Here is a 1,153,433-nt window from a genome sequence, read left to right on the forward strand (position 1 = left end):
AATTGGGCAGCCGTACTAGAACCCCAAAAAGGAAGACCATATCGAAGATGAGACTCGAACAAGGAAAATATATGTTAGTTTAGAAGATGCTAAATTGAGGTCTTTCGAAACAGATGCAGGTAGCATAGCAGGCTGAGGCGAGTTTCTTACTTAACAAATCGATATGAATGGGCCATTTGAGGTTACTGTCTAAAAAAATACCAAACAATTTTACAGAATCAACGGTAGCGACGGTAGGGACCTGGCTGTTATTAACAACCAGGGGTTGAAGAGCACTTTTATAGGATAATGCTACTCTCTTAGTCACGCTAAAAGAGACTAAATTAGAGTCAGATTAGGTTTTTATCGTAAGCAAATCAGAAGTTATAGTTGCATGAGAAGATGCAATAGTTCAGTTGCTCCAAGTGATACTGGTGTCATCAGTAAGAAGAAAAATTTTTCCATCGATTTTTAGATAAGTGATGTCGTTTATAAAGATAAGGAACAGTAGAGTACCCAATACCAAACCTTGTGGTACACATAGGTACACCACATACAATGTTTTTGAGACTAGAGTCAGTATCATTTGCTCTAACTAGTTGTTTCCTATTATTCAAGTAAGATTGGAACCAGTTCAAAGAAATACCTCGAATTCCATAGAAATTTAGTTTTTAATTAAAATGTAGGTTTTCCTACACATTCTTCGTATATTCTGGACCGAACATATCACCAACATAGACGTAATCCAAAGAATCGGAGCAGAGAATGAAATCGTGAGTACAATTAAATAAGGAAAACTTAAATATCTAGCTCAAATTAATATTAAGAGACGATAAGTACCTTACTAAGGAAGTAAAACCTCACTTGTAGGTAAATGGTATATAAATTTATTAAAATTTTTATCTAAAATGATCCAAAATGGATTGAAGTGGGTATATCTATGGTACAAAAATCACACAAACGTTTTCGGACCAACCAGTCCATCATCAGGTAGAAAACTTTAGATCCAAAGTAGTGGGAACTAGCTACATAGTTAGGTCAAAAGATTTTAAAATTACAATAATCAGGCCTTTTCGGCTACAACAATGTCGGCAATAAGTCGATGTTTGAAACCAAGATGAAGACCACATTATAGTACCGCTAGATTTATAAATTCTTCAAACATCAACTTATTGTCGACATTGTTGTAGCCGAAATGGCCTGATTATTGTAATTTTAAAGTCTTTTGACCTAACTATGTAGCTAGTTCCAACTACTTTGGATCTAAAGTTTTCTACCTGATGATGGACTGATTGGTCCGAAAACGTTTGTGTAATTTTTGTACCAAAGATGTACCCACTTCAATCCAATTTGGATCATTTCAGGTAAAAATTTTAATAAATTTATATACCATTTACCTACAAGTGAGGTTTTACTTCCTTAGTAAGTTTTTTATTATGGTATACAGCCAATGAGAGTAATCTTTTCCTTTATATTTTACGATAAGTACCGTCTGCTGCAATTAATTATTCAGGAGAAAATAGGCATTAAGAAAGGACCAGGCAGGAGAAGAAAATCGTGACTCCAAAATCTGCAGAAGTGGTTCGGGCTCACATCGGTCGAACTGTTCAGAAGTGCCATAAGCAAGATAAGAATTGCCGTGTTACAAGTTAACGTTCGTAATGAACAGAGAACTTAACCCGGCACCTGCCACGTGGGGTGCTACCAGCACCCCATAACACATTTTTATCAAATATTTGGTATTCCAAGTTTTTTAACCGTGCTGTGCGTCATTGTAGCTTTATATAATATTATATAGCATAGACCTGTTTGAGTTTGAAGTGGTTCTTTAGTTCTGAACTTGTAGCTCCAAAGTAGAATCGGAGTGTCATCATCTGGCAGTTTAAATTTTAAATTGTTTTTTGTGTTTTTGATAAACAGGTCAGATTTACATTTTTTATTGTAACAACTGATTTAAATCATTAATATAGTCTCTATGCTCAATAAATCTTAATTTTTTTAGATATTTTACTTCACTTCATTTATTATGGGTTGGTACTTGCTAATTTGCTTATCACACCTTCTTAATTTTATTTTTTAACTTTTATAATATATTAGTAGCTAATATGTTAATAAAGCATGTTTTTTATATACTTGTGTAACTCAACACAATATTTTGTTTATAAGCAAGTAGATCACAGACAATTTTTAAGGGGTGCTGTCAGCACCCAACGTGGCAGTTGGCGCCTTGCAAAGCCACGTAGCAGGTGCCGGGTTAAAGAAGAATAACTGAAAGTTAGAGAAGGTTTAATATAGCAGAATTAACGAGTCAAAGATTAGCAAATTCACTACTGCACACTGGAGAACATAGATTTGTTTGATTGCATTTTATTTTAGTTGATGCAAACTGAACTATTGATGACTGATAATAAGTTATAAATAATAGGTACAGTGTAATACAGTTGTCGTGGCTACCAAAGATTCGTAACTATTTTGAAAGTTTCTTTGGAGTCTACATATTTTAGTGTACAGAAAATAGGACTCTCATATTGGTATTTCAACAATCTCCTTTAAGAGCCATCTCCGCGACGAAGGTCGGCAATCATCAAAGCTATTCGAATTTTTGAGACGGCTGCTCTGAAAAGTTCATTTGACGTACATCCGTACCATTCTCTCAGGTTGCGCAGCCACGATATTCTGTGTCTTCCTATGCTTCTTTTCCTTGAACCTTTCCCTGTATAATCAACTGGAGCAAGTTGTATCTCTCCCCACGTGTAATATGTCAGAGATATTTCAATTTTCCTGTTTTGATGGTATTTAAGATTTCCATTTCTTTATTCATCTTTCTCAGAACCTCTTTGTTTGTGACGTGTTCTGTCCACGATATTTATAGAATTTTTCTATAAACCCACAGCTCAAATGATTCTAGTTTTTTCATTGATGCAGCATTAAAGGTCCAAGCTTCCATTCCGGGAAAAAAAAAGTCGAGAAAACGTAGCACCTAGCCAACCTAACTCTTAGCTCCAACGTCAAATCTTTTGCGCAGAGCACTTTTCTCATTTTGTTAAAATTTGCTCTGGATTTTTCTATTCTGATTTTGGTTTCCTGTAAGTAATCTCCTGTGGAGTTGATCATTGTTCCAAGGTATGCATATTGGTCCACTCGTTCGATATTGGATCCGTTTATAAAGATATTCTCGTTATTTCTTTGAGTTTTTGATATTCTCATAAACTTTGTCTTCTTGACGTTCATTGTTAGACCTTATTCTTGTCCAAACTCCGCTATTATGGTCACCAGCCTCTGAAGATCCCCAATATATTCAGCTAAGATGACAGTGTCATCCGCATATCTAATGTTGTTAATGGAAACTCTATTTACCTTCATTCCAGCTGTTTCACCCTAAATAGCTTTTTTCAAGATCTCTTCCGAGTAGGTATTAAAACGAATTGGTGACAACACGCATCCCTGTCTCATTTCACGTCTGATTTCAATTTCCTCTGATATCTGATCGTTAACACGTACTTTTGCTCGTTGTTTATAGAATAAATTAGATATAATCGTGAGGTCATTGTAGCCTATCTTCTTTGATTCCAGGACATGCATTAATTGTTCATGTCGTACTTTATCGAATGCTTTATTGCAGTCAATAAAACACACATATATATGTTGAATGGGTTGCATATGTGAGTTCATTTTAAATGAAGTAAAGAAACACAGACTTACTCACAATCATTTAATAATACTTCGACGGCCGGTTTCGATCTCTACAATATTCAGATCATCTTCAGGTCGGCGTTACAAGTAGTTAAATGATGCCGTTACAAGGGATGCTTTGTAAGTTCATCGATAACGTGTTTAAACGTCCAGATTATGCCAATAGGATAATTCCTCACCTAGCTATCCTATTAGCATAATCTGGACGTTTAAACATGTTATCGATAAACTTACAAAGCATCCCTTGTAACGGCATCATTTGAGGAGCTTGCGTTCAAAAGGGGTAATATCAATTTTTTTCCAAATTATGCTTATTTTGTGATTTTCGGCTAAGTTTTACAACATCTATCAACTGGCACGTTCATTGGCGTTCAAAACGAGCTATTTATATTTTAAAATCGCATATAAAGTCGGCATTTTGCATCAAAAGTGGCTATATCCTACTTTTGCGATCAAAAGTGGCTATATCCAATAATTCGTTATATTCAGAAATACGGCAAAATAGTGGTGCATCTGACAATACTGTAACGATACACTCGGCGAACTCGCGACCGCCTCGCGTTGACCGTTAACTAAAGAGTGGTAGGGGTTGAAGGCGTTCGTTGAGTGAAGATCAGCATAGATAAATAATATAGTATTACCGGATAGATAGGCAACTCACTGTAAAAATTTGGTTCCTTTCGCCACTTGCGACCGTAGTGTTAACTAATCACCATTTGGTGGGAAATTCAAATGGACAAGCATTAATTTCATCCGTTCAGCGCCTCTTGCGGGCCCTTTCGTCACTAATTAAAATATCTTATTATTTTACAAGAAATAATCTCACCTATATTATTAAAATAAAATACCAGAACTTACTAACCTTGTTAAAGTATTTTATTTATATAATATCTAAATAATACTCATAAATTATTCGGAATTCTCAAGTTACAAAATATGTTATTTTTGCTGTCAAATTTAGTAAGGAAAAGGGATATAAAAAAAGTTAGACAATGTTTTTCTAAATATAGGTATGTGTATTTATTTGTTGTTTCAGATAAAACAGTTATAAACTAATTACCTATGCATTTTTCTAACTTTTCTATGATTTGTACACAACAGTACACAACAATAATAAACCAAGTTTAGTTTTTTTAATACAACACAAAAGTTCTTTCGTAACCGTAACTAAAACAAAACTACACTTTATAAACGAAGAATAAGGAACCAACTTAATGCAATTACTAAGAATAAATTGTTAAAGAAAATACAATAAAAACTGTAAACTAATAACTAATGGAAAATTATTTCCACTAACTGTCATTACTTTTGACAGAATTGACATTGACGAGTTAAGCCTCTTTTGATTATTTTATTTGTGACATCAGATATGGTGTTAACAAAATGATTGGTTAAAGTCTTCGTGAGAGAGATAGGCTGTCATTTCTCTTTATTAGCTGACCGTAGTGAAAGTGATGGGGGAAATTCCCCAGTTTGTTCATATAAGATTCCGGGGCATGGACGATCAGTTATTCGCCAACTCTTGTGGGAGTAGTGCTGGTTTGCTTCCGGAAATATTGACGATTGACGACGTCCACGTGCAATATGGATGAAGAAATGATCACCGTAGAGCAGGGAAATAAAGGTTCTAGACGCCGCATAAAAAATGTGACAAAACGCCAGTATAAACAGTCATCAAGGTATGTAATAATTTAAATTATAATATACGATTCAGTTACTGGTTACATTGTTTTTATGTAAATAATAATTTTATTTTTACACATTCGTTTTTCGATTGCTTGCTTTTAACCCTTAGTCTCCCACGATGTTCAGATATTTTTTTACAGTTACTTCCCGACGGTGCTTTTAAGTCCGCCTTATTTTATTGGTCATAAATTTTTACAATAAGCTAAAAACGTTGCTTATTCGCTCTGAGCGTTAACAAAGTGTCAAAGCAAAATCGACCGACCTGCTCATGGTGGCGGTTTTTTGAAATTTTATCAGGACGCTTTGTGTATGTTTAAATGAGACATTTAAAAAAATGCCGTGTCCCGCTAGTGATATTATGTATTAATATAAACAGAAAATAAAAACGCACTTAATCTGATATAAATTCTTCTATTTCCAATATTGATGATCAGTTTGATTTTGTATACATAACCTCAGTATCGCAGTTTATGTCAATAAATCTTTATTAACGAAAAAGAAAATATTTTTGTTGCACTATAAATTACAGTATAAATTAATAACTAATGAATTTTAACAATTGTATTCGGTTATCATCACTACAAAATAAAATATTCAAGTTTAACAAAATAATCCCATAAGACTCAATGTTAAAACGTTCTGACAAAATCTGACAGCGTGTCACGTGACTGTAAGTAGAGGGGAGACGCACGGAGCCAATTGCGGATGATCCTTTCGAGTACCTACAAAACTTGTGTATTTAAAATGAAATCGGATTGTTCTTATTTATATAATTGTATTTTGGACCGATCCTTAGAAATACCGTCGGGAAAACTAACAACGATCGTATTTTATTTACAGTTGTCGCAGTTATGGCAAAGAATAAAATAGACTTCAAAAAATAAATTTACCGTTTATTTATGTAGTAATCAGAAAAATAATTGTTTTGTGGAATACCATAACGTTAGTTTGTAATTTAATTTAGTTTGTAATTTGTAATTTAGTCGTTGAATAAACCGACGGTACTTATAAGTACCAGTTAAAAATAACGTGTTTGTGTTATTTATTTTGCAATAGTTATTTTTGTATAGAGTATAATATACGTGTATTAAAACATATATTTAACAGAAAATTCTAAAAGTCGATCTCTTTCAATGCTTGGGATTTTAGGGTACCAGAATTTGGTGGTACTTAAAAGTACCGTGGGGAGACTAAGGTTTAAGGGGTTTGGGGGTTGGTCCCACTGGCTATGTTAGTGTCGTTTGATATAAATATAATCTTTTTTACGCTAGTTTCTTTGCATTTTACAGGTATGGTGATCCCGATCCAACACTGCTTCGATTCGAAAGGCGTTGCCAACATAATGGGAAATCATTTCAGTGTGCTACAGTTAGAAAACGGCACATCCAAACCCTAAGGCAGAAATTTTATGCAGATTCGATTAAAACTAAACAAGACGTTAAACTCTGCCATATGTTATCCGTCGCTCCTATTGCTCGTCATAGATCGGCTGACGTGAATGCCATCCCCTTGAAAAATCTTAGTGTCTCGTATTTTATTAAGCGCGACAACAAAGCAACGCGGGTGTGTCAAGTTTTTTCTTGCTGCACTGAGTATCTCCAAAAAAAAAGTTAATACTGTTGCGAAAGTCCTCCTTGCAGGTGGTGTTCCGAAGGAAAATTGGGGCGGTGATCATAAATCTAAAAAAAGTGAAGATAAAAAAGAATGCGTTCGACATTTTCTCAAGAGACTAAAAGGGCGCGAAAGTCATTATAATAGGAAAAAGTCAAAGAGAATATACTTATCTGCAAGTCTGTCAGTTGCCAAGTTATGGAGAATGTTTTATAAAGAATACCCACAAAATCGGGTGTCATATTTTATGTTCCGAAAGGTTTTTATACACGATTTTAACATTGGGTTAACCCGCTTCGGATGTGTGTAGTAAATGTACGCGACTAAAACAACAGTGCAAATTTGAGCCAAAAGCTGAAATTAGAAATCAGCTGCTAGTGGAATACCGCGTACATAAAAAACGTGCTGCTGCCTTTTTTGAGTTAACCAAAGAAACTCCAGAAAATAGTTTAAGTTTCTGCTTTGACCTTCAACAGGTACAGCCTTTACCTCGGACGGCTATATTGGCGATGCCTTTTACTCACATCAGATAAGTCTCTACGCTTTTTGTTGTGTCGCGCTGTCTTCGCGTAATCCAACTTTCTACATGTGGACTGAAGATTATGCTGGACGTGGCTCAAAAGAAGTTGCTTCAGCGCTTCTTCACCATCTAGATTCTCTTGACTACGATGAAATTAAGAAAATTCGACTATTCTGTGATGGGTGCACAGGTCAAAACAAAAATTCCTACATCGTTCATGCACTTATGTTTTGGCTTAAAAATAAGTCTCCAAGAGATGTGTCCGAAATTTCAATCACTTTTCCAGTCCGCGGACATAGTTCTATGGCTGCTGATCGTTGTTTTGGGAGAGTGGAGAAGTTGCTTAGGCAAAATACCGATATAATTTCTAAAGAGGAGTACGTCAAATTTTATTCAGAATGTGGTCAAGTAAAACTCTTAGGAAACGACTGGAAACTTTTTAATATAAAGGAACTAGATAAAGTGTACAATAAGGTAAAGGGCATTATATATATATAGTGGCTAAACACCCCTTTAGGGGTTACGCCGCTTACGCTCTCTAGATCTATGTTTTGAGGTAGATCAGTCCTCATGTTCGTTATTTAATTTTCTCTGTTATTTTTCTCCACTCTTTCCTGTCTCTGGTTTTCCCTTTCCAATGTCGTATGCCCGCATTGTTGAGATCACTTACTACTTCTTGTAACCATGTAGATCTTGGTCTTCCACGTCTTCTTTTGCCAGCTGGTGTCCATTCCAATATTGAGTATATCGTCGTAGTTGATCCGGATCTCCATATGTGTCCTAGCCATTTTGCTCTTTGCTGTTTTATTTTACATACTATATCCTCCTCAATTTCTTCCAGTAACTCAAGGTTCGTTCTTTGTCTAAATTCATTGTCATTTATTTTTATTGGTCCTAATATTGCTCTTAGTATTTTTCTTTCTTGTATTCTAAGGTTTTCCTCTTGTTTTTTTGTCATGCTAAGAGTTTCGGCTGCATACATCATCGTCGGTCGAATTATTGTTTTGTATACTTTCATTTTTGATTTCTTACTCAATAACTTATTTTTAAGTAATTTTTTATTTGCATGGAAGCTCTTATTTGCTGTAGGTAAAGGGCATTGCTGAAACAAAAAGAATTTTTATAACAAAAGACATTCAAAACCAACAAAAGATTGAAGTAAATACACACCTATATTATCGGTTTGCATCTGGAAATAAATCGCGTCAGATGAGGCCAAAAAAAGGAAAAGAGGATGGAAACCTGGTTCTAAACATTATAGAGCCCAGAAACTCGTTACCAGATAAGAAGAAACCCAGTCTTACGAAGCTTCTGAAAGAGCTGTTTGGTGAAAATTGGATGTTGCGAGCAGATCTAAAATGGTATAAGGATTTACTTGTTTCCGCTAATGCAGACACGGAATCTACTGACAAAGAAGTAGATGAGAGCGAGGAATGTGACTGTTTGGATGAAGAAGCTGCTCTTCACATATAAATATTTTTTGTTTCTCTTGGTTCCTTTTGACTTTTGTATTCCAATTTTATAATAAAAATGTGTTTTCTGACGTATTAATTAGTTCTTTTTCAGAATTTTTAAAATTTTAATCAAAACTATCCATATCCAGATTAATAATCAATTTTTATCAAAAAACGTTAACTCAAAAAATAAAAATCAAATTGCATCAAACTACTTTCCTAAAACACTACAAATAAACTTTATCTTGTTATCCCCAAGTACTAAGGCCAACCGATAAGAAGTTTTTTTCGTTTCCTGGACATTTTTTTCAAATGGATATAGCCCCTTTTGAACGCAAGGTCCTCATTTAACTACTTGTAACGCCGACCTGAAGATGATCTGAATATTGTAGAGATCGAAACCGGTCGTCGAAGTATTATTAAATGATTGTGAGTGAGTCTATGTTTCTTTACTTTACACATATATATCTTGATTGACGTCCAGGGACCTTTGTATAAGTATGTTAAATGAAAAAACAGCTTCACGAGTTCCTAGGCATTTGCGAAATCCAAATTGCGTATCATTAATGTCTATGTCCAGTTTATGATATATTCGGTTATGGATGACTTTCAATAGCAACTTTAGCAGATGGGACATCAAGCTAATGGTGCGATAGTCGCCGCATTCTCTGGCGTTCTTCTTTTTAGGGAGACAAATAAAGATTGACGTTAACCATTCTTTGGGTAATGTGCCTGAGCTATAAATTTTGTTTAAGAGTATCACTAAAACATCAATATGCTGCTCATAATTTTTAGAATGTCTATAGGAAGCATGTCAGGTCCTGAGCTTTTTCCGTTCTTTATTGTTTTAATGCGTGGATTATTTTTTCTTTTGCAATATCTGGACCTACTTCTCCTGAAGTAAGTTCTATGTGTTGCAGGTTCCCTCTTTCGTCATCGAACAGTTCGTCTATGTATTCTGCCAAACGTTATACTTTCTCATCGGTCTGTGTTAAAGCAAATCCGTGTCTATCCAGAAGTGCACCAGTGAGATTTTTTGTTCTTAGTCCAGCCATTTCTTTGACTTTCTTATGAAGATTAAATAGGTCGTATCTTTTTTGGAGGTCCTCGATCATTTGCATTTCTTTTCAAAGTGTTTTTCTTTTGCATGCTTTATCAACTTCCTTATCTCGTGGTTAATCTCCCTGTATTTATTGTTATCTTTGTTCTTATGTTGTCTCCGTTGTTCCGTCATATTCAGTATCTCGTCGGTCATCCATTCCTCTTTTCTCTTTATGGAAGTCTTTAGTAATTATTTACAAGGTTCTAGTAGGCAATGTTTTAGTCGCTCCCAGTGCTCGTCAATATCATTGGTGCCTATGGTCAGCTTTCTGCAGTTCATATGCAGTTCGTGTTGAAGGCATTCTTTTACGTTGGGTTCTTTAAGCTTGCTTATGTCTATAGTAGCCATTCTCGGATATCTTCTAATATTTTTAAGTGTGAGCGTAATTTTGGCGATAAGTGGGTTGTGATCTGAGGCCATGTCTGCTCCGGGATATGCTTTCACGGCTTTAACAGTATTACGATATCTTTCGTTTATCATAATGTTGTCTATCTGGTTCCTAAATACTTTCTCCGATGAATCTGCGGGTGATCGCCATGTATACAGTCGTCTGTTGGGTAGCTTGAAAACTGTGTTTGTAATAATGAAGTTCTGCTCTTAGCAAAATTGTAGTAGACGTTACTCTCTCTCATTACGATTTCCCAGACCATATTTTCCTACGATAAACAACATTAAAAGATAATTTTAAAGTACTATAATTACCTCGTTGTTGAACTAGAAGTAATTTAAATTTACCGCGCTGTCATGCTTGTTTGTAATTGCTCCAACCGCAGAGAAGTTTACTCCACTAAATTATGAAATTTTTACACTATTTATTGAGATTTTTAAACATTTGACACTATTGGCAATTAGAATTTTAGCCTGCACTTACACTACTCCAAGAAATTAACGTACCACCTTAAAAATGGGTCATTTTTGATGTCTCGAATTTCCTAAACCTGTCGTCCGCTTAACCGATTTTTTTAGATATGTTCTAGCCTTGTTGTTTAACAATATCGCTGTAATAATATTCTTTTCTAGACAGGTAAATTGACATTGTATACCGGGTGTACCAATCAAACTGTATATTTTTCTCAAAGTTCACCACATCCTGTGAAATTTTAATACTATAACAAATAATAAAATTCTGAAATTAAAACCCAACTATAACCTCAGGTTCTTTTACACATTCTGTTTTTTCTTTAACCTTTAACTACACGCGCTGGCGTACTTTGTAAGCCAGATATAAGGATTCTACTGGAAATATATTTAAAAATTTAATTTTTGACCTTGCTTATTTTTCTAACCTATCACTGGAATGTGCTTTACAATTTGGTTTTAGTTTCGTTATAGTCGGCGTTCTGGAAAGATCGTAATTTACATTTTATTATTTGTTGTTTCCGGTGGTGGACAATATACCCCAGGATTATATTACTATAAGTCGTAATATAAGTACATATTTTAATTGTTTTTTTGTCATTATGGCAAAAAATATATTTTTCTTTGTAAACAATACTTTTGCTCCTGTAAAAAATCACATTTAAAAAAATTTTTTATTAGTAATTTTATTTATCATGGAATCCAGTTATTCCATGAATCCAGTTATTCCATGATTCCAGTTATAAATCCCAATTGGCTTACTGAAAAGGAACTCCAAGTATTCACTGATGCCGAATAAGGTGTATAACAAACAACTTAGTGTATCTTTTCAAAAAAAATTAAACAAATCCGCTGTTTTTAAGTGTACTTTCTTGTGGCGTACAAAGTACGCCACGCGTGTAGTTATGTTATAACTTGATGCGCGGGTAGTTAAAGGTTAATCGTTGATGTTGGATCATAATAAAAAAATAAAATAGTCGGGTACTCTAACAACTAGTCATGATTTTCACCAATAGAGGGTGTGCGACAAACTTTAAAGGGTAATTCTACATGAAATAAAAATGACAGTTTGCTTTATAAACTTATGTCTGCAAATGCTTCGTTTCCGAGATACATGGTGTTGAAATGTGTCTTACAAACTGAGAATTTATTTATTGCTCTAAAACCGGTAGAGGTATGCAAATGAAATTTGGCGCGTTTTAAAAGGTAGTTATTGCGCAGTTTTTGATATACAGTTAAGAATTTTATATTCACCATTGGCGTGCATACGTGTAATACGACCCGTATCCACTTTAATGGAGAATATAAAATTTTGAATTGTATGTCAAAAAATGCGCAGTAACTCCCTCTTGAAATCTACCAAATTTCAATTGCATATTTCAACCCATTTTTGAGCAAAAAAAATCGTCACTTTGTAAAAAAATTGAACATGCCGTGTCTCGTAAACGAAGCATTAGCGGATATATGTTTATAAAGTAAACTGTCATTATTTTTTCATACACAATTGCCCCTTAAAGTATGCCGCACTCATTTAGAAACACCCTGTAGGTATTGATGAAGAACATTGCTGGTTGTTATAGTAGATACCTAACTTTTTTGTTATCCAATATAAGCGACTAAATAAAAAAAAGAATGTTAAGAAAACCTGAGACTATAGTAGGGTTTTATTTTCAGTATTTTATAGAAAAAAACACAGTTTGATTGGTGTTATACCCGGTATATAGTGATAATTTACCTGTCTAATTAATAACAATTTTATTACACCGATATTGCTAAAGACTAAGGCTATAACATATTGAAAAATAACTCTAATCGGACAAAAGCTTTAGAAAATTCGAGACATCAAAATTGGCCCATTTTTAAGGTGGTGCGTTAATTTCTTGAAGAAGTGTATATTATACAAAACAATTGTTATTAGAACTCTTTAGCGGCGTATTAGTATAATATAATTTATGGATTACAGGCAAAGGTCGACATGATTAACCAAAAAAGAAGATGAATCTGCTGATTTGTCTAGTGACATTATTGGGTGTGAATCCGTCTTTTGAGTTTACTCCTCCTATTTTAAAAACAGGGTATAGAAATACAAAAGGGTTATAAAAAATAACACACTTTTTAATTGTTATTTTATTTTAAGACATTTTTTAATTGCATTTACATTCAAAATTTCCTCAATATTTTCTTGATTCCTTAACGGCAGGAGAACAGTTTGTGATTTTTAAATCCAGCTTTTTGGAGTTGTCGATCTAGAATAAGACAAATTAAAATTATATATTTTATATGATTTTGATAATTTTATACTACATTGTTTATTTTTTAAACTAAGCCACTAATAAAAAATAAACCATTTGAAGTGACTTTCTAAGATAAAGAAGACGGGATATTTCTCATGTTAGTCCTGTCGCCAGTAGGGGTACAACGGCCTCCTTAATTCAGATGGACTTACTCAAGTTTTATTTATGTATTTTGACCCGTAGAACACGAATTTTTTGGGTAACAGTCGATCCGGATGTCGATAAGATTGTTACAAACAAAGAACTTGAGGTATCACATAACATCGATTTTTCGCAAAACAAAGCATTTTTTTGTATATTCTGAGTCATTCTAAGCAAAAAATGTTTTTACAAGTTTTTTCGGAGGATGCATAGTTTTCGACATAAACGAGGTTGAACTTTCAAAAAATCGAAAAATTGCAATTTTTGAACCCGAATAACTTTTGATTGAAAAATAAAATAGCAATTCTGCTTACTGCATTTGAAAGTTCAAGTCAAATTCTATCGGCTTTGATTATTTTCATTGCTAAAAAAATAATTTTTTTATTGTAAAACAAAGCTATAAACACATAGTGATTGAATGGTGTTTTCAATGCATTTCTAATTTGAAATCGAACGAGTAGGCGCGCATACAGAATTTCTACGTATATTACGTACATTAAAACGCATGCATTTGGCACGGGAAACACTATGTGTTTATAGCTTTGTTTGACAAATAAAAACTTAATTTTTAGCAGTGCAAATAATCAAAACCGATGTAATTTGACTTGAAGTTTCAAATGCAGTAAGCAGAATTGCTATTTTATTTTTTAATCAAAAGTTATTCCGGTTCAAACATTGCACTTTTTCGATTTTTTGAAAGTTCAACCGCCTTTATCTCGAAAACTATGCATCCTACGAAAAAACTTGTAAAACCATTTTTTGCTGAAAATCACCCAAAAAAATACAAAAAAATATGTTGTTTTGCGAAAAATCGCTGCTATGTAATTCCTCAAGTTCTTTGTTTATAACAATCTTATCGACATCCGGATCAACTGTTACCCAAAAAATTCGTGTTCTACGGGTCAAAATACATAAAAAAAACTTGGGTAAGTCCATCTGAATTAAGGAGGCCGTTGTACCCCTCCTGGCGACAGGACTATGTAATTTTAAAACAATTTAACCCAATTCACCTAGTCCGAAAAGGCCTTAAAGGAGCTAGAGCTCTTTAAAAATGGCCTCTTGTAATTAGATTTTCTAAAATACCCTCCGAAAGCTTCTTTTCAGAAAAATAAAAACTGGTACGCCAATTTATCTTACAGAAATAAATCGATTCCATGCGAATTTCTAGTACCGGTCATAGGCGTCCGTGTTGGGTAGGGAAACTGTTATTTTATCGCATAACTCTTGTGTCTCTAACTTTTAAGCATTTTGTCCACAATTATTAAATTATGAAGTATTCCAGTACTAAAAGTTACTTTTGCGTTAAGTTTACTTTCAAATACACCTTGTTTTTTGAAAATTTCTTTCAAATATTTTTCAAATCCAAAAAAACGAAAAATTTTTAAACCGACTTTTCTAGAAAACGGTGCAATCTACAGAGTTCAAGCGAGGGTACCATTTACAACTAGAATCCCTCACAATTTAATAATACAGCGTCAACAAAGCTTAAAACGCAAAGACAAAAAAGTTATGCAATAAGATAACCATTGCCCTACCCAAAACTGACGCCTACTACTATTACTAGAAATTCGAAATTGATGGAATGATTTATATTTTGAAGATAATAATACCAGTTTTTATTTTTTTAAAAAGAGGAATTTTGGAGATATGTATTAAAAAAAACTAATTACAAGACGCCATCTTAAAACAGCTTTAGCTCTCTTAGGAAACTTTTCGGACTAGGTGAAATGGGTTAAATTGTCTTAAAAATATCTGACGTAACTCCGGTTTTTGTTTGTTTTAAAACTGATGCACACTGATGCGCTCCTTGATTGAGTGCATGGTACGAAATTACATCAAACAATCTTTTCAGAGTCATCAGATTTCAGATTTTATTTATTAACATATGAATTGCTAACTGCAAAAATGTGACATCTGCATAAAAGCAAATTTTACAGGAGAAGGTAAAAACTAAATAATTATGTAACCAAATCTCTTAGAAACTGAAAACTTGGTATACATGTTCAATATAGCTTTATACATAATTCTGTAAATAAGTGATAAATAATTTTAATTATAATTGTATAATATTCACATTTTAATGTTGTGTATAAGTCCCCTTTTTGCAGTGAACTGTAATAAAAATAAAAATTATTAGGAATAATTCAATTAGATAAACACTACTTGCCAGAAAACACCTTTATTTGCCATTATCAACATGTAACTTAAAGAAAGTAATAGAAAATAGTCCATAGTAGTAATTATCAACTTGTTGAACAGTGGGTCATTCTGTAATTTCCCTCCAAAATGGGATATTGCCATCGTCGATTAATCTGAGCATTTTTCTAATGTTTTCAACTTTGGATGCCAATAATGGGCGTGTTTCAGAGTAAACTCGCGTTGTGAAGGCAAAACTGTCACTTCTTCGGCTATTTTTCATTATACTTCTGTTGTAAAAGTCCACTTTTTACAGTTAGAGAAATTTTAGCCGCATTTTCAATATACTTAGAATATACGCAGAAGTCCCCTTTTGTTGAGAACGATCTGTTTACGTGTATAGAACGCAAAAATAACAAAAAGTGAATTTATGAAAATTTGTTAGAAGTCCCCTTTTTGCAGTTAGCAGTTCATATGGTTCAGAAACCTGTACTCTAACAAAAAGTAATGAAAATATGTTAGAATGTTTCGAAAGAAAAGTACCAAGGTAAATCTATAGAGCGATGAATGATCATGTAGTATGGGGAACATAATCCTACTTCAAACTTTATAGAATATAGCAGGAACCAGATATCGTAAAATACATTAGGATAGGAAGTCTGAAATAGATAGGGCATGTCATATGGATGGAACTAACTGGCCCGGTTTGAAAAACGTTCCCTAATAAACCCATTGGTCAGACAAGAAGAGAGGAGGATCCTGAATAAGGCTCTTTAATAACAAAAAAATATGAGAAAAATAGGGATACGTGCAAAATGGAAGAAAGCGATTGATAGAAACAATTGACAGAAATTATTGAGGACTCGTACAGGGTTGTAAAGATAAAATGGTGGTGATAATGATAGTTTAATTAGAAGCAGAGGATTTAGGATTACAATACATATAAAACTGGAGACAAGATAGAAATACATATTGAAACAGTCCTAATAATGTTTATAGAGACACATTCAAAATGCTTAAAATCCAAAAGATGAAAACGACAACAAGTCAACGTCTGTTGTTGTTGGGAAACGCCAAAAATGAGCAGAATGAGGGGCAAATATTGGTCTAATCCATTTGCCCCTTGCCAAGTCCTGTTTACATAGGCTGATTATGGAAAAATTTTACAAGGAGTCAAAAAATTAACAAAATCTGGTTTTCCTGCAACACTCAAATTATATAAATAATGTGGAAACATACCCAACTTTCCAGCAGATTGGTTCCACCAATTTTAAGGATTCATGGTTACGTCTTCCTCTGCAAAATATAATTAATACTTATGTGAGTACTTGATTACAGTATGATTTAGTGAAATAATTAAATTTATGTAAAATGAAAATTGCACGGTTATTCATATTGTACATATTTCATTAATACAGAGTATTAAAAAATTAAAGTTAATATTTATATTATACTAAAAGGTCCAGTTTCACAAACAACAAATAAATCAATGAATAGTTATTCGTCGAATAAAATTTATTAGGTGTTTATACGAGTATTTTTATTTTGTTTAAATATAATTTTGATAATTTAAAGTTAAACTGGCGAATTTACATTCTAATGAATATTTACCGCGAGATTAAGTTGCCAATTTATTCGAAGAGTAAATAGTTATTTAATAAATAAACAAAATAAGTCTTATTTTACATTAGTAAAATGGAGAAATGTCTCTTTATTGGTCGAATAACTTTATTCATAGAATAAACTACTATTTGTTGTAGGTGAAACCAGCCATATAAAAGAAACAAAAACAAAAACAAAAATTAGGTCGCTACATATACGATACCGCAACCAGAAGACAAGGAATATAGGAAAAGGAAAAAACTACATAGATAGCCTGGAAATGGTATGAAACTTGAAGAGATAGAGGAGAGTATAATAATATGCTAACAACAGAAATAAGAAAACTGCGAGAACATCAAAGAGAGTGTAGAGCTGAAATGAAGGAACTCAGACAACAAAATCAAAAGCTAAAAGAGAAAAACAGATAAGGCAGATAAAAGTGGAAGAATTGGAATCTAAAATAGACAAAATAGAAAAGAACAATAACGAATTAATATAATACTAGAGGAAGAAAAAAACAACATATAGAAGACCAGAATGCAACACTAGAAAATATTCTTTTTCTCATGAGCATTTTTCAGTTTGCCATAGACTTTCCAACGCATTAAATTGTATTTGACAGATAAAAAGGCACGTGGGTGATTACTTTGGTAATTATTTTAGTTCTGAGATTATTCTAGTTGTCGAGAGATGGCGCTATAATCGAAAAAAAAAATTAATTATTTACGAATTATGTAATCTATCTACTAATTTAATCTGTACAATTTACAAGACTATACAAATCAAAGAAAATACCATTTTATAAATTCAATAAACACAATTGATTTGTTTTTATGCCAAATTTCAAATAAAATGTGACAACTGTCAGATTTAACTAAAATATCATATTAGAATAAATGTCATTAATGTATATTATCAGGGACTTACTGTTTTTTCTATCATTTGTGATGCACTGAAAAATGCTTATGAAAAAAAGCATATCAAAGATTTCTTAAACAATTCTCTAAAACGAGTGTAAGTTTAACTGTTAATAAAATTAAAATTAATGTCAAAAATAAAACTATTGGAACGAAACTTCTGGTAGCACCTTCGTGATTTCTAAAATTTGCAAACCAATGAGTTGCCGTAGCAAAGAAGGCCCCGGAAATCTAAATAGTTGTATGTCAGTTCCCGCCTGTCCAGCTGGTAAAATTTCAACGAAGATTAGTCCCCCATATTCAGAATGTTATATAAAAATTTAAACAATATAAATAAATACTTATTTTGTTGTAAAACGAAAACAAGAGCCGTCTTATTTTTTTTTAGTTCAAAGAGCGCCAAAAGCACCCTGATAACCTGATGGTATGGATGTCGTAGCGACATCTGCTAAAGACAAGTGTAAATTTTACGTTTAATAAAATTAAAAATATTACCAAAAATAAAACTATTGGTGCCAATCTTCTGGTAACACCTTCGTGGTGTCTAAAATTTGCAAACCAACGAATTGCCGGAGCAAAGAAGGGCAAGGAAGGTCTAAATAGTTGAATCTCATGTCCCGTCTGTCCAGCTGGTAAAATTCCAACGAAATTTAGTTATATATAATTATTATATATTTCGTTGTAAAATGAAAACAACAGCCATATTACCACTATGGTGTTACCAGAAGGTTTTTTTATTCCATTTTTTACGAGGTAATAAGCACAATGTAATATTTATGGTGACTATTGACGTGTGGCAGACATACCCATTAATATGCCGCTCTTAATGTTAGTGTACTAAATTATTATTGGTTCTGGGAAAACATAAATAAGCACTACACTTGTTTTTAGCTCACACTAGATCACTAGTCACTTTACGTTTTAACCTACGCACTGTATACGTCTGCATCAAGTTCCTTTTTAGTTGGTTTGGGTGTTCCCGCAATCGGTCCTTGTATTTTTTTATTCGATATGTAATTTCTTACTTTACATATTAAGTTACCTCTGCACCTCGATGTACGGCGTTGTTGGTGACATACCACGGTATATTTAAAATCATCCTTAGTATTTTGGATTGGAACCTTTGTATAATTTCTATATTAAAATTTGCGGCTGTTCCCCTAGTTCCCCACAGTTCTATCCCATAGGTCCAAATTGGCTTCAACACCGCTTTTTATAGGAGTAATTTATTTTGTGTTGATAACTGGGATTATTTTCCTATTAGTCAGTATATGTCTCTTACTTTATGGCCCATTTGTTTTTGTTTGGAAAATATGTGTTTTTTCCAGGTCAGTTTCCTATCCAGGTGAATCCCAAGCTACTTTATATCATCTTTCTGTGGTACTGGTTTGCGGTCAATACATACAGGTCGATAGGTTCCTCTACGGTTTGTAAATGTTATATGTGTCGACTTTTGCTTATTTGGTTTAATACTCCTTTTTTGTAACCATTTTTCGACTTCAGTTATGATATTTTGTAGTAGTTCTGATGCGATGTTTGGATTCTTGTTGGAGCATAAGATCGCAGAATCATCTGCAAATGTAGCTGTTTTTGTGGCAGGTGATGTTGGAAGGTCGGCAGTGTAGAGACATAATGGGACCCAGTACACTTCCCTGGGAAACACCCGCTGCTATGTGTTGGAGTTCTGATATATCATTGTAGTATTTGACCCTAAAGCGTCTATTTGTAAGGTATGACGTTGGTAGTGTGTAATAATTTAGAGGCAAACAACTCGTCAGCTTATAGAGCAACCCCTGGGATATACATTGTTAAATGCTTGTCCTATGTCTACGAAACAGGGCGGAGCAATATCTGGATGCTTTGAGGTCTTTATGGATTCTGTTTACTATTCGATGTACTTGTTGAATGGTATAATGTTTCTGCCTGAATCCAAATTGGTGAGTTGGAATTATTCCCATGTCTTCTAGGAGAGGTGTTAGTCTCTTTAATAAAAGTTTTTCGAATACTTTGGATAGCACTGGTAGTAGACTGATGGGCCGATATGATTCTACCCTTTCAGGTGGATGCCTTGTTTTAAAATGGGTGTTATTTCGGCTACTTTCCATTGTGGTGGGAAATAGCTGATTTTCATATTTGAATTGAATAATTGTGTTAGATATGTATATCCTATTTCCGGCAATTCTTGAAATATCAGTCCTGCGATTAGGTCGTACCTTGAGCTTTTTTAGGGTTGGTATTGAATCTTATTGTGGCCTTTATTTCACTTTTATTGAATCTTTTTTCTGGTAATTTTAGCTGGTATGATCCTTCAAGTGCTTTTTTTTATTGGTTCCTCTTCGTTGGGGTCAGTTGTTTCATCGGGAATGAACACAGTTCTTAGGTGGTTTGCAAATGTCTCTGCTTTTTCCTTTTGTGTTTTTAACCATCCGCCTTGCTCTTTTTTTAATGGTGGTATATTGTATTAGGTGTTTTTAATTTTCTAGTACACTTCCATAGGGAGTAGTTTGTTTGTTCAGTTGTATCTAGTTGTTTTATGTGTTCGCTGAATTGTAGATCCGTTTCTGTTGCTATCATTTCTTTTAGCTCCTTAAGAGCATTATTTAACTGCATTTTGTTTGTGGCGCTCTAGTTGCTTGCCACTGTTTTCTGAGTTTTCTTGTCTGGACTATTTTCTCTCTCATTGATATTAAAGTGTATTCACTCTTCATTTCATTGTTGTTGGGCGTTGTTGAGTCCCAGGCAGCTTGTTGTATAACTAAGTTTAGGTGTTCTACTCATTCTACTGCATGTTCGTTCTCCTCATTGTTCTTTAGGGAAACGTTTAGTTGTTGAAGTCGCTTCTCCACCTGTTGTTTAAAAATGTTCCAGTTTGTTTTTCGGTTGTGCAATACACATGCTTTTTTCCTGTGGGGAATTTTTGATATTATGTTTAATTTTATTAAAAGCAAAACTTAAACTTGTCATTAGCACATGTTGCTACGACATCCACACCATCAGGTTATGTCGTTGTGAATCGATGATGGCTGCCCGAATTTTGGTTGTTCAGAGAGAAACAAATATGCACTCTCTAAGGATATCCTTATAAGGATTGAAACCGGTCAATCTGATTTTAATTATAATGCCCTAAAAATTAAGACAAATATACAGAGCGAATGGAAATGGGAAGTTACACTAATAACCCAAAGTGGTCGATGCTATTATGAATAAAATAAATTTTTAAAAATGGGAAATAAAGTCTGCTTAATTGAGTTTTTAAACGCAAAACACAAAGAGGCAATAATGAAAAAAAAAAATAAACTGAGAGAAAACGAGAGAAAAGAAATATATTTTAACGATGACATGGACAAAACGGAACGTATGATACAGAGAAAGATCAGAACGAAGGCAAAAAAGCTAAATTGGAAGGAAACAATATCAAGGTAGGATTTCAAAAAATAAAAATAAATAAAATATATAATAGGTATCGATATCGAATATAAATAGTAGGGTAGGCCGATTTGTATACGAAATTCAAAAATATTTTAATTTCAGATTTTGCAATCCAAAAAACATGTGGAGTAGGAAAACATTTTTTTTTGTCAAAATAAATTTTTTCATATCTTGCTGTTTTGAACTGCCACAAGGTCACTAAAATTTTGATTTTAAAATTTTACTAGTTTTACAACTTGCATATCCGAAAATGTTATAATAGGTACATAGAATCAAACAAATGTTAATTATTCATGTTTTTATTTTTAATATTTTAACTGCCACAACGTAATTTACATTAATATTTAAAAAAAATCATTGAATCATTAAAAATAAATTTTATGCTTAAATTAAATAAACAAACAACTATTCTTACTACTTATAATCTTTTTTTGACCTAAAAGAAGTCATAATTCGGTGTGATCCCAGTTTGGTTCTGATCAAACCATCTCTGCTATCAGCACCACAAACTTTTGCTGAAGCTTCTGTCACAAGTTTAATCATGCGTTCAACGGCTTGCGTGTGAGACGGATATAACTTAAGCTCCGATAACAGTCTGATGTCTCCGGATTAACCACAATTTCCTGTAAAGTTTCATTCGAACTTCCAATTGTTAATGGTGGTTCAGTTAAGGGTATTGTACTCCAACTTATGATATCGATATAATCCATAGCGTTCATATTAAGCACAGGTGGTACCTCAAATGTTCGTAGTCGCTGGTTTATGTTACTTGTTCGAGCTTTAAAAATACGGCGCAAAGCAAGCTCTCTAATATGTTTTCTTGGATCTGCTAACATTCCAAGTAGCATATTTTCTGGATGTGCAAAAAAACTATTTCGCGATAGAACTGGATCCATTACATCCTTTAGGGGTTGTGGTAAATACCTAGATAACTGAATCATTTTCCAAAAATTAAAGGCTCCATGTAGGCAGGACGGTCTGGTTTTTATAAGGAACCATACTGGAGCATACACTTTTAAAATAAAGGTTGCTAAGGTAATCAAATTATCTGATGGGGTTAGCCAATGTTAACCAGCGGGAATGCACTATTTTACCTGGGCATCTTTTAGAAAGTTTATTGTCAATACTTCCCTCTGAGATTGCAACACACATGTCAAGAATATATAATATTGTTGATCTGTACTTAAATCAGACCTATCCACATTCTCCTGTACATATGATTCAATTACACTGAACTTAACAACAGGTAGATTTTCACATCCAATGAGTGCTTGTCCTATAGGTCCGTTGAAGTGACGAGGTCCAGTTGTACTACCATAAAGGAAATCCATAAAGTGTCGCAAAGGTAATTCATTACAGTGCAGCTGGCAAATAAGCCACTGAAACGGACGATTTAAATGTTTTTCTAATTGCACAATAACACCATTAAACTTTCCAACATTAACATTCGTCCCATCACACCCTATTACTCTTAAGACATCTGTGGATACGTCAGAGTCATCAAAATATTTTAAAATGCTTTTTAAAATGTTCACAGCAATACCAGAATCAGGAGTAACATGCGCCAGATAAGTCGACTCAGGCATTTTTAAGATTGTAATATGTTCTCGAATTAACTTTCGACGATTATCTTCCATTTTTAACGTATTATCCTTGCGACGATCGAAAAAAAGCCACGTAACTGTGAAGAATCGTCCATTTCAAGACGGGCACGTTTTTTTGTTCTAGCACGACGAATTTTGTTCTTATCTATAATGTTGCTATTCTGCCGGGCTAAGCCCAAAGGCGGTAACTGATTTTTTATCGAAAATGAGATTTTTGTATTTTTAGGAAGAATAGGGTATTTAGTATACATTTATAAAGTCTTTGGAGTTATAAAAGCATTATATTTTAAATGAAATTGCAATTTTGTTAGCGGTATCTACACTTTTCAGTTAAAATACTAAGCCATTTGGCGGTAAATGTTAAATACTATGGCGTTTTGACCGTATCTGCTACAGTTGCCGTCCATATACCTTAGCATATTGCACTTACCGCTAATCTACTTTAAATAATGCTACGCCTACATTTAGAAACCGCCAAATCGCCTTAGTATTACGAAGTAAATTCGGCCTAACTTTACAAGGTTAAATTATTGTGTTAGTTAAAACAGTTGTGTTAGTAAAAGAAATAATTAGCGAGGATGATGAGAACTTTTCGAGATTATTATATCTATTGAAATGTATTTTCATTTTTGTTTATAATGTTTCAAGGATTAACCAATTATGTTGTCCTAAACAATATGACTCTGCTCCAAGTGGATGATTAATATTTTGAATTAGGCAGTAAGCGATCTTCACATTTAAAAATATTCCTTTTTTTAAATTAGGTTTTAAAAACTTAATAATATATCCACACGCTGTCCACAAGCATTTTTAGAAAAAGAGACTTAAAATATTTTGTTTTTTTTTTAGAAAATCAAGTAAAGTCGAGTAAGAGTTGTGAAACACGAGGTGAAACCACTGAAGACAATATTATAGAAAGAGGACAATTTATTGTAAAGTAATTACAAGAGGGGGGAAAAATATATGTTCAGCCTGTACAGGCGCAAGGTTTGTTTCATACTTAAAGTTTTCTGTAATTAACGCTTTGTTGGTCGTACATGGGATTAGCAGTCCCATTGATTGCATTTTTTTTGTTTAAATACAAGCTATTATCATTGTTTAACTAGACAATATCTAGTAGTCTAGTTATACAATGCTATTATAATTAGGTAAAAGACAATGTGATCATATTTTAATCATAACATATAACTAGTTTGTGCAATACAACTAATAAAATGTTAAAATTTGCCCTAATTACATTAAGTAATGGTATTTTAATACCCAACATGATATTGTGAAATACCCAATAATATAACAATGCATAATAATATAAGGATAGGTGCCGGCTATCATAAAAATATTAAAGCTCTATAATAACATGTAAATAAATAGCGAACCTTTGTTGCTAAGAATATAATAACTGAAAATATAAAGTGAAAAGTATGGTTTACAATCACATTCACAGTTCAAGAATTCTTTAAAACGCTTAACATCAGCAGATAACAATCAGAAGGGATTCTGTTTTTTCCTAGTATAAGTACAGTTTCGCCTAAATTATTAGACGCACTATAAAAGATTTTATAAAAAATGGTAATTATGAGGTAATACCATTGTAATACTAAATAGGTTTTTCGGTATGTACCAGACACAAGGTATGTTGTTCGGTTGTCTATTTAATTGTCTAGATTGAATCACAAATGGACAAATGGAACATTATTATTAATGAACCAATATGTATTTATTGACTCTTGAAAGAAAACAGATATAACGACAACTAAATATTGTCAATTTGTTGTTGTCATATCGTGGCTCAACAAAATAATAACATTTAATAGTACTTTAAATCTTTCAATTTAATAAACTTTAATACACAGAAAAGCTTTTTATTTCATATCAATCACAACTGTAAACCACATACCGCTAATAGGCTTAGTATTATAGTAAGTTTTGATAAAACGTTTTAGCGGTATCTACCTCTTTTTATATAAAACTTTGTTTTAAAATATAATTAAGGGTTCCCTTGATAAACTGGGGCATATATCCATGCATTAAATCTATTAGCTAGTCCATAAATCCCCAACGGGCCAAAATTGTAGTATTCAATTTTGAAATCGATTTTGCCACCATTTTTTCTAATGTTAGTTACCGCCTTTGGGCCTAGCACGGCAGTATTATCTTCCATATTTATAATACCGACGTCTTGTAGTACTGCTGAAGCGACTGCAGCACCAGCTCGATCAGAAATACCAAAACGATCGAGTGTTCTTGCAAGCACAGGTAATTGTAACACATTATAGGAAGCTAATGATTTTTTCTGCACAGTAGAAGTTTCTGCAGAACTGATCGATTCATGTGTAAGTGTTTCCGTCGCTATTCTTTTCTGCCGAGATCGATTTTTCGGTAAGTGAACAACATTCTCATTTAATTGTTTTTGAATTTGCAATAAATTTTTCTCCTCTCGGTTCTGTAACTTTTTGGACATTGTTATATCTATGGCCAAGAACGGTCCTGGTAGGCAAATTTTGAGGTTGATTAACGTCTGTTCCGTGAATAATCCAATTTCCATTGGAATTACGAATAGATAAATCGCCAAGTTAACACAGTGTGTAAATAAAAGTACAAGTGCACTAGTGAGTGAAAATAAATCGTCCAAAGCATCGAAAAAGTAAGATCTCTCCATTATTTACTGTAAACAGGTATTTTAGATGCCAATAATTATTCGAACAATATAAATACATAAAATAAAACCACTGATAAGAAATTCAAGTTTTGATGGGTCAAACAGACTTGATTTATTTTCGCAGTGCAGAGTCGGACTTATCAAATAAATCTAAAATAGTGCGAGAATTAAAAATCAATAATTTTAATTTTTACGGTGATTACGAACTGGCTTAAAGTTAATTTCTAAATTAAGTTTATAGATTGTGTCTAATATAGGTTTATTTTTTAAACTAACCTTATATTTTATATTGTATTCTATACAGATTTTTCTAATTGTAACATTTAGCGGGGCACTTTTAGAAAATGGAAAGAAAGGATAATGACACAGGAAGTGAAACCGATGACGAAACGAAACGCAAAAGAGAAAACTTGGATGATTGTTTTAATAGAAGTAAAATTACAAAACGGTCACCAAGCAAAGCAGGCAACGAAAAAAATGAAGACATGGAAAATGTTATGATTACGATGATGAGAGAGCTCATGAATAAAAATGATGAAATGCTTCAGGAAATAAAACAAATAAGAAAAGAACAACAACAAACCAATAAAGAGTTAATGGATGTAAAAGTAGAGAATCAAAAACTAAAAAAAGAAGTAAAATTGCTACATGAAAGAATGGAGCAACTGGAGAAATTTACCAAAAAGAAAAGCTTGATCGTAACTGGGTTGAAAGTACAAACAAATGATGATAAGAAATTAAAAGAAGAAATGGAAAATTTCATAGCCCAAGAGTTGCAAACACAAATAAAACTAAGAAGTGCAACAAAAATAGGAGAAACAGTATGCGCGATAGAGACAGAAACTTTCACGGATAAAATGGAAATCTTAAACAAGAAAAGTAAACTAAAACAGCATAAAGACCGTATCTATATAAACAACGATTTGACATCGAAAGAAAAAGAAATACAAAAGGAAATAACTAAAATAGCAAAGGAAGAAAGAAGCAAAGGTAAGCAAACGAAAATCGGCTACAAGAAATTAATAGTAAATGGCAAAATCTGGATATGGGACGAGGAGAGAGAACAGCTGATAGAAAATTCAAAAAACTAATAAACGAAGAACAGCGGCTGAAATATGGTATTGACATGGCAAAAAAAGGAATAACGACTTTGGAAAATGAGGGAAAAAACGATACAAATAAAGAAAAACATGAGGAAATAATAAAAATTGGAACCTGGAATGTACGAAGTACGTACGAAGAGGGTGCCTTAAAAAATTTAGATAATATTATGGAGAATTACAAAGTAGACATCCTGGCCTTACAAGAAACAAAACAGTTGGGAACTGAAATAGTCAAAATAGGAAAAAGAACCTTTTTTAAGAGTGGCGGGACAAACAGATATTTTGGAGTTGGATTTATGGTGACAGAAAAAATAAGTAAATTAGTTATAGACTTCCAAGCAATATCAGATAGAATATGTTATTTAAGAATAAGAGGAAAGTACAGAAAAATTAGCATCATTAATGCACATGCCCCCACTGAAGAAAAAGACCTAGAAACCAAGACAGAGTTCTATGAGAAGCTAAGTAATTTGATGGATAAAATTCAGAAATATGACATAAAGATAATCGTAGGAGATATGAATGCCAAAATAGGAAGAGAAGAGATTTACAGAAGTATAACGGGTGGAAAAAGTTTGCATAAGGAATCAAATGAAAATGGGAAAAAATTAATTGAATTTGCAACAGAAAATAAAATGAAAATTGTAAGCACAAGATTTGACCATAAGGATATTCATAAGATAACTTGGATATCTCCAGATGGAAGGACAAAAAACCAGATAGACCACGTATTAATAGAAAGTAAACATATCAGAGCAATTACCGATTCCAGAAGCTACAGAGGGGCAGATACCAATAGCGATCATATTCTAACGATAGCCAAACTTAAACAAGAGCTGCCAAGAAACCCAAGAACAGCAAAAGAAAGATTAACATACAAGATAGAATTACTTAAAGAAGAAAAAACGGCAAACAAATTTGTGGCAGAGATAAATAAAAGACTTCGTTACCCCACCGCAGAAGATATTGATGAAGAATGGAGGAATATACAGATAGCGATGACAGAAGCAACGGAACTATGTCTAGGAAAAGTACAAGCAGAGAAACGAAGAGACTGGTTTGACGAGGATTGTAAAATAGCATTGATACGTAGAAATAAAGCAAAAATAGAAAAAGACAAAAATAATACACAGGATACTACAGAAAAATTTAAAATGGCAAGAAGAGAAGTAAAACAAATCTGCAGAAAAAAGAAAAGAGAACATCTTGACAAACAGTTGAAAACAATAGAAGAATCATACGTAAACAAGGAAATAAGAAATTTCTACCAAGAAGTAAAAAAATCTCGAGGAACTGCAAAGAGTAAAACAAGTTATTGTAGAGGTAAAGACGGTGTGCTTTTAGGAGAAACAACAGAAAAATTGAACAGATGGGCGGAGTATTTTGAAGAACTATTAAATGAAAATAAACAAGCAGAACCCCAGGAAATAAAACAACATGAACAGGATAACACAGAACAACAACGTGAAGAAGAACCTACACTACAAGAAGTAAAAGAAGCAATATTGAAGCAAAAAAATAACAAAAGCGCAGGAGAAAGCGGAATTCCGGCAGAGATTTTTAAAGTAGGAGGAGAAAAGCTGCAAGAAAAAATTTTCCGACTAATATTAACAGTCTGGCAAAAAGAGGAAATGCCGCAACAATGGAACAATGCACTCATCTGTCCAATCTACAAAAAAGGTGATGAAACAAGTTGCGAAAATTATAGAGGAATATCGCTATTAGAAGTGGCCTATAAAATACTTGCAAAAATCATCCGAAATAGATTGCAAAAGGAGGTAAATAAGATCATTGGAGAATACCAAGGAGGTTTTAGACCAGGAAGATCAACAACAGATCAAATATGTTTATTAAAACTAATACAGAACAACAGCTACGAACAAAATTTGGGACTACACATGTTGTTCATTGACTTTAAACAGGCTTACGACTCAGTAGACCGAGATATGCTATATGAAGCAATGAGATCCTTGGGTATTTCAGGAAAGCTGGTTAAATTAGTGAGAATGACGCTCAACAATACAAAAAACAGGATAACACTGGAAGGAAATTTTTCAAGACAATTCACAGTAAATAAAGGACTGAAACAGGGTGACCCTCTATCTACAGACTTATTTAACTTGGTACTAGAACACATAGTAAGAAGGATAAAAATTAATACAAGCGGTACCATATTTAACAACAGACAGCAGTTTATAGCTTACGCTGATGATCTAGTCATCCTAACAAGAACAAAGGAACATCTCCAAAAAATATTCCAAAAGTTCGAAGCGGAAGCAAAAAGGTATGGATTAAGAATCAACCAAGGAAAAACACAATACATGGTAATGAAAGGAGATATAAATAAAGAGGATAACTATATAAAAATGAAAGGAGAAGGAGATGAATATAAATTTAAGGAAGTAGCAGAATTCGAATACCTGGGAGTGACTGTAACCAGTACTGGAAGGGAAGAAAAAGAAATAGATAAAAGATTATTGAAGGGAAGTCGAGTTGTGGGTGCCTTAAACACGATATTAAAAGCAAAAAATGTATCAATAAACGCGAAAATCAGAATGTATGAAACGATAATACGGCCCACAGTGTTGTATGCGAGCGAAACGTGGGTAATGAATCAACAAGAGGAGAAGAAGATACAGATATGGGAAAGGAAGATCCTGAGAAAAATTTTTGGAGGTATACAGATAGCGGAGAAAACCTGGAGGAGACGAACAAATGAAGAAGTAATGAGGATGTATGGGAGACCAAAAATAACGACAAAAATACGAGCCCAAAGAGTTAGATGGCTGGGACATATTACTCGAATGCCAGAAACTAGAAACGTCAAACGAATATTGAATGACAGAGCATTGGGAAAAAGGAGACGAGGTCGACCAAGGAAGAGATGGTTAGAGGCTGCAGAGAGGGATTTGGAAGAAATCGGGGTGAAGGACTGGAGAAAGAGTGCAGAGGACCGAACAGAATGGAGAAATATTATCCAGAATTTAGAAGCCGTAGGCCTATAAGGCCTGTTAGCGCTGTTATATATATATATATATATATATATATATATATATATATATATATATATATATATATATATATATATATATATATATATATATATATATATATATATATATATATCTATGGCACCAATTACCATTCGTTTTTGAGTTCTTTGGTCTTCTAAAAATGGTCGTTCGGCTGCTGGCACTTTAAATACTTTATCGTAAGAACAATTATTTAAATCTAGACATTTACAAGCAGCCACATCAAATAGTACTTTGGATTGTGTTCTGAAATCATTTAACTGTTTTTTATACCTTGCAACACCACTGCGTTGTTTATAAGGTTTTAGTAAATTTCTAATTTTAAGACGATAACTTGTTATTCGCTTTATAATACTGCACTGCTGAACGGTTGGAATTAAAGCACGACTCCAAATTTCCTGAATTTTCTTTGCTACAGTTTGACTTGTCTCAGTTGCGGTTTGTTGTGGATTTGTTGCAATCGGTTTTAATTCATGTTCAACATAGTTGAAGTAAGTGTTCATAGCTTCATATGTTGGTAAAACTGTTTCGTTTATAATATTGGACGCTCCAAATATAGGACACTTTAACTCACTTCTGGTGTTACGCGCCATTTTATCGGTAAACATAAACATATAAACAAACTTATATTACGACGTAAAAGATCAAGAGATACGACGACTAATACGACTGTATGCCGTGGTTGTTAGTCGAAAACTGATTCATTCCCAAATGAAAGAATACCTCTTTGTCTCAAATCGATAAAACATTACGATCGGTCCGAAAACATCGGACAGCCAAATCAGTGACGTCGCTTCACGTAATGATCGCCTAATATAGTTTTAACATAATGTCCTTGTGGCAGTTGAAATATTAAAAATATACAAAAACTTTATTGAAAAAAACTTTTAGTTTTAATTATTTAACAATGTGGTAAAATGCAAAATTTAATATTTTTAATATAAAAATTTAGATTTTTGACATTTATGTGGCAGTTCAAAATAATTTTCTTTTTATTAATATTTAATATCAAAAATTTTGTTTTTATACACTTCAAATTTTTTTCAATTGCATTTTACCATTTTAGTAATTTCGAAAATTCGGCCCACCCTAATAAATAGGAAACTTGAAAAAAAAAGCAAAACAGAAACCAAAAACAAATTAAAAAACAAAAAAATTAAAACCTAGTTGAGTATGGAATGTAAAAGATACATATGAAACGGGAAAATTTAAATAATTAATTAGAGAAATAGAAGCATGAGAGAATCTCTAGGAGTAGTCAAACCGAAAGAAAATATTTACCACAACACAATAAAAGTAAAAGCGTTGATTGATAAAATATACTCTGTATATTTATCACTCAACGGTAAAGGTAGATGACTTGTTGCAACTGGTAGTCCTGGATCCCGCGTACCAAAAAAAGTTGATTAATGGCAAGCTGAAAATTTGTTAATAGATGAACGGTGTCTAGTCGGAAAAACTTTGATGTATGGGAACACTGGAACAGGGGAAGTTTTATTTTTGGAAGGTGATTTCTAATTGTGGAACGTGTCATCCTGACAAGTTTATGATTGTGAAAACTAGCGGGTTGTTTTAAGTAAATTCAATAGCAAACTTTATATATAATATATGAAAAAATGTTTGTCCGACAAATATGCTGGTCATTTAATAAGTTCGACACATGGAACATGTCAAATGACAGGAATTATGTTGGTGGTAAGAAGCAGTCTGATTTTTGCATGACAGTTTAATGAAAGGGTGACGTTCGCAACCTGTAACCTGTTCCACAATAGGGAACTTGCAAAAATTTTTAAATATTAAAATGATACTAAAAAACATAAGGTAACATGACCTTAAAACGCTTGCATGCGAAAAAAACAAATATTTTTAACCTGTACGCTAATTACGACGTTTTGAAAAGGCTATAAAATTCAAATATCTTAGGAGTCTCTTGAACGTCCTTCTATTGGTTCGACGTCACCGGCCACGGTGAACCGGCGGAACCAACGCGATTAAGGTAGGTATCACGGGTATATTACATTTTATTCGTCTTTAATGGAAAATTCCTATGTAGTATTTATGTGCATCTTATATATTGTAATAAGTAGTTCCCGAATCAGCTTAGTTTTAAACTGAAATTGATAAAGTTGAGTGCTACTTTGTAAAGAGTTTAAAACGCATAATATGACGGACGAGGGTTTTTTAAAAGGTCAATCTGACTAACTTACCTACCGTTGATGTCTTCATCGTGGCAACTTTTATAAAAAGTAGTAAAAGCTATTCTATTGGAGAAATGCGTGGTGTCAAGGCAAATAAGTAAGAGTTATTAATAAGCATGTTTAAACCGTTTATAACAATATTTTGGTACCATTATATTATAGTACTTATACGGTTTACCCCGTGGGTTTGATCTACCTAACTCTAATCGAAGGATTTCGTATATCCTGGAAAAGATTACGGTGTAATTTGCATTATAATAAAGATTATATTTTATTGTAATGTTTATTAGTACCTACTGGAGCCTTTTATTATTGTGTTCAAAGCCTTCTGAGAAAAGATTATGGTGATTAGCAGCAACAAAATTCCTCTTTACAAAGTTAATAATACGCATAAATAAGAAGAATCATTATTGTAATTTTACAAGTTAATATCTTTATCAACTCAGCTTATACTTACACCGCATCCCTCGGTAGACCGCAAGCTATAGTAGAAACCCGACTGTAGACCGCATACTATAGTAGCACCAATACTTTTTAGTTACCCTTACTTTTATTACTAAAAGTTTTGTTTATTTTTAAGTTACTTGTTTCTTCTTTGTTCTTCAACACAAGAAACGAACAAAGTAATTTCATAAAAAAGGACTTTTTGATACATGTCAACAGAGATAAAATGTTAATATTTTGCCTGTCACAGAAAAAATCATTTTTGCCACAGAGTAAAATAAGATATTTCAACTATATTATTTATCTATGGGCAAACTGCATTAAATGCAATGGCCCACCCCGAACGGACAAACGGTACGAGTGGCCTGTGACGTCAGACCACAGGTCTCGCTTTTGAAGTTGTTTAAAACGGAAATTTTAGGCGCGGGATTAGATGTTATACGTACACTATTCATTGTTAAGACGTAATATTTTGAATATAACATTTTAAAACATAAATTAAAAATTTTACGCAAAAAAAATTTTTAGTGCAAGTTCCCTATTAAAACTTCCCCTGTTCCAGTGTTCCCGTACATCAATGTATGTCCGACTAGACACCGTTAAGCTAATAACAAATTTCCAGCTTGTTATAATATACTTTTTTTTAGTACGCGGGATCAAGGCCTATGGGTATGATTTTGGTAAATGCATCATATTTCATCAGTTTTGCTAATTACTATTTCTTCTGTTTTTTAACTATTCATTGTCACTTCCATTGCTTCACCTTTTTTTTGGATTGAGGTGGAACGCTCTTAGCAGACTAGGGCAGGTGTCCCTAGTACTACTCGGACAGGAGGGGAGAACATGCTGGGTCCCACAGACCAGAGTATGGTTCATGCGTCCCGCGTGCCCCCCATAACCATCCGCCTACCAACTAAAACCACCCTCTCTTGCGACCCGGAACATCCCTCGACGTGTTCATTAGTGAACGATACATAGGGATATTCCGCGCGGTCTGTAAGTAGGTCCCAAGAAAATTTGCATAAGCCCTGCTATGCTATCCTCACCTTCCTAAGAGAGGATAGGAGGATAAGGCAGTGGCGGCCGGTCAGGGTCAGCAGGGTCGGCAGTGCCGACCCACACATTTATAGATATAATTTTTTTTAATATTTGTATCTGTGAAGTAAAAAAATTTGTCAGATAATACAGACTAAATTTTATTCATGGTTTTTAAAAGGATTTGATCAATCCGAACGTTAAGTGATCCCTGCGCATAACAGACTTCTCAAAAAATGAATGATCCGAGCCATTCATCTGACTTTTCGGCTAGCCGTACCCAACGCTTGACGATTTACGCGTAAAACTCAAAGAAATAACAAGTCGATGAGCAAGCGAAAGCGAAAATACACACATTCTCTCCGTGGGCATTGGGCTGGGCATTAAGCGGCCAGGTACGGCACATTTAAATCTGCCGGTCGGTGTTTCATTTGGAGCATCGCATCGGCAGAAATTGTCAAAAATAATCACGCCGTTTTACGTCGTTTGATATCGTAATTTTTTTAAGTTGTCAGGAATTATCATTTAGTGGACATGATGGATCGAAGCATTTGTTAAAAATCAAAGTAATTATAGAGAATTATTAAAATTGTTTTAGAAATATCTACTTTCTAATTCGAAGTGTATTCGTAATACAGAATGAACTAATACATAATATAATCAAATAGTTACATTTTGAATAACGTTATTGAATCTGAGATTTATAAAACCATTTGCTTTTCGCTGGAAGTAGATGAAACTTCTGATTATCATATCATTCACAATTGTCAATTATTGTTGTTCGATACGCGTAACGTGGTAATATTTATGAGAGGTTTTTAGGTTTTAGAGACGTGAGTAAAAGCAAAAAGGCAGAATATATTTTTGGTGTTTTAAATAAAAGATTAAAATTTTTTATATGAAAAATATATTGGTAGGGCAAACTGGGGCAATCTTATGACGGCGTTACTGTGATGTGTGGTGAATTGAATGGTCTCCAGGCAAAAGTTAAAACTCTTGCATCACAAGCTTTATTTACTCACTATGAACTATGATGCGCACATAATGAATTTAGTTTTGAATGATACGTGTAAAAAAATAAAGAATATCGTCTTTTCTTGCCAGTTTAGCTCACCTAAAGGGATTACTGCTTTAGAACAAATTTGTTTCGAAAAAACAGCGAACAGTTTATCAGAAGCGATGAAATTTTAAATCTCGGTTAGTTTTATCTAAGCAGATTATCTCTACAGATATTAGTAGTTTTAGTATCTGTAGCAGATTTTCGTGAACAGCTTTTGAAAGTTTTTGATTTTATTATTGAAGGCGACGATTTTGAAAGCGGCGATACCTCGAGCCGTGAAGCAATCGGTTTGAGAACTCTATTAAATTATTACTCTTTTAATATTCTTTTAAATATTTTTAAGACAGAGTTGGCCCAAGATACCTATTCATTGTTGTTCAAAATCAGTCAACTCACATTATTAATTCCAAAAATAGAATACGAAAGCTGGTGTAAAATCTCAGAGATTTCCGTAATGAGAGTAGTTTCCAATATATACGCAGTAACCTTTTCGATTCGCTTGATATTTCCCAACAATCCCAAAAAGACACTGACATGATACATATCTCGAAAAACGAGTAGGTATATCTTGAAATTTTGGATACCTACTATTATATGCAAATAGATAGTCGTTTTTCGAATTTTGAAGATTTGCAAATTTTTGACCTTTTTACGATTCAAAATTTAAAAGTTCCCTTTGCTAAAGAATTTCCAAGATATTTATTATTACAAGTTAGGTACTTAAAAATTATGCCGATCCAAATATTTTCAGAAAGTGGGATAAGTTACAAAATATGTATGTATAATTCTATGTAGTAAGTACTGCAATTCATTACAACAAACTGTTCATCAATTTTCTTATTACCACCAATTTATGCCTCAAATAAACGGCATTTATCTTGTCTCAAAAGAATCAACACGTATTGTCGAAACACCATGAAACAAGAGAGAATGTCAAGTATATCAATTAAAAAAAAAAACAAAAAACAACAAAATCTCCTATGATGATTTAAGCCTTTTAGTTTGATGGTATACCTATACGAGGAGACAAAAAAAAACCTTGCCGACCCTGTCTCCAAGGCCACGAGCCGCCACTGGGATAAGGGAGGTCTTTAAGTGACCTGTTGAAATTGAAAATAAAGATAAAGTAGGGGTTGAGGTCATGTGTATCTGTGTACAATATTACTAAATCTTATTCTTAACGTAAGATAGGGGAATAGGGGTATAACTCTGTATACGATGTTTGTAAATCTTACTGAGAAAAGTATTGTTCTTTTTGTATTTTTTTTTAATTCTTTTAATTTTTTATTTATTTTTTTATTTTTTTCTAATTTTTTATTCTGCTGACTTTGAGCGCCCACTTCACCCGTTTTGTTGTTCTACCCGTTCTAGAGCCGCTTTACGTTTTACGATGGCCGTAACGATGTCAATTATAAAATCAAAAATTATTTTGTTCTCGATCGCGACGTTAATTATATTATCTGGGCCTACTTCACCAAATCTGTTCCTGAGCTCGGCCTGTTCGAGAGCGAAGACGCTACACCGGAAGACACAGTATTGCTTCACCTGCATTATTAACACTATCTAGTATATTTTGTAAGTATCTATTCTATTATTTGTTCCCTCAGAACAGTATAGTATGCGAACCTGGTATTGTTAATACATTTACCGTTTATTTTTATACCAATTTCAGCATGGTCTATTGCTGACTTAATAGTACAAGTTGATACATTCAGAGTACAAGTTGAAGATCAATGTAGACCTGACATGGTCTTGTCGGATACCTTTTTGTATTTGGACGCTTTTATGGCATGGTTTCAATATGTTACGGTGATTTCTTGGTGCAAATTATGGATGGGAAAAACCTACCGGTTACAACCTAAAACCGTTTTTTTCCTCTGCAATAATCGGTTTTTCCGGTTCTTTTTTGTCGCGGTTATAACCGGTTTTTCCTTTTTAAAGTAATAACCGGTTAAAAACCGGATAAGTGAAAAAATACTGAATTTAGAAAAAAAATGGGAAAATTTTTCGCCCCCGTGCATAAATGAGAAACTTTAAGCTGACTGAAACCGATTTTACAACACTGATGACTGATTTCTATACTGATATGAACTGATATCGATTCGAATGTAATATTGCAAACTAAAGCGCAATGTAAATGCTTATTTCGTATTGGCTATAACTAAAAAAACCTAACACCGGTTTTTGGAATAACCGGTTTTTTTGATCGGTTATAACCGCCAGGTTAAACTGTAGGTAAAAGAAAACCGATATAACTGAAAACCGGTGTTTTTGTCAACAACCGCCATCCCTAATAGTATAAGAGCTGTGAGACATTTTTGAGTAGGTATTGTAGGCAACCTGAAAATTTTTCAGGTGACTCTTCTGTGATAGCCTAATACAAAAATGCCGGTCTGGCTGGAGGGTAGCGGTTATTTTCCCCAAAAATCCCCACCAAATTTAAAAAAAGGGTAAAAATTATTATTAAAAAAATATCATTGACGTGACTTTAAAGTAAATTTAAATATTCAAATATAAAGAAAATAAACAGGCCAGGCGATTTGAGGGCGATTTTAACTCTGCAAGATACTTGCATGGGCGCCCCAGGATTATTTTCAGGGGATGAATCTGAACTTCAGAAGATTTCATCTGAATCTGTACATACTACTAACGAGTATAAAATATACAACTATACATGCAAAGCTATGTACATTCCTTCCGCACAGGGAGGTGCAATTGTTATTTTGACAGGGTATTTTTTAATTTTAAAAATAAATATTCTAAAAAAGACAGGTTTTTTTTTGGTGAAATTTTCCAACTGCCATGTGATCGAACAAATTACGCGTGCATATAAATGAAAAGCGCTATAGGTAAACAGGAGTGTGAGAAAGAGCGTATACCGATAGCTGTTTGCGTCCTCTGTTGTACCTGGGCGAGTCCGTTCGCTCGAGAAAAATCACGTGACCTGGCGATCCCATATTGTTGTGCCTCGAAACGTCGGAGTAATTATTATATATTATAGTTTTTTAAGTAACTTTTTCTTAATTAAAGGAAAATAATACGTACTATACAATAGATTTTGCAAATATGATAGAAAAAGACAGATTTATTATTATAAAGATGTAGGTAGAAAAGTATAAAAGTGTAAACTAAATTAATTCTGTGTCCGAATCTTGTACTTCTTCTTCAAACTCCTCATCTGAGCTTAAATATTCACTGTCTTCTTCTTCGTCAGACTCCCCTCGAGACTCAGATTCATCTTCTATATGATCTGTAAATAGTTGTAATATGTATTTAGAATTAAATAAAAATTAATTACTGAAAAATTAATTGAGTTGCTACGTATTCTCTCTCCTTTTATAGGGAGTCGAAGCCTGGACAATCACGGTCGCATCTGAAGATAGACTTGCCATTGTCGAGATGTGGTGTTATCGAATAATGTAAAAAATATCATGGACGCAACACGTAACAAACACGGAAACATTAAGGGGTGGGTATGATTTGAAATCAACATACCAAGCACATTTTTGTGATTTTTTTCGAAGCTATGGTAGAATTATTTTATTTTTGAATTAAATAAACATATTAAGTACAATTCAAAGAATATTTAAGAAAAAATTAAATCCAAAATATTGAAAAATAAGCCATGGGCGACAAATTTTGGCAGGCAGCTCAAAAATAATGAATTTTGCGGAGGACATCACTGGACTCATCACTGGATCATACGAAACAAAAAATTCAAAAATATTTAATTAGCTTATGAGTTTCACGAGGTAACAACGTCGAGTTTTTTTATTTTTAGCGATTTTTGAATTTTTGGGATACTCAGAAGTCAAAAATACTAAATTTTTGATAAAAATTTTGTGAAAACCAACAGATATAATATTGTTGAACAAAAAATAAGCAAAAAATGAAAAATATCTCGACGTTATTACCTCACGAAATGTCTAAAGAAAATCTATGCAAAATTTCAGGTAGATCGGTCGAGTAGTTTTTCAGTTACAATGTCCACCGCATTTGAAAAAGCAGTTTTGAGAAAAATGCGTTTTAACTTTTGACAACTGCATCTTCATCTTCTGATTTGTCTGCCAAATCGTAAATTTATGAACATTGGAATATGTTTTTTAAATTGCGGAGTAATCTACAAAAGAGAAGGCGAACAGTTGTTTAACGTTTCTCACTACGCTCAAGCGTGCTGGCGCGAAGCCGCGGCAACGCGAGTCGAAGATAGGGATATTCAACACCCTGTGTCTCTGATAATTTTACTCCGATTATTTTGAAAATTTCATAGAGTATTGTTGAAAGTAACACTTTTATTTGAAGTAATAAAAAAATTAAATATTTCAAACCATCCCCCCCCCTTAAGAAATATAAAAAAAGGCAAAACAAATACTCAACACTATGAAGGAAAGAAAAATGAGCTACTTTGGTCATATACTAAGAAATAAAAAACGTGATGTAATTTATAATATAAGAGAAAGTATTAAGTATTAGTTATATAAGTAATAATACGTAGCAACTCAATTAATTAATCACTAATTATTTTTTAATTAATTCTAAATACATATTTACAAATATTTACAGATCAGGTAGAAGAGGAATCTGAGTCTCGAGGGGAGTCTGACGAAGAAGAAGAGAATGAATATTTATTTTGGCTTATTTTTCTTTCCTTTATAGTGTTGAGTATTTCTTTTGCCTTTTTCATCTTTCTTAATGTTTCCGTGTTTGTTACGTGTTGTGTTCATGATATTTTTTACATTATTCAATAACAGCACATGTCAACAATGGCAAGTCTTTCTTCAGATGCGCCCGTGATTGTCCAGGCTTCGACTCCGTATAAAAGGACAGAGAATACGTAGTAATTCAATTAAATTATCGCTAATTAATTTTTAATTAATTCTAAATACATATTACAACTATTTACAGATCATGAAGAAGAGGAATCTGAGTCTCGAGGGGAGTCTGACGAAGAAGAAGACAGTGAATATTTAAGCTCAGATGAGGAGTTTGAAGATGAAGTACAAGATTCGGACACAGAATTAATTTAGTTTATACTTTTATACTTTTCTACCTATATATTGATAATAATAAATCTGTCTTTTTCTATCATATTTGCAAAATCTATTGCATAGTACGTATTATTTTCCTTTAATTAAGAAAAAGTTACTTAAAAAACTATAATATATAACAATTACTCTAACGTTTCGAGGCACAACAACATGGGATCGCCAGGTCACGTGATTTTTCTCGAGCGAACGAACTCGCTCAGGTACAACAGAGGACACAAACAGCTATCGGTATACGCTCTGTCTCACACTGCTGCTTACCTATAGCGCTTTTTATTTATATGTACGCGTAATTTGTTTGATCACATGGCAGCTGGAAAATTTCACCAAAAAAAAACCTGTCTTTTTTAGAATATTTATTTTTAATATTAAAAAATACCCTGTCAAAATAATCATTATACTTCCCTGTCCGGAAGGAATGAACATAGCTTTGCGTGTATATTTGTATATTTTATACTCGTTAATAGTATGTACAGATTCAGATGAAATCTTCTAAAGTTCAGATGCATCCCCCGAAAATAATCCTGGGGCGCCCATGCAAGTATCTTGCAGAGTTAAAATCGCCCTCAAATCGCCTGGCCTGTTTATTTTCTTTATATTTGAATATTTAAATTTACTTTAAAGTCACGTCAATGATATTTTTTGCAATAACAATTTTTACCCTTTTTTTTAACTTTTGGGGGGATTTTTGGGGAAAATAACCGCTACCCTCCAGCCAGACCGGCATTTTTGTATTAGGCTATTATAGGAGAGTCACCTGAAAAATTTTCAGGTTGCCTAAAATACCTACTCAAAAATGTCTCACAGCTCTTGGACCATAATGCAAATACAGATTTTCAAGTACGCGCAGCTCTTTCCCGTCTAGGATTTAACATTTATTATGATGACAATTTTAAAAGGAAAAGAAACAAACAATGAATTGAAATATAACTAGTTTAATCATATACACTTCTAATGATTCGTTTATTTTTCTTCGTCAAACTTCAAAAGGCTACCCAAGTATTACCAAATATAAACGTTAATAAAAACTAATAGTTTGCTAAAATCTACCCACAGACACTTTTTGATGATCCTTAATATATAACACAAATATAAGACAGAAAAATTACCAAATTGCAAAACAAATAATTGATGATACCATACCTTCTTGGTGACCTCGATCCAGTTATTGCCATCTGAGTGATCTGTCTGCTTTGGCCACCAACAATTATGATGAACGGAAATGTTTGTTAAACACAAATATCGAAATTAATTACAAATGTTAATTGGTATAGAAATTTAAAGATCTCACCTTGCTTTTGAAATCCTTGAGGTTAGCGCGGACAGTTTCCTAAAAATAAAAAAAGATTTATTATGTTTTTCCAAAATTAAATAAGGTTGATCTAATATTTAAATCATTTTGGTAGGGGAGCAAAGTATGCTAAATGTGCAGTCACTCGAGCGCTTTGGGGACCTATTGGGTTGTGAATAGTAGGTCCTAAAACCAAAAAAAGTTAAGTAAAGTTTTCCATTTTAGTGGGCGCTTGCCATTTTTTAATTTAATTTTCCATTTCCAACAATCGTTTTTTCCGATTATAACGCCATCTATCCATAATTCTAAAAAATGTTTCGAATAAAAGTTACTTATTTTTACATAAGGAATCCAAATCTGCAATAAAAAATGAGGGCTCCTATTTAAGATTTTAAAGTAACCCCCCACCCCACATCCGTGGGGGGTCGTGTTTGGTACCATTCGATAGATTTTTCAAAAATACTGAATAAGTGTATTTTACAGTTTTTCGATCTGATGTTCATTTCGCGAAATATCGCGGGATTCGTATTTAAAATATTAAATTTACCCCCCACCCCTCTCCGTGGGAAGTCGTGTTTGGTATCATTCGATAGATTTTTAAAAAATATTGGGAACATATTTTTTAGTTTTTCGATCTGTCATTCATTTCGCGAAATATTCGCTTTTTTCTTGTGAAACTTTGGGACTCACCCATTTCCTTACGCCAGGCTCAAATCGTCAGATTTTTGAAATATACACTCTTTTGCATGTACTTAACTTACCTTATCTTAATCTGACAATTTCGAGTTTTTTTAAGGATAGATTTTTTTTTTCGGGCCCCCCTTAACGAACTCCCCTGTGTTAAGAGCCAATATATGGTAGAGGTACATCTGCAGGGTACCAGGTTTCTCCCATATGCTAATCTGACGCGCTCGAGTAACTGCAAAAATCCCCGCTTGGGCTCCCCTACCATTTGGTTTTGTTATAATTTACTATTAATTTCTTTCGTTTATATATTTTTATAATCTACCTCCTAAAAAGAAAAAAAATTAGTTCATGTTTAAAATATATTTCTATTTTGATTCTTTTGATAATTAGTAACGCGTTCTTTATTGTTGTAGTACTTCTATTTATTTTTTGTATAATAACATAAGTTTGGTTTAAAATATAGATAAAAAAAACAAAAACCATGATTATCAATAAGAAAAATAAAGTCATAATAAGGATTCAGATAAAAAATGAAGATATTGAACAAGTAGACGAAATTAAATACTTACTACACAACATAAATTAGTAGCCTACCATAGATTGTTACATAGATTAACAGAAATTTCCATGTCACAAAAAAAACTTGAAGGTAGAATTGAACATCACTAAGCAAGTAGCTGTAAACAAAGGTCACAACGAACAAACAACATAACTTGAAACTAAAAACTGCCTAAGAAATTCCGGAAATTAATCTTCCCACCACTACAGAAAAACCCAGTAGCTTGTGCTCTCTCACATATACAGAAAAAATTAACAAACATATTCAAAAACATAAAAAAGAACAACACAAGCTTTCAAAACACACAACAACTTAATCATCAAGAATACATCAATAATAATATTATTAGCCAAGATGGAAAAACAATAATTATTACAGAATAATATTAGCATTATACAATACAATTAGTATTATACAATCTAGCATGTAGTGACTGTCCAAAAAGTTACATCGGTCGAACTGGCAGAACCTTAGACAAACCCGTAGCAGAAACCAAAAAGGCTAATAGACAAAGAGATTCTACGTGCTCACTTCACCTTCTAGATCATAATCATTCTTTTAAGGAACAGTTTCCTATATAAGTATAGAATATGCGTTAGATTTTGTTGTAAACATATCTCGCAGCACACAAACACCATACGTTAGGAAATATTTAATAGGAAAAATATCTTGTACGGGGGAATAACGCGAAAAGTCCGTGCAGTATCGAGCAAAAACGGGCTAAGTCGGGTTCGTATATAAGAGGTCTTCAAAAACAAGAACAAAGCAGCAGTTTTAAAATAATATTATTTTTTCTACAACAGGTAGGTACGCACATTTTGGTTTCATTAATAAGTTTGCAATTTTTACATAATAATTTCTACAATCTAAAAGAAACAGACAGTTATCTCAAATATTACAAATATCTACAACAGGTACGCCTACTTCTGTCAACTTAATAATAAACAATTTAACCGAGACCTTACACAAAATCGAAAGTAGTTAACATCTCTATAAAAACTGAAATGTCTAAGTGATAAAACATCATTTCTTGTTTAACAAAACACAGAACAACACCATGGCTTTTAAAGTAAGTTAAAGATGGTTTTTGTTTTATTTACTAATTGGTTATTATATGAAATCTATTTTTATTAATATTTAATATACTTACATATTTATTTCCCAACTAAAACTTAAATATTATTTAATTATATTTAGGTACTCGTCTTTGCTGCTCTTGTCGCTTACGTCAATGCAGGAATATTTGGCGAGGCTCCAGTTGCGGCCCCAGTAGTCTCTGCATACTCTGCTGCTCCCGTGGTTGCTGCCCCAGCTGCAGTTTCAAGGTCTTATATCCAAACTTACAGTAGCCACTCTGCACCACTCGCCGTTGCTGCTCCAGTTGTCGCCAAATCAGTGGCCCCAGTAGTGTCTGCCTATTCTGCACCTCTTGCGCTACCAGCAGCGGCTCCAGTCATCTCTTCCTACTCCTCACCGGTTGTAGCTAAATCAGTAGGGCCAGTAGCATACTCAGCCCATGCTCCAGTTGTATCAGCTTACTCATCTCCCTTGGTAGCTCAAAGCGTATCTCCTCTAGCTTACTCTGCCCCTGTGCCAGTACTCTCAGCATATTCTGCTCCAGTTGTTGCCAAAAGTTTAGCACCTCTAAGTTATGCTGCTCCAGCTCCAGTTGTATCCGCATACTCAGCACCAGTAGTTGCCAGGAGTTTTTCACCAGCTCCTCTTGCGTATGCTACTCATGGTTCACCATTGGTATCTGCTTATTCCTCTGGACCACTTGTTCAACCATGGTAGAGTGCAAATGTATATTACATTGACTGATGTTTACGTATTTATTATATTTAAATAAAAATATCACTTGCAGTATTTTGTTTATTATGATATATAGGGTAAGGCAGATAAAGGGCCTATTATAAATATCTCAAGAACTAAGGGCACCTGAATCATGAAAATATAATAAAGGGGTCTATTTAATGAAAATATTTTCATCTATTTGGTACTTCCGGTTATACCGGAAGTTGCTTATAACTTCGTTTTTTTTTAATGGGAGACCCTATATATTTTTTCATTTTTGGATTCTCCTTGATTTCTTCTTTCTTAAAACGTGAGGTATTGTAATATTATACAGAGTAGTTTAAAAGATAATTACGTTTATTTATTTATTTCGTAGCAAATTTCACACCCTGTAGAATCGTAGTAGGTTGGCATCCAAACCTCTATTTATATTCAAGTGATATATCAGTCTACTATTTTTAAGAATTATTAGTATAGCTAAATTTTTAATTTTAGTATACAGGGTGGGTCGAAACTCGGAATTAGTAATTTATGAGTTTTCTTAAATCGAACACCCTACATTTTAGTATTGTAATGAAATGATATTTTATGATACTTTTTTACTTCTTAAACATTCCCTTTACCTAGCAGCTTTAATTTCTGCTTAATTGTTAATCGCACCAACAATCTTAACTACGTAGGTATTTTGATTGCTTAACAATTATTGGCAGTTGTAAGTTATCAGCCTATACCTATGTATTTATTTTCAAAAAATTATTTGTGATTGAATATTTTCACGGCCAACCTAATAAAATTGCACTTATTTTGTGTTGCAATTAGTGTTAGGTTTGAATCACCAACAACCCACAAATTAAAGTATGTAGTTAGGTATAAAGAATGCTTAAGAAATTAAAAAGTACCATAAATATTTTTTCATTACAATAATAAAATACAGGGTGTTCCATTTAGAAAACTGACAAAATACTCATTCCGAGTTTCGACCAACCCTTTATACTAAAATGAAATATTTACCTACACTAATAATTCTTAACAATAGTAGACTATACTAAAAATCATTAAAACGTAAATAGAACTTATTGTGTTAAACTATTACAATTTTACAGGGTGTGAAAATTGATACGAAATTAATAATAAAACGTAATAATATTTTAAACTACCCTGTATAATATTACAAAACTTTATATTTTTAAGAAAGAAGAAATTAAGGAGAGTCTGAAAAGGTAAAAATATACAGGGTTTACCATTTATAAAAACTAAGTTACAATCAACTTCCGGAATAACCGGAAGTAGCAAAGAGACCAAAATATTTTCGTTAAATAGTTTATATTTCAAAACCCCTGTATTCCAATTTTCATGATTCTCTTACCTTCTGTTCTCGAGAAATTTCTAATAGGCTCTTTATTTGCCCCACCCTGTATACTACGTTGTTTATACGTAACTAAAATACAATTAAAATATGATTAAAACTTGAAATCTCTGGAAAGAGTTTATGACGCTCCTATGAATGTGGAAAAGTCCTACGAAAAGCTACTGACAATATATAAAGAAGAATATTTACTCCACATGCCGATTCAGCAGATAGGCGCAAACTTTCTGCTCCAATGCTATTTAAATGTATTTATTTAAATAAATAAAAAAACTAATAAATATTTTGAAAAATTTAAACGCAGAATGAAAGACTACGTTATTACCGAGGGTGGCCGAAAATCTCCGCAAACTTTTATAATGTTTATTTTAATAAGTTACAAGGGTGAAAAAAAAAGATAAAATTTAGTGTGATTTTTAATTTCAAATATATCATTCAAAAGCTTTTTATTTATTCTAAGGGGCTTTCGGCCCTCGGTAATAATTTTGTCTTTCATTCTACGTTTTTCAAAAATATTTATTAATTTGCATACTAATCTCGTGTCTTATCTTTTTCTACTCATTAATATTTTCCTATTTAATTCGATGTTTCGAGTCGTTTACCGCTATATCTGTTGAAATAGTTATTCGAATTGCTGGTCTATAAGTTCTAGATTTTAAAGTTTTGTTTGTGTAAAAACTTACTATTGAAGTAAAAAGCTTCCAATGTAAATCGTATTTAAATAAATTTTTATTAATATTTTTTAATTATCCAAATGGATTAATTAGAAAATATCACAGAACATTTTCAGTTATATCAGACCATCATCGGTGCAAACGTCCAAGTAGGTACATCGATAATTGGAACTAGCCAAAGAGATGGGTCAAAAACCAATAAATTACATTTAATCATTTAAATTTATGAACATTACGACACTGAGTCAATGTTAAGGGAAATAAAGATTATTAAGGGACATACCCAATACACATCCGTCCTCGAAAGGCAACTGGATGCTCTAGTGAGAAGTAAAGACCGTAGAGATGCGATTATTATTTCAAAAAATAAAGGTTTTCATTGAAAATAAACAAACCGATAAGACATTCGAATATCACATCTCACTACGTTACAGATTAGGTATTTGCTTTAGTTGTAAACTGAATGAAAATAAATAAACTTTTCCGTTCAAAAACAAAATATGCGATAGTAGGGTGGTTCGAAAAAAACTTTTTTTTTTTATTTCAGATCGCTATAGTGCGCAAAAGTTGCCATTGGTATTGACTTGAAAAAAGCACTAATTATTATTTTTTTATTAATTCGTCTTCCGGTCGCGCAATGCCACGAAGTTAGCAAAAATTGTGAAAAACCTTAATTTTTCATATATTTTTTTTAACAGGCCAAATGATTTTAATTGCGATCCTATAACATGAATTAACTACTAAAAGTATGTGAAAATCAATATAAATGCACTTATTATACATTTGTTTCATATCTTCCGGTCGCGCAACATAATACAAAATGAGTAAAATGAGTAGTTTTTGCAAAATTTCAAAGTTTGACTGTTTGGTACAACTTAATCATACGACTTTTAGAGATGGTATTGTTTAATTTAATTACAATAATATATTTAAAATCCAAGCAATAAAAGATAAATTTTGATACTCAATTGGAATTCGGTCAAGCAGCTTCGTCAAAAACAGCAGACTACTGAGAGGCGAGGCGAAAGTGACGAATGCCAGCGAAGCGCGCGCTGCCACAAATAAAGATACATGTGGGGATACCTCTACAATGGAGTATTTGTCTTCTTCATTACAACGAACTGCCATTCCACCACCTTTTCCAATACTTAGATGAAAATACAACAGGTTCAATAGGATATTCCGGACCAATTGGAAAGGCCCTACCTGATTGTGAAAGACTAACACTTATTGATTTTAATCCTATTGATTGTCAGATTCCAAAAGTTGACAAGCATATTCTTAGCAAGCACCAATAATTGTACTTGCTTGAGATATCAGAAGTTATCAAGTCAGGACATTTAGGTCTGGATCCCGCGTATGAAAAAAAAGTTGATTAATAGCAAGCTGAAAATTTGTTAAAAGCTTAAGGGTGTCTAGTCGGATAAACTTTGATATATGGGAACAATGGAACAAGGGCAGTTTTAATTGTGGAACAGGTTAAAAATTTGGAGCGGTCACACCACGAAAACGGTACATTTATTTTGTCCGACAAAACAGACTTAAACTCTCCGAACAGAGATTAAACTCTCATGCAAAAATCAGACTGCTATTTATCACCTCTCATAATTCCTGTCATTTGACATATTCTACATGTTCCACTCATTAAAACGCTCATTTGGTGATAAATAGCAGTCTGATTTTTGCATGAGAGTTTAATCTCTGTTCGAAGAGTTTAAGTCTGTTCTGTCGGACAAAATACATGTGCCGTTTTCGTGGTCTGACCGTTCCAAATTTTTAACCTGTTCCACAATTAAAGCTTCCCCTGTTCCAGTGTTCCCATATATCAAAGTTTGTCCGACTAGACACCCTTAAGCTATTAACAAATTTTCAGCTTGTTATTAATCAACTTTTTTTTTCATACGCTGGATCCAGACCGAATTGTTCAGAAGACGTATCAGTGGGTACGTAATTCTATCCCAACGTCACATTCAAGATGGCTTACTACTGCAAACCGAGTTTTGCGTTTATACATCAGTGTGACCCTTCTGAAAATCTGAGAGAGATTGTCACATCCATTCTCAAATTTTATAATATGCCTATGTGGTTTGCCACAAAAATAAACCACAAATTCACAGATGGGCCTAGACATGATTACAAAATCATTGAATATTCAAGGTACTTACCAGAAGAGCTTCTTCAAGTTGTTGGTCCCGTTTTGCAACGGAATGCTTACTTTGCTCATCCCGAAACTTTACTTTTGGCTATGGTAACTGATGACAGAAACCATATCCGAGAGCTGGGCTTAAGGCGTATCATGAAGGAAAAGCAAGCAATATCTGAAAGTGACTCTATCAGAATCTTTAAACGACCAAACTTAAACTTTGTAGCTAAATAGTATTACGAAATTATCAAATGGAACACCAGTACACTGATTTTCCTCTACTGCTAAGAACATTGACTAATGAAGAGATAAAACAGTATGTGAGCAATGACTGCAAGCCTGTTATGAGTATAGATACTTTGCCATCCCATACACAGGCAGTTGAAAGATGCGTTAAACTAGTGACCGTAGCTTCAAGTAAAGTGTGTGGACACAGTTCCAGAGAGGGCTATATTAGAACCACATTATTGCACCGCTCAGCGATGCCAACGATTAAAATCAACTACAAATGGTAGTCTTTCACAATCAGGTAGGACCTTTCCAATCGATCCGGATATCCTATAGTGCCTGTTGTATTTCCATCTAAGTGTTGGAAAAGGTGGCGGAATGGCAGTTCGTTGTAATGGAGAAGAAAAATGCTCCATTGTAGAGGTCTTCCCACATGTATCTATATTTGTGGCTGCGCGAGCTTCGCTGACATTCGCTTTCGCCTCGCCTCTTGGTAGTCTGCTGTTTTTGACGAAGCTGCGCGACCTAATTCCACTTGAATATTAAAAAGTATCTTAGATGCTTGGATTTTAAATATATTATTGTAATTTAATTAAACTATAGCATCTCTAAAAGTAGTATGATTAAATTGTACTAAAGAGTCAAACTTTGAGATTTTGCAAAAACTACTAATTTTACTCATTTTGTATTACGTTGCGCGACCGGAAGATATGAAACAAATGTATAATAAGTGCATTTATATTGATTTTACATACTTTTGGTAGTTTAGTTCATGGTATAGGAACGCAATTAAAACCATCGGACCTGTTTAAAAAAAAATTTAAAAAATTAAGGTTTTTCACAATTTTTGCTAACTTCGATGGCATTGCGCGACCGGAAGACAAATTAATAAAAAAATAATAATTATTGCTTTTTTCAAGTCTATACCAATGGCAACTTTTGCGCACTATAGCGATCTGAAATAAGAAAAAAGTTTTTTTCGAACCACCCTCATATACAGGGTGTTTGGTAAAGAAGGGGCCATAGCTTAACCTCAGGTTCCTGAGGTTAAAATAGGCCGATTTAAGCTAACTTACCTTAGTACAAAGTTTATACTAACCGAGATACAGGGTGTCAAAATTAAACTTTTTTTTTATTTATTATTGAATATTTCCTGACAGGTATGAAATAAAAACATGAAATTTGGTATGTGGGGGTTTTTTGGGTCGAGAAAACTAAATTCCCTACCAAAAATTATGTATTGCCCAGAGGACGCCACATACGCCTTTCAGCACACATTTATTACGTTCAATTTTTTATCCCTCACTCTGTATAATTTTGACATTAAAATTTTTATTCTCCTATTAGTTTTACTTAAAAAAGGTATACTTCTTTCATCTCCCTAACCTCAACCGTTTTCGAGATAAACGCATTTTAAATCTGCGATACGCCATCATTTTTAGCATAATATCATTGTAGTTACACCCCAAAAATAACTTAAAACCATAAAATTATTCAAAAATGTATCCCAAATTTCTTCAAATCGAATTTGCGATGCAATGACATAGAGTTGAGAACTGGCTCAATTATAGTTCTGTCGCCAAGGGGGGTACAACGGCCTCCTTAATTCGGATGGACTTACTCAATTTTTTTTATGTATTTTGACCCGTAGAACACGAATTTTTTGGGTAACAGTTGATCCGGATGTCGATAAGGTTGTTATAAACAAAGAACTTGAGGAATTTTATAACAGCGATTTTTCGCAAAATAAAATATTTTTTTGTATTTTTTGGGTGATTCTCAGCAAAAAATGGACTTACAAGTATTTTCGTAGGATGCATAGTTTTCGAGATAAACGCGGTTGAACTTTCAAAAAATCGAAAAATTGCAATTTTTGAACCTGAATAACTTTTGATTAAAAAATAAAACAGCAATTCTGCTTACTGCATGTGAAAGTTCAAGTCAAATTCTATCGGTTTTGATTATATGCATTACTAAAAATTAAGTTTTTATTTGTTAAACAAAGCCATAAACACATAGTGTTTCGCGTGCCCAATGCATGCGTTTTAATGTACGTAATCTACGTAGAAATTCTGTATGCGCGCCTACTCGTTCGATTTCAAATGAGAAATGCATTGAAAACATCATTTAATCACTATGTGTTTATAGCTTTGTTTAACAATAGAAAAATTAATTTTTAGCAATGAAAGTAATCAAACCCGATAGAATTTGACTGGAACTTTCAAATGCGGTAAGCAGAATTGCTATTTTATTTTTCAATCAAAAGATATTCGGGTTCAAAAATTGCAATTTTTAAATTTTTTGAAAGTTCAATCGCGTTTATGTCGAAAACTATGCATCCTACGAAAAAACTTGTAAAAACATTTTTTGCTTAGAATGACCCAAAAAATACAAAAAAATGTTTTGTTTTGTGAAAAATCGCTGTTACGTGATTCCTCAAGTTCTTTGTTTATAACAATCTTATCGACATCCGGATCGACTGTTACCCAAAAATTTCGTGTTCTACGGGTCAAAATACATAAAAAAAAATTGGGTAAGTCCATCTGAATTAAGGAGGCCGTTGTATCCCTACTGACGACAGGAATATTATTTTGGTTTTAAATTATTTTTCGGGTGGAACTACAATGATATTATGCTAAAAATGATGGTGTATCGCAGATTTAAAATGCGTTTATCTCGAAAACTGTTGAGTTTAGGGAGATGAAAGAAGTATACCTTTTTTAGGTAGAAGTGATAGGAGAATAAAAATTTTAATGTCAAAATTGTACAGAGTCAGGAATACAAAAATTGAACGTAATAAATGAGTGCTGAAAGGCGTATGTGGCGCCCTCTGGGCAATATATACTTTTTAATTGTGGCAAAAAACCCCCACATACCAAATTTCATGTTGTTATCTCATACCTGTCAGGAAATATTCAATAATAAATAAAAAAAAAGTTTAATTTTGACACCCTGTTACTCGGTTATTATAAACTTTGTACTAAGGTAAGTTAGCTTAAATCGGCCTATTTTAACCTCAGGAACCTGAGTTTAAGCTATGGCCCATTCTTTACCAAACACCCTGATGATGGGGTTATCGGACGTGCAAGTGAGAAAAATAATAATTGGTATTCTGGAGCAGCCTTATTGATATTGTGTTACTTATCTGCAGTGGTAATACTGGGCGTTGTGGGAAAAACTTATGCTGGGTATCAGAAATTATAGCCTAATTAAGCCTAAAAATAGAGGCAGGCAAAGCATCAAAAAGGAACAACGGCTCGCAACGATCATTTCATTGTCCAAGCATTTAGGAGAGACCCCACCATTTCTCACCTGCATCTCCAAAGGCAGCTTTTGAAAGCTAAAAGTGTATTTCAGTTCTACTGATAAGAAAATAAATTCGTGCCCAGGGAGTATATAGCACGAGGCAGTTACGAGTTCCCGAGTAATTTAGGCAGCACAAAATTAATCGCCTTAATTGGGATAGTTTGTCAAACGTAGGAAAGAGTTCGAAAATCTCACAATCGGCATAACACCGCATGGCGATTGTAAGATTTTCAAACTATTTTCTACGTTTGACAAACTATATCTTCAATATCAGAACTAGAACTTTATCAATTGGCAAAATGTGCTATTTTCAGCAAAGCCAGGATTTGTGTAAAATCAGATGACCAATGAATTCATGTACTTAAAAGGCGAGGAAGACAAGAAAGAACGAACGGTGCCAAATCTATTCACATAATAAAAGAGGAAGTATCATGCTCTGGGAAGGCATTGTGATCGGTAAAAAACTCCTTTAATTTTCGTCCAACTATCTTAATAGCTCGAAGGTATGTTGATTTGGTTCTAGAACCTGTGGTTAAGCTCTGGAGAAATAAAATAAGAGAAAATATAATTTTTATGCATGATAATGCACATTCACATACCAATAGAGTGACTACAAACTTCCTTGAAGCAGAATACATCACTGTTATGGGATGGCCTGCTTACTGACCCGACCTTAACTCTGTAGAGAATTCGTGGGATATGATTAAAAGAAAAGTTGGAGCTCGTCGGGATAATCGACAAAACACCGCACGGCTAGTAGACGCTACTCTTAAAACAAAATGTTAACAAGTTGATTAGGAGCAAACAATTTGGTTAGCAAAACATAAATTGCAATTTTTTTGCTAGTGAACTTAAAACGAGTAGCTTCAGTTTGTTATTTCAAGACTTTTTGTTCAATTTCATTTTTACGGTCATTAAATTTCTTCTTCTTTTTTTTTTAGCCCATTTATATCCAACTTTAGGCATAGGCCTTCCACAAATCTCACCATTTCCGTCTGTCCTTGGCTGCGTTTTTCCAGTTAGTTCCTGAAGCTTTTACAATATCGTCCTTCCATCGCATCTGAGGTCTTCCTCTTCCTCTTCTTCCTGTCCATGGTCTCCAGTTTTGTATTTCAGCATTCCATCTTTTATCTTCCTGTCTCGCATTGTGGCCCGCCAATCTCCATTTTAACCCTGTTATATGTTCAGTTATATTTTTTACTTTTGTTTTCTCTCTTATCCATTTGTTTGATTTTCTGTCTTGTAGTTTTATTCCCAACATGGATCTTTCCATTTTTCTCTGAGTTATTTCAATTTTGTTTATGTTGGCCTTTGTTAATGTCCATGTTTCTGAGCCATATGTCAGAACAGGAAGGATGCACTGGTCAAATACACGGGTTTTTAGGTACTGTTGTATCTTTGTGCTTTTTAGTATCCATCTTAACATTCCAAATGCTGCCCACGCCAATCGGATTCTTCTCTGTACTTCAATTGTTTGGTTCTCATTATTAGCTTTGATTATTTGACCCAGGTATATACATATAATCGTCAACAACCTCAATATTGACATTATTTATATTTACATTTATTCTGTCGTTTGTATTTCTCATGATTTTGGTTTTAATCATGTTCATTTTTAATCCTATCTTCTCCGATGCGTGTGCTGGTTGAGTCAGCATTGTGGCTTGTTCTTCTTGGTTGGTTGTAATAAGGACAACATCATCGCAATATCTGAGGTGATTGAGATTCTTCCCGTTTATGTTGATACCCAGGTCTTCCCATTTCAGTTCTTTAAAGACGTCTTCCAGAGCTAAGGTGAAGAGTTTTGGGGATATTACATCTCCTTGTCTTACGCCTCTACTTATTTCTATGGGATTAGTTTTGTTTGTTTTATTTTCCCATTCGACTGTCAAAGTTGCTGTTTTATAGATGTTATGTAAGAGTTGCCTGTACCTGGAGTCTATTCTACTATTATTTAGAGCTTTTTCTATCGCCCATATCTCGACAGTATCGAACGCTTTTTCATAGTCTACAAAGGCTAAACATAAATCTAGGTTGTCTTCGTTTGCCTTCTCTATCAATATTTTCATAGTGAGGAGATGATCTATGGTACTAAACCCTTTTCTGAAACCTGCTTGGTCAACTGGCTGATAACTTTCCATTTTATTTGTTAATCTATTGGTTATAATTCTAATAAAGGGTTTGTACATTTGTGAGAGTAGTGAGATAGGTCTCTAGTTTTTAAGTCTCTTTTGTCTCCTTTTCTGAATAGCAGTATTGTAATACTCTCATTCCAGTCGTGAGGTATTTCTGCCTTGTGTAGACCTAGATAATATAGGAGTTTTAGCTCCTCTATAATAGCTTGGTTACCTTCCTTAAGCATTTCAGGAAGGATACCATCTGGACCGGCAGCTTTGCTAATTTCATTTGAGATAGGGCGGTTTCGATTTCATGGACGTCTATATCGGGTAGAATTTCAGACCTGACCTTTTTAATTCTTCTTTTTAGATTTTCTTTTGAGTTATTATCAGGCTCCTGTTTTGTGTCATATAATTCGCTATAGAAGCATTCTACTATATTTGGTATTTTCCTTGAGTCGCTTTGCTCCTCTCCATTTAGGTCATGAAATTGCTTTAAAATAAATCTTGTTTGACTTTCGATGTTGTTTATTTTAAATTAACTCGATTCTTACCGAATTAGCTTATATGATTTCATATACCTAAGTTCGGTCACATATATTAGGCCTGGATCCCGCGTACCAAAAAGTTGATTATTAGCAAGCTGAAAATTTGACAATAGCTTAACGGTAACTGGTCGAATAAACTTTGATGCACGGGAACACTGGAACAGGGGAAGTTTCAATTGTGGAACAGGTTAAAAATTTGGAACGTCAGACTATGAAAACGTCCCATGTATTTTGGCAGACAGAACTTTCAATTGATTTGTTACCCTTTCATTAAACTCTCATGCAAAAATCAGACTGTTACCAGACAGATTACCTGCTATAATTACTCTCATTTGGCATGTTCTACGTGTCGGACTTATTAAAATGCCGAGTTGGTGATAAATACCTGCTTGATTTTTGCAAGAGAGTTTAATGAAAGGGTAACAAGTCAATTGGAAGTTCTGTCCGACAAAATACATGGGACGTTTTAGTAGTCTGAAGTTCCAAATTTTTAACCTGCTCCACAATTAAAACTTCATGTGTTCCAGTGTTCCCATACATCAAAGTTTGTCCGCCGAGACACCGTTAAGCTATTAACAAATTTTCAGCTTGCTATTAACCAATTAATTTTTTGGTACTGGGGATCCAGGCCTATATATTTTAACTGTGTTTTAGTTGTATTTTCACAAAAATGAAACGTAGATTTAAGTTTTGTACTCTTTATTCATAATATTATGTAAATTTATAAATAATTAATATTTAAATATCAGTCGATATTACTAAGTAACTACCATGGCTGAACAACTGGTGCAGCAGAATAAGCAGACAGAACTGGAGAAGAATATCCGGCATATGAAACTGGTGCGGCAGCTACACTTTTAGTCACAAGAGGGGCTGAGTAGGTAGATACAACTGGAGCAGGCGCACTATAAGCTAAGGGAGAGACGCCTTGGGCTACTACTGGAGCCGAGTAAGTTGATATAACTGGAGCAGTCGAGGCGTAGCTCACGGGTGTCAAGCTTTTGGCTACTAATGGACTAGAGTACGCTGACACTACTGGGGCTGGTGCTGAGTAGGCTACTGGGGATACAACTGGAGCAGATGAAGCGTAGCTAACGGGTGTCAAGCTTTTGGCTACTAAAGGACTAGAATAAGCTGACACGACTGGCGCTGGCGAGGAATACGTAACTGGTGCAGAGTATGCAACTGGAGCTACTGCATTGGCTAAAACTGGCGCAGAGTACGAAGGAATTACTGGAGCTGTAGCAGGTAAAGCTAAAGGTGAGGAGTAAGCAGACACTACTGGAGCTACTGAATTAATTACATTTGGAGCAGCTAATACAGGTGCGGATGAGTATGCGGAAATAACAGGACCAGAAACTGGAGCCTCGCTTAATAATCCTGCATTTACGAAGGCAACAAGTGCAGCAAAAGACAAAACCTAAAAATATTAAATATTTTTTGTTATTTTAAATATCCTAGAATAAATATGACAGGATTATTTTTTTTGGGTCATGTTATTTTTACTATTCTTTGTTTCAATGAAGATTGTCAACAATAAACTCTTATCAAACAGTGTGTGGCATTTATACAAAACTTCTATGAGCTTTTAAACAACTTGCCATCTCTACAGATAACAATGATATGGATCACAGGTGAATGGCATGATTAGTAGTCCGTATTAACTACGTATTATACGTACGTGTTATCTCTTATCTTAAAATGGGATCATTGCCCGTATGATGCAGCAACTACAGAGCAATTTCCCTATTACTCATGGAAAATCCTGCTACATATAATCAATGAACGGCTAAAGAACGTATTTTTCCCATTGCTACAAACGCAAAAGAAACACGGATTGTCAAAAAACCGATAGAAGCCTTCGGCTATGGGTCTGTATAAGGGCTCTTTATCTCTTCTGGGCAGAACACAGTATCAGTCTGCAAATTTTTATATACAAATCAATCTATTAATAAAAGTAAACCATGCAAACTGAAATTATTTTGACCACATAGCCAGAAAACTGGGAATGATGCAACTATTGATGATAGAAGGAAAGCTAGAAGGCTGAAGACTAAGATCGAGATCTCTAATATACCAAATGAAAACCCTTAGTGGGAAACATGGCACCAGATCGCAGCTAATGGAGGTAGCAAGCCACGTCGCACTAACGATTGTTCAAGGAATGAGGAGGAAACGTTCGTCATCATCACATCATCACCAAGCACTTAGCGTCCACTGCTGGACATAGGCCTCCATTAATAAAGTCAACTGTGCTCTATTTTGAACACTTTGCATCCAATTTTTTGACTTTTTCTTGAGATCGTCATTCCAACGAGTAGGGGTCTTCCTCTACTTCTTTTGTCTACTCTCGGCCACCACTCAAGTTATCTCTTCGTCCAAATTTCATCACTGATTCGGGCGACGTGTCTGGCCCAGTTCCATTTGAGTGTGGCAATTCGGCAAATTACATCAGTAGCTTTTATTCTTCGTCTCAAGTTGTCATTTTTAACTCAATCACGAAGCGGTATTAGGTCTGGATCCCGCGTATGAAAAAAAGTTGATTAATAGCAAGCTAAAAATTTGTTCTTAAGGGTGTCTAGTCGGATAAACTTTGATATATGGGAACACTGGAACAGGGGCATTTTTAATTGTGGAACAGGTTAAAAATTTGAAACGGTCACACCACGAAAATGGCACATTTATTTTGTTCGACAAAACAGACTTATACTCTCCGAACAGAGATTAAACTCTCATGCAAAAATCAGACTGCTATTTATCACCTGTCATAATTCCTGTCATTTGACATATTCTACATGTTCCACTCATTAAAATGCCCATTTGGTGATAAACAGCAGTCTGATTTTTTTATGAGAGTTTAATCTCTGTTCGAAGAGTTTAAGTCTGTTCTGTCGGACAAAATACGTGTGACGTTTTCGTGGTCTGACCGTTCCAAATTTTTAACCTGTTCCACAATTAAAACTTCCCCTGTTTTAGTGTTCCCATATATCAAAGTTTGTCCGACTAGACACCCTTAAGCTATTAACAAATTTTCAGCTTGCTATTAATCAACTTGTTTTTTATACGCGGAATCCAGACCTATATACTCAGAATTAACCTTTTCATTTTCCTCTGAGATATTTGCAGCGTTTTAAAAGTTGTAGCTGTCAATGTCAAAGTTTCAACACCGTAGGTGTTGTGACCTAAAATATCTGTAGCTATGCATAAAGTCGTCAATACTATGACGTTCCAATCTTCACAAAATTAAAGATTATTCGAGTATAAGGTAGTTAGACATCCCGGTATTATTTAAATAACAAATTTCGAAATGTTCAATACTTACTTTGAAAGGCATAATGTTCTTCTTTTGTGAATCAACAGAAGACTGATAATGTTTCGCTTATAATTGTCTGTTTTTATACAAAATAAATATTCTTCCTACAAACTTTCAGTCTTGCAAAATTAATATATGCATGTACCACTAATATAATATGCATTATTCACAAATCTTCTATAATAGAATGTCAATAATACAGTTTATAAATTTAGTATATATTTATGTAATCCTATTTTTAATTTATATCAATTGGATCGTTCTTATTGATGAGATATTTCGTTTCAATTATGTAAAAGTCTATTTTTAGAAAATAATTTAAAATTCATTTATTAATTATGTGTATATTATCTAAAACAAATAAGTAAGTGATTTTTTGAAATTAGTAAATTTATTGTTGTTCTGAAGCTATTTCCTCGTGACATTTTTATGATTAACTATTTAAATGGGAAATAAGCCACAATTAAATTATTGAAAAAATAGTTTTATTAAAGTTTCGAAGCGATTTGGGCTTCGAAACCCTTCGAAAGCTTCGAAACTTTCCCATCTAAATAGTTAATCATAGGGAATTTATGAAAAGAAAAATTTAGAGGAATTTGACTGTAAGCCGAAATTGTGTTAATGTCCGACTGGTCTATTATTTGACAAATAATGACATTAATGTCCGACTGGTCTATTATTTGACAAATAATGATATTATTTCGAAGTCTATTAAGTACGATATAACGCCCAAGGGCGTATTATTGAAAAATAACGCCCTAGTCTCTTGGTCTCCATTTCAGTATCCACTTTGTCCATCTGTTATCTGTCATTAGAGCCACGTGAACTGTCCAGTTTCATTTCAGTGTTGCTCTTCTCTCTGCTGCATCAGCATCACGTCTAATGCTAATGACCTTTTGTTCCATAGGATTTTTTCAATAAGTTAATATTTTCGAGTTATTTTCGAGTAAACACCTTCATTTTTCAACAAAAAAAAACACACTTTTAGGCGGGTTTTGGCAAATTGGATAATTGGCATTAATACTTATTAAAACATTCTTAACAAAAATATAGCACATTAAAAACTTAAAAAAAAAATGGTGTACGCATGAACTCGCTACACCCGGCAGAAACAAAGTTCTAGCTAATGAAAAATAGGTTCATATTATATCCGTCAAATTTCGAAGTGAATTATTTCAACGTGAAATAACCAAAAAATCATGCACTTTGTGGAGAAAATCATCATAACTTTTTTAAAGTGTTTAAAAAAATATATTTATCTGTTTTCTAAAAAAGTCTGTAGCATCAAAAGTAAGCCAGTTGCGCTCATAATAAAGTTGTTCTCTTTTTCTTTTGCCAAACAAACTCGGGAAAGTCACCCCCTAATAGGGAACTTGCATAAAATTTTAAATTCGAAAAAAATGGTATAAATCACAACAGAACATAATTTAGAACCTGTATCAAAAATAAAAAAGTTTTGTTTGTCTTTCGTTTGGCCCCTAAAGACTACTAAAAATTCAACTTATACCAACCACCCCAAAACGCGTCGTGACGTCACTGGGTTGCATGTTTACATTCTACACCAATTGTATATATAATTTTGGATTAGACATTATAAACGTCAGTAGAAAATACAGTTATGTGACGTTACAAATGTTTTTGATCGTTTGAACTATTCATAGAAAATTTGTACTTTTAAAAAATGGTTTTATTTTCAATAGTAAACCTTCTTTCCTTTCCTTCAGAAACTGTATCAAACTGCAATCTCAACAAACTGGTATATTTCATTACAGTGACATACGATAAATGCCATTAGAATATAAATATTTTTCCTTTATTCCCCGACGACGATCTGGCTAAATACTGAAGTAGGTGGAGGCCAATAAACTAAAGAAAAAGAAGAAGAATATACGTAAATATAACCATAAACTGAACCACATAGTCAAACTCTGTGACGTCACGGGTCGTTTGAACTATTTTAAGATAAAGAAGACTTTAAATTTGTACTTCTAAGTTATTATGAGTTTTTGAAGCGTAAAATTTTGGATATCTCATTTTTATACAAAACTGAACATTAATATGTAATAAAAAAATGTGCAAGTTCCCTATTAGCGTCAAAAACAAAATTAATGGTTTAAATAAAAAATTTAATAAAAAGAAATTAAACAAAAATTTAAATTAAAAATAAAATAAAATTAAAAATATGTCGATCGGATAGCTCAGTGCGACGAGCAGCTGACAGCACTTCACTTCTCCGTGAGGTATGCAAGTTCAAGCTCAGCCAGGTCATTGGAAAAACAAAAAAGGCTAATGCGTCAGTATAAAATTTTAAATAAGAATCTGGCGCTTAGACTGGAATATGCGGGCGTCTGATTGGCCTATGAGGGAGCAGTACGGCAAGGGATAACGGCTTGCGGCTCGGTGATACTTCCCATATAACCCTACCGGAAGGGCGTTGACGCCTAAAATACCTAAATATACCTGCCTACAATACTAAAATAAATAAAAGTATTGCTTTTTACTTCATAATTTGTTTTACTCGTGTATGTGTCGTCAATGTCTGTACGTTTCATCGGTTCAAATTGCTTATTTTTGAAGGAGTTGTAGTTGAAAGGCCTTGAACTAGTAAATAATCATCAGTGTATGCAAATTGAGGACAGCCATATCTTAACCAATTTTTGTGTTACAAAAAAAAATAAAAAATCTAAAATATTCAGAAAATCAAAAACTACATTTTTTTACTCTTTGTGATTTTTGGTCACACTAATAAATTTTAAGTTATTTTGAAAAAAAAACATTTTTTTCAATATTAAAAATTAAAACAGATTTGCTTTAAAACCAATTCTTTTTAAATAAGCCCTTTGAACAGATGATACTTACAATCATATAAATAATACATTAGCAAATAACTTGTGAAGCGGTAACAATTAATTTGATTTAAGATGCTAATTAGTGACTTTCCCGAGATGTTTGACAGAAAAAAAGAGACCAAATTTATTTTGATCGTAACTTTCTTACTTTTGATACTAGAAACTTTCTTAAAAAACAGAAAATATTATTTTGTTAAACACTTTAAAAAAGTTCTAATGAGTTTTCTCCAAAAAGTGCATCATTTTTGGTTATTTCACTTTGCGTCTGCTGGGTCTAGTGAGTTCATACGTACACTATTTTTTTAATTCTTAATGGGCTATATTTCTGCTAAGAATGTTTATTTCAATAAAATACTTACTTGTTGAGTTACTTGCCAAAAACCGCCTAAAAACGTGTTTTTTTTCTTGAAAAATGAACGTTTTTACTCGCAAGCAACTCGAAAAGTATCAACTTAATTAAAAAATGCTATAGAACAAAAGTTGCTTAGAATTATTAGTCGTTTTATACATTTCCGAACTTATTTTGAACGTATAATTTTTCACAACTTATAAGAGGTGAAACTCACCCCCAGGGCAAAAGCACACAGAGGCCCAATATAATTGTTATTTTTGACATGTTATCTATGTCTTTGCCTGTGTGTTTCATGTCAATCCAAGAGGTGCTTTAAAATTTTGCAGCAAAAACCGTGATTCAATATACAATAAGCCGCAAACCGTTGCTAAGGGCATCCGACACAATAAATTACATTCGTAAAAAAAAATAAATCTCCACTACACTTTAAAAATCATTTTTAATAATAAAATGTAATTTTCGTTTAAAATAATTTTTATTTTAAAATAATAATTATAAGTCTGTCTTTAGTCGATGAATATGAAATAATTTCTTAATTCATATAAATAAAGTCACTACGATTTAAGGAAACAAAAACAATTATCTCGGATTCAGCTGGTCCTAGAAAATTTTTAATTTGATTGGAATCAAAGTTAGAAACTAATAGGATGTATAGGGGAGGCTTCAGTTCTAAATGTTTATAACGAAATTTGCCCCTTATTTTCAAACCCGAAATAAGAGGTTGAAAAATGTCACCCATTTATTTACATCAGAGTATGAAAATATAAGTCTTTAGAAGGAGAGTGGATCTTGAATTAACTCTCTACGATATTTTTTTCAAAAAGTTATAGTCTTCGACATTTGCCCGTTTGCGATAAACAAGTTATGATATATAAGCAATAAGTTCACCAATCGGGTTCTACAATTTTTTTATGTTTGGTATTCATAGATCTTTATTTTATAGCCTTAAAAAATAAATAAAATTTATTTTTACAATAAATAGTCCAATTGCAAAAAACGGCCATTTTGGACTTTTCGCAGGCTGTTTTGCAAATAATGTATTAACGAAATTAAATTTGCCATAGCCCAAATTGTAGGTTTTTTAATAAACTACAATTTTCTATTTTTTCTAAGTTTTTCTCTAAAATGAATATCCTAAGCTGCAAAATTAAAAATCTTTAAAAATTGCAAATTTAACAAATGAAAATCGTCATAAATAAAAAAGCGCACAAAATTGTTGGTTACATTTTAGTAGAAGTTATTCTTGGCATCGTCCTTTACAACACCTGATAGGTTTCAAAAATTACTGAATTATATTCTGAAATCGACCTATTTTTCACCCACAGCTTTGTAAACCGCGAGCAAGCTTACTCCACTAAATTATGAAAGTTTGACATTTATAAAATTTTGACAGAAATGACAATTAAAATTAATAGGTTAATTAAGTCGCCGGTTGGGAATAAGAATGACGTAACTGCAAATTTTGTTAATTCCTGTTTATTTCGTAATTAACTTCAAAAATACTGTGCACAGATAACACAAAAGCGACAGAACTCTAACTATGTGCTGAGGCTCTACACTCTACAGGGTAGTTGCGTCGTTATTAAAATATACACCATTTTAGACGGTGTTTCAGATCAATAATGACGCAACTGTAAATATGGTTGAAAATGGGGGGAATTAATTAAGATAATAAAATTCGGACCAATAGGGATGAACATAAAAGCCATCGCTGTAAGAATAAACGGCATACGAAATATTTAAAAATACTTTTTTGTAAAGAAAAATTTTAAAATGAAGAAAGATGAAACTGTAGAGAGGGATGAAAATGGGGGGATTAAATTAAGATAATGAAATTCGTACCAATATGGATTAAACTAAAAGCCATCATTTTACAAATAAACGCCATACCTATGCTCCAAAGCGTTCATCATCATCATCATCATACAAACTCTTCTGTTCACTGCTGGACATAGGTCTCTCCCATTCTTCGCCACTCTTCACGGTTCTGTGCTTCTTTTTGCCATTTCTTGGATATTCGGTTAATGTCGTCCATCCAGCGTGATGGTGGTCGTCCTCTGCTGCGTTTGTCTTCTCTTGGGCGCCAGTCAATTAGTTTTCTGGTCCATCTTGAGTCTTTCAGTCGCGCTATGTGACCTGCCCAATTCCATTTCAGCTTGGCTCTACGTTCAACGACATCAGTGATACCTGTTCTTTTCCTTAAGTCTTGGTTCTTTATTTTGTCTTTTTTTGTCACGCCGAGAATCGATCTTTCCATGCGCCTTTGTGCCACTCGCATTTTTAGTGCTGTTGTTTTTGTGAGTGTGAGAGTTTCTGCTCCGTATGTCATAATAAGAAGGACGCATTGGTCGAATGTCTTCCGTTTCATAGCTGTCGGGATGTTGTTGATCTTAAAGATGTCTCTTAGTGAACTATACACCGCCCAAGCAAGTGTTATTCGTCAATTTTCTGTCAATTCTACCACTTGATTTTGGATGGTTAGGTGTTCGTTGGAAACTAAATTTGTCATAAATTTGGTCTTACTGATGTTCATTTTTAGACCTATTGTTGAAGATACGTTTTCTAATTCTAGTAGCATTTGCTTCACCCAGATCTTCGGTAATAAGTACTATATCGTCGGCAAAACGCAGATGATTGAGCATTTCTCCATCTATTTTTATTCCTCTATGTTCCCACTTTAGCGTTTTAAAGGCGTATTCGAGGACTGCTATAAATAATTTAGTTGAGAGAGTGTCGCCCTGTCTCACACCTCGCTTGATATGAATTTCTCTGGTAGTATCATGTAGTTTTACACGCATTGTGGCGTTTTGGTATAATGTTTGCACTAACTTTGTAAACCGGTAATCTATTTTACTATTGTTCAGAGCAGTTATAATGCTGTCTAATTCCACAGTGTCGAAGGCTTCGTGAAAGTCTACGAAGATATGCACCAGTGGTTTTTTATATTCTATCGACTTTTCTATTAAGGTTTTTACTGTTTGTAGGTGATCGTTTGTTCCGAATTTTGAGCGGAATCCAGCTTGTTCTCGGGGTTGGTAGAAATGTAACTTTTTTTCTAGTCTTGTCGTAATTATTCGTGTAAACATTTTATAGATGTGGTTCAATAAGCTGATTGGTCTATAGTTTTCTAGGTGCGCCTTGTCTCCTTTCTTGTGTAGTAAAATTGTTACTGCATTGTTCCATGTTTCCGGTATGCAACAATCTGTTAGACAAAGATTAAACAAAATTTTTATTTGGTTGAGAAGGGCACGTCCACCCATCTTTATAGCTTCTATTACGACTCCATCTTCTCCTGGCGCTTTGTTGCTTTTCATCTTTTTCATTGCGTCCTGGATTTCGCTTAGTGTGATCTCTGGCGTGAGCTCTGAACCCTGGTTAATAACTTTGCGTGATGCAGCGGCTTCTAAATTTTTTTGGTCTTCTCTTTGGCTTGTATATAGTTCTTGATAGAAGTCTTCAACTATGTGTAGTAGTTCTTCTCTATTTGATGTGGGGACTCCTCCTTTGTTCTTTAGTTTGTGTATTTCGCATTTTCCATTGTTTAGCCGTCTTCTCAGGACTTTCAGACTTTTATTCTCTTCTATAGTTCGCTGGACTTTTTATTCTTAAATTTCCTTAAATCTTTCCTTATAGCTTTTGATATTTCTTTGTTTATTTTCCCAGTTCTTCTTCGTCAGTGCTTTCGTTTCCTCTGATTTTTCTTCTAGTTTTCATTAGTTGCTTTGTTTCAATGGTTATTTTTTCGTCTTGGCGTCTTTTAGGGTAGTATTTTACTTGAGCCTCTCGAAGAGCTTCTACGATATTTTCGTTTAGGGCATCTACATTATTCATGCATTTATTTTGTTGTAGGATTTTATTGATATTGCCTTGGTATTCATTTAAACTCGTTGGGTCAATCCATATTGGGTTGGCTTCCTTCCTAATAATTTTGGATCTTTCTGTTATTCTAATTTTAGTTTGGCTCTTACCATTCTATGATCGCTGCCTGTGGTAAAGCTATTAAGGACTGTGACATCGTTGAATATATACTTTTTGTCACTGATTATGTAGTCTATCTCGTTTCTGGTCTTACCATCTGGGCTTTTCCACTTCCATCTTCTGTGATCTTTTTTAGAGAAGAAACTATTCATCTGGTATAGATTTTGTTGTAATAGAAATTCTAGTAGTGCTTGGCCAAGCTCGTTTCTGCCTTTGGATCCAAATTTACCTAGTTCTGTTTCCTCCTCATCCTGATTTAGACCGATCTTTGCGTTAAAGTCGCCGCATATAATCGTGTAATGTGTTGGTGTTTCTTTCAGTGCCGTTGAGGTGTCATCGTAGAAGTCTTCAATCTCCTCATCCTGATGGTCCTTTGTTGGTGCGTATACCTAAATAATCTTTATTTTATACCTTCGGTTTAGCTTTACGATTAAATAGGCTACTCTTGTGGTTGTACTTCTTGTAATCACTAAGTCATCTGCAAGTCTTTTGTGTATAAAGAATCCGACTCCCCCGATTGATTCGGTTTTACTACCTATACTATAAAATATATGCCCTGATTTTAGTGTTGTCAGGTTTTCTCCATGTCGTCTTACTTCACTGACTCCAATGATATCCCATTTTACTTTTGACATCTCGATTTCCATTTCAGTGACTTTTTCTTCAGATAATAATGTTCTGGCATTGTGGCATTGTAGGTACAGATAAAGAGTGTTAGAGGTTTTTTCGTCTTTCGCGTCGTCAGTTTTTTGTCTCCCCCAGAATCCTTGGGACAGACTGATAAATCAGTGTGAGAGTTTCGATTTCTCGCTATACTCACCTGGGGTACATCCGCTTTTGTTTTAAAATCTGACATTTTGTTGGGAGGTATTTGCCTGGAAACACCACGCTGGCAAGGCGGGTTGGTGAGTTTTTAATTCAGCCGCTCATTGTGAGCACCGACGCTGTTTGAAGCCGCCCGCTCCGGGTCAGACGCTTCTAGGTTTGTGATCTTATACTACCCCTAAAATCGAGGGTTGCCAGCTCCGCCATCTTCGCCGTACCGGAAGTATTCTTCGTCGCCTTGGATGCCGTTCTGGACTTCATCCGTGACCCTGGATAAGGGACCCTTAGCAGGTACTAGCGTCCCGGGTCAAGAAGCTCCTGGAATCTGCGGGGGCAGGGATTGATTCACTTTCCCTGATAGGACTATCCAATAGAGTCCAAAGGACTCCAAAGGAGTTCCTACCCGCTACCCGTTACTCTCCAGCCGTCCAAAGCGTTACTCTTTATTTAACCACTATTTTGATTATTTAAACATTCTTAGATGAAGAATGACGCAACTGTAAAAATGGTTGAAAACGGGGGGATGAAATTAAGATAATTAAATTCGAACAAATAGCGATAAAAACAAAAGCCATCATTGTAAGAATAAACGCCATACCGATGTTCCGGGACGATTACTCCTCATTTTATCTCTATTTTAAATATTTAAAAATCGTTTTTTGCTCTACTGAGAAATTTGGCTTTTTGCAGTTACGTAATTCTTATTCCAGTTCATTCTTATTCAAAAACAGTTGTTTTTAGAACTCTTTAACGACGTATTAGTATAATATTATATTTATGGATAATCGTCGAAGGCCGATATGATCAACCAAAAAAGAAGATGGATCTGGTTATTTTTCTAGTGACATTATTGGGTGTGAATCTGTCTGTTAAGTTTACTCCTCCTATTTAAAAAATTAACCATAGATAAATAGAAATTAGATTAAAAACTATAAAAATAAAATAATTATTTGTCAAAAAAAACTATAAACATAAATCTGTCAATACTAGACAGATTAAGTTAACAAGCATGTTTTTATGCTTTTAAAACTTTTTTATGATTATTGTAGGTAATGCAAGTAAACTGAAGTTGTAAATTATTGTAATACTATTGACTGTAATAAAGGTATATTATTAAACAGAATATTCAACTGATACTTTCTATATGCATTTTTTTTCTTCATATTGTGTGTCACAATTTAAACTTTTTTTTGTATTTTATACAATAATTTTTGTCGATGCGATGTAAATGTATATTATTTTGTCGTCAATTCCAATACATTAAAATGGTTTGATTGACCTGATGTTTGCACAAAGCACAAGCTTTATTAAATTCGAGTTTATGATAATATTTAACTCAATTTATGCGATTTATCAAATTATGCTGGTGTGGTTTAAACTGTTAGCGTGTGGTTTACCATAAGCCCTTTTATAAATATTATTAATTATTAATTTTGGGCCTTTTCACAATATGGCTCGTCAATGTTACTAACCGAGCTTTAGTCACTTTGCACAAAAGTGTAGTGGTTTAAACATGGCAATGTTATAGTAAAGCCGATATTGTCGTAGTATTTACACGGTTGTCAGATCTTATGTTTTTCTGTAAATTTGAAGAATTTTATTCCGGGAGCAGTCGCGCTCACTTCTGTAACGTGAACACTCGCGTGTTACATAGATTTTATCTCACAATACGAATTTAAATACGAATTTACAACAAATTTTTATTTTATAGTATTTTTATTTACTTGCTATGTTAGAAATATCATTTCTAACAATTATTAAAGCTAATTGGCTCTCCCCAAAGCCATAAATTCGACAAAAAGAAGAAGAAAAAAAATACCTACGCATTACTACACCCTTCCTCGAGGCACTTACGAAATTTTTTTGAAAACTGCAAAATTTTTCATCAAGTTATCGCGAAAAAGGAGAAAATGTTAGATTTTATCTAACGGCGCGACTGCTTGCGGGTTAAATAATTTTTTTTAAACAGAGTGCCATAAACATCCTAACCGGTTCAAGTTCCTAAGCCAGGGCTTCCCAAACTTATTCGTACTGGGACGCCTTTGGGACTTTGCTATTTTTTTTGCGACGCCCCTAAACCCAACCCCCAAAAATACTTACCAATTTTAGTACTAGCCTATAGGGATGGGAAAAACCTACCGGTTTAAACCTAAAACCGGTTTTTTTACTTCGCAATAACCGGTTTTACCGGTTATTTTTTTGTCCCGGTTATAACCGGTATTTTCCTTTTAAAATAAAAACCGGTTATTAGGTTTTTACGGTGATTGGGATTAGGTTAGGTATTATTTTTTATCCCAATCATAATTATTATTCTCAAGTAATTATTCCCAACAAAACCATAATTCAAATTTTATTTTATTTTATAAATACAGAAGCAAACTGAAAGTGCAATCTCACATCAGCCAGAAGCAGTTATTTTTATTATAATATTTCCTTGAAAAGTTATCTCTAATCATAATATTTACATAAGAATTGTCTGTTTGAATTAGATGCAAACATCATCTATTTTTCACACTAAACTCTTAACTCTTGACATTGAAAGTGGTTGAATGACTTTTTCTGATTATCAAAAATAATGCTCTGACTATGCATATCGTATTACTGATTACCAATTGATCTCCAAGAATTTCTAGATCTCTCAAGATTACTTGATTGATCTCCAAGAATTTCGCTACGTTTTCAAAACGATACACGCATACAGGAAGTATTAAATGAGTTAAAATATATTCTACAAATATATACAAACGTGTTAAAAGTAATACATGATAATTTTTTTTTGATGGTAGTAAAAATAAAAGGTAAATTGCATTATCCAATTTAGTTTTAAGTAAAATATTTATGTTGATATTATTTTTTTTAAATCCCATTTCAAAGAGTTTGGGAAATTTTTTTATAAGTTGGGGAGTAATAAGTTATATTTTTTAATGGTTGGGGAATTTTTTAAGTTTGGGAGGAGAGGAAAATTGGTGGGTATTTTAGATATTAATTAATAGAATAAAATGGTTTTATTAAAAATTGTGTTTTATTTATATTGATATTGATGTTCTTTCGATAGTAATAATTTTGATCATATTGATATCGAGTCGAATGGAGTATCGCAAACTAAAATGCATTGCAAATGTAACTTTGTAACCTATTGGATTAAAAAAACCGATAACCGGTTTTTCCAAAAACCGGTTTTTTCGGCCGGTTATAACCGCCAGGTTAAACCGTAAGCAAAAAAAAACCGGTATAACCGAAAACCGGTGTTTTGTCAAAAACCGCCAACCCTACTAGCCTAGACTAGTAACAGGTTATAGTTATGACAAAAACACAATTTGAACATTTATAATTTTTACTAGAAATTACGAACGAAATCAAAACATAGACACAAAAATGAAAAGGGATATTTTTTATGTAACTAGCTGGTTAATGTGAGGGATGTGCTTGCTTTTTTGAGCACATCTTATGAAGCCGGGGCTCCAGTTTGGAAATTACCACTCACATTTTTTTTCTAAGTTTATGTTTGACCTGTACTTGTTTTTAATTACTGCAACTGTAGAAAAGCGCATTTCGCACAAGTACGAAGTCACAAACAGCAATAAAACCGTTAATGCAGCAGTGCTGATGGCATGATATTCATAAGAAACTGATTTCCAAAATTCAAACAGTTTTTCTGAATTCAAAATTCAGTGTGGACGACTGAAAAGGGTTTCTGATCTAGTGATATTACTCCAGATCTTCGGGAAAATATTTCTCAAAGTGTTCGCTCAATGATAACATGTGTTGTGTAAACATATTTTTTAAAGAGAGATCGAGGGTTACTATCGCTTTTCGTGTAGAATACCTTGTAAAGCAGGGAAACAGTCAATTTCTTGATCTTCTAATTTTCTCTTCCATAAGAGCAACTTCTTCTAAAACACAGTAATTTTATCTGCTAATTGCAGGATATGAGTATTGTTTCCCAGCAAAAACTTATTAAGGTTATTTAATTTTCTAAATATGTTACACAGGTATGCTAATTTTATTATAAACTCTGAATTATTAATGAAGTTTTGGGCATCGTTATGTGATTCTGTATGTAGATACGTGTAAAATTCATTTCTTAATTCGTATACACGTGCGAGTACGTTGCCTTTGGACAGCCAACGAAATTTGCAATAATAAATTAAAGAGGAGTGCTCGGCCCCCACACCTTCACAAAGTTTATTGAAAAGTCTTGATTTCACGGGTCGTGTTTTAATGTATTTCACGATTTTAATAATGCTACCCATCACAACACTTAAGTCAGGTGTAATGTTCTTTGCTGCTAAGGCCTCTCTATGTATGACACAATGTGTCCATTTTACACTTATAGCCTTGGTTTTGATGAGAGCTTGTAGTCCTCCATACTGTTCAGACATCGCTCGGGCACCATCCGTACACACGCCTACATAGTTATCCCAGTTAATATTATTTTCAGTCATAATATATTTGTTTAAAATCTCGAATAAATCAGTAGCATACAGTAGTTTACAACTTTCACATATTTTTCTGCAAAATAACAAATCCTCACATATATTTGTTTCTTGTATGTACCGCACATAACATATCAATTGAGCATCAGTCGTCTCGTCCAGTTGAATGGCAAATAAACCTGAAAGTTTCCCCACAATTTGCTCATTAATATCTTCTGCCATGTCGTGAATACGACTAACAATTTTTTGAATAATTTCGGATAATTCAAGGGTCTGTCGACTTGATGTTATATTTTTTATTTGATTTATTTAGTAATACAGTAGAACGTCGATAATCCGGACGTCAAAAATCCGGACCGTCAATAATCCGGATTTGTATCTAGCAAAAATATCTGATTCTTTTAAAATAAATTAAGAACTTAGCTGCGAAAAACGAACCTCTATCGGAGTTCAAAAATATTTTACACATTTTTTTAATAGCAAAAATAGTGTCTGATGTTTTTACTGTACACATGCTGCTATTATAAATTAATTACAATATAGTGTTTAAACATAAAAAAATTTTGATTAATTTCACCTCTAGACACTTTACTGTGCAAGAGAAAACATAAAATTTTAAAACGATTGTTGTACATACATTAATGTGTATACTGGTCTTTTTTGAGGTAATTTCGATAATCCGGATAATTTAATAATCCGGATGGGGTCCGGTCCCAATTAATCCGGATTATTGACGTTCTACTGTACATATATTTTATACTCGTTTAAAATCAAATAAGTATATTCTCTGTATTAAAAATCCGCGATGACACGAGACGCCCCTGGGACAACGCCGCGACGCACCAGGGCGTCGCGACTTACAGTTTGGGAAGCCCTGTCCTAAGCTATTATCAGCGAGTGTATATATATATGACTTTCTCTGAATGAACTAAAATAAATTCGACTGCTAACACCGAATTACAACAAAATAACACGATACGAATGGCGTTGGGGAATCTGATTACAACAATCAAAAGTTTTACATTCTTCAATAACATTAAAAATAATCTTAAAAAATTTTTATTGAGACCAAATTTCTGGTAACGCCTTCGCGGCTTCTATATATTGCAAACCAAATGAATGCTGAGGCAAAGGAGTCTAGGTGTAATCTGTGAATGGCATCTCACTTTCTGCCTGATCAGCGTGGCAAAAATTCCAACGAAAACTTGGTCCCATATACTCTGTTAGGTAATGCGGTACTACCAGTCGGATTTGTTTTAGTTCATTAAAGAAAGTCAAATATACAAGGTGTTAGTAAATAAGTATGAAAAACTTTAAGAAGTAATTCTACATGAACAAATAATGATAGTTTGCTCTATAAATGTATGTCCGCAAATGCTTCCTTTCCAAGATACAGGGTGTTGAAATTTTTTTTTTCAAACTGCGAATTTTTTGATTGGTTTAAGACCTTTTAAGCTATGAAAATTAAATTTGGTGGGTTTCAAAAGGTAGTTATTGCGCATGCTTTGGCAAAATGTTGTGAATTTATTTAAAGAAAAAAATAGTACGCCACTGAGATATTTCAAATTAAAAAATTATTTTTGTATTCCACGTTTAATTTATGATAAAGTACCTTTCTTGTCTTTTTTCCGCACCGTTTTTGTGCACCGTTATTATACAAAAAAATAAAATATCTTCGCGCGTATTTTTCATTTCGTTATACATTATCAAGAACTCTCCAATATAATAATGCCAAACTAGAACAATAACAGAAAATATGTCTAAAAAGATTTTAACTATGCGCAAGACTACAACAAATGTTCAAAATTGCCTCCTCTAAGATAAAACGTTCAAAAAAGCCACTAAGATATGCCAAATTAAAAATCATTTTTGAATTCCTCCTTCAATTTACGACAAAAAATCGCTTTTGTCTTTTTTTAGATGAGGCGCCATTTTATGAAATAAAATAAAATACCTTAGTATTTACAAGGTATTTGAAATAAGTTTCTTTGCGTATGGAATCTACCTCGAATAATTTGTAAGCGTTAAGATGTTTTATTTTTTGTATACAAATGGCGCCGCATATGAAAACAAGACAAGAATTATTTTTTGTCGTTAATTAACAGAGAAATTCAAAAATTATTTTTAATTTGAAGTTTCTCAGTGGCGTACTATTTTTCTTCTTTAAAAAATTCAGACCATCACCTGTACGGGCGCCAATGGTGAATATAAAATTATTCTGTCACCGTAAAAGGAGGTAATATTGAACATTTGTTGTAGCTTTGCACCTAGTTAAAATCTTTTTAGTAATATTTTCTGTTATTGTTCTACTTTGGTATTATTATACAGGGTGTCTCGAAAAGATTGGTCATGAATTATACTACAGATTCTGGGGTAAAAAATAGGTTGATTGAAACTCACTTACCTATATACAATAGTGCACACAAAAAAAGTTACAGCCCTTTGAAATTACAAAATGAAAACCGATTTTTTTCATATATCGAAAACACTCAGAGACCTTTTATTGAAAATGGACAGGTGGTATTTTTATGGCAGCAACATCTTAAAAAAAATTAAAGTGAAATTTGTTCATCCCATAAAAATTTGATGGGGGTTTTTTACCCTTAAACTCCCCCAAACTTTTGTGTATGTTCCAGTTAAATTATTATTGTGGCACCATTACTTAAACACAATGTTTTTAAAACTTTTTTGCCTCCTTGTACTTTTTCGATAAGCCAGTGTTTATCGAGATATTTTGAATATTTTTCGAATCCACCACATATTTGTATATGGTTAAGTACGATTATAGAGACCTGTTAATAATCTGAAAATTTATTTATAATTTACATTTTTAGGTATATTTTAAAAAAGAAGCTACATCTTGATAAAAGGTCACTTATGAAAAAAAGACTAAGAGGCAAAAGTTTTAAAAACACTGTGTTTAACTAATGGTACCACAGTAATAGTTTGATTGGAACGTACACAAACATTTGGAGGGTTTAAAGGAACAAAACCCCCATAAAATTTTTACGTAAATATATATTGAAAAAGAAGCCACATCTCGATAAAAACTGGCTTATCGAAAAAATAGTATGAGGCAAAAAATTTTAAAAATATTGTGTTTAACTAATAGTATCACAATAATAATTTATTTGGAACGTACACAAAAGTTTGGGGGGGGGGGGGTTTAAGGGAACAAAACCCCTATAAAATTTTTATGGGGTGCACAAATTTCACTATAATTTTTTTAAGATGTTCCTACCATAAGAATGCCACATGTTCATTTTCGATAAAAAAATCTCGAATAGTTTTCGATATATTGAAAAAAAAAACACGTTTTTTATTTTGTAACTTCAAAGGGCTGTAACTTTTTTAATGAGCACATTTGTACTAAGGTAAGTTAGGTTCAATAGAACTATTTTTGGCCCCAGAACGTGTGGTATAATTTATGACCAATCTTTTCGGGACACCCTGTATTGAAAAATTCTTGATAATGTATTAAGAAATGAAAAATACGCTCGAAGATGTTTTATGTTTTCGCATAAAAATGGTGCACCATATGAAAAAAAGACAAGAAAGGTACTTTATCATAAATTAAACGTGGAATACAAAAATAATTTTTGATTTGAAATATCTGTGATGTACTCTATTTTTATTTAAAACAATTCAGACCATTACCCGTAGGCGCGCCAATGATGAATATAAAAATTTTATTTGCTAGCTAAAAAATGCGAAATAACTACCGTTTGAAACTCACCAAATGTAATTTTCATATCTCAACCGGCCTTAGAGCAATAAAAAAATGTTCAGTTTGAAATAAAAATTTCAACACCCTTTATCTCGGAAACAAAGCATTTGCGGACATACGTTTATAGAACAAACTGCCATTATTTTTTCATGTAGAATTATCCCTTAAAGTTTTTCATAATTATTTACTAAAACCCTGTATACTCTCTGGTGATAGCTTAGGAGCTTGAAGCTTAGGGTGTCTATGGCACTCTTTGAATGAATTGAAATCTAAGACTTTTCTAGTTTTCATTTTACAGCAAAACTATTCTTTATTTTTATTAGATTATTCCTAACAGGGTACGTGGACCAAGTTTTAGTTGGAATTTTTGCCACGCTGAGCAGGCAGGAAGTGAGATGAAATTTATAGATCCTCTAGCATTCTTGGTCTCAGCATTCGTATGGTTTGCAAATTAGAGAAACCGCAATGGCGTTATCAGAAATTTGGTTTAAATAAAAGTTTTATTTTAATATTATTTTTAATGTTGTTAAAGTAAAACTTTCGATTACTAAAAACTTTCTTATTTCTAATGGAACGCCCTGTATACCTACTTATTACTTTTTGTTATATTCCCTATACCTGAATGCAATAAGTTCTGGATTTATATTATCTTTGCCGAAGTTAAAATAAAACATTTAGATGAATAATAAGTAACTCATTTAATTTGAATAATCTTCAATCACATGCTTATAGTGCAGTTACTGAAGGTTTTGACCTCCGATTTCGTTGAACCTTAATAGATTTTCATCAAAATTGGTGAGTAGTTAGAGGATACCTCAAGAAACAAAGGTGACATAATGCCAACTTGCGCTTTTACCCTGGAGGTGGATGCCACCCCTTCTCGGGGGTGAAAATTATTTTATTAAAAATAATACTATAAATCGATAGAGGGATAAATTATAAGCAAAATTTGTTATATAAAGTTATTAATATAAATCAATACTTCTTGAATTATTAAAGATCAAAGATTTTATTTTTTCGTAAAAAAAATGTATGTTTTAAAGCTGTTTTTCACGAATAACTCAAAAACTATAATCTTTTACAAAAAAGTTAATATTACCAAAATTGAAGATAATAAGAAACTAAATACAACTATCACTTAAACAAATAAACTTATGTTAATTTAAAGTGAGTTAGGGGTAATTGAATGTATATTTTTTCGGCGAGTACTAAAATATAAGTATTCAAGCTTAAATAACGGGACATTGATGCATTTTATCAAAAATGTCTGCAAAACATTTGTCGTACTTTGGAATACCTATCAAATCAGCTTCAGAAGAAGTTAATAGCGTCAAAATTAAGCAAGTTATGATAAAAATAAGAGAACCCTTTCGAATTTTATAGGAAAAAGTGAAAAAAAGAACATACGCCACTTCAAAAATAATTAAAATTTATAGTAATTCTTACAATAATTTGTTTATATTAGCATAAGAAATGATTTGAACAATTTTGACCGGTTTAGAATGTATATTTTTGAAAACAGGATATAATCTAAAAAATCGGAATTTTTAAAATGACCGTAATTTTCATTTTCTTTTGATAATAACTCCAAAAATACCCAATATACGAAAAAATTATACATAACTCAATTTTAGTTTCTTCTACATCAAATATTCTGCCTGTCTTACTATTTCTGTAGGGTAAAAGATAACCGAGATATAAACGTTTAAAGCTTAAATTTTGCTGCGAGAACCATGTAACCCGGGCCATTTAACCTTTTATTTCTAAAAAAGTAATAGGCCTAAAATATTTGTTTCAACGTGGTTTAATAACTCTTGAGATTAGCATTCAAACGGTTTTTAAGTGAACCTGATATCTCAAACATTAACGGAGATATTAAAAAAAAACCGTAACATTTTTTGAAAAAAATTTTAAAAGGTAAATTTTGAAAAAAATGTGTAGCATAAATTTTAATGCTATTAACTTTTTCGGGGGCTCGTTTTATAGATATTTCTAAGTACTTTGACAAATATTTAATAAGTTTATGCTCTCAGTCAGTCGCCAGCTCATATCACTTCAAAATGGTTGGGTAAAACCTTTACCATGAAAAAAAATTTTATATGTATGTATCGTCCCAGTGGTTGTTTTCATTGTTTTACCATAGAAAAACTAAAAATTAAAACTAGCTTTCATCAGCCGGAGTTGTACGGTGGACCTGAATTACAAATTTCTTAATGAGATGCAAGAAAATACATTCCTAAGTAGCCGGTACTTTTTATATATTGACCATTAGCTCTGAAAATGACTTTTATGTCTAAAGCGCTTAGCTAAGGAAATTGAAAAACATTTACACACTTTAATATACTTCTTTCACTTCTTTCATTCATTTCAAGTGTGTACAAAACCTATCAGTCTTTCAAACTAATAAGTATTTTTTGAAAAATTTAAACTTTATTAAGTTACAGGGGTGAAAAACTAAGAGAAAATTGAATGTGATTTTTAATTTCAAATATCTTGTTCAAAAGAAACATTTTATCCATTTTTCAAGGGACTTTCAGCTCTCGGTAATAAAGTAATCTTTCATTCTGCGTTTAAATTTTTCAAAAATACCTACTAGTTTTCTCGGGATCCGAAAAAAATTTTTAGGTACATTTAAAACTACATTTAAAACACATTGGAAATTTTTGACAGGCGTCAAAATTTTGCATTTTGTTCCTTTCCCCTTAAGTATATCCTAATAATATCACAACAAGCTCTATTAAAAATAATTAATTTTAAAAAGTTTATCCAAATCTGTTCAGTAGAGTACATTATGCAACTAACATTTAATGATGGTAATTATGATGCGAGAATGACGGATACGTAATGGAGCATAGCGGCGGGTTTCGTATAGAATACGAGCATCATAATAATAATAAATGCAAGTTGTATACATGATTTTTTTAATGATCATTCATAACAAAAATTATTATTATTTTTTATTTTATAACAACCACAAATTTTATAACAAACAAATTGAGTCGTACTTCAACAGCGTAGGTGAGAACATCGTTAAAGTATAGAACAATTATTAATAGTGTAGTAGTAATATTAATTATTATTTAATAAATATAGTTAGAGTTATAAGGATATTGTGAGTTCCTAGTGCATTTATATGGAGGTGGATAGTGAGGGGAAACCCCTTCCTCAGCCAGATCCTGGAGAAAATATAGATCCTGCAAATCAGATAAGTGGTTCAAATAATTTAAATTTAGTTATAGATTCTCCTTTAATAAATAAACATGCAAATGATCAAAACAATAAAAATCAGTTTGTATCGAAAGAAAAGTTTGTTGATTCTAGTTTAAATCCAACATCGAGTTTATCGGTTTCTAATGATAACGATAAAAAAGATAAAACAATATTCTTTTATCAGTCTACGGATAAGGCTCCTTTTCAGGTTTATATTGAAAATAATACGGATAATTATACAGGGCAGTTAAATGCAATAAAAATTGGAGAAATAATATTAACATCATATCCGCAATTAGATAATAAAATAAAACAAATACAGTCTATAGGGAAAAATCGTATTCGGGTATTGTTGAAAGATGATTTAAGTGCTAATATATTAATAAAATCACACATTTTAAAAAATAAAAATTTGTCTGCATACATTCCTAAATTTTTAATATTTTGTTTGGGAATTATTAGACACATTGATAAAGATTTACCAGTTGATTATTTGAAAAATAAAATTAGGGCCTATGATTTTCATCTTAATTTTAAAGTTGAAGTTCATTCGTTTTCCAGCAGTGGAAGTGTACGGATGTATGTTTTGATTTGTTTCTTGTGTTTACACATTTTGTTATTTGTTTTGATTTATGTGTTGTGAATACTAGCTGTAAGTGTTTCAATTTTTTTATTACTACCATCACATCGACCTTGTTAATTTTTGCACATCGTAATCAATTAACCTTGAAAATGACGTATACTTGTGGACATTGTCTTACCGAATATTCTGACTCAGATAAATACAATCAGTTAAGATGTAACGGAGATTGCCGAAGAAATTTTTTTATGAGATGTACGGGACTAAATAAAACCACTACTAAAGCCCTATTGGACCAACAGTTTTCCCATCTTAGATTCTTTTGTACAATATGTGACTCTCCAAGTTTAAGATATTTAAACGACAAAATTACAAATTTATCCAAAAATCAGATACCTTTAGAGCACTTTGAGGCCTTAATTCAAGTTACTAAAAAACTTAATGACAATTTGCCTGTTTTCATCGAGACTTATGATCTATTAACTAAAAATGACGGTAAACTGGACTATCTTACGAAAAAAATTGACGAGATCCACAAACTAAACAACGTGCTGAATCCTGAAAAGGTTTTAAAATCGCTAAGACAGATGGAACACGACATTTTTAATATATCGTCAGTTTTTTTCGGCTCTTCAGACGAGACTATCAAGGTTGAAATCCAAGACACAAATTCGACTGAGATTAAGTTGGGATTAGAAAGACTCTCTTCAAATATCGGTGAAATTTCAAATCAAATGAGCAGTCTTACTAAAAATATATCTACTATACCAACTAAAAAAGAGATATTGAAGAAAAATATATCTTATACCACCGCAAGTACCCAAACTGAAGAGTCCCGACATTTAGAACCAAGTCCAGAGCAAAAGCTAAAAAGTACAGAAGATAAATGTCACTTTGTAGTTATTAGTAACTTGTCCCCAACGTACACCCCTATACAAGTGGTGCACTATATTAAAGAGAGGCTAGGCATTAAGGAATATATTAGATGTTACGCACTCCTTAAAGATGCCGACACAACAACTGGCTCTTCGTTCAAAATAGGTATAAAATCTAAAACATCTATTAACTTATTATTTAATAAGGAAATTTGGCCACATGGTGTTAACATTAAATGGTCTATAGAATCTTCCTATTCTGAACCAACGCTTTCATCTCAGTTACATAAGAATCCGAAGAATCTCAGAAGCCCTGTCACCTTGGAAAATCCAATTACCAATTCTCGCAAGAACAAGGATGAAGTAGAAAACACAAACATACGTACAGACAAGCAAGCCATCGAAGTTTGTAAATCTAAGAATCCGTTCCATTCGCCAATAAATTTCGTTAAGAAGGATACTTTAGAACCATCGATAAATCTGGATCCTTTGACCCCACCAAGAGTTCGATTAACCAATAACTCTAATAGTCGATATTTTCTAGCCAGATTAAGGGAACCGGATACCTTAAAAGCCATTAAACTTCATCTTTCTTATCTACATGACCAACCAGCTTCAGTGTTTTACGATGGATTTACCAACACAAGCGTTAAACTCTTTTTGGCTTCCGAGAGATTTCCCACTAAGACAGAAGATCTACGACAAATTCTGCTAGACTTCAACAATGCCTATGGAATTGGTCCAGATGAGGTGGAAGCTGATCTTAATGCTTATAGGTCCTTTCTCACTTCTGAAAGAATTATCCACCTGCAAAAATCAAGGGAATGTCACCGAAATTACTATTCCGCTGCCTCTCCAAAACGAAATTTTTAAACATCACGACGTGTTCTGAGGAACTAGAATCCTCAAATTGTTTTAGTGATAACAACTTTAGCATGGTTCTGATTAACATTCGTTCTATAAGATACAAAACTGATGAATTGTTTTTGTTCCTAGAGGAATTAGGGTTTCCCCCGGTAGTTGCGGTTACAGAGCACTGGCTTGAAGTCAACGAGCTTTTGTTTGTAGATGAATACACCACAATTGCTAGGTATGATCGTCCAAGCTCAGCTTATGGGGGGACACTAATTTTGTCTACGAGTAATGATTTTTCTTTGGTAACAAAATATGACTTTCTGTTAAGTGAAGCCTCCTTTGAGTTTTCGTTAGTTTACAATAAGAATCTTAATCTTTATATTATTTGCATTTATAGATCACCTGCTTCTTCCGTGGAACTATTTTTTCAGAACCTGCTAAATTTGTTAGATGACCTGCCCCATAAAAGTAGAAAAATTTTATGCGGGGACTTTAACATTGATTATGCTGCTGCTTGTGCTACACGAATATCCTTGGTCAACATATTTGAATCGTATGGTCTAACAATGCACGTTGATTCTCCTACAAGGATTACAAAAACTTCATCTACCATAATTGATTATACAGTCTCAGATTTCTCACCAATTGATGTCCACTCTACAATTAATAATGCTGGACTATTTGATCATGAAGCAGTTTATACGAAGTTTAATATCTCCAGCAAACCCTCCTCGAAAACCCGACGTTTAGGCAGGATTTTTTCCACCCGGAACTTTCGTAAATTCCAAAATTTATGCTTAACCTCTGAGTGGCGCTTTCCTGCCATGGACGTGAATAATAATTTCAGTGAATTCTTAGATAAGCTTATTTGTATCTTCAATAAAGCATTTCCTTTAATTGCAATTAAGCCAAAACATCACAAACTCTGGACTACTAAAGGTATCCGAATATCTTCCAAGAATATGCGTTCTCTTCTCTATATCAAGAAATTTACTACCAACGTCTCTATCACTGAATATATCATCAAGTACAGGGCAACCTATCTTAAACTTATAAAATCAGCTAAAAAAGTCTACTACCAGAACCGCCTGGGAAGCTCCAAAAGTGTTGCAAAAGAAACTTGGTCCATAATAAACGATCTTCGAAATAAAACCCACACTGCTCAAACATTTTCCCTTCCAGACCCTGAAAATCTAAATGAATACTTTGTTAATGTGAGTAAAAATATTACATCAACTATTTTGCCACAACAAGATCCCATTTCATATCTCCCTAATTCAAGAAAGGTCTCGAATTCATTCTTTATAAAACCAGTCGATAAATCTGAACTGATCCAAACAATTAATAGTATCAAAAGCAAATCTTCCTGTAGTACTGATGGTCTATCGATCAAAATTTTTTCTAATCTTCCAGAAAATGTGTTAGAAGTCCTCATCTCACTAATTAATGATTCTGTTGAGAAAGGTAAATTTCCAGAGTGCCTGAAGACAGCCATCATTATTCCTCTTGATAAGGGTGATGAAATATCTAATACCTGCAATTATAGATCTATTGCACTACTACCGGTACTCTCCAAAATTATCGAGAGACTCATAAAAGCCCGACTTATGTCCTTTCTAGTTGAAAACAACATTTTATCACAAAATCAGTTCGGCTTTTTAAATAATAAATGCACCACTGATGCCATGTTTTCTGTACTACATGAGGTATATCAAGCACTGAACAATAATCTTTGCACTGCCACCGTTTTTTGTGACTATGCCAAAGCTTTTGATTGTGTAAATCACAACATTTTGATAAAAAAACTAAATTTCTACGGAATTAGAGGCATTTCTTTAGATTGGTTCCAATCTTACTTGGAAGATAGGAAACAACTGGTTAGAGCAAATGATAAAGACTCTAGTCTCAAAAACATTGTATGTGGGGTACCTCAAGGTTCAGTATTGGGTCCTCTACTTTTCCTTATCTTTATTAATGACATCACTAATTTAAAAATCGATGGAAACATCTTTCTTTTTGCTGATGATACCAGTATCACTTGGAGCAACTCAAATATTGCAACTCTTCATGCTACTATAACTTCTGATCTACTTACAATAAAAACCTGGTCTGACTCAAATTTACTCTTGTTTAACGTAGATAAAACAGTAGCATTGTCTTATAAAGGAGCTCTTCAACCCTTACCTCTTAATAACAGCCAGATCAGTACCGTTGATTCTGTAAAATTTCTTGGCATTTTTTTAGACAGCAACCTTAAATGGTCCCTCCATATCGATTTGTTACGGAAGAAACTCTCTTCAGCCTGCTATGCTATAAGATCTGTTTCGAATGAACTCAATTTAGCATCTTCCAAAATAACATATTTTTCTTTGTTCGAGTCACATCTTCGTTATGGTCTTCCTTTTTGGGGTTCTGGTACAGCTGCCCAATTCGATGTTATTTTCAAATTACAAAAAAGAGCTATAAGATATCTGTTTGGCCTCAGAAGAACAACACACTGCAGAAGTTACTTCAAAGATCACGGAATTTTAACCCTTCCATCTTTGTATATTTTAGAAACTGTTTGCTTAATTCGTAAACATCTTCATGTCTTTCCACCAAGACCTAATCATCACTACTTCACGAGAAATTCTACGGTTGACGTCTATTTGCCGACCCCGTCCTCGGAGTTAGTAAAGAAATCGATATTATATTCCGCAAAAAAAATGTACAACCATCTCCCCCTACAACTAAAATCTGCACCATCTTTTCCCAAATTCCGTAAACTGACAAAAGCCTACCTGTCTGAAAGACCATATTATTCAGTAGAAGATTATTTTAGTTAATAACTAAGAAATTACAGTACCCTTTGCACAAGTAGTATTTTTATTATTTTTTTATCTATATTTGGGTGTCATATGCAGCAGCTTAACTTTTTAACTTTTAAACCTTTTTTATTAATTATTAGGTAGACTATGGATTTGCAATTTATTTAAATTTTTGCAATTGATTATTTCTGTTTTAACTTCGATTTATTTATTTATTTTAGTTAACTTATTGACGATTTTTGTAATTTTAGTAAATTGGATTGTTACTGTTTTGTTTTTTTTTTACTATTTATAAGCTTTGTCGATAAAATTGTAAAATTTTTCATGGCAATAAAGCATATTTCTATTCTATTCTACTCTGAATTTGTTAAAAGAATGAATCGAAAAATAAAATATTCAAATAACGAAATAGAATTAATACACAAGTACCATTTTGGTTTCTTTCAAAAGTCAAACTCTACCTAAGTATGTAGAAATAAACAAGGTCCTTTACGAAGTAGACGTTTATAAACAAAGGGTTGTAATGTGTAATCATTGTTATCGTTACGGACATTATGGGAAGCAATGTCGTTCTAAAATAAGATGCTTGAAATGCTCTCAGAATCATGACACAGTAACCTGCTCATCAGAAGAATTTACAGTAAAATGTTTTTCTTGCAATGGAAACCATTTTACAAACGATTTTAGTAGATGCCCAGAATATAATAGACAAGAAAAAATTAAACAAATTATGTCACAGTCAAATTGTTTCTTCAAAGATGCCAATAGTAGTGTTTCTAAAGAAAGTTACGCTGATATAGTATCTAAGCATTTAACTACAACCACAATTGATAATAAAATAGTTAATTCTAATCTAGAACAAAATTCATTATTAGATTCAGTTAATGTTCATGTACCGTCTACATCGTCCAAGTCATTTCCACCAATATCGTACCAGTCCGATACGCGACCCATTTCTCAATGATCAAATCCACATTCATATTCTCAAGCACAATTAAACAGCTTTCCAAAAAAAAGTAAAAGATCGTATCCTTTATCTCCCGATCCTACATTGTCAGAGCACCAGTCCATTGTTAGTTCAGTTAACCTTCCGTTTAAAAAAGGAGGAATTTTGAGCACAGAACAATATCTTTCCAATATTCAAAAAGAAAATAATTCCGAAAACGAAGGTAATGAAATTTCAAACTTAATTTTTCAGATAGTTTTATCAACCATAAATTTAACCTTTAACTACACGCGCTGGCGTATTTTGTACGCCAGATATAAGAATTCTACTAAAAATATATTTAAAAATTTAATTTTTGACTTTGTTTATCTACCTAACCTATCACTGGAATGTGCTTTACAATTGGTTTTAGTTTCGTTATAATCGGCGTTCTGGGAAGATCGTAATTTACATTTTAGTATTTGTTGTTTCCGGTGGTGGACAATATACGCCACAATTATATTAATATAAGTGTTAATATAAGTACATATTTCATTTGTTTTTAAGTGATTATGGCACAAAATATAGTTTTCTTTATAAACAATACTTTTTCTCATGTAAAAAATCACATTTAAAAAAAATTTATTAGTTATTTTATTTATCATGGAATCAGATTCCAGTTATAAATACCAATTGGCTTACTGCGAAGGAACCCCAAGTATTCGCTGATGGCGAATAAGGTTTATAACAAACAACTAAGTGTATTTTTTCAAAAAAATAAAAACAAATCCACTGTTCTTAAGTATATTTTCTGGTGGCGTACAAAGTACGCCACGCGTTTAGTTATGTTATAACTTGATGCACGGGTAGTTAAAGGTTAATAAAGAGCAAAAATAAATTCGATATACAAGAAAACGAAATTACAAATATTATTAAAGCTAGTTTAAATAACATTTTTGAACATGGATCAGATAACTCTTTGTCAATGGAATCTTAAATCGGCAAATTCAAATAAAGAAAATTTACAATATTTGTTAAATGAGAAAAACATTGATATAGCTTGCTTGTCAGAAACTAGATTTACATCCAATAAATACTTTAATCTTCCTGGCTACAATATTGTGAGGGATGACCGTTTAGACCGCATTTATTTAGCGTATGGCTTAAGTATATCACAAAATATATTTAGATTTATGCATTATACAATGCATCACAAACAGATGTCCAATTTTTTTATATATTCGATTGACCCTTCGGTTGCCATTACAAAGTCTATAGGGTCGCCTGTGTATGCTCTGCGTGGGCAGTCCTGAACAATGTGACTGATCATCTGTCTTGCAGCGACGCAGTCACAAGAAGGCGAGGGGAGTTTACCCCATCTGTGGAGGGAGTCGGCGCATCTTCCACAGTTTGTTCGAATTCGATTAAGGGCTGCCCAAATCTTACGGGGACGTTCAAATTCGCCAGGTTTCCCTATGATGTCCGGTAGACTATGGTAATGCGGATCTGTCCTACTTTTCCAATCTTCTCTCCATCGGGTATTTAAGTCAAAGTTGGATTGCTGCAGCGCTTGAGCAGATTGTAGAGGGGGTAACCTGGATCGGAGACGGTTTCCAAGAATATCGGGGATGTCGTTGTGGACTAGAAGCTGGCGACTGTCCATTATTTTGTTGTATTCTTTAACCAATGCATGTTCGCGGCGTAGGTTGGGTGGTGCTATATTACTAAGGGTAGGTAGCCACATTGTAGGGGTGGGCTTAATTGTGCCTGTTATCATACGCATAGTACGGTTTAGTTGGGTGTCGACCAGGTGGGTATGCCTGCTATTTAGCCACACTGGAGCACAGTATTCTGCCACCGGATATATCAGGCCAAGAGCAGAGGATCTTAATGTTGATGCTGTGGACCCCCATGTAGTGCCGCAGAGTTTCTGTATTATATTGTTGCGTGTTTTCAATTTTGCTGCTGTTTTCGTCAGGTGTTCTCTGAATGTGAGCGTTCTGTCTAGAGTAACCCCAAGGTATTTCGGGTATTTATTGTGTTTTAACAGCTTGTTATTAAAATACACTCGCAATTCTCTGTTTGCCAACTTGTTGTTTAGATGAAAAGAAAACTTGTTGTTTAGACCGCAGTGGTGGTGGAACGGCCATCCTTATTAAGTGGAAACTTTTGTATACGGAACTACCGATCTCTGTTCCCCTACATAATTGTAATCAAACATCCATTATTGTAAAATGTAATGATAAAAAAAATATTACTATTGTATCGCTATACGTTCCACCAAAAACTAAAATTTCGTTGCATATTTGGGATCAATTCTTCAGTTCTTTTAAGCCACCTGTAATCTTTACAGGAGATTTTAATTCGCATAATATTGCTTGGGGTGGGCCAAACACAGACTGCTACGGCATAACACTTATGAAAGCCCTAGATCGAAATAATCTTGTATATCTAAACGATGGAACAGCTATATTTATATGAAATTATTTACAAACTCAGTCAGCTATCGATTTGACAATTTGTTCTCCTTGTATAAAACATTTACTACATTGGCAAACATTAAAGGATCTTTACGGGTCTGATCATATTCCATGCATTACACAAATATATATGTCTCCCAAAATTAATAAATCATTATCTTGTAGAAAATGGAATATTAAAAAGGCTAACTGGGATATATATTATATGGAGTCCCATGAACAGTTTAGTAAAACAGAATTGGTGAATACAATTCTTTTATACAAATTGTAGAAACCACAGCAAACCTTTCCATACCTAAATTTAAATCCAATCAATGTTCAAATAAAAATAAACAATGGTGGAATGAAAAATGCCAGTATTTAGTACAGAAACGAAAAAATAGTTTTCATAAATCTATGAATAATCCCACATTAGATAATTTGTTAGAATATAAAAGAACTAATGCTATAGCAAAAAAAACTTTTAAGCAAACTAAAAAAGATAGCTGGATAAATTATTGTAAATCTCTCAATAAATCAGTACCTCTTAAGACTATATGGAAAAAGGTAAATAACTTTAAAAATCGCAAAATCTCTAATCAAACTCAATCAAATCAAAAAGAATGGCGAGCGGAATTTCATAACATTTTAACTCCTCCATATGTATCACCTGATCCAATCTTTCTTGACTGTCCAGGGGTGACAGAACACCATAGTAGTGTCAATTATCTCACCAGTCAGTTTTCAAAACAAGAATTAGATATGGCATTTAAAAAGTCTGCTAATACAGCTCCAGATTTTGATAATATGCATTATTCTATGTTGTTTAATCTTTCTAAACCAGGAAAAATTTTGCTTCTAAATCTACTAAACGATATTTGGTTAAATATTATCGAAATACCTTCACAATGGAAAAACTATATTTTAGTTCCCATACTTAAGCCAGGAAAGCCAAAAAATCAAGCATCGTCATATAGGGCCATTTCTTTATCATCATGTGTTTTAAAAACATATGAAAGGATGATAAAATCACGACTAGATTTTTTTTTAGAATCTAATAACCTTATTTATAGTTCTCAATTCGGGTTTCGAAAAAAAAAATCGGCATATGAAAACCTGGCCAATATTGTTACAGATATTCAACTATCACTTTCCAATGACCAGTCAACATCAGCTTTATTTTTAGACATAAAAGTGGCATATGACAACGTAAAATTAGATATATTATATTTAAAAATGTGTCAAATGGGAATTCCTCAAAGTCTAGCTAAACAGGTATATATTCTATACAACAACAGAAATCTATTTTTCAGAGAAAATAACTCATTCTCTGAATGCAGACAAACATCTATGGGGCTGCCACAAGGTGGTATATTAAGTCCTATACTATATTTAATTTACTCAAGTGATTTAATTGTTGACATCCCACAAAATGTATCTATTTTGCAATATGACGATGATATTGTTATTTACACTCGTCACAAATCCATTGAGATAGGCCATAAGCAACTTAATTATGCAGTAAAAAATTTAGGCAATTGGACTTTCAATAACGGCTTATCAATTTCCGAAGAAAAATCAGTATTAGTTACTTTTACAAGAAAAAGGTTTCGTTGTCCTTCTCAAATAAAGTTATCAAAATATGTAGTTCCTTACAAATCTTCTACTAAATTTTTAGGAGTAATTTTAGATTGTAAATTAAATTGGACAGAACACATAAATTATGTAATCAAAAGAACAGAAAATAGTGTAAATTTATTAAAAACTTTCAGTCATTCCTCCTGGGGAGGGGATCCAAAAATAATGTTACTGTTTTATAAAACACTCGTCAGATCTATTTTAGATTATGGTTCTTTATTTTACCATTCAGCAGCGGAATCAAATTGGATACTCGGGAAGTACGCCTATAGACGTCATGGAAGCTGAAACAGGTGAACCACTACTGAACCTGCGTAGAAGATTTTTGTCTGACAAATTCGTGTTAAAGTTAAGTTGTCAGAAATCTAAGGTATTATCTAAAATATCCAGTTTAGCCAGTATGGTTTTGACATCTAAATATTGGGAGAAGAAAAAAACACCGTTATTAGTTAAAAGTTTTATTACCAATGTACACAGATATGAACAACTTTATCAATCCAATGGTATCCCTTTACGGAATTATCCCTATTAAATGTTTCTATATCCAGTAAAAACTCATATTAATGTTAGATACTTGTGTCAAAACAGTGATATTATACAAAAAGAACAAGGAGTATGGAAAAATTTATACTGCTGGATCGAAATCGGACCAACCAACATGGAGTTGGTTGTGCCGTTTATTACCCTTCTAAAAATATTAAGTTAATATACAAACTACCAGAAATATTGTCAATTTTCAGTGCAGAGCTTATTGCCATAAAACTAGCAATTAGTATGTGTTTAGAACAAGAAGATGATAAATTTGCTATATTCACAGACTCTAAAAGTTCTGTAGAAAAACTTAAAAACCTTTGTTTAAATCCTAATTTAAATTATATAATTCTTGATATTTTGGAATTGTATCACAATGTATTAAGTATGGGAAAACAAATTCATATTTCATGGATCAAAGCCCATTCAGGTATAGATGAAAATGAAGAAGTGTATTCTTTAGCAAAAAATGGTGCGAAAAATGGAAGAACACTCGGATCAAAAATATCAGAGTCTGACTTTATTCCAATTTTTCGAAAGGAACTAAAGGAAAATTGGCAGCTAAAATATGAATTAGGAGAGAAAGGACAGTCTTTTAAGAATATACAACCAAAAATAAGGGACAAACCATGGTTTGAGAATATATGTAATCGTTCAATTTTTCGGATTAATAATAATAATATCGTCTTTATTATTTCTTCAATATAGAAATGTACATTTTTATATAAAACATAATATATTATTTTCAGAAATAAAGGGCGAAGTTCATTTTCTGAAATGTCGCCATTTACAGAAAATGTTCTTCCACTTAACCCGAAAAAGAAAAAAAAACTTATCTATATAGTGCCATTATAAAAACAACAATAATTTCGTTTCATTTACCAATTTATTCGAGCTCGAGCATTATGTTCGTCCAGAACCAAAATTATGATTGAGAAATAAACAAATAGTCTCTAGATTTGGATTTAAACTGCCCAATGTTTAATACTTTTATTGTTGATGGTAATGAATTATACAAATGACATACCTGATACCTAAAAGACCTTCTAAATATCTCTGTTTTAAATTTCGGTATTGCCAGCAAACCTTTATATCTAATATTTAAGTTGTGTATGTCCGTTCGATACGTGATTTTACGATGAAGATAAGACGGTTTTTTTGTTAGAATTATTTTATGATAGAGACAGACTGTATGATGTACCCTTCTATTTTCCATATTTAGCCACTCAATTTCCTTAATTTTATGTGAAACTCTTTGTCTCCTGCGAATGCCAAATATGAGTCTTAGACAGGAATTTTGAACTTTTTGAATTTTATTCTTGTAGTGAGTGGCTAAATTAGGACCGTAAAGAGCGTCAGCATAATTAAAATTTGAAAGTACAAGAGATTCACACAAAACTTTCTTAACATTAAATGGTAGAAAATGTCGATTACCGTATATAATCTTAATTGAAGCGTAGGCACGCTGTATCAATTTATTTATATGTTTTTCGAATCTTAACTCTGAATCCATTAATACACCCAAATCCTTTGCCACATCAACAACATCAAGAATTGAATCCTGAATTTGGATTTGGATTGATGGTAAAACTAATTCCCTTTGATTTTTTGGCCCAAATATTAATATGTTTGATTTACTGGAATTGATGCATAGGCAATGGTTTAAAGCAGCTTCTACAAATCTTTTTAAATCGGCATTAATCAGATCATTAGCGTTTTTTAAATTTTCGATTGGGAAACTGTAGTAGAGCTGAGTGTCATCAGCATATAAATGAGCTTGGCATGACTGAAGCTTAGAGAGAAGATTAGAAGTATATAGAGAAAATAATAAAGGACCCAATATTGAGCCTTGTGGAACTCCTGAATTAATATTCAAAGAGTTTGAATTTTGACCTTCTATATTAACATGCTGTTGTCGCCCTTCCAAATAGCTTATTATAAGTAACAACGCATCATAGGAAAATCCTAAATACTTTAAAATGCTTATCATTAATTCATGGTTAATAGTGTCAAAAGCTCTGCTAAAATCTAATAAAATCAATATAGTACATTTTCTGTCATCTATAGCCGTAAGTATGTCATCGACAATATGCAAAAGTGCAGTTGTGCAACTAAAGCCTTTGCGAAATCCAGATTGAACATCAGGTAATAGAGAAAATTTTTGTATATATTCCTTTATTTGAATTTCCATAGCTCTTTCCAATACTTTGGATAAAGTAGGTAAAATACTGATACCTCGCAAGTCTTTCATTTCTTTTGGATTTTGTTTCTTCGGCAATACCCTCACAACTGCCCTCTTCCACATCGCCGGACAGACATTCTCTGTTAAACAATAATTTATAATATGTGTAATGTAAGGTACGATATGAGGACAACAAAGTTTAATTAATTTAATATTTATACCATCACACCCTCTCGCATTCGTTTTTATATCTGATATGGTCTTAAAAACAAACAAGTCATTTATGCCCGGTTGCACCAACAGATCTTAAGCTTAAGTCGAGAATATCATAAGAATTAATATAATATAATTATAATATATTACAATAAGAATACCATAATATAATAATAGATATAATTGATAATAAGGTAAGAATCTAGAATTATGATGCAACGAAAGTGATACTCAAGGATGCCATATCTATAAGTAGAGCTTAGCTAAGCTGGAGCTTAAGATCTGTTGGTGCAACCAGGCATAATTTCCTTAAATTTAAAGTTTTCATTGAATTTAAAGTTTTCATTTAAAATTTTCATTTAAATTTAGATACTAAGCATATATTTTGTAAAAGAGAGAATTCAAAACACATTGACTGGCCAGTTGGTTGCTTAAACCAGTGCCAATAAAACATAAACACACACACAAAGTTTTCATTGAGTAATCTATTATTATTATAAAAATTTAAAAGATGTTGGGGTGGTTTTTTATTAGGAACAGATTTTATAAAAAAATTATTTAGATCGTTAGGCTTTTTTAAATCCTCTGGAATATTTTTATTTTTATCGGGAAGAAATTTATTCAACTTTAGTGTCTTCCACATTTCTTTTGATGAATTATTATTGAATTGATGTATAAAGTATGCCTTTTTTTCTCTCTCAATAGCCCGATTAGTAAAGTTACGCATTTGTCTATAAAAATCTAAATGTCTCTGTAATCTAGTCCTTTTAAATTTGCTTAAAGCTTTGTCCCTCTCGTTCATCATAATTTTGATGACATATGTCATCCATGGTGCTCTGGCTTTAGTGACTCTAGAGGTAACTATGGGAATATGTCTATCAAATAAATTATTTAAGCAATTAACTAAGTACGATATTTTTGCATCAATATTTTCCTGGTCATATATTCTGAAAAATGAAGTATTAAACAAATCAGCCTGAAAGGATTCTTGATTAAAATTTTTAAAGCTTCTATATGTACACATTTTAGATTGTTGCGATGTACCACCTACATTTACCTTACAATAAACAATAGAGTGATCTGAGATGTTATGATGTATGACACCCCCCTCCACTGCAGCTCCTTTTTGTACTATTACATAATCTAGAAGTGTTGCAGATGTAGCAGTGACTCTAGTAGGAACGTCTATCAATTGACAATAATTCAGTGATTCTAAAATTGAATAAAAATTCTTAACACTACTATTGTCATAGTCAAACAAGTCTAAATTAAAATCACCCATACAAATTATTTCATCTACAGTTGGTCCAATATCAATTAGACTATTTTCAAACTCATCCAGAAAAGAATTTAAATTTTTTTCATGAGGTCTATATATTACACCTATTCCAAATGTTTTTTTATGAACCGTAATTTTAATCCATAACTGTTCCCAGATATAATCCTGCCTACTTATAAGTGGTTCACAACGCAATCCATCTCCAACATATATACATATTCCTTTACCTCTGCAATTTCTATCCGCCCGGTATAATTTATAATTATTAAAATTTAATTGGTCATCAACAATACTATATTTCAACCATGTTTCACATATTAAAAGAATATCTAAAGAATTATCCGAAACTATTTGTTTAATATTTTGCAATGAAGTTACTAATGATCTTGCATTACAGCAACCTACTTTAAACATTTTGTTTTATTTTAAACAATTTAAATGCTCGAGTTCGAAATTAAAACAATACCAAAACAAACGATATCTAACTTAAACAAAAAATTGTAGTTCTTGTAGTTTTTGTTCCACCTAGATAAAAATCTAGTAACGGGAACAACTCAATTGGTCAAATGCTGCAAATATAATCCTTAACATTGTTATGCTCGTAAAAGATAAAAATAACAAACATCATGATTCTATCTGTTAATTTCAAAAGCCATTAAATAGAGAATAATAATAATACATTATATACTAAGTAAGTAGTTTAGCGACATCCTCCAGTGAGCTGATTCTTCTACCATTTTGTTGACCATTCAGTTTGACGTAAACTTGACCATAATTTGTCCAAACCACACCTGAACCATTAATTTTTTTCACTGCCTCCGTTACAATATTTAGCTGCTCTCTCGTTAAATCCTCTCGAATTATTATATTTGTAGACTTCAGTGACCTTTTATTTTTGTAAACAACATTTTTATAATAATTTGAGGAAAATTTCACCAAAACTGGTCTACTTTTGTGGGTTTCTTTCTTGTTCAGTCGATAGCAGAACTCTATACTTCTTTCATCTAATTACAGATGCATTGTAGTTGTAAATATAGCAAGCATAGTTTTAGACAAATTTTCAGGACCCGATGGTTCAGGAACTCCATAAATTCTAAGGTTGGTGCTTCTCCCCATTTGTTCCTGTTTCTTTTGGTGATTAACAAGAGATTTGATTGTCTCTTCCTGCTGCTGAAGTTTTCTAACAATACTTTGATTTTCTTCTTCAAGTTTGGCAATTTTTTCGTTATATTTCTCTTCGATAATCCCAGTTATAGTTTCGGTAAGCTTGAGGATAAACTCATCTGCTGTGCACAATTTAACAACAAGGTCTTTAACTACTGAGTGCAATTCATCCTCTCCCTTACCACTTTGACTTCTATTACCATCTCTACCCATTTTAACAAAACAAACTTTATAAAAACTTACTGCAAATCAGCTAAAAATCAGCTAAAAATATTTCTATGTATCTATGTATTTACGTCCGTGGTCATAACTTCCACTTACAGACAAATTTTCAAAATTATACGTGCACGTTTACCACATATTCCAATACTTAATCGCAGCACCGCAAAACCACGTCTACTCTGTAAGGCACATTCTTTTCGACTTTCGATTATAAGTCGAATGCGCTGTAATCATGCCTTATTTCCAGTGTATAAATGTAAAATAGGTTTGTTAGATAATAATAAATGTCTGTGTGATGAAATTGCCGATTTACAACATATTACTTTAGAATGTCCTTTAAAAAAATTAGAAATTGACAAGCTTTATCAAAATTTAATATCCTACAATATGAAATTTCCAATAAATGTTTCAAATCTATTGACATTAGAGGATAATAGTATTTATAATATTATATATCATTATGTAAAATCTACTAACATTACATTGTAAGCAGTATTGCGACAGACAAAAAAAATTTTTCATTGTAAGCCCAAACCGAAAATAATAATTAAAAAAGTAAATAAAAAAGACAAACAACAACAAAATAAAATATGTACTAAAAAATAAAAAAAAATAATAATAATATAAAAAAAACAAAAAAAAAATACATAAAAAATAATAAGAAAAATACGCAAACAAAATTATTAGGCATTTCCTAACATACCATTATTGAATTGTATACAAATTATTGTTACTCAATGTACCACGTATATAAATGTAGGTATAAGTAAGCAATGTTTGATAAAACTATCAGAAAACATGACTGGCCTTTTGGCTACGCCAGTGCCATTAACTTAGTTAAAAAAAAATAATAACAAACAAATTAAATACTGGTATGATTAAATTATGTAACTATTAAAATTAATTTAAGGTTAAATTTTCAATATCCCTATGCATTTCCCACGACATTACTTATTGCGCATGTGCCACAGCCAGACAAAACGTTATCTCGCGATTCCAAAGGTTAAAATTCTGCATCCTAATGAAAATCTGTATCATAATGACGCCCATTTTTATACAAGTATTGAAATTATGATTGATACACTATGGATCATCAATTGAGAAAGGCACTCTGCCGAAACAGCTGTAGTCATTTAGTTGTAATAAATTTTGTGGAAGTATAGAAAACTAAAGTTTTCAGAGTTTTATTGTTAGATGATACAATATCGCCGGTTCGGAATAAGAATGACATAACACCAAAAAGCGAAATTTCTCAGGATAGCAAAAAAAATGATTTTTAAATATTTGAAATTGGATTAAACAAGGAGTAATCATCAAAGAGCATCGGCATGGCGTTTATCCTTACACGGCTTTTATTTTTATCCCTATTGGCTCGAATTCCATTATCTTAATTTAATCCCCCCATTTTCAACCCTATCCACAGTTGCGTCGTTATTCATCTAAAAAATTTTTATATTTAAAATTGTGATTAAATACAGGGTAACAGTCTGGGAGCATCAATAAGGCATTTATTCTTACAATTGTGGCTTTTAGATATATCTCTATTGGTTCAAATTTCATTATCTTATATCTTAATTTAATGCCCCCATTTTCAACCCTATTTACAGTTGCGTCATTATTAATCTGAAACAAGGTCTAAAATGAAGCGTATTTCAATAACGACTACTACTCAGCTACCTTAGCACATAGTTACAGTTCTGTCGCGTTTGTATCATCTGTACACGGTATTTTAGAAATTAGTTACGCAATAAATAGGAATTGACGAAAGGACTGGACCCCGCAGAAACCTTATGGGAAATTGCTCTCTGTCAAATGCTCTGAAACTTTGGGTTCTGGTAGTCCTTGATGTGTAGAACAAAAGACTCAATGGGCGCGTAGCTCCAAAAAAACTTTGTTTTTAAGATATAAGCCTCTGAAGTTATAGGTACAGTGAGGACGTTTGAGTTGGAATAAATTCATTTCCTCGAGAATGGGCGATTCTGGAGATAAATTACGAATTAGCTCGATTTTTATTTTTACATTACAATTTTTTGGTATACCTATATATCATACTAGTGACGTCATCCATCTGAGCGTGATGACGCAATCGATGATTTTTTTAATAAGAATAGGGGTCGTGTGATAGCTCATTTGAACGGTTATATAATTCTCTATTCACGAATGTAAACATTAACATAATCATTTATACAGGGTGCCCAAAAATTGTTTTGAATTAAATTAATTGAGACAAAAAGAAGAATGTATATAATTTATTTAATTCAAAATACATTTTTTACTGCTGTCAGAAAACAGAAAAAATGTTAATTTTAAAATGAACATTGCTTTTCGCTTAAATTAAATGTTCAAACTGATAAGAGGCAGGTGGGTGGCATTAAATTTAAGCGAAAAACAATATTTATCAAATAAACATTTTTTTCATGTTTTCGGACAAGAGTGAAATGTATTTCGAATTAAATAAATTATGTACATCCTTTTGTCTCAACTAATTTAATTAAAAACATTTTTTGGACACCCTGTATAAAAAATTATTTTAATGTAATTAGTGAATAGATAATTGAATAACCCTTCCAATGAGCTATCACACGACCCCTATTCTATTTAAAAAAAAATCATTTATTGCGTCATCACGCCCAGATGGATGACGTCACTAGTATGATATTTATGCCAAAAAATTATAATTTAAAAATAAAAATCGACCACATTCGTAATTTATCTTCAGAGTCGCCCATTCTCGAGAAAATGAATTTATTCCAACTCAAACGTCCTCACTGTACCTATAACTTCAAAGGCTTATATCTTAGAACTATGATTTTTTGGAGCTACGCGCCCATTGAGTCTTTTGTTCTACACATCAAGGATTACCAGAACCCAAAGTTTCAGAGCATTTGACAGAGACCCATTTCCCATAAGGTTTCTGCGGGATCCTTTGCACTTACGTCATTATTGTTCCGGACCGGCGATATATATTGTGATGAAATTAGGTATTATATTAATGATAAATCCGATAGAATTTGAAAATACTCTTAAACTCCCTCCTTGTCTAACACCTTGCCTTGTTTAAAATGGTAGCGATTGCATATATTGTGTCGTTATTGTATTTATTGCTTTAATAATATACACTTTTAGTTGCTTCTCATGGCTTTCCCATGTAGTTTTCCTTTCGATTGAGTCAAATGCTCTTTTCATGTCTAAAAAACTAATGCAATATATTTCTTTATTTTTCTTTAATGCTTTTTCTATTACATGTTGCATAAGGAATATATGGATGGTCTTATGTTTTATATCCTTTTCTCAATCCGTTATGTCCTTCCTCTAGTTTGTGTTGCAGTTATTTCTATCCTGAATTTCCTTTCTTTTCTTATTTCGTATAGTTTTACTGCTACACCTATAAGGGATATGCCTCTATATTTCTAACAATCTTTTATATTTTAGCAGCACTTGACATTCTCTAAGTCAACATTATTCTTTTCCTTAAAGTGCTCTTCCCTCAATGTAGTTTGGCTACTACAATAATTGCAAATTATTATCTGCCTTCAGCTGCTTTTATTAGCTTTTTAAAATTTAGTCCTGTTCATTGTAGGATGTTTCTTAACCACGATAGTCTTTTCCTTCCTATTCCCTTCTTTCTCTTAATAGTTTCTTTCGTTATTAGATGAGCATATTATTATGCCTTGTTTCTTAATATGTGGCCTTGGTATGAGGTTTTTCCAGTTTTCACTTTGTTGAAAAGATCTCGTTCTTTGCTCTTTATATTCGTTTTTCTATTCTTTGGAACACATCTTCTTTTGAGGTATGCGATGTCCATGAAATTTTGAGGTTTCCCCAGTTAATCCATATTTCAAAGGCCTTTAATGTATTTACGGTTGATGTTTTAAGGGTTCACTGGTTCAAGGTTTCAACTGCATAGAGAGAAGTCGACCAGATGTAGCATTTTGATAAACGTAGTTGAATATCGTGTTTAATTCGAGATTCACATAGCAGTCGGTTCATTTTTTCAAAAGATTTTCTGGCCTGTTCTATTATCTAATTTATTTCAAGATCAGGATTTAGGCTGCTATTAATGATCCAACACCCCACGTACTTAAATTCATTGAAATCTTCTAAAATATTTCTGTTTATTGTGCAAGGTTGAGGTTCATTTTGTTTTATTCGGATTGTCGTCACCTGGGTTTTCTTAATGATTATTAACATGTCGAATTGCTCACAGATCCAGTTGGTCCTGTAGATGAGTCGTTGTGTAGCCAAGTCGGAATCCGCAATCAACACCGTGTCATCGGCGTACCTGATGCTGCTGATGTTTACGCCATTGAAATTACTCGTCCGTATTAGAAACTCGGAATAATAGCAGGGGTGACAAAACACATCTTTGTCAAACTCCCCTCCTAATTTCTACATTTGCGGACGAGCAACCTTTAATATTAATTCTGGCAGTTTGGTTTGGCAAAATATTCATTTTGCTCATTTTTAACTTTGATGATGAAGTTTTCTGTGATTTTATGGTAAAATCTAACGTAAATGTAAATGTCAAATGATTAATCCGTTAAAAATACAAAACTAATCTCTTTAACGGGTGTGTATTACAAAAATAAAGCATAAAATCTATTTGGAGGGTAATTGTGAAGGTTAATTTGGATGGTAAAATTTTTAATATATTATAATTTCAATGTTATCAGTGAGGATTGCATAAAATGTACATTTTTTCTAAATATTTCCTAACATCAATATTCGCTTTTATAAAATTAATAGTTTTAAACATTTGGTATTGGACCTTCGATAAAAATTGAAAGTGGAACACTTTAGTGTGAATTTAATATACTTACGAGTATATAAAAACATATATCAGTAAGTGTCAAATTGCTGTTTGGTGATATTGTATCATGGATTTAAGAGTAAGTACCGCAACATTATATCTGCAAGAACTACTATATATATTTTATTATATTGTAGTATTTTAAAGGATATTTACAAAATTTAGAACAAATAAGTAGGTATCTTTTGTTAATATATATTTTGCTTAACGTTCACAGTATATCAATACTTTTCTACTGTCATCCAAAATTCAAAACCTTCTTCTTCAAGTGCCATCTTCGTTCCGAAGGTTGGCGATCATCAGGGCTATACGTATTTTCGAAACTACTGACCCAAACAATTCGTTGTTGCTACAGCTATACCATTCCCGTAGATGTAGATTTTTTAGCCAGGAGTTTCGTCTTCTTCCTATGGACCTTTTTCCTGCTATCTTCCCCTGCATAATTATTCGAAGCAGTTCGCCTCTTGTAATGTGTTCCAAGTATTGCAGTTTTCGTTTTTTGATCGTAAATATGACTTCCTTTTCTTTATTCATTCTTCTCAAGACCTCGACGTTTGTGACTCTCTCCGTCCATGATATTCTCAAGATTCTGCGATACATCCACAGTTCAAATGCCTCTAATTTTTTGGTATCAATATTTTTCAGCGTCCATGACTCCATTCTGTAGAACAGCACAGAAAGTACATAACATCTCATCAGGCGAAGTTTCATTTCAAGGTTCAATTTTTTTCCACAGAACAGTGCCTTTCGTTATTCCGACAACGTAAATATGTAAATGACGCTGGGCACGGAAACGCGTCCAACAGGTCGTGTCCCAACGCGTCCATACTGTAAAATTTTTCAGAAATTGGTAGACTCTTTCAAACGAAGCAGTTTTAAGACTTTTGTCATCATCTTCCAAAAAGGACGATGTACTGTGGACTAAGATGGGAATGCTCCAATAAGCCAAATTGTCATTCAATATTTTTAGCTATTGTTAAAATGCTTATAGTATGAATTGGGGTATCGTCCTGAATGTTTTACCAGTTTGCAAGTTGTCCACAAACAAATTATTTTCGCATCCCAAAAAACTGATGCCAGCATCTTCTTGGTCGATTTCTAGACACTAACGAGCTTCGGGGTCGAAGAACTAGGTTCACACCACCCTTTAGCCTCTTTGGGAACGTCGCATTAGAATGTATTTTTGTTCCATTTTTAGAGAATGCGGCAACCATTATCAACACACCTCTCTGAAACCCAATCATCATCATCATTCTCTTTGCCTTATCCAAACCAAACATGACCAAGCCTTATCAAACATGACCAAACCATCTTAACCTATGCTCTCTCATTTTGGCATTAATTGGTGCCACACCTAGACTTCCCCTAATATACTCATTTCTAATTTTATCCTTTGTCACTCCACTCATCCATCTAAGCATTCTCCTTTCCGACACATGCATTCGTTGTTCCTCTTTCTTTTTCACTGCCCAACATTCAGTTCCGGACATCATAGCCGGTATTATGGCCGTTTTATAGAATTGTCCCTTCAGCTTCATTGGAATTTTTCTGTCACACAACACACCACTCGCTTCTTTCCACTTCATCCATCCAGCCTTAATTCACTGCATGCATCTCCATCTATTTCTCCATTACTCTGTAATATCGATCCTAGCTACTTAAAACTATTGCTTTTCACAATCATTTCACCATCCAAAGGTACCATTTTATTTGTAGTAACTTCATTTTTAAATGAACATTCCAAACGCTCTGTTTATGTCCTACTAAGTTTTAAACATTTTCCTCCAGAGCTTGTCTCCACTGTTCCAGTTTTGTTCTAAGTCTCTATCACTATTTCCTATTAACACTACATCATCAGCATACATTAGGCACCATGGAATGCTACCCTGTAGTTTCGCTGTTATCTGGTCCAAAACTAATGAGAATAAATAAGGACTAAGCAGCGAGCCTTGGTGCAATCCTACTTTTACCTGAAATTATCAGTCTCTCCCACTCCTGTCGTAACACTAGTCGTTACTCCCTCATAAATATCTCTCACAATCTTTACATATTCGCCAGCCACTCCTTTCTTATTGAGTGCCCACCACAGAATCTCTCAAGGAACTCTATCATATGCTTTCTCAAGATCAATTAATACCATATGAGCGTTGGTCTCTTTATTCCTGTATTTTTCCATCAGTTGCCTTATAATGAAAATTGCATCTGTTGTTGATTTGCCCTGCATAAATCCAAATTGATTATCGGATATTTCGGTTTCTTTGCGTATCCGTCTATCAATTACTCTCTCCCATATTTTCATGATGTGGCTAAGTAGCTTTATAGCCCTGCAGTTTTTACATTGTTGTACCTATGTCTCTCTTGTTTTTGTAGACAGGTACTAATATACTGCTTCTCCATTCATCTGGCATTTGTCCAACTTCCATAATTCTATTAAATAGACCTGCTAGCCAACTTATTCCTGTCTCTCCCAATGCTCTCCATACTTCCCCAGGAATGTCATTTGGTCCGACTGCTTTTCCTTTCTTTATTTTTTGAAACGCTTGAGCCACTTCCTCGTTTGTTATTCTGGTAACCATTGCTGTTACTGTCAAACCCATTCTGTCAAACCCAACTGTCAAAGACGTGTCTGAAACCCAATACTATAGTTAAATATTCCCTGCACTGCTATTCATCATGAAGAGTCATTTTCAGGACTTCAATTTATTCAGAGATATGAATCCAGTATACGTTAATTTTATTATTTTTCAACTAATATTCACTACTAGCCTTGCTATAGCAAGGCTCAAGTGGCAATGGATCGGACATGTTGCCCGAGATAATCCCGAAAAATGGACACAGAGACTAACAAACTGGAGACCAAGAGAGAACAGGCGAGGAGTAGGCAGACCGCAGAAGAGGTGGGCAGATGATTTCAAACAAGTCGCGGGCAAGCAGTGGATGAGAATTGCCAAGAGTAGAAATCGATGGAAGCAAATGGAAGAGGCCTATGTCCAGCAGTGGACGAACACAGGCTGAAGAAGAAGAAGAAGAAGAAAGATTCACTACTAGTCCATTGAATTAAAGTTTTGCTCCAAACATTTGGCATACACATAGCTAGCATGTCAATGAAAAAAAGTGATATACGCTCAGCTTCGCTGGTGTCGCTCCTAGTGGATTATAATTCAACTTTTACCGGTAATTTTTAAAGGGCCTAGCCGGGTAAGATGATGAAAAGTGCCCCCAACTCGATTCGAATTCCATATAGGTCACCGTTTAGCATATATAGTGAAACTAACTTTCTGAAATTTTTAGCCCCCTAGGTGGTCATGTGATCCACCTAGAGCCTAATTAGGCTTTTTAAGTTTTTATTTTTTATCTCAGCCGCATCGAGAACTAGCGAAAAACTTTAAATAAAAAAGTTGCAAGCTTTAAATAGTTCTGTCCGAAAAAATTTTTTTTTATAATTTTTGGCGGGAAATTTAAATTTTATAACGATTTTAAAATTTTAAATGAGTATAAAAAAATAACTAAGATATTCGTTTTCACGAAAAAAATATATAACGTGTATTTTTGCATAATATTTCACTCTGAATTTTTCCAAATTTTTAAAATTGGTGAAACGCACCTTTAAAAATAAAAAACCGCATTTTTTCGGTTTTTTTTTTTTTCGTTTTTTGATACAATTTTATACATATTTTTCAAAAAAGGTAATACCGTCACTAGAATAGGTAAAAAACTGAAAAATAATTGGGGTTTGCTTAATAAAAATTTTTTGAAATCCCATCCATTTTCAATATACAGGGCGTTGAAGAAAACAAAATTTTACACATCTTTTACGATTTTGCCGAAACTACTGGCAACATTACTGGTAATAAAATTTGGCGAGTTTTAAGAGGTAGTTGTTGTGTATTTTTTGACATACAATTAAGAATTTTATATTTATCATTGGCGCGTATCCGGGTAATAGTCTGAATTTTTAAAGAAAAAAGATAGTACGCTACTGACATATTTCAAATTAACAATCCTCTTTGAATTCCTCCTTTAATTTGTGACAAAAAATCTATCTTCCTATTTTTTCATACAATGCGCCATTTTTATTCAAAAAATAAAACATCTTAACCCTTACAAAGTATTCGAACTTCTATTAGTAGTTTCTACATCTACATACGTATTTAAACTCGTTTGTCCATTATAAAAACTAATTCGAATACTTTGGAAGCGTTAAGATATTTAATTTTTTGCAGCAAAACGGCGCCTCGTATGCAAAAATGATAAAATAGTTTTTTATCTCAAATTGAATAAGGAATTTAAAAATGATTGCTAATTTGAAATATGTCAGTGGCGTACTATCTTTTTTTCTTTGAAAAGTTCAGACCATTACCCCTAAGCGCGCCAATGATGAATATCAAATCCTTAATTGTGCGTCAAAACATGCACAATAACTACCTCTTAAAATCCGCCAAGTTTTATTACAATGTTGCCAGTAGTTTCCGCAAAATCGTAAAAAATGTGTAAAATTTTGTTTTCTTCAACACCCTGTATCTTGAAAATGGATGGTGTTACAAAAAATTTTTATTAAGCAAACCCCAATTCTTTTTAAATTTTTTACCTGCTCCAGTAACGGTGTTACCTTTTTTGAAAAATATGTATAAAATTGTATCAAAAAACAAAAAAAAACAAAAAAATGCGGTTTTTTATTTTTGAAGGTGCGTTTCACCAATTTTAAAAATTTGAAAAAATTCAGGGTGAAATATTATACAAAAATACACGTTATATATTTTTTTCGTGAAAACGAATGTCTTAGTTATTTTTTTATACTCATTTGAAATTTTAAAATCGTTCTAAAATTTAAATTTCCCGCCAAAAATTAAAAAGAAAAAATTTTTTCGCACAGAAGTTTTTAAATCTTACAAATTCTTTATTTAAAGTTTTTCGATAGTTCTCGATGCGGCTGAGATAAAAAATAAAAACATAAAAAGCCTAATTAGGCTCTAGGTGGGTCACATGACCACCTAGGGGGCTAAAAATTTCAGAAAGTTAGTTTCACTATATATGCTAAACGGTGACCTATATGGAATTCGAATCGAGTTGGGAGCACTTTTCATCATCTTACCCGGCTAGGCCCTTTATTATTAAATTGATATCGCTTAATATTTACAACGCTAAAAAGTAATTAAATTTTAAAAGATTTTTTTAAGATTTTGCTAATCATTTTGACGTTCTATTGATGAAATATTAAGTTCTTACTTCGGATACTTTCACAATTATCGTGTAGATGCCGCTAAGATTAATTTATAATTACATATTACGGAACATCAAAAAAACGTAAATTGAGTATTTAAAACGTAAGTATATTTAAGCCAAAAATATATACCACAGCTTTGACCAACTAATATTTTTTATAATTAATGTTTTTAATTTTAATTTTAAATTAATCACTTTGACATTTATGTAAATTTCCAGTAAACGTTTACAGACTTGTGCTCGCGAATTTATAAATTTCCCCTCTACGTACGAGCTCACAGCGTATAGTGCTGGGCGAGAATTTTAGTCACAAATTTTTTAAACAACTTTTTTAACACGTTGACGGACAGAACGTCTACAGACGTCAAATTTTCATTGATGTAATGTGACACAACGTCTATAGACGTTCCATTTTTCCCTATTCTACTTTGCAAAATCCATAGATATAGTGTCACAACACTTGCTTATAGATTTGACTCACTGACCGTTAACGTGTTAAACAAACTCAAGACATCCTTTTTACTCTTTAAAATATGATTTATATAGTTTTTGCTTATTTCCCTGAATTATAAAGCTTACCCCGAAAGAAAATCAAAATACCGACGTGGCTTAACCCCAAAACTAAGAAAGTTTGGAAGAGAAATATATCTTATAATAATATCCATATATTCTTTGCGTCAAGATATAAGAAATTTGACCTGACGATGGTGGGATGTCCCTACCGATTTAGTATCATAATAACAAACAATCCCTCCAGGAGCGGATTCGCTAAATTAAGGGGAAAGGAACAAAATGTAAAATTTTGACGCCTGTCAAAATTTTCAATTTGTTTTAAATGTAATCATTTTTTTTTTCGAATCCTGAGAAAACTAATATGTAAGTATTTTTGAAAAATTTAAACGCAGAATGAAAAATTACTTTATTACCGAGGGCCGAAAGTCCCTTGGAATGAATTGAAAGTTTCTTTTCAATGAGATATTTGAAATTAAAAATCACACTAAATTTTCTCTTAGTTTTTCACCCCTGTAACTTATTAAAATAAACATTATAGAAGTTTTCAGGGACTTTCGGCCCTCGGTAATAACGTAACGGCTTAAAGCCGAAAGTTCGTACCCATCCCCTTAACAAAAAAAGTTCAAGTCTTCAAGTATTATGGATATAATATTTGAATGGGGTTGGAATAATAAATATAAATTTAAATATATCATTATGTACAATGAAATTAGAGAAATGAACAAATTGAAGAAATTCAGAAAATAATGATAATAACAACAAAAGATTAAAAGAGTGGTAGCAAAAATCAGAATTAAAAAAGATAACAGAATAAATAATAACAGAAAATACTTAACATAGAAAAATAAAATTTGAAGTTAAGACGGAAAAAAATAAATACAAATTACAACTCTATGTCACTATCGCTGTCCTCTTCACTAGAATCGTCATCATCTAATGCAGTGGTTCCCAACCTTTTATGTCTGACGACCCACCTTCTGATGTTTTTTCATATTCGCGACCCATCCCACACTCATCATAATACGCATATGTACGTTATTCAGATACTATAAGAGCCACGCCGCGACCCACTAGTGGATCGCGACCCACCGGTTGGGAAACGCTGATCTAATGTTAATTAGATAATTATTGGTTTAATATGTGAGGTTAATGTTCTGTAATGATCTTCCGTTTTTATAACATGTGAAATACAATTTTGCCACAGTGTTGGGGAAATCTTTTTTATTTCTTCTACAACATGTGACACCGATTGGCTACTAAATTTGGGACAGCAGTTGTTTTGTCAATTTAAAATTTTTAATACATTGTCTAGAAATTTTAATTTTAATAATTTATTTGTATTGGCAGGTAACGAGTCAGTTCTGTAAATAATATAAAGTCCGGCCCTAGTAGCCGTTCCAAAACTATTGCCAGCTGTCGGAAAGATAATTGAGGGATTAGTAACGTCAACTATTTATTATGATACTTAATCGGTAGGGACATCCCACCAGCGTCAGGCCAAATTTCTTATATCTTGACGCGAAGAATACAAATTTTTGATAATAATTACTAATTATATGAAGTAAAAAACAGACTTACCCTCAATCATTTATTGTAACTTAAGACGACCGGTTTCGCTTTCTAAAGTATGCAGAGCATCTTCAGATCAACGGTAACAAGTCACTAAATGCTACAAATAAAAATCAGGGTAAGAAAAATGTCTGGTTGTAAAAGATGCTGAAGATCCATAAGATCAAGCCAATATTGAACAATATACATAAAAGTAATTAATACAGCAGACAAATACATATGCAAGTACACTCGGGGGCGGTAACAGACGTCCCCAAGCTCACAAACACATGCAGATATATGCCGTCTGTAATCATGCAATGATAACTGGTCGTACTTATATTCGGTTACAAGGAGCTACTTCTTGAGTATTCATTAACATGAAATCTTAGAGTTTATGGAAATTGGAAATTCTTGAGGGTGATGAGATAGTTGGTGAAAGACAACCAACAACTCACCAACAACTCTTGGTTGTCTTTCACCAACTATCTCATCACCCTCAAGAATTTCCAATTTCCATAAACTTGTTAACTTTTACAACATTCTCCGTCTATTTCACCATATCCCGTTAGCATAATTTAAGCAAGATATCATGTTAATGAATACTCAAGAAGTAGCTCCTTGTAACCGAATGTAAGTACGACACGTTATCATTGCATGATTACAGACGGCATACATCTGCATGTGTTTGTGAGCTTGGGGACGTCTGTTACCGGCCCCGAGTGTACATGCATATGTATTTGTCTGCTGTCTTAACTACTTTTATGTAGGTGAGATGTGCCTGAGACGGCATACTGGCTGAGATGGCATATCACGCGTTTTTCTTAAACTATTTCAAATTTGGTGCCTAGTGTGACAGTTTTCAGTTCCTCAATTTAGAATTTGTCAACATTGCTGAACTTATGCATGTTACTTTTGTTTTGACAACAGTAGCCTTTGGAATGTTTAATAAGTTGGACAATATATTTATTGGCTTTTTTTGTATCACATTATAATTCGCGAGTCTTTACACCTAAGTTAGGTTTTTAAATTTTGTGGTGTTTTTTTACCTTATGCCTATCACGCCTGTATCGATTTATATCTTAAAAATGTGCTTAAGAAAAATTAATTTAAAAAAACTATCTGATTGCAATGTTGCCTGAGATGGCATAGTAAGTAGGTGGATTAGATGGCATAAGTATGCCATCTCACCCTTATGCGTTTTTACACTGCATTAATTTTGTTACATGCTCGTTACAGTTATGGGTCGTTTTAAGAGGAATTTGAACCAACAAAATCGATTCCGTCGAAGTTGAAACAAGTGAAGAGGAAGATGCTGCTTGCATTTTTTGTGATGGCGTCTTTTAATTATCTCGTTCTCGAGGAAACTGACTAAGATGCCAAATTTGTGGCAAGTGGTCATATTCCGAATGTGCTGGTGTACCCAAGACTGCAAAAACTTTATTTGTGATTTATGTCGAGATTAGTGCCTTTATTTCAAGGGTATGGCATCTCACCCACATGTATGAGGGTGATATGGCACATGTAATACTTTACAATTTATTTTTTCAGAAAAATACTATAATATGTAGGTTGAGAAACATAATGTTATATTTACGTAAATGGTCCTAGCACTGACTTTGATTTTTATTACATGACTAACTCTATCGATTATGGATTACAAAACATTTAAAAAAGTATGCCGTCTCAGGCATATCTCCCCTATTTTGTTCAATATTGGCTTGATCTTTGGATCTTTAGCATCTTTTACAACCAGACATTGTTCTAACTCTGGTTTTTATTTGTAGCATTTAGTGACTTGTAACCGTTGACCTGAAGATGCTCTGCATAATTTAGAGAGCGAAACCGGTCGTCGGAAGTTACAATAAATGATTGAGAGTACGTCTGTTTTTTACTTCACTCAAAATGAACTCTCATATGCAACCCATTCAACATTTACTAATTATACATTTTTATTTTCAGGCTTTCCTTTGTCTTGCTCTTGTTGTCTGTACCAACGCCTCTAGCGTATACGAGTACTCTCACTCTCATCATCCAAAAGTTACAAAATCAGTAGTTGTTCAAACGTATGTACATCGTCCCAGACCAATACCACTTGCTACACGAGCTTTCGCCGGAATAGCATCTCAAGTATTAGCTAACTATGCAGAATCAAAAGTTCCGACGGTAGGTATTCCAGTGGGTGCGAAAAAGATTTATCCTGTGGAATACGCATCGCATTCGCCACATGTAGTGCCATATGTTACTAAAAGTAAAAGCTATTATCACTCTGAGTTACCAGTGTCTGCCTATTCGTCTCCGATTTTAGAAAAAAGTTTTTATGGTGGATCACTGGGCTACGATAGTCACCGTGGATCACTACTATCAAGTCATTCCTATGGTGGATCATTGGCGCATGGTGGTAATCATGGTTCACTACTGTCAAGTCATTCCTATGGTGGTTCACTTGAGCATGGTGGCCATCATTACTATTAGTAGTATTACCAGTCAGTAAAGAATTATAAGTTCTAATTACCAGAATAAGGTTAGATGCTGTTATAGAGCATAAGTACAAGGAGAAGAGCGACAAATTTGGTAAATTGTTTAAGGCTGTTAGTTATTTATTTTTTAATTTTAAATAAATATTCGCTACTAAGTTTATTTTTTTAATTTTCTGTGTTTACTATCATTTATTCAATAAATTGCTTGTAATTGGCAAAAACGATTTTATAAAAGTATAAATTGTGTGCCGTATAAAGCACATTACACTGATTCAGTGCTAAGCACTGACAGAACATGCAACCGATCAAGAGAAAGGAGCTTTCTACAAATATGCCGTGCTTAGCGAAAACGCCGTATTTGCAAAAATCTGAAAAAATTAGATTTATACATTTTTCTAACCGAAATGTGCATACCTATTTTATTGCCTTACTGAAAATGACGTAAGTTAAGCCAAAATACATTAAACACAACGCATTTTATGCCGTATCTGCAAAAATGTTCATGGATACTTAGAATAAATGCGTCATCTGAAAAATACTCAGACAAAACGCCGTATTTAAATGTCACTTGCCGCGTTTATCCTAAGCAGGCACTAGATGCGGCGTTCTGCTTAAGCATTTGACAGATTTTTACAGCATGTGTTAAATTTTTAATAAGGTTAGTTTGTTGCCATTTTTCAACGAGAACGGTTGTTTGATATAGTTTTTTAAATATGTCAAATAGAACAAAGTTAATACTGCAGAAGGCTATTTCTTTATTAGCAGAAAATCTAAACACATAAATATGTTTGAGTTCTTGGTGTTCAAGAAATAATGTGTGGTTCTAAAAACAATCCGGTACTACTAAGTGAGACAAATACTTCCAATAAATGTGGAGTTTCCTGAGGTATAGCGGAGTTTCCTATGTGTATGTATATTGTTGTTAATGCGAGATTCTACTATTACGTTACATCAGACATTTTTAAACAGCGCAAATTTTATAAAGTTTGTTCGAAATACGAATTTTGGTACGAAGTATTTTGGTCGCCGTAGGTCGTAGAATTTCCAAATAAAAAATGTGTTATAAAATTACATAGTTAAATCAATGCCTCATAATTAATAATTAAAAATAAACTTAATCGTAAATGTTAATCGTAAATGTTAATCGTTTCTGGAATGTTTTTAATTTTAAAATGCAAGAAAGGCCACTTATTAATTCCAAAATTATTTCCAGCACTTTTTTTGTCCATTTTCATGACACACTTTTATAAAAAATGTTTTTTATTCTCCTTTTTCTATGGACTCTTTCTATAACGAGAACTGAAATGGCACACTAACTACCTGGTTATACGCGGATCTCGTTATATCAGACAACAATAATATTGTGCATACATAAATATATAGTTTTCCAAAATATTAACCTTCTATAGTGAAACCATTCGGAGCAATATAAGATGCTAAACATTTATTGCTTCTTCGACAATAAGGCTTCGCCATCATAAATTATAATTTTTTTACAAATTCATTATCGGTCAATAGATAAACAGAACAGGAAGAAGTTTATTATAGTTAGGAGGTGGATTTTATTACAGCACTACCCTCGATAACCTCACAGATGTTGGGGATTTATGTATACAGGTAGTTGGGATATTTACTTATAGTCATTACAGCGCTCAAAATAGATAAAGAATAATAAAGATACATATTTTACGATTTCATTTTTCCTCGTTATATCCAAATATGCCTCGTTATAGAGGTGTTCAGTTCAATAGGAATTTCATGGGACATCTAGTGTACCTCGTTATAAGCGAAACCTCCTAATAACCGTGTTTATTATAGAGGGAGTCTACTGTTTTATAAAATAAGAAAATGCTTAGCACAAACGCAGTACTGCATTCTTCCTAAGCAGGAAAAAGTTAATTTATGTAAATTATACTTAGAAAGAACGCAGTAACATACGTTTTTAGAGTAAATAAGATATATTTTGCCAATCTTACGTATAACTATGAATTCTATGATATTTATTATGTCGACACCCCCTTTGAGCAAGTTTGTAACTCAGTTTGAGCGATTTTAAAGGAGAGGCAAAAAACGAAAACATGACTTCTTAAAAATTTGTAGCGAAATGATTAGACTCTTTTACACTGATGTGATATGATATTTATATCATAATAAGGGATTACTGTGAGATGTATGTTTTGTAATTTTAATAACTATTGAAAATCTTGAGTTTGATTGAGATACAACCTTGAGATTAAATATGAGTATTCGTAGAAAAAGGTTGTAAGTCGCCTAACGACCATTTCACACTCTCTGTGTTAATTATTTTTCGCGTTTAACTATTAAAAGGTTGTATGTTTGAATTATTTGCAGTATAGCTAGGAGAAAATGAGTTTTTAAGGGATATTTAAACAAAATATCAACTAATAGTTTTCACAATTTTAATTGGAAATTATAAATTTTACAATAACAATAATATTCTATCACTACGAAAAATTCATGGTATACAATATCTCAAATTTTTCGCATTTTTATTGCGTATCTGTAAATATTTTATTCTAGACCATTTTACTTGAATACTTCAGTCTTTTACTATTAATATCTACTTCAAAATTAACATGTGTGTCCTTAAGTAGGTTAAAATTTAGAATTTGGTTCTGATTTAATTCAGTTACGGATTTAGGCTTGCCTGATGCTTTGGCAGATCCTATCATGGTTATCCATTGGTCTGAAGCATATACGACTTAATGTTTTTTTCCGTTTTTCTATAACGGCATGCATTTAATCACCCTCATTTTGTGAATGTGCTATTTCGAAAAATACATGTGTAATGTTAATATTACACTGTTTCACTATATAGAAGTATGTAGCAAAAACTATTCTATATTTATTTTGTCCACCGCAACTATCAAAATGGAAAAAATTCTTTAAATCCTTCTTTTATTTTCATTTCGATAAATTGACTTATGAGATACACCATAATATGTTTAAGTACTTAATAAATTAAACATACGTGCAACAAAGTTGTAACTCATTTAACAACCTTGTTAATCGTCAAGTATAAAGAAAGTAAATATTTAACATAGGGAGTATCCAGTGCCTTTTTCACGCTAAAATGGCACACGTAAGTTAAAATACAACTTTTTTCAATGGAGTATTAGCCAAACTATTGAGAATTAAACTATGTCGTTTATATTGACGTGTGCGCAATTTTTTGCTGAATTCGCCTGTGTTGAAATCTGAAAATAGATGTAACTTGAGTTACAACCTTGTTCGATGGGGGTGTCGATGTATATAAAGTAGGAAACAAAAAAAATCTAAATAGTTTTCAACGGCTAGACATTTAAACAAAAACCGATTTTACTCAAATGTGATCTCTATGCAGATACGGGGTTTTGGCTAAGGACGGCAGAAATGCCTTGAAGCCACATTATATATAATAAAATAGCACTAAAGGCCTTAGGGGACAACGGCTTAAACAGTTTTTTTTTTTCAATTTTCTTCATGTACTGAGAGTCTTCTACTCCCGTTCTTTGAATATTTTTTTCGAGTTCCATGTATTTTTCGGTGTTTCTTTTCTCTTTTTTAAGGCTATAGTGTAGATTAATACACTTTATGGAGTCCTCGTTTTCGGCATCATTTCTAGGTGACCTCGCCATCTAAGTAGCTGTGCCTTTATCACTCTTGTTTAATTAGGTTGGTTCTATAATTCCCCTAATCAATCATTTGATCTCCTTATCCATAAACTGTCCTTTATTATTCCTTCATAGATCTTCCTCAGGATTTTCCTTTGCCAGATCTCCAGTAATTTTTTTCATTTTTTGTCATTGTCCATGTGTCACTGTTATTATTGGTTGTATAGTTATTGTGTGTAAGTGTATTTATGCCTTTTTTATGAAAACTTGCTTTTCAACATGCCTTTAAGCGCATGTGCACTTTTATTGCCTGCCACTATTTTAACTTGTATTTTTTCTTTAATTTTCGGTTTACGTGATATGGTACGTCAAACTTTTTACAATTTTGAACTTGGAAGATCTTCTTTGTTCTACTTCTACTTTAAACTTTTGTTCATGTATTTTCTTTATTTATTCATTCAATTGCAAATGCCAAAATTTTGTATCGTTTTTGCTATAGCTTCTCTATTGTTTTTCGCTTCTCACATTATTTTTTCTAGGCATAAGTTGAAGAGTAAAGATGACAAAGGATCCATCACCTTTCTTTAATCCCTCATTTACTATAAATTTGTCTGATGATCAATTATTTATTTTGCCTGTGTTTTCTGTATTCTCTAAAGTAAGATGTATCATGATGCGTAACTTTCTGCTAACTTCGACGGTTTCTTCTAATATCTTTCGTATGCGTCCTGGTTGTCGTTGAATAGCACTATAGTTGGTAAGTCATATTCATAACTTTCTTCCATTGTGATTTTCCAACACATTTTAAAGAGGAAGAAACAAATTGAGTGGGGAGTAAAATAAATTAATTGGCTTATAGGTCGACAAATCTCGACTCTTAATAGAGCACAAACTGTTCATTTATAAAACGGTCATCAAACCTATATGAACGTACGGAATCTGAATATGAAGTTGTGCCAACAAATCAAAATAAAAAAGAATCCAAAGAACTCAATCAAAAATTCTACGCACCATCGCGAATGCCCGGTGGTTCATTTCCAACCAAACACTTCATAGACACCTAAATATCCCGTCAGTCAGCAGAGTCATTCAAGAAAGAGCCAACAGACTCCATGAGAAATTGGAAGGCCACCCCAACCAATTAATATTACCACTGCTGCAGCCACTAAACAAGAGAAGATTGCTAATGACCGCGTTATGTAATAGCGGATTAAGCGCCAAAATGTAGTTTTGAGATAAATCGGTTTAAAGATTTTAAATTTGTTTTTGGTACTATTTCTAAAATATAGTACTGACATGTTTAATATTTAATATATTAATGCAAATGTAAATAGACTTTTACATGTGTTTAAAATTTTTTAAAAATAATTTATATTTTAAAAGTTATTCGATCAAATGTCGCTTAATTCGTTAATGATTTTTTAAGATATGCATGAGTTAAGATCCGAATACCGGATTAAGAGACATATTTGGCGCTTAATCTGATGTTACCTGACAAAGGATGTCTTTTAATTCGATATCTTAAACGTTAGTAAATATGTTATGTTTTGTAATAAAGAATGAACCGACTATTCGTGGCGCTTGATTCGTTATTACACTTACAAAGATGCGGATTTTTGTTTATGACAATGGATTATGTACCATTATTGGCGTTTAGTTCGATATTACAAATCCTAGTGTGAGATTTTTTTTAATAAAATAAAAAATGTCGCTTAATACAGGCATTTAAAAACAGCTTTTTTTAAATTTTTTTTACAAAAAACATATTTTTATACATAGATTTGCACCCTAGCTGCAAGATGGCACTATTATCTCGATTTTGGACTTTTGGCGGTTATTCCGTTATTACATAATGCGGTCCGATTATGGCTCATAGATCTTCGCTGAAACTGACGTGAAACCGCTGGGTGATGTACCTCATAACGCCATATTAGTGTACAATATTATAGTTTATACAGTAGGAAAAATGAAATAATACCCATACGTCATCGATGATATGCATACGAATCAAATCAAAAATTTCTAGTCAAAACAACGTCTAAACTAAGTTTTTTTTTTATTCTGGCCTTGGTTTAGAACCTTTAGCCACTCTAAACTAAGTTAATACTGTAAAAAAACGGATGTGACTACTACCCCACCGTACGATTTTTCGCTAAATGTGTCAAAAATTTTTTGTGATGTTATTCTTTTTCTGATAATACCTATGTATTTATTGGTAATTAATGTTACTTTTACTAACGTAATTAATTATTTGATATAGACTAATAATACAAAAATAATGAGTATGAGTAAGCAAATATGGTATTATGAATTTCTCCATGTTAAAGTTGCCGGACGTAAATAGTAACAGGAATTTAAAAAATGTCGTTTATGTCAGCTGCATTAAGGGCCGGTTGTTCGAACGCTAATAAAAAAATGATCATTATCAAATATTTAATTACTGTCACCAACTGTCAATGTAAACTTTTTTTGGGTTGCTGAAAACATAATTATGGATTACAATTATGAAATTTGTTAATCAATTTAATCAATTATGTTAATAATTGTTATGTTAATTGATTAACTAATCTCATAATTATAATCAATTATGTTTTCAGCAACCCAATCAAAGTTGACATTAACAGTTGGTGACAGTAATTAAATATTTGATAGTGATCATTGTTGATTAGCGTTCGAACAACCGGCCCTAAGTGACTTAAATGAAAGTAAACTTCATGAATTCAGATCATTTTGGTATCCAGATAATTTTCCAGACATTATCTGCAAATAAATGTACATTCGTAAAAATATACTAATCTGTAATTTTATACACTGTGATTGAAAAGTCAGAGTAATATATACACGTTTGGCAAACTTATAGACAGAAGTTAACCATATTTACAGATGATTACTTACAATTTTATTGACTTATTTTAATGAAATAAATATTTACCAAACCAAAAATACAATATAATATGAAAATATATTTTAAAATAACTGAGTTTATTCAAGTAAATACGACTGATTATTAAAATTTATGAATTCTACCGAACCTAACCCAATTTCACTGTCAAAGTGACAGAAATTGAATCTGTCAGATTATAGTTGGCCAGCACGACTACTCGAATAGCAGTTTATACAATCATTATCTCTACTGATGTTGAATGTTTTTCTAAGAATGACATTAGAAGTACAGAAATAGACAAGTGTGAGTTTAAATTTTCTACTAAATTAATATAACTACGTTGAACAATAATTGTATCGCCGTCTCACTCTGTCAATTATAAATAATATGTAACGGCGTATGTCTTGGATAACGTTTTTGCTTAGTAGACAACACTTAATAATCTATCTCTCTCGTTTTTTATTTATAGAAAAAGGCAGCAAATCCAAAATATGTGCTTGATATGATCGTTCATGGGTATTCTTTCATTTTTCCGACTGTATAAGTTATTGTACCTTTTATCACATTAGTTCATAGCATGTGTAATTCTGATTGTTTATAAATGCTTACAAAAAAATCAGCACTTATATCCACCCATTATAAAATATTTTCAACTTCTTTTTCAATTTTATATTTTATGAATTTTGATAGTACAGTAAAACGGACTTCGGATATAACGGACAAAAAATCCGATCAAATGTAAAAAAAATTAATGGAAAAAAAATATGAAAAATCGAATTCTGAAAGAAAAATCAGCAATGACAGGATCTTGGCACTGCTTTATGCTGATCCCGATAGATCGCATGGATTGACTGCTATAATTGTTGACAAATCTCTTAAACCTAGAATTGTCAAAGATATAATGCATCATCTGCCCGTTTCATATTATAGCTCTATTAATAAGGCATGATTCACCACAGATATTTTCAAAAATTGGATTTTAAAGAATTTGTACTTGCAGTGAGAAAATTTCAAGAGAAGAAACTGGAAATGCCACCGAAAGAGGTGAAATGTTTATTCATTTTAGACCACACTCCTGCTTATCCCCCTGAAAATATTCGTCATTCAGAAGAAGGCAACTTTAATTGTATAATTCTGCCAAAAATACATCGCTTATTCAACCCATGGATCAGTGAATAATTTTGTCAACCAAATGAGTATATTTCAGAAAACTTTTTGATGAGGTAGAAAAGTAAAAAAGTAGCAAATAAAACTAGATTCCTTTTTTAACGTACAGATTTGTACACTGTATATCTAGATAAGTACATATTTTCAAAAAATCATTGGTTTTAAACCTCATTTTATATAACGGACTTTCGGCTTTAACGGACATCCTGTCCCCCCAATTAGTCCGTTAAATCGAGGTTTTACTGTATTTTATACACGGTATTTAGTAACGCTGCTCTTCTATAATTACTGCATTCTATTTTATCGCTCTTTTTGTGTAACGGGAAAATAAGTTCTTCCTTTAATTGTCTTCTATTAGTTATTTTATCCATAGCTCCTTTATGATTTTGTATATTCAAACAACATTTATCAATTTTACACCACTTTTTATCATATTTATCTGCTGCTATGTCATCAAAGAATTTCAAACACAGTAGTTGATCAAACCTACGTACATCGTCACAGACCAATAATACCACTTGCTACACGAGCCTTAGCCGAGATAATCTCTTTCTCAGAGGCACCTTTCAGTGTGTCACAGTTTTTCGATTTCTTTCTAACGCATTAAGTTGGAAGTGACAGATAAAAACGTACGTCCGAGATTACAGTCATTTATAACATTTATCCTAGCTGTTGATAGATGGCGCTATAATCGAACAAAAAATGATTTACGAATTTCATATATATATATATACGACTATACTCTGTACAGTTTATAAGACTATAATATACAAATCAAAGAAAATATCATTTTACAAATGCAATAAAAATAATTGATTAGTTTTTATACCAAATTGTAAATAAAAGCGTTTATGCGTAAAATGCTGCAATACCCTTTTCATATTTGGCTGATTACGATTCTGACAACTGTCAGATTTAACTAAAATGTCATGTTATAAACGTGTATTACCACGGACTTTGGTCCAAGTGTTGCAAAAAATCCTACACGATAACGACATTGACCTGGTTGCCATACAAGAGACCCATACTGAAGACAAAGTCCAGCTTGATTTAAGGGGAAAGATACCTGGCTACGATTTACTGGGAGCCACCTATGATAAACATTACGGCGTCGCAACCTACATTCGCTGCAATATAGAAAATGGTTTCCTACTTTCTGCTTCCAATGAAAATAATATACATGAAGTAGTCACCAAGATTGGAGATATTACCGTAGCTAACATATACAAACCTCCAGCCACTACATGGAACCCAGAAGTGCTAAAGACTCATCTACATCCTACTATATACATCGGCGACTTCAACAGCCACCACGAAATGTGGAAGTACACCACGAATGATGAAAATGGGGAGGCACTAGTAGAATGGTCCGAAGACCAAAACACATATTTAGTTTTTGATGCCAAAGACAGAGGAATATTTAAATCAGCTGCATGGAGAAAAGAATATAACCCAGACCTATGTTTTGTCTCAAAAGATACCAATGACAGACCACTAACAACTGCGAGAAGTGTCCTTGCAGACTTCCCACATACTCAACATCGTCCGGTGCTTATCACCAGCGGAATATCAATTCCAATTATTAGATCATATCCTCGACCCAGGTGGAATCTTAGAAAAGCAAACTGGAAGAAGTTCTCTGAACAACTAGACCGGACCTTGAGCTGGGTCCCTCCAACCAGCAAACATTATGAGAGGTTTGTGGGCGCAGTAATAAGCACTGCCAAGAAAACCATCCCTAGGGGGTATCGCAAAGAATATGTGCCTGGATGGACTGAAACATGTGAAGACTTATACACGAAGTTTCTCGAAAGTGGTGACCGAGAAATAGCCGATGAGCTTTTACACAACATCGATACAGCTAGACGCCAAAAATGGATAAAGACTGTCGAAAACCTTGACTTCAAAATATCAAGCCGGCAGGCATGGTCCTTGTTGCGGAAAATTGGAGGAGCTAACCAGCTGGAATCTAGAGAGTCTAAAATGTCTCCTAACAAGGTTGCCTCCCATATAGTATCTCTATCCAGAGCTCCACGAGATCGAACACATACTACCAACGTGAAAAGAGACTTAAGGGCATTAAAACAAATGAACAGAACGAACTCCGAATATTCAGCAAGAATACTTATTTCTGAAATCACACATGCGCTGAAAGAAATGAAATCAGGTAAAGCACCTGGCTTTGATGGTATCCATCCAGAGTTCTTGATACACAGTGGTGCATACACGAAACAGTGGCTTGCAATGTTCTTTAATGATATACTTCAGTCAGGTAACATTCCTTTCTCACTTAAGCGAACAAAGATAATTGCAATTCCGAAACCGGGCAAATCAAACGATAAGCCAGAAAACTACTGCCCCATAGCTCTACTCAGCATGGTATATAAACTATTAGAAAAGCTTCTCCTCAACAGAATTAGTCACAGGATACTAGAAAATGTCCCCATTGAACAAGCTGGTTTCCGCCCTCATCGAAGCTGTACGGACCAAGTGCTGTCATTAACAACTTTTATAGAAGCTAGTTTTCAAAAGAAACAAAAGACAGCAACAGTATTCATAGATCTAACAGCAGCATATGATACTGTTTGGAGACAGGGATTAATATATAAACTGGCCCGCATTATCCCCTGCAGAAAGATAATTAACCTCATTGACAACATGCTGACCAACACAGCCTTCCAGGTTATAATGGGAAAGGAGACGAGTAGACAGATGAAACTTAACAATGGTCTTCCACAGGGTTCTGTCCTTGCCCCTTTACTTTTCAGCCTCTATATTGCTGACATGCCTGAAACCGAATCTCGGAAGTTTGGATATGCTGACGACTGGACCCTTGCAACAAGCCACCAATCTTTAGAAACTACAGAAATCACTCTCACGAATGACTTATCCATCCTCAGCGAATACCTTAAGAAATGGAGACTACAGCCAAGTACTACAAAAACTGAAGTATCAGCTTTTCATCTAAACAACAAGTTGGCAAACAGAGAATTGCGAGTGTATTTTAATAACAAGCTGTTAAAACACAATAAATACCCGAAATACCTTGAGGTTACTCTAGACAGAACGCTCACATTCAGAGAACACCTGACGAAAACAGCAGCAAAATTGAAAACACGCAACAATATAATACAGAAACTCTGCGGCACTACATGGGGGTCCACAGCATCAACATTAAGATCCTCTGCTCTTGGCCTGATATATCCGGTGGCAGAATACTGTGCTCCAGTGTGGATAAATACCAGGCATACCCACCTGGTCGACACCCAACTAAACCGTACTATGCGTATGATAACAGGCACAATTAAGCCCACCCCTACAATGTGGCTACCTACCCTTAGTAATATAGCACCACCCAACCTACGCCGCGAACATGCATTGGTTAAAGAATATAACAAAATAATGGACAGTCGCCAGCTTCTAGTCCACAACGACATCCCCGATATTCTTGGAAACCGTCTCCGATCCAGGTTACCCCCTCGACAATCTGCTCAAGCGCTGCAGCAATCCAACTTTGACTTAAATAACCGATGGAGAGAAGATTGGGAAAGTAGGACAGATCCGCATTACCATAGTCTACCGGACATCATAGGGAAACCTGGCGAATTTGAACGTCCCCGTAAGATTTGGGCAGCCCTTAATCGAATTCGAACAAACTGTGGAAGATGCGCCGACTCCCTCCACAGATGGGGTAAACTCCCCTCGCCTTCTTGTGACTGCGGCGCTGCAAGACAGACGATCAGTCACATTGTTCAGGACTGCCCACGCAGAGCATACACAGGCGACCCTATAGACTTTGTAATGGCAACCGAAGGGTCAATCGAATATATAAAAAAATTGGACATCTGTTTGTGATGCATTGTATAATGCATAAATCTAAATATATTCTGTGATATACTTAAGCCATACGCTAAATAAAAAAAAAAATAAAATAAACCACTGACTTACCTTTTTTTCTGTCACTTCTGACGCACTGAAAAATGCCTCTGAAAAGGACCATAGAATCTCAAGTATTAGCTAATAACTATGCATAATCAAAAGTTCCAACTGTAGTTATTGCAGTGGGTGCGAAAAAGGTTTATCCTATCCAAGAGCAAAAGTTTAAGGTATTATGACTCAAAGTTGCCAGTGTCTGCCTAAATTCGTCTTCGATTTTAGGAAATAGTGCTTATGGTGGATCACTGGCGTACCTATGATAGTCATCATGGGTCACTACTGTCAAGTCATTCCTATGGTGGATCATTGGCGCATGGTGGTAATCATTACTTAACCCGGGAGTAGTCGCGCTCACTTCTGTAACGTCGATAGTCGCGTGTGAGATTCTATCTCAAAATACGAATTTAAAACAAATTTTTATTTTGTACTATTTTTATCTACTTTTTATATTAAAAATATATATTTCTAACAATTTTATTTAAAAAACCTGTGTTACCGGCCACCTGCCAACATCGGCCACCTGTCCTAACAGCCAGTTTAAAAATTTCCCAAACCAATTATATGTAGACTACAAAAACTGGCAATAGCGGCCACCTTTCTATATCGGTCAATAGTTCTTTCATTTTTAGTGGCCGTTACTGACAGATTTTACTGTATTACGAAAAAAGAATGAAAGGTGAGATTCTATCTAACGGCGCGACTACTCGCGGGTTAAAGCTAATTGGCTCTCCCCAAAGCCATAAATTCCACAAAAAGAAGAAGAAAAAAAAATTCTTACGCATTACTACACCTTTCCTCGAGGCACTTACGAAATTTTTTCAAAATTGCAAAATTTTTCATCAAGTTATCGCGAAAAAGGATAAAAATTGAGATTCTATCTGACCGCGCGACTACTCGCGGGTTAATAGTATTACCAGTCACTAAAGAATTATAAGGTTCTAATTATTACCACAATTATTACGAATTTGGTAAAATTGTTTAAGGCTGTTTAAGTGATTTATTTTTTAATTTTAATTAAACATCCGTTGCTAAGCGTATTTTTTTAAATACCTGTTTTTACTATTATTGTCTTTTTTATTTAGCTTAACACGTTGACGGACAGTGCGTCAAATGTATAAGCAAGTGTTGTGGCGCTATCTGTATTTTGTTAAGTAGAATAGGGAAAAATGCAACGTCTATAGACGTTGTGTAACATTAAATCAATGGAAATTAAACGTCTGTAGACGTTCGTGTCCTGGCTCGACAACTAATGGCCATTGCCATGGTACATTGGATTTCTTCAATCAGGTACCTAGTATAATGTGTAGTATGTGTGTTTAGTAAGTGTCTTGTTACTTAGTAAAGTCGACGTTATTGTCTTTGTTAAGAGACGCTAATTATATCCAAACGTCTGCGGTCCCTCCGGTGAGTACCGATCCCACAAAGATAGAAACTATTTTCGCCCATTAATTTTTAATAAATGAAAAATTCTCAACCCAGGTGAGGTCGTGAGATTTGAACTCATGAACTTTGACTCCAAAGATAGGCACTCTTACCACTGAGCCGAAGATATTTTAAAAGTTGGGCTAAATTGTTTACTGAATACTTTATGAAAAACGCTGTAGGGAACGACCGCCCGAGAACTTTATCGTACCGATCTATTATTATCGTTATCGTACTAAATAATACATATTACAGATAAAAAAAATATTTTTGCACCTACCATATTTCTTCTTGTATTATAACTAGAAGATTTACATTATTATACAACATACTTCAAATTAATCATACAAGGGAAAATCCAGGACAAGAGAAGTGTTGTAGGCAGGAGAAGAATCTCATGGTAGCGTAACTTGAGAGAATGGTACGGATGCACATCAACCGAACTATTCAGAGCAGCAGCATCTAAGATCAGAATAGCCGTGATGATTGGCAACCTCCGTGCGGAGATGGCACGTAAAGAAGAAGAAGATTTATAAAGAATTGAATCTCTTTGATTTTTCATAAGCTACAAAAATGTTTTATATAGTTTTTTTTTTGGTTAGATGCATTTTTAAGGTATTCGCAAAAAACCGTCCGAGAAGGCGTCATTTTTCAATAAAAAAAGGACAAATTTTCAGCCACGAATAACTGAAAAAAGAAAAAGTTTTCAAAAAAAAATTTGGAGCAATTTTTACTGAGAATTAGGTTTTCTATCCACTTCCATGGATATTTTGACCAACAATTTTTTCACTGGAAGAGGGTTTGGTTTTCACCCACTAAGATAAAAAACGCTATAGGATATAGGGTTAACTTTGTTTGTTGTGCTATTCCCTACTTACAGTGAAAATATCATGTAAATTGATGCAGTAGGATGGAATTCGGAGCCAAATACCCTCACTGACTGCACTATTAGATTTGAGTAGTCGCCGAAAAGAATATGTAGTAGGGGAGAAAAGTATGCTAAATGTGCAGTTACTCGAGCGTTATGGGGTCTTATTGGGTTGTGAAGATTAGGTCCTAAAACAAAAAAAAGTTAAGTTTTCGATTTTAATGGAACTTTCCATATTTTAATTTAATTTTCCATTTCCAACAATCGATTTTTTTATTCTAGGGCCATCTATCCATAATTCGAAAAAATGTCTCGAATAAAAGTTACTTATTTTTACGTAAGGAATCCAAATCTGGAATAAAAAATGGAAGCTCCTATTTAAGATTTAAAGTAACCCCCCACCCCACCTCCGTGGGGGTCGTGTTTGGTGCCGTTCGATAGATTTTTCAAAAATATTAAATACATGTATTTTTCAGTTTTTCGATCTGATATTTATTCTGTGAAATATCGCGGGGTTCGTGTTTAAAATTTTAAATTTACCATCCACCCCTCTCCGTGAGGGGTCGTGTTTATTATTTTTCGATAGATTTTTGAAAAATATTGAGCATTTAGGTTTTCGATCTGTCGTTCATTTCGCGAAATATTCGCTTTTTTCTTGTGAAACTTTGTGACTTCCCCATTTTCTTATGCCCCGCTCAAATCGTCAGATTTTTAAATATACACTGGTTTGCATATACATAACTGACCTTATCTTAATCTGACTATTTCGAGTTTTTCTAAGGATATATTTTTTTTCGGCCCCCCGCCTTAACGAACTCCTCTGTATTAAGAGCCAATATATGGTAGAGGAACATTTACAGGGCACAGGGTTTCTCCCCATGTGATCATCTGACGCGCTCGAGTAACTGCAAAAATCCCCACTTGGGCTTCCCTACCCATGCATTTAATAATATATAACTCAATTTGAATTAATAACAAAAGGTTTTTCCAGTAAGGAATTTATTTAGTTTTTATTATCATTAATTTTGGTAATCATAACTTTTGTGTAAAATCTATATATTTGTGAGTTATAGTCAGTCCGCTATAACTTTTCCCATGCGGTACGATTCATTTTTAATCAAATTAAGTCAAAACAGAAAGTGAAACGTACGCCGATGTGTGTAGTATATAGTACACAGTATACAAAATGTATATATACACATCGACGTTCGTTTCAATTTATGTTTTGACTTACTTTGATTGAAAATGAATCGTACCGCATGGGAAAAGTTATAGCGGACGGACTATATTTATGAAAAACCGCTTTAAAACACGCATTTTTTTTCAAGAAAAATTAAAATGTTATTTAATCGTTAATAACACAAGAAGTATTGATTTCTTTTAACCCGCGAGTAGTCGCGCGGTGAGATAGAATCTCAAATTTAACCTTTTTCGCGATAACTTGATCAAAAATTTTGCAATTTTGAAAAAATTTCGTAAGTGTCTCGAGGAAGGGTGTAGTAGTGCGTAGGAATTTTTTTTCTTGTTCTTCTTTTTGTGGAATTTATGGCTTTGGGGAGAGCCAATTAGCTTTAACCCGCGAGTAGTCGCGCCGTTAGATAGTATCTCACATTTCATCCTTTTTCGTAATATGTACAGTAAAATTTGTCAGTAATGGCCACTAAAAATGAAAGATCTATTGGCCGATATAGAAAGGTGGACGGTATTGCCAGTTTTTGTAGTCTACATATAATTGGTTTGGGAAATTTGTAAACTGGCCGTTAGGACAGGTGGCCGATGTTGGCAGGTGGCCGTTAACACAGGTTTTTTTAATAAAATTGTTAGAAATGTATATTTTCAATATAAAAAGGAGATAAAAATAGTACAAAATAAAAATTTGTTTTAAATTCGTATTGTGAGATAGAATCTCACTCGCGACTATCGACTTTATAATAAATTTTGCTTATTTATGGAGTTATCTTTAAATAACTTTCACTCACGAGAATGGGTTGCGTCACCTGCGTTACCTGGGTTGCCCCAGGGTAAAAGCGCAAGATGGCATCATGTCACCTTTATTCCTTTAGGTATGCTTTAACTACTCACCAATTTTTATGAAAATGGATGGAGATTCACCGAAATCGTAGATAATATATGTAGCTCATATCGATCTTCAGTGACTGCACTATATATTTTTGTTTGGTACAAAATTTTAATCACTGCGATTTATGTAACCCATTTAACCTGTATTGTAACTCCGGATTGAATATGTATTACGATGCTGACACATACACAGCAAATATTTCATTCACACAAGAATATGTAATCAAATGTATCAGTGTAAATTAGGGTATGTTAAGTTTTATAACTATAAGTACCTATGTTGAATTTTATATCATCATCATCAATGGTGCTACAGCCCTATGAAAGAGCCTCGACCTTCCCAAGTCTATTACGCCAGTCAGTTCTATCCATTGCCAACCGTTGCCAGTTTGCTGCGCCTATTTTTCTCCCATCCTCATCTACACCATCTTTCCATCTAAGTTTTGGCCTACCCCTATTTCTACTTCCCACAGGTTGTGACATAAGTGTTCTTCTAGGAGGGTTGTTATGCTGTGATCTTGCTAGATGTCCTGGATATCTTAGTCGTCCTATTCTTATAAGAGAGACTACGTCTTTTCCACCAAATATATGTTTATATCTGTGGTATACCTCGTAGTTGTACCTCCTCCTCCAAATACCATTTTCACAGATGCCACCGAATATGCCTCTCAGGATCCTTCGTTCAAATATAATCAGAAGGTTTTCATCTGCCTTGGAGATGGTCCATGTCTCCGATCCATATGTCAACACTGGTTGTATAAGGGTTTTGTATATGGTTATTTTTGTTTTTTGGCTTAAGTTTCTGCTTCTCATATGTCTACTCAGTCCAAAATAGCATTTGTTCGCTAGTATTATCCTTCGCTTGATTTCTTCTGTCATGACGTTTTCATTGGTGATCAGGGAGCCTAAGTATGTGAATTTGTCCACCACTTCAAAGGTAGAGTTATCAACAGAGAATTGGTGACCGATGTTTCTGGCTCTATTGTTGGGTGTTGATGTCACCATCTTAGTTTTCTCCTCGTTTACTGTCAGGCCCATATTTTTTGCGGCATTTGAGAAGGTGGTATACATTTCTTCTAGTTTGCGTGTTGTGCGGGCAACTAGGTCCACGTCATCGGCATATGCCAAAATTTGGGATGATTTATTAAAAATATTTCCTCTGTTGTCTATTCGGGCATCTCTGACCGCCTTTTCCAGAGCTATGTTGAAGAGGAGACACGCCAGCGCATCTCCCTGTCGCAGCCCAATATTCGTTTCAAACGCCTGTGATTGTTCGCCCTGTATTTCGACTTTGCAAACGACTTTACGCATTGTAGCCTTAACCAATCTTATCAGTTTGTCAGGGATGTGGAATTCATCCATGGCTTCATACAATTTATTTCTTAGGACACTATCATAGGCCGATTTAAAATCTACGAAAAGATGGTATGTGTCGATATTGAATTCATTGGTTTTTTCCAGTATTTGTCTTAGCACAAAGATCTGGTCTGTTGTTGATCGACCAGGCCTAAAACCACTTTGATATTCTCCAAGAAGCTCCTCTGAATATGCACTTAGGCGACCATATAAGACGCTCGAAAATATTTTGTAAGCTGTATTAAGGAGGGTTATTCCCCTATAGTTTCTACATTCCAATTGATCACCCTTTTTGTGTAGCGGGCAAACGATTCCAAGACACCACTCTTCCGGGATTTGTTCCTCATTCCAGGCTCTTAGTATTATTTTATATATGATTAGTCAGGGTAGCACCTCCATATTTAATAAGTTCCGCGGATATACCATCACTTCCTGGAGATTTATTATTTCTTAGGTGTTTTATTACATCCCGTACTTCTTGAATTGATGGAGGCTCTAATGGTGTATTGTTGGTTGCTCTTGGGTTCGGTTGATTTGGATCTTCTACTTCGATGGTAAGTAGTTCTTTATAGTGTTCCACCCACCTTTTCAATATTTCTTCTTTTGTATTGAGTATGTGCCCCTCCTTATCTTTACATAGTCTTAGCCTTGGTTTGAATTCCTTTCTTGCATTATTCAGAGTTTTATAGAATTTTCTTGTTTGATTTTCCTGTTTTAATGCCTCAAGTTCTTCTAGTATTCTATTTTCATAAGTTCTCTTTTTTCTTCTATGAATGCACTTCTCTTCTCTTCTAAGGTCTTTATATTTTTGTTGTTTTTCTCGGGTTTTCCTGTGCTGCATGGGAATTTTATATAAGGTGTATAATTTTGCATATATACCGAAAAAGTGTGTTACTATATTTAGGAGCTTATCCTAGCCTTTCAGTCCACTTTGAGATATTTACTTTAGGAATAGTTTATTTAAAGATTATGTTAAATATAGAAATTTTATTCACAAAGCTATTAGATCAGGCGGTATCTGTTTTGGATTGGATAAATCGTATATTATGATCCAGTTTTTGCTTTAATTGCTTTAAAATTCCACATGGGCTAAATTTTTTATTAAACAATTTGTGGAAAATATTAGAAAATTGTTTTCCCACCTACCTCTACCGAAAGTATACTTTTCCTGACCTGATTGTAGGGAGCAAAGTCGTACTTTTCCTCTCTAGGGAGTAAAAGTCATGCTACGTCATTGATGAAATAACTTATTGACGCCCCATACAATATTCTATTATCTATTAAGTAAGTATTTATACATTTTAACGTTTATTTATAGAACACCCCGTATTTTGCAGAATGGTAACAGTAAATTGATATTTGATTTAAAAATGTTTACATTATTAATTTGACTTATAATATTTGACAGTTGACAGTTATAATCTACCTACTTGTTAGTTTTAGTTCTCTAATAAATTTTGTTAGTTATATAAATAAATTATTTAAAAATGAAAAAATTACTTGTTATTTGAGGAAGGTGGAAAAATCATATGTATAACATGGGAGTAAAATACCTTTTCCTCCCTTGAATGATTACTGCCCTTAAGAGCACACAGTAGCGATCAACAGGTAGCAACAAACGCGGTCCAAGATTGCGAAAGTTCTGCGAACTTTCAATAGTGAGGCAACAGTGCGTCGGTAATTCGACACTGACAGTGACGTTTATACTATCAAAAACTAGTTATTTATGAAACAGTTCGTGAAGTATGCTTTTTGCGAACGCACGCAATATTTAGAGCACGAGCGACAGCGGTGCGAGTGCTACACGTCGCGTAAGTTCGCAAAAAGTACTTCACGCACAGTTTCATACAATATTTTATCTACAAATAAAAAACTGTAACTCTTCGTCACTGGAATTCATTTCTATTCTACAATTTTTAGAACTTTGACATTTAAAAATTCTAACTCCTTTCAAATCACAAAGCTGTCAAAATTTTGTTGTAATTTATTGCTCATTATATCATCACCATGACAACGCGAAATTTAAGGATATTTGATTATATGAAAGATTGCCAAAAACAGTGCGAAAAAGTAAACCTCTTTTAAAATACATTGTTACTTCACGCACACTTTAAATCCTTCACGCACTGCTATCTATAATGACAGTTTTCATAAACTAAAAACTTATACATAATATGAGATAGAGTAGATAAAATAATTTTTATACACATAGGCGCGAAATGTTGCCAAGTCAGTGACGTTCGATTTCTTGTTATAAAAAAATCGATTTTTAGTAGTTCCAATGTGACACAAAATCTAGGGACGGGATAAAAAAGTTTATTTGAAAAAAGTGTATTTTTTGTCTTTCCTAACGGCGGTATAGGCTCGTTTTTTCAATATCTTATTTAGTTGTAGAGTAATTTCCACATACTAAAATATTTCTGAAATTGGGCTCTGTACCGCAATTCTTTATTATATTACGAATATGTGTGCCAAATATCTCAACAAAATTTTCAAAATTAGAGCCGCAATCTTGGAACGCGTTTGTTGCTACATGTTGATCGCTACTGTTTGCTCTTAAATGATTAAGCTAAAGAAGTTTTGAAATTAAATTTCTGATAATAGAGAATATATTGCAAATTGAAAAAATACACATTACTATTTTAAAATTAGCACAAACCATTAAAAAAGTATCAAACATCAATGCTTTTCCAACACTACACACAATTTCAGCATAATCGATTTAATAAACTTTTTACATTATCATATAATTAATTATATTATAACATTTAATAAACCAGTCTTTCACTACTCCAGGGAAATAAGCTAGAAATAGACCATGTTCGGGTCAAAGATCCAGGTAGCTGACTACTTTTTAGTTATTGTAGACCTACTTACAGGAAGAAAACCTACCTGTTTCCTGCCTGGAGTTCGCGTCCGTTTTTTAATTATTAACAATTTAGTACAAAAATCGCGATTTTTTCTATTTTTTTGCATTCCATTCAAAAGCTTAATAGCTGACATACAATTACAAAATTTAATTTTCATAGAACATTAAAAACCTTCAAAATGCCGATTTTTAAAAGTTAAAAAGTTAATTTGTAGCTACACAAACTGCAAGATAAGTGAAAATCGTTATTTGTTAATAACTTTTACAAAAATTACCTTAGAACTTTATTATTTCACCCAAAGGGGGTGAGTATTGGGGTACTTAACAAACCCTAAAAATTTGAGACCGATCCATTAATTAGTTTAAAACTTATTTTATTATTTGTTTATCCCAGACACCTTTATTTTGCAATAACGTAAGACAGAAAATAATTAAGACGGGGCAATTCTGTGTATGCCTAATGAAAGTAGAAAAGTGATACTATTAAAATATACTAAAAAAAGATAAAAAAATTATCTATTATAGTCAAAAATTCTAATGCCAAATTTTTGAAATTTTGTAGCTTATAAGTATTTAGCATAATAACTTTAAAAATATTGTACGTAGAAGAAATTATTTTACATATTCGAATAGCTCGTATTTTACACGAATTTATAAAATTGCAACTTAATTGCTGGCTGAATGCTTGTGGTAAGTGAAGGAGGAGCTGGGAGCCGACAAATGCACGAGTTCAAAAACTAAAAAACGCAACTTAAAACTACTATCATATTCTATATCTCGGGATCTAGTGAATATATTTTGATCTTTTTTTTTTTAATTTTATATTATTTTTCATTACATTACAAATATGCAATTTATTTAGACATTTATTAATTAAGTTGTTTTAATTTGTTTAAACAATTTTTAAAAAAATAATTGTTTCCCAAAAATCCAGGTTTTGAATCATACTATAATTATTATTCATAGAAAAAGTTAAGGTATACTGCAATAAATAAATAATTATCTTTAGTAAATAATTAACTAATAAAAATTATTTATTTATTAAAATGTACTTTAACTTTTTCTATGATCATTAATGATACTATGATTAAAAAATAGATTTTTTAAAAAATAGACTTTTCAAGATTTGTTTAAACAAATTAGACTGTTTATTAATTAATAAAATAAAAAAATTTCATATTTCTATTTTACGTAGAAATTACATACAATCAAACAAGAAAGATTAAGATCCATTGAGTTAATCCGGAGATACAGAAATTTGTATTAGTTTGAAATTGCTTTTTAGGTGTTTTAACTCGGTGGATTTGTAGGTTCCCTTAGAAACCGTTTGAATCACATTTTTGAGAAATCGTAGAGGGTACTGTAAAGGTACAATGTTTGTGAAATTTTTTTAAAAAAAAATACAAATCCATTTCTTAAAAATGGTATCAATGAGGGTCCTTAATTATTATAAACAAATTAGCTGTGATTTAAAAAAAAACACATGGCTAACTTTGTGCCAAAAGAACCCGGGCTAAATTTTTTATTTGAAAATTCGTGTTAATATACCAGCTTTACAAATATATAAAAAAATAGTTTCTACGGATAATATTTTTTAAGTTATTCTAAATGTTTATAAACTAAAAAATTTAAAAAATTTGGCATTAGGATTATTGACGAGGTATATTAATTATTTTTTTTAATACACTTTGATACTATTAGTCTTCTCCTTTCATTTGGCCTACTCAGAATTGTCCTATGTTCATTATTTTCTGTTTTATGTTATTGCAAAGTTAAGGTCTCTGGGATAAACAAATAGAATAACTTTTAAACTAATTAATGGATCGGTCTCAAATTTTAAGTAATTGTTAAGTACCAAAATACACAACTTTGGGTTAAACCCTAAAATTTTATGTTAAATTTGGTAAAAGTTATTAACAAATATCGATTTTCATTAATTTTGCAATTTTCTAAGCAACAAATTTACTTTTAACAATCAATAATTGGAATTTTGAAGCTATTTCAATGTTCTAAAAAATCAAATTTTGAAATTTTATATCCACTATTTAGCTTTTTAATTGGGTGCAAAAAATCGGAAAAGTCGCGTTTTTTGCACTAAATTGTTAATAATTAAAAAACGGACACGAACTCTAGGCAGGAAACGAAACAGGTAGGTTTTCTTCCTATAGGTCTACAATAACTAAAAAAGTAGTCAGCTACCTGGATCTTTGAGTGTCCTGAGAAAATCCTTATTTCTCTGGACTATACAGCTGTCGCCGCTTCTCACATCCTAATTTCCAGCGTTTTCTGTCGAAGCAATCTTCAGTTTTTAATTATTCTCTGGCCGTCATTGCATCTTTTCTTCTAGTGGATGGAGTCCGTTTTTCTATTTTTTTTTCGGCCATGTTTTTTCAGACATTCTCTGAAGGTGTCCACACTAGTTGTCTTTTGACTTCGATTGTGTCTATTATATCTAGATCAATTTCCAGTTCTCTCCTAATATCTTTGTTTCTCACCCCATCAAGTATAGTGCGCCGGCAACATGGTCCCCAATAGTTCATTTTCATGGCCTTAATTTTTAGTCCAGAAAGCCACTGCGCTTCCGCTAGGAAAAATATTCTGATTCGGATTTTTTGCACAATCTTACTCAAAAGGGACTCCTTTTAACAAATTTGCATGTTGCCAGGACCAAAAGGTGGTCAAAAATTTTTTAAACGTTTTTTTTTTGTTTTTTTCCTAAAATTATTTTTTTTTGCCTGGAAAAAAGTTTTTTTAGGTTTTTTGGATCATTCCAAACAGAAAAGGTCTTTAGTGACTTTCTCTAAAAATGATAGTTTTTGACATATAAGCGATTAAAAATTGAAAAATTGCGAAATCGGCCATTTTTAACCCTCAAAAAGTATGTGAAAAACTGAAAATTTGAATGTTGCCAAGGTAGGTAGATATTCTCTAAACATCGATTGATGAAATCCCGAAGAGCTTTTTGCAATACAATATTCAAAACTCCTTTGTTTTTTAATTGCTTATCAAGCGTGCGCGAGACTATTTTCCACCGACAGTATGGTGCAAATGAAAGGAATAAATTCATTATTTCGTAAACCGGCGACTTTAAGGAAAAATCCCGAAACAGGTCGACTTTTATTTATTAAGTTGTGGTATTGTTGCATATATGGTATAATAGTGACGTCATCCGTCTGGGCGTGATAAAGTAATCGATGATTTTTTAAATGAAAATAGGGGTCGTGTGGTAGCTCATTTGAAAGGTCCTTCAATTCTCTATTCAGTAATATAAACATTTACATAATTAATTGAAGAATCTCAGATGCAGAATCCATCAATTTAATAAGAATTAAAATGGTAAATAGTAGTTTAAAACTGAGATTTTTCGTGTTGAAAGTTCTTACTAGTACATCCTTAATCTGCGACTTTTTCAATTAATAAGACAGCAGACGACGAATATAGAAAACGAAAGGGAAACGATCACATTCCGCTTTCATTCGTCTAGGAAAAACGGATGATTCCTAGACGAATGAAAGCGGAATGTGATCGTTTCCCTTTCGTTTTCTATATTCGTCGTCTGCTGTCTTATTAATTGAAAAAGTCGCAGATTAAGGATGTACCAGTAAGAGCTTTCAACACGAAAAATCTCAGTTTTAAAATACTATTTACCATTTTAATTCTTATTAAATTGGTGGATTCTGCATCTGAGATTCTTCAATTTGTTAGTAGATGTCGCTGTATCGCGTCTGAAGGGAAATTTGAATTATTTTTCAGATTCCCTTTAAAATGATGGTAGAGTGTTTTTCAGTCCAGAGGTAGGCACACTAACGAAAGCTACTGAGGACGCCTGAAATGGTAGAAACAGAGCCTGTCTAGCTGGTGTGCAACCCTCTGAATCGAAAACAAGCAAAACCATCATTTACTATTTTTATTTCCTTTACTCGGATTTGAGTACTGAAAGTTTCTCTGCTGTACGTTTTTCCTAGACGAATGAAAGCGGAATGTGATCGTTTCCCTTTCGTTTTCTATATTTGTCGTCTGCTGTCTTTTTAATCGAAAAAGTCGTAGATTAAGGATGTCCCAGTAAGAACTTTCAACACGAAAAATCTCAGTTTTAAAATAATATTTACCATGTTAATTCTTATTAAATTGGTGGATTCTGCATCTGAGATTCTTCATTTGTTAGTAGATGTCGCTGTATCGCGTCTGATGGGAAATTTGAATTATTTTTCAGATTCTCTTTAAAATGATGGTATAGCTGTTTTTCGGTCCAGAGGTAGGCACACTAACGAAAGCTACTGAGGACGCCTGAAAAGGTAGAAACAGAGCCAGTCTAGCTGGTGTGAAACCCTCTGAAACGAAAACAAGCAAAACCATCATTTATTATATTTATATTTTATTATTATTATATTTATATTTATATATTATATTTATATTTATATTTATATTTATATTTATATTTATATTTATTTATATTTATATTTATATTTATATTTATATTTATATTTATATTTATATTTATATTTATATTTATATTTATATTTATATTTATATTTATATTTATATTTATATTTATATTTATATTTATATTTATATTTATATTTATATTTATATTTATATTTATATTTATAAAACATTAAAAGGGTAAACCCTGTAGTTGGCTGTATACCTTTGTTAAGACAACGTAGAATGAAGTAAACACTTCTGTTGTATATAGGTATATTATAAATTTATTAAAAAATTTTAAAATTCATCCACAAGGGAGTGGTTGTACAAAACGTTTTCGGTCAAACTGACCATCCCTCAGTGTAAACGTCCAGTGTACAAGTAATTGAAACTAGCCACTTGAATAGGTGTAAAACCTCAAAATAACATTATTGCTACATTATGAGCTGTATAGTAATCGACAATAAGTCGATGTCTTAAGATTAAAAATGTATCACATGTGGATGTATGTCATCCTTGCTCGGAATTAGCACAAGGTTGTGATCAGGTGAGAGGTTAACAACCAACAAGAGTTGGTTGTTAACCTCTCACCTGATCACAACCTTGTGCTAATTCCGAGCAAGGATGACATACATCCACATGTGATACATTTTTAATCTTAAGACATCGACTTATTGTCGATTACTATACAGCTCATAATGTAGCAATAATGTTATTTTGAGGTTTTACACCTATTCAAGTGGCTAGTTTCAATTACTTGTACACTGGACGTTTACACTGAGGATGGTCAGTTTGACCGAAAACGTTTTGTACAACCACTCCCTTGTGGATGAATTTTAAAATTTTTTAATAAATTTATAATATACCTATATACAACAGAAGTGTTTACTTCATTCTACGTTGATTTATATTTATATTTATATTATATTTATATTTATATTTATATTTATATTTATATTTATATTTATATTTATATTTATATTTATATTTATATTTATATTTTATATTTATATTTATATTTATATTTATATTTATATTTATATTTATATTTATATTTATATTTATATTATATTTATATTTATATTTTATATTTATATTTATATTTATATTTATATTTATAATTATATTTATATTTATATTTATATATTTATTTATATTTACTTATTTATATTTATATTTATATTATATTTATATTTATATCTTATATTTATATTTATATTTATATTTATATTTATATTTATATTTATATTTATATTTATATTTATATTTATATTTATATTTATATTTATATTTATATTTATATTTATATTTATATTTATATTTATATTTATATTTATATTTATATTTTTATTTATATTTATATTTATATTTATATTATATATTTATCTTTATATTTATATTTATTTTATATTTATATTTATATTTATATTTATATTTATATTTATGTTTATATTTATATTTATATTTATATTTATGTTTATATTTATATTTATATTGATATTTATATTTATATTTTTATTATGTTTATTATATTTATATTTACATAATTACTTAAACAGTGTGTCCTTCTACTTCTTTTTTTGTCAAATAATTTAATTTAATAAAAATTTTTTTGGACACCCTGTATAATTTATTACTGAATAGAGAATTGAAGAACCTTTCAAATGAGCTAGCACACGACCCCTATTCTTATCTAAAAAAATCATCGATTACGTCATCACGTCCAGATGGATGACGTCACTAGTTTACCATATATGCCACAATATCATAATTTAAAAATAAAATTCGACCTGTTTCGGGATTTTTCCTTAACCCGGCACCTGCCACATGGTGTGCTACCAGCACCGCATAACACATTTTTATCAAATATTTGGTCTTTCAAGTTTGGTAATCAGGCTGTGCGTCATAGTAGCTTTCTATAATATTATATAGCATAGATGTGCTAGTGTTTGAAGTGGTTATTTAGTGTCATTCTGAACTTGTAGCTCTAAAGTCGAATTGGGGTGTCATCATCTGGTACTTTAAGTTTTAATTTTTTTTGTATTTTTGATAAACAGGTCAAATTTACATTGTGTTATTGCAATAACTGATTTAAATTATTAATATAGACCCTTTACTCACTAAATCTTAATTTTTTTAGATATGTTACTTGACTTCATTTATTATGGCTTGGTACTTGCTAATTTGCTTATAACACATTTTTCATTTTATTTTTTAACTTTTATAACATATCAGTGGCTAATAAGTTAATAAAACATGTTTTTTATATTCTTGTGTTACTTAACACATTATTTTGTTTTTTAAACAAGTAGATCACAGAAAAATTTTAAGGGTGCTGTGAGCACCCCACGTGGCAGTTGGCGCCTTGCAAAGCCACGTGGCAGGTGCCGGGTTAAAGTCGCCGGTTTACGAAATAACGAATTTATTCCTTTCATTTGCACCATACTGTCGGTGGAAAATAGTGTCGCGCACGCTTGATTAGCAATTAAAAAACAAAGGAGTTTTGAATATTGTATTGCAAAAAACTCTTCAGGATTTCATCAATCGATGTTTAAATATCAACCTACCTTGGGAACATTCAAATTTTTAGTTTTTGAGGGATAAAAATGGCCAATTTCGCAATTTTTCAATTTTTAATCGCTTATATGTCAAAAACTGTCATTAAAAAAAAGTCACTAAAGACCTTTTGTGTTTGGGAATGATCCAAAAAATCTAGAAAAACGTTTTTCCATCCAAAAAAAAAATTGGGAAAAAAAAACGTTTAAAAAATTTTTGACGACCTTTTGGTCCTGGCAACATGCAAATTTGTTAAAAGGTAAGATCTTTTTGAGTAAGATTGTGCAAAAAATCTGAATCAGAATATTTTTCCTAGAGGATGCGCAGTGGCTTTCTGGACTATTTTGACTTGTTTCCATTTAGCTGTCTGGTGGCTGATCTTGCTTGGTCAATCCTGGAATGTATTTCGTCGTTACTCCTTGCTATTGAAGTTATTTGGACTCCTAATTATTTGAAAGTTTCTGTTGGGTTTATCGTTCCCATTTCAATTTGTAGGCGTTCTGGAATTTATCCTACAACTATGTACTCGGTTTTTTGTATACTAATTGTAAGGCCCCACTTTGTGTACCCCTTTTTATAATTTTTTGAGCATATATAATATATATCACTATCGTCTTCAGCTAGAATGGCTTGGTCGTCAGCGAAGTGTATTGTGTAGAATCTATATCTTTTCTATCATATAATTTATAAACTAAAAAAAGGTTTTAGACAAACCTAAGCTTGTTTTATTTTTTCAGTAACAATGCATGTTTGCGGTCTAAGTATATTGACTTCACTATAAGTGAAGATAATACAAAAATTGAAAACTATTTATGTTTCTGCAAAAAATTAAATTAAATGTGTGAATAAAAATTTATCGTTTGAATGGAGATTTTCTTTATATGTATGTGTAGCTGCATTATGTTGCCCACCTGTCTAATCGAGGTTTTTATTTTGTGTGTTATAATGAAGCCGTTCTATGAACCCTTCAGCGTGAAAAGTGTACTTCCTGTAATTCTATAAAAATGAATATTAATATGTATATGCAATTACGTTTATAAATGTTCCAAACCAAGACACAACAAAAAAACAAAAAACAATATAGAACTAAACAAATACGACATGCATATATTTCGTAAAATATTCCCATAAAGGGATCAGTGTCATTATTCTGTTTTACAACCAACTGCTACTCCAGCCTTTTGTCAGGATAAAATTCTATTTTTATACTCAAATTTAGTTTATTTTCGGAAATTAGAGACAGAACAAACTGAATGGCATACCAACCAGTTTATTATTTCAAAATTTCTAATGAATTTATTTAATAAAATAACATGGTTCTAGAATATATTTAGTTAAAAATTATACGGCGTATATTATATGTAAAATTTAATACAAAATAAGGTTTTCATAACCATGAGGTAATGACATTGTGGTAACGAAACATTTTTTTGACCTGTGTTATTGTTTGACAACATCTTTATAAATAAATAATAAAAATCGTTTTTTTACTGTAATCAGGTTTCTTTATTCATAAATAAATAACTTAAAAGATTGTATCACATTTCTTATTACCAAGGTTGAACAACTGGTCCAGCAGAGTAAGCAGAGAGAACTGGAGCAGCGTGTCCCGCATAAGCAACTGGTGCTGGTGCCAAACTCTTAGCTAAGAGTGGTGAAGAGTAAGCAGATACAACTGGAGAAGAATAGGCAGATAAAATTGGAGAAGGTGCAGCATAAGCTAGAGGAGATACACTCTTGGCTACAACTGGTGCCGAATAGGCGGAGAGAAGTGGGGAAGAATAAGCAGAGACAACTGGTGAATGTGCAGCATATGAAAGAGGGCTTTTAGCTACTAATGGGGCTGAGTACGCTGATACAACAGGGCCATGGGCTGGTAGAGACAATGGAGCTGAATATGCTGATACAACAGGTCCATGGGCTGGTAGAGACAATGGAGCTGAATAGGCTGACACAACAGGTCCATGAGCTGGTAGAGATAATGGAGCGGAGTAGGCAGATACAACAGGTCCATGAGCTGGTAGAGCCAATGGAGCAGAGTACGTGGATACTACTGGAGCTACCGATTTGGTTACAACTGGAGCAGCAACGGCTACAGGCGCTGGGTGGCTGGTGTAGGTTTGAACAAACGATTTGGAAACAGCAGGAGCAGCCAATACTGGAGCTGACTGGTAAGCTGATATTACTGGAGTGGCAGGAAGGGCTAATGTACTGTCATAGCTACCAGCTTTGGCGAAAGCCAAAAATGATGCAAAGATAATTACCTGAAAGGAAAACAATTTTTGTATATTCGACCCATTATTTAAATATGGAAAATATATTTGGTTATTATCGTCGAAATATTTTTTCTATATTTCATTTAAACGACTGTAGATCAATTTAACATAATAGGCGCAATTTTCGGCTCCAGTGCATTTTAAATGCATTAATTTTTTTAGAATTCTTAGAAATTTAGAATTTGAGAAAATTTAGTGTAACTTTTTAATTTCAAATATCTAATTCAAAAGAAACTTTTTATTTTATATAAGGGACTCTCAGCCCTCGGTAATAATGTAGTCTTTCATTCTGCGTTTAAATTTTTCAAAAATATTTATTAGTTTTTTCAGAATTCGAATATAGTCCATGTGGTGAGACCGCTCCCGTCTGGAAAAAAATTCTGATTCGGTTCCTTTGTGGATTCCTATTCAAAAATGTCCCCTTTAAACCAATCTGAAGGGTGCCGGGCGGAATTTTTGGGCAGAAATTGTTTAAACAATTTTTTTAAACAAATACAAAAGATCATGTTTTTTGCTTAGCTCTGGGACATATATTTTTAGATTTTTTGTGTCAATCTAAACAAGAAATATATCTTGTAATTTTTCACAGAAATTGATAGTTTTAGGCGATAGAGTTTGATATTAGTTTGATAGAGTTATAGGCGATTTAAAATCTGGAAAATGCGAAAATACGCATTTTCGAAGCTTAAAAACTCATATTTAAATTATTATTTTTGAGGTTGTCAGATACTTAGACTGAATACTGAACACTCAGCTTCAAGATTCAGAAGAGTGATCGCGTCTAACTTTAATTTATACCGTTGTTTTTTAATTGTTAAATATGTGTTTATCCGTTTTTTTTTGCCGGTGCGGCGCGGTCCATTTCAAAAATCTCCTATTTTCCTCCGAAAAATATTTTTTTTAAATTCCTTGTGATATTCTAAATAAAATAAGTTTCCTACCATTTTTCTCAAAAGTTAATAGTTTTTAAGTTATAAGCGATGTAAAATCCGAAAAATAAAAAAAACGCATTTTCGGATTTTAAATCGCTTAGGATTTTAAATCGCTTAGGATCTCAAATAGGATCTCGCTTAGGATTTTAAATCGCTTAGGATTTTAAATCGGATTTTAAATAGCTATAACTATAAAACTATTAACTTTTGAGAAAAATGTCAAGAAACTTCTTCAAGAACATTCTTTTCTGCACGCGACTGCAGTTTGCCGAACGACGTTAAGCGGGAGTTCGGCAAGCAGTCGAGTGCGGAAAATAGACTTTCTGCAAGAGTTAGGAACAATATTTTTTCTAAGAGTTTTTAAAAAATTACCAAATCTTAATAAATTAATTTAATTAACATGAAAATACATACACAAATTAATTCTTTGACAAGGTTGTCAAAACCAAACTTTCAATATAATTAGTTAGCATGACGACGATCTTGGTTTCCATGACGATGATTCAAAACGACTGTTATTGTCTACCGATTTGACTTTCGAATATTATGTCAAAATAATTTTATTTCATCGAATTGTCACGTTAGTTTCATTAAAACAGGAACACAATAAGATATATTTGAAATAAATTAGTAAATAATACCTACATATTAGTTTATTGCATGTATTATAATTACTTTAAGGCCACATTAACATATCTAAATTAACACGCGTGCGGAAAATTAAAAACCGCGTGCGAAAAAGTAACACACGTGCGGAAAAGTGAAACTTTCTAAACTAAAATGCGTGCGCGAAAGTAGACATTTTTGCAAGTTCGTAGAAAAAAATATTTTTCGGAGGAAAATAGGAGATTTTTGAACCGAAGCGCGCCTCACCGGCAAAAAAATCGGATAAACACGCATATTTAACAATTAAAAAACAACGGTATAAATTAAAGTTAGACGCGATCACTCTTCAGAATCTTGAAGCTGAATATTCATTCTTCAATTTAAGTATATGGCAACCTTAAAAATACTAATTTGAATATGAGTTTTTAAGCCTCGAAATGCGTATTTTTGCATTTTTCAGATTTTAAAACGCCTGTAACTCAAACATTATTAATTTCTGAGAAAATTTACAAGATACCTTTCTTGTTTAGAATGACCCACAAAACTCAAAAATATATGTTCCAGAGCAAAAAACGTGATTTTTTGTATTTCTTTAAAAAAATTGTTTACAAAATTTCTGCCCAAAAATTCCGCTTCGCACCCTTCAGATTTGTTTAAAGGGGACATTTTTGAATAGGAATCCACAAAGAAACCGAATCAGAAATTTTTCCAGACGGGAGCGGTCTCACTACATGGACTAATACAACGCAATCAGTCGAAAAGAATGTTGTGACAAGACAGTGAAAAAACAAAGTTACTAAATATTTAAAAATGACACGGATTTAGGAAAATTTTGAGTCATTTATTAAATAATATTAATCCCAAGTGAGTTGGTAAAGTACCAAGTCAACAGTGACCAAAAATATTACATGAGCTGTTGATTCAACTATTTAATAAATGCTTAAATGGACAAAATATCTCCGATGATTGGAATGTTCGATACATGTCATCAGCTCAATATACAAGAATGGTGATAAACGCATACGCTGTAGTTCTAGGGGAATAAACTGTTACCAGCTCAGTGGGGAGGTTGCACTGTTGAATAATACAAGAAATAATAGATCCAAAATACGAAGACATGGAAGAACAAAATATATTTTGTGCATATATTTTGTAACATCATGCATTGATAATATATTCGTTCTGTAAGCAGGAAAAACAGAAGGCAACGAATTTATCTACCTACCTTTTTCGTATATTTAGATAAGGCATAAGATACGGTATCTTTGAAAAAAATGTTTCAAACATTGACGAAAGAAGGTCTCAGTAGAGAGTATGTAGATGCTATCGCAAATATAAAAAAAATGCAAGAAGTGCCGCTATAAAAGGAAACTTTATATCTGAATAATTTTCAGTAACAAAGGAGCTTAATGGGAACGGACCAAAATTCAAAATTTGGACACAGTCAGGAATATTTTGAGTCGTTTATTAAATAATATTGATCCCAATTGAGTTGGTAAAGTACCAACTTAACAGTGACCAAAAATATTACATGAGCTGTTGACTCAACTATTTAATAAATGCTTAAACGGACAAAATATTTCAGATGATTGGAATGTTCGATACATCAGCTCAATATACAAGAATGTTGATAAACGCATACGCTGTAGTTCTAGGGGAATAAACTGTTACCAGCTCAGTGGGGAGGTTGCACTGTTGAATAATACAAGAAATAATAGATCCAAAATACGAAGACATGGAAGAACAAAATATATTTTGTGCAGGAACATCATACACTGATAATATATTCGTTCTGTAGCAGGAAAAACAGAAGGAACGAATTTATCTACCTACCTTGTTCGTATATTTTGATAAGGCATCAGATACGGTACCTTTGAAAAAAATATTTCAAACATTGACGAAAGAAGGTCTCAGTAGAGAGTATGTAGATGCTATCGCAAATATAAACAAAAATGCAAGAAGTGCCGCTATAAAAGGAAACTTTATATCTGAATCATTTTCAATAACAAAGGAGCCTAATTCGAACGGACCAAAATTCAAAATTTGGACACATGTCAAAATTTTCAATTTGTTTTAAATGTATTTTTTTTTCGAATTGTGAGAAAATGAATATATACTTTTGAAAAATTTAAACGCAGAATGAGAGATTACATTATTACCGAGAGCCGAAAGTCCTCGAAAACTTTTATAATATATATTTTAATGAGCTACAGGGGTGAAAATAAAGAAGAGAAAATTAAGTGTGATTTTTAATTGCAAATAAATATTTTATTAAAAGACATTTTCTATTTATTTAAAGGACGTTCGACACTCGGTAATAAAGTTCATTATGCGTTTAAATTTTTCAAAAATACTTACTACGTTTCTCAGGATTCGTAAAAAAATAATACATTTAAAACACATTGAAAATTTTGACATGCGTCAAAATTATGCATTTTGCTCCGTTCCCCTTAAGATAAGGATGTTGGCTATTTTCGACCTTATTTAAAATATAATATATCCAATCATCGCTAGCCTAGCGATAATATCCCTAAGGGCAGTGGAGAAAACAAATATTCGGAATGGGAATAAACACATGCGATGGTAAAAGTCTAAGAACAACTTTGTTTTTCGCAGATGATCAGGTAGTCGTAGCAAATGATGAGGAAGACATGGGCTACATGTTTATAAAACTAAAGAAAAAATATGAATAATTATGAAAAATGGGGCCTCAATATGAATTTGTCAAATACAGTATCTTAAAATAGGGAATGATGAAGAAGATCCAATTAAAATCACAAAAACATGTAAAGAATATAAATATTTTGGATCTACATAAGTATTAAGAACGCACTACCAAAAGAGACATCGAAAACAGAACGTAACAGGAAAAAAAGCGAGAAACATTCTCGGTTCTCTACTATGACCTAAAGATATTAGACAAACAACGCAATTGACAATCTATCGAACCTTGGTAGAGCCTATTATGACTTATGGAGCAGAAGCTTGGCAGATCACGAATAGTAGAAATTGATTGTCTAAGGGGAGCGTGTGGTATATCCGAGAAAGATCACATCAGGAATGAAGATATTAGAAGGAGGACAAATGCTTAATTTTCAAGCGTAGAGAGAATTGAAACAAGACAACTGGTGTGATAATAATATAGTCACGTGAAACGACTGAATGAAGATAGATGGCCAAAGAAAGCTTTAAATTACATACCACAACAAAGAAGAAGAAGGACAAGACCTACCGTTTCCTTTTGAGAAAATGAAGGTACGGCACATAATGAGAGATTGAGCCGTCAAAGAAGACGAACGGATGGACAGAAAACGATGGTGAACGAAATGCGAGAAGCGGCAGAGGCTGTAGCAAACATCCCTTATAGATAGAGATAGAGGTACACCGATGACTGTGCGATGTTGGCAGGTAACATCGAAGATCTTCAATGCTTTTTAAATGATCCAACTTACAAGTGAAACTTTGGGTTTAAAAATAAATATCATGAAGACAAAAACAATGATTATACGTGAAAATATTTACCCAAACATAAATATGTATGTAGCTGGAGAAAATATCGAGGCCGTTTAAATATTTGGGTCGTTTGTTAAATGAGAGTTGGTTACATGAGATTGAAATAAAGAGCAGAGTAGAACACGCCAGAAATGCTGTTTTGAAACTTTGTTTTCTGACCAACAGAAAGTTGGATTCAAATCTTAGACACAAAAATGCTACATTTTGCCCGATATCTAGTATGGAATGGAAGCGTGGACGTTAAAGGCCAGATCCATTAACTAGCAAATTTTTGAAACGTGCTGCCTGAGCCGAATGCTTATCATGTCATGGAAAGACAAAGTCAGAAACGACAAAGTATCAAGGACACAGGGCTTCCAGGATAGAGAATTTTCGATTACGTAAACAGAAACATAACCATTCTCCAGAGGCTAAGAAAAGAGAAAGAAATTATTAACACCGTAAAGAACAGAAAATTGGCTTACTTCGGCCACATTTTTTTTTTGTTTGGCCTTCGGGCTTAAGTGCCCATTCAGCTATAAATTTGCAGGGTCCATCCAATAAGATACACATCAGGAGAGGTATTCGATAGGGAGATACTATGTCGCCGAAGTTGTTCCTTACTATACTTGAACATGCTTTGAATTCAATGGAATGGGAAAATAAAGGAATAAATATTGACGGTGGGATGCTTATGCCCGGTTGCACCAACAGATCTTAAGCTTAAGTCGAGAATATCATAAGAAGTAATATAATATAATTATAATATATTACAACAAGAATACCATAATATAATAATAGATATAATTGATAATAAGGTAAGAATCTAAAATTATGGTGCAACGTAAGTGATACTAAAGGAGGCCCTATCTATAAGGAGAGCTTAGCTAAGGTGGAGCTTAAGATCTGTTGGTGCAACCAGGCATTGGTTATGTACGATTCGCAGATGATATTGTTCTGATTTCAGTTGACCTAAAAACTGCCAATGATATGTTTAATGAGCTTAGCTATGCAGCACGTAAAGCAGGTCTAAATATTAATTACCAAAAGACAAAAATTATGACGAATTTAGGTAGTTCCGAACCATTCTTTAAAGGGAAAAGACGTCGAAATTGAAGTTCTTGACAGCCACATATACCTTGGACATATTTATGGTTAAAATTAGCAGAGACAATCAAACTGTTGAGCTGCTAAGAAGAATACCTCTGGGATGGGCAGCATATGGAAGACTGTGTGATATTTTTAACGGTGATATACCTATCAGCTTAAAAAGAAGAGCCTTTAATCAATGTGTTCTGCCTGTTTTTACATATGGCGCAGACACTTACTCTAACAAGTGACAAGTGACTACAAGAAACTACAAGTGACTCAACGTAGAATGGAAAGATCATGTTTGGGCATAACGTTGAGACATAGAGTAAGAAACCAAGAGAATCGTAGAAGAAGTGGTGTAGAAGACATTATAAAACACATAGCAAAATCTTAATGGAAGCGGGCAGGACACGTCGCTAGAATGAAAGATGGTAGTTGGACCAAAAAAATCTTGGAGTGGAGACCGAGAGCGGATAGACGAAACCCGGGAAGATCACCCACAAGATGGACTGACGACATAAGGAGGATTTGTACCAACTTTATTGCAGCAACACAAGATAGATATAAATGGAAGTTTTACGAGAAGACCTATGTTTAGCAGTAGACGACCATGGGCTGATGATGATGAAACTTTATATACAGTGAGGACGTTTGAGTTGGAATAAATTAATTGTTTCGAGAAGGGGCGAATTTGGAGAGAAATCATGAGACAGGTCGACTTTTGTTTTTAAATTATGACTCTTTGGCATATATATCATACTACTGACGTCATCTATCTCGACGTAATGACGTAATCGATGACTTTTTTAAATAAGAGTAGGGGCCGTGTGACAGCTAATTTGAAAGATTATTTAATTCTCTATTCACTGATATATACTTCAACATAATTATTTATACAGGGTGTCCAACATTTTTGTTTGAATTAAATTAATTAAGACGAAAAAAAGAATGCATGTAATTCATTTATTTTAAAATACATTTGACTGCTGTCAGAAAACAAAATAAATGTTTATTTATGAAATAAACATGGTTTTTCGCTTAAATTCAATGTTAAAACTGCTACCCACCTGTCTCTTAGCAGTTTGAACATTGAATTTAAGTGAAAAGCAAGTGAAATAAACATTATTACCTGTTTTCCGGACAGAAGTAAAACTTATTTTGAATTAAATAAATTACTTAAATTCTTCTTTTTGTGTAAATTAATTTAATTCAAAAAATGTGTTCTGTACACCTTGTATAAATAATTGTGTTAATGTTTATATTACTGGATAGAGAATTAAATAACCTTTCAAACGAGCTATCACACAACCCCTACTCTCATTTAAAGAAATAATCGATTATATCGATTAATCGATATATATGCCAGAAAATCATAATTTAAAAATAAAAATCGAACTATCTCAGGATTTCCCTCCAAATTCGGCCATTCCGGAGATAATGAATTTATTCCAACTCAAACGTCCTCACTCTATGTAGGATAAATCACTATGTATATACGAAAATATAAAAATTACAATAATTATTTTACTTACTTTGAAAGTCATTGTAGTGTAGACAGTATTAGTGTTTGTCAGGTATTTAAGAAAATGATACCGTTCAAAAATGCTGATGCGTTTTTATATAACTTAATTCCACTTCATATTGAACCACTTTCGATTTCATTGTTGAAGGTCTAGGCTACCACATCCAGATCATTCAGTTTTATTGCAAAACATAATTTATTAACGTACTTAAAATCTACACAAAATTATTAAACATGTTTTGGAAGAATAGTTAATTACATCCTTTGGATTTTATTTCTGTAAAACAGTTGTTTTATTGTACAGGTTACCAGTTGATTAATTATTTGTGATTAAATAGATAATAAAAATGTAATATGCATACAAATTCGGTCGTACACCTTGGAATATACATATTTATGACAGGAGCATATACCGGGCGGTAAAGCGTCAAACGGGCCATAGGAAACTCAATGGGAAATTCTAGACTGTGAAGTCCTGCTTCCCTAAATTAGTTGAAACACTGATAAATTTTGTATACAATTGAATAAATAAAGGAAGTGAAAAAAATTCGTATATTAGTGTGTAAAGGTATTGTATTTTTCTTAGCTAATAAGCGCTTTCAACAAAAATGTTATCTTCGGAGCTAATGGCCAATGTATAAAACAGAACTACCACTACTTAGAGTTGTGTGTGTGCTCATTGGATATTATGTAGATGTTAAAAATGCATTACAATATTAAGATCTGATGCTTCAATTGTCTGCTGTGTAACTCCGAATGATGGAAAATTAACGAATAGGTACATGTAAAACAGCCACTTAAACAGTACAAACATTGAAACTTTTATGAAGAAGGTTCCCATTGTTTTCAATCTTGTAGGATGTAGAGTAACATTTATTTGGTGTTGTTTTATGTGCTATTAGATTAAAAACTTAGTCTTTTGCTAGCAGTTGCCGCTAGGGCATCCCTGCCTTTTCCTTCGTTGCAATCCGTGATTGCACGCCAGGGTTTGTCCTAGTTGGATCAGAGAGAGCTGCATATGTGCCTCCTGATGAACACTAATAAGTTTCGAAACCGGTAGGGGTGCTTGCTACACTCTCTGATTGAACTGGAATAATAATGCGGCTGTAATTTCGTGTTGAAACGAAATTGAACATGGTAATTAATTTTTGATATAAAATTTTAGTTCATGGTATTAGAGTTGAAGAGGAGTATTTGACTGACCTTTTAACATCTAATATCCAATATTCAACACGATGCGCACACACACAACTCTAAGAAGTGGTACTTCTTTTTTATACATTGACCATTAGCTCCGAAGATGACATTTTTGTCGAAAGCGCTTAGCTAAAGAAAATAAAACACCTTTACACACTTTAATATACGAATTTTTTCACTACCTTTATTCCCTAAATTAATTTAAAACAAAAGTCGAGAGAAACTACTTTTCTATAGGACTGTAGTCAGAGAGATAGAAGCGAATTTTGCTCATGATAAGTAATATGGACAAACTGTATGGGGATATGTTGAATTAGTTGTGTACATGACTTTCCACTACGAGCGGAAAGAAGAGTGCGGGACGAGGGTAGTTATAAAGGGTCAATATCGAGGTTTTTATTATTTTTTTTGTAACGCTCCTGATCAAGATACATCAAAATTTGGGAGTAAGTAGGTCATGACGTAAATAAGCAAGATCCATAGGGGCGGAAAGCTGCTTGGTGGACAAAGGAGTGGCGAGTGGGGGTAAATATAAAAATTATAAGGGGTTTTTTGTGATGTTCGTGATCGAGATAGTGCACCAAAATTTGGGATAAGTATATCATGATTTAACTAAGTAACATTTTCAGGCGCGGAAACCAGAGTGAAGGAGGAGGGTAATTATAAGGGGTCAAAGTCGCGGTTTCTATTATTTTTTTGTGACGTTTGTGATCTGGATAATGCACCAAAATTTGGGAACAAGTAGGTCATGACGTAACTAAGCAAAATATTCAGGGGAGGAAAGCTACGTGGTGGACAAAGAGTTGGTGGGCAGGGGTGAATATAAAAATTGTACGGGTTTTTTGACGTTTGTTTTTATAATTTTTATATTCACTCCTGCCCCCACCCCTTTGTCCTCCACGCAGCGTTTTGCCCCTGTAGAGTTTGCGTAGTTACTTCATGATCTACTTATTCTTTAATTTTGGTGCACTTCTTTAATGCAGCCAAAGAAAAACAATTGTAGCAATTTGGTGCAAACAACAAATGTAGCCAAGATAATTTCGAACACAATTTTTATTAGCACTTTTTGTGTAGAATAAACGGTTCCTCAGAAACAGCGCTTGGAACGATCGGCGATTATAAATGTCAGGTACGCGCGCGAAATCAATTTTTTAAATATAATGTGTATCTGATATGTTTAAATGTATTTGTATAACTGGGCGCGGTGGTGAAAATTAGATATCTTTTTGTCAAAGTGTCCTATCGACAGAAATGAAAATATATTTGTAAGGCAAACAGTGCAGATTTCGTATGAGATACTTGCATTTTACTGCAAATGAAGTCAGTTTCTATAAAACTGTTGAATGTTGTGCGATTTTGCCATTTTTTATGATTCTCATGAGATGAACAAAAAATTATTAAAAAAAAAAGACGTAGCAAGTTTTCAAACTAATAGCACATAAAACAGCACCAAAAATGTTGCTCTACATCCTACCAGACTGAAAACAATGGGAAACTTCCCTGGTTACACCTCCGAGGCTTTTAAAATTTGCAAGCCATAACGGATGCTGAGACTAAGGAAGATGAGGGAATTTTACAATTTATAATTCACGTCTCATCTGCTCAGCGCGGTAAAGTTCCAACGAGAATGGTTCCCTTCATGCTCCAATCAGTGTAAACATGTAAATCAAAAATGAGTAACCAATTTCAATTTCGTTGCAATACGAAATTACAGCTGCATCATATTCTAGTTCAATCAGAGAGTGCCGCAAGCACCTCTATCAGTTTCGAAATTCATTAGTCTTTCATCAGGAGGCGCATATTATGCTGCCCTCTCTGACCCAACCAGGAAAAACTCCGGCGTGCAGGTACGAATTGCAACGAACGAAATGGCATGGATTCCCTAGCGGCAACTGCTAGCAAAAGACTAAGTTTTCAATCTAATAGCACATAAAACAACACCAAAAATGTTGCTTTATATTAGGGTGGTGCGAAAAAGTCAAGTTGATAATCCAGTATGGCTATAGTGCGGAAAAGTTGCGATTGGTAATTACAAGAAAAACAAAACAAAAATTATTCAAATCGGAATTTATCTTCCGATCCCGCAACGGGCCTAAAGATTATGAAAAAATGAAATTTTACCTTTTTTTCGGAAATTTTTATTTATTCTTCATGTACATTTTATTTATCGCTATAGTAAAATTTATTTACAGTTTGCATGGTTGAGTAATAAAAACAATAGTTTTACGCACTTAACGAATATCTTCCGATCCCGCAAGGTCAATCAAAATCTATAAAAATTTGAAATTGTTGATGATTTTGATAAATTAAAAAACATTTTTATTTATCTCATTTTTCTGTTACATTGTGAAGTTCTTCGCTTGTTTATATATTGTATAATAATATTTAAACGACCCAGAACTCACAAGAAGGTGGTTGCACTTTTTACTCCACCCACACCCTTCTCTCCATACAACCAATGAGTGTGTGGTTTTTACATTATTTACATAGTAATTTCAGTATTCATTTGTTTGTATCCAGCTTTTAAACGTCAACTTTGAATTTTGATTTGGTGGTAAAATCTGGCAGCATGGACCTTGATTTAAGTGTTACCTTGATGAATCCATCTCTTGATTGGGTCCCACGTACATTAGACGATACTTCCGTGACCAACTCTACGTACCGCTAGACAGCTTGCGTATGACAGGGATGGTCTTGTACATTCCAGTCTGGCGTGTTGCCTGATGTAATGTAGGAACTTATATCTTCATTTGAAACGCTTTGAAGAACTGGTGGAGAAGATAGTTTTGCAACATTCCAATCTAATATTTCAGTGTAGTCCTGTGCTTCAAAATTTAAAGTAGTAGGGATGAAATTTATAATACGTTTGCCCTTGGCTTTAATCTATCCGGCTTTTAACACTCTCCTTAGCCCTATCTCTCTAATGTGTTTCCTTTCTCCCTACTACTTGAAATTTTGAAGCACCGGACTAAACTGAAATAGTAGACTGGAATATAATGTTGCAAAACTATTGCAGACTGTTGCAAAACTATCTTCTCCACCACTTCTTCGAAGTGTCAAATGAAGATATAAGTTCTTGCATTACATCGGGCGACATACCAGACTAGAATGTGCAAAATTATCCCTGACATACGCGAGCTGATGAGAGGTGCCTAAAGTTGGTCACGGAAGCATCGTCTAATGCAGGGGAGGCCAACCCGTCGATCGCGACCCCTAGGTCAGTCGATCGATGGCAAGAAAAAATTATCTACTACCTACCTATCTATTCCCGTCCTAAATATTACAAAAATTCCTAGTCACCAGATCCCAGAGAATTAGAAAGGCAGACAGTAGATCTCGAGTCCGATTAAGTTGGTCACCCCTGGTCTAATGTATGTGGGCCCCAATCAAAAAATGGATTCATAAGGGCAACACTTAAATCAAGGTCCATGCTGCCAGATTCTACCACCAAATCACAATACAAAGTTGACGTTTAAAAGCTGGATACAAGCATGAAAAAGAAATTTACGATGTAAATGATGTAAAAATCACACTCATTGGTTGGTTGGAGAGAAGGGTGTGTGTGGAGCTAGAAGTGCAACCACCACCTCGTTGTGAGTTCTGGGTTGTTTAAGTATTGTCATACAATATATAAACAAGCGAAAAACTTCACAATGTAGGAGAAAAATGAGATAACTAAATGTTTTTTAATTTATCAAAATCATCGAAAATTTCAAATATTTATAGATTTTGATTGACCTTGCGGGATCGGAAGATAAAATCGTAAAACTGTTGTTTTTATTACTTAGCCATGCAAACTGTAAATAAATTTTACTATAGCGATAAATACAACGTACATGGAGGATAAATAAAAATTTCCGAAGGAAAGGTAAAATTTCATTTTTTTCATAATCTTTAGTCCCGTTGCGGGATCGGAAGATAAAGTCCGATTTTAATCATTTTTGTTTTGATTTTCTTGTAATTACCAATCGCAACTTTTTCGCACTATACAATAAGGGATTATCAACTTGACTTTTTTCGCACCACCCTACTCTACATCCTACCAGACTGAAAACAATGGGAACCTTCTCTGGTTACACCTCCGAGGCTTCTAAAATTTGCAAGTCATAACGGATGCTGAGCAACATTTTTGGTGTTGTTTTATGTGCTATTAGATTGAAAACTTAGTCTGCTGTTGCTGCTAGCTGTTGCTAGCTGTTGCCGCTAGGGCATCCATGCCATTTCGTTCGTTGCATTTCGTAACTGCATGCCGGGGTTTGTCCCTGTTGGGTCACAAAGGGCAGCATACATATGTGCCTCCTGATGAGAGACTAATGAGTTTCTAAACCGGTAGAGGTGCTTGCTGCACTCTCTGATTGAGCTAGAATATGAAGCGGCTGTAGTTTCGTGTTGCAACGAAATTGAAATTGGTTATTCATTTTTATATTATTATTTTCACTGACTGGTCATCATGTGGTTTTAATTGATAGAAAACATATAACAATCATATAACATCTTTAATATAACATGATATTTCGATTTTGAGTTTTGGCAACAAATATGAGGCATTTGAAATATGTCTAAAACACGTTGAATTCCGTTTCCTCTTCGGAGGGGCGTTTGAGGGGGAAGCCCGGGATAGGAGCAAAAAGCTGTCTTGCAACTTTTTTGTGGTAGCAAAATTGACGTTCCCAGAAAAATTCAGCTTAGTCGTTTGATTTTTGGAAGTCCCTGACAGTTGGACTAATAATCTTCTGGCAAATGTATTATATTTTTGCAAAATTTCGAAATGTGTTTAATTGGTAGAATATTTTAATATTTGGCACAACCGCTCAAAGACTGTCACAACTCAAACCAAATTTAAAAACGGTGCTATTGCACCAACAGTTTAATAAACAGTTTAATAAACAGTGTTCAAACGTTTTCTTTTAGGTTCTACTATTTAAGTTATAGGGTCCCATCGTGCCTAAAATGATTAAGAAATTTCACCTATAGCGGCTAGTCTATCTTTTCAATGGCCGCATTATAGTGTAGGAAACAAAGGTTGAACCTTGCAAAATGGACACAAGTCCGGTTTTATTTTTTTTCTGGTATATCAAAGGGTGCTTATTATAAGACTAACTTTTTCTGAAAAAATTTCGCCCCGGAACCTCCCTTTTCACCCCTTTAAAGGGGGTAATTTATGGTTTTTGCAGAACGTAGCCCTTCCTGTACCTTTTACAAAAAATTTCTTTTATAGAAATATGAAGAGGACTATATTTTCTACGATTTATTTCCGACACCATCTCTCTATCATCCACCGTTTAGCGGGGGTGGCGCCCTAAAGTTGACAAGTTTTTAAAAAAGATGTTTTTAAAAAATATATATTTTTCCCTAACTGTAACGGAAATTAAAAAGAAATCCTGCGGCGAGTATTCACAAATAATTGACTGATTTTTTGGTATAGGTTTCACTTAAGGGTAATTGCCCTTTTTTTAATTACAGGGTGTTACATTTTAAAAAACCTCTTTTTATACCATCTGAACCGTTTATGCTAGAGTAAAAAAACTTTCAGCGATTACCCATGTACTGGTGCTATTTACAAATTTGTATAATGCACCTCCATTTTTTCCCCGGAACAACCCCAAAAAAAAGAAGAATTAATAAATAAACTGATTTTCTTGGAATCCTTCACACACAATGCCCTTTATTAATATGCTTTATATATTATTTTGTGCACGTTATTATTACCCATGCATGGACACCAAAAGCAATTTCCTAGTGCAACCCCTGTAACAAAAAAAAATAAATAAAATGGGGGGTTGAAAATTTTTTTTTGTTTTTTGCTTTTTGATCCATATGGGCATATGCTTCATCAATAGTGCTTTTCAAAAATATACATGGTTATTGCAACATCTCTGCGAAAACCACCCCTATCCTTGAAAATATACTGCAGAAACTACCCCTATCCCTTGGCGAGCATATTTTTACGATTTTCTCATTACCTATGTATTCTTTTTAAACAAAACTTATACAAGGTTAAAGACCACTATGTACTCTAAAAATTATGTCCTATTCATTTTTTCGTATAAGCAACCGTGACGGCACAGTGGCGCCGTAAACCTCATATATGCTTTGGCGGGCTCCAGTTTTTGTTTTTTTTTTCGTCATCTGTTCGTTTTATTGATAAAGTACTTATGCAAAATAAAACAACACAGTATAACCTACAAATTATGACTTATGCACATTTTACCTTCTTTGCTCCCCAAAGCCACAGTGGTGGCCCAAAATAAATTTTGGCATATTTTCGCCACCTACATGCATTTTATTGCATTAATGCTACCTTAACAGCACAATATTTACCCTTAGGTGGTCGCTACGCAGTGGCGGATCCAGGGAGGGGTGATGGGGGTGATCACCTCCCCCCCCTCAAACCAAGTGATATTATATTCAAAGATTATAAAAATATTCATTTATTTTTATAAAAATTTAACCAATTGGCACCCCCCTCTTAACGATGCTGGATCCGCCACTGTCGCTAAAGGATAAAAAGTCATTCTTATAAAAATAATATTAATATAATATAAGTATTTCTATAAAAATAAATGAATATTTTTATAATCTTCAAATATAATATCACTTGGTTTGAGAGGGGTGGGGGTGATCGCCCCCATCACCCCTCCCTGGATCCGCCACTGCTTAGCGACCACTTAGGGGTGAATATTGTGCTATTAAGGTAGCATTAACGCAATAAAATGCGTGTAGGTGGCGAAAATATGAAAAAATTTATTTTGGGCCACCACTGTAGCTTTGGGGAGCAAAGAATGTAAAATGTGCATAGGTCATGATTTGTAGGTTACACTGTGTTGTTTTATTTTACAGAAGTACTCTATCAATAAAACAAAAAGATGACGAAAAAATAAACGAAAACTGGAGCCCGTCAAAGCATATATGAGGTTTACGGCGCCACTGTGCCGTAACGGTTGCTTAAATGAAAAAAATGAATAGGACCTAATTTTTAGAGTAAATAGTGATCTTTAACCTTGTATAAGTTTTCTTTAAAAAATATGAATAGGTAATGAGAAAATCGTAAAAACATGCTGGATAAGGTATAGGGGTAGTTTCTGCAGTATATTTTCAAGGATAGGGGTGGTTTGCGCAGAAATGTTGCAATAACCATATATATTTTTGAAAAGCACTATTGATGAAGCATATGCCCATATGGATCAAAAAGCAAAAAACAAAAAAAAAATTTCAACCCCCCATTTTATTTATTGTTTTTGGCTACAGGGGTTGCACTAGGAAATCGCTTTTAGTGTCCATGTATGGGTAATAATAACTTTCACAAAATGATATATGAAGCATATTAATGAAGGGCATTGTGTGTGAAGGATTCCAATAAAATCACTTTATTTATTAATTCTTCTTTTTTTTTGGGTGGTTCCGGGGAAAAAATGGGGGTGCATTATACAAATTTGTAAATAACACCAGTACATGGGTAATCGCTGAAAGTCTTTTTACTCTAGCATAAACGGTTCAGATGGTATAAAAAGGGGTTTTTTAAAATGTAACACCCTGTAATTAAAAAAAGGGCAATTACCCTTAAGTGAAACCTATACCAAAAAATCAATCATCTATTTGTGAATAATTTCCGCAGCATTTCTTTTTAATTTCCGTTACAGTTAGGGAAAAATATATATTTTTTAAAAACATCTTTTTTAAAAACTTGTCAACTTTGGGGCGCCACCCTTGCTAAACGGTGGATGATAGAGAGATGCTGTCGGAAATAAATCGTAGAAAATATAATCCTCTTCATATTTCTATAAAAGAAATTTTTTGTAAAAGGTACAGGAAGGGCTACGTTCTGCAAAAACCATAAATTACCCCCTTTAAAGGGGTGAAAAGGGGGGTTCCGCGGCGAAATTTTTTCAGAAAAAGTTAGTCTTATAATAAGCACCCCTTGATATGCCCGAAAAAAAATAAAACCGGACTTGTGTCCATTTTGCAAGGTTCAACCTCTGTTTCCTACACTATTACGTTTTTAGAAATTTTATGTATACTGGGTGAAAGAATTGTAAAAGGAACAACATACTTTTACAAAAAAAAAACAGTAAAAACACAACTTCTAGTAAACCGATTCTTCTGGTTCAAGACCTCGGTCTAATACATCAAGAAAAGAACCCATATACCAAACTTGGTTGAAATCTGACGTCTCGTTCAAAAGTTATCGTGCTATTAGTCACAATATGTATAGTCGCCATTTTGAAGGCCTACCATTTTTGTAAAAGAAACAAAAACTGAGATGGCCTCATACCTAAATCTGAACCTTTATGTGTAGTATACTATTTGGTCCAAATTATATGCTTCTACCATTAAATGCACATTAATCATTATATTTGCACGAATCTGCCGCACATTGGTACATGTGAAGATACGTTATGCATTTAATAAATGGTAATTAACATAACCAAAAAGTTCAAAATATTTTTACGCTCTTTTCAATGGCGGTATTAACTTTTTGAAAAATTATAGGGTGAAAGAATGGAAAAAAAGCAACACAGTTTTACATAAAAATCAGGGAAAACACAACTTCTGGTAAACTGATTCTTCCGGTTCAAGACCTCGATCTTATACATCAAAAGAAGAACCTATATACCAAATTTGGTAGAAATCTGACGTCTAGTTCAAAAGTTATCGTGCTATTAGTCATATATGTATAGTCGCCATTCTGAATGCCCGTCCTTTTTGTAAAAGGCAAAATCTGCGATGGACTCATATCTCAATTTGAACCTTTATATGTGTAGCATAGGGCTTTTCATTCACAGTCATTTGTTTCGAGCTTCTGTCATGTGTCACATAATATTAATATAAATAAATCTACGCCATACGTCTTTGGTTTGTATCATTGGTATATATCAATAACGTATGATGTAGATATATTAATATTATGTGACACATGACAGAAGCTCGAAACAAATGACAGTCGATGGAAAGCCCTATATATGTGATCCAAATTATATACTTCTATCACTAAATGCACAATTGTTTCACATATCAGCTGAACTAACTATTTTGTAGAGCTTTAAAAATCTTTGTAACGGACTAAAATAGTTATGCTTTTTCTCATGAGGATTTTTCAGTGCGTCACAGATTTTCGATTTCTTTGTAAAGCATTAAATTTTATGTGACAGAAAAAAACGCACGTCGGTGATTACATTTCGTCGGTGACATTTATAACATTTATTCTAGTTGTCAATAGATGGCGCTATAATCTAAGAAAAAAATAATTTACGAATTATATAATATATTTACGAATATAATCTGAACAATTTAAAAGACTATACAAATCCAAGAAAATACTATTTTAGAAACGCAATAAACACAATTGATTTGTTTTTATGCCAAATTGCAAATAAAATTTGACAACTGTCAGATTTAACTAAAATGTCATGTTACTAAAATGTATATTATCACGGACTTACCTTTTTTTCTATCATTTGTGACGCACTGAAAGATGCTCATGAAAAGAAGGTATTATTCTAATTTTAATAGTTTTTGAATTAAACCCGAAAAAGTTCAAGCACAAATTTCAAACGTCGGCGTCGTTTTCTCGATACTTTGCTTTTTTGACTTTGATACTCTTTGAGCGGAAATGCGATTTGTTTTAAATAAAGATATTAGTCCTCCACCAATAGTTTCTCTTGATTTTTGATGTAAAATAATTAGGGAAGTAGGAATTCAACAATTTGGAATTTACCATTGAGTTTCTTATGGCATATTTGACGATTCACCACCTGGTATAGGATGCATAGGCATATACATACGTATATTTGATAGGACGATATACAGGGTGAGGCAGATAAAGGGCCAATTATAAACATCTGAAGGGCTAAAGGTACTTAGCTGAATCATGAAAGTTTTAATTCGGGATTTGAAGAGTGAACTATTTAATGAAAATATTTTCATATATTTTCTACTACCAGTTAGAGCGAAAGTTGTTTATAATTTCATTTTTTTAAATTGGACACCCTGTATATTTTTACATTTCTGGATTATCCTCGATATCTCCTTTCCTAACCCGGCATTGGTCGCTAGATCGGTTTGTACGCGAGTGGTCGCGCGTGAGATTTTCTTTCACGTATCCAAGTTTTCCCTTTTTTTTCCAAAATAAAATTTTTAAAACAGGTTTTAAACTTTTTTTATTAACTACTAATAAGACCATAATAATATATGATAAGATACAAATATAATAGATAATAATATATGATAAGATACAAAAAAATGAACGAAATTAAACCAATTATATTAATCAATCTCCGTATCGTCATAATTTACTGAAACGCCCTTTACACAAGTATAACAGGAATGTCCTGGACAAATTTGTGATGATAAGAATTACATTTTTTTTTGCTTTTCTATTTTTGTGGCGAGAAAAAAGTAACAAAACTGAATATCCGATGGTTCAGGTTGTGATGAGTTCGGTAATGTTATTTTGGCAATTGTTGCAATAGAATTCCGAAGTCTTAAAGTTAAGTTTGGAATTGTCGAACGATTTATAAGATGATGTTTCATTAACGATAAAGACAGTTCCTTTAAAAAGACATGACGTTCTTCTGCTTTAATATTATTATCTTTATATAAAATGTGACTGTTGATGCCGCCAATATTTCACATTGAAAAATATATGGTAATTGGCCATCTACAATTAACCCGTGAAATAGAATATAGGGTTTTCAGTTCATCGAACACATAACGATAGGTATTATTTAAGGTTTTAAGTGGCAAAATAAAATGAATTTTTATACAAAGTTGGTGGCGCGGGTGGTCGCGCGACTAGAGAATTTCTCACTTGAACCGCACTGACTTAACAATATGGTGATACTAAGTCAACTGAGTCACTATCTGAGCTGAAGAGTCCATTAGATTGTGGAGGGAGCATAGTTAGGATACTAGAAGGAACTACATCGCGTATAATTTCCCACAAAAAAAGTTACAGGGTGTCCAGAAACGCTTTCGACAAACGAAGATTGGACTTTCTTCAGATAATTTTAAAACATTCAACCCAATTTACCTTGCCCAAAAATGCTTCCCAAGTTAGCTAGAGCTCTTTAAAGATGGCGTCTTGTAATTACTTTTTCTTAAGTATCTCCAGAACGCTTCTACTTAAAAAATGAAAATTGGTACGCCTATTTATCTTCCAGAGATAGATCGATTTCATCAGTTGAAAATTTCCAGTACCGGCCATAGGCGTCCGTTTTGGGCAAAGTAACGGTTATTCTATCGCATAACTTTTTTATCTTTAACTTCTAAGCATTCCTGATACTGAATTATTATAACGTGGGGTATTATAGTACTAAAAGGTGCTCTTGCTTTAAGTCAGTAGGATGCACCGTTTTCTAGAAAAATCGATTTGAAAATTTTTCGTTTGTTGAACTTGAAAAAAAAATTAAAAAAAAAACTATTTAGAAAAATGAAAAGTGGTATCTATATTTATCTTCTAGAAATAAATTGATTTCTTGAATTGTGAAATTCTAATACCTGTCAGATCATTGATGATTAAATTAGGAGTTATTCTAGTACATACATACTATATAAAAGTTACTATTGCTTTAAGCCGGTAAAATACACTGTTTTGTTTTTAATTTTTTTTTCAAATTTATTTTTAAATTCAGAAAACAAAAATTTTTTTATCGATTTTTTAGAAAACGGTGCATTCTTCTGACTTAAAATAATAGTACATTTTAGTACTAAAATACCTCACAATTTAATAATCCAGTGTCAAAAATGTTTACAAGCTAAAGACAAAAAAGGTATGCGATAAAATAACCGTTGCCCTACCCAAAACGGGCGCCTATGACCGGTACTAGAATCTCGCAGTTGATGTAATCGATTTATCTCTGGAAGATAAAAACAGGCGTACTAGCTTTCGTTTTTCTAAATAGAACCGTTCTGGAGATAATTAAAAAAAAAACTAACAACAAGGCGCCATGTTCAAATAGCTCTTCTAGCTCCCTTATCCACTAGTCACCTTATCCACCTCTTCACCTAAGTCCATTTTCAGACCAGGTAATTTTGGTTAAATTGTCTTAAAATTATCTGAGGATTGTCTTCGTTTGTCGAGAAAGTTTCTGGACACCCTGTATTTTCATATTTAACATACAATAATTTTATTTATTTTTTATTACCATATTGATTTGTTCTATTGATACCACGGTAAAGGTATACGCTGTGAGCTCGTACGTGGAGGGGACATTTAAAAATTCGCGAGCGCCAGTAGTGACTAGTCTGTTAACGTTTACTGGAAATTTGACATAAATGTCAAAGTGATTAATTTAAAATTAAAATTAGAAACATTAATTATATAAAATGTTAGTTGGTCAAAGCTGTGGTATATACTTTTACCTTAAATATACTTACGTTTTAAATACTGAATTTAAGTTTTTTTAATGTTCTGTAATATGTAATTATAAGTTAATCTATTAATCTTAGCGCCATCTATACGATAATTGTGAAAGTATCCGAAGTAAGAAATTAATATTTGATCACTAGAACGTCAAAATAATTAGCAAAATCTTAAAAAAAATGGATTAAAATTTAATTACTTTTTTGCTTTGTAAATGTTAAGCGTTAACAATTAAATAATCAATTTAAAAATTACCGGTGAAAGTTGCATTAGTAATCCGCTAGGGGCGACACCAGCCAAGCTCAGAGCGTATAGTCCTTTATAGTCTTTTTCGGCAAACATAATAGTTTGACCATTTTTGGCTTATATACTTTTTTTACCGAGCACCCTAGAAATATACCTCGAAATGTCTTATCCACATGTTTTCTTCTATGGATACCATCGATTTTGTTTTTTTTTCCAAATTTTTGGTAATTATGTAGTGGTTTAGAATTATCTCTCATGTTTTGTCTTTCGATTTTCATCATTATTTCTTCTACTTTTCTTTTCTTTTTCATTTTGCATGTTTGCGTTGCTATTGTACTCGCCCTCCTATATGTTTACATATCTTCTGTTGTTGCTGAGTTTATCCATTTCATTATGGCTTTGTTGTTTCTTTCTATTTTGTCCTCTACATTTCAAGTCAAACCATTAATTTCTTCTGATGCTTCTTATTGTGCCAATTTCTGTATCGGTTGCCTTTTCTATTGCTTGTTTAATTCGTTTCCATTGTTTTTCTATTTCGTGTTCTTCGTGGTGTATTTCTCTTTTATGTTCTTCTTTGTATCCATCTTTTATTTCATCCTCCTCCAATTTTTGTATAGTCCATTTCTTTTTTGCTACTCTACTCTGTTTTGGTTTTGCCTTTATTTTACATTTTTTTAAATCACCAGGAAGTGGTCGGAATCTATGTTTCCTCCTCGATATGATCGTACAGCATTTGTTAACTTCGCTTGTTTTTTCTTGATCAGAAGGTAAATCAGGTCCGATTTTTTCTTGGCTCAATACAGCCCCTATCGCAAAGTTACTTGCATCTGCACCTGTGGTCAAGTTAAAGAGTTTTGAGAAATCAAGGTACTGTAGTTAAGTAATTAACAAGAAGATTTTGTACACATTTTAAAGAACTGAGAATCTGAGAATAATCTGAATCGTTTACGTTTGTGATTGCATCTTTTTGAGACGAGGAGTTAAAGGTTTGGAATTTGGAATAGGAAAGTTTACTAAAGTTTAAATTTTTGTCTGGATTGTAATGTGTGCAAGCTAGTGTATACAATAATTGTATAGTAATTGCAATAATTTTTTATTTGTAAATTACTTTGAGGCTCAACGTAAATCACAGTAAAAGGGTTGGGACTCTGATGAAGAATACACTTACTGGAGAATTATATGTTTCCACATTTTTTTGTATACCTTTTTTTTATTTATTTAGACCTATAAATATGTATGTGCATGTATGTGCACTTATTTATACAATCTCTTTTTATTTAATATTGTAGCAAACATCTATCTTTTCTGAATGGAACAAGAAATCCAAATCTTTTAAAAAAATCTGGATAAAATAAAAACAAATCATGTGCTTTACTAACGTTTCTTTATTCATAAATAAATAACTTAAAGATTTTTATCACATTTGCAATTACCATTGTTGAACAACGGGTCCAGCAGAGTAAGCGGATAGAACTGGAGCAGCGTGCCCGGCATAGGCAACTGGTGCTGGAGCCAAACTCTTAGCTAGAATTGGTGAAGAGTAAGCAGATACAACTGGAGAAGAGTAGGCTGATAAAACTGGAGAAGGTGCAGCATAAGCTAGAGGAGATACACTCTTGGATACAATTGGTGCAGAGTACGATGAGAGAAGTGGGGAAGAGTAAGCAGAGACAACTGGTGAATGTGCAGCATACGAAAGGGGGCTTTTAGCTACTATTGGAGCTGAGTACGCTGATACAACGGGGCCATGGGATGGTAGAGACAATGGAGATGAGTACGCCGATAAAACGGGGCCATGGGCTGGTAGAGATAATGGAGATGAGTACGCTGATACAACAGGACCATGGGCTGGTAGAGACAATGGAGCGGAGTATGATGATAAAACTGGCCCATGGGCTGGTAGAGATAATGGAGCAGAGTAGGCAGATACAACAGGTCCGTGAGCTGGTAGAGCCAATGGAGCGGAATAGGCGGATACTACTGGAGCTACTGATTTAGCTAAAACTGGAGCAGCAACGGCTACAGGCGCTGGGTGGCTGGTGTAGGTTTGGACAATCGATTTGGAAACAGCAGGAGCAGCCAATACTGGAGCCGAGTGATAAGCTGATACTACTGGAGCTGCGGGAACTGCTAATGTACTATCCCAGCTACCGGCGTTGGCGAAAGCCAAAAATGAGGCAAAGATGATTACCTAAAGATAAAATATTTTTTTATTAGGACACTACACATTTTCCTATATTTTCTAACATTGCCTTTCTTTAGACAGTGTATGAGGTTAAAAGCACAACAAAATCTACAATAGAAATATTGCTAAAAAAACTTTCTAAACACTATAAGTCCTACTTTAAATCATGTGGGTGTAATAAACAAAAAAATTAAATTCGGCATTGCAAAAAAAAAATAAAAAGTGAATTGAACAAATTACGGCAAAGAATAACAGAAAAAAAATATTAACGACAGTGAAAAAGTGTACATCAGTTTCTATGGAGGATATTATGATTTTAAGTTAAAAGTAACTACTGCAATAAAAATAAATAAAGTTTACTACAATAAAAATAATAAGCGAAAGCTCAAATCTAACAAGAATATTAGAAGAAAAATCAATACACTATTAAAATTACAGTCTTGAGATGACATGGAAATAAAAAATATTAAATACAGAAGAATCATCAATAAAATTAACAAAATGGGCAACAAAAAGTGAAAAATATTGCGGCATAAAGTTACGAAAATATTTGAGTGCTGTTTGGATATAGTCTGGAGAAAATGGTATAAGACATTAAAATAGACAACGGGGGAAGTATATTCAATAAATTATTCCCAAAATACTTCCTAAGCAAATGTAAATTTAACTATTTAGACTTTACACACGTTACAATAATAAGCCTTAAAAAATACGTGCTAGTTTTTAAACAGCCGATGCTGGATGAAAATTTAGCGGCTCATCCAAATCCTTAAAATGCGATGAGCCTGATGATTGCCTAACTAAAGTTTGGAAAGACAGATCTATCTCTCAAAATATCAAGATGAGACTGGGAATGCCCTTGTATTCTCAATATTTCTATACGGGTCAGAGACTTAAATTCTTCGCACACGCAGCGCTAAAAAACTAATGCTTTTGAGATGTGGTGCTGGAGAAAAATTCTGCGCATACCTTGGACAGCTCATAGGGCAAATGTTTCCATTCTAAACCAATTCGAGATTAAAAAAAGGCTGTCCACAATAAGTCTGCAACGAATTCTGCAATTCTTCGATCACGTGGTTCGCAGAGGTGACCAAAAATTTGGAGAGATTAATTGTTTCTGAAAACGTTCCGCGGAGAATATCCAGAGGATGATCACCAACTATATGGTCCGACCAAATTAAAAATTCAGCTGGAAACTCATTCTGCGAGGCTCTTAGAGCAGCTGAAGTTAGATACCAATGGAAAAGTTTTTTAGGAATATTGGAAAAAATCACAATCCTCAGTAATGGGGAAACGACAAGAGAGAGAGAAAATCTTTAACAAATACGTAAATGTACCAGGAGGAAAATATCTGATACACGGGTGTTAGTAAATAAGTATGAAAAATTTTAAGGACTAATTCTACATGAAAAATTAATACCAGTTTGCTCTATAAACATATGTCCGCAAATGCTTAATTTCGGAGATACGGTGTGTTGAAATTTTTATTTCAAACTCCCAATTTATTTATTGCTCTAAGACCAGTTGAGCTATGAAAATGAAATTTGGTGAGTTTTAGGAGGTGGTTATTACGAATTTTTTGACATACAATTTAGAATTTTGTATTCATCATTGGCGCGCCTACGGACAATGGTCTGAATTTTTTTAAAGAAAAAAATAGTACGCCACTGAGATATTTCGAATTAAAAATTATTTTTAAATTCCACGTCTAATTTACGATAAAAAACCTTTCTTGCCTTTTTTCATATGATGCACCGTTTTTATGCAGAAAAATAAAACATCTTGGCACGTATTTTTCATTTCTTAATACATCATCAAGAACTATCCAATATAATAATACTAAACTAGAACAATAACAGAAAATAGTACTATTAAGATTTCAACTAGGTGCAAAGCTGCAAGAAATGTTTAAAATGATCTCCTTTACAGATAACAGAAGAATTTTATATTCATCATTGGCGCGCGTACGGGTAATGGTCTGAATTTTTTGAAGAAAAAAATAGTACGCCACTGAGATATGTCAAGCTAAAAATCATTTTTGAATTCCTCGTTCAATTTACGACAAAAAATCTTTCTTTCCTTTTTTTCATACGACGCGCCGTTTTTATACAAAAAAATAAAACATCTTAACGCTTACCAAGTATTTGAGGTAGTTTCCATATGCATAGAAACTTGGTTCAAATACTTTGTAATCGTTAAGATGTTTAATTTTTTTGCATAAAAACGGCGCCGCATATGAAAAAAAGGCAAGAAAGATTTTTTGTCGTCAATTGAACAAAGAATTCAAAAATGATTTTTAGTTTGACATATCTCAGTGGCGTACTATTTTTTTCTTCAAAAAATTCAGACCATTACCCGTACGCGCGCCAATGATGAATATACAATTCTTCTGTTACCTGTAAAGGAGATCATTTTAAACATTTCTTGCAGCTTTGCACCTAGTTTAGTATTATTATATTGGATAGTTCTTGATGATGTCTTAGGAAATGAAAAATATGCGCCAAGATGTTTTATTTCTCTGCATAAAAACGGTGCATCACATGAAAAAAAGGCAGGAAAGGTTTTTTATCATAAATTAAACGTGGAATTTAAAAGTAATTTTTAATTCGAAATATCTCAGTGGCGTACTATTTTTTTCTTTAAAATAATTCAGACCACTGCCCGTAGGCGCGCCAATGATGAATACAAAATTCTTAATTGTATGTCATAAAATTCGTAATAACTACTTCCTAAAACCAAATTTCATTTTCATAGCTCAACTGGTCTTAGAGCAATAAATAAATTGGCAGTTTGAAATAAAAATTTCAACACCCCGTATCTCCGAAACTAAGCATTTGCGGACATATGTTTTATAGAGCAAACTGGCATTAACTTTTCATGTTAAATTAGCCCTTAAAATTTTTCATACTTATTTACTAACACCCTGTATAAGAAAATGTAAAACCATTTCTTATGTCATAGCTTGGGTAAAGTAGTTATGCCAAAGCTAAGACTGTGGGGACCTATGGATGCTAGGAAAATTGAAGGGCTAAAATCGCAAATATTGGAAAGTCTCAACAAAGCTCGACTTAAGTCAAAAGTAGGTTGAGTGTTAAGAGATCTATAATAATGAGGAATAGTCGGATAATAAATTTTATCGGTAAGATTTGTATTTCCATATGATATTATTCTATTAACAATTTTAGCATTCAAAAATATTTATAAGGGTTATAAACATATCAAAATATCAAGATGTAAACATAAAGTAAGATTGATGCAGTGATGGTCTTGTTACACAAAAAAGGTACTATGTATTACTAAATTGGAAAATTATAGACCCCATCAGCCTCTTGACATAAATGTACAAACTCTCTATGAAAATCCTAACGAAGAACTAACGGGCAGGCTTCAGGGCAGGATATGGCACCAATGACCATTTGTATACCATTAAGATATTAATTGAAAAATGCATTGAGTACAACATAGCACTAATTCTTGCATTTGTGGATTACGAGAAGTTTTTTGATTCTGTAGAGTTTAAAACTAACAGTACTTAAAGCCCTAAAGCAAAGTCGAATAGACACGTCACTAATTAAAAACATCTATGAGAACGCTACGTCAAGTATACGACTACAAGAAGACACAGAAAAATTCAGCTTAGGTCGAGGAGTAAGACAAGGAGACAATATTTCACCTAACTTGTTCACGGCAGCTACGGAGTCAATAGTCAATATTTAAAAATACTCAATGGCAAGATACTACAACAAGGCGTTCGATAAAGTTCGCCACGAACACTTGATGAGACTGTTGGTAGAGAAAAACTTGGATAAAAGGGACCTCAGAATTATCTTCAATATTTACTATAACCAGAAAGCGAATATTAGAGTAGAGCGGGAAACAACCGAGGAACTCGAGATCAAAAAAGGCGTAAGGCAGGGATGCATACTTTCACCAAACTTGTTTAACTTATATTCAGAAGATATTATAAACAGAGCCCTCGCTGACCAAGATATAGGAGTTAAAATAAATGGCACTTTAATAAACAATTTGAGATACGTTGATGACACAGTACTAATAGCAGAAACCCCGGAAGATCTCCAAACACTGATAAACAGAATAGTAGAGTGCAGCGAAAAGTTCGGTTTATCACTTAATATCAAAAAACCAAAAATAATGATGGTGTCGAAATCTCCACAAAATTTTTTCTGACATAACCGTACATGATCAAAGAATTGAGCGTGTTAGAAAACATAATTACCTGGGAACCGTTATTAATGAAAACAACGACAACTCTGAAGGAATCAAGATCAGAATAGAAAAAGTTAGAGCTACTTTTACCAAAATGAAAACAGTTCTATGCGGAAGAGAGCTAAGTTTAAATCTTAAAATTCGCCTCATGAGATGTTACGTGCTGTCAGTTATTTTCTATGGAATGGAAGCTTGGGCACTGAAAAGGATCGATACAAGGAAAATAGAAGCATTCGAGATGTGGATGTACCGCAGGATACTGAGAATATCGTGGACAGAGAGAGTGACAAACATGGAAGTGTTGCGAAGTATGCAGAAAGAAAAAGAACTGGCGCTTACTATTAAAAAGCGCAAACTGCAATACTTGGGACATATAATGAGGGGACAAAAGTACCAGCTACTACAATTAGTAATTCAGGGAAAAATAATAGGTAAAAGATCCATTGGGAGAAGAAAACCTTCATGGTTGAAGAATTTAAGAGATTGGTACAATTGCAGCAGCTGCCAATTATTTAGATCTACGGTATCAAAAATACGCATAGCCTTGATGGTAGCCAAACTTCGGAACGAGGACGGCACCTGAAGAAGAAGAAGAATGGCAAGATAAAAAGAAGATAAAAAGGTTAAGTTTCATTTATCAATATAGATGGAGAGAGATTAAATCATCTGAGGTTTGCGGATGATGTTGTATTAACCGCAGATAACTTACACGTTATAGTTTCTATGATACATTCGCTTAAAACTTTCTCTGAGAGAGCAGGATTAAAAATAAACTTTGAGAAAACTAAACTTATGACAAATCTCGTAATAAGTAGAAATATAACTGTTGATAATAATACCATACAACAAACAGACACTTAAAAATATCTGAGCCCCGAGATCAAAATAAGCAGACACAATCAAACACATGAAATACAGAGTTGAATAGGCCTTACATGGGCAGCATTTGGAAAACTAATCCATATTCTTAAAAGTTCAATTTCCATGTGTCTCAAGCGAAAGGTGTTTTCCCTGTACAAACTTATGGAGCAGATAACTTAACATTGACTCAAAAATCCGCAAATAAACTCAGAGTTACGCAACGAGCCATGAAAGGTGCAATGCTGAACGAGAGCCTTCGCGACCACATTACAAACCAACAAATCAGGCAAGGATCAGGAATTCAAAACCCAAGATGGACAAGGCGAATCATCGAATGAAGACCCAGAAACTATAAAAGGAGCAGAGGACGACCAACGATTAGATGGACCGACGACACAAAAAGAGTAGATGGAAACTAGCTACAAGCGGCCCAGTGTAGAGAACACTAGAAATAACTGAGGGAGGCATATGTCCAGGAGTGGACGCGATTGGCTGATTGATGATGAGAAATATTCATCAGGCCCTACTTTTAAAACCGTATAATTCTATTATCAAAGGTAAACCTTTAACAAGACCATACGGAGAAATTAAAAATAAAGGAAAATAAAAAGAACATATTTTACTATACACGAGAACAGGAAAGAATAGAAGAAAAAAGAATAATGCCTTACTGAAAAACTGGATCAAACTTGCAGTGAAAACATCTATCGACTTTAAGGTTTTAATAATGTGCAATTAGCTAATCTACTAATTAAAAAGGGGTAGTTCCCTTAGTTTGTTTAATCTACTAATTATTATGCTAGGGTTCATTTCCAAAAAGAAATTTGAAACAAAAAAAGATGTTGTATTTAAGTACTTAACAAAAGTGCTGCTGAAAATCTATAAAAAACAGTTCTAGAGCTGTGAATAGAAAAAAAACATGCAACAAGTATGAAGAAAAGATAACTATGGAAAGAAGAAAAAACTTAAAGAAACAAAACGAAGCAAAACTAGTAATAATGGGCGACAAAATACAAGTAAAAAAATTGGATTAAATTTTAATGGCATATTGAAAGTAACCAAAAAATCTTCTTTGTGTGATACAATATACCGTATATTTAGAAAAACTATACCGTATGAAAACAAAGACAATACTCGATTAATCAAGTGATATCTATGTTACCTAATTACGTATATTTATTAATATTAAATATACCTATAATTTTTACTTACTTTAAAAGCCATGTTGTATTGATGGTTGTAAGTTGTCAAGAAACTGATACCATTAAAAAACAATGAAGCGTTTTTATAGAGATTAATTCCACCTAAAACTAAACCACTTTCGACAGTTTTGAAGGTCTAAGCTACCATCCAGATCACTCACTCAGGTTTATTACAAAACGTTATTTATTAACATACTTAAATTTTACATAAAATGATTAACAGATAACATGTTTGTAAGAACGAGTTACACCCTTAGAAATTTATTTTATGAAAACGCTGATTTTATTATAAAAATAAAATGTTATAGCATCATTAACATTTTTACAAAACAAATAAAAAGGATTGGTTTCATTTATCTTGATTTTTATGGGTCTAAATCTATAAAAAATAACTGTTAGCATACGCAAAAATTAACAGTTCCAAAATTCTTTTTTATAACTTTTTATAATAATTATGCACTTTTGAATACTATAATAGGCACTATAATATAGATTCAGAATAGTCTAGTACTAGTAAAATAAGATTAACTACATGTAAATCAAAATGTAAATTCGTACAGGTTGTAACACATTTTATATTAAAATTTAGGTGAGTACAAAAGATATTTTCAAGAAAGTATCCAAATCATATAAGGGGATCATTGTTTAAATAATTAGAAAGTGGTCATTTTTGCACAACATTTACTTTTTGCTGAGGTAATTTACATTTTAATGAAGGTCTTTAGGGTTTTTTCTACAAAGCTAAATGAAAAATCTTTCCTCTTAGACTTACTAAAAAATTTTACCCCCAATGTGTTTAAATAATTATATATAAAATTTAAAAATCAAATTTGCAAAAAAGTGTTTTTTGCGTTTTATATAAGCACTATAAATTATTTTATTTATTCGGAGAATTTGCGCTATATTACCGGTATTAACCAAAAAAGAATTAGTTAAAAAATATTTAATAATTTATGAGATATTTCATTTGTTTATCAAATGTTACTATATTTTCAATTGCAAAAACGCGGTTGTTACCAAAAGAATATAAAACTGTGTAAAACCTCGTTACTTTTATTTTTATGTATATTTTCGGTAAATGTATTGATAAATTCAAATTTCAATTCAACTCCCCTCTAAAATGATATTTTAAAATTTTTCTAATTTTTGTTTATAATTTGTTTTTTTAATAACGTCACGGGGATTAAATATTTTGAAATGCTGTTCCGATAATCCGGTTTCTGGGAGTTTTTCACTAATTAACAAATTTTTTTGTCGTTTTTTCTTCTTCTTTTTTTTTCCTTATATTAAAAGATATAGAGGGGGTTTCATTAAGAATACCCAATCTCTGAATTGTCGATTCTAGACCTCAAAATATTAAGATTTAAACAAAATCACTTCAATAAAATATGGCTCCTTATTGAGTTACAGGGTGTTTTATTTAAAAATTAAAAATTATTTTTGCTCAGTATTTTAAAACTATTCTACATATTCTTTTCATACTTTTCAGAAAGTGTAGGTAGTATACACCCTATGAAATTATGTTAAATGCAGGTTTCCGGCTATTACCAGAGGCGTACGACAGACGGACAGGGAAAAGAAAATGGTTGACCCTTCCCAAATTCTACGTCACTGGCGAAATTGCCATTTTAGCGCAATTTTTAGATTTTCTCATACTCTCAATGTAAATAACTTACTTTTCACTCGTAACGATAAAGTCATTAATTTTCGAGATATTTGCAGTTAAACATGTAACGGCACAATTATTTTATTTTGATTAAGGTTTGGTGCCGCTTAATTTTTAATTTAAAATATCTCGAAAGCTAATGATTTTATCGTTAAGACTAAAGAGTATATTATTCATTCTTAACGATAAAACAAATAGTTTTTGAGATATTTGCAACTAAAAATTAAGCGGCACAATATATTAATCAAAATAACTAAATAACTGTGCCCTTACATGTTTAATTTCAAATATCTCGAAAACTAATGACTTTATAGTTACGAGTAAAGAGGATCTTATTTACATATACAGTATTGCTAAATTTAAAAAATTTGTGCTAAAATGTCAATTTCACCAGTGACGTAGAATTTGGGAAGGGTCAACCATTTGCTTTCCCCTGTCCGCCTGTCGTACGCCTCTGGTAATAGCCGGAAACCTGTATTTAACATAACTTCATAGGGTGTCTATTACCTACACTTTCTACCAAGTATGAAAAGGATATGTCGAATAGTTTTAAAATACTGAGCAAAAATAATTTTTAAATTTTTAAATAAAACACCTTGTAACTCAATAAGGAGCCATATTTTATTGAAGTGATTTTGGTTAAATCTTAATATTTTGAGGTCTAGAATCGGCAGGTCAGAGATTGGACATTCTTAATGACCCCCCCCCCCCCTCTATAAGCAAAACTATATCTTTTACTATAAGGAAAAAAAAACCGACTAAAAATTTGTTAATTAGTGAAAAATTCCCAGGAACCGGATTATCGGAACAGCATTTCAAAATGTTTAATCCCCGTGACGTTATTAAAAAAAAGAAATTATAAACAAATTAGAACAATTTTAAAATGTAATTTTAGAGGGGAGTTAAATTGAAATTTGAATTTATCCATACATTTATCGAAAATATACATAAAAATAAAAGTAACGAGGTTTTACACAGTTTTATATTCTTTTGGTAACAACCGCGTTTTTGCAATTGAAAATATAGTAACAATTGATAAACAAATTAAATATCTCATCAATTATTAAATATTTTTAAATCATTTTTTTTGCTGGTAACATAGATCAACTTCTCCTATTAAATAAAATAAATTTATAGTGCTTATTTACACCCCAAAAAATATTTTTTTTTAAATTTGATTTCTAAATTTTATATAATATATAAAATTTAATTATATTATAGTTATTTAAATAAATAAGGGATCAAATTTAATTTAATAAGTCTTAGGTGAAAGACTTGTCCTTCAGCTTTGTAGAAAAAACCCTAAAGGCCTTTACTAAAATGTAAATTACCTCATCAATTAAAAAAGTAAATATTGTGCAAAAATGGCCCCTTTTTAATTATATAAACAATGATCTCCTAATATGATTTGGATACTTTTTTGAAAATATCTTTTGTATTTACCTAAACTTTGATATAAAGTTTATTCCAACCTCTACGGGATTATATTTTTTTATTATATTAGGCTAGATGGGATAATCTAAAACAGGGACAATTGTAAACAAGAATCATAACTTTTGAATTTGGCACGTTGAGATTAGTTCGACTACTTTTCTATATTTGCGCTTCCATTTTAATAAATTCTGTCTTGATTTTAGTGACTTGGTCATACTATTTACCAAAATAGCGATGTTTGTGAGAGAGACAAGCAAGGTTCCAAGCACGAAGATCGGGACAAATAGAAGAAGATAGGCAGCTGAGACGAGACGAAAAAGAAAAGAAGAAAGAAGGACATATAAAAAACCAAATGAAAAAACTAAAGGATCATAAGAGACAAATAGAAACACAAAAATTCTACAAGAAAATTGACCAGACGATAAAGGAATTCAAGCCTAGACTATCAGTAGTTAGAAATAGAACAGAATAAATCATTGGTGATCAGAACCAGACATTAGAAAATGGATAAGAAATTTTGAGGGCAGACAGATACGGTATGACTATTAGGGTGGAACGAAAAAATGAAGTCACTATTTTTTATGGGGCTAGTGCGAAAAAGTTGTGTTTTGATGTATAATAAAACTGTAAGAAATCTTTTTTGTATTAGACCCTACCTTCAGGTTCCATATTAAATTAAAATTTTAGGGAATAACAAAAAAAAATAAAATTTTAAAAATTAATTTTTTTGTCAGTTCTTTGAATCTAAATAATTGTGTTATGATACAATATACATGTTACATATTATGTTGTACAATATACATGTTAAGATTGGTAGTCTGATTTTGTGTTACAAAAAAGCATATTTCTAGACTGCAACCTTGAACGAATAAAGCCATCCCTTGATTCTGGTCTACAAACAGCAGCTGATGCTTCAGTTACTAACTTAACAGTTCTTTCCACGGATTTTGTATGACAAGGGCAGTTTAAAACCTCTATGTTGTTGTAATTCCCAGAGTCAATCATATCCCTTACATCTTTATTGGAAATATATTTTAGCAAAATAAGAGCTGTAACTTTTGGATCCAGAAAGAGAAATTAAGTCATTATAATCTGCAGCACCAAAATTTAATGTTGGTATTTTAAATCTCCGGATCTTTTTTTCTTTCTGACTTTCTCTAGCTTTGGCCCTCTGCGTAGTCCTAGCTCCCTCAGATGTTTTCGGTCATCTTTCATCATACCGAATAATGTATTTTCGAAATGGGAAAAATAAGCATTCCTTTGGATAACGGCATCGACAATTTTTCTTTGGTCAACTGGTAGAAATCGTGAATAATGGATCATTCGCCATGAATGTTTTGAACCATAAGAACAGCTAGGATACAGTTTTATATAAAACCAAACTGGTGCATACACTTTTTGGGTGAAACTTACTAACATAATTAATAGGGGGCTGCGACATTCAGTTCCAACATACAATCAAAGCAACCGATTATCAACTGTCAGCCACCTTGCGTGTGATATTTTTCCAGGTTTTTTAAGGCTCAAATCATTAGGACATTTTCCCGCAGAAACTGCTTGACTGATTTGGTATGAGTACTTCTGATCGGTACTAAGGTCTGTTGTTTCTAATAATATTGCTAGGTTGTTTTCTATTGCGACAAAATCTACAACAGCCTTCTCTTCACAGCATTCCAGAAGTTTCCCTATTAGCCCTGAAAAACCAAGTGGTCCACTGATACGTCCATCTATCTGTTGAATTAAATGAAGTAGAAGTAGCTCATTGCAATGAAATAAGCATACTGGCCATTGAAGTGAAGTGCCGCAGTATTTGTGACGTAGATGGTTGGACTGTAACTATTGACAAAGGAGCAATGAATTCTTCTTCATGATCATCTGCATCAGAAAAATTTGAGTCAGACAAGCTGCTACTTATGGAAGGATTAGAGGAATCTACGGGACATGCTTTAAGAAGAATTTCGTCAGTAATATATTTTTGAGAACTTGCCTTTGCCTTCATGATTCTTTCCATTTTCTTCCTTATTACTGCAGATGCTGCAATATCCACTGGTCCAATTGCCATTTTTCGACAGGATCGTTGATCTTGAAGAAAAATTCGCTCATTTTGTGGTACTTTCTTGATTTTACCACAAGTACACACACACACAATTCCAGTCATGTTGCACTTGCAAGCCGCGATATTCAATAACTTTTTACACTCCTTTCGAAACTGGAAAATATTTTCTATTTATGAATCAGATGATTGCTGAGTTGTTGTGTAGCAATCGTTTAAGATTTTGATACTCTGTATAAATATTTTTCTTCATAATACCTTGAATGCACTTAAATGTTAGAATGGAAGCTTTTATTCATATTTGTTCTACTTTCGTTGCAACGGAATTCAAGACGTCGGCGATAGATAGATCTTTATTATTATTTGTCAACTTAAGTTCATTACGAATAAAGAGAAAGCACTTTAGAATGTCACACTTAGTTGGTAAAACACGATCATTGAAATTTGATTAGAGCCATATTGATTTTTTCGACAAAAATAACTTTTTTGTTTTTTCATTTTTCAAATCCAATATGGAACCTAAAGATATTTTTTTATTTCAAAATGCTCTCTCACCAATCATCACCTGACACAACTTTTAAACGATAGCCACAAGAATTTTTCTTTTCTATTATTTTTTTGACCTTTTTCGTTCCAACTTAAGGCCTATTGCGTATGCGGCAAAATAAACAGTACTGAAATTCGTATGCCTCAAATTAGTATGTGTCAGGCGCCGAAACGTACTGAGTGGTTTCCGAACGTCGTTATAACGTATGCGATTGCCGTGATAATGTTAGGTGCTTCAGAATGGTTCTCAGTTTTGCAGAAAAAATTTTTATGGTGAAGTACTATTTTCGGTCATACGGAAAAAGTTACAAAAACGGTCTAAGATTAAAATCAACAATGGTTTCAGTGGGACGGGACAACCTGTCACACTGCCAGGGAGTCTCTGCGAATACTGCGCGATCATTTTGGGAGTTGCCACTCACCAGAACTCACGCCACCAGTTCCGTACATATGGGGAATGCTGAAGCAGTCAGACAGATCCACCCTCTGCCATTTTGGAATTGCGGACTAGAATTAAAGATTTTTTGTGCCAGAGGCAATGGCGGATCTAGGAATTTGCCTGGGGATGGGAAATTTGCCTTAGGGGGAACTGCCAATGAAAAGCCAACCAAAAGACATAAAAAAGAAAAAATCAGATTCCAAAAAAGGCAAAAATAATAACTTATAGATAGGCATTAAGTTCCCTTAATTTTGCTAACTAGCCAGTTTGTTATGTTAAATGTGTTTTCTAGGGTTTCGATTTCATGTCGGCTAATATATTTTTATGTTTGAACAATTGTTTTTCTTTAATTTTGGACCTTGTTAGGAGTGCAGCATTTCTCATTTACCCTTCCCGTAGATCCGCCACTGGCCAGAGGGTATCTTTATCATCTGTTTTATCGGGAACATCGGTCGTCGTGAATAATGTTTTCAAGGGTACATCATGTATACTAAATATATAGTGTCCCAAAAGTAGTGGAACGGTCGAATATTTCGCGAACTAAATATTTAATCGAAACATTTTTTAAAATTTCTGATAGATGGCGCTAATAAATCGAATTTTTCCAATTAAGGCGCCATCTATTAACAATTCTAAAAAATGTTTCGAATAAATGTTACTTAATTTTTCATGACGGATCCGAATCTGTAATGAAAAGTAGGGGTTGCTATTTAAGATTTTAAAGTTACCCCCCACCCCACATTCAGGGTGTGGGTTGGAGGGTCATGTTTGGTGTTATTCGATAGGTTTTCGAAAAAGATTTAAAAACTGCTTTTTGTTTCTCATTTGGAAGTGCGTTTCGTGAGATATTAGACCGTTTCTATAATTTACCTATGGTATCAGGATAAATCGTTTTTCCCAATTATAGCGCCATCTATCCACAGTTCGTAAAAATGTCTTGAATAAAAGTTGCTTACTTTTATGCAACAAATTAAAATCTGCAAGAAAAACTGGGGATTTCTATTTGAGATTTTAAAGTTACCCCCCACCCCACCTCCAGGGGGTGTCGTGGGGGTTGGTGTTTGGTGTCATTCGATAGATTTTTGAAAATGATTGAACACGTATTTTTCAGTTTCTCGATCCGATGTTTAGTTCGCGAAATATTCGACCCTTCCACTACTTTTGGGACACCCTGTATAAATAATCAGTAGTAATTGCACAAGAGCTCTAAAATTATCGAATTTTTCCCGAGTGACACTTTGACAGTTTTAATTTTACGAACCGAAGGGGAGTGAAATTATGTCACAGTGTCACGAGGGCAAAAATTCGATAATAATTTTAGAGATCGAGTGCAATTTGCTGCGATTATTTCATGAATAAAACTGTTCAAAATAAAAATTTTATTGTAATTTATTTATGTAAGTACAAATTAGTACAATTAAATACACTGTTATAAATATTTGACGGTTGAAAGTCATCACTTTTATAATTTTTAAAACATTAAATTTCATTGATGTCACTGAATGTATTTTTTCGTAGCAACGAAGGGCATCTGACGTAATATACTTGACGACGGGATATTATCAAAAATTATCACTTTAATTTTTATTTCTGTAGCTTTATATTGGTCAGAATCTCCTATGAATGAAATAATGATAAACATTTCAATATTCACTTCAGTACTGTTTATTTTGCCGCCTATAATATAAGAACTGAGATTAGGTCGCAAGCAGAAATTCAGCTCGATATCATGGAAGAAGATAAAGAGAAAGATAACATCCCAACAGCGGAAGAAGTCATCAAAGCAATACAAACGTTTATTTTTGAGCTTGTAATTCCATTTATTAGCTTATTCGAGAGGATATTTAATATCAACATTAAATGGTGTAGTAACTCACTGATTAACGTTCCATTATTTTATAAAAAGTATTTCTCCATTACCTATACGTACTCTGGATATAGCGCCACATATTATAGGCGAATATGCTATATATAAGGATACATTGTAGCATTATTTCGGTATTTTGGTCACCTGACTGACAGAATAAAACATGCAACCCTTAGATAAATACTTATTCAGTCAGTAAAACTCAAATGGAACATACTACAGCGGAGCATTAAATGTCGAAATGGTAACTCTTCAGGGCGAATAAGTAGTCGTATTATTTATTATTAAGACAATACTAAATAAATAGAATGTCGTTCTGTATCAAACGAAAATATATTTATCAGATTTTAAAAATACCGAGGTTTTTGCTGTTGACATTATTAAGTTCTTGGAAGATTATTTTGATGTTTTAACCCGGCATTGGTCGCTAGGTTGGTTTTCACGTGAGTGGTCGGGCGTGATATTTTGTTGGCGTGATATTATGTCCAACTTTTGCCTTTTTTACGAAATAAAATTTTCAAAATTGGTTTTATACTTTTTTTTAGTAACTAATGATAAGAGCAATATCATTATTTGCTTTATAAATACCTACACAATGTGACTTTTAATGCCTTTGTTCATTTTGAGCTAAAAATGTAGGAATAATATTAATTTTAATATTTCAATATAAATTTCCATTTTGTACTACGTAGTACCTTTATTCTCCTCTTGTGCTTCCTATGACAGACCAAGTTCTAAAATTCTCGTTTTTAGATTCATATTTCAAATAAAAGATAAAATAATGCTTATAAAATAAAATGATGAATATGTCACATGAAGTACATTGACTTAACCATCGGCTAATACTAAGTCAACTGAACTACTATCTGAGCAGACTAGGTCTATTATTCAAGTGTACAGGAAGGATAGTTAGGAGATGTGTGTAATTTACCAAGGAAAGAGTTGTGTGAAATATTCTGAGACCATGAGAGAAAATCTTATATAGCGACCAATTTCGGGTTAAAAATAAAGAAGCATCCGCTTAAGAAAAAAAAATGAATGAACAGGTTTACTTTCATCCCCAAGGCAAAAGCGCAGTTTGGCATAAGGTGGATTTTGAAGAAGAGTGTCAACAGAGCTTTAAACCAAATTTTCATTAAAATCGGTGTTGATTCTCAAAATTCCACGGTTTCACAGTTTTTTACCGCTGATGGATTTAATTATTAACGCCTAATTAATAGTTCTGGATCCCGCGTATGAAAAAAAGTTGATTAATAGCAAGCTGAAAATTTGTTAATAGCTTAAGGGTGTCTAGTCGGACAAACTTTGATATATGGGAACACTGGAACGGGGGCAGTTTTAATTGTGGAACAGGTTAAAAATTTGGAACGGTCAGACCACGAACACGGCACATGTATTTTTTCCGACAGAACAGACTTAAACTTTCCGAACAGAGATTAAACTATCATGCAAAAATCAGACTGCTATTTATCACCAAATGGGCGTTTTAAAGAGTGGAACATGTAGAATATGTCAAATGACAGGAATTATGACAGGTGATAAATAGCAGTCTGATTTTTGCACGAGTGTTTAATCTCTGTTCGGAGAGTTTAAATCTATTCTGCCGGACAAAATAAATGTGCCGTTTTCGTGGTCTGACCGTTCCAAATTTTTAACCTGTTCCACGATTAAAACTGCCCCTGTTCCAGTGTTCCCATATATCAAAGTTTGTCCGACTAGACACCCTTAAGCTATTAACAAATTTTCAGCTTGCTATTAATCAACTTTTTTTTCATACGCGGGATCCAGACCTATAAACCTACCATACAACAAGACCAATCAAGGATAGGACAGGAAAGTGAAGTTGGTGAAAAAATAAACTGTTGTTAAAATATAAACTAATAGGTCTGGATCCCGCGTATGAAAAAAAAGTTGATTAATAGCAAGCTGAAAATTTGTTAATAGCTTAAGGGTGTCTAGTCGGGTAAACTTTGATATATGGAAACACTGGAACAGGGGCAGTTTTAATTGTGGAACAGGTTAAAAATTTTGAACGGTCAGACCACGAAAACGGCACATGTATTTTGTCCGACAGAACAGACTTAAACTCTCCGAACAGAGATTAAACTCGCATGCAAAAATCAGACTGCTACTTATCACCAAATGGGCGTTTTAATGAGTGGAACATGTAGAATATGTCAAATGACAGGAATTATGACAGGTGATAAATAGCAGTCTGATTTTTTCATGAGAGTTTAATCTCTGTTCGGAGAGTTTAAGTCTATTCTGTCGGACAAAATATATGTGCCGTTTTCGTGGTCTGACCGTTCCAAATTTTTAACCTGTTCCACAATTAAAACTGCCCCTGATCCAGTGTTCCCATATATCAAAGTTTATCCGACTAGACACCCTTAAGCTATTAACAAATTTTCAGCTTGCTATTAATCAACTTTTTTTTCATACGCGGGATCCAGACCTATAAATAAATAAAATATAATTTAAAAACAATAATTTGACATTATATTTAACCTACAATATTAAGAGAGCTGTCAGTTACAATTTACCACCAGACCAAATATAATAATGACAATATATAATCGTCACTACTTCTAGCCAATAAAATGCTCGCAGTAATAGGAATGACATGTCAACAAAATTTGATTATTCCCTAGGTATATATTTTATCAAATTTAGAATATGGCAACAAGGGGAAAACTACGTGCATTCCTTATTGTTTGATTTCTAGTTACTAATACAGTTTTTAAACGCTTTTCTTTAGTTCCATTTCTGGGTCAAATATTTAGACGTTAATTTGACTGCCTTTTCTTCAATGCAAATGGATGAAAATTTGCAGACATAAAATTGCATATTATGCAATTGCAGGAACAATACACGAATAGTCAATATTTTTTTTTGTTTATTAATAATTGTTTAAATAAAAAAAATTAATAGAAAATTTTTAAAATCTTTTGTTTTTTACAATGAAGAAACTTAAAACTTTTACAGATTGTAGCTAATTATATGACCTATACATAATTTCACTTTTACGTTAATTGGTTACGTTATGCTTTACAAATAAACAATAAAGTTTCAAATATTTTGTCAATTCCGACTACTTTTCATGTTGGTACATCATAAATTATGTTTTATACAATGTATGTAAATATATTTATATAAATAATAAACCTGACGATATATTTTAATATTTGAAAAGTGTAAGACTAAAAAGTAAAAAATTAAAAAATATGAAAAATGTTTTTTAAAAAACGCTTTTCTTTAGTTACGATTGACTAAAATAAAAAATATAAAAAAATTAACTAAAATGCAAAAAATAAAAAATATCAAACTCGAAGGATCATTCGAAAAAAACTGTTACACAGAGAAACATTCGTTAAAAAATTGAAAAAATCTAACACATTCGTTAAAGAAAAGCGTGAGGAGCGTCTTCATCGAATAAACGGTTTTTTCCCCACGCTTTTCTTTGCCGAATATGTTAGATTTTTTAAATTTTTTAACGAATGTTTTTCTGTGTAACAGTTTTTTTCGAATAATCCTTGGCGTTTGAATTTTTTTATTTTTTGCTTTTTAGTTGATTTTTTCATAATATTTTTAATTTTAGTCACTCGTAACTACAGAAAACCGGGCTTAAAATTTTTTTTTTATATTTTTTTATTAATTTATAGATTAAAAATAAACCAAATATTTGTGCCCATCAAACAATGATTATTGCAGAACAAGAGAAAATTAAAAAAACTTTTATTACAATTACTAAAAATACAGTGAAAAAGAAATTATATTTTTGGGGAAATTATAATCTAAAATATGGGACACTATAAATAGTCGACACTATTTATTTTTTTTAGAATTTATAAGAAGTAGTCTAAAAAATCTTTTACATCGAAAATATCTATAAAGACTTACCTGGGTGATTGCACTTGAGATGAAATTGTGGGAAGTCTGAAACAGAATATATTAAAAAAATTGAAACGAACATAATAAATATTATTATACAAAAAGACATTTTTTGTTTATGGGTATACACTATACAGTATAGTGAAGAGCGCGCTAATAACCAGCAAAATAACGCAAAAAATGGAATACACATTAGGTAGTGAGATAAAAAGAAATGAAAATAATAGAGTTGGGAAATTTAGCGATAAAAACCTATAAATTTACATTATATTTATTGTTTCCTACTTTAGACGTATCGGACGAATTTGGCAACTGCCACTGTGACAGTGACAATTTTACATACTCCTCTGATACGTCTATAGGTGGGAAACAATAACTATGATGTAAAATTATAAGTTCTTATCGCTAAAATCCCCACCTTTACTAGTTTAATTTATTTTTATCTCACAACTTAATATGTTTCCATCTTTTGTGTTATTTGACGGTCATTAGCGCGCTCATCACTGTATAAAGATTTTTCGTTTATTCCTTACTTATAATATACAGATTTATCTAAAATAGAAGAAATGACTAGTGCAAGACCATCAGACTCTCTCAAAATTATCTGGAAGCGCTCTAAGCTCAATATCTTTGCTGAGAAACAGGAGATTCTCATTAAGGATATTCTTCTTAGATTTTAGATACCTTGTTCAATCTGACTTTCTGACGTTGGTAATCTTTGGGAATTTTTTCTCGATCCCGCTTAAGTTTCAAGAGTTATTTTATTGTCTCGATCAAGTTTTATGGCTTTTTTCTGTCATGGTCCATATTTCTACGCCATATGTTGCTATTGGTCGTATGGTGGTATTATACAGGGTGTAACAAAAATACAGGTCATAAATTAAATTACATATTCTGGGACCAAAAATAGTTCGATTGAACCTAACTTACCTTAGTACAAATGTTTACATAAAAAAAGTTACAGCCCTTTGAATTTACAAAATAAAAATCGATTTTTTTCAATATGTCGAAAAATATTTAAGATTTCTTATTGAAAACGGACATGTGGCATTCTTATGACAGGAACATCTTTAAAAAAAATATAGTAAAATTTGTGCATCCCATTAAAATTTTATGGGGGTTTTGTTCCTTTAAGCCCTCCCAAACTTTTGTGTACGTTCCGATTAAATTATCATTGTGGCACCATTAGTTAAACACAATGTCTTTAAAACTTTTTTGCCTCTTAGTACTTTTTCGAAAAGCTAGGTTTTATCTAGATATTTTGAATATTTTTTGTCAAATCCACCACATATTCTGTATACTGTTACGTACGATATGAGACCTGCTAATATGAAAATTTATTTATAAATTACAGTTTGAGGTATATTTTGAACCATATTAAAAAAGAAGCCACATCTCGATAAAAGTGCCTTATCGGAAAAATACTAAGAGACAAAAAAGTTTTAAAAACACTCTGTTTAACTAATGTTACCGCAATAATAGTTTATTTAGAACATACACAAATATTTGGGGGGTTTAAAGGCATAAAACCCCCATAAAGTTTTTATGTAAACATATTAAAAAAGAAGCCGCATCTCGATACAAACTGATTTATCGAAAAATTACTAAGAGGCAATAAAGTTTTAAAAATATTTTGTTTAACTGATGGTACCACAACAATAATTTAATTGGAACGTACATAATAGTTTGTGGGGTTTAAGGGAACAAAACCCCCATACAATTTTTATGGGGTGCACAAAATTCACTATAATTTATTTTTAAGATGTCCCTGCCATAAGAATGCTACTTGTCTATTTTCAGTAAAAAATCTCTAATAGGTTTCGAAATATCGGAAAAAATCGATTTTCATTTTGTAACTTCAAAGGGCTGTAACTTTTTTTGTGTGCATATTTTTCTAAGGTAAGTTAGATTAAATCGAACTATTTTTGGTCCCAGAATATGTGATTTAATTTATGACTTGTATTTTTATTACACCCTGTATATTTTAAACTTTACTTCCCTAGGGATGTCTTTAGATACATACACCTCCGACAGAGAGAAGTATGCTTTGTAAGCAAGCAATGTTCGTTTCTGCATTTCCTCCGCCTCGTTACCGTCCTCAGTAATCTGTACACCCAGGTATGTGAGCTGTTTTACTAGTTAAATGTCAGCGTCGTCTATTGTCAAATTCTGCAAGTTTCTTTATTTCCTTGCTTGTATTAGAGCTTTAGTTTTATCTACGTTGACAGCTGGCCCTCTTTCTTTCACATTTTCTTCAAGCTCCACATAAAGTTCTGTGATGTCTCTTGTGGCTCTTCCCATCAAGTTTATATCATCTACGTACATTAAAATAGGCTAACGCTCGAAACACACACTAACAATTTTGACGGTGCGATGGTTGAAATGTGCATAGTGGCTCAGGCAATTAAACGGTTTCAAACCGCTTAAAACGTTCGGTGAAGGAAGATATATATGTAGGTTTTCTTTAAAGACAATCGTAATAAAAGTCCGTTTTATGTTTAACAGTTTTAATTAATATAATAGATAGCTAAATTATTGATACTATTAAATTGACGAAATATAGAAGTGATCGTGTAATTGTGACTAAAACTTTACGAGTTCTCACAAAAGAAAGTGACTTTGAAACATTCGCGTTTATCTACTTAATATATGACCGGCTTGTCAATATTACGTCCTTACGATTATCCCAAATACAACCTCTTAAGTTCGAATCTCAGAATCGACTAAATGTATTCGTTCTCGTTCCTTACGCTAAAACAAACCCTCTTAGGCTAATCTCCTTTTTCCTGTGAAAGAACCCAATTAAAATTGGTTCAAAGTATGTACCGACCCGCCGCCGTCCTTTTCCAAAAAACTAAAACTATAAAGTTAAAGATTTCTTTACCTCGTACCTGTCATTTGGATTCACTTGTACTACCACGTACGGTCTAAAATATTTCTTCAGCAGTTTGAGTCCTCCACCCAACTGTGTTCTCTTGATTGCTACTAAGTCCCCCTTTTTATACATCCTCGGCCTTTTTCTTCGTAGATCATATCTGCGTCTTCCTCTTGAATTTTGACTAACTGACGTCGACTCTCGTTTCTTAGCATCTCTCTATCTTCATCAAATTGTTTAATTATCTCCTGTTCTATGATCTCCTTCAACCTCAGATATTCTTTGTTCTTCACCTTCGTTCCGAACAGTACTTCGAAACGGCGTCGAATTTATGCTTCTTTGATAAGTTGCATTAAAGAACTGTTGTGATTTATGAATGTGTTTATACCACTTCGTCGGTTCCTCTAGACTGAGTTTAGTTAATACTGGGATTAACGTTCTATTGATGCGTTCTACTTGTCCATAGCCTCTTGGTATGCCTGTTGTAATTTTTACATGTTTTATATGTTCACTTTCGTAATAGTCTTCGAATTCCTTCGCCGTAAATGCGGTACCTCTGTCAGGTATTATACGGAGCGGATTTCCGAAATCCTTTGGATGTCTCTTCACGCATTCTATAACTTCTTTTTTGCTTCTAAGTATACATTTAACGCAATTCCCTATGCAGTGCTCGATTTTTTCTCAAAGATTTGGAATGTAACATCCTCTTCGAATCAAATCTTGTGTTTTTTGTTACAGCAAAATGTGCTACCTCGTGTACTAATTACTTCCGTTTGCATTCTTTTCGGAATGACTAACACTTCCTTGCCGTCTTTGTATTTAAAAAGAATATTGTTTTTTATAAAGAAGTCCTCGTATGTTTCCGTCGTCTTTGTCTTGTCGGGTTCGTAACTTTTGACTACTCCCTCTATATCCGTCTTTATTGTTTTATCTTCTGTATGGTTCAGCTGAACTAGCCTCGCTAATTACTGTAATCCTCCTTATAAAAGTCTCTACTCTTTTTTTAGATAAAATTATTCCGTCTTCGGTTATTGTAACTTCCGCTTGTCTCAGTATATTGTTTCCGAGAATAATTTCAACGTCTAGTGCTCCTTTTGGAATAACATGAAATAAAATATTAAAATCCTCTCCTTGAATTTCTACCATTTTATTAAATGAACCTAAACTTTTAACTCCCGTACCTCCTAATCCATTTAAATCTAATATGTTTTGTGAGAGAATCACGTCATCAAAATAATTTTCAAAAATATCCTCTCGTACTGAACTAATGTCACTTCCCGTATCCAATAATACACGTAGTGATGTTTTTCCAACCTTCAATGTTACCGAGTTTTTATAGCCCAATTCAATAACATTTACATGTCCAGAAGTTGATGGTTCTTCTTCTTTCTCATTACATCGAAAAGACTTGTGTCCAAACTGAAGGCATCGAAAACATTTCACTCCCTTGGCTTTGCCAGGATAATCCGTCGATCTGTGTCCCTGAATTCCACAATTGAAACATTTTTCTTCCTTTTTATTCCTACTTTGAGGCGCTCTTCTTTCAATCTCGTCTTACTTCCTCGTTCGTCCACATCTTTTTATGCGTCTCGGTTTTAACTAATTTTTGCGTCCTCTGTTTTTTAATCAATTCCTACAGTTTAATCTTCTCTTTAAAATCATTGAAATTTTTGGCACCATAAAGTATTACTTTATTAGCAGGGTTGTACATAATTCCCTCAATTATATACTGCATTATGACTTCATTTTCGATGTTTCCTCAGCTACCGATTTCTCTCATTTTTAGTACATACTCCTGTACGCTTTCACCTTGTTTCTTCTTTCTATTCATCAGCATTTTGTGTATTTCGGCACTATTTATTTTGTTCTCAAACTCTGTTGTCAGTCTCTTCTTCAATAGCTTCCAGCTATTAACTCCTTTCTCTGACTGTATATACAGTTTAGCTATTCCTTTTAGAGATCGTTTAGCAAAAATTAGCATTTGTAAATCATTTGAATGATTCATTCTACCTCCAGTAATTTTGTTTGATTTTGATCTATATCTCGTAAATAAATCCGTCGTCCTTTCATCATCCATATCGTTATCATTATTATCGTCGTCGGTAAAGGCTTTACCTTCTTCCTCGTGATAAGCGTCTTTATCACTATTTGCGTCGTTATCTTCATTATAGCGATCGTCTTCGGTAACGTCTTTACCATTTTCCTTGTGATAAACGTCTTTATCACCGTCATCATCGCTAGCGTCTTCGTCTTCATCGTCATTCTCGTATTTAAGATTGAAGTCGTTCAAAAATGAACAAATACGTTCAATCACGTCGTCTTCTGAACCAGTGTAGTGCAGATCTAAAACTGCTACTAAGTCCGGCATACGTAGTTTGTTTTTAATGTCGTCTATTTTTGTGGAATATTCCTGGGATTCTTTATCCCACGCAAAATTTGTAAAATTCCACAAATTCTTCCTAGTTTGTCGCGGCAACCCTTTATCCCCGTACGCGACAACATGCAACGCCATAACAGCACTTAATGCCAAATTTTTAAGGTTTAACTAATTTTTGGAAAATCGTTAAGAGTTTGTTTAGACTGCATTTGAAAAACGTATATAATAATAATACATAAAAAAAACAAAAATAAAAAGATAAATTATCTTTTAATTAAAAAGTTAGATTATTTTTTCCCGTGTGCAAATTGTACTTGTGAACTGTAGAATTGTAGTCGCTTTTACTTCAAAATTATCAATATTTACTACAAATACTAACAAAGTTATGATTTATTAAAATAAATGAACAAAAAATAAAAAAAACAATGAAAAACAAAAAAAAGTTAATCGTTAAATGATTTATGATAGTTCTTTCGCAACATTCATTGTTTATCGTCAAAGTTCCAGTTCACAGCTCCTCGAAAAAAATAATCTTTGGTCAGATTTCTAATTTCCAAACACAAGACCAAAGTGTCTTGACTACTTTTAAAATATTGGAACAAACACAACTGATTTCTCCTTGGTAATACTGCTTGCTATGATTGCATCTCGTCGTCGTCGTCGTCGTCACTGCTCAAACAGCCGTCGTATTTGCCTAACAGCGTCGTCTACACTGTACTAGCCTGCTACTCCACCAACACAACCATTCACCAACAGTTCACAAAGTCCAGAAGTCACCAATAGTTTAAAAAAGTCCGAAAATCACCAACAGTTTCTACGTTTCCCGAACAGTCATAAACAGTTTCCAAAAATTACGTCACGTCAATTGAGCCGATTTTTTAATTACACGTCACTTTACGGTATTTCGCGAACTTTACGACGAAATTGTCTTTCTTAGATCCCGGTTGAGCCCCCAAGATGTAGGTTTTCTTTAAAGACAATCGTAAGAACAGTCTGATGTTTAACAGTTTTAATAATTAAAATAGATAGCTAAATTATTGATACTATTAAATTGACGAAATATAGAAGTGATCGTGTAATTGCTACTAAAACTTTACGAGTTCTCACAAAAGAAAGTGCCTTTGAAACATTCGCGTTTATCTACTTAATATATGACCGGCTTGTCAATATTACGTCCTTACGATTATCCCAAATACAACCTCTTAAGTTCGAATCTCAGAATCGACTAAATGTATTCGTTCTCGTTCCTTACGCTAAAACAAACCCTCTTAGGCTAATCTCTTTTTTCCTGTGAAAGAACCCAACTAAAATTGGTTCAAAGTATGTACCGACCCGCCGCCGTCCTTTTCCAATAAACTAAAACTATTAAAAGTTAAAAGTAGTCCGCTACCGTCGCCGTAATCCCCAATTCGTTCTGCACATCTGGGCCAACGTCCATATGTGTGAGACCCTTATCCCGTTCTCGTACTAATAATTAAGAAAAAGGTAAACCGTAAGGTAAACTATTTACAATCCTACATATATTCCATAGGACTGCTCGAGTCACTAAGTACATTTCAACTATCGCATGGTCAAAATTCTGTGTGAAACAAACGTTAGGGCTTGTTTTAATGTAGGCGGTTTACCAGCCTTTGACGCCGCGGTTAGCCTAAGTTTGTATCCTACACATGAGAGCAGTTGATTGGAGGTCCCATTCCTCCCATAGTAAACATACAGCCGCCGCGGTTTGATGACCGACGAAGCGGTTGCATTTGTACGATTCCATTTTTTGTTCTTTGGCAACTTGAACCGCGGCGGTTGGGTTTTTCATGTAAACCGCGACGTCAACGTTGGTAAACCGCCTTGATCTGGACAAGCTGCAATGCTTATTAACCAATAAATTGTTTGGGTTTACGGACATTTTTCTTATAACATATTCGATAGGATATCAGTGACACTACAATAGGATATAAGTGAAATAAGTCGGCACAAGAGGGATGCTAAAGATATATTTAATTTAAACAGGCTCTTGGCCTACTCTTAACCGATTTTGAAATTGTATCTGTAGCTGTCATGTTGACTGCCAGCTATCTCGCTACCTTTTAAAGGGCCTTCCTGTTGATCTCTTGCTTGTTGGCTACGAATCCCTGGCTACACGGGCTATTCTCTCGCTGTCCATTCTCGTCACATGCTGATTCAACTCTCGTGGTCTCTCTCTTTCCCACCGTACTATATCTTGTATGTTACAGAGATCTCTTATTCTGTCGTTCGGTATTATGTCGCTCAGTGTTTTCCCTGTTATTGACCTCAACGTTCTAATTTCTGATGTTCTCAGTAACCTCTTGGTTTCTGCTGTGTCACATCTTGTTTCTATCGCATACGTCATGATCGGTCTTACACATGATTTGTATATGCGTACTTTCCCTTTCAGCCTCATATCTTTGTTTCTCCAGATGACATCCCACAGTCATCCTGACACGTAATTGGCTTTATTTGCTTGCTTTCGGACGCTCTCTTTAACATCTCCATAACTACATATTTCGAATCCCAGATACAGGAATCCCGAGACTTGTTCAATTAGTTCGTTGTTGATTACTAATTTGCATCTTATGGGTTCCCCTGACATTACCAAGGATTTTGTCTTAGCTGTTGATATTGTCATGTTGTAGTTCTTCGCCACTGTATTGAAAGTTTGTGCCATTCGCTGTAGTATCCTCGCTATCGGAGATTAAGATTGCGTCGTCAGCATAACAGAGGATTTTTATTTGTTTTTCTGCCATCTTATATCCTTTTCCAGTACCTTTAATGTTTTCTATGATTTTGTCCATTACTAAATTAAAAAGCAATGGGCTCAAGCTATTCTATTGTCTGATTCCCGAGTTGATTTCTACTTCCGATGTTAGTTCATTCTCGACTATTATTCTAGTTTTGTTCTTCGTATTATTGTCTTTAATTATCCTTATCATCTTGTTCGGCTTATTTTTCTCCTTTAACAATCTTAGCACATCTTCCAATCTTACACAATCGAATGCAGTCAGATCTATAAAGAACATAAATGCATGTTTATTATATTCCAGTGCTTTCTCAGCAATTTGTCTGGCTATGAATATGGCGTCTATTGTGGATTTTCTAATATTGTCTATTACTTTGCAATTAAGTTATTTAGATCTTGGAGATCTTTATAGTTTCAATTAACAATTAAACGCAGACTTAGGAATCTTAACGTTGATAAAATATATCGACTGACATTACTATCCTTGTTTTCAGTTCCTTTGATACGACCCATCAATTCCTCCGCGCAACATCTTTGAACAAAGCTAAAGCTGACATGATTGACTACATAATTTTATTATTTTCAATAGAGGGCTTATATCACTTTGCCGCGTCTTCAAACAAGGTAAACGCGCGTACCGAAGGGAGGAATCGTATCGGAAAATGTGTTAGATCTTCTGGGATTCACTAATATTTAATGACGCGGATTATAATCGGATTTTAAACAATTAACTTGGAGCGTTAACTTCAGGTAATAAGATATGCTGTAAGGTTTTAATTAAAAATCATAGGATTAGATGCTCATTATCTACACAGTGCTAAGTTCAAAGTAGAACAATATGTAACATAATAATCACAAATGGAATTGAAACAAATATAAGTATTTTAAAAAATGAGTGTTGATAACGATTCAAGTAAAGTGTTTACCCAGTTATGAAAATACCAAACGGGCCACGTTTTGTCGCCCCAAAGCAACAGTAGGATATGTAAAAAAAATGACTGTTGTGATATCCATGACAAATGATTCGAAATAAACCCTTCTGTTGACTGTAACAATAAGATAAATACAAAGTGAAATACATTTTTCATAATATTACATATCCTTGTGTAGCTTAATTCCTTTTAGGTCAAATTCTATAATGCAACACTAAGACAACATACATACCATACCATTATATTTTGTCGTTTACCCATTATGGTCATCAATATTAATGCAACACTAAGTTATCTTACGCACATGTCCTACTGTTGCCATGTAGTTATTGCTGAGTTGCGATTATGTCTTTGTTTATATTATCCAGATTGCGGTCACAATTTTATCTTCAGTAATCTTAAACAATAGTTCTATATCATTGATATTAAAAGGTGTATGTTAAGAGTAAAAATGAAGCCAATTTAAATTGTAAAAATTATGGGTATCTAGAGGTATTTGATGTATTTAGCGAACAAAAATAACACTGATTCTCAGTTGCTATCTGGAATTTATCAAGCACAGGAAAAAGGTAAGTTAAATTCATGATAAATTCCTATTTAGAAATTTCGGGCTGATTTAAGAAAATGCAATAAGTTTTTACTTTCACAACTTTCAGCATCAGCTATATTACCAAAACTGATTCTGATGATTTTTTCATTTTATTTTGTTTATTATTTATTATCTTGTCAAATTTTTATATTTCGAGAAAACAAGTATGTTCATGTTATAATTTATGTAATAACATGTTTGAACAACAAAATTGTTTTGTTTTTTGTATCGAAATGTGTAAAATTTTAAACAAAACTTTAGTGCTATATAAGTTTATATAACAGAAATTTACGGATATCTTTAGAAAACAGGTTATCTTTGAGGGCAACAGTAGGACAACTAACTTTTTTTCCTATTATTTTCACTTTTTTATGAATTAATATAAATTGTTTTGCGACACATGTAATATATAAAGTTAGGTACTCAAATAAAATTTCATCTAAATCTATTCAAATATAAAAAAGTTATTAATTACTGAAGTTTCGTAAAATTTTCAATTGCGTTTTTCTCGAAACTACATTATTTTACATATCCTACTGTTGCTTTGAGGCGACTGTTTAGGAAAATATTCCAACAACGCCTCTCAGTTTACCCCTTTGAATCGTTATCATTATGTACTCTAATACAGAGTATGGTGTAAAAAAAATGAAGAAAAAACGGTTTTATTTTGATTCAAATCGAGTCTCTTGCCATCCCCTGACACGTGTTTCAAGGTTTACCCGTTATCAAAGAAGCTTTGCAAGAAATTGATTAAAACCAAAACGCACCGACTGCTCGGTATAAATAATAAAATATTTATACCGGAGTATGTTTAGAACGATCTCTAACAAGGAATGATGAAATTAGTGTCAATAAACATTCAAGTAAACTGTTTACCCAGATCTGAAAATACCAAACGATCTACGCTTAGGAAGATATTCCAACAACGCCTCTCAGTTTATCCATCTGAATCTTTATCATTGTGTACTCTAATACAGAGTATGGTGTATAACAAAATGAAAATAAACTATTTCGTTTTGATTCAAATCGAATCTCTTACCATCCCTTGACACGTGTTTCTAAGTTTACCCGTTATCAAAGAGACTTTACAAGAAACTAATCTGAATTAACCCATTTATGCCCAACGGGTCGTTAACGACCCAACTAACAAAAATATGTTCCAAGCAAATATATGTCGAATTTACCAGTGGCCGTTTGTTTACAAGTTCATTCCTGACTGTGCAAGTAAGCAGTTTTTTTTATTGCAAACCGTTTATTTCGCTCGTAGTTTTCATAGAGTGTACATCAAAACAGACCTTGAATAACGTTCGCAGCGTGGCTTCATTCAAAAATTTGTAAGTACATTTAATTAATTAAATTCATTTTATATAGTTAAACACAAGTTGTGTTAACACATTATAATATTACTAGTATGAAAATAATTTTATATATGTCATAAATATAACATTATATTTTGATGGGTCGTTAACGACCCGTTGGGTACATGACATTATCATAATGAGAAAATTTTGTTTTAGTAAGAAACCATTATCTACTGCAGAAATTCTGGAGGAAATAGAAAAAATGGAAAATGGTGAGGATATACGGGATGATATATACATTTTGCCTCCAGATAATAATGGCTGGTTAACGGATTCGGATTCTGGAGACGAGGAATGTAATGATGCGGATAGACAGATGGAGGTCAATTAAATGCCCATGCTGAAGTACAATTTCAGAATGATGAGAAAAACATAGAAAATGAAGTTCTTCAAGAGTCATCTGATTTGAATGTAAAACATCGAACAAAGAAAATAAAGAAAATGCCACGCAAATGACCGATCATGATAAATTTGCCAACATTACATGCCGATTCCAATCTACCGAGATTACCAGTTTTAACACTTACTTCTGAAAGTAACCCAGTTCAATTTTTTGAATTGTTCATGAGCAGGGAAATAATAGAGTATTTCATTTAAGAAACAACAAATTATGCTGCCTCGAAAAATAAAAATATTTCAATTTTTCAATACATATAATATTTTAGTAACGAAGTCTATGAGACGCAATAGATTTGAAGAGGTATTTAGATTTTTTCATGCTGCAGACAACAACCACCTTGCCAAGAATGATACATTGGCCAAGATTAGACCTTTTATTGACAAATTAAATACAAAGATTTTAACGTTTGCACCCATTGAAAATCAAATTTCTATCGACGAATCTATGATTTTTTTTCGACCCTATCGACCCTACTTTGGTCGTAATGGGTGCAAACAATTTATTCGTGGCAAACCAATAAGATTTGGCTATCAAGCATATGGTAATGGGTTTATCAAATGGATATTTCCTAAATTTTGACATGTATCAGGGCCGAAAATCAACAACTGGTGCTGATAAAATGTGTGGATTAGGAGAAAGTGTGGTGTTGACCTTTGCAGAGATTTTGCTAAACACATACAAAGATACAAAATTTTCCTTCTATTTTGATAACTTCTTTACGAGCATATCTTTGATATCATCAATTGCAGAAATGGGGTTTAGTGCCACTGGAACTGTACGCGAAACCAGAACAGAAAAGTGTCTTTAGAAGATAAAAGCAGCATGAAAAAACAACCAAGAGGATATTATTGTAGCTTTTTGACGACAGTACCAAAATTGCGGCTGTAAAATGGAAAGATAATAATGTTGTCACCTTGTTATCTAATGAGTATGGAATCGAACTAATCCAAAAAGCAAGCCGATATTCAGTAAAAGAAAAACAAAAAATTCAAATAGATCAACCATTTATAATTTCGCAATACAACAAATTTATGGGCGGAGTCGACTTGATGGACAACAACATTTCGAACTATAGAATAAAAATACCTGGAAAAAAATGGTACTTTCCAATATGGATATGGATGCTGAATGTTTGTGTAACTAATGCTTGGACACTAGCACGACAATTTGGATATAAAGATGACAACTTAGAATTTAGAAGACATATAGCTCGTACATTATTGTCTAATTATGGAAAACCAGCCCGTTCTACTGGACCTCAAAATATTGCAATAATTCCTGCTCCATCCACATCATCACAGCATCTAATTACTACTGGTGCTCAAAGAAGAAGATGTCGTGTATGTTCAAATAAAACTACAAAAGCATGCGATAGATGTGAAATTCCACTCTACGATAAATGCTTCAAAGATTATCATACAAACTATTTTAGGCCTTAATAATATTTTATATTTATAAGTAATATAATTAAACTATGCCTGCTTCATTGTTCTTATTTTAGGGAGTAAATGTATAATTTGTTAGAAGAAAATAAAATAAAATGTAATTGCATAAAAGGTATAATTTTTATTTTGTTCCCCTATGTGCCCAACGGGTCGTTAACGACCCAGCCTGTTTTTCAAAAATCAGTTTTTGAAAAAATTTTTTAGTAATTTTTCGATGCATTTTAGGGTTTTTTATTACATTCTTGAGAAAATCATTAATATATTTGACAAAAATAGTCGTGGGCATAAAAGGGTTAAAACGCACCGACGCGACTGCTCGGTAAAAATAATAAAATACTGTATGCGGCAAAATAAACAGTACTGAAATGAATATTGAAATGTTTATGATTATTTTTTATATATTTAGTATATGATACAGTCTTGCAAATATTATTCACGACGACGCACGTTACCGATAAAACAGATGTTAAAGATACCCTCTGGCCAATGGAAGATCTACGGGGAGTGAAAATGAGGAAATTTCCCCCTAAAAATCCGTTGGTTGCTATAATCCTATAGCAAATGTGGAATAGGAAATAGTCTTTGAAACTCATCTTTGAACATGTTAACAGCTTCACGTACCTTGATTGTCTAGTGACGAGTAACAACAAATTAAGCGAAGAAATTAAAAGAGAAATTAATCTTCCCAAACGATGGACTATAAAAATAATTCCACTCAAGAATCATCCAAAGTAGAAAAAAAATTATTGTATATGTACAAGATACTGTTGAGGGCGGTCCTCATAATATATGGACTAGAAACTAGAAACATGAACTCTAACGCAGAAAGATGAAAAACTTTTGGGAATATTCGGTCATAAAATACTGTGCAAAATATTTGGAGATATAAACGATCAAGGGAGCGACTCAGATAGACTAGACACCGAATGCGAATGTCAGACAACACAATTACTAAAAAGCTAACCACAGGAAAACCTACAGGAAGAAGAAGCACAGGCGACCGCGAATTAGCTGGTTAGATGGATTTGAGATTGACTTTGGGATATGAAAAATAAGAATATGGCAACACTGAATAGAATTAGAATATGGTAGGAGGGACAAAGAGCTATAAGCCTGAATAACTATAAAAACAATGAGAACAACGACAAAAACCAAGTCATAATAAATAGAATACCAGAGAACACATGGATAGAGCATTTTGAGAACTTATTAACAGAGAGAAGAAAAAGGTTTAAACAGACAAATGAACAACTGAAAGAAGGAAGAATAGAAATATCAATAGAACAAGTGAAAGAAGCAGTTATGGGAATGAAATTAAGAAAATCTCCAGGCACAGGCAGAATATATCAGAGTTGATTAGGTATGGATCAGAGGACCAGAAATCACCTCTCCTTTTCAAACAACAAAGGGACTAAGACAAGGCTGCTGTCTGTCACCCACCTTATTTAAAATCTATTTGGACAGATCCTTAGTGAAATGGGTAAAAAAAATGTAGACACATGGGAATACCGGTGGGAGAAAACACGCTATATAAACATTTCTTTGCGGATGACCAGGTAGTAATTGCCGAAGACAGCGACGATCTTAGCTATATGGTAAGAAAACTGCAAGAAGAATATGAGGTGGCAGATCTAAACATGAATATAACAAAATGTGAATAACTCTCAGTGGGAACAGATGAAATATGTGACCTAGTCTTGAAAGACGACAAAATCAAAGGCGTGCAATCCTGCAAATATTTGGGGGTCATTTTCAACAAGAGGGGAAATAGCGCAAATGAAATCAGGTGAAAGAAAAAACACGGGCAGAGCAGCGACCCGTGATTTAAACTCTCTTCCCTGGCAAAATCCATTCGACGAGAAACTAAAAAACACATTTACGGAAGTATAGTCCAAAGTATTACACTTTACGGTTCGGAAGTATGGAACGTCACCAAAGCTAATAGAAACAAACTTATGACGACAGAAATGGATTACCTGAGACGAAGCTGCGGTAGATCGAAACTGAAGAGAGTTAGTAACGAACAAATAAGAAACCAAATGAAAATGGAGCAAAATATCAATGATGACATAGAGAGAAAACAATTAATCTGGTTCGGACATGTTAAAAGAATGCCAGAGTACAGATGGCCTAGAAGAATACTGGAATGGATCCCTCCTGAAAGAAGAAAGAGAGGACGACCACGGAAAAGTTGGCGCAACGATATTAATGAAGCAATGGCGGCAAGAGACTTAGAAGGGGCAACTGCATATGACCGAAAAAGATGGAAATTGGGGGCGGAGAAGCGGCCGTAATCAATCCGTTATACAGAGTTTTTGGTAAAGAATGGGACATAGCTTAACCTCAGGTTCTTGAGGTTAAAATAGGCCCATTTAAGCTAACTTACCTTAGTACAAAGTTTATAATAAACGAGATACAGGGTGTCAAAATTAGACTTTTTTTTATTTATTATTAAATATTTCCTGACAGGTACGAGATATCAACATGAAATTTGGTATAAGGGGGTTTTTTGGGTCAAGAAAACTAAATTCCATACAAAAATTATGTATTGCCCAGAGGGCGCCACATACGCTTTTCAGCACTCATTTATTACGTTCAATTTTTTTTATCCCTCACTCTGTATAATTTTTACATTAAAATTTTTATACTCCTATTAGTTTTACTTAAAAAAGGTATACTTCCTTCATCTCCCTAAACTCAACCGTTTTCGAGGTAAACGCATTTTAAATCTGCGATACACCATCATTTTTAGCATAATTATCATTGTAGTTCCACCCGAAAAATAACTTAAAACCATAATAATTGTGCCAGGTCTCAAATTTAGGTCATTGCATCGCAAATTCCATTTGAAGAAATTTGCGATACATTTTTGGATAATTTTATGGTTTTAAGTTATTTTTCGGGTGTAACTACAATGATATTATTATGCTAAAAATGATGATGTATCGCAGATTTAAAATACGTTTATCTTGAAAACGGTTGAGTTTAGGGAGATGAAAGGAGTATACCTTTTTTAAGTATAACTAATAGGAGAATAAAAATTTTAATGTGAAAATTATACAGAGTGAGGGATAAACAAAATTGAACGTAATAAATTAGTGCTGAAAGGCGTATGTGGCGCCCTCTGGGCAATACATAATTTTTAGTAGGGAATTTAGTTTTATCGACCCAAAAAACCCCCATATACCAAATTTAATGTTGATATCTCGTACCTGTCAGGAAATATTCAATAATAAATAAAAAACAAGTTTAACTTTGACACTGTATCTCGGTTATTATAAACTTTGTACTAAGGTAAGTTAGCTTAAATTGGCCTATTTTAATCTCAGGAACCTGAGATTAAGCTACGGCCCATTCTTTACCAAACACCCTGTATATACTCGTACATGGTAACACTTCGCTAGAAACCAAACAAATGACGATGAACCTTGGAGCAGGCCGGGATCCACAAAGGATTGTAAGGTAAAACATGATCTAATTTTAAACAAAGAAGAAGAGGAAAAAGGACAAAAAATTACAATATTTATGAAAAATAAAATAAAATTTAATCATCAGCGCTTCATTCAATATTTAAGCTACTTTACATGACCTGAAGGAGGCTTTGAAAACAAATAAATTTGGAGTGGTAAAAGAAATCATATTATTCTCACATTAAAATTTGTCACCCTTGCCAAACTATAGTTAGATAATATGTCATATACATATATATTAAAACAACATTTTGTAGACCCATTCTGTTAGCTAATATTGTCAATATAATAATGTACATTAAATAGCGCATGGCATTTTCTGATGATCTAACAATCTTGGCAAGAACCGCGAAATAATTAACAATTGTGGCGAAGAAAATTAAAGAAGAAAAACAAAAGTATGGCATTTATTGTTACATGATGGCTTTTATTTTTATCCTTAATGGTTCGAAGTTCATTATCTTAATTTAGTCCCCCATTTTTAACCCTATTTACACTTGAGTCATTATTCATCTGAAACAAGCTCTAAAATGGTGCGTATTTCAATAACAACGCAACTACCCTGTAGTGGCTCAAAACATGGTTACAGTTCTGTTGTTTTTGTATCATCTGTATACAGTATTTTAGGACTTAATTACGCAATAAACAGGAATTGACAAAATTTTCAGTTACGTCATTCTTATTCCGGATCGGCGATATAATGATCATGGAAGGGACAGAAAAAATAAGAAGCACGCTTTAGTATGAACTGTGTAAGTGGTAAAAGCAATAGTTGTAAAAGGGTGTACAATTTTGAATACCTTGGTGTAGTATTTGATGAAAATGAAAAGATAAATAGCAGATCGATGTTAAAATAGCAAAAGGAAATTGGACATTAGGCAGTTGAAGAGCCCTAATGAATTCAAAATAAATTTAGAGACAAGTTAAACTCTGAATATATAAAATAGTAAATAAAACCACAGTTAATGTCTGCGAGGTATGGATATTAAATAAGAAGGAAGAGGATAGGCTGGAAAGCTGAAAAAGGAAAATATTGAGACTTATATTCGCAGAAAGAAGACAAAAGACGGATGGGAGAGAAGAACGAAAAACCAACAACTAATTAATAGATTTGTACAAAGAACCTACCATCACCAGCTTCGTCAAGTCACAACGAATTGTATGGTTGGGACATGTAGAAATAATGGCAGCGAACAGAATACCTCAACTAGTTAGAAGGTAGATTAATAAAGTGGAGGAAGAAAGACACCTAAAAGTGAGGGACTGGAAAAGAAAAGCACACATTAGAAGTGAATGAAGAAATATATTTTTCCACCTACCTCTACCGAAAGTATACTTTTCCGGACCTGATTGTAGGGAGCAAAGTTGTACTTTTCCTCCCTAGGGAGGAAAATATTTTTCCTCCCTAGGGAGGAAAAGTAAAAGTGACGTCATGGTATTTCATTTATGAAATGTAACTTATTGACGCCCTGTACAATATCTATTTTCTATTACGTCAGTTTCTATACATTTTAACGTTTATTTATAAAACACTCTGTATTTTGCAGAATGGTAAAAAACAGTAAATTGTTATTTTGATTTAACAATGTTTACATTATTAATTTGACTTATATTTGACAGTTGACAGTTATATTGTACGTACTTGTTAGTTTTAGTTCTAATAAATTTTGTTGGTTAGTTACATAAATAAATTAAGTAAAAATGAAAACATGACTTGTTATTTGAGGAAGGTGGAAAAACCATATGTATAACATGGGAGTAAAGTGCCTTTTCCTCCCTTGAATGATTACTGCCCTCCGCTACGCGTCGGGCAGTAAACTTCATTCTCGGGAGGAAAAGTAGCACTTTCCTCCCTTGTTATACAAATAGCTATTATCAGGTCCTTCAGAGTAGTTAAGAATTTTGTATAATATTATTTAAGTTCGATAGTCTAGGCGCCAGAAGGGTCACCGTGTCCTTTTTACATCTGATGGACAAACTCAACGATTTCTTATGGATTCTTGGCTGCTGATTACGAATTTCGAGGGTGGATTTCGATCCGCGTAGTCAAAAAATTGTTATAAACAATTAGTTATTTATAAGGCTCTGGCTCATAAACTAAAAGAGATAAAAAAATATGTTTCAAATAAAATTTGTTCCTTAATGAAAAACTAAGAAAAAAACGTTTTTCTACAACCACTATTCAAAGTGCACTTTTCTGCACGGTTTTATGTTAGCAAACTTGATATTTTCTCACAGTATAAGATATTTGACATTAGTGTGCAGAAAAGTGACGTTTCTGTGCCGCAAAGTTCTTTTCTGCACAGTTGACTACCTCATTCTGAGTAACGTTATATTCTGTTTACATCCGTGGACTACCGCATTCTGAGTAACGTTATATTCTGTTTACATCCGCGGTTAAATTTTAGACAAATATATAACCTATAAGACAATTATTATATTTAACTATAGCATAGAAACTAAATTATGGATGTTACAACTGTTTTATTTTACAATTTTATTCTTATTAAACATTTTATAATTATCAAATAACCAATAAGGATTTAGCAACCTGTGCAAGAGACGTCGAATGAAGTAGGTTTTGTGTAAATCCGTGACTGCATAAATATAATGTCAATAATGTGTAATAATTGTTTAAATTTAAACAAATTAAGGCAGTGCATTAATTTTTTAACTGATTTCTGTGCAATTTATTTAGGTATAAGGAATTTAAATTGATTAGTAGGTATTAATTAAATACAGTTTAAAATTAATCACATAGGTACCTATTACAATTAATCGTCGTTTGGAAATTGTGATTTTTATTTTTAGGAAAAACTGTGCTTGTAGAAAAAGTATAGTGTGAAACACGTGCAGAAAGGTAATTTCCCACTCGCTTGAATTGCGGCACTCGCTTGCGCTCGTACCGCAACTTTTCAAACTCGTGAGAAATTAGTACCTTTCTGCACTTGTTGCACAATATACTATTACTAAACTTAAAGCAAATAATTAGAACTCAAGATATCGTAAAATTAGTGCGCAGTGCAAATTGCAAATTGCAAAATAAATATTTTTCGAAGCTTTATCGATCGTAACTCAGCTTGTAAGCATGCAAACGAGCTTTAGTAGGTCTCATTTTAAAGCTTGAATTATAAGTTTCCAAACAAAGTTGTTAAATTACTTTACCTTCATTTGTTTTAAAGTTATACCCGTTTGAATTTATAATTTTCTTAAAAAAATTAGACAATAATTTTATTATAACGGTTTCAAGCAAATTTGAGCTATAAACATTTATATGTACCTTAATTAACAATAATGATAGAAGAACTAAAAAGAAAAAATTAGAGCTCATGAAATTGTTTGTACCTATAATACCTCAGGCTGTGGGTGAGAAAACGTGATATAATTCTTCAGGAATTTTTGAAACCTATCAGGTGTTGTAAAGGACGATGGCAGGAATAAGTTCTACTAAAATGTGACCAAAAATATTGTGAGCTTTTTTTTATTGCGATTTTCATTTGTTAAATTTGCAATTTTTAAATATTTTTAATTTTGCAGCTTACGATATTGATTCTAGAGAAAAACTTTTTAATAAAAAGTTGTAGTAAATTAAAGAACGTACAATTTGAGCTATGGTAAGTTTAATTTCGTTTATTCGTTATTGAAAAACAGCCTGCGAAATGTCCAAAATGGCCGTTTTTTACAATTACGGTATTTATTGTACAAATAATTTTTTAAAGCTTTAAAATAAAGATCTTTCAATTCCAAATATAAAAAAAAATTGTAAGGCCGGATTAACAAATTTGTTGCTTAGATATTATAAATTGTTTATCGCAAGATGTCAAATGTCGAAGGCTATAACTTTTTGAAAAAAAAAATCGTAGAGAGTTAGTGAAACATCCAATCTCCTTCTAAAGAGTTATATCTTCATATTCTGATGTAAATAAATGCGTAAATATATTTAAACCTCTAATTTTTGGGTTTGAAAATAAGGGGGCACATTTCGTTATAAACATTTAGAGCTGAAGCGGCCCTGGACATCCTATGAGTTTTTAACTTACAGATTATTGTTGCTGAAGATGAAACGAAGATTTATAAAGAAATAAAAAATTTCTACGACCAACTGAAGCCGAGCTAAATGTTGAGTTTGAAAATAAGGGGGCAAATTTCGTTATAAACATTTAGAACTGAAGCGGCCCTGTACATCCTATGAGTTTATAACTTACAGATTATTGTTGATGAAGACGAAACGAAGATTTATAAAAAAATTTAAAATGTTCTGCAACCAACTGAAGCCGAGATAATTGTTTCTTTTTTCTTAAGTCGTAGTGCCTTTATTTATAACAATTAAGAAATAATTTAGTCATTGACTAAAGAAAGACTTATATTATCTTAAAATAAAAAATTATTATAAAATATAGTTACATTTAATTATTAAAAATTATTTATAAAGTCGGTGCTTTTGCGAGCGACCGAATTTTGCAAATTGCCCGGCTCGCTTCAAATCCGCGCGCTCGGAAATTTTTACGTAACTTGTATTAAATTTTGACCGAAAACAATTTAATAATATTACCATTATAATATACAGTCTATTTACCTTGATAAAGTTTTATATGTGAAATCTCATTTCTGGAGAAATAATATTTCAAAAATGATACATAATATATATGAAATATATAACTATATTTTTAATTTTTTCATTGTTATATAAATATAATAATAATAATGTTACTCCTTATTATACAATATAAAACTTTTTCTTCTTGTAGTGACTATCCGTTTTGGATGTTGGCGACCATCATGGCAATTTGGCAAACCCCATTTGGAAACTGAGAACCAGGAAGGCGAAGGATTACCTTGCTAGAAAATTTACGTACGTCGTTCAACAGAATGCCATGTTGGTCGCCAACATCCAAAACTGAGAGTCACTACAAGAAGAAAAAGTTTTATATTGTATAATAAGAAGTAGCATTATTATTATTATATTTATATAACAATGAAAAAATTAAAAATATAGTTATATATTTCATATATATGTATCAATTTTGTAATATTATTTCTTCTGAAATGAGATTTCACATATAAAAATTTATCAAGAAAAACAAATACAGTGGTAAATAGACTGTATATTATAATGCTAATATTATTAAATTGTTTTCGGTCAAAATTTAATACAAGTTACGTAAAAATTTTCCGAGCGCGCGGATTTGAAGCGAGCAGGGCGATTTGCAAAATTCGGCCGCTCGCAAAAGCACCGATTTTAAAAATAATTTTTAATAGTTAAATGTAACTATATTTTATAGTAGTTTTATTTTAAGATAACATAAGCCTTTCTTTAGTCAATGACTGTAAAGTAATTTCTTAATTGTTATAAATAAAGGCACTACGATTTAAGAAAAAACAAACAATTATCTCGGCTTCAGATGGTTGTAGAAAATTTTTATTCTTTTATAAATCTTCGTTTCGTCTTCAGCAGCAATAATCTGTAAGTTAGAAACTCATAGGATATACAGGACCGCTTCAGCTCTAAATGTTTATAACGAAATGTGCCCCCTTATTTTCAAACCCAACATTTAGCTCGGCTTCAGTTGGTTGTAGAAATTTTTTATTTTTTTATAAATCTTCATTTCGTCTTTAGCAACAATAATCTGTAAGTTAAAAACTCATAGGATGTACAGGGCGGCTTCAGCTCTAAATGTTTATAAAGAAATTTGCCCCCTTATTTTCAAACCCACAAATTAGAGGTTTAAAATGTTCTATGCACCTGTTTACATCAGAATATGAAAATATAACTCTCTAGAAGGAGATTGGATGTTTCACCAACTCTCTACGATTTTTTTTCAAAAAGTTATAGCCTTCGACATTTGACATCTTGGGATAAACAAATTATAATATCTAAGCAACAAATTCGTTAATCCGGCCTTAAAATTTTTTTTTGTGTTTGGAATTCAAAGATCTTCATTTTAAAGCTATAAAAAATAAAAAAAATTATATATACAATAAATAACGCAATTGTAAAAAACGGCCATTTTGGACTTTTCGCAGGCTGTTTTGCAATAATCAATAAACGAAATTAAACTTACCATACCTTAAATTGTAGATTTTTTAATTTACTACAACTTTCTTTTAAAAAGTTTTTCTCTAGAATCAATATCCTAAGCTGAAAAATTAAAAATTTTAAAAATTGCAAATTTAACAAATGAACATCGCAATAAAAAAAGCTCACAATATTTTTGGTCACATTTTAGTATAAGTTATTCCTGGCATCGTCCTTTACAACACCTGAGAGGTTTCAAAAATTCCTGAATTATATCCTGAAATCGACCTATTTTTCACCCACAGCCTGGAGTATACGTTTATTTTTGGCCAAGATATCGATATTTTAATGGCGCGCTATGAGGCGCAAGATCGGCTCATTCTCAAGTATTTTTCGACGCTTTATCGATTGTAATTCGGCTTCTACGCATGCAAATGAGCTTTTCAAGATCTCATTTTAAACCTTAATTGATATAAATACTAAGCACTTAATTAATAGACACTTTCCTATCCTCAAAATATTCCTTTTGAGTTCTTCTATTATTAATGTTAATTAAAGTATAAATGTTTATTGCTCAAATTTATCAAGAATCCTTGTAAACAAATTAATGTACAAATTTTTTAAGAAAATTATAACTTTAAACGAGTACAACTTAAGAACAAATGAAGATAAAGTATGAGACTTTGAAAAGCTAATTTGCATGCATAGAAGCCGAGTTACGGTCGATAAAGCGTCGAAAAATACAAGACAGTGAGCCGATCTTGCGCCTCAAAGCGTGCCATAAAATATCGATATTTTGGCCAAAAATAAACATACGAAGATTTTCGCAAGCTCATAATTTCATAATGTTCCTTTTGAGTTCTTCTATCATTATTGTTAATTAAAGTGTAAATGTTTACAGCTCAAATTCGCGTGAAATCCTTACAAACAAATTAATGTACAATTTTTTTTAAGAAAATTATAACTTCAGACGGGTATAACTTTAAAACAAATGAAGATACAGTTTTTTGTCTAACTTTGTTTGGAAGCCAATTAATTAAGCTTTAATATGAGACCTTCTAAGTCTCATTTGCTTGTGTAGAAACGGAGTTACGATCGATAAAGCTTCGAAAAATACTTATTTTGCAATTTTCAATTTGCATTGTGCACTAATTTTACAATATCTTGAGTTCTAATTCTTGGATTTAAATGTGGTAAACGTTTTTGTTTTCATTTTTTATTAAGGAACAAATTTTATTTAAAACATTTTTTTTATCTCTTTTAGTTTATGAGCCAAAGCCTTATAAACAATTAAATTGTTTATAACAAATTTTTGACCACTCGGATCGAAATCTACCCTCGAAATTCGTAATCACCAGCCAAAAATTCATAAGAAACCGTTGAGTTTGTCCATCAGAATTGAAAAGGACACGGTGATCTCTATTTGGCGCCTAAACTACGAGTTTTGTTAAAAATAATTATTATTTATTTTAATTAATCTTACGATAATCAATCTTAGGAATTTCGTGGATGGATCGTGTGACTAACGTTGAGGTCCTACGTAGAATGGGCAAGGAATGCGAAATTATTAACACCATCAAAGAGCGCAAACTATAATATTTTAGCCATGTTATGAGAAATGAACAGAGGTATGGTTTGCTGCAACTCATTGTTTAAGGCAAAGTATTTGGGAAGAGAGGACAAGGCAGAAGATTTTAGCTTAAAAACTTGAAAAAGTGATTAAATATATCTACAACCGGACTATTCCGAATAGCAGGAAGTAAAGTTAGCATAGCCATGCTGATCGCCAATTCTCGGGACGGATATGCACCATAAGAAAAAGAAGAATCTTATGATTATCATTTATAAAAATGCCATAGGTCTTAACCACCTGTTATGCGTATAAATAAAAAAATAAAAGAGCTAATAATATTCTCACGCTAAAATTTGCCACCCTTGCCAAACTATAGTTACATAATAATAATATGTCATATAAAAACATTTTTTAAAAACTTTCTGTTAGCTAATATTGGCAATATACGTTAAACTGTAGGACAAACATTGATTTATTAATATCTTTGTTATATGTTAAGAAATAAAAATGTTCCGAAGAATCTTTGACATCAAATTAAAGACCACTTTAACTGGTAAAAGATGCAAATTTATTTAAATGAAATTTATCTTCATTGTCAAAGAGATCCATAAAGTAGTTCACCTATTTTAGACGAGTTTTGAACTAGTTTATGAGATATATTAATGGTATCCTGCTGTGATTCTTTAAAATGATGCTGCCTACTTACTATCACTAGTTTTTAACCGTGTCTCAAATTACGTTGACGGATCCTTAATATAAAAGTTTTAATTATCAGAGTTATTATTGATAAAGTTTTTTTTCTTGGGTTTGTATGACTGCGGACCTTTGGGTCCATTCGCCCATCTAACCGATTTTGCTCATTTTTACATTAATTTCAACTACTCTATGTTTATTCTAATTCCCTATTTATACATTACAATATTATCATATCATTACTATTATTATTATTTTACATTCACATTTTTTACTTTTTTTTTCATTATATTATTCATTTTTTATTCAATTTTATTTTTTTTTTCCTTTTTTTTTATTTTTTTTTGTTATAATTTTTTTTTTGTTTTTTTTTTGTTTTTTTTTCCATTACAGTAAGACTAAAACCCGATTCATCCTCGCGGAGGTTATTCGTCTTCTTAATGGTTTCTGTATTGATAAAGTTGAAAAATATAAATATCTGGGTATAATAATTCATGAAAATAATGAATTAACAGAAGAGATTAAAGCAAGAATAAGACAGGCAACAAACACACCAAAAAAGTATTCTGTAGCAGGAATATTACAATCGTTTGCCCGCTACACAAAAAGGGTGATCAATTGGAATGTAGAAACTATAGGGGAATAACCCTCCTTAATACAACTTACAAAATATTTTCAAGTATCTTATATGGTCGTCTAAGTGCACATTCAGAGGAGCTTCTTGGAGAATATCAAAGTGGTTTTAGGCCTGGTCGATCAACAACAGACCAAATCTTTGTGCTAAGGCAAATACTGGAAAAAACCAATGAATTCAATATCGACACATACCATCTTTTCGAAGATTTTAAATCGGCATATGATAGTGCCCTAAGAAATAAATTGTATGAAGCCATGGATGAACTCCACATCCCTGATAAACTGATAAAATTGGTTAAGGCTACAATGCGTAAAGTCGTTTGCAAAATCGAAATACATGGCGAACAATCACAGGTGTTTGAAACGAATGTTGGGCTGCGACAGGGAGATGCGCTGGCGTGTCTCCTCTTCAACATAGCTCTGGAAAAGGCGGTCAGGGATGTCCGAATAGACAACAGAGAAAATAATTTTAATAAATCATCCCAAATTTTGGCATATGCAGATGACGTGGACCTAGTTGCCCGCACAACACGCGAACTAGAAGAAATGTATACCACCCTCTCAAATGACTTAAAAAATATGGGCCTGAAAGTAAACGAGGGGAAAACTAAGATGATGGGCATCAACACCCAACAATAGAGCCAGAAAAACCGGTCACCAATTAACGGTTGATCACTCTACCTTTGAAGTGGTGGAAAAATTCACATACTTTTGCTCCCTGATCACCAAGTAGAACGTCATGACGGAAGAAATCAAGCGAAGGATAATCCTAGCGAACAAATGCTATTTTGGACTGAGTAGACATATGAGAAGCAGAAACTTAAGTCATAAAACAAAAATAACCACACACAAAACCCTTATACAACCAGTGTTGACATATGGATCGGAGACATGGACCATCGCCAAGGCAGATGAAAACCTTCTGCTTATATTTGAACAAAGAATCCTGAGACAAATATTCAGTGGCATCTGTGAAAATGGTATTTGGAGGAGGAGGTACAACTACAAGGTATACCACGGATATAAACATATATTTGGTGGTAAAGACGTAGTATCACTTATAAGAATAGGAAGACTAAGATGGGCAGGACATCTAACAAGATCACAGCATAACAACCCTCCTAGAGGAATCCTTATGTCACAACCTGTGGGAAGTAGACATAGGGGTAGGCGAAAACTTAGATAGAAGGATAATGTAGATGAGGATGGAAGAAAAATAGGCGCAGCAAACTGGCAAAGGTTGGCAATGGATAGGACTGACTGGCGTAATAGACTTGGGAAGGTCGAGGCCCTATCATAGGGCTGTAGCACCATTGATGAGGATGATTATTGATAAAGTTGAAAAATATAAATATATGGGTATAATAATTCATGAAAATAATGAATTAACAGAAGAGATTAAAGCAAGAATAGGACAGGCAACAAACAAACTAAAAAAAGTATTCTGTAGCAGGAATATTACAATTTCTTTAAAGAGAAGACTTTTTTGATGCTACGTGTTCTTTGTATTATATTATGGGATGAAAGCTTGCAGATTAGAGAAAGATGTTTCGGAAGGATTAGAAGCCTTCGAGTTATGGACCTACAGAACGATATTAAGAAGAAGTTAAATGGATAGAGTTACGAATGTCGAGGTGTTAAGAAGAATGAGAAAAGAAAGAGAGGTTCTAAATACAATTAAACTGCAATATCTGTGACATGTGCTGAGGAACGAGCTTTACCACTTGTTTCAATTTATCACACAAGGAAGAATACAGGGTAAAAGGAGTCGTGGAAGAAGACGCATCTACTGGTTAAATAAGAGCTTGGTTTAACTGCACTTCTGCTGATCTCTTTAGAGCAGCTCTTTAGATTGCCATGATGATTGCCGACCTTCTTAGAGGAGATGGTACATGAAGGAGTAGAACATCATTGATACAAAATTATTTGGAAATTGATGCATATAAAGCAAACAAAATTTCAACTAGAATGGGCAAGTAAGAATTCTTATCCCCCCTTACTCTTTAATATATTTGTCTGAAAGAGCAGGTAAGTGAAACGGCATTTTCTCGTCCTGAATATGGAAAATCATTTCTTAAGGTGGACGAACTAGAAATTGTCAATAACATGGAGAGGAATAAGGCAACGAGAATCCAATGCATAAAGCGAATAAAGCGAACATTACTAGTAAATAACGAACGTGGCTCACGCTTAAGGGGCGTTTTCCTACAAATTCGCCGGTCGCTGATAGCTGCGAATTGGTAGCCGCTACTAATTGATTCCGGTATCGTTAATACGTTTTAAATAGGACTATTCTCCTAGTAGAAGCTACCGAATCGCTGCCGCCGGTCGTAGGTCTCGTTGGGAAGCAGACTAGTGTCCCAAGTCGCCACGAATAATAGTGTTAGTTGATTTATTTAAAGACTATGGAAATAATTTGAACAATTAAATATTTGTGTTTATTGTTTATATTTGGTGTATATACATGCAAAGATATTTTTTATAATTTGTAGGTACAACATTAGTTAAAAAAGTTGCCTGTCGCCGCTCGCCAGTCGTAGGTCTCGTTCGGAAGCAGACTAGCGTCCCCAGTCGCTACGAATAGTAGTGTTTGTATTTTTTGCATATTTATTTAGTGACTATGGCTATTTTTATGTTTAAAGATAAATACAGTGCTCAACAATTGATAAGGATCAAAGTAATATTTTACGCCAGAAATAGTCGGGAGTTTGTAAAAGATTAATCTACTTAAAATATTAATACCCCGACTTTGTTATCCAGTTTAAACGAAATAAAATAAATTTTGTTATTGTAGCGATCCGTTTTTTTTACTTCTTCTTCTTTACACGCCATCTCCGCGGCGAAGGTTGGCAATCATCATTGCTATTCTAACTTTTGACACTACAGCCCGAAAGAGTTCAGTTGGTCTGCATCCAAACCATTCTCTGAGATTTCTCAGTCAGGACACTTTTCTTCTACCTATGCTTCACCTTCCTTAAATCTTTCCCATTATCAATTTTAGGAGTACACATCTGTCACCACGTGGTATATGTTCCAAGTATTGTAGTTTTCTTATTTTGATGGAATCCATCATGTTTTTTTACTACCTATCGTCAGAAAAATGTTAAACATTTTAGTCATATATTTGGATTTGATATTAACACAGTTTGGGTTCAGTTATTTTTAATAATGGAGTATTTTTGTTATACTGGAGTATTTGAGTTATAAACTATACCTGGAAGACGTTTAGATATTGTCCGAATGCAACAGATTGTGAGGTGGGTCAACGAAAAGTGAAGTGGCTCAACGTTTCGGGTTGTTACAAAGTGTTGTAAATAGAGCTTTGAATCGTTATGTCACAAATGGTGTAGCCTCATAACGTTCATGGTGGAGGGCGACAACGGAGTGCCAAGCCTGTTGATGACCGATATATGCAAATTATTGCTAGATGGAACCAAACATATACTGCTCGCATCAACAGAACATTGCGTTGCGTAACGCCACTGAAAGAATAATTTCAAACCAAACCGTTAGAAGAAGGTTACATTTGACTGGCTTAATAACAAGAATACGTTCATATCATCCAGTAATAATTAGGGAACATCGGGGATTGAGAACACTGAGGGCTAAAGAACACTGCAACTGGACAATCAACGAATGAAGAATCTGTTAATTTACAGATCAGTCTAGATTTCGTATAAACAAAATCGTATATATTGTGTACGAAAGATTACAGCATCACGGTATTGACAAAATGAAGTGGCCAGCCCTGTCACCAGATATATCCATACCAGATATGAATCCTGTGAATACGCTTCAACAGTTAAGTAAAGCTGTAAAGCACATGGGAACAACCTGGGATCAAAATTTTTTGAATGCATTAATAATTGAGAGTGTACCTAATAGAGCAAGAAGTTTAATGCATTCGCGAGGAAGTCCAATAAAATATTAACATTTTTTATTTAAGTTTTTAATACTTTCTCTAACAGTAAAATATTACAAAACCTCTAAATTTTAAAGAACTGCTTTGATTGACATGAAATTTGGTAAACACATAGGTAGCTAAAAAATTAAAGAGAAAAAGTGATATTGTGCCGATGTTTTCCTATAAGTAGGTGAGTTTCTCGGAGGTGAAAAAATACATAAACTGACTAATTCTAAGCAACTTTTGTTCTGTAGAGTGTTTTCACCAAGTCAATACTTTCGATTTATTTGCGAGTGAATATGTTCATTTTTCAACAAAATATTTATGTTTTTAGACGGTTTTGCGAAAATAACTAAAAAAGTAAGTATTTTGCCGAAAAAAACAATCTCACCAAAAATATATCCTATACAAAATTGAAAAAAAATGGTGTATATTAGGTCTCTAGACCTAGTAGAAGCAGAGTTATAGCTAATGAAAAATAGGTTCATATTATTTAACCCACCGTTACTCGCACACGGTGTGGGAGACCGGGCCTGTAAATAAATTCTTGTAACTCTGCTTGTAGTGGGGATTTTGAATGGCTACTTCGTATACTTCTTCAGTGGTCAATCAACTGTGGGTAAAGTCAGTTCGCAGTGTAAAAAATAGTACTGTCCTTTTGTTATTACGCAACACGGTCCCGTACACCGTGTGCGAGTATTTGTGCACCAATTTTTGTGTTTGGATCACACATCGATATTTTTAATTAGTAAGGTAATTTGAGATCTTTTCCTTATTTTCAATGTTTATAGATTAGTTTATTTATATTTATATATATATAAATATAAATATATAACTTACCCAGAACCATCAGAATGAGGTTTAGGGAGATATGTGGTTTACCAACAGAACAAGTACCAGTCGTAACACCAGGAACTTCAGATCGCTGTGCTGTTTGTGATTGGAAGAAAAATAGAAAAACAAAGTTTTACTGCCAAATATGCTCAAAATATCTGTGTTTGGAACACCATTGTTCCAATGAATGTGACACCATTGTGTATTTCATGTTTTAAAAACGTTAATTAATTTTTATAACTTTTTTTGTTACTACAATTACTATTTATTTTTAATTTTTTTGTGTATTGAATTAAGATCTAAAGTTCTTAGTAAACAAATTTAACCATATTCAATTTTTTTTTCACTTCCAAAGTTTTTGTATATACTGTTATATTTCTATTTGATATGAAAATTAAATTTTGATAATTATAAACAAAATTCACTTTAATATAAAATATTTTTAATTTTCTCAACCTCGGGCATATAAATTTAGAACAACCTGTATACAACAAATTGTTATATTTAATTTTAAGAAGTGATTAGAATAAGCGTACGAAACTCGGAACAATGTGCTTAGATAAACAAAGTGAATGACGCGTACCATTATCGTTCTTCTCGGAAGGTCGATCATTAGCCTATGCTAAATAAAACTCAGTGAAATAGATGATAGTTCATTATCGTTTTTCGCGGAAGGTTTCGATCATTAGCCTATGCTAAATAAGACTCATTTGAAAGAGAGAATAGGTCATTAAAATTTGTAAATAGTTAGAAAGTATTTTAGAATGGGAATTAAATATTTTCTTTTGAAATCCATTAACCTGTTCCGCTCCATCGTATCCACGTATGGATATTTTTAGGTATGGCGAACTTTACCACAATATCCACATACGGATATTCATATAGAGATATTACTGCACTCTGTAAAAGTGGTGTAGTGCTCTGTAGATTAATTTGGATCATGGTAGGACATGGATATCCATACGGCGATATCATGGTTAGCCATTTTTTTACACAATTCCCAGAATAATGTAAACAGCTCAAGGTCGACGTTTGTTCATTGTTCACTGTCTTTTTATATATGTTTTATTTTTATTTAGCGTGACTTTATAAATTAAATAATAGACATAGATAGGTACATTTTAATGGTATCCAGATGTGGATATTTTGGTAGTACAATCGATATCCAAGGGTGGATATACTATTACACCCAAATATCCTTATGTGGATATTCTGGTAAACACTATAAATTGTCGTATAAATTCAAATTGCTTCAAACATTTTTTTGGCCCCACAGGTGAATATATTTTCTATTATACACCATAACTATCGTAAAATGTATTTTCATTAAAAAACTTTTGCTGGTATACAGCTCCCTATCTCAAAAAGTGGCCTGGAGCGGAAGGGGTTAAGCATATTTAGAAAGATTAAAAATTGGTTTTGAGGAATATTACGAATGAGAGTTGGTGGTGGAAGATTGATTTGTGAATCTGGAAGGGATATTTAGAAAGTAGGGGAATGGATGAGAAAGTGAGGGCAGAATGTTTTGAGCTGTCGAGAAGTGAAGTCGAGTAGTAGACGGTAGTGTACGGAGAGTGAGAAAGCCGATGTAGTTCCGTGAGTGTGGAGTATCTATCGTGGAACGAGAAGTAGGCCAGGTCGAGAGTAAAAGAACCTCCTTGAGCCAAGAGTGTCCCGGTAGCTGATAGCAGTTTCGAGAAAGGTAGAACACAGCATCACGACAGACGCAGGAACGAGAGCTATACGAGCTAGTTTTTCAAAGGAGAACATTACTGGAAGCCAGGACGAGGTTTGATCGCAGCCAAGGATAGCAGGAAACGGGTCTTGTTTGAGGACATTTTCAGTTCACCAGGAAAAGGTCAGTCTCATTTGTTTGGACATGAATGTATGGGTTTTTCGTATTAAATTCCACATAAAAAATTGAATAACATAATCAATAATATCAGAAAAGCTTCATCAAACTTAAATAGAGTTGTTCCTAATAACTCCTAATAGTTAAATGTTAATAAAAACTTTCAATTGAAAACCAAAAGGAAATAAGATTCCCATTTGTAAATGTTATGTTTAAGAATAATAAGAAATAGCAAATATTAAGCATTGATTGCCTTTTAAATAAAATAAAAAATATTTTGATTATAATTGTAACCCATATGTGTATTTTTTTTACTCTTTTCTTTTCTATCCCGATTAGGAACCATTAAGAAATATTTAGAAGCCACGAAAGTAAGTAATTAATTTATAATTCGCCCTGAGATTGAAAACATATTGATATGTGATCTGGTTAATTAATTAGATTAGTATTAATACATTGATTAAATTAAGTGACATATAAGAATATTATCTCATATCAATAATCAAGATCACATCAACTGTCGTCCAACGTGGAAAGCATTGTAAAGTATTTCTAGTGGCAAATTTGAAGGATAGAAAGAGTAAAGCCGGTATTTGAAAATTTATATGCCTGTGGTAAAAAGTGAGATACTTACATTTGATAACATAAAATTTTAGATCTCTTTAGGTACAAATTTTACATAACTGATTTAATATTTTATTTTACGATATTTACATTTGATATATTTATTGACAATTTATAATATTTGGGTGAGAAAAAGTCGTCTTGGTAACATACTAGTAAAATTTCATATTTGGCGGGGATAGTACTTCTTGAAAACAAATGTCTGTGACAAGAAGCCAAAGCAAAGACAACAAAAAACAAAAAGAACATTCAAATCAAGAGAATAATTCAGACCAAGAAGATATTTTAGACAAGACAATCATGGCATCAGAACAGCAAGAATTATCAGGAATAGATAAATTATTACAAATGATGCAACTCCAGTCACAAAGAATGGAACAGAAAATGGATGAAACACAACAAAAACTGGATGACAATCAAAGAGAAACAAAACAAACAATGGAGAAAAATCAGAAAGAAACATCAAAGAAAATGGATAAAGTGGATCAAAAAATGGAGGAAACACAACGAAAAATGGATGAAACACAACAAAAATTGGATCAAAAAATGGATGAAACAAAAAGAATAATGCAAGAAAATCAGAAGGAAACAAAACAAGCCATAGAAGAGAACAACAAGAAAATGGAGGAACGCATAGAAAAGTATGAAATGAAAATTCAAGATAAAATAAAGGAGTTAACGAATGGCCAGAAAAAGGAACTAGAAAATTTGGAAAATAAGTTGGAAAATGCTATTCAAGTAGACAGAGAAGAAGTGGAAAAAAGAATCACAGAAATAGAAAAACAAGTCACCGAAAACCGGACGCAACAAAATGTCGGAGAAAGAAGAGAAATGGTTATACATAGCACAGATGACGTGAAGATAAGGTTTGGCGGGGATGTAAGAAGATTACACCCAGTGCCGTTCATAAATAGCCTGAAAAAGAAAATACAACACATCGGAAATTTCGATACAGCAAAAGAAACTATCAGAAACCATCTCAAATATGAAGCAAGCCTATGGTTCGATAGTAAAGAAGAAGAATTCGGCAATTGGCAACAATTTGAACAAAAATTTTTGAATTATTTCTGGGGAAAGGTCCAACAATTGGAAATTAACAAGGAATTGCAAAATGGGAAATACAATGATAGGATGGGTGTATCAGAAAGGACATATGCTTTGCAAATTTACAATAATGCAAAACATTTACAATATAATTACTCATCGGAACAATTAGTCGAACTGATTGCAAGACATTTCGAGGAAACGCTGGAAGACCATATCACATTGCAAAATTACAAAGACATAGATAGTTTATGCCAATTCCTACAAATAAGAGAATCACGTCTAAGAGAAAGAAAATCAAGAAGGTCGCGAGAAGATTACAGGCCCCGAGAAACACAAGATTACAGAGATAGAAATCAAAATAGGAGGGACTATACAAGACGAGATTTTAATCCCAGAAGGGAAAACGAAAATAGAGACAACGGAAGAGGAAATTATGAACAAAGAAATAGGCAATAGAATGAGGACAGAAATCGAGAATACCAGAATAGAAACACCACACGCTCAAATCAAGAAAACAGAAATAATGGTAGACAAAATGAACAGGTATATCGAGAAAACCGAAACAGATCCGACATACCAAGAGAAAATAGAAGAGAAGTAAATAATACCCAGACAGATGAATATGACGGAGAGAGACATTATGACGAAAATATAAACAACGATGAGCAACCGGCGTCTTTTCACGACGGCGCTCACTAAAAACCAAAAAGCAAACAGGAATCTTTTGTCACCCCAAGGAGTTTATTAAATTGGCAGGAAACAACGAAAAGAAAAATGGAATTAATTTAAAATTTGTGGATGGATTTATCAACGAGAAACCAATTAAAATTATGATAGACACTGGATCTGAAATAACATTGGTCAACAGAAAACTAATAGAAGAAGTTAACTTAACAAATTTAATTTATAAAATACCTAGGGTAAATTTAGTGGGCGCAAACAAACGGACATTGGCAACTATAAATGAAGGCATACGAGTAATGGTACGACTGGGCAAGAATATGTATGCACTACAATGTGTAATAATGCCAAACATGTCACATGACATGATAGTAGGAGTGGACGAATTGGCAGAAAAACATGTAGTGATAGATTTTAAAAATAATACGATGAAACTAACAGAAGAAAAAGAAAAAGAACAGGACAAGGAACATGAGAAACAAAATACGGACGAATCAGGTAAAGAACAAACAGTGGAAATGAATTTGGCAGCGAAGCAAGGACAAAGAAGAAAAAGGAGAAAAGGTCAGAAAAAGATAAAAGAAAATGAAACCTGTGGCTCCTCAAAAGAAGAGTTGAGCCCAGAAGAAGAAAATTTGAGAGTATCAGAAACAAAGGAAACCTGGGATTCCTCAAAAGAAGAGACGGGCTCAGGAGAAAAAGAAATAAAGCTAAAAAATGAAAGTGAAAAGAATATGATTGAAACAGTGGTATTTGAAGAGGAGGTATATGCAAACGAGGATGCAGAATGCACGGTAAACTTGTGTGAAGAATCTGAGAAAAAAGACAGAAAATTGATATGTGGAGAAAGGAAAGAAAAAGAATTGCGGTTGATGTTAAGAAACTACGAAAATTTGATCAATGAGGAAAACAGAGTGGCTAAAAAGTACGAACATTCATTTGAGGTGAAAAACTTGGGAAATTTTCGATCAAAGACTTACCCGATTCCATACAAGTATCGACAAGAGGTGAAAGAAGAAATAAATAAAATGTTGGAAGATCAAATCATCGAAAGATGTGATTCACCGTATGTTAACCCGATTGTGATAGTAAAGAAAAGCAGTGGAGAATTGAGATTATGTTTAGATGCCAGGAATATCAACCAGCACACAGTATCACAATATGAATCACCTCTAAACATCGAGGCCATTTTTGGAAGAATCACCGGGTCACACATATTTTCGAAAATTGACTTAAAACACAGTTTTTGGTTGATACCGTTAGCTGAAAAGTGTAGAAACTACACCGCTTTTTCTATTGATGGTATTGTCTACCGGTTTAAGGTAGTGCCGTTTGGATTGCAGAGTGCTTGTGCTGCACTCGTCCGAGCTCTACATACCATTTTGAATCGCCACGAAGATTTCGTAGTTCATTATATCGATGATTTATTAATTTTTTCACAAGATACTCAGAGTCATCTGAAACACATAGAAATAATTCTGGAAGAATTGGACACAGCGGGATTGAAATTAAACATTGAAAAATGTCAATTTTTTGACAGAGTCAAGCTCATAGATGAATACCCAAGACCAACGAATTTGAAAACATTGAGAGGTTTTCTTGGCACGATTAATTATTTTAAAAAACTGATTCCCGATTTGAGCCAAAAGGAAATCCCTCTGATAAAGTTGCTTAAAAAAGGAATAAAATGGAATTGGAAAGAAGAACAGGAGGAAGCTTTCGAAACATTAAAACGAGAATTCGCAAAAGGAACGAAAATATACCACCCCATTTACAATTTACCTTTTATACTCCGAACTGATGCGTCCATACAAAAATTTGCAGGAGTTCTGTCTCAAATACAAAACGACCAAGAAGTGCCGATATGTTTTATATCTCGAGTGACTAAAACACATGAGAGAAAATATAGTGTTACAGAATTGGAGTTTGCCAGTGTACTATATTGCGTAAACAAATTGAGGTTTTACTTATTGGGAGCAAAATTCACAATCGAAACAGACCATGCAGCTTTAGTACATATCATGAAGAATAGATTAGTAAATAATAGAATACATAGAGGCATTCTATTATTACAGGAGTATGATTTTGAGTTCCGATATATAAAAGGAAAAGACAACATAATAGCCGACGCTCTAACACGGGATGAGGACACCGGAAAAAAGGAAACAATTACTCTACAGGTGGGACTAAATAGATTAATACAAGAAGAAGGGATATATTCGTTAAATGAGATAAGGACAAACCAAGAAGACCTAGAGGAAAGAGAGAAAAGAAGAGCGGAAATAGAAAATGACATATATTTTAAGAGAATAGACGGAAAGGAACTATATTTAGTGACACAGACATTGGCCGAAAAGATAATAAAGAAATTACATGAGGACAATGGGCATATCGGTAGCAGAAAAGTTTGGCTCGTTTTTAGGGAAAATTACATCAGCCGACAGGATTACCGCATTGCAAAGGAAATTACCCAGAAGTGCGATGTATGTCAAAAATATAAGAGTCGGAATTTCAAAAACGAAAATGTTGCCAAAAATATTGAAGCCCGAAACAAACTAGACATTGTAGCAATAGATATGTTAAGCGATCTAATTATGACCACTAAAAGGAACAAACATATTCTGGTAATGGTGGATGTGTTTTCAAAATACGTAAAATTATATAGTTGCCGCACCACAAAGGGGCAGGAAATATTAAGAAAAATCGACAATTTTATAGCCATAGTAGGAACACCAAAAAAGATTCTACTGGACAATGCAACGTATTTCCGAAATGATCGTTTCAAGGGACAACTTCGAGAACGAGGAATAGAGACAAATTTTGTCAGCATCAGGCATCCACAGAGTAATCCTTCGGAACGATTCATACAGGAAGTGACGAAATTTCTTCGCATTGCAACAGATGGCCAACATCGCCACTGGGACAGGAAAATGGCGGAAATAGAAAGGTATCTAAATACAATTCCGAGCACAGTAACAAAAGAGACCCCAGAATACATCATGAAGGGTGTACTGCCGATAAGGCCATGGGAAGACCAAGAGCCAAAAGAATATCAACAGGTGATTGAAACCGTACAGAGAAGATTACGGCGAAGCAACGAAAAATATATCCAAAGACAGGAACAAAATAGAAAAAGAAGACCAGTGACTTTCCAAAAGGGTGAAAAAGTACTCGTGAGGGCATTACGAGTATCAAATCTTCCTGGGGGCATTTGCGCAAAGTTGATGCCTGTTTTCGAAGGCCCGTACATCGTGAATAATGAAAATGGGATAAATAGTTATGAGTTGAGGCACAGGAACTCGGAAAAGATCCGAGGAATTTATAATATTCACGATGTATACAAATATCACGAATAAAAGACAGAATTACATGAAGTAGATAGTAAGTTAGGATATAAGACGTAGATTAAAGTAAGGAAATATACAGGGAGTTGGTTTTGCCTCGAGAAAATTTATTTAAAAATGCAGATAAATTTTATCGAATACAAGGCGGGGATTTGTTATATTTCTATTTGATATGAAAATTAAATTTTGATAATTATAAACAAAATTCACTTTAATATAAAATATTTTTAATTTTCTCAACCTCGGGCATATAAATTTAAAACAACCTGTATACAACAAATTGTTATATTTAATTTTAAGAAGTGATTAGAATAAGCGTACGAAACTCGGAACAATGTGCTTAGATAAACAAAGTGAATGACGCGTACCATTATCGTTCTTCTCGGAAGGTCGATCATTAGCCTATGCTAAATAAAACTCAGTGAAATAGATGATAGTTCATTATCGTTTTTCGCGGAAGGTTTCGATCATTAGCCTATGCTAAATAAGACTCATTTGAAAGAGAGAATAGGTCATTAAAATTTGTAAATAGTTAGAAAGTATTTTAGAATGGGAATTAAATATTTTCTTTTGAAATCCATTAAGCATATTTAGAAAGATTAAAAATTGGTTTTGAGGAATATTACGAATGAGAGTTGGTGGTGGAAGATTGATTTGTGAATCTGGAAGGGATATTTAGAAAGTAGGGGAATGGATGAGAAAGTGAGGGCAGAATGTTTTGAGCTGTCGAGAAGTGAAGTCGAGTAGTAGACGGTAGTGTACGGAGAGTGAGAAAGCCGATGTAGTTCCGTGAGTGTGGAGTATCTATCGTGGAACGAGAAGTAGGCCAGCTCGAGAGTAAAAGAACCTCCTTGAGCCAAGAGTGTCCCGGTAGCTGATAGCAGTTTCGAGAAAGGTAGAACACAGCATCACGACAGACGCAGGAACGAGAGCTATACGAGCTAGTTTTTCAAAGGAGAACATTACTGGAAGCCAGGACGAGGTTTGATCGCAGCCAAGGATAGCAGGAAACGGGTCTTGTGTGAGGACATTTTCAGTTCACCAGGAAAAGGTCAGTCTCATTTGTTTGGACATGAATGTATGGGTTTTTCGTATTAAATTCCACATAAAAAATTGAATAACATAATCAATAATATCAGAAAAGCTTCATCAAACTTAAATAGAGTTGTTCCTAATAACTCCTAATAGTTAAATGTTAATAAAAACTTTCAATTGAAAACCAAAAGGAAATAAGATTCCCATTTGTAAATGTTATGTTTAAGAATAATAAGAAATAGCAAATATTAAGCATTGATTGCCTTTTAAATAAAATAAAAAATATTTTGATTATAATTGTAACCCATATGTGTATTTTTTTTACTCTTTTCTTTTCTATCCCGATTAGGAACCATTAAGAAATATTTAGAAGCCACGAAAGTAAGTAATTAATTTATAATTCGCCTTGAGATTGAAAACATATTGATATGTGATCTGGTTAATTAATTAGATTAGTATTAATGCATTGATTAAATTAAGTGACATATAAGAATATTATCTCATATCAATAATCAAGATCACATCAATACATATAAATGGATAACAATGAAAATTATTAAATTTTTGATTAAAGTAATATAATGTGAACACAAACGCATATCTACAAAATTATATGATCATATATTCATTAAATAATTTAATCGTACACAATTTTGCAAAAAAAAATAATTCTAAAACACTGCTGACCCACATTTTTGGACCCGGTCTCCTGCACCGTGCGCGAGTATCCGATCACAAAAAGTTGGCGCGAGTAAGGAAAGGTTAAATTCCAAATCGAATATTTTAATGTGAAATAAACAAAAAATATAAAGAACTTTTTAGGGGAAACTCATTACAACTTTTTTAAAGTGTTTAAAAAAAGCTTCATTTTTTTTTACAACAAAATCCTTATTTTTAATCCCTTATTTCTTAAAGGGCTGTAGTTGAAAGGGTTTTTATTTTTACAAGGCTATATGTAGTTGAAACGGATACAGTCTATATTTTTTCTAAGAATGTTTTTTTCGATGAAGTACTTACTTTTTGAATTATTTGCGAAAAATTGTCTAAAAACGTATTTTTTTGTTTGAAAAATGAACATATTTACTCGGAAGTAACTCAAAAAGTATTGGCTTAGTGAAAAAATTCTATCGAATCAAAGTTGATTAGAATTAGTCAGTTTATGTAATTCTTAGGGTGAAACTTATCCCCAGGACAAAATCGCACATCGGTACAATATCACTTTTTTTCTTTGACATGTTAGCTATGCGTATGCCAAATTTCATGTGAATCCAAGCGGTTGTTTATGTACTACATAAACCGCATAAACCTAAATATTCGCCGCTACCAGCGACTGGGTAGCGGCTACCAATTCGCGGCTACCAGCGACCGGCGAATTTGTAGGAAAACGCCCCTTTACGTAGTTCACCCTTACTACACGACTAATGTTCGTGCAGCAAGGGTGTGCAGAGACTAACAGACATTTGTGCAGCACGAATATCTCACGAATGGTCTACGCCACGCCACGTTAGACATTAAGGCAGGTTGACATTAATAGTAAATTACGAACGTGACTCACGCTTAAGTAGTTGGCCGGTGCTACACGACTAATGTAAACAGATGTTCGTGCAGTACGATTGTCTCACGAATGGCCTACGCCACTCCACGATAGACATTAAACATGTCAAATATTTATTTCACGCTCTAAGGACAGTCGTAGAGATTTTTTATTTGATTAAGCACGTGCTTTTACCCTGAAAAATGAGCGTATTCAGCAAACTAGAGCTGAGTGCCTAAAACGTTTAAATATTGTCAAAACACTTTCCCACTACCAATGGGGCGCTAGTGAATGTACCCTATTAAAAGTATATAGGTCTCTTATTCGCTCTAAACTTGATTATGGAAGCTTTATTTATATGTCAGCATCCCAATCATCCTTACAAATCCTTAATTCAGTACACAATACTGCTATCCGATTCTGTTTAGGTACGTTCCGTAGCAGTCCAGCTGAGAGCCTCTACCGCAAAGCCAATGAACCCCCTCTTTGGCTCAGGCGCCAATATCTGCGCCTTTCTTATGCTACCTCTACTTCATCTAACCTTTCTAATCCAGTTCACATACTATTGACATTACCTGACTTAATAAGTACTCATCCTCCTACCCCACGCATACATACCATCCCCCTCACACTTCCATCCTTAATACCACACATACAATTATCCCGAACTAACCCTCTCCCGATCCCACAGAATTCACCTTGGAGCAAAACTCTTCCTAAATTTAACGTTTCTCCCACGAAATTCAGTAAGACTGAAGCCAGCCGTGATTTCATCAAGAAATTCTTTTTGGAAATTATTAACTTTAAACAATTCGATTGGGTCCTCTACACTGATGCATCGAAGAGCGAAACGGGGGTTGGTTGTGCCGTTACCATTAAGGAAGCGCTTGTTATATCATGCCAAATTCCTGTCACTTGCAGTGTTCATACAGGTGAACTGTATGCTATCTACCAGGCCATTACACTCTGCACAGTACCCCACCAATATATTGCCATTTGTACAGACTCCCTCGCCTCTGTCTAGTCCATCAATAATTTGTTTACTAATCACCCTCTGGTACAAAAAATTCATGACACATACCGTAACCTTATTATCCACGACATACATATCACGATCATATGGATTCCCTCTCACATCGGGATAACTGGTAACGAAATCGCCGATCGCTTTGCCAAAGAAGCTGCTGTGTCCAATAGCACACCACATAATATACAAATCGCCAGTGACCTAAAAACAAATATAAAGAAGCTATTACTTTATTACTGGCAGAATCATTGGAACTAATCGACAACATTTTTATTCGAAATAGACCAGACGATTGAACAGTTTGATATCTCTGGTTTACCCAGAAATGAGATGGTCGTTGCTAGACGATTACGTATCGGTCATACCAGACTTACACATGGTCACTTAATGGATTCATCACCTCAGCTAACCTGCCACTATTGCCAATCCCCACTACGTATTCAACACATCCTTGTGGACTGCTATCATTATGATAAACGACGTCAAGACCTCAGAATGAAGAACGACATCAAAGACATTTTATGGAACCAGAGTCAAGCTAACACAGCGATCCAGTTCCTGAAGCTTGAAAATTTATTAAATAAAATTTAACTATTGCATAATGTAATTACATATACATGTAATTATTGTATCTATATAAATGAATTCACTGTGTACTGTACCTCGTGCTAATGGCCAAAACTGTCTCAAGCACGCTAAATTAAATAAAAAAAGAAGACGATAGACGAGTATCACAACATTCTGCTAAAAACTAAAAATTATTTTTAAACTTTTTCCTGTTTCAAAAATTATGCGATACTTTTTGTGATTAGTATATTTAGATACGAGTATTTAAAACTAAAGATTGTCTTTTTAAATCATTCGGTTATAGTCTACAAAAAATATAAGTAGAGTCCAACTGTCAATTTTATTTAAAATTTTATCAAATTAGTAAATTTTGGGCTAATTTATTGAAAATAAATTTAGAATTTTAAGTTGGGTACTAACAATTCCGTTAGCGTCAGAATAGACACTACCGACGTCTTCCAAGATATTCATCCCAGCGTGATTAATGAAATTATATAATGGAATTCAATAAGGTTGTTAACTTTCACCTTCAGTGGCAGTAGTCAAAAATATCAGTGACGGATTTAGCCTGTATGTTTCTATAATTTTACTTATAATAAATAAGATATTTTATTGATATACTTTTCAATTTAATCATTGATGAAATCATCATAAGCGTCAACAAAGGAAGAGGATACAGAATGGGAAGCAGAGGAGTAAAAAATACTCTGTTATTTTTAAGGAGAGTAGTCAAGATCAATAAACAAAAAACAAAAATTATGATAGTAGATTATTCAAATTCACTTCTGACAAGAGGAACCTTACACCAGTTTGAAGTGGTTAACGAGTTCAATTATCTAGGATCCTACATCAGTAATACAGGATCTTGTGAAACATAAATACGTAGAATAGGCACGACCAAAAACGCTATGAGTCGATTATCGAAAATCTGGAAAGATCGCTCCTTGTCGAAGAACCCCAAAATAAGATTAGTACGTGCCTTAATTTTTCCCATATTTAATTAAGGATCCGAAACATGGACAATGAAATCGGACGACAGAAAAAGGATTGACGCCTTTGAAATGTGGTGCTGGAGAAGAATGCTTCGGATCTCATGGACGGAACACAGAACAAATCACTCGATCCTCCAAGAGCTTAATATTCAGACTAGACTTTTCTCTATTTGCCTCTCCACCGTCTTAAAATTTTTCGGCCATATTGAAAGAAGAAGTGATGATAATCTTGAGAGACTTATAATTTCGGGAAACGTTGAAGGGCACAGAAGTAGAGGTCGCTCACCTACTCGATGGACGGATCAAGTACAGAAAACCAGTGGAAAAACATTGTCTGAATCCATGAGGGAAGCTCAGGACAGAAGCCGATGGAAAGAGATAGTTGCTAGTATTATAGGGAATCACGGCACTCAGCAATGAGAAAACGACTAAGGAGGAGGAGGCAGGAGATCTAATATTGATAGCCTAAGGTGAAAATAGACTGAAAATATTAGAACACAGATTTAACATAGGAGCAAAATGAAATTATTTACCCTTACTGTCTTGCTTTGGGTACTGTTATTTGAGACCTAAGATTTTACTTTATTTTCTACACGAACAAAGGAGATGTGACTACGGACGGATGGACAGACGGACGTGGATGATTCAACGTTTTTATCAATTTTGAATTATGGGGAATGGGCGAAAACAATAGTACATGTAATGTTGTATTGTTGGACAAAGAGAGGGTCAAGCATTTATCGGAAAAGGAGTTTATTACAACTCAAAAATGAAACTAGAGGAATTTTTAAATTTATCACTAAAGCTACTTCAAAATAAGAATTTATTTTTAGTGTCCATATTTAAAATTTATGCAATATAGGGTTAATAAATAATCGTATAAACTTACCTAGGTGGAGAAGGTATTCTAGCACGGGAATGCGATTGTCTGTAAAATGAAAAATTATTTACTCGTGGTCGAAATTATTTTCACTCATTTCGTCATTACCCGTTAGAGGACAGTCTAACCACACTCCGCTGCAAATATTTTAATATCTGCAGTTATTTTTCGTTTCGTTATGGTGCAATTCAGTCTTCTTGTAAAGCCTCTTTGACAAGGGATAGATTCCGAAACACCAGGTGTCAGGGGATGGCAAGAGACTCGAATTGAATCAAAACGAAACGATTATTTTGTTTTTTGTTATGCCTTACTCGGTTTTAGAGTACAAATGACCACGTTTCATTATAGTCCAGAAAGCCACTGCGCATCCGCTAGGAAAAATATTCTAATTCGGATTTTTTGCACAATCTTACTCAAAAAGGACTCCTTTTAACAAATTTGCATGTTGCCAGGACCAAAAGGTGGTCAAAAATTTTTTAAACGTTTTTTTTTGTTTTTTTCCTAAAATTATTTTTTTTGCATGGAAAAAAGTTTTTTTAGGTTTTTTGGATCATTCCAAACAAAAAAGGTCTTTAGTGACTTTTCTCTAAAAATGATAGTTTTTGACATATAAGAGATTAAAAATTGAAAAATTGCGAAATCGGCCATTTTTAACCCTCAAAAACTATGTGAAAAACTGAAAATTTGAATGTTGCCAAGGTAGGCAGATATTCTTTAAACATCGATTGATGAAATCCCGAAGAGTTTTTTGCAATACAGTATTCAAAACTCCTTTGTTTTTTAATTGCTAATCAAGCGTGCGCGACACTATTTTCCACCGACATTATGGTGCAAATGAAAGGAATAAATTCGTTATATCGTAAACCGGCGACTTTAAGGAAAAATCCCGAAACCGGTCGATTTTTATTTTTAAGTTATGATATTGTGGCATATATGTTATACTAGTGACGTCATCCGTCTGGGCGTGATGACGTAATCGATGATTTTTTTAAATGAGAATAGGGGTCGTGTGGTAGCTCATTTGAAAGGTATTCAATTCTCTATTCAGTAATGTAAACATTTGCATAATTATTTATACAGGGTGTCCTCCTACTTCTTTTTTTGTCAAATAATTTAATTTAATAAAATTTTTTTGGACACCCCGTATAAATAATTATGTAAATGTTTACATTACTAAATAGAGAATTGAAGAACCTTTAAAATGAGCTAGCACACGACCCCTATTCTCATTTAAAAAAATCATCGATTACGTCATCAGGTCCTGATGGATGACGTCACTAGTATACCATATATGCCACAATATCTTAACTTAAAAATAAAAATCGACTTGTTTTGGGATTTTTCCTTAAAGTCGTCGGTTTACGAAATAACGAATTTATTCCTTTCATTTGCACCATACTGTCGGTGGAAAATAGTGTCGCGCACGCTTGATTAGCAATTAAAAAACAAAGGAGTTTTGAATATTGTATTGCAAAAAGCTGTTCGGGATTTCATCTATCGATGTTTAAAGAATATATACCTACCTTGGTATCATTAAAATTTTCATTTTTTCACATAGTTTTTGAGGGTCAAAAATGGCCGATTTCGCAATTTTTCAATTTTTAATCGCTTATATGTCAAAAACTATCATTTTTAGAGAAAAGTCACTAAAGACCTATTCTCTTTGGAATGGTCTAAAAAACCTAAAAAAACTTTTTTCCATGCAAAAAAAATTATTTTAGGAAAAAAAAACGTTTAAAAAATTTTTTACCACCATTTGGTCCTGGCAACATGCAAATTTGTTAAAAGGAGTCCTTTTTGAGTAAGATTGTGCAAAAAATCTGAATTAGAATATTTTTCCTAGCGGATTCGCAGTGGCTTTCTGGACTATTAAAGTAATCTGCGACGCATTATTGGAGTGTTCTCCTACCGGCGCCGCTTTGTACTACTGTATATCGGTTAACAGATTACTGACTCGTGGTCGAAATTATTTTCACTCATTTCGAAAAATTATTTATTTTCCCATAAAAATTATAATAGCACATATAAACAACATACCGGGTGGTGAATCGTTAAACGGGTCATAGGAAACTCAATAGAAAATTCTATATCGTTGATTTCCTGCGTTTGTAATTGTTTTACATCAAAATTCATAAAAAACTATTTTTTGTAAAGGACTGAGTGCTGTATTAAAAACAAATGATAAAGAAGTTCAACCAGTTAAACACATTCAAAAGTGTTCAAAATTTTGCAGAAATACAATATGTACATTTGCCAGAGTATTATAAGTCCAATCGTTAAAGCAGCTTTACATCTAGACTATGCAAGTCTCATGCTATGCAGGTCCGACTTGCATGGCATACACAAGTAGCACCGAACAGGTTTATTAAGTCTTTTAAGGATGCTTTAAAATTGTAGAATGAAACTGAAATTAAAACCAACTGGTTTTTAAGTAAACCTTAAGGTTGCAATTAAACCGTTTTCAGCATAAAAGGGCCCTCACTGAAAGAGGTCAATAAAACCAAAAATAAAAACCTTCTTAAAACTTTGTTAGTAACTGGTTTTAAAGCTGCTGTGAAGATGCTTTAAAAACCATGTTAAAAGACACTTTAAGTGCAGGCAGTTTTATAGTAAACTTAAAAAGGTTTCTTAAATGGAGACTTTTAAAGACAGTTTACCTTATTAAATGATTTTTTAAACCCATACACTCCATATCTGCCAACAAATTTTTAGATTTATGATGATAGGTAGATACGTATTTGTAACCATAAAATAATAAAAATTACTTGGTTATTTCGGACTGTCAAAATAGAAAAACATTTGCGCACCCATCTTTATTGATAATGTTAACAAAAACAGCTCTAAATAACTTACGCCCCCTAAAATTTCTGACTTTTGGCGATTAAAAAATAATAATAATAAAACAATTTAAATCCGAAAAATATTAAATTAAAATAAAAATTATTTTATCGACAATTTTAATGTTTTAATGTTAAAATATATCGAATTTATGTCTTTAAGTCGTTTATTTATAATTTTTATGTAAGCGTTACATTGTAATCTGTCATGGCTTTCAGCATCTCTATTTAACTATTTAACTATTTAGACAGACAATTGTTAAGATCAAATTGTTTTATTTTATACCTTTAAAACCGTTTAGTTTTATTGCTGCTGTCAATAATGCCACTCGGTTTTAATGTAAATCTAACCTTAAAATCGAGGCGTCGTTGTGTTGTGTGTGTTGTATTCTTTGAAAAATAAGCCGTAATGACCAGTTTGTTTATATTTTAATTACTTGCGACTAATTTCTTCCAAACTAGCTGTACTTCCACATTTTACAACACACTACACCACTGTTTCGCTCTAAAACAAATGGCCGACCATTTTGGACATGAAAGAAGAGGGGATAGTTTAGTTTTATTGTTTCGATCAAGAAGCATAGTTTACTCTTTACGATAACCAAATTGATTCAGTTAAGAGAGTTTGGTTTTAATATAGCCTAATAATTGCTTTTAAGAAAGCAATTTTAAAGAAAACTAAAAAGAGTTTTTGAGGCATATGATTTACTGACCTAATAGTTTTGAGATCAAGTAGTTTTAATAATAGGTTTTATTAGTCATACTAGGAGAATCTTTAAAACTCCAATAAAAATAAAAGGTCGGAAACTAGTATCTAATAAAACCAAATAGTCCGGAAGTTTTTCATAAAACTGATTGGTTTTAAAGTGAATTGAGAATAAACCATTTCAAACCTACAATAAGACAAATTATCTATTAAGATTAATTAGTCTTATTTGATACTCTTATTAGATACTTTAAAACTAGTGGCAAATGCTTGACAGTTTTAAAGGTCTGGCAGTATACCTACAAGGTAACTTTAAAACCATTATCTTCTAATTTACCACAATAAAACCTTTATAAACCTTAAATAAAACTAAAATCGATAGCTTAGTTTGAAAACCTCGTATCTCATTTTACATAAAATTTTACATTAGTGACTTTAATCTGAATTTCTGCCTACTTTAACCCAAAATATATATGAAAAATGTATGTGTAATGATCTAAACGTACTCAGAGTCAAAAATTTGTAAAGATAGTTTTTTTTGTTTTAAGTTAGATAATGCAGAAATTCAGTTATGCAGGAGTCTTTCCTGTAAAATTTTCTGTGAAATGAGATACGAGGTTTTGACACTAAGCTATCGAAATGTTTTTATTGTGCTACTTGGGTACCTCTTGACTAGCCTGAACTTTTTACATCAAAGCTATTTTTGTAAAATTTTTGACAATGTCATTGTTGCCAACAAGAGAAATATAGTAAAACATTATAAAATATACATAACATCGGTTTATAGCGTCCTGCCTTTCTGTTCCTATTTTCCAACCGCGTCGATCTGTCCAATCTCCTGGTCGTATAGTCGAGGAAATGAAGCATTGTGGCTCGCAATTTTTTCGTACAGCATGGATTTACTTGAAATTTTCACATGAGGTACGGAATAGTCCAAGGATTATTTTCTATATCATGCCGCTGTCAGCTAAAACCTTGGGGGTGGTTCCCACCCCATCTCGGGGGCGGGAATTTTTTATAACATTTTAACCATGCAAATCAATGTAAAAAGTTATTCTAAGAAAAAAAAAGGTTTTTGCGTTTTCTTCTTAAAACTAATATTTTTCGAGTTATTCGCGTTTCAAAGTAACAGTTTTTCGATAAAAAAAATTAACTTCTTTATAGGGTTTTTTGAGAATACCTCGAAAAATATGCATTTAATCAAAAAACCTGTAGAAATCAAAATTGTATCTTTTAGTAACACAAACCAAATTCTTTTTCTGTAATATCTTTAAGACCAATACAAACCGAGATACGACATGTTAAATGTTAGCTTTTTTCGTCAAATTCATAATTTGAAATATTGAAAGTAAAATAACGGAAACACTTTTTCGAGGAATACTTAAATAATCTTTTTTAAAGTACACAGTTAGACCTTTCAAAAATTAATAATTAAAATTTTCTAAGCCTGAATATTAAGCAACCTATGATCAAAAAATTCGGCACCTGCTTTTGTCTATGACAAAATCAGTGAAATCAACACCCTAACTACCCTGCTAATTAAAAATTGGTCTTCACCTTTCTGTAATTCCTTTTATGTTTGTATTATCAATACAACCAAGAAGATTGACCTATATAAAAGGCCTAATTTTAGAAAAATTGGAGTTTAGAGAAAAATTAATTTTTTGGAATTTCCCATTTTTTATCTTTTAATTCAAAATATCTCCTAAAATACTGGAGGTACGAAAAAAATGATAGATTAGTAAATTATAGCTCTTTCAATAACTAAAATTTACTTGTGCATATATATATTCATGACAGTGAACAGTTAGCGAGATATAGCTGTTTAAAACCTCTATTTACGAGCAAACACCACCTTACTCGCGCCCTTTAAACCCACCCTAACTAAAAACTAAGGGATCTTACGGAATTTAGTTTACACAGTCTTATAGCTCTTAAAAAATGCTACAAAGTTATTTTTGAAAAAGCTTTTTATCGCCAAAAATGAAGGAGAAATGTTTATAAAACAATTTTTTTTTGAAAAATTCGGATAGTGCGTATATGGATAATTTTCAATGTATACAATATAATACCACAGAACCGGTTCGTAAACTGGAAGATGACTAAAAACCTATTTGTATTTATTTGTATTTGTACATACATATTTGAAAATTCGTATTTTTATGTAAATAAATATTTTTGTTTTTTATTCTTTAATTCTACTTTTTTTCTGTATAGACCTATTAAAATATCTACTTATAAAATTGTAATGTTATTAAGGGTGGTTTTTAAGGGTTGAAATATTATGATATTATATCCTAAAGTATAAAACAATCATTATTTAATCAAAACAATTAATCAAATTAAAACAATCAAAACCAAATTTTACCCCTATTAAAGTTTACAATATTTTTATATAATTTTTGAAAATAAGGGGTAGTTTACACCCTTAAAAATAATAAACGCCTCTAGCTTGATATATAATATGAAGTACAGGGTGAGATGATCCTAATCCCAAATTTTTATGTAAATCGATGCAAGACGAAATTATTCTTTTAGGATAAGTAAATTTTTTATGTATATAGCTCCAACAAGGGTGGTTTTAAGGGTTGAAATATTATGATAGTATATATCTTAAAGCATAAAAAAATTATTATGTAACTCATAAGAACCAAATTTTAGCAATATTAAAGTTTAAAATGGTATTTTATAATTTTTTACAATTAGGGGTAGTTTTCACCCTTAAAAAACCAAAAGCGTACAACGGGTTAATATAGAAAATGAACTAGAGGGTGTAATGAGCCTAATCACAAATTTTTGTACAAATCGATGTTGGACGAAAAAATTGCGAGGTTTTGCCATTTTTTCAGCTTCATTTCCTCGACTAGTAGATCTCTCTCAGACATTGCTTTCTAGGTTCTACTTATACAGTTAGTTTCCGGTTTGCACCTTTTCCTTCTTTCCAGGGGTTGCCATTCCATTATCAGCTTTGGGAATCGATGTTCCTTCATTCTTTGAACATGGCCATACCAACAAAATTGTTTTTGTTGGACGTTTATTATGTTTGTTTTCCTATTCATAATATCTCGTACTAGTTTATTCGTTATATGTGAGACTCTCGAGATGCAGGTCGATCTTCGCCAGAAGTCCATTTTCAGTACAAGCAACTTCTTATTCAGTTGCCAGGTTTCACATACATACAGTACCAGGCTTTTAAAGTTGTTATTATACGGCTGTGTTTTCTTTTCTTTTGATGTGGATTTTGACCAAAGTAGTGAGTTCAAAGCTCCTATTATTTCCTTTCCTTTTATAATCCTCTATTCTATTTCGAAGTACGTCCTTCTACTTTATCGGATTCTCGTTCCAGGGTATACATAATCAGAGCTTGGCTCGATATCCATATAATCCTCTAGTTGTAACTTACTTTTCTGTCCTCCTATACACATATATTTAATTTTCTCTACATATATTCGTATAGGCCCTATTTTTTGTATTCTCGAAACAGCCGGTTTGTCAAAAATATTAGATCAAATAAATAATTATCCTGAGCAATCGCCACCTGATCGTCAGCAAAATGCAGTGTGTATAGTGTTGAGTCGTCGGTAAGCTGTATCCCCATTCCAGAACATGATTTCCGCTACTTAATCAAGACCTCATTTATATAGATTTTAAACAGTGTTGGCGATAAGGTGCATCTTTGTCGTAGTCCTTTATTCACCATGAAGCTATCGGATAATCTGTTGTTGATTTTTACGTTTGCATGGATGTTTTTATAGAATTTCGCACTGCTTTTATTAAAGTTATAATAATACGCATTTTTCCAGGACTTGCCATAATTTACAAAGTGGTACGGTTTTACCAAAATATTAACTTACATATTTTACTTGGAAATTTCAGTCCAACATTAATATGGTAGTTTTGCAGTTACTCGAGCGCGTCAGATTATGGCATGAAACCTTGTACCCTGTAAATGTACCCCTATCATATATTGGATCCTAATAAAGATAAGTTCGTTTAGGGGGGTCAGAAAAAAAATCTATCATTAGAAAAACTCGAAATTGCCAGATTAAGATAAGTTAAGTTAAGTGTTAAGTACATGCAGAAGAGTGTATATGTCAAAAATTTGACGGTTTGAGCGGAGTGTAAGGAAATAAGTCACAAACTTTCACGAGAAAAAAGCGAATTTTTCTAGAAATAAACGTCAGATCAAAATACTCAAAAATACGCATTCAATATGTTTTAAAAATCTATCGAATAATACTAAACACGACCCCACACGGTGGGGAGTGGGGGTTACTTTAAAATATTAAATGATAACAGTAACTTTTATTCGAGACATTTTTTCGGCTTATGGATAGATGTCGCTATAATCAGAAAAAACAATTGTTGTAAATGGAAAACTAGATTAAAAAAATGGAAAGTCCCCACTTAACTGGAAAACTTTACTTAACTTTTTTTGATTTTAGGACCGAATCTTCACAACCCAATAGGTTCCCATAACGCTAGAGTAACTGCAAATTTAGCAAACTTTTTTCCCTACTATTATTATTATTATTTCCAATAAATGGCATTTAAATTTACACAATAAAGTTAAGTTTTATTCTAAACTATAAATTTTGTTATATTGGCAACATGAAATTTGACAACTTGCATCAAAATAGCATGAAAAATGGAACATATTTTAATTTTTCGTCTATCACAGGAATGGACCGTGATAGTGTGATGACAAAACGTCAAAAACGTTTCCAAACAAGGCAACAGTTTGACGTTTGGCAATTGAAATACCTCCAGAACGCTTCGAGTCAGAAAACCTAAAAATGGTACGCATATTTACCTTCCAGAGATAAATCGAGTCCATCATTTGCGAATTTCTAGTATCGGTCATGGGCGTCCGTTTTGGGAAGGGCAACAGTTATTTTATAGCATAACTTTTTTGTCTTTAACTTTTAAGCATTATTGACTCTGTATTATTAAATTGCGAGGTATTCTAGTACTAAAAGGTACACCGTTTTTTAAAAAAGTAAGTTTCAAAAATTTTCGTTTTTTGACTTTAAAAAATTTAAAAATATTAAAAAGAAAACGGTGTATTTTACGAACTTAACGCAAGAGTACTGGCTAAATAAGCGCAGTTCCCAAGGGCCATAAAAGAAGAAAAAAAGCAAGAATAACTTTTGGTACTATAATATCTCATGATCTAATAATATAGTATTACAAATGCTTAAAAATTCAAGACAAAAGAGTTATGCGATAAAATAACCGTTGATCTACCCAAAACTGACTCATATGACCAGTACTAGAAATTCGCAATTAATGAAATCGATTAATCTCTCGAATATAAATAAACGTACCAGTTTTCGTTACTCTCAATAGGTTTTGGTTATTTTTTTTTTAAATTAAAAACACGAAACATTTTCAAATTGATTTTTCTAGAAAACGATATGTCCTACTAACTAAAAGTAAGAGTACCTTTTAGTACTAGAATACCTCATAATTTAATAATCTACAGTAAAAGATGCTTAAAAGTTTAAGACAAAAAACTTATGCGATAAAATAACCGTTACCCTACCTAAAACAACGTCAATGACTGATACTAGAAATTCGCAATTTTCACTTTTCTGACTAGAAACGTTCTGGAGGTATTTACGAAAAACTAATTACAAGACGCTACATATTTTCAAATAGCTTTAGCTCCCTTAGGAAGCATTTTCGGACTAGGTGAATTGGATGAAATTGTCATAAAATTATCTCAGCAAACTCCTGTCTTCGTTTTTCAATAGAGTTTCTGGACACCCTGTATATTGATCCCATAATTTATAAAAATACTTCCCCATTTTTGCTCTGAATTTATCACTATTTACAGAGGTAACTTATCCGGTGTTTCACCGCTTATTACTTTAAAAATAAAAAACCGGTTATAAACGGGACAAAAAACAACAGGAAAACCAAATATTGCGGAGTAAAAAACAACGGTTTTGGGTTATGTCCGGTATAGTCCTGACGCCAGGGTGGGTACAACGGCCTCCTTAATTCAGATGGACTCATCCAAGTTTTTTTTTGTATTTTGACCCGTAGAACACGAATTTTTTGGGTAACAGTTGATCCGGATGTCGATAAGATTGTTATAAACAAAGAACTTGAGGAGTTACATAACAGCGATTTTCCGCAAAACAAAACATTTTTTTTTTGTATTTATTGGGTAACTCTCAGCAGAAAATGATCTTACAAGTTTTTTCGTAAAATGCATAGTTTTCGAGATAAACTTGGTTGAACTTTCAAAAAATCGAAAAAGTATAATTTTTAAACCCGAATAACTTTTGATTAAAAAACAAAATAGCAATTCTGCTTACTGCATTTGAAAATTCAAGCCAAATTCTATCGGTTTTGATTATTTGCATTGCTAAAAATTAAGGTTTTTTTTTATAAACAAAGCCATAAACACATAGTGTTTCCCGTGCCCAATGCATGCGTTTTAATGTACGTAAATCTACGTAGAAATTTTGCATGCGCGCCTACTCGTTCGATTTCAAATGGGAAATGCATTGAAAACATCATTCAATCATTATGTGTTTATAGCTTTGTTTAACAATAAAAAATTAATTTTTAGCAATGAAACTAATCAAAACCGATAGAATTTGACTTGAACTTTCAAATGCGGTAATCAGAATTGCTATTATATTTTTTAATCAACAGTTATTCGGGTTCAAAAATTGAAATTTTTCGATTTTTTTAAAGTTCAACCGCGTTTATGTCGAAAACTATGCATCCTACGAAAAACCTTGTAAAACATTTTTTGCTTAGAATGACCCAAAAAATACAAATAAATGTTTTGTTTTGCGAGAAATCGCTGTTATGTGATTCCTCAAGTTCTTTATAACAATCTTATCGACATCCGGATCGACTGTTACCCAAAAAATTCGTGTTCTATAGGTCAAAATACATAAAAAAACTTGGGTAAGTCCATCTGAATTAAGGAGGCCGTTGTACCCCCACTGGCGACAGACTAGTAGGTTTTTCTCATCCCTATTTTTAATAGAGGTTTCATTTCTCTACAAATAGTTTCTCATGATATTTGACGTAAAATAATTAGGGAAGCAGGAATTCAACAATTTAGATTATCCCATTGAGTTTCCTATGGCCTGTTTGACGATTGATTCACCACTAGGTAGATGTATTATTATTATCCTACGTCCAATACTGGATATGCGATTTTACTAGTATGCTCTATTATTTAGAGTTTATGCTGATCATTTTTAGCTTTTTTGCTTTTTTCTTGAGCAATGCTTTATCATGGCCATTGGGACATCCTCTACTCTGTTAACAAAATTAATATACTTAACATTACTACCTGCCTTTTCAGTGCACTTTTAAGCAGCTTATACAAAACTATTACGCAAAAGTTTTTGAGGTAAAGATTCTGAGATAATTTTCCAACCACTCAGAGTCGGCAATTTAAGTTTAGAAGCTAATGACGGTATATTTCTCTAAATTTTCCGTATTCACATCTGTTTATTTATGACGTTAGTTTAAGAGCCACTTATCTTGCTCAATGAGATTCACTGAGTAAGAAGTACGGTTAAAATAGACGTAAAGTATTATGAATAGTAAATATATGCGAGACTGGAACTATAATCCTAAGACAAAAACAAAAACTATATGTGTCATCTTCGAGGAGCGAGGACGTGTATGTATTTATCTTGGGTAGTTATATGACTCAAAGATTTCAATAATAAAAAAATATGAAAAAAAAATTTAAGAAACGCTTTTCTTTAGTTAAGAGTGGCCAAAATTAAAAATATTATAAAAATCAACTAAGAAGTAAAAAATAAAAAAATCAAAATAGAAGGATTATTCGAAAAAAACAGACAGATTAAATATACAAAAATCTGACACATTCGTTAAACAATTGACAAAATCTAACACATTCGTTAAAGAAAAGCGTAAGGCGCGAAAAGTAAAAAAGTATTTATCCTCAAACCGTTTATTCGATGAAGACGCGCCCCACGCTTTTTTTTAACGAATGTGTTAAAGGCGGGTATACATATGCGCTCTGCTCGGTGTGCGAGCCGCTCGCGCGCAGCATATTTGTTAGATTAGTACGTGTTTTCAAGTGGCACACAAACGGCTCGCACACGGCGCACCACGATCTAACTTCTGTCGACTTTTCAACAAATGCTTTGATGGTTCGCAATACGTATTTGGACGGGTTTGCGAGTGGTTGGTTTTGGGGCGCCTTAGTTGAATATTTGTTAGTAATGGAGTGGTCGGAAGAAATATCAAACTTATTGATGTTTACCGTGGAAAATGAAAATGAGATGACATTGAATATATTTAAACATGTTAGCTTGCAACCCCCAACTTGCAACCAACTTGCAACCATCTTGAAACCAACTTACAACCAACTTGTAACCAACTTGCAACCAACTTGCAACCAACTTGCAACCATCTTGCAACCAACTTGCAACTTAACTTGCAACTCAACTTGCAACTCAACTTGCAACCAATCGGAATGAAACCAAACACTTCTCGATGAGAATAGGAGAAGCTACTCCCGACGTCGGCCGATATCGGATCTGATCTGATCGGAGAAAAACGGATCCAATATAGGCACCTACATTTAATATTAACCCATTAGCGCCCAGCGTTACCATATGGTAACGTAAAACACATGATTTTTAAAAATTCTGCGGTATGCCCATGGAATTAGTCAGCCACATATTTTGAGAACTATCGTTTCTAGGAATACTTCATGCACCCATAAAACGTAACGGATTCGTATTTGAGCCTTTTTTCAACTGTCGTGAGATAATCATATGACAGTGTGGTTTAAATTTATAGAAAAAGATGGACGTCCTTTTGCGTAAGCAATTTTTGATAGTCTTCTAGTAACTATATTTGCATATTAAAAAAAAACTAAGTTTATTATACCCCAATTTATTATAAATTGTTGTATTTTATCAACAATTAAATGTAGCGAATTCGGTAGGAATAGTCAAAGTGCGCCGTTACCATATGGTTGCGGTGGGCGCTTACGGAGTCATAGTCTTATTTTTTTTTCAGTCGTGGATTTTTGTTAGCAGAAGCGATAGTGTTACTGGTGCGATGGAAAGATAACTCTGTTGTTACAATAGCATCTACGAGTTGTGATGGTTCAGTATTGGGCACGATAAAAAGATTTTCTCATGAAGAAAAAGGCCAAATTCAAGTAAGTCGGCCTCACTATATTACTGAATACAACAAAATATGGTGGGTGCCGACTAGATGGATCAAGGTGTTTCAACCTACAGAGTAGCAATTTGCAGTAAAAAATGGTACTGGCAAATTGTAACATGGTTGTTGGGTGTTGCAGGCCATAATTCATGGCATTTGTATATACAGGGTGTCCCAAAAGTAGTGGAACGGTCGAATATTTCGCGAACTAAACATCGGATCGAAAAACTGAAAAATACGTTTTCAATCATTTTCAAAAATCTATCCAATGACATCAAACACCAACCCCCACTACACCCCCTGGAGGTGGGGTGGAGGGTAACTTTAAAATCTCAAATGGAAACCCCTAGTTTTTCTTGCAGATTTGGATTCGTTACGTAAAAGTAAGCAACTTTTATTCAAGACATTTTTTCGAACTGTGGATATATGGCGCTATAATTGAGAAAAACGATTTATGCTGATACCATAGGTAAATTATAGAAACGGTCTAATGTCTCGAGAAATACACTTCCAAATGAGAATTTAAAAAGAAGGTTTTTAATACTTTTCGAAAACCTATCGAATAACACTAAACATGACCCTCCAACCCACCCCCTGGAGGTGGGGTGGGGGTAACTTTAAAATCTTAAATAGCAACCCCCACTTTTTATTACAAATTCGGATTCGTCATGAAAAATTAAGCAACATTTATTCGAAATATTTTTTAGAATTGTTGATAGATGGCGCTTTAATTGGAAAAATACGATTTATTAGCGCCATCTATCAACAATTTTAAAAAATGTTTCGAATAAATGTTGCTTAATTTTTCATGACGAATTCGAATCTGCAATAAAAAGTGGGGGTTGCTATTTAAGATTTTAAATTTACCCCCACCCCGTCTCCAAGGGGTGGGTTGGAGGGTCATTTTTGGTGTTTGTCGATAGGCTTTCGAAAACTATTAAAAACTTGTTTTTTGGTTTCTCATTTGGAAGTGTATTTCTCGAGATATTAGACCGTTTCTATAATTTACCTATGGTATCAAGATAAATCGTTTTTCCCAATTATAGCGCCATCTATCCACAGTTCGAAAAAATGTCTTGAATAAAAGTTGTTTACTTTTACGTAACGAATCCAAATCTGCAAGAAAAACTAGGGGTTTCCATTTGAGATTTTAAAGTTACCCTCCACCCCACCTTCAGGGGGTGCAGTGGGGGTTGGTGTTTAGTGTCATTGGATAGATTTTTGAAAATGATTGAACACGTGTTTTTCAGTTTTTCGATCCGATGTTTAGTTCGCGAAATATTCGACCGTTCCACTACTTTTGGGACACCCTATATAAAAAAATATATCCTTGCAATCGTTTAGGAGAGAATTGGCTCAAGTTCTCCTCGCAAGGTATGGAAGTCGTCTCTTATATACAGGAATACAGGAAGACCTAGTCTACATAGACAGAACTTGCCAGATCTTCATTTTGATCGCTTCGACCATTTGTAACATCAAGCAGTAGAAGGCGATGTGCTGGAGACAGATGTACAGTACAACATCTGGATGAACAATGTGTAATAAATGCAACGTTGGTTTGTGTGTTAATTGTTTTATAGGATACCACACCGGACGATGAAAATATTCTCAAATAAGTATTTAAAAAAAAATTAAAAATGTTGGTTTCAACGATCCTAAAAATTCCTTAAACGCCCAGCGTTACCATATGGTAGCACCATATAATTTAAAAAAAAAAAAAACAGGAAACCGAAAAATTTGTTTTTTGGATTAAATTATTAACATTTTCATCAAATTAACCCTAAAAGTAAAGATTTTTAAATAAAAAAAAAAACTTGGGCGTTAATGGGTTAATTATCTACAATTACTAAATGTTCGTAAGTTTCCTCTGGATCGCAACAGGTTCGTCAAAAAAAAAATTTGAAAAATTTTAACGAACATTAACCGCGCCACGAACGCGCGGCGCTCGCACGGCGCGGAGTTCGCGGCGCGGATATGTATCTCCGCCTTAATATTTTTCCAATTTTTTAACGAATATGTGAGATTTTTGTATATTTAATCTAACAGTTTTTTTCGAATAATCGTTCGAGTTTGTCTTTTTTTATTTTTTGCTGTTTAGTTGATTTTTTTATAATATTTTTAATTTTAGTCACTCGTAACCAAACAAAAGCGTTTCTTAAAAATTGTTTTTTTAATTTTTTTAGTTTTTACTTTTTAGACTTTTTAGTCTTACACTTTTCAAATATTAAAATATATCGTCATGTTTAAAAGGCATGTATAAGATAGACACATGTTTTGCATTTATATCAACATATTATATGTATATATGTTACGGTCAATGATGTAAATTGGACATTGACGTTAATGGCCCGGCATTGTCGTGAATGTCCATTTTCCTTGGTTATTAACGACAATGCCCGTGCATTAACGACAATAACCTTAAATATTGGCCAATGTTGTAAAAACTTAACGTAAAATTAGATTTTTCATCAATAGCCGGTCACTGACGACAGTGGCCAGAAGCAAATGGCCAATGTTGATAAATCGATGCCTCAGAAGCCAATCGGTGTAAGTCAATAAATGTTTAAAATGAGATACTAAGATATTTCTGGAAATAGTTGCAGAAATATAAGTAGGTAGTTATTAAAAACAAATAAAACATCTTTATTTATCATAATATGGGTAACATATTCATGAATACAAACAAGGAAATAATATTTTTATATACAGTATGGTGTAAATGAAAGGAATAAATTCGTTATTTCGTAAACCGGCGACTTTAAGGAAAAATCCCGAAACAGGTCGATTTTTATTTTTAAATTATGATATTTTGGCATATATGGCATACTAGTGACATCATCCATCTGGGTGTGACGACGAAATGGATGATTTTTTTAAATGACAATAATAGGGGTCGTGTGCTTAATTTATAGTATTTAATTCAAAATACATTTTACTGCTGTCATGAATCAGAAAAAAATGTTTATTCCACAAATAAACAATGATTTTTCGCTTAAATTAATATTTAAACTTCCAAGAGGCAGGTGGCTGGTGGGAGCTGGCTTGATCATTGAATTTCATTCTATAGTGAATTGTTGTTTTTTTAGCACCCTGTGTTCCCAAAATATTTTTCTCTTCTTTAATTTCACTTATTCGGCTATTGTATTCGTCACAGTTTAAAAATAATTTATTGTGATCACGTTTTCACTTGACTATTAAGTTTACATAATTATTAAAACGAGTGCGCACATCGTTGATATCCATGATAACACTTACTAAGTAAATTTACGAGTAATTTCAGCACGAAAACAATACACAATATACACACATGAGGTAAAAAATAGTAAACCTACACATAACCTATCTTTTAGTCAAAATTTAAACATTGACCGATTAACAACGGGCGTTGTCGACATTGGCCGGGCAATGAGAGAAATGTTATCAAGAATTTAAAATTATCATCAATGTCCAGTTTCTATGGACAATAACGTTAATATCCGGCCATTGTCGATTTTGGCCGGCCAATAACGTTATTGGTCGGATTTACGTCATTGTCCGTAACATATACATTGTACATTTTCTGTAATTTATTCATATATTCCTTAAATGGAAATCGTTATTTACACCCATTACAGTTTTCGTAGTCTTTCCATTTCTTCAAATGCTTTACTATTGTACGGTGTAAACCCTGTTAATAATTCGAATTCGAATGTTAATTGTAGCACGAAACGTCTCTACCGGTGATTTTTCTAAGACTACGTTAAAAACACGAATTTTTTTAATTCTAGTTTTGGTTGAAGTTGTTTCGAATCGTATTGAAATTTGACACGAATAAGTGCCGTTGTTTATATAAACAAAGATATGAGCGTTCATATCGTCGCCGTTTAGGATGTTTATAAACATGATGTACAATCATGAAAAGTAGTCGGAATCGGCAAAAGATTGGAAACTTTATTGCTTATTTATGAAGCATAACGTAAACAATTAACGTAAAATCTGAAATTATGTGTAGTTCATGTAATTAGCTACAATCTGTAAAAGTGTCAATTTTCTATATTGTAAAAAATAAGAGAATTAAACATTTTCCATTAAAATCTATTTTTTTATTTAAATAATTAATAAACATAAAACAAAATTTTTATTGACTCTTCGTGTATTTTTCCCGCGAATGCATATTATTATGTCTCCAAAATTTCATTCATTTGCATTGAAGAAAAGGCAGTCAAATTAACGTCTAAAAATTTGACCCAAACGATTGAACTAAAGCGTTTAATAAAAATTAAAAAAATGTAGTAGGAAATATTATCTATAATTATTAGAATTAAAACAAAGAACTACTTAAACAATGCAAAGGACAGTTCAAAATAACAGTTTTGTATCGTTATAAACGTCATATCTGTTTATTATTTCTTTTATTTCAATCTCTATCGATTTTATTCATTTAGTTACGTATGTTTATAGTCTGGATTTCTATGCACAATGCTTATGGTAAATAATACAAGCAGGACTACAGCAAGGTCTCGTTTTTAGACCAGAGCGCATCTGTAAAAATATTAGTACATTTGGACGTTGAGAGGTGACTCAAATTTTTCTGCAGAAATTGCTTGAAAATAACTCAAGTAATAATATTTGAGTTATTCTCCCTCTCAAAAATGTCCGGAACATTGTTTAAATAATCAAAATATCAAAAAATGAAGGAAAAATTCGTTTTTTTCTTGGTTTTTTGATTATAACTTTAAAAGTATTAATTTCCGAGAAAAGTAATTAAATTTGCTACAATAGAGAATTGGTTATAAATTTAAAAAATAGTCACCCTTGTTGCAAAATAGCAATAATTGTGAAAAACCCATACAAAAACAAGTATTCGCATTTTACGTTTTTCAACCATTTATGCTACACTTAGGACCTTTGTTTTTTACCCATAAAAACCATAAAAACCTTAAGATACAGTAAAACAATACTGTAAATTTCATTAAGATCGGTTTAATAGATTTTGCAAAATAAATTTTGCAATTCAGATTTCGTAAAAATATTCATTTATTGAAAATGTTACAGGACTGAAAATAAAGCAGATAGCAAGTTGAAATTTTTTTTTCATATAGAAGTGTACTGTACCTTTCATTTGCAATTTGCAAAATTAAAATGGATTAACCACCACGGCGTCAGAATGTTTTTTAAATAAACATTAATTATTGGTGCTACGCGCAAGGACAGCAGATAGTTTGCTCTGATTGGGCATTCCAATGACATTTGATAATGATTGATACTTTTAATTTTTATAATATTTCGATATAAATAAATAAATTTGTTTATTGCAAAATAAAAACACATACGCTATCCTTTGAAATAACACTTTTTTAGCAAAAACTTTCTTTGTTCATATATTTTAACTTAGAAAATAAAAGTTTATTATTTTTAAACATATGCAATTGTTTAAAAAATATTTCACAAACAATAATAAAATTAGTTTGATTTTTGTGTAATTAAAATATTAAAATACAACAAAATATAGAGTAAGAAAATAATATATTAGATAAAGATTGAAAGAAATTTTGGTGGAAATCAACGTGTGTGAATCGAACACCGCCGTCCTGCGCGTAGCACCAAAAATTAATGTAAAAAATTTCCGATGTTAATTTCGCAAATTGCAAATGAAAGGTACAGTACACTTCTATAAGCAAAAAAAAATTCAACTTGCTATCTGCTTTATTTTCAATCCTGCAACATTAAAACAATTTTTTTTTGCGAAAGCTTAATTGAAAAATATATTTTGTAAAATCTATTAAACCGATCTTAATGAAATTTACAGTGTTGTTTTAGTATATCATAAAGTTTTTCTGGGTGAAGTACCAAGGTCCTAGGTGTAGCATAAATGGTTGGAAAACGTAAAATGAGAATACTTGTTTTTGTGTGGTTTTTTTCGCAATTATTGCTTTTTTCAACAAGGGTGACTATTTTTTAAATTTATAACCAATTCTGTATTGTAGAAAATATAATTACGCAACTTTTATGTAGGTAAAACTTTTCTGAAAAATAAAGAGCTTTAAAGTTATAATCAAAAAACCAATAAAAAAATTTAATTTTCCCTTCATATTTTGATTATTTAAACAATGTTCCGGACCATTTTGAGTGGGAGGATAACTCAAATATTATTATTTGAGTTATTCTCAAGCAATTTCTGCAAAAAAATTTTAGTTACCTCTCAACGTCCACCTCAAAACAGATGCGCCTTGGACTATTTATGCGGTGGATACGTTCTACAGAAAAGCGCAAATAAAAAAATCGCATAAAAAAGACTTTACTTGCATTGAAAAAGTAGGGATACGTTCCGAAAATTTCTAAAATTACATAAAATGGTGGACGTTTGCCCACCGAAAATTATATGTCTTTGATATTTTTTTGTCTCCATTGGGCCAAATAAAATATTAAACAAGAAATTAAAAACGCAGACTGACGATATTGAGATTGCAAAAATCTCTTCTATTGGAACATAAAACTTTACGACACAATTCAATGTTTCAATCCAGAAATCAAAATGTGCTGTTTATTATATTGCAACTTGAAATCAGCAACATTTTAAATACTTAAACATTTAAATATAATTTCAAAACAACTACGGGTTATACCGTTCAATGCGAAACTCAAATTGATGTAATAGCTACATATCATGTCACAAGGGGAATAACCAAATTTCAAACCCTAAGATTACTGACATGTGGACGGGAATAGTTAAAATTAATTCCTATTATTTGTTAAAACATAATTTTTTTTTTGATGAAATACAACTTCACTTCAAGCACAACTTCAAACTCGTATTAAAATAATCCGGATAAAAAGAGACCTTACTGTATTTTCTTTTTAAATATGAACGAAATATCCAAAAAGTAAATAATTTTGAGAAAAACTTTTTTGTGATTTTCTTTTTAAATTGGTATGCCTTTTTTTATTTTTGTGCTTATTTGGTGTACTTTTATATATTATTATTATTTTTGAAGTTTACCTAATTCTTATATGATTCTCTTCTCCAAAACATAGTCTAAAAAAGCCTGTCAAAAAATTATTAATTTTGTCGAAATTTTTGTAAATATTTATTTGTCAATATTTTCGCTAATATTACCTATGCACCAATCCATTTTTTAACTTTGAATTTATTTCAGATATTGTCTTAAGCCACATGAATGTTTACATGATATTGAAATTAAAAAAAAAATCAGCAAATTTTTTGAGCCACTGTGCAGATAAATAGAATTGGTGAAAATAAAAATAATCAGTTTTTCTGTTTCCTGAAAAATCAAGTTAATGTCGTTTATGCCGTTTTGGCTTGGCGGCGTCGATGTGGCTTTCGGAATGAAGGTGGCACACGCGAAGTGACCTATGGCGAGTAAAACACATACGCTTTGACATTTCTCAATATGTAAACAAACTGATGGCCGTGTGGGTTGCGGCCACTAAAAATAATACACCCACAGTATCTCCTACTGGTCGTAAGAGGCGACTGCAGGAGCAGCTGACCGCTGTCCCTACCCAACATTCCATCTCGTCCTATACCCAACTATTTACCTAGAACCTATCTCAGCCACACCCCGAGTGTCGGATGTGTCGGATGTGTCGGATCTTGACCGTGTTTGACTGGAAGAGGTCCATTTTGCGCGGGGGTGTGTACATGTCGCGCACCCTACACACAAACCGCGTAACTTGCGCCGCTCTCCATTCATACACTCCTAAATTCCTCAATACCGAGTGATTGCCGGTATAAGCGATCTCCCACTTGCTGACCAACGGCTTCGGGCCGATGAGTTGGTAAGTGGTAGGACACTCTTTTGTCCTGGAGTTGAGAAATCGGCTTCGAAGGCGGAGGAACTATTAAGTAGTCAACGGCATAAGGATGTGGAAAGCCACGGGATGACTACCACATTATATATCCCTAGTAAAACCATCATGACGAGTAGGAGATTTAAAGATGATATGCCATGCGACCCGATTAGCAGCCGGCGTCGTCGAGTTTCCGGGCTGGACGATGTGAAATCAGAGACCGGCCACGCAACGGTGGGAACCAGGCCTTGCGTGGAAAATATGCGACTGGATAAAACAAATGAAAATGTCAGAAAATATACTGTTAAGATAGCTACATGGAACGTAAGAACTCTTTATCAGACTGGAAAACTAAACAACGTAATTAATGAAATGAAGAGGCTCAAAATTGATATTCTGGGGATGAGTGAAATAAGATGGCCAGGTAATGGTAAGTGCGAGAAGGAGGATGCAACAATATTTTTTTCAGGCAGCAGAGAAGAAGATGTCAACCATAGGCATGGAGTAGCGGTTCTAGTAAATCATAAAATCAGAAAAGATATAAAAAATTTTATTCCATATTCAGAACGCTGCATGTTGATCCAGATAAGTGCGCACCCTCTAGACATAAATATAATTCAGGTTAATGCTCCCACATCTGAGAGTACTGATGAAGAAATTGAAGAGTTTTACGAACAATTAGACGAAATCATAAAAACCTAAAGAAACAAGACATAACCATGGTAATGGGAGATTTTAACTCCAAAATAGGAAAAGGCGAAGTCAGTGATGTAGTTGGCAAGTATGGGTTGGGAACAAGAAATGAACGAGGTGATCGACTAATACAGTTTTGCCAGGAGAAAAAACCTAATTATCACTAATACCTGGTTTAAGTTACCATTAAGAAGATTGTACACTTGGAGGTCACCACAGGACAAGTCTGAGTACATCGTTAGAAATCAGATAGACTTTATAACAATCAACAAACGATTCCGTAACGCAATAATATCAGCCAAAACATATCCTGGAGCTGATATAAACTCTGACTATAATCCTCTTGTAGCCCAATTACGAGTCAGACTAAAAACCTTAATCCAGAAACAGAATAACAAAAGATTAGATATGGATCAACTTAGAAATCCCGAGATAAAAGTCAAGCTTACAAATAGCATTAATAGTAATGTGGCTTTAACAACCAATACTGATGATATTGAAAGAGACTGGATCAACATAAGGGACGCTATATACAACGGTGCGAAAGAAGTAATTGGTGACTACGAGCGGAAGAAGAAGAACGAATGGATGACAGATGAAATATTACACCTCATGGAGAGAAGGAGGGAAAACAAGAATAATCCCGAACAATATAAAGAACTGGATAGAACTGTCAGCAGAAAGATAAACGGATCCAAAGAGAAATGGTTACAAGAAAAATGTCAAGAGATAGAAGAGCTAGAACGAAGACACGATAGTTTTAACATGCATAAAAAAATTAAGGAGTTTACTTATACTTACAAGAAAAAACAGTTTGGTAAGTTAATAGATGAGAACAACAAACTTATTGTAGATAAAGAAGAACAGTTAAAGACATGGGCAATTTACATAAAAGATTTGTTTACGGATTATCGTCATATTTCTACGAACACTCTTGATCTGAATGGACCAAAAATATTGAAAAGTGAGGTGATAAAAGCTATAGATCAAACGAAAGATGGGAAAGCAACAGGATGCGATGAAATACCAGTCGAATTTTTAAAAGTTTTTAACGAGAACAACATGAATGTAGTATTGAAACTGTTCAATAAGATATACGATACTGGTCAAATTCCATCGGACTGGCTGAAATCTACATTTGTGCCCCTTCCCAAGAAATCCAATTCTAAGACGTGTAGCGAATATCGCCTTATAAGTTTAATGAGTCATACCCTTAAAGTATTCTTGCGTATTATCCATTCCAGAATACGAGCAAAATTAGAACACAGCATAAGTAAAACACAGTTCGGTTTTAGATGCGGTTTTGGAACTCGAGAGCCCCTATTTGCAATACAAGTCTTGATTCAAAAATGCCTGGATCAACAGAAAGATGTTTACGCCTGTTTTATCGAACATGAGAAAGCATTTGATACTATCAAACATGACAAACTCATAGAACTATTACATCTTTCAGGACTTGACACTAATAAGGACATCCAGATTATAAAAAATCTATATTGGAATCAAACAGCCCACATAAAGAATGGACATATGGTGAGTGAAAACATAACCATTTCTAGAGGGGTTAGACAGGGCTGTATTCTTTCGCCACTTCTTTTCAACCTGTACACGGAACAAAAATTTCTAGAGGCACTGGAAGAGTACAATGAGGGCATCAAGATTAATGCCGTACCAATAAGTAATTTTCGATATGCAGATGATACTGTTATGCTAGCCGATAACATCGAAGATTTACAGATGATGCTAAATAAAAGTAAATATGAGTAAATAAAACTGGCAACCAATTTGGACTGAAGATCAATAGAAAGAAAACTAAATTTATGGTGATCAGTAAAAAGAACATTTAACATATCGACCTGAATATTGAAGCCGAACGTATTGAAAGAGTACACCGAGTTAAATATCTGGGATATACAGTAAATGATAAGTGGGACCCAGACGTAGAGATTAGGATCCGAATTGAAATAGCAAGATCCAAATTCATAAAAATGAGAAAGCTCTTAAGCAACCGCAACCTAAGCGTTAACCTCCGATGGCGCGCCACAAAATGCTATGTACTCTCTACGCTACTTTACGGAGTAGAAGGGTGGACGTTAACAGCAGCAACTATAAAGAAGTTAGCGGCTCTAGAAATGTGGCTGTATCGACGCATACTGAGAATTCCTTGGACAGACAGAGTGACCAACACAGAGGTATTGAGACGAATGGGTAAAGAGTTGGAATTGTTAACAACTGTTAAAAGGAGGAAAGCGTCATACCTGGGCCATGTGTTCCGTAATGATAAGTACCGTCTGCTACAGCTTATCGTCGAAGGCAAGATTGAAGGTAGAAGAGGTTTGGGCAGAAAGAAGAAATCCTGGCTGAGAAACTTGAGAGAATGGTTTCAAATACCAGAAGCTGCGAACATAATACATGCGGCACAAAACAGAGAAACCTATCGTTTGATAGTCGCCAGCCTTCGGTAGAAGACGGCACATAAAGAAGAAGAAACAAACTGACAAAATACTTAATTCGTTTGCGTTACAAAATTAATAAATTTGAATAGATAGTTTGTTGGGAATGATCATAGAAAAAATAGTGTATACAACTTGCATTTAATTATTATTATGCAGCTCGTACTGTTTAAGAAACTCGCTTCATAATGACCATCATTAAATGCTCGTTGCATAATAATATACTATTGTGGTAAAAAAATATTGGTACCGTTTCATATATATCGTTAATAACAATTTTTTAAGTCTTTCTTATAATCTTCTTTTTGAGTTGAATTTATACATAACCTTCATTCAACTTTTTTTCAAAAATATCATTGTACAGCATTGTCTAAATTGTCTCAATGAGTTTGCAATAAGCTACAATTTAAACAAGATTTAATTGCATGCAATTTTTAATTAAATCAAAGTGAAACGTTTAAATAAAGCACTGACCTAGGCGGAGAAGGGCTAGTCCATGTCGAAATCGTAGGCCTTTCCCTGAACGCAGGTGGCGAAGTTTCGACTAATTGTATTTCGGGCGGAGTTCTGAAAGTACATTACACAGTTATATGTGACACAACTTTCCGGAAAACTGATTTTCTAACTGGATTTTCACTTACCCCGAAGCCGGAGAAGCCCAGGCGCTCTCTTCATCAAGTAGACCGTTACTGCAAAAGAATTCGTAATATCAATTTTTAATTGTTCTTTTAAGGTAATTGTCAGAATGGAAACAACTGGTTTATTTAACCCTCTATGTCTGAATAATACATATTATGATACAATAAAAACTGATCAATATTTCTTAGAAAATAGTCTGCAGCAAAATTAACAGTAGCGAAATGAATATTGGAAATTAAATGTAAGATAGAGAAAGCAAGACCTGCATTTCAAAAAATGACCAAGCTATTCAAATGTCATGACTATCATTACTCATAAAAGTCAGGTTACGGCGATGTTATATCTTTCCTATACTGTTGTACGGAGTTGAGTCGTGGACTTTCATAGACGCCACCTGCAAGAAAATTGAGGCTTTTGAGATGTGGCTTTATCGTCGAATCCTGAAGGTATCTTATACCGACCACGTTACTAATGAGGGTGTTTTGCTGAGAATGCAAAAAGAAAAAAACTGTTAACCACAATAAAAGCAGCCAAAATTGAATACCTCCGTCACATCATGAGAAACAGCGAAAGATATGAACTACTGCAACTAATCTTGCAAGGAAAAGTGGAGGGAAAACGTGGACCAGGAAGGCGAAGGATTTCCTGGCTGAAGAATCTACGCACATGGTTCAACACAACAACCACAAGTCTTTTTAGAGCAGCAGTGTGCAAAGTACAAATTGCCATGATGAAGATGAAGAAAAAAAAATGAATATTGAAAAGTTTATTATTATTTATACACGGTATTTTCTAACGAATGGGTCATAGCTTAACCTTCAATTCCTATAGTTAAAGTAGGTCGATTTAGCTAACTTACTTCAGTACGAAAGTTTTTGATTGATTGCAAATTCAAAGTCATAAATTTCTTATTTCAAAACATAAGTACATACTACAATATTATTTTTATATATACATAGGTACATGGTGTTGCGTTTTTTATTTTGTTTTTTAAATATTTTACTGTTTTTTTAATATATGTTTTAATTTGGGGTAAACACTTTTTTTATCAAAAATGAACAACGATTTTCAATAGTTTTTTACTTTTTTTACTTTTTTTTATTTTTCTTTTTTTGTTAATGTTTTTTTTTATTTATTTATTTTTTTTGTTATTATTTTATTATGTTTTTTTTATATATTTTTTTTCTATTTAATTTTTTCAAACTATATTTAGAAAGTATGCTTATATTGTATTATACAGTATGGTGCAAATGAAAGGAATAAATTCGTTATTTCGTAAACCGGTGACTTTAAGGAAAAATCCCGAAACAGTTCGATTTTCATTTTTAAATTATGATATTTTGGCATATATGTCATACTAGGGACGTCATTCATCTGGGCGTGATGACGTAATCGATGACGTTTTAAAATAGGAACATGGGTCGTGTGCTAGATAATTTGAAATAAACAAATATTTCAGAAATAAACATTGCTTTTCAAATAAATTCAATGTTCAAGCCAGCTTCTGCCAGCCACTACTTCTTTGAAGTTTGAACATTTAATTTAAACGAAAATCAATGTTTATTTGTGATAAAAACATTTTTGTCTGATTTCTGACAGCCATAAAATGAATGAATTTTGAATTAAATAAATTACATACATTCTTCTTTTTTTGTCAAATAATTTAATTAAAATTTTTTTTGTATAATTTTTTTTTGTATAATTATGTAAATGTTTATATTATTGAATAGAGAATTGAACAACCTTTCAAATGAGTTAGAACACGACCCCTATTCTTATTTAAAAAAAAATCATCGATTATGTCATCACGCTTAGCTGAATGGCGTCACTTGTAAAACATACAGGGTGTGAATCGTAAAACGGGCCATAGGAAACTCAATGTAAAATTTTAACTGTTGAATTCCTGCTGCCCTAATTGTTTTACATCAAAAGTCATCAGAACTTATTTGTAGAGGATTGAAATATGTATTAAAAGCAAAAGTTACAATTGTTCTACGATTTAAACACATTCCAAAATATTGAAAAATATAATGTATTTACCGCAGTAGGTATGTGTGGGCATGTTAGGCCACACGTTACTACATATTTAACTGACAGTGTGCACACTATTGACTGAAGAAAATATCTTTATTTTTAATACGTTCTGCTTAAATGAAATAAAAAATTGACAGTTCAAATTGTTAATATAATAACTCCATTGTCACCAAATGCAACATTATACACATCATTGCACTTTGTGTGGCCTAACTTTGGCGTATTACTCTGAAAATTGTAATATATTTTTACAAAATTTTGAATAATTATTGTTCGTAGAACAATTTTATCAGTTGTTTTAAAGACAGATTTCAATCCTCTACAAATAGTTTTTTATGACTTTTGATGTAAAATAAATAGGGAAGCAGGAATTCAACAGTATAGAATTTTACATTGAGTTTACTATGGCCCGTTTTTCAATTCACCACCCGGTATATGCCAGAATATCATAATTTAAAAATAAAAATCGACCTGTTTTGGGATTTTCCCTTAAAGTCGTCGATTTTCAAAATAACGAATTTATTCCTTTCATTTGCACCATACTGTATATTATATTATTATTTTTAATTATATTATTCTATTATATTATAATATATTATATAATATAATATAATATAATATAATATAATATAATATAATATAATATAATATAATGTAATATAACATAATATATTATATTATTATTTTTATATATTTTATTCTATTATATTATAATATATTATGTTATATTACATTATATTATATTATATTATATTATATTATATTATATTATATTATATTATAAAAATAAAATGGGATAATACCCGAAGGTTGGCTGTATACCATCTAGTTAAATAAAATTAACATGAAGTAAAACTCCCTAGTGTAGTTGGTATATTTAATAAAAATTCAAAAAAATTTTAAAAATCCAAACGGATTACGTTCAAAACGTTTTCGGACTTATCAGTCCATCATCAGTGAACCTAAAAGTAAGTAATCTCACTTAGTAAAATTGAAAAGGGTAAAATTTTGAATGTTAAAAATTGAAAAGTGTGGTTACGATTACTTACTCTCTGTCCTTGCTAAATAGCCACAATGCCAAACACTGGTCAAGATGTATGTTCTAACTACATGGTGAAATCTGTTAAACAATTTGGCTTACATTGGATGCCAACGGATTAGTACTAGGTACATGATGCTCTACTCCATTAATTAAGAGATTTTTTATTATTAGGTCTACATTGAACTACGTTTAGTCTGTCAATGATTTAGAAGGAAGTTGAAATACTTCAAATGTCAGTAACATTGACATCCAGGAAAGGGAATTTTTAAGGTATTAACCAAGGTCAAGATCCAATGTGGTTACGGAAATTTAAGTTTAAGAGTGTTGGAATTTTAATTTTTAATATTAGAATTTAAATTTACTATTTTAATAAAAATATTACAACTATTACTATAAACTTGACTATAAAATTAAATTTGATCGAAATTATTGTCATAATATGGTAATGAAAACAAAATGTATGATAGAATTATTGGTTAATGAAAGTTAATAAATTTTGGGCCTAAAATAGCCTTGGGGGTGAAAGTTAAAATGTTGAAGTGATACAAAAGTTGTTTAGTGTGTATAGAAATATAAATTTGTTAACTGTAATGTTGGTTGTATAAGTCTAGTAAGATATTGATTCTGTATGAAATTAACTATTTAAAATTGGTGAGAATTGAGGTAACTGATATAAGATTGTTAGGTGAAAAATATAAATAATTGACGGAATGTGAAAATGTGTTAGTTATAGTCAAAAATATAGGAAATATAACATTATGCATAGAAAAGAAAATGAAATTATTTGATTGTAAAATTAAAACGAAGTTGATAAAATGTGTAAATGAACAAAAGATTCAAAAGAAGTGCGTCAGCCCTTTAAATAACTCTATCACCCCTAATACCACTTCGTCTATCATAAACATTCTCAAAATTTGTCTATCTCAAGATTACTTTGTTTTCAATAACAACTTTTACCAACAACCTGATGGTCTAGCAATGGGTAGTTGCTTATCCCCGTTCCTAGCTGATGTTTTTATGGATCATTTAGAATCCAACTATATCATAAAAAATACTGAGATTTTACACTGGTTCCGTTATGTAGACGATTGTTTACTTCTTATCTCAGGCGATTCCAACTCAGCACAGAATTTACTTCATAAAATAAATCAAATTCATCCAAAAATCACTTTCACCATGGAACTATAAACTTCTAACTCCATTAATTTCTTAGACCTTTCTATCACCAGACTAGATGACCATTTCAACTTTGGGATCTACCGTAAACCCACTCAAACAGATCAGGTAATTCATTCATCATCTAATCATCCTCTTTCCCACAAACTTTCTTCATTCCGTAGTTTTATCCACAGATTAAATTCTATTCCTCTTTCATCTACAGAATTTAACAAAGAATTAAACATCATTAAACAGATTGCTATAAACAATGGTTATGACCCTGATATCATCAATAAACTCCAACATAAAAGAGAGCTCAGATTACTTCAACAGTCAGCTTTTTCTTCTTCTTCATCTACAACAACTCCGATTTATGCTTCATTGCCTTTCCATAACCCTAATCTATCTGAAAGAGTTAAATACATTATTACCAACTCCTGTGATAATATAAAAATTTCTTTTAAAGTTAATAACACCCTTAACAAGAGTTTGACCAATACTAAGGATCCAATCAACTACATGAACCGTAGTGGTGTATATAAACTCTCTTGCTCAGATTGTCATGCTACCTACATCGGTAGAACTTGTAGATCTCTTGCCACCAGATCCCTAGAACATAGTAAGAGAGATACTACTTTCTCTTTCTCACATAACCTTAAAGTCAATAGACATGAACTTAAGATTCCTGAGGGTGTCCAGTTGGTGCACAATATACAGCAGAAAAACACACTCCGATTGGACTTGTATGAGGATTTGGAGATTATCCGAGACTTGAGGTCCAGTCCCAATTGTGTGAATAGACAAACCTCCTTTAATCGCAATTTTACTCCCATTCACCGTCAACTTTTTTCCTAAATTCCTTGTTTTTTTCAATTTTTCTTTCACACTTAGCAACTTTCCTGACCTCACCCATAAAACCTTTAACTTAACCTTCTTTTTCATTCTTTTTTCATACTTCACTTCCTCCTATTTCCAAAATCTCCTTTCATACTAATCATTTACTCTACAACCCCCAGTAACACCAACACAACTAATTCACCCTTTGCCATTTTCTCACCCTACTTTTCCCTTCATAAATCATTGACCTTATCTATTTATCTATTCGCCTCTTGGGTCTTTACTTCGTTCGTTGGTCTTTTCCAAAATGTTTTACTACGCTATTCATTTAATTCTTCTTTTTCATACAGGTCCTTTTTCCTTTTAATTTTATATTTCTTTTTCTTGTTATTTTTCTTTTAAAAAAAAATTTTTTTCTTAAATATTCAAAAAGAAAATTTTAATGCATTTAACTTTCTAGCCACTCTAATCTCTAACTTTACAACTTTATTCTTATTTTACTATTTTTAACTTTTAATTATTTTACAAATACAGTTTGTGTCTTGTGCATCCGGCTGACGCACTTCTTTTGAATCTTTTGTTCATTTACACATTTTATCAACTTCGTTTTAATTTTACAATCAAATAATTTCATTTTCTTTTCTATGCATAATGTTATAATATCTCCTATATTTTTGACTATAACTAACACATTTTCACACTCCGTCAATTATTTATATTTTTCACCTAACAATCTTATATCAGTTACCTCAATTCTCACCAATTTTAAATAGTTAATTTCATACAGAATCAATATCTTACTAGATTTATACAACCAACATTACAGTTAACAAATTTATATTTCTATACACACTAAACAACTTTTGTATCACTTCAACATTTTAACTTTCACCCCAAGGCTATTTTAGGCCCAAAAAATTATTAACTTTCATTAACCAATAATTCTATCTTACATTTTGTTTTCATTACCATATTATGACAATAATTTCGATCAAATTTAATTTTATAGTCAAGTTTATAGTAATGGTTGTAATATTTTTATTAAAATAGTAAATTTAAATTCTAATATTAAAAATTAAAATTCCAACACAGTCTTAAACTTAAATTTCCGTAACCACATTGGATCTTGACCTTGGTTAATACCTTAAAAATTCCCTTTCCTGGATGTCAATGTTACTGACATTTGAAGTATTTCAACTTCCTTCTAAATCATTGACAGACTAAACGTAGTTCAATGTAGACCTAATAATAAAAAATCTCTTACTTAATGGAGTAGAGCATCATGTATCTAGTACTAATCCGTTGGCATCCAATGTAAGCCAAATTGTTTAACAGATTTCACCATGTAGTTAGAACATACATCTTGACCAGTGTTTGGCATTTTGGCTATTTAGCAAGGACAGAGAGTAAGTAATCGTAACCACACTTTTCAATTTTTAACATTCAAAATTTCACCCTTTTCAATTTTACTAAGTGAGATTACTTACTTTTAGGTTTACTGATGATTTGATGATGGACTGATAAGTCCGAAAACGTTTTGAACGTAATCCGTTTGGATTTTTAAAAATTTTTTAGAATTTTTATTAAATATACCAACTACACTAGGGAGTTTTACTTCATGTTAATTTTATATTATATTATATTATAATATATTATATTATATTATATTATATTATATTATATTATATTATATTATATTATATTATATTATATTATATTATATTATATTATATTATATTATATTATATTATATTATATTATATTATATTATATTATATTATATTATATTATATTATATTATATTATATTATATTATATTACATTATAATATATTATATTATATTATATATTTTATTATTATTTTTACTTAAAAAAGGAATACCATATTCATCTCGCTAAACTCAACCGTTTTCGAGATATACCGAATTTTTTGCATATATTATCATTGTAGTTACACCCGATAAATAAACTTAAACTACAATAATTTTCAAAAATGTATCGCAAATTTCTTAAAATGGAATTTGCAATACAATGACATAAATATGAGAACTTGCATATAACGGTTCCAAGTTTATTTTTCAGGTGTAACTACAATAATATTATACAAAAAATTATGTTACATCGTAGATTTAAAATGCGTTTATTGAAAAGTGCGTTTATGAATGTGGTATACTTGTTTTAATAAAAATATTATGATAATAAAAGTTTTGATTCAAAAAGTATGGAGAGTGGAGGATAAAAAAAAATTAACGTATTTAATGAGCGCTGAAAGACGTATGTGGCGCCCTCTGGGTAATACATCATTTTTGGTGGCGACTTTAGATGTCTCGTCCCAAATAACTCCCTGCTTACCAAATTTCGTGTGGTTGTCCCATGTCTGTCAGGAAATATTCAAGAATAAATAAAATAAAAGTTTAATTTGGACACCCTGCATTTCGGGTATTATCAACTTTCGTACTAAAGTAAGTTAGCTTAAATAGACCTATTTTATGCTTAGGAATCTAAGGCTAGGCTATGGCCTATTCGTTACCAAACACCATGTATAATTAGTATACATGATATAGCCTTGCAAGCGTTATTCACGGCTACGACGTTCCCGATAAAACAGATATTCAAGATGCTCTCCGTTCAGTTTCAAGCCTTTTCGTGGCGTTCACGAAGGTTGTCAATCGGGGCTATGAACTGAGGCTGTTGAACAGCACGTTGCGTTGTGTTGAATATCAGACGGGGATCGGTACGAAAAATAGCCTGCTTCAGCATTCCCCATATGTACGTATCAGGCGTTAGTTCTGGTGAGTGTGATGGGTATGAATAATCACTGCTACGCGAAATAAGGCGAACCCCAAAATAATCGCGCAGCATTCGGAAATACTGGTCGTGTGGAAGGTTGCTCCTTCCTGCTGAAGCCATTGTCGATTGAGTGGTAGCACTCCTTTGTAACAGTTAACGGCGTTCCATAGTTTACTTCACTGAAATTAGAGCTTCACGATGCGATACAATATCGATACTTTTTAAGTATTGAGTATTGTATTGGTTATGCCAATGAAGTATCGTATCGAGTATCGATATCGGCAATACTTTCTTATAAAAATATCGTATTGATATTGATTTCGATAAGAGATCGATACAATAATCGATAACATATCGACATAAAAAGAATAATTATACATCTAAGCTGTGTAGGCTCTTTATGTCCACTTTTGCATACTTGGCAAATGGGCATTATTCTAAAAATATTACAAATATTTCTTATAAGATACAGATGCATATAAAAATTAAATATGGCTGAATGCTTCTTTGAAACGACTAATACTTACTAATTCTGTATCTATTGTTTAAAAACTACTTTTGAAAAGATAGGGAAATCCCGGAGATTCGGAATAAATCGCAATTCATTATTTTTGTTGAAAATTATTTTTGCGTCATAATCATTTACTTCCATAATATTGCCACAACTGCCACATGATATAAACAGTGTAATCATAACAGTCATTTAGTCACTCTCAAGAGCTTCAATTTCAAGCACTCAAGTCGTAAAATATTATAATGTGAGCTCCACACTCTCGCCGAAGTCGATTGAGGTTCAACAAGTACGAGAGTGTAAACGGCCACCTTGTGCAACTTTGCCTCATTTCGTTCTACTTCCATTCTCTGTCGGTCTGGCCCGTCCGAATCAAAGGGATCTTTATCGGTATCGCACCGCTCTTTGTCGGTATCGCACTTCCTCGCGAAGTAGAACGAGTGTGTATAGAGGTACTTCGGACTTCGCGTCGGTCAACTTTGGCGAAGTAACTTCTCCGAGAGTGTGGAGCCCGCTTAACAGCTGATGCTTGGGTTGCAGATCACTTATCTAAATGCCTATTCCACGAAATATAATTAAACAACTGTGGCGTTTTATATTTTTTCTCGATATCGATATTTTCAATAATATCGAGGCAAGCGTATCGACAATACAAGAGTAATGTATTGATATGAGTATCGTATCGACATTAATATTGCTAAGGTGTGTATTGTATCGGTATCGTATTGATTTTCAATACGATATTAATACAATATCGATATTTTTATCGAATATCGTGAAACTCTAAATGAAATAGGGATCTAATATGCCAAGTGGGGATACAGCACACGAAATGGTAACACGATCACTTTGAACGGGGTGCTCGACGATTACGTCGGAGCGTTCCAATCCAAGAAATCGTATTGTCTGCATATTAAGCCCAAATGCATCTGCAACTGATTTTAAGCTTGAATCGTTTTCGCGACCTTTTCCGTATGACCGAAAATAGTACTCTCGTTAGAAATTTTGTTTGCAACACTCTGAGAATTATCCTGAAGCATTTAATATTACCAGAATATTCACATGTTATAGCGATGTTACGAAACCACTCAGCAATTTTGGGCGCATGGCACCAAGAAATTTGACGCATACGCATTTCAGTAGGTACTGTTTATTTTGCCGCATACCGTATAAGGTGTGTCAAAAGCATGATAGTACGACAACCAGAGATAAAGCCACGCGCATGAATAAGCCTGTCTCTCTTTCTTCCATGCCTACGTCACTGACCGAAAAACACCAGGCCAAATGTTCGATTTTTAACTGGGGTTTGTTATTTTTATGCAGTTTGCGAAAGTTTTCGGAAAGCATAAAGCTATATTTTCGGGATAAAATTCTTAAATGTAATTAGAAATAGTCATTACTGCCCTTTCAGCATTGTATTATTGTTAGTATTAAATCTTTGCGACTACTCTTTCTAGATTTAAAAAGGGTTTTAACATCAATTATTTAACAACATATAATTTAAATCAAGATTGCTTAGAAGGACTATTCTCAGTAATACGTGCGATTGGAGGTTTACATGATCATCCGTCTCCTTTGCAATTTAAATACCGTCTTCTTAATTTTATTATGGGTCGGCACGATGAAGTTATTTCACTCTCAGCTTATGTAAGTAACCTACCACAAACAACAAACATGTCACTTCAAAACATGAAAGCAGGAAGCTCTTTGAATCCTGATTGTTACAACAATGACGTAGTAGATTCATTGATGATAACAGAACCACTCTTCCAAACTATTCAAAACCATCAAACAGATTTTGAAATGGAAGAGTTGTATCATGATGGACTAGAAAATTTAGTTGGTTTCATAGCTTTCAAGCTACAACATGAAGACTAATGAAGAGAGTTTGGGCAGTTCTACAAATAGTAACACTTCTTCCTCGTGGGTAAATTATCTCTCAGAAGGGGGTTTGGTGAAGCGTTCAGAAATATTACTTACGAACTGTCGTGAACTAGAAAATATTTTTTGCCAATTCAATGGAGACACTATTAAAGTTGGCATCAAAAATTATCAAAAATCTTTATTGGAAAGATCAGTTCATGCTAAATTATTTGGTAATGTGAAAAAACTATTTTTTAGATGTCGGATGTATTTTTGAATGCGAGTTTTGAAATAAAAGTTGAAAGAAAAGTCTAAAATACAAAAAAAAAATTGCAAAAATCGTTAAGTAAAATTAATAAAATGTAATATTGTTTTTTTTGTTTTTGTTTTGTTTTTTTGTTGTTTTTTTTTGTTTTGTATTTTTTTGGGATCGAGGGATGTGCTCTTTTTCTAGTCAGCGTAAAGCTGAGCGGGAAAAGAACTAATCTTAGGGGATGAGTTTTGCTTGAAGAATCTTAGAACTTTGCATCTCCTTAAACCATATCAAGACCGCTGGGTACTCCCAACATTGAATGGGGGTGTGTAATCTTTGATTGCACCCTTCTCGTGGTGGCCCTGTTGAAACTAAACTTAGCGGATCTAGACTACATAGATAGTCGATAAACAATCCCTGCGGTAATATGCAGATAGATAAGGTTATACCTGGAGATTAGGATAGTAATATTAACTCTAGTTAAAGCAACCATCAAAGTAAGAGTAGGTGGAGGCTGTCCACAAGGAGAAGTTCTGTCACCTCTACTTTGAGCAACCTTGGTAGATGATCTCAAAAATCTCTCCACAGAAGACTTTTTTGTCTAAGATACACTGACGATATATCATTCGTCATCAGGGGCAGGTTTGCCCAGCTGGTGTCTGGGAAAATGTAAGCAGCCCCAAATATAGTTGACGACCGGTGTAAATAGGTGACATTCAATGCTCAGAAAACAAATCGCGAACTGCACCCAAAGGACAGCACTAGAAGGCTTAAAACTACCGGTGCTGGGAGGAAAAGAGATTTCATTTGCCAAAAAAACAAAATACCTTGGGGTTTATACTGATCATAGGCTGAAAAGGATCCATCTAAATCTATCTACTAATTTTGTTTTCGTAATTTTAATACTTTTTTGAAACTTTAGTTTTTTTATTATTTGTTAAAAACCATCTTTTATTTGACGCGGTTTATTTAAAGTTTTCTGCATGTCAAGAAATCTCTTAAATTTTTGCAGTGAAAAATCTATTTTTTTTAGTACAGTACCTACATAATACAGGGTGTTTCATTAATAATTGTCTCTATAGTAACTGGAGAAACCTTAGCACAAAATACGAAGATTTAACCCAAAACACTTAAATAAAATGTGGTTCCTTACTGAGTTACAGGGTGTTTTATCTAAAAATTTAAAAATTATTTTTGCTCAGCATTTTAAAACTATTCAACTTATCCTTTTCATACTTGGCAGAAACTGTGACTACTATACACCCTACTAAATTATGATAAACAAACGTTTCTAGCTACCACCAGAGGCGTACGACAGGGGATAGTAAATGGTTGACCCTTCTCAAATTCTACGCCACTGGTGGAATTACTATTTTAGTGCCATTTTTAGATTCTCCAATACTTTCTACGTAAATAATATACTCAACATTGGTAACGATAAAGTCATTAGTTTTCTAGATATTTGAAGTTAAATATGAAACGGCACAGTTATTTTGATATATGATTAAAATTTAAAAATTATTTGTACCCAGTACTCTAAAACTATTTGGCGTATCCTTATAATACTTTCCAGAAAGTGTAGGTACTCTACACCCTACTAAATTAAGATAAATATACGTTTATAGCTACTACCAGAGGCGTACGACAGGGGATAGTGGCTGGTTGACCCTTCCCAAATTCTACGCCACTGACGAAATTGCTATTTTAGTGTTTTTTTGGATTTTTCAATACTTTTTTTGTAAATAATGTACTTCTCATTCGTAACGATAAAATGATTAGTTTTCGAGATATTTGAAATTAAAAATGAAGGGACACAATACATTAATCAAAATAATCGTGTCTTTTCATTTTTAACTTCAAAGATCTCGAAAACTAATGACTTTATCGTTACGAATGAAGAGTATATTATTTTCATGGAAAGTATTAGAGAATCTAAAAATTGAACTAAAATAGCAATTGCGCCAGTGGCGTAGAATTTGGAAAGGGTCAACCAAACATTCACTTTCCCCCGTCGTACGCCTCTGGTAATAGACAGAAACGTTTGTTTAACATAATTTAGTAGTTTTTATAGTACCTATACTTCCTGCCAAGTATGAAAAGGATACGTCGGATAGTTCTAAAATGCTGAGCAAAAATAATTATTAAATTTTTAGATAAAACACCCTGTAATTCAGTAAGGAACCACATTTTATTTAAGTGTTTTAGGTTCAACCTTCGTATTTTGTGCTAAGGATTCTCCAGTTACTATATGGACAATTATTAATTAAACACCTTGTATATTGTATTATTTTACTGGTATGATAATAATAATTCATCAAAGTATAAATTAAACAGTGTAACAGAACAGACGAACGGCAATTTCAGTTATTTAATAACACGAGAATGTATAAAACCGTATAAAACTCACCGGTGTTGAGCTGCCCCCCCCCCCCCAAACAAATAAGCCAGATTTATGAGCTATTTATGAGCTTTCATTTTCCGCAAACTAAAAATTTTTGAGCTCGTTCCACTGAGCAGGAATTTAATACTTTAGTGGAGGGGCTGAGTGAACCCCCCCACTACTTAAAAATAGGAATATTGAATCGGTTTTTGCGGCACAATTACGAGCTATTTATGAGCTCTGGAAATTATATAGCTTCGATTTTTGAGCTCATCCCATTCACCCCCAAACAACCCTTTAATTGGATTTTACTTAAGAGAAAAATGCTGAGAAAACTTAAAATATATCGTATTGCGGATATAATTCCTATAGCTTATATACTCTAAGAATAAACTATTAAACCACGTGCATTTCGATTATTGAGCTACAACCCCTTCGCAAGAAAACCACCCTATTTTCCCGGCTTAAGAGAAAGTTGTACTTAAAATACAATAAATTAATTATTTGGCGACTACACATCGTTTAATAATTTATAAGCTCCCAAATTACGCGCATTTAGATCAGTAACTTGCAATTTATTTTGTATAGTGCAGTCACTGAAGGTAAAAATCAACGATTACCTTCAATTTCGGTGAACCTTCATCGATTTTCACGAAAATTGGTCAGTGGTTAGAGGATACCTCAAAAACCAAAGGTGACATGGTAGCACCTTGCGCCTTTACCCTTTACCGAAATTATTTTATAAAAAATAACTGCACAAATCTATAAAAGAACAAATTATAAGCAAAATTTATTATATAAAGTTATTAAAATAATTCAATACTTTTTAAGTTATCAAACATCAAAAATTTTAATTATTCGTGAAAAAATTGCATGATTTGAAGAGGTTTTTCGTAAATCACTGAAAAACTGTAAGTTTTTACAAAAAAGTTAATAGTAGTTTAATTCGTATAGCTTATATTCTAAGAAAAAACTCTTAAGTCACGCGCCTTTCGATTAATGAGCTACAACCCCTTCGCAAGGATACCATCCCATATTCCCGGCTTAAGAGAAAGTTGTACTTAAAATAATTTAATTTAATTATTTGGCGACTAGATATCGTTTAATAATTTATGAGCTCGCAAAATATACGCATCTCAATTATTGAATTGCCATTTTCTTTCTATAGTGCAGTCACTGAAGGTAAAAATCAACTATGACCTTCGATTTCTGTAAATCTCCATTCATTTTCACGAAAATTGGTGAGCGGGTAGAGGATACGCCAAGAAAGAAAATTAACAATAACAACTTAGCCGGGGGTATATGTCACCCCTTCTCGGGAGTAAAAATTATTTTATTAAAAATAACACCACAAAACAAGAGAGGGACAAATTCTAAGCAAAATTTGTTATACAAGGTGTCCCAAAAGTAGTGAAACGGTCGAATATTTCACGAACTAAACAACGTATCGAAAAACTGAAAAAAACGTGTTCAATCATTTTCAAAAATCTATCCAATGACACCAAACAACAACCCCCACTACACCCCCTGAAGGTGGGGTGGGGGGTAACTTTAAAATCTCAAATAGAAACCCCCAGTTTTTCTTGCAGATTTTAATTCGTTACGTAAAAGTAAGCAACTTTTATTCAAGATATTTTTTCGAACTGTGGATAGATGGCGCTATAATTGGGAAAAACGATTTATCCTGATACCATAGGTAAATTATAGAAACGGTCCAATATCTCACGAAATACACTTCCAAATGAGAAACTAAAAAGCAGATTTTTAATATCTTTCGAAAACCTTTCGAATAACACCAAACGTGACCCTCCAACCCACCCCCTGGAGGTGGGGTGGAGGGTAACTTTAAAATGTTAAATAGCAACCCCCACTTTTTATTACCGATTCGGATCCGTCATGAAAAATTAAGCAACATTTATTTGAAACATTTTTTACAATTGTTAATAGATGGCGCTTTAATTGGAAAAATACGATTTATTAGCGCCATTTATCAGAAATTTGAAAAAATGTTTCGAATTAATGTTGCTTAATTTTTATGACGAATCCGAATCTGCGATAAAAAGTGGGGGTTGCTATTTAAGATTTTAAAGTTACCCCCCACCCTACCTCCAGGGGGTGGGTTGGAGGGTCATGTTTGGTGTTATTCGATAGGTTTTCGAAAAAGATTAAAAATCTGTTTTTTGGTTTCTCATTTGGAAGTGTATGTCGTGAGATACTAGACCGTTTCTATAATTTTACCTATGGTATCAGGATAAATCGTTTTCTCAATTATAGCGCCATTTATCCACAGTTCGAAAAAATGTCTTGAATAAAAGTTGCCTACTTTTACATAACAAATCCAAATCTGCAAGAAAAACTGGGGGTTTCTATTTAAGATTTTAAAGTTACCCCCACCCCACCTCCAGGGGGTGTAGTGGGGATTGGCGTTTGGTGTCATTGGATAGATTTTTGAAAATGAGTAAACACGTATTTTTCAGTTTTTCGATCCGATGTTTAGTTCGCGAAATATTCGACCGTTCCCCTACTTTTGAGACACCCTATATAATGTTATTAAAATAAATCAATACTTTTTGAGTTATTAAATATCAAATGTTTTAATTTTTGTGAAAGAAAATGCATGTTTTAAAGCATTTTTTCATAAATAACTTAAAAACTGTAAGTTTTTACAAAAAAGTTTTCATCACTAAAATTGAAGCTAATAAAAAATATAATAAATTGCTGACTTGAAAAACCTTTTAATATAAATTTAAAGTAAGTTATAGGTAATTAAATGTATAGCTTTTTCTGCGACTATTCAAATCTAAGGATTCAAGCTTAAATAACGGGAAAGAGATGCATTTTATAACACTTAGGTACTAAATACTTGTCAAAGTACTTAGAAATACCTATCAAATGAGCTCCAGAAAAAGTTGATAACATCAAAATTTGTACTCCAAAAATTTTTACAAAAAAATGAATTTTTTTTTAGTCACTCTGTTAATTTTTATGATATCAGGCACATCCAACTATTTGAAAGGTAATTTCAAGAGCTATAAAACTGTATTACATTTAGGCCCGATACTTTACTGCCGTGCTAAGCCCAAAGGCGGTAACTGATTTTTTATCGAAAATGAGATTTTTGTATTTTTAGGTAGAATAGGGTATTTAGTATATATTTATAAAGTTTTTGGAGTTGTAAAAGCATTATATTTTAAATAAAATTACAATTTTGTTAGCGGTATCTACACTTTTCAGTTAAAATACTAAGCCATTTGGCGGTAAATGTTAAATACTATGGCGTTTTGACGGTATCTGCTACAGTTGCCGTCCATATACCATAGAAATATATAGAAACCGCCAAATCGCCTTAGTATTACGAAGTAAATTCGGCCTAACTTTACAAGGTTAAATTATTGTGTTAGTTAAAACAGTTGTGTTAGTAAAAGAAATAATTAGCGAGGATGAGGAGAACTTTTCGAGATTATTATATCTATTGAAATGTATTTTCATTTTTGTTTATAGTGTTTCAAGGATTAACCAATTATGTTGTCCTAAACAATATGACTCTGCTCCAAGTGGATGATTTATATCTTGAATTAGGCAGTAAGAGATTTTCACATTTAAAAATATTCCTTTTTTAATTAGGTTTTAAAAACTTAATAATATATCCACAAGCTGTCCACAAGCATTTTTAGAAAAAGAGACTTAAAATATTTTGTTTTTTAGAAAATCAAGTAGAGTCGAGTAAGAGTTGTGAAACACGAGGTGAAACCACTGAAGACAACATTATAGAAAGAGGACAATTTATTGTAAAGTAATTACAAGAGGTGAAAAAAAATTATGTTCAGCCTGTACAGGCGCAAGGTGTGTCTCATACTTAAAGTTTTCATGTCATAAAGCTCTATAATAACATGTCGTAAATAAATAGCGAACCTTTGTCGCTAAGAATATAATAACTGAAAATAGAAAGTGCAAAGTATGGTTTACAATCACATTCACAGTTCAAGAATTCTTTAAAAGGCTTAACATCAGCAGATAACAATCGGAAGGGATTCTGTTTTTTCCTAGTATAAGTACAGTTTCGCCTAAATTATTAGACGCACTAGAAAATATTTTACAAAAAATGTTAATTATGAGGTAATACCATTGTAATACTAAATAGGTTTTTCGGTATGTACCAGACACAAGGTATGTTGTTCGGTTGTCTATTTAATTGTCTATATTGAATCACAAATTGAACATTATTATTAATGAACCAATATGTATTTATTGACTCTTGAAAGAAAACAGATATAACGACAACTAAATATTGTCAATATTTGTTGTCATATCGTGGCTCAACAAAATAATAACATTTAATAGTACTTTAATTCTTTCAATTTAATAAACTTAAATACACAGAAAAGCTTTTTATTTCATATCAATCACAACTGTAAACCACATACCGCTAATAAGCTTAGTATTATAGTAAGTTTTGATAAAACGTTTTAGCGGTATCTACCTCTTTTTATATAAAACTTTGTTTTAAAATATAATTAATGGTTCCCTTAATAAACTGGGGCATATATCCATGCATTAAATCTATTAGCTAGTCCATAAATCCCTAACGGGCCAAAATTGTAGCATTCAATTTTGAAATCGATTTTGCCACCATTTTTTCAAATGTTAGTTACCGCCTTTGGGCCTAGCACGGCAGTTTATGTCTCGATTAACAGCCGGTTAGTTCACCGGGATTTAATCGTGACCTCTTTGGGGTCTCTTGCGTTGTAATAAATGCAATTATAAATATTATTATTCTTATTTATAATCATAATAAAACTTGTAATTGCATTTATTACAACGCAAGAGACCCTAAACTTTATTTTTTAGGATAATAGGTTAAAGGGCTCCAGTTACATTGTTCTCGTGGTAAAATTTAGGCTTAAACGTTTCTATCTTCGTTATTTTGATTCATATATAAATCAAAAGACAAATAAAATCTTTGCTAATAAAAAAACTCAAATTTCGTTATCTATCATTTTTTACGTCAATCGAGTATTGTTGGAGTTATTATTTTAAATATGATCTAAAAAAATAAAGTATTTGAAAGATTAAATGTTTTACAGTTTTATACCTGTATACTTTATAAGTATAAATTTTGATGCAATCAACTTTTTCTGGAGCTCATTTTTGATAGGTATTTCTAAGTACTTTGACAATTATTTAGTACCTAAATGTTATAAAATGCTCTTTCCCGTTATTTAAGCTTGAATCGTTAGATTTGAACAGTCGCAGGAAAAAAATATACGTTTAATTACCAATAACTTACTTTAAATTAACATTAAAGGGTTTTCCAAGTAAGCAATTTATTATATTTTTTATTAGGTTCAATTTTAGTGATGAAAACTTTTTTGTAAAAACTTATAGTTTTTGTGATATTTATGAAAAATAGCTTTAAAGCATGCATTTTCTTTCACAAAAATTAAAATATTTGATCTTTAATAACTCAAAAATTATTGATTTATTTTAATAACATTATATAACAAATTTTGCTTAGAATTTGTCCCTCTCTCGATTTGTGGGGTTATTTTTAATAAAGTAATTTTCACCCCCGAGAAGGGGTGACATATACCCCAGGCTAAAACCGTAAGTTGTTATTGTCAATTCGTGAAAATGAATTGAGATTTACCGAAATCGAAGGTCATAGTTGATTTTTACCTTCAGTCACTGCACTATAGAAAGAAAATGGCAATTCAATAATTGAGATGCGTATATTTTGCGAGCTCATAAATTATTAAACGGTATGTAGTCGCCAAATAATTAATTTAAATTATTTTAAGTACACGCTCTCTTAAGCCGGAAATATGGGACGGTTTTCTTGCGAAGGGGTTGTAGCTCAATAATCGAAAGGCGCCTGATTTAAGAGTTTATTCTTAGAATATAAGCTATACGAATTAAACTACTATTAAGTTTTTTGTAAAAACTTACAGTTTTTCAGTGATTTACGAAAAACCGCTTCAAAACATGTATTTTTTCACGAATAATTAAAATCTTTGATCTTTAATAACTTAAAAAGTATTAAAAAGAAAAAGAAAATAATCGTTTTCGTTTTGATTCAATTCGAGTCTCTTGCCATCCTCTGACACGGTGTTTCTGGATCTTTATCCTTTATCAAAGAGGCTATTGCAAGTAGACTGAATTGAATCAACTCGAGACGAAGAAGAACTGCATCTATTAAAATATCTGCAGTATATTGTGGTTAGACTGTCCTCTAACGGGGAATGACAAAATAAATAAAATAAATTTCGACCACGAGTCAGGATTCTGTTAACCGAGATACTATAGTATCAAGCGGCGCCGCTAGGAGGAGCTTCTCCAACAATGCATCTCAGAATACCTTAAGAACACTTGGTCATTTTGTACTCTAAACCGAGTAAAGCATGAAAAAGAAAAAGAAAATAATCGTTTTCGTTTTGATTCAATTCGAGTCTCTTGCCATCCTCTGACACGGTGTTTCTGGATCTTTATCCTTTATCAAAGAGGCTATTGCAAGTAGACTGAATTGAATCAACTCGAGACGAAGAACTGCATCTATTAAAATATCTGCAGTATATTGTGGTTAGACTGTCCTCTAACGGGGAATGACAAAATAAATAAAATAAATTTCGACCACGAGTCAGGATTCTGTTAACCGAGATACTATAGTATCAAGCGGCGCCGCTAGGAGGAGCTTCTCCAACAATGCGTCTCAGAATACCTTAAGAACACTTGGTCATTTTGTACTCTAAACCGAGTAAAGCATGAAAAAGAAAAAGAAAATAATCGTTTTCCTTTTGATTCAATTCGAGTCTCTTGCCATCCTCTGACACGGTGTTTCTGGATCTTTATCCTTTATCAAAGAGGCTATTGCAAGTAGACTGAATTGAATCAACTCGAGACGAAGAAGAACTGCATCTATTAAAATATCTGCAGTATATTGTGGTTAGACTGTCCTCTAACGGGGAATGACAAAATAAATAAAATAAATTTCGACCACGAGTCAGGATTCTGTTAACCGAGATACTATAGTATCAAGCGGCGCCGCTAGGAGGAGCTTCTCCAACAATGCGTCTCAGAATACCTTAAGAACACTTGGTCATTTTGTACTCTAAACCGAGTAAAGCATGAAAAAGAAAAAGAAAATAATCGTTTTCGTTTTGATTCAATTCGAGTCTCTTGCCATCCTCTGACACGGTGTTTCTGGATCTTTATCCTTTATCAAAGAGGCTATTGCAAGTAGACTGAATTGAATCAACTCGAGACGAAGAAGAACTGCATCTATTAAAATATCTGCAGTATATTGTGGTTAGACTGTCCTCTAACGGGGAATGACAAAATAAATAAAATAAATTTCGACCACGAGTCAGGATTCTGTTAACCGAGATACTATAGTATCAAGCGGCGCCGCTAGGAGGAGCTTCTCCAACAATGCGTCTCAGAATACCTTAAGAACACTTGGTCATTTTGTACTCTAAACCGAGTAAAGCATGAAAAAGAAAAAGAAAATAATCGTTTTCGTTTTGATTCAATTCGAGTCTCTTGCCATCCTCTGACACGGTGTTTCTGGATCTTTATCCTTTATCAAAGAGGCTATTGCAAGTAGACTGAATTGAATCAACTCGAGACGAAGAAGAACTGCATCTATTAAAATATCTGCAGTATATTGTGGTTAGACTGTCCTCTAACGGGAAATGACAAAATAAATAAAATAAATTTCGACTACGAGTCAGGATTCTGTTAACCGAGATACTATAGTATCAAGCGTAATATAGTATTAGAGTACAAAATGACCAAGTGTTCTTAAGGTATTCTGAGACCCATTGTTGGAGAAGCTCCTCCTAGCGGCGCCGCTTGATACTATAGTATCTCGGTTAACAGAATCCTGACTCGTGGTCGAAATTTATTTTATTTATTTTGTCATTCCCCGTTAGAGGACAGTCTAACCACAATATACTGCAAATATTTTAATAGATGCAGTTCTTCTTCGTCTCGAGTTGATTCAATTCAGTCTACTTGCAATAGCCTCTTTGATAAAGGATAAAGATCCAGAAACACCGTGTCAGAGGATGGCAAGAGACTCGAATTGAATCAAAACGAAAACGATTATTTTCTTTTTCTTTTTCATGCTTTACTCGGTTTAGAGTACAAAATGACCAAGTGTTCTTAAGGTATTCTGAGACGCATTGTTGGAGAAGCTCCTCCTAGCGGCGCCGCTTGATACTATAGTATCTCGGTTAACAGAATCCTGACTCGTGGTCGAAATTTATTTTATTTATTTTGTCATTCCCCGTTAGAGGACAGTCTAACCACAATATACTGCAGATATTTTAATAGATGCAGTTCTTCTTCGTCTCGAGTTGATTCAATTCAGTCTACTTGCAATAGCCTCTTTGATAAAGGATAAAGATCCAGAAACACCGTGTCAGAGGATGGCAAGAGACTCGAATTTAATCAAAACGAAAACGATTATTTTCTTTTTCTTTTTCATGCTTTACTCGGTTTAGAGTACAAAATGACCAAGTGTTCTTAAGGTATTCTAAGACGCATTGTTGGAGAAGCTCCTCCTAGCGGCGCCGCTTGATACTATAGTATCTCGGTTAACAGAATCCTGACTCGTGGTCGAAATTTATTTTATTTATTTTGTAATTCCCCGTTAGAGGACAGTCTAACCACAATATACTGCAGATATTTTAATAGATGCAGTTTTTCTTCGTCTCGAGTTGATTCAATTCAGTCTACTTGCAATAGCCTCTTTGATAAAGGATAAAGATCCAGAAACACCGTGTCAGAGGATGGCAAGAGACTCGAATTGAATCAAAACGAAAACGATTATTTTCTTTTTCTTTTTCATGCTTTACTCGGTTTAGAGTACAAAATGACCAAGTGTTCTTAAGGTATTCTGAGACGCATTGTTGGAGAAGCTCCTCCTAGCGGCGCCGCTTGATACTATAGTATCTCGGTTAACGGAATCCTGACTCGTGGTCGAAATTTATTTTATTTATTTTGTCATTCCCCGTTAGAGGACAGTCTAACCACAATATACCGCAGATATTTTAATAGATGCAGTTCTTCTTCGTCTCGAGTTGATTCAATTCAGTCTACTTGCAATAGCCTCTTTGATAAAGGATAAAGATCCAGAAACACCGTGTCAGAGGATGGCAAGAGACTCGAATTGAATCAAAACGAAAACGATTATTTTCTTTTTCTTTTTCATGCTTTACTCGGTTTAGAGTACAAAATGACCAAGTGTTCTTAAGGTATTCTGAGACGCATTGTTGGAGAAGCTCCTCCTAGCGGCGCCGCTTGATACTATAGTATCTCGGTTAACAGAATCCTGACTCGTGGTCGAAATTTATTTTATTTATTTTGTCATTCCCCGTTAGAGGACAGTCTAACCACAATATACTGCAGATATTTTAATAGATGCAGTTCTTCTTCGTCTCGAGTTGATTCAATTCAGTCTACTTGCAATAGCCTCTTTGATAAAGGATAAAGATCCAGAAACACCGTGTCAGAGGATGGCAAGAGACTCGAATTGAATCAAAACGAAAACGATTATTTTCTTTTTCTTTTTCATGCTTTACTCGGTTTAGAGTACAAAATGACCAAGTGTTCTTAAGGTATTCTGAGACGCATTGTTGGAGAAGCTCCTCCTAGCGGCGCCGCTTGATACTATAGTATCTCGGTTAACAGAATCCTGACTCGTGGTCGAAATTTATTTTATTTATTTTAAAAAGTATTGACTTATTTTAATAACTTTATATAATAAATTTTGATTTTAATTTGTTCTTTTATTGATTTGTGCAGTTAATTTTATAAAATAATTTTCACCCACGAGAAGGGGCGGTATCCACCCTCAGGGTAAAGACGCAAGGTGGTACCATGTCACCTTTGTTTCTTGACGTATCCTCTAACCACTGACCAATTTTCATGAAAATCGATGAAGGTTCACCGAAATTGAAGGTAATCGTTGATTTTTACCTTCAGTAGCTGCACTATACAAAATAAATTGAAATTTACTGATCTAAATGCGCGTAATTTGGAATCTTATAAATTTTTAAATGATATGTAGTCGCCAAATAATTAATTTAATGCATTTTAAGTACAACTTTCTCTTAAGCCGGGAAGATAGAGTGGTTTTCTTGCGAAGGGGTTGTATCTCAATAATCGAAGTGCAGGTGATTTAATAGTTTATTCTTAGGGCCGGTTGTTCGAACGCTAATCAACAATGATCACTATCAAATATTTAATTACTGTCACCAAAACTGTCAATGTCAACTTTTATTGGGTTGCTGAAAACATAATTGATAAAAATTATGAGATTAGTTAATCAATTAACATAATTATTAACATAATTGATTAAGTAATTTCATATTATGTTTTCAGCAACCCAAACAAAGTTGACTTGGACCGTTGGTGGGAGTAATTAAATATTTGATAATGATCATTGTTGATTAGCTTTCGAACAACCGGCCCTTAGAGTATATAAACTATAGGAATTATATCTGCAATACGATATATTTTAAGTTTTCTCAGCATTTTTTTCTTAAGTTAAATCAATTGAAGGGTTGTTTGGGGGTGAAGGGGAGGAGCTCAAAAATCAAAACTATATAATTTCAAGAGCTCATAAATAGCTCGTAATTCTGCCGCAAAAACCGATTCAATATTCCTATTTTAAAGTAGTGGGGGGCTGACTCAGCCCCCCCACTAACGTATTAAATTCCTGCTCATTGGAACGAGCTCAAAATTTTTAGTTTGCGGAATATGAAATCTCATAAATAGCTCATAAATCAGGGCTATTTGTTTTTTGATTTTAGCAAGTGGGGGGGGGGGCAGCTCAACACGGGTATAAAACTCTATGCTTTCCCATAAGTCTCCGTACAAGTTTGTCGGGCGCTGACGTCATGCGCGCACCGGATAAAAGTTGTTCTCGAAGTGGCTTTATCTCTGGTTGTCGTAGTATCATGGGCAAAAGTAGCGGGACCGTCGAATATGTCGCGAAACAAACATCCGATCAAAAAACTGAAAAACAGTTGTTCAATATTTTACAACAATCAGCCACTCTACCTCCTGGGAGGGATGGGAGACAACTTTTAAATCTTAATTGGAACTCCTATTTTTTATTGCATATTCTGATTCTACAAAACATTCCTATAAACTGCATTTAGTATCATAAAAATCAGTTTGCAGATTTCGCATCTGTCTAAATATGTTTTTCTCTGATTACAGTGTCACCATTCGAAAAAAGCTCCAATACAACTTGTTTACTTTTTCAAGTAGAATCCTAATCTGCAATCAAAAATGTGGTTTACCAATTTAACATTTCAAAGTTGTCCCCTGCCATTCGATAGATGCCAATTCGATAGATTTGGTGCCATTCGATAAATTTAAATAAAATATTAGTCTTAGAGATAGAAGCGGATTTTGTGCGTTGATAAGTAATATGGAAAAACTATACGGGGATATGTTGAATTAGTTGTGTACATGACTTTTCCCAACGGCCGGAAACCAGAGTGGGGGAAGAGGGTAGTTTTAAGGGGTCAAAGTCGCGGTTTTATTATTTTTTTTTTTGTTACGCTCATGATCGAGATAGTGCACCAAGGTTTGGGAATAAGTAGACCATGACATAACTTAGTAAAACCCCAGAGCCGAAAACCAGATTGGGGGACGAGGGTAGTTATAGGGGTCAAAGTTGCTGTTTTTATTATTTTTTTTATGACGCTAATGATCGTGATAGTGCACCAAAATTTGGTAATAAGTAAGTCATGACGTAACTAAGTAAAATCTCCAGGGGAAGAACGCTGCTTGATCGACAGAGTGATGGGGGTAGGGGTGAATATAAAATATATAAGGGGTTTTTTGCGACGTTTGTGATTGAGATAGTGCACCAAAATTTGGAAATAAGTAGAACATGACATAACTAAGTAAAATCTGCAGAGTGGGAAACCAGAGTGGGGGACGAGGGTAGTTATAAGGAGTCAAATTGGCGGTTTTTATTTTTTTTGTGCCGTTAATAATCGAGATAGTGCACCAAAATTTGGTAATAAGTAGGTCATGACATAACTAACTAAAATCTCCAGGTGCGAAACGCTACGTGACCAACAAATCCAGGTGGTGAATTAAAAATTATAAGGGATTTTTTTGTGACGATTGTGATCGAGATAGTAAACCAAAATTTGGGTGTAAGTGGATCATGACGTAACTAAGCAAAATCTCCAGGGGCGGAAACCAGAGTTGGGGATGAGGGTAGTTTTAAGGGGTCAAAGTCGCAGTTTGTATTATTTTTTTTTATGACGCAGCACAACATTTGTCCCCTACGTAGCGTTCCGCCCCTGGAGATTTTACTTAGTAATTTCATGATCTAATTATTCCCAAATTTTGGTGCACTATCTCGATCACGAATGGCAAAAAACCCCTTATATTTTTATACTCACCCTTGCCTACCAACCCTTTGTACCAAAAGCAGCGTTCCGCCTCTGGAGATTTTACTTAATTACGTCATGGCCTACTTACTCCCAAATTTTGGTGCACTATCTCCATGATCAGCGTCACAAAAAAAAATAATAAAAACCGAGACTTTTACCCCTTATAACTACCCTCGTCTCCCACTCTGGTTTCCGGCTCTGGGGATTTTACTTAGATATGTCATGGTCTACTTGCTCCCAAATTTTGGTGCACATCTCAATCACGAACGTGCAAAAAACCCCTTATATTTTTTATATTCACCCCTACCCCCACCCCTTTGTCGGCCACGCAGCGTTTCGCCCCTTGAGATTTTACTTAGTTACGTCATTACCTACTTATTCCCATTTTTTGGGGCAATATCTCGATCATAAACGTCACAAAAAAAAATAATAAAAACAGCGACTTTGACGGCTTACCCCACTCTAGTTTCCGGCTGTTGGGGAAAGTCATGTACACAACTAATTCAACATATCCCCGTACAGTTTTTCCATATTACTTATCATGCACAAAATGCGCTCTCAGCTCTTAGACTATATTCAACGCGTGTTTTTTGGTTTTTCATTTGGAAGTGTATTTCTCGAGATTCTAGACCGTTTGTATAATTTACCTATGGTATTACGAAAAATCGTTTTTTCGGTTATAGTGCCATCTCTCTCAATAATGAAAAAAATGGTTCAATGTAAAAGTTACTTATTAGTATATGAGGAATCCAAATCTGCAATGGAAGGCACAAACCCTTTTAGGAGTCCGTGTATGGAGAAGAGCTGCCACAGACAAGCAAGGGTGAAGGCAAAAAATAAAGGAGGCCAACGCTCAATTTTGGCTGTAGTGCCGTAGAAGAAGAAGAAGAAGAAATCTGCAATAAAATTGGGGATTCCTATCTAAGAATGCATAGTTGCTCCCCTCTCCACTCACGGGGGTGTGGTTGGCGGGTCGTGTTTGGTGTCATTCCATAGAGTTTTAAAAAATGTTGAACGCGTCTTTAACAAATATTTAAGAATTTAAAAAAAGCAATAGAACACTATCTAAAAATTATTTTGTAGTTATGGAATAATCAGTTGTTCTGAGAATAACTAAAATTGTGTTCCGTGTGCATCATCAATGGCCACAACTTGATACAATGCCTCATTAGACCATATATGAGATAATCCTGCATTCGAATAGCCTCTGATCAATTTTGAACAGCCTTTGAACAGATTAATTAAAAGATTAGCGTTTAAAGGTCTTGGAAGACATGGAATATGCCTAGAACGAGATTAAAGACAGATCTGATATCTGTTTGGCAACATTAGCGACAGGATTTGAACAAAAGTTGCCGTTATAAATATAAAGTTGCACTATTAGACTAGGGTATTTAGCACAAAATAAATCGGCTTAAATGCAGTAGGTACCTAGAGACTTGCAACTTTTTGCATTATGTTTAGGATGATGTCAAGAAAAACGACTATTGCAGAAAATTGGGGAAAATGTATAGTTGCATTTAAAAGTGCATAAAATGCATCTAAAAGTGCATAAATATGTCAAAATAAGTATATTAAGGGGCAGATTGCCCAAGTACCTGGTAACCAGGTTCACAGCTAACGCAAACAGATTGACGCAAACAGATAACTCGGGGGGTTTTGGGGTCTCTGAAAACGAATCCGCTATTAGGACCAACCTTCGATGCACCAGGCGCACAAAAACCCTCCAAACTCCAGAAGGTAACATGCCTTAGCAGTGATCTTGGACACCAGGTAGTCGGAGAGTCGCTTTTGATGGCGTATTCGTCGTCAGCGACCCCAAAACCCGCTTAGTGATCTATTTGCATGCATTCAAGACCGAAAGCCTTCGAAACCCCAGAAGATGACTTACCCTGGCAGTGATAGTGGGCACCAGGTGCTCCGGGGGTTAGTTCTGATGGCGTATTCGTATTCAGCGACGAGAAAATCCTCCAAGTAATCTGTTTGCGTCTATTTAGTGCCGATATTCCTTGAACCTCCAAATGACGTGCCTTAGCAGTGACCTTGGACACCAGGTGGTCTGAAGTTTGGTTTTGATGGCCTAGTCGTGTTCAGCGACCGCGAAAACCTCAAATAACAAAATCTGGCTCTTATTATACTTCTCTTAATATGTTTATGTAATTTTGGATGCATTTTACGCACTTTAAAATGCAATTATGCCTTTCCACTCATTTTTGTATAGTAGACCTTTTCCCTACATCATCCTGAACATAATGCAAAAAGTTGCAAGTCTCTAGGTACTGTATTTAAAAATCGATTTTTTCCGATGTTTTTATGCCCTGGTCTATATGAATTTAATAGAACTCTAGATAGAAAACAATACAATAATTATTGTGATCGAAGTTAACTCGACGATTCTGTCGGACTATTTGTCCCTCGAAGTATGGAGTACGGAGAGTGACAGAATAGAGACAGGCTAAAAGATTTTTAACAGACGGTCGTATTATGGGATTAACCAAAAAAGCATCGATATATTATTATAATTTCTGTTAACCTGCAATAATTATATATTTATGTATATACAACAAAACAATTTTCTTTTTTACTTTTGTATATTATGTGTACACTAAGCAGCAAAATTAACGCACCACCTTAAAAATGAGACATTTTTGATGTCTCGAATTTCCTAAACTTCTTTTCCGATTTGAGTTATTATTTTGAATATGTTATAGCCTTATTCTTTAGCAACATCGCTGTAGTAACATTGTAGCCAGACAGGTAAGTTGTCATTACATACCACGCGTACCAATCAGACTGTTTTTTTTTTCTCTAAAAGTTCGGAACACCCTGTGGAATATTGTAGCATCTATAAAATGTTGAAATTAAAACGCAATTGTAGCCTTAGACTTTCTTACTTAATATTTTGGTTTTTGATTCATTCGTTTATATTGGAAAATAAAAAAGTTAGGTACCTACTAGCTCTGTTTTTCGTCGATTAATCCTCATTTTCTGCTTAGTTTAATAATCAAGTTTACAGTAGACCATAAAAAATTAACAATTTGATAAAAGTCAAATTGTTAATAGTCAAAAGGTTTCTGATTTGTGTTGAAAATTAGTAGAATTGTAATTAAAAGTTTTAACTAAGTCAGTAATTTTTTTTTGTTGTTTGATGGAAATGGAACGCTCTATAATAAATTTGACCCGCGATGATTGTGTTCAAGTAGTGACCTTAGATAGCAAAGGACTTAGCTATTGGCTCCTTATATTGGTAACATTTTTTTGCTAATGCACGATAATGCAAGAGCTGACGTTGGACGAACTGTAACCGAATATTTACAACAGGTACATTTTCGGAATTTTGAATTGATCACCGCGCAGTCCAGATCTAAGCCCAATCGAACATTTGTGGGACATAATTGGTAGAAGAATACGACAGCGTTTGCCACCTCCAGAACCTTACTTACAGGAGGTAGAAACTGTAGCTCTCGAGATTTGGAATAATATTGTTCAAGACCAAATAGTAAACTTCATTTGTAATATAAAAGTAGATATCTCTTTTATTATCAAACATAAGCGAATGAATCAAAAAACAAATTGTTAAGAAAGCCTAATGTTACAATGGAGTTTTAATTACAACATTTTATAAATGCTAAAATAGTCCCCAGGGTGTTCCCAACTTTTAGAAAACAAAGACAGTATGATGGGTACACCCAGCATACAATGAAAACTTAACTGTCTAGCAACAATATTATTATTACAGGGATATTGTTAAAAAGTGAGACTATAATATTTTAAAAAAATCACTCAAATCGGACAAGAGGTTTAGGAAACTCGAGAAAAATATCCCATTTTTAAGGTGGTGCGTTAATTTTGCTGCTTAGTGTATATTCGTATATTATCTTTTTATATCTGTATTAATTTATATCTTACTACACATTAAAGCCGTTGTTGAACGGGTACAGCAAAAAATGACTTACCTCGGAGAAAACGAAGATAAATCACCGTCGAATTGTCTGTAATGTTGAACCAAGTTTAGAACAATCGGAGCCATTGTCAGGAAAATGATAATTACAAGGAAGCTCGAAAAGGCGATTGCATTCTGGAAACAAAAACAGGAACGTTGATTTCGGACAAGAACTAGATTAATTTTCATTAGTTCATCTGCTCAGGTTGTGTTGGATTATTTTGAGATTGTTATTTTACAAGAAAACACCGCTTGTGAAAGTTATGTTAAATTTGCTTCCTTTGTTTGTTTTCATAAATTAAAAATCGATTTGTAAACACAGTTAAAGCTATAGTTTAGGACTGTCTGAAGGTAAAAACCAAGGTCAAAATTATACAGGAGAGTAAACAGCTAAGTTTTATAAAGGACTGTTAAAATTATTTAGTGTTAGGGTAAGAACAGAACAAGTGGGTCGCGGTGGAGGTGGAGGTCGCGGTGAATGCTACTAGGTAAGTCGCGGTCGATGTCGACAACACGTAGCAAGGAGGTTATCTGCATTCCGTTGCATCTGGTTTGCATTCCGGATGGAATGTTTGCCGCTCTTACTTAGAGCTCTCTGATTAGCTTATTGGGGTAAATCACTTCGCATTCCACTTGTATGTTGTCAAAGATTGTAGTATGACTTGGTTTTCTTTACAGTTTTTGTTCCACTCATTTCGATATATGCATAGTTCCCTCCAGTCTCTTACTTTGATTGAGTTCCCTCCAGAATTTTGATATATCTCATGACCTGTTCCTCCCATCAATATGTGTGTCTTCCCCTTCCCCTTTCAGTTTCTGGTTTCCATCTGGTGATATTCTTAACCATAAATATCTCATATATTGTGTGATGAATGTGTCCCAATCATCTCAGTTTCTGCGCTCTAATAAATCTAACTATATCTTCTCCCTTCATTATATTTCTTAATTCATGGTTCATTCTTTTTTTCATTTCTCCGTTCTCCATTCTTATCAGGCCCATAGTCCCTCTGAGGATTTTCTTTTCGAATATTTTAAATTTTTCTTCATCTTTTTCCGTGAGGCACATTATCTCAGCTGCGTACGTAACTACTGGTCTGATTGCAACTTTGTATATTTTCTGTTTTGTATTTCTGGATAAGTTCTTGTTCTTCATTGCTCACTTCCGTATTGTGGGACAAGACCCACAGATAACATCCTAACCGGCATATTCTTTAAAAGCAGTGGAAGAAGATGGACAACAACTACAACTACAACTTGAATTAATACAAATGAGACTATCGTAAATGCACAATCTTTTTGTCATTCAAATTTCATCAAACTACTTCACTTGACAGTAGTCCTAGTTCGACTGAGCAGCGCAGGTAACCTCCTTGCTATGTGCTGTCTACATTGACTGCGACTTAACTAGTAGCATCGCGACCTCCACCTCCACTGAGACCCACTTGTTCTATTAGTACTCTTAGGACTACCCCTAAGGGTAAAAACATGCCGAAGATGCATGGATGAGCGCGGTGTAGGTCGCGATCGCGGTCGAGGTTTACATCGATGACGGGCAGAACATACCGAAGATACTTTGCGTATTCTGTTTTGGTATCGACATCGCTGTAAACCGCGATGCAAGGTCGCGAGTGTGAACGGGTGACACATCCTTCGTATGTGCGATCTCATAAGAAAATGAGGGTTTTTTTTTATATCGATGTAGAGACCGCGATCGCGACCTACACCGCGCTCATCCATGTATTTTCGGCATGTTTTTACCCTTAGGGGTACAAAATGGTTCGTGAACGAGGATTACCCAAAAACCATTTTGGAACAAAGCAAAATACTTTTAAACACATGAAAGAAGCAAGAACAAAAGGATAAAATGCGAAAATTAAATATGACAATCTAATAAAAACGGAGATGAATACGGAATAGAAGAAGTCAAAACATAAAATACTCCAACGGGTGACCGTAGAAAGGAAAATATTACAAAAACTCCCATAGATAAAACTAGAGCCAAAACAATGAGTGATAGATTTCCACACAGGGAAAATGACCAAAGAGAAAAAATGATGAAAGTAACCCATCCAGCAAAAAACTAAGATTAAAACCAGAACAACATACGCAGACAGGAACGGACAGGAAAGGACATGGAACAACCAGTACTATAAAAGAGCAAACAACGAGGATAACGAATAACAAGGAAAAAAAGAAAAATGAAATCAAACGTCAAACTAGAATAGGTACATGGAATATAACCTCGATAACAGGAAAGGAACCTGAATTAATAGAGGAAATGGAAAGATTTGAGCTGCAGTTGATATGAATAAGCGAGACGAAAAAAGTAGGAAATGAAATTGTCGATGTCGGAGGACAGCACATACTATACTATTCCGGAGTCCAGATAGGACAAAGGGCAAAGGAACGCGTGGGAATAGTTGTAACAAAAGAAATGAATAGAAGAATAACCAAATTCAAACCAGTATCATCAAGAACCATGTACATAAAAATAGAGTTAGAAGAAGAAGAAGAATGTCACATAATAGAGGTATATGCACCGGTAGAAGGAACAGAGCATGAAAAAACAGAACTATTCTATGATGAGATACAGAAACTTATTGATGAGATACAAGAGGAAAGCAACAACATAATTTTACTAGGAGACTGAAATGCAAGAATAGGAAATGATGAAAATATGGCATTAGGCTGCTTGGGAAGGTATGGAGAAGAGACGATAAATAGGTATGGTAGAAGGATGATAAGTTTCTGCCAAATAAATGACTTGTTAATAGGTAATTCTTTCTGGTATCAACCGAGAAACGAAAAATATACATACGTAGCAAAAGAAAGAAATGCGAGAAGCATAATTGACTATGTAGTATATCCTCGAGACGCAGACCTAACGATACAAAATATAAAAATGGAGAACGAAGTCGAACTCGGTACCCAACACAGAGTAGTGACAGCCGAGATAAACATGAAACTAATGGAAATAATAGAGAGTCCTCTGTATACAAGAATAGCAATATATAAGATAAAAAATATGGAAATGAGGAAGTTATACCAAAGAGAGACAGACAAAATACTGGAACAGCATGAAAACAATGAGGAAATATGGAATATGGAAGAGAGATGGAAAAAATTTAAAAACACGTTATGGAACACTGCAAAACAAGTATGTGGAATAAGAAAGAATGGGAAGAATAATAATAGAACTGGATGGTGGAATAAGGAAATAAAGCAAGCAGTAGAAAAGGAGAAAGAAATGTGGAAGCAATACCTAAACACAAATGAAGAGCAAGACAGAGACGAATACAGAAGACAGAGAAATATAATGAAAGAATTAGTAAAAGATCCCAAGAAGAAGAGCTGGAAGGAATTCGGTGAAGAATTGAACGAAAGTTTTGGAAATAACAATCAACAGTTTTGGAATAGAATAAAAAGCATGAAAGGAACAAAAATAAAACAAATAAGAGGAATCAGAAATGAGCGAAATGGATTGAAAACAAACGTACAGGACATACTAACCATATGGAATAAATACTTCTTCTTCTTCAGGTGCCATCTCCGCTACGGAGGTTGGCAATCATCATAGCTATTTTAATTTTTGAGGCAGTAGCTCTAAATAGTTGTTTCGAGCTGCATCCAAACCACTCTCTCAGGTTCTTCAACCATGAAATTCGTCTTCTTCCGATGCTTCTTCTGCCATCTATCTTTCCCTGCATTATGAGTCGTAGGATGCCATACTTCTCGCCCCGCATCACATGTCCGAGATACTGTAGCTTCTTTTCTTTAATTGTAAGTTCAACTTCCTTTTCTTTACCTATTCTTTTCAGTACTTCATTGTTTGTAACTCTATCTACCCAGGAAACCCTCATAATTTTATACTATGTGGACTATAGGTCCACATTTCAAAGGCGTTAAGTCGTCTCATTGTCTCTACATTTAACGTCCATGATTCCACTCCATAGTATAGAACACTGTAGACGTAACATTTTGTTAGGCGTACTTTAAGAGCTAATGTTAAATCTTTGCTACATAGGACCTTTTTCATTTTTATAAAATTAGAACGTGCTTTTTCGATTCTGACTTTTATTTCTGCAGTGTAGTCGTTATTTTCTGTTATAAGTGTTCCTAGGTAAGTGTACTTTTTTACTCTTTTGATCTGCTGGCCCTCTACTATCAAGATTTCGTTAGTATTATGGTTGTTTTTACTAATTTTCATAAACTTCGTCTGTTTGATATTGAGAGAGAGTCCGTACTCCCTACTACACCTTACTATTTTACTCATGAGTCTTTGCAGGTGTTGTAAACTATCGGCTATTATTACTGTATCATCTGCATATCTGATGTTGTTAACTAAGACTCCATTTACTCTTATGCCGACTGTTTCATCTTCCAGAGTTTCTCGCATTACCTCTTCAGAATAAACGTTAAATAATAGAGGTGATAGTATGCAGCCTTGCCTGATTCCTCTCTTTATTTCCATTTCTTCAGATGTTTCTTTTTCAATTCTTACTATTGCTCGCTGATTGTAATAGAGGTATGTTATTAGTCTTAAATCTCTTTCATCTAGATTTTTATTTTTTAGGATTTCCATGAGTCGATCATGTTTTACTTTATCAAACGCCTTATTGTAGTCTATAAAACAGACGTAAAGAGGATGGTTAACATCCAAACATCTCTGTGTCAGCACGTTGAAGAAGAATAATGCCTCTCTGGTACCCATGCCATTGCGGAACCCATATTGAGTGTCACTAATATCCAGCTCCAGTTTAGAGTGTATTCTGGCGTGGATAATTTTCAATAGAATTTTCAAGGTATGTGACATTAAGCTTATGGTTCGGTAGTCACTGCATTCTTTTGCATTCACCTTCTTTGGCAAACACACAAAGGCTGATGTCAACATTTCTCTAGGGATGATTCCTGTAGTATAGATAGCGTTGAACAGTTCTACTATTATGTCCAGGTTTTTCTCGTTGACCAACTTTATCAGCTCGCTAGGCAATTCATCTGGACCAGCAGATTTATTGGTTTTCATAGAGTTTATTGCCTGACTAACCTCTGCTTTGGTTATCTCTGGGCCTACATCTCCCGTTTGGCTATCTACGGATGTACTAGCTTCTCTCTGGTCATGAAATAGTTCCTCGATATACTCTTTCCATCGTCGTAGTTTTCGTTTTGTCTTCATTATAATATTTCCATTTTTGTCGAGCAATGCATTTGAGGTTCTTCTATTTCCTATTCCGGCTAGTTCTTTGACTTTTTTATGTAGGTTGAAGTTGTCATATGTGTTTTGCAGTTCTTCTATTTCTTTACATTTTTCAGAGAAGTAGGTTTCTTTAGCCTCCCTAATTTTTCTTCTTATTTGGTTTTGAAGCTGTTTATAGCGGGTCTTATTAATGGAAGGCACAGAGCGCTTCACGCTGGCCTAGTTTTTTGCATTCGATTAGGGTACCACATGGAATCTTATTACCCAGGATTCCATTGTGAAGAGCACTTGGCTACGATAGTTGTGCCCCCATCGCGCATCAGCGTGCTATGGGGGGGAAAGGGATGGCCTGGGGCATTGGAGCGAGGTGGGGTGATCCCTGTTCATACTCGGGTCAAAACACCTCGCTCCAATGAATTGTTACACCCGAATGTACTTTTTCGATAGGGTGGACACATCCCACAGGTCGGGTTGAATCAAATTGCTTGCTTGCTTCTTATTAATGGTTTTGTTTTTTCTTCTTTCATTCATCAACTCTAGAATTTCCTCCGTCATCCATTCTTCTTTTTTACATTTGGTTGTAGTAAGTACTTTCTTACTTGGTTCTAATATAGAGGTTTTGAAGAATTGCCACTGCTGTTCTACGTTGCAATTATTTCCTGGGTTTCTGTCTAGATTTGTGTTGATTTCGTGTTTCAGATTTTTTTTTGTTTCTTCTGACTTTAGTTTCTGTATGTTAAGTTTATTGTTGTTGCGGCTTTTTTGCGTCTTTTTTAGTTGAAGTTGAAACCTAGCAATAAGAAGACTGTGATCAGAGGATACGTCTGCTCCTGGATATGCCTTTACTGCCTGAATTGAGTTTCGATATCTGTGCTTTATTAGGATGTAGTCAATTTGATTTCTGACAATTTTGTGCTCTTTGTCAGCTGGTGATTTCCATGTATACCGGCGTCGCTTAGGTAATTTAAAGAATGTATTTGCGGCTATAACATTATGCTCCTGGCAAAATTCTATTAGGCGATCTCCTCTGTCGTTTCGTTCGTAGAATAAATACTATAATGAAAAATTCGAGGCAAGAAACTAACAAAATGAGGAGAGAGGGCAGCAGGAAAGAGAAGAGAATAGGGACAATTAAGTAGACGAAATTCATATTAAAGGAATTGCAGAAGTACGTAGGAGAACGAGGCAAGTTTTGGCTACTGGAAATAGTGAGGGAAGCATGGAGAACAGAAAAGGTACTGAAATACTGGGAAGAAAATTTATTGATACCAATACACAAGAAAGGAAATGAAGCGGAATGTAATAACTATAGGGCTATATGCTTATCATCACTTGCATATAAAGTCTACACCGGGATAATAGAAAGGAAGGTCAGGAAAGAACTGGAAGAAAAACTAGAAGAAGAACAAGCTGCTTTTAGGAAGGAAAGAGGAACAACAGGAAAAACGAAATAGGAGAAGACATGTATTACGTTTATAGATATTAAAGCTGTTTTAGAGAGATGCTTTTCTATAAATAGAGAAGTAATATGGTCAGTAATGGAAGACCTGTAAATCCCGCAAAATATAGTAAGCGTGGTAAAAATACATATAGAAACGTACTTGCTTAAGTACAAATAAATGGAAACAGATCGCCAATAATAAACCTAAGTAGAGGAATAAAACAAGGGGACAGTCTTAGCCCAGTTTTGTTTATATTGGTAATGGATAGAGCAATGAAGAGCGCTAAAAAAAGTCAAGGCAATTACAGTCAACAATAGGGTACAGGAATTTAGTACCAGTGAGAATGGAGGGATTATTTTATGCAGATGACTTAGTAATAATAGCAGACAATAAAGAGAAAATGTAAAAATTAATCGATATCTGGGTGGAAGAAATAGAAAATTTGAAAATGGAGGTAAATATAAAGAAAACGAGGACCATGATAGTAGCCCAAAAGAAAAGGGAAGAAATAAACCAAACGATATTTAGGTGCAAAAACGAAATAATAGAAACAGTCTCGACGTTTGAGTACCTGGGAGTAATAATATCAGAGGATGGAAAGCTAGACCAAGAAATCTCATACATGGTGAAAAAAGCAAATAAGATCTACTATTCACTAAATAAAACAATATTTGGAAAAGAAGAAATAGATAAAAAAATAAAACTGAAGGTATAAAATGCAATATCTGTACCAACTTTAATATATGCAAGTGAGACATGGGTAAACAATGCAAAAATAGACAGTACAATAAACGCAGCGGAGATGAAGCAGCTGCGAAAAATAGCAGGAAAAACGATATTGGACAGAATAAGAAATAAAAATATTAGACAAAGACTGAAACAGGGATCGATAATAAACAAGATCCAAAAAAGAAAATTAAAATGGTATGGACACATTAAAAGAACGGAACAAGGAAGACTACCAAAGCAGGTGATGGAATCAAAAAGATATGGTAAAAGAAGGAAAGGGAGGCCAAGGAAGAAGTGGATCGATCAGATTATAGAAATTGGACAGGAAAAAGAAAAACCACATCAACAAATGAAAGAGTTAGCAAAGGACCGCAAGAAATGGAAGATATAGATATAGATAGAGGATGAATAAAACCTCCGACGCCCCTGAGGGGCATAAGGAGTTTCGAGAAAGAAAAAGAAGAAGATTTAATAACAATTTAAAAATTGAATACGATTTTAAAAATCTCACAAAGATTTAATAGCTTTTCTAAATACAGCTGTTAAAATCAGTCACGCTTAAGCACTGCAAGTGTTGCTTTGTGTTCAATAATTTCACATGACCGGTTAAGGCTTAATATTCAATTTAGAGAGAGAGAAAAGGAGAAAAATATAAAGAAAATTCCCGGCTCTAAGCATGCAATGGAGAAGAAGTAATTTATTGAGATTAGTCGATGGCAATTTTTATTATCTACTCAATAAAATCCATTTCCTTCTCTTAGTAGTGGGTCTACAATTAATTTGAAAGCATGAACATTACATATGCGTAAATACATAATATATAGGGTAAGTTTGATAAACGGTCTATTAGAAATATCTCGAGAACTAAAGGCAACAGAGTCATGAAAATTGGAATAAAGGGGTTTTGAACAGTGATCGATTAACCGAAAATATTTTCGTATATTTGCTACTTCCGGTTATACCAGAAGTTGCTTATAACTTTGTAGTAATATTATAACACACATTATAAAATATGTCCATGAGATAAATAATTGTGTGTACTGCCTTTTGGTCCCAAATTAATTAAAACTCAGTTAACGTTCAGATAAGATTATATTTGCATTTAAACAGTCGTATTTTATAAAATAATACTTTGTAAGCCATATATTTTGAGGTTACCACTTTTAATAGTGTGCTAGTTTCATCTACTTAAAAGAATGTAAGTAATTTCCACATGTTTTTTCTTTTTTTGTTTTTTATTTAATTAAAAGTCACAATTTTAACCTTTTGCTTTAATCTAACGTGGAAATACTTCATTTTAGGCACTGAAGATGATCTAATTTAGATCAAAAACGTTTTGCAACCCATTTGGATGACATTTTAAGAAGTTCTTTAATAAACTATTTTATACTAGTATACAACTCGAGGACAAGGGCATAATGGTACAGCATTCCTAATTAGCAGCAAATTAAGGGACAAGGTGATAGATTTCAAAGCAATATGTGGAAGATTATCTTATGTCAGAATAAAGAACAAGCAATCTAATTTAACATTAATTAACGCATATGCTCCCACCGAGAATGCGAATGAGGAAGACAAAAACGATTTTTACGAGGAACTCGAAGAGATATATGAAAATAAACCCAAGAATGACGTATTAATTTTACTAGGTGATTTCGACGCAATGATAGGAAAGGAAGATATATACAAGGACGTAGCTGGTAAGGAAACTCTCCACACAACTACGAATACTAATAAGAGAATGCTTTGTAACCTAGCAGCAGCAACAGACACATTTATAATGAGCACACACTTCAAACACAAAAAAGAACATAAGGTAACATGGCTAATACCAGGATCAACGGAGGGTAATCAAATCGATCATATTTTGATTTCAAAAAAGTGGAGGAGAACAATTCAAGATGTCATGTCGTATCGTGGTGCAAATGCAGATTCTGAGCACTTCCTAGTAATAGGAAATTTGGCAATGAAAATAATTAAGGACACAAAGAAATTCACGAAAAGAAAAAATTGGAACGTAAGGAAACTAAATTCGGATACGGTTCAGAAAGATTATTCTAAAGAGTTTGAAGCAAATTTAAAAGTTTCGAACCATAATAACATAGAAGAAACGTGGAAAGAAATAAAAGGTCACATTTTGATAGTAGCAGAGAAAGTAATAGGATACAAAAAAATAAAAAGACAAAAAGAATGGTATGACGAAGACTGCGAAACAGCAACCAGGAAAAAAACCTAGCTCGAACGAAATGGATGAAGACAGGTAGAGAAGAAGATCTGGAAGAGTATAGGAGAAAAAAGAAAGACTCAGACAAATGCTGTACAAATAAAAAAAGAAATGGACTGATGAAGTTATAGAAGAGTTGGAAGTAAATAGCAAGAATAATGTAAAGAACAAATAAATAAAATCACAAAACAAGAAGAAACTCAGAGTTAAGATTGATGCCAAAATATGGGAGAAATACTACGAAGAGTTATTTAAGGCGAGAGAAAGTTCTCTCGAATATACAGAAGAAACAGACCATGATGATGGAATCGAAATCAAAAAGTCGTCACATGAGGACTTTTTACATGTGAAAAGAAATCTAAAACAAAAGAGAGCAGCAGGCCCAGATGAAATCCCAAATGAGCTAATAAAACGAGGCGGAGAAGAACTACAACGGAAAATATATGACCTAATAATAAGAATTTGGGAAGAAGAAAGAATGCCCGAATAATGGAAAACTGGATGGATATTTCCGATTCTTAAGAAAGGGGACACCAAAAAATGTAACAACTATAGAGGAGTAACACTGTTAAACGGCTGCTACAAAATATTGATATCATTAATCAGACAAAAACTCTCAAAACACATTGAAACTAAAATAGGGGACTACCAGCACGGATTTAGGGAGGGAAGGACAACAAAATAGACGCAATTGGATATGGTAATTGAGTCAATACTCGCAATCTATAGTTTGTATTTTTTATTAGTTGTTATGTAATCATGGGGCAACCGGTTTCGAGTCTTACAATATATGACTCATCATCAGGCCCAGTACAAAAAGTCTTCTCTATACAAACTACAAGCTAAAAAACACAAAACGAGAGACATGTACACATATATATAAAACATGAAAAACAACCGCTAAATTGGACAAGAACAACTGTTTAAGAGAAATAACACACACCACTTGGAACACAGTATAAAATAATTTATTGAACGGTTCCAAATTGCACTTAACTAACTAACAATAAGAGACTAAGGGCTGTTTGATTGGTCAACTTTTCTTATGGGGCTGGTGACTTCCAGGTACATCTTTAGCTGTGGAACAGTTTCTATGGCTGTTATGTAAGTAGATACCGTTTACTAAAGAAAATTTGTATTATGTCTTTTGGTCGCATACTATTTTACCAAGACTCCATCGACCCTTGACTAGTTAAGGATTGATGGTAGCATATATATCAAATTATATACCAAGCACTTTTCATCAGATTGGTCGCTCCCAATGATATAATGTCTCATTTTACATGATATGGACTGTTGAGTTCAATACTAAACAGTTGCTTGGCTTTATTGTATGTGATTGAAACCAAGACAAAGTTGTTTTTCATGTTTTATATATATGTGTACATGTCTCTCGTTTTGTGTTTTTTAGCTTGTAGTTTGTATAGAGAAGACTTTTTGTACTGGGCCTGATGATGAGTCATATATTGTAAGACTCGAAACCGGTTGCCCCATGATTACATAACAACTAATAAAAAATACAAACTATAGATTGCGAGTATTGACTCAATTACCATATCCAATTGTATAATGGACTCGCATTGGCAACCCTTTCATCATTTGAAAAATAGACGCAGTTCACAAAATCACACAGTCTTACACATCCTTTTCATAGACTTTCAAGAGCCTTTGATAGCTTAACAAGACCAGACCTAATAGAAGACATGAAAAACCTAGATATACCAATGAAACTTATAAAGCTCACGAAAATGACAATGAGAGGAACGACTGCAGCAATAATTAAAGATAACGGAATCACCAAAAATATAGAAATAGCAAGTGGAGTACGACAAGGCGACTCTCTATCAACGTCACTATTTAATGTCGCTATAGAAGGAAAAATAAAAGCTACAGAAACATCGACGTCGCAACTTGTGGCGTATGCTGACGACATAGTATTAATTAGCAGAAACCTAAACACTTTAAAGGAATAATTTCCGAAGTTATGCAAAGAAACATCCAAAAGGGGTTTAGATATAAATCAAAACAAAACAAAATACCTAATATGCTTAAGAAAAAACCCAGTTAATATGATAAGCTTAAATATTGGTGAATATGAATTTGAAAAGGTAGAACATTTTACATATCTTGGAGTCGCAGTTAATGAAACTAATGATAGAAGTATCGAAATTAAAGAAAGAATCCAGGCAGGAAACAGAACCTACTGGAAATAAGGTAAGTTGACCAAATAAGGCCTACTTAATGTTTGTTAGTTGTTTTTTGATAAATAAAATCACGATATAAATCTGAAAACCACAGAGAAGATAAATCATATATTTAAATTTAATATGAGATTTTTAAATTTTGTCAAATGTTTTATGAGTTGTTACTTTTTAGTCTTTAAAAAATGGTTGCTTCTGGGCCTAATTAGGAACACCATGTTCTTAATAAGGCCCACTTCATGTTCTTAATAAGGCCCACTTTTTAAATGTGACAATTATGCCTGGTTGCACCAACAGATCTTCAGCTCCAGTTTAGCCCAGTTCAGCTTATGTCGCATTGACGTTCCACGTCTTAAGCTTAAGGTCTATTGGTGCAACTATACATTAATCAAATTAAACAAAGGTGACATGTAGGACATTTATTTTGTAAAAAATAATAGGTACTTAAAATAATTATTGCAAACACTCTGGACATATGAAAACTAAGTCTTTATCATCTGCTGAAGGTCCTACACACTCTTCATGAATATATCGTTTGCAGCTGTCACAAAGTCGCATATCCTTAACGACATCCTCATTGCAGACGAAAAAATACCAACTATCTTTTCGTTCTTCTTTGTTTTTTGAGGTTTCAAGTGAGCAGTGTTTATTTTTCTCTTCTCCTTTTTTTAGTTGTTTTTTGATTATTTTTTAGTTTGCCAAGTTTTTCCTTTTCTTGATTGGTTTTTAGGGTCATTTAAACCAGCTTCATCAAACAATGATTTTGTGACTTCCTGTGCTCGATAGTCCAGGGATTTCTTTCTAGCACCTTTGCGTTTTCCAGTTTCCAATTCTGGTGTTATTAACACTGCGTTGAAACTTACTGACATTTCGTTTTCTTCTTCTGAGCTGTCATGTACTGAAAATTCATTGTCAGGACCGTCAGAACTCTCAGAGCTGTCTTGCGTATTTTTCTCCTTTAGAGCTTTTATTTTCTTTTTTTTTTGTCTGGAGTGGAGCTGCCAATAGGATTATTCGTTGCGGAAGTCGAAGCTGATGGAATAGCAGAATCTTCTGAGTCGAATTTATTTTCTGTTATTTCTGATGGGCAAAAAGCTATGTCAGGAATGACACTCGGATCATACGGGTATATTCCCGTAGCACGAAAACCTGAAATAACATTTGATGCTGCAGTTGCTTTTAGCCATACTTTTGAGAAAATTGTGCCAAACGAAAATTTATTGATCGTTCGATCTGGTTTATTTGTCCAGTAGGTGATAACTTCGTCGTCCCAGTAAGATTCGAAGGCTTTAAATACCGCCTTGTCCATAGGTTGCAGTTCATGTGTGCAATTACTTGGCAGGCAAAAAAGCGTAATTTCATGCGACTCGGCTTCATCAACAATACCTACATCCAAATGGGATGATGTTCCATCAAAAATAAGTAGTACTCTTCCTACTGGCTTGTACTTAGCAAAATGTTGTACCCACTTAATGAAAACTGGCGTAGTCATACCTCCTTTCTCGGTCATTTCAATAACTCTTCCAGCAGGAAGATTGTTATACCATTCATTATTCTTTCTTTTTCCTTTGAACAAGATCATAGGTGGAATTATTTGTCCTATAGCATTTCCACAACCGACGATTGACACATTCTCAGCGTGCTCTTGCGAAATCAAATGAACTCGTTTGACACCTTTACGAGCATATACCTGTTGTGATTTATGAAGGTTTAGGTGGCAACCTTTCTCATCAATATTAAAAATGCGTTGAGGGCTTTGCAGGATATTTTTAAAATAGTCATTGACTATGAATCTGTTTAATTTGGCGGCTCTAGCTGGATTCATGAATTGAGATTTTCTTTTAACTATTTCGGGATGTCGGTTTAAAAAAAGTTTGAGCCATTTTCGACCAGCTAAGTTTTTATCGATAAAAGGTGCAGATATGCCATTTCTTTGGCAATATTCATGGACAGAACGTCTTATCACTGTTGATGTCAGAGGCATTCCAACGTCAGCTAGCCTAAAAATTCTTCCACACAACTCAGATTCTTGTTGGGGAGTTAAACATGAAGGGCGCCCAAGTTTCTTTTCCGCTTTTCCACTAAGCAAATGATTCCTAAGTGTTCGACGGGCAATATTAAATTCTTTGGCGGCTGTTCTTACTGACATCCCATTTTTAACTACTTGCAAGGCCAAAGCCATTTGTTCTTTAGTCCATAAAACTCTAGGCATCTTAAGCTTTTTAGTATTCTTTCTGAAACAAAGTTAAAAACTTATAAAACGTGTTATTGTAGTGGTCTTAACAAGGCCCACCCGTAGTCTTAATAAGGCCCACCCGGGCCTTATTAGGAACACTGCAGGTGATCAATGTTTTTTAGACATTACCATTATTTACATTTTAATAAACATAAGGTAATTCAGGTACTATGAAAGTACAACTAATAAGTACACAAATGTCATGCAGAATAAAAAAAATCGCACTCATAATCGTATTAAATTACAAAAGCCTACTAACCTCAATATTAGATTGGATATTTACCCATTGACCACTGTAAACGAATGATCATATAAAAGCGACAGTTCGCGTCGCTGCTCAACTTAGTGTCACAATTTGCACCTAGATGGCTCTACTGCGTCTGTACATTGCAGCATACTGCCATTATTTGTCCATCCTGAGGAATAAGGGCGAGTGGGCTTTATTAGCAACCGGGCTTTATTTGGCGAACCTACCTTACAGTAACTTCCTCAAAGATAATAAGCTTACTCAAAATACAAAACTGAAAATTTACAAAGCAGCAATTAGACCAGTAATCACATATGTTGCTGTAGTAATGTGTCTGACACAGAAAGAGGAAGAAAGATTGAGGATCCTAGAACAGAAAATAATTCGGAGAACAGAACAGAAACAATGAAATAAGAGAACTTCTGAAAGGAGAAGAAATCGTCATATTTATCAAGGCACAGAGACTCAGATGGATGGGACATATAGAAACGAGGATTCCAGAAGCCGTTATCAAGAAAATTTCCAAATGGAGACCTGTATCAGGCAGACCACGAGGAAGATCCAAAACTAGATGGGAGAACCAGATAGTGGAGGACCTTAAGAAGATGGGAGTCAGAGAATGGGTAACCAGAAGCAAAAACAGGAACGAATGGGGCAAAATTGTAGAAGATGCCAAGTCACACAACCAATTGTAAAACGAAAATGTTAATGAGGATTGATTCACCGCGACAAACGAATCGGAAGAGCCCAAAGAGGGCGACAATCACTCCGCTAGGAGTGTAGATGCCATGATGATGATGATACAACTAGAAGTTTTTTACATCTGTCTATCTTAAGCAATCCCTATATACCTAACTGCTTTTATTTGTGCTTAATTGTTAATGGCTCTAACAATCTTAACTACGTAGGTATTTTTATAGCTCAACCATTATTGGTAATTTTAAGGATCAGTCTAAATTCATTTGTTTTTTTTTATGAAAAATTATTTGTGATTGAAAATTTTCACGGCCAACGTATTAAAATTTTACGTAGATTTTGTTGCAATTAACGTTTGGCTTGAAACACCAATAACTCACAAATTCAAGCAGTTAGGTTTAGGAAATGCTTAAGAAATAAAAAAGCCCCATAAAATATTATTTCATTACAATACTCAAATACAGGGTGTTCTGTTTAAGGAAGCTTAATCCGAGTTTCGATCAATCCTGTATTATATACTAAAATTAAAAATTTAGCTATACTAATAATTCGTAACGATAGCAGACTATATTAAAAATCATTTGAATATAAATAGAGTTTTTTATGTCAAACTACTACAATTCTACAATGTGAGTAATAGTACGAAATTAAGAAAACAACGAATTAAGAAGACATCGAGGAAAATCTAAAAATGTAAAAATATACAGCGTGCTCCATTTAAAAAACGTTTTTATAAGAAACTTCCAGTATAACCGGAAGTAGCAGGTATATGAAAATATTTTCATGAACTGGACCACTCTACAAAATCCCTATATTCTAGTTTTCATGATTCTGTTGCCTTTAGTTCTCGAGATATTTTTAATAGGCCGTTTATCAGCCTCACTCTGTACATAGGTACGGTATGGTGAAAATAAAAGAATAAATTCGTTAAAAATAAATACTATTTTTATTCAATTGCAATGCGAAGCCAAAACTGTCTTAATTTTTACTTAGTTCAGAGAGCGCAACTAGCACTAAGTGCTGGTTGCCTTTTTTGCCACCTTTTTTTTGTAAAAAAATCCGTAAAATCACCCCTAATTAACATCTCAAATAAACTTAATCGTTACCATTTCACAAGTTGCTTTACTCGTGGAATATTGTTTATATCATCTGTAAGTTTCATCGGTTCAAAGTGCTTATTTTTAAAAGGGCTGTAGTTGAAAGGGCTTGAACGAGTTGCTAATCACGAGTGTAGGCAAATTTAGAAACACAAAATCTTAACCAATTTTTATATTACAGAAAAACAAAAAATACAAAATATTCAGAAAAGGTTCGACTTTTTTACGGTTTAAGATTTTTGATAAATCTAATAATTTTTAATTTATTTTGAAAAAAATCATTTTATCGTCAACCGTCACTAAAGTCATTCATTATTGTACTCATTTTCCCTCATTTGCGGCAGTAAAGTAACACTTTATTGTACTGAAAGAAGAATTTTATTTTACCTGCCGCGATTAATCGAGATTGAATTTAAGTGGTAGATGGCAGTAATTGATTATTTATTTGAGTAACTTGCAAGTTATTTACTTTAGTTATTTAAAAATATTGTACACAGTTTGCGATATTATCAATTATATTTATGTCAAAATGTGAAATTATGTAGCATTTTGCAATTATATTCATATAAAATAAATTAAAACTTGACCGATTTAGTAATTACTCAATATTGATAACTATCGATTAAAAATCGAAAGCAACAATCTTGCAAAAGTTATCTGTCATCACTGTCATGAAATTATTATGACGTTTAAAATTTAAAAAGTTCTTAAATTGTAAATTGTAAGTACCTAAGTGTTAAAACCAATATAAAATGCGAGAAAATTTTACATGCACCACGTCAATAAAGAACCCGTGTTGAGCTGCCCCCCCCCCACTTGCAAAAATCAAAAAACAAATAGCCTTGATTTATGAGCTATTTATGAGCTTTCATATTCCGCACACTAAAAATTTTGAGCTCGTTCCACTGAGCAGGAATTTAATACTTTAGTGGGGGGGGGGCTGAGTCAGCCCACCCACTACTTAAAAATAGGAATATTGAAACGGTTTTTGCGGCAGAATTACGAGCTATTTATGAGCTCTTGAAATTGTATAGTTTCGATTTTTGAGCTTATCCCCTTCACCCCCAAACAACCCTTTAATTGATTTAACTTAAGAGAAAAATGCTGAGAAAACCTAAAATATATTGTATTGCGGATATAATTCCTATAGCTTATATACTCTAAGAATAAACTATAAAACCACGTGCATTTCGATTATTGAGCTACAACCCCTTCGCAAGAAAACCACCCTATCTTCCCGGCTTAAGAGAAAGTTGTACTTAGAATGCATTAAAATATTTATTTGGCGGCTACGTATCATTTAATAATTTATAAGCTTCCAAATTACGCGCATTTAGATCAGTAAATTGCAATTTATTTTGTATAGTGCAATCACTGAAGGTAAAAATCAACGATTACCTTCAATTTCGGTGAACCGTCATCGATTTTCACGAAAATTGGTCAGTGGTTAGAGAATACGTCAAGAAACAAAGGTGACATGGTACCACCTTGCGCCTTTACCCTGAGGGTGGATACCGCCCCTTTTCGGGGGTGAAAATTATTTTGCTTAGAAAATTTTGCTTAGAATTTGTCCCTCTCTTGATTTGTGGGGTTATTTTTATTAAAGTAATTTTCACCCCCGAGAAGGGGTGACATATACCCCCGGCTAAGTTGTTATTTGTAATTTTCTTTCTTGGCGTATCCTCTATGCGCTCACCAATTTTCGTGAAAATGAATGGAGATTTACCGAAATCGAAGGTCATAGTTGATTTTTACCTTCAGTGACTGCACTATAGAAAGAAAATGGCAATTCAATAATTGAGATGCGTATATTTTGCGAGCTTATATATTATTAAACGATATCTAGTCGCCATATAATTGATTTAAATTATTTTAAATACAACTCTCTCTTAAGCCGGGAATATGGAATGGTTTTCTTGCGAAGGGGTTGTAGCTCAATAATCGAAAGGCGCGTGATTGAAGAGTTTATTCTTAATATAAGCTATACGAATTAAACGACTATTAACTTTTTTATAAAAACTTACAGTTTTTCAGTGATTTACGAAAAACCGTTTCAAAACATGCATTTTTTTCACGAATAATTAAAATTTTTGATCTTTAAAACTTAAAATAGTATCGACTTATTTTAATAACTTTATATAATAAATTTTCCTTATAATTTGTTTATAGATTTGTGCAGTTATTTTTTATAAAATAATTTTCACCCCCGAGAAGGGGCGGTATCCACCCTCAGGGTAAGGACGCAAGGTGGTACCATGTCACCTTTGTTTCATGAGGTATCCTCTAACCACTGACCAATTTTCGTGAAAATCGATGAAGGTTTCTCCGAAATTGAAGGTAATCGTTGAGTTTTACCTTTAGTGACTGCACTATACAAAATAAATTGCAATTTACTGATCTAAATTGCGCGTAATTTGGAAGCTTATAAATTATTAAATAATATGTAGTCGCCAAATATTTAATTTAATGCATTTAAGTTCAACTTTCTCTTAAGCCGGGGAGATAGGGTGGTTTTCTTGCGCAGGGGTTGTAGCTCAATGATCGAAATGCACGTGATTTAATAGTTTATTCTTAGAGTATATAAGCTATAGGAATTATATCCGCAATACGATATATTTTAAGTTTTCTCAGCATTTTTCTCTTAAGTTAAATCAATTAAAGGGTTGTTTGGGGGTGAAGGGGATGAGCTCAAAAATCGAAACTATATAATTTCAAGAGCTCATAAATAGCACGTAATTATGCCGCAAAAACCGATTCAATATTCCTATTTTTAAGTAGTGGGGGGGCTGACTCAGCCCCCCCAATAAAGTATTAAATTCCTGCTCAGTGGAACGAGCTCAAAATTTTTAGTTTGCGGAATATGAGAGCTCATAAATAGCTCATAAATCAGGGCTATTTGTTTTTTAATTTTTGCAAGTGGGGGGGGGGGGGGCAGCTCAACACGGGTCAATAAAGATTATTTATCGAACTCGTCTGTTATTCGCCTCGCTCGCTATGCTCGCTCTGCTCATAATATCAAACTCGTTCGATAAAGAGTAACTTTTTTGATTTGGTACATAAATAACTATTTTTTCAAAATTAATATTTTTAAAAATTTCGCTTTAAAACCAAATTTTTTCAAAAGTAAGTACTTTGAACCGATGAAACTTACAGATCATAGAAACACAACCTATGTAAAGCAACTTGTGAAGCCGTGACGAATAATTTCATTAGGGGGTGATTTTAACAAAAGGGAACAACTTTATTTTGAGAGTTACTTGCTTACATTTGCTGCTAGAAACTTTATTTATAAAAGCAGAAATAAAGCTTTTTTTATACACTTTAAAAAATTTAAAATGAGTTTTCCCCAAAAAGTGCTTCATTTTTTGGATATTTCACGTTGAAATATTCTATTTGGAATTTGGCGAATATGAACCAATTGTTCATTAGCTATAACTCTGCTTCTACTAGGTCTACAGAACTCATGCATACACCATTTATTTTCACTTTTTTACAGGCTATCTTCTTGCTAAGAATATTATTTTCGAAAAAATATTTAGTTTCTGAATTATTTGCGAAAAATCGTTTAAAAACGTGTTTTTTTTTTGTTGAAAAATGAACATAATATTAACTTGCAAATAATCCAAAAAATGAAAAAACTCTAATTCAACGTATATTTTTGCAACCCCGAAAAGGGATGGAACTTACCCCCAGGGCAAAAGCGCACATCGGTACATCACTTTTTTTCTTTGGAATGTTAGCTATGCGTATGCCAAATTTCATATATTAATCGAAGGGGTTCTTTAAAATTTACAGATAAAACCGTGAGCAAACGTACTATATATTATGTAAATTCCATGTGAGTACCTACTTAAAGGTGAAAACAAAATTATTTTCTTTTAAGAATCTCATAAAGATTTAAGAACTTTCCTAAATATAGATGTTAAAATCAGCCACGCTTAAGCACTGCAAGTGATGCTTTGTGTCCAATAATTTCACATGACCGGTTAAGGCTTAATATTTAATTTAGAGAGAAAAAGAGAAAAATGTAAGGAAAATTCCCGGCTCTAAGCATGCAATGGAGAGGAAGTAATTGATTGAGATTCGTCGGTGGCAATTTTTATTATCTACTCAGTAAAATCCATTTCCTTCTCTTACCAGCGGGTCCACAATTAATTTGCAAGCGTAGACTCGACTCGAGTGAAAAATTTCCCAAAGGGGACGACATTTTCCTATTTCCTTAGAAATTTTCCTTTTGGCGTAACTGTATAAGTCCTCTAAGTAGCTAATAAGGCGGCTGATAAATTGTGTTCTAACCTAGAAAAATAAAAAATAACAACAAAATGATTAGAAAGGATTTTTCGTTATAGACCTGGGTCCCGCGTACCAAAAAAAGTTTATTAATAGCAAGCTGATAATTTGTTAATAACGTAACGGTGTCTAGTCGGAAAACATTTGATGTATGGGAACACTGGAACACGGGAAGTTTTAATTGTGGAACGTGATTTTAATTGTGGAACGTGTCATCCTAAAAAGTTTATGATTGTGAAAACTAGCAGGTTGTTTTTAAGTTTATTCAATAGCAAATTTATTATATACAGGGTGTTTGGTAAAGAATGGGCCATAGCTTAACCTCAGATTCCCGAGCTTAAAATAGGTCGATTTAGCTAACTTACCTTTGAACGAAAGTTGATAATAACCAAAATACAGGGTGTCAAAGTTAAACTTTTATTTTATTTATTCTTGAATATTTCCTGACAGGCATGGGATAACAACACGAAATTTGGTAGGCGCGTGTTTTTTGGGATGAGAAATCTAAATTCGCCATCAAAAATTATGTATTACTTAGAGGGCGCCACATGCGCCTTTCAGCGCTCATTTAATAGGTTAAATTTTTTTATTATCCACTTTACATACTTTGTAAATCAAAATGTTTATTCTCTTAATGTTTTTACTTAAAAAAGATATACTACATTCATCTCGCTAAACTCAACCGTTTTCGAGATAAACGCATTTAAAATCTACGAGGCAATATAATTTTTTTGCATATCATTTTAGTGACACTCGAAAAATAACTTTTTGCATGATTTATCATTTTTGACTGTTTTTTGTGAGATATTTTACGTCAGTAGGTGACATTTACTAGCAACTCGACGGTAAGTAATCCAAGTCGACGGTAAGTAATTCACTTACCGTCGAGTTAAAAAATCTCTTAATTTTAATTTATTTTTTGAAAGAATAAAGAAAACTAACGAATTATTTATTAATATTGAAACTTATGGTACAATTTGTTAAATTATTTGTGAACTAGAAATTCTTCATCCGATGCTTCCATCAGAAATTTTTCAAATTGCTCCCGCCAACATTTTTTCTCTTCAAATACGCGATCAAAGTTGAAAACTTGGAAATATCAATGCCATCATAAAGAAAAACGGTGGATTTAATCATTGAATATTCTGCCCAGAAGCTTCCAGGAGCTTTCAACTGCATATGTCTTTGAACGAAATATGCCAATAGAGTCTTTTCTTCGATTCTTAAATTCTTGCCTTCGCACCATTTTTTAAAACTTTGGTAGGTATTTTGATAAAGGATTTTGGATTTTTCGGGAATAATTGCGGAACACCCTTCTTCCCAAGCCCGTTCAATTTCTTCAAATTCACTTTCGCTCATATTTTAATTTATATTAATCAAAATTGTACTTAAAATTACTGACAACTAAATAAAAACTCAATTCTCCATTGTTGTTATGCACCCTAGTTACTACCTAACAACCAAAGTATCTATCTTGATAAAATGAATGAAACTAGTCAATATGACGAAAATGTTTAATTTTATAATTTATAATGGTATCAATCGTGCAAAAAACGTTATAAGCATGTCGAACGTTAAGGATAACCGATCTCAGACAATAATTGGAGTCGTCGCCCCGCTCCTCCTCCAAACAATTGTCTTCGATCGGTATAAAACCCTTACCGTTCTCCATACTTAATATACTATAAAACCATAAAAATTTACAAAAATGTATCACAAATTTCTTCAAATGGAATTTGCGATGCAATGATATAAATATGAGAACTGGCACAATTATTATGGTGTTAAGTTTATTTTTCGGGTCTAACTACAATGATTTTATGCAAAAAAGTATGTTGTATCGCAGATTTAAAATGCGTTTATCTCGAAAACAGTTGAGTTTAGCGAGATTATAGTATATTGTACAACAAGAGAGAAAAAAGACATATTTCTCACGAGCGCGGTACGAGGCGAGTGCCGCAAATCAAGCGAGGGAGAAATATGTCGTTTTCTCACGTGTTGTACACTGTACTTTTTCTATGGATGCGTTTTTGTCAAGAGTTCAATCTTCAGAATTAAATAATTTAGGTGCTATTATGTAGATTATATGCCAAAATTGAAATGAAATACATATTATACACATATGTAGGTATTTAATATTCTTAATATTTATTTAAAATTATAGTTACCAGTTATATTTGAACAGTTTTGAAAGGTAATTCCTCGTAAGTTTTGATTTGACACATTTTATTTGACAAAAATATTTGTGTTTGTATTGTGCATGTTACCATGGAAACCGCGATTCTACGTATGGAACCCGTGAGAAAAAACATTTCTCACTGCAATGGCCGACTTTTCTCACAGCCTGAGAAATTGTTCGTTTTGAATGTATGTAAGTAGTGAGAGAAGTTGCATATTGTATAGCATCCATAGAAAAATGTATTATTCCTTTTTTAGTAGATATATTAAGAGAATAAAAATTTTGATTCAAAAAGTACATAGAGTGGAGGATAAACAAAATTGAACGTATTATATGAGCGCTGAAAGACGTATGTGGCGCCCTCTGGGCAATACATCATTTTTGGTGGAGAATTTAGATTTCTCATCCCAAAAAACCACAGTTTACCAAATTTAGTGTTGTTATTCCATGTCTGTCAGGAAATATTCAAGAATAATATTTAAATAAAATTTTAACTTTTACACGGAATCTGAGGTTCAGCTATGGCCCATTTTTTACGAAACACACTGTATAATATAATATGAAAAAATGGTTGACCGAGAAACACGTTGGGTATTTTAATCCGACATGTAGAACATGTCAAATGACAAGAATCATATTGGTGGTAAATATCAGTCTGATTTTTGTGTGAGAGTTTAATGAAATGGTAACAAATCAACTGGAAGTTCTGTCCGACAAAATACATGGGACGTTTTCATAGTCTGAATTTCGAAACCTGTAATCTGTTCCCCAATTAAAACTTCCCCTGTTTCAGTGTTCCCGTACATCAAAGTTTGTCAGACTAGACACCGTGAAGCAATTAAAAAATTTTCAGCTTGTTATTAATAAACTTTTCCGAAAATCGGTCAGGAATTTTATTTAAACATTTTTGACAAATTTTTTTAAAGAAACGTTCGATATTTCCTTATACTTAGCCGTTGCCTGGAAACTAAAAATAACTGTACGGAATAGTATATTACATACCTAGCGGGAAAGTACTCTATTTCAGCCGAGCGGCAAGGTAGTTTACCGAGGTGCGAAGCACCGAGGTAAACTACAGACGCGAGGCTAGAATGAGTTCCCGCGAGGTTTGTATACTATTTTTTCTTCAAACGTCAAATAATGATGACATTACTTATCTAACTTGATCATGTCAAAGTTTGATGTCTCCGCCGGCAGCAGTTTTTTTCCCATTTCTTTACGGAGGGAAAAATGTTGTCATGGCAACAATATGAAATATGTCACAAAGCAACAATACAAATGTCATTAACAACAATTAAACATCATTTTTATTTATAGTAATATTAAAAGTACAATTAGTTAATGAGGCATTTTCAAAATTGAAACCGTGCAAAAATGTTCCCGACTCTTGATACGCATTGGTAATTGTTGTGTGTGTGTGTGTGTGTGTGTGTGTGTGTGTGTGTGTGTGTGTGTGTGTGTGTGTGTGTGTGTGTGTGTGTGTGTGTGTGTGTGTGTGTGTGTGTGTGTGTGTGTGTGTGTGTGTGTGTGTGTGTGTGTGTGTGTGTGTGTGTGTGTGTGTGTGTGTGTGTGTGTGTGTGTGTGTGTGTGTGTGTGTGTGTGTGTGTGTGTGTGTGTGTGTGTGTGTGTGTGTGTGTGTGTGTGTGTGTGTGTGTGTGTGTGTGTGTGTGTGTGTGTGTGTGTGTGTGTGTGTGTGTGTGTGTGTGTGTGTGTGTGTGTGTGTGTGTGTGTGTGTGTGTGTGTGTGTGTGTGTGTGTGTGTGTGTGTGTGTGTGTGTGTGTGTGTGTGTGTGTGTGTGTGTGTGTGAAAAAAATGGCTTGGATGCGAGTCCGTTAGCCACAGATTTTTATTTTATTTTTACCTCAATTTATTAGTTTTGTTATATTTATACGTATTTCACTTAAATGATTATATTTGTTTCTTTCAAGTAGTTTATGAGTAATTTAAATATTTCCATTTTATGACAGCTTAGTAGATATTCTATACTAATTGGAAAATGAACTTGTGTTTGTCGTAAATTGTAATATAATTGATTTATATATCTCTCGTTAATTTTGCATTCCAAGAAAATATGGTTTAAATCTCTAATCGAAACATTATCACAAAAATATACTGATGAATTAATTACTCCTAATTTGTGCAGATGTGCCTCATATTTCCCGTGTCGAGTTTTTAATCGGACGATAGTAGAAATATCTTGCTTTGGCAGGTTATATTTAAATATGTATTCAGGTGGCGGAGGAAGTTCTTGATGTAAAGAAAAATATAAATTTTTTGACATGCTTGTAATGTTTTTCCATTCTTTTTTCCATATTTTATTTATTCTAACTTTGACGTCGTTTATTGCATCTGTCGATAAGATGTGAGTTAGTATCTCACCTTTTTTTATTGCATCTTTGGCCAACTCATCCACTTTCTCATTACCCAGTATACCGGCATGCCCTTTTGCCCATATAAATACTACTTCCACTTTAGACAAATTATTTTTTATATTACAAATTTTTTTTGATTATTGTTGATTGTTGATGATACTGATGGTCGAGCACAACTTTCAGCAATCATTCCCGATGTTGGCGAATCATGAGGGTTTATCCCACCGACGACTTAATTATTTTAATTTCTAACATATAGACGACTTTGATAGTTGTCACAGTTAATTTCGAGTAAAAATAGCGTATGAATTGTACTATTTATGGTTGAAAATTGCTACGTTTGAAGAAAAAATAGTATACTTTATTCGGCAAAGAAGCGACTTTTCTTGACTTGCCCTCTATTACGCGCCTCACTTCGTTCGGCGCGTAATATCGGGCGCGTCAAGAAAAGTCATGCTTCTCCGCCTCATAAAGTAATATACTATTACTCACAATCGGTTAGTAGTTTAGGGATTTCTAATACTCACAATCTACCAATAATAATTTCGTTTCAAATATCTGTATCCATTTTCATTATGTGATAAGATGAATTATTTTAAGTAACAATAAAAATTGCTAATATGTTGTCTCATCTAGAAAATCCAGAAACGTCGGCGTCATCATCTACTTCTGAAACTCATAATTTTGAGCAACACGGTCTTACTTTAACCGTTAATAGTAATCATAATTCCAGTGTAACTATTAATATTTATAATTCCAAATAGTTTTCTTTTTGTTATTGTTGTTGTTGTTTCTTAATTAAATAAATGTTGAGTTGATTCTATTCTTTCTAAACCATCTTTTAATCAAAAATGACATTGACATTTGCAGGTAGAAAAGTGAGAGATGCTAGCCGGGAAAGTACTTTCCCGGCTAGATGGGAAAGTAAAGTAAGTAATAAGTCGCTTCCTGATTATTTCAAAGGCTAGAAATCCGTAAATTACTAACCGATTGTGAGTAAATGTTATTTCCTTACTCTAAGGAAATATGTTTTCCTTACAGCAGATTCAGAACAAATTTATTAAAGAACTACTTTATTTTCAATAATTTCAATACATTATAAAATAGTCTGAAACCAAGAATGTAATAATTAAATACAATAAAAAGTTAAGTTTAAAATTATTAGAATCACAGAAAACATAAGAAAACACTAGAAATACTGCTAAAGATAAGCAAATGCGTCAAATTTGACAATTCAATTTTTTTTTTCTATAGTTACAAAACCTGTTATTGGTGGCATCACGAATATTTGAGTCAAAATATTAATATGTCTATTTGAAAACTTTAACATGTTTATTTTAATATAATTTAAATGTTCGAAAAGCCACATTTCCGGATACTGTATTGCATTGTCTCGGCTTGCACCTCGACGGCAATATTTACAGCGTCCGGAAATGTTAAACTTTTCCTACTAGGTACACAATGTACTATTTTATTGCTACGCGGGATCCAGGCCTATTATAGAAAACTGTCAAGCTGTCTGCTTAACTTTTTAATGCGTTTATATTTTAAAAGAATTTTTCATTTTATAACATGGACAAAGGTTTATTTCATTTTTTCGTTATAAGCAAATTCTAAACAAATTCCATAACAGTATTAGTCCATTGAAATGTTACATTTTTTAGGCCATACCTTGCATTTGATGAAGAAGCCAATTTTTTTTAATGTGTAGGGGGATCAGTAGAAATTTAAGTTCAAGTTTTTGGGGTCGCCACCATTTTCCCCCGGTCGCCATCTTTTAAAAGGGGTGTAGAGAGGTTTCGCGATATATCTCGTAAACTACCATTTCTGCGGAAAATCTAATGAAATATTTATAATATGTAACAAATTTAATTTTTTACAATTTTTTTTCTATTACTTTTTATCGTCAAGTGTAGTATGGTATAGTTAGACCCAAACCCAGACATCCAAAGTGAAAGTTATCCTCCAGCACCAAATTGTTCTATATGGTCCACATAATGTTCAGAAAAAAAGTCACACCATTTTGAGCGTCGGGTTTGGGGGGGAGAGGGGGGAGAAATCTGCAAATTCGTAGTTTTTTATGTTTTTCGTCAATATTTCTAAAACTAAGCGGTTTAGCATGAACAACCTTCTACACAAAATTGTTCTACATTAAATTTAAAATCAAAAAGGCCCTATGCATAACCTTTCTAAAATGAACGGTTCCAAAGTTACGGAGGTAGTATAGTATAATTGGTCCAAAAAAAGGCCTAACCCAGACATTCAAAGTAAAAGTTTTCCTTCAACACCAAATTGTTCTATATGGTCCACATATTGTTCAGTAAAAAGTTACACCATTTTGAGCGTCCGGTTTAGGGGGAAAATGGGGGAGAAGTCGGTAAATTAGTAGTTTTTTTAAGTTTTTCGTCAATATTTCTAAAACTATGCTTTAGCGTAAGGAATGTTCTATAGAAAAATATTCTACATAAAATTTAAAACAAAAAAGATTCTATACATAATTGTTATAGAATCAACGGTTCCAGAGTTACGGAGGGTGAAATGTGGAGGTTTTCGATACTTTTTATATATACCGATTTCTCTCCCCCCCCCCAAACCCTCCGCAAAATGGTGTGACTTTTTTCTGAACATTATGTGGACCAAATAGAACAATTTGGTGTTGGAGGATAACTTTTACTTTGGATGTCTGGGTTTTTGGTATAGTTATATCATAAATATTGCCCAAAAAATATAAACAGTATCGAAAACTTCGACTTTTCACCCTCTGTAACTCTGGAACCGTTGATTTTATAACAATTATGTATAGAACATATATTGTTTTAAATTTCATGTAGAACATTTTTTTATGTAACATTGTTTACGATAAAGCATAGTTTTAGAAATATTGACGAAAAACTTAAAAAAACTACTAATTTACCGGCTTCTCTCCCATCTCCCTTCCAAACCGGACGCTCAAAATGGTGTAACTTTTTACTGAACAATATGTGGACCATATAGAACATTTTGGTGTTGGAGGAAAACTTTTACCTTGGATGTTTTGGTTAGGCCTTTTTTTGGACCAGTTATACTATACTACCTCCGTAACTTTGGAACCATTCATTTTAGAAAGATTATGCATAGGGCCTTTTTTATTTCAAATTTAATGTAGAACAATTTTGTATAGAAGGTTTCTCATGCTAAACCGCATAGTTTTAGAAATATTAGCGAAAAACTTAAAAAACTACGAATTTACCGATTTCTCCTCCCTCTCCCACCCAAACCCGACGCTCAAAATGGTGTGACTTTTTTCTGGACATTGTGTGGACCATATAGAACAATTTGGTGTTGAAGGATAACTTTCACTTTGGATGTCTGGGTTATGCCATCTTTTGGATCAACTATACTATACTATATAAACAAAAATAAGTAAAAATTTTTTAACAAGTTTCCTTTTGCAGGATATAACTTTTTTTCAGTTCATTTTACAACAAAATAACATTTTAGCAATTTTGTAAAGGGTTTTTCAGAGAACAATTTCCACTATAAAGGTGTTAAATTCTATTTATTTATCTAGGTTTTACAGTGCTCCAAACTTAATCAGATTCTGGAATGCTCATAAGGATAAAATAAAAACAAAACATTAGGCATACTTTTATACCTTAATATTGTTTTATACATATAATTTAATGATTTTAACATTCCTATGCTATTATTAATCTATTTTTGACCTTTCTCCCCACTATAAAACTGAACCCTAAGCATATAATATAGAAAAAGCTCAAGAAGTTGTTTGAGGACAAATTTGCTGGTTCAGAAGAAGAATGACGCAACCACAAAATGCAAAATTCTTCAGAAGAGCAAAAAAAAACGATTTCTAAATATTTTAAATAGGCATTAAATGAAGAGTAATCGTCCAGGAGTATCGATATGGCGTTTGTTTTTTGACAACGATGGCTTTTATTTTCATCGATATTGGTTCGAATTTCATTATCTTAATTTAACCCGGCACCTGCCACGTGGGGTGCTACCAGCACCCCATAACACATTTTCATCAAATATTTGGTATTTCAAGTTTGTTAACCGTGCTGTGCGTCATAGTAGCTTTCTATAATATTATATAGCATAGATCTGTTTGCGTTTGAAGTTGTTATTTAGTGTCATTCTGAACTTGTAGCTCTAAAGCCGAATCGGGGAGTCGTCATCTGGCAGTTTAAGTTTAAAATTTTTTTTTTGTGTTTTCAATAAACAGGTCAGATTTACATTTTTTATTGTAATTAACTGATTTAAATTATTAATATAGTCTCTATGCTCAATAAATCTTAATTTTTTATATGTTTTACTACACTTCATTTATTATGGGTTGGTACTTGCTAATTTGCTTATAACACCTTTTTAATTTTATTTTTTAACTTTTATAGCTAATAAGTTAATAGTTATAGTAGCTAATAAGTTAATAAAACATGTTTTTTTATATTCTTGTGTAACTCACCACATTATTTTGCTTATGATCAAGTAGATCAGAGAAAGTTTTTAACGGGTGCTGTGAGCACCCCACGTGGCAGTTGACGTCTTGCAAAGCCACGTGGCAGGTGCCGGGTTAATCGCCCCATTTTCAACCCTATCTACAGTTGCGTCAATAGGCATCTGAAACAAGGTCTAACATAGCGCATATTTCAGTAACGACGCAACTACCCTATAGTGGCTAAGCACATTTTTACAGTTCGGTCTTCTTGTATCACCTTTACATAGTATTTTAGAAGTTAATTGCGCAATAAACAGAAATTGACAAAATTTTCAGTTACGTCATTTTTCTCCCGTATCGGACTGAATATCTGCCTGCTTTTACTTTTATTATTATAATTTATCCTAGGTGGCACAACAGTTGGTCCCCCTCTACTCAACTTATTCTTACAGTTGTGCTACCTATTTGGCCACGTGCAGTCGTATTAAAAATTGTGAAAGTTATTTTGAGTTTTATAGATAATATTATTGAGAGTCTTGTGGATAAAATTTATATTTTTGTGATTAGATATGCATTATGTGTTTTTTGTAAGAGCGCATCATAAGTGGTGGTTATTTTATTTGTAAGAAACCTCTAAGGAAAATTATTTGTCAGTGGGAAAGTCGAGCCATCTTCAATCACTGTTGTCGATGACCGTTTTTCGTCTCTTTATATGGCGGACATAAAGACAATTCTCTGGAAACCCTGAGATACAAATGATTCGCTAAAACAGTGACAAAAAATTCATTTAATCTCTTCTCACCATCTCGAACACAAGATGCAGCCCGTTTCCACAGACTCCGAGTGTATCACCAGATTCAGTCATGGCTCGGTAAACATTGTGATCCAGAAAATTGGGGCTGGAAAAAGCATGAAAAATTTTGGATACCAATCCAAACTTCCAAGCCTCCAGTACCCCCGAGCTTATGAAATTCATCTTTAGCAGATGCAGTGGAAACTGGAAGTGTTAAGCAGTGTGCCTCTATTGTGGTAATAAAAGTTGCAGCAACATCGTGGACATATCAACATTAAATTGAAGAAAATGAATTACCCACAATGATGCCAACTCTAACTCTCATTATACCATAAAAATTCACCTCGGATACTGATTCAGATCTTGACTCTCAGCCTAGACCATCGAAAAATATGAAAAAATAATATCTATGATAGATTTTATTTAACATATAGTACAATTGTACAGAAATATCTGAAAATGCGAAGGTCACTCAGGAGTACTCACTCACTGAGGGGACTTTATTTTATTTTTTTTTCATTTATTAATCATACGGGAAAACCCCATTAAAAGTGTAATTATAAAGTAAATAATAATAATAACTAGCCTCAACACAAAAAAGTAGTACACATAAGAAGATACAATGCAATAATACAATCAAAATATACCTAAAATAAAAGATGTAACAAATATACCTAACAATCCTAACATATAACACTAAATTTAACAAGAAATATTAACAACAATGAAACAGACATTTTTGCAACAATGAACATCATAAAGCCAGAGATCTCTTCAGTTGATCCAATGAAATATTGAAAACATCGACATTACTAATATTCAATTTACTTCAGTTAAACGCGTTGGTGCAGGGAGTAAGCATCCGTTTAAAATGCATTGTGTACGAAATCAGTAGTTTTGCGACATTGCCAGATAAAATCGTCGACTAGTTGTTTATTTAGAATACGTTTAAAAAAAATCTAATAAACATATACAAATATACATGACAAGTGTCTTGAAAAATAGGACATTAAGTGCAAAATGCCATGAAATTATACACAATGTTCACAATGATAGGTCTGGCCTTGAGAATTTCAGATATTTCTGTCGACTTGTAATAAATAATATTATTTTGTCTAGAAATTGTCCGTGGATTAGGCCTATTGGGGATACCCCACAAAAAACGCGACTCCAGACTCCACCTCATAGGGGCCGGGAAAAGGGTCAAAAATAGCTTAACAGTAGCATAGCATAGGAATGTTAAAATTATAATAAATAAATATATAGATAGAAAAATAAGCCCAAGGTTTTGTTTTTATTGTTTTTCTAAGAGAACTCGAGAATCTGGTCAAGTTTGGAGCTCTGTAAAACCTAGACAAATAAAGAAAATTAAACAACTTTACGGTGGAAATTGTTCCTTGAAAAATCCTCTATAAAATCGCTATGATGTTATTTTATTGTAAAATGAACGGAAAAAGGTTATAACCTCCAAAAGGAAATTTGTTACAAAATTTTCTCCTATTTTTGTTTATAACTTTTTTGTTGGTCACTTGACGATAAAAAGTAATAAATATAAAATTGTAGAAAATTTAATTTTCTACATTTTATGTGTAATTATATTTTCTGTGTGGTTGCTAGTTTAGGAGATACAGTACGAAAGCCATTTGAACCCCCTTTTCCAAGATGGCGACCGAGGGACAAGGGCGGCGACCACAAAAACTTGAACTTAAGCTTTTACTTAACCCCCTACATATTAAAATAAAATTGACTTCTCTAAGAAATGCCACCCTAAATGTAACATTTCAATGGACTACCTATATACCAAATTACGCAAACTTTCTGAGCACGTCTCAGAACAGAAATGTTCTGAGATGTGCTAGCTATTCTACGTCTCCCTATGCTTCATTCTCCTTGAATCTTTCTCTGCAGAATAAGTCGGAGCAAGTTGTATCTCTTTCCACATGTAATATGTCTGAAATATTCCTTGTTTGTGACGTTTTTTGTCCATGATAATTTTAAAATTCTTGTATACACCCACGACTAGAATTATTCCAGTTTTTTCATTGATGCCACATTCAAAGTCCAAGCTTCCGTTCCATAAAATAAAGTCGGAAAAACGTAGCACGCAGCTAACCTAACCATTAGCTCCAACTTCAAATCTCTTATGCAAAGCACTCTTCTAATTTTGTTAAACGCTACATATACATAACCCAAATCATTTTCCACAACCATAAATGATTAGAAAGGATTTTTCTTTATACAGAGCGGTCAAGCTCTCTGCAACTTTTTATGCTTTTATATTTTAAAATAATTATCGATTTTTGGCATGGAAAATCAGTTGCTGGATTCATCTATCATATTCAGTAGAATTTTATATAGGACGGTAATTTTAACAAATAAATTCCACAACAATATATAAAATTGCGCAAAGTTCCTGAGCACGTCGATGGTAATTTATTGTTGGTTGCACCAACAAATCTTAAGCTCCAGCTTAGCCCAGCTCAGCTTATAGATAGGGCCGCTTTAAGTCCCACTTACGTTATCTAAACGTTTTAATTTTCGATTCTTATCTAATCTAATCTGATCGGGTCACAAATGAGCAGGTCTTTAGGAGAATGGGGAAGAACCGAGAGGTAATAACCACCATAAAAACTCGAAAGTTGGAATAATTTGGAAACATTATGCGAAATGAATCCAGATATGCCCTCTTACGAGCCTTTCTGCAAGGAAAAATATTTGAAAAGGGAGATCCAGGAAGCAGAAGAACATCCTGGTTAAAAAACCTCAGACCCTGGTTCAACACAACATATGTGCAGCTTTTCCGCGTCGCTGTAAATACAGTGAAGATTGCCATGATGATCGCCAACATTCGTCACGGATAGGAACATCAAGAAGGAAATCGTATATAATCTAATTGATTTCGTCAATTCCCGCTGCCGTGTTGTTCCTCCGCTGTCGGATTGCTTCAGTTTTTCGTTCTTTGTAAGTGTCTCCTCATGTATTCTTCGGTAGTTTTCATTCGGATGCACATAATTATTCTTTTGCAAACTTGGCCCATTTTCTTCTTCTATCATGTTTCGGTAGTGCTCTTGTCATCTTCGTGGTTGCTCTTCTGTTGTTGTAATCAGATGTCCTTGTTTGTCTGTAGTGGTTTGTCACAATTCTTTTTTCCAAGACGTTTGGTTGTTCGATACCACTTTTGCTAAACTCGCCAGGCTTCCTTGAAGGTGGTACTAAAGATCAACATAATCAGTATGCAAATAATACATAATCCGGTAGTAAATCGTAATATTGCTGTTGAGCTAAAGAATATTTAGCAGACTGCATCGTATAAATACTACGAGCATGATATTCGGTTGGGTAGAGATGTTGGGTCAGCTCCAACGTCGCATAGGATTAACCTGGACAGCGTTTTAGTGCGGCAGATTCGTGCAAATATTATAAGAATTATTGTGATTTTAATGGTAGAAGCATATAATTTGGACCACATATACCACACATACAAAGGTTCAAATTTAGATATGAGGCCATCTCAGATTTTGCCTTTTACAAAAAAGCGGGCATTAAAAATGGCGACTATGCACATGTGACTAATAGCACGATAACTTTTGAACGAAAAGTTCGATTTCAACCAAATATGGTATATAGGTTCTTTTTTTCATGTGTAAGATCGAGCTCTTAAACCGAAAGAATCGGTTTACCAAAAGTTGTGTTTTTCCTGATTTTTTGTAAAAATATGTTGTTTATTTTTTCAATTCTTTCACCCTGTATATATTAATTTCTCAAAAAGGTAATACCGGCGTTGAAAAGAGCGTAAAAATATTTTTTGAGAAATATTTTGAACTCTTTAGTTACATTAATTACCATTTAATAAATGGATAACCTATCTTCACATGTAAGTACCTATGTGCGGCAGATTAGTGCAAATAATATTATAAGAATTTTTGTGCATTTAATGGTAGAAGCATATAATTTGGACCACATACACTACACATACAAAGATTCAAATTTAGATATGAAGCCATCTCAGATTTTGTCTTTTACAAAAATGGCGGGCATTCCAAATGAATCGGCCACCCATAGGTACATATGAACATACGTTATGCATTTATTAAATGGTAATTAACATAACTAAAAAGTTCAAAATATTTCCTAAAAAATATTTTTACACTATTTTCAACGGTGGTATTACCTTTTTAAAAAAAATTTATATACAGGGTGAAGCAATTGAAAAAAAAAACAAAATATTTTTACATAAAAAACAGTATAAACACAACTTCTGGTAAACCGATCCTTCCGGTTCAAGACCTCGACCTTATTCATAAAAAAAATAACCTATATACCAAATTTGGTTGAAATCTGACGTCTCTTTCAAAAGTTATCTTGCTATTAGTCACATAGGTATAGTCTCCATTTTGAATGCCAGCCATTTTTGTAAAAGGAACAAAAACTGAGATGGCCTCATATTCAAATTGGAACTTTTAGATGTGTAGTATATGTGGTCCAAATTATGTGTTTCTACCATTAAATGCACAATATTTCTTATAATATTTACACGAATCTGCCGCACATAGGTACATGTGAATATACGTTATGCATTTATTAAGTGGTAATTAACAGAGATAAAAAGTTCAAAATAGTTCCTAAAAAATATTTCTACGCTCTTTTTAATGGCGGTATAAACTTTTTGAAAAATTAATAAATACAGGGTGAAAGAATTGAAAAAAAAAACAACATATTTTTACATAAAAACCATGAAAAACACAACTTCTGCATCAAAAATAGAACCTATTTACCAAATTTGATTGAAATCTGACGTTTCGTTCAAAAGCTATCGTGCTATTAGTCACATATGTATAGTCGCCATTTTGAATGCCCGCCATTTTTGCAAAAGACAAAATTTGAGGTTTCATACCTAAATTTGAACCTGTGGAGTATATTTATTGAATATGTGTAGTATATGTGGTCCAAATTATATACTTCTATCATTAAATGCACAATTGTTTCACATATCGTCTTCACTATTTGGTAAATTAAACTGTGTATTTTAATAAACCTTCATTTACTTCAAAACTAACATCTTTTGTCAGTGTTTATTATCTGTATTCACTTAGAGAGCGGAAATATCTGCACTTACAGTAAAGAATCATCAAGAGAAAAGGACAGACAACCACCCAAGCGCAAATCGTGACTAAAAAAATAATCAAGATTATTGATAAAAAACTCTCGGACAGTTTGATGAACCTCAATAAACGAGAGATCAAAACGGTCACTGAAATGGTGACTGGATATTGCCGTTTAATAAATCACCTATACAAACTAGGTAAGGTGACTTAACCATGGCGCAGAAAGTGCGAAATAGAAGAAGAACCTGCCGTACACATACTAGGCCATTGCAGTGTGCTAGGTGATCTAAGGCAGGAAATCACTGGTCAACTGAGGTTTGAACAAGAAAATATCGTAAAACTACCAATCAGAAAACTGTTGGCCTTCATTAAGGCAACAGAACTTATTAGAATTTAAGAAAAAAAAAAGATATGGTACAGAGGTCTTTTGACCAAAAGCCAGAGACTAAGGAATCTCGCCTGAGTTAAGAAAAAGAAGAAGAAAAAAAGTAGGAAACAAGATTCGCGTGGCTCAGAGGGCTATGGAGGACGTGACATAGGATGTATTTTAAGGGATGGAGTCCCAAAGAAAGAAATATGTCGTAGAACAAAAACAACAGATGGTATTGAACGGATCATGTCGCTAAAATGGAACTGGTCAGAACATTTCGCCAGATTATCTGATAATAATAGATAATAAGTAGTCTCGAGAGGAGGCCAAGACAAGTATCACTGCGACACAGAGTCTTCTCACCAACCAGATGGACTGACGACCTGAATCGTGTTAACAGTAACTAGATATAAGCCGCAAAACACACAGATCAATGGAAAGAGCTAAAGGGAAGACCTATATAAAGCGGTCACCGCGTACAAGTTGTTGATGAGAAAGACACATGTGCACTATAAAAGAACTAATTCTGCATTAAGTCTCTGTGGGTATAGAAGACTTATTATACTTAAGATACATTGCGTATTAAATATTATTAGCAGATTGTAATTTTTATTTGGTTATTAAGGTCTTTCCGGAAATTTAACAATGTATTATGTTAATAATTATTATAATGAAGTATCTTCATTAGAATTTGTGAAGATAAGGATTTTATAAAATAAATAAAATATTATAAGAAAAAGATATTTGAAAAATAATTTTTTCCACCTACCTCTACCGAAAGTATACTTTTCCTGACCTAATTGTAGGGAACAAAGTCGTACTTTTCTTCCCTTGGGAGTAAAAGTAAAAGTGTCGTTATGGAATGTCATTGATGAAATAACTTATTGACGCCCTGTACAATATTGTATTATCTATTACGTAAGTATGTATTCACTTTAACGTTTATTTATAGAACACCCAGTATTTTGTAGAATGGTCTTCTTCTTCTTCTTAGCCTTCTATCGTCCACGTGTGGACATAGGCCTCTCCCAACTCCTTCCATCGGTCTCTATCCTGAGCAACATATTTCCAATTCGTTCCGGCTACTCTTTTAATATCATCAACCCATCTCATCTGTGGTCTTCCTCTCGGTCGTTTACTTTGGTAAGGTCTCCAATGTTGTATCGTGGCATTCCAACGTTGGTCTTTTTGTCTAACAGTGTGGCCTGCAAAGCTCCATTTAAGTTTGGCAACTTTTGTTGTTATGTCCTTGACTTTTGTTTTTGATCTTACCCAGTCGCTCCTCTTGTTATCTGACAGTCGTATACCTAACATTGCTCTTTCCATAGCTCTTTATGTTGTAGCTAGTTTATTCATATTTGCCTTGGTTAGGGTCCAGGTTTGACACCCATATGTCATGATAGGAAGGATGCACTGGTTGAACACTTTGGTCCTCAAATATTGAGGTATTTTGCGGTTCTTAAGTATCCAACCAAGTTTTCCAAATCCTGCCCATGCTAGTCTTGCTCTCCTATTAATTTCCGCACTTTGGTTTTCTTTGTCAAGTTTCAGGATTTGGCCTAGGTAGATATATTCCTGGACTTTTTCTATCTCACTGCCATTTATAGTTATGCGTCTGGGGTCATCTGTGTTTGTCATTATTTTTGTTTTCTTCATGTTCATTTTTAGACCGACGTATTGGGAGCTGCCTGCGAGTTCCTCTATCATAATTTGCAGTTTCTCGAATGAGCTCGCTATAATCACAATGTCGTCAGCGAATCTGAGGTGATTTAGCTTCTTGCCATTAACGTTAATGCCATAGGTTGACCAATTTGTCGTTTTGAAGACGTCTTCTAGTGCTAGGTTGAAAAGCTTTGGCGATATTACGTCTCCTTGTCTCACGCCTCTCTTAATAGGGATGGGATTTGTATTTTCGTCTAGTTGTACTATCATAGTTGCATTTTCATATATATTATGTATTAGTTGTCTATATCTCGAATCTATTCTACAATTATTAATAGCTTGTTCTATGGCCCACATCTCGATACTATCAAACGCCTTTTCATAGTCTACGAAGGCAAGAAATACGGGTAGTTGGTATTCATTTGCCTTCTCTATCAATGTTCTCATTGTAAGCAGATGGTCTGATGTACTATATCCTTTGCGGAAGCCAGCCTGTTCCACTGGTTGGTAATTGTCCATTTTGTAGGTCAACCGGTTGTTAATAATTCTCATGAATAGTTTGTATACTTGACTGAGCAACGATATTGGTCTATAATTCTGTAGGTCATATTTGTCCCCTTTGTTGTGTAAAAGTATTACTAGACTTTCGTTCCAGTCTTTAGGGATCTTGCTATTATGGAGACATTTATTAAATAGCTCTGTTAGTATAGGGATTGTTACTGTCTTGCTTGTTTTCAAGAGCTCGGCAATTATACCGTCCTGTCCTGGAGCTTTATTATTTTTTAGTTCTTTTAAAGCTCTTTCTATTTCGAATCCCTTTATATTTGGTAGTACTTCTGATCCCACGTTTTTTATTTTTCTTTTGACGTTCTCCTTTGTTGATTCATTAGGCTGGCTTTGCGAGCTGTACAAGCTTTTGTAGAAGTCTTCGACTATTTTTGTTATTTTATATTTGTCCTTCTCTTCCTTACTATTGGCGTCTTTAATTTTAATGATTTTTTGAACACCCAATGCGGGTCTTAGACATTTTAAGCCTCTGTTGTTTTCAATGACTCGATCTATTAAGTTCTCGTTCCATTTTTGTAAGTCGCGTTTTAGTTCTTTTCTAATTGTTTTATTAAGTTCTATGTATTCTTGAGTATGGCGTTTGTTTTGCGTTAGTAGTTGTCGTCTTTCCGTCATTAGTTGTTTAGTTTCGTTGCTTATTTTGTCTTCTTTAGTACTTGTTTTCTTTGCGACCTGCAGTCCGGCTTTGAGAAGGTTCTTATTGATGTTTTTGTTAATTTCGTCAATTTCATCTTGATTATGCGAAGGATCATATTTGAACTTATCCGCTAAGACCTCTCGGAATTGCTCTTCATTTGTTTTTACTTTAAAGGCATCTATTCGCGTTGTTTTTTTAAATATTCTTTTTCTCTCTTCTTTCATGTTAATATTTATTTTTGCTCTAACTATACGATGGTCACTACCCGTTGTTACGTTGTTTATTGTTGTTACGTCTTCGAATATTCTTTTGTTGTTTGAGAGAAAATAGTCTATTTCATTTTTGGTGGTTCCGTTAGGTGCAACCCATGTCCACTTTCTGTTAGGTTTCTTTTTGTAGAAGGTATTCATAATATACATGTTTTCTTGTTCCAGAAATTCCATAAGTTTTTCTCCCCTTGTGTTTCTTGTGCCGAATCCAAAATTTCCAATCTTGCTTTCAGAGTCTTCAATCTTACTTCCAATTTTGGCGTTAAAATCTCCCATTATTATTATTTTGGATTCTCTGTTGGTGTCTATAGCTTTTTTAAGATCTTCGTAAAAAGTATTTATTTCTTCATCAGTTGCCTTTTCAGTTGGAGCATAAACTTGCACAATCTTTAATTTGGTTTTTGGATTTAGTTTTAAAATCATGTATGTAACCCTGTCTGAGATGCTGTCAATTATTTGAATTTGTGATTTTCTCTTCTTGTTGATTAAGAAACCTACTCCACCGTATGTATAGTCTTCATTGCCTTTATAATAGAGCCTGTTGCCTGAATGTAAGTCCACATACCCTTCACCTCTTCTTTTAACTTCTGATAGTCCCATTATATCCCAATTCATATTCCCTAATTCCTCTTCTAGTTCGTAGAGTTTTTCGTCTTTTGCCATGGAACGGATGTTGTAAGTTGCTATATGGAGTTGTTTGTTGTTCTTCTTTTTCAATGTCGACTTGCCTCCCCCCAGAATCCTCGAGGCAGACCATTATTTCGGTGTGGGACTGTGGAATAAACTTCCTACCCACCTGGGGTATCTTCCGTATATCTGTTGAAACCGACATTTTTGATTTGTGGAGGTTTTGGCCATAACCCACCACGCTGGCCAGACGGGTTGGTGGGTGGGAGGGGATATTAGGTAAGGAATTTGGGGTTTGGATAGGATAATACGGAGGTTGGGGCCTGGTTACCTCTAAATAGGAAATGGAGGAAAAAACCAGGAGCTCGCGTGGGCAGGGGCGCTAAATCCCTGAAGTAAGTCTGCTCTCTATCGGGATCATAGAGGGGTACCTACCCGCTACCACCAGTAGCGTACCGTAGAATGGTAAAAAACAGTAAATTGTTATTTTGATTTTAAAAACAGTAAATTGTTATTTGGATTTAACAATTGTTTAAATTAATGACTTGACTTATACTTGACAGTTGACAGTTATCATGTACCTACTTGTTAGTTTTAGTTCTCTAATAAATTTGGTCAGTTAGTTACATAAATAAATTATTTAAAAATAAAAAAATGACTTTTTATTTGAGAAAGGCGGAAAAATTATATGTATAACATGTGAGTAAAGTGCCTTTTCCTCCCTTGAATGATTACTGCCCTCCGCTACGCGTCGGGCAGTAAACTTCATTCTCGGGAGGAAAAGCAGCACTTTGCTCCCTTGTTATACAAATTTTTACCTTATTTGTCACTTCTGATCCTTTAGTATCCAAAAAGAACTGTATATTTTTTAAATTAAAAAATTCTAAAACTTGGTAGTCAGCGTTGGCCTAAGATGGTTGATTAAGTTTCCTGGTAGGGATTCACCATGTTCCCGGAGGTTATATCTTGTAACATCGGCGTTTAGCCTGTTTAATACTACTTTTAAATAATGTAAATCGAACTATAAATTTAACCATTGTTTGGTTCTGGGGCTATTTAGCAAGTATTCAAATTCACTGATGATGGACCGATAGGTCTGAAAACGTTCTGAATTGGACACATTTTATTCAATCCATTGGGATTTTTTAGATTTTAATAAATATACCAATTACATAGAAGTGGTTTTTACTTCATGTTAGAGTTTTTTAACTATATGGTATACAGCCAACCTAGTGAACTTCCCTTTTATTTTTTAAATTCTCCAAAGAGTCATTAACCTTTTGGTTAAGAGGAGGTAATAATACCTCCAATGCAGTTATTTTGTACGCAATCGTATTTATAATTTCGATTAGCCGTTTTACTTCGCTTTGGAAGGTTTCTCTTACGAAAAGCGCAAGATTGTCGAATTTTCTGGCACTGCCCGCATCTGAAAACTGCCGCATCTAATAACTGCTGCATTAAATTGACCACATCCTCATCTCAACAAGATGGACAGCAAACATAACTAATGTCAAAACGTATCGGGGGACGAACTTTGTCTCAGATAAATATATTTTAGGGGCAAAATTGGGACAGAAAATCGCGACAGTGGCAACAGCGTTAAATCTCTCTCTCCTGTCGTTTCCCCATTACTGAGGATCGTGATTTCTTCCAATATTCCTAACAATGTTTCTCCATTGGTCTCTATCTTCAGCTGCTCTAAGAGCTTCGCAGAATGAGTTTTCAGCTGAATGCTTTATTTGGTCAGACCATCTAGTTGGTGATCGTCCTCTTGATCTTCTCCCGGGAACGTTTCCAGAAACCATTAATCTCTCCAAACTGTCGTCACCTCTGCGAACCACGTGACCAAAGAATTGCAGAATTCGTTGCAGACATATTATGGACAGCCTTTTTTTAATATTGAGTTGGTTTAGAATGGAAATGTTTGTCCTATGAGCTGTCCAAGGTATGCGCAGCATTCTTCTCCAGCACCACATCTCAAAGGTATCAATTTTTTGGCGCTCGCATGCGCGAAGAGTCCAAGTGTCTGCTCCGTATAGAAATATTGAAAATACAAGGGCATTCACCAGACTCATCTTGATATTTTGAGAGATAGATCTGTCTTTCCAAACTTTAGTTAGGCGACTCATCGCATTTTTTGCCATACCAATACGTCTCCGAACTTCTGTTTCACAGTTACCACGTTAGTTATACTAGACCCGAGATAGACAAAGGTGTTTACTATCTGGTATTCCTGTAATATGTTTGTCAGTTGAATAGTGTCAAATCTGTGGACCACCATTATTTTTGTCTTAGCTTTATTGATTTTCAGACTAACTTTATTGCTTTCGTACTAAACTCTTCGCAGAAGATCAAACATTTCTTGCTCATTTGCTGCTATAAATGTAGTGTCATCAGCAAATCTTAAATTAGAGATTTTTCTACCAGCTACTGTTACTCCACCGGCCCATCCTTCTAAAACAATCCTCATGACAGACATGTTCACCATAAATGTTAAATAAGTCAGGTGACAACACGCATCCTTGTCTAACACCTCTCTCGGTCTTGAGTTGGTTTGAGATGTTCTGATCTAGTCGTACTGTCGCTATACTAGACTGGTACAGATTTTTAATAAGTGTCACCAGGTGCACTGGTGCGCCCATTTCTATTAAAATTGACTACATATTTATCCAGCTTACACAATCAAATGCCTTTTGGTAGTTAAAAAGCGTTAAATAGTCGAATTAAAAAATGGAATGTTAAAGGATTTAAAAGTCCAACTCTTGTCCAAGAGACAAGACTATCAAAGGGCTTTACAAATAAAACTCAATGGAACCAGAGAGGAAGATACTGCAGAGGAGGAATAGAGACAATTTAAAACAGCAATAACTGAACATGCAGAGGATACTGTCGTAATAGCCGAAAGGCAAACAAATTCGGAATGGTATGATGGTGAATGCAGAACTGCAGTACAGAAAAACAGCCGGATTAGGCTTAACCAACTTTAAAGAAACACGAAAAATTGCAGGGAATTTTTTAAGAAAACTGAATAGAGCAACTAGATTATGTAGAAGAAAAAAACAGAGGCTTTGAAAATTATTTAAACGATCAGCACGTTGAAAGTCCGGCTTGTGAAAAGCTGTATAAAATAGTCAAGAAACTAGTGAATGCCAGAATTATACGCAAATTACATACATTGTAATTATTCTTCAGTATACAAAAAATTCTTTAAAGTATTACAATGATATAATATCTACAATAGATTATTTGAATACTCCGAAAATCTAATTGGTGATGATCAACATGGATTGAGACCAAATAGAACCAGTGCAGACAATATATTCAAACGAAGAACGATACAAAAAAAAGCTTATAAATACGACATAGAACATAGAACATAAATATATTAGGTGTAAAGACTGTAAACAAGCTTTTGGTAATGTGAAAAGGGACAAAATGCTGGAAGACCTTCGTCATCTAGGTATACCTAAAACATATATATCAGCCTCATAAAAATGACGTTGCAGGTTTCAAAAGCCGCAGTTTAAAAAGTTAGAGCAGATGGAAAACTGATTCCCCTATTTGACATCAATGTGGGAGTAAGACAGTGAGACGCGCTATTAGCCATACTGTTCAACCCGTTCTTGAGGCAGTCATTAGAAAAATCAATGAAACTGGCCGTATAAATACCAAAGCAGTTCAAATTACTGCATATGTAGACGATATGGCTATCTTTGGTACGATCAAACAACGACTAATGGAAGCTTTCAATGATATTAATTCTGAAGCACCAAAAAAAGGGCTTAAAATTACCGAAACAAAAACGACTGACGATGACATGACCATCAAAATAACATCTGATAATGAAAATAATATCGCAATAGACAATTATTATACCATAGAACATGTGGATGTCTTCATATATCTAGGCACAAAAATCAATCAGAAAAATTCCGTAACTAGCGAAATTATTTCACGTATTAGCAGTGAGAATCAAACATACAGGGGGAGTCATGAGGAACTGTACATACTCCTACCTCGTATAGAGGGCCCTATGGGGAATAACAAATGACCACTAAAAAGTGTCTGCTTCCATTGTTTAATAATATACAGGGCGAGTTTCGCATTTTGACAGAAATTTTTATTCGTCGTAATTTTTGAACGGTCAGATCGATGTGTCTCTTATTTTGGTCAATCGTTACACTATTACCTCCTAATCAACTGATTTATTCAAACTAGAAAAAAATCAGGTCCGGCTTTAAAACATTAGTTCGTTTGTGTCTTAGAAAAAATTTCACCCTGTATACGCTTTTTGAAAACTCTAATACGAATTTAACAAATTAGACAAATAGGCAATTAAAATGGTATATTTATTTTTTTCCCACACGACTACTTAATTTTTTATTAAAAAATCAGATTTGCCAAAATCGCAGTTTTACCATAAAAATAAAAATATTAAACAACGTTTTTCTTAAAATTAAAAGTTTTACCATTTTTTGAAGTTATACTTCTTTACCGGCGATATGAGGGTGAATTTTTATATGTTAAAACCTATTATCCCGGCGCATGCGCATTATAACTTTGTTCTGATTGGATTTCCAAATGACATGTCAAAAATTATTCAATATGGCGGCTGTGGTACAGCTGTAGTTTGATTATTTATGGTTGTTGCGTTTTAAAATTTGTGTGAAAAGAAACAACAAACAAAAGTTAGTTAATAGTTTTATACTGCCTTTTTAAATAGCTTTTATATACCTATATTTTTGGACTATTTTGGACAAGGAAAACTCATTCTAACTTGGTAAGTAGTTTTTATTATAATCATATTGTAATTATACATTTGGATTAGGTTGAAATATAGTAGAGCGTCGATTATCCGAACTAATTGGGGGACATAGGTGTTCAGAAAACCGATTTGTTCGGATAATCGAACTACAATATATTGATACATATTTATAGTCATACATGTTTATCCACAAGTGAATAAAAGCCATATTTATATACCTACATATTTATTTATATCTTGATAATGACAACTAGCAACTAAACAAAAAAGTGCAGTCTTTGCAACAACATAATTATTTTTGGATACAATATTGAAGAAAATTGAAGATATTTTACGCGTCAAGTACTAACGCTTGCTCGGTATTCGAGTGCGGGACGCGGGAGTCGATAGTTCGAATAAGCGGTCGTTCGGTTGATCGACGTTCCGATAATCGACGCTCTACTGTAAATTTATTTTCTCAAGAATGGGGATTTTAGAGAGAAATCCCAAATTAGGTCCGATTTTTATTTTTAAATTATGATTTTTTGGCGTAGATTTATTTATCTAGTAGGTATGTAATGTTTTGAGATGGATGAGTGGAGTGACAAAGAAGGATAAAATTAGAAATGAGTATATTAGGGGAAGTCTAGGTGTGGCACCAATTGATGCCAAAATGAGAGAGCATAGGTTAAGATGGTTTGGTCATGTTCAACGTCGAGCTGTTAATCACCCAATACGAAGAATAGCTGAAGTGCAGATTCCTGGAAGGAGTAGGAGAGGAAGACCAAAGAAGACCTGGGGGGAGACGATAAGGCAGGACATGTTGGTAAATGGGATTAAGATTGATATGACCCAAGATAGAATTGTGTGGAGAAATGCAATTAGGGAAGCCGACCCCGCATAGGGATAAGGCAAAGAGAATGATGATGTATGTAATGCTTTGATTTACATACTTAATTTGATTACCAACAAAAGTTATACCAATCTTAATCTAATATATTGTTTACTTACTGTTTTGTTATATTTTCTTCCACAAAATTTAAACTACATAATTTAATTATATTCAAAACCACTGTCAAACAGTAAAACGTTCAGTTACCCTATTTTTCCACATGACAAATAATGTGGAATTGGACGAGTGAGTCTAGGCTTCGATTACGAATCAAAGCGCCCCGAAAGTCACGGGTTCGATTCCCGATGCAAGTTTTTATTTTTTTATTTTTTTATGCATTTTATGATTGTAAGTATATTTGTTATATAATTTTTTTTCCAGAAAATGCGTATTTAAAATTTTTGCCAACAATTATTATCGTTCAGAAATCATTTTTTCTTTGTGGCATTTTTCAATGTGTTTGTGTGCGTTTTATTCTTTTATTTTTTTAAATTTTTGGTATTGCCTTAAAAATCACATAATATGTAGTAGACGTATAACTTTTTACGTGCGTACAAAGTACACACCCATTCTTTTTTTTTTTCTATAACACGTCTAGATCTAAAACTCCCCATAACACTTCTCTTTGGACTCTATAGTTTAACATAGAGGTGATCAAATATATAAATTTTTTCACTTAGTTTTTGCGATTTATCTTTGCAATTGACGAATCTGCACCTTTTATTTTTTTAAATTCATAACTTCTACGAGAAGAAGACTGAAAGTCTACAACAATTTTCATAGTCTTCACAATGGTAAGAGATATGTGCTGTAAAAATTTCTGAAAAAAAAAATATTAAAATGGAACTGAGTTGTAGCGAGTTAAACCGTGATTTCATTTTTTTTGAAGTTATACTTCTTTAGGCGCGATTGAGAGTAAAATTTCATAATTCTGCGCGCATGCGCACACAGACATTATGCCGTTTATTTGCTGAATCTTTTAAGTTGTGTATAAATATGTATGTGAAGAAAACGTGTGAAAAGAATATATTAGTGTTTTTAGTAAATGTATTATTAATTATAATTTTTGTGTCTTTGGATTTGTCTTCCTCGGGAATAAGATATTTTATAATAATAGTAAGTAAGTATATTTAAAGTATTTTTGTATTAAATTTGTCAGTATATATGAGGATTCTTGTAACCTGTCAAAGCAAAAGAGATATAGCCAGTGGTAGAACGTGTGACCGGAGATCAAGAGGTCCCTGGTTCAAATCCCGGACGACTCATATTTTTTTTTATATTTTTGGTATCGTTTTAATAAAAAATTTTTGAAAGTGGAAGGTAAAGAAAGTTAGTTTATTATTTAAATAAAATACAAATAACCTGTTAAGTATATTAATTTCGTTGAAATCATAATAATAGAACTATAACTTCTTACGTGCGTACAAAGTACACACAGATTCTTTTTTTCATTTTTAAGTTAAAATTCCGATTTTGAAAAATTTATTTTTTAATAAAAAATTAAGTAATCGTGTGGGGAAAAAATAAATATGCGATTTTAATTGCCTATTTATCTAATTTGTAAAATTCGTATTAGAGTTTTCAAAAAGCGTATACAGGGTGACATTTTTTCTAAGACCAAAACGAACTATTTGTTTAAATCCGGGCATAATTTTTTTCTAGTTTGAATAAATCAGTTGATTGGGTGGTAATATAAATTAAATATTTGTTCAAAAAAATTAATTTTTGTAATAAAAGTTAATTTTTTTAAATCTATGGTTCACTTTACCAAACTTTTAATTATTCATAGCCTAATTTGATTTTTTTATAAAAAATTCAATAATCGTGTGGGGAAAAAAATAATTACGCCATTTTAATTGCCTATTTGTCTAATTCGTAAAATTCATATTAGGGTTTTCAAAAAGCGTATACAGGGTGAAATTTTTTTCTAAGATCCAAACGAACTAATGTTTTAAAGCCGGAACTGAATTTTTTCTAGTTTGAATAAATCAGTTGATTGGCTGGTAACATAAATTAAATATTTCGTTAAAAAAATTAATTATTGTTATAAAAGTTAATTTTTTTTACATCTATGGTTCACTTCACCAAACTTTTAATTCATAGTCAAATTTGATTTATTTATAAAAAAATAAGGAATCGTGTGGGGAAAAATAAATATGCCATTTTAATTGCCTATTTGTCTAATTTGTAAAATTCATATTAGAGTTTTCACAAAGCGTATACAGGGTGACATTTTTTCTAAGACTCAATCGATCTAATTTTTTAAAGCCGGACCTGATTTTTTTCTAGTTTGAATAAATCAGTTGATTAGGTGGTAATAGTGTAACGATTTACCAAAATAAGAGACACATCGATCTGACCGTTCAAAAATTATGTATGACGAATACAAGTTTCTTTCAAAATGCGAAACGCGCCCTGTATATTATTAAACAATGAGAACAGACACTTTTTAATGGTCATTTGTTATTCCCCATATTCCTCTATGGGGAATAGAGTTTCCTATCCATAGTTCCCTCTATGTTCCTCGTGACTCACCCTGTATTACGCAAATAAAAGATTAATGACATCGAATTTTTTAGACAAAAGAACAAAAATAACTAGATTCAGAACATTTATTAGACCCGTATAGTATAAGAGCTGTAAGACATTTTTGAGTAGGTATTTTAGGCAACCTGAAATTTTTTCAGGTGACTCTTCTATGATAGCCCAATACAAAAATGCCGATCTGGCTGGAGGGTAGCGGTTATTTTCCCCAAAAATCCCCCCAAATTTAAAAAAGGGTAAAAATTGTTATTACAAAAAATATCATTGATATGACTTGAAAGTAAATTTAAATATTCAAATATAAAGAAAATAAACAGGCCAGGCGATTTGAGGGCGATTTTAACTCTGCAAGTTACTTGCATTGGCGCCCCAGGATTATTTTCAGGGCGTGCATCTGAACTTCAGAAGATTTCATTTGAACCTGTACATGCTATTACCGAGTTTAAAATATACAACTATACATGCATAGATATGTACATTCCTTCCGGACAGGGAGGTGCAATTGTTATTTTGACAGGGTATTTTTTAATTTTAAAATAAATATTCTAAACAGGTTTTTTTGTGAAATTTTCCAATTGCCATTTGATCAAACAAATTATGCGTGCATATAAATGAAAAGCGCTATAGGTAAGCAGCAGTGTGAGAAAGAGCATATACCGATAGCTGCTTGCGTCCTCTGTTGTAGCTGATCGAGTCCGTTCGTTCGAGAAAAATCACGTGACCTGGCGATATCCATGTTGTTGTTCCTCGAAACGTTAGAGTAATTATTATATATTATAGTTTTTTAAGTAACTTTTTCTTAATTAAAGGAAAATAATACGTACTATACAATAGATTTTGCAAATATGATAGAAAAAACAAATTTATTATTATGAATATATAGGTAGGAAAGCATAAAACTATAAACTAAATAAATTCTGTGTCCGAATCTTGTAAAATTCTTCAAACTCCTCATCTGAGCTTAAATGTTCATTCTCTTCTTCTTCGTCAGACTCCCCTCAAGACTCAGATTCCTCTTCTACATGATCTGTAAATAGTTGTAATATGTATTTAGAATTAGTTAAAAATTTATCAGTGATTAATTAATTGAGTTGCTACCTATTCTCTGTCCTTTTATACGGAGTCGAAGCCTGGACAATCACGGGCGCATCTGAAGAAAGATTTACCCTTGTTGAGATGTGGTGTTATCGAATAATGTAAAAATATCATGGACACAACACTTAACAAACACGGAAACATTAAGAAAGATGATAAAGGCAAAAGAAATACTCAACACTATGAAGGAAAGAAAAATGAGCTAAAACAAATAGACATTCTCTTCTTCTTCGTCAGACTCCTCTCGAGACTCAGATTCTTCTACCATTCTACCTAATCTGTAAATAGTTGTAATATGTATTTAGAATTAATGAAAAATTACTTAGTGATTAATTGATTGAGTTGCTACGTATTCTTACTTATATAACCAATGCTTATTACTTTTCCTTATATAACCAAACACATCACGTTTTTTATTTCTTAGTATATGACCAAAGTAGCTCATGTTTCTTTCCTTCATAGTGTTGAGTATTTCTTTTGCCTTTTTTTATCTTTCCTAATGTTTCCGTATTTGTTACGTGTGTCCATGATATATTTAACATTATTCGATAACTCCACACCTCAACAACGTCTTTCTTCAGATGCGCCCGTGATTGTCCAGGTTTCGACTCCGTATAAAAAGACAAAGAATACGTAGCAACTCAACTAATTAATCACTAATTAATTTTTAATTAATTCTAAATACATATTACAACTATTTACAGATCATGTAGAAGAGGAATCTGAGTCTCGAGTGGAGTCTGACGAAGAAGAAGAGAATGAATATTTAAGCTCAGATGAGGAGTTTGAAGAAGAAGTACAAGATTCGGACACAGAATTAATTTAGTTTATAGTTTTATACTTTTCTAGCTATATATTTATAATAATAAATTTGTTTGTTTCTATCATATTTGCAAAATGTATTGTATAGTACGTATTATTTTTTTTTAATTAAGAAAAAGTTACTTAAAACACTATAATATATAATAATTACTCTAACGTTTCGAGGAACAACAACATGGATATCTCCAGATCACATGATTTTTTTGGAGCGGACGGACTCGCTCAGCTACAACAGAGGACGCAAACAGCTATCGGTATACGCTCTTTCTCACACTGCTGCTTACCTATAGCGCTTTTCATCTATATGCACGCGTAATTTGTTTGATCACCAGGCAGTTGGAAAATTTCACCAAAAAAAAACCCGTCTTTTTTAGAATATTTATTATTAATATTAAAAAAATACCCTGTCAAAATAACAATTGCACCTCCCTGTCCGGAAGGAATCTACATAGCTATGCATGTATAGTTGTATATTTTATACTCGTTAATAGTATGTACAGATTCAGATGAAATCTTCTGAAGTTCAGATGCATCCCCTGAAAATAATCCTGGGGCGCCCATGCAAGTATCTTGCAGAGTTAAAATCGCCCTCAAATCGCCTGGCCTGTTTATTTTCTTTATATTTGAATATTTAAATTTACTTAAAGTCACTTCAGTGATATTTTATTTTTACCCTTTTGTTTAATTTTGGGGGGATTTTTGGGGAAAATAACCGCTACCCTCCAGCCAGACCGGCATTTTTGTATTAGGCTATCATGGAAGAGTCACCTGAAAAATTTTCAGGTTGCCTAAAATACCTACTCAAAAATGTCTCACAGCTCTTGGACCAGTAGTAACCTATAGTTGTGAAACATGGATAATGACAAAAAATACGAAGCCCAACGTAGGACATTCGAGAGAAAGTTACCGAGAAAAGTATATAGCCCGGTGCAGGAGGAAGACGGCATATAGATAATAAGAAGAAACGGCAAGGTCAAAGGAGTGAACGAAGGGTATGATATTGTAAGATTTGTAAAAAGTAAAAGACTATCATGACTTAAATATGTCCCGAGAAAGAAGATGCAAAACTAGCAAAGGAAATATTAAAATAGAAGCCGATAGGAAGACGAAAAAAAAGGCCCAGAAAAGGTTGTATGACGTGGAAGACGACCATGAAAATTATGAATATAAGGCAGTGGAGGAGGCAAACACAAGAGATATCTGAATGGAAGGTAGTCAAAGACCCATCCAGGAGTATGATGGCAAAGCAAGAATAAGAAGCTGTTAATAAGCTCTTGCAGTAAAGGAAACAATTCTAACCTGCTATGTACTAAGAGTATAAGTCATAAAATGGACCTTTCGGGATTCTTCTATATTTTGAATTTTGAATGTTTATTGATCATTTCTGTACTAAGAGTGTAAGTCAAAAGCCTTTTTTTCATGTATAAATATTAATTTCATTCCAACAGTACAACTTTTAACCTTTAACTACACGCGCTGGCGTACTTTGTACGCCAGATATAATAATTCTACTGGAAATATATTTAAAAATTTAATTTTTGACCTTGCTTATTTTTCTAACCTATCACTGGAATGTGCTTTACAATTTGGTTTTAGTTTGGTTATAATCGGCGTTCTCGAAAGATCGTAATTTACATTTTATTATTTGTTGTTTCCGGTGGTGGACAATATACCCCAGGATTATATTACTATAAGTCGTAATATAAGTACATATTTTAATTGTTTTTTAGTCATTATGGCAAAAAATATATTTTTCTTTGTAAACATTACTTTTTCTCCTGTAAAAAATCACATTTAAAAAAATTTTTTATTAGTAATTTTATTTATCATAGAATCCAGTTATTCCGCGATTCCAGTTATAAATCCCAATTGGCTTACTGAAAAGGAACTCCAAGTATTTACTGATGCCGAATAAGGTTTATAACAAACAACTAAGTGTATTTTTTCACAAAAAATTAAACAAATCCGCTGTTTTTAAGTGTATTTTCTTGTGGCGTACAAAGTACGCCACGCGTGTAGTTATGTTATAACTTGATGTGCGGGTAGTTAAAGGTTAATTTCAAAAGTCTGCTTTGTATTAAGAGTACAAGTCAAATTATACTGTTAGTATCTTCCGCTTTCACTTAAGCAGCGTGACTTATACTTTTAGTACCGACATGACATGTTATGAGATTCTGGGGTGTTCGTATTGAAAAATGTAGATAATACAAATTTGACCATAACATTTCAAGGAATCCATGCTTAAAAAAGGGTTGGTACGAAAACAGATTTTTAAGGTTCTTTGTTTCCCTCTTTTTAACTCTCCTAAACCTTTTTTTATAATTTTCGTTCTGTCGTCGAATACGCTGCCGGTGTTTATTGTTATCGGTTATAAAAGTAGAAAGTTATAAAAATCCTATTTAAACCAAAAACTCTTCATTTATTATTTTTTTATTTAATTTTGTTGTGCGTGCTTAAAATAGTTTACTGTGAAAGTGCCAGTGTTCTATTGTGCTAATTTTTTAAAAATGAGTAGAGGGAAACAAATACTAAAATTATTGGAACTAAAGGATGATTCTTCGTCTACAAAATTAGGTGAGTTTGCTTTATTTATTCCGCTCGTTTAAAAGATACTAACCAATGATATTATATAGTTCAATTCAAACTATGATTCAATTATTATATCAACAATTTAACAGATTTTCTTTCTTGTTTGCAGAGTATAACGAAGTGCCAAGTCTAAATCTCAACCAATTATTTAATCAACAAAATGTTACTGATTCAACCATCGAAGAACTTGTTGGGATTGAGATGACCATAGACCCAAATACTGGTAAGATTTTTAATAGATATTACTAGTAAGACTGATAAGATTCTTATAGGAATCTGTAGATAACCACTGTAGCTTTCAAGATGAGCTAAGACGCCAGTTTGAGACGCCTGCTTCGTGGATTTTTCGTGTGCTCACAGCTTGTCATTGGTTACAAATTAATTTATAATATTATACAATAAATTAATCTCTAACCAATGACAAGCTGCGACTACACGAGAGATATACGAATCAGGCGTCTGAAACTGGCGTCTTAGCTCAACTTGAAAGCGAATGAACTTTATAAAATTGTGTGTTCATACATATGTGTGTTTTTTAGGCATTGTCAATCAAATTGAATCCTTGACAAGTACATCTCATGAAACATTGGAAGAACTTAATTCTGATGATATTGAAGGCCCCATACAAGAAATAGAGAATGATGTCCATGAAGTTTTAGAAGGTAAAATTATAATTTTTTCATGAGTAGCATTCTTATAAGCAAACATGGTCCCTTCCGTTATTTTTTCGAAGTAAGTAATTTATTTTTTGTTAGCAGGTGAAAATGAAGTTATCAGTGGGGGGCCACCACACCAATTGGATCATAATTCTGCATCTGAAGAAGATATAGAAGTTTTCACCAGACTCAAGGAGCACAGAAGAAGCGAAAAGCACAGCGGGGAGCAACTCAATCCAATAACATTACCACCTCAAGTCCTGCTGATGAACCAGTTAAATACTCAAAAAAGAGAAGAATGGAGAAATATCAACAACGAAATGCTGGCCAGAGCTACGTAACCCTGGATGGTAAGGTAAAACCTGCAAGAATAATGACAGCTTTGGGCAGTTGTCGAGCAAAGTGCAAAGATAAGCTTCCTATCGAAATACAAAAAAAAATTTTTCGAGGAGTACTGGGGACTGGGTAGCCGCGATAAAAGGGCACAGTTTGTGTCAAATACGGTTGGAAGTACTGAACCTAAAACTATGCGTAAACGAACAGATGATCCAGATAAAGAAAAGTATAGGCAGTGGTCACACAGCTTTTTCTTGAAAGTAAATGGTACAAAACACAAAGTATGGCGCGGTTGTTTTATGAAGGTACTAGGTGAAACTAATATGTTCGTGACACTTGCCATTTCTTCATCTCGCAAGTCAACATCAGGCATAGCAAAAAGTAATCAAAGAGGCAAAGAACCTCCGCCATTCAAAATTTCAGATGTGAGAATTAAACACATTCACGATCACATAAAATCATTCCCAGCATACGAGTCGCATTACTCCAGAAAGAAAAGCGTAAAAAAATATCTACCACCCTATTTAAATTTAGCAATCATGTACTCGCTGTACAAGGAAAAAGTCCGCAACCCTGCTTGTAGAGCAATATATGAACGTGAATTCCATAAACAGAATATTTCATTCAAGAAACCAAACGTAGATCCTTGTCACAAATGTGACACTCTCTTGATGAAGATAAACATTGCTGAAAACGAAGGTGAACGTGAGATTGTGGAAAATGAACGCAAAATGCACCTAGACGAAGCAGATCTAGCATATGATATGAAAAAAGAAGACAAAATAGATGCTAAAGCAAAGCAAGATGAGAAAATGTATTTTACGTTTGATCTACAGCAATGTTTGCCCACACCTTACCTTAATACGTCAGTAGCATTCTACAAGAGGCAGTTGTGGACTTTTAACCTTACTATGCATAATACAAGTAGTGGGGCAGTGCTACATGTGGCATGAAGCGGAAGGTGGCAGAAGTGCTAACCAAATTGCGACATGTCTCTATAAGGAACTTTTTGCTCTCCCAACATCAATTAAAAACGTAATTTTGTATTCCGATTCCTGTCATCTTCGATGACAAAATAGGAACTCTCATGTTTCAGCGATGTTTTTAACTCTAATGCAAAAATGTCCTCAACTGGAATGCATAGACCATAAATTCATGGTGAGTGGTCACAGTCATCTTGAATGCGATGTTGACCACGGGATGATTGAAGAGCAAAAAAAACTTTGCAAATGCAAATTTCTACGCCATACGACTGGTACCAGTTAGTTCGCACATATGGAAAGAAAAACAAGTTCGGTGTTGTTGAACTAAATCACAAGGACTTCTTGGATTTTGCAGCTCTCTACAAAAAATATCTGTTTTTAAGGACAAAGGATGAGGTGGGCCATTCCTTCAAATGGAGAGATATTCGTTGGTTTAGGTACACAAGAGAGCCAGCAAAAATATTTTTTAAATTGACCTTATATAAGAATGAGCCATTTCGTTGCTTTAGTCTCCATCGCCGCAATAATACAGGAAATGTTAACCTAGAACCTCCCAAGTGTTATAATAAAAGTGTACCAATTTCTGTGAAAAAGAAAAAAGATATTATGGCCCTCTTGACCCTAATACATCCCCAGTTTTATGATTTTTATAAGTCTATGAAAACATCAGCAGGGGTAAAAAACACATATCCAGAAGACTCCGAATCTGAAGATTCTGAATAAAATTGTGTAAGTTAATTTTACAACCTTAATTTTAATGTTTTTTTTTAATTATTTTTAATTATATTAGGTAAAAAATAAAGAATTTTTAAAATTTCTCTATTTATTACTACTTTGCTCATTTGTCAAATCCTCAAAACTAGCGGGACTAAGAGTATAATTCATAAAGCGAACATGGTCCTAAGAGTACAAGTCAACTAATATTTATAATTAATAAGATATTATTAAAATATAAAGTAAATTAGTTAATTACTACAGTTAAGAATCATATTTTATAACTTTTTTTAAATTTAGTTATTTCAGAAGCGATAATAAAAACTTTGAAGGGCCGTAGTTAAAAACTGTCATTTTTGACTTATACTCTTAGTACATAGCACTCTAGAGTTTACATTCCATGCACGATTATTATAATTAAGCAATATTACTAGAATTTGACAAGATTTTCTCAATTAAATCAAATAATATATCTAATAATAATATATATAACAGGAAGAACAACCATAGAGGCCTTTTTACCTTATTTGCTACTTCTGATCCTTTAGTATCCAAAAAGAACTGTATATTCTTCAAATTCTCCAAAGAGTCATTGATCTTTTGGTTAAGAGGAGGTAATAATACCTCTAATGTAGTTATTTTGTACATAATCGTATTTCTAATTTCGATTAGCCGTTTTACTTCGCTTTGGAAGGTTTTTCTTACGGAAAACGCAAGATTGTCGAATTTTCTGGCACTGCCCGCATCTGATAACTGCCGGGCGACGGTATTTAATTGGTCGGCAAAGGAGTTTAGGTCCCTTTTTGTAACTGGTCCTGAACTTTGTAATCTGTAGTACGTTAAATTAAGAGATGATGCACTTGATAAACCCTAAAAAAGAATTTAAAAATTACGTTTTATGAAGTCTTTGAAGTATATTTTTATAAAACCTCAGTATGCTTACACAGGGTGAGTCATATCATAATAATAGCGACAAACTCAAAAAGACAATCAAAAATAAGAAAGTTGTAGTGATAATAATTATAATAGCAGGATATAGTTTTGTGGTCTCTATTACTACATTGCAGATCTTTATCTAATAGATATCGTTGGTATTGACAATTATTATTATTAAAAATTATTTTTACATTAACGGAAAGCAACGAAATTATTTTCCTTGGCTAAAATGTGACGAAAGTGCTAAAAGAACAGCTACTGTATTTAATAAAAGATACCAGATAAGCATGTCGATCATAAGTATGTTTTAATGCTAGTTAAGAGGCGCTAGACAATCTTCCCAAAGATCTCCTGGCAAAAAGAAATCACAGTTGTTAAAGTAATTATAGAAGATACTTATTATAGAATAACTAATAACTGGACTTTCTAAGGGACAACTGACAAAAAAAATTGAACCCATTGCACGAGTTTGCCAATTTAATATAGAAGGTATGAGCAGAGTAAATATCTATTTAGTGGAGGATTGCCCGAGCACATCCTACAATGGCAGTCGATTGAATATATTAATTTGTCAGTTATATATTTTTTGTTTTTAAAAATTAATTATTACTAATAACAATGGATTTTCCCCTTTGGCTGAAAAAAGGTTTTAGAGGAAGACATACAGATATATGTAATTATTGAAAATTTAGCTATGGATCCAACAACATTCATCAGGGAAGTAGAAGATACACCTATTGGGCGAACTAAATAAAGATGATTACGATAGGTGGAATGTTGTGAAATGATAACAAATAAAGTTAACAAAAATCAATGTACGGTTATTCCCAAACATCAAAAAAAAATATATCTTTGGGATGGAATTTTAATAAACGCGGCTATCGGGCCCATATTCAATATCTATTGACAAGTGAAAAATCGTTGGAACTTTTAGATAATGTTATCGAACCTTTATTTGTTGATCCTGTGGGAATTTTTTGATTGATAACAATATAATAAATAAATTATATTTTCAAAAAATATCAGAAAAGGAATGAAAGGTAGAATTTACAAAACAGTCAGACCATTGCCAGAATTATCCCGGCAAGTTGATTTGTCGTTATGGAGTGACCACTTAGATCTCCGGCATTAACACCGCTCGATTTTCTTGTTTTATTTTTATTTTGTTTGTTAATCGTGGAATAATCCCTGTTGATTTCTCCGGTATACAAATCTTATATAATATTTTAAAATTGTTGGTGCGTTAAATTATTATCTAGTTCAATGAAATCATCAATGATAGAAAAGAAAAGAGACTAATGCCTGGTTGCACCAACAGATCTTAAGCTCCAGCTTAGCCAAGCTCAACTTATAGATAGTGCCGCCTTAAGTATCACTTACGTTACACCGTAATTTTCGATTCTTACCTTATTATTAATTATATCTATCATTATATTTAATAATCTTATTATGTAATAGTATAATTATATTATATTAATTCTTACCTTATTCTCGTCTTACGCTTAAGATCTGTTAGTGCAACCAGTAATTATAGTTTTATTTATGCCTATTGAAATTCTTTCCAAATTTCCTTTATAGTCCAAGAGCTGGAAGCGGATTTTGCTCCTGATAAATAATATGGAAAAACTATATGGGATCTGTTGAATTAGTTATGTACATAACTTTACCAGGCGGGCGGAAACCAGAGTGACGGACGAGGTTAGTTATAAGGGGTAATAAATCGCGGTATTTATTATTTTTTTTGTGACGCTCGTGATCAAGATCATCATCATCCAGCCTTATGCATCCGAAGTTAAACATAGGCCTCCCCTAATTTCTTCCAATTTTGTCGATCTTGAGCTTTCTGCAACCAATTCCCAGCAATCCTTTTGACGTCGTCTGTCCATCGTGTAGGTGATCTACCTCCACTTCTTTTGTCTTCTCTTGGTCTGCACACTGTAATTTTTTGGGTCCACCTCCCGCCCTTTATTCTGGCTACATGGCCCGCCCAATGCCCCTTTAGCCATGCTACTCGCTCTATAACATCTCTGACGCCTGTTCTTCTTCTGATTTCTTCATTGCTGACCCTGTCTCTGAGAGTCAGTCCAAGTAGTGACCGTTCCATTCTTCTTTGACCCACTCTAGGTTTCGTTGCTGTGGCCTGGGTTAACGATAATGTTTCGGCGCCGTAAGTCATGACTGGAAGCACACATTGGTTGAACATCTTCTTTTTAAATAATTTGGCAAGTTTCTCTTGAAGATATCTGATAGAGCTCCATATGCGGCCCATGCTAAGGTGATCCTTCTCTGTAATTTGGCAGTTTCATTGTCCCTGTCAATTTGGATCTCATACCCTAAGTATTTATATTTATGGACCAATGCTATTTCGTTGACGCCGACTTTTGGATTTTCGTTTGGTACCAGGTTTGTCATGTATTGTGTCTTTCCAAAATTTATGTTTAAACCAACTTTTGTACAGGCGGTATCTAACTCAGTAAGCATAGTTCTAATCTCTTTTAAGTTGTCTGTTATAAGAACTATGTCATCTGCGAATCGTCGGTGGGAGAGCCTTTCACTTTCGTCGGTCCCACTCCAATTGTTTGAAAGCATGTTCAAGTACGGCCGTAAAAAGTTTGGGAGATAACGTGTCTCCCTGTCTAATTCCTCATTTGATTTTTATAGATTTGGTACCTTTGTGTAGTCGGACGGTCATGGTTTCATTATTGTTTGTATATGTTCGCTATCAGTTTGGAGTACCGATAATCTATATGACTTTCCTCCAATGCTCTCATTATGCTGTTAATCTCTATCGTATCAAATGCTTTGCGAAAGTCTACGAAAGCCAGGACCAATGGTCAGTTGTATTCGATAGATTTCTCTATAATTCCTTTTATGCAGTGTAAGTGGTCGTTAGTACCAAAGTTTTTCCTAAAACCCGCCTGTTCTCTAGGTTGGTAAAAATCCAATTTTGTTTCCAGTCTATTTGTTATTATTCTTGTGAGTAACTTGTAGAGGTGGTCTAATAGGCTTATGGGCTGGTAATTCTCGAGGTCTGTTGGATCGCACTTTTTGTGTAATAAGATGGTAAGTTCACTGTGCCATCTTGTAGGTGTTTCACTTTGGTGCAGACATAAGTTGGAACAATTCCTTTATGTTGTTTAAAAGTCTGTCTCCTCCAATCTTTACAGCTTCTATAACGATATTGTCTTCTCCCGGAGCTTTATTTCTTTTCATTTTCCTCAATGCGTTTCTGATTACGTCTGTTGATATATCAGGCATCAATTCCGATCCTTGGTTGACTAACCTTTTCTCTGAATCTTCTAGTGGCTCGTCATGGTTTTGTTGCCTGTTGTATAGTTCTGTATAGAAGTCTTCTACTACCCTTAATAATTCATCTCTGTTGATGATGATATTTCCATCTCCATCCTTTAATTTCGTTATTTCTTTTTTGCCGTTTGTTAATTGTCTTCTTAGAACTTTGAGGCTCTTTTTATCTTCAATTGTTTGTCAAATTTGTTCGTTTTTATATTTTCGGTTGTCGGTTCTAATAGATTTTTGTATTCTTTTACTTATCTCTCTAAGTTCATGGTGTTCTTTACTTCTATTACTTTGCATTTTTCTCCGCTCTTACATTAATGATTGTGTTTGGGGGCTTATTCTTTTGTTATGTGATGTCTTTTGGCAGTGTATCTTTTGGCTCTCTTCTATTCTTTGACTCATGATCAAGATAGTGCACCAAAATTTGGGAATAAGTAGGTCATGACGTAAATAAGTAAAATCTCAAGGGGCGGAACGCTGCATGTCCGACAAAGAAGTGGGGGCAGGAGTAAATATAAAAATATAAGGGGTTTTTTGTGATGTTCGTGATCGAGATAGTGCACCAAAATTTGGGAATAAGTAGATCATGACATAACTAAGTAAAATCTCCAGGGACGGAACGGTACGTGGAGAACAAATGTTGAGCTGCGTCACAAAAGAAAATAATAAAAACTGGGACTTTGACCCCTTATAACTACCCTCATCCCCAACTTTGGTTTCCGCCCGTGGTTACGTCATGACCTACTTATTCCCCAAATTTGGTGCACTATCTCTATCATGCGCGTCACAAAAAAATAATAAAAAACGCGACTTTCTCCCTTTATAACAACCCTCGTCCCCCACTGTGGTTTCCGCCTCTGCTGATTTTACTTAGTTATGTAATGGTCTACTTATTCCCAATTTTTGGTGCACTATCTCAATCACGAACGTCACAAAAAACCCCATAAAATTTTTATATACACCCCTGCCCCACCCGTTTGTCCCCCCAAGCAGCTTTCCGCCACTAGAGATTTTACTTAGTTACGTCATGACTTAATTATTCCCAATTTTTGGTGCACTATCTCGATCATGAGCGTCACAAAAAAAATAATAAAAACCGCTACTTTGACCCCTTATAACTACCCTCATCCCCCGCTCTGGTTGCCGCCCGTGTTAAAAAGTGATGTACACGACAAATTTAACAAATCCCCGTATAGTTTGTCCATATTATGGTAGGGGAGCCCAAGCGGGGATTTTTGCAGTTACTCCAGCGCGTCAGATTATTACATGGGGAGAAACCTTGTACCCTGAAAATGTACCTCTACCATATATTGGCTCTTAATGCAGGGGAGTTCGTTAAGGGGGGGCCGAAAAAAATCTATCCTTATAAAAACTCGAAATCGTCAGATTAAGATAAGGTAAGTTAAGTACGTGCAAAACAGTGTATATTTCAAAAATCTTGACGATTTGAGCGGGGCGTAAAGAAATGGGTGGGTCCCAAAGTTTCACAAGAGAAAAGCGAATATTTCGCGAAATGATTGACAGATCGAAAAAATAAAAAATACTTACTCAATACTTTCAAAAATCTATCAAATGATAAAAAACACGACTTCCCACGGAGAGGGATGGGGGTACATTTTCAATAAAAATCTCGCGATATTTCGCGAAATGAACATCAGATCGAAAAACTGAAAAATACACTTATTCAATATTTTTGAAAAATCAATCGAATCAAATCATTTTTTATCGCAGATTTGTATTCCTTACATAAAAATAAGTAACTTTTATTCGAGACATTTTGTCGAATTCTGGATAGATGGCGCTATAATCTGCACGGTGTGTTGGAAATGGAAAATTAAATTAAAAATGGACAAGTCCCCACTAAGATGGAAAACTTTACTTAACTTTTTTTGGTGTTAGGACCTACTTTTCACAACCAATAGGTCCCCAAAGCGCTCGAATGACTGCACATTTAGCATACTTTGCTCCCCTGCCATTGCTTATCACGAGCAAAATCCGCTTCTATCTCTTCGACTATAATATGTATATTGTTAAATATTGGCTTGATCTTATGGATTTTTTTAGCATCTTTTTACAACCAGACATTGTTCTAACTCTGGTTTTTATTTATAGCATTTAATTTACTTGTAACCGTTGACCTGAAGATGCTCTGCATATTATAGAGAGCGAAACCGGTAAAGTTAACAATCTGTCTGTGTTTTACTTCATTTATTGAAATAATTTATTTGCACATTTAGCTTTATTAATATTAATATTTTACTTTCGTTATTTCTTTATTTATTATTATTTTCAAAACTGGAAATAAAACTTTTAAATAAGTCGAAACAAACCATAATTATTGTAAAATAAATTCCTTGTTCTTTTATCTAACACTCTGTCTGGATGTATATTCTCTAAGGAGGATATTAGGCACAAAATAAATAGAAAATCGATACACCAACAGATACTTAAACTTGAAACAACAATTTGCAACTTTCTACCGTTAATATCTATATTCCCGTAAATATCATGAGAAATCGGAAAGACAGGTCAATTTTGTTTTAACGCGGGAGACTTTATATTAACGCGGGAGTGAATATATTTAATCCCCAAGCTTCCCTATAGGTAAGGTAAATTCTACCCTTACGATTTTAAATTGGAAGGGGGTCAGGTGGTTTATTAATTATTTAAATGTCGTGTAATTTTCTCTCTAATGATAGCCCAAGTTAATATTTTTGCACAGCTGTTGCTGAACACTTAGTTTTCACCCATTTTATAAAAGAATCTTGAACATCTTGAATTATGCACAGTGGGGAACAATTTGAGAAAAACATTATATTTACCTCTGATTTTTTAACTCTTTTATAGGTATTTAGGTACGCTGGTTTCAAACCTGAACGACTTGACAGGAAGTCAGTCAGCTTAACTAACGCAGACAATAAAAAAAAATGGTTCAAAATAAGAATAAAAAAAATTGATAAATCACTTAAAAAAATAAAGAAACGAAAAGTGTGGAAAAGTCACAGGTTTGTTTAATCGAATTCTGGAAGTGGGACAAATGCCAGACGAATGGCTAATAAGTACCTGTTTACAAAAATTAAAATATTTAAAAATGCAGCAAAAATTTCAGGGCCATAAAATTAATTAGTCAGAGCGTAAAAATATTAAAAACACGTGCACGTGCACCTTACAGCAAATTTATTATTTTATTTAAATGTTTTATTTTGTCTTCCCAATACAGCGATGAGTGCGCTAATAACAGGCAAAATGATAGAAAAAACGGAAAACATAACAAGTGAAATAAAAAGAGATAAAATCAGTAGAGCTGGGAAATTATCAATAGAAACATATAGACTTACATTATATTGATAATTTCCCACCTTTAGACGTATGGGAGTCAAACTGTCATATGAGAATTTTATAAAATTCTACCGTCACAGTGCCAGGTGACAAACTCCTCAGATACTTCTAAAGGTGGGAAACTATCAATATATACAGGGTGTAACACAAATACAGGTCATAAATTAAATCACATATTCTTGGACCAAAAATAGTTCGAATGAACCTAACTTACCTTAGTACAAATATGCACATAAAAAAGTTACAGCCCTTTGAAGTTACAAAATGAAAATAGATTTTTTCGAGTATATCGAAAAATGTTAGAGATTTTTTATTGAAAATGGACATGTGGCATTCTTATATAAGGAGCATCTTAAAGAAAAATTATTGTCAAATTTGTGCACCCCATAAAAATTTTATGGGGGATTTCTTCCCTTAAACCCTCCCAAACTTTTGTGTACGTTCCAATTAAATTATTGTTGTGGTACCATTAATTAAATTCAATATTTTTAAAACTTTTTTGCCTCTTAGTATTTTTTCGATAAGGTAGTTTTTATCGAGTTGCGAGTTCGTTTTTAATATGTTTACATAAAAATTTTATGGACGTATTGTGCCTTTAAATCCACCAAAGGTTTGTGTACGTTCCAATTAAACTATTACTGCGGTACCATTAATTAAACACAGTGTTTTTAAAACTATTTTGCCTCTTTGTATTGTTTCGATAAGGCACCTTTTACCGAGATGTGGCTTCTTTTTTAATATGGTTCAAAATATACCTAAAAATGTAAATCATAAATAAATTTTCATGTTATTACCAAGTCTCCATAACCGTACTTAACCATATACAAATATGTGGTGGATTTGACAAATATTCAAAATATCTCGATAAAAACTGACTTTTCGAAAAAGTAATATGAGGTAAAAAAGTTTTTAAAACATTGTGTTTAACTAATGGTACTACATAATAATTAAATTGGAACGTACATAAAAGTTTGGGGGGATTTAAAGAACAAAACCCCCATAAAATTTTATGGAGTGTCCAAATTTCACTATAATTTTTTCTTAAGACACTACTGCCACAAGAATGCTACGTGTCCATTTTCAATAAAAAATCTCTAATAGTTTTCGATATATTGGAAAAAATCGATTTTCATTTTGTAAATTCAAAGGGCTGTAACTTTTTTTATGTGCACATTTGTACTAAGGTAAGTTAGGGTAAATCGAACTGCTTTTGGTCGCAGAGTATGTGGTTAAATTTATGACCTGTATTTTTGTTACACCCTGTATAATCGAGGAAATGAAGCATTTTGGTTCGCAATTTTTTCGTCCAGCATAGATTTATTTGAAATTTTCACAGAAGGTAGGGAATAGTCCAAGGATCATTTTCTACATCATGCCGCTGTACGCTAAAACCTTAGGGGTGGTTGCCACCCCATCTGGGGGCGGGAATTTTTTTATTACATTTTAACCATGTAAATCGACGTAGAAAATGATTCTAAGAAAAAAATGTTTTTTACATTTTCTTCGTAAAACTAATATTTTCGAGTTATTCGCGCTTGGAAGTAACAGTTTTTCGATGAAAAAATCGACTTTTTGGGTTTTTTGAGAATATCTCGAAAAAGATGCATTTAATCAAAAAACTGTAGATATCAAAATTGTATCTCTTAGTAACAAAAACCAAATTCTTCTTCTGTAATATCTTTAAGACCAATACAAACCGAGGTACGGCATGTTAAAAGTTAGCTTTTTCGTCAGATGCATAATTTGAACTATTCAAAGTAAAATAACGGAAATACTTTGCCTTTTTCCAGAAAAACTTAAAAAATATTTTTTCAAGTATACAGTTAGGCCGTTCAAAAATAATAATAAAAAGTTTCTAGCGTGAAAATTAAGCGACTTATGATCAGAAAAAGATCGGTACCTGCTTTTCTCTATAAAGAATCAGTGAAAACAACCCCCTAACTACCCTCCTAATTAACAATTGGTTTTTACCTTTCTGTAATTCCTTTTAGATTTGTACTATTAATACACTCAAGCAGTTTGACCTGTTAAAAAGGGCTAATTGTAGAAAAATTCGAGTTTAAAGGAAAATGAATTTTTTGGAAATTCCCATTTTTCACCTTTTACTTTAAAATATCTCCGAAAATACTGGAGATACGAAAAAATCATCGATTACTAAATTGTAGCTTTTTTAATAACTAAAATCTACCTTTGCATATATTATCATTATAGTGAACAGCTAGCGAGATATAGCTGTTTAAAACTCTGCTCTATTTACGAGCAAACACCCTCTTATTCGAGCCCTTTAAACCCACCCTAATTAAAAACTAAGGGATCTTACGGAATTTAGTTTACAAAGTCTTATAACTCTTCAAAAATTCTACAAAGTCATTTTTTAAAAAACTTTTTATCGCCAAAAATGAAGGAGCTATGTTTATAAAACAAATTTTTTTTTCGAAAAATTCGGATAGTCCGCTTATGGATAATTTTCAATGTAGTACCTATTTACAGGGTGTTTCATTAATAATTGTCCATATAGTAACTGGACAAACCTTAGCACAAAATATGAAGATTTACCCTAAAACACTTAAATAAAATGTGGTTTCTTACTGAGTTACAGGGTGTTTTAACTAAAAATTTAAAAACTATTTTCGCTCAGAATTTTAAAACTATTCGACGTATCTTTTTCATACTTGGCAAAAAGTGCGACAACTATACACTCTACTAAATTATCATAAACAAACGTTTCTAGCTACAACCAGAGGCGTACGACAGGGGATAGTGAATGGTTGACCCTTCTCAAATTCTACGCCACTGGAGGAATTACTATTTTAGTGCAATTTTTATATTCTCCAAAACTTTCTACGTAAACAATATACTCTTCATTGGTAACGATAAAGTCATTAGTTTTCGAGATATTTGAAGTTAAATATGAAACGGCACAGTTATTTTGATTAGTTTATGCTATGATTCATATGATTAAAATTTAAAAATTATTTGTACCCAGTACTTTAAAACTATTTGGCGTATCCTTATCATACTTGTCAGAAAGTGTAGATACTGTTCACCCTACTAAATTAAGATACATAAACGTTTCTAGCTACTACCAGAGGCGTACGACAGGGGATAGTGGCTGGTTGACCCTTCCCAAATTCTACGCCACTGACGAAACCGCTATTTTAGTGCAATTTTTTGATTTTTCAATAGTTTTTCTGTAAATAATATACTCTTCATTCGTAACGATAAAATAATTAGTTTTCAAAATATTTGAAATTAAAAATGAAGCGACTCAATACATTAATCAAAATAACTGTGTCGTTTCATTTTTAACTTCAAAGATCTCGAAAACGAATGACTTTATCGTTGCGAATGAAGAGTATATTATTTTCATAGAAAGTATTGGAGAATCCAAAAATTGAACTAAAATAAAAATTCCGCCAGTGGCGTAGAATTTGGAAAGGGTCAACCATTCACTTTCCCCCATCGTACGCCTCTGGTAATAGACAGAAACGTTTGTTTAACAGAATTTAGTAGTTTGTATAGTACCTATACTTTCTCCCAAGCACGAAAAGGATACGTCGAACAGTTTTAAAATGCTGAGCAAAAATAGTTTTTAAATTTATAGATAAAACACCCTGTAACTCATTAAGGAAGCACATTTTATTTAAGTGTTTTAGGTTAAATCTTCGTATTTTGTACTAATGTTTCTCCAGTTACTATATGGACAATTATTAATGAAATACCCTGTATAATACCACAGAACCGGTTCGTATACTGAAAATTACTAAAAAACTCTTTGTATTTGTATTTGTACATGTTTGTAAATTTGTATTTTTGTGTAAATAGATGTTTTTGTAATTCTTTAATTCTACTTTTTTTTCTGTATAGATCTAATAAAATATTTACTTATAAAAACTGTAATGTTATTAAGGGTGGCTTTTAAGGGTTTAAATATTATGATATTATATCCTAAAGTATAAAACAATCATTATTTAACCAATCAAAACCAAACTTTACCCATATTAAAGTTTACAATGTTTTTATAAAATTTTTAACAATAACGGGTAGTTTAAACCCCTAACAATTATCAACGCCCTTAAGCATGATCTAGAATATTATAAAGTACAGGGTGAGATGATCCTAATCCCAATTTTTATGTAAATCGAAGCAATCCGAATTTATTCTTTTAGGATAACCAAATTTTTAATATATAGCTCCAACAAGTGTGGTTTTAAGGGTTGAAATATTATGATAGTATATCTTAAAGCATAAAACAATCATTATGTAACTAATAAGAACCTAGTATTGACAATATTAAAGTTTAAAATGTTATTTTATAATTTTTTACAATTAGGGGTAGTTTTCACCCTAAAAAAACCAAAAGCGTACAACAGCTCAATATAGAAAATGAACTAGAGGGTGTAATGAGCCTAATCCCAAATTTTTATATAAATCGATGCTGGACGAAAAAATTGCGAAGTTTTGCCATTTTTTCAGCTTTATTTCCTCGACTAATAATGTATATTTATAGGTGTCTATTGATAATTTCACACCCTTCTAGTTCCATCTCTTATTATTTCACAACGTATTATGTTTTCCGTCTTTTCCGTTATTTTGCTGGTTATTGGCGCACTCATCACTGTATATTATATTCATTCTCCTAATATCCATAGACATTTCTTATTGTCCATGATTCCTTTACAGCTCAGTCTGTCTGTCTGTTTTCTGCTGCATGTCATATCTCATCATCACTATCATAAATCAACCAATCGCGTCCACTGCTGAACATAGGTCTCCCTAAGTTATTTCCAATGTTCTGTACACTGGGCTACTTATATCCAGTTTCCCGCTACTTTTAACGTCGTCGGTTTATCTAGTCGATGGTCATCCTCGGCCTTTTATATATTTCGGGGCTTTCCTTACATTGAGGGTCCCATTCCTCCTACTGGGAATATGGAAGAGTACCTACCGCTACCACAGCTAATTCTTGGTCTTAACCTGGCACAGCTCATGCACATTTACAGACGTTAGATAAACTTTGGTGTTACGCCTTAATTTATGAGAAATTGTATTAATTTTCGTAAATTAATTTTTTTAAATTTCTTTACAACAATCATCTCCTTACCTGCTTTAGACGATAAGGGTTGCAATTTTTCATGGTCTAAAAAGATGTGTATTAACATACTAGAAAATCCACAAGGAAAAAGTTTTCCTGTAGTTGGCTGTATACCATATAATACAAAAAAGAGTAAAATCCTGTATGAAAGGTATATTTAAAGTCCCTCAAAAGGGCCACATCAAAATCACATAACTAGTTTTCGACTGGTTTACCAGTCATCATCAGTGCTTACGTGCAATGTACATGCTAACCACCAAGATATTGTTTAACAAAAATATGTGGGTCAAAGCCCAGTAAAAGTAGTCCGCCAAGGAAACATTGGTTTAAAATGCTAAATTAAGCTAGGATGCTTAAAATATTTAGCTAATCTACCCCAGGTAACATCTGAGCTGTGGAATTGACTTGTTCACATGTTGAAAGTATGACGGCAAGTAATAATAAATAATAGAAAATATTAATCAAAGTATGCAGTTTTAACGGTTCACAAATAGATCTAGGTAGATAGAGATCGAGAGGTAAAGATAGAAATCCAAAGAAATAGAAAGTTCCCCTTGTAGAAATAGAAAAAACTCTTGCAATCAAAAGTGCTTATAAATTTTTCTACTACTTTAATTTTATAAAAAGTATCATCATTATCAATTATTATTAGCCTATATTTGCTCACTGATGAACGTAGGCCTCTTGTAAAATTCACTCATTCTTGTAAAATTGTCCATCTATTTCGATCTTGAACTTATTTCATGCAATTTATAGGGATGCGCTTTATATCATCCGTCCATCTAGTCGCTAGTCGTCCTCTGCTTCGATATGTCTGTTGTCTTGGTCGCCATTTCAGAATTTTTCTGGTTCATGTGTCATCCGTAAATCTGACCTAAGCTCATTAAGCCTTGGCAATTCTTTCAATTGCATCCGTGACTCCTGTTCTTCGTCTTATTTCTAGGCTTGGTATAATCTAGGCTTATATCTGATGGTAATACCTAACATTAATCTTCAATGACGTGTTGTGTAACTGTTACTTTATTTATTGTTCGTTTTGTCAGAGTTAATGTTTCCGCACCATATGTAAGAACCGGTAAAACAGGTAAAACGCGTTTAACTTGTGGATGATTTTTTTTTGTTCCGTATCTGCAACCTAAGCTAACCTGTTCGCAAGGTTGGTAAGTGTCCAGTTTGTTCACAAGCCATGGTCAAGAGGAAGAAACCCTTTGAGTTAGTTAAGTGAAAAATAGTGCACGGTGCAAGTGATGGTACAAGTTAAAATTTGTGCAATATATTAACAGAACATAGGGGGTACTATCGAGTTTGTCCTTAGTCTTAAGTTTTTTAGTAGTAATTTAGGTTAGAAATAAGTTGCTCATTGATCACATTATTTGATCAGATTGTAATATCCTTGAGCATGTTATTGGTGTTTAATAAATAAAAAAAAAAACAATCCATGGTTCTTTACCGTGCGTCATTACTTCCTGGCGAGATAAAACATAGGACCTGTCACTCCCACATAGTACCTCCCATAGGATAAATCAAGTCCTCCGACTGATCAGTGAAACCCGCTTATTGGAATAAAATTCATGCTAAGCAAAAGTACTCCTATAACCGGCATATTCTAATAACCGATCATTGGTGGCTAGTATAAACGTTTCGAGACCTCAAATTTCTATTCCTTAAACCGGAATATTCATATAACCGGTATACGAATAAGCGGGTTCGACTGTATCTAGCACCATTGTCTTCCACGCATGCAACTAAAGACAAACCAGCTATACGCTCTAAACTCTGTACATCGAAAAGAGATAGAGGATACAAAATATCGCCTGTGGACGTTTTCAGATTTTAAGTACAACTTGTGACGTTTTTGGTCTGTTTACGTTCTTGTAGCTGTCGGTATGTTAGATTTTTGCTGTTTTTGTCCTGTTTTTGCACTTAGAAGTTATTTGTACTACACAATAATTCGCACAGTTAAGCAATGGTTTTGTTTAAGTTACCGAAAAAGTCAAAGAAATGACAAAAATATTTTTTATAAATTGTTTATTTATTTAATCACTAGTGATATTAAAAGAATCTATTAAGCTACTTCAAATGTAGTTGTTTTTCTGCACTAAACTTTTAAAGCAAAACTAACATTTTACATCCTATTTATTTGATAACGTCAAATTTTATAGTATAATTCGCGATCGGAGCAGTAGCCACTTTGTGTCACTGCTGTTTGCTGTTGTGTGGACTAAATTTCCAACTTATTTCTTATGCTTTAAATAAAATGATGACGTACGGGTAAACAACCATGGAATCAATTCTAGGTCTATAGTTCTACAGGTCAGAAATGTGACCTTTTTGGTGCATTATGGTTATTACTGCATTATGCGATTGGGAGGGAGTTACGCTTCTTGTCAAACAAACATTGAACATTTTTTTTTACATAAAAAGTAGGTACCGTAAAATGGGGTGTAGTTGACCGTTTTTCAACTTCAACTAAAGATATTTTCTACATAACAAAATAAAATGTATCATATCTTTTTGCATAATATGTGTATAAGTCTTAACTTTAATTTTAGTAGATAAAACAACGGGTATTTTAAAAAACCAAACTTGGCAAAAATAAATTGCTTATTTGGTCAACTTCACCCCGAACGGGGTGAAGTTGACTGTCTAAAAAAGAGGAATAACTAAAAAAAATATGATTAATCCTATTATTTTTTTTTATCTTTAGCCATCTACCCACTTCTATCCGGTGTCGGAAAGTTGGTCGAGAACACTTCGTCGACGGAAAATTAGTCGACAACATTTGATCGACAAACAGTTGGTCGAATGCACAATTCATCGAATGTAAAATTCGTCGACGAACATTTGATCGAATGGATTTTTCGTCGACAAAGGCCCAAAGGGAAAAATGGTGACACATGAAGGATTATTTATTTTATTTTTTTAAGATTTTGTTTAAATTTTCTGCTGCGGTCTAAAATGTTGATAAGTATAAATTGTCCGGAAATGCTCCGTTCCCAAGTGCACCGACACCAAAAAGAAGAACGGTACAACATCACTAATTAAAATATCGGTTTATATTTGCCGTCTACTCTCCCACTGCTGCCAAATTTCATTAAATTTAAAAATAATTAAGATTAAAAAAAAATTAACAAAACCCCATAAAATTAATAAATTTAGATATGTATAATAAAATAATCCAGTTAACAAAATAAAAACCAATAATCTGTCGTTTGTAACCATTAATCCCCTTATCCTAAAGATAAATAGCAGTTTGTCGACGAAAAATCCATTCGATCAAATTTTCGTCGACGAATTGTACATTCGATGAATTATTGTGCATTCGACCAACTGTTTGTCGACCAAATGTCGTCGACTAATTTTCCGTCTACGAAGTGTTGTCGACCAACTTTCCTAGACCCCTTCTATCTATCCATAACATACTTATAAATTACTGATATCATCATCCTCAGACATCCACGTTATACAAATTTTCATCAACATATAACCCACCTCCATATTTCTACATATGGATATTCTCACCCTACCTATTCAATATGTCATTACCAACATATAACACTCATCTATAGTAAAACTAAAATCAAAAGTCTAATTTTCTTTCTGGGTCCCGTTCATGTTCCTTTTCACTAATTTCCTCACAGACATTTCATACCCCCTAGCCCCTACTGTCATCATCTTATGACGGTTTTGGTTTTTGGACCCTTAGGGATCCGGGCAGCCTGCGAGGTCTTTAGGAATTAGTCGCCTAAATTTGAGCTTGTGCTTTCTTAATGATACATCCCCTAGATTATTTAAGATATTTTTACACCTCAGTCACCCCCATTGTGATTTCTTACACACTTACTTATACAAATTCCAACAGCTACCAATAAGTTAAATAATTTCGATAACATTAAATCAACACAAAATTGCTTTTTTAACCTTCGGAGTACGAAGACTGGGTCAAGCGTGACCCGAAATTCACTTATTTCTTAATATTTTATGAAATAATTTTTTTACAAATCCGATTGATCGTAAGTTCTCCTTATTTGTTTCAATCTATTTTTTCGTATATAATTCGTGAACATGCAAATTACAGTTTTTCCTCTACGTAACATCTATGATGCCGGGTCACTCCTGACCCGGTCTTCGGATTTCGAAAAATATTTTTAATATGTTTGTAGGTACACGTAAATCGCAGCCGTCTCGGTTTACGGGTATACGTATTCAAATATATGGCCGGAGCCAATTTACCTATGCCCGTTTTCTGTAAGGTATTAAAATCTGGCCGCCGGAGCGAACTAGTATATACCCATGGGAAACCATCTTAAAAAATTTAAATACAATAATTTAGGATTATAATTGTTATGTTTGTTTGTTTTTTGTTGAATTAAAGATACTGTTTATTAATACTGACTACTTAAAACATCCTTATAAATAAAATGAGAATGGGTCACGCTTGACCCATCTTCGTAATCTAAGTAAGTCAAATAATCTCCGTACTCCGAAGGTTAAATCTTAGATCTCTTGATAAAAAGGTTTGATTACTGACTTTAGTTCTCGAATACAAACATTTGTGTAATGTAGTTTGCTTAACCACCTCCACTTACAGTATGCATGAATACATTTTTAACTACAACATCTAGTTTACTGAATTTTAAATAATAATTTTCACAATGGAGTGTGTTGTTACATCATTTCTAATTTTTAACAAGCTGTACACCATAGTCTTTAAATATGACAGGTTAATTTTTCAACGTCCTGTGGAACTGTCATTTCTGTCCTGTCATCGTTCGGAGGTCTCTATCCATTTCATTGTCACTTGCTGTCATACTTTCACCATGTGAACAAGTCAAATCCAAAGCTCAGATGTTACCTAGGGCATATTAGCAAAATACCTTAAACATACATGCTTAATTTAGCATTTTAAACCGATGTTTTCTTGACGGAATACTTTTACAGGGCTTTGAACCACATATTTTTGTTAAATTATATATTGGTGGTTAGTATGTACATGTCACGTGAGTATAACTTACAACTTTTCTTAACCGTAGTCAAAATTTCAATATCATTGCATTATTTTACCAGGTTATATTCATTTTAGGTAAGCTCTGATGATGACTGAGAAATGTCTGCAAATTCAATGTCTTCTTATCCTTATGCTTATACACCCTCGGCATTTCACAAATTTATTTCGATAAGTAGGACATTATCTTTAAAAATATTTTACGCGTCAGCTCCCGTCCACATTTCAAACTACGAATAAAGCAGCGTCGATTCAATGTAGGTCCTGCAAGTTTTGACCTGATGACATCTTCACCCCGGCGGTAAACTTAACCCCAAATATAAGCGAAAAGTGCACAAGTTGACAAATCTGAAGATTGTAACGAAACTTAAAAATTCATTAAAAATTAGTAACTGGTATATTTATTACAGTTAATGATTCGTTGAAATATTACCAACAATTGCCAATAATATTTTTAGTATAATGATTTTTATAACAAGTTTAAGAATATTCATTTTCTTACAAATTAAGTTAATAATTTCGAGGCCGCGTTTTTGGTATATACAAGAAAATTTTTACATAAAATATGTTCAACATACATTTACAATGAACAGAATTAGCATAAAATTTACTAACATTAATAACAAAAAAAAATAAGCATGTTGGAATCATTTTCGAACTTTTCAGTCAAATTCACCCCAGTGGTCAACTACACCCCATTTTACGGGGTGTTGGCTTTAACCAATGTTAAACACCACACTTTTTCTTTAAAAAGTTGGATCCCATAATATTTCATGCAGTTTCCTTTTTTGATATTTTTTGTTGATATAATATCGCCGGTCCGGAACAAGAATGACGTAACTGCAAATTTTGTCAATTCCTATTTATTGCGTAATTAACTTCTAAAATAATGTGTACCGGGTGTCCCAATAAGAATGGCTCTCGGCCATATCTCAGGAACCGTTTATAGTAGAGCTTTGAAATAAAAAAATTTATAACAAAAGTTGCTTCAGGAAAAGCCTGGAAATTATTTTCATAATTGTGGGACCACCGCTAGAGGGCGTAATTGATTATCAAAAATTAAAAAATCTAAATTTTACAAAATTTTCTTAATGAAGGGGCACTGGAAATCCGATCGGCGTATTCTTCATAAAATTCTACGTATATTTGATTTGACAAGTTTAGGTCTACCTTTGGAAATAAGAGGTGGGGCGAGTGGGAACCTTGTTATGAAAAACTGGCTGTGAGTCCGGTTCTGCTTAATCAAATTTTGCAAACTTGGTCTTGTTGAAGACAGATCTTTTTCGTCAATGTAAAAGTTATGATTTTGAACCAACACACTAAGTAATATGCCAGCTAGAAGGCGTTATTTAATTTTTTTCAGAAATCTAGTGTTCCTTGGAAAAAATTAAATACAAACATGCATTTTTAATACCACATTACAAAATAAGACAAAATTAGCAACAGAATAGCGAAAACCGCATGTTAATACCTTTTTTCTATCTCGAGATATCTTACAAAACGTGTAAATTTAAAAACATAACTGTTACTGTCACCGGTAAACGAAATAATTCATTAAAAGTAGTGTGCTATGGAAACAACAAAGAAACATTTTCCAGCTGTCAACGTATATTAGGTCTTTTCAACGCTTCTCATTTGTTTCGAGCCTCGTTCATATCTCGTATATTAATATTATACACGGATTATACGGCATATGACAGAGGCTCGAAACAAATGAGAAGCGTTGAAAAGCCCTACTACAAAGAAATAAAAACAACTATTTAGTGATGACATAAACGTTCAAATTTTTGCCCATCATTTTCATTGCAAAAATTTACTCTTTCAAGAGTGGATTGAACAGCAGTCTCAATTTCTGCTCTCGATATGCTTTGAATGGCGTTTAGTATTCTCTGGATAATGTATTCTAGAGTAGTGTATGATGGGCAACAATTTGAATATTTAGGTCGTCACTAAGTAGTTCTTTTTGTTATGTGTTATATTTAATTTTAATAGTATTGTTTCTCTTTATATTGTTGTTTTAATTAATTATATTTTTATACGTTGACATCTGAAAAATGTTATTTTGTTTTTTTTCACAGCACACTACTTTTCATTAACTTAGTTTACCGGTGATAGTAACAGTTATGTATAAAATTTACACGTTTCTCGAGATATCTTGAGATAGAAAAAAGGTATCGACATGCATTTTTCGCTATTCTATTGCTAATTTAATCTAATTTTATAAAGTATAATTAAAAATGCTTACTTGTATTTAATATTTTCCAAAGAAAACTAGATTTCTGAAAAAAATTAAATAACGCCTCCCAGCTGGCTTATTACTTATGAGGATGGTTCAAAATTATCACGCTTACATTGAAGAAAAAGATCTGTCTTCAACAAGACCCAGTTTTCAAAATTCGATTTAGCAGAACCGGACTTACAGCCATTTTTTCATAACAAGGTTCCCTCTCACCCCCACCTCTTATTTGCAAAGGTAGAGTTAAACTTGTTAAATCAAATATGCGCAGAATTTGATGAAGAATACAATAATCGGATTTCCAGTGCCCCTTCGTTGGGAAAATTTTGTAAAATTTATATTTTTTTATTTTTGATATTCAATTATGCCCTCTAGCGGTGGACCCACAATTATGAAAATAATTTCCAGGCTTTTCCTGAGGCAACTTTTGTTATAAAATTTTTTATTTCAAAGCTCTACTATAAACGGTTCCTGAGATATGGCCGAGAGCCATTCTTATTGGGACACCCGGTACAGATGATACAAGAGCGACAGAACTGTAGCTATGTACTGAGCCACTACAGGGTAGTTGCGTCGATATTGAAATACCCACAATTTTAAACAATGTTTCAGATGAATAATGACGCAACTGTAAATAGTGGGGGGAATTAAATTACGATAATTGAATTCGGACCAATAGGGATGAAAATAAAAGATATCGTTGCAAGAATAAACGGCATATTAAATATTTAAAAATTGTTTTTTGTACAGAAAAATTTTAAGATTAAGAATGACGCAACTGTAGATAGCGTTGAAAATGGGGGGATTAGATTAAGATAATGAAATTCGAACTAATAAAGATGAAATTAAAAGCCATGTAATTTTTATTACATGCATATTTTCTAGATAAATATGCATATTTTGCATAAAATACTGCATATTTTTGCATAAAGTACTGCATATTTATGCGCATATTTCATACTTTTTATTTGCATATTTGCCTAAGTCTAGTCATTATCCATCCAAAATTTTCTAAATATTTAAAATAGTGATTAAATAAAGATTATCTAACCATCCAGGATCATCGGTATCACCCGATTTCACCAACGATACCTAAACAGTTGCCTTATTAAGTAATTCTTATCGATAGGAACTTCCTAAGTCAATACTTAAGAACAATAGCGTTTCACAACTAAAAGAACTGCTTATCTAGGAAATTCTTTTCTAGGTATTAATTCGGGTACGTTTGAACTATTTTTGATAAATAGAAAGAAGAATAAGATGACATTAGTGACATTACCTTACTTTTTCGATTATTTAATATTGGTTGTTTGACAAGTTGGTTTTATTCAGTTTTGTACTGTTAGAGTTATTTTATTTAGTGGTTAGTTATTTGTGAATGTCTTGTAATACGTTTTTTGTATATGTACAGTGAAATGGAGGAAAAGAAAAGAGTTGTAAACTTCACATTGACGAAAAATTAAAGTTAGTTGAATTGTCATTAATGAAATTACTTTAAAATAAAAAACATGTTGAAAATTGCTTTTTATTATTAATTTTTAATGACACACTTTTAGTGATATCATGAATGGGTTTTTGAAACACAACACTAGTTTGTTAGGTAGTAGGTAGACTATATAATTTTGTCAATAGACCTGTAAAAAACTCCAAATGATTTTCTATATTTTCCAACACATATTATATTATTAATAAAAAAGATAATACAAAATTACAACTAATATACCTAATATTACAGAATAACAGAAAAATTAAGGCAATAAGCAAATTATTGACAAACGTCACAAGTACATTAGTCAAAATTGTAAAAATATAACCTGACTGTCAACGATAAGTAATACCTAAAGTTTAGGGAGATCGAAAACCGTATCCTAAGGTAAGGTAATGCTTAAGCGGTTTAGGCAATTCTTATCGTATGGTGAAATCCGTTTTAGAGTTAGGAAGTACCTAAACCCACTTAGGTAATACTTAAATATTTAGGTATCGTTGGTGAAATCGGGCATTATTGCCCGATTTCACCAACGATACCTAAATATTTAAGTATTACCTAAGTGGGTTTAGGTACTTCCTAACTCTAAAACGGATTTCACCATACGATAAGAATTGCCTAAACCGCTTAAGCATTACCTTACCTTAGGATACGGTTTTCGATCTCCCTAAACTTTAGGTATTACTTATCGTTGACAGTCAGGTTATATTTTTACAATTTTGACTAATGTACTTGTGACGTTTGTCAATAATTTGCTTATTGCCTTAATTTTTCTGTTATTCTGTAATATTAGGTATATTAGTTGTAATTTTGTATTATCTTTTTTATTAATAATATAATATGTGTTGGAAAATATAGAAAATCATTTGGAGTTTTTTACAGGTCTATTGACAAAATTATGTAGTCTACCTACTACCTAACAAACTAGTGTTGTGTTTCAAAAACCCATTCATGATATCACTAAAAGTGTGTCATTAAAAATTAATAATAAAAAGCAATTTTCAACATGTTTTTTATTTTAAAGTAATTTCATTAATGACAATTCAACTAACTTTAATTTTTCGTCAATGTGAAGTTTACAACTCTTTTCTTTTCCTCCATTTCACTGTACATATACAAAAAACGTATTACAAGACATTCACAAATAACTAACCACTAAATAAAATAACTCTAACAGTACAAAACTGAATAAAACCAACTTGTCAAACAACCAATATTAAATAATCGAAAAAGTAAGGTAATGTCACTAATGTCATCTTATTCTTCTTTCTATTTATCAAAAATAGTTCAAACGTACCCGAATTAATACCTAGAAAAGAATTTCCTAGATAAGCAGTTCTTTTAGTTGTGAAACGCTATTGTTCTTAAGTATTGACTTAGGAAGTTCCTATCGATAAGAATTACTTAATAAGGCAACTGTTTAGGTATCGTTGGTGAAATCGGGTGATACCGATGATCCTGGATGGTTAGATAATCTTTATTTAATCACTATTTTAAATATTTAGAAAATTTTGGATGGATAATGACTAGACTTAGGCAAATATGCAAATAAAAAGTATGAAATATGCGCATAAATATGCAGTACTTTATGCAAAAATATGCAGTATTTTATGCAAAATATGCATATTTATCTAGAAAATATGCATGTAGTAAAAATTATTTACAATATTTTTTTATTTACTAAAATACTTACAATATTATAAATACATAACATAATATACAATTATTTTAACATATAAATATTATTTTGAATTGTGGTAACAATAGATTATCAAATTATGTTCAAAATTTTCTAATAAAAACTTATGGCTTCTATCTGAATACATATATTTCTAAATAGAAAAACTTCTTTCGACGTCAACTGATGTAACTGGGGCATTTTTCAAATTTACTATAATAGATGGTTCTAAATTAAGTGGTTCGAAAAATGTCCCAGCTAGTGCTTGAACCACTTTAGAAAGAACCTGGTAACCACTATTTTTTTCCATGGTTACTTTAAATTTTTGAAAAATTTCCTTTCCAATAGTACCTTTAACCCGCCAGTGGTCGCTATATGAGATTTTCTCTCACGGTTTCAGAAAATTGCGCATAACTTTTTTCTGGGAAATTATACGCGCTGTAGTTCCTTCTAGTCTCCTAACTATCCTCCCTCGACAATCTAATAGACTCGTCCGCTCAGATAGTGACTCAGTTTACTTAGTATCACCATAGTGTTGAGTAAGTGCGCTTCATGTGAGAGATTCTCTCATCAAACGACCACCGGCGTCACCAACCGTGTATAAAAATTAATTTTATTTTTCCCCTTAAAACCTAAAATAATATCCTTTAATGATGTAATACAAGGCGCAGTAGATGTGGTCGATGATATGAAAATCCTATATTTTGTTTCACGGGTTAGTTTTAGATGGTCATTTACCATATATTTTTCAATGTTAAATATTGGCGGTATCAATAGTCACATTTGTACAGATAATAATAATAGAACAGAAAAACGTCGTGTCTTTTTAAAGCAAATGGCTTTATCGTTGATGAAACCTCACCTTCTTTGTAGAATTTTATAAAGGCAAAAGTTGGATATGTGAGAGAAAATCTCAAGCACGACCACTCGCGTAACAACTTCCTAGCGACCAATGCCGGGTTGACGTTTTGACACAATGACTCAAATTCTTTTATTAAAACTGTTCTCTCTAACAATGATAATTTGGAGTATCCTAATTGAGTTATAGTTTTCTGGACAAAACTATAATTTGATTTTATGAATGACAGTTGCTGTTGGAAGATGTTATTTTTTAAGGCTTGCTTAGCTTCCAATAAAGATTGGCAACTATCATCCGTTAAAAGATTAATTATTGTTTAAATCAAGAAAATGATCAGCATAGAAATTAGCTGCTTCTACCATGTTCCTCAACGTGTTATAATGGGTTGTGGTGGCAGTGGAACAGCAGGAAGCATATATCTGTAACATTGTATTCTTACAGGTGATTTCAGGAATACCTTTTTGACGCTCGCTATTAAACTGTTAACTAGTGGGAATTGTTTTCTTACTTCCTCCGCAACTCTGTTTATTCCATGCGCTAAACAAGTGACATGTATTAAGTTAGGATAAAATATTTTTAAATTTTGTCTTGCTTTCACCATATGGTGCGGCATCAGATAAAATAAGCAATAATTTATCATTAGGCACAGCAGCAGGAAGAAAAAAGTTTGCTAATGCTTCTTGTAGAAACCGTGATATTGTTAGAGCGTTGGTTTTTTCCACTATTTTTCCACTAGCTTACAGGAAATTAAATACGATTTTGGAAAGGTTTTATCGCTAAGTACACCAATCAATAAGTGAACAGTATCTTCCTGACGAGTCAGTAGTCTCGTCCACACATATGTAAAAGTAATTATTACCTATTTCGGCTATTATGTTGTGGATAACTAAGGAGTATAACAAATTGACATTATTTCTCTTTAGAGTTCGTTCACTGGGAATGTTTTGTTTGTAATATTTTTTTAAAAAAGAACTAAAGTTTTCATTAGATAATTTTGAAAGCGGTATATTAGATAATACTAATGCACGACACAAGTCTTCGTTAAAAGTTTCTTGTTCGGTGTGTTTTTTGGAACTTGACTGAAAGCACTTGGACACTGAAGGTTGATATTTCTCACCGGATGTGGTTTTTACTTTTTTAGCTAAATGTTTCGCGGTTCTGACATGCTGATCTATTTGAAATTTTTTTTTCAGATGAAATCTAAAAAAGAATATAAATATTCTTAAAAAAATAAGTTGTACGCATTTTTAAAATCTAAGATTGTAGAAATAAACTAAAAATGAACCGTTTTTGCATAACAATTAAAATATTTAAATTAAATCAAATAAAAATCGGTGTAATAATCTTGAAAATGTCAAGAAATGACTATGCAAGAAGGAAGCATCCCAAAATGTTTACAAGAGGCTGTTGGTCTTTTCTGTTTGCATTTAAAGAAAAAATACTGTGAGCGTAAATTAAAAGCACTTAATTAATTAATTCCAATATATATGTTTTTGTTTTTAGCAAAATTAAAGCAAACTATGTTATTGTTAGAAAAAAAATGTTAGCGACCTTTCAGTAGACTATTGAATGATTTTAATTTTAAATAGGTATCCTATCTTTTATCTTAAGCAGTTTAAAAAATGCTTGATAAAAGAAAAACTACATCGATTTATTGCGAACTAGCCTTGTGTCGGTACTTCTCTTAGACATAATCTCCAATTTTAAAATCTTTGTTTGTACCACGGTGTAAATGTTTAAAATAAAATAAAAAATATTACGTATGAACTAACGGGTTTGCCACAACATGAGCAATATACTTTATCCATTCCATAGATAGCTCTTTTTTGTTAGGTTTTATCCAATTTGAAACATTGCTTATTTTCGGCATTTTCAAAGCACAATAATTATTCACAGTTAGAAATACACGTTGTTTACGCCTCCAATTTTACAACAAAAGTAAAACCAAGTGAAACTGTCCTCAAAATAAAAATTTTTACCTAGAGACATAAACTGGCAAACACAAACCCTTAATTCCAGGACAAAACGTGACAAAACTATAAGCCGCTGTCTTTTATTAGTTACTATACCAAGAATTTAAATACCAAGTGATTATAAAACGAAATTAAATATTGGCATTTTCATGCTATCTGTAAGTTTGAATATAAAAATATATAGTTAACACCAAATTTTCAAATTATATGCAACTTATGCTCACATTTATAAAAATATGCAAAATTTGACATTTTTGCATTTTTATGCATTATATGGAAAATATGCATATTTGCCTAAGTCTAATAATGACGCAACTATACAGGGTGAGGCAGATAAAGGGTCTATTAGAAATATCTCGAGAAAGAAAGGTAAGAGAATCATGAAAATTGGAATACAGGGGTTTTGAGGTATGAACTATTTAATTAAAATATTTTAGTCTCTTTGCTACTTCTGGTTATAGCGGAAGTTGATTGTAACTTCGTTTTTACAAATGGGACACCCTGTATATTTTTACATTTTGGATTCTGCTCGATGTTTTCTTTCTTAAAATATGTGGTTTTGTAATATTATACAGGGTAGTTTTAAAGATAATTACGGTTTTTTTAAATTTTGTAGCAAACTTCACACCCTGTAGAATTGTACTGATTTAATATCAAAAACTCCATTTATGTTCAAGTGATTTTTAATATAGTCTATTATTATTATTAAAAGTTATTAATATAGCGAAATGTTTCATTTTAGTATACAGGGTTGGTCGAAACTCGGAATGAGTATTATCTGAGTTTTCTTAAATGGAACTCCCTATATTTTAGTATTGTAATAAAATGATATTTTATAGTACTTTTTTATTTATTAATCATTACCTATACCTAACTTCTTTAATTTGTAAGTTATTCGTAGTTCTTTAAGCCTAACATTAATTGCAAAAAAAATTACGTGAAATTTTATTAGGTTTGCCGTGAAAATATTCAATCACAAATAATTTTTCGAAAATAAACACATATTAATCTCGACTGACCCTTAATTTATTAATACTGGTTGATATATAAAAATACCTACGTAGTTAAAACTGTTGTTGTGTTTAATATTAATAAAAACATACAATATTCTATCTAGTTGGCTATGACTGACACTAAAATATGCCTAATCATTTGCTTTGCTTAAACATTCTACCATTTTTGAAGTTCCAGTTGCTTTGCTACCATTGCTAATATGAATTTTTCTAATGAGGAACTGATTCAGATGTTTTTTTGTTCTAGGAGAGTATAACAAATAAAAATGTGCTACTAGCAATAAGAGTTTATCATCAGCAATTCCGTGATAGATGACAACCAAAAAAAGATAAACTTTTCAAAATTTACTAGAGCGGTTTCAACGAACTGGAAATTTAGATTACGAGAAATCTGATCGAAGAAAAATTATTTTAAATGATTAAAATGAATTAAATGTTAGTGTCATTGAGAATCTGCATATTTTTTTTTTTTTTTTTTATTTGTGACTTTAGCACTTAGCTATTTAGCCAGATACAACTTGATAATAATTAATACTAATACAAAAAAAACTATTAAACCTAATACAAATTATTAAAAAGAAAAACATATTATTCTAATTTACTTAATACTAAATAAAAAAGTGTCTATCTATACCTACTATTGCAAACAGATCAAAATAGTCAAAAGAAAAAAAAAAACCTCTTAAAAATTACTAAAAGACATTACTATAAATAGGGAAAAGGAGGGAAAATAAACAATTGGGTAAAAAAAAAGGTTAACGAGATTGGCTAAAATTGATTACAGACATACATTTGTACTATGTATAAATTTGATTAGACAATCATATACTCTTTTGTCATTAGTAGCCAATAGGTTATTTATTTGGTACGGAGGAAATATTTGCAGCGTTTGCAAGCTGCTTAAAAGAGTTCCTGTATGCTGAATATATTTGGAACAGTTAAAAAAGATATGATTAAGGTATCCTTGTTCTTGACATGTTTCACATAAGTCTGAATTGTAAATTTTGATTTTAGCAAGATGAGTAGGATAACAAGCATGACCAAATCTCAATCTTATTAAGGTTGTTATATATTTACGGATGTTACTAAATTTCTTAAACCATCTCGAATTTGGAATTTGTGGTTGTATATAAATATATTGTGTTGTTGAGTGGTTACAAAAAGTTTGCCAATAGGTTTTCCAACGATCTATTTGATTTCTTTTAGAGATACAAAAAGTGTCAGGAATACAAATTCTCTCCTCTGGTACAATTTCAGCTGAAGAGGTTATTGCAGCTTTAGCTAAAGAATCAACATGCTCATTATATTTTATACCAACATGAGCTTTTACCCAAATAAAATTAGTAGTTTTATTTTTATTTTTAAGCTTGACAAGCATGTTCTTAATTTGGTAAATGAAAGGATTAGAATTATAATTGGGTAATTTTGAATTTTTGAGACATAATAAAACTGACAATGAATCGGATATTATTAACACTGAATTATTGTTTAAACTATCGAAATATATCAAGGATTCAAGAATCGCAATTGCTTCTGCACTAAAAATTGAGCAATTAGAAGGTAATTTGAACATTTTTTCTGTTGATTTAGATGGAATGTAGAAAGCACATCCGGTCCCTTCCGATGTTTTGGATGCATCTGTATAGATTACAGTTGCTTTGGGCCATTTGTCTATACAGGAATTCAAGATGCATGAATCTAATAATGAACTATTATAATATGTAGGTATATGTATATCAGGTTCATAAAAAAATGCGAAATAGTCGTTAGTATCAAGGTTGTTGATATTGTTGATATACTTATTGTTGCACATGGTTCTAAAGGCTGTACACAGGGTTGGTGTATTTTTATGAGTCCAGTAACTGTTTGTTAGATCATCTGTGTTTAGTGAGCTTATGCTAGAATATAATGAATTATTGATACATGCAATTTTCACAACAAATTTTTCACTCAGATAATCTCTTCTAAAATTCAAGGGAGGTTCTAAAGCTTCAACATGCAATGGTGCTATTGGAGTAGACTTCATTGCGCTCATACAGATACGTAGAACAGTACGTTGAAATACATCAATTTTATTTAAAATTTGTTTACTTGCTGATCCATAAAGTATACATCCATAGTCCAGAATAGATCTGATGTAAGATTTGTAAAATAGTAAAGCTGTTTCTACATCAGCTCCCCACCAAGTTTTAGAAATGGATTTTAAAAAGTTTAGACCTTTATTGCTTTTGTCAAGCATATACTCGATGTGTAATTTCCAAGTTAGCTTTTGATCTAGAAACATGCCTAGATACTTTATTGACTTGCAGAAATTTAAAGTTTGGCCATTTAATAAAATAGTATTTGTGTTAGGAATATTATGTTGTGAAAAAATACACACATTAGATTTACTAGTGGATAAATTAAAACCATTTTCACAAAACCATTTTGAGAAATGTTCGTGTAATTTTCTTAAGATTGTAAGGGAGGGTTCATATTTTGTCCTTTCTGTATATATGAGGAAGTCATCCGCATATTGGATTGTTTTGTAAGTAATACTTGGTGCATTAAGGCTATGAAAATCAGCCGTATACAGATTAAAAAGAAAAGGGCTTAAGACTGATCCCTGAGGTAATCCCCAACTATTATAACGTGGTCCAAGAAGTTCATTTTTATGGTTTCTAACGTATAGGCGTCTATCAGTGTAGAAATTAAGAATAGTTTGTGCTAGTTTTATGGGTATTTGAAACTGATTGATCATTTTGTCTTTTAATCGAGGTAAACACACACTGTCATAAGCGCCTTCTATATCTAGTGATAAAGTAGGCAAATAATTATTTCTAGAAAAATTACCCTGTATGTCCGCTACAAGTGTAGCTAAAGCATCTAAAGCTCCACATCCTCGTCTGTATCCAAATTGATTGTTTGGTAGTAACTTTTTAGTATGGACCCACCATTCTAGTCTGTTTTTTAACATACGTTCCAAAGTTTTAAATACACACGAAAAAAGAGAAATGGGTCGATAAGATTCGGCTGAATTTGGATCTTTTGTAGGCTTTAGAATCGGAATAACAATTATGTCTTTAAAAATATTTACGTCAGAATTGTCTTGAACTATACGATTAAAAAGGTCCAATAGAAAATGTTTTGCTACTTCTGGAAGGTTTAAAAGCATGGAGTATTTGATATGATCGTATCCTGGACTATTATCTTTACGATTATTTATAGCGAAAATTAGTTCATTGTAAGTAAAAGGTTTTAAGAGAAAATGATTTTTATCAGCTGGGGTTGATGCTATGGAGCTGGGAATTATTTGAGGGTTCGCAGTTGGGGGTGCAACTTTAATAAGAAAGTCATCCATCCATTTCTGATCTAAAGATTTTATGTTTGATAGCGGTTTTCTGTAAAGTTTTTTAGCTTGATTCCAAAGAGTTGTAGCGGATGTATTTTTATTGAGCGAAGAGACCCATTCAATCCAATGCTTTTTGGCTATACTTTTTAATGTTTTTTTGGTTCTAGCTGCAATCTCCTGATATTGAACATAATTTTCAAAATTACTTTTTTTCTTGTAATTTATTAGAGCCAATTTTCGTTGTTTGATAATATTGTCACAATCAATATTCCACCAAGGAGGTGGGTGCCTTTTACATTTATAAGGTTTATATTGGGGTATAGCTGCTCCCGCAGCCGTATTTATATTATTTATGAAGAAGGAGTACTTATCAATTAGATTATCCGAGTGAAAATTGTTTGTATCGTGTAAATTTTGAATAGTAGAGGTATATAACGCCCAATTGGCTTTTTTAATATTCCATTTATTTTTAGGAGATATTTCATTTTCATTAATTGCAAAAAGAAGTTCTATAGATATGACATAGTGATTTGATCCTAGAGTGTCAGGAATGACATTCCAAGATGTCTTGTTAACCAATTCAGGTGAACAAAAAGTTACATCGACAGCCGAATCTTGTTGATCAGGACGTCTCAAAATTGTAGGTTCGCCATTATTTAAAACTGTTAAATTTAAATCATCTGCGACATTTATAAGTTGTGACCCTATGGTATCATTATTACTACAATCCCATATAGAGTGGTGTGCATTAAAGTCACCACCTATAATTAAAGGACCCTCAAATTGTTCAAAAATTTTAGTCCAATCGTCATATTTTGTTTGTATTTTTGGAGGTTTATAAATAGATAAAAAATTTAACAATAAAGTTCCATATTTAACTTGGATAGCACACACTAAAATATTTTCATTGTAATTTATATTGATTTTATGTTCAACAAAACGAAGAGATTTGTGTACCAAAATTGCCACACCAGCGTAGCCATCGTTTCTGTCATTGCGGACTATATTGTAACCACTAAAACTATATTTTTGATTTCTTTTGAACCAAGTTTCACTTATAATAGCAATGTCAATATTTTTATCATAAAGAAATTGTACCAGACTATTTTTGTTAGCTATAGCAGAACGTGCATTCCATTGCATTATATTTAAATTGCGTGTTTTGGGCATTTTATTGGTTTTTCAAAGTATCCTCCAATACCTGTTCTATGCTACTTGTAATTAATTTAATATCAATAGGTTGTCTATTGTTACTTGAAAGAATTTTATTTAAAAAATCCACGATATAAATGGATAGGTTGCTAGCTATACTACTCTTCTTGGTTTCCAAACAAGCGTAGTTTGGTTTATTTGAATTTATCGGCAAAGGTTGTGAAGGTCCAAAGGAGAATGGAAATAATGGTTCGTGGATAGGTGACTGGATAGTGGGAGAGTTTGATTTTCTCTTCTTTTTCATTGGAGGACTAAAGCTTACAGGATTGGGTTGGGAAAGGAAATTATTTTGATTGCAATTGGTATTTTTAGGAATTTGATTAGGTTGTGATAATGACATACGATGGTTGTTAGGAAGAACTGGAAAATTTTGGTCATAATTTGTTAGCGGTGAAAAAGAGTTGTGACTTACTAGACTGGATAAGGAGTTTTCAGAAATTTCTTTAGCTTCTTTAAAGGAGGTTTTTTGCTGTATCATTATATTTTTAATTTTTTTTTGATTATCGTAAGAGGGACACTTTTTTGAGATAGAAACATGATCTTTGCTTTTACAGTGTATACAAAAAGTTAAATTTTTATCACAATTATGTTTATCGTCTTTAATTTCTCCACAATTGATACACTTTTCTTCAGTACTGTTACACTGCTTAGATACATGCCCAAATTTAAAACATTTGAAGCATTGGGTCACTCTTCCTACAAATTGTTCGACAGGAAAAAAGACTCTATTAAAAGCTACTCGATCAGGTAAAATATTCCCCTCAAAAGTAACAACAATAGTTTTTTTTTGGTACAAATTCAACTGTTCTGTCTTCTTTTTGGACTTTTCTATTTAATCTGTAGATATTAGTGACGCGTGAGTGTGATTCTATATTTTCCATAAGATAGTTGATATCGTAACGAGTATCAACATCTCTTACTAACCCTTTAATTTCAAGTAAGTGATTTGGAATAAATGCTTTTAAATTTTCTGACTTTAGGAGGGGATGTTTAACTAAATTATTTGCTTCTAATAATGATTTTAATAAAACCTTAATCCGGTTTCGGCCTATACTCTTAATTTCCAAAATGTTATTAAGTTTAAATTTTTTAAAAAGGATATGGGCAACTGTCATTGCATGCAATTTTCCTACATTATTTTCAGTGCTTTCTATGTATACCCAAATATTTTGTACATTGTACTTATCTGAAAGAATATTGAAAGTTTTCGGTTCCAACTGCTTTGTTTTCTGGAGGTTACTATCACTTGGATTATTACTAGTAACATTTGAAATTAAAATACTGTTATCCATATCAGCATCTGTCGTCACAAAAGACGTCGGTTGTGTAGTTTTGTCCCCCATCGGGGACCGATATTTATTAGTTGTCAGAATACACTTGTCTTCTTAATTGACTTTTCACTAAAATTTTAAAGTTTATCTATATAAATAGGTATACAATTTTATTCACTGACAAAAACTGTTACTTTTTCAACTCGTATGAAAGTTTAAATAATACTTTTTGAGGTAAAAATGTTAATTTTTACTAAGAGTAGATTTTACTTCGTACTATCAGTTTTTGAATCTGCATATTAGTATGAACGTTCTCGTAATCTAAGTGTCTAGTACGTCGAAACTATTCTAGTAAACTTTGAAAAGTTTCTCTTCTAAACTTTGAAACGTTTTTTTTCTTGGCTGTCGTCTATCAGGGAGTTGCAGATGATAAATTTTTATTGCTAGTAGTACATTTTTGTTATACTTACTCTCCTAGAACAAAAACTTTACTAATCAGTTCCCCATTACAAAAATTTATATAAGTAATGGTAACAAAGCAACTGGAACTATACAAATAATATAATATCTAATGTTTAATCAAGTTTAGTATCAAAGCCACAGCCAACTGGGTAGAATATGGTTTGTTTTTATTAATATTTTATGCACCAACAATCTTAAGAACGTAGGCATTTTGGTATCTCATCCAATATTCATAAATTAAGGATCAGTCTAGATTAACATTAGTCCTGTCGCCAGGGGGGGTACAACGGCCTTCTTAATTCAGATGGACTTACCCAAGTTTTTTTTATGTATTTTGACCCGTAGAACACGAATTTTTTGGGTAACAGTTGATCCGGATGTCGATAAGTTTGTTATAAACAAAGAAGTTGAGGAATTACATAACAGCGATTTCTCGCAAAACAAAACATTTTTTTGTATTTTTTGGGTCATTCTAACCAAAAAATGTTCCTACAAGTTTTTTCGTAGGATGCATAGTTTTCGAGATAAACGCGGTTGAACTTTCAAAAAATGGAAAAATTGCAATTTTTGAACCCGAATAACGTTTGAATAAAAAATAAAATAGCAATTCTGCTTACCGCCTTTAAAAGTTTTAGTCAAATTATATCTGTTTTAAATATTTGCATTGCTAAAAATTTATTTTTTGATTGTTAAAAAAAGCTATAAACACATACTCTTTCCCGTGCCTAATACATGCGTTTTAATGCATGCGTTTTAATGCATGCTACTTAGAAATAGCCCCGCTTGCACTTTTACCTCCTCTACGTACTCGTTTGATTTTAAATGAGAAATCATTGAAACATCACTTAAGCACTAGGTGTTTATAGCTTTGTTTTAACAATAAAATAATACATTTTTGGCAATACAAATAATTAAAACCGATATAATTTGACTTGAACTTTCAAATGCGGTAAGCAGAATTGCTATTTTATTTTTCAATCAAAAGTTTTTCGGGTTCAAAAATTCCAATTTTTCGATTTTCTGAAAGTTCAACCGCGTATATCTCGAAAACTATGCATCCTACGAAAAAATTTGTAGGAACATTTTTCGGTTAAAATGGACCAAAAAATACAAAAAAATGTTTTGTTTTGCGAGAAGTCGCTGTTATGTGATTCCTCAACTTCTTGGTTTATAACAATCTTATCGACATCCGGATCAACTGTTACCCAAAAAATTCGTGTTCTACAGGTCAAAATACATAAAAGAAACTTGGGTAAGTCCATCTGAATACAGGAGGCCGTTGTACCCCCCCTGGCGACAGGACTACATGTACTTATTTTCAAAAAATTATTTATGATTGAATATTTTCACGGCAAACCTAATAAAACTTCACGTAATTTTTGTTGAAATTAATGTTTGGCTTAAAGAACTAAGAATACCTTACAAATTAAAGCAGTTAGGTATAGGGAATGCTTAACAAATAAAAAAATTACTATACAATATCATTTTATTACAATACTAAAATACAGGGTGTTCCATTTAAGAAAACTCAGATAATACTCATTCCGAGTTTCGACCAACCCTGTGTACTAAAATTAAACATTTCGCTATATTAATAATTTTTAATCATAATAGACTATATTAAAAATCACTTGAACATAAATGGAGTTTTTGATATCAAATCAGCACAATTCTACAGGGTGTGAAGTTTGCTACAAAATTAAAAAAAACCGTAATTATCTTTTAAACTACCCTGAATAATATTACAAAACCACATATTTTAAGAAAGAAGACATCGAGCAGAATACAAAAATGTAAAAATATACAGGGTGTCCCATTTGAAAAAACGAAGTTAAAATCAACTTCCGGTATAACCGGAAGTAGCAAAGAGCCCAAAATATTTTCATTAAATAGTTCATACCTCAAAACCCCCGTATTCAAATTTTCATTATTCTCTTACCTTTAGTTCTCGAGATATTTCTAATAGGTCCTTTATCTGCCTCACCCTATATATGGGGTTGAAAGTGTGGGGATTAAATTAAGATAATGAAATTCGAACCAATAGGGATCATAGTAAAAGCCATGATTGTAATAATAAACACCATACCGATGCTCCTGGACGATTACTACTCCTCAGTTAATCCCTATTTTAAATATTTAGAAATCGTTTTTTTTTGCTCTCCTGAGAAATTTGGCTTTTTACAGTTACGTTATTCTTGTTCCGGACCGTCGATATAACACATGATATAATATTCTGGAAAATATCCTAAAACTAAATGTAATCCAAAACTTACCTGTAAGTTAAGCTGTAACGAGGGGCTTAAAATCTCCAACGAACATTCTCCGTGACTGAGATTCGAAAATAGAACTGTCAAGTCCTCCCACTGTTTGTAGTTTACAATATTGTCAATATTTATCGTGTTATTTAGGTGAAACGTTTGGTAAACGGGGTAATCCCTTTGACATTGCCTGAAACAATTGAAAGCGGAGGATATATCTGAACTGTATCGAATTCAACTTTTTATTTAGACAAGAGTTTTGGATACTTGGCCGTTATTGTTATCTACGGTTTCTATGTCTACCGTTTCGCTAATACTTCCTGTTAGGCTATTGATTATGTACTATAGAAAGGAACTACAACGTTAACGGGGTTTTATTATTTCATATGGTCAATGAATCTCTATATATGAAAAAACCGCGGAGTGCTACCATTTAAAGGGGTGCGTTTTTGAGAAATGGGTGAATTAGTCCCTGGGCACAGGTTACATTAGGGAGAGTTCTATGAACTTTTGGTACAAACACGTCTACATAAAAATTGTTCCTGGTTAAATTTCCTATCTAAATATAACTTTTTAAAGTGAAGGATACCTTTTTTTACACAAAATATATTGAAAAGAAAAAGCACAAAGAAACCCAAAAGAAAGAAATTTTGTTTTTTGTCCCATAACTTTTGTCCACGGAGATATAGGTATAGACATTGCTTCACAGAAAAAATTTTTACATATTTTCTCTTTAAAATGGTGTTTAGTAGAGGCCATTAGAATTTACAGTTTTCGAAATATGATTTTTCAAAGTTTGTCACTCACAGCAATTTTGGGCAATTTTCATTGTTATTTCGCAAATATTGTTCTGTAACTTTTTTCTACGAAACTTTAGGCATATGCAATGCTACATGTAAGAGGAATAGAAATCAGTTACCTTTAAAATGTTCTACAGTATAATGTTGTACGACTTCTTTTAAAGAGGTTATCTTTTTCAAGATTTTATACTTTTAGCGAGTTTTTATATTTTTTACGATTATTTTTTAAATTTCCCATTACAACTTTTTTTTTTACATTTAGGTATATATTATAATAAAAAAGAAAGCTTATTCTGTTTACTTTAAATTGGTGTATTACAAAAAAATTCTAGGATTATTTTTGAATAAGATATGGTTTTTCAAAATGTAATAAGTACTTGCATCGATTTTTGATTTTAGGATTATTTTTTAATTTTCTCATTACAACTTTTTTATGTGATTGTGTGTTATGATTGAATATTATTTTTTATAGGTACCTAATAATTTGGATCCACTTGACTCGGCCGGGCAAACTTCAAAGTATGGATTAATTCCAATATTTACTGTCAAACTCCTGCACCACAAGTTTTGCTTGAAAAAATAGCATGTAAATGTACCAAAGGATGTACAAAAAACTGCGGTTGTAGGAAGATAGGAATTAGTTGTTCAATATTCTGCAAAGGGTGCATGTGCATGGGTACTAATTGTGTGAACTCTAAGATAACTGAGGTGTCAGAGGAAGATAGTGAAGCTAATGCTAACGAAGAGATGGAATTTGGTTTTGAAAATTTTTTAAATGTCAGCGTTTAAATAATTTTAACTAAAGTGATGTTTTCTAAGACTAATGTTTATGTAATTTTTGTAAAAGAAATAATTTTGAATAATACAGTTAAAAAAATATCAAAGAATCACTCGGCTTCCATTATTTAAATATAGATGATACACCATTTTAAAGAAAAGAAAATAATCCCTCTTTATTGAGCAATATATAGTATATTCACTTACAAGAAAAAAAAATATAATGAGAAATTAAAAAAAAATCCTAAAATCAAAAATCGTTGCAAGTACTTATTACATTTTGAAAAATAGTATCTTATTCAAAAATAATCCTAGAATTTTTTGAATACCTAGAATACACCAATTTAAAGTAAACAAAATAAGCTTTTTTATTATAAAATATAATATATACCTAAATGAAGAAGAAAAAAAGTTTTAATGCGAAATTTCAAAAATAATCGTAAAAAATGTAAACAATAATATTTTTTTATATTAGGTATTATATAATATATAATATAATATTATATTATATATACTATATATAATATAATATTATATAATATATAATATATCATATAATAATATTATTTTATTTTTATACTATATTACAAAAATCGTTAAAAGTATAAAACCTTGAAAAACCATAATCTCTTTAGAAAAGAAAAAGTCGTTCAACATTATACAGTAGACCATTTTAAAGGTAATTCATTTCTGTTCCTATTACGTGTACCATTGCATATACCTAAAGTTACGTAGAAAAAAGTTACAGAACAATATTTCCGAAATAACAAGGAAAATTGCCCAAAATTGCTGTGAGTGGCGAACTTTGAAAAATCATATTTCAAAAACTGTAAATCCTAATGACCTATACTAAACAACAATTTAAAAAAGAAATACGTAGATTTTTTTCTGTAAAGCAATGTCTATACCTATGTCCTCGTGGACAAAAGTTATGAGACAAAAAACAAAATTTCTTTCTTTTGGGTTTCTTTGTGCTTTTTCTTTTGAATATATTTTTGTAAAAAAAAGTATCATTGACTTTAAAAAGTGATAGGTAGATAGGAAATTTAACCAGGAACAATTTTTATGTAGACGTGTTTGTACCAAAAGTTCATAGAACTCACCCTAATGTAACCTGTGCCCAGGGACTAATTCACCCATTTCTCAAAAACGCACCCCTTTAAATGGTAGCACTCCGCGGTTTTTTCATATATAGATGTCCATTGACCATATGAAACAATAAAACCCCGTTAACGTTGTAGTTCCTTTTAGCTATCTTATTTTGAATATAATCAATAGCCTATGTGGCGGAACATAAATATTCGATTTGTTTTTTGCAGTATTTTTTATGTACAATCACGTATGCCCTAAAAGTTTTAACACAAAATTCATTGGCTTTAATTTTAACAAAAACAATATAATATCAAGTTACTTTAGGAAGCAAAAAAGTATCTACAAGTTGAGTGGACGGTTATAGGCGAGCGGGGGATACTGACCACGGAGAGGTGAATGGCTAATTTTATTTATAATTTATATTTTTGAAGGTGCTGAAAACGCAAAATAAGGTTTATTTTAAATTTTATGTGGGGAAACATTGTCAAAATCGCAATTTTAACCTAAAAATAAGAAAAAAGAAATCACGCTTTCTTGAGTTTACCTCGCTACAACTCTGTTCCCTTTAAATATTTTTTTCTGAAATTTTAACAGTATATATTTCTCACCTTTCTTAAGAAAATGGTACTTACTTCAAGCTTTCAGTCTTATTCTAATAAAAGTTATGAATTTTTTAAAGTGAAAGGTGCAGATTTGTGATGTGCAAAGTTTAATCGCAAAAGTTAAGCGACGAAGTTTGAAATTTAGCTTTTTAATCACGTGTATATTAAAGTATAGAGTACAAAGAAGTTTTCTGGAAAGCTTTAGATCCAAATTTTTTATAGAACAAAAAATAGTGCAACTTTTATTATCGGCATTAGAAATCCCCAATATAACGGTTATTTCTCGAGATACTGACCATGGGTGGTGAATGGCTAATTTTGGTCTTAGATTATGATTCTGACGGGGCTGAAAACGAGAATGAAATTTATTTTAAATTTTAGGTGGGGGAATATTGTCAAAATCGCAATTTTGGCATAAAAATAGAAAAAAGTGATATCACGATTTTTTGCGTTTAACTCGCTACAACTCGGGTCGATTTTAATCTTTTTTTCTAAGGTTTATACACTATATGTTGCCCACTCTTTTGAAGACAACGGTATCTGTTTTAAGATTTTAGTCTTATCCTAGTAAAAGTTATGAATATTTTAAAGTACAAGGTGCAGATTCGTGAATTGCAAAGTTTCATCGCAAAAGTTGAGAGGCAAAATTATAAATGTATCTTATTAATTACATTTATATTAAAACATAGAGTACAAAGAAGTTTTCTGGAAAGTTTTAGTTACAAATGTCTATTAGAAAAAAAAATGGCGTATCTTTTAATATAGACGTTATACATTCTCAAAACAACACTTATTTTTCGAGATACTGACCATGGGAGGTGAATGGCTAATTTTCGTCTTATTTTATGTTTTCGATGATACTGACAATGAAAAAGTGGTTTATTTTGAATTTTATGTAAGGAAACATTGTCAAAATCGCAATTTTAACCTAAAAATGAAAAAAAAAAAGACGAATTTTTACGTTTAACTCACTACAACTCTGTTCCAATTTAGTATTTTTTTATAAAATTTCTACAGCATATATTTCTCACCTTTATAAAGACTATGAAAGTAACTGTAGTCTTTCAGTCTTTCTTTATAAAAGTTATGAATTTAAAAAAATAAAAGGTACAGATTCGTGAATTGCAGAGTTGAATCGCAAAAATTAAGTGACAAAATTTAAAATTTACCTAATTGATTTAGTTCGTGTTAAACGACAGCGTTCAAAGAAGATTTATGAGGAGTTTTAGGCCTAGATGTGTTATAGAAAAAATATGGTGCAACCTTTAATTTTAAGAAAAACGTTGTTTAACTTTTTTTATTTTTAGAGCAAAATTGCGATTTTGACAATGTTCTCCCACAAAAAAATTCAAAATAAACTTGATTTTCGTTTTCAGCACCATCAAAAACATAAAGTAAGACCAAAATTAGCCATTCTCCACCAATGATCAGTATCTCGAAAAATTTGCGTTATTTTGGGGATTTATAACGTAAATGTTGAACGCTGCACCATTTGTTTTCTATAAAACATTTTGATCCAAAACTTTCCAGAAATTTTCTTCGTACTCATGTTTTATTTTTGAATGTGATTTATAATCTATATTTCAAATTTTGTCAGTCAAATTTTGTGATTAAACTTTGCAATTCACGAATCTGCACCTTGTACTTTAAAATATTCATAACTTTTACTAGAATAAGACTAAAAGCTTTTAGCGGAAACCATTGTCTTCAGGAATGTGAGCGATATATAGTGTACAAAGTTTAAAAAACAATATTAAAACGGACCAGAGTTGTAACGAGCTAAACGCAAAAAACTTGATTTCATTTTTTTTTTATTTTTAGGGTACAATTGCAATTTTGACAAAATTACCCCACCTAAAATTTAAAGTAAATTTCATTTTCGTTTTTTTACGGTCAAAAACATAATCTAAGACCAAAATTAGCCATTCACCACCCATGGTTAATGGTCAGTATCTCGAAAAATAAGCGTTATATTGGGAATTTCTAACGTCGACATTAAAAGTTGCACTATTCTTTTTTCTATAAAACATTTTGATCTTAAACTCACCAGAAGCTTTTTTGTACTCTCTACTTTAACGTAAACCTGATTAGGAAGCTAAATTTTAAACTTCGTCACACAAATTTTGCGATTAAACTTTGCAATGCACAAATCCGCACCTTTTCTTTGAAAAATTCATAACCTTTATCAGAATAAGAGTAAAGCTTGAAACAGGTACCGTTGTCTTCAGAAATGTCAGAGCTTATACTGTAAAAATTTCAGAAAAAAATATTAAAATGAAACAGAGTTGTAGCGAGGTAAACTCAAAAAAAACGTGATTTCATTTTCTTTATTTTTATGTTAAAATTGCGATTTTAACAATGACAATTTTCCCCGACATAAAATTCAAAATAAACTTCATTTTCGTTTTCAGCACCCTCGAAAATATAAAGTATGAATAAAATTAGCCATTCACCCCTCCGTGGTCAGTATCTCGAAAACTAAGCGCTTTTTTGAGGGTGTCCAGCTCGTGTATTATTCAAAGCTAAAATTTGCTAAAATTTGTTCTCAACTGAGGCGAGTACACTTTGATCATGAAAAAGTGATTATCTTAAATGACAATAATGTGTCTATATTTATGCATGTCTTATCTATGTTTATACTAGCACTCGTACTAATTAGCATCCTTTTTTTAATATAAAACATTCTGGCCTTTGTTTCTTCAGGTAGCTGTAGCTTTCTCCGTGGCTGTGTTATTTGCAGCTCTGGAATTCAGGTCTTCTGACCATATTGCCACAAATTGGTCGAATTACTCCTTTACCAAGTTAATTTTCTTTTGTTCTGATTTGGCTGCAGGGTACTGATGACGACCAAATGGTCGGAAATATGTATTTATGATTAACTTTTATTTATTCTTTATTAAGCTCAACAGGCCTTGAAGGCCTAGGGCTAAAATATTTAATTTTTCTTTAAAATTACTATTACATATCTATATAATGCTATATCCTATACTAATATATACAATACTACATTTGTTTATGTAAAACACTTAATACAACACTTAATATTCCTCATAGTCTTTCCATACATTTCTTCACCACTTCCTTCCATTGTTTTCCGTCCAAAGCCTTTTCTTCCAGTTTACAATACTACTTTTTTGTAAGTATTCATATTCGCTGTCCTTCGATCTCCTTCTTGGTTTACCTATTCTTCTTTTTTGTATTGGTTTACGTGATAGAACCATTTTTGGTATTCTTTCCTTACCCATTCTTTAAATGTGTCCTAAGTATCGGATTCTCTGTGCTTTGATTGACGCCGTTATTTTATTTTTTAGTTCTTCTAGTTCCTTATTATTTCTTCTTCTCCATCTATTTTCACGCCTCCATATGTTGCTCTTTGTATTTTCTCTCCCATCTTTCTAAAACGTTTATTTCTGATTTTTTTAGCACCCACGTTTCACATGCATATGTAGCTGTAGTTCTGATAACTGTTTTATAGATTCTTATTTCTGTTTTTGTTGAGACATATTTAGATTTCATTAATGGTCGCAATGCTCCATATTTTTTGTTTCCTTTTGCTAGCCTTACTTTTATCTCCCCTTTCCCATCTCCCTTTTAATCTACTTTTGCACCCAGGTAAGTAAATTCTGAAACTCTTTTAAATGCGCATACATTTTCTCCTTGTATCTCCAATGTGAAATTGACTTCTTTTTATTTATCTGTTTCTCCCATTATCATGTATTTTGTCTTTTTCTTATTTATGGGAAGATCAAAAATTTTGAGTTGTTTTATAATATTGCTCAATAATTTTGTTAGCTCTTTCTTACTTGTCGATATAGATCATCTGCGAATGCAATACATTGGTGGCCATTTTTAAAAAACGTTTCCTGTGTGTTTATTTTACTATTTCCAATTATTCCTTCCAGTATTACATTAAAAAGAGTCGTTGATAGTAGGTCTCCTTGTCTTAATCCTTCCTTTGTTTCAAAATTATTTGATTTATGCCTCTTCCATGCTATTTCGTTTGTGGTGTTATCTATAGTCATCTTTACCATCCTGACGATTTTACTTGGTAGGCCCATCTCTTTCATTAGTTCATAAATCTGCTGCCGCTTAACCGTATCGTAGGCTTGCTTAAAGTCAACGAACAGGACGTATACTGCTATTTTATGTTCGTAGCACGTAGTCTGGATTTCTTTTAACGCAAATATTTGGTCTGTCGTCTACCTAGTGCTTCTGAATCCTGCCTGATATTCGCCCAATATCTTTTCCGTGTATGGATTTAGCTTTTTTCTTATAATGTTTGTCAAGATTTTGTAAACGACTTCTAGCAACGCGATACCTCTATAATTTTCACATCTCATTTTGTCACCTTTTTTATGTATGGGGCATATTCTTGCTCTGGACCATTCTCTTGCCATTCTTTCTGTTTCCCATATGCTTTTTATCAGGTTGTGTATCTCTTTGTGCAGTGTTTTTCCTCCTGCTTTTATCATTTCCGCCGATATTTCTGATATTCCTGGACTTTTGTCCCCTTATTTTTTAGTTCCCTTATTTCATTTTCTATTTCTTCATTAGTAGTTGTTTCTATTACTGTATGGTCGTCTTCAATTACTTGGCTTATTTCCCTTTCTTCTTCGTTTTTGTTTAGCAGTTGTGTAAAGTAAGTTTGCCAATGATTAACTTTTAACTTTTTTATCTATTTTACTTTTTATTCACACCTTTGTTCTGCAAGTTTTGCCAATAAATTTTCCATATCATTATTTATACCTACTAAAATATGTAGATCTATTGGAGAGCCTCTTAAAACAACTTTTACTTCAGTTCATTGAGCTCTAAGCAACGTGTTTTAGTGATTTATGTCGTTGAAGAATAATACTAGACATTTGAGTAATAAGAATTTAATTGCATTCAATGTGGAATAATGTGATTATTCTCATTTCAGAAGAGAAATTGGGGGTGGTCTAAGAGGCGTTTTTTAGCAATTTACTTCTATCATTCATAGAAAAATAAGCTTGATTGAATCTATTACAAAGTAGCCAGAATGCCTAATTCAAACTAATGCCTAATATTGACAAACTGCTGCCCAACGAACTAATCATCATTATCATATAGCCGTTATCGTCCATAGCTAAACATAGGCCTCCTCTAAGTTTTTCCACGTATCTCTGTCTTGAGTTTGAACCATCTTCCAGTTCCCGGCAGTTCTCTTTATATCGTCACTCCAGCGCATTGGCGGTCGATCTCTACTTCGTTTTTCTCCCGCGATCGCTACTCCAATAATCTTCTAGTCCACCTGGCGTTCCGTGTTCTTACCACATGACCTGTACATCTCTATTTCTTCTTTGCTACATGTTCTACTACAGTAGGGGAGGAAAACTATGCTTTACTCGAGCGTTATGGGGACCTATCGGGTTGTGAAGATTAGGTCCTAAAACCAAAAAAGTTAAGTAAAATTTTTCATTTAAGTGGGGACTTTCAATTTTTTAATTTAATTTTCCATTTCCAACAATCGTTTTTTCGATTATAGCGCCACCTATACATAATTCGAAAAAAGTCTCGAATAGAAGTTACTTATTTTTACGTAAGGAATCCAAATCTTATTTTTACGTAGGGAAGCATACGCAGATGACATTGATCTCGTTGGAGACTCCCATCCTATCCACAAAAGCCATTTTCAACAAGGTGGAAGGAGCAACAAGCGAAGTAGGGCTGAGGATTACTGAAGAGAAGACGAAATATATTATGTGTATAAATAGGACGACACGAAGAGACAGGATAGGACAAAATGTGACGGTCAACACCTTCAATTTCAAAAGAGTACAACGTTTTAAGTATCTGGGGGCCGTAATCACAGCTGACAACGATGTTACTGAAGAAATAAAAGACAGATTCCAATCAGCAAATCGCTGTCTATTCGCACTGGATAAAATCAAAAAATCTTTCAAGAAGTTCCAAGATCAAAATCTATAAATCCATGGTCAGACCTGTACTAACATATGATTGCGAAACGTGGACCATGACCAAATGAAACGAAGAAAAGCTCAGACGTTTTGAACGAAAAATACTTAGAAAAATTTTCGGAACTCACCACGACAAACCAGTATAGGATCAGAACCATCTTCGAATTAAAAGAACTCTACAATGACATCGATATTGTGCAGGGCAGGCCACGTGCACAGACTTCATAACGAGAGACTTGTAAGACTGGTATGGGAGGAGATTCCTACAGGCAAAAGACCACTCGGACGTCCCATAGTGCGATGGAGAGATAACATCCAAGCAGATCTCCGAAAAATGAACGTCCCATTTGACCCTAGGTTGATGGAAGACCGAACAAATTGGAAGAAAGTTGTACAGTCAGCCAGGACCCACCCAGGGTTATAACGCTACGTGATGATGATGATTATGAATCCAAATCTGCCATAAAAAAATGGGGGCTCCTGTTTAATATTTTAAAGTAACCCCCACCCCACATCTGTGGGGGTCGTGTTTGGTGTCATTGGATATGTCAACATATATCATTGGATATGTGTTGGATTTGTCAACAATATTTAATACGTGTATTTTGGAGTTTTTCGACCTGATGTTAATTTCGCAAAATATCGCGGGGTTCCTATTTAAAATTTTAAATTTATCCCCCACCCCGCTCCGTAATGGGTTATGTTTGGAATCATTCGATAGATTTTTAAAAAGTATTGAACACGAAGTCTTCAGTTTTTTGATCGGACGTTTATTTATCGAAATATTCGCTTTTTTATTATGAAACTTTTTGACTCACCCATTTCCTTACGCTTTGCTCAAACTGTCAGATTTTTGAAATATAGGTACATTGTTTTGCATGTACTTAACTTACCTTATTATCTTAATCTGACGATTTCGAGTTTTTCTAAGGATATATTTTTTTTTCGGTCCCCCTATGATAGGGGTACATTTACAGGGTACAAAGTTTCTCCCCATCTCATAATCTGACGCGCTCGAGTAACTGCAAAATTCGCCGCTTGGGCCCCCCTACCACTATGTCTTATCTTTCGCCATCAATATTAATGCCTCTATGGTCCCAGGATGATTATGTCATTGCTTATTCAAAGACAACTGTAAAAAGTGTAGACGAAATGGAAAATATAACAGAGTAGTTCGACAGGGGGACACCATTTCCCATTACGGCTAAACGAACTAAAATATTCCACAAGAAAAACGCAATACATTTTTGAAGTTATACTTCTTTAGGCACAAGGGTGAATTTTTACATTCCCTGGCGCATGCGCACACCGACAGTATGTTGTTAGTTGCTATATCATCCAATTTATGTATGTATCAGGGCAACTAAGGTCTGAAAATAATATATTAGTGTTGTTAGTAAATATATTTATTATAATTTTTGTGTCTTTGGATTTGTCTTCCTTGCGAGTAAGATAATAAGAATAAGATTTTAAACATTTTTATATTAAATACTTCACTTGATCTATTTGTCACCGTCGTTTGTAATAATTACGTCCCAGAAGCCGTAAAAACAAAACCCTGATGGGTTAGTGGTAGAGCATTCGACTACATAACGCAAAGGTCCCGGGTGCAAATCCTGACACGGACGATTGTTATCCTTTTTTTTTAATTTTTGGTGTTATTTTAATAAAAAAAAATTTGAAAGTGGTAAAATCACAGTGTTTATTAATTAAATAAAATACAAATAAACTTTTAAGTATATTTAATTCGTTGAAATTATATAATAGAATTATAACTTCTTACGTGCGTACAAAGTACACACACATTCATTTTTATTTATCTTTTTATACATTATGTCACGCCTCTGGTCTACATCAACTAGTGTATCTTTGCATGACCTTGTACAGAGAGAATTTTCGTGAAATTAGCATTACAAAGGCCTTATCCGCATGCATTAGTTTACGTTTGGATGCCAAAAAGGCCAAAGTCGACCGGGTTGCAGCCGGTATCCGACAGAACCCGTCATAAAACACATAATTTTCATAAAACAGGTCTAGACTTAATTACAAGATCGTTTAAGCTGCTATTCATCCATAAATTTATTACTGGGAATAACAATTTCGAGCCGAAAATTAATGTTCTTAACTGACAAACTGTTTCTATTGAAACGGCGATGTGGTGGTTCGAAATGGCGCAACTTTAATCAAATTTTATTACTTACAATGTTCGATATCTCAACTTCCTGCTTGATATTAGTCATTTTTGACATCAGTTTATGTTACATATTCAGAAGATTGCGCAAAAATTACGTGTTACTGTCAGTTTTATTGATTATCGGTTAAGATTTATTACAAAATTATGACGAAGAACAAAATTATACATTTAACAAAAATCAATCTAAAGGGATTATAATTTTTAAGATAATATAACCTATACTAAATGTACAATCAAGATGTAGTAGAAATAAACAAACTAACTAAGACACATTAAATGCTACTAGGAGCACTCCCGAATCATAATTTACAATGTATAAACTTTGGAAATTATGATTGGGGGTTTTCAATGTATATACATTGTAAATGTATATATTATGTGTCTTGGTTTGTTTATTTCTACTGCATATTGACTGTAAATTTAGTACAGAGTAATTAAAAAAAATATACAACAAAAACCTAAAATATCTCAAAATTTTCATTCGACAACCGATTTAAAATCGTTTTACACAGTGTGAACTCCATTAGAAACTTTAGTCCTGTCCTACCTCGTATGGAGGGATAGATGGGGTATGGTTTAAAATTTTAGATTTCTTTCTTATTATTTTAAATGAATGTACATAACTTCAAGAATACTCTCTGAAAATTTAAGAATGATTGCCGGAGATACAGCATATTGAATATGCCTACCTTCCACTCGCTTTCCAGTGGCTTTGGGCAAGCTCGCTTGAGCGTAGTGAGAAACGTTCAACATTTGTTCCCCTTCTCTTTTGTAGATTACTCCGCCATTTAAAAACATATTCCGGTGTGCATCACTTTACGATTTGACCGACAAAAAAAGACGAATTAACAATCGGAAAAAAGAAGAATTGACAATTGACATGACAGCTGACGGCTACGGGAAGAAAAAGATTTGACAGCCGAAAACAAGAAGAGGATGGCCATGTCGGGGGGCAGGGCTTGTGATATCAGTGTGACATCAAAAGGCGAATATTGTGACTTCAGAGTGGAAGTGGAGGTGATATAGGGAAAGAGGATGGCCCAGGAGTTTTCTCAAAACTGTTTTTTTTTTAACGGCAGTGGACATCGTATCACAAAAACTAATAGACCCATCCATCTGAAATGGATTTTTTTGTGATATCTAAATGTCAAAAATTGTTAAAAATAAAAAAATATTGACAGCGTTATCTCTAAAAGCTCATAGGCTAATAAAATATTTTTGAATTTTTTGTTTCATAGGATACACTGACGAGTTTTGATGTCCACCGCAAAATCCATTTTTTTAGGTGTCTGTGAAAATTTGACCCCGTTGGCCTATTTTTTTTAATATTTTGCCTTGCCATTTTTTTAATATTGTTTGAATTGTAGTTGATATATTTATTTAATTTAACACGTTGGCGGACAGTACATCAAATGAATAAGAAAGTGTTGTGACGCTCTATGTATCTTGGAAAGTAGAATAGGGAAAGATGCAACGTCTATAGACGTTGTGTCACATTACATCAATGGAAATTAGACGTCTATAGATGTTCTGTCCGTCAACGTGTTAAAAATAAAATAATTCTATCATAGTTGTATTTTCGCGCCTCGTCCTGTTTCTCTAGGTATTCTAGAAGTTACTTCACGTGACACAAGGCTGCTTTGTGATTCACTTGTCCATCAGGTACCAGCTACTTTTCTTCATCACTTTTCTCGTTTTCCCCTCAGGATTTTCTTAGCATATATTTATTTGCTAGATACTCAAATCCTAAAGGGGGTAAACGACCAGATGAAATTCCTGTAGAATTGTTAAAACTTATAGACGACGACACACTTGAAATAATGGTGAACCTCTTTAACACAATTTATAGAACAGGCATCATACCAAAGAAATGGCTCTCCTCTACTTTTGTCACAATCCCGAAGACGAATAACGCCAGAGAGTGTTCAGACCACAGAGCTATAGAATTGTTGAGCCACACACTAAAAGTATTTTTTAAAATAATTCACAAAAGAATATTTAATAAACTAGAATAGGATATAAGCGCCACACAGTTTGGATTCAGAAGTGGACTGGGAACACGGGAAGCTTTGTTTGGTCTGAGTGTGTTAATGCAAAGATGTTTGGATGTTAACCAAGACCTCTACGTAGGTTTCATAGATTTTGAGAAGGCCTTCGATAAAGTCAGACACCAAAAGCTGTATGAAATCCTAAGAAGCAAGAACATCGACAGTCGCGACATTAATATTATATCAGGTTGTATTGGGGACAAACAGCAAAAATCAAGGTTGATAATGAGTTAACTGAAGAAATTGAGATTCGTCGAGGTGTGCGTCAGGGTTGTGTGCTTTCTTCACTACTATTCAATATATATAGCGAAACAGTATGTCAGGAAGCACTCCTAGAGCAAAATATTGGCATGAACATTAATGGAGAGTTAATTAACAATATACGATACGCTGATGACACGCTAATAGTAACAGATAACCTAGCAAATTTACAGTATTTGATGGAAAACATAAATTCTCATACCAATAAATATGGTCTAAAACTAAACATCAAAAAGACTAAATTCATGATTGTAACGAAGAAATTATACACCAATGTGAATTTAACCATGAATAATCAGCCAGTTGAAAGAGTTACGTCCTACAAATATTTAGGGCTTTGCTTCACTGATACTAATGACCAGACAAGAGAAATCAAGAGGCGAATAGAGATAGCGAGACAATCGTTTGTCAAAATGAAAAAGTTCCTATGCAACACGGACATAAATATAAACTTAAGAACAAGAATGTTAAGGTGCTATGTTTTCTCCGTTCTGCTGTACGGCATGGAAGCTTGGATGCTGAAAAAGATAAACATCAAGAACATTTAGGTATTCGAGATATGGTGTTACAGGAGAATGTGGAAAATACCATGGACAGAAAGAGTAACAAATCAAGATGTTCTGCTGAAGATGGGGAAGGAATGCGAAGTCATAAATACCATACAAACGAAAAAACTGGAATATCTAGGCAACATAATGAGAGGAAAAGTAAACTCTGCTAAGACTCATTATCCAAGGAAAAATCTCGGGAAAGAGAAATGTGGGACGTAGGAGGATTTCCTGGTTGCGAAATTTAAGGGAGTGGTATGGGTGCAGTTCAATACAGTTGTTCAGAGCTGCAGCCAACAAAGTTAAGATTGCTGTGATGGTAGCCAACCTCCGATAGGAGACGGTACTGCAAGAAGAAGACTCAAATCCCGGCTAGGGCCGCAGTCTAACCACTCTTACAGGTTTTCTTCGCCCCATATTATCTGCCCCCACGAACTGCGTTCATTAAACTTGTATGGATAGGCAGTTTATTTTCACCGTATCTAACTACTAGTTCGAAATAATTTTCGATGTTTGGTAATAGTGCTCTCCATGACTTTACAGACTCCCACGCAGATGCGATTTCGTAAATAGAGTCGAGAATAGGGACTGACTTCCAAAACTCTCTTAAGTCATATTCTTTAATTTTAAAAAAGCTTCTACAGATTTGCGGATAATCTGCCTCACGGACAAACCGCTAATTGACTGTACTTTAAAATTTTTAATAGATGTCAAAATTGTCAATGTAAATCAGTCAGACAAAATTAAATTATTAGAAGAATTTTTTACTTAGCAAAAACATTTTTGTTTAATTTAGTAGTATTTTGTATTTTGACAACGACACCCGATTTGGGCGTCGAAACGTTAATAAAATTATTATTTTTTCAACTTAATTGGATTTTTAAAAGGATTTTTTACCAAGCAACAGAAACAAAATTTGTTTAATTCATTAATGTTTTGTATTTTGATAATGATTTCCGAATTGGAAATCGAAACATCAAATAAACTTAACTTTAAAGTAAAATTGGGGCTTATTCCTAACAAAAATAGTAAATTTTATTTACTCATTGCCTAATAAGTATCAAAAATAATAATTACGCTTTTATAAAAAAGAACTTTTGATACAACCCGGTTTTATCATGTATAGGGCACAATATAAAGTTATAAACTATTTTGTTGTTTCAATTCCTATGTCATGAAAGAATTTTGTGATCTATTTTAACCTCATATAAATCAAAGAGAATGTTTAAAATGGTAAACAATTTATTAATAAAACACCAAGTTTTCAATCTAATAGCACATAAAATAAAACCAAAAATATTACTCTACATCCCACCAGATTTAAAACAATGGGAACCTTCTCTGGTTACACATCCGAGGCTTCTAAAATTTGCAAGCCATAACGGATAGTGAGACAAAAAAAGATGAGGGAACTTTACAATTTATAATTCACGTCCCATCTGCTCAGCGCGGCAAAGTTTCAACGAGAATGGTTCCCTTCGTACTCCAATCAGAGTAAACATGTAAATAAAAAATTAATAACCATTTTCAATTTCGTTCCAATACGAAACTACAACCGCATTATATTCTAGTTCAATCAGACAGTGCAGCAAGTACCTCTACCTGTTTCGAAACTTATTAGTCTCTCATCAGGAGGCACATATGCTGCTCTCGTAGTAGTTTGGTGTTGCAACGAATTTGAAAATGGTTATTCATTTTTTATTTACGTATTTACTCTGATTGTAGTACGAAGGGAACCATTCTCGTTGGAACTTTACTGCGCTGAGCAGATGGGACGTGAATTATAAATTGTAAAATTCACTCATCTTCTTTAGTCTCAGCATCCGTTATGGCTTGCAAATTGTAGAAGCCTCGGAGGTGTAACCAGAGAAGGTTCCCATTGTTTTCAATCTGGTGGGATGTAGAGTAATATTTTTGGTATTATTTTATGTGATATTAGATTGAAAACTTAGTCTTTTGCTAGCAGTTGCCGCTAGGGCATCCCTGTCATTTCGTTCGTTGCAATGCGTAACTGCACGCCGGAATTTGTCCTGGTTGGGTCAGAGAGAGCAGCATATGTGCCTCCTGATGAGAGACTAATAAGTTTTGAAACCGGTAAATGGTTATTCATTTTTAATTAATAAAACATTTTGGAAAGAATAATTGTGATATACCTAGTATAGCTAACAATACTATATTAACTTAATAAAATATGAAATATTAATAATATGCTAATATTATTGACTAACGTACTTAATAATAACGTACTTAATGTAATTGTATTAGTTATTTGCCTTTAAAATTGCTTAAAATTAAAAAAAAACACTCAATGCATCCATGTAACAGCTGTTGAATATTTCATTTTCATTGAGTTCTGAGCTATTCTATTAATTTCAGATGTATAGCTAGTCGGGAAATATGTTTAAAATCGATCACAAGATTTATCGGACAAAGACAGACAAAGAACAATTGAAGTACAGAATAAGCCAAATAAAAATGGAACATACGCAGATAATACAGTGTATCGGAACTACGTTTGAAATAGTCGACCAATATAAAAGTTTGACACACATAAATCATAGCAACTCAACTACCTGTCTCCTTTTAGGCTAAGGCTACGGTCAGATAAGCGACAATTTACGGCGCCATACGAGCAGTAAAATGAAGCGCGAAAATGGGTCCTGGGAAGAAGGATCTGGGTCCAAATTTGTAGCTCATCTAACCACAACAACGAACGAAACACTGTATTTACATCTCGCGACACGCCGTAATTTACATCCCCATCTGGTCATGCTTTTTACTGCCGCTTCATTTTACTGCTCTTGCGGCGCTGTAACAGCAATAAAATGAAGCGGCAGTAACTGCAGTAAAAAGCATGGCCAGACGGGGATGTAAATTACGGCGTGTCGCGAGATGTAAATACAGTGTTTTGGTCGTGGTTGTAGCTAGATGAGCTACAAATTTGGACCCAGGTCCATTTGTTTGCGACACGACGCCGAAGATGAACCCGTTCGATATTGCTTCGCGATATTTTACAGCTCTGTCTGGCCATCCACTACTCCCACCGTGGGACCCATTTTCGCGCTTCATTTTACTGCTCTAATGGCGCCGTAAATTGTCGCTTGTCTGGCTGTAGCCTTAGCCTAAAAGGAGACAGGTAATTGAGTCGCTATGATTTATGTGTGCCAAACTTTTATATTGGTCGACTATTTCAAGCGTAGTTCCGATACACTGTATTAACTGCATATGTTCCGTTTTTATTTGGCTTATTCTGTATATAAAAACGTTTTAACCTTTAACTACACGCGCTGGCGTATTTTGTACGCCAGATATAAGAATTCTACTGCAAATATATTTAAAAATTTAATTTTTGACCTCGTTTATCCCTCTAACCTATCACTGGAATGTGCTTTACAATTTGGTTTTAGTTTCGTTATAATCAGCGTTCTGGGAAGATCGTAATTTACAGTTTATTATTTGTTGTTTCCGGTGGTGGACAATATACCCCACGATTATATTAATATAAGTCGTAATATAAGTACATATTTCAATTGTTTTTTAGTCACTATGGCACAAAATATATTTTTCTTTATAAACAATACTTTTTCTCCTGTAAAAAATCACATTTCAAAAAATTTTTTATTAGTAATTTTATTTATCATGGAATCCAATTATTTCATGATTCCAGTTATAAATCCCAATTGGTTTACTGAGAACGAACTCCAAGTCTTCTCTGATGCCGAATAAGGTTTATAACAAACAACTAAGTGTATTTTTTCAAAAAACAAATTAATAAATCCGCTGTTTTTAAGTGTATTTTCTTATGGCGTATAAAGTACGCCACGCGTGTAGTTATGTTATAACTTGACGCGCGGGTAGTTAAAGGTTAATAACACTTATAGTGTCAATATAAAAAGTACTTACTTAATAGCGTCTGCAACATGTAAAGTATCATTTTCTTTACTACTAAACTCCGAAAATAATCCTTCTTTAAAGATGACACCGTCGGAGTCAAACAACTCTCCAAGAACATTATAATCTGGTGCATCGTACATGGTATTACATACAAAACTCTGACTGTGACCACCAATAAATACAGAAAAAGATCCCAGTGCCCAAATAAAAATAACAACGAAGCAGGAAATACCAATACCTAAAAAAGAAATCAATTTTAAAATATTATGTAGATATTTTTTTATAGTCAATGCTTTGAAAATCGTAGCATTATCAAAAAACCCAATTCTTCACAATGCGATGACTATCAATAATAAGTTTGATGTTTCATGTCCCTAAAACTTTTCTCAGAATCAACCATATATGAATTTACAAGAAGTGCGAGTTTCAGATGAGTGATATTCAATTTTGATTTCGAAATGAATTGGGAACACAAAACAAAAGTAGCTCTTTTGCCAGTGCTAGTCACTTTTGCCTTAAATGTGTTGAGATATGAACGTATATGCATGTTTTATTTATTGTCAAAAAGCATTTAACTGCGTTAACCATCAAAAGATGATCAAAATTATGAGAAAAACTAGAATTACCGAACAAGACTTACGAATTATCTCAAAAGTATATTGACCAAAAAGCAACAATTGAAATATAGCACACAACATCCGAAGATATACCTAAGAATCCAATGAGGAGTGCGATAGGGTTGCATCTTATCACCGCTATTATTTAATTTGTGTCCGGAATATACAGGGTGAGGCAAATAAAGGGCCTATTAGAAATATCTCGAGAACTAAAGGCAACAGAATCATGAAAATTTGAACAAAGGGGTTTGAAGGATGGTCTATTAAATGAAAATATTTTCATCCGGATGCAACTTCCGGTTATACCGGAAGTTGCTTATAACTTCGTTTTTTTTAATGGGACACCCTGTATATTTTTACATTTTTGGATTCTCTTCGACGTCTTCTTTCTTAAAATATGAGGTTTTGTAATATTATACAGGGTATTTTAAAAGATAATTACGTTTTTTTATTAATTTCGTAGCAGAATTAACACCCTGTAGAATTGTAGTAGTTTGACATCTAAAACTCTACTTACGTTCGAATGATTTTTAATATACTCTACTATTGTTAAGAATCATTAGTATAGCTAAATTTTTAATTTTAGTATACAGGGTTGGTCGAAACCCGGAATGAGTATTTTCTGAGTTTTCTTAAATGGAACACCCTGTATTTTAGTATTGTAATGAAATGATATTTTATAGTACTTTTTTATTTCTTGAGCATTCCCTATACCTAACTGCTTTAATTTGTGCTTAATTGTTAATCGCACCAACAATCTTAACTAAGTAGGTATTTCGATAGCTAAACCATTATTGGTAATTTTAAGGACCAGTCTGGATTAATATGTATTTATTTCTGAAAAATTATTTGGGACTGAGTATTTTCACGGCTAACCTAATAAAATTTTACTTTTTTTTTTTTGTTGCAATTAATGTTTAGTTTTAATCACCAATAACTCACAAATTAAAGCAGTTAGGTATAGGGAATGCTTAAGAAATAAAAAAGTACTATAAAATATCATTTCACTACAATACAAAAATACAGGGTGTTCCATTTAAGAAAACTCAGAAAATACTCATTCCGAGTTTCGACCAACCCTGTATACTAAAATTAAAAATTTAGCTATACTAATGATTCTTAACAATAGTAGAGTATATTAGAAATCATTTGAACGTAAGTAGAGTTTTAGATGTCAAACTACTACAATTCTACAGGGTGTGAATATTGCTACGAAATTAATAAATAAACGTAATTATCTTTTAAAATACCCTGCATAATATTACAAAACCTTATATTTTAAGAAAGAAGACATCGAAGAGAATCCAAAAATGTAAAAATATACAGTGTATCCCATTAAAAAAAAACGAAGTTATAAGCAATTTCAGGTATAACCGGAAGTTGCGAAGAGATGAAAATATTTTCATTTAATAGATCATCCTTCAAAACCCCTTTATTCCGATTTTCATGATTCTGTTGCCTTTAGTTCTCGAGATATCTCTAATAGACCAGTTATCTGCCTCACCCTATATATCTACAGAGAAGAATTAGACAAGTTCCAAGGTGAAATCAAGATAACGAAAATAGCATAGACGAAATCAGGCACGCGATACCGTCTTAATAACAAGTAACGCACAAGAACTACAAAATATATTTATAAATTCTAGTATTTTTAAATATGTAAATAAACTTCAATTTGTATGTCAATGGACAAATTAGAACGGGTAACTTGCATAATAGACCGGGTTGTATCGTCGTCCCCGCTAGCGAAATTATCCCGATTAGACTTTTTTTTACACAAACTTACTCAAAAAGAGGTCCTTATAACATAATATCGAAGGGGTGCCGGGCGGTGCCGTGGTCAAAAAATTGTTTATACAAATTTTTTTAAACAAATTTACAAAAATATTTTTTTTATTTCGAACAATTTATTTTTAGATAAATTGGGTCATTCTGAGCAAAAAAAGTCTCTCGTCATTTTTCTCTAGAATTGACTGTTGTCGAGTTATATGCGATTAAAAATTTGAAAAATGCGAAAATGGCCATTTTCAAGGCTTAATAACTCGATTAAAAATTATTATTATAACATTCAAAAAGTGATCAAATCAAGCTTCAAACCCTTCTTCAAGGTCCTGAAGAGATTTTTGTCATTATTTTATTAGAAAGCTGTTATTTTTAATTATTAACAATAAGCGCTATAATCCAGGTTTTATCGTCGCCCACGTTAGTGAAATTATTCTGATTCGATTTTTTTGCCCAAAGTTACTCAAAAAGAGGTCCTTATAACACATCCACAGGGTGCCGGGCGGTGCCGTGGTCGAAAAATTGTTTAAACAATTTTTTTAAAACAAATTCACAAAAATAATTTTTTCACTTCGAACAAATTTTTTAAGAAATTTGGGACATTCTGGACAAAAAAGGTCTCTTGTGATTTTTCTCTAAAATTGATTGTTGTCGAGTTATATGCGATTTAAAATTTGAAAAATGCGAAAATGACCTTATAACTCGACAACAATCAATTTTAGAGAAAAATCACAAGAGACCTTTTTTACTCAGAATAACCCAAATTATCTAAAAAAATCGATCGCAATGAAAATTTTTCAACCACTGCACCGCCCGGCACCCTGTGGATATGTTATAAAGACCTCTTTTTGAGTAAGTTTGTGCAAAAAATCAAATCGAAAAGTTTCGCTATCGGGGGCGACGATACAGTTGGACTACGGTGTGCAAGCTCTTGGAGGGGATACGAGAAACGATCGTGCGAGAATAGCGGAGAAATATTGCAACTTTCTTAAATAATTCATATTGTCAATTGAAATTGTCAAATTGACGTATATTTCATTCCTACTATCATTGAAGAAGAAAAAATATATATTGCTCCACAATATTGATACGATATGCAATTATTATTATAAAGGTAAATTTAATTAATTGTATTTTGCTTGCAGTACTGCATTTTAATAACTAATTTTATTTACTACATACAATAGGGAACTTGCATAAATTTTTAAATTCGAAAAAAATGTTATAAATCACAACAGAACATAATTTAAAACATGTATCAAAGATAAAAAAAGTTTTGTTTGTCTTTCGTTTGGCCCCTAAAGACGATTAAAAATTCAAATTAAAACAGGTGGTCCAAAACGCATAGTGACGTCATATAGTTCTGCATGTACATTCTGCACCAACAAAGTAAACAAAATTGTATATAATTTTAAATTAGACATTATAAACGTCAGTAGAAAATACAGTTATGTAACGTCACAAGCGTTTTTGATCGTTTGAACTATTTTACATTGGCTAAGGGTTCTTCTAAACCAAGGCCAGAAAACAGAAAAAATATATAGATTTTAAATTATCTTCTAAGTTATTATGAGGTTTTATCGCGTGAAAGTTTGGAAATATTATTTTTAAAGGAAACTGAATAATATTGCGTAATAAAAAAATGTGTAAGTTCCCTCATAGGTTTGGCATTCGTTTTGACACTGACACTAAGTTTTATAAATATATTTGATAATTTCTATTTCTGATATATTTGAGTGTTTTTAAGATATATTTTTTAAAATGACCGAAGAGGGTTTTTGTAAAGGGCAGTCTGATAACTTACCTATAGTTGATATGTGTATGGTGGCTACATATTTTCAAAAGAGTGAAAATTTTTCCGTCGGAGAAGTTCGGGGAGTTAAAGCAGATAAGTAAGTACATATATTATGTATATTATACTCCCATTATACCTACTAATTTTATACTGTGATTTTATTCTGATTATTATTCTCATAAGTATTTAACGACAAAACTTAGTAGGTACACACTTCCTATTAAGTATAGTGGCAATATTATAAAACACAGAAATATGAAAAAAATATACTTGTTTTATTTAACACTATTAAGCAGACAACAGACTACTTACGATAAAATGATCTTGACATACATGAAGACCTTGTGTATTATCTGAAATATATTTTTTCGACATGCAAATAACCACTTTAAACGGCGTTTTTTATCCCTTGGTAATCTAATAAATATTTTATTGGGGTTTTGAATGCTTGTACTTGTACAGAATGGCACTAAACAATACTTATAAAGTTTTTTTTTATTTTCCATATTAATCTTTCTCTTTTTTCCTTCAAAAACTGTAAACTCAAATCCCAACAAACTGGTATATTTTTTATATTATTACAATGACATACGATAAAAAAATGTCATTACAATATAAATATTTTCCCATATTTCGCGACGATGCTGTGGCCAAATACCCAAGTAGGTGGAGGCCAATAAACTAAAGAAGAAGAAGAAGAATATACTTACATATAACCCTCCCACGGTTCTTAGACATTACTACGGTTGCCTAAATCGACTAACCAATGAAGGGTGAGATTACGTCACGAGAGTTTACTGTCATTTGAATCGTAATATGATTTTTTTCGAATCCTGAGAAAACCAAGTATTTTAGAAAAATTTAAACGCAGGATGCAAGATTACATTATTACCGAGGGCGGAAAGCCCCTTAGAATAAACAAGCAGATTCTATTGAATGAAATATTTGAAATTAAATATCACACTTCTCTTTTATTTTCAGCCCTGTAACTTATTAAAATAAACATTACAGAAGTTTTCAGGGACTTTCAGCCCTCGGTAATAATGTAGTCTTTCATTCTGAGTTTAAATTTTTCAAAAATATTTATTAGTTTTCTCAGGATTCGAAAAAAATGAATACAATTAAAACACATTGAGAATTTTGACATGCGTCAAAGTTTTGCATTAACTCAATATAAAATTCTGAACTGTTGAATTCCAGCTTCCCTAATAATTATTTTACATCAAAAGACATTAGAAACTATTTGAAAATGATTGAAATCTGTATTATAAATAACTGTTATAAATTGGTCTACGTAATTAAACATATTCCAAAATTTTGTAAAAATGTAATACATTTTAGTTTTCAGCCCAAACTTAGACCACACACAATGCAGTAATGTTCATATTTTTGAACTGTCAATATTTTTATTTTATCATCTATTGTTTAAAAACAATACAGTTGATAAGATACCCTCAGTTGCGGAGAAAGGATTAATAATAAAGATTTTTTTATTCAGTCAATGGTGTGAGCACTGTCAGCATAGTAACGTGTGGCCTTACTCTTACGCGCATACCTATTGTGGCAAATGTATCATATTTTTCAAAATTTTGGAATGCATTTAAATCGTAGAACAATTTTAACTTTTGATTTTAATACAGATTTTAATTCTCTACAAGTATTCTCTCATGACTTTTGATGTAGAATAATTAGGGAAGCAGGAATTCAACAATTCAGAATTTTTCATTGAGTTTCCTATGGCCCTTTTTACGTTTCACCACCCGGTATAAGATAAAATGTGTACTATTTGTCTTATTATTTCATAATAACACAAATAATACACATATATACACAATAACACACAGTCAATGATCGAAAATAATTTAAAAATATGGGAATGTAAACTCTTGTGACGTAAAGTCAAAAATATAAGTCTCCCCACCACCGCCGGACAAGACAACCGTAGTAAAGTCTAATAACCGTGTAACCCTCCCACATCACTGATATAACCATATAAAAAACTAATGTAAAACTATGTGACGTCACGGGCCGTCTGAACTACTTTAAAATAAAGAAGACTTTAAATTTGTATTTCTAAGTTATTATGAGTTTTTGAAGCGGGAAATTTTGGAAATCTCATTTTTATACAAAACTGCACATTATTATGTAATAAAAAACGCTGGACGGAAGGGCCGCCCGAGAACTTTTATCGTACCGATCTATTATCGTTATCGTACTAGATACTGCCATTCTATAAAAATAACAAAGTTACTCGTTATTTTGATATTTTAGAAACACCTTGTATACTTGAAAATATTTTATGGTTCTACGCATCATTAATTCCCGCATTTGAGAAAATGTTCGGGGACACACTATAGATTATTGTATAAATCAATAGAATATTAGTCATACTTTCATTTCAAATTAGTCCATTTTTCTGAGAAATTAATAGTTTACAATATTTGCATTTTACTGCATGGATTGTAATGAAATTTTGGGAGTAGCACAAAGCCCAATCACCTAATTCAAAGTCTATCCTATATACTATGGCGCTTTTATCGTGGGGGCGGTTCTCACCACTTCTCGGGGATAGAACATTTTTATTTGCGAATTGCATGGAGCAAAAGGAAGAATTTTAAGAAAATTTAAAAATGCGCCCTATAATTTGATCTTATTTTTTTCACCCGTCCAACTTTTTGAAAGTAGAAATAACACTATATTAAGAGGTATTGCAAAAGAAAAACAATGCATTTAAATTCTGGTGAATGAGGGGTTAAATGTATGTACTTCTCATTTTTCCTTAAAGTACATTAGTCATATATTTTTTTGCACCATATCTCGCTTAGTTTGAATGTAACCGACATTTAACAGTGCTCGTTTTAAAGGCCTTTTCAAACACTACAAAAGCATGAGCATTTTGAGCATGCACCAAAAACCAAACTCTTTTTACCTACCATATCTCTTTTTGTATTATATATAGAAAATTTACGAAGGAACGAATCTCTTTGTTATTTATAATTAAAAAAAAATTTATATAGTGTTTTTAGTTTGATGCATAGTTCTTAAGGTATTCACAAAAAACCGTCCTAAAACGTGTCATTTTTAAATGAAAATGGCCAATTTTCAACTGCGCATAACTCAAAAAGTATTGAGTTCTCAAAAAAAAGTATAGATCAGTTTTTGCTTAAAAATAGGTTCTCTAGCCACTTCCATGCTTATTTTGACCAATAAATTTTCCACCCCCTTGAAGGGGTGGGAATTGCCCCAAGATAAAAGCGCCATAGTATATAGGGTAGATTTTGTTTCTTGAGCTATTCCCTACTTACTGTGAAAATATCAAGTACATCGATGTAGTAGGATGGAATTCGGAGCCAAATACCCTCATTGACTGCCCTATAATAATGCTCTGCTATGATCGCGTGAGAGGACACACACAAGATTCTAGCAAAATTTCAATTTTCTGTAACTTTTCGAGTTTTTGAGTTACAGCAACGAGTTTTATGTCATTGGAAAGATAATTTTACATTCTTTCAAAATATGTAAAAATATACAGGGCGTATGTAAAAAATTAAGATTTATTTTTTATTTCCGGTTAAACCGGAAGCCATATTGTGGGTAAAATTTATTGTGCTAATAGATAATAAAGTACTATATATGTCTGCCAAATTTCAAATTTTAGTTTCTATTACAGAGGTAGTTACGGGCACTCGAATATTTTTTTATAAAAAATTCATAACTCCCCTCCTATGAGGAGTTAAGAAACCTGACTAATGTTATTCAATTTACCGATAGGATATCAAAAAAATATCAAAAAATAAACAAATTCCTTGGAGTCATTTTTGAGAAAATTTAGTTCAAATTTATGTCAAATTTTGACCCCTTAAATATAGGCAACCCATAACTTTTTCTGAAAAACGATAATATTCTTGTTATAGCCCCATCTTTAGGCTATATAAATGTTTTTTCAAATTAAATTTATCTTAAACAAATTTTTAGATTGGTAGGGAAATGTGTCGGGTGGGCGGTCGGCCATGCTGGCCGCCATTTTGGATTTGGAAATGTCAAATTCCGTATTTCTATTTATCTATCGATGAGCTAACTTTAAGTTAAATTTCATTCGTTTCGGTCAAAATTTGCAAAAATGGGCCCTAAATAACCCCCCTATTTCGGCCCCCCTTTGAGAGGTTTTTTTCAAAAGCTTAGTTTCTCGACAAAATTCTCTTAAACTTACTCATACCGAATTTCATCGAAATCGGTCCAGTAGTTTTTGCTGGGCGGTGGCGACATACGTACGTACATACGTACGTACATACGTACGTACATACGTACGTACATACGTACGTACATACTTCCGACATGTTTTTTTTATTTGCTTTTTAGACTCAGGGGGACTCAAAACGTCGAAAAAAAGTGAAATCTGAAAAAAATTTTTTTGCACGATCCTATAACTTTATCTATTATACTCATACTGCGTATGTAGTACGATAAAGTAAAAAAATGTGCAAGTTCCCCATTGTTTACGTTTTAATAACATTACCTGAATCTTATTTTTTCTTCTTATTATTTTTTGGACTATGGCCTTGACAATGATCCAGTAACCAGAACTAATATAATTGGCCAATATAATTAAAAGTGCGAATAATATTGCTGAGCATAGAAACCAGGTGTCGCTTTGCCGAACTTGCACGGTCCCAATAGCGCTAATTGTTAATAATTAAAAATAGCAGCTTTGTAATAAAATAATGTCAAAAATCTTAGTATGATAGAATTGATTCAAAAAATGACATAACCCAGACATCCAAAGTGAAAGTTATCCTCCAACACCAAATTGTTCTATATGGTCCACATAATGTTCAGAAAAAGTCACACCTTTTTGAGCGTCGGGTTTGGGGGGGGGGGAGAGGGGGGAGAAGTCGGTAAATTCGTAGTTTTTTAGGTTTTTCGTCAATATTTCTAAAACTATAAGGTTTACCATGAACAACCCTCTATACAAAAATGTTCTACATTAAATTTGAAATAAAAAGGTCCTATACAAAATCCTTTTAAAATGAACGGTTTCAAAGTTACGGAGGTAGTATAGTATAATTGGTCCAAAAAAAGGCCTAACCCAGACATCCAAAGTAAAAGTTTTCCTTCAACACCAAATTGTTCTATATGGTCCACATATTGCTCAGTAAAAAGTTACACCATTTTGAGCGTCCGGTTTGGGGGGGAGATGGGGGAGAAGTCGGTAAATTAGTAGTTTTATTACGTTTTTCGTCAAAATTTCTAAAACTATGTTTAAGCGTAAACAATGTTCTCTACAAAAACGTTCTACATAAAATTTAAAACAAAAATGGTCCTATCCATAATTGTTACAAAAATCAACGGTTCCAGAGTTACGGAGGGTGAAATGTGGAGGTTTTCGGTACTTTTTATATTTTTTGGGCAATTGATGATGATTTTGGGTGGTGAGGTTGACGTTTCTTTAAGGGCTTATTACTAACATACCATCGGCCACTGAAATAGCAAATCCTGTTAAAGAAAATTTCTTTCAATCAGTAAAAATATTATAAATTGCCCAAGGAATATAAAAAGTATCGAAAACCTCCACTTTTCACCCTCCGTAACTCTGGAATCGTTGATTTTATAACAATTATGTATAGGACCTTTTTTGTTTTAAATTTGATGTAGAACATTTTTGTATAAAACATTGTTTACGCTAAAGCATATTTTTAGAAATATTGACGAAAAACTTAAAAAAACTACTAATTTACCGATTTTTCCCCCATCTCCCCCCTAAACCAGACGCTCAAAATGGCGTAACTTTTTACTGAACATTATCTGGACCATATAGAACAAATTTGTGTTGGAGGAAAACTTTTACTTTTAATGTCTGGGTTAGGCATTTTTTGGACCAATTATACTATACTACCTCCGTAACTTTGGAACCGTTCATTTTAGAAGGATTATGCATGGAGCCTTTTTAGTTTAAAATTTAATGTAGAACATTTTGTATACAAGGTTGTTCATGCTAGACAGCATAGTTTTAGAAATATTGACGAAAAACTTAAAAAACTACGAATTTACCGATTTCTCCCCCTCCCCCCCCCAAACCCGACGCCCAACATGATGTGACCTTTTTCTGAACATCATGTGGACCATATAGAACAATTTGGTGTTGGAGGAAAACTTTCACTACATTATCATACTATCTCTCCACTACCTTGAAGAAGGGGTTTGAAACTTGATTTGGTCACGTTTTAATTTCATAATAATAATTTTAAATAGAGTTATTAAGCCTTGAAAAGGGCCATTTTCGCATTTTTCAAATTTTTAATAGGGTATAACTCGACAACAATCAATTTTAGAGAAAAATGACAAGATACCTTTTTTGCTCAGAATGACATAAATTATCTAAAAAATTGTTCGAAATAAAAAAATGATTTTTGTGAATTTGTTTAGAAAATGTTGTGGATATGTTATAAGGACCTCTTTTTGAGTAAGCTTGTGCAAAAAAATTGAAGTTCTATCAAGAATCGAGCAGTCAAAGAAAACACTCATGAACATGAAAACATTTTTTACACTAATAGCAGGCCTTAGTGCAGAACTCACAATCCGAATGATCAAATTTACGTTTCCTCTGTCTTGCTGTGTGGCTGTGAAAGTTTAAATAAAGAAAAGAGTTACTAAGCCTGATCAAAAACTGGAAAATATAAGATGGTGAAAATTGAGGGGGATAAAGTGAGATGTGGAAGATACGAGTTACACCGAATCGTACTGGAAGATTAAATGCAGGGCAAAAAATGATTAAGAAGACGCCAGACCTCGTAGCTGAAAGACAAGAAGAGATGGTTCGACCACTTATTCGCAGAAATTTTTCGTGCAGCACTTTCCAAAGCTAAAATTGCCTTTCGGATCGCCAAACTCTGAAAGGAAACGGCGAAATAAGAAGCAGAGGTTTATTTTATGAACATTTAAATATTCTTCTAATTCAGCCTGTTTGCATCTACTCCTGAACAAAGACCTTCCGATGAGTTCTCCATTCTTCTCTGCGTTGTACTATTTGGTGCCAGTTTCTTCCCATATTTGCCTTAATGTCGTCTAGCCATCGTTTTTGCCATCAAAAAATGATTTAGGCAGGGTGTGTCACCACTAACGCGACGGAAGATTACAGCGAAATGGTAAAAGATTAGAAAAAAAGATTTTAATTAGTTGTTTGAAAGTTGATAAAATCTACATTTTAAAATTATTTAGAAATATACAGGGGGTCCCAATAAATGGCGGCGTATCAAAATTAAATTTTTTCTTATAGAACACCGTGTATTTTATTGAATTTTTTAATTATCCGCAAAAAATAAGGTATAGTTTCATAATGCCTATGAACGATACCTATGTACAGAGTGTTCTGAGTTATGGTGACTTTTCTTAAAATGTAAAGTTTTAAAAGATGGCTTATTCTCAAGTTAGGTATTTAACAAATTATAAAAAAAATAATTTTACATCTAAATATTTGGATATTGGTTGAATGTATTTCATGATTCATTGTTACACATTTATTTACAGGGTGTTCAAAATTTACAGTTTTATTATTGGATTATTTAATGTGTCATATGATTCTTATTTTAACTGGAACACCATACATATTAATAAACAATTATACCAAACAAATCTACCTCTTTCGAATGTTATATGGATGTCCTATACCTAGGTGTCATAGTTTTTGCGTAATTTACAATTATTAAAATTCTTAATTTGTAAATCGATTTTAAAACCAAAGATATAGTTAATTAATGGCATTGTATGACATTGTCAATTTATGACAGTCAGGTCTGGTAATTATTTTATAATTAATGTATTCCATGATTGATTATTACATATTTATTTACAGGGTGCTCAAAATTTACAGTTTCATTATTGGATTATTTAATGTGTCATATGATGCTTATTTTAAATAAAACACCATGTATATTAATAAATTATTATACTAAACACAGGTTCCTCTTTTGAAAGGTACCTATAGGGATGTTCCATATCTAGGAGTCATAGTTTTTGCGTAATTTACAGTTTTCTTAAACGGTAAATTGATTTTAAAAATAATATTTATGCACTCTCGATTTTTAAACTGTACGAAATAAATGGTTGTTTACTGTATCATAATGAAATGAAAATTAGGTCTATTTATTAGACCATTATTATGAAAAGTAGGTAGATTGTTCTGTATACAATACATTTAAAAAAAATCAGGATCTGCTTCAAAGTCGAAAGTCTATTAACGATAAGTTAAATATTTATCATAATCCTGTTCGGTCTAATATTGGTGTAGTTGAGTTTTATACGGATAATAGTGGTTTCTCTTAAATATTCTAACAGTCGTTTGACTGATTTATCCGAAATTTTTTCTTTACTAGTATTTGGGTTTTCCGTAACAGAAAGCAGGACATTAAGTTCCTTGGCGTGATCACAAATAACAGGTTTATTTTTATTTAACTTTCCGAAATTTCTCAAAAACGTCCTTTTTTGGGTGTCTTCTATCAGGATACCCACTTTTGAGCGTAAACTTTAGAAAGTAAGGTACAATTTTGCAAACACTCCCCAATGCAAAGTACCATGTCTAGTCTTTCGTAGATAACGTGGTTGTTCATTTTTAGGAACAATTAAATTTGAATATCATACATGGATGTTTATATTTTTGATAATTACCAGACCGTACTGTCATAAAATGACGATGTCATACTCATAAAATGAGATACATCTTTTGTTTTAAAATCGATTTACAGATTAAGAATTTAAATAATTGTAAATTACGCAAAAACTATAAGACCTAGATATAGGATACCCATGTACCATTCGAAAGAGGTGACTTCGTTTAATATAATTAATAATTAATATACATGGCAATCCATTTAAAATAAGCATCGTATGACACATTTAATAATCCAATAATGAAACTGTAAATGATGAACACCCTGTAAATAAATGTGTAATAATCCATCATGGAATACATTCAACCAATATCCAACTATTTAGATGTAAAAGTATTTTTTTTATAATTTCTTAAATAACTTGAGAAGTTTTCTTTTAAAACTTTACATTTTAAGAAAAGTCAACATAACTCAAAACACTCTGTACATAGGTATAGGGAAGCCTTATGAAACTATACCTTATTTTTTGCAGACAATTAAAATTACAATAAAATACAGGGTGTTCCATAAGAAAAAATAAAACTTTAATACGCCGCCATTTATTGGGACACCCTGTATATTTCTAAATAATTTTAAAATGTAGATATTGTCAACTTACAAACCACTAATTAATTTTTTTTTTCAAATCTTTTACCATTTCGCTGTAACCTTCCATCGCGTTAGTGATGACTCACCCTGTATATTACCTACAATATCAATATCCACATTCATAGAATATGATTAGGAATAAACTTACCTGCAAATAAAAAAGGCACTGTTCTAGACGTTATTCCACACCCACATGGTGCTCCGCATAACAGAAGTCCCCATACAACAAACATTGATGAGGAAATTCCTGGAAACAAAGTAATAATTTATAAAATATACATAATTTTAGATCATTAATTTTTATTCCTATTTTACTTTTTTGTTGCAAAATTTATTCTTATTAATAGATGGTCGCCGTTGCAATCTGCTTCTCTCATGTTGATAATTTTTTAGTCCAGAAAGCCACTGCGCATCCGCTAGGAAAAATATTCTAATTTTGCTTTTTTGCACAATCTTACTCAAAAAGGACCCCTTTTAACAAATTTGCATGTTGCCAGGACCAAAAGTTGGTCAAAAATTTTTTAAACGTTTTTATTTTGTTTTTTTCCTAAAATTATTTTTTTTTGCATGGAACAAATTTTTTTTAGTTTTTTTTTGGATCATTGTAAACAGAAAAGGTCTTTAGTGGCTTTTCTCTAAAGTTGATATTTTTTGACATATAAGCGATTAAAAATTGAAAAATTGCGAAATCGGCCATTTTTAACCCTCAAAAACTATGTGAAAAACTGAAAATTTGAATGTTGCCAAGGTAGGTAGATATTCTTTAAACATCGGTTGATGAAATCATGAAGAGTTTCTTGCAATACAATATCAAAAACCCCTTTGTTTTTTAATTGCCAATCAAGCGTGCGCGACACTATTTTCCACCATTGCATGTGTATGCAGTATGGTGCAAATGAAAGGAATAAATTCGTTATTTCGTAAACCGGCGACTTTAAAGAAAAATTCCGAAACAGGTCGATTTTTATTTTTAAGTTATGATATTGTGACATATATACTATAACTAGTGACATTATCCATCTGGGCGTGATGACGTAATCGATGATTTTTTTAAATGAGAATAGGGGTCGTGTGCTAGCTCATTTGAAAGGTTCTTCAATTCTCTATTCAGTAATATAAACATTTACATAATTATTTATACAGTGTCCAATAATTTAATTTTTTTGTCAATTTGTCAAATGATTTAATTAAATAAAAATTTTTTGGTCACCCTATATAAATAATTATGTACATGTTTATATTACTAAATAGAGAATTGAAAAACTTTCAAATGAGCCCGCACACGACCCGTATTCTCATTTATAAAAATCATCGATTACGTCATCACGCGCAGTTGTATGACGTCACTAGTATACTATATATGCCACAATATCATAACTTAAAAATAAAAACCGACCTGTTTTGGGATTTTTCCTTAAAGTCACCGGTTTATGAAATAACGAATTTACTCCTTTCATTTGCACCATACTGTATACACATGCAACGGTGGAAAATAGTATCGCGCAAGCTTGACTGGCAATTAAAAAACAAAGGGGTTTTTGATATTGTATTGCAAAAAACTCTTCGGGATTTCATCAGTCGATTTTTAAAGAATATCTACCTACCTTGGCAACATTCAAATTTTCAGTTTTTCACATAGTTTTTGAGAGCAAAAAATTGCCAATTTCGTAATTTTTCAATTTTTAATCAGTTATATGTCAAAAACTATCAACTTTAGAGAAAAGTCACTAAAGATCTTTTCCGTTTGGAATGATCCAAAAAACCTAAAAAAATTGTTCCATGAAAAAAAAATAATTTAAGGAAAAAAACAAAAAAAAACGTTTAAAAAATTTTTGACCAACTTTTGGTCCTGGCAACATGCAAATTTGTTAAAAGGGGTCCTTTTTGAGTAAGATTGTGCAAAAAATCCGAATTAGAATATTTTTCCTAGCGGATGCGCAGTGGCTTTCTGGACTATTTATAATGATACGCTAGTGATGTTTTTTAACCAAAACGCATTTTTTTTTTCATCGCAAGACGTACCTATATTTTCATTTTTGGGTCACTTTTTTTTGAAAATATGTACATATTTTCTGTCGTATTTTTCAAGGTTTTAAAAGGTTACCTTTTTCTTCTTCTTTCTTTGTGTACGTCGGCAATAAAGCCTGTTTCTTCTTCAATATTAGACTCCTAAATTGTTTAAATTATCGCACCATATTTTTCTTGGTCTGCCATTACTTCTTCGTCCATTTGGTGACTTATCGTTCTATTCGTATCCTATCCTCTGCCATTCTACTAATGTGTTCGTTCCACTCCTGTTTCCGTTTTGTCATCCATCCATTTATGTCTTCTACATTGCATGATCTTCTTATGTTTTCGCTTCTCTCCCTATCCAACGGACTTTTCCCTGATATTCGTAAAAGTATTTTCATCACTATTGTTTCTAGCTAGTAGTCGTCTTTTTTAAATCTGACAGGTCTTGTCTCCGCCGTGTATGTGAATATAGGTCTAATTGCTGTTTTATAGATTCTTACTTTTGTGTCTTGTCTTAGGTGTTCGTTTTTCCATATTGTGTCATTAAGAGATCCCGCCGCTTTACTTGCTTTTAAGCTTTGTTGTCGTACTTTCTCTTCAACATCTCCGTAACTAATTTTATCTATTCGCAGATATCTAAACCTTGCTTCTTCCTGTATTATTTTCCCATCAATTTCGATTTCAGATCGTAGTGGGTAATTAAAGGTTGTCATACATTTGGCTTTTTCGGCTGATAATATCTTGGAGATCGCCTTTGGAGACCGTCTTCTGTCTCGGCGATTAATGCGGCGTCGTCTGCATAACATAATATTTGGATTTGTTTGTTCCTCATTCTGTAACCATGACCTTTATGTACTGATTCTATTATTTCGTCTATTATTATATTAAAGAAAACTGGGCTTAACCAGTCACCTTGTCTGACTCCGCTTTGTCCTGGTATTAGTCCAGGGCGCATCTGTTTCAAGATGGACGTTGAGAGGTGACTCAAATTTTTTTGCAGAAATTGCTTGAAAATAAATCAAATAATAATATTTGAGTTATCCTCCCTCTCAAAAAGGTCCGGAACATTGTTTAAATAATCAAAATGTCAAAAATTGAAGGAAAAATTCGATCTTTTTCTTCGTTTTTTGATTATAACTTTAAAAGTATTCATTTTCTAGAAAAGTTGTACTAACATAAAAGTTGCATAATTAAATTTCCTACAATATAGAATTGGTTAAAAATTTAAAAAATGGTCAACCTTGTTGCAAAATAGCAATAATTGCGAAAAAACCGTACAAAAACAAGTATTCGCATTTTACGTTTTTCAAACATTTATGCTAAACTTACGACCTTCATATTTCAACCAGAAAAACTTTATGATACAGTAAAACAATACGGTAAATTTCATTAAGATCGGTTCAATAGACTTTGCAAAATAAATTTTGCAATCCAGCTTCCGCAAAAAAAAATCATTTTTTCAAAATGTTACAGGACTGAAAATAAAGCAGATAGCAAGTTGATTTTTTTTTTTATAGAAGTGTACTATGCCTTTCATTTGCAATTTTCAAAACTAAAATCGATTAATTAACGCGGCGTCAGAAAATTTTTGAAATAAACAATAATTTTTGGTGCTACGCGCAGGACAGCGGTGTTCGATTCACACAAGTTGATTTCCACCAAAATTTCTTCCAATCTTTATCTAATATATTATTATCTTACTCTATATTTTGTTGTATTTTAATATTTTAATTCCACAAAAATCAAACTAATTTTATTATTGTTTGTGAAATATTGTTTAAACAATTGCATATGTTTAAAAATAATAAACTTATATTATTTAAGTTAAAATATATGAACAAAGAAAGTTTTTGCTAATAAAAGTGTTATTTCAAAGGATAGAGTATGTGTCTTTATTTTGCAATAAACAAATTTATTTATTTATATCGAAATGTAATAAAAATTAAAATGTATCAATCATTATCAAAGGTCATTGAAATGCCCAATCAGAGCAAACTATCCGCTGTCCAGCGCGTAGCACTAATAATTAATATTTATTTTAAAAAAAATTCTGACGCCGTGGTATTAATCGATTTTAATTTGGCAAAATTGCAAATGAAAGTTACGGTACACTTCTATACGCAAAAAAATTTTCAACTTGCTATCTGCTTTATTTTCAGTCCTGTAACATTTTGAAAAAATGAATTTTTTTTACGAAAGCTGGATTGCAAAATTTATTTTGCAAAATCTATCAAACCGATCTTAATGAAAATTAACAGTATTGTTTTACTGTATCATAGAGTTTATTAGGGTGAAATATGAAGGTCCTAAGTGTAGCATAAATGGTTGAAAAATGTAAAATGCGAATACTTGTTTTTGTATGTTTTTTTCACAATAATTGCTATTTTGCAACAAGGGTGACTGTTTTTTAAATTTTTAACCAGTTTTGTATTGTAGGAAATTTAATTACGCAACTTTTATATCAGTAGAACTTTTCTCGGAAATGAATACTTTTAAAGTTATAATCAAAAAACCAAGAAAAAAATCGAATTTTTCCTTAATTTTTTGACATTTTGATTATTTAAACAATGTTCCGGACCTTTTTGATAGGGAGGATAACTCAAATATTATTATTTGATTTATTTTCAAGCAATTTCTGCAAAAAAATTTGAGTCACCTCTCAACGTCCAAATGTACTAATATTTTTACAGATGCGCCCTGGTCTATATAAACTGTGTTAGTTTTCCATTTACCTTTGCCCGTATTCGATTATGGAAGTAGATGTTTTCAATGTTTTGTATAATATTGATTGGTATGTTTCTTCTATATAGTAAGTGTAAGACGTCTTCGACTTGGATGCGATTGAAAGCCTTGTCAGATCTATAAAACATAGATCTGGTCATAAACATGCTGGTTTATGACCACACGGTTCTACCACATTTTGCATATGAGGTTATTCTATTCTTTTTTTTTTGTTTAGTATCCATTACCTTATACACCGTACGTTACATTTTCTTCCAATATCTTACGTTCTATTTTATTCTAATATCTTCACTCCTTTTTTGACATATCTCATCGTATTTACTGTAATTCTTGTCAATACTCTCATCTCTGCCGTTTCCAGTAGTCTTTGTGTTGTGGCTGCATCGGGTCTTGTTTCTGATACATATGCCACTATTGGCCTTACACTGGCTTCATAATCATCTCAGTGTTAAGACATCCTGTCAGTCTGTTTGGTGTTTTACAAAAATATTCTCACAGCAGGTAATAATTATAATACGCGCGTTCACCTAATAAGTTTTGAGTTCAGACGTGCTGGAGCGCATAAACGGTGCGTGGTGTTGTATGATGTTGGCGATCATCATTGCAATCTTCACTTTATCTGCAGCAACGCGGAAAAGCTTCACATATGTTGTGTTAAATTAGATTCTTAAATTCTTTAACCAGGATGTTCTTCTTCTTCCTGGACCTCGCTTTCCAAATATTTTTCCTTGCAGGATGGCTTGTAGGAGGACATATCTGGATTCATTTCGCATAATGTGTCCAAAGTATTCCAACTTTCGAGATTTGATGGCGGTTAATACTTCTCGGTTCTGCTCTTGAAAAAGACCCCAATAAGGTTGAAGATTGATCTAGCTTTTCCGATGTGCGCTCTTATCTCTTGGTTGTTGGTCCATTCTTCATTTATTATGGTGCCGAGGTAGTTGTAGTGCATCACTCTTTCTACAGGGGTTTGGTTGATGTCGAGTTGACCTCTGTTATCTTTTTCTTGCTGACGATCATAAGCTTTGTCTTCTTTAGGTTTATATTGAGTCCATATTGTTGACTGCACTACGTGATTTTGTTTATGAGGACTTGTAGGTCTTCTAAGTTGTCCGCAAATACTATGGTGTCATCTGCATACCTGATGTTATTTAGCTGGTACCCCTTCATTAGAATACCTTTTTCAGTTTCGAGCAAAGCTTCGATAAATATTTTTTCAGAGTAAGTATTGAAAATTAGGGGGACTTTCACATATTCGGTGTGTTCACCGTCAACTCTGAGGTTTGCCGTCTGATTCCGATAAAGGTTTCTGATTATTTTCAGATCTTTGTTGTTAATTCCTTCTTCTTTTAGTATTTGCATGATCCTGGCGTGTTGTACTCGATCAAACGCTATTTTGTAATCAAACAGACATGCGTCGCAATTCACGTCTCTGCATCTCTGGAATAAGACTTGTATTGAAAATAAAGCATCTCTCGTACCAACAGCATTTTATGAACCCGAACTGGTTGGGCGAAATTTGACTTTCACATAGCTTGTAAATTCTCATATGGATTACCTTTAGGAACAATTTTAGGAGATGACTCATCAGGCTTATCGTACGGTATTCTTCGCATTTTTTGGCTCCTGAGACCTTTAAGTGTTTATTCTTTACATTTTGAACTTTTTTGGTCATCTGGATGATCCTGGATTCGTTAAATTTTACTTTAATTTTATGATCACATTATGTGGTTAATAATAATAAGCTACCAATATTAATTCTTTGCCATACCAATAAGCCTGAGATATAAATAAACATAAAATATATTAAATTGATGGACATTCAAAATTTATCTATCAGTAATGGTAGGGGAGCAAAGTATGCTAAATGTGCAGTCACTCGAGCGTTATGGGGACCTATTGGATTGTGAAGATTAGGTCCTAAAACCAAAAAAAAATAAGTAAAGTTTTCGATTTTAGTGGGGACTTTCCATTTTTTACTTAATTTTCCCTTTCAAACAATCGATTTTTTTACATTATAGCGCCATCTGTCCATAATTCGAAAAATTATATCGAATAAAAGTTATTTATTTTTACGTAAGGAATCCAAATCTGCAATAAAAACTGGGAGCTCTTATTTAAGATTTTAAAGTTACTCCCACCCCACCTTGGGAGGTCATGTTTGGTGTTATTCGATAGATTTTTCAAAAATATCGAATAAGTGTAATTTTCAGTTTTTCGATCTGATGTTCATTTCGCGAAATATCGCGGGATTCGTATTTAAAATTTTAAATTTACCCCACCCCTCTCAGTGCGAAGTCGGGTTTGGTGTCATTCGACAGATTTTTGAAAAATATTGAGTACATATTTTTTAGTTATTTGATCGCGAAATATTTGCTTTTTTCTTGTGAAATTTTGGGACTCACCCATTTTCTTATGCCCCGCTCAAATCATCAGACTTTTAAAATAAACACCGTTTTGCATGTACTTAACTTACCTTATCATAATCTGATTATTTCGAGTTTTTCCATAGATAGGATAGATTTTTTTTCGCCCCCCTCCCCATAATGGACTCCCCTGCATTAAAAGCCAATATATTATTATTGTAGAGGTACATTTTCAGGGTACAAGTTTTCTCCCCATGTAATAATCTGACGGGCTCGAGTAAATGCAAAAATCCCCGCTTGGGCTCCCCTACCATGAGTACATTATTAATGTACTTCAAAATTAATGAAATATCAACAAAGAGTAAATATTTTAGTTACAAAAATTAAATTTTTTGCATTAGGTATTAATGATCATCCGTGAAAAATCATTTAGTTAAATATTAATAATTGCAATTTATTTATTTATCAAACAATTAATTTTATCCAAAATGCCCTTTGTCAAGTTGTATGTATACTCTTGTTTGTGTTAATTAATCATATTTTCATTATTTTTGTAATTAAACAATAATTGCACTAAAGGCTACAACATTGACAATATATCAATAAATATTTAATTTTAAATATGATAATATAGACCTGGATCTTGCGTACCAAAAAAAAGTTAATTAATAGCAAGCTGAAAATTTGTTAATAGCTTAACGGTGTCTAGTCGGACAAACTTTGATCCTACAGGAACACTGGAACAGGGGAAGTTTTAATTGTGGAACAGTTTAAAAATTTGGAACGTCAGATTACGAAAACGTCCCATGTATTTTGTCGGAGAGATTATCCAATTGATTTGTTAACCTTTCATTAAACTCTCAGGCAAAAATCAGAATGCTATTACTAAGCAACATGAATCCTGTAATTTGACATGACTGTTCTTTGTTTCCACTCATTAAAATGCCCATTTGGTGATAAACAGAAGTCTGATTTTTGCATGAGAGTTTAATGAAATAGTAACAAATCAATTGGAAGTTCTGTCCGACAAAGTACATGGAACGTTTTCGTAGTCTGACGTTCCAAACTTTTAACCTGTTCCACAATTAAAATTTCCCCTGTTCCAGTGCTCCCTTACATCAAAGTTTGTTCGATTAGACGCCGTTAAGATATTAACTAATTTTCAGCTTGCTAGGTACGCGGGATCCAGGTTTAATAGTTGTTACCTAAAAATAAATTAAACATAAAAAATAAATTATTGAAATACATTTACGCTAGTAATGTGCTACTCTTTATGGGCGAAAGTGTAAAGAAATTAAGTGGAATCGTTTCTCGCAACTTATAGGTCTGGATCCCGCGTATGAAAAAAAGTTGATTAATAGTAAGCTGAAAATTTGTTAATAGCTTAAGGGTGTCTAGTCGGACAAACTTTGATATATGGGAATACTGGAACAGGGGAAGTTTTAATTGTGGAACAGGTTAAAAATTTGGAACGGTCAGACCACGAAAACGGCACATGTATTTTTCCGACAGAACAGACTTAAACTCTCCGAACAGAGATTAAACTCTCATGCAAAAATCAGACTGCTATTTGTCACCAAATGGGCGTTTTAATGAGTGGAACATGTAGAATATGTCAAATGACAGGAATTATGACAGGTGATAAATAGCAGTCTGATTTTTGCATGAGAGTTTAATCTTTGTTCGGAGAGTTTAAGTCTGTTCTGTCGGACAAAATAAATGTGCCGTTTTCGTGGTTTGACCGTTCCAAATTTTTAACCTGTTCCACAATTAAAACTGCCCCTGTTACAGTGTTCCCATATATCAAAGTTTGTCCGACTAGACAACCTTAAGCTATTAACAAATTTTCAGCTTGCTATTAATCAACTTTTTTCATACGCGGGATCCAGACCTATTAAGGATTTCCAACAATTAAGAAAATTAAATAAACATTTTTTATTAGCGCTAAACTCAGATATAGTGAAATCACTGAACGACTGCTGAATTAAGAAAAAGGAAGAGTGGACTGAGGTAATAAAGATCCTTTATGGATATCTTCAGAAAATCACTCATGACAAGTAAAATCGGCAATGGTGAGTAACAGTGTTCCTTTAATGAATCAGGTGTAGGTGTGCAAAGAATATTCGATTTGCTGTAATGATAAATGACATATAAAGTGGAAAATGGAATATTTGAAACCTAGTAAGATCTCTTAGCTGCTCTTAGGAATAAAATAAAACAACACATTCTGTGCGACTGATATTAAGCACAAAGTGGCTTTGGCCCAGCAGAGAAAAATCCTCTGAGATTATTTGTGACGACATTTTATTTCCAGTTTGACGTTTCGACGAATCTAATGTCAATATTTTTTTATAAGTAAACATCCTCATTCAGGGTTACTTAACAGGAATTCACTCATTGAACCATCAATATTTTATTAGACGTCAAATACAGCTATTAACACATTGAATCGTACTCAGCTGATGACGGCACTGAACATATGTAACGCTAAGTGTCATAAATCAGGCAACCCCAAATCTAACTGAACTCCAAATCTTTGCGCGTCTCATTTATTTATTAGATCGATATGTTTGTATAAATTTTTACCTACATTTCTATGTCAAGTATAACCTAAACTGTATAGTGTATAGGTATGATTATTGTTTACTGCTTACGTGGAAGAAGTCACCCTATGTGTGGCCCTACATACGCGGTAAACAACTGATGATCTGTTTGTTATTTAAAATTCTATAAACAATATCGTAATTAATTATGTCTCTAAAATATTGTTACGATATTGTACAAAATAGTGGTGGAGATTGTACCACACGTTGTAGGGTCACGTAAAACTTTTTTAACCAGTATAATATTGTGACGAACGATTATACAGGGTGTAACGTCTCAATTAAATTATTATTGTGGTACCATTAGTTAAATTCAACATTCTTAAAACTTATTGCCTGGTAGTATTTTTTCGATAAGGCAGTTTTTATCGAGTTGAGGCTTATTTTTTAATATGTTTACATATAAATTTTATGGGGGTTTTGTTCTTTTAAACCCCCCAAATATTTGTGTACGTTCCAATTAAAATATTACTTCGCTACCATTAGTAAAACACAGTGTTTTTAAAACTTTTTTGTCTCTTTGTATTATTTTCGAGAAGACACCTTTTATCGAGATGTAGCTTCTTTTTTAATGTGGTTGAAAAAATACCTTAAAATGTAAATTATACATTAATCTTCATATTATTACTAAGTCTCCATGATCGTACTTAACCATATTGGGACCGTTCAAGTTCGGCAAAGCGACCCCTATTTCTACGCTCTATACTAAAATTCGCACTTTTAATTATATTGGCCAATTATATTAGTCCTGGTTACTGGATAATTGTCAAGGCCATAGTCCAAAAAAATAATAAGAAGAAAAAATAAGATTCAGGTTATGGTATGAAAACGTCAACAATTGTATGTAGTAAATAAAATTAGTTATTAAAATGCAGTACTGCAAGCAAAATAAAATTAATTAAATTTACCTTTATATAATAATTGCATATCATATCAATATTGTGGAGCAATATATAATTTTTCTGCTTCATTGACAGAAGGTATGAAATATACGTCAATTTGACAATTTCAATTGACAATATGAATTATTTAAGATAGTTGTAATATTTCTCCGCGACTCGCGCAGGGTCGTTTCTCGTTCCCCCTTCCAAGTACTTGCACACCGCGAATCAAAATATGTGGTGGATTTGACAAATATTAAAAATATCTCGATAAAAATAAAAACTGACTTTTCGAAAAAGTACAAGGAGCCAAAAAAGTTGATTGTACTACATTGTGTTTAACTAATGGTACTACAATAATAAATTTAATTGGAACGCACACAAAAGTTTGGGGGGTTTAAAGGAACAAAACCCCTATAAAATTTTTATGGGGTGTCCAAATTTCACTATAATTTTTTTTAAGATTATACTGCCATAAGAATGCCACATGTCCATTTTTAATAAAAAAACAGTATTTATTTGTCAAATAAACATTTTCTTTGTTTTGTGTCAGTAGTAGAATGTATTTTTAGTTAAATAAATTGCATACCCTATTCTTTTTGTGTCAATTAATTTAATTCAAAATAATTTTTCTTGAACACCGTGTATAAATAATTATGTCAATGTTAATATTACTGAATAGAGAATTGAATAACTTTTCAAATGAGGTAGCACACGACCTATATTCCCTATTTAAAAATAAGGGGTGTGGGAAATGAAAAGGAGGGGGTGTGTCCCTAATGTGTCCCCGTTAGATCAAAAATCTACCTGTTTCTTCATTTCCTTAAAATCTAATAAATACTGCCAAATATCGAGGTGGACTGTTTTCTTTGGCTCACTCTGTATAAAAAATTACGTAAAATTAAAACCATGTTTTATTTTACACGTTATATACCAAGAATATAAGTGGATGCCATTGCAAAAATTAACAAATACTGTAATTAAAACTAACAAGCCGTTTAAAATTACTGAGGCAAAACGTTTAGTTTTGAACAAAAACTTAAAAATTGGTCTGTGTTTGTCGTATTTCTTGCCCCCTGTGAGCAAAAATATTTATGCATCAACGCCGGGTCACACCGTGGAATAAACAGAACGGTTTTATGATGACTAGTATAGAAGGCATTCTGATTTCTGCAGAAAAAGTTGTGTGACAATATAATAGCAATACTGACTATTAAAGAGCAATAATTTGTTGATCTTTACCTCGGTGAATTGATGTGTTGTGGAGTGCAACTATGTAGACTCCCCATGTCTATACATTCATCACCCTTTATTCCTTGCAATTTTTAGGAGGATGGGAATAGGTATAAGAGAGAATCTGTTTCCGAATTAAGAAATCCAAAGATTTTATTATTTTTAAACATTTATTTGTTTGAAAATGGAGTCTTTTGGGTTTCGACATTTTGTTAATAGAGGTCGCTATAGCGTCTTAATGTTAATTATATTTTGTAATTGGCATGAATGGCAAAAGTGTTTATTTTTCGATTCCGAGCATCATTATAGTTGCTTTCCTGATGAGAACAAAAGAGTTCGAAATGGTCCATAGAAAGATGGTAATGATTTCTGAATCGAAATTAAATATAATGCCTTTTATCTACCTACGGTTTTACTCACGTATCGAGTACTAGGAAGCAGATTTGTTGATCTTTACCTCGGTGAATTGATATGTTGTGGAGTGCAACTATGTAGACTCCCCATGTCTCTACATTCATCACCCTTTATTCCTTGCAATTTTTAGAAGGATGGGAATAGGTAAAAGAGAGAATCTGTTTCCGAATTAAGAAATCCAAAGATTTTATTATTTTTAAACATTTATTTGTTTGAAAATGGAGTCTTTTGGGTTTCGACATTTTGTTCGACATTTAGCAGTAATTTACTTTTCGTCTTACTCAAATAAGTCGGACATATTTATTAGTCCTGTCGCCAGGGGGGGTACAACGGCCTCGTTAATTCAGATGGACTTACCCAAGTTTTTGTTATGTATTTTGACCCGTAGAACACGAATTTTTTGGGTAACAGTTGATCCGGATGTCGATAAGATTGTTATAGACCAAGAACTTGAGGAATCAAATAACAGCGATTTTTGGCAAAACAAAACAATATTTTGTATTTTTTGGGTCATTTTAAACAAAAAATATTTCTACAAGTTTTTTAGTAGGATGCACAGTTTTCGAGATAAATGCGGTTGAACTTTCAAAAAATCGAAAAACTGCAATTTTTAAACCCGAATAACTTTTGATTAAAAAACAAAATAGCAATTCTGCTTAGCGCCTTTGAAAGTTCAAGTCAAATTATGTCGGTTTTGATTATTTGCATTGCTAAAAATTTATTGTGTTATTGTTAAACAAAGCTACAAACAACTAGTGCGTGAGTGATGTTTCTATGATTTCTCATTTAAAATCGAACGAGTAGGTAGAATAGGTACTAGTGCAATCAAGACTATTTCTACGTTACATGCGTTAAAACGCATGTAAAAGCACGGGAAACCCTACGTGTTTATAGCTTTGTTAAACAATAAAAAAATAAATGTTTACCAATGCAAATAATCAAAACCGATATAATTTGACTTATACTTTCAAATGCGGTAAGCAGACTTGCTATTTTATTTTTTAATCAAAAGTTATTCGAGTTTAAAAATTGCAATTTTTCGATTTTTTTAAAGTTCAACCGCGTTTATCTCGAAAACTGTGCATCCTACGAAAAAACTTGTAGAAATATTTTTTACTTAAAATGGCCCAAAAAATACAAAATATTGTTTTGTTTTGCCAAAAATCGCTGTTATTTGATTCCTCAAGTTCTTGGTCTATAACAACCTTGCCCGACATCCGGATCAACTGTTACCCAAAAAATTCGTGTTCTACGGGTCAAAATACATAAAAAAAACTTGAGTAAGTCCATCTGAATTAACGAGGCCGTTGTACCCCCCCTGGCGACAGGACTATGTGTATTAATAAAAACATTAAAATTATAGTTATTAAGGTACCAAGGGTATTATAAGGCTTATTTTTTAATGATTTTAACTTTCAATCCTATAGTAAGATTTTTGATCCCCTGTTTAATTCTGTCCAATCAGATTATTGTTACATTGGTAATTTTCTACTGTAGAAAATTACAGTGATTATTTTATTCATAGGAGATTCTGACCAATTAGTAGAGGATACGATATAAGGTCGATTTACACCGATCTGTTTAATTGATACAAATTATTGGATGTGTCATTTAACACGTTAACCATTACAAAAACAAGGGTTGCCCGATCTTATCTTGTTCTAATTATAATTAATTACTAATTAAAAAATGACATTTTTTTATGAATTTAAAAGGAATTATGACCCGAGCAGATATGATTTCAGATTTTTTGGATCATTCTAAACAAAAAAGGTCTTTTGTAATTTTTTTTAAAGTTTATCGTTTTCGAGTTATAAACAATTTAAAACTGAAAAAAGAACGAAAGATGATAATTTTCAAGGCTCAAAAACACAAGTGAAAAATATCAATTTTGTGATTAAGTACATGAATTCAAGTTCAGACCTTTTTCTATCAGGTCTCGATAAGAATGTTAGCCATGTTTTATTCTATAACATATTTTTTTAATTGTTAATGAGAAAGGTTTCTTATGGGGAGACCATTGACGGGGAGACGGGCATTAACAACTAAATAACAATGTTTCAGAATGAAATAAGTCCAAAAGACTTACCAATAACGGATAAAATAAGGTTTGAACTTGAATTTAGGTACTTCGTAATTTCAAATATGATATTTTACAATTATGTTTTTGAACCTTGAAAATCGTAATCTTTCGTTCTTTTTTCAGTTTTAAATTGTTTATAGCTAGAAAACGATCAACTTTAGAGAAAAATTTTCAAAAAGACCTTTTTTGTTTAGAATGACCTAAAAAATCTGAAATACTATCTGCCCGGGTCGAAAATTTTTTTAATTTATGAAAAATGTCATTTTTTAATTATTAATAAAAATCGACCTTATATCGTATTTTAGACTAAATAGAAAGCTACAGAAATACAAATTAAAGTGATAATTTTTGATAATATCCCGTCGTCAAGTATATTACGTCAGATGCCCTTCGTTGCTACGAAAAAATACAGTAAGTGACATTAATGACAATTAATGTTTTAAAAATTATAAAATGATGACTTTCAACCGTCAAATATTTATAACAACTGTGTGTTTAATTGTACCGGGTGATCAGTTAAGGGTAGCGAGCGGCCATATCTCATAAGATATTGGTCGTATAGAATTGAGAAAAAAAAAATCATGATAAAAGTCGCCAAGAGAAATTGCTGGAAATTATTTTCGAGTTTGTCAAACGTCCGCTAGAGGGCGTAACAACCAACACATAGTAGAAAAATGCGATTTTCATAGAATTTTGTCTAATGAAAGTTTATCGATGATATCATTTTCATATTAACAGACCATTTCCCTACATTTTTTGTCTAAAACGTTTTGTTCTATCTATCAAAATAAAGCGGTGGGAGAAGTTCAATTGTTTTTTTAAACAAACCAAGATTTCTTCCGTTTCTTTTGACCGATTTTAGCAAACTTAGGCTCATATAAAAGAGCATAATTTGCACTACAAAACGCTTATTTGGTTTTTAATTTTTGACGTTTGCTGTCGCCGCTAGATGGCGTTAACTGAAATGGTAGCAAATTTTTGAGCTTTTTTCAAAAAAAACAAATGTAATGATATACTAATTTTTATATATTTTAAAAGAGGATAAATTTCTCTATAATTTAATGAAAATAATTTATTATCTACCTTTTTTTGAACCGTTGATATTGACCAAAATATAATTTTATTACATTAAAAAATGTCACGCCACTGTTTTTTATCAAAATAAAAATCAGTTTCATAATCTCTTATGAGTTGCTAACAAAAATAACCTCTTGACTTTTTTTCGTTAGACAAACGGTTTTGGATTGAAAAAATAAGATATGTTTACATGGGGCGCCCATATCTCGAAACATACTAATTTACATATTTGGAAAAAAATCTTAATAAAACTGTCCAACAACAGCAAGAGCAGTAACACTAAAAACAAGAACACAGAACTTTAAAAATAAACGTTAAAACTAAATTAATAATTTTGTCGTAAATGTTCAAAATGTTGTCCGTTATTTTGAATGCACTGGTCCAATCTCTTCTGGGTGGAGTTGACAGCTGCCTCAATTTCCGCTCTTGGTATAATATTTATCGCGTTTTGAATTCGGACTATCATGTCTTCTCGAGTAGTTGGTCGAGTTTTATACACTAAATCCTTTATTCGGCCCCATAGATAAAAATCAAGGCAGGTTAAATCAGGGGACCGTGGTGGCCAGAAAAATAGGCTGCCTCTACCAATCCAACGGTTAGGAAAATGCCTGTTCATAAAATCTTGCACATTTCGAGAATAATGTGCCGGGCATCCGTCTTGTTGAAACCACATGTTTCTTCTTACTTCTAAAGGCACGTTTTCTAAGAGTCCTGGTAAATCGTTCAATAAAAAGTTCAAATACATGTCACCGGTTAGATTGCCATTAAATATGTGCGGACCGATAATAGTACCATTAATAACACCGCACCAGACGTTAACGCTCCATCGACCCTGCTGATAATCTTCACGTAACCAGTGTGGATTAGTGTCCGACCAGTAATGCATGTTATGCAGATTTACCTTGCCATTACTGCTAAACGATGCTTCATCTGTCCATAATATTTGTGACAAAATAAGACGGTTTTCCCTAATGAAGTCTCTAAGCCAGTAGCTGTAATCGAGCCTACGTTCAAAGTCAGTCTCTTTTAAGGATTGATGAATCACGACGTGATACGGATGCATTTTAAAATCCATTAATATTTTTTGCACTGAGCCATAGGATATTCCTAAATATCTGGAGATCTCTCTTATGCTTAAATGGGGGTCTGCATGAATATAAGCCAACACATTTATAATGTTATCTTCTCTTCTTACTCTACGATTTCTTCTCAAAGTTGGAGTTGGTTGCACTTGGCCATGTTGCCTTAAACGTAAGGCTAAACGACGAAAAACCATTCTCGAATGCCGTCTACGGAGGGGATAACGCAGTGCATACTGCCTAGAAGCAATCGCCGCATTTTCAAAACATTGAAAATAAATTCTCAACATATCAAAGGCTTCTTCATTCGTAAAAGGCATGATTTGTTGTAAAAATACTTTTTACATAACATTAAATTAGATGTCAATGGCAGGAACTGTCAAAATAAATATCAGCGTGATTGACAATTTGGTGTTTTCTTTCATTTTATTTTCAGTTTCGTAGATCATGGCCTGCTTCGCTTAAATGCGATGTTAGTTAAGTTTGATTTTTAATTTAATTTATGAAATAATAATAATTATTATTAATAAATTATGAACTAATGCATTCTCTCGCTAATTAAATAATTATTAATGATAAAAATAATAGGTAATAATTTTATTATTGTGAGATGTAATATTTAAAAATAATTTTGAACCTTATAATTATCAGTATGTAAACCTATTTTATTTTTTCAATCCAAAACCGTTTGTCTAACGAAAAAAAGTCAAGAGGTTCTTTTTGTTAGCAACTAATAAGAGATTACAAAACTGATTTTTATTTTGATAAAAAACAGTGGCGTGCCATTTTTTAATGTAATAAAATTATATTTTGGTCAATATCAACGGTTCAAAAAAAGGTAGATAATAAATTATTTTCATTAAATTATAGAGAAATTTATCCTCTTTTAAAATATATAAAAATTAATATATCATTACATTTGTTTTTTTTGAAAAAAACTCAAAAAGGGCCTAGCCGGGTAAGATGGTGAAAAGTGCCCCCAACTCAATTTAAATTACATATAGGTCACTTTTTAGAACATATAGAGGAACTCAATTACTGAAATTTTTAGCCCCCTAGGTGGTCACGTGACCCCCCTAGAGCCTAATTAGGCTTTTTATGTTTTTATTTTTTATCTCAGCCGCGTCAAGAGCTAGCCAAAAACTTTATTTAAAAAAGTTGTAAGTTTAAAAAAGATCTATATGAAAAAATTTTTTGTAAATTTTTTGGCGGGAAATTCGAATTTTTAGAACAATTTTAAACTTTTAAATAACTCTGAAAAAAAAACTAAGACACTCGTTTTTACGAAAATCAATTATAATGTGTATTTTTGCACAATCTTTCACCCTGAATTTTTTCAAATTTTTAAAATTGGTGAAACGTGCCTTTAAAAATAAAAAACCGCATTTTTTCGGTTTTTTTTCGTTTTTTGGTACAATTTTATACATATTTTTCAAAAAAGGTAACACGGTCACTAGAATAGGTAAAAAAATGAAAAATAATTGGGGTTTGCTTAATAAAATTTTTTGTAACGCCATCCATTTTCAAGATACAGGGCGTTGAAGAGAACAAAATTTTACACATTTTTTACGATTTTGCCGAAACTACTGGCAACATTGCAATAAAATTTGGCAGGTTTTAAGAGGTAGTTATTGTGCATTTTTTGACATACAATTAAGAATTTTATATTTATCATTGGCGCGCATACGGGTAATGGTCTGAACTTTTTAAAGAAAAAAAAGATGGTACGCCAATGACATATTTCAAATTAACAATCATTTTTGAATTCCTCGTTCCATTTGTGACAAAAAATCTATCTTTCCATTTTTTCATACGACGAGCCGTTTTGTTGCAAAAAATAAAATAGCTTAACGCTTCCAAAGTATTCGAATTCATTTTTATAATGGATGTACGAATTTATACATACAGTGCTAGTCAAAAGTCCGTACCCCCCCTCGTATCTTTTGAACGGTTATACCTATAATAGTGAAATTTGGAGGGAGGAAATAAACGGACGTAAGCTTCTTAACTAGTCATGAAAGGTGACGTAATAGTGACAGATGACGTTACAGAGCCACTGTGACCGATAATTTTAAATGGGACCTTATGGCAAGTGATACTTTGTTTGAAAGGTATTGAAAATGCCTATTCATTCATACTAATTTCGTTTGAGTTTAAGCTAATTTTAATGAATAAATGAAATAAATATAAACTTGTAGTTTCGCATTTAATTAATTAAAATTCAAAATTCCGCCTATATTACTTGTCAAAAAGGTTCACGTTGACGTAAAAACTACTAGAGAATTAAAAACCGTCAACTTTTTTGACAAAAAAAACCATAGGCGGACATTTGAATTTTTATTAATTAAATGCGAAACTACAATATTATATTTATTTGCTTTATTCACCAAAATCAAAATCAACTTAAACCAAAAAAAATAGTATGACTGAATAAGTATTTTAAATACCTTTCAAACGAGGTATCACTTGCCATAAGGTCCCATTTAAAATGATCGGTCACAGTGGCTCTGTAACGTCATCTGTCACTATTACGTCACCTGTCATGACTAGTTAAGAAGCTTAAGTCCGTTTATTTCCTCCCTCCAAATTTCACTATTATGGGTATAACCGTTCAAAAGATACGAGGGGGGTACGGACTTTTGACTAGCACTGTATATGTATGTAGATGTAGAAACTACTAGAAGTTCGAATGCTTTGTAAGGATTAATATCTTTTATTTTTTGAATAAAAATGGCGCGTCGTCGTATGAAAAAATAAGAAGATAGATTTTTTGTCACAAATTGAACGAGGAATTCAAAAACGATTGTTAATTTGAAATATGTCAGTGGCGTACTATCTTTATTCTTTAAAAAGTTCAGACCATTACCCCTATGCGCGCCAATGATGAATATCAAATCCTTAATTGTATGTCAAAACATGCACAATAACTACCGCTTAAAACCCGCCAAGTTTTATTACAATGTTGCCAGTAGTTTCAGCAAAATCGTAAAAAATGTGTAAAATTTTGTTTTCTTTAACGCCCTGTATCTTGAAAATGGATGGCGTTACAAAAAAAATTTATAAAGCAAACCCCAATTATTTTTCAGTTTTTTACCTATTCTAGTGACGGTGTTACCTTGTTTGAAAAATATCTATAAAATTATATCAAAAAACGAAAAAAAATGCGGTTTTTTTTATTTTTAAAGGCACGTTTCACCAATTTGAAAAATTTGAAAAAATTCAGGGTGAAAGATTGTGCAAAAATACACATTATAATTGATTTTCGTAAAAACGAGTGTCTTAGTTTTTTTTTCAGAGTTATTTAAAAGTTTAAAATTGTTCTAAAAATTCGAATTTCCCGCCAAAAAATTTACAAAAAATTTTTTCATATAGATCTTTTTTAAACTTACAACTTTTTTAAATAAAGTTTTTGGCTAGCTCTTGACGCGGCTGAGATAAAAAATAAAAACATAAAAAGCCTAATTAGGCTCTAGGGGGGTCACGTGACCACCTAGGGGGCTAAAAAATTTCAAAAAGTGAGTTCCTCTATATGTGCTAAAAAGTGGCCTATATGGAATTTAAATCAAGTTGGGGGCACTTTTCACCATCTTACCCGGCTAGGCCCTTTGCTACCATTTCAGTTAACGCCATCTAGCGGCGACAGAAAACGTCAAAAATTAAAAACCAAATAAGAGTTTTGTAGTGCAAATTATGCTCTTTCATATGAGCCTAAGTTTTCTAAAATCGGTCAAAAGAAACGGAAGAAATCTTGGTTTGTTTAAAAAAACAATTGAACTTCCCCCACCGCTTTATTTTGATAGATAGAACAAAACGTTTTAGACAAAAAATGTAGGGAAATGGTCTGTTAATATGAAAATGATATCATCGATAAACTTTCATTGGACAAAATTCTATAAAAATCCCATTTTTCTACTTTGTGTTGGTTGTTATGCCCTCTAGCGGACGTTTGATAAACTCGAAAATAATTTCCAGCAATTTCTCTTGGCGACTTTTACCATGATTTTTTTTTCTCAATTCTATACGACCAATATCTTATGAGATATGGCCGCTCGCTACCCTTAACTGATCACCCGGTACTAATTTGTACTTACATAAATAATCTACAATAAAATTTTGGTTTGAACAGTTTTATTCATGAAATAATCGCAGAAAATTGCACTCGATCTATAAAATTATTATCGACTTTTTGTCCTCGTGGCACTTTGACATAATTTCACTCCCCTTCGGGTCGTGAAATTAAAACGGTCAAAGTGTCACTCGGGCAAAATTCGAAAATTTTAGAGCTCTTGTGCAATTACTACTGATTATTTTTTGATGATTTTAACTTCCAATCGTATAGTTAGATATTTGATTACGTGTTTAATTCTCTCCAATCAGATTAAAATTATACTGAGAATTATTTACTGTAGAAAATTACCGATAGAATTTTTTTAAGCAGATTGTTTTTGTTTAATGGCAACCAGTTTCCTAGTTTCGACAACTGTCACATTTAAGAAAATATCCATAATATACGTATTAAAAAATAATCTTACGAATATCACACGACAGTAAGAATCAAATAAGAAAATAATGCTTAATTTTTACTTAAATTTGTTGTCATTGGGCAATAGCCACTCGAGCCCTGCAAATTTTCGAAACATTGTCGCATTATTTTCAATTTATTCTCACTCTCTTGTGATATTATACCCGAGAATTTTTAAGTAGATTATTTCTGTTTAATTGCCACCAGTTTCCTAGTTTTGACAACTGTCACATTTAAGAAAATATCCATAATATACTTTTAGTTCTGCATCTAATGTCAAATTGTCACAAGGATAACACAAATAGGCAAATTTAAGCGCTCGATTTACTTCGGTAAGATTATTTCATGAATAAAACTGTATTTATAAATAAATTAACTAATATTTTATTAATATCTTCATCTAAATATTTGCTAAACTGTGCTTTTTATTTTGACAAGTTGAAAAATTTGTGTCACATTAATTGGGATCAATATCACTGACTGTTTTTATATAAAGACTTGAATTTTATGGGTAAGTATTAAAAAATAATCTTTCGAATATCACACGACAGTAAAAATAAATAAGAAAATAATCCTTCACTTTTTCTCAAATTTGTTGTCGTTGGGCAACAGCCACTCGAGCCCTGCGGGCTTTCGTGTCTATTTCACAACAAATTTTCGAAAAACTGTCGCATTATTGTCAATTTATTCTCACTCTCTGGTGATATTATACCCGATAATAACGCTAGAGGTCAATGGTGCAGAGACCGAGGGCCTTTGGCTCGAAGTATATACGTTGACCGAAAGCGTTATTATCTATAATACCCGTGGTGCCTTCAACGTTTAATGTCCGACTAAATTATTCTTTACGTGCAAAAAATTTGAATGAATTTTGAATTAATTAGTTTTCAAATAAGTACATTTACCAGCAATAGTCGTAACGTAATTGTGGTAACCATAGTTTTACTTAGGTTTTTATTTGTCAACTTGACAGTATTTAACTAGTTATTTAAATTTAATGCCCTTGGGTGTTAATTTTGCCCTAGGTCACTATATCATACTTAACTGACTTCAAAATCGTGCCATTATTTGTCAACTATTATACCAGTGGGACATTAAAAAAAATAAAATAATTAGTTTCCAACGAAAATTGTGTTTTCGTTTATAAATCCGCAAAGTCCATCGTTTGTTCGTTCCTTTGTGTGTCGCTGCCCCTGCGATGCTTAGAGCAGATCTACCGATGGATCCGTATGTAGTTTTATACCATAATCCAAATCTAAAAACGGCATATCGATATCTCAAACCAACATCGAGATAACCGACCTCAAATTCGAAAATTTTGATGTCACAATTCTTAAAGTAACTTGCGCCGGGAGAGCAATTTTTAGGGTTCATTAGCAATTTTAGATAGCGAAATAATTCTACAGTGGAGACACTGCTGCAAAACGCATAAAACCTAATAAACTGTACCTACGTAAAAATGCAAATGAAAATTTTATATTTCAAACTAGTGCGTGACTTCGGCTGACATCGGCTGTAAACGCTTGTGATCAGGACCCTACATTGCTGTCTATCAGAACCCGAGATGCAAGTCTTTTTTTCGGTTGACATAAATAAACGTCAAGTCGAAATGTCAAAAAAATAAATTTTATTTATTAACCGTTATCCGGGCAACAAATTTTACTTACCTAACCGGGCAACTCGGGTCTGTTGGCCCACCACTGTTCTTGAATCTACTATTCATATTTACCCATATATTCCCGATATACTTTTTAATTTTTTAATAAAGTTTAAATTCTCTATATTAAAAAAAAGTAGATAGATAGATAGATAGATAGATAGATAGATAGATATGTTATTGTTTCGAATGAAAAATCATATAACAAAAGGTTGAGTACAAATTATTACACATAAATAGTCGACGCTTAATGGAGATTTAGTTACAATTATTCATTTAATATAAATGAACGCAATCTGAGTGCATTAATAAAAAATGTACACAGTTCCTTAATCTCAGTGGGAGAATGGGTTGTATTTAAAAACAGAAAAAAGCTCTCGGTATTCTCTACAAACGATCGAATAAGGGGTGATCTAAAACACGGGTATAATGGACATTCCAACAAAATGTGGGAAAGAGTCTCTAATTTGTGTAAATTACATATTGAACAATTTTCAGTTTGGTCGATGTGATACGAAATCCCTTTATAATAAAATTTTATGTAAAGTTTAGAGCAAAGTCTGATTTGTGAATAAAGTCTTGTAATATATATGGGAGTTTTTATTTGTAAATAGCTTTGCGGTTGCCTATTGTGTGAGAAATGTTTATAGTACAAAGAATAGCGAGAACTTGTTAATGCTGATAAGTCATCTTGGAAGAGTTTTTCTTTCATTTTTAATAACAAACCGTTTCTTTGATGCCTCAGTAACCCCCATGATAAGTTTTCCCAAGTTTCTATTGCATCAATTTCAGAAAAATAATTTTTTAGCTGAACTACCCAGTTATAATTCTCATTATTGTCATTATTGTTACATAGCTGACGAAGACGGTTATAACAAATTCTTGGATACCTAGAGGAGTCCATAAGTAAAATTCTCTCAAGCCAATTAAGTGATATTTTAAAAATTAAGTATTTTAAGTGAACTTGGCCAACTTCTAGCCTAACATAAGTATTGGGGGTATTTTTTGGTAGATGCAGCAGTCTCTTAAAGAAATTAGTTTGAATTTGTTCTAGAGTATTTGAGTAGCGCAGACCCCAGACAGATATACACTGAGAAAGACAGTTTAAAATAATGGAATTATATAATGTAATTCTCGTCTCCCATGAATTTACTATTGCATTAGACAAGAGGTTCATTACTGCTCCTATAGACTGCTTGGCTCTAGCAATCGTAGTAACGGCCATACCTCGAAATAACGAGGAACTACTAAACGTTACACCCAGATAATTAAATTTATTAACGCTTTCAAGTTTTTGACCATTTAGTAGGAATCCTCGCTCCTTGGAGAAATGGCCACCCCTCGAGAAGACTAAGATTTTGCTTTTGGAAGTGTTTATAGTCAGTTTATTCTGTGAGGTGTAGGTTTCCAATATTCGTAATTTGCGGGTCATGTCAACTTCTGATTCTCCTAATATTATCAAATCGTCGGCATAGAGTAATAGAAGAATATCAGTATTACCATCAATATTAATTCCCTTTGCCCCTGCCTCCCTAAAAAAGGCCTCCACATCTGAAAGAAAAATTGAGAACAAAGTCGGGCTTAAGCATTCTCCTTGAAGAACACCTTCCGTTATTTTATATTGTCGTGACAATTGTGAATTTGAGCGAACCTGGAAGGTAGCCGATGTGTACAGGAATCTAATTAATCTAATAAATTTAGCGCTAATGCCACACTGAAAAAGTTTGTTCCATAACAAGATATGTTCGACTGAGTCAAATGCTCTTTGGAGGTCTATAAAAGCAGCGAAAACTTTTCTTTTCTTAAGTCGCAGTTGTAGCTGAACAGCTGAAGTGAGGGTAAATATATTATCTAGACATCCCCTGCCTTGACGAAACCCATTTTGACATTCTGGAATAACGGAAGTATTGTCCAGCCATATCGTTAATCGATTAGATAATATCTGCGTGAATAGTTTAGTTAAACAGTTTACTAGAGCAATTCTTCTGTAATTCTCTGGATCTTCACGGGAACCTTTCTTGTGCAACATTGTTAATATAATATTAGACCAGGCTGAAGGCATAGTTTCGGTATCTAGAATACGATTGTACAAGCAATTTAAATATAATAGCCAATTATTTGGGAGGTGTTTCAAGAACTCAAATGTAATATTATCTAGTCCGGGGGCTTTGCCATTTTTGCATTGTTTTAGAGTATTGCTAATTTCTTCAAGAGATACAGGGGCGTCCAAAATAGGACAACGAACGTCAAAAAAAAGAGTATTATCAACAATTTTCTCTTGCGAAATATTATTTAAAAATAATTCCCACGTGTGAATATTCTAGATTAGTTTTAACTGTATTTCCCTTAAAATACTGGATCGTTTTCCAAAAGTTTTTTTGATCGCGAACGTTACTTAAAGCCTGCGTAAAATTGTTTGTATAAGATTTTTTCTTGTTATCAATCATTGTCTTATACTGCTTTTTACTAACCAAATAAGCATTTTTATAATTTGGTAGAAAGCTGTTGATTTTTGCTATTTTCAAATTTTGCTGAACAAACTTTTTTGAGTTGTAACATTCCTGATCAAACCAAGGTTTATTATTTTTTCTGGAGTTTTTTGGAGTATTAAATAATTTTTTCGATAAGCCAAGAAGCAAAGAGGTGTTAGTAATTGTTTCAACAAACTTTTGGTATGAGTTTTCCAAGTCTGGCTCAAGCATACAGTTTAGTGAGTTTTTTAAAGTATGATAAAATGCTAATGCGTAGTTTTCATTCCAAGATGGAATTAATGTGTATTCTGGATTGTTGGACTGCTGTGTACATTTTTTATTTATAGCTGACGGTAAATTTAATATCAGCCTTAAAGGGAAGTGACTTCCAGAGGAGGCAAAATATTCCAAAACCTGGAGATTTTTCTACTAAAGAAATTTGAATATTTTGCATCCATAGCAAGTCGACAATACTATTACCTGCAGTAGCACAGTAAGTAAATTGACCCGGTATGTCACTTTTAGTTCTCCCATTCAAGAGAGTGAATGAATTTTCGTCCATAAAGTTGAGAAGAATTTCACCTTTGCGATTAAAAATACCGTCACTACTTATTCTATTAGCGAAAATATTACTGTAAGAAATTAGTTCTAGTGGTACTTCACCAGAAGACCCCATTCGGCAATTAAAGTCTCCACCTATCAAAACAGGAGTGTTTGGATACGCATTGTTTACTTCTTGCAAAGAAAAATTGAAAAGTTCTAAAATGCTATCAATGTCTAAGTTAGGCTTAAAGTAAACATTGCTTATAATTATCTCCCAACTGTTACAGGATATTAAACAAGTTAACCAGTACAGTGACTTATCTAAAACACACACATTTAAAGGTTTTTTCACAAAAGTTATTAAACCTCCACTGGCCCTGCCGCGAGATTTATCACGAACGGCGTTAGAAAAACAAACATTGTAATTGTCCAAAAATATGGATGATGGCTGATACAACAACCATGTTTCAGATATGCAAAAAACCGAGATGTCCCTAGAAAAATTAGAATTCACGAAATCTTCAATATGGGAAAAGCCAGTAGAATTCCAAAAAGCAATTTGTAATGATTGCTATTTTTCCTGTGAAGTTGTGGTATTTTTTGATGATTTTGATCCTCGGTCTCTTGGTGGTGATATTTCTTCATCCCTGCTTCTTTTGGAGCTGTTAACGTTTTCATTGGCTGCGACAATTTTTGGAACATTGTTAATGTAGCGTATGGTAACAGATTTTCCATCTCGCTTGAGAGAATCCAGTTCTTTTCTTAAATTGTTCAGTTCCTGCATTTGTAAAGGTGTTTGGTCTGCTTTAATAGATATATTTGGGTATGCTTTACGACAGAGGTTATTTTTATTGCGTAGTATGTCCCTAACAATATATTTTTTACTCATTTCGGCTCGAATTGGTCGATTTTTACCATGCACTGGTTTTCCAATTCTACTAACTGAGGTACTACTACAGTATGCGGTTTTTTTCAGCACAAGCCTTCTATTTATTTCCGTTTCTTCTTCATTGCTTGCGACCAGATCCATTCCTAGGTACGTGAATCTATTCACATGTTCTATAAATATCGTCAATAAAGTGTTGTTGCGCCAGTCTATTTGATCTGGTTTGTATGGGTAGTTTTGTTATGTTCTTGTAAATAGGTACAATTATTGTACCTACGTTCCAGTCTTCTGGTAGTTTCACCTGCTTCCAAATCAGTTCTACTAGCCTACTTATACTACAGGTCAGATTTTTTGCGCCATGTTTTAATTTTGCATATGTACAGTCACAACCACTGAATAGTTTACACCTTTATTTATGTTGTATTACTGTAAAATCGCAGTGTCGTACGGATTTACTAAATGTCAAATTGCTTGTCACAAATTTTAGTGTGTATTTAAAAATAAAATAAGATGTTATAGGCCTTGGGCCCGCATATACAATTATTATTTATGACCACACCGTTGAAACTTTTTGTACTTGTTATTTTTGTGGAGTCGGACAAATTTTGAGCTTGGCGCATTATGGTAGTGGGGCGTTTGTCTGTCAAGCGGTGACGAAGTTGTCAATTTTATGCAAGAAAAAAATTTATTACCACATTGGTCATTCTATTTTAATCAATGGATTTTATCATATAAACAACGAAAACAATTTTGTCGGACAAAAATATTGGGGCATATGACGCGTCGGACACGCTAAATATGTCAAATTTATGAAAATAATAAATTTATTACCACATGGATAATTTTAACGGTATCTACCATAAAACATTTTTACAATAATGTGGTAACCTTGTCGGACAATTTTCACGGGGCATATGCGCAGTCGGACGCGCCGAAGATGTCAATTTCCTGAAATTTTTTTATTTACAACCATTTTTCCGACAACATTAGTAGGTTATAAGTAATTATATTCTTAATCAAAAAATCAAAGTGTCGGACAAAAATATTGGGGCAACTCGACAGTCGGACAAAAAATTTAATTTTTATTAGTAAAGTATACTTTCAAATTATGCTGGGTTCGTGCATCCCTTATCTTTACAACCATTTTTCCGACAAAAGTAGTAGGTTACAAGTAATTATATTCTTAAACAAAAAATGTAATTGTCTGACAAAAATGTTGGGGCAAACGAACAGAAAACTTAATTCTTTTAGGCTATCGACGAGGAGGTATTATCAAAAAAAAAATTTAAAACAGTGTTTCTCGGTTACTTTTGAATCGATTTAGCTGAAAATTGGTACACACACTAAGTAAAGCATTTAAAAGGGTATGACGTAGATCGGAACCCAAAATTTTCTTAAAAAATTTTCCGACAAGAGGGAAAATTTTAGAAAAATTGTGATCTGATAATTTGTGTATATACTCCTTGAACAACGACAAACATCGTTCTGTATTTTTTCTCGAATTAAAAAAAAATTTTTCAGCACATGTATCAGGTTATAAGTAGTTATATTCCAAATCAAAAAATCTAAGTGCCCGACATAAATAGTGGGGCACATCCAAAGTCGGACAAAAAATTTAATTTTTATTAATAAACTATACTTTTAAATTATTCTGGGTTCGTGCATCCCTTATCTTTACAACCATTTTTCCGACAAAAGTAGTAGGATACAAGTAATTATACTCTTAAACAAAAAATGTAATTGTCTGACAAAAATGTTGGGGCAAACGAACAGGAAACTTAATTCTTTTAGGCTATGGACGAGAAGGTATTATCCAAAAATATTTTAAAACAGTTTTTCTCGGTTATTTTTGAATCGATTTAGCTGAATATTGGTACACACACTAAGTAAAACATTTAAAAGGGTATGACGTAGAGCTGTACCCAAAATTTTTCCAAAAAAATTTCGGACAAGAGGGAAAATTTTAGAAAAATTGTGATCTGATATTTGCGTACATACTCCTTGAACAACGACAAACATCGTTCTGTAGTTTTTTTTTTCAATTAAAAAAAATTTCCGACACAAGTATCAGGTTATAAGTAGTTATATTCTAAATCAAAAAATCTAAGTGTCCGACAAAAATATTGTGTCAAATCCAAAGTCGGACAAAAAATTTAATTTTTATTAATAAACTGTCTTTTAAACAATACTGGGTTCGTGCAACCCTTACCTTTAAAACCATTTTTCCGACAGTATTAGTAGGTTATAAGTAATTATATTCTTAATCAAAAAATCAAAGTGTCGGACAAAAATATTAGGGCAACTCGACAGTCGGACAAAAAATTTAATTTTTATTAGTAAAGTATACTTTCAAATTATGCTGGGTTCGTGCATCCCTTATCTTTACAACCATTTTTCCGACAAAAGTAGAAGGTTACAAGTAATTATATTCTTAAACAAAAAATGTAATTGTCTGACAAAAATGTTGGGGCAAACGAACAGAAAACTTAATTCTTTTAGGCTATCAACGAGGAGGTATTATCAAAAAAAAAAATTTAAACAGTGTTTCTCGGTTACTTTTGAATCGATTTAGCTGAAAATTGGTACACACGCTAAGTAAAGCATTTAAAAGGGTATGACGTAGATCGGAACCCAAAATTTTCTTAAAAAATTTTCCGACAAGAGGGAAAATTTTAGAAAAACTGTGATCTGATCATTTGTGTACATACTCCTTGAACAACGACAAACATCGTTCTGTATTTTTTTCTCGAATTAAAAAAAAAATTTCAGCACATGTATCAGGTTATAAGTAGTTATATTCCAAATCAAAAAATCTAAGTGTCCGACAAAAATATTGGGGCAAATCCAAAGTCAGACAAAAAATTTAATTTTTATTGATAAACTATACTTTTAAATTATGCTGGGTTCGTGTATCCCTTATTTTTACAACCATTTTTCCGACAAAGGTAGTAAGCTACAAGTAATTATATTCTTAAACAAAAAATTTAATTGTTTGACAAAAATCTTGGGGCAAACGAACAGAAAACTTAATTCTTTTAGGCTATCGACGAGAAAGTAATATCAAAAAATTTTAAAAGAGTTATCTCGGTTATTTTTGAATCGATTTAGCTCAAAATTGGTACACACACTAAGTAAAATATTTAAAAGGGTATGACGTAGAGCTGTACCCAAAATTTTCTTAAAAAATTTTCCGACAAGAGGGAAAATTTTAGAAAAATTGTGATCTGATATTTGCGTACATACTCCTTGAACAACGACAAACATCGTTCTGTAGTTTTTTTTTTTCAATTAAAAAAAATTTCCGACACAAGTATCAGGTTATAAGTAGTTATATTCTAAATCAAAAAATCTAAGTGTCCGACAAAAATATTGTGTCAAATCCAAAGTCGGACAAAAAATTTAATTTTTATTAATAAACTGTCTTTTAAACAATACTGGGTTCGTGCAACCCTTACCTTTAAAACCATTTTTCCGACAGTATTAGTAGGTTATAAGTAATTATATTCTTAATCAAAAAATCAAAGTGTCGGACAAAAATATTGGGGCAACTAGACAGTCGGACAAAAAATTTAATTTTTATTAGTAAAGTATACTTTCAAATTATGCTGGGTTCGTGCATCCCTTATCTTTACAACCATTTTTCCGACAAAAGTAGTAGGTTACAAGTAATTATATTCTTAAACAAAAAATGTAATTGTCTGACAAAAATGTTGGGGCAAACGAACAGAAAACTTAATTCTTTTAGGCTATCAACGAGGAGGTATTATCAAAAAAAAAATTTAAACAGTGTTTCTCGGTTACTTTTGAATCGATTTAGCTGAAAATTGGTACACACGCTAAGTAAAGCATTTAAAAGGGTATGACGTAGATCGGAACCCAAAATTTTCTTAAAAAATTTTCCGACAAGAGGGAAAATTTTAGAAAAACTGTGATCTGATCATTTGTGTACATACTCCTTGAACAACGACAAACATCGTTCTGTATTTTTTTCTCGAATTAAAAAAAAAATTTCAGCACATGTATCAGGTTATAAGTAGTTATATTCCAAATCAAAAAATCTAAGTGTCCGACAAAAATATTGGGGCAAATCCAAAGTCAGACAAAAAATTTAATTTTTATTGATAAACTATACTTTTAAATTATGCTGGGTTCGTGTATCCCTTATTTTTACAACCATTTTTCCGACAAAGGTAGTAAGCTACAAGTAATTATATTCTTAAACAAAAAATTTAATTGTTTGACAAAAATCTTGGGGCAAACGAACAGAAAACTTAATTCTTTTAGGCTATCGACGAGAAAGTAATATCAAAAAATTTTAAAAGAGTTATCTCGGTTATTTTTGAATCGATTTAGCTCAAAATTGGTACACACACTAAGTAAAATATTTAAAAGGGTATGACGTAGAGCTGTACCCAAAATTTTCTTAAAAAATTTTCCGACAAGAGGGAAAATTTTAGAAAAATTGTGATCTGATATTTGCTTACATACTCCTTGAACAACGACAAACATCGTTCTGTAGTTTTTTTTTAAATTAAAAAAAATTGCCGACACAAGTATCAGGTTATAAGTAGTTATATTCCAAATCAAAAAATCTAAGTGTCCGACAAAAATATTGGGTCAAATCCAAAGTCGGACAAAAAATTTAATTTTTATTAATAAACTGTCTTTTAAACAATACTGGGTTCGTGCAACCCTTACCTTTAAAACCATTTTTCCGACAACATTAGTAGGTCATAAGTAATTATATTCTTAATCAAAAAATCAAAGTGTCGGACAAAAATATTGGGGCAACTCGACAGTCGGACAAAAAATTTAATTTTTATTAGTAAAGTGTACTTTCAAATTATGCTGGGTTCGTGCATCCCTTATCTTTACAACCATTTTTCCGACAAAAGTAGTAGGTTACAAGTAATTATATTCTTAAACAAAAAATGTAATTGTCTGACAAAAATGTTGGGGCAAACGAACAGAAAACTTATTTCTTTTAGGCTATCGACGAGGAGGTATTATCAAAAAAAAAAAAAAATTTAAAACAGTGTTTTTCGGTTACTTTTGAATCGATTTAGCTGAAAATTAGTACACACGCTAAGTAAAGCATTTAAAAGGGTATGACGTAGATCGGAACCCAAAATTTTCTTAAAAAATTTTCCGACAAGAGGGAAAATTTTAGAAAAATTGTGATCTGATAATTTGTGTACATACTCCTTGAACAACGACAAACATCGTTCTGTATTTTTTTCTCGAATTAAAAAAAAAATGTCAGCACATGTATCAGGTTATAAGTAGTTATATTCCAAATCAAAAAATCTAAGTGCCCGACATAAATAGTGGGGCACATCCAAAGTCGGACAAAAAATTTAATTTTTATTAATAAACTATACTTTTAAACTATTCTGGGTTCGTGCATCCCTTATCTTTACAACCATTTTTCCGACAAAAGTAGTAGGATACAAGTAATTATACTCTTAAACAAAAAATGTAATTGTCTGACAAAAATGTTGGGGCAAACGAACAGGAAACTTAATTCTTTTAGGCTATGGACGAGGAGGTATTATCCAAAAATATTTTAAAACAGTTTTTCTCGGTTATTTTTGAATCGATTTAGCTGAAAATTGGTACACACACTAAGTAAAACATTTAAAAGGGTATGCCGTAGTGCTGTACCCAAAATTTTCCCAAAAAAATTTCGGACAAGAGGGAAAATTTTAGAAAAATTGTGATCTGATATTTGCGTACATACTCCTTGAACAACGACAAATATCGTTCTGTAGTTTTTTTTCTCGAAATAAAAAAAAATTCCGACACAAGTATCAGATTATAAGTAGTTATATTCCAAATCAAAAAATCTAAGTGTCCGACAAAAATATTGGGGCAAATCCAAAGTCAGACAAAAAATTTAATTTTTATTGATAAACTATACTTTTAAATTATGCTGGGTTCGTGTATCCCTTATCTTTACAACCATTTTTCCGACAAATGTAGTAAGTTACAAGTAATTATATTCTTAAACAAAAAATGTAATTGGTTGACAAAAATCTTGGGGCAAACGAACAGAAAACTTACTAACTTACTACTTTGTAACTTACTACTTTGTCGGAAAAATGGTTGTAAATATAAGCGATGCACGAACCCAGCATGATTTAAAATTATAGTTTATTAAATGTAGTAATGAAACACAGACTTACTCACAATCATTTATTATAGTTATTACTATTTATTATAGTTTATTAATAAACATTAAATTTTTTATCCGACTTTGGATTTGCCCCAATATTTTTGTCGGACACTTAGATTTTTTGATTTGGAATATGACTACTTATAACCTGATACTTGTGTCGGAAATTTTTTTTTTCAAGAAAAAAAACTACAGAACGATGTTTGTCGTTGTTCAAGGAGTATGTAAGCAAATATCAGATCACAATTTTTCTAAAATTTTCCCTCTTGTCGGAAAATTTTTTAAGAAAATTTTGGGTACTGCTCTACGTCATACCCTTTTAAATGTTTTACTTAATGTGTGTACCAATTTTGAACTAAATCGATTCAAAAATAACCGAGAAAACTCTTTTAAAATTGTTTGATATTACTTTCTCGTCGATAGCCTAAAAGAATTAAGTTTTCTGTTCGTTTGCCCCAAGATTTTTGTCAAACAATTACATTTTTTGTTTAAGAATATAATTACTTGTAACTTACTACCTTTGTCGGAAAAATGGTTGTAAAGATAAGGGATACACGAACCCAGCACAATTTAAAAGTATGGTTTATCAATAAAAAATAAAATTTTTTGTCCGACTTTGGATTTGCCCCAATATTTTTGTCGGACACTTAGGTTTTTTGATTTGGAATATAACTACTTATAACCTGATACTTGTGTCGGAAATTTTTTTTTATTTCGAGAAAAAAAACTACAGAACGATATTTGTCGTTGTTCAAGGAGTATGTACGCAAATATCAGATCACAATTTTTCTAAAATTTTCCCTCTTGTCCGAAATTTTTTTGGGAAAATTTTGGGTACAACTCTACGTCATACCCTTTTAAATGTTTTACTTAATGTGTGTACCAATTTTGAGCTAAATCGATTCAAAAATAACCGAGAAAACTCTTTTAAAATTTTTTGATATTACTTTCTCGTCGATAGCCTAAAAGAATTAAGTTTTCTGTTCGTTTGCCCCAAGATTTTTGTCAAACAATTACATTTTTTGTTTAAGAATATAATTACTTGTAACTTACTACCTTTGTCGGAAAAATGGTTGTAAAGATAAGGGATACACGAACCCAGCATAATTTAAAAGTATGGTTTATCAATAAAAATTAAATTTTTTGTCCGACTTTGGATTTGCCCCAATATTTTTTGTCGGACACTTAGATTTTTTGATTTGGAATATAACTACTTATAACCTGATACTTGTGTCGGAAATTTTTTTTTATTTCGAGAAAAAAAACTACAGTACGATATTTGTCGTTGTTCAAGGAGTATGTACGCAAATATCAGATCACAATTTTTCTAAAATTTTCCCTTTTGTCCGAAATTTTTTTGGGAAAATTTTGGGTACAACTCTACGTCATACCCTTTTAAATGTTTTACTTAGTGTGTGTACCAATTTTCAGCTAAATCGATTCAAAAATAACCGAGAAAAACTGTTTTAAAATGTTTTTGGATAATACCTCCTCGTCCATAGCCTAAAAGAATTAAGTTTCCTGTTCGTTTGCCCCAACATTTTTGTCAGACAATTAAATTTTTTGTTTAAGAGTATAATTACTTGTATCCTACTACTTTTGTCGGAAAAATGGTTGTAAAGATAAGGGATGCACGAACCCAGAATAGTTTAAAAGTATATTAATAAAAATTAAATTTTTTGTCCGACTTTGGATGTGCCCCACTATTTAGGTCGGGCACTTACATTTTTTGATTTGGAATATAACTACTTATAACCTGATACATGTGCTGAAAATTTTTTTTAATTCGAGAAAAAAATACAGAACGATGTTTGTCGTTGTTCAAGGAGTATGTACAAAAATTATCAGATCACAATTTTTCTAAAATTTTCCTTCTTGTCGGAAAATTTTTTAAGAAAATTTTGGGTTCCGATCTACGTCATACCCTTTTAAATGCTTTACTTAGCGTGTGTACCAATTTTCAGCTAAATCGATTCAAAAGTAACCGAGAAACACTGTTTTAATTTTTTTTTTTTTTTGATAATACCTCCTCGTCGATAGCCTAAAAGAATTAAGTTTTCTGTTCGTTTGCCCCAACATTTTTGTCAGACAATTACATTTTTTGTTTAAGAATATAATTACTTGTAACCTACTACATTTGTCGGAAAAATGGTTGTAAAGATAAGGGATGCACGAACCCAGCATAATTTGAAAGTATACTTTACTAATAAAAATTAAATTTTTTGTCCGACTGTCGAGTTGCCCCAATATTTTTGTCCGACACTTTGATTTTTTGATTAAGAATATAATTACTTATAACCTACTAATGTTGTCGGAAAAATGGTTTTAAAGGTAAGGGTTGCACGAACCCAGTATTTTTTAAAAGACAGTTTATTAATAAAAATTAAATTTTTTGTCCGACTTTGGATTTGACCCAATATTTTTGTCGGACACTTAGATTTTTTGATTTAGAATATAACTGCTTATAACCTGATACTTGTGTCGGAAATTTTTTTTAATTGGAAAAAAAAACTACAGAACTATGTTTGTCGTTGTTCAAGGAGTATGTAAGCAAATATCAGATCACAATTTTGCAAAAAATTATATTGCCTCGCAGACTTAAAATGCGTTTATCTCGAAAACGGTTGAGTTTAACGAGATGAATATAGTAACCTTTTTTAAGTATAAATGTTAAGAGAATAAAAGTGTTGATTCAAAAGGTATGTAGAGTGAGAAATAAAACAATTGATCCTATTAAATGAGCGCTGAAAGGCGTATGTGGCGCCCTCTGGATAAGATATCATTTTTGGTGGTAAATTTAGATTTATTGTCCCGAAAAACCCCTGCTTACCGAATTTCGTGTTATTATCCCATGCCTGTTAGGAAATATTCAAAAATAAATAAAATAAAAGTTTAACTTTATCACCTTGTATTTCGGTTATTATCAACTTTCATACTAAGGTAAGTTAGCTTATATCGACCTATTTTAACCTCAGGAATCTAAGGTTAAGCTATGACCCATTCTTTACCAAACACCCTGTATATGTACACTCTGGACCAAAATTAATCAACCACCTTAAAAATGGGTTATTTTTGATGGTTTGTATTTTATAAACCTCTTGTCCGATTTAAGTGATTTTTTCGTAACATTAGCGCCTTATTCTTTAGCAATATCCCTGTAGTAATATTGTCGGTACACACATAATTTTTATTGCAAAGCTAGTGTATGAATCAAACTGTGTTTTTTCTCAAAGTTCGCATCACCCCGTGGAATATTCTAGCATCTATAAAATACTAAAATTAAAACCTAACTATAGCCTCATTCCTTCTCAACATTCAGTTTTTTCATTCATTAGTTTATGTTGGATAATAAAAAAGTTAAGGACTTTAAAAACTAGCCATGCTTTTCATAGACAAAGTGTGTTTTTAAAGAAGTATGGCAATAAGGAGTAATTGTGCATGACAAAATAAAGTCAGTTTGCTTTACGAGAAAAACGTATGTCCACAAATGCATCGTTTCCGAGATAGGGGGTGTTGAAGTTTTTCTGACAAACTGACGATTTATTTATTGCTTTAAAACCAGTTGAGATATGCAAATGAAATTTGGTGGGTTTTAAGAGGTAGTTATTGCACATTTTTTAACTACAGTTAAGAATTTAATATTCACCATTGGCGCGCATACGGGTAATATGAGCCGAAAAATACGTAATTTAATATGAGGTCAAAAATGTATAAAAATTAATTTTTTTTAAATTGTACCAAAACGCCCCATTATTTTTGTCTGACAAGTGGGTCCAATATGCATTACACATGTAAAAAAATAGTACAAAATAAAAATAACATCTGTGGTAATAAATAAAAAATTTTCAGGAAATTGACATCTTCGGCGCGTCCGACTGCGCATATGCCCCGTGAAAATTGTCCGACAAGGTTACCACATTATTGTAAAAAGGTTTTATGGTAGATACCGTTAAAATTATCCATCTGGTAATAAATTTATTATTTTCATAAATTTTAAGTTATTTTTTGGGTGTAACTACAATGCATATTTAAAATGCGTTTATCTCGAAAACGGTTGAGTTTAGGAAGATGAAAGAAGTATACCTTTTTTAAGTAAAACTTATAGGAAAATAAAAATTTTAATGTCAAAATTATACAGAGTGAGGGATAAAAAAAATTGAACGTAATAAATGAGTGCTGAAAGGCATATGTGGCGCCCTCTGGGCAATGCATAATTTTTGGTAAGGAATTTAGATTTCTCGACTCAAGAAACCCCCAGATATAAAATTTCACGTTGTTATCTCATACCTATCAGGAAATATTCAATAATAAATAAAAAAGAAGTTTGATTTTGACACCCTGTATCTCGGCTATTATAAACTTTGTACTAAGGTAAGTTAGCTTAAATCGGCCTATTTTAACCTCAGGAACCTGAGGTTAAGCTATGGCCCATTCTTTACCAAACACCCTGTATGCATAAAAATTACTTTTTCTTTTAATTGTACCAAAACGCCCCATTATTTTTGTCCGACAAGTGATCCAATATGCGTTACACATGTAAAAGAACAGTACAAAATAAAAATGACATCTGTGGTAATAAATAAAAAATTTTCAGGAAATTGACATATTCGGCGCGTCCGACTGCGCATATGCCCCGTGAAAATTGTCCGACAAGGTTACCACATTATTGTAAAAAGGTTTTATGATAGATACCGTTAAAATTATCGATGTGGTAATAAATTTATTATTTTCATAAATTTGACATATGTAGCGTGTCCGACGCGTCATATGCCCCAATATTTTTGTCCGACAAAATTGTTTTCGTTGTTTATATGATAAAATCCATTGATTAAAATAGAATGACCAATGTGGTAATAAATTTTTTTCTTGCATAAAATTGACAACTTCGTCACCGCTTGACAGACAAACGCCCCACTACCATAATGCGCCAAGCTCAAAATTTGTCCGACTTCACCCAAATAACAAGTACAAAAAGTTTCAACGGTGTGGTCATAAATAATAATTGTATATGCGGGCCCAAGGCCTATTAATAAAAGCGTCAAAAATGCCGTTTATATCACACGCAAAACCAAAAGTAATTGCCAAAGTCAATAATTTTAACTCAATTTTATTTAAAAAAGTGCCTTTCTATACTTTCCGTTTTGTTAAATTTTGTAAAATAGATTTGTTTTATTTTGATTTTTTAATTTTAATCAACCTATTTTGGGTCCGCCACTGGAAACGTCACTTTGACGTAAAAGGTGCGTTTAAACGAGGTAGAAATTCAAAAAATTGGCCACTGGATATTAAAGGGTGTAAACTATTCAGTGATTGTGACTGTATGCTTCTTTTCATGAGCATTTTCCAGTGCGTCACAAATGATACAAAAAAAGGTAAGTACGTGATAATATACATTTTAGTGACACGACATTTTAGTTAAATCCGACAGTTGTCAAATTTTATTTGTAATTTGGCATAAAAACAAATCAATTTCTTTATTGCATTTATAAAATGGTATTTTCTTTGATTTGTATAGTCTTTTAAATTGTTCAGATTATATTCGTAGATATATTATATAATTCGCAAATTATTTTATTTTAATTATGGCGCCATCCATTGACAACTAGAATAAATGTTATAAATGTCACCGACGAAATGTAATCACCGACGTGCGTTTTTTTCTGTCACATACAATTTAATGCGTTAGAAAGAAATCGAAAAACTGTGACTCACTGAAAGATCCTCATGAGAAAAAGCATACATGCCTTAATTGTCCAACAACCCTATTTTAAATATCTCATTGATCATACCTAATTACCGCCGATAATTAAATATAAAGACAATAGGGTAACGGGTACAGTGATTGGCCACTTAAGGGATTTAAAATTGAATTAAAATTGTAAATTGGTATATTTTAATGTGAAATATTTTGTAAGGGTTTTTTAATAACAATGAAACATCAAATTTTATGAAAACTCAGGTTATTTTAGTAAAAATAATAATGTACATAAAAAATTAACACAAATTTAAAAACATACAAAATTACACAGTTATTGGCCATGCAAACATAGTTATTGGCAAATAGAATTACAGTTATTGGCCACTCATAAAATTCCTAATTTTCTTTTTTTGTTTGTGCAGTTAGGGCACACAAAACTATTTAGATTTTCAATTTCTTGTTGTTTTTTAACACAACTGAGCCTCTGACACAAAATAAACATTTTATTCCAACTTTTGATTTAGAAATATTTTAGGAACAAGAATAGCACACTTCTGTATACAAAATATTATTATTTACAGATATGTTGGTGTTGCCTGATGGTTTCACCAATATATCTGAGAGAATTTGTATTTTTTCATGTTCTGGATATCCCTCTGTTTCGAAAAACAACTTTCTTTTAGCCGACTCACCAGCACGTTTTTCTTTGCTGGTTTCCAAATTTGCACATTTGCTTTGGGAAGTTTTCCTCAAATTTGATGAATTCTAATTGTTGGAGACATCAAAAGATACGTTATCAATTGAGAGCAGAATAGCGTTTTCCTCTACAGAATCAGGAAATTGGTTCTGTGGCAGTTCGTGGTTTTCTTTGGCGTTAATCACTTCTGGTATATGTACTCTAACTCCACTTCTTAAAGTAGTGCTTTTAATTGTATGATCAAGAAGTGTGTCTGATTTAAAAGTACTTGTATCTACAATATCACCTGTATTTAGTGTAACATTTTCTTTATTCTTCACAACATTTTGACATTTTTTGCTCTCGGAATTGGCTCTTGTGGCAATTTTTTATTACTTTCATTTTGGTTTCTTTATTTTGTTTACCTTTATTGTTTGCTTTTGCGTCAATTCGCTTTTGTTTTCGTTCTAATTTTATTTTTTCTTGTTCGTCTTTCTCTTAAATTTTACGCCTCTCTGCATTTTGACGATCTGAAGAAGTGAGCACGAAAGGCAACCGTTCTGTTTGCTTTTTACCCTTTCTTTCTGGGGTTTTTGGCCAAAAAAGAATTTGTCAATTGAGGTGTCAATTTCTTTATATAATGAGTTGTCTTGATTTACTAAAGGCAGATTGATGTCGATTGAATATCAAAACTCATTGTATCTTCTGTGACAATAGTATCTTTTTGTTTGGGTTTTCTCGTCTAAACTTTAATACTGCCCGGTTCCAATTTGCCTTTAATGGTTTAAATTCAGCAACATCTGCAGGCTGTATAATTCTGGTCGTATTGGGATATAATGCCACTAAAATAATTTGTAACTTTGAGCATAATTCACTGGTTTGTATGGTTAAGTGAGTTTTATATCCATCAACGAACAAAATGACTGGAAATTTAGTATTTTTTGCAACTAGGTACTTATATAAGACGTTTCCTATGTATTCATAAAAGTTTTCATTCTTCATCCATCCCGTATCGCTACAGCCTATGCCCCATTCTCGAGGAACTGAATTTATAACATTGCTAGGAAGTCGTTTGTATGGGTAAATAGTCATCGGTGCTGATATTTTTTCAGATGCTGCAAACCTAAAAATAACCGTCAAATTAACTTTGGAGTGATGTTCTATTTGATATACATTTTTGCTTCCCTTTACAGCCAACACTCGTTTATTTTTGGGACACAAGAGGAAGCAGGTTTCATCCCCATTAAAACACGTGAAGGGTCTTGAAGAATATCAAGGTAACGTTTACGGTGTAAATATTCTTGAACACCGGTGAACCATTTTCTTATATCTTTTTCAGACACAACTGAACTTCCTGCTGTTACCGCTTCTGGAGTTCGCTCGCTTAAATCTGGATGTCTCTTTAAAAAGGATCTATACCAACCTCTTCCGGGCCGATTGTCAGTAAAAGGATTAGCACATGTATTTGCATCAACAAAATCTTTAACCAAGTCTTGTATATTTTCCACTCTTACTGGAAAACCTTTGTCTTGGCATGTTACTATCCAATTCTTTAAACGATTCTCTTCCTTCAAAGAAAGAATAGGATTGGGACCAAGGTTAGTTTTTTCATTAAATTTTTCGCTTGCTCTAAACTGCAGTGTTGCTCTTGGCACATTAAATTGTTCAGCGGCATTCCGTTGGCTCATGCAATTTTCTATGGCCTGAAAAGCAGACTGAAGATCTTGTCCTGTATATTTTTTGTGATACGTTTTATCTTTCCGGATATTTGGCATTTTTTATTCTAAAAATAAAAATCATTTAATAGTATCTAATAATGTTATCTACAATACGGACGTTTCAAATTTGATTCAGATTGCCCGCATTGGCATTAATTTTATAACAACTAAAATAATTGTAGTTTTATAAAAACGAATCTGGACAAAAAATATATTCTTATTACACATTACAGTTATTGGCCACCCTGTGGTTTAGTGATTGGCAGTCGGCCAACCACTAGTTATTGCCATAAAAAATAAGAAAAAATGCTTGAAATATGTTGTGTTGGGCCAAACTAAGCTAAAAGAGCCCAAATTATAATAAATATTTTAATTTAAAGTAGGTACAGTAATTGGCCGGTAGGCCAATTATTATAATACGGACATATTTAAGATACAGTGCTTGGCCACTAAAATTTACCGCCAAAAAATTATAACCTTACTATTAAAACCACCAATAACGTAAGATGTACCCCACTAAATCATCACAAAACATTAATATAAGCAGATACACAATATTATTAGCCAAGATAACTCACCTCATGAATGGCCTTCCTTAACAAATTCTTTAAAAAACTCTTAAAACTGGATGCACCTGTTAAGCTTCGAACAACACACGCTGTCACAACTAGACAATATTAACTGAGAGAGATAATGGCTAGACCAAATATATAGCAATGTTGCCGAATTGCAATGCAAATACATTTATTTCTTTATACTTTCTAAAAATCTTAATATTTCGGATTTTTGTGAAAGTGGCCAATCACTAGTGACCGGCCAACAACTGTACCCGTTACCCACATACCCTGTACCCTGTACCCGTTACCTAAAATCCATCCAAACTGACGATGCTTGAAAACAAACGTACCGTTAACCCTCACAAAAGCGAATTATAACGCTAACAATAAACCATTTTCGTTTGATGTTCTGATCTATTTGAGTTTAATGGTCAAAACAGTGACACAACGTTATAAATATGACACGGTATATTATCTATAATTGCCTGACTGGTCCATCGATTACTATGTGCGCTGCCGTTGAGAAAATCTATGATTTATAGCTCTGTTTTTAAAATGAAAACACATTTTGACATGTACAAAAATGTACCCGTTCAAATTTGTTAGCGGACTAACTGTATTTTTATTGATGAGATTACATCTATAATACATATATGAGTTATATCAATAGGTTTTATGAAAAAGTTATGCAACGTTAATTGTTGTACATAGTTAGAAGTAATGTTTTTAATCGAGTTGTTGTGTTTGTACTAATATATTGTTATGATCTGCTTTCTATTACTTTTATATTAATTATTATTAATTTGATTAATTATTGAATTAACGCAAATCATACATAAAAATATTAAGAAAAAATCTCAGGGTGCCTTTTGTCAAAAAAAATTTAATTAAATTCTCTTAGGTTATACTTATCCTTTCTCGTGGCTTCAGTATCTCTTAGTTGATCCTTATCGGGATAAAATAGGAAAAGGAAATAAATAGAAAAATCATAAATCAACACATACAAATACCTTTATTATCAAAAGCAATGCTCTATAAATTTATCAATTAAATCCTGTGGGCATAATTGTCCAAAAGAAACTTTTACCATATAAATTAATCTAATTCAAACAAATATTTATCGCTTTGTTCTTGATACCCTTAATAAAAAACAAGCTAAACAAACAAATTTGATATTCGCAAATTACTTATACTTCCTATTAAATTTTTGAAATGTCGGAATCTTAAATGCATATGCTTTTACGTAAAAAAATTTAACTTCTGATTATAAAGAAAATCTATCACATAGGTTATTGACTGACCTTTTTGATTCACACACAATGATGTCTCCTTTTGACCCAAACAGCTCCTCCTTGTTGATTATGTTAGGCTACCAATCAAAGCCCTCTCCTTTCTCAGCAAACAATCCAGCAGGATACCAGCAACTATTTCTCCAAAACGCAAGCCAGGCCTCTTTTTGCCAGTACTCGTTCAATAAACTCCAAAACTCTCTCCTCTCTTTCTCTCAACAATAATCTCCTGAGACCCAAGTATCTTTTTTACTTGGTGTCACAAATAATTTTAATAACGATAATTCTTTTAACTTACTCTCTTGGACTTTACAGAATCAAAGAGGTATTTCTTCTCGATTTGATTTGTCTCTCGTTTAACTTTTCAGCTACTCTCACTATCAAAACAACCACTAGTACTTGCTTCTCAACTACTCACGAAAACTTTTGATTGCTCTTCTCGAATGCCGGTAACACAACAATCTTTTCTTTTCCAAACAGTCTCAACATTCAAACAAAACTGTCCCCATTCCAAATTGCCACGCCAATCAGAAACATTTCTCTTTCCCCATTCTTTTTTTCATTCGAAACACCCACTCATACTTTCAAAAATATTCCTACCATCATAATAATTACTTTCGGGAAATTCTACAAAATTTACTCGGGGTTAAACAAAAAGAGATTAAAATTCCAAACTTTCTTTACCTTAATTTTCTAAGAACTAATTATCTATGGCTTCTACCTTTCCCGTAATAAACAATCGGTTTAAAATAATAATCCTAAATAACTTTCACTTCACTTTTATTTACAAATGTTTTTAATATTCTTCATGGAAAAATTCATTAAGGAGAAACCACCTTGCGTGAACGCTAACTTCTAATAAATATTTACAAATCAATATACAGGGTGTATCAAATTTATGTGCCCGCGTTATATTAAAAAAATAAAAAATTTTATTCTATCTTTGATTGATAAATTGAAACACAATAATATGTATTATAGGCGAGCGGCAGCAACCCCTAAAACTACGTTATACCGACCACGAAAATCAACTTTACGGTAAATGGCCAATTTTGGCCATTCCTTATGTTTTCGAGATCACTGAATCCGAATGACGATTATTTTCTGCAAAAATGCTAAAAATCAATTTTGATGATTTTTCAACTTAACCTCGCTGTATTTTTGGTCGCTGTAAATATTTCCTTTCGAAAATTTTTACCGTGTCATCTTTGAAGTATTGAGATAACAATGAGGTTTGTCAAAAATGTTTAAACAAATTAAAAGAGGAATTGTTAATTTTTAAATACTTTTTCGTCAGATTTCGTTAGTTTTATGTTTACTTAAAAAAGTTGTAACCTTACAAAGGTTATTGGCTAGCTCAGCCTAGCGTAGGTCCTGTGCTCTGCAACAATAAATCAGTTTTCCAAGGATGTAAGGGAGTTTATTCAATAAAATTCAAAAGTTTTACATATTCATTTATTATTTCTAGGGAAATCAGTCAGATACACATTATTGCTATTTCAAATACCGAAGAAAGAAAATTGAAGATTATGTATTAACAAAAAGAAAAATGTCAAGGAAACTAATTTGTTCAGTAGCACTTTGCTAACACCTGACTGCAAGGGGGCTACTTATCTTTTGCGTCCGTCGAGGGATCTCCGTTGCCGTCCTCAGGTTTTGGAGGGACTTCGGCTCCACGTAGCCTCTGTAGACTGGTGGTGGAGGTGTTCGGATGCAGGTCCTTATTGTAGTGGCATGGGCACTGGTGCAGAACGGCGGCTAGATGGTACTTGATTCATACAGCATGGGAATATGTTCTCCCCAGCGACTAAGAAAAAACAGTGCGTATTACTAGGGGTATAATACCAGAATAAGAAAAGATTAGAAAAAATTATATGAAGGCACTCACTTTTAAGTGGTTAACATATTGAAGAAAAACTAGTACTGACGAATATTTGATGCTCGCTAATTATAATTAATAGTTCGGCATTTAGAAAATAAATATTTGAAGTACGTTAAGAGAATAGGACAGGATCTAGAAAAATTGAAGTGCTGAACTTAATTTTTGAATAGCGAATGGGAACTTAATTTGAATGGAAAGACTACAGAATGTAATGTAAACTAAAACGAAAAGAGGTGAACAGGGAAAGTGTACTTTTGAAGTGTGTAAAACAAATAATTCCTAGCTGAGCGCTTTCGGCTTATAAAGCCATCTTCGTAGCTATGGTCAAAAGGTTCAAAATACCACTATGAAGAGATAGAATATAGAGATAGAAAGAGTAAATGCTTGAATCGAAAATGATGGGCAACAATTTGAACATTTAGGCAGTCACTAAGACTAAGTAAGTAGACTTTTATTTCTTTGTTATATTTTATAGTGTTGTTTGTCTTATTGTTGTTTTAATTAATTATATACGTTTACATCTGGAAAATGTTTATTTGTTTTTTCCAGAGCACACTACTTTTCCTTAACCTCGTTTAGCGGTGACAGTAACAGTTATGTTTAGAATTTACACATTTCCTAAGACATCTCAAAATAGAAAAAAGGTATCGACATACGGTTTTCGGTGTTATGTTGCTAATTTGGAATAATTTTGTAATACAGGATTAAAATGCATACTTGTATTTAATATTTTCAAAAGAAAACTAGATCTCTGAAAATAATTAAATAACGCCTCCTAGCTTGCATATTACTTATTAGTCTTTTTCGAAAATAAGACACTTACATTGACGAAAAAGAGCTGATTTCAACAAGACCAAGTATGCAAAATTCGATTTAGCAGAACAGGACTTACAGCCATTTTTTCATAAGAAGGTTCCCACTCATCCCCACCTATTATTTGCAAAGGTAGACTTAAACGTGTGAAATCAAATATGCGCAGAATTTTATGAAGAATACGATGATTGGATTTCTAGTGCCCTTTCATTAGGTAAATTTTGTAAAATTTTGATTTTTTAATTTTTGATATTCAATTACGCCCTCTAGCGGTGAACCTACAATTATGAAAATAATTTCCAGGATTTTCCCGAGGCAACTTTTGTTATAAATATTTTTTCTCAAAGCTGTACTCTTAACGATTCCTGACAGATATGGCCGAGAGCCATTCTTATTGGGACACCCGGTACATACTTAAATAACTAATATATATTTTGATTCATGAAAATCTTATTTAATCCTTTTTAGAATACAGAACACAACAAACATAACAGTCATACAACCACTATAAATGAATCAGAAATAAAACGACTACTTTCAAAGTCAGACAAATAGAAGGGGAACACTGGCCAAACTTTTCAAAGTAAATGGAACACGACTTCTACGGAACACAAAAAGAAATATGGAGAATTTTCGGTGAACAAAGAACAGAAATAAACGAATTAATAAAAATGAAATACATTTAACAGGAAACATGGGAAACTACTTTCTCTCCCTATTTGCTAAGGGTGATGCTAATCAACCACCATCGCCAGAAGTGACGAAAAACAAAGACATAAACCTTGAGGAGAGAGAAATAAAAGAACCAAAGAAGCATTAAGGAAAACTAAAAAATTATAAATCATAAGAAGAGGACATAATACCAAATGAACTCCTAAAATATGGAGGAGGATATCTGACTAAACAACTATTAAAATTAATCCAAAAAATAATGGAATAAAACAGGATATCACAAGAATTAAGATCAACTATCCTATACCTCCCTTGAAAAAGGGGGAAAATCGGATCCGGTGAAGCACAGAGCAATAATTATTTTATTAAACACACTGAAATTAACAACACACTAAAAGTAAAATCAAACAAACTAAATGAAATTATAACAGTAGCAGAAGATAAACTAGGTTTATGTTTCATGGACATTAAAAAGGCATTTGACAGAGCCAAATTAAAAAACCTTATGAATATATCAAAATTATTAAATATATCTACCGGTGCAACACAATAAAAGTAAAAGTAGCGGAAAAAATAACTGAACCAATGGAAGCTGACAATGGGATAAGATAGGGGATTCCCTGAGTCCTGTATTGTTTAACCTGATCATGGACGACATAATAAAAAAAGTAGGAACAAAAAACGGATACCAAATGAGAGAAAAACAATTTAAAATAATCTGTCATGCAGACAACGCAATACTACAAAGGTTTCAAAGTGAAGATGATAATAATTTATAACGTACGCTGCACAAATTTAATATACCTAACCTTCCGAAAATTTAACATGGTATTCTCCCCATAGATGACAAAATGCATTGTTATAATAGCCAATCTACGAAGATTTAAAACAGGGCTAGAGGGTCAGATAATAAAAAAGTGATGAAGTTTAAATATCTAGGCATCGGTCGTGTAAATCGTTAAATTTTATCTAACAATACCAATTTAAATACGAATTTACAACAAATTTGTATTTTAGAGTATATTATATTTACCTGTTGTGTTAGAAATATTGTTAGACCAAAGCCATCAGTTCCACAAACAGAAGAAGAAAAAGAAGAAAAACCTACGTATTACTACACCCTTCCTCAAAGCACTTACGAGTGGAAAGTTATGTTGCAAAATTTTTCATCAAGTTATCACGGAAAGGGATAAAATGTTAGATTTTTTCTAACGGCGCGACTGCTCCCGGGTTAATATTGACGTGATGAGACAACTGAAAGCTTTTGAGATATTGTTTTTGTGGGAGAATTTTGAATTCAAATTGCCATGGACAGATCATATTACAAACGAAATGGTGTTGCACAGAATAGGAAGAGACGGAGAACTTTTATGCAAAATTAACAGGAGAAATACAGCCTATTTAGGGCACCTACTCAAAAATTATAAAAAGGGGTCCTAGTATGTGGCATACAGAACCGAATCTATATAAAAAAAAAGTTACAAAATGTACCACTTTTAAATCAGAAGTACACCCCGAGAGAAAATTACTATACGGTGACAGTCTGGGAATGGCTCGCGGCTAGACAAAACAGTGGAGATGGTCGTGCGGTCCACAAAATAAAAATAATCTGAAGTTATATAAGGGGCGCCAGGTAAATTGGCCCACAGCCTTCCCTACGTTACTATTTAATAAACCACCAACTTACCAATAGGTTTACTACCAAAATATTAAATATAGTATACAACCTGAATAATTAAAAAAAAATAAATGAAATTGTCTGAGATTAGCAATTATTCAATTTTAATAAATATGTTCCCAAGATATTTGAAAACAATTACTAATTACAATATTTTTTTTTATTTAAACAAAAATGACCCTGCATCAACTACTAAGAGTTATTAGCAGGGGGTACAAACACAAATTACAAGTATTCAATTTCTTACAATGTATATAATTTAAATAATATGTATATTCCATTAAACACTGTAAAATTTAATGTCTTTCAAATATTTCAGCACTTGGTTGAACTGATAGCTTAGTAGATCCTTCATGTTGGTAGAGGGGTTATTTTTTCTTCTTTCTTGGGTGTATGATTTGCATTCTAACAGAATATGTTTCACAGTGATTTGGTTCTTGCAGTTGTGGCAGAAAGGGATGGCTTCTTTATTTATTAAGTGAATATATATGGGTTGGTGTAGTATGTCCTAATCGCAGTCGAGTTATGATTACTTGTTCACAATGTTTGAGTTGGAGTGGTAATGTTGTGCCGACAGTTTGTAGAACATCTTTTAATTTGTTGGATGTGGAATTCCAGTTACTCTGCCATAAGTTGGTAATATGTTTTTTGATGGAGGCTTTATGGTCGTTTCTTGCTAGTATGTTTGACACAGGGATGCTTTTATCTAGTGCAGCTTCATTCGCAAGTTTGTCCACTGCTTCGTTTCCCTTGATTCCCACGTGTTATGGTACCCATAAAAAAGTTATTTCTATGTATTTTGTTGATAGTAATATGAGTTCATTTTTTATTAGCATTATAATTTCATTTGATGGATACAATTGCTGTAAAGCTTTTAGTGTACTTAATGAGTCAGATATTATAATGTAATGAGGTGCGGATTTTCATCTGCAAACTTTCAGTGCGTCTAAAATAGCCAGTGCTTCTCCAGTAAATATGCTACAACTCAGAGGGAGTCGTATTTTAAAATGGTCTGCTCCATGTATGTAAGCCGCTGCTAGTCCTGATTGAGTTTTTGATGCATCAGTGTAAATATGTTCAAAATTTGGATATAGGGATATTATTTCATGGTATGATTGATGTATTACTGTTGGGTTAGTAGATGTTTTGGAAAAGCGAGTAAGGGATGTATTTACAATTGGTGGACTAGTTGACCAAGAGGGGAAGTTTTGGGTTGGATTTATGATGGCACTAAACTGCTCACAGTCGTAACCACTGAATTTTAATCTTTCAGAAAAAGGCAGTGCATTTATAGGTTTATTTCTATAATTAGTGATAAATTTAGGTTTTAAGATATTTGAATGCATAAGATTTTGATGATTTGATGATACACGAGCTGCATAATTTAGTGACAATTGTTGCCTTCGTAAGTGTAAAGGTAATTCGTTAGCTAATACTTGAAGCCTATTGGTTGGGCTAGTTCTAAATGCGCCAAGAGCAATTCTTAGTGACGTTGTTTGAATTGAGTTTAGTTTTTTTTTAATGTAGTTTTTTTGGCGGTATCATAACATATTGAACCATAGTCTAATTTGCTACGTATGAGTGATTGGTATAAGTTTAATAGGGTTCTTGTATCTGCTCCCCACGTACGGTTTGAGAGAATTTTCAGGAGATTAATTCTAGGTTGACATTGTCTTTGCAAGATATTTATATGGCTTTTCCAGTTAAGGGTGCAATCTAGAGTTAACCCCAAGCAATTTATTTCGTTTGTTTCTTTTAGAGTATGTCCATTTAAAGTTAGATTAATATTCTTGATATTTTTCCGTTTGCTGAATAGTATGTACTGTGTTTTTTCAGGAGAAAAGTTAAAACCAGTTTTAAGTGACCATTTTTCCAGCGTGTGTAAAAAGTTCTGCATTACTTAAGACGCACATTCTACACTTCTGCTTTTGTGGTAAATAATCAAGTTGTCTGCGTATAAATTGGCTTTAATCGGTAATCTTATCTCGTCCAGGATGTTATTTATTGCAATCAGAAACAATGTTGGGCTTAAAATGGAGCCTTGCGGAATTCCATTTTCAAGAGAGCGTGGACTAGAGTTATAACCGTTGGCTCTTACTTCAATGTGTCTATGAGTTAAGAAATTTTGTATAAAAGCTAGTGTGTGACCCTTAATTTCAAATTTTTGTAGTGTTTTTAAGATGTTATATTTCCATGCAGTGTCGAAAGCTTTATAGATATCAATAAAGACAGCTAGTAATTTTTGATTGTGTAGAAATGCTTCATGGATTTCAGACTCAAGCGATACTAAGTTGTCGGTAGTGGATCTGCCTTTACGAAAACCACTTTGATAGGGGGACAATAACTTTGAGTTTTCTAAATGCCATACTAGTCTGTTATTTATAATCTTTTCCATTAGTTTACACATACTACATGTCAAGGAGATTGGACGATATGACAAGGGATCGACTTTAGGTTTGTTGGGTTTAAGAACTGGGATGATAATTGCATGGCACCATATCTTGGGAAATATATTATTGAAAAATATTGAGTTAAATAAGTCAAGGAGGATAAGTTTAGCTGATTCTGGAAGATTATTTAAGAAAATAGGTGGAATATCATCTGGGCCGGAAGTGGTATTTTTAAGGCAATTTAGAGAGTAATCAAATTCTTGTTGAGTTATGTTTTCATTTAGGGGCGATTTGCTGTCATAGATTGAAATTTTAAAGGATTCTTCATGATTTTTATATTTAATGAAATTTGAGTTTAGGTTTCTATCACTAGAATTTAGTCGATACACATCGGCTAATACGTTAGATATGTCTTTTTTGTCGGTAATAAGGTTATTATTGTAAGAATGAGTATTAATATTGATGTAGTTGTTTGATCCTTTAAGGTTTCGGATCTTTTTCCAGATGGTCTCGATAGTAGTTGAGGGGTTTATTGAGGCAACATAATTATGCCAAGACTCCCTTGTGCTTTTTTTAATTAAATATCGAGTTTTTGCCCTAAGCTTTTTAAATTCCAGTAGATTAGCATCAGTTTTATGTTTTTAAGAATATTTAGTGCGTGTTTGCTTGCAGATAATGATTTGGCAATCTGATCATTCCACCAGGGGACCGGTGTCCTATTAAACGTTTTTGTTTTACCGATAGCTTTATGCGCTGCCGATATACATAATTATGTTTTTTAATGTACACATGTTTTTGTCAATATTTTTATTTAATGTGAAGTTGCATAGTTTTTCATCAATGTACTGCTGAAAAAGGTCCCAATTAGCGGTTTTTATTTTCCACGTCTGGTAAATTGGATGTGTTGTTTCTTGTTTGTCATTTAGGATGTCAATTATGATTGGAAAGTGATCACTGTCATATAAGTATTTTAGTGTATTCCGTTGTAATATAGTTGCCAGTGATGGACTGCATAGTGAGATATCAATAGATGAAAGATTCCCATTATAGGAATTAAACCTGGTGGGTTCCCCAGTATTCATAAGTATTAGATTTAAAATTATTGATTGTGTTTTGTAATAAGTTCCCGCATTTGTCTGTTTTTGAATTTCCCCAAGTGGTGTTATGACAGTTTGTATCTCCTAGTAAGATTAGTGGAGGCTTTATCTGATGTAGTAAATTATTTACCTCTTGTATTTGACTTTCATGTGGGTGTGGAATATATATATATATATATATTGATGCACGTTAAGTTGTGACTTCCGGTATACAGAAGAGGCTGTCTGGCTTCCACCTTTTCTACTTGGGATTATTTTTTAAAAATTGTATATTTGATAAGAGGGGGGGTGCTACGATAGATCCACATATTGAGGGGAAAGGATTTACCATAATAAATTTTGTATATATATAGGTATATACGGAAGCGGACATAATACGTTGTGGCTTCTGTAAATAGGGTAGTTTAAGTCGCGTTGTCACTTCCAGCGATGTTGTCATGTTTTTGGAAGTCACAACGTCTCTTCTGCCAAATTTACCTCGTAGTTTGAGCGTGATCTGTTATCTTAGAGTCTCACACTTGGCAGTGGAATTCATTGGTATCTAGCGTTCCAATAAGAATGTCTTCTTTTTAAAGTGCCTACCCGTTCCGGATGTTGGCGATCATCATGGCTATCTTGACTTTGTTTACCGCAGCGCGGGACAGTTCAGTGGTAGCCATGTTATACCACGTTCGTAAAGTTTACCACTTTTACCACGTCCTCTTTTACCACTTACCTTCCGTTGAAAAATCCGTTGGAGAAGGCGGTAACATTCTTGATTTCTCATTACATGTCATTTTCGCATTGGAAATCGAAATTGGTTAATTGGCTTAATTGGTTAATTGGTTAAACGGCTTAATTCTATATATAAAATATCATTAATATTATATAGTTTAACTGTAATAATAATTGTTACAATAATTAAAACTATGCATTAGTCAATTACAGCTGAACATAATTCTGTAAATGAATATGAGTCTGTAATTCGGACCCCCGGAGAATTACAGAGGAATTAATTTATTAAACACAACACTAAGTGATAACAAACACACTGAATACAATTATAAGATTAGCAGAAGAACAACAAGGTTTTAGGTCGGGAAGATCATGCACCGACGCTATATTTATAATGAGGCAGATTCAAGAGAAATCAGTAGAATACAACAAACCGGCATACTTATGTTTCGTCGATTTTAAAAAGGAATTTGACAGAGTCAAATTAAAAGACGTTATCCATTTATTGTACGCAAGAGAGGTACCTCTAGGAATAATTAAAACGATCGAAAATATCTATCAGAACAACACGATCAGAGTAAAAGTAGATAAAGGACTAACTCACCCAATTGAAGCTGACAATGGGATAAGACAGGGAGACTCCCTGTCTTGTTCTCTATTGTTCAACCTGATCATGGATGAAATAATAAAAAAAAAAGTAAGAACAAAAGACAGATACCAAGTGGGAGAAAAACAACTTAAAATAATCTGCTATGCAGACGACGCAATACTAATCTCTCAAAGTGAAGATGATTTACAACGTAAGCTGCACCAATTTAATATAACCGCTAGAAAATTTAACATGTTGATTTCCCCAAAAAAGACTAAATGCATGGTTATAACAACAAATTTAGTTGTAAATTAGAGCTGGACGGTCAGATAATAGCACAAGTCATAGAGTTTAAATATCTAGGCATCACACTATCTAGCTCTATCTACGGAAAGCTCGAAACCGAAGTACAAGCTCGGGTGAATAAAGTAAACAGAGCCGCAGGCTGCCTAAATGACACAATATGGAGAAATAAAAATATCGGAAAAGAAATGGAAGGCAGAATTTACAAAAGAGTCCTCAGACTAATAATGACATACGCGACAGAAACACAACCTGATACAGAAAGGACAAAAAGAATGCTAGAAACAGCAGAGATGAAAACACTTCGAAAAATCGATGGTAAGACACTATGTGATAGAGCCAGAAGTGCAGATATATGTATACGACAGAGATGCAAGGTGGACAACATTAATAACTGGGTGAAAAACAGAAGATTAGAATGGTGGAATGACCACAAAAGCCGAATGACAATAAACAGAGTAGTAAGGACGGCGAGAGACGGTTCCCCAATAGGAAGGCGATCAGTGGGAAGACCACGAAAACGATGGAATGACAACTTACTGGAGTCACATTGAAAAACAGACAGAGTTATGTCTACACAAAAAGATGAAGAAGAAGAATAAATGAATATAATGAATAAAATGATGCTAGGTAATAGTAATTTCAACAAACATTTTTAGTGATTTTATTTTAGCTCCAGGTTATTGTTGGAGTTGGAGTTTACTAACGACATTTTAAATTTAATAATATAATATTGAATAATAAAATATTATGAACAATATAAAGGTAGATACACTCCGGCCAAGAAAATCGAGCTTAGTAACAAATAAAAAACAAAATGTTGCAAATCCTATAATTGCAAAAAACGCTCAGGGAGTTTGTCAGTGATCCAAAGTCAGTGTCAGTGTCAGTTTTTTTAACAGTAACAGTGATCCAAAAAATTTTTTACGGCACAAAAATAGCAACTGTAACAATTTGTTTAAAACATTTTTAGAATTTTTAAGTGCTTATTTTCCGAGCTCTGTTAATATGATGTATTTCTACACACGTTTAAAGCAAAAAACTTTTAATAATTAGATACAATTATTCTATTATAGAGTGAACTCTCCCTTGGATGGACAGTAGTTGATCCGCATAAACTGTCCGTTTAAGGCAGGTGTCCGTTTAAGGGAAAAATAAATATGATATAATTATTTATTTTTAATGAGAAATAAGCCACAATTTTACTAAAAAAAATTATTTCATTAACGTTTCGACGCCCAAGTCGGGTGTCATCAAAATAAATATTACTATAGTAACAATGTATTACTAGAGTAACATTTTGTATTTTGACAACGACAAATATAAAAATGCCACAAGGAAATAGCTTCAGAACAACAATGAATATGTTAATTTAAAATTTTTAATAACTTTAATAACTAAAATTATTTCAGTTACTTTAATTATATGTACATATAGGTTGATGGCTCAGATCATGCACAAAATTTATTGTGAAATTTAATCCGAAAATAATTTACGAAATTTTTACCAAACCGCTAAGACCTACAAATTAATACAATGACGGCTATTGAACCCAAATATTTTCATTCGACAATTAAGTTAAGATTCATATTTCAGTCAAAACACAAAAATTTATCGAGGTATTTATTATCAGAGTAATAATGGGGTCAGCAATTCTTTCATGGATCGACATACACATTAAAATTTTGCTTGCGTTGCTAACAGTTAAAAGATGTGAACAGATTTGTATTACATAATTAATATAGCGTAAACAGTATTCATACCTAATATCAAATATCACTCGTGTAAAGATCTGTTAGCCCGATCAAGGAATACAAAACTTATCGAAAACCTCCAAAAAATAAATTAAGAATGATTTGGGAATAGGTAGTTGAAATTGTCTATTATTATATAAGAAAATGTTTACAATTCTACATCTCCTCCATTTTACAAAAATGGAGGGGAATACACCCTTCTTGGGGTTGAAAATATACATTCAAAATAAGTCCGGAATTGGATAAAATAACTAATTCTAAGCAACTTTTGTTCTATAGAGTTTTTTCACTAAGTCAATACTTTTCGAGTTATTTGCAAGTGAATATGTTCATTTTTATGCTTATGAACGGTTTTTCGCAAATAACTCAAAAAGTAAGTATTTTATCGAAAAATGTATTCTTAGCAAAAATATAACTTATAAAAAAGTGAAACAAATGGTGTACACATGAAGTCTGTTGACCCAGTAGAAGCAGAGTTGTAGCTAATGAGGAGTAGGTCCTTCTTCGTCAAATTTCAAATCAAATGTTTCGACGTGAAATAACCAAAAAACGAAGCATTTTTCAGGGAAAATAAATTACAACTTTTTTAAAGTGTTTAAAAAAAGGTTTATTTTTGTTTTTTAAAAGAACTTTTAACGTTAAAAGTAAGTGAGTTACGCTCAAAATATTGTTACGCAAATAAAAGGGCTCAACCCTTTCTATTTTTTTGTATAAAGATCGCGAAAATCACCCCCTAATTAGCATCTCAAATAAATTTAATCGTTACCGCTTCACACTTTACTTTTCTTATGTATTCTTTATATGATCTGTAAGTTTCATCGGTTCAAAGTGCTTCTTTTTGAAAAGGCTTTAGTTAAAATGGCTTGAACAAGTCACTAATCACGAGTGTATGCAAATTTTGAAGTCTTAGCATAACCAATTTTTGTCTACCATGAAAACAAAAAATCCAAAATAATCAGAAAAGCAAAACGTACATTTTATTACTGTTTGAGATTTTTGGCATTACTAATAATTTTCAGTTATTTTGAAAAAAAAAGGAATTTTTTTCAAAATCAGAAAAAAATTTTTATTTTAAAACCAATTTTTTTTCAAAATTGAACAGTTTGAACCAATAAAACTTATAGATCATTATAAAGAATACATAAACAAAATACCTTGTGAAGCAGTAACGATTTATTTTATTTGGGATGCTAATTAGGGGGTGATTTTCGCGATTGTTTTTACCAAAATATAAAAGGGAGCAAAAATATTTTGAGCGTAACTCACTTACTTTTAATGTTAGAAGTTAAAAAAAAAACAAAAATAAACCTGTTTTTAAACACTTAAAAAATTTTAATAAGTTTTCCCCGGAAAGTGCTCCGTTTTTTGGTTATTTCACTTTGAAATATTCGATTTGGAATTGGACGAATAAGGACCTACTTTTCATTAGTTACAACTCCGCTTCTACTGGGTATACAGATTTCAGCGTACTCCATTCTTTTCACTATTTATAAGCTATATTTTTACAAGAATATCTTCTTCGATAAAATACTTACTTTTTGAGTTATTTGCGAAAAACCGTCTAAAAACATGTTTTTTGTTGTTAAAAATGAATATATTCACTCGCAAATAACTCTATATTTTTCACCCCCGAGAAGGGGTATTCCCCTCCATTTTTGTAAAATGAAGGGTGTGTAGAGTAGTCAACTTTTTCTTATATAATAATAGACAATTTCAACTACCTATTCCCAAATTTTCATCCTTTCTTTATTTTTTTTTGGGTCAGATTATTCTTTGATCGGGCTATGTATCAATTTGAAACGATAAAAAATGACCTACAGTATCATACGCAAAGCATGCGAAACATGGGTGCTGAAAAGTCAGAAACAGACCTTTTAGAAAGATTGAAGAGAAAAATGCTAAGAGCAATATAATATGGAGGTGCGAAAATAGATCAGTGGAGAAGAAGAACCAATAAAGAATTGGAAGAACTGTATAAAGAGCCAACGATAACGATGACGATCAAAGCACAGAGAATAATATTTGGGGCAAATCGAAAGAATGAGAAGTAAAATGCCAAAATGGTACTCTTACGTAGACCATAACAAAAGAGAAGGAAAGGCAGGCCAAGAGAAAGATGGGAGGACAGTGTGTACGAAGACCTGAAGAAAAGTAACATTGAGAGATGGAAACAACTAGCATTGAACTGAAGGAGAGGGGAGTAGGTGGTGAAAGATTGTATAAATGGGGACTGAATTGGAATTATATAAAATTTATAAGACTAAAATAAAATATAATCAGAAATGTAAACGTTTTATTCCTAGGCCAACAAGGAATATTGAGCTTAATAAATAATAAAAAATGTAGTTTTATATCGTAAAATGTTTGGAAAAAGTTCTTCATTTTATATTTGCTATCCACATTTGCGGATACGTGCTGTCGTTCACGGATGGGTGCTGTCGCCACAATTGTTCAATGTGTACTCCCAACTAATATTTCAGGAGGCACTATGGGAAAGAATTGAAGGTGTAAGGATTGGAGGGAGCATCATTAATAACATAAGATTTGCAGACGATACCGCAATCATGGCAGAGAATATAGACAATTTACAAATTCTCCTAGATATCATTAAGAGAGAAAGCAAAAAGATGGGACTAACAATGAATATAAATAAAACCACATTAATGGTGATCTCAAAAAACCCTGTTGACAACATACATCTGACATTGGAGGTAAACCGATAGAAAGAGTCGAGAGGTATAAATACCTAGGAGCAATTATAAACTCACAATTAGATCAAGATGAGGAAATAAAGGTGAGAATAGAAATAGCTCAAAAAGGATTTATAAAATTCAAGTTAATGTTTACAAATAAGAAATTGAGTATGGACATTAGATTGAGGTTCGTCGAATGTTATGTTTGGTCGCAACTACTATATGGGGTAGAAGCTTGGACTCTAAAAGCACAATCCGTAAAAAAATTGGAGGCATTCGAGATGTAGCTGTATTCGCGGTGTGCAAGTACTTGGAAGGGAAACGAGAAACGACCGTGCGCGAGTCGCGGAGAATATTTCAACTATCTTAAATAATTCATATTGTCAATTGAAATTGTCAAATTGACGTATATTTCATACCTTCTGTCATTGAAGCAGAAAAATTATATATTGCTCCACAATATTTATATGATATGCACTTATTATATAAAGGTAAATTTAATTAATTGTATTTTGCTTGCAGTACTCCATTTTAATAACTAATTTTATTTACTACATACAATTGTTTACGTTTGCATAGCATAACCTGCATCTTATTTTTTCTTCTTATTATTTTTTTGGACTATGGCCTTGACAATTATCCAGCAACCAGGACTAATATAATTGGCCAATATAATTAAAAGTGCGAATAAAAGTACAGAGCGTAGAAATAGAGGTCGCTTTGCCGAACTTGCACGGTCCCAATAGGCGTATTCTGAAAATTCCTTGGACTGCAAAAGTCTCAAACGAAGAAGTGTTAAGAAGAATTGGACATGGCAGGATATGAACACAATTAAAATAAGAAAAACATCGTATCGGGGCCACATACTTCGTAACTATAAATACTCTCTGCTACACGTCATCATGCAAGGAAGAGTAGAGGGGAAAAAGGTTTGGGAAGAAAGAAGAAATCATTGCTGAGGAATATCAGAGATTGGACTAACCTCAGTGTTGAACAGATATTTCACTTTGCAAAAGACAGAGAAGCGTTTAAAAAGGTGATCGCCAACCTTGGTTAGAAGACGGCCTAAGAAGAAGAAGATCCGCATTTACACATAATTTTTACTGTCAACGTCCGGTGTTGAGTGTCAGTTGTCAGTTGAAGGGTACAGGTTCATATATCGCCGAATTATTTTTGTTTGAAAAACCGTCCATATAGAGGAGGTGCCCGGCAAAGGGAGGTGTCCGTTAAGAGAGAGTTTACTGTATTTCATATTATTACTAGAATTTATTACTTTATTAGAACTATTTATCACTTTTGATTCATTGTTTCAATTTTTTTGTGGGTTTTTATACTTTTATTACTTCCAAAGTAACAATCACTAAAATTGACTTTTCAGCCTAGGTCCAAAATACCTATACGCGATTTTCGGCAATTTCGTGAAATGAAAATAATATTTACCTACATTTATTTTTTAATAAGGTTTTTAAAAAATAATTTAGATTATTTAATGGACACTTTGAATTTTGTACATGTATAATATACTAATTATAGAGATAATATATTTAATTTAACGCTAACTATGAAAGTAAAGCAGATCTGCTATTACTCATATTTAAATAACAGCTGCACAAAATACTACGACCGCAAATCTATAACAATTACATGTTTGGCGTCTGGGAACGTTTAGACAGCGTTGCCAAATAACGGAAGTCACAACGAGCGGTGTGGTATACGGAAGTCCCTACGCGTTGTGTATATCACGTGTATTCTCGTACGGGAGCGACACTAGCGCTGGTGATATACCGTCGTACTAAAATCTGATCTTATGAGTATATTAGATACGATGTGACTTCTAGTGAAATTTTTGATATAAGCCTTCTAATACCATCTAGTAGCCAAATTCGTAAAAATTTAGGCAAAACGTTGTGACTTCCGAAATCGGAAGTCATAACGGTATATATGAAGTGACAACGTATTACGAGAATCTACTTTGGAAGTTACATGGATACATGTATCAATATATATATATATATATATATATATATATATATATATATATATATATATATATATATATATATATATATATATATATATATATATATAAGAAATACTGGATATTAGTGACTGTCAATATCAACAAACAAGTGGTTTATTAGGGTTGCAGTCAGAAGTTTGGCCAGGATATCAAAGAAACACTCTTTTGACTTTTTGTCTAGCTTTCGGGGTTGTTTGACCCCTTTATCAAGACTCTGTAATATAAAACAAAAATGTAAGTATTTTAAAATATTACATTGTTTTAGTAAACCTACTAGTCGTTGAGATTATTAAAGAGAAGCTTGATGATGCTCAACATTTCAAATTAACACAAATATTGAAAACAGAAAACAAAGGACACAATACATTTTAAAATTTTTGAATAATTAGCAGAAATACAATAATTATTCTGTCATGTTAACCTACTGATAATGTAAGTCAAAAACTCTGACACATAGAGAACAGAAAGAAGAAACAATCAAATTAAAAAGTATCAAATAAAAAAGTAATTAAGTGTTATGATTATTGTGGTTCTTTTTAAAACATCAGAGGCCCATACAAGGTGTGTTCAAATTCACTAACTGTACTTAAGAGTATGCAACTCATTATACGTCCATGTGTGTTTTGTAAAACAAACAAGTATTTTTATGTTTTGGTTTTTAATGTTGCGCAAGTAGATAACAATATATGTTGCTAAGTTTTTCTATATCTGATTTTTTATTTATACATGAGTTGCTAGATTTTATGCAACACATTTCCACAAAAACGCGTTTACAGTGGTTTGTTTCTCTATGTGTCAGAGTTTTTGACTTACATTATCAGTAGGTTAACATGACAGAATAATTATTGTATTTCTGCTAATTATTCAAAAATTTTAAAATGTATTGTGTCCTTTGTTTTCTGTTTTCAATATTTGTGTTAATTTGAAATGTTGAGCATCATCAAGCTTCTCTTTAATAATCTCAACGACTAGTAGGTTTACTAAAACAATGTAATATTTTAAAATACTTACATTTTTGTTTTATATTACAGAGTCTTGATAAAGGGGTCAAACAACCCCGAAAACTAGACAAAAAGTCAAAAGAGTGTTTCTTTGATATCCTGGCCAAACTTCTGACTGCAACCCTAATAAACCACTTGTTTGTTATATATATATATATATATTACAAATGTTTATTTTCATTTTGTATATGACCTGAACTGCAACGGCTTAGAGATTGGTATTTAGATTAATAAGCTTAGCTTCAATATCATTTCTGACAAAGATAGCCACGCCCCCACTGGCGTGTTCTGTACTTCTATTTTTTAGAAAGGGAGTATAATTTTTTAAGTTTATTACAGAATCCTCTTTGAAGTGAGTTTCTTGTATATACAGTATTAGGGGAGAATATTTTTGCATTAATAGTTTGAGTGATTCGAGGTGAGCGAAATACCCATTTGGGTTCCATTTGGGTTCCGGTCTCTTCCGTTGAAGATGTGTGAGTGGGGTTAAGTTTTTTCTTTAATCTGGTGATTTTGTTTTTTAATTTAGAGTTGTGAGAGTAACAATGAATAAAGTTAAGGATATTGGTTAATTAGGAAAGTTCATTTGAGTAGTTCGTTGAGACAGTTTCAGGATGTTTAGCATGAAGAGTATTAACTAGAAAGTCGCTTGCTTCATTAAAATTTAATGTGAACGGGGGTGATCGGTTTTCAATTTTGTCTTTTATCAATTCTAGAAAAGAAATAATGTCGTCGTCAGAGGTTTAGTTTGTTTTTTAGGTTTTTTTAGTTTATGTGTGATAGGAGAAGCAAAGATTTGTGAGTCCGTTTCTGGGTTATTTTGGTCAATGTCAGGTGAGGATGAGATTTGTCTCTTGAGTAGATACTAGAGTATGTTGTTTGTTAATATGAACTGAAGGTTGCAGAGTTACAGTTTCAGCAGGTTTATTAATATTATTTAGATTTGATGATATTGTTTCTTTTGGTAAGGAGGGTTGACTTATGTTTTCTATAGTTTCAGTTATGATGGCGTTCGTTTCCATGTTTTGTTGTGTTTCAGGATCTCTTTCCTCTGTTTCAGGTGTCGTATTTGGAGAGGTTTCTGAGGGTATGTTTGAGGAGTTAGCAGTTGTTATGATGGGACAATTTGTATCGTTGTGTCCAATAGTTTTGCACTTAGAGCAGTTTAGTCCATCGATAGAGAGTAATAAACATTAAGTTGTATTGTGGAATACATTGAAGGAGTCAGGAATGGAGGTATTATCCAAGGGAGAAATAAATACTTGCCTTCTGAAGCTTAGGACGTGGCTATATTCGGTTTCTGTCATACCCACTCTTAAGAAAGTCATCTTGGAAACTGCAGCAATGCCTAAGTTTTGTAATTCTGCTTCAATGATATTGTTTGGAACTGAAGGACATGCGTTAGAAATTGCAAGTCGTTGTGCTGGTGTGATTAGTCTTCTTATCTCTATTTGTGACTCATTTATATTAATAGATTTGTAAGAATGAAGAAGCATATCGACTGTGTTTTTGGTAGAGAGGTAGATACATATTCTGTTCTTTGGAATTCTAGATGCAAACAAGACGTTACGTGGACCAACCAGTGATCCAATTGCTACGATGTAATTGTAGATTTTGATGCCTTCGATACTGGAGAGAACTACTGCTTGGTCCTGTGTTGGGTGTTTGAACGTATTACTACGTTGGAATAACCGTTTTTTGGTGTATTTGGTGTATTTGAAGTAGAAGTAGTCATGTTGTTAATTGAAGTCATTTTTATCTTATTTCCTGCGTTGCCGCAGGTCCGGTCCTGTCACCGGCCAAAGAACCGGCGTGGATCAAATCCGAACGGTTCCAAAAAACCAGTAGGTTGAACTTGATTCGAATTGTATAGGTTATATTTACTACTTTAATATCTTATATAAAGGTTTTTGTTACTCACGTCAGGTCGAGTCGATTGGCATCAGCACTGCACTATTATTTATTGATAGAATTTAAGAATATACAATTTTTGTTCCGTATTTTACATTTAAATATTGAAAAATATCAGAGCGGTTTAAAACGTGGTATAATCATGCCACTGTCAGAGCCGTCTCCTACAATATTTTATATAACTTTACCATAGGTTTAATAAAAAAAGGATATAAAAATGCGGCTTCTACTTGCCTAACAAAAATGCATATTATGTTATTTCTATTTAATTGCACGGTACAAGGTAAGACGTATCAAAATTACCGGACGCTAAGAGGTGTGTGGTTCAATACCAACAAAAAAATAATTAACCCAAATAGGACACCACGAGAGCTCAAGTGCGTGCGCAGACAATAATATAAAAAATAAATCTATTTCAAATATTTACCCCCCTTAGACGCAGTTTACAAAGTTATACTAGGTATGTGTAAATATTAAACGAATAAACTAAACCGCAAATAATCTTTAAAAACTGTGTATAGTATTTGTAAATATCAAAATAAAAACAAACCGCAAATAATCTTAAAAAAAAACTATTGTATCCCATAAACAAATCAGACGGCGCGGCGCTTAAATTTTCCGTCGAGAATTAATTTATCGATCCATACCTCGAATATTCAATCAAATATATACTTCACTATCATCAATGTATAGATTTGCGTGTAAAGATTTTTTGTGCTTTGTAGAAATGCTAACATTGAGTGTCCCCGTTTAGGAATTCGTCCTCTTCAGGGTTTGTGGTGAATGTGATTTGTAGTCGAACAACAAGCAAACAATGGTCGCAAAAGCAAACAGTCCGAAAAACCACAGGGGAAAGTGTGGTGGTCCTGGTGTTCCTGGGTTATGCCGGACGGTGGTGGTCCAGAAGGCTATCAGAAACAAAGAAGAAAGCATGATGGAGTTGATGTTGGTTCCATAGACATATGTGTGTACTGTCCGTGCTTTGTCCTCGACCACCCCTCTAGAAGCCATTGTACAACGACAGGCGAACCTGCGTCCCTCGTCGGCGGTCAAGAGGTGGCTTTTGAGCGCGGCGTGGACAGTGTGAGTTCGAGTGTAGAAAATAGTTGCGGCTATTTTCTTGGAACGGACAGGTATAATTGTGCAATGAAGTTGGGAAACCGCAAAAAACCAACTTCTCCCTGTTCGGGGTAAGGATCAGGATTAGACGTAGAGGGTGCGGAAGGCTAGCGGGGCAGCCGGAAGATCGTCAATTCATGTTTGCATTAGAATGGACGGTGGATGCAGTTTTTTCCGTTTTGGACTTTCGACTGCGTACGTGGCCAGAAGAAGAACAGGAACGTTTTAGAGTGTTTTGGGTGTCGGATTGGGGACCGTTGATAACTTTTGTTGTGAAGTTCCTGTTCAGTGAGAGTATCCTCTCAGTGATTTTGGAAACGTTTGAAATGTTATGGATTTCGTTGCTGGGATATCTCCAGTGCTTGTAGTTCACTGCACGCATGATTTTACGTTCCGCTCGCAACAACGCGCGATTTTGAATACGATTGAATAGGCAGTAAAGGCCTGATTTGTATTCGATGACGGGTCGAATATAGGTTTTATAAGTGTGTATGAGAGTCTTTCTGTGTGTCTTGCCAATTGCCCCAGCGAGAGGATTAAGGAGTCTGGCTCTATTCCTTACCCTATCTAAAGTTGCCTTTAGGTCTGCGTCCCAGTTGAGTCTTGGTGAACAGGACTCCCAAGTAGTTAGTAGTCGGGCTGAGCAAGAGCCTTTCTCCCGTCAAACTCAGTGGGTATTGGTCGTGATCATTTCTGATGATTTTGTGTGACACAGAGGGAGCGCGAAACACAATGGTTGTTGTTTTATTCGCGTTTAGTGTGACTCTCCACTTATTGCACCATTCTTCGACCACGTTCAACAGAGTCTGTGCTCTTCTATGAATAAGTGGTGGGTTATATCGCGAGGTTTTTACGAGCAGAGCCGTGTCGTCAGCGTACAGAAACAGACGAGTACCTGAAATATTTTGATTAGAGAGGTCACTGTTGTAGATGATGTACAACAGTGGTGCTAGGACTGAACCTTGGGGGACACCAGCTTGTGGAGTGAATGGGGTAGACTTGTGATCGCTTACTTTTACTCTGACAATTCGATTGTGAAGGTATGAGTGTACAATTTTGGTAAATTGTAATGGTAGCCCGATGTCCATAAGCTTCCGAACAAGTCCGTCGTGCCAGACATGGTCGAAAGCTTTCTGCACATCTAGGAAGGTGGCTATAGCGAATAAACCATTGTTGATGGTTTGAGTAACTTTAGTTGTGAAATCGATTAATGCATGTTTAGTAAATTTACCGGATTGGAATCCATATTGATATTTTGGAATGATGTTGTGGGCTTCGAGAAAGTTATTGAGCCTTTCTTTTAGGGTTAGCTTAAGAACTTTTCCCAGAGTGTTTATTAAAGAGATAGGTCTATAGGATTCCACGTCGGTTCGGGGTTTGCCTTTTTTCAAAAGCATGATAGTGTTAGCCACTTTCCAAGGAGTAGGGAAGTAGCTGTTTTTGAGACATGCATTGAATATTTTAGTGAGAAGAGGGATGATACTCTCAGGAAGTTTCTTGAGGCACCTTCGGTTGATGCCATCAGGTCCGGGAGCGCTGTTTTTACCTTGTTGGCAAAAGCTCTCCGTTTCCCTGTTTGTGAGGGGGTCCATGATTGGATCATAGACTGGAACGTGGTAGTTGAGAGTAACATTTACTATGTATTCTGTGTGGAGTTTAAATAAGCGATCAAAGTTTGTGTTGTCAGGTGTTTGAAAATTGTTTTGAAGCGAGTTTCTGAATGCTTCGGCTTTCCCGTCTGGGGAATTGACAATATGATTGTTGACCAACAGATGGGATGGTTGAGATTGTTTTTGTTTCGTTAGGACTTTGAATTTGTTCCAGAATTGACTTCCGTCCCTGTAGTCTAGTTTTGAGGTAGTATCCTCCCACCGGCGAGCCGTTAGGTCGGATATCTCTCTCTTTATCCTGGCACAGATTCGGTTGTATTCTGTTCTGATTAACGGACTTCTGTTGGCCTTTCATTGGCGTAGAAGACGCCTTTTTTGTTGGATTTTGGCTATGATGTATTGTGGAAGTGCCGGAGATGTATAAGTTATTTGTTTGAGTGGGATTGCGTGAGTGATAGCCTCGGTAATAAGGCTCTCAATTTGGGATGCACTTGTGTCGATACTATTATTAGTGTCGAGTTCGCCTAACATAGGAAGATTTTGTGTGATGAAGTTTTGGAATTCAGTCCAGTTAGCGTGATGATAGTCTCTTATAGATTTTGGAGGGTTGGGTTGTTTCGGAATTATTATGTCGGTATTGACAAGAAAGGGTACGTGGTCTGACGTGAGTCGCTAATGTGGCACCTATCCTGGAACCAATCCAAAATGTTATTCGTAAATAGGATGTGGTCGACAATAGATGCCCCATTGGCGTCCAGGAACGTAAATTCAGTGTTGGTGATTCCTGTGATTGGAAGGTCTAGTAGTAAATCCGTGAGGCGGATGCCTTTGGGGTTTTGTCGGTGATCACCAAACTGAGTGTGCCTACAATTTAGATCTCCCATCAGCACGGCCTTGCCGAGCATTGAAAAATACTCTAGCAAATGCCTGATGAGTGGTTGATCTGGGTGTTTGTAGTAAGAGACTATCGTTAGGGTTTCGTTGTTGGGAATATGTACGTCAATTGCCAGGAAGTCCACATCAGGTGGACGAAAATTTGGTTTGAATGTATGTGCGCTGTGTGGTATTCCGTGTTAGACGAGAATACCATTCCCACGTGAAACCTGACAGCGGTTTCGATGAATGGTCGAATATCCTGCGAAGTGTGGATCGCTTTTTGATAGAGTATCTGTGAGTGCGAGGATCTGGATGTTATGCTTCGACAGGATATTCTTGATGAGGGGTCTCTTTTTGAAGAGACCCTGACAGTTGACTGTGCCTAGGGTGAAATCCATAAGGGGTGCGCTTAGTGGTTGAAATGGAAGGTCAGTTTGACATTGCTGCCATGACCATGTACCACTGTGGAGTGGTCGTAGACTTGGCTAACCAGGTTAGCCGTGATGGCAGTGATATGCTCGCGTGGCTTCCTCGTTATAGTACAGTGTGTCTCCACTCCAAACTCCAAGAGTACCATTCGTAAATCCACTGCGACTTAATTAGGTAGATAAGAACTCCAAAAATGCGATGTACCGATGTACATAAACTTGTATGACAATGTTGGACAAGTTGAAACTTACAGCCAGACAGAAACAAGAAGAAGAACCCTAAAGAAAGAAAACACTAATTACCATACGTGTTTAAAATAATTATTTGGAAATAAAGATATAGATTTTAATAGATTGTTTATCTGCCTTTTGACGATAATTAAGATAAAAACTTGTAAAATTAAAAAAAACTTTGCAACAACTTTAAATGTATAGCAACTTATGAAAATATGAATAGCTTTCTTCAAGAGATGGGATAAAAAATAACTACAACTTTTTCATTAATTAAAAAAACGAAATGTTCTAACACTCACCCTTTTTAGCCAGGTTAGGGGTTTAAAATATTCCAAATTGGACTCGTGATTAAAGGCTAATTTCTTGATTTAAATGCGACTTTGGAATAGGCACGTGCACGCTAAATCCGCTTTTAACGAAGTTGTGGATATTTCCAAAAATCCTTCCACGAAGGCGGCAAATCCCCCTTGAATATCCACACAGGTTGTACTAGACCAGATCCCACATGGAACAGCAGCAAAAAAAAACAGAATGCCCTTTTTAAACTAGCACTAACTTTCAGGTGCAACCGTCAAACCCAAAATCACGTTCTTCTCCGTTATGTTCCCGAACGTCTGACACACTGGACACACGGAGGTCACCGAATAATACCGAAATTCAAACATTTAAATTTTGTGATCCTAAATATTCCAAGATATCTCTAGGAAGAACGATCTAAATTAGTTTCTTCACAAAAATGGACATTTTCCCTTATATTCAGAAAAATTTGATAGGCATTACCCCTATTTAAAAACTACTAATATTTCATTTTTCGCCACCTTGATTATAATGTCAATTATAACTAAATTAGGCAACCGATTTAACATGTCAAGAATTGTTTAAATTATTGAAAATAGAGGTGGGACTTCCTACTTTAAATTTGGAATGTAACAAGTAAACCAAGATATTCTGGCTGAAAAACATTTGCGGCTGGATCGCGTTAAACACACACAGACACTTTTAAGAAAAGCAGAATATAGAAACGATTTGCAACGGTTATAGCTAACCTTGATTAGTGGAGTCGGCACTAGAAGAAGATTGACAGAATGCCGAAAAGACCATCGCTTTACTAATATAATCCAACATATCTACCAAAACGCCTCGGCTAGCGTAACTTGGCTTTTGAGCCAATATGTAAACTAACAAATATGTGTATCTACTCTATCTCATATTATGCATAAGTTTTTAGTTTGTGAAAAGTGTCATTATAGATAGCAGTGCGTGAAGTAACCTTAGATATAATAACAATAGATTAGACTAGTCCGAAAAATAGCGTTACGCGGAACAGTTCGGGTCAGTGGTCTATCTATCTCTCTCTACCGGCGTTTAGCTTTCTCTCTCTAGTATATGATGTCTGCCGCCTCTGTGTCTCTGTCGTTTCATTACTCCCACCTCTTAGTAGATACGCTCACACTCACACGACAGACAAAGATAGCTAGACCACCGTACTTGATATCGGCGTTACACCCCGATGCATTGAGTGGCATATGACTAGCCAGATCTATTGTTGACATATCTCTGGAAGTAACAATGTACTTTAAATGGGGTTTACTTTTTCGCACACTTTCATTTCATAACGAGCCATCCACAGTTATTGGGATCGAAGCTAGCCGTGCAAAAATTACTTACATATGTCTTGTTTTAATCTGAATTTATATCATTGGTGTATCAATTAATTTTGATTAACATTATAAAGCATAAAAATTCAGTCAAAAGCTTTAACACAGAACTTTAATAAAAAATAAAAGAATTAACAAAACAATAATATGTAAATAAAATAAAACAATAAGCTGCATATTTATGTCCACCACCAATATCTCTACATAACCTAACTGTTCTTGTTAAGTTGACGTACACTGCAAAGGTGAGGTAAACTGGAAAGTATATCTCAATTAAGAATAGACATGCACTGTATAGCTATCTCTGTCGTTAAAAACAAATGTCTTTAACTCGCGTTTCCATGGTGATGACATTTGAGCAATAAATTACAACAAAAATTTTGACAATTTTGTGGTTTGAAAAATGTTTGAATTTTTAAATGTCAAAGTTCTAAAAATTGTAGAATAGATATGAATTCCAGTGACGAAGAGTTACAGTTTTTTATTTGTTTATCGTAGAGAAAATATTGTATGAAACTGTGCGTGAAGTAGGTACTTTTTTCGAACTTACGCGATGTATAGCACTCGCTCAGCTGTCGCTCGTGCTCTAAATATCGCGTGCGTTCGGAAAAGCATACTTCACGAACTGTTTCATAATAGTATATTATGCAACGAGCACTTAATGATGGTCAATATGAAGCCAGTATGAGGGTTACGAAACGAGGCGTATGCGGCGAGTTTCTTATAGAGTACGAACTTCATAATGATTAAATGCAAGTTGTATACACTATTTTTTCTATGATCATTCATAACAAAAAATATATTCAAATTTATTAATTTTGTAACAGAAATAAATTCAGTAGTTCGTCAGTTTGACGGTTTGTTTACATACTGAGAACTGAAAAAAGTGTGTATTTGACTCGCCGTTGGTCACTGCGCGTGTACCATCTTTATCGCGAATGCCATATCGTGATTATATTGATTAAAAATCTGTATCTTAATGAAAATCTGTATCATAATGAAGTTCATTATGATACAGGTAGTGACATCATAATTGATATATTATAGTATGAGAATAGAAAAATAACTAATATGGTTCATGTAAAGACTAATTGCATAATAAATGAAACAAATTTTTTTCTTTTGTATTGGTTGATCAAAGTTTCGAAACTGATTCTTTTATATCTTTCTTACTTACGAAGATTTAGGTTTTTAGTTAAGTTAGTATAAAACCACATATTTTACAATAATTGCTTGTTAAAATCCACTCTCAAAATATTTATAAAAATATTCCAGTATCTGAGAAACGACGGAAAATATGAGAATATGTGCCATTTGTCTTGTATTGTGCGATGTTTGGACTTTTATGTAATATTCTTCTGCTCTAGTAACCTCTTTACTAGGGAAACACTCGTAACTAATGTACTTGTTGACATTTTTCTTTCTCGTAAAATTGGAGTGTAAAGAAGCTCCATTTTTATTGCGTTTATTATCTAACTTGATATATTAATCCTGAAATACATTAGTTTTCTACGCTGTGGTGTATATGGAGTTTCCATGATAATGTTATTTATCTGCGCGTTTTTATAGATTTCCATTAGAGAGTCTAAAATGACATAAAACTGTAAAGGAAAAAACTAAATAGCCAGTCACATTTTTTTGAATATTTATTCAAATAGGGAACTCAAATTAAAATATAATTTAAAAAATATAATATCAAAGATAAAAACAGTTGTTTTTTGGCCCCTAAAGATGCTTAAAATCAAGAGAAAATTTAAATTACAGCAGCCAGCCAAAAACGCGTCCTCACTGATCGTGACGTCATATCATTATAATTTGTAGACACTTGCTGTGAACTATATTATTTCAAAATATTTGAGTGTTATTGTTAAGACACTTTTTTTTTAAATGACCAAAGAGGGTTTTCTAAAGGGCAGTGTAGGTAAATTACCCATTATTACCCATTCATTTATTTTACGTTTATAGTAAAAACACTTTCAAAAAGAATATGATATAGGTAAATATCATTTAATCGGTAATTTACATCTACCAAAATATACCAAAGGTTATATTTTCTTTTTGTTCAAAATACATTTAATTTGTTAAACAAACTATGCAGACAACAGACCTTAAATAGTTTAAAAACCCTTAAGTTGTTTTAAAATTGTGGAGTTTACATGTAATGTGACCTGTGACAACACTGATGATGGAATATTGATTCCGAAAACGTTATGTTCTGGTATAACTCTTTATAGGGATTTAAAAAACCAACCGGAGATAAGAAACTTGGCAGGTTACGAAGTGGTCAGACAATTTAATTACTTAGGCTCCATTATTACTAACAGTGGAGGATGCGTAGACGTATCATAATGGCCAGATCGGCAACAGCCAAACTCACAAAAACATGGAAGAATACTAACGTTACAAAAAACACAAAATTACGCCTTGTTCGTGCGTTAATATTTCCTATCGCCAACTACGCTTCAGAGACTTGAGCCATCAAAAAAGCCGATTCAAAACGTATGGGTCTACCGGAGAATATTGCGCATACCATGGACCGCACATCGCACAAATAATTCAATTTTAGCCGAACTTAATATAAAAACTAGACTCAGCACAACTATCAACCAAAATATACTGAGATATTATGAAAATATATCTAGAACTAAAGAAGGCATGGTACGAATGATAGTTGAAGGCAACGTAGAAGGCAGAACTTCCAGATGAAGGTCTCTAGGGTAAGGACAGAACAAGTGGGTCGAGGTGAAGGTGTAGGTCGCGGTGGAGGGTCTAGGACGTTTCATCGCCGCCGTTTCGATGCCGCCAGTTCGATGCCGATGCCGGCCGATTCATCGCCAGTCAATTAATCGCTATCTGATATATTTCCGAATTTTCGACAGTTACAATTATTAGTTATTTTTAGTATTAATTAGGAATTCTAGGAAATGCGAGATATGACGGCGATGAAATGGACTGGCGATGAACCGGCGGCATCGAAACGGCTGGCGATGAACCGGCGGCATCGAAACGTCTCATTCCGGCGGTGGATGCTACTAGTTAAGTCGCGGTCGATGTCGACAGCACATAGCAAGGAGGTCACCTGCGCTGTCAGTCGAGCTAGAACCACTATCAAGTGAAGTAGTTTAATGAAATTTGAATGACAAAAAGACTGTGCTTTTGCGATGTTGTGTCAGTCAAGTGATGATAATGATGAAATGTCAGCTGTAGATAATCAAATCCTCCTTCATATTTCAAAAATTTACTGTATTTAATTACTTTAGAAATTCAAAAACAAACTGAATACAAAAAAGGGATTATATAAAAAGTATCAACTCAGATAGCGCAGGTAATGACAAATTGACTTTCAATGGACCAATCACAGGAAAGCATCCTTGAAGGACACTCAGTAGACATCCATGTAAAACAAACTCATTTTATTTTCAAAAGCGTAAATTTAAACCTCCTGAATGGCATCGCGCTAAACCTCCAAAGCGACTTACCTACTCTGTTCTCTTCCATTCACTACAATGTGTTTGTTTTACATGGATATCGACATCGACCGCGACCTCCACCGCCACCTCCACCGCGACCCACTTGTTCTGTTCTTACCCTTACGATGGTCGGACCAAATAAAGGACATGACTGGTTACTCATTCTCCGAAGCAAAACAACACGCGCAGGAGAGAGAGAATTGGACAGAAATAGTCAAACGACTTACATGAAGCCACTACATCCTTACGAAGGAGTAAATATAGAGGAAGATGGGGAGGAGGAGGGATTTTAAATATACCTAACTACAAGATACATAAGATTTTATTTTTTGTTATTTATGGTATACAGCCAGTTACATGAATTTTTTTTTGTGATATTATTACATATTGTTGTCACCAAATTTATCAAAAGCAGTAGTTATATACCTATATCGAAGAGTGTCGCGAAAAACGCATTTTTTCTAATTTCTCTGGTTTCGATTTTGTAGGGGATAGAAAACAAAATACAAAGATAAACCAATCCCGTATGTGACTGTCAATCTCCTTATTTACATTTTTATGGGTTTATGCGCTGAAATATTTCTGGAAGTTGTCTCTAAAATTCAGCTGCACTCATTTGTTGTTTGTCGAAAGGTTCTTATGAGATAAATAGAAAAATCCAAGTTTCCCCAAGAATAACTAATTTCAGGGATTACCAAGAATAGTGGCAGGATTTATTCCAGAATATTCATCCGCTTTGTAACTACAAGGCTTAAATAAAGATTATTCCTATTTTGAGTTTGCTGCAAAATATGGAAAATAACAGATTGCTAGATAAATTAAGTGGTTAAAAGACATAATATAATCAATAATTAATGTAATCGACAGTTTGTTCTCAAGAAAGGCTGTTATTGTGTTATTGCACATACTTTTGATATATCATTTTGTTGCAGTACCACTTTCCACTTTCGATATAATATACCTACCATTGGAAAGATACAGAGACTTCAGTTTTACCAGTACGCCTTAATAGTTCCAGTGTATTTAGTTATTTCCTGTCAAATAAGTACTACTTCATTTTTAAGCCATTCTAATATGATTTTTAAATAACTATCTTGTATGATCATTATCTTCTTTTTGTTTAACTGTGGTTACCTAAAGACATTTTGAAGGTTACCTGAAGATTTTTTCGGTTACATTCTATTTTTCTTCAAGACTTTAACAGTACTGGCATTGTGATTCTAAGTAGGAATAGTGGCATGGTTATGGAGATGTACTACGCCTGTTACGTTATAAGTTATACTGTTGCGTTGGCAAGGGCGGATCCAGGACCGATTTTCGGGAGGGGCCATAAACTTTTTTTGGGAAGGAGTAACAGAAGTACTGGGGGTAATTTTTAAAAATTAGGGTTACAATGGTGAGTTTTAAGTCACTTTTCACACACTTTGAGAAGTGCCTTAAAACTCACCATTCCTGCCATATTACCGATTCCTACACATTTCTTCGTATCCAAGTGCAGTTCTTTTAACAATTTTAATACTATTATTTCCAATGCTTCTCCTGCCAGGCCTTGTTCCTTCCCTCTTTCTTGATTTTCACTAATTATTTTTAGGTTCTCATAAGCGTCAATGAATTTGACAAAGTCTTCACGAATGTTGTTATTGTGTATGTATCCCAAATTTAGAGAAAGCTGTTCCACGTGGGATACGTCAGTCGTTTCGTTAAATATTATTTGTTTAATTATTCCTTCACCACAACATGTTATTAATTGATTTTGACTGCTGCTACTAATGCATGTTGCTCAGGAAGATGCTGTGGAGAGGTGTTATTTAAGAGTCTTATCACCTGATGCGATTTTAAACCTTAACACTGTGGTGCTAAGGCAAAACCCGATATGTTAAAAAACGTGATTTTGCAGCAGATGAGTTTAAAAATTCGCGGTATTGTTGTAATAGTGGACATATTGGAAGCAATTTTATTATCTACTGGTTACATGGATGCGTTTAGCCATGTATGGTTTTGTCATCACATTCTTCATCGCTCAATGTACATATTGGCATTAAAAACGAAAAATCGATAATTTTTGACATATCCGGTTTTGCCTTAGTACCACAGCAATTCCCCTCATTCCTAGGTCCAGCATCTTCGTCCAGAAGCATAAGGCCATCATCACGATGGTCTCTTAGAGGAATATTTTGTCGACCTAAGAACACTATAGACCCTACTATTGGTCGTAGTCTTTCTTTATTTTTTGTTTCTGTTTAGACCTGTGAGAGTCTATCTGGTTAATAACTGACTTTTGAGGGTTGCGATAACTTTTTAGAAAATCCAGCTCAACCTGAACGCACTCCTTGTGGTATAATGTTTTTCATGGGTTTATATGACTCCGTCTTTGCTCATGAGTTTGGCGAAAGATGTTAAAGGTTTAGTGACAAGGCTTTGGGCTGTCATCCCGTTATTGTGACCATATTTTTCATTAGAACAATGAAACGCAATATTTGTAAAACAATTCCTTTTGAATGTGCGAAAATACCAACCAACTCCTTTGTTCTAAATGCTAGTGACCCAAGTAACGCTTCACTTCTTTTTATTCTTTGTGTGTATAGAATATAAAAAATTTATACGATTTTGATGGCTGTCAAGATCGTTCTAACGTTTGGCACTCTGTAAAATATCAACATTTTGATTTATAAAAAAACCCAAAAGTCATTCTTGAAGCTTCTCCGTTACTTCTTTTTTTCAATTCTAGTCCAGAAAACTCATTTATCCCATGTTTTGTACGTATATATGTGTTTGAGGTTAAAAACATTTGAACAGCAAATATTTAAATTTATATTATTCTAAATTCTCAGAGGGGGCCATGGCCCCCATGGCCCCCTTCCTGGATCCGCCCTTGTGCGTTGGGGTCTTTGTATCAACCGATAAATTTGTCCTTCAGTATTTTTAAAATTCATTGATTCAAATTTATAAACCACTGCAACAGGGAAATATGAAATAGTTCTAGTGGTTTAAAAGCTACATAAAAAAGCACCAGCTTTCAGCACAAACAGCAACTAAATATATCGTAAATAATACGAGGAGGTAAAGAAAGCTATTCATGGGGCAGCAGAAGAAGCGCTAGGAAAAAAGGAAAACATAAAAAGAGAATACCCAGAATGGTGGTCAAAAGATCTAGAATCCTTGATAGAAAACCAAAAGAAAGCTTACCAGATATGGTTAGTTTCACAAGACGGTGAAGATAGAAAGATATATGCCCGGTTAAACAGAGAAGTGAGAAGGAAAGTGGCAGAAATAAAAAACGAAATGTGGAAAATGAAATGCGCTGAATTGGATAGATATATGGGAGGATCGAAAGTATCTGAAGCTTGTCAAACCATTAAAAATTTAAGAACGGACGAAAAGTATCATACTAACGTACAGTTAATTAAAATGAAACAATGGGAAGAGCATTATAAAATGTTACTAAAAGAGGATAGACCGGAATATATAGGAAACACTGAGTCTGATCAAGAAGAAATAACTACAAATATAGAAATGATTACTAAAGAAGAAGTAAAGAAAGCTATGAAACACATGAAAAATGAAAAGCAGCGGGACCTGGAGGAAAACCTATAGAACTGGTAAAATATGGCTCAAATTTGCCAATAGAGAAAATTACAGATATTTTCAATAAATGTCTTATAAAGGGAGATACTATTCCGAAAGATTGGGAAATGGCTTTTATAAGCTCATTATATAAGAGGGATGTAAAAGGACATGTAGCAATTATAGGGGTATTAGTGCAACCAGTTCTGTAGGTAAGCTGTATGGTAGAGTTTTAAAAATAAGAATCGAGAAGTTTTTCCCAGAAATCGAAGAACAAAGCGGATTTCGCGCCGGACGATCCTGTTTGGACAATACCTTTGTATTACAGCAATTGGTAGAAAAGAGAATGGAAAGAAATTTGACAACTCATCTAATGTTTGTAGATTTGGAAAAGGCTTACGACAGTGTGCCAATGAACAGGATGTTTAAAGTGCTCCAAGAATCTGGTTTAGATAACACGTATGTAAAAGCTCTTGATAACATATACAAAAATTCGGTTAGTATAATAAAAATAGGAGACAATTTATCAAAACCCTTTAAAACATCTAAAAGTCTAAGACAGGGATGTTGCCTCTCTCCTACGCTGTTCAAAATTTACATCCATCAAGCCTATGGATGAAAAACTGCTCGAGAATGGGAATAGAAATTGGAGAGGGCTGCCTATATACTTTGCTATTTGCAGATGACCAAGTGCTAGTGGCAAATGATGCAGAAGACATAACATTCATGACAAGAATGCTAATCGAAGAATACACTAAATGGGGATTAAAAATAAACATAAATAAAACGGAACATCTTGTGGTTGGAGGAAAACCAGAAAATATTCCAGTTGAAGACGGTATTATCAACAGCCGTAAAGAATATAAATATTTAGGAACTATGATTGGCGAAGATGGTAGCACAGAAAAGGATATCTATAAAATAATAATTGAGGCACTTAGAGCAACATTGGCCTAAGCCACATCCCACAATTTTACCAAAACGCTTTTATTACATTAAAGTTATCCCTTATTTAAGTATTTTCAGATGTAGAGTGGCTCAAGCATTGGTTGCTTGAGCCACTCTGCATCTGAAAATTATTAAGTAATGCATAACTTTAATGTAATAAAAGCGTTTTGGTAAAATTGTGGGACCTGGCTTAGTCCACTGTTGCTCTGAGAGCCTCAATTCAAGGACGAACAGCTATCCAAAAATTAAATTCTATATTATGGTCAAAAAATATCAGGATTACAACCAAAATAAATCTCTATCACAGTATAGTAGAACCAATCACAACATATGGCGCAAAATGTTGGCAGATAACAAAAAGAAACAGAGACAAACTTAAAGCAGTAGAAATGGACTTTCTACGAAGATCGTACCGAATCTCTCGATTAGACCACATAAGAAACGAAATAGTTAAATAACGAGCAAAGGTCAAGAGTATCATTGACAACAGAATTGAATTCCGGCAACTGATTTGGTATGGACACGTAAAACGCATGAACAATAAAAGATGGCCAAGAAAGATCTTAGACTATACTCCAACAACTAGACGAAGACGAGACAGACCCCGTAAATCTTGGAAACAGTGAATAATGGATGCCGTGCGAAAAAGAGAAATAGAAGAAGAGGATTGGCAGGATAGATAAAATTGAAGATTGTAGTGCGGGAAGCAGCCAGAGCTATAGGACCCCCGCTATATATATAGAAACAGCACTTACACAGTGGTATACGATACAAATTTACATGTGGTTACTGATCAAAAACTTAGATCGGTCAAACTGGTAAACACTTTAACACACGTATAGCACAATATACATAATATACAGGCTTTCAATAATACAAAAACACATTCAATGAAGTGAACACGTGTCCACTTCACCTTCTAGATCACAATCATTATTTTAATGGCCAATTTCAAATGATCTCTATTTACAATAAAGACAGTATCCCTTGGGAAAGGAGCTCTGCCAAAAGAGCTGTAGTAACAGTACAAAATTTGTCATAAATTTTGTGGAAAATCTTGCAAACAGAAGATTTCAGTGTTTAATTGTTAGATAAAATGTACTTCTATCAATTCGAGACGAATATATTCATGTAAATTTTATTGAATTTGAGTGACATTATTTTTTTTTTCATAAGATGTGTGCGGTGTCCTTTGTCACCTTCTAGAGGATATGCTAAGATAGATGCTGTTTTGCAAGTCGTTTTTTATATCTACGAAAGTATTTTGACAACTAGATGTATTGTGACAGTTTCGTGAGATCTATTTTTTTTTTTTTTATTTTTATTTAATGTCGTCCGAACCACTGGGGTTATAAACGACAACAATTGGAAATACATTATTAAAAATAAACAGTGATTACAATATTAAGTGCATACATATGAACTAACAAAAAGGAAATCTGGAAAATTTGTGGTACAATTAAATGTCTTTTATTCCTATATCCGTTAAAAACTGGATAATATTATTGATATTTTTATCGTCTCCAAGAAGCTCCGATATGTCTCTGGGAAGGTTAAGTTTACTTCTCGTTTGCTGGTATTTTTGACAGTCGGATAATATATGTTTAACTGTTACGTTTGTTTGACACTGCTGGCAGAATGGAGGATTGACTCTAGTTATTTTGTAGAGATGTGTATGACGGGTGTGACCAAGTCGGAGCCGAGTGAAGATAACTTGTTTTTCCCTAGGTAAAGAAAAGGCCTGTTTTTTATAGCGTTGCCTTTAATTTGTTTTAGTTTTTCGGAACACTGCGACCACTTGTTTTGCCACGCACAACTAACTACGTTTTTAAGACACAATTTCACATCACTTGGCACAATTTTATTTAGATGAACTTGATCACTTGTTGCTGCTTCGTGAGCTAGGCGGTCCACAACCTCGTTACCGTGTACTCCAATATGGGATGGAACCCAGATTAATACCACATGTTTGTTTCCCTTTGCAGCATGCTGAAGTTCTTGATAAATGTCTTTATGAATAGGGTTGCAGGAATATATGTTTTGAATGTCACAAAGGGCGTTCATTGAGTCCGTTATGATTGTGTAATTTCTCTGGTTCGATTTGTTAATGAATTTTAAAGCTTCAAGAATTGCATACAGCTCTGCATTGGAAATAGTCCAGTTGTTATGCAGCTTAAATTTAGCATTATGGGTATTGGAGAAAATGGCTGCTCCCACTCCGTCCGCTGTTTTTGATGCATCTGTGTATATCTGTTGGTAGTTGCTAAATCTATCCATAATCTCTTTGAAATGATTTAATATTATGGTTGGATGAGATTCATGTTTATTAAATCTTGATAGATCAGTAATAATTCGTGGTTTATTTACAGTCCATGGAGGAGGAGGGTTTTCGGTAGGATGGTATATGGTCGGGAATGTTATATGATATTTTTGCAGTAATCGGTTGATTCGTTCATAGAAAGGCGGATCGCATTGAGGGTGAGATGAGAAGTACTGATTAAAACGATTTGTATGTACATTATGGTAAACTGGGTTATCTGGAGAGGATAGAACTTTACAAGCAAACGACAAACTCAAAAAATCTCGTATAAATTCTAGGGGGGATTGCCCTGACTCGCTACATATACTTAGTATGGGACTTGTTCGAAAAGCGCCCAAAGCGACTCGCAATCCCGTGTTTTGAATGACATCTAGCTCTTTAAGAACATATTTCTTAGCTGAGTTATATACCACTGAGCCGTAGTCAATTTTTGATCGAACTAAGGATGAAAAAATTCGTAGAAGAGTTGACGTATCGCTGCCCCAGGAGATGCTCGATAGTGTCTTCAAAATATTAATACTTTGTTGGCAAGTACCTTTCAAATTTTTAATGTGATTTTTCCAAACCAATGTTTTGTCAAATGTAAGACCGAGAAATTTTATTTCTTTTACAAAGATAAGATTCTTACCATTCAACGTTAAAACTGGATTATCCTCTTTTCGCTTTTTTGAGAAAAGTAGGCATTTTGTTTTTTCGCTAGAGAAGTTGAGTCCTGTTTTATCGGACCATTTCTGTAGATTATTTAATGTGCTTTGAAGGATTCTTTGGGTGGATTCTATATTTGTTCCTCTTAGTAGGAGAACTAGGTCGTCGGCATACAGTCTTCCTTTAACTGGTTGTTGACATTGTTCCAAAATATCGTTGATTGCAACAAGAAATAAAGTTACACTCAACACCGAGCCCTGAGGGATTCCGTTTTCCTGGATTCGAGTTGATGAGAGTGTTCCATTTACTCTTACCTTAAATGTTCTGAGTTGAAGAAAATTTTGAATAAATTTTAGAAATTGTCCATTAATACCCCAGGAGTGAAGCTTTTTTATTATACCATATCTCCATGTGCAATCGTAGGCTTTTGTTATATCGCAGAAAATAGCTAGGCAGTGTTGTTTGTTAATGAGTGCTTCGTGAACTTCGGATTCAAGATCAACTAGGTTATCGGTGGTTGATCTATTTTGACGAAAGCCATTCTTCTCCGGGATTAGCAGTTTTTTGTTTTCTAAGAACCACGAAAGGCGCCGGTTTATAACCTTTTCCAGTAGCTTACAAGTTGATGAGGTTAGGGATATTGGTCTATAGGATTGGGGATCTGTTTTAGGTTTTTGAGGTTTGGGGATTGGTATAATATATGATTCTGACCAAGATTTTGGAAAGTAGTGTTGTATCCACATTTGATTTAAAACATTAAGGAGGTATGATCTAGCGTTTGTATTTAGTTTTTGGAGAAAAATTATTGGTATATCGTCCGATCCTGGAGAAGAGTTTTTCATGCCGAACAATGCATCGTCCAGTTCTTCTGGTGAAATTGGAGAGTTCATGTAGTCATCCGTGTTCTCTGTGACGATTAGCTCCATTTCATTTCTAAATTTGTATTGAAGAAATCTCGGAGAGTAGTTGCTGGTGCTGGAATTTTGTTCGTAAAGATCAGCAAACGTTTCTGTGATTTCTTCAGTTGAGGTAATTAATTTGTCATCATGTTTTAAAAAACTAATTTGAGCGTTTTGCTGTTTCCCAGATAGTTGACGAATTTTTCCCCAAAATGTAGAAAGGGGGGTGGAGTTATTGATGGATGCCACAAAAGATTTCCAGTTTTGTTTTTTGGTTTGCTTAATCTTATACCGCGATTCAGCTCTTAGTTTTTTATATTCTATTTGATTTTGTGTAGTTGGGCATCGTCTGAATTTGTTAAAAGCCCGTTTGTATTTTTTGATCGCTTCGTCACACTCATTATTCCACCACGGTACTGGTGTGTGAGTTTTTAGAGTTTTGGTTTTCCCCACTGCTTTGTACCCTGCTTCCAATAGTATCTCGGAAAACTGTAAATAAGTTGAAGCTATATCTGAGGTATTGGGGTCAGGAAGGTATGACAGTTTTTGGTCTACTTCATCTGAGAAGAGTGTCCAATTGGCCTGGTTTAATTTCCATTTTGAGAGAGGGGTTGTTGATGCAGTTTGGAAAGGACGGGTTATAATAAGAGGAAAGTGATCACTACCGTACAAGTAGGGGTGGACTTCCCAATTTAAAGATGTTTGTAGGATAGGATCGCACATGCTCAGGTCGATAACTGAATGTTCTCCTGTTTGTATATTGAATCTTGTGGGTTACCCTGTATTCAAGATGTTTAGGTTCTTACTGTCAAGTAATTGTTCTAGTGTTTTCCCTTCTGATGATCGAAATTTGGACCCCCAGTACGGACTGTGACTATTAAAATCTCCTAAGAGTATACGGGGAGATGGGATCTGCTGAAGTAGTTCCTCAATTACGGCCGTTGAAAAATTTTCACTTGGTGGGATATAAATGTTGCATATTGAGATTTTTATATCACTATTAATAGTGACTGCAACGGCTTCTAAAGATGTATTTAAATGTATTGGTTCTGCTTCGTAAATTTGGTTGATATAGATTGCTACTCCACCACTTGCTTTATCTCTATTAGTCCTGTTTTTGTAAAAGCATTTAAAACCTTTTAACCTAGCATGGTAAGAATCTTTGAAATGAGTTTCTTGGAGGCAAATAACTGACGGTTTTTGTTGAGCAATTAGCTTTTGTAACATTTCGCAACGGGTATGGTACCCGTTAAGGTTCCATTGTATTATAGATGTGAATGTTAAGTATTTAAGGATTCTTGTGAAGATGAGAGTTCGTTGTCCATTGGTGTCGGTTTATCGGGTTGATAAATTTGATGGTGTAATTTCTTTTTAATGTTTGTGATTTTTGTTTTTAACTTTTTTGAGCATTGAGGTGTAACATAGTACGTTAACCCTTAGCATTGAATAAAATATTATAAGTATAGTTTATAGTAATGTAAATATGTTTCGGCATTGACCGGTATTGACCTTATGATTTATTGTATATAAACGAACCAAAGAATTGACGAGACATTCAGATCCATCGATTAGTCACGATGAAGCAATAATACCTTAGTTATTGTTTACATATATACTGTTGTTTAATTGTTTAAACGAACGCTGTGAAGTTCAAATATATTTATAAAGTGAAAATGGTATATTATTATACATCCCGCACTTAGGGCACAATAGCTCAGCCACCAGACCTAGTACCACGTCATGGCGATCATCTGCCTAATTGGAAAAGCATGCTAAGCTCCAGCCTTTTGGACCCGAAGGAAAGTACGCAGAAAATAGTTGTTATAAACTAGAAATGGGAAGTAAAACCAATCCAATAGAGAAACGAACCAAAGTCGACACAGGGGAGAAACTTTAAGAGGACAATCCAAAGAAGCAATCCAGGTGTAAAGAGACAAGGTAAGAATTTATCCTATTTTTATACTTCCTTTATCGAACTTTTATTATTATTTTCAAATTTTTATTATCATGATGGACCGAGTTTAAGGTATTGACATTATTTTATAGGGATTCTAAAATATAATATTCTTTAATATTCATTGACATGACATTTTACTAATGATTTAACTTAATATAACATAATATTTTTTTAATATAATGAGCAATGATTAGATTTACTTTAAATGTCGGCTAATTGGGAAACTTTTGAAAATAAATTAGATAGCCTGTTAAAAGAAAGTGATAAACAGAGTAAAAGAGCATTGAAAAAAGCAATACCCAAAAATATAGAAGTACGATTGGACATAATCAGCAACCTAATCACTACATAAATATAACGAGTTCATTGCACTGGTAAGCAAAAACGAAGGAATCCTTAACGACGCTCAGCGTACTATTTGTAGCAATTATTTCCGCAAAATCAGGGATAAGGTTATCAGAACTTTCCAAGCTCTAGACTCAAGGATAATAGTTCCCGAGACGATTACACAACATATAAGAAAAGATATAGTGGAAGCACAGGACCACAGCGAAACTGAGGAAAACATGGCCTTAAATATGAACGACTTTCTAACTACAGCGAGTAGGGTGTTGCCCAGAGAATTCGATGGAGAAATCGGGAAGTTGCAAGCATTCGTGGATGCATTAGAATTCGTAAAATCGATACAAGAAGGGCACGAAAATACAGCAATAACACTGGTAAAATCAAGGCTTATTGGAAAAGCGAGAAGTCTAATCACGACAGAGGATTCCATCGGAAAAATTATAGACACATTAAAGAAAAATATAAAAGGAGATAGTCCTAAATTGGTAATAGCCAAGCTGAATAGGAAGAAACAAGCCCATAGGGACGCGACAACATACGCTACAGAAATAGAAGAATTGGTAGAACAACTGAAAACAGCGTATATAGCGGAAGGAATGCCCGGAGACCTGGTTAGAAAATACGCGGCAGAAGCAACAGTCAATACATTGACGCGAAATGCAAGTTCGGAAAGGGTAAGGATAATAATGGAAGCAGGGAAGTTTGACACACCACAGGAGGCGTTGACAAAATTTTTGTCAATAGACACGTCAGATGAGCAGCAGAATAGAGTGCTGAACTATAAGACCAACTTTAGAGGAAACAGTAGTAGAGGTCAGGACAGAAATTGGAATAGAAACAATTATGAGAGACAGCAAGGAGAATGGCGAAATAACAACGGTACTAGATATAGAGGAGACCCAAGATATAGGAGAAATCAGGAATATTATAATAGGGGAAACAGTAGATCAAATTTTAACAGAGCAAATAATGCCAATATTAGAACTTGCGAAAGCGAGAGTACAAGCGAAAATTCGCCTGAGGAAACGCAGTTGGGGTTTTGAATGGAAATAGGGTTAGGGTCAATCCCAACCGTCTCCCAAAAGAAAGTAGCCATTATATTTACAACTTTGACTTAACACTCTCTAACTTTGTAGATATTTACACAAAAATATCGAATAAAATACACACATTTATACTGGATACAGGAGCAGATATTTCCTTATTAAAAATTGAGGATGATTTCCCACGCCAAGCAATACAAAGAAACTCAATAGTCAAAATAAAGGGAGTTACGCAAGGAGAATTACAAACGTTAGGAAGAGTAGACACTTTACTAAACATAAATGGAAACACTTTTCTTCATAGCTTCCAGGTAGTTAGGAAAGACTTTCCGATACCCACAGATGGAATAATCGGGAGAGACTTCATAACCAAATATCAATGTATGTTAGACTATTCCAACCTGAAACTACACGTAAAAACTGACGATGATTATTACATTAGTCTTAATATTCTTGATAACACAAATCAGAACAACATAGCAATTCCACCGAGATGCGAAATTTACAGATTAATCAATGGATTTAAAGGTATAAATGAGAATATAGTCGTAGAACAACAGGAAATTATACAAGGAGTTTTCATAGCAAGATCGATCATTTCAAGGAAAAACCCATATATCAAAATTTTGAATACAAACTATGAGAGTGCGATTATCAATACAAATGACATCAAAACATTGGAGCTGAACCTATTCAACATATATAAGGTGGAGAATGTTATGGAAAACAGGAAGAAAATATTGCAGGAATCACTGAATCTAGAAGTTCCTGAGTATGCGAAAGAGAAACTAGTAGCCTTGTGTGAAGATTTTGCAGACATCTTTGCATTAAAAGACGACATATTAACACATAATAATTTTTACGAACAGAAGCTACGGGTGAAGGATACTACCCCAGTATATATTAAAAATTTTCGTACCCCACATTTTCAAACATCGGAAGTCAACGCGCAGGTAAACAAAATGCTAAAGCAAGGTATCGTAGAACCTTCAACATCGGAATACAACAGTCCAGTAGTTTTAGTACCTAAAAAATCAATAGACGGAAGCAAGGCGTGGAGATTGTGCATTGATTTTAGACAACTTAATAAGAAGTTAGTCACAGATAAATTCCCGTTACCGCGCATAGATGCAATTCTAGATCAATTAGGAAGATCTAGGTGGTTTTCAGTCCTGGACCTAATGTCAGGTTTCCACCAAATCCCACTAGAAAAAGCCTCAAGAAAATACACCTCCTTCAGTACAGAGAAAGGATCATTTCAGTACACAAGATTACCGTTTGGGTTAAACATAAGCCCAAATAGCTTTTCAAGAATGATGTCGATAGCATTCTAAGGATTGACACCCGAAAAAGCATTCCTATATATGGACGATATAGTTGTAATAGGCATATCAGAAAATCATCACTTAACTAACTTAAGAAAGGTATTCGAAACATGCCGGAAATTCAACCTAAAACTAAATCCTGAAAAATGCCAATTCTTCCGAAAAGAGGTTACTTACTTAGGGCATGATTTATCTCAAGACGGCGTACGACCAGATAAAGCAAAATATTCGGTAATTGAGAATTATCCTACCCCTACAAACGCTGATGAAGCAAAAAGATTTGTAGCTTTTTGTAATTATTACAGACGATTTATTAGGAAATTTGCAGAAATTTGTATACCGCTAAATAGTTTGGCAAAGAAAAAAGTGAAATTTGAATGGTCGACAGAGTGCGAAAATTCTTTTCAGAAGCTAAAACTGGCATTAACAAACCCTCCTATACTTCAATATCCGGACTTCAACAAACAATTTATTTTGACAACGGATGCATCTAATACAGCATGTTCAGCAATTCTGAGTCAAAACTATGATGGTATAGATCTACCCATAGCATATGCATCACGTGCCTTCAAGAAAAGTGAAATCAATAAGCCTATAATTATGAAAGAACTGCTAGCTATACATTGGGGCATAAATCATTTTAAATGCTATCTATATGGGGCACCGAAATTTATTATTAAAACAGATCACAAACCATTGACCCATCTGTTCTCCATGACAGAACCTACATCTAAACTCACAAGAATTAGGCTAGATTTGGAGGAATACAACTTTGACATACACTACATCACAGGAAATAATAACTACGCGGATAGTATTTCAAGAATATCCGTGGATCAGCTGAAAGACTTATATATTGATAATACTCATATCTTGGCAATAACAAGGGCCCAAGCAAAAAGAAATGCAGGGTCTAAGGTAGAGTGCGGAAAGCCCGTCCCGAATCAAGCAAAGATTAACACTCACAGTCAGGGAAAAGCTGTAAGGAAGGTACTAAATAATTTAGAAGCACATAAGCTACCAATCCTGTCTTTTGTAGATAACCGTATTTCTCTCGAGATGAACATACGGATCAGAAACAGGATACGGGTTTGCGAAAGACTGCCTACCAATTTTACCAACTTTGATTTAGGTCAAGCGTTGGGAAAGCTTAATAAGCTTGCGGAGGCTAGAGGAATCAAAAGAATAAAAATATATACGAATGACGTTATTTTCACAAACTGCACAATCACAGAATTTATAGAGAAAGGAAATAAAGTATTAAAAAATATAGAAATATGCATTTGCGAAGTACCTAGAACAATAACGGAGAAAAAAGAAAAAAAGCAATTAATAGAGACCTATCATAACCACCCGATGTTTGGAGGCCATGTAGGGAATAATAGACTAATAAAGAAACTAAAAGCCAATTTTAAATGGAAAAATATGGAAAACGAAGTTAGACTGTATATCAAGAATTGCCACAAATGTCAAGTAAACAAACCAAAGAAAGGCCATACAGAGGAATTCGTAGTAACGGACACTTCCGAGAAACCATGGGATATAGTGTATATTGACACGGTAGGCCCATTCCCACGGAGCAGAGAAGGAAATCGGTATTGCATAACAATGCTCTGCGAACTGACGAAATACGCAGTAAGTATCCCGGTGCAGGACAAGGAGGCGCATACAATAGCTAGGGGTATATTCGAAAACTTCATACCCACCTACGGGCTAATGAAACAAATAAGGACGGATCAAGGGACGGAATACAAAAACGAAATAATGTCGAGTTTGACGAAAATGCTCAACATCCAACATAACTTCTCGGTAGCTTACCACCCTCAATCGATAGGAAGCTGCGAAAAATTACATCGCACACTTAACGAGTACGTCAGGTGTTTCATCAACGAAGGTAAGGATGACTGGGATGAGTGGTGTAGAATGTTCACATACTGTTACAACACCACCCCCAATTCATACCATGGGTACACACCTTTTGAATTAGTATATGGGAGGCCAGCAAATATACCTGAGAACCTCACCTCTAACATCCAACCATGCTACAATATAGACGCATATTATAATGAGCTTAAGTATAAACTTCAGTTTGCGCATACCAGAGCCCGCAAAATTTTAATACAACAAAAAATAAACAGGCAGGGGCAAAGCCAAATCGTAGCATCACCTCAGAAATTCAAAGTAGGTGACTTAGTCTTAATTAAAAACGAAGAGAACACCAAATTCGATTCATTGTACAACGGTCCATATAGGATATCAGAGATAGGTAAAGTAAATTGCAAAATTGAGTTAAAACCGGGAAAAATAAAGGAAGTTCATAAGAATAGGCTATATTCATACAAGAAGTGAATTAGTGTGAAAGAAAGACTAAAATATATTTAATTTGTAAATAAGATTTAATCTGGTTATAAAATAGGTACCAATTTATTAGAATAAGGAATAATATAAATATTTTATTGCTATATTTTGGATAAAAATAGGATTTCTGTTAAGTTAGGGTGATAATATAGTTGAGGACTTATATCTGACGATATAAGCCCTCCTCTCTAAAAGGGGATGATGTAACATAGTACGTTAACCCTTAGCATTGAATAAAATATTATAAGTATAGTTTATAGTAATGTAAATATGTTTCGGCATTGACCGGTATTGACCTTATGATTTATTGTATATAAACGAACCAAAGAATTGACGAGACATTCAGATCCATCGATTAGTCACGATGAAGCAATAATACCTTAGTTATTGTTTACATATATACTGTTGTTTAATTGTTTAAACGAACGCTGTGAAGTTCAAATATATTTATAAAGTGAAAATGGTATATTATTATACATCCCGCACTTAGGGCACAATAGCTCAGCCACCAGACCTAGTACCACGTCAGAGGGTATATAGCGTCAAGATCATTAAGGAAACCTGGTACATTGCCTGTATATGTTTTAAGAAAATCCAGTATGTTCGCATTTTGTTGAGCTGCTTCGAAGAAATTTAAAGTCTGGTTAAAGTTAAGTGTAAAATTGTTTTTATTGTCTTCAAACATTCGTTGTAATGGTTGCATTTCATCGTGAATGGATTTGTCCGGTTTTATTTTCTTAGCTTTGGGTTTTTGAAATGTGGGTTGTTTTTCGAGGTCTTCGTGCGGCGGTGTGGATTCTGACATTTGTCGTTTAACGGAAACCGTTGAAGTTTCTTGGGGTATCGTTTCAGATGTTTTCGTGGGTTCAGTATTCTCTTCGTTTTGCTCTTTGGAATGTACACTGACATCTTGATTGACTGGAGTTGTGCTAATGTTTTGGTGAGATTCATCATTAGACCCTATAGTGTTGGTGGCTTCTGTGCATTGGGTGAGAATATCTGATGACGTTGGCTCGTTATGTGGTAGAAGTGGGCATACTGCGGCCAAGTGACCTGATTGTTTACAAGAGAAACATTCGAGATTGTCGGTTGCTAGGAAAATTCTGTATGATGTATTGTCAAAATTTATGAGAAAAGAAGCTGGTAATGTTGCAATATTTTCCAATGGAGTAATATATGTTTGTCGGCGAAAACTAAGAATATGACTAAATTCTGGACGAGAGGCATTTATTTTAAGAAAGTTGATAGGACATAACAGATTTAGACCTAGCTTTATAAGCTCGGCTTCTAAAATAGAATGTGGTATGCTAGGGCACACATTGGATAAAACAATTCTCTGACTTGGAGTGATTAGTTTGCGGGCAGTGAGGATTTGATTGTTGATTTTAATTGAACCATAATTTTTTAAAAAGTTATCAACAAGTTCTTTTGAGGAGAAATAAATGCATACTCTATTTTGTGAAATTCGTGAAGCGAAAATGATATCTTTAGGATTTACAATACTGCCCAAGGCTATTAGATAGTCTTCGATTTTTACGTCGTCAATGGAAGTAAATAAGACGGCTTGTTGTTTATCAGGGAATTTTGAAGATGTTTGATTTTTTGTTGTAATTGATGCATATGATTGGAAATTTTGTTGGGTTGGGTGTGGTATGGAGAGACTCAGATGGGAATTAGGGACATAGTCCCCTTGTTTTTCGTTATCCATTATTTAAAATCCACATTTATAATATGTGTATTGGGCAAGTACGGTCCTGTCCCTTGAAGAACTTAATATCTTAACTTATCAAGGTTGACAAATAATAGTTTCGACAATAATTGTTTAAATATATGTAAACAAACTTTGTTTACTTACAGCTTTTGTAGATTCAAACGTTGATATGGATGAACTTGATTAAATCACTGTTTTTATTCACTACAGTAAGTTTTACTTTTGCGGTAAAAACTTTAAACTTTATCAAAATTGGTTTTTAATTATCACCGTAATTATAGCTATGCTATCGATACGATGTTTGCTTGACGGAGGTCAGAATGAGAATCGAGATCTATTTTGACTTAGAAAAAGTATCTTGACCAAAAAGACTAATAATTTAGGTGCTTTAAAAATAATTTACAGAAATGTAACAATACTTAAACTTAAGATCTAAATAAGTATAAATCTGCGTTTTTAATTTTTGGTGCACAACGGGTAGTTTTCATGCTTTAGAAACAAAACCACACATTTTAATAATATAACTTTTGAAGAGGGAGGTAAGCTAAGTTCACTTTCAAAATTTCATCAAAATCGGTGCCGTCCTTTACAATTCTGAGGTTTTGCAATTAAATATGGACTATAATACACATAACAAAGTAGAAAATCGTCTTTTGTTTGAACTTTTATTGAACTTAATTAATTTGGTCTTAATATAAAAGAGTAAATACATATAAACCGGCTAATACTTGAACAGAACCTTTATTAATAATTATTATTATATGCGGTGCGTAGTTCGATGGGTCAGCTAGTAAATTATATTATATTATTGTGTAAAAACTATAGTGTGAAAATGTTGATTGCTATTAGTGGAGTCAATAAAAATTCAAACAAGCCTATATATTTTTTAAACATTTTTTGTTAGTTTATACAGGGTGTTTGGTAAATAATGGGTCATAGCTTAACCTTAGATTCATGAGGTTAAAAAAGGGTCGATTTAAGCTAACTTACCTTAGTACAAAAGTTGATAACAACCGAAATACAGTGTGTCAAATTTAAACTTTTATTTTATTTATTCTTGAATATTTCCTAACAGGCATGGGATAATAACACGAAATTTGGTAGGCGGGGGTTTTTTGGGACAAGAAATCTAAATTCTGCACCAAAAATTTTGTGTTCATTTAATATGTTCTTTTCTTTTATTACCTGCCCACCGTATATACATACTTTGAATCAAATTTTTTATTCTCTTAATATTTTTACTTAAAAAATGTATACTACATTCATCTCGCTAAACTCAACCGTTTTCGAGATAAACGCATTTTAAATCTGCGATGCAACATAATTTTTACCATAATATCATTGTAGTTACACCAGAAAAATAACTTAAAACCATAAAAATTTCCAAAAATGTATCGCAAATTTTTTCAAATGGAATTTGCGATGAAATGACATAAATTTTAGAACTGGCACAATTATTATGGTTTTAAGTTATTTGTCGGGTGTAACTGCAATGATATTATGTTAAAAATTATGTAGCATCGCAGATTCAATATGCGTTTATCTCTAAAACAGTTGAGTTTAGCGAGATTAATGTAATATACCTTTTTTAAGTAAAAATATTAAGAGAATAAAAGTTTTGATTCTAAAAGTATGTACAGTGGGTAATAAAAAAAATTGAACCTATTAAATGAGCGCTGAAAGGAGTATGTGGCGCCCTCTAGGTAAGACATCATTTTTGGTAGCGAATTTAGATTTCTTGTCCCAAAAAACCCCCCGTACCAAATTTCGTGTTATTATCCCATGCCTGTTAAGAAATATTCAAGAATAAATAAAATAAAAGTTTAACTTTGACACACTGTATTTCGGTTGTTATCAACTTTTGTACTAAGGTAAGTTAGCTTAAATCGACCTATTTTAAACTCACAAATCTAAGGTTAAGCTATGGCCCATTCTTTGCCAAACACCCTGTATATTATCTTCTTCTTCTTGTAGTGCCTATCCGTTTCGGATGTTGGCGACCATCATGGCAATCTGCACTTTGCACACTGCTGCTCTGAAAAGATTTGTAGTGGTTGTGTTGAACCACGTTCGTAGATTTTTCAGCCAGGAAATCCTTCGCCTTCCTGGTCCTCGCTTTCCCTCTACTTTTCCCTGCAAGACCAGTTGCAGCAGTCCATATCTCTCACAGTTCCTCATGATGTGACCGAGGTATTCGATTTTGGCTGTTTTTATTTTGATTAACAGCTCTTTTTCTTTTTTCATTCTCAGCAAAACACCCTCATTAGTAATGTGGTCGGTATAAGATATCTTCAGGATTCGACGATAAAGCCACATCTCAAAAGCCTCAATTTTCTTGCAGGTGGCGTCTGTGAGAGTCCACGACTCAACTCCGTACAACAGTATAGGAAATATATAACATGAATTATATAACTGTATATTATATGTTCAGCTAAAAGGTTCTACTCACAGATTTAGCCGCTAAATATTTATTAATATTTTAAACAATAAAATTGTTTTGTATAAATAATTTTAAAAGCTATCGTTGAATTTATCATTTTACTTTGATTATATTTTCACCTGTCAAATTCTGACGTTTTTGCTTTTTCAGCCAATCACCACGCGTCGTTCTAGCCAATCATTGAGTGTAATACTGATAAAACAGCATCTTCCTTGATAAACAGTCTCTTCCCTGATAAAACTTAAGGTACCCTAAATTTCACATAATACGTTACGAACGACATTGGAAAATCTCATATTAGTTATAAAAATTGTGTTTTTAATAATTGTTCATTTTCGATTTAAACAGTTTTGTATGTATTAATAATATAATAAATAAATTGGTTCATTTCTAAATCATAAAATAATTTATCTATAACCTAGTTAAGACATTGATCCTAGTTGTCTTAAAAATATTTCACAGATGCCCGTATTTACTAATCTAATAATACATATTGGTTCTTTCAGTACAAAATAATCTTTTCAAATACCACTCGTCCTCTAAATTTTGCTTGATAAATTTTTTCGTTTTCATACTTAAACTTCTTTATTTAGGGTAAAATCACTCGTCCTTCGGACTTGTGATTTTATCATTCGGTTTGTTTTCGTAATTTTATCAAATAAAGAAGTTTTCGTGAAAACAAAAAAAATTATCGATAAAATTTAGAGGACTCGTGGTATTACCTTTGATAAAATATGTTTCTCTTTTGTTTTTGATTATGTTGAATCCCAATATGGCATTACAATTTTAAAATTCAAAAATTTTGAGCTCTTTTACAGTATGTCTGCGTAACTAGATACTATATGGGAAATTTTTTGTTATCAATTTTACGAAAAAAATATTTATTCATAAAACGTTGTGCATAGTATAAAATCTAAAACTCAACTAACAGATATCAAATTTTATCAATTTTATACGAGGTATGTCAAAAATAAGAATTTCGTTAGTAAAAAGAGTAAAGTACTTTATTCCTGGTTGCACCAACATATTTTAAGCTTAAGACGTGCCTTAAGCTCAACTTTCCAAACATACTCGTTGTACCATGGAGTCTTAGATCAATTTTCAGCTTGTCACAATGGATTGCCACGTGGATTGGATCGAAAAGAATAGAAAATTATGGTGCAACGTAAGAGATACTTCAGTCAGCCCTATCCACAAGTTGAGCTTAGCTAAGCTGGAGCTTAAGATTTGTTGGTGCAACCAGGCATTAATATTTCAGAATATCAAAAAGTGTTATTATAAAAAGTTGTTTGGAATTAAGTACTATGTTTCAAATCACTATTACATCCTTTCAATTCAAAAAAATAAAATGCAAATTTTTCACAAATTACGGATACCCAACATCATTTTATTACAATTATGATAACTAATTTAATATCAATTTTACGAAAAAAAAGTTTTCCTTCATAAATAGCTCTACTAGGGATGGCGGTTTTTGACAAAACACCGGTTTTCGGTTATACCGGATTTTTTTTGCTTACGGTTTAACCTGGCGGTTATAACCGGCCAAAAAAAACCGGTTTTCGATTTTTTTAATCCAATAGGTTACATTTACAATGCACTTTAGTTTGCGATACTCCACTCGACTCGATACTCGATATCAACATGATCAAAATTAGTACTATCGGAAGAACATCAATATCAATATAAATAAAACACAATAATTTAATCAAACCATTTTATTCTATTAATTATTATATTTATTTATTATTTTACGGTCGGTCTTGACGGTCCAGTTAGCTGGGGCTCAGTCGATCGACAAGTTTAGTGGATTTGCGATTTGCGGTCGCTGGTTCGAGCCTCAGCTAGGTCATGAAATTTATAAAAGGCCAACGCCGTAGTACAAAACTCAATAGAGTCTACGGCTTGGTCTGGAATAAACTGGCGTCTGATCGGCCTATGGAGGAGCGGTACGGGAAGGGATAAGGGCTTCCGGCTTGGTGATACTCCTCCATAGATCCCTACCGAAGGGCTTTGACCTCTAAGAACGGTGTATACATACATTATTTTAATATTATTATATATCTATTGATTATTATTAAATATATTATAGCGTAAGATTAATATATTATACATATTGCAATAATATACAATTTAACCCAACCATTTCAACTTATAAAAAATATCCCAAACTCTTTCAAATGGGATTAAAAAAAAAATAATATCAACATAAATATTTTACTTAAAAATAAATTGGACAATGCAATTTATCTTTTATTTTTACTACCTTAAAAAAATTTATAATGTAGTTCTTTTAACACGTTTGTATATTTGTATAATAAGTACATTTTAACTCATTTAATACTTCCTGTATGGGTGTATCGTTTTGAAAACTTAGGGAAATCCTTGGAGCTTCTTATTCGTAATCGGTAATACGATATTCATAGTCAGAACATTATTTTTGGTAATCAGAAAAAGTCATTCACCCACTTTCAATGTCAAGAGTCAAGTGTGTAAAATAGATGATGTTTGCGTCTACTTCAACCAGATCACTTCTTATGTAAATATTATGATTACAAATACTTTTCAACGAAATATTATATTAAAACTTAATTGTTTCTGGCTGATGTGAGTTTGCACTTTCAGTTTGCTTCTGTATTTATAAAATAAAATTTGAATTATAGTTTTGTTTGGAATAATTACTTGAGAATAATAATTATGATTGGGGTCCAAAATAATACCAAACCTAATCCTAATCACCGTAAAAACCTAATAACCGGGTTTTACTTTAAAAAGAAAAACCGGTTATAACCGGGACAAAAAACAACTGGTGCAACCGGTTATTGCGGAGTAAAAAAACCGGTTTTAGGTTAAAACCGGTAGGTTTTTCCCATCCCTAAGCTCTACCTCTTATAAAATCTAAGATGCAACCATCAGATATCAAACTTTTTCAATTTTATACGAGGTATGTAAAAAATATGAATTTCGCTTAACAGTTAACCCGGCATTGGTCGCTAGGTAGGTTGTTACGTGAGGGGTCGCGCCTGAGATTTTCTCTCACATATCCAACTTTTGCATTTCTTTACAAAATTTTACAAATTTTCAAAAGTTTCATTAACGATAAACCCATTTTCTTTAAAAAAACACGACGTTTTTCTGTTTTATTATTATTAGGTTTATTTAAAATGTGGCTATTAATGCCGCCAATATTTAACATTGAAAAATATATGGTAAGTGACCATCTACAACTAACCCGTGAAACAGAATATAGGATTTTCATATCATCGACCACATCCACGGCGCCTTTTATTACATCATAAAAGGATATTATTATTTTAGGTTTTAAGGGGAAAAATAAAATTAATTTTTAAACACAGTTGGTGACGCAGGTGGTCGCTTGATGAGAGAATCTCTCACATGAAGCGCACTGACTCAACAATATGGGGATACTAAGTAGACTGAGTCACTATCTGAGCGGACGAGTCTATTAGATTGTCGAGGGAGGATAGTTACGAGACTAGAAGAAACTACAGCGCTTTTAATTTCCCAAAAAAAAGTTGTGTGCAATTTTCTGAAACCGTGAGAGAAAATTTCATATAGCGACTACTGACCGGTGAAAGGGTTAAACAAGCAACTATAAAATTGAAATATAAATATATGTTCACTCATGAGTAATACCCTCTTAAATTGGTAGTAATTCTGTAAAACTACGAGGTTCTCATAAACTACACTTTTTTTTGCAGTTCATTTGTTTAAAAAAAATTAAGCACCCATTTCTGGAGTAGAACTTTTTATATATTGTTTATTAACCCTTATCCGGGCAAGGTGGGTCCGGCGGGCCCGAGACGCCAATTCTTTTATCATAAACTGATAAAAAAAAATTATTGAATTTTATGCATCACTGAATTTGTTTAGAATTTAGAATTTTTTAGAATTTTTGAAATTACGGCGACGAAAGAATTTTGTCAGGTAAAGGGGCAATACGGGCCTGTCGGGCCCTACTTGTATTTATACCTAAAGTCTTTATCTTTGTTACAGAAGTTAATCTGGCAGTCAGGTAATATTTTTGTGGATTATGTAAAAGCCTTTTATGATTCCGGAAATCCAATAATAAAGTCCGAACGTGCAACAAACAATTTAAATATCTCTTTGATGTGAACATCAAAGAGATGCTTACGATAGGTGTTATATCTATTCTAAATAAATTGTAAAAACTGATAATGATCATTGGAATGTAATAGTATTTTTAGGTAGGTACCTATACATATTTTGAAATAAATAATGCATCTGCTACCAGTCGTTTGATACCGATGTTAGTGTCGACAATTACTAAGCCAGTAAAATTATATTGAATTACAGTGAAAGTAGATAGTGCGAATAAAATGTCCCGAAAACCATTATCAGCTGCAGAACTGCAAGATATTGCTAATAATTTATGGGATTCCGATGATGAAGAATCTCCTGAAGTAGTTGGAATTGAAAGTGACTCTGAAATTGAAGATCATCTTTCGGAAGCAAGTGAAGAGGATGATCAGCAAGTAGTATTGAGTGATAATGAAGAAGAATGTGTAGCTACAAGTTCCCAGATTTCAGAGTGTGTAATTTTTTAAACTAAGGATGGAACTAACTGGAAGAGTCAACCACAACCGAGAGGACGTATGCGATCCTGCGACATAATAAAAAGCAAAGTGCACAAAGTAATGTTTGCCCTTGGTCAAAGTGTGGATGATCCTGTTTATTCCTTTTATTTGTTTGCGGACGAAAAATTGTGAACGAAATAGTGAAGTGTACAAATAAAGAAGCCGAAAAAGTCCTGGGGATATAGAATTTGAGATATTGCGACTCTACGGAGATATATGCCTTTATTGGACTCCTACTAACTGCAGGGCACCTGTGTCAACAATCATAATGTATATATACTTTGGAGTAAGTTTTATGGCCCTACTATATTTTCTCTTTTATACTCTTTTCTCAGAAGGGTTTTCACACAATAATGAAAGGCAACAACATCGTAATCTTTTTCCAGGATATGCGTAAATACAAATCCCTCTTTTCAAATAAAATGGCCTATTAGATTTACAAAAGATTTTATTTATTTATTAATTAAGTCTTCTTTGGCTCCAAATCTTTTTTACTTGTAAATTTTTTCTACAAAAGTTTTTTGCATTTCATTATTTTGTGCAAATCCTTCATGTAGATCGCACCCTCGAGGTAGACCGCATAGGTACTATAGTAGCACCATTTTTTAATCTGGAGATTTTAAATTTATCTTTAATAAAAAATCAAAAATGAATATTAGACATAATATATGGGTAAATATGAATAGTGCATTCAAGAACAGTAGTGGGCCCAACGGACCCGAGTTGCCCGGTTACGTAAGTAAAATGTGTTGCCCGGATAAGGGTTAAAGATTTTTTAATCAAATTAAAAAAAGTTTGTTTTTTTCCCAAGTCAAAATCTGTATTGACTCCCCTATATTGAAAGGAAAATATTTTCATTGACCTATAAATAGGAAGCTGGCCTATAACAAGTTTAATATTTATACAATTTTTTTGACATTGTTTAGAATTGTTTAGAAAACATTTCACTATCGAAGCATACGTTAAAATTGTTTAGCAAATCCGGTCAATCATTAAAAAAAGCAACAATAATAATAGTAAAACAGAAAATTCAGACATGTGTTATAGGCCTGGTTCCCCGTAAAAAAGTTATATTAATAGTTTCAAATAGTTTCGCAAACTGAAAATTTCTTAATAGTTTAACGGTCTCTAGTCGGATAAACTTTGATGTACGGGAATACTGAAACAGAGGAAGTTCTAACTATGGAACAGGTTATAGGTTTCAAACGTCAGACTACAAAAACGTCTTATGTATTTTGTCAAACAGAACTTCCAATTGATTTGTTACCCGTTCATTAAACTCTCATGCAAAAATCGGACTGTTATTATTTATTAGCAACATAATTCCGGTCATTTGACATGTTCCACGCGCCCGAATTATTAAAATGCCCAACATTTTATCATATATTATATAAAGTTTGCTATCGAATAAACTTAAAAGCAACCTGCTAGTTTTCACAGTCATAAACTTGTCAGAATGACAAGTTCCACAATTAAAATCACGTTCCACAATAACAACATCCACTGTTCCAGTATTCCCATACATCAAAATTTGTCCGACTAGACACAGTTAAGCTATTAACAAATTTTCAGCTTGCTATTGATAAATTTTTTTCGTACGCGGGATCCAGGCCTATTAATTGTGTTGTAACCATGTAACCTAAAAAATAGGGCTCTACATTATTTTTTAAATAATTGAACAATATAATTCTATTTTAATACATACCCAGAACAATAATCCATCTCCAAAAATCGAAATCTACTATTTTGTGGACGACCGTCAGAACTGATTCTTGACTGAGACGTAGTGTTTCTGACAGGGACCTCATCAGGACGTCCAAAGCATGAGTTGATTTGTACACTTCAGTTCTTTTCCTGTTCAGAATGGCCCTTGCCTCTGGAAAAGATCCAAAACTTTTTATGTATTTTGCAGGATAGTATTCAAGAAAATTAAGTTATTGTTAAATTTTCAGCTGAAAAATAAGTATAGGAAAATATTGTTAAGTTTGTTTTTTTTAATTGAACGTTAGACATTATTTGTGCCATACACATAATGTGCGAAAAAATTAATTTTGCAATAATTAAAATTTTGATACAAATTTTAAATAGTGAAATGTAAAATTGTCTTTAATGCACAGTTTAATACAAATATACAATATGACAATATAGCACTGGGATTTTATTGATATTCCTTTTATTTTTAATTTTTGTAATACACACAGGAACAAAAAATTCGATAGGAGGAACATACATATTATATTTTTAAGGAGGAATCTTCTTCCGCTTGATGTGCCTATCTGTGATGAATGTTGGTCATGGCAATATTTATCATATCTGCAGCAACGTGGAAAAGATGCACAGATATGTTGTGTTGAACCAAATTCTGAGATTCCTTAACTAGAATGTTATTTTTCTTCCTGGACCTCACTTACCCCATATTTTACCTTGCAGAATGGATTGTAGATCCATTTCACAGAATATTTCCGAATTATTGTAACTTTCGAGATTAGATAGTGGCCAGTACCTCTCGGTTCTTCTTCATTCTTCTGAGGATCTCCTGATTTTTGACCTGGTCTGTGCACGGGATTTTAAAATCCATAAGGAAAAATTTCCTGTATCTGGCTGTATACCATTAATTAAAAAATTTAAGAAAAAGATCTTCTGTGTAAACGGTGTATTTATTTAAAACCCCAATAAAGGGCTACATTAAAAACAGAACGTTTTCGCTCTAAAAAGAGCATCATCAGTGTTCTAAGCCTAAAATAAGTATAACCATAATTAGTGAAGACAAGAGTAAAAAATTTAAAGGTTGACCAAGATAAAAAATTAGGTTATACTCACAAGCTCTACATGCTAAGCCACCAAAAATACATGGGTTAAAACCCTTAAAATGCCAACCAGAAGTCTTACATTGGCGTGTTATATATTATAATAATAATATCGTCTGGCATTTTTGCCGGGAAGATCCTTTCGGACAGTTCCGGCGCCATTTACATCTTTAACCCTGTTTCAAGTAACTCGTGCCGATGTACACTAGCCCAGGGGAACCGAGGGCTTTACGTGCTCTCCGAGGCACGGTGATACGACTCGTGTCATTATTGGAAATGAAAATGGTTTGTCTTTGGCAGGGCTCGAACAAACGTGCACTGGCGTATGAGGCCAGCGAATATGCCGTTACTCCACGGCCGCTCACAGGTGAAACCAACTGATTACAGGTGACAGGTGTGAAAGTGTTTCTGACTGATGTCAGCACGAGACAGACGGTGTAACCTGAAGTTTTGTGAACTGGTATGTAGTTTACACTAGCCAATAGTTTTAAAAAATTATTTGTGGTAAAATTCGATAATAACAACAAACATCGTGTGATGGGATTACAAGTATTCACTATTAAGCTAACAAGAATAATATAGGGAGTGAAAATAACGTTACAGTCAAACCTGCCATATCCGGATCAATGTGGCGACAGACCGATCCGGACATGAAAAAATCCGAATATCAAGACCACTACTTCTTTTACAGTCTCTGAAACGTTTTCTCCTTCATACATTCCAGTAATCAACGCCGTCAATAACTTTCGTCGATAGACATGTTTTATATATTCTATAATACATTATTTCGCCATCTTTTAGTTCTTCTTTTAGTGCGTTGTCCAACAGCAGGACTGCCTTTCTCGGCAGATTTCGGTAGATCCGGACGGCGCAGAACCGTCCGGATATGGGGAGGTCCGGATATGACAGGTCCGGATATGGCAGGTTATTTTAAATTGTCAGCGGGGTTTAATAAGTATATTACTAAAGATAGGCAGCCAACCATACATGAGAACAGTAACAGCTGTTGTTTGTAAGAATGGTAGCCATTTGATAAAAACACATTAAATGTGATTTTTTAAACATTTAAGGGTTTTTACCCTAACCAGTGGTTATATCCCTGGGTTTATTTTAAACTATAGAATGTGTTTGTTCGAAGTTTTCTCTTCTTTTGAGGTTTTTACACCTATAAGACGAGAGCTCTGATGATGGCATTAATATGCTGAAAGTACTTAGCTGATTTAATAAATTTATTTACACACTATCAGTCTTTTGAAAACATACACCAGTTCCCGTTTAGATTTATATAAAAGTGTGTACAAGTCAAACAGTCTTTTTATATTCTATAAATCCTTTTAAATATTATATTTTTAAAGAGTTCATTATTGTTTTCTAAACAAAAATAATAGTTATTTATGATATATTAATTTTAATGCACGCATGTGAAGGTTTGCAGTTCACATGAGTGCCTTAAAAATGTACTTTTAACACGTACATCATACAATATTTTGTCAACAAACGTGTTAAAAATAATGCAATAATACAGTTTAAATTAAATTTTAAAAAACCTTTTAAAAAACGTTTAATACATTAAAAGGAGATAGTTTTAAATTACATCGTATATTACGAACCATAGCAATAGGTCTGGATCCCGCGTATGAAAAAAAAGTTGAATAATAGCAAGCTGAAAATTTGTTAATAGCTTAAGGGTGTCTAGTCGGACAAACTTTAATATATGGGAACACTGGAACAGGGGAAGTTCTAATCGTGGAACAGGTTAAAAATTTAGAACGATCAAACCACGAAAACGTCACATGTATTTTGTCCGACAGAACTTCTAAATTGATTTGTTACCTTTTTATTAAACTCTCATGCAAAAATCAGACTGCTATTTACAACCAGTCATAATTCCTGTCATTTGACATGTTCTACGTGTTCCACTCATTATAATGCCCATTTGGTGATAAATGGCAGCCTGATTTTTGCATAAGAGTTTAATGAAAGGGTAACAAATCAATTGAAAGTTCTGTCGGACAAAATACATGTGACGTTTTCGTGGTCTGACCGTTCCAAATTTTTAACCTGTTCCACAACTAAAACTTTCCCTGTTCCAGTGTTCCCATATATCAAAGTTTGTCCGACTAGACACTTTTAAGCAATTAACAAATTTTCAGCTTGCTATTAATTAACTTTTTTTTATATGCGGGATCCAGACCTACAAAACCATTGTTGACTATTTGAAAAATTCATTTTTCAAATTGCGCAAATGGTACTATTAATATTAATGTTAATAAATAAAATATAAATATTTTGACATTTGCTTTCAAAATTTGACATTTCACTTTTAACTGCAGTGCCTTAAAATTTTTAAAGCACCCAGTGCTTTAAATTGACATTTTTAAGGCTCCTGTGGAGTGCTAAAAATTGCATTTTTACCACGTTTGTAGAAAAAAATATTAGTTAAAAGTATCGTAAAATATAATTGTTTTATAACTTTGTAACAATTTTCCAACATTTATTAAAAGAAAAAATTATTTACAAAATGACGTAAAATTTAAAACACGCATCCGGACATGTGAAATTAAAGGGCGCGCCCACTAGAAAATTAATGTTATTTTTCAAGAAGTACACTGTTTGATGAATAATTAAGCAATTTAAAAAAATGTTTAGTTATTGACTTATATACTTCAAAAACAGTCTTCCTCTTTTAGACTTATATTAATCAAAAATAAAATGCCGGAATTTTTACCCTTTCTGGTAAGCAAATTACAAATACTGATTTTCAAAATAAAATTTCCCTTTATTTCCTAATAAACCGATTGAATTGAGGGAGCGTTGGGTAGGAACTTCATAAAATTAAGATATAAAATTTGATTAGAAACGTTTTTAGGAGCTTCGAACTCTAAAAGGCAAAATATTTTTAAAAGAAGGTTTATTGATGCTCGAATTTGAGATATTAGCTTTAAATAATATTCTACAAAAACTGGGATTATGATAAAGTTCAAGATAGCTAGCCTTTTAAGATAGGTCAATTTAAAAAATGTAATAAAAGGGAATGTAAATAATAACAAGAGAAAAATACCATACTATGCTACAACCAAAAAATAATAAATGATAGACAGAAACACAACATATTATGATTAGGGACAGAAGCTGCATGGATAGAAATTCACTAGAACATAAGGAACTTAATAAGGCAATAAGAACAAGCAAGAAGACAAGACATCAGGGACAACAGTATCGAAAAAATCAAAAATATTTTGGAGAAAAACAAAAGTATGAAATGTTGTTCTGAAGCTATGTTTCTGTGGCATTTTTGCAATTAACTAGTTTTGATGAGAAGTAAGCCACAATTTTACTAAACAATTATTTTATTAACGTTTCGACGTCCAAATCTGATGTCGTTGTCAAAATACAAAAAATATTAATGAATTAAACAAAAATGCTGTTGCTTATTAAAAAAGTTTTAATAATGTATTTCATCTGACTCATTTATATCGGTAATTCAGACATATATTATACACTTTAAAGTAGAAGACTTTAAAATTATATTGCCAATATTTATGAGTTGCGTTCCTGGGACGACTTTATTGAAAGATAATTGTTTTCATGCAATCATTCGATTGCATGAAATAAACCCCGACTCAAGAATATCCTTCACAAAAAAATAATAACATGTGATCTCTCTTTAAAAAGACAACCACATGCAACGGTGAAAGTAAAATTCTCGCGTTAGAGATTCCATAATACATCACGAAGGAAAACCAGGAAAAACCTCGTGATACTATCCCGACATCGTAAGTATTAATTCTCACTTAGGTTACTCTGTCGAAACGTTAATAAAATCATTTTTTAGTAAAATTGTGGCTTATTTCCTATCAAAACTAGTTAAGAGTATGAAAGTACTAAAAACTCTAAACATAGTCGGTTCGCTAAACTCAGACACAACTTTCTAGTCATTTTAGTCAGTATTTTTTTTATTTTTAACCAATTTTGCCAAAATTGGCAAAATTACTATATTTAGTAAATATTAACTATTTAGTAATTTTTTTTTGCCAATTTTAGCAAATTGGCAAAATTACGTACTAAAATCACTAGCCAGTTGTGTCCGAGTTTAGCAAACCGACTATAGAAAAGGCCGACAACAAATACACCAAATAAAAGATAAAAATGGAATCGTTATGAATGACAAAAATCAGGTAATAAATAAATATTGTTTTATACAGTGCGCTGGAATAAGTGTTAACCCCCCCTTATTAACTCATTTATTTTTAGAACATAATCAAAACGCTAGGACAGGTCGATTTTTAAAATAATCACAGTATATTATAGCATCAACGTTTCGAACTTTACGTGATCCCTCTTCAGATGACAGGCATAACTTTGATTTTTTTAAATAGTAAAGTATATCATGTGACACCCCATTTTAAAGCTTTTGAAATGCAGATTAAAAAATGTATAATACTTTAATCCTCTTTGAGAGCGGAGGCGCAAAGTTTCGGTCGAATTATGTTTAAACGCATTTATTTTCTTTTTCGAATATTCAAAAAACTAATAAGTATTTTTGAAAAATTTAAACGCAGAATGAAATATTGTATTATTACTGAGGGCAGAAAGTCCCTTAGAATAAAGAAAGTTTCTTTTGAGTGATATATTTGAAATTAAAAATCAGACTAAATTTTCTCTTTTTTCACCCCTGTGGCTTATTAAAATAAACATTATAGAAGTTCTCAGGGACTTTTGACCTTCGACAATGCTGTAATATTTCATTCTGCTTTTAAATTTTTTAAAAATACTTTTTAGTTTTCTCAGGATTCGAAAAAAAAATAAATGCGTTTAAAAATAATTCGACCGAAATTTTGCGCATACGCTATCAAAAAGGATTAAAGTATTATACATTTTTATAATCTGTATTTCAAAAGCTTTTAAATGAGGTGTCACATTATGTAGGTAATTTCCTATTTAAAAAAATCAAAGTTATGCCTGTCACCTGAAGAGGGATCGCGTAAAGTTCGAAACATTGATGCTATAATATATTATGATTATTTTAATAATCGACCTGTCCGAGCGTTTTGAATATGTGCTTAAAATAAATGAGTTAATAAGGGGGGAGGGTAACACTAATTCCAGCGCACTGTATAATGGTAGGGGAGCCCAAGCGGCGACTTTTGCAGTTACTCGAGTGCGTCAGATTATTACATGGGGAGAAACCTTGTACCCTGAAAATATACCTCTACTATAATTATATTGGCTCTTAATGCAGGGGTTCGTTAAGGAGGCTAAAAAAAAATCTTTCCTTAGAAAAACTCGAAATCGTCAGATTAAGATAAGGTAAGTTAACTACATGCAAAACAGTGTATATTTAAAAGATCTGTCGATTTGAGAGGGGTGCAAAAAAATGGGTGAGTCCCAAAGTTTCACGAGAAAAAAGCGAATATTTCGCGAAATTAATGACAGATCACAAAACTAAAAAATACGTACTCAATATTTTTCAAAAATCTATCGAATGATACCAAAAACGACTTCCCACGGAGAGGGCTGGGGGTAAATTTAATATTTTAAATACGAATCCCGCGATATTTCGCGAAATGAACATCAGATCGAAAAACTGAAAAATACACTTTTTGAATATTTTTGAAAAAACTATCGAATGGTACTAAACACGACCCCCCACGGAGGTGGGGTGGGGGGTTACTTTAAAGTCTTAAATGGTAGCCCCCATATTTTATTGCAGATTTGGATTCCTTATGTAAAAATAAATATTGTTTATTCGAGACATTTTCTCGAATTATGAATAGATGGCGCTAATCTAAAAAAACGATTGTTGGAAATAAAAAATTAAATTAAAAATGTGACTGCACAATTAGCATACTTTGCTCCCTACCACAAATATTATATACAGAATTATAATCGTCCAGCGTAGCAAAACCCAAAACCCATCATATGGAACGAAGAAGACTAAATGTAGGATCTGAAGCACTACCAGAAATTAATAACGAGGAAATTGTAAATGCCTTAAATCAAATGAAAAATGGAAAATCTCCTGGACACGATGGAATAACAAAACAGATGATTATAGCTGGTGGTCAAATTACTAAGGAGGCAGTTGAAATCCTAATGATCAAGTGCTTCTTTGGGGGTGCTATTCCAACCGCTTGGCAAAATTCTCAAGTATTTTTACTACATAAGAAAAGAAACAAACACAAACTCAAAAATTACAGACCAATAAGCCTGTTACTACATCCATACAAACTGCTTACCAAAATAATTACCAACAGACTATCAAATCAATTCGATAGTTACCAACCCGTTTAATAAGCGGGATTCCGCAAAAAGAACATAGTACCATAGAACACCTACAGACAATAAGGACACTTATCGAAAAGTGTAACGAATACAATGAACCTCTTCATTTGGCATATTATTTCCATAGAACTCTGGGCCATATTTAAAGGAATGAATAAAGCAAGGATTGATTCCAGATATAGAATGCTCCTAAAACACATGTTATACAACAATTCAACTATGCAAATAAATGTAGCAGAAGGCCTAACAACAAGCAAAATAAGAACGGAAAGAGGTGTTAGACAGGGAGACACCATTATCTCCAAAATTATTTACTCTTGCATTAGAAGATGTGTTCAAGAAGTTAAATTGGGAACAACGCTTAATTAAAATCGATGGCAGATTTTTAAGTCGCCTAAGATTTGCCGATGGCATAGTACTCATAAGCAACAATACAGATACTGATCTGGATGCTGAAAGAGCTTAAACGAGAAATTGAAAAAATGAATTTAAAATCAATTTAAATAAAACAAAGTGATGACCAATCAAAATATCAGAATCAATTTAGATGGAAGTGACATCGAAATTGGGAGGAGGTGGTGGGATAAAATTATTATGGTGGTGGGATATGGTCTTATTGAAATTACGGTCTTATTGATTAAACATAATATATAACTTAAAAAAATGAAAAAAATTTAATTTTGGGTGTAAGGAAGAGACTAGATATTAATAGAAATCTAATATTTAAAATGCCTGACTAAGGGCCGGTTTTTCAGTGCTGGGTTAACCTATTTATTTTTTGGTCACCGAAATATTCATGGTTAATCAGTTTTTCAGTACTAGGTTAGAGCTGAAACTCGTTTAAGTTAACCACGATTTTAACCGATCCTCGTTAGATGGTTTAACTCCGAATTTTGCGGTTATGCTTGCGCATTGGTGCAGTGAATGAATCATGTTTATTTTTTTGAGTACCTACCTCTGACAGAAGGGATTAGTTGGGTTATGTTATTTTCTTTCATCGCGGGAAGTATTCTAATACCTCCTTATTATTATAAGGAAATTATTATTATTGAAATTATAAATTATTATCGTTATTATATGTATAGGAAGGAATTATAAGGAAATATATTTAAATATAACTGTAACGGGTACCTATGTTTACACCTACTGTAATGTAACAGGATTTAATGCATGATTCCTAGTAATATTTTAAAAAGATTTTTTTATATTTGTCTACACATCAAAATAATTAATTATTTACCAAAGAGTCTGACTTCTTATTTCCTGGTCAATCTGTTCAAATAGTGATAAGACCGTGGTCTTTGACAAACCAAATCGGAAAAAAAATCTAAATCGTCCCAGTAATTCTAATTCTCTTGTTATGAAACCGAGGTAAACGTTATGAACTAAACAAAAATTCCGAACTTGATATTGCATTGCATTAATCATTTTTTAATTTGGTTATGAAATTGTCTTTTATTTATTTTTCTGTCAAATTGATCATTATTTCTCGAATTGCACATGCGCACGTACAGTTACTGCTGCCAACAGAAGGAAAAGAGTGGTTAGCTAACCGAGATTTGCTTAACTTTGAGTAAAAGCACTGAAAAACGCTATGAGGGTTAAAATATTGGTTAAAATTTAAACTAGGTTATCTAACCAAAATTTTAACCGCTCACTGAAAAACCGGGCCTAATAATGGCCGGTTTTTCAGTGATGGTTTAACCTATTTATTTTTCGGTCACCGAAATATTTATGGTTAATCAGTTTTTCAGTACTAGGTTAGCGTGTAAACCCGTTTAAGTTGACCAAGGTTTTAACTGATATCCATGAGATGGTTTAACTCCGAATTTTTTGTTACGCTTGCGCATAGGTGCAGTGAATGCATCAGAGTATCAGAGTCGAATTTGTTTATTTTGAGAATTGCCTGACAGAAGAGAATAGTTAGGTTATGTTATTTTGTTTTTATCGCGAGAGATATTCTATTTTTTACCCCGTTATTATAAGGAAATTATTACATATTTTTATTATATCGTTATTATATGGAAAGGAATTATAAGGAAATATATTATTTAAAGATATCATAACTGTAACAGGTATATTTACACATACATACTGTAACATGATTTAATGCACGATCCCTAGTAATATTTTAAAAAGATATTTATACAATTGTCTCTACAGCAAAATAATTATTTACCAAACAGTTAAACTTTTTATTTCCTGGTCAATCTGTTCCTTATAGCGATACCACCGTGGTCTTTAGCAAGCGAAATCGACAAAAAAGTCTATATCGTCCCAGTAATTGTAAATAGTCTCTTCTGTTCTAAAACCGAGGTAGAGATATTATGAATCAAATAAAGATTTAAATAATTTTTTTAATTTGGTTATCAAATTGTTTTTAATATTCTGTCAAATTTATCATAATTTCTCGAATTGCACATGCGCAAGTACAATTACTGCAGCCAACATTAAAAGTGGTTAGATAACCGAGATTTTTTAATCTAATTTAAAGCACTGAAAAACGCTAGGAGGGTTAAAATATTGGTTAAAATTTAAACTAGGTTAGCTAACCAAAATTTTAACAAGTCACTGAAAAACTGGGCCTAAAATATTTAGTTAAAAAGTATTCATTCTATACAAATTTTTGCCTTCATATTGCAATAATCACTAGAGCATACCCTTTGAAAAATTCCTTAGTCTGAACCTGGAAATTGCTTTTTATGTACTTCGTGTATTTCTGCTTATACTTTCTAAATGTAGCATGTATGAAATACACAAATATATTTTTATATAAATACATGCAAAGCATCGAGAAGATGAGATACATTTTATGGACCAGGAGGCACATACTGAATAAATTTAAGATGAGTTTGTTTTGCATAAAAGAATGGCATGCAATATTTGTTGTTAGGTTTGAATAAGGTGTTTTCTAAAGTTTATAGCATGCGAAAAAGTATGTACATAGTTTTAATTTGTTTTATTTAAATAAATTGAATTAATTGTAATACAATTTAAACATTCTTGAGAATTGGTTATGGGTGATTCGCCAAAATAGACGGCAATTTCGAGGTAGAGAAATTTAATTTAAAACATGGTTTAGAATTAGTTCATTTTTAAATATTTTTTATAAAATGGGCTATTCAACCTACCCATGATACCAGCAGAGATCATTTTTAAATATTTTCCGGAAAACGGAAATGTTGTGACTTCGGAGTTAACAAGTGTCCACGGTGTTGACGTAATTCTCTGTTAATTGAAATTTATGATCGTAACAATTAAATAAAAACTGGTATGTAGTAAAACTATACAAAACACTTCCATTTTGTTATAAAGTACTAGAGAAAAAACATGAAAAATAGGTAAAATATCAATTGCGTCGGAGTTGATTTAGACCGGCCTTCGTGTTGACAAAACTTCCCAATATGTAGCCGTGTCTTTTCCGTTAAGCTTCAAAAATCTAATATGCTTTTGAACACAATCTTGGCATTTCCTTTCTACACATTCTTCTGTCTTTTCTCCATTTTCTCCATGTCAACATAATTATTTGTTATCCGCTTCCACACATGAGCTCCATGTTTTCACATAATGTGCCTACATAGACAGCAGATGTCTCTTTTATTAACATTAGAGAAGACTACCCAAAATGGTATATTTTTACAGAAATAAGCATAGCTGCATAAAACATTACTTTGTTTCATAAAATCTTTATTTAACGATTTTGGTGGTTTTCGCCTTCATTTTTCCGTCGTACACCAGTGTATACGAGCCATTTTCTATAAAAAGAAGATAATTACCAAACCGACCGAAACATCTTGACAGCTTACCCAGTAACCCTTTTCCTATATCAGACTAAATTTAAATTGTATTTTTTTAGTTTAATAATGACCATTCACACACTTTAAACAACTCCGAGGCACGTTCGTCAACTCCGAGGCACGACTGGGCTTCGGAGTTGATTGCTTCGGTGTTGATGATTTCATACATTTTTAATTTTACTTTCTACAAAATATTAAAAATAATTCTGCTTTATTCATCGTGTGTCAAAAAAACTTTATACCGCATACTTAGGAGAAAAACATATTAAAAATTAGCAAAATTAAGCTTTTACGAAGGCTTCGGTGTTGACTGTATAAAAACATACGCTTAGCTTAAGACACCTTGAAAAATTTTCTATCGCTTAACGATATTATGTTCCTCCACTTTCTTCCACAATTTGGGTTAGACTGAAGCGTTCCTCTCTTGTCAAGCTGCCTGCCATACAGTATAGTGCAGTTTGGCCTAAATTTTCATATACTTTCATGAGGCCTCGGTGTTGATGCACAAAGTTGGTTACAGTTTTTATTAGTAGATTTTTATGGTATAATTTTAAAAATGAAAATTATTACTTTGACAGTTTTAAATTACATTGGGTTTTTAATTAATTATTGATAAAATAATCTGCACTTTTGTAACTTTTCAGTGTGTAATACTCTAAAACAGATCAAAAACCAAAGTGGGTTACAGCCTCGGAGTTGATATTTTGACATTAAAATTGCATAGAATGCTTGTAAAAATACTTTTTTTTTAATTAATGTTAAGTGGCGTATATTCATCTATTGTATAACTTAACTTTGGCAACACAATTTGCAACACAGTATGTAAAGGACTTAAGAAAAAAAGCGAGTTACACAATATGCCGCTTATTTTGGCGAACCACCCTTATGCGTTATTTAGGTGTTGCTATTCGAATCCATCATCATCAATCAGCCAATGGCGTGCAATTCTGGACATAGGCCTCCGTCAGTTCTTTCCAGTGCACTCTACACTAGGGATGGCGGTTGTTGATAAAAAAAAAACGGTTTTCGGGTATACCGGTTTTTCTTACTTATGGTTTAACATGGCGGTTATAACCGGCCAAAAAACCGGTTATTCAAAAACCGATTTTCGGTTTTTTTAACCAATAGCAAATACTTAATAGGTAAAAATGTTACATTTATATTGCTCTTTAGTTTGCTCAATTTTCCTCCCGAAATATTCCCCAACCATTTCAATTTATAAAAATTTTCACAGGCGCTTTAAACCCTAAAATTGGGCGAAAATACCCCAATCAGGCAACTCTGATTCGTCGCTCGTTGTAGACGGCGTCGGCGTGTATTGCGTTGTCAATTGGCATATTCCCAAAAGTGATGATCCTACCGATCTACCGAAATGTTCCTAGAGTTTAAAAAAATATCCAAATGCACTTATATTTTTCTTAAAACTAAATTCGACAACCAATTCATCTTTTACTTCTATTACCATCAAAAATAATTCAGTAGTATTTTTAATACGTTTGTATATTATAATACCTTTTAACTCCTAAGAATAATGTATTGTTTAAAAACTACATAATGGAGATTCCTAATCCTATTTCGGTATTCACTCGCTTTAAGCGAGCACTACACTCTCGGCGAAGTTACTTCGGAAAAGTTGACCGAAGTCCGAAGTACCCGTGACTGCACTCGTTCTACACACACCGGGCGATAAGGACTTCGTTGCTTTGACTTGATCGCAATACCGCCACCGAATGGAAGTAGACCAAAGCGCAGCGAAGTAGCACAAGGTTACTGTCTACACTCTCGTACTTGCTCAACTTCAATCGACTTCGCCGAGAGTGTGGTACTCTAATGCGAGCACCACATTCTCGGCGAAGTTACTTCGCCAAAGTACCAGTGGGCTGGTCAGATGAGGCAAGGGAGGCTTAGCCTCCCCATAAATTTTTTACACACGCTACCCTGTTTTGTTTACTTTGCTTCGCGTTAGAGATATCGCAAAAAGTTATTTGAACAAGTTGTTCCAAATATTATTCTAACCCCACATACCAAATTTTAGTACAAAATTCGCACTTTTAGTTTTTTCATTATTTGTAGTCGGGCATGATACTATGACAAGAAGATAAATCAACGCGCATGATGGTCTTGCATCCCTATCGCTCACTGTGACGTAAACCAGAGACAACTTTCCTGGCGCCAAGTTGAATTCTTTATTTGTGTTCATGTTCATTCGTATTGAATGAGATAATTTTTATTCGTTTATGTAGTAAAAACTTTTTTCTACGAGCGTGCAAAAATGTCTACTTTTGTGCACTCATTTTAGTTTAGAAAGTTTCACTTTTCCACACGCCTGTTACTTTTCCGCACGCGTGTTACTTTTCCGCACGCGGTTTTTACTTTTCCGCACGCGTGTTAATTTAGATATGTTAATATGGCTTTAAAGTAATTATAATACATGCAATAAACTAATATCTAGATATTATTTACTAATTTATTTCAAATGTATCTTATTGTGTTCCTGTTTTAATGAAATTAACGCGAAAATTCGATGAAATAAAATTATTTTGACATAATATTCGAAAGTCAAATCGGTAGACAATAACAGTCGTTTTGAATGATCGTCATGGAAACCAAGATTGTCGTCATGCTAACTAATTATATTGAAAGTTTGGTTGTGAAAACCTTGTCAAAGAATTAATTTGTGTATGTATTTTCATATTAATTAAATTAATTGATTAAGATTTGGTAATTTTTTAAAGACTCTTAGAAAAAATATTGTTCCTAACTCTTGCAGAAAGTCTCTTTTCCGCACTCGACTGCTTGCCGAACTCCTGATTCGCGTCGTTCGGCAAACTGCAGTCGCGTGCGGAAAAGAATGACTTTCTGCACTTGTTAGGAAAATAACTATTATATTATATAATTATATAAATTTTGTGGTGAAAACGTTCAGTTTACTGTGTTAATATCACCCAATTTTTTTATCGAACGCAAGTTGCTCTCGGCTATCTGTACCTACTTTATAAAGAAGACTAATTTTTGTTTACCATGTACTGTGCAGTGGTGAGTTGTTTAAACAATACCTAACAATAAAAAAAAGTAAAACTTTTTCGGAGTGTCGTTTTTTCGTGTTTCCTAGAGACAAACACATACGTAAAGTGTGGGTCTCCAAGTGTTTTCAGCGAGACAAATTTAATGTAGATACCGCGAGGACATGCTCAAAACATTTTACAGGAGCTGACTATTGTTTAAAAGAAAAACTATTGGGGTTACCTGAAAACAAGTGGGAGTTAAGAAATGATGCAATACCTTCTCTTCATATCTACCCCACGCAAAAGAAGAATAGAGATAAGAAATGTATTAAAAAACATGTAAGTATTTTGATTTTATACACAATTTCACGACAGACAAAATGTTTCTATTGAAACTAATGGCCATCTTAATAGAATTCTGAATTCGAATTAACACTTTATTTTTGACAGCTCCATAAATAACTCATTTTGGATGGATTTTTTACCACGAGTATGGTAATGAAATGTGTTCTTTTTCTTTATATATTTAACTTATATTACAGAGAAAACACACATGAATAACTACAACCTGAAATGTCAAATGTGTTAGATCAGATTTCAAAACAAGCAGTAGAAGAAACTTGCGACACAAAATTTAAGGATATCGCTACTCAAACTGTAATGTAAGAGAAAAAACCTATTTTTAAAATCTACAAATTTACATAATACATATTTGTTATGACCTACTTAAAAATTATTTAATTTCAGTGAAAACGACATATTCAAAAAAGCCATGGAACAAATAAAGAATTTGCATACTGAAAATAAATAATTGAAGGAACTTCTTAGTAGAGAGAGTAGAGAGAAGGAGGAAAAAAGTACAGTTGAAAGAATTTTTACTAAAGGCCAGTTAAAAATATTAAAAACTAAAAAACAAATAAAGTGGTTAATTGAAGATATTGCTTCAGCAATTTCTTTGCACGCTGCAGCGGCAAGGTCCTATCGTTTATTAAGAAAAATAAGCTACCCCCTTCCAGCTATAGGAACGTTAAGACGATGGGATTCCGGATGCTAACGATAAATCGTTTACTTGGGTAAACCACGTTTCTGAGGGTGGTTTACTAAAACCAACCCTGGAACTTGTAACTAAATGTAGTGAACTGGAACATATTTTTCGTACTTATAATAGCAGTACATTAAAAATTAATAAAAATTATCTGAAAAACCTATTAGAAGCCGCAAAACAAGTAAATCTCGGTGCCGACGTAAAATTACTTTTTTTTAGATGTAAAATGTAGATATTTTAAAATAAGGATGCTAAATAAAAATATTAAAGATAATTATTATAATACCCGCAAGAGAAAAATCATAAAAATTGTCAAATAATATCATAAATAAATAAATAATAATAAATAATATTCATAAAGTCTGAAGTATGACACGCTTTTCGTTTATTTTTCAAATTATTTACGTCTTACCGACTTTGTATAATATTTAATTTATGTCTTATAGCTTTATTTATTTTGTTTGTAATGTACACAATCAAATCGTAGATTCATATATTTCTGTAATTAATTTTACAAATTAATTATGCATTTTAGTAGATAGGCAAAGCGGTTTCTGGCGCAACCCCTAAATCGCAACCCTTAAATATTAATAAATGCCAAACGGCTTAACGTAGGATGACGTGTGACGTATCGTTGGAAAGGGGATGAAAAAGGGGGTTGAACGTAGTATGTGGCGTGCGCATCGGAATATGCCAAAAGGGCATTACGTCATATCTTCTTTTCTATTGGTCCGATTTTGACGTAAGAGGGCTCGTCGGAACGGGGAGGGGGTAACGAATAAGTTGAGACAAAAAACAAAGATGGCGCCAGTGCCAAAAGGGCATTACGTCATATCTTCTTTTCTATTGGTCCGATTTTGACGTAAGAGGGCTCGTCGGAACGTGGAGGGGGTAACGAATAAGTTGAGACAAAAAACAAAGATGGCGGCAGTGCCAAAACGGCATTACAGCATATCTTTGTTGCTATTGGTCCGATTGATACAATCTGCATCAATAAGGAAAATCCTGTAGACTTGCAGCCACCAGTCCAGCAGAATGTATGCTTTAAAGCCATTGCACAAAAATTTGATAGAAATGTATGATGCTTTATGTGATAATTTTGATCTTAATTCATATATGCTCAGTCCACATATAGGTATAATATCAAGTTCTGATGAAAGTTAACTTCGTTAGCAAAGTTTTACAATCAAAAACAATGAATGTGCATGCAGCCTACCTTAAATGATTTACACGAGTTAAGGACGTAGGCGCAAAATTTCGGGCCAATGTGTTTTAAATTCATTTATTTTTTTTTAATTCTGAAAAAACTAATAGGTGTTTTTGAAAAATTTAAACCTAGAATGAAAGATTGTATTATTACCGAGGGACGAAAGTCCTGAAAACATCTATAATGTTTATATTATTAGGCTACAGGGGCAAAAAAAATTAGTGTGATTTTTAATTTCAAATATCTCAAACTTTTTGGTTATTCTAAGGGACTTTCTGCACTTGGTAATAATGTAATCTTTCATTCTGCGTTTAAATTTTTTTTAAATTTTAATTAGTTTTCTCAGAATTCGAAAAAAATAGAGCATATAAAATACATTGGAGCGAAATTTTGCGCCTACGCCCTTGAAAAATTCTTGCTCTAGTTTCGGATAGATAGTAATTTTAATGTTATTACTAAAGCAAATGAAACTGCAGAGAAACTGAATGTGGAGCCTAGTTTTCAACTAGACACAGTTCGGCGTAGGAATAAAAGCAAACAGTTCGATTACGAACATAAAGACGAAACGATTTTGTATCCTAAAATGTCATACAAAGTTCATTTCTTTTATTGTGCTCTCAACCAAGCATTAATTTCAGTAAATGAAAGATTTTCCATATTGGAAAATCCTGTTGATTCTTTCAAATTTTTATATAATTTAAACACAGTACAGAACACTCACAACTAAAACTTGTGTGTAGAAATTTGTAAAAAAAATGAGATTTAATGATCATCTATTATACAGGGTGTTTCATTAATAATTGTCCATATAGTAACTGGAGAAACCTTGGCACAAAATACGAAGATTTAACCTAAAACACTTAAATAAAATGTAATTCCTTACTGAGTTACAGAGTGTTTTATCTAAAAATTTAAAAACTATTTTTGCTCAGCATTTTAAAACTGTTAGACGGATCCTATTCATACTTGGCAGAAAGTGCGACTACTATACACCGTACTAAATTATGAAAAACAAACGTTTCTAGCTACTACCAGAGGCGTACGACAGGAGATAGTGATTGGTTGACCCTTCTCAAATTCTACGCCACTGGAGTAATTACTATTTTAGTGTCATTTTTAGATTCTCCAATACTTTCTACGTAAATAATTTAATCGTTATTAGTAACGATAAAGTCATTAGTTTTCGAGATATTTGAAGTTAAATATGAAACGGCACAGTTATTTTAATTAATTATTTATGATATGATTCATATGATTAAAATTTAAAAATTATTTGTACCCAGTACTTTAAAACTATTTGCCGTATCCTTATCATACTTGGCAGAAATAGTGTAGGTACTGTACACCCTACTAAATTAAGATAAATAAACGTTTCTGGCTACTACCAGAGGCGTACGACAGGGGATAGTGGCTGGTTGGCCCTTCCCAAATTCTACGCCACTGACGAAATTGCTATTTTAGTGTAATTTTTTGATTTTCCATTACTTTTTTTGTAAATAGTATACTCTTCATTCGTAACGATAAAATGATTAGTTTTCGAGATATTTCAAATTAAAAGTGAAGCGATACAATACATTAATCAAAATAGCCGTGTCGTTTTATTTTCAACTTAAAAAATCTCGAAAACTAATGATTTTATCGTTACGAATGAAGAGTATATTATTTTCATAGAAAGTATTGAAGAACCCAAAAATTGAACTAAAATAGCAATTCCGCCAGTATCGTAGAATTTGGAAAGGGTCAACCATTCACTTTTCCCTGTCGTACGCCTCTGGTCATAGCCAGTAAGGTTTGTTTAACATAATTAAGTAGTTTGTACAGTATCTATACTACCTGCCAAGTATGAAAAGGATACGTTGTAAAGTTTTAAAATGCTGAGCAAAAATAGTTTTTAAATTTTTAGATAAAACACCCTGTAACTCAGTAAGGAACAACATTTTATTTAAGTGTTTTAGGTTAAATCTTAGTATTTTGTGCTAAGGTTTCTCCAGTTACTATATGGACAATTATTAATGAAACACCCTGTATAGTGGGAGACGATTTAATTGAAGAAATTATACAGCTTCAGCCTTTGTTAAAAGAATTAAAAATAATGTTTGTAAAATTTTAAAATTTATATTTTTAAACGAATTTACTGCAGTTTACCCAAATTTAACAATAGTACTTCGCATTCTGCTCACTCTGCCCATATCTGATGCCATTGCTGAGTGCATAAACTGAAACTTAAAAAATTATTTGAGATCGAGCATCAGTCAAGGGCGGTTGATTACCATCTCAACAGAGTCGTCAGTATTATATCAAATTGATATTTACCATATTATAAACAGATTTTTCCAACTGAATACGCGAAAATTTAATTTTTTATAAAATAACTAAGTATTTCATGTTTTCATACCTATACCTACCTATCTTTAGTTTTTTATGCTGTTACAAAGATTTATTTTTGCTTAATTATTTTAACTTACTTTATTTTCCTGTTGCATGTGTAAGAATTTTTAGTTATTTTTTTGGTTACAATAAATAATTGTTCATTTTGGGCGTCATCAAATGTTTTGCACACAGGCGCTACCACGTGCTGGCGCGGCACTGGAAATACTATTCAATAATCACTGTTAATCAATATTACGTACTAAATTTTTTTGAGTGGACAATTGTTAAAAGTAATAATTGGGAAGGGGAATACTTGGGGCAGCATTATGGTTATTGATGTTCCTATTTCCCTGTTGTATTATGTCACTTTTTTAAACTATACGAGAGACTCATCCTCGCCAGAATAGAAAAAAAAAATGCCGACAAGCACCTAATCCCACAGCAAGGAGAATGCAGACCCGGCAAATTCTTCACCGGCCAAGTCCTTGCACTAACAGAACACATTGAAGAGGGCTTCGAAGAACTTATAACAGGGGCTGTTTAGTAGATTCGACAACAGCCTATGACACAGTAAGGCACAAAACATTGCTCCACAAATTGTGCGTCACTTTCAGTGACCACTATCTAGGTTAGGTCGTTTATTTCTTACTGTAAAACAGACGTTTTTTGTCATGCTGGAGGGCAAAGTAAGTAAGTGGAGAGTTCAAAACAACGGCCTCCCACAGCGAAGCTTTTCAATTATCAATACAAATGACCAACTCGCATCGACTGAAACCAAGCCCTTTTTCTACGCTTATCTTGAAATACACTAAACGCAAAAAGTATCGCATAATTTTTGAAACAGAAAAAAAGTGTAAAACTAATTTTTAATTTTTTGCAGAATATTATATTACCCGCCTATCGTCGTCTTTAGGTGTCTACAAACCCATAACATTTCAAGTTGAAGCCTGTTTTTGCAGAAAAAAAAAACAAGAAACAAAACGTTGTTAAAGCAGAAAATTTATTTTGGACATTTGTGTTCGATATTTTGATCTGTGCACTATGTTTGCTCGAGTTGTCAATGAGTAGGTGCGTTCTTACAAAAAATGAGCAATAACGTCAGAACAAGCAGCCCAAATTGTAGGTTTAATTGGAGATGGCCGATCACAGCAATATCTTGCTGAAGTTATGGGAATCCACCAATTCAGCGTTTTAAGAGCATTAAAATGGTATGGAGAAAGTGGAGGGTACACAAAAAGACCAGTTTCAGGACTTTCCAGGTGCATGAACCCAGCAGATGAGCGTTATTTACATCTGCAGACTTTGTGTACACATCATGTTACAGCTAGAAAACTGCAAAATGATCTTTTCACAGTCCGTTGCCCATAATGTTTGATTCGTAAAGTGCCAATTCGGTTAGAAACAGATTAAGGGAATTTGCAATCAGAGTCAAAATGACTGCTACTGCTCCACTGTTAACGAGGGCACACCGTATGTTATGTTTAAGTTTTGCACCAGAACATTATCCATGGGATATTAACGACTGGATTAATATTATTTTTATTGATGGGTCAAAATTTGCACTTTTTGGATCCGATAGACACTTTGCACTGTCGGATCCACAAAGTGCACATTTTGACCCCTCAGTAAAAATAATATTAGTCCAGTCGCTAATATTCCAATTGACATGTTCTGGTGCAAAATTTATACGTCCCATACAGTGTGCCTTCGTTAACAGTGGAGCAGTAGCAGACATTCTGACTCTGATTCCAAATTCCCTTAATCTGTTCCTAACCGAATTGGCACTTTACGAAGTGAACATTCACTTGTGACTGTACTAATTTTCCCAAATCTTTAATCCAACAATTGCAGCATCACCATTTTCTGATGGATCCTTGACATTGCAAATTTTCACATTTTCGGCATTAATATTTCCGTCAGAAGTATGTGGAAATGTAACTCGCGTCACCTTTTGAGCGCTACCACCACCACCACGAGAATGATGACCGAATTTGTCGACACTCATAATGGAAATGATATTGTCATTCCCAGTTACTCTATTATATTAGCTTCTTTTAGTTCATTGATGATGGCTACAATTTCGTTGTCGAGAGATGTGTTGCCGGCGTCTTTCGAAGCCACCAAGAGTTGAAGACGATCCACCAATTCATTTGGGTCGTCCCAGTAAATATATTCCCTAGGCAAATCATTGTATGTCAAATGCGTAGGTAATCCAGAACCGACATCTCCTCTACTAGTTTCTGTATGACGACGTTGAGGTATTAATGATGGAAGATTAGGTTTAATAATTTCCTTCCACTTGTAGCCGTGGGTTCCCTTTAGTGTACCATCCCGTCTTTTATGAGCGCCGGTTATATCCAACAATGAAATATAGTCTTTAACGTCTTCTTCTTTAAAATGATCAGGGTCTTTGTAAAATATTAACTCATATAGTCCACGTGTCCCTTTAACATATTTTCCTTTCGTTACAATCCTACCATCCCGAGTGAAATTAATATCAGTGGAACCAAGTGCCCATTTTGCCGTTTTGCTATCATAGGTTGGACCGTATACCTTATCTATTTGATCTGAAGATATCCCGTGATTTATCACGTAAGGTTGAATTAGAGAATGATATTGGTCTAGGTAATCTTGAAATACTTGTTCGGATACTTCATCTTGCGATTGGTTTGTTTCTATGTTATCTTCGTATTCTTCATCTTCTTTATCGTTGTTTTCAAACACATCTCCATCACTTATAAATGATAATGGTGGTGTAGGATTTTCCTCTCTATCTGGCTCTTTTTTTAGTCCTACTTGTTCCTTTTTCACCTCTTCTTCTTCTTTTTTAACTTGTCTAAACTTGTTATCGATAGCATGATGCAACGTTTTTGATGATTGCGCAATATTCTTGAGTGGTTTCGAGATTGGTTTAAAAAGTTTATTTAGTGACTCATCTTGTTCTGTCTTGCCTAATTTCAATGCCAAATATTTTTTGCGAATTGATCTAGCCAATTCGGCAACTTTCTTCTTGCGCATGGCAATGGCGACCGCATCATAAGACATTTTGTTGACAACTAAACAATACATCAACTTACAATTTTATATATTTATCAAATCCTTTGCGGTATCGGCCATTGTTAAGGGGAAAATCTTTCATAATGACCAAAGTACCATGTAGTAGATAGGCAAAGCGGTTTCTGGCGCAACCCCTAAATCGCAACCCTTAAATATTAATAAATGCCAAACGGCTTAACGTAGGATGACGTGTGACGTATCGTTGGAAAGGGGATGAAAAAGGGGGTTGAACTCAGTATGTGGCGTGCGCATCGGAATATGCCAAAAGGGCATTACGTCATATCTTCTTTTCTATTGGTCCGATTTTGACGTAAGAGGGCTCGTCGGAACGGGGAGGGGGTAACGAACACATAAAAAAGATGGCGGCAGTGCCAAAACGGCATTACAGCATATCTTCTTTTCTATTGGTCTGATTTTGACGTAAGAGGGCTCGTCGGAACGGGGAGGGGGTAACGAACACATAAAAAAGATGGCGGCAGTGCCAAAAGGGCATTACAGCATATCTTTGTTGCTATTGGTCCGATTATGACGTATGGAGTGTCAAATGAAAGCGGCGGCGACACAGAAGCCAACTGTCAATTCTTCTTCTGTCAACGTTCAATATTAACTGTCAATTCTTCTTCTTTTCCGTATAGTGCCTAACAGAACGTGACATTTGACGTATGACGCGACAAACGAAAAGTGTAACTGCAATTTATATCTAAATAATTTAATTCATAATTTCTACATCGAACGTGGAGTTGTGATTTAAGTACTGTGTCAGAACAGCAGGTCGAAATTGTTGGATTAACTTGGTTAATTATTGCAGGTCTAGACAACGAGACTTTGACCTTTGACCGCGTAAATGGCGCATGCGTAAAGTAATCAATTAGGGTGGGGGAAGCTGTACTGGCAGATAAATTTAACGACTTTGTAAGGACTCTTTTAGTCTAGTGAGACAGCTTTCAGAGTTCAGTTCTTTGTTCTTAAGTATCCAGTTAAAATATGTCTATTTTGTCAAAAAGTGACTATCTGGCTCTTTTGAGTGTCAACGACATTAATGCTCTTTCTCCGGCGGATATGGCAAAGGATTACGAAGAGTCACCAAGAGAATGGTATCATTTACTCTTAAATGAGAGTGATTTTTCTCTTCTAGCATGTGCTCCTAATGTAAAATGGTATTCCATTTGCCGTTGTCATTTAGTAGCAGACGACGGAAGTACTGCACACGAACATCTCCATTCATTAATTCATTTTACGAATGGATCTACAATGTTGGCTTACAAGAAGAAACTACAACGTGCAGGGAAAAGACTACATCCAAAAACTACATTTAGAAAAATTATTTGTTTGGATCATTGTGTTGGTGTTTTGAGATACATTGCCTGTGCTGATGGTCAAAAACCGCTTCGTCGAGATGGAGATGGACTTTTAGGTAAACCTCACTCCCATTACGAGAGAAGAATATTTAAATCAGAATGGTTACATTCGAGAGGAAAGTTCTGTGCAGGTATACGCAAAGAAATTTCTACCCTAGCGAGCAGAGGCGTTAGCAATTTAGAAAAATATACATCAGAGCATGAACTACATGCCAAATCAACCTGCAAGTGTGAAAGAGGTGAGGAAGGTATTAGAAGGAAAAATGAAGCAAATGAAAAGAGAAGAACATTTTACAAAACTGAAAGTGGGATGGCGATACGAAAATCATACAAAGAAAAAATGCATCAAAAACGAAAAATTATTAGTGAACTAATGAATTTAGGTTTAAATAAAAAGGCAGAACTGCAAAGAGAAACAATTTTAAAATTATTAGAATTATTATAATTTGTTAATAAATAATATGTAACATCTTGGTATTTTATTTCGTAATACAAAAAACACTTTTTGAATGCGATAACTCTTGGAATTTTATTTAGAATAGTTCAGTCCAAGCTAGACTGTATCATGTCTAATAGAGAATTGACCCATTTAATTTGTATTGAATTTTTGTCCAAGGTTGACTTAAATGTCCATCACAGGACTCCTCTGTCCAAGGTAAACTTTCCGTTTTCCATGCTTTTTATATGGGCGTCCAGGATCCTATAGGATTCGTTATCTTAACTTGTACAATTCTAAATAATTCTGTAGTCCAATTGGGCGTGTAGGCCTTTTCAAAGAAATGTTTTGCCTTTGATATACGTACAATGTCGCCAACTTTAAATCTCCGTGGACCGGCAATCTTTAAATGACTATAATTTTTGTTTAAAATGGCTTTTTCATTGGATTTGTTGACATGAGATGGCTTGTATCCTGTTTTACTGTGCTTTGTATTGTTGTATTCCTCAGTGACTGTAGGTAGTGCATCTAGCCATTTGTATGATCCATGTAAACTAAAATACTTGTACAACTTTGCTTTCAACGTTCTAATAACTCTTTCACAAATGGCAGCCTTCTTAACCGTGTATGTGCTGTAATGATTAATTTCGTGTTTTTTCATTAAATTTTGAAATTTTCTGTTGTAAAATTCGGTTCCCTGATCAGATTGTAGGTTTTTCGGAACTCTTTGAGTACGGGCGAGAATATCCGAAAATGCGCGAGTAATTTCCTCACCTGTTTTGTTCTTTAGAGGACGTGTCCAAACAAATTTTGAAAAACAATCAATTACAACTAGTATTAGTTTGTAATTTTTATTTTGGTGCGCATAAGGACGCATTTCAGCCAAATCCATCTGCCACAAGTCATCGATTCCTTTGATTATTGTTCGTCGACGAGGATAGTTTTTTCGTGATGGTTTATGCAACTCATACACCACCTGTTCCTTTTCTTTAGACATTTTTATAAACGACTTTCAATTGCTGTTAGGCGGGTATCTATATTCATCGAATGAAGGTTGTCTACTACATCCTGTAATGCCGCGTTCATTTCTTTTATCTTCTTTTCCATCTTCATATCGTATATCGCATGATGTGCAATGGTTTCTGCAGCCGATTTTATATTCTTATCCGTATCCTTTTTTAGTGTATTCAAATCATCTTTGAATATTTTTTGCAACTTTTGCTCGAGAAGTGGAACTGTGGTTTTATGAAGCTCTTTTCTTACTTCGTTTAGTTCCATGGTTAAATTCTTTATATCATTAGTTTTTTGCTGCAACAACTTATTTACATTATTCTCCGTGTCCTTTTTTAGTGTATTCAAATCATTTTTCATTATTTTCTGCAACTTCTGCTCGAGAAGTGGAACTGTAGTTTTATGAAGCTCTTCTCTTACTTCATTTAGTCCGATGGCTAAACCTTCTATCTCCCCAGTTTTTTGCTGCAACAACTCACCATGTGTTTGAATTAATGGTGACTGTATGTTACGCAACTCATTTATTTGTGCATCGACGTATTTTTTCGTTGCAGCATCACCATTTTCTGATGGATCCTTGACATTGCAAATTTTCACATTTTCGGCATTAATATTTCCGTCAGAAGTATGTGGAAATGTAACTCGCGTCACCTTTTGAGCGCTACCACCACCACCACGAGAATGATGACCGAATTTGTCGACACTCATAATGGAAATGATATTGTCATTCCCAGTTACTCTATTATATTAGCTTCTTTTAGTTCATTGATGATGGCTACAATTTCGTTGTCGAGAGATGTGTTGCCGGCGTCTTTCGAAGCCACCAAGAGTTGAAGACGATCCACCAATTCATTTGGGTCGTCCCAGTAAATATATTCCCTAGGCAAATCATTGTATGTCAAATGCGTAGGTAATCCAGAACCGACATCTCCTCTACTAGTTTCTGTATGACGACGTTGAGGTATTAATGATGGAAGATTAGGTTTAATAATTTCCTTCCACTTGTAGCCGTGGGTTCCCTTTAGTGTACCATCCCGTCTTTTATGAGCGCCGGTTATATCCAACAATGAAATATAGGATCCTGGACGCCCATATAAAAAGCATGGAAAACGGAAAGTTTACCTTGGACAGAGGAGTCCTGTGATGGACATTTAAGTCAACCTTGGACAAAAATTCAATACAAATTAAATGGGTCAATTCTCTATTAGACATGATACAGTCTAGCTTGGACTGAACTATTCTAAATAAAATTCCAAGAGTTATCGCATTCAAAAAGTGTTTTTTGTATTACGAAATAAAATACCAAGATGTTACATATTATTTATTAACAAATTATAATAATTCTAATAATTTTAAAATTGTTTCTCTTTGCAGTTCTGCCTTTTTATTTAAACCTAAATTCATTAGTTCACTAATAATTTTTCGTTTTTGATGCATTTTTTCTTTGTATGATTTTCGTATCGCCATCCCACTTTCAGTTTTGTAAAATGTTCTTCTCTTTTCATTTGCTTCATTTTTCCTTCTAATACCTTCCTCACCTCTTTCACACTTGCAGGTTGATTTGGCATGTAGTTCATGCTCTGATGTATATTTTTCTAAATTGCTAACGCCTCTGCTCGCTAGGGTAGAAATTTCTTTGCGTATACCTGCACAGAACTTTCCTCTCGAATGTAACCATTCTGATTTAAATATTCTTCTCTCGTAATGGGAGTGAGGTTTACCTAAAAGTCCATCTCCATCTCGACGAAGCGGTTTTTGACCATCAGCACAGGCAATGTATCTCAAAACACCAACACAATGATCCAAACAAATAATTTTTCTAAATGTAGTTTTTGGATGTAGTCTTTTCCCTGCACGTTGTAGTTTCTTCTTGTAAGCCAACATTGTAGATCCATTCGTAAAATGAATTAATGAATGGAGATGTTCGTGTGCAGTACTTCCGTCGTCTGCTACTAAATGACAACGGCAAATGGAATACCATTTTACATTAGGAGCACATGCTAGAAGAGAAAAATCACTCTCATTTAAGAGTAAATGATACCATTCTCTTGGTGACTCTTCGTAATCCTTTGCCATATCCGCCGGAGAAAGAGCATTAATGTCGTTGACACTCAAAAGAGCCAGATAGTCACTTTTTGACAAAATAGACATATTTTAACTGGATACTTAAGAACAAAGAACTGAACTCTGAAAGCTGTCTCACTAGACTAAAAGAGTCCTTACAAAGTCGTTAAATTTATCTGCCAGTACAGCTTCCCCCACCCTAATTGATTACTTTACGCATGCGCCATTTACGCGGTCAAAGGTCAAAGTCTCGTTGTCTAGACCTGCAATAATTAACCAAGTTAATCCAACAATTTCGACCTGCTGTTCTGACACAGTACTTAAATCACAACTCCACGTTCGATGTAGAAATTATGAATTAAATTATTTAGATATAAATTGCAGTTACAGAACGTGGGGTTGTGATTTAAGTACTGTGTCAGAACAGCAGGTCGAAATTGTTGGATTAACTTGGTTAATTATTGCAGGTCTAGACAACGAGACTTTGACCTTTGACCGCGTGAATGGCGCATGCGTAAAGTAATCAATTAGGGTGGGGGAAGCTGTACTGGCAGATAAATTTAACGACTTTGTAAGGACTCTTTTAGTCTAGTGAGACAGCTTTCAGAGTTCAGTTCTTTGTTCTTAAGTATCCAGTTAAAATATGTCTATTTTGTCAAAAAGTGACTATCTGGCTCTTTTGAGTGTCAACGACATTAATGCTCTTTCTCCGGCGGATATGGCAAAGGATTACGAAGAGTCACCAAGAGAATGGTATCATTTACTCTTAAATGAGAGTGATTTTTCTCTTCTAGCATGTGCTCCTAATGTAAAATGGTATTCCATTTGCCGTTGTCATTTAGTAGCAGACGACGGAAGTACTGCACACGAACATCTCCATTCATTAATTCATTTTACGAATGGATCTACAATGTTGGCTTACAAGAAGAAACTACAACGTGCAGGGAAAAGACTACATCCAAAAACTACATTTAGAAAAATTATTTGTTTGGATCATTGTGTTGGTGTTTTGAGATACATTGCCTGTGCTGATGGTCAAAAACCGCTTCGTCGAGATGGAGATGGACTTTTAGGTAAACCTCACTCCCATTACGAGAGAAGAATATTTAAATCAGAATGGTTACATTCGAGAGGAAAGTTCTGTGCAGGTATACGCAAAGAAATTTCTACCCTAGCGAGCAGAGGCGTTAGCAATTTAGAAAAATATACATCAGAGCATGAACTACATGCCAAATCAACCTGCAAGTGTGAAAGAGGTGAGGAAGGTATTAGAAGGAAAAATGAAGCAAATGAAAAGAGAAGAACATTTTACAAAACTGAAAGTGGGATGGCGATACGAAAATCATACAAAGAAAAAATGCATCAAAAACGAAAAATTATTAGTGAACTAATGAATTTAGGTTTAAATAAAAAGGCAGAACTGCAAAGAGAAACAATTTTAAAATTATTAGAATTATTATAATTTGTTAATAAATAATATGTAACATCTTGGTATTTTATTTCGTAATACAAAAAACACTTTTTGAATGCGATAACTCTTGGAATTTTATTTAGAATAGTTCAGTCCAAGCTAGACTGTATCATGTCTAATAGAGAATTGACCCATTTAATTTGTATTGAATTTTTGTCCAAGGTTGACTTAAATGTCCATCACAGGACTCCTCTGTCCAAGGTAAACTTTCCGTTTTCCATGCTTTTTATATGGGCGTCCAGGATCCTATCAATTCTTCTTCTTTTCGGTTTGTTAATTCTACTTTGGGTCGAGCCATCGTCACTTCTTCTTTTCGTTTGTCACGTCACCTTCTTCTTCTTCTTCTTTTCCGCAGCCGTCAATTCTTCTTCTTTCCGGTTTGTCAATTCTTCTTCATTTTGTTAAGACATTGTCACTTCTTCTTTTAGTTGTCATGTTGCTGTCAATTCTTCTTCTTCTTTTCGTTTGTCATGTCAACTCTTTTTCTTTTCCGCAGCCGTCAATTCTTCTTCTTCTTTCCGGTTTGTCAATTCTTCTTCATTTTGTTAAGCCATTGTCACTTCTTCTGTTAGTTGTCATGTTGCTGTCAATTCTTCTTCTTTTCGTTTGTCATGTCAACTTCTTCTTTTCAGTTTGTCATGTTGCTGTCAATTCTTCCTCTTCTTTTAGTTTGTCATGATGCTGTCAATTCTTCTTCTTATTTATTTCGTTTGTCACGTCATACGTCAAATGTCACGTTCTGTTAGGCACTATACGGAAAAGAAGAAGAATTGACAGTTAATATTGAACGTTGACAGAAGAAGAATTGACAGTTGGCTTCTGTGTCGCCGCCGCTTTCATTTGACACTCCATACGTCATAATCGGACCAATAGCAACAAAGATATGCTGTAATGCCCTTTTGGCACTGCCGCCATCTTTTTTATGTGTTCGTTACCCCCTCCCCGTTCCGACGAGCCCTCTTACGTCAAAATCAGACCAATAGAAAAGAAGATATGCTGTAATGCCGTTTTGGCACTGCCGCCATCTTTTTTATGTGTTCGTTACCCCCTCCCCGTTCCGACGAGCCCTCTTACGTCAAAATCGGACCAATAGAAAAGAAGATATGACGTAATGCCCTTTTGGCATATTCCGATGCGCACGCCACATACTGAGTTCAACCCCCTTTTTCATCCCCTTTCCAACGATACGTCACACGTCATCCTACGTTAAGCCGTTTGGCATTTATTAATATTTAAGGGTTGCGATTTAGGGGTTGCGCCAGAAACCGCTTTGCCTATCTACTCATTTTCAAACCACGTATTCACATAAAGTAATTAGTTATGAATTCTTAGTGCAACATATGGCATCACGGGCCACTCACCGTTAACAGTTCAAGTTTCAAGTTATTCATTTATAGTAATGAAACAGCGTTGCCATATGATTCATCGTCAAAATAAGATACACACAAGTTCCCTGATTTAGTCTCGCAGCGACGTCATGCGCCAGTCGATTGAATTTAGAATTGCAATTATGCATATCTTCCTGTCATAGTATCATGGTAGTCGGGATTCTAAAATCGCAGAGGAGGCTGCTGGCCGGAAAATCTCACTTGCTAATGCTCCGCGTAGCCCAGCAGCAGCGTTTAAGGACGGTTTAAGACCCGGCCTCCTTAGAGCTGCACATCGCTTAAAGCACACGCTGCCCGGAGGTCGGGAAAGTGAGATTTTTCGGCCAGCAGCTTCCTCTGCGGATTTTAGGATCCTAACTACAAATAATGAAAACACTAAAAGTGCGAATTTTGTGAAGAAATTTGGTATGTGGGATTAGAATAATATTTGGAACAACTTGTTTAAATAACTTTTTCCGATATCTGTAATGCAAAGCAAAATATCGGTAATATACCGTGTTTTTGCATTCGCAGAGTAAGCCGCTTTTAGAATTAAAAAATTCAGTTGAGTATCTTAAACAATGTAAACCTTCAACCTGTATGGACAAAACTTCAAATCTGTATTTATTTTGATGTGCATATCTACTTACAGAGATAGAATTGTTAACAAATAAACGACACAAACTTTGGTAATACACTTTTACAATTATACTAACTATTTTTAAAATGATATGATATTATGAAATAATTATGAATTATGATGATATTATAAAATGTAAATAAAAAATGGTAAAAAAATGGGGCCTTAAATTAGATTATTTTGGCGGATTTTTTTTGCTAGTACAAATTTGTCTAGATAATTTACAGTTAGGTATATCCTCCCCTATTGAAAAAATCACCAGCCGCCACTGCAAAGTACCCTACTACACACTCGTCCTACTTCGCGAGGAACACATTCAAGCCGGGCGATAAGGACCTCGTTCCTTTGACTTGATCGCAGAGACCGCCACTATTTGAAACTAGGCCAAGGGCACATCAAAGTAACATAAGGTGGCTGTCTACACTCTTGTACTTGTTGAACTTCGGTCTACTTCGCCGAGAGTGTAGACGGCGTTTTAAATGTCATACAAGAGTCTCAAGTACTCAAGTATAAACTATTAAACGCCGTTTACACTCTCGGCGAAGTTAATCGAAGTTCAACAAGTACGAGAGTGTAGACAGCCACCTTATGCTACTTTTCTGTGCCTTGGCCTATTTACATTCGGTGGCGGTCTCTGCGATCAAGTCAAAGGAACGAAGTCCTTATCGCCCGGCGTGAATGTGTTCGTCGCGAAGTAGAACGAGTGCGTAGTGACGGTACTTCGGACTTCACTAGGCAAGTAATTTTGCCAATTTTATCAAATTGGCAAAATTACTTGCTAAAATCACTAGCCAGTTTTGTCTGAGATTAGCGAACGGACTTTACCTTCATTTTTGAGGTTAAAAGCACATGCTTAATCAAATACAAACTCTCTACAACTGTCTTTCGAGCGTGAAACATTTAACATGTTTAATATCTTTCGTGGCGTGGCGTAAACCATTCCTGAGATATTCGTGCTGCACGAACATCTGTTTACATTCGTTGTGTAGCACGGGCCAACTACATTAGCGTGAGCCACGTTCGTTATTCACTAGTAATGTCAACCCGGCTTAATACACATTACTTAAAAAAGGCACTCAGCCAAAACATCTGTAACTACGGTGACTTTAACGTATAATAAATTTTGTCGAAATATGTATTGAAAACATAGCTATTTGTATAACAAGGGAGGAAAGTGTTACTTTTCCTCCCGAGAATTAAGTTACTGCCCGACGCATAGCGGAGGGCAGTAATCATTCAAGGGAGGAAAAGGCACTTTACTCCCATGTTATACATATGGTTTTTCCACCTTCCTCAAATTAATAACAAGTAATTTTTGATTTCTTCTTCTTCTTCTTCTTCTTCCTTTATTGGGTTATATCCCTCGGGATAATTCGCCCAGCTTACACCAGGGAAATACTCTTGTCTTGCTCTGGGCAATCGAATATTTCCAAATATACAGCATGTCTACTTAAGTTGGAAACATATGGGAAACTTTTTTATTATTAATTTTACGAAAAAAAGTTATTCTTTATAAAAAGTTCTGCATGCTCTAAAACCTAAGATTCAATCATCATGTATCAAATTTTGTCAATATTATACGAGGTCTGTCAAAAAATATGAAAGTTGTTTGGAATTTAAAACCAAGATCAAATATCCAATTACATGCTTCCAATTGAAAAAAACATTTTCCAAATTTTTCTCAACTTTATGGATACGTAACTTCGTTTTTATTTATTACCCATATTATAACTCTTTTATTATTAATTTTACGAAAAAAAGTTATTCTTCATAAAAAGTTCTGCATGGTCTAAAGCCTAAGAGACAACCATCAGGTCTCACATTTTGTTAATTTTATACGAGGTATGTCAAAAAATATGAATTTCACTCGGGAGTAAAGTACTTTTATTTTTCACAATATTAAAAAATGTTATTAAAAAAGTTGTTTAGAATTAAAAACTATGTTTCAATATGTAATTACATCCTTCTAATGGAAATATTGTGAAATATAAAGGTACTATACTCATGAGCGAAATTCATATTTTTTGACACACCTCGTATAAAATTAATAAAAGTTGATATATCATAGTTGCATCTTGTATTTTAAACCATGCAAATCTTTTCATGAAGAATAACTTTTTTTCGTAAAATGAATAATAAAAGAGTTATCATATTAATTTTTAATAAATAAAAATGACGTTGGGTATTCATAAAGAGAAAAATTTGTAAAATATTTTTTTTTAATTAGAAGCATGTAATTACATATTTGATCTTGGTTTTTAATTCCAAACAACTTTTTATAATAAGAATTTTCGATATTCAGAGAAATAAAGGTACTTTATCCTTGAACGAAATTCATATTTTTCGACATACCTCGTACAATATTGATAAAATTTGATATATGATGATTGAATCTTAGGTTTTAGAGCATGCAGAACTTTTTATAAAGAATAACTTTTTCTCGTAAAATTAATAATAAAAAGGTTTCCCATATGTTTCCAACTTAAGTAGACACGCTGTATATGCTAAAGCCTCAATTTTTTTTAAATATAAGTAGGAACATCTTCTTATAGGGCCAGACAGTCCCTACAGGAAAGGCAATATTATAACATAAGGGTTAAAACTATTATCGTTTGGAGGTCTAATATCTTTTTATATCTTTATTTTCTTAATTTTTTTAATTCAAAGTTGGGAATTGATTAATTTATAAGTTAAGTTTAGCTAAGTTAAGGAATTTAAGGATCAAGTTAATCCTACGTGGATTAAGGTTGGACATAAGTAGGCAAATTTCAATGGGGGTAGGGATATTTGTTTTAGCTAATTCTTTATATAGGTCAAAATTGGGTGACATATTTATAGGGCACTCAAAAATCAGATGATTCAAGGACCCAACCCGGCCACAGTCACAATATGGGTTGTCTTTTACTCCTATCCTGAATAGGTGAACTGGAGTAGCACAATGACCTGTCCTCATTCTAATAATGGTGGTTATATGTCTTCTGTCTTGGTATGCAAAATTGTGGTACCAGGGGTGTTTATCTATCTGACCTACAATTTTAGAGTAAAATGAATTATTTCGATTTTTCCCCTGCTATTCTTGCTTCCACCGATTCCAGATGGAATGCTTGATGTCTGGTAGAAAGTTGGAATAGTGAAGAGTGATACCAGCAGCTACATTTAAGGTTCTACCTATATTAGCTAGTTTATCAGCCACCATGTTCCCTTTAATATTCGAGTGTCCTGGAATCCATGCCAGACTAATATTAACGTTATTTTCTTTCGCTTCAATGTTGCCTCTCTTGGTCATGAACGATGAGTGTTCTGTTTCCATAGAATAGGTTGATCTGCCTATTTTCTGTATGGTACTTTTAGAGTCCGAGCAGATGATTGCTTGTTTAATCCCATTTTTCAAAATAATTTGGAGGGCATGATTAATTGCGACAAGCTCAGCCGTACATATTTGGGTATACTTAGGTAGTTTACTGGTATAAGAATAGTTGATCTCTGGGCTAAAGACACCAAAGCCTGCTGATCCTTCACCATCAACCGAGCCATCCGTGAAGAAGTTGATGTGGCTAGGTTTATTTAGAATTATTTTTTGGAGTTGAACTGAGCCAAGTTCATCTGAACGATTAGATTGGATATTTATGATTGGAATTGTTGATAATTGATGGTCTAGTTCAAAGTTATGGCATGGGTATAAGTCACTTAAATATAAGTTGGGATAAGTACTTTTAAATTTGTTTTTTAAAAGCACTAGAAATGGAATATTTCTGTTTTTCCAATGATTTTGGTTTCTTTGAATTGCCAAGTCTAACAGGTCGAGAGCGGAAATAATTGGGTTGCCAATTAACATTAAATTTTTTAATATAAATTTAGAGCTAAGCCATTCCCATTTAGATTTAAGCGAGATCTGACCACTTTCACTTAAGAGAGCATGGATTGGGGTAGATTTCAGGCATCCAGTTATAATTCGGATACTTTTGTATTTTAGTTTCTCCAATCTTTTAATTAAGGAAGTTGGGCAATCGAAAATTACCTGGCAGCCATAGTCCAGATGGCTCTGAATCATACCATTGTGTACAATTTGTAAGGTTTTTGGATCACTTCCCCAATAAGTCCCACAAAGAGCTCTTATCACATTCAGGCCACGATTGGCTTTTAGTTCTATTGAGTTTACATATGAATTCCACTTGAAGTTTTTTTGAATATTTACCCCCAGGTATTTGACTGAATCCACCCAACCAATATTCTGGTTACAAAATATTACGTTGGGGGAGAGATGTTCGTGTTTCCTTTTGTAAATAATATTGCAGAAGATTTGTTCTGAGATATATTTAAATTGTGGTCTAGCAACCATGATTCCATCTGAATCAAGAATTTATTTACATTAATTACCAATTCATTAATATCACTCCCTCTAATCAGAAGAACTAAATCGTCTGCATACTGAATTAGTTTGCATGAAGAGGGGATTATATTATACAGGGAAAGACAATATAGGTTGAAGAGGATAGGGCTTAATGGGGAACCTTGGGGTAGTCCCAGACTTGATTTTCTTGGGCCATGGGTTTGTCCCAGTTTGTCTTTGACAAATAGCTCTCTGTCATTTAGAAGGCAGAAAATCAAATTAGCCAGTTGGGTTGGAATGTTATACTTTAATAATTTGGAATAGAGGAGTGATATATTGACATTATCATAAGCAGAAGAGATATCTAGAAAGATGCCAATAGTGTATTGGTTTAGAGCGAAGCCTATTTGAGTTGTTGAGGTGGGGTATGTAAGGCATTCCATACAACCTCTACCCCTCCTAAATCCTAGTTGTAGTGGATTAAAAATCTTATTATGTTCCACAGTCCACTCTATTCTATTCTTTATAAGAGTTTAGAGCATTTTGCCTACACATGAAGAAAGAGCTATTGGTCTAAAGTTTAACGGATTATTACAATCTTTATCTTTTTTGATTATAGGTAAAATTACTGATTGTTTCCACTGAACAGGAACTATACCCGTTCTAAGACTTTCATTGAAAAGTTGAATTAATAACAAAGATCCAACAACGGGAAGATTTTTTAACATGGAGTAGGAAGTCTGATCCAAACCAGGAGCCGTGTCAGATTTAATTGAGAGGGAGTTCTGATACTCGTCGAGAGCAAATGGCGGTTCTAGGGCTTGAGGAGATCTAACCAATACTTTATTGACAGCGGAAAGAGGGGTTAAGCAACATAGAATTTCGTGGGATATATGAGTAGAAGGCAATTGAGTATATATTGAAGGTTTCGAAGCCGATACCTTATTAATTTTCTCCCACACAACTTTTAGAGGAGTGTTTCTATTTAATTTACTGCAAAATAGCCTGAAACTATTTTTACGTTTTGATTTTAGGAATTTTCTTGATTTGGCTATATCCTTTTTAGCCTCGATATAGTTTTCCATTGAGGGGATATTTTTAAATTTTTTTAAGGCAGACACTCTCGCAGAGACGACTTCAGCACATGAATCATCCCACCATGGAATGTGGTATTTGGAATTATTAGCAGGGTGAAGCCAAGGAATTGTTTCATCAGCTACCGATGATATGGAATTAGTAAAAAATTCGTAACCTTCCCTGGGAGAAGCTGAGAAAATGCTCTTTAAATTGTTGTGATAAGTAGACCCATCAGCTTTCTTTAGATTTCTTCTTTTACATGAATGCGGGGGAGATTGAGGACATACACCTATCTGACATATTATGGGGAAGTGGTCACTAGTTCCAGTATCTGAAATAGTGGACCACTTGCCCACCCTGGCTGCCACATCGACTGATGCCATTGTTAGATCTACTACCGAATTACTGCCTCCTGGGGCCACCAATCTAGTTGGAGACCCATCATTGAGAAATACTAGCTCAAGTTCCTCCAAAGAATCAAAAATAATCCTACCATTGTGACTGTCTCTAGAACCACCCCATGCCTTATGATTACAATTTAGATCACCCATGATTAAAAATGGCTTATTAAGTGATTTCACAAGGGAAGACCAGTTGGATTTGGAGATAGAGTTGTCTTGTGGACAGTATGTATTAAGAATATTCAAATTAAAGTTAGGGAGAAATGTGAGTTGGAATTGGACATCATGATTGAAGCCTGGATTGGCAATTTGAATTTCCCTATAATCAATATTGTTTTTGATAAGAGTAATTAATCCGCCATAGCCATCCTCTCGATCTTTTCTGATTATTTGATACCCTCTACATCTTATAACATGTTGGTTTAAGAGCCAAGATTCGCTAATAAGGATTATATCTGGGTTAAGGTTTTTTATAAGGAATTTAGATTGTCAGAATTAGTGTTATATGAACGTATATTCCGCTGAACAATAGTTATCGGAGTGTTAGGATTCATTATATAGAGTATGTTTGCTAGACCAAGGAGTAAGAAGATCTCTAATCCTCAGGCTCGAGATCCTCTATTCCCCTCCGACCCTGGTTTACATTTGTATTGAAAGGTGATACATTTTTAGTTATGCTGGTCTTTAGATCTACCATATTGTAAGGAATGGAGTATGATTTTGAGTTTATTAAGTCCCCAATGAAGGTCATGACGAGCTCCCTGTGAGATTGGTTCAGCATAGAGATGGCCTGATTGAAATCCAAATGAAGTTGGGATAAAGATTGTGAGTTAGTGATTTGAGAATCATGAGCAGGATTGAATTTTGAAGTTGAGGGCTCATTTATTCTTCTACCTGATGGATTAATAAGTAGTCTTTGGTGGGAGATTTTATCATAACCTGTATTTTCTTGTATTGAAGGTCTTCTTCTTTTTGTGGAGATTGAGTGACTTGACTAAAAGGTTTTGAATATTGAGCTGATGCTGCAGACCTCCTCTCCTGTGGTAAGATGCCATTAGAATTATTCTGATCGTTATGTAAGGGGGGGAAATCGTTTATGTTAAAAGATGAAATATTAGAAATCCTAGGAACCTGCTGACTTGCCTCATAGAAAGATAGATTAGAAAAGGACATTAGATCCTTAATATCTTTTTGTCTGACTCTCTCTCTACAATTACGACTACTTGATTCATGGTCAGAAGATTTGCCGAAAATGCAATATTTTGTACACGTATTAGATGAAGAATCCTCATGAGAAGTTCCGCATCTAGCACATTTCTTTTTTCCTCTACATTGGTTCGTAGAATGGCCATAAAGTAAGCAATTCCCACATTGAAGAACAGGGCTGATGAATGGTGTGACCCTCATTGGTAGTTGATATATGGAAATTTCTTTAGGAATAGTTTTTCCTGAAAAAGTTATGCTAGTAATTCCCGTGGAGACAAATTCAATCTTTGAATCTACTTGTACTCTTCGATTCATTCGCTTAACACTTAATAACTTACATAAAGCCAAGTTTATTTCTGATGCCTCCTTTATTTCTTCCTCAGTGAATTTTTTATTAACTCCCCTTACTATACCCCTACAAGAAACCTGATGAAATGGAATAAACACCTCATACCCTAGGGCTTCCCAATCTTTTCTCACAACGAAATCGTTGGCTGCTTTTCTAGTAGCAAATAATACACCTATCCTGTTTTTACCCTTTCTACTGATTTTCGTGATGTCTTTAATTTTTAAAACGGAAATAGATTTAGCTATGCTTAACACGTGGTAATCTCCAATATTGCTGTTCTGACCTTGGACAGATACTTCGTAAGGACCTATGTCGGTCTCCGAATATAGTATTTGTTTTTTTACTGTAAGACTTTTTTGAATATTTGGACGTTGAGATTGACATTCATATTGGTTGATTTTATTAGGAGGGTCAGGTGGTGGAGGAGGATCGGGAGGAACTTCTTCCTCCACCTTATGCGGCGGATTGACGAATTTAAAATCTATACTAGGCGATGCAAATTAGAAATTAACAGGAAAATATAGATAGTTTTGGCCCTTACCCTTTGGATGAGTTTCAAAAGTCGTCCGTTCACCTCGAACGATAGTCACAGATTTGTCTATTTCAAGTTTTCTTCCAAAAAATCAAACGTCAAACACAACAAAAATCACAAGAGATATTCACTGCGAAAAGAAGCCGAGGCTGTTCATCCCAGCGGACCTCGACTTCTTATCAGCGATAAATAAAAAATTAACAAATTTAACAACTGTTTTCAAATTAAATTAGGTTTGATGAGGTTTTTTTATCAAAAAGTAAAAACTGTCCACTGCCAAATCTTAAAATTTGTCAGATAACTTCCTAATTTTTCATTTTTACTTAATTTATGTAACTAACCAACAAAATTTATTAAAACTAAAACTAACAAGTAGGTACAATATAACTGTCAACTGTCAAATATAAGTCAAATTATTAATGTAAACATTGTTAAATCAAAATAACAATTTATTGTTTTTTACCATTCTGCAAAATACAGGGTGTTTTATAAATAAACGTTAAAAGGTATAGATACTTACGTAATAGAAAATAGATATTGTACAGGGCGTCAATAAGTTATATTTCATGAATGAAATACCATGACGTCACTTTTACTTCTCCTCCCTAGGGAGGAAAAGTACAACTTTGCTCCCTACAATCAGGTCCGGAAAAGTATACTTTCGGTAGAGGTAGGTGGAAAAAAGTTTTTCAGTGTTTTATTTTTAGACAAAATGAACTTCCATCAAGTAACGGTCTCATTGATCACTTATTTAAAACATTTCAATTTTAGAGCCTACGCTAATTAGGATTTTACCTGATGTCTCACTTCTTTTTTATGTAATTACAAAAACTTGTGGTATGATGCTTCAGGAGTAGGAAATAAAAAATATTTTACTTCAGTTACTACTCTTCCAGTAATTACAACTAAAGGAAGAGCGCTTGAAAAACACCTTTTTATACAATTTTTCACTCTGCCACGTTTCTCTATACACACTGCTTATAGACGCTTTAAAGGGTGCTACAGTTATGTGTCAGATAGAGGGAATTATGGGTGAGTAGAAACCGCAGAATTTACATGCATGTGAAGAACTGACGGAGGAACTTTGCATTTTTTATAATAATGGCGGAGGTCCCAGAATTACGTTATGAAAATTTAAACGTGCTTATAAAGTTGTTTTATATCAAAAATGTGTTTATTTACTAAATATTTTCTATTTAGGTACACAAAAAGGATTTATTGAAATATCTATAGATATTATATTAAGATAATATCAAAATTACAGGGTACCCCCCTTAGTTAGGTAAAATGCCCTCGCTCCCAGACGTCAGTTTTTTTTTTATTTTTTACGTTTTGTGTCATTAAAAAATACTCACTCACACTTCGTCTCTTCCCCCAACTCAAAAAACAACATTTCATTAAAACGTTTTTATATACTGCACTTGTTCTTTGTCTCTTTGTCAGTGTGTCCGGAAAATTTTCTAATGGGTTTTAATATACTTGCAGACTACCTAGACATCTGATATTTTCTAAATAGTTCAGAACTCGATGACAATCCAATATTCAACAGCTTTTCCATGGATTCATTAAGTTTTATTTTAAATTTTAAGCCATTTTAAAGGCAAATAGTGCAATGATATTTATATCCCGTTGTAAAGTACGTAAGTACTTTACAACGGGATCTTTAAAATGAGATCTTTAAATAGCGGATATAGCTTAGTTATAGAGCATTCAACTGCAGATCGAAAGGTCCCCGGTTCAAAGCCGACTGTTCCCTATTTTTTTTTTTGTATTTCTTTTTAGTTTACTTTAGTTAGCATATGAATACTTTATATTTTATAAGTTAACATAATTCACCAGAGGGACCGCAGACGTTCGGATACAATTAGGGTCTCTTTGCAAAGACAATGACGTCGACTTTGCAAAGTAACAAGACACTTACTCAACACACACTACACATTATACCTGAGTTAGTGATAAGTTATACAATTACGTGGCTAAAGGTTCTAGTTCTAAACCAAGGCCAGAATCAGAGAAAAAAAAAGTTAACATATTATATTAAGTAATATCGCAATTATTATTTTTCCGAAGCATGTTTCATTAATTTTTTGCCATTTTAAACATTTTCTTTGATGTCTATAAGTTTAATAGTTATTTTCCTAACAAGTGCAGAAAGTCGTTCTTTTCTGCACGCGACTGCAGTTTGCCGAACGACGCGAAGTGGGAGTTCGGCAAGCAGTCGAGTGCGGAAAAGAGACTTTCTGCAAGAGTTAGGAACAATATTTTTTCTAAGAGTCTTTAAAAAATTACCAAATCTTAATCAGTTAATTTAATTAATATGAAAATACATACACAAATTAATTCTTTGACAAGGTTGTCAAAACCAAACTTTCAATATAATTAGTTAGCATGACGACGATCTTGGTTTCCATGACGATGATTCAAAACGACTGTTATTGTCTATCAATTTGACTTTCGAATATTATGTCAAAATAATTTTCTTTCATCGAATTGTCGCGTTAATTTCATTAAAACAGGAACACAATAAGATATATTTGAAATAAATTACCAAATAATATCTAAATATTAGTTTATTGCATGGATTATAATTACTTTAAGCCCATATTAACATATCTAAATTAACACTCGTGCGGAAAAGTAAAAACCGCGTGCGGAAAAGTAACACGCGTGCGGAAAAATAAAACCTTCTAAACTAAAGTGCGGGCGCGAAAGTAGACATTTTTGCACGCTCGTAGAAAAAATTGATTACAAAATGTTTTCTTGATATAGGGATTAAAACAACAGTATAGTTAATAATTTTATGTTGTGTCCTATAAATAATAAAAACGTGATATTAAAAAAGTATTTTTTTATAAAAGTGTAATTTTTATTTTCGATTTAAATACTTTTGCAATGGTGGGATGCAATCAATTTAAAGTTTATAAAAATGTTCACAGCTTATTCTTTTACAAAAAAACATGTCTATTTCTTAAGGACCCGTAGGTTGAGTGTGCATAAACCCAAAATAAATTTTTTTATTTTTTTTTAACAAAAAGGTATACATGCTTAACATTTTTTTGGTGATGCCTGCATTTTTAATTTTTTTTCTACGGCCATGGTAAAACAACCACTTTCCCGCACGAATTTCTTTTCCTAAAGGTGCACTTTCGGGAAAGTAAATTTACATGCTAGTGAGGCAAAGTAGAATACCGTGTAATATGGCTTTATATTAAACTGCTCTTCAAAAGTTAAGAATATAGAAAATTATGCTCAATTTCATAGTTGATTTTTTCGTGGACAGATTAACGGATTCCGCTATTTTTTATTATTTTAGATTTTTCTTTAGTGCATATTTACACAGTTGTGCAAAGGTTTACTCTAACTTTTGAAACTATGTTGACATAATATTCAAATGTCAAATTAGTACACAATAACAATGGTTTTTAATCGTCGTCATGGAAACCAATATCGTCGTCATGGTAACCAATTTCATTGAATGGTTATTTTTGAGAACCTTGTCAAAGAACGTATTAATTTGTGTATTTTCGTATATAATATCACAAGAGAGAAAATTTTGCCAGCAATATTTTCGACTGGTATGAAAGTTTGTTGCCTGGCAATTTTCGCGAATTAAATTTTGACTTAAATCACGAGACGTCAGTCCAGTGATTTTGTCAAAATTTCATAAGCGAAAATTACCAAAAGGCAACGAACTTGAATGAAACCAGGAGAAAATTTTGCCGGTAAATAATTTTCTCTCGAATGATATTCGACAAGACTATTTGACGAGACAATTAATGCACAATATCAACGAAATATAATCTTTATTTATTTGTTATTACCAGAAACTTTCGTGACAGATCTGTCATAATTTTGTCGCTGAGAAATCACGTCGTTAAGGAGTTTTGTCAGTAGGAAACGATGCGCTGCTATGAAGTTTTATCAGTTAAAAACAGTCTAGTGAAATAGTCACTCCTAAATAAAAATTGATATAACTCTATTAGTTCTTAGGCCCCCATATAAAATTATTATTTATGACCACACCGTTGAAACTTTTTGTGCTTGTTATTTGGGTGGAGTCGGACAAATTTGGAGCTTAGCGCATTATGGTAGTGGGGCGTTTGTCTGTCAAGCGGTCACGAAGTTGTCAATTTTATGCAAGAAAAAAATTTATAACCACATTGGTCATTTTATTTTAATCAATGGTTTTTATCATATAAACAGCGAAAACAATTTTGTCGGACAAAAATATTGGGGCATATGACGCGTCGGACACGCTAGATATGTCAAATTTATGAAAATAATAAATTTATTACCACATGGATAATTTTAACGGTATATATCATAAAACCTTTTTACAATCATGTGGTAACCTTGTCGGACAATTTTCACAGGGCATATGCGCAGTCGGATGCGCCGAAGATGTCAATTTCGTGGAATTTTTTTATTTATTACCACAGATGTCATTTTTATTTTGTACTGTTCTTTTACATGTGTAATGCATATTGGATCACTTGTCGGACAAAAATAATGGGGCGTTTGCCGAGGTACAGAGTGTCAAAGTTAAACTTTTTTTTAATTTATTACTGAATATTTCCTGACAGGTATGAGATATCAACATGAAATTTGGTATGTGGGGGTTTCTTGGGTCGAGAAAACTAAATTCCCTACCAAAAATTATGCATTGCCCAGAGGACGCCACATACGCCTTTCAGCACTCATTTATTACGTTCAATTTTTTTTATTCTTCACTCTGTATAATTTTCACATTAAAATTTTTATTCTCCTATCAGTTTTACTTAAAAAAGGTTTACTTCTTTCATCTCCCTAAACTCAACCGTTTTCGAGATAAACGCATTTTAAATCTGCGATACACCATCATTTTTAGCATAATAATATCATTGCAGTTAAACCCAAAAAATAACTTAAAACGATAAAATTATCCAAAAATGTATTGCAAATTTCTTCAAATGGAATTTGCGATGCAATGACATAAATTTGAGAACTGGCACAATTATTATGGTATTAAGTTATTTTTCGGGTGTAACTACAATGATATTATGCTTAAAATGATGGTGTATCGCAGATTTAAAATGCGTTTATCTCGAAAACGGTTGAGTTTAGGGAGATGAAAAAGTACACCTTTTTTAAGTAAACCTAATAGGAGAATAAAAATTTTAATGTCAAAATTATACAGAGTGAGGGATAAAAAAATTGAACGTAATAAATGAGTGCTGAAAGGCGTATGTGGCGCCCTCTGGGCAATACATAATTTTTGGTAGGGAATTTAGTTTTCTCGACCCAAAAAACCCCCACATACCAAATTTCATGTTGTTATCCCATACCTGTCAGGAAATATTCAATAATAAGTAAAAAAAAAGTTTAACTTTGACATCCTGTATCTCGGTTATTATAAACTTTGTACCAAGGTAAGTTAGCTTAAATCGGTCTATTTTAACCTCAGGAACCTGAGGTTAAACTATGGCCCATTCTTTACCAAACACCCTGTATGTTAATTAAATGTATGAAGTTGAATGTATTTTTTCTCGATTCCACGTTAAAATAAATGGTCGCCTTTCTATGATTATCTCTCAAATGATCTAGTGTCCATTGAATGTACACTAGAGTTTTTTTTCTATTCGAAATAGAATAAAAAATTATTTTAATGGCCGGTAAATTAACTGGGATTGCTCTATTAAATTTAGTGTCGCAAGCACTACAACTACATAAACCATTTCGGCGATAATGGTCAAATGGATTATACTTTTGGAACTAGATACCTTCTAATCGGTATAACTGATTTTGATCACTAAATATGAGAAGTAGTGTCGGATGCATCCAAGGTCAAGTATGATAACTGAAGGTATTATAGGAACTATTGAGCTTGAAAAACCGTTTTTCCCATAGGAAATAGATTTGATCACATTTATGAAGGTTATAACTTAAAAATTCGAATTTTTCCGGATATGAGGTATACACCGTTAGACACGTCTAGAGTCCTCCTCAGTTATTGGCGCAATTCGTAGGTTGAAATTTTGAGTAATTATCCAAAAACCAAAATTTTCAAAGTTTAGTTTTCAGTTTTTCAGCTGTACTGAGCCGTGTGTATCTCTGATCCTAACCACTTAGGCACTATTTGAAAGCTTAACTCAAAGCTATTAATTTGGTGTATTTGCGGTTTTCTTGTCTCTCCTTGAACCTAAGATATGTATGTACCCCCAAAAAATATGCCGTTTTGTACTTACCAAGTCCTATAGCTGGCTTACGGGTGGTCGAAAGTCACAAGCTACACCGGTTCTGAATCGGCACTGACCCCCTCTTAAAACATAGAAAAAAAATTCAGATCGGTGTAACTTTTCCACAAACATACAAATATACAAAACATTTTTCCCTTTTTAAATAGAAATTGAATAAAATTTCTGAGATCGGTAACTTTTGAATGGTATAACCAATTTTCAAAATTAAACATGCATTGGAAAGGTAATGATCAGGACTATAAGAAGCCGTAAAGGTCGGACTTAAATTTTCGAAATTTTTGGGAGTTTTGGGGACGAGAACGAAAAACAGACCCTAAATGGGAAGGGCCGTAAAATCCACACCCTTGGACCAAAATGGATGGTTGACATTTGGATGGGCGAGTCTTTCCCTATATTTTGAGATTGGATTTAACCCAATTTTTTTAATTCAGTCACATTTAGAAAATAGAAAATTTTTTGTACATATATATAGTGTCACAAGTACGGGAACAGCCGTTCTCTGGGATATAAAAAAATAATAAGCATCAAGGAGGACAAAGCGAACTATAAACAATATTTCTCGGTTAGCTCTACATAGATCAAACTGAAAATATGTAGAAATACTCCTTATAATATAAGGGCGTAACGTAAAGAACTTTCAAAAATTTTCGAAAAATTTTCCGAAATTTACCCTTTTGTCGGATTTTTTTTTAACTTCGAAAAAAAACCTACATAATGATGTTTGTCATTGTTCGAAGAGTATGTGCACAAACTTTCAGATAACAATTTTTCCTAAATTTTCCCTATTGTCGGAAAATTTTTTAAGAAAATTTTAGGTACAGCTCTTCGTCATACTTTTTAAATGTTTTACTTAGCGTTTGTACCTATTTTCAGCTAAATGGATTCAAAAATAACCGAGCAAAACTGTTTTAAATTTTTTTTTGATAATACCTCCTTGTCGATAGCCTAAAAGAATTAAGTTTTCTGATCGTTTGCCCCAACATTTTTGTCAGAAAATTACATTTTTTGTTTAAGAATATAATTACTTGTAACTTACTACTTTTGTCGGAAAAATGGTTGTAAAGATAAGGGATGCACGAACCTAGCATACTTTCAAAGTATAGTTTATAAATAAAAATTAAATTTTTTGTCTGATTTTGGATTTGCACCAATATTTTTGTCGGACACTTAGATTTTTTGATATAGAATATAACTACTTATAACCTGATACTTTTTTCGGAAATGTTTTTTTTTTAATTCGAGAAAAAAACTATACAACGACGTTTGTCTTTGTTCAAGGAGTATGTACACAAATTATCAGATAAAAATTTTTCTAATATTTTCCGTATTGTCGGAAAATTTTTTAAGAAAATTTTTGGTACAGCTCTTCGTCATACCCTTTTAAATGTTTTACTTAGTGTGTGTACCTATTTTCAGCTAAATGGATCCAAAAATATCCGAGAAAAACTGTTTTAAATTTTTTTTTGATAATACCTCCTCGTCGATAGCTAAAAGAAATAAGTTTTCTGTTCGTTTGCCCCAACATTTTTGTTAGACAATTACATTTTTTGTTTAAGAATATAATTACTTGTAACTTACTACTTTTGTCGGAAAGTGGTTGTAAAGATAAGGGATTAACGAACCCAGCATAATTTCAAAGTATAGTTTATTAATAAAAATTATATTTTTTGTCCGACTTTGGATTTGCCCCAATATTTTTGTCGGACACTTAGATTTTCTGATTTAGAATATAACTTCTTATAACCTGATACTATTGTCGGAAACGTTTTTTTTTAAATTCGGAAAAAAACTATAGAACGACGTTTGTTGTTGTTCAAGGAGTATGTACACAAATTATCAGATATATTTTTTCTAAAATTTTCCCTATTGTCGGAAAATTTTTTAAGAAAATTTTGGGTACAGCTCTTCTTCATACCTTTTTAAATGTTTTACTTAGCGTTTGTAACTATTTTCAGCTAAATGGATTCAAAAATAACCGAGCAAATCTATTTTAATTTTTTTTTTTGATAATACCTCCTTGTCGATAGCCTAAATGAATTAAGTTTTCTGATCGTTTGCCCCAACATTTGTGTCAGACAATTACATTTTTTGTTTAAGAATATAATTACTTGTAACTTACTACTTTTGTCGGAAAAATGGTTGTGAAGATAGGGGATTAACGAACCCAGCATAGTTTCAAAGTATAGTTTATTAATAAAAATTATATTTTTTGTCCGACTTTGGATTTGCCCCAATATTTTTGTCGGACACTTAGATTTTCTGATTTAGAATATAACTTATAACCTGATACTATTGTCGGAAATGTTTTTTTTAAATTCGAAAAAAAAAACTATAGAACGACGTTTGTTGATGTTCAAGGAGTATGTACACAAATTATCAGATATATTTTTTCTAAAATTTTCCCTATTGTCGGAAAATTTTTTAAGAACATTTTGGGTACATCTCTTCGTCATACCTTTTTAAATGTTTTACTTAGCGTGTGTACCTATTTTCAGCTAAATGGATTCAAAAATAACCGAGAAAAACTGTTTTAATTTTTTTTTTGACAATACCTCCTCGTCGATAGCCTAAAAGAATTAAGTTTTCTGTTCGTTTGCCCCAACATTTTTGTCAGACAATTACATTTTTTGTTTTAGAATATAATTACTTGTAACTTACTACTTTTGTCGGAAAAATAGTTGTAAAGATAAGGGATGTACGAACCCAGCATAATTTAAAAGTATAGTTTAACAATAAAAATTAAATTTTTTGTCCGACTGTCGATTTGCCCCAATATTTTTGTCCGTCACTTTAATTTTTTGATTTAGAATATAACTACTTATAACCTGATACTTTTGTCGGAAATGTTTTTTTTTTAATTCGGGAAAAAACTATAGAATGACTTTTGTCGTTGTTCAAGGAGTATGTACACAAATTATCAGATGACAATTTTTCTAAAATTTTCCCTATTGTCGGAAAATTTTTTAAGAAAATGTTGAGTACTGCTCTTTGTCATACCTTTTTAAATGTTTTACTTAGCGTGTGTACCTACTTTCAGCTAAATGGGTTCAAAAATATCCGAGAAAAGCTGTTTTAAATTTTTTTTGACAATACCTCCTCGTCGATAGCCTAGAAGAATTAAGTTTTCTGTTCGTTTGCCGCAACATTTTTGTCAGACAATTACATTTTTTGTTTGAGAATATAATTATTTGTAATTTACTACTTTTGTCGGAAAAATGGTTGTAAAGATAAGGGATGCACGAACCCAGCATAATGTCACAGTATAGTTTATTAATAAAAATTAAATTTTTTGTCCGACTTTGGATTTGCCCCAATATTTTTGTCGGACACTTAGATTTTTTGATTTAGAATATAACTACTTATAACCTGATACTTTTGTCGGAAATGTTTTTTTTTTAAATTCGAAAAAAAAACTGTAGAACGACGTTTGTCATTGTTCAAGGAATATGTACACAAATTATCAGATCAAAATTTTTCTAAAATTTTCCCTATTGTCGGAAAATTTTTTAAGAAAATTTTGGGTACAGCTCTTCGTCATACCCTTTTAAATGTTTTACTTAGTGTGTGTACCTATTTTCAGCTAAATGGATCCAAAAATATCCGAGAAAAACTGTTTTAAATTTTTTTTTGATAATACCTCCTCGTCGATAGCTAAAAGAAATAAGTTTTCTGTTCGTTTGCTCCAACATTTTTGTTAGACAATTACATTTTTTGTTTAAGAATATAATTACTTGTAACTTACTACTTTTGTCGGAAAATGGTTGTAAAGATAAGGGATTAACGAACCCAGCATAATTTCAAAGTATAGTTTATTAATAAAAATTATATTTTTTGTCCGACTTTGGATTTGCCCCAATATTTTTGTCGGACACTTAGATTTTCTGATTTAGAATATAACTTCTTATAACCTGATACTATTGTCGGAAACGTTTTTTTTTAAATTCGGAAAAAAACTATAGAACGACGTTTGTTGTTGTTCAAGGAGTATGTACACAAATTATCAGATATATTTTTTCTAAAATTTTCCCTATTGTCGGAAAATTTTTTAAGAAAATTTTGGGTACAGCTCTTCTTCATACCTTTTTAAATGTTTTACTTAGCGTTTGTAACTATTTTCAGCTAAATGGATTCAAAAATAACCGAGCAAATCTATTTTAATTTTTTTTTTGATAATACCTCCTTGTCGATAGCCTAAATGAATTAAGTTTTCTGATCGTTTGCCCCAACATTTGTGTCAGACAATTACATTTTTTGTTTAAGAATATAATTACTTGTAACTTACTACTTTTGTCGGAAAAATGGTTGTGAAGATAAGGGATTAACGAACCCAGCATAGTTTCAAAGTATAGTTTATTAATAAAAATTATATTTTTTGTCCGACTTTGGATTTGCCCCAATATTTTTGTCGGACACTTAGATTTTCTGATTTAGAATATAACTACTTATAACCTGACACTATTGTCGGAAACGTTTTTTTTTTAAATTCGAAAAAAAACTATAGAACGACGTTTGCTGTTGTTCAAGGAGTATGTACACAAATTATCAGATACATTTTTTCTAAAATTTTCCCTATTGTCGGAAAATTTTTGAAGAAAATTTTGGGTACAGCTCTTCGTCATACCCTTTTAAATGTTTTACTTAGCGTGTGTACCTATTTTCAGCTAAATGGATTCAAAAATATCCGAGAAAAACTGTTTTAAAATTTTTTTTGATAATACCTCCTCGTCGATAGCTAAAAGAATTAAGTTTTCTATTCGTTTGCCCCAACATTTTTGTCAGACAATTACATTTTTTGTTTAACAATATAATTACTTGTAACTTACTAATTTTGTCGGAAAAATGGTTGTAAAGATAAGGGATTAACGAACCCAGCATAGTTTCAAAGTATAGTTTATTAATAAAAATTATATTTTTTGTCCGACTTTGGATTTGCCCCAATATTTTTGTCGGACACTTAGATTTTCTGATTTAGAATATAACTTATAACCTGATACTATTGTCGGAAATGTTTTTTTTAAATTCGAAAAAAAAAACTATAGAACGACGTTTGTTGATGTTCAAGGAGTATGTACACAAATTATCAGATATATTTTTTCTAAAATTTTCCCTATTGTCGGAAAATTTTTTAAGAACATTTTGGGTACATCTCTTCGTCATACCTTTTTAAATGTTTTACTTAGCGTGTGTACCTATTTTCAGCTAAATGGATTCAAAAATAACCGAGAAAAACTGTTTTAATTTTTTTTTTGACAATACCTCCTCGTCGATAGCCTAAAAGAATTAAGTTTTCTGTTCGTTTGCCCCAACATTTTTGTCAGACAATTACATTTTTTGTTTTAGAATATAATTACTTGTAACTTACTACTTTTGTCGGAAAAATAGTTGTAAAGATAAGGGATGTACGAACCCAGCATAATTTAAAAGTATAGTTTAACAATAAAAATTAAATTTTTTGTCCGACTGTCGATTTGCCCCAATATTTTTGTCCGTCACTTTAATTTTTTGATTTAGAATATAACTACTTATAACCTGATACTTTTGTCGGAAATGTTTTTTTTTTAATTCGGGAAAAAACTATAGAATGACTTTTGTCGTTGTTCAAGGAGTATGTACACAAATTATCAGATGACAATTTTTCTAAAATTTTCCCTATTGTCGGAAAATTTTTTAAGAAAATGTTGAGTACTGCTCTTTGTCATACCTTTTTAAATGTTTTACTTAGCGTGTGTACCTACTTTCAGCTAAATGGGTTCAAAAATATCCGAGAAAAGCTGTTTTAAATTTTTTTTGACAATACCTCCTCGTCGATAGCCTAAAAGAATTAAGTTTTCTGTTCGTTTGCCGCAACATTTTTGTCAGACAATTACATTTTTTGTTTGAGAATATAATTATTTGTAATTTACTACTTTTGTCGGAAAAATGGTTGTAAAGATAAGGGATGCACGAACCCAGCATAATGTCACAGTATAGTTTATTAATAAAAATTAAATTTTTTGTCCGACTTTGGATTTGCCCCAATATTTTTGTCGGACACTTAGATTTTTTGATTTAGAATATAACTACTTATAACCTGATACTTTTGTCGGAAATGTTTTTTTTTAAATTCGAAAAAAAAACTATAGAACGACGTTTGTCATTGTTCAAGGAATATGTACACAAATTATCAGATCAAAATTTTTCTAAAATTTTCCCTATTGTCGGAAAATTTTTTAAGAGAATTTTGGGTACAGCTCTTCGCCATACTTTTTTAAATGTTTTACTTTACGTGTGTACCTATTTTCAGCTAAATGGATTCAAAAATAACCGAGAAAAACTGTTTTAAATTTTTTTTTGATAATACCTCCTCGTCGATAGCCTAAAGGAATTATGTTTTCTGTTCGTTTGCCCCAACATTTTTGTCAGACAATTACATTTTTTGTTTAAGAATAAAATTACTTGTAACTTACTACTTTTGTCGGAAAAATGGTTGTAAAGATAAGGGATGTACGAAACCAGCATAATTTAAAAGTATAGTTTACCAATAAAAATTAAATTTTTTGTCCGACTGTCGATTTGCCCCAATATTTTTGTCCGACACTTTGATTTTTTTATTAAGAATATAATTACTTATGACCTACTAATATTGTTGGAAAAATGGTAATAAATAAAAAATTTCAGGAAATTGACATCTTCGGCGCATCCGACTGCTCATATGCCCCGTGAAAATTGTCCGACAAGGTTACCACATTATTGGAAAAAGGTTTTATGGTAGATTCAGTTAAAATTATCCATGTGGTAATAAATTTATTTTTTTTCATAAATTTGACATATTTAGCGTGTCCGACGCGTCATATGCCCCAATATTTTTTTCCGACAAAATTGTTTTCGCTGTTTATATGATAAAAACCATTGATTAAAATAAAATGACCGATGTGGTTATACATTTTTTTCTTGCATAAAATTGACAACTTCGTCACCGCTTGACAGACAAACGCCCCACTACCATAATGCGCCAAGCTCCAAATTTGTCCGACTCCACCCAAATAACAAGTACAAAAATTTCAACGGTGTGGTCATAAATAAAAAATTTTATATGTGGGCCGAAGGCCTATATTTGTTGTGGCTTTTTTCCAAACGATAGCCCTAGAAAAGCTATTTTTCTTAACTTATGTAGAAAGTGTCTTTCCCCCAATCAAATGGTTGCCCTAACTCCGCTATGGCGTTGTTCGGGTCAACGCCAGTATCGTGCGGCAAAGTATCACTTTTCGCACTAGTTAAGAAATAGTTATTTTCCTAACTTATCCTATAAAGTATCACTTTTCGAACTAGTTAGGAAATAGTTATTTTCCTAACTAGTGCGGAAAGCGATACTTTCACGCACGAGACTGCCGTTGACCCGAACGACGCGATAGCGGAGTTAGGGCAAGCGGGACAAGCAGTCGAGTGCGGGGAAGACACTTTCCGCATGAGTTAGGAAAAATAGTTTTTCTAGAATTATGAGAATAATACACATTTACGTATCTTTTTAACTGCTGAATATTTAACATGAAAACTAAAAAGTTTTTACAAAATGTATTTTTTTAATAGGTACTAGAATATATACAAAGATCGAAAAACATAATTTCACAAAATTTTCTTTTTTTCTTTTGTATTTATCATCGCAGTTTCTTTTAAGATTCCAGCAGTAGTCTGCAAGCATTGACGGCTGCCATTTTCCTCATACCTTTTTTCCATTGGCGCTATCTCTTGATGAAAGCGTTCTTCATGCTCATCTGATACTTTGCTGCAATCATCTGGAAAGTAGTCTAAATGAGAAAGCATAAAATGAACTTTCAAATACATATTATATCCCATATCTTTATATGCATTTAACATTTCCTTAACTACATCTTAATAGTCTTCAGAACGACGTCTTCCCAAAAACTGCTTATATACTTTCTTGAACGCAATTCAGGAATGCTTTTCTTTTCTAGACAAAAGTGTGTCGAAAGTATCGTCTTTCATCAGGTACCTTATTTGTGGTCCCACAAAAACACCTTCTTTAATTTTTGCATCAGACAGGCGGGGGAACTTGGTAGTGAGGTAAGCAAATCCTTGGCCATTTCTATCCATTGCTTTCACAAATTGCTTCATTAAACCCAATTTAATGTGAAGCGGTGGTAAAATTACATCTTTAGGGGCAATAAAAGATTACTTCGTCACATTTTTCTCTCCAACGGTTAATTTTCTGGTTGGCCATACTGTTCTTACAAAATGTTCTTTTCGAGAACGACTATCCCACTTACATAAAAAACAACAGTACTTCGTATTATATCCTCCTTGCACACCAAGTATCATTGCGATTATTTTAAAGTCTCCGCAAATTTTCCATTTGTGATCTTGGTATTTAATTTTTGTTAATACATGTTGAAACCCACCATATGATTCTTTCGTCAAACTTGCATAACTAACGGGAACCGAAGATATTAAGTTACCGTTACGAAGTAAAACAGCTGTTAAGCTTATTTTAGATGCATCTATGAATAGGCGGCAATCAGAAGCTTTATAAGAAATTAAATAACCTTCCGTTACTCGCGCCAATTTTTTGTGATTGAATACTCGCGCACGGTGCTGAAGACCGGGTCCAGAAATATGGGTCAGCAATATTTAAAAAAAATTTTTTTGCAAGATTGTGTACAATTACTTATATTATTTAATGAATATATTATGATGATACAATTTTGTAGATACGCGTTTGTGTCAACATTATATTACTTTAATAAAAAGTAACTTTGTCCATCATCATCTTCACATGTTTCCTCGCCAGTCGATACTTCCTCAAATAATTTTAGTGATATTTGCTTCTCCCTCTTTTAATATATATTTAAATATAAATAAACAAAGTATTTTCTATGGGAAATTAGCCACAATTTTACTAAAAAAATGAATTTATTAACGTTTCGAAGCCCAAATCAGGTTTCGTTGTCAAAACACAAAACACCACTGTTTTGTGTAGACCATTTTTTCCACTTAGACCCATTTGTAGTACCATTAATTCTCCTTGTAGTGAGCTATCAAAAAATTTTATAAATATCATAAAACCATTTGCAAATAATAATGACACATTTATAAAAAAATACTCAACATTTTTTAAACAAATTGACAAATATTGAATTTAATCCAAATAATATTTTAGTAAGTTTTGACATAAAAAGTTTATTAACAAATGTGCCATAGATAAAACTTTAAACATCATTAAAACGAAGTTAGATAATGATAATACATTGAAAACTAGGACAAAACTAAATGTATCAGCTATAATGGAGTTATTGACATTATGTACTAATAATACCTATTTTCAACTAAATAATGAATTCTATAAACAAAATTTTGGTCTAGCAATGGCTAGACTCTTTATCTCCATTATTGGCTAATATATTTATGGAGGATTTTGAAACTAATATCACTTCTAAACAAAATTTAAAACCCACAGTATGGTCGAGATATGTAGATGATGTGTTTTCAATATGGCCTCATAGATCAGAATTGTTGGATACATTCCTGAATATTATAAACGATCAAGAAGAGACAATAAAGTTTAAAATGGAAAAGGAATACAATAACACTTTGCCTTTCGTCGATGTTTTAGTCTCAAAGGAGGATACTGGATATGAGACTCAAGTGTATAGAAAACCAACACACACCAACAGATATCTCAATTACAAATCAAATCACAACATCAACGTTAAAAAGGGAATCATTAAATCCTTATATGATAGAGCCAAAATTACTTGTTCTAACGAAAATTCATTTCTAGAAGAAAAACAATTGTTAACATCTGTTTTATTAGAAAATGATTATCCTTTATCGTTTATAAATAAGGAATTGTCAAGATTGGATCGAATGGGACAGAACAACTTAGACCGGGATCCTACAACATTCACAAGAAATAATACGAGGAAAATAACAATACCATATATAAAAGGACTATCCGAGAAACTTAAAACAATAGGAAATAAATTCAACATTTCAACAACATTCAAAACAACAAACACATTGAGATCTATTCTATCTAAAACTAAACCTAACAATGAACAAGAAAGAACAAAGAATTGCATTTATAAAATACCTTGTGAATGCGAACAATTTTATTTAGGTGAAACATCAAGACCATTAAACTTTAGAATAAGTGAACATCAGTCTTATATTAAAAATAGAGAATTTGATAGATCTGAAATATGTCAACACGCATGGGATAATGAACATAGAGTTCAGTGGAGAGATTCAAGTATAGTCCTGAAAGAATCAGATAGTAAAAAGATAAAAATAAAAGAAGCGGCTCTAATTATGCTAAATGAAACCAATTGTGTCGCAAATTCCTCGGTAGAATGCAGTAGGATGTGGTTACCCATACTGAAAGAGGAAGTCAATAGAAAGAAAATACCACGAGTAGTAAGTCAATAACATATCGAGTTAGTACAAATTTTATATTTTAGTATTACTTATTGTATATCTATGTATTATTAATGTTATTTATAATTTAAACATATTAAAGTCAGAATTTGGTATTAGTTATTTGAAGGTAAATTAAATGTAAGACCAGATACTTACGATGTCGGGATAGTATCACGAGGTTTTTTCCTGGTTTTCCCTCGTGATTTACTATGGAATCTCTAACTCGAGAATTTTACTGTCATCGTTGCATTTGGTTGTCTTTTTAAAGACAAATCACATGCTATGATTTTTTTGCGACGGATATTCTTGAGTTGGGATTGATTTCATGTAATCGAATGAACTATCTTTTAGTAAAGTCGTCCCAGGAACGCAACTCATAAATATTGGCGATATTATTTTAAAGTCTTCTACTTTAAAATGTATAATATACGTCTGAATTGCCAATATAAATGAGTCAGATTAAATAAATTATTAGCAGAATTTTTTTTCCTTAGCAACAACATTTTTGTTTATTTTAGTGGTGTTTTGTGTTTTGACAACGAAACCCGATTTGGACTTCGAAACGTTAATAAATTCATTTTTTTAGTAAAATTGTGGCTAATTTCCCATAGAAAATACTTATTTATAAAAATGCCACAAAGAAATAGCTTCAGAACAAACAGTGGTGTTTTATGTTTTGACAACGAAACCCGATTTGGGCTTCGAAACGTTAATAAATTCATTTTTTTAGTAAAATTGCGGCTAATTTCCCATAGAAAATACTTATTTATAAAAATGCCTTCAGAACAACATAAATAAACAAATATATAAACATTGAAAATAAGAAAAATACCTTAAATTACATTACTAATTAAAACTATCGACGTCTGATTTAAACAAAAAGAAAATTGTGCACAAATACTCACACGGGGTGTACCGCACCGTGTTGTCTAATAATAAAAGTACAATACTCTTTTTTACGCTTCACGTGAACTTCACCCACAGTTGACTGATGACTGAAGAGGTATATGCAGCAGCAATTCAAAATCTCCACTACAATCAAAGTTATAGGAAGTTATTTCGAGGGCCGGTCTTATACACCGTGTGCGAGTAATGGATGGTTAGAGAAAGAAATTAATTAAAGAAATTTTTTATAGAAAAAAAAATATCGTTACAAAATGTCAAGATGTCATCTTTAAAAAAAAATTGACAAAATCAAGCTATCTGTCTCTATAAACTGTTACACGTGTGTTTGGCTGTAAAAGCTTCGATTCTTGCAAACGTGAACTCAGAAGCTCTGCCTTACGCTTACTTACCTAAATCTTAGACAAGAGATGCGGTACTACGTGTTTAAGAGTCTCATATGTTGGGTCTGATGCAGACAAGGGCTCTTCATCCTTTGAGTTATTTCCCCACGCAGAAGTGTCCAAAGGTGTTTCTGCTTCTGTTTCTGGCATATTCTCAATTACACCACGGATTTTATCATCATCACGGGGAACTGGTGGTACAGGAATTTCTGCATTATGAGGTACTGGTCGTATAGCAGAAGGTACGTTTATGGGGTATCCTATGTGTTGTTTAGACTTCCTGCTAGTAAAGCCCCGTATATTTGTTAGACAAAAGTAGCAATCTGTAATATGATCCTTGGGCCTCCGCCATACCATTGGAACACCAAAGGCCATCGAAACAGGTTTTCCATTCCACCAATGTATCAACTTCACATAACAGTTCGCACAACAAAAATGTGGCGCCCATTTTTTATCTTGATCACCAATGGGACAACCAAAATATAGTTTGTAGGCTTTATGTACAACTGCAGTCATTTGTTTTCTGTGTCTTTCAAAAGTGCATTCACCACAAATATAGCAGAAACTGTCTGGACTATTGCGGCACTTACAACGTGACGACATTTTCTCGGACACTTAGCACACTTCACTACTTTCTACAAGAATGAATTAGATGAAATTAACCCCACCAATATTGTTACATTAGGTTTTATAAACTGCCATGCGCACTGGGTTAGAGGTACCGCCTCCGCTTTGTGGAAAGTTCGTGCTATTATTATTAGATCCCTCTCCTTTGTCTGTCCTATTGTGTTTTGAGGAATATAATAATATATAGTTTTAGGTATATTTTGGCCCTTGGTTACTAATTTGGTAGAAATTACCAGGTAGATATTATCCTAAATAATTGTATTTTAATTAGGGTAGAAATATAAGAAGAATCCGTATAGGCCACACCAAACTTACTCACGGCTTCCTGATGTCATCAGATATCCGGCCTATCTGTTTAACATGCCAGTGCCAACTTACCGTGAACCACATTATTACCGAATGTCATCAGTTCAGTGTAGTAAGACAACAGCTCAAACTCAAACCGCAGCTATGTGACATTCTAAGTGATACCAACCAGTTAGACAGAGTTCTTCAGTTTTTAAAAAAAATATCATTGTATCATAAACTTTAATTTTTTTTTATGACATAACTTGTTAATGCTCTTTAATTATACCTCTTGTAATCTTGTTTGTAATCGTCCCGTGCGAGTGGCCATAGTTGCCGAGCACGTTAATGTAAATAAAAAAAAATTAGGGTAGTTTTTACCTGAATTTTACCATAAAATACTAAATCTCTGAAAATCCGTGCCTGATACAGCAATTTAAATTACAGATTCTGTTTTAGAACGAAAAGGTCATTTAGGATCAAACATCAGTACCCCAGAAAAAATATCTTGTAAAACAGTGTAATTCTCTAAGCAATCGATAGTATGCATACCAAATAACCCTTACGGGCTACATCACAGACTGTTTTTGAAATGAAATTTCCATCTTCAGTGCTGCTTACAAGGTCTACATGCCTTTAAATAAAACAGAAATTTTTAACCATGGGAATCTGTATAAAAGTAGCAACTATAGTAGTATATGAGAAACAGGCATAAAACCGGAAGTAGATATTTGTTCACATCTTGCTAAGACGCGATGAATAATATAGCACTTGTACTATTTCGACTACTTTAAAACAGTACTTCGGGTTGCAACTCAAAACTGGAAATCTAAGATCAATAATTCAACATTTTCATATTTTTTCCAAATATGTGAAAACAATAAATCCATTTTTAATAATTAACATGTTTTTTAAGACTTATGTACCAACACTCGTATTACAATCTGTTAGTTATTTCAAAAAAGTCTGTTCCCGTTCAAGAAAATGCAGATGTCGTTGTTATACAAACTTTTAATAACACGGCTGACAGATACCAGAAAAAGAAGAAGAAAGCTCAGGGGCTAACAGACTTTTACGTAAGCGACATTTATTAACAGTCGACAACTCCTATCGAATTCAATAGAATAAAATTTCTAAGGATCAGGAAGATGAATGGGAAAAAGTTGTCATTAAATTATCAAAGCCACTATTTGAGGAGCCATGGTCGAATTATAGGCCAGTCGAAAACTAGATTTGTATTATTTTGACAGTTTTATACACACATCGGAAAAGTCTAGCGATATTTTTAAAAAGAGACGAAATGTCTTCTTTAATTGTTTTGAATAAATAATAATCGATTTGTATCGACACCATTTGATATACTGGGTAATCTAGATCAGAAGTTCTCAAACCAGTTCAAGACCGAGAGAGGTGTTAGGCAAGGATGCGTGTTCTCACCTGACTTATTTAACATTAATGGTGAACGTGTCATGAGGATGGTTTTAGAAGGATGGGCCGGTGGAGTAACAGTAGCTGGTAGGAAATCTCCAATTTAAGAGTTGCTGATGACACTACACCTATAGCAGCAAATGAGCAAGAAATGTTTGATCTTCTGCGAAGAGTTGAGTATGAAAGCAATAAAGTTGGTCTAAAAATCAATAAAGCTAAGACAAGAATAATGGTGGTCGACAGATTTGACACTATTCAACTGACTAACATATTACAGGAATACCAGATAGTAAACACATTTGCCTATCTCGAGTCTAGTATAACTAACGATGGTAACTGTGAAGCATATGTTCGGAGACGTATTGGTATGGCAAAAAATGCGATAAGTCGCCTAACTAAAGTTTAGAAAGACATAACTATCTCTCAAAATATCAAGATGAGACTGGTGAATGCCCTTGTGTTCTCAATATTTCTATAAGGAGCAGAGACTTATACTCTTCGCGCATGCGAGCGCCAAAAAATTGATGACTTTGAGATGTGGTGCTGGAGAAGAATGCTGCGCATGCCTTAGACAACTCATAGGACAAAAGTTTCCATTCTAAACCAACTCAATATTAAAATATTAAAAAAAGGCTGTCCACAATATGTCTGCAACGAATTCTGCAATTCTTTGGTCACGTGGTTCGCAGAGGTAACGACAGTTTGGAGAGATTAATTGTTTCTGGAAACGTTCCGGGGAGAAGATCAAGAGAACGATCACCAACTAGATGGTCTGACCAAATAAAGCATTCAGCTGGAAACTCATTCTGCGAAGCTATTAGAGCAGCTGAAGATGGAGACCGATTGAGAAACATTGTTAGGAATATTGGAAGAAATCACGATCCTGAGTAATGGGGAAACGACAGGAGAGAGAGAGATAATCTAAATCTTTTGTGTAAGTTCTGTCTTATTTTAAATAATGAGTTTCTTTGGGCCCTAGCAACTTTAACTCGCTCTAAAATATTGTACATTATCTCTTAACGGTTGTTTATTTTTTATGTTTAACTTCTAGGCTGTAATTTGGTGGTGCACCATCATGCATATACCAAGACTTACGTCTTAAATTTAGAGGTATATTTTCTAAAAGAGTTGGTAAATCTTCTCTCAAAAAATTTAGATACATTACTTCGTTAAGCCTAGTTGGTAATTCGTATGGTCGTACAATATAATCCCCAACCATGCCAGACCAGATGTTTATGGAAAACTCATGTTGAAAATGATATTCTTGAAAGGCATGAGGATTGTCGGTCGCATAGGTATGGCTATTGCTCAAGTTCTACACATCTCTTTTAGTAAATATGGCTTCATCAATAAATGAAGTTTTAGTATAAAACATCTAGTAGGGAAGGAAAGTATTCTAAATTTTGCAGTTAGTCGAGCTTTATGGGGACATACTGGGTTGTGAGGAGTAGGTCCTAAAACCAAAAAAAGTTAAGTTTTGACAAGTACACTTTGACAACTAATAGTAAACAAATTCGTAGTTACGCCTTGACGTTGTGATTAAGTTCACAGCATACATTCATTTTGCCAAAAATTAAATACAATGCAAAACGGTGTATTCTTTTTCTCATGATCATCTTTCACTGCGTCACAGTTTTTCCATTTCTTTCTAACGCATTAAATTGTGTGTGACAGAACAAAAATCACGTCCGTGATTATAGACATTTACAAGATTTATTCTAGTTATTCTAGTTGTCGATAGATGGCGCCATAATAAAAAACATAATTTTTTTAAATTAGATAATAATATTACAAATATATTCTGTATAATTTATAAGACTATACAAATCAAAGAAAATACCATTTTATAAATGCAAGAAACATATTTGATTTGTTTTTATTTAAAATTGAAAATAAAATGTGACAACTGTCAGATTTAACTAAAATGTCATGTTGGAATAAATGTCATAAATGTGTATTATCACGGACTTACCCTTTTTCCTATCATTTGTTACGCACTGAAAAATGCTCATGAAAAGGACAATACTATTTTGATTTGAAATAAAAATGCATTTTTTTTGTAAAATTAAATATTATTTCATGTTTTTTTCCGAGAATGTGCATACAGGGCGGACAATAAAAATATGGTCATATTAATGAACCAATGTGCGCTGCTAATGAACCAATAAGGCGCCAGCTGGTGTCAAAGGTAGAACTAATTACATTTTCTTATTATGCATGCTAAATAATAGCAAGGTACTAAATTTCACAAATTGGTAGATAGCTTACAATATTTCCCTAAACAGAATAGAAAAAATGTTAATGAATCACCCTGTAGAACGAAAACTAGCTACATTTTACCTAAGAAATTTGAGCTCAAACGCTTTATTTTGATATCTAATATCACCCATTAGCTAATGACCAATACTTTATGGTACGCCCTGTATAATGTTAAAATGTACTTTTTGTAGACGAACTAGAATAAAAAAAAATTTAAAACTCCAATAAATAATTACCACACATATCTATCCAACTATTTTATACAGTGAGCAGGTAAAGGTTGGAATAAATTTATTTGATCGAGAATGGGCAATTTTGGAAAAAAATTCCGAAACAAGTCGATTTTTATTTTTAAATTACGACTTTTTGACATATATATCATACTAGTGACGTCACCCATTTGGGCGTGATGACGTCATCGATGATTTTTTTTTAAATAAGAATAGGGGTCGTGTCATAGCTCATTTGAAAGGTAATTCAATTCTCTATTCAGTAATATAAACCTTAACATAATTATTTATACAGGGTGTCCAAAAATTTTTTTTAATTAAATTTATTGACAAAAAGAAGAATCTCTGTAATTTATTTAATTCAAAATACATTTTACTGCTATCAGAAAACAGGAAAAAATGTTTATTAGACAAATAAAAAATAATGTTTTTTTGCAAATTCAATATTAAAATTATTGTTCTGAAGCTATTTCCTTGTGTATAGATATTAAAAACGTATATTATACATTTTAAAATCTTCTACTTTAAAATGTATAATATACGTCTGAATTGCCAATATAAATGAGTCAGATTAAATAAATTATTAGAAGAATTTATTTACTTAGCAACAACATTTTTCTTTATTTAGTAGTATTTTGTATTTTGACAACGAAACCCGATTTGGGCTTCGAAACGTAAATAAAATAATTTTTTCAATTTAATTGTGGCTTATTTCCCATATAAATAGTTAATTTCAATATTAAAGCCACCCACCTGCCTCTTGACAATTTGAGCATTTAATTTATGTGAAAAGCAATCATTTTTTTAATAAACATTTTTTTCTGTTTTCTGAGAGCAGTAAAATGTCTTTTGAATTAAATAAATTACAAATATTCTTCGTTTTATGTCAATAAATTTAATTCGAAAAACATTTTTTTTTCGACACCCTGTATAAATAATTATGTTAATGTTTATACTACTGAATAGATAATTGAATTACCTTTCAAACTAGCTATCACGTCATCACGCCCAAATGGGTGACGTCAGTGGTATGATATATATGCCTAAAAGTCGTAATTTAAAATTCAAAATTAAACTGTCTCGGGATTTTTTTCCAAAATCGTCCATTCTCGAGAAAATGAATTTATTCCAACCTTAACGTGCTCACTGTATAATCCATCCTATATGCCGCTAGTCCGGAACAAGAATGACGTAACTGCAAATTTTGTCAATTCCTATTTATTGCGTAATTAACTTTTACTGTACTTACAGTGTATAGATAATACCTAAGCGAGAGAACTGTAACTATGTGCTGAGCCAGTACAGGTTACTTGCGTCGTTATTGCGACCTTGTTTCAGATGAATAATGACGTAACTGCAAATAGGGTTGAAAATGGTGCGGGATTGAATCAAGATAATGAAATTCGGACCAATGGGCATGAAAAATAAAAGCTATCGTTGTAAAAATCAACGGCATATTAAATATTTAAAAATCGTTTTTTGTATAAAAAATTTTTAAGATTAAGAATGACGCAACTGTATATGGGATTGACAAGGGGGGGATTAAATTAAGATAATGAAATTTGAACCAATAGGAATGAAACTAATAGCCATCCTAGTAATAGTGCGGTAGATTCGTGCAAATATTATAAGAATTGTGCGTTTAATGATAGAAGCATATAATTTGGACCACATATACTACTCATATAAAGGTTCAAAATTAACTACGAGGCCATCTCAGATTTTGCTTTTTACAAAAATGGCCGGGATTCAAAATGGCGACTATACATATGTGACTAACAGCATGATAACCTTTGAACAAGACTTTAGATTTCAACCAAATTTGATACACAGGTTCTTTTTTTGATATAGATCAAGGTCTTGAACCGTAAGAATCGGTTTACCAGAAAATGTGTTTTTCCTGTTTTTTTTTGGAAAAAACATGTTGTTTTTTTTTTCAATTATTTCACCCTGTATGTATTAATTTTTCAAATAGTTAATACGGCCATTAAAAAGAGCGTAAAAATATGTTTTAGGAAATATTTTTAACTTTGGTTATGTTAATTACTATTTATTATGTGCAAAACGTATCTTCACAATGTGAAGATGTACCTATATGTGGCAGATTCGTGCAAATATTATAAGAAATATTGTGCATTTAATGGTAGAAGCATATAATTTGGACCACATACACTATACATCTTATTCTTAAGTGCTATCTCCGCGACGGAGGTCGGCAATCATCATAGCTATTCGGACCTTGGAGACGGCTGCTCTGAAAAGTTCGTTTGATGTACATCCGTACCATTCTCTCAGGTTGCGCAGCCACGATATTCTGCGTCTCCCTATGCTTCTTTTTCCTTGAATCTTTCCCTGCATAATGAGTTGGAGCAAGTTGTATCTCTCTCCACGTGTAATATGTCCGAGATATTCTTTCTCAGAACCTCTTTGTTTGCGACGTGTTCTGTCCATGATATTTTTAGAATTCTTCTATATACCCACATCTCGAGTGATTCCAGTTTTTTCATTGATGCCCCACATTGACACTACACATATAGAGGTTTAAATTTAGATATGAGGCCATCTCAGTTTTTGTTTTTTTTTTGCAAAAATAAAGGGCATTCAAAATGGCGACTATACGTATGTGACTAATAGCACGATAACTTCTGAACGAGACGTCAGATTTAAACCAAATTTGGGATATAGGTTCTTTTTTGATGAGTAATATCGGGGTCGTAAATCGGAAGTTTCAGTTTACGGGAATTTGTGTTTTTACTGTTTTTTTTTATGTAAAAATATGTTGTTATTTTTCAATTCTTTCACCCTGTATATATTGATTTTTCAAAAAGGTGATACCGGCGTCGAAAAGAGAGTAAAAATATTTTTTTGGGATCATTTGGAACTCTTTTGTTATATTAATTACCATTTAATACATGCATAACTTATCTTCACATATAAGTACCTATGTGCGACAGATTCGTGTAAATAATAATATAAGAATTATTGTGCATTTAATGATAGAAGCATATAATTTGGGCCACACATACTACACATACAAAGATTCAAATTTAGATATGAGGCCATCTCAGATGTAGTCCTTTACAAAAATGGCGGGCGTTCAAAGATGAATCTGCCGCCCATAGGTACATGGGAACATACGTTATGCATTTATTAATTGGTAATTAACACAACTGAAAAGTTCAAAATATTTACTAAAAAATACATTAACACTATTTTCAATGGCGTTATTACCTTTTTCAAAAATTTATATATACAGGGTGAAAGAATTGACAAAAGAACAACATATTATTACATAAAAAACAATAGAAACACAAATTCTGGTAAACCGATTCTTTCGGTTCAAGACCTCGATATTACTCATCAAAAAAATAACCTATATACCAAATTTGGTTGAAATCTTACGTTTCGTTTAAAAGTTATCGTGCTATTAGTCACATATGTATAGTCGCCATTTTGATTGCGCGCCATTTTTGTAAAAGTAAAAAAACTGAGATGGCCTCGTATCTAAAATTTGAACCTTTATATGTGTAGTATATGTGGTCCAAATTATATGCTTCTTATTACCATTAAATGCACAGTTATTCTTATATTTGCACGAATCTGCCGCATATAGGTACATGTGAAGATACGTTTTTCATTTATTAAATGTTAATTAACATAATTCAAAAGTTAGAAATATTTCCTTAAAAATATATTTACGCTCTTTCCAATGGTGGTATTAACTTTTTGAAAATTAATACATACAGGGTGAAATAATTGAAAAAAAAAACAGCATATTTTTACATAAAAACCAGGAAAAACGCAACTTCTAACCCCCTCCGTGTCTCAGTGGTAAGAGCGCCTGCCTTTGGATCGAAAAAATCCGAAAAGTTGTGGGTTCGAATCTCACCAGGGTCAGAAATTTTTCATTTATTATAAATTAATAAAAAGAATGTAGTTTCTGTCCTCGTGGGATCGTTACTCACTGGAGGGACCGCAGACGTTCGGATACAATTAGCGTCTCTTTGCAAAGACAATGACGTCGACTTTGCAAAGTAACAAGACACTTACTCAACATACACACTACACATGACACTAATACTCATGTTGTGACTGGCTGAATGACATAAAGACCATGCCATTAAAAAAAAATTCACCCTCATATCGAGCGTAAAGAAGTATAACTTCAAAAAAAAAAAAGAAAACGCAACTTGTGATTAACCGATTCTTCCGGTTTAAGACCTCGATCTAGTACATAAAAAAGAACCTATATACCAAATATGGTTAAAATCTGAAGTATCTGAATGTATAGTCGCCATTTTGAACCCCGTCATTTTTGTAAAAGGCAAAATCTGAGATGGTCTCACATCTAAATTTGAACCTTTATATGTACAGTATATGTTGTCTAAATTATATACTTCTATAATTAACTGCACAATTGTTTCACACATCTTCTGCACTATAAGAATAAACGCCATACCGATGCTCCTGGACGGTTATTCTTTATTTAATTACTATTTTAAATATGTATTTCAAAATTTTTCGATGAATAATGACGCAACTATGGATAGGGATGGAAATTAGGGGGATTAAATTAAAATAATTAAATTCGAACCGGTAGGGATAAAAATAAAAGCCATCATTGTAAGAATAAAAGCCATACCAATGCTCCTGGACGATTACTCCCCATTCAATCCCTATTTTAAATATTTAAAATAGTTTTTTTTTTACTCTCCTGAGAAATTTGGCTTTCTGCAGTTACGTCGTCCTTCGTCCTTGTTTCAGACCGGCGTAGCCCTATAATATATGAATTCCTACAAGCCATCCTGCAAGGAAAAATATTTGGACAGAGAGGTCCAGGAATAAGTAGAACATGGTTAAAGAACCTCAGAACCTGGTTTAACACAACATCTGTGCAGCTTTTCTGTACTGCGTCAAATAAGATAGAGATTGCCGCCGCCAATGGGCATGTCAAGAAGAAGAAGAATGCAACCAAAAGTTTTAATACACATGGGTAGTTAACTCATCGTTTGATTAGTTTTATAACTATACGTACCAGGTAATTTGTTAGTGCAGCCGATATGTGAAACAATTGTGCATTTAATGACAGAAGTATATAATTTGGACCACATATACTGCACATATGAAGGTTCAAATTTAGATATGAGGTCATCTCAGATTTTGCCTTTTACAAAAATGGCGGGGATTCAAAATGGCGACTATACATATGTGACTAATAGCACGATAGCTTGTGAACGAGACTTCAGATTTCAACCAAATTTGGTATATAGGTTCGTTTTTTGATGTATAAGATTGAGGTGTTGAACTGGAAGAATAGGATTACCAGAAGTTGTGTTTTTCCTGGTTTTTATGTAAAAATATGTTGTTTTTTTCAATTATTTCACCCTTTATGTATAAATTTTTCAAACAGTTAATACGGTCATCAAAAAGGGCGTAAAAATATTTTTTAAGAAATATTTTTACGTTTTAGTTATGTTAATTACCAATTATTACGTGCAAAACGTATCTTCACACGTACCTATATGCGGCAGATTCGGGCAAATATTATAAGAATTATTGTGCATTTAATGGTAGAAGCATATAATTTGGACAACATATAATACACATATAGAGGTTTAAATTTAGATACGAGGCCACCTCAGTTTTTGTTCCTTTTACAAAAATAGCGGGCATTCAAAAGAGACTATGTGACAAATAGCATGATAACTTTTAAACGAGATGTCAGATTTCAGCCAAATTTGGTATATACCTAGGTTCTTTTTTTGATTAATAATATCGAATTCTTGAACCGGAAAGATCGGTTTACCAGAATTTGTGTTTTTACTGTTTTTTTTTATGTAAAAATATGTTGTTTCTTTTTCAATTCTTTCGCCCTGTATATACTAATTTTTCAAAAAGGTGATACCGGCGTTAAGAAGAGCATAAAAAATTTTTTTATAAAATATTTTGAACCCTTTAGTTATATTAATTACCATTTAATACATGCAAAATATATCTTCACATGTGGGTACATATGTGCGGCAGAATCGTGCAAATAATAATATAAAAATTATTGTGCATGTAATGGTAGAAGCATATAATTTGAACCACACATACTACGCATACAAAGATTTAAATTTAGATATGAGGCCATCTGAGATTTAGTCTTTTACTAAAATGGCGGACATTCAAAATGAATCTGCCGCCCATAGGTACATGTGAACATACGTTATGCATTTATTAAATGGTAATTAATACAACTGAAAAGTTCAAAATATTTCATAAAAAATATATTTACAGTCTTTTGAATGGCGTTATTACCTTTTTGAAAAATTTATGTATATACAGGCTGAAAGAATTGAAAAAGAAACAACATATTATTACATAAAAGAAAACAGTAAAAACACAAATTTTGGTAAACCGATTCTTCCGGTTCAAGACCTAGACCGTTTTGTTCAAAAGTTATCGTGCTATTAGTCACATATTATAGTCGCCATGTTGAATGCCCGTCATTTTTGTAAAAGGAACAAAAACTGAAATGGCCTCGTGTCTAAATTTGAACCTTTATAAGTGTAGTATGTGTGGTCCAAATTATATGGTTCTACCATTAAATGCACAATAATTCTTATAATATTTGCACGAATCTGCCGTATATAGGTACATGTGAAGATACGTTTTGCATTTAATACATGTTTGGTAACATAACTAAAAAGTTAAAAATATTTCCTAAAAAATATTTTTACGCTCTTTTCAATGGTGGTATAAACTATTTGAAAAGTTAATACATACAGGGTGAAAGAATTGAAAAAAGCAACATATTTTTATATAAAAACCAGGAAAAACACAACTTCTGGTAAACAAATTCTTCCGGTTCAAGACCTCGATCTGATACATAAGAAAAGAACCTATATACCAAATTTGGTTAAAATCTGAAGTCTCGTTCAAAAGTTATCGTGCTATTAGTCACAATGTATAGTCGCCATTTTGAATCCCCGCCATTTTTGTAAAAGGAAAAATCTGAGATGGCCTCATATCTAAATTTGAACCTTTATAGTATAGTATATGTGGTCCAAATAATATACTTTCATTAAATGCACAATTGTTTCACATATCGGCTGCACTATTTTTAGAGAAATATAGGTAATAGTCACGGTTTTTACACTTTAATTTAAAATAGTGAAAATCTAAATGATTTTTAATCGCCTATAAATACGGCGAAATTATTTATTAAATTTTCAAAATTACTCATAAATTCTGTGATTTTTTAAATTTATTTATATATTCTTTTAACATTTTTAACTTTTAAAATTTATCTTTAATGTTAAATTGTACTTTCATAAAAGAATAAAGAATCGTAAAACTCCCAATAAGGTCAGTATTACACAATATACACATATATTATATTTCTCCAACTATTTTATATGCTCCATATTATTTATCTACTGGCCTAAATTGAAGAACCACGTAATCTACCTGTTATGTAGGAAGTTGTCTCCAAGGCGACTTGATCTGGAACTGACGCAAAACTTTTGCGAGCCGCTTCTATGCTGCCATTGAAGTTGTCCTCTCGTGCCAATGTATCCAAATGCCTTATTTTGGGGTCACTTGTCAACTGAAAACGCAAATAGAAATTAACTAAATACATGGATTGCTAGTACTACGTTTAAAAAAATAAATAAAACTAATGATTAAGTTTTGTGGACTTAAGAGACCGATTATTGATAAATATCAATAAAAACTTTAAAGAGAAAAAGTAAAATTCTCGGATAATCCTTTTTAGAAATAATGCGATTAAAATTAGTATATTGTACAACAAGTGAGAAAAAAGAAATATTTTTCACGAGCGCAAAGTTTGTTGGCACGAGCCGAGGCACGAGGCGAGTGCCGCAAATGAAGCGAGGGAGAAATATGTCATTTTCTCATGTTTTGTACAAAGTACTTTTTCTATGTACCTATGCGGTTTTGTCAAGAGTTAATTATTTAATTTCAAAATTAAATAATTTAGGTGGTTTTAGGTATATTACATGCACAAATTGAAATAAAATAAATATACCTGTAGGTGTTTAATTTTCTTAAAAATTTTATACGTTATTTATTTAAAATTCTAATTAACAGTTATTTTTGAACAGTTTTGAAAATAGTCTGGGCTGATTATCGGAGAATAGGCCATTTTTGGGAAAAGTTATTTACCAGCAATTTTATTGCTGGAATCGAATTATAAGATCCTATATATTAATAATATAGGTATGCAAAGTCCTCAGATAGTGTGCTACTTTTTTTATAAACAAAATGGTGCACGAAAATCGTGTTTTTTTCAATTATTGCTCTATAATTCCGAAGATTTTAACTTTACAACAAAAACACCCAAATAAAAATTCACAGTGACTACATTCTGCATAGAGACGCGTTTTTCCCGATCTGCTCCGATGAAAATTTTCATCGGAAAATGCGGGTTTTCCCAACAAAATCTTTAATTTTCAAATAAAGTTTTAGATAAGTAATTATCTATTAATAATTAAATAATTTGGTGACTTAAAAACCTTTTTGGTTTAACTCATAGTTCCAGAAGCTGATGAAAATTAAACGAATATTTTAGCAACAATTCAATTGTTAATTAATAATTTACGGTCGCAATAATAACCAAAATAATTATGATACACTGATCAAGCTTTGAAATCTTATAAAGATGAGATGCCTGTTTAATATTTTGTCGACAAAATATGAATTTTTTATTTTTTTGCATAATCTTTAAATGTTTAAAAAAAAATAGTTATAAACAAATTAACGTTTCGTAGAAAGTTTTTATTATATTATAATTTTAAAAAATAGCTAAAATGCGTATTTTAAATATCTTTAAAATGAATGCTTTCAAATTTTTTTTAAAAATTTGAAAGCGTAGAAACTACGCTTCTTTCAAAGCGTAGAATTGAGTTTAAAGTAGAAGCTAATTATTTGCAAAAAAATTTCGATTATCAGTTTAATGGTTATATTTTAATTAAAGATTATAAATATATTTTTTTGTAATTTACACGCGCGAAAGTAGAGTAACACAGTACTGTAGCTAAAATTTTCACTCGGAGCGACGACCTTCCGCGTGATGTACACTTTTAATAAATAATGCATGCTGCGTGTCAGTCGCTTCGAGTGAACATTTTAGCTCCGACTCTGTATCAGGCCTACGTTTGCGCTAAAAATTACAAAAAAAAAGTATTTTTAATCTTTGTTTAAAATATAAACACTGCACTAATTTTTGAAATCGTTTGTGAGTAATTAGGCTGTACCATAGACTCACTTTTAAGCTTTGAAACAATTAAAACAAATTATAAACAACGGAGATTTCGTATATTTATTTTGCTGCTTCATAACTTTTTTGCAAATGGTTCGAAAATTTTTTTAAAGCATTCATTTTCAAGACCTATGGAATACGCATGTTAAGTATTTTTAAATTAGAATATAATAAACAATTTCTGAGAAATGTTAATTTGTTTATTACAATTTTTTTTAAAACATTTAAAGATTATGCAAAAAAATGAAAAATTTATATTTTGTCGACAAAATATTAAATAGGCATCACACCTTTATAATCTGTCTAAGTTTGATCAATGTCTCATGATTATTTTGGTTGTTATTGCGACTGTAAATTGTTAATTAACAATTGAATTGTTGCTAAAATATTCGTTGCATTTTCACCGGCTTCTGAATTTATAATCTATATCAAGGAAGCTTTTATTTCACCAAGCTATATAATTATTGATAAATAATTACTGGCCTAAAAAATTTATTTGACAATTCGAGATTTTGTTGGGAAAACCCATACTTTCCGAGGAAAATTTTCGTCGGAGCAAATCGGGAAAAACATGCCTCTATGTAGAATTAAATTGGGGTGAATTTTTATTTGAGTGTTTTTGGTGTAAAGTTAAAATCTTCGGAGTTATACAGCAATAATTGAAAAAAATACGATTTGTCGGCGCCATTTTGTTTACAAAAAAAGTAGCACACTATATGCGGACTTTGCATACGTATATTAACGATATATAGGATCTTATAATTCGATTCCAGCAATAAAATTGCTGGTAAATAACCTTTCTTTGTACTTTACTAATTAGAGCAGCGTATTATAACTATCTTTTTTTTCAAAATTTAAAGATTATGCAAAAAAAAGAAAAATTTATATTTTGTCGATAAAATATTAAATAAGCATCTCATCTTTATAATCTTTATAAGTTTGATCAATGTATCATGATTATTTTGGTTATGATTGCGATCGTAATTTGTTAATTAACAATTGAATTGTTGCTAAAATATTCGTTTAATTTTCACTGGCTTCTGGAATTACAATCTATACCAAGAAAGCTTTGATGTCACTAAGTTATTTAATTATTGATTAATAATTACTTACTTAAAACTTTATTTGAAAATTAGAGTTTTTGTTAGGAAAACCCGCATTTTCCGAGGAAAATTTTCGTCGGAGCAAATCGTGAAAACGATATCTCTATGCATAATTTAATTGCGGTGAAGTTTTATTAAGGTGTTTTGGTTGTAAAGTTAAAATCTTGGGAGTTATAGAGCAATAATTGAAAAAAATACGATTTGTCGGCGCCATTTTGTTTATAAAAAAAGTAGCACACTATCTGCGGACTTTGCATACCTATATTATTAATATATAGGATCTTATAATTCGATTCCAGCAATAAAATTGCTGGTAAATAACTTTTCCATGAATCTAACAATAAAACACTGAAAACGTTTGTTTTCTATACTTCCACAAAATTTATTATAACTAAGTGACTACAGCTGTTTCGGCGGAGTGCCTTTCTCAAGTGATAATAGTTTACAATGTGTTTGCCTTTTTAAGTCTTCAACTGAAGAGGTTGAGGAGTGGGGAGCTGTTTGTCTCGAGTTGGTCATTCAGAATTATATCTGTATTTTTCAGTTTATTAATTTCCATAGATTCTAAAAAAGATAGTTTAAGGCCTTTATTTTGAATATGTAGAATTTGAAACTTTTCATTGAAAGAATGATTATGATCTAGAAGGTGAAGTGCGTATGTAGAACTGTCTGTTTTTTTTATTGTTGAATGCCCTTTTGTGTTCTGCTATCCGTTTGTCAAAAGTTCTGCCAGTTTGACCGATGTACGTTTTCGGACAGTCACCACAAGTTAGTTTGTACACACCACTCTGTAGTTGCTTTCTCTTTCGGCTTTTATTGTTCTTAATATATTTGCTTAAGTTGTTGTTAGTTCTGAAAGCTGGTGTTATTCCTTTCTTTTTTATGTATCTGGCTATCTTTGTTGTTATCTTGCCAGTATATGTGAGAGAGCAGAAGGTACTGGGTTCTTTCTGTGGTGGTGGATACACTAATTTCAGGGCTTTCTTATGGAGTTTTTGGTTTAAAATTTTGTTAACTGTTTGTTCGTTGTAGCCGTTGTTTACTGCTATTTGTTTAATGATGTTTAGTTCTATCTCGAAGTTATTTTTTGTCATGGGAATTTCTGTCAGTCTATGTATCATGCTATGGTAGGCTGCTAATTTGTGTTGTGTAGGATGGGATGATGAATTGTGTATAGTTGTGTCAGTATGGGTAGGTTTATGATATACGGAGAACTCATGTTTGTTGTGTAGTCTGGAAATCGTTACATCTAGAAAGTTTATGGAGTTATTCTGTTCTGTTTCTATTGTAAACTCAATATTATTATGAAGTGAATTAATATATGATAGAAATTGGTCAAGTTGTCTGTTAGTTCCTGTAAAGCATACTAGTATATCATCCACGTATCTTCACCAATATAAGAACTGTTTAAATACGCGATGTTTAGAAATTGTTGTTTCAAGTTGGTTCATAAATATATCTGACAGCAATGGGCTTAGAGGATTACCCATAATATCAGAGGGTAATCCTCTAAGCCCATTGCTATCAGATATATTTATGAACCAACTTGAAACAACAATTTCTAAACATCCCGTATTTAAACAGTTCTTATATTGGTGGAGATACGTGGATGATATACTAGTATGCTTTACAGGAACTAACAGACAACTTGACCAATTTCTATCATATATTAATTCACTTCATAATAATATTGAGTTTACAATAGAAACAGAACAGAATAACTCCATAAACTTTCTAGATGTAACGATTTCCAGACTACACAACAAACATGAGTTCTCCGTATATCATAAACCTACCCATACTGACACAACTATACACAATTCATCATCCCATCCTACACAACACAAATTAGCAGCCTACCATAGCATGATACATAGACTGACAGAAATTCCCATGACAAAAAATAACTTCGAGATAGAACTAAACATCATTAAACAAATAGCAGTAAACAACGGCTACAACGAACAAACAGTTAACAAAATTTTAAACCAAAAACTCCATAAGAAAGCCCTGAAATTAGTGTATCCACCACCACAGAAAGAACCCAGTACCTTCTGCTCTCTCACATATACTGGCAAGATAACAACAAAGATAGCCAGATACATAAAAAAGAAAGGAATAACACCAGCTTTCAGAACTAACAACAACTTAAGCAAATATATTAAGAACAATAAAAGCCGAAAGAGAAAGCAACTACAGAGTGGTGTGTACAAACTAACTTGTGGTGACTGTCCGAAAACGTACATCGGTCAAACTGGCAGAACTTTTGACAAACGGATAGCAGAACACAAAAGGGCATTCAACAATAGAAAAACAGACAGTTCTACATACGCACTTCACCTTCTAGATCATAATCATTCTTTCAATGAAGAGTTTCAAATTCTACATATTCAAAATAAAGGCCTTAAACTATCTTTTTTAGAATCTATGGAAATTAATAATCTGAAAAATACAGATATAATTCTGAATGACCAACTCGAGACAAACAGCTCCCCACTCCTCAACCTCTTCAGTTGAAGACTTAAAAAGGCAAACACATTGTAAACTATTATCACTTGAGAAAGGCACCCCGCCGAAACAGGTGTAGTCACTTAGTTATAATAAATTTTGTGGAAGTATAGAAAACAAACGTTTTCAGTGTTTTATTGTTAGATAAAATGAACTTCCATCAAGTAACGGTCGAATCCATCAATTATTTTTCCATGAATTTTGCTAATTAGCCCAGAGTAAAAGGTTATTCCTGGTAAGTTTTGCTTCAACACATTTTATTTGACAACATTAATTGTGTTCGTATTGTGCATGTTACCATGGAAACGACGATCATATGTATTTAAACTGGCGGAGAACCCGTGAGAAAAAATATTTCTCACTGCAATGGCCGACTTTTCTCACTGCCTGCGAAATTGTTCGTTTTGAATGTATGTAAGTGGTGAGAGAAGTTGCACATTGTATAGCATCCATAGAAAATAGTATATTTTACAACAAGTGAGAAAAAAGGCATATTTCTTACGAGCGCAGAAGTTTGTTGGTACGAGCCGAGGCACGAGGCAAGTGCCGCAAATCAAGCGAGGAAGAAATATGTAATTTTCTCATGTCGTGTTGTACACTGTACTTTTTCTATGAATGTGGTTTTGTCAAGAGTTTAAACTTCAAGATTAAATAATTTAGGTGCTTTAGGTGTATTTTATGCATAAATTGAAATAAAATACATATACTTAAACGTAGGTATTTAGTATTCTTTAAATTTATATACGTTATTTATTTAAAATTCTAAATTAACAGTTATTTTTGAACAGTTTTAAAAAGTTATTCCTGGTATGTTTTTTTTATTTATTTACAAACTCGCATCAGCCTGTACGGCTATTAGTGAAAATGATAGTTTTGTTAACAATAATAATAACTATAGAATACTACAATTAAATTTTATATAAACAGTTTATTGCTTTTAAGTACTGAAGGATCACTTTGGAACCGCACTTTGAGAATAGTATTTTCAAATCTTCCGGGATTCCGAATTGTACTCTTTCCGCACTGTGTAACGGGCACTCCACTAGAAGGTGTTTTATTGTCAGAGGGGTCTCACAAGCATAACACTCCTGTTGAGGATCTCGTGTCATCAGATGACCATGCGTGAGGCGGCTATGACCAAGCCGCAATCGCGAGATGATCACTTGGGAAAATCGATTTGTGGAATTATCAGACCATCGTTGAAATGTTGGTTTTATCTCAAATAACTGCTTCTGGTTTTCATGCCATCTGCTATTCCATATATTCTTGTTCTCATGATCATTTTTCAGTGCGTCACAGTTTTTCGATTTCTCTCTAATGCATTAAGTTAGATGAGACGGAAAAAGCGGTAGCTCCGTGATTAAACACAAAAATAATGCAGCATTACAATGGTTATATGCATAAGATGTCTATTCCTAACCTACCTTTTATTCGTTGATATTTAGAATGCGCGTTTTCTCTAGCCAATCAAATACACGTATTACGAACATTTCACAAAAACTTCGTCCATTTTGGCCATTTTTTAGAAGTGTCAAAGAGTCAAGTGACGGTTATTATTCAGGTCAGTATTTTGTGTACCTGTCATTTTGAAATTTCGAATTCGACTTCACTTGTGTTTCACAACGTCTTTGTACATTATTTTGTGTTTTGGTTTAGAACTTAGTTCGTTAAAAGTTAGTCACTGGCGTGAGGAGACTAGAGACATTCGATTTGTACCGAAGAGTGCTAAATATCTCATGAGTAGATAGAATAGCCAACGTGGAGGTAATAAGACTTACGCATAAGGAACGAAAACTAACAAATAAGAAGAAAACTGAGATATATGGGACATGTGATGAGAGATGTATATCTAATACTCCAGGTCATTATGCAAGAAAAAGATCCATAGTAAGGAGACGTAACTCATGGCTGAAGAACCTTAGGAACTGGTTTGGATGTAATAACAATGAATTATTTAGAGCCGCTGTTTCAGAAATAAAGATCTCTCTGATGATTGCTAACTTTTGAAGCGGAGACAGCACCTAGAGAAGAAGATAAAAACACAGTTTATGGACAGTTTTGTGTCATTTTTTAATGTTTCCATATTTATAAATTTAATTAACAATATTGTTTACTTTTTAATTTTATTCCCCTTTATAAAAAATACCTACATGTTAACATATTGTGTAAAAACCAAATCTACTAAATTACTAATTAGTTTAATTCCACAAGCTTTTCACCTATGGCTAAGTACGATTGTGGCATATGTCAGATTCGTCAATAATTACATGAAATAAGTCTCGACACACCCAATACAGTATATGACGTCATAATTAATGACGCACTGAAAAATGATCATGAGAACAAGAATATCAACTATTTTGCTGTGGAAATATGATTTGAGATCTGACGCTGGAGTTGTTGGATATATCTCTATAGTTGCGTCCTCTAAGGCTTCTCGAGCATGTTTTTCTGCCAGTTCATTTCCAGCGATTCCAATATGAGATGAAACCCACAGGAAAGCAACATTTTTGTGATTTAGTTTTTGCAATTCTTGTCTTATGAGTTTGGCCACAGGGTGGGGAGAATAGATTTTAGAGATGATATCTAAAGAATTTAAAGAGTCCGTAATTATGAGAAAGTTAATTTGAGAAGTTTTCCTAACATGACATAGGGCTTTATATATCGCAAAGAATTCTCCTGTTAAAATAGTGTTTGTTCCCTCTAGTTTATATTTCTTTATTTCATTCTTTGCTATAAAGGCAGATGCTACACAATATTTAGTCTTTGATCCATCAGTGAGTAACTGTTCGAGTGAGGAAAATTGAGAAATTAAGGTTTGATATTTAGAAATAATTATATGACGATTGGTTTCTTTGTTATTTTCTGACACTAGATCCATTATTAAATGAGGAGAAGATATTAGTCAAGGAGGGGGAGTTGGTATTTTGCTAGGATAGATTTTGGGAACTTAAAGGTGTAGTTCATTTATGATTCGTTTGCATTTTTCTTGAAAGGGAATGTGAGTTTTTGTATGCTGAATACTTGAAGAGCAAATAGTTTGGTGACATTGTGAAGAGTACCGCTTCACTGCATATGAGAGTATTAAGTCCTGTCATCTTAAATCTAAAGGTAGTTCACCGAGTTCGGCCTGAATACTTATAATAGGAGTTGTTCTAAATGCACCACATATTATTCTAAGACCGTTGTTTTGTACGATATCTAAAACTTTTAGAGTTGTTTTTGAAGCAGATGAGTAAGCCTGGCATCCATAATCAATCTTGGAACGGATCAGATTTTTATATAATGTGAGTAGAGTCCTTCCGTCCGCTCCCCAGTTTGTACCAGAAAGACATTTCAAGAGCTTTAGTCTTTTTTGACATGCTGCTGAAATATATTTAATATGTTCTTTCCAGGTTAAAGCTTGATCAAATATTAGACCTAGATATTTAATTGTTTCTACATATTCGAATCTCTGACCTCCAAATTTTAAAGTAGGTATCTCCTTTATCTGCTTTGGTCTCTTTGAAAATAGGAAACAGCGAGTTTTGGATGAAGCAAATTGAAAACCACTCTTTTTTGACCAAGATATAAATTTATCGAGTTGATCTTGTAGTAATTTGGCCATACTCTGTATATTGTTTTAGGTCTGGATCCCGCGTATGAAAAAAAAGTTGATTAATAGCAAGCTGAAAATTTGTTAAGAACTTAATGGTATCTATTCGGATAAACTTTGATATATGGGAACACTGTAACAGGGGCAGCTTTAATTGTGGAACAAGTTAAAAATTTGGAACGGTCAGACCACGAAAACGGCACATTTATTTTGTCCGACAGAACAGACTTAAACTCTCCGAACAGAGATTAAACTCTCATGCAAAAATCAGACTGCTATTTATCACCCATCATAATTCCTGTCATTTGACATATTCTACATGTTCCACTCATTAAAACGCCCATTTGGTGATAAATAGCAGTCTGATTTTTGCATGAGAGTTTAATCTCTGTTCGGAGAGTTTAAGTCTGTTCTGTCGGACAAAATACATGTGCCGTTTTCGTGGTCTGACCGTTCCAAATTTTTAACCTGTTCCACAATTAAAACTTCCCCTGTTCCAGTGTTCCCATATATCAAAGTTTGTCCGACTAGACGCCCTCAAGCTATTAACAAATTTTCAGCTTGCTATTAATCAACTTTTTTTTCATACGCGGGATCCAGACCTATTTCCCTTTAAGAATATTATGAGATCATCAACATATTAAATTTTACATGCGATATCCGCCAACAGAACGGAAAGGTGGTGCAAGCTGGTCACGAGTCTGGACATGAAACAAAACAGCAGACGTGCCTGGAAGCTGATTCGGAATCTTGGCAACGATCCCGCTGCTCCGGCAGTCAACATGACAGAAGTCACACCCGATCAGATAGCCCATCATCTTCTAATGAACGGTAAGACGACATCAAGAAAGAACAAGGTGAGAGCTCAACGGAATATCGACGAAGAAAGAGATGTTCTAGGTACCTCTTTTTGTCTAGAGGAGATGAGAGGCGCGATCCATCAAATGAAAGATAATAAAGCGGCTGGCCTGGACGACATACGAACAGAGCAAATAAAGAACTTTGGACTAAAAACCGTAGAGTGGCTCGTAAAAATGATGAATTGCTGCATCCGTACATTACAAATCCCCAAAATCTGGAGAAAAGCTAGAGTGGTAGCCCTCTTAAAACCAGGGAAGGATCCGGCGGATACAAAGAGTTTTAGACCTGTATCTCTCTTGTGCCACCTTTTCAAGGCCTTTGAAAGAATGATACTGAACCGGATCGCAGAATATGTGGAGACTAAAATTATTCCAGAACAAGCAGGATTCAGACCCGGAAAGTGCTGCTGCAGTCAAATTCTTAATCTCACCCAACATATTGAAGATGGTTTTGAACGGAAGGAAATAACAGGAGTAGCGTTCATAGACCTAACTGCCGCCTATGATACAGTTAACCATCAACGGCTACTCGCAAAACTCTACGAAACTACAAAGGACTTCCGACTAACAAGGTTAGTGAAATGTCTCCTCCAGAATAGACGCTTCTACGTAACGCTCCAGTCCAAGAACAGTCGGTGGAGGGACCAAAAAATGGGCTACCACAGGGAAGTGTCCTCGCGCCGTTTCTATACAACATATACACCAACGACCAACCCATACACCAACAAACAAGGCAATTTATTTACGCTGATGATACAGCGGTGGCAGCTCAGGGAAGAACCTTCAATGAAGTCGAAGTGAAGCTGACAGATGCCCTGGGAGACTTAGCTCTATACTATGATAAAAACCATCTGAAACCCAATCCCACAAAAACCCAGGTATGTGCTTTCCACCTGAGAAACAAGCATGCCCGAAGGTCGCTGGAGGTGGAATGGCGTGGTCAGATGCTGGAACACAACAAGACGCCAAAATACCTTGGCGTCCGTCTGGATAGAACTCTGTCTTACCGATACCACTGTCAAGATGTTAAGAAGAAAGTAAGTGCCAGAAATAATATCATCCGCAAGCTAACTAATACAAAATGGGGAGCACAACCACACACTCTCCGCACTTCTGCCTTGGCATTATGTTTTTCGGCCGCGGAGTTTGGAGCACCAGTATGGGCAAACTCTGCTCACGCAAAGAACGTCGACGTGGCTCTAAATGAAACGGTCCGTATAATATCGGGTTGCCTGAAACCGACACCTGTCGAAGAGGTATACCCCATTGCTGGAATTGCTCCACCACCAATCAGGAGAAAGGTCACGTCAGAGGTAGAACGGAAAAAGCAGGAGACGGACCGAAGACACCCCTTATATGACCACCAAACTCAGCCAAGCAGACTAAGATCTCGGAAAAGCTTCCTGAAAACATCAAGATCCATCCCCGAAGCGCCAGAGACGCGCCGAATACACCTATTACAAGCGTCAACTACTGCGACACATTTTCCTCCCTCGGAGGAAATGGCTGCTGGACACAATTTACCGTATCCGACTTGGAAAGCGCTAAACAGACTAAGAACCGGCGTTTCACGTTGTGCTAGTAACCTGAAAAAATGGGGATACCAGGAGGACGATACCTGCGACTGTGGCGCGGTTCAGACCAGCCGGCATCTACTATCATGCACAGAGATGAGAGAGACCTGCACAGAACAAGACTTAATTATAGCAAATGACAGGGCCATCTATGTGGCCAACCATTGGAAATACAGAATTTAAAGTTGTTGGTGTTCCGGACACGGAAAGTAAGTATCAGCATATTATAATCTGGCTTGAATGGGTTTATTCATTGATTTGATTATACATAATAGCTATATACTGTGCAGTTGACCCACTACATGGTAAACATCAGCGATTCCGTACTAATACCTCAAAAATAGTGAATTAGCATAGTTTAAAAATAGTGAAAGTGGTCCAGCAAGAACATTACACTATCCACTAGCTGGGTAAGTGTTTGCCAAATTCAATGTGTCCAAATAGACTATTAATTAGAATTAGAATTACACAAAGACTATATAGACTTTTTATCAGCAATTTATTTTCGAATGTTTTTATTTTATTATTCTTGGGTGCGACTCAATTGCACTAGACAAGAAATAATAGTCATCCATTTATAAAAATGTTTTTGGCTGGAAATGGGAACGGATCCGGTCCAGTCAACAATATATATAATGCACAAATGAATCAACCCTCAAATATAATGATACCAATGCAACCAAATCATCAATATATGCAACAACACAACTCTGTATCAGCAGACATGATGCACTATTATCAAAATCAATTCCCACCTCTTCCAAATATGTACACTCATCCATCTAATTTCCAAAATTTATCCTTTTAACCTCAAATGAGCCAAAACTCAGTTCCTCCACAGCCAGAGATACACTCAAAAACTTTCGAAGAAGGAATAGATTATTCCCTACCGTCCTCATCAAGTGACGATGAAAACATGGAAAGTGATGCAAATGTTTGTCCGTGGCAACAACTAAAAGAGTCGAGATCAAAAAGAAAACGTAGAAAAATAGCAGAAACTACTGAGCAAGGTGCTTCAGTAAGCACATCTAATAGGTTTCAAACTCTCTCAGAAGAAAACGCAGAGACAAGCCAAATCCATACCAGTAAAAGAAACGATGACAACCCAAATACCCAAACGAAAGATCCCAAGCCGCCTCCTATTTATGTTTACGGAGTAATAGACTACAAAGCAATGACTGACTCTATAGCGCAAGTTACTGAAGATGAAACATATTATACTACCACTCTTCCTGAAAATGTTGTTAAAATAAATGCTAGAACACCTGATTCTTATAGGAAAATAATAAATTACATGAGAGAAGAAAAATAGTACACCACAGCTATCAACTCAAACAAGAAAGAGCATATAGAGTCGTCCTAAGAGGTTTACACCATTCTATACCCTTAGAGCAAATAAAATCTGAATTATTAAGGCAAGGCCACAGAGTCAGAAATGTTTTAAATATCCGGCACAGAGTAACAAAAGAGCCCCTACCATTATTTTTCATCGATTTGGAACCAAAAAACAACAATAATAAAGTTTTTAATGTGGAATTTATATACAATACCAGAATTAGAGTAGAAGCTCCGAAACACAAGAACACCATTGTGCAATGCACTCAATGTCAGGCTTACGGACACTCCAAGTCATACTGTTATAAACCTTATAAATGTGTTAAATGTGGAGGATCACACGACACCAAAAGTTGCACAAAACCGAAAGACACACCTGCAACATGTACTCTTTTCAAGGGCAACCACCCAGCGAACTATAAAGGCTGCACTATTTATCGAGACTTATTAAAAGCAAAGAACAGGAATAACGACACAACTAGACCTAGAAACACACAAGGATACATAAATCTCAATCCAGCACTGCACCAAATGACTCAACAATATGCGCATAATGGAATCAATTATGCTCAAGTAACCTCAGGAAACATCAACAGACCAAATAATGGTGAAGATTTAACACACATGATGACAAGCTTCTTAAATGAATTCAAAAATCTATTTAATCAACTTCTGAACCAAAATAGCATGATCCTGAACATGCTAACAAAAGTCATTAGTAAAATAACGAATTAATGGCTCCATCAATTAGAATAGCCGCCTGGAATGCCAACGGGCTACCAAACCATGTACAGGAAATCACATCATTTTTAAAAGTAAATAAATTAGATGTTCTTCTCATCTCCGAATCACACTCAACCGAAAGAACAGTAGTAAAAATCCCTTTATACACAACGTACCTTACTCATCATCCTGATGGAACTGCTCACGCAGGAACAGCAATTATTATTAAATCTTCTATTAAACACTATTTCCTACAAAATTACGCCACACCTAAAATACAAGGAACCATACTAAAAATAGAAACATTTACATGGCCACTTGCCATTGCAGCAATTTACTGTCCTCCTAGACACTCAATATCAATTGAAGAATACGAGACTTTTTTTCAAGAACTAGGACCCCGATTTATAGCAGCTGGAGACTGGAATGCCAAACACACCGTATGGGGATCGAAGCTTATAACACCAAAGGGTCGAAATTTATTGGCGTGCTCGCAGAGAAATAATTTAAACTTCCTTTCGACAGGACAGCCAACGTATTGGCTGACCGATCAAAACAGGATTCCTGACCTGCTAGACTTTGCCGTTATCAAAGGTATCTCAAATATACATTACAAAATAGAACCCAGTCTTGATTTAAGTTCAGATCACACCGCAATAATCATAACACTAAGTACAACTGTAATATGGAAGGAACCTGTGGCAAAACTCTGCAATAAAAGAATCAAGTGGGAACAAATTCAAGCTATTATTAACACAAATATAAACTTAAAACATCGAATTAAAGAACCCCATGAAATAGAAAAAGCAGTGCAACATTTAACAGAAGTAATACAAGATGCTGCATGGAAGTCAACTCCGGATGATAAAAAAATTACCACTTATGATCATAACATTCCTTTACATATTAAAGAAATTTTAAATGAAAAAAGAAGAGCTAGAGCCAAATGGCAGCGGTCAGGGAATCCCCGGGATAAAACACAATTAAATCGGTTAACACATCAACTGCGTACAGCTTTAATCCAGGCCCGTAATGAGACTTTTAAATATTACATCTCCAACCTAACACCTAATGACCATTCATTATGGCAAGCGACCAAAAAATTCAAGAGACCAATAGCATCTATTCCACCAATTAGAAAATCGGATGTAAGCTGGGCAAAAACTGATAAAGAAAAATCAAACACATTAGCACAACACATCGCCCAGGTATTTAGTCTACATACAGAAGTCAATGCTGAAGATGAAGAAGTATACACATTTCTCGACGCTCCTTGTCAATTATCACTACCACTGAAACCATGTACACCAACAGAGATCTGGAAGGCGATAAATAAAATAAACCCTCATAAGGCTCCAGGTTATGACTTAATTAATGGTGATGTACTAAAGCAATTGCCTAGAAAAGCGATAGTCCTGCTAACTATTGTATATAACAGCATGATAAGACTGTGTCACTTTCCTATTCAATGGAAATACGCACAAATAATTATGATTGCGAAACCGGGCAAACCGCCTACAGAACCCTCCTCCTATCGTCCTATAAGCCTTCTACCAATAATGTCAAAAATTTTCGAAAGATTTCTCTTAGTCCGAATTCTCGAAAGAATAAACATAAATAACCTAATACCTGACCATCAATTTGGCTTTCGACAGAACTACTCAACAATACAGCAGGGCCATAGGATTGTAAATTATATAAAAGAAACTTTAGACGGAAAGAAAATGTGTGCGGCAGTATTCCTTGATGTGGAAAAGGCATTTGATAAGGTGTGGCATAAAGGCCTGTTGTATAAAGTGAAAAAGAATATGCCTAATGAAATATACCTGATATTAAAATCATATCTGAGCGAGCGATTTTTCCAAATCAAAGTAAACATCTCACTTTCCAAATATCATCCTATACAATCCGGAGTACCTCAAGGTAGTGTCCTCGGTCCCTTCCTTTATCTCCTTTACACTGCTGATATACCTGCTAATGATGACATTACTATGGCCACATTTGCCGACGATACAGGAATCCTTATATCAGACGATAACCCAGATAGAGCTTCTAACAAACTGCAAAACTATTTAAATTCACTTCAAACATGGTTAACAAAATGGAAGATTAAAGTAAACGGTGAAAATTCTTCACAAATTACGTTCACAACAAGAAGAATCGACTGTCCACAGGTTCATATTAACAACATTCCTATCCCCTTAAAATCAGATGTCAAGTACCTGGGACTCCATTTGGACCGAAAGCTGACATGGAAGAACCATATCAAAACCAAGAAAGCTCAACTAAATTTAAAAGTCAGACAAATGTATTGGCTGCTAGGTAAAAGATCCCAGTTATCATTAGAAAACAAAGTATTATTATACAAAATTATTCTAAAGCCGATATGGAGTTATGGTATAGAGTTATGGGGCTGCAGCAAACCGAGCAACACTAAAATACTGCAAACTTTTCAATCAAAGACGCTGCGCATGATAGCGAATGCACCATGGTACGTTTCCAATATAACTATCCATAATGACCTTGGGATACCATTCATCGAAGATGTTATTAAACTACAGGCAAACAAAGCACAAGAAAGAAATTTCGCCCATGAAAGTCAAACTATTCAACAACTCTACCAGCAGCCACTTGTGGGAAGAAGACTGAAAAGGACATGGCCAGAGGACCTAACTGATTAGGTGTATTGGAGAACCATCGATGGATGGTGCCCAAAGCATGCCAGGATTCAAGACTTTGCTTCTTCTTCTACGGCACTACAGCCCAAATTGAGCCTTGGCCTCCTTTATTTTTTGCCTCCACCCTTGCCTGTCTGTGGCTGCTCTTCTCCATACACGGACTCCTAAAAGGGCTTGTGCGTCGCTGTTTACTGTGTCTTCCCAGCGCTTTCGTGGCTTCCCAACCGGTCTCTTTCCTTGCATTCTAGCATTCAGTGCTCGTTTTGGTAGCCTATCCTCTCCCATTCTTATCACATGTCCGGCCCATTGCAATCTTTGTAATCTAATGAAATCTGACAGGGGCGTTTCCTTATAAAGTTGATAAAGCTCGTTGTTGTATCGACTTCTGAAGATTCCGTTTTCTCTCACAGGTCCTAGTATTCTCCTAAGTACTTTCCTTTCGAATGTGTCGAGTTTGTTTTTGGATGTTTCTTTCAGCACCCAGACTTCACTGCCATAGCATGTTATTGGTCGAATTAAGGTTTTATAGATTCTCATCTTTGTATTTCGGTGGACACTTTTTGACCGAAATATATGGGAGAGGGCAAAGACTTTGCTACTATTTGCTAAATACTCTGTGTCGTAATTGGAGCAGATTGTAAATTTGCACTTAATAAAAAAAAACATAATAGCTATAAGAAAAAGCGTCGGACTGATCACTGATCCCTGAGGCGTTTACTTTTAACTTGAAATTTCTATTTAGGAGAAAATTTTTAACAAAATCGAGTATATTTCCTTGATAACCCCATGATTTCAGTGTTGATATTATTTTGTGATTCCAAGCCATATCAAATGCTTTATGCAAATCAAAATAAATTGCAATACATTTCTGGTTGTTACAGAAGGCGTTATTAATATGCGTTTCTAGATCTACCAAGTTGTCGGTGGCCGATTTTAAAGGACGAAATCCAGATTGTTCATTAATCAGATGGTTATTTTCTTCCAGACACCACAATAAACGTTTATTTATAATTTTTTCTAAAAGCTTAAGGCGGAAATACATATCCGCGCCGCGAACTCCGCGCCGTGTGAGCGCCGCGTGTTTGAGGCGCGGTTATTGTTCGTTAAAATTTTTCATTTTGACGACCCAGCGGAAACATACGAACGTTTAGTAATTGTAGATAATCATGTCTCTGTCCTGTACTTCTACTACATCTTATTTTGTTATTACATATTCTGAAACTATTTTCTTGTGTCATCTTATGCAATTTACTATTTTATGTGGAATAAGCCACAGTTTGCGAACATTTCGGGAACTACCTTTTTCGCTTCCCGGCGACACAAATATAATGGTAGGGGAGCCCAAGCGGGGATTTTTGCAGTTACTTGAGCGCGTCAGATTATCATATGGGGAGAAACGTTGTACCCTGCAGATGTACCTCCACCATCTATTGGCTCTTAACACAGGGGGGTTCGTTCAGGTGGGCCCGAAAAAAAAATCTATCCTTAAAAATACTCGAAATTGTCAGATTAAGATTAGGTGAGTTAAGTACATGCAAAAGAGTCTATATTTCAAAAATATGACGATTTGAGCGGGGTGTACGGAAATGGGTGAGTCAAAAAGTTTCACAAAAAAAAGCGAATATTTTGCGAAATGAACGTCAGATTGAAAAACTAAAAACTACGTGTTCAATGTTTTTCAAAAATCTATCGAAAAATACCAAACATGACCCCCACGGAGAGGGGGGGGGGAGTAAATTTAAAATTTTAAATACAAATCCCGCGATCTTTCGCAAAATAAACATCATATCGAAAAACTGCAAAATACACTTTAACAATATTTTTAAAAAATCTGTCGAATGGTTCCAAACACGACCCCCCACAGAGGTGAGGTGGGGGGCTTACTTTAAAATCTTAAGTGGTAGCCCCCATTTCTTATTGCAGATTTGGATCGTTTGTATAAAAATAAACTACTTTTATTCGAAACATTTTTTCTAATTATGGATAGTTGGCGCTGTAATCGGAAAAAAGATTGTAGGAAATGGAAAATTAAATTAAAAAATGGGAAGTCCCCACTAAAATGGAAAATTTTACTTAACTTTTTTTGGTTTTAGGACCTAATAATCACAGCCCAATAGGTCCCCAAAGCGCTCGAGTGACTGCAAATTTAGCATACTTTGCTCCCCTACCATAATATATCTGCTTGTTCCTACAACCAGAAACAAAATTAGAGAACTATAGGTTCTTCCACGTTGTGCTTTACCTTTTTCGTTTTCCGGTGACACAATTGTAATGTATCTGCTTGTTTCAACTCCGTTGCTTCACCAGAAGCGAAGTTAGAGAACTATTGGCTCTTCCAAGTTGTGCGTTACCTTTTTGGCTTTCCGGTGACCCAATTATAATATATCTGCTTGTTCCAACTCCGTTGCTTCACCAGAAGCGAAGTTAGGAAACTATAGGCTCTTCCAAGTTGTGCTTTACCTTTTTCGTTTTCCGGTGACCCAATTATAATATATCTGCATGTTCCAACTCCGTTGCTTCACCAAAAGCGAAGTTAGGAAACTATATGCTCTTCCAAGTTGTGCATTACCTGTCTCGTTTTCAGGTGACCCAATTATAATATATCTGCTTATTTCAACTCCGTTGCTTCACCAGAAGCGAAGTTAGAAAACTATAGGCTCTTCCAAGTTGTGCGTTACCTTTTTGGCTTTCCGGTGACCCAATTATAATATATCTGCTTGTTCCAACTCCGTTGCTTCACCAGAAGCGAAGTTAGGAAACTATGGGCTGTTCCAAGTTGTGCTTTACCTTTTTCGTTTTCCGGTGACCCAATTATAATATATCTGCATGTTCCAACTCCGTTGCTTCACCAGAAGCGAAGTTAGTAAACTATAGGCTCTTCCAACTTGTGCGTTACCTTTTTCGTTTTCCGGTGACCCAATTATAATATATCTGCTTGTTCCAACTCCGTTGCTTCACCAGAAGCGAAGTTAGGAAACTATAGGCTCTTCCAAGTTGTGCATTACCTTTTTCGTTTTCAGGTGACCCAATTATAATATATCTGCTTATTTCAACTCCGTTGCTTCACCAGAAGCGAAGTTAGAAAACTATAGGCTCTTCCAAGTTGTGCGTTACCTTTTTGGCTTTCCGGTGACCCAATTATAATATATCTGCTTGTTCCAACTCCGTTGCTTCACCAGAAGCGAAGTTAGGAAACTATAGGCTCTTCCAAGTTGTGCTTTACCTTTTTCGTTTTCCGGTGACCCAATTATAATATATCTGCATGTTCTAACTCCGTTGCTTCACCAGAAGCGAAGTTAGGAAACTATAGGCTCTTCCAAGTTGTGCGTTACCTTTTTCGTTTTCCGGTGACCCAATTATAATATATCTGCTTGTTCCAACTCCGTTGCTTCACCAGAAGCTAAGTTAGGAAACTATAGGCTCTTCCAAGTTGTGCCTTACCTTTTTCGCTTTCCGGTGACACAATTATTATAATATATCTGCTTGTTTCAACTGCGTTGCTTCACCAGACATGAAGTTAGAAAACTATAGGTTCTCCAAGTTGTGCGTTACCTATTTCGCTTTCCGGTGACACATAACTGCTTATGAATGCTTTTTTGATATTGATAACTATTTCCGAAGTGAAAGTCGAAAGGTCAAATAAACTTGATTTCAAACTCGAATTGTGGCTTATGCCTAAATAAAATAGTAAATCTTATTTTTAATACAACATGTTATTTTTAGTACAACAATGAACTAATGTTTTTTTCATTGGTCCGCATGTATATTTTTTATTTCAGCTTATATTTCCGTTCAGATCGAATTTAAGTTGTTTCTTTAAATTAAATGGTTCTTTATTGAGGATCCCACAATAATGATTTTCCACGGTAAACATCAATAAGTTATATATTTCCTTCCGACAGTTCCGACCATTCCATTACTAACAAATATTCAACTCAGACGCGCCAAAACCAACAAACCACTCGCAAACCCGTCCAAATACGTACTGCGAACCATCAAAGCGTTTGTTGAAAAACCGACAGAATTTAGATCGTGGTGCGCCGTGTGCGTGCCGTTTGTGCGTCACTTAAAAACACGTACTAATCTGACGAATACGCTGCGCGCGAGCGGCTCGCACACCGAGCAGAGCGCATATGTATTTCCGCCTTTACTCATGACACAAGTTAGAGAGACAGGACGATAAGAATCTGCTTTGTTTCGTGGTTTATTAGGTTTTAAGATGGGAATAGTTATAGAGGATTTCCATAATCTGGGAAATTCATGTTTAGTCCATATACGATTGTATATTTTTAATAAAATTTCTAAAGCTTCTTCAGGTAGGTGTTTCAGAAAAGAAGCTGGAATGTCATACGGACCTGGAGATGTGTCCTTTAAAGAATCTAACATCTGTCTTATTTCTCTGATTGTGATAAGTACACTTATAGGTTCATTATTGTTTACTATGTTGATAGGAATACTTTCTTTTTGTTCTTTATATGTTAGGAAATCTTTATCATAAATAGAATTTGAGGATGTTAACTCGAATGTTTCGGCTATTTTTTCTACGATTTCTGCATGGTCTGTTGTAGATGATTTATTGTCTAATTCTAATGAATCTATTCCTTCATATGAACTCGAGCCTGTTATCTTCTTTATTTTCCTCCAAACTTTTGATACATGTGTGTAATTATTTATCGTTTCTACATATTTTATCCAGGATTGTCTTTTAGATCTTGTGGTAACCAGTTTGGCTCTAGCCCTGCTCCTTTTAAGTTCGATTAAATTTTCTAGTTTTTTGTGTCTTTTGTACTTTTGAAGAGCTGTTTTACTTAGTTTAATAGCTTCTTTACATTCTTCATTCCACCAGGGAGTAACTTTATCTCTTTCAATGAACTTTGTTTTTCCTATTGCTTTTATAGCTGCTTCGGTTATGGTTTTATTGAATTGTAGAATTATTTCGTTTATTGTATTATCTAAACAAATCATTGAATATTCACTACGGATAATTTCTTGAAAAAGGCCCCAGTCAGCTTTGTCTAACCTCCATCTCGGATCAGGCTTAACTGGCGTAGATTTAATCAAGTGTTTTTCTATTAAAATCGGGTAGTGATCACTCCCGTATAAGTCTTTTTCTACGTACCAATTGTGATTTATTTGAAGAGTGGACGTACAAAGTGAGATATCTATAGAAGAAAATGTCCCTGTCGATAAGTTTAAGTGGGTGCTACTACCATCGTTTAGTATTGCAAGATTTAACGTGTTCACTATATTTTCAATCTTTTTTCCGGTAGATGTAGTTTTAAAGGAACCCCAGTTAGTGTTATGTCCATTTAGATCCCCCAGTATAAATTTTGGATTAGGTACCTGATTTATTAGGTTTACAAGATGTTGTTCTTCTAGGTTATAATTTGGAGGTATATATATATATATATATATATATATATATATATATATATATATATATATATATATATATATATTGATGTGATCTTGATTATTGATATGAGATAATATTTTTATATGTCATTTAATTTAATCAATGCATTAATAATAATCTAATTAATTTACCAGATCACATATCAATATGTTTTCAATCTCAGGGCTTTTTATAAAATTAATTACTTACTTACGTGGCTTCTAAGTATTTCTCAATGGTTCCTAATCGGGATAGGGAAGAAAAGAGTAAAATAATAACACATATGGGTTACAATTGTAATCAAAATATTGTTTATTTTATTTAAATGGCAATCACTGCTTAATATTTGCTATATCTTATGATTCTTAAACATAACATTTACACATGGGAATCTTATTTCCTTTTGGTTTCCAATTGACAGTTTTTATTAACATTTAACTATTATGATTTATTAGCAACAATTCTATTTAAGTTTGATGAAGCTTTTCTGATATTATTGATTATGTTTCTTCAATTTTAAATGTGGTATTTAATACGAAAAACCCATACATTCATGTCCAAACAAATGAGACTGACCTTTTTCTGGTGAACTGAGAATGTCTTCACACAAGACCCGTTTCCTGCTATCCTTGGCTGCAATCAAAACCTCGTCCTGGCTTCCAGTAATGTTCTCCTTTGAAACTAGCTCGTATAGCTCTCGTTTCCTGCTTCTGTCGTGATGCTGTGTTCTACCTTTTTCGAAACTACAATCAGCTACCGGGAACTCTTGGCTCAAGGAGGTTCTTTTACTCTCAACCTGGCCTACCTCTCGTTCCACGATAGATACTCCACACTCACGGAACTACACCGGCTTTCTCACTCTCCGTACACTACCGTCTACTACTGGACTTCACTTCTCGACAGCTCAAAACATTCTGCTCTCTATTTGTCATTCATTCCCCTACTTTCTAAATATCCCTTCCAGATTCACAAATCAAACTTCCACCACCAACTCTCATTCGCAGTATTCCTCAAAACCAATTTTTAATCTTTCTAAATATGCTTAATGGATTTCAAAAGAAAAATAGTTAATTCCCATTCTAAAATTACTTTCTACTAATTACAAAATTTAATGATCTATTATCTACTTCCACTAAGTCTTATTTAGCATCGGCTAATGATCGAACCTTCCGCGAACAACGATAATGACCTATTATCGATTTCACTTGAGTCTTATTTAGCATAGGCTAATGATCGAACCTTCCGCGAACAACGACAATGGTACGCACCATTCACTTTGTTCATTCCAAGCGCATTGTCCCGAGTTTGGTTTAATCACTTCTTAAAATTAAATATAACAATTTGTTGTATACAGGTTGTTCTAAATTTATATGCCCGTGGTTGAGAAAATTGAAAATATTTGATATTAAATTGAATTTTGTCTATAATTATCAAATTTTAATTTTCATATCAAATAGAAATATAACAAATCCCCGCCTTGTATTCGATAAAATTTATCTGCATTTTTAAATAAATTTTCTCGAGGCAAAACCAACTCCCTGTATATTTCCTTACTTTAATCTACATCTTATATCCTAACTTACTATCTACTTCATGTAATTCTGTCTTTTATTCGTGATATTTGTATACATCGTGAATATTATAAATTCCTCGGATCTTTTCCGAGTTCCTGTGCCTCAACTCATAACTATTTATCCCATTTTCATTATTCACGATGTACGGGCCTTCGAAAACAGGCATCAACTTTGCGCAAATGCCACCAGGAAGATTTGATACTCGTAATGCCCTCACGAGTACTTTTTCACCCTTTTGGAAAGTCACTGGTCTTCTTTTTCTATTTTGTTCCTGTCTTTGGATATATTTTTCGTTGCTTCGCCGTAATCTTCTCTGTACGGTTTCAATCACCTGTTGATATTCTTTTGGATCTTGGTCTTCCCATGGCCTTATCGGCAGTACACCCTTCATGATGTATTCTGGGGTCTCTTTTGTTACTGTGCTCGGAATTGTATTTAGATACCTTTCTATTTCCACCATTTTCCTGTCCCAGTGGCGATGTTGACCATCTGTTGCAATGCGAAGAAATTTCGTCACTTCCTGTATGAATTGTTCCGAAGGATTACTCTGTGGATGCCTGATGCTGACAAAATTTGTCTCTATTCCTCGTTCTCGAAGTTGTCCCTTGAAACGATCATTTCGGAAATACGTTGCATTGTCCAGTAGAATCTTTTTTGGTGTTCCTACTATGGCTATAAAATTGTCGATTTTTCTTAATATTTCTTCCCCCTTTGTGGTGCGGCAACTATATAATTTTACGTATTTTGAAAACACATCCACCATTACCAGAATATGTTTGTTCCTTTTAGTGGTCATAATTAGATCGCTTAACATATCTATTGCTACAATGTCTAGTTTGTTTCGGGCTTCAATATTTTTGGCAACATTTTCGTTTTTGAAATTCCGACTCTTATACTTTTGACATACATCGCACTTCTGGGTAATTTCCTTTGCAATGCGGTAATCCTGTCGGCTGATGTAATTTTCCCTAAAAACGAGCCAAACTTTTCTGCTACCGATATGCCCATTGTCCTCATGTAATTTCTTTATTATCTTTTCGGCCAATGTCTGTGTCACTAAATATAGTTCCTTTCCGTCTATTCTCTTAAAATATATGTTATTTTCTACTTCCACTCTTCTTTTTTCTCTTTCCTCTAGGTCTTCCTGGTTTGTCCTTATCTCATTTAACGAATATATCCCTTCTTCTTGTATTAATCTATTTAGTCCCACCTGTAGAGTAATTGTTTCCTTTTTTCCGGTGTCCTCATCCCGTGTTAGAGCGTCGGCTATTATGTTGTCTTTCCCTTTTATATATCGGAACTCAAAATCATACTCCTGTAATAATAGAATGCCTCTATGTATTCTATTATTTACTAATCTATTCTTCATGATATGTACTAAAGCTGCATGGTCTGTTTCGATTGTGAATTTTGCTCCCAATAAGTAAAACCTCAATTTGTTTACGCAATATAGTACACTGGCAAACTCCAATTCTGTAACACTATATTTTCTCTCATGTGTTTTAGTCACTCGAGATATAAAACATATCGGCACTTCTTGGTCGTTTTGAATTTGAGACAGAACTCCTGCAAATTTTTGTATGGACGCATCAGTTCGGAGTATAAAAGGTAAATTATAAATGGGGTGGTATATTTTCGTTCCTTTTGCGAATTCTCGTTTTAATGTTTCGAAAGCTTCCTCCTGTTCTTCTTTCCAATTCCATTTTATTCCTTTTTTAAGCAATTTTATCAGAGGGATTTCCTTTTGGCTCAAATCGGGAATCAGCTTTTTAAAATAATTTATCGTGCCAAGAAAACCTCTCAATGTTTTCAAATTCGTTGGTCTTGGGTATTCATCTATGAGCTTGACTCTGTCTTCGGCTAATCTTACTGTTTTGGTGTCCAATTGAAAACCCAAATAAATGACTTCTTTTTGAAAAAATTGACATTTTTCAATGTTTAATTTCAATCCCGCTGTGTCCAATTCTTTCAGAATTATTTCTATGTGTTCCAGATGACTCTGAGTATCTTGTGAAAAAATTAATAAATCATCGATATAATGAACTATGAAATCTTCATGGCGATTCAAAATGGTATGTAGAGCTCGGACGAGTGCAGCACAAGCACTCTGCAATCCAAATGGCACTACCTTAAACCGGTAGACAATACCATCAATAGAAAAAGCGGTGTAGTTTCTACACTTTTCAGCTAACGGTATCAACCAAAAACTGTGTTTTAAGTCAATTTTCGAAAATATGTGTGACCCGGTGATTCTTCCAAAAATGGCCTCAATGTTTAGAGGTGATTCATATTGTGATACAGTGTGCTGGTTGATATTCCTGGCATCTAAACATAATCTCAATTCTCCATTGCTTTTCTTTACTATCACAATCGGGTTAACATACGGTGACTCACATCTTTCGATGATTTGATCTTCCAACATTTTATTTATTTCTTCTTTCACCTCTTGTCGATACTTGTATGGAATCGGGTAAGTCTTTGATCGAAAATTTCCCAAGTTTTTCACCTCAAATGAATGTTCGTACTTTTTAGCCACTCTGTTTTCCTCATTGATCAAATTTTCGTAGTTTCTTAACATCAACCGCAATTCTTTTTCTTTCCCTTCTCCACATATCAATTTTCTGTCTTTTTTTTCAGATTCTTCACACATGTTTACCGTGCATTCTGCATCCTCGTTTGCATATACCTCCTCTTCAAATACTACTGTTTCAAACATATTCTTTTCACTTTCATTTTTTAGCTTTATTTCTTCTTCTCCTGAGCTCGTCTCTTCTTTTGAGGAATCCCAGGTTTCATTTTCTTTTATCTTTTTCTGACCTTTTCTCCTTTTTTTTCTTTGTCCTTGCTTCGCTGCCAAATTCATTTCCACTGTTTGTTCTTTACCTGATTCGTCCGTATTTTGTTTCTCATGTTCCTTGTCCTGTTCTTTTTCTTTTTCTTCTGTTAGTTTCATCGTATTATTTTTAAAATCTATCACTACATGTTTTTCTGCCAATTCGTCAACTCCTACTATCATGTCATGTGACATGTTTGGCATTATTACACATTGTAGTGCATACATATTCTTACCCAGTCGTACCATTACTCGTATGCCTTCATTTATAGTTGCCAATGTCCGTTTGTTTGCGCCCACTAAATTTACCCTAGGTATTTTGTAAATTAAATTTGTTAAGTTAACTTCTTCTATTAGTTTTCTGTTGACCAATGTTATTTCAGATCCAGTGTCTATCATAATTTTAATTGGTTTCTCGTTGATAAATCCATCCACAAATTTTAAATTAACTCCATTTTTCTTTTCGTTGTTTCCTGCCAATTTAATAAACTCCTTGGGGTGACAAAAGATTCCTGTTTGATTTTTGGTTTTTAGTGAGCGCCGTCGTGAAAAGACGCCGGTTGCTCATCGTTGTTTATATTTTCATCATAATGTCTCTCTCCGTCATATTCATCTGTCTGGGTATTATTTACTTCTCTTCTATTTTCTCTTGGTCTGTCGGATCTGTTTCGGTTTTCTCGATATCCCTGTTCATTTTGTCGACCATTATTTCTGTTTTCTTGATTTGAGCGTGTAGTGTTTCTGTTCTGGTATTCTCGATTTCTGTCCTCATTCCATTGCCTATTTCTTTGTTCATAATTTCCTCTTCCGTTGTCTCTATTTTCGTTTTCCCTTCTGGGATTAAAATCTCGTCTTGTATAGTCCCTCATATTTTGATTTCTATCTCTGTAATCTTGTGTTTCTCGGGGCCTGTAATCTTCTCGCGACTTTCTTGATTTTCTTTCTCTTAGACGTGATTCTCTTATTTGTAGGAATTGGCATAAACTATCTATGTCTTTGTCATTTTGCAATGTGATATGGTCTTCCAGCGTTTCCTCGAAATGTCTTGCAATCAGTTCGACTAATTGTTCCGATGAGTAATTATATTGTAAATGTTTTGCATTATTGTAAATTTGCAAAGCATATGTCCTTTCTGATACACCCATCCTATCATTGTATTTCCCATTTTGCAATTCCTTGTTAATTTCCAATTGTTGGACCTTTCCCCAGAAATAATTCAAAAATTTTTGTTCAAATTGTTGCCAATTTCCGAATTCTTCTTCTTTGCTATCGAACCATAGGCTTGCTTCATATTTGAGATGGTTTCTGATAGTTTCTTTTGCTGTTTCGAAATTTCCGATGTGCTGTATTTTCTTTTTTAGGCTATTTATGAACGGCACTGGGTGTAATCTTCTTACATCCCCGCCAAACCTTATCTTCACGTCATCTGTGCTATGTATAACCATTTCTCTTCTTTCTCCGACATTCTGTTGAGTATTGATTTCCGCAATCTTTCTTTCCACTTCTTCTATGTCTGCTTGAATAGCGTTTTGCAACTTGTTTTCCAAACTTTCCATTTCTTTTTTCTGGCAGTTCGTTAACTCCTTCATTTTATTTTGAATTTTCATTTCTTGTTCTTTCATGTGGTCCTTCATTCTCATTTCTTGTTTTTGCATGTGATCTTTAATTTTCATTTCATACTTTTCTATGCGTTCCTCTATTTTCTTATTGTTCTCTTCTATCGCTTGTTTTGTTTCCTGTTGATTGTCATCTATTTTCTGCTCCACTTTATCCATTGTTCGTTTTGCTTCATCCATTTTTTGTGACTGGATTTGCATAAGTTGTAATATCTTTTCTATTCCTGATAATTCTTGCTGTTCTGATGCCATGATTGTCGTGTCTAAAATATCTTCTTGGTCTGAATGTTCTTTTTGTTTCTTGTTGTCTTTGGACCCGCCGATTTGGTCCCCGCCAAATATGAAATTTTACTAGTATGTTACCAAGACGACTTTTTCTCACCCAAATATTATAAATTGTCAATAAATATATCAAATGTAAATATCGTAAAAATAAAATATTAAATCAGTTATGTAAAATTTGTACCTAAAGAGATCTAAAATTTTATGTTATCAAATGTAAGTATCTCACTTTTTACCACAGGCATATAAATTTTCAAATACCGGCTTTACTCTTTCTATCCTTCAAATTTGCCACTAGAAATACTTTACAATGCTTTCCACGTTGGACGACAGTTGATGTGATCTTGATTATTGATATGAGATAATATTTTTATATGTCATTTAATTTAATCAATGCATTAATAATAATCTAATTAATTTACCAGATCACATATCAATATGTTTTCAATCTCAGGGCTTTTTATAAAATTAATTACTTACTTACGTGGCTTCTAAGTATTTCTCAATGGTTCCTAATCAGGATAGGGAAGAAAAGAGTAAAATAATAACACATATGGGTTACAATTGTAATCAAAATATTGTTTATTTTATTTAAATGGCAATCACTGCTTAATATTTGCTATATCTTATGATTCTTAAACATAACATTTACACATGGGAATCTTATTTCCTTTTGGTTTCCAATTGACAGTTTTTATTAACATTTAACTATTATGATTTATTAGCAACAATTCTATTTAAGTTTGATGAAGCTTTTCTGATATTATTGATTATGTTTCTTCAATTTTAAATGTGGTATTTAATACGAAAAACCCATACATTCATGTCCAAACAAATGAGACTGACCTTTTTCTGGTGAACTGAGAATGTCTTCACACAAGACCCGTTTCCTGCTATCCTTGGCTGCAATCAAAACCTCGTCCTGGCTTCCAGTAATGTTCTCCTTTGAAACTAGCTCGTATAGCTCTCGTTTCTTGCTTCTGTCGTGATGCTGTGTTCTACCTTTTTCGAAACTACAATCAGCTACCGGGAACTCTTGGCTCAAGGAGGTTCTTTTACTCTCAACCTGGCCTACCTCTCGTTCCACGATAGATACTCCACACTCACGGAACTACACCGGCTTTCTCACTCTCCGTACACTACCGTCTACTACTGGACTTCACTTCACGACAGCTCAAAACATTCTGCTCTCTATTTGTCATTCATTCCCCTACTTTCTAAATATCCCTTCCAGATTCACAAATCAAACTTCCACCACCAACTCTCATTCGCAGTATTCCTCAAAACCAATTTTTAATCTTTCTAAATATGCTTAATGGATTTCAAAAGAAAAATAGTTAATTCCCATTCTAAAATTACTTTCTACTAATTACAAAATTTAATGATCTATTATCTACTTCCACTAAGTCTTATTTAGCATCGGCTAATGATCGAACCTTCCGCGAACAACGATAATGACCTATTATCGATTTCACTTGAGTCTTATTTAGCATAGGCTAATGATCGAACCTTCCGCGAACAACGACAATGGTACGCACCATTCACTTTGTTCATTCTAAGCGCATTGTCCCGAGTTTGGTTTAATCACTTCTTAAAATTAAATATAACAATTTGTTGTATACAGGTTGTTCTAAATTTATATGCCCGTGGTTGAGAAAATTGAAAATATTTGATATTAAATTGAATTTTGTCTATAATTATCAAATTTTAATTTTCATATCAAATAGAAATATAACAATATATATATATATATATATATATATATATATATATATATATTACATATGTTAACTTTTTGTGTTGTACCATTTTGTACAGCAACAGCTTCCAGATTTGTGCTTAGAGGAGTTTCTTTGGATATTATTTGTTCTTTTACATAAATGGCAACGCCACCTGAAGCGTGATCAGCATTATCCCTATTTTTAAAATATGAATTAAAAGATTTTAGATTCATGCAGGTGGAATGTTTAAAATTAGTTTCTTGAAGACAAATAATTTGTGGTGTGTATTGATTGATTAACAACTGTAACATAGGTAAACGAGTTTTAAAGCTATTTAAATTCCACTGTAAAATTTTGTTATACATAAATGATTATATTTTATTAATTAGCACAAAAATTAAAAAGTGGATGAATCACTTTCAGAATCGAAATTCGTTAAATTAAGTTGTAAATTAATTTGTACAGATAATTTTTTCTCAATTTAGTGCAGCGATATTTTGTTGTTCTGTCTTCTAAATGTGGGTGAATTTCATCAAACATAGTGATAATAGCTACGATGTCAGAGTTATAATCCTTCGCCACCGTTACTACATCAGAGCAGTCGTAGCAATTTTCTAGTAGACTTTCAACTTGCTCACTGTTGAGGCAAAAAGGAGGCAAGTGATTATCTATACAGGGTGTAACAAAAATACAGGTCATAAATTAAACCACATATTCTGGGACCAAAAATAGTTCGAATAAACCTAACTTACCTTAGTACAAGTATGCAGACAAAAGAAGTTACAGCCCTTTGAAGTTACAAAATGAAAATTGATTTTTTTGAATATATCGAAAACTATTAGAGGTTTTTTGTTGAAAATGGACATGTAGCATTTTTAGAAAAAACATCTTAAAGAAAAATTATAGTGAAATTTGTGCACCCCATAAAAATTTTATGGGGGTTTTGTTCCCTTAAACCCCCCCAAACTTTTGTGTCCGTTCCAAATAAATTATTATTGTGGTGCCATTAGTTAAATTCAATATTTTTAAAACTTTTTTGCCTCTTAGTATTTGTTCGATAAGGCAGTTTTTATCGAGTTGCGGCTTCTTTTTTAATATGTTTACATAAAAATTTTATGAGGGTTTTGTTCCTTTAAACCCCCAAATGTTTGTGTACGTTCCAATTAAACTATTACTGCGGTACCACCAGTTAAACACAGTGTTTTTAAAACTTTTTTGCCTCTTTGTATTTTTTTGATAAAGCATCTTTTATTGAGATGTGGCTTCTTTTTTAATATGGTTCAAAATATACTTAAAAATGTAAATCATAAATAAATTTTCATATTATTACCAAGTCTCCATAACCGTACTTTACCATATACAAATATGTGGTGGATTTGACAAACATTCAAATATCTCGATAAAAACTGACTTTTGAAAAAAGTACTAAGAGACAAAAAAGTTTTTAAAAACTTGTGTTTAAGTAATGGCTCTACAATAATAATTAAATTGGAACGTACACAAAAGTTTGGGGGGTTTAAAGGAACCAAACCTCCATAAAATTTTTATGGGGTGTCCACCAAATTTCATTATAATTTTTTATTAAAATACTACTGCCATAAGAATACCACATGCTCATTTTCAATAAAAAATATCTAACAGTTTTCGATATATTGGAAAAAATCGATTTTCATTTTGTAACTTCAAAGGGCTGTAACTTTTTTCCGTGCACATCTGTACTAAGGTAAATTAGGTTAAATCGAACTATTTTTGTTCCCAGCATATGCGATTAAATTTATGACCTGTATTTTTGTTACACCCTATATATGTTTTACTATTGTCTGAAAACTGTATGTTTTGTTCAGGTTTTTTTTCTGTTTTGCTATTTTTCTTATTTTGTGCTATAGTTGGAGTTGCGAATTGGACATCCTCAGAAGTAGGAGAAGAAACAGCAGAAGCGGTACGTTTTTGTAAGTTATTTTGTGTTGAGGGATGATCGGACTTTGTATTGTCCACCAAAATATTTTTGTTTGTCTCAAGATTCATAGGGGTATTTAAAGTTTGAGAGAGGGGTGAGTTTGATAGTTCTGGATTTTGTGGCGTATATAGCTTAGACATATCTAGGGGTACGTTTTGTTTTATTAGTAAACTGTGGTATTTGATGGGTTGTGTATTATTGGAAGAAGAAGCGGCAGTGGTGTCAGAAAGAAAAAGTGCTGAATTCTGGGCCTGAGTTATGTTGTCTGATTGATTATTGCTTCCTGTAGGTACCATACTTATATGTGGTGGAAATGAGGCAGTGCATTGTAAAGCATTGTGTCCTTCCTGCTTGCATTTGAAACAGTTGTGGCTGTGTAGTGTTAAATATAACCTATTTACTATTCCATCTTGTTCTATATCAATGTATTCCGGTAAAGATGCATTTTCTGGAGGCGAGATGTAAATCTGTCTTCTAAAACTAAGTATATGGCTGTAAGCTGGGTCAGTAGCTCCAATTCTCAGTTGTATCATTGGCGATAATAACGTTAAACCTAGATTTTGTAAACATCCTGTGATTTCTTCATTAGAAATTGTGGGGCTGGCATTAGATATTAGCAATCTATCTGATGGGGTAATTAATCTTCGAGCAACTATACGAGTGTTATTAATTGTGATAGTTCCATTATTTTTTAGAAAATCGTCGACAATGTTTTTATCTCTCAAGTATATGCATACTCGATGCGTCAACAATATATTATATTATGTGGGTTCACTATTGGTCCAGTCTGTAGGAGATAGTCTTGTATTTTAAAACCATCTATTGATGTAAATACTACGGCTTGATCTCTGCTTGGTAGTAGACTCGAGTTCTGGGCTAACGCCGCTGAATACGATTTAGTAGGGTTATTGACGTTCTGTGACATGTTAAATATTATTAAGTAGGTAAATTAAATAGGTACTCACTAAATTTGTTATCATCAAATGATAACAAAATCTATCATCACCCAATGATTAATAGATGTGTTGTTTTGCACTTTACTAACAAAAACTTGTGAAATTAAAAAGCAATTATAAACTAATGGTTATCTACGATAACGACTTTACTGTCCGAACGTTCGAACGAGCCCTGGTATGTTTTGATTCAACACATTTTGCTTGACAACATTAAGTGTGTTTGTATTGTGCATGTTACCATGGAAACGGTGATCATATATGGAAAAACGTAGGAGAACCCGTGAGAAAAATATTTCTCAATGCAATGATTTATCAAAAATTTCTCAATAATTTATCAAAACGTATTCAACAAGCAAAAAAAACTTATGCAGAAGGGTTAATAAATACTAACAAAAATATGTCTAAAAATTTATGGAGATGCGTAAATATACTCTGTGGAAAAACAATTTCAAAAACAAACATAAAACTAATAAAAACACAAAATAATGAAGTACTAACTAACAAAACAGACATATCAAATTAATTTGTTGACTATTATACCGATTTAGGAAAACGATATGCAGAAATGATCTCTGAGCCAACTGAATTTCGAGCAAATATATTGGAAATAAATAATTAAATGATCAATTGACTTACCTTAAGGAAAATTGATCCATATTATATGAGTATTGCCGTTCGAAGAATTACAATAATTACTTGTAGTCACAATTTTTTATTAGCTTGGTTATCACGATTTTAAAGCAAATTCCCTGAGTACGGCTCCTACTTGTTCCTCCAGCGCTGTCCATCGTGCTCCAGAATACGATATCAACTTCTCATTACTACAATTTTTCTGAAAATTCTAGATCACCCTGTACGGGTGGGGTTATAGGGTGGGTTTGTAATTCTTCGAACGGCAATACTCATATAATATGGATCAATTTTCCTTAAGGTAAGTCAATTGATCATTTAATTATATCTCGTATTGCCGTTCTCGAATTACAATAATTACTTGTAGATGTTCAAAGACAAAGATCTAGTATTTTCTACAACTTGTATTTTTGCAACACCAAAAAACATATAATATAATTAATAAGTAGCAATATACTTAATTTTAAAATTAGTTACGACTGGAATCCACCGACCCTAAGATCCCCTTAGCGAATGCTGCAGGATCAGCTGACAGGAGTCGATTATAAAATTTCGCAAACATATTAGATTTTTGCGTCCAGCCAGCTCTAGACCTAATAACCTCAATGGAAACTTTTGCCCTATAAGCTGCCGAAGTGGCTGAGTGTCGAGTGCTGTACCCCGAAAATTGAGTAGTATCAATGCCACTAGCCGCCAGAGGAACCTTAATCCATTTGCTTAGTCTCTGTGTACACACGAGACGATAGGGTTTATTAATAGTTAAGATTAAGAAGTCCGTATCTGTGGGACGAAGATCTCTGCTAATTTGAATATATTGATCAATGACAGAGGCCAAGCAGAGAGAAGCATTTTTTCTAAAGTATGGAATAACTAATAATGGTTGAATTTTTTTTTTTTTTGAAGATGAGGTTTTTATTCTATCCGGAATTCTGATTTCTAATCGGTCTGCAAAACTAATAATATTTTTCAACCTGATACGTGTAAAAGTTTGGAGTCTATGACCCGTAATTAACGCTAATAATGTGCACAGCTTCATCGTTAGTTGAGAACTAGATATATCCGACAATGAATATAAACTAGCTAGATGTAAGAGAACGGGATGTGGGTCCCAACTAGTTTGGTACCCTGGTCTCGATGGCTTTTGATTATAAATACCTTTTAAAAAACGTTTTATAATATTTTTTCCAAATTGTCCACTGAAAAAATCAGGACTATAGCCGCATGTTGCGAATTAATAGTTGAATAAGATGCACCCTCTTGGAATTGAATGCTTAAAAATCTAAAACTAAATTTAATGAATATTGAAAAGGGTTGTGATTTCTTGTGCCGCAAAAATCCCACCATTTTTTTTTAAGTATGATGTATACTGTTTTAAAGTAGATGTACTAATTACTAATTGAATGCTCAATAGCTTGAAGTGCTAATGTTGGAACACCTCGTCTGTGAAAAGCTTCCCGGATAAAATTCCAGCCTCCAGGGAAAGGTCCTGCCAAAGCGGATGGCAATCTCTGAAAGGATTTGAAAGTAAATCTTGATCCGGTGTAAAAACTAAAGGTTCTGTTACAAGAAGTTTACGGAAAGTTGGGTACCATTGCTGGGTATTCCAGCAAGGAGGCACTACTATTCCCTGGGATTTTTCAGCAATTATCTTTTGTAAGCATTTTGATACAAGATTAAATGGTGGGAAGGCATAGAAGAATTCACCCTTCCAAGAGATGGTAAAAGCATCTACAGTGACAGAAGCTGGGTCAGGTTTCCAAGAGACATATCTAATACATTTTGTATTTAACTTAATAGGTCTAGTGGGTTTTACCGAAATAGTGACATATCTTCTGGAAAGCGTGACTAGATAATTCATATTTTGTATTAATAAAAGTTTAACGAGATTCCCTATTTGCGTGGACATTATCTTTAGTATTAATATATGAAGCAACTAAGAAAATATCTCTGCTTTCGCACCACAGCCAAATTTCTCTTGTGATCTTATTAAGATTTTTAAACCTTACACTACCCATACGATTAATACAGGCTATGGCTGTCACATTATCAATTCTAAGTAAAATATAACAATTTGATAATTCTGAAACAAATGATCGAAGTGCGTTAAATGCTGCTAGTAATTCCAAATAATTCATATGTTTTACTTTCTCATGTCTGTGCCAAAAAACTATGCGTGACTCCGTTTATACAATGGGCACCCCAACCTGTTAGAGAGGTATCGGTAAAAATTTCAAGAGAAAACACTGAACTTGTCACTATAGGCATACCATTATTTTGTGTTAAAGCTTGGTGCCACCAGTACAACTCAGATTTAATAAAGTCTGAAAGTAATAGGTTTGACTGATAATTATGATTGCTATAACGTAATGCTAAATGCTTTTTCCTTTCTAAAATTTTTAAATGAAGCCAACCGTATTTAACTGTGGGACAAGCAGCTACGAATTTTCCTATTAGTTCAGCTAGGATTAGAATTGAGCATCTATCTTTTGATAATATTTTTTCAATTTTGGACAGAATAAGAGTCATCTTTTCTGCTGGTAAGAATACTTTCTTTAAATTAAGTAAGAAACCTAAGGATTCCAGAAGATCTTTTGTAACCTGGCAATCTTTCCTAGCAGTCTCGATAGATTTTGCTAATTAGTATGTCATTTAAGTAAATAATACAGACTATGCCGATAGACCGTAAACATTTTACTAATGGCTTCATTACCTTTGTAAACACAAATGGCGCTGTACAAAGGCCGAAATGTAGACAGTTAAATACAAAATATGAGCCCTTAAAAACAAAGGACAAATATTTTCTAAATCTTTTGTTAACTGGAATCCTAAAATATGCATCTTTAATATCAAGAGATGTAAAAAAAGCAATTTGGAAATAATAATTTGAAAACCGTTCTATGCTCCTCTAGTTTGAAATGGGGTGGTCGTAAGTAAAAAGCGGTGTAAAGATTTGAGATTTAATACAGATCTGAAGGAATCGTCAGGTTTTGGATCAGATTTAGACACTGCTCCTATCTTTAATAATTGAGCAATAGCCTCCTCTAATCTAGATAACTCTTTTAATGCATAACATGGTTTTGATAAAAAAGTTTGTACTGGATTTTTTTTAATGGAATCTTATATCCAGAAACCCAAGAAAAAATAGTATGATCATTAGTAATTAAAGCCCATTTATCTAAATAATTAGAAAGGCGGCCAGCGTAATTTGTAGTTATCTGTCTTGTTGACTGATTTGGTTCTTATGTTAACGTCGTACATGTGTACCTTTGTAACGATACCTCCTTTCCTCGTTTTTCATACGGGACCGGGGCTGCAAGCGCCGGCAGTTTAAAGACGTTGACACACCTGAAGGACCAGCTTTAGGTTGATTAGATTTATGTGCAACCAGAGCTTTCGAAGCAAGGTACTGTGGGATCTTATGCTTCTTCTTAATGGTGGACCCCAAACGTTGTGCTTCATTCAAACTGTTTAGCTGGTCTGGAAAAGACCTTCCAAACAAAAACTCGTCTATTAGACAAGCATCTAAAATTTTCTTTACCCCGCTGTCTAAAAAAAAAGGAAGAATACTGTGACGCCGATGTAAGGATAGGGCGTGGAAGACATCTGAAAATATTTTATATTGTTCATTAAGTGGAATCGCTATCGCACTTATGCCAGCCGCTAACTGGGATTGTAATTTCTTTAGAAAAGTATCCTGTTTTAAGGCATTTGCATTAAAACAAGACTTGAGACTTGATTTTTGGATTAACATCCAGTGGCAGAAGTGCTGGGCAATTAGCAATGACAGAATAAGAATCTATTGCGGTGTTTCGAGATTCTTTATCAGTTCCTTTAAGAAGGAAACCAGAGAGAACAGCTGCTACATCAGCGTGTATTTCAGGACCTTTAGTAGCTAATGATTGGGTACTTAGCAATGCTAAAATGTTTTGTGCACCATCACTAGCCAAATCATCCTTCTTGCATACCAGGAATCGATGCGACTAAATTTTAGATGCATCTGAATCCGAGTCTGTAAAAAACCGATAATAAAAATAATACTTACTTTTAAACCGGTGGCGTCTTCTAACAGAAATATTATTAAATCATAAATAGGTCAACCACTCATCAACGTTTCATGTGAAACGTGACAAGCGAACGAAAATACAAATTCTTTATACCAGCGTTTCCCAAATGGTGGGTCGCGACCCGGTACCGGGCCACGGACGCAAAATGCCGGGTCGCCTCGCGGTTTCACATCTTGCTTTTTAATACTGCGCTCTAACTGACGCAGGCTTCTCCGAGGATCAAAGCTGTATCACCAGAAGGTGTTTGGGTGCATTGTAGCACCCACAGAGGCATTAGCTGTCAAAAAAATGCCACCGTTTTTAACAAAATCTATGCAAGATTGTGTAAAACTTATCTTCATAAAATCTTGCCCTCTGAACTCAAGAGTATTCTCTGCTTTGTGCAAAGAAATGGGAAGTCAACAGGAACATCTTCTCTTACACTGCGAAGTGCGTGGACTATAAAAAGGGAATGTTTTAAAAGGACTTATTGAATTGAATGAAGAAATTTTAATGTTCTTAGAACAACATCCACCAACGGCTAGGGATGTAATATTTAAATTTAAAAACAGTTTTCATGATATCAATTAGTTAATCAAGGCAGCCTATCTTTGTGATAATTTTGACCTCTTGAACAATTTAAATATGACCTTACTAGGTAACAATGTAACAGTATTTAAAGTACAAGAGAAGGTGGAAGCTGTAACAAAAAAAAACTTAATTTGTGGACACGTCGTGCGGGAGCAGAAAATTACAAAGCTAACAGAACTACAAAAAGAGTATAACGTGAATTCATTGCCTGGTGATCTTCCAGCGGCTTTCAAGGATTACCTGCTAGGATTGGAGGCAAATCTGAAGGAATATTTTCCAAAGAAATCCATTTATAATGGACGTAGAATCCGAGACAGGACTTCCGGATTTAGCTATTGAGTCAGTAATTGAACTATCGTGTGATTAGGGCACTCAAAGATATATTTGACAAAATACCACTGATAGGTTTTTGGCTGTCTTTATAAAATATATATTTTTAAAAGCGATAAAGTTTCTAATTCCTTTTGTTACGACCTATAAGGGTGAGGCAGGGTTTTCAACACTAGTTTTCCTCAAATAACATAGGAACCGTTTGGAAGTGGGACCGGACCTGAGGATAAAGTTAACATCTTTTCCTCCAAACGTGAAGTTTTTAGTTAACCAGAAACAACTGCATACTTCTCAAAAGTAAAAGGGGTATGCAAAAGAAATAGTGGGTCACGAAGGATAAGCACAAAAATAACCGGGCCACGGAAAAATAAGTTTGGGAAACGCTGCTTTATACGGTTATTCATTTGAATAGCATACTTAAGAATCTTCTATTATTAGATTTCATTTGAAAATACGAAAATAATAGAATATTATAAATATTTTAGTACAATTGTACTGAACAAAAATACGTTTTTAATACGTTATTCATGCGAATATCGCACTAAAAACAAAAAAATATAAGACATCCTTTTTAGATTTCATGTGAAAGTACTAAAAGGATTTTTAGAGATTCATATGAATCCTGTTTTGTGTATTATAATGTGTAAACACTATTACTTAATAAGAAAAACAAAATATTTATTTTGTTTTCTGCAGGGACCTAAAAAAAATTATTAATGTACTTACTGGAGTCATCTAATAATTTCAATAATTTCTTTAGTTTTCTCTTTTTTGAAAATTTTTTTCATTTTCACAATAAACACTGTCGAATATCACCACACATAAAAATACGTCTAACACGAGCGCACTAAAAAATTGTAGTAATGAGAAGTTGATATCGTATTCTGGAGCACGATGGACAGCGCTGGAGGAACAAGTAGGAGCCGTACTCAGGGAATTTGCTTAAAAATCGTGATAACCGAGCTAATAAAAAATTGTGACTACAAGTAATTATTGTAATTCGAGAACGGCAATACGAGATATAATAGTATGTACCTGTCTCCAACAACTGAAAATGAAGTTGAAGAAATTATAAAATCTTTAAAAAATAAAAAGTCACCAGGGCACGATAATATTAGATCTGAAACTTTAAAAGAAATAACCAAACAGATTTCAAATCCGTTAACATACATAATAAATCCATGTCTTAATTTAGGTATTTTTCCAGATATATTAAAAATTGGAACTATTAAACCACTATTCAAATCTGGCGAAGAAACATATTGTCAAAATTATAGGCCTATAACCCTAATCTCAAATATAGGCAAAATATTCGAAAAAATAATTAAAATAAGACTCACACATTTTTTAAATTTAATATACTATCTGAATGTCAATATGGATTTCAAGAGGGAAAATCAACCGAAGATGCAATTTGTGCTCTAACAGCTAACATCTACAAAGCTCTTGATAATGCAAAACCACCTCTTTGTATATTTTTAGATTTAGCAAAGGCATTTGATACAGTTTCACATAAAATACTGCTAAATAAACTTCAAAAATATGGTATAAGAGGACTTGCATATAACATCCTAGAAAGTTATCTGCTAAATAGACAACAACATGTTTCTATAGATGGAGAAATCAGTAAAGGAAGAATTATATCTTACGGAGTACCACAGGGACAGTCTTGGGACCAATTCTCTTCAATATTTATATCAATGATCTATTCAGACTGAATGTAACAGGTAAGATAATAAGTTTTGCAGATGACACAGCTATTTTCTATGATGCAAATACATGGAATAATTTAAAACAAAAAGCTGAAACAGATTTTGCTACAATTCAGAAATGGTTTCAGTTTAATATATTTACCTTAAATATAGAAAAAACAAAATATATACCATTTACATCATATGTTAATAACCTCTCAAATCTTGGCTCACTAAAAATTGATGCAAAAAATGAAATTCCACATACATACGAGATTAAATATCTAGGTATAATTATGATAAACATTTACGATGGAACACCCAAGCAAATAATATAGTAAATAAATTAAGAGGACTCTTATCAAGATTTAAATTTTTAAAACAATTTTTAGGAATAACTCATTTGCGAATTCTTTATTATGCACTTATACAATCTCAACTTACATATGGCCTTTTAGGATGGGGTGGAATACGCAATAATTACTTACATTCTATAATAGGTCTGGATCCCGCGTATGAAAAAAAAGTTGATTAATAGCAAGCTGAAAATTTGTTAATAGCTTAAGGGTGTCGAATAAACTTTGATATATGGGAACACTGAAACAGGGGTAGTTTTAATTGTGGAACAGGTTAAAAATTTGGAACGGTCACAGCACGAAAACGGCACATTTATTTTGTCCGACAGAATAGACTTAAACTCTCCGAACAGAGATTAAACTCTCATGAAAAAATCAGACTGCTATTTATTACCTGTCATAATTCCTGTCATTTGACATATTCTACATGTTCCACTCATTAAAACGCCCATTTGGTGACAAATAGCAGTCTGATTTTTGCATGAGAGTTTAATCTCTGTTCGAAGAGATTAAGTCTGTTCTGTCGGACAAAATAAATGTGCCGTTTTCGTGCTGTGACCGTTCCAAATTTTTAACCTGTTCCACAATTAAAACTACCCCTGTTCCAGTGTTCACACATATCAAAGTTTATTCGACTAGACACCCTTAAGCTATTAACAAATTTTCAGCTTGCTATTAATCAACTTTTTTTTTATACGCGGGATCCAGACCTATAAATATTTTTCAGAAATGGCTAATTAGAATTATATACGGAAAAAATTTAAAATATTCTAGTGAGCTGTTATATAACGAAAGTAAATTTTTAAATGTACGCAAATTATTCTGTTATAAAGCCCTTATACATATACATGAAAAAAAGATAATATTAAATTTTAACAGTCATGCCCACCAAACTAGATATATAAAACATAATACAATTCTACCAAAATGTGATAAATCCATCCTTCAAAGATATGTTGGTTACATAGGGCCCAAATTGTACAATTTGCTACCGGATAATTTAAAACAATTTAAAAATTATAAAAAACATAGATATAAATATGAAATTAAACAATGGATTGGGAACAAATCAACAAAATTCTGCGAAGAACTTATCAATGGACAATAATTGTAATAAATAAACTTAAATAAGAAATAAAAAATTGTATCTAAATAGATTTTTATTATTAACTACGACATTTCTTGAATTATTGATAGCCGCATTTATATCTCAGATTATATTAAAATTATTATATTTTTATTTTTTCTTGATTAATGTTAGAGTTTTTAGTATTTTTATAAATTTTCATATAACTGTATACATTTATACCTTTGTTAAATATATTTTGTATTTGTTTATATTTGTAAATTAGTATATTATATTTTTAAGTCTCGCGCACAAGGGGTGCTACTTTTGTATGTATATTAGTAATATATATATACAGGGTAGCTCAACTTTAGTGAGTTATTTATGTTTATTTAGGTAGTACTCATTATGCTTTTTATTTTTTTTTTGTAAATCTTTATTGTTATTCCTAAATAAACATTATTATTTTTATATTATGATGGCCGACTTTTTACACTGCGTGATAAATTGTTCGTTTTGAATGTATGTAAGTAGTGAGACAAGTTGCACATTGTATAGCATACATAGAAAAAAATATTATCGGCACATCTTTGATAATAGTTCATTTCATTAATAAATTCGTTGATATAATTATCTATTTTTACAGTTTTCTGTATTCCATCTATTTTTTCTTACTTACTTTAAATTTCTAAAGTAAAATATAATAGAATAATATATTTTTATTGTAACAGTCTCTCTCATATGGCTACCTTCTCATACTTGATTTACTGGTAATGAAATAGCAGATCATTTTGTCAAAAAAGTTACCAACCACAATACTGGAATTATTACAATTCAACTAGCTATCGACACAGTATAAAGAGGGACAGTAAAACCACTTGCATGTCGGCTCTTTGATCTTAAGAAGTAATACCGGTAGTACGCAATTGGTAATTCACCAGTGGTGGATACGGGTTTTCCCTGTTAAAACCCGTACGTTTCTATGCAACTAGCAATGCGAGAGTGGAACAAAAGCGACTGGGAACATTGCGCGGTCACCATGCGCAACTAAAGATTTTACTTCCAATTTTTCGGAGAGTGGTTTTAGTGTCCCCCTTTATACTGTGCTATCGATCTTAAACTCGTTTTCAGTAAATGATGCCTTGCAAAACTTATGGAAACAAATTAAAACATGAACTCCAAGCATTTAGTAGTCATCTCTCCCTGGACTTTCTGAATTGGAAGAGAAGCATCGATTATTAGAAGACTCAAAATTAACCCCACCAATGTTAGTCTATTCATGGTTTCTTGATGTCCTCAGAAAGTTGTCCAACTTGCCCCCATTGCAATGTTTATCTTACAGTGAAACACATCCTCACCGGTTGTAGATCATTGACAAACCTAAATAAATAATTGAATTTGAAACCTACTGTTAAGGAAATGCTCAACAACGCTACAAATATCATCAAAACTACAGTATGCCATACTTTCTGACATACTGCCATCATGTGAACAAGTCAAATCATACACCGAGAGAACAATTTCTTTTCTCCTAAAACACCGATTTCTGTGAGCAATATTTCTTAAAAGTTAACATATACTATCAACTTAAACATACCGGTTCACATATAAAGAAACGAGTTTTTTAAACACAACTCAATAATTTCTTACATATAATTTCTTCAATACTAAGAAATGCATTAATGCTTACATTTAATTTTCTTATACCAAAGTTTTTATTTCTTAAATTGAAATCTACAAATATTTTGCAGTATAAGAAATATAATGTTAAGTTAATCGATATTTATATTTGTTAACAAGAAATTTTCTTGCAATCAAATAAATATTTTAAACCGCAAGAAAGAATTGTTCAGAAATAACCTCTGTAGTAACTGTGGTTATAAAATAAAAACTTTATCATTAATGCCGAAATGTTACTTGCAAAGAGATTTTCTTCCACAAAAGAATTGCGCAGATTAACTATTTATGATTTAGTCGTCAGTGTTTGTCAAAATGGCGTGATATGTTCATGTTCATATAGATGGATTTTGGATTTATTGGTGTTCTTTAAAAATTAACGGATACTTTGAAGGTACGTATACATATATATAGAGGTATTAAATAAAAGTAAATTGAGTAATTTAAGATGTAGTAATAATATTGTTGCGTATCCGAATGGTTATAAAAGAAACATAATAGTATCTTTATATGCTTTTTGGTATAATGATGGACCTCTCTGAAATAAAGGAGCTTATTATTCTAACTGGGAAATAAGCCACATTTTAAAGCTGGGACAGAATGATATAATATATAGCTTCAGAACAATATTAAGAAAGGAGTTATTAACCAACTGCGGGGCCTTCCAGAAATGGTAGAACTTTGTACATGAAAGTACCTTTTTAAAAATGTGTATATTTATGTATCAACTATAATAGGTTTCTTGAATGTATCGTCTTCTATAAAATATATAGGCAATACAACGCTATATTAAACATGGCGGGTGCAACGCTGAGGATATTTTCTGTTCATTTATTTGAGATAAAAAAATCAGTTAGCCTAAAAGAAATACTTTTATGGTTAAGAAATGTTATTGCCGAAAACTGTGAATTAGTTAATATATATTAAATGACCTAATAATACTTTCCCGTAATAAAATTACTTAATGATTAGGTATGCTGTGTCTTTTAGATTATAAAAATAAAGAAAATTACATATTATTATGTCTGCTTCAATGTTTTACATTGGTTGTATTTTCCCTCTTGTTTTAACTAAACAATGTTTATTGTGTGACGTAATATTATACAGATAAATAATTATTATTTCATTAACAAAAACAAAAAAATAAACAAAGATGTGTAGGTTAAATAATGCCAAGTTTGAACTAAATATGATTGATTATTATTAGTATTAATAGTTCTTATGTGGGGCCGTGTATTTGTTATTTTTTTGTATTTCCTAAATTTGTCTAAATTTTTCTTTATAAAAATTTTTTATTAAAATAAGTTTACTCTTTCTACATAACGATTGTGTTTAAGTGAATTGCTGATATACAAAGTGCTATTAACAAAAGAAAGAAAATTTGAGGAAGTTGGATTTGCCTCTCCATCCTTTTATTGTTGTGTAGAAGCCAGTGCTTTAAGAGTGAAGAAAATATTTGTATGTAATAATAACGTTTTATATCTTGTCTTTATTAATAAATTATGATTTTACCTTAACACAATGATTTATTTCGCCGTATGTAATATCACTTTATTTTCAAGAAATATTAACTTAACTCTAAATATAAGTTTATATCTGCGAAACGGAGTAACCTAATAGAGTCCCAGAATTTATAATCCGTCTTTCCAATAGCCGAGTTGAGTCCCGAAGATGGATAAATTGAGTCCCGTGCCTATCTGGGGCTTAGTCGGTATACGTAATGTTTTCTAGGAATGAGAAAACAATAATTTATTTTATAACATATAATTTTATTACAAAAATGCAATCCAAAAAGATTTACAGTAAACAATATAACCATATTTACATGCTAAATATGTGCTAAGTAAGGTATTTAAATGCCAGTCTATGTATATGTATGTTTTTCTCTATTTGGCAATAAGAAGAAAACAAAAGGTATATAATGATCTTCTTTTAGATCATGGATGGAGAACATTTGCATAAAAACTTTGAGCAATATTCAAAAGTTCAATTGCTGTTGTAATAAAACAATAATTTGGTTTTTGTTTGTCGTTTACAATTAGAAAATCCTCCTTTTTGTTGGTATTCACTGGAAATGTTTTAATGTTCATGAGTTTCTTCCATACTTTTTGGCAATTTAGGCAGAAGAGATCGTCGGGCGTCATACATATGTTTCTGACCAATTCCACATCTTTGGTAGCCAAGGTACTAATATTGCCATTTCGTAATTCCTCATGCAAAATTTTCATATCCCCCATTTTCATAGGTCGTTCACTGATATCTTCTATAGTCTTTCACTTCAAGGAGTTACTAACATTTGACGATTGAGTACATCTTCGTTTAATTAACTATGATTGTGGTCATCCATAATTTCCGTCACTACGTTGTCCCCTTGGGTTTTTAAAAATGCTTTACATTTTTCTTTCGTCTGCGCACAACAAATCCAACGCTTGCCGTCATTTTTTAAATAATTTTGAAAACGATGTTTGAAGCCATTCAACACAATCAATTATTGTTTTTCTTTTTCACTAAAACGATTTTCATTGGCAATCAACTTAACACTGTATCGTATACAGATAGATCGCACTCTATACTAAATATTTTGTGGTATACATATTACTTTTTATTTGACTACCATAAATGTATAACCAATAAAATACTTACAAATTAAAAAGTTATTAAAAGGTAATTAGAAGGATTACGATGCCCGGGACTCAATTCGACCATCTAAATATTTTGACCCTTCTTAATTCAGGTATACGGGACTCAATTTACCTATGCCCCTGCGAAATATATTTCTTAACATTAAATACGTTAATTAATAATAGTAAGATAATAATATTCCTTACTAAGAAATATTATAGCACAGAAAGAGTAGTTTTGTAATGTCAAGAAAATACATTTTTATGACTAATAAAATTAATTAACATCAAGTGTAATTTCTTTATGATAAATGGGTTTGAAGTTTGCCAGAAAGTGAGAGTTCAATCATGTTTAAGATATATTTCTTTGGCTATAGTAAAATTTATTTGAAATATTTTAGAAATTTATATATTACTTAGACAGATTTATTTCTTAGGCAATATGCCAAGTCGATCTTTCTTAAATATAAATAAAGTTTCTTTATGTCAAGAATTTTTTTTTCTCGGTGTAGCTCAGATGTTACCTAGGGCGTATTATATGGAATATTTTAAACATCCATGCTTAAGTTAGCATTTTTAATCGATGTTTCCTTGTATTACTTTTAAAAGGTTTTTACCAACATATTTTTGTAATATTATATCTTGGTGGTTAGCATGTTAGATCACGTAAGCACTGATGATGGTTGGTCAACCAATTGAAAACTAGTTCTGTAATGTAGCCCTTTTTAGGGATTTTAAATATATACCTTTTATAAAGGATTTTATTGTTTTTTTGTACTATATGGTATATAGCCAACTACAGGAAAATTTTTTCCTTGTGGATTTTTATGACCCTACAACATAATTTTCGTGTATGTATATCCATTTTTGTACCTTTTCCTCCCCACAGGGTGTCTCAAACTTTTGTTTCAGTTAAAACACATGTTAAATAATTAAACCGTCCCTTGTTTCTAAAGGTATCAGGGATATTAAAAAACAAAATATTCACAAAACATAAGACCACTATACGATTTCGATGCATACGCACATTTGTACATACATTGTTCTCCCCACAGGGGTCTCAAACTTAACATACGAAAAATAATTCTTCCCTTCACGTGGTATGAGTACAAAAAATAAGTTTGAGCAAACCTTTACCAAGTGTGTAAATACCAAAAAAAGGTCTAAAATATTAAAAAAAAATTAGCGGAATCCGTTATTCGCTTCATGAAAAAATCAACTATGTAAATGAGCATACTTTTAGGTGATGCATGACTTTTGAAACTATGTAGGCATATTTTAATTTTTTAATAGCTATTTGTATAACAAGGGAGGAATGTTCTACTTTTCCTCCCGACGCGTAGTGTAGGGCAGTAATCATTCAAAGGAGGAAAGGGCACTTTACTCCCATGTTTTACATATGGTTTTTTCACCTTCCTCAAATATTAAGTAATTTTTTCATTTTTACTTAATTTATTCATGTAACTAAGCACCAAAATTTATTAGAACTAAAACTAACAAGTAGGTACAATATAACTGTCAACTGTCAAATATAAGTCAAAACATTAATGTAAACATTGTTAAATCAAAATAACAATTTACTGTTTTTTATCATTCTGCAAAATATAGGGTGTTTTATAAATAAGCGTTAAAATGTATAGATACTTACGTAAAAGAAAATAGTATTGTACAATTGTACAGGTCGTCAATAAGTTATATTTCATGAATGAAATACCATGACGTCACTTTTACTTTTCCTCCCTAGGGAGGAAAAGTATACTTTCGGTAGAGGTAGGTGGAAATAGCTATTTGTATAACAAGGGAGGAAAGTGCTACTTTTCCTCCCGAGAATGAAGTTTACTGCCCGACGCATAGCGGAGGGCAGTAATCATTCAAGGGAGGAAAAGGCACTTTACTCCCATGTTATACATATGGTTTTTCCACCTTCCTCAAATAACAAGTCATTTTTTCGTTTTAACTTAATTTATTTATTTAACTAACCAACAAAATTTATTAGAACTAAAACTAACAAGTATGTGGAATATAACTGTCAACTGTCAAATATAAGTCAAAAATATTAATGTAAACATTGTTAAATCAAAATAACAATTTACTGTTTTTTACCATTGTGCAAAATACAGGGTGTTTTATAAATAAACGTTAAAATGTATAGATACTTACGTAATAAAAATAGATATTGTACAGGGCGTCAATAAGTTGTATTTCATGAATGAAATATCATGACGTCACTTTTACTTTTCCTCCCTAGGGAGGAAAAATATTTTTCTCCCTAGGGAGGAAAAGTACAACTTTGCTCCCTACAATCAGGTCCGGAAAAGTATACTTTCGGTAGAGGTAGGTGGAAAGCAATATTCCCGACCCATTTGAAAGCGAGGCACAATCAATTATTATTATCGAAGCTATCACAAAATTTTTTCTGCAAAAATCAAAATGCAACCTTCCACATCCAAAAGTAGTTGTTTTTTCACAGATCCTGGTCTATTTATATACAAATCCCGATACCTAAATATAATGAAATATCTGTGCAAACATTGTTCATTAAGTTAAATGGTTTTTAAATTTCGGTAACCGAAAGGCTTATTTGGGGTGGCTCATCAACTGAAAACGCAAATGGAAATTAGGAAAACTTCATGACGCTTTTACATCGTTTTGGATAGATTTATTCAACTTCTATAGAATTAACTTTATCAAGAACTTGTGTTTCGCTGGCTTGGGACTTTGGGAGAATTGGCAAATAAAGAACATTTGGAGCAATTCGATTTATTTTCGTATTGTTAAGAAGTCGTTATTTACATCTAACGAGCCCATTGCAACTTGTAATTTGGAAAATAAATGGATGAAAATGGATTAAAACCGCGTACTATTGTTCCAAATTATTTCAGAAATATTAATATACAAGTTGTTCATCTCAAATATTATATTCTCCATGAACCCATGATTTTAACCTTATTTAATAGGATTCTCTGCCTAAAATATCCTTCTACTTGTTGTTTATAATAAAGTCTGCTTCTTTGTTGGTGGATAACTCTATGGAATGTGGTCACTCCAGCTTTTGCGCGGTCGTCAGATACTTTTTCAACCGATTGGAGATTTATTTATTACTAGTTTGACATCGCGGGTCTCTCCCATCCTGTTTATTTGGTTATTTCATTCTTTTGTTTCTGTTTTATGTCTATTCGTTTAGACACTACAGGTCATTCGTATGGCTTATGCACTAGATGTATTTATTTATTAATCGTATGGCAATTACAACACATTTAGAACAAAATTACCAACACTAGTAATATAGGTATATGACAAACTTTAAATAGATACAAACAAACATCAAGTGTATTAATATAATCAATTGACTCTAAATTTGCAAACAGGAAATCTTCAGGGCTACCATTGTAGGATCGTGAGGGACACTCTTCAATAATGTGGTCAATGGTTTGGTTCTCCCCACAGTCACATGAAGGAGACGGGTTCTCTCCCCATTTATGTAGCATGTATGCACATCTGTCATGTCTGGTTCGGATCCTATTTAGAGTGGACCATGTTTTACGTGGAAGATCAAAACCTGGTGGATTGTGGGTAATGCAGGGCATGTTATTTTGCCATGCGTTCCATTCTTGGGACCATGCATTCGTGATATTGAACTCCTCATGTATCATTCTTGCCGTTTTTATTGGTGCACTAGATGTAAACACTAGTTGATAGCGATGTCGTCATCAGCAACGAATGAGATGGCTATTTGGTTCAGTTTTTGAATACTTTTGGATAAGAGTTACTTGTGTAATGGCATAAATTATTAATTAATTTAATTAAGAGGATTCTTTCACTATCTATGTATTTAGTGATTACAATAATTTATATGCTGTAAAATAAGGACTAGTAATCGAGAAAAGAGAAAAAGTGATCAGGTGATTTTAACAATATACTGTTACCGTGGAATGAGTAGATACCTTACACCTTTAACAAGTAAAATCTTTGTTTACATGGAGTTCATTTTTTATTGAAATTTAGTGTATGTTACATTTTATTGTAATGTTTTCACTCCTCTTTCGATCTCTCAGTACTTTTGCTGTAACTCTTCTCAGTACTTTCATCTATCGTTTGCAGTAGTGTTTATATTGGGGATGTGTCATATCTTGTTTCTGATGCACACGTCATTATTGGTCTTACACTGGCTTTATAAATTCCTGACTTCATCTCAGTCATAATATGTCAGTTTCTCTATAATAGTGTTAATAGGCCATCCTACCAGTTTATTTGCTTTTTGTACGTTATCACTTACCTTTTTGTCCAGATCTTCATAGCTGGACAGTGAAATTTGAAGCTATTTATTTTTCCATTGCTTGTTCAATAGTGATGCCATCAAGTTCTATTTCATATCTGATTGACTAGTTCTTTGCTGATTACTGTTGTTTTAGTTTTTCGAATTGAGATTATCATCTTATTAAATGCTTTAGCTTTTATGTTAAATGTGTGGACTAGACTTTGTAGACTATTTTCATCTTGATCTATCATAATAATTGCGTCATCTGCATAACATAGTACTTTTATTATATTACAGGTAAATAGGAAGAAGTGTACTTTTGAAGTGTGTAAATTAATAATTCCTAGCTGAGCGCTTTCGGCTTATAAAGCCATCTTCAGAGCTATTTAGCTCTGAAGATGGCTAAGTGTATTTCATAAAGCAGGTTTGATCTTGTTTGTACGTTGTTGGATTTGGTTTTGGATAAAATATGTCTCAGTGTATTAGTTGTTGTTCTAAATGATTCTGTAATGGTATTTAGCTCCTACCCTTTTTAATTTTTTCCATTATACCTAAGCCTTTTGTTATTGTGTTTAAGTAAATTTTGTTGAGTGTTCTCGAGAAACTCCTTATTAATAAATGACAATGAATAATTATTTTTTAATAAAACCGCTAATACTCATTTTCGTTAGAGTAGGTATTTTTTTCAGCTCTGTCAAATAGTGAGTTGATGATTCCCTTTTAAATGTTTAGGTTGGAATTAAAAAGGTAATTTAAATATCCCTTGGTGTGAGTTGGTTTTCTTTAGACAGACTTTTGTTATGTATTTTATATAATATCCTCCTTTGGTAATTACACATCTAGAGGTGGTAGTGATTGTTTTGTTCTCTTCCTGCTCAATGTTATAACGGATTCTTCTGCAAAGTTGATTCTCAAAGATTTTTCTAATAATTCTAGTTCATTCGAAAGGCTTATTCGGAGTGGCTCATCAACTGAAAACGCAAATGGAAATTAGGAAAACTTTATGACGCTTTTATATCGTTTTGGATACATTTATTCAACTTCTAGGGAATTAACTTTATCAAGTACTTGTGTTTCGCTGGCTTGGAAATTTGAGAGAATCGGCAAGTAAAGAACATTTGGAGCAATTCGACTTATTTTCGTATTGTTAAGAAGTCGTTATTTACATCGAACGAGGAATCCGTTACTACTTGTAGTTTAGAAATTAAGTGGACGAAAATGGATTAAAATCGCTTATTACTGTTCAAAGACATTCCACGAATAAAAAAATATAGCACTTTTATCATTAACGCCTTAAAAGACTCCCCCCAAAAAGATTATTATTTTAAAAAGTTACGGAATATTTTAATAAACGGAATATAACCCAATAAATGACCGTTTTGGAGTGTAATTTTCAGGAGCAACTTCGAATTATATGAAAATTTGGATTTAGTTTCTACTTACCCTCCACTTCAAAGTTGAATTTGTGCCGTTGGTTGCTTTTACTTGGGGGGTGAAAAATGGGTTCTTAAAGTAAGTCCGGAAATAGATAAATTGACTAAATCTAAGCATATTTCGATCTATAGAGTTTTTTTATGTAAATCAATATTTTTTAGTTATTTGCGATTGAAAATATTTATTTTTCGACAAAACCCGGAAAACACGTTTTCGGGCGGTTTTTCGCAAATAACTCAAAAAGTAAATATTCTATCGTACTAAATTTTCATAGCTAAAATGTAGCTTACAACCAAAAAATGTTGTCTTTATAAAATCTATAGACCGAGTAAAAGCAAAGTTGTAGCTCATAAAAATACGTTCTTATTCGTCTAATTCCAAATCGAATATTTCAACGTGTCACTGCAGTGACACGTTGTCACCGAAAAATTAATAAAATTTTGCGGGAAAAAGCTATTAAACATTTTTTAAAGTGCTTAAAAAAGTTTTATTTTCATTTTTTATAAAAGATTCTAAAAAAAAAGTTTTTTTTTATAAAAGATTCTAAGGGCCTGCGTAGCGAAGTGGTAGTGTGCTTGGCTCGCGTGCCGGTGGTCCGGAGTTCAAGTCCTACCGCGGGCAAGAACAACTAGACATTTTTAAAATGTTTATAGGCCCCAGGTCGACTCAGCCTGAATAAAATGAGTACCTTGGGTAAAACCAGGGGTAATAATAGGCGGTTGAAGCGTAACACTGGCCCTATTACCTTCCTTGTATACCGTAGGCCCTAGATATAGCAGACTACTCTGCTATACTTCCAAAGCCACAGCGGTATAAAACGGGAGACTATTATTATTATGTAAAAGATTCTAGCATCAAAAGTAGACGAGTTACGCTGAAAAAAGTAGGCCCCTTTTTTGGTAAAAAAATCGTGAAAATCTCCCTCTATTTAGCACTTAACCCTTAAACGCCCAGGGTGGGTAAAAATGTCCACCTAGTGCGTATATTCCCTTGTAACATATTTATTGTGTTTAAATTTTTTTTCAAAAATTATTTATTTTTCAAAAGACAGCCCTTTATTGAATGCTAATTTGGTTCTACCGATATTTTTTAAAATAAAAGTAATATCTTGAGTTAATTATGGGTGGGCATAAAAAGTACACTTTTGGTAAAACTTGTTACTAAAGGTTTCTATATAATTTCTCGTTGGTAGGAACATAATCCATATAATTATCGACGTATAATAATTATATTGTCGACATAATTATCCGCCAATGAGAAGGCTGAAAGGAAGACTGTGGAGAAAATCGACAAATCTGAATTACTGGCTTTTACTGGTATGTTAATTTTGAAGTACATTGTAATTTTGTTGTAAGGTTTGTAAATTGTTTATATTAATATTTTAGAAGATGCTGTGTTTATTAAGCATAAGATTCTTCAGTTTAATCCATTTGCAACAACTTTCAATAAATAGATAGGTATTTTGGAGGTGGACATTTTTTACCCACATTTGGGCATACATGGAACCTAAAAAGGTTGGGCGTTTAAGGGTTAAATAAAATTAATCGTAACCGCTTTACCATTTACTTTTAATGTATGAGAATTGTTTATATGATCTGTAAGCTTAACCGGTTTGATGTGCTTATTTTTGAAAAACATTGGTTTTATAGTAATTTTTTTTATTTTGGAGAAAAGCTCTTTTTTCAAAATAATTTTAAAAGTGATACGAAAAATCTAAGAGTAAGAAAATGCAGGTTTTTCTGTAAGACAAAAATTGGTTAATATATGGCCGTTCAAAGTTTGCATACACTCGTGACTAGTGACTCGTTCGAGCATTTCAACTTTAACTCTTTCAAAAATAAGCGCTTTAAACCGACGAAACTTACAGATCATATAAATAATAGATAAATAAAATAAAATGTTTGTAAAGCGCTAACGAATAATTTCATTTGGGATGCTAAACACGGGGAGATTTTCACGATTTTTTTTTACAAAAAAAGGGGCCATCTTTATTTTGAGAGTAACTTATTTTTAATGCTAGAAAATTTTGTAAGAAACTGGAATAATGCTTTTCTGAAACACTTTAAAAAGTTTAAATGAGTTTTTCCGGAAAAGTGCTTTGTATTTTGGTTATTTCACGTTAAAATATTTGATTTGGAATTTGACAAAAAAAATATTGTTCATGAGCTACAACTTTGCTTCTGCTGAATCAATAGAAATCATGAATACACAACTCTTTTCATTTTTTTCTAAGCTACATTTTTGCTAAAAATACTTATTTCGAAAAAGTATTTACTTTTCGAGTTATTTGCGAAACACCGCCTGAAAACGTGTTTTTTTTTGTCTAAAAATAAAGATTTTCAATTCCAAATAACTCGAAAAATATTGACTTATATAAAGAAACTTTACAGAACAAAAGTTGCCTATAATTAGTCAATTTATCCATTTTCGGACTTATTTTTTTAAACGCGCACTTTTAACGCGCGAAGGGGTGACTGGCACTCCCCAAGTAAAAACAACCAACGGAACAATTTCAACTTTGAAGTGGAGGGTAAGTAGAACCTAAATCCAAATTTTCATGCAATTCTGAGTTGCCCCTGAAAATTACACGGTATCGCCGTATTTACCGTTCATTTACTGGGCTCATAGTACCAAAATATGAAATATCGTATATTACGTGGAAATCTGATTAGAATACAAGTTCCTAGAAACTCTTATATATTTAAAGTTCCTAGAAACTCTTATATAAGTACTAAGTACTCCATGTAGGTATGTAGAAAGTTTCAAGATATTGGTTTCGTAATTTATTTTATCAACAGATTTATTTACAACATTAAAATTTCTATTTTCCTAGAAATGTAGCAACCGTATTTTCTTATCTCTCAAACTAGGTAAATTGTTTCCTCTTATGTAAGTATATATTGGTATATATAGGAGAGCTATTTATCATTAAAATCAATTGTTAAACACAAATTTTAAAATGTCGGTATCCACGAACTATCTGAAATTAGCCCTGATAGTGAGTTTAATTCTCTCTGTAAGTAACGGCAGGTTTTATATTTCTGATAACTTTCCTTTTATTCTCTTTTACATAATATAATTATACTTTTATGTGAATAAAAATCATAAGTATGATTTAAATAAATTAAAATTCGTTATTCAATTGTTTCGTCTCCTTATACTTTATTTGAATTATCATGATATTTAGATTTAAGTTTATAAAGCACCCATTTGAATTTAAAAGTTGACGTGTCCCAGCATTTTTTATAATTTTCTAAAATAATGACAAAAACAATTTTATTCCATAAGTAGTAATCTGCACACTTTATAATTTCAAAATTTCACCCTGTATTATTCAAAATACACAATACATTCATGATACACTTCGTTGAAATCAGGTTGTTGAGCAGTTTTTAAAAATATAAAAATATACAGGGTGTTCCATTACAAACAAAGCTTATGAACACTGATGGCTTGCATGAATCACCCTGTACTCTGTACATTTAAATTTATATTTAATTCCATTTTTTGAAACCAGGACAGAAATAATTTTTATTCCATAAGTGCCTTGCACACTGTATATTATGGGTCTTAGCCGCCTAGCTCGTATTTCGCTGTTAAATTTCAGCAAGCGACTTTGCGTTTCGCCATGCGACTGGGGATATAATCAATAATAATTGTGTTGTATTATAAAGTCCTTTTCATGAGCATTTTTCAGTGCGTCACAAATGATAGAAAAAAAGGTAAATCCGTGATAATACACATTTATAACATTTATTCTAACATGTTGGCTAATGGTTCGGTAGTCACTACATCTTTTCGCGTTTGCTTTTTTAGGTATCGTCACAAAAGTCGACAGCAGCCAATCCGTTGGTATATAGCCAGTTTGATAAACTTTATTAAAAAGATGAAGGAGAGATCTTTTACCTGAATTTTCGAAGAGCTTTATTATTTCATTCGGTATTTCGTCTGGTCCCGTCGCTTTTCTGGTCTTTGCTAATCTTATTGCTTTTTCAATTTCGTCCATAGTTATGTTAGGTCCTGTAACTACTTCGTTAATTTCAAGCTCGGGCCTTTCATCATTAAACAGTTCCTCAATGTATTCTTTCCATCTGTCTATTTTATCCAAATCAGTGATAATCAGTTTTCCGCCTCTATCAACGATGTTATTTGCATGTTTTTTGTTCTGACCGGTGAGTTCTTTTATTTTTTTATACATATTAAATGAATCATGTTTTCTCTGCAACTCTGTTTTAAAGATATTTCTACGAATTTTGCACTCTAGGATGTACTAAAAAATAGAAGAACAGCTTGGTGATACACAGTTTGGATTCCGCAATAACCTTGGGACCAGAGAAGCACTGTTTAGTATTCAGGTTATGGTACAGAGATGCAGAGATGTCGGACATCCGGTTTATATGTGTTTCATTGACTTTGAGAAGGCCTTTGACCGGGTAAAACATACGGAAATGATTGCTATTCTTCAGAAAGTGGGTATTGATGATAAAGACCTACGCATTATCAACAATGTTTACTGGCATCAACGTGCAAACATCAGGATTGGCTGGGACACGTCTGGAGAACTTCAAATACGAAGAGGAGTAAGGCAGGGCTGCATTTTGTCCCCACTAATATTTAACATCTATTCTGAGTTTGTTTTCAATAAAGCAGTGGATAATGCTCAATGTGGTATCAAAATGAATGGCGTCAATATTAATAATTTGAGATATGCGGATGACACGGTGTTAATTGCGAGCAATTATGAAGAACTTCAACATCTGATTAATAGGATTACCACAACGTGTGATGAATATGGACTCAAGCTAAACACCGCAAAGACCAATGTGATGGTTGTCACTAAGACACCAATACAACCGGAAGTAGTAACAGCTTATGGTGAACAATTAGAGAGAACTAACAGTATCACCTACCTTGGTTGTAATCTAAATGAGAACTGGGACATGAGCAAAGAAATTAGAATACGTATAGAGAAGGCCAGAGCTGCATTCTTTAAGATAAAGAAACTTTTATGTGGAAACAACATTACTTTGAATCTTACAATTAGATTAGTGAGATGTTATGTGTTATCTACTCTTTTGTACGGTGTCGAAGGTTGGACTTTAACAGATACTCTTCTCAAGAAATTGGAAGCCTTTGAAACTTGGGTATACCGAAGAATCCTACGAATAAGTTGGGTGGATAGAGTTCGTAACGAAGTTGTTTTGCACCGGATGGGAAAAGTCACAGAAGTCGTCAGAACAGTTAAAAATCGAAAACTTGAATATTTTGGCCATATTATGCGACACCCAGAGAGATGTAATATACTCTATTTAATAATACAAGGCAAGGTAGACGGAAGAAGAGGGCCAGGTCGAAGAAGAACGTCATGGATTAAAAACCTGAGAGAATGGTATAACAGATCCTCTGCATCCCTTTTCCGAGCTGCCGTTAACAAAATTGCTATAGCCAATTTGATAGCCAACGTTCGATAATCGAGCACGGCACTTGAAGAACGAAGATTCTAACATGACATTTTAGTTAAATCTGACAGTTGTCACATTTTATTTGCCATTTGGCATAAAAACAAATCAATTGTGATATATCATCATCCAGCCTCAAAAGTCCACTGCTGAACATAGGCCTCCTCCCCTCGTTTCCATTCCCATCTATTCTGCGCTGCTCTCATCCAGTTTTTATTTACATTTCTTAAGTCGTCAGTCCATCTTGTAGGCGGTCGACCGACGCTTCTCTTGTCTTCTCTTGGCCTCCATTCCAATAACCTCTTCGTCCATCGCCCATCTGTCATTCTGGCTATGTGTCCTGCCCATCTCCACTTCAACCTGGCTATCCTCTCGATGACGTCAGTCACCTTTGTTCTTCTTCTGATTTCTTCGTTTCTGATTTTGTTTCGCAGAGTTATTCCTAACATTGACTTCTCCATTCTTCTCTGCGTGACTCTTAGTTTGGTAGCTGAGGCTTTAGTGAAGGTAAGTGTTTCTGATCCGTACGTCAATACTGGGAGGACGCACTGATCAAATACCTTTCTCGTTAGGCACGTGGGCAACTCACTTTTAAAAGTTTCTCTCAGTTTTCCAAATCCTGCTCACCCAAGACCTATTCTTCTCTTCAGTTCGTGAGTCTGGTTATCCCTGGCAATTGTAATTTCATGTCCCAGGTATTTATATCTGTCTACGAGCTCCATTTCCTTCCCACCTATATTGATATTCTGGTTGGGTACCAAATTTGTCATTATTTTTTATGATATATGCATTTATAAAATGGTATTTTCTTTGATTTGTATAGTCTTATAAATTGTACAGATTATAGTCGTAGATATATTATATAATTCGTAAATAATTTTTTTTTTCAATTATAACGCCATCTACCGAATACTAGAATAAATGTTATAAATGGCTGTAATCACAGACGTGCCTTTTTTTCTGTCACATACAATTAAATGCGTTAGAAAGAAATCGAAAAACTGTGACGCACTGAAAGATGCTCATGAGAAAAAGAATACCTACAATTTTCTAGCAATTTTTTCTAGCAATTTTATCTGACATCTTCCACTTGTTCCTGACTTTCTCCAATTTTTCCTTACTCCCTTTGATTTTTCTTGACTCTCTCTGATTTTACCTTACTCCTATTAAAATCTTATAAGCTTTTTAGAGGTACCGTGTAAGTTTCATATTATGATAGAGAAGTCACATTTATCACGTTCATTCACTAGGAAATTCAAAGTGTTAGAAAATAATATTACATACCTCCTTCTTTGACTTAGTTCTTTAATTGTAATATCACACACCAGTAATTGAGGAGCAACTGAGCAAATTGAATTAAATCCAGTTTTTAGACACTTTTTTAAATAAATAGTATAAATTACTTGGTTTAGTTCAATCTATATTGTGGCCTATTATTTTAAGGCAATTTGCTTTAAATCCAATATACATATTTTGCTATATTAATTATTCAAAACTAAACAAAAATGCATTAAATCCCATTTTGAGACCAAGCAAACTGAAGTAAATGCATCATGTTTAACCAAACTGCGATAAATCCTTGAAAAAATATTTATTGGGAAGAAAAAGAAGTCCTTAAATGGTATAAGGATATTCTAGAAAACCGAGATGATATTGAAAAGGAATGCGATTGTCTAGAAAATGATATAGGTCTATATTATATTTCAGAAGCTTTGTTTTATAAATTAATAGTGTTTTCCTAAATTGGTGTTTCATTTTCGACATTTAGGTATTTATTTAGTTGGCAAAAAGACATAAATCCAACCAACGGCTCAGAAAAACGAAATAAATTCATTCATATGCAGAAAAATGATAAATATACACAACGTGCAAACTGAGATAAAGCTAACACATTGAAAACTCCGTAATTGAACACACAAAACTACAACTTACTGTCAAAAATAAGGTTATTAATAATATATAGTTAATAAAATATTTTCTTTTAACTAGGTTTATTTCAATTAGTTTTTTGTCGATAACTCAAAATCATAATATTTTGTATTTAATGCGATTTGCTCAGTTGCTCCTTAATTGTTATGTAATAGCCGACCAATGTTAGTGATTCTCTATTTGACGATTTGTATTTTGTTAATAATTCATTTTAGTACATTATTTGACGGTTTTTGCTCTAAATTTTAAAGAACCGTTTGGATTGACATAAAATTTGGCATACGCATAGTCAACGTGTCAAAGAAAAAAGTGATATTGTGCCGATGTGTGATTTTGCCCTGGGGGTAAGTTTCACACCTTCTCGGGGGTGAAAAACATACGTTCAAAATACGTTTCAAAGTCCGAAATTCGATAAAATGCCAAACTCTAAGCAACTTTTATCCTATACCTACAGTTTTTTTACCAAATTAATACTTTTCGAGTTATTTGCGAGTGAATATTATGTTAATTTTTCAACAAAACAAACACGTTTTTAGACAAGTTTTCGCAAATAATTCAAAAAGTAAGTATTTTATCGAAAAAACCGTTGTTAGCAAAAGTATAGCTTGTTAAAAGTGAAAAAAATGGTGTACACATGTAGTCTCTAGACCTAGTAGAAGCCTAGTTATAGCTAAAGAAAAATATATTCATATTCGCCAAACTTCAAAGAAACATATTTCAACGTGAAATAACCAAAAAATTAAGCAATTTTTGGAAAAAACTCATAACTTTTTTGAAGAGTTTAAAAATATTGTGTCTATTATGATCTGTAAGTGTCATCGATTCAACGTGCTTAGATTGGAAAAAAAAGGTTTTAAAATAAAATTTTTAAATTTTTTAATTTTAAAAAAATGCTCTTTTTCACAATAACTTAAATATTATTAGTAATACCAAAAATCTTAAAAAGTAATAAAATGTACGTTTTGCTTTTCTGAATATTTTGGATTTCTTGTTTTCCGGTTCGACAAAAATCGGTTATGCTATAGTTGTTCAAAGTTTGCATACACTAGGGATTAGTGACTCGTTCAAGCCATTTTAACTACAGCCTTTTCAAGAATAAGCACTTTGAACCGCTGAGACTTACAGATCGTATAAAGAAAAAATGAGTGAAGTAACTTGTGAAGCGGTAACGATTACTTTTATTTGACATACTAATAAGGGGGTGCTTTTCGCGATTCCTTTTACCAAAAAATAAAAGGTACCAACAATTATTTTGAACATAACTCACTTACTTTTAAAGTTAGAAGTTTTTTAAAAAAACAAAAATAAACCTTTTTTTAAACACTTTAAATGGGTTGAAATGAGTGTTCCCCGAAAAGTCTTCCGTTATTTGGTTATTTCTCGATGAAATATTCGATTTGGAATTTGACGAATAAGAACCTACTTTTCATTAGCTACAACTTTGCTCGACTAGGTATACGGACTTAATATATGCACCATTTTTTTCATTTCTTTATAAGCTATATTTTTATATAGAACATTTTTTTGGACAAAATACTTACTTTTTGAGTTATTTGCGAAAAACCGTGTAAAAATGAGGTTATTTTGTTGAAAAATTAACAAATTCACTCGCAAATAACTCGAAAAGTATTGTCTTGGTGAAAAAACTCTATAGAACAAAAGTTGCTTAGAATTAGTCATTTTATCAAATTCCGAACTTATTTTGGACATATACTTTTTCACACCCCAGAAAGAGGTGACACTCACCCCAGGGCAAAAGCACACATCGGCACAATATCACTTTTTTCTTTGACTTATTAGCTATGTGTAGTATGCCAAATTTCATGGCAATCTAATCGGTTCTTTAAAATTTAGAAGTTTTGCATTATTTTACCGTTAAAGAACGTAATATTTATAATATTATAACTCCTTGACATCGAGTTTCACTGTTTTTTTTTTATAAAAGTGTAAGGCTACGGGATCTACATCCTTTTATTCATCTCTTCGTAAAATCCGTTTGTTACCCCTCTCTTGAAGGCGCTCTATTTCATACGATTATCTCGTTTATTATAATTACAAAAAAATAATCATTTTCAGATATGTGGAAATTATTTAGATAATGATCAGCAAAACCGTAGTGTTCAAGAAGAAATAAAGGGTAAGTAATTTTTATAAAAGTAATTGGACGTCGTAAGTCCTATATTTTCACCCAAAGTATTCGAAAATAGAACTGGAAGTCGATATTTGAACTCTTCATGTAACTTTGCGTCGATTAATATAATATATACGATTTTACTAATTTTGAGTCATTTCTACTAAACTTTGGGTCATCATTGTTTAACCAGAAACGACTAAAGATTCGAAAGTTTAACGAAAACCGGAACTAAAGATTCAAACTCAACTTTTCAATACGCTCCGATTGATGTGTTACATGTGCTATTTCTGCGACTATAGTAGCACTAATGGTTAGAACTTAACCGGAAATGATATAAAAACCAAAATTTTACATTTGTTCTCATCTTGATAAGGCACGTCGAATGATATCTCGATTATACTATTTTCGACTTTAAAACATTTCTTACGGTTGCAACTCTAAAATCGAAAGCCCGATGTCAAATTTCTCGTCTTTAATACTATCCTTGGATTATAATCTTTCATTCGACACCTCACTTGGGCCTTGTTATGCAAAAAGAAACTAACCCACATTTTTGAGGAAAACAAGATAATGTCACATATCGATATAAAAATGTGTATTCTACATTGTGTAAAAAGCAACCAAGCTATTCTAAATATTAAACCATGAAAAATACTACTCCAAATTATTTCTGTTTAATAATAGTTCATTTAAGATTTCGCATAAGACAACCAACCTACTTGGATTGTTCGTGTGACTGAACAAAGTGCGTTCGCGGGTGCCTGTCGACGACTAGTCGGCGACAAATTAGCAGCAAAACGCATGCGCACTTTAAAATGATATAAATAATATCGTTAATAGATAAATATACAAGGTATATTTACCTAGTATAATTTAACAATTAGTTATTAATATTAATTAAAAGTAAATATACCTTGTTTATTTATCTATTAACGGTATTATTTATATTAAGTGAGGTTAGAAATTGTCGGCGACAATTTGTCAACTGTACCCGCGAACGCACTTATTATTACATTGCACTGTCGAAAAGTACCAGCCAAGTGGGTTGATATTGTTATGCCGATTACGGTTCCTGGAATGTTGCATCTTTTTGTTTTTACGTGTAGGTACTGACCAATATTAGTTCGTGCTTAAATATTAAAATATTTATTGTGTTATATCTATTATATTATGAAGAAGTCTTTGAATCTTTAATGCGAAAAATATGTTTAAATCAAGAACTGTTAAAATAATTAAAGCGGCTCGCGAAATTGCAGAAAATAGTAAGTTTTAGGATTAAGGCTATGTTTATCTTACTTTTTTAAATATTATGGTTTGTTGTTTTGACTGATTATCGCATATTTTTTATTTGTATTGATATTATGTTTAATAGTAGAAATTCTTTTGTATGGAATTACTGAGTTGACTGAAATTATTCGGTTTTATTCATGGATTTTGTGGGTTGGTTGGATTTTGCAGATTGCATTTTATTAGATATATTTCCAACAGCAAATAGAAACCAACCCTCAATATGGCTATTTTTTTTGTAAACATTTATTAGGATAATTTTGATAATACTATGATAAAATTGCTCTAAAATTAAACTATTGATTAGTGAAGTTATCATTTAAAAAAATACGACGGAAAATTAAATATTTAGAAAAACATAAAAAGTTAATTTTCTCTTAATTTACAAATTGAGGGTTGGTTGCTTTTTGTTTAACATGGCCCACTTGTCATTCTATCTGTATTAATATCGGATGAGTTGTATTCGCGGAAGGACAAACAGACAGACAGACAGTCATGAAACCGGAAGTATATATTTGTTCTCTTCTTGCGAAAGCGCGTCGAATAATATGTCACTTGTACTATTCCGCTGACTTTAAAACAATACTTCTGGTCGCATTTTTAAAACCGGAAGTCCTAGGCCAAAATTCTCAACTTTAGTAACATCCTTGGAATATAAGCTTTCATTCGACACCTCATTTGTCATTATACCTGGTATAATGACCGAGGAGTTATATTTGCGCTCGGACGGACAGACGGACAGACAGCCTAGGTCAAATTTCTCACCTTAGTACCATTTTCGGATTATAAGCTTTCATTTGACACCTCATTTGTCATGGTACCTGGTATAATGACCGAGGAGTTATATTCGCGGTCGTACGGACAGACGGACAGACAGCCTAGGTTAAATTTGTTACCTTTAGCACCATCTTTGGATAATAAACTTTCGTGTGACACCTCATTTGTCATTCTACCATGTACAGCGTGTTTCAAAAAGGTATGTCATTATTTAAATCACGCATTCCGGGGACAAAAATAAATTGATTGAATCCAACTTACCTTAGTACAAAAGTGTACACAAAAAAAGTTACAGCCCTTTGAAGTTACAAAATGAAAATCGATTTTTTTTCATATATCGAAATCTCTTAGAGATTTTTCATTGAAAATGGACATGTGGAATTCTTATGGCAGCCACATCTTAAAAAAAAAGTAAAGTGAAATTTGTGCACCCCATAAAAGTTTTATGGGGGTTTTGCAAACTTTTGTGTACGTTCCAATTAAATTATTATTGTGGCGTCATTAGTTAAACACAATATTTTTAAAACTTTTTTGACTCTTAGTACTTTTTCGATAAGCCAGTGTTATCGAGATATTTTGAATATTTGTCGAATCCACCACATATTTGTGTATGGTTAAGTACCTATGATATAACTGTTAATAATCTGAAAATTTATTTATAATTTACATTTTTAGGTATATTTTGAAGAAGAAGCCACATCTCGACACATCAAAAAAAGACTAAGAGGCAAAAAAGTTTTAAAACACTGTGTTTACTTAATGGTACCACAATAATAGTTTAATTGGAACGTACACGAACATTTGGGGGGTTTAAAGGAACAAAACCCCCATAGAATTTTTATGTAAACATATTAAAAAAGAAGCCGCATCTCGATAAAAATTGACTTATCGAAAAAACACTAGGAGGCAAAAAAGTTTTAAAAACGTTGTGTTTAACTAATGGTACCACAATAATGAATTAATTGGAACGTACACAAAAGTTTAGGGGGGTTTTACGTGAGAAAAACCTCCAAAAAAATTTTTATGTGGTGCACTAATTTCACTTTAATTTTTTTACGATGTTGCTGCCATAAGAATGCCACATGTCAATTTTCAATGAAAAATCTCTAAGAGATTTCGATATATGAAAAAAAATCGATTTTCATTTTGTAATTTCAAAGGGCTGTAACTTTTTTGTGTACACTTTTGTACTAAGGTAAGTTGGATTCAATCAACTTATTTTTGTCCCCGGAATGCGTGGTTTAATTTATGACATACCTTTTTGAAACACCCTGTATAATGACGGAGGAGTTGTGTTCACAGACAGACAAACAGACATGGACAGACGGACATGGATAATTCAAAGTTTTCACATTCTTTCAAAATTGGGTGAAAACAATAGGTCCGCTTTTGATATTTTCATATACCTACTATGTAAAATTCATGCATATAAAAGTCAAGAATTTGATATTATATCACATTTTCACCATTCATTTATTACTAGCAAGCTAATTTTTCGTCAGTAGCTTTATTTTGAAGAGACGCCCAACTGTTGTTCTTACAAAAATAATTTTTGTTTGTGGTAGTTAACAGGGGTAGCAGGGGTGAAATACACTAAGCATCAAAATTAACGCACCACCTTAAAAATGGGACATTTTTGACGTCTCGTATTTCCTAAACCTGTTGTCCCATTTGAGTGATTTTTTAGTATATTATAGCTTTATTCTTTAGAAATATCGACGTAATAATATTATTGCTAAACAGGTAAGCGTCATTGTATACCGGGTGTAACAATGATAGTGTGTTTTTTCCTCAAAGTTTGGAACACCCTGTGGACTATTCTGGCGTATACAATATATTGAAATTAAAACTCAACTGTAGCCTTAGGCTTTCTTAACCTTTTGCTTTTCGATTTATTTGCTTATGTGGGATAATAAAATTTAGGTACTTTAACAACTAGCCATGTTTTTCATCCATACAGAGTGTTTCTAAATAAGTGCGACAAACTTTAAGGTGTAATTCTGCATGAAAAAATAATGACCATTTGCCTTATAAACATATGTCCGCAAATGCTTCGTTTTCGAGATACGGGATGTTGATTTTTTTCTTACAAACTGACGATTTATTTATTGCTCTAAAACCGGTTGATATATGCAAATACAATTTAGAAGATTTTAAGAGGTAGTTATTGCGAATTTTTTGACATACAACTAAGAATTTTATATTCACCATTGGCGTGCATACGGGTCATATTACCCGGTCATATTACTTGTATGCACGCCAATGATGAATATAAAATTCCTAATTGTATACCAAAAAATGCGCAATAACTACCTTAAACTACCAAATTTCATTTGCATATCCCAACCGGTTTTAGAGCAATAAATAAATCGTCAGTTTGTAAGAAAACATTCAACATCCCGTATCTCGGAAACGAAGTATTTGCGGACATATGTTTATAAAGCAAACGGTCCTTATTTTTTCATGCAGAATTACTCCTTAAAGTTTGTCGCACTTATTTAAAAACACCCTGTATTGATGAAGAACATTGCTAGATGTTAAAGTACCTATATATATATATATATATATATATATATATATATATATATATATATATATATATATATATATATATATAATATCGGTTTACAACGTTCTTCGACGTCTTCCGATTTCCAATCTCCATCTCGTTCTGTCATTCCATAGATCGTCCTTGAGTTCTCTGTCCCTGATTTCTCTATCAACTCCTTCTCTCCAACTTCTTCTAGGTCTTCCTGGTCTGCGCCTTCCTCTTGGTTGCCATTCGAGGATTTGTCTTGGTATTCTATTCTCCGGCATTCTCCTTACGTGTCCGTACCAGCTGAGATGTTTCGTCCTTATGTCGTCAACAATAGTATGTGTAACCCCCATGATTTCTCGGACTCTCTCGTTTGTTATTCTGTCGCGTCTAGATATTCCCGCTGAACGGCGCCAGAAGTCCATTTCTGTTGCTCTAAGCATTTTCTCTGTTCTGTCTTTTAGGGGCCAAACTTCGCATCCATATGTTGTGATGCTTTTTATTATAGTGTTATATATTCTTTTTTTATTCTCCTTAGAAATATTTTTATCCCACAGTACGCTGTTTAGTAAGGATATGCCTTTCCTCCCCTGTATATTTCGTTCCTTAATAGCTGCATCTAATTTTCCGTCTTGAGTGATCTTTACTCCCAGGTATTTGTACCCTTCACATAATTTTATTTCTTGATTTTCCTCTACTCGGAGGCTATGTTGGTCTCCTCCGATACTCATGTATTCAGTTTTTTCCATATTCACTTCTAGGCCCCACTCTATAAACTCTTCTAATAGTTTTCGCATCATGTAACTAAGATCTTCAGAATCCTGTGCGATGATCACCTAGTCATCCGAAAAGCACAGCGTGTACAAAGTTGAGTCCGTTAGTGGTATGCTCATATTCGTACATTTTTTCTTCCATTTGTTGAGTGCTGCTTCGAGGTATATTTTGAATAGTGGTGGTGAGATACAGCATCCTTGCCTTAGTCCTTTAGTTACTGTGAATCCAGGTGTTATGAGATTTCCCGTTTTAATTCTTGTTCTTTGTTGGTAGTACAACGTTTTTACGGCTTCAGCCAATTCTATATTTACATTTGTTTTCTCCAGTGCCTCCCATAATTTAACCAGCGGGACACTATCATACGCTTTTCTAAGGTCTACAAACATCAGATGGACTTCTTGGCCACGACCAACTTTTTTTTCCATTATCTGAGTAATGGAGAAAACATGATCTATTGTAGATCGACCTGCGCGAAAAGCAGCCTGTTCTTCGGCTTCCATATTTTGGTATTCTTCTTCTATTCGATTTTTAATAAGTTTTCCATATATTCTGCTGATACTACTAGTGACTGCAATTCCTCTATAGTTTTCAGGTTTTGATTTATCTCCCTTTTTGTGGATAGTGCTCAGATGTGACTCTTTCCATTTTTTAGGTATTTCATGGTTATTCAAGCATTGCTGGAAAATTTGTCTTAGCCGCTTAATTAAAACTTTAGGTCCATATTTGATAAGTTCCGGAGCTATACTTCCTAAGTACCTAACTTTTGTATTATCCAACATAAGCGAATGAATCAACAAGAATAATGATAAGAAAGTTTAAGGCTACGGTTGAGTTTTAATTTCAATATTTTATATACGCCAGAATATTGCACAGGGTGTTCCAAACTTTGAGGAAAAAACACATTATCATTGTTACACCCAGTTTACAAAGACACTTATCTGTTTAGCAACAATATTATAACATAGATATTCTTCAAGAGTAAAGCTATAACATATTAAAAAATCACTAAAATTGGACAACAGGTTTAGGAAATACAAAATCAAAAATGTCCCATTTTTAATGTGGTGCGTTAATTTTGATGCTTTATCTTGATTGGACGATTCCCAAAAATTTATTACCAACTCAAATTTTTTTGTTAATTCTCAAAATAATTATCTCAATTAGCCAAAAAAAATTTGTCCTATAAAGTGACAGGTATTATCGGAGTCCCCCTTTCCAAAATGTATCATCACATATTAACCCAACATGGTATCATCAACGTGGTATCATTAACGAGGTCATGAATAATGATTACTAACCACCTGATTTTTTTATTGGTTAGTTAATATTTATATGATTTAACACCCACATTGTCCTACAAATTGTGTGGTACGTTGTCCTGGTACTAAGTTCACATTTGTTAATACTACAAGACCATTTTTTTTATCGATAACTGTGGGACAAATTAAAGTTACCACGTGTTAGGTTAGTGTACTTTTAATCCAAATAACAATGCCCTACAAGAAAACAGGTATTATGTGGCTAGTTAGTCTGACAAGAATTGTCATTTTCGTTTCTCTAAAATGGTTGTTCTATACAGTGATGAGTGCGCTAATAACCGGCAAAATAACGCAAAATATGGAAAACATATTAAGTTGTGAGATAAAAAGAAATGGAACTAGCAGATGTAGGAAATTTAGCAAGAGAAACCTATAAATTTACATTATATTTATTGTTTCCCACCTTTAGACCTATCAGAGGAGTATGTCAACTAAAATTGTAACTGTCACAGTGGTAGTTGTCAAACTCGTCCGATACGTCTAAAGGTGGGAAACAATAAATTGAATGTAAATTTATAGGTATTTGTTGCTAAATCTCCCACTTCTACTAGTTTCATTTCTTTTTATCTCACAACTTAAGATGTTTTTCATCTTTTGGTTATTTTGCCGGTTATTAGCGCGATCATCACTGTATAAGTAATGTTTATATTGACGCAAATGTCACGCACACGACATTTATGACTTGAAAAATGAATGAAATGCCAATCAAATTATTAAGTGTAAAATGCGGAACCTACTTTAATTTTCAGAGAAACATACCTAGAGTTAAAAACGCAAACAAAAAGGCTAGGTCTGGAAATTAACACAGAAAAAAAGAATGTGTGTGTACTTTGTACGCACGTAAGAAGTCATACTCCTATTATTATGATTTCAACGACATTAATATACTTTAAACAGTTTATTTATATTTTATTTAAATATTAAACTAATTTAAAAACTTACTACTTTAAAAAAAAATTTATTAAAATAATACCAAAAATTAAAAAATAAAATAATAAAACACACACAAACACATTGAAAAATGCCACAAATGATTTATGAACAATAATTGTTGGAAAAACTTTAACTAAATACGTATTTAAAAAAAATTATATAGGTAATAATATACTTAAAATCATAAAATGTATAAAAAAAATAAAAGTTTGTATTGGGGATTGAACCCGCGGACCATGGGCGCGGTTAGTTTTGAAATTCAAGTATCTTTAGATTTTGGCTAGGGAGACATATGCATTATGTAGACCAACTGATCGTTTTAATCTTTTGACAGTTCTGAATTTAACCAAATTACTTAGTTTGATTCTTGTGGAATTTAAATATTAAAATACAACAAAACATAGAGTAACAAAACAATATTAGATGAATATTGGTAGAAATTTTGTTTGGTAAACAAATTATGTAAATCAAAGCATTACATACTAGGAAGGTTTATTTTACATTCTTCAAATAGGTAGGTAGGTAGGTAACTATGTAATTTTTTATTAAGATACTAAAACATTTAGAATTACGTACCTGTTGCTTTTAAAAACTATTTAAAAGTCACTACAATTTTAATCTCGTTTTTTTCTCTGCCCTCACAACAATAAAAACTAATATACACAACATTTTTTTACTCATAACCGACATATTAAAGAATTATTGACAGTTATTATTGGGTAATTACCCAATAAGAGCACATTTAACGTTTCAGCTGCGCTCAGGACCAATACTTTTGATGAATTCGCGCACACATAAATTTACTCCAAACGCGCCTAAAGAAGTATAACTTCAAAAACAAAAATAATGATACAGACGAGAAGAAATATAGTCCCACAAAACATTATACGACATGAAAATGACATTGAAACGGTTGGAAAGTTTACATACCTGGGAGTAGAAATGTATGCCGACGGATCAGAAGATGGAAAAATACGAAAGAGAATAACGCAGGCAAACATAGCTTATTTCGCCCTCTCCCATATATTTATTATTATTATTATTACATAGAAATAAGGGCTGGGGTCATGGAGACCCATAAGCCCATTTACAAGATAAATGAAATAGTACCTACATTACAAAAATTAGTTTCGCAAATAAACTATAGACTAATAGATTGTGCACAACACTAATCAGTTTACAAACAGATAACTGTCTAGTTGATTTTTGAAAACATTTATAGATGGAGAATTTATAATTTCCGTTGGGAGACTGTTCCATATACTAAAAATACGATTACACAGAAAATGTTGGCGCCTTATCGATGAAAAGGGTTCCTTCTTCAATTTCAAACTATGTCCACGTAGTCTGCCGTGATCATCTAAAATAAACAAGTTTTGCAAATCTCCATATCCATACTTTAAAATTCGAAAGGTGATAATTAAGTCACCACGGAGTCGACGAGCTTCAAAAGTTGGTAACCCTGCTAAAGAAAGTCTTTGTTGGTAATCTGGCCTTCTTCGTTTGAAAGATAGTCTGGTGGCCTTCTTTTGGATATTTTCGAGAAGAGTTCTATCGCGCACTAATTCTGGGCACCAAACCGTTCCACAGTACTCCAGTAGGGGTCGGACATAAGTTTTATACAAACGGATAGAACCCGAAAATGATATTTTTGTAAAAGTCTTACTAAGAAGGTATAACTTACTATTCGCTTTTTTAGTAACGTTTGAAATATGCTCCGACCAACTCAAATTTTCAGTAATTGTTACACCAAGGTCACTATATGATTCCACGGTATCCAGTAAATGCCCGTCTATCGAGTAAGACAAACGAGGGTTATTTTTTCCCAAATGTAAAACCACACACTTATCTCTATTTAGAGGTAACATCCAATCCGAACACCACTTGAAGATCGAATCTAAGTCACTGTGTAAGTCTTGCCCATTGAAAAGTGGGTCAGCAAATATTTTTGTATCGTCTGCGTAGAAAGCTTTCTTAGATTTGATATGAGATTCAAGATCACTGGCATACAACACAAATAGTAGTGGACCCAAAACAGATCCTTGTGGAACACCACTTAAAACCGGTTTTTTAGATGACAGCGACTTGCCAACTCTAACACAAAACTCCCGATTTGTTAAAAAATCATTAATCTACTCAAGAAGTTGTCCGCGAATGCCGAAATGTTCCAGTTTATACATCAATTTTCTTCTTGGTACTCGATCAAATGCTTTTGCAAAGTCTAAATATATTACGTCCACAGGTCGTTTTTTATCCAATGCTGCTGTCCATTCATTAACACACCACAGTAAATTAGTCATGGTTGATCTACTTTTCACAAAGCCATGTTGTTGTAGAGGAATAATATTTTCTCGAAGTAAAAATTCTGAAAGACACTCTGTGATTATTGATTCCATAACTTTACAAATAACAGGTGTAAGGCTTATTGGTCTGTAATTATTGGGATCTAACTTATTTCCTTTTTTAAATATAGGTGTCACCGAAGCGCTTTTCCAAGTTGAAGGCAAAGAGTGTGCATTAAAAGATGAACGCATCATTAGTGATAGTGGAACAGAAAGGACATCTGAACATTTTTTCAAAAATAATGTAGAGATTTTATCGGGCCCTGGAGATGAGTTGTTTTTTAACTTGTCAATATGGCGCTGAATTATTTCAGGTGAAAAATCGATATAATCAATTTTGGGAATAACTCGTGGATTACTGATTATAGGAAACTGATTTTGAGACGGTTCAATAGCAAAAACTTTAGAAAATGTATCTGCGAGAATGTTAGCGACCTCATACGTATTCTGACAAATCGTTTCATTATTCTTTTTTAACAGTGGAATGGACACTTTAGAAGACATAGCAGACCTAACATATTTATACAGTTTTTTAGAGTCGCTGCAGCTTACAATAGATTCTTCATATGACATTCTGGCTTCATTAATATACTTTTTTAAAATTCCTGTGTAGTTTTTGTGAGTTTGCAAGTCACGTGTATCACCTGTACGTTTATATTTTCGCCATAACTTTCTTTTGTGTCTTATAAGTGATATCAATTCACCGTTAATCCATGGCTTAAGTTTGTTCCTATAGTAAGTTTTTTTTGTAGTGTTGAGTCTTTTGTAGTTGTCAATGATGTTTATGAAATTATTCCAAACTTCTTCCGGATGTTCTAGACTTCCCAGTAATAACGGCCAATCAACATCACGCAATTGAAGAGAGAGGTTTTCAAAATTTGTTATTTCATGTATAACTGTATTTTCACTAAGATGATTATATTCCGTAATAAACTGTATGTTTGTCGTGATAACTACATGATCAGAATTGCCGACTGGAGTGCGAATCACCGGATCTGTAAGCAATTGGTCATCATTTGTAAAAATCAAATCTAACGTTGATGGCAAATTGTTTATTCTGAAACGAGTTGGATTGGTAATCAATTGGTGTAGATTAGAACTTTGAACAAAGTTTGTAAAAATGTTTCTCGCATTTGTTTGTTCATTGCTTATAATAGTCAAAGGCCAAGAGATATCGGCAAAATTGAAATCACCAAATAAGACAAGGTTTTCAAGGTTTGAAAGGTATTCCATTTTTTCAATCAGGATTCGGTCATCCTCTAGGACAGTACTACCTGGACGATATAGGCACGCCAAGTGAATAACAAGTGAATTAAGAGAAATTTTTAAACATAAAAGTTCAATGTTAGGTACAACAACATCCAGATGAGCAACAGAATTTCCAAACATCTAAAAACAAACTCGACACATTCGAAAGGAAAGTACTGAGGAGAATAATACTAGGACCTGTGAGGGAAAACGGAATCTTTAAAAGTCGATACAAAAACTTTATAAGTATACGTCCCTGTCAGACTTCATTAGAGTACAACGATTGCAATGGACCGGACATGTGATAAGAATGGGAGAGGATATGCTACCAAAAAGAGCACTGAATGCTAGAATGCAAGGAAAGAGACCGGTTGGAAAGCCACGAAAGCGCTGGGAAGACACAGTAAACAGCGACGCACAAGCCCTTTTAGGAGTCCGTGTATGGAGAAGAGCAGCCACAGACAGGCAAGGGTAAGGCAAGAGAAGACTACTTACCATTTTTCTTAATAGGCGTGATATAAAAAATTTTATGTTAATTCATGATGTCAATCGACTTTCATTATTTGCCAAAATATATTAATTAACAAACATATTACTACAGAGGTGTATAATCAATAAAAGAGATTATTTCATTCATAGGAGATTCTGACCAATAGAAAGCTACATAAATCTAAATTAAATCAATAATTTTTGATAATTTCACGTCGTCAAGTATATTACGTCAAATGCCCTTCGTTGCTATGAAAAAATACATTCAGTGGCATTAATGACAATAATTAATGTTTTAAAAATTATAAAAGTGATGAGTTTCAACCGTAAACTATTTATAACCACTGTGTGTTTAATTGTACTAATTTGTACTTGCATAAATGAATTACAGTAAAATTTTGGTTGTGAACAGTTTTATTCATGAAATAATCGCAACAAATTGCACTGGATCTCTAAAATTAATATAGAATTTTAGAGCTCTTGTACAATTACTACTAATAATTTAATAAGTTAAGGCTAAAAATGACAAATGTACGTACCTAATTAGGTACTAAATGGTATTTAATAGGTATAATAAAATATTGTAGGTATGAGATTTTTATAAAGAAATAAAAACTTTGTACTTAAAATTTATAAAATAATGTGTATTGCCGTTAAATGGAACCACTCTTACATACTCCATAACGACACCGCTTCGTTGTTCTTTTCCATCACATCACAAACAAAATGTGATGAAACGGTCTATGCGTCTATATTTGTTGTTAATATTCTGTAAACAATGCTGTGCGCATGCGTAATTGTACCAGTATAACAGCTTCGATAGCGAGAAGTGTTTTTTTTATTTCATGAATTTCAAATCTGTATTTAGTTGGAGAACCGGAGTAACGTACCATCAAATTTGTAGGATAACGTAGGTATTAAATCATATAAATATTAACTAACCAAAGGAAAAAAATCAAGTTGTAAGTAATTATTTTTCATGACCTCGATCATCATACAGGTTGAAATGTGGGGACACTTTTACAAAACCTTGCTTTTTGTAGGACAAATATTTATCGAATCGTCAAATTAACATACTTCATCCCTGCTACCCCTGATCTAAAACAAATGAAAATTTTCGTACAGGAAATTGTTGGGCGTCTCATCGAAATGAAGCTATTCAGGAAGATTCAGCTGAATTGTAATTATTTTTATATCAGGTATTTTTACTTCAAATTTTGAACGTAGGACCAGGATAACGTACCACGTAATTTGTTGGACAATGTGGGTTTTAAATTATATAAATATTAACTAATCAGCAGGAAAAAAAATCAAGTGGTTAGTAAATATTTTTCATGAACTCATTAATAATACAGGTTGGAAAGGGGAGACTCTTTGAAAATACCTTGCATTTTGTATGTCAAATATTTTTTCATCTAATTGAGATTAACTAATTACTAATTATCTTGAGAATTAACAGAAAAACCCAGTTAGTGATAAATTTTTGAGAATCGTCAAATCAACATATTTCATCCCGGCTACCCCTGTTAGCTACCACAAACCAAAAATTTTTAGGACAAAAGTTGGGCGTCTCGTCAGAATGAAGCTACTCAAGAAAATTAGCTTAGTAGGATTCCTGACTAAAACGGGTGAGGCACATACAGAATCTGCAACGTTCTTGTCAATCCAGAATTAACCTATTAAAAATGTTGTGAGATGGTTCTCCAAGTGTCAACAGAAGACGGGTTGATATACCGAATATAGGCTATTATTATGTAACATGTAACATAACATGTCCTAGTTCTTGTCTATAGTTACTAACAGTAGTATTTTAGAAAACGATTTTTACAAAATGTATATATTTTTTATAGAAAACCATATAATTTGTTTTAGAGTCATCACCAATATTTAAAAGATCAGCATATTATGGTAAGGCAGATGGTACACCCTTTAAGAATTGTAAGGAGATATTAGAATCTGGTAGGTACTACCTTTAAAATGAACATTCCTAAATATAATTCAGTTCTTAAACGTAACAATATTGAGATTAAATATGATAAACCTAAACTAAATATAATCTAGAACTTTCACAATAATAAATAATAATAATAATAATGTAATACTAGATCGGCTCTGGCAAGGTAAAGTCAAGCTGTGCTGATATTGTACTCTTAGTTTTTACTAAAAATAAGTGGTATTATTAAATAGTTTTTTTAAAATTAAAGTGTTTATCTACTAGATACCTACTACTATGTAAGTCATCTATACGTAATTATTATTTTATTATTGTGAAAAGAAAACGTCAAATAATAAATATACACCACCGTAAAATCATTTTGTGAGGTTAGCTAGCATGCGGTTGGTTTGTCACTTACCAGAGTCGGACTGAAGCTTTCGCCACCGCAGCTTAAAATGACTTCACACTATGTAAACACACCTTCCGATCCAACCACTCCAGTAAATCAAAGTTCGAATATCACAAACAGTTATGCATCAGCCGCTTCGCATTCTTTTCCGAGTAAGACCCAAGCAATTGTATTTAGTTGTATCGATAATGCTAAACTGTAGATAATTTCATGAAACAACATGGCTCTATAGAAGTACTCGGCGAAGTTGTAACAGCAGGGAGTCTTGTCTCTCCAGCAGAAAGACTAGTCTTGTCTGGTGTTTGCCCGTCAATTCCTCATCAAGTATGAGTTGAAGAATTACAGAATATCGGTTTAAGGCTTATTTCCCCAATAACATTTCTAAAAATTAGCTCGACTCTTCCCGAATATAGTCACATATTGAGCTTTCGGAGGCAAGTTTATATATGCCCTATAACATCATTAATTCCAGATTCTATTCTAATAAATTTCGACCTTACCTTACCGCATATTTTTGTCACAAGGTACACTCACCTGCTTAATTTGCAAAAATACAGGACAAATATCATCGAAATGCAATAACAGTTCAGTAACGGAATCAACTCATATTGATTCAAACAATGAAGTACCAAATCAAACAGCTCCAACAAGTATATTACACAAGGTACCAAACACTCAGCAGTCATCAAGTTATGCATTATCAAAACCGAGCATATCACCTACACCTACAAATCTCCATGACCAAGAAATTACCAATACTTCTCCTCATAGCAACACTTTCAATCAACCACATTCAGCAGCAATACCGTTTTCACAAACTTCGGAAGCAATATCCTCCAATCTATCAGCACCTCTTCCATTAGATACAACTGCAGAAAACTCTAATAAAACTGATACATTACCACAATTTTCCGAAACAACCATTTCAACCAATCTTACAAACAAAACTTCAAGCTCGACTTCTGTCACTACCAATGAGTCTGCTCCAGTAATTCCAAATGTAATAAAGCCACAACATCTAAGTGAAAACTCTAATAGCACTTGAGAAAACGCAAGTTCTTCCATAAAACGCATTATTGGTGAAATCGATACGCCTCCTTCAGACTCAGCAATTTCATCACAAAATTTGTTTGCAAAACCCAAATCCTCTAAACCAAAAAACCGCGCTCATCTAAAGTCCCATCTACACGGGAAACTCTTGAAAATTTTATTGATAGTCATACCCCTCCATTCGTTTTAAATTACCACCAATTGTCCTTACTGATTGATAATGCCCAAGGCTCCCCCGACACTATTAGCGTCGTTAAAGAATTTACAACTGATATGGCTGGTTTACTTCATCTTTTGCAAAGCAGCTCCAGCAACTCCATCAATATGCAAATGATTATCTACAAAAACTAAGTTTACAAAACTTCCAATGAAACTTTTGAACCATTTAGGGAAAGAGATTTCTGACTTAGAGAGTTATTCTTCTGTAGATAATTGCTCAGTATCATCTAACTCCGAATCCGTTAACAACATTCAACTAGATACTTCAATGGAACATTGATGGATTTTTCCATGGTCTCCCTATGCTACAGCTTCTTTTATCTGAATATTCTCCAGATATTATTTGGTTACAGGAGACAAACATAAAAACCAATCAGTTGTACAATTCAAAACATTTCCATTTTCTGATTCGGTCCAAGTTCGAGGCCCTCATAAATAAGTACCCCGACTACCATACAATCTACACATATGCCTCTAAGTCCGAAGACGGAGTGGGGGCATCAATCGTTTCTTCAGAAAACAATCTTCTTTTCCGTTTACCCCCAGCATTTAGCTCACATTCAGCTGAACTCTACGCCATATACCGTGCTGTGAAACTTCTTAACGAGCTTACACTCACAAAAGCCCTGATCATAACAGATTCCCTTAGCTCTCTAAACTCATTAAAACACATTTTTCTGAAACATTCTTTTGAAAAGTTGCTAAAATACTAGCTTTCCCAAGCTCATGGACATGGAAGAAGCGTCCAATATGTATGGGTTCCCTCACACGTCGGAATAACAGGAAATTAGGAAGCTAACAGGACTGCACGAGAGGCAATTTTAAGTGATTTTTCGGAGCCGATAGACAAGTGTGTTTCCAGTGACTTAAAAGCTTATTTTAAAAATAAAGTGTTGTGTTTGTGGCGAAATGAGTGGTCTGAATCTAATTCTAAGTCGAATAAAATCAAAAATAATGTCTCAGTAGTTTCCATCGTCGCGCAATAGACGGAAACAAATTGCGGTTGCGCGTTTAGATACGTCTAGAACATACCAGGTTAACGCACTCTTACCTTTTTACAAAGAGTAATCCACCTATATGTGATCAGTGTAACGTCCGATTAACAGTCGAACACTTTTTAATAATTTGTAGTAAATATGACCAAGAAAGACAGCGCTACAAGATCCCAAACGCTCTACCACTGGCTCTAGGTCAAAACTGTTCCTGTGACAATATAGTTAATTATCTAAAATCCATAAATATTTTGTACAACCTGTAGTTGTTTACTTTTGTTATTTATATTTTGTTCCGTCGCTAATAACCTTTTGGTGGATGCTACTTCTTTTTATAATAAAAAATAAAAAAAGAAAAAATAATATAATACGTCAGTATGCACTTTGAGCTAGACAAGTTCCGCATTCTAAATATGTCAAAGTAAAATTCCAGTCCGGAGGTTTCGAACTTTAAGATGGAAAGGCAATCATTGAAAATGATATGTACAAACACCACGGAATAAAAAAAAGCGCAAAATTGTATCCCATCAAACAAAACAAATGAAAAGCAAACTAATTTCGGAGTTTATACGAAGAATAGAACAGCTAAATCGACCTTATCTTAATGGTAAAATTAATGTATTAAATTTGTAAGCCTGTTCTTCGCTTAGCTATTCATTTGGTACAATAAATTGGTCAAAAATGGATAGTAAGAATACTTTTCACAAATGCATAAAAATATCATCCACGTAGTGCAGTAGACAGAACCATATTACGGCAGTATCTAGAGGGAAGAGGACTTATGGACTTAAGTGAGCAACTGGATAAAAAGTTTCTATTCTAAGAACCGATTTAAGACATCTACTTTATATCGCGCAAGTTACGCAGTAGAGGACACAACACCGCTTCAACTGAGGGAACAAGAAATGGTGATTAACCTCCGCATGGGCGACGTCTCAATGAGATTAGCCAAAAACATGTCGACAATACAGCTTCAAACTATTGACAGACATAAAGAAATATGTATCCCGGGAAAAAAGGATTCATACTTTTTATTCAGGATCAGATTTTTTAACTAAAAATTACCTGCAATATATCGTCAAATACCCTTAAGTCCAAAACGACAAAAATGCTGATATGGGTGTCCAGCCCAAGAAACGACCCTGCAACATTTTACCTGCTGCTGCAAGTCGTTTGCCGGAACTTATTATACATGGTGTAACAAAAATACAGGTCATGAATTTATTCACATATTGTGGGACCAAAAATAGTTCGATTGAACCTAACTTACCTTAGTACAAATAATGTGCACATAAAAAAAGTTACAGCACCTTGAAGTTATAAAATGAAAATTGATTTTTACCAATATATCGAAAACTATTAGAGCTTTTTTATTGAAAATGGACATGTGGCTTTATTAGGGCAGTAGTATGTTAACAAAAAATTATAGTGGAATTTGGAAACCCCTCAAAAATTTTATGGGGGTTTTGTTCCATTAAACCCCCCAAACTTTTGTATACGTTCCAATTTAATTACTATTATAGTACCATTAGTTAAACACAGTATTTTAAAAACTTTTTTGCCTCCTACTACTTTTTCGAAAAATCAGTTTTATCGAGATATTTTGAATATTTTTCAAATCCACCACATATTTGTATATGGTTAAGTACGATTATGCACACTTGGTAATATAAACCGGGAGATATAAACAGAACTTCAACCACGATTTTCTAAGTCCTGCCCTTTGCAATACTGGAAGGTTAGAAAAGGTACTTACAATTTATGGAAAAATCCACGGGTTTCCTGTGAAAGTTAGATTTTCCATAAGGAAAAAATGGGGAGTTGCGATGAATTTTTGAGTCCTGCCATATTCATAGAATGACAGGATACTATCAACTTTATGAAGAAAATTTTGTGGGCAGGAGGGTTGCAAAAGGACTAAGGGAGTATATGGATAAGTATACGAACGTGTAATGAAAATAATGAAATTTTTATAATTTTCTGACTCCTGCCAACTTAATTAATTAAACAAAATTATTTAAAAATGATCGAAAAAAAGGTTGGCATGACGTCTCCTAATGTTTAACAGCACTTGTCCCTTGGAAAATTCTGTGGAAAATTTTCACCCTGGTTCCGTGATTTTCTGAGTCATAAAATAAATTTTATTATAAAATAAATAATTTAAGTAGACATTATTCAAAATGACAGGATGTTTAGTTACACCTTTTTTACTAAACATAGTTAAAAAATGTGTAAGGAAATTCGTGGAAAGTTACACGATTTTCTGAGGCAGGATGGTTGTGTATTTATTTCGTATATAAAAATAAAATTTTAAGTCAGAAAAATTATTGCAGGTTATTATACAAATATATTCATATCACCACAATTTTCTGAGTTATGCCATGTCAGGTATGCTTAAAAAACACTAATCTAAAACTGGTTACAACGTGGCAGGATAACCGCAAAGATATTTTAATACATAAAAATTAATTTTTATATCGTTAAAAGAATCGTACGGTATTAAATATTAATTTCCTGAGTAATATCTCCGATTTTTACGTACCTTTAAAATCTAATACCAAACTGTAACATATTTCTTTTAAGCGATTAGATCATAATATTTGTATCTAAGTAAACGTAATAAAAGTAATAGGAAGAAAATCAATAATTTTACAATTAATTGGTTATAGTAGGGATTGTACCTATTATACAGGGTGTCCAGAAACTCTTCTAACAATACTCTTGCTTTAAGTCGGTAAATACACCGTATTTTTTAATTTTTTTCAATTTTTTTTTTAATTCAAAACACGAAAAATTTTGAAATTGATTTTTCTAGAAAACGGTGCGTCCTACCGACTTACAGCAAATGTACCGTTTAGTCCTAGAATACCTCACAATTTAATAATATAGTGTCAAAAATGCTTAAAAGTTAAAGACAAAAAAAGGTATGCCATAAAATAACCGTTGCCCTACCCAAAACGGACTCCTATGACCGGTACTAGAGATTTGCAATTGATGGAATCGATTTACATCTGGAAGATAAAAAGACGTACCAGCTTTTGTCTATCGAAATAGAAGCGTTCTGGAGATAAAAAAAATCTAATTACAAGGCGCCATCTTCAAAGAGCTCTAGCTTCCTTAGGAAACATTTTTGGATTATGTGAATTGTATAATATTATCTTAGGAAAATTAAAATTATCTTAGTAATCTTAAAATTATATACAGGGTGTTCTATTAAAAAAAAACAAGTTTATATCACCCTGTCAATACGGGTAGCCCTGTACGAGTATATTAGAAAATATTTTTAAATTATGATCCTCTTTTTGCCCTACGTTTTACCTAAATAACTTTTTTCGTATCTCTTACGACAAACGAGTAATTGGACTTTGTCACACTAATGCCCCACCCTGTATACGAAATAACTACAAAACCATCCTGCCTCTTTTTAAATAGACTTATATTGATTCTTGAAACATATGCAAAATGGCATGACTCAGAACATCGTGGAATTTTTTACGAATCTTCTTACAAATCTAGGACTCCTGCCGTCTTACAAGAACCGTTTAACCTTCCTGCCGAGTACCGAAAAAGCATTGATTGTATTTGAGTATTATAACTTTTTAAAGGCAGGACTCAGAAAATCACGGAATCAGGGTAAAAATTTTGCTCATAATTTTCCAAGGGAAAAGTATACTTAAACAGTAGAAGACGTCATGCCAACATTTTTTTTTATCATTTTGAAGTAAATATATTTAAAAATAAAAATGTATACCATTTTTATTCATTCAGTTGCGGTGCTAAACCAAAACTGTCTTAATTTTTACTCAGAACAGAGAGTGCAGCCAGCACTCTTATCGACGATTTCACCTCTTGTTAGAGGTTCATCAGAGACTACATAGGCTGCTTTTCTCTGGCCCAGGTAAAAATCTTCGACATATCCATCTCCCACCGCAACTGACGAGATGGTAGTAGGTGCCTAGCGGCATCTGCTAAATAAAAGACTAAGTTTTTCAACCTAATAAAAATATTTGTAAATTAAATATTTTTAAAAGATTTTTAATTGAAAAACTTTATTGGCAAATTTCCTGGTGACAACCTCCAAGGCTTCTACAATATGCAAGCCAAATGGATGCTGCAGTGAAGACTAAAGGGAAGGAATTCTACACTATGCAATTCACAACCCCCGTCTGCAGCGTGGTAAAGTTCCAACGGAAAATGGACCTAGTTACTCTATAGGAGTAATACTAATATAAAAATAAAAATGTATATCATTTTTATTCATTCAGTTGCGGTGCGAAACCAAAACTGTCTTAATTTTTACTCATGTAAAGATGGATATGTCGAAGATTTTTACCTGGGCCAGAGAAAAGCAGCCTATGCAGTTTCTGATGAACCTTTAACAAGAGGTGAAATCGTCGATAAGAGTGCTGGCTGCACTCTCTGTTCTGAGTAAAAATTAAGACAGTTTTGGTTTCGCACCGCAACTGAATGAATAAAAATGGTATACATTTTTATTTTTATATTAGTATTACTCCTATGGAGTAACTAGGTCCATTTTCCGTTGGAACTTTACCACGCTGCAGACGGGGGTTGTGAATTGCATAGTGTAGAATTCCTTGCCTTTAGTCTTCACTGCAGCATCCATTTGGCTTGCATATTGTAGAAGCCTTGGAGGTTGTCACCAGGAAATGGGCCAATAAAGTTTTTCAATTTAAAATCTTTTAAAAATATTTAATTTACAAATATTTTTATTAGGTTGAAAAACTTAGTCTTTTATTTAGCAGATGCCGCTAGGCACCTACTACCATCTCGTCAGTTGCGGTGGGAGATGGATATGTCGAAGATTTTTACCTGGGCCAGAGAAAAGCAGCCTATGCAGTCTCTGATGAACCTCTAACAAGAGGTGAAATCGTCGATAAGAGTGCTGGCTGCACTCTCCGTTCTGAGTAAAAATTAAGACAGTTTTGGTTTCGCACCGCAACTGAATGAATAAAAATGGTATACATTTTTATTTTTATATTAGTATTACTCCTATAGAGTAACTAGGTCCATTTTCCGTTGGAACTCTACCACGCTGCAGACGGGGGTTGTGAATTGCATAGTGTAGAATTCCTTCCCTTTAGTCTTCACTGCAGCATCCATTTGGCTTGCATATTGTAGAAGCCTTGGAGGTTGTCACCAGGAAATGGGCCAATAAAATTTTTCAATTAAAAATCTTTTAAAAATATTTAATTTACAAATATTTTTATTAGGTTGAAAAACTTAGTCTTTTAAATATATTTAATTTATTTAGTTGGCAGGACCCAGAAAATCATGAAAATTTCATTATTTTCCTTACATGTTTGTATACATATATACCCCTTTAGCCCGTTTGCAACCCTCCTGCCCAAAAAATTTTCTATATAAAATCCATAGTATCCTGTCATTGTCACGCATGTTTGCGTCTAATTCAAACAGATCACTTCTTATGTAAATATTATGATTACAAATTCCTTTTCAAGGAAATATTATAGTAAAACTTAGTAATTGTTCCTGGCTGATGTGAGATTGCACTTTCAGTTTGCTTCTGTATTTTATAAAATAAAATAAAATTAGAATTATGGTTTTGTTTGGAATAATTACTTGAGAATATTAATTATGATTGGGATCCAAAATAATGCCTAACCTAATCCTAATCACTGTAAAAACCTAATAACCGGTTTTTACTTTAAAAAGAAGAAACCGGTTATAACCGGGACAAAAAAACAACCGGTAAAACCGGTTATTGCGAAGTAAAAAACCGGTTTTAGGTTTAAACCGGTAGGTTTTTCCCATCCCTAGTGTGTACAAGTCACACAGTGTTTTTTCAATTCAATTTTAAATTCCTATACCTATATCCCTCATAATACACACAACCAAACTTATATTGAATCACCATGTATTTCAAAGTAATATTTATTTCTTTTGAAAAAAACTTGTTATTGTTGCGAAGAATAAATTTTTATATTGAAAATAAACAAATATTATAAGACAGTTAGATAGTACAGCTCGGTATGGTATAGGTTATTAGCTTCAGTTGCAAATTGAATGAAAATAAATAAACTAACAGTGGCGTCCAAAAACGAAAATATGAGTTATAGACTTACAACGGGGAACGATTATTGGTCTTGTAGAGCAAGTAATGTTCTCAGAGGTATATAACTGTAGAGCTAGGCGTAACACAGGGCGTTATGTCCAAAACCTATGCTAGGTAACAGGAAGTAGGAAAGCTCAAAATAAAGCAAGGGAAAGTCGCCAAAAAGTAATAACGGCTCGCCAAGATCGTTTAATTGTCAAATCAGCTGGAAAACATCCAACCATTTCTCACCTGCAGCTCCAAAGGCAGCTTTTGGAAGCTACAAGTGTAACTATTTTAGTTGAAACGATAAGAAGAAGACTTGGTGCAAAGAAGTATACATAAGGAGACAGTTATGGGTTCCGAAGTTATCCAGGCAGTATAAGATTGATCGCCTAAATTGGTGTCTTCACCACCAAAACCGGAACATTGAGAATTGACAAAATGTGCTATTTTCCGAAAAAGTCAGGACTTGTGTAAAATCAGATGAACCACGAAATCGTGTACTTAGCTGTTGAGGAAGACAAGCAAGAACGAAAACTCTCAGATCTGTTGACAAATATACAAGGGGAAGTAAAATGTTGTGAAGAGGTATTGGGACCCGTAAAAAAATTATTTAATTTTCATCCAATAAACTTTAACTACTCACAGGTATATTGATAACCTGTAGTTCGGCTCTGAAGAGGAGCAACAGGAAAAACTTATTTTTTTTGCATAATAAATGGACCTCCACATACCATTAGAGTGACTAGAGACATTATTGAAGCAGAAGGTATCCCTTGTTTGGAGTGGCCTGCTTGCTTACCCGAGCTTAATCCTATAGAGTATTTTTGGGATATTCTTAAAAGAAAAATGAGAGCTCGCCGGGATGATCCACAAAATACCGCACGGCTAGTACATAACAAGCTGTTCTTGAAGGATGGAGCAACCTACCACAACAAAATGTTGATAATTTGATTAGGAGCGTGCCTACGCAAACGTGCCTACAAAAGATAGTCTGGGCTGATTATCGGAGAATAGACCATTTTTGGGAAAAGTTATTTACCAGCAATTTTATTGCTGGAATCGAATCTTATGATTGTATATATTAATAATATAGGTATGCAAAGTCCTCAGATAGTGTGCTACTTTTTTTATAAACAAAATGGCGCCCGAAAATCGTGTTTTTTTCAATTATTGCTCTATAACTCCGAAGATTTTAACTTTACAACAAAAACACCCAAATAAAAATTCACCGTGATTATATTCTGCATAGAGACTTGTTTTTCCCGATCTGCTCCGACGAAAATTTTCCTCGGAAAATGCGGGTTTTCCCAACAAAATCTTTAACATTCAAATAAAGTTTTAGATTAGTAATTATTTACCAATAAATAAATAATTCGGTGACTTAAAAGCCTTCATGGTTTAGATTATAGTTCCAGAATCTGGTGAAAATTAAACGAATATTTTAGCAACAATTCAATTGTTAATTAATAATTTACAGTCGCAATGATAACCAAAATAATTATGATACACTGATCAAACTTTGAAATCTTATAAATAGTCCTGTCGCCAGGGGGGGTACAACGGCCTCGTTAATTCAGATGGACTTACCCAAATTTTTTTTATGTATTTTGACCCGTAGAACACGAATTTTTTGGGTAACAGTTGATCCGGATGTCGATAAGATTGTTATAGACCAAGAACTTGAGGAATCAAATAACAGCGATTTTTGGCAAAACAAAACAATATTTTGTATTTTTTGGGTCATTTTAAGCAAAAAATATTTCTACAAGTTTTTTAGTAGGATGCACAGTTTTCGAGATAAACGCGGTTGAACTTTCAAAAAATCGAAAAACTGCAATTTTTAAACCCGAATAACTTTTGATTAAAAAATAAAATAGCAATTCTGCTTAGCGCCTTTGAAAGTTCAAGTCAAATTATGTCGGTTTTGATTATTTGCATTGCTAAAAATTTATTGTGTTATTGCTAAACAAAGCTACAAACAACTAGTGCGTGAGTGATGTTTCTATGATTTCTCATTTAAAATCGAACGAGTAGGTAGAATAGGTACTAGTGCAATCAAGACTATTTCTACGTTACATGCGTTAAAACGCATGTAAAAGCACGGGAAACCCTACGTGTTTATAGCTTTGTTAAACAATAAAAAAATAAATTTTTACCAATGCAAATAATCAAAACCGATATAATTTGACTTAAACTTTCAAATGCGGTAAGCAGACTTGCTATTTTATTTTTTAATCAAAAGTTATTCGGGTTCAAAAATTGCAATTTTTCGATTTTTTTAAAGTTCAACCGCGTTTATCTCGAAAACTGTGCATCCTACGAAAAAACTTGTAGAAATATTTTTTACTTAAAATGGCCCAAAAAATACAAAATATTGTTTTGTTTTGCCAAAAATCGCTGTTATTTGATTCCTCAAGTTCTTGGTCTATAACAATCTTATCGACATCCGGATCAACTGTTACCCAAAAAATTCGTGTTCTACGGGTCAAAATACATAAAAAAAACTTGAGTAAGTCCATCTGAATTAACGAGGCCGTTGTACCCCCCCTGGCGACAGGACTAAAAGATGAGATGCCTATTTAACATTTTGTCGACAAAATATAAATTTTTTATTTTTTTGCATAATCGTTAAATGTTAAAAAAAATAGTTATAAACAAATTAACGTTTCTCAGAAAGTTTTTATTATATTATAATTTTAAGAAATAGCTAAAATGCGCATTTCAAATATCTTGAAAATGAATGCCTTAATACTTTTTTGCAACCATTTGCAAAAAAGTTATGAAACAGCAAAGTAAACATACGATTACTACGGTATTTATATATTTTTTTAATTCTTTCAAAGCGTAGAAGTGAGTTTAAAGTACAAGCTAATTATTTATAAAAAAATATCGATTATCAGCTTAATGGTTATATTTTAATTAAAGATTATAAATATATTTTTTTGTAACTTACACGCGCGAAAGTAGAATAATACAGTACCGTAGCTACCCGCCCACATACACAACTCGCGAGAGTTTAAGCGTGTCAGTCGCTTCAAGTGAACATTTTATCTCCGGCTCTGTATCAAGACTACTTTCGCGCTAAAAATTACAAAAAAAAGTATTTTTAATCTTTGATTAAAATATAACCATTGCACTAATTTTTGACATTCTTTGTGAGTAATTAGATTGTACCATAGACTCACTTTTAAGCTTTAAAACAATGAAAACAAATTATAAACAACGGAGAATTCGTATATTTACTTTGTTGTTTCATAACTTTTTTGCAAAAGGTTGGAAAATTTTTTTAAAGCATTCATTTTCAAGACCCATGAAATACGCATTTTAAGTATTTTTTAAAATTAGAATATAATAAACAATTTCTGAGAAATGTTAATTTGTTTATATCAATTTTTTTTAAACATTTAAAGATTATGCAAAAAAGTAAAAAATTTATATTTTGTCGACAAAATATTAAATAGGCATCACACCTTTATATTCTTTCTAAGCTTGATCATTGTCTCATGATTATTTTGGTTGTTATTGCGACTGTAAATTGTTAATTTACAATTGAATTGTTTGCTAAAATATTCGTTTCATTTTCACCGGCTTCTGAATTTATAATCTATAACAAGAAAGCTTTTATTTCACCAAGCTATATAATTATTGATAAATAATTACTGGCCCAAAAAATTTATTTGAAAATTCCACACCTGTAATTTTGAACCAATCAAAATACGTTATTTTGACAGATCACCATGGCAACGGAGGTATTTTATCGGAAATTTTTTGCTCGTGGGGTACCCAACAGCGAATTATAGTGGACATTTTTTGACGTTTACAATAACAGAACATTTTTGACAGACTGGTTTTATTTGTTTACATAATTTAAAATAAAACGCCAAAAAATAATTTTCTATCACTTGTAGTTACTCAAAACTTATGTAAAATTGAAGAATATACTATTTTCTATCTTGAAATGGTATTCCCATGCAACTACAATGAGTAGAAATTACGAATTTGAAAGCCTAAATAATTGCTGACAAAGCTATGGCGCGCTATTAATCTGTTCATGCAGCTTTGGATTTTCAAAGGCAAATTTGGTGTGGAATTTTCTTACCGAATACCACGCGAAGTCAAATTAATATCCGGAAATTTTTTTTTGATCATGAATATTTTTAGAAAATTTCCGGAAATAATTTGACCTCTAGTGGTATTACTAGTGAAAATTCGATATTTTGTTGGGAAACCCACATTTTCCGAGGAAAATTTTCGTCGGAGCAAATCGGGAAAAACATGTCTCTATGCAGAATTAAATTGGGGTGAATTTTTATTTGAGTGTTTTTTGTGTAAAGTTAAAATCTTCGGAGTTATAGAGCAATAATTGAAAAAAATACGATATGTCGGCGCCATTTTGTTTATAAAAAAAGTAGCACACTATATGCGGACTTTGCATACATATATTAATAATATATAGGCTCTTATAATTCGATTCCAGCAATTAAATTGCTGGTAAATAACCTTTCTTTGTACTTTACTAATTAGACCAGCGTATTATAACTATTTTTTTTTTCAAAATTTAAAGATTATCCAAAAAAAAAGAAAAATTTATATTTTGTCGATAAAATATTAAATAAGCATCCCATCTTCATAATCTTTATAAGTTTGATCAATGTATCATGATTATTTTGGTTATTATTGCGATCGTAATTTGTTAATTAACAATTGAATTGTTGCTAAAATATTCGTTTAATTTTCACCGGCTTCTGGAATTACAATCTATACCAAGAAAGCTTTGATGTCACTATGTTATTTAATTATTGATTAATAATTACTTACCTAAAACTTTATTTGAAAATTAGAATTTTTGTTAGGAAAACCCGCATTTTCCGAGAAAAATTTTCGTCGGAGCAAATCGTGAGAAATATATCTCTATGCATAATTTAATTGCGGTGAATTTTTATTAAGGTATTTTTGTTGTAAAGTTAAAATCTTCGGAGTTATAGAGCAATAATTGAAGAAAATACGATTTGTCGGCGCCATTTTGTTTATAAAAAAAGTAGCACACTATCTGCGGACTTTGCATACCTATATTATTAATATATAGGATCCTATAATTCGATTCCAGTAATAAAATTGCTGGTAAATAACTTTTCCATGAATTTTGCTAATTAGCCCAGAGTATGAGGACTAAAGATGATAACACTGACTACGAAAAAAACAAAAATAAAATAAAATCAATTTAAACAATGTTAGTTTTACATTAGAAATTTTTATGCTATTTTTTATTAAAACAACTAGTTTCAATTTGTTTGTTAAGAGGATCGGAACGTATTTTCGGCTGCAATGCAATTCAAATGGGGATTCATTTTTTTCGAATCCTGAGAAAACTAATAAGTATTTTTAAAAAATTTAAACGCAGAATGAAAGATCACGTTATTAGCGAGGGCCGAAAGTCCCTGAGAACTTCTATAATGTTTATTTTAATAAGTTACAGGGGTGAAAATCTAAGAGAAAATTTAGTGTGATTTTTAATTTCAAATATATCGTTCAAAATAAAATTTATATTTATTTTAAGGGACTTTCGGCCCTCGGTAATAATTTAGTCTTTCATTCTGCGTTTAAAATTTTCAAAAATATTTATTGGCTTTTTCAGGATTTGAAAAAATAAACACAATGCCGTGGTAAAATTTTCCAAATCTATCTTTGTCTTACAACGCACTCAGCCGAATATAATATTGTCAGCATATATTGTCAGTCAGACACTGACAATCAGTGACAATTTTAAATATTTGACATTGCATCGGGAATATGTTGAGTTATTGATTAAATATTATTGAAATATAGTGTATTTGATAAATAATTGATTTAAGACGTGATTTATTGTGTACTATTTGTGGGAGATCCAAGCAGAGAATACATCAGGATAATATATTCTGTGATACAAGTATTTTGTTGTTAAAGATGTTCAAAATTGTAAGCTTTCCATAACAATATATTATTAAAAAATCACTTTAACACTTTTCTTTTTTTCTCGATTGAGTATTAGTCTTTGTTGTACAAATAAATTATTACAATCACTGAATACATAGTTAGTGAAAAAATTATCACATTTATAAACTGAATTAATAATTTCCAATTATAAAAATAACAGTTATCCAAGAACATTCAAAACCCATCTCTTGAAATTAATAATGACATTTTCAAGTAGAATGACATTCTAGTAATGTTTACATATCCATACCCGTGTGAAGTTTACTACGCGTAATTTGCCGTGTAAAGACAGAAAAAGTAGGGATACACGAAAAATATTTGCGAATTATGTACCCATAGCCTTAAATACATTATTGTTTTATTTATTTTTTTTGTATTTGTTATTAAATTGCTTTAAAATAAATATTGCTTGACTTCGTGTTTCGCTTTTTTAAATTCGCACGAAATAATAAGAAATATCAGGTGATTCCATATAAGTTTGGTTGCGTGTACCTATATTATTTATATATTAAATATTTTGTAATCATAGGTGTAAATATTTCTGGCATTTACGAAATACAACCAATTGGTTCCAATAAATTAATAAATGTAACATGTGATATGGAAACAAGAGGTGGTGGATGGACTGTAATACAGAGAAGAATTGACGGGTCTGTTGAGTTCTACAGAGGTTGGAGAGAGTATAAATTTGGGTTCGGAGATCTAAATGGAGAACTATGGCTAGGATTGGAGAGTATTTACCATTTGACAGGTAACCATTATCTAGATTAATTTAGCAAAATGATGCAGTTTAAGTGATCTAAATTTGTGCTAAATAATTTCAAATAAATTTAATTTGTTTCTTCTAAAATACAATGATAAAATAAAGGCATATAAATCTTTCTGTTTCTGTTCCTCTTTGGATATAAACCTCCCCCAATTCAATCCAGTGTTTTCTATTTCGCGCCACTTGTTTCCAGTTGTGTCATCCAAACTTCTTTTATCAGCACATCTCATTTGTGACCTTTCTCTGCTTCTTCTTCCTAACCACGGTCTCCATTGTTGTATTTCGTGATTCCATCTTTTATCAGTCGGGCATTGTGTCCTGCGAAGCTCCATTTTAATTTGGCAGCATGTTTTCCTAGATTTATTATTTTGGTTTTGCTTCTAATCCATTAATTTGTTTTTTTTTATCTATAAGCCTCACCCCAATCATTGATCTTTCCATGGCTCTTTGATAAAATAATTTGATTAATACTCTTTGATCGTCAAAAAAACAAACATGATTTTAAAAAAGCTAGCAGAGGACTTTCCATTTCTACGCTAATATCTCATTGGAAACTGCCCTAGTTTTGATGCTAGAAACCTTTATAAAAATCAAAAACTAAAGCTTCATTTTTTTGGTTATTTCATGTTGAAATATTGATTTGGAATTTGACAAAAAAAACGTATTATTCATGAGCTTCAACTTTGGTATTACCAAGTATATAGACTTCATAAGACACCATTTTTTTCGTTCTTTTATATGCTAAATTTTTACTGAGAATATTTTTTTTGACAAAATACTTACTTCTTGAGTTATTTGCGAAAAACTGCCTTAAAACGTGTTTTTTTTTTGTTGACAAATAATCTTTATCACTCGCAAATAAGTCGAAAATTAGTGACTTAGTTAAAACACATTTGCTTTTTTTTCTTATACAACAGGGCATTTTCGGCTATAAGATATGCTTATTATGCCCTAGGATATAACAAGTGTTTATGGTAACCTTATCCAAGGTAACATAAACAAAGAATATGCAAGTGAAAACTAAAAAGTATTAAGCTGTATAATTAAGAGGGTTATTTCGAATGAAGTTTCTCTTTTTTATTTTTTGTTACTATTTTTTTGAAAAACGTGTATAGGTATATAATTTTATCGCCAACCGTCACTAAAGTCATTCATTATTGTACTCATTTGCCCTCATTTTCGGCAGTAAAGTAACACTTTATTATACTGACAGAAGAATTTTATTTTACCTGCCGCGATTATTAATCGAATTAACCGAGATTAAATGTAAGTGGTCGATGGCAGTAATCGATTATTTATTTGAGTGAACTTGAAATTTATTTACTTTAATTATTAAAAATATTGTACAAAATTTACGTTACTGTTAACACGTTGACGGACAGAACGTCTATATACGTCTAATTTCCATTGATGTAATGTGACACAAAGTCTATAGACGTCATTTTTTAAAATAACGAATTGGGACAAAAAATCGGTAGATCTTTTGTCATATTACATCTACAGATGCATATGAAGTGTAACACGACACCCATGGTCGTCATCCACATGTTTACAAAAAATGTTAATAATCTTATTGTTTCCATAAACTATAAGCGCGAAAAGAAGTTCAGTAATTTCCCTATTCTAATTTGCACAATTCATATAGTGTCACAACACTTGCTTATACATTTTACGCACTGTCCGTCAACGTGTTAATTAAATTTATGCCAAAGAGTGAAATTCTGCATAGTCTGGGCTGATTATCGGAGAATAGGCCATTTTTGGGAAAAGTTATTTACCAGCAATTTTATTGCTGGAATCGAAGCTTATGATTATATATATTAATAATATAGGTATGCAAAGTCCGCAGATAGTGTGCTACTTTTTTTATTAACAAAATGGCGCCCCCAAATCGTGTTTTTTTCAATTTTTGCTCCATAACTCCGAACATTTTAACTTTACACCAAAAACACCCAAATAAAAATTCACCAAAATTAAATTCCGCATAAAGACATGTTTTTCTCGATCTGCTCCGACGAAAATTTTCCTCGGAAAATGCGAGTTTTCCCAACAAAATCTTTAAATTTCAAATAAAGTTTTAGATAAGTAATTATCTACCAATAATTAAATAACCAATTATCTATGGTAGGGGAGCAAATTATGCTAAATTTGCAGTCACTCGAGCGCTTTGGGGACCTATTGGGTTGTGAAGAGTAGGTCCTAAAACCAAAAAAAGTTAAGTAAAGTTTTCCACTTTAGCGGGCGCTTGCCATTTTTTAATTTAATTTTCCATTTCCAAGAATCGTTTTTTCCGATTATAACGCCATCTATCCATAATTCGAAAAAATGTTTCGAATAAAAGTTATTTATTTTCACGTAAGGAATCCAAATCTGCAATAAAAAATGAGGGCTCCTATTTAAGATTTTAAAGTAACCCCCCACCCCACCTCCGTAGGGGGTCGTGTTTGATGCCATTCTATAGATTTTTCAAAAATATTAAATAAGTGTATTTTGCAGTTTTTCGATCTGATATTCATTTCGCGAAATATCGCGGGATTCGTATTTAAAATATTAAATTTACCCCCACTCCTCTCCGTGGGAAGTCGTGTTTGGTATTACTCGATAGATTTTTAAAACATATTGAGCACATATTTTTTATTTTTTCGATCTGTCATTCATTTCGCGAAATATTCGTTTTTTTCTTGTGAAACTTTGGGACCCACCCAATTGCTTACGCCCGGCTCAAATCGTCAGATTTTTTAAATATACACTCTTTTGCATGTACTTAACTTACCTTATCTTAATCTGACAATTTCGAGTTTTTTTAAGGATAGATTTTTTTTTGGGCCCCCTTGACGAACTCCCCTGTGTTAAGAGCCAATATATGGTAGAGGTACATCTGCAGGGTACCAGGTTTCTCCCCATATGATAATCTGACGCGCTCGAGTAACTGCAAAAATCCCCGCTTGGGCTCCCCTACCACTACCAATAATAAAATATGCCAAGTCCCACACCCAGAAAAGGTTCTGCCTCGTGGAATCTGGGGGAGACAAGAATTCGCTTAGTACACACAAAATGCACATCGGAACATATAACATCAGAACGATGAGGACAGAAGATAACCTAGAAGAGTTGCAAGAAGAACTTAAGACCATAAAATGGGACGTAGTAATCTTATGCGAGACAAGGCTTAAAGGCGATGAAACGACTCTACTAAAATCAGGGCACACTTTGTACCAATACAATTCAGGAAATAACCAAGGTATAGGAGGCGTAGGCTTTTTGGTACATAAAAGAATTGAAAACTTGGTAACTAAATTCCAAGCGATTTCTAATAGAGTTATCTTTCTGGTAATAAAACTAAATTGTAGATACAGCATTCAAATAATCCATTGTTATGCGCCAACTTCTTCTGCAGATGATGAAGAGGTAGAACAACTTTATGAATACATTACAAGAGCCAGAAACCTAGAAAAAACATATTACGTAATAATTACGGGAGATTTCAACGCTAAAATAGGAAAGAACGAAAACAACAACGACAACGAATATACTGGAAATTTTGGACTGGGAAGTAGAAATCACAGGGGAGATTATGCTCGCAAATTTCCTCAGCAAAGGAAAGCTATTCTGCTTAAACATATTATACAAGAAAAAGATGCAGAGAAAATGGACGTGGCACAGCCCAGACGGCAAAGTAAAAAATGAAATTGACTTTATACTCTCTCACTTTAAAAACATTGCTAAAGATGTTACTGTACTAAATTCTGTGGACACTGGTAGTGACCATCGATTAGTTAGGGTGCGAATAGGAGTAAATACGAAATTCGATAGAAGAAAATTATTAACACAGGATAAATTACCAAACATAGAAGCACTCAAAATGAGTCAAGAGGATTATCAAAGTGAACTAAAAAAGGAACTAGGACCTTTACCAGTATTCAACACGAAAGATATAAATGAAATAACACAAATATTAACGAATGACATAACATCAACTACAAAAAAGATCTGTGGTAAAAATAAAAATCCGAGAAAAACGAAACTTAAACAAACAACACTGGATTTAATGGAAGAAAGAAGAATAATATCTAAAGAATTACCAGAATATAAGGCTATCAACAATAAAGATAAAAAGAGCATAAGGTCAGACTTGCGGGCTTATAAAACAAAACAAATATTGCAAACCATCGAAAACAATAGAAACATGAGAGTATTGAAATCAAATTTAACTAAAGGAAAATCGAAGATAACTAAAATCAAAAACCAACAGAGGAATACGGTGAAGGAAAAAACTCAAATAATCAAGGAAATACAAACGTTCTACAAGAATCTTTATACATCCACTATACAGAACCCCGGAACAGACCATAGAACAATTCTAAACGTCGGCTCGGAAACTCTCCCCCCTAAAATAACTTCTTCGGAAAATAGACATGCCTTACAGCAAATGAAGAATAAAAAAGCTCCTGGCGAGGATCATATAACGTCTGAAATGTTAAAAATGGGTGGCAACACCGTTGTAGAGGTTGTGGAAGTCTTGCTGAATAGGTGTCTAATAGAGAAAAGAATACCCAATCTGTGGGAAAACGCCGAAATAATACTTTTACACAAGAAAAGAGACACTACTAATATTGAAAACTACAGGCCTATAAGTTTGTTGTCACATTTATACAAATTGCTAACAAGAATAATGTCCAACCGCATAACACAAAAACTTGATTTATATCAACCGGTTGAATAGGCGGGATTTCGAAAAGGGTTTGGTACTAACGATCACTTACAAGCCATCAGAACACTGGTAGAAAAAAACACAGAATATAATGTACCCTTACATATGGCATTTATTGACTTTCACAAGGCTTTCGATAGTATTGAGACCTGGTCCTTTTTGTCAGCCCTAAGGGATGCTCGAATAGACTCACGGTACACTACACTCATTAAAAACATTTATGAACAGGCCGCATTCCACATCAAAATCAATGAAAACCAAAAAACCGAAAAAATACGCTTTGATAAAGGTATTAGACAAGATGATACTATTTCACCAAAACTTTTTACCTTAGCATTGGAAAATGTATTCAAACAGCTCGACTGGGAGGAAAAAGGTCTAAACATTGATGATGTACGTTTGAGTCATTTGAGGTTTGCGGACAACATAGTATTATTCAGTACAGATATCAAGGAACTGGAGCAAATGATGAAGGAACTAAACCAGCAGTTAAATAAAATAGGTCTCAAAATGAATCTTCGGAAAAAAAATAATGAGTAATGTACAAACTAATCTTGTTATTGACAACGTCAGTCTAGACCACTATATATATCTTGGACATACCATTAAAATCGGTAAAGAAAACCAAACAGCCGAAATAAAAACACGCATACAATTGTCTTGGGCAGCTTTCGGCAAGTTAAGCTTTATCTTGAAGAATAGAGATATACCAATGTGTCTAAAACGTAGAGTTTATGACAAATGTATCTTGCCTGTAACTACATATGGACTGGGGACCATGGCCTTTACAAAGAAAACCTTAAAGCAGCTCAGTACAACTCAAAGGGCCAAAGCCCCACAGGGATAGGGCCATGCTAGGGATTAGTTTGAGAGACAAAATTTGAAATATCGACATTCGTGAAAGATCAAAGATGACTGATGTCGCAGAACGTATAGCAAGGCTCAAGTGGCAATGGGTCGGACATGTTGCCCGAGATAATCCCGAAAAATGGACACAGAGACTAACAAACTGGAGACCAAGAGAAAACATGCGAGAAGTAGGCAGACCGCAGAAGAGGTGGGCAGATGATATCAAACAAGTCGCGGGCAAACAGTGGATGAGAATAACTGCCAAGAGTAGAAATCGATGGAAGCAAATGGAAGAGGCCTATGTCAAGCAGTGGACGAACACAGGCTGAAGAAGAAGAAGAAAAATTAAATAAGTCGGTGACATGAAAGCTTTCTTGGTTTAGATTATAGTTCCAGAAGCCGGTGAAAATTAAACGAATATTTTAGCAACAATTCAATTTTTAATTAATAATTTACGGTCACAATAATAACCAAAATAATTATGATACACTGATCGAACTTTGAAATATTATAAAGATGAGATGCCTCTTTAATATTTGGTCGACAAAATATAAATTTTTAATTTTTTTGAATATTTCTTTAAATGTTAAAAAAATAGTTATAAACAAATTAACCTTTCTCAGAAAGTTTTAATTATATTCCAATTTTGAAAAATAGGTAAAGTGCGTATTTCAAAGGTCTTGAAAATGAATGCCGTAAAACTTTTTTGCAACTATTTGCAAAAAAGTTTTGAAACAGCAAAATTAACATACGATTTCTACGTTGTTTATAATGTTTTTTAATTCTTTCAAAGCGTAAAAGTGAGTTTAAAGTACAAGCTAATTACCTACAAAAAATATCGATTATTCGTTTAATATTTATATTTCAATTAAAGATAATAAATATTTTTTTTTGTAATTTACACGCGCGAAAGTAGACTAATACAGTACCTTAGCTAAAATTTTCACTCGAAACGACGACCGCCGCGCGACGTGAACTAGTTAATAAATAAAATTATGTATTATAACCCGTCCACGGCTCTGTATTAAGCCTACTTTCGCGGTAAAAGTTACAAAAAAAAACATTTTTAATCTTTGATTAAAATATAACCATTAACCATTGGTATTTTTTGAGAGTAATTAGTTTGTACCATAAACTCACTTTTAAGCTTTGAAACAATTAAAACAAATTTTAAACAACGCAATAATCGTATGTTTATTTTGCTGTTTCATAACTTTTTTGCAAATGGTTGAAAAAATTTTTTAAACATTCATTTACAAGACCTTTAAAATACGCATATTAGGTATTTCTTAAAATTATAATATAATAAACATTTCTGAGAAATGTTAATTTGTTTATAACTATTTTTTTTAACATTTAAAGATTATGCAAAAAAAGGAAAAATTTATATGTTGTCGACAAAATATTAAATAGGCATCACATCTTTATAAACTTTCTAAGTTTGCTCAATGTCTCATAATTATTTTGGTTGTTATTGCGACTGAAAATTGTTAATTAACGATTGAATTGTTGCTAAAATATTCGTTTAGTTTTCATCGGCTTCTGCAATTATAATCAATACCAAGAAAGCTTTTATTTTACCAAGTTATATAATTAATGATAAATAATTACTTGCCCAAAAAATTTATTTGAAATTTCGAGATTTTGTTGGGAAAACCCACATTTTCCGAGGAAAATTTTCGTCAGAGCAAATCGGTAAAAACATGGCTCTATCTAGAATTAAATTGGGATGAATTTTTATTTGAGTATTTTTGTTGTAAAGTTAAAATCTTCGGAGTTATAGACCAATAATTGAAAAAAAAAACACGGTTTGGGGGCGCCATTTTGTTAATAAAAAAAGTAACACACTCTCTGCGGACTTTGCATACCTATATTATTAATCTATAGGATCATAATATTCGATTTCAGCAATAAAATTGCTAGTTAATAACCTTTCTTTGTACTTTACTAATTAGACCAGCGTATTATAACTATTTTTTTTTTCAAAATTTAAAGATTATGCAAAAAAACTAAAAATGTATATTTTGTCGATAAAATATTAAATAAGCATCTCATCTTTATAATCTTAATAAGTTTGATCAATGTATCATGATTATTTCGGTTATTATTGCGATCGTAAATTGTTAATTAACAATTGAATTGTTGCTAAAATATTCGTTTAATTTTCACCGGCTTCTGGAATTACAATCCATACCAAGAAAGCTTTGATGTCACTAAGTTATTTAATTATTGATTTATAATTACTTACCTAAAACTTTATTTGAAAATTAGAGATTTTGTTGGGAAAACCCGCATTTTCCGAGGAAAATTTTTGTCGGAGCAAATCGGGAAAAACATATTTCTATGCAGAATTTAATTGTGGTGAATTTTTATTTGAGTGTTTTTGTTGTAAAGTTAAAATCTTCGGAGTTATAGAGCAATAATTGGAAAAAATACGATTTGTCTGCGCCATTTTGTTTATAAAAAAAGTAGCACACTATCTGCGGACTATGCACAACTATATTATTAATATATAGGATATTATAATTCGATTCCAGCAATAAAATTGCTGGTAAATAACTTTTCCATGAATTTTGCTAATTAGCCCAGAGTAGTAGAATTTTGCCATTATATTCATACAACATAAATCAAAACTTTACAGATTTAGTAATTAGGTATTCAATATTGATAAAATTGATAACAATAAACATCGAAAGCGGCTATCATGCACAAGTCATCTATAATACGAAATTACTGTCATCATTACTGTCATACCAAATTTTTATTTCGTCTAAAATTGAAAAATTTCTTAAATTGTAATTAATTGTTAATGTTTTCTATGATTGGCGATAAAATTTTGTAAGCACCACGTCAGTAAAGACTCTTTATCGAACTCGTCTTTTACTTGTCTCGGTCGCTTCGCTCCCTCTGCTAGGAATGTCAGACTCGTCCGATAAAAAGTCACTTTACTGACTTGGTACATACATATCTATTTTTGAAATACTTATATGTTTAGCTGAAGAAATATTCAGTGAAAATTATAAATGGCGCTTTTTGTATACCAATGTACATTAATGTACAACCTACTTATAAATTTCGATCACATTATAAGTTCTCCTAAGTCTCCCAAATATTCTTAAGATATTGTTTTATTTTTAGCATTTGAAGCTAATGAGCTGCTTGTGGAGTTAGTAGATAAGGATGGAATTAGTGCTTACGCTTTGTATGACTCTTTTGCAATCGGCTCAGAAGTCGAGGGATACTATTTAAGTACTTTAAAGGGATATTCTGGTGATGCCGGTGATTCGTTATCTAATCATTTAGGACAAAAATTTACTACTCTAGATCTGGATCAAGACCAAAAGCCTGATGGAAACTGCGCAGAAATATTCAGTATGTAGTAATAATTAATAGTAATAATTATTTAAAACATTAAAACATTTATAATATACCTATATACAACAGAAGTGTTTACTTCATTCTACGTTGTAATAATTATTTATTTATTAATAGAATATTAATAATATTTTTATAAAATAATTAATAGAATATTTTGATAATAAATATATACAGGTTTAAGATAAAATATAGTGAGTATTAAAATAAATGAGCAAAATTGGTGACTCGGCGAATGAGCCTTGAAGAGCCCGTAGTCATATAAATCCAAGGAAAAAAATATAAAATGTACAACCAAATCAATATCTTTTAAACTTATTCATGATATTCAAACGATAGTCATGAAACTTTGCCTGTGAGCACAATGACACCTAAATAGATATAGTGGCACATGTCATGCTGTTACTATTTTATTTCCGATCCGACATTCTCTCAACTTGCTTAATTTAAATGGGATATCCTGGATATGCTTCCAGATTTAAAAACAACTTGGTATTCATAATTTACACATGCCAACTTTTGTCGAAAAAAATTGTTAAAACCAGAAATAAATAGCGAATGAAGTTATTGGTGAAAGAAACATCATTAAAAATAAGTCTCTCCCAAGGCGAGGAACTTCATGGTTTATACAGAAGTGAAAACCCAAAGAAAAGAGAAGGCTTAACTAAAATAGGTACATGTCAACCAAAACACAAGGGGCATACGATAATTATAAGACAAGAAGAAAGAAAATACATTTAATTTAAAGAAGAATAAAAAATTATCAGTGGGAACGTTCTTTGAAAGAATTGGAACGTGATTTTTAGGATCTTTAAAAGGAAATATATGGCGCTTTATAAGAGGTCAAAGAACGGTCAAAACATAAAGAAAAGCATACATAAATTGACGATCTAATAAAGCTCTATGCAGAGATAGAACAAATGACGCTTGAACCGGAAACACCGCAAATTACCAGAAATGAAGAAGTTAATATAATTTCAAAGGATGTTCCTAAAACACTTAAAAGGCTGAAGTACTGAAAAGCTGTTGGTAAAGACGAGATACTGTAAGAAGGAAGAACGAGTGAACTAATTCAACGATCCAAAAAAGGAAATAAAAGCCACAAAACTACAGAGGTATCAACTTGTTAACAAAATACTTTAAAACTTACAACTAAAACTTTACAAGAACTAATTAATCAGAGGATAAGTTTAGCAAATGATTAACAGGGTTTTCGTACTGGAAGGTCATGTGCAGATATAATATTGGTCATATAGCAAATTACTGAGAAGTCACCAGAGTATAACATACCAGCATGCCTTTGTCTGATTGCCTTGAAGAAATCATTCGATAGAGTAAGACTCAAAGATGTAATCCATCTTTTGTACAATAGAGAAGTTACTATAGATACCATAAGAACTATTGAAAATATCTACCTAATACGTAGGTACCTAACATATTTATTCTGATAGTTAGAAAACTAACAGAACCTATAAACATAGTCAGCAGATTAAGGCAGGGGGCTCATTGAGCCGTGTTCTGTTCATTTTAATGTGAATCAAATCATCAAAAGCATCAATAAAGGAAAAAATTACTGAATGGGAAACAAAGAAGTTAAACTACTCTGTTATGTAGACGACGCAATATTTATAGCCCAAGATCAGATCAAGATTTATTCCAGCTCAGCTAATCTATTAAACCGTACTTTTCTACAATTATTTTTTAGAGAGTGAGATCAATGTATACCAAATTTCAATATAATTAGTATTAAATATTACATTAAGGGGATGGGCACTAACTTTCGGCTTCAATGCAATTTAAATGGGATCCATTTTTTCGAATCCTGAGAAAACTAATCAGTAATTTTGAGAAATTTAAACGCAGAATGAAAGATTACGTTATTACCAAGGCGGAAAGTTCATAAAAACTTCTATAATGTTTATTTTAATGAGTTACAGTGGTGAAAAACTAAGAGAAAATTTAGTGTGATTTTTAATTTCAAACATCTCATTTAAAAGAAACTCTCTATTCATTCTAAGGGACTTTCGGCCCTCGATAATAAAGTAATCTTTCATTATACGTTTAAATTTTTCAAAATACTTATTAGTTTTCTTAGGTTTGGAAAAAAAAATGATTACATTTAAAATACATTGAAAATTTTGACATACGTCAAAATTTTGCATTTTGTTCCTTTCCCCTTAAAATGTTTGACTCCTATTTCTGTACTATCTTCGTCCATCTTTTTTTAAACGCTTCTTTTTAGTTCAATCGTTTGGGTCAAAGCTTTAGACGTTAATTTGACTGCCTTTTCTTCAATGCAAATGAATAAAAATTTGCAGATATATGCATTTGTGGGAACAATACACGAATAGTCAATAATTCTTTTACGTGTATCAATTGTTTAAATAAAAAAAAACGTTTTTAATCGAAAATGCTTAAGTTCTCTTGTTTTTCCACTGAAGAAATTTGAAACTTTTACAGATTGTAGCTAATTATATGAACTATACATAATTTTATTTTTGCGTTAACTGTTTACGTTATGCATCATAAACAAACAATAGTGTTTCAAATTTTTTATACATATATTTTAATAAACATGACGATATATTTTAATGTTTGAAAAGTGTAAGATTAAAAAGTGAAAAATAAAAAAAATTCAAACTTGAAGGATTATTCGAAAAAAACTGTTAGACAGATTAAATATACAAAAATCTCACACATTCGTTAAAAAATTGAAAAAATATAACATATTCGTTAAAGAAAAGCGTCTAAATCATCTATAAGACTGAATGTTCCGACGAGAATAAACGAAATCGAGCAAGAAAACAACATTTTGATGATGTTAATGCCAATGAAGTTTTTCTACAGGGTGGAGAAAAATTAAAGGTCGAAACACATCTGCCAATTTTGGATAAGCTAATTACTGAGCTAAGTCGAGGGTTTACAGAGTACGAGTCAGTGAACTCAGTACATATTTGGTGTTTTGTCTGTTTCTCTAAAACTGGCTGATACTCAAATAAAGGCGTGCGCTTCAACATGAAAAGTAGCCTGATAATATTCAACCTGAAATTGAAGATGAACTAGTGCAATTCAAATATTTCAGAGAAGATTCAAGATTTACAGGTAAACATTATATTTCTGCTTCATTCAATTTGGGCTATTTATAAAAACAAACTCGAATCGACGTTTCCAAATATGTCAGAAGTTTTAAGATTTATATTCTTACGCTAATGATTACAAATGCAATAGGCGAACGGTCATTTGTCATTTTCAAAAATGAAACTTATTAAAAACTGTAATCGTTCGACAATGGCACAAAATTTCTTTGTTTCTAGCATTTGAAGGTTTTTGTAAGCCTTTTAGTGCAGTCACTGAAGGTTTTCACCTGCGATTTCGTTGAACCTCCATCGATTTTCGTGAAAATTGGTGAGTAATTAGAGGAGACCTCAAGGAACAAAGGTGACATGATGCCAACTTGCGCTTTTACCCTGAGGGTGGATGCCACCCCTTCTCGGGGATGAAAATTATTTTATTAAACATAATATTATAGGTCGACAGAGGGACAAATTATAAGCAAATTTGTTATATAAAGTTATTCAAATAACTCAACACTTTTTGAGTTATTAAACACCAAAAATTTAATTTTTTCTTAAAAAATTCCTGTTTTAAATCGGTTTTTCACGTATAAATCAAAAACTATAAGCTTTTACAAAAAAAGTTATAATTACTGAAATTGAAGATAATAAAAAATTGAATACATTACTCACATAAAGATCTAAACTAATGTTAGTTCAAAGTGAGTTATTGCCAATTGAATCTGTATTTTTTTCGACAAGTACTCAAATCTAAGTATTCAAGCTTAAATAACGGGAAAACGATGCAATGTATAAAATATTCCTGCCAAACATTTGCCAAAGTACTTTGGAATACCTATCCAATGAGCTTCAGAACAAGGTAATAGCGTCAAAATTAAGCAAGTTATAATGAAAATAAAAGAACCGTTTCGAATTTTTTAGGAAAAGTGAAAAATAAAACATATGCCATTTCCACAAAAATTAAAATTTATAGTAATCCTTAAAAGAACTTCTTTATATTAGCATAAGTAATGTTTTCGATAATTTGGACCGGTTTATAATGCATATTTTTGAAAAAAAGATATAATTTAAAAAAATCATAATTTTTAAAATTATTGTAATTCTCATATTATTTTGATAATAACTCCAAAATTACTCAATATACGTAAAAAATTATATATAACCAAATTTTATTTTTTTTCTGTGCCAAATATTTTACCTGTTTTACTATTTCTATTGGGGGTAAAAATTAATCGAGATAAAAACATTTAAATCTTAAATTTTGCTGTGGGAACCATGCAACCGTGGTCATTTAGCCTTTTATTTTTAAAAAAGTAAGAGGTTTAAAAGATTAGGTGTAACGTGCGTAAATAGCACTTGAAATTAACTTTAAAAAAAAAATTTTAGATGAACCTGATATCGTAAACACGGACGGAGATATTAAAAAAAAAACAATAACACTTTTTGGAAAAATTTTTAAAAGATAAATTTTGAAAAAAAAATTGGTGCATAAATTTTAATGCTATCAGCATGTTCGGGGGCTCATTTAATAGATATTTTTAAGTACTTTGACAAATATTTAATAAGTTTATGTTATAAAATGCATCAATTTCCCGTTTTAGCTTGAATACTTGGAGTTTTTTACTCGCCGAAAAGAATATACATTAAAATTACTCAATTTTAGTTAACATTAAAAGGTTTTTGTAGTAAGGGGTTTATTTTATTTTTTATTAGCTTCAACTTTGATAATATCTTTTTTGTAAAAACTTACATTATATGAGTTATTGATGAAAACTTGGTTAAAAACATGCATTTTTCTCAAGAAAAATTAAAATCTTTGATCTTTAATAACTCAAAAAGTTTGATTTATTTTACTAACTTTATATAACAAATTTTTCTTGAAATCTGTCCCTCTATTAAATTATGGGGTTATTTTAAATAAAATATTTTTCACCCAGAAGAAGGGGTGGCATCCACCCCCAGGGTAAAAGCTCAAGTTGGCACAATGTCACCTTTGTTGCTTGAGATATCCTCTAACCACTCACCAATTTTCATGCAAATCGATGGAGGTTCAACGAAATCGCAGATAATAGCTCATATCCACCTTCAGTGACTCCACTATTTGTCCAACTGCGTAAATACCAAAGAAACCTCTAAAATAATAATAAAAAAAAAAATAGTGGAATTCGTTAATCCGTTCACGAAAAAATCAACTATGAGCATAATTTTAGGTGACGCATAAGTTTTGAACCTATATTTAGTTCTGTACCAATTTTATCACCACTGCTATAATAGACCTGGATCCCGCGTACCAAAAAAAGTTGACTAATAGCAAGCTGAAAATTTGTTAATAGCTTAACGGTGTCTAGTCGGACAAATTTTGACGTATAGGAACACTGGAACAGGGAAGTTTTAATTGTGGGACAGGTTAAAAATTTGGAACACGTCAGACTACGAAAACGTTCCATGTATTTTGTCGGACAGAATTTCCAATTGATTTGGTACCATTTTTTTAAGCTCTTATGCAAAAATCAGACTGGTGTTTATCACCAACTGGGCACTTTAATGAGTCGAACACGAAGAACATGTCAAATGACAGGTTAGTACACTTAGTAATAGCAGTCTGATTTTTGCATGAGAGTTTAATGAAAGGGTAACAAATCAATTTAATGTCTTTTCGACAAAATACATGGGACGTTTTCATAATCTGACGTTCCAAATTTTTAAACAGTTCCACAATTAAAACTTCCCTTGTTCCAGTGTTCCCGTCCATGAAAGTTTGTCTGACTAGACACCGTTAAGCTATTAACAAATTTTCAGCTTGCTATTAATCAACTTTTTTGGTACGCGGAATCCAGGCCTATAATAAATGAAATTAATAAAGTATTTTAAATTTCAGTAGGGGCGTGGTGGTACAACAACTGTTACGAGAGCCATTTAAATGGTAAATTCAGAAACATACGTTGGCCAGCGGCGTATAAGTATAAAGGAATTGTCTGGTTTGGTTTTAAAAACAACGAATATTTCTTATCTCAAGCAAGAATGTTAATAAGACCGAAATATTAGAAAAAAGAAAGATTTTAATAAATATTATTTTGTAAATTAAATAGTCTTTAAACATTTGCCCCTTTTCACCATGATTTTCATAAATTTATTATTATAATTAAGTAGTCTTTCAACATCAGAGTCATTTATTTGCATTGGCGTAACAATACTATAGTGGCGCAGTTAACCAGCTGTTTTATACAATTTGATAATAGTGGTCTGCACCTAAAACCAATGCATACATATACTTAAGGCAGAAAAGATATTTCAGTGTTTAGACACTCACAGTACTCCATTGCCAGAAATGTGGTCCAGGCAAAACTTGGATATTCTCAATACACAATTCGTCTATAGACTTAGTGTGGGTCTTAAAATCAACATCTCCAAAACAAAATTCATGACAAACCTATTACCTATTGGAAATATTAATATTATAGAAAACAACGTAGAGCTGGTGGAAAAATACATATAGCTTGGACACGAAATAAAGATCACAAGATACAACCAAACATGCGAACTCTGAAGAAGAATAAACCTAGCGTGGGCAGCCTATGGAAAAATCAAAGACATCTTTAAAAGCGATACACCGATATCTTTAAAACGAAAAACGTTTGACCAATGTATGTTACCTGTGATGACCTATGGTACCGAAAATTTGACATTGACAGCTACAACTTCTAAAACGCTGCAAATAGCTCAGAGGAAACTGGAAAGGTCAATGCTGAGTATATCGCTTTGTGACCGAGTTAGAAATTAAGACTTAAGTGTTATTTAGACGCCGTGATAAATCGCAGAAATTTATTGTGACGATAAGTTGCTGCGATTTATTGATTCTTTTAAAGCTGTTTCGACGCTGCGATAAATTCTTGCGATTGATTATAAACTGAAACAACTCGATCGTTACAATAAATTGATGCAATCCGATACCAACTCCAATCCAATTCCAATTCCGATAAATCGCTGCAATGTACCGTTTACACACAACGATAAATTTAAGCATGAAGCAAATCGATTGACCTCAATAAATTGCTGCGATTTATCGCTGTGTCTAAACGCTGCCTTAAGACGAGGAATATAAGTTACCCATGTAATTTCCCGAATCGCCACACTGAAATAGAACTAGTCCGGATACTTCGTTCGAATCGGTGATGAAAGGCGGACGCAGGGATTACTTGAGTGGAGACCGAAATTAGACAAAAGAAGTAGAAAACTCCCTACTCGTTAGACTGACGATCCCAAAAAAATGTCAAGAAATTGGATGCAAAGTACTCAAAATAGAGCACAGTCGAAAAAACGAGGGAGACTTATGTCCATTAGTGGACGCAAAGGGCTGGGTTGTGGTGATTATGATGCTTCGTCTATGGAAGCTTTGGAGAAATTAAACTTCAGACCCTTTAGTCAGATAATTAACAGACCAAAATATGCCAGAAGAAAGGAGAAATCTTCCTCTAAATAATCAAGGCCAACGAAAACAAAAGCAAGCGGACCCGTCAAAGAGAAAGTGGAAACATTATCTTCCTACACCCACGAAAACGAAAGGACAGACCACGTAGAGAAAAAGGTAAAAGTGGAGCCAACAAAAATAGCTCTACCATAGGGTCTGGGAGGAAAAAACCCCAAGAGTAAAGAATAATTACATAAGTTCTTACAGCTGAATCTCCAATATGTCAATCAGCTTTTACAGTAATTTCAACATACCATGCTGTCAAAGTAATGTAAAGAAAAACATGAAACGCTCTATTATTATGGGAGATCGTGTGATCAATATTGAGAATTTTGAAGTTAGGAAAAAATGAAGAATACAATGTGGGGTGAGAAATAATTATAAGACCCCCTCTATGATCTCTATGGTATGAGATTATTGTTTTAGGAATTTCGGGTATTGTACTTTACCATATCTAAATGGATTAGTCCAGTGGCTTTGAAACATGAAAGATATCAGGATCTATAATGAACCAATTATTACAAGTTTTCGTCAATATAGATCGTCACGAAGAATTCGTCGTATTTTTTGGGCTAATCGAATCTCGAATGAGTATTAATGAAACCAAATTACAACATCTATCATTGGGAAACTAATGGAAATTAGAAACACAGTCAAAGGGGAAAACTGACACAAATTTGACACCTAGAAAGACAAATTTTAGGGGAATGCTTGAGAAAAATAAATGTAAGTACCAAATACATTGATAAAAATTGTAGAAAGTACAAAGATGTAAAAGGAAAAGTATAAATAACAGGAGACAGAGCGGAAGAATTTAATTGGAATAGAGTATTAAACAAGGAGATAGTGCCAACGCTGTAGTAATAGTAATATAATGAACGAATTGATAAGAAAGAGTACGATCAAACCAACTCCAGATAATAATAGTATACCATAGATTACAAGCGGTAAGTATAAAGTCCTTAATGTATCCAGACTTCATCGTACTAATAGCAGATTTCGAGAATGAATTGCAGAAACCAATAGATACATGGAGAGAGCAATAAATAGAAGAACTAGAATTGGAAATAAATTAGGGGAAAAGTAAGGTAATAATAATCAACAACAAAGAAGATATGGAAGATAATGAAATAAAGATAAAAAATGTAAATAGTCAGAACTGGGAATAGTTACAACTTACGAATACCTGGGAAGTATAATTACTTAAAAAGGTAAAATAGACTGGGAAATGACTAATAAAACAACGAATCCAAACAAGTTATACAGTGCGTTACACACAATACTGGAAAAAAGAGAACTTACAAGAGAAAGAACTATAAAATGTATGATTTATGCAAGCGAAAACTAGACAACTCTGGAAAAACATAAGGGCACGATAAACTCAGTGGAAATGAGACACCTAACAAGGATAGTTGGAAAGAAAAAATGGGCTAAATTAAGCAATGAGACTGTTAGGAAATTGGCCAACCATAAACCAATAATGAATAAAATAGCAAAGAGAGAAATGAACGGGAATGAGCATTTGATGAGGATGCAACCCAACAGAGTTACAAGAAAAGTTCACTGATCAAAGGAAATTGTAAAAAGATAAAGAGACAGACCAAGAAAAAAATGGATAAAGCATGTAGTAGTGGCGGGAAAAGTTAAACAAAAATCAATTGAGGAATTGGAAATATTGGCAGGAAATAGAACAGAATGAAAGAGAGCGGTGAATGACAATTAAAATAGCTAGCCCAAATCCGAGACCCTGATAAGGTAAATGGAAGGCAAAAAAAAAAGAAATTAATTATAGTTTACTCCCATCCAAAAATATAGAAAGAAAATATATAATAATAATAATAATAATATAATAGTAACAACCGAAAATCCGACAATGCCCTTTTTGAGACTGCTGAGAAGGCGTTCTATCGAAAACTCAATTCCACCGTAGAAAATCTCGATAAGTCTTATCCAAGCCAAGAAGAAATTCATGAGTTTTGGGGAAATCAACTTTCCACACCAGCTGCTCTTAACAACAATGCTGGATGGATCGAAGATACGGCACAGAACTGCCAACACTACACTACTACTCTCTACGAACCCTTCACCACTGAAGAAGTCTCAAATATCATCAAAGAGCTTCATAACTGGAAATCTCCTGGACCAGACGGAGTTCAAAACTTTTGGCTCAAGAAGTTTTGGAGTGCTCATGAATGCTTATCAACACTAATTAATTATGTTATTTCTAATCCGCAGGATATACCATCATTCCTAACTCAGGGAACCACTTATTTAATACCGAAGGATCAAAATAACACCCAAGATCCAGCAAAATACCGCCCAATTACTTGTCTTCCAACTTTGTATAAATTGGTCACATCCTGTGTAGCCCGGCGTATCTACCAACACTGTGCGCTGAACAATATCATAGAGCCTCAACAGAAAGGATGCGCTAAGGGTTCCATGGGCTGCAAAGAACAACTTATCATCGACTCAGTCATTTCTAATCAAGCATATTTCAAAAAGAGGAACCTATTTACTGCTTTTATTGATTACAAGAAGGCCTTTGATTCAGTGCCGCATGAATGGCTTATAGATATATTGAGAATATATAAAGTCGATGATAATATAGTGACCTTTTTACAACATATAATGACAGAGTGGAAAACTAGAATTCACCTTCAAATACCTGGTGAAAGTAACATCGAAACTGAAAATATCGCAATCAGCCGGGGCCTGTTTCAAGGAGATTCGTTGAGTCCTCTGTGGTTCTGTCTAGCTATGAACCCACTATCTCAGCTATTGGACTCCACAGATGCAGGTTTTAGCATCAAAAATAACAACAATGTGGTGGCGAAGCTTAATCATTTATTGTACATGGATGATTTGAAATTAATGGCTTCCACTCGAAACCAACTCGACGAGATGCTAAAAACTGTAGAAACTTTTTCTAATGATATTAGTATGTACTTCGGACTAGACAAGTGCCGTATTTTAAATATAGTCAGAGGAAAAGTACAGCCCGGAGGATTCGATATGCAAAATGGCCAGAACATCGAGGCCATGGGTGAAAACGATATGTACAAATATCTTGGAGTAAAGCAAGCGCGGAAAATTGACCATAAACAAATGAAAACAGAGATAACTACTGAGTTTATGCGAAGGGTAAAACAGCTGCTTCGCTCACACCTTAACAGTAGAAATTTGTTTAAGGCACTAAACACCTACGCATGTTCCGCGCTTAGCTACTCATTTGGTATTGTTAAGTGGACAAAAACAGATATAGAAGCTCTTCAGCGAAAAGTGCGAACACACCTCACAAAGGCACAAAAACACCATCCTAAGAGTGCAGTAGAAAGAACAACATTACCACGGAATCTAGGAGGAAGAGGACTTATGGATATAGGTGAGCAATTAGATAAACAAATTGCTAATTTAAGAACTTATTTTCAGATGCAGGCTGAGACATCTACTCTACATCGCGCTATCTGCGCAGTAGATGACACAACACCGATCAAACTGAGGGAACCAGAAATGCGCATAAACCACCTTACTAAGGACGAAAAAGTGCGCGCCTGGATGGGTAAATCTCTGCACGGGCGACATCCCAATGAGGTCAGCCAAGACTATGTCGACAATATAGCGTCGAACTACTGGTTGACATCAGGAAAGATGTTCCCTGAAACGGAGGGTTCATTACTGGCCATTCAGGATCAGGTTATACCAACCAGAAATTACCTGAAATATATCATCAAAGACCCTCAGGTTCAAAACGACAGATGCCGATATGGATGTCAAGCCCAAGAAACCATCCAACATCTTACAGGGGGCTGCCAGGCATTTGCTGCAACTGAATACAAGGAACGGCATGATGCAGTAGCAAAAATCCTTCATCAAGAGATAGCTATCAAGCTGGGACTTCTCCAAAGAGACCATCTCCCGTATTATCAATACGTCCCTGAGAGTATGCTTGAGGATGGCAACTACAAGCTATACTGGGACCGCACTGTGCTCACAAACCAAACAGTGGCACATAATAGACCAGATCTCGTACTAGTTAATAAATTAACAAGACAAACAACACTAATTGATGTGGCGATACCTAACAATAATAATCTACGTAGTAAATTTACTGAAAAGATCGCCAAATACAGAGATCTAGAAATTCAAATACGAAGGCAATGGAGAATGCAAAGTACCCAGACGATACCGATTATTATTTCTACTACTGGAGTCATTCCGAAGACCCTCCTCGAAAGCATAAAAAAGCTGGGTCTGAATGAACATCTTTATAAGACCATGCAGAAAGCTGTACTACTCGCGACGGCCAGATGCGTACGAAAATTTCTGGGAGATACACCTGCATTCCAAGTCACCTAGGGCTCGATAACACGGAAAGAGTCCCACCAGAGCTCAATCCTTTTGATACCGTAGGTATCTGGGATGAGTCAATTTTCCCCTTAGAGGGAGTGTGAGCCGTATGGCTAAATCTGATAATAATAATAATATAATAAAAAGCAATAATACTGTGGTAGCGAAGCTCAATCATCTGTTGTATATGGATGACTTGAAATTAATGGCTTCCACTCGAGAACACCTAGAAGAGATGCTAAAAACTGTAGAAACATTTTCTAATGATATTAGTATGCAGTTCGGTCTAGACAAGTGCCGTGTTTTGAATATAGTCAGAGGAAAGGTACAGCCCGGTGGATTCGATATGCAAAATGGCCAGAACATCAAGGCCATGGGCGACAACGATATGTACAAATATCTTGGAGTAAAGCAGGCGCGAAAAATTGACCATAAGCAAATGAAAACTGTAAAAAACTTAACAGTAAAAATTTGTTTAAGGCACTAAACACCTACGCTTGTTCCGCGCTTAGCTATTCATTTGATATTGTTAAGTGGACAAAAACGGATATAGAAAATCTACAGCGAAAAGTACGAACATACCTCACAAAGGCACAAAAACACCACCCTAAAAGTGCAATAGAACGAACGACATTACCCCGGTATTTAGGAGGAAGAGGACTTATGGATATAGGTGAGCAATTAGATAAACAAATTGCTAATTTAAGAACTTATTTTCAGATGCAGGCTGAGACAATTACTCTACGTCGCGCTATCTGCGCAGTAGATGACACAACACCGATCAAACTGAGGGAAGCAGAACTGCGCATAAACCACCTTACTAAGGACGAAAAAGTGCGCGCCTGGATGGGTAAACCTTTGCACGGGCGACATCCCAATGAGGTCAGCCAAGATTATGTCGACAATACAGCGTCGAACTACTACTGGTTGACATCGGGAAAGATGTTCCCTGAAACGGAGGGTTCATTACTGGCCATTCAGGATCAGGTTATACCAACCAGAAACTACCTGAAATATATCATCAAAGACCCTCAGGTTCAAAACGACAGACGATACCTATTGTTATGTCTACTACTGGGGTCATTCCGAAGAACCTCCTCGAAAGCATAAAAAGGCTGGGTCTAAATGAACATCTTTACAAGACCATGCAGAAAGCAGTACTACTCGCAACGGCCAGATGTGTACGAAAATTTCTGGGAGATACACCTGCATACCAAGTCACCTAGGGCTCGAAAACACGGAAAGAGTCCCACCAGAGCTCAATCCTTTTGATGCCGTAGGTATCTGGGATGAGTCAATTTTCCCCTTAGAGGGAGTGTGAGCCGTATGGCTAAATCTGGATATAATAATAAATGATGGTTTTGCTTGTTTTCGATTCAGAGGGTTGCACACCAGCTAGACAGGCTGTTTCTACCATTTCAGGCGTCCTCAGTAGCTTTCGTTAGTGTGCCTACCTCTGGACCGAAAAACAGCTCTACCATCATTTTAAATGGAATCTGAAAAATAATTCAAATTTCCCATCAGACGCGATACAGCGACATCTACTAACGACATTTCCTTTACTCGGATTTGAGTACTGAAAGTTCCTCTGCTGTCCGTTTTTCCTAGACGAATGAAAGCGAAATGTGATCGTTTCCCTTTCGTTTTCTATATTCGTCGTCTGCTGTCTTATTAATTGAAAAAGTCGCAGATTAAGGATGTACCAGTAAGAACTTTCAACACGAAAAATCTCAGTTTTAAAATACTATTTACCATTTTTAATTCTTATTAAATTGGTGGATTCTGCATCAGAAAGAAAATAGTTCATAACCAGTATTTGACGAATTATTACACAACATAATTATTTCAATATCCCTAATAATTGTCTTCTAAAGATAATCTAATAATGTACGGCCGTCCTAATTGTATATCCAGATAAGGGATACGGGAACGGGAAGGCCACTTACGATTAAATATTACCCTGTGCATTGCAATTATTACTATTATGCAACTGCGATATTACAGATCTAGTCTGGAACTCGGTAGACGGATTCTGAATTCCTAAATGTCCTGGTTAATATCCGTTGGGAGAGATAAAAGATACTTTAGTAAATTCTATGGAACAGTAGGGGACTTCTGTAATTTAAGTTTACAACTGTTCAGATTACGTCTATATAAAGATAGTATAAAAACATTCAGTGAAAGTTAGATTTCCCGAGAATCGAAGCCGAGAATCCAGAATACAGGATGGATCCACGATTTGATAAATATGTTCCAGTAATCATGTTTTACATAAATAATCATCACAGTTTTTTCGTACACTAATGTGTAACATTTGTACAGCCTAATATACAGGAGGAATAAAGAAAAGGAGAAAACCAACATCAATGTGGATTTAAGAAGATGAAGAATGCTTGCAAAATGTAAAAGAGAATGGCAGGAAAAACATGAGACAACAAAAAATGAAAAGAGATCGCTAAGATGATACCTTAAAAAAATGGTATAAATCTTACAAGATATATAATCTAGAAGAAACTGTTTGCCACTACGGGAGTGTAGAGTCGTTACATACAATAATAATTCATACACAATTAAATGGATGAAATATGCTTAATGCTAAAATATGTAAGATGCATTTGATACACATTCATATACAGTGGATTTAACAACATATTTTAGCATAAGCCTGCGTCGTCAAAGATCCGGACAGAACAAACAGACTGTAAAATGCTACTATATATTACTAAATATAGAATTAAATAACCTTGCAAATGAGCTATCACACAACCCCTACTCTCATTAAAAGAAATCATTTATTACGTCATCGCGCCTACATGGATGACATCACTAGTATTATATATAAGCCCAAAAGTCCAAATTTAAAAATAAAAATCGACCTGTCTTCAGGATTTCTCTTCAAATTTGCCCTTTCTCAAAATAATGAATTTATGCAAACTCAAACGTCCTCACTTATACTACAGTGTCGCGCCCGCTTGAGTAGCAATTAAAAAACAAAGGTGTTTTCGATACTGTATGGCAAAAAACTCTTCGGGATTTCATCAATCGATGTTTAAAGAGTATCTACCTACCTTGGCAACATTGAAATTTTCAGTTAAATGTCCGATTCAAGGTTAAAAATGGCAAATTTCGCAATTTTTAAATTTTTAATCGCTTATATATGTCAAAAACTATAAACATAAGAGAAAAGTCACTAAAGATCTTTTCTGTTTGGAATGATTCAAAAGCCTAAAAAAACTTTGTTCGATGCAAAAAAAATATTTTTAGGAAAAAACCCTAATCTTTCCCCTGGTGTGACAAGGTTTTATGCCGTTCAGAATCGCCTAACATTGTACACATTTCTTCTAAATGACTTACTGAAACACATACTTAAATTTAAACATTAGAGGAGAAAGGTTTTTTTACCCTTAACTATGCACTTCTCGATTCACCTGGTAGATACACGTGCAGGACTGATGCCTGCCAGGTCATGGTTTTTAGCCTTGGTGTGCTATGAATTATCACTATACAAATTTACAGGAATACCGTTACTCGGAGGGTTCACTAGCTTTTAGACTATAAAATAAAATTTCAAGCTTAATATTTTCAAAGTACATAATCTAAAAATTAGCAACAATTTGTCGATATTAAGTAGGTACCGACTAATTATTAGTTCCACATCTGCATCCAATCTTTCATCTCCTATTTAAAATCACGAGCAGTTCCTAGAAAAAGCTCTTTGCTTGCCACACGTAGGTATAAATATTTTAAAGGCTGATCACGTTCACTATTATATTTCAGATCAATTTACAAAAATCATTTAATTTTTATGACCAAGAAGACATTTCTTAGATTTGGCAACGGTGCGGCATGTAAAAAAGAAAACTGTACTTAACTGTAGACAAAAAATATAGTTTACTAAATAAATCGTTGAGGCAGCTCAGCAGCTCTCGAATCATTTATTATTCAGGCTTATACGAGACGGAAGATTGTATTCACTTTTTTGAAAAAAGGATAGAGATAGTCGGCACTAGAGCCAGTGCTCCACGTTTTTCACTGAAGGATAGGGTAACTACAACGGTATAAGGTAACGATGTTCAACGATGGGGTAATAGTTCAGAGAAATAAGGAAAAAAATATCCTGTTGGTGACACAACACCCTCCAGGCCAAAACCAATTTTTTTGAGTAGTATGGACATCTATATTAATAACCTTTATGTTTCCTGCACCCGATTTTGATGATATACATATTCATAAACAAATGAAGATCAAAAAACGATACATTTTCGCTTTTTTCGTCTATAAACAAAAAGTTAAGCATTTTAAACAAATTTGAGAGTAAAAATCTCATAAATCGTCTAAAAAATTTCAATATGGCGTTCGCTGAATATGTCTATCCTTATTGGTTGCTTAGAAAATTGCAAAATAAATCATCAATTTTGAATTTTTTTAATATTCATAACTTATGTAAAAATTTAGTTAAAACCTTCTTATTACACAAATTGCTGAGACTTCTGGTATTTAAATTAAATTTTAAATTTGAAAGCAATTAGGCAAATAATTTAAAAGTTATTTAATTTGTTTTTCCCAAATTAATATTTTTTGCAACGCTATAAGTCAGAAAATGGTGAAGTTACACTAATACTTTGGATAGTTTATGAAAGAAGAAGATTTATACTATTAAATACTGCAAAATTATTTTGCAATAACATGTGAAATAAAAAAAGGGGGGCTAACTTCGTCCCTAATTGTCCTAGGACAATTATTTTTCTTTCTAAATGTGTATAAAAATTCATTCTTTCCAAATATGAAAAAATAATTTTTCTACGGGTAACGGTTAAAAAGTTATCCTAGTTGTTTATAAGTAAGCAAAAAATCGACGTGTTTTTGCAAAATAATTTTACACTGTTTAAGATTACTTTTTGTCATTTTTTTTTAATTAAGTCAATGGTATAAATGCTCTTCTTCCATAAACTGCCAGAAGTCTTACTGTAACCTCATAATTTTCTGACTTATCCCTAATAACACAAAACATTCCAGGAATGTTCCTAGAAGGTACACACAGGACATTGAAAACATTCCTGGAATGTCCCCAAAAGCACACGAACGTCCCTGGAAAGTCCCAGGAAAGTGCTGTGTCAGCATTTTAAACATTCCTTGAATGTCTTGTTGGAACATTCCATGAATGTCTACGAATGTTCTTTGAACATTCACAGTATATTGTTTAGACTGAATGTCTTGTTGAAACATTCCATGAATGTTCTTAGGACATTCAAAGTATATTTTTTAGACATTCTCTGAAATATATCGTCAGTGATGTGACAATACCTCCTATATGTTTTTTCATGAGTTTTGCAGGAGACGAAAAACATTTTTTACGGTCACCTCCTGTTTTCATACGTAAGTTTTGACTTGTTTTGTAGTAAATAGATAGTTGAATTTACTACAAAACAAATAAAAAAATATATGAAAACACGAGGTGGCCCAAACAAGTTTTTCATCTCCTACAAAATTCATGAAAAAGCAGATAGGAGGTATTTTCACATCACCGACGATATACCAGATAAGTACAGTAGGAAAATGAAAGAATACCCATGACCGAACATATAAAACACACTATATTTTCCTGTCACCGTGTCACACAAAAAACTGGTCAGCACAAGTACATGTAATAATTATTGTTACTTGCACTGGACAATTTTCTTTGTGACACGGTGACAGGAAAATACAGCGTGTTTTATATGTTCATTCATGGGTATTTTTTCATTTTTCCGACTGTATATGTAGCCATACCAAATAATACATCCTTGATAAATATAAACATTTTTATTGCACAAAATCTTGTCATATATTTTTTCCATAATCATCACTACGATGACGATTCATTGTATTGAATTGTTCATTAGAATTACAATCTGGTCATAACTCTGACCAATGAGAAATTTTAATTTAACCTAAATTACTACTGTTCCTTAAAATGAAGAGCTTACCCATAGCGTCTCTTATCTAATCTAACAGGCACACAAGCACTATGCTCTGCTTTTCTAACCGCACTATTCTAACATACACATGCACACAAGCATTATGCTCTGCTTTTCACTATCACTTAAACTAGTTCAAAAGGCTTTGTCCTCTTCAATCTTCTAGTTTGCCCAGTAGTATCCAGGAGCTGGATTTCCTCAACATTCTTGTAGGTACTTACGAAGTTGTTGCTTGTGACTTCCAACTTTACTCCAACTTTAAAAACAAATCCAGCTGTAAAATATTTATGTGCCTGAAGGCTTTTGTACGCTTTCATCTATAACAGTAATTTGGTGGAATGCACTTTATGGTAAAATCCAATTCTGACTGAATTGTATATGGATCTAAATCCCCAATTATTTTCAGCTTCAATAAATATCTAAAACAATAAAAGAAATAATGTTATTGCTTGCAAAATTCATCAATATTGATAAATATCAGAGAAAAATGAACATTGATAAAAATTGTTTGCCCTACCTTTCTCCAAACATCTGGTGTCTCCAATAATAATTTCCTTAAATAATCACTTTGCAGTGTGGTAAAGTTTATAAAGTTCACAAAATACAGCAAACGAAATCCAAATGAATCCAAAATATGACGATAAACAGTGAAATGATGAAATGAAATGATATGATATTACAAACATAACCTCTGTAACCTGTCTGTATGCCATGCCAACCAGAACCAGAAGTCACGTGGTTTGGATTGCCTAAATACATATACACGCGCAGCAAATTTGAAAATGAATGCAAATTGAATAGTAAATGGCCTCTCTTAAAATATAGGGCATTGGTAGTATGTTCATAGAATGTCTTGTGGTAACATTCCACGAATAACTTAATCAGATATTCACCGAATGTTCCTTGAATGTCCAGTACATTCAAACATTAATAGAACTTTGATAGTACATTCCTGGAATGTTTTGTGTTGTTAGGGATAGTGTTGCAAAAAAAATGAATTTGGGATAAACAAACTAAATAACTTTTAAACTATTTTACCAATTGCTTTGAAATTTAAAACATAATTTAAGCACCAGAAGTCTCAGCAATTTGTGTAATTAAAAGGTTCTAATTAATTTTTGCATAAGTTATGAATATTTATAAAAACTCAAATTTTATGATTTATTTTGCAATTTTCTAAGCAACCAATAAGAATAGATATATTCAGCGAACGCCATATTGAAATTTTTTAGACGATTTATAAGTTTCTTACTCTCAAATTTGTTTAAAATGCATAACTTTTTGGTTATAGACGAAAAAAGCGAAAATTTACCGTTTTTTTATCTTTATTTGTTTATAACTATGTATATCATCAAAATCGGCCCATACTACTAAAAAAATTTGGTTTCGGCCTGGATGGGGATGTGTCATGAGAAAAATCTTATTTATCTGGACTAGGACCGCCTTACTTACCTGACAGTCATGTATTATTAGAGTCACGGATAGTTCACAAACTCGAAGTGTATAAACAATATATTAAGTTAAAATAAACCGTTTTTACCAAATTAAAAGTTCATTTAACTATTTATAATAAAAAGACCAAATAATTTTATTTAATTTATATTACCTTATTGACTTGTTCCATTGATACCAAGGAGTCCTTTATAGTATTTTTCAGCAAAAATAGTATTTTGACCATTTTTGTCTTACCTATACTCTTTTTACCGAGCACCCTAGAATTTATGTCATAGTGATTTTAAAATCTCAAAGCAGACGGTAAATATACGTGATAAGTATTAATTTTAGTCCACGAATAGAGTAAATAAACCAAATATAGCAGTGTATGGCTTTGTAATTAAAATAATAATAAGTCTGTAATTGGCTTAAAGTTCACGAAGAGTAGATTTTATCTTTTGGGAAATATATTTGTTTTTGGTTTATATAATCACTGCAACTGCAATCGTGACTAATTTTTTGTTAGTTCAACACGAATTTCGGGAAATTCGCTTTTATTTGGGATCCACCTTCATTACCATACAAATTAGTGAGATTCAACAGTCTACATGGTTATTAATTAAGAGAAGTTAGTGTAGTTAAGTACGTCTGAGCAGGAGCAGGGGCGGGGAGTTACACAGAAGATACGAGAGGAATTCAAACGGTATATTTGAGGACAAAAAGGACACGATTTTAAGAGACGGAGAATAATTAAATTTGAAATTAACACAGACCTTTTAAAAGTTAAATCAAATATTAGATTAAAGTCTAGTTTTACAATTGAAGGCTTTTTAAATGCTATAAATAATAATTGAAAATATGATGAAAACTGTAAAGATATTATATTATTAATGTCTTATAAATAAGCCTACCCGTCTAATACTAGGTGTATCAAATTCATGAGGATTTGAGGTGTCTTTTACAGTGTTATCGAATTCTGGGCAACGTTGTATCTTCTATAAACTTTTCCATGCATAAAGTCGCTAGCAGGGTAGCAGGTCGATCAAAATAGTTACCAATACCATTTTCTAGGACGTCCTTTGGCGGAACTAAAGTAATTTAGAGGACAGTTTCAGCTCTCACCCTGCTAACTAAATAGGTCGATAGCTTTACGCATCATTTGGATCTCGTATATTCTGGATGAGGTAGCTATTAGATATGAAGGAGAGTAGAGCCGCATTAAGTTGCCTCCTCCTGAGGATGTCCCTTGTGGAACCTCGTCGGGACTAGAAGAGGATGCTGGTATCAGCAACCCTCTTTTACAACTTCCAGTGGTATACAAATTAAAAGAAATGCTGTTTGCTTCGTCACAGTAACCAAACGGATTGAAATAGACTAGTATCTAGACTTCGGTGTCTTTATATATTTCTTCTACTATATTTCGAATATCACTCTAATCTAATTGAAGGCGCTGTAGCTATGCCATTGTCTACAGTAAGTGGAAAAACCCTTACTGTATAATATAATATAAAATATATATAAAAAAAATGTATATAATTTAAGCATAATTAGGTCGTTACAGAAGATGTTCTTTCTAGAATCACAAATAAAGCGAAGGTTGATTGACGAAGCTTGTTTGGGTAACCTCGCGTACCGCTTGGATACTCACGTACCGTTTAGTTTCAAAGTCCAAATTGTGGGAATATATAAAAAGCCCGCAAAAGGGTAAAATAGAAGCGTTAATATTCATATTAAGATTAAGATCGTTACTATGCTAGTTAGCAGTAGTGCGAGATGGGTGTCTGAAAGACTACCCCGCGAAACAACATATTCCTAACTTTACGTATATGAATGTTGTAAACTATAAATAAAGTTATAAATTAGAGTCAGTGTGTTCCTAAGTTCCGATAGTTGGCTCTCCTTCCGTTTCATTGAGGATCCAACACGACAACTCGACATGACAACCCTGCAACTCGACAATGGCTAACTTTTGCACGTTGGACTCCAGCACATTCTCTCTCAATTGAAGTAATGCTCCTCAATACATCTTGGTAGGAAGGTTGGTCATAGGAAATGTCTTTTATTAACAGATAGAAAAGGTACTGTGGTGCATCTTGGAGTTTGAAAGCTTTTCCGGGAGCTGGCAATTGGCACTGAAGTTCATCAAATCTACCAAACTTCCTTCGAAAGACGGATGGCAACCAGGTGAGACTTTATACTATCCGGATGGTGTGTACCAGTAAATAGTCATATGGAAGTGCGAGTAGATCTTCTTTTCCTTTAGTAGTAACACCATTTGCTGCTTTACCAGTGCTATATATCCCTATGAATTCCTAAAACATCATGTCAGGTACCTCTTGGACTTGGTTTACCATCACTTTTACATTACATCGTGATCTCTTCCGAATAGCGCCAGCCGGTTATGGTGTACTACCATCGGCTTCTTCCTCGGAATCTTACTTATTCGGTAGACGATATCATTAATCTTCTTCATAATGAGGTACCTACTGACCCAGAAATGCTGCGACTTGGAAGAACTGCCCTTTTGCTTCTTTGGACCATAGAGCCCGACTTTGTTATTCTTAACCCGGGAGCAGTGGCGCCGCGAGAAAAAATATCACATTTTATCCTTTTCCATGATAACTTGATGAAAAATTTTGCAACATTGCTTTCCACTCGTAAGTGCCTCGAGGAGGATCGTAGTAATGCGTGGAAATTTTTGTTTTTATTATTTTTATTTTTTTTTGTGGAATTTATTGCTTTGGTGAGAACCAATTAGCTTTAAAATTGTTAGATATATATATTTTTAACATAACAAGTACATAAAAATATTATAAAATAGATTTTTTTTTAAATTCGTATTTAAATTTGTATTGTGAGATTTTTCCCTACGCGCGACTAACGACGTAACTGAAGTAATAGCGATTGCTCCCGGGTTAAAACAACCCTTTTCGACTTATGTATTGTACCGTTTCTTCATCCGGTCGCTAGCGATCTGAAAATGGTAACAGGCCAACTCGTATATATCGCCCATTCTTCTTCGGATAATCTCCACCAGCTACATATTCTCCAGGTCGACATCCAAACTCCACAAAGATCACAAGGTAGTCGCATCTCGCGTGACTATTGCTGTTATTTGGCCCGTTGATTCATTAACAGCGGATCTGTAAGCTATTACGAAGAACGAAAGGTACTGGTCGCACCTTCATTATAGTAGGGGAGCCCAAGCGGGGATTTTTGCAGTTACTCGAGCGTGTCAGATTATTACATGGGGAGAAACCTTGTATCCTGAAAATGTACCTCTACCATATATTGGCTATTAATGCAAGGGAGTTCGTTAAGGGGGTTCCGAAAAAAAATATATAATTAGAAAAACTCGAAATCGTCAGATTAAGATAAGGTAAGTTAAGTACATGCAAAAAGTGTATATTTCAAAAATCTGATGATTTGAGGGGCGTAAGGAAATGGTTGAGTCCCAAAGTTTCACAAGAAAAAAGCGAATATTTCGCGAAATTAATGACCGATCGAAAAACTAAAAGATACGTACTCAATATTTTTCAAAAATCTATCGAATGATACCAAACAAGACCTTCTCACGGAGAGGGGTGGGGGGTAAATTTAATATTTTATATACAAATCCCGCGATACTTCGTGAAATGAACATCAGATCGAAAAACTGAAAAATAAACGTATTCAATATTTTTGAAAAATCTATCGAATAGCACCAAACACGACCCCCAAAGGAGGTGGGGTGGGGGGTACTTTAGAATCTTAAATGGGAGCCTCCATTTTTTATTGCAGATTGTGATTCTTTACGTCAAAATAAGTAACTTTTATTCAAGACATTTTTTCGAATTATGGATAGATGGCGCTATAATCTAAAAAAACGATTGTTGGAAATGTAAAAATTAAATTAAAAATAAAAAGTTCCCACTAAAATAGAAAACTTTACTTTACTTTTTTTGGTTTTATGACCTACTCTTCACAACCTAATAGGTCCCCAAAGCGCTCGAGTGACTGCACATTTAGCATACTTTGCTCCCATACCATTATCATACAAATTAGTGACATACATGTAGGCTGTTGTATGCTACGAATGTCACTAACTGTAGACAAACCTCTACACTCTACATGGTTATTAATTAAGAAAAGTTAGTGTAGTTGAGTACGTTTCAGCAGTGGCCGGTATATTTGAGGACAAAAGGTATTAGTATTATAGGTAAGAGAAATAAAAGTAGACTTACTCACAATAAGTTTAATATTACCTACTACGATCGCTTTCGCATATTACAATTTGCTATGCATCTTCAGGTCTCCGGTAAGGCAACTAAATGCCCCAAATACAAAATTTTGGCAATTTTGAAGTATCTCATGTAACTTTAATATTGTGTACTTAATGTCTTTCTCTTTTAGTAAGATTCTGACACAATAAAAACAAAACAAGAAAACACACGTTACACAAAGCAAAGAAAAAAGACCAATACGAAACTAAAAAAAGAAAATTTTATGACGATCAGTTAAACGATAAAATATACAAGATAACCATAAAAATAACCTAATTTACAGGCAATAAAAATCAAAATAGGAAATATAGACCGCAGTGTACTTATTACTAAAGACCGGATTATATGTTCCTGTTTTGACTGAAATATGTGCATATATATGCCTGAAATATGAGTAAAATATGTTAAAAATATTCCCTAAAAGTTTAAAATATGTTCCAAATATGTGGAATATGTGAAAAAGATTTTTAAAATAACAAGAAAATATGCATTAAAAAATTTATAAAAGTTTTATTAAATAACGGTAAGTACCTACATATATTGACAAAATTAACCTAAATATACGAATGTATACCTATGTAGTACCTATTACTATTACTTACGTTTCTACATTTTATTCCTTCTTATAAAAACAATTCACAATCAAATGTTTTTAAATATTTTTAATAGTAAAATTATGTCGCCTATCCGTTAGTAGTAATTTGTATGTTGAAAATCTTTGTTCAACATCAACTGATGTGATTGGTGCAAATTTTATAACATTAACAATCTCCGCATTTAAATTGGTATTGACATCAAAATCACCACAAATAATTTGGCTTGCTTCCTGTAATAATAATTTTAAATCACTATTTTTCTGTAAAGTTTCAATCCATTTTTTATTTATTGATTGTCCAATTTTTCCAGAAATTTCTTCAGCGTTTTCCTTAAATTTCTGAATTAAATTAAGGGACTCTTGTAGTGGAAACGATTCAGTTTCAAGATTGAGGATGGTTTTATAAACAAATTCATAATTCGATTTAATAAAACAAAGCTCATTGGGCACTGATCTGTTTTCTAAAATTGATTTGCATTTTGAAATCGCACCAATATTTGTTTCTTCAAAACATAAAATAAGTTCTTTTATAGGGAGAAAATGTTCCGCATAAAAACAGGCAGCTTTTAAATATGTTCCCCAACTTGTGATTATAGGCTCCGGTGGCAAAGGAGTATTTGGTAATTTTTCTTTATATATCTGAATCCTTAAAGGCGATTTTAAAAATATTTTCTTCACGTTGCTAAATAAACTATTAAATGTAGGAAATGAATTTCGAATTTCTTCCGCCACTCTGTCTAAACTATGCGCCAAACACGTCACATGAATTGAATTGGGATATAAAACTTTTAGTTGTTGGCCAGATTTGACCATGTATGACGCAGCATCGGAAACCATAAGCAAGATTTTGTTAGCTGGAGCAATGTCGGGAAGGAAAAAGTTCATGAATGCATCATTTATAAACCTAACCATTGTTACATGGTTAACTGTGTCAAGCTGTTTACAGCCAAAAATATGTCAAAATATGCCAAAATATGTTAAAAATATGCCAAAATATGTTAAAAATATGCCGAAATATGTCAAACGGTCGAAAATATGTTCAAACCATCAAAATATGTTAAAAAACCGAAAATATTCTAAATATGTAAAATTAAATTAGTGTCAAACGCCTTTAATTATCATAATTCGTCCACATCCTGAAGCGTTTGATTGTATGTTTGATGGTTATCGATATGCAAAAAACATATAATCCGGTCTTTACTTATTACATACTATAAATAAAAGGAAAAAGAAATAATATTTGCTGAGCAAGAAATATTAAGACGATGGAAACAACATTCTGATGAATTGCTACACGGGTAGTACAATATATTGACAATGAAGAAAGCACAGATAATGGAAATGAAGAAGACATAGACACTAATGAAGAATACAAACGTAACTAGATAGTTAACTACACACAAGATCTGGCGTTCCTAAATAAAGTTGAAATCATTATTAAGAACCTAAAAAATAACAAATGCCCTATACTCCGACCGTAATTTCAAGAAGGTCACGCATACATAGTCCAGGCTGTATCGTCGCGCGCGTTAGGTAAATTATTTATATTCGATTTTTTTGCACACACTTACTCAAAAAGAGGTCCTTATAACAAATCCACAGGGTGCAGAGGCGGTACCGTGGTCGAGAAATTATTTAACCTTTAACTACCCGCGTATCAAGTTATAACATAAATACACGCGTGGCGTACTTTATACGGCACAAGAAAATACACTTAAAAACAGCGGATTTGTTTATTTTTTTTTTTTTTGAAAAAATACACTTAGTTGTTTGTTATAAACCATATTCGGCATCAGCGAATACTTGGAGTTCCTTCTCAGTAAGCCAATTGGGATTTATAACTGGAATCATGGAATAACTGGATTACATGATAAATAAAATTACGAATAAAAAATTTTTTGAAATGTGCTTTTTTGCAGGAGAAAAAGTATTGTTTATATAGAAAAATATATTTTGTGCCATAATGACTAAAAAGCAATTGAAATATGTACTTATATTACGACTTATATTAATGTAATCGTGGCGTGTATTGTCCACCACCGGTAACAACAAATAATAAACTGTAAATTACGATCTTCCCAGAACACCGATTATAATGAAACTAAAACCAAAATATAAAGCACATTCCAATGATAGGTTAGAGAGATAAACAAGGTCAAAAATCAAATTTTTAAATATATTTGCAGTAGAATTCTTAAATCTGGCGTACAAAATACGCCAGCGCGTGTAGTTAAAATGAAGATTTATATTCAACATTTACTAGTAAAAGTAGACTCCAACTAGGAAAAGTATACTCTTCCCAATGCCATTTAGTAAAAGTTGATTCTGATTCATACAAACAGCCGATTCTAGAAATTAAATGTTACTGAAAATGTTCAAATTAGTCTAGTGTGTATCGTCGCCCCCGTTAGGTAAATTACTCCGATCTGAATTTTTTGCAAAAACTTACTCAAAAAGAGGTCCTTATAACAAATCTACTGGGTGCCAGGCAGTACCTTGATCGATAAATTGTTTAAATAATTTTTTTAAACAAATTCACAAAAAAAGTTTTTTTACTTCGAACAATTCTTTTAGATCATTTGGGTCATTCTGAGCAAAAAAGGTCTTCTGTGATTTTTCTCTAAAATTTATTGTTGCCGAGTTATACGCGATTTAAAATTTGAAAAACGCGAAAATAGCCATTTTCAAGGCTTATTTACTCGGTTAAAAATTATTATTACGAATGTCAGGAAGTGACCAAATTAAATTCTGAAAACCTCCCTACAAGATCCTGAAGAAATTTGTGACATTATTGTACTACTAAGCGGTTATTTTAGGCTATTAACAATGAGCGCTAAACGCGTATTAGGCGGCCGTCAATGGTGCGAGAGAGATGCACCATTCCGGTGCGGCCGTCCAATGGTGCATCTCACTAGCACTCACATTGACGACCGTCTTAATACGCTTTTAGCGCTCATTGTTAATAATTAGAAATAATAGCTTAGTAATAAAATAATGTTAAAATGCTATGTATTCAGTACTTTGCTCTATGGTGTTGAGTCATGGACTCTTAAACAGAGGAATATTAAAAATCTTGAAAGCTTTGAGATGTGGTGCTACCGCCGTATACTAAGAATAAGTTGGGTGGATAAAATTACAAATGAAGAAGTAATACGCAGAATAAATAACGAGCCAGAAGTTCTACTGAATATAAAAAAGATAAAACTTGAATACTTAGGCCACCTGATGAGGGGACAAAAGTACACATTCCTACAAAATATAATGCAAGGAAAAATCCAAGGACGAAGAAATCCAGGTCGTAGAAGAATGTGCTGGATGAGAAATTTGAGAGAGTGGTTTGGCTGTACCACTAACGAATTGTTCAAAACATCAGTAAATAAAATTATACGCCCTAATGATATCCAATCTCCGATAGGAGAGGCACTCAAAGAAGAAGAAGAATAAAATAATGACAAAACTTTCTTCAGGATCTTGTAGGGTGCTTCAAACTTTGAGTTGGTCACTTTTTGACTTTTAATTTTTAACCGAGTAATTAGGCCTTGACAATGGCTATTTTCGCGGTTTTCAAACTTCAAATCGCGTGTAACTCGACAACAATCAATTTTAGAGAAAAATCTCAAAACACATTTTTTGCTCCGAATGACACAAATGATCGAAAAAATTGTTCGAAGTAAATTTCTTTTTTGTGAATTTGTTTAAAAAATGATTTAAACAATTTTTCAACCACAGTACCGCCTAGCACCCTGTGGATTTGTTATAAGGACAAGGGCCTCTTTTTGAGTAAGTTTGTGCAAAAGAAATCGAATCGAAAATAATTTACCTAACGGAGGCGACGATAGAGTTTTGACCAGTATTAGTATTAAATGTCGAGTGACAATGAATTACCGTCTTATAAAAATTGTCAGGATATACAAGAGATTCGCTAACAACGAAAATATGGAGGAGCGCAGCTGGCAGATAAAATACACAAACTGCTAAAAAATTAATCAGAAAAGAAATAACTACCAATGGAACGGAAGAAATCAATCATATTTGCTAGTTCGAGAAGGGACACATGGGGATCCTGGATAGCTATGTCCATCTTCATCCACTTTATGTCGTTTAATTTAATACTTTTAAGTATGTAGTCTAAAGTTTAAACCCAATCATTGTTTGGTTTTGCACTTATAAGCGCAAGTATTTCAAATTTACAAAGCAGCAATTAGACCAGTAATCACATATGGTGCTGAAGTAATGTGTCTGACACAGAAAGAGGAAGAAAGATTGAGGATCCTAGAGAGGAAAATAATTCGGAGGATAGCAGGCCCACTAGATTTAGGTAATAATTAATTTAAAAAACTCATGAACCACAAAGCAAGAGGACTTCTGAAAGGAAAAGACATCGTCAGATTTATCAAGGCACAGAAACTTAGATGGATGGGACATATTATAGAAAGGAGAAATCCAGAAGCTGTCATCAAGAAAATTTTCAAATGGAAACCTATATCAGGCAGAGCACGAGGAAGACCTAAAACTAGATGGGAGAACCAGATAGTCGAGGACCTTAAGAAGATAAGAGTCAGAGAATGGGTAACCATAAGCAAAAACAGGAACGAATGGAGAAAAATTGTAAAAGATGCCAAGTGACACAACCAATTGTAAAACCAAAATGTTAATGCGGATTGATTCACCGCGACAAACGAATCGGAAGAGCCCAAAGAGGGCGGCAATCACTCCGCTAGGAGTGTGGAGTGTGGATGCTATGATGATGATGATTTTAAAGCCGGCTGAATATGGACTGATTAGTCCGAAAATGCTCATTGTGAAGAACTATTGAAATCGATTTTGATTTATAATTAAATTTTAGTTAAATACTTATATCAACTGTAACAGAAGTTTTTTAATTCGTTGTTAAAGTTTTTTATTATTGCTTAATTTAGGAACTTATTCAAAAAATTATTGATTTTACATAGATTTTTTAATCTTGGTCTCTCTATTTTTTTAACCTAATTAGTTATTAATTGCCATATCATTTTAAAAGTCCTTTTTATATCAAGGATAAAATACTTACATTATCCATAGAAAATGAAACTTCAAAGCCAGAATGTTGCAATGTGTAGCACAAAGTCCTATCTTTTAAATCGCATTGCTGTCTTGCTATGGTTAATTGAAGAGAAATCTCATTTAACTTTTCTTGTAGTATAACTCCCGCAATCTTTGCAGCAGCACAGTCTTCCAATAGAGCAGACACTAGAGATGTAACTTTGTAAGAACCTTAAACAATAGATAAAGTGAAAACTGGTTTTAATTTAAAAGTGGTTTAAAAGTGGCATTTAAATTAGGAAATTTACATAAAATAATATAATAAAGTACCCCGCAAAAACCTTATGGAAATTAAATTAGGTCCTAGTGGATTTAGTTCATACTGTATTAAAATACCCTTTAAAGCATTCTGATGAAAAGTTCTCATGAACAGATCTCAATCTGATGGAGAATTTCCAAGATATAGAGGCACAAACTCGGAAAATTAGAAGATTTGCCGGGTATTTAAATTCCCTGAGTTACTGGTTATCTGGCAAAATGTAGAGGTTAGGATCAAAGCAGAGTACTAGTACAGTCTAGGACTTTTTCCTGGCTATCCAACGGCGACCTTTACTTTGACCTTGAACTTGACCTTCTTGGTCATGCCAAGGTCACGCGTTCTTATTCGAGCAGCACTCTATGTTTCTAAGTGCAACAATGAATAGAATGGATATATTTATCTACGTTTGAATGTGACCTTCAAAAGTAGGGTTTAATGGGTTACAGATTCCTAAGTAATGTAATAGAAGTTTGAGATTTTTCCACGGCTTAACGATACTGACCTTGAATTTGACCTTTATTATGACATTCTTATGTATCAAGGTCATGAGAATTTTTATTCTCATGGCACTCCCGCGGCGATATAATTTTGGTAGGAACATAAGTTTAATAAATATTGATAGGTAGCATCTGATTGATTTAAATCTAAAAATTCAATTCAAATAAACTACAGATAGGAAGCAATACGTGATCTAAAAAAATATTAAGATTTGGTATTCAACGTACGAGAGCCATCAAACGAGCTATATTGCGAGTATCTCTGAGGAAAACATATACATAACGAGGACGTGCGAAGCAGGACGAAGGAGGAAGATGTAATTGGAAGAATTGCGCAAATAAAATGGAAATGGGTAGAACACCTGGCACGGCAAAACAACAAGTGGACGAGAAACATTGTCCATTGGACACCACGCGAACACCGTCGTTGTAGAGGAAGACCACAAAAACAATAGCTAGACGAGATCAAAACCAAAGTGGGGAGAAACTGGCACCAAATAGTAAAAAACCAAACAGAGAAGAGGGGAGAGCTCATGAGTAGGCCTTTGTCCAGGAGTGAATGCAAACAGGCTGAAGAAGAAGAAGAAGAAGAAGAAGAAGAAGAAATCAACGTTGATTTACGAAACTGACATAATTGATCATCGCTACATTGGGAATATTCACCTTTACTTTTAAGGTCCTATTCGAACGAAGAATATTTATGTCATCTTTTTCAGAGCTAAAAATATTGCCCCTTTTGAATAAAAATTTTCATGACCTTGATACGATCAAGAATGTCATGGTCAAGGAATCAAGGTCAAATTCAAGGTTGGTATCGTTAAGGGTTGGAAAAATCTCAAACTTCTATTACATTACTTTTCAATCTATAATCCATTAATCCAATCACCTTGACCATGATTTTCAAGGTTATATTCAAACGCAGATATATCCATTTTATAGATTCCCGCTCGATTAAGAACGCGTAAACTTGGAATGACCTTGAATGTTTAACTTGAATGACCATGGTCACGGTCAAATTAAAGGTCGCTATTGTATAGCCAGAAAAATGTCCTAGACTACTAGTACTTTTCTTTGTTCCTAACCTCTATAAGTTGCTAGATAACCAGTAACTCCGGGAACTGGAATACCCGGTAAATCTTATAATTTTCCGAGTTTGTGCCTCTATAACTTAAAAATTCTCCATCAGGTCGAGATCTGATTATGAGAACTTTTTATCAGGATGCTTCAAAGGGTATTTTCCCAAAGTATGAACTAAATCCACTGGGACCTAATTCCCATAAGGTTTGTGAGGGGTACTTTCTTCTTCTTCTTCACGTGCTATATCAGAATTATTCGATATTGGTGATCACCTGCAAAGACTTCTCGATCTTCGGCAACATGGGATAAATATCCTGCATTTAATATCTGAGTTCATCCACGAATGGTTTTTAACCAAGAAACTTAGTTTCTTGAAGAAGAAACCTACACTTCTACGGCCCTCTATTTTGCCTTTGTTGATCAGTTGTAGTATTCAATATCGATTTTTCCTTACTATATGTATCAGATACTTTTATCATTTATAATAGAAAAATAATTATTAAATACATATACTCACTTAATTTGAGTTCCTCGAGCTCTATTAAAGCTAAGTCAATTCCAACTTCCAAAGCTAGTTCCTGTTGGTATGGCTGTCCAAGAAGATCAACAACAGCTGAAATAATAAAATAAACCAAATTCACAAGATATAGCAAGAAGTAAAGGTATATTTCTTAGTAGTCCTATGTTTTGATGTATATTTAACTACTAGCTAACCAGTTCTATAATGACCATGAGCTACTAACCATGAGTTACCATAAGTGTACCAATAAAAAACGCAGAGCAATTAGATAAAAAAGCAGAATTGTTGGTGAACAATATCCAGCAAGCAGCATGGGAAAACACTTCTACACTGAAACCTAGGCTAAAAGGAAACAATTATCCAAAGGAAATAAGGAACATGATAATTGAAAAAGAAAACTGGGAAGAATTTGGCAACAAACAAGGTCTCCTCAAGATAAGAATAAACTAAATCGTGCAAGTCAACAACTCAAAAGAACTATCCTACAATTAAAGAATGCCTCAATTAATTCTTACTTACAGGAGCTAACAGATGACGGTAGTATAGATTATTCCTTATAAAAAGCTACTAAAAGACTGAAAAGACCTGCACCTTTATGCACTCTCCTCCCATTAAACTAGAAAATGGTAACTGGGCCAGAAGTAGTGCACAAAAAGCAGAGCTATTTGCCATACATCTTGAAAATACATTCAAACCAATACCCAATAACCAATGAAGCTAAATCTGTCTGTGTTAATTTCACCAACAAAAAATACAATATATATACCAGTTATAATCAACAATATCCAAGTACCATATGCAGATACTGCTAAGTATTTAGGTATAATATTAGATGCAAAACTACGCTGGAAGGTGCACGTTAAGAAAAAAAGGGAAGAACTAAATATAAAAAAATGTATTGGCTAATTGGAAGAAACTCGACATTGTCGATGCATAATAAGTTACTAATTTACAAACAAATATTGAGACCTGTATGGACTTATGGATGTCCACTATGGGGGTGTACTAGACCAAGTAATATAACAGTAATACAAAGATTCCAGAACAAAATACTAAGAAATATTGTAGATGCTCTTTGGTATGTGACAAACAGTGATCTCCATAAGGACTTAGGAATGAAAACTGTGGATATAATCATCAAGAAGATGGCAGGAAGTAACGAGCAACGACTTTATATGCACAAGAATATTGAGGCAATCCAGCTCCTCGATACCACTGGGCAAATTAGAATACTGAAGAGGACAAAGCCTTATGAACTAGTTTAAATGATAGGTGATAGTGAAAAGCAGAGCATAGTACGTGTGCGCGTTAGTGTGTATGCTAGAATAGTGCACTATCTTGTTAGGTTAATTAAGAGGCGCTATGGGGTAAGCTCTTAATTTTAAGGAACAGTAATAATTTAGGATAGCTTAAAATTGCTCATTGGTCAAGTATGGCCAGATTGTAATTGTAATAATCATCATCGTAGTGATGATTATGGGAAAAAAATTATTCTTCTGAATGTTCAGTTTAGACCAAGCTGGATGCTGCTCCCTTATAATGATGAAGCTGCAGCTAAGTAGCTGAAAATCATAACTTAGGAGCTGCAGCGACAGGGGTATCTCTTCAGACTCGCAGTGTACAATAAAATTTCTCATAATTCCTGTAGCTTATTCATCTGATAGTCCGAACAACCCAAGATACAACATTATCGATATTAAGACTTTAGGAAATCTATGCTAAGACGGGTCGATAAGTGCCCTACGCTATAACTCACTCTCTCTGACAACTACAGATTTGATCAGGTAAACGTGTTACCACCACCACAAACGACCTCTGCTAACCGTGAGGGTCTAGTTGCATCTATATCTACAAACAAAACTAGAACAAAGGCCACCAGAAGTAGACGAAATAACAAAAAAAAATTGCAAGATTTTTGTGGAAAGATGTTTGTTGTAAGCCGGTGGAAATGCACAGCCAGTTGGAGTATTTTTTTTTATCTTTGACTGATTTATAATACCCATAACCCTAGAGAGGTCTAGATGATAATATATACCATAAAATTATGTTTTACAGACAAACGATAGTTTCCGATAAATGCTTCCTGCCTGCGATCTCATGTCTTATAATCATGGAAGAAACGGTTATGGCTCTAAAGCAATCCACGCGTATTTTATGTACAGCCCTATTAACACATATGCCCGTTCAACATATATTTTGCTATGTGTTTAAATCGGTGAATTTATTTACTAACAATTATGTGGTCTTCTTATCGTTTTTTTCGGTCGCTAAAGACATAAGTATATTGGTACTTCCACGCCCGCCTTGGACCGAAGTATTTTGTAGCTGATAATTTTCTGACACTTTATTAACACTTTTATTACCGTTTATTACCTGGTGCAAGCTGCATAAAATAAAGACAGATGGAAAGGGTTGAGGGAGACCTATGTTCAGCAGTGGACGCGTGCGGGTTGATGACGATTACCTGGTGACCTGGAATCCATACAAGTGTGATATTGTTGTGCTCCGTCAGCTTGTCGAGTTTCTTTTGGTATTCCCACACTCGTCTGGATCCACCGTAGGGATTATAAGAGCAACTGTGGTTGCTCGGATATCTGTGTATAGGGTGAGGCAGATAACTAGCCTATTAGAAATATCTCGAGAACTAAAGGCAACAGAATCATGAAAATTGGAATATAAGGGTTTTGAAGGATGATCTATTAAATGAAAATATTTTCATCTCTTTGCAACTTCCGGTTATACCGGAAGTTGCTTATAATTTCGTTTTTTAAATGAGACACCCTGTATATTTTTACATTTTTGGATTCTCCTCAATATCTTCTTTCTTAAAATATGAGGTTTTGTAATATTATACAGGGTATTTTAAAAGATATTTGCGTTTTTTTATTAATTTCGTAGCAATATTCACACCCTGTAGAATTGTAACAGTTTGACATTAAACACTTTGCTTACGTTCAAGTAATTTTTAATATAGTCTACTATTGTTAAGAAATATTAGTATAGCTAATTTTGAAATTTTAGTATACAGGGTTGGTCGAAACTCGGAATGAATATTTTCTGAGTTTTCTTAAATGGAACACCCTGTATGTTAGTATTGTAGTGAAATGATATTTCATGGTACTCTTTTATTTTATAAGTATTCTCATACCTAATTGCTTTAATTTGTGAGTTATTGGTGATACAAGCTAAACATTGATTTCAACAAAAAATGCGTAAAATTTTATTAGCTTGGTCGTGAAAAAATTCAATCACAAATAATTTTTCAGAAATAAATACATGTTAATCCAGACTGATCCTTAAAATTACCAATAATGGTTTAGCTATCAAAATACCTACGTAGTTAAGATTGTTGGTGCGATTAACAATTAAGCACAAATTAAAGCAGTTAGGTATAGGGAATGCTTAAGAAATAAAAAAGTACCATAAAATATCATTTCATTACAATACTAAAATACAGGGTATTATATTTAAGAAAACTCAGAAAATACTCATTTCGAGTTTCCACCAACCCTGTATACTAAAATTAAAAATTTAGCTATACTAATGATTCTTAACAATAGTAGACTATATTAAAAATCATTTGATCGTACGTAGAGTTTTATATGTCAAACTACTACAATTCTATAGGGTGTGAATATTGCTACGAAATTAATACAAAAACGTAATTATCTTTTAAAATACCCTGTATAACATTACAAAACCTCATACTTTTAAAAGAAGACATCGAAGAGAATCCAAAAATGTAAAAATATACAGGGTGTCCCATTTAAACAAACGAAATTATAAGAAACTTCCGGTATAAACGGAAGTAGCAAATAGATGAAAATATTTTCATTAAATAGATGACTCTTCAAAACCCCTTAATTCAAATTTTCATGATTCTGTTGCTTTTAGTTCTCGAGATATTTCTAATAGGTCAGTTATCTGCCTCACCCTGTATATAATGGGCCGTTCAATACTATGATTTTACGAAGGACTTTTTCAAGAACTTACAAAGAACTCATTTAAGTTAATTTATTTACACATATACAGTATGCCCCTGTAAGTTTTATCCATATGAAAAACTTTTTTATTATTAATTTTACGAAAAAAACTTATTCTTTATAAAAAGCTCTGCATGGACCAAAACCGAATATTTAACCATCAAATATCAATTTTTTTGAATATTATACGAGGTATGTCAAAAAGTTTGAATTTCACTCAAGAGTAAAGTAGCTTTATTTTTCGTAATATTGGAAATTGCTATTACAAAAGTTGTTTGGAATTAAAAACTATATTCTAATATACAATTACATCCTTCTAATTGAAATTTTTTTTTTTTTTTTGAAAAATTATGGATAACTCATTATTTTTTCAGTTATTTCAATTCTGATAACTCTTTTATTATTAATTTTACGAAAAAAAGTGATTCTTAATAAAAAGTTCTGGATGGTCTAAAACTTAAAATACAACCATCTTATATCAAATTTTATCAATTTTATACGAGGTATGTCAAAAAAATAAATTTAGATCAAAAGTAAAGTACCTTTATAGTTCAGAATATTTCAATTAGAAGGATGTAATTACATACTGAAACATAGTTTTTAATTCTAAATAACTTTTCATAATAACAATTTTCGATATTGTGAAAAATAAACGTATTTTACTCTTGAGCGAAATTCATATTTTTTGGCATACCTCGTATACAATTGATAAAATTTGACATAAGATGGTTATATGTTAGATTTTAGGCCATGCAGAACTTTTTATTAAGAATCACTTTTTTTCGTAAAATTAATAATAAAAGAGTTATCTGAATTAAAATAACTGAAAATAATGTTAGTTATCTATAATTTTTCAAAAAAAAAATCAATTAGAAGGATGTCATGGCATACTAGAAAACAGTTTTTAATTCCAAACAACTTTTCATAAGAGCAATTTTAAATATTGTGAAAAATAAAGCTACTTTACTCTTGAGTGAAATTCAAACTTTTTGACATACCTCGTATAATATTCAAAAAATTTGATATTTGATGGTTAAATCTGAGGTTTTGGTTCATGCAGAGCTTTTTATAAAGAATAAGTTTTTTTCGTAAAATTAATAATAAAAAAGTTTTCCATATGGATAAAACTTACAGGGACATACTGTATAAGACCTTAAGGGGAAAGGCGCAAAATGTCACCTGTCAAAATGGTCAATGTGTTTTAACACGTTGACGGACAGAACGTCTAATTTCCATTGATGTAATGTGACACAACGTCTATAGACGTTGCATTTTTCCCTATTATACTTTTGCAAAATACACATAGTGTCACAACACTTGCTTATACATTTGACGCAGTGTCCGTCAACGTGTTAAATGTATTCATTTTTTTAGAATCCTGAGAAAACTGATCAGTATTTTTTTTAAATTTAAATACACAATGAAAGATTACATTACTACAGAGGGCCGAAAGTCCCTGAAGACTTCTATAACGTTTGTTTTAACAAGTTACAGTGGTGAAAATAAAAGAGAAAATTTATTGCGATTTTTAATTTCAAGTATTTTGTTCAAAAGAAACTTGATAAAAATAATAAACTTAAAGATAAAACCCATAACTACATTAAAATTCATGGTGACGTGTCAATTATTACTTTAATCATCGTCAGAATAATAAGTTTCTTGAGCGGATGCTTTAAAATAATTTTAAAGGAACAAACAATAATTAATGAAAACGTAAAAATGACATTGACAATCATTGGGTTAAGTCAATAATTTCAAACACGCCATGTCTTGTTGCGTGTTTAAGGGTGGCTTCAAAAGAAATATGGATAATGCCTCCTTGATGCTGAGTTCCGTTGGAGAACTTGCATGACCAATGATTGAGAAGTCCTTACGACTAATAGGGTGGTCAGAATCAGTCATATGTTGGAATACCGCTGAATTTGGAATTGTTCTTGATCGTCTTCCTAAGTGAGGAGTGACACCTAAGTGTTCGCAATATCTGACATTAAAGTGACGTCGAGTCTTCCCGACGTACGTAGCTGCACAGCTACTACATTTGAATTGGTATATAATGTTAGATGTGAGATCACTAGGAATCATGTCTTTCACATGGAAACGAGATCCTATTCTTTCCAAAGTCGTGAAAGCAAATCTTAATTCTATAGAGGAAAATGCTTTTTTAATTGTTCTACGGATATTGCGTCGGATTTGTAAGCTGTGGTAATCAGTATATGGAAGTTTGATATAGATCTTTTCTTTGATTTCTTCTACTTTGCTGTTTGGTTGGAATTTGTTATTGAAAAAACGTCTGATGTATCTTTCTAAGAAGTTCAACGAAAAACCATTTTTTACTTAAGATCACCTTTATGTTTTCTAACTCTTCATGTAGGAATTGCCAGGTTGAACAGATAGTGAAAGCGCGGTGAACAAGTATATTGATTAACCTTGTTTTGGTATTTGTTGGGAATGAAGCTATCTGCGTTTATATACAGGCCGGTGAAGGTTGGTTTTCTATATACTGAAGTGGAAAAACCTGAAGGTGATCTGAAGATGTTAATTCCTAAGAAGGGCAGATTTCCATTGACTTCGATTTCACTAGTAAATTTCATATTGTGGTGTTTCTGGTTGAGATAATCTAAAAAATGTTGAATGTGATTGGTATGTTTGAAGATGAGAAAAATATCATCCACGTATCGTCTATAAAGAAGTGGCTTAAAATCAATTGGACAGTAGAAAAGTATTCGCGAAAACTGGTCCTAAAGGAGAGCCCATTGCAACGCCATCTATTTGTCTATACACTTTTCCGTCAAAACTGAATAGACATTCTTTGGCAGCTAATGTCAGTAGATCATGCCCCGCACACTCTAATAAAAAACATGTAATCGTATTTATTTTCCTTCCATTTTGCCAGAGGCGCTGATGTCAGCATTGTGATTGGTGGAACATGACTTTTGACAAATCCTGCGCTATCTGTGAATCTGTGTTCAGTGTTCGTGTTCGTTCGTTCGTTGTCGTTCAGTTATTTTATATGGTCGGTTATGTGATGTGTTTGTGTTTGTGTCACCATAAAAAGCTCAGCTGATATTCAGTCGTGTTTTTTGATATTTTGTAATCGAGTACCTTTTTAAAGGTAAGTTTTTCTGATTGTAAGGTAGAGATTTTCTGATTGTAGGTACTGTTTATCCAACAGTTTTAAAATACACACTTTATTTCACGTTTTGGTGTTAGGTCTAATGGCTCCGTTCAACTGTTGTGTGCAGACAATGGAAAAGTTCAACAAGTAAACATTTATTTAATCCAAATTATATACTCATATTTCTATGTAAAATGTCACATTATTTTATAAATAAATAAGTAAGAAACAAAAGTTGTTTGTGTTTTACCTTTATTGTCCAATTGAATAAAATATTAAATATTGGAAGTACCGTATGGAGGCTATGTACGTAGCATGGAGGCTAGATTATGGCACCCTTCCTATCCAATCAACAACAAGAGCGTTTAAAATTTTACACCTATCATGTCGAAGCTACAGACCACTTATGTGGAGGCCAGATTTGTAGTATCCTTCCATTTAATCAGGTGCTGAGATGGCGCTGAAATACGTGACATGTTTTTTAAAGAGTAAGATCGCATTCTACCAAATCACACAACTTTTTTCTATGCAGTAGATCTTCAAATTTTGACTGCTTCATTCCTAAAAAGTTTGAATTGGAACTTGGAAAAAGTGAATTTATTATTATGTTGATGGTTTCATCTAAGGGAACGTTTGCAAACAGACTTTCAACGTCGAAACTGACCATAATTCCATCTTTGTGTCTGTCTTGGTTGGTAATTTCCTTCGCAAATGAAAATGTATCTTTTACTGTGAATTCGTTTTCAGTTAGTATTTGAAGGTGTGGGACAAGATATTTAGCTAACAGATAGTTTGGAGTATTGATGGAGCTGAGAATCGGTCTTAGAGGGCCACTAGTTTTGTGCACTTTTGGGACTCCGTATAAACGTCCAAGTTGTGAACCAGTGGGAGCAGTTTCTTTGAATATCTTGGAAGAACAATTTTTAAGTTTCTTCCGGAAATTGTCTTCAAATGATAACATTAATTTAAATAGGTTATTAAATGGTATGTTAATAAATTTTGTGTTATCCGATAGAATGTTGTTTAATTTTTCTACGTAATTTAAGCGATCAAAAATGACTATTCCGTTGCCTTCATCTGGCCGGATAATGATAATGTTTTTATTTTTTTGTAAATTACGTAAGGCATTAAATTCTTCTTTAGTGAGGTTTGACTGTGGGGGCTTAAAATAGTTTAAAGAATTCAGTGCTATATCTTTAAGGCGGGCTGGTATGCCATCTACCGTTATTCCACAGTTAGGTTACAACAGGTATTTGGGTGTTGATTGGCATAATTGTGGAGGTGGCGTGCTTTATACTCCATCGGTACTGCGAAGTTCATTTTGTTCATTCTTTGGGGAGCTAAAGCATAATTTAAGCCTTTCGATAAAACAAGTTTCTCAGTTTCATTAAGTACATAATATGTGGAAAAGTTAAAAATTACTTCTTCAGTGGATAAAGATGACTGTCCAGTTAATGAATAAATAAAAAAAAACTTTTTATTTATTCTAAGGGACGTTCGGCCCTCCGTAATAACGAAATATTTTATTCTTCGTTTAAATTTTTCAAAAATATTTATTGGTTTTCTCATGATTCACAAAAAATGAATACATTTAAAACACATTGAAACTTTTGACAGGCGACATTTTGCGCCTTTCCGCTTAAGCTCAGAACAAGAAGTCAAATAATGTAGAAAGGCATATACTTAGGCGTTTATACTCGGGCGATAAACGATAAGCGATATATCGTAAACGATAGGCGATACTCACGAACAAATAGTTAAAATCTAAGTAGAGATGATAAAAAAGGTTCACTTCCTCGCGATTGCACAAAATATTGCAAGTGATATCGACACTCCCATCGAACAAGGTTGTAACTCAAGTTACATCTTTTTTCAGATTTCAACACAGGCGAATTCAGCAAAAAATTGCGCACACGTCAATATAAACGACATAGTTTAATTCGCAATAGTTTGGCTACTCAGAAGTTGTATTTTACGTTACGTACGCCATTTTACTCCACTTTAGCTTGAAGAAGGCAGTTACACTGGATACTCCCTATGTAAAATATTTACTTTCTTTATACTTGACGATTAACAAGGTTGTTAAATGAGTTACAACTTTGTTGCACGTATGTTTAATTTATAACGTATTGTTTCTATTAAGTTAACATATGCTCTATAAATTTTAACCCATTTAAGGGCACACATGTTAATTTTGAAGTAGATATTAATAGTTAAAGAGTAAAGTAATAAAGTAAAATGGTTTAAAATTAAGTATTTATAGATACGCAATAAAGATGCGAAAAATTTGAGATATTTTATACCATGATTTTTTCATAGTATATTACTGTTATTGTAAAATTTAAAATTTCCAATTAAAATTGTGTAAACTGTGAGTTGATATTTTGTTTAAATATACCATTAAAACTAATTTTCTTCTAGCAGTATTGCAAATAACTCAAAACATACAACCTTTTAATAGTTAAACGGGAAAAATAATTAAAACGGAGAGTGTAAAATGGTTGTTAGGCGAGTTACAACCTTTTTCTACGAATACTTATCTTTAATCTCAAGGTTGTATCTCAGTCAAACTCAAGATTCTCAATAGCTAATAAAATTACAAAGCGTACATCTCATAGTAATCCCTTATTACGTTATAAATATCATGTCACATTATTGTAAAAGGGTCTAATAATTTCGCTACAAATTTTTAAATATTCTTGTTTTCGTTTTTTGCCTGTCCTGTAAAATCGCTAAAAATGAGTTACAACCTTGTTCGATGGGGTGTCGATATATCGTTCGAAGTGCTGCGTGTCGGTCGTCCTCGCGATTTGTTGCATACGATATTGATATTTCAAGCTGTATTTATTTATTAGGTGAAACAAGCCAGTAATCAAATTGTTAACTCCTAGTGTAAATATTTATACAATATGGTGCAAATGTTTGGAACAAAATAGTTATTTCGTAAACCGGGAAAATCCCGAAAGAGGTCAATTTTTATTTTTAAATTATGATATTTTGGCATATTATCATACGAGTGACGTCATCAATATGGGTGTGATGACCTAATAGATGTTTTTCTAAATGAGACTAAAGGTCAAGTGATGTCTCATTTGAAAGGGAATTAAATTCTCTATTTGGTAAGTAATATACCTAAATATTAACATAATTATTTGTACAAGGTATCCAAAATTTTTTTTTAATAAATTACCTAATTAACAAAAAAAGAAGAATGTAGGTAATTTATTCAATTCAAACTACATTTTACTGCTTCCAGAAAACCGAAAAACAGGTTTATTTGAGAAAACAGTATTATGTACTTAGTATTTTCTTTTTCTTTTCATGCGCCTAAACCAATAAGCCACTGCAACGTCTTCCTCACTTGAGCTCATAATTTTAACTGAAATGAATAATTGTGCTTTTATCATCATCGCATAGTCGCGGCGATTTATCGACCGTTCTCTATGAACCTTCCTAGCAGTATATCGTGGCGATAAAATGTCGCTTATCGTCTATCGCTCGAGTATGAACGCCGCCTAAAAATGAAACAATTTTTCACCAACAATAAACGTGATCTAACCAGCGACATGTTAACTATAGACCAGGCTAGTTATATGCCACTCAATGCATTGGGGTGTAACGCCAATATCAAGTACGGTGGTCTAGTTATCTTTGTCTGTCGTGCGAGTGTGAGCGTATCTACCAAGAGGTGGGAGTTATGGAACGACACTGATACAGAGGCGGCGGCCATCATATGCTAGAGAGAGAAAGCTAAGCGCCAGTAGAGAGAGATAGATAGACCACCGACCCGAACTACTCCGGGTTACGCTATTTTTCGGACCTTACCTAATCTTCTTCTTCTTCTTCTTCTTCTTTCTCGAAACTCCTTTTGCCCCCCAGGGGCGTCGGAGGTTCTATTCATCCTCTATACATATCTTCCATTTCTTGCAGTCCTTTGTTAACTCTTTCACTTGTTGAAGTGTTTTTCCTTTTTCCTGACCAATTTCTATAATCTGATCGATCCAACTCTTCCTTGGCCTCTCTTTCCTTCTTTTACCATATCTTTTTGATTCCATCACCTGCTTTGGTAGTCTTCCTTGGTCCATTCTGTTAATGTGTCCATACCATTTTAATTTTCTTTTCAGTAAATGCATTACTAATATAAACAAAACTAGGCTGAGACTGTTCCCTTGTTTTATTCCTCTCCTTAGGTTCATTATTGGCGATCTGTTTCCGTTTATTTGTACTTTAGCAAGTTCGTTTCTATATGTACTTTTTACCACGCTTACTATCTTTTGCGGGATTTGCAGGTCTTGTCTTGCAGGATTTGGCCATTACTGACCATATTACTTCTCTATTTATAGAATCAAAAGCAGCTTTAATATCTATAAAAGTAATATATAAGTCTTCCCCTATTTTACTTTTCCTTTCAACTATATTTCTCAGTATCTGTCGATTATCTGTTGTTCCTCTTTCCTTCCTAAAAGCAGCTTGTTCTTCTTCTAGTTTTCCTTCCAGTTCTTTTCTGAGCTTCCTTTCTATTATCCCGGTGTAGACTTTATATGCCACTGATGATAAGCATATAGTCCTATAGTTATCACATTCTGCTTCATCTCCTTTCTTGTGTATTGGTATCAATAAATTTTCTTCCCAGTCTTTCGGTATTTTTTCTGTTCTCCATGCTTCCCTCATTATTTCCAGTAGTCAGAACTTGCCTCGTTCTCCCACGTACTTCATCATCTTCGGATCTATGTCATCTGCACTTCCCGCTTTTCCAATATTTATTCTTGCCAATCCTTCTTCAATATCTTTGATATGAATTTCATCTACTCGATTGTGCCTATCCTCTTCTCTTTCCTGCTGTCCTCTCTCCTCATTTTGTTGGTTGCTTGCCTCGAATTTTTCTTTATAGTGCTTATTCCATATGGTTAGTATGTCCTGTATATTTGTTTTCCATTCATTTCGCTCATTTCTAATTCCTCTTGTTTGTTTCCTTTTTGTTCCTTTCATGCTTCCTATTTTATTCCAAAACTGTTTATTGTTATTCCCAAAATCTTGGTTCAATTCTTCACCGAATTTCTTCCAGCTCTTCTTCTTCGCATCTTTTATAATTTCTTTCACTATATTTCTCTGTATTGTGTATTCGTCTCTGTCTTGCTCTTCATTTGTGTTTATGTATCGCTTCCACATTCTTTTCTCCTTCTTTACTGCTTGCTTTATTTCCTTATTCCACCATCCAGTTGTTTTATTATTCTTCCCATTCTTTCTTATTCCACATACTTGTTTTGCAGTGTTCCATAACGTGTCCCTCAATTTTTTCCATCTTTCTTCCACATTCCATATTTCACTATCGTGTTCATGCTGTTCCAGTATTTTACCTGTCTCTCTTTGGTATAACTTCCTCACTTCCATATTTTTCATTTTATTTATTGCTATTCTTGTATTTTGAGGACTCTCTATTATTTCCATTAGTTTCATGTTTACCTCTGCTATCACTAGTCTGTGTTGGGTACCGAGTTCGGTTTCGTTCTCTGTTTTTATATTTTGTATCGTTAGGTCTGCGTCTCGAGGATATACTATGTAGTCAATTATGCTTCTCGCATTTCTTTCTTCTGCTACGTATGTATATTTTTCATTTCTCGGTTGATACCAGAAATAATTACGTATTAACAAGTCATTTATTTGGCAGAAACTTGCCATTCTTCTACCATTCCTATTTGTCTTCTCTTCTCCATATATTCCTTTTAGGAGTCATTGGATTTGTTTGGGAACATTTAGTGATGTGTTTTAGTAACTATTGGTTTTTTTTTACTTTTCAGACATTTGGTTTAATGCACTGTTTTTTTTTTCAGATTTAGTTTACCTCTGGTTTTTTTTATGACATATTTGTATTGTATTAGGTTCCCAAACTTATTTACGATCATATGGTACGTTACATTGTGCATAAGGTAATAAGCCTAGAAAATTAGGTTTTGTATTTTATTATTGATTTGATATTTATTTTTGTAATATTACTTGCTTGTTTCCCAAATATTTCATTGTTATTCGCTTTATTTCATTTGTTCGGTTAATTCGTCGTTACTTTATTTTATTGCATTTGCTCGGGTAATTTAGGTCATCGTTTCGGTATTTGTCTTAACTTCATTTCTATAACTTTTATTCATTTGTATATTTAATTTTGCTTTATTCATTATTGTATTTTCTCTTAGTGAGGCTTGGGCCTATCTATTTGTATTATTTTCATCTTTGTCGGTTTCATTTAGTTGTACGTAGCAGGCGTACTATAACCATTTGGTAGAAGACTCATTGTCCGTGAGTTGTACCATATATGTAAGTGAGAGGTATTTATATAATTCTGTAATAGATAACATGATTGTTGTTATCTTGAATATAACATGTTAATGTATAACTTGTCATTTTAGCGTCACAGTATATGCTTTGTCTAACTCAGAGATTGTTAAAAATCTGGTAGTTAATTTTACTAAATATTTATTTATTTTATATATCAATCATTTTATTATTCCTTTATGTTCATTATTACAGGTTTGATATATTTAATATTTGACAGCTGTATAAGATACCTGGGAGAATGATCGAAAATCATTTTCATGGCGCCCATGATTTGTTAGTTTATTTATTTTGTTTGTCTTTAGTAATTATTCATCTTCATTCAGTTTCAGTACATGATTCTTATTTTATTATTTCACATTTAGTCATCATTACTATCTACTAAGAGCTACTGTTCTTCGACAGGCATGCAAACGAGCCGTATCCATCCTTGAGTGTCAAGTAGTTTTCTTGCATCTCTTGCTAGCCAACTCTATTCAGTTTGCCTCTGTCTCTTCCCACTTCTACTTTTATCCCTTTTAATCCCCTTTCTTCAGTACTACTGCACTTAAGTAGTATTTTTCCTACTACTGCGGCTTCTCAACATAGAAACCACTACACCCTTTTCTTTACACACCCCACTTTCTCTTCATTTTTATTCCTATAGTTTATGTTTTTTCCCTTACTTCTGTTGGAGCATATCTTTCTTTTTTCTTTCACTCCAACAGAAGTTTTCTTATTTTGTTACATTGGCTACCTATATAGGTTACATATATTTTCATCATTTCCTATTCTTGCATTCCAGTCTCCTAGTAAAATTATGTTTTTGCTTTCCTCTTGTGTCTCATCAATAAGTTTCTGTATCTCATCATAGAATTGTTCTGTTTTTTCATGCTCTGTTCCTTCTACCGGTGCATATACCTGTATTATGTGACATTCTTCTTCTTCTAACTCTATTTTTATGTACAATATGGTTCTTGATGATACTGGTTTAAATTTGGATATTCTTCTATTCATTTCTTTCGTTACAACTACATATTCTTACGCGTTATTTTGACCTTTGTCCTATCTGGACTCCGGAATAGTATAGTATGCGCTGCCCTCCGACATCAACAATTTCATTTCGTACTTTTTTCGTCTTGCTTATTCATATCAACTACAGCTCAAATCTTTCCATTTCCTCTATTAATTCAGGTTTCTTTCCTGTTATCGAGGTTATATTCCATATACCTATTCTCGTTTGACATTTGTTTTCATTTTTCTTTCCTTCCTTGTGATTAGTTATCCTCGTTGTTTGCTCTTTCATAGTACTGGTTGTTCCATGTCCTTTCCTGTCCGTTCCTGTCTCCGTATGTTGTTCTGATTTTAATCTTAGTTTTTTGCTGGATAGATTACTTTCATCATTTTTTCTCTTTGGTCATTTTCCCTGTGTAGGGATCTATCACTCATTGTTCTGGCTCTGGTTTTATTTATGGGAGTTTCTGTAATATTTTCCTTTCTTCGTTCATCCGTTAGAGTATTTCATGTTTTGACTTCTTCTTTTCTGTATTCATCTCCGTTTATTATTAGCTTGTCATATTTAATCTTCGCATTATATCCTTTTGTTCTTTCTTCTTTCATGTGCTTTAAAAGTATTTTTCTTTGTTCCAAGATGGTTTTTGAGTAATCCTCATTCACGAACTATTTTGTTCCTTTTAATTTCCCGCTTGCCTATAGGATTTTCATTTTTTTACTTCTCCGTGTTAGCTCAACAAGGACCGGTCTTTCCTAGTTGTTAGTTTTACCGCCTAATCTTCTAATTTCTGTTGTCTCTTGGTCTGTTCTGCAATGTACTTCCATTTTGTTCGTGACTTCCTGCACTTTGTTTGACAACATTTGGGTATCTTCATTTTCTGTTTCTTCAAGACCGTATATAATCAAGTTTTTTCTCTTCATCTCTCTGTCAATTTTATCCATTCTATCTCTCTGTTGGTTTATTTCTTGCTTTAGTAGCATATTTTCTCTTTTGACCTCCTGGTTTTGATTTCTAAATTCTTTAAGCGCTTCTTGGATTCCATCCAATTTTTGTTCTATCCTCGTATCCCTTGCTTCCATTCTGTCCAATTTTTTTCGCCAATATTTTATGAATTCTTCCATGTTGTTACTATTTGATTGTGGATTTAGGGAGAATTTCCACAAAGTTTGTGTTCAATCGCAGTTAATTAGATACTGAAGTATATTTTTAAACACGTATAATTTTGGCTATATCTGCGGTAAGTGCAAAAATCCGAATCGACTTCTCGCAGATTCTTGCCCTACTCACACTGGCCTATTAAAAAAAAAACAAAAAAAAGGGTATTTATTTATTCCTTCCCTATTTCCCAGTTCTTTCTTCAGATTTGGCAACACCGCCAAAAACCGTTTAGCGGTTACCTTCTTATCGAATTCAATATTAATTATTTAATTGTTCTGTTTATTTATAGCTAACCCTGTTTTTTTACTTGCACTTTCTCTGCCGGTTTTATTCACTTAAAAATGTCTGTTTCACTCCGAATTTTTATGTACAATTCGCCGTTGTCTTTAGATGCGACTTGGTATGGTGTTTAAATTTTATTTTCACCTCCGTTTTAAGTATTTTCGCGATTTGTTCACAGTAAATTTTTGAACTTGTTTATGTAGCCAAACCAACGTTGCCACCCTCTAAGCCTCCCTTGCCTAATCTATGTGTATAATATCTTTGGATCTAACCCTACGATATCGCCTGATGACATGGCATGAAAGCGAAGCTCCCTGAGCATAAGGGCTTGTCCAGATGAGGGCGGTTTGCCAACGTCGACTGCGCGGTTTACCTGTTTTCTCCCTATTTTCCTTGGTAACTTCAAAGGCGGCATTAGGGTGAAATCAAGTAAAACAGGTAAACCGCACAGTCCACGTTGGCAAACATATAGACAAGCCCTTAGCTCGTTAAGACGCATGGAAACTATTGAGATATGGATATATTATTGGGTTAAAAACTAACAGCAAAAAAGCAAAGATGGAACAGAAATAACTACAGTTTCTAAGTTCACGTATCTGCCTAGCTCCAATTCAATAGATCTCTTGGTATCCAAATAGATTATTACTTAACTTTAGTACTATATTTTACATTAAGCCATTACATTACATTATTATTCAGTTTCGTTTTTTAAAATATTATATTCTATGTTGTTCTGAAGCTATTTTCTTGTGGCATTTTTACAATTTTAACTATTTATAATGGGAAATAAGCCACAATATTATTAAAAAATGATTTTTATTAACGTTTCGACGCCCAAATCGGGTGCCGTTGTATATGTAGATGATGTGTATTCAATATGGCCTCATAGATCAGGATTGTTGGATACATTCCTGAATATTATAAACGATCAAGAAGAGGCAATAAAATTTACAATGGAAAAAGAATATAATAACACCCTACCTTTCCTCGATGTTTTAGTCTCAAAGAAGGATACTGGATATGAGACTCAAGTGTATAGAAAACCAACACATACCAACAAATATCTCAATTACAAATCAAATCACAACATCAACGTTAAAAAGGGAATCATAAAATCCTTATATGATAGAGAAAAAATTACTTGCTCTAACGAAAATTCATTTTTAGAAGAAAAACAATTCTTAACTTCTGTTTTATTAAAAAATGATTATCCTTTATCGTTTATAAATAAGGAATTGTCAAGATTGGATCGAATGGAACAGAACAACATAGAACGGGATCCTACAACATTCACAAGAAATAATACGAGGAAAATATCAATACCATACATAAAAGGACTACCCGAGAAACTTAAAACAATAGGAAATAAATTCAACATTTCAACAACATTCAAAACAACCAACACATTGAGACCTATTCTATCTAAAACTAAACCTAACAATGAACAAGAAAGGACAAAGAATTGTATTTATAAAATACCTTGTGAATGCGAACAGTTTTATATAGGTGAAATATCAAGACCATTAAACGTTAGAATAAGTGAACATAAATCTTATATTAAAAATAGAGCATTTGATAGATCTCAAATATGTCAACATGCATGGGATAATGAACATAGAGTTCAGTGGAGAGATTCAAGTATAGCCCCGAAAGAAACAGATAGTAAAAAGAGAAAAATCAAAGAAGCGGCTCTAATTATGCTAAACGAAACCAATTGTGTCGCAAATTTCTCGGTGGAATGCAGTAGGATGTGGATACCCATACTGAAAGAGGAAGTCAATAGAAAGAAAATATCACAATTAGTAAGTCAATAGTCGAGTTAGTACATGTTTTATATTTTTGTATTACTTATATATCCATGTAATATTGATATTATTTATAATTTAAACAAAATTATAGTAGAGTCGGAATTTGGTATTAATTTTGAGAGTAAATTAAATGTAAGACCAAATACTTACGATGTCGGGATAATATCACGAGGTTTTTCCTGGTTTTCCCTCGTGATTTACTATGAGATCTCTAACGCGAGAATTTTAACGTCACCGTTGCATGTGGTTGTCTTTTTAAAGACAGATCACATGCTATGATTTTTTTTTGTGACGAATATTCTTGAGTTGGGGTTGATTTCATGTAATCGAATGAACTATGTTTCAGTAAATTCGTCCCAGGAACGCAACTCATAAATATTGGCAATATCATTTTAAAGTCTTCTACTTTAAAATGTATCATATATGTATCTGATTTGCCGATATAAATGAGTCAAATTAAATAAATTATTAGAAGAATTTTTTTACTAAGCAACAACATTTTTGTTTATGTTAGTAGTATTTTGTATTTTGACAACGGCACCCGATTTGGGCGTCGAAACGTTAATAAAAATCATTTTTTAATAATATTGTGGCTTATTTCCCATTATAAATAGTTAAAATTATATTATATCTTAAATACATATTTTTATTAATTCTCTTTATCATATCTCGTATACTTAGTTAAATATATCTTTCAACCATTTAACAAACCTACTCCTCTTTCATTTTTTTTTATTTTAAAATTTTAGCTAAGAATACATACACTAAACTAGTTCGATTAAGTTTCTAGTTTTGTTCTCAAATATGGTCGAGCAAACCTCATACAAATAATAATACACCTCTAAAACTTTGTTTTGTGTTAAATTTATTCTATACAGGCGTTAATCGTTAAATGTCCCAATCTAAACAACGAGAGATCTCAGTAAAGAAGGAGGTAGATAAAATTATTGTGGAAAATGTTTACACCAAAAACGTGTTTTGTGAGCCAATAAAGTGAGTCGTGGGGCTTTAATAGAAATTTTCTTGTTTTACGACGGCTATATTTTCAGTTTTGGTTAATACTAAAATGGATACCTTGGGGGTACCCAAAGCTCTTAGACAAAATAATAAACAAACTCAAAATTAATTTCATTTCTTTTACGATATTAGTTTAACAAATATTTAAAAAGAATATTAATTTTAAATCTTCATAAAAGAGAGTATGAATAATTATTACAAGATTAAATAAACATTTGCCTACAGTTCCACTAGATTTTAAATTTAATTATAGGTCTAAGTTATTCTTGAAAACAATAATTAAATTTTTAACAAAACAAATCAGAATAGTAGAATATACAACCATGATGTCTCTCTCCTGGACCATCACTTCTAGTGGAGTATTGGCGCATCTGCGTTTCTTGGCTGGTGTTGTAAGTAGCAAGACGGCTGATCCAGCTCAGCCCATCTTCTTTGATTCTCTGATTAATCTACTTACCAGTTCCTTCCATTCTCCTCTCTTTCTTGCTTTGTTTTTTACTTCCCTCCACCTTAAGCCGATTATGGTCTGTTCTCTAGTTACCGTTTTCTTCCAGGTGTTATCTGGTCTTCCCCTCTTTCTTGTCGCCAGTGCTATTCTAATGGGATTCATTTTTTTCGAATCCTGAGAAAACTAATAAGTATTTTTGAAAATTTAAACGCAGAATGAAAGATTACGTTTTTAGCGAGGGCCGAAAGTCCCTGAGAATGTCTATAATGTTTCTTTTAATAAGTTACAGGAGTGAAAAACTAAGAGAAAATTTAGTGTGATTTTTAATTTCAAATATCTCATTCAATATAAACTTTTTTATTCTAAAGGACTTTCGGCCCTCGGTAATAATTTAGTCTTTCATTCTTCGTTAAAATTTTTCAAAAATATTTATCGGTTTTTTCAGGATTTGAAAAAAAAATGAACACGATGTCCGTGGTAATATTTTCCATATCTATCTTAGTCATACAACGCACTCAGTCGAATAGAATATTGTCAGCATATTGTCAGTCAGACAGTGACAATAAGTGTCAATTTTAAATATTTGACATGGCATCGGGAAGATCCAAAGCAGGGAATACACCAGGATATATTCAGTGATCCAAGTATTTTCTTGTTAAAGATGTTCAAAATTGTAAGCGTTTCATAGTAACAATATATTATTAAAAATTCACTTTATCGCTTTTCCTCATTTCTCGATTAATTATTAGTTTTTGTTGTACAGTAGATAAATTATTACATTCACTGTTCAATATATAGTTGGTGAAAAAATTATCATAGTAATTAACTAAATTAACAAATAAAGCAATTAATTATACAAGTACCAGTTATCCAAGCACAATCAAAAGCCATCTTTAAATATAATGATGACATTGTCAAGTAAAGTTTACATAACCAGACCAGTGAGAATTTTACTACACGTAATTTGCCGTGTACAGAGAGAAAAAGTAGGGATAGCCGTAAAATATTTGCAAATTATGTACCGATGGCCTTAATAGTAAAGTGGATATCTTAATTTACTGCCACCCTTGCATGTGGTTGTCTTTTTAAAGACAGATCACATGCTATGATATTTTGTGACGGATGTTCTTGCGTTGGGATTGATTTGACGTAATCGAATGAACTACCTTTCAGTAAAATCGTCCCAGGAACGCAACTCAAAAATATTGGCAATATCATTTTAAAGTCTTTTACTTTAAAATGTATAATATACACTATACAGTGCGCTGGAATAAGTGTAACCACCCCCCCCCCCCTTAATAACTTATTTATTTTTAGCGACTAAGCAAAATGCTCGGACAGGTCAATTTTTAAAATAACCATAGTATATTATAGCCTCAATGTTTCGAACTTTACGCGATCCCTCTTCAGGCGACAGGCATAATTTTGATTTTTTTAAATAGGAATGTACATCATGTGACACCTCATTTAAAAGCTTTTGGAACACTGATTACAAAAATGTATAATACTTTAATAAAGGAAAAGAAAATGTAGTATGTCAAAGTGTGAAAATAATTTATTTCTTTAGCTGAGCGCTTTCGACATAAACGTCATCATCGGAGCTAATGCTAAAATAAAAAAAAAGAGATCTTGTAAGAAAAAGAAGTACAAAACACTTTTTTTTTTTACTTACGTCAAATAGTAAAAAGTACCGCCACAATTGAGGTGTAATCATGTGCATCTTATGAATATAAATGTGATTTTTGATTGCAAATGTTAACTTCTTTGTCCTCCATACAACACCAAACAGTAAAAAACAGAAAAATGCCACATACACGTTGCACAAAAACATAAAAAGTTTTTTCATGGTATGGGTGTAGGCATCACCCATCCATTCTTGGCCTAGTAGAGACAGCTGACTGACAAAGTCGGATATTCTGTCAGGATTGTGGCCGTTTTTTCTGTTTTTTACTGTTTGGTGTTGTATGGAGGACAAAGAAGTTAACATTTGCAATCAAAAATCACATTTATATTCATAAGATGCACATGATTACACCTCAATTGTGGCGGTACTTTTTACTATTTGACGTAAGTAAAGAAAAGAGTTTTGTACTTCTTTTTCTTGCAAGATCTCTTTTTTTTTATTTTAGCATTAGCTCCGATGATGACGTTTATATCGAAAGCGCTCAGCTAAAGAAATAAATTATTTACACACCTTGACATACTACATTTTCTTTTCCTTTATTCATTCAAGTGTGTATAAACTTATCAGTCTTTCATCTATTAATAATACTTTAATCCTTTTTGAGAGCGTAAGCCCAAACTTTCGGTCGAATTATTTTAAACGCATTAATTTTTTTCGAATCCTGGGAAAACTAATAAGTATTTTTCAAAAATCTAAACGCAGAATGAAAAATTGCATTATTACCGAGGGTTGAAATTCCATTAGAACAAACAAAACGTTTTTTTCGAATGATATATTTGAAATTAAAAATCAGACTAAATTTTCCTTTTTTCACCCCTGTGACTTATTACAATAAACATGATAAATGTTCTCAGGGCTTTCCACCCGCAATAATACTGTAATATTTCAATTTGCGTTTAAATTTAAAAAAATACTTATCAGTTTCCACAGATTTCGAAAATAATTAATGCATTTAACAATATGTCGACCGAAATTTTGTACCTACGTTCTCAAAAAGGATTAACACTTATTCCAGCGCACTGTATGTCTGAATTGCCGATATATGTAAATGAGTCAGATTAAGTTAAATTATCAGTAGTAATTACACAAGAGCTCTAAAATTATTGAATTTTTCCCGAGTGACACTTCGACAGTTTTAATTGACAGTCATAATTTGAAATTATATCAAAGTGTCACGAGGGAAAAAATTCTATATTAATTTTAAGGTCGAGTGCAATTTGTTGCGATTATTTCATGAATAAAACTGTTCAAAACCAAAATTTTATTGTAATTTATTTATGTAAGTACCATTAAACACACAGTTTTTATAAATATTTGACTTTTATAATTTTTAAAACATTAATTGTTATTAATGTCACTGAATGTATTTTTTCGTAGCAACGAAGGGCATCTGACGTAATATACTTAACGACGGGAGATTATCAAAAATTATCGATTTAATTCAGATTTCTGTAGATTTCTATTGGTCAGAATCTCCTATAAATGAAATAATCGGGTATAATATCACAAGAGAGTGAGAATAAATTGAAAATAATGCGACAGTTTTTCGAAAACTTGTTTTCTGGAAATAGACACGAGAGCCCGCAGGGCTCGAGTGGCTATTGCCCAATGACAACAAATTTGAGTAAAAATGAAGCATTATTTTCTTATTTATTCTTACTGTCGTGTGATATTCGTAAGATTATTTTTTAATACGTGTATTATGGATATTTTCTTAAATGTGACCGTTGTCAAAACTAGGAAACTGGTTGCCATTAAACAAAAACAATCTACTTAAAAAAATTCTATCGGTAATTTTCTACAGTAGATAATTCTCAGTATAATTTTAATCTGATTGGACAGAATTAAACACGTGATCAAATATCTTACTATACGATTCGAAGTTAAAATCATTAAAAAATAATCAGCTTAATTTAGATGTCTGTAGCTTTTTATTGATTAGAATCTCCTATGAATGAAATAATCAGAAAAAATTTTTTACTAAGCAACAACATTTTTGTTTAATTTATTAATATTTTGTATTTTGACAACGACATCCGATGTGGACGTCGAAACGTTAATAAAATCTTTTTTTTGTTTAGTTGTGGCTTATTTCCCATTTAGAATAATCGATTACCAAAATGCCACAAGGAAATACATTCAGAACAATATGGATGCCTTGGGGGCATCCAAAGCTCTTAGATAAAATAATAAACTCGGAAAACGGCTACTAAGGAGGATAACGTGAAAAAATCCACCATCTTGTATTGGCAGACCGCTGACTGAAGATGCGTGAGATATTGAAGACAGTGGGCATCTCAGAAGATCGTGTGAGTTATTTTCTGCGTGAAATTTTGGGCATGAAAAAAGCTGTCGGCGCGATGGGTGCCGCATTTTTTCACTCAGGACATCAAGCGCAACCATGAGACCACTTTAAAGTAGTATTTGAGGCTGTTTAAGCGTAATCCGAAGGCGTTTCTACATTATCTCATAACCTTTGATGAAACATCGATGCACCGGTATACACCAGAAACCATTGAAAGCGTAACAGTTCTTCGCGAACGTCTCCCGAAGAAGGCGAACACTGTCCTATCGGTCGGAAGGGTAATGGCCACCGTTTTCTGTGATTCGCAACGTGGGATTTTTACTAACTTTCTGGAAAAGGAGAAAAAGATCACTGGGCTTTACAATGCCGAATTATTAAGCCGACTCGACGCCGAATTACATTAAAAAAACAGCGCCAATTTGCGAAGAAAAAAATGATCTTCCACCATGACAACGCACAGACTCACACCTCCGCCTTTAGCATGGTTCAATTGGTCGAATAGGGCTAGGAACTCTGTCCCATCCACCACATTCTCCAGATTTGGCCCTGTGCGACTTCTTTTTTTGTTTTCAAACTTGAAATAGTCACTCTCTGGACAGAAGTTTTAGTTGATGAGAAGTTCAGCGCCGCCACGGAAGCCCACTTTGGAGAACTCGAGAAAACGGTTTTCTCAGACGGGTTAAAAAAGTTGAAGCATCACTGAATCAATTGTATCGAGCTAAAAGGAGACTATGTTCAAAAAGAAATCACCACATTTCCCAAAATATTCGTTTTTATGTTGTAGGCTAAGTACTTGTCGGACTGCCCTAGTATATAGATATGTTACCGGCCAAACCTGATTTCAGGACAAACTAGTTTGGCCTATCTAGTTTTTCCTTGGCCAAACTAGTTTATTCTGATATAAATACACACACTTTAGGCCAAACTAGTTTGACCTAGGTCAAACTATTTTATCCTGATATAATAAATACTCACACTTCAGGATGAACTAGTACGGCTTAGTCTAAACCAATGTAGCCGAGTCGAAAGTAATTTAGCGAGCATGTAAGGCGTAAGGACTTTTACATGCGGGGAATTTCCAAATCACGTCCCAAAAGGGATGGCAAAAAAAATATACATTGATATATTGTATCATATGATACATCGAATGAAGATATTGATACATGCTCTAAATTAATATATTCTTTTATAATTAAACAATATAAATAAAAAATATGAAAACAATATTTTTAACAAACGCTTTTCTTTAGTTACGGGTGACTAAAATTAAACATATTATAAAAAATCAACTAAAAAGCAAAAAATAAAAAAAATGAAAAAATCTAACACATTCGTCAAAGAAAAGCGTGGCGCGTCTTCATCGAATAAACGAATGCATCGAATTTTAAAATTTTTTTATTTTTTGCTTTTTAGTTGATTTTTATATGTTTAATTTTAGTCACTCGAAACTAAAGAAAAGCGTTTCTTAAAAATAGTTTTTTCATATTTTTTTATTTTTTACTTTTTAGTCTTACACTTTTCAAAGATTAAAATATATCGTCATGTTTATTAAAATATGTATGAAACATATGATGTACAAACATGAAAAGTAGTCGGAATCGGCCAAAAATTTGAAACTTTATTGTTTATTTATGAAGTATAACGTAAACAATTAACCTAAAAAGTGAAATTATGTATAGTTCATAATAATATAATTAGCTACAATCTGTAAATATTTCGAGTTTCTTTATTGTAAAAAACAAGAGAATTTAAGCATTTTCCGCTAAAATTGTTTTTTTTTTATTTAAAAAATTAATAAACAAAAATTTTTTTTATTGATTATTCGTGTATTGTTTTCACGAATGCATATGTCTGCAAATGTTTAGTCATTTGCATTGAAGAAAAGGCAGTCAAATTAACGTCCAAAGGTTTGACCCAAACGATTGAGCTAAAGAAAAGCGTTTAATTAATTAATACGACAAAACGAATTCTAATGTTAATTGTATCACAAAACGTCTACCGGTGGTTTTTATAAGACTACGATAAAAACCCGACTTTTTTTAATTCGAGTTTTGGTTGAAGTTTTGTTTCGTATGATGAGCTCAAAAATCGAAAGCTATTAAATAGCTCGTAATTCTACCACAAATATCCCTATTTTTAACTAGGCGGAGAGCTGACTCTAGCTAGTAGGGCTAGCAATAAACACAAATAAAACAAAACTACTCATACAAACCAGATCAAATAAACCGGCGCAACAACACTTTATTGACGATATAGAACATGTGAATAGATTCACGTACCTAGGAATGGATCTGGTTGCAAGCAATGAAGAAGAACCGGAAATAAATAGAAGGCTTGTGCTGGCAAATAAAGCCTATTTCGCGATGGGCCACATATTCAAATCGCGCGAGACGTACACCGGAAAACAAAACTCCGGGTATATAAAACAATAATCAGGTCCATAGTAAGTTATGGCTGCGAAACATGGGTGGTGACACAGAAATCTACCAATGCATTAGATGTGTTTGAAAGAAAAGTATTACGTAGGATACTGGGCCCAATAAGTGAAAATAACAACTGGCGAATTAGGTATAATAGAGAAATATACGAGCAATATAGCGAACCAACTCTAGCACAACACACTAAACTGCAGAGATTACGGTGGGCAGGGCACGTGGTCCGCATGCATGAGAATAGAATCCCCAGAAAATTGCTGAATGCAAGAATGCAGGGAAGAAGACCTGTTGGAAGACCTAAAAAGAGATGGGAAGACGAAGTCGATGAGGATGCCAGGAACTTCCTGGGAACGCGTTCATGAAAAGAACAGCGGTAAATCTAAATGATTGGAGAAGCTTATTGAAGGAGGCCAAGGCTCGATTTGGGCTGTAGTGCCATTGGATGGATGGATGGGAGAGCTGACTTACAAAAATATTAAATTAACGAGCTGAATTGAACGAGAATAAAATTAATTAGAATTTGTTTATTTAAACAACGCTGTAGCGTACTTAAATCGAGTTTTCTAAAACGCTCGTGTTTTAAAGTGACCATGGCAACATCATTATCCTTAGAAACGTAAAGTCTACGATAAAAACACAAATTTTTTTAATTCGAGTTTTGGTTGAAGTTTTGTTTCGTATCGTATGGAAATTTGACATGAATAAACGCCGATTTATATATAAACAATTATATGAGCGCTCAAAATTTGAAACTTTATTGTTTATTTATGAAGCATAACGTAAACACTTAATGTAAAAAGTGAAATTATGTATAGTTCTTATCATTAGCTACAATCTGTAAAACTTTCAAGTTTCTACATTGTAAAAAACAAGAGAATTTAACCATTTCCATTAAAATCTTTTTTTTTATTTAAACAATTAATAAATATAATTTTTTTATTGACTATTCGTGTATTGTTCCCGCGAATGCATATGTCTGTAAATTTTCATTCATTTGCATTGAAGAAAAGTCAGTCAAATTAACGTCTTAAAATTTGATGTAAACTATTGAAGTAAAAAAAAGAGTTTAGAAATAATAAATAAAAGGATAAGATTTTCTCCAAAAATTAAAATAAACGATACAATTACGAATAAAATCGACTAGGAATTAATATTGTTTTCACCAATTTTGAAAAAATGGGGAAACGTTGAATTATCCACGTCAGTATCTCCGTCCGTCCGTCCGTCCGTCTGTCTGTCTACCCGTAAACTCAACTCCTCCGTCATTATACCAGGTAGAATGACAAATAAGGTGTCAAATGAAAGTTTATAATCCAAGGATAGTATCAAAGGTGAGTAATTTGACCCAAGCTTACCTGGGTCAAATTCTATCCTAGCTGGTAATTTGTAGATACCTTCTCATGAACACCAACTCAGCTGTTCGTATTTTATTTCGTATTATTGTTGTCACTGGCCATTCTTCCACTCTTGTAGGGTAATATTCAGCACTATGCGCTAAAAAATCCTTTTTTCTTTTCTTTAGTTAGAGTGCTCTTCCATATTACTCCATGGAGTGCTTTCGTGACTTGTTTTCCCCGTTCTATTTTCATTTCTATATCTTTCATACAAGTGCCATCTCGGTTTATCATTTACCCTAAATACGTAAAAGTCTTACAGCTCTTAATAGTGTCTTCTAAACTTACGTTTAAATCAGCAACCAATCTGTAATCAATTATGTATTTTCGACTAGATTAAATTGGTTTAGACTAGGTTAAACTAGTTTATCCTGATATAAAAACATACACTTCAGGATAAACTAGTTTGGTCTGAAGTGTGCGTCTTTATATCTGGATAAACTAGTTTGGCCTAGGCCAAACTAGTTTTTCCTGAAGTGTGTGTATTTATATCAGGATAAACTAGTTTGGCCTAGGACAAACTAGTTTGGCCTACGCGCGATAGGATAAACTAGTTTGGCCTAGGCTATACTAATTTATCCTAACTCGCTTAAGACAGACTAGTTTGGCCTAGGCCAAACCAGTTTGTCCTAAAATCGGGTTCGGCCGGTAACAGATACAACATCGACTTATTAAAAGACCAAAATAATATTTACCACTGTGGAATCTGCAGCTAAATTAGCGCCCATTTTTTATAAATCATTCTGTCTACCAAAACTATAAATTTTTATGTAGCACTAATAGTGCAGTCACTGAAGGTTTTCACCTACGATTTCGTTGAACCTTTATCGATTTTCATGAAAATTGGTGAGCAGTTAGAGGATACCTCAAGAAACAAAGGTGACATGATGCCAACTTGCGCATTTACCCTGGTGCCACCCCTTTTCTGGGTGAAAATTATTTTATTAAAATATGTAATACAATAAATCGATAGAGGGACAAATACTAAGCAAAATTTGTTATAAATTATATTATTAACATAAATCAATACTTTTTGAGTTATTAAAGATCAAAGATTTTATTTTTTCGTAAAAAATGCATGTTTTAAAGCTGTTTTTCACGTATAACTCAAAAACTATTAGCTTTTACAAAAAAGTTATTCTTGACATAATTGAAGACAATAAAGAATTGAATACACTGTTCACTCAAAGTACTAAACTAATGTTAACTCAAAGTGAGTTATAGGTAATTGAATGTATATTTTTTTTTTCGATGAGTACTCAAATATAATTATTCAAGCATAGATTACGGGAAAACGATGCATTTTATAAAATATACCTGTTAAACACTTATCAAAGTACTTCAGAATACCTAACAAAGAAGCTCCAGAAGAAGTTAATAGCATCAAAATTAAGCAAGTTATGATGAAACTCACAGAACCCTTTCGAATTTTTTAGGAAAAGTGAAAAATAAAACATAAGCCATTTCCACAAAAATTAAAATTTATAGTAGTCCTTACAAAAATTTCTTTTTATTAGCATAAGTAATGATTTTAACAATTTTCACTGATTTAGAATGCATATTTTTAAAAAAAAGATATAATTGAAAAAAAATCAGAATTTTTAAAATTATCTTCATTTTCATTTTAATTTGATAATAACTAAAAAATACTGAATATACGTAAAAAATGGTAAATAACCAAATTTTAGTTTTTTCTATATCAAATATTATACCTGTTTTACCATTTCTGTGGGGTGAATATTAACCGAGATAGAAACGTTTAAAGCTTAAATTTTGCTGCGAGAGCCATGTAACCGTGGCCATTTAATCTTTGATTCTTAAAAAAGTAATGGGTTTGAAAGATTTAATTTAACTCGTTTTAATAGCCTTTGGAATTACCTTTCAAACAGTTTTTAGGTGAACCTGATATCTTAAAAATGACCGGTGTTAATAAAAAAAACGATAACATTTTTTGGAAAAATTTTTAAAAGATAAACTTTGAAAAATTTTTGGAGCATAATTTTTAATGCTATTGACTTGTTCCGTATCTCATTTGATAGAGATTTCTAATGGTAGGGGAGCAAAGTATGCTAAATATGCAGTCACAAAAAAGTTAAGTAAAGTTTTCTATTTTAGTGGGCGCTTGCCATTTTTTTATTTAATTTTCCATTCCCAACAATGGTTTTTTCCGATTATAACGCCATCTATCCATAATTCTAAAAAATGTTTCGAATAAAAGTTACTTATTTTTACGAAGGAATCCAAATCTGCAGTAAAAAATGAGGGCTCCTATTTAAGACCTTAAAGTAACCCCCCCCACCTCCGTGGGGGGTCGTGTTTGGTGCCATTCGATATATTTTTCAAAATATTGAATAAGTGTATTTTACAGTTTTTCGATCTGATGTTCATTTCGCGAAATATTGCGGGATTCGTAATAAAAATATTTAATTTACCCCCACCCCTCTCCTTGTGAAGTCGTTTTTGGTATCATTCAATAGATTTTTAAAAAAGATTGAGCACATATTTTTTAGTTTTTCGATCTGTCATTCATTTCGCGAAATATTCGCTTTTTTCTCGTGAAATTTTGGGACTCACCCATTTCCTTACGCCCGGTTCAAATAGTCAGATTTTTGAAATATACACTCTTTTGCATGCACTTAACTTACCTTATCTTAATCTGACAATTTCGAGTTTTTTTAATGATAGATTTTTTTTTCGGGCCCCCCTAAACGAACTCCCCTGTGTTAAGAGCCAATATATGGTAGAGGTACATCTGCACGGTACCAGGTTTCTCCCCATATGCTAATCTGACGCGCTCGAGTAACTGCAAAAATCCCCGCTTGGGCTCCCCTACCATAAGTACTTTCACAAATGTTTAATAAGTTTATGTTATAGAATGCAGTGAATGCATCATTTTCCCGTAATTTAAGCTTGAATACTTAGATTTGGATACTCGCCGACAAAAATATGCATTCAGTTACCTATAACTCACTTTTAGTTAATATTAAAAGGTTTTTTAGTAAGGATTTTATTTAGTTTTTTATTGGCTTTAATTTTGGTAATTATAACTTTTTTGTAAAAACTTATAATTTTTAAGTTATCTATGAAAAATCTGTTAAAAACATGCATTTTTCTTAAGAAAAATTAAAATTTTTGATCTTTAATAACTCAAAAAGTTTTGATTTATTTTAATAACTTTATATAACACATTTTGCTTAGAATTTGCCCCCTATCTAATTATGAGGTTATTTTTAATAAAATAAATTTCACCCCGAGAAGGGGTGGCATTCACCCCCAGGGTAAAAGCGCAAGTTGGCACCATGTCACCTTTGTTTCTTGAGATATCCTCTAACCACTCAATAATTTTCATGCAAATCGATGGAGGTTGAACGAAATCGGAGGTAATAGCTCATATCCACCTTCAGTGACTCCACTATAAATATAGAATATAATTTTTAAACTCTGTATTTTTAGGTTTTTCAAAGGTTTGCATGTTAGTGTTGCAAAAAAAGGTGTTGATATGCTCGTAAACAGTGTTTGTCAATAGCTCTTAAATAATTAGCGTTTTAATGCTTCAATATCTGTAAATTTTTGGACAGAATAAATTTTGGATTTTAGATGTCCCCAGAAAAAATAATTGTTTAGGGCTGGATCTTGTGGTCTGCAATGGTCCCAGAAATGATTCTAGGATTTTCAACTACTATTGTTAATACACTGCTTTGATTTTGATTTTTTTAATTTCTTGGTACCTCAGCAATATTACTTGTAAAGGTACAATTAAAAATCATAATCCCAGTATTTTGAAAATTTTTAAAAAAATTTTGAATTGTTGAATAACTTGGAATTGATCTATTGGGCAATCTTACACTAAATAAAGAACTGAGTCTCCATGCACAATTGCCTGAATAAAACATTTTTATTATTGCTACTATCTCCTCAATGGAGTATATTTTTGAAACAAATTTATAGACCAGGACTAATCTGTAAAAAAACGTGTATTTTTGGATGTGAGAGGTGGCATTCGGATTTTTGCAGATAAAGTTAGGTAACATCTTCAGTAATAATAACTGACTAATGCTCCTTCTCAAATATACCCGGAACATTAATAAAAAAAATAAAACATTTAAAAATTTCGAAAAACAACGATTTTTTTCTGTTTTCTTTGCTTATAACTTTAAAACGGTTCATTTTGGAACAAAGTCGTACAGAAATAAAATAAAGATAATTGAATTTTGTATGATATACGGCTGGTTAAAGATATCTTAAGGTATTATCTTTTCTGCAATATAGCAATAAATACAAAATAAGTGGGCAAAATACGCCTGTTGTTATTCAATGTATATTAAGCACTTTGGTGGCACTTAGAACCTTAGTAATTCGCTTAGAAAATTCTTATGACTTACTTAAACAGTCTACCAAATTTCATTAAAATTGACGTAATAGGTTTTGCATACTAAATTTGCAATTTAAATGTTTTTAAAAAAGTTAAAAGTTTTAAAATTTTTCTAAACAAAAAGTAGATCATTTAGAAGTTGGGTAATTTTTTTGCATATAAAGAGGTGCTCTACCTATCCAATACACTTTACAGAATTAAAATCGGATAATTTAAGGGGCCTCAGCAATATTTTAAAATTAATGTTTTTAAAAAAGTTCAAATTTTTAAAATATTTCTAAACAAAAATTAGACCATTTAGAAGTTGGCTAATTTTTTTGCATATAAAGAGGTGCTCTACCTATCCAATACACTTTACAGAATTAAAATCGGATTATTTAAGGGGCCTCAGCAATGTTTTAAAATTATAAACAATTTTTTGACTTATAAACAAATAGCTTTGTTTAATAATAAAAAAATAATAATTTTTAGCAATGCAAATAATTAAAACCGGTATAATTTGACCTAAACTTTCAAATGCTGACAGCAGAATTGCTATTTTATTTTTTAATCAAAATTATTCTTGTTCAAAAATTGCAATTTTTCGATTTTTTGAATGTTCCACCGCGTTTATCTCGAAAACTGTGCATCCTACGAAAAAACTTGAAAGAACATTTTTTGCTTAGAATTACCCAAGAAATATTAAAAAAATTGTTTTATTTTGCGAAAAACCGATGTTATGTAATTCCTCAAGTTCTTTGTTTATAACAATCTTATCGACACCCGAATCAACTGTTACCCAAAAAATTCGTGTTTTACGGATCAAAATACGTAAAAAAACTTGGGTAAGTCCATCTAAATAAAGGAGCCCGTAGCACTTCCTCCTGGACACAGCACTAATTTGTTTATAAGCCAAAAAATTGTTTATAATTTTAAAACATTGCTGAGGCTGCTTAAATAATCCGATTTCAATTCTGTAAAGTGAATTAGATAGGTGGAGTACTTCTATAGATGTAAAAAAATTGACAAATCTTTGTATGTTCTAGTTTTTGTTGTGCAAGATTTTAAAAAATTTTGATTTTTAAAAAAGTTTAGTCTGCAAAATTATTATGCAAAATCTAGTGAGTCAATTTTAATGAAATTTGATTCACGGTTTTAGCACATTACAAAAATTTTCTAAGCAAATTAGGAAGGTTCCAAGTGTAACCTAAGTGATGGAAAAACATTGAATAGGGACAGGCTTGTTTTGCCCCCTTATTTTATATTTATTGCTATTATGCAGCAAGGGTGTTAAATTAAGACATTTTTAACCCATGGTATCTGATATAAAATTTAATTATCTTTGTTTTATTGCTGTACGACTTTGTTCCAAAATGAATCGTTTTAAAGTTATAAGCAATGAAATTAGAAAAAAAAACAAATTTTTTTGAAATTTTTAACTACTTTATTTGTTTTATTATTGTTTCGGGCATATTTGAGAAGGAGCATAAGTCAATTATTATTAACGAAGCTATCACCTAACTTTATCCGCAAAAATCCGAATGCCACCTCTCACACCCTCACATCCACCTAAAAACAGATCCTTCCTGGTCTATTATTGTTTTTTAAACAATATAGTTTTTAGTAATAATTTAAACAATATGACCAAACGCAATTCTTGCATTCCGTGTGGACTTATTTTTACAATAATCCTTGAAAAATGTATTATATTTTTGCAAAATTTTGGAATACGTTAAATTCGTAGAACAATTTCTTCTTCTTCTTCTTTCTTATAATATGTAGTCTTTAAAGCCTGTTTCTTCTTCAATATTAGCCTCCTAAGTTGTTTAAATTATCGCACCATCTTTTTCTTGGTCTGCCAATACTTCTTCGTCCATTTGGTGACTTATCTTGTGTTATTCGTACTATCCCATCCTCTGCCATTCTACTAATATGTTTGTTCCAATCCTGTTTCCGTTTTGTCACGCATCCATTTATGTCTTCTACATTGCATTATATTCTTATGTTTTCGCTTCTCTCCCTATCCAACAGACTTTTCCCTGATATTCGTCGAGGTATTTTCACCTCTGTTATTTCTAGTAGTCGTCTCGTTTTAGATGTGTCAGGTGTCAGGTCTTGTCTCCGCTTTGTATGTCAATATGTGTAGGTCTAATTGCTACTATATATATTCTTGCTTTTGTGTCTTGTCTTAGGTGTTTGTTCTTCCAGAGTGTGCCATTAAGAGATCCCGCCACTTTACTTGTTTTTAAGCTTTGTTGTCGTACTTCTTCTTCAACATCTCCGTAACTAGTTATATACTCCCAGATACCTAAACCTTACTTCCTGCTTTATGATTTTTCCATCAATTTCGATTTTACATCGTAGTGGGTATTTAGATGTTTTCATGCATTTGTTTTTTTCTGCTGATATTATCATATTGTATTTTTTGGCTGTTGTGCAATTTTGACATTTATTTTCAATACAAATTTCAGTCCTATAAGCAGGAATATAACAGTTTAGAATTTCCCATTGAGTTTCATATGGCCCGTTTGAATATTCGACCCACCCGGTATAATACTCGACTTAATATTAGATAAAACAATATTTACGACTGTGAAATCTGTAGCTAAAGTAGTGCCCATTCTTTATCAATCATCCAGTGTACCAAAACTTTAAAGATTTACGTACCACTAAACATAGAAAAATATGTTTAAATTCTGAATTTTTACTCTTAAATTGCAAGTAATACGGTACTAAATTTTACCCTCCATATCTTCTCTGATGTCTTCGATGGCAATGTCCGTCGAAGAGGTCACGACAAAGGAAATTTGCATGTGAGTGTTGCGAAAGAAGGTGTTGATATCCTCATAAACGATGTTTGTCGATAGCGGAGACTTCGACGTTGATCTGGAAATTTGTTCATTTGCTGCCAAAATCACGGCAATTGCAAGACTGAAAAGAAAATAAAGACTTTAGTTGTCAGTTATATAAAACGGGATTTTTTAACAAAACAGAGACAATACGGTTTTAGATTACAATGAAACCAGAGTAGATTTAATTCGGTATGTTTTGATTTATATCGTACAGAACGTATATCAATTTATTGCAACGCATAATTAATTGTGGCCTTGAAACAACACCCTGTATATGGAAATTTTTAAAATCCGTTTGCACATTTGAAAAGTGTCTAAAAAATTGAGTTTAATGGTTCGCTTCAATTTTTTAGCAACACAATTCATGACTTGAATTTTGAAGTTATGTCGAAATTTTTAAGAACTTTGAGAACTCGTAACAAAAATTTCGATATAATTTTAAAAGTAATGTCATTATTATCTACGCATAAAATTGAAGCAGGTCATTAAACTTAGTTTTCGTGCTCTCTTTACATGTACCTACAAACGTATTTCGAAAATTTCAATATTCATGATCACAATTACTTTAAATTTTTTTGTTAATCCGGACTTGGATTTTTCTTGTGATTAGTAAGTGAGTCGTTCCAATATAGCAAATAATTACTGCTTATTTTGATATTGAATATTTACTCAGTAACTTAAATAATTTATTATTAAAATTGCTTTACAAACCTGCTTTTTAATTTCAGAGTTCTTAAAAATTTCAATATGTTTAATTTCAAAATTAAATTTATTAAATTTTCTGCGCAAAGAATTAAAGCGAACCTAAGAGTTCAGATTTTTGTGCTAATTTTAAATGTGTATTTTGATTTTTTGAAACTTTAAATATACAGGGTGTTGTTTCAAGGTCCCAATCACTTTATGTTTTTTTTTGTTAAACCGTATCCGGATTTTTCTTGCGATTACTAAATGGGTCCTTCGAATGTAGTAAATAAGTATTGATTATTTTTAAAACGAGTATTTGTTTATTAACTTTAATAAGTAATTCATTATTAAAAGTTAACATTACCTGCTTTTTAAAATTAAAGTCATTAAATTTTCTGGCGAAAAAATTGAAGTCGACCTTTAAACTTAGTATTATGTGCTCTTTTCAAATATGCAACCAGATTTTAAAAATTTCATTATACAGGGTGTTTCAAGGTCAAAATGAATTTATCACTTTTTTAATCCGGACCTGGATTTTTCTTGTGATTACTAGTTGGGTGGTTTGATTTCTAAATCAAACACAATCACATGTGTACCAAGTATCAAAAAATATGCAGGGTGGTTCTAAATTTATGGGTCGAGAAATAAATGGGCAAAATCGATAAAACACCCTTGAAACTCAGTTATAAAATCGGTGAGGCAATAAATGTGGTATATCTACAGTCCGTCCAATTGAATTAGAAAACAAATCAAATGAAGTATTAATAAGAGTAAATGATTGGATGAATAAAGTAAAATTAACAATATCAGATTTAGTCCAGAGAAATAAGATTTTTCTCGTGACACATCCCCCTCCAGGCCGAAACCAAATTTTTTGAGTAGTATGAACATCTATATTATTAACCTATATGTTTCCTGCAGCCGATTTTGATGATATACATAGTTATAAACAAATGAAGATCAAAAAACGGTAATTTATCGCTTTTTTCGTCTATTACCAAAAAGTTAAGCATTTTAAACAAATTTGAGAGTAAGAATCTTATAAATCGTATAAAAAACTTCAATATGGCGTTCGCTGAATATGTCCATCCTTATTGGTTGCTTAGAAAATTGCAAAATAAATAATAAATTTTGAGTTTTTTAAATATTTATAACTTAGGTAAAAATCAACTTAGAATCTCCTTATTATATGGAATGCCGAGACTTCTTGTACTTAAATTATATTTTAAATTTCAAAGGAATTGGTCAAATAGTTTAAAAGTTATTTAATTTGTTTATTCCAAATTCATTTTTTTTGCAACACTGTAAGTCAGAAAATTATGAGGTTATAATAATACTTCTGACAGTTTATGAAAGATGAACATTTATACTATTACCCTAATTAAAAATAAATGACAAAAAATAATTTTAAACAGTGTAAAATTATTTTGCAAAACATGTCGATTTTTTGCTTACTTATAAACAATTAGAATAACTTTTTAACCGTTACCCGTAGAAAAATTATTTTTTCATATTTAGAAAGAATGAATTTTTATACATATTTAGAAAGAAAAACAACTCTCCTAGGTCAATTAGGGACAAAGTTAGCCCCCCCAATTTTTTAATTCACATGTTTTTGCAAAATTATTTTGCAATATTTAGAATTATTTTCTGTAATTTTTTTTAAATTAAGTTAATACTGTAAATTTTCTTCTTTCATAAATTATCCAAAATATTACTGCAACTTCATCATTTTCTGACTTACAGTGTTGCAAAAAAATTAATTTTGGATAAACAAATTAAATAACTTTTAAACTATTTGACCAGTTGCTTTGAAATTTAGGGTATGATTTAAGCACCATAAGTTTCAGCATTCCGTGTAATAAAAAGGTTCTAAGTTAATTTTTACATAAGTTATGAATATTTATAAAAAATCAAAATTTAGGATTTATTTTGCAATTTTCTAAGCAATCAATAAGAATAGACATATTCAGCGAACGCCACGCCATATTGAAGGTTTTTATACGGTTTATGAGTTTATTACTCTCAAATTTGTTTAAAATGCCCAATTTTTTAGTAATAAGCGAAAAAAGCGAAAATTTACCGTTTTTTGATCTTCATTTGTTTATAACTATGTATATCATGAAAATCGGCTGCAGGAAACATATATGTTATTATTATAGATGACCATAATACTCGAAAAATTTGGTTTCGGCCTGGAGGGGTTTGTGTCACCAACATGATATTTTTTTTCCTTATTTCTCTGAACTAATTCAAAAACAACATATAGTTTAATAAAAGGAAATTTAGAAAGAGATCCAATTATAAAAATTAGAGGGAAAACAATAAAAAGAAAAAAGGAAACAAGATATTTAGGTATTATAATAGACGAACAAAAATTATTTAGAAAACACATGAGTTATGTCTGTGAAAAAGCAACAAAGATCATGCATAGCATTGCTAGTCTAGCACAGAAGGAATATAGAATTTCGTTCCGACAGATGAGAATATACCTAAGTACAATACTTGCATCAATTGTAGGGTACGGTTCAAGTGTATGGGCACATAGATTAATAAATTAAAAAAATGCAGAAAAATTAAATAGAGCTCAGAGAGGATTTCTTGTAAGAATGACGAGAGCACTTGGAACAACTGCAACTCAGGCACTCACAGTTTTAACTGGAGTAATGCCAATGCATTTAGAAACACAAAAAAGAGCATGTAATTATTGGCTAAAAAAAGAAAAATATGAAAAAATAATACAAATAATAGGATTAGATATAAGAAATAAAAGAGAATTAAAAGAAATAATACATAGAAAAAGACAAAATGAATGGGAAAATTCAACAAAATCTAGACGTTTATACAATTTTATACCAATATTAGAAAACATTCCAAATTATTTTAATCCAAAACAAGGTTTAGTACACTTTTTAACAGGACATGGACCGTACCCAACATATTTGGAAAGATTTAACTTAAAAGATGATCCATATTGTGAATGTGGAGAACTAGGTACACCAGAACATATAGTGTTACATTGTGAAAATACTGTAGAAAATGAAGAACGTAGAGAAATGAGAAGAAGATTAGAAAGAATTGAAATAAGAGATATATTACAAAATGAAGAATATTTTGGAATATTAAACAATCTAACAGAAATAATATCTAAAAGACAAAAAGAAATTTATAATAATAGAAGAAGACAAAAAATAATCCAACCCTGATGAAGTTGAGTAAGATAAAGTTAAAATAAATAAAATAAAATATAAGTTCAAAAATAGATATTCACAATTATAATAATAATAATTCAATATAAAATAAATAAATAAAAATAATAATTCCATAAATAATTCATTAAATAAAAAAAAAACTACCAACTCTCTGCTGAAAATAGAGGACTGTCTTTATAACTTAGAAGGGAGTTGATAGTACCAAAAATATTTTGTTAAATGTAATTAATAGATTATGGCAAATTATTAATTGTAAAAATAGATTTAGTAGCTTAGTAAAAAATGTAAAAATATAAAAAAAAATATCTGTAATCCCATCAGGAAAACAACGACTTGGATTAGTCACTAGAGGCCAGGTCATATGTATGAACAATAAATAAATAAATAAATCAATAAGTCCGTCCAATATAAAGTTTGTTTAGCAGAAAATGGTTGACTTCAGTTAGTGCGGTCGTAAATATTATTAGGTTTGTTCGTAGAACGATCAGCAACCGTTGCCAACCGTCAGACGCAAGCGCGTTCGTAGTCTACGAACTCAAACTGTTAACTGCTCAGCGCTAACTGTTAACTGCGCATGCGTCTGATGGTTGGCAACGGTTGCTGATCGATTGGATCGTACTACGAACAAACCTATTAAATTTATCTGACTTGGCCCATTGTTAAGACCGGTCCGGAGCGATGAGCGAACGGGTTAGACAGAGTTGGTCTTGACAATTAACACTGACTAGACGGTACTCCTATAATAAAGCAAAGGATCCACAAAATTTTTACCTGAAATATGCAAACGAAACATATTTAAATTTTACCTGAAACCGGGCTTTTTATACTATTATCTGTTAACCCAGGATGTTTTAATTGAAGTCAACCATTTACTGCTAAACTAACTTTACATACCGTTGCACGTCATTATCTACGTCAGAGATCTAAGTTGACATTGTTGCCCAATTACAAAAAATTCGTGAATTAATTTTAAATCAAATAATATCACATAATTTTCGCGAAATGGATGATACAACAAAGGAAATTAATATTCAATATAAATAAATAAAAACATTAGAAATAGAAAACAAGAATTGAGTTATAATCTTATGAAATATGTCATTTTCTCATGTGTTGTACACTGTACTTTTTGGTTTTGTCAAGAGTTCAAACTTGAAAAGTAAATAATTTAGGTAATTTTAGGTATATTACATGCATAAATTGAAATAAAATACATATACATGTAGGTATTTCTAACACTCTTAAAATTTACATACATATTTTTTACAATTCTAATTAACAGTTATATTTGAACAGTTTTGAAAGATGATTCCTGGTAGGTTTTACTATAACACATTTATTTGACAACATTAATTGTGTTTGTATTGTGCATGTTACCATGGAAACGGCGATCACAGTATGAAAGACTGTAGGAGAACCCGTGAGAAAAAATATTTCTCACTGCAAGGGCCGACTTTTCTCACTGCATGAGGAATTGTTCGTTTGAATGTATGTAAGTAGTGAGAGAAGTTGCATATTGTATAGCATCCATAGAAAAATATTATTTATAGCAAAGAATAAAAAAAATCTGAAGTATCAATACTGCAACTGTCAAATAAATATTACCAATTTATGCCAAAATGTCACTTTTGTTCGATCGCCGCTAGATTGTAATCCGAACAAGTGGGCTTTATACAATCTCTTAATATTCCACGTAAAAATTAAATGAAACAAGTCAGGGTATATTTCTTATTTACATTAAGGTGGTATGACACAATGTTAAAATTCATATACTCTTTAGGTACAGTTAGCGTCACTATTTCAAAACCAATCTTCAACATATGAGTATGTACGTGAAGTGTAAACTTTCTATTTTAATAGTATCTAGGTAAAATTTTCAAAGAAAGCAGTAAATTTTTTATAACTGTACTTATAGGAAACAATGTCATAACTTACTTGGTAACCTGCTCTAAAAATTGGTTTTTATGTAATAATTGTTGAACTTAGGTACAAAATAACTACCATAAATGATTAACTATGCAAAAAGCTTTATTTTAAGCAAACGTTCATTATCCAGAGTGCCATAATTTTTAAATTAACTGTACCTAAAGGTAAACATTATAGTTAAAAGCTGCAATCTAGGGATTTTGTTGATAAAACCGTAACAAGTTGGCATTGTTCTAGTGATAAATTAGTTCGGCTATCACTTAATAGATGAGAAAATGAGTTCACGTGTCATTTAGTAGATGGCAGCAGTGATGTATTAAATGGCGACAGATGCGCGTTTGCCGGATTTTAAAAAAATCTGCAAAACATTGAAAACAAGTTTTGTAGCGATAAAAATACGAATCACGAGGTATTGTTTAGAAAAGTGGCCCCTCCCCCTCCCAGTTAACATTTTGTACCTTGTTTGAGTTTCAATCATGATTGTAACCAACTCTGTGGCTCAGTGGTAAGAGCGCCTACTTTTGGTCCTAAAGGTCGTGAGTTCGAATCTCACCTTAGTGGAGAATTTTTCATTTATTAAAAATTAATAAACGAAAATAGTTTCTATCCTTGTGGGATCGGTACTAACCGGAGGGACCGCCATAGACATATTAAGGGTAGACAAGGCATACTGCGCAAAAAAGCGTAGCGCGGAAGTAGTCGATCAGTGGTCTATCTATCTCTTTTAACCAAGCGATCCTGCGCATGTGACAGATAAAGATGGCTAGACCACTCAATCCTTAATATTGGCGTTACACCTCGATGCACAGAGCGGCCCATAACTTGCCTAATCTACTAGGTAATATATCTATAGGGACCGCAGACGTTCGGATACAATTAGCGTCTCTTTTCAAAGACAATGACGTCGCCTTTTCTAAGTAACAAGACATTTACTCAACACACACACTACACATTACATAAGGTACCCGATTGCATACATTCACTGTAGGTACGTACCATGCCATTGGCCATAAGTTGTCGAGGCACCAAGTAAAAAAAAACATGATTGTAAAACGTCACAGTGAACGCAGACGTTCGGATACAATTAGCGTCTCTTTGTAAAGAAAATGACGTCGACTTTTCAAAGTAACAAGACATTTACTTAACACACAACCTAAACACTACACTGGGTACCTGATTGCAAAATTAACTGTACTATGCTAATGGTCATTAATTGTCGAGGCATATAAGCTAATACAAAAAAAATTATAGTATGTACATATATAGTTAAGCTCTCCAGGCCTTGAAGGCCCATGGCTTGGTTTACTACTCCTTTCCAATCTCTCCAATTTGGTGCTTTATTTTTCCAATTTTGTGTTTTAAAGTTTTTCTGTCCCTTTCAACATCTTTCTTCCATCTGGTTTTCGGTCTACCTTTCTTCTTCTTTCCTCCTATTCCTCCCATCCTCCCGTTAGTATTTTTTCGGGAAGTCTCGTGTTTGCATTATTTAAATATGTCCCAACCATCTCAGTCTCACAAGACTAATAAAAAATTATAGACAAAACAATATTGTGTAATCATCAATTAATTAATGTCAGTACCTACATTTAAATATTTTCGTAAGTGAAAAAAATTATTGAAATTGAGTGGAGTAATACATTCGTACTTGCCCGCAGTGTCGATGAAATTCAGCAACTTATGGACAGGGTACAAAGAGCGAGTGAAGAAAGAGGACTTCTTCTTCTTCTTGTAGTGTATATCCGTTTCGGATGTTGGCGACCATCATGGCAATCTGTACTTTGCACACTGCTGCTCTAAAAAGATTTGTAGTTGTTGTGTTGAACCACGTACGTAGATTTTTCAGCCAGGAAATCCTTCGCCTTCCTGGTCCTCGCTTTACTTCTACTTTTCCCTGCAAGATTAGTTGCAGCAGTCCATATCTTTCACTGTTCCTCATGATGTAACTGAGGTATTCGATTTTGGCTGCTTTTATTTTGATTAACAGCTCTTTTTCTTTTTGCATTCTCAGGAAAATGGCCTCAGCAAAAAACATAAATAAAACAAAATGGCGCTGGTGAGCAAAACTCAAAATCCTGCCAGACAATTGAAAATAAAAAACCAGTTAATTCAACATGTAGACTTATGTGTATACCTTGGAACAGTCGTTAACTCGAAATGGGATCAAACGACCGAAATACGATCTAGAACTGAAAAGGCCAGAGATTTAACAACTTGAGAAATAAATTCACCAAATTCGACATATCTATCTCACTAAAAATACGGCTGCCAAAATGCTATATATTTCCAGTCTTGCTGTATGGAGCAGAGGCCTGGACAATAACGGAGACTGAAGAAGCTAGAAGAATTCGAAATGTGGGTGTACCGACGTATCCTCAAAATATCCTGAACGACTAACACCCAACGTAGAGGTACTGCGGGAAAACAAACAGAAATCTCTTTTACAATTAAGAAACGGAAACCTGAATACCCCGATCATAATATTATGAAACTTAATAAATATCGTTTACTGCAACTGATAATACAGTGTAAAATAGAGAGCAAACTCGGATCCGGAAAAATAATTAGAAATGAGATACATATTCTTTTTCTTCGTACGCTGCTTATCCGTTCCGGATGCTGGCGATCAGCATGGCTGTCCTAACTTTGCTTGCTGCTATTTAGAATAGTCTGTTTGTCGATGTACTAAACCAGTTTCTCATATTTTGAAGACAAGATATTCTTCTTCTCCCTGGTCCTCTCTTTCCATTCCCTGAGAATGATTGGCATTAATCTCTGTTCATTCGTCATAACAAGGCCAAGATGTTCTAGTTTGCGCTCTTTGATGGTGTTAATAATCTTGCAGTCCTTGCCCATTCTACGTAGGACCTCAACATTAGTCACATGATCCATCTACAAAATTCTTAAAATGCGCCTGTAACACCACATCTCGAATGCCTTGAGTTTTCTTAAAGAAGCTTCGGGAAGTGTCCAGGCCTCTACTCCGTATAATAATGTAGAAAATGCATAGGATCTGACGATAGAGATTTTGGTACAAGTGATAAACCGTGACTTCTGAAAAGAGACTTCATCATTATGAACGATGATGTCGCTTTTCCTATGCGTTGTTTTATTTCACTAGAGTGGTCTCATGGACTGTTTATGTTGGTACCAAGGTATCTGTAGCTGTCCACCCTGTCAATTGGTTGTTGGTTAACCAAAAGTTGTGTATTTACTATTTCGCGCTTACTGACTATAGTTTTTGTATGGTATACCATTACTTTGTCTTTTTTTTATTGAAATTGGGTTCATGTTCACTACTTCTATCTTATATGCGCGACATTATTCTTTGCAAAACATCTAGGCTATGTGCAAAAACTACTGCGTCGTCGGCATATCTAATGTGTTGTTTAGATCTATCATCTACTCCCGTTTCCTTCAAGATGGTTGTGAACTGATCATGTTTTACTCTATCTAATGCCTTTTTGTAGTCGATAAAACAAATATGTATATAGGTAAGTCACAGTTGACATCTCTGCATATAAGCACTTGGACAGTGAATAGAGCCTCTCGGGTGCCTAAGGGCAAGGCATTGCGGAATCTAATCTGTGTCCATAATACTTGTTCTTCAAATTTTATAATATATCCTGCTGTATATCGCTTTTAAAAATGTTTTAAGTAAGTGGCTCATTAGGCTAATTATTATTCTGTCCTCGCATGTTGAAATGGGAAAGAAAATGTAAGTGTGAAATTTTCAGAGGAAAAAATTTCCCTGTTGACATTCGATATGAAAAAAATTGTTATTTTAGGAACGCTGTTTTTCAATTGACTTACGTATTTTACATTTCTTAGAAATACTATTCTTATAAATTATAACTCGATCTTCATTCTCTTGATAATTAACATAATCCCATTTATGGTCATTTAGATAGGTACTTACTGAGCAGGTAAAGAAAGTAAAGAATCACGAAGTAATGAAATATTTATAAATGAATGAACGTTTAGTATATATATTAATGAGAATTTACCCCTATTATATCAGCTCCTACATTATCAGAATAGCAGGTAAAGAAAGGATTAAGAGCTGTCGTCATTAAATACAAAGTACGATCGAGACCGAAATGTGTCGAACGTAAGTTCCAATGCGTGGCATCAATGCTGTCGTTCAGAAAATTAAATAAGAAAGTGAAAATATATGTACGTGCTGCCATCTATTCAAAGAATTGTTAATTAGTTAGTTTATTTATATGTCACACAAATTGACCGTGGCGTTTAAATACCCCCTTAATAGGAATCTTCCAATATTATTTATATTGTAATACAATATGTCTAGTGGCTGTAATTCCAGTGAACTCAGCTAAACGATTCTAAAAAGAAACAAACCTTCGACTTAAATATATGGTGTTGGTATCTTGACGTCACGTGCGGATGACGTGCAACGGTATGTATATGGTAGAACCGCATCAGTGACCTCTATTTACCATTCAAGTATTTCCGTTTCTTAATGAAACACCCTGTATAAGTATAGGTACGTTCAAAAATAGTTAAAATAACGCAAGAAGTATCCGGCACACATTATTTTTTACCGTAGCTGTAAAAAGACTGCCCGATTTCGCAAACTACAACAAGAGCAGCGCTTTGAACACTCGGTTATTTACTTTGCTTTGCGAGAATTCGATTCTGATCACAGAGTCCTTTTTTCACACACACGTTTGTTGGATGTCTAAAGGTAACATGTTAGCTCGCCTTTTTAAAAAGGAGGCATCATCCGCTGTGTAAAAAGGAAATACTGTTTTTCTTAAATATTTTTAAAAATGAACAGTTTTAATAAATATTGGTCAAAGAAACTTGAAAGGAAGTACAAACTTAAAATGGTATACCTTTATTACAAAATTTAAATTATTTATGTATTATACACACCGTTCTTAGGCGTCAACGCCCTTCGGTAGGGATCTATGGGGGAGTATCACCGAGACGCAAGCCTTTATCCCTTGCCGTACTGCTCCCTCATAGGTCGATCAGATGCCCGCATATTCCAGTCTAAACGCCAGATTCATATTTAGGATTTTATACTGGCGCGTCAGCCTTTTTTGTTTTTCCGATGGCCTGGGCTGGGCTTGAACTCACATACCTCAAGGCGAAGTGAAGTGCGGGTCAGCCGCTAGTCGCACTGAGCTATCCGATCTAAAAGGATTAAAAATTTCAGAAGGTTTTTGGTTTTATCAGACCCTCATCAGTGAAAATATCTTCAAGTTATATATCTTATCATCGAAAAGGTGCTGAAATCTTTAATCCTTTTGGATAATTTAAATGTTATAATAAAAATATTTACGCCAGTCAAGAGGTTTCCACCCCTTCTAGGGGGAGGGGAAGGGGAATTTTTTAATTAAAATAAACACGGAAGTGGCTAGAAAACCTGATTTTTAATCAAAAACTGTTCTATATATTTTTTTAACTCAATAGTTTTTGAGTTATTCGTGATTGAAAATTGTCTCTTTTCATTGAAACAAACAGCTTTTCGAACGGTTTTTTGGGAATACTTAAAAACTGTGCATCTATAAAAAAAACTATATTAAAAAATTTTTGTAGCTTATTAATTAACAAAGAGACTCGTTTCTTCCAAAATCTTCTAGTTATAATACAAAAAGAGATATTATGGTAGGTGAAAAGGGTTTTTTTTGTGCATGCAAAATACGGTGTATTCAACTTGAAACATCTGGAGAAACGGAGGATTTTAGGTATATAATGCTACCAATACCTTTTGTAGTGCTTAAAAAGACCTTTAAAATGAGCAATACTAAATGTCGATTACATTCAAACTAAGCGAGATATGCTGCAACAAAATTGATGACTTATGTATTTTAAGAAAAAATGGGAAGTTTATTTTAACTCCTCATCTATCAGAATTTAAATGAAAAGTTTTCCCTATATAATACCTTTTATTAAAATATTATTTATATGTTCCAAAAGTTGGACGGATTTAAAATGAATGGTTTTTGAAAAAAAAAATAAGATCAAATTATAGAGCGCATTTTTAAATTTTCTTAAAAATCTTCCTTTTCCTCCATGTAACTCAAAAATGATAAGAGATACAGTAATGAAAAACAAAAACAAAATTTTTATCTAAAAAAATCCTACATTTTGTACGGTATCTTATTTCCTATATCTTTTTCGATTTACGTGGAGAAAAAGGAAGATTGTTAAGAAAATTTTAAAATGCGCACTAAAATTTTTGATCTTATTTTTTTTAAACCATTTATTTTAAATCCGTCCAACTTTTTTAACATAGAAAGAGCACTATAATAAAACGTATTGTAGAATAAAAACGATGCATTGAAGCTCTGGTGGATGACGGGTTAAATATATTTCTCATTTTTTCTTTAAATTTCTTTGGTCATAAATTTATTTTGAAGCATATCTTGCGCAGTTTAAACCTAATCGACATATAAGATTGTTCATTTTAAAGCTCTTTTCAAGCAATACAAAAGGAATGCTAGCATTGTGCACCTAAAATCGACCGTTTCTCTGTTATTTCAAGTTGAACACACCGATTTGAGCATGCATCAAGAAAACAAATTCTTTTCACCTACCATATCTCTTTTTGTATTATTATAACTAAAAGAACGAGTCTCTTTGTTTCTCTATAAGATACAAAAATGTTTTTTATAGTTTTTTTAGTTAGATGCACAGTTCTTAAGGTATTCGCAAAAAACCGTCCGAAAAGGTGTTGTTTTAATGAAAATAGCCAATTTTCAACCACGAATATATCAACAAGTGTTAATTTTTCAAAAAAAAAATTATATAACAGTTTTTGCTTAGAATTAGGTTCTCTAGCCATTTCCTTGATTGTTTTAACCAAACAATTTTCCACCCCTGAGAAGGGGCGGGAACCGCCCCCAAGACAAAAGCGCACAACGGCATAGGGTAGACTTTGTTTGTTGAGCTACTAACTGCTTACTGTGAAATTATCAAGTAAATAATCGATCTAGTAGGACGGAATTCGGAGCAAAATACCCTCATTGCTGCCCTAATTCCAGAAGTTTTTACTACATTGTAAGGTTTTTAAACTATCGTCAACACCGGATCAATGGGATTTTCCCTTTTATTTATTTAAATGTTAGTGTATCTATCATAAATTTTTTCAGACATACTTATTAAGTATTGTATAGTTGCAATACCCGAAATAGTCTCTGGACTAAATCGAATATGCACCGAATGTTACAAAATTTGGACAATCAGACAACTTTTTACGCCGTAATTTTACTAAATGGCAAATTGCTGCAAATTTTACTAAAAAAATTCAGGCATTGGTGGGTTAATAAATTTATAACCTCTACACGCGCTCTGATAAAAGCAATTTATTTGCATATCTCAATCGGTTTTAAAGCAATAAATAAATCGTCAGTTTGTAAGAAAAATTTCAACACCCCTTATCCCGGAAACGAAGCATTTGCGGACATCCATTTATAAAGCAAACTGTCATTGTTCTTTCGTGCAAAATTGCCCCTTAAAGTTTGCCATACTAATTTAAAAATACTATGTATTGATGAAAAACGTAGCTAGTGGAGTACTTAACTTTTCTATTATTACATGAAGAGTACAGGGGAAAAACAAGGAATGTCACATTTTATACATATTGAGATAAACACCAATAAATGTTTAATTCTTATATTATCTAAAAACTACTTAGGACATTTTTAGCAGAATTCTTGCAATTATTAGTCAATACTCTTAATATAATATTAATCTATATTAAGTTATTAATTTAATAATGCACCAAAAAACTGCTAACATTGCTTATTTTTGTCCAATGGCGTGCGGACAATCCTGGTCCTTCGCCTGGATACAAATTTTTAAAAATAGACTATTTTTCTGGTTATTGTTCTGAATCGATAGTCTAGTCGATAGTACTCAGTTTTTGCTACCATCTGGCGAGAAAAACCAAAATTCATGAAAAAGTGATATTGCTTGTTTTTCCCCTGTACTCTTCAAATATAAGTAAATAAAGAAAAATAACAAAATGTTAAGAAAACATAGGGCTATAGTTGGGTTTTAATTTCAGTATTTTATAAATGCTAGAATATTCCACAGGGTGACGCGAACTTTGAGAACAAATCACAGTTTGATTGTTACACCTGGTACACACTGACAATTTACCTTTCGAACAACAATATTATTGGGCTACTACGAACTCCCCCACGCTACCTAGATTTTAATGGGTTCAGTTTTATAGTAGGACTAAAAGCGACTACGAACTGCCCCATGCTACCTAGGTACTTACATAATATTTTTGTGAACATATATAGTTTTTATTTTACTTTATTGTACTCAAAAAGAACCCAATTCCCAAAGCATGAGCGAAAATTTTAAATGATTAAATAATGAAACTATAACAATATAATCAAATCAAGTTTATTTATAAATCTACATTAACTTATATACAATAACAAAAACTACAGTTAAACAATAACAATGCTTAATTCTAATGTCTCATTAGTGATTAAAATAAGTAAGAGTGAACACTATATTTTCGATTTTAAAAGTTAGCTGCATAATAATTGCAAACTCACTTAATGAAGTCTAATTTAGTAATGTTTTGATTAACGTAATATTCATTTAGCTTATTTTTAGCTGCATAATATTTGCAAACTCACTTAATGAAGTCTAATTTAGTAATGTTAACGTAATATTCATTTAGCTTATTTTCAATAAAATCAACTTTTCTTTTTGCCGTTTTATCAAGTTTTTTTTTTCGAATCTATGTGCAGTTTTCACAGATACTTCTGCTTTAAAATTTAACGAAATGTCTGTAAATTTGAATATGTCAGGATGTGATTTATAAAAACATTCGTTAAATTTCGAGTGAAATGATTCACATGCTTTTGTAGTTAATATAAGAGATGATGAATCTGAAGCCCACATGTGATCTGGAAATGTTGAATCTTTCGTTAAATATATAATTAATTATCAACTAGGTAATCACAAAATTGCAAAACTCTGTCATCTTCTAGCATAATTTTAAAAATACATCAGAAAAAAGTCACCAACATCATAAGGAATGCCGAAAACAATTTTAATTTTTTTCCAATAATAGTTTGATTTTTATATTCCGAGGACAAACCTAAATTTTGAATTTTTCGGTACCAATTTTGTGTTAAATGAAATTTCCAACAAAAAATAATAATGTCGGACCACACTAACTTGCCTGCATTTTGAATTGCTATTTCAAAATCAGAAATTATTCACTTCGGTTTGAAATTTAAATTCAAATCTGTACATATTGTTAGTAATGTATCAAAAGTACTTTTGTACGATTGCTGTGATTTATTTGGTAACAAACAAAATACTAGAGGAACATAAAAACCATTTTTGTAGCCATATATAGTAAACATCTAACAAAAATATTTAGAACAGTATTGAAAAGTTCCATCAACATACAAAGAATCTACATTACACAAAATGTAAAGATTTGCGTAACAACTAAAAATTGCGAAATTATTTTTCGTAGATAATATAAAGTTTTCACCTGTATTTGTTTTAAAATTTAAGTTCACTAACACTTGTAGAACTTCTTCCTGTGACTTGGGCAATGATGGTGTGGATTTTCGTCTTGCAGCATAGATATTTCTTCGAACGCAAGAAATGTCTTTCGTCGTCAGCGGTAAATTGCTAAAATTTTCCTTCCTCAATTCCTTATGGACAATCTTTAAAGGTCTTTCACATATTTATATCTTCTACAGCGTTCCTCTTTGTAGAATTATCAATAATTTGCCGGTCAACGTGGATATCTGGAGCATGATTTTTCTTTAGCGATGCTTTTTTCAAGAATAATGTAATTTTCATCACCTTCCCTTGTGTACACTTTTTGTTGATACCCTTTGATTCATCGAAATCTAACTTTTTCATCTTTGGAGACATGGGCCTTTGAACATTCATATTTATTAATTATTAATAAAAGTTTTCCCATTTGAGTAAACATAGTAGTTGTATTCGCCATTTAAAAGTTAAACACTAACGGACAAAACTATACTGTAATACTTGCAACTGAAGTGAATAACTGAAAATATTTATATTCTTACTTTCAACTATAATCAAATTTGGAATTTACGATCATTAAGACTTAATCCCCAACTTTCTCGGCGATGGGACTGCAGGTACTTGGGATTAATGGGCCCAGGTAGTTCGTGGGGCAGTTAGATAACGCCGATACTTTTACAGTGGTATTGATAAAGAATAAAGCTATAACATAGTAAAAAATCACTTATATCGGACAACGGGTTTAAGAAATTCGAGACATGAAAAATGACCAATTTTTAAGTTGGTGCATTAATTTATTGTGCAAATAATTTAGTGCAATTTTTAAGTTGGTGCTTAAAAAATACGTGTTTACGACTTTGTCTTGGATGTATACAAAGCACACCAACACATATTTTAGAAATCGAAGCAGCAGAGCCTCCTTTGAATCTTAGACGGCAATTTTTGTGTGATGTTTTTATATCAAAACTCCTAGCACAGAAAATATCTGAGAAAATACAAAACCTCAATTCAAAAATAGATAGTCCCTTCTGGCGAAGTAAAATTCATCCCAAAGTAATAAGCAGTTATCAGCTATTAATCCAATTTAATAGCGAGGTTTACAGAAATGACATCCTTCCCTTTTATAATTGTGATTATAACGTATTAGAACTACAAATTCCATATTATTATCTTAATATTGAACCACATGTTAATCAATTTGACATAAATACGTTTGTTGAGCAAAAAATTCTGAAAAGATTGCCGCAGTCCGAATGTATTTATACAGATGGATCCAAATTCGCTGAGTCTTACTGGATGCGCCTTTTACCATTCAAATGAAAATCTATCCAAAAAATTTAAACTTTCAAATCAAATGTCTAGTTATACTGCTGAGCTCATCGCAAATCTTCAAGCTTTGAGGTATATTAATATCCATCACAAGAATAAGTTCATTATATTAACATATAGCAAAAGTTCGGTAGACACAATAGTACAAACTAAATTATCAAGCACTTCATCAGTAGTAATTATAAAAATTTTAGAAACAATCCAGTTACTTACGAATACAGGTAAACAAATTTCTTTGGTTTGGATTAAGGCTCATTATGGAATTAACGGAAATGAAATAGTGGATAGACTTGCCAAGGATGCTACTACAACAGGGGAAACGATAGAAGAACCATTAATGCCAGTCACTGATCTACGACAATGGTTTAAGAAAAAACAAATGGAGCAGTGGCAACGGGAATATGATATCTCTCTTAAAGGTATACGATTTCATGATATCCAACCAAAAATTTATAGAAAACCGTGGTTTAACGACATTACAAATCGGCACTTCATTAAAACCTTAAATAGAGCAAGGAACAAACATGGTTTATATCCAGTTCACAAAAATAAACTAGGGTTGGCCACTTCTCAAAACTACACTTGCGGGGAGTTGGGTACATTAGAGCATGTGATTTTTGATTGCGCACACTTCCAGATGCTGAATCAACAGTTATATAAGAATCTACAAACAGTAGGAGTTACTCTCCCCACCAATTTAAATTCCATTTTATGTACACGAAATATAAATGTGTATAAAATTGTTTATAACCACTTAAAAAATATGAAAATTGATATTTAAAAAAAAATATATAAAAAAAAATTCAAAAAATAAATATAAAAAAAAATCAGAAAAAATATATATAAAAACAAGCTGAAAATGCGAGCATTGTCATAACGAAAACTTTGTATATTTACGTATTTTAATTCATAATATGGAAAATTTCTATTATGAAAAGTAGTTTAGAATTAATAGTTATGTTTTAATGTGCCATTATATCATTCTAATTTAAATGTTATGAACTATAAAGGTAGTTTACTCTTGATCGAAATTCATATTTTTTATATACCTCGTATAAAAGTAATACAATTTTATACAAGGTGTCCCAAAAGTAGTGGAACGGTCGAATATTTCGCGAACTAAATATTGGATCAAAAAACTGAAAAATACTTGTTCAATCATTTTCAAAAATATATCCAATGACACCAAACACCAACCTCCACTACACCCCCTAGAGGTGGGGTGGGGAGTAACTTTAAAATCTCAAATGGAAACCCCTAGATTTTCTTGCAGATTTGGATTCGTTACGTAAAAGTAAGCAACTTTTATTCAAGACATTTTTTTGAACTGTGGATAGATGGCGCTATAATTGGGAAAAACGATTTATCCTGATACCATGGATAAATTATAGAAACGGTTTAATATCTCGAGAAATACACTTCCAAATAAAAAACCAAACAAATTTTTTTAATACTTTTCGAAAACCTATCGAATAGCACTAAACATGACCCTCCAACCCACCCACTGGAGGTGGGGTGGGGGGTAACTTTAAAATATTAAATAGCAACCCTTACTTTTTATTACAGATTCGGATTTGTCATGAAAAACTAAGCAACATTTATTCGAAACATTTTTTAGAATTGTTGATAGATGGCGCTTTTATTGGAAAAATACGATTTATTAGCGCCATCTATCAGCATTTTTAAAAAATATTTCGAATAAATGTTGCTTACTTTTTCATGCAATTCATGCAATGAATTCGAATCTGCAATTAAAAGTGGTGGTTGCTATTTAAGATTTTAAAGTTACATCCCTACCCCACCTCCAGGGGGTGGGTTGGAGGGTCATGTTTAGTGTTTATCGATAGGTTTTCGAAAAATATTAAAAACCTGTTTTTTGGTTTCTTATTTGGAAGTGTATTTCTCGAGATATTAGACCGTTTCTATAATTTATCCATGGTATCAGGATAAATCGTTTTTCCCAATTATAGCGCCATCTATCCACAGTTCGAAAAAATGTCTTGGATAAAAGTTGCTTACTTTTACGTAACAAATCCAAATCTGCCAAGAAAAACTAGGGGTTTCCATTTAAGACTTTAAAGTAACCCCCCCCCCCCCCGTTCAGGGGGTGTAGTGGGAGTTGGTGTCTGGTGTCATTGGATAGATTTTTGAAAATGATTGAAACACGTATTTTTCAGTTTTTCCATCCGATGTTTAGTTCGCGAAATATTCGACCGTTCCACTACTTTTGGGACACTATATATATGATGGTTGCATCATAAATCTTAGAACATGAAGAGCTTTTTATGAAGAATAACTTTTATTTGTCAAATTAAAAATAAAAGAGTTATAAATGAAAATGTTCTTGGTATCCATAATTTGAGAAAAATCTTCAAATATTTTTTTTCATTAGAAGGATGCATACATGTACACAGACACAATACTGACTAGTGATTTTAGTCAATAATTTTGCCAATTCGACAAAAAAATCATTTCTAAATAGTTAATAATTATTAGATACTAAATAATTAGTAATTTTGCCAATTTCGGCAAAATTCTCAAAAAACAACAAAATTACCTTCTACAACCACTAGCCAGTTGTGTCACGTTGTGTTGAGTTTAGCGAACGACTAGAAATGGAACAGTCCATTTATCATAAAGGGGAGGCCGTATTTATAATACTGGTATAAACCTTTTTAAAACTGTTAATAAAGTATCGTTTTTAAATATTATACTCAAATTGTATTTTTGAACATCTTATTTATTTTATATAATAATTAAATTCACTATCAAATGGGCCTTGTTATACAAAAAGCAACCAACCCACATTTTTGAGGAAAACAAGGTAATGTCACATATCGATTTAAAAATATGTATTCTACATTGTGTAAAAAGCAACCAAGCCATTCTAAATATTAAACCATGAAAAATACTACTCCAAATTATTTCTGTTTAATAATAGTTCACTTAAGATTTCGCATAAGACAACCAACCCTCTTGGATTGTTTGTGTGTATCACTGGACTGAACATATTATTACATTGCACTGTCGAAAAGTACCAGCCAAGTGGGTTGATATTGTTATGCCGATTACGGTTCCTGGAATGTTGCATATTTTTGTTTTTACGTGTAGGTACTGACCAATATTACTTCGTGCTTAAATATTAAAATATTTGTTGTGTTATATCTATTATATTATGAAGAAATCTTTGAATCTTTAATGCGAAAAATATGTTTAAATCAAGAACTGTTAAAATAATTAAAGCGGCTCGGGAAATTTCAGAAAATGGTAAGTTTTAGGATTAAGGCTATGTTTATCTTACTTTTTAAATATTATGGTTTGTTGTTTTGACTGATTATCGCATATTTTTTATTTGTATTGATATTATGTTTAATAGTAGAAATTCTACTGTATGGTATTACTGAGTTGACTGAAACTATTCGGTTTTATTCATGGATTTTGTGGGTTGGTTGGATTTTGCAGATTGCATTTTATTAGATATATTTCCAACAGCAAAAAGAAACCAACCCTCAATATGGCTATTTTTTTTTGTAAAAAATTATTAGGATAATTTTGATACTACTATGATAAAATTGCTCTAAAATTAAACTATTGATTAGTGAAGTTATCGTTTAAAGAAATACGACGGAAAATTAAATATTTAGAAAAACATAAAAAGTTAATTTTCTCTTAATTTACAAATTGAGGGTTGGTTGCTTTTTGTTTAACATGGCCCAAATGTCATTGATGTTTTATTAATACTTAATTTAAAATTTAGTTTGACATTCACGAAGTGTCAAACTCAAATGTAAACAACCTATGCTTGGCAAATCGAGATTTAAAAAAAAAGTAGCCTACTTCCTAATCAACCATTTGAGCTGACATTTAGTGCGTCGGTAGGAGATAACCGGATTGTGACGTCACATTTTAGATTTTGAGGTCGATTATCTCGAAGACGGTTAGAGATATCGAAATGCCGTTTTCAGATTTGGATTCAGGAGACAAAACTACATAAGAATCCATCGATACATCTGTTCTATGTATTGCAGGAGCGGCGACGCAATAACACACAGACTTTTGCAAATTTATAAACGAAAAGTTTTCGTTGAAAAGAAAAAAAAATAATAAAAAAAAAGAAATTAATATTAAAAAACAATAAAAAGACAAAATAAAAAAAGCAAAAAAAAAGCAAAAAAAATCACAAAGAAGGCCTAAACCTCCGAGAGGTTGAATCGGGTTTAGGTCTTAGCGCTGAAAAAAAAAATATTTTAATATCAATTAGTGGTTTAGTATAAATATTTAGTAAGAGTGTTTAAAATATTAGTATGTATTTTTATTGTAATGTATGTAATATATGTTTGTAATTATTAAAATATAATGTATATCAGTTAAAATTAGGAAATTGTGTCTATGAAAATAAAAAAAAATGAGCTGGCCAATTGGTTCAAACCAAGGTCATAAATCTAAATACACACACACAACCCGATTCGATGCCAAATTTAAGAAAAAATAGCCCCAATTGGACAATAAAAAATACTCTTCCAGCATGATCAAACCACACCTCACACCTCACACCTCCGCCATCGTCATGGCCAAATTGGTCGAATTTGGCTACAAACTGCTGTTCCATCCAACGTATTTTCCAGATTTGGCCTGTACGACTTCTTTTTTTTTTAGTCAAAGAAGTTTTTTAAGGGCACAGAAATTTAAGTCAAACAAAGAGTTTATCACCACTCACCGCCACGGAAGCCTGCTTAGCAGACCTCGAGAAAAGGTAATTTTCAGACTGATTAAAGAAGCTGGAGCATCGCGGGGTCAAGCGTATCCAGATAAAAGAAGAATACGTTCAGAAATAAATCGCCACTTTTCCAAAAGTTTCATTTTTATTTTGAAGGCTAAGTACTTATCGGACCGCCCTAGTATTTATACGTTTTATGCGCATAGTCTAAACATTTTAAAAATTTAATATTTTCTCCGTTGAGATCTGCAAACTAAATATTTTTTCTTTATTCGTGATGAATACCCTGCATATTTGATTTTCATTATTACTTCTTTTGTAATTAAAAACAACGCGAAATACTATTCTGTACAAAACAAAATATAGTTTAGCTATTGTTCTGAGGCCAATCCTTTATCACGTTTATGACGGGTCTAGAGGAAAATTTTACTACTGCGGTCCTAAAAGAATGTAGATTTTTATTATTATTTTACGAGGAAATGTTTTATTGAGTTAACTTTTATGCGGAAGGCGCAAACAGTATTTTGAATTTAAAACCTCTTTTTCAATACGGTTTCCTCTGAAAACAATATACGAATAATATGGTTACAATAAATCGCCTTTTTAAAAATACCACTTACGTGCTCCTAAAGTTAAATAATGTACTATTTTCTACAACCGTGTTAAAAATGCAATTTTTAGCACTCCATAGGAGCGTTAAAAATGCTACTTTAAAGCACTAGTGCTTTAAAATATTTAAGGCACTGCAGTTAAAAGTGAATTCTCAAATTGTGAGACGTCAAAATATTTATATTTCATTTATTAACATTAATAAATAGTACAGCTTGCGCAATGTGAAAAAAGTGGTTTGTTTAAAAGGTTTTTTTAAAGATAAATGTAAACTGTATTATTGCATATTTAACACGTTTGTAGAAAAAAACTATTAAAATTTGTTAGAATATACAACAATAAAAGTAAGATGCCATTCTATAGTTGTTATGATTTACGTATTGACAGTATAGGCAGTTTTGATGTAATAGCAAAGAAAATATAAAAATGGAATATCAGTCAAGTTCAAGTAAAAGTTTTTTTAGATACTGTCCTGTAACTGGGAATGAATAAATTATAATTGTTAATATATAAGACTTTTGTAGAAAAAATATTGTATGATATACGTGTTAAAAAGTACAGTTTTAAGGCACTCATGTGAACTTTCACATTAGGGATGGCAGTTTTTGACAAAAACACCGGTTTTCGGTTATACCGGTTTTTTTACCTACAGTTTAACCTGGCGGTTATAACCGGTCAAAAAAACCGGTTATTCCAAAAACCGGTGTTAGGTTTTTTTAGTCATAGCCAATACTAAATAATTTACATTTACATTGCGCATTAGTTTGCGATATTACATTCGAATCGATATCAGACCATATCAGTATAGAAATGAGTCATCAGTGTTGTAAAATCGGTTGCAGTCAGCTTAAAGTTTCAGCACGGATATGAAAAATTTTCCCATTTTTTCTTTAAATTCAGTATTTTTTCCACTTATCCGTTTTTTTACCGGTTATTACTTTAACCGGTTTTAAAAAGAAAAACCGGTTATAACCGGGACAAAAAAACAACTGGAAAACCCGATTATTGCAAAGGAAAAAAACCGGTTTTAGGTTATTACCGGTAGGTTTTTCCCATCCCTATTTCACATGCGTGCCTTAAACGTGTACTTTTAACACATATCATAAATAACTATTTATTTAAAAAACCAATACAGAAGTAAAAACTTCGAGATGTATTCTGGTATAAAATCGTTTATTTAAAACTATAAAATGTCATGGATTGCAGAACGTTTTCGTTCTAAACAGAACATCTTCAGTGCCTAGAATGAAGTATTTCCACGTTAGTTTAAAGCAAAAGGTTAAAAATGTGACTGTTAAACTGAAAAATGTGGGAATACTTACATCCTGCCGAGTATTTTGAAACTAGCACACTGTAAATAGTGTTAACATCATCATATATGGTTTACATAATGTAATATGTTAAAATGTTATGACTACAAGTCGATGTTAATAGATAAAGTGGAACACATGCTAAAAGGGTGCCATGGTTCCCTGCTCGAAGATGCTAGGTACTTGCCAATTCAATGGGCACAGACCAACTGAGAAATTAGGAAGTGGATATACAATTTGACAAGGGTGACATGACATGACAAGATAAAGCCAATATTTGGTTAAAGTTTCATTTGATTTTGGGTTTTTTAATAAAATGCAAAGGTTTGTCTGCAAAAATAATTTAAATTATTTGAATAATAAAATCTACTGTAAAGTTTAAATTAGCAACTCTCTATTCCAGAATAACTTATAGATTCATTAAATTTAATGCAGATATATTACATGGTTTAAGTTGTGACGTCATCGGATGTGAAATGACGAGATGAAAGTTGAGTTTTGTTGAAACAAGGAAATACACTACATAATAAAAGATAATTAGACTTGCGTGGAAAAACAAAGCTGAACAAACCGAAAAAAACAGAATTTAAGAGTATTTTTATGTGATGAAATGTTGGTTGCCTAACAAGGCAAGCAGGCAACAGGTTGAAGGTAAACGGTAGAATATTGCGAGAAAACAGTATATATACAAAAGGTGGCTATTTATTGTGTTAAATTTATTATTATACTATTGTAATGAATAATTATGTCTGTTAAAAGTTGGAAAATAATTATTAACAAAATTAAATAACTAAAGATTACTGTTAGTGAGGTAGATATATGTGTGAAGGATATGATTGTATATAGTATTGTGAAATGAATAAAAGTATGTAATAATATAATAAAATTAAACTATGTGACATAAAGTCTAATTCATATTTATGTAGTTTTGAAAGGACTGAATGAATTGGAAGTAATGTATCTTGATAGTCTACCAACGTAGAATAGTGAATAAAATAATTAGAATGAGAGCTACCAATAAAGGTCAAATTGTGGGTTGGTGTCAGTATGTAAAGAAGAATATAAATTGAATAAATATATGAAATAGAAAAGTATGAGATTGATTTCTATTGGTGATAGTGGAGTGAACAGACTGAACTAAATGAAATATATTTAAGTCCAGAACTTTATGAACGTATGTGATGGCAACTGAAATCAAACAAATGAAAAATGTGAAAAAATTATTTTAAATTGGGATAAATGGATATTGGAAGTTGCCTGATATAAATGGAAATGAAAAGATAGATGAAAAAAGAAGAATAGTGAATGCATTAAAACTTAAATGTTATAGTCTGAAAGAAGTTTGACTGAATGGGTCGTAATGGATGTAGGTGTGCAGTATCCTATTCTTAAGTAAAGTCTAAGAATCTAAAAAGAAAGAAGTGACAGAATGTTACTAAGTAAGGAAAGTGATATATATGACAGACCAGAGTGATTGGATGTATGGTGTTTTTTATTATTGTAAACGGAGATGAGAGAAAATGAGTAAGTAATATAACAGGCAACAGGATAAGTGAGTGTGAAGAACATTCCAAAGAGACAATAAACCAGACCGATTTAAGGATTAATAATAATAAGAGCCATTTAAATAAATTATGAAAGAAATGGTGAGATGAGATATAGAGGACCTGAAAAAAGAGACAGAGACACAAGGTCAAACCAGAAATGACTAGGAGTGGAGAAAAATATGAAGGATAGGAAAATAGAAGAATCAAAACTGTGTTAGGGATGGGATAGTGGGGGAGGCAGTAATGAAGTTGAAAAGAAATTGCAAGTTGAGATATGATGTGTTAATGGGTGATTAGTATGGAAAGAGAAGATTGTTAGAAACTAGTGGGGTAGTGGAAAAAGAGGGGGAGGGGGAACTATTTATTTGCTCCTAAATTAAAAAAAAGAAAAAATTAATTACATATTTTTTGTGTTTTTATCTGTGTCTTTCATTCCACTTATTTTCATTATCTTTATCTTCCTTGCATAATATGAAATATACAAACATTCCAACTCTATATTCTTCTTTGTTTGCCTTTAACTTCCCTGATCTCTATTTTTTTAGTTTTCAGAACACATAGTTTCAAAAGTTAGGCATCGCCTAAAAAGAATGGTCATTTTCATGATTATTTCGTGAACAAATTAACGCATTCCGCACATTTTCTTTTATTATTTTATATTTTTTTTTTTTTGGTATTTACACAGTTTTCAGAGGTTTACTCAAACTTCTTTTTTGAACTAATACCGCTGGAAGAAAAAAAAATGGTTTTTTTATGTTAAGTTTGAGACATCCTGAAGGGAGGACAAGGTATAAGTTTGGGTATACATTGAAATGGTATTATAGTCTTATGTTTTGTGAACATTATGTTTTTTGAATGTCCCTGATATCTTTAAATACAAAGAAAATATACGCTTGTATTCTTTAACATGACGTGTTTTAACTGAGACAAAAATAAATAAACAATAAAAAAAACAGTTAATAGTTCTTCAGAAACAGAAAGGCATAAAACGTTAACAATTCTGGTCGACACCTTAAGAGTTATTTGTTGACCAAGTGAGCGGTATGCACAGCGCAACATAATAGAGACAAGATTGTTTAATGGAGGCTCTGTGATGTTTTGAGGTGGAATTTCCTTAGGAGTAAGTAAGAATTGGGGGCTACGTGGAGTCTCTTTAAGTAGCGAGACCTACATTGAGCAAATTTTCTTTCTTTGAATACTTTGTTCCTTTCGCACTATAATATAAATGAAATAATTTCATCTATCGATGAAATTTTTTCATTTATATGAGAAAGTATCTTCCAGGTAGCTCTTGAGGAATGCGAAAGCGGCATCAAAGTAAATGGTACCGGGTCAATAATATACGATATGTGGATGACTCGGTCTTCATAACAGACAATATACAGTCGGAAAAATGAAAGAATACCCATGAACGAACATATAAAACACGCTGTATTTTCCTGTCACCGCGTCACAAAGAAAATTGTCCAACGCAAGTACATGTAATAATAATTCTTATATGTACTTGCGCTGGACAATTTTTTGTGTGACACGGCGACAGGAAAATACAGCGTGTTTTATTTGTTCGTTCATGGGTATTCTTTCATTTTTCCTACTGTAGAAGACCTCCAAAACCTTCTTAATAAAATTGGAGAGCATAGCGAGAACATGGGACTTAGCATCAAGATAAAAAAGATGAAGTTTCTTATAATAAGCCGTCAATTATGTCAGCATCAAAATGCAAGACTAGCATATAACAACCTAGATGTAGAGCGCGTAAGAAAGTTTAAGTACCTGGAAACCTGGATATGTGAAGGCTGGATGTCGGATATGGAAATTAAATGTCGGATAGAAAGGGCCAGAAGTGCATTCATGAAATTCAGAAACGTCTTTACGAACTCTGACTTTGACCTAAACCTAAGACTAAAATTCACGAAATGCTATATATGATCGGTGCTCCTAAGTGGCATGGAAGGATGGACTTTAAAAATAAACACAATGAATAAGCAAGAGGCATTTGAGATGTGGATCTATCGACGAATTATTAAAGCTCCCTGGACCGCAAGAATAACAAATGAAGAAATTCTGAGAAGAATTGGTACAGAACGACAACTGCTACGCACAATTAAACAGAAAAAAACGGCATACCTGGGGCACATAATTAGAAATAAAAGATACCAGTTTCTGCAAACCTTAATTGAAGGAAAGATCGAAGGAAGAAGGGGAGTGGGCAGGAAGAAAATGTCATGGCTCTGTAATGTCAAACATTGGACAGGACTAAAAAACATAGGAGACCTAATACATACTGCAAGGGATAGAGAAAAATGGTCAAACGTGATCGCGAACATCCATTAGTGGATTGCATAAGAAGAAGAAGAAGAAGAATTTCATCTTAGTGAATGATAAGACATGGCCTCCTCGCGTATCGCATATCTTCAGTTAAAACACATATTATAGAGTAAACACGTCTAGTTTTTTGTTATTAATGATAACAGAGAAACTAAAAAGTAAAATGTTCACAAAATATGAGACTCCGACATTGTTTCGATGTATACCCACCTTTCTATCATTTCCTCCCTACAGGGTGGCTCAAACTTTTGTTTCAGTTTAAACACATATTAAGTAATAAAAGCGTATATTTTATTTGTTTCTAAAGATATCGGGGATGTCGCACTTCCGCTCAAATTGTGTCATAAGTCAAAAAAGCAAAGTTTTTCGGCAAAACGACGTTTAAAGTTTGCCCTTACATATTTTCGGGTTTATTTGGAAAACTCTTAAAATTAGAATAATAACTATTTTAGTCAGTTACAATGGTTTTTGAAGCTCTATAAAATGGCGTATTAAGTACATATTTTAAAAATATTAAAAATATATTTTTTTGAGTTGCGACAGTGTACTGATATAATAACGAAAAATTAACGAAATATTATTTATCAAAAGTGACTTTTGCAGTACAGAATATAATATCATTATTCTTATCTGGTTAACACACTTATACTTTTTGATGATGTAACTTTAAATACAAGCAACAAAATTAAATATAAAATACTTCAAAAAGATAAATAAATAAGTGATAAATGTGTCACTTTTCTTGAGCGCATACACAGATTGTTTTGAAGAAAGTAATCATATTGTTTTAAGTCTACAAACGATGCTTTATACACATCTTAAATGGACAGATGCTTTGCACAAGTCGATATGTGACACTGTTTCTGTTCGGTGCGTCGTTGATTTTGGATAATCTTATAATGACACTAGTGTCATCTAACGATAAATACTTGACCCAAAGACGTGACACTTTGTGAGATAGGAGTTTTATTATACTGTTGGTGCAATAAAACCGATTTTTAAATTTTTTAAGTTATGACACTCTTTGAGCGGAGGTGCAATATTAAAAACACAGAATGTTCGAAAAACATAAGACTATAAGACGACTGCAATATGTACTAATATTTGTGCCTTGTCCTCCCTACAGGCTGTCTCAAACTTAACATAAGAAAAACATTTGTTTTCTTCCACCCGGTATATGTACAAAAAAGAAATTCGAGTAAACATTTGCCCAAGTTTGTAAATACCAAAGGAAAATCTAAAATAATATGTAAAACAAAAATCAGCAGAATTCGTTCATCTGTTCATGAAAAAGTCAACTATTATATGAAAATGAGCATAGCTAAAAAATTTTATAATTATTTTTTTGTTAGATGCATAGTTTTTAAGATATTTGTAAAAAACCGTCCGAAAAGGTGTCATTTTTCAATGAATATGGTCAATTTTCAACCACGAATATCTCAAAAAATATTGAGTTTTCAAAAAAAAAATTTTGCTTAGAATTATACAGTTTTTGTTTAGAATTAGATTATCCAGCCATTTCCGTGGTTAGTTTAACCGAAAAATTTTCCACCCCTGAGAAGGGGAGGGAACCACCCCCCAAGATAAAAGCGCACCTCGGCATGGGGTAGACTTTGTTTCCTGATCTATTCCCTACTTATTCTGAAAATATCAAGTAAATCGACCTAGTAGGATGGAATTCGGAGCCAAATATCAGGCAGTCATAGCCAGGCAGCCAAACATCAGGCAAATAATAGGGCAGTCAATGAGAACATTTGGCTCCGAATTCCATCCTACTAGGTCGATTTACTTGATATTTTCAGAATAAGTAGGGAATAGATCAGGAAACAAAGTCTGTCCCATGTCGATGTGCGCTTTTATCTTGGGGGTGGTTCCCTCCCCTTCTCAGGTGTGGAAAATTGTTCGGTTAAACTAACCACGGAAATGGCTAGATAATCTAATTCTAAACAAAAACTGTCTAATTCTAAGCAAATTTTTTTTTTGAAAACTCAATGTTTTTTGAGTTATTCGTGGTTGAAAATTGGCCATATTCATTGAAAAATGACACCATTTCGGACGGTTTTTGACGAATATCTTAAAAACTATGCATCTAACAAAAAAAATTATAAAATATTTTTGTAGCTTATAAAAAATCATAGAGACTCGCTCATTTATAAATCTTCTAGTTATAATACAAAAGAGATATGGTAGGTGAGAAGAGTTTGTTTTTTTGGTGCATTCTCAAATCGGTGTATTCAACTTGAAATAACAGAGAAACGGTCGATTTTAGGTGTATAATGCTACCAATACCTTTAAGAGAGATTAAAAAGGCCTTTAAAATGAGAAATATTAAATGTCGATGACATTCAAACTAAGCGAGATATGCTGCAAAGTATTGATGACTAATATATTTTGAGAAAAAATGGGAAGTATATTTTTAACTCCTCATCAATCAGAATTTAAATACATCGTTTTCCTTTAACAATACGTTTTACCATAGTGTTATTTTTATGTTCAAAAAGTTGGACGTGTTTAAAGTGAATGGTTTTTGAAAAATATAAGTTCAAATTATAGTTCAAAAAATATATCACATTTTTCAATTTTCTTAAAATCTTCCTTTTTCTCCATGTAACTCGAAAATCATAAGAGATACGAAAAAAAACTTACCAAACAAAAATGTAGGTTTTTTTGAATATAAATTTCGTTTTTATTTTTCATTACACTATCTCTTACTGTTTTCAAGTTACAGGGAGAAAAGGGAAGATTTTTAAGGAAATTTAAAAATGCGCTATGTAATTTGATCTTATTTTTTTAAACCATTCATTTTAAACCCGTCCAACTTTTTGAAAATAGAAATAACAGTATAATAAACGGTATAGTAGAAGGAAAACGATGCATTTAAATTCTGATGGATAAGGGGTTAAATATATTTCTCATCTTTTCTTAAAATACATTAGTCATCAATTTGTTTGCAGCATATCGCGCTTAGTTTAGATGTAATCGACACTTAATATTGTTCATTTTAAAAGCCTTTTCAAACACTACAAAAGGTATTGGTTGCATTATACACCTAAAATCGACCGTTTCTCTCTTATCTCAAGTTGAATACACCGATTTGAGCATGCAAAGAAAAAAAAACTCTTCTCACCTACCATATCTCTTTTTGTATTATAACTAGAAGATTCTTATGAAGGAATGAATTTCTTTGTTGTCTTATAAGTAAAGACCGGATTATATGTTTTTTGCATATCGATAACCATCAAAGATACAATCAAACGCTTCAGGATGTGGACGAATTATGATAATTAAAGGCGTTTGACACTAATTTAATTTTACATATTTAGAATATTTTCGGTTTTCTAACATATTTTGATGGTTTGAACATATTTTCGACCGTTTGACATATTTTGGCATATTTTTAACATATTTTGGCATATTTTTACCATATTTTGGCATATTTTGACATATTTTTGGCTGTAAACAGCTTGACACAGTACACAGTTAACCATGTAACAATGGTTAGGTTTATAAATGATGCTTTCATGAACTTTTTCCTTCCCGACATTGTTCCAACTAACAAAATCTTGCTTATGGTTTCCGATGCTGCGTCATGCATGGTCAAAGCTGGCCAACAACTAAAAGTTTGGCGCAGGGTTTAAACAGAGTGGCGGAAGAAATTCGAAATTAGTTTCCTACATTTAATAATTTAATTAGCAACGTGAAGAAAATATTTTTAAAATCGCCTTTAAGGATTCAGATATATAAAGAAAAATTACCAAATACTCATTTGCAACCGGAGCCTATAATCACAAGTTGGGGAAAATATTTAAAAGCTGCCTGTTTTTATGCGGAACATTTTCTCGTTACAAAAGAACTAATTTTATAAAAAGACTAAGTTTTCACTCTAATGGCATATAAAACAACATAATGCTATTCTACACCCCACCAGAATGAAAACAATGAGAACCTTCTCTGGTTACACCTCCGAGGCTTCTACAATTTGCAAGCCATACGGATGCTAAGACTAAGGAAGATGAGGGCATTCTACAATTTACAATTCACGTCCCATCTGCTCAGCGCGGTAAAGTTCCAACGAGAATAGTTCCCTTCATACTCCGCACAGAGTAAATGTAAATAAAAAATGAATAACCATTTTCAATTTCGTTGCAAAACGAAAACACAGCCGAACCATATTCTAGTCCAATCAGAGAGTGCTGCAATCACCCCTACCGGTTTCGAAACTTATTAGTCTCTCATCAGGAGGCACGCCTCCCTGATCCAACCAAAACAAACCCCAGCGTACAGTCCCGGATTGCAACGAACGAAATGGCATAGATGCCCTAGCGGCAACTGCTAGCAAAAAGACTAAGTTTTCACTCTAATGGCATATAAAACAACATAATGCTATTCTTTACCCCACCAGAATGAAAACAATGGGAACTTTCTCTGGTTACACCTCCGAGGCTTCTACAATTTGCAAGCCATACGGATGCTGAGACTAAGGAAGATGAGGGAATTGTAAATTGTAGAATTCCCTCATTTTACCGCGCTGAGCAGATGGGACGTGAATTTTAAATTGTAGAATTCCCTCATCTTCCTTAGTCTCAGCATCCGTATGGCTTGCAAATTGTAGAAGCCTCGGAGGTGTAACCAGAGAAGGTTCCCATTGTTTTCATTCTGGTGGGGTGTAGAATAGCATTATGTTGTTTTATATGCCATTAGAGTGAAAACTTAGTCTTTTTGCTAGCAGTTGCCGCTAGGGCATCTATGCCATTTCGTTCGTTGCAATCCAGGACTGCACGATGGGGTTTGTTTTGGTTGGATCAGGGAGAGCAGCATATGTGCCTCCTGATGAGAGACTAATAAGTTTAGAAACCGGTAGGGGTGCTTGCCGCACTCTCTGATTGGACTAGAATATGGTTCGGCTGTGTTTTCGTTTTGCAACGAAATTGAAGATGGTTATTCATTTTTTAACTAATTTTATGTTTTGAAGAAACAAATATTGGTGCAATTTCAAAATGCAAATCAATTTTAGAAAACAGATCACTGCACAATGAGCTTTGTTTTATTAAATCGAATTATGAATTTGTTTATAAAACCATCCTCAATCTTGAAACTGAATCGTTTCCACTGCAAGAGTCTCTTAATTTAATTCAGAAATTTAAGGAAAACGCTGAAGAAGTTTCTGGAAAAATTGGACAATCAATAAATAAAAAATTTATTGAAACTTTACAGAAAAATAGTGATTTAAAATTATTATTACAGGAAGCAAACCAAATTATTGTTGGCGATTTTGATGTTAATACCAATTTAAATGCGTAGATTGTTAATGTTATAAAATTTGCACTAATCACATCAGTTGATGTTGAACAAAGATTGTCAACATACAAATTACTACTAACGGATAGGCGACATAATTTTACTATTGAAAATATTGAAAAACATTTGATTGTGAATTGTTTTTATAAGAAGGAATAAAATGTAGAAACGTAAGTAATAGTAGTAGGTACTAGATAGGTATACATTGTTATGTTTAGGTTAATTTTGTCACTATATGTACCTACTTACCGTTATTTAATAAAACTTTTATACATTTTTTATCGCATATTTTCTTGTTACTTTAAAATGTTTTTCACATATTTCACATATTTGGAACATATTTTAAACTTTTAGGGAATATTTTCAACATATTTTACTTATATTTCAGACATATATGCACATATTTCAGTCAAAACAGAAACATATAATCCGGTCTTTACTTATAAGCTACAAAAATGTTTTATATACACTCACCGGCACAAAATTCCGCCACCCAAAATTTTTGATTAAGTTTGACAATCTATAACTTTATTATTTCTACTCCGATTTTCAAGATTCTAGCATCAGTTTGTAGGTACATATTGATGTCGTTTGTTGTTATTCCAGTAACAAAAAAAGTATGCTTACATGGCATTATACGGGGGTGAATGGAAGCGTTGTTTTTTCTCCTAATTTAAAAAATTCTCTGGAAAAATTGGAGGGCCGATTTTGTTTTATACTCCTTTTGTATTATTTTTGAGGTATCACTAAGGTTTTTTTTTTAATTATCCGAATATCTCTTTTGTTGACAGAGCTTTAAATTAAAACACTACCTTGAAGGTTTATTTAATTAAAAATATCAAACGCACTAAAACTAACAAAATTAACAACAAAACAAAACAATTCAATAGCGGGTATGTCCACTTCTTGCAGCAACGTCGGCTCGCAATCTGTTTAACATCGAATAAATATGTGTTATCCTTGCCTGGGGAATAGCCCGATATTCCACTACCAGGGCCATAACTGTACCAAATTTTCTGGAGGCCTAGGGTGACAGCGAATACCTTTAGTATAGAAACAGTAGGTATAGGTCTGATCCCGCGTACCAAAAAAAGTTAATTAATAACAAGCTGATAATTTTTTAATAGCTTAAGGGTGTCTATTGAGAAATTCACACCGAGAATGCAAAACGGCTAAGATAGGGGAATACATTTCTAATAGGGAATAAACGCACAGGGTTGTCGGTCTCCACCAGTTGTTGATTGCTCTCTCAAGAGTGTCACACAGGAGCTGTGGCAACACTGAATGTGCATTTCTATCTTAACCGTACTGCAATCCTAGTGTGAATTTAGTAGTAGGACAAACTTTGACATATTTATGGAAACACTGGAATAGGGGAAGTTTTAATTGTGGAACAGGTTAAAAATTTGGAACGTCAGTCTACGAAAACGTCAGATGTATTTTGTCGGACAGGACTTCCAACTTATTAATTACCCTTTCATTAACACTAGAAGCACCAGAGCGGTCATTTTGACTGCTTTCTATTTTTGATCCTCTGTATTACTTATTCCTAGTTGTTTTAGAAAGTTGATAATTTAGGACTTTTCCTAGATCTACTTTGAGGAATATAATTCCTCCTTTACAGGTACTTAGTGTAATTACTTTTTGAGATGTGTTAATATATACCTAGAAGCACCAAGGCGGTCATTTTGACTGCTCTCTATTTTTGACCCTCTGTATTACTACTTATTCATAGTTATTCTAGAAACTTATAAATTTAGGACTTTGCTACATCTATTTTAAGGATTACAAGTTCTCTTTTGCAGGTAGGTACTTAGTGTAATTACTTGTTGAATATGTTGATGTCTACCTAGAAAAATGCGGTACTTATTACGGAGAAGAAGTACCAGATCTGAGCGATGATCAACAGATAAATTTGTACTTGTGTCGGCAATATGGAACTTATTTATAGAGAATTGTATATTTTGCTACACCTACAACTGGCTAAAATATATCTATCGACGAACAGATTTTTCCCACAAAGGCAAGATGTCACTTCACCCAGTACACGGCGTATAAACCCAATAAGTTTGGAATCAAATTCTGGCTTACAGCTAATGTCTAGTCCAAATATTTATTGCATGGATTTCTTTACCTACGCAAAGATGAACAACGACCAGAAAATCAACTTCTAGGGGAACATATGATTAGCCGTCTAATGGGCCTATTTATGAATAAGGGAAGAAATGTCACGATACATAAAAAGTATTACGAAATAAGGCTACCAGCAGTACTGGAACAATAAACCGAGCAAGAAAGGATATTCCTCCGTCAATAAAAAACGAAAAGATGAAATTATAAAATCAAAAATTTTCATACACGAAGACTTGAGCTAGCTAGGGAAACCAGGTGTACCAGGGAAAAATGATCTAAAATGTTCTAGCGCTGAATTCTCTTTACTCAAACAATATTGAAATAGGCATAGACAAAAAGGAGAGACCTAAAACCATTACCTACTACAACCATACAAAATACGAAGTAGACTTTGTAGATCAGATGGCCATACAGTGCTTAACCAAATCAGCTTCAAGAAGATGGCCGTTGCAGGCTTTTTTAATATCTTAGATATGGTAGGAATAAATGCTTGGATTCTGTATAAGGAAGTTACTGGTTGTCAAATATCTGGGCAAACTTTCCTACTTCAGTTAGCAGAAGAATTGTGACAAGATCATCTGACTAAGGACAAGACAATATCAACGGAAACAAATCAGAAATACAACACTTCAATCAAATAATAAACGTAGGCAGTGACAAAACCTACAATATCTCGGACATGTGATGCGGAGCGAGAAATATGTCATCCTATGACTCATAATGCAAGGAGGGGTAGATAGCAAAAGAAGTATCGGAAGAAGACCAATTTCATTGCTGAGATTTGGATGAAGCCCAAAACAACTATTCAGATCTACTGACTCAAAAATTAAAATAGCTATAATGATTGCCAACTTCCGTAGCAGAGATAGCACCTGAAGAAGAAGAAGTGAAAAACTGGGAACTAAAACTAAAATAAGACATGTGAAAGTCATATACATATATGTAAAAAATTTGTGTGTATATCTTATACAAGCAAAACTAAAAAAATTTTGTTACTACATAAATTGTGCTTAAATAATTAAATAATTTATTTAAATTAACTAAATGTCTTTTGTTAGTAGGTATTAACTCAATATAGGTTTTTTTCAATTAAAAAACGATACGAAAACGACTGGCGATAGAAAATTCTAATACCCGTCATCTTGACCGCTCCGGTGCTTCTAGGTATGCAAAGATGTTGGTGCTTCTATTGTTAAACTCTCATGCAAAAATCAGACTGCTATTACTAACCAACATTATTCCTGTCATTTGACATGTTCAACTTGGTCTAAATTTGGCCGGTTCTTCAACGGTTCAGCATGCGCCACGTTGACCAGTCGCTTGAAATCCCGCTTTGTTGAGTTTCTGTTAGTGGATAACAGGGTGGGGGTTCGTCTAGCAGGGCGCTAAGGAAACGATTTCTTGACTTCAGTCGGGAAACTGTTCGTGGCTAAAAAGTCGGTGGCTGCTGTCAAAAGTCTGTTTGGATCTTTCGTTGAAGTCGTGGGCCGTTCTACAGGGACTTAAGATCCGAGAAGCTTGAAATTTTATACAGTTTATCCAGAGAGGTTGGTCTCATAAAACCGGTAATGAGTCTGCAAGTTTCGTTCAGACTGACAATTACTTTCTTGGCGTGCGCGAATCTCTTTCATACTGGGCATGCGTATTGGGGTTTAGTGCCCTATTTACTATTGTTAAGCTTCTTTAAAAGGTTATTACGCGCATTCACTTACTATCGAGTTTTTTCACAGTGGAACCTGTATGTTAATGGGTAATAGGATATAAATATATCGGCTTTTGGGTGTGTTCTAGCAAGGTGATATTCCAGGTTATGTTTAGTTTCCTTTTGGTCACTCGGGAATAAATATGGAAAGCGCTTCAGTTTTGGTTGGATTTGATCCTAGCGAATTTTTTCCTAATGATTTGACATCAAATTGACGGCAGCTTTCAATTTTTTGTTCGATCCCTTCAAAGCTTGAAACTTGGACTGTTAGGCCTAAGTCGGCAGCGTATAAAAATTTTCAAGTAAAAGTTGGCGTTGGTTGATCATTGGTGTATAAGTTAAAAAGTAGCGGCTAAACTAAGCCAAGCCATTTATTTGGGATTGACAACGACATTTTTTACATCAAGACTAAAGTATATGTTGCAGTAGTGATTCCGCTATTTTGATGAGTTCGTAGTCTTTAAGAATGACATATATATAGTTTCTGCAGGTTTCTATGGTTGACGGTGTCGTACGCGGCGCTTAGGTTGACGAGAGCTAGGCTTGTTATCTTTTTTCCTTTGATTTCGTGCTCGCTGTGTTCCATCAATGCTAGAACTTGGCTTATGCTGGCCCTCCAAGGTCTAAAACCCGCTTGCAGTGGTATGATTCTTAAGTCAACCGCTTTCTCTATGCGATACAAGTCTTTAACTCAGGAACAGTCGTGCTTTCTTCTGTCACACGATCGGTCGCGCGTTAGTTTATATCTAATCATCATCATCATCCAACCAATTCACGTCCACTGCTGGACATAGGTCTTCCCCAATTGTTTCCACACTTCACAGTTTTGTGCTGTTTGTTGCCAGTTTTTACTAATCCGCCTGATATCATCTGTCCAACGTGTAGGCGGCCTTCCTCTAATGCGTTTATCTAATAATACATATACAAAATATTTTTTTATTTTATAGTATTTTTATTTACTTGTTATGTTAATAATATCCATTTTTAACAATAATTAAAAGAATATAAATTTAAATAAGAACTCAAGGAATACACAAAAATGGAACAAACGCTAAAATAAAAGATAACAGATAAAAAAACGAAATAAACACTAAAATATATCAACAGTATGTAATTCCGCTGGTATGTCCGGCTAATTTTTGGGCAAAGTGCCTACCACTGTTAATATATGGTTAATATAGAGATGCTAGAGAAATATACTTGACAATTTTGACCTACGTTTTCAGTCGCGCCGTTAGATTTTATCTAACAACAGTCAAGTCTACTCATATTTTGTAATGCTGGCTATCCGGTACCCTTGGACATACCTCATGAATTACTGCATGCTTCCTCGAGGCACTTACGAGTGGAAAGCTATGTTGCTAAATGTTTCATCAAGTTATCTCGGAAAATGATAAAATGTTAGATCCCGGGTTAATAAGCTTTTATACGTGACAGAGAATCGAGATATGGCGGTAACTGTTTGGTGTTTCTGGTTATTTCCCAGGTTTTAGTATGGCTATGACTTTTGCTTTCGTCCAAGTTTTGCTATTTGAAATGTCGTTCGGCAGTTATTGAACAAACATAGGATACCGATTTGTGCCACAGTGCCAAAATGTTTAATTTGCTCCACTCATTTATAATCGGCTCCTGCGATTTTTACATTTTTGAGTGAATTAAGTTCTCAATTCAGTTCTTTTATTATGAAGGGTGTATCACCAGAATATACACTGGGTTTTAAAAACCAACTACGTTCTCTAAACCTATTAGTATAGGTATTAACTAAATGAAAAACTCACGGTTTGATGAAGAATGCGTAGTTTAAGAAAATATAATATGAACCTTATACAAAATATTAAAATTTATTTATTTTATACATAATTTGCCTTTCGAACAAGCACCGTATGGCGCATAAATATAAATATATTATAAAAATGTATACTTCCTTAACTTTTTATTTTATTTATTCAAACGATTCAAGTAAGTATACGATATTTTTTATACATTTTTATATAAATATGCCCTTTATTACATTCCATAAATGGTTTATAAAAGATCAACACACTTACATTAATAAAAACAGCAGGATATGAAGTGAATATTCCAGAAATCTCTTCGTACATTTCTCGGCAGAAGCGAACGGACCAATCGAGTAGTCCTCGTCCAGTCGCTGACTACCATTCGCACAGCACAATTGGGCCGCTACGGCAATTGGGAGACATAGCGATAATACGGCCCAAATTATGATCCAGACAACAACTATGATATCCATTTTAAGTATCTATAAAAACAAAATGGATGAGCTTTGTTTCGTATTTGTAAAGAGGTTATAACTATATTTAGAATAAAAATCTAGGTATACGAGGTTATGAATATATTATAAAAATAATCTTCTTCGATGCGGTTTTTTGGCAAAATACTTTTACAGATTATAGTCTTAGGTTAGAATGTTTGATCATTATGTGGAATGTTTGGGTTAGATACCTCGAAGATACAAAGATATCGAGCTATTTTTAAAAAGGTCGGCTCAGCCTTAACAAAAAATACATGAGAAATGAGAAATATAAAGAGATCGTTAAAGCATATAGCCTGATCAAATAAAACAAAATCAAAATATAATTCGGTACAGGTTAGAATAAATTTTATATTATCAAAGTTTACGGGAAAACAAAAGATGTTTTCAAGAAAATATATGATAATGGGATCATTGTTTAAATAAAGCAAAATGGGTTATTTTTACACAAATTTACTTTTTTAACTGCTGAGGTAATTCATGTTTTTATGAAGGTTTTCACTATTTTTTTCTGCAAAGATGAAGGAAAAAGTTTCTGTTTTTGACTTACTAGATTAGTGAAATTTAAATAATTATATATAAGTAATTATAAATAAAGCTTGCAAAATAAATTAGCAATAATAATTATATTATGTGCATTATAAACAAGCACTGTCGAATATGTTATTTGGCAAGAAAAAGTTGCATTATATTAGCAGTATAAAGCAAAAAAAGCATAATTTGCTAAAAAATATTCAACAGTTTATGTGATATTTAATTTGTTTCTTAAATGTCCTTAAATTTGTCTCCAATTGCAAAAACCCGGTGGTTGCCGATAGATACACTATTATGAGATCCCAATTTTTCGTTTTTATGTATATATTTTCGATAAATGCATTGAGAAATCTGTCTTCTTTCTTTCTTCTGCTTTAGTGGCACTCAGTGCATCGGATGTCGGGTTCTGCCTCTCAGTTATGCATGTTCAGTTCTTTATATGTCGCAGTCACGACATTTGTTTGCGAGCTATTCCACTCTTGCCCTCAATTTTTCCTTGGATGAGTAGTTGAGGGATTTGTTCCCTCATCTAATGCAGTATTTTTTAGCTCTGCTACTGGGTCATTCCATATCAACTCAACACACCTAATTTCGACCCCTCTTCAAGATTTGATTATAATTTGGAATACTCATAGTGGCTAATAAGGGAAACAAAAATACAAAATTTTAAATTTTTATCTCAAGCCGTTTCCGAAATATGGTTATGTAAAATTTTCCAAAAAGGTCCAAAACACCGCGACCATACTTTATTGGAATGGTTGTATAAGCTGACCTGATGTGAAGCTGACCTAGAATGCTGGGAGAGGTGTCATTTTGCAGCATTTTTAAAGCTCTTTACAGTGATATATAAAACATAATGCTACGATTAACAAGTTTTTCTCAAACAAAAAAATATATTTTGAATAAGTTTTTTTCCAAAAAGAACATAAATTAAAATTTTCATAATATTCCTACAAATACATCTGTTGTTAATTAAATATAAAATTTTATTATGGGATGGTGATGGGTTCAACATAAAAAAACAAATTTCACACATACAGTATAGTGCAAATGAAAGGAATAAATTCGTAATAACGCAAGCTGGCGACTAAGGAAAAATACCGAAACAGGCCGTTTCTTTTTATTTGTAATTTTTTGGCATATATATCATACTAGTGATCAGGCCCGTGCGCAGAATTCGTTTATGGGGGGGGGGGGTTTTGACATATGTGTATCATGTTAGGTTATGAAGTTAATAAAAAATAATAAGAAACTTTTCTTATAAATGAAGACATTTTATTGTGTCTTGGTCTTGACTTGATATTCAGTTATTATATAATAAATTAACTCTGCGAGGTGTAGAAAAAAACTTCTCCAAAACTCTTTGCGGATCGACCTCGACATCGCGATGTATATTGAGCGAAGCTAATCCGTTCAGCCGATCTTCAGACATTGTTGACCTGAGGTAAGTCTTGAGGCGACGCAATGTTGAAAAGGAGCGTTCATTCGTTGCTGTCGTTACAGGCAGAACTGCCAAAATGCGAAGCATTTGATGTACATTTGGAAACGCATCTCCATTGCACACATCGAGTGCTTCAAGCGAATTTTTAACGTTCTTTCCGGCGATGCGTTGACGCCAAAGTTTGACTTCGTCTACCCAGATGTCACGGGAATCATCCCACAAAATTGAAGAGTATGGTTCAAACAGTTAAGCGCAGGATTCTTCATTGAAATTCTTCATTTTGTTGGGGAAGAGGCAAGCAAAGTTTGATAAAATTTTGCGGTGATTCAAAAATCGATCTTGTATATGGGTCAGAAACAAATCAATGTATGGGATGTAAATCGTTATGCGAAAATAATCTTGAACTGAATCAGTTTGTACGTTGGAGCGTTGAGTCTGTTTTGACGCGAGCCTTGGTTTCCGCAGTTCGATGTCGTATTTTGCGCTGATTTCGCTCACGGTTTTGAAAATTCCTCTGAAGTCCTTTTCGGCGTTTTCTCTTCTTTCAAGCAGGACTTGTTTCGCAGCATCAGCCAGTTCGATAGCCTCGCCAAGATCCTGGTTTTCGGACTGAAGTACTCGACTGAGAGACAAAGTCAAAGAATGTACTGAGCTCAAAATATGCATGGAGATCTGGAAATTAAATTCAAAGAATGAAGAATATACAAACATCTTATAATAGAGAGCTGGTAACGTGCTAGTGTGAGTCTTGAATTTTACCTGGAAATTTGCAGTTTTTATTGCTGAAAGAAGTTGGAAAGCTCCAGATGAAGTCGTCGGATCCTTCCAGGTGGTCGAAATCACATCAAGAGCGTGAATTACTGCTGGTTGTAAGTGCAGATAAGTTGCGACAGACTCGTGTTGCTCTACCCATCTGGTTTTGCAAAATTTTTTCAATTTTTTCAACAGACTTTCACGTAGCGTCTCATCTTCATTGATCGCATCTTGAAGAGCATTTTGGCGTTTCGGATAGATGAAGAAAGTATGAATGCTTTCGAGGGTTCCCAAACAATTTCTGATTGCTGTTATATTGCATGCAGAGCTGACTGCAAAATTAAAGCTGTGAGCCGCACAATGGGAGTAGAGCGCGAGTGGATAACGCTCTCTGACAACAGCTTGGGCTCCATGGAATTCTCCGCTAACCGCTCTCGCGCCATCATATCCCTGTCCGAGAAAATATGTGCAATTAAGTCCGGAAGAATCCAAGAAATTGAGATAAGAAGTTCCTATTCCTTTTCCAGTGAAATCTGCGATAGTGATGAAGCACAAAAAATCTTCACGAATGATAAACTTCCCGTCGCTCTTATCCAAGTATCGAGTGCAAATTGAACTTTGTTCTATTCCTGCAATGTCCGGTGTGTCATCTCCAAGAAAAGAAAAGCCCATCGATTCGTTGACTCGATCGACAATGTGATTCATGATCAGATCGTGACAAATGTTAATTAGTTCATTCTGAACTCGGTTGCTTATATACATAGCATTCTTTGGCGATTCAACCAGTTGTTTCTTCAACTTCTCATCATTTTTTGCTCGAAATCTCAAGAGAGCTCGGAAATTTCCATCATTAATTAACGGTTCATCTTCAGAAATTCTCCCCGTATCCCTGGAACCCCGAAGAGCAAGCCCTTGCCGGCCACAAAGAATAATTGTTTCAATAATTGGAATCATGCGTAGTTTACTTTCATTTATAAAGTCAAGTTTTTGTTTCGAAAGTTGTAAATCAATGGATAAAGCATTTTCGTCTTCGATTTCCAGTCTCAAGCTCCATTGCAACAGGCTTCTCTTGTGATATTCTGATGCATTGTGCTTTTCGAAAGTGTCCAGTGCTTTTTTCCAGTTTCTCAATGGATTCGTGACTAACTGGCCCAAGGTTTGGCGACCAACCCGTCCCGCTCGAGCACAAAATAAGACACAGCATTTGCAAAATGCACCGTCTTCTCTCTCCGAGTACGCCAGCCATGAGTATGTCAGGAGCCAAGAGCGTTGGAACTTCAAATTTCTAGGGCCCGATGCGGGAAAACTGTAGGCGTCAGGTGGAGTCCAAATTTTCTTTTGCAATCCAGGGATTAAATTTATCCCATCAGCCGAAGACCTTTGTACGAATAATCCTATATCGTATGAACTTAGATTATCATTCGTAGAGCAAACTGGCGAAGATGGACTTTTCGGTACCTCAGGATCAATGTCCATATCTGAAGAACTCTGCAAAAGAGAATACAAGAAACATTAGTCTCTGTTCATACTGAATTCATTATCTTTATATATAGGGTTTTTCAATGTACTGAAAGAATTCTTGGAATTTCTCAAACATGATTTTATAAAACATCGTAGTAGGACAATAATATTGTTAAGAAATACGTCGAAAATACACATATAACAGATGTTCGGAGGAAGTAAATACATGATAAATATCCAATTTTTGCAAAATCATAAGAAAGTCCGGCTTTAGTAAAATCGTATTTTGTTCATAAAGATTGAAAATTTCGTAGGTTTGATGTAGATACATTTTGTTGTTGATACATTCATGAAAAGTTTATACTAGCAACAAATATGCATTATTTTCAGTTTTTTGTACCCCAGTTAGTTTTTTAACAATTAATGAGTGTGACATAAAAATAAATTGTTTTTTCGTTATCAGCAATTTTCTAAAAATATAACTGAAAAGTCAATATCATATTGAAATAAAAAACGTATCAATGATAATGCTCCGAATAAAAATCAACGAAACCTTCATAATGTTCTAATTGCAGTTGTGAATCGTGCCCGCCCTAGAAATTCAAATAGATTTTCTGATATGAAATGACCTATTATATAAATTAAAATATACCTGTCCTGCTTCCGTTTCTTGCTTGCATGCTTTTTTTTCTGAAGATCCGGCCTGAGTTTGAACCGTTGGAAGTTTATCTTGATTACATTCACCCACGTCCTATCAATAAACAAAAGGTATCATCAATACTATAAACTGTAGCACAATAACCTGCAAATCCTTGCTGTGATTGATATTCTACTGAAATCAACAGCATTCGATACTTACATTTTTGTGTACAATCCGCGGTTTTTTACACAAAAAGCGACGAATGTCCATGGTAAAAAATATGAGGATCGAAAATCAAACAATGTCAACAAACAGTCAACAAATGTCCGCACAGCTCGAACAGCTGACTAGTCAGTTCGAGTCAGTTGTATCGATACTATGGAGACCTACACAGAGGAGAGGAATCGAGATAGGACGACCTTAAAATTTGTGTACACTATTTTGCCTGTTTGCTTGGTTTGTCACTAGGCGGAGTTGGCGTAGAGATAGATGCTAGTTTTGCATTGGAGTGAATGTGGAAATTTTGAAAATAATTAATTATTCGTAGTTAATATAAAATTACTGGTTTTGGTGGTTAATATTATTTAAATATGAGTGCCAAGAAAGCTTACACTAAAAGAACTTTCTTCGTACCGGGATTTATATCGAGTTATCGTTCCGTTAAAAAATTCAAAAGGGAACTTAACGAAGTTAATAGACTTTTTTTATAATGATTTGTCTTTATGTTATTTATAACGTTCATGGATTATATTCGTTTGTATGTTATTTCGTTCGGTGTAAATAAAATTTGTGTATTATCTACCTATTATTGGTTTTTATTTTAACATTTTAACCTGAAAATGGTAGTGATAATCGGAGGATCTTGAAAGTTTTTCTGTCGAAACAATGCATTTTTTGAGACAAAATATTTCACAAAAATTAACATTAATTTTATAAAAGTCAGACTGTCGGTCTGTAGTTAATTTACATATTATATTTTTATTAACTAAATTTAAACATCAGTTAGCCCACAAACGATGCTTTGCGTTTCCACTCCTTGTTACAGGTCTCCATAATCGATACTATCGATGGTTGCATTCACAATGACACTGATAATAGGAGGTAAAAAAGGCGGGAAAATTAAAAAAAAACGTGCACAAGATCGAGAAAGTTGAGAATGTCGAAACAAAAATTGACAACAAAATATTTATTATCAAGTCGGTTTGACTTTCGTAGAATAAGGACTATTGCTAGTGGAAAATTATGTGGAAAAATTCTCGATGGGGGGGGGGTGAGAACCCCCAACCCCCCCCCCCCCCCCTGCGCACGGGCCTGCTAGTGATATACATAGTATATATCATACTATGACGTAGTCGATGATTTTTAAATGAGACTATAGGTTGTGTGTTATCTCATTTAAAAGGCTATTTATTTAATTTTCTGTCCAGTAGTATAAACAATAACATAATTATTTATACAGGGTAGCAAAAAAAGTTTTTTTTTTAATTAAATTAATTGACAAAAAAGAAGAATGTATGAAATTTATCTGTTTCTGGCAATAGTAAAATCTATTTTATATTAAATAAATTACATACATTCTTCTTTTTTGTCAATTAATTTAATTAAAAAGAAAACTTTTTTGCCACCCTGTATAAATAATTATATTATTGTTCATATTACTTAACAGAGAATTAATAACCTTTCAAATGAGCTAACACACGACCTATAGTCTCATTTAAAAAATCATCGATTACGTCATCATGCCCAGATGGATGACGTCACTAGTATGATACATATGCCAAAAAATTACAATTTAAAAATAAAAATCGACCTGTTTCTGGATTTTTCCTTAAAGTCGCCAGCTTGCGGCATTACGAATTTATTCCTTTCATTTGCACCATACTGTATGTGTGACATTTATTTTTTTTATGTTGAAGCCATCACCATTCCATGATAAAATATTTATATGTTACTAACAACAGTACTATGTATTTGTTGAAATATTATGAAAATTTTAAACTATGTACTTTTTGGAAAAAAACTTAATCACAATATATTTTTTTGTTTGAGATAAACTTGTTTATCGTACCATCATGCTTTATATTATATAACTGTAAAGAGCTTTAAAAATGCTGCAAAATGGCACTCTCGCAGCGTTCTAGCTCAATCAGGTCAGCTTCTACAACCATTCTAATAAAGTATTGTCGCGATATTTTGGACCTTTATGGAAAATTTTACATAACCATATTTCGAAAACGGCTTGAGATTAAAATTTTAAATTTTGTATTTTTCTTCATCTAATCATCCACTATAATAAGTACTCTAAAATTTAACAAAATCTAAATAGGTCAGACAAAAATAATTAATAGTGTGTTGATTTGACCTGGAATAGCTCTACTGTCGTTGGTGCGGAATTACGAAGCCGAACACTACGTTTGAACTCATCCCATGGTGCTTGATGGGATTCATATTCAGACTCAATGAAGCGTTCTCATGGATTAGCATCAAGGCATCGTCTATGTAGCCGGTGTAAGGAACAACATGATCTTGAAGAATATCCGTACTGTAACGATCAACTGTCAAACCCTTTCCGCAACCTCCACCAGTCACGAACACAAGCTCTGTTTTTCCTTCTAAAGATACACCACCCTAAAACATTCACGAATCACCTCCATACCTCACTCTTTTGACATTACAGAACTAGGCAACTCGTTCTCCAGGCCTCCGATAGACAAGCTATTCACTCTGCCATTGCTATACAACCATAATTCGAGTTCACCAGAGAATCAAATTCTGCTTCATTGGCAAAGGTCCTAATTGACGTGTTCTCAAGCAAATTTAAGTCGAGCTTGCTTCAAACTTGCGTTTAATTTGGACCCTGTGTAGACCAGGGCATTTAGCACAAAATAAATAATTTTTTAAATACAGCACCTAGAGACTTGCAGTTTTTTGCATTATGTTCAGGATGACGTCAGGAAAAAAAGTCTACTATTCAAAAATGGGTGGAAATGCATCCAAAATTGCATAAATGTAAAAATAAAGTGAAAATCAGTATACTAAGGAACAAAATTTATTATTAGGGGGGTTTTTGGGGTCACTGAATACGATTACGCCATCAGAACTGACCTCCGGATCACCTGGTGCCCAATGTCACGGCAAGAGACGTCATCTTCTGGAGTTTCGATGGTGTTCGGCATTAAATCAATGCAAACGGATTACTCGCGAGTTTTAGGGGTCCCTAAATACGAATAAGCCATCAGAATTGACCTCCGCAGTACCTGGTGCCCAGGGTCGTTACTAAGGCACATCATCTTCTGGAGTTTCGAGGGAAATCGGCACTAAATTGATGCAACTGGACTGGTGTTTAGCGACCTCATAAACCCGTAAGTAATCCGTTTGCATCAATTTGATACCGAAATCCCTCGAAACTCCAAAAGATGATGTCTCTTGCAGTGACCTTGGGCACCAGGTGATCCAGAAGTCTCTTCTAATGGCATATTTGTATTCGTGTTTAACCACCTTAAAAACCCCCCGAATAGTCCAGTTGCATCAATTTAGTGCCGATTTCCCTCGAAACTCCAGAAGATGATGTGCCTTAGTAACGACCCTGGGCACCAGGTACTGAGGAGGTCAATTCTGATGGCATATTTGTATTTAGGGACCCCTTAAACCCGCGAGTAATCCATTTGCATCGATTTAATGCCGAAACCCATCGAAACTCCAGAAGATGACGTCTCTTGCTGTGACCTTGGGCACCAGGTAATCCGGAGGTCAGTTCTGATGGCGTAATCGTAATCAGTGACCCCAAAAACCCCCAAACAATAAACTTTGTTCCTTAGTATGCTGATTTGGATTTTATTTTTATATTTATGCAATTTTGGATGCATTTTATGCACTTTACAGTGCAGTTATGCATTTCCACCCATTTTTCCTGGCGTCATCCTGAACATAATGCAAAAAACTCCAAGTCTCTAGGTGCTGTATTTAAAAAATTATTTATTCGGGTGTTTTTAGTGCTAAATGCCCTGGTCTATGTGTTAGCTTGTCTGGGAGTCAAAGTGGCATCCAGTCTTCTCCTAACTGTCCACTAAGTGACGGTGACACGTCGTATATTCCCCAAAAATTGTTGAAGCTCAACTCATGGCGCGCGCCGATTCCGCAAGGCACTCAGGGCAATAAACGATCGTCACCCTCTATCGTTACAAGTCATCATGTTACAGATCATTATGAGCCAAAGTCTTCTTCAGAACAATCCTCCATTCGCCCCTGCATCTGGGAACTCTTCTCCATGTTCCAATTTCAATAGGTTTTATATCGTTTTCTAAGTTGTCTTGGTACCTAAGTCTCGATCACCTCTTGCTCGTTGTTATCCCTCCATATATTCTTAGGATTTTTCGCTTCGGCCACGTGTCGTTACACGTGGCCGACCCGAACCTGGTCGTCGATTGTCTAGTCATCTGGACTAAAGCCTTCTCATAATAACCCAATCACTTGGATTGCCTTCACTGATAAAGTATCCATTTTTAAAATATTCCCGTACGGCACTTCAAAGTGTACATACACGTCAACGTTTTAAAAGTGATTGAGACGACCACGAGCAACATTTATAGAGGTCTACATTACGTAGAACATACCCGCTACAATGTTTGCTGCATTCTTTATGCCATACAGAAGTAGACAAAAATATCTGTGGCAAAAAGTTTATCTAATGCCATCCCCTCTTTGTAAACACACACACAGAAATAGACAAAAGTATACAAATTAGAACACGTTGCCAATTTGCATAAAACATTTTTTTTAAACCTCTATAATCGACAATATTTTTTTTGCATTACTTGTTTTAATTCATAGTAACACAACAAAAAATTACTAAGCATAAACTACAATTCATAGAGTGAGTCGATTTTTTGAAGTTATACTTCTTTACCGGCGATAGAGGGTGATTTTTTTATATGTTAAAACCTATCAGCCCGGCGCATGCGCATTATAACTTTGTTCTGATTGGATGTTCAAATGACATGCCAAAAATTATCCGATATGGCAGCTGTGGTTTGGAGGTAAAGGTAAAGGTAAACAAATGTATAATATATTAGTTTTATTGTTGTGAGGACAGAAACAAAAAAGTTTATAATATTGTAGTGACTTTTAAATAGTTTTTAAAAGTAACAGGTACGTAATAATTGTTAATGTATCATGGGTATAAACCTACCTATTTGATCTGCTAAAATACATGGTATGTAATACTTTTATTTATATAATTTGATTACCATCAAAATTTCTATCAATATTCACCTAATATATTGTTTTTTACTCTATGTTTTGTTGTATTTTTTCAATTCTAAATCATTTCAATTCAAAATTAAAATAATTTGATCAATTTTCAAAATATCAAAATATCACAAGTTTAATCCGTTTAGTTAGTCGATCTTCGTAAATGTGACACATAGTGTCCGTGGCTAAGCGGAGAAGGCTAATGAATTCCAATACCAACCGCTCTTATCAGCGCTGGTTCGAGTCCCAATAGAAACTTTCTTTTTTGTTTTTTTTTAATACATTTTATGATTGTAAGTATATTTATTATATAATTGTATTTTCAGAAAATACGTATTTAGTTAAAAATTTTTTCGACAATTAATGTTCAGACATCATTTGTGGCTTGTTTAATGTGTTTGTGTGTGTTTTATTCTTTTATTATTTTAATTTTTGGCACTATTCTAATAAAAATGTTTGAGAAGTAGTAAGTATAAATTAGTTTAATATTTAAACAAAATATAAATAAAAAGTATATTAATTTCGTTTAAATCATATAATAGAAGTATAACTTCTTACGTGCGTACAAAGTACACACACATTCTTTTTTTGCTCGCAAGTGTATATTATTTTTTTTTTTTAATTGGCTTTGGCATGAACCAATTAGCCAGGTGTATATTATTTAGAATTAACAACCAACTATTAGCAGTAAACTTAAAATTTTAAAAGCAGTAAATTTATCGAGTTTAAAAAAATATCATATACATAGATTGATAGTATATTGTATAATAAGTGAGAAAAAAGACATATTTCTCACGAGCGCAGAAGTTTCTTGGTACGAGCCGAGGCACGAGGCGACTGCCGCAAATCAAGCGAGGGAGAAATATGAAATATGTCATTTTCTCATGTGTTGTACACTGTACTTTTTCTATGAATGCGGTTTTGTCAAGAGTTCAAACTTCAAAACTAAATAATTTAGGTGCTTTAGGTATATTATATGCATAAATTGAAATAAAATACAGACATGTAGGTATTTAGTATTGTTAAAATTTATATATGTATACGTTATTTGTTTAAAATTCTAATTAACAGTAATTTTTGAGCAGTTTTGAAAGGGAATTCCTGGTATGTTTTGATGCAACACATTTTGTTTGACAACATTAATAATTGTGTTTTTATTGTGCCAAGAACCCGTGAGAAAAAATATATCTCACTGCAATGGCCGACTTTTCTCACTGCGTGATAAATTGTTCGTTTTGAATGTATGTAAGTAGTGAGAGAAGTTGCACATTGTATAGAATCTATAGAAAAACGTACTTTCTAAAACTTTTTACACGATATCGTTTCCTTATAAGTAGCTCCCAGTCGTACAAAAACATCAGAAAATTTGTCTTAGCTGTCATTCTGAAACAAAGCTTCTTCGAAAACTACATTTAACCCTTCGATACTTTTTTAAGTAGAATTCAGTTTTTAAACCAACAGTAGACCACGAATTTCGGTAACGGCAAGATTAGTTGTGCCAGTCAAAGGAAGAGAATGAGTAATGATGTTTGTTTTTGGGTAATTTTCTCTCGCCTTTTAAACCATCGGTGACATAGGTAGAAGATAAATTATATTTATATCCTTTTAGTTTTTATGTACAGTGAAACTTCTCCATAACGGACACAAACGGGGAAAATAATTGTCCGTTGTGTAGAGTTGTCCGTTGTGTAGATTAGATCACTTAATCAATTGAAATAACAAAAGTAGTTCCGATTTGCACGAACTTTAGTTATTCATTTTCTTATTTGTATAATAAGCATATACACAAATAAAACAAACTATTAATGTAATAAAGGTAGGTATGATTTCTTAAAAAAATCATCAATTTTTGTTTGTTTTTTTTAATAAAGCCGCATCCGCCCGAAGTATATTAGCGACATAACGGTTATAATATATACAAATAACAGTAATATCTGGTACTTACATGTTTAAATTTTGTAAAACATATTGATACAGGATAAATACCCTATTAGTTTTCTGTAATCAAAGTTCTTTCCCAGTAACAATTGTAAGCTGTTCGGGATGTCATATATACATTTTTCAATACTATATTTAGGACAATCAAGTAAGAAATTAACTATACTGTCTGCTACATTACAAACGGAACACTTTGGAGCTTCGCTGTTTGTGAATAGGTGTGCGTGTGTATACCTACTACGGCCCAGTCTCAAACGTGTTAGGATTATTTGGGATCTTCTGCTTGCTGCTGTTGGTTGCCACGGAGAGATGTCACTTTTAATTAGTTTTAGTTTCGAAACCGAATTTTGCCACTTCCAGTTCCACTCACTTAACACTTTGTTTTTAAAGAAGCCTTTTTAAATCACTTAGATCGGAGCCACACTCCGATGTTCGACCTCCGATTCGTCACTACCAATAGCATCGCGAGCACTTATATCTGCCAATTTGTTGCCATCGATACCAATGTGCGAAGGTATCCACAAGAAATTTACTGTTCTGGAATTTTCTTGAGCTATCTGAAGTTCCATTTTTTCTATGGGATGTTTCGGATATAGATTTGCATAGCTTTAATAGCGGAGAGTAATTGCTCAGTAATAAGTAGTTGGAGAAAAGCGAGGTGATGGAAAAATCCATCAATATTCCATTGAAATAATGACGTGAATGTTATTTTTGTCTTAATTGAGAAGTGTCACTATCAGAGCCAGAAATCTCTTTACCAAGGTAAGCATACATTTTCTTCTTAATATATGTTAATTGGCGCTTTATACTTCTGTCTTTTAAGTGGGGATATACTTTTTCGAACATATTAATTAGACCGGAGGAGTCTTTTGTGTATTCTTGAATGATACTCAAGGGATCAACAGAGCCGGTAATGTTAGTTAGAACAAAACCAGTTGGTTGTAATCAAGAACGAAAGATGGAGAATGATTTTCAATGAACGTTTTTGCAGGTTCTAGTAGCAGTGATATAGAGTTACTACTACTTTCCGTTGAACCAGTTTTAGATTTTTTGATTTTTGGCAGAATATCGTCAGCGGTACGCTTATGAGAGTTAGATTATTGAACAATGTTTGTAATCGGGGTTCTTGTGTTTGAATCGTGGGATACTAACGTTGGTTCTTATAATACCTGATGTGCATGTCTGGAATCTGCATTGGTGGAAACGTGGGAGATTGACATTTCTTCAGATGGTGTATGTGTTGGTTGCGAAGCTGCATTGCCTAGACTGGGTAAAGATTTTTCATTATTTGAATGTCGATCTTCTAGAACTGTTAATTCGGAACACTGAGATGCTTTGTGGCCAGGCTTCTTGCAATTGTAGCAGACCAAGCCATCTTGTGATATGAAGATCCTATGATAGGTGTTATCAAATTCAAGTAGAAATGATTCCGGAAGTGTTAAATTGTGGGGACTGATGTATATTTGCCTCCTAAAGTTGAGAATATGGTTATATTCAGGTAAGGTGGCGCTAATTTTAAGGAATGTCATAGGTGAAGCCCGTATTAAACCAATATTTTGTAATTCGTTGATTAGTATTTCATGAGGTATGGAGGGGCTTACGTTGGCGAGGACAATCCTCTCTGCTGGTGTTATTAATTTCCTAGCTCCAACAATTTCGCCTTGAATTTCAATGTATCCTCTGTTGGTCATGAAATCTTCTACCAGTTGTTTGCTAGATAGGTACATACAGATGCGATTGTTAGACAGTCGAGAGCAGAATATAATATTTCTGGGTTGGATTATTTTTCCCAAGAGCATGAAGTATTCTTGAAGTTTGGTATTGTCTAGTGCATTAAAAATGATCGCGTTCTCTTTAGAAGGAAACTGAACTTTTAATGTTGCTAAAGAATATGTTTGTGAGACATTTTGTTGATATTGGATTGCATTGTGATAACATTATTTTCCATGGTTAATTAATTTCATTAAACACTCATTGTCAATAAAAAGGATCTGACCCTGACCACCTGCAAAAACAGGTATTTGGGTCTGTTTCACGACAGGTGTGATTAACGTGGAACCACTGATAAAGAAAAATTGTTCATAATAAATTTAACAAACTGTCCCAATATATGGACCCTGTTCTGCAACAATGGTGTAATCCACAATTTGTTTAAAAACTTTATTTACATACCAACAAACAAGTTTATTGTGGTTTGACAAAAAACAAAAATGGTGTAAGCTGTATCTGGTACTATCTTCTTCTTCTTTAAGTACCGTGCCCAAATTTTTAGGCGTGGGTAGCTTCCATAACAATTTGCCGATTGCCATCATAAAATCCTGTCGAAGAAAATAGAAGTTTATCATAAACCGTATCGCAACTAATTATATTGTATAAGTTGAGGAGTTAGAGAGGTCGATTACAAATCGCAAGATCGACTCAAGTAATAAACAGCGTATTAGTTGGATAAAAACCTAAAAAACAAGCATAAACCCACTATTTTGTACATGAAAAATCACGTTAAAGATCCTTCCTTTTCAGCAGAAAACATCGAAAAGGCAAGAAAGGGCAAAAAACCTTTACATGGAAACATAAAACTACCTCCACTGTGGCCAAAGGCTAGACAGCTTTCTACAGCTTTCTGCTGAAAAAATAAAAGACCTGAAAGACATCTTGGATTTAGTACCAACAGATGCAAAAGGCTTTTATAATTTCTTAGACAAAGTCGGAAGTGAAAATTTCACAGACGATGTAGAAGGACATGGACAAATGCCAGATTTTGCTATTGATGAGGAGCAATATGACGTTGTAGATAAATAATAACAATTACTGTAACTACTTTTTCTCAATAAAAATGGTTTATGATTATCTTTTGTATCAAACTGTATTATAAACTATTTTGACACAATTAACTATGATCACTTACTCAATTTTGCAACAAACATGTAACCCAGCTTTTATTGTTTTTTATACCAAAAATTTAAGGTTATTTTTTTATTTTGATATTTTATGTTTATTTGTATTGTTGTAAAACAGTAAACCATATTTAAAGAAAAAAATCTCAAAAAGTGAATTTTCTATGATAACGAAATACAAAAAGCTAATTATCTCAGAACAGCATGCCGGTGGCTTAAACCATTGTTGCAGAACTGGGTCCATATTAAATTCAAAACATTTTTACAAAGAAATTAATTAAATCTTGTACATTTACAGTTTCGATTATAATTCGGCACAAATTTACAATTTATTACTTTGTTTTATCGCTTAAAAATAACAATTTCACCGAGCACGTGTTAGGAACAACATTCCTTATCCCCATGCAGGGCCGCACTCCCTTGTTTGTTTTTTGTTTTGAACATTATTTTTCACAACTTCTGGCTCAACAGTTTGAATAATATCAGATATTTTTTGACTTACCCTTGCATCACCTTTATATTATATAAAAAATATTTCAATCTCTCTTAATTTTATATAAGCATTATTTAAATTACTTAAAAGTTGTAGTAAGTGCTAGTTCATCGTCACTCTCATTGTCGGAAACATTAGATACCTGTTCGTTTTCTCTAAAATCACTAACACAACTAGCTAAGTTTACTTCAGGATGTCAATAGGGCTGCATCCATCTCTAGGTAGTTCAAAAAATTTTCAACCCCATGAATATTGCGTTTATTGTGAACAAGAGAATTTTTTTTTGACGTTGCATTTTTTTGTCAAATTTGTTTAACCAATCTCTCATGATATCTCTGGTCATCCAGACCTTCTTGTTGTAGTACCAGTCGACTTGGAATTTATCACATGAAAATTTTTAAAACTTTGGGGAGTTTTACTTTTACCAATCACCAAAGGTTTTTCTTTTTCGCCATTTAAATTTGCACACAATAATACGGTCAGCTTTTCCTTATCACATTTACCCCCAGTGCACTTTTCATTACGAAATGTAAAAGTTTTACTTGGTAAGACTCGATAATAATACAGACCAGTGTCGTCAGCTATACGCTATAATTACTATTTCTGCTAATTTTCTTTTCTTAATTTTTAATTATTTTTTCTCAAAAACGAAACAACATTAGTCATTCAAAATTCAAATGTAATTACAAAGCGGATGTTAAGAAGGACATGGTTTTACGAAACGGAATGTATCCTTTACCATCTGTTTTTCGTTTGTGCGGTTTAACAAACTGCACCCCCATAAATTAATTACCATATCAGACAATTATGTCAACAACTCACTTAATGCATTCGAAATTGTTTTCTTACAACTGCAAAAGTATACGCCAGACCTAAATAATTTATTGCTCATCTGGTCAGAGGAAAGAAACACAAACATATTATCGTTTGTGGCTTTCTTTTCAGTCACTACTTTAAGGCTTTCAATAAGTTATGTATTACAAATTTGGATTTCTGGAGCCCCAATTTTAAACTTTTTATCTCCTTTACCTGCCTGATGTTGGCAGGTAAAATTACAATAATTTCTTGCATTGTCCTAAAATATCCGGAGTTGTTGTGAAGAGGGTCCGTTGTTCGAAGGTGGCTTCCTATTTACCAACATAATGAAATATTCGGTGACCTAAAAACTATTCGTTCAGCAGAGGTTTTCGTTTTGAAGAGGTGTCCGTTAACATAAGTTTTAATGTAGTTTCTTGTTCACTAATAAGTATTATTTTATTTATACAGTGCAAATAATAGCTATTTGTATAACAAGGGAGGAAAGTGCTACTTCTCCTCCCGAGAATGAAGTTTACCGCCCGACGCGTAGCGGAGGGCAGTAATCATTCAAGGGAGGAAAAGGCACTTTACTCCCATGTTATACATATGATTTTTCCACCTTAATCAATTGGCGAATGGATTTAGTGTCCGCAGTCATATAAACCCAAACAAACAACAACACCTTAATCAAATAACAAGTATATTTTTCATTTTTACTTAATTTATTTATGTAACTAACCAACAAACTTTATTAGAACTAACTAACAAGTTATTAGAACTAACTAACAAGTAGGTACAATGTAACTGTCAACTGTCAAATATAAGTCAAATTATTAATGTAAACATTGTTAAATCAAAAATAACAATCTACTGTGTTTTATCATTCTGCAAAATACAGGGTGTTTTATAAATAAACGTTAAAATGTATAGATACTTACGTAATAGAAAATAGATATTGTACAATAATGTACAGGGCGTCAATAAGTTATATTTCATGAATGAAATACCATGACGTCACTTTTACTTCTCCTCCCTTTGCTCCCTACAATCAGGTCCAGAAAAGTGTACTTTCGGTAGGGGTAGGTGGAAATAAAGATTATTTATCACAAGATAAATAATGACTTAATTCTCGTCATTAACAATCATTTTTTAAGCCATTTAGCCAATCATGGAAACAATTTAAAGCAGAAGAGTTTTGAACAAATTTCTTCAGGGATATTTTATTTTTAATAACTGTTCTACAATTTCAGTCGTATTTAGCGCACGAGTTTAAATGTTTTGATTATTTAAAAAAATACATATCAGGCCTACGTAACTAAATAAAAAACAGTAATTATTTATATGCGAATTTCAAATTTATGGATCAATATAATTACCTACTATTGTGACATAATAAAATCATATCTATCTGCAGATATTTCAGGGTTAAACAAGATAACACTTATTCAAGCCTCAACGAAATCAACACGGGAGATACATAGTAGAGTATCCCGGGCCCGGGACTCTATTTAAAATAATTCAGATATTCATGGAGCGTATCAGCTGCTTCCAAAACATATTCGTATAAAATTTCAATACAATGTTGCCAGTAGTTTCGCCAAAAATAAAAAATGTGTAAAATTTTTTGTCTTCAACACCCTTTATCTTGAAAATGGATGGGGTTACAAATTTTTTTTACCAAGCAAACCCCTATTATTTTTCGGTTTTTTATCTATACTAGAGACGGTGTTTACTTTTTTGAAACACCCTGTATACGGCAGAGCTTAGAACATAATGGATTTCAAAAGTAGGTAGATAATTATGTAATAAAATAATTGTGAATTTTTTAGCTTAATTAGGACTAAAAATAATAATTTTTAGTAATAATTTTAATAAAGAAAAAAATTGTTTTTTGTATTTTAAATTTGGTGTTCTGAAAAAAAATTTCTTCTTCTTCTTCTTCTTCCTATTTTACAAATAGGCTCAATGTCTGTTTTACTTCGGTTTTTAGCCTCAATTGACATTGTCTGACCATCTTTTCCTCGGTCGTAACAATGATCTTCTTCATTTGGCATTTGGCGATTTGTCTCTTATTATTCGTACTATTCTATTGTCTGTCATTCTTTTTATGTGTTGATTCCATTCTATTTTTCTTCTTTTGGTTCACATGTTTATTTCTTCTATACCACATCTCGCTCGTATTTCCTCACTTATTACTCGGTCTCCTAGAGTTTGACTTGTTATTTTTCGTAAGACTTTCATTTTTGCTGTTTCCAGCAATCTTTGTGTTATCGCCGTACCTGCTGTATACGTTGTTTCCGCTGTATACGTCATTATCGGTCTTATTCTTGATTTATATATCCTGGTTTTCTTTTCCATTGTGAGATATTTGTTTCTCCAGATTGTGTTGTTGAGACAACCTGCTCCTCTGTTCGTCATTTTGACTTGTTTTTGTACTTCTTCTTCCACTTTTACGTAACTTGTCAATTTTATTCCCGAGTATTCTATTTCCTTTGGTATTTCTATAGCTTTGGTACGGTATGGATGGCAGAAGTGGCAACCCATTGGTTTTAGGGTTTGTATGAAATCAACTAGCACGCAGCGTCTGAACCAGAGTGAACGGCTGCAAATAGCGTCTGTATCCAGAGGATCGGCTAAAATACAAACCAGAGAAGGCAACGGGAAACCACTCTGGTATATACTTCCCAAGAAAACTACAATGAAAGCACAAACAGAAATGGGACCTAGTCCCCGGCAGTTCTTAGATGATCTTAGACGAAGGGGTGCGAAGAATCCCCGGGAGGAATAGGAATAATTTAAATATTTTGCCCACAAATTTTAAGATTGCAACATGGAACGTTCGAAACAGGAAAACTCGCAAATGCATGCCACGAGATGAAAAGTTTAGGATTGCAGATATTGGGTTTGAGTGAAGTTAGATGGCCAGGTTCAGGTAAAGTTAAAACCATGAACAAAACTTTCTATTACTCTGATAATAATGGTACGGCTCATCATAACGGAGTTGGAATAATTTTAGAAGACAATTACAACAATGCCGTCACAAACTTTGTGCCATTTTCTGACCGATGTCTACTTATTCAACTATCCGGAAAGCCAGTAAATATTAACATCATTCAGACTTATGCCCCTACGACAGATAAACCCATGGAAGAGCTAGAAGCGTGGTATGCTGATGTAGAAAAACTTATAAATATGACCAAAAAACGAGACCTGACATTTATCTTAGGTGACTTTAACGCTGAGTTAGGTAGAGGAGAGGTATCTGGATTGATTGGAGATTTCGGACTTGGAGTGCGGAACGACATCCCCTGTCGACAGGTAAACCCATGGAAGAGCTAGAAGCGTGGTATGCTGATGTAGAAAAACTTATAGAATAGAATAGAAATATGCTTTATTGTCATGAAAAATTTAACAATTTTATAGACAAAGCTTACAAGAATCATAAAAATAAGAACAATAACAAATAACAAATACAATTTACTAAAATGATATAAATCGTCTACATAAATAAAAATAATGAAGATAAACAAAAAAAAACAGTAACAACCTATTGCAAAATTTAAAAAAAAAAATTTGCAAATTGCATAATCTACCTTAAGAAATTTAATAAGTTAAGTTAAGCTGCTGCATATGACACTCAAATATAGATTAAGATTATACTTATAAATAAGAATACTGTACTTTCTTAGTTATTGGTTAAGAAACTCTGCTGTTGAATAATATGGTCTTTCAGATAAATAGGCTTTAGTCATTTTACGGAACTTGGAGAAAGATGTTGCAGATTTAAGTTGTAGAGGGAGATGGTTGTAAAGTTTTTTCGCAGAATATAATATAGATTATAAAGATGACAAAAAACGAGACATAACATTTATCTTAGGTGACTTTAACGCTAAGTTAGGTAGAGGAGAGGTCTCTGGATTGATTGGAGATTTCGGACTTGCGGAACGACAGGGGAGAGAGAATGACCGAATTCTGTCAACAACACAACATGGTAGCGACAAATACGTGGTTTAAATTACAATTGGTCAACAAAAGATATCACAACGCTATCATCAATGCAAAAACATATCCTGGAGCTGACATCAATTCCGATCACAATCCTGTTGTTTTAAAAGTGCGCGCAAGATGGAAAATAATGAAGAAACAAAAACCTCAATACAAACTAGACATCCGATTATTGAAAAACGACACTATACAACACTCAGTAAATAAAGAATTGAATAAAAATTTAGGAAATATTGACCACCAGAGAATTACCGAGTCCGAGGGCATAAGCGTTCTTTGGAAAACTATTAAATGAACAATGCGATAGAAAAACATCTAAAATTATCATCCAGAAATAACAAACAGGAATGGATGACAGATGAGATTTTACAATTGATGGACAAACAAAGAGAATCTAAAGGAAAAGATGATCAGGATGGAGAATACAAAAGACTAAATAGAATAATTCGAAGATAAATAACCGCAGCAAAAGAAAAGTGACTGGAAACAAAATGCGTCGAAATAGAAGAACTGCAACAAAAGCACGATTTTTTTAATTTACATAAAAACTACCAAGCAAACAACTTTTCACACCATGCTGAACACGGATTGCAAACTGCTAGAATCAACGGAAGATAAACTGAAAGAGTGAAAAAACTATAATAAAATTCTTTCTCATGACATACGAGAAGAACCAATATTGGAAAATAACAACTAAGGGCAAGCAATTCTGAAATCTGAAATTATAAATGCAATTAACCAATATATAACTCAAAACAAAAAAAAGCCCAGGTCTAGATGGAATATACCCAGAAACGTTAAAACTAATCAGTGAAGAAAATATCGAAATATTTGTCCTTTTATTCAATGGCATTTATAATACAGGTAAAATACCCCAAGACTGGCTAGAGTCAATATTCATCCCACTACCAAAAAAGTCAAACCCACAACACTGCAATGAGTTCCGTCTGATAAGCCTTATGAGTCATGCAGTAAAAGTTCTGTTAAAAGTCGTACATAATCGTATCTATAGAAAGTGCGAAACAATCATCGGAGACGATCAGTTTGGATTCAGAGCCGGCATGGGAACGAGAGAAGCCCTCTTCAATTTACTAGTTCTCTTCAAGCCCTCTAGAAGCCCTCTTCAATTTGTATGCTTTATAGACTTCGAAAAAGCATTTGATAGAGTAAGACACGACCTACTATTAGAACGTTTGCAAGACGTCGGCTTATATGGAAAAGACATCAATTTACTAAAGAACTTGTACTGGAACCAAAACTCCCGAGTTAGGATCGAGGGCTCCATATCCGCAGAGGTAGAAATTAGGAGGGGAGTTAGACAGGGATATGTTCTGTCGCCTCTGCTGTTTAATGTTTACTCCGAGTTTCTATTTAAAGAGGCACTGGAGGATTCAAAGGAAGGAGTCAAGCTGAATGGCGTAAATATCAACAGTATCAGATACGCCGATGATACGGTGTTGATCGCGGATTCCGACTTGGGTCTACAACGACTCATCGACAAGACCAACTCGACCTGTGAGCAGTTTGGTATGAAAATAAACATTAAAGAAACCAAAGTGATGTCAATCCGAAAAAATCAAAACGTACCTCAACCTTGCACAATAAATGGCACATTTTAGAATAAGTCAATAGATTTAACTACTTGGGATGGTGGATCGATAGCAGCTTAAATCCGGATCTAGAAATAAGATCGGGAATAGAACAGGCCAGAAAATCTTTCGAAAAAATCAAAAAACTGCTTTGTAATTCTCGAATAAATTTCGAAATTCGACTACGTTTATCCAAATGCTACGTCTTGTCGACTGTTCTCTAGGCAGTTGAGACATGGACGCTTAAAACATCAATCATAAATAAGTTAGAGGCCTTTGAAATGTGGACCTACCGGAGAATTTTCCAAATTTCGTGGACATCGCATACCTTAAACGAAGAAGTGCTGCATAGAATAGGCAATAGGCAAGGCAAGAGAACTTTTCAACGCAGTGAAAGTTAGAAAAATATCATACCTGGGCCACATACTGAGAAATAATAAGTACCAATATGCTCAACTTATAGTGAAAGGAAAGATCGAGGGAAGGATAGGACTAGGAAGGAAAAGACTATCGTGGCTCAGAAATATCCGACAATGGGCAGGGCTAAATTTTGAACAGCTAATAAGAACAGCTGAAGACAGAGAAGAGTTTGCAATTGTAGTAGCCAACCTCCATTGAGGAGACGGCACTTTAAGAAGAAGAATTCTATTTTCATCACTTGTTCTATTATTTGGTTATTTACAACCAATTTACATCGTCTTGGTTCCGCTAATACCACTATCGGTTTAGTTTTCACCATGTTGTATATGAGAGCCGTGTCTTCGAATTCTTTAATTTATCTCTGTAGGTCATCTTCATTTTGGGCTGTTATTATGACGTCGTTGGCGTAGCAGATTATCTTTATTTCCATTTCTCCCATTCAATATCCTCTCCTTTTTTTTAACTTTGTTTATGATTTCATCCTTTATCAGATTAAATATTAATGGGCTCAGCGAATCTCTTTGTCTAATGCCAGTTTCATACTTGATAGGCTGCGATAGTTTTCCCTTACATCTTGCCATAGCTATGTTATCTTTATATTCTCAATGGTTTTTAAAATTTTCTGTATGTAGTTATGTTATTTAAAAAAAATCTGTAGATAGTCATGTTTTTGATATTTTTTTAATTTTAAATATTCACTTATAACCCATTTTTCTTTTTGTCTAACCTATAATAAATGTTATTAAATACATTATAATATTCGTATGGGTAAAATTAATTTGTGTTTGTAATATATAATTAATTTTCCATATAGGTATAGTCACTGTTTAATTTTTAACATTTAAAAATAATCTAACATTTTTCGCTGTATTATTTCAATAATTTTCATCCTCAATATTATCAATTTTAAATTATTCCTTAATCCAACCCTTACCAATGTCCTACTACTGACTTTACCCCTACTCCCTAGCTATGTACAAACGTTATGCTTATACATTGCGACAGAGGTCTCTTCCCCTACCTTGTGTCGACCATCGCTGGCGACAGTTCTCTACACTGTCTTCTTCGCATGAAGGCAAAATACACGAACTTTTCTCTATAGGTTCAATCTCACTCCGAAAACGAACTCTCTTGTACTACCCGACCAAGGATAAAGATCACTCTGGTGTTAGCTTTAGTTCACAACAAATCTATTTAACCTTTCTCTGAGTTCCATTATTGCATAAACGCTTTTCCTGTATGTGAAATAGTGTAAGACAATAATCGGGTATAAAATAAACAGTAATACAATAAAAATAATTGAAACTCATGCAGGATATATTTAAATCGCATGTGAAACCGGCATATGTATTTGATCGAGACACGGGTGATAATATTTTCTGTGTTATCATATTCCCTATCTAAATTTTCACTTGACCATTAACCTAAAACATGCCGTCCACACAACTGAAATTATATTAAGAATTTCATATAATACGTATATTGTAACAAACCAACCATTTGTGTGACGTCTATGTAAGGAATTCGTCTGGGCCTGGCGACACATGCCTTTCCGGGAACCGGTAATTAAGCCGCCCTTATAGTGCCCTAATATGTGTGGTCTTCTCTGACCGTTTTCTTAGACAGTATTCTTAGTTTCTGTTCTTAGTTAGGACATACGTAATACAACGTTCGATTCTTTTTTCTAGATTTTCATTATAATGAGCCCTAAAACCTGAAACCTACAACCAAAAACATTACATATATGCCTTTGGCTTCCCAATATATTTATGAAATAATTCGTCACATATCGTGGAGCTTACCTTTATAATATGCAAAAATCCACAAGGAAGAACTTCCTGTAGTTGGCTGTATACCATTAATTACAAGTGAAATTTAATAAAAATTTTCCTCTTGGTAAAAGGTATATTAGTTTAAAAAGCCCTAAAGGGCTACAAACATATCAACAAAACGTTTTCGCTCTGTAACAAGAGCATCATCAATGTTACAAGAACATGGTGAGCCAACCAAAAAATACAAAGGTCAAAGTCTTTCAAAAAACAGACAAAAGTCTTATACAGGGTGATCAACTTCTGTGACAAAGTCCAATATATCTGTTATTATACAATATATGAAAAAACGTTGTTAATAAAAGTTATAGACACCTTTAATGTACACATTTTAAAATTAGTGAGAAATATACAGGGTCCTCCATAACACGGTGGCAAACCAAAGTTATGTTTTTTTAAATGAAACACCCTGTATTTTATTCAAAATCTGGTTTCTTTACATTTTTCTAATTCTAGAAATATAGCACTTGTCTAGGATTATACTGAGTGTTTTAAAGTTACGAGCACTTTTATTAAAAAATCATACTGATTTGATCGCCCTGTATGTTTCTAACGGTGTAATATAAACTTATTTTTTTAATGCTTTTGACTGTCAATATTAAAGTAGTTTTGCAACAATGTACAATTTTTTTATAACTACACAAATTGTATACAGGGTAAGTCAAAATTTAAATACAAGATTTTCTTCATAATTTTAAATGGAACACCCTGTATTTTATATTATTATCGAAAAGTTCTATCACTATACTTACATATCTTTTGAATATTCCCTATACCTAAAGTTATTAGTTTTTGAGATATTTTAGTTTTATTGTTGATAGCAACATGTATTACTTAGTTATTAATAACAATACTTTAATTTATCAAAATTTATTAAAAAAACTAAATTAAATAAAAAAAAATGTTCATCGTACCTCTTATGTTATAAAATGTGTTCAAAATGACCTCCCATAACGTCTACACAAGCCTGGAGACGAGTTTAAAAAGACCTACAGATGTTTGTAAGCATTTGTTGTGTGACACTTTGAAAGGCGTTTTGAATCCTTACTCTCATATCATCAACTATTGTTGGAGGTGCCCTATAGACTACGTCTTTAATATAACCCCAAAAAAAGAAGTCACCTTCGTTTAATTCTGGTGATCTGGGTGGCCAGTGAACTGGCCCATCTCTTCCTATCCATCTTTCAGGAAATAGATCATCGTTGAGAAGTGCGTTGTGGTGAGTAGGGGCTCATATGTTGGCGGATGTTTAATGGTACATTTTCAAGTAGAATAGGTAAATGATTCACTAGAAAATTTAAATAAACCTCACCATTTACCGATTCCTCATAGAGAGAAGAACCTATAACGTAATTGCCTCTGATTCCACCCCAAACATTTAAGGACCATCTTGTTTGACTATGTGTCTGAGCACAGTACGGATTGGTTGTGGAATAATAATGAAAATTGTGTCTGTTTACACTACCATTTTTGTGGAATGTTGCCTCGTCCCCCAAAAAAAAAGGACAAACTCAAAAAAATCTCAGTATAACTATTTGTTTTTGTGACCATTGACAAAATTGCACTCTTTTGTATATGATATGGGTGCATGTTGTTTTTCTTGACTATGTTCTGGATAGATCCATAACTTATATCTTGCTCTCTTGTAATATTTTGAATACTTGTATGAGGATTTTCTGTAACAGGCAGTAAAACATTTAATTAATTTTCATTCGCAATAATGAATTTTGTTTTTTTCTTTGCTTCATAAACAGAGCCAGTACGATTAAACCTGTCTAATAAGTTGTCAAATGCTATCTTATTTGGTTGCTGACGCTATGGACACCATTCCTTATAAATTCTTGTGGCAACTAATGAGTTTTTGAAACACTCCTAAAAACCCTATCATGTCTGTCATTTCTTCACGACTAAAATTCATTGTTGGGTAACAATTATAACAATATGGCAAACAATTATAATCAATAACAAAAGTAAAAACGTACAGATATTTAAAATCTTACATCTGACAGTTCTTGTGTCAATTATTTCAAAGCCACCTTAAACAAAAACTTCCAGCAATTTATAGTTTCCATTTCTTCGCGGAAAATTAATATCATTTTGTTAGTAAATATAAAATTGTCGTTATTGTATATAATTTACCATAAAATTGGAGAAAAAATGAAATGCAGTCTAATTTTAATTATCATTACCAAAGTCATTGGAGGTTTCTCATATTATGGGTAATTAATTTACTGTAATAAACGTATCTATGAGTTATCGACAATAAAACTAAAATATCTCGAAAACTAATAACTTTAGGTATAGGGAATATTTAAAAGATATGCAAGTATAATGAAAGAACTTTTCGATGGTAATATAAAATACAGGGTGTTCCATTTAAAAATATGAAGAAAATCTTTTATTTGCATTTTGACTTACCCTGTATACAATTTGTGTAGTGATAAAAAAATTGCACGTTGTTGCAAAACTACTTTAATATGGACAGTCAACAGCAGCAAAAAAATAAGTTTATATTATACTGTTAGAGTCATACAGGGCGATCAAATCAGTATGATTTTTTGATAAAAGTGCTCATAACTTTGAAACACTCAGTATAACCCTAGACAAGTGCTATATCTTTTTAATCAGAAAAATGTAGAGAAACCAGATTTTGAATAAAATACAGGGTGTTCCATTTAAAAAAACATAACTTTAGTTTGGCACCGTGTTATGGAGGACCCTGTATATTTCTTACTAATTTTAAAATGTGTACATTAAAGGTATCTATAACTTTCATTAACAACTTTTTTTAATATATTTTATAATAACAGATATATTGGACTTTGTCACAGAAGTTGATCACCCTGTATAAATGAACACATCGAAAAATCCAAAATATGCCTGCCACCTCTTATAACATAATAACCTAGTTACCTTTTGACCCACTTACCACGTGTGGGAGTCATATGTTGCTCTAGGGCCGTACCCTTAGGAATTTTATCCATCCGTTGGATTTTTCGATGTGTTCATTTATATAAGACTTTTGTCTGTTTTTGAAAGGCTTTGACCTTTGTATTTTTGGACCTCTTAGATATTAGTGCACCCTATGTAACGCACAGCTGAATCTTTATGTTTGTGCGTCACAGTGTTGCCATGCCATTTCTTTCATAATTTCAATCATTGTTAAATATACATACAAGAATAATAGAATAAGAACGTTTACTTCTCCGTCATTATACTAGGTAGAATGACAAATGAGGTGTCAAATGAAAGCTTATAATCCAAGGATAGTACTAAATGTGAGAAATTAGACTTAGATTGCCTGTCCCTCAAAAAATAAGCGATGAATTGGGGATTTCTAATGTCGACATTAAAAGTTGTATTATTTTTTTTATACAAAAGATTTTGATCTAAAGCTTACCAGAAAACTTTTTTGTACTTTGTACTTTCAAATAAACGTGATTAAGAAGCTAAATTTTAAACTTCGTCAAACAATTTTCGCGATGAAACTTTGCAATGCACAAATCCGCACCTTTTTCTTTGAAAATTTTTTAACCTTTATCATGATAAGAATAAAAACTTGATGCAGGTAAGTTTGTCTTCAGAAATGTTAGAGCTATATACCGTAAAAATTTCAGAAAAAAATATTAAAATGGAACAGAGTTGTAGCGAGGTAAACGCAAAAAACGTGATTTAATTTTTTTTTATTTTTAGGTTAAAATTGCGATTTTGACAATGTTCCCCACATAAAATTCAAAATAAACCTCATTTTCGTTTTCAGCACCCTCGCAAACATAAAGTGTGAGTAAAATTAGCCATTCACCCCTCCGTGGTCAGTATCTCGAAAACTAAGCGCTTTTTTGAGGGTGTCCCGCTCGTGTATAATAGCACAAACAATTGTAACGTGATAGTATGAAAAAAATAGAGGATACGGCAACGGTGTTACAAGTGATGGTCGGATCCAATGCCAAAATCTACACAGACATATTAGGGTGCACTAATATCCAAGATGTCCGTATTTTTTGGTTGGCTCACGTTCTTGTAAAACTGATGATGCTCTTGTTACAGAGCGAAAACGTTTTGTTTATATGTTTGTAGCTCTTTATGGCTTTTTAAACTAATATACCTTTTACCAAGAGAAAATTTTTTTATTAAATTTCACTTTTATAATATGCCTTAATTTTACAGTCACAAATATAAAATATTTGCAAGGTGCGGCAACATTGTACGTCTTTATCATCAACAATGTTACGGAACAGCTTCCAATTCATTTTTTATTACAACCAATTACTCTGTTAATAAATCGTGCAATCTTAGTGACATAAAAGACAAAACAGTTAGGGAAACTTTACCGATAGTCGGTTAGATATTCCGGATGTGTAATTTCAAAACCATTTTGCCTGGAGTTAAATCACCAAACAACATAAGAGGTGCTGGAAAATTACCTGTAAAGCCACTAGATATGGAGGCATTCGGTTGTTAAGGATTTGGCGTAGCAAATCTGAAACAAAAAGGGAGTTAATTTGGATTTGATTAAAGGGATTGGTGAATTGTGTAGATAGAATGGTGTTATTCCGATAACGGAGAATGCTAGATGTTAAAAAATACAGATTCTTTTATATTAGAGTACATTAGAACGCAAAGAATATGTTATTTATATTTAAGTTTTCTTATAAATTGAGTAGGATATAAATTTTATTAATATTTGACAAACATTTGTTGCATACAGGGTGATTTATTAGTGGGGTAAAGCTCAATAGATCCGCTATAGTAATAGATAGCAATAAAAGTTCATAACAAAAATTTTAGCCACCTTTGAGCTTCACGTTACAAAATTAGTTAGAATGTGTTCGATAACACAGTGGCAGACCAAACTTATGTTTTTTTAAATAGAACACCCTATATTTTATTTTAAATTCAAAATCCTGTTAACTTCCCCATCACAAAAATATAAAGGTTTGTTATGTTATACAGGGTATGTACAAAGTTATAACCAATTTTATATGAAAATAGTAACAAGTTAAACTCCGTGTATAAATAAAAATGAACAAAACAGCAATGGATTATTAATGCCAAATTTTTTAACGTGTTGTCAAAATTTTTAAGAATAATCGATATTGCTAATTTCCTTATATCAACTACAGGGTGAGTCAAAACGCAAGTACATTATTTTCTCAGTAATTTTAAATGGAACATCCTGTATTTTATATCACTATTGAAAAGTACCATTACCGTACTTTAATTTTAAGATAACATTCCCTATGTCTAAATTTATTAGTTTTCGAGATATTTTCATTTTTCAATGGACCAGTAGCGTGGCCACCCAAATCAACAGAATAACTGGACTGATTTTTTTTGGGGTTACGTTAATAATGAAGTTTATAAAATACCTCCAACAACAAGGGATGAGATAAAAAATAGAATACAAAGTGTACTTCGATGTGTTATTTTACAAATGCTTCGTAGAGTAAGTAGCTCATTCAATGATCGTTTTTAGGCGTGCATAATTAAATATTAAAAATATTTTATTAAAAGTAGCTTCTAATTTTTTCAAACATAATTGTTTGCAACATGTATTACTGATAAATTATGTTTCGTTCTCTATTTGTTACATTGTTACATTTACATAAAAAAGAAGTGTTTAATTGTCTTCACAAAATGTTGTATTTTGTGTTTGCGTGTTTTTTTGTAAAATTTATTACTAATTTTCTCTGTTTATTTGTTCCATTTGCATAAAAATATAGTTTTTAATTGTTTCAACAATGTTGCAGGTTTTGGTTGTGTTTTTGTTTGTAAAATGTATTACTAATAAATTCTTTTTATTTCTTTATTCGTTACAGTGTTACATTGATTACCGGATTGATAATCCGTAATCGTTAATTGTCAATTCAATCATGGCTTACTTAAAATTTAGATAAATTTAAACACCTAAAATAATTTACTCTGAAAAATGAAAATATCTCGAAAACTAATAAATTTGGGCATAGGGAATGTTATATAAAAATTAAAGTACGGTAATGTAAATTTTCAATAATGATATAAAATACAGGGTGTTCCATTTAACATTACTGAGAAAATAATGTACTTGTGTTTTGACTCACCCTGTATTTGATATAAAGAAAATTAGTAATGTCAATAATTCATGAAAATTTTGACAGTAAATAAAAAATACGGCATTAATAAACCATTGCTGTTGTGATTATTTTTATTTATACAGGGAGTTGAACTGGTTAGGATTTTCATGCAAAATTGGTTATAACTTTGTAAATACCCTGTATAACTTACAAACCTTGATATTTTTGTGATGGAGGAGTTAACAGGATTTCGAATATACAATAAAATATAGGGTGTTCCATTTAAAAAAGCATAAGTTTGGTCTGCCACTCTGTTATCGAACACCCTGTAACATTCTAACTAATTTTGTAATGTGAAACTCAAAAGTGGCTAAAATTTTTGTTATTATCTTTTATTGCTATCTATTTCTATAGCGGAGCTATTGAGCTCTACCCCACTAATCAATCGCCCTGTATATGAGGGCTGTAAAATCAAAGGCGGCAATCTACACTTTTTCTTGTTTTGAGTTAGGGACGTCATCTGTTGCGTTTTTTTATTATCTGTTAGATAAAACTATTTGTGAGAACCAAAAGTAGTCTTAACTGTATACAAATCGCAATTAAAAATTCATATTGAGCTGAATGCGTACCAAACATGGCAATCTCAGCTGCGGCCAATAAGAGCCACGTAGAGCTCGCATGTGATCAACTGTGAATGTCGTGAACTCTGTAGAAACCTGTGAAAATATACTCGAATTTAAGGATATTTTAGTTTAAGTGATATATACACTACTATATATACGCTACATTAAATCAAACAGAATACGATGGGCGGGTCACGTACTAAGATCAAGTGACGAAAGACTTCTAAACGCCACATTCTGGGAAAGGCCCGATGGAAAAAGGTCAGTTGGTCGCCCAAGAAAGAGATGGAAGGACGCAGTAGCCAGCGATCTACGCAAAATGGGAGTACAGCAATGGGAAATAGCTGCTCAGGACCGACAACAATGGAGGGAAATAGTAAACGCGGCCCAGACTCACATAGAGTTGTAGAGCCAAATGATGATGATGATGATATGCATATAAATTGCTTTTAGATATTATATTATTTTCTTCTTCTTGCAGTACCGTCTCCTATCTGAGGTTGGCAACCATAACAGAAATCCTCCTAGAAATCCTCCTACGTCCCACATTTCTCTTTCCCGAGATTTTTCCTTGGATTATGAGCCTTAGCAGGGAGTACTTTTTCCCTCCCATTATGTGGCCTAGATATTCCAGTGTTTTCGTTTGTATTGTTTTATGACTTCGCATTCCTTCCCCATCTTCAGCAAAACATCTTGATTTGATATTCTATCTGTCCATGGTATTTTCCACATTCTCCTGTAGCACCACATCTCGAATCCCTCAATGTTTTTGATGTTTATCTTGTTCAGTGTCCAAGCTTCCATGCCGTACAACAGTACGGAGAAAACATAGCACCTCAACATTCTCGTTCTTAATTTCAAATTTATGTACCTGCAGCATAGGAACTTTTTCATTTTGATTAATGATTGTCTCGCTATTTCTCTTCGCCTATTAATTTCTCTGGTCTGGTCATTAGTATCAGTGACCCGAACCTCTAAATTATATTATTGTTCAATATCAAAATATATTTCTCTTCACTAAGTAGCCGGCACAATGATGTTTTATTAGTTTTAAAACTGGCAATATCCTTATAGATCATTTTCATATCCGTCAATCTCCAAACATTGCAAACAAAAACGGCAATCTCCAAACTAAAATATTAAAAAAAAGGGAAGAAAAATAATTTCTTAAGCCCATCTTTCTGGACATCCGATCACAAACCAAATTTTATATGATTATTGATCAGTTTTATTGTTTTAATTTTATTTTGTTAGTTTCTACAGTTTTTCGCAATTTTCCAAAATTATGGAAATGGGAGTTTGCCGGCTTTGATTTTACACCCCTCATATAAAAAATTTAAAGCTAGTGGTTTCGCAAACTTTTCAACTAATAAAAATGTCATTATCATCCTCCTCACACAGCCAAATTTGTCCACTGTCGGACATAGGCCTCCTCAAGATATCTTTACCCTTCTCTCTCCTGCGCAGCTGCGATCCGATTCTTCTTTTAACGTCGTCGGTCCATCTGGTAGGCAAGGGCGCCCATATAAAAATTTTTAGGGGGGGGCCAAACGTGAAGATGTTGCACATTACATTTTGTATATTTCGGATGACAATATATACAGTAGACTCTCTCTATAACGAACACGGATATAACGAGGTTTCGCTTATAACGAGGTACATTAGGTGTCCCATGAAATCCCTATTGAACTATAACGCTCTATAACGAGGCATATTTGGTTATAACGAGGAAAATTTAAATCGAAGCATACTTGTCTTTACCTGTTTTTAGCGTTGTAATGGTCATAAATAAATAAATGCCTTAACTACCTGTACATAGAAATGCCCAACGTCTGTCTTATTATCGAGACCAGTGCTATAATAAACTCGGCCACCTGTAATAAACATCTGCCTGTTTATCGACCGATATTGAATACTATAGGAAATTTACAATCTATGGCGGCGAAGTCTCATTGTTCACTGTTCAGGTTGACCATCGACACATAATAAACTACGTAAGAGGCATCAAAAAATTTCATTATTATTATTGTTTGATATAACGAGATCCGCTTATAACGAGATAATTAATTCACTATTTCAGTTCTCGTTATAGAGGGAGTCTACTGTAGTTTAAACCACCTAAAAAACCTAGTTTGAACCCTGTTGTGAGGAATTATTCATACATTTAAACACTAGACCAAGTTTTTAAATGGAAATGTCATGGGTACCACAAAAGTTTGGCCTCTCTTTAAAACCCGTTTGAAAAGAATACAATGCTTGCAAAGCCTTCCTTTCAACTTTGGCGAGCAGACTAACCATGAGTATGTGTCGAACCAAGTTTTTACTTTAAAATCTTAAAAAGGAGCCCCCTTTATTTTTGCAGATATAGAATCCTTATGAAAAATAAGGCACACATATTCCAAACATTTTTAGAATTGTTGATAGATGGCGCAAATAAATCGTATTTTCCGAATATAGCGCCATCCGTCAAGTCAACAATTCTTAAAAAGTTCGAATAAATGTTACTTATTTTTTGAGGAGGAAACTCAATATGCAAGAAAAAACGGGGGTTCCTATTTAAGATTTTAAAGTTAACTTTCACCCCACCTTCGGAGTGTGGAATGAAAAATCCTGTTTGGTGTCATTCTATAGATTTTTGAAAAATATTAAACACGTGTTTTTTAATTTTTATTTGGAAGTATATTTCTCGAGATATTAGACCGTTTCTATAATTTTGCTGTGGTATCACGATATACCGTTTTTTCCGATTATAGCGCTATCTATCCACAATTCGCAAAATGGCTCGAATAAAATTTGCTTATTTTTACAAGGAAAATCCAAATCTGCAACAAAAATTAGGGGTTCCATTTAAGATTTTAAAGTTACCCCCCGCTCCACACCCAGGGGTTGAAGTGGTGGACTTGTTTAGTGTCATCGCATAGATTTTTGAAAATTATTCAACATGTATTTTTCAGTTTTTCGATCCGATGTTCATTTCGCGAATTATTCGGCCTTTCCGCTACTTTTGGGACACCCTGTATATAAAGGCCGCGTCTCACCATCAAATAATTTGATCAAACAGTTTGAGCAAACTTGACGTACTTGAGGAAGTACGTCAAAGTGACGTCACAATTGCAGTTTTTTGAAATTCTAAAAATCTGTGCTCTCACTATCAGTCTAGTTTGATCAAATTTTTTGTATTGAGTTGTCTAACTTGTTTGTACCTTATTTAAAATTAAAAGTTTTCATTATTATCCACAATGAACACTCAGGATGTGACGTCACTAACTGTCACTTTCAGTTTGCTCAAACCAGTTTGATCAAATTATTTGATGGTGGGACGCGGTCTTAACACTCATTCATCATGAAAGATCGCCTGTTTTTCATTTAAATAAAATTGTTCTGTTCATCATAATGAACACTTTAAAAATAATCTACTTACTAAAAAAATACTTTTGCAAACTAAAATTTGACTATGCTCAATAAATTTTAAAAATTATTTTTCAGTATGAATTTTTTCAAAATATAAAATATAATTACTATTTTATACCAGTTGTTAAAGACAAATGGCTCATTAATGATTATCGATCAGAGATCGGATTTCTTGCTGATATGGTTTTTTTGCAGTATTATAAATGATTCATTTAATTTGTAATTTTGGGTGTCAATTACAGTTTATATGTTTCCCACGCCTCTAATCTCTTTCAATGTTTTCGTTAGTAGCATACCGTGATTGTGGGAAATGTGTATTATGCACATTCCATACAGACCACTGTCGCAGACACAAAGATTTTCTGTTAAACTATTAATAACTACCCAATATGTGAATTTTTTTATTAATAAATATGTTGTTTCCAATTTATCTCTCAAAATTATCCAATATTGTTTTGACAAAAATATGTTTATGTAATATAAATTTAATTTTTTTCTTTCCCGAAAAGCTAGGGGGGGGCCACGGCCCCCCCCTGCCCGTGTGTATGGGCGCCTATGCTGGTAGGTCTTTCACGAATTCGTTTGTTTGCCTTGGCCGCGACTCTAAAATCTTCCTTGTCCATCTGTTGTCTCTCTGTCTTCCGACGTATCCTGACCATTTCCACTTCAACTTCGTAATGCGTTTTATGATGTCTTCCACTCCAGTTCTCCGCTGTAACTTGGATCATGGATCAAGCATGGATCTTTCCATTTTTCGTTGTGCTACTTGTAATTTTCTTATTGATGCTTTAGTCAATGTCAGTGTTTCAGCTCCATAAGAAGTGCTGTTTTCTTTTTAGCTTTATTGGGATGTTTTCCTTGAACACGTCTCTTAATTTGCCATGCACTGCCCATCCTAAAGCTATTCTTCCAGAAAATTCGCATGTTTGGTTGTCTCTATATTTATATTTCATGGCCGAGATAGATGCAGTTTTCTAGATTCAATGGTCCGCTAGGTACTAAATTGGTCAACATTTTAGTTTTCCCAAAGTTTATTTCCAACCCTACATTTTATATTTCCTTGTTTTGGGAAACTCATATAGTCTTAGAAAAATGTATAGTTTTAGAAATAGGCCTGGATCCTGCTTACCAAAAAAAGTTTATTAATAGCAAGCTGAAAATTTGTTAATAGCTTAACAGTGTCTAGTCGGACAAACTTTGATGTATGGGAACACTGGACAGGGAATTTTTAATTGTGGAACGTGATTTTATTTGTGGAACTTGTCCTGACAACTTTATGATTGTGAAAACTACCAGGTTGTTAAGTTTATTTAATAGCGAACTTTATACAGAGTGTCCCAAAAGTAGCGGAACGTCGAATATTTCCCGAACTGAACATCCGATCGAAAAACTGAAAAATACGTTTTCAATAATTTTAAAAAGTCTAAAACAAAATAAATGGGAAAATCCCAGTAGCTTGCTGTATGCCATAATTAAAAATCATACAGAACAAGTAAAAACTTCGTTTGTATAATGGTATAAAAAGTTTATTGAAAAACTATAAAAAGTCATCCAAAAGGATTCGCAAAACGTTTTCGATCTAGATCAGATCATCTTCAGAGCGTTCTGCTTAGTAGATGAAACTAGCAACCTTATAGAATAGGTGACATTGAGGAATATGATTTCCATTTCGAAAAACTGGTGTTAGTAGCGACTCTAAGTCAATGTTAAAAGATGAATTTAAAAGTGCTCAAAGGGCAACATGATTCAATGCTCGATGATAACGTGTGGTTCTTGCCAGTTCAATGGACATAGACCAACCATCTAGCAAGAACCTTTGAACCACATCCATTGAACCGGCAAGAACCACACGTTATCATCGAGCATTGAATCATGTTGCCCTTTAAGCACTTTTAAATTCATCTTTTAACATCGACTTAGAGTAGCTACTAACACCAGTTTTTCTAAATGGAAATCATATTTTTCGATGTCACCTATTCTATAAGGTTGCTAGTTTCATCTACTAAGCAGGACGCTCTGAAGATGATCTGATCTAGATGGAAACCGTTTTGCGAATCCTTTTGGATGACTTTTTAATAGTTTTTCAATAAACTTTTTATAGTATGGTATAGTTAGACCCAAACCCAGACATCCAAAGTGAAAGTTATCCTCCAACACCAAAATGTTCTATATGGTCCACATAATGTTCAGAAAAAAGTCACACCATTTTGAGCGTCGGGTTTGGGGGGGAGAGGGGGGAGAAATCTGCAAATTCGTATTTTTTTACGTTTTTCGTCAATATTTCTAAAACTAAGCTATTTAGCTGAACAAACTTCTACACAAAATTGTTCTACATTAATTTTTAAATAAAAAAGGTCCTATGCATAACCCTTCTAAAATGAACGGTTCCAAAGTTACGGAGGTAGTATAGTATAATTGTTCCAAAAAAAAGGCCTAACCCAGACATCCAAAATAAAAGTTTTTCTTCAACACCAAATTGTTCTATATGGTCCACATATTGTTCAGTAAAAAGTTACACCATTTTGAGCGTCCGGTTTGGGGGGGGGGATGGGGGAGAGGTCGGTAAATTAGTAGTTTTTTAAAGTTTTTCGTCAATATTTCTAAAACTATACTTTAGCGTAAGGAATGTTCTATAGAAAAACGTTCTACATATAATTTAAAACAAAAAAGTTTCTATACATAATTGTGATAAAATCAACGGTTCCAGAGTTACGGAGAGTGAAAAGTGGAGGTTTTCGATACTTTTTATATTTACCGATTTCTCCCCCCTCTCCCCCCCAAACCCGACGCTCAAAATGGTGTGACTTTTTTCTGAACATTATGTGGACCATATAGAACAATTTGATGTTGAAGGATAACTTTCACTTTGGATGTCTGGGTTTTTGGTATAGTTATATCATAAATATTGCCCAAAAGATATAAAAAGTATCGAAAACCTCGACTTTTCACCCTCCGTAACTCTGGAACCGTTGATTTTATAACAATTATGTGTAGAACATTTTTTGTTTTAAATTTCATGTAGAACATTTTTGTACACAACATTGTTTACCCTAAAGCATAGTTTTAGAAAAATTGACGAAAAACCTAAAAAAACTACTAATTTACCGACTTCTCCCCCATCTCCCCCCCAAACCGGACGCTCAAAATGGTGTAACTTTTTACTGAACAATATGTGGACCATATAGAACAATTTGGTGTTGAAGAAAAACTTTTACATTGGATGTCTGGGTTAGGCCTTTTTTTGGAGCAGTTATACTATACTACCTCCGTAACTTTGGAACCATTCATTTTAGAAAGATTATGCATAGGACCTTTTTTATTTAAAATTTAATGTAGAACAATTTTGTAAAGAAGGTTGTTCATGCTAAGCCGCATAGTTTTAGAAATATTGGCGAAAAACTTAAAAAACTACGAATTTACCGATTTCTCCCCCCTCTCCCCCCCAAACCCGACGCTCAAAATGGTGTGACTTTTTTCTGGACATTGTGCGGACCATATAGAACAATTTGGTGTTGAAGGATAACTTTCACTTTGGATGTCTGGGTTATGCCATCTTTTGGATCAACTATACTATACTATTATACCATTATTCAAACGAAGTTTTTACTTGTTCTGTATGATATTTAAAAAATCTAGCGAATGACATCATCAAACACCACCCCTCACTCCACCTCCAGGGGATGGGGTGGGATGTAACTTTAAAATCTTAAATGGAAAACCCCAGTTTTTATTACAGATTTGGATTACTTACGGAAAAGTAAGGAACTTTGATTCGAGACATTTTTTCGAATTATGAATAGATGGCACTATAATCCGAAATAACAATTTATAGTGATAAGTGATAACGCAGGTAAATTGTAGACATGGTCTAATATCTCAAGAAATACACTTCCAAATGAAAAACCAAAAAATATGTGTTTAATATTTTTCAAAAACCTATCGAATAACTCCAAACATTACGCTCCACCCCACCCTCCGTAAGTGGAATGGGGGTAACTTTAAAATCTTAAATAAATAGGACTCCCCATTTTCTATTGCAGATTTGGATTCGGCATGAAAACATAAGCAACATTTGTTAGAAACAATTTTTAGAATTGCTGATAGATGGCGCTATAATCGGAAAAATACAATTTATTAGCGCCATCTATCAACAATCCTAAAAAATGATTCGAATAAATTTTACTTACTCTTTCATGAGGAATCCAAAACTGTAATAAAAACCGGGGGTTCATAATATTTAAGGTTTTAAAGTTACCCCCACCTCCAGGGTGTGGAGTGGGGGGACGTGTTTGGTGTCGTTCGATAGGTTTTTGAAAAGCTACACCCCCACCCACCTCCAGGGGGTGAAGTGGGCGGGTCGTGTTTGGTGTTGTTCGTTAGATTTTTAAAAATTATTGAACACGTATTTTTCAGTTTTTCGATCCGACGTTTATTTCGTGAAATATTCGACCGTTTCGCTACTTTTGGGACACCCTATTATATGAACAAATATTTGTCCCACAGATATGTTGGGAATTTTAATAAGTCCGATACGTAGAATAACATGTCAAATGACAGGTGATAAATAGCAGTCTTATTTTTGCATGAGAGCTTAATGAAAGGGTAACAAATCAATTGGGAGTTCTGTCCGACGAAGTACATGGGGGGATTTCGAAGTCTGACGTTTGAAAGCTGTAAAAATCTGTCATAAGTTTGAGATTTAATTTAAAAAATACCCCCTCTATGGTCAGTGGTAAGAGCGCCTACCTTTCGACATAAAGGTCGTGAGTTAGAATCTCACCTGGGTGGAGAATTTTTCATTTATTAAAAATGAATGAATGAAAATATTTTCTATCATTGTTTGATCGGTACTCACCAGAGGGACCGGATAAAATTAGCGTCTCTTTGCAAAGACGATGACATTGACTTTGCTAAGTAACAAGACATTTACTCAACATACACACTACACATTACACTAGGTACCCGATTGCATAAATTCACTGTACCATGCCAATGGCCATAAGTTGTCAAGGCATTAAGCTAAATAAAAAAAGTCTAGGTCTAATGCGGCTGTAGTTTCGTATTGCAAAGAATTTGAAAATGTTTATTCATTTCTAATTTGCATTTTTACTCCACTCGGGGTACGCGGGATCTATCTTCGTTGGAACTTTACCGCGCTGAACAGATGGGACGTGAATTGTAAATTGTAAAATTCCCTCAATTTCTTTAGTCTCAGCATCCGTTACTGCTTGCATTTTTAGAAGCCTCTGAGGTGTAACCAGAAATCGTTCCAAATAGTTTAAATCTGGTGGTACGTAAAATATTATATTAAAATTTGTTTTATGTGCTTATCAGTTTTAAATATTTCACTAACTTATTTTTGAAGTTATACTTCTTTAGGCGCGATTGAGATTGAGGGTGAATTTATATTAATCTGCGCGCATGCGCACACCGACAGTATGGTATTAGTCGTTATACGGGCTCTGATTGGGTGTTGAAATGATCTGTCAATAATAAATCATTGTTCAACATGAAGATAAACAAATGTATAATATATTAGTTTTATTGTTGTGAGGACATAAACAAAAAAGTTTATAATTGTAGTGACTTTTAAATAGTTTTTAAAGCAACAGGTACGTAATAATTGTAAATGTATCATAGGTACCTACCTATTTGAACCTACCAAAATACATAGTATGTAATACTTTTATTTACATAATTTTATTACCATCAAAATTTGTATCAATATTCACCTAATATATTGTTTTCTTACTCTATGTTTTGTTGTATTTTTTCAATTCTAAATCATTTCAATTCCAAATCAAAATAATTTGATTTAATTCAAAAATGTCAAAAGTCTAATCCGTTTAGTTAGTCGATCTTCGCACATAATGACACATTGTCTCTGTGGTGAAGCGTTTAAGGCGAATGAACCCCAATACAACGCCAATACCTACCGCGCTGATAAGCTGGTTCGAATCCCAATAGAAACTTTTATTATTTTATTTTTTGTATACATTTTATGATTGTAAGTATATTTATTATATAATTTTATTTTCAGAAAATACGTATTTAGTTAAAAAAATTTCCGACAATTAATGTCCAGAAATCATTTGTGGCATTTTTAATGTGTTTGTGTGTGTTTTATTCTTTTATTATTTTAATTTTTGGCACTGTTTTAATAAAAATGTTTAAGAAGTAGTAAGTATAAATTAGTTTAATATTTAAATAAAATATAAATAAAAAGTATATTAATTTCGTTTAAATCATATAATAGAAGTGTAACTTCTTACGTGCGTACAAAGTACACACACATTCTTTTTTTTTACATTATTTTTATTATTTATTTTAAAATTTACAAATAAACAAACACAACATAGTCCATGTGGTGAGACCGCTCCCGTCTGAAAAAATTTCTGATTCGGTTGCTTTGTGGATTCCTATTCAAAAATTTACCCTTTAAAAGAATCTGAAGGGTGCCGGGCGGAATTTTTGGACAGAAATTGTTTAAACAATTTTTTTAAACAAATACAAATGATTGCGTTTTTTTGCTCTGGAACATATATTTTTAGGTTTTGTCGGTCATTATAAACAAGAAAGGTATCTTATAATTTTTCTTACAAATTGATAGTTTTCGAGTTATAGGCGATTTTAAATCTGAAATTGCGAAAATACGCAGTTTCGAGGCTTAAAAACTCATATTTAAATTAGTATTTTTGAGGTTGTCACATATTTAAATTCAAGATTAAACATTCAGCTTCAAGATTCTGAAGAGTAATCGCGTCTGACCTTAATTCATACCGTCGTTTTTTAATTGTTAAATATGCTTGTTTATCCGATTTTTTTGCCGGTGTGGCGCGCTCTATTTCAAAAATCTCTTAGGGCCAATTTCTCATATCGAGTTCAACTTCAGTTCAACCTGAACTTCTAGCAAACGTCAGTTTAAAGTTAAAATCGTCTTTCTCAATTCACGTTCAACCGATGGCAGTTTAAACTTGAACGATACTTGAACGGTGGAATTCGGCCGTTCAAAGATTTCAGAACTCAGTTCAGATGATTTCATGGACTACGCATGCGTTGTATTAACACAAAACGCTGTCATTATATAAATATATCTTATTTTATTATATTAAGCCAGATTAAGCCTAACGATAAACGATAACATTATTTTTGTTTTTATAATATTTATTTATAATTATTAAAATGACTATTTGACTATAACTACTTAAATTTAACTTTATTCAAAAACAGCATAAAAAAGGTAGTTCAAAATGGCGACAGTTTTTTAACTTTTGCCATCTATTGGCATTGCTCGAAAGCTGTAGAACGAGAACTGACATGAACGTGCAATGAGAAATGCATTTCAAACAAAACCCAAGTTCACCGGTGAACCTGGTTCAACTGAACCATAGATTACTGCAGGTATGAGAAATCGACCCTTATTTTCCTCAGAAACATATTTTTTCTAGAGTCTTTGGGATATTCCAAATAAAATAAGTTTCTTCACATTTTTCTCAAAAGTTAACAGTTAAGTTATAAGCGATTTAAAATCCTAAAAATGCCAAATATTTTTCCGAGGAAAATAGGAGATTTTTTAAATAGAGCGCGCCGCACCGGCAAAAAATCGGATAAACACGCATATTTAACAATTAAAAACAAAGGTATAAATTAAAGTTAGACGCGATTACTCTTCAGAATCGTGAAGCTGAATGTTTAGTCTTGAATTTAAGTATCTGGCAACCTCAAAAATACTAATTTAAATATGAGTTTTTAAGCCTCTAAATTGCGTATTATCGCATTCTTCAAATTTTAAATCGCCTATAACTCGAAAACTATCAATTTTTGAGAAAATTTACAAGATACCTTTCTTGTTTAGAATGGCCTAAAAAATCTAAAAATATATGTTAAAGAACAAAAAAACGTGATCTTTTGTATTTGCTTAAAAATATTGCCCCGGCACCCTTCAGATTTGTTTAAAGCGGACATTTTTGAATAGGAATCCACAAAGAAACCGAATCAGAAATTTTTTCAGACGGGAGAGGTCTCACCACATGGACTAACATTAAAATACGGTGAACCTTAAAATGCGTATCCACCATTTGAGCGTTATTTGACAATTATTTAAGGTAATTTATAACAAAATAGCTGTACCTACATTTCGTGCATACTTCATATACAATATCCTTTATATCCATATCTTCTTCTTAACGTGCCCTATCAAGTCCCCTTGACGTTGGCGATTAACATGGCGAAACTGTCTCTGTCTCGAGCTATTCTAAATAGGTGTTCTGCTTTCTTTATTCCTGTCCACTCCCGGATATTCTTCAACCAAGAGGCCTGCTTTCTACCAATTCCTCTGCGTCCTTCGATTTTACCCATCATAAAAAGTTGAAGAATATTATACCGGTCTCCCCTTACTACGTGTCCAAAATAGGCCATCTTTCTATATTTGATGTTATCAAGCAGCTCACGGGTAGCATTTGCTCTCTTAAGGACTGCCACATTTGTCAGCATAGCCGTCCATGGTATTTTTAGAATACGTCTGTGCAGCCACATTTCAAAGGCCTCCAAACGGTTAATGGTGGATATTTTTAATGTCCATGCTTCGACACCATACAAGAGGACTGACCAAATGTAGCATTTAATCATGCGCTTTCGAAGTTGAAGTTGCAAGGTATCATTACAGAAGAATGACCTCATTTTTAAAAATGTCGTGCGGGCTATCTCGATTCTACATTTTATCATTTTATCTCCATTTTATATCCATATACAATTTTAAAATCACTTCATCCTTAAAAAAAAACATCTTTTAATATATGAGCAACAAATGTATTTTGCTGTAATTGAAAAATGCCTAAAATTGGATTTGGATGTGACCCATATTTTCAGGAATTCCTACTTCCAGGAATACATTTAATAAAATCTCTCGCTCATACATTTTCCAGAAAAGGACAATTTCCTTTCAAGAGAAAGCTGGAACAGTATTTTATATCAATTTTCGCCGACTTAAGATCCATTCACTCTCTAAAAGTTGTTTATTAAATGATGTGCTCAAATCCATTTTTCTGTGGAAGCAGCATTAGTAGGGAAATTTTATTATTTCTCATGAGAATAACAGTCCGAATTAGTAATGAAAACTATTGATTTTATGATACTCAGAAGTAAATATACATGAATTCTCCAAATTGTGTATCCTCAGAATTAAAATTAATTTCCCAATACCTAAATAAATTTTTACTAATAGTACCATTTTATAAACTTTTGTTTCCACCTACTCATTCTTGTTGTTATAGGTCACTTAATTTTTAACGTTTAGCGGTAGGAACACATTTTGAAAGCTTTCACCCTCTAACACATGACTTCAATAATTGAAGTCCATGCCACAATCTCTTAAAACTTATAGAGAACGCTAAAAAGTTATACCTATGTTCACGCGGAGAGTTATTTTCGTAGGACTTACTATGTATTAACACAGCGATTCTCAATCTGTGGGGAGCGCCCCCCTAGGGGGGCGCGCTTTTAGTAATGGGGGGGGGGGGGGCGTGAGCATATAAAAAAATACATTAACATCATTAACTAATTTACTAAAATCAAAGCAAAACAAAATTCTGACAAAATAAAAAATAAAATACACATGAACACTGAATAGGAGTTATAATCATAAAGAACACTCAATACTAAAAAGAAAGATTTTACTGTTTTTTGTCAAAATTATTGAACGAGGTGGGGCGCGGTGAAAATAATTATGGAAGATTGGGTCGCAAAGGGTAAAAGGTTGAGAAACGCTGTATTAACATATTCTTTAGAAAAGCCTGTTTTGCATGTATATAATCTATATTTAATTGAATAAGTATGTTCCAATGTATAGCTAAATAAGAAACAAAGTACTTATTAGTTGATTTTCTTCGAATAACCTGGATAAAATCGTTTACACACGCCCTGACAAAAGCACATGACTGTCGGAGCTGACTACACACCTTTGCAACGGTTCACACGTTACGAGATTAGTTTTTGAACTCTTTAATTATTTTTATAATTTATTTTCTCTTGATATCTTTTAAATCCTCTAATTTTCTCATAAATAACTATTTACGTGACTTCACACTTCCGCGTCTACAGAACATACTTGTTGAACCGTTCCTTGACGTTTAATTCGTGTTCCGTAATAGTTTGACGTTCTCCTCTTTGAACGAGAGATGAATGATCGACACTTGGCTCGAGGCTGTAAGTGTGGTTGGTACCATAAAATGGCGGATGATTTCCATTTAAATTACTTTATTCAACATCAAGCAATTTTAAAGTGAAAAGTTACCACCAATGGTTGTCTGGAGTAGGGAGACGTGTGTGTAACACATCTCCTCTTGGAACCTGAATAAAGATCATGGGGTAAAAATTATTTTTAAAATAATTTTTTTGTTACCCATGGGATGTTTTTTTGTTATGAAATATTTAAAATATTATTTTCATTGTTAAATTTCCTTAGTCAACCCATTAAGTGAAGTTCATGTAGATTATTTCGATTTTATTTAATATTCATTCAAGGGAAATTATAGAAATATTAATATGTTTTTTGGTTTTACATAACCTAACATTTATGAAGTCATCAATATTGAAAATAATTATCATTACTTTGCTGTAGGTTTTAAACTGCCTTCTTCTTTTGCCTGGTTCCATACCATTTCATTAAGGTATATATTTATGTATATATAGGCAATTTTTATATTAATATAATATCCTGTCATATATCATATTCTATATTCAAATTTCAAAGTTAAAAGTCTATTATATGAATCAATGTAATTATATTTGTTCATTTCTTCACACTCAAAATAGTTCGAGGTTATTTTTTTAGATTAGTTTTTTTGTTCCAGTTAATGGTCGCTTTTGCAGTATTATTTCTTCTAAAAAGTTTTTTATTTATTTCTTCTTCTCTTTACTTTTTGCTCATGTTTATATGGAAAATAAAACTGGGAATGTTTTTTAGCCATTTAGAGCCTCTTTGACCACCTAGGGAAGCTCTATTACAGCCACAGTCAAGTCGCCTTGGGAGTATGTCATTGGGAATAAGCTTTTGGAGCGTTCCAGCTATATTTTCGTCTGGACACTTGGGCCTACAGGAGGCATGATTTGGCACCATCCTGGTGCTCATTTTCGAGGTTGCAGCAGCAACCGTTTAGGAGTCTTTTGGGTTTGTTTGGGAGCAATTAGTTTGGTGATTTGAGTAACTATTGTGTTTTATATCTCAGACATTTGGTTGATGCACTATAATTATTAATTACCTTTTTCTAATATTTAGCTTACTTTTTTATATAACATATTGCAAATTAGTGTATTTAGTTGCCAACCTGTTGTATCTACGGTAAATTACTTGTGCACAAGGAATAAGCCCAGAAATTTGGGTTTTTATACTTTATTATTGGTTTGATATTTATTTTGTAATATTAATTGCTTGTTTCCCAAATATTTTGTTGTTAATTCGCTTTACTTCATTTGTTTAGTTAATTCGGGTCGTTGTATATGTATTTATCTTAACTTCAATTTATTTCATTTCTTTGTATATTTAACTTTGCTTAACTCATTTTCTTGTATTTTCTTTAGTCAGCCTTGTGCCTGCTGATTTATACATATTTTATATTTGTCGGTTTTTAATTTAGTTGTACGTAACAAGCGTACTATAACCATTTGGTAAAAGTCTCATGTGAGTTGTACCCTGTATGTAAGTAAGAGGTATGTAATAATTTTGTAACTGGTAACATTATTGTTGTTATCTAAGATATAACTTTTGTATAACATCATTAATTTAGAATCACTTAAAAATTCAATTTGGTTTAACTTAGAGATTGTCAAACATCTAGTAGTTATTTTTAATAAATATTTATTTATTTTGTATATCATTTATTCTTGTTTCATTATATTTATATTTACTGAGTTAATATATTTGACAGCAGTGTGAGATACCTGGGAAAATGATCGACTATCATTTTCTTGGCGCCCATGATTTGTTAGTGTTATTTAATTTGTTCTTCTTTAGCAATTATTCATCTTTGTTCATTTTCAGTATATTATTCTTATCTTAATATTTCACTTCTTAGTTATCATCCCTACCTATTTCGATCTACTGTCTTCAACAGGCATGAAAATTGGTCGGATCCATCCTTGAGTGTCAAGTAGTCGTTCTCTTGAATCTCTTGCTGGCCAACTCCATTCAGTTTGCATCTGTCTGTTCATACTTTTATTATCAGTTCATCCTACTTGTTTCTTCATTTTTGCATCTTCCTCTACTAATAATACTGCAGAAAGTAGTATTTTGTTACTTCGGCTCCTCAACGTAAAAGCCACCTTTATTTTTTTGTTACATTAGTTTCTTATATTTCTACTTCTGTTGGAGTATATCATCCTCTTAATTTTCACTCCAACAGAAGTTTTTCTTTTTTGTTACATTGGCGCCCAACGTGGGGCCAACCTTTAATGGTTCTAAGACAGTAGTTCTTTTAGTCCGTTTATTTTTCTTTTATGCGAATTTTCTGTATTAACCTTTAACTACACGCGCTGGCCTACTTTTTACGCCAGATATAAGGATTCTACTGCAAATATATTTAAAAATTTAATTTTTGACCTTGTTTATTTCTCTAACCTATCACTTGAATGTGCTTTACAATTTGGTTTTAGTTTCGTTATAATCTGTTTTCTGGGAAGATCGTTATTTACAGTTTATTATTTGTTGTTTCCGGTGGCGGACAATATACGCCTCGATTATATTAATATAAGTAGTAATATAAGTACAAATTTCAATTGTTTTTTAGTCATTATGGCACAAAATATATTTTTATTTATAAACAATATCTTTTCTCCTGTAAAAAATCACATTTTAAAAAATTTTATATTAGTAATTTTATTTATCATTGAATCCAGTTATTTCATGATTCCAGTTATAAATCCCAATTGGCTTACTGAGAAGGAACTCCAAGTTTTCACTGATGTCAAATAAGGTTTATAACAAACAACTAAGTTTATTTTTTCAAAAATAAAAAATAAACAAATCCGCTGTTTTTAAGTGTATTTTCTTGTGGGGTATAAAGTACGCCACGCGTGTAGTTATGTTATAACTTGATGCGCGGGTAGGTTAAAGGTTAATACTTTTTGAGATCTTTGTATACATGTTATTTCTGATTTATTTTTGACTTTAATTTTTTTCTTTTTGTTACATTTAGTTACGCATTAGTTTCCTTCTTTTTCCTTACTTCTGTTGGAGTTTACCATCCTCTTTATTTTCACTCCAACAGAAGTTTCCTTTATTGTTACAGGGTTTAACGCTTTTCACCGATGGAAGCACAAACGTCCTAAACAGCAATAAAGAAAATAAAGTGGAATAAATAAAATAAATTAAGAGACACAAAGAAAAAAATGAAAGTGAAAGTAAAGTGATAAAGAAGTAAAAATAAAAAGAGTAAATAGTTCGTAGCTCGAAACACCAAGTACCGAAGAAACACGTAACCCAAGCGTAGGTCCAACACCACGATCATAATAAAGTCAGCCTACAAAAAAATATATAAAAAAGGCGCAAGCCACCCAAAAATTTATAAAAAAAAACAAAAAAATACTTGAGCACCAAGCCGTTGGACCGAGCCCAGTGGGGCTTGGTACAATGACTTGGGGCCCAAGAAAGAAATTTTTAGTACGCAATACGTAATACTAATAATTAGAGAGCGGAATATATGCAAAGTGCATATAGATGTATATATTGCATATTTTCAGACAACAAACACAGCATTGTATATTTAAGCTAAACACGATTTATTTTGCATATTTTAAAAATAAATTATATAAAAGTTTAAAATTCTCCTCTCTTAGTTGGAATTTTATAACTTCGATATGAACGAGCTCGTTATTTATCTATCTATCGCTCATTATTATCTATCTGGACTTTCCAATTACTACCTGAATTTAACAATTATGGATGTTCCCAGAAAAATATTATTTTATTAGTGTAGCAAGTTGTAGGTACCTACCTGCTTTTAAGGGTCTAATATTTATTTTGTCAGTTTCCGGCCAACATTTGTTTAAAGTAAACGTTGTATCGTATTTAGTGTTTTTGAAGTGATTGGTATACATATATTAAATTTAAATATGTCTACCATTCAAAAAAGTGCTTGGATAAAGTGTTTTCTCGAGTTAAAGCTAAGTGGAGACAAAGTATTTTGCAAGGTCTGTTCCAAAATCGTAAGTTACATTCATTTTCACATTTCATTTTTTAAATGAGGAACTGACAAACAAAAGCATCATGTCCCACAAAAGAAATTTTTCTGGAAAGAGTGTTTTTTTGACACACAAAACTTGTTTTTAATTATAAAAACAAGTTTTGTGTGTCATTTCATTTGTTTTTATGTGAAAAATAAATATGTATTAAACATAAATGTAGGTTGAATTTTTTAAACATAAATGTTTATATTTAATATATTGTTTTATTTTTGAGTATTTTTAATATGCATTTGCATATTTAGACAAAAAAAATACCTGCATATTTGTAGTAAAAGTAATGCATATATATGCGCATATTTTGGTAATGTTGTGTTGCATATATTCCGCTCTCTACTAATAATAAACGAAATAATTCGATAAATATGCTCTAACTGTCACTATTTTCTCACCATAACTCGGAAAATACCGACAGCACGAAAAAATTGTACAAATATACAAATAGAAATGATATAAAATCACAGTTTCAGCAATTTTGGATGTTATACTTTTTGTCTAAAAGTTGAAAATGGCGGAGATATTGAACAAAAAGGGTTCTCGTTTAAAATCAAGATGGCGGCTAACGCAACAGCGGAATTCAGTCGAGATTTTAAATTTACACTACTATTGACCCCCCTAAAGATTAGAAAAATAAAATTTGGGGCAGCAAAAAATGCAAGGTAAGGCCTGTTATTCGTCTAACCCGACTGGACTATATCGCTTTGCAACGAAACAATTATTTATTTCTTTTATTTTTATTCCTACTTAAATATGAGGGACTATTTTTCGTTGGAAGTTTGCCACGATGGACAGACGATATATGAGGATAGCCTTTTTTGCTCCAGAATTCGTTGGTTTAAAAATTTTAGAAACCACGAAAGTGTCCAGAAAATTGGTCCCAATAAAGTTTTATTTTTATTATTTTTTTAATTGTATTAAACTAAACGTTTCGCTTGTCTACTTTAGATATTCTTCTAGCTGATCTCTGGATATTTTAGTTTTTTTTTATGGAATGACTTTACTTTCCAATATGTCATTTATTTACCAACACTATACAAAATATCAGATTATTTTATGCAATATTTACTTATCCCTGTTAAAGAAAACCGAACTTCAAAAGAACAAAAAAATAACTATATCAACTTTATTCTACGGTCTCACCTGATGGAAATCCAGTCGGTTGTAAAAATCCCATTAGAGTCGAGAACGCTCCGAATATCAAGTACTCTTCATCCAGTTTTAATTCTTGAATGCGCATATCGTCTCCTTTGGGGATTTCGAGGAACGGCATTCCTGAATTTCGAGTGGAGGACGTCGTGATATTTTTATGTTTGATTTTCCCATCGTCGGCTTCTTGTGGATTCTTTATTTTTGTAACTGTTGATTCTGCCAATTTTAGAGGTGTCGAAATTGAGAGACTGAAATAAAATAAACTTTTAAACGAGTATACTTGCAGATTATTGATAATAACTACTTGAAAAGTATTACCCAAAATATCAGGCAGGTAAATGGTATAAAGAAAATAACAATAATACGAAAATATAATAAATATTGTTTTTATTTAATTTTTTGTAATATTTAAAATCAGTCCTTAAAAGAACAATAGGTAAATTGTTTAACCGAAAACTGAAAATTTTACCTTAAGAGGGAAATCTATTGATCATTCTCTTCATACAAATTAAATTAAAACGAGTTAAAACAAGTTTAAATAGGTTATTCAAATCTTCTTGCTGGGTCCACTATTTTGAATGTCTTCAGGTGTCATACATCATTATGACCATCAATGTGGTTGCTTGTTAACTCGTTTGGATGGGAATCTAATCTCTTGGAGTAGTATCTATTATCTATAATATGCATAATATTCTGTGATTACTTTTTTTTATTAGAAAAAGAAGTCGCATCCACCAAAAGGTTATTAGCGACGGAAAAAAATATAAATAACAAAAGTAATTGTATCTAAGTAAGATTGTACAAAATGTTTATGGATTTTAGATAATTAACTATATTGTCATAGGAACAGTTTTGACCTAGAGCTCCTGGTAGAGCGTTTGGAATATTGTAGCGATGTCTTTCTTGGTCATATTTACTACAACTTATTAAAAAGTGTTCGACTGTTAATCGGACGTTACACTGATCACATATAGGTAGATTATTCTTTGTGAAAAGGTAAGAGTGCGTTAATCTGGTATGTCCTAGACGTAATCGCGTAACCGCAATTTGTTCTCGTCTATTGCGCGACGATAGAATCCACTGATTGATTTTTTTCACCTTAGAATTATTTTGAGATCACTCATTCGCCACAAACACAACACTTTATTTTTAAAATAAGCTTTTAAGTCACTGGAAACACACTTGCCTATTGGCTCCGTAAAATCACTTAAAATTGCCTCTCGTGTAGTCCTGTCAGCTTCTTCGTTTCCTGTTATTCCGACGTGTGAGAGAACCCATACAAAATGGACGCTTCTTCCATGTTCATGAACTTGGGACAGCTGGTATTTTGGCAACTTTTCAAAAGGATGTTTCGGAAAAATGTGTTTTAACGAGTTTAGAGAGATAAGGGATCTGTTATGATCAGGGTTTTTGTGAGTGTAAGCTCGTTAAGAAGTTTCACAGCACGGTATATGGCGTAAAGTTCAGCTGAATATGTGCTAAATGCTGGGGTTAAACGGAGAAGAAAATTGTTTTCTGAAGAAACGATTGCTATTGGTACACCACCGCTTGCACGACTTGCAACTGTACGGTCTTTGCAGAAACAAGTGAAATGTTTTGGATTGTACAACTAATTGGTCTTTAAGTTTGTCTCCTGTAGACAAATAATATCTGGAGAATATTCAGATAAAATAAGCTGTAGCATAGGGAGACGATGTAAAAATCCATCAATGTTCCATTGAAGTATCGAGTTGAATGTTGTTAACAGATTCGAGGTTAGATAAGACTGAACATTTGTCCACAGAAGAGTCACTGTCTAAGTCAGGACTCTCTTTTCCTAAACGAATGTCTAGTTTCTTTTGAAGTTTTGTAAACTTGGTTTTTGTAGATCTATCATTTGCATATTGATGGTTGCTTTGTAAAAGATGAAGTAAACCAGCCATATCAGTTTAAAATTCTTTAACGACGCTAATAATGTCGGGGGAGCCTTGGCCATTATCAATCAGTAAGGATAATTGGTGGTAATTTAAAACGAATGGTGGGGCATTATCAATAAAATTTTCAAGAGTTTCCCATGTAGATGGGACTTTAGATGAGCGCGGTTTTTTTGGTTTAGAGGATTTGGGTTTTCCAAACAGATTTTGTGATGAAATTTCTGAGTCTGAAGGAGGCGTACTGATCTCACTAATACTACGTTTTATGGAAGAACTTGCGTTTTCGAAAGTGCTATTAGAGTTTTCACTTAGATGCTGTGGCTTTATTACATTTGGAAATACTGCAGCAGACTCACTGGTAGTGACAGAATTCGAGCAGGAAGTTTTGTTTGTAAGATTGGTTGAAATGATTGTTTCAGAAAATTGTGGTGATGTATCAGTTTTATTAGAGTTTTCTGCAGTTGTATCTAATGGAAGAGGTGCTGATAGATTGAAGGATATTGCTTCCGAAGTTTGTGAAAACGGTATTGCCGCTGAATGAGGTTGATTCAAAGTGTTGCTATGAGTAGAAGTATTAGTAATTTCTTGGTCATGGAGATTTGTAGGTGTAGGTGATATGCTTGGATTTGATAATGGATAACTTGATGACTGCTGAGTATTTGGTACCTTGTCTAATATACTTGTTGGGGTTGTTTGATTTGGTACTTCATTGTTTGAATAAATATAAGTTGATTCCGTTACTGAACTGTTATTGCATTGGGATGATGTATGTCCTGTATTTTTGCAAATAAAGCAGGTGAGTGTACCTTGTGACAAAAATATGCGGTAAGGTGTTTGGCCTAAATTTATTAGAATAGAATCTGGAATTGATGATGTTATAGGGCTTACATAAACTTGCCTCCAAAAGCTCAATATGTGACTATATTCGTGAAGAGTTGAGCTAATTTTCAGAAATGTTATTGGGGAAATAAGCTTTAGACCGATATTTTGTAATTCTTCAACTAATACTTGATTAGGAATTGACGGGCAGACACCAGACAAGACTAGTCTTTCTGCTGGAGAGACAAGTCTTCGTGCTGTTATAACTTCAGCGAGTACTTCTATAGAGCCCTGTTGTGTCATGAAATTATCTACTACGGTTTTGATTGCCAAATGCATGCAGATTCTATCATGAGATAATCTAGATGAAAGCATATAATTTTTTGGTTGATGATTGTGCCCAAAGCAATTAAATAATCCTGCAGTTTAGCATTATCTATAAACCAATTAAATACAATTGCTTGGGTCTTACTCGGAAAATAATGTGAAACGGCTGATGCATAACTGTTTGTGATATTTGTACGTTGATTTACTTGACTGGTTAGATCGGAAGGTGCGTTTACATTGTGTAAAGTCATTTTAAGCTGCGGTAGCGAAAGCTTCACTCCGACTCTGGTAAGTGACAAACCAACCGCATGCTAGCTAACCTCACAAAATGATTGTATGGTGGTGTATACTTCTTATTTGACGTTTTCTTTCCACAATAATAAAATATTAATTACGTATAGATGACTTACGTAGTAGTATCTAGTAGATAAACACTTTAATTTTAAAAAACTATTTAATAAAGCCAGAGGCGTGCGGTCCATGGAAGCGGGAGAAGCACCGCTTCCCTATTTATACGTCGATATAAGAAAATATATTATTAATTAATATTTAATAATCAAAAATTTTTCCCTAATCCAAGTAATCTACATATTACCTAGGCAATAGGCATTGAAAAATATTAAAAATTAATCGCGTACGAACGAACTCAATATGCACACAATTCAACTATTCGGTCCACTCCTGACAGAAGCGCATCTCAAAATCGCCGCGTATCATGTAGTTGTCCCGTTTAAAAATTGGTCAGGGTTCAATTACCGTACCCACTAGTCGAGCGAATTTTGGTATGCCCTGGAAGCGATCGTCCTATCGCCTTCCCGAAAGTGAGATGCTCCGACTGTTACTGCTGCTAAGGGGTGCTTAGGTATTAGATACATTCGCTTAAAGAATATTTCGATTTCAATTTTTTGCAGAGATTTTTCCTTTTACTGATCTTTTATTTGACATTTTACAGAAATCAAATGGTATTGCATTTTGTATAAGACAAATTGATGACTTTATTAATACGATAATTAAAGAAACGAGACAGGACGTCTCACATAATTAAGTACTTTGCTGATAGAGAGCCCCTGCGCATGAGAGTGCTATCAGGTTGGAAGTGGCTCGACCCTCGACCCTTAAGAAAATATTTTTATATCCTTATTGAACCGCTTCCCCTTTCGAAAAAGTCACCGCACGCCACTGAATAAAACCACTTGTTTTATTAAAAACTAGGAGTACAATATCAGTAAAACTTAACCATACATTGCCAGGGCCGGTCTCCCTCTGTGATTACTGTTTTTATGGAATGCACATTTAAGTCTTGCTCTGTCACATAATTTGGTACGAATAAGGGGCATTCAGCATACGGACTTTGTTATAGAATTTTTTGCACGATTGATCATTTTTGACTGTTTACCGTGACAGATTTTACGTCAGTAGGTGACATTTACTAGCAACTCGACGGTAAGTAATCCAACTCGACGGTAAGTACTCCAACTCGACGGTAAGTAATTCGCTTACCGTCGAGTTAAAAAATCTCTTAATTTTAATTTATTTTTTGAAAGAATAAAGAAAACTAACGAATCATTTATTAATATTGAAACTTATGGTACAATTTGTTAAATTATTTAATGAAATCCCACTTGTTTGGGCTGTGGTTTCACTTCTAACAGAAACTCCTGCAGAATCGCATACATTGGTAGTATTACTAGTATTGCACAATATTTTTTCGGCAAAATCTATTTTATTTTGAAGAGAATCTTCTACACAGCTTTCTGCCACTGTCGATGAACGCCAACCCCCATGACGCTTTAATCCGAGGACATCAACACCTTTATTAGCCAAAAGCGTTGCTGATGTCCTCCTGAACGAATGGCCCGTATAGTTCTCGGGATTAGGCAAATTTAAGAATTTGGCAATTTGAGAAGGCCAGCCCCCGATTGTCCCTTTCCCTATTACTTGAGCACAACATTTTCCTTTGGCGTATCTTAAGAAAAAATGATTTGATTTTAGTTGTAATGGACGAAGTTTTATATACTTAAAATTATTGACAACTAAATAAAAACTCAATTCTCCATTGTTGTTATGCACCCTAGTTACTACCTAACAACCAAAGTATCTATCTTGATAAAATGAATGAAACTAGTCAATATGACGAAAATGTTTAATTTTATAATTTATAATGGTATCAATCGTGCAAAAAACGTTATAAGCATGTCGAACGTTAAGGGTAACCGATCTCAGACAATAATTGGAGTCGTCGCGCCGCTCCTCCTCCAAACAATTGTCTTCGATCGGTATAAAACCCTTACCGTTCTCCATACTTAATATACTATTTGCAGTATTTCAAGGTTTGTTTGACTCGTTGTTCCCCACAGTTGGTTACCATAGGTCCACACTTGACTAGTGGTAATATATCTTTATATATCAGTTGTTTGTTTTTAAGAGATAGTTGAGATTTTCGACCTGTGATCCAGTACAGTTCACGAAATTTTATCTCTAGTGGTTTCCTTTTGGTGAAAATGGATGCCAAGTTAGTCTCCTATCAAGGTAGTGTCCTAGGCACTTGACAGTATTGGTTTGTTACAATTTGTTGATAGAATTACAGTTTGACATGTTTGTTTTTTCATGGTAAAAGTTACATGGGTAGATTAACTCTCTTTCGTCTTTATCTTCAATTTTCTAAGCGATGGTTGGATAATGTTAAGATCTTTTTGAAGGGTTGTGGATGCTGTTATGGGATGATGATAAGAGCGATGATGTACAGCGGTGTCATAAGTAAAAGTTATACACGTTGTTTTATTACTTGGCGGGTGGTCAGCAGTGTAAAGCAAGTACAAAATTGCCCCCCACACTTTCTTGTGGTACTTCGTCTTTTATTTGTCTTAGGCTTGTGTACTCCTTACCCAGCTTGACTAGGAAATATCAGTTGGAAATATAGCTTTTGAGGATATGGTATAAAGAATGAGGAAGTTCTTTTTTTGAGGAAACTGGTGTTCCAAGATTTCTGATAAAACCATTAGCAGATTATTGGTCTGTATGAAGTCACATGAGTTCTATTTGTCCCTGGCGTAGGTATGAGAATAATTTGAGCAACTTTCCATTATTCTGGGCAGTAACTAACCTAAATATTGCATTAAATACTTGCGTAAATATTTTCCTTTGCATATTAGTTGCTGAGGTACTTTCCAGCTGATCAGTTCGTACCCCCTGGAGATAGTTTTGGATTCACTTCATGCTGGACATCTTTTATGATTCTGTAGTGATGATTTTTTATACTCCATCTGAGAGGGGGATTTTACGAAGTCACTTATTTCTTTCTCTTTATCACCATTTTCCATGGCATGTTAGTGGAATACATTACTGAGATGATTTGTAAATGATTCGGTATTTTCCTTATTATTTCTACACTATTTTGCTTGTTGGTCCCGTATTCGTTGTATTTGTTGTTGCGGATATCTGATTTCTCTCGTGGGCTTCCAGAGGTAGTAGTCACTGTCTGTTTCTGCTGAAAGACCTGTAAGATATTCTTGTATCTTATTATTTTTAAAAATACTCAATTATAATTTAATTTCCTTGTTGATTTTATTTAATTTCGTCCTGTTTACAGGTGTTTTTGTCTTCTACATTACTCATTTATTTTTCTCTTTTTAGCTGTCATTTCCTTTACTAGAGTTGTTCAATGCTCTTTAAGTTCTGTTTGGTACCAGTCAGGGGTAGCATACCAAGCAGCTTCTTGTATAGATTTCCGAAGATTTTTTACTGCTGTATAGATGTCACTATTTGTTTTCAATGGGATGTTTCTGTTAATTAGTTCATCCAATTTAGTGTTGAAAATGCTTTAGTCTGTTGTATTACTGTATAGTGGTGGTTGTTTAGTACTGTTTAATATGTGGGCAAACTATGTCTCGATTACGCTAGAGTGATCAGAATGTATATCATAACAAATTTTTAGTATTGCCAATTTAATATTAATTCCTTTACCAATATAGAACTCGAGAAGATCAGGTTCTTTTGCATTGTCGCTCCAAATATTAAGTATTCTTCATCCAGTTTTAATTCTTGAATTCGCATATCGTTGTCTTTGGCGATTTCAAGGAACGGCATTCCTGAATTTCGAGTGGAGGACATCGTGATATTTTTATTTTTGATTTTCTCATCGTCGGCTTCTTGTGGACTTTTTGTTTTTGTAACTGTTTATTCTGCCAATGTTAGAGGTGTCGAAATAGAGAGACTGAAATAAAATACATGTATCTTTTAATAGTTATTTTCCTAAAAAGTGCAGAAAGTCATTCTTTTCCGCACGCTACTGCAGTTTGCTGAACGACGCGAAGCGGGAGTTCGGCAAGCAGTCGAGTGCGGAAAAAAGACTTTCTGCAAGAGTTAGGAACAATATTTTTTCTAACAGTCTTTAAAAAATTACCAAATCTTAATCAATTAATTTAATTAATATGATTATTTCATTCATAGGAGATTCTGACCAATAGGAAGGTACATAAATCTAAATTAAATCGATAATTTTTGATAATTTCCCGTCGTCAAGTATATTAAGTCAGATGCCCTTCGTTGCTACAAAAAAATACATTCAGTGACATTAATGACAATCAATGTTTTAAAAATTATAAAAATGATGACTTTCAACCGTCAAATTAATATTTATAACAACTGTGTGTTTAATTGTACTAATTTGTACTTACATAAATAAATTACAATAAAATTTTGGTGTTTTATTCATGAAATAATCGCAACAAATTGCACTCAATCTCTAAAATTAATATAGAATTTTTGCCCTCGTTACACTTTGACATAATTTCAGTCGCCTACGGCTCTTGAAATTAAAACTGTCATAATGTCACTCGGAAAAAATTCAATAATTTTAGAGCTCTTGTACAATTACTACTGATTATTTCATTCATAGGAGATTCTGACCAATAGAAAGCTACAGAAATCTAAATTAAACTGACAACTTTTTTGATAATTGCCCGTCGTCAAGCATATTACGTCAGATGCCTTTCGTTGCTACGAAAAAATACTGTCAGTGACATTAATGACAAATGTTTTAAAAATTATAAAAGTGATCACTTTCAACCGTCAAATACATATTTATAACAACTGTGTGTTTAATTGTACTAATTTGTACTTACATAAATAAATTACAATAAAATTTTGGTTTTGAACAGTTTTATTCATGAAATAATCGCAACAAATTGCACTCGATCTCTAAAATTAATATAGAATTTTTGCCCTCGTGACACTTTGACATAATTTTTGTCAAAATAAATTAAAACTGTCAAAGTGTCACTCGGGAAAAATTCAATAATTTTAGAGCTCTTGTGCAATTACTACTGAAAATACATACACAAATTAATTCTTTGACAAGGTTGTCAAAACCAAACTTTCAATATAATTAGTTAGCATGACGACGATCTTGGTTTCCATGACGATGATTCAAAACGACTGTTATTGTCTACCGATTTGACTTTCGAATATTATGTCAAAATAATTTTATTTCATCGAATTGTCGCGTTAATTTCATTAAAACAGGAACACAATAAGATATTTTGGAAATAAATTAGTAAATAATATCTAAATATTAGTTTATTGCATGTATTATAATTACTTTAAGGCCATATTAACGTATCTAAATTAACACGCGTGCGGAAAAGTAAAATCCGCGTGCGGAAAAGTAACACGCGTGCGGAAAAATGAAACTTTCTAAACTAAAATGCGTGCGCGAAAGTAGATATTTTTGCACGCTCGTAGAAAAACTAGTATATTTGCATATTTTTGACAATATCTACTTGAAAAGTGTATTTACCAAAAATATCAGACAGGTAAATGTTATAAAGAAAATAACAACAATGCGAAAATATAAAAAAAATGTGTGTGTACTTTGCACACACGTAAAAAGTTATACTTCTATTATTATGATTTCAACGAAATAAATATGTTTTAAATAGTTTATGTGTATTTTTATTTAAAGAACAAACTAATTTTGATACATAAAATAATACTAAAAATTAAAAGTAACGTTAATACGTCATTTTTTATGAACTGTAGGCTCTCCGCAATTATTTTTCCCTTGATGAGACGTAGAAAATCTATAAAACGTCAGATTTTCGACACAAATTTTTAATTTTCTTTTCAGCATATAATATTATGATCCTATTCCCAACTAAGACAAATCCAAATACACAAAAATTATAAAAATATATTTACTAAAAGCACCCATATATTTATATTTTTTAACACTTTATTTGCATTAATATATACGTAACTTGAAAGATTTAGCAACTAACTTAATACTGTCGGTATCCAGGTACTTGATACTGTCGCTTTTATAAAAATTCATTTTTAACATTTATCCCAATCTAAAGAAGTATAACTTCAAAAATTATAATAAATATATTTACTAAAAACATCAATATTTTTTTTCACACTTTATTTGCATTGATCATTGATACATACGTAACTTGAAAGATTTAGCAACTAACTTTATACTGTCAGTATGTTCGTAATTCATACTGTAGGTTTTATAAAAATTCACTCTCAAGCTTTGGCAAGCTCGACAAGCTTAAGCGAAATTCACGAAGGTACTGACCTGTTCAGAGTTCCATATTCAGCTGATATTAAGGTTTACTAAGTGCTACGTATGGTCGGTGCTACGTATGGTCGGAGTAGAGGGCTGGACACTCCAAACAAGGTATATAAACAAATTGGAAGCCTTCGAAATGTGGCTTTATCGCCGTATCCTAAACATACCATGGACGGCGAAAGTCACAAATGTAGATGGCCTTAAAAGAGTCAACCAAGAACGCCAACTTTTCGAAACCATCAAGAAAAGGAAGACAGCGTATCTGGGTAACATCATGCGAAACGAGAAATTCCAGTTCCTTCAACTTATAATCGAGAGTAAAATTGAAGGCAAGAGAGGAATAGGAAGCAAAAAAATATTCTGGCTCCGAAACATAAGGCAATGCACAGCGATTAACGACAATCAATCTCTGATACGCATTGCAACAAATAGAGAGTTAATGGAAAATGTGATCGCTAACATCCATTAGTGGATTTGCAACTGAAGGATTTGCGCCTAAAGAAGTATAACTTCAAAAAAAGAATGTATTTGTACTTTTTACGCACGTAAGGAGTTATACATCTATTATATGATTTCAAAGGAATAAGTAAACTTTAAACAGTATATTTGTATATTATTAAAATAGGTAGGTATTAGACTAATTTTAATACTTGCTACCTGGGTTACAATCAGTCCTTAACTAAGAAAAATAGGTAAATTGTTTGACTCAAAACTGGAAATTTGACCTTAAGAGGGAGATCCATTGATCACTCTAATTACATAAATTAAATTAAATTGAGTTAAAACAAATTTGTCTATTAGAGATATTTCGAATCTCCTTGCTATGTATGTCCAATATTGTGAATCTCTTCAAGCGTCGTACATCATTGTGATCATCAGTGAAGTTGCTGGCTAACTCGTTTGGATGAGATTCTAGTCTATTGGAAAATTTTCTGTAATATTTTGTTATTACTGGTTTTATGGAATGCAGTATTGCTCTATCACATAATTTGGCAAATACTAAGGGGCAATTAGGCGAGCGGCACACCCCTAATTTGGGGCTTAGAAATCGAAAAAGCGACCATGATAGGTGAATGGCAAATTTTTGTCATTATGAAGTATGAAATCCTAATATGAAGTTTATTTTTATCTAGAATTGGTGGAACATGTTCAAAAATCAAATTTTATGCAAAAATGCGAAAAATAAATTTTGATAATTTTTCATATTTACCTCGCTGTATCTTTGGTCGCTGTAAATGTTTCCTTTTCAAAATTTTACTGTATCATCCTTCGAGTATTTAGATGACAACGAGAGTTGTTCAGAATTATAAGAGGGGTTGTTAATTTTTAAACATTTTAACGTCAGGTTTCGATAGTTTCATGCTTACTTAAAAAAGTTGAGTAATAAACTTTTTAGGTTATAATTTTAACTAACACAGCAATAAAATATAAAGATGAAGTTAGTTTTAAATCCTAATAGCAATATTAATAATATTGAAAATATTAAAAATATTACTAAAAGATTTTTAAATTGAAAACTTATTGGTATATTTCCCTGGTGACACCTCCAAGGCTTCTACAATTTGCAAGCCAAATGGATGCTGCAGTGAAGACAAAGGGAAGGAATTCTACACTATGCAATTTACATCCCCCGTCTGCAGCTCGGTAAAGTTCCAACGAAAAATGCACCTGGTTACTCTACTGGACTATACAATAAAATGTATACTATTTATATTCAGTTGCAATGCGAAGGCAAAACAATCTTACTTTTCAATTAGAATACGGAGCGCTAGAATACGGAGGCTCCAATAAGAGCCGAAAATCGCGATTCAGAGGACTGGACTGCGCTCCGTATTCTAACTGAAAAGTAAGATTGTTTTGCCTTCGCATTGCAACTGAATAAAAATGGTATACATTTTTATTTTATAGTCGTATTACTCCGTAGAGTAACCAGGTGCATTTTCCGTTGGAACTTTACCGAGCTGCAGACGGGGGATGTGAATTGCATAGTGTAGAATTCCTTCCCTTTGTCTTCACTGCAGCATCCATTTGGCTTGCAAATTTTAGAAGCCTTGGAGGTGTCACCAGGGAAATGTACCAATAAGTTTTCAATTTAAAAATCTTTTAGTAATATTTTTAATATTTTCAATATTATTAATTTTGCTATTAGGATTGAAAACTAACTTCATCTTTCAATTGCCAGATGACACTAGTCACCTAATACCTTCACTTCGGTTGCAATGGGTGGGAAAACCTCTCGACGCTAGTCAATTGGGGTATGGAGAACAGTGCCTACGTTCTTTCCGATGAGGCTTCAATAAGAGCCGAAAATCGCAATTCAGAGGACTGGACTGCGCTCCGTATTCTAATTGAAAAGTAAGATTGTTTTGCCTTCGCATTGCAACTGAATAAAAATGGTATACATTTTTACTTTAATAAAATATAGTTCATGGAGAAGTTTTCTGGAACATTTCAAGTCAAAATATGAAATAAGAAAAAGGTTATGTGACTTTATAGACGAGCGGCACTCTTAAAAAAAACGCTTATTTCTCGAGATACTGACCACAATGAGGTGAATGGCTAGTTTTGGGTCTTACTTTATATTTTTGATGGTGCTGATGACGAAAATAAGGTTTATTTTAAATTCTAGATGGACAAACATTGTCAAAATCGCAATTTTACCATAAAAAAAAATAAATCGCGTTTTTCTTAAAATCAAAAGATTTATTCGTTTTTTTTTAAACATTTTATTCTTTGTACCATATATTTTAACATAAACTTGACAAAAAGAAAAGCTAAATTTTAAATTTTATCACTCAACTATTGCGATTAAACTTTGAAATTCAGGAATCTGCACCTTTTACCTTATACAATTCATAACTTTTATTATAATGAGACAGAAAGATTGAAACGGGTACCATTGTCCCCAGAAAGGTAAGAAATATATGCTATAAAATTTTTAGAACAAAATAATAAAAGGAAACAGAGTTATTAAACACAAAAAATGTGATTTAATTTTTTTTTAATTTTCAGGGTAAAATTGCGATTTTGCCTCTGTTCCCCCACGTAAAATTCAAAACAAACCTAATTTTCCTTTTCACCACTATCAAAAATATAAATTATGACCAAAATAAGCCACTCAACACACCGTGGTCATCACACCACACAGTATTTCGAGAAATAAGCGTATTTTGAGGTGTGCCGCTCGTCTATAAAGTCACATAACTTTTTTTCTATTCCATATTTTGACTTAAAATTTTTCAGAAAACTTCTTCATGAATTATGTTTTATTGCTGTCTTGGTTAAAATTATATACTAACGGGGCAAAATATTTAAAAATTAACTCCTCTTTTAATTTATACAAACATTTTTGTACAAAGCTCGTTTTTATTTAAATACTTCAAAGATGACACTGTAAAATTTTCAAGAGGAAATATTTACAGCGAGCAAAGATACAGCGAGGTAAAACTGAAAAATCATCAAAATTGATTTTTCGCATTTTTCCATAAAATTTGATTTTTAAACATGTTCCATTAATTGTAGATAAAAATAAACTTCATATTCAGATTCATCGACCTCGAAAACATAAATAACCACCAAAATTGTTCATTCACCTTAAAGTTGGTTTCGTGGTCGGTATAAGGTAATTTTAGGAGTTGCTGCCGCTCGCCTAATTCAGCATTGTTATAATCTGGGCTTAGAAAATATTTTCGGATCAACTGAATGGGATTAAATTGTCTTAAAATTATCTAAGGAATCTCCGGTCTTCGTTTGTCAGGAGAGTTTATGGACACCCTGTATATAATGATCCAACTCGATTTCTACAAGCTTTTCTTTTCTGTTTAATTATGTGCATTTTCCAAAAAAGTAATTTAAAAACATCTACGTTTTAAACATGAATATGTATGAGCTTTATAAATACAGCGTATGTTATTCTTTTAATAAAAATGTAAAATGTAGCTTACAATTTTCATATAAAAATTTTCCTTCAGGCAAAATACTTCTGAAATATTTAATACGTTTCTACAATAATAGACTAAGAGCCGGTATTAGTCGGAGAGATAGAAGCGGATTTTGTGCGTTATAAGTAATATGGAAAAACTATACGGGGATATGTTGAATTAGTTGTGTACATGACTTTCACCAACGGCCGGAAACCAGAGTTGGGGCCGAGGGTAGTTATAAGAGGTCAAAGTCGCGGATTTTATTATTTTTTTTATGACGCTCATGATCGAGATAGTGCACCAAAATTTGGGAATAAGTAGGTCATGACGTAACTAAGTAAAATCTCTAGGGACGAAACGCTGCGTGGCCGACAAAGGGGTGGGGGTAGGGGTGAATATAAACAATATAAAGGGTTTTTTGCGACGTTCGTGATTGAGATAGTGGACCGAAATTTGGGAATAAGTGGATCATGACATTACTAAGTAAAATCCCCAGAGCCGGAAACCAGAGTTGGGGATGAGGGTAGTTATAAGGGGTCAAAATCGCCGTTTTTATTAGTTTCTTTTGTGACGCTCATGATCGATAGAGTGCACCTAAATTTGGGAATAAGTAGGTCATGACGTAACTAAGTAAAATCTCCAGGGGTGACACTCTGCGTGGCCGACAAAGGGTTGGGGCAGGGGTGAATACAAAAAGTATAAGGGGTTTTTTTGCGACATTCGTGATTGACAGAGTGCACCAAAATTTGGAAATAAGTAGACCATGACATAACTAAGTAAAATCCTCAGAGCCGGAAACCAGAGTTGGGTATGAGGGTAGTTATAAGGGGTCAAAATCGCCGTTTTTATTATTTTTTTGTGACGCTCATGATCGAGATAGTGCACCAAAATTTGGGAATAAGTAGGTCATGAGGTAACTAAATAAAATCTCCAGGGGGTAGAACGCTGCTTGGCCGATAAAGCGGTGGGGGTAGGTGTGAATATAAAAAATATAAGGGGTTTATTGCGACGTGCTAGATTGAGATAGTGCACCAAAATTTGGGAATAGGTATACCATGAATTAGCTAAGTAAAATCCCCAGAGCCAGAAACCAGAGTTGGGGATGAGGGTTGTTTTAAGGGGTCAAAGTCGCAGTGTGTATTATTTTTTTTGTGACCCGGCATAACATTTGTCCCCCACGCAGCGTTCCGCCCCTGGAGATTTTACTTAGTAATGTCATGATCTACTTATTCCCAAATTTTGGTGCACTATCTCGATCACGAACGGCAAAAAACCCACATATATTTTTATACTCACCCCTGTCTACCACCCCTTTGTACCCCAAGCAGCGTTCCGCCCCTGAAGAGTTTACTTAGTTACGTCATAACCTACTTACTCACAAATTTTGGTGCACTATCTCCATCATGAGAGCCACAAAAAAAAATAAAACCGCGATTTTACCCCTTATAACTACCCTCGTCCGCCACTCTGGTTTCCGCCTCTGGGGATATTAATTAGTTACATCATGGTCTACTTATTTCCAAATTTTGGTTCACTATCTCAATTACGAACGTCGCAAAAAAACCCTTGCATTTTTTTAAATTCACCCCTGCCCCACCCCTTTGTCGACCGCGCAGCGTTACACTCCTGGAGATTTTACTTAGTTACGTCATGACCTACTTATTCCCAAATTTTGGCGCGCTATCTCGATCATGAGCGTCACAAAAAAATAATAAAAAACGGAATTTTGACCCCTTATAACTACCTTCCTTCCCCAGTCTGGTTTCCGGCTCTGGGGATTTTAATTATTTATGTCATGGTCTACTTATATCCAAATTTTGGTGCAATATCTCAATCACGAACGTCGCAAAAACCCGTTATATTTTTTATATTCACCCCTACCCCCACCACTTTGTCGGCCACGCAGCGTTGAGCCACTAGAGATTTTACTTAGGTACGTCATGACCTACTTATTCCCGAAAATTTGGTACACTGTCTCGATCATGAGCGTCATAAAAAAAATAATAAAATCCGCGACTTTGACCCCTTATAACTACCCTCGGCCCCAACTCTTATCTCTCCAACTGGGCCTCTGTACTTATCACGCACAAAATCCACTCTCAGCTCTTAGACTATATAGGTGAAATTTGCTAATCATTTTAGGCACGATAAGAGCCTATAACTTAAATAGTAGAACCTAAAAGAAAATGTATGAACACGTTGCCGTCACTTTTTAGTGGCACATGCGTCGACAGTGGCGCATCAAACTTTCCACTTATGTACGGAATAAATAAATTAAAAGGTACCCTTCCTCACTACCAGAATTCAATTTTTTTTCTTTTTTAAGTTGCCTGTGATTAAAAAATAATACTCTTAGTAATTTTAATGCACCACCCTCTTTCCTCTTCCACCTACATCTTTATTTTTCGTTTTTATTTTTTTTAGGTATGATGCCATCAGTTTCTAAATTTCAAAGAATTCACACGCATATCCGAGGCTTTTACAAAATATGTCTGTTTTTAGAGACCCGTAGGTTGAGTGTAAATATCCTCAAAACATTTTTTTCATTTTTTTTGACACGAACGTATAATTTTTTTGCGGATTACTGCAGGTCTAATTTTTTTAATCTTGTGTATTTTATCAGAACGATATCGGTATCAACACTATGTTTATGATTCTTTCAGGTTTTTCTGAGGTTTGCAGTTTACAAATCCAAAAAACTCTTTTTTATATTTTCTTTTGGGGTTTGAACGTGTTTTTCCGAATTTTAAATATTCTAAAGGACTCAGTTACTTCAATTTATATATAAGCTATGAAAAGACATTAATATGATCTATTTGAAATGTATAAAGTAGCGAGAATTACCAAAAACCCTATTAAAAACATTTTTTGGATTTTTGAAGGTGGCGAACCTTACGGAAAAATCTGAAAAAAATTAGTAATATAGTGTTCGATAAAATACACAAGAAGATTAAAAAAAATTAGAGCTGCATCCATCCTCTAAAAAAAAGTTATGTGCTTTTTCCAGAAGAAATTTTTTTTGAGGTTATGTAAAATCAAACTATAGGTCTATAAATTGTAGACATATTTTGTAAAAGCCTCAACTACGCGTGTGGATTTTTTATAATTTTAAAATTGATTGCATCCCACTTAAAAAAAATAACAACGAAAAATGAAGGTTATGATGGTGGGGAAGGGGAAAGGGGGTGGTTGGTAAAAATTAAGCTGAATCTTATTTTTGAATCACATAGAACATAAAAAAAGAATGTGTGTATTTTGTACGCACGTAAGAAGGTACACTTCTATTATATGATTTCAACGAAATCAATATATTTTAAACAGTTTATTTATAAAATAATAAATGATGGTTTTGCTTGTTTTCGATTCAGAGGGTTGCACACCCGCTAGACAAGCTGTTTCTACCATTTCAGGCGTCCTCAGTAGCTTTTGTTAGCGTGCACACCTCTGAATCGAAAAATAGCACTCTTCAAGTTAGCAACTCTTCAATTAGTTTATTTATATTTTTATTTAAATATTAAACTAATTTTAATACCTACTTACTACTTTCCAAAAATTTTTATTTAAGCAATACCAAAAATTAAAAAAATAAAAGAATAAAACACACGCACACACACACACACACACACACACACACACACACACACACACACACACACACACACACACACACACACACACACACACACACACACACACACACACACACACACACACACACACACACACACACACACACACACACACACACACACACACACACACACACACACACACACACACACACACACACACACACACACACACACACACACACACACACACACACACACACACACACACACACACACACACACACACACACACACACACACACACACACACACACACACACACACACACACACACACACACACACACACACACACACACACACACACACACACACACACACACACACACACACACACACACACACACACACACACACACACACACACACACACACACACACACACACACACACACACACACACACACACACACACACACACACACACACACACACACACACACACACACACACACACACACACACACACACACACACACACACACACACACACACACACACACACACACACACACACACACACACACACACACACACACACACACACACACACACACACACACACACACACACACACACACACACACACACACACACACACACACACACACACACACACACACACACACACACACACACACACACACACACACACACACACACACACACACACACACACACACACACACACACACACACACACACACACACACACACACACACACACACACACACACACACACACACACACACACACACACACACACACACACACACACACACACACACACACACACACACACACACACACACACACACACACACACACACACACACACACACACACACACACACACACACACACACACACACATTGAAAAATGCCACAAAGAAATGATTTCTGAACAATAATTGTTGCCAAAAATTTTAACTAAATACGTATTTTCTGAAAAAAAAAATATAATATACTTATCATCATAAATTGTATAAAAAAAAATAAAAAAAAATAAAAAAAAATAAAAACTTGCATTGGGGATCGAACCCGCCTATTATAGAGCTGTTAGATTTAAAAACTTGCATTGGGGATCGAACCCGCCTATTATAGAGCTGTTAGATTGGAAAACCAAACGCTTTATCATTTAGCCGCCTAGACGTATTAGTCATGTGGAAAGATACACCAACTGAAAGTTTACCTCATAAACTTTTTGACAGTTGCTTATTACTTATATGAATTTAATCAAATTAGTTTGATTTTTGTGGAATTAAAATATTAAACAACAACAAAACATAGAGTAAGAAAACAATATATTAGATGAAGGTTGATATAAATTTTGTTCGTAATCAAATTATGTAAATTAAAGCATTACCTACTAATAGGTAAGTACATTATTTTTTACATTTTCCAAATAGGTATATAGATAATTTTTTATTACAATACTGAAACATTACGAAACAATTATTATGACACTTCGAGTCATATAAAACTGGTACACGTTTTTTCCCAACGTAAACCTGTGTTCAGACTGGACACACTGGCTCGTAAATCACTACTCTAAAATCACTCGTAAAAAGAGCTTGAAATCTGGATCTATTTACACTCCAGACCAATATGTAACTTTAACAAGGAATGCTAGAAAATCGAACCCACGTTTAATTGTGCACGAGATAAATTACCAATTATTTTATGATTTAAAAGGTTTGCAAGAAGAATTGAGCTATAACTTTACGATTAATACTGAGGGAGAAAATGTTAAACTTATAAACAGGTAGATGTAAGGAACAAACGAAAAAAAAAATAGGATCAATAACGGAAATAGCACTCAAACCCGCCTATACAGAAAAACAAAAATTGAGTACAAACAAACGGAAAGATTTGCAAGCATTGCTATCTAAAGGATTGATTCCTCCTTTTTACTCCCAATTTTATAATTCAATAATTTTCTTGTTTTTTTAATTCATAGTTCTAAGATAAACGTTGTGCCATATTTGAGAGTAGCCACAAAAGTTTCTTGAAACAATCTATTTTATATTTTCGGTTTATTTTTAAAATGTATTAACATCTTTTCATTGTATTATTATAGTGTTACTTATGTTTTAGCTTAATTTTGTAATCAGGCAATTTTGTTAATAAAGATAAATAAATGAATAATCAGTATTTTATTAGAAAGAAAACGAAAATTCATTTTGTGTTTAAGAAAATATAGAAACAACTAGGATTAATTCAGTGTCAACTCAAAGTTTTTACATCAAAACTGCAACAAACCTAATTGTTGATTTTACATGACAGTTCATTTAGCAATAAAAGAGCACCATGTAGAATTATTTCATCGGCGCAGAATATATGTTTAATCATAAAGTGAAATAACTATAAACTATCAAAAGAACAACACATTTGCACCCTTAACAATAGACGAGAGGATTAGCATTTACTAAAATCTAAGAGCCTACTAATTAAAATCTCCACACCAACCTTTAGAATTCCTTTAACCAGTATGATTTTTGTGAAATTAATTTTTAACCTGTACTGTGCAAAACTTAAAAACTTTGACTGCAAATTCCCACAAACTGTGTTTTTGAGTTATTTATTTTTTTATTAAAGGTGCGCAGTGTTCATACGTTTTATTATAGGATCTACTATTTAACATATAATATGTAGCCTCTTGATTAGCAAATGTCACATAAACCGGCTCTCCGTCTATAAAGTCTTTTTGTATCTTTTGATTTTGCTATGTGCCCATTTTCCCGAATTTCTTTCTTTATTAAGCGAAAGATTTCATCTAGGACTCGTTCAAGTGAAAACGTCAAATTCAGTTCAATGTTAAAATTCTAGTCATAACTGGAAACGTTGGTGATATTTTTAGAACGGTCAATTGATTTGGAGTGGGCTTATAAAATCGGTTTAAACGAAAAATCTAAAAATGTTCATTTTTTGTAAGAAAGACAGAACTAAGTCAGTTTTTATGTATGAAATTTACAAACTACAGAGTCATTAGAAAATTTTACTTGAAATACTGATAAATTTTGTACACACGAGACTGAATATATGAAGTGAAAATTGAAGTGTGTTAGTTATTTATGTATCAAGGGCGTAAAATGGGCGTTTATGGACCGCGATGTGTAAGTAAGAGCCCGAGTCAATAGGCGAGGGCTATTAAAAAGTAAGGTCCACAAACGCTGTTTACGCTCGAAATACATACAAATTTTTATGCACGACTGTTTAAAGTGAAGGATATATTGAAGATTCCGTGTCAAATAAAATGAAAATCGCCCAAAAAATTGTCAATGCTGTTATGCCATCTACAAGTTGCTCAGATTGCAGTCCAAATTTATATGGTGATTCTTTTGGGCATGCACCTTCCACAAATCATACTGAGTTATTGGAAGTTCATAGCAACTTACAACAGAGCAAAGTAGCTAATCCTAACATTTCTATAAATAATTGTTCAAATTGTGTTATAAATATAAAATTATAGATGTGGGAAACTTATTTTTAATTGCTAAAGTTATAATTCCTTTATTAAAATAAAATACAATAAATAAAAACTTTGTGTTTTACTAACCACACCCGCCATCCAACATTACCGTCCGGTGGGCGATAAAGAAGCCCACGGGCGCTAAAATGGCACTTTACGCCCGCCAAATTTATACATATGGACTTTACCGCCCGGTCGTGCATAATAGTTACTTATGAAACAGTTCGTGAAGTATACTTTTTGCGAACGCACGCGATGTTTAGAGCACGAGCGACAACGGAGCGAGTGCTATACATCGCGTAAGTTCGCAAAAAGTACTTCACGCACAGTTTCATACAATATTTTATCTATGATAAACAAATAAAAAAACTGTAACTCTTCGTCACTGGAATTTATTTTTATTCTACAATTTTTAGAACTTTGACTTTAAAAAATTCTAACTTCTTTCAAACCACAAACCTGTCAAAACTTTTGTCGTAATTTATTGCTCATTATATCATCATCATGAAAACGCGAAAGTTAAGGATATTTGATTATATGAAAGTGTGTCAGAAACAGTGCGAAAAAGTAAGTCCCATTTAAAATACATTGTTACTTCACGCACAGTTTAAACACTTCACGCACTGCTATCTATAATGACAGTTTTCACAGAAACTAAAAACTTATACATAATATGACATAGAGTAGATAAATGTATTAAATTTCATTTCCTTAGCTAGGTGCTTTCGACAAAGTTGTTATCATCGGAGCTAATGGTCAATGTATATAAAAAGAAGTACCACTGCTTCGAGTCGTGTGCCTGAGCATATTGTTGAACATTAGAATTCTAAGTGTATTACAAAGTTTCAATGATTCAGTTGTCTCTTGTACAACCCCGAAAGAAAAACATGAAAAGCATCCACTCAGTTCCTCGATGAAGTAATAGGGAAAGTTGTCTGAAGTGCATCTCTACACACTCGTTCAACACGAAGAACACATTCGCACGGGGAGATATTATAACTTCGATTCCTCTGACTCGGTCGCAAAACCGACACAGAATGGAAATAGCCCACGGTGATGCGAAGTCGCATGAAGTCAACTTCGCGAGTAGTATAACGGGCGCTTAAATCGTCCACTATACTACTCGCGAAGTTGATCGAAGTTCATCCAGCACGAGAGTGTAAAGAGGTACTTAATGCGACTTCGCTTCATCACGGGCTACTTCCACTCTGTGTCGGTTTTTGCGACCGAATCAAAGGACTCGAAGTTGGTTTCTCCCCTCGTGAATTAGTTCCTCGAAGTTGAACGAGTGTGTAGCCATGCACTTCGGACAACTCTCCCTAGGACCTACTTCGTAATTCCGCGAGAGTGTAAAGCTCGCTTTACAAACACATCAAAACTTTGTTCATGGTGTGGGCTTTTTCACCCAACTATTACGGCTGACAAGGAACTACGAGGTTGACGAGTCAATCAACTATTCGTCGGTTGGATTTACAATGATAAGGGTGTGTCCAATTCGTATATATAAAAAGGTTTACATTTTATATACCTCCGTTGGTTCAGGAATCGTCTTATTCTTAATCCTTTGAGGATGTCCAAGTTACTTCACTATAAATTTAATCTTCAGTTTAACAAAAACATATATATAGTATAATTTTGTTTTTTTTTTCTAACTAATCTTCGTAAAAATTTCCAGCAAAACTCACTTAGCAATACAACAGACATTATCGCTGGTCCGGAATAAGAATAACGTAACTGCAAATTTTGTCAATTCCTGTTTATTGCGTAATAATTAACTTCTGGAGTACTGTATACAGATGATACAAAAGAGACAGAATTGTAACTATGCGCTGAGCCACTACAGAGTAGTTGCGTCGTTATTGAAATACGCACTATTTTAGACCTTGTTTCAGATGAATAATGACGCAACTATAAATAGGGTTGAAAATGGAGGGACTAAATTAAGATGATAAAATTCGGATGAATAGGGATGAAAATAAAAGCCATCATTATAAGAATAAACTCCATACCGATGCTCCGGACGGTTACTCTTTATTTAATCACTATTTTAAATATTTAAATTTTTTTAGATAAAGAATGACGCAACTGTAAAAAGGGTTGAAAATAGGGGGACTAAATTAAGATAATGAAATTCGAACCAACAGGGGTCAAAATAAAAGCCATCATTGTAAGAATAAACGCCATACCGATGCTCCTGGACGATTACTCTTCATTTAATCCTCCCTTTAAATACTTTTTTGCTGTCCTGAAAAATTTGGCTTTTTTCAGTTACGTCATTTTTATTCCGGACCGGCGTTATGATGTTGGCCGTGTTTTGTTGTGGTAATATTAGAACACTGTATAAAAGATGTTTAAACCTCACTTAAAGTCAATAACCTAGGTATTCTTGTACTCGGTAACCCCGAGTAACAATGAAATGTCATGCATGTTATTATTTAAAGGTGTATATAAACAATAACCCTGGTGATCTAGATAATTGTAATAAGTGTCTATTAGTATAAAGCCGATTGCCATATGCTTGGGCTAGGTCGTTACTAATTATCCTTGATGTTTTTAATTTTAGTGTGAATACCAGTAAATAAAGTGTATTGTAGTCAGGTTTTATTAAACGTTTAATTAGGGACTAAAGGCACCGTATCCCAATCACCAATGATATTTTTCCACATGACCTTCCTGCAAGTTAGAGAAATACTCTAAACCAAAAATGATGGTAGCAGCAAACCGATCCAGTGAATACACCAGATGAAAAATAGGACAGTGTAAAGACACAAAATTGATTGTGATATGTAAGTAAGAATTTAAGTCTATTTTTATCAAAGCATCCTTTCGATTTTTTTAAATATGTATTATTATTCAATATCGAATTTTATCATGGTTTTCAAATTTATTGAAAAATGTTTTTCCCAATAAAATCAAATATACGCCATTTAGTTTTACTCTAATCTTACTACGATTATTTATGGAAAAATATTCACCAGTTTTAACATCACATTTACATACACGAAAACTAATAGTTTTAGATTACAAAACACTAAGGCAAAAGATGAATATTTGTATCGAGATTATTAGTAGCGTTCAATTGATTAAGAAGGCTTCATAAGCGAATATTTAGAATAACTAATTCGATAGAAAAGAAAGGTTTAATTAAAAATTATACATTGTTTTTCTTTCCTTGAAAACGATCAAGATAAAGATAAAGATTTACATCAAATTCGGGATTAAAATTTGTTCTGAACGAAGCTTAAAGTTGCCGCATTCAATTTTATAAATATTTTTTAATATTTTGTGGGTACCTATATAATTTGTTTAAAATATAAATAATAAATTGTAACGTTACAAACGTCACATCTTTGATATTTTATTTTTAAATAATTATTTTATCTTATTTTCTTTAATATTTCATTAACAATAATTTTCTTCTATTTGTTTTACCAGTTTTCTTCGTTAAAAACTCGTTGGCACCCTCTTTTATTATCCTCTTTTATTATCTTCTATTTAATATATCCCTTTTATTTAAATCATCAACTAAACATACTGAACGTACCCCATAGATTCTTATTCTGTAAGTATCTGTTTTTCAATACGGAACATGCCCGCCACTGCCTACGTCGCACTGTCATGAAAGTGACACTTCATCCCTACTAGACAAGGCGGAAACGGCGGGTTCGTTGGGAAAAATATTCCCATGAGATATTTTTGCATAATCACATTCGTGAGACATCCCAGAATAAGGTTCAAGAAGTTGCCCACGTGAAAAGTGGGCCAATTTTTTTTAACAATTTTTTTTTGTCAAATTGCAAAAATCAATATTTTTGGCCCGGAATAATTTTTTTTAGGTTTTTTGAACCATTCTGGACAAAAAATTTCTTATAATTTTTCTCTAAAGTTGATATTTTTCGAGTTATAAGCAATTTAAAATTTGAATATAATAACTCGGTTAAAAATTATTGTTATGAAAGTCAGAAAGTGACTAAATCAAAGTTTAAAGTCGCCGCTACATGATCCTGAAGAAATCTTTGTCAGTGTACTAAGCTGTTATTTTTAATTAGTAACAATGAGCGGTTAGATCGTATTGACGCAGCTGTAAATGTGAGTGCGAGTAAGATGCACAATTGGACTGCTGGAAGGGCTTCTCTCTTGCACTCAGCATTGACAGCCGCCGCACACGTACATGTTGCTTTTTATTATTGCTTAAAAATTACAGCTTAGTAATAAAATAATGACAAAAATTTCTTCAGGATCTTGTAGGGGGGGCTTTATACTTTGACTTAGTCATATATTGACTTACATAATAATAACTTTTAACCGAGTTATTAAGCCTTGAAAATCGCCATTTTTCGTTTTTTTCAATTTTAAATTGCTTATAAGTCGAAAAAGATCAACTTTAGAGAAAAATTATGAGAGACCTTTTTTGTCCAGAATGGTCCAAAAAATTAAAGAAAAAATTAGCCGGGCCAAAACATTGATTCTTGCAATTTGATTAAAAAAAAATTGTTAAAAAAAATTGGCTCACTTTTCACGTGGGCGACTTCTTGAACCTTATTCTGGGATGTCTCACGAATGTGATTATGCAAAAAAATCTCATGGGAATATTTTTCCCTTCGAACCCGCCGTTTTCGCCTTGTCTATACTCGCTGACACAAAATCAAAATGGAAGGGAAAAATTAATAAAAAAAAACTAAGTTTTCAATCTAATAGCACATAAAACAACATCCAAAAATGTCATTCTACATCCTACCAGACTAAAAACAATTCATTAATTACTGGAAAAATTAATCTGCATAAAGAGATAGGCCCATAGGGCACTATCTATTTCCAGAGTTTCATTCTCTTGGGGTGAGTTCTTATTTTTATCATATTAATTACCTTTCTCCATCTAACAGTCTTTCTAATGATTTTTTTTTATATCTAATCTAACCCCAATGTCAGAACATGTGTTCTGATGTTTTACTTTTAAATAGATCTTTTTAGTTTACATATATGCACATTTAGTAATCAAATTTTAACTATTCTCCTCATATAAATTTCATTTAATTTATTTTTGTCATCTGCTGCTCTTTCTGACGATTAGAATGGCAGACGGCACACGTTGGTTATTAACTTCTTGATTGTTGATATGTGTTTTACTGTTACAGTTTTTTGGAAAAAGATCAACGTTTTCTCCCTTCGGGAGCCACCTGCCTTCGTCACCGGTGATGGACACGTTAAGCCAAAGACAGTAGGATGCATCCAAACAGTAACAACCACCATCTGTAGCAACACTCAACATTTTTCGCTGCACTGACCTAGGGCCACAACATCTGCCCAGGTCAAGAGAAGTCCACAGCAGTACCATTCGACGTCAAGAAGTACCATCAGCTACCACAAGCCATAAATGTAATCCAGAATTGTTAGTTTTTGGCAAGAATTTGAATATATTTGTTAATGCAATTTACTAAGTCATATTTTTATTAAATCTTTATGAACAATAAACATGATTAGTTAAAAATACTGTTTTGTTTGCTTTCATTCCAAACTTTCATAGTTCATATCTAAGATTAGGACAAGACGAATACACACCTGAGTGACTGAGCTAAGCTGAGGGTGTAGCGATGAATATATTGGATGATTGAGGTAATATTTTCGAATATTGTTTCAATTAGCTGGGGTAGTCCATCGCTTATTTTGTTTCAAAATAAATAATACAATTATATAAAGAAATTTTAAAAATACAGAAAACCTAGTATGAAGCTTCGCGCTGATCTACAGTACCACCTACTGTACCCCTTTTTTATGACAATTCATAGAAAAGTATATCGCACATGAATGTCATTTTTTGTTCTCCTGTGAACATTCAGACAATTAGTATTTTACAACTTGTCAAAGAGAACACCATTAAGTTAGTGGTTTTATTCATAAAATAATCTTACCTAATTACACTCGAGCTCTTAAAATTACCGATTTTTATTGATTTGGTTCATTTTGCTGACAGCATCGATGATGCAGTATCGCAACTGGAGAAACTATACCTAGCCTCCTTACAAGTTGGATTAAAAATCAACCATAAAAAAACACAAATCATGACAAATCTTGTGTTAAGCGAACAGATTTCAGTAAATGGCATGCCTATGAAGAAACCACCTCTTACAAGTACTTAGGGCAAGAGATAGGCATAGGAAGAGATAATCAAACGTGCGAACTAAGCCGCCGCATAGGATTCACTTGGGTGGCACTCGGCAAGCTGAGCTATGTTCTTAAGTCAGAACTGCCTATGTGTCTCAAAAAAAAAGTCTTTAATCAGTGAGTGTTGCCAGTACTTACCTATGGGGCAGACACTTTAACAATAACCAAGAAAGTAAGAAATAAAATTTGTGTTACCCAAAGAGTCATGGAACGCTCAATGTTAGGCATTTCTCGTCGGGATCGAATTACGAACAGGGAGATAAGACGGAGAACAGGAGTAACGGATGCCATAGAAAGAATTATGACTCCAAAGTGCAACTGGGCTGGAGACCAAGACAAGAAGCATATCGAAGTAGAGGTCATCCGCCAACCAGATAGTCCGATGACATAAGACAGATCGTCAATAATTGGATGCAAACAGCACAAAACAGAGATGCATAGAAAATACTGAGGGAGACCTATATCTAGCAGTGGATAGATCTGGGTTAAATGATAATGATGATTGCACACACACACACATGCTCGTATCAACCCCAGCCCCGGGGAACATGTGTGTTCCAATGGAAAAGTGGAACCCACATGTCCGAAGATCAAACCGGTCACACCCCGTAATGGAGTGGTACCTATCTGACCCCCAAGCTATACCTCCACCCCTCCCCATCGAAGGACATACCGAATGGGGAGGCGTTGATCTTAATGTTACTTTGGATGCCCTGGGTAATGGGACACCCTTTGTATTACTTCATGTGGTTAAGCCACCTGGTTTTAGGGGTAGCTAGAAGAGCTTTTCTCCCTATTAATGACTAAGTTAATTTTTTACTTTACTTTGGACTTGAGTCCTAAAAAAAAAAAAAAAAAAAAATGTGTTCCGGACATCAAGGCACCAATCTAAATCGGTGTCTTGCTGTCCAGACCGTGTGTGCTCGGTCACTCAGCCGGCGAATTGGCAAAATAAATTTTGTTCTCCTCGACGGCTGAGCGCCCGAAAGGTGTGGCCATCAAGCCCACGTCTGTCGGTACGTGACCTTGATGCTCACATTCCGCGGCTATGGTCCATTTGACCTACCTGAAGGGTACTTAGTGCCTGAAGGGCGACATTTGTGTTTCGATATTCTGTGGTTATCTCAATTTTTCATTCTTAAGGAATGATGATTGATTTGGCGACAATTTGACATAATTTATGTATAAATTAAAACTGTCAAAGTGTCACCCGGAACACAAATCGGCGATTTTAAAGCTCTTCTGTAATTACAAGTGATTATCCAATAGAAACCTACACAAATAAGAATTGCAGCGAATATTTCATTTTTAGATATTCTGAACAATAGAAAGCTTCAAGGATAAAAATTACAGCGATTATTTCATTCATAGGAGATTTTGACCAATAGAAAGCTACAGAAATAAAAATTAAAGTGATAATTTTTAATAATATCCCGTCGTCAAGTATATTACGTCAGATGCCCTTCGTTGCTACGAAAAAATACATTCAGTGACGTTAATAACAATTAATGTTTTAAAAATTATAAAAGTGATGACTGTGATGACTTTCAACCGTCAAATATTTATAACAACTGTGTGTTTAATCGTACTAATTTGCACTTACATATCTAAATTACAATAAAATTTTGGTTTTGAACAGATTTATTTATGAAATAATCGCAAAAAATTGCACTCGATCTCTAAAATTAATATAGAATTTTTGCCCTCGTGACACTTTGACATATTTTCACTCGCCTTCGGCTCGTGAAATTAAAACTGTCAAAGTGTCACTCGGGAAAAATTCAATAATTTTAGAGCTCTTGTGCAATTACTGCTGATAATTTTTTTTTCGATAATTTCCCGTCATCAGGTATTACGTCAGATGCCCTTCGTTGCTAAGAAAAAATAAATATTCAGTGACATTAATGACAATTAGTGTTTTACAACTTGTCAAATTGAACATCATTAACAGGTTAAGCAAATTATCAGGTGAAGATATGAATTAAATGTTAGTTAAAAGGACTTAAAAAACAGTTTTATTCATGAAAGAATCTTATCGAATTGCACTCGAGCTCATAAAAATTATTGATTTATTTTGCCCTCGTGGCACTTTGCCCTCCCCTTCAGAAATTCGTGAAAATAAAACTGTCAAAGTATCACTCGGAATACAAATCGATAATTCGACACCCCCATCGAACAAGGTTGTAACTCAAGTTAGATCTATTTTCAGATTTCAACACAGGCGAATTCAGCAAAAAATTGCGCACACGTCAATATAAACGACATAGTCAATTCTCAATAGTTTGGCTAATACTCCATTGAAAAAAGTTGTATTTTAACTCAAGTGTGAAATTTTAGCCTGAAAAAGGCAGTAACACTGGATACTCCATATTATGTTCTATATTTACTTTCTTTATACTTGACAACTAACAAGGTTTTTAAGGGTGATTATCTGAAAAGTGAGTCTCACCATGTCTTTGTATCAGAAATTGAACAAAAATAATTTAATTATAATACTAAAATCATTACTGAAATGCATAACATGTACTCAATTAGTGCATTCGAATAATTTTTCAATTAAAATTATTTTTAGTAATAATTTCATGTAAATAATGTTAATTTGTAATTCCCGTGTCATGTCCCGAAACTCATATCACAAATATGTTCATCACAGTTTCTTTATCCTTCTACTTTTAACAACCTCTGTTTGTAATTTGATTAAAAGAATAATTTAATATTTAAAATCTTGAAACTCAAAGCTACATAAAGTCAAAATTCAACTACAAAAAAAATTATATATTTTGTCCCTGGCAAAATGAGTAATTCCCGTGTTACAAACAAAAATTGTTTGTAAAAATCATAGATGTCTCTACTTTCAACGACGCTGACAGCCGGAAGCTTGTGAATCACCGCTGTGACTCCTAACCTATTTGTTAAGCATTGGAAAGCAACGAGAGTGGATGTATTACTGTTTAAAGCACTGCAACCACGTGTGTAATATTCAACAGTGTAATTCCCGGGGTAAGTTTATTTTTGGTAAAAATAACAAATTTTGCAAATTTTTATGCATCATTCAATCTTAGACTTATTTAGAGTCTGCTTTATAATATAATATTATTCAATTTTTTATTTTAAAGCTTATAATGAACGTAAAACACGTATTTTGTAATTCCCGGGTCAGTAATTCCCATGTCTTTTTAGTGACACGGGAATTACAAGCAAGACACGGGAATTTCAACCACTTGTTATTTTATTATTGATGTTAATTTTTTTTCCAGAATCATGGCTAAACTTTCCAAAGAAGAGCTTTTACGAAGAAAACGAGAAAGGGAGAGAGAAAGACGCAGGAAAATAAGAGAAGATCCAATCAAAAGAGCTGAACAACAACAAAAAGAAAAAGAAAAGTATCTGAGGCAACGAAAAAGTAAAATAAAAAAATCTATCAATGAGATGACTCCAAGACAACAAAGACTGAAGAGGAAACAATGGAGAACTAATTTAGCTGCATTCAGACAAAGACAAAAAGCTCTGAAGGAGACTGGACAACATTTGGAAAACAATACACCCCCAAATTCTTCAGATGAAGAAAATGTACCAGAAAACATTAGAGCCGATATTGGGCGAAGAAGGGCTATTCAAAATAGAGTTAAAAGACATAGAGAAAAAGTAAAAACAAGAGAGAAAATTAAAAAGCTAGAAGCTGCACTAGAAAAATACAAAAAAAGGTATCAGAGACTTAAAGCGGAAAAACAGAAAAAAGAGCTAGAGATGAAACAGCCTAGAACTCCTCTAACACCACTAACGAACACTGATTTGATTATCGATGAAACACCGTGTACTCCAAGAAAGAAACTTAAAGTTGATGAAATTAAGAAAAAGATTCTTTTTGGTCAGGTTATGGAGGAACAACTAAGACATTCATACAAAGAGTGTGAGCAAAATAGAACAAAGCAAGTTATAAAGAAACTTATGTCTGGAAATATTATAAGAAAATATGGATTGAAAAAATACTGCTCAAGAAAGATTGGGTTTAGGAATTTGAGCCCCAAAAAATATCAAAATAAGTCTATCTTAGTACATGAAAAAAAAAGGTCTGTAGGTATGGATACTGTTCAACGACAGATACATAAGTATTTTAACGAGGATTTAAATTCGAGAATTTGTGCTGGAAAAAAAGAGTACATAACTCGAAATAAAGTAACGAAACAGAAACGATATTTAGCAGATACAATGATTAACCTTCACAAGAGATTTTTGAATACTTATCCAGGTATTAAGGTGAGCTACGCGTTTTTTTACAGATGTCGTCCGTTTTGGATATTGCAAATGAAAGTTTCCTGTAGAGATACTTGTATGTGCACTACACACGCAAATATGGAGCTTATTACTTCTAGTTTATTTCAATTCGGAGTTTTAAGTTCAAAAAATTTGACTACCATTATTAAAAGTTTATGCTGCGAGAAAAAGACTGAAAATTGTCTATTCCGTGTGTGTGAAAAATGTCAAGAGGCTGTTATAACATACAATAACCACGATAAAAACAAGCCTGTCAAATATTATAAATGGTCAACAAAAAAAGAAGGATATTACGACCCCAAAAGTAACACAAATAAAACTACGATTAAAACCGTAAAAATTCTTGTTACAATAACATTGGGATCTTTAATTAATGAATTTGAATCCAAATTGACTGGATTTTTGGCACACGAAGCACGAATATGTCACCAATTCCAGGTAATTTCGGGCCTTAAGAAGCAACTTTCGCAGAAATCTATCCTAATACACTGCGACTTTAGCGAAAATTATAATTTAAAATATGCCCAAGAAACACAATCGTTTCATTTCGGAGGCTCAAGGCAACAAATCAGTTTACATACAGTCGTCGTCTACAAAACAACTGCAGATTCTATTGTTAAACCTACCTCTTACTGTACGATGTCAGAATGTCTTAAGCATGATGTTCCTGCTATTTGGGCCCACTTATTACCAGTGCTAAAGGATTCAATAGGAGATGCCACTACAGTTCACTTTTTAAGTGATAGCCCAGCGACCCAATATCGCAATAAATTTATGTTTAATTTTTTGGTCAAAAATTTAAATCGACACTTCAGTCAAATAAAAATGGTGACATGGAATTATTGCGAGGCTGGACATGGAAAAGGACCACCTGATGGTATTGGAGGGGTATGTAAACGAACTGCTGATCGTATTGTAGCACAAGGATCTGATATTGATTCACTAAGAACACTCATAGACGTGCTTGAGAAAAATTGTGCAAAGATTAAGTTTTATGTCATCACGGAACAAGAAATTAATAAGATAAGGCAACAAGTGGAACAAAATGATATCCTTATTTTTAAAGGTACTATGAAAGTACATCAGGTAGTAACAAAATTTTCGTCAAAATGTTGGTTTCGCAGTTTGTCTTGTTTCACGTGTGAAGAAACATGCCATCATTATGGACTTGGATGTTTGAAGTATAAAGATTTTGATTCTAAAGATGTTCCCTGTACAAGCAAGACTTCAAAGTTGAGATATGAAGATGTTTACAGTGATTCTGAAGAAGATGGAGTTGTAATGTCTTCAAAAATAAAACCAGGTTGCCACATTCTTGTCGAAGTTAAAATTGACGCTAAGAAAAATGTTTCCAATGAAAAATACAAATATGCAGCTATATGCCAAAGCGAGATGGATGAAGATGGAGAAGTTAAAGTTATGTTCCTCAAAATATGCGAAAGTAAATCGAAGTTATTTAGTTTGGACGAAGAAGACATCTCATAATATGTAGATTTTAATAATATTTTACGCATTCTTCCGGATCCAACTCTTGTCTGCAAAGGCAATCGAATTTACTATTTGTACCCAACGGAACTTGACGTTTTTGAAAAATAAGGTTTTTTAGTTTTTTAAGATTTAGAAACATATTTAGGTATAAACATATATCTTTTTTTATTTATGTTTGAGTTAGAAAGACATTTGATTTGTATACTTTTTACATTATAACACACATTTTATAATCACTAGTGTTTTATTGTAATTCCCATGCACTTGGCGTAATTCCCGTGTCTGCCCTTTTCAGAAAATTGTAAAAAAAATCAAAAACCGGTCTTAATTCAGAACGTTTTTTGATAAAATCTTTTTTCTAATAAAAAACCACATCTAATAAAATGAAAATTTGATATCTTATTTGAACTTTTTTGTTTGCCAAAAATCTGTATTATGAGACTCACTTTGCAGAGAATCACCCTTAAAGGAGTTAAAACTTTGTTTCACGTACGTTTAATTTATAAAGTCATCAAACATTATGGTGCATCTCATAAGTCAATTTATCGAAATGAAAGTAAAAAAGGATTTACGGACCTTTTTTTCCTTTTTGATAGTAGTTGCAGTGTACAAAATAAATATAGGTTTTTTTTGCTACGTACTTCGATGTAGTGAAAAAGTTTATTATTAACATTACACATGTATTTTTTGAAATAGCACATTCACACAGGGAGGGTTATTCAATGCACTCCTTTATAGAAAAACGGAAAAGCATTAAGTCGTATGTGCTCCAGATCAATGGATAACCATGATATGATTAGCCAAAGCATCAGGAAAGCCTTAATCCGTAACTGAAATAAATCATAAGCAAATTCAAAATTTTAACCTATTATTTAAAGACACACATGTTAATTTTGAAGTAAATATTAATAGTAAAAGAGTAAAGTATTAAAGTAAAATTGTCTAAAATTAAATATTTACAAATATGCAATAGGAATGCGAAAAATTTGAGATATTTTTTAGCATGTTATTTTTTTCATAGTGATAGAATATTATTGTTATTGTAAAATTTATAATTTCCAATTATTAAAATTGTGAAAATTGTGAGTTGATATTTTGTTTAAATATGCCATAAAAACCAATTTTCTCCTATCTATATTGCTAATAACTCAAAACATACAACCTTTTAATAGTAAAACTGGAAAAATAATTAACACGGAGAGTGTAAAATGGTTGTTACGCGAGTTATAACCTTTTTCTACGAATAATCATGTTCAGTCTTAAGGTTATATCTCAATCAAACTCAAGATTTTCAATAGTTAATAAAATTACAAATCATACATCTCACAGTAATCCGTTATTATGTTATAAATATCATATATCATTAGTGTAAAAGAGTCTAATCAAAAAGAGTCAAATTTTTAAAAATTCACATTTTCATTTTTTGCCTCTCCTGTAAAATCGCTAAAAATGAGTTACAACTTTTAGACGGAGAGGCAGCGCTGAAAAATCTCTTTCAATTTACTGAAGCTAGATTTTTCACAGTTGATTACTGTGAGTGTGTAGAGAAACATACTGCGGTCGGTCAAGCGAAACGTAGAACAGGGGGTACTGAGAGGGTATCAAAGTTGCTTTCCTACGAAGGTAATTAAATCCATTTACTAAGGCTGAAAATCAGTACACACATTCTAAATTAAATATATAAAAAAAGTTATTATACTCGGTCAGTGTATGACGGGACAGAGCCGGTCGGTCGGCCCCAATAGTTGATTGTGGAAATGAAGCATTTTGGCTCTCAATTTTTTCGTCCAGCATGGATTTACTTGAAATTTCCACAGAAGCTAGGGAATAGTCCAAGGATCATTTTCTATATCATGCCGCTGTCATACGCTAAATCCTTGGTGGTGGTTGCCATCCCATCTCGGGGGTGGAAATTTTTTATTACATTTTAACCATGTAATTCGATTCAAAAAGTGATTCTAAAAAAATGTTTTTTACATTTTCTTTGTAAAACTTATATTTTTCGAGTTATTCGCGCTTGAAAATAACAGTTTTTCGACGAAAATATCGACTTTTTTAGAGGGTTTTTTGAGAATACCTCGAAAAATATTCATTTAGTCAAAAAAACTAAAGATATCAAAATTGTATCTTTTAGTAACACAAACCAAATTCTTTTTCAATAATATCTTTAAGGCCAATACAAACCGAGATACGGCATGTTAAATGTTAGCTTTTTTCGTCAAATGCATAACTTGAAATATTCAACGCCAAATAATGGGAAAAATTTGCATTTTTAGAGGAAAACTTACATAATCTTTTTTCAAGTATACAATTAGAGCTTTTTAAAAAGATAATAAAAAGTTTCCAGCATGAAAATTAACCGACTTATAATCAAAAAAATGTCGGTACCTGCTTTACTCTACCAAAAAATCAGTAAAAACAACCCCCTAACAACATTCCTAATTCAAAATTAGTCTTCGCTTTCTGTGGTTCCTTTTATATTTATATTATCAATACACTCAAGGAGTTTGACCTATTTAAAATGCCTAGAGTTTAAAGAAAAATTGATCTTTGCAATTTGGTATTTTTCACCTTTTACTTCAAAATATCTCCGAAAATACTAAAGATACAAAAAAATTATTAACAACTAAGTTGTAGCTTTTTTAATGACTAAATACCCTGTTCATAGATTTTCATTGCAGTCAATAGTTAGCCAGATATAGCTGTTTAAAACCTCTATTTACCAGCAAACACCCCCTTATTCGAGCTCTTTAAACCCGCCCCTATTAAAAACTAAGGAATATTACGGAATTTAATTTACAAAATCTTATAGCTCTTTAAAAGTCCTACAAAATCATTTTTGAAGAAACTTTATCGCCAAAAATATATAGAATATTTTTTGAGGTATTCTCAAACAACCCTCTAAAAAAGTCGATTTTTTCGTAGAAAAACTGTTATTTTCAAGCGCGAATAACTCGAAAAATATTAGTTTTACAAAGAAAATGTAAAAAACATTTTTTTAAGAATCACTTTCTCCATCAAATTACATGGTTAAAATGTAATAAAAAATTTCCACCCCCGAGATGGGGTGGCAACCTCCCCCAAGGTTTTAGCGTATGATAGCGGCATGATATAGAAAATGATCATTGGACTATTTCCTACCTTCTATAAAAATTTCAAGTAAATCCATGCTGGACGACAAAATTGGGAACCAAAATGCTTCATTTCCACAATCGACTATTGGGGCCGACCGACCGGCTCTGTCCCGTCATACAGCTGACCGACTATAATAACTTTTATTTATATTTAATTTAGAATGTATGTACTGATTTTCAGCCTTAGTAAATGGATTTAATTACCTTCGTAGAAAAGCAACTTGGATACACTCTCAGTAACCCTTGTTCTACGTTTCGCTTGACCGACCGCAGTATGTTTCTCTACGCACTCACAGTAATCAACTGTGAAAATCTAGCTTTCGTAAATTCAAAGAGATTTTTCAACGCTGTCTCTTGGTCTATTTTTCGATGGGGGTGTCGATTTTAGAGCTCTCGTGTAATTACTACTGATAATATTTTTTGGTAATTTCCCGTCGGCATCTAAACATTCCGTATATATATTTGGACCATAGGAGTTTTCTATTGGTTCGTTGCAGCACGCGGTAATATTTTAACCAATAGGCGACGAGGTTCCAGATGCATATACGGAATGTTAGTCGGTCCCAAATTCATATACGGAATGTTAAATATCGTACACCGAAAAAGATAAGTTTTTTTAGAGTCTTTTAAAAGGAGATTGATTTTAAAATACTTGTTACTGTATTATTAAATAAAAATAAAACAATTATAGTATTTCGAATGTTATTTGGTGCGAAATTCATATGCGGAATGTTAATTATTCGTAGACCAAATAATGGGACTTTTTATTAATCAGTTAAAGGAGACTGATTTTAGAATACCTATTTTATTAATGTATTAATAAAAAATAATAAAACAATGATTAGGTACCTATTTGGTGCGAAATTCATAAATAGGATGGTACAGATTTGAGAGACATATTTCTTTATTTGACTAAGGTTTCGCTTTCTCAGAATTTTTAATGACTTGCACGTGTTTCATTAACAGTCATTTGTTTCGAGCTTCTGTCATGTGTCACATAATATTAATATATTTACTTATGTACGACATACGTTATTGGTATATACAATAATACAAAACAAAAACGTATGACGTAGATATATTAATATTATGTGACACATGACAGAAGCTCGAAAGAAATGACAATCGATGAAAAGCCCTATATATCAATTATGATGTCACTACCTGCATCATAATGAACTTTATTATGATACAGATTTTCATTAAGATACAGATTTTTAACTAATAGAATCGCGATATGACATTCGCGATAAAGGTGGCACACGCGCAGTAACCAATGGCGAGTCAAATACATACGCCTGGACAGTTCTCAATATGTAAACAAACTGTCAGACTGACAAACTACTTAATTTGTTTGCGTTACAAAATTAATAAATTTGAATATATTTTTTTTGCGAATGATCATAAAACAAAAATCGTGTATACAACTTGCATTTAATTATCATTATGACGCTCGTACTCTATACGAAACTCGTTTCGTATCCTTTATACTCGCTTCATAATGACCATCATTAAATGCTCGTTGCATAATTTCTATTAAACTCGTTGCTCGTACTATTAAAAACCAGTCTCATTTTAACTGGTTTAAATAAAAATCGTCTTTTGGTTCTACGAATATTTAGCATACCGTATATGAATTTCGCACCAAATAACATTCGAAATACTATAATTGTTTTATTTTTATTTAATAATACAGTAACAAGTATTTTAAAATCAATCTCCTTTTAAAAGACTCTAAAAAAAACTTATCTTTTTCGGTGTACGATATGTAACATTCCGTATATGAATTTGGGACCGACTAACATTCCGTATAATATGCATTTGGAACCTCGCCGCCTATTGGTTAAAATATTATCGCGTGCTGCAACGAACCAATAGAAAACTCCTATGGTCCAAATACATATACGGAATGTTTAGATGCTTCCCGTCGTCAAGTAGTCCGGCAGACGCCCTTCATTGTTACGCAAATTTAAAATTAAATAACAATTCAGTGATATTAATCACAATAATATTAATGTTTTACAACTTGTCAAAGCGAACACCATGAGCAGGTTTAGCAAATATTCAGGCGAAGACATCAATAAAATATATTTTAAAAAAATATTTCATTCATAGGAGATTCTGACCAATAGGAAGATACAGAAATAAAAATTAAACTGATTATTTTTTGATAATTTTAACTTCCAATCGTATAGTAAGATATTTGATCACGTGTTTAATTCTGTCCAATCAGATTAAAATTATACTGAGAATTATCTACTGTAGAAAATTACCGATATAATTTTTTAAGTAGATTGTTTCTGTTTAAGAGGATGGGTACGTATTTTCGGCTGCAATGCTATTCAAATGGGGATTCATTTTTTTCGAATCCTGAGAAAACTAATAAGTATTTTTGAAAAATTTAAACGAAGAATGAAAGATTACGTTATTAGCGAGGGCCGAAAGTCCCTGAGAACTTCTATAATGTTTATTTTAATAAGTTACAGGGGTGAAACACTAAGAAAAAAGTTAATGTGATTTTTAGTTTCAAATATCTCATCAAAAATAAACTTTTTATTTATTATAAAGGACTTTCGGCCCTCGGCAATAATTTAGTCTTTCATTCTGCGTTTAAATTTTTCAAAAATATTTATTGGTTTTTTCAGGATCCGAAAAAAATTAACACAATGTCCGTGGTAATATTTTCCAAATCTATTTTTGTGTTAGAACGCACTCAGTCGAATAGAATATTGTCAACATATTGTCAGTCAGACATTGACAATGAGTGAAAATTTTAAATATTTGACATGGCATCGGGAATATTTTGAGTTTTTGATTAAATAATATTGATATATAGTGTATTTGATAAATAATTGATTTAAGACGTGAACTTAATAAAAAGTTATTTATTGTGTATTATTTGTGGAAGATCCAAGCAGAGAATATATCAGGATAATATATTCTGTGATCCAAGTATTTTGTTGTTAAAGATGTTCAAAATTGTAAGCGTTCCATAGTAACAATATATTATTAAAAAATCAAAAAATCATTTTTTTCCTATTTTATCGATTGAGTATTAGTTTTTGTTGTACATATAAATTATTACAATCACTGAATACATAGTTAGTGAAAAAAATATCATATGTATTAACTAAATTAATAATTTGCAACTATACAAATAACAGTTATCCAAGAACATTAAAAAGCCATCTCTTTAAGTTAACGATGACATTTTCAAGTAGAATGACATTCTAGTAATGTTTACGTATCCATACCAGTGTGAATTTTACTACACGTAATTTGCCGTGTAAAGACAGAAATAGTATGGATAGCCGTGAAATATTTGCGAATTATGTACCCATGGCCTTAATGGCAACCGGTTTCCTAGTTTTGACAACTGTCACATTTAAGAAAATATCCATAATACACGTATTAAAAAATAATCTCAAATTTGTTGTCATTGGGCAATAGCCACTCGAGCCCTGCGGGCTCTCGTGTATATTGCCACACAACAAATTTTCGAAAAACTGTCGCATTATTTTCAATTTATTCTCACTCTCTTGTGATATTATACCCGATAATTTTTGATAATATCCTGTCGTCAAGTATATAGCGTCAGATGCCCTTCTTTGCTACCAAAAAAATACATTCAGTGACATTAATGACAATTAATGTTTTAAAAATTATAAAAGTGATAACTTTCAACCGTCACATATTTATAACAACTGTGTGTTTAATTGTACTAATTTGTACTTACATAAATTAATTACAATAAAATTTTGGTTTTGAACAGTTTTATTCATGAAATAATCGCAACAAATTGCACTCGATCTGTGGCCTAATTTTGGGCTGAAAACTGAAGAATGTATTATATTTTTACAAACTTTTGGGATATGTTTAATTCGTAGAACAATTTTAACAGTTGTTTTTAGTAAAGATTTTAATCCTCTACAAATAGTTTATGACGCATTTTGACGTAAGATAATTAGGGAAGCAGGAATTCAACAGTTTAGGATTTTACACTGAGTTTCCTATGGCCCGTTTTCCAATTCACCACCCGGTATAGGACTCAATGGGGCAATGCGCATGTTTAATAAGCTAAGCTTAGGTCACGTCTTAAGCTTAAGACCTGTTGGTGCAACCAGGTATTAATGATTTTATACTATTTATTTATTTTATTGAAAAGTATTTTTTTTACCTTTTCTTAACAAGACTTAACCTTTTCTTTAAAGTTTAAGGTTAACATATTTGACTTTTAGCTACTTCGAACTTTGAAACACATAACCTAAATATTTTTAAAATATCCACTTAAATTATTGAGCAGTGTAACACAAAATATGCATAATAGACAACCTTGTGTTACGTGTATCTCGTAGGTCAATGTATCGATAACAATGAGATAAGATAAATGAATTTTTATAAACAGGAATCACCGATATTGTTTTGCATTTACAAATCGTTGTAAGTCGTTCTTAATATAATTAGTGTTATTTTGTTAATGTTATTAAACACAATGAGTTAAGTAAGTATTTAACAATTTATATTTTCGGTGTTAGTTTCTATTTTATATTACTAGACAATGGTACAGCTTACTGGCTCTAACTTATCTGTAAATAATTGTGTGTGTATAAATTTGTGTTTCTTATTTGCCCTGTTTTTGAGTTCTGTTTCATTCCTCATTTCTTCGAATTTTTTGTATTAGCTTATTACGATTATTTTCCTTTATTAGCTCTAGTTTTCTACTGATTTTTCCTCAGCCAGATAGTCTCACAATTATTTTATTGGTCTCTACCCAATGTACATACCTGCAGTTTTTTTTTTAATTTTTGATCTAATATCTATTCGACCATCACTTACTTTTAACGTCACTTTTTAGAAGATAATTGACAATCCTTTTCGCTCCACTATCTATGGGTATTTTTTCTGTGATCCCTTCTGCTTATTTTGGTATGTTTCTTTACACCTTCACAGAATAGTTAAATTAAGTTGATAAATTCGGTAGTAGCTCACATAACCTTAAGATCTTCAACATTTTTTCTGAGTTAGTGCAATCTAAGGCATTTTCAAAGTCGATAACACTAATAGTTTCGTGTTGTTGCCTTTTCAAGTTTATTCTAAAATTATAACCAAGTTATCGATATGTTACAGTTTAAGTTGATTATCCAGTTGGAGTTGACTCTTCCTAGTTCGAGTCAACTCAAACGGCTGGTTTTAGTGAAAGTTGATTATAAATATAAAATGAAGATTTTTATTCAACATTTACTAGTAAAAGTACAAAAGTAGACTCCAACTAGAAAAAGTATATTCTTCCCAATGTTATTTAGTAAAAGTTGGTTCGCAGGAGCAACCGATTCTAGAAATTAAATGTTACCCGATGTGTTCAAATAGTGATATAGTCCAGGCTCTATCGTCTCCGCCGTTAGGTAAATTATTACGATTCGATTGTTTTACACAAAATTACTCAAAAAGAGGTCCTTACAACAAATCCAAAGGGTGCCAGGCGGCACCTTGGCCGAAAAATTGTTTAACCTTTGTCGATCGGCATAATCTTACCCCTCTAACAGACGGCATAGGTACAATAAATTGTACCTACATATTATATAGTTTCTTAAAAATTCCTTAATCTAAAGGGAAATATGTGTTAATTTTAAGATAATATTATTTTATTAGTGTCATAACTGGTAAAAATTCTTGAATATTGCCATAAATAAATACTAATATAAGGTAATTTGATCTTATACCCATTAACAAAGCTTAAAAGCCTCTGTTACGTGAACCGGCATAGCTATCGTAAATTATTGAAATTAGTGCAACCATAAACTTGGAAACAGACGTTGTAAGCAAATTCTATGAAGAGTAGCATTGTACATCTAGTTTACCGAAATGGCGACGAAAGAGGTTAGTAGTAGATTTATATTTTTTCTTGATAATATGTTAGTACACAAAATGACGGTAAGTAATGTTAAAGATTATTAACAGATATGTCTACGGGGGTCCTACAGCCTCTGCCGCATCCCGCATTTCGATCTCCACCTTTTTTTTGGTCGGTCCATTCTTCCTCATTTATGGCTCTATCTCTCATTATTTCTCTGATTCCTTCTCTCCATTCCAGTGCTGGTTTTCCTCTCCTTTCAGCATTTCATGGAATATAATTTAAAGCCTGTTTTGGCCATCGTTCATTATTCATTTGCATGACATGCCCGTACCATAAATGCTGTTTGGATTCTATTGTATATACGGTATTGTACATTCTTCCTGTTCTTTTTTTTTTTATTTATTCATTTGGGATGCGATCAAGTCTAGATATCCGACACACTAGGTTACTAACATAACATGACATGTAACGTTTTGTTACAGGTTAACGTCCGCTGAACTACTAAAATTGGCTGAAGAATCCGATTCAGATGAAGAAGTTTTTATTGCATCTGATGATGAAAGCTACGTTCCACAAGCAAATGCTGAGGAGTCCGACATTGAAGATGGATTTATTATAGAACAGGCAGACGAGTACGACTAAGACGAGCATATAAAGAATAAACCTCAATCTTCAAGCAACATTTTGATATCCAAGGATGGAACTGAATGGAGTAAGGATCCAATGCGCAGTGCTCAAACAAAACCTCGCAATCTTCTACGACAAAAAGGTGGGCCTGCAGCTAAGAGTAACTTATTTACACCTAAAGAAGTATTTATGTCAATTATAAGCCCAGAAATTTGTGACATAATTTTGCGTGAAACAAACAGAAAAGGCAAAAGAGTCTGTGAGGCTTTTAACAACGAATTGGAGCAAAGATTCCCAAATGCTTCAAGACGGCCTCCACATAAAAAATTTGAATGTGAGTTCAACGCATTTTTTGGTATTCTAATTGTTGCTGGTGTACATAGAAGTAACAAAGAAAACTTGTGTGAGATGTGGAGTATAGATTCTCTGCTATCAAGAGGATCGGTACGTTTTTTCAGCTGCAATGCTATTCAAATGGGGATTCATTTTTTTCGAATCCTGAGAAAACTAATAAGTATTTTTTAAAAATTTAAACGCAGAATGAAAGATTACGTTATTAGCGAGGGCCGAAAGTCCCTGAGAACTTCTATATTGTTTATTTTAATAAGTTACAGGGGTGAAAAACTAAGAGAAAATTAAGTGTTATTTTTAATTTCAAATATCTCATTCAAAATAAACTTTTTATTTATTCTAAGGGACTTTCGGCCCTCGGTAATAATTTGGTCCTTAGATTTTTCAAAAATGTTTATTGGTTTTTTCAAGATTCGAAAAAAATAAACACAATGTCCGTGGTAATATTTTCCAAATCTATCTTTGTCATACAACGCACTTAGTCGAATAGAATATTGTCAGTCAGACACTGACAATCAGTGACAATTTTAAATAATTATTTGACATGAATCGGGAATATTTTTAGTTGTTGATTAAATAATATTAATATATAGTGTATTTGATAAACTATAATTGATTTAAGAGGTGAACTTTATAAAAAGTTATTTATTGTGTATTATTTATGGAAGACAGAAGCAGAGAATACATTAAGATATATTCTGTAATCCAAGTATTTTGTTTTTAAAGATGTTCAAAATTGTAAGCGTTCCATAGTAACAATATATTATTAAATAAATCACTTTAACACTTTTGCTCTTTTCTCGATTGAGTATTTTAGGTTTTGTTGTAGGTACATATTATTACAATCACTGAATGCATAGCTAGTGAAAAAATTATCACATTAACTGAATTAATAATTTGCAATTATACAAAAAATAACAGTTATCCAAGAACATTCAAAAGCCATCTCTTTAAGCTAGTTATGACATTGTCAAGTAGAATGACATCCTAGTAATATGTACATATTCATACCAGTGTGAATTTTAGTACACGTAATTTGCCATGTAAAGACAGAAAAGGTAGGGATAGTCGTAAAATATTTGCGAATTATGTACCCATAGCCTTAATACGTGCAGCAATGTCTCGTGATCGTTTAAAGACCATGTTACGATTTATCAGATTTGACAATGAAAATATCCGGAAAGAAGGCAAAAAACCGATAAGGCTGCACACATAAGAGATATCTGAACAACGCTAAATACAAATTTGCAACAAGGCTACACACCATTCGAAGACATAACCATCGACGAACAATTGTTTCCGTATAGAGGCCGTACAAGTTTTACGCAATACATACCTTCCAAACCCGCTAAATATGGTATCAAGGTTTTTTGGGCTTGTGATATATCAAATGCGTATCCCTTACAAGATCAGCTTTATATTGGAAAAGCAGCAGATGGTTCACGACAAGTTATGATGGCGAACGAACAGTTTTGGATCTGGTCACATCCACATCTTATAAAGGCTCTGGTCGGAATGTTACAACAGACAACTTTTTTACCAGTTTTGGACTAGCTAAGTCTTGAACTCATGGCAAATGACTTTAGTGGACACAGTTAGAAAGAACAAAAGATTTCTACCCACCAATATGCAAGTAAATAAGGAAAGAGCTGTTTTTTCTACTAATTTCGCATACAATCCTTATGCTACTGTATGTTCTTATGTGCCAAAGAAAAATAAAGCAGTAAGTAGTGTTACTTTCGTCCATACATACTACAAGCAAAGTAGAAGACACTGAAGTAGCGAAACCGGAAATAATTAAGTACTACAATGAAACCAAAGGAGGGGGAGTTGATACCATAGATAAAATGCTGAGTGAGTATACGGTCAAGCGTCGAACATTACGTTGGCTTTTTTATAATACGATTGACGTCACTGGCTTAGCATCCTACATTATATATCAAGATCACAATCCGTCACTAAAAACAAAGGACCAACGCAGGAAATTTTTAAAGGATCTTGCTAAACATCTTTGTTTGCCTTCAGTTCAATCTCGAAGTAAAAACCGGATGATGATGAGGAGTCAATTTCTTCGTAGTGCTGTAGAAATGGCCTTGGACGAAACATAATATTTTCTGTAGTTGCTCCACCTCAAGTATCTCACAGCACTCGTGGATCTACGCCAATAACCGGACGTTGCCATGTGTGTCGAAACGAACGGAAAAAACAGCGTAAAACGAGGAAAAGTTGTGTAGTGTGTTCTCTACCTGTGTGTGACGAATATTATTTTTGTCTAAAACGACATGTATGTGTTGCGAAAATCCACAATAACATTCAGTTTTGTATTTTTATTTAAATAAACTATCATTTAATAACAAAATAATTATTTTATAACCTTTATTTAAACAAATTAACAATGTACCTATGCCATCTTTTATGGGGGTCGGAATTATTTATGCCTCCTTCTAGGAACAAAATAAATATTTTTTCGTTATATTTGGTTCACATAATCTTCTGGATAAATGTAGAGATGTAACAAAGTTTCAAATCTCTACCTCTTTGAAAAGGAAAGTTATCACAATTTGAAAACTCAAAAGTTACAATTGTACCTACGCCGCCCGACAAAGGTTAAACAATTTTTTTTAGACAAATTCAAAAAATAATTCTTTCACTTCGAACAATTTTTTAGATCATTTGGGTCATTCGGAGAAAAAAAAGTCTCTTGTGATTTTTCTCTTACATTGATTGTTTTCGAGTTGTACGTAAATTTGCCTGTACTATTAAATAATGCAATATGGTTCTCTAATTATGTAAAAAAATTTTCGATTTTAAGATATATTTAGCCCACCGCTAGCACTTAAGTTTAAAAACAATCGAGTACTTTTCGACTTTTCCACTTGGAGCAGTTCTTCGCTTTCTTTTGTAGATTAAATATATAAATATGTTATTATTAAATATACAAATATTATTTTGTATATTAAATTGTACAAAATAACCTAGAACTCACCAAGGGGTGGTAGCTGCCATCGAGTTCCAACCCTGCCCACCCATCCACCCAACTATGTAAGCAATTTTTAATTTCCTACTTCATAGTCTGATTTGCTATTAAACTTTGGCATGTTGCTTCTAGATGCTACTTCTTCTTCTTCTTAAAGTTTCCTCTCCTATCGGAGGTTGGATATCATAATGGCTATGGTCACTTTGTTGGCGGCTGCTCTGAATAGTTGTAATGAACTACAGTTAAACCATTCTCTAAGTTCCCTCAGCCAGGAGATGCGTTTTCTTCCTATGCTTCTTCTTCGTTAGATCCTTCCTTGCATAATAATTCTCAGCAACTCATATTTTTCTCCTCTGGTAATGTGACCCAAATATTCCAGTTTTCTAGTTTTTATACTTTTCATAATTTCTAACTCCTTATTTAAACGTCGTAGCACTTCAACATTGGTAATCATTTGAACCCACTAAATTTTCAATATTCTTCTGTAACACCACATTTCGAACTCTTCTATTATTCTTATGTGTTCTCTCTTCAATGTCAATGTCCAAGCTTCCATTCCGTATAGCAATATAGAAAATATGTAGCATCTTAGAGCCCTTAATCTGAGAGGCAACTGAAGGTCTTTGTTTGTAAGCAGTGTCATCATTTTTATAAATGCTTGCCTTACAGTTTCAATTCGGACTTTAATTTCTCTGCTTTGGTCATTTTTGTCATCAACCCAGGTTCCCAGATATTTGTATGTCTTAACTTTTTCTATTTGGGTTTGCTCTATCATTAACCTTACATTTCAATGTTCTGTTTTTTGAGACAATCATAAATTTAGTTTTTTTCTTGTTTATTTTTAGTCCGTATCGAATGCAATAATCATTAATTCTATTTAGCAATTCTTGTAGCGATTCCAGGGTATCTGCCATTATAACGGTGTCGTCAGCGAATCTTATGTTATTTACTATTCTTCCGTTTAGAGAGATTCCATCACTTAGCTCCGCTATCGCTTCCTGAAATATGGCTTCACTGTACAGGTTAAACAGTAGCGGCGACAGAACACAACCCTGTCTTACTCCTCTCTTTATATCAATATTCTCGGATTCTTGTTCTTCTATCTTTATATTTTCCTTTTGATTCCAATACAGATTGATAATAATTCGTAAATCTCGTCTGTCTATATCTCTGTTTTTCAATAATTCTATTAGTTTTTCATGTCGGACCCTGTCGAACGCTTTTTCGAAGTCGATGAAACAGGAATAAATATCCAGGTTCATATCTAAGCATCTTTGAGAGAGGACATTAAACGCAAACAATGCCTCTCTTGTTCCAAGTCCTTTGCGGAACCCAAATTGGGTATCATCCATATCATATTCTAGCTTTCTGTATAATCTTCCATGAATCACCTTTAGAAATATTTTGAGGGTATGGCTTATTAGTGATATTGTCCTATAGTGCGAACAATCTTTGGCGTATATTGTTTTTGGTATTGTTACAAAGGTGGAAGGTGGACACCAACCATTTCTGAGGAATTTTTCCGGTTTTATATACTGCCGTGCTAAGCCCAAAGGCGGTAACTGATTTTTTATCGAAAATGAGATTTTTGTATTTTTAGGTAGAATAGGGTATTTAGTATATATTTATAAAGTCTTTGAAATTGTAAAAGCATTATATTTTAAATCAAATTGCAATTTTGTTAGCGGTATCTACACTTTTCAGTTAAAATACTAAGCCATTTGGCGGTAAATGTTAAATACTATGGCGTTTTGACGGTATCTGCTACAGTTGCCGTCCATATACCTTAGCATATTGCACTTACCTCTAATCTACGTTAAAGAATGCTACGCCTACATTTAGAAACCGCCAAATCGCCTTAGTATTACGAAGTACATTCGGCCTAACTTTAAATGGTTAAATTATTGTGTTAGTTAAAACAGTTGTGTTAGTAAAAGAAATAATTAGCGAGGATGATGAGAACTTTTCGAGATTATTATATCTATTGAAATGTATTTTCATTTTTGTTTATAGTGTTTCAAGGATTAACTAATTATGTTGTCCTAAACAATATGACTCTGCTCCAAGTGGATGATTTATATCTTTAATTAGGCAGTAAGAGATTTTCATATTTAAAAATATTCCTTTTTTTTAATTAGGTTTTAAAAATTTAATAATATATCCACACGCTGTCCACAAGCATTTTTAGAAAAAGAGACTTAAAATATTTTGTTTTTTTAGAAAATCAAGAAGTAGAGTCGAGTAAGAGTTGTGAAACACGAGGTGAAACCACTGAAGACAATATTATAGAAAGAGGACAATTTATTGTAAAGTAATTACAAGAGGTGAAAAAAAAATTATGTTCAGCCTGTACAGGCGCAATGTTTGTTTCATACTTAAAGTTTTCTGTAATTAACTCTTTGTTGGTCGTACATGGGATTAGCAGTCCCATTGATTGCATTTTTTTTTGTTTTAATACAACCTATTATCATTGTTTAACTAGACAATATCTAGTAGTCTAGTTATACAATGCTATTATAAATAGGTAAAAGACAATGTGATCATATTTTAATCATAACATATAACTAGTTTGTACAATACAACTAATAAAATGTTAAAATTTGCCCTAATTACATTAAGTAATCAATATGATATTGTGAAATACCCAATAACATAACAATGTGAACAATACAATGTGAACTTCAGAATCCGCCGGTGATATCCAGGTATAAAGTCTTCTTTTAGCTAATTTAAATAAGGTATTCATTACTACCAGCTCCTCGCTTTGGCAGAATTCGACGTCTCTTTCCCCTCTCATTTCTTTCTCCCAAGCACAAATTCTCCCACACATCCATCCACTTTTCCTTTTCCAATCTTGGCGTTGAAATCTCCCATCACCAACAATATGTCATCTTTTTTTGTGGATCTTATGATTTCGTTCAATTGCATGTAGAACCTTTCTATCTCGGCCTCATCTTTGTCGGCAGTAGGTGCATATATTTGGACAACGTTTATCTTTTTAGAGAATGTTTGTAACTGAATAATCATAGATGCTACATTTGCACGTATCTAACCACCCCTATTATTAAACCCACATACGGCCGAAGATGGCTCCGTTACTAATTTGACACCTGTTTCAACAGCCTATGTATGGCAGAGTAACTTCCATAAATCTCCTTTTGGATAGCTACCAGTATTAATAAATTCTTGAATGTCTTCATCAACAAGATGTTTCGTCATTGGCGGCTCCAATACTCTCCTTTTGCCAATTTATTAAACCAATGTAGGATTCCTATTCAAATTTGAACTTGAGAATTTCAAATTTTCTTACAGTGTTATTCAAATTTATAAGATTTTATTTCGCTTTCGACCTGCACCTTAATATCCTTTTGTATCTTAATTCTCTTGTCTACGTGAGTCAAAGATCATCGTTAGTAAACTATTTTCAGGATGGCCTTAAAAGCCATTTCGTGAACACAGGATCAACTACAGTTTTTAGTTCGTCACTTAAATATATGGAATATACAAGTAGCTTCCAAATGTAAAGAGCTCCAAAATATACACTGGTACAGTTTTTACAAGAAACCAAACTTAGCATAAACTCGCAGAATATACTCTGTTAAAATTTTTAAATTAGGCGGCGGCTTTTTAACTTCAATGTAAGTCCTCAAGATACGATTCCCCGTAGTTAGCCATCTTGCATGAGATTACTTGCCAGAAGAGTTATTCGCTTAATTATATGGACAGTTTCTGGTAGATAGAAACAGTTCGTGAAGTATGCTTTTTGCGAACGCACGCGATATTATACATCGCGTAAGTTCGCAAAAAGTACTTCACGCACAGTTTCATACAATATTTTATCTTCTTCTTCTTAACGTGCCCTATCAAGTCCCCTTGACGTTGGCGATTAACATGGCGAAACTGTCTCTGTCTCGAGCTATTCTAAATAGGTGTTCTGCTTTCTTTATTCCTGTCCACTCCCGGATATTCTTCAACCAAGAGGCCTGCTTTCTACCAATTCCTCTGCGTCCATCGATTTTACCCATCATAATAAGTTGAAGAATATTATACCGGTCTCCCCTTACTACGTGTCCAAAATAGGCCATCTTTCTATATTTGATGTTATCAAGCAGCTCGCGGGTAGCATTTGCTCTCTTAAGGACTGCCACATTTGTCAGCATAGCCGTCCATGGTATTTTCAGAATACGTCTGTGCAGCCACATTTCAAAGGCCTCCAAACGGTTAATGGTGGATATTTTTAATGTCCATGCTTCGACACCATACAAGAGGACTGACCAAATGTAGCATTTAATCATGCGCTTTCGAAGTTGAAGTTGCAAGGTATCATTACAGAAGAATGACCTCATTTTTAAAAATGTGGTGCGGGCTATCTCGATTCTACATTTTATCTCTTTATCTGGATCTAGTTGTTCAGTAATATGGCAACCAAGATATTTAAAACTGGGTACTCTTTGAATTATATGACCATCAACATATAAACGTGAATCTTGATGGGCCAAACGGCTAAATACCATGTATTTTGTTTTTGAACAGTTTATATTTAGGCCAAACTCTCTTCCCACTGTGTCAATGGCATTTAAAAGGTGTTGTAATCCATTCATATCATCACTTAAAATAACTGTATCGTCTGCATATCTGATTGTGTTTATCAGAATTCCATTAACCTTCACACCCCATTCCAAATTATGCAGCGCTTCCTTAAATATTCTATCTGAATACAAATTGAACAACAGTGGGGACAGTATACAACCCTGTCTGACACCTCTTTGTATTTTGCATATTTCTGTTGATTTTCCATTTATGCAAGCTGTCGCTGTTTGACGCCAGTATAATTTTTCTATGATTCGCACATCTTGACTATCAACTCCTTTATCCTTTAATATTTTAATTAATTTGTGATGTTGTACTCGATCAAAGGCCTTCTCATAGTCAATAAATACAGCAAAGACGTCTTTCCTTTGATCTCGGCATTTCTGCAATAACACATTTAGTGCAAAGAGTGCGTCTCGGGTTCCCAGTCCATTTCTGAAGCCAAATTGTGTTTCATCCTGGTCTTCTTCACATTTATCTCTGATTCTACTGTGGATGATACGTAGAAAGATTTTCAAGGTGTGGCTCATAAGGCTTATCATTCTATAGTCGCTACAGTTTTTCGGACGTTGTTTTTTTGGTAGGGTTATGAATTCGGACTTTAACCAATCTTCAGGGATATCACCAGTCGAATAAACATCATTGAAAAGTTTGACTAGTATTCCAATGTTTTCCTCATTTATGAGCTTTAACATTTCTGTAGGTATGTTGTCGGGACCAACGGCTTTCTTGTTTTTTGCCAATTTTATAGCATGTTGTATTTCTGATTTTAGTATTTCTGGTCCTTCACCTTCATCTAAAGTGTCCAGTTCTTCGGGTCTATCATCATTATACAGTTCATTTATATAATTATACCAGGTAGTTCGAATTTCGTGTTCATCTATTATCATTTTTCCCGACGAATCGGTTATAGTATGTGGAGTTTTCTTATAATAAAGACCAGCTACTTCTCTAACATTTTTAAACATATTAAACGTATCATGTTTTTCATTCAACTTTTCTAATTCCTTGCATTTATCCTCCATCCATTTTTCTTTAGCTACCTTTATTTTTTGTTTAATTAGTTTCTGTTTTTCTTTGTATTCTGTTTTGTTATATTTCAGTTTTCTTCTCTGCTCCATCAATTCCAGGATTTCATCAGTCATCCATTGTTGTTTTTTGTGCCTCTGCATCGTTGTTGTATATTTTTCCATTACTTTCCAGGTAAGATCTTTAAACGTGTTCCATATTTCTGTATTGTTTTCATTTGTTGAATTCTTTAGCTGATTATTCAGGTCATTTTCTATTAGCGTTTTGTTGGATGCTGATATATGTAATTTTGGTGTTTTGGGGCTTTCTTCGACTTTTTTGAGCTTCACTTGGATGTCAGCTATTAGAGGGTTATGGTCTGAACCGATATCTGCACCAGGATATGTCGTTGATCTCTTGACACCATTCTTAAATCTCTTGTTTACTAGAATATAATCTATCTGATTTCTAATTATATGAAGTGAGTTATCTCCTGGTCCCTTCCATGTATAATATTTTATCTACGATAAACAAATAAAAAAAGCTGTAACTCTTCGTCACTGGAATTCATTTATATTCTACAATTTTTAGAACTTAGATATTTAAAAATTCTAACTACTTTCAAACCACAAAACTGTCAAAATTTTTGTTGTAATTCATTGCTCATATTGTCATCACCATGACAACGCGAAAGTTAAGGATTGTCACCATGACAACGCGAAGGTTAAAAAAGTGCGAAAAAGTAAATCCCACTTAAAATACATTGTTACTTCACGCACACTTTAAATCCTTCTCGTACTGCTATCTATAATACTCTGGGCTAATTAGCAAAATACAAGGAAAAGTTATTTACCAGCAATTTTATTGCTGGAATCGAATCTTGTTATTGTATGTATTAATAATATAGGTATGCAGATAAGTCCGCAGATAGTGTGCTACTTTTTTTATAAACAAAATGGCGCCCTAAAATCGTGTTTTTTTCAATTTTTGCTCTATAACTCCAAAAATTTTAACTTTACACCAAAAATACTTAAATAAAAATGCACCGCAATTAAATTATGCATAGAGACGTGTTTTTCCCGATTTATTTCGACGAAAACTTTCCACGGAAAAAGCGGGTTTTTCCAACAAAATCTTTAATTTTCAACTAAAATTTTAGATAAGTAATTGTTAATCAATAATTAAATAACATGGTAATGTAAAAGCCCTTTTCATATATATTACAATTCCAGAAGCCGATGGACATTGAATGAACTGTTTAGCAGAAATTGAATTATTAATTAAAAATTTACGGTCACTATAATAACGACAATAAGTATGATGCATAAGAATTACTGTGATTTTTTCATAAAAAGATACTATACCTATCTAACGTACTTTGCAGAATTAAAATTGGACTATTTAAGCGGCTTCAGGAATATTTTAAAGTTATAAACAAATTTTTAGCTTAAAAACAAATAGAATATCTCGGGAAATATTAAACTAAATTAAATTCTGAAGACGGTATTCGAGAAAAAGCGGCAGGACGCTTCTTTTAAAAGAAAAACGTTTAATTATGACGAGTGGTTACTGAGATACAACCGGTCAAATTTGACCGGAATTTTCGGCAAAGATATAAACAATAGCATCATAATTTTCAAACCATCACCTTTTTATTTTTGTCCTCCTTCTCTACACCAATTTTCATATCTTTAAAATACTCATAACATATATTATTATAATAAAAACTATCGATAATACGTGTGAAAATTGCCAAAAATAGCAAGATTCCAATCAAAAATTAGGTTTGAGAAAATGGAACCCTCAAAGTTCAAAATCGGTATACGTTAAAAAAATGCATTTTCTCGGCTTCGCATGGAGCAATTTCCTTCAATCTTTTCTTGTTCCCTGATAACTCGAGTAGAGCCATCGAACTAACGTATTATTAAATGTCAAACTTGCTTTTGTTTTGTTATAATAGATTTATTTATTTATAAGAACAGAAAACTACATATTTTTTCCAGTTGTTGGCTTTTTTTAGATAAATTTACTACAACTGTACCTTTTAAAGTTAAAAACATAAATGTTCTCATTTGAAAGCTGTATAATTATTTAAACAATTCTAATTTAAACAAATTAAAATTTTGTGTTATAATAAATAAATTAATTTATTATAACAAAACAAAAGCAAGTTTGACATTTAATAATGCGTTAGATCGATGGATCTCCTCAAGTTACTTGGGAACAAAAAAAGAATGAAGGAAATTGCTCCATGGGAAGCCGAGAAAATGCATTTTTGTAACGTATACCGATTTTGAACTTTGAGGGTTGCATTTTCTCCAACCTAATTTTTGATTGGAATTTTGCTATTTTTGGCAATTTTCACACGTATTATCGATAGTTTTTATTATAATAATATATGTTATGAGTATTTTAAGGATATGACAGCTGGTGTGGAGAAAGAGGACAAAAATAAAAAGGTGATGGTTTGAAAATTATGATCCTGTTGTTTATATCTTTGCCGTAAATTCCGGTCAAATTTGACCGGTTGTATCTCAGGAAATACTAATCATAGTTAAACTTTTTTTATTTTAAAAGAAGAATCCTACCGCTGCCTTTCGAATACCGTTTTTACAATTTAATTTAGTTTAATATTTTCCGGGATATTCTATTTGTTTTTAAGCCAAAAAATTGTTTATAATTTTAAAATATTCCTGAGGCCGCTTAGATAGTCCAATTTCAATTCTGTAAAGTGCATTAGATAGGTATAGTATCTTTTTATGAAAAAATCATCGTTATTCTTATGCATCATAATTATTGTCGTTATTATAGCGACCGTAAATTTTTAATTAACAATTCAGTTGTTGCTAAACTGTTTATTCAATGTTCATCGGCTTTTGGAAGTATAATCTATATGAAAAGGGCTTTCACATTACCAAGTTATTTAATTATTGATTAACAATTACTTATTTAAAGTTTAGTTGAATATTAAAAATTTTGTTGGAAAAACCCGCTTTTTCCGGGGAAAGTTTTCGTCGAAGTAAATCGGAAATATCACGTCTCTATGCAGAATTTAATTGCGGTGAATTTTTATTTGAGTGTTTTTCGTGTAAAGTTAAAATCTTTGGAGTTATATAGCAAAAATTGAAAAAACCACGATTTTCGGGCGCCATTTTGTTTATAAAAAAAAGTAGCACATTATCTGCGAATTTTGCATACCTATATTATTAATATATACACTACAATCATAACATTCGATTCCAGCAATAAAATTGTTAGTAAATAACTTTTCCCAAAAATGGCCTCTTCTCCGATAATAAGCCCAGAATATAATGACAGTTTTCACAAATTAAAAATTTATACCTAATATGACATACAGCAGATAAATAACTATTTTAACACGGTTGTAGAAAAAGTAAGTTAAATAAATCATATTTGTTATGTTTATTATTTGTCCCAATTTTAAAAACGCTGGGAACATTAAAATTTCGTAAAGTTTTCTCAAGGGCACAACTCTATCGATTTTTGCAGCAGCTTAAATAGCTTTTTCGCATTATTTTTCGTTTATCTTTACAATTCAAAAGTAAAGTTTCCAACAAAGTTAACCTTAAATTGTTGTTTTTGGCCGACTGCCAAAATATTGTTTCGCGCAAGCAAGCTGGATGGTTTTACAAAACATTGTGATTTTTTACATAAAAATAAATTTGGATGTATCGTAAAGTTATCAAAGTATGGTTAGTATAAAACTGCAAAAGTTTGGGTTCAGGACGGTAAGTCTCCGGGTAAAGATGACAGTGTTTACGAGTTTCCAATATATTTACCACAGAATTGGCATTTATATATGTGTTTCATTCTTAACAACATTTTGAACACTGAAAGTGTTCCGTAGACTTTTCCATAAAATGCTTGTAAACTCGTCTTATTCTTTTTAAAACTTTAACAAAACTACAAAAATTTTTAGAGACATAAAATTAAAACTTTACTCAAACTGTATGCCCATAGCACGTATTTTTTCTAATTTTTTTTACTCGTGCGACAAGTGCAAAAGAAAAATATTGTGACGCGATAAATATATAGTCAGGTGGGAGAGAAGAATCAACAACAAATTAATGACTATGTTCTAAGAATCTACCATCATTAGGTTCGTTAAGTCACAAAGAATCAGATGATTGGAACATGTAGATAGAATGGCAGTGAACAGAAGGTCTAAACTTATTATGTAATCGGTCCCAAAAGAAGAGGTAGTGAAGTAAAACCTTAACCCTAGGAGGACTAACGAGGGTTAAAAAGTATCCAAAACATTGCATTACATCCGATTTTCTAAATACTTTTGTTCCTAAAAATCTCAAATAATTAGTAGTTGTCGGCGACTACTGCCCTATTATTTTATTTTGTTCAACAGGCCATGTAGGCCCTGGGCGAGAAAATCTCATATAGCGACCACTGCCGGGTTAAATAGACCTATTTTAACCTCAGGAGTCTAAGGATAAGCTACGGTTCATTCTTTACCAAACACCCTGTATATCTAGCAAATAGAGCTTTCTAAAAGCGTACCGGTAGGGATTATAACATCAAACATAATCACAAAAGGAACGAAAATATTAATATCACGTACACGTATCAGAAACGTGCACGATGACAAACAGTGATGAAAAACGTTGAGGCTGTTTGAATGTAAAATCCTCAGACATATTTATGACGTAGACGCTATAATTTTGAACTTTACCGCCTTTATAGTGATCCTAGTATTGGTAGATCCATCAAACTAAACAGGCTGCGTTAGCTAGTCCACTTAAAATGAACTAGATGAAGAGCTCGAAACACATTTATAACCAAAGACAAGATGGAGTGGGAAAAAGAGGCTAGCTCAGAGCACGATTTAATGATAAGGTGGAAGATGACTTTCTAGTATTAAGAATACGAAATTGGAAAACCAAGGCGAAGGATAGAAAGAAATGGAAGCTGATTCTAGAACAGGCCAAGACTTACCAGGGGTTGTAGAGCCAATGATGATGATGTTATTACCAGTAGCTAAAAAATGGTATATTTTTTTAACCAGTTACCAGTTTATACATATATGGAACCAATTTAGTGATTACAAATGGACCCCGCAACACTCCTTATGGAAAAGTGGTCCCGGTCAAATTTAACGAAAGTTTGGTCAATGATACTCCTCGATGTGTAGATTAGTCCATGGGACCTGGGTCTGAATAACTACTATTCTCGAGCTACAGCCTTCTGAAGTTATTGTATTCTACTGCTCCGTTTACATTAAGTGCACTAATTCATGGTCAAATGAACGAAAATATTTATTATTGGAAGAAGAGAGACTCATGTTCTTCATGCATACTTGCGTCCTGTATATGAATTTGTGACCAAAAATAGATGTATCGTATTTTAGTCTTCAGGAAACCACCGAAAAGTCCTCAAAAAATTAAGAAGTGCGATATAAAAAGTGCTACTAGAGCAATATAAGAATTATCATGTTTTCATGAATGCTTTACAGTTATGCAGTTCCGCTTGATCTTTAGAATACTACTGAACAGTGGCGGATCTAGGGGGAATGGGGGAATTCCCCCGTAACACGGTCCAGAACTAAAGTTAACGTTGTCGAAAGATAAAAAATACATTAGCTGGCATGAAACATGCCCGCATATCAGATATAAGACAAGTAGAGAACATGGAGTTGATCTCAATGCGAAAAAAACAAAGTACCTGGTAGTCAGTAAACGCTAAATATTAATTGCAATTGTCTATGGAAAAATGAGGTTTACGTCATCTTCAACTACCTGTACGTTAAGATTTTGCTAATTTCGGTTAGATGCGTCATATGCCGTGTTAACTAACGACCTATTAGGACACTTAACATTGGGTTGATGTCTTGCAAAGCCTAAAAACCATAACATAAAGATCATATGCTTGGGCTCATATAACCATAACTGGTTATATGAGCACAAGTACCCACAGATCTCGCACCAGATTAACAGGTACAGTAGTACCCGCTAATCGGTTCTTCTGCAGGCTCATCTTCACCAACCTTGTAGGTAATAAATATTTGGTGTCTTGTAGCTTGCCGAAACCTAGAAAATATTCGACCTCTTATGAATCCCGATTCATCCATATTCCCATCAATAAGAAACTCTTCGTCATTGTCTCTTATTATTTTATCTTGTATGCAAGACGGTGCCAGTTCAATTTGACATATCTCAATCGTAAGGTATTTTAGGTATTCTAAGACGAAAACAGGAAAATCGGCAAAATTGTGATTACGAAGCCTTCTCCATTGACCATTTTTTCTAATCAGATTGTCAGTCTCAACTCTAGTTTTTACAAGATTTAGAATTATTAACCTCTGTCATAATTATTATTGAGCATCTTCAGCTGTAGCACCTTCCATTATACAATATTTTGTATTAAAAAGTTCATCATCACTGGCTTTAGAACCCCTGGTGGACCTCGGCCTGTTCAAGAATCAGCTTCCATTCCTTCCTATCCTTTGCCTTGGTTTTCAAATTTCGTACTCTTAACATCCGCAACTCGTCTACCACCTGGTCCTTAAATCGTACTCTGACGAAAATGATTTTTTCTTCTTTCAATAATAAATAATATTTTCATTCACCGTGAATTAGTGCACTTAGCGTAAACCGAGCACCCGACCTCAACAACTTCAGAAGTCTGTTTCTCGAGAATAGTAGTTATTCAGACCCAGGTCCCATGGACTTTTTTAATCTGCAAATCGAGAAGTATCATTGACCAAACTTTCGTTAAATTTAACCGGGACCACTTTTCCATAAGGAGTGTTGCGGCGTCCTTATACAAAAAATCTTTCAGGCCGTAAAGTAAGACTTTTTATGGGTTAAAAAATTCCCTGTTTGTTTTTGCTTATTACCAAACTACCCTGTATATAAATCTTTTATTACTTCTTCGAACTGTCTACCTTAAGTGTATCCTTTCCATTTTTCCAGTCGATCAGCATGAGTAAGAAGTTGGCCATTGTAGGAGCCGGTGCAATCGGACTAACGACTGCATTGGCAATTCAAAGAAAATTTCCCAATATAGACATTACAATTTTCACGAAAGAAGTGAGTCCTCACACGACGAGTGACGTTGCAGCCGGACTGTGGGGACCGGTCTACTTGAGAGATACTCCGGATGATAAAATTGCTTATTGGTCCCAGGAAACATATGAGCAATTGTTAACATGGTGGAAGCAGGGTAAGTTTTATGCAATAGATAGCATTATTAAAAGGGTAAAATGATATTAGCCTTTGTTTCAATATACTGTATTATCTAGTTGACTTTATTTTGTTTTCCATTAGTATTTCTATTAACTAATAAACATAAATAAGTGTATTTGTATTAACCCTGCTGTCCCGTTCGAGTCAACTACACAAATGTACTGTTCGGGTCAATATGACACAACTATAGTTTAAGCTCTTTAATCGAAATAAAATAAGCTAATGGTGATAAATAAAACTTTATTAACAAGAAATTATGGTTAATTAAACAAAAATTATGTTGTTAATATAAATTAAACCTTATTAACAAAAACAAAAGGCATTTTTTATTTCCTAGTAACAAATATCTACAAAAATTTAATTCAGTTTAAACTGGGACATTAATAAAAAGAATGGATTTTACAAATATGTTTGTGATATAATTCAACATAATAATTTGTCTTGTTATCGTTTTTACGGCAAGTTTACAGCGTGTTCGTTTAGCAGGCGGAGTTAGATTTAATAGACGGTTCACTAGCATTTCCATCTTGTCTACTTGTTCCTGCTCGTGTCCTTTTTGCCAGTTCGTAAGAGCCTTTAGTTATTGGTATATTTTTTCTGGAAATGATGACTGGATTCATTAGTTTTTCCCAATTCCTCAAGAAAAATTCGCCGTTTTCCCAATTGATTGGTATTCCATTGGATATTCATTGATGCCCATAACACGAACGCATTGTAGGCAGAAATGTCCAGTAGATTATAAAAAAACAATCATTGGCCAGCGATTTATCTCTTCTCACATGTATACGTGCCAACAAGCTAATCTAGAGTATCCACTGCTCCCTTATTGGAATTGTAATCTAAAATAATTTGGGGCTTTTTCATTTGATGAAAGTGATGCATGATGCATCGATTCATGATGCAAAGTACTTATAAGAACAACATTTTTATTATTTTTGGGAATATTGTCAAATCTTGCATGAAGCAAAAAAGACGAGCTAGGAACTTCTTTATTCGCGATTTTTGCTGAAAGCTCTGGTTTATTTTACTTATAATCCCCGGCATTGTATCTACTTTGTTTTAGAAGAAATTGTCCTAAATTTTACGATGCAAAAAAGTTATTATACACGTAATATTGTGGCATTTCAAATCACTACTCAAGTCACACATCACAAGCATTTCTGTATAGATCTGCAATTTTAGAGCATAAGAAGTTTTACTGTTCATAATTACATAAACCCTAAAGTTTTGTGCCATATTTCGCTGGCTTGCTGGAATGTACCATTTGAAGGGAGAGCGGCCTCTAAAGGCAACTAGTTGCTTATCGACGGTAACATTTTCATCAGGGTTAAAAGTTCTTTTTACATTTTCTACCCATGTTTCACAAATTTCACGTATTGCCGCAAGTTTATCAAAACGTCTTCTATCCTGTCTAGTAGTTTTGTTAACACAACGTATTACTTGCAAACTTTATGTAAATATATCATGCGACATTGTTGATCTAAATATAGTAAGAGTACGGCCCGTTTCTTCATTCCATAAATCTTTAGTTGATTCACCATGGGACTTACAAACTCGAGCTAAAAATAAAAGACCAATGTATGCTTGGAAACCAACTTTATTCATCTCTTTCCAGTTTGTTCCAAATACATGCTGTCCGTCCATGTTGGTCATATTTATAATTTGGTTTGCAACATCGTCCAGCTACACTACAGTTTATTTTACAAGTTTTAGCTTGCAGAAACCTGTTTTTATTTACAGACGTATCCGGCTGACAAACACACAGGTACTGTTAATATAGAATACTGCCAACTAAACACACATACACAGGTCATTTTTAACGGTTTAAATACGCGGGTCACATTGACCCGAACGTACCCTAGGTAACAATTTCATTTTTATCAAAAACATCAGGAAGTTGAATGTTTATCTCATATGCAATTGAAAGACCTCATATTAGGTAATAAAGTCACGAAACACCAAATCGTTACGCCGCGTAATAATTTGAAAAATAAGAAATAAATTATTTTTTGGGTCAAATAGACCCGAACAGGACAGCAGGGTTAATAAACGCAATATTATGAAATTCCACACTTAAAAAGATTGGTTAAGAAAAAGTACCCTTATGTAGAAACACAGTTTAGAGAGACGAATTAATAGAAAAAAGGAGCAATGTATCTATCAGATAATGATAAATACTTGAATTCTACTATATTTTTCTTCTTCGTTTTTTCTTCTTAAATGAAAGGCAGAAATTACAAAACAGTTATCAGGCCAATATTCGCGGCAGAAACAGAGACACAGAGAGTACAAGAAGAATGCTAGAAAAGAGCAGAGATGAAAAGCCTCCGAAAAATCGATGGTAAGACTCTAAAATACAGAGCTAGAAGTACAAATCTACGATGGAGATACAGGGTGAACACCATTAATACATTGGTTGTTATGGAAGAAATAACATAAGCCATATGACAATAAGTAGGGTAGTAAAAATGGCGAAAGATGCTTTCCCGATAGGATGACGATCAGTGGGAAAACCACGAAAACGTTGGAACGACAACCTACTGGAAGCACATTGAAAAAACTTTCATGTCTACATAAAAATAAGAAGAATTTTATATTGTACTGAAGGCATTAATCAACTTGAAACTTCGTATTCGCTGTGTGCACGTACTTGGAGGGGATACGAGAAACGATCGTGCGCGAATAGCGGACAAATCTTACAACTTTCTTAACACATATTTCTTAAATAATTAATATCGTTAATTGAAATTGTCAAATTGACGTATATTTCATACCTACTATCATGAAATAAAATGGGAGTTCGCAAAAGATGTGTTATAATTTGTAAAAGTTATATGTTGCTCCACAATATTGATATGATATGAGATTATTAAAGTGAATTTAATTAATGGTATTTTGCTTGTATTGACAATTATACAATAACCAGGACTAATATAATTGGCCAATATAATTAAAAGTGCTAAAAATGTTGCCGAGCTATGAAACCAGGTGTCGCTTTTCCGAACTTGCACGGTCCAAATATACTGGGTTATTTCTACATTCAATAAACTCAATATAATTTTTCAGGTGGAAAAAAGGAGATTATCCTCCACGCTTTTAGACGGTTTTTCGCAAATAACTCAAATTGTAAGTATTTTGTCGAAAAAGCATTCTTAGCCAAAATATAGCCTATAAAAAATTTAAAAAAATAGTGATATATCACGTATTTTTATTTAGTAGAAGCAGAGTTATAGCTAATGAAATATAGGTTCATATTCGTCAAATTCCAAGTGGAATACTTTAACGTGAAATAACCAAAAATGAAGCACATTTCGGGGAAAACTCATTTAAACTTATTTAAAGTGTTTAAAAAAAGCTTCATTTTTGTTTTATAAAAAAAATTTCTAGCATCAAAATTAAACAAGTTACGCTCAAAATAAAGTTAGTCCCTTTTGGTTTTGGTAAAAAAATCGAGAAAATCACCCCCTAATTAGTATCTTAAATGAACTTAATCGTAACGACTTCACAAGTTTCTTGACTCGTGTATATATTGTTTATATGATCTGTAAGTTTCATCGGTTCAAAGTCCTTATTATTGAAACGGCTGTAGTTAAAAGGGGTTGAACGAGTCACTGATCACGAATGTATGCAAATTTAGAAACACCAAATCTTGATCAATTTTTGTCTAACAGAAAAACAAAAAAATACATGATATTCAAAAAAGCAAATCTGACTTTTTTTGTATTTCGAGACTTTTGGTATCTCTAACAATTTTTAAGTTATTTTGAAAAAAAGTATATTTTTCAAAATTTAAATTTTTAAAAATTTTACTTTGAAACCAAATTTTTTCAAAAATAAACACTTTGAATCGATGAAACTTACAGATCATATAAACACAATATAAGTAAAATAATTTATGGAGCGGCAACGATTAATTTCAGTTAAGTTGCTAATTAGGGGGTGGTCTTCCCGATTTTTTTTTGCAAAAACAAAAGGGACCAACTTTATTTTGAGCGTAACTTTAATGCTAGAAACTTTTCGTAAAAACAGAAATAAAGCTTTTTTTTAAACACTTTAAAAAAGTTAAAACGGGTTTTCCCCAAAAATGCTTAATTTTTTGGATATTTCACGTCGAAATATTCTATTTGAAATTTGGTGAATATTTTTTTTTTTTTATTGTTACAAACGCTATCTGTTTATTTCAAACTATAAACACTAAGCATTTTTGTTGAACAGAATTTGATACATTAAGAGTGATCGCCCAGTGGCTATAACTCTATTGGTTGAATGTTTCTGGATATACATTGGTATGACTTATATCTATTTACATCACTACTTAATCTAAACTTATTCTAAACTTTTACTTGTTGTCTATTGTCTATAGGGTAAATCCAGTGGACTACGAATATTTAGTCTGTTTTTTTGTACACTGTTGTCAAGGAGACCGATTACAAGATTGTTGGAGTGCACTTCAAGACGCTTTAGATATTTATCACTACACTGCGCGATCACTTGTTTCACTGTAGGAATTTTTAGATCACTGTAGGTGACCTGGTTTGAGATAAACCAAGGGGCAGTCGCTATAGTTCTTAAAGTCTTTGACTGGAATCGTTCTAGGATCGCTATGTTGCTGTCAGATGATGTACCCCAGAGTTGTACGCCGTATGTTCAAATAGGCTTTATGATGTAACTGTAGATCAGGAGTTTATTTTTCAATGATAGAGGTGAGTTACTTCCAAGTAGCCAGTAGTGTTTTTTAAGTACAATTCCTAGTTGTTTACGTTTATTCCAGATATGTGTTTTCCAAGTTAGCCTTGTGTCTAGATGTAATCCCAAGTACTTGGCACTATCTTTTTTTGGTATTAGTTGGTTGTTGTAATATATTGATGGTGTGTCACCGTGGCATTTTGTAAAAGTTACATTGACTGATTTTTCGTCGTTTATTTTTATTCTCCATCTACAAGCCCACTTATGTGTTTTGTGTAATCTTGCTTGTAATGTGCGAGTCGCAATTTCGGGATTTTTGTCTTTCACCATAATTGCAGTGTCATCTGCAAATGTAGCTGTTAGGTGATGGTCATCGGTTGGAAAGTCAGCTGTAAACAAATTGTAAAGTATGGGACCAAGTATACTTCCTTGGGGCACACCAGCTTTTATAGGATGAATGTCTGTTATAAGGTCATCATATCTTATTTGGAAGTGCCTTTCTTCAAGATAAGATTTGAGCAAGATGTAGAGTGGATGAGATAGGTTTTTCTTTAGTTTATAAAGCAATCCGGGGTGCCAAACCTTGTCGAAAGCTTGACTTATATCCAGAAATACAGCATTGCAATAGCTCTTTTCCTGAAATGTAGTTTGTATCATATCAACGACTCTGTGCACTTGTTCAATGGTCGAGTGTTTAAGGCGAAATCCAAATTGATGCGATGGGACTAGTTTGTGTTCATCTATTTCTATTAATAATCGTTTTTTTATAATTTTCTCTGCAATTTTAGACATAACAGGTAACAAGCTTATTGGTCTGTATGATTTTATCTCTTTAGCAGGTTTTCCTGGTTTTTGTATTAGTATAATGTCTGCTAACTTCCATTGTACTGGAAAATATCCTAGCCTTATAGTCACATTTATTAGTTGTGTTATCATTGTAATCCCTTTTTGTGGTAGTTGTTTGATTATCTCGCCAGTAAGGAGATCGTGTCCAGGTGCTTTTTTGGTACGAATTTCGTATTTAATAATTTGTGCTACTTCTTTGGGTGTTGTTAGTTTGGGAGGTGGAGACATTTGATATATACTACCTAAAAATTCATGTATTCTTTCATCAATATTATTCTCATCTGCAGGTAAAGGCTGAAATACTCCTTCTAAATAGTTTGCAAATGCTTTTGCCTTTTCCTGGTTTGTTCGTAACTATTTGTTATCATGCCTGATAGGCGGGATTTGTTGTTTTGGATTTTTCAAATTTTTTGTGGCCTTCCATAAAGAATAGTCGGAATCCGCAGTTGGTGTTAAATTCTGCAATTGGTGTGCAATTCTGCAAAAGTTTTTGAGTTTCAAAAAAAAAGGCGATGGAAGGTATTCGAAATGAATTAAATAAGCAAATATTGCTTATGGTCACGGATAATTGTTAGAAATTTAATTATGAATCCGACCCATTTACTATTGAATTTTGGTATAAGCATTGTCACAGGCTATTTTATTTTGATATAGAGATAATTTTGTTTAGGTGAATTCTAAAAACACTCTAATTACATAGCTATACATAGAAATGAATTTGATGATTTTTTTATCACCCAAACGAAACATTTTTTAAAACAAGTTTAAAATAAAATGATTAATGTTTATCTTCAAAATAACAAATCTGACAGTTCTCTGCTAGCTGCTGGCATGTCCGTAATGGTAGCGCGCTCTCACACATGCCAGTGGCAGTCACATGCGTGCGCCTTTCATCTCACAGCACGCTAATAGCCAGAAAAATCAATTTCTTTGCGATTAGTTAGCATGCCAGGAACTACCATGCCAGTTAACGTACACACTTGCCAGTTTGGGGACAGTAGCTGGTGCTTGCTAGGTACTGGTATGCCAGTGTGCTAGTAAGTGGCATGTGTATCGCCGGCTAAGGTTCTTAGGATGGTATCTAGCAGGTTTGACATCTGACAGTTAAGGATGACAATCACATATTGATTCAGCAGGCCGTTGCTTTTGAGATAAATATGCATATTTATGTATTAGGGCGCTCGCAAACACAGCAAATTTTGGTCGCCACCGACTTCAAGTAGCGAGAACCGGTGGCGTATTTCCGTTTACGTGTCCATTTCAAGACATTGCGGTTTTGAAACGGACTCCGAAACGGTGATACATATCTAGTTCCAAAAAGGTGTTGATTTGAAAGCGCCAACCCCCGAAATGTGCAAGGGTTTGTACCGAAACATGTGGCGTTGGAATTCTACAAATAATTGCATAGAACTAATAGGTCTATTATCATTTGCCGTCTAATTTGTCGCAACTAAAAACTCCATCGAATATTATATCATTTATTTGTGAAAATAATATTATAAGATCTCGAAAAATCCGTGTATGTACAGCCTACATCGATCGCTCGACGCAAAGATAGAGGCTTACCTTGTAGTGGAAGAATTCAATCAGGCAGACCTACAAAAGCAGAATCCCAAAAAAGGAAACATAATATTTCATTAAACATTAAAAACAATGAATCTGTTGCAAGAAACATTAATACTATTGTTATAATGTCATCATAATCATACATCTCCAAGTGGAGCAAAGGGCACTTTGCGGTGTTTCAAGTAGCATGAGGAATGATGGTGAGGTTGCTAGTCCCACGCATCATCTGTTTAGTTCCGTCCAATTTTGTTTACTAGTTTTCTCCATTCTCTTCGGTTTTTGCTATCTTTTTTGCGTCGTTCCATGTTAAATTATTTTCTTTGAGTTCTTTCTCTATTGTTCTTTTCCACGTATAAGATGGTCTACCCATTCTCCTTTTGCCTTGAGCATTGTAATGTAGAGCTTGTCTAGCAATATTTGTTGCTGGTTTTCGTAAGGTGTGTTTTATCTACTTCCATTTCCGTTTTTTTATTGTATGTTCTATCCTTTCTTCATTTGTCATTCTCCACAATTCGTCATTAGTAATTTTGTTTGGCCAAAATATTCTCAGTATAATACGTAGGTACCTGTTAATGAAGGATTGTATTTTCTGAAAGATTTTTTTATGGTGTTTCCATGTTTCTGCTCCATATAACAGGACAGACTTTACATTAGTTTCAAATAATCGTAGCTTTGTTCTTCTGCTGATGTTTGTCGAGGCCCATATCTTGCGCAAAGAGTTGAAAGCGTTTTGTGCGAAGCTTATTCTTTGTGTTATGTCCTTTTCTGTGCCTCCTGTTGTGTTTAGCAGACTGCCCAAATAACAGAAATCTTTTACTTCTTCTATTTGTTTCCCTTCCAAATATATATTGTTTCCGTTCGTTTCCCCATTTGATAGTATTTTCGTTTTTTGGGATTTATTTTTAAGCCGGTTGTGTTTGCTATGTTGTTCAATCTGGTGATTTTGTTTTGCATGTGTTGTCTGTTTGATGTTATGAGACATAATATGTCGTCAGCGAACTCTAGATCCTCTAGTTTTGTAAATGGTGACCATTGTATACCTGTTTTTTATCTTCAGTTTGTTTCATTATCCAATTTATGACTATTAAAAACAATGTCGGTGACAAGCCACAGCCCTGTCTTACTCCTTTTTTGATGCTTATTTGTTGAGATAGTTCCCCTTCATGTTCAACTCTGGCAAAACATTCGTCGTAGAAAAGCCTTATTACTCTTATATATTTGTCTGGTATTCCATAGAGTTTTAATATCCTCCACATCATATTACGATTTATTGAATCAAACGCTTTTTCGAAGACTACAAAGTTGATAATTGTTATAATGTACGTTTGTAAAAAAAATTACTTTCAAATAAATGTACCTATTTGTGTTTCATACTACATACTTCAAACATTTTTACACCATTAGGTATAACAAACCGACTCCTTACTACCAATACCTCCTATATACCAATTTTAAGCAAAATGATATATTTACATAAAAAAATTATGATTTTTCCCTCAATCTCTAGCCTTCCTATTGTATGTTGCTTAGAATTAATCATGAACTTGGTTTTCTTAACGTTCATTCGTTGTTCATATTTTATACTGACTTGATGTAATATATTTAGGTACTAATCGTTGCAGTGCTTTTAAACTGTCTGCAAAAATAGCGGTGTCGTCTGCGAATCTTATGTTTTTTCAAGATTTCTCCGTTTATTGATATACCCTGTTCTTTCTCTGATATTCCTTCATCAAAAATAGCTTTAAAAATAGCTAAATATATGTTTGCTGAACAATAATTGTTTAGCGGAAACTAAAATATGTTTTTAATATAACACTTTTAGTACCAACCTATATTGTTGTGCATTACTACAAAATGAATACGTATCGTAATAGTTTATTTTGACAGGATATTTTGGCACTACTTTGAGTTTTTTGAACAATTGTAAAGAAAAAAGAAGGTAACTTTGGTAACAAAAAACAAAATTGTTTTACTTCCACAGATCCAATGAATGATAATTTGTTATTCTGCAGATAGGCGCTATTTGTGATAAACAGTTCAAATTAAATACAATAATGTTACAACTTAACACGTATTTGTGGTAATTTTACACGCGAAGTTCTTTTACAAACCAGTGCGCATTTCAAAATTAAACGTCTTGAAATGGACACGTATTTGAAAGCAGATATGCTCCGCCATTTACGTGCCGATTTCAAAACTACCCGGTCTTGAAACGAACACGGAAACGTAAATACGCGAACCGGTCACCGCCATAGCTTGTCGCTCGAAGAGTACCAGGAACACAGTGTGTGCGCCAAGTCCATTTAAAATATATACACACCTCAGTCAGCAGTGTGCAGCAGCCACCGGTGGCGACCACAAGTGGATGTGTTTGTGAGCGTTCTTACTGAACAAAATTATGTTGATAAAAGAGACTAAAGTTTGCTCAGAAGTTGTTAGTTTATTAGTTTGAAAGAAACGACGTTACTTTTTCGTAATAAAACTGGTAAAGGCAAGGATATCAAATGAAAATGAAAATCGATAATATGGAAAAAGAATCAAACAAAGAAGAAAACAAAAACTTCGACCATTTATCAAAATGGAAGTTATTATTAGAGAAAAACAACAGGAACAAGAAAGAAACAAAAAACGACAAACCTTATCTAAAAATGAAACTACGGTATAAACTCTAAAACAAAAATTAGAATAGGTTGACTCACTACATAGAAAAATGTGCAAATGTTTTTTAACTAATATGTTTTTGATATGTATTTCTTATATCGTTAACACGTTACCTGCGGGAACAGTTTTTAAATAACTTTCTATTAAAATTTGACGGAACGAGGTCGTAAAGGCTTCGTCATAAAACTTCTTATTTGGCAGATAAATTTTTTTTTTAAATTTCCCTAGCTGCTAAGGCTGTAAAATGTTTATTCTTGAACCATTTTTAATGTTATTCTTCTTCTTCATGTGCCACCTCCTCTAAGAAGGTTGGCAACCATCACGGCAATTCGCACTTTCGATACCGCTGCTCTAAAGAGTTCAGCAGGAGTGCAATTAAACCAAGCCCTCAAATTGTTTAACCAGAATATGCGTCTTCTTCCGCGACTCTTTCTACCCTGTATTCTTCCGTGTATTATTAATTGTAACAAGTTATAACGCTCGCCCCTCATAATATGTCCCAGATATTGCAGTTTTCTGACTTAAATTGTATTTAAAACCTCTTTATCTTCTCCCATTCTTCCCAACACCTCGATATTCGTGACTCTATCCACCCAACTTATTCTTAATATTCTTCTGTAGGCCCATAACTCGAAGGCTTTTAATGTTATTGGTACCGTTTAAATCCTTATAGAGTATTCTAGTCGAATTATTGTAAAAAATGTATGAGGTTGATTTTACCTCTTGCCTCCATAAAGTACGATTTTTACCCATTTTACAACTACGATGTCGAATAAGCCTCGTCTTCTCATGGGTTTCCTCCTGTTTAATATGTTTCAACAATGTCCACGCAAATAAAACGGACAATGCATACCTAGGTGAACAACTAGTCCGAATAATCCGGGACATGGCCCGAATTACGAAGTCGTGTCCCGGATAGGGCTTCCGGGCCATCCGAATTTTTACCGTTTTCTCAAAATTCTATTTTCAAATTTGAATAGGTATGCTACTGCTCTAAGAATTCACATCAAATCGAATTCTTTTTATTTTTAAACAAATTCAATCGTCCGACAAATATTGATAGTAAGAAGTACATAATCAGCATAAAAATATTCTGAAGCTGTTTTCTTGTGGCATGTTTGACAATTATATTTTTGAAGGGATTACGCCGCAATTGGTTGTAATGAAAATTTTTTGCTCAATTAGAAATCCAATGAAATCAATTAATTTGTGGTCATCTGATTGAATACAACCAATAAAACCAACATTATACTGAAAACAGATCCCATGGGCTGTTTTCACTCAATCATGTAGCTATGGATACCTACATTTCGTTTCATTTCGATTTTGACATTTCAAATATTCAATATTTCAAAATGTCACGATTTGGTTGTAATACTGATGAGAATATTAATGAAATTATCGAATCAAATATACCAAAGAATACTGTTTACAGTAAAAAATTTGTATGGAAAGCGTTTATGGACTTTTGCAATGATATAAAATATGAATTAGATGGAAATCGGACGGTGGAAGAATTGCTAATTGCAAATTTACATAAATTGTTTCTGCTCTGTATTTTTTTTTCATAGCCAGCAAAAAATTTTCTATCCGAAGAACCCTCGAACATTGATAAATGCTCAAAAATTTTTTAACAACTTTCTCAAGCTTGTTGCTTACAGGCAACAGACCTCCGCCTACGGCGTCGGTCTGTTTCCAAGCAACAAGCTTTCGAAATCTGTTATAAAAATTTTTCGAACAATTATCAATGTCCTTGGGTTATTACTACTGAAAACTTTTGCTCAATTAGAAATCCAATGAAATCAATTAATTTGTGGTCATCTGATTGAATACTACCAATAAAACCAACATTATATTGAAAACAGATCCCATGGGCTGTTTTCACTCAATCATGTAGCTATGGATACCTACATTTCGTTTCATTTCGATTTTGACATTTCAAATATTCAATATTTCAAAATGTCACGATTTGGTTGTAATACTGATGAGAATATTAATGAAATTATCGAATCATATATACAACAGAATACTGTTTACAGTAAAAAATTTGTATGGAAAGCGTTTATGGACTTTTGCAATGATAGAAAATATGAATTAGATGGAAATCGGACGGTGGAAGAATTGGCGTCGATTTTAAAGGATTGGGCTGTGAACATGAGAAGAAAAGATGGTACAAAGTTTAAAGAAGCTACTGTCAAAACCATGTGGAACCTAACGAAATTAAAATAACAATTCCAACTCAATAAAACCGTATTTGAACTTTGACGAAGAACATCATAATAAAATTATTAACAGCATGCGTAGTGGAAATACATCTTCATCAGTTATAGAAACTAACATGTCTGGATCTTCATTAAATTTTTCTAATTGTTCCTTTGTTAATTGCACATTTAAATAAATTGTTTCTGCTCTGTATTTTTTTTTTCATAACCAGCAAAAATTTTTCTATCAGAATAACCCTCGAACATTGATAAATGCTCAAAAATTTTTTAACAACTTTCTCAAGCTTGTTGCTTACAGGAAACAGACCACCGCCTACGGCGTCGGTCTGTTTCCAAGCAACAAGCTTTCGAAATCTGTTATAAAATTTTTTCGAACAATTATCAATGTCCTTGGGTTATTACTACTGAAAATTTTTTGCTCAATTAGAAATCCAATGAAATCAATTAATTTGTGGTCATCTGATTGAATACTACCAATAAAACCAACATTATACTGAAAACAGATCCCATGGGCTGTTTTCACTCAATCATGTAGCTATGGATACCTACATTTCGTTTCATTTCGATTTTGACATTTCAAATATTCAGTATTTCAAAATGTCACGATTTGGTTGTAATACTGATGAGAATATTAATGAAATTATCGAATCAAATATACCAAAGAATACTGTTTACAGTAAAAAATTTGTATGGAAAGCGTTTATGGACTTTTGCAATGATAGAAAATATGAATTAGATGGAAATCGGACGGTGGAAGAATTGGAGTCGATTTTAAAGGATTGGGCTGTGAACATGAGAAGAAAAGATGGTACAAAGTTTAAAGAAGCTACTGTCAAAACCATGTGGAACCTAACGAAATTAAAATAACAATTCCAACTCAATAAAACCGTACTTGAACTTTGACGAAGAACATCATAATAAAATTATTAACAGCATGCGTAGTGGAAATAGATCTTCATCAGTTATAGAAACTAACATGTCTGGATCTTCATTAAATATTTCTAATTGTTCCTTTGTTAATTGCACATTTAAATAAATTGTTTCTGCTCTGTATTTTTTTTTTCATAACCAGCAAAAAATTTTCTATCCGAATAACCCTCGAACATTGATAAATGCTCAAAAATTTTTTAACAACTTTCTCAAGCTTGTTGCTTACAGGCAACAGACCTCCGCCTACGGCGTCGGTGTGTTTCCAAGCAACAAGCTTTCGAAATCTGTTATAAAATTTTTTCGAACAATTATCAATATCCTTGGGCTATTACTACTGAAAATTTTTTGCTCAATTAGAAATCCAATGAAATCAATTAATTTGGGGTCATCTGATTGAATACTACCAATAAAACCAACATTATACTGAAAACAGATCCCATGGGCTGTTTTCACTCAATCATGTAGCTATGGATACCTACATTTCGTTTCATTTCGATTTTGACATTTCAAATATTCAATATTTCAAAATGTCACGATTTGGTTGTAATACTGATGAGAATATTAATGAAATTATCGAATCAAATATACCAAAGAATACTGTTTACAGTAAAAAATTTGTATGGAAAGCGTTTATGGACTTTTGCAATGATAGATTATATGAATTAGATGGAAATCGGACGGTGGAAGAATTGGAGTCGATTTTAAAGGATTGGGCTGTGAACATGAGAAGAAAAGATGGTACAACGTTTAAAGAAGCTACTGTCAAAACCATGTGGAACCTAACGAAATTAAAATAACAATTCCAACTCAATAAAACCGTACTTGAACTTTGACGAAGAACATCATAATAAAATTATTAACAGCATGCGTAGTGGAAATACATCTTCATCAGTTATAGAAACTAACATGTCTGGATCTTCATTAAATTTTTCTAATTGTTCCTTTGTTAATTGCACATTTAAATAAATTGTTTCTGCTCTGTATTTTTTTTTTCATAACCAGCAAAAATTTTTCTATCCGAATAACCCTCGAACATTGATAAATGCTCAAAAATTTTTTAACAACTTTCTCAAGCTTGTTGCTTACAGGAAACAGACCTCCGCCTACGGCGTCGGTCTGTTTCCAAGCAACAAGCTTTCGAAATCTGTTATAAAATTTTTTCGAACAATTATCAATGTCCTTGGGTTATTACTACTGAAAATTTTTTGCTCAATTAGAAATCCAATGAAATCAATTAATTTGTGGTCATCTGATTGAATACTACCAATAAAACCAACATTATACTGAAAACAGATCCCATGGGCTGTTTTCACTCAATCATGTAGCTATGGATACCTACATTTCGTTTCATTTCGATTTTGACATTTCAAATATTCAGTATTTCAAAATGTCACGATTTGGTTGTAATACTGATGAGAATATTAATGAAATTATCGAATCAAATATACCAAAGAATACTGTTTACAGTAAAAAATTTGTATGGAAAGCGTTTATGGACTTTTGCAATGATAGAAAATATGAATTAGATGGAAATCGGACGGTGGAAGAATTGGAGTCGATTTTAAAGGATTGGGCTGTGAACATGAGAAGAAAAGATGGTACAAAGTTTAAAGAAGCTACTGTCAAAACCATGTGGAACCTAACGAAATTAAAATAACAATTCCAACTCAATAAAACCGTACTTGAACTTTGACGAAGAACATCATAATAAAATTATTAACAGCATGCGTAGTGGAAATAGATCTTCATCAGTTATAGAAACTAACATGTCTGGACCTTCATTAAATATTTCTAATTGTTCCTTTGTTAATTGCACATTTAAATAAATTGTTTCTGCTCTGTATTTTTTTTTTCATAACCAGCAAAAAATTTTCTATCCGAATAACCCTCGAACATTGATAAATGCTCAAAAATTTTTTAACAACTTTCTCAAGCTTGTTGCTTACAGGCAACAGACCTCCGCCTACGGCGTCGGTCTGTTTCCAAGCAACAAGCTTTCGAAATCTGTTATAAAATTTTTTCGAACAATTATCAATGTCCTTGGGCTATTACTACTGAAAATTTTTTGCTCAATTAGAAATCCAATGAAATCAATTAATTTGGGGTCATCTGATTGAATACTACCAATAAAACCAACATTATACTGAAAACAGATCCCATGGGCTGTTTTCACTCAATCATGTAGCTATGGATACCTACATTTCGTTTCATTTCGATTTTGACATTTCAAATATTCAATATTTCAAAATGTCACGATTTGGTTGTAATACTGATGAGAATATTAATGAAATTATCGAATCAAATATACCAAAGAATACTGTTTACAGTAAAAAATTTGTATGGAAAGCGTTTATGGACTTTTGCAATGATAGAAAATATGAATTAGATGGAAATCGGACGGTGGAAGAATTGGCGTCGATTTTAAAGGATTGGGCTGTGAACATGAGAAGAAAAGATAGTACAAAGTTTAAAGAAGCTACTGTCAAAACCATGTGGAACCTAACGAAATTAAAATAACAATTCCAACTCAATAAAACCGTACTTGAACTTTGACGAAGAACATCATAATAAAATTATTAACAGCATGCGTAGTGGAAATACATCTTCATCAGTTATAGAAACTAACATGTCTGGATCTTCATTAAATTTTTCTAATTGTTCCTTTGTTAATTGCACATTTAAATAAATTGTTTCTGCTCTGTATTTTTTTTTCATAACCAGCAAAAAATTTTCTATCCGAATAACCCTCGAACATTGATAAATGCTCAAAAAATTTTTAACAACTTTCTCAAGCTTGTTGCTTACAGGCAACAGACCTCCGCCTACGGCGTCGGTCTGTTTCCAAGCAACAAGCTTTCGAAATCTGTTATAAAATTTTTTCGAACAATTATCAATGTCCTTGGGTTATTACTACTGATAATTACATTTTTGTATTAACCTAAAATTATATTTGCATGGCAATCCAACGTCAGTGGATTTTCTAATTTTTCGTTTCTGAGAACTATTTCCGGATTGGAAGTTGAAATCAGTCGAAACGTCATAAACTAACAAAAATGTAATAATTATCATTACAACCAATTGTGGCTTAATCCCATCAAAATTTCATTGTCAACATAAAAATGGTAAATAATCAATAAAAAGATGATATAAAAGTTTTATATAAAAAAATAGTCCGATTTTCAATTAAAGGTCCCGGATTTTAGGTATTTTTTCAGCCTTGTCCCGAATTCGACTGAATTTGAGTTGGTCACACTATGCATACCTAATACAGCAATTCCACTTTTTTTACAAGTGTTTGTATTTTTGAGTTTCATTTCAATAAAAATCTTATAAAATTTTGATGAAAATTAATTAAGATCTTTTTATTACTATCCAGGAATTTTCTAGAACCTGACCGTTCAGGCAGGTTTTAAAAAAGGCTATTTAACTTCCGATCACCTGTTAACCACAAAAATATTAACCCTCCATTAGTCGCTGGGATAAACGGAGCATCAAGAGTCGCTACGGTGTCAGAGACCGACAATCTAAAAAAATAGTTATTGCTATAAAATTCATACAATATTTTATATTGTGTATAGGAATGACTGAAAAATATTTTTGAAAATGTTTTATTGAAAATAAAACAGATATAAAATGAAAACCCTAGTATAACAATATACATATTGTTATTTGTAATATAAAAAAATATTCGCTAGGAACCATTTCCCATAATTCCAACAAACGTTTTTGTTCGGCTTCAAAGGACATCTGTAATTAAGATTTGACCAAAACTTACCAATAAAATGCAATAATAAGATGCTAAATCTTTACCTGAACTGCAAGTTATGCCAATAAAATAATAACCACACCGTTAGTCGCTACGGAGTCTTGCACCGAAAATAGCTATAAAACTCGCACAACTGTACCCAAGTAGGTAAGAATGTATACTAACACGAGGTTAGTTTGTCGTCGGTGTGTGACACCGATAGCGACTAACGGAGGGTTAATAAAAAATGTAACGACTACAAATTTCCAGTTTTTATAGCATTTGTAGACTACGAAAAAGCTTTCGACACTATAGAACACACGGCCGTAATAAACTCAATGCAAAATTGTAGAATGGACACCAGATATATTAACTTAATAAAAGAAACTATGAACCAAGCTACAGCTACATACTACCTAAATGAAAATGCATACACGAACCCTGTACCATTAAACAGGGGAGTCAAACAGGGATACACTCTATCAACCAAACTGTTCACCTTAGTTTTGGATGACGTGTTTAAAAATCTAAATTGGAAATACTTACTTACTTACTTACTTACTTAAGCCGTCCTCTTGTACCTTACGGTGTCGAGGAAACTACCTAAATTGGAAATATAAGGGAGTAAACATCAATGGCCGCTACCTCAGTAATCTACCATTTGCGGATGACATAATCCTGATAGCTACTGACCTACAAGAACTGCAAACCATGCTTTCAGAACTACACACAGAATCTTCTAAAATAGGACTGAAAATGAATTTAAACAAAACAAAAGTCATACACTCCGAAGAAACCCTGACAATAATAAATGACAAAGTTATAGAAACAGTTGAAGAATATAAATGTATACTTAGGACAAAAGATAATACTAAATAGGGAAATTCAAACGGAAGAAATAAAAAGAAGAGGAAAGTTAGCATGGGCAGCATTCGGCAAACTGAACTATATACTCAGAAATTAGCAAATTCAACTACATCTTAGATCTAAAGTTTTTGATGCATGCATTATTCCGATATTAACATATGGGGCACAAACATGGACAATCACAAAAAAGAATATGAACATACTCAGACGCGATGGAAAGAGCAATGCTTGGCATATCACTTCTTAAGGACAGGAAAACAAACACATGGATAAGACAGAAAACCAAAGTCACCGATGTGGTACAAAAATCATTAAAATTGAAATGGGAATACGCTGGACACGTAGCTAGGATCGATCTAAACAAATGGCACAGAACAATTCTAACCTGAAGACCATAATAACACAAAAGACCCAGAGGCAGACCTCCTATGAGATGGACAGATGATCTAAAATGAACTGCCGGGAAAAATTGGCTACAAGTAGCATACAACAAAAAACACAAGAAAGGAAGACTTGAAGAGGCTTATGTTCAGATGTGGACGTGAATGGCTAGACGAAGAAGAAGAAGAAGATCCAGGAACTACGAGAAACGAATATTGTTTGACAGTTTTATAATGAGATTCTATAAAAAATATTCAGTTTTCATTTTATTGTAACAAAACAATTTCTAAAAATAAATTACATCCGCACAGATTAGAAAGTTTCTAACGAGGTCTGTTAGACAACGTACTTGAAGTCTTATAAAAATTGATTCCACCATATACGAAGAACTTTGACGGGACAAAGTCCCGCAGGTAACGTTTTAAATATTATTTTTTAGGTAAAGCAAGGAAATATGGCGTATGTTTAATGCCATCAGTAATGTTAACAGACAAATCAGACTTTAAACTTCCAAAGTGGTTGGACTCTACGTTAGGCTACTATATTCTTCCCAAGGACGAACTAGCTAAGATAAGTAACCGTATAGATGTAAAGTTAACAGCTGGAGTAAGTTTTATCTCTTTCTCTTGGGAAGGTGGTCTCTTCCTTCGAACGCTGCAAAAACAATTTACTGAAAATGGAGGAAAGATCGTTATTCAGGCCGTTAAAAAATTGCAAGAATTAAAAGATTTTGATGTTATTATTAACTGTGCAGGACTTGGGGCTGGAGAAATAGTTGGTGAGTATAAATTCTTTGATTTGCTATTTGTTAATTTCATACCCAATTTTATTTGTGGGAAATACCGTCACAAATGTAAAGGAAACTTTTAATGCATTAGAGATCCGGTTTGGCTTTGTTCTTTTCCCTGATCATTTCTTCCATTTCCTAATTTATATCTCTTAATTTTCACATGTGAATTTCACATTCTTCTTCAGTATTGCTATTCCTTTTTTATGACGTTTTCGAGCTATAGGACTTTTCCTCTATTTTTTGTGGATTGTGGATTGTAGCAAAGTTTTCAATTCTTACGATCTTAGTCGTTTGAGGTTAGACCACTTTCTTTTCTTTCTTTTCCTTGTTGTTTTGCTATTTTCTTCTCATGTGCCTATTTCCAGGAGTATGGGGTTGTGGTGTCCTGATCCTTCGTTTAAGAGTCTGATGCCAGTTTGCAGTCCTAGATTTTTAGCCACTACTATATCTCCAAATAGGTTGATAGAGCATATACTGGAAAATAGGTTGGTTCAATGGGTCCAATTGCCATGGTGTCTTCGTTGTTGACTAGATAATAATTTAATATTCTTCCGTTTCTGTTTGTAGTTCCATCGTTTCCGTTAGGAGATATAACATTTGGGTTTCCTATTATTATGGACGGTTATTTTATGTTCAGGAATGCATCAAGGTCGTCGTCGTCTAAACGATCTGTTTCCCTCAATATATATAGGCTGAAATGATCCTCGTTTATTCCAGTCTCATCTGGAATTTTATTGTTGTTCATTTCTTTGTGTTTAGTGCTGGAGTCTATTGTAATAGTTGATTCATTCCTTTTCTCACTAGAATAGCAATTTCTTCTGAATTTGCTCTGTAGTCGTTCCTGTAGATGTTGTATTCTGGAAACTTGATATTGATGGTATGAGTTAGTTTAGTTTCTTGTAATGCTACGACATATATTTCATATCTGTTTATTAGTTTTCGAGCACGTTTCATTCGTTCTTATGTCGCATGAGTTCCAGGAACCTATCATCAGATATTCCCCTACCTTCGTGCCTTAGTTCAGTGCTAATTTATCATTTACCATTTTTGTAACTAGCCCTTCTATCATCACGGCTAGTCCTTTTTTGTTGTTATTTTGGGATTAGTGTGGACGAATACAAGACTACAGGACTACAAGAGAAAAAAATCCGAAAAAATAAACGTTTCTAAAATAACTTCAAATTACGTGGGTAACCTAATTTTAAGCTCGGTAGTGTACAAAAATATTTTGCAACTTACTACTGTAATAAAAGTATAAATAATAGGGAATTTGCACCTTTTTGTTTTATTACATAATAATGTTCAGTTTCGTTTAAAAATAAGATTTCCAAAATTTCACGCCTCAAAACCTAGTAATAACTTCTTCTGATCTGTGTATTTAAATCATTTCAAACTATCGAAAATGCGCGCGAACCGTTGTGACGTCATATCGTAATATTTTGTAATGACATTTTTAATGTCTCATTTAAAATTAAATACCGTTTTGTTTACTTTGGAGTCTAATACAGTTTTGAAGAGATAGTATTGAATTGTGTGTGTTTACTATGGACAATAAAAGTTAAAACTATAAAAGTGTTGCTTAGTACCATTGTGTTAAGGTACAATCGTTAAAACCTCCAATGATATATTTATTAGGTTACCAGTCGATAAGAAACGGAAAAGTGGTTACATGTATTTTTAAAAGGATAATTCAAAATTGTTTTAGCCCATTCTCAAGGTCTTCATGTCATCATCATCATCGGTGACCGCTGACAGCCCATGGAGGGCCATGGTCGCCCGTTGGGGTTTCTAGGGTCTAAAGTTTTACATGGTGTGGAGGCCAGCCACACGCATAACTCCTCAAAAGTTCTAAACGATATTTATCTAAAACATTACTTTCTTGTTTCTTTTTTTTAGGAGGTCTTTTCGGCGTTATGTGTGTTTTGCTTGTTTGACTATAGCTGCCCATGCTTTTCTTTCCTTTGCTTGTTTTTCCCATTCTCGTATTCCTAGGTCTTTCAAATCCTGGTTAATACCGTCAATCCATCTCTTTCTAGGCCTACCTCTCGGTCTCTTCCCATTTAATTCTTTTCTAAGTACTTTTTTTGTATTTCTCTTATCATCCATCCTTCCTACGTGTCCTAACCAACTCAGTCGTTTACTTCGTATTTCTTTTGTGATAGTCGGTCTGTTAAACACTCTATTTATTTCGTGGTTCATTCTTATACGCCATTCTCCATTCTCCTGTATAGGTCCATATATTTTCCTTAAAATTTTTCTTTCCCATCTAAGAAGTTGTTCCTCTTGTTCACTAGTCAAGGTCCATGTTTCTGATGCATACATTACTACAGGTCTCATTATTGTTGTGTATATTTTTACTTTTGAATTAATAGATACTGATTTTGACTTTATGATATTTTGTAGGATGTAGAAGCATTTGTTTCCAAGAGAAATTCTTGCTGTTACCTCATCACTGTTTTTATTTCCTTCTGTTATTGTTGATCCTAAATATTTGAAACGGTCCACTCTTTCAAATATTTGCGCACTCAGAGATATGTTGCCTTTCGTTTGTACTTTTTCCCGAGTTGTTATCATGTACTTTGTCTTTGAGACATTAACTTCTAGACCCATAGTCTGTGCCGCTTCTTTAAAATATGTATAAATTTTTTCTATGTCTTTTAATGTCCAGCTGATTATGTCTATATCATCTGCGTAGGCAACGACCTGATTGAATGTTGTAAATATTGTACCATCCCTATCTATAGGAGTTTTCCTGATTACTTGTTCCAACGCAAGGTTAAAAAGTGTTGTTGACAGTGCATCCCCTTGTGGTAGACCTTCATTAATGTTAAACTCATCGGACAGTTGATTTTGGATCCTTACTTTTGCTTTGGTGTTGGTTAGGCATAGTTTTACTAATCTGATTAGTTCTTTTGGTACATTTAATTCTTGCATTGCGCTATATAATTCCTTTCTAATTATTGAGTCATACGCTTGTTTGAAATCTACAAATAGATGATGTAGTTCGGTATTCCGCTCGTAGAATTTTTCCAGCGTTTGCCTTACTGTAAATATTTGGTCTACAGTTGATCTGCCTTTCCTGAATCCCCCTTGATAATCCCCTGTTGTTTGTTCCATTATATTATTTAGTCTTCCTTCCAATATTTTACTAAATATTTTGTATCCAACGTTTAGTAGTGATATTCCCCGGTGATTATTGCAATCTAGCTTATCTCCCTTCTTATGTATAGGGCATATCACTGCAATTTTCCATTGTTCCGGCATTATTTCTGTGGTCCATATTTCTAGTATTAACTTTGATATTTCACTCTGTATTCTACGTCCTCCATATTTTAACATTTCTACAGTTATTGTGCCGCATCCTGGGGCTTTCTTATTTTTCATTTTTTTTATTACCTCTTTTATTTCTGCTTCTGTTGGTGCATATTGGTCTACTTCAGTCTCTCCCACTAATCTTAGCTCTTCTATTTCGTAAGGTTGATTTTGTTTATTCAACAGTCCATTAAAATGTTCTCTCCACCGTTTTAGCACTCCTTTTTCGTCTGCTATTAAGTCCCCATTTTTGTCTTTGCATAATTTTGTTCTTGGTTTGAAACCTTTTTTTTTTCAAGATTTATTTCCTTATAAAATAGTTTTATTCCACGTTTTTGTTCACGTTCTTCCAGCCTTTTAATCTTATCTTTATTGTGTTTCCTCTTTTTAAATCTTAGATGTTTTTTTAATTGTCGTCTAACATATTATCAATGGGTAAGTTATCAGACTGCCCTTTAAAAAAACCTTCTTCGATAATTTTAAAAAAATTTTCTTAACAGAAACACTGAAATATTACGAAATATATAGTTTTTTTTTGGCATGGGCTGTCGCCACTCAGCCAGTCACAACAAGTATATTTTAAAATCTAAATACATTTCAAAAATATAAAACAAAACAAAAATAAGAAAGATAAGGAAACGTTACCGTTTATTATATTCAGGAGTTAAGGTAGGAATAAGACAGGGTCACTTGCTTCTTCTCGTCTAGGGACCCTTCAAGACATTTCGTTTAGACATAACTAGACTAGGTCGCGGATAGGAGGTAAATACATATGGGATAAAACAAAGGTAAATAATCATTTGTGGATAATGCTTAAAGGTTGATTTTACTTTTACAAATAAATTCCATCATAAATTATAAGGTGGAAATATATTATATTTTAATAAATTTTCAATTAGTTTATTAGTTTGTTGAGTATACTTTGAGTACTCAAAAAATATATGATTTAAGTCTCCCTTTTTTTGACAGTCTAGACATAGATTTGAAGATAAAATGTTAATTTTCGCCAAATGAAAAGGATAACAGGCGTGCCCAAATTTTATTCTAATTATGGAAGTAATATATCTGCGGAGAACGGAATAATTTTTAAACCAGTACTCAGTAGGCACTTTAGGTTGAATCATCGCATGTTGAGAGGAACTATGTTTGCTAGATTCGTTCCATGTTCGTCTCCATTGTTCGTTAACTTCATTTTTAACAATTGCACATATATCTGGATTAGAAGGTTTATGTCCGGTTAACGATCCATGTGTGATGGCTTTTTTTGCTAATAAATCAACATGTTCATTACAGGTGATACCTAGGTGTGCTTTAACCCATAGGAAATGCACTTCTCTTCGTTTTTTATAGATTTCATAAAGTATTTTTTTAATTTGGAATATATAGTTGTTTAAATTATGACTTGGAAATATTATTGTCTGAATAGCTCTCAGTACGGAAAGTGAGTCAGAAACAATTACTGTAGACTTATTTTCTGTATTCATAAAATACAATAAAGCTTCATAAATTGCAACTGCTTCAGCGCTGAATATTGAGAAAGCATTATTTATTTTATACATTTTTTCTGTATTGTTTGATGGGACATAAAAGGCACATCCAGTGCCAAACGTTGACGTATCTGTGTAGATAATTATAGACTCCGAAAAAACGTCCAAGATACTTCCTAAGATGTTATGACTGATAGCTGAATTTTCATGATAACTTGGCTTAATTACTTTTACCAAATGTAATAATGAAGGAAAATCTTCAAAGTCTAAGATTTCGTCTGGATTTGAAGTAACATCAAAGCTTGACATACTGCGAAAAGCTTCACAAAGTGGAGGTGAATTCTTGTGTTTCCAATTTTTATTCGTCAAATTAGCTTCATTCAATTTGCTTATTTTTATATGAAGGGAAGGATCTTTATGTTGTAATTTCATAATAAATTTTTTATTTAGATATTCTCTTCTGTATTTCAGTGGCATCTCTAAAGCTTCGACATGTAACGCATTAATTGGAGTTGATTTCATAGCACCTAAACAAATCCTCAGAACTGTATTTTTTGTTACGTCGATTCTGCTTAGGGCCCGATCAGATGCAGAGCCATAGAGTACACAACCATAGTCTATTATTGATCGTATATAAGCTTTGTAGAAAAGTAATGATGTTTCAACATCTGCTCCCCACCACGTTTTTGAAATTGCTTTTAAAAAATTTATTCCTTGATTACATTTGTTTAGCATAAACTCAATATGTGATTTCCATGTTAGTTTTCGGTCAAGTATCATCCCCAAATATTTGATAGAAGTTTGGAAACTATACTCATGATTGCTTAATTGTAATTTATCAATATTTGGTAAGTTGTGTCGTGTGAAAATGCAAACACTAGATTTGTTTGTGGAAATTTCAAATCCATTTTGTTGGAACCAATTGTTTGATAAGTTGTGCATTTTATCTAATGTTTGTATACAATTATCATATTTTTTTGAAAAAAAGTATACAAGAAAATCGTCAGCATATTGTATAATCTTCAAAGTGCAGTTTTCAATTTGGCTATTATGTAGATCTGCAGTGTACAAATTAAACAACAAAGGGCTCAATACTGATCCTTGGGGCAGCCCCAAGTTATTGTATCGTGGACCTATGAGACTACTGTTATGTGCTCTGAGATATATCTTTCTATATGAGTAAAAATTATATATTGTCCCTGCTAGTTGGGCTGGTATTTGAAAATTTTTGACTAATTTTTCAACTAAAATATCTAGACAGACTCTATCATATGCACCCTCTATGTCCATACATATTGTAGGTAAATAATTGTTGTCTGTAAATGTGTTTTGTATATCTACCACTAATGTTGAAAGGGCGTCTAAAGTACTTCTTCCTTTTCTGTACCCAAATTAAAGGTTAAGAAGTAATTTCTTTTTTTTTAACCACTATTCCAATCTCTGTTTTATCATTCGTTCGACTGTTTTAAGAAGGCATGACATAAGAGATATAGGTCTATATGATTAAGCCACGTTGCGATTTTTACCTGGTTTCAGTATTGGTATTATAATGACATCTTTAAATTGAGGAACTAAACTCCCATTTTTGACCATCTCATTGAATATTTCCAAAAGCAAGAGTTTAGCTATTTTTGGAAGGTGTTGTATCATGGGATATTTAATATTATCCAAACCTGGACTTGTGTTATTCCGATTTTTAAGAGCATATTTTAATTCTGTAATGTTGAACGGTTCTAGCAAAAAATGGTTTTGTTCATTTGAAGCATAGCTGTAGCTTTTTAGTAATTGGACTGATGGAGGAGCAACTTGATAAAAAATTTCGTCGACTAATGTATCATTAAGATATGTTGGAGTAGTAATTAGTTTTCTATTGATCTTTCCAGCTTGATTCCATAATGCTGAGGAAGGAGTGTTTTTGTTTAAGTTTGAGACAAAGTTTTTCCAACTTTCTTTAGCTATTTCCTTTAATTTTTTTTTACTTTTAGCCATGCTCTCTTGGCATTTTAAGTAATTTTCAAAGTTACGGTTTTGCTTATAATTTGAAAGTGCTTCTTTTCTTTCCTTGATAATGTTATTACAATTTGTATTCCACCACGGCGGATAATTTCTGATTTTGTTTTTATAAGCTTTATATTGTGGAATTCATAGTTGAGCTGCATAATTTATACAATCAATTAGAAAATTATATTTGTCCATCGTATTTTCCATTTGGTAATAATTATTGAAAAATTGCTCTGCTGAAACTTCGTACATGGACCAATTAGCCTTTCTTGTATTCCATTTACTTTTAGGAATAATTTCTTCAGGTAAATGAATGTCGGTAATTTCCACATAGATCATAAAATCATTCAATCCCAAGGTGTCTGTATGTATAGACCAATTAATTTTATTGACTAGATCAGCTGTAACGAAAGTAACATCAATAGCTGATTTATTTTGATTTGGTTTAGATAAAATGGTAGGTTCTCCATTATTAATTACTGTAAAATTTAAGTCATCTGGAGTTTTAATAAGTTGATTCCAGTTGCATCATTATAATTAGATCCCCAAATCGTATGATGCGCATTGAAATCTCCACCTATAACTACTGAACCAGTGACCTGTGAAAATATATTTGCCCAATCACATACTGTACTTTTACATTTAGCAGGTTTGTATATAGATAATATATTGAGTTCAATATTTTTAAAGTTTGTTTTGATGACACAATCTTCAATATCAGAATTAAAGTTATAATTTAGTTTTAGTTCACTGAAGGTTACTGTGTTACGGATAAGAATCGCAACGCCACCAAACCGGTCTTCCTTCCTATCTCTTCTTATTAGGTTATAACCATTAAAACTGTAATGAGAATCTTTTTTAAACCATGTTTCGCTAATTAGTGAAATATCAATTTTTTTATTGTTTACGTATTGCATTAAACTGTTTTTGTTTGACATAATAGATCTAGCATTCCATTGACCAATTTTTAAAATATCTTGTACAGCCATTAGAAACTATTATTGTTTACGGTATTTAAAACCTGTTCTAATTTATTAATTATGGTCTTATCGTCTAACGTTTTTATATCTTCAATTGAACGAATATGTTCCAAGAGGTTCATTATAAAATTTGTTATAGTTTTTGTCAACTGATTTTTATTTTCAACTTTGTTATAATTGGGTTTATGTGGATTAGCCGGTAAAGGCTGGGCAGGTCCAAATGTAAAGGGAAAGATAGGTTTATGAATAGGAGATTGTATGATAGGAGAGTTTGGTTTCCTTTTTTTTCCTACAGATGCATGTGAATTATTGTTCAATTGAGAAGATATTAGAGGGATCGTTTTATTGGTCTGTGGGCCTAGCTGAGTGGAGACATAATTTTTATTAATTTTTGGAAGCGAAGGAAATTCTTGTTCATTATTTTCAAGCAAAGAAGAGTAATTTTGATTCATAACACCACAAAATGATTGTTCACACAAATGTTTTGCCTCTAAAAAAGTAGTCTTTTGTTAGATCATTATACTTTTAATCTTTTTTTGTTTTTCATAAAAGGGACACTTTTTTGATATTGTAACATGCTCATTACTTTTACAATGTATACAATACATAGCTTTATCGCAAGTATGATTAGTAGTTTTAGTTTGCCCACATTGAATACAACATTAAATTTTTAAGTATTAAAATTTTTAACCAGTGTTTAATAATTCAACAAAAATTGATAAATCCGGTTCTCTCTGTAAACGTTAGCCTGCGATCGATTCGAAGGTACGAATAAGACTGAAATATATAGTTCACATCAACTTTCTAAAGATTTATACAACTGAGATACACCATAAAATGATTACAATAAGTAAATGAATATCAAACGCAATGAATTAATGGCGCGGAGCTCAAATATTATAATATGACGTAACGATCAATGAGGGTGCGTTTTGGGCTGCCTGCTATTATTTGAATTTTCTCTCGATTTTAATCGTCTTTAGGGGCCAAACGAAAGACAAAAACAATTTTTTTTCTTTGATATAATATATTTTAAATTATGTAATGTTGTGATTTATAGTATTTTTTCCGAATTTAAAAATGTTTGCAAGTTCCCTATTGAGAACAGAAGCATATTTGTTTTTGCATATTCTACAGATTAGCCACCTTTATTATTACACACCTTATTCTACAGATTAACGACCTCTTGCTATTTAGGTGACCAGGAAATGATACCAATTCGAGGACAAGTCAGGAAAGTCGAAGCACCTTGGATATATGAATCTTGTGTGTTAGACGTCAAACCTAAGGTAGCTTATATAATTCCTAACACACACCAATTGACATTGGGAGGCACGGCCAACTACGATGTACATGACACTACTATTAGCGAGACTGATAAAATTAATATTGTCAGGTAATAAGTTTTTGTAATATAACTATAAAGGCGACACCCCATTAGTGCGTTGCGTTGCGACATCGCAACGCTTGTGGCATTGTATGCCACACCTGCCTTGCGATGATACTGCCATCGAAGAACAACCTTGTCCGTCAATCCGTTGAAACATCGCAACTGATCGACGCGACGCAGCGCAACGCACTGATAGGGCCTCGTTCCGATGCGTTGTTTCGTTGTGAAGTCGCAACGCAACGTAGCGCAACGCACTAATGGGGCCACGTCCTAACATAACCCCACTTTACAAACTTTATTTCATTTTGTACCCTCTTTTGTTGGGTCAGGTGTAGCAGATATTCGTTATTGATGATCTTAGGCCAGAAAATACGAATAATTCTTCGTAGTCATGTATTAACACAGACCTGAAGTTTGTGTGTAAGGGTTTTGTCACTTTCCAAGTTTCACATCCGTAGAGTAAAACGGACATGGCATTTGACTGCAATATTCAGATCTTTGTCGTTGTAGTTTACTGGCAAGACCTCCAAACAGGTTTATGGCACGTTTACACTTATCCAGTAACTGGCGCCAGTCGCACTGATACGACAGCGCTGGCATGGAAGTGGCATCATGTAAACACTTTTTTGCGCCAGTCCAGCGCTGTCTCGAATAGAAAGGTGGTCTATTTTTCATACCAGTGGCATGCCAGTGAGACTGGCGCCAGTTACTGGATACGTGTAAACGTGCCATTAAGTATGTTGAAGGCTTGTTGAAATTTTCGTATACCCATACGAATATCGTCTTCTGAACTCTGATTTCTGTTATGAGACTTCCGAGATACGTAAAATTTCCACATTTTCAATCTGCATGTTTTTAGTAGTAAAGAGTATGTTGCTTTTTGCCTTCATTCTCATGGATTTGGTTTTAATAATAGTGATTTTCAAACCTATTTTGTAGGTTCAGTGCAAATTGTCTCCAATTGTAGTTAGCCACATCTGGGAACCTTTGTCCTAATAGACAGATATCGTCGGCATATTCTAGATCGCTTAGGCATGTGGTTAACGTCCATTGTATCCCTCCTGTGTCGGATCCCTGCATGACTCCAGCAAGTATCTACGTTAAGTTCATCACTGTTGATGCAATTGTTATGTCACGCTACATTTTGCCTCAGTGTAAAGTGTGTAAAGTAACTTTATAATGGAAATAATTTTTTGTGGGATGTTTCTTAGCTCTAAAATTTTCCTTATAGCGACATGAAGTAGGCTGTCAAAGCTCTGAATCGACACAAGCCATGTGTAAATAGGGGTGTGTTCCACTCAACCGATTGTTCCATTACTACGCTCACAGTATTAGTGAGGTCTATCTATGTATGAGGTTTGTTAATATTTTCAGTATGATGGTCGTTAAAATTTTATTTATGTTGGTAATCAAGGTAATTTCTCTCCAATTTTTGCGCTATATGAGTTTGTCCATTAACATAAATGCTAATCAACATTTAATTAAATTATTTTGTGCTATTTTTAGAGATTGTAACCAATTAGATCGCTCCCTAAAATCAGCCAAAACTCTGAGAGATGTCGTTGGATTAAGACCGGGAAGAAGCCAAGTCCGAGTAGATATCGAAACTGTGCCACACGGTGATAAAGAGTTAACAGTAATTCACAATTACGGACATGGCGGTGCTGGAATCACCTTATCATTAGGATGCGCTGAAGAGGCTTCTAACCTATTGCAGAAAATTCTTACCAAAAGTAAACTCTAAAACCGAAATTAAAATAAATGTTCCTAGTTTTTCCTTAATGTATTTTATTTCATCAGTAATAGCCTAATAAAATAAAAAAAAGTCAAAATGTAAATTCGTACAGGTTAAAACAAATTTTATATCAAAGTTTAGGTAGGTACAAAAGATATTTTCAAGAAAGTATCCAAATCATACAAGGAGATCATTGTTTAAATAATTAAAAAGGGGTCATTTTTGCAAAAAAAAATACTTTTTTAACTGCTGGGGTAATTCACTTATTAACCTTTAACTACACGCGCTGGCGTATTTTGTACGCCAGATATAAGGATTCTACTGCAAATATATTTAAAAATTTAATTTTTGACCTTGTTTACCTCTATAACCTATCACTGGAATGTGCTTTACAATTTGGTTTTAGTTTCGTTATAATCGGCGTTCTGGGAGATTGTAATTTACAGTTTATTATTTGTTGTTTCCGGTGGTGGACAATATACGCCACGATTATATTAATATAAGTAGCAATATAAGTACATATTTCAATTGTTTTTTAGTCATTATGGCACAAAATACATTTTTCCTTATAAACAATACTTTTTCTCCTGTAAAAAATCACATTTCAAAAAAACTTTTATTAGTAATTTTATTTATCATGGAAACCAGTTATTTCATGATTCCAGTTATAAATCCCAATTGGCTTACTAACAAGGAACTCCAAGTATTCACTGATACCGAATAAGGTTTATAAGAAACAACTAAGTGTATTTTTTCAAAAAAAAAATGAACAAATCCGTTGTTTTAAGTGTATTTTTTTGTGGCGTATAAAGTACGCCACGCGTGTAGTTATGTTATAACTTGATGCGCGGGTAGTTAAAGGTTAATGGGGGTCTATGGGATTTTTTTCTGCAAAGTTGAAGGGTAAATCGTTCACATAAGACTGACTAAATTAAATTTGACACTCTGTTTATTTAAATAATTGTTAATAAAACTTTAAAAACAAATTTGCAAAAAATTATTTTTAGCGTTTTAAATAAGCACTATAAAATATCTTATTTTACAGACTAAGTTACGCTATGTTACCAGTATTAAGCAAAAAAATTTGGTCGAAAAATATTTAATATTTTTTGAGATATTGAATTTGTTTATTAAATGTTACTATATTTTAAATTGCAAAACCGCGGTTGTTGCCAAAGAAATATTCACCTGCTTAGGATCTCATTATTTTTATTTTTATGTATATTTTCGATAAATATATTGAAAAATTAAAATTTCAATTAAACACCCCCCTAAAATGGCATTTGAAAATTATTCAAATTTGTTTAAAATTTTTTTTAATAACGTTGCGGGAATTAAATATTTTGAAATGCCGTTTCGATAATTGGGTTCCTAGGAATTTTTACTAATTAACAAAATTTTTTGTCGTTTTTCTTCTTCTTTTTTTTTTCTTGGAGTTTTATTACTACGGCACTTTTAGGGTTAAATTTTATTAAGAATGTCGAATCTCTGAGTTGTAGATTCTAGACCTAAAAATATTAAGATTTAACTAAAATCTCTTAAATAAAATGTGGCTACTTACTGAGTTACAAGGTGTTGAATTTAAAAATTTAAAAATTATTGTTGCAAGTAGGAACTTTAAAACTATTTAACGTATCCTTATCATACTTGGCGGAAAGTGTGGCTATTATATACCCTACTAAATTGTGATTAATAAACGTTTCTAACTGGTGCCAGAGGCGTACGACAGGGGATAGTGAATGATTGACCCTTCCCAAATTCTACGCCACTGATTGAATTACTATTTTAGCGAAATTTTTCGATTCTCTAATATTTAGTATGTAAATAACTTTATTGGTATCCATAAAGTCATCAGTTTGAGAGATCTTGGAAGTTTAAAATGAATGAATGAATGAATCAAAATAACTATGCCGTTTCATTTTTAACGTCCAATATCTCGAAAACTTATGACATAATCGTTACCTGTAAAGTGTATATTATTTACATAGAAAGTATTGGACAATCGAAAAATTTCGCTAAAATAGTAATTCCCTCAGTGGCATAGAATTTGGGAAGGGTCAACCATTAACTATCCCCTGTCGTACGCCTTTTGTAGTAGCTAGAAACTTTTATTTATCACAATTTAATAGACTGTATAGTACCCACACTTTCTGCCAAGTATGTTAAGGATACGTCAAATAGTTTGAAAGTACTTGGTAAAAATAATTTTTAAATTTTTAAATAAAACACCCTGTAAGTCAGTAAATAGCCACATTGTATTTAAGTGATTTGAGACCAATCTTAATATTTCTAGGTCTAGAATCTACAACTTAGAGATTCGAAATTCTTAATGAAACTTAACCCTAAAAGGGCCCGTAGTAATATAACTCCAAGAGGAAAAAAAAAGAAGAGAAAAGAAAGACAAAAAATTTTGTTAATTAGTGAAAAATTCCCAGGAACCCAATTATCGAAACGGCATTTCAAAATATTTAATCCCGGCGACGTTATTAAAAACAAACTTATAAACAAATTTGAATAATTTTCAAATGCTATTTTAGGGGGAAGTTTAATTGAAATTTAAATTTATCAATACAATTATAAGAGTAGTTTCATACTTCTTATTCTTGTAAGAGATAGCCATATGAATTCATCTAAAAAGAGTTTATTTACAATATGTACAATAAAGATTATAAAAATTAATACAACAATACTAAAATAACTTAAAATACAAACCTAAAAAGATAATCAAGAACATGCTATTTCTTACTCTATGAGTTTTTGACAACTATCAAATAATTATTTACAAATGTCATTCAGACTAAAGTTACACAGTCATGCCACCTAAAACTATAAATAACTTAAAATAACTAAATGTGGTTTTATTGAAAATAAACATAATTTTATTTTTACACATTTATCGAAAATATACATAAAACTAAAAATAATAATATTTAATACAGGTGAATATTTCTTTGGCAACAACCGCGTTTTTGCAATTGAAAATAGAGTAACATTTAATAAAGAAATGCAATATCTCAAAAAATATTAAATATTTATGGACCAATTTTATTTGGTTAATACTGATTAAATAGCGCAAATTCTCCTGTAAAGTAAGATATTTTATAGTGCTTATTTAAAACGCTAAAAATAATTTTTTGCAAATTTGTTTTTAAAGATTTATGTTTAATTGTTTAAATAAATAGGGGGTCAAATTTAATTTAGTAAGTCTTATGTGAAAGATTTGCACTTCATCTTTGCAGAAAATAAACCTATATACATTAATTGGTAATTGAATGACCTCAGCAGTTAAAAAGGTAATTTTTTTGCAAAAATGACCACTTTTTAATTATTTAAACAATGATCCCCTTGTATGATTTGGATACTTTCTTGAAAATATATTTTGTACCCCCGTAAACTTTGATATAAAATTTGTTTCAACCTGTACGAATTTACATTTTGATTTACATGTAGTATAATTTTATTTTACTAGATTATAATATAAAATTTCTTAGGGAATTGGAAAATAGTGAGAAAATAGGGAACCAGCACATATTTGTTTTATTACATAATAATGTTCAGTTTCGTTTAAAAATAAGATTTCCAAAATTACACGCCTTAAAACTTCATAATAACTTCATTGCCAGTTATATCAATCTTCCTCTTCTTGTTCTTATACTTGTTGTGGATCTGTCGATCTGTTAATTCCGACGTTGAAGTATTTCTTGAGAGGTAGACTGCCAGCTATCTCTCCATCTTTTGGTGGTCTCCCCGGTGGACGCTTGCCTGCTGGTTTTCCTTCTAGAGCAATTCTTGGTAGTCTGTGCTCCTCCATTCTTTTTACATGACTGAACCATTCTCTTCGTCTTTGCCTGCCCCATCTGACTACATCTTGCACGCCACATTGTTCCCTGATGATGTTGTTTCGTATTCTATCTCTTCTTGTCTTCCCTGCTATTGATCTTAGTGTCTTCATTTCGGCTGCTCGTAGCATGCTTTTGGTTTTATTTGTGTCTTCTCTTGATTCAATGCCATAGGTCATAACAGGTCTGATGCAAGTTTTATAAATTCTAACTTTGCTGTCCATTCTCATATATGGGTTATTCCAGACCACATCTCTCAAACATCCGGATAAGACAGCGGCCTTTTGAATTTGTCCTCTTAGGTCTCTGGCTGGGTCATGATAACTTGATGACTCTACGCCTAGATATTTGAACTGGTTTAGCTGTTCTATGGGTTTCCCCTCTACCACTAGCTTGCATCTAATTGGGTCTTTTGCAATGGTAATGCATTTTGTTTTCTGCGTGGATATGTTCATGTTGAGTCGTCGACATGCTTGATAGAATCGATAAAGTTGCCTTTGTAGGTCATCCTCGTCCTCTGCAATCAGGGCTGCGTCATCCGCATAGCACACTATACTGCTTCTACTGTGGCCGAGTCTGTATCCTAGTTGTAGCGATTCCACATCTTCTATTATTTCATCCATTAGCATATTGAATAGAAATGGACTGAGGCTGTCTTCCTGCCTGATTCCTCCTGGTGTTGGTATGTTGACCGTAGTGGTGTCGTTTGTTTTAATTTTTGTCGTGTTGTTATTGTTCATTTGTTTTATGACTTAACCTTTTTTATTATATCGCTAAGTCTGACTCTATCAAATACTTTCGTTAGGTGTACGAAGCAAATATATGAAGGTTTGTTATATTCTATCGACTTCTCTTTGACTTGTTTCATGACAAATATTGCGTCCGTCGTCGACCTGTCTTTTCTGAATCCTTGCTGTTCTTCTCTGTTATTTATCTGTGATTCCAATTTATCTTTGAGTATGCCTGTAAATATATCAATCTGAGACGGAATTTATTCGGCTTCATCCAAGACGGATTCCATTTTATGCATTCAGGAATTATTCACCATGTCGCAAATAAGCGTGTTGTTACTGCCTTCTGGTCCCAATTAATTAAAACTCTTATTTCTATTCAAATACATATATTTTTGGTTTACCATATCGATGACTAAATCATAATAACTTGTTTATAATCACGACCTATCTTAAACGTGGTTACTGCTAACTATTACAATAATCATAACAATAATAATATTATCATATCATCGGGCGTTTACTTATATATTAGAATGAACTTTGCAACCTCACGCGTCGGCCTTGGTCAAGGGCGGACAATTTACTTTCAATAAAACATCTTTTGTACAGGGTGATATTATAATACCACACCTCCCCGTTTTGTTAAAATTACATATTTTTAAAATGAGATTGATTGTCCATCATCGCCTTTTAGGAGATATACCTTATATTACTTAATAGTTAAGGTCCTATATCGGCCGCTATAAGACACTTAACAAAAATCCTATTATAAATAGAAGTTCATATTGTCCCTATACTAAACTGGTATTTTATAAAACTACAAATAATTGTTTATAAGTAATTGTCACTAAATCACGTACTATTCCTTCGTGTCTTTTAGTATTTTTTTTTCGTTTACTAATTCACTTTCGTAAAACAATGAATAAAACTTATCCTAATTTTTAACCTAGTCTTTAGTCTTTTTAGTGTACTACACTAATTTACGTCATATAAGCAGTGAATAATTATATAATATTTTAAACCTACCTAATAATATTTCCAAATTTAACTGAACTTAATATTACCTAACCTTCTTAGTAAAAATTTAAAGTTACTTTATTAATTCCTATGTCAGTCTTTTGATTAATTACTATTCGTCCCTTCTTAATAATAAAAAAATTAATGTCTCTTGCTAGAATAAATATTAATAAATGTCTCTCATCATATTAAGTTTAAAGAAAATTTCTTTTAGGGTTCATTTTTCTAATACTAACACTAAGGTAACTAACACTGTAAGATATTGTCTATCGTTAATTCAAAAACTTTCATTATTTTCCGCGAAATTTTAACCTGAATTCATTATCTACATTTAAAATTTAAGTCATTTATGATTTACGTTACTTTAGAGATTTCAAAAAAGCAATTCAAGCTTAATTCTTAAATAGAATTCAATGATTAGCTACTTATTTGATTAGTATATTATTCTTAATTCTGCTTGTTTATTTTGACATTTCTGACAAATTTTATGTCTCTTCTTTCATTTTTCCCACATATTTTAGTAAAAAATTATCTTTTTTCTCTTTTTCTTCTAGTCTGGTACTACAACTATATATTTCTTCATTTTTCTTGATATAATAACACTTCTACATACTTTCTACTAACATCATAATCATCACTTCATATACTAGCTCCGATATCTTCGTTTTACCTTACTAAAAGAGGTTTCACTCGGATGTCTTAGTTCTCCGCCAATATTAACCCGAATTTTCGCCCTGATCTGTACGCACCATTGAGGTGGTATAGTTAACTCAAAACACGAAATAGGTATTTTATGCGGTTCAAATTCTTCTAAAAATATCACAACCTCAATCCCTTGCTTTGAGGCCGTTGTTTATTCACGAATAATCATGAATAAAATAGGTACCCTTCAAAACACAGAGTGGGTCTCTAATAAGCTTTCAAGCTTCTATAAATCACTTAGTACCTTCCTAATTTGACAAGAGCAGTGGGTTTCTTATTGTCTCAAATTTCCTCATAATATTCAACTTATAATATTGTTAGTACTTCTTCTTATCTATATTCTTCTCTCTAGTTCTTCTCCAAATTCCTTATCTCAACTCATCAGGGCGGTTCGTTAAAAATGTATCTCTTGCTTATAGCAATGTTTGTCTTAAAGCTCTTATATCAACGTATGTCGTCACTAATCATTATTTATTAAAAAAATATCATTTATCACACAAAAAATTATTAATTCAGTTTCATATCATAAAAAATTTAACACAGAATCGATGAAAATGTACCTACTCAATAAATATCAATAATATAACAAAATGACTAATAAAAATTCAATAATAGTATACATATTCGATACAAATTCAACTCAAAATTCAAAAATAGCGTATGCAAAAGTCAAATAAGAATATTCAAAATCAGTTCAAATATCAAAATTCGATATTCCATAAAATATTTAAAAATAACCGTACTAAAAATCGAAATCGGATAGAGATTTTTCAAATAAATTCAATAAAAATTCAATCATAACGTATATAATAAACTTCGATAAAAATATTCAATTCAAAAATCACTTCATGTTTCAAAATTCATAGATATTCTTAAAAAAAAATCGATACTTCATAAATTATTCAAAAATCAGAAAAGATAATAAATGTTCAAAATAATATGTATATATAAAAAACGAGGGAAGCATTTTCAATAAAGATAGACTAAATTTTTTACTTACATTTTATCACTTGTGTCTTTTTCCACTGGGTTCGTTTCTTGGGTCCTGGTCTGCTCCATTTTCCGCCGTCGGTGTTTCCAATCTTTAGTTCCCATCTTCAGAAGATTCTCCAACTAATTTACAGGAACGCCATGTCGCAAATAAGCGCGTTGTTACTGCCTTCTGGTCCCAATTAATTAAAACTCTTATTTCTATTCTAATACATATATTTTTGGTTTACCATATCGATGACTAAATCATATTAACTTGTTTATAATCACGACCTATCTTAAACGTGGTTAGTGCTAACTATTACAATAATCATAACAATAATAATAGTATCATATCATCGGGCGTTTACTTATATATTATTAGAATGAACTTTGCAACCTCACGCGTCGGCCTTGGTTAAGGGCGGACAATTTACTTTCAATAAAACATCTTTTGTACAGGGTGATATTATAATACCACAACCAATCACTGTCCAAAATATCCATAACTCTTACCACCATCTTTCTATACTAAATACCAAACTTAACTTTATGTATATTATGGTTTCCGTCTCATCTTGTATTTGCTGATATCAAAAATAAAGCTTTTTTTATTTTTAATAGCAAAATAAAGTATTGTTCTGAAACTATTTCTTTTTTGAAGCTATTTTAATTGGTAAATAAGCCACAATTTTACGTAAAAAATGATCTTATTGACGTTTGCACTTCCACCTCGGACGTCATTATCAAAATACAAAATATTAATATGTTGATTTTATTGTTCAAGTTCTACTATATTTTTGGGATGTGTTTTTATTGACATCGAACATCAAATTTTTTATTATTGACTTCGAACTTTAACGATTTTTTTCTGCCTTTGGAAAAATGATTTTTCTGTTCCTGTAGAAGACTACAACAAATTTTCTTTTGTTCCTTTGGAAGGTTGTCGCGATAATTTTTTTTTATTTTTTTCTGAAATATTAATTTATAGGCGAACTGTTTATATGCCGATTACGGCCTGTATGCCATATATACAGGGTGTTAAGTATAAATAAGTATGAAAAACTGTAAGGGGTAATTCTACATGAAAAAATAATGACAGTTTGCTCTACAAACGTATGTCCGAATACGTGGTGTTGAATTTTTTTTTCAAACTGCCAATTTTTTTATTGCTCTAAGACCTTTTAAGCTATGAAAATTAAATTTGGTGGGTTTCAAGAGGTAGTTATTGTGCATTTTTTGGCAAACAAACAAGAATTTTATATTCATCATTGGCGCCTACGGGTAATGGTCTGAATTTTTTTAAAGAAAAAAATAGTACGCCACTGAGATACTTCAAACTAAAAATTATTTTTATACTCCACGTTTAATTTATGATAAAGAACCTTTCTTGTCTTTTCTTCATATGGTGCACCGTTTTAATGCAAAAAAAATAAAACATATTCGCGCGTATTTTTCATTTCGTAATACATTATCAAGAACTCTCCAATATAATAATGCCAAACTAGAACAATAACAGAAAATATTTCTAAAAAATTTTAACTATGTGCAAGGCTACAACAAATGCTCAAAATTACCTCCTTTCAAGCTGACAGAGTAATTTTATATTCACCATTGGCGCGCGTACGGGTAATGGCCCGAATTTTTTAAAGAATAAAATAGTACGCCACTGAGATATGTCAAATTAAAAATCATTTTTGAATTCCTCGTTCAATTTACGACAAAAAATTGTTTGTCTTTTTTTCATATGAGGCGCCGTTTTTATTAAAAAAATGAAATATCTTAAAGTTTACAAAGTATTTGAAAACCTCGAATAATTTGTAAGCGTTAAGATGTTTTATTTTTTTTTGTATAAAAACGGCGTCGCACGTGAAAAAAAGAAAAGAGTCATTTTTATCCTAGATTGAACAAGGAATTATTTAATAATGATTTTTAATTTGGCGTTTCTCAGTGCCGTACTATTTTTTTTTCTTTAAAACATTCAGACCATTACCTGTACGGGCGCCAATGGTGAATATAAAATTCTTCTGTCACCTTTAAAGGAGGTAATTTTAAACACATGTTGTATCTTTGCACCTAGTTAAAATCTTTTTAGTAATATTTTCCGTTATTGTTTTACTTTCGTATTATTATATTGCAGAGTTCTTGATAATGTATTAAGAAATAAAAAATACGCTTGAAGATGTTTTATTTTTTCGCATAAAAACGGTGCATCATAGGAAAAAAATACAAGAAAGGTTTTTTAAGTTAAACGTGGAATAAAAAAAAATTAATTTGAAATATCTCAGTGGCGTACCATTTTTTTCTTTAAGAAAATTCAGGCCATTACCCGTAGGCGCGCCAATGATGAATATAAAATTGTTATTTGTTTGCCAAAAAAATGCAAAATAACTACCTTGAAACCCACCAAATGTAATTTTCATATCACAACTGGTCTTAGAGCAATAAAAAATTGGCAGTTTGAACTAAAAATTTCGACACCCTGTATCTCGGAAACAAAGCATTTGCGGACATAGGTTTATAGAGCAAAATGCCATTATTTTTTCATGTAGAATTATCCCTTAAAGTTTTTCATACTTATTTACTAACACCCTGTATTATGCGAAACTTGCTTATTTTTCGCTTCGAGAAACTTCAACACTGGCATCTTTCACCTTTTTGGTTTAGATAGAGCCCTTTTTATATATCTGTCTTTGGTTGCTTTGCTTACAAGACAATGAATTGTAACTGGCGTCGATTATTCAAGTCAAATATCCAGTTTTGTGTTATAAATAAGTGCTAAATAAATCAAAAATGAATAACCATTTTCAATATCGTTGCAAAACGAAAATACAGCCGAACCATATTCCAGTCCAATCAGAGAGTGCTACAAGCACCTCTACCGGTTTCGAAACTTATTAGTCTCTCATCAGGAGGCACATATGCTGCTCTCCCCGATCCAACCAAAACAAACCCCAGCGTGCAGTCCCGAATTGCAACGAACGAAATGGCATAGATGCCCTAGCGGCAACTGCTAGCAAAAGACTAAGTTTTCACTCTAATGGCATATAACATATCCCACCAGAATGAAAACAATGGGAACCTTCTCTGGTTACACCTCCGAGGCTTCTACAATTTGCAAGCCATACGGATGCTGAGACTAAGGAAGATGAGGGAATTCTACAATTTACAATTCACGTCACATCTGCTCAGCGCGGTAAAGTTCCAACGAGACTGGTTCCCTTCATACTCCACACAGAGTAAATGTAAATCAAAAATGAATAACCATTTTCAATTTCGTTGCAAAACGAAAATACAGCCGAACCATATTCCAGTCCAATCAGAGAGTGCTACAAGCACCTCTACCGGTTTCGAAACTTATTAGTCTCTCATCAGGAGGCACATATGCTGCTCTCCCCGATCCAACCAAAACAAACCCCAGCGTGCAGTCCCGAATTGCAACGAACGAAATGGCATAGATGCCCTAGCGGCAACTGCTAGCAAAAGACTAAGTTTTCACTCTAATGGCATATAACATATCCCACCAGAATGAAAACAATGGGAACCTTCTCTGGTTACACCTCCGAGGCTTCTACAATTTGCAAGCCATACGGATGCTGAGACTAAGGAAGATGAGGGAATTCTACAATCTACAATTCACGTCACATCTGCTCAGCGCGGTAAAGTTCCAACGAGACTGGTTCCAACGAGACAGAGTACTCTGTGTGGAGTATGAAGGGAACCAGTCTCGCTGGAACTTTACCGCGCTGAACAGATGTGACGTGAATTGTAAATTGTAGAATTCCCTCATCTTCCTTAGTCTCAGCATCCGTATGGCTTGCAAATTGTAGAAGCCTCGGAGGTGTAACCAGAGAAGGTTCCCATTGTTTTCATTCTGGTGGGATATGTTATATGCCATTAGAGTGAAAACTTGGTCTTTTGCTAGCAGTTGCCGCTAGGGCATCTATGCCATTTCGTTCGTTGCAATTCGGGACTGCACGCTGGGGTTTGTTTTGGTTGGATCGGGGAGAGCAGCATATGTGCCTCCTGATGAGAGACTAATAAGTTTCGAAACCGGTAGAGGTGCTTGTAGCACTCTCTGATTGGACTGGAATATGGTTCGGCTGTATTTTCGTTTTGCAACGAAATTGAAAATGGTTATTCATTTTTGATTTACATTTACTCTGTGTGGAGTATGAAGGGAACCAGTCTCGTTGGAACTTTACCGCGCTGAGCAGATGTGACGTGAATTGTAAATTGTAGAATTCCCTCATCTTCCTTAGTCTCAGCATCCGTATGGCTTGCAAATTGTAGAAGCCTCGGAGGTGTAACCAGGAAGGTTCCCATTGTTTTCATTCTGGTGGGATATGTTATATGCCATTAGAGTGAAAACTTAGTCTTTTGCTAAATAAATATTTTAGGTGCTTGTTCCCATAGTAACTAGAATAGTTCTTTGATGTATAGTGTTTTTAAAAAATGAGTAACCATTTTCAATTTCGTTGCAAAACGAAAATACAGCCGAACCATATTCTAGTCCAATCAGAGAGGGCATCAAGCACCTCTACCGGTTTCGAAACTTATTAGTCTCTCATCAGGAGGCACATATGCTGCTTTCCCTGATCCAACCAAAACAAAACCCCAGCGTGCAGTCCCGGATTGCAACGAATGAAATGGCATAGATACCCTAGAGGCAACTGCTACAACAAGACTAAGTTTTCACTCTAATGGCATATAAAACAACATCATCTTTCTTAGTCTCAGCATCCGTATGGCTTGCATATTGTAGAAGCCTCGGAGGTGTAACCAGAGAAGGTTCCCATTGTTTTCATTCTGGTGGGGTGTAGAATAGCATTATGTTGTTTTATATGCCATTAGAGTGAAAACTTAGTCTTGTTGTAGCAGTTGCCGCTAGGGCATCTATGCCATTTCGTTCGTTGCAATCCGGGACTGCACGTTGGGGTTTTGTTTTGGTTGGATCAGGGAAAGCAGCATATGTGCCTCCTGATGAGAGACTAATAAGTTTCGAAACCGGTACAGGTGCTTGATGCACTCTCTGATTGGACTAGAATATGGTTCGGCTGTATTTTCGTTTTGCAACGAAATTGAAAATGGTTATTCATTTTTTATTTACATTTACCCTGTGGAGTACGAAGGGAGCCTTTCTCGTTGGAACTTTACCGCGCTGAGCAGATGCAAAGTGAATTGTAAATTGTAGAATTCCCTCATCATCCTTAGTCTCAGCATCCGTATGGCTTGCATATTGTAGAAGCCTCGGGGGTGTAACCAGAGAAGGTTCCCATTGTTTTCATTCTGGTGGGGTGTAGAATAGCATTATGTTGTTTTATATGCCATTAGAGTGAAAACTTAGTCTTGTTGTAGCAGTTGCCGCTAGGGCATCTATGCCATTTCGTTCGTTGCAATCCGGGACTGCACGCTGGGGTTTTGTTTTGGTTGGATCAGGGAAAGCAGCATATGTGCCTCCTGATGAGAGACTAATAAGTTTCGAAACCGGTACAGGTGCTTGATGCACTCTCTGATTGGACTAGAATATGGTTCGGCTGTATTTTCGTTTTGCAACGAAATTGAAAATGGTTATTCATTTTTTATTTACATTTACCCTGTGGAGTACGAAGGGAGCCTTTCTCGTTGGAACTTTACCGCGCTGAGCAGATGCAAAGTGAATTGTAAATTGTAGAATTCCCTCATCATCCTTAGTCTCAGCATCCGTATGGCTTGCATATTGTAGAAGCGTCGGGGGTGTAACCAGAGAAGGTTCCCATTGTTTTCATTCTGGTGGGGTGTAGAATAGCATTATGTTGTTTTATATGCCATTAGAGTGAAAACTTAGTCTTGTTGTAGCAGTTGCCGCTACATTCGTTGCAATCCGGGACTGCACGCTGGGGTTTTGTTTTGGTTGGATCAGGGAGAGCAACATATGTGCCTCCTGATGAGAGACTAATAAGTTTCGAAACCGGTAGAGGTGCTTGATGCACTCTCTGATAGGACTAAAATATGGTTAGGCTGTATTTTCGTTTTGCAACGAAATTGAAAATGGTTATTCATTGTTGATTTATATTTACTCTGATTGGAGTACGAAGGGAACCATTCTCGTTGGAACTTTACCGCGCTGAGCAGATGGGACGTGAATTGTAAATTTTAGAATTCCCTCATCTTCCTTAGTCTCAGCATCCGTATGGCTTGCATACTGTAGAAGCCTCGGAGGTGTAACCAGAGAAGGTTCCCATTGTTTTCATTCTGGTGGGGTGTAGAATAGCATTATGTTGATTTATATGCTATTAGAGAAAACTTAGTCTTAGTTTTTTTTTTGTTTGATTTGCTAGGGTCTGAATGTACGTTAACACACTTCTTGTTGTTCTATATATTATGAGCGATGTTACATTTAGTATCCGAAAAATCCTACTGTTGTTCCAATCTGGAACCATGATTGTCCTGAATGGAAACTGTTTCTACTTTTCCAGTCTTTGCTCTAGCGTGGAAGTTTTGTTTTATCGTTTTTGTTTATTACGCCACGTTTAGTCTGTAAGCATCTTATATTACAGTAACGAACTAGTCTTCTTCTTTTTTTTATTGTTTAAATTTTCTTGCATAGTTCTTATTCCGATTTCAAACCCTGCTTTACACCAACCTAAAATCGTGGGGAAGGCTGGGTGACGATCCAAAAGTCTTTCCTTTTTTTAATTTCGATTTGGCTTAGACCGCAAAAATAAATACTGTAAACACTTATAGTCCAGAGAAATAAGGATTTTCTCGGGACACTCAAAGATCCAGGTAGCTGACTACTTTTTTAGTTATTGTAGACATATAGAAAGAAGACCTACCTGTCTCCTGCCTAGAGTTCGCGTCCGTTTTTTGATTATTAGCAATTTAGTGCAAAAATTGGAATTTTCTCGATTTTTTCCACCCTATTCAAAATCTAAATAGTTGATATAAAATTACAAAATTTAATTTTTTAGAACATTGAAAGGCCTTTAAAACGCCGATTTCTTAAAATTAAAAAGTTAATTTGTTGCTACGCAAACGGCAAAATAAGTAAAAATTATTATTTATTAATAACTTTTACTAAAACTACCTTAGAACTTTAGTGTTTCACCCAAAGTTGGGTATTGGGGTACTTAACAAATCCTCAAAATTTGAGACCGATCCATGGATTAGTTTAAGAACTATTCTATTTGCTTATGCCAGAGACCTTTATTTTGCAATAATATAAGAGAGAAACTAATAAAGATAGGGCAATTCTGAACATGCTAAATAAAAATAGAAGAGTGATAGTATCAAAATATATTAAAAAAAGATAAAAAAAATGGAATAAGTAGTCAAAAATTCTAATGCCAAATTTTTGAAATATTGTAGTTTATAAACATTTAGAATAGCTTTAAAAATATTGTCCGTAGAAACAATATTTTTATATATTCTAACATCTAGTATTTTAACACGAATTTTCAAATAAAAAAATTTAGCCTGGGTTCATTTGGGACAAAGTTACCTATGTGTTTGTTTTTTAGTTAATTCACAGCTAATTTGTTTATAATAAGTAAGGAATCTCATTAATGCCATTTTAAATAATGGGATTTGTATTTTTTCTAAAAATATTTGCAGAAGCATTGTACCTTCACAGCATTCTCTACGATTTTTCAAATATGTAGTTCAAACGATTACTAGGGGGAACCTACAAATCCACCGATTTAAAATACCGAAAAAGCAATTTCAAACTAATGCAATTTTCTGCATCGCCGGATTAACTTAATGGATTTTGATCTTTATTTTTGTAATTTGTATGTAGTTTCTACGTAGATTACAAATATGCAATTTGTCTTTAAATTTAATAATTAATAAACTCTTAATTGTTTAAACAATTCTTGAAAAAATATTTTTTTTATAAAAACCTATTTTTTTAATCATAGTATCATTAATGATCATAGAAAAATTTAAAGTACATTGTAGTAAATAAATTATTTTTATTAGATAATTATTTAATGAAGATAATTTATTTATTAAAGTATACCTTAACTCTTTCTATGAGTAATAATGATAGTATGATTAAAATCATGGATTTTTGGAAAAAAATTATTTTTTCAAAAATTGTTAAAACAAATTAGGCTGTTTATTAATTAATAGGTAATTTTCTAGACAAATTTCATATTTGTAATGTACAGAAAAATTACATACACATTAAAAAAATAACGATCAAAATATATTCAGTAGATCCCGAGATATAAAAAATGATAGCAGTTTTAGGTTGCCTTTTTTAGTTTTTAAACTCGTGCATTTGTGGGCTCCCAGCCTCCCTTTCACTTACCACGACAAGTCACCAATTGAACTACATTCTTAAAAATTCGTGTAAAATACCAGCTTTTCTAATATGTAAAGGATTTTTTCTGCGAACAATATTTTTAAATGAGTGAAAATAATTTCAAACACGAGTCTAGACTTTGGTAATATTTTTAAAGTAATTCTAAATGTTTATAAACTATAAAATTTCACAAATCTGGCAATATGATTTTTGACTATAGTAGATATTTTTTTTATAAAAATAAAATAAAAATTCCATTTTTATTCAGTTGCAATGCGAAGGCAAAACAATCTTATCTTTCACTTAGAATACGGAGCGCAATCCGGCACTCTGAATCGACGATTTTCGACTCTTGTTGGAGTCTCATCGGAGAGAACATAGGCCTGCTGTTTCATACTCTAACTAAGTGACCAACACCGAGAGTTCATCCCCCACACCGCAACTGACGTGAATGGACTATGTGACTAGCGTCATCTGGCAATTGAATAATGAAGTAGTTTTCAATCCTAATAGCAATATTAATAATATTTAAAAATATTAAAATATTACTAAAAGATTTTTAAATTGAAAATTTAGTGGTCCATTTTCTTGGTAACACTTCTAAAATTTGCAAGCCAGACGGATGCTGAAGCGAAGAAAACAAGAGGGAATTCAAAAAACTTACAATTCACGGCCCCGTCTGTTCAGCTGGTAAATTCCAACAGAAAATGGACCTAGTTACTCAAATAAGTAACGACCTGAGTACGGTCCTGACAATGATAATATACATCACGTTGTAAATCGCTGCGATATTTATCAGTTTTTAAATGATAAAAAAACAGTTTAAAATTATTTTGTTAGTTCCTCCACATTGTTATAGTGGAAACACCATGTAAACCCCGCAAACCTGACGTGAGTACCAAAAACCACATCTATTATATTTATATTAATAAAAATATAACCTATAAAATATCCAAGAAATATAAATAGGACCAGCTTTGGGCCAAGATCCACACCGGTTTTTGAACCGGCGACAGGGCCGGCCTTGCAACGTCTCCAAAATTAATCAAACATGACTTCGAATAACACCATGAACACTACACAAACTACATCTCACATCTCATATTCCAGTGTTGCTAACACGTTTAAACAACCAACAAAAGACGAAGCCATAGTTCTTTCTAGTATTGAAGGAACCAAAGTTCAAGAGTACATCATAGCCGTCGGTTCAATAGTTGGTCCACGTAACGTATCTTTCGCTTCCAGAATAGCCAATAATAGAATATGTATATATCTCTTCTAAAAATATGGTTGATTCATTGCTGCATTCCCACAAATACGTCAATATAAAAGAAACTCAAGTAGAAATAAGAAGACTTATCACTCCAGCTCAAAGACTGATAATATCAAACGCTGGTCCTTCTGTTCCAACCACGTTAATTGAACAAGAACTACGTAAAATGGGTATAAGCGCCGTCTCTAAAATGACTTTTCTTAGGGTAGGAATGCCTGAAAGCGAATACAGCCATGTCTTGAGTTTTAGAAGGCAAACATTTATCACACCTTTAGAAAATATGTCCATTCCCGATTCTTTCATGATTTCTCATGATAATACCACTTACAGACTATACCTTTCTATAGAAGGATTCAACTGTTCAAAATGCAAGACTATTGGTCACCAGGAAACAGAATGTCCTGACAATGCTAATAAAATCACTTCTAATGCAACCACTTCTAATACAACCAATCTTGACTCAACCAATTCTAATCCACCCACTTCTAATACAACAAATCCTGACCCAACCAATTCTAATCCAACCACTTCTAAAGCTCTTCCAGAAACCTCCCAAAACACACAATATATAACAAATCTACCTTATAACCAAACAGAACAAAAACCTTCTGACAAAGCCTTAATATCCACCTCTAACGATCACCCAGCATCTTCCCAAAATATATTAGATCAGATCCCAGACGTACAGGTCTCTAATAACCAATTAGAATCTACCATAGAAACTGACGACATGTCAAGACCTACCAATAATACAAATGAAACAAACACTTTAAAAATAACAACATCATCAACTTCCAACAAGATCAGCAATCTTACTCCATTAGAAATAACACAACCTAAAATTATTCCAAACGTCACAAAACATCCAAAAAGGCTCATCTCATCGTCTCCAGAAATCAACGAAAATACCACACAGACCGATTCTCATATCTTCACTTCTCCAGTAACAAGGAAATCAAAGAAAAAAACAAAAACGTCTAAAAGAAATTCTCGAGATGAACTTTTACTTTCCCTAGAGAAAATTAAAGACAAAATCGCAAACAGATCACCACCATTTGTCCTTAACTTCGACGAAATATGTGACTTTCTCGAAAACACATTAAACGCAAAACATCCCGAAATAACCTCAAAAAACTATTCGAACGAAACAGCCGAATTAATTCAGATCCTTAATTTTGTTCACGCTTATACCCACAATTCAAAATTAAAAAATAATATAACTCGATTAAGAAAGAAACTAAGCCCCAATAATTTCTCTTCCACAGAAGAGACCGATGAAACACATTCTCAGTCAGAACTCGAAAATGTCTAATCTAACCCCTATATATTACAGTGGAATATCAATGGGTTCTACACCCATTTAGAACAATTAAAACTTCTAATAAAAGAAACATGCCCTAAGATCTTATGTCTTCAAGAAACCCATTTTAAGCAATACAATATTAATCTTCAAAACTACCAATGTTTTCCAAAAAATAGAATAGCACAACAGGCAAGTGGCGGAGTAGCTATCCTTGTAAGAACAGACCTAGAAGCTAAGCCAATCACATTAAGAGTGTCCTCAGTTTCAAAAAGAAAGAAGATCCCATAGAATCACAGACGATGACCTCAAGACAATCCTCACCAAAAAAGTTTCATCAGTGTTAACATATTTAAAAGACATCAAATTGTATAATATTAAATTAAATTGTATTATATATTTAATGTAATACTTTGTATTGTCATATCCACTAATAACCCTGCGCGGTTGATGTGGTTTTGTGTTTTAAATAAAAAAAAAAAGTAACGACCAATATAAAAATAAAATAAAAATCCCATTTTTATTCAGTTGCAATGCGAAGACAAAAGAATCTTATTTTTCACTTAGAATACGGAGCGCAGTCCAGCACTCTGAATCGACGATTTTCGACTCTTGTTGGAGTCTCATCGGAGAGAACGTAGGCCTGCTGCTCCATATTCTAAAGCGCTGGTTTCACGAAAGCGGAACCGACAAACTGCGACCGTAGCACTGCGATGAATTACGTCAGATTACGGTGAAAAATTCAAGGTTTTTCACTGCGTCAATAGAATGTGCAAACTCAGCAGGCTTCCAATGCATCTTTGGAAACCACCGCTATTATTTTGCATGGTACAGTTTTTTATGACGTCATTCATCGCAGTGTTATGGTCGCAGTTTGTCGGCACTGCTTTCGAGGAAACCAGCGCTTTAGTGACTAACACCGAGAGTTCATCCCCCACACCGCAACTGACGTGAATGGACTAGGTGACTAGCGTCATGTGGCAATTGAAAGATGAAGTTGTTTTCAATCCTAATAGCAATTTTTTTATCTTTATTCAGTACATTTTGATATCATCAATTCTCTATTTTCATTTGGTATAGGCAAAATAAAGGTCTATGGGATAAACAAATAAAATAACTCTTAAACTAACTAATGAATCGGTCTGAAATTTGGAGGGTTTGTTAAGTACCCCAATACCCACCTTTGGGTGAAACACTAAAGTTCTAAGGTAGTTTTAGTAAAACTTATTAACAAATAACGATTTTCACTTATTTTGCAGTTTGCGTAGCAACAAATTAACTTTTTAACTTTCAAAAAACGGTATTTTGAAGGTTTTTCAATGTTCTAAAACATTCAATTTTGTAATTTTATATCAACTATTTAGCTTTTGAATGGGGTGCAAGAAATCGAAACAAGCGCGTCTTTTGCACTAAAATTGTTAATAATTAAAAAACGGACGCGAACTCTAGGCAGGAAACAGGTAGGTTTTCTTCCTATTTTATAGGCCTACAATAATTAAAAAAAAGTTGTCAGCTACCTGGATTTTTTGAGTGTCCGGACATGGTCTATTTCTAGCTTATTTCCCTGGAGTAATATTACTGTATTGTGGTTTGAGTTCAAACGCAGAAGTATTTCCTGCTCATCATTTCATGTCTCGTTATTTTGGAATTATATGTTTTAATTATTTGCTTATTGCTCTATTTTTAAGTTAATGAAATAATTGTTTACTAAAATTACACTGTAAGAAGACATAAGTGTCATAAAACTTATGATATGGTTAGATACCAAATATAAAATGATTTTTTCTACAATCGTGTTAAAAATGCAATTTTAGCACTCCATAAGAGCCTTAAAAATGTCACTTTAAAGCACTGGGTGCTTTAAAAATTTTATGGCACTGCAGTTAAAATTAAAATGTCAAATTTTGAAAGCAAACGTCAAAATATTTATATTTCATTTATTAACATTAATATTAATAGTACAATTTACGCAATTTGAAAAATGAATTTCTTGCACTGCAGTTTTACCGTTTATAGAAAAAATATTGTATGATATACGTGTCAAAAGTACATTTTTAAGGCACGCATGTGAAGGTTTGCAGAATGAGCAAAGCGAATTCTGCAAACCATCACATGCGTGCCTTAAAATTGTACTTTTAACAAATATATCATTATAAATGACTATTAAAATCAATATTTTATCTTGTTCTGGCTAAGAGCAAAAATTGGGAAATTTTTTATTTTTAACGGAAAATAAAGAGAAACAAAAAAGCAAAGAAAGAAATCTGGCTCTAATTTGTTGTTGTGTCGTAATTATCGCTGAAAAGCAACACTATCAATTCATTATCAGCAGTTAAAACTTAGAGCTGTAGAAGTTCACAAGTTAAACAATAAAGTCGTTAACGTTCGGGAGATACTACCGAAATCGTAAACTGATAAATATTTAAAAAAATTTAAAGTGCTCACATTCCTGAAACTGTAAAACTAATTCCGGACTAACCGTATAAGACCATTAATAAAACTGCAAGCACAGCAATTGAATTTTAATGACCTTAGTTTTTAAGTTATGGACTTTTAACCCATCGTAAAATGTTACGAGGTCGTATTGGAAAACTTTTCGGAGTGATCCAAATAAAGGTCAATAAATGTATAATAAATTCATTCTTTTTGACAAGAAGTAAATAATATATTTTTCTTTTGTGGACTTTTGCAGAATACCCTGTATTTTCTGACAAGAAATTAAGGAGGGTGACTATTAAATGTAATATGATAGAAGATTGCTTCACCATCCGCTCTTATGACCGCCAAAAACGGTAAAGATAAATGTAAAATTTTTCAACAAAAATATAGGAACATCAACAATAAATTAGGATGGCGATCTTGCTACTATTTAGAAATAACAATTGAAGAGACTAGAAATATGCTTTATTGTCACTGAAAATTATACAAATGTTATGGACAAAGCTTAACATAAGTCAGAAAAAAAAAATAAATAATAACAATAACAATAACAAATACAATTTTCTGAAATTTGATAAATCGTCAATATGTAAAAAAATACAAGTTAATAAAGTATAGAAAAAAAAACCGGTATATTGCAAAAATTAATAGAAATTGCAAAGTGAACATACAACAAAATAAAATACACCAGGGTCAGGAAATTTCGTTTATTATAAATTAATAAATGAAAATAGTTTCTGTTCTTGTGGGATCGGTACTCACCGGAGGGACCGCAGACGTTCGAATACAATCAGCGTATTTTTGCAAAGACAATGACGTCGACCTAGCAAAGTAACAAGACACTTACTCAACACACACACTACACATGACACTGGGTATCTAACTACAAAAATTCACCGTACCTACCATTCCAATGGCCATTGATTGTCAAGGCATTAGCTAAATAAAAAAAAGTTTGGTTACTTGTATATTACTGTAATTTTTTAGTAATTAAGAAACTCTTGTACTGAATAATATGGTTTTTTAGATAGATTAGCTTTTGTCGTTTTACGGAACTTGGGGAAAGATGTTGCAGATTTGAGTGTAAAGGGAGATGGTTGTATAGTTTTTTTTGAGGAATTTAATATAGATTTCTTAACTCAGAGGATGTTATCGGTAAATAGACATCAAAAGTTGAATTTCTGGTGGAGTAGTTATGATGAGGCCTTGATAGAAAGACATGCATGTGTTTACGAATTAAGCAAACAGTTTCTAGAATATATAAAAATAGAAGGGTTAAAATTCCGCGATCTTTGAATAACTTCTGCAATGTGTTGTTCTTCTGAGGTAGAGATACCGTACTGATCTTTTTTGTAATTTAAAAATAACATCTAATTGGGCAGCTGTACTAGAACCCCAAAAAGGAAGACCATATCGAAGATGAGACTCGACCAAGGAAAAATATGTTAGTTTAGAAGATGCTAAATTGAGTTCTTTCGAAACAGATCTTATAGCATAGCAGGCTGAGGCGAGTTTCTTACTTAAAAGAAATTGATATGAAGGGACTATTTGAGGTTGCTGTCTAAAAAAATAGCAAGAATTTTTACAGAATAAACGGTAGAGATCTGGCTGTTATGAACAAGCAGGGGTTGAAGAGAACTTTTATAGGATAATGCTACTGTCTTATCCACGTTAAAAGAGAGTAAATTAGAGTCAGACCAGGTTTTTATCCTAAGCAAATCAGAAGTTATAGTTGCATGAAGAGATGCAATAGTTGAGTTGCTCCAAGTGATACTGGTATCATCAGCAAAAAAAAGAAAAATTTTCCCAACGATTTTTAAATTAGTGATGTCATTTATAAAGATAAGGAACAGTAGAGGACCCAGTACTGAACCTTATGGTACTTCACATACAATGTTTTTGAGACTAGAGCCAGTATAACAATTCAAAGAACCACCCAATAATGTGGAAAATAAAGAATATTTCTTCTTCTTGTAGTTCCTTCTCATATCGGAGGTTGGCTATCATCACAGATAACCGTACTTATGGATCTTTTGCCCTTAATTTTACCCTGCATTATGAGCCCCAATATCTAATATTTCGCACCTCTGTCAATGTGGCCCAAATATTCCAGCTTTCTTCTTTTGATGTTCTTTATCACCTCGCAATTCTTTTGTAGCCTTATTAGCACTTCTGTATTCGTAACTCGTTGGATCCATGGTATTTTCAAAATCCTTATATAGCACCAAATCTCAAATGCTTCCAACTTCTTTATATTGTCTACTTTTAGTGGCCAGCTTTCCATTCCATACAACAAAGTCGAGAACACTCTTATCCTCAGCTCCAGAGAAAGGTCTAGATAAACAAACATTTTTTTCATTTTTTTGCAATGACAATGCGTGTCCTGATTTCTCTATCTTGGTCATTGTTTTCATTTACCCAGGTTCCCAGATATATGTAATTATTTACTCTTTCTACTTGTTTCCCCTCGATATATAGCCTTCCTGCTGTATGTTGCTTGGAAATAATCATAAACTTGGTTTTCTTAACGTCCATTTGTAGTCCATATTTTATACTGACTTGATGTAATCTATTTAGTAATCGTTGCAGTGCTTCTAGACTGTCTGCAAATATAGCGATGTCGTCTGCGAATCTTAAGTTGTTCAATATTTTTTCGTTTGTTGATATACTCTCTTCTTCCTCTAATATTGCTTCCTTAAAAATAGCTTCGCTGTACAGATTGAATAACAATGGAGGCAACACGTAACCCTGTCTAACACGTCTTTTGATTTCTATGGTTTTCGTTTCGATATTATCGATTTTAACCTTTGCTTTTTGATTCAAGTACAGATTGATAATAACCGTATATAAAGAATGCACGCCTTAATAAATATGTCATTTAATGGCTAATTGTAAAGTCAAATGACATCAGAAATGAGAACGTTGAGGTCAATAACTGGGAAAATACAGAGAGACACAGAAAGACAGAATACCGAACGACAGAATAATAGATCTGTGTAACATACACGAAGTACGGTGGGAAGACAGAGAAGACGATAGTGGAATCAACATGTGACGAGAATGGACAGCGAGAAATAGCCCGTATAGCCAGAGATTCACAGTTAACCGGCAAAAACCTACAGGAAGGCCCTTTAAAAGATTAAAGGGCCTTGGGTGTAGGGGCCTTTAAAAGGCCCCTACAAATACAAGCTCAAAATCGGTTAAGAGCAGGTTAAGAGGCCTAATATAAGAAGAAGAAGAAGAATAACTAATTGTTACTATATATGAATTAAGATCTGGTCAAGCATTTAGCGTAAAATGCTTATATTTAAACCGCCTATTTCTTGTCAAATTTACACTAGTCCGCGACAATCAACATGATAGCACTGTTACAGTTTAAAGTCCACTAATTACAACATGAACCAAGGATGTTTTCTTTATTATTAATTAACTTAATAATAAGCGTTTGCGAAACGTGTAGCCTTTAAACTATAAGCTAGACATACAATAACTATATAAAATTCGCGAGAGTTGAAAACATCAATAAATGCGTCGACAAGACTGGTCGAATACTAACAAGATACTTTTTCACTACAAATACGCGAGGGTTTTTTGTATCCAAAACTCTAAACTAACCATGGCAGTGTCTAGCTACGCTGGCTTGCAATTCGATACTGACTATTTAAAATTAAAATAATTGCAATGCCTAGCCAATATTGCCAAAATGTTGGCGGGGACAACTTCGAAATATCTATAAGTTAGTAGAAAAAACCACACCTTTTAAATATTTGCTACCTCAGTAGGTTTTTTGAAAATAGAAATTATTTTACTACCAGTGGTGTAGCAACACTTAGATAAATTTACTACCAGCAAAAATACAGTCAGTGCTTTTGATTAATTACTGTTTAACACAGAAACAGCTATTAAACATATTAACTTACTTTCTTTCTTGTTGACTGTTAAAACTCGAAAAATTCGACGGGGTACAATGGCTGGATTCATTGCAATTCGTGTTACCGATGAAAATATTAGAAGTGAGACCTGAAAATTAAATAAATTATTATTTATATCTTAATACAATTTACCATTATTTTACTGTAATAATTATAAAATTAAGACTAACTTAAAAATTTGAAGTTTAATCGGACGGGTAGGTACGTATTTTCGGCTGCAATGCTATTCAAATGGGGATTCATTTTTTTCGAATCCTAAGAAAACTAATAAATATGTTTGAAAAATTTAAACGCAAAATGAAAGATTACGTTATTAACGAGGGCAGAAAATCTCTGAGAACTTCTATAATGTTTATTTTAATAAGTTACAGGGGTGAAAAACTAATAGAAAATTTAGTGTGATATTTCATTTCAAATATCTCATTCAAATTAAACCTTTTATTTACTCTAAGGGACATTCGGCCCTCGGTAATAATTTAGACTTTCATTCTGTGTTTAAATTTTTCAAAAATATTTATTGGATTTTTCAGGATTCGAACAAAATTAACAGAATGTCCGTGGTAATATTTTCCAAATCTATCTTCGTCTTACAACGCACTCAGTCGAATAGAATATTGTCAGTCAGACATTGACAATCAGTGACAATTTTAATTATTTGACATGGCATCGGGAATATTTTGAGTTGTTAATTAAATAATACTGATATATAATTGATTTGATAAATAACTGATTTAAGACGTGAACTTAGAAAAAATTATTTATTATGTATTATTTGTGGAAGATCCAAGCAGAGAATACATCAGGATAATATATTCTGTGATCCAAGTATTTTGTTGTTAAAGATGTTCAAAATTGTAAGCGTTCTATAGTAACAATATATTATTAAGAAATCACTTTTCCTCTTTTCTCGATTGAGTATTAGTTGTTGTTGTACATATAAATTATTACAATAACTGAATACATAGTTAGTGAAAAAATTATCACATTTATTAACTGAATTAATAATTTGCGATTATATAAATAGCAGTTATCCAAGAACATTCAAAAGCCATATCTTTAAGTTAATGATGACCTTTTTAAGTAGAATGACATTCTAATAATGTTTACATATCTATACCAGTGTGAATTTTACTACACGTAATTTGCCGTGTAAAGACAGTAAAAGTAGGGATAGCCGTAAAATATTTGCGAATTATGTACCGATGGCCTTAACCAGCGAGCAGTCGTGCCGTTAGAAAAAATCTAACATTTTATTCTTTTTCGTGATAACTTGATGAAAAATTTTGCAACATAATTTTCCACTCGTAAGTGCCTCAAGGAAGGGTGTAGTAATGCGTAGGTTTATTTTTTTTTTCTTTTTTTCTTTTTCTTCTTCTTCTTTTTTTCTTCTTTTTTTTTGGAATTTATGGCTTTGTTGAGAAAAAATTAGCTTTAGTAATTGTTAGAAATAATATTTCTAACATTACAAGTAAATTCGCGTCTAAATTCATATTATTAGACAAAATCTAACGCGCGGCCAATTACGTGACAGAATAGAGCGCGACTGTTCCCGGGTTAAGAACACCATAAATATTTCTAATAGTTATGTATTTAAATAATTTTAAGGACTTTTACGCATTTCATGTTCTGGAAAACAAGCATTCATCTAAGAGAAATTTTATATCATATAGAGATGTTCAAAACTATGCAATGAATTAATTTCTTCGAGTGGCCATTTCTGAGAAAAATCCCCAGACAGGTCGATTTTTATTTTTAAATTATGATATTTTGACATATTTATGCCATAGTAATAACGTCATCCATTTGGGCGAGATGACGTAATCAATGATTATTTTTAAATGGAAATAGGAATTGCGTGGTAGCTCATCTGAAAGGTTATTCAATTGTCTATTCAGTAATATAAACATTAACATAATTATTTATACAGGGTGGCCAAAAAATTATTTTTGAAATAAATTAAATGACGCAAAAAGAAAAATCTATGTAATTTATTTAACTCAAAATGTATTTTACTGCGATCAGGTAATATAAAAAAATGTTTATTTCATAAATAAACATTGTTTTTCGCTTTAATTAAATGTCAAACGGCCACCCACCTGCCTCTTGGCAGATTAAACATTTATTTAGGAGATAATCCATGTCTGTTTGACAAATAATAGTATATTATTCAACGAGCATGTAATTATTGCTATTACTCACGATGATGAAGTTTGCGACACGAGCCGTAGGCGAGTGTCGTAATTCATCAGAGTGAGTAATAGCCATTACATGCGAGTAGAATACTATACTTTTTCTAAGACCTTTTTTTTTTTGAACTAGTAGAAAAATATAATTATGAACTACTAACATTATTTAAAATCAAGATATTTTATTTTTCATAAGAAAACATATTTTATTTAACTATGGCAACACTGTTAGAATTATCCTTCTTGAACTTATGAAACAGTAGTTGTTATTAATATCATGCATGGTATATTTAATGGCAGTGGCTTTTAAAATTAAAACATATTTTAAGGCAATTACATGAAAAAGAACATTTTCTCCCAATAAAAATCTATTGTACAATCAACAGTAAGTGGCACAGAATTCATTGATATAAATTTCATATCCGTAAACCCTTTTACGTAATTAGTACGCATCCTTTGTTTACCTTTTAATACCGTCAATCTTAAAATGTCAAATGTTGAAATTTAGAAGTAAAAAATATGCTGAATAAAAATATATTGTGTACTGACGCATTGTTATAGTTAAAAATCCTTTAAGCATTTTTGAAAGTAAATTGTTGATATAAATTACAATGATTATTTTATTAAATAAACAAGTTTAAGTAATTTTATTTGCTAATAATAAGTATATTAAAAGTGCCATTAACAACTTGAAATCTAACTTCAACCCGTGAGTAATGACCCGTGTTTAACTTCACCCCGTGAGTAATGAAATATTACTCACGGGTAAAGTAATGGGTGTCTATTAAAAAATAGTGAATAATGAGCATATTATTAAACGGTCGTAGAAAAACATTTTTTCTGTCTTCTGATAAGTAATAAAATGTATTTTGAATAAAATACATTACAAACATTCTTCTTAAAATTTAAATCTCTCTCTCACCAATCGCCAAATTTCATGTCAATCCAAGCGGTTCTTGGATTGACATGAAATGCAATATATTATCGTTGGCGAGTGGACTAATTGTAATACTCTTTAGGTACACATAGTTTTTAATAAAATAATCAATATTGAAATATATACCAAGAATTGTTATATTGTAGTCATATTATATAATTTTTATCCTACTTTTTAGAAACAAATTCATTTATTTACACAGCTAACAAAACAGTTATATTCATAAAATTAATTTGCAGCTCATAAATAAATATGACCAACAACAAATTTAATATTAATAATTCAAATATATTATATATGTATACATTAAAAAACTTTCAACGGGAATTTCTAAACCACTAGTAATTGTTACAACATTTTTATATTTAAATCAAAATATACTCATGGACAAAAATGTTGTTTTGAAGCTATTTATTTGTGGCATTTTTGTAATTAACTATTATAAATGGGAGATAAGCCACGATTTAACTAAAAAAATGATTTTAATAACGTTTCCATGTCCAGATCGTACGTCGTTGTCAAAATACAAAATATTAATAAATTAAACAAAAATGTTGTTGCTTAGTAAAAATCCTTCTAATGATATAATTTAATCTGACTTATTTATATCGGCAATTCAGACAGATATTATACATTTTAAAGTAGAAGTCTTTAAAATGATATTGCCAATATTTATGAGTTGAGTATTACCATATTAAACTCATAAATATTGACAATATCATTTTAAAGTCTTCTACTTTAAAATGTATATATGTCTAAATTGCCGATATAAATGGGTCAGATTAAATTACATTATTAGAAGAATTTTTACGAAGCAACATTTTTGTTTTGTTTAATTTATTAATATTTTGTAATTTGACAACGATTTGCGATCTGGACATCGAAACGTTAATAAAATTATTTTTTTAGGTAAATTGTGGCTTATTTCCCATTTAGAGTATTTAATGGACAAAAATATTGCCTATTATTTTGAAATTATCACGTACAGTGAAATTTTTTGTGCTGCAAACCTTAGCCCCCCAATCATACATTAACGCAAATCTGTCATATCCAATATGGCTGGCACATTGCAAGACATGACCTTTTAAAACGTTTTTAATGTACATGTCAGCTGTCATGGACCCAATCACCGCTAACAAGTTCGGTATATCCTTTCCAAGAAATTTCCACTCCACAGCACTAGGTGACCACTACCAAAATTAATTCTCTGTTTGACGTTACAACTGGCATAACGTTTAACATATCGACGGTCCGGTATAAGAATGACGTAACTCCAAAAAGCCAAATTTCTCAGGAAAGCTAAAAACGATTTTTAAATATATAAAATAGGGATGAAATTAAGATTAATCATCCAGGAGCATCGGTATGGCGTTTATTTTTACAATGATGGCTATTGTTTTTTCCCTGTTGGTGCCAATTTTTGCTATATTAATTTTAATTTTAATTTAATTCCCCCATTTCAACCATTTTTACAGTTGCGTCATTTTTCATCTAAAATTTTTTAAATATTTAAAATAGTGATTACATAAAGAGTAACTGTCCGTAACATCGGTTTGGCGTTTATTCTTGCAATGATGACTGGATGGCTTTTATTTTCATCCCTATTGGTCCGAATTTCATTATCTTAATTTAGTCCCCCTTGTTTTCAACCCTATTTACTGTGGCGTCATTATTCATCTGAAACAAGGTCTAAAATTGTGCATATTATTTCAATAACGACGCAACTACCATGTAGTGGCTCAGCATATAGTTACACTTCTGTCGCTTTTGTATCATCTGTACACAGTATTTTAGAAGTTAATTATGCAATAAACAGGAATTGACGAAATTTGCAGTTACGTCATTCTTGTTCCTGAACGGCGATATTATTCACTGACAGGGTTAAGTGCGCCTTCATTAATTCTGCTGTTATTTAATCCCCCCATTTTCAACCTTTCTTACAGTTGCGTCATTCTTGATCTGAAAATTTTTCAGTACAAAAAATCTTTTTTTAAATATTTAGTATGCCGTTTATTCTTAGAGCGATGGCTTTTATTTTTATCCCTATTGGTCCGAAATTCATTATCTTAATTTAGTCCTCTCAGTTTTACCCCTATTTACGGTTGCGTCATTATTCATCTGAAACAAGGTCTAAAATGGTGCATATTTCAATAACGACGCAACTATCCCGTTGTGGCTCAGCACATAGTTACAGTTCTGTCGCTTTTGTATGATCTGTACACAGTGTTTTAGAAGTTAATTACGCAATAAACAGGAATTGATAAAATTTGCAGTTACGTCATTCTTATTCCGGACCGGCGATATTATGGAAGCATGATTGACAAAACTTCGTCTACAGAATATTTAACGAATGGTATTGGGAATTAAAAATTATGTCTTAATATACAATTACATCCCTCTAATTGAAAAAAAAATTTTTCAATTTTTTCTCAAATTACGCGATACAAATCATTATTTATTACAATTATGATAACTATTTTATTATCAATTTTACGAAAAAAATTATTGTTCATAAAAAATGCTCTACCTGGTCTAAAATACAAGATACAGCCATCAGATATCAAACTTTTACAATTTTATACGAGGTACCTATGTAAAAAATATGAATTTTGCTTAACAGTTAAGTGCCCTTATTTCAATTAGAAGTAATTCAACATTAAAACTTAGTTCTTAATTCCAAAAAGCTTTTCTTAATAACAATTTTCGATATTGTGAAATTTAAAAGTACTTTATTCTTGAGTGAAATTCATATTTTTTGACATGCCTCGCATAAAATTAATAAAATAATATCTCAAGGTTGCATTTTAGATTTTATACAATGCAGAATATTTTATAAAGAATAACATTTTTATATAGGTTCCAATTTACGCCGACATACTGTACTAGAAAAAAAATAAATTTTTTTTGTTGAACATTTTTTATTATTGAAGCTTATTATTAAATGTATTTTAGGTAAGTTTTACAGAAAAAAGTTTTAATCAGTTTGTATAAATATTTTTTTAGCATGTAATTTTCCGTTATAGTATTACATTTTTTTATCTTTTTTAATTTTCTTAAAAAGAAATTGTTTATTTAATTTCTAAAGTAAAATAATTTAGTGCATTTTAGAGACTACATACTTTAAAAAAATACATAACAAAATTATAATAAATGTGTTCAAACTTGAGTAATATCGTCTTAAAGTTTGAGAATTGTTTTGAACGAAACATCGTTTATTAAAATGCTGGAAAGGTAAGTTGTGCAAATTTGAGAGTTTTATAGGTAAAATTGTATTAGCTACACATTTTTTATATCATTTTAAACCAAATTGATTTAAGTCTCACTTTCCGCCCTATTAACCATAATATAGCTTAGTTGTTTTTCTTTCATGTTCAATTTGTAAAATTTCATTTGATCTATTAGTTAAAGAATTATATTAAAATAACTCAACCGGGTACTTCGCCGAACGCTAGTTTAAAGTGCGCCGATGTTTGTAAGAAGGGTGACTTTAGCGTTATAAATAAAAGATTATAGGAGCTATAGATTTAATTTTAGAAAAATCGTTATATAAGTTTTTCTTTTGTAAAATTTTCTGAATTTTTCAATGGTGAAGTCAGTCTTTTCTTAAGATTTATATTTTCGGAGTTATTTAAAAAACAACTAATTTCGCAGTTCATTTGTTTAATAAAAAATAAAACACCCACTTCTGGAGTAGAACTATTTGATTTGTTGTTTATTAAACAATTATTCTTAATCAAATTAAAAAAGTTCTATCTTGTTTGATTTTTTCTGAAGTTAAATCTATATTGAGTACCCTACAAGGATTGCATCATAAACATTTCATTTCACAGAATAATTTAAAAATATATTATATAATATTTTTGTCCGTGACTGTATAACGCTGCAGTGTTGATGAAGTAGATCCAATTTATATGGAACTACAGAAATCTGAGCAATTTGATTTTAGCTTGTGTGACACTGTCGGAAAATTAGGTAAAAATTATATTTCATTGAAAATTTATAAAGTGTATAATATAATATGATATTCAATATTAAAGCGATGCATTTTTGCTAGATATATTAATATTAAAAGTTTTAAAAATAAAACCATATTCACATCGAATTTGAATATGAGTTTAATGTAGGGAAATAATGTCGAAGTTGCATAGAGCTTTTATTATAATAAAAAATATTTTATTAGAACCATTATTAAATACAATATTAAACAGGTAATAGATATAATAATTAAAAATTTAAAGAGTTGAAAATATTTCAGACCATTGGGGTGTCATCTACTTAGCAACTAATAATATTTACAAGAAAATGGAAGATCTAACATTTATGGTACGGGAGCCCAAGCGGGGATTTTTGCAGTTACTCGAGCGCGTCAGATTATTACATGGGGAGAAACCTTGTACCCTGAAAATGTACTTCCACCATATATATTGGCTCTTAATGCAAGGGTTCGTTAAAGGGGGACCGAAAAAAAAATCTATTCTTAGACAAACTCGAAATCGTCAGAATAAGATAAGGTAAGTTAAGTACATGCAAAACAGTACATATTTCAAATATCTGACGATTTGAGCCGGGCGTAAGGAAATGGGCGCTTCAAATTTTCACAACACAAAAGCGAATATTTCTCGAAATTAATGACAGATCGATAAACTAAAAAATAGTTGCTCAATATTTTTCAAAAATCTATCGAATGATACCAAACATGACTTTCCACGGAGAGGGGTAAATTTAAAGTTTTAAATACGAATCCCGCGATATTTCGCGAAATGAACATCAGATCGAAAAACTGAAAAATACACTTATTCAATATTTTTGAAAAATGTATCGAGTGGCACTAAACGCCACCCCCACGGAGATGGGGTGGGGGTAATTTAAAATGTTAAATGGGAGCCCCAAATTTTTATTGCAGATTTGGATCCTTTGGAAAGATGCGAAGAAGAAGAGCTGGAAGGAATTCGATGAAGAATTAAACGAAGGTTTTGGGAATAACAGTAAACAGTTTTGGAATAAAATGAGAAGCATGAAAGAAACAAAAAGGAAACAAATAAGAGGAATTAGAAATGAGCGAAATGAATTGAAAACAAACATACAGGACATACTAACCATATGGAATAAGCACTATAAAGAAAAATTCTAGGCATGCAACCAACAAAATGAGGAGAGAGGACAGCAGGAAAGAGAAGAGGATAGGGACAATCGAGTAGACGAAATTCATATCAAAGGTATTGAAGAAGGATTGGGAAGAACAAAGGTTGGAAAAGCAGGAGCTGCAGATGACATAGATCCGGAGATGATGAAGTACGTGGGAGAACGAGGTAAGTTTTGGCTACTGGAAATAATAAGGGGAGCATGGAGAACAGAAAAGATACCGAAAAACTGGGACGAAAATTTATTGATACCAATACACAAGAAAGGAGATGAAGCGGAATATGATAACTATAGAGCTATATGCTTATCATCAGAGGCATATAAAGTCTACACCGGAATAATAGAAAGAAAACTCAGGAACGAACTGGAGGGAAAATTAGAAGAAGAACAAGCTGCTTTTAGGAAGGAAAGAGGAATAACAGATAATATATACATACTGAGAAATATAACTGAAAGGAAAAACGAAATAGGAGAAGACTTATATATTACGTTTATAGATATTAAAGCTGCTTTTAATTCTATAAATAGAGAGGTAATATGGTCAGTAATGGAAGACCTGCAAATCCCGCAAAAGATAGTAAGCGTGGTAAAAAGTACATATACAAACGTACTTTCTAAAGTACAAATAAACCGAAAGAGATCGCCAATAACAAACCTAAGGAGAGGAATAAAACAAAGGGACAGTCTCAGCCCAGTTTTGTTTATATCAGTAATGGATAGAGTAATGAAGAGCGCTAAAAGAAAGTCAAGGCAATTACAGTCAACAATACGGTAGAGGAATTTGGTACCAGTAACAATGGAGGGATTACTATATGCAGATGACCTAGTAATAATAGCAGACAGCAAAGAGAAAATGCAAAAATTAATCGATATCTGGGTGGAAGAAATAGAAAATTTGAAAATGGAGGTGAATGTAAAGAAAACGAAGACCATGATAGTAGCCCAAAAGACAAGGGAAGAAATAAACCAAACGATATTTGGGTGCTAAAACGAAATATTAGAAACAGCCTCGACGTTTGAATACCTGAGAGTAATAATATCAGAAGATGGGAAGCTAGATCAAGAAATCTCATACAGGGCGAAAAAAGCAAATAAGACATACGATGCACTAAATAAAATAATATTTGGGAAGGAAGAAATAGATAAAGAAATAAAACTGAAGGTATACAATGCAATATCTGTACTAACTTTATTATATGCAAGTGAGATATGGGCAAACAATGCAAAAATAGACAGTACACTAAACGCAGCGGAGATAAAGCAGCTGAGAAAAATAGCAGGAAAAAGGAATTGGACAGAATAAGAATTAAAGGTATTAGACAAAGACTGAAACAGGAATCGATAATAACCAAGATCCAAAAAAGAAAATTAAAATGGTATGGACACATTAACAGAATGGACCAAGGAAGTCTACCAAAGCAGGGGATGGAATCAAAAAGATATGGTAAAAGAAGGAAAGGGAGGCCAAGGAAGAGATGAATCGATCAAATTATAGAAATTGGACAGAAAAAATGAAAAACACTTCAACAAATGAAAGAGTTAGCAAAGGACCGCAAGAAATGGAAGATATGGATAGAGGATGTATAAAATCTCCGACACCCCTGAGGGGCATAAGGAGTTTCGAGAAAGAAGAAGAGAAATGGGAGCCTCCATGTTTTATTGCAGGTTCGGATTTCTTACGTAAAAATATATAACTTTTATTTGAAACATTTTTTCGAATTATGGATAGATGACGCTATAATCTAAAAAACGATTGTTGGAAATGGAAAATTAAATTAAAAATGGAAAGTCCCCACTAAAATGGAAAACTTTACTTAACTTTTTTTGAAAAAAAAATGGACACCTTTACTTAACTTTTTTTGGTTTTAGGACCTACTCTTCACAAAAAAATAGGTCCCCATAACGCTCGAGTGACTGCACATTTAGCATACGTTGCTTCCCTACTGTAACTCTGCTTTTTTGTCAAATGTTTTCTTTAATATACTGTCAAAGCACTCTTTTTCTTCTTCTTTGGCTTATTGGTCTCCACCTACTTGGGTATTTGGCCAGTTAATCGTCGCGGAGTAAAGTAAAAATCCCCTGTTCACCTACAATTTGGAATTGGTATGGGACAGATTATACTATAAAAGTAAAAACTTTTCTTGCTCAGGGATAACTGCCGACATTACACAATCTTATTCTTCTTCTTCTTTGTTTTATTGGCAATTTTGATTTAGCATGGGATAAATACAACAAAATTACAAACTTTTCTCGCTCAGTGGCAATTGCCGAACATTACACAATCCCATAGTGTTTGTTGCCTTGGATGGATGTAGTAAAGAGATAGAAACAAATAAAGAAATTATTTTACCTAGATTTGACTTAAAACTCGTATGTAATTTTTGACATATTGATCAAACTATTTATTTTCTTCCCCACCCCCATCCGAAAATTTTTCGTATTATGAAATGTAATCAATTTTTTGTGGGCACAAGACTTATATAACGGGTTTGTAACGAGAGAGGCATCATTGTTTGGGATGAACGTACTTGCTCAACGATGTTGCGATATATCTGTATAGTGGAGTCAATGAAGGTTTTCACCTCCGATTTCGTTGAACCTCCATCGATTCTCATGAAAATTGGTAAGTATGTAGAGGATACCTCAAGAAACAAAGGTGACATGGTGCCAACTTGCGCTCTTACCCTGGGGGGGGGGATGCCACCCCTTCTCGGGGGTGGAAATTATTTTATTAAAAATAATACCACTAGTCGATAGAGGGAAAAATTATAAGTAAAATTTCTTATATAAAGTTATTTCAATAAATCAATAGTTTTTGAGTTATTAAAGATCAAATGTTTTGATTTTTCCTGAAAAAAATCCATGTTTTAAAGCAGTTTTTCATAAATAACTCAAAAACCATAAGTTTCTTCAAAAAAGTTGTTATTACCAAAATCGAAGATAATATAAAAATAAATAAGCTCCTTATTCGAAAAATCCTTTATTACATATACAAAGTGAGTTATATGCAATTGAATGTATATTTTTTTTCCGCGAGTACTCAAATCTTAGTATTCAAGCTTAAATAACAGGAAAACGATGCACTTTGTTAAATATAGATATTGAACATTTTAATAAAGTACTTAAAGGTAACTATCAAAAAGCTATATAAGAAGTCGATAGCATCAAAATTAAGCAAGTTATGATGGAAAAAAGAGGACCCTTTCAGATTTTTTAGAAAAGAATGAATAATTAAACATACGTCATTTCCACAAAAATTAAAATTTATAGTAACCCATTTAAAACTTTATTTATTTTAACATGAGTAATAACTTCAACAATTTTGACCGGTTTAGAATGCATATTTTTGAAAAAAAATACGATTAAAAAAATTAGAACTTTTCAAATTTTCGTGAATTTCATTTTCTTTTGATAATAACTCCAAAAATACTCGATATACTTAAAAAATGGTAGAGGATAAAATTTTAGTTCTAACTTTATTTAAGCTTTTTCTTTTTTTAATATTTTTTTACGACAAAAAATAACCGAGATAGAAACATTTAAAACCTAAATTTTACTGCGAGAACCATGTAACCGGGGCCCTTTCACCTTGTATTTAAAAAAAAATAAAGGATTTAGAAAATTATGTTTAATACAGTGTTATAGAACTTTTACTTAGCTTTGTAATGGTTTTTGGATAAATCTCATATTTCAAAATTTAACGGAGTTATTTTGAAAAAACCAATAACATTTTCTTTGAAAAAATTTTATAGCGGAGATTTTGTATGTATACAGGTTGTGGGAAGTCCAATTAGTCGTTTGTTGTAGGAGATACTAAAAAAGTTTATTTAGGTGAGATTTGGGCATAGATAACATTAGAATTTAAATACATTTCCAAATATACAGGGCCACCCATATTGACAGGGTGAAACAAAATTATCTTTTGTTTAATGGAACACCCTGTATATTTTTACATTTTTGGATTCTCCTCTATGTTTTATTTCTTAAAATATCAGGTTTTGTGATGTTATACGAAGTAGTTTAAAAGATAATTACGTTTTTATTTTCAAATTTCATAGCAATATTCACCCCCTGTATAATTGTAGCGATTTGACATCAGAAAATCAATTTATGTTCAAGTGATTTTTAATATAATCTATTATTGTTAAAAATTATTAATCTAGCAAAACGTTTAATTTTAGCTAATACAGGGTTGGTCGAAACTGAATGAGTGTTTTCTCAAAGTTTGAGAGAATGAGTTTTCTCAAACGGAGCAGCCTGTAATGTCTGTAATGAACATTGTAATGAAATGCTATTGTATGGCTCTTTATTATTTCCCACCCTGCCAGTGAGAACTGAATTTATTTTTGAAATCCCTAACTTTATGTCTTTAATTATTTTAAATATTGTAAACGATTAAAAAACAATCAAATTAAATTGAAATGAATAACCAGTGTATATCTTCCACATTTACTTCATATTTAACGTAGCCTGTACCATAACATTGCACAGATTATTATCCCTGTATAGCAGCGTTTCTCAACCTTTTACCCTTTGCGACCCAATCTTCCATAATTATTTTCGCCGCGCCCCCCCTCGTTCAATAATTTTGACAAAAAACAGTAAAATCTTACTTTTTAGTATTGAGTGCTCTTTATGATTATAACTCCTATTCAGTGTTCATGTGTATTTTATTTTTTATTTTGTCAGAGTTTTGTTTTTCTTCGATTTTAGTAAATTAGTTAATGATGTAATTGTATTTTTTTATATGCTCACGCCCCCCTATTACTAAAAGCGCGCCCCCCTAAGGGGGCGCGCCCCACAGGTTGAGAAACGCTGCTGTATAGCAATGATATACCATGAATGTGAATTCATACTTGAGAAATGTCCTATATCCAGTCTCACAAAAAAAAAGAGATTCCTCAAACATAATATATATGCAGACAAAATCAGCCAAAGTGATTTGCGATATCTAATTAAAGGCCCTACCAAGTTGGTTTTGTTGAATATAGCATGGAAGCACGACGATACTTTAGTGATAAGCGTATTTTTCGTAGTAGCTATAGTATGTTGTTTTATATTATGTATTACCTATATTAAATTAGTTTTAGTATGTTTCGTTTATCTAAAAAAATGTAAAACAAACAAAAATTCTGTTTTTCTTGTAGTTGTTTTTTCGTATAGATACTATTTTATATTGTAGTAAATTGAATTTAGTTTTAGTATGTTCCGTTTGTTTGTAGAATTATATTTAATTAGATTTGCTTTAATTACTAAAATAAATAAATTTTCAATTATATTTTATGTATTTGTGGAAAAGGAAACCTAGCATTAGCGGCCCATTTCTATAACGGCCAATTGTTTTCTATTTTTAGTGGCCGTTATTGTCAGGTTTTACTGTACCAATAATATTTTATTAAATTATGAAATATTATTTAAATAAAAAATTTATAAACTTGATAAAAGAAAGTTTGCTTAGAATTTTCTCCTCTATCTAATTATGGGGTTATTTTGAATAAAATAGTGTTCACCCATGAGAAGGGGTAACATCCACCCCCAGGATAAAAGCGCAAGTTGGTACCACATCATTTTTGTTTCTTGAGGTATCCTCTAACTACTTACCAATTTTCATGAAAATTGATGGAGGTTCAACGAAATCAGGGGTGAAAACCTTTAGTGACTGCCTTTTTGGAAATATAAAAGATTAATTTTTTTCGTGATTGTCGATTTGCTAATTTTCTGATTTTTGGTTGCTATAAGGTTTAAAAAATTAATAAAAATTATAAATCATGCACATAAATGTAAAAAAATATTTATTTTACTTAATTAAACGAGATTGCTTGAGCCAGAATGCTGAAATCTGCATTTTTATCATTAAAAAAAAAGGTGGATTTCACCCCTAAAATGCAGAAAGCGCAACTTGGTGCCATATCACTTTTGTTTTTTGAAGTATCCTCTACTAACTAATCAACAATTTTCATGAAAATCGATGAAGGTTCAAAGAAATCGTGGGTGAAAATATTCAGTGACTACACTTTCAGAAATATAGAAGAATAAGGTTTTCGTGATTTTCAACTTGTTAATTTTCGAATTTTTGGTTGCTATAAGGTTTGAAAAATTAAAAAAAAATGTAATTCATGCACATAAATATAAAAAAAATATTTATTTTTCTTAATTAAACGAGATTACTTGCGCCATAATTCGGAAATCTGCATTTTTTACAATTTAAAAAGTAGGGGTGTATTACACCCCTAAAATGCAAAAGCGCAAGTTGATGCTATATATCTTTTATTGCTTGAGGTATCCTCTAACTACTTACCGATTTTCATGAAAATCGATGAAGGTTCGACAAAAGAGAAAGTGAAAACTTACAGTGACTGCACTTTCAGAAATCTAAAAAATAATTTTTAAAAAAGGGGTGTATTTCACCCCTAAAATGCAAAAAGCGCAAGTTGGCACTATGTCACCTTTGTTCCTTGAGGTATCCTTTAACCACTCACCAATTTTTATGAAAATCGATGGAGGTTTAACGAAATCTGAGGTAATAACTCATATCCACCTTCATTGACTCCGCTAGTAGACAAGTACTGTCGTTTTATTGACTTCCAAAGGCAGTTGATCGTGGTAACAACTCTGTATTGACCGAAATTTTAAATTACATTACCTTGGATGGCAGAGACGTTCGCATAGTTGCAAATTTTTATTGGAATCAAACAAGATCAGTTTAAGTAGACGAATTGGAATCACAGGATCATAATATTAAAAGAGAATGGGATGAGTCTAGGGCAGGGATGTCTCTTTTTGACGTTCTAAAAATTTTTTAGAGAGGAATTTTCTGAAAAACAAGAAGGAATAATTCGACCAATGCAACGAAGTCTATTGTAACTCAATTTTGTTTGAACTGAGATAATCGCGTTTGAAAATTTTTCGCAAATAGTTCGCTGCAAGAAATGACGATATTTTTGGAACAAATACTCCTTACACACTGAAATTTCTGATATATTATATTTAAAGGGTTTTAAGGGATTTCACAAGTCAAACATAACAAAAAACAGATTTTTTGCTAAATTTTGTAAACTTAATATATATTTCGTCGAAACAGTTACCGAAAAAATACTTATTCTAGGCTAGACTTGCTAGTAACAGATCTATTGAAGCAAAACAGTACTATTTAAAAAATTGTAATAAAAAACATTTCTATAGTTAATCGGAATAACTAAAATTAGAGTCTAACTAGGTAGTGAAAACTATAGTAAGTCAAACAGTTTAACTCAGACTTTGAATACCTTCCGCTGTTTCTTGCAACGAAGACTACAGTAACTCAACTTATTATAGTATTTGCGTGCAGGACTGTGGGTCAGCAAACTTACTTCTTCTTCTTTCAGTACAGTCTCCTATCGGAGGTTGGCTACCACAACAGCAATCTTAACTTTGTTGGCTGCAGCTCTGAACAACTGTATTGAACTGCACTCATACCACTCCCTTAAATTTCGCAACCAGGAAATCCTCCTACGTCCCATATTTCTCTTTCCCGAGATTTTTCCTTGGATGATGAGTCTTAACAGAGAGTACTTCCCCATCTTCAGCAAAACATCTTGATTTGTTACTCTTTCTGTCCATGGTATTTTTCACATTCTCCTGTAACATCATATCTCGAATGCCTCAATGTTTTTTAAGCTTTTTTCAAGTAAACTTACTATACACATACAAATGCTTATCTGGTTGCCCTATAATTCATACCCGATTTACCATACTTTTCCACCAATAAAGCTTAAAAAGGATAATAATACCTACCATAATAGTAGGTAAGTCAAATGTAACCATTTTTTGAGTTGCGATAGTCTTCGTTGCATGGGTCGAATTGTGAACGGTGAAGTTATCAATAATTTTCGATATGCGGACAACACAGTATTTTTAACTTCTACTCAAAAAATCTGCAAACATTGCTTGACAGTGTCTTTGAGAGCTGTAATGAAGCAGGTCTGGATCTGAAGATACGCAAAACGAAAGTACTCGTAATAAGTAGAATAAAAAACCGTCTATATACTATATATGTAAATAGTACCAAACTAAAGCAAGTTGATCAAATTGTTTACCTTGTACAGTTAAAATAGTAACACAAAGAGTCACGGTGAAATTAGATCCAGAATTGAGCAGGCTAGAGCCTCTTTTAGAAGGATGTGCAAGGTATTATATAACACGGACCTAAAATTGGCATTGCGGATCCGTATACTTCGCTGCTACGTGTTCTCGGTTTTATTTTATAGTGTGGAGCCTTGGACTGTGAATAAAAGTTATGTAAATCGCCTTGACGCTTTCGAAATGTTGTGCTGGAGAAGAATTTTAAAAGTTTTTTTGGCGAAAAAAACTCGAAAATCAACAATACCAGAACGAAAGCACTCATGGGAGTGCCGACAGAAGTGAAAACTTCTTATAGTATATAAATTACAAGCTCAATGCTTTACCACATCCAAAAAGAAGTACCATACTTATATTACATAAGCGTTGCGTACTTTCTGTGCTATTTATGTATACATACACATAATATATATTATGTACGTAAGAAATTTATTTCGGCAAAGTGATGACGGTCGCAAACTCAATAGTTTTTTCCTATCTAAAAAGTGCAAATGTCCCTACAGAAGTTTTCACTTTAAAAATTTTTTTCTTCAAACAATGACGGTCGCTAATTTGATACTTTTTCCCCATCTAAAAAGTGCACAACGTCCCTAAGAAGTTTTTATTTGAAACAACAATTTGTTTCGCTGAAGCAATGACGGTCGCTAATACAACATTTATTCCCCATCTAAAAAGTGTATAACGTCCCTAAAAAAGTTTTCGCTTCAAAAATTTATTTCGTCGAAGCAATGACGGTCGCGATGACGGTCGATAATTCAATAATTTTTCTCCATCTAAAAAGGGCAAAACGTACTACCTAAAGAAGTTTTCACTTCAAAAATTTATTTCGTCTAAGCAATAACGGTCGATAATTCAATCCCTCTTTTCCATCCAAAAAGTGCACAACGTCCCTAAGGAAATTTTCACTTGAAAAATTTATTTCACCGAAGCGATGACGGTCGCTAATTTAACACTTTTTCTCCATCTAAAAAGTGTATAACGTCCCTAAAAAAGGCACTCATGGGAGTGCCGACAGAAGTGAGAACTTCTTATAGTATATAAATTACAAGCTCAATGCTTTACCACATCCAAAAAGAAGTACCATACTTATATTACATAAGCGTTGCGTACTTTCTGTGCTATTTATGTATACATACACATAATATATTATGTACGTACGAAATTTATTTCGGCAAAGTGATGACGGTCGCAAACTCAATAGTTTTTTCCTATCTAAAAAGTGCACAACTTCCCTACAGAAGTTTTCACTTTAAAAATTTATTTCTTCAAACAATGACGGTCGCTAATTTGATACTTTTTCCCCATATAAAAAGTGCACAACGCCCCTAAGAAGTTTTTATTTGAAACAACAATTTATTTCGCTGAAGCAATGACGGTCGCTAATACAACATTTATTCCCCATTTAAAAAGTGTATAACTAAAAAAGTTTTCGCTTCAAAAATTTATTTCGTCGAAGCAATGACGGTCGCGATGACGGTCGATAATTCAATAATTTTTCTCCATCTAAAAAGGGCACAGCGTACTACCTAAAGAAGTTTTCACTTCAAAAATTTATTTCGTCTAAGCAATAACGGTCGCTAATTCAATACCTCTTTTCCATCCAAAAAGTGCACAACGTCCCTAAGGAAATTTTCACTTGAAAAATTTATTTCACCGAAGCGATGACGGTCGCTAATTCAACACATTTTCTCCATCTAAAAAGTGTATAACGTCCCTAAAAAAGGTTCCGCTTCAAAAATTTATTTCGTCGAAGCAATGACGGTCGCGATGGCGCTCGATAATTCAATATTTTTCTCCATCTAAAAAGGGCACAACGTCCATAAAGAAGATTTCACTTCAAAAATTTATTTCGTCGAAGCAATGGCGGTCGCTAATTTAATATTTTTTCCCATCGAAAAAGTGCACAACGTCCCTAAAAAAGTGTTCATTTAAAAAATTTATTTCGTCGAACAAATACCGGTCGCTAATTTAATACTTTTCCCTATCTAAAAACTGCACGACGTCCCTAAACAACTTTTCACTTCAAAAATATATTTCACTGAAGTGATGACGGTCGCTAATTCAATACTTTTTCCCCATCTAAAAAGTGCACAACGTCGTTAAAGAAGTGTTCACTTCAAAAATGTATTTCGTCTAAGCAATGACGGTCGCGATGACGGTCCCTAATTCAATACTTTTTCCCCATCTAAAAAAACCAAAACGTCCCTAAAGAAGTTTTCACTTCACAACATTATTTCGTCGAAGCAATGACGGTCTCGATGACGGTCGCCAATTCAATATTTTTGCCTATCTAAAAAGTGCACAACGTCGCTAAAGAAGTTTTCACTTCAAAAATTTATTTCGCAGAAGAAATGGCGGTCGCTAATTCAACACTTTTTCCAAATCTAAAACGTGCACAACATCCCTACAAATGTTTCCACTTCAAAAATTTATTTCGCCAAGGCGATGACGGTCGCTAATTCAATACTTTTTCCCCATCTAAAAATTGCAAAACGTCCCTAAAGAAGTTTTCACTTCAATAATATTAGTATTATTATACGTACATTATAATAATACACGTACAAAATTTATTTCGTCGAAGCGATGACGGTCGTGAAATGAATCTTTTTTCCGCATTCCAAAATAGATTTTACATTTATTTTAAATTTAAATACTTTTATAAAATTTATGTATACATACTCATAATATAGATACGTACAAAATTTATTTCGCCGAAGAGATGACGGTCGCGATGACGGTCGCGAAATAAATCATTTTTCTCCATCCTAAAACAGGTTTTACATTTATTTTAAATTTAAATACTTCTATACAATTTATATATAGAATGCGGTGGAATAAGTGTTGCCCCCCCCCCCGTTAACTTGTTTATTTTAAGAATATAAGCAAAACGCTCGGACAGGTCGATTTTTAAAATAACCATAGTATATTATAGCATCACGTTTCGAACTTTACGCGATCCCTCTTCAGGTGACAGCCATAACTTTGATTTTTTTAAATGGGAAAGTACATCATGTGACACCTCATTTAAAAGCTCTTAAAATACTGAGTTCAACAATGTATAATACTTTAATCCTGTTTGAGAGCGTAGACGCAAAACTTCGGTCGAATTCTTTCTAAATGCAATTATTTTTTTCGATTTCTGAAAGAATTAATAAATATTTTTGAAAAATTTAAACGCAGAATGAAATATTACAGTATTCTCGATGGTCCAAAGGCCCTGAGAACTCCTATAATGTTTATTTTAATAAGTCACAGTGGTGGAAAAAAGAGAAAATTTAGTGTGATTTTTAATTTCAATTATATCACTCAAAAGAAACTTTTTGTTTATTCTAAGAGACTGTCAGCCCTCGGTAATAATATAATCTTTCATTCTGCGTTTAAATTTTTCAAAAATACTTATTAGTTTTCTCAGAATTCGAAAAAAATTAATGCGTTTAGAAAGAGTTCGGCCGAAATTTTGGGCCTGCTATTTCAAAAAGGATTAAAGTATTGCACATTTTTAAAACCAGTATTTTAAAAGCTGTTAAATGAGGTGTCACATGATGTACTCTACCATTTAAAAAAATCAAAGTTATGCCTGTCACCTGAAGAGGTATCGCGTAAAGTTCAAAACGTTGATGCTATGATATACTATGATTAGTTTAAAAATCGACTTGTCCGAGCGTTTTGCTTATATTTTTAAAATAAACAAGTTAACAGGGGGGGGCAACACTTATTCCACCGCACTGTATACATATATGTACACATAATATACCTATAATATGTACAAAATTTATTTCGCCGACGCGATGATGGTTGCGAAATCAATCCTTTTTCCCTATCCTAAAATAGGTTTTACGTTTATTTTAAATTTAAATGCCTCTACACAATTTATATATACATACAAATAATATATAGCGTAAGCGATGACGGCCGCAATGACGGTTGCGATGACGGTCGCGATGACGGTCGCGATGACGGTCGCGATGACGATCGCCAATTAAATGCTTTTTCCCCTATCCAAAAATCGCACAGCGTCCCTAAAGATAAAGGTCGCGATGACGGTCGCGAATTCAATGCTTCTTCCCCTATCCAATAATCGCACAACGTGCCTAAAGAAGTTTTCACTTCAAAAAACATCAAAAAAAAGGTCCTTCCGACATATTATAATGAGAGGTCGCAAACATAGGTTGCTACAAAATATAATGCCGGGAAATAGAGCTGGCAAACGCAATCCAGAACGAAGAAAGACTTATTGGTTGAATAACTTGCGAGATTGGTATGTAGACCAGGGCGGATCTGTAAAAATATTAGTACATTTGGACGTTGAGAGGTGACTCAAATTTTTTTGCAGAAATTGCTTAAAAATAAATCAAATAATAATATTTGAGTTATCCTCCCTCTCAAAAAGGTCCGGAACATTGTTTAAATAAACAAAATGTTAAAAAATTAAGGAAAAATTCGATTTTTTTCTTGGTTTTTTGATTATAACTTTAAAAGTATTCATTTCCGAGAAAAGTTGTACTGACATAAAAGTTGCGTAATTAAATTTCCTATAATATAGAATTAGTTAAATATTTAAGAAATACTCACAATTGTTGCAAAATAGCAATAATTTTGAAAAAAACATACAAAAACAAGTATTCGCATTTTACGTTTTTCAACCATTTATGCTACACTAAGGACCTTCATATTTCACCTTGAAAAAAAAAACAACACTGTAAATTTCATTAAGATCGGTTCAATAGATTTTGCAAAATAAATTTTGCAATCCAGCTTTCGTAAAAAAAATTCATTTTTTCAAAATGTTACAGCACTGAAAATAAAGCAGATAGCAAGTTGAAAATTTTTTTGCACATAGAAGTGTACTGTACCATTCATGTGCAATTTTGCAAAATTAAAATCGCTTAACACCACGGCGTCAGGAATTTTTTTAAATAAGCATTAATTATTGGTGCCACGCGCAGGACAGCGGATAGGTTGCTCTGATTGGGCATTTCAATGACCTTTTATAATGATTGATACATTTTAATTTTTATGACATTTGATATAAATAAATTTGTTTATTGCAAAATAAAAACACATACCCTTTGAAATAACACTTTTATTAGCAAAAACTTTCTTTGTTCGTATATTTTAACTTAAATAATAAAAGTTTATTATTTTTAAACATATTCAATTGTTTAAACAATATTTCACAAACAATAATAAAATTAGTTTGATTTTTGTGGAATTAAAATATTAAAATACAACAAAATATAGAGTAAGAAAGTAATATATTAGATAAAGATTAGAAGAAATTTTGGTGGAAATCAACCTGTGTGAATCGAACACAGCTGTCCTGCGCGTAGCACCAAAAATTATTGTTTATTTCAAAAATTTTCTGACGCCGTGGTAATTAATCGATTTTAATTTTGAAAATTGCAAATGAAAGGTAGAGTACATTTCTATAAGCAAAAAAAAATCAACTTGCTATCTGCTTTACTTTCAGTCCTGTAAAATTTTGAAAAAATGAATTTTTTTTGCGAATGCTGTATTGCAAAATTTATTTTGCAAAATCTATTGAACCGATCTTAATGAAATTTACAGTATTGTTTTACTGTATCATATAGTTTTTCAGGGAGAAATATGAAGCTCCTAAGTGTAGCATAAATGGTGGAAAAACGTAAAATGCGAATACTTGTTTTTGTATGGTTTTTTCGCAATTATTGCTATTTTGCAACTAGGGTTACTATTTTTTAAATTTTTAGCCAATTCTATATTGTAGTAAATTGAATTATGTAACTTTTATGTTAGTACAACTTTTCTCGGAAATGAATACTTTTAAAGTTATAATCAAAAAACAAAGAAAAAAATCGAATTTTTCCTTCAATTTTTGACATTTTGATTATTTAAACAATGTTCCGGACCTTTTTGAGAGGGAGGATAACTCAAATATTATTATTTGATTTATTTTCAAGCAATTTCTGCAAAAAAATTTGAGTCACCTCTCAACGTCCATCTCAAAACAGATCCGCCCTGGACTAATGGTATTCATACATGCATGCTACTTAGAGTGTCAGTGAATAAAATCAAGATAGCTGTGATCGTAACCAACGTTCTGAACAGATATATAGCGGAATGGGACGTTTCGATGCCGCCGGTTCATCGCCGGCCGTTTCGATGCCGCCGGTTCATCGCCAGTCCATTTCATCGCCGTCATATCTCGCATTTCCTAGAATTCCTAATTAATACTAAAAATAACTAATAATTGTAACTGTCGAAAATTCGGAAATATATCAGATAGCGATTAATTGACTGGCGATGAATTGGCCGGCATCGGCATCGAACTGGCGGCATCGAAACGGCGGCGATGAAACGTCCTAGACCCGACGTATAGTCCGTTCTTTAACGGTAAAATATTGCAAAACCTCTAAATTGTAAAAAACCGCTTGGATTGACATGAAATTTGGCATACACATAGCTAACACGTCAAAGAAAAAAAGTGATATTGTGCCGATATGTGCTTTTGCCCTGGGGGTGGTTTTCACCCCCTCTTGTGGGTGAAAAAATTTTCGTCCAAAGACAGTCAGGAAATGGATAAACTGGCTAATGTTAAGTAACTTTTGTTCTATACAGTTTTTTCACAAGTCAATACTTTTCGAGTTATTTGGCAGTGAATATGTTCATTTTTTCAACAAAATAACCACGCTTTTAGAAGGCTTTTCGCAAATAACTCAAATAGTAAATATTTTGTCGAAAAGATATTCTTAGAAAAAATATAGTCTGTAAAAAATTTAAAAAAATGGTGTATACATCACGTCTCTACACCTAGTAGAAGCAGAGTTATAGCTAATGAAAAATAGGTTCATATTTGTCAAATTCCAAATGAAATACTTTAACGTGAAATAACCAAAAATGAAGCACATTTCGGGGAAAACTCATTACAACTTATTTAAAATGTTTAACAAAAGCTTCATTTTTGTTTTATAAAAAAAAATCTAGCATTAAAATTAAACAAGTTACGCTCAAAATAAAGTTAGTCCCTTTTGGTTTTGGTAAAAAAATCGAGAAAATCACCCCCTAATTAGTATCTTAAATGAACTTAATCGTTAGAACTTCATAAGTTTCTTGACTCCTGCATATATTGTTTATATGATCTGTAAGTTTCATCGGTTCAACGTCCTTATGATTGAAAGGGCTGTAGTTAAAAGGGGTTAAACGAGTCACTGATCACGACTGTATGCAAATGTAGAAACACCAAATCTTAATCAATTTTTGTCCAACAGAAAAACAAAAACATACATGATATTCAGAAAAGCACATCAAACTTTTTTTGTTTTTCGAGGTTTTTGGTATCTCTAACAATTTTTAAGTTATTTTGAAAAAAAAGCATATTTTTCAAAATTTAAATTTTTAAAAATTTTATTTTGAAACCAAATGTTTTCAAAAATAAGCGCTTTGAATCGATGAAACTTACAGATCATATAAACACAACATAAGTAAAATAATTTGTGGTGCGGTAACGATTAATTTAATTTAAGTTTCTAATTAGGGGTTGGTCTTCCCGTTTTTTTTTTGCAAAAACAAAAGGGACCAACTTTATTTTGAGCGTAACTTGCTTCAATTTAATGCTAGAAACTTTTTGTAAAAACAAAAATAAAGCTATTTTTAAACACTTTAAAAAAGTTATAATAGGTTTTCCCCAGAAGTGCTTAATTTTTTGGATATTTCACGTCGAAATGTTCTATTTGAAATTTGGTGAATATGAATCTATTTTTCATTGGCTATAACTCTGGTTATACGAGATCCAGAGACCTAACGCGTACACCATTTTTTTTTACTTTTTTATAGGCTATATTTTTGCTAAGAACGTTTTTTTCGACAAAATACTTAATTTTGGAGTTATTTGCGAAAAACAATCTAAAAATGTGGTTATTTTGTTGAAAAATGAACATATTCACTTGCAAATAACTCGAAAAGTGTTGACTTGGCGAAAAAGCTCTATAGAACAAAAGTAACTTAAAATTAGTCAGTTTACCCATTTCCGGACTTATTTTGGACATATATTTTTTCATCCCCAAGAAGGGGCGAAAGTCACCCTCAGGGCAAAAGCACAGATCGGCACAATGTCACTTTTTTTCTGTGACATGTAAGCTATATATATGCCAAATCTCATATCAATCCAAGCGGTTCTTTAAAATTTAGAGCAAAAACCGTGAAAGAATGGACTAATAGTACATTAAGAAATAAAAGTGTAAATAAAGGAAAAAACTTTTAGCTGGATATGTGGATACCTACTTACCTGATTCATCATTTAGCATAACGTTGTTTCCATTAATAGAACCGATAGTCACTAATATATAAAGAGAAATAATTAAAATATGTGAATAAAATTTCGTCATTTTTAAGTAAACATATTTTGTAAAATGCCTAAAATTTTAGAAATGACTTGATATAATTTAGTTCTTTTTCTCTTTTACACGTACAATTTGCATTTTACAAAACAAACCGAAGTAACCACTGCTACTGACTAAGCACTAGTATTTTTCGTATTGACTGAATTTAAAACCTCGAATCACTACAAGGGCTTCAATTAGCTGAACGGTAAAACACTATGTTCTACTTCATAACTTAATACTTATTAACCCCAATATTTTTTAAGAAGAGTTCTTTGTCTTAATAATAAGATTTTAACTACAGGGTAAATATAAATTTATTAAGGATTTCATAAAAGCCGATAAGTTAAACAATTGTGCATTTAATGATAGAAACATATAATTTGGACCACATATACTACACATACACAGGTTCAAATATAGATATGAGACCATCTCAGATTTTGCCTTTTACAAAAATGGCGGGCATTCACGATTGCGACTATACATATTATGAATAATAACACGATAACTTTTGAACGAAAAGTCCGATTTTAACCAAATTTGGTATATGTTTTTTTTTACGTGTAAGATCGACATCTCGAACCGGCAGAATCGGTTTACCAGAAGTTGTGTTTTTTTTTGGCTTTTTATATAAAAATCTGTTGTTTTTTGTTCAATTCTTTCACCCTGTATGTCTTCATTTTTCAAAAAGGAAATACTATCATTGAAAATAATGTAAAAATATTTTTAGGAAATATTTTAAACTTTTTAGTTATGTTAATTACCATTTAAGAAATGCATAACGTATCTTCACATGTACATACTGCGGCAGATTATTTCAAATATTATAAGAAATATTGTGAAGATACATTATGCATTTATTAAATGAAATGAGTGAAAAATAATTTCGACCACGAATCAAGTAATCTGTTATCCGAGGTACATAATACCAAGCGGCGCCGCTAGAAGAACACTCGAATAATGCATGGCAGATTATTTATATGAAACGTGGTCATTTTGTACTCTAATACAGAGTATGGTATTTTTGATTCAATACGAACTGAATGAAAACGAAACGATTATTTTCTTTCTTTCCATACCATACTCTGTAATAGAGTAAAAAATGATCACGTTTCATATAAGTAATCTGCGACGCATTATCGGAGTGTTCTCCTATGAATCAAAACGAAACGATTATTTTCTTTCTTATTTATTCAATGGTAATTAATATAACTAAAATGTTGGGTGCTGTAAATTTTCCAATTATTTTTTGTTCGGTATTTTTTGGTACTCCGGTCTTATTTTATTAATTTCATAATATATTATCACATTTCTCTCTGCTCCCTTTGCACTTTGCATTTCTTTTGTATGACTCCTCATTTCTTTTTTTATCTCATTCATCAACTAAATTATATGGTATGATACGTTATGATTTGATTTATTAAATGACAAAATGATAGGAAATTTCTAGCATTTAATAATAATTTTACAATAATAATACTGTAAAATTCTTTGGCAATAATATTATCATCTCGTGCTTAAGAGGAAGGTATAAACAAATCAAATTAAAAAAAAAATTAACAAAAACGCCCGTTAAAAATTAAATTAAAAACTTGATTTATTGACTTTGGTCTTTTTAAAATACCAAATTTTTGTAAAATTAATTAGGCATTAAGCGAAATAAAAAACGGTTTTTACACAGTTAAAGTATTAAAAAGTGTGATCCAAAACAGCTATTATTAATACTAGACCAGGGCGCATCTGTCAAAATAGCAGTACATTTGGACGTTGAGAGGTGACTCTTTAAAAGTATTCATTTCCGAGAAAAGTTGTACTAACATAAAAGTTGCGTATACCCTATTCCACGAACATACGCCTGTTTTGGATTACTTCGACAACGAATATTTTACTGTGCAAAATAAGGAGAACGAAAGTAAATTGCAAATTACATTGATGTTTAATGGAATAATTATTAGCGCCATTTACTTTCGTACTTCTTATGTTGCACACTAAAATATTCGTTGTCGAAGTAATCCAAAACAGGCGTATGTTCGTGGAATTGCCCATAATTAAATTTCTTACAATATAGAATTGGTTAAAAATTAAAAAAAAACTAGTCACCCTTGTTGCAAAATAGCAATAATTGCGAAAAAAACAGTATTCCGTTTCAAAAACAAGTATTCGCATTTCACGTTTTTCAACTACTTATGCTACACTAAGGACCTTCATATTTCACCCAAAAAAATTTTATGATACAGTAAAACAATACTGTAAATTTAATCAAGATCGGTTCAATACTTTTTGCAAAATAAATTTTGCAATCCAGCTTTCGCATAAAATATTCATTTTTTCAAAATGTTACAGGACTGAAAATAAAGCCGATAGCAAGTTGAATTTTTTTTCTTATAGAAGTGTACTGTACCTTTCATCTGCAATTTACAAAACTAAAATCGATTAACTACCACGGCGTCAGGAAATTTTTAAAATAAACATTAATTATTGATGCTACGCGCAGGACAGCGGATAGTTTGCTCTGATTGGGCATTCCAATGACCTTTGCTAATGATTGATACATTTTAATTTTTATTACATTTCGATATAAATAAATAAATTTGTTTATTGGAAAATAAAAACACATAATCTATCCTTTGAAATTGCACTTTTGTTAGCAAAAAATGTTTGTTCATATAATTTAACTTAGGGAATAAAAGTTTATTATTTTTAAACATATGCAATTGCTTAAACAATATTTCACAAAAAATAATAAAATTATTTTTATTTTTGTGGAATTATAATTTTAAAATACAACAAAATATAGAATAAGAAAATAATAATATTAGATAAATATTGGAAGAAATTTTGGTGGAAATCAACTTGTGTGAATCAAACACCGCTCTCCTGCGCGTAGCGCCAGAAATTAATCTTTATTTAAAAAATTTCCTGACGCCGTGGTAGTTAATCGATTTTAGTTTTGTAAATTGCAGATGAAAGGTACAGTACGTCTATAAGCAAAAAAAATTAAAAAAAATGAAAACCTTGTTTTTTAAAAGGTATATGTATTTAAAATCCCTAAAAAGGGCTGTATCACAAAACGTTTTCGGAATTAATATTCCAACATCAGTGTTATCACAAGTTTACATGCTTTAAGCCACAAAAATGTATGGGTAAAAACCCTTAAATTGATTTTAAACAGTTGGGGTTACATTATGTTATCAGATTTTGAAGGATGTTACAAATATTTTCAGATTAACCCCTGGCATCACATGACATCAACCATATTGGTTGGAAAATTGTAGGTAGAACGTTACATGGCAGAGTTTAGGTGACAACTGAGTTGAGGTGACAACTAAACTCTGCCATGTAAGGTTCTACCTACAATTTTCCAACCAATATGGTTGATGTCATTTGATGTCAGGGGTTAATTTGAAAATATTTGTAACATCCTTCAAAATCTGATAACATAATGTAACCCCAACTGTTTAAAATCAATTTAAGGGTTTTTAGCCATATATTTTGGCGGCTTAAAACATGTAAACCTGTGATAACACTGATGATGGAATATTAATTCCGAAAACGTTTTGTGATACAGCCCTTTTTAGGGATTTTAAATACATGTAAGTTTTAAAAAATAAGGTTTTTATTTTTTTTTAATTTTTTTTGCTTATAGACGTGTACTGTACCTTTCATTTGCAATTTGAAAAATTAAAATCGATTAATTACCACGGCGTCAGGAAATTTTTTAAATAAATATTAATTTCTGGCGCTACGCGCAGGACAGCGGTGTTCGATTCACACAAGTTGATTTCCATCAAAATTTCTTCCAATCTTTATCTAATATTATTATTTTCTTACTCTATATTTTGTTGTATTTTAAAATTTTAATTCCGCAAAAATCCAAATAATTTTATTATTGTTTGTGAAATATTGTTTAAACAAATGCATATGTTGAAAAATAATAAACTTTTATTCCCTAAGTTAAAATATATGAACAAAGAAAGTTTTTGTTAAAAAAGTGCTATTTCAAAGGATAGAGTATGTGTTTTTATTTTGCAATAAAAAAATTTATTTATTTATATCGAAATGTAATAAACATTAAAATGTATCAATCATTATCAAAGGTCATTGGAATGCCTAATCAAAGCAAACTATCCGCTGTCCTGCGCGTAGCACCAATAACTAATGTTTATTTAAAAAAATGTCTGACGCCGTGTAGTTAATCGATTTTCGGTTTGCAAATTGCAGATGAAAGGTACAGTACACTTCTATAAGCAAAAAAATTTCAACTTGCTATCTGCTTTATTTTCAGTCCTGTAACATTCTGAAAAAATGAATATTTTTTGCGAAAGCTGGATTTCAAAATTTATTTTGCAAAATCTATTGAACCGATCTTGATTAAATTTATAGTATGTATTGTTTTACTGTATCATAAAGTTTTTCTGGGTGAAATATGAAGGTTCTAAGTGTAGCATAAATGGTTGAAAAACGTGAAATGCCAATACTTGTTTTTGTAACGGAATACTGGTTTTTTCGGAATTATTGCTGTTTTGCAACAAGGGCGATAATTTTTTTTTTATTTTTAACCCATTCTATGTTGTAGGAAATTTAATTACGCAACTTTTATGTTAGTACAACTTTTCTCGGAAATGAATACTTTTAAAGAGTCACCTCTCAACGTTCAAATGTACTGATATTTTTACAGATGCGCCTTGGTCTAGTATTAATAATAGCTGTTTTGGGTCACACTTTTTAATACTTGAACTGTGAAAAAAACGTTTTTTATTTCGCTTAATGCCTATTTAAGTTTAAAATAATTTGGTATTTTAAAAAGACCAACGTCAATAAATAAATTTTTTAATTTAATTTTTAACGGGCGTTTTTGTTAATTTTTTTTAATTTGATTTGGTTATACCTTTCTGTTAAGCACGAGATGATAATATTGTTGCCAAAGAATTGTACAGTATTATTATTGTAAAATTATTATTAAGTGCTAGACATTTCCTATCATTTTGTCATTTAATAAATCAAATCCTAACGTATCATACTTTAGTTGATGAATGAGATAAAAAAGAAATGCAAGGGGTGAGGAGTGACACAAAAAAACGCGAAGGGAGCAGAAATAAATGTGATAATATATTATGAAATTAATAAAATAAGACCAGAGTACCAAAAAATACCGAACAAAAGAATAATTGGAAAAATTTACAGCACCCCACCTTTTAGTTATTTAATTACCATTTAATAAATAAGAAAGAAAATAATCGTTTCGTTTTGATTCAATTCGAGTCTCTCGCCATCATCTGACACCTGATGTATCGGAATCTATTCCTTGTCAAAGAGGCTTTGCAAGAAGACTGAATTGGACCATAAAGAAACGAAGAAGATGGTGCAAGTATTAAAATATTTGCACAGGAGTATGGTTAGACTGTCCTTTAACGGGGAACGATGAAGTTAGTGAAAAATAATTTCGACCACGAATCAAGTGATCTGTTAACCGAGGTACACAGTACCAAGAGGCACCGCTAGGAGAACACTCTAATAATGCGTCGCAGATTACTTATATGAAACGTGGTCATTTTGTACTCTTATACAGAGTATGGTATGACAAGAAAGAAAATAATCGTTTCGTTTTGATTCAAAGTTCGTATTGAATCAAAAATACCATACTCTGTATTAGAGTACAAAATGACCACGTTTCATATAAATAATCTGCGATGCATTATTGGAGTGTTCTCCTAGCGGCGCCGCTTGGTATTGTGTACCTCGGATAACATATTACTTGATTCGTGGTCGAAATTATTTTTCACTCATTTCATTTAATAAATGCATAACGTATCTTCACAATATTTCTTATAATATTTGCAAGAATCTGCCGCAGTATGTACATGTGAAGATACGTTATGCATTTCTTAAATGGTATTTAACATAACTAAAAAGTTTAAAATATTGTCAGTTGTCACCTCAGTTGTCACCTTAACTCAGTTTTCACCGCAACTCAGTTGTCACCTAAACTCTGCCATGTAAAGTTCTACTTACAATTTTCCAACCAATATGGTTAATGTCATGTGATGCCAGGGGTTAATCTGAAAATATTTGTAACATCCTTCAAAATCTGATAACATAATGTAACCCCAACTGTTTAAAATCAAGTTAAGGGTTTTTACCCATACATTTTGGTGGCTTAAAGCATGTAAACCTGCGATAACACTGATGATGGAATATTAATTCCGAAAATGTTTTGTGATACAGCCCTTTTTGGGGATTTTAAATACATATACCTTTTACAAAATAAGGTTTTTATTTTTTGTGACTTATGGTATACAGCCAGTACAGGAATTTTTCCTTGTGATATTAAAAAAAAATAATTCAACTTATCTGCTTTATTTTCAGTCCTGCAACATTTAAAAAAAATGAATTTTTTTTTTGAAAGCTGGATTGCAAAATTTATTTTGCAAAATCTGTTAAACCGATCTTAATGAAATTTACAGTGTTGTTTTACTATATCATATAGTTTTTCTGGGTAAAATATTGAGGTCCGAAGTGTAGCACACATGTTTTAAAAACGTAAAACTCTAAAACTTGTTTTTGTATGTCTTTTTTAGCAAATTTTTGCTATTTTGCAACAAGGGTGACTATGTTTAAAATTTTTAACCAATTCTATTTTGTAGCAAATTTAATTACGCAACTTTTATGTCAGTACAACTTTTCTCAGAAATAAATAGTTTTAAAGTTATAATCAAAAAACCAATAAAAAAATCGAATTTTTCCTTCATATTTTGACATTTTGATTATTTAAACAATGTTCCGGACCATTTTGAGTAAGAGGAAAACTCAAATATTATTATTTGAGTTATTTTCAAGCAATTTCTGCAAAAAAATTTGAGTCATCTCTCAACGTCCATCTCAAAACAGATGCGCCCTGGACTGAATATACTTCTAGTACATTTGAGTGCTGAAATTTTTTCCGATTATTCTTTTGTTTAGAATTTGTTGGTACTCCGGTCCTATTTTATTAATTTCATATATTATCACATTTCTTTCTGCTCCCTTCGCATTTCTTTTGTATCACTCCTCAAAGCTTGCATTTCTTTTTAATCTCATTCATCAACTAAAGTATATGGTATGGTACGTTATGATTTGATTTATCAAATAACAAAATGATATGAAATTTCCAGCAATTAATAATAATTTTAGAGTAATAATACTCCACAATTCTTTGGCAATAATATAATCTCGTGCTTAATATAAAGATATAACCAAATCAAATTAAAAGAAAATAACAAAAAATCGCCCTTTGAAAAAAAAATTAAGAGCTTGATTTACTAACTTTACTCTTTTTAAAATATAAATTTTTTGTAAAATTAAAAAGACATTAAGCTAAATAAAAAACGGTTTTGAGGAGTATTTAAAACGTGTGACCCAAAACTGCTATTAATAATACTTCTTCAAGTACTTTTTAATGCTGTAAATTTTTCCGAATATTCTTTTGTTTAATATTTTTTGGTATTACTGTTTTATTTTATTAATTTCATGTCACATTTCTTTCTGCTCCCTTCGCATTTCTTTTGTATTACTCTTCATATCTTGCATTTCTTTTCTTATCTCATTCATCAACTAGAGAAATTGGTACGATATGTTATGATTTATTTGATTTATCAAAAAAAAAAATGATATGAAATTTCTAGCACTTAGTTCAATACTGAACTATAATAATAACACTATGCGATTCTTTGAAAGTCATACCATGTCATGCCTAACAGAAAGATATAACCAAATCAAATTAAAAACAATTAACCAAAAATCAGTGGCTCTTAGAAAATTAAAAACTTCATTTATTGTCTTCGGTATTTTAAAATATCCAATTTTTGTAAAAATAAAACGATATTAAGGGGATGGGTACAAACTTTCGGCTTCGGTACCATTTAAATGGCATATATTTTTTTTTCAGATCCGGGGAAAAATAAGCATTTTTGAATAATTTAAACGGAGAATGAAAGATTACGTTTTTACCGAGGCCCGAAAGTCTCTGAAAACTTCTATAATGTTTATTTTAATAAGCTACAGGGGTGAAAAACTAAGAGAACATTTAGTGTGATTTTTAATTTTAAATATCCCACTCAAAAGAAACTTTTTATATATTCTAAGGACTTTCGGCCCTTGGTAATAAAGCAATCTTTCATTCTGCGTTTAAATTTTCCAAAAATACTTATTAGTTTTCTCAGGATTAAAAAAAAATTAATAGGTACATTTAAAATACATCGAAAATTTTGACAAGCCTCAAAATTTTGCATTTTGCTCCTTTCCTCTTAAGCGAACTAAAAAACGGTTTTTCACAGTATTGAAAAGTTGACCCAAAAGAGCTATTAATAATACTTCTTATATTATTATTTATTAAGCTCAATAGGCCTTGAAGACCTAAGGCTGAAAGATTTAATTTTTTCTTACAATAATTACTATTTCATATTATAATATTTTTATAACACTATATCATATACTACCATTGTATGCTTGTTCTCATGATCATTTTTCAGTGCGTCATTAATTATGACGTCATATACTGTATTGGGTGTGTCGAGACTTGTTTCATGTAATTATTGACGAATCTGACAGATGCCAGAATCGTACTTTAGATGAAAAGCTTGTGAAATTAAACTAATTAGTAATTTAGTAGATTTGATTTTTACACAATATATTAACATGTAGGTATTTTTTATAAAGGGGAATAAAATTAAAAAGTAAACAATATTGTTAATTAAATTTATAAATATGGAAACATTAAAAAATGACACAAAACTATCCATAAACTGTGTTTTTATCTTCTTCTCTAGGTGCTGTCTCCGCTTAAAAAGTTGGTAATCATCAGAGCGATCTTTATTTCTGAAACCGCGGCTCTAAATAATTCATTGTTATTACATCCAAACCAGTTCCTAAGGTTCTTCAGCCATGAGTTACGTCTCCTTACTATGGATATTTTTCTTGCATAATGACCTGGAGTATAAACTAACTTCTAACGAATTAAATTCTAAACCAAAATACAAAACTAACTTTTAACGAACTAAATTCTAAACCAAAACACAAAATAATGCACAAAAAAGTTGTGAAACACAAGGAAAGTCGAATTCGAAATTTCAAAATGACAGGTACACAAAATACTGACCTGAATAATAACCGTCACTTGACTCTTTGACACGTCTAAAAAATGGCCAAAATGGACGAAGTTTTCGTCAAATGTTCGTAATACGTGTATTTGATTGGCTAGAAAAAACGCGCATTCTAAATATCAACGAATCGAACGTAGGTTAGGAATAGACATCTTATGTATATAACCATTGTAATGCTGCATTATTTTTGTGTTTAATCACGGAGCTACCGCTTTTCCGTCTCATCAAACTTAATGCATTAGAGAGAAATCGAAAAACTGTGACGCACTGAAAAATTATCATGAGAACAAGAATATACAATATTACATACATTCATATAAAACACTGGCTTTTTCTTTCCAGTTCACAATATTACTTTTTTGTAAGTCGTTATATACGCTGCCTTTCCATCTCCTTCTTGGTCTACATATTCTTCTTTTTTGTATTGGTTTACGTGATAGTACCATTTTTGGCATTCTTTCGCTTCCCATTCTTTCAATGTGTCCTAAATATCGAATTCTCTGTGCTTTGATTGCCGTCGTTATTTTTGGTTTTTTATATAATTCTTCAAGTTCCCTTGACTATCTATTTTCACGCCTTCATATATCGCTCTTTGTATTTTACTCTCCCATCTTTCTAAAAGGTATATTTTTGATTTTTTAAGCATTCATGTTTCACATGCATATGTAGCTGTAGGTGTGATAACTCTTTTGTAGATTCTTATTTTTGTTTTTCTTGAGACATATTTAGATTTCATTAATGATCGCAAAGCCACATACTTTTTGATTCCTTTTGATATTCTTGCTTTTATCTCCCCTTCCTCATGTTCCTTTTTATCGACTTTTACACCGAGGTACCTAAGTAAATTCCGAAACTCTTTTAAACGCGCATGAATTTTTTCCTTCTATCTTCAATGTGAAATTGTTTTCTTTTTCCTTATCTGTTTCTCCCATTATCATTATCCAGATTTAGCCATACGGCTCACACTCCCTCTAAGGGGAAAATTGACTCATCCCAGATACCTCCGGTATCAAAAGGATTGAGCTCTGGTGGGACTCTTTCCGTGTTTTCGAGCCCTAGGTGACTTGGTATGCAGGTGTATCTCCCAAAAATTTTCGTACACATTTGGCCGTTGCGAGTAGTACAGCTTTCTGCATGGTCTTGTAAAGATGTTCATTTAGACCCAGCCTTTTTATGCTTTCGAGGAGGTTCTTCGGAATGACTCCAGTAGTAGATATAACAATAGGTATCATCTGGGTACTTTGCATTCTCCATTGCCTTCGTTTGAATTTCTAGATCTCTGTACTTGGCGATCTTTTCAGTGAATTTACTACGTAGATTATGGTTGTTAGGTATCGCCACATCAATTAGTGTTGTTTGTCTTGTTAATTTATTAACTAGTACGAGATCTGGTCTATTATGTGCCACTGTTTGATCTGTGAGCACAGTGCGGTCCCAGTATAGCTTGTAGTTGCCATCCTCAAGCATACTCTCAGGGACGTATTGATAATAAGGGAGATGGTCCGTTTGGAGAAGTCCCAGCTTGATAGCTATCTCTTGATGAAGGATTTTTCCCACTGCGCCATGCCGTTCCTTGTATTCAGTTGCAGCAAATGCCTGGCAGCCCCCTGTAAGATGTTGGATGGTTTCTTGGGCTTGACATCCATATCGGCATCTGTCGTTTTGAATCAGAGGGTCTTTGATGATATATTTCAGGTAGTTTCTGGTTGGTATAACCTGATCCTGAATGGCCAGTAATGAACCCTCCGTTTCAGGGAACATCTTTCCTGATGTCAACCAGTAGTTCGACGCTATATTGTCGACATAATCTTGGCTGACCTCATTGGGATGTCGCCCGTGCAAAGGTTTACCAATCCAGGCGCGCACTTTTTCGTCCTTAGTAAGGTGGTTTATGCGCAGTTCTGCTTCCCTCAGTTTGATCGGTGTTGTGTCATCTACTGCGCAGATAGCGCGATGTAGAGTAGATGTCTCAGCCTGCATCTGAAAGTAAGTTCTTAAATTAGCAATTTGTTTACCTAATTGCTCACCTATATCCATAAGTCCTCTTCCTCCTAAATACCGGGGTAATGTCGTTCGTTCTACTGCACTTTTAGGGTGGTGTTTTTGTGCCTTTGTGAGGTGTGTTCGTACTTTTCGCTGAAGATTTTCTATATCCGTTTTTGTCCACTTAACAATACCAAATGAATAGCTAAGCGCGGAACAAGCGTAGGTGTTTAGTGCCTTAAACAAATTTTTACTGTTAAGCTGTGAACGAAGCAGCTGTTTTACCCTTCTTATAAACTCAGTAGTTATCTCAGTTTTCATTTGCTTATGGTCAATTTTCCGCGCCTGCTTTACTCCAAGATATTTGTACATATCGTTGTCGCCCATGGCCTCGATGTTCTGGCCATTTTGTATATCGAATCCACCGGGCTGTACCTTTCCTCTGACTATATTCAAAACGCGGCACTTGTCTAGACCGAACTGCATACTAATATCATTAGAAAATGTTTCTACAGTTTTTAGCATCTCTTCTAGGTGTTCTCGAGTGGAAGCCATTAATTTCAAATCATCCATATACAACAGATGATTGAGCTTCGCTACCACAGTATTATTGCTTTTAATGCTAAAACCTGAGTCAGTGGAGTTTAATAGCTGGGAAAGGGGGTTCAAAGCTAAACAGAACCACAATGGACTCAACGAGTCTCCTTGAAATAGGCCCCGGTTGATTGCGATATTTTCGGTTTCGATATTGTTTTCACCAGGTATTTGGAGGTGAATTTTAGTCTTCCAATCTCTCATTATATGCCTTAAGAAGGTCACTATGTTATCATCTACTTTGTATATTTTCAATATATCTATTAGCCATTCATGCGGTACTGAATCAAAGGCCTTTTTATAGTCAATAAATGCAGTAAAAAGGTTCCTTTTCTTAGTGAATGCCTGGTTAGAAATGACTGAGTCGATGATAAGTTGTTCCTTGCAACCCATGGAACCCTTAGCGCATCCTTTCTGTTGAGGCTCTATGATATTGTTTAGAGCACAGTGTTGGTAGATACGCCGGGTTACACAGGATGTGACCAATTTATACAAAGTTGGAAGACAAGTAATTGGCCGGTACTTGGATGGATCTTGGGTGTTATTTTGATCCTTGGGTATTAAATAAGTAGTTCCCTGAGTTAGAAATGATGAATGTAATTCCTGCGGATTAGAAATAACATGATTAATTAATGTTGACAAGCACTCATGAATACTCCAAAACTTTTTAAGCCAGAAGTTCTGAACTCCGTCTGGTCCAGGAGATTTCCAGTTATGAAGCTCTTTTATGACATTTGAGACTTCTTCAGTCGTGAATGGTTCGTAGTTAGCAGTGACGTAGTGGTGACAGTTGCGCGTCGTATCTTCTATCCAGCCAGCATTGTTGTTAAAAGCAGCTGGTGTGGAAAGTTGATTTCCCCAAAACTCATGAATTTCTTCTTGGCTTGGGTAAGACTTGTCGACACTTTCTACGGTGGAATTGAGTTTTCGGTAGAACGCCTTCTCAGAGTTCTCAAAAAGTGCATTGTCACATTTTCGGTTGTTACTAACTTTATACCTTCTTAATCGTCCTGAATAGACGGACAGTTTTTGTTTTAATGTATCCAGACACTGTTGGGCTGTGTTATTTTCTGGATCGTATCTCGAGTGTCTTGCAGTACTCCGCATTATTTCTTCAGCTCTTTTAATGACTTTTCTACTTGTAACACCTCTTATATATTCTGTGACTTGACCAGTATCCCTACGCAGTAATTCAATTTTTCCGAGAAGTCTTTTTTCCCAGGGTGCAATTCTGTTACCAGTCCTTCCGTTATTAGTACCCCCGTCGTGTTCTGATCTTAACGCCCATTACATTGGCAATTGCTGTAGCTGCACAGTAGATTAGCATATGCAGATATTCCAATGTGTGGGCTTCTACGACATAATTGGGTAGGACTTCAGTATTCACAATTTGTAACAGGGCACCTAGTTTCTTACAAGAGTTTATTCGTGGTAGCGGTGGTCTGCTAAGTGGATTTGTTCCATTAAACTCTTGTACGACACGAGCCATTTCGTTCTCTAGACTATCGCGCAACTCGTTGTTTTCCTGCTGTGTATTGTCAGGTTGAGTTTCTGGTATGGGAATCTCAGGAATCTGCTCATCAAGGATTTCATTAGGGACTTGATCTAAAACTAGCTCTTGGTTATTAATCTCCCGTTCGACTTCGCTTTTGATCGTATTGCGTCTAGTCTCTGGGATAAGGTTGTTTCTTACGATTACCCGGTATTGATCTGATACTCTTTGCTCCGATACTTGAATATCTGGGTACTCCCTGCAAAATTCGGCATACAGCTGTTGTCTGTAGCCGATCGTTTCTTGACCGAGGTTTGTCACCTTATAATAGAAGCGCAAAATGCTTTCGTTAATGGACACAGTCCATTTCATGCGCTACCTCGGTCGTCCCGCTTGAGTGAACGCCGGCTGATGTTCCGGCGCAGCATCTTCAGCGAGTGGAGCTCTTGCTGTTGTTTGGCTCGCTTGTGGTTGTTGTTGTTGTTGTTGGGCTGTAGCTGTTTGTGTGACAGGGGCCCGCCTCCTCAACACCCTGCCACCGACGTCCCGCATGCTGTCACGTCCAGCGTCGGCTCCAGACGTGCCCTGGCGATCCCCAGGCAGCGGCCCTAAACATAAACTATTAGTCTCCATTCTCATGGGTGTGCATTTTATACCTACTGCCAGGTGTCAGTTTTTGTTCCACGGCAAGTATTCCTGCTACTCTCTGGGTATTGGCGCTACGAATACCCAGAAAGCATCCCCCATTCGCAGGGGGCCGCGCCTGATAGAAGAACTGACATAAAACTCCCACAGGGTTATCATTATCATTATTATCCAGATTTAGCCATACGGCTCACACTCCCTCTAAGGGGAAAATTAATTCATCCCAGATACCTACGGTATCAAAAGGATTGAGCTCTGGTGGGACTCTTTCCGTGTTATCGAGCCCTAGGTGACTTGGAATGCAGGTGTATCTCCCAGAAATTTTCGTACGCATCTGGCCGTCGCGAGTAGTACAGCTTTCTGCATGGTCTTATAAAGATGTTCATTCAGACCCAGCTTTTTTATGCTTTCGAGGAGGGTCTTCGGAATGACTCCAGTAGTAGACATAATAATCGGTATCGTCTGGGTACTTTCCATTCTCCATTGCCTTCGTATTTGAATTTCTAGATCTCTGTACTTGGCGATCTTTTCAGTAAATTTACTACGTAGATTATTGTTGTTAGGTATCGCCACATCAATTAGTGTTGTTTGTCTTGTTAATTTATTAACTAGTACGAGATCTGGTCTATTATGTGCCACTGTTTGGTCTGTGAGCACAGTGCGGTCCCAGTATAGCTTGTAGTTGCCATCCTCAAGCATACTCTCAGGGACGTATTGATAATACGGGAGATGGTCTGTTTGGAGAAGTCCCAGCTTGATAGCTATCTCTTGATGAAGGATTTTTCCCACTGCGTCATGCCGTTCCTTGTATTCAGTTGCAGCAAATGCCTGGCAGCCCCCTGTAAGATGTTGGATGGTTTCTTGGGCTTGACATCCATATCGGCATCTGTCGTTTTGAACCTGAGGGTCTTTGATGATATATTTCAGGTAATTTCTTGTTGGTATAACCTGATCCTGAATGGCCAGTAATGAACCCTCTGTCTCAGGGAACATCTTTCCTGATGTCAACCAGTAGTTCGACGCTATATTGTCGACATAATCTTGGCTGACCTCATTGGGATGTCGCCCGTGCAGAGGTTTACCCATCCAGGCGCGCACTTTTTCGTCCTTAGTAAGGTGGTTTATGCGTATTTCTGGTTCCCTCAGTTTGATCGGTGTTGTGTCATCTACTGCGCAGATAGCGCGATGTAGAGTAGATGTCTCAGCCTGCATCTAAAAATAAGTTCTTAAATTAGCAATTTGTTTATCTATTTGCTCACCTATATCCATAAGTCCTCTTCTTCCTAGATTCCGTGGTAATGTTGTTCTTTCTACTGCACTTTTCGGATGGTGTTTTTGTGCCTTTGTGAGGTGTGTTCGTACTTTTCGCTGAAGAGCTTCTATATCTGTTTTTGTCCACTTAACAATACCAAATGAGTAGCTAAGCGCGGAACATGCGTAGGTGTTTAGTGCCTTAAACAAATTTCTACTGTTAAGGTGTGAGCGAAGCAGCTGTTTTACCCTTCGTATAAACTCAGTAGTTATCTCTGTTTTCATTTGTTTATGGTCAATTTTCCGCGCTTGCTTTACTCCAAGATATTTATACATATCGTTTTCACCCATGGCGTCGATGTTCTGGCCATTTTGCATATCGAATCCTCCGGGCTGTACTTTTCCTCTGACTATATTTAAAATACGGCACTTATCTAGTCCGAAGTGCATACTAATATCATTAGAAAAATTTTCTACAGTTTTTAGCATCTCGTCGAGTTGGTTTCGAGTGGAAGCCATTAATTTCAAATCATCCATGTACAATAAATGATTAAGCTTCGCCACCACATTGTTGTTATTTTTGATGCTAAAACCTGCATCTGTGGAGTTCAATAGCTGAGATAGTGGGTTCATAGCTAGACAGAACCACAGAGGACTCAACGAATCTCCTTGAAACAGGCCCCGGCTGATTACGATATTTTCAGTTTCGATGTTACTTTCACCAGGAATTTGAAGATGAATTCTAGTTTTCCACTCTGTCATTATATGTTGTAAAAAGGTCACTATATTATCATCGACTTTATATATTCTCAGTATATCTATAAGCCATTCATGCGGGACTGAATCAAAGGCCTTCTTGTAATCAATAAAAGCAGTAAATAGATTCCTCTTTTTGGAATATGCTTGATTAGAAATGACTGAGTCGATGATAAGTTGTTCTTTGCAACCCATGGAACCCTTAGCGCATCCTTTCTGTTGAGGCTCTATGATATTGTTCAGAGCACAGTGTTGGTAGATACGCCGGGCTACACAGGATGTGACCAATTTATACAAAGTTGGAAGACAAGTAATTGGGCGGTATTTTGCTGGATCTTGGGTGTTATTTTGATCCTTCGGTATTAAATACGTGGTTCCCTGAGTTAGGAATGATGGTATATCCTGCGGATTAGAAATAACATGATTAATTAGTGTTGATAAGCATTCATGAGCACTCCAAAACTTCTTGAGCCAAAAGTTTTGAACTCCGTCTGGTCCAGGAGATTTCCAGTTACGAAGGTCTTTGATGATAGTTGAGACTTCTTCAGTGGTGAAGGGTTCGTAGAGAGTAGTAGTGTAGTGTTGGCAGTTCTGTGCCGTATCTTCTATCCATCCAGCATTGTTGTTAAGAGCAGCTGGTGTGGAAAGTTGATTTCCCCAAAACTCATGAATTTCTTCTTGGCTTGGGTAAGACTTATCGAGATTTTCTACGGTGGAATTGAGTTTTCGATAGAACGCCTTCTCAGCAGTCTCAAAAAGGGCATTGTCGGATTTTCGGTTGTTACTCACTTTGTACCTTCTTAGTCGTCCTGAATAAACTGAGAGTCTTTGTTTTAATGTATCCAGGCACTGTTGGGCTGTGTTGTTTTCTGGATCGTATCTTGAGTGTCTTGCAGTATTCCGTATTATTTCTTCAGCTCTCCTGATGACTCTTGTACTTCTTACACCTCGTATATATTCTGTGACTTGACCAATATCCCTACGCAGCAATTCAATCTTTCCGAGCAGTCTTTTTTCCCAGGGTGCAGTTCTGCTACCAGTCCTTCCATTATTAGTACCCCGTCGTGTTCTGATCTTAATGCCCATTACATTAGCAATTGCTGTTGCTGCACAGTAGATTAGCATGTGCAGATACTCCAATGTGTGGGCTTCTACGACATAATTGGGTAGGACTTCAGTGTTCACAATTTGTAACAGCACACCTAGTCTCTTACAAGAGTTTATTCGTGGTAGCGGTGGTCTGCTAAGTGGGTTTGTTCCATTAAACTCTTGTACAGCACGTGCCATTTCGCTTACTAGGTTTTCATATAGCTCGTTGTTTTCCTGCTCTGTATTGTCAGGTTGAGTTTCTTGTATGGCAAGCTCAGGAATCTGCTCATGAACTTCATTGGGGACTTGATCTTCAATTACAATATCGTTATGAATCTCCCGTTCGACTTCGCTTCTGATGATATTGCGTCTAGTCTCTGGGATAAGGTTGTTTCTTATAATTACCCGGTATTGGTCTGATACTCGTTGCTCCGATACTTGAATATCTGGGTACGTCCTGCAAAATTCGGCATACAGCTGTTGTCGGTAGCCGATTGTTTCTTGACCGAGGTTTGTCACCTTGTAGTAGAAGCGCAAAATGTTTTCATTAATGAACACAGTCCATTTCATGCGCTGCCTCGGTCGTCCCGCTTGAGCGAGCGCCGGCTGATGATCCAGCGCAGCACCTTCGGCGGGTGGAGCTCTTGTTGTTGTTTGGCTCGCTTGTGGTTGTGGTTGTGGTTGGGCTGTAGCTGATTGTATGACAGGGGCCCGCCTCCTCAACACCCTGCCACCGACGTCCCGCATGCTGTCACGTCCAGCGCCGGCTCCAGACGTGCCCTGGCGATCCCCAGGCAGCGATCCTAAACATAAATTATTATTCTCCATTCTCATGGGTGTGCATTTTATACCTACTGCCAGGTGTCAGTTTTTGTTCCACGGCAAGTATCCCTGCTACTCTCTGGGTACTGACGCTACGAATACCCAGAAAGCATCCCCCATTCGCAGGGGGCCGCGCCTGATAGAAGAACTGACAAAAAACTCCCACAGGTCATTATTATTATTATTATTATTATTATTATACATAAACAAGGGCAGAGGGACAAGTCCCTATTATGCCCAAAAACAAAGAAATTACATAAGAAACCTACTAGTAAATACAATAAAAAAAACAGCAACAACAAAAAAAAAGATACAATTTGGGTTTACATAAAAAATATTTTAACTATAATAGAAAACTGTCAAGTCTGTTTTTAAATGTGTTGGTAGAGGGGGCTGAGACAATGTTATCATCCAGGTTATTCCAAATATCGAAAACTCTATTTGGTAAAAAATTCTGTCTTGGTCTCGTACAGAATGACTGCATTGAAGCTCTCGAAAAACACCTCCGAATAAGATATAGTCTGGAGTTCGCACGTTTACAGATAGACTGAATATGGTCGGACCACGTTAGGCTGCTGTTTACAATAACACCGAGGTCGTTATACGAGAACACTGAATCTAATGGTTGTCCGTTAACGAAGTACGGCACAAGTGGATTGTTTTTACCAATTCTAAGCACTACACATTTTTCTGTGTTTAAGGGTAGTAACCACTGGGAACACCAAGTAAAAATAGAGTCCAAGTCTCTTTGGAGGGCTAACTGGTTTGTGATAGGATTGGCATATATTTTTGTGTCATCAGCATATAACGACATTTTACTTGAAACATAGGAAGGAACATCGCTGGTATAAACCGTAAAAAGCAGAGGTCCAAGGACAGAACCCTGCGGCACTCCTCTTTCCACTAACCTGTCCTGTGAGAAAGATTCGCCAACTCTAATTTTGTAATGTCGATCTGTCAGGAAATCATCAATCCAACATAATAAAGTACCGCGAACTCCGAAATGTTCTAGCTTATGTAGAAGTCTGCGCTTAGGAACACGATCAAAGGCTTTAGAGAAATCTAGATAAACAACGTCGACCGGCTGTGAACTGTTAATAGATGACGTCCAGTCGTTAACACAATGTAGGAGATTGGTTAGAGTAGAGCGACCAGAAACAAATCCATGTTGTTGTGTTGGAATAACATTTTCTTGGAGAAGGAATTTAGTCATCTCCTCGGAAATAATGGCTTCCATGACTTTGCTAACTACTGGTAGTAAGCTAATCGGACGATAATTGTTGGGATCGAGTTTGTTGCCTTTTTTAAAAATAGGAGTGACCGATGCTAATTTCCAATTAGGGGGTAAGGAATTCTGGATAAAAGAAGTCTGCATAATTAACGTTAAAGGTATTGCAAGTGTATCTGCGCATCTTTTTAATAGTTTTGGTGTTAAACCATCTAAACCAGGTGAAGCGGATGTGCGAAGTTTCATTAAGTGTTGTTTGACATGATCCACTGTAAATTCGACTTGCCGTAAGGATGCACCGACACGGTTACACCTAATAGGAGGTAGATTACCATCATTTGATTCTTTAGTAAAAACCTGTGAAAATGCTAAAGATAGAGTTTCAGAAGAATCTTTGTCAGAAGAGCATAAAGTCTGATTAGGTTTTTGAAGTAGAGGAATGGAAACTTTAGACGTCAATGAGGACCTTATGTATATGTAGACTTTTTTCATATTACCACTGTCAATAATTTGTGTATTTTGTAATTGTGTAATCATGTATTTTGTCTTTTCCTTATTTATGAGGAGACCAAACCTTTTTGCTTCTTTTATTATGTTGCTCATTAATTTTTTTAGCTCTTTCTTGCTTGTCGTTAATAGTGTTAGATCGTCTGCGAATAATATACATTAATGGTCATTTTTAAAAATGGTTTCCTGTGTGTTTATTTTACTTTTTCTAATTATTCCTTCCAGTACTACATTAAAAAGAGTCGTTCATAGTGGATCTCCTTGTCTTAATTGTCCTTTGTTTCAAAATTATTTGACTAATGCGCCTTCCACGCTATTTCGTTTGTGGTGTTATCCATAGTCATTTTTACCAGCCTGACGATTTTGCTTGGTAGGCCCATCTCTTTCATTAGTTCGTAAGTGCATCTATTGCCGCTTTACCCTATCGTCGTAGGCCTGCTTAAAGTCGACGAACAGGACATATTATATTGCTATTTTATGTTCGTAGCACGTAGTCTAAATTTCCTTTAACGCAATATTTGGTCTGTCGTCGACCTATTGCCCCTGAATCCTGCCTGATATTCGCCCAATATGTTTTCGTGTATTGATTTAGCTTTTTTCTTGTGATGTTTGTCAAGATTTTGTAAACGACTTCTAGCAACGCGATACCTCTATAATTTTCACATCTCATTTTTTCACCTTTTTTATGTATGGGGCATATCCTTGCTATGGCCCACTCTCTTGGCATTCTTTCTGTTTCCCATATGATTTTTATTAGAATAGAATATGCTTTATTGTCACTGAAAATACAAATTTTATGGACAAAGCTTAATTAAAGTCAGAAAAAAAAAATAAATAACATCTAACAATAACAATAACAAATACAATTTTCTGAAATTTGATAAATCGTCAATATAAAAAAAATATACATAAATACAAAATATAAGTTAATAAAGTAAAGAAAAAAAAAACAAAATCGATATATTGCAACAATTTATAGAAATTGCAAAGTGAATATACAACAAAGTAAACTATTTATAGACATAGGAACTAATAAGTTTAAGCTGCTGCATGTGACACCCAAATATAGATAAGTTTGGTTGCAGATTTGATAAGATAAGATGTTGCAGATTTGAGTTGTAAAGGAAGATGGTTGTATAGTTTTTTTGCGGAATATAATATAGATTTCTTTACTAACTCAGAGGACGGGATCGGTAAATAGACATCAAAATTTGAATTTCTGGTGGAGTAGTCATGACGAGGCCTTGCTGGAAAGACATGCATGTGTTTACGAATTAAGCAAACAGTTTCTAAAATATATAAAGATGTAAGGGTTAAAATGCCGTGATCTTTGAAGTAACTTCTGCAATGTGTTGTTCTTCTGAGGCCAAACAGATACCTTATTGCTCTTTTTTGTAATTTAAAAACAACATCGAATTGGGCAGCTGTACTAGAACCCCAAAAAGGAAGACCATATCGAAGATAAGACTCGAACAAAGAAAAATATGTTAGTTTAGAAGATGCTAAATTGAGTTCTTTCGAAACAGATCTTATAGCATAGCAGGCTGAGGCGAGTTTCTTACTTAACAAATCGATATGAAGGGACCATTTGAGGTTGCTGTCTAAAAAAATACCAAGAAATTTTACAGAATCAACGGTAGAGATCTGGCTGTTATTGACAAGCAGGGGTTGAAGAGCACTTTTATAGGATAATGCTACTGTCTTATCCACGTTAAAAGAGAGTAAATTAGAGTCAGAACAGGCTTTTATCGTAAGCAAATCAGAAGTTGTAGTTGCATGAAGAGATGCAATAGTTGAGTTGCTCCAAGTGATACTGGTATCATCAGCAAAAAGAAAAACTTTTCCATCGATTTTTAAGTTAGTCATGTCATTTATAAAGATAAGAAACAGTAGGGGACCCAATACTGAACCTTGTGGTACTCCACATACAATGTTTTGGAGACTAGAGTCAGTATCATTTGCTCTAACTAGTTGTTTCCTATTATTCAAGTAAGATTGGAACCAATTCAAAGAAATACCTCGAATCCCATAGAAATTTAGTTTTTTAATCAAAATGTCGTGATTTACACAATCAAAAGCTTTGGCATAAGCACAGAAAACAGTGGCAGTATAAAGATTATTGTTTAGTGCTTGGTAAACCTCATGAAGCACAGAAAACAAGGCATCAGTGGTACATTTATTAGTTAAAAAGTTGAACTGATTTTGTGATAAGATGTTATCAATGAGAAAGGACATAAGACGGGTTTTTATGAGTCTCTCAATAATTTTTGAAAGTACCGGTAGTAAGGCAATAGGTCTATAATAGTTGCAAGCATTAGATTTTTCACCACCCTTATGAAGGGGAATAATAATGGCTATCTTTAGGCACTCTGGGAATAATTTGCCTCTTTCAAAGGAATCATTAATTAGTGAGACGAGGATTTCCAACACATTTTCTGTGAGATTTAAGAAGATTTTTATGGATAGTCCATCAGTACTACAGGATGATTTGCTTTTGATACTATTGAATAGTTTGGATCAGTTCAGATATATCGATTGGTCTTAAAAAGAATGAATTCGAGAACACTCCTGAATTGGGGAGATAGGAAATGGGATCTTTTTGTGGCAAAATGGTAGAAGTCATATTTTTACTCACATTAACGAAATATTCGTTTAGATTTTCCGGGTCTGGAAGGGCAAATGTTTGAACTGCGTGAGTTCTATTTCGAAGATCGTTTATTATGGACCAAGTTTCTTTTGCAACACTTTTAGAGCTTTCCATACGATTTTGATAGTAGACTTTTTTAGCTGATTTGATGAGTTTTAGATAGGTTACCCTGTACTTGGTGATATATTGGGTGACAGAGACGTTGGTAGCAAATTTTTTGATATACAATAGTGAGCGCATATTTTTGGCTGATATGCGGATACCTTTGGTAGCCCAGGGTTTGTGATGTTTTGGCTTAATTGAAATTAAAGGAAAAGCCTTATTGAAGATAGAGACAAGCTTTTCTATAAAATCGTTGAAATTATAGTCCACGTCCGCAGAGGGAAAATGCCACTCAGAAGTTAAGAATAAATTTTGAAATTTATGAAAATTCCGAGCGGAAAAAATCCTACTTAAACGTCGGGTTTTCGAGGAGGATTTGCTGAAGATGTAAAACTTCGTAAATACTGCTTCATGATCTGATAATCCCGCATTAATAATTGTAGAGCAGATATCAAGGGGTGAGAAATCTGAGACAATATGGTCAATTATGGTATATGAAGTTTTTGTAATCCTTGTAGGAGAATTAACGTGCATTGAGAGACCATATGATTCAAATATGTTGACCAAGGACATTTGGGTAGCACAAGCAGCATCATAATTAATGTTGAAGTCCCCGCATAGAATTTTTCTGCTTCTATGAGTCAAGTCATCTAACAAATTTAGCAGGTTCTGAAAAAATAGTTCCACAGGGGAGTCAGGTGATATATATATATATGCAAATAATGTAAAGATTAAGATTTTTATTATAAACTAGGGAAAGCTCAAAGAAGGCTTCATTTAACAGAAAGTCATATTTTGTAATCAGAGAAAAATCATTATTTCTAGAAAGAATTAGGGTGCCTCCATGAGCTGAACTTGGACGATCATACCTAGCAATTGTGGTATATTTTTCTACAAAAAAAGGCGCGTTGACTTCAAGTCAGTGCTCTGTAACCGCAACTATCGGGGGAAATCCTAATTCTTCCAGAAACAAAAATAATTCGTCAGTTTTATTTCTTATAGAACGAATATTAATCAGAACCATACTAAAGTTGTCATCACTAAAATTATTCGAGGTTTCTAGTTCTTCAGAACACGTCGTTTTATTTAAAAATTTCGTCTTGGAGGGTTAGTAGAATAATAATTTCGGTGACATTTCCTTGATTTTTGTAGATGTATGATTCTTTCTGAACTTAGAAAGGACCTATAAGCAACAAGATCAGCTTCCACCTCAGCTGGACCAATTCCAAAGGCATCATTAAATTCTAGAAGAATGTTTCTTAGTTCCTCACTCTTGGTAGGTAGTCCTTCGGAAGCCAAAAATAGTTTCACACTGGTGTTGGTATATCTATCACAAAATACTGAGGCAGGCTGGTCGTGTAGGAAAGCAAGATGTAGCTTAATTGCTTTTAATATATCTGGTTCCCTTAATCTTGCTAGAAGATATCGACTGTTTGAGCTATTGGTTAATCTAACTCTTGGTGGTGTTAAAGGATCCAAATTTATGGATGGTTCCAAAGTATCTTTCTTAATGAAATTAATTTGGGAACGGAACGGATCTTTAGATTTGCAAATTTCGATGGCCTGCTTGTCAGTAAGTATATTTGTGTTTTGAACTTCATTTTTGTTTTTATTTGGAATGGTAATTGGATTTTCCAAGCTAACTGGGCTTCTGATGTGCTTCGGTTTCATGTTTGCCTCAGATGAAGTTGTTGGTTCGGAGCATGAGGATTCTGTAGATCATTTAATGTTTACACCAGGTGGCCAAATTTCCTTATTAAATAATAAGTCAATAGATGTTTTAGACTTAATACCTATTTTGAATGAGGACCCTGTTGTTGTGTTGGCATCTTTAAGAAGGGCATAACATCTTATATATGCCTTGATACCTAGCTTCTCTTTAATGTAGTGAACTACTTGAATAGGAGTGTAAATTGGGGTTAAGTTGCTAATAACGACAAAGTGGCATTTATCTTCTGCACTTTTTGATTTTGTGACTGGACTAGCTTCGAAATGTTGAGTATCTTCGGTTTGAGTACTTGAAGTGGCATACACAATGTCTCTCTTCGATACATCTTTCTTCGTTGGTATAGCAGGTAGTTTATTTGAAAGATTACTCATTTGTTTAGATATTTCACTTACGTTTGAAGAGAGCCTATCTAGTCCCAATTTTATCTCAGATGAATTTGAATCTTGGACTTGCACCTTAATCGTGCCATTGGAACAGCCGAAAAAAACTGACGATATATTGAAGATATCTTGTTCCATCTGCCTTATCCATTTTAAAAGATATTCGGGATTTAGCAGGTTATTTAATTTATGTATCTCGTCAATTTTTTCGTAATATAGTCTAATTTGCCGTCATTTTTGGTTAATAAATCATATGTCTCGATGAAAATTGGCAAATTATATCAGTGAGTTTTTTTGTAACTTGAATTAAGGCGTCAAAATTCTCTTGTGGTATTTGATTTTTTGAAAGATTGTTAATTTTTTCATTTAGATATCTGAGACAAGGCGAATTACATAAAGTACAGAAAAATCTTAAATTAAAATTTTTTGGGTCCAGTAGAGTTTTTGCCGTTGTTTTATTGAGATATTAGGTTATGTGTTTCTTTGTGTAGTCTTTTTCCTCCTGCCTTTATCATTTCCGCCGATATTTCTGTTATTCCTGGGGTTTTACTGTTTTTAAGTCCTCTTATTTCATTTTCTATTTCTTCCGTCGTAGGTGCTTCTACTACTATATGGTCATCTTCAATTTCCTGGATTGTTTCCTTGTTTTCTTCGCTTTGGTTTAGATGTTGTGTAAAGTAAGTTTGCCCATTTCTCATTATTTCCCCTGGTTCATTTATTAATAGTCCTTCCTCATTTTTCATATATGGGTTTTGTTTCTGGTATCCTCTTTCCATTTTTCTTGTTTCCTGGTAAAAGGATCTTATTTCCTTTTTTTGGAAGGAATTTCTCCTCTATCACTTTAAGTTTTTGTAATAATACTTCTAGTAATTTGTGATGCTGTCAATTTATCCGGTTATTCTTTTGTTCAGTATTTTTGGTGTATCTGTCTTATTTTATTAATTTCATGTCACATATCTTTCTGCTCCCTTCGCATTTCTTTTGTATTACTCCTCATATCTTGCATTTCTTTTATTATCTGATTCATCAACTAAAATAGTTGGTATGATATGTTATGATGTGATTTATCAAATAAAAAAATGATATGAAATTTCTAGCACTTAGTCCAATACTTAACTACAATAATAATACTGAGAAATCCTTTGGCAGTAAAATAATCTCATGCCTAAGAGAAAGATATAACCAAATCAAATTAAAAACAATTAACAAAGAATCAACCGCTGAAAAGAAAATTAAAAACTTGATTTATTGGATCTGGTCTTTTAAAAATATCCAAGTTTTGTAAAATTAAAAAGGCATTAAGCGAAATAAAAAACGGTTTTGCACAGTATTAAAAAGTGTGACCCAAAACAGCTATTAATTATGTATAAAAAAAGATCAGTAGCAACATAAAACAAAAAGTCTAGATTTTAATCTCACTTTTAACGCGACGTACGACAGTCTGATGAATTATTTCTACACAATATTTTTAAATTTATTAATTAATCATTATTTTAATATGCCGCGATATTTAATAAATGAAAAGAGTTTTATAAGGAAATGGAAGACAAATTATTTTATCTTTCTGACTTAATTTTAAAGCTTTGGCCACACGGGCGATTTTTTACGGCTCCGTAAGAGCAGTAATAGTCCAGGGCGGATCTGTTTTGAGATGGACGTTGAGAGGTGACTCAATTTTTTTTGCAGAAATTGCTTGAAAATGAATCAGATAATAATATTTGGGTTATCCTCCCTCTCATAAAGGTCCGGAACATTGTTTAAATAATCAAAATGTCAAAAATGGAAGGAAAAATTCGATTTTTTTCTTGGTTTTTTGATTATAACTTTAAAACTATTCATTTTCGAGAAAAGCTGCACTGACATAAAAGTTGTGTAATTAAAGTTTCTACAATATAGAATTGGTTAAAAATTTAAAAAATAGTCACCCTAGTTGCAAAATAGCAAAAATTGCTAAAAAAAACCATACAAAAACAAGTATTCGCATTTTACGTTTTTCAACCATTTATGCTACACTTAGGACCTTCATATTTCACCCAGAAAAACTTTATGATACAGTAAAACAATACTGTAGATTTCATTAAGATCGGTTCAGTAGATTTTGCAAAATAAATTTTGCAATCCAGCTTCCGCAAAAAAAAAATAATTTTTTCAAAATGTTACAGGACTGAAAATAAAGCCGATAGCAAGTTGAAATTTTTTTTGCTTATAGAAGTGTACTGTTCCTTTCATTTGCAATTTTCAAAATTAAAATCGATTAATTACCACGGCGTCAAAAAATTTTTGAAATAAACAATAATTTTTGGTGCTACGCGCAGGACAGCGGTGTTCGATTCACACAAGTTGATTTCCACCAAAATTTCTTCCAATCTTTATTTAATATATTATTTTCTTACTCTTTATTTTGTTGTATTTTAATATTTTAATTCCACAAAAATCAAACTAATTTTATTATTGTTTGTGAAATATTGTTTAAACAATTGCTTATATTTAAAAATAATAAACTTTTATTATTTAAGTTAAAATATATGAACAAAGAAAGTTTTTGCTAATAAAAGTGTTATTTCAAAGGATAGAGTATGAGTTTTTATTTTGCAATAAACAAATTTATTTATTTATATCGAAATGTAATAAAAATTTTAATTTTTCAATCATTATCAAAGGTCATTGGAATGCCCAATCAGAGCAAACTATCCGCTGTCCTGCGCGTAGCACCAATAATTAATGTTTATTTAAAAAAATTCCTGACGCCGTGGTGTTAATCGATTTCAATTTTGCAAAATTGCAAATGAAAGGTACAGTACATTTCTATAAGCAAAAAAATTTTCAACTTGCTATCTACTTTGTTTTCAGTCCTGTAACATTTTGAAAAAATGAATATTTTTACGAAAGCTGGATTGCAAAATTTATTTTGCAAAATCTATTAAACCTATCTTACAAAATCACTCGACTGACGTCTCGTGATTTAAGTCAAAATTTAATTCGCGAAAATTGCCAGGCAACAAAATTTCATACCAGTCGAAAATATTGCCGGCAAAATTTTCTCTCTTGTGATATTATATACGATAATTTCCCGTCGTTTAGTATTACGTCAGATGTCCTTCGTTGCTACGGAAAAATGAACATTCAGTGACATTAATGACAATTAGTGTTTTACAGCTTGTCAAAGAGAAACCAGGAACAGAAATATTCAGGCGAAGGTATCAATAACATATTAGTTAAAACGATTTAAATAGACAGTTTTATTCATGAAATATTCTCAGCGAATTACAGCCAGCTCAGTCTGGCCATCTACTATTCTCAGCGTGGGACTCATTTTCGCGCTTATTTTCACAACTCTTACGCACAGTGTTCAAAATTGAAGGAAACGTGATCGTAAGTACAAAAAAAAATAAATCTGAGAATGCCGAAATTAAGGGGTTTGTTTAGTCTACTCATGATGCAACTTCTCAGCAAAAATTGATTTTTTATGTTTGTTAGGGTCAGATGTATTAGTGATCAAAAGCACAAAATTCAATATAATTTTATACATCAAATTTAAATCCTCAGAGGCTACCTTTTACTTTAATTTTTACTTCATTTATGTGGATAGATAGTATAACAGAAATTATTTGAGAGAAAAGTACATACTTTATAGATTAAAATCGCATAGCTAGCTTCACTGAAAGATGATTTTAATTTTGATAAAATCGGCTGTCTAAAAACCTATCCAATTTTTGATAAAATTAATGTTTGAAGCGTATTACGTTTATTGTGCCATCTTGTGCCAAATTAAATCCTTCACTATATGAAAGATTACAATGTAAGTAATAAAAACATATATAAGACACACTGCGCAAAGGTGCGCAACTGAGTACATGCGCATAAGTTGGCATCGAGCGCCGCGAGCATTTGTCTGAATTAATTATTGCACTCGTACGTATTGTTTACAAGTATGTCAAACACATGTTATTTGTTAGGGTTACGAAAAGAGATTTTAGTTTTGATGAAGTGGTGTTATTTCACAATAGAGAATATACTCTCTATGTAAGTAACATACTCCTCACTCCTAACGATAAAATTATTAGTTTTCGAGATATTTTAACTTAAACAAGTAACGGCACAGATATTTTGATTAATATATTGTGCTGCTCAATTTTTAATTTCAAATATCTTGAAAACGAATGATTTTCTCATTATGAATGAAAATATATACACTTCAGTCTTAACGATAAAATCATTGATTTTAGAAATATTTGAAGTTTAAAATTAAGCGGCAAAATACATTAATCAAATATCTGTACCATTACATGTTAAACTTCAAATATCTCGAAAACTAATGAGTTTATAGTTGCGAATAGGGTGTATTTTATTTACATAGAGAGTATTGGAGAATCGGAAAATTGCGCTAATATGGCATCTCCGCCAGTGGCGTAGAATTTGGGAAGGGTCAACCATTCACTGCCCCCTGTCGTACGCCTCTGGTAATAGCCAGAAACGTATGTTTAACATAATTTTATAGGGTGTACAATACCTACACTTTTTGCCAAGTATGAAAAGGATACGTCGAAAAGTTTTAAACCACTGAGCAAAAATAGTTTTTAAATTTTTAAATAAAACACCCTGTAAATCTGTAAGGAGCCACATTTTATTTAAGTAATTTGGGTTAAATCCTAATATTTTGAGGTGTAGAATCTACAACTCAACGATTGGACATTCCTAATGAAACACCCGGTATAACCATATTTTTTAAGTAAAATACCCCCTAATGAAGGGATGAAAACTAAAAAAACGACCCCTATTATATATACTCGTTCTTCTTCTCTTCTTCTTCTTCTTCTTCTTTTTGTATGAACATCACTCTGTCTGTTTTTTCAATGTGCCTCTTGTAAGTTGTCGTTCCATCATTTTCGTGGTCTTCCCACTGATCGTCTTCCTATTGGGGAACCGTTTCTCGCTGTCCTGACTACCATATTTGTTGTCATTCGGCTTATGTGGTCATTCCATTCTATTCTTCTGTTTCTTACCCAGTTATTAATGTTATCCACCTTGCATCTCCGTCGTATATCTGTACTTCTAGCTCTATCCCATAGAGTCTTAACATCGATTTTTCGAATTCATCTCCGCTATTTCGAGCAATCTTTTTGTCCTCTCTGTGTCGGGTCGTGTTTCTGCCACGTATGTCATTATTGGTCTGATGACTGTTTTCTAAATTCTGCCTTTCATTTCTTTTCCGATATGTTTATTTCTCCATATTGTGTCATTCAGGCAACCTGCGGCTCTGTTTGCTCTATTCACCTGATCTTCCACTTCTGTTTCTAGTCTTCCGTAGCTAGATAGTGTGATGCCTAGATATTTAAACTCCATCACTTGTTCTATTATCTGACCTTCCAGATCCAATTTACATCTTATTGGATCTGCTGTTATAACCATGCATTTTGTCTTTTTTGAGGAAATTAACATGTTAAATTTTCTGGCGATTATGTTGAATTGGTGCAGCATACGATGTAAATCATCTTCACTTTGAGAGATTAGTATTGCATAGTCCGCATAGCAGATTATTTTAAGCTGTTTTTCTCCCATTTGGTGTTCTTCTTTAGTTCTTACATTTTTTTATTATTTCGTACATGATCAGGTTGAACAACAAATGACTTAAGGAATCCCCCTGTCTTATCCCATTACCGGCTTCAATTGGGTCAGTTAGTTCATCTTCCACTTTTACTTTTATTGTGTTGTTCTGGTAGATGTTTTCTATCGTTTTAACTATTCCCAGAGGTACCTCTCTCGAGTATAACAAGTGGATAACGTCCTTTAATGTGACCCTGTCAAATGCTTTCTTACGGTCCACGAAACATAAATATGCCGGTTTGTTGTATTCCAACGACTTCTCTTGAACTTGCCTCATTATAAATATAGCGTCAGTGCATAGGGATGGCGGTTTTTGACAAAACACCGGTTTTCAGTTAAACCGGTTTTTTTTGCTTACGGTTTAACCTGGCGGTTATAACCGGCCAAAAAAAACCGGTTTTTGGAAAAACCGGTTTTCGGTTTTTTCTAATCCAATAGGTTACATAGTTACATTTACAATACACTTTAGTTTGCGATACTCCATTCAACTCGATATCAATATGATCAAATTTAGTACTATCGAAAGGACATAGATACACTTTAACTAATTTAATACTTCCTGTACGAGTGTATCGTTTTGAAAACGTAGCGAAATTCTTGGAGATTCGTATTCGTAATCAGTAATTCGATATTCATAGTCAGAGCATTATTTTTGGTAATCAGAAAAAGTCCTTCATCCACTTTCAATGCCAAGAGTTAAGTGTGAAAAATAGAAGATGTTTGCATCTAATTCAACCAGACATTTCTTATGTAAATATTATGATTACAAATACTTTTTCAAGGAAATATTATAATAAAACTTAATAATTTTTTCTGGGAGATGTGAGATTGCACTTTCAGTTTGCTTTTGTATTTTATAAAATAAAATAAAATTTGAATTATGATTTTGTTTGGAATAATTACTTGAGAATAATAATTATGATTGGGATACGAAATAATACCTAACCTAATCCTAATCACCGTAAAAACCTAATAACCGGTTTTTACTTTAAAAAGAAAAAACCGGTTATAACCGGGACAAAAAACAGACGGTAAAACCGGTTATTGCGAAGTAAAACAACCGGTTTTAGGTTTAGACCGGTAGGTTTTTCCCATCCCTATCAGTGCATGACCTTCCCGACCTAAAACCTTGTTGTTCTTCTGCTAATGTTTTAATTTCATTAAATTTGTTTGTTATCACTTTTGTTGTTAATTTTAATATTGTGTTTAATAAGTTAATCCCTCTGTAATTCTCCGGGTCTGATTTGTCTCCTTTTTTGAAGAGAGGTATTAGGATGCTTAATCTCCATTCTTGTGGTATTCTGTTTTGCTCTATTATTTTTTGTATTAGTTTTAATAGTTATTTAGTTAGATCTTGTCCTCCGTACTTTAGGAGTTCGTCTGATATTCTGTCCTCTCCTGGATATTTTCTATTTTTTAATTTTCTTAATGCTTCCTTTACCTCTCCCTCCTCGATGTTTATTTCTTCGTTTGTCGTAACTTCAAGTGTTGGTGGTTCACTGTCGTCGCCTTTAGCAAATAGAGATCGGAAGTAGTCTGCCCATGTTTCCTTCTCAATGTGTTTCGCTTTTATTAATTCGTTCATCTCCTGTCTTTGCCCTCTGATCATTTTCCATACTTCTTTATATATATACTCGTTATACGGTATAATACCTCAAATATTCTAAGTTTTCAGCGAGATAACTTTTACAGTTTAAACAAATTTAGTTTCGATCACGTTTTGACCAATTTTGAACACTGTGTTACGGCGCCAAAAATGGGCCGGTTTGATGTTGCTCCGCGATATTTTACAGCTCAGTCTGGCCATCTACTATTCTCACCGTGGGACCCATTTTCGCGCTTATTTTTACGGCTCTTACGGCGGCGTAAAAAATCGCCCGTGTGGCCAAAACCTAAAGCAGTGAGGATTACATAAAATAAACAACGTAGTAGCCTAAAGTCTAGGAAAATATAGATAAACATAGGAAGCTGGCATTTCATCACAGAGTAGTAATTTATAGTTTGAAGTTATCATTTTGTTAAAGTTGTAAAAGTTATAAAGTACTGTAATATTGTTGATGTTAAATAAAATGTTTTAGAAGAGCTGTATGAATATCTGTGTAAAAATCTATTTTTAAATTAATTAAGCCACCATGCAAATAATCCTAGGGACTGACGCGCATAAAATAAAACTAAACGACGAAAAATAAAGATTAAAACTGGAAATTTAATAAAACTGAACAAAAAAAACTAAATCCGATTGGCAATATCTGCTGATTCGGAATAAATGACTAAGAACGGAAAATTAAACGAATTCCAAAACCGCAATTCTCCGTTTTGCAATCAGAAAATTCTAATTTCTGAGCCGTTCGCCGTAGTTAACTAATGAATATTTCTAAGAGATTCTATTTTATTCAATTTAAATTGGTGCGTGGAGACGCGCTTGCTTGGATTGTTCAGGAGATCTGACGGGATTGAGAGAACGTCTGTATCAGAGTTGGGAAGTTGGAAGTTGCAGTCTCTTCTGGTCGTTTGCGCATACACTGTCGAACTTCCGGCATTCGCGCGGTCTGCCGCTGTTCCGGAGTTTTCATAGCGTGTTGGGAAAAACTCTAATTAGTTGCGTTTTTATAAAGTTCGTTTCGCTTTTCCATGATCTTGCTAAATGTAAGTAGCACACCATTAACTCTTTTTATTTTTATCTTGGTTTTCTAAAAAAATAATTCTAAAAAAATTATGTTAAATAAAAAATAAGTAGAAATAAGAATATTGCACACATAAACGATATGAATTTACATAAAAACTTGTAATACAATTATTAATTATGAGTTATAGATCAGTAAATGAGAGTATTTGAATGTAAATTTTCCTAGTTATTTGGACTTAGCTAGCATCCTCTTACTACCCCATAATTGGATTTGAGCCCAGAGTTTATTTTACTTGGGGGGAACGCCACCCTTCTCGGCCACCTGAAACATCATACGTTCAAAATAAGCCAGGAGATGAATAAACTGACTAATTCTAAGCAACTGTTGTTCTACATAGTTTTTTACAAAGTCAATACTTATTGAGTTATTTTATCGAAAAAAATAGTAAGTATTTTATCGAAAAAAAAATTCTTAGCAAAAAGGTAGCTTATAAAAAGATGAAAAAAACAGTTTTATTTACGAATTGGATGCATCCAGTAAAAGCAAAGCAGAAGTTATGAAAAATAGGTCAAATTCGTCAAATTCCAAATCGAATACTATTTTATCGTGTAATAACCAAATATTGAAGCAGTTTTTGGAGAATACTCATCAAAACTTTTTTAAAGTATTTAAAATCGTTTAATTTATATTTTTAATAAAAGTTTGTAGCATCAAAAATAAGCGAGTTAGGCTAAAAATAAAGTTGGTCCCCCTTTTTGGTAAAAAAATCGTGAAAACTTCCTCTAGTTAGCACCTTAAATGAAAATAATAATTACCGCTTTAAAATTTACTTTTTAAATTATTATTTTTTGACAATTTCAAAGCGTTTTCTTTGTAAAAAAAATTGTTTTACCAATAGTAAGAAAAAAAAATTTAATTTTGAAAAAAATGCTTTTTTTCGATATAAAAAAAATAGCAAGCTGAAAATTTGTTAATAGCTTAAGGGTGCCTAGTCGGACAAACTTTGATATATTGGAACACTGGAACAGGGGAAGTTTTAATTGTGGAACAGGTTAAAAATTTGGAACGGTCAGGCCACGAAAAAGGCACATGTATTTTGTCCGACAGAACAGACTTAAACTCTCCGAACAGAGATTAAACTCTCATACAAAATTCAGACTGCTATTTATCACCAAATGGGAGTTTTAATGAGTGGAAGGTATAGAATATGTCAAATGACAGGAAATATGACAGACATATGTCGGACAAAATAAATGTGCCGTTTTCGTGGTCTGACCGTTCTAAATTTTTAACCTGTTCCACAATTAAAACTGCCCCTGTTACAGTGTTCCCATATATCAAAGTTTATTAGACTAGTGATATTTATTTATTTATTAAGCTCAACAGGCCGTGAAGGCCTAGGGCTGAAAGAATTAATTTTTCCTTACAATTACTATTACATATTTATATATAATGCTATATCCTATACTACTATAATATATACAATATTACATTTGTTTGTATAAAACACTTAATACTACACTTAACATTATAGTCTTTCCATACATTTCTTCACCACTTCCTTCCATTGTTTTCTGTCCAAAGCTTTTTCTTTCCAGTTTACAATATTACTTTGTTTTAAGTCTTCATATACGCTGTCCTTCCATCTCCTTCTTGGTCTTCCTATTCTTCTTTTTTGTATTGGCTTACGTAATAGAACCATTTTTGGCATTCTCGCCTTTCCCATTCTTTCTATGTGTCCTAAGTATCGGATTCTCTGTGCTTTGATTGCCGTCGTTATTTTTGGTTCATTATATAGTTCTTCAAGTTCCTTATTATTTCTTCTTCTCCATTGACCGTCTATTTTCACGCCTCCATATATTGCTCGTTGTATTTTCCTCTCCCATCTTTCTAAAAGGTCTATTTCTGATTTTTTAAGCACCCATGTTTCACATGCATATGTAGCTGTAGGTCTGATAACTGTTTTGTAGATTCTTATTTTTGTTTTTCTTGACACATCTTTGGATTTCATTAATGGACGCAATGCTCCATACTTTTTGTTTGCTTTTGCTATTCTTGCTTTTATTAGGGTGCCTAGTCGGACAAACTTTGATATATTGGAACACTGGAACAGGGGAAGTTTTAATTGTGGAACAGGTTAAAAATTTGGAACGGTCAGGCCACGAAAAAGGCACATGTATTTTGTCCGACAGAACAGACTTAAACTCTCCGAACAGAGATTAAACTCTCATACAAAATTCAGACTGCTATTTATCACCAAATGGGAGTTTTAATGAGTGGAAGGTATAGAATATGTCAAATGACAGGAAATATGACAGACATATGTCGGACAAAATAAATGTGCCGTTTTCGTGGTCTGACCGTTCTAAATTTTTAACCTGTTCCACAATTAAAACTGCCCCTGTTACAGTGTTCCCATATATCAAAGTTTATTAGACTAGTGATAAGAAACATTTAAGAGTAAGAAAATATAGGCTATACTGTGTTGAATAGCTTGGAAGTTTTTATTTTTAAGTAGGACACAAATTGGTTATATATGGCTGTTCAAATTTGCATAAAATCGTGATTAGTGACTCGTTCAAGCCATTTCAACTACAACCCTTTAAACAATATGGGTTTAAAAAAATTCAATGATCTTATCGCCCAGAAAAAAATGGTTAGTTTAAGAAGCATTAAAAACTAACCGAGTTGTGAGTACAAAATCAACAACATAATTTTATAAGTAGAGCTCGGGAAGTATGCAAAATGCATATTAAGTGCATATTTGCATATTTTGAATAAATTTTATACGTGCATATGCATTTATTAAAATTGCATATTTTCAGATATTTTGTACCACAAACAGAAAATTTTTTAAAGAGAAATGAACCACTTTTTGTGACATCTTTAATCTCTGCCTTTTACAATTTATCGGGCAAGGAGACGACGAATAAAGGAGACGAAGGGGACTCTGCAATATGCAGTCATATTTTGTTAGTGAAAAGATTTTTTTTTATTGTTAAGTGATGCTGCGCCATATATGACCAAACGTGGACAACATTTAAAAATATGTTTTCCAAATTTGTTACTTGTTTAGCACACACTTTAAATAGAGTAGCAGAAACTGTAAGGACAGACTATTCCAATGTTCAATACCCTTGTATCAAATACAAAAAATATTTTTAAAAGCCCTTATGCGAGTACAGGTATAGGTATTAAGATCGTTTACCTAATGTGAATTTTCCACCTGAACCAGTGATAACTAGATTGAGAACATGGTTTAATTCTGCAAATTTCATAAGGGATAATTTTAAGGGAATTAGAGACGTCATTTGTAGTCTAGATGTAGATAACCAATGTAGGTGCTATAAAAAAATGCGTAGATGTTTAAAAAAAAAACTTATTAAAAAGTGATTTAACACAAATCCAAACCAATTTTGTAAACATTGCTGAACCAATTACTAAATTCGAAAAGCGAAACATTTCATTAGATCAAAGTATTGAAATTATCAATTCATTAAATAAAAGAAATAAACACCTTGAGGAAACCAACAAAGTTTATCAAAAATTCTGCACGTTGTTAAAGAGAAATGAGGCATATCAAGAAATAATTCAAATAAATAATATTATGAAGATGGGGAAAAGTGAAGATATTTTAATTCAAATACAAAATATTAATACATAAATTAAACAAAAATGTTGTTGCTTACTAAAAAATCATTCTAATAATTTAATTTAATCTGACTCACTTATATCGGCAATTCAGACATATATTATATATATCAAAGAAGAAGACTTTAAAATGACATTGCCAATATTCATGAGTTGCGTTTCTGGGACGACTTTACTGAAAGATAGTTCATTCGATTACATTAAATCAGCCCCAACTCAAGAATATCCGTCACAAAAAAAAACATAGCATGTGATCTGTCTTTAAAAAGACAATCACATGCAACGGTGACAGTAAAATTCTCGTGTTAGAGATTCCATAGTAAATCACGAGGAAAAACCAGAAAAAAACCTCGTGATACAATCAATTTAATTTTATAGATAGAACCCTCAATTGTACAATATTTTAAGTTTTCTCTTGTAACTTCATGTGAGGTAGAAAGAAGTGATTTTTCTTTAAATGTGAATGTTTCCGTGTATAAACGATTACATTATTATCAGATATACGGCTCAGTTTTTCTGTAGAAAATATAGGACAAACATTTAATAATGTATAGTTTTAATTGTAATAATAACATAATAAAGAATGATGATGATAAATATAAATAATAAATAGATATAATGATGTAGGTAATAGAAATTTCAATAAATATTTTTTTATTTAGCTTAAATGCCTTGACAGCTTAGGCTATTGGCATAAAATACCTTCAAAACAAGTACTACTGTGTTTTTATTTATATGCATTAAATGCATAAACGCATATTTTAGTGAATATTATAACTGTTTTTTGTGCATATTTGCATGCATATTTTAGGGTTTTTTTAATGCATATTTCCCGAGCTCTATTTATAAGATATCAGAACGCGTATACTGGAGCATTGTAAGATATACATTATGATGTCGTGCTATAGAACCCACTTTTCATGAGCTTCAACTCTGCTTCTACTGGATTTGCAGACTTCATGGATAGACCAATTTTTGTTTTTTTTTATAACCTACATTTTCTAAGCATATTTTTTCTTGTAAAATACTTTCTTTTGCGTAATTTGCGAAAAACTGTCTGAAAACGTGTCTTCTTTGGTAAAAAAAAATTTCATTCGCAAATAACTACAAACGTATTGACTTAGAAAAAAAGGTTAAAAAATTCTAAACGTTAACATTGCTTATAATTAGTCTATTTATCCATTTCCGACCTTTGAAGGAAGTTTATTCGCCCCCCCCCCAGAAAAGATGGTTTTTATCCCTCGAGTAAAAGTTACCCTGAGCTCAAGTCCAATAATGAAATAGAGGAGTCAATGTATCCAGTGATCCAATAATGGGTAAGAGAAACCTAAATTCAAACTTTCATGCACTTCGGTGGTGACACTGAAAATTACACGGTATCGCTGTATTTCACGTTAATTTAGGTAGTGCCTATTAACCTTTCGATGACCAACATTTCTTTGTTACACCGATGACCAACGGGGGTCAAAAATTACCCCAAGTCAAAAATGACCCAAGCTAAAAATGACAATTGACAAAAAAGTTGAGTTGTTTTAAAAAATAAAATAATGTATTCGTAATTTTAATCTTACTATTGTATTAATAGATGATAAATAAATATTAGTAAAACATATTTTTGATTACAACTGAACAAAAACAGGAGTCGGCATTCTGCACTTAGAACTAAAGGAATTTTAAAATATACACCAATTTATTTCGTCACAGGTTTAACAGACATTTTTTTCAATATTGGAATGTTTATTATATACAATTCCACATGATAGACGGTATTTACTTAATACAAAAATTGGAATATGGCAGGCCAAGGGAGTTCGTCTTTGACCCCAAATTCAGAAAATATTTTTTTATCGCCAACCGTCACTAAAGTCATTCATTATTGTACTCATTTGACGCCATTTGCGGCAGTAAAGTAACACTTTATTGTACTGAAATAAGAATTTTAATTTACTTGCCGCGATTAATCAAATTAACTGAGATTGAATGTAAGCGGTCGATGGAAGTAATCGATTGCTTATTTGAGTGAACTTAAAATTTATTTACTCTAATCATTAAAAATAATGTAAAAAACTTACGTTATTATTAATTAAGTTTGTCAGAAAGTGAAATTATGTAGTAATTTGCAATTATATTCATAAAACATAAATTTAAACTTTGCAGATTTAGTAATTAAGTACTTATCCAATATTGATTATTTGAACAACTATCGATTAAACATCAAAATCGGCCATCATGCAAAAGCATTCTGTCACCGTCATTACTGTCATACGAAATTTTTATTTCGTCTAAAATTAATAAAATTCTGAAATCTTTTAAGTTTTGTATTAATGCAAATATATTATGAAATGGTGTTTTTGTTAATTAGATTATATTATGTATATAGGACGGTGACAGATATTAATGATAATTTCTTAGCAAATATATTTATTTAGATTTTCTACTATTCATCAAGGGAAAAGCAACCGCGCTGCGGAAGGCTACACTTCATAAAAAATAACGTAACTATTAACGGTATTTTTAATTTTTGGTATTTTACTTTAAGTGTTGAAATTGGTTTAATATTTAAATAAAAATACGATTAAACTGTTTAAAATATATTTATTTCGTTGGAATTATAATAATAGAAGTATAAAGTCTTACGTGCGTACCAAGTACACACACTCTTTTTTCATTAGGATATAATTAGGTAAGTGTTAATGTTTTTTATGATTGGCGATAAAATTTTGTATGCACAACGTCAGTAAAGACTTTTTATCAAACTCGTCTGTTATTCGCCTCGCTCGCTGACGTTCGCTCTGCTCATAATATCAGACTCGTTCGATATAGAGTAAGTTTACTGACTTGGTACATAAATTACTATTTTCTCGCAAAATATAGGAATTTTTTTTTATTGCAAAATAAGAGGGTATCTAGAATGATATTAAAATCAAATAAAAAAAAATAATGAGCTTTAAATTGAAAATATTTCTGAATTGGTTAAATAAAAACATGCGCTGGGGTTAAAATTTACCCCCATTGGTCATCCGAGAAGGTTAAGTACGTATAGTTACAAAATATTACTATTTTCATAGTAATGAAATTATCAATCATACTATTAAACTTATTAAAATTATTAATCTTGCTTACTAATCTCTTAACGGGTATGCTGACGATTTGGTTTTATATGTTAATAATAATAATAATAAGACGTTTATTGTTCCAACAAAAATATATACAGGGTGTCCAGAAACTCTACCGACAAACGAAGACAGGAGATTCTTCAGACAATTTTAAGATAATTTAACCCAATTCACTTAGTCCGAAAATGCTTCCTAAGGGAGCTAGAGCTCTTTAAAGATGGCGTCTTGTAATAAGTTTTGCGTAAATACCTCCAGAACGCTTCTATTTAGAAAATCAAAAATTGGTACGCGTATTTATCTTCAAGATATAAATCTAATCCATCCATTGCAAATTTCTAGTACCGATCATAGGCGTCCGTTTTGGGTAGGGCAACGTTTATTTTATCGCATAACTTTTTTATCTTTAACTTTTATACATTTCTGACACTGGATTATTAAATTGTGAAGTATTCTAGTACTAAAAGGTACTCTTATTTTAAATCGGTAGGACACACCGTTTTCCAGAAAAATCGATTTGAAAATTTTTCGCTTTTTGAATTAAAAAATAAAATTAAAAAAAAACTGTTTAGAAAGACGAAAACTGGTACATTTATTTATATTCCAGAGATAAATCGATTTCATTAATTGCGAATTTCTAGTACTGGTCATAGGCGTCCGTTTTGGGTAGGTCAACAGTGATTTTATAGCATAACTTTTTGTCTTGAATTTTTGAGCATTTTTCACATTAGATTATTAAATTATGGGGTATTCGAGTACTAAAAGTTACTCTTACTTTAGGTTGGTAAAATACTTCGTGTTTTGTTGAAAAATTCTTTCAATTTTATTTCAAATTCCAAAAACGAAAAACTTTCAAATCGATTTTTCTAGAAAACGGTGTGTCCCACCGACTTAAAGCAAGAGTACCTTTTAGTACAAGAATACCTCACAATTTAATAATCCGGTGTCAAAAATGCATAAAAGTTAAGGACAAAAAAGTTATGCGATAAAATACCCGTTGTCTACCCAAAACGGATGCCTATGACCGGTACTAGAAATTTGCAATGGATGGACTCGATTCATCTCTGAAAAGTAAATAAGCATACCAATTTTCGTTTTTCTAAATAGAAGCGTTCTGGAGGTATTTAAGAAAAACTAATTTCATGACGCCATCTTCAAAGAGCTCTAGCTCCCTTAAGAAGCATTTTCTGACTATGTGAATTGGGTTAAATTGTCTTAAAATTTTCTGAGGAATCTCCTGTCTTCGTTTGTCAGTAGAGTTTCTGGACACCCTGTATACATTGGCAAAAAAACAGATTTGAAATGTGGCAGGAACAATGCGATTTGGGTTAAAGTATGAGTTATCCAACAGATGATTAATAAATGATATGACATTGTACAATATTATAAAAAATGGTTGTTAGAACATGACCTATCTCTCTGTATGGACAAGTATGAGCCGTATGGTTCACGAAGGAAAAACAAAAATTATTGCCCCAGAATTAAAATTTTGTAACACCGTTATTTCTGAGATCGAGTTAAATTGATATGCATAATTTTTTAAAATCATCCTAAATGGGACAAACATCTTGATAATATTTTAGTGAAACAAAGAAAAATATTAATATTTTACGTTCAATATTCAGAATATGGTGGGGTGCATACTCAATTTAATAGTCTTAAGACTTTGTTAAAATCTCACTTAGACTACGGTCCCTTCTTATTATTTATACTTACGTCTAAGAAATTAATAAATAAACTAAACACCTTATTTTTTGTAGGTTTAAGAATTTCATTAGGTTGTATCAAATCTACTCCTTAATTGGCTCGAATAGCTATTAACTATTTTTATTTTTATCTTCATTTTACTAACAAAATTTCTGTAGTAATATATTAAATAAAAAAAATACAAATACGTAATATGAAAAATAAGATAATTATTGCACAAATAAACGATATTAATGTCAATGCAATTTTGGTAATAATGAAACAACATATCGGCGGCCTAATGTGAAAAATTCATAAGTCCAAAATACCTGTTTTTACAGGAGAGACAAAAAACTAATTGTGCATAACTCCACTTGTATACAACTAAATATAATGGGGAAATTACACATCCTTTTACAATAAAAATACTTTTTATTGTATAAACATCAGAAAAGTACCGATATTTTTTAACTGTTTGGCCATTGACAAGAGCGAACTTGTGCAGATTTCATTTGCACAATTTTTGCAAAATCTAGTAAACTATATTAGAAGAAAACAGAGCCGTACTTAGCTTTTGTATATAATGCTAACAGATGCCAGCGAAAGTTTAAAATTGAATATTTTGAACTTATGCATTTTTCATATTATACTATGTTATGCCGAGGATATTATATTATAATATATTAATATATAATTGGCATATATATATTAATATAATATATTAATATATATTTTTCCTCCACATTGACCATTTTGAAAATAAGTTTCAGTTAAAAATGGTATTATTATTAATATACCATTATATTTCTAGGTACTAAACTAAATAATATTATTTTTCTACGGCCATGCTAAAAGAGCCATTTTCACGCACAGATTTCGTTTCCGAAAGTTGCACTTTCCCGCACGGCGTGCGGGAAAGTAAAATGCCTTTTAATATGGCATTAATAGTATATTATTCAACGAGCATGTAATGCTGACTATTACTCACGATGATGAAGTTTGCGACACGAGCCGTAGGCGAGTGTCGTAATTCATCAGATTGAGTAATAGCCATTACATGCGAGTAGAATACTATACTTTTTCTACGACCTTTTTTTATTTTAATTGGTCAAAAATTTAATTATCAACTACTCGAGATTTAAATTATAATAATTTACAAAAATACCTAAATGCTACTTACCCCTAGTACGTGGCTGAATAATTGGTTGCCTACTATTACTAAATTCTTATTTCTTGTAAAAATACAACTAGAAATAGTTCATATAAGTTCTATTCGTTTCCGAAAAATTATAAGCTTAAAGTACCTACTGTCAGTGAATCTAATAAATAGGAAATGGCTGTTGTCGGTGGACGTATTTCATGTATAGTTATAATGTATATTTATATTTAACTATATATAATATAATAATATAACTATACATAATATGTTATAACATATTTAACACAATATAACTTGAAAAACAAACAAAATATTAGTTATAAATTCCAATTAACATAAACAAAATGCGCTAATGTCACTGTCATTAAATTAAATGATAAACGTCAAAATTTTTAGTAAACAAGATATAAACGTAAAAATATACTGACATTGTTACAGTTAAAATTCCTTTAACATTTTTTCGAAGTTAATTATTGGTATAAATTACAATAATTATTTTATGAAATAAACAAGTTTAAGTAATTTTGTTTGCAGTTTATATACGATTAATATTAAAAGTGGCATGCGCCACTTGAATCTAACTTCAGCCCGTGAGTAATGACCCGTGAGTAACTTCAGCCCGTGAGTAATGAATTATTACTCATGGGTACAGTAATGGGTGCTATTATCTATATTGTAGAAATATAGAAAAATCGTAGAAAAAATATATTGTAATACATGCAGTAAACTAATATTTAGATATTACTTACTAATTTATTTCAAATTTATCTTATTGTGTTCATGTTTTAAGGAAATTAGCGCGATTATTTCATTCATAGGAGATTCTGACCAATAGAAAGCTATATAAATCTAAATTAAATCGAATATTTTCACTTCTAAATAAAGATTGATATAACTCTGTTTTTGCGGCTTTTTTCCAAACGTACGGCCCTAGAAAAAATATTGTTCCTAACTCATGCGGAAAGTGTCTTCTCCGCATTCGACTGCTTGCCTTAACTCCGCTATCGCGTCGTTCGGGTCAAAGGCAGTCTAGTGCGTGAAAGTATCACTTTCCGCACTAGTTATTAAAATAACTATATAAAGCAAATTTTCTAATAAAGTAAAACTAAAAATAATATCGAAAAGAACTAGTGGTTAGAAAAAGTTCTTACAATCAAAGCAAATTACAAAAAATACATTCATGACAAAGTATATTATATAATATTACAAAATGTATTCCCATGAAGACAAAACATAAAATACTTACATTTATGAAAGTTTTCATAAAAAATTAAAAACATTTTACAAAGTTAACATAATAAGATTATGTACAATACACATTCTGTTATCGTCAAACTTGTTTTTGAAACAGATAAACAAATGGCTTCTGCGATGTCATCCCCAACTATTAAGCATAAAGTTACAGTAGACTTAAAAGAATCCTTTTTCAATTTATAGTTATGACCTTTTAGTCTAGCATCTTCATTGATATTCAAAAAGTATGATGTTCTCCAAAACTCCCCCCTGAAAATTCTATAAGTAGATATAGATAGCACCGCTTCTTTCTCGTCTATGAGTTAATGAAGACAACTTAAGCTTTCTAAGTTGGGTCTCATAGTTTAATCTTGCAGAATTATAATGTAGCTTAGTAGTTCAAAGTTTCAGAAACAAGCCTGGAGGTATTCTATAAAACCTTTTAATATAAAGTATAAAGCAGACTTCGCTTTACTGACTAATTTTGATGTTTAAGTAATCCAACTTAATATTTGGTTGGCTGTAGAACCCAGATCGTTAACTTCCTGTGCCGATTTCAGAGGAACTCCGTCTAAAAATATGTTATAATGGATTATTTTATCGACATTAAGCGACACAACACTTACCGTAAAATGGGGTGGCTTTGACCGATTTTGTAGTTTAATCCTATGAAAATCGTATTTTAAATTTTGCTACATTTTTGTATATGCAAATATGTTATGGGATTAGGCGTCTACTTTCAGTAGCTTAGATTATAATTACAAGAAAATAATCGTGACTTAGGAAAAAAAATAAGGCACTCGTGGGAGTGCCGACAGAAGTGAAAATTCTTACGAAGCAAGCCTCTTTGGGTACACACTCTATCCCTCCTTCAACCATTATAACTTCGGTCGAACTTATACGCAGTTCCACCTATAGTATATAAATTACTAATAGTTGCAGTGTCGATAACGATCGCGAGTCAATTCTTTTTCCCCTTCCAAAGAGAAGTGATATACCTACATTATATACCCATTGGTGCATCCCATACTATTTATATATACATACACATAATACATAAACGTACAGAATGTATTTCGGCGAAGCGATGACGGTCACGAATTCAATGCTTTTTCCCCATCCAGAAAGTGTACAAAATCGCTACAGAAGTTTTCACTTCAAAAATACTTTAAACTCTAATCACTTATAATGATTGGAGTAGGGACCGTGTGGCCCCTTATGCGCTTGCTTAGCAAGACCCTTCGGGTACACACTCTATCCCTCCTCCAACCATTATAACTTCATTTGAACTTATACATACGCAATTCAACCTATAGTAGGTATATAAATTACTAATATCTCGCCGTAGCGATGACGGTTGCGAATTCAATGCTTTTTCTCAATTCAAAACGAAGTACTATACCTATATTATACACGCGTTGCGTACGTCCCATACTATTTATACAGGGTGTTTCATTAATAATATTAATAATCGTCCATATAATAACTGGAGAGACCTTAACACAAAATACGAAGATTTAACCTAAAACACTAAAATTAAATGTGGTTCCTTACTGAGTTACAGGGTGTTTTATCTAAAAATTTAAAAATTATTTTTGCTCAGCATTTTGAAACTATTCTACGTATCCTGTTCATACTTAGCAGAAAGTGCGACTACTATACAGCCAACTAAATTATTATAAACAAACGTTTCTAGCTACTACTAGAGGCGTATGGCAGGGGATAGTGGCTGGTTGACCCTTCCCAAATTATACGCCACTGACGACATTGCTATTTTAGTGTAATTTTTTGATTTTCCGATAAATTTTATGTAAATAATATTCTTTTCATTCGTAACGATAAAATGATTAGTTTTCGAGATACTTGAAATTAAAAATGAAGGGACACAATACATTAATCAAAATAACCGTTTCATTTCATTTTTAACTTCAAAGATCTCGAAAACTAATGATTTTATCGTTACGAATGAGGGGCATATTATTTTCATAGAAAGTTCATACATTTACATATACATATACATACAAAAGTTCAGTATACATATACATACAAAATTTATTTCGCCGAAGCGATGACGGTCGCAATGACGGTCGCAAATTCAATGCTTTTTCCCATCTAAAAAGTGCACAACGTCCTTAAAGAAGTTTTAACTTCAATAATATTACTATTATTATACGTACATTATAATAATACTCGTACAAAATTTATTTCATCGAAGCGATGACGGTCGCGATGACAGTCGCGAAATCAATCATTTCTTCCCATCCTAAAATAGATTTTACATTTATTTGAAATTTAAATACTTCTACACAATTTATATATACATACACTGAATAAATATACGTACAACATTTATTTCGCCGAAGAGATAACGCTCGCGATGACGGTCGCCAAAAAATCCTTTTTTCCCCATCCAAAACTAGGTTTTACATTTATTTTAAATTCAAATATTTCTATACAATTTATATATATACATACACATAATATACATACACATAATATACTTACGTACAAAATTTATTTCGCCGAAAAGATGACGGTCGCGATGACGGTCGCCAAATAAATCCTTTTTACCTATCCCAAAATTGGTTTTACATTTATTTTAAATTTAAATACTTCTATAGAATTTATATATATATATATATATATATATATATATATATATATATATATGCATACAAATAATGTATATATGTACAAAATTTATTTAGCCGAAGAGATGACGGTCGCGAAATAAATCTTTTTTCCCCACCTTAAAATATGTTTTACATTTATTTTAAATTTAAATACCTTTTCACAATTTATATATTATACATACACATAATATATAGCATAAGCGATGACGGTCGCAATGACGGTTGCGATGGCGGTCGCGATGACGGTCGCCAATACATTTCTTTTTCCCCTATCCAAAAAGTGCACAACGTCCCTAAAGAAGTTTTCACTTCAAAAAATTAAAAATTCCTTTGGGCAAGTTCACCCCATCTGGGGGGAAGTTGACGGTATATGCGTTTTGCCTGTTAAACTTATTTTTCTTTTTGGTGGGGTCAATTTGATCGTTTTTTAAACCATTTTTTCTTAATTCGTTATATCGGTGGATTTAACAACCAATGGAATATTAATTCTTTTTTTTTATTTAAAAATGAATTCTTAGATGTTTATAAATTTGAATCGTCAAAAATAATTTTAAAAATTATACAGGGTGGTTGAAGTATGTCACAATAGATATTTTTCTATGTTTTCGGTTAAATTCACTCCAGCGGTCAAAGTAACCCACATTTTACTATTGCTATTTATCGGAATAGCCCATTTTATGCTCTATTTTGATAGATGGTTAACGTCACTCTGAATAATATAATGAGGAGTCAATTGTATGACAGTTTTCTGTTAATTTACGGATTGGGCATGAAGTGGATGTCGTATGTATGTGTTATTATCTATATTTTTGAGTATGTTTCAGTTCCAGCCAACACGTCTACAGTTCATAACATAGCTGCATCCTATACGTTATGTACTTAGTTGATCGGCGGATGCTTATTTGGTTCTTCTTCTTCTTCTTTTCCTTTAGCCCATTTATATCAAACTTTGGACATAGACCTTCCCCAAATCTTTCCATATCCGTCTGTCCTTTCAGCCCCAAATCTTTCCCATCCGTCAGCTTTTACAATATCGTCTTCCATCGCATCTGAGGTCTTCCCCTTCTTCCTGTCGACGGCCTCCTGTTTTGTATTTCAGCATTCCATCTTTTATCTTCCTGTCTCGCATGGTGGCCCGCAAATCTCCACTTTAACCCTGTTATATATTCCGTTCCTTTTTTACTTTTATTTTCTCTCTTATCCGTTTGTTTGTTTTCTAACTTGCAGTTTTATTCCCAACATGGATCTTTCCATTTTTATTTCTGATTTGTTTATGTTGGCCTTTGTTAATGTCCATGTTTCTGAGCCATACGTCAGACCAGGAAGGATGTACTGATCAAATACACGGGTTTTTAGGTAATATTGTATCTTTGTGCTTTTTATAATCCATCCTAACTTTGCAAATGCTGCCCACGCCAATCTGATTTTTCTTTGTACCTAAATTGTTTGGTTCTCTTTATTAGCTTTGATTATTTAACCCATGTATATAGTATATATTCGTCAACAACCTCAATATTAACATTATTTATATTTATTCTGTCATTTGTATTTGTCATGATTTTTGTTTTACTCATGTTCATTTTTAATCCTATCTTCTCTGATGCTTGTGCTAGTTGAGTCAACATTGTGGCTAGATCTTCTTGGTTGGTTGTAATAAGAACAACATCATCGCAATATCTGAGGTGACTAAGTTTCTTCCCGTTTATGTTGATACCCATGCCTTCCCATTCCAATTCTTTAAAGACGACTTCCAGAGCTAAGGTGAATTTGGAAGGCGAACTTGAAGAGCTTAAGGTGTGTTTTGGGGATATTACATCTCCTTGTCTTACGCCCCTACGGATTGCTATGGGATTAATTTTGTTTGGTTTATTTTCCCATTCGACTGCCATAGTTGCTGTTTTATAGATGTTATGTAAGAGTTGCGTATTATTTGGTTATACTTTATACTGTTTATAACTTATTATTAGGTTTTAGTATCTTTAGAATGTTGCATATTATTTGCCATTGGGTAGTTCTGTTTATTCTGCATTGAGTGCAGTAAACTTAGGCCTTAGTTCGCATCATTTTTCTTTGAAATAATATTAAAAACAAAAATCATTCAATTATCTTGTACTTTATAACTCTTACACAATATAATTAAATATTTAAACTATGTTCACAACGTATTTGGTATTTTTTATATAATTACTATTTTCTTTTAATAAAGAGTAAAATACAAAACATCTTCATAATTGACTAATATCTTCATTTAAATTCTCAGCCACTTCAATATGTATCTGACATTATATTGCCTTGAGTTCTAATGCCATTGTTCACTTAATGTATATATTTTTCAAAAGGATTTCTTTTATTTGTTTTCTACTTCAATTTAAATTAGAAAAGAAACACTGCAGCTATATTTTCTCTTACTGTTTCATTAAAAAATAAATACTTGCTAAGAGGTTATTTGTTAACTTTTTCGTAATATACTGCAGGTCTTCGTCAACTTTTTAATAGTCTTAATGCTTTTTTTAGTACTTTTGTGATTTATTTTCAACGAAAACATTTCCTTTATAAATTCGCAAAGTCTATGTGTTATTGCGTTGCCGTCCTGCAATACTCAGATCAGATTTATCGATGGATTCTTATGTAGTTTTTTCTTCTGAATCCAAATCTGAAAACGGCATTTCGATATCTCTAGCAGTCTTCGATATACGACCTCAGAGTCTAAAATGTGACGTCACAATCCATTTATTTTCTGCCGACACACTACAACGTCAGCTGAAATCGTTGCTAGTAAGTAGGCTACTTTTTTAATCTCGATTTTTTAAGCAAAGCATAGGTTATTTACATTTGAGTTTGACACTTCGTGAATGTCAAACTAAATTTTAAATTAAATATTAATAAAATATCAATGACATTTGATAGTGAATTTAATTATTATATAAAATAAATAAGATGTTAAAAAATACAATTTGAGTACCTATACATATTTTAAAAGCAATAATTTATTAACAGCTTTAAAAAGGTTTATACGAGTATACGGCCTCCCCTATAATGATAAATGAACTGTTCCATTTGTTATGAAATGAAAATAATTGTTATTGTATTTAGTCGGCTCGCTAAACTCGACACAACTGGCTAGTGATTTTAGTGTGTATTTTTTTGTTTTTTGCGAATTTTGCCAAAATTGGCAAAATTACTAATTATTTAGTACTTATTAACTATTCAGTAATTATTTTTTGTGTCAAATTGGCAAAATTATTGACTAAAATCACTAGCCAGTTGTGTTTGAGTTAAGCGAACCGAATATATGAAATAATATTGTTTGGAATAATAAATTGTGGTCTGATATAAGCAATTACATCGTTCTAATGGAAAAAAAATTGAAGATTTTCCTCAAATTATGGATACCAACAACATTTTCATTTATAACTCTTTTATTTTTAATTTGACGAAGAAAAGTTATTCTTTATAAAAAGCTTTTCATGTTCTAAAATTTATGATGCAACCATCATATATAAAATTTTATTAATTTTACATGAGGTACATAAAAATATGAATTTCGATCAAGAGCAAAGTACTTTTATAGTTCATAAAATTTAAATTAGAATGATATAATTGCACATTAAAACATAATTATTAATTCTAAACAACTTTTCATAACAGCAATTTTCCATATTATGAATTAAAATAGGTACGTAAATAAACAAAGTTTTCGTTATGATAATGCTCGCATTTTCAGCTTGTTTTATATAATTACTATTTTCTTTTAATAAAGAGTAAAATGCAAAACATCTTCATAATTGACTAATATCTCCATTTAAATTCTCATCAACTTCAAGATGTATCTGACATTATACTGTCTTGAGTTCTAATGCAATAATTGTTCACTTAATGCATATATTTTTCAAGAGAATTTCTTTTGTTTTTTCCTACTTCAATTTAAATTAGAAAAGAAACACTGCAGCTATATTTTCTCTTATTGTTTCATTACAAAATAAATACTTGCTAAGAGGTTATTTGTTAACTTTTCCGTAATACAGTGCAGCTCTTCGTCAACTTTTAATAGTCTCAACGCTATTTTTAGTACTTTTGTGATTACTTTTTTTTTCTTTTTATTTTTGTTTTAAAAACGCAAAATCAAGTGTAAAAGTAGCCAGATCCTAACGTTTTTATAATACGAAGCTTGTTCAATTGAAACACATATTTGGTCAAGAAAAGCTATATTGTCAAAATACAGAGTGTTTGGTAAAAAATGGGCCATAGCTTAACCTTAGATTCCTGAGTTTAAAATAGGTCGATTTAAGATAAATTACCTTAGAAGCAACGTTGATAATAACCGAAATACAGGGTGTCAAAGTTAAACTTTTATTTTATTTAATGTTGAATATTTCCTAACAGGCATGGGACAACAACACGAAATTTGATGATAGAGAAATCTAAATTGGTCACCAAAAATGATATATTACTCAGAGGGCTCCACATACATCTTTCAGCGCTCATTCAATACGTTCATTTTTTTTTATCCGCACTCTACATACTTTTTGAATCAAAACTTTTGTTCTCTGAATATTTCTACTTAAAAAAGGTATAATACACTCATCTCGCTAAACTCAACTGTTTTCGAGATAAACACATTTTAAATCTGAGATACAACATATTTTTTTGCATAATATTATTGTAGTCAAGAAATTTGCGATACCTTTTTGTAAATTTTTTTGGTTTTAAATTATTTTTCTGGTGTACCTGTGATGATATTATGCAAAAAAATTTGTTGCCTCGCAGATTTAAAATGCGTCTATCTCGAAAACGATTGAGTTTAGCGAGATGAATGTAGGATAACTTTTTTAAATAAAAATATTAAGAAAATAAAAGTTTTGATTCAAAAAGTATGTAGAGTGGGTAATTAAAAAATGAACCTATTAAATGTGCGCTGAAAGGCGTGTGTGGCGCCCTCTGTGCTATACATCAGTTTTGGTAGAGATTTTGGATTTCTCGCCCCAAAAAACCCCCGCTTACCAAATTTTGTGATATTATCCCATGCTTGTTAGGAAATATTCAAGAATAAATAAAATAAAAGTTTAACGTTGATACCCTGTATTTCGGTTATTATCAACTTTCGGACTAAGGTAAGTTAGCTTAAATCAACCTATTTTAATCTTAGGAATCTAATGTTAAGCTATGGCCTATTCTTTACCAAACACCCTGTATATGTAAAAGTAATTAGCTCTACAATTTTCATTACTTTGTCATTGTCATTCTCATTGCTTTACCAACCGATATACACTCCTTTAAGAATATTTGTGGCTGTTGCTTTTAGAATTCTCTAACGGCATTTCCTTCTTCTTCATCCGACTGAAATCCATTACTTTTTATGCCTTTGTTTGCGACTCAAAAGATGTCAAAATCGCAACGAGATAAATCAGGAAAAAAAGGTGGATGCTAAGAATGACAACTCGTGAGAGAGTTTTCGTTTTAATGCGTTTTTTTCGTAACATTAATAATACAAAAGTTTTGTATATACATATAATGCCGACTTAATTGGACACATTGTATAGGTGTATATGTATTATATTTTTTATTACCTCTATAACAATCTTTTCTAACAGATGTATAATAAGATGCTATGGGCCATTCCATGAACAAACGCCTGTTTTGGATTACTTCGACAACGAATATTTTACTGTGCAACATAAGAAGTACGAAAGTAAATGGCGCTAATAATTATTCCAATAAACAACAATGTAATTTGCAATTTACTTTCGTTCTTCTTATTTTGCACAGTAAAATATTCGTTGTCGAAGTAATCCAAAACAGGCATATGTTCGTGGAATAGGGTATACACTTGTGCCAATACGTTATGCACGACAGTATTTATGTACAAAATTATGAATTGACTGATAGATCATATTTATGAAAAACCTGAATAAACAGTAAATGTATACATGTAAAAGTTGTCTTTACAAAAGATACCAATATGCAGTATGTTCTTAACCAATGATTTAAGTGCTGTGACAACATAGAAATCGATTTTACTAAATGAAATTAAGTTATTCATTTAAATCAATTTTTAATTATATCGTAAATATATAGGTCTAGATTGCCTGGATTGCTTTTTGGTACGCGGGATCCAGGCTTAATAGTAGATGTTGGTTAGTAGTACCTTTTTTCTGGTAAAAATTGATAAGGTTTACTATAATTGACATAAAGGTAAAGAAGAATTTGAAATTATATGATTTGGGCCCATTTTTCTCAGGACGACTGAACTTTGATCGCTCAGCGTTAATCGCTTAACATACAATTTAAAGATTATTACTCAATAAGTAAAATGGGATATAAAACCGAGAAGTCTGCTTTTCGACAAGGATAATCCAGTGATCCAGTCGATCATACTTGAATTCTATATATTTATGTTCAGAAAAATGGCCTCTTTAATAAACTGATTACTTTTTATTTTGGAGCAGTAATTTTCTCCTTCAAGTGCTAGCTCCGCGACAGGGGTCGGCAATCATCAGAGCTATTCGAACTTTAGAGACGGCTGCTTTGAAAATTCATTTGATAGATATCCGTACCATTCTCTCAGGTTGCGCAGCCACGATATTCTGCGTCTCTCTATGCTTCTTTTTCCTTATATCATTCCCTGAATAATCAATTGGAGCAAGTTGTATCTCCCTCCACGTGTAATATGTCCTAAATATTCTAATTTTCTTGTTTTCTCATTCTTTATTCATCTTTCTCAGAACCTCTTTGTCTGTGACGTGTTCTGTCCAATATATTTTCAAACTTCTTTTGTATACCCACAGTTCGAATGATTCTAGTTTTTTCATTGATTCCGCATTCTAGGTCTAAGCTTCCATTTCGTAAAATATATAAATCTCTGCTGCAGAGCACTTTTCTCATTTTGATAAAATTTGCTCTAGCATTTTCTTGTCTGATTTTTATTCCCTGGAAGAGTTGTGGAGTTTCTCATTGTTCCAAGATATGTATATTGCTCTACTCGTTCGATATTAGTTCCGTGTATGAAGATATTCTCGTAATTTTTTGTGCCTTCAATATTCTCATAAATTTTGTCTTTTTCAGGTTTATTGCTAGACCGTATTCTCTCCTAAACTCCACTATTTTCGTCACCAGCCTCTGAAGATCCTCCATATTTTCCGCTAAGGTGACAGTGTCATCCGGATATCTAATGTTCTTAATGGGAACTCCATTTACCTTTATTCCACCTGCTTCACCCTCGAGAGCTTTTTTAAGATCTCTGCCGAGTGGAAATTAAAAATAATTGGCGACAACACAGATCCCTGTCTCACCCTACGTCTGATTTCAATTTCCTCTAACAACTTTTCGTTAAAACGTACTTTTGCTCTTTGATTATAGTATAAATTTGAATTAATACTGAGGTCGTTGTAGTCTATCTTCTTTGATTTTAGGACATGCATTATTGGTTCATTAAATCTGGTCCAGTGTTCTACCGGTATCATTATGTAATTACCAAGAATTGTAGTTTGCCATATCAGCACTGTGGGCAATTAGACAAAATACAATTATTTGAGAGTACCTTTTAACTAAAGATAGGCCATTTGATAGGCCATTTTTGATTTATCAAGGCCATTTTTGATGACGACCTCAATTAATATTGAAGGACTATCAGCAGATAAAGAAGACCTATTGTCTAATATGTGCAGAGAACATGGTGTCGATGTTCTACTGGTTCAAGAAACCCATAAAGGTACTGCAAGCCGCAGACCAAGGATTCGGAGTATGAAGCTCATACTGGAGAGACCACACGACCAATATGGTAGCGCAGTCTTCGTCAGACCAGATATCGACGTAGCATCCACATCTCTAACAGATCAAAATGACATCGAGATCCTCACAGTGGAGATAAACTCCTGTACAGTAACGTCAATCTACAAACCACCAAACGCTGACTTTGCTTTTGAGGAACCGAATAACTTTCAATCACAGCAAATCAAATTCGTACTGGGTGACTTCAACTGTCACAGTGTCGCGTGGGGTTACAACGAAACAGATTCCAATGGCGAAGAACTAGAAAAATGGGCTGAAAGCATGAACCTAAAACTTATTCACGATCCAAAGCAGCCTGCGCCGTTCAACAGCGGAAGATGGCGCAGAGGTTACAACCCAGACAATATATTTTTCAGCGACAGAATTGGAGACCAGGTGACAAAAATCGTTGGAAGCGCCCTCCCAAAGACACAGCACAGACCAATAATTTGTCTTTCCAACGCGGCAATCAGATACGAAATTGTTCCTTTCAAGAGAAGGTTCAACTTTACTAAAGCAAAATGGGAAAAATTCTCTGAAACATTGGATCAAGAAGTTTCCCAGCTAGAACCTTGCCCTGATTCATACGATAAATTTGTAGAAATCGTAAAGCAAGTATCATGGAAATTTATCCCTAGAGGTTGTCGAACTGAGTACATAGCGGGGCTCAATGAAGAATCTAAACCCCTACTTAAAAGATACGAACAGCTATATGAAGAAGACCCTTTCTCGGAAGCGACAATACAGGCTGGGGAGGAAATGTTACATGCGATATCCGCCAACAGAACGGAAAGGTGGTGCAAGCTGGTCACGAGTCTGGACATGAAACAAAACAGCAGACGTGCCTGGAATCTGATTCGGAATCTTGGCAACGATCCCGTTGCTCCGGCAGTCAACATGACAGAAGTCACACCCGATCAGATAGCCCATCATCTTCTAATGAACGGTAAGACGACATCAAGAATGAACAAGGTGAGAGCTCAACGGAATATCGACGAAGAAAGAGATGTTCTAGGTACTTCTTTTTGTCTAGAGGAGATGACAGGCGCGATCCATCAAATGAAAGATAATAAAGCGGCTGACCTGGACGACATACGAACAGAGCAAATAAAGAACTTTGGACTAAAAACCGTAGAGTGGCTCGTAAAAATGATGAATGGCTGCATCCGTACATTACAAATCCCCAAAATCTGGAGAAAGGCTAGAGTGGTAGCCCTCTTAAAACCAGGGAAGGATCCGGCGGATACAAAGAGTTTTAGACCTGTATCTCTCTTGTGCCACCTTTTCAAGGCCTTTGAAAGAATGATACTGAACCGGATCGCAGAATATGTGGAGACTAAAATTATTCCAGAACAAGCAGGATTCAGGCCCGGAAAGTGCTGCTGCAGTCAAATTCTTAATCTCACCCAACATATTGAAGATGGTTTTGAACGGAAGGAAATAACAGGAGTAGCGTTCATAGACCTAACTGCCACCTATGATACAGTTAACCATCAACGGCTACTCGCAAAACTCTACGAAACTACAAAGGATTTCCGACTAACAAGGTTAGTGAAATGTCTCCTCCAGAATAGACGCTTCTACGTAACGCTCCAGTCCAAGAACAGTCGGTGGAGGGACCAAAAAAATGGGCTACCACAGGGAAGTGTCCTCGCGCCGATTCTATACAACATATACACCAACGACCAACCCATACACCAACAAACAAGGCAATTTATTTACGCTGATGATACAGCGGTGGCAGCTCAGGGAAGAACCTTCAATGAAGTCGAAGTGAAACTGACAGATGCCCTGGGAGACTTAGCTCTATACTATGATAAAAACCATCTGAAACCCAATCCCACAAAAACCCAGGTATGTGCTTTCCACCTGAGAAACAAGCATGCCCGAAGGTCGCTGGAGGTGGAATGGCGTGGTCAGATGCTGGAACACAACAAGACGCCAAAATAACTTGGCGTCCGTCTGGATAGAACTCTGTCTTACCGATACCACTGTCAAGATGTCAAGAAGAAAGTAAGTGCCAGAAATAATATCATCCGCAAGCTAACTAATACAAAATGGGGAGCACAACCACACACTCTCCGCACTTCTGCCTTGGCATTATGTTTTTCGGCCGCGGAGTTTGGAGCACCAGTATGGGCAAACTCTGCTCACGCAAAGAACGTCGACGTGGCTCTAAATGAAACGGTCCGTATAATATCGGGTTGCCTGAAACCGACACCTATCGCAGAGGTATACCCCATTGCTGGAATTGCTCCACCACCTATCAGGAGGAAGGTCACGTCAGAGGTAGAACGGAAAAAGCAGGAGACGGACCGAAGACACCCCTTATATGACCACCAAACTCAGCCAAGCAGACTAAGATCTCGGAAAAGCTTCCTGAAAACATCAAGATCCATCCCCGAAGCGCCAGAGACGCGCCGAATACACCTATGGCAAGCGTCAACTACCGCGACACATTTTCCTCCCTCGGAGGAAATGGCTGCTGGACACAATTTACCGTATCCGACTTGGAAAGCGCTAAACAGACTAAGAACCGGCGTTTCACGTTGTGCTAGTAACCTGAAAAAATGGGGATACCAGGAGGACGATACCTGCGACTGTGGCGCGGTTCAGACCAGCCGGCATCTACTATCATGCACAGAGATGAGAGAGACCTGCACAGAACAAGACTTAATTATAGCAAATGACAGGGCCATCTATGTGGCCAACCATTGGAAATACAGAATTTAAAGTTGTTGGTGTTCCGGACACGGAAAGTAAGTAAGTACTGAAGATAAAGGGTTCACTCTACTAGCATTCGAACAAAAAGTTACAATATTATTATCGTGTCATTTGGTGAATGTATTATTACTGTCGGCAGCTTCCCTATAAAAATACTTACGACGCCCACGGTGTGATTTCTTGAAGTTTAGAGTCACACAGGCTGTTAATTGGAATATGGTTTTCCCTTATCGTACCACTCCAACAAATTTTTATCATTTAAATGTTCAAGCAGAGGTACAGAAGAAAAAAATGTAAAAAGATAGGTAAAATTTCAAGTCAGTATATCTGGATCTACAGGAATCGGCATATTTTACCACAACAGACGTTCCAACATCTAAATCTTTAAATTTTTGCTAATATTTGTGAAAGCTCCTTAGTAGGATTCGAACCAATTGTTGTAGCCTTGTAGCGTGGTACCAACCCATAATTTATATCCCCAATGGATCGGCTTAAGATTGAGGTACTGCTGAGATCCGTCTTCCTATAGAACCATCGCTTCATCTATAATATGGCCTTTCTCCAAATAGGCATTTTACATCTTTTTATTTAGTTGCATGAAAATAGGTCTAGCTTCAGCAAATTTGTCCAATGTGTTGTTGTCTTGGCAATGAATGTGGGATAGTATACATTCAAAGTTATTTCTGGAAATTGCTTCAGCAACAAGTTTATTGTACGTAGGTCTCTTTTGACCCTGCCAGTACATTATTCCTTCTATTCTGCGTTCCGCGGTCACTTTGCAGTGTGAGCAGCATATCCCAATATAAAACTTATGGAACCTTACAGCTCAGTGTTGCCGGTTTTAAGCAGACGCACTTAAAGTCCGTCTATTCCAGAAGTCCAAAACATCTTGATTTGAAAATCTGTGGGTTTTATTATTTTTAAATAATTCATAGATAGGTAGGTACTATGAAAGATATTTATAAGGTATTAAAGATATATCATTTGAATATTAATTCTGTGGCTTGGTTCTAAAAGGGCCAATGTCAATTTTTTTTTGTACAGCTGTCTTTTGAATTTAATATTGACCAAACAAAATGCAAAAAATTGAAATTGCCCATTTTAACATCAAGAAACATAATGTGGCTTAATGCTAAAAGGGCCAGAGTCAATTTATATATACATATAAAAGTAAAGGTATCAAAAAAAAATCTTAAAAAATTTAATTAATATAAATATTAATATCCCTTGGCAACACTGTTCTTCATAAGAGTCTGTACTGAAAGGTGACCGTGGAACGCACTATAGGAAGTGGAATTATACCACTGAGATGAAGCACTTCTATAAAATATCTCATTTCAGTCAAGTTGATGCGCATTGTTTGGTTCTTCTGTAATGTTTATCGATCCATTTCTTCTGTAAGCCTTTCTGAGTTTATCATAAAAAAATAAGGAAGCTAAGCTAGCAGGCTGTTTGCTAATACTTTTTACGAATACTCATAAAATTTAAAAAATATATATCAGTTTGAAACTATGTAAAACATTAGAACCTGTTGTTATATTTTTATTATATTCCTGAAAAATTAATATTAAAATAACATCTATGTTCTTGTTTACAGTTTTCATTACGAGTAAAAAATAAATTAAAGTCAACAATTCACTGTCATTTCTCAAACACCTTCAAATTATTCTGGGCTACAAAGGGATGCTTGTAGACGAAATTATGCAAATAAAGTGGGTACATCGAAGTTTGGAGGATATTTATATTTTTTCATGGAAACGGATGATGGAATTTTAAATTTTACAAAAAGTAATTTGAATACAGAAAGGCTTTGTCCTAAGCTATTTTATGAAAATGATAATAATATATAAAATGGATCATGACTAAACAAGAATACTTATTTTCTTACTCTTAAGGTTCATAAAATCCTTAATAAAATATTTAATAATATCTTGGTGTACAGAGTTTTGCTCTACAATTGGATATTCTTCTTCTTCTTTACGTGCCATCTCCGCGACTAAGGTGGGCAATCATCATTGCTATTCTAACTTCTGACACTACATCTCGAAAGAATTCAGTTGAGCTGCATCCAAACCGTCCTCTGAGATTTTTCAGCCAGGATATTTTTCTTCTACCTATGCTGCGCCTTCCTTGAATCTTTCCCTGCCTTGTTAATTTTAGGAGTTCATTTCTGTCACCACGTGCTATGTGAAGTATTGGTTTATATTTGGATACAAAATACCAATTGCAGATTATATGACAAGAAATACTTTTCTTTTTGAATTTGATGTCAAAAACGTAGTATGGGATTAACCACAGTTTGTTTGTAATCTTCTCCTTGATGTGCCTATCCGTGACGAATGTTGGCGATCATCATGGCAATCTTCACCTTATCTGCAGCAACGCGGAAAAGCTGCACAGATGTTGTGTTGAACCAGGTTCTGAGGTTCTTTAACCAGGATGTTCTTCTTCTTCTTCCTGGACCTCTCTTTCCAAATATTTTTCCTTGCAGTATGGCTGGTAGGAGGGCATATCTGGATTCATTTCGCATAATATGTCCAAAGTATTCCAACTTTCGAGATTTGATGGTGGTCATTATCTCTCGGTTCTTCCCCATTCTTCTAAGGACCTCCTCATTTGTGACCCGATCAGTCCATGGGATTTTAACACTAGAAGCACCAGCATTTTTGCATACCTAGAAGCACCGGAGCGGTCAAGATGACAGGTTTTAAAATTTTCTATCGCCAGTCGTTCTTGTATCCTTTTTACTTGATAAAACCCTATATTGAATTAATACCGACTAATAAAAGATATATTTAGTTAATTTAAATAAAATATTTAATTATTTAAGCACAATTTATGCAGTAGCAAATTTTTTTAATTTTGCTTGTACAAGACCAACCTAGAAATTTTTACGTAGGGATATATCAAATTTCACATGTTTTATTTTTGTTGCAGTCCCCTGTTTGCCACTTCATACGTTTAGTATTTGATTGAAGTGTTGTATCCGTTGATGTTGTTCTGCCCTTAGTCATAATATGATCTTGTCTCAATTCTTTTACTAACTGAAGTAGGAAAGTTTGCCTAGATATTGGACAGCCAGTAACTTCCTTATATAAAATCCAAGAATTTATTCCTACTATATCTAAGATTAAAAAAAAGCCTGCAACGGCCATTTTCTTGAAGCTGATTTGGTTGAACACTTTATGGCCATCTGATCTACAACGTCTACTCCGTATTTTGTGTGATTGTAGTAGCTAACGGTTTCAGGTTTCTCCTTTTTATCTATGTCTATTTCAATATTATTTGAGTATACAGAACTCAGCGCTAGAACATTTTTGATCATTTTTCTCTGGTACACCTGGTTTCCCTGGTTAGCTGAAGTCTTTGTGTATAAAAATTTTTGATTTATAAAATTCCATCTTTTCGTTTTTTTATGGACGAAAAAATATCCTTTCTTGCTCGGTTTATTGTTCCAACACTGCTGGTAGCCTTCTTTCGTAACACTTTTTATGCGTCATGACTCATGACATTTCTTTCCTTAGTCATAAATGGTCCCATTAGACGGCTAACTACATGTTCCCTTAGTACTAGTATGATGATCTGGTCGTTATTCATCTTTCCCTAGGTAAGGAAATCTGTTCAATAAATATTTGGACTAGACATTAGCGGTAAGCCAGAATTTAATTCCGAACTTATCGGGTTTATGTGCCATGTATTGGGTGAAGTGATATCTTGCATTCGTGGGAAAAAGCTGTTCCTTGATAGATATATTATTATTTTAGATTGGTGTAGATATAGCAAAATATACAATTCTCTGTAAATGGGTTCAATATTGCCGATGCATGTGCGAATTTATCTGTTGATAATCGCTCAGATCTGGTACTTCTCCTCCGTAATAAGGACCGCATTTTTTTAGGTAGACATCCACATATTCAAAAAGTAATTAACTAAGTACCTACCTGTAAAAGAGATATTGTAGTCCTTAAATAGATGTAGCAAAGTCCTAAATTATTAAGTTTCTAAAATAATTGAATAAGTAATATAGAGGGTCAAAACTAGAAAGCAGTCAAAATGACCGCCCTGGTGCTTCTAGGTATAAATTACCACATCTCAAAAAGTAATTACACGAAATACCTGCAAAGGAGGAATTATAATCCTCAAATAGATCTAGGAAAAGTCCCAAATTATCCACTTACTACAACAAATATGAATAAGTAATACAGAGGGTCAAAAATAGAAAGCAGTCAAAATGACCGCTCTGGTGCGTCTAGTGTTAAGAACTCTCCGATATAGCCACATCTCATATGCTTCCAACTTTCGGCACATATTCTCGTTCAAGGTCCATGATTCAGCACCATAAAAAAGGACAGAGAAGACGTAACATATCAACGTTCTTACTTTTATACCAAGAGAAAAGTTCTGGCTCTTGAAAAACGCGCCCATACGGTTGAAGATTGATCTAGCTTTTCCGATGCGCGCTCTTATCTCTTGGTTGTTGGTCCATTCTTCATTTATTATGGTGCCGAGGAAGTTGTAGTGCCTCACTCTTTCTACAGGGATTTGGTTGATATAGAGTTGACCTTCTGTTATATTTTTCTTGCTGACGATCATAAGCTTTGTTTTCTTTACGTTTATATTGAGTCCATATTGTTGACTATACTACGTGATTTTGTTCATGAGGACATGTAGGTCTCCTAGGTTGTCCGCAAATACTATGGTGTCATCTGCATACCTGATGTTATTTAGTCGGTTCCCGTTTAGTAGAATACCTGTTTCAGTTTCGTGGAAAGCTTAGATAAATATTCTTTCAGAGTAAAGAATGAAAATTAGTGGGGACAAAATGCAGCCCTACCTCACTCCACGCATGATTTTCACATATTCGGTGTGTTCACCGTCAACTCAGAGGTTTGCAGTCTGATTCCAGTAAAGGTTTCTAATTATTTTAGATCTTGGTTGTTAATTCCTGCTTCTTTTAGTGTTTGTATCATTTTTTGGCGTGTCGTACTCGATCAAACGCCTTCTCGTAATCAACTGGACATAATTATACGTCGCATTTGATGTCTCTACATTTCTGGAATAAGACTTGTATTGAAAACAAAGCCTTTTTCATACCAACAGCATTTATGAACCCGAACTGGTTGGGCGTAATTTGACTTTCACATAGCTTGTAAATTCTCGTATCGATTACCTTTAGAAAAAATTTTAGGAGATGACTCATCAGGATTATCGTACGGTGTTCTTCGCATTTTTTGGCTCTTGGTTTTTTTGGAAGTGCAATAAACTCAGACTTCAGCCATTCTGTTGCTATTTCTCCAGAGTTGTATATGTTGTTGAATAGGTATCTTTGTTTGTAATACTTTACTTTATCGTGTCCGGATATGTCATTCATAGAATTTAGCCCCAGTATTGGGCTACGTCGCAGAGTGGGGCAGGAGAGCTAAAAAGTTGGCATAAAATGAAAATACTAAATGCAGTATTTTCTGTCGCATTCATTTTAATTAAATAGTACACAATCCTGCATATGATTTGGCATAATTTTTTTCCCATTAAATTCCCCTCCACCAGTTGCGACGCGTCGCAAAGGGCACATGGTCCCGTGTTAACAATGCATAGGCCGCGATAACGTGATTCGACTTACGTTTGATCCACTTATTTCAAGTGAAAAGATATAATAATTAAGTAAATATAGTCTCTTATAATATATTGTTTAAAATTACCTGTACAAAATATCAAAATATGCATTTTTCAAAAAGAGCAAGCGATTTGTTAGGGTTCCCAGACTGATCCAACTTTAATTTTATTTTATTTTGAAAGCTTGAGTATTGTTCTTTAGAAAGTCATTTTAACTTTTTGCTCATATTTGCTCCTTTTTTCATAATTTTATTTTTTGTGAGGTTATGTTGACCTAATTAAATTGAATAACACTCTATCCTAACTTTTCGTTATTTGCATAATTCAAGCATAATAATTCAAGAAAGTGTAGTAGATGCAAAACAGATTAAGATGTATTCCACTTTTTGTTGATTACCTAGTAGTGATCCACTGATCACAAGCAAAAGAAGCATAAAAAGAAAGAAATTAGAACACCTGCCAGTGGAAGCACTGCATATTAGTGCGTAATATATTATGTTCAAATCTCCAAATATGCAAGATGTTGACGTCACATCTGATGATTCTGATGATGATCTGTAGTTTAAGTTTTTCAATATTTTACCTACAAAATTTTATCTTATTCTTATAAATATGCGGTAAATGGTTTTAAAGAACAATTTGGTTAAGCAATTTTTCAAAAATAATGTTAACACAATTGTTTTGAGATATAAATAATATTAGATAGTAATAAATAAATAAGATATAAAATAAAAATGACTAAACTTCAAATATCATTTAAATCAATATCGGTAATAACTACGGACATTCAGCTTTGAAAATTTTGAGCAAAACATTTTTTGAACAATCCATCCTTCAAGGGAGAATATTTGTAAAGCGAGGCTTAGGAAGAAGAAGAACATCCTGGTTAAAGAACTTCAGAACCTGCTTTAACACAACATCTGTGCAGCTTTTCCGCGCTGCTGCAGATAAAATAAAGATTGCCATGATGATCGCCAACATTCGTCACGGATATGCACATTGAGAAGAAGAAGAAAACTTTAAAAAAACATCGTTTTTTTATGTACACAACTTATAATATTTGAAAAAAAATTGGCCATAATATATCGACAATGATTTAATGCCAACTTAGGTTGTCTCTTGCCCCACTGGTTCCATCTTTGTGGACGAGCAGTTTCTGCATGTAAGAAGATGTTCCATATTCTGTTTCCACAGTCATAGTTCACATCATCTTCCACAGTCACATGTTTGATTTTTCTGGAGCAACTCCCGTTCATATCCTACTCATAGTTTTCCACGTTTTAAAGTCTAGAGACTGGCAGATCCATTGAAATTGGGGAAGAGGAAAATACTTAGGCGGTTCATCCTGCACTGTTTCAAGGAAGGTTTTCCTGGAGCTTAGACGCTTTCGTGTCTCGGCATGTTGTTCTGCAAAACCCGCCGCTTTATATAGATTTGAGAGAGCCGTTGGTTTCATGCACCCCGTTACTATACTGCCGTGCTAGGCCCAAAGGCGGTAACTAACATTTCACAAAATGGTGGCAAAATCGAGTTCAAAATTGAGTGGTAAAATTTTGGCCCGTAAGGGATTTATGGACTAGCCAATAGTTTTTATGCATGGATATATGCCCCAGTTTATTAAGGGAACCATTAATTATATTTTAAAACAAAGTTTTATAAAAAAAGAGGTAGATACCGCTAAAACGTTTTATAAAAACTTACTATAAAACTAAGCCTATTAGCGGTATGTGGTTTACAGTTGTGATTGATATGAAATAAAAAGCTTTTCTGTGTATTACAGTTTATTAAATTGAAAGAATTAAAGTATTATAAAAGTTATTATTTTGTTGAGCTACAATATGACAACAACAAATTGACAATATTTAGTTGTAGTTATATCTGTTTCTTTCAAGAGTCAATAAATACATATTGGTTCATTCATATTAATGTTCTATTTGTGATTCAATATAGACAATTTAATAGACCACCAAACAACATAATTTGTGTCTGGTACATATACAAAACCTATTTAGTATTAAAATACAATGTTATTACCTCATAAATAACATTTTTTATAAAATCTTTTATAGTGCGTCTAATAATTTGGGCAGAACTGTACTTATACTAAACAGAATTCGTTCAGATTGTTATAGATGTTTAAACATCTGCTGAAGCGTTTTAAAGAATTCTTCAACTGTGAATGTGATTGTAAACCATACTTTTGACTTTCTCAGCTATTTTCATTTTGTTTCTTAGCGACAAAGGTTTGCTATTTTACGACAGGCCTGAGCTATTATAGAGCTTCAAGATTTTTATGATCGCCGACACCTGCCCTAATATTATTATGTATTGTTATATTATTGGGTATTTCACAATATTATATTTGGGAAAATACCATAATTTACAGTAATTAGGGCAAATTTTAACATTTTATTAGTTGTATTGTAAACACTAGATATATGTTATGATTAAAATATGATGACCATTGTCTTTTAGACCGAAAAATGCGTAATTTTGGGATATATAAGATTTTTAAAATATGCAAACAAATTTTTGGATTATTATCCAGGTACCTGACGCATTCTTAGAAAATTTATAAAGGAATAAAACCAGCATTTTTGTATAAAACTTACGTAAAGAATTCTTAAAAGATTAAATAAAGATATCCCAAATCTACAATCCCGTATCTATAATAGCATTGTATAACTAGACTACTAGACATTATCTAGTTTAACAATGATATTAGCTTGTATTTAAACAAAAAAAATGCAATCAATGGGACTGCTAATTCTAATCCCATGTACGACCAACAAAGGGTTTAAACATACAGAAAACTGAAACAAACCTTGAAACAAAGTATGAAACAAACCTTGCGCCTGTATAGGCTGAACATAGTTTTTTTTCACCTCTTGTAATTGCTTTACAATAAATTTTTCTCTTTTTACAATATTGTCTTCAGTGGTATCACCTCGTGGTTCATAATTCTTACTCGACTCTACTTGATTTTCTAAAAAAACATAATACCTATTTTAAGTCTCTTTTTCTAAAAATGTTTGTGAACAGCGTGTGGATATATTATTAGGTTTTTAAACCTAATTAAAAAAAAGACATATTTTTTAAATATGAAAATCTATTACTGCCTAATTCAAGATATAAAAAATCATCCACTTGGGGCAGATTCATATTGTTTAGGACAACATAATTTGGTTAATTCTTTAAATATTATAAACCAAAAGGAAAATACATTTCAATAGATATAATAAACTCGAAAATTTCTTACCATCCTTGTTAATTATTTCTTTTACTAACTATCTAATGCCATCCCCTCTTTATACATATACAAAACCTATTTAGTATTACAATACAATGGTATTACCTCATAATTAACATTTTTTATAAAATCTTTTATAGTGCGTCTAATAATTTAGGCAGAACTGTACTTATACTAAACAGAATTCGTTCAGATTGTTATAGATGTTTAAACATCTGCTGAAGCGTTTTAAAAAATCCTTCAACTGTGAATGTGATTGTAAACCATACTTTTGACTTTCTCAGCTATTTTCATTTTGTTTCTTAGCGACAAAGGTTTGCTATTTTACGACAGGCCTAAGTTATTATAGAGCTTCAAGATCTTTATGATCGCCGACACCTGCCCTAATATTATTATGTATTGTTACATTATTGGGTATTTCACAATATTATATTTGGGAAAATACCATAATTTACAGTAATTAGGGCAAATTTTAACATTTTATTAGTTGTATTGTACACACTAGATATATGTTATGATTAAAATATGATGACCATTGTTTTTTAGACCGAAAAATTACTAATTATGGGATATATAAGATTTTTAAAATATGCAAACAAATTTTTGGATTATTATCCAGGTACCTGACGCATTCTTAGAAAATTTATAAAGGAATAAAACCAGCATTTTTGTATAAAACTTACGTAAAGAATTCTCAAAAGATTAAATAAAGATATCCCAAATCTACAATCCCGTATCTATAATAGCATTGTATAACTAGACTACTAGACATTATCTAGTTTAACAATGATATTAGCTTGTATTTAAACAAAAAAAAATGCAATCAATGGGACTGCTAATTCTAATCCCATGTTCGACCAACAAAGGGTTTAAACATACAGAAAACTGAAACAAACCTTGAAACAAAGTATGAAACAAACCTTGCGCCTGTATAGGCTGAACACAGTTTTTTTTCACCTCTTGTAATTGCTTTACAATAAATTTTTCTCTTTCTACAATATTGTCTTCAGTGGTATCACCTCGTGGTTCACAATTCTTACTCGACTCTACTTTATTTTCTAAAAACACATAATACCTATTTTAAGTCTCTTTTTCTAAAAATGTTTGTGGACAGCGTGTGGATATATTATTAAGTTTTTAAAACCTAATTAAAAAAAAGACATATTTCTTAAATATGAAAATCTATTACTGCCTAATTCAAGATATAAAAAATCATCCACTTGGGGCAGATTCATATTGTTTAGGACAACATAATTTGGTTAATTCTTTAAATATTATAAACAAAAATGAAAATACATTTCAATAGATATAATAAACTCGAAAAAAATTTCTTACCATCCTCGCTAATTATTTCTTTTACTAACTATCTAATGCCATCCCCTCTTTGTACATATACAAAACCTATTTAGTATTACAATACAATGGTATTACCTCATAATTAACATTTTTTATAAAATCTTTTATAGTGCGTCTAATAATTTAGGCAGAACTGTGCTTATACTAAACAGAATTCGTTCAGACTGTTATAGATGTTTAAACATCTGCTGAAGCGTTTTAAAGAATTCTTCAACTGTGAATGTGATTGTAAACCATACTTTTGACTTTCTCAGCTATTTTTATTTTGTTTCTTAGCGACAAAGGTTTGCTATTTTACGACAGGCCTGAGTTATTATAGAGCTTTAAGATTTTTATGATCGCCGACACCTGCCCTAATATTATTATGTATTGTTATGTTATTGGGTATTTCACAATATTATATTTGGGAAAATACCATAATTTACAGTAATTAGGGCAAATTTTAACATTTTATTAGTTGTCTTGTACAAACTAGTTATATGTTATGATTAAAATATGATGACCATTGTCTTTAGACCGAAAAATACCTAATTATGGGTTATATAAGATTTTTAAAATATGCAAACAAATTTTTGGATTATTTTTATCCAGGTACCTGGCGCATTCTTAGAAAATTTATAGAGGAATAAAACCAGCATTTTTGTATAAAACTTACGTAAAGAATTCTCAAAAGATTAAATAAAGATATCCCAAATCTACAATCCCGTATCTATAATAGCATTGTATAACTAGACTACTAGACATTATCTAGTTAAACAATGATATTAGCTTGTATTTAAACAAAAAAAAATGCAATTAATGGGACTGCTAATTCTAATCCCATGTACGACCAACAAAGGGTTTAAACATACAGAAAACTGAAACAAACCTTGAAACAAAGTATGAAACAAACCTTGCGCCTGTATAGGCTGAACATAGTTTTTTTCACCTCTTTTAATTGCTTTACAATAATTTTTTCTCTTTCTACAATATTGTCTTCAGTGGTATCACCTCGTGGTTCACAACTCTTACTCGACTCTACTTGATTTTCTAAAAAAACATAATACCTATTTTAAGTCTCTTTTTCTAAAAATGTTTGTAGACAGCGTGTAGATATATTATTAAGTTTTTAAAACCTAATTAGAAAAAGACATATTTTTTAAAGACATATTTTTTAAAAAATCTCTTACTGCCTAATTCAAGATATAAAAAATCATCCACTTGGGGCAGATTCATATTGTTAAGGACTACATAATTTGGTTAATTCTTGAAATATTATAAACAAAAATGAAAATACATTTCAATGGATATAATATAATAAACTCGAAAATTTCTTACCATCCTCGCTAATTATTTCTTTTACTAACTATCTAATGCCATCCCCTCTTTGTGAACACACACACACACAACTCTTTTAACTAACACAACTAACACAATTTATTGTAAAGTTAGGCCGAATTTACTTTGTAATACTATGGCGATTTGGCGGTTTCTAAATGTAGGCGTAGCATTCTTGAAAGTAGATTAGCGGTAAGTGCAATATGCTAAGGTGTATGGACGGCAACTGTAGCAGATACCGTCAAAACGCCATAGTATTTAACATTTGCCGCCAAATGGCTTAGTATTTTAACTGAAAAGTGTAGATACCGCTAACAAATTTGCAATTTTATTTAAAATGTAATGCTTCTACAACTCCAAAAACTTTACAAATATATACTAAATACCCTATTTTACCTAAAAATACAAAAATATCATTTTCGATAAAAAATCAGTTCCCGCCTTTGGGCTTAGCACGGCAGTATATTGCATGTCTCATTTAGCGCAGTATCATCTTGTTTGGCGGGGCATGTGCGCCCCAAAAGGGGCACGCATATTCAGCAGTTGAGAAACACAGTGCTTGTGCCGTTGTTCTTAAGACGCCAGGGCATGCACCCCATTTACTTCCCATTAATTTTCGGAGTATGCTGTACCTAGTTTTTACTTTCCCTCTCGTTTTTATGTAATGTTGGCTGTAGGTGACAGACCTGTCCAGAGTTACTCCAAGATATATAGGTCGGTCGGTGTGTTCTAATGTATTGTGTGTTTGTAATGACAATTACATTTTTTTGGGGATTCTTCTTTCCTTCATTCATCTTATGTGTCCTTACCATACTAGCTGTTGTTTTTCGATGTCATATACAGCAGTGTTTCTCAACCGACGGTTCATGAACCGGCGCTGATCCGTGGAAAAATTTTTCCGGTCCGCAGAAAATATGTTGTATTTGTAATAGGGATGGGAAAAACCTACCGGTTTTAACGTAAAACCGGTTTTTTTACTTCGCAATAACCGGTTTTACCGGTTGTTTTTTCTCCCGGTTATAACCGGTTTTTTCTTTTTAAAGTAAAAACCGCTTATTAGGTTTTTACGGTGATTAGGATTAGGTTAGGCATTATTTTGGATCCCAATTATAATTATTATTCTCAAGTAATTATTCCAAACAAAACCATAAGTAATTCAAATTTTATTTTATAAATACAGAAGCAAACTGAAAATACAAACTCACATTAGCCAGAAACAATTAAGTTTTATTATAATATTTCGTTGAAAAGGTATTTGTAATCATATTTACATAAGAAGTGATCTGGTTGAAGTAGACGCAAACATATTTTTCACACTTGACTCTTGACATTGAAAGTGGGTGAATGACTTTTTCTGATTACCAATAATAATGTTCTGAGTATGAATATCGAATTACCGATTACGAATATGAACCTCCAAGGATTTCCCTACGTTTTCAAAGCGATACACCCATACATGAAGTATTAAATGAGTTAAAATATACCTATACCCCATTCCACGAATTTACGACCCTCTTGGATTATCGCGACAAGGAATATTTTACTGTGCAAAATATGTAGAACGAAAGTAAATTGCAAATTATATTGTTGTTTGTTGGAGTAATTATTAGAGCAAAATATTTTCGTACTTCTTATTCTTATGTTGCACACTAAAATATTCGTTGTTACGATAATCCAAAAGAGTCATATATTCATGGAATACACCATATTATACAAATATACAAACGTGTTAAAAGAAATACATGATAAATTTTTTTGATGGTAGTAAAAATAAAAGATAAATTACATTATCTAATTTATTTTTAAGTAAAACATTTATATTGATATTATTTTTCTTAAATCCCATTTGAAAGGGTCTGGTAAATTTTTTATAAGTTGAAATGGTTGGGTTAAATTTTATATTATTACAATATGTATATATTAATCTTACGCTATATTATATTTAATAATAATCAATAAATATATAGTAATAATAAAATAATAATAAATATAATAATTAATAGAATAAAACGGTTTTATTAAAAATTGTGATTTATTTATATTGATATTGATATCGAGTATCGAGTCGACTGGAGTATCGCAAACTAAAGTGCATTGTAACTATAACATTGTAACCTATTGTATTAAGAAAACCGAAAACCGGTTTTTGAAAAAACCGGTTTTTTTTTGGCCGGTTATAACCGCCAGGTTAAACCGTAAGCACAAAAACCGGTATAACCGAAAACCGGTGTTTTGTCAAAAACCGCCATCTCTAATTTGTAAACTACATGCGAATTTCGCGCTCCGATACAGTGACATCCAGCGGTAGATACTAGTTTCAACTACAGCAGGCGATTTTATCGGTTAACGTAACGGTTTCTCGCTCGTTTCTCCGACCAGTCGACCAAACGTCACATTAGCTTTACAGCTAGGCCATACACAGGCGCAGTGTCGATGTTACTAAAAATTGTCCTATGAATTACCGGTCTCTGACAAGGAAAAGGTTGAGAAACACTGAATACAGGGTTCATACATACATTTTCTGAGTCCACGGTTCTTTACCCGTGCGTCATTAACCTTTCAGAGTTAACGTGCAGACTATAAGTCCGCTTGTCAAATTATTGGTCGATTTCTGACGATTAATTATGTTTTCGGTCGTGGGGTGCTCGAAAGCTTCAAGCAAGGGGGACACTTTATTCAGGGGGGGATGTGAGAGTTGTCTAGTGCATTTAGTTCTGATGTTATATTGACTTGCGGAGTGTGAGTCCGCACGTTATACAAGATACCAAATTTTCAGGTAAGATCCAATTATAAAAGATTTTATTTCTTGGGTAAATAGAAATATTTATGTGATTTATAATTATGAGTGATATACTGATTATGTGTTACATATATTATATGAATGATGTTATAAACTTATTTTCTTTACAGATTTTTAGAATTTAAGTTTTGTAAACCAACAAGCATATTTTGTAAAGTGTCATGCGGAATTTCTCTCTGAATGTGAGCCAGAAGTTGAACCTTGTCCATGACGATGCTAGTTTGGAAGGAGCTTTCGAAGAGATACAGGACCACGTCGCCGACATGGGAAAAAAAATTAAGGAGCCAATCTCAGAAGTCTTGGATATTCCACAAAGAGTGTCACATTTCATTACATGTATAGGTATCTACTATGCAGCTTTAACATTTCTTTTTTATTAAGTCATTATATCTGTATTTGTATAAATTGGTTTTCTGTGTTTTACAGTACCCAAAAATATGAAAAAGATATATCTGTTATCTTTTATTTTAAATATATGACAATTTCTCAGACCGTTTTTCCGAAAATATTTGTTTTTTGGACCTTTTCTGGATTTGCGGACTGTGAGTCCGACGTTACCTTTTATCTACCATCATGCCACGTTATCTCTGAAAGGTTAATACCAAGCGACATAAAACACATACTTTTTATCTAGCACCATGATTGTCTTCCACTCATGAAACTAAAGACAAGACAGCTACCGCCTGTTATTAAGACACATGTTATTTTCCTGAACGCTCTAGAATCAGTACATTGAAAAGAGATACCTTTAAAATGTTCTACTATATAATGTTGTACGACTTCTTTTAAAGAGGTTATCTTTTTCAAGATTTTATACTTTTAACGAGTTTTTATATTTTTTACGATTATTCTTTAAATTTCCCATTATAACTTTCCTTCCTACATTTAGGTATATATTATATAATAGAAAAGAAAGCTTATTCTGCTTACTTTAAAATGGTGTATTATAAAAAATTCTAGGATTATTTTTGAATAAGATATGCTTTTTCAAAACGTAATAAGTACTTGCAACGATTTTTGATTTAAGGATTATTTTTTAAATTTTCACTAGTAATACCACTAGAGGTCAAATTATTTCCGGAATTTTTTTTGAGATCATGAATATTTTGAAAATTTCCCGAGTCGCAGACGAGGGAAATTTTCTAAAAATATTCATGATCAAAAAAAATTTCCGGATATTAATTTGACTTCGCGTGGTATTCGGTAAGAAAATTCCACACCAAATTTGAATTTGAAAATCCAAACCTGCATGAACAGATTAATAGCGCGCCATAGCTTTGTCAGCAATTATTTAGGCTTTCAAATTCGTAATTTCTACTCATTGTAGTTGCATGGGAATACCATTTCAAGATAGAAAATAGTATATTCTTCAATTTTACATAAGTTTTGAGTAACTACAAGTGATAGAAAATGAATCAAAACTAAATTATGTAAACAAATACAAACCAGTCTGTCAAAAATGTTCTGTTATTGTAAACGTCAAAAAATTTCCACTATAATTCGCTGTTGGGTACCCCACGAGCAAAAAATTTCCGATAAAATACCTCCGTTGCCATGGTGATCTGTCAAAATAACTTATTTTGATTGGTTCAAAATTACAGGTGTGGAATTTTCATTATAACTTTTTTATGTGATTGCGTGTTATGATTGAATCTTATTGTTTATAGGTAATACTTTGGATCCACTTGACTCGGCCGGGAAAACTTCAAAATATGGATTAATTCCAATATTTACTGTCAAAGCTCCTGCACCACAAGCTGTGCTTGAAAAAATAGCATGTAAATGTACCAAAGGATGTAGAAAAAACTGCGGTTGTAGGAAGATAGGAATTAGTTGTTCAAAATTCTGCAAAGGGTGCATGTGCATGGGTACTAATTGTGGGAACTCTAAGATAATTGAGGTGCCAGAGGAAGATATTGGAACTAATGCTAACGAAGAGATGGACTTTGATTTTGAAAATTTTGTAAATGTCAACGTTTAAATAATTTTAACTAAAGTGATGTTTTCTAAGACTAATGTTTATGTAATTTTTGTAAAAGAAATAATTTTAAATAATACAGGTAAAAAAGTATCAAAGAATCACTCGGTTTCCATTATTTAAATATGTATAGATGATACACCATTTTAAAGAACAGAAGGTATGCGCTCTTTATTGAGCAATATATAGTATATTCATGTACAAGAAAAAAAAACTTATAATGAGAAATTTAAAAAATAATCGTAAAAAATGTAAAAAATAATATTTTTTTTATATTAGGTATTAGTATATATTAAGGTATATATTAGGTATATAGTATATATAATATAATATTATATTATACATTACATAATAATATAATTTTATTTTTATATTATATTATAAAAAATCGTTAAGAGTATAAAATTTTAAAAACCATAATCTCTTTAAAAAAGTCGTACAACTTTATACAGTAGACCACTCTAAAGGTAATTGATTTCTATTCCTATTACGTGTACCATTTATATACCTAAAGTTACGTAGAAGAAAGTTACAGAACAATATTTGTGAAATAACAAGGAAAATTGCCCAAAATTGCTGTGAGTGGAGAAGTTTGAAAAATCATATTTCGAAAACTATAAATCCTAATTACCTCTACTAAACAATATGTTAAAGAAGAAATATTTAGGTTTTTTTTCTGTAAAGCAATGTCTATACCTATATCCTCGTGGACAAAAGTTATGGGGCAAAAAACAAAATTTATTTCTTTTTGGTTTCTTTGTGCTTTTTCTTTTGAATATATTTTTGTAAAAAAAAGTATCATTGACTTTAAAAAGTAATATTTAAAAAGGAAATTTAACCAGGAACAATTTTTATGTAGATATGTTTGTACCAAAAGTGCATAGAACTCACCCTAATGTAACCTGTGCCCAGGGACTAATTCACCCATTTCTCAAAAACGCATCCCTTTAAATGGTAGCACTCCGCGGTTTTTTCATATATAGATGTCCATTGACCATATGAAATAATAAAACCCCGTTAACGTTGTAGTTCCTTTTAGCTATCTTATTTTGAATATAATCAATAGCCTATTAGTGGTATAATGAGAACGTGGCTCCAAGGCGACACTAAAGTCTGTTTTAGACTATAACATAAAATGATATAAGAGAATGGTATACTAAATTTTGTCACAATGTAAGACAGAAAACAAAATCTGTTAACAGAAAATGTTATACAAAATAGAACATGTCCTATTTGATACCAATTATTAGTACACAGGCATGCGCAGTTAGGTTAGTTTCGTTTATTGTCACATTGGTTTTTTTAAGGTTACCTTTTCTTTTAAGAAATGTTTGCAATGGATGCAGCAGATAATAATAGAGTTTTCTTATCCATCATTTAATATATCTGTGTAATATAAAATATCAAAGGAAAAACTAGCTAGGTTAAATGTTGAGAAAAATGAGGTTAAGGCATTATTAAAAGAAAAGAAAGAAGAAGAACATCAAGGTTAACAGTACATGAACCACCATAAAAATATAAAAAAGTATTTTTTTAGCATGTAATGCGCAGAATCACATAACATATTCTAATATGAAAATGTGACAATGTAATACACAAAACTTCTTCTATTAATATTGTATACAATAATTTCATGTAAATTTTTGATATACCATTTTCTGTTAACAAAAAAAGGTATAGTCTAAAACAGACTTAAGGAGTTTGAGCTTAAAATTTTGTGTTGTGCAAACGAGAGATCACCACTAACAAAAGTATTTTTTTTGTACGAGCGTGCAAAAATGTCTACTTTCGCGCACGCATTTTAGTTTAGAAAGTTTCACTTTTCCGCACGCGTGTTACTTTTCCGCACGCGGCTTTTACTTTTCCGCACGCGTGTTAATTTAGATATGTTAATATGGCCTTAAAGTAATTATAATACATGCAATAAACTAGTATTTAGGTATTATTTACTAATTTATTTCAAATATATCTTATTGTGTTCCTGTTTTAATGAAATTAACGCGATTATTTCATTCATAGGAGATTCTGACCAATAGAAAGCTACAGAAATCTGAATTAAATGGATAATTTTTGATAATCTCCCGTCGTTATGTATATTACGTCAGATGCTCTTCGTTGCTACGAAAAAATACATTCAGTGACATTAATGACAATAAATGTTTTAAAAATTATAAAAGTGATGACTTTCAATCGTCAAATATTTATAAAAACTGTGTGTTTAATGGTAGTTTACATAAATAAATTACAATAAAATTTTGGTTTTGAACAGTTTTATTCATAAAATAATCACAACAAATTGCACTCGACCTCTGAAATTAATATAGAATTTTTGCTCTCGTGACACTTTGACATAATTTCACTCGCCTTCGGCTCGTGAAATTAAAACTGTCAAAGTGTCACTCGGGAAAAATTCAATAATTTCAGAGCTCTTGTGAAATTACTACTGACAATTCGATGAAATAAAATTATTTTGACATAATATTCGAAAGTCAAATCAGTAGACAATAACAGTCGTTTTGAATCATCGTCATGGAAACCAAGATCTTCGTCATGCTAACTAATTATATTAAAAGTTTGGTTTTGACAACCTTGTCAAAGAATTAATTTGTGTATGTATTTTCATATTAATTAAATTAATTCATTAAGATTTGGTAACTTTTTAAAGACTCTTAACTCCCGCTTCGCGTCGTTCGGCAGTCGCGTGCGGAAAATAATGACTTTCTGCACTTGTTAGGAAATAGTATATTGTGCAACAAGTGCAGAAAGGTACTAATTTCTTACGAGTTTGAAAAGTTGCGGTACGAGCGCAAGCGAGTGCCGCAATTCAAACGAGTGAGAAATTACCTTTCTGCACGTGTTTCACACTATACTTTTTCTACAAGCACAGTTTTTCCTAAAAATAAAAATCACAATTTCCAAACGACGATTAATTATAATAGGTACCTATGTGATAAATTTTAAACTGTATTTAATTAATACCTACTGATCAATTTAAATTCCTTATACCTAAATAAATTGCACAGAAATCATTTAAAAAATGAATGCACTGCCTTAATTTGTTTAAATTTAAACAATTATTACACATTATTGACATTATATTTATGCAGTCACGGATTTACACAAAACCTACTTCATTCGACGTCTCTTGCACAGGTTGCTAAATCCTTATTGGTTATTTGATAATTATAAAATGTTTAATAAGAATAAAATTGTAAAATAAAACAGTTGTAACATCCATAATTTAGTTTCTATGCTATAGTTAAATATAATAATTGTCTTATAGGTTATATATTTGTCTAAAGTTTAACCACGGATGTAAACAGAATATAACGTTACTCAGAATGCGGTAGTCCACGGATGTAAACAGAATATAACGTTACTCAGAATGAGGTAGTCAACTGTGCAGAAAAGAACTTTGCGGCACAGAAACGTCACTTTGCGGCACAGAAACGTCAATTTTCTGCACACTAATGTCAAATATCTTATACTGTGAGAAAATATCAAGTTTGCTAACATAAAACCGTGCAGAAAAGTGCACTTTGAATAGTGGTTGTAGAAAAATAACTATTTTAGGGCTTACAATATGTAAGAAAAACTACAGAAATAAGTAAACTTGAACTTTAATACTTACAAAGTTACAATAAAAAACAAAGATAAAAATTTATGGGGAGTTATAAAAAAAAAAAAAAAATCTTAGCCGGTGTAAACCATAGTCTCATGTCACATTTTTGACACAAAATTGTCGTGTAGCCATTCTTGTAAAAGCCGCATTTTCGTTTTGGTCCATAGATAAGCCAGTGTCCTACGTTGTCTTTGTAGTGATGTCATGTGGTCGACTTTTCGTAGGAGTTAAGGCTTGTTTACATGGGTAGAGTGGTGATGCAAGTACTTGATAGAGTAGAGTAACTCTACCCGTAAAAACGCTCAGCACAGTAGAGTAGCAAGTAGAGTGTATCATCATTAGGGTGGAACGAAAAAGGTCAAAAAAATAAAAGAAAAGAAAAATTCTTGTGGCTATCGTTTAAAAGTTGTGTCAGGTGATGTAAACAATTGATGCGAGAGAATTTTGAAATAAAAAAATATCTTTAGGTTCCATATTGGATTTGAAAAATGAAAAAACAAAAAAATTATTTTTGTCGAAAAAATCAATATGGCTCTGATCAAATTTCAATGATCGTGTTTTACTAACTAAGGGTGACATTCTAAAGGGCTTTCTCTTTATTCGTAATGAATTTAAGTTGACAAAGATCCATCTATCGCCGACGTCTTGAAAGCTGTTGCAACGAAAGTCGAACAAATTATGAATAAAAGCTTATATTCCAACATTATCTCATAAGTGCATTTAAGATATGATTAAAAATATTTATACAGAGTATCAAAATCTTAAGCGACAGTTACACAAAAACTCAGCAAGCATATGATTCATAAATAGAAAAGATTTGCCAGTTTCGAAAGGAGTGTAAAAAGTTATTGAATATCGCGGCTTGCAAGTGCAACATGACTGGAACTGTGTGTGTGTGTACTTGTGATAAAATCAAGAAAGTACCACAAATGAGCGATTTTTTCTTCAAGATCAACAATCCTGTCGATAAATGACAATTGGACCAGTGGATATTGCAGCATCTGCAGCAATAAGAAAGAAAATGAAAAGAACGATGAAGGCAAATGCAAGTTCTCAAAAATATAATACTGACGAAATTGTTTTTAAAGCATGTACCGTTAATTCCTCTAATCCTTCTATAAGTAGCAGCTTGTCTGACTCAAATTCTTCTGATGCAGATGATCATGAAGAAGGATTCGTTGCTCCTTTGTAAACAGTTACAGTCCAACCATCTACATCACAAATACTGCGGCACTTCACTTCAATGGCTAGTATGCTTATCTCATTGCAATGAGCTACTTCTACGTTATTTAATTCATTCAACAGTTAGATGGACGCACCAGTAGTGGACCACTTGGTTTTTCAGGGCCAATAGGGAACTTCTGGAACGCTGTGAAGAGAAGGTTGTTGTCGATTTTGTCGCAATAGAAAACAACTTAGCAATATTACTAGAAACAAGAGCCCTTAGTACCGATCAGAAGTACTTGTACCAAATCAGTGAGGCAGTTGCTGCGGGAAAATGTCCTAATGATTTAAGCCTTAAAAAACCTGGGAAAATATCACACGCAAGGTGACTGACAGTTGATAATTGGTTGCTTCGATTGTATGTTGGACTGAATGTCCCAGCCCCCAAATATGTTAGTAAGTTTCATCCAAAAAGTGTATTCACCAGTTTAGTTTGGTTTTATATAAAACTGTATCCTAGCCATTCTGATGGTTCAAAACATTTTTGGCGACTGATCCATTATTCACGATTTCTACCAGTTGACCAAAGAAAAATTGTCGATGCCGTTATCCAAAGGAATGCTTATTTTGCCCATCTCGAAAATGTATTACTCGGTATGATGAAAGATGAACGAAAACATATACGGGAGCTAGGATTACGCAGAGTGCCGAAAGTTAGAGAAAGTCAGAAAGAAAAAAAGATCCGGAGATTCAAAATACCAACATTAAATTTTAGTGCTGCAGATTATAATGACTTAATTTTTATTTCTGGATTCAATGTTACGGCTTCTCCTTTTCTAAAACATATTTCCAATGAAGATGTAAGGGATATGATTGATTCTGGAAATCACAACAACATAGAGGTCTTAAACTGCCATTGTCATACAAAATCCGTGTAAAAAACTGTTAAGTTAGTCACTGAAACATCAGCTGCTGTTTGTGGACCAGAATCAAGGGATGGCTTTATTCGTTCAAGGTTGCAATCTAGAAATATTATGCCGTTTTTTAGCACAAAATCAGACTACCAATCTTAAAATGTATATTGTATCATAATACAATTATTTAGATTCAAAGAACTGATAAAAAAATAAATTTTTTAAATTTAATTTTTTTTTGTTATTCCCAAAAATTTAAATTTAATATGGAACCTGAAGATGGGGTCCATTACAAAACAGATTTCTTACAGTTTTATTCTGCATCAAAAAACAACTTTGCCGCACTCGCCCCACTAAAAATAATGACTTCGAATTTTTCGTTCCACCCTAATCATCATCATCTTGGTGCTACAGCCCTTAGAGGGCCTCGACCTTCTCAAGTTTTCTACGCCATTCTGTTCTGTCCCTTGCTTCCATTTTCCAGTTGCCGACTCCGATCTTCTCGGCATCCTGTGTTACCCCGTCCATCCACCTCAGCTTTGATCTACCCCGTCTTCTCATTCCCACGGGTTGCGCTGTTAGAATCTTTTTATCATGTTCGATTCAGGGGCCCGGGCTACATGTCCTGCCCACTGCAGGCGGTTTCGCTTAATTATAGTGATAATATCTTTTCCACCAAACGTATGCTTGTAGATATTCTGCAGTTCAAAGTTATATCTACGCCTCCATATTCCGTTCTCACAGACCGCTCCGAATATCTTACGTAGCACCTTTCTTTCAAAAATCGACAGAGCGGATTCATCTGTTTTAGTTAGCGTCCATGCCTCTGATCCATATGTGAGAACGGGGACTATCAATGTTCTATACAGCCTTATACGAGTTTTTTGAGACAGACGTTTGTTAGCTAAGTACTTTGATAGACTATGATAACACCTGTTTGCAATTATTATTCGTCTTTTTATTTCCTCTGATGTGTTATTATTGGGGTTAACCGATGTCCCTAGATATATGAACTCTTTGACCGCTTCGAAGTTTTGGTCATTGATGATTAGATCTGCGTCAATATTTCCAGCTCTTATGTTTGTGTTAGTCGCCATGAATTTTGTTTTATTTCGATTTATATGTAACCCCATTTGTTCTGCTTCTGCTACTAGCTCGGTTAGGATTTCCGCAGTTCTCGCTCTGGTTCTTGTTATAATGTCCACGTCGTCTGCATATGCTAGAATTTGGACCGATCTATTGAATATTGTTCCCCTGCTATCTATATTAGCGTCTCGTACGACTTTTTCTAATGCTACATTAAAAAGTTGACACGCCAGCGCATCTCCCTGCCTTAACCCCCTATGTATTTCAAATGGGGTTGACGACTCGTTTTGAATTTTTACTGATGATATCATCTTCGCCATTGTCACTTTTATCATGCATATGAGTTTTTTTGGAATTCCTAACTCATTCATAGCGTTGTAGAGACTTGGTCTTAATACACTGTCATAAGCAGCTTTAAAATCGACAAAAATATGGTACATATCTATGTTAAACTCTTGCGCTTTTTCCAGGATCTCTCGTAGTGTAAAGATCTGGTTAATGGCTGAACGTCCACGCCTGAATCCTGCCTGATATTCTCCTAGAAACGTTTCGGTATAAGGCTTCAATCTCTCGTGCAAAATGTTTGACAATATCTTGTATGCTGTATTTAGGAGAGTTATTCCGCAGTAATTATTGCATTCCAGTTGGTTTCCCTTTTTGTGTAACGGGCATATTAAGTCTAAGCTCCATTCTTCAGGCATTTGCTCCTCAGACCAAATTTTACAAACAATTTCTCGCATCACCTTGGTGAGCTGCTCTCCACCGTGCTTAAATAACTCTTCTGGGATGCCATCGCTGCCTGGGGATTTGTGGTTTCTTAGTTTTTCTATAGATATTTTCACTTCTTCTACCGAGGGGGGTTCCACGAGTTCCTCATTTCGGTATTCCAGCTCTATATTGTTAGTAGGTTCCCCTTCCAGTAACTCTTGAAAGTGCTCTACCCATCGTAACAGGATATCCTCTTTGTTGGTAAGTAAGTTACCTTCCTTATCATTACAATAGTTGATTCTCGGTTTGAATTCTTTTCTAATAATATTTATTTGGTGATAAAACTTTCTTGTTTCTCCGTGACTCATATGGCTTTCGAGTCGTTCTAATATGTCATTTTCCGAGTCTCGTTTCTTTTTTCGGTGTATGCGTTTTTCCTCTCTCCTTAAGTTTTTGTATCTATCTATTGTTGTCCTAGTTTTCCGTTGTTGCATGGTCCTAAATGCCTCGTTCTTCTCATCTGTTATTTTTTTGCAGTCTTGGTCGAACCAGTCGTTTCTTTCTTGGGTTCGGGATATTCCTAATGTGCTTTCGGCTGCTAATTTCAGAGCCTCCTTGCAGTTGTTCCACATTTCCGTGCTTGACTGGTCGACTGCCCAGGTGTGTTCTAGGGTTTCTTTTATATGTGACTGGAACTGTTTCTCTATGTTTTCATTTTTTAGCATATGTACTGATGTGATCTTGATTATTGATATGAGATAATATTCTTATATGTCATTTAATTTAATCAATGCATTAATCATAATCTAATTAATTTACCAGATCACATATCAATATGTTTTCAATCTCAGGGCGAATTATAAAATTAATTACTTACTCTCGTGGCTTCTAAGTATTTCTCAATGGTTCCTAATCGTGATAGGAAAGAAAAGAGTAAAATAATACACACATATGGGTTACAATTATAATCAAAATATTGTTTATTTTATTTAAATGGCAATCACTGCTTAATATTTGCTAGATCTTATTTTTCTTAAACATAACATTTACAAATGGGAATCTTATTTCCTTTTGGTTTCCAATTGAAAGTTTTTATTAACATTTAACTATTAGGATTTATTAGCAACAATTCTATTTAAGTTTGATGAAGCTTTTCTGATATTATTTATTATGTTCTTCAATTTATAATGTGGTATTTAATACGAAAAACCCATACATTCATGTCCAAACAAATGAGACTAACCTTTTTCTGGTGAACTGAGAATGTCTTCACACAAGACCCGTTTCCTGCTATCCTTGGCTGCGATCAAAACCTCGTCCTGGCTTTCAGTAATGTTCTCCTTTGAAAACTAGCTCGTATAGCTCTCGTTCCTGCTTCTGTCGTGATGCTGTATGCTACCTTTTTCGAAACTGCAATCAGCTACCGGGACACTCTTGGCTCAAGGAGGTTCTTTTACTCTCAACCTGGCCTACCTCTCGTTCCACGATAGATACTCCACACTCACGGAACTACACCGGCTTTCTCACTCTCCGTACACTACCGTCTACTACTGGACTTCACTTCTCGACAGCTCAAAACATTCTGATCTCTATTTTTCATTCATTCCCCTACTTTCTAAATATGCTTAATGGATTTCAAAAAAAAATAGTTAACTCCCATTCTAAAATTACTTTCTACTATTTACAAAATTTAATGACCTATTATCTACTTCAACGGAGTCTTATTTAGCATAGGCTAATGATCGAACCTTCCGCGAACAACGATAATGACCTATTATCGATTTCCACTGAGTCTTATTTAGCATAGGCTAATGATCGAACCTTCCGCGAAAAACGATAATGGTACGCGCCATTCACTTTGTTTATTCTAAGCGCATTGTCCCGAGTTTCGTAAGCTTCTTCTAATCACTTCTTAAAATTAAATATAACAATTTGTTGTATACAGGTTGTTCTAAATTTATATGCCCGTGGTTGAGAAAATTGAAAATATTTTATATTAAATTGAATTCTGTTTATAATTATCAAAATTTAATTTTCATATCAAATAGAAATATAACAGTACATTATATTTTACTTGCCTAGTGCCCCTTTCTTTCTTGGCATTGGAAATTATTTGTCGTAACTTGGCCCCTACCATGAAATGGTCTGAGTCAATATTTGCGCCTCTGTAACTTCTGACGTCTATTAGGTTTGTAAAATGCCTTCTGTCAATTATAACATGGTCAATTTGATTTGTGGTGTGTCCATTTGGTGATATCCAAGTTGCTTTATGGATATTCTTATGATTAAAACATGTACTTCCCACAATTAAGTCTTTGGAAGCTGCCATACTAATAAGTCTTAAGCCTATATAAGAGCATACACTTAAGTAGAGTGTATAGTAGGTGGTAAAGTAGAGTGACTAGCAACATGTGGCAAAGTAAATCTACTTTACTACCACCACCACCACCAAAATGTCCACTGCGCACTCTACCCATGGAAGGCGCTCAATTCTGGTAGAGTATAGTAGGTAGGAGAGTACATAGGGACGCTGTCATTCCGGCTGGAATTGTGTGTTGTGTAAATAGTGAAAATGAAGTTCACCGATGATGAACCTTTAAAACTTGTAGAGCTGTATGGCGAATACCAGTGTTTATGGAATTTGGGTAGTGTACACTTCTTCTTTAGGTGCCGTGTCTGTATTCAGACGTTGGCCGTCATCATGTTTACAATTTCCTGAAATCTCTCTCTATCGGCTGCTGCGCGAAATAATTCTTCTACTGTGCAGCCACACCATTGTCTAATATTACGCAGCCATGCAAGTTTCTTTCGACCAATCCATCTCTTTCCCTCCACTTTTCCTTGTATTATAAGGTGAAGCAGATGGTATTTAGGTCCTCTAATTATATGGCCGAAGTATTCTGTTTTTCTCCTCTTTATGATGCTTATGAGCAGACGTTCCGAATTCATCATTTGAAGAACATCTTCATTGGAAATGTGCGAAACCCACGATATCTTTAAATAAAATAAAAAAAAATCGGGTTCACTATGCTAGCATCAGTACTATACATACTTGTACTATCCTCGTGTGAACGGTATCAAGCTATTTTTGGTAGAGTAGCGAGTAGAGTCTACTCTCCTCGCTACTCTACTCTCCTAAAAGCTCTACCCGTGTAAACAAGACTTTACAATTTTTTCGGCCGTCTCGTTCAGTGAAGACCGCCCTTCTATTTTATTTTACCCCTTTGGAAAAAAAAATTCAGCTATGTCCATTTTAAATTTTTTTAAGATATTGGTATAATATTTATAAGGTATTTTAATTTTCTTGGGTTGTGGCTCTTCCAAATCTATTTCTTCTTGCTCAATATCAGAGCCTTCTATTACCAACTACGTATATTTAGTTCTACCTATTTGTATTTCATAATATTCATCTCCCGAATCTGCAACAATAGTTATTTTCCTAACAAGTGCAGACTTTCTGCAAGAGTTAGGAACAATATTTTTTCTAAGAGTCTTTAAAAAATTACCAATAGTCCAGGAACCGAAGCATTTCACCTCGCAATTTTTACAGAATGGATCGATTTGCTTGAAAATTTGAAAATAAGTAGTGGATAGTTCAAGGATCAAAATCTATATGATGCCGAGAGGCGCTTTTACCATGGGGGAGGTTGCCACCCCATCTTAGGGGTGGAAATTTTTTTATTATATTTTGACTGCAAAAGTTGATAAAAATATTCATTCTAAGCAAAAAACGTTCTATACATTTTTTTGATAGAATTAATACTTTTCGATTTATTCGCTATCGAAAGTGTTAGTTTTATACAAGAAAAAATCAATGTTTTTTGATATGGGCCATTCCACGAACATACGCCTGTTTTGGATTACTTCGACAACGAATATTTTACTGTGCAACATAAGAAGTACGAAAGTAAATGGCGCTAATAATTATTCCAATAAACAACAATTTAATTTGCAATTTACTTTCGTTCTTCTTATTTTGCACAGTAAAATATTCGTTGTCGAAATAATCCAAAACAGGCGTATGTTCGTGGAATAGGGTATATATACTCATTTACCATTCACTCAATTTATGCCGTAGAAAAAATTTTTTCAAACCAATTTCTTGGTAATTAAATAACCTACAATTTCATATAAAAACATTTTTTCGTATATCTGATGCTAATCTTTCTGTTCTGAAGAAAATTGCATTTTTGCCAAACTACAAAAAGTCGTTATTCGTTTTTAACTCCAGTTTTTTTTAAACTAATCATTCTAAGCCAGTCAAACTTCTAGAATCTATTAATAATACATAAATAAAGAAGAATGAATAAGGCAAATGACTAAAAGCAAAGCTAACTTACATTATTATGCTTCCAATTGGATTTCTTTTTTTTTTCTCAAAAAAATATATTGATTTTTTAACCGTAACCTTTTTAATTTTTATCTTAGAAAGTTTGCTAAAAAATAATTTTGTAGGTTTTTACAAGATCTATAAGACTATTAATATTAAATTCTTTTAAAATCGTCAGTCGCAAAATTTGCAAAAAAGTCCTCAGGCTTTGAAAGCGTTGGTAAAGGTGATTTTTGCATGTTATTACAAGATTTAATTGTCAATAGCTCACTCAATTTTTACCATAGAAAAAATTTTTGCAAACCAAGTTCTTGGGTATTAAATAAGCTACAATTTTATATTTAAATATTTTTTCGTATCTATGAAGATAATCTTTCTATTCTGAAGAAAAGGAAATTTTTTACCACACTTCAAAAATTCGATATTTGCTTTTGACTCCATTTTTTTTAAAACTAATCATTCTAAACCAGTTAAACTTCTAAAACCTATTAATAATACATAAGTAAAGAAGACGAAATAAGGCCAATGATTAATTTCATTCAGGGTGGTGATTAGGGGTTTGCTTTCAATCACTTTTTCGCTGAAAAATATAGGGTCTGATATTCTTTTCATTATAAGCCACTTAATTTTTGAGCTAAAGACTTTGTTTGATTTCTGGAGATAGATATTTTTAAATACTTCAAATTAGTTTAAACAAGTTATCCTCGAAAAATGCATAGTTTTCCCGTCTTTTGACTTTGAAACTACAATATTTAGCATTTGACGAAGAAGAGTTAACATATAATAAAGTATAGCTCGATGACTATTAGTCTTAAAGAAAATTTAAAAAAACGGTTTTGTTTATTTTTTCAAAAGGTACATTTTTGTTAAGTAAAGTTGTTTTGATAAAACGAAAACTTTTTGAGTTATTTGCAGAAAACTGATTAAAAACATTAATTTTTTTAATATAAAACTAACACTTTCGATAGCGAATAAATCGAAAACTATTAATTTTATCAAAAAAATGTATAGAACATTTTTTGCTTAGAATGAATGTTTTTACCAACTTTTGCGGTCAAAATATAATAAAAAATTTTCACCCCCGACATAGGGTGGCAACCACCCTCATGGTAAAAGCGCCTTTCGGCATCATATAGATTTTGATCCTTGGACTATCCACTACTTATTCTCAAGTTTTCAAGCAAATCGATCCATTCTGTAAAAATTGCGAGGTTTTGTCCTATTTTAAGCTTCATTACTTGGACTACAAATCTTAATCAATGGGGAACTTGCACATTTTTTTTATTACATAATAATGTTCAGTTTTGTATAAAAATGAGATTTCCAAAATTTCCCGCTTCAAAAACTCATAATAACTTAGAAATACAAATTTAAAGTCTTCTTTATTTTAAAGTAGTTCAGACGGCCCGTGACGTCACATAGTTTTACATTAGTTTTTTATATGGTTATATCAGTGATGTGGGAGGGTTATATGTAAGTATATTCTTCTTCTTCTTTAGTTTATTGGCCTCCACCTACTTGGGTATTTGGCCACAGCATCGTCGCGAAATATGGGAAAATATTTATATTGTAATGACATTTTTTGATCACTATACTTAATAGGAAGTGTGTACCTACTAAGTTTTATCGTTAAATACTTATGAGAATAATAATCAGAATAAAATCACAGTATAAAATTAGTAGGTATAATGGGAGTATAATACTTATATGCTTTAACTCCCCGAACTTCTCCGACGGAAAAATTTTCACTCTTTTGAAAATATGTAGCCACCATACACATATCAACTATAGGTAAGTTATCAGACTGCCCTTTACAAAAACCCTCTTCGGTCATTTTAAAAAATATATCTTAAAAACACTCAAATATATCAGAAATAGAAATTATCAAATATATTTATAAAACTTAGTGTCAGTGTCAAAACGAATGCCAAACCTATAAGGGAACTTACACATTTTTTTATTACGTAATATTATTCAGTTTCCTTTAAAAATAATATTTCCAAACTTTCACGCGGTAAAACCTCATAATAACTTAGAAGATAATTTAAAATCTATATATTTTTTCTGTTTTCTGGCCTTGGTTTAGAAGAACCCTTAGCCAATGTAAAATAGTTCAAACGATCAAAAACGCTTGTGACGTTACATAACTGTATTTTCTACTGACGTTTATAGTGTCTAATTTAAAATTATATACAATTTTGTTTACTTTGTTGGTGCAGAATGTACATGCACAACTATATGACGTCACTATGCGTTTTGGACCACCTGCTTAAATTTGAATTTTTAATCGTCTTTAGGGGCCAAACGAAAGACAAACAAAACTTTTTTTATCTTTGATACATGTTTTAAATTATGTTCTGTTGTGATTTATAACATTTTTTTCGAATTTAAAAATTTATGCAAGTTCCCTATTAATTTAATTAATATGAAAATACATACACAAATTAATTATTTGACAAGGTTGTCAAAACCAAACTTTCAATATTAGACAAAGAGCCGCTATAGGTGAAATTTCTTAATCATTTTAGGCACGATGGGACCCTATAACTTAAATATTAGAACCTAAAAGAAAAAGTTTGAACACTGTGCCGTCACTTTTCAGTGGCACATGCGTCGACAGTGGCGCATCAAAATTTCCACTTATGGACGGGATTAATAAATTAAAAGTTACCCTCCCTTACTAACAGAATTCATTTTTTTTATTTTTTTAAGTTCTATGTGATTAACACATAAGATTCAGCGTAATTTTAACCCACCACCCCCTTCCCCCTGCCCCCTCCATCAAAAACTTTATTTTTCGATTTTATTTTTTTTTTGGTGGGATGCAATCAATTATAAAATTTCAAAAAATTCACACGCATAGTTAAGGCTTTTATAAAACACGTCTATTTTTTATAGACCTGTAGGTTGAGTGTACATAACCTCAAAAAATTTAAACAAATTTTTTTTTGGAAAAAAGTATATAACTTTTTTTTGGGGATAGCTGCAGATCTAATTTTTTTCTTAATCTTGTGTATTTTATCAAACACTATATTTTTATTTTTTTTGGATTTTTCTGTACTGTCGGTCACCTTCAAAAATCCAAAAAACTGTTTTTATGGGGGTTTTGGGGAGTTTAAACGCGCTTCTCCCATTTTTAAATATTCTAAAGAACTCAGTTACTTTAAGTTACATATAACCTATAAAATCGAAATTGATTTGATATATTATGAAGTCTATAAAATAGGGAAAACCACCCAAAACCCCCTTAAAAACAGTTTTTTTGGATTTTTGACGGTGATCCGCGTTACAGAAAAATCTAAAAAAAATTACAAATATAGTATTTGATAATATACACAAGACTAAGAAAAAATTAGAACTGCAGCTATTCCTCAAAAAAAGTTATACGTTTTTTTGAAATTTTTTTAAATTTTTTGAGGTTATGTACACTCTGCCTACGGGTCTATAAAAAATAGACATGTTTTATAAAAGCCTCAGCTATGCGTGTAAATTTTTTGAAATTTTAAAGTTGATTGCATCTCAGCAAAAAAAAATAAAAACGAAAAATGAAGTTTTTGATGGTGGGGGCAGGGGGAAGGGGGTGTTGAGTTAAAATTACGCTGAATCTTATGTGTTACTCACATAGAACTTAAAAAAATAAAAAAAATTGAATTCTGTTAGTAAGTGAGGGTAACTTTTAATTTATTTATCCCGTCCATAAGTGGAAAGTTTGATGCGCCACTGTCGACGCATGTGCCACTGAAAAGTGACGGCACAGTGTTCAAACGTTTTCTTTTAGGTTCTACTATTTAAGTTATAGGGTCCCATCGTGCATAAAATGATTAAGAAATTTCACCTATTGGGACCGTGCAAGTTCGGCAAAGCGACCCCTATTTCTACGCTCTGTACTTGTATTCGCACTTTTAATTATATTGGCCAATTATATTAGTCCTGGTTACTGAATAATTGTCAAGGCCATAGTCCAAAAAAATAATAAGAAGAAAAAATAAGATGCAGGTTATGATATGCAAACGTAAACAATTGTATGTAGTAAATAAAATTAGTTATTAAAATGCAGTACTGCAAGCAAAATACAATTAATTAAATTTACCTTTATATAATAATTGCATATCATATCGATATTGTGGAGCAATATGTAATTTTTCTGCTTCAATGACAGAAGGTATGAAATATACGTCAATTTGACAATTTCAATTGACAATATGAATTATTTAAGGTAGTTGCAATATTTCTCCGCGACTCGCGCACGGCCGTTTCTCGTTTCCCTTCCAAGTACTTGCACATCGCGAATAGCGGCTCTTAGTCTATATAATTAGTTAGCATGACGACGATCTTGGTTTCCATGACGATGATTCAAAACGACTGTTTTGTCTATTGTCTACCGATTTGACTTTCGAATATTATGTCAAAATAATTTTATTTCATCGAATTGTCGCGTTAATTTCATTAAAACAGGAACACAATAAGATAGATTTGAAATAAATTAGTAAATAATATCTAAATATTAGTTTTTTTTTATTTATCCGCATCAACCACTCGGGTTATTAGCGGTACATTTATAATACAAAATAGATAGAGCAAAAGATACATTTTTATAATATAAGAATGACAAAAATATGGAAATTATTTAGAGTTTACAAAGAAAAAAAAAATGAATCATAATTTGTTATACAGTTTACAATGATTTACAAAAGATAGAACTTCATTGAATTTTGTGACCAGTGCTTCTTTCAGGCTGTTGGGTATCTTGAATATTGTTTTCGCCCCCACATTGGTGGGGGTTCCTTGGAGATTACGTAGCTGTGGGTAAGTCGTGTGTGTCCAAGCCGGAGTCTGCTGATAATTACTTGGTCTTTTCTTTTTGGTGGCATAGGAAGATTTTTTTAAGATACGTCTGGTTTAACGGTTTTCAGATTTGTGTTTGTTTGATCCCATATTTCTTGCCAGATTTTGTTTACATGATTCTTGAATAAAGGTTTAGTGTCAGAGATTGGTATGCCTGCTGTAGTCGGAATGTTCACATTGTTTATCGCTTCGAACGCTGTTTTGTCTGCTAACTCATTACCAGTTATTCCTACATGGGATGGGACCCACATAAATGAGAAGGTTTTCCCAGAAAATTGGAGCTGATGCAACGCGTCTTTAATTAGAAATAGATTGATGTGGGTAGGATAAACATGTTTGATGGCCTGTAAAGAACTTAGTGAATCTGATAATATTAGTATTTGGTTTTCATTTGTATTTTTACAATGATTTAGTGCGTCAAGTATTCCTTGAAGTTCTGCGGTATAAATACTGCAGCCATCAGATAATCTAGTGGCGGAAATTACGTTTTCTGATACAGTAGCAGCAGCTATTCCGTTGTAACTTTTGGAGGCATCGGTAAAGAAAAGTTTGTAAGAAGATTATTTGAGTAAATTTGTATGATATTGAAGCCTGATCTCAGCAGAGGTGTGTGAATGTTTGTTAGAATTATGTAAGGAGAGGTCTACTATTGGTAAAGAAACTGTCCAGGGGGGTGTCTGATATTTTTTATGGATGCTAAAATGTTTTGATTGATGCTATACGGTAATCGTTTAATGCGTTCATAAAATGGCATTGCCTTGGTGGTGTAATTTCTGTATTGTTTTGGTGGTTCTTCCGATACTAAACTTGCGAGAAAGGTATTTTCCTTTGCGCTTAGAATTTTTGAATTGTAGCATAGTAATAGGTATTGTCTTCTGAGGTATAATGGTATTTCTTCTGCTAGAACTTGAAGGCTTCTTATTGTAGTAGTTCTAAAGGCTCCAAAGATTAGTCGTAGAGATTTGGTTTGAATGATATCCAGTTTTTTTAGTTGATTTTTGTTTGCTGTTTCATAACACATGCATCCGTAGTCGAGCTTGCTTCTTATTAATGTTTGATATAGCTTTAGGAAAATTCTAGTGCCTGAACCCCATTTATGATTGGATAACACTCTTAGTAAATTTATTCGTTGTTGACAGGATTGAATTAAATTGTTGATATGTGAAGTCCATGTGAGTTGTGAGTCAAATACTATACCTAAAAATTTGATTTCACGGACTTGTTTCAGAGAATATCCATTTAGACACAGGTTTAAGTTGTGTTCCTCTCTTCTTTTGTCAAAGATTATTACTTTAGTCTTCTCAGTTGAAAATGTTAAACCAGTCTCTAAAGACCACTCTTCCAGGCTGTTTACTGTTCTTTGTAGAATTTGCCTAGCTAAACCTATATTTTTACTTTTAACATATATTACTAGATCATCAGCATAAATACTAGCTTTTACAAGAAGCCCTATGTAGTTTGTTATATTATTAATTGCGATTAAGAATAATATTGGGCTTAAGGCCGATCCTTGAAGAATTCCATTATGGTGTGATTTCGATGTTGATATGAATCTAAATATTAGTTTGTTGCATGTATTATAATTACTTTAAGGCCATATTAACATATCTAAATTAACACGCGTGCGGAAAAGTAAAAACCGCGTGCGGAAAAGTAAGACGCGTGCGGATAAGTGAAACTTTCTAAACTAAAATGCGTGCGCGAAAGTAGACATTTTTGCACGCTCGTAGAAAAAATACTTATCAAAATTCTTACTTTCGATGTCTTTCATCATCGGATATACTTTCTGTATCTGATACATCTGCTATAACAGGAACTACGTAGCTCTTTATTCATAACACATAAGAGGAGGAATATCCATATTTCTGAAAAGAAAATTTATGTTTTTACAATTACCACTTTGCGTCAACGTTGATTCTAAGCAACATACTTTTTAGGTGAAGTTTTTGCTAAAGCTTCTCAAAATCGGAAGTAACTGTATCTATTAGATTATAAATACACCTTTCCTAAATGTATTCTGAAAATATTACAGGAAAATACATATTTTTACTTACGGATTTGTTTATAAAGTGGAACCTCGATAACTCGGATTAATCGGGACCGCGGCCGATCCGGGTTATCGAAAATCCGGGTTAGCAGGAGAATATGGTAAAAATTAATAAAATACGGTATACTTACAGATAAACTCCGTTAGAATTGAAATAACATGAAATATAAATATAAATATGCACAGTATCTACACATCTAAATTATTAAAAACACGCAAACACAAACGTAAGCAAACGGAAGCGAACAATATGTAAGACTGTACTAAACACAATACAGTTACAATCGATGTGATGTTATTTAAGAGCAGTGAAAACTAAAGACTATTGTTTGAAAAAGAATTTTTTAAATAGTCGTTTAGTCTTTATAAACAATGCTGTTTGAAATATATATAAAGGAATAATACATACAGGTGTCTGTTGTTTCTGCTGGCGCGGCGTGTGCCATGGTCATTTTTACTATCGTATAGTTCAATTACACAAATACACATTATCTCTCAAATATTATATTACATACAATTTTATTGCTGAAATGTTTATCTGATAATTAACTATGTATTTTAATGGGAAATAAGCCACAATTAAATTGAAAAATAATTTTATTAACATTTCGACGCCCAAATCGAGTGTCGTTGTCAAAATACAAAATACTGAAAATCAAAATGTTTATCTGATGAAAATCGGTCCGGGTTAGCCGGACTTCCGGGTTATCGGGGCCGACATATCTGGGTTCCACTGTATTTAATTATCATCGTCGGCACTACAACACTGCTGTTGAAATCTCATAATTGAAATGATGTTTACTAAGTTAAAATATTTTAAGACAGGTGGCGCACATGCCGAAATCATAGACGAATAGTTGTCTCTTACTTACCACACCGTCCTACTGTGGTAAAATGCGACGTATATGGAAATTTAACAGTTTGAAGTCAACGTTCCTCGAAAGCAACAAGCACGCTTACAGGGTTAATTAAGTTATATCGGCGACTTTTTGTGTTATTCCTTTAATTTTTAGATTTCTAGTCTACTTTTATATAAAAAGCAGTTGTTTTTATAACTCTTTAGCGACGTATTAATATTATATAATATTTATGGATTGCCGTTGATGGCAGACATGATCAACCAAAAAACAAGATGTATTTGGTTATTTTTCTAGTGACTTTCTTGGGTGTGAATGTGTCTTTTTAGTTTACTACTCCTGGTTAAAAAATAAACCATAGGAGCGCTGAAACATGAGGTCTTAACTACATTATATACAAATACATAATATAACCAGTTTAAATAGATTCCATTTTATATTACCTTTAGTATACAATGATCTAATAATTTATATTTCTTAATAGTCGACCTCTTTAATATTCTAAATTTACACAAACCATTTCGCCGCTTAGAAGATCAAATAGGGCCAATTATATTAAATGCCTTTTCCTTAGCCCGGGTAATTATGCAGTTCTTTTTCAGAACAATATGGAATATCAAAGGGAATGATTAAAAAAAGAATTCTACTTTTTATTTTTGTAATTGACGGGGCTGGACCGTTATGTCTGGCCGCTTTCTACGGTCGAGCTTTACTTTGCGTACTAAGGAAGCTTTTAACCCGTTGAAATGGTTTTAAGACGAATATTTTATTCATAGTTTAATTTTTAATGCGGAACAGCTAAACTTATCATAACGAGAAAGCTTTTTAACGAGTATGAACTAGTTTACAAAATTAATTAATTTTTTTTTTCAAATAGTGCAGTCAATGGGGATATTTGGCTCCGAATTCCGTCCTATCAAATCAATTTACTTGATATTTTTACAGGAAAATGAAAATTTTTTACACTATACCAAAATATGCATTTATTAGATGACCTAACCCATCTGAAAAATACGTTTTCTCGAGGTCTGCCCGACAAATACTTTTTTCTGGAAACAGAAAGAAGTCCCATAGGGCCAAATCTGGAGAACATGGTGGATGGGACAGTAGTTCGTAGCCCATATCGACCAGTTTAGCCATGGCGACGGCGAAGGCGTGAGCCATTCCGTTGTCATGGTGAAAGAGTACTTTCTCTTTCCCAATTGGGGCTGTTTTTTCTGGAAGTCGACATCGAATCGATCACACATACAGAGAGAGTTTTATGTATGGAAACATTCTATTATCTCAAAAACGGCTTGCACGATTTTTATAGATTTTGGTAGGCAGGGGTTTTCTAATGCGTTTGATATTATAGTGCTAATTACATTGTTGTCAGATCTTCTGTTTTTCTGCAAATCTAATGAACTTTCTTATTTCAAATAGAATACCCTATATAGTTTTTTGCGTTTTGAAGTCCTTAAGAAATGCTGATTATTTCTTATGTATATTCTCTATACCTAAATGCCATAATTTCGGAGTTATTACTACATTTATTTTAATTTTTTTTTATTTAAACAAATTATATAAATTAATTTTCTCGGCCCAGATGGATATTATTTGAGGTTCTTTGGATCATTGGGAACAAAAAAGGTTATGTGTAATTTTTCTCTAAAGTTAATCGTTTTCGAGTAATCAACAATTTAAAACTGAAAAAAATCGAATAATGACGATTTTTAAGGTTCTAAAACACAAGTAAAAAATATAATTTTTGGAATTATAAAGTACCTAAATTCAAGCCTAACTCTTCTTCTGATAGTTTGCCATAAGATTTTTTGTCTCCTTTTATTCTAAAATATCGATTTTTAATTTTTAATGAAGTGCATATGAGAGGACGGGCGATCGGGCTGCATTAATATTTAAAATTACAATGTTTTACATAAAATGAAACAATCTTAAATTACCTATCGGTATCTGATAAAATAAGGCTTGAGGTTAAATTTGGGCACTTCGCCGTTTCAAAAATATAATTGTTTATTTGTGTTCTTGAACCTTGAAAACCGTCATTATTAAATTTTTTTCAGTTTTAAATTGTTTATAACTCGGAAACTAATAATTTTAGAGAAAAATGAAAAAAGATCTTTTTTGTTCCCCATGATCCAAACAACTTAAATAGTGTTTACCTGGGTCAAAAAAATTGATTTTTATAATTTTTAAATTTTTTTTTTTATAAATGTAGCAATAACCCCGAAATTATGGTATTTAGGTAAAGAGAATATAACATGAAAAATTATCAGTATATCTTAGGGACTTCAAAACACAAAAAATATACAGGGTGGTACATTTGAAATAAGAAAGTTCATTAGATTTCCAGAATAACGGAAAATATGACAACAATGTAATTAGCACTATAATATCGGCCGCATTAGAAAACCCATACCTACCAAAATCTATAAAAATCGTGTAAACCGTTTTTGAGATAATTGAGTGTTTCCATACATAAAACTCACTCTGTATTCGTAATATAGTAAAGAATGGCGGTACAGAGCCCAATTTGAGAAATATGGTAGTATGTGGAAATTACTCTATAATTAAATAAAATATTACAAAAACGAGACTATATACCGCCATTAACAAAAACAAAAGGATACACTTTTTTCAAATAAACTTTTTTATCCCATGCCTAGATTTTGTGTCATATTGAAACTACTAAAATTGAATATCTAAAACAAGAAATCGAACAAATTATAGCTAATAACTAATTCGGCAAGTTAAAGAAATAATCACTTTCATTTTGACAAACCTTCGTCAGTTTTCTAAAAGGGCCAAATAGTCCAGGGCGCATCTGTTTTGAGATGGACGTTGAGAGGTGAGTCAAATTTTTTCGCAGAAATTGCTTAAACATAACTTAAATAATAATATTTGAGTTATCCTCCCACTCAAAATTGTCCGGAACATTGTTTAAATAAATCAAAATATCAAAATATGAAGGAAAAATTCGATTTTTTATTGGTTTTTTTGATTATAACTTTAAAACTGTACATTTCTGAGAAAAGTTGTACTGACATAAAAGTTGCGTAACTAAATTTCCCATAATGCAGAATTAGTTAAAAATTTAAAAAATAGTCACCCTTGTTGCAAAATAGCAATAATTGCGAAAAAAATCATAAAAAAACAAGTATTTGCATTTTACGTTTTACAACCATTTATGCTAGACTTGGGACCTTTTTGGGACATATTTTATCCAGAAAAACTTCATGATCTAGTAAAACAACACTGTAAATTTCATTAAGATCGGTTTAATAGATTTTGCAAAATAAGTTTTGCAATTCAGCTTTCGATAAAAAAAAATTCATTTTTTTTAAATGTTGCAGGACTGACATTAAAGCAGATAGCAAGTTGATTTTTTTTGGTTATAGACGTGTACTATAACTTTCAGTTGCAATTTGCAAAATTAAAATCGATTAATTAACACGGCGTCAGGAAATTTTTTAAATAAACATTAATTTTTGGTGCTACGCGCAGGACAACGGTGTTCGATTCACACAAAGTGATTTCCACCAAAATTTCTTCCAATCTTTATCTAATATATTATTTTCTTACTCTATATTTTGTTGTATTTTAATATTTTAATTCCACAAAAATCAAACTAATTTTATTATTATTTGTGAAATATTGTTTAAACAATTGCATATGTTTAAAAATAATAAACTTTTATTCTCTATGTTAAGATATATGAACAAATAAAGTTTTTGCTAAAAAAGTGTTATTTCAAGTGTTATTTCAAAGGATAGTATGTGTTGTTATTTTGCAATAAACAAATTTATTTATTTATATCGAAATGTAACAAAAATTAAAATGTATCAATCATTATCAAAGGTCATTGGAATGAACAATCAGAGCAAACTATCCGCTGTCCTGCGCGTAGCACCAATAATTAATGTTAATTTAAAAACTTTCCTGACGCCGTTGCAGTTCATCGATTTTAATTTTGCAAATTGCAAATGAAAGGTACAATACACTTCTATACGCAAAAAAAATATCAACTTGCTATCTGCTTTATTTTAAGTCCTGTAACATTTTGAATAAATGAATTTTTTTTGCGAAAGCTTGATTGCAAAATTTATTTTGCAAAATATATTAAACCGATCTTAATGAAATTTACAGTATTGTTTTAATGCGTCATAAAGTTTTTCTGGGTGAAACATGAAGGTCCTAAGTGAAGCATAAATGGTTGAAAAACGTAAAATGCCAATACTTGTTTTTGTATGGGTTTTTCGCAATTATTGCTATTTTGCAACAAGGGTGACTATTTTTTAAATTTTTAACCAATTCTATATTATTCGAAATTTAATTATGCAACTTTTATGTTAATACAACTATTCTGGAAAATGAATACTTTTAAAGTTATAATCAAAAAACGAAGAAAAAAAATCTAATTTTTCCTTCATTCTGTGACATTTTCATCATTTAAACAATGTTCCGGCCCTTTTTGAGAGGGAGGATAACTCAAATATTATTATTTGAGTTATTGTCAAGCAATTTCTGCAAAAAAATTTGGGTCACCTCTCAACGTCCAAATGTACTAATATTTTTACAGATGCGCCCTGGTCTAAAACCAGACGGAACACTATGCAGCGCTACTCTGTGGATCCACACAGCAGCTTCCGATGATTAGCCGTGAGTTCTTATGTAAAGTGGACGTTGCACCCCAGACGAGCGACTGTGGCCAGCCAGAGTCGCCGATCCTCACTGCTAGTGGCGTCCACTAGTGGCAAAACCCATTCAGACGGACCACTTTTGTAGCTGCCACAGATATTGACGAGAGTTTACACGGGGAACACGTAAAATGAATCTTGGTTCCGAAATATTTTTAATTGAAGTCCAAAACAGACCGGCTATATGGGATACAAGAACTCGAGGGTACCTCGAGGTATTTAAACTATTTGGTCCTGAAATAAGCAATATTTTCTCTATGTATATTTACATTTATATTTTATTGTACATTTTGACGATTAAGGAGAGCTTTCTTGTCTGAATCCATCATTAAACTGAACAAAACAATTACTCACAATCTTGTTTGTTTATTTATGTTAAATAGTGGGTTCTCATCATAGGACAAAAAAGGTTTTATTGTTTGTTGTAGAAAACAAAACGATAAGTTATCTGTTAAAAGGGGGTTGCAAGTTAACATGTATATTTAGATATATTTAATGTCATCAGCTCCTTGAAGCACGACTTCGTTAGCTCAGTTGTAAAGTTGGGTTACTATTTGTGTGTGTTTTTTGTGTTGAAAATTGTATCAAACTATTTCACGGCTGTAGCATACCAGATGTACTGGTTGATTTTTGATGTGCTTATTTCTGTGATATAACTGCCTTTGTCTGGTTCTTCTTAATTCCATTTATAAAATTTATTGGTATTTTTTCAAAAGGTTTGAAATTTTATAAAATATTTAAAACTATGGACATTATAAACACTAACTTTGGCGAAAACACATTTAAAAAAAAATATTAGCCGACAAGTTTTGAATCATTTAAACAATATTTTTTTCTCACTCATTATAATAAACGCCGCACCCTTCCAAACGATCCACTTCGCAGCGTAGTCGCCGTTGCTAGAAAATCGCCTGTTTCAGCCACTCTGTGGGTCCACAGCGTAGCGCTGCATAGTTGTCCGTCTGGTTTGGCCCTAATAGCACGATTCTCTTATCTGTTCTCTTGTGTGTATTGATATCTGTTCAGTGCAGTAGTATATTATTTTCTAAGAGATTTGAATTCGTTAGTGTTAATCGATAGGGAATGTTTATAATGAATTTTTTATATTTTTGTGCAATAAAACTAAGTTTGTCGGACTATTTGAAAAAATATATTATTATTAATTGTGAGTTTCATAGGTAAATATATTTGACGTAAAAATAATTCGAATTCTATTTTTTTTATTATTATAGGTTATTCACTACATGCAATCAATAAACAAAAAAATTATAAGCATGTTAGTTGTTTGTTCAAAGGGGTGTAAGTATAAATTTGGATTTGTTATCCAATGATAACAAAGACTGCACTAGCCTCTTAAATTATTGAACTGTGCCCTGAAAGGGTAAGTAGTTCACTGCACTGCACTGCACGACACTTCACTTCACTGCTGCTTAGAACCTATGTGGTAGCTCCAGTGGTTTGTGCCTCCTCAGTCTCCGAGTCTGCTCACTGTTATCCAGCAGGTTTAGTGCAAGATTATTAGGGTGGTTTTCTAATTTTACCAAATAGCGGCTGCTGTATTCACTCACTGTCTCCTTTACTGTGGCTACTTGAAGATCGTCTCTGATTTCTCTGTTAGGTATAAACCAAGGTGCATTTGTTATCGTCCGTAGTACCTTCGACTGAAAGCGTTCCAATATCTCTATGTTTGAGTTTGCAGCCGTACCCCATAGTTGTACACCATAATATGTCCATATTGGTTTTAAGGCTACTTTATACACCAATAATTTGTTTTTTAAACTAAGCTTTGACTGTCTTCCCAATAGCCAGTAGTATTTGCTGAGTTTTAAGCCAAGTTGTTTTCGTTTGTTAAAAATGTGCTTTCTCCAGGTCAGTCCTTTATCCAAATGCATCCCTAAATACTTTCCGCTGTCAGATTGAGGCAAATCTTGTCCACTTAGTGTAACAGGTGGCACTGTACCTCTGCATTTGGTAAATGTAACCTGCACTGATTTTACTTCATTGACTTTGATTCTCCAGTTTCTTGTCCAGTCCTGTATTTTCACTAGATGTTGTTGGAGAATTCTTGCGGCTATGAGTGGGTCCTTGTGTTTGACCATTATCGCTTTATCATCTGCAAAGGAAGCTGTGATTGTTTGGTTGCTTACTGGAAGATCAGCTGTGTACATAAGATAGAGAAGTGGACCAAGAACACTGCCCTGTGGTACCCCTGCCTTTATCAATGTGATTTCTGATGTTGTCTGTCCATACCTTACAGTAAAATATCTTTCTTTTAGGTAGGATTCCATAATAATGTATAGTGTGTGGGGGAGTGATTTTTTTAATTTAAATAGTAGTCCATTATGCCAAACCTTATCAAAAGCTTGACTCACATCTAAGAAAGCAGTCGTGCAGTGACAGTAACTTTTTTGCTCAAATGCTTCATTTATTTCGTCCACTACTCTGTGGATCTGTTCAATTGTGCTATGATCCTTTCTGAATCCGAATTGGTGTTCAGGAATCAGGTGGTTTTCTTCTCTTATGGGAGTCAGTCGGGTTATGAGTAGCTTTTCTAGGAGTTTACCAAGAACTGGCAGCAGGCTAATTGGTCTGTATGATGTTACTTCATTTATTGGTTTTCCAGGTTTTGGAATAAGTATAAGCTCGGCAACTTTCCATTGGGCAGGGAAGTGACCTAATCGTAGCACGGCGTTGAATATTGTTTTTACTAGCACAATCCCTTTTCTTGGGAGTTCTTTAATAAGACGGCCTTTGATCAGATCAAACCCTGGAGCCTTATCTGGATTTAAGTTTCTTCTTATTGTCTCATGTACCTCTTTGACATTGAAGAGTTTTGGAATTTGGGACATTTGATATGGAGCTTCAAGAGTTTCTTTGATTTTAGCTTCTATTTCAGGCGTATTTTGCGATGGAAGAGGTTGAAAGACTTCCTCCAGATATTCTCGGAAGGTATTTGCTTTTTCGTCGTCAGTGCGTGCCCATGTTCGGTCTCTTTTACGAATCGGAGGAATTTGTTTATTTTGTCTTTTTAAGTTCTTAACCGCTTTCCATAACGAATAGTCTGTATCTTCTGTACTTGTCAGATTTTCTAAGTATTCGTTAAATGATGCATTCTTTATATTGTTAATAAGCTCTTTCAATTCTCTAGAAGCTTTGTCATAATTTATCCTGTTTGTCGGGTATCTATTGCGCTGCCAAATCCTTCGAAGTTTTCTTTTTTCAGATATTTTCTTTTTTATTATTACTGGGCAGTGTTGTTTTTTTTTGTGATTTGATATTTCTGGTGTTGCATTTTTCGCAGCAGTGTGGATGATGTTTGTTAATTGATTTACTGCAGTTTCAATTTCTGTTTTTGTTTTTAATGATATTTTTAAGTCAATTTCTGCATTAATTGGGTTTCTATATTGTTCCCAATTGGTATTATTGTTGAACAGCATTACAGAAAGTTCTTTTTCTATAATTGTGGCACCAACTTGTGCTATTATTGGTGTGTGATCAGAATAAAGGTCTAGATTTGATTCTACATTTAGGTAACCAGCTCCTATGCCTTTAACTATGAAGAAATCAAGTAGGTCTGGTATTTTAGCTGGATCCTTAGGCCAGTACGTTGGAGTATTTGTGGATAGGTAACTCAATTGCAGTTTTTGGATGATGTTATATAGTACTCTACCTCTACCTGGCGCTGTTAGTCTTGAGCCCCATGCTATGTTTTTCGCATTGTAATCACCTCCTGCTAGGAACCTGTGACCTAAAGACAAGAAGTATTCTTCCATCTCTTGTTTATTTGGTGGGTAATTTGGTGGGAAGTATGCCGCTGATACTGTTAATGGACCTAGCCAATCTTCAATTACGATACTGGTTGCCTGTAGAAAGTTTTTACTGAATTTAGGTAACTCATAGTGTTTAATTTGGTGTCTAATGAGCACTGCCGTTCCTCCTCTGGCTATCCTGTCAGCTTCTGGATGTGTTGTGTGGTACATTAAATAATTTTTAATATTAAAGTAAGAACTACTGTTAAAGTGGGATTCTGATATTAGAAGAATGTCAATGTCGTTTTGCGCAAGAAATACTTCTACTTCTTGTTTGTGTTTGGCAAGGCCGTTTGCATTCCAAAGGGCAATTTTATACAGTTGGGCCATTTCTAATTAAGAGATTTGTTAGTTGTGTGAGTTGTTCTCTAAGTGATTTTATTTCTGCTGCCATTTGGTTCATTATTTGTTGTTGGTTTGTAATTGTATTTTGAAGAATGGATAATATATTATTGTCACTGGCAACTTGCGCATATGTTGGCCTGTATTGTTGTTGGGGTGTTGGTGCAGCTTGTACATTTTGTGGAGTAGGTTGTTGTGGGATCTGTGGATTTGTTTGTTGCGGGATCGTTTGGTGTGATTGGGTTAAAGGCATAAGCTGCTTCTTTTGTTGTTGTTGTCGTCGTTGTGTTTGTAATGCTACTGGTACTATGTTTTCATTTGGGAAACGTCTTTTGATTATTTCTTGGTATACTTTGCAGATTTTTGCAGTGGCAGGATGGTTTCCACTGCATAATGTGCATTTTGGATCTCTACCATCCTCTTTTTTCTTTTCACATGTTTTGTAGTCGTGCTTTCCAGCGCATTTGTAGCATCTCATTGGACGTGTGCAGTTGCTTTTAGTGTGTCCATAGCAGCAACATCTCATGCATTGTACCAGTTTGGATTTTTTCTTGGGTTCCTCGAATTTTATTACTGCATTTAACAGTAAGGTGATATTAAATATCTCATTATTATTTTCCTTCTTTTCAAGATCAATGAAGAAAAGATTTTTTGGGGAACCTTGCTGGCTTTTTAAGTATCCGCTGTTTATACTGTGCACCGTGTGTCCTTTTTCCTGTAATGCAGTTTTTATTTCATTATGATCAGTGGTATGATGCAGGTTACGTAGTACCACTCTGAATTTCTTGTTTTCTTCTAATGTATATGTGTGTCGTATTACTTTATTGTCATCCAGTACTTTTTTGACTTTTTTGTAGTTTTCTAACGACTTTACCTGCAATTTTATTTTATTTCCTTTAAGTACTTCGTAATAGTAATCTTTTTGCGCTATTGTATTATTTAATATTTTGATTAATGGAGGTATTTTTTCAACGTAGTGGAGAATAAATGGTGGTACTTTCTCCTTGTCTTCTTGAGGGGTAATATCATTACTAGTTTCGTTTTTTTCTGTAGACGTTATAGATGTTAGCTTTTCAAAACGGTTTTGGGTTTTGATTTCATGACTTGGGCGTTTTCTTGTTTCTTTTGGGCTATTTGGTAATATCTTTCTCTTTTTGCTTCTTACTTCTTGGAAGTCGCTTGGTCTATCTACTACTGAGTCTGCGTTGATGATTGATTGTATATCTACGTTTCCCTTTATGTCTGAGTCACTGTAGTATTCGGAGTTTAGTTCCCCTGATTTCCATTGATTTTGTGCATTACTGTTTGAATCATGTTGTGGGTGCAGAGTTTCAGCTATTTGAATTGGCTGGTTTTGGATTTGATTTGATAATCCCATGTAATATGTTTGCACAGGATGCATCATGTGGTTGTATTGCTGTTGATACATCATAGGTTGAATAGGAGTGGGATGTAATGGCATATTGTTTACATTAGAAAGTATATATGTACTTGCCTGCATACTTGGTATAGTTGTAGGGCATTGTGGTTGGTAGTTGTATCCAGAGTTAGTCGTAACTGGAGGTACACCATCGTTATTTCCTTGCATCTTTCACTGCTGTAACATTCACTTTAGTAAACATTTTTGTTTTTATTTCCTGGACTAACAGGTTGAGGTTTATTATTATTATTTTTTGTTTCTTTTCACTGACTGCCGATAACACCGACCGACAATGAAGCACAAAAAACCGATATTACGTTAATCGATAATAGACAAACTTCTTTTTGCATTTTACTAGTTTAATAAACGATAGTAATATAATTATAATAAAACACATTCACATACATTTTAAAATAATTAGCTTCTACAATGAGGAACGAATACAATAACACAACCGTCTTGTGCGATGGCTCGTGCGCGAATAATTTTGACGAGAAAGGAGACCTTTTTTTTTTCTGAATCCAACATTAAAATGAACAAATCAAATACTCACAATCTTGTTTGTTTATTTATGTTAAATGGTGGGGTCTCATCATATGCCAAAAAAGGTTTTCTTGTTTTGTTGTAGAAAACAAAACGATAAGTTATCTGTTAAAAGGGGGTTGCAAGTTAACATGTATATTTAGATATATTTAATGTCATCAGCTCCTTGAAGCACGACTTCGTTAGCTCAGTTGTAAAGTTGGGTTACTATTTGTGTGTGTTTTTTGTGTTGAAAATTGTATCAAACTATTTCACGGCTGTAGCATATCAGATGTACTGGTTGATTTTTGATGTGCTTCTGTCTGTGATATAACTGCCTTTGTCTGGTTCTTCTTAATTCCATTTATAAAATTTTTTGGTATTTTTTCAAAAGGTTTGAAATTTTATAAAATATTTAAAACTATGGACATTACAAACACTGACTTTGGCGAACACACTTTTGAAAAAAAAATATTAGCCGACAAGTTTTGAATCATTTGAACAATATTTTTTCTCACTCATTATAATAAACCCCGCACCCTTCCAAACGATCCACTTCGCAGCGTAGTCGTCGGCGCTAGAAAATCGCCTGTTTCAGCCACTCTGTGGGTCCACAGCGTAGCGCTGCATAGTTGTCCGTCTGGTTTGGCCCTAATAGCACGATTCTCTTATCTGTTCTCTTGTGTGTATTGATATCTGTTCAGTGAAGTAGTATATTATTTTCTAAGATATTGGAATTCGTTAGTGTTAATCGATAGGGAATGTTTATAATGAATTTATTATATTTTTGTGCAATAAAACTAAGTTTGTCGGACTATTTGAAAAAATAGATTATTATTAATTATGAGTTTTATAGGTAAATATATTTGAAGTAAAAATAATTCAATTCGAGGATTTCAATCTAATGCGAGTATATCAAGTTTTAGGAGGATTTTTTATTTTAGAAATATCGTCAATAGTTTAAAATTTAAATAGAAACCAAAATACATGCTTTAATAAAATTTTTGCACTATTGATCATTTTTGACTGTTTACCGTGACAGATTTTACGTCAGTAGGTGACATTTACTATTAACTCAACGGTAAGTAATTCAACTCGACGGTAAGTACTCCAACTCGACGGTAAGTAATTCACTTACCGTCGAGTTAAAAAATCTCTTAATTTTAATTTATTTTTTGAAAGAATAAAGAAAACTAACGAATTATTTATTAATATTGAAACTTATGGTACAATTTGTTAAATTAGTTAATGAAATCCCACTTGTTTGGGCTGTGGTTTCACTTCTAACAGAAACTCCTACAGAATCGCATACATTAGTAGTATCCAATATTTTTTCTCTTCAAATACGCGATCAAAGTTGAAAACTTGGAAATATCAATGCCATCATAAAGAAAAACGGTGGATTTAATCATTGAATATTGTGCCAAGAGGCTTCCAGGAGCTTTCAACTGCATATGTCTTTGAACGAAATATGCCAATAGAGTCTTTTCTTCGATTCTTAAATTCTTGCCTTCGCACCATTTTTTAAAACTGGTAGGTATTTTGATAACGGATTTTGGATTTTTCGGAAATAATTGCGGAACACCCTTATGCCCAAGCCCGTTCAATTTCTTCAAATTCACTTTCGCTCATATTTTAATTTATAATAATCAAAATTGTACTTAAAATTATTGACAACTAAATAAAAACTCAATTTTCCATTGTTGTTATGCACCCTAGTTACTACCTAATGGTCCGAGAGCTGTGAGACATTTTTGAGTAGGTATTTTAGGCAACCTGAAATTTTTTCAGGTGACTCTTCCATGATAGCCTAATACAAAAATGCCGGTCTGGCTGGAGGGTAGCGGTTATTTTCCCCAAAAATCCCCCCCAAATTTAAAAAAAAAAGGGTAAACATTGATATTACAAAAAATATCATTGGCGTGACTTTAAACTAAATTTAAATATTTAAATATGAAGAAAATAAACAGGCCAGGCGATTTGAGGACGATTTTAACTCTGCAAGATACTTGCATGGGCGCCCCAGGATTATTTTCAGGGGGTGCATCTGAACTGAACTTCAGAAGATTTCATCTGGATCTGTACATACTATTAACGAGTATAAAATATACAACTATACACATGCATAGCTATGTACATTTCTTCCGGACAGGGAGGTGCAATTGTTATTTTTACAGGGTATTTTTTAATATTAAAAATAAATATTCTAAAAAAGACAGGTTCTTTTTGGTGTAATTTTCTAACTGCCAGGTGAAACAAATAACGCGTGCATGTGAATGAAAAGGGCTATAGGTAATTCTTCAACATCTAACGGAAATGGATGGATACTAACAGATTTTGCCAAGGAATTAAAAAATATTAAATTTAAGTAGTTAAATTTTTAATTGAACATTGGTCTACAGAGGAGATGGTGCCTTTTATTGGTAATTTATTAATAAATTTAAATTATGATTTATGTGATTCGTATGTTGTAAATACTGATGGTATAGAAATGTCGATCGACGATAACATGACCTGCGAAAATCACAAAGAAGCCGACACGAAGATAGTTCATCACGTATGTAAGCTTAATACATTAGCAAAGACCAATATTCTTATTAAAACTTCGGATACAGATGTTTTGATAATTGAGCTTGGAAACATGGATAATCTCTAAAGTGACGATCTAGAGATTTTTATTGAGTATGGTACTGGAAATTTTAAAATATACATAAATATAACGAAGCTACATACGGAATTAGAGCCGTCTTTATGTACGAGATTGTTTGCCTCAATCAGTTTATGATTGCTATAGTTCATCAGCGAACCAAAGAGAATTTCAGGTATATTGCTGAGGGTAAGCTTACATACATGTTCTTTTTATAACTGAAATCTTTTTTTTAGTTAACTCAATTTTCTGCTTCTTCGTGTGCCTCATCCTTTCATGCCACTGGCGATCATCACGGCCCATTTTATTCTCTCTGCAGCGATTCTGAAGAGTTCTATTGTTGTTTTTAACACACCACTACTTTAAAATTTTCAACCAGGATATGCATCGTCTTCCCGGTTCTCTTTTTTCTAACACTTTTCCTTATATAACCAATCACATCACGTTTTTTATTTCTTAGTATATGACCAAAGTAGCTCATTTTCCTTTTCTTCATAGTGTTGAGTATTTATTTTTCCTTTTTCATCTTTCTTAATGTTTCTGTGTTTGTTACGTGTTGTGTCCATGATATTTTTTATATTATTCGATAACACCATATCTCAACAATTTCAAGCCTTTTTTCAGATGCGCCCGTGATTGTCCAGGCTTCGACTTCGTATAAAAGGAGAGAGAATACGTAGCAACTCAATTAATTAATCACTAATTAATTTTTAATTAATTCTAAATATATATTCTAAATATATATTACAGATCATGTAGAAGAGGAATCTGAGTCTCGAGAGGAGTCTGACGAAGAAGAAGATAATGAATATTCAAGCTTAGATGAGGAGTTTGAAGAAGTAGTACAAGATTCGGACACATAATTAATTTAGTTTATAGTTTTCTGCTTCTCTACCTATATATTTATAATAATAAATTTGTTTTTTTGGGCCATATTTGCAAAATCTATTGTATAGTACGTATTATTTTCCTTTAATTAATAAAAAGTTACTTAAAAAACTATAATATATAATAATTACTCTAACGTTTCGAGGCACAACAACATGGGTATCGCCAGGTCGCGTGATTTTTCTCGAGCGAACGGACTCGCTCAGCTACAATATAGGACGCAAACAGCTATCGGTATACGCTCTTTCTCACACTGCTGCTTACCTATAGTGCTTTTCATTTACATGCTCGCGTAATTTGTTTAATCACCTAGCAGTTGAAAAATTTCACCAAAAACCTGTCTTTTTAGAATATTTATTTTTAGTATTAAAAAATACCCTGTCAAAATAACAATTGCACCTCCCTGTCCGGAAGGAATGTACATCATAGCTATGCATGTATAGTTGTATATTTTATACTCGTTAATAGTATGTACCGATTCAGATGAAATCTTCTGAAGTTCAGATGCACCCCCTGAAAATAATCCTGGGGCGCCCATGCCAGTATCTTGCAGAGTTAAAATCGCCCTCAAATCGCCTGGCCTGTTTATTTTCTTTATATTTGAATAGTTAAATTTACTTTAAGTCACGTCAATGATATTTTTTGTAATAACAACGTTTACCCTTTTTTTAACTTTGGGGGTATTTTTGGGGAAAATAACCGCTACCCTCCAGCCAGACCGGCATTTTTGTATTAGGCTATCATGGAAGAGTCACCTGAAAAAATTTCAGGTTGCCTAAAATACCTACTCAAAAATGTCTCACAGCTCTTAGGCTATAACAACCAAAGTATCTATCTTGATAAAATGAACGAAAATAGTCAATATGACGAAAATGTTTAATTTTATAATTTATAATGGTATCAATCGTGCAAAAAAACGTTATAAGCATGTCGAACTTTAAGGGTAACTGATCTCAGACAATAATTGGAGTCGTCGCTTCGCTCCTCCTCCAAACAATTGTCTTCGATCGGTATAAAACCCTTACCGTTCTGCATACTTAATATACTATTTTACCTATTTTTGTATATTCTTATAAATATATATTGTTGTAGAATGTTTATGGGAAAATTTAAAAAAATAAATTTATATCAGAGATTACGACATCATAGATTCTCATCGCCCTGTATGTGACCAAAAATTGTAAATATTATAATTTATCTAGTAACCGGTGCTTTCGCGGAAAATGAAATCGGTAAGTGATTTGTTAATGGTTCTTTGAACGGACATAAAATTATGCGGTAAAAATTAGAAAGTACATTTATTTCGCGTTGGAATCGACAATAGGACATTTGTAAATGATTCGTAGAAGGAGAGACAATAAACAAATTTATTGAGTTTAGAATAAAAGGTTTTTTGTTTAGCATATTGAAACAACGAAAAGTAATTTGGTATCTCCTAGAATTTAACAAAATGAAAAAGTTGTATACAAATTAAATGGGTTCTTAAGAGGAAACAGTAGCGATCAACAGGTAGCAAAAACGCGTTCCAAGATTGCGGCTGTAATTTTGAATATTTTTTCGAGATATTTGGCACACGTATTCGTAATATAATAAAGAATGGCGGTACAGAGCCCAATTTGAAAATATGTTAATATGTGGAAATTACTCTGTAATTAAATACAATATTAAAAAACGAGCCTATACCGCCATTAAGAAGAATAAAAAAATACACTTTCTTCAAATAAACTTTTTTATCCGATGCCTAGATTTTGTGTCATTTTGGAACTACTTAAATTTTTATTTCATTAGTAGTTCCAAAATGTCACAAAATCTAGACATCGGATAAAAAAGTTTATTTGAAGAAAGTGTATTTTTTTGTTCTTCTTAATGGCGGTACAGGCTCGTTTTTTAATGTTGTATTTAATTACAGAGTAATTTCCACATATTATTATATTTTTCAAATTGGGCTCTGTAGCGCCGTTCTTTATTATATTACGAATCAGTGGCGGCTGATCTGTAAGTGAAGGGGGAGGTCATATCCGGTGGTTTAAGATTTTTTTGGAAAAACAAGACCTACAAATCCCATTTTAAATAATTTCTTATTCCATCATCTGTATTGGTTTCTTATAACTTATTTTGCAATATGTTGTTTAAATTTAAGCGGATCTTTATTTGACAAGTAAATATGAAATAAGCAAAAGGAACAAGTCTTCATTACTAATGGTCAAATAAAACAGATAAATAGTATGATATAATATGTAATTATAACAGCCAGAATATCAACAAACTACTTAAACTCAAAACCTAAAATAAATAAAAACTTACATTTTTATGCGGATTTAAAAAGTAAATCGACTCTTCTTCAATTTAATTTTATTTGGCGTTGGAGTTCATTTATACTAATCACTACCGACATTTTATAAATATCTATAATAAAATAATATTAATCTTACGAACGCACTTAACTTAACTTTGTAAATCCGAACTAATCTTACTCCCTGCGTAGATAGTCACGTGTCGTAGATCTACGGTCTACGGTCAATGACCACGTTGTTACCAACTTGCATATAAGAGCGTATTTTCGTGAACGTCCGGAATCCAAGTGCTGTATTCTCACAGTGAGGTCAAATAAATTTCTTGACCATCGTGAATGTTCGTATTTAGCAGTTTAAGAGTAATATTGCGGTAGTTTCAGTCAAAAATAAATTTGGCTTTTCGGTACTGTCAAACAGCTCGTATTTCATGTTTATTTATCGGTAATCTTTTGGCGGCATCTTTGTTGCTATATTTTACAACAACAAAATGACTGAAAAGTCAATACAATAAAAGCAAAATTTAACTTTGAACGATACTATTGTATTCCGAACATTTTTAATACAGAAATTTTTTTTTAAGGAAATAATTACATTTTAATCGTTTGATTGTACAAGTATTACAGGGAGGTCATTAACCAATTGACCTAAAGGGATAACCGCCACTGTTACGAATACGTGTGACAAATATCTCGAAAAAATATTCAAAATTACAGCCGCAATTTTGGAACGCGTTTTCGCTACCTGTTGATCGCTACTGTTTCACCTTAAGAAATGAAAACATGGATGTAGTGGGTAGACAGGATGTCTGTGATTGGCGGAGAATAATGGATGGAAGGGATGAGAGCGCTGAGTCTGATTTTGATGAGAGAAAAATGGTCACTGTGTAATTAATATCTGGAGAACAGAAGTTTTTAAAAAGTGAGAAGTCGGTGTAAAGTGGTGAAATTGGCCTTTGCGAGCAGATCGTGGTGAAACGAAATCGTTGACCAAGTTGAGAAGTTAATTTTCCTTGTGTCCGAGGAGATTCCTCTGTTCCGTCTAGAACGAGTAGCCGGTGGGTATCATTTTGCACAAGATATCGAGCAGAGAGGAAACTTAATAGAGATTTCGAGCGAGTCTCTTTGTTTGTTTGTTGGTGAATCAGTTTGGACGAGAAAGACCTTTCGCTACATCCTAGGAACAAGTGTAAGAGAATCGAAGGCTACGCAATCCAGGAAGAAGAAATAAAGAAGAAACAAAAAGGTTAGTCAGAATTTTTGTGAAACGGAGAGAGTTTGTTTTATATCCACACCATATTTCTTTATTTTTTGTATTGAGCATTTCTATAGCATAATTTAGTCAGTCCAAAATTTATTCCAAATATTAAATTCCAAAAGAGATAAGTAATCAATTCGAAAGGAGAAAAGTAAATTTTTGTATTTTTGTAAGAATAGTCTAACGAATTATTTAAATAAAATTTTTGTTACGACAAAGGAGATATCAGAATTAAAGTTTAATTTATTAGATGAGAAAAAGTTGCAACAAATTTAAATTTTAGTATAATTTTTAAATCTGATATTTATGTTATATGTATTGGATAAATAAAAAATATTTATAACATTTATGTATATGACATCGAGTGTGTTTAATTTCCCTGTTTTGTCTCTGGATTAAGTAAGCAACTAGAGATACTGGAAGCCACAAACCTAACGTAATGCATTAAAATTAAAATAGTCCTGAGAATAAAATTTATTAGAGAATTCAATTTAATTTTGGTTTTGTTTTAGATAAGTAATAATTAAAATAATTAGGTAATTAATCAAAATAAGAATTTGCTGATCACTCTTATAAAAAGAGAGAAATACAGAGCTTAACAGTATATTATACTAATAATAAAATTGTTTTCTGTTACGCCTATGAGTATATTGTCACAATATTGAGACTTCATCTTAATTATATACTGCCGAATACTGCCGACGCACTATTGCCAAACTTTCGAAAAAGGATGTGATAATATCTCCCGAATTAATATTGATGACGCGCTAATTTGGCCTCGTACTGACAATTACTGTTATACAACTTTCAAAGATAACACCATGAACAGGTTTAGCAAATATTTATGCCACGATATCAATAAAATATTAGTTGAAATGATCTGAAAAGACAGTTTTATTCACGAAATAATCTTATCGAATTACACTCGAGCTCTTGAAAATTAAAACGTGAAATTAAAACTGTCAAAGTGTCACTTAGATAGATTTAGAGCTCTCGTGTAGTTACTACTGAAAACTCAGTACTTTTTGTGTTATTAGTGATTAAAAGTTTGACATTTTAATTTAAAAACGACATCTTTTCGAACGATTTTTTGCTAATAAATTAACTTATACATCTAACGAAAGAAAGTGTAAGAAACATTTTTCTAGCTTATGGAAAAACAAAGCTATCCATTTTTTTAATAAACACGAAAGATGTGTTATGTGAGAACAAACTTTTTTTGTGAATGCTCGAATCGGTGAAAATTTTAGTTTTTTATTTTTTTAGGAAACTTCTGACTTTATTTGACAGCAACCTCAAATGGCCCCTTCGTATCGATTCGTTAAGTAAGAAACTCGCCTCAGCTTGCGATGCAATAAGATCTGTCTCAAGTGAACTCAATTTAGCATCTTCTAAAATAACCTATTTTTCGTTGTTCGAGTCTCATCTTCGATATGGTCTTCCTTTTTGGAGTTCTAGTACAGCTGTTCAATTGTATGTTATTTTTAAATTTCAAAAAAGAGCAATAAGATATCTGTTTGGCCTCAGAAGACCTACACATTGCAGAAGTTACTTTAGAAATCACGGAATTTTAACACTTTCGTCTTTATATATTCTAGAAACGGTTTGTTTAATTCGTAAACACCTTCATGTCTTTCCAGCAAGGCCCAGTCATATTTACTCCACCAGAAATTCAATCTTTGATATTTATTTACCGATCCCATCTACTGAGTTAGTAAAGAAATCTATATTATATTCCGCAAAAAAACTTTACAACCATCTCCCCTTACAAATTAAATATACAACATCTTTCTCAAAGTTTCGTAAAATTACAAAATCCTATCTATTTAAAAGACCATATTATTCAATAGATTTTTGAAACACAAGGCATGCAGTGACATTAATTTTTTATTTCCTACTCAAGAATTTTTATCATTTACGTTTGAAAATTTTCGTTTCAAAGCATTTTTCTATTGAATTTATTTCTTTATTACATAGTTGCTTTTTAATTACATTTTTCTATTAAATGTTTGAAAAATACTTCAGTATAATGATTCTATCGATATCCGTTGGTAATAACCAAAAAAGCCTTTTCTCAGTAAAGTTATAAATTTCAGCATTGAAAAATGTTCGAAACATTTTTCAGAAATTTCTTTGTCAAGCGACTAATATGTTTTGTGGGAAATAAGAACGGATTTTTTGTTGGTTTCCCATTGATTTCTTGTACTCCTCAATTCTTTTACATTCCGCACAGGAAATGATGCCGAGATTACAGCTCATAACTCAGTTTGATTTGGTATTTTGCTGTGTCTACGGGTACGCTGACGTGAATGTTAATTCTGAATCTCCAAGTTCGATTTTATCGTTTCTGTAACTTAAATGAACCTTAATTCGAATATCCCTAAAGTCAAGTGAGATATTCAGGGCGCCAGATGATCAAATACATAGATAATAAGTTTGAATTTATTAGGGATGTATAAGCGTTGGTCTTATTTACTACCGTTGTGGATATGTTGAAATTATATCATACATCGCACTTCCCGTTTAAAAGTGTATCAAAAAATTTTTGTGTAGATGGTCCAGTAGATAACTAAAAAATTATAGTCCAGTAAAAACAGTATCATTAGAACTTATGACAAGAAGATGCGCTAATTTCCGACAAAAAACGTATTACGATTACGAAGTATTAATTCAAAAAGCGACCATATCACATCAAGGTGTTTTAGCCCTTTGAATGCTGATGACGCCTAAAGACGTCATATCGTATATCATTAGGCGTAATATGCAAATATGCACAACGCTCGTTTCTAGGTTATAAGTAGGGTAGACAAGGATGCTAAATTTGCAGTTTCTAAATCGTTATGGGGACCTATTGGGTTGTGAAGATTAGGCCTTAACACCAATAAATTTAAGTTAATTTATCCACTTTAGTGGGGACTTTCCATTTTTTAATTTAATCTTCCATTTCCAACAATCTTTTTTTCCGATTATAGCGCCATCTATCCATAATTCGAACAAATGTCTCAAATAAAAATTCCTTATTTTTAGGTAAGGAATCCAAATCTGCAATAAAAAATGGGGGTACCTATTAAAGATTTTAAAGTAACCTTACACCCCACGATCCGAAGGGGATCGTGTTTGGTGTAATTAGATGGATTTTACAAAGATTTTGAGTACCTGAATTGTTGAGTTTTTCGATCTGCTGTTCTTTTCGCGAAATATCGTGGGGTTTCTATTTAAAATTTGAAATATACCCTCCACCCCTCTCCGTAAGAGGTATTGTTTGGTCATAGTTCGATAGATTATTGAAACATATTGAACACGTACTTTTTAGTTTTTTGATCTGACGTTCATTTCGCAAAATATTCACTTTTTTGAAATCTTGTGACTCACCCATTTCCTTACGCCCGACTCAAATCGTCAGATTTTTTAAATACTTCTTTATTCTACATGTACTTTCCTTACCATATCTTAATTAATCTGACGTGTTCGAGTTTTCTTTTAGGATAGATAGTTTTTAGGATCCCCTTTAACGAATTCCCCTGTATTAAGAGCCAACATATAGTAGGGGTTCAAGGGTACAAGGTTTCTCCCCATATGATAATCTGACGCGCTCGAGTAACTGCAAAAATCTCCGCTTGGGCTCCACTACCATCAGTAGGTATTTATTTGAATTTTACAGAAGCAAGTTGTTTTTCTATTGAGTACGTAGTTATTTATGTACCAAGTCAGTAAAGAGTCTTTACTGACGTGGTGCATACAAAATTTTATCGCCAATCATAAAAAATATTAACACTTACTTAATTACATCCTAATGAAAAAATAGTGTGTGTACTTGGTACGCACGTAAGACGTTATACTTCTATTATTATGATTTCAACGAAATAAATATATTTTAAACAGTTAATCGTATTTTTATTTAAATATTAAACCAATTTTAACACTTAAAATAAAATACCAAAAATTAAAAATACAGTTAATAGTTACGTTATGTTTATGAAGTGTAGCTTCCCACATAGTCCAGAAAGCCACTGCGCATCCGTTAGGAAAAATATTCTAATTCGGATTCTTTGCACAATCTTACTCAAAAAGGACTCCTTTTAACAAATTTGCATGTTGCCAGGACCAAAAAGTGGTCAAAAATTTTTTAAACGTTTTTTTTTTGTTTTTTTCCTAAAATTATTTTTTTTGCACGGAAAAAAGTTTTTTTAGGTTTTTTGGATCATTCCAAAGGGAAAAGGTCTTTGGTGACTTTTCTCTAAGCATGATAGTTTTTGAAAGCGATTAAAAATTGAAAAATTGCGAAATCGGCCATTTTTAACCCTCAAAAACTATGTGAAAAGCTGAAAATTTGAATGTTGCCAAGGTAGGTAGATATTCTTTAAACATCGATTGATGAAATCCCAAAGAGTTTTTTGCAGTACAATATTTAAAACTCCTTTGTTTTTTAATTGCTAATCAAGCGTGCACGACACTATTTTCCACCGACAGTATGGTGCAAATGAAAGGAATAAATTCGTTATTTCGTAAACCGGCGACTTTAAGGAAAAATCCCGAAACAGATCGATTTTTATTTTTAAGTTATGATACTGTGGCATATATGGTATACTAGTGACGTCATCCATCTGGAAGTGATGACGTAATCGATGATTTTTTTTAATGAGAATAGGGGTCGTGTGCTAGCTCATTTGAAAGGTTCTTCAATTCTCTATTCAGTAATATAAACATTTACACAATTATTTATAAAGGGTGTCCAAAAATTTTTTATTAATTTAAATTATTTGACTAAAAAAGAAGTAGAAGGACACCCTGTATAAAAAATTATGTAAATGTTTACATTACTTGATGGAGAATTGAAGAACCCTTCAAACGAGCTACCACACGACCCCTATTCCCCTTTAAAAAAATCATCGATTACGTCATCACACCCAGACGGATGGCGTCACTAGTATACCATATATGCCACAATATCATAACTTAAAAATAAAAATCGACCTGTTTCGGGATTTTTCCTTAAAGTCGCCGATTTTCGAAATAACGAATTTATTCCTTTCATTTGCACCATACTGTCGGTGGAAAATAGTGTCGCGCACGCTTGATTCGCAATTAAAAAACAAAGGAGTTTTGAATATTGTATTGCAAAAAACTCTTCGGGATTTCATCAATCGATGTTTAAAGAATATCTACCTACCTTGGCAACATTCAAATTTTCAGTTTTTCACATAGTCTTTGAGGTTAAAAATGGCCGATTTCGCAATTTTTCAATTTTTAATCGCTTATATGTCAAAAACTATCATTTTTAGAAAAAAGTCACTAAAGACCTTTTCTGTTTGGAATGATCCAAAAAACCTAAAAAAACTTTTTTCCATGCAATAAAAATGATTTTAGGAAAAAAACAAAAAAAAACGTTTAAAAAATTTTTGACCACCGTTTGGTCCTGGCAACATGGAAATTTGTTAAAAGGAGTCCTTTTTGAGTAAGATTGGGCAAAAAATCCGAATTAGAATATTTTTCCTAGCGGATGCGCAGTGGCTTTCTGGACTAACAGCGAAGTTGCTTTTCCCTTGATGAATAGTAGAAAATCTAGATAAATATATTTCCTAACAAATTATCATTAATATCTGTCGCCGTCCGATATACATATAATCGAATTAACAAAAACACCATTTTATATTTTAATATACAATTTTTATTTGCATTAATACAAAACTTAAAAGATTTAAGAATTTTATTAATTTTAGACGAAATAAAAATTTCTGACAATAAATACGTTGACAGAAACTTTTGCATGATGGCCGATTTCGATGTTTAATCGATAATTGTTACCAATATTGAATAAGTACCTAATTACTAAATCTGTATAGTTTTGATTTATGTTTGATGAATATAATAATTTCAAAATACTACAGAAGTCCACTTTCTGACATAAATTCAGTGCCGCATTAACCATTAGGCGGACTAGGCGGCCGCCTAGGGCCCGGACACTTGATGGGCCCGCATCCCACACAAATGCATTAATTAATATTGAATTATTTAAGCAGTAATTTTAAAAAAATTGAAAATGTTAAAAAATCAAATAGGGCTAACTGAGACAAAAAAAAAGAGAATGGTTAATTTATGATTTCCAATCAAACTCAGTTTTTTGCTATGTCTTCTCTCAAATATCGGGAAAATCTTCAAAGACATTTTTATATTCTATATTAGAATATTAATTTGGTAATCTATTTTGCAAGCAAATTTTGCTTAGAAGCTTAGAAGAAATTATTTTGGTATGGTACGTTTTTTTTTCAACTTCTGCCCACCGATGGGCCTTATAGTCCATTCACTCACGGTAAAATATTGCAAAACCTCCGGATTTTAAAGAACCTTTGGATTTGGAACAAGAGCTTGGATTGACATGAAATTTGATATAAGCATAGCTAACGTGTCAAAGAAAAAAGTGATGTTGTGCCAATGTGTGTTTTTTCTATGGTTGAGTCCACCCCTTCTCGGGGTGAAAAAATATACTGTCAAAATACATCCGGAAGTAGATAGACTAATTCTAAGCAACTTTTATTTAATAGAGTGTTTTCATCAAGTCAGTACATTTCGAATTATTTGCGAGTGATTCTTCAACAAAAAAAAAAACACGTTTTTAGACGGTTTTTCGCAAATAACGAAATATCGAAAAAATATTCTTAGCAAAAATATAGATTTTAAAAAATTGAAAAAATGGTGTATGTGTGCAGTTTGTAGACCCAGTAGAAGCAGAGTTGTAGCTAATGAAAAGTAGGTCAAATTCGTCAAATTCCAAATCGAACATTTCAACGTGAAATAATTAAAAAATGAAGCACTTTTCATGGAAAACTCATTATAACTTGTTTAAATGTTTAAAAAAGCGTTATTCTTGTTTTTTTTTTAATTTTTAACATAAAAAGTATGCAAGATACGCTAAGAATAAACTTGATCCCATTTTTTGGGTAAAAAAACTGGTGAAAATAACCCCCTAATTAGCATCCCAAATAAAATTAATCCTTACCGCTTCACAAGCTATTGTTTATATGATCTGTGAGTTTTATCGGTATAAAGTTCTTATTTATAAAAGGGCTGTAGAAGAAATGGCTTGAACAAGTCACTAATCACTAGTGTATGCAATTTTTTTTTATTTGGCTTAATGCCTCGACAACTAATGGCCATTGGCATGGTACAGTGGATTTTTTAATCAGGTAATCAGTGTAATGGGTCAACTATAAGACAGTTGATGGAAAAATACAGGAGTAAAGAAACAAACGCTCATATGATATTCATTGATCTTGAGAAAGCATATGATAGAGTTCCTCGAGAGATTCTTTGGTGGGCACTCAATAAGAAAGGAGTCCCTGGTGAATATGTAAAGATTGTGAGGGATATGTATGAGGGAGTAACGACTAGTGTTAGAACAGGTGTGGGAGAGACTGATAAATTTCATGTGAAAGTAGGATTGCATCAAGGTTCTGTGCTTAGTCCGTATTTATTCTCATTAGTTTTGGACCAAATAACAGCGAAAATACAGGGTAACATTCCATGGTGCTTAATGTATGCTGATGATGTCGTGTTAGTAGGAAATAGTGAAAGAGACTTAGAACAAAAACTGGAACAGTGGAGACAAGCTCTGGAGGAAAAAGGTTTAAAACTTAGTAGGACAAAAACAGAGTATTTGGAATGTTCATTTAAAGATGGAGCTACTACAAATAAAATGGTATCTTTGGATGGTGAAATGATTATAAAAAGCAATAGTTTTAAGTACCTAGGATCGGTATTACAGAGTAAGGAGAAATAGATGGAGATGCATGCAGTAGAATTAGGGCTGGATGGATGAAGTGGAAAGAAGCGAGTGGTGTGTTGTGTGACAGAAAAATTCCAATGAAGCTGAAGGGAAAATTCTATAAAACAGCCATAAGACCAGCTATGATGTACGGAACTGAATGTTGGGCAGTGAAAAAGAAAGAGGAACAGCGAATGCATGTGGCGGAAATGAGAATGCTTAGATGGATGAGTGGAGTGACAAAGAAGGATAAAATTAGAAATGAGTATATTAGGGGAAGTCTAGGTGTGGCACCAATTGACGCCAAAATGAGAGAGCATAGGTTAAGATGGTTTGGTCATGTTCAACGTCGAGACGTTAACCACCCAATACGAAGAATAGCTGAAGTGCAGATTCCTGGAAGGAGTAGGAGAGGAAGACCAAAGAAGACCTGGGGGGAGACGATAAGGCAGGACATGCTGGTAAAGGGGATTAACATTGATATGGCCCAAGATAGAATTGTGTGGAGAAATGCAATTAGGGAAGCCGACCCCGCATAGGGATAAGGCAAAGAGAATGATGATGTAATCAGTGTAATGGGTAGTGTGTGTATTGAGTAAATGTCTTGTTACTTGCAAAGTCGTCATTGTTTTTGCAAAGAGACGCTAATTGTATCCGAACGTCTGCGGTCCCTCCGGTGAGTACCGATCCCACAAGGATAGAAACTATTTTCATTTATTAATTTTTAATAAATTAAAAATTCTCTACTCAGGGTATGCAAATTGTGAACAATCATATCTTAACCAATTTTCATCTTCCAAAAAAGCAAATGTCTCAAATAATCACAAAAGCAAAACCTACATTTTTTTACTCTTTAAGATTTTTGGTACCACTAATAAATTTTTAAGTTATTTTGAAAAAAAGGCATTTTTTCAAAATTTAAAAAAATTTGTTTTACTTTAAATCCCAATGTTTTGAAATATAAGCACTGTGAACCGGTGAAACTTACAGAGCATATAAATAATATACTTATAAGTTTTTTCAAGATTTTCATAAATTTTCAAGATTTTTTTGCCAAAAAAAGGAATCAACATTATTTTAAGCTTTACTTGCTTAATTTTGATACTTGAAACTTGTTAAAAAAAAACAAAAATAAAACTTTTTTAGCACTTTAAAAAAGTTGTGATGATTTTTCACCGAAAAATGCTTCATTTTTTGGTTACTTACGTTGAAATATTTTATTTGAAATTTGTCGAATAAGAATTTGATAAAGAAGAACCTACTTTTCATTAGCTGCAACTCTGCTTTTACTGGGTCTACAGACCTCATGTATACACATACATTTTTTTAAATTTTGTATACGCTATATTTTTTCTAAGAATTTTTTTCCGATAAAATACTTAATTTTGGAGTTATTTGCGAAAAACCGTCTAAAAACGTGTTTTTTTATTTGTTGAAAAATAAACATATTCACTCGCAAAACACTAAAAAAGTATTGATTTAGTGAAAAAACTTGATAGGAGGACAAAAGTTACTTATAATTAATCAGTTTATCCATTTCCGCACTTATTTTGAATGTATGATTTTTCACCCCCGAAGGGGTGGCACTCATACCCAGGGCAAAATCACATATCGGCACAATATCCTTTTTTTTTCTTTGGCATATTAGCTATGGACTATTAATGAGAAGTTGTTGCGAAATGTAAAAAAATTATCTTTTTTACATTGTCGTGATTTATTTTTGGAGCAACTACTTCCAAAACAACATAAATATCTGTAAATTTGTTTTAAGTAAATGGTCGCTATAAAGGGGCCTACTTCATATGGCCGCCTAGGGCCCCATGATGCCTTAAACCGTCACTGCATAAATTTAATTAATAACAACGTAAATTTTGTACAATATTTTTAATAATTAAAGTAAATAAATTTTAAGTTCACTCAAATAAATAATCGATTACTGCCATCGACCACTTACATTCAATCTCTGTTTATTTTGCTTAATCGCGGCAGGTAAAGTAAAATTCTTCTTTCAGTACAATAAAGTGTTACTTTACTGCCGCAAATGGCGTCAAATGAGTACAATAATGAATGACTTTAGTGACGGTTGGTGATAAAAGTGTTTTTATAACGTCCAACGTCTTCTTTACCAAAACACTACAATGTAAATGCAGCGAAAAATCGAGCTAGCTGCCAGGTCGCGTTAGGAATATTTCGTCAGCAATGAAAAAGTTAAGGTTTTTTTCGGGAAAAAGTATCGTTAATCAAATTTTTTGGAGAAAAACTGTATTATCTCGAATCAAAATATCGTTTTTAGTGTTGTTATTTTTTTTTTTTAATTTATTGTCCATGTTACTCTAGCCAAGTTGTACCGGGTGAAATATTGATAAAAAAAATAAATGTATACTATTGTATACTACCTAAGTATACTACTAAAGATAAAAAATATATTAGGAAATCATCAAAGCAAATACAGTATACTCTCTCTTAACGGACACCTCTCTTTGCCGGACACCTCCTCTATACGGACGATTTTTAAAACAAAAACCATTCGGCGATGTATGAACCTGTACCTTTAACTCCCTTCGACGGACACTCTCAACAACGGACGCGGACAGCAAATGAGACGTAAATTCGGACAGTAAATGAAAAAATTAACGTTTTTTTTCCACATACAATATAAAACTACATTTTTTATTATTTCAAATCAATACAGATGCCCTCGACGCGACGTGATATTTGATACTGTTCACGTTATCAGCACTACAGTTTTATTACTTGTAAATAATAACAATTTATTGTCTGTGTCCGTCAAAAAAGAAGTACGACACCAGGAACTTATTAAATTGTGTTTTGACTGGAATAAATATTCAACAGTTGTAACCGAAATGTCTAATTAAGCATCTTCAATAGACCTTGTATTTTTATGAGTGATTTTTTCCTAAAAATTTTATTCTCGGATTAAATTTCACAATAAACTTTGGGTCTATCTTTGAACATGTAAATATGTATTCAAGGTAATTGAAACAATTTTAGCTTTTGAACGTTCTGCAACGTGAATAATATGGCTTCCGCCAAAAGAAGTTTTTAAGTTTGAAAGAAAAAATATATTTGGCTCATTATGGGGAGACGCATAAGTGTTAGACCATAAGTGTGAGACCTCTGTTAGACAGCAGAAAAATTTCGAATTGAAAAACCTCAAGCCAGTCAAATTTTGAAATATAAAAGTGATTTAATTTAATCAGTTTTTAGAGAGAGGAAACCTAGAAGCCAAAAGAAACCTAGAAACCGATACCGAACATTAGATCGATAATAATTATTATTATCGGTCTAATGCAGCACCCTCGGTTATTGTTGTTTTCGATTGGTTTTGTAAAGTGCGGTCTGAAAATATTCCTGTTTCTGGTAAAATTATTCAAGAAAAGGCATTAGAAGTTACAAAGGAACTATGTATTAATATGAAATCTTCTTGTGGATGGCTCGAAAAATTTTGTAAGCGACAAAATATTTCCTTCAAATCTGTATTTGGCGAAACAACTGCTGTAGATATATTAGTGGCTTCTAACTGAAAGGAAAAACTGCTCACTTTAATGAAAGTATCTCCGCGAGACATTTTTAACGCCGATGGGACGGGATTATTTTTTAGAATATTACCCAAAATAACTTATACCCTGAAAGGAGCAAGGTACAGTGGCTTCTAAAGATAGGATCACAATTCTATTTTGCTCCAAAATCATGGGGAAGAAAAGCCACTGGTAACCAGGTAAAGTAAAAAGCCTCGTTGGTTCAAGGGTTCACACGTAGAACAATTATCTATCGAATGATCTAGCAATAAGAAGTCGTGGAAGACAAGTAGCCCGATCAAAGAACAATCTGACCCCCAAAAAAATAAAGGAAGGACGAAAATTTGGAAATAGGTAGTTGAATTTGTCTATTATTATATAAGAAAAAGTTTACAATTCTACATCTTTACATTTTGTATAATGGAGGGGAAAACCCTCCTCCTGAAGGTGAAAAATATACATTTAAAATAATTCCGGAATTGGATAAAATGACTAATTCTCAGCAACTTTTGTTCTATATAGCCTTTTCCTTAAGTCAATACTTTTCGAGTTGTTTGCAAGTGAATATGTTCATTTTTAACAGAAAAAAACATGTTTTTGGACGGTATTTCGGAGATAACGATCAAAAAGTAAGTATTTCAGCAAAAAAAATATTTTTAGCAAAAATATAGCTATAAAGAACTGAAAAAAATGGTGTATGCCTGAGGTATGTAGACCCTGTAAAAGCAGAGTTGTAGTTAATGAAAAGTAGGTTCTTCTTCATCAAATTCCAAATCGAATATTTCACTGTGAAATAACCCAAAAACGCAGCACTTTTCGGGGAAAATTCATTTCAACTTTTTTAAAGTGTTTAAAAAAGGTTTATTTTTGTTTTTTAAAAAACTTGTAACATTAAAAGTAAGTGAGTTGCGCTCAAAATATTGTTGGTCCCTTTAATTTTTTGGTAAAAAAATCTCGAAAATCACTTCCTAATTAGCATCACAAATAAATTTTATCTTTACCACTTCACAAGTTACTTTACTTATGTATTATTTATATCATCTGTAAGTTTCATCGCTTCAAAGTGCTTATTTTTGAAAAAGCTCTGGTTAAAATGGCTTGAACCAGTAACTAATCACGAGTTTATGCAAATTTTGAACAGCCATAGCATAACCAATTTTTGTCTAACAAGAAAACAAGACAGCAAAAATATTTAAAAAGCAAAACGTACATTATATTACTCTTAAAGATTTTTGGTATTACTAATAATTTTTAAGTTAATTCCATGAACAATTCCATTTTTTTTTCAAATTAAAAAAATGTTTTATTTTAAACCCAATTCTTTTTAAAGTGAGCACTTTTAACCAATGAAACTTATAGATAATATAAACAATAGATAAGTAAAATAACTTGTGAAGCGGTAACGATTGCTTTTATTTGGGAAGCTAATTAGGGGGTGAGTTTCGCTATTTTTCTACCAAAAAATAAATGAGACCAACAATATTTTGAGCGTAACTCACTTATTTTTATTGTTAAAGGACAAAAAGTTTTTTAAAGGACAAAATAGTTTTTTTTAAACACTTTAAAAAAGTTGTAAGAATTAATGAATTTTCCCCGAAAAATGCTCTGTTTTCTGGTTATTTCAGATTGAAATATTCGATTTGGAATTTGACGAAGAAGAACCTACTTTCATTAGCTACAACTCTGCTTCTACTGGGTCTGCAGACCTCAGGCGTACACCATTTTTTTTCACTTTTTTGTAAGCTATATTTTTACTCAGAATATTTGTCCGCCAGATTACTTACTTTTTGAGATATCTGCGAAAAACCGTCCAAAAACATGTTTTTTTTTGTTAAAAATGAACATATTCACTCGCAAATAATTCGAAAATATTGACTTAGTGAAAAAACTCTATAGAACAAAAGTTGCTTAGAGTTAGTCATTTTATCCAATTCTGGGCCTATTTTGAACGTATATTTTTTCACTTTTTGAGAAAATATTTTTCACCCCGTATTTCCCAATTTTTGTAAATTGGAGGGGATGTAGAACTGTAAACTTTTTCTTGTATAATAATAGACAATTTCAACTACCTATTCCCAAATTTCCATCCTTCCTTTATATTTTTGGAGGTTTTCGTAAAATTTTGTGTTCCCTGATAGGGCTTAAGGAAAATCATGACAGACTGGCTAAATAAATTTGATAGAAGAATGCAGAGAAAAAAACGAAAAGTTCTTTTGTTCCTAGACCATGCTGCGTCATCCACAACTTACATACTTGTGTTATGTACCGATAAACTAATTTCTATTATTTATAGGTACAGCTGGTTCTAAAAAAACTGATACGACTCTTATAGCGTATTTTGTAGAAAATTGAGCAGTGTACTTTCTTCTTCATTTTGTTTTTGGTCTCGCTGCAAGGCACTTACCAGCACGATTTATAGGCGATCTTGATGTAGTTTGGCTCTAAGCCATATAAAATTCGCTGACTATGTTCTTGTAAAAAGCTTTTGATGAGGTGTGATATAATGAATATGAGTTTAATTATATTATTAAATTTTGAAGGATAAATACTTATTTACATACTGTCACTGTCACTGCCAAATTTTAAAATTTGTCAGATAACGTCAACCTCAAAAAATGGCTGTTTGTTTGTTTATTTTATTATTTGTCTGTCATAATAAATATAATATGTCAGACCAATCATACACTGCTCAAAATGATCAAATCTTACTAAGAGTCGTATCAGTTTTTATAGGAACCAGCTGTACATACATACATACACGTTTTTCTAAATTTACATAATATAATTATAATAACATGTATTTTTTCTCTTCAACGGACACCTCCTTTAAACGGACACTTTAAGCGGAACGACTACTGTCCGTTTAAGGGAGAGTTCACTGTATTTTGTTTTCGCTCTCCTGCAAAATTTTCTTATTTTGAGTTGTTACGGTTTAGAACGGGATGTGCGACATTATTTTGGATTTTATTATTAAAATAGTCCAGTCATCACAAATTGGATCTCTAAAAATCATACGAACAAGCTGACGTTTGCTGAGAATGCAAATTTTAGGACCCTAAAAATTATGCCTAATAGTTTTCCCCTTTTATCTCCGGGCTTCTCCCTAAAACCGAAAAAACAAAAATCATGTTTTAGGGGGGAAAACGAAAATCATGAAAACAATGATTCAAACAAGAAATATAGCTGAGAAAATTTTAAATAAAAATGTATATTAGTACATTTTGTATAGAATGAACCGCTCTCTCAGAAACAACGCTTGAAGTGACCGGCGATTTTGAATGCCAGTTATGGCAGTTTCGCTGGCGAAACAATTTTTTAAATACAATTTGTATCAACTCGACAATACAAAAATACAGTAAACTCTCTCTTAACGGACACCTCTCTTCGCCGGATATCGCCTCTATACGGACGATTTTTGAAACAAAAATGTTTCGGCCATATATGAACCTCTACCCTTTAACTCCCTTCGACGGACACTCTCAACAACGGACGCGGACAGTAAATGATGTGTAAATGCGGAGAGTAAATAAAAAAATTAACTGAAATAAAGAAACACAGACTTACTCACAATCATTTAATAATACTTTGACGACCGGTTTCGATCTCTACACTACTCAGATCATCTTCAGGTCGGCATTAAAAGTAGTTAAATGATGCCGTTACAAGGGATGGGTTGCAAATTCATCGATAATATGTTTAAACGTCCAACTTATGCTAATAGGATAGCTAGGTGAGGGACAGGGCAAGCAAACATGCTTCGTAGGTCAAAACATAGCGAAATTTGAATGTATCCTGAAGGAAGATGTGTGTTGAGAAACAGATAATGTTGTGTTAGTAATGAGAAAGACAACGTTCGAGTGGGAATGTTACTAATGTAGCTAAGTACGAAAAAGCTTGATTGTAGACACTTGTACTAATGTGATGGTCTTTGCTCGTAGATGTTTTGAGATATGGGCAGAGGTAAACAAAACAAAAACATATTATCGATGAATTTGCAACGCATCCCTTGTAACGGCATCATTTAACTACTTGTAACGCCGACCTGAAAATGATCTGAATAGTGTAGAGATCGAAACCGGTCGTCAAAGTATTATTAAATGATTGTGAGTAAGTCTGTGTTTCTTTACTTCATTTAATATGGACTCACATATGCAACCCATTTAATATTTGAAAAAATTAACATTTTTTCCAAACATTTTACAATATAAATCTATATGTATATAATACATTTATTGTTTAAAATCAATATAGATATTCACGACTTACTATTATTTGATAGATACTGTTCACGTTATCAACACTACATAAGTAATAAAAATTAAATGTTTTTGTTGGTCGGTGAAAGAAATGCGACACCAGGAAATTGTTAATTGTGTTTTTACTGGAACAAGGATTTAAGAATTTTAACCGGAATGTCTGATTAAGCATATCTAGTAGATGTCGTTGTATTTTAAAGAGAGTTTTCTTAAAAAAATTATTTTTGGATTAAATTTCATAATAAGTTTTGTGTCTATTAGATTTTCTTAAGTTTGAAAGAAAAAGACGATGTGGTTCATTATGGAGAGAAGCATAAGTTAAGTGTTAGACAGTTAGCTGAAAAAGTTGGAGTTTGAAAATCTCAAGGAAGTGAAATTCTCAAACATAAAAATGATTTAATCAATCAATTTTCTGAGAACGGAAACCTGGAAGCAAAAAGAAAATTTTTGAAAACCGATGGTATTGCATTAGACCTATAAATAATTAAGTATTTTCTATGGGAAATAAGCCACAATTTTACTAAAAAATTAATTTATTAACGTTTCGAAGCCCAAATCGGGTTTCGTTGTAAAAATACAAAATACTATTAAAATAAACAAAAATGTTGTTGCTAATTAAAAAAAATTCTTCTAATATTTTATTTAATCTGACTAATTTATATGGGCAATTCAGACGTATATTATACATTTTTAAGTAGAAGACTTTAAAATGATATCGCCAATATTTATGAGTTGCGTTCCTGGGACGACTTTACTAAAAGATAGTTCATTCGATTACATGAAATCAATCCCAACTCAAGAATATCCGTCGCAAAAAAATCATAGCATATGATCTGTCTTTAAAAAGGCAACCAAATGAAACGATGACAGTAAAATTCTCCCGTTAGAGATTCCATAGTAAATCACGAGGGAAAACCAGGAAAAAACCTCGTGATACTATCCCGACATCGTAAGTATTTGTTCTTACATTTAATTTACTTTCAAAAAACTAATACCAAATTCTGACTTTAATATGTTTAAATTATAAATAATAATAATAATAATGCATAGATAATATCTAATACCAAATTCTGACTTTAATATGTTTAAATTATAAATAATAATAATAATGCATAGATAATATCTATGCAATATTATGCATTATTATCTATGCAATTTTAAATTCAGAATTTGGTTAGAAAGAAAATACCACGATTAGTAACTCAATAACATATCGAGTTAGTACAAATTTTAATACCAAATTCTGACTTTAATATGTTTAAATTATAAATAATAATAATAATAATAATGCATAGATAATATCTATGCATTATTATTATTATTTATAATTTAAACATATTAAATTCAGAATTTGGTATTAAAATTTGTACTAACTCGATATGTTATTGAGTTACTAATCGTGGTATTTTCTTTCTATTGCCTTCCTCTTTCAGTATGGGTAACTAAATCCTACTGCATTCTACCGAGGAATTTGCGACAAAATTAGTTTCATTTAGCATAATGAGAGCGGCTTCTTTGATTTTTCTCTTTTTACTATCTGATTCTTTCAGGACTATACTTGAATCTCTCCACTGAACTCTATGTTCATTATCTATAAATAATGGCTTTCAATTGGTTTTGTGAAGTGTGGTCTAAAAATATTCCTGTTTCTGCTAAAATTATTCAAGAAAAGGCATTAAAAGTTACAAGTGAACTAAGCGTTGATATGAAAGCTTCTAGTGGATGGCTCGAGAAATGTTGTAAGCGACACTATATTTCCTTCAAATCTGTGTGTGGCAAATCAGCTGCTGTAGATTTATTAGTAGTTTTTAACTGGAAGGAAAAACTGCCCATTTTAATGACAGTATAGGTAGGTACCAACCTACTCTCCGCGAGACATTATTAACGCAGATGAGACGGGATTATTTTTTATAGTTTAGAGCATTACCTAAGAAAACTTATACCCTGAAAGGAGAAAGGTTTATTGGAGGCAAGGCTTCTAAAGATAGGATCCCAATTCTATTTTGTACCAATATGATATTTTGATAGAAGAATGCAGAGAGAAAAGCGAAAAGTTCAATAATCAATGTTTATAGGCAATGCTGTGTGGTCATCCACAACTTGTGTTATGTAATATTAAAAACTAGTATTTTTTTATATATACATACATACATGCATTTATTTAAAAAAAAATTAAGTTAACATATTTTTTTCCTCTTCAACTGACACCTCCTTTAAACGGACACTTTATGAGGAACGACTACTGTCCGTTTAAGGGAGAGTTCACTGTATATTGATATCTCGATATCTTTTGATAAAAAGGTCCTATAGACAAAAATCAAAATACTTTTTAAAGGTGCAAAGAGCAGCTTTGATATGCAATGTTTGCGTTTTTTTTTTCGCATTTCTTAGAAAACTGTTAAATAAATAAACGTTTTGCGACCTTTACCTTTTTTTACGCTTCTTATATATTATATTCTCATGAACCGTTCTTTTGTGTCGCTGCTGTTTAACCTCATCATGGACGAAATTATTCATAAAATCAAAAACCTGAGTAGAGGGTACAGAATGGGTGAAGAAATTATCTCTATAGTATACTATGCAGATAATGCCCCCTAATAACACCAAACTTTTAATGTATGTTCCTAGAATGTACACACGAGACATTGAAAACATTCCTGGAATATCCTCAAAAGCACAAGAACGTCCCCTAAATGTCCCAGGAAAGTCCTGTGTCAGCATTTTAAACATTCCTTGAATATCTTGTTGGAACATTCCATGAATGTTTACGAATGTTCTTTGGACATTCACAGTATATTTTTTAGACATTCCCTGGATATAGTCGCTGATGTGACATAATACCTCCGATTTGTTTTTTCATGAGTTTTGTGAGAGAGACTAAAAACTTTCTTTTAGTCAGCCCCTGTTTTCATAATATGATATTTTTTGACATGTTTTTTAGTAAATTCAACTATCTATTTACTACAAAACATGTCAAAATTTATATGTGGAAACAGGAGATGACCCTAAAAATGGTTTTTCGTCTCCTAAAAAATTCATGAAAAAGCATATAGGAGGTATTGTCACATCAGCGACGATATACCAGAAGTATATGTGGCCATACCAAATAATACATCTCTGATAAATATAAACATTTTTATTGCACAAAATTTTGTCATATATTTTTTTCCATAATCATCACTACGACGATGATTCATTGTATTGAATTGTACATTACAATTACAATCTGGTGATAACTGACCAATGAGCAATTTTAATTTAACCTAAATTACCACTGTTCCTTAAAATGAAGAGCTTACCCCATAGCGTCTCTTATCTAATGTAACAAGATCGTGCACTATTTTAACATACACAGGCACACAAGCACTATGCTCTGCTTTTCACTATCACCTATCACTCAAACTAGTTCAAAAGGCTTTGTCCTCTTTAATCTTCTAGTTTGCCCAGTAGTATCGAGGAGGTGGATTTCCTCAATATTCTCATACTTATGAAGTTGTTGCTCGTGACTTCCTACCATCTTCTTGATGATTATATCCAGGTTCCATTTCTAGATCCTTATGGAGATCACTGTTTGTCACATACCAAGAAGCATCCGAGCATCTACAATATTTCTCAGTATTTTGTTCTGGAATCTTTGTATAATTTTTATATTACTTGGTCTAGTAAGTACACCCCCATAGTGGGCATCCGTTAGTCCATACAGGTCTTAATATTTGTTTATAAAGTACCTAATAACTTGTTATGCATTGACAATGTGGAGTTTTTACATATTATGTATCTTTCTTTTGTCTTTCATAGCCACAAAGCTATACGTTTCCTTCAGGGTTTTTTTTTGTAGACCACTTTCAGCTAATTCTAAAAAAATTAAAATTAATGGTAATTTTTCTATTTTTTACAATTAAAATCAAAAGAAATAGGTACTGTTTGCAGGTAATAATATGCATAAATAATTCGTTTCATAAAGAATAAAGAAAATTGAAAACGGATTTTATAATACTTACATAATTGTTTAAACAAAAGAGATCCAGCCAGAGGAAAACGTGGCAAAACTAACATACAGAACAGCAAAAAAAGCCACTAATTATAATTTCCATTTTCCATCCAATCATAAATTTTTAGGTTATCATGAAATGTGAAAATGTGATGACCACGTTGCACGCGACCCTTCTTACATAGAACTCGCGCGGCAAATTTAAAAATGAACGCAAATTGAATAGTAAATGGCCTCATTTAAAATATAGGACATTGGTAGTATGTTCATAGAATGTCTTGTGGTAACATTCCACCAATAATTTAATCAGATGTTCACCGAATTTTCCTTGAATATCCAGGACAGTTAAATATTAATAGAAGTTTGATAGTACATTCCTGGAATGTTTTGTGTTGTTAGGGCCATACTTATCGTAGAGGGTGAAACGACCTTCAGAGACTGTTATATCAATTTAATATAACATCAAGAAAGTTAAAAATGATAATATCACCAAATAAAACAAAAAGTATGGTAATCTCTAAAGATTTAAAAGGTGCAAGCTAGAAATGGACAGCAAAATAATCCAGAAAGAAAGAGGTATCAGCCATCTGGGAGTACTAATGCACAGTTATTGAGATACAGAAGCTAAAGTTGCCCAACAAATAAACAAAGCCAACAAAATAGCAGGATGTCTTAAACACACTATCTGGCGCAACACAGATTTATAGGACAGTAGTTCAGCCAATTATGACTTACACTGTGGAAACAAGACCTGACACCACAAGGACAAAAAGACTGATGGAGACGTGTGAAATGAGAGTAGTGCGAGATATCACAGGAAAATCATTATGGGACAGACAACGTAGCACAGATCTTAGACAAAGCTGTACTGTAGAGAACATAAATGACTGGACACTGAAAAGAAAAAAAATGGTATAGGTACCACGAGAGAGATCACCAAACGGCCGAAAGAGTCTCTTCAGCCCCAAGAAAAAACTTTTTATTATTTTAACAATATTTTCTAGTTTATCTCCTCATTTGTGAAAACAATAAACGAAAATGTATAAAAACTATACAAAAAATTATTTGACAGACATAATATGACAGGTCCAGCATAATGGACATCAGGACTTAGCTTTCATAATTTAAGGATGAAACTGAAAAAACATCCTGGTTCAGGAGAAATACACATAATTTACATTTTGCATTTTGTACAAAAGAATTTCGTCTTCTTAGTGCATCCAAGAGGTTTAGGCAACGCGATAAGAATTTCTATTGCTGACAGAGCATATTGGCAAATGGTCATTACTGGCTTTTCTCACATCTATAGGCGCTAACTGGAAAACTGTAGATCTTTTTACAGGAATTATGGGCACTTCATCTTCAGATGTATGCGGTTCTCTTGAAATAGACGCACTAGCTTGTCTCCCACTTGCAGGATTACCACCTAGAGCTAATGACCTTCCAGCATACAGCTTAAATTCCTGTAAATCCATTTCCTTTGATCATTATCGCTATCTTCATTGACGAAAAAATCGTTATCTGTCAAACGAGCCTCCAATGAACAAAATAGTCTCCAATGTCAAAATAGCCTTCCCATCAACATCCTTTTACTATCTGTAACTAAACTTAAAAAACGTAAGTATGGTAACATATTTTGCTAACTAAGTCCCAATGTCCAAAATGCTGGACAAAAAGTTTAGAGGACCGCTAACGTGTCCAGTTGTAATTATTTTCAAATATATATTTACCACAAATACGTCCAATCATCAAGCAACATACATTAAAAGCAATCAATACTTTAAAGTACAGAAAAACACTACAACTTACTGAATTTTTGTGGAGCCACCATCATAACTTAAAAAGTTTCACCACATATAACAACAAACTACCGAAGTAAGCACTGTTGTCAAATTTTTTAAAAGAGTAAATTTGAATGAAAATAGGAAATCCAATATGCTGCAATATAGGACGCAGCGATGCCCAGCCCGAGTAGTCACCGTGTAATAAATTAGTAAACATTGTCCAGCTGGCTGGACCTATGGACTGAGGAGGATAGGAAGGCCAAGGAAGAGATGAAGTGACAACCTGTATATCTAATAAGGATGCATTAAGATGGAACAGGCGCGAGCCTGTTAAGGAAGCAGGAAGAAAAAGGGGAAGACGATTGACAAAAAATTTGATGGTGTGTGACCGTGCATCCAACAAAATCGTTACAATTTTACCACAGAGAGACTGGCCCCTCTGCTGCGGTACTGTAGGATTGATATCATCAATGGTTTATTCGAACGACACCGCAGTACCGTGAGTGGCCGTATGATCGTTGTTGCGGGTTGGTTGTACCCTTACGTGAGGTTGGGCAGCTGGAATACACTCAATTACCCTTATCTTATTTATTAAGGTAACAAATACCATATAATAGCCTAATAAAATAAAAAAAAATCAAAATGTAATTCCGTACAAGTTGAAATAAATTTTATATAAGAGTTTAGGTGAATACAAAAAAAAATTCAAAAAAGTATCCAAATCATATGAGGGGATTACTGTTTAAATAATTAAAAAGGGGTCATTTTTGCACAATATTTACTTTTTTAACTGCTGAGGTAATTTACATTTTAATGAAGGTCTTTAGGATTTTTTTCTACAAAGCTGAAGGATAAATCTTTTACCTAAGGCTTACTAAATTAAATTTGACCCCTTTTTATTTAAATAATTATATGTAAAATTTAAAAATCAAATTTGAAAAAAAATATTATTTTCGTTTTAAATAAGCACTATAAATTATTTTGTTTAATAGAGAAATTTGCGCTATATTACCAGTATTAAACTAAAAAACATTGGTTAAAGGATATTTAATAATTTATGAGATATTTAATTTGTTTTTTAAATGTTACTCTATTTTCCATTGCAAAAACGCGGTTGTTACCAAAAGAATATAAATCTGTATAAAACCTCATTACTTTTATTTTTATGTATGCTTTCGATAAACGTATTCATAAATTCAAATTTCAATTTAACTCCCCTCTAAAATGGCATTTGAAAATTGTTCTAATTCGTTTATAATTTGTTTTTTAATAACGTCGCGGGGATTAAATATTTTGAAATGCTGTTCAGATAATCGAGTTCCTAGGAATTTTTCACAAATTAACAAATATTTTTTGTCGTCTTTTCTTCTTTTTTCCCTAGACCTCAAAATATTAAGATTTAACCAAAATCTCCTAAATAAAATATGGCTCCTTATTGAGTTACAAGGAGTTTTATTTAAAAATTAAAAAAAATATTTTTGCTCAGTATTTTAAAACTATTTGACAAATCCTTTTCATACGTGGTAGAAGGTGTAAGTATTATACACCCTACGAAATTATATTAAATACAAGTTTCCGGCTGTTACCAGAGGTGTACGACAGGGGACAGTAAATGGTTGACCCTTCCAAAATTCTACGTCACTGTTGAAATGGCCATTTTAGCACAATTTTTAGATTTTTCAATACTCTGTATGTAAATAATGTCCTCGCTACTCGTAACGAAAAAGTCATTAGTTTTCGAGATATTTGAAGTTAAACATGTAACGGCACAGTTATTTATTTATTTTGATTAATATATTGTGTCGCTTAATTTTTAGTTTAAAATATCTCGGGAACTAATGATTTTATCGTTAAGAATGGATAATATACTCTTCAGTCTTAACGATAAAATCATTAGCTTTAGAGATATTTGAAATTAAAAATTAAGCGGCACAAAACATTAATCAAAATAACTGTGCCACTACATGTTTAACTTCAAATATCTCGAAAACTAATGACTTTATCGTTACGAGTGAAGAGTATGTTATTTACATAGAGAGTATTAGAGAATCAAAAAATTGCGCTAAAAGGGCAATTTTGACAGTGACGTAGAATTTGGGAAGGGTCAACCCCTGTCGTACGCCTCTGGTAATAGCCGGAAACCTGTATTTAACATAATTTCATAGGGTGTATGGTCCCTACACTTTCTACCAAGTATGAAAAGGAGACGTCGAATTGTTTTAAAATACTAAGCAAAAATAATTTTAAAATTTTTAAATAAAACACCCTGTAACTCAATAAGGAGCCATATTTTATTTAAGTGATTTTAGTTAAACGTTAATTTTTTGAGGTCTAGAATCGATAACTCAGAAATTGGACATTCTTAATTAAACCCCCTCTATAAGCAAAGCTATATCTTTTACTATAAGAAAAAAAAGAAGAAAAAACGACAAAAAAAAATTGTTAACTAGTGAAAAATTCCCAGAGTTCCCAGAAATATACATAAAAATAAAAGTAGTGAGGTCTTACACATATTTATATTCTTTTGGTAACAACCGCGTTTTTGCAATTGAAAATATAGTAACATTTAATAAAAAAATTGAATATCTCATAACGTATTAAATATTTTTTAACCAATTTTTTTTGCTTAATACTGGTAACATAGCGGAACTTTTATTAAATAATAGTATATTAAGTATGTAGAACGGTAAGGGTTTTATACCGATCGAAGACAATTGTTTGGAGGAGGAGCGGAGCGACGACTCCAATTATTGTCTGAGATCGGTTACCCTTAACGTTCGACATGCTTATAACGTTTTTTGCTAACGATACCATTATAAATTATAAAATTAAACATTTTCGTCATATTGACTAGTTTCATTCATTTTATCAGGGTAGATATTTGGTTGTTAGGTAGTAACTAGGGTGCATAACAACAATGGAGAATTGAGTTTTTATTTAGTTGTCAATAATTTTAAGTACAATTTTGATTATTATAAATTAAAATATGAGCGAAAGTGAATTTGAAGAAATTTAACGGGCTTGGGAAGAAGGGTGTTCCGCAATTATTCCCGAAAAATCCAAAATCCGTTATCAAAATACCTACCAAAGTTTTAAAAGATGGTGCGAAGGCAAGAATTTAAGAATCGAAGAAAAGACTCTATTGGCATATTTAGTTCAAAGACATATGCAGTTGAAAGCTCCTGGAAGCCTCTGGGCAGAATATTCAATGATTAAATCCACCGTTTTTCTTTATGATGGCATTGATATTTCCAAGTTTTCAACTTTTATCGCGTATTTGAAGAGAAAAAATGTTGGCGATAGGCCTAAGAAAGCGAGCATTTTTACACGGGAGCAATTTGAAAAATTTCTGATGGAAGCACCGGATGAAGAATTTCTAGTTCACAAGGTAATATAAGCTAGTTTAGGTAAAAGAAATATTCTAATGAAGATTTTTTTCATAATTTGTAGGTCGCAAAAGTTTCAATATTAATAAATAATTCGTTATTTTTCTTTATTCTTTCAAAAAATAAATTAAAATTAAGAGATTTTTTAACTCGACGGTAAGTGAATTACTTACCGTCGAGTTGGAGTACTTACCGTCGAGTTGGATTACTTACCGTCGAGTTGCTAGTAAATGTCACCTACTGACGTAAAATCTGTGACGGTAAACAGTCAAAAATGATCAATCGTGCAAAAAACAATTTATAGTGCTTATTAAAAACGCAAAAAATATTTTTTTGCAAATTTGATTTTTAAATCTTTATATATAATTATATAAATAAATAGGGGGTCAAATTTAATTTAGTAAGTCTTATGTGAAAGATTTGTCTTTCAGCTTTGTAGAAAAAAAACCCTAAAGACCTTCATTAAAATTTAAATTACCTCAGCAGTTAAAAAATAAATATTGTGCAGAAATGACCCCTTTTTAATTATTCAAACAATGATCCCCTTATCTGATTTGGATACTTTCTTGAAAATATTTTTGTACTCACCTAAACTTTGAAATAAAATTTGTTCCAACCTGTACGAATTTACATTTTGATTTACATGTATTGTAATTTTATTTTACTAGAATATAAGTATGTTTAATTCACTTCTTCTTCTTCTTCTTCTTTTTGTATAGACATGACTGTCTGTTTTTTCAATGTGCCTCTAGTAAGTTGTCGTTCCATCGTTTTCGTGGTCTTCCCACTGATCGTCTTCCTATTGGGGAACCGTCTCTCGCTGCCCTGACTGCCCTATTTGATGTCATTCGGCTTATGTGGTCATTCCATTATATTCTTCTGTTTCTTACCCAGTTGTTAATGTTATCCACCTTGCATCTCCGTCGTATATCTGTACTTCTAGCTCTGTCCCATAGAGTCTTACCATCGATTTTCGAAGGGTTTTCATCTCCGTTGTTTCGAGAAATCTTTTTGTCCTCTTTGTGTCGGGTCGTGTTTCTGCCGCGTATGTCATTATTGGTCTGATGACTGTTTTGTAAATTCTGCCTTTCATTTCTTTTCTGATATTTTAATTTCTCCATACTGTGTCATTCAGGCAACCTGCGGCTCTGTTTGCTCTATTCACTTGATCTTCCACTTCTGTTTCGACTCTTCCGTAGCTAGATAGTGTGATGCCTAGGTATTTAAACTCCATCACTTGTTCTATTATCTGACCTTCCAGCTCCAATTTACATCTTATTGGATCTGCTGTTATAACCATGCATTTTGTCTTTTTTGAGGAAATTAACATGTTAAATTTTCTGGCGATTACGTTGAAATGGTGCAGCATACGTTGTAAATCATCTTCACTTTGAGGGATTAGTATTGCATCATCCGCATAGCAGATTATTTTAAGTGGTTTTTCTCCCATTTGGTATCCTTTTTTAGTTCTTACTTTTTTATTATTTCGTCCATTATCAGGTTGAACAATAAGGGACTCAAGGAATGTTTAGTTCATATATGATTATATTATTTTGCTCTAAACGGTAGCAAACCGCAAACTCAACTACAGTTAGAAAAATGAAAGAATACCCATGAACGATCACATCAATCACTTATTTTGTATTTGCTGCATTTTTCTATAACAAACGTTTGTTATTTATAGAAAAAGACAGCAAATACAAAATAAGTGATTGATCGTGGGTATTCTTTTATTTTTCCGGTTGTAACTGCCCTATCTATTCTAGTTCCCTTATTTATCAACACATCGTTATGTAAATATGCTTGTTTATGTTTTTCATTACCGGGTCAAGTTTATCGTTATATCATAAACAACCTTGCTAATCTCTGTAAAACTACATGCGTTAGTTATTTACGTCACCTAGGCTGTTCTACTTGCGAAATTAAAATGTGAGCCCCTAGGCCCTAGATATAGCAGACTGCCCTGTTATAATCCCATAGCCGCGTCAGCGGTATAAAACGGGAGACTATTATTATTATTAAATTCTAGTTATGCATGTAAAATAAAGGGTTCTCTAAATACTATAAAGCGTAGAAAACTATTTGTTAAAGTGGTCTATTATAACTGTCTCCTAATATTTAAATAAAACAGTAAAAAATCGTCACCATAAAAACAAATAATTGGTCTTATAAAATTCTTTACAACACTCAGATATAATCGTTTGTTTGTATAGAGTGCCTTATGCAACACTACTGTAATAAAATCTTCTGGAGACGATTAAAGCTGATACTCTGAGCTTGGAAAGAATATAAAACTTTATGCGCATAATATCCGTGATGTATATTTGATGGAATGTGAAAAGGGAATTTTTAGTGCATTTAAGTTTGAAATTTCTGTGTTTTAGGGTTTGAAAATAGTTCAAGTAAGTTTATGCAGCACACAAGATGTTTTGGTGATTTTGAGTGACCGGAGGATCTTTGTAATAAAAATAAAACTATGTTACTGCAACTTCTAAGGGGAGAACAAAATTTCTATATAAGTAGTATTATGTCGATCGAATACTTCTACAAGTAGACATCAGTTCTTGAAGTACGACAACAAAGTTTAAAAGCAAGTAAAGCGGCGGGATCTCTTAATGACACCATCTGGAAGAATAAACACCTAAGACAAGACACAAAATCAAGAATCTATAAAGCAGCAATTAGACCTATATTGACATACACGGCAGAGACAAGACCTGACACATCTAAACCTAGGCGACTACTAGAAACAACAGAGATGAAAATACTTCGACGAATATCAGTGAAAAGTATGTTGGATAGGGAGAGAAGCGAAAACATAAGAATATCATGTAATGTAGGAGATCTAAATGGATGGGTGACAAATCGGAAACAGTAGTAGAACGAACACATTAGTAGAATGTCAGAGAATAGGATAGTACCTACGCATAGCATGGGATAAGTTACCAAATAGACGAAGAAGTATTGACAGACCAAGAAAAAGATGGTGCGATAATTTAAACAATTTAGGAGGCTAATATTGAAGAATAAACAGGCGTTAAATCCTACATACAAGAAGGAAGAAGAAGAATAATATTGCTTCTTCTATTATTTCAAAAACTATAGAGAAATCAATCTCTTAAACATTACACTGAGACCAAACAAAAATTATAACCAAATTAATAAACGGGAGAATATCACTTATAACGATGTTCTGTCCGCCAGCGTTTAACAGCTTGTTAGCAGAGAACCCAACGCGCTTCGTTACCAGCGCAACCACACTAAGTTCTACTTCTACTCCGAAGCATCCGAGGAGGGACGCCGAGAGTGTATTTAAGAACAAAACCGGGGATCGTAAAGGCAGTTCAAATCAGTGTAGTGAACTAAAACGGAACTCAACCCAATTCCCATCGGTTTGAGCTGGGAGCAAGCGGCAGTTAGGCGACGGAGTGAGTCGAAACTCTGACGGGGTGAAAGTACTCTGTCCTGAAGAGATGTTTCGCCGGAACTGTAACCGCCGTTAGAGGTTGCTACCGTTTCCGATCCGGAGTTGTTTTATGGGTAGCTGTGTATCGATGTTTTGATTGTGATTACACTGGATTGAAGTGTAATATGCTGCGAGTCTATGTAAGTATGTAGTTGAATTTTGTATTTTGCGAGTCTGTATTTTGATGATAATAATGTTATTACGTTCTTAATAATAGTAAATACAAATTTAGTTTTCTTTTACAGACGTCCGACAAAGGGGATTTCTTCGGGGAGGAAGCGAAGATAGAATATTTTTATTTTATTATTTTAATTTTTATTTTGTATATAAAAAAATCCTTAATAACTTTGAGATCCGCATGAGGAGATCATGTCCAGATGCAGTATCTCTTGCCTGCAAAGGTAAAACAGTATATGTGAAAAAAGTGAGTTTTGAGATAAATGACTTTTTGTTCATTTATTGTGCCGTTTTGTCATTTATAAAGTTAGACAAATGAAATTTGGAATATAAAAAAGTATGTTATTATAATAATTATTACAACAGCAAATAAGTATAGTTTTTTCAAATGTGCTTGTAAAATAACGTATACTCTTTTGCCATTTCTCCATTATACCCAAAGAGTAGATAAAAGACTTTATACGTATATACCGTCGGGAGAGATAAAAATTCCCATTGGTCATACTATGGTAAAAGAGTATATGAAATGTTTATACTATTTTACCATTGGAATTGGGACACCGTTTTTTATGAAATATGTTACCGTATAACAGCGTATACCACATAATAATATACCCTGTTTTACCAGTAGAGTTTCAAAAAATAGATATAACATAATACCAGGGATAAGCAGTTATGACGATGTATACTATTCTGCTTTTGTAAAGTTTGTCGAATATACTGTTTTACCATAGCAGAGACGCAAGTACACGTACTCATATACTGTTTTATCAGTGTCACATTTTGAAAACTAAATGAGATACAAATAAACTAAAAATTGCATAAGAAAGACCGGAAAAAATAACCTAGTCTCAGCGGCAAATTCAAAAATCGATTTTTTTCACATATACTATTTTACCTTGGCAGGCAAGATCTGTTATAAGACAAATCACAGAAAAGGCACTAGAATACAATATTGGCCGGCGTTCCTTTGCTTGATTGAATTAAAAACTTTTGGCACGGTAAGGCTGAAGAAAGTTGTTCACCTTTTATACAAATAGACAACTTCTGATAGACGAAATGGACACTTGATAATCTCATAACGGATGAAAAAATAAATTAAAAAAGTGAAGAGAACCAAAATTTATAAGATGAGAAATTAAGAAACCACGATCCTACGTTGCACATACGATGCCATACTATTAGCAGGAAATGAGGACGACTTACACAGATTGATCCATAAATTCCACAAAAAGACAAAGATATTAAACATGGATATTCCACCCCAGAAAAAAAAAACAGTTGTCATCAGCAAAAACTTACATTACTTAAGACGATACTTTAAGTTAAGTTGCATGAAATACGAGGTTCAGGATGAACAAGAGTATCCTGACTTCGTAATCTACGAAAATGGATTAACTTGACTACTACCGGATATTTTCGGGCGGCAGTAACCAAATTCAAAACATAAGTATATGTTAGTGTCCAAGATCCGTAGCAGATAGGGCCATCAGAAAAATAAATATTTATATCATACATTAACTACATTATTTTGATAGCCAAATAGAAGACATTTCAAAAAACTAAAACAATAATTATAAAATAGAAATTGATTGCATTAGTATTGAATAAATAATGGAGATAAAATACCTTGAAATTACACTGACCAGCTATGGAGACCTCGACAAAGAAGTGAGATATCAACTACAAAATGCAAACAGACTGACAGGGTGCCTTAATATAATAACACTATAATGGTGAAACCGGCATATTAACTCTGAAATGAAATCAAGAATTTATCAAACGCACCAGAAACAAAACCCGACATAGCCACAGCACAAATACAACTAGAAACAGCAGAGATTAGACTACTGTGAAGAATAAATACAAGAAATGCGCTAAGAGATCGAAAGCGGAGTAAAGACACTCAGCAGTTGAAGAAAATATAGCGTATAGTGTATAAACAAACTGACACTTAATAGGAGAAAAGAATGGAATAACCACGTAAACAGAATGGGGGAGATACGTGTCGTCAAAATTGCAAGGGGTAAATCACCAATCGGTAGAAGAAGAAGTATCGGCCGACCGCGCAAAAAATGGAGTAAAAACAATAATAACAAGCATAATTGCTTATAAAGAGAAATAAGAAGAAAAATACCAGTAGTCGAAGCAATAAAGCACTGAACCTCCAAAAAAAAACGACAAGACGGATCTTAATAATTCTTTTTGCATTCAATTTGTGAATGCGCCAGGAAATTTTGGGACCCCGAGCCATGGTATAATATTGAAAAACTGCATACAATTTTGTTACTCATAGTGTTTTTGAGGTCGCTGAAAACGAATATGACGTCGACAGTGATCTCCGGAGTACCTGGTGTCCAGGGTACCTACTGTTTACATCGTCTAGTGGCGTATTCGGCAAATTCATTAAACAATTAGTCAAAAATCATTACTCGGGGGTTTTTGGGGTCGCTAACCACAGATATGACATCGGGAGTGATTTCCGGAGTACTTGGTGCCCAGGGTACCTACTGTTTACCTCGTCCTGTGGAGTTTTTGGCGAAGAATTTATTTAAAAAATAGTCAAAAATAATTACTCGGGAGATTTTGGGGTCGCTAACGACGAATATAACATCGGAAGTGTTGTATGGAATACCTGGTGTCCAGGGCACCTACTTCTTCTGGAGTTTTCGGGATATTCTTAACCAAAAAATATTACTCGGAGGTTTTTGAGTCGCTAACGACGAATATGACATTGGAAGTGATCTACGGAGTACCTGATACCCAAGGTAGCTACTGTTTACCTTGTTTTCTTGAGTATTCGGCAAATTCATTAGAAAATTAGTCAAAATTCATTACTCGGAGGTTCTTGGGGTCTCTGACCACGAATATGATATCGGAAGTGCTTTGGAGTACCTGGTGCCCAGGATACCTACTGTTTATCTCGTGACTAATGATTTTTGTCTAATTTTTTAATCAATTTGCCGAAAACTCTTGAAAACGAGGTAAACAGTAGGTACCCTGGGTACCCGGTGCTCCGTAGATCACTTCCGATGTCATATTCGTCGTTAGAGACCCCAAAAACCCCCGAGTAATTTTTTTATCTAATTTTTTAATAAATTCTTTGCCGAAAACCCCCAAGACGAGGTAAACAGTAGGTACCCTGGGTACCAGGTACTCCGGAAATCACTTCCGATGTCATATCCGTCGTTAGCGACTTCAAAAATCGCCGAGTAATGATTTTTTACTAATTTTTTAATGAATTTGCCGAAAACTCCACATGACGAGGTAAACAGTAGGTATCCTGGGCACCAGGTTCTCCGGAGATCACTTTCGACATCATATTATTTGTTTTCAGCGACGCCAAAAACCCTCGAGTAACAAAATTGAACTCATTTCTGCCGATAATTGACGAGTTCTAATTTTTTTTAATGTCTGTTTGAGATGCACTTTAAGAATGCATTTTTTTATGCAGTTCTTCAATAATATATTATAACTCGGGGTCACAAAGCATCCTGACGCATTCACGAATCAAATTCAAAAAGAATTATTAAGATCCGTCTTGTAGTTTTTTTTTCGGAGGTACGACCGATTTTAGTGTTTTATTGCTTCGCCTACGGTAACAGTTAATTATTTATTTGTCTGACATTTTTCTATGTACTCTTATACATTCGCTACTAATCGATATTTTGTCGTCAATCTCATTTTGTTGAAATTTATTTTCTAACCGACATAGTTTCCTATACACTGATGCAATATTATCCAGCTATTTCAATTACATGAAATTTCACTATTTGATAAAGGACTCAGTATATTTGTAGTTGACCAAAGACCGTCCGATTATATATAATACGTTATCAGTCACGTGGTTATTGTGGAATGGCTTTTATTACTCGTAGTTTGTAATTATTAACATGGAATTCCTCAGTTCGAATTGGTATTTACTTTATGTCAATAAGTCTTTAATAAATTAAAAAATTTTGTCAGTATAAAAAGTTATAAACTAAAATGTAAAAAAACTAAAATTTTTGTTTATAATTATTTAGTTTTTTGAATTTAAAATAATTGGGAATGATACCTATTCTAATAACAACCAAGTTATCGATTAGCGCCGAAATTCACTTGCGATTTGAGGTCGCGCGATTGCTTTGAACAACATTATTTTGAACAACATCGCGCAAACAATTGAACACATTGTTTCAAATACAAGTCAATCCATTTGCGACTAAATAATCGTGGATTGACTTGTATTTGAAATAATGTGTTCAATCTTCGCGACTACACAATCGCAAGTGGAGTCCAGCGCTTAAACCTCATCTGAGGAAACACCCGACTTTAGCAAAAGTGGCAATTCACACCGCTTGGAGTAGTTTAATGTCTAGACTTAGGCAAATATGCAAATTGCATATTTTGCATATAATGCATAAAAAATGCAAAAATGTCAAATTTTACATAGTTTTATAAAAGTGAGCATATAATTTAAAAACTTGGTGTTAACTATATATTTTTATATTCAAACTTACAGATAGCATGAAAATGCCAATATTTAATTTTGTTTTAAAATCACTTGGTATTCAAATTCTTGGTAGGTAAAGTAACTAATAAAAGACAGCGGCTTATAGTTTTGTCACGTTTTGTCCTGGAATTAAGGGTTTGTGTTTGCCAGTTTGTGTCTCTGGGTAACATTTTTTTTTGACGGTCACTTTCACTTGGTTTCACTTTTGTTGTAAAATTGGAGGCGTAAACAACGTGTATTTCTAATTGTGAATAATTATGTATTGTGCTTTGAAAATGCCGAAAATAAGCAACGTTTCAAATTGTATAAAACCTTACAAAGAGCTATCTATGAATATAGATAAAGTTTATTCCTCATGTTGTGGCAAAACCATAAGTATATACGTATTATTTTTTTATTTTATTTTAAAAATTTACACGGTGGTACAAACAAAGATTGGTGATTATGTTTAAGAAAAGTACCGACACAAGGCTAGTTCGCAATAAATCGATGTATTTCTTCTTTTTTCAAGCATTTTTTAAATTACTTGCGATAAAAATAGGATACCTATTTAAAATTCAAATCATTGAATTAAAAATTTGGAACGACAGAACATCCAATTGATTTGTTATCCTTTCATTAAACTCTCGTGCAAAAATTAGACTGCTATTACTAACCAACACGATTCCTGTCATTTGACATGTTCTTCGTGTTCCCAGTGCCGTTTTATCCATTGGGCGCTTGGGGCGGGCGCTCAGGGGCCCGGGCCCGGGTAGTCACGCTTCCTTTTATTAATAACAAATTAAAGTCTGCTAAATAATTGAGGACCAAATTTTTTTAAATAGAGAAAAAGACTATGAAATACCTGAGATTTCGATATGGTCTGATTTTGACTGATAAATAAGAACTGTGACAACTTTTAAGCCAAAGAGCGATTCCTTGGAAAATTGTAAAAAAATGTATGAAGCTGGAGACAAAACTTATTATAGAAGATTAAATGAAAGCAACTCTTGTAGAGTAAAACCCAATGGAGACGAAGAGAATTGTTAAAGCTGTTTATTGTTACCCGTACAAATTATTTTCAATTGAAAAAAAATAGTTTAACTGATTTTGAATATATTTTACCCACTAGAAATATTTGAATAGTTTACTCAAATCTCACGAAGAAAGTAAATTTCATCTGAACTCTATGGTTACATTAATAACAAGATTATCAATTGAAGTTAGATGGATCATCAGTTAAATTGGAGTTATAGACGCTGGCTTAAAAGAGAAAGTAGAACGCGAAGGTCTATTGAGTAAAAGTAATAAGACCTAAAAAAATTGTTGTCACCATTAAATTACTTTCTTCTCAAGGACTAGATTTTCGTTGATCCCATGAGAATTTAACGAGCCGTCATAAGGCAAATTACTTAAGTTTTCTTTTATAGTTTGCTTTTGAGAACTTCTTAGCTCAGCATTTACAGCGGAATGCGAATAAAGAAAAAGGTTCAGTTAGCTATCTGTCTGACCAAACTTGCAATGAATTCCTGGAAGCGATGAAAAGAAAACATGTAGAAACTTTTGACGCGGTAAATGCTTTACTTAAAAACTATGGATCCATCAAACACATTTTTCCAGTTAAGCAATAATAGAGACAAAAAATCAGCAGTTAGAAGTGAAGCCAAGGCACTGCATAATAAAATGGATTCTTTGAGACAGGTTAACTTGGATACTCTATTGACACTGATTTGGGCAAGGATTTTGAAACGAGCGATTGCAAGCAAAACGTTAGAAATTGTGGACTTGAACGTATCAATTGGAGTAGAATTAATGAAATTTGAGCTTTGTTGGAGACAAAGACGTAAGACGGTTGGAGACGTAAGAAATAAATTAAGCGAAATTGAATTAGAAGCCAAAAATATTTTTTTGTGAAGGCAATAATCTCAAATATATTCTAAAGAAATGGCCTTCAAAAAACAAAGAAAAAAACATTTTCGATGAAGCAGTTGAGAGTGAAACGATTTTCAAGTGGGACAAGAGATATTCAGAATTAAAGTACCTATTTAATGTTATATGCCACAATATTTCTCAAGATCTTTTAAAGAGAATATAATGCTACAAAGATGTTACATCAGCTGTTAGATGTTTTTTGTGCTAAATAAAGATGAAGTCAAAAAGTGAATTAATATTTTATGCGAGGAATATAGAAAAGATGTTGATGAAGCCAAAGAGAAGTTGCATAATAAAATTGTTAATTTTATAACGTTATGCCGAAACTTCAATAAACATTTGAAAATTTGGTGTCATCCAGGATGTAAAGGCAACTTTTGCCAATTTTTAACTTTACTGCAAGTTTATTTGACGATACCAATTTCAAATACGTCAGGCGAGCTGTCATTTTTGGCTAAAAAGAATAAAAATGCATATATTGAAGGTCAAAGGATCAAGAAAACCTAGACGCATTATTACTATCGTACTGTAAAAAATGAAGGAGTGGAGCAACTGAATTTTGATAGTATTAATATGGCAGTTTGCTAATGCCTAATCAAGAAAAAAAGTGAGCTAATTTTTGTCATATATTTTTTATAATATGTTTTTTTGTTTGTCATGTGTTGTTCTGTAGAACTTTCTGTTTTTTTTATATTTTTAAATGTATTTTTTGGAATATTTTTGACATTTGCAATTTTTCTCTTTTGTTTTAAAAATCTTTTTTTTTATTTTTAAAAAATGTATTGGTTTTACAATAAACAATATTTTTAAACGTTTGTAGTTAATGCAGGTTAATTCATGTGTTTTTTTATTAAAAAAATTGACAACGAATAGCAATGAAGGGGGACCCTAAATCTCTAGTGCCCAGAGCCCGAAGTGAGGTTAAACCGGCACTGCGTGTTCCACTCATTAAAATGTTCAGTTGGTGATAAACACCAGATTGATTTTTGCATTAGAGTTTAATGAAATTGTAAATCAATTGGAAGTTCTGTCTAACAAAATACATGGAACGTTTTCGTAGTCTGACGTTCCAAATTTTTAACCTGTTCCACAATTAAAACTTTCCCTGTTCCAGTGTTCTCAGACATCAAAGTTTGTCCGACTAGACAACGTTAAGCTATTAACAAATTTTCAGCTTCCTATTAATCAACTTTTTTTGGTACGCGGGATCCAGGTCTAATATATTTATATATAATACTAAATAAAATTTTACACTTTATTCTATTTTTTATTATATTTTACATCCAACCACTATGAATTTTCCCTTTATTAGTTATAATTAAAGCTCGGATTATAGGCAAAATGCCTTTTTTTGCCTATTTTGCCTATTATAATTGTTTTTTGCACTTTTTTCTTTTTTTTTCGTAAATTCCGCCTATTTGTGCCTTTTTAAAATTTCATGGTACTACCCATTATATTATTCTATTACTAAACCATTCTATAATAAAATTTTGGGTCAATAATAAAATATCAATGGTTTGTTTATATAACAGATTTCTAGGAAAATGTACCTGATCGAGACTTGAGGGTTAACTATTTGGAAATCCCTAAGCTTTATTAGTTTATTATCAGTGTTGTAGAGTCGGTTACTGTATCAGAGTTTAGTCACAAAATGCTATATCCTAGTTTAGTTTTGTTGCGTACACCGAAAAGCAAAGAACACGTTTTAAAACGTTTTAGACATTTGTGTGAAAAGATGACATCTAAATTAAGGCTATGGATCGCACCTTATTCGGAACTTTCTCTAAAAGGAGATGGAGCATTTTGTAAAACAATCGGCAAATCGGTTAGTTTTATTTTTTCTCTTTTTTTCTCGTCCCACAACATAACTAAATTCTAAAGCGGTTTTAGAATTCTAATTATTTTTTTTTAATTCTCAGATTTCAAGTAGAAAAAGTACTTTATTGACGAGCATTGTGGAACCCCACTTCATAAACGTAATTTGGAAAAATTAAATTCCTCTAAGTTAGCCCAAATATCTCTGCGGGATAGTTTAAGCAGTTCAAAAAAAAAGAAGAAGACGCATTTAAATTTGATTTATGAAAGATGGTGATTGCATCCAACATTCCTCTATATAAAGTTAATAACCCTAGTTTTAAATGCTTTTTCGGAAAATATCTTAATAAATCCTTACCGGACGAGAGTACATTGAGAAAACATACTGTGGAAAAATGTTATGTGGAATGTATTTCAAAAATTAAGCGGGAGTTAGAGGGCAATTTTTTGTATATTATCGTGGATGAAACGACAGATGTATGCGGCAGGTATATAGCTAATTTAATTATTGAAATTTTGAATGAAAACTTTGCGAGAAAACCTTATTTAGTTGCCGTTAAAGAATTGGAAAAAACAAACAATTTAACAATAAGTCGACTTATACAAGATAGTTTAGAAAACCTCTTTTTACCCAACCCTATACCAGTGAATAAAATAGTTTTAATGCTTTCAGATGCTGCGACATATATGTTAAAAGCTGCTGTTAATTTAAAAAAATTTTATCCTAATTTAATTCATTGCACTTGTGTAGCCCACGAGGTAAATAGAATTGCTGAAGAAATAAGAAATCTGTTTCCGTTGGTAAATTATTTTATAAATTTTATGAAAAAGTTTTTGTTGAGGAGGCAAATATATAAAGAAAGACTTCCCGGTGTCCCTTTGCCACCTAAACCAGTAATTACAAGGTGGGGAACCTGGCTCGAAGCAGTTTTTTTTACTTTGAACACTGCAATGAAATAGAATTAGTCATGTCAGAATTTGATGATGGTATTTCCGAAGCCATCCGAGAAGCAAAAAAAATATTAAAAAATCTCAAATTGAAACAGGAACTAGCTTATATGAATGACAATTATAAATTAATAGTTACCACAATTACCTTATTAGAAAAACAAGAGATAAATTTATGTGAGTCAGTAAAATTAATAGATAATTTAAAGACGAAAATTAAATCGGCACCTGGAAGTAACGGTCAATTAATTTAAAAAAAAAAATGAAATATGTTTTCGACAAGAATGAAGATTTTTCGTTTTTATCTAATGTTTCTAAAGTTTTGAATGGGACATTTTCCGAGGAATTACAAATTATGCCAGATTTATTATCCGCTCTGAAATATGCTCCATCCAATTACATCTGTCGATGTCGAACTTTCGTTTTCAATGTACAAATTAATTTTAAGTGATCGAAGACATAGTTTTAAGACCGAAAATATTGAAAAACATTTAGTTGTTTCTATTAATGATAAAATTTTAAGTGGTTATAAATAATAAGTTATTTTCCTTTATTGCCTATATTTTGCCTAAATGTTAATATTCCTGCCTTTTTTAATAAAAATCTTTGCCTATATAGGCGCCTTTTTCTTCAATTTTTGTTGCCTATAAATATTTTATAAGTCTTCCATATTCACTTAAATATACAAGTAGATGATCTGAGGTGCGAACGTGCAATAACTTTCTTTTTAAAATCTCTTCGAAGAATTTCTGAAGTTTATAAGTTTAGCACAAACTGCCTTCGGCTTATATTATATTTTACTTTACAAGTAATAAAGATTGAACATTCTTGTAAAATTTTTCAGGATTTTTGTATTTCACAAGAAGTTGTGTAAAAACTTTCTACGGGACTTTTATCATTAAGCTAAAGTGAAAGTTAATTTCTATAAAAAATACTATTTAATTTATTCAGTTTATACAGGGTGAGTGGGGAGGAATATGCCAAACTTTAAGACTGTATAATATACGTAAAAATAATCAAAAATATCTCATATGTTGTTATTCGATTTTCATTTGTTTCTGAGATACGGGATGTTAAAATTTTTCTTACAAACTGACGATTTATTTATTGCTCTAAAACCGGTTGAGATGTGCAAATGAAATTTGGTGGGTTTTAAGACATAGTTATTGCGCATGTTTTGACAAACAATTAAGAATTTTATATTCACTATTGGCGTGCGTACGGGTAATTGTCTGAAATTTTTTAAAGATAAAAATGGTACGCCACTGAAATATTTCAAATTAAAAGTATTTCTTGAATTTCTCGATTAATTTGTGATAAAAAATCTATCTTTTGATTTTTTCATGCGACGCTTGGTTTTCATGCAAAAAATAAAACATCTTAACGCTTACAAAGTTTTCGACGAAGTTTCTATATGAATGTGTAGAAACTTATTTCGAATACTTTGGAAGCGTTAAAATATTTTATTTTTTTGCATAAACAAAATATATTCATATACATGAAGCGTCGTATGAAAAAGTGGAAAGATAGATTTTTATCACAAATTGAACATAGAATTGAAAAATAGTTTTTAATTTGAAATATCTCATTTGGGTACTATTTTTATTTCTTTAAAAAATTTTAGACCCTTACCCTCGCCATGGTGAATATAAAATTCTTAATTGTATGTCAAAACATACGCAATAACCATGTCTTAAAACCCACCATATTTCATTTGCAAACCTCAAACGGTTTCAGAGCAATAAATAAATCGCCAGTTTTTAAGAAAAATTTTAACATCCCGTATTTCGGAAACAAATGAAAATCGAATAACAACATATGAGTTATTTTTGATTATTTTTACGCATATTATACAGTCTTAAAGTTTGGCACATTCCTCCCCACTCACCCTGTAAAATGAACTAACATCCATTAAATCATAAATATAGGCTTTGATGTTCTTTTTATGTACGTTCTCTTTCGATTATTAATAAACTAACTATTTCTTTATTTTTGGATTTCATTTCTCAAATGAGTTAAGTACGGTATGCGGCAAAATATACAGTACTGAAATTCGTATGCCTTAAATTTGTATGTGTCATGAGCCGAACCGTATTGAGTGGTTTCTCAACGTTGTTATAATAACGTTTGTCAATATCATGTTAATGTTAGATACTTCAGGATGGTTTTCAGTTTTGCAAAAAAAATTTTTATAATGGAGTACTATTTTCAGCCATACGGAAAAGGTCACGAAAATGGTCCAAGCTTAAAATCAACAATGGTTTCAACAGGACAAGATAAGCTGTCACACTGCCAGAGAGTCTCTTCGAATACCGTGTGATCATTTTTGGAACTTCCACTCACCAGAACTGACGCCACCAGATGCGTACACATGGGGAATACTGAAGGGGTCACCGTTTGCCATTTCGGAATTAAGGACTAACATTAAATGATTTTTTTTCGCGCCAGAGGCAGTGGCAGATCTATAAATTTCCCTTGGAAGGGGAAATTTGCTTTAGGGAGAACTTCCAATGAAAAAGCAACCAAAAGACATAAAAAAGATAAAGTCAGATTACATAAAAGACATAAATAATAGCTTATAGGTATTAAGTTCCCTTAATTTTCCTAACTAGCGTGTTTATTGGGTTGAATTGGTCTTTCTGTGGTTTCGGGTTCATGTGAGCTAATACATTTTTATGTTTGAACAATTTTTTTTCTTTAATTTTGGACCTTGTTAGGGTGGACATTTCCTCATTTTCCCTCCCCGTAGATCCGCCACTGGCCAGAGGGCATCTTTAACATCTGTTTTATCGGGAACGTGCGTCGTCGTGAATGATGTTTACAAGGCTATATCATGTTTTATAGATATATAAATAATCATAACCATTTCAATATTCATTTCAGTAGTTACTGTTTATTTTGCCGCATACTGTATTTATTATTACCATGTAACATTAGCTTAGTTCTTGATGTTATTATTTCTCCTGTTACTTATTAGTCATACCCAGAAATGTTAAAAAATATGAAATGTGTAATTAATCATTAAGGGGAAAGGCGCGAAATATCGCCTGTGAAAATTTTCAATGTGTTTTAAATATATTAATTTTTTTCGAATCCTGAGAAAACTATTAAGTATTTTGAAAAAGTTAAACTTAATATTAAAGATAATTTCAAGTGGAAAGCTATTCGTTTCTATTAATATTTTAACAACGAGGGTTTAATTTTTTATATTTCAAAAAGTAAAAAAGCAGCGACTTTATTTTCGTCATAAGTCAGTCAGTTCTTATGGAAAAACTTTTGTCAGAGTTTGTCTGAAAGGTATTTTAATGAACTTTAAAAGATGTCTGTTAAATTTACCCAAAAAGTTGCACGAAATTCGAGTTATTTGAGATTAAAAGTTATTCATTTTGATGTTCTTCGAAAATAACCATCCTTAAAAGAGAAAAAATACCTCAATAGTAATTAGGTTTATAATAATATAGGTCTTTCAGCCGCGAGTCTCTTTGTTTTTTTTATGAGCTACAATTTTGTTCCTAATGATTTTTTCTATAAAATTAAACTTTTTTAAGTTATTCATGAAAAACGGTTATAAAACGTGAGTTTTTTCAATGAAAAATGCATAGTTTCAATCGCAAATAACTTGGAAAGTGTCAATTTTGCAAACAAATTGTATAAAACAAAATTTACTCAGAATTGGTCACTCTATCAATTTACATAGTCATTTTGATTAAAAAAAATTCATCCCCTAGATGGGGTTGTTTTCACCCCAGTGCAAAAGCGCACTTCGGCATAGGGTAGATTTTGACAAAGGTTATAATTACTAACTTAATCCAAATTTTCAAGGAAATCAACCTTGGTTCTCAAAATTCCACGAGAAAATGGCTGTTGATTGGACTAAAGTGAGTACCAGCGACTTAGACATTAACATCATACAAATTTTGCACGTGGCTATATGTATTAGAGTTTAGAAAAATTCGACAGTTACAAATTACAGAAATACTTGGCAGAGTTTTGTTTAAAATATTTATAATTAAGTTTAATTTAATAAAGTTTGGGCTCTATAAAGAGTGAGACTTAGATAAGGTTATGAGGTTTAACAACACATATTTTTTCTGCTCTAGTAACGTTAATAGTAAAGGAGAAATCTATTAGAAATTTTAATAAAACGGTGATTGTTAATATTAAATATTATTTATAGAAGTTTTCTAAGTAATTTCTAGAATCAGTATCATTGAGAACGGTCAGGAAGCAGGTGTGGATCTGAACATACGAAAAACCAAAATATTCGGAATAAGTAAACAACAGAATATATTATATAAAACCGTCTACATGTACAAGGTGTTTGGTAAAGAATGGGCCATAGCTTAACCTTAGATGCCTGAGTTTAAAATAGGTTGATTTAAGCGAACTTACCTTATTATGAAAGTTGATAATAACCGAAATACGGGGTGTCAAAGTTGAGTCATGAGATAACTATACAAAATTTGGTAGGCCGGGTTTTTTTTTGACGAGAAAACTAAATTCTCCACCAAAAATTATGTATTGATCAGAGGGCGCCACATACGTCTTTCAGCGCTGATTTAATACGTTTAATTTTTTTTAACCCCACTCTACATACTTTTTGAATCAAAACTTTTGTTATCTTGGTATTTTTACGTAAAAATGGTATACTACATTTAGTTCGATGAACTCAACTGTTTTCAAGACAAACGCATTTTAAATCTGCTATGCAACATAATTTTTTGCATAATAGTATAATCGTAGTTACACACGAAAAATAAACTTGAGACCATAATAATTGTGCAAGTTTTCATATACGCAATACATTTTTGGAAATTATTATGGGTTTAATAGGCTATTGATTATGTTCAAAATAAGAGAGCCAAAAGGAACTACAACGTTAACGGGATTTTATTATCTCATATGGAAAGAGGTAAATTAGTCCCTAGGCACAGGGTAAATTAGGGTGAGTTCTATGCACTCTACTATGCATTTTTTGTACAAACACGTCTACAGAAAAATGGTTTCAGGTTAAATTTACTATCCAAATATCACATTTTAAAGTCAAAAATATTTTTTTATAAAAATAATAAAAATATATTCAAAAGAAAAGCCAGAAAAAAACACGAAAGAAAGCAATTTTGTTTTTGCCCCATAACTTATTTCCACGGGGATTTAGGTACAGGATCTGCTTTAGCGAAAAATAACTTCCATCCTTCCTCTTCAAAACGAAGTTTGGTAGAAGTCTCTTAGATTTACATTTTCTCAAAAAGGATTTTTCAAACTTAGCCAATCACAGCATTTTTGGGCCATTTTCCCCATTATTTCGCCAACATTGTTCTGTAACTTTTTTCTACGCATTTCTAGGTATATGCAATGGTACATTTAGTAGAAAAATAAATCAATTACCTTTAAAATGGTCTATTATATAAGATTATACGGCTCTTTTTCAGCAAGTTTTGCTTTTTCAAGGTTTTATACTTTGAATGATTTTTGATATTTTTAATGATTATTTTTTAAATTTCTACTTCTAACTTTTTTTCTTATACATTTAGGTGTATACATTGTGGAATAAAAAAAGTTTATTTTCGTTATTTTAAAATGGTGTATTGCAAAAAATTCTAGGACTATTTTTAAACAAGATATCTGTAGGATATCCAAAGGTATCCGTAATTTGAGAAAAAATTTAAAGTTTATATATTTTTTTAATTATAAAAATATAATTGCACATTATAACATAATTTTTAGTCCCAAATAACTTGTTTTAGTAATACTTTTCGATATTGTAAAATATAACGGTACTTTACTCTTGAGCGAAATTCATGTTTTTTATCATACCTTGTACACTATTGATAAAATTTTATAAATTAGGCTTTAGACTATGCAGAGCATTTTATAAAGAATTATTTTTATATAAAGTTAAGAATAAAAATGTTTTAAGTATCATTTTAACTTTGTGACATATGTATATGTCACATTTTGAAAAAGCATATCTTGTTTAAAAATTGTCATTGATTTTTTTTTACAATACACCATTTTAAAGTAAAGAAAATAAGTTTTATTTTTTATTGTACAATGTATATACATAAATATACAATAAAAAAAGTTATAATGAGAAATTTAAAAATAATTGTAAAATATATCAAAAATCATTAAAAGTATAAAAATTTTAACAACCATATCTTGCTTAAATATAGTCGTACAACCTGATACAATAGACCATTTTAGAGGTAATTGACTTTGCTTCCTACTAAATGTAATATTGCATATACCTAAAGCTAGGGATGGCGGTTTTTGACAAAACACCAGTTTTCGGTTATACCGGTTTTTTTTTGCTTACGGTTTAACCTGGCGGTTATAACCGGCCAAAAAAACCGGTTCTTGGAAAAACCGGTTTTCGGTTTTTTTAATCCAATAGGTTACAAAGTTACATTTACAATACACTTTAGTTTGCGATACTCTATTCGACTCGATATCAATATGATCAAAATTAGTACTATCGAAAGAATATGTATTACCATGTAAACCTCTTAGATATGTCTCGTCTATTAGAGATCTAGGTGTTATCATGGATGAAAAGCTCTCATTTGTCGAACATATCAATTCATTATCCGTAAAAGCTTCTAAATAACTTGGATTTGTTAAAAGAAACTCTAAATACTTCTCTATTGATGCTGTTAGGTTAATCTATTGTTGTCTAGTCAGATCTATATTAGAATATTGTTCGGTAGTTTGGTCTCCGTACCATCAAATTCATATTGACACTATTGAAAAAGTCCAACATAAGTTCCTAAAATACTGTGCTTATAAAATTCAGACTTATATTGAGAACCATGATTACACTGGGATTGAGCAACGTTTATCATTAGCTCCCCTTAGTGTTAGGCGTGATATTTCGGGAGGTGTCTTTGTTTTCAAAATCATTAATGGACTTATTGATTGTCCCAGTTTGTTGGATAGTATAAAATTTAATGTTTCATATCCAGGTTTACGCTACAATGTTACCTTTAACACGGCCTTTCACAGAACATCCTACGGTAGTCACATGCCTTTAGATAGATATACATATGTGCTTCCTTAACGGTTTTGATATGGATCTGTTTAATATAAGCCTGGGCCAACTGAGGTGAGCTCTTGCCATGTGATAATTAGGTTTCATCTTGCAATGTTGTTGTATTTTATTATTGTATTTGTGTTTTGTATAATTTTATTGATTTGTTTCAGTTACATGTGTACATTTTATATTTTATTTTTCTAACTGTTATGTTTTGAATATCTTGCCTGGTGATTTTACAAGCCTTTGCTTTTCTTATTTTTACTTTTTATATTTTAATGAATGATTGTACCTCATTTTTTTATTGAATTTATTGTATTTTTACTGTTATGGGGTTTTCCCGTGGGTAAATAAATAAATAAATAAAAAATAAATAAATTTATTACTTTTAACACGTTTGTATATTTGTAGAATAGGTACATTTTAACTTATTTATTACTTCCTGTATGAGTATATCTATTGTTTTGAAAACGTATCGAAATTCTTGGAGATTCGTATTCGTAATCAGTAATTCGATATTCATAGTCAGAGCATTATTATTATTTTGGTAATCAGAAAAAGTCATTTACCCACTTTCAATGTCAAGACTTAACTGTGAAAAATAGATGCTGGTTGCGTCTAATTCAACAATTCAACCAGACCACTTCTTATGTAAATATTATGATTACAAATACCTTTTCAAGGAAATATTATAATAAAACTTAATAATTGTTTCTGGCTGATGTGAGATTGCATTTTCAGTTTGCTTCTGTATTTTATAAAATTAAATAAAATTTGAATTATGGTTTTGTTTGGAATAATTACTTGAGAATAATAATTATGATTGGGATCCAAAATAATACCCAACTTAATCCTAATCACCGTAAAAACCTAATAACCGGTTTTTACTTTAAAAAGAAAAAACCGGTTATAACCGGGACAAAAAAACAACCGATAAAACTGGTTATTGCGAAGTAAAAAAACCGGTTTTAGGTTTAAACCGGTAGGTTTTTCCCATCCCTACCTAAAGCTATGTAGAAAAAAGTTACAGAACAATGTTTGAGAAGTAACAATAAAAATGGGCCAAAATTGCTGTAAGTGGCGAAATTTGAAAAATCATATTTTGGAAACTATAGATCAGAGAGACTTCTACAAAACCTCATTTTAAATAATAAGGACGGAAGCTTTTTAGAAAGTTTTTATAAGGAAGTCTATAACTATATCACCGTGGAAAAAGGTTATGGGCCAAAAAACTAAAATTGCTGTCTTTCGTGATTTTTTTTTTCTTGATTTTCTTTTGAATATAGTTTTGTATCAAAAAATATTTTTGACTTTAAAATGTAATGTTTCGGTAGTAAATTTAACCTGGAACAATTTTCCTGTAGACGTGTTTGTAACAAAAGTGCATAGAACTTACCCTAATTCGTCCTGTGCCTAGAGACTAATTCACCCGTTTCTCAAAAACGCACCCCTTTAGTTGGTAGCACTCCGCGGGTTTTTCATATCTAGTGGTCCATTGACTATATATGAAACAATAAAACCCCGTTAACGTTGTAGTTCCTTTCTAAAATACATAATCAATTGAATATAAGTGAACTTTTCTGATGTAACTACAATAATATGCAAAAAGTTATGTTTTTCGCAGACTTAAAACGCGTTTATCTCGAAAACAGTTGAGTTTAGCAAGATGGGTGAAGTACACCTTTTTAATTAAATATGTTAAAAAAAGAAAAGAAGTTTTGGTTAAAAAGTATGTAGAGTGGGGGATAAAAAAACAGAACGTACTAAATCAGCGCTGAAAGACGTACGTGGCGCCCAAATTTTGTGTTGTTATCCCATGATTGCCAGGAAATATTCAAGAATAAACAAAATCAAAGTTTAACCTTGACACCCTGTATTTCAGTTACTATCAACTTTCGTACTAAGGTAAGTTAGCTTAAATCGACGTACTTTAAGCTTAGGAATCTAAGGTAAAATGTAATGGCGCGTTCCTTACCAAACACCCTGTATATGTAAACATTATTCATTACAAACTGAGATTATAAAAAGCATCAAGAAGAGACAGCTGGAGTACTTCGTAGATGGAATGAGAGGTCTCAGTCTCAAATATAGATTGCTAGAAATCCAGCCCAGAACGAAGGAGGACTTCAACGTTGAAGACTGGTATTGTGTTGATACAAGCATGCTATATAGGGTGGCAGTAAATGTGATGGTGGGTGGCTATGATGGTAACCAACGTTCTGAAAGGACATGTTAGGTACATAAAGAGAGAGAGTTTTGGATCTGTCATAAATGTTTAATTTAAATTCATATAGCTACGTCATCATGGCTTCAAAGCTTCCAAATTTATCAATTAAAGTTGTCAGTAAAATACAGAAATACTCTGTATAACAGTGGTCTATAAAAAATCAGCAGACAGCGTAAAAAATCATTAGAGTGGATGCATTTAATTCACGTACAAAGAAAGATATGCGATGTAGTATTTGAGCCGACGATGTAAGTAATAAATCGTCATGTGGGTCGTTAGACATTAGATTTACTGCACGTTTGAAATACGTTTGTGGGCGGCGCGTTTGCTAACAAATTAAAAAAAGGGGGAATGATGGTTTGCTAATGTTGAGCTCTAATTTGGTTTGACCTAAGTTGTATATACATATCTGTTATGGTGTATTCCACGAATATACAACGGTTTGGGATTATCGCGACAACGAATATTTTAGTGTGCAACATAAGCAGTACGAAAGTATTTTGCACATTCGTGGAATGGGGTATAAGCCACAATTATCGGTGTACTGAAAAGTAAAATTTTCATTTCAACTTCGAAAATCGTTCTCAAAAAAATTAAAAATTATTTTAACAAGTTGAGAATGCGAGCATTATCATAACGAAAACTTTGTTTACCGTTAGCAAATATCCCTATAGTTATACAGGGTGTTTCATTAAGTCCATATAGTAACTGGAGAAACCTTAGCACAAAATACGAAGATTTAACCTTAAACACTTAATTAAAATGTGGCTGCTTACCGAGATACAGAGTGTTTTATCACCAATATTCTAAAAGGATTTTAGCCCATTGTTTTAACACCTTCCAATATTTTTTATTTAAACTTGACAAACAGTTTACACATCTTAGGATACTTTAACTAGTGTTAAAACATAGTTTTTTGCTGTTACCAAAGGCGTACTGTAGGGATATAAACTTAATTTTTCCCCTTTCCCCCCGCATAATTTACGCCACGGTCGTAATACTAATTTCAGCATATTTCTTTGATTCTTTGTTAGTTTCTACGTAAATGTCATCCATTTGTATCAATGCGATAGAGTAAGTAGTTTTCAAGTTATTTGCGATTAAATGTAATGGATTCAATAAAATTACCTATGTATTTTAAACATCTGGGAGCCAAGATAGATAAAAATGGTCATGAAGAAGAGGAGATAAAGGCAAGAATAGCTAAAAAATATGGCGAATTACGCACATTTTTGAAATCTAAATACGTATCAAGAATAACAAAAATAAGAATTTATAAGACTGTTATCAGACCTACAGTAACATACGTGTGCGAAACATGGGTGCTCAAAAAGTCAGAGACAGACCTTTTAGAAAGATGGGGGAGAAATATGCAAAAAGCAATTTATGGAGGTGTGAAAATAAAAGGTCAGTTGCAGAAGAAGAACCAATAAAGAATTGGAAGAATTATATCAAGAGCCAACGATCACGACGACGATCAAAGCACAAATAATGCCGTATTTGGGACACATCGACAGAATGGGAAGTAAACGAATGCCAAAAATAATGCTCTCACGGAAACCAATAAACAGGAGAAGGAAAGGCAGACCAAGGAAAAGATGGAAGGATAGTGTGTATGAAGACTTGAAGAAAACTAACATTGAGAGATGGAAAGAACTAGCATTGGACAGAAGGAGATGGAGGAAGGTGGTGAAGAAGTGTATACATAGACTGAAGTGTAATTAAATAAAATTTATAAGTTATTTAAGTTATATAAATTTATTTATTATTTATGTAATCAGACATGTAGACATTTTCGCACTAGGCCTACAAGGCCTGTTGCGCTTAATGAATAAATAATTTTTTCTACAACCGTGTTAAAAATGCAATTTTTAGCACTCCATAAGAGCATTAAAAATGCTACTTTAAGGTACCAGTGCTTTGAAATTTTTATGGCACTGCAATTCGTATTGACCGTATAGACAATTTTGATGTAATGTCAAAAAAATATAAAAATGGAGTGTCAGTCAAGTTCAAGTAAATGTTTTTGTAGATATTGTCCTGTAATTACGTTTGTAGAAAAAATATTGTATGATATGCGTGTTAAAAAGTACATTTTTAAGGCATTCGTGTGAATTGCAGAACTCGCTATCGCTCATTCTGCAAACTTTCACATGCGTGCCTTAAACGTGTACTTTTATCACTTATACCATAAATAAATATTAAACACATCTCATTGAATGTTGTTTCAAATACATAATCCTATACACATATAAAATCCATTATCTTTAATCGCAAATAACTTAAAAACTGCTTACTCTATCGCCTTGAAACAAAAGGATGACTTTGTAACAACTAGCTGATGATTTTTTGTTGGAGTGAATGAAAAGGGAGTGGTAAACTCCAACAGAAGTAGTAAAAAGAAGAAGATCTACTTAATGTAGCCAAAGGACAAAAATGTGTGGCTTCTCCGTTGAAGAAGCTGGAGTAACTAAAATACAACTTTGTAGTAGTATTTGTATGGAAGGATGCCAAGACAAAGAATATCGAATTGATACAGGACTAGAGATGAGAAATCATTAATAGATAGATATAACTTGAATGGCTAGCTAAATATGTATGAGAAGGGCCACTTGACACTCAAGGAAGGATTCGGCCAATTTGCACGGCTATTTTTGGCCAGACAATAGATTAAAGGAAGTGACAATGATGGCTCGAAAAGAAGATATGAAGATAATGTTCAGAAAATAGATAGAGTAAATATAATAATATACTGAAAATAGAATGAATTTTTGGGCGCCAGAAGAAGGATAACTAGGTTAACGCTCTTCCAGGTATTCTACGCTGCTATAGAGTATGTTAAATTTGTAGTACAAGTATGTGAAAAGTTATTAAAGATTATTAAATTATAAAATATACTACTAAAAATAAAGGAGTAATAAGAAAAAAAAATCACAATAAAGGTATATTTATTGAATGTAACTACTAGATCTTTTTAACAATCTCTGAGTTAGGACAAGTAACTAGTGTGTAACTCTAACATGACAGGAAAAAGTGATACTAGTGAAAGTCAATTACAAAATCATCATACAACTATGATCTAAGAATACTCTTTATAAGGTTAGAAAAACTGACTACGGGTACCTCTAATACAGGAAGTACAACTTACAACTAGGTTAGTAGAACCCTCACCAAATAATAATTGTACGTTTATAATACGTACACCTTAATTAAATACTACCTGATACTATATATAACATATAAATACCTCACTGTGAGTGGGACAGGCACAAGCCTTATTGAATAAATAAACCTACGAGTGGATACACAGATCCTTTTCCTAACTCGTGGTTTATAATAGTAATAATAACAAGTGAAACCAAAAACTAATCTGAGGGATTAGAATCCAGAAGTTCATATGAATTTAATAAATTAAAGTTAAAGTTAAATAAAGTTAATAAGTTAAAGTTAAGTAAAGTTAATAAGTTCGAGTTAAATAAAGTTAATAATTACAATTTTGACTAATATGTGAAGTTAATTTTTAAAAATTTAATTAAACATATACTAAAATAATGGAATGAGTTTAAATAATTATACAAAAGTGGAACACAGCCTAAAAATAATCAAGATAAGAGTACCGACTACTATTATCAGGGAAAATATCTGAGCTCAGAAATTTATACCTTTATAGATTGCAGAGTGTTGGGGAACGCTATCAATTAAATATTATGTTGTAAAGAAAAAAAAACCTATAAAAAATATAAAGCAGGAAAAATGTGTGTGCAATTGAACTATAAAAAAAAATGTACTAAATATCACAAAACCAGTCTGTCTTTAATAAGAGCACAGTAAATGTTCCCAAACAAACCACTCTTTCCTAATCTTGAAGTTGATGTAATGAGCACCCAAGGGTGCTAACTCTCGCTAGCAGCTGTCCTGCTGGAGGTACAGGAGAGGAAGACTGGTAGAAAGCAGCTGAAGGTACTCAAAACTGTTGGAAAGCAGCTGGAGGTACTCAAAAAAAGAAAATGTGGAAATAATCCAGGCTGGTCGCCTATTGATTGTTTCTCTCTGTGTGGTCTGGCCTTGGTGTTGTTGTAGGGTGGCTTTAAGATTTCATGGTAGGTGCTAAAAAAAACACAGTGTGGTGTTACTACCAATCTACCAATGTCAAAAAAAAGAAGCAAGAGATACGAGGAGGTGTTTTTATTCCTATGGGAATAAGAAGAAATAGGTCATTAAGTCCAAAAACTTGAATGACTAGACAGCTTGACCTTTTATCAGGTTGCTATCAGATGACCTTGGTCAAATAACACAAGTAATTTCCAATTGAAATACAAAATATAATTACTGTGAAAGAATATTTTATTATAATATATACACCGGTATATAGATATATTATACAAGGATAAAATATAGTAAGACTAAGCGATGGATACTTATTTGATCATCGTTCAAAAGATAGGAGTTCTGTAGACTTGAAAGGAATATAAAAAATGGAGTTTAAATTAGCTCTATTTTCCAACTGGAAGCACAAATTAACAACGAATATTGAATTATCTCTAGATGAGTTTGATCCATGAAAATAAAACATAAAAACCATGAAAATAGACTATGTGAAACTTAGTTAGCAAATGTCAAGGACTTCCAAAATGGCTGAATAAAATACTTAATAAAATGTGTATTTACCGGGGTAGAACTCATTGGATATAGTATGCTCTAAAATTCTTCAAATCCACTGCTGCTGGATAACTTCACTATACTTTTATTGTAATATTTAATCAATTTGGAACTGAGAATTAGAGGTGAATAATTGAGTCTAATGACCCCGCACACTACGATTCAGACCGAACACTCGAGAAACAATGGCAATCCAAGGCTCACGTTCACAGCTGAATCCTTCGTACCCCTCTACTAAGCATTGGCTGTCAAAGTGGGGAAACCAATGTTGCCACGTTTTAAATGTGACGTCATCAAGCATTTAAAAATTCTGAGATGGGTTTAAGTTCTATTTGAATAAACATTGAAAGAAAATAATTCTGAAAATAATTAAATAATATTTTGGATAGTTAAATAATATCTTCCCATCAATAATCGATTCTATAAGGGGCGGAACGTCACATTCCCTTTCAACCACCAGAAAAAAAAATTTTATTTAAAAAAAATTTTTTTTTTTTTTTTTTTCAAAATATTAAACTAGAGTAGTAGTGCTTAGTGTATCATTCCCCGTTGATTCGCAAGATTACAAATAATCACCACTAATAATCAAGGGAAAGTAGGATGGTCACTGCAGCAAATAACGGAAATTGCAAAATATGACCCGAAGTCCTAGTAAAAGTGCTAAAGATGAGACATAATTTATAATGACAAATAAGTGTCGAATTGGCAGTAAATCCAAAGTTGAACTATCCATGGACATCAGATTTATAAGGAGTATATCCAAGGACGAACAACCAGGCAAAGGTGAGAGCCAATTCATACCATAACGCAAGTACATATACTAAAGTCACCAATGAAATCAATAACTATAATAAGTGAAGAATCAAACACTCAATCCTAAATTGGACTAGCAATGGACACCAGATTCGTAATAGCATATCCAGAGAAGAACAACTAGGAATATTTATAGAATAATTTTCACCAATACCAACTAATATAAATAGTGAACATACCAAAGGAATGCAAACACATTAACCAAAATAAATGTGGAATCAGACACTCAATCCAAAGTCAGACTATCAATGGACAACAGATTCACAAAAGCATATCCAATGAAGAACGACCAGGAAGATTTATGGACCAATTCGCATCCATACTAAATCATATAAATAAATTAGGTCTACGTACACCCACATCCGGTAATACGAACCTATACAACCAAATAAACAAAATAAGTGAAGAATCGGACACTTAATCCAAAATCGGACTAGCAATGGACACCAGATTTATAGGAGCATATCCAAAGAAGAACGATCAGGAAGATTTATGGACCAATTCTCACTAATACTAAATAACTAACTAAATTAGCTCTAGATCTACCCTCATCCGGTAATATGAGCCTATCGAAACTAAATAGTAAAAATAAAGGATGAACTTATAAGTTCTATGACTCCATGGTAAATACAAAATATGACGGGAACGAGCTCCCAATCTTTCATAAGACTGTATATTCATGTGAACATACATAGGATTATCCAGGAGATATTCCTGAATCTAAGCAACAATTAATGCCTAAGGAAAGAAGAGGGAATCTACTAAAAAGAAAATCAATAATTTGTCCCAGTGGGTTAATCACTAACATTACGACTCTACGTCTATGGAAAGTCAAGCATCAATATACTATGAACTAAGAGACATAAAATAAGCAAACTAGACTTCCCTATTATCGTGTGAAAATGTGCCTGGAATATTTGGAACAATTGCACAAGAATGGTTAGGAAGTGTTGTACACCATTTCCCAACCAGAAATATTATCATGGATAAACATCTGCCTACTCTGACAAGAAAGACATGGATTACGAAATCGGATAGCAGTGATCAGTTGCTGAACTTCGAACCCACGTATTCACCAACTTTGAGCATTAACAGACTAGTTCATAAGAAGAAATATGAAGGACTCAAGAATTCATTTATAAATCAAAATTCCAAATTCATTCCAGAATCATCCTGTGGAGGAAGTAAGAATCCGAATTAATATAAAGTATTTAAGGTACCTGTGACAAATATCAATAAAGTAACCCAATAACAAATTAACAACCACAACTTCTTTCCAATATGGCAAATCCAATGACATGATATAAAAACAATAAAAAAAAAATAATAGGTATGTAATCAAATATCCAAGATATAACACATAATCTAAGATATGGTAGTGTAACATAGCTCCATCTATATTAAGCAAGAATACTTGTATGAGCCCACACATCCAAATATCTTAATATATAATAATCAACAGCCCTTTTATTCTGAGAGGTTGAGTACAAAACTAAGAGTACAAGTGGAGGTTATTAACTTGGTAATACTACTGGCTGGATTAGTATTTGAGAATATTTGTCGATAATGACTCAAATGCAATCTATAATACAAAAAAATAATAATAAACTCATACAAGCGGTATTACACAAGAATTCGGTACCTAATAACTAATACGTGAGAAATCATCAAGCCATGCCGAAGGATAAAAATTGCTATGGTCAGGCATTATCTGGTGATTAACAATTTAAACTAAAATACTATACCATAATAAAACTAATTAAAGGCAAACACAGGAAGATATTAGCTTAAACAACCCTGTTAAGCTAATCTTCTTCCGATGAAGTTGAAGAATCCACATCGTCCATGGTGTTGTCAGGCAGTAAATCCTTTACATGAAATTGACCAATTCGCTTATTAGTCGAATTGTCCTTTAATTCATAAATCAAAGGAGATATTACCCTTGAGACAGTACATGGGACATATTTCTGGCAAAACTTTGCAGAAATGGCATCACCCTTATTGGATTTGACAAAATTGCGCTTTAAGACTCGATCACCAACAAAGAATCGCAGATCTCGTTTCCTCAAATTATAGTGCTGCTGGTTCCTTAGGTAAGAAGTTTTTAACTTCTTCCTAATGTCTGCGAAAATATGAGGTAACGTCTGGAGATCATCTAAGCGATGAAGTTTCTCAGATATTTGAGGAAGATTTTCGGAATTGTCTGAAATTACACCAAAATAATCACCTGATAAAGCCACATTCCTACCAAAATTCAAATATGCTGGAGAGCACTGGGTAACTTCATGGACAGAAGTCCTTATGGCTTGAGCTATGGAATGAATATATTGATCCCAAGCTCTGTGATCAGGGTAAGTATAGGACCTTAGAGCTGTGACAATACTGCGATTTACTCTCTCAGTATGATTTGCTTGTGGATGGTAGGCAGCATTATAAAAGGTCTTTTGAACCTTATATTTAGCTAGAAGATCTTTAAAGGCCTTCGATACAAACTGAGGACCGTTGTCACATGACACAATTTGAGGAACACCATACACCAAAAAGACTTGTTCCTCCAAATATTTTAAAATTGCTGGAGTTGTGGCCTGGCGAAGGGGACAAACTAAAGGAAATTTAGTGAAATAATCCACAACTACCAGGCAATAGGTATTACCCTTGTAACTCCGAGGATAAGGTCCAATGAGATCCATTGAGATCATCTGCCAAGGAAAATTTATGTTCCTGAAGGAACCCATAAGTCCAGCCTGTGGTAGGTTACTTGGTTTACAAGTAGCACAAACCATGCATTTAGAAATGTACCTTTTTATAGACTTCCGCATACCAGGCCAATAATATAATTCGGCAATACGGTGATAAGTCTTATAAAAACCAAAATGACCCGCCGTAACTTCATCATGAAACATATGCAGAATATTTTCCCTATTTGGCGTAGGTACAACTATTTTCCACTCCGACATATTGGATAAGGACTCTATCGGACTTAAGATGTGTTTGTACAGAATATTATTCTCTACCTTAAAATCAGGATATTTTTGTGGGTCTTGAGTGACCCTATCAATCATATTCTGATACCACATATCAGGACTTAAAGAGGACAGATCTAGGACATTAATATCATGGACACGTGAAAGAGCATCTGCGACCACTACCCCGTTTGCCTTTCTATGGACAATCTTATATGAATAGGCAGCCAGTTTGCATATCCATCGAGAAAGCCTCTGTGAAGGGTTTTTCATACTATGAAGCCATACTAAGGAACTATGATCAGTAATTATAGTGAAATTACGACCTTCCAGATAATAACGAAAAGCTTCTAACCCATGGATGATAGCTAAGAGTTCTTTCTCCGTAGTTGAATAGTTTTTCTGGGCCTTGTTCAACTTCTTACTAGTGTACGCTATGGGGTGTTCGGAGCCATCTTTCAACTGAAATAATACGCCTCCAGAAGCTGTATTAGAGCAATCTGTCATTAGATAAAAATGCTCATCAAAATTAGGTGACATCATAACCGGAGCGCTCGTTAAAGCATCTTTAACGCGCCTAAAAGCTTCGTCAGCCTCAGGAGTCCAAGTAATGGTCTGTCCCTTTTTCCTGTTCTTCAAAAGATCAGTAAGAGGTGACAACAAAGTAGAGTAGGACGGTACAAATCGCCGATAATAGCCACACATTCCCAATATCCTACGGACTTGGGTGGTGGTCTTTGGTATAGGAAAATTTTTGATAGCAACTATTTTCTCAGGATCAGTCCTCAGCCCCTGGTTATCCACAACATAACCCAAGAACTTAAGACTAGGGCGACAAAACTGACATTTATCCAGATTGACCGTTAGATTAGCTTCCTTAAGACGTAAAAATAACTTATCTAAAATTTCCATATGAAGGGAAAAATCAGGAGTGACAACCAAAATATCGTCTAAATAATAGAAAACATAGGGCTCTAACGGTGGACCAATGACTAAATCCATCAGACGACACATTGTCTGAGGAGCAGAAACAAGACCGAAAGGCATGGTGACAAACTGGAATAATCCTTTACCACTGACAGCAAAAGCAGTATACTTCTTGCTCTCTTCACTCAGTGGGATCTGTAGGAAGGCCTTAGACAAATCAATAGAAGAGATGTATTTGGCATTCTGAAGTTTGCTCAAAATCACATCTATTCTGGGGATAGGATAAGCATCCCTGTTAGTTGTGATACTGTTTAGTTTTCGACCGTCAAAGCAGATCCTGAAGGATCCATCCTTCTTCTTCGTTAACCAGAGCGGAGAACAGTAGGACGATGTTGAAGGTTCTATGATATTTAAAGCAAGCATCGAATCTACTTCCTTTTCTAAATCTGTCTGCCAGGCTTGAGGTATGGGGTACTGATATAATCTGAAAGGAGTGGGATTTCCCACTTCGATAGTGTGAGAGATTAACGACGTACGACCTAGTTTGTCTTTTGAAGAAAGAGTAGTAAATTTAGAGATCATACTCTCTAATTGCCTTTGTTCAGAGCTTGATAAACTAGCAAAATCGTGAATAGCACTAAGGGTAGATAAATTAAATTCAGATATGGAAAAAGAAAAATCAGAACAACTTAAGGTACTATTGAAAGCATTGAAAAAGTCCATACCTAAAATTATAGAATTCTGCACGGAAGGAATAACATAAAATGTAATTTCCCTACATAAATCTGCCACTGTGATTTTAATTTGGAGTTTGCCCGTAATGGACTGAACTGTACCATCTGCAGTAGATACTTGCAAAGATGAAATGGGCATAATGGGAATACTAGAATTTTTCAATAAATTTAACGAATGTGCCCCTATCAATGAAATATTAGAGCCACTATCTAACAAAGCTAAACACGATTGTCCTAAAATTTGAATAGGAAGATATGGCCTATTATCATTTTGTTTCCTAACTAATAACGAATTAATATCTAGATCTAAAGTATTTGGTTGTCTACAACCGTTATATGGAACTAACCCAGACGTATCATCATCATTAACAAAACTAGAATCTAATATATATAATGGAACCACATTACTATCACAATTATTATTGTTACGTTGAACACTACCAATCAAAGAAGCGTTTGTAAATGACCATCTGTGATCATTTGAATCAAGCGAATCTAACGTATTATCTATAGAAATAAATTTCTGGTTTAATTTTGTTTTGTGGTGTGTGCTGCTTTCTTGAACGACACCCCTTTCCCTTTTCGTGAAGATGGGTTTGGGTTGCTGGATGTGCTTGGTCCAGCAGTTTCGTTTGACGATGGGGTTTGATTCCCTGATTGGATGTTGGACGGAGAAACGTTCAGGGGACGGACCTCCGACGTGTCGTTTCCCGAACACTTAGAACAGTTTCTTTTAAGGGTGTTCTCTCGGCCACAACCATGGCAGAAAATACGATTTTGAGGAATCCCACAATTGTAAAATGGGTGACCAGGCTGATCACAATTCCAGCAGACAAGAGAACTAACAACCGAAACATTATGTTCATGACCCTTATTTAGCCAAGAACGTTGCCTAAAGGAAGTTGGCTGAGAAGAAGAGTTAGAAGAGGATCGAGATGTGGATGGAGGTTGAGAAGACCAGGATAACGTTTCCTCCAAACGTTTGCATTTTATAGTAAGGTCATCAATGTTCTGAATGTCCATAAGAGCTAATTGTTGATGATAAAAGGGCAATAGACATTTAAGGATGATTTTAATTTTAGCTAAATCTGACAAAGGAGTGTCTAAACGACTACACATACCTAATATAGTATTAATAAACATAGTAACAGATTCCCCAGGTTTCTGCTTATGATTCTTAATTTGATCTAATAAATCATCCTGGAATGAATACGGAAGAAAATCCGACTTCAACTTTTTAATCAGATCAGACCAACAAGAAAAATTACCCCTGTTATTCATAAACCATGTAAAAGCGGTCCCGGTGAACAACTCAGCAGAAGCAGCAAACAAATCCTCTTCAGAAACACCTCTAGATATTCGAAGACATTCAACCCTTTCTAAAAATGACATCACATCAGTGTGCTGTTTTTCACCTGAAAATGAAATACCCCATTTGTGTACTTGAACAGGTTTGGAGTACGTAAAGCTAGGTACATTGACTGAAGCATTAGGAGTAGAGGTAGCAATGGGGTTAACTCTAGAATCAAGTTCACCCTCTAGTGTTAATATTTTAAGAGAAACAGACCTCTTGAACGGTTCCTGTTCTTCAGAAGGACAGTGTAGCAAGTGTACACGGGCAGAAATATGGCCTAGACGAGATGTTAATCGCGCATACTCTGTATCCTTTACAGTTCCCCTAAACTTTTCGATTTTTTTAGACAAGCTGTCCAATGTTTCAGTGATTCCTTTTTGTTGTTCCTCAAAAGGAAGGGATACAGCTGAAATTTGGAGAAAACTTCTATTGCCAGCTTCTTGTTTCAAAGCACCTCTCAAAAGATTGCGTTTTTTATCGACAGTTGTCGACTCCTCTGGCATTATGTCCCGAATCTTTAATTCATAATCCAATTCATCCACCAGAAGATGTTCAGCTTTAAAAGCACACATGATGAGAGCAAAGTTATTGACAAATAGTCCAAAGAACAGAAATATGAAAAATATGAAAATATGAAAGTTTGCACGCAAAATATATATAATATAAACCGAGAAAATATCAGCAACACACCAACAAAATCAAAATAGCCAGCAAAAAAAAAAATATATATATATAATGCAGTATATAATCTAATAAATAAGATCAAATAAATATATAAGATCAAATAAATGGATAAATAATCCAATAAATATTGTATACTCAAGTAAACCTACTACCTAAATACTGGAAGTAAATTTTTTTATTTATATGTAACTTACCACCACTCTAGAAAAAATATATATCTATAATAATAATAATAATAATCAACACTTAGTTGTACCTCCAACTATACCACTATTGACTGAAGAAATAAAATTGTTATATGAATTATATTATTAATAGCAATATTAAATATAAGTTCCCAATAAAAATTCAAAATCTAACCCAGAATGTAAGCTGCACAAACATATACTATAATGAGGTCCCAAAATATAAACAAAAATCAAAACAGCGTTTAAGAATACCTGATATGTATCAGAAATTAAAAATAAAATAAATAAGTAACAATATGTGTATAGGATACCAAACGGAAATAACAAAGAGATTTCAGATAAAAGAGAAGAATTGACCTAAATGAATACTGTCTCAGACCAAAAATAAAGCCACCACGTTGGAAAGCCGATGTAACAACTAGCTGATGATTTTTTGTTGGAGTGAATGAAAAGGGAGTGGTAAACTCCAACAGAAGTAGTAAAAAGAAGAAGATCTACTTAATGTAGCCAAAGGACAAAAATGTGTGGCTTCTCCGTTGAAGAAGCTGGAGTAACTAAAATACAACTTTGTAGTAGTATTTGTATGGAAGGATGCCAAGACAAAGAATATCGAATTGATACAGGACTAGAGATGAGAAATCATTAATAGATAGATATAACTTGAATGGCTAGCTAAATATGTATGAGAAGGGCCACTTGACACTCAAGGAAGGATTCGGCCAATTTGCACGGCTATTTTTGGCCAGACAATAGATTAAAGGAAGTGACAATGATGGCTCGAAAAGAAGATATGAAGATAATGTTCAGAAAATAGATAGAGTAAATATAATAATATACTGAAAATAGAATGAATTTTTGGGCGCCAGAAGAAGGATAACTAGGTTAACGCTCTTCCAGGTATTCTACGCTGCTATAGAGTATGTTAAATTTGTAGTACAAGTATGTGAAAAGTTATTAAAGATTATTAAATTATAAAATATACTACTAAAAATAAAGGAGTAATAAGAAAAAAAAATCACAATAAAGGTATATTTATTGAATGTAACTACTAGATCTTTTTAACAATCTCTGAGTTAGGACAAGTAACTAGTGTGTAACTCTAACATGACAGGAAAAAGTGATACTAGTGAAAGTCAATTACAAAATCATCATACAACTATGATCTAAGAATACTCTTTATAAGGTTAGAAAAACTGACTACGGGTACCTCTAATACAGGAAGTACAACTTACAACTAGGTTAGTAGAACCCTCACCAAATAATAATTGTACGTTTATAATACGTACACCTTAATTAAATACTACCTGATACTATATATAACATATAAATACCTCACTGTGAGTGGGACAGGCACAAGCCTTATTGAATAAATAAACCTACGAGTGGATACACAGATCCTTTTCCTAACTCGTGGTTTATAATAGTAATAATAACAAGTGAAACCAAAAACTAATCTGAGGGATTAGAATCCAGAAGTTCATATGAATTTAATAAATTAAAGTTAAAGTTAAATAAAGTTAATAAGTTAAAGTTAAGTAAAGTTAATAAGTTCGAGTTAAATAAAGTTAATAATTACAATTTTGACTAATATGTGAAGTTAATTTTTAAAAATTTAATTAAACATATACTAAAATAATGGAATGAGTTTAAATAATTATACAAAAGTGGAACACAGCCTAAAAATAATCAAGATAAGAGTACCGACTACTATTATCAGGGAAAATATCTGAGCTCAGAAATTTATACCTTTATAGATTGCAGAGTGTTGGGGAACGCTATCAATTAAATATTATGTTGTAAAGAAAAAAAAACCTATAAAAAATATAAAGCAGGAAAAATGTGTGTGCAATTGAACTATAAAAAAAAATGTACTAAATATCACAAAACCAGTCTGTCTTTAATAAGAGCACAGTAAATGTTCCCAAACAAACCACTCTTTCCTAATCTTGAAGTTGATGTAATGAGCACCCAAGGGTGCTAACTCTCGCTAGCAGCTGTCCTGCTGGAGGTACAGGAGAGGAAGACTGGTAGAAAGCAGCTGAAGGTACTCAAAACTGTTGGAAAGCAGCTGGAGGTACTCAAAAAAAGAAAATGTGGAAATAATCCAGGCTGGTCGCCTATTGATTGTTTCTCTCTGTGTGGTCTGGCCTTGGTGTTGTTGTAGGGTGGCTTTAAGATTTCATGGTAGGTGCTAAAAAAAACACAGTGTGGTGTTACTACCAATCTACCAATGTCAAAAAAAAGAAGCAAGAGATACGAGGAGGTGTTTTTATTCCTATGGGAATAAGAAGAAATAGGTCATTAAGTCCAAAAACTTGAATGACTAGACAGCTTGACCTTTTATCAGGTTGCTATCAGATGACCTTGGTCAAATAACACAAGTAATTTCCAATTGAAATACAAAATATAATTACTGTGAAAGAATATTTTATTATAATATATACACCGGTATATAGATATATTATACAAGGATAAAATATAGTAAGACTAAGCGATGGATACTTATTTGATCATCGTTCAAAAGATAGGAGTTCTGTAGACTTGAAAGGAATATAAAAAATGGAGTTTAAATTAGCTCTATTTTCCAACTGGAAGCACAAATTAACAACGAATATTGAATTATCTCTAGATGAGTTTGATCCATGAAAATAAAACATAAAAACCATGAAAATAGACTATGTGAAACTTAGTTAGCAAATGTCAAGGACTTCCAAAATGGCTGAATAAAATACTTAATAAAATGTGTATTTACCGGGGTAGAACTCATTGGATATAGTATGCTCTAAAATTCTTCAAATCCACTGCTGCTGGATAACTTCACTATACTTTTATTGTAATATTTAATCAATTTGGAACTGAGAATTAGAGGTGAATAATTGAGTCTAATGACCCCGCACACTACGATTCAGACCGAACACTCGAGAAACAATGGCAATCCAAGGCTCACGTTCACAGCTGAATCCTTCGTACCCCTCTACTAAGCATTGGCTGTCAAAGTGGGGAAACCAATGTTGCCACGTTTTAAATGTGACGTCATCAAGCATTTAAAAATTCTGAGATGGGTTTAAGTTCTATTTGAATAAACATTGAAAGAAAATAATTCTGAAAATAATTAAATAATATTTTGGATAGTTAAATAATATCTTCCCATCAATAATCGATTCTATAAGGGGCGGAACGTCACAACTTTTACGTAGAAAGTAACAAAGAATCAAAAAAACATATTGAAATTATTATTATGGTAGTGGCGTAAATTGTGTTATATTGTTTTTTAATAAATTTTGAATATTTGTAATACAACACTCTGTATGTCGGTAAGGAGCCATATTTTATTTAAGTGTTTTAGATTAAATCTTCGTATTTTGTGCTGGGGTTTTGTCCAGTTACTATATGGACAATTCTTAATGCAACACCTTGTATATACACCGGATATTTAGGCGTCAAAGCCCTTTCAGTAGGAATCTATGGGGAAATATAACTGAGCCGCAAGCACTTATTTCTTGTACTGCTTCCCCATAGGTTGATCATACACCTTCTTCTTCTTCTTGTGCCGTCTTCTAACGAAAGTTAGTGATTCTCTACCTTTTGCAACGTGAAATATCTATTCAAGACTGAGGTTAGTCCAATCTCTTATATTCCTTATCCAAGATTTCTTCTTTCTTCCCAAGCCTTTTCTTCCCTCTACGCTACCTTGCATGATGACGTGTAGCAGAGAGTTTTTATCGTTACGAAGTTTGTGGCCCAGATACTATGTTTTTCTTATTTGAATTGTGTTCATCAGCTTTCTGCCATATCAAAATCGTCTTAACACTTCTTCGTTTAAGACTTTTGCAGTCCAAGGAATTTATAGAATACGTCTATACATTTTGAATGCTTCTAATTTTTTACGGATTGGCTTTTAGAGTCCAAGCTTCTACCCCATATAGTAGTTGCGATTAAACATAACATTCGACGAACCTCAATCGAACGATCATACACCAGCGTTATGTTTACTGTCGAGTCCAGATTTCTTTTATATCCATGTTGATGGACGAGGTAGAGTCTGGGGGAGACCAGGCGAGCGATTTTCGGATTCCAAAATTTAAGAAACCCAGGCTTTTGGCAGAGGTTCAATTCACTCGGCGAGTTGCGATAACGGCAAAACGGTACATTGATGAAGTTCTTAAACCACATGTTGTCCTATTTGTTGAAAATAGGGTCCAGAATTTATCATTCAGCAAGATAATGCGAGACCATACGTTGCCAGGATAATGCAAAATTATTTGACTACCTACAATATTTAACCTTCGTCGGGCGGCATAGGTACAATTGTAACTTTTGAGTTTTCAAATTGTGATAACTTCTTTTTTTAAAGAGGTAGAGGCTTGAACTTTTGTGACATCTCTACATTTATCCAATAGGATATGTGAGCCAAATTTAACAAAAAAAATCTTTATTCAGTTCCCAGAAGGAGGCTTAAATATTTTCTACCCCCATAAACGACGGCATGTACAAATGTACCTTGTACGTTTTTTTAAAGATATAATTTTAAAAAATAATAGGTTTTGTACTTAAATGATAGCTTATTTGAATCAAAATACAAAAATGAATGTTAGTGTGGATTTTCGCAACACATACATATCGGTTTAGATAAAGAATTTTCGTCACACACAGGTAGAAAACATACCACACAAGTATTTCCCGTTTTACGATGTTTTTACGTTCATTTCGACAAACATGACAACTTCCGGTTACTGGAGTAGATACACGCATGCTGTGAGATACTTGAAGAGGAGTTTTAACAGCAAATACATGCTCTGTTTCAACCAAAAACCATTTCTAGAGCACTACTACGATGAAAATAACTCCTCATCATCATCCGGTTTTTACTTTGAGATTGAAATGAAGGCTACCAAATATCTTTAGAATGATCCTTCAAAAATTTCCTGCGTTAGCCCTTTGTTTTTTATTATGGATTATGCTCTCGATGTATAATGTAGCAGGCTAAGCCAGTGATGTCAATCATATAATAAAAAAAGGCCAAGGCCAACGCAATGTTTAACATAAAATGCTGGTTGAGTATACTGTCAAATACTCACCCAGCATTTTATCCGTGTTATCAATCCCTCTTTGGTTTTATTGTAATACTGAATTATTTTCGGCTTCTACTTCACTGTCTTCTACGTTTGCTGTCATAGGCACGGACGAGAGTAAGACTACTGCTTTGTTTTTATTTGGCATATAGAGCATACAGTAGCATCTTGATTGTATGCAAAATTTGTGGAAAAACCAGCTCTTTCCTTGTTTGCTTACATATCGGTGGGTAGAAATCTCTTACTTTTTCTAACTGTGCCTAATAGCCCTACTAACGTCATGTGTCATGAATTCAAGAGTTTAGCAAATTCAAAACTAGTAAAAAAGTTATTTGTGGTAACATTCTGTCCATAACCTTTATAAGACGTGACCAGATCCAAAACTGTTTGTTCGTCAACGTCAACTTGTCGAACGTTAACTTATTTACCTTGAAGAGGCCTAGGCCTAAAGGGGGAATAAACAACGTGTCTTCATTCAAGACATTGCTGCACGTATTAGTGGCAGATACTCCATAATCCACATCTCACACAAGTTTTCTTTGTTATTTCTATGTACACCATTTGTCTCCATTTCGGTAAAGTAGATGTATTATCACAATTATTCATAATCATTTTTAAGTATACACGTAATGACAAACACCAAACAACTAAATGGGGATGAGATCTACGTTTCCAATTGAAATACAATACAGTGCCCTTCCTAGAATTTGTTTACGGCCACTATTTTCAAGTTTATTGTTGTAGTAATTGCAATAATTTACGATAGATAAGAGTGGTTACGTCATAGTGGCTTCTAATCTTTGTTTGTAAATCCGTACCAGAACAAATTGCCGAATATTTTTATTTATTTATTGCAATATCCAACAATTTGTTAAGTACCAGTTATGCTAGTAATAAATAATGTTATGTTAAAATTAACATATTATATTATTTCCCTGTAGACTAATGAATTTTTATTATTGTTTATTAACGTTATTAACGAATTGTACGGCATAGGTACAATTGTACCTATGCCGTCTGTTAACGGTGTAAAATTATGCCGCTCGACAAAGTTAAGTTATGTAGTGGACATTAAAGTAGATGACCGATTGACAGAGGCAGTCTCCATAGATAGAGGAGTAAGGCAAGGATGCATCCTGTCCCCGGTGCTGTTCAATATATACTCTGAATGTATCTTCGAGCAAGCGCTGGGAGAACTACAGAAAGGCGTATTAGTCAATGGAGTGCGTCTGAATAACATTAGATATGCCGACGACGCTGTAGTTTTTGCAGACAGTCTAGATGGTTTGCAAAGAATAATGTCGTGCATATCAGATATAAGTAGAGAATACGGACTTGATCTCAATACAAAAAACACAAAACACATGGTAGTCAGTAAGCGCGAAATATTAAATACACAGCTTTTGGTTAACCAACAACTAATTGACAGGGTCGACAGCTACACATACCTTGGTACCAACATAAACAGCCAGTGAAACTACTCAAGTGAAATAAAACAACGCATAGGAAAAGCGAGATCAGCGTTCATAATGATGAAGTCTCTTTTCAGAAGCCACGATTTAGCTCTTGCTACCAAAATCTCTATCATCAGATGCTATGTATTTTCTACGTTATTATACGGAGTAGAGGGCTGGATATTTTCCGATGCTTCTTTGAGAAAACTCGAGGCATTCGAGATGTGGTGTTACAGGCGCATTTTGTGAATTTCGTGGGTAGATCGTGTGACTAATGTTGAGGTTCTACGTAGAATAGACAAAGAATACGAGATTAGTAACACAATCAAAAAGCGCAAACTAGAATATCTTGGCCATGTTATGAGGAATGAACAGCGATATGGCTTGTTGCAACTCATTCTTCAAGGCAAGGTATTTGGAATCAAGGGAGGACCAGGGAGAAGAAGAATATCTTGGCTTCAAAACCTGAGAAAGTGGTTTAATACATCGACAACCGGACTATTCAGAATAGCAGCAAGCAAAGTTAGGATAGCCATGCTGATCGCCAACATCCGGAACGGGTAGGTACCTTAAGAAGAAGAAGAAGTGGACAGTGAAGAGTACAGATTTAAATCCCGTTGAATACATTTGAAATAGGTACACTCGGTAAGCGCTTGAAGGATAGTCAGCCACTAAGAAAGCTACATGTCGAGGAAGTTCTCGTTGAAGAATGGAAACAACTAGATCAGGAAACAATTTTAAATATGATTGAAGCCATGTCTCGAAGTTGTGCAGATGTTCAGCGAGTTATAAAACCCATACACGCTATTAATTTTGTTTTAAAATAATTGTTAGCAACGCTCTTATTACAAAAAAAAATAAATCGAATTTTTCACATTTCTTTTTTTTTCACAAGAAAATTCCTGGCAGGAAGCCTAAGCGGAAATTTTTGCAGTTACATTATCACATGGGGAGAAACATTGTACCCTGTAAATGTATATCTACCATATATTGACTCTTAATACAGGGGAGTTCGTTAAAGGGGGTCCGAAGAAAAATCTATTCTTAGAAAAACTCGAAATCGTCAGATTAAGATAGGGAAGTTAAGTACATGCAAAACAGTGTATATTTGAAAAATCTGACGATTTGAGCGGGGCCTAAGGAAATGGGTGAGTCACAAAGTTTTACAAAAAAAAGCAAATATTTCACGAAATGAACGTCAAATCGAAAAACTAAAAAATACGTGTTCAATACTTTTCAAACATCTATCGAATGATACCAAACACGACCCTCCACTGAGAGGGGTGGGTGTAAATTTAAAACTTTAAATAAGAACCCCGCGATATTTCGTGAAATGAACATCACATCGAGAAACTGAAAAATACACACATTTAATATTTGTAAAAAATCTATCGAATGACTTCAAACACTACCCCTCACGGAGGTGAGGTGGGGAGTAACTTTAAAATCGTAAATAGAATCCCCCATTTTTTATTGCAGATTTAGATTTCTTACGTAAAAATATATAACTTTTATGTCAGACATTTTTTCGAATTATGCATAGATCATGCTATAATCAGAAAAAACGATTGTTGGAAATGGAAAATTAAGTTAAAAAATGGAAGCTTTACTTAACTTTTTTTGGTTTTAGGACCTAATAATCACATCAACAAAAATAATAAAACTGAATAGAGAGAACTAAACAGCAGAAATAAAGAGACGAACGAAGTTAGCGTGGGCCTCGTTTGGTAAGCTGAGCTTCATAGTGAAGAATAAAAAATATTTCGTCCATGTGGTGAGACCGCTCCCGTCTGAAAAAATTTCTGATTCGGTTTCTTTGTGGATTCCTATTCAAAAATGTTTAAATAAATATGAAGGGTGCCGGGCGGAATTTTTGGGCAGAAATTGAAAGGTATCTTGTAAATTTTCTCAAAAATTGATAGTTTTTGAGTTATAGGCGATTTAAAATCTGAAAAATGCAAAAATACGCATTTTCGAAGCTTAAAAACTCATATTTAAGTTAGTATTTTTGGGATTGACAGATATTTAAATTGAACCATAAACATTCGGCTTCAAGATTCTGAAGAGTGATTGCGTCTATCTTTAATTTATACCTTTTTTTTTTATTCTTAAATACAGTAGGAAAAATGAAAGAATACCCATGAACGAACATATAAAACACGCTGTATTTTCCTGTCACCGTGTCACACAAAAAATTGGCCAGCGCAAGTACATGTGACAATTATTGTTACATGTACTTGCACTGGACAATTTTGTTTGTGACACGGTGACAGGAAAATACAGCGTGTTTTATATGTTCGTTCATGGGTATTCTTTCATTTTTCCGACTGTATGCATGTTTACCCGATATTTTTGCCGGTGCGGCGAGGTCTGTTTCAAAAATCTCCTATTTTTCTCTAAAAAATATTTTTTCTAGATTCTTTGGGATATTCTAAATAAAATAAGTTGCCTGACGTTTTTCTCAAAAGTTAATGGTTTTAAAGGTATAAGCGATTTAAAATCCGAAAAAAAAACAAAAAACGCATTTTCGGATTTTAAATCGCTTATAACTATCGTGAATCGTGGTCATTTTCACCAAAATACACGGACGCTCTCGAATGGGTGTGGCCTAATGTATATGCACTATAATGTATAAAGAGGCGTGGAAATCGTCATTCGGGAGCAGATCAACTGTCAGGGGTACCACCACGCCCAGTCGGCATGTCATAAGGATCCAAGATGTGTGAAATGCGGAGACGACCACATCAGCAAAGACTGCAAGAGACCGAGAAAAGAAAAAGCAACCTGTGCCAATTGCCAAGGTAGTCATCCAGCAAACTATAGAGGATGTTCAAGATACCCTACATGGGGAAGAAAACCACAGCAGCAACAACAACAGACACAACAACAAACTCCGAGAGACAGAGTAAGCGGAAAATCGTATGCACAGGCAACGAAGAAATCAACAGAAAGCGTGACAGAAAAAATCCTACAACAAACCGACCTAACAGAAATGCTAGAAGAGGTAATCACATCTCTAGTATTTAAAGCGATAGGCAACCTAAAACTGGCACTGAACTAAGAAGAACCAATTTGGGATACTTGAGGATAGGCTCCTGGAATTCAGGAGGAATAAGGACCAACCAAAACATCTTGGACGAACTGGTCAACAGGTATGAAATGGACGTAGTAGCCCTACAAGAAACAAAAATTACAAACAACATCAACTTGAAGTTTCCAGGCTACGACGTCTACAGAAACGACAATACAGGCAGATCGGGTGGCACAGCTATCCTAGTAAAAAGAGGTATAAAACATACTAGGATACCAACACCACAACTAGTAAACATGGAAGCCACTACAGTGAGGATACAAATGGAACAAAGAGAAATCAGAATTACCTCTGCATACGTAAGACCACTAGACCCACTGTCAAATGACGATCTGAACGCGTTTCTCGACATCGACGAACCTGCTATAATAATAGGAGACCTAAACGCAAGATCCCCAAATTGGAACGACAGAGCTACGAACAGAAACGGAAGAATTCTGAATCAATACACAGAAAATAGAGACGACATAGAGGCAATGGGACCAATTGAACCAACCAATTATCCACCTAACGGACTTCCTACACACATAGACATAGTAGTTGCAAGAAACATCGATATGCAAACAGAACTACAAACAATAAATGAAGGTACAGTAGGCCACAACCCGATACTACTAGAAATAGGAACGTGGGAAGAAGAAACCGTAACAAAAAGAACAAAAAAGAGGACAAAATGGACAAACTTCAAAAGACTAGTTAGCCAAGGAATAAACACCGTTCCTGTAATAAATAGTCCGAGAGACATCGACGAAAAAGTCCTAGAGTTGGAAAGGATAATTCAAGAAGCGCTAAGAAACAGCACAACAGAAGAAGAAACCGAAATACAGACAGGAAGGTTCAAAAATATCACCCAAGAAATAAAAGACATGATTCGGGAAAAGAATAGAGCCAGACAAAGAGCTAGAAGAACAGGACGACAAGCCGATAAAGAAAGAGCAAACAGATTAATAAGAGAAGTCAAAACCGCACTAAATGAACACCGAAGTGAAACGTGGAATAATTATATACAAGAGATGGATGAAGGTGCACCAAATATGCAAAACATTTGGAAACTACAGAGAACACTAAGAAATGACAGAAAACCCATCCCACCACTACACGGACAAAACGGTATAGTGTATACTATAGACGAAAAATTAGAAGTAATGAAGTCCACCCTAGAAAGAGAATGTACGCTAAACTACAGACAAGAAGAGGACGTGGACTTCATAGAAGAGGTAGAAAACCAAAGAAATAGGCCAGACGAGCCAGAAGAAGACATCCCTCCAACATCACCAGCAGAGATAAACGTACACATTAAAAAATGTTCACCAAAAAAAGCTCCAGGCCCAGACAACATCACGAACAGAGCTTTAAAATATCTACCTGCGAGGGCTATAGTATACCTAACAAATATAATAAACGGCATACTAAGATTCAAAAAATTCCCGAATCAATGGAAAGAAGCCCATGTCATAATGATACCTAAACCTGGCAAAGACAGCACATTTCCGCAAAACTACAGGCCGATAAGCTTACTTCCAGCAATCAGTAAGATAACAGAAAGAATTATCCTAAGCCGCTTACAAGCCGAAACGAACAGGCTAGAAATCATCCCTGAAGCTCAGTTCGGTTTCAGAGCAGAACACTCCAGCGAGCTACAAGTACTCAGAGTAACAGAGTACATAGCAGCTGGACTAAATGATAAGCAATACGTAGGGACAGCATTCCTGGACGTAAGTAAAGCATTCGACAGAGTCTGGCATAAAGGACTAATATACAAAATGCGTGAATATGGATACGGTGAGGCAATGACACAGCTGATCTCTTCGTACCTGAGCGGCAGGAGATTCAGGGTTCGGATAGGACAAAACCTGTCGGAACTCGGAACTCCAGAAGCGGGGGTACCACAGGGAGCAGTACTGTCACCCTTATTGTATACAATATTCACTGCAGACGTACCTAGGTCACACGGTACTATGCTAGGCCTTTATGCTGATGATACAGCAATAGCGGCCAAACATAGAAACATCGATACAACAGTAGAGAACCTACAATCCGCACTAGAAGACGTAGAAGAATGGTGTACAAAATGGAAGATAGCCATAAATGCGGACAAAACACAAGCGGTAATGTTTAAAAAGAGAAGACAACAGCCAGGTGAACAGCTAAGACTACTAAACAATCCAATCGAGTGGAAAGACGAGGCAAAATACCTAGGAGTCACATTAGACAAAGGCCTTACCTTCAACAAACATGCTGAAAAAACAATAAACAAAGTCAACGCTGCAAGAGCATCGGTAAGAGGACTCATAGGTAGAAAAAGTAAGCTAAAAGTAAAAACGAAGATACGACTAATAAACAGCCTAATTATTCCGATAATAACTTACGCATCTCTCGCATGGGGGCAAGTATGCACAACAACGAAAAAGAAAATCCAAGCGGCACACAACAGAAGCCTAAGGGAAGCAGTAGACGTACCCAGATACGTAGCAGAAAGGTTCCTATTCAGAGAACTACAACAAATTAGAGTGATCGACACCATCAAAGAAAGAGCAAGGACAATATTCCCTGAACTAGAGAACCATCCAAGTCCAATACTGCGAGAGATGCTAAGGTACGACGCTTTCCACCGATGGAAACACAGAAGACCGAAACAACAGATAGCTGAATAGGTACAAAAACGACAAAACAGACGGTTCGTAGCTCAACAAAACGCAAGAGACAAAACAAAGGTAACAATTTTAGACATATTTATTTAATTTAAATAATAGTAATGGGACCAGACCTTAAGTCTGGGACCCAAGCAAGCAAAAACAGTACCGCGGACAAACCACTAGTAGATAAAGGCTTAAAGCGCATCACGCTGGCCTAGTTTTTCAAACCGAATAGGACACCACATTAGAATCTTATTACCCAGGATTTTAATGTGAAGAGCATTTGGCTGATGTTGTGCCCCCATCGCGCATCAGCGTGCTATGGGGGGGAAAGGGATGGCCTGGAGCATTGGAGCGAGGTGGAGTGACTCCTGTCAGTGACACGGGTTAAAACAACTCGCTCCAATGAATTGTTACACCCGAACGTAATTAATAAAGGGTGAACAAGTCTCACGGGTCGGGTTTAATCATAATGCTTGCTTGCTTGATTCGGGAGCAGATCCTCACCGACCACGAGAGCGGCACGTAGACCTTCTGGTTCTTACCTTTCGAAATACTTGTTTACTTTCGTTTTCCTGTTTCTGCTACTTTTTTTTCAGCTTTAAATATTACCTTCACGGTAATCTCTTAATGTAAGAAAAGAAATTACTTATCATTAGCTTTTATTAAAGCTACACTTTGCTGTTGGTATTTACTGACGATATTTATTGTTTATTCTGTACTTTAATTCGTTCTTTATCGTTTATAGGTACACTGTGCTGCTTGTTATTTATACAGCCACTACTAACATTTATTTAACCGTTTCTTTTACTATTTTACTTACTTTAACATATTCTAGGTATATGTGTATGTTTATATAACCATTTACTAATACTTATTTAACCATTTCTTTATTTACTCATATTCTAGGTATAAGTATATGTATGTGTGCGTAATATTACTAACCATTTCTCATTGTTTATTTTATGTATATTATATCCTAAATCGACTTATCCGTTTGCTATCGGAATTCTTATTGATATACTTATATAATATTTACTTTGCCTGCTTATTATTATTTCTCCTTGTTTATTTATATGCGTATATAATCGTTCGCACATTCTTATCTTTCATGCTATTCTTATAAGATAGTGTGCTTATATTCTTCTTCTTTTCTTTTGTTTTCTCGTTTTCTGTGTCTCTCGCCGTCGCAGGTCCTCCTATACAAGGGAGATAGAGGTCTGGGAGTCCCAACTTGTGTCTACACAAGCCACGACGATAGCCTTTTGGTCTCTCCTTCCTGAGAGCACTTGTTACAACGATGTCGGAAGAAAAGAAAGCCTACGACACCAGGTCCAAAAAGGACCAAGAGAAAACGCTCCCTGTCGTCATGGAAGAGCCCAAAGACGAGTCGGAGCGTCATGGCGCCCAACTTAAGGGGACTAATAACCCCGACCCTGACCGTTCAACCGATACAACTACAGCTAGCAAACAACTAGTGAACCTGGAAGAAAAGATGGCTATCATGATGGAAGCCATCAGATCGCTAGCCCTACACCAAACTACAAGGTTTGAGCAGCCGCTGGTAAGCCCACCACCACAACAACCCAAGTGGAGGCCAACGCTAACTAGATTCACGGGTAGTGAATATGAGAGCCCAGAGGAGTTCCACGTAATGGCACAGGAACACCTAAGAAACATGTGCTTAGAGGAGAGGTTCTGGACCGCCTACATCCTGGAGCAGGGACTATCTGGCGAAGCGGCCGAATGGGCCGAGCACCATGCCAATTCCAAACTGGACCACCAAACATTCTTCACGAGATTGGTGGACCATTTTAGTCATCCCTCCAAGATAACCAAGCTGTTATCAAAGCTGTATGGTCTACATCAGAAGTATTCAGAGACAGCTAACCAATTCATCTCTGACAAGATGGCCCTCTTCAACAGGGTAGCACCAGAGACACCAGAGGACCGACGCTGCAGGGTCATCATTGACCTTTTACGACCAGAACTGAGGTTACACATGCGGGTTAACCCGCCAAAAACCGAAGAGGACCTCCGCAGAGCTGCTGACGAGCTGGAGATCGACAACAAGATTCAATCGTCAAACACCAGAAGGCAGGAGCAACAATCCTCTTCAGGTCAGCAACAGCGGCGAGATAACAACTCCTCGAACCAACCGCAGCAAAGGGAGGACAACCGTCCATCCCAGACACCCGTAAAAACCGAAACCTTGGACGACTGGCGGACAAGAGGCTCCAACCGCCAATCAAACCGCTCAGCATCACGGCAGAGGGGAAGAAACGACCGTCAGAACCAAGACCAGGGAAACGCCGAAGGGGGCGACCACTAAGGACCCCAGTGGAGCCCCAACTCAATCCTATGGTGACCAAGCATGTCAGACATCATCTCCCGATGATTTCAGCCGAAATCAACTCAGCCAGGATCAGGGCCCTGGTAGATACTGGAGCATCGAGCAATTTCGTCAGTATGGGCCTGATTGAGAAGGAGATGATCGAAGACAAACCCACCATAGTCCGTCTGGCGTGCAGTGGCCGCACGTCTAAGAGTCTAGGAACAGCCGATGTCCAGGTCCGCTTTACAGATGACCTTACCAGCACGGTTCGATGTCAGGTGATGGAGCATCTCAACTATGATATGGTACTAGGCATGCCATGGCTGAAGTCAGAAGAAGTCCTAGTAGACATTCCCAGGAGATGTCTACACGCAGGGACTAGAAGTCGCAGTACCTTATTTTGGGAAGCTCCAACGAGAACACCAGCTTCAGAGAACCAAGCTAAGCTGAAGAGAGACCAGGCCCCAGACTTTGCCTACGACGTGGTCAAGAGGACAATCGAAGACTACAGCGACGTCTTCGACGACAAGGTCCGCCAGCCCACGACTAGAGCCACGACGATGCACATCGAAGTAACCGATGACCGCCCCATCAATGTGAGGCCCTTTAAGTACTCCCCAGAGAAGAAACGGATCATGTTCCAAGAGGTCCAGGACATGCTATCTGCTGGAGTCATACGGCCCTCCAAGAGTCCGTACAACAGCCCAGTGGTGATAGTCACCAAGAAGGATGGCACCCCCAGATTTTGCGTGGACTACCGCAAGATCAATGGCATCACTGTGGATGAAGTCTCCAACTTACCACCAATCCATGACAGTATTAAAGAACTGGGTACAGCTAAAATCTTCTCGATCCTTGATCTCAAGAGTGGATTTTGGCAAATTCCGCTGGACGAGGAATCAAAACCAAAGACTGCCTTCAGTCTACCAGATGGTTCCCAGTACGAGTTCACGGTGATGCCCTTTGGTTTGAAGAATGGTCCTGCCGCCTTCCAGAAGCTGGTTACCGCCGTCTTCGCTGGCTATGTCGACGAGTTCGTGAAGGTGTATATGGATGATATTATCATCTATTCAAACAACTGGAAAGAACACCAGAAACACCTTCACCTGGTACTGGAGAGGCTGAGGACTCACGGCCTGTGGGTGTCCCTCAAGAAGTGCCGATTCGCCGCCAAGGAGCTGGAGTACTTGGGCCACAAGATCACGTCTGCCAACACCCAGCCAATAGACCGACATAGAGAGAAGATCCAAGGCTTCTCAACCCCTAGAACCTTGAAGCAGCTGAGAGGGTTCATAGGCACCGCAAACTGGCTCCGTGACTTCATTCCGAACTTCGCTGAGATGATCACTCCATTGACTGACCTCACAGCCGGAAAAAGGAAGTTCAAATGGAATGAAGAGGCCGAGACAGCGTTCAACCAGGTCAAGAACGCCATATCTGGTAGATTGGAGCTGAAACGACCGGATGCCAGCCTGCCGTTCAGCCTGCAGACGGATGCCTCAGATATTGGTATGGGTGCAGTACTGTTCCAAGGCGAACCTGATGATAGACAGATAGTGGCCTACAGCTCAACTAAACTCAAAGCAGCAGAGAGGAAGTACCACATCAATGAGAAGGAGTGCCTTGCCGTCATCTGGGCCCTGAAAAAATTCAAACACTACCTTCAGGACCAGAAGTTCACCCTCTTCACAGATAGCCGAGCCCTGTTATGGTTAGACAGGTATAAAGCAGATAAAGCCAAGCTGTCCAGATGGGCTCTCCTTTTGCAGGAGTTCAATTTCGATGTGGTACACATACCTGGCCGAGAGAACGAGCTGCCTGACCACCTCTCTCGCAACCCTAAGATGGAGGAAGAAGATGTCCACGATCCTGATGCAGAGGTCGAGCGGCTGGCCTGGCCGCAACAACCAAGCGAAGAGGACGACAACTTCCCCCTACTGTGTCTCCTGGATGACAATGAAGCTGGTGCTGACCATCCAATATTGGATGACCTCAATGATATGCCCCTACAGACTAGAATCCAAAGAAGTCACCAGACAGATTTCGGCATGCATAGATTCACCGATCTGCTGGATCAAATTCAAGAACGAGGACCACAAACCGACATCGAGAGAGGCCTCCTGGAAGAATTCAGAGTAGAAAACAACGCAGCCTTCTACGTCAGTAATGGTAGCCACCGTCTCTACGTCCCTGGTTGCTTCCGAGCAGAGGTTCTGCAAGTTTACCACAACAGCAAGGAAGCTAACCATCCAGGACAGGAAGAGACCGCTAGAGCCATCAGAGACCTCTACTACTGGCCGACGCTGACGAAAGATGTCATAAAACACGTGAGATCGTGTCTGAAGTGTGCCAAAACTAAAGCAGCACGACGACAACCAGCAGCTCCAGTCGTACCAAGAGCTCCAATGAATCCTTGGGAACGAGTGTCGTTCGACGTCCTGGGTCCCTATCCAGTAGCCAGAGGTACCAAGAACAGGTACATCCTCCTAGCAACGGACTGCCTCAGCAACTGGGTGGAGTATCGCTGCACCACATCTGCAAAAAGTCGAGACTGCATCAGTTTCCTTAACGACGAAATCTGTAACCGATGGGGCCACCCAAACACCATCATTACAGACAATGGTGTCCAATTTCGAGCCGACATGTGGGAGAGGTTCCTCCGTCGCCACAACATAGAACACGAGAAAAGTCCCATCTACCACCAGAGGGCCAATCCAGTCGAACGCAGAGTCCAAGAACTGAAGAAAGGGCTACGGGCCAGAGTGACGTCACCGGAGGATCCACGCTGGGATACCTACGTCGGAGACATAATCTTCACACTCAGAACCCGAGCCAACGGTTCGACAGGACAAACACCAGCAGAACTTCTCCTTGGCTACAAACCAAGACGCTCCGAGGAATCTGGCTTCGGGATCAGGAGGAGGGAGACAAGAGAGCAGAGGGTCCAACAGGCCATCCAGAGCGCAACCATCTACGGCCGAAATCTGTCCCCCAACAATCCTGAGGCACGCCATCCTCCGAGGTACATACCAGGTGAACAAGTCCTCGTCAGGAACCATATTAGGGGGAATTTCGGCGAGACCTGGACAGGACCACACTCTATTATCAGAGCAGCCGGTGACCACACTTACGAGGTCCAAAGAGGTCAAGACACCGACCGGCTGGTCCATGTTGACGACATCCGTCCAGCACCCCCTCAACAAGACGAGGAACCTCCTCAACAAGAGCAGCAAAAACAACCAGCCAACGACGAGGACATCGCCGCTGAGTGAAAATGTGCCAAATCAGACAATTTCAGAGACTGTCCAATGCCTGAAAGCCATTCGTTGTACTGTGTTGTGAAACCTGGACTCTATTAGAGCTATTTTACCTTTTTTACCTTTTTTTTTTCTCTTGTACCTCCGTCTTGACTGGCCAATAAAGTTTCTTAGCTCCCAACATGCAGTCAAGACGAGAGCTGCTTTCATTTCCTTATTAGGCTAATAGCAGCCGCCTTTTGTTCTTTTGTTGTATTAACAATTACTTCAATAAATTACTCACCAGAAGGTCTCCAATGGGAGGGGGATATCGTGAATCGTGGTCATTTTCACCAAAATACACGGACGCTCTCGAATGGGTGTGGCCTAATGTATATGCACTATAATGTATAAAGAGGCGTGGAAATCGTCATTCGGGAGCAGATCCTCACCGACCACGAGAGCGGCACGTAGACCTTCTGGTTCTTACCTTTCGAAATACTTGTTTACTTTCGTTTTCCTGTTTCTGCTACTTTTTTTTCAGCTTTAAATATTACCTTCACGGTAATCTCTTAATGTAAGAAAAGAAATTACTTATCATTAGCTTTTATTAAAGCTACACTTTGCTGTTGGTATTTACTGACGATATTTATTGTTTATTCTGTACTTTAATTCGTTCTTTATCGTTTATAGGTACACTGTGCTGCTTGTTATTTATACAGCCACTACTAACATTTATTTAACCGTTTCTTTTACTATTTTACTTACTTTAACATATTCTAGGTATATGTGTATGTTTATATAACCATTTACTAATACTTATTTAACCATTTCTTTATTTACTCATATTCTAGGTATAAGTATATGTATGTGTGCGTAATATTACTAACCATTTCTCATTGTTTATTTTATGTATATTATATCCTAAATCGACTTATCCGTTTGCTATCGGAATTCTTATTGATATACTTATATAATATTTACTTTGCCTGCTTATTATTATTTCTCCTTGTTTATTTATATGCGTATATAATCGTTCGCACATTCTTATCTTTCATGCTATTCTTATAAGATAGTGTGCTTATATTCTTCTTCTTTTCTTTTGTTTTCTCGTTTTCTGTGTCTCTCGCCGTCGCAGGTCCTCCTATACAAGGGAGATAGAGGTCTGGGAGTCCCAACTTGTGTCTACACAAGCCACGACGATAGCCTTTTGGTCTCTCCTTCCTGAGAGCACTTGTTACAACGATGTCGGAAGAAAAGAAAGCCTACGACACCAGGTCCAAAAAGGACCAAGAGAAAACGCTCCCTGTCGTCATGGAAGAGCCCAAAGACGAGTCGGAGCGTCATAACTTTAAAACTATTAACTTTTGAGAAAAATGTCAAGAAACTTATTTTATTTAGCATCATAAACATTCTCTTTGTCTTATCCCTATGCGGGGTCGGCTTCCCTAATTGCATTTCTCCACACAATTCTATCTTGGGTCATATCAATGTTAATCCCCTTTACCAACATGTCCCGCCTTATCGTTTCCCCCATGTCTTCTTTGGTCATCCTCTCCTACTCCTTCCAGGAATCTGCACTTCAGCTATTCTTCGTATTGGGTGATTAACGTCTCCACGTTGAACATGACCAAACCATCTTAACCTATGCTTTCTCATTTTGGCATCAATTGGTGCTACACCTAGAAAGACTTCCTCTAATATACTCAATTCTAATTTTATCCTTCTTTGTCACTCCACTCATCCATCTAAGCATTCTCATTTCCACCACATGCATTCGTTGTTCCTTTTTCTTTTTCACTGCCCAACATTCAGTTCCGTACATCATAGCCGGTCTTATAAACTTATTTTATTTAGAATATTCCAAAGAATCTAGAAAAAATATTTTTCGGAGAAAATAGGAGATTTTTGAAACAGAGCGCGACATACCGGCAAAAATATCGGCTTAACATGCATATTTAGGAATTAAAAAAAAACCGTATAAATTAAAGATAGACGCGATCACTATTCAGAATCTTGAAGATGAATGTTTAAGGTTCAATTTAAATATCTGGCAACCCCAAAAATACTAATTCAAATATGAGTTTTTCAGCCAAATATGAGTTTTTCAGCTTCGAACATGCGTATTTTTGCATTTTTCAGATTTTAAATCGCCTATAACTCGAAAACTATCAATTTTTGAGAAAATTTACAAGATACCGGATATGTTCCGGAGCAAAAAAACGTGATCTTTTGTATTTGTTTAAAAAAATTGTTTAAACAATTTCTGCCCAAAAATTCCGCCCGGCATCCAGATTTGTTTAAAAGGGATATTTTTAAATAGGAATCCACAAAAAAACCGAATTAGAAATTTTTCCAGACGGGAGCGGTCTCACCACATTGACTTCAATATCTAAAAACGAAACTTTACGACCAATGTATTCTTCCGGTCCGTACATATGGATGTCAAACGTGGACGTTCACAAAAGCGAATATGGACAGAATTGCGAAAACACAAAGAGCAATGGAAAGACAAATGATCAACATAAGACTGTCAAATAGAAAAAGAAATTCCTTGGGAAGAAATATGACAAAACTTAAGGATGCTACTCGTCAAACAGCTAAACTAAAATTAAATTCGCCGATCATACTATTAGATATAAAGACGAAAGATGGAATAAAATTATTACAGATTGGAGATCATGGACATACAAACGAAAGAGACCACAGATGAGATAGGTAGATGACCTAAACCACCAAGCCGGCTCAAAATGGATGCACATGACTCAGGATAGAGAAAGATTAGGGAGCGAAAGGGAGGCTTATGTCCAATACTGAATGTCGCAATACTGATAGATGGAATCACAACCCAATAGGTTCTCATAACGCTCGAGTAACTGCAAATTTAGCATACTTTCCTCCCCTCCTATTACAGTTCCGTAACAAAACTTTTCTGTATTTCTAGCGAGAAGCCTTATCTTTAATTAAATAAAAATAATATGATCATAAAAAGAATAAGTTCAAAAATTAAAAACTAAGTGGCTCTTTTTTCGTTTTGATTAGTGTATTTAACTTCAAGTTAGTAATTGATTCTATATAAAATAATTCTATTAATATCAAAAAAGTTGTGCTTTAATTTACACCAGCTTCTATTAACGTAGACCAATCGATTTTAGATTTACTGTTAATGAAATCACTATACTGTTATGAATGGAACGTGAAGTAAATTGTTCAATAGTTATATTAAATGGAGGAATAATAGTTTGCTTTGTCCGCGTTATTGAATGCCTTAACTCGGATTATTAATTATAAAATCGCGTTGAGCTCTTATCATTTATGCTGCAAATGTTAATTGTGTTATTGACTGTATTGTGACCGATGCGATGGTCAGCTATAGTTTGTTTTTGTTTATTATTAAATTAGGATAGGCACTAAGAAATCTAAAGCAAATAATTATTATATTGCGTCCTATTAGAGGTAAAAGCCACTAACTACACTTTTCAGAAAGTGGATAAAAATCGAGTTATATGTACAAATTGTTTTTTAAATTCACCTGACTTGAATATTGGATTTTTTGAATGCAACTTTATAGAATAAATAAAAACAGATATTTTAAGCCATGTTTCGTCTAGTCCTGTCGCCAGGGGGGTACAACGGCCTCCTTAATTCAGATGGACTAACTCAAGTTTTTTTTATATATCTTGATCCGCAGAATACGAATTTTTTGGGTAACGGTTGATCCGGATGTCGATAAGATTGTTATAGACAAAGAACTTGAGGAATTACATAACAGTGATTTCCCGCAAAACAAAACATCTTGTTGTATTCTTTGGGTCATTCTAGGCAAACAATGCTCTGACAAGTTTTTTTGTAAGATGCATAGTTTTCGAGATAACCGCGGTTGAACTTTCAAAAAATCGAAAAATTGCAATTTTTGGACCCGAATAACTTTTGATTAAAAAATAAAATAGCAATTCTGCTTACCGCATTTGAAAGTTTAAGTCAAATTATATCGGTTTTGATTATTTGCATTGCTAAAAATTTATTATATTATTGTTAAACAAAGCTATAAACACCTAGTGCGTGAGTGATGTTTTCAATGGTTTCTCATTTAAAATCGAACGAGTAGGTAGAGTAGCTACAAGTGCAAGCGAGGCAATTTCTACGTAGCATGCGTTAAAACTCATGTATTAGGAACGGAAAACACTGTGTTTATAGCTTTGTTAAACAACAAAAAAAAATAATTTTTAGCATTGCAAATAATCAGAACCGATATAACTTGACTTAAACTTTCAAATGCGGTAACCAGAATTGCTACTTTATTTTTAATCAAAAGTTATTTGGGTTCAAAAATTGCAATTTTTCGATTTTTTGAAAGTTCAACCGCGGTTTTCTCGAAAACTATGCATTCTACGAAAAAACTTGTAGGAATATTTTTTGCTTAAAATGACCCAAAAAATACAAAAAGATGTTTTGTTTTGCGAGAAATCGCTGTTATGTAATTCCTCAAGTTCTTTGTCTATAACAATCTTATCGACATCCGGATCAAATGTTACCCAAAAAATTCGTATTCTACGGGTCAAAATATATAAAAAAAAACTTGGGTAAGTCCATCTGAATTAAGGAGGCCGTTGTACCCCCTCTGGCGACAGGACTAGTCACAGGAGCTACGATATAATCAATATTAGATCAATTATTTTTGTAGTTGATTAGTTTTTCCACGAACACAATTTGGATGTTGATATCCTATTAGAAGTAAAACTCACTAACTACACTTTGTACTTGATGAGTTTTTCCATGAACACAATTTTATTGGATATTGAGAAGTTAATGAATTTGTCTTCAAAAAGTATCATGAGGTTGGGACTCAAAATGAAAGAAATAGGTAATGAATAAAATGTTAATAAAACATAAATACGTTTATACAAAACAGTTGCTTCTATATAAAATCACATGCGATAGAAACAAAAGTAAAGTTATTGTTGAAATACCAACATTCATTTTCAGGAATTTATGACAGCCACCAATGTCGCCTGCTTAATCGAAAAATAGATTATGTTACCCTTTATGTAAGCTATGCGCTACAAGGAAATTTAAACTAATATTCCTTTAATCAATCGCCGAACTGATAATGAACACAAATATAATATGTATACAGTTTCAACAATACATTTTATCACACGAGTCGCCTGCTTATTCTCAAAATACATTATGTTACAGTTTATGTAAGCTGTCTGCTGCAACGAAATAATTTAAACTCATTTCTTTAATCAATCGCCGAATAGATAATGCACACAATAAAAAATAATACACAGTTATGTTAACGATGATGATAAACGACTAATGTCTATTCCTTTAAAAAACCCTGAATGATTTATTTTGATAAATATTTTAAATTATTAATATTTACAATAATTTTTAAATTATATCTAATCCCCAAGAATAGAGTTAATACCCTAAACAAGCATATATTACAGTTTTGTTTGTTCAGAGCTTCGAAATAACGTTTTAAGTAAATATTCCAAGTAAATTACCCATTTAATAACAACAAAATAAATTATCCGCTCTCGTAGATAACATATCATCCCGAAGCTAATTCCCCTTGCAAAAGCACAAACTTTAAAGTTGGAATTAAAACCAAATTGAATTTACACTCGCAAAGACATCTTCCAAATATTTTCCTTAATGAGTTGAACTTACTTTGAAAATAAACTAATTCAGTTTCTCAGTAAATAAGGCAACTCCTCTCAAACTTTTTATTTAATGTCTGAAAAATGCCATCGTTTCTGGCTCTTTTCAGAAGAAGCTTATCAAATCAGTGACAGGAGTTTCCAGAACTATGTGGAAATATACTATTTGGGAACTTAGTCTAAGAATGAAATTGGGGGCAAATAAAATGAGATATGGCATCCTTAATAATAAAAATAATCAACTCAAAAAATTGGTTTTTGAAGATATAGTAATCAAACAGATTTATATGGAACCATCTGATATTTTTTTTATTATTTCGAGGTAATTTTAAAAAAACTGACATACGAAGTCAAACAATATTTTTTTAAAGCAATTTGATCACCAATACATAAAAATTAAATAAAATAATAAAGTCTTGAAATAACAAATTGAAACTAGTTGTTTTAAGATTTAACTACTGATGTTGATGTTTCCGGACGTGGGCTCTGACATGCGGTATGTCATACCGTTGCCTATTCTCCATCTCTTTCAATATGAATTATTTGTCCTATATCACTATATTCATTTTTTACATCAACTACGAAATGATTCTTCACACTGGTGTAGAATAAAATACTGCTCCCAACAGGGCCTTAACTACGATGTTGGGGGCACAGGGGCAAACGTTATCTGGGGGCCCTCTACCCAGGGCCCATCTGGCAGTGGCGGATCCAGAAATTTTGTTTGGGGCGGGTTATGGGTCTTGAGGGTGATTTAATTACCTATCTCTGATGCAAGGTTACTTAGTCTTACCAACCCTAGGATACGTGGGTTTACAATTATGGGGGGGGGGGTCATGACCCCCGTGACACCTCCCTGGATCTGCCAGTGGCTCTGGGTGGTTCACCCCCAGTGAAAGTGGGGATTTCGGAAAATGTTTGATATTTAACCCCTTGAAAACGCATTTTAATGCATTCCATGACTGACATTTCTTGTACCTTCATATTGCTATTTTAGATCAACACAAAAAATTGTGAAATCACCTTATTTTAAGCTTAATAATTTTGCAAGTACCATCAATGTAACATCTTTTCTGTTTTCATAAAAAAGGTACTATAATGTTAATTACATTTTTCGGCTACAATGTTCTTACATCTCTTATATCTGACAAATCTGAAACAAAAATATTATATGGTATGGGCGATTAAATACTCCCCTGATGCATCCCTTCCTGAACTTCTTGTACTTATCCCGGGCCGCCTCTTTCAATGGAATTTTAGGTTTTATTACGCGGAAATAACTAATTTCCTAAGTAATAATTTAAATTTTTATGTTAAAGAGGGGCCCCAGATTCGCCCAGGCCTCAGGGGCCCCTGTTCTCTTCCAATTGCATTTTAGTCAAAAATACTAATTTTCCCAGCGAAAAATGAAAACTTTATGTTGATGTCTAGGGTGCCCCTGTAAGATCTTTTTAAAATTGTGTCAGTTGAAAATATTTCGTTGGGATCGGCTTTTAAAATATGTACATATTTTTATATTCCTCGTTAAAATTTATCCACGGCCAAAAAAAGGGGACCCTGTGGGATCCCCTTTGCTGGTGGCCCCGGGGCACTGCCCCGGTTGCCCAATGGTAGTTACGGCCCTGGCTCCAAATAAAATAAACTCTATTTGTTCAAGAAAATTATGAACGCATGCATAATATTTAAAAAATAGTGGAGGTTCTTACAAAATCTTTTATAATCTGAATTTACAAAAAACTTGAGTATTGGTAACTAAAAAATGGTTAAATACTTTTAAAAACAGTTGAAAATGTAACAACTGGATGAAATTTCTGTTATACTAATAGCGAAAGAATACACTGCGCTGCTTTTAACTATACAGTGAGCTCGTAAAGGTTGGACTAAATTCATTTTCTCGAGAATGGACGATTTTGGAAAAAAATCCTGAAACAGGTCAATTTTTATTTTTAAATTACGACTTTTTGGTATATATATTATACTAGTGACGTCACACGTATGGGCGTGAAGACGTCATCGATGATTTTTTTAAATGCAAATAGGGATGGTGTGATAGCTCATTTAAAAGGTATTTCAATTCTCTATTCAGTAATAAAAACATTAACATAATTATTTATACAGGGTGTCCAAAAAAAATTTTTTTTTATTAAATTTATGACATAAAAGAAGAATGTGTGTAATTTATTTAATTCAAAATATATTTTACTGCTATCAGAAAACAGAAAAAAATTTTATTTGGTAAATAAATATATTTTTTTATTAAATTCAATATTAAAGCAACCACCCACCTGCCTCGTGACAGTTTTAACATTTAATTTAAGCGTAAAGCCATGATTATTTTTGAAATAAACATTTTTTTCTGTTTTCTGAGAGCAGTAAAATGTACTTTGAATTAAATAAATTACATACATTCTTCTTTTTATGTCAATAAATTTAATCCAAAATAATTTTTTTGGACACCCTGTATAAATAATTATGTTAATGTTTATATTACTGAATACAGAATTGAATTACCTTTCAAATGAGCTGTCACACGGCTCCTATTCTTATTTAAAAAAATCATCAATGACGTTACCACGCCCAGATGGGTGACGTCACTAGTATGATATATATGCCAAAAAGTCGCAATTTAAAAATAAAAATTGACCTGTTTCGGTATTGTTTTCCAAAATCATCCATTCTCGAGAAAATGAATTTATTCCAACCTTTACGTGCTCACTGTATAAACGTAAACATTGACATACGGTGCCTAGGTGATACCGTAAGAAAACTTTATGTCAACGTAGCTCAAAGACTAGATCATACCAAAACTGCAGCAGTTGGTAGCAGGTATAATTACACACCACTTGAAGGTACACAGATCGTGTTCTAGGAAACTTTCATAAAACAGGTTTTACAACAAAATATATTTTCGGAGCAGTATGGTATACCGCATGTCAGTGGTTAAACGTCAAAGTCAATAGCATAAAGTATTTCAATGTAAAATGAATTATATTTAAACAGATTTTATTTATTTATATTTTTTTAAGAAGTCAGTGTTACCACCCCTAGTCCTTATGCAGGATTCAATTTGCGAGAGCCCAATCCAAATCAAATTGCAAACACATTTTGTTGTGGTAAGTTGTTCTATTCTTCAAGAGTAGCTTGTTCTAGTCGTGCGGTGTTTTGTGTGTTATCACGGAAAGCTCTAATTTTTGTTTTAGAAATATCCCAAAAGTAAATCTATATAGGGTAAAAGTCGGGTGAGCCAGCAGACCACTCAATATCCTTGATATCTTATGATTCAAGGAAGTCTGTAGTCACTATACTCATATGTGGAGGTGCATTATCAAGCACTAAATTGTAGGAGCTGTTAATGTTGGTTTTATGAAAATTAAATACACGAATTCGTTAATCATCTAATTATACAAAAATCCAGGTTTCGTCTGAGAGTAGCTCATTTTGCCAATTTCCAATGTTCAAGTTTTGGTATTGAAGACATCAATTCAGGCGACGAATATTGTGGATAACGCGTAAATGTGTCCTGCTGTATACTCCTTGGACACACAGTAGTTTTCTTATCTTTACAACTGAAACACTTACATTTCTAGCTTCAAGAAGCTGCTTTTGGAGCTGCAGGTGAGGAATATCTAGCTGCTTGTTATAACGAAATCTTGATCGTATCGAGCCATTGTTACATTTGTTCGGTCTTGCCTTTCTCTTCTTCTTGTAGTTTCATGGCCTCCACCTCTTAGGTACTTGGCCAGTCCTCGTATTTAGACTAACTGGAAGGAAATCCTCTTTTCAAAGGGTCTGGATTTTTCCATATTCCCTTCTTTAAATTTATTGTGATATGATTTTCAAATAACTATTTTTATTTTATATTTTAATTTGAAATATTGTTAAAAATTGATTGATCTTTCTTAAGGTTTGGTCATTAATATTATGTAGGAGATTTTGTATTGAAATGGGGGTTCAACTTCCTATATTAACAAGTTCCTGATACAGGTCAAATTGATTTGTTTTGTTAATTGGGCATTCAAGTAACATATGAGTTATACTTCCTATTTGTCCACATTCACAAAAAGGAGTATCACTACAGTTAATTTTAAATAAATGGTCTGGTGTGTGACAATGGCCCGTTCGCATTCTACTAATTGATGTCAAGTGCCTTCGATCCACAAATGTGAATTTGTAGAACCAAGGGTTTATAGAAAAATCACTTTGGTATTGTTGATACCATTTCCCTTTAGTTTTAAACTGCTTTGTCCATTCAACTTTAAACTCATTTACAATTTTTTGTTTAATAAAAGGCAAAAAGTCAAATTTATCTATTTTAATGTCTGCAGGAACATTTAAAGTCTTGCCTATATTTGCCAATTTATCAGCCTCTGTATTCCCCTTTACTCCAGTATGGCCTGGAATCCAAGCTAAGATTATATTAAATCCTGCTTCCATTGACTCAATAATAAGTCTTTTAGTTAGGTTTACAATATGGTTGTTTGCCTTTCTCTATTTTTAAGTTTTTAAAATTCCTGATACCTAGCATATGCTTTTGCTTGATTATCAGCCTCATAGGTAACATATCATCCTAAAGCTACTTCCCTTGCAAAAGCACAAACTTTAAATTTGGAAATAAAACCAAATTGAATTTCAACTCGCAAAGACATCTTCCAAATATTTTTTTAACGAGTTGAACTTTGAAAATAAACTAATTCAGTTTCTCAGTAAATAAATCAACCTCTCTCAAACTTTTTATTTAAGGCCATCGGTACATAATTCGCAAATATTTTACGACTATCCCTACTTTTTCTGTCTTTACACGGCAAATTACGTGTAGTAAAATTCACACTGGTATGGATATGTAAACATTACTAGAATGTCATCATACTTGACAATGTCATCATTAACTTTATAGAGATGGCTTTTGAATGTTCTTGGATAACTGTTTTTTGTATAATTGCAAATTATTAATTCAGTTAATAAATGTGATAATTTTTTTACTAACTATGTATTCAGTGATTGTAATAATTTATATGTACAACAAAAACTAATACTCAATCGAGAAAAGAGGAAAAGTGTTAAAGTGATTTTTTAATAAAATATTGTTACTATGGAATTCTTACAATTTTGAACATCTTTAACAAAAAAATACTTGGATCACAGAATATATCCTGATGTATTATCTGCTTGGATCTTCCATATTAAACAATAAATAACTTTTTATTAATTTCACGTCTTAAATCAACTATTATTCAAATACACTCTCAATATTATCTAATCAACAACTCAAAATATTCCCAATGCCATGTAAAATATTTAAAACTGTCACTGTGTCTTGTCATCATATTCTATTTGACTCAGTGCGTTGTATGACAAAGATAGCGAATGTTAGATTTGGAAAATATCACTACGGACATGGTGTCCATTTTTTCATGAAAAAACTAATAAATATTTTTAAAAAATTTAAACGCAGAATGAAAGACAAAATTATTATCGAGGGCCGAAAGTCCCTTAGAATAAATAAAAAGTTACTTTTGAATGAGATATTTGAAATTAAAATTACACTACACTTTCTCTTAGTTTCTTGTCCTCTGTAATTTATTCAAATAAACATTATAGAAGTTTTCAGGGACTTTCGGTAAGAACGTAATCTTTCATTCTGCGTTTTAGTTTTTCAAAAATACTTATTAGTTTTCTCAGGATTCGAAAAAAATTATTCCCCATTTGAATAGCATTGCAGCCTAAAATACGTACCCATCCCCTTAATGTCTGAAAATTGTGAGAATTATGTGAGAATATACTATTTGGGAATTTAGTCTTAAATGAAACTGGGGGCAAGTAAAATTAAATGTGGCATATAATCAAAGATAATCAACTCAAAAATTGCTTTTTGGAGATATAGTAATCAAATGAACTACACACAATCAAACTTATTTGGACTCGTCTGATATTTCTTATTATTTCGAGCAAATTTAAAAAAACCTTCATACGAAGTCAAACAATATTCATTTTAAATATTGAAATGGTTGCTTCATTTTCTTCTTCTTGTAGTTCCTATCTGTTTCGAAGAATGGCGACCATCATGGCAATCTCTACTTTGCACACTGCTGCCTTGAAAAAATTTGCGGTTGTTGTGTTGAACCACGTACGTAAATTTTTTAACCAGGAAATCCTTCGCCTTTCTTTATCTTTTGCTGTTCCTCATGACGTAACTGAGGTATTCGATTTTTGCAGTTCTTATTGTTGTTAACAGCTCTTTTTATTTTTGTATTCTAAACAAAACACCCTGAATAATAACGTGGTCGGAATAAGATATCTTCAGGATTCTGTCTCTTTCTTATTCTTTCTCGATAAAGCTACATTTCAAAAGCCTCAATTTTCTTGAAGGTGACTTCCACGACTCAACTCCGTATAGACCAGTATACGAAAAATAGTATAGGTAAGATATATTGACATCTTCTTCTTCTTCAAGTGCCGTCTCCCAGTCGGAGGTTGGATATCATCATCACTATCTTTACTCTATCCACCGCTGCTCTAAAGAGTTCTATAGAGCTGCATCTAAACCAGTCCCTTAAAGTCTTTAACCATGACACGCTTAACCATGGATATCTTATGGATATATTATTTATAAATTTTGAATGGCAAAATAGAGGAAGCGGAATATGTACTTTAGGATAAAAATCGTAAAAAGTGGATATAGAACAGGGCGCATCTGTAAAAACATTAGTACATTTGGACGTTGAGAGTTGACCCATATTTTTTTTGCAGAAATTGTTTGAAAATACATCATATAATGATAGGTATTTGAGTTATCCTCCCACTCAAAAAGGTTCGGAACATTGTTTAAATAATTAAGATGTCAAAAAATGAAGGAAGAGTTTGATTTTTTTCTTGGTTTTTTGATTATAACTTTGAAAGTATTCATTTCTGAGATAAGTTGTACTAACATAAAAGTTGCGAAATTAAATTTACTACAATATAGAATTCGTTAAAAGTTTTAAAAATTTTTACCCTGGTTGCAAAATAGCAGTAATTGTGAAAAAACGATAAAAAAGCAAGTATTCGCATTTTACGTTTTTCAACCATTTATGCTACACCTAGGAGCTTCATATTTTACCAAGAAAAACTCTATGACATAAGAAAACAATGCCGTGAATTTTATTAAGATCCGTTAAATAGATTTTGCAAAATAAATTTTGAAATATAGCTTTCAAATTTTTTTGCAATTTTTTTTTAAATTTGCAATAAAGCAGACAGCAAGTTTAATTTTTTACATATAGAATAGATACCGTACCTTTCATTTGCAATTTGCAAAATTACAATCGGTTAACCACTACGACGTCAGGCTGATTGGGCATTCCAATGACCTTTCATAATGATTGACAAATTATAATTTTTAGTACATTTCGATATAAATAAATAAATTTGTTTATTGCAAAATAAAAATACATGCTCTGTCCTTTGAAATAACACTTTTTTGGCAAAAGCTTTCTTTGTCCATATATTTTAAATTAGAGAATAATTTTTTTTTATTTTTAAACATATGCAACTCTTTAAACAATAT

General features: G+C 33.1%; 8 protein-coding genes and 1 long non-coding RNA gene across 28 annotated transcripts; 4 read left to right on the forward strand and 5 right to left on the reverse strand.

The window, feature by feature from the left end:
- Positions 1-13,012: 13,012 nt before the first annotated feature.
- Positions 13,013-953,114, reverse strand: LOC114337883 (prominin-1). 15 transcript variants are annotated; one of them, XM_050658559.1, is made up of 24 exons: positions 952,873-953,114; positions 928,215-928,314; positions 815,781-816,037; positions 794,743-794,798; positions 766,050-766,261; positions 727,585-727,772; positions 693,538-693,633; positions 691,156-691,358; positions 563,160-563,298; positions 494,834-495,004; positions 397,508-397,606; positions 383,924-384,152; positions 365,775-365,949; positions 330,831-331,178; positions 295,762-295,920; positions 275,572-275,693; positions 246,328-246,375; positions 246,161-246,253; positions 222,030-222,068; positions 178,590-178,625; positions 40,894-40,932; positions 40,746-40,790; positions 16,714-16,770; positions 13,013-13,149 (listed from the first exon to the last, which is right to left on the reverse strand). In XM_050658559.1, the coding sequence occupies exons 1-24, from the start codon at positions 952,970-952,972 to the stop codon at positions 13,122-13,124; spliced, it is 3,039 nt and encodes a 1,012-aa protein (XP_050514516.1). In that variant the 5' UTR covers positions 952,973-953,114; the 3' UTR covers positions 13,013-13,121. The 15 variants fall into 15 exon arrangements, with proteins under 15 accessions (XP_050514516.1, XP_050514515.1, XP_050514524.1 ...); XM_050658558.1 differs by having other exon boundaries at positions 40,746-40,793; positions 952,873-953,113; XM_050658567.1 differs by lacking the exon at positions 246,161-246,253.
- Positions 43,132-44,002, forward strand: LOC114335997 (cuticle protein LPCP-23-like). Its single transcript, XM_028286296.2, has 2 exons — positions 43,132-43,208; positions 43,337-44,002. Exons 1-2 carry the CDS (start codon positions 43,197-43,199, stop codon positions 43,931-43,933), a joined length of 609 nt encoding a protein of 202 aa, XP_028142097.1. The 5' UTR covers positions 43,132-43,196; the 3' UTR covers positions 43,934-44,002.
- Positions 55,014-57,818, reverse strand: LOC126889876 (cuticle protein 16.5-like). Its single transcript, XM_050658581.1, has 2 exons — positions 57,638-57,818; positions 55,014-55,735 (listed from the first exon to the last, which is right to left on the reverse strand). Exons 1-2 carry the CDS (start codon positions 57,647-57,649, stop codon positions 55,082-55,084), a joined length of 666 nt encoding a protein of 221 aa, XP_050514538.1. The 5' UTR covers positions 57,650-57,818; the 3' UTR covers positions 55,014-55,081.
- Positions 97,548-107,458, forward strand: LOC126889877 (uncharacterized). The gene is made up of 2 exons (XM_050658582.1): positions 97,548-97,624; positions 106,792-107,458. The coding sequence occupies exons 1-2, from the start codon at positions 97,613-97,615 to the stop codon at positions 107,302-107,304; spliced, it is 525 nt and encodes a 174-aa protein (XP_050514539.1). The 5' UTR covers positions 97,548-97,612; the 3' UTR covers positions 107,305-107,458.
- Positions 135,740-144,583, reverse strand: LOC114335993 (pupal cuticle protein G1A-like). Its single transcript, XM_050658580.1, has 2 exons — positions 144,416-144,583; positions 135,740-136,749 (listed from the first exon to the last, which is right to left on the reverse strand). Exons 1-2 carry the CDS (start codon positions 144,425-144,427, stop codon positions 136,036-136,038), a joined length of 726 nt encoding a protein of 241 aa, XP_050514537.1. The 5' UTR covers positions 144,428-144,583; the 3' UTR covers positions 135,740-136,035.
- On the reverse strand, positions 159,577-166,811 carry LOC114335994 (cuticle protein LPCP-23-like). The gene is made up of 2 exons (XM_028286294.2): positions 166,695-166,811; positions 159,577-160,400 (listed from the first exon to the last, which is right to left on the reverse strand). Exons 1-2 carry the CDS (start codon positions 166,704-166,706, stop codon positions 159,639-159,641), a joined length of 774 nt encoding a protein of 257 aa, XP_028142095.1. The 5' UTR covers positions 166,707-166,811; the 3' UTR covers positions 159,577-159,638.
- Positions 441,484-459,674, reverse strand: LOC126889878 (uncharacterized). Its single transcript, XR_007700202.1, has 2 exons — positions 459,570-459,674; positions 441,484-441,849 (listed from the first exon to the last, which is right to left on the reverse strand). It is a non-coding gene; the product is annotated as an uncharacterized LOC126889878 (long non-coding RNA).
- Positions 617,290-668,125, forward strand: LOC126889875 (fibrinogen C domain-containing protein 1-B-like). 3 transcript variants are annotated; one of them, XM_050658577.1, is made up of 6 exons: positions 617,290-617,395; positions 623,844-623,904; positions 637,479-637,565; positions 652,794-653,015; positions 661,729-661,962; positions 667,918-668,125. In XM_050658577.1, the coding sequence occupies exons 1-6, from the start codon at positions 617,339-617,341 to the stop codon at positions 668,082-668,084; spliced, it is 828 nt and encodes a 275-aa protein (XP_050514534.1). In that variant the 5' UTR covers positions 617,290-617,338; the 3' UTR covers positions 668,085-668,125. The 3 variants fall into 3 exon arrangements, with proteins under 3 accessions (XP_050514534.1, XP_050514536.1, XP_050514535.1); XM_050658579.1 differs by lacking the exon at positions 652,794-653,015 and having other exon boundaries at positions 617,303-617,395; XM_050658578.1 differs by lacking the exon at positions 637,479-637,565 and having other exon boundaries at positions 617,303-617,395.
- Positions 855,866-903,773, forward strand: LOC114337881 (D-aspartate oxidase). 4 transcript variants are annotated; one of them, XM_050658576.1, is made up of 7 exons: positions 855,955-856,009; positions 863,538-863,628; positions 873,860-874,109; positions 877,199-877,258; positions 892,476-892,814; positions 901,804-902,002; positions 903,503-903,773. In XM_050658576.1, exons 3-7 carry the CDS (start codon positions 873,869-873,871, stop codon positions 903,738-903,740), a joined length of 1,077 nt encoding a protein of 358 aa, XP_050514533.1. In that variant the 5' UTR covers positions 855,955-856,009; positions 863,538-863,628; positions 873,860-873,868; the 3' UTR covers positions 903,741-903,773. The 4 variants fall into 4 exon arrangements, with proteins under 4 accessions (XP_050514532.1, XP_050514533.1, XP_050514530.1 ...); XM_050658573.1 differs by lacking the exon at positions 863,538-863,628 and adding an exon at positions 857,845-858,131 and having other exon boundaries at positions 855,956-856,009; XM_050658575.1 differs by lacking the exon at positions 863,538-863,628 and having other exon boundaries at positions 855,866-856,009.
- Positions 953,115-1,153,433: the final 200,319 nt, after the last annotated feature.

This window comes from Diabrotica virgifera, chromosome 8 (genome assembly GCF_917563875.1).
Source record: "Diabrotica virgifera virgifera chromosome 8, PGI_DIABVI_V3a".
NCBI lineage: Eukaryota > Metazoa > Arthropoda > Insecta > Coleoptera > Chrysomelidae > Diabrotica > Diabrotica virgifera.

Bases quoted from the DNA above. Each gene is read 5' to 3' on its own strand.
- LOC126889875 (XM_050658577.1), top strand. From the start codon at position 617,339: ATGTCGGTATCCACGAACTATCTGAAATTAGCCCTGATAGTGAGTTTA. The intron at 637,566-652,793 runs GTAGGTACTACC...TTGTAATCATAG, and splicing joins TAAGGAGATATTAGAATCTG to GTGTAAATATTTCTGGCATT. The intron at 661,963-667,917 runs GTATGTAGTAAT...TTTAAATTTCAG, and splicing joins AAACTGCGCAGAAATATTCA to TAGGGGCGTGGTGGTACAAC.
- LOC114337881 (XM_050658573.1), top strand. From the start codon at position 858,060: ATGGAACTGAATGGAGTAAGGATCCAATGCGCAGTGCTCAAACAAAAC. The intron at 858,132-873,859 runs GTGGGCCTGCAG...CCATTTTTCCAG, and splicing joins CAATCTTCTACGACAAAAAG to TCGATCAGCATGAGTAAGAA. The intron at 902,003-903,502 runs GTAATAAGTTTT...TGCTATTTTTAG, and splicing joins GATAAAATTAATATTGTCAG to AGATTGTAACCAATTAGATC.
- LOC114337883 (XM_050658558.1), bottom strand. From the start codon at position 952,972: ATGACGAAATTTTATTCACATATTTTAATTATTTCTCTTTATATATTA. The intron at 365,950-383,923 runs GTAAGTACTTTT...CAATTGTTTCAG, and splicing joins CATGTTGCAGACGCTATTAA to GCAATGTCAAAGGGATTACC. The intron at 16,771-40,745 runs GTATGGTATCAT...TATATTTTGCAG, and splicing joins GGATCGAGGTCACCAAGAAG to AGGAAGACGTAACCATGAAT.